The sequence below is a fragment of the Sus scrofa genome, chromosome X (genome assembly GCF_054392235.1).
Source record: "Sus scrofa isolate SSC_HxYL_T2T_F1_AM1 chromosome X, Sscrofa_HxYL_maternal_Yorkshire_Landrace_v2.0, whole genome shotgun sequence".
Taxonomy (NCBI): Eukaryota; Metazoa; Chordata; class Mammalia; order Artiodactyla; family Suidae; genus Sus; species Sus scrofa.
In genome coordinates, this window is record NC_139401.1 from 33,370,182 (window position 1) to 34,294,456 (window position 924,275).

A 924,275-nucleotide genomic window follows, 5' to 3' on the forward strand; every position below is an offset into this window, starting at 1 on the left:
GGTGTGATAAGTAATAAATAGAAAATAAAGTATGGGAGGGTTTACGGCAAGAGTGTGGGTGAAATAAAGTTCTCTATATTGTTTAGTGTCATACTAAGATTTTCCATTGCTCAATGTTTTCCATTGTCTAGAAATAGCATGATTTAGTTATCCATTTACTCTTGATAGGCACCTGGGTACTTTCCAATTTGGGGCACCCATTAATAGTGCTGCCATGAATATTTTTGTGCATTTCTCTTGGGGAATATATGCACACTGTCATGTATAGATAGAGGAGAATTTTGAGTCACAGGTTGTGCATTTATTCATTTTTAACAAATATTACCATCTTTCCAAGTTTCTCATGTCAATTTAAACTACCATCAGCAGTAAATAAAATTTCTGGTTGCTTCACATAGTTTTAAAATCATTTTCATTTTAGACATTGTGTAAGTATATAGTGTCAATACCATTTTAATGTCAAAACTATACAATATTTTTCAATAAAGAAGAAATTGAACAAATCTGCCAAATTATTATAGTACAGGTACTTTTCTTACATGTAGCAAAAAAAAAGTTATAGTTAGATCCAACAGATCCACAGCAAATCATTTTGTCATTCTGCTGCCTCCAAAAAAAAAAATCTGGGAGCCAATTTTCAAGATTGGATGAAAATTATTCAAATTGTGAAAACTTTTACCAATTTCAAGAGATAGAAATTTCTATATGTTAGCTAATTTGAAAAAGCATTTACCTGTCAAAGGGAGCCCACCCATGCCATCTATTTTTTCATTTATATACTTCAACAGTTTCTACATGTACAGTCCTAGGACTTCCCTCTAATTGCCTCCTGGACAGTTGCACATTGATACTACACCAATTCCAAAAGCTGATTAGTGTAGGGAGCAAAGAGCATTGCACTGGGACTCTAGGAAATGTATTTTTGATTTGTCTCTGTCTCTAACTGGAGTTAGGCTTTAAAATATGTAATTTAACCTTTATTTTCTAACATCATGACAAAGTTCCCATTTCAGAGACTTTACACTTAGGTGTGGCTCACTCTCTCACATCCCATAGGTCTTGCTTGATTTTAACTCAAATAAATGACCCTCCTTTGTCTTTCCTCTTCTCTTATTTTTAGATAAAATCCACTTGTTGACATTTTACAATCTTTCCATATGTTCAGAATGTGTATGTGGGTGTACATTAAAATTATTATTACTACTATTAGTTGTTTGAGAGACATTTTAACACCTGTTTAACTTAGTAGAATAGCATATCAGTGGTTTATATTATTTTTGTTTTTGTTTTTGTTTGTTTTTTGCCTTTTTAGGCTGCACCCACTGCCAATGGAAGTTCTCAGGCTAGGGGTTGAATCAAAGCTGCAGCTGCCAGCCTATGCCACAGCCACAGCAATGCAGGATCCAAGCTGGCTGGGTCTGCAGTCTATGCCACAGCTCACAGAAACACTGGATCCTTAAACCACTGACTGAGGCCAGGGATTGAACTTGCCTCCTCATGGAATACCAGTCAGGTTCTTTACCGCTGAGCTACAGTGGGAACTCCTGTTATTTTTAATGTGAAATAAGCTTCTTCCAAAGATTCAAGGACATCTAATGCCTGCAGAACAGTAGTCTGTACTTTTAATTATTTGGTTTATAGTAAATCAAAGCAAATGATTCACAACATTATTTTATAAAACCTTTTTTTCACCATTATTTATCACATTTCTTCATTTCATTAAGGATAAAAGTAGCATCTTGTTTGAATTCTTCACCATAGTAATTAGAATTTTCTATTCTCTCAAACACTTTACTATGTGAGTTTCTGGCTCACACAGTAAAGTGTTATCTATTTCCATCCTATTCAAAAGGTTATCTTCACCTCACTTCCATTCCAGCACTTCTGGCTTTATTGTCTTCTGGTACTTATAAGTATGCAACATCTATACAGTAAAATAGTTTGTTTACTATATTTCCTTCAATAGAGTGGAACTTAGATTTAGGATATGCTTTAATTGTGGCTGATTGTCACATAGGAAAATCTCAATAATATGTCTTATATGAATGAATACTGTTTTGTAATCTCTGAAATGATTATTACATGCAAAATGATCAATCCATTTTCTTCTTTGACTAAAATTTTGAATATATGATTATAACAGAACTAATGATCTCCACAAGAATCATAACTCTCCTTCCTATAATAAAACAGATTTTATCCTAAGAAAGAACAAAGGTGGAAGTATCACACTTCCTAATTTCAAACTATGCTACAAAGCTATAGTAGTCAAAGCAGCATGATACTGGCATAAAAACAGACACATAGAATGATGGAACAGAAACCAAAGCCCAGAAATAAATACATATATGGTCACACTAATATTTTATATGGGAACCAAGAATACTCAGTGGAGTACTCAATAAATGGTGTTAGGAAAAATACAAAATAATGAATTTGGACCCCTGTCTTATACCACTCACAAATATTAAATCGAAATGGATTAAGAAACTAAATATAAGACCTGAAACTATAAAATTCCTAGAACAAAACATAGGAAGAATGCTCCTTGGCATTGGTCTTGACAATAATTTTTTGGATATGACAACAAAAGGACAAGTAACAAAAGGAAAAATAAACAAATGGGACTATATCAAACAAAACTTTCTGCACAGTGAAAAGAACAATCAACAAAATGAAAAGGTAACCTATGTAATGGGAGAAACTATTTGTTAACCACATATCTGATAAAGCAATAATATTCAAAATACATAAAGAACGCATACAACTCAACAACAACAACAACAAAACAATCCAAATCCCAAATCCCCAATGTGACTATAATTGGAATGGAACCTTAGAAAATAAAGTAAGTTTTTTAAAAAAGTAAATTTAGATGATGTTACAAGGGTGGGGTCCCCATGATGAGATCATATTCTTATTAAAAGAAGATAAGATCAGAATTGGATCTCTTACTGCCACGTGAAGATACTGTGGGAAAGAAGACTTCTATAAGGGAGAAGGATTTCACCAGACAATGAATATGATGACACTTAATCTTGCATGTTCTAGCTTTTAGAACTAGAGATATAAATGTATTTTGTTTAAGTTACTAATCTATTTTGTTATAGTAGTCCAAGCTGACTAAGATAAGATCTATGAGAAACTAGCTCTATAGAGTTTAAATGGACAGCGTAAGGATAAAATAAAGACATACCAAAAATCTGACTAAACAGGAGCAGAGGAATTGAATAGACATTTTTCTAAAGAAGACATAGAAATGGCCAAGTGGTACACAAAAAGATGCTCAACATCACTAATTGTCAGGAAAATTCAAATAAAACTACAAAGATAAATCATCACACACTTGTTAGAATGGCTGTTATCAAAAAGACAAGAGAAAATAAGTGCTAATGAGGATATGGAGAAAAGGCGACATTTTAACACCATTGGTTGGAATGTAAATTGATATGGCCACTATGGAAACTGCATTGAGTTTCCTTTAAAAATAAAAATAGAGCTACTAGAATATAATCCAACAAACCCTATCTTAAAGACACATTTGTACTCTGTCTTCCTTGAAGCCTATTTACTATAGCCAAGACATGAAAGCAACATAGGTGTCCATTGAAAGATGAATGGATAAATAAAATGTGATACCTGCACACACACACACACACACACACACACACACACACACACACACACACACACAAACGTGATATTATTCAGCCATTAAATAAAGGAATCTTGCCATTTAAAACAACACAGGTGACACTTGAAGGAATTACAGTAAGTGATATAAGTCAGAAAGAGGAAGATAAATACTGTATGATCTTACATGTGGAATCTAAAAGAAAAAAAAAACAGAGAAAGAGTAGATTGGTGGTTGCCAGGAGCAGAGGGGTGATAGAAATGGGTGAAGGTGGTCAGAATGTACGAACTTTCATTTATGAGATGATTATGATTTGGGGCTCTAACGAACAGTATGATGACTCTAGTTATAACACTGTACTGTGTATTTGGAAGTTTCTAAAAGAATAAATCTTGAAACATTTCACCACAAAAAATGTAACTATGTGAGATGATGGATGTGTTAAATAAATTTACTGTGTACTGTGATAATCATTTTCAAATGTATACTTATATCAAATCATAACATTGTAAACCTTAAACTTACACAATGTTATATGTCAACTATATTTCAGTAAGGCTGGAAAAAATTCACATATGTTCTATTATTAAAAATAAGTCACCAGTTAAGGTAGTGAGGGAAGTGTAGAAATGCTAGTCAAAGGGTACAAAATTGCAGTAAAATAGGGTGGATAAGTCTAGAAATTTAGTGTTACAGCACAATGAGGATAGATAATAATACTGTATTCATTACTGGAAATCTGCTAAGAGAGTAGGTTTCAGGTGTTGTTATCGCACACAAAATAAATGGTAACTATATGGGGAAATGACATGTCAGTCATTTCACTGTGTACATGTATATCAAATGATGTAATTTATAAATACATACAATTTTTATTTAAAAATTTTCAAAAAAATATGGTTCCCATTATGGCTCAGTGGGTTAAGAAACTGACAAGTATTCAGGAGGATGTGGGTACGACTCCTGGCATTGCACAGTGGCTTAAGGATCCAGCGTTGCCGCGAGCTATGGTGTAGGTTGAAGATGCAGCTTGGATTTGGTGTTGCTGTGGCTGTGATTTAGGCCAGAAGCTGCAGCTCCTATTCGACCCCTAGCCTGAGAATTTCTATATGCTACAGGTGCAGCCCTAAAAATGCAAACAAACAAGCAAACAAATAAATAAATAAAAATAATGCTCCACAATGTGAGCAATAAAAACTATGGACTTATATCTCTCATTTTTATACTGAATTTTAAACACTTGTTACTTACTTATTGTGTGTGAGTGATTTTTTTTTCAATATTCTAAGTTTTTTAAAAGTTATAATTGGTAGGAAAATCATCTGGAAGTTTGAATGACACTCTTTAAGACATAGTGACTATGTCCCAGGTACAAATTTCACAGCACAGTACTCGGAAGGAGAACATTTCTTTTTTTTCTATAATTGATAGTGATCTCTCTATTGAGTGCCTCTTTAACTCAATATGATGCAACTAAACCTAGTCATTTCTGTAAAATATTTAATGCAGTACTTTGGCTTTCATTCAGTTAAGGACTTTCTGCATTAGGAAAGGATTTACTTTCCCTCTCCTTTCCCCTGAGGTGGTGTTTAATTATGGGCATATAATGGAAGCTCATGTAGAATTATCAGTGTGTTAGGGGAAGGATGATTTGCTTCTAGGTTTTCATGTGTCCATCTCATGCATCCTTTGGAACATATATTGCTCTATCCTGTTCTCAGATGCAATCATTTTTGTCCTGACATTTACCGAGGTAGTCATGCTTCCTCTGAATTCTTAGATTTTTGATATTTTCTGCTGCACCATACCTTTATTTCAACAATAAGACCCTAAGGATCTGTCAGCTAGCTTTCTTGCTTGTTTGCAATCTCTATTTTTTTAAGCTTACTTTGGTGCCTGGGAGCAGAGGAAAATCTGGCATCTCTCTTTTATCATTCTAAAGACACAAAAAGCTCCATGGAATGTGTCAGATCAGATTGATCTGCCTAGTCAAATGACATCACCTTGCCTACTTTACCTGCTCTTGCGCCATGCTGAAGTGTAAAAAAATGGAATATGGAAGATGTCTGGGTCATATGAAAAAAATACACACAGATTCCATATACTTAAATTTTTTTTAACTTGTTTTGGAGCTCTGATACCAACACAAAAATTTGGATATGCTTCTCAGAAACTCACTCCACCATCCACTCTATATACTTCTTTTCTTTTCTGATTCTGCCCCTCTTCCCCAACCAGAGTGTTTATAGTTAAATTACTGCTATGACATCTGTTCCATTGAGCAGGTGATGGAAATCCTGTGAAATCAGATTGTTATGAACATTATACAACTACAGATATGATAAATTCATTCGAGTAATAAAAATAAAAAAAAATAAATGTAATTTGAACAGTGACCACCAATGAAGGACAAACCTAATGTGGTTTGTGTTGTTTTTGGTGATAGCCATTCTAACAGGTATTAAGTGAAATTGCATTGTGGGTTTAATTTGCATTTTTCTAATGATTAATATGATGTTGAGCATATTTTCATGTATTTCTTGGCCATTTCTATGTCTTCTTTGGAAAACTGTCTATTTGTCATCATTGATTTTTTAATCAGGCTGGTTTTTTTTGATGTTGTATTATATAAGCTGTTTATATATTTTGGATATTAACCTCATCGGTCATATCATTTGCAAATATTTTCTCCCATTCATTAAGATACCTTTCCATTTTTTTGATTGTTTCCTATGCCATGCCAAAGCTCTTAAGTTTAATTAGGTCCTATTTGTTTATTTTTGCTTTTATTTCTTTTGCCTTGGGAGACTGATAAAAAAATATGTTGCTATAACTTATGTCAAAGAGTGTTCTGCCTATGTTTCATTCTAGTAGTTTTACACTATTTGGTGTTACATTTAGGTCATTAATCCCTTTATTTGGCTACACTCACAGCATATAGAAATTCCCAGGTCAGTGATCAAACCCAAGATGCAACTATGCCATATCTGCAGCAATGCCAGATCCCTAACCCACTGTACTGGGCCAGGGATAAAACCTGCATCACTGCAAAGACAACACTGGATCCTTAACCCTCTGTGCCACAGCAGGAACTCATTTAATCCATTTTGAGTTTATTTCTGTATATGGTATTAGAAAATGTTTTAAATTCATTCTTTTACGTATAGCTGTACAGTTTTCCCAACACCTTTTATTGGAGAGACTACCTTCTCTCCATTGTATATTCTCATCTCCTTTGTTCTAGATTAATTGACCACAGGTGTGTGGGTTTATTTCCGTGCTTTCTATTCTCTTCTATTGATCCATGTGTCTATTTTTGTGTGAGTACCATACTGTTTTAATCAATGTACCTTTGTAGTATACTCTGAAGTTGGGAAGCATGATTGCACCAGCTCTGCTCTTATTTGTCAAGATTGTTTTGGCTATTCAGGGTCTCTTGTGTTTCTATACAAATTTTAGATTTTTTGTTCTAGTTCTGTGAAAAATTAACTAGGTATTTTGATAGAGAGTTCATTGATTCTGTAGATTGCCTTGAATAGTATGTCCATTTTAACAATATTAATTCTTCCAATCCATGAACACCGTATATTATTCCAGCTGTTTGTGTCATCTTCAGTTTCTTTCATCAATGTCTTATGGTTTTCCAAGTATAGATATTTTACCTCCTTAAGTAAGTTTATTCCTAGGTATTCTATTTTTTAAAGGAAATTGTAAACTGATTGTTTCCTTAATTTCTCTGATGTTTTGTTGTTAGTGTATATAAGTGCAACATTTTCCTGTGTATTAATTTTGTATCCTGCAACTTGATTGAATTAACTGATGAACTCTAGTATGTTTTTGGTAGTGTCTTTAGGATTTTCAATACAGAGTATCATGGCATATGAAAACAGTGAGAGCTTTATTCTTCTTTTCCAATTTGGATTCCTTCTTTTTCTTTTTCTTGTCTGATTGCTGTGGCTAGGATTTCCAATACTATGTTGGATAAAAATGGCAAAGGTGGGCGTCCTTGTTTTTTTTTTTTCTCATCTTAGAGGAAATGCTTTCAGCTTTTCACTGTTGAGTATGATATTAGCTATAGATTTGTCACATATGGCCTTTATTATGTTAAGGTAGGTTCTCTCTATGCCCATTTTTTGAACAGTTTTTATCATAAATGGATGCTGAATTTTGTCAAAAGAATTTTCTGTATTTATTGAGGTGATTATATGGGATTTATTTTTCAATATATTAATATAATATATTACATTGATATATTTGTGCATATTGAACTATCCTTGCATACCTAGGATAAATACCACATGATCATGGTATTTGATCCTTTTCTTATATAGTTGGATTTGGTTTCCTAATACCTTTTTGAGGATTTTTCCATCTATGTTCATTAGTGATTCTGGCCTGTACTTTTTTATTTTTGTGATATATTTGCCTGCTTTTGGCATCAGGATAATATTGGTAGAATGAGTTTGGGAGTGATGCTTCCTCTTCAACTTCTTGGAGTTGTTTGAGAAGGATTGGTGTTAACTCTTCACCTGTGAAGCCATCTGGTTCTGGACCTTTGTTCACTGGGAGGTTTTTATTATGATTACTACTGATCTAGTTTCAGTAATGATAATTGGTCTATTCATATTTTCTATTTATTCCAATTTCATTCTTGGGACATTGTCCATTTCTAGTAATGTATCCATTTCTTCTAGTAATGTATTCATTTGTTCATTTTATTGACATATAGTTGTTCATGGTAATCTCTTATGATCCCTTGTATTTCTGTAGTGTAGGTTGTAACTTCTACTTTTTCATTTCTGATTTTATTGATTTGGGCCCTCTCTATTTTTTTCTAAATAAATCTGGCTTAAGGTTTATGAATTTTGTTTATCTTTTCAAAGAACCAGGCCTTAGTTTCGTTGATCATTTCTATTGTTTTTTTAGCCTCAATTTCATTTATTTCTGCTTGATATTTATGATTTCTTTTGTTCTACAAACTTTGATTTTTGTTTATTCTTTTTCTGGTTCCTTTAGATGTAAAGTTATATTGTTTCATATGCTTATTTTTGTATTAGATTACTATGAATTAAAAGTAAAACAAATAATGTAGGCCAGACAAGTGCTCAACACCTTGGGAGATGTTAAGATCAAATTAGGCATAAAATCCGCCCTCAAAGAGTTTATATGTTGATAGAAAGAGTTATGTTTGTTCACATATAACTGCAACAAAAAGCAGATCATGAGCTATAATAATAAGACATATTAAAAACCATAATTTATTAAGCTTTAGTATTTGTCAAGCCCTATGCTTGGTACTTTAAGTATTTCAATTTATTTATTACAGACAACATCTGTCCAGTGATGTTGTTGTTATTTCAATATATAAAGAAATTGGTGAAGCCATTTTTCCATAGAACCTGATTTGTATGAGAACCTAGAGAAAGGTGAGATTAATGACAGTGAGGGTGGGTTTCAAAATGTGTCTCTTTAATAAAGAGTCATTTGAATTGAGTCTTCTTGCAAATAGGTGGGAATTTCACAGACATAAGTGGAGAATAGCTTAATAACATCAAAATAACAAAGATTTTTGAGTAAAGAGAAAACTTATTTAGGACTGAATTTTATAAAACAGCTCTGAACAGACGTATGAAGAAAAGACTGGAGAGTATAGCTCGTTCTCATCAAGAAGAAAAAAAAATAGATGTTACAAGCATCTTGAATAAAAATTGACACTTTGAAAATTACAAGAGTTCCCGTCGTGGTGCAGTGGTTAATGAATCCGACTAGGAACCATGGGGTTGTGGGTTCGATTCCTGGCTTTGCTCCGTGGGTTAAGGATCCGGCATTGCCGTGAGCTGTGGTGTAGGTTGCAGACACGGCTTGGATCCCACATTGCTGTGGCTCTGGAGTAGGCCTGCAGCTACAGCTCCAATCTGACCCCTAGCCTGGAAACCTACATATGCAGCAGGAGTGGCCCTAGAAAAGGCAAAAAGACCAAAAAAAAATTACATATTTTAATAACTATATAAATATCTTTGATTTAAGATAGTCTACAAAATCTAACCAATTATACACCAGAATGATGCAAATGTACAGTAAACTCAATGATGTCTATGTATTCAAAACAGATACTTAAATGTCTATTACTTTCACACATATAAAAAATTAAAAATTGCCATTATAATTATATCAATGAATTAGTTTTTTTAAAAATATATTTCAATCCTTGAAGAAAAATAAACAGCTATAGTCATTTGACAAACTGATTTATTCTAATGGGCCCCCTCTGTCAAACTGACAATAGCATTATTCATTAACTTTGATAGTATGCTTATAGGTATTAATTTTGACAACTTTGACATTATGTTGTCAAGGCAATAATATGTAAGGGACAAGAGAAAAATATGAGTCACCATTTGGGGGGTAAAATTTAAACTGAGTTAAAAACAAAATTTTAAAAGGATTCTTTTAAACAACGCCACTTTCAATGTAGCCAACAGATTGAATAATTAATTACTAATGCATCAGTAGTTTTGTGTGATTGTAAAATTATGGGTCTAATGAAATCAAGATTATAGCTTTCATAGTTGTATAGGTCAATTAGTTTCCCACAAATAAACATACTATATTTTTATTGCTATTGATGAGGATTATGTTTAACAAAACACTGATTTAAGTGGATATCAATAGGAATTATGTTATAAAAAAGAGTTTAGTTTGTCATATTAGTTTGAGAAATATTAACTTCAGATGAAGACAGATTTTGTTTTATTTTTCATGAAGACTTTCTATTTACTTTTAATATACAAACAGAAACTGCAAATCTCCAATAAAATAATATAGCATATAGTATTTCTCAGAATAATATGATTATAGAATCCTTTATTACCTAAACATATCACCAGACTATTATCCTGTAAAATACACTTTGAGTAGTCTAGTGTATGCCATATAACAAAGTCTCTTGTAATGTTTTTCTTTATGTTCAGATTCAAATGATCATGATATACAAGCAAAAATGCATGATTTCTTCATATGTGCCTATTTGATTTATTATTTTAATCAAATGATATTTATATGGAGGCTAATATGACACATTTTATAACGTATATTTCACACAAGGGGATTTCTTACTTTCAGGTTCCAAAAAATCAAAGATTTAATTGCAAATAATCTGTTGGGAGGTCAGGGAATATTAGAAGCATAGGTGTGTGAGACAGGGAAGGGAAGGCAGCTGATAATTAGTCTGTTTTTATTCCAGCTACCACAATGGGTAACTATAGAGATGATTTCTGCAGGAACATCCTTGAAAACATTAGAAAATATATCCTTCCACATTGTCCCAGCTATAAGATGCTGGAGTTGTGGTATTAATATCCCCATACTAGTTAATTTATTTGTTAAGAGCTGCCCCGGCTAGCTGTAAGTGGGGAGCGGGGAGAAGCATTATTTCCTAGATACTTCTGGGCAAATTCGGCTGTGGAAATATTGCCCAACACATTATATTTTATTGCAATATATTTACCAGTTATGGGAAGAACTTGCCAAATTTCTAGTGCATGTAGAGCAGTGATTAGATTGTAATGAATCAACTCATAAAAGACTGATAGGAGTTTAGAGTAATGTGGTAAACTAGGAATGCACTCCTAACCTTCAACTCAGATGAGTTATTAAGAAATGGGGGTGGGAAGCCTTTCAGGGGAAAAAAAATCATTAAAGCACTGGAAAATAAGGAAAAGTACTACTAATTGTCCAGAAATGTTGAGTCCTAAAAGATAACAGGTAGATAGAATGATATTGACTGAAGGAATCAAGTCTCAAAATGCAAGGAGGCTGTTTATAGGCATGACAGGTTCTGTGGTAGTGGAAAGCTCAGAACCAGTCTGCAGGAAGTAAAGAGGGTCCTGAAGTGTCATCAGGATGATTAACTAGGGAATTTTCTTTGGAGAAGCTATGTTTTTTGCCCCAACCCTTTTATTTAAACTAAGAACTTGGCAGAAAGCTATAGGCCAAGGCAGTGAGTCTCAGTAGTGGGGCTGGAACAGGAAAGCAGAGCTCAGATTGCTATTGGACAACCAGGAGAGGCATGGATCTCGCAAAGCCAAAGATACCTCCTTCAGGAGCATCTTCTCTTCCTTTCATTCAGCCAGAAAAGAGATTATAACAAACAAGCAGGAGGCCAGTGTCGCTCAAAAACAACACTGAGCACCCATATACGAACTATTAAATATTTTTGAGGTAAACAAACATCATAGAGTAAAATTCCAAAATTAAACAAGTATGTATTTAACACCTCCCATTCTCATCAAAGAAGGGAGAAGACACCTGATAGTTCATAGCTGAATAGCAGAATAGACTCTTCTAAGGAGGAATCTCAAGTGACACTGAATGAAATAATTCATCATCAGGGCAGGTTAAATGAGTAAATGCTGGAAAGCAAGGGAGGAAAATTGAACTTTGGCAAAATAGATCCATATGTATCAATATTTTTCTAGTTGCATTTCCAGATAGAAAGGTTAGAGGAAATGTGAAGAAGATAATCATCAAATCAAGTAAAAAAATTTTCCCAGACTTGAAAAAGGCCTGAACCTTAATATTCAACTGCCCAACAGCCAGATGGGTGGAAAACATGATGAATTGACACTATCCGCACTTAGATGCATAGTGATGAAATGTTATGACAGTAAGAACAAAGATAAAATCTTTAAATGGTTCCACATAGGAAAAAAAAAAAACATGCAGGGCCTGCTAGAAAGACAATTAATGATACTGCTGTCAGACTTCTTACCTACAACATCAGATGCCAAAAAAATATAGATGAGGAATACTAGATACTAAATAACAATATTAAGATAATCTCATGAACATTAAGTCCAGTCAATTTAATAAGAAAAATAAATGAGATTCATTGACTGTCTTATGGGTTTAAAATTAGTAGCATAATTTAATTTCATTGGAAATCAAGAGGTAGTTATGCATGGAGACATTAATTAACTTGCCCCAAATACCATAGGAGTTATGGGTGCATTTATAATTCAAATTCATGTTTATTAGATTCTAGAAGTTATCATCCTTTTCATTGCTATTTTCGGTGTACCTCATTATTTCTAGACTCATTCATTCTTTGGTGATTTCAGAACACAACTTGAAAAGCAAAAAGTCAGTAAAAATTACTAAACCTCAGTTGTCTTCAAGAGGGTCCTTAAAAATACTAATGGTTTTTGCCTATCCAAATTTGTGGGGACTAAATATATTTTATCTATGATCTGAACTAACTTATAGCAATCTGGCATTAGAAACCGAATTATCTTACTTACTTCAGAAATTGCTGAGAGAGTTAATACTCTCCCTGTTTTAAGGATGGGAAAATTAAAATTACTTAATATGCTAAAATTTCATAGTGCCAAAACTATGACTGGAATCTAGGCCTTTTGTTTCTCAGAATATATTATCATAAGAAAAAAATTAATACAAATGAGAGAAGTGAGGAGGGCCTGTCATTTTTAGAGAGAAGCAGCCACAAGGAAATTTAGAAGAAAAAATTAACATGGGTACTGTTTTAAATAATAACTATAAAAACTATATAAGCCAAGGAACATGTTGTCATGACAATTCCAGACTGAAATCCAAGATTAAAACAAAAACATAAGACATATCTTTATGAAAGATACCATGGCTCATATATCAAATTTGTAGACACTGAATTTTCCCTACTTGCATTAACATCATATATACAGTAAAATATATATTATGCATTCTCTTATACATATAGTTGTACTCAAAACAAGAAGCAGAAATAAAAAGGCAATTCTATAAACATTCACAATAAAACAACAAAATCAACAAAGAAACCAAAGCAGTTATATTAATAGCGATTGATGCCCCCCTGAGAAAAAGGGCCAATGTGAGTACCATAATGCTGGAGCTCATGCTAATAACTTGGCTTAATGTAATCACAATCCAGGATGCAAGGAAGCCTGAGAAAAAAATTCTCCCTGGAAAGTGAGAGACTAAGAATGAAACACCAGTTATCCAAATAAGGCCAATGCCATGGAGAGAAACAGCTCAAAAGAAGACAACAGTTATACCGAAGTGTTAGGAATATTAGAGTAACCTGTACAGGCCTAAAAATAAATGCCTTTAATACCTTCAATAAGCAAAGGCATCATGTCTGTTTTGTTATAAATTACAAAAAAAGAAGAATCAGGAGAGGACAAGATGGCAGAGGAGTAGGGGGACATGCTCGCCCTCTCCCACAAACACAACAAAAAAAGCACATCTACAGAATGACTCGCACAGAACAGCAACCAATCGCTGGCAGAAGAACCTAAACTCCCATAACGGCAAGAAGTTCGTGACATTACTGGGCAGAACGGGAGAAAAGAGGAGAGTGAGAGAAGTTGAATCCGAGCGGGACGGGCGCTCCCGAAAGGGAACTGTGGAGGAGAAAGGGATCCCACACCCTGGAAAGTCACCTACACGGGGGAAAGATCAAACGAACCGGAGGAATCTCCAGATGCAGAGAAGAGTGTAGCAGTAAGTTGGAGTACAGAAAAGCCGATCAAGCACCGAATGGACCATCTGAACTACGGGCACAGTCACCAAAAATTGAGACACCTGGGTGGGGGCTGGGCACCGAGACCTCGGTTCCAGAGGTTAGTCCCCGGGCTGGGGGGGCGGGGTGGAGCAGAAACTGCTTGGGAGGTCTAGAAACCATTTGACGGGGCAGAGACTGCCTGGGAGACTAGAAAACAAAGCTGTTGCAGAGGAAGGGAGCAATACTCTAGGGGCAGAGAAGTGGAAAGCCGCATCAGAGGGAACCTGGGAGAAGAGCCTGGTCTGCGCCCATGCTGGGGAGGGGAGAGAAGAAGGGGTGGGTCCACTTAGAACACCCCCCATGCCACATCAAGCTAACAGGCCCACTAGCTAGCTGAAAGCTGTGCTTCCCAGTGCATCCCCTCCCCCCACCCCCACCACCCCCTATGCTCTAGCCAAACCTGGGGCTGCCTGCCATCCAGGAGGGCTGGCCTCAACAATTGCCTAAAGCCTACCACCGCAGGGGCTGTCCCTGCACAGACCTGCTTACCCTTTGGAGGGGCTACACTTCCGCAGAGTAGCACCAAAAACCACCAGCCCCCGAGAAAAGGCCTGCAGCCCAGAAAAGCTAGAACAAGCTTAGCCAGGCCGTGAATAGATCTGCCTAATTCTCGGATGGTTTTTCTGAGTCAGGCTGCCCCGGGGAGGAGTCTCTTGGATTTCCAGCGGCCCTGCTACCCGCCCAAGCCCCCAGGGGGTGCCAAGCTATAGAGGAACAGCTGCATAGGACTGCCAGCTCCAGGCAGGACCCCCTACAGCCCAGAAAAGCTGCAACAAGCCTGGCTGAGTCGGGAAAAGATCTCAGATGGTTTTTCTGAGTCAGGCTGCCCCAGGGAGGAGCCTCTTGGGTCTCCAACGGCCCTGCTACCCGCCCAAGCCCCCAGGGACTGCCCTAGTGGATCAGCTGCATAGGACTCCCAGCTCCAGGCAGGACCCCCTGCAGCCCAGAAAAGCTGCAACAAGCCTGGCTGAGTCGGGAAAAGATCTCAGATGGTTTTTCTGAGTCAGGCTGCCCCAGGGAGGAGCCTCTTGGGTCTGCAACGGCCCTGCTACCCGCCCAAGCCCCCAGGGACTGCCCTAGTGGATCAGCTGCATAGGACTCCCAGCTCCAGGCAGGACCCCCTGCAGCCCAGAAAAGCTGCAACAAGCCTGGCCGAGTCGGGAAAAGATCTCAGATGGTTTTTCTGAGTCAGGCTGCCCCAGGGAGGAGCCTCTTGGGTCTCCAATGGCCCTGCTACCCGCCGAAGCCCCCAGGGGGTGCCGAGACCTAGTGGACCAGCTGCATAGGACTGCCAGCTCCAGGCAGGAACCCGTGCAGCCCAGAAAAGCTGCAACAAGCCTGGCCGAGTCGGGAAAAGATCTCAGATGGTTTTTCTGAGTCGGGCTGCCCTGGGGAGGAGCCTCTTGGGTTTCCAGTGGCCCTGCTACCAGCCCAAGCACCTAGGGGGTGCCCCACTTCCACGGAATAGCTGCTCAGCACCACCAGCCCCCTGGAAGAGCCCCTGCAGCCCAGAAAAGCTGCAACAATCTTGGCCAGACTGAAAAGATCCGCCTACATTCTCAGGCTGTCCTGAGTTGGGCTGCCCTAGGGAAGAGCCTCTTAGGTTCTCAGTGACCCAGATAGCTGCTACAGCCCCCAGGGGGTGATGCACTCCTGAGGAACAGCTGCCCAACACTGCCAGCCCCCTGCAAGAACCCCACAGCCTAAAAACACCAGAGCAAGCTCTGCATGACAAAGTGAAATCTGCCACCACTGTGGTGTGGACCTCCCAGTCCTGTCTGCCCTCAGGAAGTCCTCCTTTGCTTCAAACAAACACTGTTAGCCCCATCAACACTTCAGAAAAGCCACACTGCCTCAAAAAAGATTGACCAACAACGCCAGCCCCCAGGAAACATTCCACAGCAGTGACAAGGCAAACACTGCCCGATAACGGAGAGTACAACTCCCTCAGGAGAAAGAAAACAACAAGCAAGATGAAGAAGCTGAGAAACCACCCCCAGTCAAACCAACAGGAGAACTCACCTAAAACAGTCAACAATGAAACAGATCTCTGCAGTCAGACAGACCTGGAGTTCAAAAGAGAAACAGTAAAGATACTGAAGGAATTAAGAGAAGATATGAACAGTAATGCAGATACCCTCAGAAAGGAACTAGAAAAGATAAGGAGGAGCCAAGAAAAACTAGAACATTCATTTGCAGAGCTGCAAACTGAACTAGGGGCAGTAAAAACCAGAATGAATGATGCAGAAGAACGAATCAGTGATATGGAAGCTAGAATAATGGAAAACACTCAATCCGGTCAACAGACAGAAAACCGAATCAAAAAACTGGAAAGCAATATAAGAGACCTATGAGATAATATAAAGTGGGCCAACCTACGCATAATAGGAATTCCAGAAGGAGTAGAAAAAGATAAGGGGATGGAAAATATATTTGAAGAAATTATCGATGGAAACTTCCCAAATCTAAAGGATACTGGATTCAAGATACAAGAAGCACAGAGGGCCCCAAACAAACTGAACCCAAATAGACCCACACCAAGACACATCATAATAAAAATGGCAAAAGTTAGTGATAAAGAGAGGATCCTAAAGGCAGCAAGAGAAAAACAGAATGCTACCTACAAGGGAACCCCCATAAGAATATCAGCTGATTTCTCTACAGAAACACTACAGGCCAGGAGGGAATGGCAAGAGATATTTAAAGTGCTAAAAGGAAAAAATATGCAACCTAGAATACTCTATCCAGCAAGAATATCATTTAAAATAGAAGGGGAAATAAAAATTTTTCCCAACAAGCAAAAACTTAAAGAATACAGCAACACAAAACCCAGGTTAAAGGAAATAGTGAAAGGGCTTCTCTAAACTAAAAAGAAAAGGAAGGAAAGGGAAGAAAAAAGAAAAGAAAAAAAGAAGAAGAAGAAGAAGAACTAGGACTGAGGAAACCGCAATCAGAGAGCAGTCACTCAAATAAGCCAGCATACAGATTTAATCATGAACATGCTTCAAACAAAATAAAATTAAAAAGGAAAAAATAAAAAAGAGTCATCAAAACCATAAAATGTGGGCAAGGGATGTTAGGAAGTAAATAACCCTTTTTGTTTGTTAGTTTGTATGTTTCCTTCTTAATTTTAATATAGTAATGAGGTGTTTGAACTTACAGGACCATCAGGCTAAAACACACAATTATGGGAAGGGGTTAGCATACTTAAAAAACAGGGCAACCACAAGCCAAAAGCAAATATTGCATTCGCAAAAAATGAAAAAAAAATACACTCAAGCAGATAATAACAGGAGACCATCCAACAAAAAAAAAAAAAGAAAGGAAGAATGGAGAACCATAGAATCAACTGGAACACGAGGTTCAAATGGCAATAAATAATCATCTATCAATTATCACCTTAAATGTCAATGGACTGAATGCCCCAATCAAAAGACACAGAGTAGCTGAGTGGATAAAAAGGCAAAAACCTTCAATATGCTGCCTACAAGAAACTCATCTTAGGACAAAGGATACATATAGATTGAAAGTGAAAGGGTGGGGAAAAATATTTCACGCCAATAAACAAGACAGAAAAGCAGGAGCAACACTCATATCAGACAAAATAGACTTTAAAACAAAAGACATAAAGAAAGACAAAGAAGGACACTACTTAATGATTAAGGGATCCATCCAAGGAGAGGATGTTACTATTGTCAACATATATGCCCCAAATATAGGAGCACCCAGATACATACAACAAATATTAACAGACATAAAGGGAGATATTGATGAGAATACAATCATAGTAGGAGACCTTAATACCCCCGTCATATCAATGGACAGATCCTCTAGACAGAAAACCAATAAAGCAACAGAGATCCTAAAGGAAACAATAGAAAAGTTAGACTAAATTGACATCTTCAGGACACTACATCCAAAAAAATAAGAATGCACATTCTTCTCAAACGCACATGGAACATTCTCAAGAATCGACCACATATTGGGACACAAAGCGAATCTCAATAAATTTAGGAGCATAGAAATTATCTCAAGTATCTTCTCTGACCACAATACCATGTAATTAGAAACCAACCATGGGAAAAGGAAAGAGAAAAAACCTACTACAAGGAGACTCAACAACATGCTACTAAAAAACCAATGGGTCAAGGAGGAAATCAAGAAGGAAATTAAAAACTACCTTGAAACAAATGATAATGAAGATGCAACCTCTCAAAATCTATGGGATGCTGCAAAAACAGTGCTCAGAGGGAAATTTATAGCAATACAGGCCTTTCTCAAAAAAGAAGAAAGATCCCAAATTGACAACTTAACCTCCACTTAAATGAATTAGAAAAAGAAGAACAAAAAAGTCCTAAAGTCAGCAGAAGGAAGGAAGTTATAAAGATCAAAGAAGAAATCAATAAAATAGAGACTCAAAAAACAATAGAGAAAATTAATAAAAACAGGAGCTGGTTCTTTGAAAAGGTGAACAAAATTGACAAACTTCTGGCCAGACTTACTAAAAAGAGGAGAGAAAGAACCCAAATCACCAAAATTAGAAATGAAAAAGGAGAAATCACAATGGATACAGCAGAAATACAAAAAACCATAAGAAAATACTATGAACAACTATACGGCAACAAGTTTGACAATCTGGAAGAAATGGACAATTTTCTAGAATCTTACAGCCTGCCAAAACTGAATCAAGCAGAAACAGACCAACTGAACAGACCCATCACTAGAAATGAAATTGAAGAGGTCATAAAATCACTCCCTACAAATAAAAGTCCAGGACCAGATGGCTTCACAGGTGAATTTTATCAAACATATAAAGAGGAATTGGTGCCCATCCTCCTTAAACTCTTTCAAAAGGTTGAAGAAGAAGGAATACTCCCAAAGACATTCTATGATGCCACCATCACCCTAATTCCAAAACCAGGCAGAGATACCACCAAAAAAGAAAACTATCGGCCAATTATCATTGATGAATATAGATGCAAAAATTCTCAACAAAATCTTAGCCAACTGAATCCAACAACATACCAAAAAAATTATACACCATGACCAGGTTGGGTTCATCCCAGGTTCACAAGTATGGTTCAACATACGCAAATCAATCAACATCATACACCACATTAACAAAAAAAAAAGTCAAAAATCATATGATCATCTCAAAACACGCAGAAAAAGCAATTGACAAAGTCCAACATCCATTCATGATCAAGACGCTCACCAAAGTGGGTATAGAGGGAACATTCCTGAATATAATCAAAGCCATTTATGATAAACCCACAGCAAATATAATCCTCAATGGGGAAAAGCTGAAAGCCTTCTCACTCAAATCTGGAACAAAGCAGGGATGCCCACTCTCACCACTGCTCTTCAACATAGTATTGGAAGTCCTAGCCACAGCAATTAGACAAAAAAAAGAAATAAAAGGCATCCATATAGGAAGAGAAGAGATCAAACTGTCACTGTATGCAGATGACATGATACTATACATAGAGAACCCTAAGGACTCAACCCAAAAACTACTTGAACTGATCAACAAATTCAGCAAAGTAGCAGGATATAAGATCAACATTCAGAAGTCAGTCGCATTTCTGTATACCAGCAATGAAATATTAGCAAAGGAATACAAAAATATAATACCTTTTAAAATTGCACCTCAAAAAATCAAATACCTCGGAATACACCTGACCAAGGAGGTAAAGGACCTATATGCCGAGAACTATAAAACTTTAATCAAAGAAATCAAAGAAGATGTAAAGAAATGGAAAGATATTCCATGTTCCTGGATTGGGAAAATCAATATTGTGAAAATGGCCATACTAACCAAAGCAATCTACAGATTCAATGCAATCCCTATCAAATTACCCAGGACATTTTTCACAGAACTAGAACAAACAATCCAAATATTTATATGGAACAACAAAAGACCCAGAATCGCCAAAGCAATCCTGAGAAACAAAAACCAAGCAGGAGGCATAACTCTCCCAGACTTCAAGAAATACTACAAAGCCACAGTCATCAAAACAGTGTGGTACTGGTATCAAAACAGACAGACAGGTCAATGGAACAGAATAGAGAATCTGGAAATAAACCCTGACACCTATGGTCAATTAATCTTTGACAAGGGAGGCAAGAACATAAAATGGGAAAAAGAAAGTCTATTCAGCAAGCATTGCTGGGAAACCTGGACAGCTGCATGCAAAGCAATGAAACTAGAATACACCCTCACACCATGCACAAAAATAAACTCCAAATGGCTGAAAGACTTAAATATACGACAGGACACCATCAAACTCCTAGAAGAGAACATAGGCAAAACACTCTCTGACATCAACCTCATGAATATTTTCTCAGGTCAGTCCCCCAAAGCAATAGAAATAAGAGCAAAAATAAACCCATGGGACCTCATCAAACTGAAAAGCTTTTGCACAGCAAAGGAAACCAAAAAGAAAACAAAAAGACAACTTACAGAATGGGAGAAAATTGTTTCAAATGATGCAACCGAAAAGGGCTTAATCTCTAGAATATATAAACAACTTATACAACCCAACAGCAAAAAAAGCCAATCAATCAATGGAAAAATGGGCAAAAGACCTGAATAGACTGTTCTCCAAAGAAGATATACAGATGGCCAACAAACACATGAAAAAATGCTCAACATCGCTGATTATAAGAGAAATGCAAATCAAAACTACCATGAGATACCACCTCACACCAGTCAGAATGGCCATCATTAATAAATCCACAAATAACAAGTGCTGGAGGGGCTGTGGGGAAAAGAGAACACTCCTGCACTGTTGGTGGGAATGTCAACTGGTACAACCACTATGGAGAACAGTTTGGAGATACCTTAGAAATCTATACATAGAACTTCCATATGACCCTGCAATCCCACTCTTGGGCATCTATCCGGACAAAACTCTACTTAAAAGAGACATGTGCACCCGCATGTTCATTGCAGCACTATTCACAATAGCCAGGACATGGAAACAACCCAAATGTCCATCGACAGATGATTGGATTCGGAAGAGGTGGTATATATACACAATGGAATACTACTCAGCCATAAAAAAGAATGACATAATGCCATTTGCAGCAACATGGATGGAACTAGAGACTCTCATACTGAGTGAAATGAGCCAGAAAGACAAAGACAAATACCATATGATATCACTCATAACTGGAGTCTAACGTACAGCAGCAATGAACTTCTCCTCAGAAAAGAAAATCATGGACTTGGAGAAGAGACTTGTGGTTGCCTGATGGGAGGGGGAGGGGGAGGGAGTGGGAGGGATCGGGAGCTTGGGCTTATCAGACACAACTTAGAATAGATTTACAAGGAGATCCTCCTGAATAGCATTGAGAACTTTGTCTAGATACTCATGTTGCAACAGAAGAAAAGGTGGGGAAAAAATGTAATTGTAATGTATACATGTAAGGATAACCTGACCCCCTTGCTGTACAGTGGGAAAATAAAAAAAAATTATGAAAATAAAAGTAAAAAAAAGAATCATGAAATAATGACAGTCGTGAAGAAAAACCAAATTGTTATTTTTAAAATAAAAATGTTGGGATAAATTAAAAGCCTTAGCACAGGCTTTTATCTAAATGAACAAAGAATGAAGAATGACCACAGCTAAAGAAATCGTGAGTAGGCTAAAAGGTCGGGTGTAACAATTATTTAAAATAGATCAAATAAGTATCTAAGAAATTTGTGAAATAAAATGTTAGAGACATATATAGATTCAGAAATCCCAAAATTTCTCTATTAAGTTTTCTGAATGAGAGGGTGGAAGAATGGTGAGTTATAAACTATATGAAGGAATTATGAATGAAAATTTCCCAGAATTGAAAGTGTACATGGATCTTGATATTAGAAGAACCCATCGTGCATAAAACATGAAAAAATGGAAAAATGAAACTCTCCTAGAAACCTATAGTTTAAATTCAGATGAAGGATAAGGAGAGATTCCTAGAGCTAAACAGTGGTAGAAAATCTCAATTTCCTCTGCAGGTGTCCCTTAAAATTCTCAACAAATATAGCCATATTTCAACAATACTCACCTAAGGAATGTTGGGCTTTTAATACACACAAGAGCTATTTCAGGTGCTCTTACTTTTTTCTTTCAGAGTAGAAAGTAATGTTTAAACTTAGTAATTATATTTGGATTTCATTTGAGTTATTACCTTAAAATTGCTGTAGCAATTAAAAGATTATTTGGAATCTATTGTCAAAGATTTGAAGATTACTGCAGCAAGAGATCAGCAGTAATTTATTTAAATGAATGAGGAGCATTGTCTAAATATATTCTAAATTCTTCAGTCTTACTGCTAAGTTATATTAAATTGTATGAGTTATTGATGGAAGAAAAATTTCATAAGTAAATGGAAAAAACAGGATAATGTTCCCATCAGTACTCTGAAACTGTTTTTATCCTTGATGTCAAATGCATTCTTTTACTTGGTAAAATGTTCCACATTTATATTTTATGAAATATCTATCTACCTATTATTTTGAATATGTATATATGACATATATACACTATCCACCTATTTGAATACATAAAACAATCTCCATGTTGACTAATCTACATAATTACTTCATATATTTTAATTTCTTTTTTAAGTTTATCATTTATTTATATATATATATATGTATTTTTCTACTGTACAGCATGGTGACCCAGTTACACTTACATGTATACATTCTTTTTTCTCACATTACATATATTTTAATTTCTTATTTAGGGTTTTAAACAATTGACACTGAATTGAATTTCAAAATTCTTGAGATCTGAGAGTCAACTTAATGGAAAATCCATCAGAAGTCAACTGATGATCTGTTCATAAATGTATATTTAAATCACATACTACATATATTTATTTTACATAGAATTATGTCCTTTGGAATTTATGTAATTTAACTTTCAAGAGTAGAAAAATTTTTTAACCTAAAATTATATCTTCTTTGTAAGATACCTCTTCTCTTCACCATATATTTAACCACTCAAAATGGAGGTAAGAAGAAAAGATATGCATCAATATCTAAGCCAAGTATATAAAATAAAATACCTCTTATCTCTAGAAAGCTTTAAGACTGACAAGATCTGTTGGAGAAATATGGATAGAGATTAAATTGTTTTACTCTTTTTCCTCTATATCAGAACACCCAGACAATTTATTTTCTATGAGAATTTCTGCTGTTTTTATGCTTGAAAGATTGATATTAGGTTAAGGTAAAAAACAAATTACCTAAAAACAACCAAAACAACCCTTGCAAACAAAATTTAAACAAAGAATTGTACATCTCTTCCTCAAAAATGAGAGAGAGAAAGAGAGATATTATATACCACAGCTAGAAATATACTTTGGTAAATAGACACGTGATGGTAATGGGTAGTACAATATTTTACTGAAATGATTACACTTCAACACCGAATACCTGTCATATAGTAGGCACACTATAAAATTTTGCTTTACGGCTGAGTAAACTGCCTATATAAACCAAGTCTTAAAGGAAAGCTCACAGATATGAAACTAATACAATTGCTAATAAAAGTCCAAATAAGGTTTTATATGCTTGGTAATCTTATAATATTCTACTCTAAAGTATTACAGTAAAAGACATAAAGGACATTCAATAAAATTATAGGCCTGCCCATTTCAAAAATATCAAGGTCATGAAAGACAAAGACAGGAACTCTTCTCAAGTAAAAGAGACTTAAGAGATATAACACCTAAATGCATGTCATTTGCATGCTGAACCAGGGCTGGGGGGGAATGACTTTTAAGTTATTTTCCTATAATAAACAGGTCAATTGATGAAATTTGAAAATGTCCATAAATTATATGACTAGTGTGTATAAATATTTATTGTCTGGTATATATAATATAATATGGTTGTGTAAGAGAAATTCTTTTTTTTTAAAGGAAATTCTGAAATATTAAATATACAGGCACTGCATCTGCGACACGAGAGTGAGCAAGAGAGGATGTGACAATATATTAACATTTGAGGAATCTTTGTACTATTCTTGTAGCATTTCTGTAAGTCTGAAATTACTTTTTTCAAGTTAACAAAAATAATGACCCTTTTTAGTCAATTTATTGACGAGCTTCACAAAAAGCATATATTGGCAAAGACTTATATTCAGTTATTTTAAAGGATTGCTTCAGAATTTCAGTAAGAGGAAAGACACATAAAAGTAAAAACAAAAACAAAAAAAATATGTTATTTACCTATATAATTCCAAAAAGTTAATAATTTACCAGAAAGCAAGTATAATTTTCAGGTACATATTTCTCAGTTTCCTAGCTCCTATTACAGGAATAAAAATTTATCAGTTTTAGGGCAAGAAACATCCTACTATTTTCAAAGAATAAGTGTTCTGGTGGGATGAATTAAGGAGCGAACTAAAAATGCAGTTCTGAAAATGGCAATAATTTATAGGTGAGTTCAATAAATTGGGGATATAGGAAACAACAGAAAGAATGTTTGGAAGATTTTCAATATCAACTGTCAGTACGGTAGAACAAATCTGCAGTTGCTGCTTTCCCCTCAATGCTGTGGTATTATTTTCATTGGGGCTTCAAGGGGAAGCAGTGGCTGCTTGCCATTTTCTGCATTCTCATCCAGCTGTTCAGATAGTTAAAGGACTTAAATAGTTGTAAAGGCTGAGGTTCAGGCAGTCATGCAGCTTGCCTGTGAAATACAAATAAGCATCTTAGTAGACTATTTACAAATGTATTTAAAATGACAGTCACTAGTACTGAGAGATAGCAAGGAGAATGTTCTTGCTTAGCCAGAAAATGAACAATAAAACAAATACTCAAGATGTGTTACTTAGTACCTCTCTTTTCTGTTCCCAATTTTTCTTGTTGCTAGAACTCCTTGAATGCTCAAAACTCAGAATTTTACAAAATGGAAAAACATTAGGTAAATTTACTTAAAGTTTTAAAAAACAAACAGGTTTGCATAGTAAACAAATACATTTTTAATATAATCCCTTTAAATTAATTGACTTCCTACTTTTTAAAATCAATAGGAAATGGGAATGAATTAGAATTTTTCAGCTTAATTGAGCCATACTTTATATATAAAAAAATGCATGTATGTATTTACAGTATATATCTTTTGGGTTTGAACTTATGCATATATGCTTGATACCATCACTGCAATCAAAGTAATAAACTCCATCACCTCCAAAAGATTTTTTGGGTCCTCCTGCTGTTTCTTTTTTTTATAGCAAGAGCACGTAACATCTATCCACTTAACAGGGTTATAGTACACAGTTAACACCATATTGTTAACTGTAGGCACTGTGTTTTAAAATAGATCTCTAGAACTTATTTATCTAGCAAAACTATAACATAATATCTTCTCCATCCTCTGGCAATTACCATTCTATTCTCTGATTCTATGAGTTTCAATATTTTCCATACCACATATAAGTAGGATCATGCAGTATTTATCCTTCTGTTACTGACTTATTTCATTCAGCATAATATCTTTCAAATCTATTCACTTTGTTGCAAATGATAGGATTTCCTTATTTTAAGGCTAAATAATATTCCATTGTATGTATATACTATATTTTCTTTATCCGTTCAAATAGGTTGCCTTTTAACTATGTTGACAGTTTTCTTTGCTGTGAACAAAACTTTTCAGCTTGATGCCATCTCAAGTGTCTATTTTTGAAATATATAAAATAAAGACTAGAAAAACAATAAAAATTAATGAATCAATTGTTTTTTAAAAAAAAGATAAGCAAAACTGATAAAACTTTGAATAGATAAGAAAAAAAGACAAATAAAATTAGAAATGAAAGAGTAGATCTGACATTGTTGTCAAATAAATACAAAGGATCATAAAAGATTACTGTGGAATTTATACGCTAACAAACTGGATAACCTAGAAGAAATGGGTAAATTCCTCCAAACATACAATCTATCAAGACTAAACCATAATGAAATGGAAAACATCACTTCTTAGTTACAAAGATTACAGGTAAGGCATGTGCCATACTCTCCTGGGTAAAGGTGATGGAAAATTGATCCTTAGTGTCCACCTCACCCATCCTGAGCCTTATTTGTCTGAATTTCATCAAAAAGTAAATAAAAAAACAACCCTTAAATCTCAGGTGACAAATCTATTTGTTAATGGTTTGAGCAATTAAAACTTAAATGACTCCCCCCCAAAACCATCTGTCTTTATTGTCTTAAATATTACACAGGGGAATTAATTCAAGAGTAAATAGAAATAATTACTAGGTAATTTCAAAATATGATTAAAAAGCTAAATAACAACCAAAACTCTCTCCTTTTGAAGTTGTATATTATTTAACTTAAGCAACATGATTCACCATAACCCAAAGATTATCTTCATCCAAGAATGAACTAGACAGTAACAAATATGATTTTTTTAAATAAGGAGGTGATTTAACTTTTTCTGTATTATGACAGCCATCTTTTATTTCTGCCTTAATGGAGTGATTTTAAATTTCAAATAAGCTATACATAAGATTTTCCATACTGTTCTGATGGCTATAATTTTCTTTAAAATATTTCATTATAAGCTTTATTATATTATATATTTACTAATTAGTTCAAGCTTCAATTCTATGGGAAGTAACTTCTAATGGAAAATCCACACTCTACAATGGCTTATATGACATTTTATGGGAAAATTCACACCCCAGAACCAGTCACCACAAGCACCTCCTCGGCTATCTATATCTCAACAATCACTAAGTATTTTGCTAAATTCTATTCTAAGCTTCAAAATTAGTTTTGATGGTAGGCAGTTTGTTTAAAATATTTTTTGAGATATCCCCACTATTAGTATGAATACGACATAAGAATGTAGCAAGGCCCAAAGTTATAACTAACAGTGCCTGAGACATGATGGCATATGTGGCATTTAAATGGCTCTGTGTCCAAGAGGGCTGTCATTACCCAAGAGTAATACTACAGCTGAAAATTTTGATAAATTTTTCCTAAATTAACCCCTTATGAAAGGAATGACTGGAGCACCTGGCAATCCATTTAGCTCTCAGATTTGACTGTAATTTTTTAAACAAACATATTATTTGTTTAATATTTGTGTATAGGGGGGACTTTCATTTCAAACACTGTTTCATTGCAACCTAATATAGAGTTGTGAGAAAGAAAATAATCCTCACCTTCAACATCTTTGGTAGCTGCAATTATGTACCAAAAAATAACAAAGAGCTATAAATGACCAAATTGGTTTGTTTAGGTCAGGTTGTAATAGATAGAAAAACCTGAATTTAACTGTGTGATCAAATATCCTGGGTCTGTCTAAGAGATATTATTTTTCCATTTCTTAAAATCAAATAGAGGAGTTCCCAGTGTCACACAGTGGGTAAGGATCTGGCATTGCCACAACTGTGGCATGGTCGCAGGTATGACTTGGATTCAATCCCTAGCCCGGGAACATCCAACTGCCATGAGTGTGGCAAAAATAAATAAAGAAATAAAATAAAATAAAATAAAATAGAGATGAGACCAGTTGAGACAGAGCATGAACTCTTTTTTTTTTTTTTTTTTGGCTTTTTTTGTCTTTCTAGGGCTGCACCCGTGGCATATGGAGGTTCCCAGGCTAGAGCTTCAATCGGAGCTGTAGCTACCACCCTATACCAGAGCCACAGCAACTCAAGATCCAAGCTGCATCTGTGACCTACACCACAGCTCGCGGCAATGCCAGATCCTCAACCCACTGAGCGAAGCCAGGGATAGAACCGGCACCCTCATGGATACTAGTCAGGTTAATTAACTGCTGAGCCACCACAGAAACTCCAGAGCATGAACTCTTGACTATATTGAATAGATATGTTTACCCTCAGGTAGCTTAATTTTCATTACTGCCCCAACTTATAGATTCCCAGTACATGTGCATCCTTTATAAAAGCAAAGTCATATAGGAAGGTTTACCCAAGACCTCCTTTTTTGCCTTCTAGTGCTTCAGTAAAGACAGTGGAATGTGATGGAAGAGGGTAGAATGGCAAAGTTCAAGGAGAAAACAAACATCCATAGCAGTATCCAGAAACTATTTCACTATTAAACTGCCTTTACCTTCTACCCCAAGTACTATCCACCAGTCTTTTGCTGTGACAAAGACTTTTACCCAGGCACCTTTATAGACTGCTATGGTCTGAATATTTGTATCACCCCCAAATTTATGGGCTGAAATCCAAATCCTAATGTTCGATGTGATGGTATTAGAAGGTGGAACATTTGGGAGGTACTTAGGTCATGAGTGTGGAGACCTTTTGAGTGGGATCAGTGCCTTCCTAAAGAGATTCCCCAGAGTTCTGTTGTCCCTTCAGCCATGTGAATATACAACAAGGAGGCTGTGACCTGGAAGAGATCCCTCATTTGCCATGCCTGTACCGTGCCTCAGATTTCCAGCCTCCAGAAACGTGAGAAATAAATTTTTATTGTTTATAAGCTATCCAGATTATATTTTCTTATAGCATCCTGAATGGAATGAGACTTGTTATACATGGACTTCCTTTAATCTATGCAATCTCAATAGGAATGATATCAATGCCAAGGGGGCAAAAATTGCTTCCTGGGGAAGGAAGAAAAAAAAAATCTTACACTTTTTATGTATAAATTAGATAGTTAGATAGATCTGTGATATTAAAATTACATGAGAGGAGCTCCCATTGTGGCTCAGCAGTAACGAATCCAACTAGTATCCATGAGGATGAAAGTTCCAGCCCTGGCCTTGCTCAATGGCTTAAGGATCTGGCATTGCTATGAGCTGTGCTGCAGGCTGCAGATGTGGCTGGAATCCTGCGTTGCTCTGGCTGTGGCGTAGGCCAGCAGCTGTAGCTCCAATTTGATCCCTTGCCTGGGAACTTCCATACACCACAGGTGTGGCCCTAAAAATCAAAAAAAAAAAAAATTACATAGGGAGACATGGATTATTAGGCAAAAAAAATCTTAGGGGGACAATAATGAAAATGAAAAATGTTTGAGAAACATTTATTGTTAGCAAATTTATGTTTGTCAGCCTAACCACAAGATAAAGCAGTTTGGCCATTTCAGTGCTTAATTAATTTTTTTTTCTCATTTAAATACCTTAAATGGCATATGTATTCCCTGGCCTAAGAGTATTTGAATTTGCCTCGTTGCTAAGAGTTAGTTAACAGTACAGCAAACGAATGTTCTGCTGCAGCATGTTTCCCCAGGACCCTAAGATAACAAAAAGCCCAAATTTCATTGGTTCCCCAGAACTTCAGGCAGGAAGTCTTAGAAGTTATAGTAGGATGTTCCCAGAAGATCTTATATATGTGCTTATGGAAATGCTAACTATGGAAATCAGGTGATCCCTCCAGCTACATTATCATTTTCTTACATGGGAATCTACATGAAGTTGATTTTCTGATGCCTCTGCTGAAAATGTTCTTGTTCAAATTCTGATATCTATGCTAAGGACTACATCTCTAGATGGTTCTTACAGTAAGAACATTGAATTGTCACAGAAGCACTGTTACAGGCATAAACAGGAAGAAATTCTATTCCCTTCCAACATGCATCATATGTTATAACATGGGTGCCAAAGAAATGAGGCTTACACCTTAAAATCTCATAGGTCCTCACGAATATCACCTTTTTATTTTCTCTGTATTCTGTACTATCACAAATTATAACAATGGTAATAATAGCATTGGTAAAACCAAACAATAACTTTATTTGTTTTATGGAAAAGTGGGAGGCATATTTTAAAAAATTCAAATAATATATATTTTGATTTTTTCCCATTTTTATTGAGGCAAAATTAACATAACATAGAATTAATCATTTTAAAGTGACATTTAAGACATTCACAATGTTGTGTAACCATTACCACAATCTAATTCCAAGACATTTTTATCATCCTAAAAAAATACCCCATTCCCATTAAACTATCAGTCAACTTTTACCCCTCTGCCCAGTCCTTGCTAACTGCAGTCTGGGTTTGGCCTCTATGGATTTATCTGTTTGGATAGCCAATCACATTTTTTAAAATTATAAAATATAAAGAATAGATAGATAATTCTAAGTCTTTTCAAAGCCTTCAATCATTCTTTTATTCATATACACACACACACACACACACACAAGAATTGAGAGACAGGCATATTTGTAGGTAAAAAAATAGACAATTTTACAAGAAACATATACACTATATGCTATATAACAATGAAATGGGACTTCATTGAATTCAATAGAACAAAGAAAATTATATGAACATAAATCTGAAAAAAATTAATGAACTTCAGGTAAACACTTCATTATAATTTGGGATGTTATATCAACTAGGGTTAAAAAAATCTATTATCTAAAAGTTTCTGCAGAGCAAAGGAAACCATAAATGAAACAAAAAGAACCCACAGAATGGGAGAAAACAAAAAGAACCCACAGAACTGGAGAAAATCAAGTGAATCAATGTACAAGGGATTAATCTCCAAAATTTATAAACACCTTCTGCAGCTCCATACCAAAAAAAACCAAACAACCCCATTTAAAAAAATGGGCAGAATATCTAAACAGACAGTTCTCCAAAGAAGACATACAGACAGCCAAAAAATACATGAAAAGATGTTCAACATCACTCATTATTAGAGAAATGCAAATCAAAACCACACTGAGGTACCACCTTACACCAGCCAGAATGGCCATCATCAAAAAATCTACAAACAATAAGTGCTGGAGAAGGTGTAGAGAAAAGGGAACCCTATTACGCTGTTGGTGGGAATATAAATTGGTGAAACCACTGTGGAAAACAGTATAGAAATTCCTCAGAAAACTAAAAATAGAATTGCCATTTGATCCAGCAATCCCATTCCTAGGTGTCTATCCAGAGAAAACCATGACTGGAAAAGACATGTGTACTCCAATGTTCACATTCAATGTTCTTTTTCTTTTTACGGCTGAACCTGCAGCATATGGAAGTTCCCAGACTAGGGGTAGAATTGGAGCTGCACTGCCAGCTTACACACCATATCCATAGCAATGTCTGAGATCTACACCACAGCTCGCTGCAATGCCAATTCCTAACTTACTGAGTGAGGCACCCACATCCTCATGGACACTATGGTGAGTTTTTAACCCAGTGAGCCACAATGGGAACTTCAAAACATGTTGTTAAATCTGACTACTGAATATTTGTATTTTCTTTTATGAGAATTTCTTGTTCATATCCTTTATTTTCTAATAGATTGTTCACTTTTTTCTTATTTTATTATGAGAATTCTTTATTGATTCTTGATCCTAATCATTTGTCTCTTAAATAGGCTGTCAATATTTTTAACACATTTGTCACTTCTCAAAAACTTTTGTGGTGTCATCTGTTATAGAGAATTATGACTTTAAATGTAGCCAATTTCTTAAACTTTGCATTTATGGCTTTTGGTTTTGTGCTTTATCTAAAAACAAGCCCATATTCCAAGTTGATAATACATTCTACGTTTTTTCTAACACAGTTATTTTGCGTTTTGCTTTTAAAAGAAAAATATTACCATTATATATCATATCGTACAACTAACTCACTGTTTTGTTCTAAGAAACAGAATATGATATTAAAATATACCTTGCAAGCTTAAATTTGCTATATTTTCTTTTAACTAAAGAAGATAGCATTATGGAATTAAGGACATTTACAAACTGGATGTAATACAAACTTGGTGAATTATGTTACAAGTGGCCTCATTGCTTTAACAGGAACAAAGTCTATGTCTTGCTGTTGTCACAGTTATATGTAGTTGTACAGGCCAAGGTGTGGTTAGCTGTATTGTATCCTCTGCGTTGTCCTGTCACACCTTGCCAGGGCACAAAGGAAGACAGGGTAAAGAGGGCAAGTGAGGTATTTAACAATTGTGGCCCCAAAGTCTCTTCTGCTCACATAATACTGCCCAAACTTAATCACCTGGTCAATTTTGCTGCAAGCGAGTTTTGGATTTGCAAATAACCATGGATACAAGGGATTACCAGTAGCAGTCTGTTATGCCAGCCAAAGTCATTACTAGCAGCAAATTTCAATTTTTAAAATTACAGTTCAAGATCATTATGGGCATTCTGGTTTAAATTTGAATTCTGCTGTCTGACTCAACTTCTCAGCAAAGGGAGTTTTTATGCACTGTATTTTGAAGTTGTTATAATTATGATTATAATGCAGTCTTCTGAGAGCAATTTTTGACTAGACAAACTTGATATTAATCACTCACAAGTGAGCTGCATAAAAATGAAACTACACCAACATGATTCTCAGAAAAAAATATAAGCATGGAACAGAACTAAATGTGAGCATAAGAAAGGATTATATGTTCCAAAATATCTAGAGATCAAGTCAGACATACTAATACCTAACTGGACATGGAAGCTAATGTACACATTACTTCAAAATTCAAAATATTTAAAACAAACGCTATAAAAAGAAGCCCTTAAGAAATATAATTTACATGTACAACAGAATGATATGGAATAATGAGATGATATGCACTAATGAGCATTGCCAGTTATATCAGCCTGTCACCAAGTATAGAAAAAATGTTCACCAAGACTAAAAATACACTGAATCAGAAAACTAATCTCAGTACATTTTAAAAGTTTGAACTCTTAGGGCATATGTTTTCTGATCAAAATGGAAATAAATTACAGGTCAAGAAAAGAAGATATCTAGAAAAACTATACAACTATTTATTAAATAACTAATATCTAAACTATTCAAGAAAGAAAAGAAAAAAATAGAAAAATATCTGTAAGTGAATAACAATGAAAGAATAACAATGAAAGAACAACATCCAAATTTGCTAGATGAAAGCAAAAAAAAGCATCAAGAGGAAAAATTTTTCCTTGAATATAATTTTTAGAAAAGAAGACATGTTTTATCTAAATAATAAGGAATACATTAAACCCAAGTGTACTACATGGAAGAAAATAATAAAGATAAGAAAAAAATCCAATTAAATAGAAAGTGCCTAACAATGGAAATGTTTAAAGTCCCAAAACTTTGTTCTTCAAAATTCAAAGAAAATTCATGAAACCATAAGAACATTATAAAGAAAAAAATTACCAATAACAAAGGGAAAAAGTTATCACTATAGATTCTACCAAACTAAAATGATAATAATATCACAAATAACAATGTCAATAAATTTGTCAACTTAGATATTAACTGAAGAAATTTCTTAAAATACACAATTTAAAAAATGGACATGACAAGAAATATAAAACTTCAATAGTCTTTTATCTATTAAGTGAATTGTATGTAAATAAAATATACATATGCTCTCAAAGAAAACTGCAATTCCAAATGACTTCATTGGTCATATCTACTATTTAAGCCAGAAGTAATACGTAATCTTAGAAATTCCGTCATAAAACAGCAAAGTCAAAGTCATTCTTTAGCTGATTATAGAAGGCCATATGGCTCTGGTACCAAATTCTGACAAAGAAATTAAAAGAAAATAAAATTACACACTTTTATCCCTTTTGAACACACATGCAATGTCACTAACAAAATATCCATAGAACTAACCTAGCAATTAAAACAAAAAGTTAATAAACACGGATCTATTCCCAGAAAGAAGGATTGGTTTAACAATTAACAAATCAAGCAATGTAATTAGTTTATTTACAGAATAACCAAATGAATGTTTTAATATGCATGAAAAAGTATGTGACTTTCACTTGTTCATGGTGAAAACTAATAGATGGAAACTTTTACAGTCTGATTGATCAATAGCAACTATGAAAAACATGCAACTAATATTCCACTCAAAGATGAATTTTTCAATGTTTTTTTCCCTAAGAATGGGAATAAAGCATTAATGTCCCTCTCAAAACATTTATCTAATATTTTACTGGAGGTTGTAATTGTCCAGTGGGAAAAAAGTGGTATATATATTGGAAAGAAAGAAATAAAATATTCACTGTTCACAAAATTTTATCTAGAAAATCACAAGGAATGTATAATGCAAAATATTTACTGAAACTAATGAATATGTCACAGTTATAGAATATAAGATCAACATAAAAATCAATTACTATAGCAAAAGACAATTGAAAAGTAATTTAATTTTTTTACAAATAATGCCTAACAATGAAATATTTAGTAATGAATTTAACAAAAAGGTGCAAGAATCTATACTGAAGCAATAATATTGCTGAGAAAAATTAAGGAAAATCTAAATATGTGGAGATGCAATAACATATTGTGGATTAGAAGCCCATACAGATCTGCAGATTGGTTCCACAATCCCCTCCACCAACACCAAAATCCACTGATGTATAGGTTCTTATATAAAATAGAGTAGTACAGTTGACCCTCTCTATCTGTATGCTCTGCATCTGTGGATTCAACCAATAGCAGATAGAAATCCTAATTCCTAACTCACTGCCTCACCTCCCTGTACCATTGCTGTCATTCATTTCACTTATACATGACTGTGTGTGTATATATATATATATATATGCATATATATGTGTGTATATATATATATATAATATGCATGTGTATAGGATAAGATATATTCCTAAGCATAGACAATTGAATATATTGTTGGTGCTATTGTTTTGAACCAAATGTTGTCTGTTCAATTAAGAATAAGAAAAATAGTTTTTATGTCATTTTCACTTATTCCTTCTTTGAAGTTTTTCTTTATTTTATGCAGATAAAAGTTTCTAACATATTTTTTTTCTAATGAATTTACCATTTTTTTTTTTGCAAGGCAGTTCTGCTGGCAACAAACCCCCCCACATTTTATTTGAGCAAGTTTTTTCTTCCTTTACTCTTGAAGGATAATTTTGCAGTACAGAATTCTAGATGGGTCTTTATTTTCTCTAACACTTTAAATATTTTCTTCTACACTCTTCTTGCTTGTATGGTTTCTAAAGAGAAGTCCAATGTAATTCCTATCTTTGTTCCTCTGTAGGTAAGGGGTTTTCTCCTCTGGCTTCTTTCAGAATTGTTTTCTTTATCTTTGATTCTTTGGTAGTTTGATAATGATTTAGCTAGGTATGGTTTTAGGGGCATTTAACCTGCCTGATATTCTCTAAGCTTCAAGGATCTATGATTTTTTTGTCTGATGTTAATTTGAAGAAATCCTCAGTCATTATTGTTTTGAATATTTCCTGTTCCTTGTTCATTTTCTTCTTTTTATGGTATTCACATTTGTGTATACTACACCTTTTGTAGTTGTCTTAGAGTCCTTTTATACTGGTTTGCTTTTTGCCTCTGTTCTCTTGTTTTTCAGTTTTTAAAGGGTCTACTGCTATATCCTCAATCAGACACTTTGCCCAGTTTTGTCCAGTCTATTAATATACCTATCAAAGATTCTTCATTTCTGATAAGGTTTTTTGTTTTTGTTTTGAGATTTAGCTTTTATTTTTCATTCTTTCTTAGGATTTCTATCCCTTTGCTTTCAATGCCCATCTATTCTTGCATGTTGTCTACTTTATCCATTAGAGCAATTAACATAGTGATTATAATTAAGTTCCTCATCTGATATTGCAATATCTCAGCCATGCCTGGTTTTGACTTTAGCTTTGTCTCTTTAAATTATATTTTTCCCATGTGGTATGATCTGTAATTTTTCCTTGCTAACCAAACATGATATACTGAGTGAAAGAACAGGCATAAGTGGGCCTTTAGAAATGTGGTAGAGAGGTTCAGGGAGAATGGAAAGATTTTATAGTCTTATGAACACATCTCAGTCTTTAGTGAAGCTGTACCTTTGGACTGTGAACTTACAAAATGTTCTCTGTTTTTTTTCTTCCTCCTTAGGTAGGACAGGATAGCTAGAATGGACTGGAATTGGGTGTTTCCCTTTCCCCAGGTAAACTAGGCTCCAATATTATGCCAGCAAGTTAGGCTCTGGTTAACTACTTTTTTTCTACTGAGAGCAGGCTTTGTTAAGAATAACAGAGTACTCTGGCATATTTCAAAATAGTTCCTTCCCCCTCCCCCTGCCAGAAAAAGGAATGGATATCTCTCTGATATTTACTGTGGTAATCTGACCAAACTCATGGAAATAAAGCCCACAATACTGTGGGGCCCCTTTATGACTAGGTCCTCCTGGAATTTTTAATTCTCAGAATTGTCTACACTGAGCCTCCAGCAATTTGTTAATTACATTTCAGATTTTCCTACTTCAGCACTGTTTTCCTCAGCAGTTTTCTCCTTATGAGTCTCTGTTTTAATAAGCTGTGACTCCCTCTATTCCTCTCTGACTCTCCAGTCTTGGGGGCAACAGTTTGCCTTGAGTCCTCCCTTTCATAGATCCAAAAAGAATTGTTGATTTTTCAGTTTGTTTAGTTTTTACGTGTTAGAATGGAGTGGTGACATCTAAGCTACTTACTTGTGGAACACAAAACTCTCTCTTTTTACGTGAGTCTAAAAGATAGGCAAAAGCATAACTCTTTAGGGTTAAAATATTATGATAGTGGAGCGTGTTACTTACATATGCTCAAGTTGGTATTGATATTTATGCAACTCCTTTGGTTATAACCTACTTAGAGGTAGGGGGATGTTTAAATATAAAACATTTACTTAAGAAAGGTACTTGAGTCTTACTTTAAATATACTTATTGCAAAAAAAATATACTTATTGCTTAACAATAACAACATTGCATATTACATTAACAAGTAAGTCCATTTAGACATCAGCCATCTCTAATTATAATGGGCTTCAACAGATAACAAGAGTAAAAAACAATGGAAAATTAAAATAAATAAGTATTTTTATCTGAATAAAAAAAGATGTCAGGAGTTCCCGTCGTGGCACAGTGGTTAACGAATCCGACTAGGAACTATGAGGTTGCAGGTTCGGTCCCTGCCCTTGCTCAGTGGGTTGACGATCCGGCGTTGCAGTGAGCTGTGGTGTAGGTTGCAGACGCGGCTCGGATCCTGCATTGCTGTGGCTCTGGCGTGGGCCGGTGGCTGCAGCTCTGATTAGACCCCTAGCCTGGGAACCTCCATATGCCGCGGGAGCGGCCCAAGAAATGGCAAAAAAAAAAAAAAAAAAAAAAAAAGATGTCAAACCCATCTATATTTTGTCAAGTTAAAATTAGATGACAGGGGTTCTGGGTACCTCTTTAAGTACATTAACCTAATATTTCACTGTCTATACTGTGATTTGTACTGAGTTTAAATGTCCTTTGAGTTCAGTTATTTTAAAAAGTAGAAAATCTCAAAGATCTCAAATTGGTGGTTCAGCCTCAGCTGAGAAGTACAAATGGTTCTCAAGATAATATGTCTCCAAGCATTAATTAGTAATGGCTTTCTATTAGTATCACAATTACAAGAAACTTCTTGAACTTGATTTTCAGAGAAGCCATTCAAAAATGTACTATTTCAGAGAAGCTATGGAAAGGAATTATGCTGAAAAATTTTTCACATTGTAATTTCTAATATGCACTACATGTTAGACATATTCTCTTTTCTTCCCTTTCCTTTCTTTGACAGGAGAAAGTATATAATCCATATTTTTCATATTATCTTTTTTCTCTTTATCACTACAAAAATGCTAAAGTTACATTATCACTCTAAGGGTCAACTGTCTTTGAAATCCAATTATTTAATGAGATTATTTTTTTCTGTCACTAAAGAACAACTCAAAACAAGCCATTTAACTAATTAGCATTAACATAATGGTTCTAGAAACCTAACTGATATAAAGCAAAGGAAAAATGCATTTGGAGGGCTCTAGTGAATTTTTTTTTCTTTTTGGTTAGGTGATTCATAGAAAGTACCTGTGAAATTTAGATTTTGGAGGACATAGGTGCATAATGTGCATTGGAGTTTGGCCATTGCCATAAGCCTCTACATGGATTGGATCATGAGCCACTTCATCTCCTGACCTGCAACAACCCCTAAGTGGAACTCAGGTTGGAGATCAGGATTGAGGCATTCTGTGCTCTGGGAAACCTGGAAGAACAGGTCTCTAGATAGATATTTTTAGGAAAGGATTTTACAAGCCCACTTCTTGCATCTCCTCATATCTAGAAAAACACTAAAATCTTTCATGGTGATGTCTGCTCCTTGTGACTAGTAGTAACCTTCATGGGATCAGCAGCAAACATTTGTAAACAGTGTGCATGGCTTCATGCATTTCTCCCTTCACCTTTAACACATATATCTTGATATTTCTCCTTTCCTCTTTCCTCAGCTCTGAAAAACTCCCTCCAAAGCTACAGTTAAGTCCACAAAACAAAAAGATATCACAGTCATCTATGAGTGCAGCCACTCCCAAGGGTGAGCCCAGTGAACCCTTAGGGAACTCTGGAAGAAAACAAAGAATACTGGCCCCAGTAGCTGAGGTACATATCTAAGGAGGCATTTCAGTAAGCCCAGACCTTTGTTTGCATCTTCCCATAGCAACTTGCTGAATTCTTTAACTTGATGTATCTGGTTTTCTGTAATCATTTTTTCATACTGCCTGCCCTTTGTTGAAAAAACTCCTATATATCCTAGCTTGCACCTTGCCTCCTTGGAATCATTTTCTCAGGGCTACCTGAGATGCTGTCTCCCAGGGTTAAGTCCTAATTTTGCCCCAAACAAAATTTAACTCTCAGGTTGTGCATTTTTTTAAGTTGACAATAGTATAGTTATAGCCTTCATCCACTCACTAGTACTTGAACAGTAATATTTGCTGACACTACTACATGTTGAAATAAGATTCATTCCAGATGTCATTTTGCAAAAATCCCTATTCAAATTTAAATATTGATTTTTTTCTAAAACTAGTGTAATTCCTTACTCTAACTACTTTTCAACTACAGGTTTTCTTGACATGACTGCCACAATTCAATAATAATTATTACCCCAAAAAGCATTATATAAATAAAACTAATTTTGTTATAAACATAAAATTTTTTCAGTGAATGCCTATTAACAAACACATATAAAAACTACATTCCTTGCCAGACTCAGCAACTGATAATATATTACTACTTAGTACCTAATTCTAGTAGACAAATTAGGAAAACAAACATGCCCTTGTTTTGTTCTATATCAATATAAATACTCACTCTTAATTTAAACATAGATGGACTGTTATTCAATCCCCATTGTAAGTCAAGAAGTATCTTGGAGACAAACATAGTCAAACATGTAATTCACTTCTCAACTAGTGCCACATGTTCAGAAAGGGAGTTACTTTTAATTTTTAAAACAAAACTAGTTTCTTTGACAAAATTATATTATATCTGACCCTAAGTTGTAAAATTCTATTAGCCTCCATACCTAGTCTGTGCATGCACATAAATGAACACACTCACAGACTAGTTACTTGTATCTGAAGCATTTTTTCCCAATTTGTTGTAGCTGTGGAGACTTTTTCAGAAAGGAGAGCAAAATCCTGAATTGGGAGCTTTAGGAAAAGCCGTGTCATCCATTTTGCTCTCCCCCTTCTCCACCCCCTCCATATTAATTCAACTATGGCTTTGAGAATGAACACTAGACAAACTGATTTTATAACAAAATTCAATAGTATATTAATGACTTTTAACCATACAAGTTGATCATATGTAGGCATTTATTAATTCTCCTCAAATTATGTGACTAATAAATCTGAAATACCCACTTAGCAATTTAGGAAAAACAGAAGGGAGAATCTTAGTTTTTGTTTGTTTATTTGCTTGTTTGTTTTAAATCTCTCTGTGGTAGGCAGGCTGAATAATCTGGTCTCTAAAAAAAAATTGCCATGCCATAATCCACAGAACCTGTAAATATGTTCTCTTAATTGGTAAAAGAGATTTTAAAGATTTTATGCACCTTGAGATAGGAGACAATTTTGGATTATTCAAGTGCTCACAATGTAATCGCATGAATCCTTAAAAGTAGAACATAAAGTAATAAGAGTAGGTCAGGTCAGAGAAACGGCAAAATGGAAGGAAGGGCTGGGGATTCAGGATTTCCCATCACGGTGCAGCAGGATCAAATCTGACTAGGGACCATGAGGTTGCGGGTTCGATCCCTGGCCTTGCTCAGGGGGTTAAGGATGCAGTGTTGCCATGAACTGTGGTGGAGGTCACAGACATGGCTTGGATCTGGCATGGCTGTGGCTGTGGTATAGGCTGGCAGCTGTAGCTCCAATTCTACCCCCTAGCCTGGGAACCTCCATATGCCGTGGGTGCAGCCCTAAAAAGACAAAAAAATAAAATAAAAAATGTGAGAGATTCAACTTGCTGTCGCCATCCTGAAAATTAAGGAAGGGAGCCATTACCTGAGGAATATGACCAGCTGAGAAAAACCTTCATCTGCCAACCATCAAGGAAAAGAGGTCCTATAATCACATGTAACTGAATTCTGCCAAAACCCAATGAACAAGGAAATTGATTCTCCCTTAGAGCCACTAGAAAAGAATGTAGTCCTCTTATAACACAGATTTCAATCTGATGAGACTTGAATCAAGCTTCCAAGCTATAACACTATGAGATAATAAATTATGCTGTTTTGAGTTTCTAAGTTTGTGGTAGCAATAGGAAACTCATATCTTCTCCCCACAAATTATTTTTTCAAATGATTTCCATTGGAAAAAAATTTATTTTAAAACCAGAAAGGACTTGTAATTTTTTACTAAAGATTCATAAAATAAATTTGATGATTTTAGAATACTTTGGAATACTCTCTTTAGGAAATTATTTAATATCTTTCTTGTTTAAACAAATGAAATGTATTTTATCTTTAGTTTAACTTACTCTAGATTTGAGACATGGTTCCATGTCTCAACCTTATTTTTTGGGCTACCCTGCAATTCCAAAATGTGCAGAAAATAAACTGCTCTTGTTTCTGTGTCACTTTTACCTAGATGCTCTATGTGCAAGATCAAACAGTTATCCTTCAGATTTATTTTTGTATACAGACTTTCCCTTCACAATCTTCACCAAATTACAGTGGTAATGGCAGTTACTTTTTCATAAGCAACAGGGCGTCTGCAACACTGATTATCAAGTGGTTATGAAATTCCCAATGCTCACACTTTGCTCTTCCAAAACTTTGAGCATCATAAACTAACTACAATATTCATTCATCATCAAAAGAAGGATCTACTTTTTACCCTTAAAAAATCACAACCCAGTATCTCCTTGTCTGTTTCTGCAACAATGACCCAGGGTGCAAAGCAGTATGATTTAAAGTTTAAACAATCACTTTCTTTTTGGGAAAAAAATCTAAAAAGCAATCAAGGTTGAGAAAAAAAGTAAAAGTATTTCAGTTAGCTATTTTATGCTTTATCCTTGATTGAGAAGAACATATTCCAATTGGGTACAGGCCTTTTACTCTCTTGGCTTACGTCAAGTGAAAATAGTCAGTACAAGTATACTGTTCCTTTTTTTGAATAATCATATTACTTTTTAACTCACTTATACCATTTGCATTAATTTTTTATATCATAAACTTTTGGTTATCTATCTTCCTAATGTTGTTAGTACTTGAATTAATTTCCCTGTCTCCAAAGAACTGAGTTGATTGAATGACAAATAAAATGTCCTCAATAGAAATGTTTAGGGAGTTCCTGTCATGGCTCAGCGGAAACGAATCTGACTAGCATCCATGACGATGCATATTTGATCCCTAGCCTCGCTCAGTGGGTTAAGGATCTGGCATTTCTGGGAGCTGTGGTGTAGATTGCTGATATGGCTCAGATCTGGCGTGGCTGTGGCTGTGGCTGGCAGCTACAGCTCTGACTCGACCCTTAGCCTGGGAACTTCCATGTGCCACGGGTGCAGCCCTAAAAAAAATAAATAAATAAAAATAAATTTAAAAAATTAAAAAACAAACAAAAAAAGAAATGTTTGTTAACTTGAATTCTTGTCCTCCAAGAGTTACAATCCAAGGAAAGAAGACCTTAGATTAAAAGACAGCATTTCCTGATGATAAAACAGACAGAGAAAGAGATGTCAAACAAACTTGTAATATGGATACAATTAATCCAGCCTACAGTTGATTAGATAGAGCTTCTTGAGAAATCTGATGCGAGGGCCATCACTCTAAGCAGGAGAAATAAGAAAAGAAAAAGGAAGAGGCTATGTGGGGATATCCAGAAGATAACCCAAGTCTTTTTGTGAGGATGGTTTCTAGTACAATGTTATACATTTGGAGGGCAAAGAGAGCAACAAGGTAGACAATACTGGAATTCTGTATTGTTCACAAATATCTAAAAAACAAAATTGGTGATTCAGAACAGGGAAGGATGGTACAAAAGAGATTGAACATTCTTTTCAGCAGTTACTATAAGTCAGGCACTGTGAAATTTATGTACATCATCCCTTTAAATTTTAACAGCAGTCCAAAAAATATTTTCTCTATTTTATTGAAAAACAAACCAAGATTCATGGAAAATGAAGTCATATAAGCAGTAAATAATAGGATTTAATCCTAGGACTACATGGTTCCAATGTGTTTGCACCTTTCAACAATATTGAGAGATTGGACCCTCCCTCAACACTTAGAGTATTAAATCAAGTGAGATGTAACTTTGTACAGTAACTTGAAAGAAGGTTGAACTTGTTCTCCATACGAACTGATTGAAAATTGAAATTCTTAATTCTCTTCTAAAGTCTCTTTTAAACTCAAATAACAATTTTTGTTTTAATTTCAACATGATGCCATTTTTACATGTGCTTATTTTATTCATTTTGACCATTACATACTGAATCTGCTCATGGGAGGACATAAGCAATGCATCAAGATAGTCTGCATCATGATATCGATCTTCATTTTTGGAAGATTTCACTTTTGCTCAGTATATATATATTTTTTTTCCAATGGTGCAATTTTCCTGATTGGATATGGCTCCAAATATAATTATTCATCTAATTGGTATATGATAGGAAGTTGTTAGGTTCCCCAGAAAATGCAAGAAGCCCCCCCTCCCTGGGAATGCAGCCTGGCCATTTGAAGCTGGACAGCAGGAGACAATGAATAGTCTAAGGGAAACAACTGCCTGCAAATAGTAATCATCTATAAAGATGAACTGCCCCCTGTAAGCCAATTCCTGTTGCTGCACTTACCTGGTCATTAGACTCAGACCCCACCCATTTTCTGTCAACCTTCTAATTTTTCCCTTCCCCTATAATTTTCCCTGCCACAATTACTCAGAAGTGGGACTCAACCACTCCCAAAACCCTTCCCCAAATTGTGTAACCTTCCTTTCATTGTCCTTGCTATAAGTTCCCATCATGACCCTTTAAAGGATTAACTTCTCATAGTCAGGGCTGATGCTCTCTTAAGCTCAGCCCACCTGTTTTGGATGCCAAAATAAATCTCTCTTGCTTTACTGGCTTGGCCTTGTGAGTTCCTCCTTCAGCGAACCTAACAGAAGTAATGAGTTTCATAGCATCAGTTTTCAAATTTGAGTTGCATACACTCAGCCCTGCATAGCTGGGAGTTCTACATAGGTAGATTCAACCATGGATACAGAGGACTGACTGTACTAAACCATTTTATGTAAGGGACTTGAGCGTCCAAGAATTTTGGTATCCATGGGGGTCATGGAACAAATGCCCCATGGATACCAAAATAGGACTATATATATTTATATTAGAAGTTAAATAAAATGATCACTAAGGCTCTATGATTTTAATATATTCATCATTACACATAAACATGTTTTAAATTTTTAACTGAAAACTTGAAAATGAAAAAAGAAAAACAATTCTGATTATTCTAAGCTATCAAAGTATCAACATAAAACCAAAATGTCTAATAGCTGTTACAAATGAAAATGTGATAGTTTAGACACTGTAGCGGGGAGTTTAAAATGAAAACTTTTCTGCAAATTTACAGTTTGTACTTTTAAAAAGAAAATGTAGAGCTATTAATGCATGAAGTCCAGACTAAATAAAAGTACAGATATACAGGTAAAATGTATATATTATGATATTGATTACAGCATAACTTGTTATAATTTTCTAAAATGCAGACACAGTGACCAAAATAAGGGAATGGTCAAAATATTTTATCCACAAAATGGATACTATTTTATACAGATATAAAAATTGCATCTAAATATTTATATCACTTCACAAGATTAATAATATAATACTAGAGAAAATACCTAATACAGTTAAGAAAATTCATACAAAAAGTGATTAGAAATTCTTTGAATATTAAATATGAATATGAATTAACTCAGAAATGATGGTAAGGAATGATGTTTAATTTTTTATTTTGTTTATAATTTTTGGACCTTTCTATAATGAACAGAAATTATTTTCAGCAAAGCAGAAAGCTTATTATTAAACAAGCTATTGTGTCTGTAATTGACAGACACAAAAGCTTTATTGATTCTCTTTCTTTTTTCCAACATTGCATCCCCATGATTTCTCTTAGAACTTTGAAATTTTCATTTATTATTTCAATCAATGGAATAATTCAAGTTATGTTTGGATTCATTCCTCTCCAATATTATGATAGTTAATTTTATGTATCAACTTGACTGGCCATAGGGTAAAGGAATGCAGAATGAGTATTGGAAAAATTTAGTTACAATACCAGCTATGACCATGTGACCAATTACAGGCAGGATTTAGTTGTTACTGGTATTTCCTACTTGGCTATGAAAACATTTGTATGTGTTTTTTTTTCTTTATGCCTTTTTTTACTCTTTATCTCCCTTATCATGTAACATAAGATATATTGATTTTATATCACAATATTTAGGTATTGCTAATTTTAGATAGTAGCTTTAAAGTTATGGGATACCAAGAAGAGTAAACATCAAAGACTTCATCTCCTCTCCTGGAGAAAGGGTAAATTTGTAAGCAGGATAGTTGTATCAAGTTAGGCAGAATTATGACCTTGTTATTGTCTTTATTTGGAGATAAAGGTGCTAAATTGCATATAGGTGCTAAATCGGCAAGGAATGGACTTGTGATGGACTTGTGATGGTTAGTTTTATGTGTCAACCTGACTGGCCACATAGTTCACAGATTAAACTTTATTTCTGGGTTGTGTCTGAGGGCATTTCAAAATTTTATTAGCATATGAATTAGTGTGCTCAGTAAATTAAATTGCCCTCTCCATTGTGACTGAGCAGCACCCAACCCCTCAAGGGCCTGAACAGAACAAAAGGCTCAGGGAAGAGGAACTTCATCCTTTTTTCTGTCTTACTGAGACAGGACATCTTTTCTTATTTTTCCAAATCTTTCAACTGGATTTTACTACTGTTTATCAGGTTTTCAGACTCAAGCTAAACTACATCATCAACTTTACTGGGTCTTCAGCTTGCATACAGCACAATGTGTGGCTTCTCAGCTTCTATACTCACAGGGGCCAATTTCTTATATCTTACTGGTTCTATCTCTTTGGACGAACCTGACTAATACTTTGGTTTTGAGGTAAAATAAGTTTTTATTTCCATGTCATTTAAAAATTTTTCTCCATCCCAGGTTCACAAGGATGGTTCAACATACGCAAATCAATCAACATCATACACCACATTAACAAAAGAAAAGTCAAAAATCATATGATCTCAATAGACGCAGAAGAAGCATTTGACAAACTCCAACATTCATTCATGATCAAGACCCTCACTAAAGTGGGTATAGAGGGAACATTCCTGAACATAATGAAAGCCATTTATGATAAACCCACAGCAAATATAATCCTCAATGGGGAAAAACTGAAAGCCCTCTCACTCAAATCTGGAACAAGGCAGGGATGCCCACTCTCACCACTGCTCTTCAACATAGTATTGGAAGTCCTAGCCACAGCAATTAGACAAACAAAAGAAATAAAAGGCATCCATATAGGAAGAGAAGAGATCAAACTGTCACTGTATGCAGATGACATGATACTATACATAGAGAACCCTAAGGACTCAACCCAAAAACTACTTGAACTGATCAACAAATTCAGCAAAGTAGCAGGATATAAGATCAACATTCAGAAGTCAGTCGCATTTCTGTATACCAGCAATGAAATATTAGCAAAGGAATACAAAAATATAATACCTTTTAAAATTGCACCTCAAAAAATCAAATACCTCGGAATACACCTGACCAAGGACGTAAAGGACGTATATGCTGAGAACTATAAAACTTTAATCAAAGAAATCAAAGAAGATGTAAAGAAATGGAAAGATATTCCATGGTCTTGAATTGGAAAAATCAATATTGTAAAAATGGCCATACTAACCAAAGCAATCTACAGATTCAATGCAATCCCTATCAAATTACCCATGACATTTTTCACAGAACTAGAACAAACCATCCAAAAATTTATATGGAACCACAAAAGACCCAGAATTACTAAAGCAATCCTGAGAAACAAAAACCAAGCAGGAGGCATAACTCTCCCAGACCTCAAGAAATACTACAAAGCCACAGTCATCAAAACAGTGTGGTACTGGTACCAAAACAGACAGACAGGTCAATGGAACAGAATAGAGAATCCGGAAATAAACCCTGACATCTATAGTCAATTAATCTTTGACAAGGGAGGCAAGAACATCAAATGGGAAAAACACAGTCTATTCAGCAAGCATTGCTGGGAAACCTGGACAGCTGCATGCAAAGCAATGAAACTAGAACACACCCTCACACCATGCACAAAAATAAACTCCAAATGGCTGAAAGACTTAAATATACGACAGGACACCATCAAACTCCTAGAAGAGAACATAGGCAAAACACTCTGTGACATCAACCTCATGAATATTTTCTCAGGTCAGTCTCCCAAAGCAATAGAAATAAGAGCAAAAATAAACCCATGGGACCTCATCAAACTGACAAGTTTTGCACAGCAAAGGAAACCAAAAAGAAAACAAAAAGACAACTTACAGAATGGGAGAAAATAGTGCCAAACGATGCAATGGACAAGGGCTTAATCTCTAGAATATACAAGCAACTCATGTAACTCAAGAGCAAAAAAGCCAATCACCCAATGGAAAAATGGGCAAAAGACCTGAATAGACTGTTCTCCAAGGAAGATAGGCAGATGGCCAGCAACACCTGAAAAAATGCTCAACATCGCTGATTATAAGAGAAATGCAAATCAAAACTACCATGAGATACCACCTCACACCAGTCAGAATGGCCATCATTCATAAGTCCACAGATAACAAGTGCTGGAGGGGCTGTGGAGAAAAGGGAACCCTCCTGCACTGTTGGTGGGAATGTCAACTGGTACAGCCACTATGGAGAACAGTTTGGAGATACCTTAGAAATCTATACATAGAACTTCCATATGACCCCGCAATCCCACACTTGGGCATCTATCCGGACAAAACTCTACTTAAAGGAGACATGTGCACCCGCATGTTCATTGCAGCACTATTCACAATAGCCAGGACATGGAAACAACCCAAATGTCCATCGACAGATGATTGGATTCGGAAGAGGTGGTATATATACACAATGGAATACTACTCAGACGTAAGAAAGCATGACATAATGCCATTTGCAGCAACATGGATGGAACTAGAGACTCTCATACTGAGTGAAATGAGCCAGAAAGACAAAGACAAATACCGTATGATATCACTTATAACTGGAATCTAATATCCAGCACAAATGAACATCTCCACAGAAAAGAAAATCATGGACTTGGAGAAAAGACTTGTGGCTGCCTGATGGGAGAGGCGGGGAATGGGAGGGATCGGGAGCTTGGGGTTATCAGATACAACTTAGAATAGATTTACTAGGAGATCCTGCTGAGTAGCACTGAGAAGTATGTCTAGATACTCATATTGCAACAGAACAAAGTGTGGGGAAAAAATGTATACATGTAAGAATAACTTGATCCCCATGCTATACAGTGGGAAAAAATAGAAAAAAATAAAATAAATAAATAAAAATTTTCTCTATTGATGTGTAAATTACATACAAGAAATTTCACCAATTTTAAGTATTCAGTTTGATGTGTTTTGTCAAAATGTGTCATTTTATTTGTGCTTGCTATTTTTTATGTGTCAAGTTTAAAAAGTTATTGTTTGACTAACAGCTTGTCCCATCATCACAAGCATAACACTGGAGCCCTCAAAATCCCAGATAAGAGAGAAATCCTGTTTCTTCCTCTCTTCTGCTATCTTCTCCACTTCCTTGATTTGTTTAAGAATCCCCCTGGGGTTCCCAAAGTTAGGTAGAATAGGATAGGGACTTGGACCCAGGTGATTCAAAACAGGCCATTTATCACCAAAAACAGGAAGTCTGCAATCAAACAATGATGACATATGCAGGTACCAGAGGAATGCTCTTCAGAGCACCCCCCTATAACCGTTTTCCTATGCAAATAAAGTGTTCCAGCCTGGGTCCAATCAGAGGATGAAAATGTGCCCCCATACAGAGATCAAAATAATATTCAGCCCTTACACATGGCTCAAGGGGAGGTAGGACAGGAAATTTGTGTGCCTGGGGCAAGAGAATAGGCGTCCCCTAACAGGTCCATGATAAAGGGATATAAGGAAAGCCACAGTTGCCACCAGGGCCAGTCCCTACCCCAGAGAGCCACTCTCTCAGAGGGCATAAATGAAACTGGATGTACTTTGCCCACATGACACTTGACTGTGATTAAGACTGCTATCTCTGAGGCAGCCAGCAGGAGCTTTTTTCCACTGGAGGGATGGGCATGTAAGGCTCATTAAAAGATCCCAGGTCAGGAGTTCCCAACATGGCTCAATGGAAACAAATCTGACTAGAATCCATGAGAACACAGGTTTGATCCCTGGCCTTGCTCAGTAGGTTGTTGCCATGAGCTGTGGTGTAGGTTGCAGACGTTGCCAGCATTGCTGTGAGCTGTGGTGCAGGTTGTAGACACAGCAGCTCATATCTGGTGTTGCTGTGGCTGTGGCATAGGTCAGTGGCTACAGGTCTGATTCGATCCCTAGCCTGGGAACCTCCATATACCATGGGTGAGGCCCTAACAAAAAGACAAAAAAAAAAAAAAAAAAGCCCAGATCAGAGCTGTCACACGATGGTCGTGTCAGTTTGAATGGAAATTCCCTTCGACCTAGACCTACTCCAATCTTTAGACCATAGCTCCTGCCTGGGGAGACCACCAGCCTCCACTCCTGCACTGCAAGACCACTGGGTCTATCCTGACACTGCTGCAGCACCCACCTCCTGGCCAGAACAACCTCCCACCAGACCACCTGCCTCCATCTTTGCATAAGGAAGACCACTGGCTCTATTCTGGTGCTGATGCAGCATTTCTCAGCATGCACCTCCAAATTCTTCTGCGTAGGCAAGGACTGAGAGATAGTGCATAACAGAGGAACCTGACACCAATATTCTTTGAAGTGCAAGTCCTAATTTCCTTAGTCATTCCTGAAGATATAACTTGATAAATGCACTCATCACTTTGAAGGTGAAGGTTTCCAGATGCCATTAGAAGTTTGTTACTTTGAAAGGCACCAGTGTTGGGTCGCATCCTGAAAACCTGGGAACCTTCTGTAAGGCTAAGGAGCATAGACAGCCAGCAATATTTCCCCACACATGGTATGGCAACATTATAGTTAATAAAATGGATCTGCAATATTCAGTTATTTTGAGGTTCTATGATACTAGTCCCTGTCTAATCAGTATCTTCATAATCAGCCTCCATTCTTCAGAAAATCTGATTGGTCAAGGATGGAACAGTAATAGTGTAAACATCAATTTTTTCTCCTTTTTTGTTTGTTCATTTCTGTTTTCTTCACACTTTAATTATAAAAATGAGATTAGTAGGCAATATTTAACCTATCTTGTGCTCTACTGAATGTATACAATGCTTTACCTAACCCGTTGATTACTTTCTTGGATTAAAAGGAGTAAGAATGAAGAATTAAGCAGTTAAAGAATGACTGACTCTCTATCCCCAGGTTCCCCCCTTCAGCAAATTTGCGGACAAACCACCCGGGCAAGATAGCATCCAAAGGGAGATCAGGAGACGTCAGTCAGCAGGTTTTCATGCAATGGAAAAATGACAAAGAATGTGACCTCCTATCTTAGTAATCAACTGAGATTATTTTTCCCTTTTCCTTTTAAAAACTTTCACGGCTGAGTATAATCTTCAGAGGTGGTTTTGGGATGTGAGTCCATCTTCTCCCCAGGTAGCTGGCTCCCTGATTGATGCAACCTTTCCTTTTCCAACTAACACTTGTCTCTTGAGTATTGACCCTTTGAGTGGCAAGCAGCTGAATCTGTATTTTGTAACATTAAGACACATGAGAAACCAAGAACCCAAAGTTAGATACCAGAAGTCACCATGAAAATAGAAGTTTCTTTGGAATTCCAGAAATCTTCAGGAAAGTTTGGCACTGACATAAAGTATCAAATGGGAATTGAAGCAATTTTACTGAGATAGCAAGAGGGAGACTTGAAAAATGGGTCGTTTAGCAGCCTGACAAATTGTGAAAAGGCATGGAGCAGAGGTTATGTAAGTATTTGGCTGAGACTTTCAAAAATAAATTCAGGGATATTGAAAGTATAACAAACAATAAGATTGAAGGAAAAAAAAATGGTTAGAAACTTTAACAAGAAATGTAGTTTGCAGAGAAAAATATAAACAGAGCTGGATTCAGCACAATAAGACAAATTTACAGGGTTTCCTGAGCACACATAGTATATCAGGAGGTAAAAAGGGGGGGGGGGGGAGTGAATTAGGGCCAATAAAACAGAATTAGCTGTGAAGCTGAAACCTTAAAGAAATTTTATTTAGAAAGATTTTTATTATGACAGTATATTTAACATGATACCTTTGAGGGTCTCCTAAACTCCCAGTTTCTGAATCCTTGAACCTCTCTAAGCATTGCATTGTCATGCATGCTACTTTTCAGGAATAAGCCTAAACTTTCTCTTCTGTAAACTGGGAATAATAACAGTATTTTCTGCAGAGAATTTTATGAGGATTAGGGGCTTTAAAACATGTAAAACCCTTAACATGGTGCCCGAGAGATTAAATGCTAAAGAAATGAATGTGATCCTCTGTTGCTGCTATTCTTTTTGTTATTATTAATGATCTCATTTACCAGTAAAAGCCTTGTTAGAAATTTACACTAGGATATGTAATATCTGTGGGCTGAAAACACTTAAATAAAAGGACCAGGCAAAAGAATCTAGGGCAAGGCCAAAACCTTAAAAGTCAGGAAACCTGCCCCAGAATGCTTGAGCGGCTGGTCCAAAGTCAGTTAATGGTAGTTTTGAGACAGGCAAAAAAAAAAAAAAAAAAAAAGAACTCCAATGTTATGAAAATTAGTCAACCAGATGACAAGATAAAATTATGGGGATTTCAAGGATACTTATAGCTTTGAGGAAAAACAGATGCCTACAAATAAGGCTGTAGCCTCTAGGTGCCTTACTTTCTTGACACAAAATGTTTTCATCCTCACACCTGAAACTATAAAGAACAGGAATTTTATATATAAAATGCACCTTTCTAATACCATAAATCCTTGCCTTCTCTCCTTTTTCTTTTTTCCCAATTGACAGGCATACACTGACGTTAGTATTTAAGTGACACACCACTATATCTATCTTAAAAATATCTTCATCTCAGTTTTCAGGGTATTGATTGCTCTAGCACTTATTGTTGTAAAATATTGGAACAATCTCATCTCTAGTCTTACTCAACTAGTAATTAACTAAATTATTGGAATCAGATGTATTTTTTATATATTTTAAAATAACATTTCATTAACATTTAAAAAACTCAATATACTATTGGTTAGTAAGAATTCAAAATGTGTAAATGATTTAATGTTTTAATATAATTAATTTTCTTCTTGCATTCTATGTTTTTGATGTTAATTTTTATGAAGGGGAATGACTTATCATACCACTTTGACTTGATTAATTTAGCAGGGGAGAAGTGACAAACAGACATTCCAAAAGCTTTGTTTCTATGGAAACAGTTTCTCCTACTTCAGACCCAAGATGAGTGGGAAAGATTAGTGGTATTAATATTAGTATTTATAAATGCCAAGTTGAATGTTTCTCCTTCCTCTTACTCTTCTTCCAGTGGTATTTAGGGGTGTGGGCTGTGATATGGCCTTGCCCTGCACCTGACACTGAAAGCTTGATGGTGAAATAATTCATTGAATGGAGAAAATGACCTGATGAAAATATGGTATATGAATAAGTGAATTTTAAGATATATTTATTTAAATTTTACCTTGTGTTGCTATATAATATTTTTTTTACTGGGAATTTATTATTGCACATGAGACTTTAGAATGTGAATGTGTGTCTAGCTTACCAAATTCTCAGGAAGAGACACTGGAATAGTGTTCCAGAAAAATCCCCTTCCCAAATAATGCTGCAGATAACAAAGTTAACTGAGTGAGTCATCACATTTAATAAGTACTTATAAGGGTTTTGGAAATTAATGTTAATTGCTTTGTAGTGGCAGTGAATCACAGTCCATATAGTTACAATTTTCCATATATTTTAAACTAAAAATATAGAGTAGAACAAAGTGAAAATTCCAGTCAATGAGGTAGATGCATGAACCAATGCTCAGACAAGCACACACAACACAATCCCACAACTGAAATTTTTTTCACATCTTTCCACATCTTAATATGAGGAACTACAATCAACATGTATAAAGGATAATATAGAATCTTAATATAATAACTTCTACCTAAAATTTTTAAAGAAAGAGATTATTTTTTTTCCAAGTAGAATGCAGGAGCAGAAAACTCCCTTCTTCCCTTCCAGGTTCTATGACTGGTCTAATAATTAAAGTGACGTAAGACATTAGCTGGATAAAAATTTTGTATATACAGAAGTCCCCATGAGAACCAAAGGCAGTCAAGCAACTGAAGCTTATATGCTGTCCTGAGCTAATGAATGGGAGAGGGCCCTGGGGCTTCAAAGGGGAGTAGAGTAATTCCCAGGAAGATGAGAAGAGCAGATGTTTGGTAATCAGAGGTTTGCACTGCCATGCAGGTAAGTCTTTCAGATAAAAAGTTTTCATCTGGTGATAGTTCTCTTCCTGGGCCAAGTCCCCTATCAAAATTATTTTAGGCAGTTGAGGGAGAGGCAAAAAGCTTTTCCTGAGTCTTAAGTATCTTCAGCCTAAAACAATCCATGTGCCAAAGTGGCACATTTAGGGGTGGTACATGCTGCTCCCCATCAAGTGAGTAGTATTTACTTCTTACCTTCAACCAGCCCTTTCATGAGCAAATAAACCAGAAAAACATTACATTCTCATTGTATTTTTAGGGTAGTCTAACTGATGTAAAAAGGGAAAAGTCAGCAACTTGGTGAAATAGTAGTTTATTGTTCATTGAAACTACAGTCCAACAAGTGTGAATATGGTCATTTGACTCTATTTTACAGGACTAAAAATTCATCTTGGGGAAGATAAATCGCTTCTCTAAACTATTTTAGTCTCGAGTGACACATGATATTTCTTCTCTCTTTCTTTTGGTGAGAACTAAATGTATGGCCTTACCAGTTACAAGAGGCTGGGACTTATAGTCTAGATGTAGGCCCAGGAAGACCAGGAGAAGCAGGTATTGGCTAACATAGACTCTGTTATATTTACAAAAGCAATAACAGAGTCTTGAAGTTAATTTTTTTAATGATTTTTATTTTTTCTATTATAGCTGGTTTACAGTGTTCTGTCAATTTTCTACCGTACAGCAAGTTGACCCAGTCACACACACATGTATACATTTTTTCTCACATTATTATGCTCCATCATAAGCGAATTTTTTTTAAGTTTTGTCATTTAATGCTCATTAAAGTAGCAAACATGTTTTACATTAAGAGAAATGTAACAATAAAAAAGGGCTATAAAGAAAAGGATAGCTGTCAGACATAAAAATATTTTCCCCATAACACTTATATTGCAAGTTCTGAAGCTTAATTTTTGAAATTATGTAATCCTACCTATATAATAGTCATTAAGACCTGTCAGAGTAGCCATGTGGACATTTGGGACTGAATTAAATAGTTTATCTTTAAATCAGTTCTGAAAAGTCAAAACAAAACAACATATAACGTGGTGTTTGGAAATACTGGCTCTGTTGTCTAACAGATCCAGCTTCCCCCACACTAGGTGCCTTCCACATGTTAGGCAGCATGGAGCTTGTGTTTTCCAGCTTGATTCCACTTATATTATTTTATATAAAATATTATAAGAATTTCTTTTTTAAATCATATGTAGCCTGCCCATTCTCCTGAAATACGTTCCTCTTCTTTTGTAGCAGCATTATTTGCTAGTGAGGCTATCTGAACATGTTCAATGGCTTAAGTGATGCTGCTTCAAAACTAAAGGTTGAGTCCAAGGGAGGTCACCTCTTCATATTATAGTGTTGTCAGACCACTGTCCTCTGAGCTGATAAGAATACCTCTGATTGGGTGAGATTGTTGACATTTCCACTCACTTACTTGTCATCAGAGGCTCATTGGAAGTCTCAGACTCTGCCAAATACCAACACACAGGATGAGAAACTAGCAGTGCTTTTTCTGTTGTACTGTATGCATGAGGCAGAAATGCCTCATGCTGGTCCCATTACATCTTTTCAACTGTACCTGTTGACTAACATATTCACTAAAGAGCTATGGGAGGCCTTCTATTTGGAAACAGCTTTGGGAGTAAAAAGAATAATTCAAGATTTTTGGATTCTTAGAAGAAGGATCATTTTGCATACTTGTCTCACAATTTTTCCTTTGAACTCAGAAAATACATTCAACATTTCCTTGGACCACATTAATCTAATGTTTAAATTAATCCTAAAAATCCAAAGATGTGCACAGTCCTCAGAACCATGAAGTAGACATTTGAGGTAAAACAACAAAAACACAATTGTTTGCCTGGCCCTTTCAAAGAGTCTGGTAGTACCTGGTGAAATACTCACAATACTTGTATCTGAGCGTACTTTAAACAGTTATCTTGACGTTGCGAGAGATGCTGAATGTCCCTACTGAGAGGAACTTTTCTGTCTTCTGACTTCTTCCAACTACTGTGGGCTTGCTTATTGAGTTATTTTCTACTTTTTCCCCAGGTGAGGTAGATGCTGAGTCATGACAACATTACAGGGCACTGAATATACTGTATTAACCGTTTAAACTTGAGAGGGTTTACTAAAAATGTCCTCTCAACTAATCAGTAGTATTTCACTTCAGCACATGAACTTTAGTTTGGAAATAAACTACATCTCTCTTTCCGACATATTCTCTATGGAAAAATCAGTAATCTTTTCCCCATAAATTCTTATGGTAAAGAGTACCACCACCCACATCCTCAAAAACCTCATCAATACATAGGCTAAATGCAGGCAGTGGCATCAAGTCCACTGACACTCTGAAAGGCCTTTGTGCAGCTTTTGCTGCAAGGATTCCAAAAAGGCTTAAGAAGACTGGTTGTTTGTGTTTCCTTTCACTTTGAGTTCATTTTAGATCTTAACACCAGGCTGGCAGATTAAGCTGAGATCATAAAAATGTTGGCGAGGTAGAAGCTATGTGTTTATAAGAATTACATAATATCCATAAAAATATAAAAATACACAAGAAATTATATACAATAGTAAGTGGAAAGAAGAAAGGATACCTTGTGTTTTTATACCTATCACATGCATGTGCAGAAAAATTTAGATAATATGGTCAGAAAAGTCTTATCTGAAGAAGTTTTCATGACCTGATATTTGTATTAGAATGAGAAACTCTTGCACAGTGCTGGGCAAGCAGCATATTTCCAGGGGAGGGAATAGTAGGTTTAAAAAATACTGAAATGGGGCTTGCCAAGTTCAAAGAATAAATGTAAATAATGTGCTTGAGGCACACTTAACAAGATGAGAATGGCATAAGATGTGCTGGAGGACAAATACTGAAAGCAAGGAAATTGTGAAATATTTTGTACTTCATTCTGAGTTAAATAAGGTGCCACTTAATATTTAATTAAGGCAATGACATATCAGACATTTAAGACATTACTGCATTTGACGTACAGAGAATGAATGAAATTTGAGCAAGTGTAAAAACAGGAATGCTATTTCAGTAGTTCAAGTGATAGATAATGTCATACAGAACAAGTGAGTTTTCAGTGAAGATAAAGAGATGTGAATAGATTTGCAATATGTTTTGGAGAGAAAAACCATGGAGCTTGCTGATAAATTGAATATGGGATCCAAGGAATAAGGAATGAGGACAAATGAAGGATAACATCTAGTATTTTTATTTGTTTCTTTTTGTTTTGCTTTGCTCTTCTTTTTTGCATGGAGCTAAATTTTGATACAGTTTAATATAATTGTGGAAAATAGAAGTATTTTGAGACAAGGGAGTAGGTATCAAAAGCTCCATTTTAGGTATTCTTTGAGAGGCAGAGTAAGCATCTAAATTGATACATCTAGCAGACCATTTGACATGCAAGTCTGGAACTTAGGAGAGTGCTTTGTAAAAGATAAAATATACAGAGTCATAAGAATCTATTTAAAACATTGGTATTAAATGAGATCAGCTAGATTGAGACTGAAGATAGAGAATAGAGATGAGCGAACACCTGAGGAACTATTTCAATGTTTAAAGTTTGATTAGAAGAGGCAAAAATGATATAGAATAAAGCCTGGCCAGTAGTATATCAGTAACTGTGGTGGCAAAAGTTCTAAGAGAAGAAGATACTTATAAAAAAGGAGAGGGTGGATTGTGGCAGTGTTAGTGGAATTATAGAAGAACTAAAAATAATCTATTAAATTTTGGCCACAAGGAGGAGGTTGGTGACTTTGTAGAGAGCAGCTGCAGGAGAATGTTGGTATTATAAGCCATATTAGAGTGGGTTGACTAAAGTGCGACTTAATACAATACAAAAAAAAATTCATTTGAATTAAAGGCTTGTGTAAAATCAAAAACCAAATAAATGATAGAAGACACAGTCAATTACATTCATTTATTAATAAAGATGATAAAAAATTGAGAATAACTTAAAAGTATGAATATGTGTTCTTTCAATAACATACTAGAGCACTATGTAACAGGACTCCCCAGATACAACCAAATTCTCTAAGTAAATGTACCCTTAACATACTAATTCCTGTTGTTTGTGCAAGATACACTCCAAAGTTAAATGCTAATTTGTAGATTTTTATATGATAGAGATGCAAAGGATTTTCTTTTAATGGAAACAAAACAGTGACTGTATTGTTCTGTAAGATATTAACTAATTTTTTATCTTATATAGTAATCGTACTCTAAGTCTTTCTCCAATGCCAACAAATACTCAGTTCCTCATATGTTCTTTGAACCAATTTATCTTTCTGCTAATTGACTCTTTAATGAGTTTAATAAATGTTTAACATATCTTTATTTACATTAATTTGATGTATTAGTTTTCCTGGGCTGCCATAACAAAATACTAGGTAGACTAGGTAGCTTAAAGAACTGAGACTTAATTTCTCACTGTTCTGGAGACTAGAAATATAATATCAAAGTGTTGGCAAGTTTGTCTTTGTTTATTTGTTTTTAAAGTCTCTGGATCGCAGAGGCCTTGCTGGGGCCTAACATGGCCCTTCCTCTGTATGTGTGCATCTCTACTGACTCTCCAAATTTGTGTGTACCTAGAGTTCTTCTCATAAGAATACCAGTCAGTTTGGATTGGAGCCACCCTAATGACCTCATTTTACCTTAATCATCTATTTAAAGGCCCTCTATACATATACAGTCACATTTTGAGGTACTAGCACATTAGGACTTCAAAATATGAATTTTGGCAAGACATAATTCAATCCATCACATATAAGAATGTTTTGTGACATGTTTTTAACTTTTTTCAAATTATATCTGGGTAGTTTTAGTGGTCTGACAAATATTTGATATATTTATTCTCTATTCTCTATTTTTAAAAGTATGCTTTGATAGACTATTTAAAGCCTTATATTGCTCATTTATTTAAAATATTCAAAATCAAATTTGATGTTAGTTTCATATTGAGCTCTTTGGGAAGTAGAAGCTGAGATGGAGTTAAAGTAAAATGTTTATTGTAGAGTAACAGATGGGGAAAGAAAAGGGAGGAAAGAGGATTAGACACGAGGAGCTGTCAGAATGTGATTCAGACCTGACAAAATTTCTAACAGTTCAACTGGGACTTCCAGAGCAAAGATTACTCAGCAAAGAGCTCCTCACTGGGAGGTTGGTTAGACCTATAGACCACGACCTTGCTCCTTTACCACTCAAGGGCCCTAAAAGTTGCCTCATAAATTATCATGGACCCTGATGAGGCTAACAGCTGGGAGCTGTCAACTAATCACAGTTCTTGGAACTGGGCAGCAAGCTCTTTCTTGAAGAGGGATCTGGGTGGTGTATCTCTGGGTCTGCAACAAAGTTTGAGTTATAAATATTTAATAGATATGTGAAAAAAGAAAAAATATAAATCAATTCATATATTTATGCAACAGAAGTAATTAATGTTCTTGACTACCTAACATATGCCAGAACTATTTAGCACTTCATAGCATGATCTAGTTTTACCCCATATTTCTCATCACAAGGAGGAGAAAAAATATATAAACATACAAAATGAATATTTTTAATGTCAATGATTTTAGTTCTAATATTTTTCAGCACCAAAAACATTAACTACAAACAGCATGGTTCAGAAAGGAATATCATGTTTTATTGCAGCATATGCTGATTTAGAAAGATTTAATTACTGTGAGTCATTTATTTAGAAGAATATTCTAGCACAAAAATATTATAAAATTCCAAAAAGAAATTAATATATGCCATTGAATAATCTCCCCAAGCCAAATTTACTGAAGGATATGCATGCTTAGATGCACAAAAAATTTTTAGTATTGGACTACAAACATTTACTTTTTGCATCTACTGATGATTAGGCTTTTACAAATTTTTAAATAAACTAAAAATAAAATTTCACAGGTTTTAAAGAGAGTGGCATTTGCAACTCGTTCACAACTTAAATTTCCATTATTAAATTTTTCATTTTCATTCTAAGACTTTTTTTTCTTAAGGTAAATAGTAAAGAAAGTATTAGAGCAATTAGGTGGAAAAATGAATTTATGGGCTAAAGAATTAGACCAATGTCCATAAAACTGAGAGCTATCTGAATTGACTTTTGAATTAAAAGTCCAAAGCTCACACACTAAACAAGATATCATCTATAAAGGTGACCAACAGCTTAAGCAGTTAAATCCTGAAATTTCATAAGTTTGCTTGATATTCTTAAAAATAACTCAAAATTAGAAAATTTATATAGAGAATCAATCTTAAGTTAATAATAGTAATTTTTTCAAAATGATTAGGAAATTAAAAAACAAATAAAAAAGGAGTAAATTTCTATAAAAATTAAATTTACAGTCTACATTTATTATTATTTTCAATGACTTGTTTAGAAATCTGACCTTCCATTTTGTTTAATGGTTACCTTGGAGAAATTCATTTATACAATGAATAATCATTAAATGAAATTCTTCATCATTAGAAAAATTCATTTTATATGGTACAGATCTCCCTTTTATTTCTGCATCTTTCTTTAAATTGTAGCTGTATAAGAGTTGTCAGAGAACAGTTTGTTCACTGGCAACTTATTTTCAGCTATCTTTTTAATTAGTCTCCAGAGTGAAAGTTCCAGAATCTTCATGTGCCTCTTCAAACACAACAGATTTTAAACACAACCTTGCTTCATATAGTATTTTAGAATATAAGTTTTATGCCAAGAAATTTTCCCAAAACAAATTAAGTTGATTTTGCCACTTCAATCTTTAAAAACAATATTTTGTCTTAACTCTTCTAGCTCTCTAAGGTTCTTTAAACAGAAAATACTGTGAAGCCCCCTTTATATGCTCTCCATATTAATATATTTAATATACTTCAACTTAAACTTTTCAAATATCTAATCCTCATACCTCCTCAAGAATCACCTCCCCTAACACAAACAATTTTATCTTGCATTGGTACCTAGTGACATAAGGAAAATGTTTATTCTCCTTAGCATGGTATGCACCTGATGTTTGCCTGTCTTTCCAGATTTCTTTCTCAATACTTTTGTCTCATAATTTAAGCACTAGCAAAAGCAATGGTAATGCCTCTCTTCTAGTTCACCATCTCTACTCACCCTTCCTTACTCTTTTCTAAGGTCTAATGTTCTTCTGTTGCTGTGTTATATTCCATGCATGCCTCTATAATTTCACTCTTCCCATTTTATTTTGATTAATGATGGCCACTTATTATTTTGCTTCAATAGGGCCTTGTTATAGGTATCTCTGCATCAGAATTTCAAGTTCTAACAATTTACTTATATGATGTTTTTCTTCCAAGTTCACAATAACCAGGGTATTTTGAAGAGTTCATGTACATTTTCTACATATTTCATCCTAATATACTGATACTAGAGTGCCTAGAATTTACAATTAGTAAGATCATAGTAAATATATCAAAATTGCCTTTTCATAAGGCAATTTTCTCAAGAGAGAGAGAGAGAGAGAAACTGATTTTAATGAAAAGAAAAACAAAAATCTAGTACCTTTTTCCCTATTAACCTCCTGCTGATGGTTGGAATTGTGTGTGCAATATATTCACTCCCTCTGTTTTTCTAATGCTAGGCTTTGCCTATCAGACCTTCTAAGAATTCCTATTAAAAAGCAATTCCATTTACTTCCTGTACTAGCAACCCAATATATCTTATCTTGTCAGGTGCTGAGCATGGAATAGGTTGTATTCCTAAATACATTACTATTGAATTCTGACTTCTTTGAAACTTTCCTCTAATACTTTAAATCTGCCTTATTATATTGCTCTTGTATTTTTGCTTACACCTTTGTGTTGTAGTTGGGTCCTCGTTTAGCTTTCTCCCAATAGACTTGTTTTACTGTGCTAAAGCTTCTCTTGATTTTGGTAACTTGGAGAAAATACTGTGAAGCTAGATTTATATTTTTCTATTTATAAAACCATCTTATCTGCATTACAGCTGCGTTATTACTTTTCGACCGATGATAATAGATTAGTGAGAAATACTGAATCAAATAGTTGTGCTACATGAACAACCAACTCAAAGTCAATTGTTTAAAATAATCATGTATTATTAGAACTCCCTGGGGGTCATCTGGTTTATATTAGACCCATAGAGGTGGCCCTGAAGTTAATTATTTTATGTATCTGCAGGTTGGTTTGTCCACTATACTTAAGTTTGGGAGTCAAGAATCTTAGTTGAAAAGCTTAGTTCCGTGTGCCTTGAATCCGTGAATTTTGAGCAACACTAGCTAATTCAATGCCATCTAATCTAAGTGAAGACTGTCAGTTTGGGTCATCTGAGAAGCAGACAATAAGATGGCATTGGACATGTAAGAGATTGATTGAGAAAAATGCTTCTGAAGGATAAAGGATATGGCGAGATAGGAAGAGACTTCAGATTGCAATACAGGTCTGATCCCCTGTAAAAGGAGAAAAAAAAGGAGAAGGATTTTGTAGAGTTTTCAGGCTACAGTGCTGATTTGAGACAGTCTTAGCCAGATGTATGGGGAGGTCAGAACATAGATGCCCCTTAGAGGAGTTTCATGTTGCACAGGGATGTTTTGGCTCTTGTAGAGCCACTCAGTTCAGTCACTAGTTGGGATCAGTCTGAGGAGAGTATAGCAATCACAAGAATGCAGAGGTATATCCAAAGGGTGTATTAGTAGGAGGTTTTCAGCTAAATACTCTTCTCAAGTTCTCTTTTCAAGGGAAATTTGAGTAGTATAACTAACAGTTTTTACTAAGACTCTTTCTAGAAAATGAACACTAGAATTTCTTTAATTAATTATAGGTTAATGGATTTATTCTATATTATCTAGATTATAAGCTTATACTTCTCAATATACTCATAAAAGAAAGACCTTTTTTTTTCTTGGAGAACCACTCAATGAATTTCTTTTCTATATGTGTTCTTTATTGGTAAGTTAAAAACAAACAACCCAAAATAGTCAACATAATACTGAAGAAGAACAATGTTAGAAGACTGGTTCTGCCCAAGTTTAAGAGAAACTAATGCTGTAGTAATCAAGATAGTATAGTATTGGTAAAAGAAAAGACAAATATATCAAGGGAAAAGAAGAGAGACCTTCAAGATAGATCCAAAAATATAGTCAGCTGATCTTTGACAAAAGAGAAAAAGCAATTACGTGGAGAAAGGATAGTCTTTTCAACAAATGATACTGAAAAAAATGAAACATTCAAAAGAAAAAAATTAAATATACACAAAGAACTTACACATTTTATAAGAGCTAAAAATGTAAAATGAAAAAGTATAGAACGTTTAGAATATAGCACAGGAGAAAATCTAGGTGGCCTTGGGTTTGGTTTTAAATTTTTAGATACAATACCAAAAGTACAGTCTATAGAAGAAAAAAAAAAAACAATTTGGACTTAATTGAAATTAAAATGTTCTGCTTTGTGAAAGACACTATTAAGAGAATAAAAACCAAGCTACTTGGAGAAAATCTTTGAAAATCATATATCTGATAAAGGATTTGTATCTAAAATATACAATTAATTTTTAAAATTCAGCTGACAAATAACTCAATTAAAAATGTCAAAAGAGGAGTTCCTGCTGTAGCACAGTGGGTTAAGAATCTGACTACAGTGGCCGGGGTCACTGCAGAGGCATGGGTTCAATACCCAGCCTGGTGCAGTGAGTTAAAGTATCCCACATTGCCACAGCTGCAGTGTAGGCCGCAGGTGTGGCTTGGATTCCATCTCTGGACTATAAACTTCCATATGTAGCAGATATGACCATAAAAATCAAATTTTAAAAAGTCAAAAGATTTGAACAGACACTACATAAGTGAAATAAAGAGTAAACATGAAAATATACTCAATATCATCTGTTATTAGGGAATTGCAAATTAAAAATGAGATAATACTACATGCCTATTAGAATGGTTAAAATTGAAAGAAAAAACAACCATGAACCTAAAAGTACCAAACACTGATCAGAATTTAGTGCAACAGGAACTCTCCTTCACTGATGGTGGGGTGTGAAATGGTGTAGCCACTTAAGAAGACAGTTAGGCAGTTTCTTACAAAGCTGTAAACATAATCTTATCATACAATCCAATAATCACACTGCTGGGTGTTTATGAAAATGAGCTCAAATCATTCCATATAAAAAACTTTTATGCTAACGTTTATTCATAATTACTAAAAACTGGAAGGAACAGGATATCCCTCAATAGGTGAATGAATAAAACTCTAGTATAACCATAAAGTGGAATATTATTCAGCACAAAAAAAGAGTTATCAAACCATACAAAGACAAGAAGAAGCTTAAATGTTATTGCTAAGTGACAGATGTAAGTCTGAAAAGGATACATACGGGGAAATCTCATTTTATTGTGTTTTGTTTTATTGCTCTTTACAAATACTGCATTTTTTACAAATTGAAGTTTTGTAAGGGTCAAGCAAGTTTATCAGCACGATTTCTCCAAAACCATATACTCACTTCATGTCTCTGTGTCACATTTTGGTAGTTTTCACAATATTTCAAATTTTTTTCATTAATATTGCATTTATTATGGTAATTTTGATCAGTGATCTTTGATATTACTATTGCAAAAAAGATTACAATGGGAGAAGGGATGAAGAGGTCAAGCACAGGGGATTTTTATAGCAATGATACTATTCTGTGATAGAAATTTGTATAATACTGTAATGGTGGATAAATTCGTTGAAATCACAGGATTGTGTAAGACAAGGAGTGATCCCTCTTGCAAATTATATTTAATAATAATGTGTCAATATTGGTTCATCAGCTTTAACAAATGCACCACAGTAACAAAAGAAAATGGTGGGGGGCAGTTAAATTTCTATACTAACTTCTCAAATTTTTTGTGAACTGCTTAGGTTTTGTAAAGAACCTAAAGTATATTGATCTAAAAAACGACATTCTCAGAATCAGTTTATTCATGTTATAGTGACCTGTTTTTCCTTCAACAGTTGTAGACATAAATTGCCTTCCTGATTCTGCCTCCTGCTAGTTACATGATCTTGGCTGCTTCTCTGAACCTCAGTCTTCTCATGTGTGAAATAGGGTTAACAATACCATACATGTAACACAGTGATGACAGCTGGCTTGAAGAATATGTACATGGGATCTTCAATAGACGTCCCTTTTCTCCTTGTTTTTCAGATACTCTTTCTCCTGTTACTAAAGCATAACACACTGACTCAAACATCCCTTGCATGCTTTCTCCTTACACAGTGATTTTTCCATCACCCACTCCCCTTTTCCTGTCATCACTCAAATTTCTCCATTACTCTTTCCTTTTCTATTTATTCAGATCCAGGGGTACAACTTAGAAAATAGTTATAGGGTTCACAATGAGATAGGGGTGAGTTGTTCAGCATTATAATGAGAAATAATTTTTGCTGAATTGTTGAGATAGTGACTGCACCCTAGCCTTAGCACCATGAGTAGTCCCAAAAATACTAATGAATAAAACATGATTCCTGCTTTTAAGTAACTCACAGTAAGATAGAGGAGATGCATGTGAAGGAACCATACTGATACAGTTATCAACACCTCAGTGTGAATTCATTTTAGATACTTTTCTCAGACTTTATTGAAAAAGTAGAGGTGGCCCCAGCATAAGAATGCTGGGAATTAGGTTGGGAAGTTGTCCCTGAAAGGGAGGTGGGGAATTGGAGAAACTGGGGCTTAGTAATACTAAATAATACTGCATTTATTTTGAAGTGATAGTACTTCAAAGTGAATATCCTCCTCCAAAAATTCTGTTTTCCAATTGTACTACAAAAAGTAATTATCAAGCATTTTTATAAGTGGAAATAAGAAAGAAGGAATTATTAATGTACAATAAGCATTGAAGAGAATTTGAGTTTTTAATAATTTCATATTGTTTCTAAGAAACTATATTTGGTCACAATGCTTTACAAAATTAACATTCCTAGATTCTGGGCTTTATGTTTCTTTTGCATGCACACATTTCAATTATAGATTCCAAAGGAAAGTTTATGATTTTGTTTGACTTTTCCCTAATCATGATGTTACTTATAATCCAACCATATGACATCACAACTTGTGAGACTGCAATTCACTTTAATACACCTTTCCTTTTTAGCAATTTTGTTAATAAATTGTATATTGTTGACATTGCTTTAATTATTTTTATCCATGAGAATGGAGTTTTTTGGTAGATTAATGATACCTATAGAATTTGAAAGTGAAAAGATCTCAAGAGGCAGTTAAATTAATTTAATTTTGATACGGTAATTTTCATAATATTTATATTATTAATTTCATAATTTAATTAATTTAATAGAGTACATATTACCAGATAATATTCACAATTCCAGGTATGTATAGTCCCAAGTTCTTGAAATCCTCTTCGGAAATGTTATAGGTAACATTAATTGACTATGTATGATATTAGCTCCTCTTCTGGGTAATATGATATAAAAAAAATCAGGCAAATACAATTCAGATCTTACCCTCCATATTATCTTAGCCCCGCTCCTTTTTTAACATAGCAAACTTTTTTTTCATATTGCTCTATATTATTCCAAAGTCAAGTAGGTCAGAAAAAATATCTCCAAGTTCCATGATATTGAATCTCCATTCCAGAGATGTTTACTAAGCATCAACTTACCATTCATGACCTTTAAACTCTTGAAATTTATCACAGAATTAAAATCACCATGAAAATATTAAAGCAGCATACTTTTTTCTAAAGCAATACTTTTCAACACCTTTACATCCACTGAATTTTTATTGTTTCTAACTGCCTTAAACTCTTAGTGTTTTAAATAGCAGTTCTGCCTTTGAACGTACAAATAACATATTTTATTTATCGTAGAGACTCACAAAGAATAATACAGTGAACACTATTATTAAGTATTAAGCCAAAATCTAGACAAATAGTATTCTTACACTGAATATAAGTATGTTTATAAATCTAATAAACTTCAGATATTATAAATTTTTACAATAACACTGAATACTCACTAGTGGGTATGAATAGGGAAGGTATATTATTAAGATTAAAACTCACAACTTCACAGCAGAATTTAGATTTCCTTCAATGAGTATATCAGCAAACAAATATAGAAATGACTTTATCAACAGTAGTACACTTTAGATGGAGACAAAAGCAAATGTGTCCCAAATGCCTCAGGAGAACATTAGTAACATCATTACAAAATGCTAGATACTCACTCTGACATCAACTGCACATATTTAAAATTCACTAGTCTGTGTGACCTCAAAGTTTCCAAATATTTAAGTTGCATCTGGTAAAGTAATTACCATACTAATACTTGCCTTGGCCCTAGGGATAGTTCCTGTTTCAGAATTAAAGCATAATCATTTTATTAATAATGTTAACTGACTAAAATACAAATAGTCAATAGGGGGAAATGATATTGGCTTAAATGATATTGGCTTAAATGATTCTGAAGATCAGCAACTGAGCTTGGCGATATGGTATAATAAAAAAGTAATATCTCACTGGTAAGGCCTGTATCATTAGGTAAAAACCTCCATTTCAGGGTAAAGAACAATGTTGGGTGACATGACATATAAGATCATCAATATATACAGATCATCTAACTTCCTTTTCAAGTTTTTAAAAGTATTTCCTTCTGGAGAAAATAAAGTCTGCTACTGAGTAGAAAGCATTTAAATATGAAATTGCCATGTTATGCAACAGTGGTGTTTTAAAGGTAACCCATAAGGTTTATTTCGTTTTTACTCACTATGTTTTCTGCTCTTCACCTCTATTTTCTAATTATCCATCACTATTTTCAAAATTCTCTCATTTCTTCTTTCTTTTCAAGATCATGCTCCTTTATTTTCAGATATTCTCTCTGGTTTTACATCAAAATCCGCTTTATTTTAGGCAACTGATTGAAGATCAAGTCAAATACGAAATTAAAAAAAAAAAAAAAACTCATCAAATAACTCCAGGGCTGGGCAGGCTTCACTCAGATTCATGCTTTCATTTAAGAAAAACTCCAAGTCTATGATTTTCTTTTCTGAGGAGATGTTCATTTGTGCTGGATATTAGATTCCAGTTATAAGTGATATGGTATTTGTCTTTGTCTTTCTGGCTCATTTCACTCAGTATGAGAAAAGAAAATCATGGACTTGGAGAAAAGACTTGTGGCTGCCTGATGGGAGGGGGAGGGAGTGGGAGGGATCGGGAGCTTGGGCTTATCAGACACAATTTAGAATAGATTTACAAGGAGATCCTGCTGAGTAGCATTGAGAACTATGTTTAGATACTCATGTTGCAACAGAACAAAGGGTGGGGAAAAAATGTATTTGTAATGTATACATGTAAGGATAACCTGACCCCCTTGCTGTACAGTGGGGAAAAAAAAAAAAAAAAAAGTCTGTCAGAGAAAAGTATTTTATCAGGGTTTTCCATTCATAAATAAATCAATTGGTTTAATAAACATGAGAGCAGGATCTGCTATAAATAAATTGTAACCCCTAGAAATCAGCGAGTTGAATGTAACAGCTAAGTAAACACAATGAAAATAAATGCTTAAATTATTAAGTTATTCAATTAACTAAAAAAAAAAGAAGAAGAAAAACTGATCAACTCAGATATATTAGGCCTTGTTATTTACATTTTTTTCCTGCATGCCTTTTTTCCACCCAAGGACATCTTATAGAGGATAAGAAATGCCTAGTAAAAATATTTCCTTCTGTCAGGATTTTGAACTGTGTAATATAATAGAATGTTAAGATTAAGAAGTATATGATAAAGAGCAAAAGACATGAGTCACTATCATATGTTATGTGCTGTTTGAAATAGCAAAAGAACAAAATTTAAGAGAGAGCAGAAAAGCCAATTGGTTGAGAAAAATCATAAAAAAAGCACTCAAAATAAAGCAGAGATGCCCAGGGAGAAAGAGAGCCAAGGGTTGCCATGTCTCCTGGTAAAATCTTCCTGGTTCTAGTTTTAGCTCATAGGCATCCCCACAATAATTCTTTTTGATGAGCTAAACTATGTGAATTCCTGTTGTTCACATCAGAATAATCATTAGTTATTCTCCCTTTTACCCCACATCTAGTTTATAGCCTTCAAAATATTTACAGAATTGGAAATTGTAGTGCAGCATCCAAATGACCACTGATCAAAGCACCACCATCTCTGAATATAACATAGTATCCTTGTTGCTCTGCTTCTGCCTCTGCCCCATTAAAGTCCAGAAGCAGCCAGAGATACATTTATAAATGGATGACAGATGATATCATTTCTGTTCATAACCTACTATGGTTTCCCACCTCACTCAGAGAAAAAGTGGAAATACTTCCAAAGGCCTACAAACTTGCCTCACCCCGACTCCTACCTCCTATAATTTTATCTTCATCCCTCTACACCTGTTCCACTCCATTCCAGTGCACTGGCCTCCTTACTCGTCCAGGCATCTCACCAAACATGTGAAGCCTCAGTTTTTTGCACCTGTTTCCTCTACCTCATAGTCTCCTCCCCTAGACACCTACTTCATTCCCTCCCTCACTTCGTATCACTTTGAGAGGTTTCAAGCTTGCCTTTCACCAGTACTCTCTGTTTCCTTCAACCTGTCATTATTTTTATAATAATTAATACAATTTGATGTAGCATATGTTAATTTATTATGTTTCTGGTCTGTCATCTTATACTAAAATAGAATCTCCATGCTGGACAATGATTTTTTTTTTTCCTACTGAAATCCTAGTGCCAAAAACAGTAATGGGTCCTTCTGAAATACTCAATAAATACTTGTTAGATTAATTAATTAAAACATAAAAACTAGATATCATACTTATATGACTAGAATCATAGAATCTAACATAGAAGGAATGTATGATAATTAGAAAAGAATAGGAAAATAACAGAGAACATGAATAAAGAGAACAGAAAAAACAGACAGAGAATGATAGTTAGAAAAAGAATGTGCACTTAAATCTTCAAAATGACAACTAAACTTTACCATCAGTTGTCTGGAGATTCAATGCAAATATCAGGAATCAAGAGCAAAATATGTGAAAATTTAAAGGAAGTGACATTTAATAATGATTAATTTAAAATGTGATAGTCTAATATTTGTTATTAGAATTTTTTATATAAATCCAGAAAAAAATTGAAAAGAAACAATATAGAATATATGACAGATATTTTTTATTATTAATCATGTTTCCTAGTTTTATCACCTATCACTTCCTTATTAATGAATAAATTTCAATTCAATTTTATGTACATTTTTAAATTGTAATTTTGACAGAAATTATGACTTAAGAAAATATATATTACAGTATTAGTTGGAAAATAAATATTTGAACAAAAATGTATTGCTTTTCAAATAATTTGCTTAGAAGTACAGTCTTAGCACTGAAATTAGAACACTGATCTAGGTGAATGGACTTATTGCTTCCATGTCTGACGTAAGATTTTAATGTTTTTAGTACTTCTATGTCTTTGTTTTAAGACATTTTATGCTCAGGAGTGTATTAAAAACATTCTACCATGTAGTTTAGGATAAATACAAGTGTTCACAAGAGACATTATTCTACCATTATTTGTATATTTTCCAAGTACTGAGAAGAATTCATAGCAATAAATTATTCCCTCCCTCCTTTCTCTTTTGCTTTCATTATCTTTTCAGCAATTTTTGTATGGTTTATAATATACCAATATACTGGAACAAAAATTCAAAAATCTCTGCCCTTAAGACAGACCAGCCAGCCTTTTCTCCTTCTTCCCTTTGTCATTCCCTCCTTTTCGTCTTTCTCCTTTAATTACGCAAGTAATACAAGAGTACACCATTCTTCCCTATACTTTCTTCCTTCTAAAGGTAATACAGGAATACATACACATAAAGATCCAAACGATAGAGAATGAAATATAAATTCCCCTCTTTGCCTTCCTTGAATTTTACTCTTAGAGAATGACCTCTGTTCACAGGTTGGTGAGAAAATGTTCATTTAAATTTCCATTTATTCAGTTATACATGACACTCATATATATTTTGTTCCTTATTTGTTATAAGGATTTATAAGATTTTTGTTCCCTTAACAAAATATACTTCATTCTTTTAAATAACTATGAACTATTAGAGAAAGTGTAACCCAATTTATTTAATCACTCTCCTATGATGGCTGTTTTTGAATTTCCTTGTTTATTTAGATTACACAGTCAATGCTTCATTGAACATCTTGAACACTGATTATTGGACACATGTGGAGGGTTTCCAGAAAATAAATTCTTACAAGTGGAATGGTTTAAAAAAATGTATTGGCTTTTACAATTTGGTATATACTAATACATTACCTCCCAAAAATGGTTAACAAATTTACTACAATAAGAGTGTGTTAATGTGCCTATAAATTCCCACTAACATCTAATATTATAGATCTTATTGTATATGATTAGAAAAAATATACTTTGCAATGTTCTAATTCACTCCGATAATTTTTAATAATCTCGTGCATATTTTCTTATGTTTACTGGCCAGTTGTATTTTCTGACTTGTCTATTCAGATAATTTTAGCCCATTTTTTTTTACTGGATCATGTCATTTTGTGTAGAATATGTAGAAACTCCCCACGTTTTCTGGATGTAAATCTTTGTTTATAAAATGACTTATTTTTTCCTACATTGTATCTTTTCATTTAACATTATGATATATATTAATATATGCTGGAGTTCCCATCGTGGCTAAGCGGTAATGAATCTGACTAGTATCCATGAGGCCCCAGGTTGGATCCCTGGCCTCACTCAGCAGGTTAAGGATCTGGCATTGCCTTGAGCTGTAGTGTAGGTTGCAGACATGGCTTGGATCCTGCGTTGCTGTGGCTATGGTGTAGGCAGGCCCACAGCTGTAGCTCTGATTCGACCCCTAGCTTGGGAACCTCCATATGCCACAGGTGTGGCCCTAAAAGACTAAATAAGTAAATAAAATAAAATATGCTAATATTTTCATTCATGGCTCCTTCTTTAGTATGAAGGCCATTCCCAAGATTTAATTTTTTCAACTACTATTTTTTTTTCACAATGTACCTCTTTAGTCCAACTAGAATTTATGTATTTCTATATCTTATGGGAAATAGGTCTGAACTATATTTGTTAATGGAGAGTCAATTGTATTAGCAACTACTTATTGACTTAGAGAATAGTCTGTTCTTTACCAATGATTAGAAGTGTACCACTCTATCGAGACCACAGGCACTGCTATGATTAAAGGCTGCTACTCTTTGGCCTAGGAAATTTATATTTGTAGAGTTCTAGACTGTGATTTCCCTCATTATCTAAAATTATTTTCCTAGATTTATTTCAAAATTTACATGATGATCATTTTACCTAATTTAAATTTAATCTGAAATATCTAGTTGCTACAGACATACACATTTTTTCCTGGTAGAATATGTCTGGTTACAAAATCACAACACTATTTATTTTAGACAATATTTACTTCAGACACTATTTATTTCAGTTACATCTTCATGGCAATATGTTGGTTTGATGATTCTTTTTATAGAGTACTAAATATTTTCAGGGTCAAAAACCCAGTTCTTCACTTAACTCTAAAACATTACTCTGCAAATATTCCAAAGGCCTTTGCCCAAAGCACATAAAATTTACCTTGAAAATTACAGTTTTTCAAATTAACTCTGTCTTGTTTTAGAATTAATTAAAAGTAATATTTTTTCCTAAAAGATTAAATTTATATCTATCAAGGTAATTATGACTGAACATCTGACTGATACGTAAAGATTTCCCTTAAATATAAATTGATAGGTATTTTTAATGTGCCATGTTTTCCAAATATTGATAGATATTTTAGATACTTTTCCTACATAATTTTAAACTATTTCCCGTACTCTTACTAGTAAAATCTGAAAACACACTGTCCCCAAACACATAAATATTCTCATGTTTATGAGGAATGGTAATATAGTTGATAACAGTAAGAAAATTACAAAGTAAAACCAGAGCCTCTAGTTTTATTGTCACTCTATATTTCCTTATTATGAAACATCAGAAACTATTTTGGTATCTACAAGAAATTAGTAAGGATTTATTTTACAAGAGATTACAGTGTATTATATGTTAGTGACAGTCTTTTTTATATTTTATAAGATAGTACTTTCGAATCTTCATTCTTCAGCATCAAGAAGTTGTGAGCAGTGTATTGGATTAGGTATTATAGTCTCAAAGATTGAATAGTCACCCTCTTTTTCTCTAATGTGATCATCACAAAAATAGAATACTAAATATTATTCCAAAAACACAATTTAAAAATTCAATCAACTTGAAATATATAATTAAGCCTTTTTCCTTTTTCTGTGCTTCCTTCTTTAAAAATAATATTTCTTTTTAAAGTTACAAATGAATTGTGTTCCTTTTGATGAATTCAGATAATAAGGATATAAATTTTATACTTTTTCTATGTATGTCATACATTCATACATGCATATGCATATAGTTTTACCAAGAGGTTATTAAGGTTTATATCATTTATAAAATAATGTAATCCATCCTTTTATCCCTGGAACTTATGACTATGTAACCTTACATAGCAAAAAGGACTTTGCACGTGTCATTAATATTATAAATTTTAAGAAATGGAGTTTACTTTAGATTGTTCATGTGGGCTTAATATAATCACACAGGCCTTAAAAACAGAGAACAACCCCTTGCTTGAGGTAAAGGAGAGATGAAGATGACAGCAAAGTCAGAGAGATTCAAGCATGAAAAGGAATGGGTCAGTCTTTGCTGGCTTTGATGAGAGCCCATTCAGCCAACACCTTGATTCTAGCCTTGTGAAATCTGGAGCCAAGTCAGTGGCTGAGCCAACCTATACTTCTGAGCCACAGAATTGTAAGATAATAAATTCATGTTGTCACAATGTTACTCATATCATTATTTTAATACTATTATATAACTCTATTCACATATCTATATTATATTACTATATCACATTTTACCAAGCTCTATATTTTTATGCTTATACTAAAATAATTTTATATAATATGTATATCTGTGGAACAAAACCAATTAAGATGCTACTCAACTTAGGCCTTTATTTCAATATGTGGATTATGAAGGGAAGTTCTGGCTTAGAGGAAGAAGGGCATATTTATATTTATATAATATATAAAACTTTAGCAGTAGAGTCAGTTGGAGATCAGCTGGTTTGGGAATAATTACTTCAAAATGGTTTTCAAAAGGGGGAAGAATTGAATTTGATAATTGACAGCTGAAGGTTGGACAATTTGTGTTTTATCAAGAAAGGTGGGGTGAAATAGATCTACAGTGGAAATTTTTCAGTCCTTTGTGGTCTTGCACTTGTAGAATAGTAATAAGATGCTCCTTCTGAGTTCATTTTCTACGTATTTAAAGCTTATCCTTGTGTACAGCAAAATGTTGTACTCATTTTAAATATTTGCAGTAAAAAGTTTCCTAAATAGTAACATCAGCTTCCCAGAATATTTTTTCCTAAGGAAAAAATTCAAAATTATTGATTGAATTTCAATAATGACATACAACTATAAAGCCTTCCAGGGATATGTACTATTTATTTAGAGGTTAAAATGGAAAAATAAAGAAAAAGATGAAAGAAAGATTGATATATGCTTAAGGAATTTATGCAGATGGGTTTCTTTTTTAAATTACTTTTAAAGTTTAAAAAATAAAATTTGAATTAATTTATTTTTAAATATTTTCATTGAATGTTTTCTTTGTAAAAATTTAAAATTATTTTTTGTATTTTGTATTTCTACCTGTACTATCTAACTACCATCACTTGTGTCTTATTTTTCCATGGCCCACTTTTTTGGTAATTATTATCTAATTACAAAAAGTAAATATACTATTAAACTTAGAGGGTGTAAGTTATAACTGAGTAAAATCCTCTTACTACTTCTCAACGTCACACATTGAAGGTAACTTCTAATGTTTTGCTGTGCAAACTTCCAAATACGTTCCATTTATATTTAGATACATATGACTTAAAGGAAAGACAAACATGATATATATGTATGTATATATCCACACACACAACACATGTATCTAAGTGTATATGTGTTTTAAATATAAATTAAATCTATAATTCATATGTAATTCTGCATTAAAAATAACCTTAAATCCTATTGAGCATTTTTCTGTATTGCTAGAGATATATTAAATCTTTAGCAGTCTTATGTGTATTATTTGTATTATAAGAATGTATATGTGTATCTAGCAGCCCCTTTTAACTTTTAATTTAGTTTGGCTTTGTAAATCAAAGAATATCACCAGTTAAAACTCTACTATACCTACTTCTTGGATGTACTAATTGCCTAAAATATTCCCCTTTGAATAAAGTGGCCAAGCATTTGGAATTTATCTTAAATGTCACCTCTCCAGGCCAGCCATCAGTGACTACTCTCTGTTAAGTTGCACACCCCAACACACACTCTCCCCTTTATCACACTCTGTGTATTTCCTTTACAGTAGTTGGAAGAATGTGTAATTATATTTTTGCTTCTTTATCATCACTAAATATTAATCAAAATGCTTTTGTCCTCTTCTTTGCTTTATTTTCCCATACCTGTATATAGACACCTCACTGACACATAGTAGATATTCAGTAAATATTGATTGGATTATTGAATGAATGGGTGCAGGGATGGACAGATGGATGGATGGGTCTCTATTGTATAACCTTTACTCATAGACTTTCCTTCCATATTTATCTGTTCTCTTGCATTGCAGAAAGTTGAGAATGTCAGGTTAGTGAACTCTAAGAAAATTACAAATGATGAATACAAACTAGAGGACCTGGACTCCTAGGAGTAATTTCATGAAAGATAAACTAAGAATGAGCTGAAGCTTGCACAAAAATTGTTAAGAATAACATGCAGGGTTTCAGAATCATTTTCAGAGCAGACTCACAACAATAAAAATCACAGTTTAATTTATTGGGAATGCATGGGGCAATGTTATGAAGTGACAGAAAAAAGTGAAAAGCCTCAGTGTCTATTTTGTTTCAATATTTTTTCTGTCAGAGTGAAAGAGCTTTAGACTGGAGGGGATAGAACAAACACTATCATGAAAAAAATTGAACCTTGAAAAAAAGAGGAAAGAGGAATAAAATACTTCACTCAGAATGAGTTGTGTTACAAGTCTGAAGATGGGGTCTTGACATAGGATCCCCTACATCTTAACTGAGGATCCCCTAACTGCCACTAAGACATGGGTACACATAATCAATTTAGAAAATTATCAAAGGAAGCACATTTAGGAATGGGTAAGGATGGAAAGAGAGAAAGGCCATCAAAAGTCTATTAATGAAGGGCTTATACCTAATCTACCAAACTGTCTGGGGTTGGAATCAAAGCATCAGCCATTTTTAAAGTTCCCCAGGTGATTCCAGCATAGAGCCAAGTCTGAAAGGCAGTGTTCCAATTCATACTATTTAAAATGTGTTCCTTTGAGTAGCAATAGCAATAGAAGCAGATGGAAAATACTGAAAATGAGAATTTGGGATCTAGACCCAAAGCTGCAGAATCAGAATCTTAACTTTAACAGTATTCCTCCAGTCATATGAATATTCAACTCTCAGAAACATTCAGTACCATACATAGGAATTACTTGTGGAACTTGAAAAGTACTAATACCCCAAACCAAAAAATACTAACTAATCACTGTTGTAGACCATTTCTTTTGGAGTTTTGCTTTAAAGCTGTTTATAGATTTCTCCTATAGTATCTCAATGACTAGATCCTATTAACAATATTATGTTCTTTTTTATGGATGGAACTAGAGACTCTCATACTGAGTGAAGTAAGTTGGAAGAAGAAAGACAGACATCCTACGATATCACTTATATGTGGAGTCTAAAATATGGCACAAATCATCTATCTACAAAACAGAAACATATCATAGACATGGAAGACAGACTTGTGTTTGTTAGGGGGTGGGGGGAGTGAGATGGATTGGGAGTCTGGGGTTAGTAGATCAAAACTTGTTGCATTTGGAATGGATGGGCAATAGGATCCTGTTGTATAGCACAAGGAACCATATCCAATCATTTGTGATGGATCAGGATGGAGGATAATGTGAGAAAAGCAATGAATATATATGTATGGCTGGGTCACTTTGCTGTACAACAGAAATTGGCAGAACATTGTAAATCAACTATAATAAAAATATTATATTAATATCACAGATTAGATTCTGATTTTTTGCTTTCTCAATCATTTCTGAATACTGTTCCTATTCTATTTATTCTTCTGTACTGTTTCATCTCTCACGTTTTCACTCAACTACTGTTTCTTCATTTGATGTTTCCACCAGAAACTATATGTACAGCTAATTCAGAGTTTTCCATCTTAGCTGCTATTTAGAATCATATGTGAATCATTAAAAAAATTACTGATGTCCAGGTCCTGCCCCAGAAAGCTGTAGTACATGTAGTCCTCTCCAAAATGTCAATAAGACATTTGATCCATGCTGAAAGGTCATTGATATTTGGTCATATTTGGTCCTGTCCAAAATGTCCAGGGAGACATTTGGTCCATGCCAAAAGGTCCTTGATATTTGATCCTTTCCAAAACTATTTGGCATGGACCAAGCATGCTCATGGACATTTTGGAAAGGACCAAATATCAAGGACTATTTGGCATAGACCAAATGTCTTATGGATGTTTTGGACAGGATCAAATGTCTGTTAACCCTCCAGAGAGTCTATGATAAGCTCACCTATGCTTTTTGTTTGTTTGTTTGAAAGCTCTGCTGAAGATTTCACTCTGTACCTAGGCTTGAAGCACTTTGAGTTATTTATCTTGTCTAGAACTTTTAAAGACAAGCAGAAAAGAGTAAATTATTGTGGAACGCTTGTTAAATGCCTTACTACATAAGTCCTTTAATATTTTTGTCTGCATTGTCATTTTATTGTTTAGCACTATAACCTTACATTGCTATACTGTTAAATATATAATTAGTGAAAGATGGTGGAATAAAAGTCCTCAAAAACCTAATACTTAATTCTCACAACAACTCTGAGTTATATATTTTTCCATGTTGCAGATGAGGTTTATGTGGCTGAATGAGAATCATCAGGGTTTATGGTGGTTAAAATAAGATGGATCAAGTTTTCTCTAGTAATGCTTTTCCAAGTCAAGAAACTGGGTAAAACATTTGCCCCACAGTGCTCCCAGGGCACCTTTCATGTGTGTCCTGCTGAAACACATACAACTCAAATGTATCAGATGATGGAGAAGTTCCAAATCTGAAGGCTAGTAAAATTCCTGAATTTTCATGAAGATGTTTACCATCTATAGACTACATCTACAAAATCTACAGAATTCCCATCTACAGAAAATAGATTGATTTCCTTGCTATGAAAATTTCCATTAATCTTTTTCAATTTTCCAAATAAAAAGTAAAAATGTTCTATTTTCTGGTATTCAAAGTAGTTTTACCACCATTGACTAAACAGGCATAATTTGACTGTGATGAAATGAATTACTTATAGGCTACAGTTACTTGACCTATAGGAGATGCTGAGTATGGTAAACCTTATTTACAGTACTGAGTATCTTACAAATAATGTCTAATAAGAGAGTACTATGTATATACTGCTAATGATATTAATGAACATGGTATTCATATATGCTTCTAGACACTCTAAAATTATTATGTGAGAAAATGAAACTACAGGTTCCCAAAGTGAGAACTGTGAAAACCAGGTCCCAGAGAATATTAGCTAGCTTTAGTCTCAAATAGGTTCTGTGATAAAATGTGTCTAGGAAACACTAGGTTGAACAACTTTTTTTTTTTTTTTTGTCTTTTTGCCATTTCTTGGGCCACTCCCACAGCATATGGAGTTTCCCAGGCTAGGGGTCCAATTGGAGCTGTAGCTGCCGGCCTACACCACAGCCACAACAACACGGGATCCGAGCCACATCTGCGACCTACACCACAGCTCATGGCAACGCTGGATCCTTAACCCACTGAGAAAGGGCAGGGATAGAACCCGCAACCTCATGGTTCCTAGTCAGATTCGTTAACCACTGCACCACGACGGGAACTCCATGAACAACTTTTAATATACTTCTCTATGAAAGACTATTCAGCGCCATTAGTGCACTCTTATTAAATACGAATGTCCTTGAAGATTACAGTATTGGACATAGCATTTCACAAACTTATCTGAGCATTTTGAACAACTTTTTTTTTTAACATTTTATTTTATTTTTATTTATTTTTATTTTTTTGTCTTTTTGCTGTTTCTTGGGCCGCTCCCGCGGCATATGGAGGTTCCCAGGCTAGGGGTCCAATTGGAGCCATAGCCACTGGCCTACACCAGAGCCACAGCAACGCGGGATCCGAGCCACGTCTGCAACCTACACCACAGCTCACGGCAACGCTGGATGGTCAACTCACTGAGCAAGGGCAGGGACCGAACCCGCAACCTCATGGTTCCTAGTCGGATTCGTTAACCACTGCGCCACGACGGGAACTCCTGAACACCTTTTTATATTATGAAGTTTGTATTACCCGGAGCGCACTTTGGATATCCCAGTTAAACAATTAATTTGTACCACATCAAGTTAGTCTCTTGAACAACTGACTTTTCTGAAATTTGTGTTTATGTTACATGTTCAGATTCTCTCATAGTTAATGATAAGAGTCTTATGGTATATACTTTTCACCTTAACTATAAAATGGTATTGTAATCAATATATGATTTATCATACAATGCTTTGTAGATGAAATTATATTGAGAATTTTTATATCTTTAGTTCCAGGAATACTTATAATCCCCCTGAATAAGTATATGCTTTCCCATTCTGATTATGAGAGCTATGTCACTATCTCATATTTGGCTTTCCTTGTCCAAAAGTCAAAAGTCAAATATTATGTACATTCATAGCAAATCTAAAAAGTGTTTATATTTTGGATATTTTTTTAATTTATTATTGTCGATTTACATTATTCTCTCAATTTCTGCTGGTAAAATTGACACTATATGCAGATGACACGATACTATATACAGAAAACCCTAAGAACACCACACAAAAACTACTTGAACTGATCAACAAATTAAGCAAAGTAGTGGGATACAAGATTAACATTCAGAAATTGGTTGCATTTCTATATACTAGCAATGAAATATTCTAAAGGGAATATAAAAAATAATACCTTTTAAAATCACACCTCCAAAAATTAAATACCTAGAAATAAACCTGACCAAGGAGGTAAAAGACTTATATGCTGAGAACTATAAAATATTACTCAAGGAAATTAAAGAGGATTCAAAGAAATGAAAAGATATCCCAAGCTCCTGAATTGGAAGAATAAATATAGTTAAAATTGGATATTTTTATCATTCCTTTTTCTGAACCAAATATTCAAAGCCTATTCTATTGTCTTATTGTATATGGGTTTTGCCTGAAGCTTTTCAAACCATTTAAGAGAGATGTGACATATAGTAAACTTTATAAATGTGATTCACTGCCTCTTATTCATTTTTCATGCTTCTTCTAAGGCTATCTGTAATTACACCCAGGCTTCAGTCACTTGGTGGTTTTCATTCTGAGGCTCAGCAGGGGCCATTTTTTTTCTCCTCAGGAAACCTTGCCATTTGAATAGGAAAATGCCTCCTTTTTAGGCAAAACTATCAGAAAAACATTCCTTTCTTTCTCTCTCATCCATCTCTGCATGAAAGAAACTTCCAGTAGGAGAAAGTCCTTTACATCAATATCATTAGAAATCAAATTGTGATTACAACCTTCTGCCTTCAAAACTTTATTGAACATCTATAGCGATTATATGACCTTTTTTCAGGTTAACTGTAGTTTCCATCTACGATCTCCTGAGATTTCCTATTGACTGTCTGCCCCTGCAATGTTGTTAAGATTGAATCAATCATCTCTTTTTTGCCCTCAGATTCATTCCTGTCCTTCTCCTGCTCTGTCTTGCAACACCAAGAACTGACTAGTAGGACTACATTTCACAGGTTACCTTGTCAAAATGATTCCTGCTAGATTTGACAATAAGAGGTACCTGAAAAAGACTGGAAAAAGGTAGGGAAAAGATGTCAGAGTATTTACAACTCCTCTCTCTGATTAGGCATTATCTCCATGAAGTTGTTGCTCCTGCAACTTTTTTCCTCTGTGATTCCAACTTTCCAAGAAAGGCTCTTCATTCATGGTCTTAGCTCATACCTGTCATCCCAGCAGTGTTAATTTAATAGCACTTCTTAATCTTACCCCTTTTATTTTATATTTTTAATTCCAGGTTTATTGAGATATAATTTACATATAACATTGTGTAAATGTAAGGTGTAAAATATGATTTGATATATAAGTATGTTATAAAATGATTATCACAATATTGTACATATCCATCACCTCATATAGTTATCATCTGTGTGTGTGGGTGGTGAGAATTTTCAATATCTATTAGGAGCTTTTAAGTACCACAATACAGTATTATCTATAATCACCATGCTATACGTTAAATCCACAGAACTTATTCATCTTATAACTAAAAGTTTGACTATCTTCCTCCATTTCCACCATTCCCAGAAATCATCAATCTATTCTCCATTTCTGTGAGTTGGGTTTTTTGTCATTTGTTTGTTTTTGTTTTTTAGATTTGACATATAAGTGAGATGATACAATATTTATCTTGAATGAAACTTGAGGGCATTATGCTAAGTGAAATAAGTCAGATAGAGAAAGAAAAATACTTCACTTAGCATAATGCCCTCAAGTTACATTCATGTCATCACAAATGACAAGATTTCCTTTATTTTATGGCAAAATAATATTCATATATATCCCTACATATGAATAAAATAATATGAAAATATGAATAAAATAAGAATAAAATTATGTATATTTTTATTTATCCACTCATCTGTTGATGGATACTTTAACTGTTTTCATGTCTTGGTTACTGTAAATAATGCTACTACAGTGAATGTGGAAGGGGGATACAGATAACTTTCAGATAGTGTTTTCATTATCTTCAGATACATACCCAGAAGTGGGATTGCTAGATCATGTGGTAGTTCTATTTTAGTTTTTTGATACTGTTTTCCGAAGTGTTTATAACAATTTACATTCCCACCAAAAACGCACAAGGGTTCCCTTCTCTCCACATCCTTACCAGAACTTGTAACCTCTTGTCTTCTTGATAAGAGCCATTCTAAAAGGTGTGAGGGGAAATCTCATTGCGGTTTTAACTTGCATTCCCTTGATGATTACTAGTGATACTAAACACTTTTTTATGTACCTCTTGGCCATTTATAGATCTTCCTTGGAAAAAAAAGTCATTCAGATACTTTGCCCATTTTAAAATTGGATGATGATGATAATGATGATGAAGATGGTGATTTTTCTATTCAATTGTATGAATTCCTTATATATTTTGCATATTCACCCCTTATCAGATATGCAGTTGGCAAATATCTTCTCTCATTCTATAGATTGCCTTTCCATTTGTCAATTGTTTGTTTTGCTGTGCAGAAGCTACTTAGTTTGATGTAGTTCCATCTGTTGACTTTTGCTTAGGTTGCTTGTGCTTTTGGAGCTATATCCTAAATATCATTTTTAAGACCAATGGCAAGAAGCTTTACCCTATGTTTTCTTCTAGGAGTTTTATGATTTCAGGTCTTACATATCAGTCTTAAATTAATTTTGAGTTAACTTCTGTGAGTTCTTACCCTCATCCCTAGGAGGGCTAAAAGCTTCCTGACATTGAAAATCTTGGGTTACTTTAAGTTTTTTTTGTTTATATTTTCATATCTTTCAGAATGTTTAAATACATATTATTGAAATACCTGGTGAGGGCTCTATTTTTCTCACTGGAGTATTACTGATATAAGAATTTAAATATGATTTTGATTCTTTCTAGTTTTAGTAAATCTTTGAGAAACTTAATATAATCAGATTTTAGGATAAAAATATTAAAACTCCATATTTTCAAATATTTCCCCAAAGCAGTAACATATCTATATTTATTTATGTATTTATTTATTTATTATTTTTTTAGGGCTGCACCCATAGTACATGGAAGTTCCCAGGCTTGGGGTGAATTGAAACTGAGGTTCTGGCCTACACCACAGCCACAGCAATGTGGGATAGAAGCCTCATCTGCAACCTACACCACAACTCATGGCAATGATGGATCCTTAACCCACTGAGCAAGGCCAGCGATTGTACCCATGTTCTCATAGATACTAATTGGATTCATTACTACTGAGTCACCAGGGGAACTCCTATATTCATTTATTTAGCTTTCTACTTACCTACCCTTCCATATACATTAACACATCGGTGACTTTATAGTTTGGTTGCACAAGTATTTGAACAAACTAGATATACATTTACTAACAAATCATGTCAACTCCCTTTGCACATCTTTAAGTTTGGTATGATTTTACATTCAAACTAAATGTATGGAAGCAATATTTTTAACACAAATCTTATATCAAAATGTAAAGATGTATCTCCCGCACTGTGCTGCCTTCCAGAATTAATAGTAGGAGAAAAATGCAAACATTGCATGCAGTAATATCTAAGCATGTCTGGTAATAGTTTGGCATTATGGTCAAGAATCATTGATGAAATATGCAATTTATAATATCAGCTGTTAATGTATAAGTAATTTTGTTCCATTGCTTCTGGGAATTAACTTTATTTCCCATGCTTCATGAATATTTTCCATTTCATTTGGATAAACACTTAAGTATGTGATGGTCTCACAAATTGTAATTTTCATTTATCCCATGCAAGAATGAGCATCACTGCAAGGTTATGATATCTGGTTTGTGTGTATGATTTTACTTCTTTTTCCTTCTGAACTAATATGTTCACAAAAGAACAGGGCATATCAGAGAGAGTATAAGTTTAAAGTTTAGTTTCATTGAAGAAATGAAAATGGGCATGCTGAGTAGTTGGAAAGTATCATTGAGTTTTCTCAGCATGATGATTGGTATAGAATCTATTCTGAAATCTCTTTTTCATCAAAAAGGAGTTAAGGTAGATTTACATAAAATTATAATATTAAGAGCAGCTTCCATAGAGAGGGAAGCATTAGAACATAGGTTTTCACTATATTATTAAATGTTCTTCAGCCATGTAAGTATTGGGACCCATATTAGCCGGAGGATTTTTTTTTAAATTTCTTTATAATTCTGAGTTTCAATCAGTGAGTTTAGTTGTATTTATTTTTCAAAATAATAGAATTTGTGAAAGCAGTTATAAGTAACAATGCTAATACATAGAAAAGTAGGGGAAAGAAAGAGAAATGAGGACTTTATTCAACTTATTTATAAGTAAGGAAATGAGTCATCCTCTCCCACCTATACCTATGACTTTACAATCTACTTTGGGAAAGAAATTCTCAAAATAATTTTTAGAGTATAAATAAACAAAACAGTGTAATATTGACACAACATATTTCTACTTTCATAAAATTCTGATTCTGGAAAACACATTTATTTTTATCAATTAAAGTGAAGTTTGCCTTGCTTTCTATGCATAAAATAATTGAGTGATATAGACGGTTTCAGGACCCTAAAACACTGTAACCTTCTCAACTAGAATACATCCAGACATTCCTGACTTACTTGCAAAAAATATAGGGGAAAAAAAGAAAAAGAAAGGAATCTTAATTACAAGAATCCATAAGAAATATTCACTAATATCTAGGACTATGAAGCAAATAGACTGGTGGTAAAAGAAAGTAGTAGGGAGCTACATTGGCCTCTCTCTCCCTGATGTTTTATTTGGCTTCAATAAAAATCAGAGCACTATGAAGTTATTTATCTAACAAAGGCTAATCTTTGAGGGATTATGGGGTAGCTCACTCTGCTCCCCCTGTATTCATCACACACATGGATGAAGTAGTTTAGAAAGCCAGATCATGGACATGGAATGGTGATTATCAGTGACATTCTGGCAAATGTAGTTTTTCACAAATGAAGCCCTAATGCAAGGGAGTAATTCGGAAGTGTTCTAGTACCAGGAGTATTCTCCAAGGATTTGGAGTGTCAAGAAGTTTAAAGAATGGAACTACAAGTTTTTACTCCTCATTCTCAATGAGGGGCTGCTGGGGTATTTTTAATCAAAATTTTAATAATATGTCATTAAATTCGTATCTGAACTAGAGATACTCTCAGCTCCTGAACTGACAATAAGTGATGGAAAATAATGAAACAGGGAATGAAATCTTTTCTGAAACCTTAGAGAAAGAATATATCTGTTATTTCTATTATTTTTAAAAACAAGGGAAATGATTTGAAGAAATCTGCTAGGTGTTCTTTAAAAATTGCAAGGATTCCTGTCCTCTACAAAAAAAAAAAAAAAAAAAAATCATTAAGTGACGACAGAATTAGGTGAGGTCAAATGAACTGTACATATGGAAAAACAAATCATATCACATATTTAGGTTTCATTTCCTTTCTTTCTTTCCTTTCCTTTCCTTTCCTTTCCTTTCCTTTCCTTTCCTTTCTTTCTTCTTTCATTCTTCCTTTTTCTTTTTGGCTGAACCATCGCATGTGGAGGTTCCTGGGCCAGGGGATGAAACTGTGCCACAGCAGTTATCTGAGCCATGGCAGTGACAGTACTGGATCCTTAACCCATTGTACCACCAGGGAATTCCTCATTCACTTTCTTAAAGTTTCTCTACCTTGCAGTAAACTTTGTAAATTTTTACTCCACGTAATAATTTGATTTTTTTGCCATTTCAATTATATTTAGTATCACTTTAATGTGGCCATTTTGAAATGTAATAATAAAGAAAAAAATTCCCATGATAACTAAGAATAAATTCTACATTTCCCTCTATAATAATCTGATCTCATGTTTCTTAACCTCATATATTTCTTAATCTCATATTTCCTAACCAGTGGATCTGTAATCCACTGAATTCTGTGGTTAAAAAAAAGTTGTAGTTAGTACTGATATACATAAATAAATGATTCTTAAAAATGACAGGGACATAAAAACACACTCTGAAATGGGTGGTGACACAAAATACAACCTTCTGGAACTTTTTCAATATAAGCGAATATAAGATTTGCCCCAACAGGTCACCAGTGAACCCTCAAAGTTATATGGTGAGTACTGATAGCAGTTTTGGATACAGATACATAGAATAATTTTGAAAAGGATAAAATGAATGAAATGGACAAATACTTATCAAACAATCACCTCTAAAACTAACTGCTGCATAAAAGTTTTTGGTGGATGCTTTGAAGTTCCACAGACAAAAAAAATTTGCCTTACTTAAAAAACAGTTCAGAAACAGAGAAAAAGGAGAGAGATACAAAATTTTGTGTTTTATAAAATGGATAAAGCTGTTAATTATAAAACAAATTAAAATACTTGGAAAATATATTTCCAAATACAGATTTTAAAAACCCTACTTAGTAAATCATTACAAATGTAAAACATAAAATTTTATGTCTAATATATTGAAGGAGATGATATTATAGGTATGAATATATTTTAACATGTTTAAAAATTATAATATGACAATAGTAGATATCCCAGAAAGGGAAATACTCTCAATAGACATCGAAAACTGCATTTGGCAACAGATGCTGGAGGGGGTGTGGAGAAAAAGGAAACCTCCTGCACTGTTGGTGGGAAAGTAAGCTGGTACAACCACTATGGAGATCAGTATGAAGACACCTTAGAAATCTATACAAAGAACTACCATATGATCCAGCAATCCCACTCTTGGTCTATATCCAGACAAAACTTTCCTTGAAAAAGACACATGCACCCGCATGTTCATTACAGCACTATTCACAATAGCCAAGACATGGAAACAACCTAAATGTCCATCGACAGAGGAGTGGATCAAGAAGATATTGTATATATACACAGTCGACTACTACTCAGCCATAAAAAAGAATGACATAATGCCATTCACAGCAACATGGATGGAACTAGAGACTCTCATACTGAGTGAAGTAAGTCAGAAAGAGAGAGACAAATACCATATGATATCACTCATACCTGGAATCTAATATAAGGCACAAATGAACATTTCCACAGCACAGAAAATCATGGACTTGGAGAACAGACTTGTGGTTGTCGAGGGGGAGGGAGAGGGAGCGGGGTGGTTGGGGAGCTTGGGGTTAACAGATACAAGCTATTGCCTTTGGAGTGGATTAGCAATGAGATCCTGCTGTGTAGCACTGGGAACTATGCCTAGTCACTTATGATGGAGTATGATAATGTATGAAAATAGAATGTATACGTGTATGTGTAACTGGGTCACCATGCTGTACAGTAAAAAAAAAAAAAAATGTATTGGGGAAATAACGATAAAAGAAAAATAAAAAAAATAAAGTTAACAAGCAAGGATTAAAATTTTTACAATGGATAAAACTCAAGAACAATATTGCATAAAAACAGAAGTTGTAGACAATTATAGAAATAACTAATTTATGTGCAGATTGAAAAAAAGCAAATCAATTGTTTGAAAATCAATATCTACTTAACAATCATGCCTAGAATTTTCTACCACTAATTCCATATGATGGTTTACTCTGAGAAGGGAAGAATGATGGAGAGAAATGAGTTTGGAGAAGGATAGACAAGAATTTCAAGTCCTACTTTATTTCTTTAAAATAGTCAGTAGTAGCAAATATGGTAAAATATTGGGTGTGCTTGCTTTGTATCTTATTCCTTTCATTGTTTTAAGTACTTGATGGAAAATGTATCTTTTAGTGATAGAAAACTTCTTATTTCCTTCAAAACTGTCTTTGCTTCCCTCTTCTGGAGCTTTAATTAAGTGGATAAAGAGAATTGATAGGCTAATAACAAAAGGTCTTTGGAATGCTGCCTACACATTTGAAGTGCTATATTTCTGTTAGTTATTATTATCTTTACTACTTCTTTTATTATTTAGTTTCATTAATGATTCTGTCCTTTCAATAGGTTTCTTCAACTTTATCTTCCAACACATATGTTGAATTCATTGCTCCAAATAAATCCTAGTTTCACATAATGGATTTATTTTTTTTAATGCAGAAGCTTACACTTTTACTGCCATTATTCAAATATATGTCTTTCCCTTTGTGGCTTTTTGTATTGTTTTTAAGCTTACATAAGCCTTCTCCACCAAAAATGTAATAAACACCTTATTTTGTTAGTGGTTCAAGGTAGATTAATTCTGTCATTCCTTTAATGCCACGCTTTTCTTTCTCATTCTTGAACTCTTTATTTGAATCCTATTTTGGCTAGATGGAATGTAACTTTGGGTAATGATGCCAGAAAAGAAATAAAGTGGTATTTTTTCCCCTGAACCACCACATGTCAGAGGATTTGTCTTTCTTATTCACAGAACAACCTATTAACTAAAGAATGTTTGGATCACAATATTTGTCCTCAAGTCTTTTTGTGTGTCTCCATTATCATCATGTACATATCTTCTAGCACACACACACAGACACAAATATACGTATAGATAAGGAGAGAGAGCAGAAAAGAGATAGAAGAGGGAGGGAGTGAAATATCCCTGAACAATTAAGCTATCCAATTGAAAGTACTCCACAAATTCTAAGAGAAAATATTTTAAATTTTCCAATAGTTAGTACATTACCTACTCATATATAGCAGGAACATAGACATAACAAATTCTGTATCAGGAAGAGTAAAATTAAAATCCAAATGCATTAAATATGAAAAAAGATATTTTGTTATCATAAAAAATGATGTGGGAATTACATATATCAGTAATAGAGTTTTATGTGACAAAGGACAAAACTGTGAAATACACAGGAAAAAAATTTTCCTGGAAATAAAAAGAAAATTTGATGAACTTTATGGTTGTGCCTTTATTATACTCTTCTATAAAGTATAGAAAATGAAAGCAAAGACATAAACAATATGAATGTAATAAGCAAAATCAACTGAAGATTTATTCATTCAATAAAAATGTAGAGTGCCTACCCTGAAGAATAGAGAAAAATTTGGTGATAAAGCGGACAAGGTCAGTGCCTTCATGAAGCTTACATTCAAACAGGGAAGACAAAAAATAAGGCCAAAAAAAAAGTTACTTAAAGTTTGCCTTAAAATCTATGATAAAACTACGAAGGGTGATACAGTAAGGTGTAACTGGACACTTAGGCAGAAATTGGATAAAGCACCAATGTGTGGGGAAAACAAGGAGTTGGGGGAGAATAGCATTTAATTCTCAATCAATTCAGCCTGCAGAGAGCTGCCCCACCCAACACACCTCCCTTCTCAAGGTGGCCCAACCTCTTATGAGATAAGATCTAGCCATTTCTGCTCAGTGCAAGACAACTCTGATGGGTGGATATATTGCCTAGAGGACTCCATGGGACTGATTGAGTTTTCAGGCTTTCTGTTCCATTTCTACAGGTGATAATCTCATGTGTGTTCCTTAATAAATATATTGCACACTAAACTTTTTTTTAGAGTCTATATACAAGAGAATACAACCTGTAAATAATGAATCACTATCTTGCACACCTGGTGCTAACATAGTGTTATAAGTCAACTATACTTCAATAAAAAAAAATAATTACAAAGAGAAAACACAACCCATGAAGCAGAGGCAAGAAATAGTACATATAATTCTTACTCAGGCATTGTAACAAGTTTGATTTTATTCAAGTTTCAGTGGAATTAAAAGGACATTTTAAAGCATATTTTTCACATTTCATGAAGTATATTATGTATGTGACCATAAAAATACCTTAATGACATCAAAAATTATATTTAATGATACCATATTATCTTACTTAAATGAAATATTCTGTGGGGGTGTTTGGGTAGATGGTGAACTGTTAGTAGAATACAAGTGATAACCCCATGGTGTCCAAATGATTGCCAAGTCCTTCACAATATTTTTAAATTTCTTAAACTTTCACATTCATGAAATTAATCATGATCTACAAGTAGTCTTTCCTTTAGGTTAGTAAGCACTAGTTTTATGAAATTTCTTGATTCTTATTTAGGCATTTATTCAAGAATAATCTGTTTGGTCCCTTTTTATGTTTCAGACAATATGCTAGAACCTGGGGATCAAGTGATGAAAATGACTACCTTGACCTGACTGTCTAGGAAAGTGAATGAAAAATAAATACTATCTAAAATTCTCTCTGTCCCTGCCTTCCTCCCTATTCTTTCCTCCATTTCTGTCTCTTTTCCTCTCTTACTGAAAATAAGAAATCTCATTCAATTCAACAAATATTTATTGACTGTATCTTACGTACTAGGAGGCAATGACCTATATGCTGAGAATGTAACACTGTTCTTGTGCCTTTAGAAAGAGGTATTATTTATGAAAACTCCATGAGGTTTCTTACATCTGACCTATAAAATCTTTCCATAGATCCAGTGGGTTTTCTGTTTGCTGTTTCTAGAGGAAGCTGAGCTATGTTGATTTTGCTCTTGTTATGACTGCTTCTCTTAGAGGAAATAAGTCTAAGCCTGATTAGTTGTGGTCACTTGCTCCCAGAGGAATATCTAAAGCAGACACTCCTTTAGCTGGCTTGCTGAGAATGTGTGCATATCCCCAAAAGCCTCATAGTGAGTCTTTATCCCTCTGAAAAATGGGACAAGGTTTTTACTAGGGTCTCCTCTACTAATTATCAAGCTTTCAAATCTGAAATAAAATGTTAACATAAATATTATGATATAAATAAAAAGCATTAAATATCCAATAAACTGCACTAGGGTGACTCAAGAAGGAAATTTTAGCCATGTTCAAATATCTATTCAATTCTTTCTTCTGTAGGAAGTATTTGACAATTCCATACATAAGGTGAAATCTCCTTCTTGAAATCCTTATAGTTCTTTATGAATTAAACAGGGTATTTTCACTAACCCTGAATTTTTGATGCTATTGATAGCTGAAATTAGATGCCATTCTACACATGATATAGATGATTGCTAGCTATACAGTTAGATAGACAGATATGAATTTTAGTCCTATTGCCATAAGTAAAGATGGTCAACATTTGCACCAGCAAATTTATTTAGGCATAGACTAGTTTTCTTTGGGAAAAATGGTTAAGTACTATGGTTTCCAAACTTCTCTACACAATGGCATCCTCTGGATATCTTTAAAAAAAAAACTGGTGCCTAACATTAAATAATGTTTAATATTGCTAATTATTAGATAAATGCAAATCAAAACTACAACGAAGGATCATCTTACAGTGGTCAAAACGGCCATCATCACAAAGTATACAAATAATAAATGCTACAGAGGGTGAGGAGAAAAGGGAACCCTTCTACATTTTTGGTGGGAATGTAAACAAGTACATCCACTATGGAGAACAGTAAAAAGGTTCTTTTAAAAAGCTAAAAAATAGAGTTGACATATGACCCAGCATCTGTAGAAAACTATAATTCAAAAAGATACATTAACCTCAATGTCCATTGGAGCTTTATTTTATTTACAATAGTCAATACATGGAAACAACCTAAATGTCTAATGTCTAATGACAGATGAATAGATAAAGAAGATATGGTACAAATTCACCATGGAATATTACTGAGGCATGAAAAGAATAAAATAATGTTATTTGTAGCAATATGCATGGACCTAGGGATTCTCAAACTAAGTGAAATAAGTCAAAGACAAATATCTTATGATTTCACTTATATATGGAATCTAAAAAAATGATACAAATTAGCTTATTTACAAAAGAGAAACAGACTCACAGACAGAGGAAAACAAATTTATAGTTACCAAAGGGGAAAGGCAGTGGGGAAGGGATAAATTAGGAGTTTTGGATTAGCAGATACAAACTACAATGCATACATAGATAAAAAACAAGGTTCTACTATTATAGCACAAGGAACAACATTCAATATCCTGTAATAAACTATAATGAAAAATAATATAAAAAAGAATCATTCTGCTGTACCCCAGAAATGAACACAACATTGCAAATCAACTATAATTCAATGAAAAAAAAAACACTGAAGCATGGCTCCAACTCCCGAATATTCTGATTTAACTCGAGTTATCTGAAGTGTGAGCTAGGCACAACCAACTGAAACCACTGAACTAGGGTCATAATCCTGCTTCAGAAAATCAGAAGTAAAGATACTTAAGTATAACTGAGAAATTGGGGTGATATCCTTCAAGGCATAATTGAGAAAAGGGGCAGTGGTCACACTTAAGAAGAGATTCACTGTAAAATAGAGGGCTGGACACATGAGCTATATGTGATGTGGAGGTCAACTGGGGAAATCTTGCTGGATTATTTTCCTCTCTAGATGCTTCCATGCCATGGGTGAATTACACACACACACACACACACCCCTGAATGCCTTTTCAAGACTCAAAATGATATTACAACTAAAGAACTGTATCAACTGGGGCCTTACCAGTTTTGCTGTGGGGTCCTGCTCTTGAGGCCATATGTTCTATTATAACTTATCAAATCACTTCCACTGTGAAAAATAGAAAGTATGTTCTATTGTAATTTATCAAATAACTTTCATTGTGCTAAATCAGCAGAGGTATGCCCTAGTGACAAATGGTGGGCATGAATGGGATAAGGAAATGTGTGGAGTATCTTGGTCAGAACCTTATCCTGGTGTTGTGGCCAGGGCTTCATGTGATCAGAAACTGTAACCGTCCAAGACTGGCACTCATGCAGGAGCAGAGGTGACCAGAACCTACAGGAGGAATCCTTAAGTGGGTGCAGAATGTAGCCTTATCCACTAGCACACTTCCAGCAGGTAGAAGCAGGTGCCTGAAAGTGGGTGGGCAAGTGTAAAACCTGGGGATCCTTTGAAATATTTGAAAAGGAAAGCCCTTGTAAAAAGCTGTATTTCCTGCTAAGTTGGCATGTCAGCACTTGGACAATTTATTTTGGCTATTTGATCCTGATGTGACCTTATTCAGGAGTCTGATTTGTTAAGTAATAGACCTGTATTTTGTACTTGTCCTCCTGTGCTATGAGTCTTTGTTTTATTCATCCACCATCCTCACTAGTCATAAACAAAAACTTAAAATCATTTAAGAGAGCTGACTCTGGACTTTGAGAGCTTAGATTCTAATCTTGGCTCATTTTTAAAAAGATGTGAATTTAGGTTTCCTCATCTGACTATAAATAAAAAGTATAATAGTACCTGACAAATAGGGATGTAATTAGATTTAATCAAAATATTATGAAAAACACATTTGGTTTTGATCCTGATATATAGTACATTAACAGTTATTATATATCATTGAATTTTTATATTCCCTGAAATAACTAGTAAAATGTTTTGTATATGGTAGGTATTTAATATATATTTCTCTAAGAGGAACTGAATTCTAATGTCATCAAGCTGAGAAAGACTTATGTATGAAGGACATGTCTAGAAAATGAGTGTATTCTGAAAGAAGAATCTTTTTAAAGGCAGATTTTCTTACACTGTAAGAAACAGAATTTTTCTAGAAATATTTGAAATGGCATGATAGAAGAGTATATATTAGATGGGAAATGCTGAGATTTGTAAGGAAAAAAGCACACAGCAGCTTCAAAATGTTCTGAAACTTACTACCCCATACATTTGGAACTAAACAGATCAGCAGGTTGAGACAATATATTTATATGTACTTCCAATATAGACATGCTGGTATCCCTTGCACCTTGAGTAGATTTTTCCCCTTAGTCTTTGATAGTTTGGAGGAAAAAGAAAATATTTTCACAGTGCCATTTTATAGTTTTATTGCTTAGGTATTTCATTTGACTTCTTTGGGCTCAGCTTCCAAAGATTCATTCATCTAAATCAGCCTTAGGCTTCACTTATCTTCAATCCCCCCAAATCATGTTCAGACCAATGGCATAAAACAGATCTCACTTTAAATTTACTTAACCTTCCATTTCAGAAGTTACAATGTGATTTTTTTTTATTCTGCTCAAGCAATCAGAAATTTTAAGTTTTTCTGAGTTCATTCTTCAGTGGAAGCCTTTAGGATGCACTTAGAAAAATCCATTATGAATTAGAGTGCCCAGCAAATAGAACACATTTCCTCAGTGTTCATGTGTTGACATCCTGGGGCTTACTCACCTTGCTGAACAGCTCATGACATTCAAATTTGTGAAATTATTCATCATCTGAATGTGGCTTCCATTCACTTTTAGCTTATATTTTCTTTTAAATGTACCTATACATAACTCTCATGAATTTTTATCAACTCACACATCAGTTTTAATTACTCAATTTCTTAGAAATGTTTCAATCAGAATTTAGCTGATTAATAAGTGAGCTGAAGAAATTGCTTTAAATAATTTTATTCTTGAATGCATAAATTTATGAAAATATCAGTACCACATGAAGCATATAAGGAATATATAGTAAAAATATTTCTATACAATGAAATATGAACTTCTATTTTTCCTGTGTTTAAAACAAAATATACTAGTTATTCAAATAGTGGCAAAAAAGTTCGAGTAATGCAACTCAAAACACTTTTCTAATTTAAGTAAATTCTTTAAGACAAGAAAATAGTAAAAACATATCCTCCCAAACACTAAGAAGAAACTTAAAAACACTTCTTTGTTAAATAAATTATTTTAGTAGATAGAGGATGTTGTTTTGGCTTATAAAACAAGATAGACTTTTTAAAGCTGTTTTTCGTCATCTCTCCTTTTTAAAAAGTTTTGAGAGGAAGTATCTGATATATAGTGTTCTGTCTTTGCAGTACAATATTCTTCCATTCTATATTTATTCAGATTAAGCAGCCAGAAATTTGTGTATGTCCACCTATGCAGTCTTGCTATAAATAAGGAGAACATGTTTTTAATAACAATTGGAAGACTTCCAGTGGAAAAAAAAAGTAGCTGATAGCCAAAATGGAATGGTAGTTGTTCATACAAATTTATAGTCAGAAATCAAGATGTGACGATAACTTTTTTTTGGGGGGGGCTGCATCCATAGCATACGGAAGTTCCCAGGCCAAGGGTCATATCCAAGCCACAGATGTGACCTACACCACAGCTACGGCAATACCAGATCCTTAACCCACTACGCTGAGCAGGGGATCGAACCCATGCTTCAGCAGTGATCCAACCGACTGCAAAGACAATACAGGATCCTTAACCCACTGCGCCACAGTGGGAACTCCAAGATATGGTGATAACCTTAAGAGATAGAATGGAAATTCTTGGACTGTATCCAATGCTAAGGAATAAAACTAGCAGGAAAAAAAGCATGTGGAAATTCACCCAGTCATGATGATGCAAACCAAAGAAAGAAGGAACAAGTTTTTCTTTTTCTTTTTCTTTTTTTTTTTTTAATTTTCCCACTGTACAGCAAGGGGATCAAGTTATCCTTACATGTATACATTACAATTACATTTTTTCCCCACCCTTTGTTCTGTTGCAACATGAGTATCTAGACAAAATTCTCAAAGCTACTCAGCAGGATCTCCTTGTCAATCCATTCTAAATTGTGTCTGAGAAGCCCAAGCTCACAATACCTCCCACTCCCTTCCCATCCCATCAGGCAGCCACAATTCTTTTCTCCAAGTCCATGATTTTCTTTTCTGAGGAGATGTTCATTTGTGCTGGATATTAGATTCCAGTTATAAGTGATATCATACGGTATTTGTCTTTGTCTTTCTGGCTCATTTCACTCAGTATGAGAGTCTCTAGTTCCATCCATGTTGCTGCAAATGGCATGTCATGCTTTCTTACGTCTGAGTAGTATTCCATTGTGTATATATACCACCTCTTCCGAATCCAATCATCTGTCGATGGACATTTGGGTTGTTTCCATGTCCTGGCTATTGTGAATAGTGCTGCAATGAACATGCGGGTGCATGTGTCTCTTTTAAGCAGAGTTTTGTCCGGATAGATGCCCAAGTGTGGGATTGCGGGGTCATATGGAAGTTCTATGTATAGATTTCTAAGGTATCTCCAAACTGTTCTCCATAGTGGCTGTACCAGTTGACATTCCCACCAGCAGTGCAGGAGGGTTCCCTTTTCTCCACAGCCCCTCCAGCACTTGTTATCTGTGGACTTATGAATGATGGCCATTCTGACTGGTGTGAGGTGGTATCTCATGGTAGTTTTGATTTGCATTTCTCTTATAATCAGCGATGTTGAGCATTTTTTCAGGTGTTGCTGGCCATCTGCCTATCTTCCTTGGAGAACAGTCTATTCAGGTCTTTTGCCCATTTTTCCATTGGGTGATTGGCTTTTTTGCTCTTGAGTTACATGAGTTGCTTGTATATTCTAGAGATTAAGCCCTTGTCCATTGCATCGTTTGGCACTATTTTCTCCCATTCTGTAAGTTGTCTTTTTGTTTTCTTTTTGGTTTCCTTTGCTGTGCAAAACTTGTCAGTTTGATGAGGTCCCATGGGTTTATTTTTGCTCTTATTTCTATTGCTTTGGGAGACTGACCTGAGAAAATATTCATGAGGTTGATGTCAGAGAGTGTTTTGCCTATGTTCTCTTCTAGGAGTTTGATGGTGTCCTGTCGTATATTTAAGTCTTTCAGCCATTTGGAGTTTATTTTTGTGCATGGTGTGAGGGTGTGTTCTAGTTTCATTGCTTTGCATGCAGCTGCCCAGGTTTCCCAGCAATGCTTGCTGAATAGACTTTCTTTTTCCCATTTTATATTCTTGCCTCCCTTGTCAAAGATTAATTGTCCCTAGGTGTCAGGGTTTATTTCTGGGTTCTCTATTCTGTTCCATTGGTCTGTCTGTCTGTTTTGACACCAGTACCACACTGTTTTGATGACTGTGGCTTTGTAATATTTCTTGAAGTCTGGGAGAGTTATGCCTCCTGCTTGGTTTTTGTTTCTCAGGATTGCTTTAGTAATTCTGGGTCTTTTGTGGTTCCATATAAATTTTTGGATGGTTTGTTCTAGTTCTGCGAAAATGTCATGGGTAATTTGATAGGGATTGCAATGAATCTGTAGTTTGCTTTGGGTAGTATGGCCATTTTTACAATATTGATTTTCCCAATCCAGGAACATGGAATATCTTTCCATTTCTTTACATCTTCTTTGATATTTTTGATTAAAGTTTTATAGTTCTCAGCATATAGGTCCTTTACGTCTTTGGTCAGGTGTATTCCGAGGTATTTGATTTTGTGAGATGTAATTTTAAAAGGTATCATATTTCTATGGAAACTTTCCCATTCTTTAGTATTATGGTTGTTCCCTTTGGAGACTACTTTTCTGGAAATTGCTACTGAAAAAGTAGTGTGCTGTAGCACAGAGGCAATGGCTCAGAATATTTGAGTTGTAAGGGCCACAGTCTGGTTATTTTATGCCTAAGTCACTCATTTATAAAATTATATAATTATACCAGTCCAATCCACTTTAGCAAATTGTAATAAAGATCAAATGACATACAATAAATACATGCAGATTTCTTATAAATTGCTATAAACATATAAGGTTTTACCTCTACATGGAGCTTTTTCCAATATTCAATCTTAGTAATTTTCAACTATTTGTTCAGGCAAATAATTAAACATCAATCAAATATACTTGGACTTAAAAAAATGCTTCTTTCATGATTCCCATCTTTAGTGAGATTCCCTCAAAATCCTTGTAGACTTGGCTATGTGACTTGCTTTGACAAATGCGAAGTGAGTGGACATGAGAAAAGTAGTGCCTTAAAATGTTCTTTTACATTTGCCCTTGCTCTCTTGATCTGCTATTGCCACGAAAAGAGCCTTCCCAGATATCCTGCTTGATTCTGAAGAATTAAGGGCATGTGCAGCAGACCTCATCCCAATCTGAGGCCTGGATCCAAGCCCAGAAGACACCAGCCTAAATAAGCCAAAGACCAAACAATTCACAGATGTGTAAGTGAGAAATGATGCTTGTTGTTAGAAGTCACAGAATGGGAAGGCTTGTTAAGCAAAATTGTGGTGAGTATAGCTTATTCATAAGGCCACTATGTTATAAAGTCAACTAGAAAATCCAAATGAGGCATGCTTTTAGAGATTTTAAAAGGTTGCTCAATATCTAAATTTCTACTGTCAGATAACAGATTCAAAAAAAATTCCTTATGCCAATAGGACATATTTTTCAACGCCCTCTTTGGAGCAGACCAGGAAAGATGATTGTAGAGGAGGAATATTGGAGCTATGACATATGCAGAACAGTGGACCAAGAAACAACCACCAGGGAATATATTTAGTGCCTACTTAAGAACATTCCTGATTTCCACGTAGAGTAATTTATTGATATTCTCTTAGTAGGATTTCAGAATTCATATAGATCAGATAGTGTATATGACTCCCAATGTCTTTCATTTGAATGTGAACACATCCTTGTTTCCCTTTTGTATATTAGGGGTATTGACTTTTAGCTCCTAAGTCTCTGGATAAAGAGGAAATCTGTGGAGTAGGCCTCAACCTTACCTTGATTGGAGTCAAGCTCAGTCAAGCCCAATCTAGAACACATGACCCCTCAACAAACCTCAGTTGTATGAGAGATATAAATGCTTATTATTACAATCTAGTGAGTTTTGGATTAGTTTGCTTTACAGTAGTATTAAGAAAATACCTAAATGATTCATGCATCACTGCTGCAATAAAATTGCATACATCTGAAAGAATCAGATAGAGGAGTTCCCGTGGTGGCTCAGTGGAAATGAATCTGACTAGCATCCATGAGGATGCTGGTTCAATCCCTGGCCTTGCTTAATGGGTTAAGGATCTGGTGTTGCTGTGAGCTGTGGTGTAGGTTGCACACATGGCTCAGATCCTGCATTGCTGTGGCTGTGGTGTAGGCCAGCAGCAGCAGTTCCAGTTTGACCTCTAGCCTGGGAACCTCCATATTGCTGTCAGTGTGGCCCTTAAAGCCAAAAAAAAAGAAAGAATCTGATGGATTTCAAAATGTCAAAATGTTAGCTTATAAACTAAAGATTTATCACAGACTAAATTAAACATGTGTCCACAGTAAAAACATACCATGTGCTGGTGTGAAGCTTGTACCTATGTTTTGAATCAAAAGAATAGGGTATTTTTTAGAAAGAGAGTGTCTTTTCGTATTGGGATTTTTCAGTTCTACCAACTTACTTGCCACTGTGATTTTTAGTCTTTCTAATAGCATATGATTTAGCTTTCAGTGACAAAAATAGGGCTTTTTTTGATAAGATGAAGGACAGTGCTATGAACTGAATGAAGAAAAGGCAAGAGAGAACCATGATTGCTGTGTTGAAGGTTTTCTAAGAACAATCCAAAACATTAATTGAAGCTCCTACATAATTAAGTAATAACAATTTCATTGAGTTAATGGGCTGATAAAATAGACATTGTATGTATTAAATTAGATAACTTAAATGTACTTCAGCACTCTGAGCACAAGCAGGATTTTAGGAATGGAGAGGAGTTTCAAGGGGCCTAAAAATAAATATTAAAAAAGCAACAAAATTTTTCTGTAGAATGCATAATCAATATAAATAAATATTTCTTTAAAAACACATGTTGACTTTCCCAAACTTTAGCTATTATTTGTAATCTATCTTGATTTTAACACTACAACTCTGAAGCAAAATAGTATTAGTGGCAGCTGATGTTTTATGTAAATTAAGCAAATGTGCAAGTTTAATAGACATTTTGCAATTTTGATTAACAGAAAAGTTGGGAAATCTAAGTCATATAATAAATGGAATCTAATAAGTTTTTCTGTGAAAACTATGTTATAAACATTTCCACTTGTTATACTTATTTATATTTTAAGTGCTAGTATAAAATAAAAAGAATGCACCAAACATATTCTCTAAACGTCCATAAACAAATGCCCCTTCACTAATATTGGAAAAAGTACAACTTCTGACTAAATAATTTCAGAATCTTAAACAAGTTGAAAAGTCTGTACTGAACTCCAGATTAAAAACAAAAACAAGGGCTCCAATCAAGACAGCATGGAACTCACTTCCTCCAACAAATACATAAAAAATACATCTACAAATGGAACAACCATCACAGAACTGAAAGGACGAGAAAGATCTCCACATAACAAGGTAGATGAAATAGAAAAAAAGGGAGGAAGCATGGTGGGACCTGTGTCCCTAGAAGGAAACTGAAGGAGAGGAGAGGTTCCCATACCCCAGGAAGCCCCCTGACCAGCAGGGAGGCCAGCTGAGATAGAAAGGAAGCTTCACAAGGATGCCCACTCTCCCTATTTCTATTTAACATACTGTTGGAAGTCCTAGTCACAGAGCTCAGACAAGAAAAAGAAATAAACAATATTCAATTGGAAGAGAAGAGGTAGAATTGTCATTATACACAATGATATGATCATGTATATAGAAAACCCTAAGGGTTCCATATAAAAACTTCAAAAAAAAAGAGCTGATAAATGAATTTAGCAAGTTAGCAGGATACAAGATTAAAATACAGAAAGTGATTGCATTTATTTACACTAACAATAAAATATTAGAAAGGCAAAGTAAAAAAAGTCACTTTTAAAATCACACACAAAAAAATAAAGTACTTAGGAATAAATTTGACCAAGGTGGTGACAGACTTACATGCTGAGAACTACAAAACGTTAATGAAGATGATTCAAAGAAATGGAAGGATATCCCATGCTCCTGGATTGGAAGAATTAATATAGCTAAAATGGCCACATTACCCAAAGCAATCTACAGAGTTAATGTGATCCTTATCAAATTACCCATGACATTTTTCATAGATCTAGAACAAATAATCCAAAATTTTATATGGATCCATAAAATAGGCCCAGAATTGCCAGAGTAATACTGAGGAAAAAGAACAAAGCAGGAGGCAAAACCCTCCCAAACTTCAGAGAATACCACAAAGATACAGTAATAAAAACAGCATGGTATTGGCATAAAAACAGACATATCGATCAAGGGAACATATAGATATAGAGCCCAGAAATAAACCATACACTATGGTCAATTACTCTTTGACAAAGGAAGCAAGAATATACAATGGAGAAAAGAGAGTCTCTTTAGCAAGTGGTGTTGGGAACATCAGACAGTTGTATGTAAATCAATGAAGTTAGAACACACCCTCAAAGCATACAAAAATACAAACTCAAAATGGCTTAAAGACTTAAATACAAAACAGGGCACAAGAAAACTCCTAGAAGAAAACAAATCAAAAATTATTTGACATAAATCATACCAACATTTTCTTAGTGTAGTCTCCCCAAGTAAAAGAGATAAAAGCAAAAATAAACAAACGGAGGAGTTCCCTAGTGGTCTAGTTGTTAGGAATTTTCAATTTCATTGCTTAGCCCAGGTTCAATTCCTGGTATGGGAACAGAGACCTCACACCAGCCATGGCATGCCACAGCTAAAAAAACAAACAACCCCCCCACCAAAATAAATGGGACTTAATCAAACTTATAAGCATCTACACAGTAAAGGAATCCATAAATGAAAATGAAAAGCCAACCTATAGACTGGGAAAAAATATTTGTAAGTGATGCAACTGACAAGGGCTTAATATCCAAAATATAACAACTCATACAATTCAATAACAAAACACCCAAACAGATGAATCTAAAAAAATAGGCAGAAGACTTAAGTAGATATTTCTCCAAACAAGACATACAAAGGGACAATGGCACATGAAAAGATGATCATCATTACTAATTATTTGAGAAATGCAACTAAAAACTCCAATGAGGTGCTACCTCATACAAGTCAAAATGGCCATCATTAAAACGTCTACAAATAATAAATTCTGGAAGTATGGAGAAAAGGAACACCTCCTACACTGTTAGTAGGAATATAAATTGGTACAACCACTGTGGAAAACAGTATAGAGGTTCCTCAATAAAACAAAAAAATAGAGTTGCCTTATGATCCAGCAATCCCACTCCTGGCCATATACCCAGACAAATTTCTAATTTGAAAAGATACATGCACTCCAATGTTCATGGCAGTGCTATTCACAATAGTCCATCAATGGATGAAACAACCTAAATGTCCATCAATGGATGAATAGATAAAGAAAATGTACATATATTTAAGATCTAATATAATGCCATTTTCAGAAACATGGATGGACCTAAAAATGATCATACTAAGTGAAATAAATCAAAGACAAATTCCATATGATATCACTTATACATGGAATCTAAAAAATGACACAAACCAACATATCTACAAAAATAACCATACTTCATAGATACAGAAAATATACTTGTGGTTGTCAAGGGGAAGGAAGAGTGGGGAGGAATATTGGGATTTAGGGATTAGCAGAAGCAAACTATTACATAGGATGTATAAACAACGTCCTACTTTAAAAACAGGGAACTGTATTCAATATCCTGTCATAAACCATAATGTAAAATAACATGCAAAAGAATAGATAAATATTTGTATAACTCAGTCACTTTGCTATGTAGCAGAAATTAACACAACACTGTAAATCAACTATGATTTAATAAAAATAAAAATAAAAATAAACCCTCCAAAACCTTATACTTTCACATTTAGGAACACCTGTTGAACACTACAGTTAAGTGTAAAATTAGCTGAATCGCAAAATTTTATTACTTTGACAGCTTCAAAAGCATTTTATGAAAATTGATAGAACTCTACCAAAATCAAAAATCTGGCTAAGATATAATTATAAGGAAAAATAATATTTAATAATAAAATATATACAATCACTAGGCATGCTCAGTTATTTTGTGAAAATATTGTTGTGAAAAACCTAGCACATACTGACTAACTTTGAAAAATATCCAAAAATTTTAACAACTAGTGAAGAAGATATCCAAAAGAAGGTTAGTTTTTTGTTTAAATCATCAGTTTAAAAAGTCAATTTTATTATTTTTTTTACAATTAAATCCCTTTATTTAAAAAAAATGTAAAAAGAAGAGAGCCAGACAGATGCAGATATATACCAAAAACACTTCTTTCCTGGAAGAAATCTCAAGAAACCTAACAACAGTTACATTTGAGAGGAGAGTTTTACTTTGGTCTTAGTACCTTTTGATACCATTTGTATGTTAACCATGTATATGGACTATTTTTTATTTATTTTCAAAGTCATCATGAGTTATCTGGGTAATTATCTTTCTTTTTATACAGTTTTTCAACAAAATCTAATTAAAGCATCTATAAGTCTTTAAAACATCTGAACCTACCAAAATATATTTAATGAGCTACATACAGGATTTTAGGAGAGTTCTAAGTGAGAAAAACATAACAAAACAAGAAATCAAGTAGAGAACAAGAAGGTAACACAGAGGTCAAGTATCAACTTGGGTTCAAAGTCAATACTGAGTATTTGTCCCTTTCTAATGTTTTTTAAACAAAATGATACATTATGCATTGCATAATGTTAGGGAGCAAGAAGCTGCTCTGAAATCTGGCAGTTCAAAGCTTTGGACTGCAGAAAACAACCTAGAGAGAAAATTCTTAAAAAGCCCTTCTGGAAGGACTATTCTCTCAAATTCATAAGGAAGCAGTAAATAAATACACTATTGAACCAAATTAAAAAATCCACTGCAAACAAGTAAAAACATAACCCTAAATTATATTGTGAAATCCCAAGGGATTATTTGCCAGAGCAAATATTTATAAAGCCTAAAAGCTAAATCTCAAACTGAATTACCTCACATGTAATTATAATTCTAGATTGTACCAAATATCTTCGCAGGCATTAAAGAAAAAGCCTGAGATGTCATCAAGCTAGATGGCATTTCATAAATGTGGCACCAATTCCTGATGATCCATGTATTTCTACAAAGTTTGAGAGGCAAACAATAAAAAAGAAAGTTAATCTTCAACAGTCCCTTAGTGATAAGTCATTATATGGATAACACAGGTCATCAAACCATAAAGTGTTCAAAGTCTTAGGAAATGATGAAGCATTATTAAGGGGAAAAATAAAAACTACTAGAAAATATAAATATCATGTGCAATTACCTGGTTGAATGAAAGAAAAATAAAGGTTCTGAGAAAGGGTGAACGTTTTCTTCCCTGCCGGTTATCAATTCACTGCCTATCAGCCACAAGTTCACCCTTCTTATTATTTATTTATTTTTTTATTACTCAATAAATTTATTACATTTATAGTTGTACAGTGATCATCACAAAAAAATTTTAAAGGATTTCCATCCCACAAACCCAGCACATCCCCCCACCCTCCAAACTGTCTCCTCCAGAGACCATAAGTTTTTCAAAGTCTGTGAGTCTATATCTGTTCTGCAAAGAAGTTCCGTCTGTCCTTTTTTCAGATTCCACATGTCAGTGAAAGCATTTGATGTTGGTGTCTCATTGTATGGCTGACCTCACTTAGCATGATAGTTTCTAGGTCCATCCATGTTGCAAAAAATGCTGGTATTTCATTCTTTTTAATGGCCGAGTAATATTCCATCGTGTATAGGTACCACTTCTTCTTTAGCCATGCCTCTGTCGATGGACATTTAGGTTGTTTCCATGTCTTGGCTATTGCAAGTAGTGCAGCAATGAACATTGGAGTACGTGTGTCTTTTCCAGTCATGGTTTTCTCTGGATAGATGCCCAGGGGTGGGATTGCGGGATCAAATGTAGTTCTATGTTTAGTTTTCTGAGGAATCTCCATCCTCTTTTCCACAGTGGTTGCACCAACTTACAATCCCACCAACGGTGTAACAGGGTTCCTTTTTCTCCACACCCTCTCCAGCACTTATTGTTTGTAGACTTTTTGATGATGGCCATTCTGGCTGGTGTAAGGTGGTACCTCAGTGTGGTTTTGATTTGCATCTCTCTAATAATGAGTGATGTTGAACATCCTTTCATGTGCTTCTCGGCCATCTGTATGTCTTCTTTGGAGAACTGTCTGTTTAGATCTTCTTCCCATTTTTTGATGGGGTTGTTTGTTTTTTTGGTATTGAGTGGTAGGAGGTGTTTATAAATTTTGGAGATTAATCCCTTGTACGTTGATTCACTTGCAAAGATTTTCTCCCATTCTGTGGGTTGTCTTTTCATTTTGTTCAGGGTTTCCTTTGTTTTGCAGAAACTTTGAACTTTGATTAGGTCTCATTTGCTTATTTTTGTTTTTACTCTCATTACTCTAAGAGGAGGATCTGAGAAGATGTTGCTGTCGTTTATGTCAGAGAGTGTTTGGCCTATGCTTTCCTCTAAGCGTTGTATAGTATCTGGTCTTATATCTAGGTCTTTAATCCATTTGGAGTTTATTTTGGGGTATGGTGTTAGGGGGTGTTCTGAGTTCATTCCTTTACATGGGGCTGTCCATTTTTCCCAGCACCACTTATTGAACAAGCTGTCCTTTCTCCATTGTATATTCTTGCCTCCTTTGTCATAGATGAGTTGGCTGTAGGTGCGTGGGTTTGATTCTGGGCTTTCTCTCCTGTTCCACTGATCTATGTTTCTGTCTTTGTGCCAGTACCATGAGGTTTTTATGATTGTTGCTTTGTAGTATAGTCTGAAGTCCGGGAGCCTGATTCCTCCAGCTCCATTTTTATTTTTCAGGATGTCTTTGGCTATCCTGGGTCTTTTGTGCTTCCAAACAACCTTTAAAATATTTTGTTCGAGTTCTGTGAGAATGTCCTTGGTGATTTGATAGGGATTGCATTGAATCTGTAGATTGCCTTAGGTAGTATAGTCATTTTGATAATATTAACTGTTCCAATCCACGAGCATGGTATATCTTTCCATCTATTTGTGTCATCTTTGATTTCTGTCATCAGTGTCTTATAGTCTTCAGAGTACAGGCCTTTTGTCTCTTTAGGTAGGTTTAGTACTTCTCTTCTGCAGTCTTAATCCCATCTCCCTCAACATTTTTAAGAATTAAATATTCTGGTATTTTTAAGCTTTTACAATTAAAGTTTTCAATTGTTATAGAAAAATCTGAAATAATCTTACAATGAACACCATCTATCCTCCATTTACATTCTATAGCTACTATTTTTCTCTGCACAATTTCTCATATATCTATCCATCTCCCATCAATCTGTCAATTCATCTTTTTTTAAGGAATCAATTTCAAAGACATTGTAGACATTAGCACACATTACTCCTAAACTCTTGAGTATGCATATTACTAATTTGAGGTTAATATTTATGTCCTTTTTCTTAATTTATTCTGATGTAATTTATATATGATAATCTACATATTTAAAGCACATTTGATGAGACGTAACACACACACACACACACACACGTATATATATCCCATAACCCATCACTACTATTAAGATAGTGAAAATTTTCTTCTCCAACCAAGGTTTCTTCATATTACTTTGCAATCCATTCTGCACTGCACTCCCTAGATAACCAATGATCTGGTTTCTTGTCACTATAGATTTTTTGCATTTTCTAAATTTTTATACAAATGGAATAATGCAATATGTACATTCATATCTAACTTCATTTAACATAATATTTTTGAGATTCATCCATGTAGTTATTTTATCAATGCTTTGTTTCTTTTTCATGGCAAAGTAGTATTTCATTGAACAAATACACTATAGTTGGTTTATCCACACTCCCATTGATGGGCAACTGGACTGTTTCCAGTTTTGAGGATAAAATAAATAAAGCTGCTATGACTATTCTAATACTAGACTTTTGCGATCATGTTTTGGTTTTCTTGAGTGAATACAAAGAAGTGTGTTCCTGGGTCATATGTAGTGTCTGTAAGTTTTATAAAAAACTGCTAGAAATGATCTAGACCTAGAATTTTTTTGTGTGTGTTTTTGCCTTTTCTAGGGCCGCTCCTGTGGCACATGGAGGTTCCCAGGCTAGGGATCCAATCAGAGCTGCAGCCACTTGCCTAGCCACAGCCACATCAATGTGGGATCCGAGCCGCATCTATGACCTACACCACAGATCATGGCAACGCCGGATCCTTAACCCACTGAGCAAGGCCAGGGATCAAACCTGCAACCTCATGGTTCCTAATCAGATTCACTAATCACTGCACCAAGACTGGGACTCCTAGACCTAGAAATTATTATACTAAGTGAAGTCAGGCAAAAACAAATATGAGATCACTAATATGTGGAATCTAATACAAAAAAATAATACAAAAGAACTTATTGAAAAAACAGAAACAGACTCAAAGAACTTGAAACCAAACTTCTAGTTACCAAAGGGGAAATTTTGGGGTGGAGGGATAAATTAGGAGGTTCGGATTAACATATACAAACTACTATATATAGACTAGGTAACAAGGACCTACTATATAGCATAGGGAACCTACTCAATAGTTTGTAATAACTATTATGGGAAAATAATCTGAAAAGGAATGGATATATGTATATGTGTAACTGATTGACTTTGCTATATACCTGAAACTAACAAAACTATACTCTAATAAATTTTTTAAATTAAATATGTGGAAAAAAACTACTAGATTTTTGCCCAAAGTGGTTGTAACATTTTACACTTCCAATAATAGTGTAAAAAAGTTCTGGTTGCTTCATATTCTGATTAGCATTTGCTACTACCTGTCTTTAATTTTAGCCACTTTAGTAGGTTTTGGTTGTGGTGGTGGTGGTATTTGGTAGATTTGGTAGGTTTTGTTTTCAGGTGGTGGCATTTCCTTTTATTTTCATTTTAATTTTCTTAAAAATAATTTGTAAAATGAGAAACTAATGATGCTGAGCATCTTTTCAAGGGAATATTGGTCATTCACCTAACTTGTCAGTATCAGTATCAAATCTTTTGTTCATGTTTTAACTGGTTTTTGCCTTTATTACGATTTATAGAAATTTTTTGTATATTCTGACTACCAGTGATTTCACAGATATCTACTTGGTGACTATTTTCACCAAGTCTGTGGGTTGTATATTCATTTCATGAAGAGTATCTTTGATGAGTAGAAGTTTTTAATTCTCTAGTTAAAAAAAAAACAAAGTTTCTAATTTATTGTTTTAATTTATATTTATTCATTTCTGTATTCTAAGAAATCATCGTCAATACACAAATCATGAAAATATTTCCTGTGTTTTCTCATTAAAATTTTATAAAGTTAACATTTTCACTTAGATCTGTGATCCACCTGAAATTAATTTGGGGGTATGATGCAAGGGAGGGGTCAAGGTTGAATTTTTTTAATATGTCCAGATGTTCCATCAAGATTTGTTTCACAATTGTTTTCACTATTGGATTGCTTCAGTGCTTTTGTCAAAAAATAAACTGGTCATATGCATGTGGGTCTTTTCTGGCTCTCTATTCTGTTCCATTGATGTATTTCTAAACTTAGGCCAGTACTACCCTATTTTGATCACTGTGGTTTATAATATGTCTTAAAATCAAATAGTGTAAGTTCTACAAATATTTTTTACAATTACTTTTTATACTGTTATAAGCTATTGGTTTTCAAATTTTAAACTCCAGTACTCAAAAATAATTAGAAGTACTTAGTGCAGTAACATTTAAGGAATTTTTTAAATTACTCTTTATAAATCCTATTTTAGATCCTGAAACCTAAAGATCTCAGAAGAAAATTCACTGATGTCTACAGGAGGGTTTTTTGTTCTTTTTGTCTTTTAATTTTTGTCTGTTATACAGTTGGGAAAAGAAATAAAGAGTTTGAGGTTGGGACAGTAGCCCAGATGACAGATGAGAACACAGAAGGGAAAGGATGAGTTTGTTTCATGCTGATTCCCAAGGGATATAATTTTTTGCCCCTCTGGGGAAAGGGAATACAGGAAGAAATTAACAGACTTACTTTGAAAGGTTTAGGGCACAATCAAACTACTTTAGGACCAAAAAAGGAAAATACTCTATCTACCTCTTTATTAAGATTATGTTTTTCCCAATAGAAGGACAAAATTTTAAAATGATAATAGCAAGTGTTCACTGGAATGTAAGGAAAGAGGCACTTTCATGCACTGTTGAGAGATAGTAAATGAATTAATCCTTTTGGGAAGACAATTTAACAATATGTTATAAAAATGCTAAGGTACATATCATTTGACCCAACAAGCCCTCTTTTGAAACCTTATCTAAAGAATTATACATATGTGTACACAAATACACACAAACAAGTATTTTCACTATTTTAATACCTACAATAGCAAAAAAGAGAAAGCCACTCTTATGGGTTGAAGTGTATCCCCCTAGAAGATATGTTGAAGATCTAGTCTAACACCCAATACCTCAGAATGTGACCTTATATGGAAATAGGGCTATTGCAGTTAAGGTATGGTTATACTCTAGTAGGATGGGTCCCTAAGAAAGAACACATTGTGAACACAGGCATACATATGGAGAAAATGATAGGGGGACAGAAAAGGCGGTGTACTGGAATCCTACATCTACATGTCTAGGAAAACCAAGGATTGCCAGCAAACACCAGAAGCTTGAAGAGGCAAGGAAGGATTTTCCTTTAGAGCTCTCAGAGAAAGTATGGCCCTGTTGTTTCCAAGATTTCACACTTAGAGCCTTGATTGCGTGGCAATAAATTTCTGCTGCTAAAATAAAAAAAAAGGAAGACCTATGAAGAAAATTAGGGCTTTTATTTATATAACTAATGCCAAATTTCACAGGTGTCACTTCTGACATTATTGAGAATGACTGCCCTCAATGTTTATTTAACTTCTGTTTTTTTCTTTGATTTTTTCTTCTAATACTATTGTAAATTCCATTGTTTCTTTTAAAAATTAATCATGCAGAAACACCATTGATCTAAATAGGACATCTTTCTTCTTAATAGGAAGTCTATTCACTTGTTTTTTTTCTATCGAAATTTTCTTTTTCACATATTAATTATTCTGTTTAAGAATTCCACTATTCCACTATTTAGTTATATATTATTTTATATGTCAGTTCAGCCTAGTTCTTTTGTGCTTTACAGTATCAGTTAATTTATTTTGTTTTCAGATCTATTGTGTTCTAAGGTGAGCAAAGTTGACTACTATAGAACATTGGGGAAACAGTTCATGAAAAAATAGTAGCTAAATGATGACATTGATTTTATGGAAATACAATGAAAATAGAAATTTACATTCAAGTTATCTATTATATGTTAATGGCAGGATTTCACAGTAACTTTAGTTCCAACCATGTCTTAGGGACTATTAAAGAATTAAGAAAACATATCATAAACAATAAGCTTTAAATTTTTCAGCCACTACCTGTCACTTAAATGTAGTTAAAGATGAACTCATTTTTTTATCAGGAATTTCACTCAATATATCTTTATGACAATATAATTAACTCACTTATTTTTCAACAATTCAGATATCATTGTGATTTTTAAAAATTGGATACTGATGAGACTGTCATAACTATATTTTTCTTTACATTATGGAAATGCTGATTTTTTTTTTCAGTAAAAAGGACTGGAAGCAAAGAAAAAGTTTAAAGGTCTATTTATTTTTGCCTCCCCCAACATTGTCATTTATGAGAAGTTTTGAGAACATCTAGTCCTTGGAATTATAATTATTAATTATGAGATTTTATTAATAGATTTCTTAATCCTTTCAAAAAACAATTTCAATGTTGCTGGTGAGCTATGGATTAATTTCAAAGACTACCAAAAACACATACATACACACAAGAATACATGCATGCACGTATACAGAGAGCAATATATTTAGCTAAGGGCACCACCTCTTCTAGAACTGAGGAACAGACACAGAGCGGGAGTAAAATAGTACTTCACTGCAGTTTGCCTTGACTCTCAGAATCTTTAAAAAGGCATTCGACTGTGTTGGGTGAATGTCCACTGAGAATTCTGCCTGCCCTACTTAGAGAAGCTATTTCTTTCTGTCTCATTCAGAAGTAAATGAAGAAAATACGTATTATATAAATATTAACAGACTTTGGGGACTTGGGACCTTGTCCAGCCAAACTTAGCATCAGCAAGACTACATTCCCTAGGAAGCATAAATACAGTAAAACATCCAGAAGGGCAGTCATGTTGTCCAGTGAAATGTCAGGTGATATTGTCCACAAGTCCCAAAAAACACATCTGCAGGATCTCAATACTCCTAAAATGCAGTTCTACCCCCAAATATTTAATGATATAAAATTTTAATATCATAATTCCTGCTTGAAATTTAGGTTAACAGAAAAGATGGATAATGTGGGAAAATAATATTGTATTATTTTATAGAAGCACAAAATCTTTTTTTTTTACTTTTTATGGCTGCACCTGAGGCATATGGATGTTGCCAGACTAGGGGTCAGGTCAAATCAGAGCTATAGCTGCTGGACTATTCCACAGCCACAGCAATGCTGTGGATCTGAGCCACATCTGTGAACTACATCACAGCTCACAGCAACATCGGATCCTTAACCCACTGAGCGAGGCCAGGGAATGAACCTGTGTCCTCATGGATGCTAGTCAGATTTGTTTCTGCTGAGCCACAACATGAACTACTAAAAATAATAATGGAAATATTTGCATTGTACACTATGCTCAGTGAAAGAAAGCATTCAAGTAACAGGAAAGGAGAGAATGATTTCATATGGGAAAGCTTCATCTGTTATTCCCTCTCAATAATTTTCTAAGTGAAACTAAGATTTCACTAACACCTCTGTAAATTGTATATTTTGGTGGTTTTAAAAATATGTTCACAAATTTTAAGCGCTTTTCATTTTTTCCATTACAGTTGGTTTACAGTGTTCTGTCAATTTTCTACTGTACAGCAAAATCACCCAGTCACACACACATATATAAACATTCTTTTTCTGAAAGTATCCTTTATCATGTTCCATCACAAGTGACTAGATATATTTTGCTATGATCTACAGCAAGATCTCATTACTTATCAACTCCAAATGCAAGGTTTGCATCTATTAATCACAAGCACCCAGTCCATCCCACTCCTTCCCTCTCCGCCTTGGAAATCACAAGTCTGTTCTCATGTCCATGATTTTCTTTTCTGTGGAAAGGTTCATTTGTGCCATATATTAGATTCTGAATATAAGTGATATCCTATGGTATTTGTCTTTCTCTTTCTGACTTACTTCACTCAGTATGAGAGTCTCCAGTTCCATCCATGTTGCTGCAAATGGCAATTTTTTGTTCTTTTTTATGGCTGAGTAGTATTCTATTGTGTATATACCACTCTTCCTAATCCAATCACATGCTGATTGATATTTGGGTTGTTTCCATAACTTGATTATTGTGCTGCAATGAACATACAGGTGCATGTACCCTTTTCAAGGAAAATTTTCTTCCTTTGTTCTTTCTTTTTTTGGTTGGATGATTTCCATTAATTCTTTGCTTGTATACTTTCGCAAAAAGTATAAATGTTTTTAAAAAACTAAAAATGTTTTTGCGAACATAATGTTTGGTTCTGTTTGGGGTTGCCCTGTTTTTTAAGTATGTTAAACCCTTCCTATATCTTCCTGCTTTAGCCTGATAGTCATATAGGCTCAAACACATTATTTTTTTTTTTAAAAAAAGGTCTAGATTTTCTTACTTTCTTCCCCACATTCTATGATTTTGAAGTCCTTTTTTTTTAACATCTTCATGTTTGTCCATTTGCTCTTCCTCATATCTCATATTTATCATCGCTTTTACAGTAGCTTTTTTTTTTTAGCTCTGTATGCTGGCTTATTTAAGTGATGGCTTTCCAATTGTGGTTTCCTCCATCCTATTTCTTCTTACTTCTCTTTTTATTTAGAGAAGCCCTTTCATTATTTCTTTTAGAATGGAGTTAGTATTGCTGTATTCTTTTAGCTTTTGTTTGTTGGAGAAATTCTATATTTATCCTTCTATTTTAAATGAAATTCTCGCTGGGTAGAGTATTCTAGGCTGCAAATTTTTCCCTTTCAGAACTTTAAATATATCTTGTCACTCCCTTCTGGCCTGTAGTGTTTCTATAGAGAAATCAGCTGATAACCTTATGGGGGTTCCCTTATAATTAATGCTTTGTATTTCTCTTGCTGCCTTTAGAATCCTCTTTTTAACTTTTACCATTTTTATTATAATATGTCTTGGTGTGGGCCTGCTTGGGTTCAACTTGTTTGGGGTCCTTTATGCTTACTGTATCTTAATATCTGTTTTCTTTAAATTTGGAAAGTTTTCAGACATAATTTCTTAAAATATATTTTCAATCCCATTTTCTTTTTTTTCTCTGGAATTCCTATTATGAGTAGATTGGCCCAGTTCATATTATCCCATAGATCTCTTATATTGCTTTCACATTTTTTCATTAGGTTTTCTGTCTGCTGTCTTGATTGGGTGATTTCCATTATTCTATCTTCCATGTCACTAATTTGTTCCTCTGCATTATTCATTCTGCTCTTTGTAGCCTTTAGCTCAGTTTGGGTCTCTGCAAATGAATTTTCTAATTTTTCTCTGTTCCTCCTTATGTTTTCTAGTTCCTTTCTAAAGGAATCTGCATTACTGTTCATAACCATTCTAAATTCCTTTATATTCAGCCTTAATTCCTTAAGTATTTTCATTACCCCCCTTTTGAACTCAGTGTCTATCAGACTGCAGAGGTCTGCTTCATTGTTTGCTGCTTCAGGTGAATTCTCCTGTTTCTTTAACTGGGAATAGTTCCTAAACTTCCTCATCTTGTGTATGTTTTTCTTTTTCTGTGAGTTTAGGGAAACCAAACTGTAGTCTTGGAGAGCTACTTCAGTGCAAGCCCACTGCTTTGTATTTAGTAGAGGGTTACTAGTTATTTTTAGAGTGGTAATTTGGAAATTTTCTATCTCTTTCTTCAGGGTGAGCAGGCTGTTATCACCAGGGTGCTGAGTGTCTTTCCAGGGAGAAGGAGGCAATGGGTAGAGCTAGTAGTCAGTTCCTGTTTGCTGGGCTCTTACCAGCAGCAAGCATCTGCAGATTACTCCTAGTCGCAGGGCCTTGGCAAGCAGTAATGAGCCTTAGGGAGATTTACGAGGTGCCCAGAGTATTTGGCAATGGCAGCAGCAGGGTGGGTATGTTCTCAGGGAAGTGAGAGCAATAACATGTGGTGGTCAGTTACAGTGCCCTCCTTTTTTATTGCTGACACCTGAGTGACTGGGGCCACATGTGGAGGCCACTCACAGGCCCCCAGTGGTGGCAGGCCAAGCCTCCCACTGGCCTCCAAGATGACCACTGTGATCAGTCCCTGCTACCTGTAGATCATGCAAGAGGCACCATGTTGCACTTAGCCCCCCCACAATTGCCCTTAGCCCACTCAAGAGGTGCCCAGCCACACAAAGCACCACTTAGCCCACACAAGAAGCACCCAGTCTCCCTTAGCCTAAGCAAGTGACTTCTCTCCATGTGTAGCCTGTGCCAGAGGTGCCCCACCCTCTGAGAGCCCATGTGCATGTGTGCAGGGAGATTCTTATTGTGGTATACCCCTTCACCTCTCATCCTCCCCAGCAATGGTGCCTTGATTCTCCTATGGGCCCAGACCCTCTCCTTGGTTCCCTCTGCCACAGTGCTCCACTCTGGAGCCCATAGCACACCACTCCCTGCCATGGCACATTGTTCCTCAGCCTCTCAGGCTGTGCCCACATAGCCAACTCTAGTCCTCTCCCTAGAACCAACCTCTGGATCCTGAGTCTCAGCCCCCAGCCCCTGCCTGAGCTCCTCACACTGTGGTGTCCAGGGTGGTGGTGCAGATGATCTTTGTGGCTTTCATTCCACTTTGCCTTTCTCAGTCCAGCTGCTTCCTTTTCTCAGCAACTTTGAGGTCACTCTGTCTCAGTTGATCTCCCTGTCAGTTAGAGGGCTTCCCAGGAATGTGGGTTCCTTTTCTCTTTCACAGCTCCCTCTCAGGAATGTTAGTCCCATCCTCATTCCTTTTCTCTCTCTCTCTCTCTCTTTGTTCTATTCTACTTAGTTATGTCAAGAGTTTCATGCCCTTTTTGAAGGTTTAATTTCTTCTGCCAGTGTTCAGTAGATGTGCTGTGCAAGTCGTTTTACATGTAGATGTGTTTTTTTTTTATGTGTTTGTGGGAGAAGGTGAGCATGACATCTTACTCCTCCACCATCTTGATCCTTCCCCCAAATTTTAAAATATTCTGTTCTAGTTCTGTAAAGAATTTCTTTGGTAATTTAATAGGGATTATACTGAATCTATAGATTGCTTTGGGTAATATAGTCATTTAGACATTTATTCTTCCAATGCAAGAGTATGCTATATCATTCCATCTGTGCTTTCTTCAATTTCTTCCATCAATGTCTTATAGTATTCAGAGTATATGTTTTTGCTCATTTAGGTGGGTTTATAACTAGCCATTTCATTATTTTTGATACAATGGTAAATGGTATGGTTTCTCTGATTTTTTTTCTTCTGATCTTTCATTGTTGGTATATAGAAATGCAATTGATTTCTGAATATTAATTTTGTATGCTACAACTCTGCCAAGTTCACTCATGAGTTCTAACGGTTTTCTGGTAGTGTCTTATTGGTTTTCCAGGTATAGTATCATGTCATCTTCAAACAGTGATAGTTTTACTTCTTTTCCAATTTGGATTCCGCTTATTTCTTTTTCTTCTCTGATTGCTAAAGCTAGAACTTCCAAAACTATATTGAATAGTAGTGGCAAAAGTGGACATCCTTGTCTTGTTCCTGATCTTAGTGGGACAGTTTTCAGTTTTTCACCATTGAGAATGGTGTTAGCTGTGGTTTTGTCATATATGGCCTTTATTATGTTGAGATAGGTTCCCTCTATGCCCACTTTCTGAAGAGTTTTTCCTGGAACAGGTGTTGAATTTTGTCCAAAGCTTGATTCTTCATGTTGATGCCTCAAGTGGAAGTTCTGCTAGAATTCCATTATATTTTTGTCCCTGATACTGTTTTTCCATTCATTCATACATTCATTCAGTGTTCATCATTCTTTTCATTCAATTTACATCTACCTATTGTTTTATATGATATATCAGATACAATACTAGTCAAGAAGACTAACATCAATAAACAGGGAAGAAATAAATATTAGTTGTATAGGACTTTAACAAAAAATATTTCATTTCATAAAAAAATAATTCTTTAAGTGATAATGTGTGCTATGAAGAAAAACAGCAGGAAAAAACTAAGATTATAAGGTTAGGGTAATAAAATACACAAGGGAAGATAAACGTTTATTATAAAAAGATATTTATGAGTTCCCACTGTGTTGAAATGGCTTAAGGACCTGGTGTTGTGTCTGCAGATGTGCCAGTTTGATCCTCAGCCCAGTGCAGTGGGTTAAGGATCTGGTTTTGCCACGTCTGTGGCATAGGTTGCAGCTGTAGCTCAGATTCCATCCCTGGCCTGGAAACTTCCCTATGCCACAGGTGAAGCCAAAAAAAATTTTAAGCAAATATAAATTTAAATAGTAGGAATTAACCACAGGTTGGAAACAAGGAAAAAAGAGAAATCCAGGAAAAGGATTAAAATCCCCAGCAGGCACAAACACTTTGGGGGAACTAAACACTGGTAATGTACATGACCATAGTGAGGGAGGGAGATAATAGCAAAAGATGAGGCTGAAAAATTACACAGTAGTCAGATCATGTAGTGATTTGTATGCCATGTTATGGATTCGGGCTTTTATTATAAGTGCATTTAGCTGATGGACAGCTAGAATAGTGCAAAACAATGTAGTTAGGAAGCTTTTTTTAGATTTCTTTCACTGTTTATTTTAAAACTGTGATCTCAGGAAATTGCAGTTCTAATGAGGATAGTAGATATAAATATAGCTAAATGGCTCTCAGTATCTAAGCTTGAGTCAGTTGCTTTAGTATTCATTTGTTATAGAATAAAGGTAAAATATTTGTTAAATAAACTTCAAGTATCATTGCCTATAGCAAGATGAATATAAATATTTTAGTGATTTGATTGGAAGTTACCATTTACAATAACCTAAATTCAATAACTAAATAAATATTTTTAAAGTGTTTAGGATGTGTACAAAATACTATAAAGTACTAAAATATAAAAATAAATAAATAGATACATCATACTTAATGTCAAGAAACCCAAAGCTTTCCCATTAAGATCAGGTACAAGGCAAGAATGGGATGTTCCCACTTACAGTTCTTTTCAATATCATGCTGGAAGCTATTCAGTAAGAAAAGAGAATAAAAAGTATACAGATTGGAAAGGAAGAAATAAAAGTGTATTTGTTCAAAAAGAACATCATCTGTGTTGAAAATCTGAAATAATTGACCAAAATCTCCTGTAACTAATAATTTATTTTAGGAAGGTTGTAGAATACATAGTTAAAAGGTAAAATTCAATTCATTTCCTTTATACCACAAGTGGCCCAGTAGAACTTGAAATTTAAAACACAACACCAGGGAGTTCCTGTTGTAGCTCAGATTAAGAACACAACATAGCATCTGTGAATTTGTGGGTTTCATCCCTGGCCTTGCTCAGCTCAGTGGGTTAAGGATCCACTGTTTCTGAAAGCTACGGAGTAGGTCACAAATGCAGCTTGGATCCCACATTGCTGTGGCTGTGGCATAGGCTAGCAGGTACAGCTCTGATCAACCCCTAGCCTGGGGACTTCCATATGCCAATGGTGCAGCCCTAAAAATAAAAATTAAAAAGATCCCACAACACCACTTATATTAGCACCCCCTCACACAAAAAGAAAAATACATAGGTTTAAATCTAACAAAATATGTATAAAATTTCTATGGGAAAAATTACAAAAGTTCAATACAATTCCAATAGAAATTTCATCCATTTATTTTGTGGATATCTACAAACTATTCTAAAGTTTGTTTGTAGATGCAAAAGACCCAGATTAGCCAACAAATATTGATGGAGAACAAAGCTGGAGGACTGACACTAACTGACTTCAACATTTACTATATAGTTACAGTAATCAACACAGTGATTACTATAGTGATTCTATTCTAATCAGCATGGAATAGACATACAGATCAGTGGAACAGAAGAGAGAGTTCAGAAATAGACCAACATACATATATGCAACTGATCTTTGACAAAGCAGCAAGGCAATACAATAAAGACTATCTTTGCAAAAAATGGTGCTGGAAAAACTGGACATACACATGTAAAAAAAGTGTGCCTACACAGAGACTTTACACCTTTCACAAAAATTAACTCAAAGTGTATCACAGACTTAAATGTAAAACTCAAAACTATACAACTCCTAGATAAGAACACAGGAGAAAATCCAGATGACCTTCAGTCTGAAGATGAATTTTTAGATACAACACCCAAGACACAATTCATAAAAAATAGATACACTAGACTTCATGAAAATTAAAAACCTATTCTGAAAAAGATATTATTGAGAGAAGTAGAAGACAAGAAATGAATGAGGGAGAATACTTTCAAAAGGACTGCTATTCAAAATATACATAGAACTTTTAAAATCTAACAATAAGAAAATAAACAACTCAATTAAAAATGGGACAAAGACTTCAACAGGCACATTATCAAAGAATATATACATCATTGTGTTTTTGCTTTCATTTGTTTCTAGATATCTTTTTATTTCCTCTTTGATTTCTTCAAGGATCCATTGGTTGTTTATTAGCACATCATTTAGTCTCTACATGTTTATGATTTCTGTAGTTTTTCTCTTGTAGTTTATTTCTAGTCTTACAGTGCTGTGGTTGGAAAAGATGACTAATACGATTTTAAACACTGTTAAATTTACCAAGGCTTGATTTGTGGCATGTGATCTATCTTGGAAAATATATCATGTGCACTTAAGAAGAATATGTATTCTGCTGCTTTTGCATGGAATGTTCTATAAATATCAATTAAATCAATCTAGTCTAATGTGTCATTTAAGGCCTGTGTTTTCTTGATTATTTTATGCCTGGATGCAATGTCCACTGATGTAAGATGGGTATTAAGGAAGGTTTGAGAGTTTGGGATTGGCATATGCACATTATTGCATATGGAATGGATGATCAAAAAAGATGTGCTGTATAGCACAAGAAATTCTACTCAATATTCTATAAAAAAATATAGGAGAACAGAATCTGAAAAAGAATGGATATGTGTCTATGTATGCAAAACAGTACAGTCACTATGGGAGAGGGTTTAGTGGATTTTTTTTACAAAAATAAACATATTTTTACCAAATGATCCAGCAATTATACTCCTTCATACCCTCAAATTTGAAAACTTACCACCACACAAAACTCAGCACATGGACATTTACAGCAGTTTGATTCATAAATGCCAAAACATGGAAGCAAAGAAGATGAGCATCAATAGGTAAATGGATAAATAAAATATGATACATCTAGAAAACAGAATAGTAGTCAGTGACAAAAGGAAAAGACATAAAATATTCCCCCCCAAAAAAAAACTATTAGCACTAATTGACAAATTCAGTTAAGTTGCAGGGTACAAATTGAAAATACATAAGTCAGATGTATTTCTATACACTAGAAATAAAACATCTGAAAATAAATTTTAAAAACCCCATTCACAACAGCATCACAAAGAGTAAGATACTTGAGAACAAATTTAACCAAAGAGATGAAAGATCCGTAGACATGAAACTATATGATTTTGGGGAAGTAAACTGAAGAAGACACAATGGAAGTATACCCAGTGTTGATGGCTCAGAAGAATGAATACTGTTAAAATGCCCATGCTACCCCAAGGCACCTAAAAATACCAGAATATTTAATTCTTAAAAATGTTGAGGGAGATGGGATTAAGACTGCAGAAGAGAAGTACTAAACCTACCTAAAGAGACAAAAGGCCTGTACTCTGAAGACTATAAGACACTGATGACAGAAATCAAAGATGACACAAATAGATGGAAAGATATACCATGCTCGTGGATTGGAACAGTTAATATTATCAAAATGACTATACTACCTAAGGCAATCTACAGATTCAATGCAATCCCTATCAAATCACCAAGGACATTCTCACAGAACTCGAACAAAATATTTTAAAGGTTGTTTGGAAGCACAAAAGACCCAGGATAGCCAAAGACATCCTGAAAAATAAAAATGGAGCTGGAGGAATCAGGCTCCCGGACTTCAGACTATACTACAAAGCAACAATCATAAAAACCTCATGGTACTGGCACAAAGACAGAAACATAGATCAGTGGAACAGGAGAGAAAGCCCAGAATCAAACCCACGCACCTACAGCCAACTCATCTATGACAAAGGAGGCAAGAATATACAATGGAGAAAGGACAGCTTGTTCAATAAGTGGTGCTGGGAAAAATGGACAGCCCCATGTAAAGGAATGAACTCAGAACACCCCCTAACACCATACCCCAAAATAAACTCCAAATGGATTAAAGACCTAGATATAAGACCAGATACTATACAACGCTTAGAGGAAAGCATAGGCCAAACACTCTCTGACATAAACGACAGCAACATCTTCTCAGATCCTCCTCTTAGAGTAATGAGAGTAAAAACAAAAATAAGCAAATGAGACCTAATCAAAGTTCAAAGTTTCTGCAAAACAAAGGAAACCCTGAACAAAATGAAAAGACAACCCACAGAATGGGAGAAAATCTTTGCAAGTGAATCAACGTACAAGGGATTAATCTCCAAAATTTATAAACACCTCCTACCACTCAATACCAAAAAAACAAACAACCCCATCAAAAAATGGGAAGAAGATCTAAACAGACAGTTCTCCAAAGAAGACATACAGATGGCCGAGAACCACAAGAAAGGATGTTCAACATCACTCATTATTAGAGAGATGCAAATCAAAACCACACTGAGGTACCACCTTACACCAGCCAGAATGGCCATCATCAAAAAGTCTACAAACAATAAGTGCTGGAGAGGGTGTGGAGAAAAAGGAACCCTGTTACACCGTTGGTGGGATTGTAAGTTGGTGCAACCACTGTGGAAAAGAGGATGGAGATTCCTCAGAAAACTAAACATAGAACTACATTTGATCCCGCAATCCCACCCCTGGGCATCTATCCAGAGAAAACCATGACTGGAAAAGACACACGTACTCCAATGTTCATTGCTGCACTACTTGCAATAGCCAAGACATGGAAACAACCTAAATGTCCATCGACAGAGGCATGGCTAAAGAAGAAGTGGTACCTATACACGATGGAATATTACTCGGCCATTAAAAAGAACGAAATACCAGCATTTTTTGCAACATGGATGGACCTAGAAACTATCATGCTAAGTGAGGTCAGCCATACAATGAGACACCAACATCAAATGCTTTCACTGACATGTAGAATCTGAAAAAAGGACAGACGGAACTTCTTTGCAGAACAGATATAGACTCACAGACTTTGAAAAACTTATGGTCTCTGGAGGAGACAGTTTGGAGGGTGGGGGGATGTGCTGGGTTTGTGGGATGGAAATCCTCTGAAATAACATTGTTATGATCATCATACAACTACAGCTGCGATAAATTCATTTAAGCAATAAAAAAATAATAATTTTAAAAAATAAAGTAATAAAAAAGAGTGATTGTAATCCCTATTAAAATTGCAACACAATTTTTCATAGAAATAAAAAAATTCTTAAAATTTGTGTAGAGTCACAAAAGGCCTAGGCTGGCAAAGCAATCTTGAGAAAGAAGAACAAAGACAGGCAGAATGTTTTCTGATTTTAAAATACACTACAAAGCCATAGAAATCAAAACAGTGTGGTAATGACATAAAAATAAACATACATGTATCAATATAATAAAATATATTTATGACAAATACATAGGTAAAATAATACTCAACAGTAAATAGCTGAAAGCCTTCCCACCTGGAACAAGACAAGTATTGGAAGTCCTGGCAACAGTAGTCAGACATAAAAAACAAAAAAAAAGAAAAGAAAGAAATTAAAGTAAGAAAAGTTATCCAAATTGGAAGGGAGGAGGTAAAAATATCATTATATGTAGATGACATGATAATATACACAGAAAATCCTAAAGATTCCACACAAAAATCACTAGAATTGATAAATGAATTTAGCAAGGTAGCAGGATACAGGATTAACATACAGAAATTGATACTAACAACAAAATATCAGAAAGGGGAAGAAAAAAATCTCTTTTAAAATCACACCAAAAAAAAAAGCACTTAGGAATAAATACGACCAAGGAAATAAATGACTTATCACAGTGAGAATTCTAAAATATTGATGAAGGAAACCAAAGATGATTCAAAGAAATGGGAAGATATCTCATGCTCTTGGACTGGAGAAATTGTTATAGTTAAAATGGCCATACTACCCAAACAATCTACAGTTTTAATTTGATTCTTATCAAATTAACCATGACATTTGCACAGATCTAGAAAAAAATAATCTAAAAATTTATAAGGAACCATAAAAGGTCAAGAATTGCCAGAGTAATACCAAAGAAAAAGAACAAGTCAGGAGGCAAAACCCTCCCAGACTTCAACCAATACTATAAAATTACAGTAGGTAAACAGTATGGTATTTGCATAAAAATAGATATATATATCAAGGGAACTGAAGAGAAAGCCCAGAAATAGACAACACACTATGGTCAATCTTCTATAAAGTAGGCAACAATACAAAATGGAGAAATGACAGTCTTTTCAGCAAGTGGTTTTGGGAAAGTTGGACAGCCACATATAAATCAACGAATTTAAAACACAACCTCACGTCATATACAAATAAACTAAAAATGGTTTTAAGGCTTAAATACAAAACAACATCATAAAACTTCTATAAGAGAACATACCCAAAAATTCTCTGACATAAATCATACCAATGTGGAGTTCCTGTAATGGCACAGCAGAATGAAATCTGACTAAGAACCATGAGGTTGCAGGTTTGATCCCTGGCCTCTCTCAGTGGGTTAAGGATCTGGAGTTGCTGTGAGCTGTGGTGTAGGTTGCAGATGCAGCTAGGACCTGGTGTTGCTGCGGCTGTGGCACAGGCCAGAAGCTGAAACTCTGATTCGACCCCTAGCCTGGGAACCTCGATGTGCCACAGGTGCGGCCTTAAAAAGAAAAAAATAAAAAAAAATAATACCAATGTTTTATTAGGTCAGCCTTCCAAGGCAACAGAATTAAAATCAAAAATAAACACATGGAACATAAGCAAAGTTATAAGTTTTTTTCACAACAAAGTTATCCATAACAAAATGAAAAGACAGCTTATGGACTGGGAGAAAATGTCTGCAAATGCTGCTACCAACAAGGGATTAATTTCCAAAATATACAAACAGCTCATACAACTCAATAATAATTAAAAAAAAACCCAATTAAAAAATGTGTGGAAGACCCAAATAGACATTTCTCCAAAGAAAACATTCAGATGGCCAATAGGCACATGGAAAGATATTCAACATCACTAATTACAGAAGTGCAAAACTACAATGAGGTACAACCTCATACTGGTCAGAATGACCATCATCAAAAAATCTACAAATAATATAAATGCTGGAGAGCATTTGGACAAAATAAACCCGACTGCATTATTGGTAGGAATATGAAGTGATCAGCCACTATGGGGAACAGTATGGATGTTCTTTAAAAAACTAAAAATAGAGTTGCCATATGATATAGATATATATGATACATATGATACTCTCCTGTACATATATCCAGAGAAAAATTGTAATTTGAAAAGATGCATGCATCCCAATGTTCATAGCAGTGCTATTTGCAATAGCCAAGACATCAAAGCAACCTAAATGTCCATTGATAGATGAATGATAAAGAAGATGTGGTACATATATACAGTGGAATATTACTCATTCATTAAAAAGAATAAAATACTGTCATTTGCAACAACAAAGATGGGCCTAGGGATTATTATACTAAATGAAGAGAAAGACAAATCACTTTTATATTGAATCTAAAAAATGATTCAAATAAACTTATTTACAAAATGGAAACAGACTTTCAGATGTATAAAACACATTTATAGTTACCAAAGGGGGAAAGTGATGGAAGGAGGGATAAATTAGCACTTTAAAATTACTATATATAAAATAGATAAACAACAAAGTCCTTTTATCTCACACAGAGAATTACATTCAATATCTTATAATGAACTATAATGGAAAAGAATATTAAAAGAATACATATATATTTTTCTAAGTATAATCTAAATCTAAATCTCTTTGCTGTATGCCAAAAACACAATATTGTAAATCAAGAGTATTTCAATAAAAACACTTTCAAACAGACACATAGATCAATGGAATAGAATTGAGAGCTCATAAATAAACTCTCACATATTCAGTCAACTAATACATGTCAACGGAGCAAAGAATACCAATGGGGAAATAATAGTTTGTTAATTAAATAGTACTGTGAAAATAGATAACCACAGGCAGATGAATCAAATTGGATCCATGTATTATGTCACTCAAAAATGTACTCAATGGATTAAAAACTTCAACATAAGACCTGAAACAATAAAACTCTCAGAGAAAAAACATAAAGAAAATGATCCTTGAGATTAGCTTTGGCAATAATTTTCAAGATGTCACCAAAAGCATCCGAATCAAAGTTAAATAAATGAGGCTGTGTTAACCTTAAATGCTTCTTCACAGCAAAATGAAAAGGAAATTTTAAAATGTGAGAAAATATTTTCAAATGATGTATTTGATAAGGGATTAATGTCCAAAATATATAAAGAACTAGTACAATGCAACCCAATACCAAACATAAATAAATAACCCAATGGACAAAGAAACGTAATAGTCATCTTTCCAAAGAAGACATACAAATGATCACTGGTACATGAAAAATCTTCACATCACTTAACCATCATGGCGATGCAAATCAAAACCACAATGAGATATAACCTCACACCTGTTACAATGGCCATTGTCAAAAAGTGACAATTAACAAGTTCTGGCAAAGATGTAGAGAAAACAGAACTCCTGTGCACTAATGGTGGGAATGTTAATGGTGCATCCACTATTGAAAACAGTATGGAGGTACCTCAAAAAATTAAAGAGAATTATCATATGGTCTAGGAAACCCACTCCTGGTTATACAGCCAAGAGAAATGACAACATGATCATGGAGAGATATATGCACTCCATATTCATTGCAGGATTACTGCCAATACTCAGTAAGAGGAAACAACCTAATCGTTAATGGATGGATAAAGAATTACAGCATAATATAATTGCGCCAAAGAAAAAAGAAATTTATGCCATTTGCAACTTGGATAAAACAAAGTCATTAGGCTAAGTGAAATAGGACAGGGAGAAAAAGACAAATACTGTGTGACATCACTTATATGGGGAATTTAAAAAAGATAAACTAAAAGAGAAAGAGTAGAGTGGTGGTTGTCAGGAGTTGAGGAATGGAGGAAATAGAGAGATAGTGATCAAAGGGTACAAACTTCCACTTTTAAATTTTATAACTCCTGGGGATGTAATATAAAGCATGGTGATTATAGCTAATAATACTGTATTATATACTTGAACGTTGCTAAGAGAGTAGCTCTTAGATGTCCTCACCTCACAAAAGATATAGTAATTATGTGATGGGATGGAGGTATTAGCTAGTACTATGGGACAAAACCTTTACAATATATATCAAATCAACAGGTTGTATACCTTAAACTTACACAATGAAATACGTAAATCATATCTCAATAAAGCTGGAAGTTTTTTTTAAAGATTAATTTTAAAAAACAGAGTGAGCTGTCAAGATGTAAAAAGACAAGGAGGAACCTTAAATGTGTATTACTAAGTGAAAGAAGCCAATCTGAAAAGGCTAAATACTGTATGGGTCCAACTATATGACTTTCTGGAAAAGGAAAAACCGTAAAGATTATAAAAAGATCAGTGGTTGCATGATTGGGGTATAAATAGTTAGAGCACAGACACTTTTTTAGGGCAGTTAAAATATTCCCTATGATATGAGATTAATGGATATATATCATTATACATTTGTCAACACCCATAGAATGTACAATACCAAGAAAGAACTGTAAGGTAAACTATGGAATTAGAGTGATTATTATGAGTCAATGTAGGCTCACCATTTCTAACAAATGTACCGGCCTGGTGGGAGATATACATAATGGAAAGGCTATGCATGTGCGGAAACAGAGGATATAGGATACCTTTGGACCTTTCCCTCAATTTTGCCATGAGTCTTAAAACTGCTCTAAAAACTACCTTAATAAAAAATTGATGGAAGACTACATCATCTTTATGGATTAGAAGAGTCAATATTGTAAACATGTCAATTTTTACAAATTCATGTGTACTTTCAATGAAATCCTAATTATATTTGTAAGAAATATTTTTGGTGAAATTTAAAAGCTGATCCTTAACATTATATAGAAATGCAAGGAATAAAGCCTAATCTATATGCAAGTGAAGAATAATACAGAAAGAATCATTTTACAGGATACCAAAACATATTATAAATCCTCTGCAATTAATACAGTATGTTCTTGATCCAAGGATAAAATATAGGCCAATGGAATAGTATAGTGTCAAGAAATGAAGATACATATACATGCGGCCTTGGCCAATGACAAGAATTCAATCAGATCATGGGGAAATGCTATTTGTCTTTTTTGTTTGTTATTAAATAAATGACACTGTGTTAGTTGAATATCCATATAGAAAAAATAATTAGGGCGTTCCCATCATGGCTCAGCAGTAAGGAACCCAACTAGTATCCATGAGGACATGGGTTTGATCCTTGGTCTTGCTTAGTGGCATGAGCTATGGTGTAGGTCACAGACGTGGCTTGGCCCTGCATTGCTGTGGTTGAGGCATAGGCTTGCAGCTATAGCTCTGATTCAACCCCTAGCCTGAGAACTTCCATATGCCGCAGGTGCGGCCCTAAAAAGACAAAAAAATATATAATTAACTTGATCCCCATGTCATGTCATTCACAAACTTTAATACAAAATGAACTTCATATCTAAATATGAAAGGTAAAGATGAAAGATTTTTCTAGGAGAAAAGTAAATAAGGATATATTCATTATTTGGTCACAGAAAAGTTTCTTACATAGGACACAAATGAATTGATAAATTGGATTACATTAAGAATATATGTTCTTCTGAAAAATGTGAAAAACTAAGTCATGGAATGGAAAACAAAAGATATTTGTAAAGCACTCAAACAAGAAGGAACTTGTATTTAAATATATGAAGATTCCTACAAAGTCAATTACAAAGGTGCATTGCCCAATTTAAAAATGGTCAAGATACCTGAACAGGTACTCTGCAAATCAGAATACCCAAATGGCCTATAAACATATAAAAAATGTTCAATGTCATTGGTCATCACGGCAGTAAGTTTTAAAAACACTGATCTTAGGGGCATTATGCTAAGTGAGAAAAGTCAGACAAAGACATATACTGTGTGACATCACTTATGTGTGAAATATAAAAAAAGCTGAACTTACAAAAACAGAGAGTAAAATAGTAGTTATGAAGGACTGGAGGATGGAGGAATTGGGGAGATATTGTTTCATGTCATGAAACTGAAATTAGTAGATAAACAACTTCTAGAGATTTAATACACAGCATAGTGATTGTAGTCATTAATACTGTATTATAGACTTCATAGTTGCTAAGAGAAGGTATCTTAATTGTTCTCACCACAAAAATGAAATGATACTTACATGATCTGATGGAAGTATTAGCTAAAGCTATCATAATAATCATATTATCATATATAAATATATCAAAGTAACACATTGGACATCTTACACTTGTACAATGTTGTATAGCAACTATACCTCAATAAAATAATTGATTTGAAAAATAACACTGTCATTCTTTTTCAGTTTAAGTATTCTTGTGGATGATTAGCACCATAGTCCACCCTCTGGTGACACATACAAAATATATTCATTCCATACCAAGGTCTCCAAAGTTCTCATTTCATTACAGCATCATTTTAAAGCCCAACATTCAATAGAAATCCTATCAATTCAAAGGTTTCACATCTCATAATTTAAATCTCAATTGGTTATAGGTGAGAGTCCAGGTATAGTCCATTCCAAGCAAGACACAATATTTCTCCATCTGTGGACTTGTAAAACTAAAGAATCAAATCATCTTATCACAAAATGCAGTAGCAGGACAGGCATAGGCTATCAATAACACACATTCTGCTTCAAAGTGGGAGAAAAAGGAACCACTAGTTGGATAATACCAAAATTGAATCACACAAACTCCATTAGTTTTCAAGGCCTGGGAATGATCCTCTGTGTTTCTCAGCTCTGTTCTTGGCCCCTAAAGCTCCATCCTCTTTCTTGTTTACTGATCTTTGCTAGAAAAGTCCATTTCTATTTCTAGCTTTTGCTGAAATGGCTGAGGGTTCAATAACCTCAAGCTTCCTAGATACTCTCTGCTTTGACTGGCAGTTCTGTGAGTGACACACTGAATCTCATAAAAGAGCCTTTTGTGTAAGAATACTTTCAGATCTTTATGAGATGTTAGCAAAAGTTTACCTAACCATATGTTTGTTTTTCTTTCCAGAACCAGTTTTCCTGACAGTCCATCTCCTAATTTTAGTGTTTCCTATAGTCAGGACAGGCTGAGAATTTCCTGAATCTTCAAGAAATGTTTTCTTTTTGTTCAACAGTTCTTCTCTCAATTTATCTCTCATAGCATTTTACCAGAAGCAGAAAAAAAAAGAAAGCAAGAAACCAGCAACATCTTTAACACTTTGCTTGGAAATCTCACCAGCTATATACCTCAATTCATTTTTTTTCACTTTTTCTGCTTTCCACAAAACTGCAGGACAAATCCTGTCAAGACTTCTGCCAGATATGGCAAGGATCCTCTTTCCTCCACTTTATGGTAATGATTTACTCTCTTCCTTCTGAGCTTTTACTAGCAGCATTCTCCAAATACAGATTTCTACAATCTATAAACCTTCGCTAGGAGTGTCCTTGAAGTCCGTCTTTCTACTAACAGCCTGTGAAATTCGATCTAGGATTTTTCTCTACATGCTGCTTAACACTCTTCTAACCGCTACCTACTCTCAGTTCCTAAGTCACTTCAATACCTTTAGATACTTGTTACAGCAGCACCTCATTTCTAGTACCAAAATCTGTATTAGTTCCATAATGCATGCAACAAATTACCACAAACTTAGCCCCTTAAAATAACAAAAAAAATGATTATTTTATACTTCTGTCAGAAGTTTTCTACATGACTTTATTGAGCTAAAATAAAGAAATCAGCAGGGATACATTTTTCTCTGTTGTATTTTGGGGAAAATATTTTCTTGCTTATTCAGACTGTTTGGATAACTCAGTTCCTTGTGGTTTAATATTGAAGTCCCCATGCCCTTGTTCGCTGTCACTTAAAAGCTTTTCCCAACTTCTAGAAATTATCTGCTCCTTTCCTCTATCTAAAGTCCTTATGTTTCAAATATCACCTGTGTCTTCTCTTATCATAACATCTCTCTGGCTAATTCTTCTGCTTCACTTTTAAGGACCCATGTTGAGTTAATTCCAGGAAAATTTCTCTATTTTCAGCTCTGCTAATTAGTAACCTGTGCATGTTAGGGTTCTCTGGGAAATCCAAAGCAATTGGATATATAAAGATATAAAAGAGTAAATTTATTATGAGAATTGGCTTACACAATTATGGAGGCTGAAATATGGCATGATCTGACATTTAAAATGGAGAACCAAAGGAGTTCCCGTCGTGGTGCAGTGGTTAACGAATCTGACTAGGAACCATGAGGTTGCGGGTGCAATCCCTGCCCTTGCTCAGTGGGTTAAGGATCCGGCGTGGCTGTGAGCTGTGGTGTAGGTTGTAGATGCGGCTCGGATCCTGTGTTGCTGTGGCTCTGGTGTAGGCTGGCGGCTACAGCTCCAATTCGACCCCTAGCCTGGGAACCTCCATATGCTGTGGGAGCAGCCCAAGAAATGGCAAAAAGACAAAAAAAAAAAAAAAAGAAATAATAAAATGGAGAACCAGGAAAGCCAGTGATATAATTCAGTGAACCCTAAGTTCTAGAGTCCAAAGGAGCTCTGATATCTGAGGGCAGGAGAAGATGGTTGTTCCAGCTCAAGAAGAGAGAGAAAGAATTTGCTCTTTTTCTACCTTTTTGTTCTTTCAGAGTATTCAATGGATTAATTGACACCTGCCCACATTGGTGCAGTTGGGTAGTCTTTCCTCAGTCTACTGATTCAAATGTTAATCTCTTCCAGAAACACTCTCACAGTCACACCCAAAAATAATGTTTTACAGGCTGCTTTGGCATCCCTTGGCCCAGTCAAATTGACACACAGAATAAACTATCACATACTATTAATTTCATCTACAATCAATTTATTTTTGCAATGTAATATAGTCACAAGCATAAAACCAAAGAACAAGAAGTAAATACCTTCCTTGAAGGCATTATTCTGCCTTATACTTCAAAACACCTTTAAAAATGATATACATCTTATACAAGATTATTTTCATTCATTCATGGAATCATAAATAAACTTTTAAATAAATTCAACTAAAATCAGTTAAAAAGCAGTTGTGAAGTGGTTGGCCTCCACAATTTTAGTACAGGTCTCCTAATCTTTCTATTTGGTCACTGTCTAGTTGCCCTTTATAGAGCCATAGAAGTTGGCAAAGAACAATTCTCCCCTTCCTTAACTAAAGGAACTAAGATCTGGCCTACAGGCACTTCTATTCCTTAAGTACTGGCCATTGAGATTTTCCCTGATTGTCCTTCCTCATCAGATGGGAGTAGAACAGAAATTAAACTTTAAGCTTTCAGAGGACAAGGAAAGTTCATATAAGGTCCCTGACCTCCTATTGCCATTGGCAGCATGAAGGTAGCCATCATATGAAATTATCTGCTTGAGGATTCCACTCTAATTTAACACATATGCCTGATTATTTACATTATGTATTATCATCACAACTATCATTATTACCATTATAAATTGTAATAAAATAAACCAAAATAAATATGGCAGATCTTTACTTCAATTTCTATCTTATTCTTCTTTAATAATATGTAAGACAAATATGTAGGTATCAGAAAACTGTAAAAATTGGTTAAATGTTAAAGAAGGGCAGCAATGATAATTCTCTTTTTTCCTACTTCTTTTTCAGAGGCAATGAAAGTAACTCTTCCATTTCAAGAACTTCATGAAAGGTATTCACTAATAAATTGAATTATGTTTAGTCACTAAAACTTGGGAAAGCTAACTCATTTCCTTTTTGAGTGGTAGCAGTTGCTTGGGATATAGGACAACTGTGACATGGCCCATGCCTTAGCATCCAATATGCAAGAAGCAATCAGGATACACATCAGCAGGTGGAGAGTTATACAGGAAACTATAAGTTTAGAGTAGGAGAAAATACATATGAAAAATAGAAGCTAAGTAATTGTGCAAGAAAGCAGGTTAATAAAAAGGGGGGATGAATAGTGTTCCTCATGCATTACTTTATCATTATTTTTATGTTACAAAAATTTACTCATTTTGTTGGTAATTTTGTTTTATGATATTAATTCCTTCCAAATCTGTGACTTTAATAAAAAGGGTAAATTTAATAAATTATTAAATACTGAATATATTTATCAAGTAATTTAATGAAGAAAGGTTATCTTGCACAGAACTTTGTTGGCATTAATCATCTTCCAAGAGGACTGTAATATCACTGATAACACAAAAAAATAGAATATACACAAAAACTAGATGAAGTAACATCTATTTTAAAAGTTAATGGTTATTTTGAGAAAATTTTCTCACAATCATTAAACATACAGATACAGATGGCACATTCATACACATCTGTAAAGTATGAGTCTTTACTTAGATCAGATGTTTGTTTTTCTATCAACTTCACTCATATTTTATTCCAAGTTGGTTTATGTACATAAAAAAGTGAGGCAAGACTCGTTGTGGGTTTGCACAATTATCAGAAAATGAACACTGCAAATAGTCAAATAATACCCTGTAAATGGAAAGTCAGTTCAATTCATTCCAATAGTAGTTTAAATTTTTTCCCCCAATTCATGGAATCAAAGTTAAGTTTTTGGAAGTTCATTTTGCTGAAGTTGATCATCTGATATTATCATGAATACTTTACAATTTAAAATTTATTTTTGACAATAAAGGCAAGATTAGTTTTTAGGAGGGGATGATAAGTAATATAAAACTATGGGGCAGAAAAATATTTTGGACTGTTTGTGGCATAAACCTAATTTCAGACTGTCCAAATAAGATGCAGTACTCCAATCAAAACAGAATCTTGACTGGGGAGAGAGGAGACAAGATGGCGGAAGAGTAGGGGGACACGCTCGCCCTCTCCCACAAACACAACAAAAAAAGCACATCTACAGGATAAATGACTTGCACAGAACAGCAACCAATCGCTGGCAGAAGAACCTAAACTCCAATAACGGCAAGAAGTTCGTGACATTACTAGGTAAAACAAGAGAAAAGAGGAAAGTGACAGAAGGTGAATCCGAGTGGGACAGGTGCTCCCGAAAGGGAACTGCAGAGGAGAAAGGGGTCCTGCACCCTGGAAAGTCACCTACTTGGGGGAAAGATCAAACGAACTGGAGGCATCTCCAGATGCAGAGAAGAGTGTAGCAGTAAGTTGGAGTTCTGAAAAGCAGATCGAGAACCGAACGGACCATCTGAATTACGGACACAATCACCAAAAATTGAGACGCCTGGGTGGGGGCTGGGCACCGAGACCTTGGCTCCGGAGGTTAGTCCCTGGAAGGGCTGGGGGGCGGGGTGGAGCGGAGACTGCTTGGGAGGTCTAGAAACTGGTCTGTCAAGTTTGACCGGGCAGAGACTGGGAGACTGCCTGGGAGACTAGAAAACAAAGCTGTCACAGAGGAAGGGAGCAATACTCTAGGGGCGGGGAAGTGGAAAGCCACATCAGGGGGAACCTGGGAAAAGAGCCTGGTCTGCGCCCATGCTGGGGAGGGGAGGGAAGAAGGGGTGGGTCCCCATAGAATACTCCCCACGCCACAGCAAGCTTACCGGCCCGCTAGCTAGCAGAAAGCTGTGCTTCCCAGTGCATCCCCTCCCCCCACCCCCACCACCTCCTATGCACTCGCCAGACCTGGGGCTGCCTGCCATCCAGGAGGGTTGGCCTCAACAATTGCCTGAAGCCTACCACCGCAGGGGCAGTCCCTGCACAGGCCTGCTTGCCCTTTGGAGGGGCTACACACCCACAGAGCAGCACCACACAGCACCAGCCACCGAAAAAAGGTCTGCAGCCCAGAAAAGCTAGATCAAGCCTAGCGAGGCCTTGAAAAGTTCTGCCTAATTCTCGGACAGTCTTTCTGAGTCGGGCTGCCCTGTGGAGGAGCGTCTTGAGTTGGCAGTGGCCCAGCTAGCTACCCAAGCCCTCGGGGGAGCCGAGCTTTTGTGGATCAGCTGCACCGGACTGCCAGCTCCTGGCAGGACCCCCTAAACCCCAGAAAAGCTGTAACAAGCCTGGCCAGGCCGTGAAAGGATCTGCCTAATTCTCAGACAGTCTTTCTGAGTCAGGCTGCCCTAGGAAGGAACCTCTTGGGTTGGCAGTGGCCCAGCTAGCTTCCAAAGCCCCCAGGGGGTGCCAAGCTCTCACAGATCAGCTGCATAGGACTGTCAGCTCCAGGGAGGACCCCCTGCAGCCCAGAAAAGCTACAAAGAGCTTGGCCAGGCCATGAAGAGATCTCCCTATATTCTCAGACAGTCTTTCTGAGTCAGGCTGCCCTGGGGAGGAGCCCCCTGGCTTCGGAGTGGCCCAGATATCTGCTCCAGCCCTCAGGGGGTGCTGCACTCCTGAGGAACAGCTGCCAAATACCACCAACCCCCTGCAAGAATCCCACAGCCTAAAAACACCAGAGCAAGCTCTGCCTGACCGAGTGAAATCTGCCACCATCGTGGTGTGGACCTCCCAGTCCTGTCTGCCCTCAGGAAGTCCTCCTTTGCTTCAAACAAACACTGTTAGCCCCATCAACACTCCAGAAAAGCCACACTGCCTCAAAAAAGATTGACCAACAACGCCAGCCCCCAGGAAACATTCCACGGCAGTGACAAGGCAAACACTGTCTGGTCACGGACAGTACAACTCCATCAGGAAAAAGAAAACAACAAGCAAGATGAAGAAGCTGAGAAACCACCCCCAGCCAAACCAACAGGAGAACTCACCCAAAACAGTCAACAATGAAACAGATCTCTGCAGTCTGACAGACCCGGAGTTCAAAAGAGAAATAGTGAAAATACTGAAGGATTTAAGAGAAGATATGAACAGTAATGCAGACACCCTCAGAAAGGAACTAGAAAATATAAGGAGGAGCCAAGAAAAACTAGACAATTCATTTGCAGAGATACAAACTGAACTAAGGGCAGTAAAAACCAGAATGAATAATGCAGAAGAACGAATCAGTGACGTGGAAGATAGAATAATGGAAATCACCCAATCAGGTCAGCAGACAGAAAACCAAATCAAAAAACAGGAAAACAATATAAGAGACCTATGAGATAATATAAAGCGGGCCAATCTATGCATAATAGGGATTCCAGAAGGAGTAGAAAAAGATAAGGGAATGGAAAATATATTTGAAGAAATTATTGCTGGAAACTTCCCAAATCTAAAGGATACTGGGTTCAAGATACAGGAAGCACAGAGGGCCCCAAACAAATTGAACCCAAATAGACCCACACCAAGACACATCATAATAAAAATGGCAAAAGTTAGTGATAAAGAGAGGATCCTAAAGGCAGCAAGAGAAAAGCAGAATGTTACCTACAAGGGAACCCCCAAAAGGTTATAAGCTGATTTCTCTACAGAAACACTACTACAGGCCAGGAGGGAATGGCAAGAGATATTTAAAGTGCTAAAAGGAAAAAATATGCAACCTAGAATACTCTATCCAGCAAGAATATCATTTAAAATAGAAGGAGAAATAAAAATTTTTTCCAACATTCAAAAACTAAAAGAATACAGCAACACAAAACCCAGGCTAAAAGAAATACTGAAAGGGCTTCTCTAAACCAAAAAGAAAGGAAGGAAAGGGAAGAAAAAAGAAAAGAAAAAGAAGAGGAAGAACTAGGACTGAGGAAACCACAATCAGAGAGCAGTCACTCAAGCCAGCATACAGATTTAATCATGAACATGCTTCAAACAAAATAAAATTTAAAAGGAAAAAAAATAGTCATCAAAATCATAAAATGTGGGCAAGGGATGTTACGAAATAAATAGACCCTTTTTGTTTGTTTCTTTGTATGTTTCTCTTCTTAATTTTAATATAGTAATGAGGTGTTTGAACCTACAGGACCATCAGGCTAAAACACACAATTATAGGAAGGGGTTAGCATACTTAAAAAACAGGGCAACCACAAGCCAAAAGCAAATATTGCATTCGCAAAAAATGAAAAACAAAACAAAACACTCAAGCAGATAACAGGAGACCATCCAACCAAAAAAAAAAAAGGAAGAATGGAGAACCATAGAATCAACTGGAACACGAGGTTCAAAATGGCAATAAATAATCATCTATCAGTTATCACTTTAAATGTCAATGGACTGAATGCCCCAATCAAAAGACACAGAGTGGCTGAGTGGATAAAAAGGCAAAAACCTTCAATATGCTGCCTACAAGAAACTCTTATTAGGACAAAGGATACATATAGATTGAAAGTGAAAGGGTGGGGAAAAATATTTCACGCCAATAGACATGACAGTAAAGCAGGAGTCACAACGCTCATATCAGACAAAATAGACTTTAAAACAAAAGACATAAAGAAAGACAAAGAAGGACACTACTTAATGATTAAGGGATCCATCCAAGGAGAGGATGTTACTATCGTCAACATATATGCCCCAAATATAGGAGCACCCAGATACATACAACAAATATTAACAGACATAAAGGGAGATATTGATGAGAATACAATCATAGTAGGAGACCTAAATACCCCCCTCACATCAATGGACAGATCCTCTAGACAGAAAACCAATAAAGCAACAGAGATCCTAAAGGAAGCAATAGAAAAGTTAGACTTAACTGATATCTTCAGGACACTACATCCAAAAAAATCAGAATGCACATTCTTCTCAAATGCACATGGAACATTCTCAAGAATCGACCACATATTGGGACACAAAGCTAACCTCAACAAATTTAGGAGCATAGAAATTATCTCAAGTATCTTCTCTGACCACAATGCCATGTAATTAGAAACCAACCATGGGAAAAGGAAAGAGAAAAAACCTACTCCATGGAGACTAAACAACATGCTACTAAAAAACCAATGGGTCAATGAGGAAATCAAGAAGGAAATAAAAAAATACTTTGAAATAAATGATAATGAAGACACAACCTCTCAAAACCTATGGGATGCTGCGAAAGCAGTGCTCAGAGGGAAATTTATAGCAATACAGGCCTTTCTCAAAAAAGAAGATCCCAAATTGACAACTTAACCTCCACCTAAACGAATTAGAAAAAGAAGAACAAACAAGACCTAAAGTCAGCAGAAGGAAGGAAATTATAAAGATCAAAGAAGAAATCAATAAAATAGAGACTCAAAAAACAATAGAGAAAATTAATAAAACCAAGAGCTGGTTCTTTGAAAAGGTAAACAAAATTGACAAACCTCTGGCCAGACTCACTAAAAAGAGGAGAGAAAGAACCCAAATAACCAAAATTATAAGTGAAAAAGGAGAAATCACAACGGATACAGCAGAAATACAAAAACCCATAAGAGAATACTATGAACAACTATACGGCAGCAAGTTTGACAATCTGGAAGAAATGGACAATTTTCTAGAATCTTACAGCCTGCCAAAACTGAATCAAGCAGAAACAGACCAACTGAACAGACCAATAACTAGAAATGGAATTGAAAATGTCATAAAAACACTCCCTACAAATAAAAGTCCAGGACCAAATGGCTTCACAGGCAAATTCTATCAAACATAAAAAGAGGAATTGGTGCCCATCCTCCTTAAACTCTTTCAAAAGGTTGAAGAAGAAGGAATACTCCCAAAGACATTCTATGATGCCACCATCACCCTAATTCCAAAACCAGACAGAGATACCACCAAAAAAGAAAACTATCGCCCAGTATCATTGATGAATATAGATGCAAAAATTCTCAACAAAATCTTAGCCAACTGAATCCAACAACATACCAAAAAAATTATACACCATGACCAGGTAGGGTTCATCCCAGGTTCACAAGGATGGTTCAACATACGCAAATCAATCAGCATCATACACCACATTAACAAAAAAAAAGTCAAAAATCATATGATCATCTCAATAGATGCAGAAAAAGCATTTGACAAAGTTCAACATCCATTCATGATCAAGACCCTCGCCAAAGGGGTATAGAGGGAACATTCTAGATATCTTTTGTTCTAAACATTTGTTGAAAATTTTAATCAGAGTATTCAACAAGGGAGTTCAGATTTTGAAGCTATAAGCATAATAAAATTATTGAAACCAAAGGTTACAATCTTAGTGGCATTGATTCCTACTCTAAAGCAAATAGGAATTGAAGAGATAAAATAATAAAGTTGAAAATGTTGCCTATGAAATAATTTGAAATTCTGTAATGACACTGTGGAATATCTCAAACTGTGGATCAAATCCTTTGATCAAGCAGCTATTTTAAATGGGTTTCATTTGTATTTTCTACTGTAGTGGAAACACAATTAGAGAAATTTGTAGTATCTAAATTTGGAAATCTTCAAAATAACTATAAATAAACACAAATTATTTAACATTTATTTGTAAAGAATATTTTTAAGGGATATATTCTAAATTGAGGCAAAAATCCAAATCCAATAACTGTGAAAATATTAGAGCATAAATGATTATACCTTTAATTATAAAAACTGAATAATGAGCATATATTATTTTTATAAATAATTTTACTTTTGAAAATCTGTATAAAATTTATGTGTCCACGGACATAAAATTGATTTTCTGATTGATAATTTTTAATTAAAAATATATTTTGGCTTCCATTCATTTGAAAAGTGACCTATTTGTGGCTAATAAATCATATGATCAACATAGTCCTATCACTCCTAAGTAATATTCAGCAAAATATTGAGAAAAGAAAGCCATTCATAAACTTTAAAAGGGATTGAGTTTGGCCTTTGATATGCCAGGATTTACATAATCTCCAGACTTGGTAAAATTATCTAGCATTTCAAATACATTTCTGGTTGATTCTGTGGAACTGTCCCACAACCTATTATACTCCCAATCTTTATGTTCTAACAGAGATTTCTATGAGGGTAGAATTTAACCATACTTTTTCACAGTTCTGTTGCTTCTCATCTTCTAAGCACTATCAGTGACAGGGTAAACTCAATCTGCTGGCCCCGAAGCATACTGCTAGGTTGGAATGCCTGGCCTCCTGCCACAGGGTAGATAATTTAGTCATTAAAGGCACCTCCTTGGAAGAAGTAAGTATCTCTTCTATTCCAATGATAGTAGAAGGAACATTCCAACTTCCAGTGACACTCCTGGGAGCAGAGTACATACTTCAGATGGAGAAGTTGGCTATCAGGAAACTTTGTGGACAGACCTACTCTAGTTGAGTTGGATGTGTACTTAGCTTAAGGCTTCTCTAGTGCGGAGGGGTACTGTCAAATGACATTCACTATTGGAAGGACCAATGATCCATAAAACCAAGCCTACCAAGCTCTATAAACAGGTACATGTGAAAACACAGTTTCAACTATTATTAATATTTACTGTAATTCATAGACCCTTCTGGTTGAAAACCCATGACCACACTGTACTTAGAAATCTTGAACCAGTGTTTGTAAGGGTCATATATGATCCAAGCCCAATCAAACTTCACATGTCCCTTCAATGTTGAAATTAATGCTTTCAGTATGGGTCTGTAGGTCACCTTATCCTGTCTAACTTACCTGACAACAGATACACTTGGACCATATATTCCAATCTCATCCCACACTAAGCTACCTGGGAGCTGTCTGTCACCAAGACCAATTTTGAACCAATTTTGTTCTTCAGACTAGTGATTACCAGTGGGTAGAGGAAAGGGGAAGGAGAAATATAGGAGTAGGAGATTAAGCGATACAATCTACTATGTATAAAGTAAGCTACAAGTATGTGTTCTACAACACAGAGAATATATCCAGAATTTTATAACTATAAATGGAGTATAATCTTTAAAATTTTTGAATCACTATATTGCCTATCTGAAACTTACATACTATTGTACATCAACTATACTTCAGTACAAATTTTGTTCTTTATATATATATATTATGTGTTATATCTATCACAGCTTTTGAAAATCACTATCAACTTGGAATCTCATTTATGCCAGACAAGAAGGACTGACTGACTTGCTAACTTAAAGCTTGTCAGTGTCCTCTCTGCTAGGAAGCAAAACTAGCATGGGTGAAGTCTCTACATAAAGCTCAAGCCTTTATAACTCCTGGACTTTGTGGCTTGCTGGGAAGGATATCCCCTGAAGACTCTGCTTCTCATCTCCTGAAGTTAATACTTCCAACCAGGACAGTTGGAGGATACCCTCTATCTTATCACTTACGCAAGTGATAGAGACAAGGGGCCTTTATGAGCTACCTATTTACTTCAATTTCTTTTTCCCTACCTTTTTACCAAGGTTGTTGGTTTTCTACAAAAATAAATAAATAAATAAAACATTTAAAAAATAAAGCCTCAGAAACTCAGTGATATAATTATTAAGAGTAATTCTGTGTCAAATGTCCTATTTTGTTTCATTGATAGTAAGTCAACAAATTTAAGGAGTGATTAATTCATCTGACTGTAAATGTAAATGTTCAAGTTGCTGAGATTTATCTTTTGTCAGGGTTCAAAAAGCAAAAATGATTCTATAACTGCCTACTATTTTATTAGCATATATATTTAGTTTGCTGCTAAATAGAAAAGCTATTTATTTATTTATTTATTCATTTTTATATACTGAAATTTGACTACTCTAATGGATGTTTCAAGGCAATGCTCAGTTCTCAAACTTTTTTTAGCATATTTCATCAACTGACACATGGCTTTGAGTAGTAAGCTCAATGTTGTATGAAGGGCACTTTATGTGCGGGAATTTGGTATACTTGAAAGTCACAGGAAAGCAGTTCATTCTGTTTCTGCTAGTGTATCTAAAAGATAATTAAATGTTACACATGGATGATTTAAACAATAGTAAAGTTTGCTTAGATAATAACAGTGGTCTTCAAAAAACGCCTATTTATTGATCTAATATCTTTGTTACTTCTATTGATGCTAGCTGACTATAACAAAGTTATTAAGTTTCTTTTAGTATATTAAAATAATTGTTTGGGAGTTGATTATTTTTTAAAAAGCTTTAATTTTTTAAAAAGTATTGCTTTGTCATGTATCTATTCCAATAAAATTTCTTATTGTAATTTCTATTGGAAGATAATCTTTACCTGAATAGTGTTTTTGCAAGTTATTCAGAATTAAAGTAATACTTTCTGCATTTATTTGGCAACTTATTTTGGCATTATGATGTGATTCCTTAGAACAATTGCACTTTAAATTGCAATTGCACAAAAGCACTTTCAATTCAAGGCCCATAGTACTACACAGTAGGAGGGCTAAAACAACTAATGAACTTGAAAAGTCAATACAGTGAATTAGAAAGAAAAATGAAAATAAAAGCAAACTCAAGAACACTAAAAACAACATTCACATCATAAATTTTAGGGTAGGGTACAGCGTAATACTGTTGTGTGAGAGCTTGTTTTGTCCAAAACAGTGATAAAACACAGCACATGATTTCTATTTTCTATTTCTTTGGGACTGCCTTTAACTTTTTGTTTGTTTGTTTTGAATCAGGCTTGAATACTTTATCAAAGACCGGTATAAGCAGCCTGAATAATACCTAATTGAAAATGTGATTTTACCATGCTAATATGGTAATAGATTCATTCAGTTCAGGAAATTCTTAGGTCTGTTGCTTACAAAATATGGAAACACAGGATCATTATTGTGTAATTTAAGGTCATAAAAGGCATCTGGTATCAATCTACAGAGGATAAAATGATTTCATTTATTAATTGAAGAGTTGCTTTCCTTATTGTCTTAGAAGTATCACATATTTTTTTGTAATTAAAGATTAATATATCCTTTTTTGTCCAAGCAATCCATATTTTACTTAAAAAACTCAGCAAAAGGCATGTATTATTTTCTAAATAATCAATGTTATTTAAGAATATTTTTTAAAAGTTCACTGATGAAACTCTATTTTATGTAAATAGCCTCTTCCTGGATGTCAAGTAATTTAAACACTTGAAACAATTTTAAATTTTTGAAAAATAACTGATTTCTTTCTCTGTCAATGATATGCTCACGCTTTTCCTTAATTCTTCGTTTTCATTCTGACCGTGTAAAGTACAATCACAAAGACATGGACATATATTCGAATATATAACAATATTTTTATATATAATAAGTTCTGTACTTCAAAGAGGGCATCTTTGAAGACTCTACACCCTTTTGTATTGTTCAAAAAATTATTTTAATTCCTTGGAAAAGTCCTCTAAATCAGTGATATGTGGTAGCTTTGTGATTCACATTTTCAGGAGGCAAAGATCTACACAACTCTAGGTTATTTCTACCGATCTGATTCATTTCAAGAAATAATTGTTAGAGACTGCTGAGCACCTTACAAAGAATGTATTGCTTGCTCCCTTGCACTGCTCCTCCCATATGTCCCGAAGAAAAATTTCACAAATTACTTTGAACATAGAAACTTTGTTCGACAAACTGCAAAGTTCTACAAGGTGATCATTTTAATGTCTTTCAATGTAAAGTTTTTACAGATTCATTTAAATGAAAAAAGTAGCAAAGAAACCAACAAAAATAATACTATACTATAAAGGTAGTACACTTGATATTTGAAATTAATTATTTTTGCAATGAACCACACTTTATATTTTAATTATGAATAATAAATATTTCAATTCCCATCAATGATTATTATTCTACATAAGAAATATGATTTCTTACAATTAAGAGTAGCTTTTAGATTTTAATGTTTTTAAGGAACTAAATAAGAGAATCAGGCTCTTTAAATATTTTACTGATGATAATGGCATCCAATTTATCATTTTAAAATACAAACTCTTAGAGATCATTTTAAAAATACATTATTACTTTAAGAATATCTTAAACACTTTAAATTTTTAATAATTGCTACTGATGGGAAAAGGCCATTCAATGGTAATAGCATTCTGGATGCACCATATTATTCAGGTACATATGAGTACAGACTAAAGTCTTTGTACGTAAGGCTATTCTCTTGTTGATTTTGAATTTCTCCAAAACTGGATGAACCTAGCAATTAATATTATCAGCGTACATTCTGAATTATTCATGTGAATCCTCCCTCCCTAAATGAAGATCCACATGCTGAATATAAAAAGGCAATATAAAAATAATAATTGAACTTACCAGATCTGGTGAGACAATATATTGTGCAATTGTGTCACTAGAAACCACATGTCCTTTCATATTCCCTGGTTGCTGACAGTGGCTTTGCTAAGTATCTTGAATCTGTGGCCACCTTATTTCCAGTAAAATTTTGAATCCTTGATAAAATAAAAATTGATGATAACATTTAAAGTAAGTAGTTATCTATAATTTTTTATGCTAATCTACAGTTTTCTACTCAAAGGGTTCAGTGGATTATACTATAGAGAGATAGCATCCTCCCAATGCTTCTTCTCCTTAGGGGTTTGAAATGAAATTCAGATATAATGAATTTCTTGACAGTATGAGGGGTGATTAAGTGGAATTTTCTGGTGACTCAGACTTCTCCATTCTTCCCTTCACCCTGAATTCTCTGCAGCTGTAGGTTCTTAAGCATTTCACATGAACCATTTACTGCAAATAGTAACTGATGTACCCCACAGAAATATTAGTTCACAATCCAAACAGTGAAACGTTCAAGGAGTAAAGTTACATGGAAAGGAAAAAAAACCCCTATAAACTGGGTACACATGGATTAAAGTGAACTCAACTAAAGAAACATTTGTTAATTTAAAAATCAGGCTGAGAAACTCTCCCAATAGGAAAAAGTATAAAGGAATTAAAATTATTACAGGAATAGTAAAAATATAAAAGTAGATATAGAAGTTCTAAAATTCAAATAATAGGAATCTGGATAATGGAAAATAAAAATGAAAAACAAACATAATTGAAGAAATATTGGATATATATTTTGTGAAATTTAATTTCAAAATAAATCTACAGATTTAAAAGGAATGATAAAAATGTCAGATTGAAAAATCCATTGAGTGACAGAGATTATAAAGAAAAACAAAAATTTTACGAAAATTTAGTAAAACTGAAGAATACTCAAGACAGGAAATTGTAAATATCATTCAGTGAAAAATAATAAATCTCATAGCATTAGATTCCTCAACTAAAGTATTTTCAAGATGAAAGGAAGGATGACTTTTTTAAAAATTCAAAGGGCAGACAATTTGAATGTGAAATTTGCCATTCTCAATGAAATTATTAAAATTTGAGATTATAATTAAAATAATTTTAGCTATCACAAGACAACAGAAAATTTGCCACATAAAAGCCATATAAAACAAAGTAGATTTTCAGTAAATTATTAACATAAAAAGAGAAAAAAAATCTCCACCTATTACTGCAAGACATGACATTAATTTAAAAAAATATCTTGATAAAATTGGCTATATAAAAATATACAAACTTACCTAAGAGAAAAGACAGTATATCCAGAATAAACCAGCCTTAAAATTTATAAAATATTAACTTAGTACCAACATGAGAGTTGGGTAAGTGTCCAGGACATGATAGGATGAGAAAATTCTCAGTTTTTAAGGATTAAATAGATCATTTCTTAAGGTATGTTGTTTAAAGAGACACAAACTTGAAAAGAATGTTTGAATGTATAAAGACACACTAAATCTACAATTAGACATTACTAACCCCCAAAGCTGGTGTAGGTATACAGATACAATAGACTTTAAAAATAAAAGTTTCCAAAAAAAAATAAATAACAATTCTGCATATGTATTGCAGTGGATACTGGATGACACCACCAGATTCTTCGTCTCCAATATTAAAACACTCATTCCCCAGCTGTTGGGAATACTAGCAGCTAACAGCTTTCAGGTGAGTTCATTACCTTATAATCACCTTCAACTGAAGAGTGTTTCCTTGCTTGAGGTCACACCCACAACCAATGATTGGTCAAGACAAAAATACAAAGGCCTGGTTTCCTTTCCTAGTTTAGGACTACCCTGCAGAGCTCTTCTCTCAGAGCTCCTTTTGGGATTGACTGTCCTTTTTTGTGACATAACTGCCCCCTCCTCCATCTGCAAAATATTACTTACTCCAGACCTCCCCAGGCAATAATAGTAATTCCTGAGTGGTAATCTCCATCTCATAGTCTCCTTTCTAGGGCACCAGAACTGCAACACTTGGTGCCTGAACTGTTGACAGGATGCAGACTCTAAGACTGTATTCTCAAATGGACCCCACCTGCCACTCATCTAGCAAGGAGAACTTCATCCCTGATGGAAGATAGTGCACTGATAGCACCTGGCACTTGGAAGCATGTCAATGGTTACAACTTTCACCCATAGTGAACTGGAATGGTTTACCATGGAAAAGCATGCCCTAATTAGGGTGATGGATCAGGCATATGATAAGTATAGAAGAAATGATTGTTATAAGAATAGTGGAATTAGATGGCTGTTTCTGAGGGCAATTAATTCTTGACAGAGATGCAATGAAAGGCTGGGAGTAATCAATCACAGTTGAAGGATAATTGTGAAACTAAAAGCCACATTAAAAAAAAAAGTATTTTGGGAGTTCCCTTGTGGCTTAGTAGTTAAAGATATAAAGATCTGGCATTGTCACTGCTATGGCTCTGGTTAGATCCCTAGCCTCCTGGTAACTTCTGTATAACACAGGCATTGCCAAACATACACACACACACACACACACACACACACACACACATTTTGTTTCCAGCTAGAAGGGGGATAATAATTGAGCACTGAGCTGAGGACCAAGAGTAGCAGAGCTTGAGATATATTCGACATTTCAACCCAAGCAGATACACTGTGCCAGGGTCAAGTCCCTTACTGAAAAGAGATGGACCCTGAGTATGATATGAGAGACATCTAAATTGATGTTCTTGAAAATCTTGAATCTCCATATTCCCCTGAATCCTTTGGGCATACAGAAGAGGCTCACTCTTTCCTGGTGAAGATCATCACTACCACTTTCCTTGATGATTGTACAGAGGCCTCTGCCTTGCAAGCTACAGAGGTCCCCTTCAGGATATATCTCTACCACTCAGGCTGGCCATTAGACCAAAACTGGGGTTAACTTTTTTTAATTAAAGTACAGTTGATCTACAATGCTATAAAGCTTTTCAGACAAACATAAGCTAAGAGGATTTAGCACCTCCAAACCAGCTTTACAACAACTACTAAAGGAAATTCTCTTGGCAGAAAATAAAAAGGCACAATTAGAAACAATAAAATTACAAATTAGAAAGCTCACTTGTAAAGGCAAACACAATATAAAAGTAGGAAATCACACATTGACAAATATGATATTGAAACTAGCAAGCATGAGAAGAGGAGAGGACAAATGCAGAACACCAAAAATGCATTTGAAATTAAGACACCAACAACCAAAACCAATTCTGTGCATGATGGAATTAATTTTTATTATAGGCTGACCAGAGAAATGCTGGACCTCCTGAGGAAGAAAGACCATATCCCAAAGGAGTTGCATGGCTACATGGTATAGCCAATATACTTCAGAAAGAGCCAGAAAGGTATTTCTTGAACTGGATCCTGAATATACTTGATGAAGGGTATAGGAGGGCTTTGACATAAACTTGAATAATAAAGAGTATATTTTCCAGAACACAGAATTTAACATCCTAGGGAGGACCCTGGAAAAGATACTTTTTGCTAAGGTGAGTCTTAGAAGTTTGGAGACATTCAATTGAGTCATAGAAAGTGAAGAAAAAAATGCCAGTACTGCCATAGCATAGAGAGGAATAGGGCTCCAAAAGTCTCTGAAAAGAGGACATGCCAGAGTGGTGTGCTACATAATGAGGGAGAAAATCACCAAATAATTTTGGTATATGAGGAGCCCAGATAATACTCTGTTAATCAGAGAAGCAAGGAATACTCTAGTAAGAAAGGGAAGTGTTTAACTGTGACGCTCAGTGGTAGCTAACCTTCATCACCCAAGGCTGATGCCAGGAGATTCTGCTACTGAAAGGAGCTACCTGAAAAAAATGGGGGTGACAGTTTTCCAAAATAAGAGACCATGTGATGACATTTAAACATCAGAGGCAAGGTTGGCCCAATTATTTGAACAAAGAGAAAATTCAAACAGCAAGGGTGGCCTGACCTACCGATATTTATAGAGATAGTTATTGGAGTATGACATTCTCAGAGGCAAGAAAAGTATGCATCAAATAAGAGCATTGGCCGATTTATAATAATAAAATAAACGAAAGATGGATGATCAAGAGACAGACCCAATAAAAGTCATGATGCTTTGCCTAGTTCCTGAAACAAAACCTGTTTTTAGACCAAAAACCACCCGACTGAAGGAGAATCTAGTTGCCCAAAAGAAAGCCTTCTGTAACAAGGAAATACAGTAATTATGCTCTTAGTTCATCCCCCCAAAGACCTATATCTATTTACTTAGGTAATTATGCACTGAGAAGAGAAAACCTCAAATAATTCAAGTGCTCTTGGACATGAGGACTGAGCCTTTATTGATACTTGAAGATTGATATATCAACAGAAAACTCCTGTTGGAGGAGTATATAGGGACCAGGTAATAAATGGAGATCTGTCCCATTCAGGTTTATCCAAATGTATAAGTTAAATGGACATACATAGGGACTGGCATAAATCCCATATTAGTTTTTTCCCCCTCTTAGGACTAAGACCTCTTTCACTAAAGGGCCTCTGAAACTTTCTCCTCAACCTCCTCCATCCAGCCTGCTGAGATAGAAAAATATACATACAGATACATGCTCATATAATTGTATATATACATATCTCCATGGGGGACTGCAAGTAATCAATGCCACTTAAATAAACCTAGAGTTTCCAGTTGTTGTTATTCCCATTACATTTCAATTTATTTACCAGTCTGGACCCTCAACACCCATACTTCTGGATGATGTGTTAGTAAACTACAATTAATTCAGCCAAGCATCAGCCACAACTATGGCTATTTATACAGGAATACTTGCTTAAGCAGATTAATATAATCACAGTACATGTGGCCATTAATCTGGAAAATGCATTCTTTTTCACCCGTATCAGAAAAAGTTCACTTTTATTTGGAATAGAGGCTCTCATACCATCTGTTTTAAAATAGTCATAGTAGAACTGGACCATCTGGATGAGCTCCAGAATAACATATTGGTCCATTATATCAGTAATATGATGTTAAACTGGACAGGATTATCAAAAAGTGGCAAGTACTTCAGAAGTACTTAGAAGGCATGTGCCCTCCACAGGGTAGAAGATAAACTCCAAGAGGATTCAAGTTCCTGGCATATAAGTAAAGTTTGAGAGGATCCATTGGTTTGGGGCATGATGAAGCCTCTTCTCTAAAGTAAAGAACAAATTATTTCAACTTACATATTTTACCACTAACAAAGTAGCACAGTGCTCCATAGGCCACTTTGGGTCCTGGAACCACCATATAACAAGTACAAAGAGAATAGTAGCACTAATATAAATACCAAATAAAATAAACATTAAAAATATTACTTGAGGTAAAGTGGCTTGGTTTATGATAAAAATCAATCCATCAGGAAAATATAATAATTGTAAATATATGTGCATCTTATAACCCAATACCAAGTAGATGAAGAAAAAACTGACAGAAATGAAAGGATAAATAGACAATTCAGCCACAATAGGTGAAAAATTAATATACTATTTTCCATAATGGATGGAACAACTATATAGAAGATAAACAAGAAAATAAGACTTGGACAACACTGTAGTCTAACTACACCTAACAAATAGCTTAATAACATTCCACCCAACAAGAATAGAATACATGTTCTCAAGTGCAAAGGAAAATTCCCCAGTATGGATCATATACTAGGACATAAAATAAGCCTTAATAAATATTTTAAAAAAGATTGAAATCATACCAGGTATGTTTTACAATCACAATGTAATCAAAATATAAATCAATATCATAGATTTGAGAAACTCAAAAATATGTGGAAATTGGAAAATGCATTCCTAAATAGTTGACCCTTGAACAACACAGAGATTAAGAACTTTGACCACTATGTATAACTTTATGGTTGGCCTTCCTTATCCTCAGTTCTGCATCCATGGATTCAACCCGCTGTGGAATATTTAGTGCTGTAGTATTAATGAAAAAAATCCACATGTAAGTGAATCTTCACAGTTCAAATCTGTGTTGTTCTAGCGTCAATTATAATGGAGAGGTTAAAAAAGAATCAAAAAGGACATTAGAATTTTTTTTGTCTTTTTAGGGCCACACCCATGACATATGGAGGTTCCCAGGCTAGGGGTCGAATCGGGGCTACAACAGCTGGCCTATGCCACAGCCACAGCAATGCTGTGGATGTGAGCCACATCTGCGACCTACACCATAGCTCACAGGAATGCCAGATCCTTAACACACTGAGAAATGCCAGGGATTAAATCTGTGTCCTCATGGATGCTAGTCAGATTCTTTTCCACTAAGCCAAGAAGGAAACTCCTAGAAAATAATTTTAGATGAATGAAAATAAATCTACCAACATGCCAAAACTATGGGATGCAGCTAAAATAATGCTTAAATGGAAATTTACAGCTATAAATATCTATTTTAAACAGGAAAAATATCTCAAATTAAAAATCTGACATTGTGCCATAAGACAATGGAAAATGAAGAACAAACTAAATCTAAAGGAAGAAAAAATGAAGATGTAACAAAGTCTAGAAAAAATTAATAAAAATAGAAAAAGATGAGAAAACTAATGAAACTAAAACTGGTTCTTTGAAATCATCAAGAAAAATCATCACGTCTTCTCTAGACTGCCCAAGAAAAAAAAAAAGAAGTGTGAAATTTCTAGAATCATATATGAAATGGGGACATCACCACTCATCTTACAAGAAAAAGATGATTATAAAAGAAACTTACAATTTTATGCTAAAAAGTTATATAACGTAGATGAAATGAACAATTTCCTAGAAAGATGCAAACCACCAGAATTGATTAAAGAAGACAGAGACAATCTGAGCAACTTGCAAAAATGATATTAAATTTTTAATCAAAAGAAAAAAAACTACAGAAAAGAAAGTCCATGCCCCAAAGGCATTGCTACTAAGTTCTATTAAATATTTAAAGATGAATTAAGATCAACTCTTTTTTATTTATTTTTTTCCCGCTGTACAGCTACAAAATAGGGATCAAGTTACTCTTACATGTATACATTTTTCCCCACCATTTGTTCTGTTGCAATATGAGTATCTAGACATAGTTCTCAGTGCTACTCAGCAGGATCTCCTTGTAAATCTATTCTAAGTTGTATCTGATAACCCCAAGCTCCTGATCCCTCCCACTTCCTCCTTCTCCTGTCCGGCAGCCACAAGTCTATTCTCCAAGTCCATGATTTTCTTTTCTGTGGAGATGTTCATTTGTGCTGGATATTAGATTCCAGTTCTAAGTGATATCATATGGTGTTTGTCTTTCTGTTTCTGACTCATTTCAATCAGTATGAGAGTCTCTGGTTCCATCCATGTTGCTCTAAATGGTATTATGTCATGCTTTTTTATGGCTGAGTAGTATTCCATTGTGTATATATACCACCTCTTCCGAATCCAATCATCTGTCGATGGACATTTGGGTTGTTTCCATGTCCTGGCTATTGTGAATAGTGCTGCAATGAACATGCGGGTGCATGTGTCTCTTTTAAGCAGAGTTTTGTCTGGATAGATGCCCAAGTGTGGGATTGCAGGGTCATATGGAAGTTCTATGTATAGATTTCTAAGGTATCTCCAAACTGTTCTCCATAGTGGCTGTACCAGTTGACATTCCCACCAACAGTGCAGGAGGGTTCCCTTTTCTCCACAGCCCCTCCAGCACTTGTTATTTGTGGACTTATGAATGATGGCCATTCTGACTGGTGTGAGGTGGTATCTCATGGTAGTTTTGATTTGCATTTCTCTTATAATCAGCGATGTTGAGCATTTTTTCAGGTGTTGCTGGCCATCTGCCTATCTTCCTTGGAGAACAGTCTATTCAGGTCTTTTGCCCATTTTTCCATTGGGTGATTGGCTTTTTTGCTCTTGAGTTACATGAGTTGCTTGTATATTCTAGAGATTAAGCCCTTGTCCATTGCATCGTTTGGCACTATTTTCTCCCATTCTGTAAGTTGTCTTTTTGTTTTCTTTTTGGTTTCCTTTGCTGTGCAAAACTTGTCAGTTTGATGAGGTCCCATGGGTTTATTTTTGCTCTTATTTCTATTGCTTTGGGAGACTGACCTGAGAAAATATTCATGAGGTTGATGTCAGAGAGTGTTTTGCCTATGTTCTCTTCTAGGAGTTTGATGGTGTCCTTTCGTATATTTAAGTCTTTCAGCCATTTGGAGTTTATTTTTGTGCATGGTGTGAGGGTGTGTTCTAGTTTCATTGCTTTGCATGCAGCTGCCCAGGTTTCCCAGCAATGCTTGCTGAATAGACTTTCTTTTTCCCATTTTATGTTCTTGCCTCCCTTGTCAAAGATTAATTGTCCCTAGGTGTCAGGGTTTATTTCTGGGTTCTCTATTCTGTTCCATTGGTCTGTCTGTCTGTTTTGATACCAGTACCACACTGTTTTGATGACTGTGGCTTTGTAATATTGCTTGATGTCAGGGAGAGTGATGCCTCCTGCTTGGTTTTTGTTTCTCAGGATTGCTTTGGCAATTCTGGGTCTTTTGTGGCTCCATATAAATTTTTGGATGGTTTGTTCTAGTTCTGTGAAAAATGTCCTGGGTAATTTGATAGGGATTGCATTGAATCTGTGGATTGCTTTGGTAGTGTGGCCATTTTTACAATATTGATTTTTCCAACCCAGGAGCATGGAATATCTTTCCATTTCTTTACATCTTCTTTAACTTCCTTCATTAATGTTTTATAGTTCTCAGCATATAAGTCCTTTACCTCTTTGGTCAGATGTATTCCCAGGTATTTGATTTTTGGGGGTACTATTATAAAATGTATTTTTGTATTCCTTTTCTAATATTTCATTGTTAGTATACAGAAATGTGACTGATTTCTGAATGTTGATCTTATATCCTGCTACTCCTGAATTTGTTGATCAGTTCATGTAATTTTTGGGTTGAATCCTTTGGGTGTTCTATGTATAGTATCATGTCATCTGCATACAGTGGCAGTTTTACCTCTTCTCTTACTACTTGGATGCATTTAATTTCTTTTGTTTTTCTGATTGCTATGGGTAGGACTTCCAATACTATGTTAAATTCAGTGTTGAGAGTGGACATCCCTGTATTGTTCCAGATTTCAGTGGGAAGGCTTTCATCTTTTCTTCATTGAGTATTATATTTGCTGAGGATTTATCATAAATAGCTTTGATTATGTTAAGGTATGTTTACTCTATACCCACTTTGGTAAGAGTTTTTATCATGAATGGATGTTGGACTTTGTCAAATGCTTTCTCTGCATCTATTGAAATGATCATGTGGTTTTTGAATTTTCTTTTGTTAATGTGGTTTATGACATTGATTGATATGCATATGTTGAACCATGCTTGTGAACCTGGGATGAATCCCACCTGGTTGTGGTGTATGATCATTTTATATCTTGTTGGATTCAGTTGTCTAAAATTTTGTTGAGAATGTTTGCATCTATATTCATCAAAGATGTTGGCCTATAGTTTTCTTTTTTGGTGGGATCTTTGTCTGATTTTGGAATTAGGGTGATGGTGGTGGCATAGAATGTCTTTGGGAGTATTCCTTCCACTTCAGCCTTTTGAAGAAGTTTAAGAAGAATGGGTATAAGTTCCTCTTTGAGTATTTGGTAGAATTCACCCGTGAAGCCATCTGGTCCTGCACTTCTATTAGTAGGGAGTGTTTTTATAATGTGTTCATTTTCATTTCTAGTGATCGGTCTGTTCAGTTGATCTATTTCTTCTTGATTCAGTTTTGGCAGGCTGACAGTCTCTAGAAAGTTGTCCATTTCTTCTAGGTTGTCAAATTTGTTGGCACATAACTGTTCATAGTATTCTCGCATGGCTTTTTATATTTCTGTAGTATCCGTTGTGACTTCTCCTTTTTCATTTCTTATTTTGTTTATTTTGGTTTTTTCTCTCCTCTTCTTGGTGAGTCTAGCCAGAGGTTTGTCTATTCTGTTTACCTTTTCAAAGAACCAGCTCCTGGTTTGATTGATTTTTTTCTACTGTTTTTTGAATCTCTGTTTTATTGATTTCCTCTTTGATCTTTATGATTTCCTTCCTTCTGCTGACTTTAGGTTTTGTTGGTTCTTCTTTTTCTAATTCATTTAGGTGGTGGGTTAATTTGTGGATTTGAGATTTTTCTTCTTTTTTGAGGAAGGCCTGTATTGCTATGAACTTTTCCCTGCGTGCTGCTTTTGTGTGGCATTCCATAGATTTTGAGTGGTTGAATCTTCATCATCATTTGTCTTGAGGTATTTTTTTAATTTCTTTCTTGATTTCCTCATTGCCCCATTGGTTTTTTAGTAGCATGTTGTTTATTCTCCATGTAGTAGCTTTTTTCTCATTTCTTTCCCTGTGGTCGATTTCTAGCTTCATGCCATTTTGGTCAGAGAAGATACTTGAAATAATTTCTATACTCTTAAATTTATTGAGGTTAGCTTTGTGCCCCAGTATGTGATCAGTTCTTCAGAATGTTCCATGTGCACTTGAGAAGAATGTGTAGTTTGATTTTTTGGATGTAATGTCCTGAAAAGGTTGATTAAGTCTAACTTTTCTATTGTTTCCTTTAGGATCTCTGTTGCTTTATTGATTTTCTGTCTAGAGGATCTGTCCATTGATGTGAGTGGGGTGTTAAATTCTCCTACTATGATTGTATTCCCATCAATTTCTCCTTTTATGTCTCTTAGTATTTGCTGTAAGTACCTGGGTGCTCCTATATTAGGGGGATATTTATTGATGATTGTAATATCCTCTTTTTGAATGGATCCTTTAACCATTAAATAGTGTCCTTCTTTTTCTTTCTGGCCTTCATTTTAAAGTCTATTTTGTCTGATATGAGTATTGCTACTCCTGCTTTCCTGTCTTGTCCATAGACATGAAATGTCTTTTCCCATACCCTCACTTTCAATCTATATCTATCCTTTTCCATAATGTCAGTTTCTTGTAGGCAGCAGATTGAAGGTTTTTGCTTTTTTATCCAGTGTGCCACTCTGTGTCTTTTGATTAGAGCATTCAGTCCGTTGACATTTAAGGTGATTATTGATAATTATTTATTTATTGCCATTTTAAGCCTTGTTTTTCCAGTTGACTCTATGTTTTTCTTTTCTTTTTTGGGTTGGATGGTTTCCATTTATTTTATACTTGAGTATTTTTCTTTTCAGTTTTTGTGAATGTAATATTTGTCTTTGATTTGTCATTGCCCTGTTTTTTAAGTATGTTAACGCCTTCCTATATCTGCTTGCTTTAGCCTGATGATCATATAGACTCAACACATCATTAAGATAAAAAAGTATCTATTTTTTCTTACTTACCTTACCCACATTTTATGATTTTGATGTCTTTTTGTTGTTGTTGTTAACATCTTCATGTTTGGATCTATATGCTGGCTTATTTAAGTGACTGCTTTCCAGTTGTGCTTTCCTCCATCCTAGTTCTTCCTTTTTTTTTTTTTAATTTAGAGAAGCCCTTCCAGTATTTCTTTTAGAATGGGTTTCGTCTTTCTGTACTCTTTCAGCTTTTGTTTGTTGGAGAAATTAATTTCCCTGTCTATTTTAAATAATATCCTTGCTGGATAGAGTATTCTAGGTTATAAATTTTTTTCCTTTCAGCACTTTAAATATGTCTTGCCACTCCCTTCTGGCCTGTAGTCTTTCTGTAGAGAAATCAGCTGATAGCCTTATTGGGGTACCCTTATAATTAACTCTTTGCCTTTCCCTTGCTGCCTTTAGAATCCTCTCTTTGTCTTTAACTTTTGGCATTTTTAGTATAATATGTCTTGGTGTGGGCCTGTTTGGGTTCAATTTGTTTGGTGCCCTCTGTACTTCTGATATCTTGATATCAGTATCCTTTAGATTTGGAAAGTTTTAAGCCATAATTTCTTCAAATATATTTTCAATCCCCTTTTCTTTTTCTTCTCCTTCTGGAATTTCTCTTGTGCGTAGATTGGCCCACTTTATATTACCCCATAGGTCTCTTACGTTGCTTTCATGTTTTTTCATTTGGTTTTTTTGTCTGCTGTCCTGATTGGGTGATTTCCATTATTCTATCTTCCATGTCACTAATTCATTCCTCTGTATTATTCATTCTGGTCTTTATTGCCTTTAGTTCATTTTGTATCTCTGCAAATGAATTTTCTAATTTATCTTGTCTCCTCCTTATATTTTCTAGCTCCTTTCTGAGGGAATCTGCACTACTGTTTATATCCTCTCTTAATTCTTTCAGTATTTTCACTGTCTCCCTTTTGAACTCAAAGTCTGTCAGACTGCAGAGGTCTGTTTCATTGTTAATTGGTTTAGGTCAGTTCTTCTGTTGCTTTAACTGGGAATGGTTTCTGAGTCTCTTCATTGTGCTTGTGTTTTTCTTTTTCTGTGAATTTGGGGAAGCCAAGCTGTACTTTGGCACAGTCCAGGGTAGTCTGGCAGGGCTGGCTCCGTGAGGATGGGTTGTGGGCGCCAGGAGTGTGCAAAGGTGCCAGCGGCATGGATCCACGCAGAATGGGCATGGGCACCAGGAGTGCACAGGGGTGACAGCAGGGCCAGATCTGCATGGGCGGGCCAGGATCCATGTGGGCTGGGAACAGGCACCGGGAGCATGCAAGGGTGACACAAGGCCAGATACACCTGGGCTGGGCGCAGGCACTGGGAGTGTGCAAAGGTGCCAGCAGGGCTAGACCTGCATGTGTGGGCATGGGTGCTGGGAGCATGCAAGAGTGTCTGCAGGGCTGGATTTGCCCAAGTAGGGCCGGATCCACACGGGCAGGGCACAGACACCAGGAAAGGGTGCTCAGCTCTCTGTGATCCAGTGGGCAAGTGTGCACACTGGGGCCCAAGGAGTTTTCTATAGTGGCCTGACCCTCTATCTGTCCCCTTCCCAACAGTGGCACCTTGCCTCTCCTGTGGGTCTGGACCTTCTCCTGGGTTCCCTCTGCTGTGGATTTCCACTCCCCAGCCCTTAGTATACCACTCCCCCTGCCAGCAGTGCACTGCTCCCTAGTCCCTTAGGCTGTCTCCATACAACCAACCCCAGCCCACTTGCTCCCTGGGACTGACTTCCAGAGCCTAAGTCTTAGAGCATCCAGCCCCCACCAAGTGTCTCAGTCTGTGGTGTCTGTGCCAGTGGTTCAGATGGTCTGTGCATCTCTCACTCTGCTTTTTGGATCTCAGACCTGCTGCTGTGCTTTTCTTGGCTTCTTGGAGTTCCCTCCAACTCGGCTGATCTTTCCACTGTTTAGGTGGCTTCCCAGGGTGTAGGTTCCCTTTCTCCTTCACAACTCCCTCACAGGAGTGTTAGACACATCCTGATTCCTTCTCTCTCTCTCTCTCTCTCTCTCTGTTTATTATTTTGTTCTACACAGTTCTGTCTAGAGTTTCTTGCCGTTATTGGAGGTTTAAGTTCTTCTGCCAGCATTCAGTTGATGTTCTGTGTGAATTGATTTTACATGCAGATGTGGTTTTTTTGATGTATTTGTGGGAGAGGGTGAGCAAGTCCTCTTATTCTTCTGCTGTCTTGCCAGCGCCCTCTTGATTTTCTTTTTTTTTTTAAATCATGAAAGGTTTTTGGATTTTGTCAAATACTTTTACTGCAACAATTAAGATGATCATTTTTTAAGTTTATTCTATTGATAAAATGTATTACTAGAATGAATTTTTGTGTTGAACCCTTATTGCATTTTGTTATAAACCCCACATGGTCATAAGATATAATTCTCTTATGTTTCTACACTTGCTAGTATTTTATTCAGGATTTATGTATCCATAATCATAGGTTGTTCTGTAATTTTATTTTCTGGAGATATTTTTGTCTTGTCATGGTCTCAGGTATATACTGTTCTCAAGGTACAAATTCAGCTATGTTCTCTTTAATTTTTTGGAAGATTTTGTTAAGAATCAATGTTAATTAATGGCCATACAACCCAAAGCAATCCACAGATTCAATGCAATCCCTATCAAATTACCCAGGACATTTTTCACAGAACTAGAACAAACAATCCACAAATTTATAAGGAGCCACAAAAGACCCAGAATTGCCAAAGCAATCCTGAGAAACAAAAACCAAGCAGGAGGCATCACTCTCCCTGACATCAAGCAATATTACAAAGCCACAGTCATCAAAACAGTGTGGTACTGGTATCAAAACAGACAGACAGACCAATGGAACAGAATAGAGAACCCAGAAATAAACCCTGACACCTAGGGACAATTAATCTTTGACAAGGGAGGCAAGAATATAAAATGGGAAAAAGAAAGTCTATTCAGCAAGCATTGCTGGGAAACCTGGGCAGCTGCATGCAAAGCAATGAAACTAGAACACACCCTCACACCATGCACAAAAATAAACTCCAAATGGCTGAAAGACTTAAATATACGAAAGGACACCATCAAACTCCTAGAAGAGAACATAGGCAAAACACTCTCTGACATCAACCTCATGAATATTTTCTCAGGTCAGTCTCCCAAAGCAATAGAAATAAGAGCAAAAATAAACCCATGGGACCTCATCAAACTGACAAGTTTTGCACAGCAAAGGAAACCAAAAAGAAAACAAAAAGACAACTTACAGAATGGGAGAAAATAGTGCCAAACGATGCAATGGACAAGGGCTTAATCTCTAGAATATACAAGCAACTCATGTAACTCAAGAGCAAAAAAGCCAATCACCCAATGGAAAAATGGGCAAAAGACCTGAATAGACTGTTCTCCAAGGAAGATAGGCAGATGGCCAGCAACACCTGAAAAAATGCTCAACATCGCTGATTATAAGAGAAATGCAAATCAAAACTACCATGAGATACCACCTCACACCAGTCAGAATGGCCATCATTCATAAGTCCACAAATAACAAGTGCTGGAGGGGCTGTGGAGAAAAGGGAACCCTCCTGCACTGTTGGTGGGAATGTCAACTGGTACAGCCACTATGGAGAACAGTTTGGAGATACCTTAGAAATCTATACATAGAACTTCCATATGACCCTGCAATCCCACACTTGGGCATCTATCCAGACAAAACTCTGCTTAAAAGAGACACATGCACCCGCATGTTCATTGCAGCACTATTCACAATAGCCAGGACATGGAAACAACCCAAATGTCCATCAACAGATGATTCGATTCGGAAGAGGTGGTATATATACACAATGGAATACTACTCAGCCATAAAAAAGCATGACATAATACCATTTAGAGCAACATGGATGGAACCAGAGACTCTCATACTGATTGAAATGAGTCAGAAACAGAAAGACAAACACCATATGATATCACTTAGAACTGGAATCTAATATCCAGCACAAATGAACATCTCCACAGAAAAGAAAATCATGGACTTGGAGAATAGACTTGTAGCTGCCGGACAGGAGAAGGAGGAAGTGGGAGGGATCAGGAGCTTGGGGTTATCAGATACAACTTAGAATAGATTTACAAGGAGATCCTGCTGAGTAGCACTGAGAACTATGTCTAGATACTCATATTGCAACAGAACAAATGGTGGGGAAAAATGTATACATGTAAGAGTAACTTGATCCCCATTCTGTACAGTGGAAAAATAAATATATTAATTATAAAAACGAAGTTCTAAAAATAACAGACAAATGGACCCATATGTTCATTGTAGCACTATTCACAATAGCCGAGAAATGGAAACAACCTAAAGGTCCATTGACAGGAGATTGGATTAGGAAGATGTGTAATATATACATAATGGAGTACTACTCGGCCATAAAAAAGAATGAAATAATGCCATTTGCAGCAACATGGATGGAACTAGAGACTCTCATACTGTGCAAAGTAAGTCAGAGAAAGAAAGACAAATACCATATGATATCACGTATATCTGTAATCTAATATAGGGCACAGATGAACCTTTCCACAGAAAAGAAAATCATGGACTTGCAGAAAAGGCTTTTGGGTGCCAAGGGGGGAGAGGGAGTGGGGTGGATTGGGAGCTTGGGGTTAATGGATGCAAAGTATTGTCTTTGAAATGGATTAGCAATGAGATCCTGCTGTGTAGCACTGGGAACTATGTCTAACCACTTTTGATGGAGCATGATAATGAGAGAAAATAGAATGTGTACATGTATATGTAACTGGGTCACCATGCTGTATGGTAGGAAAAAAATGGTGTTGGGGAAATAATTTAAGAAAATAAAAATAAATTTTAAAATCAACAAATCAGGAATAGAAGAGTACTTCTTCTACCTCTTTAAGCACACTTATAAAATATGTACAGAATCATACTTGATAATATAACACTGAAAATTTTCCCAGTGAAAACAGACACATGACAATGATGCTTATGTTTGCCAAATATATTAAACATTCTACAAGAGGTTTTATCCAGGGCAACTAGATAAGAAAATTAAATATAAGGACATACATGTTGAGAAGGAACACATATAACCTCTTCCATTTGAAATGACATGATCTTGTATACAGATATATTCTAAGGTATACAAATAATGGCTTTCAGAATAAAAAGTTAAGCAAAGCCAGAGGATAAAAATATCAATATATGAAAATGAGTAACATTTCTATACATTTGCAATAAAAATTGAAATGAAATTAACTAAATTCTCATTTATAATAGCATCAAAACAATAAACTGCTAAGGAATAACTTTAACAAATAAGTAGAAAACTTACACCTGCTAAACTACAAAATACTATGAATATAAGTTTTGAAATAAAATATAAATAAGTGGTATAACATGATTACATATTAGAATACAATATTGTTAACTTGGCAATACTCCAGACATTTATCTATAATTTCAAGTCAATCCCTATCAGAATCTAGCTGACTTCTTTGCAGAAATTGAAAAATTGATTCTAAATTTTATACCAAGTTTCAAGAGTCCAAAACCAGTCAAAATAACCTTGAAAAAATAACAAAGGATCACTCATACTTTTCAACTTAAAAACTTAAGATAAAGTAACAATAATCAATATAGTGTTGTACTGGATTAGGATAGATAGATCAATGGAATATAATTAATAGTCCATAGAGATAAACTCACATGTCTATTCTCAACTGATTGTGAACAAGTGCATTAACAACATTCAATGAAGAACAAAGAGTGTTTATAACAAATTGTACTGGGGCAACTAGACAGCTACAGACAACTAAATTAATTTGAACACTTACCGCCCACCATATTAAAAAAAAAAGAACTAACTCAAAATAGGTCAAGACATATATCTAAGAGCTAAAACTACAGAACACTTAAGAGAAAGCATAGGGGTAAATCTTCATGACCTTGGATTTGGAAATGGATTCATAGATTTGACAACAAAAGTACAAACAAAGTAAATAAATATGTAAGTATAAATAAATAAAATGAGCTTCATCAAAGTTAGAACATTTTGTGCTTCAAAGAACACCATCAAAAACTGAAAAGGTAGAGTTCTCTTGTGTGCAGTGGATTAAGGATCTGGTGTTGTCACTACACTGGACAGGGTCACTGCCTTGGCACAGGTTTGATCCCTAGCTCAGGAATTTCCACATGCTACAGGTATGGTTGAAAAAAAAAGACAAAAAAGTGAAAAGGCAACCCACTGAATGGAAAAAGTATTTCCCAATCATATATCTAATAAGAAAAAGTTTTCTAGTATACATAAATCCTTATACAAGTCATTAATAATAAAGACAAGCTACAAGTTAAAATTTGCAAAGAGGGAGTTCCCTTTGTGGCACAGTGGAAATGAAACCAACTAGTATCCATGAGGATGTGGTTCAATCCCTGGCCTCACTAAGTGAGTCGGGGATCCAGCATTGCTGTGAACTGCGGCATAGGCTGACAGCTGTAGCTCTGATTCAACCCCTAGCCTGAGAACTTCCATATGCCATGGGTGTGGCCCTACAAAGCAAAAATTAATTAACTTAATTTAATTTATAAAGAGACAAATTAAAAATATTGGTTTATGTCAAAGAGTATTTTTGCTATATTTGCCTCTAAATATAGTTTTACAGTATCCATTCTTACATTTCAGTCTTTATTCCACAGGAAACAAAAGGAAAAATAAACAAAATGAGCCTAATTAAACTTAAAAGATTTAGAAGTTCCCATGGTGGTTCAGTTGGTTAAGGACCAGACATAGTCTCCATGAAGATGCATAGACTCCTTAACCCTCACTCAGTGGGTTAAGGATCTGGTGTTGCTGCAAGCTGCAGTGTAGATCACAGATGTGTCTGGAATCTGGTGTTTCTGTGGCTATGGTATAAGACTCCAGTGGCAGCTAAGTTCCAACCCTTAACCTGGGAACTTCCATATGCCATGGGCAGCTATTTAAAAAAAAAGCTTTTGCACAGCAAAGGAAACCATCAAAAAAAAAAAAAAATGAAAAGACAACTAACTGAATGGGAGAAAAAATATTTACAAATGATATGACTAATAAGGGATTACTATCCAACATATATAAACAGCTCATATAATTCAGTAAGAAAAAAAAACAACTCAGAGTTCCACCTGTGGCAGAGTGGGTTAAGAACCTGATTGCAGCAGCTCTAGTCACTAGAGAGGCATGGGTCAATCCCTGGCCTGGTGCAATGAGTTAAATTATCTAGTGCTGCTGCAGCTGCAGCATAGTTCAGAGGTGTTGCTTGGATTCAGGCCCTGGCTTGAGAACTTCCATATGCTGTAAATGTGGCCATAAAAAAAAAACTCGATTAAAAAATAGGCAGAATAGGGAGATCCCTTGTTCCTCAGTGGGTTAAGTATTTAATGTTGTCACCGTTGTGGCTCTGGTCAATGGTGAGGCATGAGTTTGATCCATGGCCAAAGGTGCAGAACAAAAAAATGAAAAAAATAAGCAAAAACCAGGAAGAGATTGAAAATATGAACAGATCAATCATGAGTACCAAAATTGAAAATGTGATTTAAAAACTTCTCCCAAAATAAGTTCAGGACCTGAGGGCAACACAGGAAAATTCTATCAAACATTTAGAGAAGAGTTAACACCTATCCCAAAACTCTTTCAAAAAATAACAGAGGAAGGAATTCTCCCAAGCTCATTACATGAGGTGACCATCGCCCTGTTACCAAAACTACACAAGTATTCCACCAAGAAAGAAAATTACAGGTCAATATCACTGATGAACACAGATTCAAAAATTCTCAATAAAATATTAGCAAACCAAGTACAAATATATATTAAAAGGATTATACACCATGATTGAATGAGATTTATCACAGGGATGTAAGGATTTTTCAACATGTGCAAATCACTCAGTATGTTGCACCACATCAACAAATTAAAAAAGTAAAACCACATCATCATCTCAGTAGATGCTAAAAAAGCTTTTGACAAAATTCAACACCAGTTTCTGATAAAAACTATCTGGAAAGTGGGCATAGAGGGAATATACCTCAACAAAATCAAACCCGTATATGACAAGCCCACACCGCAATAGTGAAAAACTGAAAACTGTTCCATTAAGATCAGGAACAAGACAAGGATGTCCACTTTTGCCACTACTCTTCAACATAGTTTTGGAAGTCCTAGCTTTAGCAATCAGAGGAGAAAAAGAAATAAAAGGAATCCAAATTGGAAAAGAAGAAATAAAACTATCACTGTTTGAAGATGACATGATACTGGAAAACCAATAAGACACTAAGAGAAAACTGTTAGGACTCATCAATGAACTAGGTGAAGTTGCAGCATACAAAATTAATACTCAGAAATCAATTGCATTTCTATATACCAACAATGAAAGATCAGAAGGAAAAATCAGAGAAACTATCCCACTTACCACTGTATCAAAAAGAATAAAATACCTAGTTATAAACCAAACTAAATGAGCAAAAGACCTATACTCTGAAAACTATAAGACACTGATGAAAGAAACCAAAGAAAACACAGATGGAAATATATAGCATACTCTTGCATTGGAAGAAAAAATGTTGTTTAAATGACTATACTATCCAAAGCAATCTACAGATTCATTGTGATCCCTATCAAATTACCAAGGACATTCTCCATAGAACTAGAACAGAATATTTTAAAATTTGTATGGAAACACAAAAGATCCCAAATAGCCAAAGGAATATTGAAAAGATAAAAATCAAACTTGAAGAATCAAGCTCCCTGATTTCAGACTATACTATAAAGCTACAATCATTTAAACAGTATGATACTGACACAAAAACAGAAATATTGAACAATGGAACAGGATAGAAAGCCCAGAAATAAACCCAAACACTTATGGTCAACTAATCTATGACAAAGGAGTTAAGAACATACAGTGGAGGAATGATTGTCTCTACAATAAGTGGTGCTGGGAAAAGTGGACAGCTACCTGTAAAAGAATAAAATTAGAACACTCTCTAATACTATACACAAAAAGAAACTCAAAATTGATTAAAGACTTAAATGTAAAGCCAGATGCTATAAAACTTCTGGAGGAAAACATAGGAAGAATGCTCTTTGACCTAAATCACAGCAACATCTTGTTTGATCCACCCCCTAGAATGACAACAACAACAAAAAAATAAACAAATTACACCAAATTAAATTCAAAACCTTTTGCAAAGCAAAGGAAATCATTAAAAGAATGAAAGGAGATTTCATGAGAGAAATGAGAGAAAATCTTTGCAAACGATGCAACAAAGGCCCAATCTCCAAAATATATTAAAAAACTCATATGACTCAACAGGAAAAAAAATAAAAACACTGAAAAATAGGCAGAAAATCTAAATAGACATTTCTCCACAGAAGACATATGGATGGACAACAGGCACATGATAAAATGCTCAATATCACTAATTATTAGAGAAATGCAAATCAAAACTCCAGTGAGTTACCACCTCACACCGGTCAAATTGGCTGGTTAACAAGTCAACAAATAACAAATACTGGAGTGGGTGTCAAGAAAATCATACCCTCCTTCACTGCTGATGCAAATGTAAATATGTACAACCACTAAGGAAAATAGTATGGATGTACCTTGGAAAACTAAATGTAGAACTACACATGATTCAGCAACCCTTCTCTTGGGCATATATCTAGACAAAACTTCAAAAAGATACATGCACATCTATGTTTATCACAGCACTATTCACAATAGCCAAGACACGGAAACAACTTAAATGTCCATTGGCAGATGAGTGGATTAAGAAGTTTAGGTACATATATACAATGGGGTACTACTCAGCCATAAAAAAGAACAAAATAATATCAGTTGTGGCAAAACAGATGGAACTAGAGACACTCATACTAAGTGAAGTAAGCCAGAAAGTGAAAAACAAATACCATATGACACCACATATATGTGGAACCCAAAATATGGCACAGATGATCTATCTACAAAATAGAAACAGGTCATGGATATGGAGAGCAGACTTGCAGTTGCCAGGGGGAGGAAGAGGGAGTGGCATGGATGGTGAGCTCAGGATTGGTGGATATAAACTGTAATATTTAGAAGGGATGGGCAATGGGATCCTACTGTATAGCACAGGGAACTGTGTGTGATTGGGTCACTTTGCTGTACAACAGAAATTGAAGATACATTGTAAGCCCACTATACTTTAATTAAAAAAAATATTTAAAGGAAAAAAAAGTAAATAGACATTTTTCCAAAGAGGAAATGTGGATGGTCAGCAGGCATATAAAAATATGCTCAATATCTCTAATAGACATGGGAATTCAAATCAAAACCACAATGAGATATCACCTCATATCTGTGAGAAGAGTAATCATCAAAAAGAAAACAAATAACAAATGTTTGCAAGGATGTGGAGAAAAGGGAACCCTCATACATTTTTGGTAGGCATGTAAATTGGTGCAGCCACTGTGGATAACAGAATGGAGGTTTCTCAACAAACTAAAAATAGAATTATCATGTGACCCAGCAATTCCACTCCTGGGTATATATCTGAAAAAAAATCAAAAACACTAATTCAAAAAGATACATGTGCCCCAATATTCATAGCAACATTATTTAAAATTGCCAAGATATGGATGCAACCTAAGTTTCCATTGAGAGATAAATGGATAAAGAACATGTGATTATATATATGCTGATATTTTATTTGTTTGGAGCATATATATATATATATATATAATATATATATTTATACACACACACATGTATATACACAAAGGAATACTGCTCAACCATAAAAATAATAAAAATTTTCCATTTCAGAAAAATGGATGGACTTGGAGGGTACTATGCTAAGTGAAATATGTAAAACAGAGAAAGACAAGTATTGTATGATATCACATATATATTAAATCTAAAACATAAAACAAACAAGAAGCAGACCCACAGATATAGAGAAAAAAACTAGTCATTATTAGTGGGGAGAGAGAAGGGGGAAGGAACAATACGGGAGTAGAAAAAAAAAAGGTTATCATAGAGTTATATGAAATCATGTGTTTGAAACTTTTGAAAATTGTAAAGTATCACAGAAGTTAAAGAACCTTTCACTTGATAAAAAATTCATAATATAAATAAATAAAATTACAAAGAATGTGAATGAATATTTTTCCAAAGAAGGTATAAGGAAGACCAATAAGCACCACAGAAAGATGTTCAACATCATTAGTTAACAGGAAAATGCAAATCAAAAACACAGTGTAATACCATTTCATACCCTCTATGATGGGTATTATCCCAAAAAGGGAAAAATAATATGTGTTGGTTAGGATGTGGAAAAGTGAGAACCATCATTTACTACAGATAAGGATATAAGAAAATCTGACAGTTTCTGAAACAAATATAGAGTTATCATATGACCCAGAAAGTCCACTCTTAGGTATCTACCCAAGAAAAGTAAACATTCATGGCAGTGTTATTTATCTTTCTGAAAAGGTGCAAACAACTCAAATATCCATAAACCAATGAATGGATAAACAAAATTGGCATATACATAAAATAAAATATTAGTCATTAAAAGCCACCACATGTATAAACCTTCAAAACATTATGCTAATTGAAAGAAAGCAGTTACAAATATCACATATTATGTGATTCCTTTTATATGAAATGTCCACAATAGGCAAACCAATAGACACAGAGATTAGACTAGCGATAGCCTTAGCTAGAGGAGATGGGTGAATAGAAGGGTAACAGCTAAAGGATACATGGTTTCTTGTTTAAGGTGGTAAGAAACATGTAACATAAAAAAATTATCACTTTAACCATTTCAAATGTACAATGCAGTGGTATTAACTATATGCACAATGATGTACAAATATCACTAAAACTTTTCCACCTTGCAAACTGAAACTCTAGATATATTTATATCCTTTTAAAAATAATTATCTTTCCCTCTTTCCTTTGGCCAAAGCAAAAACCAATCTACATTGTTTCTAAAAGTTTGAGTACTATTTATTTCATTTCATTTTTATTTATTTGCTTTTCAGGGTCACACCTGGGCCATATGGATATTCCCAGGCTAGATTTTGAATGAGAGCTGCAGCTGCCAGCCTATGCCACAGCCAGATCAACACCAGATCTAAGCCATATCTACAACCTACACTACATCTTGAGGCAATCCCAGATCTTTAATTCACTGAGCAAGGGTAGAGATCAAGCTCTCATCCTCACAGAGACAACCTTGGCTCCTTAACCTGCTGAGTTACAATGGGAACTCCTAAAATTTTGACCATTTTAGGTACCTCATATATGGTTTCTCTTCCTGAAGGGATGAAAATGTTCTAAAACTGATGAGTGCTGCATATCATTCTTGAGTACTCACATCAAACTGTATATATTGTTTAGGTAAACTATAGTATTTGAGATATATATGATGGAAGCTATTAAAAAAACTGAAACTTTTCATGTCACATGAGACAAAGAGAATGCTTCTACCAGCAAGAGAGGTTAAGCAAGATACAAAGTGCCCCCAATTCATCCAAAATAGCACCATCTTATTTTTCAGAATCCTATTTTAACCCTATATTTTTCACTTAAGAAACTTGTTGAGCCTGTATAATCAATCTGTATTGTAATTTATTAACCCACAGAAATAGATTTTGTACATGATTTTTGCCTGTGCTAATCTGGTCTTTGAGTTAAAATTTTTTGTGGACTAATGATAATGGTTCTAGGAGCTGGGAATTTAAAGCTAAATTTATAAATTTCTTTCTGTAAGATCTTCATTAGAGTTAGAATCAGCCAGTCTACAACATTGTATCTGTATTCTTTGAATTTCTCATCAAGATCTATCACAGAAACTATTGGTCCCTCAAAATTATCAAATAAAGAAAGAACTGGCACTCAAACTATTAGAGTAAAAAACATTCATATTAGAACAGAGCAAAAATTCTAAGTAAATATAGATATAAATATAAAGTGTCAGCAGGTCTTTGTGAAATGAAAATAAATTTTAATTGTTCTGTTTGTTTAGCTAACAATGCCATGTATCACCCAATTGTCTTTCAGATAATCTCCAGATAAAAGATCATTAAATCAGCCAGAGGGTGGGGAATGGACATTTGAACACCAGAAGGCTGGGATTGAAAATATTGATCAAGGAAGTCTCCTTCTTCCTTTAGGAAAATGTACTTCCTTTCTGATTCTGAATTTGATCCAAGAACAGAAAGAGCACAATAATAAAAATTTCCTTGAACAGAAGTGTTTCCATTGTTGGTATAAGTTGTTTCTGTTTTGTAACTCAAGACCTGAGTCAAAAGTGGCAGTTTGATAGCAAGAATTGATCTTATCTTGCACAATCCATGTCACCAGTATCTATGTCCTTTTGTTAGGGTTCTGGGGACCAAAAGACGTTATGTTGAAAATTGCTGCATCTGCTTCTGTCCTAAGCTACCACTTCACATATGATAAGAATTTGTACCTTGAGAAAATTAAATTGGAAAGTTAACCTTTTACTCTGTGAGTGTATGATTTTGCTTGTCACCAACCCATAATAACCTGATCCCAAAATTTCTAATATTATCCATTGAAGTGCTTCCTCAGAACTTTATGCATATTAACTTAAATTTGATTTTCATAAAATCCATTCACAATGAGTTCAAGCAAACATTTATAATTGCTTGTCTTTTGTAGAGAGCCAAGTGTCACCCTTTGCCAGCTGTTAACCTCAGGCCAGACCAATATAATTAGTTTTGGTATTTACTTCTAGTTCTTCAGGAATAATTGAAATTATTGCATCCTTACTTCACTCTAGAATTAAATTGATGGATTATTCTTGTGTAAGAATTTATGACCTTTGAGTCTACCTACTCACAATATGTTCCATAACAAATGAAACTTATTTTTTCAAGTCTTCCGTCTCTATAGAAAAACATAATAATCAAAATGCTTCAAAGCACACAACTCAAAGACACTCAGGTATACTACTCACACTGAAGTCATTAGTTTTAATTATTTCTGGTTTATAAGTTTTTATTTGTGTGCTGGGATAGTTGCTCTCTCCCACACATGTGAGCTTTGATTTAAGAAATGCATGGATAGTGATGGATGGCCCTGAGAGCCTCAAGTTTTGTCAAGGTCTTTTAGTGTCAGTGAACATGTGCTCATACAAGCAAAAAAAATGTCAATTTAAACTTCAAATAGTCTCTCAAATCAGTAAGTGCATAATCAGCACTTAACCATAAATGTATTAAGATTGTTTTTCCCTCATTATTCTTGGAACGGTATATAAAAATATTTAAATATTGATTTTGGTGTCAAATATAACTGTGTTTTCTAGTCTCTTACAGTTATTAGCTGTATTGCCTTGGGATAATAACTCGATCTTTAAGCCCCTAATTTCTTATTAATATAATTGGAATAATGCCTCACATCATTTTTATTGATTAAAGAAGATAATAAATATAACAGTAATATAAATATCAAAAACATCCAAAAATCAATTCAGAAACAACTGTGAGTATCCCTTACAGAAAAGAGTGCAGTGTAACCAAAGGACGATTTGCTTTATTGTGCAAAGCTTGGAAATGGAGTTATCTAAAGTAGTCTCAAGTTGGTAATGTCATAATTATAAAATCTATGTGACAAACTCATAGAAAAGACAGTATAGAGTATAAAAGACAATCACTTTAGTGTCAAAGGACTCCCTCTGAAAGTATATATCTATTTTTTTCAATAATATGTTTTCACAAAAAGCACTCTTAAATGTTTAATGACAAGTGTATACATATGTACGTCACACACATTTATGTGTAAAACTGTGAGCTATTTTGAAATTAAATACAAATACTGTAAAATATATTTTAATTTAAAAATGATAAAGTCCAGCTATTCAGGGAAAATTATGTACTATTTTAATAATAATTACCACTAAGTTTTTGAAAGACTAGGAAACTAAGTTCAAATAACCAAGAGTACAGCAATTGACTCTTGTTAACTTAAGAAAGGAAGCTGTGGCCATCATTAATAAATCCACAAATAACAAGTGCTGGAGGGGCTGTGGAGAAAAGGGAACACTCCTGCACTGTTGGTGGGAATGTCAACTGGTACAGCCACTATGGAGAACAGTTTGGAGATACCTTAGAAATCTATACATAGAACTTCCATATGACCCTGCAATCCCACACTTGGGCATCTATCCGGACAAAGCTCTACTTAAAAGAGACACATGCACCCGCATGTTCATTGCAGCACTATTCACAATAGCCAGGACATGGAAACAACCCAAATGTCCATCGACAGATGATTGGATTCAGAAGAGGTGGTATATATACACAATGGAATACTACTCAGCCATAAAAAAGAATGACATAATGCCATTTGCAGCAACATGGATGGAACTAGAGAATCTCATTCTGAGTGAAATGAGTCAGAAAGACAAAGACAAATACCGTATGATATCACTTATAACTGGAATCTAATATCCAGCACAAATGAACATCTCCTCAGAAAAGAAAATCATGGACTTGGAGAAGAGACTTGTGGTTGCCTGATGGGAGGGGGAGGGAGTGGGAGGAATCGGGAGCTTGGGCTTATCAGACACAACCTAGAATAGATTTACAAGGAGATCCTGCTGAATAGCATTGAGAACTATGTCTAGATACTCATGTTGCAACAGAAGAAAGGGTGGGGGAAAAAACTGTAATTGCAATGTATACATCTAAGGATAACCTGACCCCCTTGCTGTACAGTGGGAAAATAAAATAAAAAAAAAGAAAGGAAGCTGTATATTCTCTAAGAAAGCCAAATTACAGCTATTGTATTTATTTCAAGAAAATCCATATACATTTATTACTACCATCACCATTACTGAAGTAGAAATGAGAGATTAGTCTGTTATATATCATGGAAAGCTTACTTGGAAACTGAAGATGCTTATTAAATGAAAATGTTATGCCATGTTCATTGTGACACCAATATAAGAAAGCCAATTCTTTCTAAGTTAATCTCTAAATTTAATGTAACTTCATCTAAAAAACCTCAGCAAGAGGCTTATGGAACTCTAATGAATTCTAAACTGCATCAGGGTAAAATAAATATCTAAGTGTAGCCTAAGTCAATTTGTTAATGATGACTTAGGACTAAGACTATCTTACTTTTAGTAATAATTATTATAAAGCTATCATAATTAAAACTGTGTGCCATTAATATAGGAGTTGTATCACTTTGACAAAATAGCAGAATAAAAATAACCTGGAAGCAGGTCCAAAAGCAACATGGGAACTCATAATATGACAAAAATCATATGGAAATTAATAGAAAATATATGGACACTTTCAACCAGGGTGATGGTAAACATGACTTACGTGTTAAGAAATAATAGAGTTTTACTTCATATTATATATAAGAATAAATTCCAGAAGTATTAATGACTTAAACAAGGAAAAACAAAAGATTTAAATTACTGAAAAGCACAGATTACACATAAAAAATTTGAGGTAGTTTTAACACTGCAGTTAGCAACTATGAAATCTTATGAAATTTCTCAATTCATTGAGCCTCAGTTTAGTAATGGGAAATATGTTTAATTCATTTATCTAAATTTTAATAAAACATGATGTGTATAATTATACTTATGAATTGAAAATCAACTACATTATCTGATAGTAATATAGTAATGGAATGACAGAGAAGGCCTATAAATAAAATCAATCATATAGCCTCTATCTGTTACTTTACACGTGCAAAAGTATAACATTTGTTCTAACTGGCCAGTGGCTATGCTCATAGACTAAAGAGGTAGATTTCTTCCCACCCCACCTCAATAGAGATAGCAATTTAAATAATCCCTCAAAAGAGAGAGTTGTTTTTTGTTTGTTTTTTGTTTTTTTTTTTTTAGGTTGCAGTGAGTGGAGGAAAATGTAGTGTCAGAAACTGCCCAAATAATGTATTTCAGCATTATTTGCAAAGCCTAGGATTCCTTCTTCAGAACAATTACAGTTGGTTGAAGCACTGTTGAATCCCCCAAGAGAATAGCTTAACTACCTGAATTCTGATTCAAGAATTTAATTTAGAAAGACATTCTGGAGAACAGTCATGTTTCAAAATATAGGAAAAATGAGATGCCCACTTCTACTGCTCTAGTCAGTGACAGTGTCCAATCTTATTACAGATTTTTTCCCCACTGCTTCTTTCATGACTGGCAGAAACCTGTTCTAAACTGGTTCATTTCACCAAGATTGTGACCTCAAAATGAGATCTCATGCTTATTAGCTTATTAACTCTTAAGGTGAGCTCATTAGAAATATTAGACTATATTCCTTATTAGTTCAGTTACTCACTCTTTCTTGTTGAAGCAAATGTAATGAAAATTTAAAAGACAAAAAACAACTGTCACTAATTGCAAACTTCAAAAACAAGACCTGTATATATGGTGTCTACAAGAGACCCACTTCAGACCTAAGAATACATACAGACTGAAAGTGAGGGGATAAAAAATGTATTCCATGAAAATGGAAATCAAAAGAAAGTTGGAGTAGCAATACTTATATCAGACAAAAAAGACGTTGAAACAAAGACTTAAAAAATACAAAGAAGGACCCTCCATAATGATAAAGGTATCAAACAAAAAAGAAGATAAAACAATCTTAAATATGTATGCACCAAACATAGGATCACCTCAATATATAAGGAAAATGCTAATATCCATAAAAGGAAAACTCAGCAGTAACAAAATAATAATGGAGGCACTAAAACCCCACTTACATTAATGAACAGACCACCTGGACAGAAAATAAATAAGGAAACAAAAACCTTAAATGACACACTAAATCAGGAGAATTCAATTAATATTTATAGAACATTCCATCTGACAGCAGCAGAATACACATTCTTCTCAAGTGTACATGAAACATTCTATAGGATAGATCACATCTTGGGCCACAAAGCAAGCCTTGGTAAATTTAAGAAAATTGAAATCATAAGGAGAATTTTTTTTGACCAAAACACTGAGATTAGAAATTAACCACCAGAAAAAAAAAAAACTAAAAAACACAAACATGTGGAGACTAAATAAAATGTTACTATACTAACAACCAATGGATCACTGAAGAAATCAAAGAGGAAATGAAAAAATAACAAGACAAATTAAAATGAAAACATGATAATCCAAAACCTATGGGATACAGTAAATGTAGTTCTAAGATAGAAGTTTAAAACAATATAACCTTAGCTCAGGAAACAAGAAAAATCACAAATAAACAACCAAACCTTTCACCTAAAGCAGCAAGAGAAACAAAAACTAACAAAACTTAAAGTTAGTAGAAGGAAAGAAATCATAAACATCAGGGCAGAAATATCTGAAATAGAGATGAAGAAAAATAGAAAAGATCAATGAAACAAAAAGCTGGTTCTTTGATAAGATCTATAAAATTGATAAAACTTTAGCCAGACTCATCAAGAAAAAAGGCAGAGGGTTCAAATCACTAAAATCAGAAATGATAAATAAGTTACAATCTACACTGAAGAAATAAAAGGATCATAAGCTAGTACTACAAGTAACTATACACTAATAAATATGGACAACCTGGAAATAATGGACATCTTCTTACCAAAATACAATTTCCCAAGACTGAACCAGAAATAATTAGAAAATATGAACAGACTAATTACCAGTACTGAAATTGAATTGTAAATAAATACTCCCAACAAGTAATATTCCAGGACTAGATGGGCTCACAAGTTAATTCTAATGAATATTTACAGAATAGGTAATACCAGTCCCTCTGAAACTATTCCAAAATATTGCAGAGAAAGTAACACTCTCAAACTAATTCCATGAGGCCAACATCACCCTGATACCCAAATCAGACAAAAATACCACAAAAAAATAAAATCACAGGCCAATAACACTAAGAAACTTAGATGCAAAAATCTCCAACAAAATGTTAGCACACTGGATCCAACAATATATTAAAAGGATCATACACCATAATCAAGTGGAATTTATCCAAGGGATGCAAGGATTTTTCAATATCCACAAATCAATCAGTGTGATACACAACATTAACAAATTGAAGAATAAAAATCATATGATCATCTTCATAGATGAAGAAAGTCTTTTGACAAAATTCAAGACATATTTATGATAAAAACTCTCCAGAAAGTGGGCATAGGGGGAATAACATTACTGAAATGAAAAACACACTAAAAGGAATTAACAGCAGACTAGGTGATACAGAAGAACACACAAATGATCTGAAAGAAAAGTAGAAATCACCCAATCAGAAAATCAAAGAGAAAAAAAATAAAAACAAGAACAGCTTAATGGACATCTGGAACAATATCAAAGGTGCTAAGATTAGCAATATAGGGGTCCCAGAAAAAAAAGAGATAGAAAAGGAGGTGGAAAATATATTTGATGAAATCATTGCTGAAAACATCCCAAACCTAAAGAAGGAAACAGAAATTGAGGTAAAGAAAGCATAGAATCCCAAACAAGGACCCAGAAAGACCCACAAAGGTATATTATAATTAAAATGGCAAAAATTAGAGAGAGGATTCCAAAATCAGCAAGATAACAACAAAGAATCATATACAATGGAATCCCCATAATACTATCAGATGATTTTTCTGGATAAACTTTGCAGGTCAGAAGGGAGTGGTGTGATATAATTAAAGTGTTGAAAGAAAAACCCTACAACTTAAGATACTCTACCCAGCAACTTATCATTCATGAATAAAGGAAAGATAACTTAGCAAACAAGCAAAAATTGAGGTCATTAATACTAAAACAAAAGAAATATTAAAAGGTCTTCTCTAAGCAGAAAAGAAAAGGCTACAACAAGAAGTAAGAATGCACACTGCAATACGTGGAATGTCTGGCCAATGGGACCTACTGGATAGCACATCAAACTCTACCCAATATTCTGTGATAATCTATATGAGGAACGAATCTGTAGAAGAATGAATGTGTGCACATGTATGGCTAAATCACTTTGCTGTACAGCAGAACTTATAACTACACTATAAATCAACTCTATATCAACAAAACTTAAAAAATGAACTCATAGGAAAGGAACAATCCCACTAGTAAATGCAAAATATAATACAGGTGGTGGATCAACTACTGAAATAAAATAGTATGAAGAATAAAAGATAAAAACTGTAAAATCAGCTATAACTACAACAAACAGCTAAGGGATAAACATGAAGATGTAAAATAAGACATTAAAAAGTTGTCGGGGGGTGAAAAGATATAGGTATTTCATAATGTGTTTGAACTTAAATGGCTGTCTGTTTAAAATGAGTGGATACTAGTCAACATATATAAACGTAAGTTAAACACAAATGAAAAAAATCCATATTAGATATAACAAAAAGAAACAGAAAGGAACACAAGTTTTTTCAATAAGTGGTGCTTGGAAAACTGGACAAATACATGCAAAAAAATGAAATTAGAATATTTTCTCACACCATATACAAAGTAAGTAAAAAATGGATTAAAGATCCAAAGGTAAAACAAGAAATAATAAAAATCCTAGAAGAGAACAAAGACAGAACACTCTTTGACATAAATTGTAGCAATATTTTTGATCTGTCTCCTAAGATAAAGGAAACAAAAGCAGACATAAACAAATGAGACCTAATTAAACTTAAAAGCTTTTGCACAGCAAAAGAAAATGTTGAGAGACTGACAATTGATTGGCTTGAAGAAAATATTTCGAAATAATATGTTTGATAAGGTGTTAATATACAATATGTATCAATAGTTCATATAATTTAATATCAAAAAATGAATAATGTGATTAAAAATGGTCAGAAGACCTGAATAGACACTTTTCCCATAAAAGATATAGAGATGAAGAACAGGCACATAAAAAGATACACAACTTTGTTAATCAACAGAAAAATGCAAATTAAAACCACAATGAGTTGTTACCTCACACCTGTCAAAAAGCCCATAAATAACAAGTGTTGAAAAGGATGTGGAAAAAAGGGAGCCCTATTATAGTATTGGTGGGAACATAAATTGTGTAGCCACTATGGAAAACTGTATGAAGTTTCCTAAAAAAACTAAAAATAGAACTATCATATGACCCAGCAATTCTGTTTCTGGGTATATATGCTAAGAAAATGAAAACAACATTTTGAAAAGATATATATACCCTAATATTCCTAACAACATTATTTACAATAGCCAAGGTATGGAAGCAATCCAAGTGTCTATAAACAGATGAATGGATAAAAAAGATGTTATATATATAACATCTTGACAATATAACATAAAGTGTTTTATAGAAAGATATAGATAGGAAGGACAGGATAGAATATTATGCAGCCGTACAAAAGAATAAAATTTTGACATTTGCATAACATGGATGGATCCAGACAGCATTAGACTTACTGAAAAAAGTCAGATTAAGAAAGACAAATACTCTATGTTCACTTATATGTAGAGTCCAAAAAATAAAGTAAATTAATAAATATAACAAAACAGGAGCAGACTCTCTGATATAGAGAATAAACTAGTGGTTACCAGTGGGGAGAGGGAAGGAGTGAGGGACAAGATATCAGTAGGAGATTAAGAGGTACAAACTACCATATATAAAATAAATTAGCTATTAGCTATAAGGATATATTGTACAACATAGGAAATATGGCCAATAATTTAGAATAACTCTAAATGGAGTATAACCTATAAAAATATTGAATCACTATGTTTTACAACTGAAAATAAAATAAATTGTAAGTCAACAATTCTTCAATTTAAAAGAAGACTTACTCATACTCATGGGTTTTTTGGAAGTATGCTGTTTATATTCCAAGTATATGGATTTATCTCCTGTTATATTTCTATTTGATATCTGGGTTGATTCCATTGTAGCCAGAAAATATACGCTGTAGTATTTCAATTAGTATAATTGTGTTAAAGTTTCTATTATGACTCAAGATATCTTCTATTTTCATGTATATTTCATGGATGCTTGAACAGTGTATTTTGATACTGCAGGATAAAAATTCTCTAAATGTCAATTAGATTTTTTTAGTTCATGGTATTTTAGTGTTCCATATAATTGCTGATTTTATTTTTTGTTAACCCATTCATTGTTGATACAAAGGTAGTGAAGGTCTTAATTATGATTTTGGGGTTTATATATTTATTCTATTAGTTTTTGACTCATATATTTTGCAGTTCTGTTCTTTGGTGTATACACATTCAGAATTGCTATATCTTCTTGGTGGATGGATCTTTTTAACATTATGTAATGCTTCACCCTTATTTATGATATATTCTTTGTCTTAAGTCTACTGTTCTGCTATTAACACACACACTCACATTTGTTTTTTATTGTTTGCATTACATTATTTACTATATTATTATATATACACTATGTACACATACACACACACATATATATATACAGTAAATTTGTAATGAAATACTTGTAATCAAGAAATGGTTGAGTCATTTTTTAAATTCACTTTAAGAATCCCTTCCTTTTAAAGAATTATTAAACTATTCACTGTATTTATTGATATGCAAAGCTTAAATATGCCATTTTTTTCAGCTGCGCCCATGGCATATGGAAGTTCTGGGGCCAGGGATTGAATCTGAGCTGCAGCTTCAGGCTACACTGCAGCTGCAGCAATGTTGGATCCTTAATCTACTGCACTAGGCCAGGGATTGTATCCATGCCCCAGAAGCGGCCTGAGCCACTGTAGAGAAAACACCAGATCCTTAACTTTCTGTGCCATAGTGAGAACTCCAAATCAGCCATTTTCATTTTCAGTTTCTGTTTTTTTTTGTTTGTTTGTTTTTTCTTTATTTTCCCACTGTACAGCAAGGGGATCAAGTTACATACATTTTTTTCCTCACCCTTTGTTCTGTTGCAACATGAGCATCTAGACATAGTTCTCAATGCTACTCAGCAGGATTTCCTTGTAAATCTATTCTAAGTTGTGTCTGATAAGCCCAAGCTCCCCATCCCTCCCACTCCCTCCCTCTCCCATAGGGCAGCCACAAGTCTATTTGTTTTCTTTCTCCTGCTTTCCTGAAGATTTGCTGAACATTTTTTTTGAAGTCTATCATTATTAACCCATTTTTCTGGTACATATACCTGGATAGATTTGTGTCTGGGTGATTGCTATAGTTATTACATTATTAACTCATTCTTCATTAGTCTCCTGGTGTTGACATTTACTAGTTCAAGTGAAGTATAGAACTGAAAATTATCCCTGGGTGGCCTTATACTTCTGGAAAGATGTAGTAGATACACTATTCCTTTTTCTTCCCATTAAGTACAACTAAAACTCTTGAACATTATGTATAAAACAAACATAAGAAAATACTGACAGTTGGAGAAGAGAAGGCAGATTGACTAAGGACCTTGGAATCTGCTGTGGATGAAATTGTGTCTCTCCCAAATACGTATGTTTAATCTCTAACCTCCAATAAGACTTGATCAGTCTTTATGGACTGTATCACTTGATAAGGTTAAATGAAGTAATAAGGATGGGGTTCTAATATGATAGGACTGTGACCTTATAAAAAGAAGATTGAAGAAGATTACTCTCAATCTCCCCCCATTTCTCTCTCACTCTAACTCTCTCTCACTCACTCTCTCATTTCCACCCCCACTTGAGGACATATCAAGATGACAGCCATTTGTAAGCTAGGAAGAGATCTCTCACAAGAACATGACCATGCTGGCACCCTAAGCTCAGATTGACATCAGCCTTCAGAACTGTGAGAAAATTTCTGCTGTTTAAACCACCCAGTCTACAGTATGTTTTATGGCAGCTTGAATAAACTAATTCAGGACCTGACTAATGACATGGTAAAAAGAATCTTGGAATATCTTAAGGAAGAAAAAGATACTAAATAAATAAAATTAAATAGGCTTTCCTTTTCCTTTAGAGTTTTATAAATTATGGTTTGGAGTGAAGCAAAAATTATAAGCGCATAATGTGGCTCTCAATGTATGTGGAGGAAATATTTGACAATTATGTTCTAAATTAAAGAGAGTAGAATGATGTGTTGTAGCCTTCAGTTTTAGAACAACAGCTTTATTAAGACATGATTCAGAAAACATATGTTGGAGAAATATATTTAAAAATAAAATCTGCCAAACCAAAAAACTTCTCCACAAAAGTAGAAGAGAGAAAAAGCTTTTATTATTGGATAAGCATTAAACTAGTATGTAATGCTCATCACAAGCAATCTGCTAAGAGATTGCAAAGACAAAAAGAATTTTTATCCTTTTATATAGCCAGGCAGATATATCCCAGGGCATATATTTTCTCAAGATAAATGATAACTACTTCTCTATTAAAAGAACATTACATCATCATTTGTCACATGATTTATTCTAAGTTCACCTTGTTACTGGGATGACCACCTGTGTTTACTAATTTTCTTTAAAAAGGACAATAAACTATTTATACCTTTATGAGAGGAGGTAGATTCATAACTTGGAGCCAGGCATAAGATAAAGTTAAGCTCTTATGTGCCCACAGAAAATAGGAGATATGTGTGCCATCTTCTGTAATGATTACATTTAAAAGCCATGACTGTCAAGTTTTGAGAAAAATATTTCTGGGTTGTAAGGCTAGTGAGAAGATTATTTAGCTTTTAAAAAGATTTACCTACCTATCTAAGAAAAGGGAGGAAGCAGTCTCTTCCTTTTTGTACCAGGAAAAAGTGAGAAGATTATTTAGCTTTTAAAAAGATTTACCTACCTATCTAAGAAAAGGGAGGAAGCAGTCTCTTCCTTTTTGTACCAGGAAAAAATTCATTTTTCTTTTAATTTGTATTTGCCATATAGATCTGATTCACCCAATTAAAGTGCACATGGTAGAGTTCCTGCTATGGCCCAACAGAATCAGAGGCATCTCTTCAGTGCAGGACAAAGGTTCAATTTTTAGCCTGGCAAGGTGGGTTAAAGGATCTGGTGTTGCCCGTAGCTGTGGTGTGTGTAGCCACAAATGTGGCTTGGGTCTAATCCCTGGCCCAGGAATTCCATATGCCAGAGGGTGGCCAAAAAAGAAAAAAGAAAATGCGCTATTTGATAGTTTTTAGTTTGCACACAGTGATTTATAATCACTGCAGTCAATTTAGAACACTCCAGCCTCTTAGAGAAGCCAGTAACCCATTAGCAGTCACTTTCCATTTCCCTCTCACTGACTCTACCAGACCTAGGTGACCACTAATATACTTTCTGGAGTTCCCATTGTGGTGCAGCGAGAACGAATCCGACTAGGAACCATTAGGTTGTGGGTTCGATCCCTGACCTCGCTCAGTGGGTTAAGGATATGGCATTGCTGTGAGCTATGGTGTTGGTTGCAGACACGGCTCGGATCCTGTGTTGCTGTGGCTGTGGCATAGGCTCGCAGCTGTAGCTCCAATTGGACCCCTAGCCATAAGCTGCAGGTGTGGCCCTAAAAAGAAAAAAAGAAACTAATATACTTTTTATCTCTATAGATTTACATATTCTAGATAATTTGTATAAATGAAAGTACATAATATGTGATTTTTAAATTACTAGTTTCTTTTACTTAGCATGTTTACAAGGTTCATGTTTTAATTTTTTATTTTTTATTGTAGTAGAGTTGATTTACTCAATATTGTGTTAGTTTCTGCTTTATAGCAAAGTGATCCAACCACTAAAAGTAGTTCACTTTTTTTTCTATTCTTTTTCATTATAGGTTATTACAAGATATTGAATGTAGTTCCCTGTGCTACACAGTAAATCCTTGCTGTTTATCTATTTTATATGTAGTGGTGTGCATCTGTTACTCCCATATACCTAATTTATCCCTCTGATCCCTACCTCTTTAGTAACCATAAGTTTGTTTTCTAAGTTTGTGAGTCTGTTTTGGTTTTATAAATAAATTAATTTTTACTATTTTTTGGATTTGACTTTGTCTGATTTACTTCACTTAATGTCATATTCTCTAAGTCTATCCATGTTACTATATATGGCAATATTTCATTATTTTCATGTCTGAATAATATCCCATGGTATATACATACCATATCTTCTTTATCCATTCAATTGTGTCTGGGCACTTGGATTGTTTACATGTCTTGGCTATTGTAAATAGTGCTGCTATAAACATTGGGGTGAATGTATCTTTTCAAATTAAGGTTTTTGCCTTTTCCAGATATACGCTTAGGAGTGGAATTGTTGGATAACATGTTAACTTCATTTTTAGGTTTTTTGAAGGACTATCCATAAGGTTGTCCATAGTGATTTCACAAATTTATATTCCCACCAACAGTGTAGGAGGGTTCCTTTTTCTCCACATCCTCTCCAGCATTTATTATATATCAACTATTTGACAATGGACATTCTAAATGGTGTGACATGATACCTCATTGTAGTTTTGATTTGCATTTCTCTAATAATTAGTGACACTGAGTATTTTTTCATGTGCCTGTTGGCTATCTGTCTATCTTCTTTTGAAAAAAATGTCTATTAGGTTTTATGCCCATTTTTTGATTGGGTTGTTTTTTTTATATTGAGCTGTATGAGCTGTTGTATATTTTGGAAATTAAGCACTTGTTGCTTGCAAACTTTGTGAATATTTTCTCCCAGCGCATTGGCTGTCTTCTTCTTTTGCTTATGGCTACCTTTGCTGTGAAAAAGTTTGCAAGTTTTATTAGGTCCATTTGTTTATTTTTTCTTTAATCTCTTGTCCCTTGGGAAACTGACCAAAGAATATCTTGCTATGATTTATGGCAGAGAACGTTTTGTTTATGTTCTCTTCTAGGAATTTTGCAGTCCATGTTATACTTAAGTCTTTAAGCCATTTTGAATTGATTTTTTGTATGTTTTAAAGGAGTGTTCTAACTTCATTAATTTACATACATCTGTCCAGATTTTCCAACACTACTTGCTGAGGAGACTGTTTTTAATTCATCATATATTCTTTTTTTACCCTAGCCACACCAGTGGCATATGTATGTTCCCAGGCCAGGGACTGAATCTGAGCCACAGCTGTGACCTATGCCACAGCTGTGGCAACACCAGATCATTAACCCACTGTGCCATGTCAGGGGTCAAACCCACATCTCAGCAGCAACCTGAACTCCTGAAAAGACAATCCTGGGTCCTTAACCCACTGCACCACAGTGGGCAATCTTCCATTTTATATTCTTGCCTCCTTTGTCAAAGATTAATTGACCATAAGTTTGTGGGTTTATTTCTGAGCTCTCTATTCTGTTCCATTGATCCATATTTCTGCCTTTTTTCCAATACCATGCTATTTTGATTACTGTATCTTTGTAGTATTGTCTGAAGTCTGGGAGAGTTATGACTCCTGCTTTGTTCTCGCTCCTGAATTCTCAGGAATTCTGGGTCTTTTGTGGTTCCATATAAATTTTAGGAAAATTTGTTATGGTTTTATGAAAAATGTGATGGATAATTTCATAGAGATCACATTAAATCTATGGATTACTTTGGGAAGTATGGCCATTTAACTATATTAATTTTTTCAATCCAGAACATGTGATATCTTTCATTTTCTTTAATAATCTTTAAGTTCCTTTATCAATGTTTTTTTATTTCTCAGCATATAACTTTCAACTCCTGGTTTAGGTTTATTCCAAGTTATTATTTTATTTTTTGACATGGTTTTAAATGGGACTGCATTCTTTCTTTTTCTTTCTGGTATTTCATTGTTAGTGTAGATAAATGCAACAGATCTCTGTATATTAATATGATATCCTGTTACCTTGCTGAATTTATATATCAGTTCTAATAGGTTTTATGTGGAATCCTTAGGGTTTTCTCTACAGAGTATCATATCATCTGTCTAAATAACAACTTTACCCCTTCCTTTCTGATTTGGATAACTTTTATTACCTTTTCTTGTATGATTGCTGAGGCTAGGTTTTCCAATACTATGTTGAGTAAAATGGTGAGAGCAGACATCTTTATCTTATTCTGGAATTTAATGGGAAGCCCAGAAATAAACTGAGATCATAGTTAACTACTCTGTGATAAAGGAAGCAAGAATACATGATGGAAAAAAGGCAGTCTCTTCAATAAGTGGTGCTGGGAAAACTCAATAGCTACATGTAAAAGAATAAAATTAGAATACTCTCTAACACCATACACAAAAATAAACTCAAAATGGATTAAAGACCTAAATATAAGACTGGATACTATAAAACTCTTAGAGGAAAACATAGGTGGAACACTCTCTGACATAAACCACAGCAAATCTTCTCATGTCCACCTCCTAGTGTATTGAAAATAAAATTAAAAAAACAAAAGGGACCTAATTAATCTCAGTCTGCTTTAGAACTTGCTCCAAGGGCTGGTTTTGAACAATGTATTAACTCGTTTGCCTTAGCATACTGAAAACATGCCACACTCTTTTTGGGTACCAGAAGCTGATGCAACATCAGTGGTTTGTCTATAAAAGTTCTAAATGTTGACACATCAGAATTCACCACCACTCTACTCTATGCATCTGTCAGAAGAGATCTCATTGGTCAGCCTAAGTAAACTTTTTTTTTCTGCAGGAAGATTGATTTTCATTGCAAAGGTTTACACTGAACTACCTGACCCAATACCTATTCTATTTTACAGAATGGGTCTACTAAAAATAGCCTGTCTCATTCTGCTATGGAACAAACTGCTAGATTTTGGCAGAGTGTAGCAGGGTGATATTAAATTATGAAACTATTATCTAACAACCTTCCTAAAATTATAAAATATAAATATTCTATAAAAGACTTTCTCCTTTATTTGTATTTTCTCATTAGATTTTAAAAATTGATTTTCACAGATTTCTATCTCATTTATGATCATCATCACCTAGAAACTGGAATTTTGTATCACTGACATGAATAAACATATAAATGAGTGAATAAATAGTTTTGGCTTGTGACACAACATAACATGAACTACTAATTTTTTTTAAAATTTTGTATTATAGTTGATTTACAATGTTCTGTCAATTTCTGCTGTACAACAAAGTGACTGATATATATATATATATATATATATATATATATATATATATATTCTTTTTCTCACATTATCCTCCATTATGTTGCATCACAAGTGATGGAACATGGGAAGTGGCAGTGACCCTTAGGCAGGTGCAGGTGACAATGGAGTGTTTGGCAGTGGTAGTGGCAGAGTGTGTGTGTTCCTAGGGGAGAAAGAGCAATGGGTAATGCTTGGTTTCATTGCCCTCCTCTGTGCTGACTTCTGAGATAACTGGGGCCATAGGTGGTACCTGTTCACAGACCCCCTAGTGGTTGTGGGCCATGCCCACCTCTGGAGTCTGAGATAACTGAGTTTTCCTGCTGCCTGTAGACCTCGCAAGAGGTTCCCCCATTGTGCTTTGTCCACACAGGAGACACTGCCACCTGTGACCTGCACAAGAGGGGCCTGTCACCCGTATCCAACACAACAGGTGCTCGCCACCCATAACCCTGCCCTCCAAGAGTCTATGTGTGCACAGAGAAAGATATTCCTATGGCAATATGCCCCTCCTCATTTTGTCCTCCCCAACAATGGTGCCTTGCATCTCCTGCAGGCCCAGACCTCCTCCCAGATTGCCTGGGCTATGGTGCTCCACCCCACAGCCCTTACTATACTGGTCCTTAGCCCCTGAGGCTGTCTCTACATAGCCAACCCTAGTCCTCGCCCCAGAACTGACCTCTGGAGCCCGAGTCTCAGTGCCCAGCTCCCTTCTAAGAGTCTCAGGCTGTGGTGATCTGGGAAGTGGTACCAATGGTCTATGTGGCTCTCTCTGCTTTTCCCTCTGCTGCACTTTTCTCTGAATATTTGAAGTCCTTCTCTCTTAGCTGATTCCCCCTTCAGGAGGCTTCTCAGGGTGTGGGTTCCTTTCCTCTTTCACAGCTCCCTTTCAGGAGTGATAGTCTCATCCTGATTACTTTCTCACTTTCTTTTTTCTCCCTTTTTTTAATCCTTTTGTTCTACCCAGCTATTTGGAGGGTTTCTTGCCCTTTTTGGAGGTTTAAGGTCTTCTGCCAGTGTTCAGTAGACGTTCTGTGTGAATTGTTCTACATGCAGATGGGGTTTTTTTGATGAGTCTGTGGGAGAAGATGAACTTAATGTCTTACTCCTCTGCAATCTTGATTTTGAATTTATATATGGTGGTTTTTCAGATTAATTTTGCTACCTTCCATGTGACCCAAAATTCAGATAGTACCTTTGTTATCAATAACAGCAATATCCTCATACTTTTCTATAATTTTCATTGTTGGTTTATGCACCATGGCTTTTCCACAGTTATTATTCCTCTGAATAATTGATATTTCATTCTATTTGAAGTTTATTTAAGTTATTGTCTCACTATGGTCTATAAAATTACATTTACCATCTATATCCAAGGCTTTAATTTCTCTTACTCAGCTCTGTACATCTTTTCTGAGACTTAGTAATATTCTTTGGAGACCAAAAGCATATAACAGTAGTTATAAAATATTATTTTAGTATATATAATTTATTTTTCACCATATATTAATTATTCCTGCTTAGTCTGATAAGATCAAAGCCATTTATGTAGTTGTGATTATCTATACATATAGTAATCATACATTTCATATATTATTATATACAATATATAATAATTTATGTGTTTATATACACTGTAGTTCCTTGTTATTCATGGATTCATATTTGCAAATCTGTCTATTCACTAAAATTTATGTGTAATCCTAAAATCAGCATGTGTAGGGATTTCACAGTCATTTTTGTGGACACGCACAGAGTAGTAAAAAAAATTTGAATGAACCAATGTGCATCTTCCCAGCAGAAATCTAACAAGGCCACACTCCACCTTCTTATTTCAGCTCGCATACTGTTAAAAATTTTTTTTGTTGGTTGTTTTTTTTTGTTTGTTTAAAATGACCTCCAAGCATAGTGCTGAATTATTATTCAATGTTCCTAAGTGCAAGAAGGCTGTGATAAGCCTTATGGATAAAACAAACATGGTAGATAACGTTTGCTTAAGTATGACTCACAGAGATGTTTGAGTTCAATGTTAATGAGTAAACAAAGATAATAGAAAAATTAAGTAATATAAACACACAGAAATATACATAAACAAGGTTTTTTTTTTATTTTATAACAAAAATGCTGTCACCAGAAGTTTTCAGCAACCTAACTCCTAAACCTAGGAGCAATGGCTCAGTATTTATAATTCAGCATTTGCATACACCTTATGGAAGAACATAGCTAACATGAAGGATAAGAAGTGACTGTATATGCAGAAAGAACTGTCTTGGTTCATATCTGTTGATATGCAATCACCAGGGAGAAAGAAAGCAACTCTATTTTCTACCTACACAGTGAGAAAAACAGTGGAAACCCATAGAAATATGAGTTTTCCTTACAGCTCCCTAATCCCATTCATTATGACAACCTGTAAATAGAATTTATGTTTTAGAATCATTAAGAGAAAAAAGACTGTTTCGGTGCTGAGATAGAGAAGTGTAAAGTTTTGAGTTGAAGAGTTTGAAGGGCTCAAGCTTGGGTATGCATGACACACACGGGAAGAAGGCTGTGATGGAAGACTGTGCTGAGTTTACACACAACAATCCAGGATATGAACAGGTCTCTAATATGATAGTGCCTGAGATCTGAGTGCTAAATATTGATATATTCAAAGGAAAGATTTCCCAAGTTCAAAAGTGACAAGGATACAATAGAACTTCATGCCATTAATCAGGTAGCTAATAAAGGCTTGGCCAAATAATTTGTGAAGATCACAATAGCTTGAACATTAGAGACGCTTCTAAATTTTTAACTTCTTGCTGAAATGAAAAGTAATCTAGAAGGAATCAATAGCAGGTTAACAGAGGCAGAAGAACAAAGAGGTGAGGTGGAAGAGAGTGGTAGAAATCACTGCTAGAGAAAAGAATAAATAAAAAGAATGAAAAAAAACTGAGGAGAGTCTAAGAGACATCTGGGACAACATTAAACGTACCAACATTCAGATCACAGGGGTTCCAGAAGTGGAAGACAGAGAAAAAGGTCCAGAGAAAATATTTGAAGAGATTATAACTGAAATTTTCCCAAATATGGGAAAGGAAACACTCACTCACGTGGAAGAAGCACAGAGAATTCCACACAAAATAAACCCCAGAAGAAACACAGCAAGATACATACTAATCATACTGACAAAAATTAAGTTGAAAGAAAAAATGTTAAGAGCCACAGGGAGAAGCAAGTAATCACATATAAGGGAATTCCCATAAAGATAACAGCTGATTTCTCAGCAGAAACTCTACAAGCCAGAAGGAAGTAGAAAAATATATTTGAGGTGATGAAGAAGAGGAACCTAGAACCAAGAATACTCTACCCAGCAAAGCTCTCATTCAGATTTTATGGAGAGATCAAAAGCTTCACAGATAAGCAAAAGCTAAGAGAATTCAGCACCTCCAAACCAGCTCTATATAAACTACTAAAGGAACTTCTCTAAGCATAAAAGGAAAAGTCACAATTAGAAGCAAGAAAATTAAAGATGAAGAAGCTCACTGGTAAAGGCAAAAATAATCTAAAGGTAGGAAGTCACCCACTGACAAATACGATATCTAAACTAGCAAGTATAAGAAGAGGAGAGGAAAAATGCTGGACATTGAAAATTCATTTGAAATTAAGGAGACCAGCAAGATGAAACAATTACGCACACACATATATATCAAAATATGAGGGGAACTACTAGTCAAATAACTATAATGGTCACACACATAAAAAGTCAAGCCAAACAACACTAAACATGGTCAGCAAATCAAAAGAAAAGACAACAAAAAGAGGAAGGGAAGAATAAAGACCCAAAATAGCAATCTAAAAAAAATTAAGTAAATGACAATAAATGCATACTTTTCCATAATTATGTTGAATGTAAACGGATTAAATGCTCCAACTAAAAGACTAGCTGAATGGACTCAAAAGTAAGACCCATACATATGCTGTCTATAGGAGACCCACTTCAGATATAAGGACACAAACAGACTTAAAGTGAGAGGCTGGAATAAAATATTACATGCAAATGGAAATTATAGAAAAGTGGGAGTAGCAATACTCATATCAGACAAAATATATTTTAAAATAAAGAAGGTCACAAGAGACAAAGGATATTACATAATGATCAAGGGATCAATACAAAAAGAAATAAAAAATTTAAAAAATATGTACCCCACATAGAAGCAGCACAATATATAAGGCAAATACTAAAAGCCATAAATGGGGAAATTGACAGTAATACAATAATAGTGGGGGACTTTAACACTCCACTTATGGCAATGGACAGATAATCCAGACAGAAAATGAGCAAGGAAACACAGGCCTTAAGTGATACACTAGACCAAATAGATTTAACTGATAACTATAGAACTTTTCATCCCTAAGCAGCAGAATATACTTTCTTTTCAAGTGCACATGGAACACTCTCCAGGATAGATCACATCTTGTGCTACAGATCAAGCCTTGATAAATTTTAAAAACTGAAATTATTTCAAGCATTTACTCCAATCACAATTCCATGAGACTAGAAATAAACTACAAGAAAATAACAGCAAAAAACACAAACTCTTGGAAGCTAAACAATATGCTACTAAATAATAAATGGATCATTGAAGAAATCAAAGAGAAAATTAAGATACATAGAGACAAGTGACAATGAAGATAAAATAATCCAAAACCTATGAGACACAGCAAAAGCAGTTCTGAGAGAGAAGTTTATGGCAATATAATCTTATCTCAGGGAAGAAGAAAAATGCAAATAAACTACATAACCTTACACCTTAAACATCTAGAGAAGGACGAACAAAGCCCAAAATTAGAAGAAGGAAAGAAATCATAAAGATTAGAGCAGAAATCAATAACATAGAAACAAAGAAAACAATTGAGAAGATCAATGAAAACAAAAGTTGGTTCTTTGAAAAGATCAACAAAACTGATGAACTATTAGCTAGACTCATCAAGAAAAAAAAGGTAGAGATTTCAAATGAATAAAATTAGAAATGAAAAAGGAGAAATTACAACTGACACTTCCAAAATACAAAGGTTCATGAGAAATTACTATGAGCAACTGTATGCCAATAAAATTGACAACCTAGAAGAAATGGACAGATTCTTATAAAGGTACAACCTACCAAGCCTGAACCAGGACAAAATAGGAATAGACCAATTACCACTAATGAAATTGAAAATGTGATTAAAAAAATTCCAAAAAATAAAAGTCCAGGACCTAATGGCTTCAAAACTCAATTCTATCAAACATTCAGAGAAAAGTTAATGTATGTTCTTCTGAAACTTTTCCAGAAAATGGCAGAGTAAGCTCCATTCTATGAAGTCACCATTACCCTGATACCAAAACCAGACAAAGATACCACACACAAAAAAAATTACAGGCTGATATCACTGATGAACACAGATACAAAAATCATGAACAAAATATTAACAAACCACATACAAATATATATAATAAAAGATCATACAGTATGATCAAGTAGGACTTATCCCAGGGATGCATGATTCTTCAATATCCACAAATATGTGATACACTGCAAGAACGAACTGAAAAATAAAAATCAGGTGATCATCTCAGGGATGCAGAAAAAGCTTCTGACAAAATTCAACACACATTCCTGATAAAAACTTTCCAGAGAGTAGGCATAGAGAAGAACTACCTCAGTATAATAAAAGCCACTTATGACAAAACCACAGCTAACATCATTCTCACTGGAGAAAAAACGAAAGCATTTCCAGTAAGATCAGGAGCAAGACAAGGATGTCCTATTTTACCAATGTTATTCAAAATAGTCTCAGAAGTCCTAACCATGGCAATAAGAGAAGAAAAAGAAATAAAAGGAATCCAAATTGGAAAAGAAGAAGTAAAACTATCACTGTTTGCAGGTGACATAATTCTATACCTATAAAATCCTAAAGACACTACCAGAAAAATATTAGGGCTCATAAATGACTTTGGTAAAGTCACAGGATACAAAATTAATACACAGAAATTGATTGCATTTCTATAAACTAATATTGAAATATCAGAAGGAAAAATTAGGGAAAAAAGCCCATTTACCATTGCATCACAAAGAATAAAATACCTTGGAATAAACCTACCTAAATGGACAAAAGTAAAAATGGAACTGGAGGAATCAGGCTTCCTGGATTCAGACTCTGCTACAAAACTACAATCATCAGGACAGTATGGTACTGGCACAAAAGCAGAAATATAGATAAATGGAACAATATATAAATCCCAGAAATAAACCCAAACATCTACGGTCAATTAATCCATGACAAAGGAGGCAAGAACAGACAGTGGAGAAAAGATAGTCTCTTCAATGAGTGATGCTGGGAAAACTGGACAACTGCATATAAGAGAATGAAATTAGAACAATGTCTAACACCACACACAAAAATGAACTCAAAACAGATTAAAGACCTAAATGTAAGGCCAGACACTATAAAATTCCTAGAGGAAAATATAGACAGGACACTCTTTGACCTAAACCACAGCAACATCTTGTTTGATCCACTTCCTAGAAATAAAGACAATAAACAAATACACCAACAGGACCTAATTAAACTCAAAAGCTTATGCACAGCAAAGGAAACCATTAAAAAATGAAAAGACAACCCACAGAATGGGAGAAAATTTTGCAAATGACTTAATCAACAAAGTGTTAATCTCCAAAATATACAAAAACTCATATAACTCAACAACAACAACAAAAAATAACAACCCAATTGAAAAATGGGCAGAAGACCTAAAGAGACATTTCACTAAGAAAGACAAATAGATGTCAGGCACAAGAAAAAATGCTCACCAACAAATTATTAGAGACATTTGAATCAAAACTACAATGAGGTACCATCTCATATCAGTAAAAATGGCTATCATTAACAAGTCAACAAATAGCAAATGCTGGAGGGGGCATTGAGAAAAGTGTACCCTCCTTTTCTGTTGGTGGAAATGTAAGTTGGTACAACCACTATGGAAAACAGTATGGAGGTAACTCATAAAATTAAATATGTATGATCCAGCAATCCCACTTCTTGGTATATATCTAGACAAAACATTCATCCAGAAAGATACATGCATCCCTATGTTCATTGCAGCACTATTCACAAGAGCCAAGACATGGAAACAACCTAAATGCCCACTGATGAATGAACGCATTAGGAAGATGTTATACATATATGGAATACTACTCAGCCATTAAAAAGGACAAAAGACATTTGCAGTGACATGGATGGAACTAGAGAGTCTCATCATGGACATGTAGGACTGACTTGTGTTTGAGGCAGTGGGATGGATTGGGAGTCTGGGGTTAGTAGATGAAAACTCTTGCATTTGGAGTGGACAGGCAACGAGATCCTGCAATACAGCACAGGTAATTATATAACCACTTTAAATAACACATGATAGAGGATAATGTGAGAAAAATAATGTATATATATGTATGACTTTGCCATGCAACAAAAATTGATAGAACATTGTAAATCAATCATAATAAAATTTTTTAAATAAAATTTTAACTTCTCATATTATTTTACATACTGCTCAAGCCCTCCAGGAATTCTGCATGGCATTAGTGGGTTCTAGATATATCTGATTCAGAAAAAAAATAACTATTGTTCTGGAAATCTATAGAGAAAAATTATACTTATGTATGCTTGTGTCTCCATTTTCCATTTACCTGCTCATTTTTAAAATTTATTTTAGCCATTTTTCCTTTGGCCTCATCAATTTTTTTTTTTTTTTTTGTCTTTCCGCGATTTCTTGGGCCGTTCCCACGGCATATGGAGGTTCCCAGGCTAGGGATCCAATCGGATCTGTAGCCGCTGGCCTACACCAGAGCCACAGCAACACGGAATCCGAGCCACATCTGCAACCTATACCACAGCTCACGGCAACACCGGATCGTCCACCCACTGACCAAGGGCAGGGATCGAACCCGCAAACTCATGGTTCCTAGTTGGATTTGTTAACCACTGCGCCACGATGGGAACGCCTGGTCTCATAAATTTTAAAGCTAATAAACTGGAAGCATCTCATGAAATTATACTTAGCTGAGCTCTTGAGTGAAGTCTACTTAGCTGAGCTCTTGAGTGAAGTCTACACATTCTTAGCATTCCATGCAGACCAGTTTAAAATCAAGCACTTTAAGTAGATCTCATCCCATTCAGTTAAAAAAAAGAATAATGATGAAGTGTGCTTTTTCTCATTTTTTCTCCCCCCTTCAATTAGGACCAGCCCATTTCTTAGGTAATTTATTTTCTCACATGATTCTGCTCAATTTCTTTAGTGACAAAGAGACACTGCACAGTTTTAGCTAACGAACACTTTCTACTGCTCAATTGTGAATGATTAATGTATAGTTTCTTACATTTTCTACAGCTTGAGAAAAAAATTGGTCCTTATAAAATCTAGCAAAATATAATGATAATGCTTTTATTATTTTCTTGCAAGTATTTATTTAGTAACTACTAAATACAAAGTACTGGAGTTCCCGTCGTGGCGCAGTGGTTAACGAATCCGACTAGGAACCATGAGGTCGCGGGTTCGGTCCTTGCCCTTGCTCAGTGGGTTAAGGATCCGGCGTTGCCGTGAGCTGTGGTGTAGGTTGCAGACGCGGCTTGGATCCCGTGTTGCTGTGGCTCTGGCGTAGGCCGGTTGCTACAGCTCCGATTCAACCCCTAGCCTGGGAACCTCCATATGCCGCGGGAGCGGCCCAAGAGATAGCAAAAACAACAACAACAACAAAAGACAAAAAAAGACAAAAGACAAAAAAAAATAATAATAATAAATAAATAAATAAATAAATACAAAGTACTGAAGCATATATTATAGTTAATTTTCCATAGGAGGGATATTTTATTTCCATGAAATATTTATTTTATATTAATTCAGTCTTTTTATGAATATGAAAAATAATATCTTTAATGTTTTGCTACTAATATCTACTCATTTTATTTTAAAATAAATTATAAATAATTTTAAAAGGAAAATATATCTTTAAACAGGAATATTAGGAAAAAGCATAGTGTAGTAATAATTATTGAAAAAAGATAACAACATGCTTTATTCTAGCACAAATCATTAAAACAATAAAATTGACATATCCCCTTATACTTCAAACCTTTCATGTTCCTTAGTCACACATAAACACACACACAATGGTATGCATTCTAAAGAATGCAAAATCTTTAACAAATACGTTTTCTTATGTCAGTATATTTACCCCAGTGATAATACAATTTTTTGCTACAGAGGAATTGCTTTATTAAATCAATTAGACCCCTAGCCTGGGAACCTCCATATGCCATGGGTTAGGCCCTAGAAAAGACAAAATAAATTATTAAAAAATAAAAAAAATTTTTTAAATGGCCGTGCCTGTGTTCCATTTACAGATTTTTGTTTTAAATACTGGGAGTCAGAACACCACAGAAATTAGTGAACAATTAAAACGATATCTTCCTCAGAGACATTTTTATTTCCTAAGTATTCATGACATATTCTTTTTTTTAACACTGTTATTCTAAGATAACTTCATCAAATATAGAAAATAAGACACTAATTGTTCGAAATACAAGTTTTGCAGAATCTTCCCTCTTTGACTTTAAAACAAACCTTAAATAAAACATCTTGAGAAATATTAGAAGTGATATATTATAATAGATTTTCTTAGTTTAATTATTTGATTCATTGTCAATTTGTATCATTCTATTTTAAAATGTAATTCAATTCCTTTTCAATGTCATTAGTATGTATTTAATGTTATGATGACCTTAAAACAAACAGTATAGCCATTTTATTTTAATTCTTCTACTTACGGGAACATAGGCAAAAAGGACATCCATCAAAACAGAGACAAGCCAAACCACAGGACGTAACCTTAAGGCCAATTCTCCAGAGATACATTTCTCTTGGTAAGTTGAGATAAATTCATTGTGTTTTTCTGTTGGGAAACAAGCAAGTTTTATACTAAGTAATCTATCAAGCTGACCAAAGGCCACATTGTGATAAAATTTTATTATTTTAATGAGGGACAAATATTTTAAAATATTTTACATAAGCAAATTTTGAAGTAACTGCAAAATATATTAAATGTATGAAGTATTAACCACATAAAGATAAACTAGATAAACTCAATCCCTCCAAGCTAAGTCTAAACATTTTACTTTCTCTTTAATATCAAAAGCAAATTTACATTTATGTAAACAATCACATCTAAAATTGGAAATAAATCACTTTCTATGAAGAGTGTCAATAAACTAATATTTCTTTACTATTGGTTTATATATTAACAGGAGTTTTAGAAATAAATGATTCTTGAATGGGTAAAGCTGGGAAATGTTCAAATAATTAATACAAAACACAATTTATTTATCATATATATAAACAGTATGGAAGGAAAAAGTAGATATTTGTGGTGACTTGCAATGTACTATATAAAAAATATTTGCTTTAAAATGAATTTTTCTTGGCTTTTCCTTTTCTTAATTTAAATTTATTGATTTATCTGGAGTGGTCAGGAAGAGATTGTGACATATCCATAAAGGGTAAAAAATCAATTTTTAAAATATGTACTTAAGTTAAATTATGAATGTATTTCATCAATATTTCTCCATAAATGTTCTCTAAATTTTCAGTTGTACCAATGATAAATTAGACCTCATCTGCTTAATTTTACATGTAAGTATATACTGCTTAAACATCAGAAAATTCTTCAAAAATAAGCATGTAAACTATAGCCAAGAGTTCAATATAATAGTATATTTTAAAATATTCTGAATGGGAGTTCCCTTATGATGAGGAGATTAAGGATCTGGCATTGTCACTGCAGGGACTCGGGTATCTTCTATGGCTTGGGTTTGATCCCTGGCCCAGCCACTTCTGTATGCTGTGGGCATGGTGAAAAAAATAATAAAATAAATAAAACAAAATATTCTGAATATTCTTTTATATTTATCTAGAATGCATATATATAATATATACAAATGCATATATATGTATATGCATATACAATGCATATATATAAACTATTCTGAATATGTGTATGTGTGTGTGTGTGTGTGTGTGTGTGTATATACACAAAACAAGCCAAACATGGTCTTACTAACATAACACACTGCCTAAATAAATACCTTAATATGCTCAATTGCATTAAAATAATATCTATTGATAAAACTAGCAATTATTAAATCAAATTTATCTCATATTTATTTTTTGACTGTTCCAGGGCAATTTAGGCTGCACAGAACAGCTGAAATTCAATTTGTGAAACGGCCACCTCTTTTAGCAAATTTGTTCTCTGTAGCACTCTCAGGAGTAGGTAAATGCTGGTGCATAGGATAAGATGCAAACTAATTATTTTATCCAACAGAATGCAAAAAGTTTCCTTGGCTCCTCAGAATTGCATTTTAACAGTACCCAAAGGATTTTCTTTTGAGAAATCAAAAGACTTCTCCTAAAGACTTTTCAATCATTAATGCCTATGAACCTGGCACTGCTATCAAACATCCCTACCTAAATTTTACATACTTTTATTAAAATATATTTGATCATTAGGAAATGCTGTTTAACTCATACATCAAATTAAATCTGTAGAACTTCTGCGGACTCTTTAAAATACTGTAGATAATTAAATTGGTCAGTTGTCAGAAACACATATAATAAAGTTTCTATACTGACAGTCAAACAGTTGTAGCTGTTCAACAATGAAATAGGTTTTGGTGGGAGATAATAAAATTGTAATCACCTTGTCACTTGTATTCAAGCAGAACTTGAATGGTCATCTACCAGGGATTCACTGGTTGGATATTAAATGCTATCATGTCCAATTACATAATTATATGCTAAGGCAGATTAAAATCAGGACTAACATTCTTGGATTAAAATATAAATCCTGAGCTTTAAAATTGATACTAGTCTTCATTATACTGGTAAATAGGCACACTAGAGTATTATTGACCTTACTTTGGGAAGGAAGTTCTTTTTACTACTTTCATGAGAATTATGGCTTATTCTCATACTCCCCTAAAAAAATTTACTTGAAAAAGATACCTATTACTATTTTTTGCAGGTTTTTCTTTTGTTAATGTGAACCTCTGCCCATGTCTCCTGGGACATTTTTCCTCCATGATCCACATTCCTTTTGAAAGTTTTTACTATGATGTGCATTGATCCTTAGACTAGGTCACAGTTTTACTCAGTAGTGTTTTGCTACGTATTTTGACCTGTAGAGAAAAAAATATAAGGTTTGAATTTCACAAGATAAACAAAAGAGACCTACTTGACACCCCAAAACATGGCAGTGGAATGTTAAAATATTGTGTGAGCTAGCTAATTTTGGCTATAATATTTGAGCAAATGAAAATAATAACAAACTGAAGGCAAAAATCAATCATACCAAGCAGCTGTTGGAGCTCAAACACAAAATGATAACCAAGAAAGGACAATGAGTGATTTACTTATGGCCATTTATAATACTTTATTTTGTATAACACTTTCTTTTGTGTCTAGTTTAACAACTTTCCTATAATAAGTTGAATTTTTTTCCACTTTGATTTAAATAGTACATGTCTATAATTAATACAAAAGTATAAAAATGAATCACAGGCCCAATATATACTCTACAAAGGAAAGAATAAGAAGAATAGAAGCATTAACATACTGGCTCTACAATCAGCATATTATAGTTAACTATAGGCACAGAATAAAAATCAGCCAATAGGCTTGGTGATAAATGCATGTTCTTATCTATCATTTGCTTGTTGCTTATGGGATGTTTTAAGAAGAATAGGGAGTGAAGTATTACAGAATTGGAGGATTTGATGTGAAACTATACTTTTTACTTATAATAAAATAAATATAAAAATTAAAATGGAGAAAGTGTGAAGTTGATATTTTTTATGATTCCTACTTCAGATAGAGGACATGAGAAAATTATTTGTGAAATTCCCTTAATCTAAGGCAGTGGTTCCAAAAAGTTGTCTATCAATCAACAGCATCAGTATTACCCAGTAACTTAATAGAATAGCAAATTTTTCCTAGGCACACATCTGCAGAATAAGAATTTTTGAGGGTGAGACCCAGGAAACTGTTAAAACAGATTTGGCCTCTGATACACATTCAAGTTTGAGAACCAGTTTTTTTTTTCCTCACTTTATTTTTTAAATTTTTTATTTTTTAATTGATTTTTTTATTGTTATTTCCCCAACATATTTTCTTCCCACTGTTCAGCATGGGGACCCAGTTACACATACATGTATACATAATTTTTTCCCATTGTTGTGCTGCATTGTAAGTATCTAGACATACTTCTAAGTGCTACATAGCAGGATCTCATTGTTAATCCATTCCAAAAGCAATGGATGGTTCAACATACGCAAATCAATCAACGTCATACACCACATTAACAAAAGAAAAGTCAAAAACCATATGATCATCTCAATCGATGAAGAGAAAGCATTTGAAAAAGTCCAATATCCATTCATGATCAAAACTCTCGCCAAAGTGGGTATAGAGGGAACATTCCTGAACATAATCAAAGCCATTTATGACAAACCCACAGCAAATATAATACTCAATGGAGAAAAATTGAAAGACTTCCCACTCAAATCTGGAACAAGACAGGGATGCCCAGTCTCACCACAGCTGTTCAACATAGTATTGGAAGTCCTAGCCACAGCAATGAGACAAACAAATTAAATAAAAGTCATCAAAATAGGAAGAGAAGAGATAAAACTGTCACTGTATTCAGACGACATGATATTATACATAGAAAACCCTAAGGACTCAACCCCAAAACTATTTGAACTGATCAACAAAATCAGGAAAGTAGGATATAAGATTAACATTCAGAAATCAGTCACATTTCTATATAAGAACAATGAAATATTAGAAAAGGAATACAAAAATACAATACCTTTTAAAATTGCATCTCAAAAAATCAAATACCTCGGAATACACCTGACTAAGGAGGTAAAGGACTTATATGCTGAGAACTCTAAAACATTAATCAAGGAAATTAAAGAAGATATAAAGAAATGGAAAGATATTTCATGTTCTTAGTTTGAAAAAATCAATATTGTAAAAATGGCCATTCTACCCAAAGCAATCTACAGATTAAATGCAATCCCTATCAAACTACCCAGGACATTTTTCACAGAACTAGAACAAACAATCCACAAATTTATATGGAACTATGAAACACCCAGAATTGCCAAAGCAATCCTGAGGAACAAAAACCAAGAAAGAGGCATAACTCTCCCAGACTTCAAGAAATACTACAAAGCCACAGTCATCAAAACAGTGTGGTACTGGTACCAAAACAGACAGACAGACCAATGGAACAGAATAGAGAACCCAGAAATAAACCCTGACACCTAGGGTCAATTAATCTTTTACAAAGGAGGCAAGAACATAAAATGGGAAAAAGAAAGTCTATTCAGCAAGCATTGCTGGGAAACCTGGACAGCTGCATGCAAAGCAATGAAACTAGAACACACCTTCACACCATGCACAAAAATAAACTCAAAATGCCTGAAAGACTTAAATATACGACAGGACACCATCAAACTCCTAGAAGAAAACATAGGCAAAACATTCTCTGACATCAACCTCATGAATATTTTCTCAGGTCAGTCTCCCAAAGCAATAGAAATAAGAGCAAAAATAAACCCATGAGACCTAATCAAACTGAAAAGCTTTTGCACAGCAAAGGAAAGCAAAAAGAAAACAAAAAGACAACTTATAGAATGGGGGAAAATAGTTTCAAATGATGCAACGGACAAGGGCTTAATCTCTAGGATATACAAGCAACTTATACAACTCAACAGCAAAAGAGAACCACTGTTGAGGTAAACAAATGATGCTTGATAGAGGGTTACCTTTCAGGATCTAAGGCACAATAAACTAAGGATTTAAACCTTAGTTTTCAACTTGTTTCTCTATGATAGTTTCCACAGTTCTAAAATTTACATACTGTATGAGAAGTAGTAATAAAATTAATGCTTTACCCCAACAGTGTAAGCCTCCTTTTGACCACCTGCATCCATTTCCCCCCACCCCTCACCCCTACTCCCACCTCTGGCAACCACTAATCTTGACCTCTCTATTACCTTGGGGTTTTTTTTGTGGTTCCACATATAAGTGAAATCAAACAGTATGTCTTTCTTTATCTGACTTCTTTTACTTAGCATAATGCTAACTATATTATTACTGTATATTAAAAGTTGCTAAGAGAGTAGATATTAAAAGTGTTCATGTACATACAAAAACGTAACTGTAAGAGATGATGAATGTGTTAATTTATTGTGGAAATCATATTGTTAAACATGCCATATATCAAATCATTATGTTGATTTACACTTTTATGATAATTTCTAATAAAGTGATTTGGTTATTCATGACAACACATCCATTCTTTTTCGGATCCTTTTCCATATATAGATTATCAGAGAACTTTGGGCAGAGTTCACTGTGCTATGCAGGAGGTCCCCAATGACAATCATTCCATATATGACAGTGTGCATATGATAATACTAAACCCCCAGTCTATACCTCCCCAACCTGTCCACTTTGGTAAACATAAGATTGTTTAAAAAGTCCGTGAACCTGTTTCTATTCTGCAAATAAGTTCATTTGTCATTTTTTTTTTAGATAGGTTCATCCACGTTGCTGCAAATGGCATTATTTTGTCCTTTTTAATGGCCAAGTAATATTCCACCATATATACATACCATAACTTATTTATCCATTCCTCGGCCAGTGGACATTTAGGTTGCTTCCATGTCTTAGCTATCACAAATAGTGCTGCACTCAATATCGGGGTGCATGTATCTGAATAGTTTTGATGAAGGAGTGTATACATTCATACACTAACTGCTCTTTTCTTATCTTTTGTTGGTAATATACTATAGATTACAAGTACAATATATATTTATAATGTATATATTTTCTGTGTTCTCGTTAGCATATAGCAGGTCTCTGATAATCATTTCACCTAGACCTCTGTTGATCTTTTCCCTTTTTATTATTACCAAGATACTTTAGTGCTTCAGCCTGATTTTTGACATTTGTTCCTACTATTCTAGCCCCAGAAGGACTTGGTATAGCTCAATTTGTTTTGGTTATGAGTGTTGCCTTAATGCTTTGCATACTCCAGTTAAACTTTAGCCACGATGGTAGACATCAGATTTGTTCCTTTAGGGGATTCCCTTTTCTTAATCCCTAGAATAGAAAGAGAGGAAATCAAACAGGGGAGTCTATAAATTATAGGTTGCAGTCCCTTGAGCCCACTTAACCTTAGAGCTGAGCGTTTCTGCCTTTCTGCTACACATTTACTCTACTGTTTTGTGAAATAAAAAGAAAAAAAAAACCTCACATATTTCTTTATTATCCCCTGTATACAGTGTTACTATTATAGCAAATCAAAGTAATAACATAAGTAATAAATATATTATATACTGATATAAACTTATATTTATTATACTGACATATCTACTTCATATATATTTAACACATTAAATGTATGATTACATATGAATACAAATATAAATATATGCATATATTTGCCATAAATCTCTGGTACAAGAAAGCAGATTCTATTTATTATGGTTTCTATAAAGTTGTAAAGCTTTACTTGTGGTGCAACTTTAACAAGCTCTATGCCTGAAATACTAATAGTAAAAATAATTTGTGAGTGAAATTTAATATGTTATTTACCCACAATAAAATAGGCTTTTGTTGGTTAATCAATGGGCTAAGTATGTGTTGATGGTAACCATAAAGCAGAGGCACCTAATATAATATTTGGATATTACATGATATTTGCTATATTTTAAAGTTCTAATTTAGTCATCAATTTAAAAATAAGACATTTTTGGATACTTGTAAACTTATTTTATGATTGAAGTTTTAATACCTCACAGTGGCATGTTGGCAGTAGGGAATGAGAACAGTTGGCAGATGTATTTTAGAGATTATAACTTCAAATATAGTAATCCACTTCTGAGCAAAACCTGACCAGGAGTTTATTCTAACCTAATTATTCCATGAACTCATTTTCCAAGGAAAAATAAACCAGATAGAATGCTCTAAAGTTGGGAAATAAACATGGAACATTACATTATATTACATAAGAATAATAACATTACATTAATCATGTTGAATTTCTCCTTCTCAAAAAATATGAGGTGAGGATGATAGGAAGGTATTTTTTTCACTACAGGCTACAATTTCATTTTATTTTATTTTATTTTATTTTACTTTTTAGGGCTGTGCCCACGACATGTGGAGGTTTGCAGGCTAGGGGTTGAATTGGAGCTGTAGCTGCCAGCCTATGCCACAGCCATGCCAGATCCGAGCCACATATGCAGCCAACACCACAGCTCATGGCAACACCAGATCCTTAACCCATTGAGTGAGGCCAGGGATCGAACCTGAGTCCTCACGGATGCTAGTCAGATTCGTTTCCACTGAGCCATGACAGGAACTCCCAGGCTGCAATTTTTAAAGGATTTACACCAGCAAATGGATCCCTTGCTTAAGGTTTTCAGTTTGTGGATTCACTGTTTTATAACTTTGTTGTTATAAAATTTTAAACAGAGTGCTCCTAAAGTCTGAGATAGGTCACTTAATTTACCTCAGACATATCTCAGTAGAGGAATAACAGTAATAATAGTTAATGTTTACTGATTTATTTCTAAGGGCTAGTCATGGCACTAAACATTTTGCTACAGTATCTTATTTGATCTTCAAAGCAGTCCTATACTGGTTTCAAGAAGAAACCAATATGAAGAGTTTATATAATGTGCACTGTAAAGAAGTGTTGCAACTCATATTTTTACCCATACAAATTAGCCTCAATACCTATGACTTTCAAGTGTGGGACTTCTTTCAAAGGAAATCTAGTTAAACAATCTGTACTCAACATGTAAATATAAAGATACTTTGATTATCATTCCACCTATCATCAATATATGTTAGATTCTCCCAGATACTTCACTCCTTTCCTCAGAGTGAAAGGTGACCTTAGTCCAGAAAGAACTTTAAGAAATCACCTCTATATCATCCTATAATACCTAACTCAAATGTCACCTTATTGGAAAATTGTACTTTTCAAAGAGAGCTACAATGACAAACATTTTAATATATATATTCCACGTAAAATTTAAAGTTGACACTCCTCCATCAACAAGTGGAATATGAGTACTCCCACATTAACCTAGGTTGATTATTATAACTACACTGACAAATATAATTTGACAAAAGTGAAGATGCTTGACCTGCAAGGCTAGGACATAAAAGGATATGTGGCTTCTTAGTTTTGTGTTTTCTATTTCTCTTTCTTTCTCTCTTCCTTGCTCTCTCTTTTCCTTCCCCTCTTTCATCCTCTCTCTTCCTTCCTTCCCCTTTCCTTCTTTCTTTCTTCCTTCCTTCCCCTTTCCTTCTTTCTTTCTTTCCTTCTTTCTTTCTTTCTTTTTTTTCTTTCCTTCTTTCTTTCTTTCCTTCTTTCCTTCTTTCTTTCTTTCCTTCTTTCTTTCTTTCTTTCTTTCTTTCTTTCTTTCTTTCTTTCTTTCTTTCTTTCTTTCTTTCTTTCTTTCTTTTCTTCCTTTCTTTTTCTTTCTTTCCTTTCTTTCTCCCTTTCTTCCTCCTTTCCTTCTTCTTCTCCTCCTCCTTTTTCCTCTCCCCCCCAACCCTCCCCTCTCTCCTGTCTCTCTCTTCTCACTTGCCTCGACTCTCTCACTCTTTCTGTCCATTCCTTTAAAATCCTGATCCACAAGGTAAGAATTTCAGCTACACTGAAACCACCATGCTACACAGATCATGTTGAGAAATTCCATAGATGTAGAGATTGAGGAGAAGCCCCAACTCTTCAAATTACAGCTACTCCACTTCTGACGACTCAGGCACTAAACATTAAGAGTGAAGAAGCCTCCAAAATGATTCTAGTCACAGCCACTGTCTAACTTCAACTTTTAGAGAAACCTTGAACAAGAACCACGCAGTTAAGCTCCTCTTGGATTTTTAATAATTATTGTTCCAAACCACTAAGTGTGAGGGTAATTTGTTATAGAACATTACCTAATAGAAAAACCTCTTCTGCAAATCCTTCACAGATCCTTCCTTTACTAGATGATGTTTTATCAATCAGACAGCATTTTTGCCATACTGGTTTCCTAAAAGAGACAATACAAGTTTGGAATGCTTAATTAGGCCCAAGTAATTCTGGTGGGAAAAAAAATTGATTGAAAAGTTAGAGCTTAGAAAGGAACTGTAACTGCATAGAGCTTGAACAAGCATAATGACTAATGCTTGGTGAAATTATTTTAGAGAAAGTTTAGGCTTTGAAGGCTGACCAGGATCCTTGTAGAATAAAGAGATTGAATAAGGAAAAAGCATGGGAAAAATCCAGAAAATCTACTGAATCAATTCTACTTATTATCAAAGCAGAGTTAGGTTGTTGTTCACAAAATAAATAAAAGAAACAATGCTGGCCTAAGACTCAGGTGAGAAGTGTAAACAGACATAGTCATTAAAGCTTGAGTCTTTTGGTAGTTTACAATGCAAAATAATGGAATAACATTAACTGAGGACACCATATACAGATGAAGAAACAGAAGTCTAGAGATATTATCTACAGTGCTTTAAGTGATGCAGACTCTAACCTTGCCTTATCTTTCTGAGTCCTAATTCATAATTCCCAGAACTATCTTCGAGAGACTTAGTAGGTTGCTTTTCCAAGTTAGCTTGAATTAGGAATAAAACTTTATGAATGATTCAAGCCAAAGTTTTGAGTGTCGGCTTAACTCTAAAAGCCAAAGGAACAAACTCAATGTCAAATCTGGAAGGAAGGGTGAAAACAACTCATAAAAGACTAAACCAACCAAACCAAGATTCTGAAACAAGATTGGAGTAGAAGGAAGGTATAATCAAGAGAAGAGGGTGGCACTAAAAATTCACGGGTATTATTTGTTGAGAAATATGTACTATTATGGTAAATCAGCTATATGAATTATAAACTATCAAGATAACCAACCAAAAAAACTAAGGGGATAGCTGAGACTGGAATCCAGCTTTTCCAAATTAGAGGAAATTATTATGAATGATTTTAAAACCAAGACAAAGACTGTAGAATTCTTGCTTGCAAATCTTTGTAGCCAAGCCCTTTTGGCTTCATATTTTACTATTTTTCATGGGCCTAGGTTAAATTATTTCCCATGCACATCTCATCTTTGAGTAATAAAAGGACTTATACAGACTTACACATAAAGAAATAATGAGATTAAACTAAGGAAAATAAAGATTAAAGTTTGGAACATAAATTTACCATATGACCCAGCATTTTACTCTTGAGCATTTATCTAACAGAAATGAAAATTTACATCCATAAAAAACTATACATGACAATTTACATCAGCTTATTTACAATGGCCAAAAGCTAGAAACAATAACAATAACAATGTTCTACAATAGGTGAATGGTTTACAAACTATGATATATCCATATCATGGGATACTACTCAGCTTTAAAAATAAATGAACTATGGATAGACAAGTTGGATGTATCTCAAGGATGTTAAGATGAGTAAAAAAGACAGTCTTAAAAGGTCACATACTGTATGATTCATACATAGCATTCTAGAACTGACAAAATTATAGAGATGGAAAAGAGATTAGTGGTTATCAGGGGTTAAGATTGGTAGAGGGAAATGTGATCGTTATGACTACCAAGGGATATAGCATGAAAGAGATCCTTGGGCTGATGGAATAGTTAGATGTCTTGACTGTGGTGGTAGCTATACACAGTTAAGTATGTGAAAAAAATGGCATAGAACTATATACACATTTTACCAATGACAATTTCCTGGTTTTAATTTTGTACTATAGTTGTGTAAGGTGTAACCATTAGAGGAAATTAGATGGAAGATACATGGGACCTGTCTGTACTATTTTTGGCACTTCCTGTGACTTTAAAATTATTTAAAAATAAAAAGTTAAAAATGTTTAGAAGCATTTGTAACAGATATTATATGAGTTATTTGAGAGAGGACTGAGTCTTTAGGGTAGAAAAAATTCATCAAATGACTAAAAGTCATTCCTATGAGTCAGGGTGATATTATGTGTTGTGTATAATTACAGCTATTTTTATGTTGTATTTTAGGAGATTTATCAATAGCAAGTGATATAACTAACTAGCTGGATATAAAATTAATAGAAGTCACAACACATAAATGGTCAGAATGCCAATGCCATGATGACTCCTTATATATAGTAAAATCAACCTTATAAATGTTGCCAAAACATGGGTTCACATGTCATGACTCTGAATGAGGCAAAAAAAACTATAGAAAGTGTTCAAGTGATCACTCATTAATGAAGAGGAATGGAAATGGGATTATAAATAAATAAGTAAATAAAATAAGGTAATAGAAAACAAGAAAGAGAGCAAGCAAGGAAAGATGATGTTTTGTTAAAAAAATGAAGTATATATTTAGTCAACTGTAGAACTAAGATTTGAAAGAAAAAAGGGCAAAAAAAGTAAACACAACAGAGTTATATGATTTTTTTTTCTGGAGAAATCTAAGATGAAATATAAACCAATGTCTTTCAGTTGTCTGAATTCAAAAATGTACTCATTACTGTATTTCTTTACATCTTAGAACCTTCTTTAAAGAAAACAAAGGACATTGACCTGACATAGTAATATAATAAAGAAATTTTTTGCAGTTGATTTATATTTAAAAGGCAAAAAGAAAAACCTAACAGGGGTTGTTGAAATAAGTCAACAATTTTTAATGCTTTTTGTGTCAATAAGGAAAGGTGGAAAGCAAGTAGAAAATGGGCATATGGAACAATTTTTTCCATAAGCTTCCTTTGGCAAATTCAATTCTATTCCTCTGTTAATTGTCTACATTCAAACCCAAGTGTGTTTGTTTCATCCTTATAAGTGCTTTGTCTTCATGACAACAAAACCCTACTCATTTTATTGAAAAATAATCGATACAATAAGGTGAAGGTCATGAAGATCTTGAATGTATGGACGTGTATTCATGTGAATGTGATCTCTATCGAGTTTTGAGCTTGATCTTCAAAACCTAGTATATTTTTTATTTGCATTTGATGCCATGGAATACCACAAAAAAATCTCACTGACAATTCATATCTTTTGTGAATACAATGTTAAATTAATGTTTCTAAACTTTCCTATTAATTTAACTTGCATTCTTCTCTATGTTTGCATCAAAAGCATCAATTTCAAAAGAGTTTGCTCACTTGTTACCTCTGTTAACGATAGATTACAAATCCCTAAATCCAAACCTCCTAAACTTTTAGGATTATTTTTTTTGCCATCACTGTTTTTTCTCCTTGAAGTAGCTGAGAAAATAAAAGTGCTCTTCAATCAATTTATCAATAAAAACACAGAGGTTACTTTGAAGCTAAAAGATTACCACAATAATGTTTCAACTAGGAATTCTCAAACACTGATGCATCTGTTAATGATTCTTAAAAGAGCACTGTAAAGGTGGATAATCCATTTCAATGTTACGTGTTATGCATTGATAGCAAAGTTAGGTGTTAAGGAATAGATGGGTATGTTCAATTTAACTGCATTACTACTATCAGGGAAAAAAATCATATCTAAAGGTTATTTTGTTTGATTGAATTAATAACATTCACTAGTTCAACTTCAGTCTTTTCCTTCCATTAACTTTTTAATTCATTACTTAACCTTCCTCTTTTTTAATCTGTACCACCATTTTACCTTTGTAGTCCACAAACTACTGATACACAGCATATATACATATATTTGAATAGTCATGTACCCTAGAAGAAATTTAGTTTATTGCTTCACTCAAAAATATTTTTTTTAATTTTATGATTGCACCCACGGCGTATGGAAGTTCCCAGGCCAGGGACTGAATCCAAGCCACAGCTGTGACCTATGCCACAGCTGTGGCAATGCTGGATACTTTAACCCACTGTGCTGGCTGGGGATCAAACATACAACTCTGCGGTTTTCCTGAATGTACATTTATTTAAGTGCACCTAACACTGCATAGTATACATCCTCATTTTCTATAGATGGATACTTAGTTTTCATAATGTGCTGTTTCTACCATGAATATAGTAATGAATATATATATATATATCCCTATATTAATTGACGGTTTAATTCATGTTGGATATATTTAGGATGAGATTGATGTAATGCATTGGATGGCTATGCATCCCAGTCCAGAAAAATCCCAGTTTATGCTAATTACTCTAAAATACTTTTAAAGTGCCACAGTTTGTATGAAAAATTATAAAATCATCCTAGACATATAGTATGTAAATACTTCAGTGGGTACTTTGAAAGATCTCTCTATATTATCTCTAATATTTTATACTTCTTCCTTCAGAGCACCTGGGATCCTATATCAACATATTCTATCAAGATTTAGCATTAGCTGACTTGCACATTTTTGCAACTCTAATAGCTATAAGTAGTCTTTCTATTTTAATGAACATTTTTTCTAATTGCCACTGAGATGTGACTGCACTTATATTTACTCAGTTTTAAGCCTTTCAGGATTTTTCCATTTCTGAGTTAACTACTTACTACTTATGCCAATTTTACATTGGAGGTTGCATCTTTTTTTATAGACAACTTTTTTTTAGAAACCTGTACTTTTTATTTCATTTTCATTGAGATATAACTGTCATACACAATTGTATAAATTTAAGGTGCACTGCATAATGATTTAAATGATGAAATGATTATCAAAATTCATCATATTTAAGAGAAAAAAGAAAGCATATTTTTCCTTGTGATGAGAACTCAGGATTTATTCTCTTAACCACTTTCACATTTAACATACAACAGTTTTAATTATATTTGTTATGTTGTATATTACATCCCTAGTAATTAGTTATTTTATAACTGGAGGTTTGTAACTTTGACCACCTCCATCCATTCAGTCTCCTGACCCGGCCTCTGGGAACTATAAATAAGATCTCTCTCTCTCTTTTTTTTTTTTTTTAAATCAAAACAAAGATTCTTTAAATTCTGCAGTGCATTACATTTTCAAAAGTTTCACATACTTATTTCATATAATCCCATAGTAAGTTTTTTCTCCTACCCCTATATTGCCCTTCCCCTTTCCCTCTCCCCACTGGTAACCACTAGTTTGTTCTCTATATCTGTGACTCTGCATCTTTTTTGTTTCATTCACTAATTTGTTGTATTTTTTAAATTCCACATATAAGTGATATCATACAGTATTGGTCTTTCTTTGACTTAATGTCACTTAGCATAATGCTCTCCAAGTCTTTCCATGTTGCTGCAAATGGCAAAATTCCATTCTTTTTATGGCTAAATAGTATCCCATTATATGTGTATACTTCATCTTCTTTATCCATTCATCTGTTGATGGATACATAGGTTGCTTCCATACTTTGGCAATAGTAAATAATGCTGCTATGACAACAAAGTGCATGCATATCTTCCAATTAGTGACTCAATATTTCTATACATTTCAAAATGATTGCCACTGGTCTAGTTACCATCTATCACCAGACAATGACATTACAATATCATTGACTATATTCCCCTCACTGTACACTTCATTCCTTGCCTCATTTATTTTGTAGTTGGAAGTTCGTAACTCTTTATTTCACTACCTCCCTCCAACACCTCCACTTTAGGAGCTCTCTATTTTTTCACTGTATCTATAACACTTTCTCTGTTTTTTTTTTTGTGTTGGTTCATTTTTTTTTATTTCCACATATAAGTGAAATCACACATTATTTGTCTTTCACTGTCTGATTAATTTCACTTAGCATAATACCCTGTAGGTCCACCTATGTTGTTGCAAATGACAAGATTTCATTTTTTATGGCTAAGTATCATTACATTGTATATGTATACCATATCTTTATTTATTCATCTATCAATGGACATTTAGGTTGCTTCTATATCTTGATTACTGTGAATAATGCTGAAATAAACAGAGGGGTGCATATATATTTTCAAATTCGTATTTTTGTATTCTTCAGGAGTGGAATTGATGGATCATACAGTAAAGTCTATGTTTGATTTTTTAAGAAATCTCCATCCTGTCTTCCACAGTGGCTGCATCAACTTACACTGACACCAATGGTGCATGGGAGCTCCTTTTTTTCAACATTCTCCCCAACACTTGTTATTTATTGTTTTTTTGATGAGAGCCATTGTGACATATGTGAGGGGATATCTAATTATGGTTTGATTTCTATTTTTCTGATGATTAGTGATATTGAGCATCTTTTCATGTGGTTATTGGTCATCTGTATGTCTTCTTTGGAAAAATGTCTATTCAGTTCTTTGGACCATTTTTTTAATGTTTAGGGTTTTTTAATGTTGAATTGTATAAATTATTTTTATATTTTGTATATTAATTCCTTATAAGATGTATTGTTTGAAATTATCCTCTCTCATCCAGTGAGTGGCCTTTTCATTTTGTTGATGGTCTCCTTTGTGTGCAAAAGCTTTTTTTGTTTGATGTATTCCCTTTTGTTTATTTTTGCCTTTGTTTCTCTTCCATAAGGAGATATATCCAAAAAGAATATTGCTAAGACAAATGTAAAAGAGTCTACATATTAATCACATTTCAGTTTTAGATATTACACACACTTCTCCTCAGTCTGTTACGCATATTTAAACATGCATATATCCTTTGTTGAAAAAATCTGTACCTTTTGATATATTCAATCAAGTTCATCAAAACTTTGACTATTTTATCTTTTTTAGCTTATTTAAAAAGCTCATATCCATCCCTAGATCACAAAGTCATTGTCCCACAGTATAGTGTATTGTTTTAATATTTCTACATTTCATATTCAGATCTTTAATCCACCTAAAGTGAACATTTAAATAATGGTAAAAAAAAGGATAAAATATTTTTTTTCTCTATATATTGACACAGGTTTCCAACTAATTAACAAACACTGCAACATTTTCACACCAGTTTGTGATGGCTCCTGCATAATATATGTATATGACAATGATTTGAGCTTCCCATTCCGCTTCATTGCTCTATCTTTGCATTCATGAAGCAGTGTTACATTATTGGATTTTTTTTGGATTTTTCTAAAACTTTATAGATTGCTGTGATATACATTGTGGATATCCTCTATTGTTGGAACTTTAAAATTTGTCCATGAAAATTATGTATGTTCACCTAATATGAATTCTATAGGTATCTTAGGTGCACCAAAACTCTATCTCTTAATATAGATGGGGAATGGAAGATGATCTTATATTGAGAAACTTTGCTAGTCTCTTGTTAGAGCCAATAGCATGCCTGATATTTTGGTCAATTTTCTATATAGATAATCATATTATATGAAAATATCTGAGGTTTTTTCTTTCTCTTTTAATTCTTTTCATTATTTCTATTGATTGCATTGGCCACTTTTATATTAAACAGAATTGACAATAGTAATTCTGCTCATATTTGAAATCTTAAAGGTGTCAGGTTTAAAGATTTTATAGTTGTTCCTTTATTTTTTAATATGATTTTTAAAAATGTTAGTTGAGTTTCTGTTTTATAAGAGCTCTTATTGCAGTGAGCAAATTTCTTTTTGAAAATAGTCATCATTTAAGAAAGGAAATATTGAGGTCTTTGTTGTCATTTAAAGTAATACATTTATTTATTGGTTTGAACAATTAATCTTATGTTATCTTCTTTATTCCTTCTTATATGTATTTATTTCCAAGCAAAATAATTAAAATACTAACTATAATTGTTGATATACCCATTCACCTTTCTCAATTGTTGCTTTGCATAATTTGAAGCTATATTACTATTTCCATATATATTCATAACTGTTTTACCTTCTTCATCTCTGCAATTGTCATACCATTTTCCAAATCATACTCTATTTATATAACCTTTACCAATATTCAATTCCACAGGTAACCAGTAATGTAAGTTCTTGAGGATTCAAAGATATGTCATATTAATTATCAATTTTGCCTACTGTATCAAAACCAGATCAATTTCCACTCATTCATCTGTTTTTCAGCTTTCACTATTGTGCTGCCATTTTCTTCTTTTCTGTGCTACACTTTTTTAATATCTTTACCTTTTTTTATCTTTTTAGGGCTTTACCTGTGGCATATGTAACTTCCCAGGCTAGGGGTCAAATCAGAGCTGTAGGTGCCAGCCTACGCCACAGCCACAGCAATACCAGATCTGAGCCATGTCTGCAACCCATACCACATCTCGCAGAAACACTGGATCCTTAACCCATTGAACAATGCCAGGGATCTAGCCCACATCCTCATGGATACTAGTCACTTTGTAACCCATTGAGCCACAATAGGCACTCCTGTTTTTTATATCTTTTAAAAAAACTTTATTATTTAAAAATTATGCAGAGTGTCAAGAATAAGAGATATTATATACATTTTTTTCAACATGCGGTTGTTTTAGTCAGTTTGGCTGCTGTAACAAAGTTACATAGACTGCGTGGCTTTTAAACAACCAGCATTTCTTTCTCACAGTTCTAGTGGCTGGAAGTCTGAGATCAGGGTACCAGCATGTTCAGTTTTGGTGAGAGTCTTCTGCCAGTTGCAGATTGCTGTCTTCTCCTTGTGTCTTTACACAGCACAAAGGGAGCTAGTATCTTTCTCATCTTTTCTTATAAGGGCACCAATCACATTCATGAGAGCTCTACTATCATGAGCAAATTACCTCTTAAAGTTCCATCTCCAAATGCCAACACATTGGGATTAGGGTTTCAACACATAAATTTAAGGGGGACATAAATATTCAGTCCATAGCACTATTGTACAAAGAAGCCTCTCTCATTGCTTTTTTTGAAATGTTATCCTCTTGTCATCTTTTTCTTTCCTTCCTGGACTTTAAATATACAGATATTAAAATTTCTAGTGCTATCTTCCATGTGTCTTACTTTTTCTTTTCATTTCCCATTTTTATCTCTTCCTTTTATGACTCCTGGGAGACATGATTGAATTATTCTATTTCCTGATATAATTCTCAACTGTGTCAAGTCTATTCTCTCTCCCATTTTGGAGATTTTTTATTATTTTTATTGGTAATATCTATGTTTTTTAAAATGTTTTCTCTGCTTCATTTATTCCACACTCTTCCATGTTTCTTTAAACTCATTTGTTTCACTCATTTTAAGTTATGATCTCTCTGGTCTATTGAATCTTATATTTCTCTTTGTTTTTTATTTATTTCTTTAAAAATTCCTGGATTCTTCATACATGGTAGTGTTTTTTGTTGATTTGCTTAATTTTTCTGGCCTATGGGTGTATGTTATCCTTGGGTATTTCTACCTTGTCAGATAATGTAAAGTATAATGTTAGGGAAGTTTGATAGCATAGGAAGTAACTTGAGATGCTTCTAGTAAGTTTAGGAAGGAAGGCAGTTCCTTTTGGGCTGTTTTTATGCTTCAGACATAAAAGCAAATGTTTCAGAAAGAATAATAATGATTGTAAGCTAATTAATCTTGTTTCCTGCAAATGGTTCTTTCGACAACTGATGCTATGCAGAAGTAGAATTCTGTAGGGAGGGGGCTATTATGTAAAGGAGAATTGGAAAATTATGCTTTTAGACATAAAAATATCTGTGAGAGTATGTCTCCCTAGTGTTTGCCATGTTTTGAGATTTTATAGGTGCCAGGATGACTTTTCATTGTTTTAACAAGTTCTGTTGATTTACATCTTTTCCCATGTGGAAAACTTAGAAAGTTTGCAATGCTTAAAGGAAAACCCAAAGTGCTCATGAAAAAAAAAAAAAAAACAGACATTTTGTAATTGAATAATATACAACACTCTATCTCAAATGAGTATTTTTGAGTACATCCCCATGTTATTATATTTCTCCAAAATTCATAGCTAATATCAATAAAAGATCCATAACTTCAACAAAGTATATGGTATTTAACAATTACATAATTGGTATAAATGTAGGCTGCTTCAATAATTTTGCTATTATAATTAATTTGGTAATCTTCTGTATAAAAATTATTGGCAATGGTTTTATTATTTTCATAGAAAATATTAATTTCTAAAATTAAAGTAATATTAAAGTGTATGAATTGCATTATAGGCTTTTTATATAGCAAACCCAGAAATACTCTTACCCTTCTATACAAATTATAGAAATTATTAATCACTTAGGCATTTTTTTCTTGCAACAAACCTAGATATCTATTCAGAATGCTTTCTGACATAGCCATAAACATACCTGAAATAAAACATTTTAAAACCATTTTTAGTCTAAATTGTGCATTGAAGATGTAAAGTTTTATAAAATATTCACCAACGTTCCAATATTTTAGTAATTAATTCATATTTCAGCCCAATGCTTGATATAACTATTAAGTTCTTATATACAGTGAGGACCATCTCTTTTTGGACTATATATTTTGATGGATCAATTTTCCTACTGAACCTTGCATAAACAATCCATTGCTTCATATAATGCAAATTTACAGTATTTTAAGTGTTGATTTGGTTACATTTTTGTTATTCCTATTCTCTAAAGTAGTCTTGACTGCTTCTTTTTTCTTGCATATAAAATTTAGCAATTTTGCTAAATTTAGAAACTTTGCTAATTCCTGAAATTGAATTAACTGTGATTTTGATTAGAATTGCTTTACATCTACACATTAATTTGGAAAGAAATTTGGTTGTTTCTTTATCCATGCACCCATTCAAGAACATGTTTCCTCTCTTTCTTCACATTCTCTCTGTTCAAATGATACTGGTAGATCAGTACATTTTTTAATTTATTTTTTATTGTTATTTCCCTCAACACACTTTTTTTCCCACTGTACAGCATGGGGACCCAGTTACACATACATGTCTACATAATTTTCTCTCCCATTGTCATGCTGCGTTGTAAGTATCTAGACAACAGGATCTCATTGTTAGTCCATTCCAAAAGCAATAGTTTGAATCCATTACCCTCAAGCTCCCAATTCCTCCCACTACCTTCCCCTCCCCCCAAGCAATATACAAGTCTGTTCTCCAAGTCCATGATTTTCTTTTCTGTGGACAGGTTCATTTGTGCTGTATATTAGATACCAGATATGAGTGTTATCATATGGTATATGTCTTTCTCTTTCTGTTTCACTTCACTCAGTATGAGAGTCTCTAGTTCCATACATGTTGCTGCAAATGGCATTATTTCATTTTTTTTATGGCTGAGTAGTATTCCACCTCACATCATTCAGAATGGCCATCATTAATAAGTCCACAAGTAACAAGTGCTAGAGAGGTTTTGGAGAAAAGGAACCCTCCTGCACTGTTGGTGGGAATGTAAGCTGGTACAGCCACTATGGAGAACAGTATGGAGGCACCATAGAAATCTATACGTAGAACTACCATATGATCCAGCAATCCCACTCTTGGGCATATATCCAGAAAAAACTCTCTTTAAAAAAAATACATATACCCGGATGTTCATTGCAGCACTATTCACAATAGCCAAGACACGGAAACAACCCAAATGTCCATTAACAGACCATTGGATTAGGTAGCTCAATACATTTTTATGTTTCCATTCTTCAAGTCATTTATACTTCTTTTCAGTAGTAGTTATATTCTGCATTATTAGCATTATAAAATAATTAATTGTTTATAATATTTTATAAATAGTTACATTGCTTATGTCAAACCACTCAATTTAGTATATTTATCAAATACTATCAGGCAAAGTCCCAATAAGTTCTACAGAACCCAAATGAGATGAGTAAAATGGAAGCACATCCCAGCACACAACACATAATGGTAATACTGCCATACTGCTGCAATCAAAAAAAATTTTTTAAATAAAAGAGAAAAAAATAAATCTAGAGAAAAGAGATATATTAATTTCAATGAAGCAACAGCAACAAAAACTTCCTAGCAGACTTCTCAATAGGAAATATAAAAGCCAGGATGAGTTCATATCTTTATTTTTTTTAAGTTTGCATCTTTAAATTACTGAAAGAAAATTATCTAGAATTCTCTATTCAGCAAAAATAATATTTAAAAATTAGTAGGGTATAAAGAATTTTACAAATGAATGAAAACCAAAGATACCACAAAAAAAGAAAATTATAGGCCAATATCACTGATGAACATAGATGCAAAAATCCTCAACAAAATTCTAGCAATCCAAATCGAGCAATACATTAAAAAGATAATATATCATGATCAAGTGGGATTTATCTGAGAGATGCAAGGATGTTTCAATATCCAGATATCAATTGGTGTAATATTCCACATCAACAAATTGAAAAATAAAAAACAATAGGATCATTTCAACAGATGCAAAAGAAGCTTTTGAAAAAATTCAACATCAATTTATGATAAAACCTCCATGGGACTTCCCATCATGTCTCAGTGGTTAACGAACCCAACTAGTACCTATGAAGATGCAGGTTTGATCCCTGGCCTCACTCATTGGGTTAAGGATCCAGCGTTGCTGTGGCTGTGGTGTAGGCTGGTGGCTACAGCTCTGATTCAACCCCTAGCCTGGGAATCTCCGTATGCCGTGAGTGTGGCCCTAAAATGGAAAAAAAAAAAAAGCCCTCTACAAAGTGGGCACAATGTAATAAAGGCTATATAAGACAAACCCACAGCTAACATCATACTCAATGGGAAATCTGAAAGCATGTCTTCTGAGATCAGGAACAGAACAAAGATGTCCACTTTTACCACTTTTATTCAACATAGTTTTGGAAGTCTTAGCCATGGAAATCAGAGAAGAAAAAGAAAGAAATAAAAAGAATCTAAATTGGAAAGAGGAAAATAAATGGTAACTGTTTGCATGTGACAAGATAATATACATTGAAATTGCCAAAGATGCTACCAGTAAACTATTAGATCTCATCAATGAATTTGGTAAAGTTGCAGGATACAAAATTAATACACAGAAATTGATTGCATTTCTATATAATAACACTGATCAGAATGAGGAATTAAGGAAACAATCCCATTAACCATCACATGAAAGAGAATAAAATGCCTAGGAATAAACCTGCCTGAAGAGGAAAAATACCTCTACTCTGAAAACTACAGGATCAAAGATGACACAAACAGATGGAAAGATATACCATCCTCTTGGATTGGAATAAACAGCATCAAAATGGACTGTACTACCCAAGGCAATCTACACATTCAGTGCAATCCCTATCAAATTAACACTTGCATTTTTTGCAGAACTTGAACAAAAAATTTTAAATTTGTATGTAAACACAAAGGAACCCAAATAGCCAAGGGGATCTTGAGAAAGAAAAATAGAGCTGATGGAATCAGGCTCCCTGACTTCAGACTATACTACTAAGCTACAGTCATCAAAACAGTATGGTACTGGCACCAAAACAGATCAGTGGAAGAGGATAGAGAGCCCAGAGGTAAACCCAGGCACCTATAGTCAACTAATCTATAACAAGAAGGCATGAATATATAATGGAAAGAAGATAATCTCTTCAATAAGTGGTGCCGGGGAAACTAGACAGCTACATGTAAAAGAATAAAAGTAGAATATTCTCTAAAAGAAGTTTCTATTGTAGCTCAGCAGGTTAAGGACCTGACAATGTCTCTGTGAGGATGGGGGTTCAATCCCTGGCCTCGCTCAGTGGGTTAAGGATCCAGGGTTTCCACAAGCTATGAGGTAGGTCACAGATGTGGCACAGATCTAATATTGCTGTGGCTGTAGCATAGGCCTCAGATGCAGCTCCAATTTGATGCCTGGCCTGGAAATTTCCATATGCTGCAGGTGCAGTCATTTAGAAAAAATTCTCTAACGCCATACAAAAAATAAACACAAAACGGATTACAGACCTAAATGTAAGGCCAGAAATTATAAAACTCCTAGAGGATAACATAGGCAGAACACTCTTTGATATAAATCACAGCAATATCTTCTTTTTTATCCAACTCCTAGAGTAATGAAAATTTAAAATAGTAAACAAATGGGACCTAATTAAACTTAAAAGCTTCTGCACATTCGAAAAATATGATTAAAAAAATGAAAAGACAACCCACACAATGGGAGAAAATCTATGCAAATGAAGCAACTACTAAGGGATTAATCTACAAAATACACAAACAACTCATGGAGCTCAGTATAAAAAAAAAATTCAAGCGATTCAAAAATATGCAGAAGACCTAAACAAACATTTCTTCAAAGACACGTGGATTGCCAAAAAGTAAATGAAAAAAAGCTCAATATCACTAATATTAGAAAAGTGCAAGTCAAAACTACAGAGAGTTTATTGGCTCACACCAGTCAGAACTGCCATCATCAAAAAGGCTACAAACAATAAATTCTGGAGAGGGTGTGGAAGAAAGGGAACGCTCCTACACTATTGGTGAGAATGTAAAGTGGTACAATAACTATGGAGAAAAGTACAGAGGTTCCTCAAAAAAAAAACAGAACTACCATATGATCCAGAAATCCCATTCCTGGGCATCTATCTGGACAAATCCAAAATGTGAAAAGATTCATGCACTCCTACGTTCATTGTAGCATTATTTACAACACCCAATTCATGCAAGAAACCTAAATGTCCATCAACAGAGGAAAGGATAAAGATGTGCTATGTATATACAATGGAATATTACTTAGCCATAAAAAAGAATGAAATAATGCCATTTTCAGCAACATGGATGGACCTAGAGATTATCATACTAAGTGACATAAGTCATACAGACAAAGCCAAATATCATATGATATCACTTATATGTGGAATCTATAGTAAAAATGATACAAACGTATTTATAAAGTAGAAACAGACTCATAGACTTTGAAAACAAAGGCGAGAGGGGGAGGGATGGATTAGTTGTTGGGGATTGGCATATGCACACCACTGTTTATAGAATGAATGTTGAATGAAAACCTGCAGTTTGCACAGGGAATTCTACTTAATATTCTGTGATAATCTCTATGGGAAAAGAATATGAAAAAGAATGTAATGAATATATTTATAACTAAATCCCTTTGCTTTACAGTGTAAATTAACAAAACCATGTAAAACAACTATATTTCAATAACATTTAAAAAAATTCAAATTACTTTATATAAAAGGAAATGCATTTGTTTGCATTAGTGAGAAATCCAAAGATGTCTTGGAACAAAAGCACAGCTTTAACAAGGTCTATACCTAATGATTTTCTTTCCATCTAAATGTTGTGCTCATTCTCATATAGGTTTGGAAAGATAGGGCTTCAAAGTCCCACATCCACATCATCTCATTACTTTCAATAAGAGTATAGAGAATTTCGGGAAAGACCTTTAGATTGCATTAACTTGGATATATGCAACCTTGCATTAGGAGGTCTATGTCACAATCACCAACATCCCTACTAGGACCACATAGTTTAGAGAAGTAGTGCTTTAATTGAGAAACGATTGTTGATAGGCACAAGTCCAAAACAGTTGATCAATAGAGTATTTTTGTAAAATTGTTATGTTGATTTGTTTTTATTTTTTTAAATTATATTTTAATTACAATGTTCCTTCATTTTTGCTCTACAGCAAAGTTACCCAGCCACACATATACACACATTCTTTTTTTTCAATCATATCTTCTATCATGTTCTAACCTAAGAGACAGGGCACACTTCCTTGTGCTATACAGTAGGACCCATTACTTATCCATTCTAAATGTAATAGTTTGTGTCTACCAAGCCCAGACTCCACATCTGTCACCTTCTCTCCCCCCTTACCACTGGCAAACACAAGTATAAACTCCATGTGCATGATCTGTTTCTTTCCTTCTTTTTTTTTTTTTTTTTTTTGTCTTTTTAGGGCTGCACTCACGGCATATGGAGGTTCCCAGGCTAGGGGTAGAATTAGAGCTGTAGCTGTTGGCCAATACCACAGTCAAAGCAATGTTGTATCAAAGCACCATCTGTGACCTACACCACAGCTCTCGGCAACACTGGGTCCATAACCCACTGAACGAGGCCAGGGATCAAATCTGTGTCCCCATAGATAGTAGTTGAGTTCGTTAACCACTGAGCCATAATGGGAGCTCTTTTTTTGGTTTGTTTTTGTTTTTTGTGGGTTTTTTGTTGTTTTTTCTGCTTCTATTTTGTAGATAGATCATCTGCACCATATTTTATCCTTCACTTATGTGATAGCATACAGTGTTTGTCTTTCTCTTTCTGACTTACTTCACTGAGGATGAGAATTTCTAGTTCCATCCATTATGCTGTAAATGGTATTATTTTGTCCTTTTATGACTGAATAGTATTCCATTGTATATATGTAACAATACATGTTATTAATCCATTCACTTGTCAATAGACATTTGGATTGTTTCCATATTTTGGCAATTGTGAACAGTGCTGCAATGAACACAGGGGTGCATGTATCTTTTTGCATGGCTTTTCTGGATATATGCCAAGGAGAGGAACTGCTGGATCATATGGTAGTTCTACATTTAGTTTTCTGAGGAACAGTCATACTCTTTTACATAGTGGTTGTAGCAAATTATATTTCTAGCATCAGTGAAGGAGGGTTCCCTTTTCTCCGCATCCTCTCCAGCATTTGTTGTTTGTTGACTTGTTAATTATGACCATTCTAATGGTGTGAGGTGGTAGCTTATTGTAGTTTTGATTTGCATTTTTCTAAAAATTACTGATGTTGAGCATTTTTTCATGTGCCTGTTGGCTATCTGTATGTCTTCTTTGGAGAAATGTCTATTGAGATCTTCTGCCCATTTTTTGATTAGGTTGTTTGCTTTTTTGTTGTTGTGTTGTATGAATTGTTTGTACATTTTGGAGATTAAGCTTTTGTTGCTTTCATCATTTGCAAAAACTTTCTCGCATTCTGTGGGTTCTCTTTTTGTTTGTTTTTTTTTTAATGGTTTCCTTTACTGTGAAAAATCTTTTCAGGTTAATTAGGTCCTATTTCTTTAATTTTGTTTTTATTTTCATTACTCTATAAGCTGGATCCAAAAACATATTGCTGTGATTTATGTCAAAGAATGTTCTGCCTATATTTTCCTCTAAGAGTTTTATAGTATCTGGCCTTATATGTAAGTCTTTAGTCCATTTTGAGTTTATTTTTGTGTATTGTGTTAGAGATGTTATAATTTCCTGCTTTTACAAGTAGATTTCCAGTTTTACCATAACAACTTATTGAAGAGACTGTCTTTCCTCCACTGTATGTTCTTGACTAATTTGTCATAGATTAGTTGACCATAGCTGCTGGGTTTATTTCTGGGCTTTCTATCCTGTTCTATTGATCTATATTTCTATTTTTGTGCCAGTACCATACTGTTTTGATGACTGTAACTTTGCAGTGTAGTCTTAAGTAAGGGAGCCTGATTGCTCCAGTACCATGTTTTTTCTTTTCAATATTACTTTAGCTATTTGCAGTCTTTTGTGTTTCCATACAAATTTTAAAATACTTTGTTCTCGTTCTGTGAAGAATGTTATAGGTAATTTGATAGGGAATGCATGCAGTCTGTAGGGTTCTTTATGTAGGATTCTTCCATTCCAAGAGCATGGTGTGTCTTTCTATCTATTTTGTCATCATTGATTTATTTTATCAGTATCTTATAGTTTTTAGAGTATAGGTACTTTGTCTCTTTAGGCAGATTTACTCCTAGGCATTTTATTTCATTTTGATGGGATGGTTTCTCTGATTTCTCTTCCTGATCTTTGTTAGTTTATAGAAATGAAATTGATTTCTATGTATTATTTTTGTATACTGCAACTTTACCAAATTCATTGATGAGCTCTAACAGTTTTCTGGTAGTGTCTTAGGATTTTCTACATATAGTATCATGTCATCTTCAAACAGTGATAGTTTTACTTCTTAGTTTCCAATTTGGATTTCTTTTATTTATTTTTCATGTCTGGTTGCCATTGCTAGGACTTCCAAAGTATGTTGAATAACAGTTTGAAAGTGGACATCCTTGTCTTGTTCCTGATATTAGTGGAAATGCTTTCAGTTTTTCACCATTGAGAATGATATTAGCTGTGAGTTTGTCATTAATACTTTTATTATGTGGAGGTAGATTCCTCCTATGCCCACTTTCTGGAGAATTTTTCTCATGAATGGGAGTTTAATTTTGTCAAAAGCTTTTTCTGCATCTATTGAGATGATCATATAGTTTGTGTTTGTCAGTTTGTTGATGTGGTTTATTGCATTGATAGATCTGTGGATATTGAAGAATCCTTGCATTCTCTGGGATAAATCCTTCTTAATCATGGTGTATGATCTTTTTACTATATATTTTGATGTGGTCTTATAACATTTTGTTGAGGATATTTGCATCTATGTTAATCAGTGATATTGGCTTGTAGTTTTCTTTCGTTGTTGTATCTTTGGTTTTGGTGTCAGGGCAATGGTGGCTTCATAGAATGAGATTGGGGGTGTTCTTTCCTCTGCAATTTTTGGAAGAGTTTCAGAAGAGTTTCTCTTCTTTTAATGTTTGATATAATTCACCTTTGAAGCCATCAGTTCCTGGATTTTTATTTTTTGCAAGTTTTTAAATCACATTTTCAATTTCAATGCTTGTGATTGGTCTATTTATATATTCTGTTTCTTCCTGGTTCAGTCTTGGTAGATTGTACCTTTGTAAGAATCTGTCCATTTCTTCTAGGTTGTCCTTTTTTTGGCATACAGCTGCTCATAGTAATCTCTCATGGTCCTTTATATTTCTGAAGTATCAGTTGTAACTTATCTTTTTTCATTCCAGATGTTATTGATTTGAACCCTCTCCCTTTTTTAATTCATGAGTCTGTCTAAAAGTTCATCAATTTTGTTGATCTTTTCAGAGAACCAACTTTTGGTTTCAATGATCTTCTCTATTATTTTCTTTGTCTCCATGTCATTAATTTCTGCTCTAATTTTTATGACGTCTTCCATTCTACTAGTTTTGGGCTTTGTTCTTCCTTCTCCAGATGTTTTAGATATGAGGTTAGATTGTTTATTTGAGCTTTTTCTTGCTTCATGAGATAAGATTATATTGCTGTAAACTTCCCTCTCAGAACTGTTTTTGCTGTGTCCCATAGGTTTTGGATTGTTGTATCTTCATTGTCATATGTCTCTAAGTACCTTTACATTTCCTCTTTGATTTCTTCAATGATCCATTGGTTATTCAGTAGCATTTTGTTTAGCTTCCCGAAGTTTGTGGGGTTTTTTGTTTTGTTTGTTTGTTTTGTCTTATTAGGGCTGTGCCCACGGCATATGGAGGTTCCCAGGCTAGGGGTCTAATCAGAGCTGTAGCTGCCAACCTACACCAGAGCCACAGCAATGCCAGATCCAAGCCACATGTGTGACCACAACTCATTGCCACACTGGAACCTTAACCCACTGATCAAGGCCAGGGATTGAACCTGCAGCCTCATGGTTCCTAGTCGGATTCACTTCCACTTGGCCATGACGGGAACTCCAGCTTATGTTTTTTGCTGTTTTTCTCTTATAGTTGATTTCCAGTCATGTGCAATTGAGAAGAATGTATATTCTGCTGCTTTGGGGTAGAAAGTTCTATAGTTATCAGTTAAGTCTATTTGGTCTAGTGTGTCACTTAACGCCTATGTTTCCTTGTTGATTTTTCTACCTAGATGATCTGTCCATTGCTGTAAGTGGGGTGTTAAAATCTCCACTATTATTTTGTTATTGTCAATTTCTCATTTTAAAGCCATTAGCAGTTACCTTACATATTGTGTTGCTCCTAAGTTGGATTCATATATATTTACAATTGTTATATATTCTTCTTGGATTGATCCATTAATCATTATGTAATATCCTTCTTTGTCTCTTTTGACCTTTATTTTAAAATCTGTTTTGTCTGATAGGAGTATTGCTGCTCCCACTTTTCTGATTTCCATTTGCATGTAATACTTTCTTCCATCCTCTCACCTTATGTCTATATGTGTCCTTATATCTGAAGTGAGTCTCTTGTAAACAGCATATATATGGGTCTTTTTGTATCCATTCAGCAAATCTGTGTCTTTTATTTAGAGCATTTTATCCCATTTACATTCAATGTAATTATGGATAAGTATGGACTAACTGACATTTTCTTAATTTTTTTGATTGTTATTTTAGGTCTTTTCTCTTCATTTCCCCTTTTGATGTCTTCTCTTTTGATTTGCTGACCATCTTTAGTGTTATGCTTCAATTGCTTTTTCTTATTCATGTGTGTGTCTATTATAGTTTTTTGATTGTGACTTCCCCTACATTTTTATATAAACATTATAGGTGTTCATAATTGTTTCTGGTTGCTGGTCTCTTAATTTCAAATAAAGTTTCAATGTTGTACATTTGTACTCTCCTCTTTTCATGCTTGCTAGTTTTTTGTTTGTTTATTTGTTGTTGTTGTTGTTGTTTTCTTTTTAGGGCCGTACCTGCAGCACTTAGAAATTCCTAGGCTAGGCCGTCACAGCAACACCAGATCCCAACCCCATCTGCAAAATACACCACAGCTCAGGGCAACACTGGATCTCCAACCCACTAAGCAGGGCCAGGGACTAAACCCACATCTTCATGGAAACTAGTCAGGTTCATCATCACTGAGTCACAATGGGAATTCCATTGCTTGTTAGTTTTGATATATTTGTCAATGGATGATCTCCTATTTTTATATTGTCCTTGCAATTACCAGTGAGCTTTTTCATTTGTGATACCCTTGTTCCTAATTGTGGCTTTTCCTTTCCTGCATAAAGAAGTTCCTTTAGTAGTTATTGTAAAGCTGATTTGGAGGTGCTGAATTCTCTTAGATGTTGCTTGTCTAAAAGCTTTTGATCTCTCCATCAGATATTAACAAGCTTTTCTGGGTAGAGTATTCTTGGTTTTAGGTTCCTCCTCTTCATCACTTCAAATATATCTTTCCACTCATTTCTGGCTTGTAGAGTTTCTGCTAAAAAGTCAGCATTTAACCTTATGGGGGTTATTTCCTTGTATGTTATTTATTGCTTTTAATATTTTTTATTTAATTTTTGTCAGCTTTATTAGTATGTGTATTACTGTGTTTCTTCTTGGGCTTATCATGTATTGGATTATCTGTGCTTCCTCAACTTGAATGAGTGCTTCCTTTCCCATAGTAGGGAAATTTTTGGCTATAGTCTCTTAAAATATTTTCTCTGGCCCTTTCTATCTTTATTCTTCTGGAACCCTCATGATGTAATGCTTGTATGTTTAATGTTGTCCCAGAGGTCTCAGACTCTCCTCAGTTCTATTCATTCTTTTTTCTCTATTATTTTCTGTGGCAGTGATTTTCCACCACTCTGTCTTCCACCTCACTTATTTATTCTTCAGCCTCTGTTATCCTGCTATTGATTCTTTCTAGAGTATTTTTCATTTCAGATATTATGCTATACAACTTAGTTTTCTTGCTCTGTAAATCCTCTAGCTCTTTATTCATCATTTCTTTTTTATCTGTGTCTCCATTTTTTTCCAGTAACTTGGATCATCTTTACTAATATCACTCTGAATTCTTTTTCAGGTAGATTGCCTATCTCCTCATCATTTATTTGTTTTTGTGTGTTTTTGTCTTGTTTCTTTGTCTGAAAGCTACTTCTCTGTCATCTCATCATGGCTACCTTTCTGTTTATTGTCCCTTTGAGAGCAGGTATGTAGATGAAGCAGCAGGTGTCTGGAGTTCTCAGGGGTGGTAGCAGTTCTCATGTACCATTTGTGAAGGATTGTTTCCAATTTAACTACTTCAGACCGATTGTCTAGAATTCTTCCTCCATCATCTTTGATCTCTGCTTTGGTAGGGGAACTAACCAGGGTATAGGAGCTTTTCCTCTTTCTAGCTCCCTCATAAGGGTGCATATCCCATCTCACTTACTTTCTCTTCTTTTTCTTATTTCTTTCATCCTATTTGGTTTCATGATGTTTTTCTTGCTATATCATAATCCTGAGATCTTTTGTCAGTTTTTAGCAAATTTTCTGTGCAAATAGTTGTATATGTAGATGTATTCTCCACGTATTTGTGGGAGTAGGTGAGTCTCACATCCTACTACTTTGCTACCCCTGAATCTCCTCAATTGATTTCTTGAAGCAAAGAATCTGATTTTCACATTTCAAATTTCAATATGTCAATTTACCTTCTCAAAATGCTTTATCATTTACATTTCCATAAATAATGTAAAAGAGCAGATGCTTCTCCATATGTTTGCATACAACGAACATACTTAATCTTTTAAAATTGTGCTCATATACTGGATATAATTGATATAGATTTGTTGTTTAACTTGTCTTTTTATGATTATAAATGATATCAAACATAGATGTAATAGCATATTTCTACTTCAGTAGTCTTTTAATTTATCTATTTCTATCTATGCTTCCAGTGATTATTTTATAGAGCATTTCTTCCTGAGGAAAATGCAAATCAGATTGTTTTTTAGTTTATTCCATTCATTTTAGGAATTACATTTTATAGATGTTCTTACTTTAAATATCCAGGAAAAATCTCTTTTTTCAGTGCCCCTTGTTAGATGTTTTCCCTTATTTTCCTCATCCCTGAGTATGGAGGCATTTATATAGTTCTAGCATACACTGTCATATTTTGCTTATAGAATCACATTTCCAGATCTAAAACTTAGAAGTATGTTTCTAGTACTGATTATTTATATAACTAATGCTGTTCTGGGGGATTGCAGTGGGCTTGTTTTCAATACGGGATAATTGATTCCCTGACTTTTTGAGAGATGGAATGTATAAAAATAAAATTACCTGGATGCACTCTAATCAAAAGCATTTCTATCTTTTCTTTTGTCTGCAAGCTTTATTTGTGGGAATTGTATTGCCAAAGATAAAATCTGCAATGGGAAATATTTATTCCCCTACTTCTTTTCTAAATTAGCAATGACAAAGCATATTCATGATCAATCCCTTTTACTAATAAACCTACTGCCTATAGGAAGGCCATGTTTCAGTAATGCTTTGCTGGACCTCTCTTGGATATTGCCATTTCTCCTAAAATATGGCATTTATACTCCTAAAATAATTCAATAAATTTCTAACTAAAATAGATGATACCATATTGATGTACATTTTACATGCAAATATACTTTCATATGTAACAATATAAATATATTTTCAACATGTATAGACAGGCAAGTCTAAGTACTGTGGAAGAAATTAGAGGACTTAGGCATAATTCAGCCTCTCTTTTATTATCCTTGATAATTCTTTCCTATCCCCTGGTTGATTCATCCAAAAAAAAGCCCTATAAAATTAACTGGAATCAGCATTCCCAGAAAGCACTTCATCAACTATAAATTACTTCTTGATCTTGCAGCTTGAAGAGGTTTTATTATTTTTCAAACTCTATCTTAAATATACTGAGATATTCTGCCAGATAGTTATTCAGATAATTAAAAAATTTTCCATATCTTTACATTTCCTGCAATGTTTGAATGCTAATAAAATACTTCCATTACAAAAACTCACCCAGATATCTTATTCTTTAGTCCACATTTGTATAATAGGCAATGAAAAATAGAGACCAGCCAGGAGGTGTACACAATATATTTATACTTGTTCGCCTTATCAGTGATATTAAAAAAATAGAAACAGCAAGAAATACTTTTCCAAATGAAATATTATGTAAAATCCTAATACGTAATACAGATAAAAGAAGAAATTTTCTTTTATAATTTGGGGTGAGGAAGGATCAGACATTGGCCATGCCGAAATTTTTTCCCAAACTTTCACTCCACCCTCACTCAAACCATTTAAATCTTCCAATGAAGATAATTTCACTCCTTTTATATTATCTTTAACACCAATATCCCCATAATAGACATTTAATATTACTCTCTGTTACCAATCTCTCCTCATCTCATCCACCTTATGAAGTTTTACAGACTAACTCTCACAGTTGACAAATATTGACCCCTTCTCTTAATCATTCAATAGCCCATCTATAAAATTAAACACAAAATTCTAAATGACTCATCAAATATTTTCAAAAAGTAAATCCCTGAATTTTTAGCTGTTAGATACCTGTTCATTGCCAAAAGTGTCTCCATGTTTTACTGTATCTATGTTTTTGCTCTTGCTATATATTCTGATTGGAATATCATCTTCTCTAACATACCTCACTTGTTACTCTAAGTGTATTTTTAGATGTCTTTTTTAAGGTATATCTTAAGTGGTATGGACTCTTAAAAATCTTCCCTCATTTCTTTCCTTTCCAAATAAAACATATTCTATTTTTTAAACCCCCTCTAGTAGATACCTGCTGTTTTCCTTATCCATTCTTTCTTTTTCTGCTTAGAGAACCCAAATTTATCATGAGAAGTCATTTTTTCCCCCTCTGACTTTACACGGTTTTACAATATAGATGCCCAGACTTGGTCAATATAGGTATGATAAAACCTTGATTACAGTATCTGCCTCTTTTATTGGTAAATAAATAAATCTGTCTTAATAGATTAAGTTTGGTAAGACAGATTCTGTCTTTTTACCCTTGTTTCTGAGAGGACAGAATATTAGCTTAGTCTTGCTAGTGGCCATATTTTAATCTTGAAGAAGGAGAGAACCTAATGTGGTTGCAAAGGGAACCAGCATAGAAGAAAGCAAATCCTCGGGATGGAGAATGTGAGAACAAGTATTGAAGCTGCTTCAATCATTCCTAAAGTCAATAATATAGCGAAATTTCCATGTATATATATCCTTAAAATTTGTATTTTCTTTAATCCATTTTGGTTGGTTTTCTGTCATCAGTAAATTATGTAATTCTTAAGAATCATCTTATATAATACTTTCTGTTTATATTAGGGGATGCTACTCTAATTCTAAGGCACATTATGGTCAAATTTGTATATATTTCTGTTTCCAGTGCCTCGTATTTCTGCCTTCCTATTTTGCTTACCCCCAACCATACTTACTTTCTATCAAAACTCTTATATGACATCATTTGTATTATTCCATATCAAATCTTTCAAATATCCTAAAACATAGTAGACAATTAAATGATGCCTGAATTTTTAAAAGTGCAGCTAATCCATATATTTCTTAGCACATAAAGATAGGCTAAAACAGCAACCATACTTTTGAATAGAGTGTTTTAATTAGTACAAAAGACACTGATCCCACAGCTTCCATTTTTCTAGTAAATTTTCATACAAACAAGAAAAATGGGCTATTCTTGTATGTTTTTGTATAATTGTAAAGATTTATCAGCAAACTGATATCAAATAGATTCCATATAAAAACTATGACCTAGTGGAAACTTTGTCCTTTTGACATTTTTTCTGAACATTCACTTGTGTTTAATTAGCACTGGTGTGTGGCACTTGCACCTTTAAATTAAGGAAAATAAAATTAGAGTCCACTATGTTTGGGTGCTTTTGCCTATGGAATTGATTTCAGAGTTATCATAGAGCAAACAAATAATCAAAATAACTGGGTAAAATCAGCCAACTCTCCCTGCTGGTGGAATCATGGAAACCAAAAATATTTAGTAGTTAGATGTGTAACAAGACAATAAACTGCATGTTGTCTTCATTCTCTACTGTCTATAGAAAATCAAGATATCACTTATATGTGGATTCTAAAATATTACACAAATGAACTTTTCTACAAAATAGAAACAGACTTACAGACGTAGAGAACAGACTTGTGGTTACCGAGAGGGCAGGGGAGGAAGTGGGTATATGCAAACTATTATCTTTAGACTAGATAAGCAATAAAGTTCTACTGTATAGCACAGGGAAATACATCCAATTTCTTAGAATACACCTGATAGAACATGCTAGAAGATAGTATGATAAAAAGAATGTGTATAAATAAATAAATATGACTGGGTCACTATGCTAAAATTGACACACACTGTATATCAACTATACTTTTTTTTACAAAGCAAGTAAGGGGATAATTTAATAGACTGACTCTTCAAAAAAGTGATAATTCTTTGAGAGCAAATGTATGATTACCAAAGGGGACAGGGTTGGGTGGGAGAGGTGGAATAGGGGTTTGGGATTGGCAGAGGAACACTGTAGAATATGGAATGACTGGCCAACGGGGACCTTCTGTATAACACAGAGAACTCTACCTAATATTCTGTCATAATCTATGTGGGAAAAGAATCTGAAAAGTAATGGATGGTATATGTATAACTGAATCTCTTTATTGTGCAGTAGAAATTAACACAAAATTGTAAATCAACTATACTTCAAAAAAAGTTAAAAATTGAAAAAAGGGAAAATTTCCTTTTTTTGAGAAAATATTAATGAAATCCTGGTACTAAATTTGTGAAAAATAAAGCAGTTTGGGCCATTAAGAAATTAACATCCTGCAGTTTGTATCAGTATAATGATTCTACTAAATATATGTCTGTGTGTGTGTATATATGTGTGTGTGTATATATATATATATATATATATATATATAATACAGCATAATATATATACAACATATGTATATAATACAAATGTCTGCATGCATGTGATTTGTACTAGTAAAAAATAATTTTTCATTCTCCTGAAAGTATTTGAAGAAGAAAATAAGGATGTCATTTTTCATTGTTCTATTATGATATTTGGAGTGGATTAAAGTCAAATGTATAAAACAAAACCATGGAATGAAAGCAAAACAAAGCAGCCAACAAAAGAAAGAACTGGCATTTAAATCTCCCTAGTCCTTGGTTTTTGTTAATTACACAATCTGAAAGGCATGTGATTTTCTTTCATAGTCAGAGAGGGACTATCAAGAAATATCCAACTAGAAAGTGACTATGAAGGTAATGGGAAGAAATTGTCTATCTTGTTAACTGTAGAGAAATACTCTTTTATAAAACTATGGCAAGAATTCAGCAAAGCCTTCATGCATACAATATAGTTGTCTTAACTTTAAAATTCACAATAGCTGAAATACTACATATATGGAACTCTGATATTTCATTATAAATTCTTAAACTCTTACATGAAAAATTTCAGCTAAAATTATAAAAGGAATAACCTACTAGATATTCAAGTTATTTTCATTCTTTAGATTAATTGAGATGGACGCAATAACATCAATATAAAACTAGAGATTATCAGTTAAACATTTTGCTTATTGTAAGTAAACTGGAGCTGAAAGAATCAACATAAAGTCTACGAAAAAAAACTTGGCAAATAAGATTTCCTAATATTGTGGATTGATTAATTAGGACATTTGTAAAGTTTTGCTTGCATTAAGGGTAAAAGTAGTGTTGTACTCTGCTCTTTAGTTCCAGGGATCTGGGGAAGTAGGTCTACAAAGGTTTCTATTAGGAGTCATTCATAGTACAGTAGATTTTATCAGTCAACAGCTTAATTCAAATATACTTGGAGAACACTGACACTGACCCAAAGGACTTTTCATACTTCACTTTCTACAAAGCTAACAACACCAAGAATGTTTATTCCCAAGGCCAAGATTCCAGATTTCAAAGCTTTAAAAAATACTTGTAACAAGTAGTAATCACTTGGTAAATTGATTTTAATTTACAGTAGTTCACAAGACATGTTAGAGTGTATCACAGTTTTTGTAAAGGGACTTGGCCTTAGAAGTGGATCTGCTTGAGAATTATATGAACACACTGCTTCATCTAATGCAGATGCCAATATGTCAGAACTTTGTTAGGCACATTCAGGAATTTTAATCACCATTTATTTTGAGAGCTTCTCATTTTTTAGGAATGAAACTAATGTGTTCTATCAGTGACAAAACAAACCAGCCACTTTAAAATCCAACATTCAGAAAGACTGTTAAACAGAGTTTACAATATGAATATATAATGTATAAAATGCATATTATCAGTCTGAATATGTGACATTTTATTTATAATTATGTGCATTCCCTCATACACACATAATTACACATAATTACATATAAATATATATTATGCATACACAAAGTATATGTGGATAATACTGAATATATTTATGATTTAATTTGTATAAGTTTGAGATAAGGATGATAAATTACTGTGTGAGCTTATAGTTAATTTACTCTTCTTTGTGTTTTGATTTCCCTTCTAAATATTTTATGCTTACTTAATATTTAACATACATATTTAGGAGATTCTCTTGCTTATAGTAATACTAAATGGTATTTTTGAAAGATTGATGGGTGAAAATAGTTTTTAAAATTTTTCCCAACATTTCTAATAATGAAGTGAAGTCCCACATTTCTAATTCCTTGAGTATAAGAATATGTTATGTGCTGTGGCTGTAGCATAGTCAGAGGCCAGCAGCTATAGCTTTGATTTTACCTCTAGCCTGGGAAACCTCCATATGCCATGGGTGAAGCCCTAAAATAAAGAAAAGAAAAGAAAAAAGACAAAAAAAAAAGAATATGTGTTATGGGCAAAAGCATAGCTTAAAAAATTTTCTTTCTAGGAAAAACAATCTCACTTCTTTTTACTTTTCTCCTTTTGTGGGAAGACTGTTACAAAATTAACATTTTTAAGAAAAATAATCTGACATATATTTATCCCCTGGGTAATAAGAAGTATAGTTTATAAAGATAGTAGCAGCCTTTGAAGGCAGAAAAAAATTAAATATGAATATCATTCCAAAAGTATGAAAAGTATATCTTCTAATGAGGATGTAAAGCAATAGGAAATCTCACCCACTGCTTGTAAGAATGTCAAATGTTACAATACTGGAAAACTGAAGGTTTCTTACAAAATTAAACATACTCTTGCCATATGATCCAGCAACTTCACCCCTTGGTATTTACAACAAGTAGTTGAAAACTTAGGTTCCACTCAAAAATCTTCACATGGAAGAGTTCCCAACATGGCACAGTGGAAATGAATCCAACTAGCTTGCAGGTTTGATTCCTGGCCTTGCTCAGTGGGGTAATGATTGCTGTGGCTATGGTGTAGGCTGGCAGCTGTAGCTCCAATTTTACCCCTAGCCTGGGAAACTCCATATGCCATAGGTGCAGCCCTAAAAAGCAAAAAAAAAAAACCTTCACATGGATGTTACTCCAGATTTATTCATAACTGCCAAAACTTGGAATCACCTGACATGTCCTTTGGTAGGTGAATGGATAAACTGTGCACAACCAGAGAAAGAACTATTTTTCAGTGCTAAAAATAAATGAGTTATCAAGTCATGAGAAGGCACTGAAGAACTTAAATTCATATAACTAAGTAAAAGAAGAAGTATTAAAAAAGCTACATATGGCATGATTACAACTATATTACATTCAGGAAAAAGCAAAATTATGTGAACAATCAAAAGATAAGTGGTTGCCAGTGGTTGGAGAAGAGATGAATAGGTAGAACAGAGAACATTTTAAGGACAGTATAAATACTCTGGATGAAATTATAAGATGGATATATGTCATTATACATTAGTGCAAACCATTAGAATGTAAACCACTAAGAATGAACTATGGACTTTGGATGATTACCCATAGGTTCATTCTGGGTAAAAAAAAAAAAAATGCATCATTCTGGTGAGTGATGTTGAAAATATGGGAAGCTATGAATGTTTGGGAACAGCAAGGATATAGAAAATCTGTGTACTTTTCTCTCAATCCTTTTATGAAACTTAACTGTTCTGGAAAAAAAAAGCAGCCAAAAGCAGAATATAGGAGGCAGGAGAATGAATAAGTGAGGTGGAGGACAGATTAGTAGAAATCACAGATGTAAAACAGAAAAGAGAAAAAAGATTGAAAGCAAATGAAGAGAGTCTCAGAAATCTCTGGGACAACATTAAATGTACCAACATCTGTATTATAGGGGTGCCAGAGGAGAAGAGAGAGACAATGGGACAGAAAAATTATTTGAAAAGGTAATAGCCGAAATATTCCCTAACATGGGAAAGGAACCACTCACTCAAATCCAGGAAGCACAACGAGGACCATATAAAATAAACCCAAGGAGGAACACCCCAAGACACATATTAATCAAACTGACCAAAATTAAAGACAAAGAGAAAATATTGAAAGCAGCTAGGGAAAAGAAACAAGTAACATAAAAGGGAATCCCAATAAGGTTATTGGCAGATTTTTCAGCAGAAACTCTGCAGGCCAGAAGGAAGTGGCATGATATACTTAATGTGATGAAAGGAAAAAAAAAACTCCAACCAAGATTACTTTACCCAGCAAGGCTGTCATTCAGACTTGATTGAGAAATCAAAACCTTCACAGATAAGCAAAAGCTAAGAAAATTCAGCAACACTAAACCAGCATTATAACAAATACTAAAGGAACATTTCTAGACAGAAAAGAAAAGGCTGCAACCAGAAACAAAAACACCTCAAATGACAAGGCTCACAAGTAAAGGTACATGTACAGTAAAGATATGAAATCATCCATGCACAATTATGCTACCAAAATCAGAAATAGTGAGAAGAGGAGGGTACAAATGCAGGACACTGGAGATGCACTTGCAATTAAGAGACCAACAATGTAAAACAATCTCGTGTATATATATAGACACCTATACCAAAAGTTCAGGGTAACTACAAACCAAAAATCTACAATTGACACACAAACAAATAAGAAAAATCAACTCAAATACAACACTAAAGATAGTCAGCAAACCACAAGAGAAGAAGGAAACAAAAAAGAGGAACAAAAACAAATCTAAAACAGTTAATAAAACAGCAATAAGAATGTACATATCAATAATTAAATGTTAATGAATTAAATGCCACAATCAAAAGACATAGACTGGCTGAATGGAACAAAAATAAGACCCATATATATATGCTGTCTTCAAGAGACCCACCTCAATTCTAGGGACCCATACAAACTGAAAGTAAGAGGATGGAAGAAAATATTCCATGCACATGGTAATCAAAAGAAAGGTGGAGTAGTAATACTCATATCAGACAAAATAGGCCTTAAAATGAAGAACATTTTAAGAGACAAGGAAGGACATTACATAATGATCAAAGGATCAATCCAGGAAGAAGACATAACAATTTTAAATATTGACACAACCAACATAGGATCACCACAATATATAAGGCAACTGCTAACAACCTTAAAAGGACAAATTGACAATAACACAATAATAGTGGGGGACTTTAACACCCACTAACAGCAATGGACAGATCATCAGATAGAAAGTCAATAAGGAAACACAGTCTCTGAATGAAGCATTAGACCAGATGGACGTAATATATATATTTACAGGACATTTCACCCAAAAGCAACAAAATACACATTCTTCTCAAGTGCACATGGAACATTCTCTAAGATTGATCACATCCTGGGCTACAAATCAAGCCTTAGTCACATTAAGTAAATTGCAATCATATAAAGCATCCTTTCCAACTACAATGCTATATGACTGTAAATAAACAACAAGAAAAAAACTTTAAGAAACACAAACACGTGGAGATGAAGCCACATGCTACTAAACAACCAATGGATCACTGAATAAATCAAAGAGGAAATTAAAAAATACCTAGAAACAAATGCAACAACAAGACAATACTCCAAAACCTATGGGATGCAGCAAAAGCAGTTCTCAGAGGGAAGTTTATAGCAATACAAGCCTACCTCAGGAAACAAAAAAAGCTCAAATAAACAAGCTAACTTTACATCTAAAGCAGCTCAAGAGAGAACAGACATGACCTAACGTTAGCAGAAGGAAAGAAATCATAAAAATCACAGCAGAAATCAATGAAATAGAAATGAAGAAAACCATAGAAAAGATCAATGAGATGAAAAGCTGGTTCTTGGAAAATATCAACAAAATTGATAAAATTTAATTCAGTCTTATCAAGACAAAAAGAGAGGACTCCAATCCATAAAATTAAAATTGAAAAAGAAGTAACAATGGACATCACAGAAATACAAAGGATCATAAGAGACTACTATATGCATCTAGATGCCAATAAAATGGGAAACCTGGAAGAAATGGACAAATACTAGGAAAGGACAATCTTCCAAGACTAAACCAAGATGAAATAGAAAAGATGAATGGATCAATCACAAGTACTAAAACTGAAACTGTGATTAAAAAACTTCCAACAAACAAAAGTCCAGGACCAGATGGATTCACAGGCGAATTCTATCAAACATTTATAGAAGAGCTAACACCTACCCTTCTGAAACTATTCCAAAAAATTGCAGAGGAAGGAACACTCCCAAACCCATTCTATGAGGCCACCATCACCCTGATATCAAACCAGACAAAGATACCACAAAATAGAAAATTACAGGCCAATTTCACTGATGAACATTGATGCCAAAATCTTCAACAAAATCCTAGCAAACCGCCTCCAACAATACATTAAAAGGATTGTACATCCTGATCAAGTGGGATTTATCCCAGGGTTCCAAGGATTCTTCAGTATCTGCAAATCAATCAGCATGAAACACCACAATAAATAACAAGAATAAAAACCATAAGATTCTCTCATTAGATGCATAAAAAACCTTTGATAAAATCCAACACTAATTTCTGAAAAAACCCATCAGAAAGTGGGCATAGAGGGAACCCACCTCAACATAATAAAGGCCATATATGACAAAACCAGAGCTAACATCATTCTCAATGGTGAAAAGCTTAAAGAATTCCCACTGAGATCAGGAAGAAGACAAGGATGTCTGCTCTTGCCATTACTATTCACCATTGATTTGGAAGTCCCAGCCAAGGCAGAGAAGTAAAATAAATAAAAGGAATCCAAATTGGAAAGGAAGAAGTAAAAATATCATTATTTGCAGACAACATGATACTATACCTAAAGAATTCTAAAGACTCTACCAAAAGACTGTTGGAGCTCAATAAATGAACGAATTTGGCAATGTCACAGGAATCAAAATTAATTTACAGAAATCAAATGAATTTCTATATACCAACAACAAATGATCAGAAAGAGAAATTAGTATATCAATCCCATTTACCATTGCATCAAAAAGAATAAAATACTTAGGAATAAACCTACCTAAACAGACAAAAGAACTGTACTCTGAAAACTATAAGACACAGTAAGGTAGCACAAAGAGATGGAAAGACATACCATGCTCTTGGACTGGAAGAGTCAATATTACCCAAATGACTATACTACCCAAGGCAATCTACAGATTCAATGCAATCCCTATCAAATTACCAAGGACATTTTTCACTGAACTCAAATAAGATATTTTCAAGTTTGTTTGCAAGCACAAAAGACACGGAATATCCAAAGACATCCTTAAAAAGAAATGTGGAGCTGGAGGAATCAGGCTCCCTGACTTCAGACTATATTACAAAGCAACAGTCATCAAAACTGTATGGTATTGGCACAAAGACAGACCTATAGATCAGTGGATCGGGATAGAAAACCCAGAATTAAACCCACACACCTACAGTCAACTAATCTATACATTGGAGGCAAGAATATACAGAAAAGACAGACCTTTCTTTACCTGGTGCTGGGAAAACTGGACAGACACATGTAAAAGAAAGAAATTAGAACACCCCCTAACACCATACCCAAAAATAAAATCAAAATGGATTAAAGACCTAGATATAAGACCAGATACTACAAAACTCTTAGAGGAAAGCCTAGGGCCAAACACTCTCTGACATAAATGACAAGAACATCATCTGAGATCCACCATTTAGAATAATGATAATAAAAACAAAACTAAACAAATGGGACTAAATAAAACTTAAAAGTTTCTTCACAGCAAAGGAAAGTTTCTGCAAAGCAAAACAAAAAGATGACCCACAGAATGGGAAAAAAATCTTTGCAAATGAATCGACTGACAAGGGATTAAGCTCCAAATTCATAAACACTTTCTGTGCTTGTTGATAATCTGTATATCTTCCTTAGAGAAATATCTATTCAGGTCCTTTGCCCATTTTTCGACTGGGTTATTGGCTTTTTGCTGTTGAGTTGCATAAGTTGCTTGCATATTCTATAGATTAAGCCCTTGTCCATTGCATCATTTGAAACTATTTTCTCCCATTCTGGTCTCCTTTGCTGTGCAAAAGCTTGTCAGTTTGCTTAGGTCCTGCTGGTTTATGTTTGCTTTTACTTTGCTTTGATTATGCTAAGGAATATTCCCTCTATACCCACTTTGGTAAGAGTTTTTATCATGAATGGATGTTGGACTTTGTCAAATGCTTTCTCTGCATCTATTGAAATGATCATGTGGTTTTTGAATTTTCTTTTGTTAATGTGGTTTATGACATTGATTGATATGCATATGTTGAACCATGCTTGTGAACCTGGGATGAATCCCACCTGGTTGTGGTGTATGATCATTTTATATCTTGTTGGATTCAGTTGTCTAAAATTTTGTTGAGAATGTTTGCATCTATATTCATCAAAGATGTTGGCCTATAGTTTTCTTTTTTGGTGGGATCTTTGTCTGATTTTGGAATTAGGGTGATGGTGGTGGCATAGAATGTCTTTGGGAGTATTCCTTCCACTTCAGCCTTTTGAAGAAGTTTAAGAAGAATGGGTATAAGTTCCTCTTTGAGTATTTGGTAGAATTCACCCGTGAAGCCATCTGGTCCTGCACTTCTATTAGTAGGGAGTGTTTTTATAATGTGTTCATTTTCATTTCTAGTGATCGGTCTGTTCAGTTGATCTATTTCTTCTTGATTCAGTTTTGGCAGGCTGACAGTCTCTAGAAAGTTGTCCATTTCTTCTAGGTTGTCAAATTTGTTGGCACATAACTGTTCATAGTATTCTCGCATGGCTTTTTATATTTCTGTAGTATCCGTTGTGACTTCTCCTTTTTCATTTCTTATTTTGTTTATTTTGGTTTTTTCTCTCCTCTTCTTGGTGAGTCTAGCCAGAGGTTTGTCTATTCTGTTTACCTTTTCAAAGAACCAGCTCCTGGTTTGATTGATTTTTTTCTACTGTTTTTTTTTGAATCTCTGTTTTATTGATTTCCTCTTTGATCTTTATGATTTCCTTCCTTCTGCTGACTTTAGGTTTTGTTGGTTCTTCTTTTTCTAATTCATTTAGGTGGTGGGTTAATTTGTGGATTTGAGATTTTTCTTCTTTTTTGAGGAAGGCCTGTATTGCTATGAACTTTTCCCTGCGTGCTGCTTTTGTGTGGCATTCCATAGATTTTGAGTGGTCATGTCTTCAGTATACTTCATTTTTAATTCAATTTGCTAAGCTAGGTGTACACAGATAGAGATTAAAAACTATATCTAATTTCTACCATCATCTTCTACTAATATCCCTAGTGCTAACCCCAGGAGAGTAATTCTCCTTATTCTCCCAAGGGACAATTTTATTTAGCTATGATTATACTTCTCTGTATCAGCATGGCAACTGAACTCTCTAAAAATGACCCTAGAGGCAAAGCAAGTATCATGCAGGTATAGTTAGCACTGGTAGATGGTAGAAGTAAATGTATACTCGCATCATGTCCCTACATATGGAAAGACTTTATCATTACAAATTAAAATAAATTTTAAAAAACTATTGTGAATATAGCCACTGACTACTTCATATAATCCAGGGTGGTTTTTCTAAAATATCTGTTGAAGTATATAAAACTGTCCTACTGATACGTATAATTTCCATTCCTAGAAATTAAATGGCCATTTGACTTATAATTCTCCCATGCCTTTGTTTGTGATCATGTCACCTTAGAATGATGCAATGTTGAGATGCTTTAGAAAGTGGCATTAGAAAATCTTTATAGTGATTCATGATCTCAGGAAACATTTCATCATGGGGAAGACTAGAAATTCTGGTTACAAATTAGAATGCCAATATGTGTCAATTTTTGTAGACAGTAAACACTCTAATAGTTGATCGACAGGATGAACCAGCCAGACACTCCAGAGAATTGATGAAGTTACAAAATATCCAAAGGAACATATTTCATCATTCATTGGTATTTTCTGATAAAATGGGGATTGGAATAAATGTAGATAAATTAGAACATTAGGGCATTCCTCCCACAAGAAACGTGGTATTGTTTCCGTATGTGTGATGGGAATTTATCTGTTCACACCCAGTTTCATGTATCCCTCATTTTAGTATCTATTTTTAAAATTTTCTGTTACCTGCAGTCTTATATTTGTAGACTTCTTAATATTTTTCAAAAACTGAGGCTGAGAGTTTTGTCATGTTTTAGGAGTCAATTAATTTCATGGTTGCTAGGATGGTCAATCACTTTAAAGGCTTAATGTTTCATTCACTACCTTTAAAGATAAATACATTGGTGAAAAAAATGACAGTTTAAATTTTATGTAGAGATGTTGCAGGCTCTTAATTCAGATTCAGAAACCCAAAGTTTACATGCATAGATAAATTAAATTATTAGGTATTTATTTGAAAGAATACCAGTGGTTTTATTTGCTTAATATGGAGTAGTGTAACATGTTTGCCAAAAAAAATGAAAAATAAACTGCATAAATATTTATGCAACCAAAACAAGATAAATAAACATTACACAGTCTATCAAAGTATACTTTCTATAAGGTGATCATTGTTTCGTAAGCTCAAGGTAAAAATCTCGCTTTTGTTTTGACTAACATCCCTGGAGAGAATTATTCAGATCTTCAAAACTTGCTCATTCATAATAGGATTGTCCACCTCTTTTTTCTCTACTCTCCTCTTGTATTGATATTATATTCACGCATTCATATTACTTTAACATTACTATTATTAATGTGCTCTCTCTCTCTCTCTCTCAATATACTCTAACTTCTTCTCCATAACCTCTCAGTAATTAACCAAGTTAATTTTACTTTTATAGTGTTTATGATATATAACCCAACAATTTCCAATCACACATCTCATGGTATAGAGAAAAGATCACTAACTTAGGAATCAGAAAACTTGAAGTTACTACAATTTTTGTCTAAATGTATTTCTAAACCTACCTACTGCTTTTAGAATATTTTGAAAATGTATATTATATCTCGAAGTACGTATCACAGTGTTTTGCATACAGGTGCTTAATAAATGTTCATTAAATTACACTGAACTTCAACTTGAAATAGATAATTAGAAAATTGGACCCGGAGCTATCATAATACCTTGTGGACTTGTCTTCCCACCTTCAGTTTTTCCACTTTTCATAAGGTTCTCTTAACTTGCAAGTAGCCAAATTTAAAATCCAACATGTTATCTTCCCTGAAAACTACTGTTTTTCCTACTTATTTTCTTGATTTGGTAAACTGCATCACCATGTACTCAGTTTTTCAAACTCAGGATCATTTTGTGTCCACAAGGTGAGAACTGAGATAGAATCTCATCTCTTACTCAATCACCAGTTGCTTCTATTTCTGAAGTATCTTAAAATAAGATCTTATAAATTTATTTCAACTGCTTTAATTCAAAATAACATTCTCAGTGGTATCCTGACTCTAGTTTTTCTCCAATGTAATCCATTTTCCACATAGTCACAAGGATGATCCTTTTATACACAGATCTGATCGTTTTTGTCTCTTTGCGGTAAGCAACATAGCCTATAGTTATGGTAGGACAGTACAAGTAAGGGTGAAACAGAAAGAGACAAACTCATGAAGTGATTGACATTCAACTTTGAGGGAGTTCCTATCATGGCTCAGCAGAAATTAATCTGACTAGCATCCACGAGGATACAGGTTCAATCCCTGGCCCCGCTCAGTGGGTTATGGATCTGGTAATGCTGTGAACTGTGGTGTAGGATGCAGATGCAGCTTGGATCATGCATTGTTGAGGTTGTGATGTATAGGCTAGTGGCTACAGCTCCAATTTGACCCCTAGCCTGGGAACCTCCATATGCCATGACTCTGGCCCTAAAGACGCAAAAAATAAAAATAAGAAAATCACCTTTGAATTACATAAATATCTGACTGGAGTAAAATGTGATTTGGCAATGTTAGTGCCTCTGGAATAGCTGCATGTAGGAGGCAAAAGGAAATCTTCATTTAGAGAATGCTTTGATAATAAGTAGATAATCTGCCTTAAAGTGTAAAGATCAGTTTTTGCTCCCCAGTTTAGGTAACATCCTTTAATACTGTATTAATAATGTTGTAAATATTTTTATGTACAGTCAACTGACTTCTGTCCATCTATCAATCAATTCCAAACTCAAGTATTCTAAAGGATTATTGTTTCCTGGTGTACCTCAGTCCCAGAAGTGTCATCAAATCTAGTAAGGCTTCATCTGATATCTCATTGGTGTCTTGGAATATAAGTACAAATGGTCAGCCACACACAATTATGACTTCTCTGCAGAAGAGCAAGAATAGTTAATTCAATCCAAGTGTCATTAATGAGAGCCAGATAGAACTTGGGTTATGAATGAATGTGCATCATATTTTAAACTACTCAAATGAAAATTAAAGTTAAAATATGTAATTCTATTTTGAACATTAAAAGTTATTGCCAAAAGGCTTATAAAAATATAATTTATTTCTAAAGTATCAGACTTTATTGATAAATGAAGGCATAAAATTATACTAACTCACATTAATAATAAAATTTTATGTTTGCTTATGTTTTCTGATTTTTCTTTTACTCCTGGGTTTCACATTTGCAGATTTTCTGTATTACAAATAATGAACTGAAGACATCAATACAACTACAACTTTCTAGGGAGATAGTCATCATGTAACAAGACAGGAATCAATGTCAGTTAGTCATACACAGATTCTTTATTTCTTTATATAATTACTGTGAAGGAACCTTGGTTTCATTAGACATGCTCTTATGAGAAAAATAGATAATTAAAATCTCATGGACAATAAAACAACAGATGTAAACTTTGATTATTCCTCTTAGTAAGCTGACAAGCAATGGATTTTTGAGAAAGCAATCATGTCTGTGTTTTAAAAAAGTAATATAGCTCTTTAAAATAAAGTATATCTGACAATTCTTCAACATTTTTTGTGGACACATGTTTTCATTTCTCTTGGGTAAATATCTAGAAGTGGAATTGCTTTGACTATAATGTAGGTGTATGTTTAACCTTATGACAAACTGCCAGACTGAATTTTAAATTGGTTTACCATTTTATACTCCCACCAACAATATACGAGAATTGAGGTGCTTTAAATCATTGTCAACATTTAGAGGTAATAGTCTTCTTAGTTATTCTATCCTGTACACAATAGAAAATTCCATTGGACAGTGCTGGCCTAGATGCTAGTTTTTCAATGGCAGCTTCTACAGATGGAAAATTAGCTATGCTTTGGACTTAAAAGAAAAGTAGGGAGGTGAAGCAAGATGGTGGAGGAGTAAGAGGCTGTGCTTACTTTCTCCCACAAACACATCAGAAAAACACATCTACATGTAAAACTACTTGCACAGAACTGAATGTTGGCAGAAGAACTTAAACCTCCAAAAAGGGCAAGAAACTCTTGACGTAACTGGGTAGAACAAAAGAAAAAAAGAGAGAAAGAAAAGGTATCAGGATGGGACTAACATTCCTGAGAGGGAGCTGTGAGAGAGAAAAGGAACCCACATCCTGGGAAGCCACCTAACTGATGGAAAGATCAGCTGAGATAGAGGGACCTCAAAGTCCCTGAGAAAAGCAAAGCAGCTGGAATGAGAACAGCAAAACAGAGTGAGAGCCGCACAGATCATCTGAACCACTTGCCAGGACACCACAGCCTGAGACGCTCAGGCGGGGGCTGGATGCTGAGACTACAGGCTCTGGAGGTCAGTCCCAGGGAGAGGACTGGGGCTAGCTGTGTGGGGTCAGCATGAGGGGCTAAGGAGCAGCATGCCACAGGAAGGGGACCAGTACACCATGGGCTGAGGAGGGGAATTTCAGGGCAGAGGGAAGCTGGGAGAAGGTCCAGACCTGCAGGAGAGGGAAGGCGCCATTTTAGGGGAGGGCAAGAGGAGGAGGGGCAGATGCCAAAGGAAACTCCCTGCACCAGAGCTTGTGCATGCCTGGAAGCTTACAGGGTGGGGTAGGTCTGGCAGAGGCTACAGATAGCAAGAAGCCTCCTGCTTACTTAGCAGAGATTGGGCACTTCTTGTGCAAGCTACCAGGAGCCAGGCACCTATTGGGTGGGTTAAAGGCATCAGGGGACTAAGTGCGACCTGGTACCTCTTGCATGACCTACAGGTGGCAGGGACAGACTACAGTGTGCGGCGGTCATCTCAGAGGCCAGAGGGAGGCATGGCTTGCCACCAGTGGGGTCCTGTGAGTGGGCTCCCTCTGTGATCCCAATCACCTCAGGGGTTGGCAAAAAAGAAAAAAAGATGTTGCTGCTCTCGTGTATGTTGTTGCTCTCATTCCCCTGGGAACATATCCGCCCTGCAGTTGCTACTGCCAAATGGTCTGGGCAGCACCCAGACACTTGGTCACTGTCCCTTCCCAAGACCCTACAACAAAGAACAGCTGGTGCAGCACCTTCTGTGTGGGCTAAGTGGGTCAGGGTGCTTCTTGCATGGTCTGCAGGTGATGGGGGCAAACCACTGTAGTTATCTCTGACCTGAGAGGTGGGCATTGCCCACTGCCACTGGGAATACCTGAACAAAAATCACTTGCAGCCCATTCACCTCAAGGGCATCACAGAGGAGGACATTGTGACTCAACACCACCTCTTGGTGCTCCCGCACTCCTGGGAACACACCCACCCTGCTGCTGCCACTGCCAGATGTCCTGGGCATTACCCACATGCCTGATCTCTGTCACTTCTAATGATCCTTCAAATAGGAGAAGCCTGTACAGCACCTCCTTTGTGGGCTAAGTGAGACAAGTTGCTTCATGCATGGTCTACAGGTGGTGGAGGTAAACCCCCACAGTTATTACTGACTCTAGAGACAGTCATGGCCTACTCCCAATACAGGTCCCTGACAAGGTACCACCTGTGGTTCCAATCACCACAGAGGAAGGCATTGCAATCAAACACAAGCCGTTGCTGCTCTCACTCCCCTGGGAACTCATGCACCCTGCTGCTGCTACTGCCAAATGCTCCGGTCACCAATGAAGATCTGCATAGAGCTTATTACCACTTCCCAGGGCCCTGCAACTAGGAGTAGCCTATGCCACCTTCCTGCAGGTCCTTGCTGATGTTGAGAGCCCAATGACCAGGAACTGACTGCTGGCCCCACCCATTGCCTCCTTCTCCCTGAAAACACACTGAGCATCCTGGGAATAACAGCCTGCTCACAATGAAGAAAGATAGCAAATATTCAAATTCCCACACCAAAAAAAAAAAAAGTATAAGACCTCAAAAATACAAAGGGGTATTCTTGCATAGAAGTAGCCTTACAAGACTACAGTCTGGCTTCCCCAAACTCACAGAAAAAGAAAAACACAACCAAGATGAAAAAGCTCAGAAAGCATTACCAGTTAAAGCAACAGGAGAATTCGCCTAAAGCAGTCAACAATGAAACAGACCTCTTCAGTCTGACAGAATTTTAGTTCTAAAGTGAGAGAGTGAAAATACTGAAGGAATTAAGAGAGGATATGAATCTTAATGAAGACTCCCTCAGAAAGGAACTAGAAAACATAAGGAGGAGCCAAGAAGAACTAAAACATTTATTTTCAGAGATACAAAATGAGCTAAAGGCAATAAAGACCAGAATGAATAATGCAGAGGAACGAATTAGTGATGTGGAAGATAGGATAATGGAAATCACCCAAACAGGACAGCAGACAGAAAAACAAATGAAAAAAACATGAAAGCAATATGAGACCTACAGGATCATATAAAGCAGGCAAATCTATGCATAATATGAATTCCAAAGGAAAAGAAAAAGAAAAGGGGATTGAAATATATTTGAAGAAATTATGGCTGAAAACTTTCCAAATTGAAAGGATACTAATATCAAGATACCGGAAGCACAGAGGGCCCCAACCAAGCTGAACCCAAACAGGCCCACAACAAGACATATTATAGTAAAAATGGCAAAAGTTAAAGATAAAGAGAGGATTTAAGAGCACCAAGAGAAAAGCAAAGCATTAAGTATAAGGGAACTCCCATAAGGCTATCAGCTGACTTATCTACAGAAACACTACAGGCCAGAAGGGAGTGGCAAGATATATTTAAAGTGCTGAAAGGAAAAAATTTATAACCTAGAATACTCTATCCAGCAAGGATATCATTTAAAATAGAAGGGGAAATAAAGAACTTCTCCAACAAACGAGAGCTAAGAGTACAGCAACATAAAACCCATTCTAAAGGAAATACAGAAAGGGCTTATCTAAATTTAAAAAAAGAGGGAGACAAAAGAAAAAAAGAAGAATTAGGATGGAGGAAACCACAGTTGAAAAGCAGTCACTTAGATAAGACAGCATATAGATCTAAACATGAAGATGTTAAAAAAAAAATGACATCAAAATTATACAATGCAGGGAAGGAAACTAAGAAAATATAGATTCCTTTTTTATCTTAATGATGTGTTTGAGCCTATATGACCATCAGGCAAAATCAAGAAGATATAGGAAGGGGTTAATACACTTAAAAAACAAGGCAACCACAAATCAAGACCAAACATTACATTCACCAAAACTGAAGAAAAGTACTTAAGCATAAAATAAATGGAAACCTTCCAACCAAAAAGAAAAGAAGAAAAGAGAAACAGGATCAACTAGAATACAAGGTTTAAAATGGCAAGAAAGGAGTTCCCCTCATGGTACAGCAGAAACAAATCTGACTAGGAACCATGAGGTTGCGGGTTTGATCCTGGCCTTGCTCAGTGGGTTAAGGATCCGGCGTTGCCATGAGCTGTGGTGCAGATAGCAGACGTGGCTTGGATCTGGCGATGCTGTGGCTCTGGCAAAGGCCAGTGGCTACAGCTCTGATTAGACCCCTAGCTTGGGAACTTCCATATACTATGGGTCCTTCCTTGTCTCTTAAAATGTTCTTCATTTTAAGGCCTATTTTGTCTGATATGAGTATTACTACTCCACCTTTCTTTTGATTACCATGTGCATGGAATATTTTCTTCCATCCTCTTACTTTCAGTTTGTATGGGTCCCTAGAATTGAGGTGGGTCTCTTGAAGACAGCATATATATATGGGTCTTATTTTTGTTCCATTCAGCCAGTCTATGTCTTTTGATTGTGGCATTTAATTCATTAACATTTAATTATTGATATGTACATTCTTATTGCTGTTTTATTAACTGTTTTAGATTTGTTTTTGTTCCTCTTTTTTGTTTACTTCTTCTCTTGTGGTTTGCTGACTATCTTTAGTGTTGTATTTGAGTTGATTTTTCTTATTTGTTTGTGTGTCAATTGTAGATTTTTGGTTTGTAGTTACCCTGAACTTTTGGTATAGGTGTCTATATATATACACGAGATTGTTTTACATTGTTGGTCTCTTAATTGCAAGTGCATCTCCAGTGTCCTGCATTTGTACCCTCCTCTTCTCACTATTTCTGATTTTGGTAGCATAATTGTGCATGGATGATTTCGTATCTTAGAATACACCTGACCAAGGAGGTAAAGGACTTATATGCTGGTAACTATAAAACATTAATCAAGGAAGTTAAAGAAGATGTAAAGAAATGGAAAGATAGTCCATGATCTTGAGTTGGAAAAATCAATACTGTAAAAATGGCCATATCCAAAGCAATCTACAGCTTCGATGCAATGCCTATCAAATTACCCAGGACATTTTTCACAGAACTAGAACAAATAATCCAAAAATTTATATGGAACCACAAAAGACCCCGAATTGCCAAAGCAATCCCGAGAAACAAAAACCAAGCAGGAGCATAACTCTCCCAGATGTTAAGAAATATTACAAAGCCATAGTCATCAAGACAGTGTGGTACTGGTATCAAAACAGACAGACCAATGGAACAGAATAGAGAACCCAAAAACAAACCCTGACACCTATGGTCAATTCATCTTTGACAAAGGAGGCAAGAACATAAAATGGCAAAGACAGTCTTTTCAGCAAGTTTTGCTGGGAAATCTGGACAGCTGCATGCAAATCAATGAAACTAGAACACACCCACACACCATGCACAAAAATAAACTCAAAATGGCTTAAAGACTTAAATATAAGATAAGACACCATCAACCTCCTAGAAGAGAACATAGGCAAAACACTCTCTGATATCAACCTCATGAATATTTTCTCAGGTCAGTCTCCCAAAGCAACAGAAATAAGAGCAAAAATAAACCAGTGGGACCTAATCAAACTGACAAGCTTTTGCACAGCAAAGGAAACCAAAAAGAAAACAAAAGGACAACTTACAGAATGGGAAAAAATAGTTTCCAATGATATAACTGACAATAGCCTAATCTCTAGAATATACAAGCAACTTGTACAACTCAACAGCAAAAAAGGTAACCACCCAATGAAAAAATGGGCAAAAGACCTGAGTAGAATCCTCTTCAAGGAAGATATACAGAAGGCCAAAAAGTACATGACGAAATGCTCAACATCTCTGACTACAAGAGAAATGCAAATCAAAACTACTATGAGATACCACCTCACACCAGTCAGATGGCCATCATTAATAAGTCTTTGAATACCAAATCCTGGAGAGGTTGTGGAGAAAAGGGAACCCTTCTGCAATGTAAGCTGGTACAACCACTATGGAGAACAGTATGGAGATACTTTAGAAATATATACATAGAACTTCCATACGACCCAGCAATCCCACTCTTGGGCATATATCCTGACAAAACTTTCCTTGAAAAAGACACATGCACCCATTCATTGCAGCTGTATTCACAACAGCCAAGACATGGAAACAAACCAGATGTCCATTGACAGACGTTTGGATTAGGAAGATGTGGTATATATACACAGTGGAATACTACTCAGCCATAAAAAAAGAATGAAATAATGCCATTTGTAGCAACCTGGATGGAACTAGAGACTCTCATACTGAGTGAAGTAAGTCAGAAAGACAAAGACAAATACTATATGATATCACTCATATCTGGTATCTAATATACAAAATAAACGAACCTTTCCACAGAAAAGAAAATCACAGTCTTGGAGAACAGACTTGTGGTTGCCAGGAGGGAGAGGGAGGGAGTGGGAATGATTGGGTGCTTGGGTTCAATGGATGCAAATTATTGCTCATGGAATGGATTTGCAATGAGTTCCTGCTGTGTAGCACTGGGAACTATGTCTGGTCACTTATGATGGAGCATGATAATGTACAAAAATAGAATATGTACATGTATGTGTAACTTCATCACCATGCTGTTCAGTAGAAAAAAAATTACTGGTGAAATAATTAAAAAATAAAATAAATATAAAAAAGTTATATATAGAGTAGATTGGTTGTTTGAAATATAATGGTAGGCAGTGAATTCCTATTACTAGGCCTTTTCAAATACAAGTTGAATCACACCCTATTTCACCTGCTATTTTGTCTTCATCAATTTGCATATAACCTATTACTTAGTAAATGTCTCAAAATAGTTTTAAATCAAAGAATAGGTGACTAAAAAATGAACATATTTGTAGAAGGGATTCTTATAAGAAGATAATGGCAAGAGGCAAGCTTCTATAATTTCATACAGCTGTGAGGCGTATGATCAACACATGGATTTTGGAGACCCACGTGTAAAATATGGAAATAGGAATGCAGGTTCCAAAGAAATGACGCTTATGCTGAGAACTTCATCAAGTTAGTCCTATACTGATTTTAAAATATAGGAAATATGGGAAGACAAATAGAGTTGTATAACAAGAAAAGACATGCAAGGGTCAAAAATGTGACAAAAAATTAGATAACTTGCCCCAGAAACTAACATTTCTTTGCATTCTTTTTCAGCAGAAAGATATCCAAGGTCATGCTGAGAAATAAAGCTTAAAGCAATGCTGGAACAATGGCAGTGGAGTCAGTAGGGGATTTTTTTCCCTACATAAAGATTACTCTGTTGGGTCTGGTTGAATAGCACTTTTTCCCTCATACAGAAAATTAAACCTAACGGGGAACTAAACTTTGAAGTAAGATTGAACGCTAGAAATTGTCAGATTCTTGTTCCACATCTTCATTTGTCAGAGGGAAGGACTTCACCTCGGGACATGAACAAGAAGGAAACTTACCACTGCCTGAAATGAACATTATATAAACTGTCACTCCCAAATCTCAGGTGTAGATAGATCTGAAAAATAACCATGTGAAAAATCAACTTGCAATAACCAATGTCACTTAGATAATCAGTCTAACACTCAATAGCTTCCTGCCTAAAGAGACTTAGAAGCAAATCTGTTCATAACAGCACTAAGAGTCTTGACGAATATTCACACCTCAAATAAAATCACTCTTTTAACAAACTATAATGAAATAAAAATACACATCACATTTTTGATAAACATTGATATTTCCAATGTAATTTTTCTAAAAACCATAGATAACCACTGGCATTCTGAGAAAGCTCTATTATATTTAAAATTATTTGATATAACCAAACTAATCTCTAGTTCTCTGGTTATCAAAATTTCTAGACTCCTTAGTATTTTGATCTATGTCTTCTAGAATTTAATATAATGGTTTTTACACTATGGTCCTCTACTGACAGACATGTTATAACACTTAATGATCACAGTCACACTGTGATGTCACTACTCCTAATTTATGTATGTAGAAACAGTAAGAGAATGACTGCTTAAGATCAAGTTGATAAATGGCAAGAATATCCACTTCTGATGAAGAAGGATTTAAAAACACCAGCTTTATATTGCTGCTTGAAACATATGCAATATGGGCAAAATACAAGTTAACAATTTTCAAGGCACTACTCATTAGCCAAGAATGGACAATGATCTCATTGAGATGGAAATCAAACACAGTGAGCCCTAAGACTGCCCCAGATAACTGCCTTGAGATACTTTTCTCGGCTCAATGTAGAATTAGAATCCAGGCAGAACTTAGTAAACTCCCTAAGGTGAGCATATGGAGATGAAAGTATGGGGAGAACAAGGCAGCTACAGTTCAAAGGACAGAGTAAGAAAGAAGTAAGAGCTTCACAAAGAGTAAATTCCAGAGATGTGCACTGATTCATTTGAGTTGAGTCTTCTCAAGTGAATAATCAAGTATTCAGCTGAGTACTGAATAGCAGCTGTGTGAGAGTAAACCATTAGACAATAAGAAAAGTAACATCTAAAATATAAAAGTATTGTTACTAATAGTACCTGGTACTCATATGGGGCTGGAAATGGTGCTCCTTTCTACAAGTAACATAAGAAAACCTTATGATTCACAGAATATTTGGTAGAGTACACGAAAAGGTCTTGTCTCATTGTGGGTTTATTAGTCTGCTAGGGTTCCCAAAAAAATACCAACAACTGATTGACTTAAACAACCAACATTTATTTTATCACAGATCTGGAAGCTACAATTCTATGATCAAGGTGATAGCAAATTAAGTTCTTGGTGAAAGCTCTCTTCTAGGCTTGTAGATTCCCACCTGCTCACTGTGACCTAACATGCTAACATGACTTTTCCTCTGCACCCACAGAGAGACAGAAAAAGGGAGAGAGTAAAGGAGGGAGAGAGGTCTGATGACCATTCCTCTTAGTATAAAGACACAACTTCTACAAATGAGGACCCCACCCTTATCACCTTATTTAAGATAATTAAGTCCCAAAAGGTCCTATCTCCAAATATAATCACAAACTAACATGGAGGTTAGTTATGGCTTCAACATATGAATATGGTGGAGGACACAATTCAGTCCATAAGGGTGAATATTTAACCATAGACTGAGCAACACTCTGGACCTAACTGGACATCTTAAAGAAAAAACTGAAAGGACCAATGTGTTACCAAGTAATTTAAATGAGCCTAAAAACAAAGCTCAAGAAAATGTCTAGAGATATTAAACAAAATCCAGGATCCAATAAGATAAAATTCACCATGTCTGGAATCCAATAGGCATACAAAGAAGCAGGAAAACAGAACTCATAATGAACATATAAATTAATCAATGAAAACCAATTCATTAATGAGAGACAGCAGTGAAAATAGTGGAGTAGGGAACTTGAAGTATCCAGCCCTTCACAGAAACAGCAAAAATGGACTAAAAACAATCAGAATGAATTTTTAACTCTGCAAAATAATCAAAGCTTTATAGAAACCAAGTAAATTATTGGTCAAGAAACAGGTAATTGAAATATTATAGCTTTGGGGTATTTCAATTTACTTTTTCCATGACTCTCCCTGGTTTGGTGACAGTCTAGATCATGACAGTCCACATTCCTGGTGTAGATCCCTACTTCTGGAGGAAGTGGAGTAAACTTTAATTTCAATTAATGGTACTTGTATGTTTTGATTTCTCTGGGGATCCCTGAAGTACTGATGTAAGAGGCTTGCCTTTGTTAATCTAACTTGGAAATATCTCATGATAGAAAAATTATTAAACATAGCATATCCCTCAAAAATGTTAAGTGGTAAAAAGAATAAACCACTGCCCTCTAAAGAAAAAGATTATATTTGGAAAGAAAAGCTGGTGAGTGAGATACTTTGGAATGTAAAAGTTTGAAAAGGTATCACTTATCATGGACTCTAGAAAGCCACACACATGCCCAGGACAAGATGCACACTCAAAAAAGACCTAGGAAAACTTTAGGATTTCTCCTCTGGCTGATCATTAGACACACTGAAAACAAGAAGTGAAGGCTAAGCCACTACTGTACGTGGCTTAGTTAAGCAATTAAGAAGTGCCTCAACACAGAAACAATCAGCAAAGTCTAAGAAGTATTTTAATTTTTTCACTCCAGGTGTTTACAGAAATTAATCAAACTAGTTGATGACCATTAAAGTAAAAAAAATAGAGACTTCACGACAGAGAATGCATTCCTAAAAAAATAGTTTGGATAAGTCAGTTAGTGAAAAATAACTAAAACCCACAAAAAAAGCAACAACAAACACCAGGAGGGAGAAAATCTGGCCTCCAGAACTGCCATGTTATAATATCAAACTTTCCAGTTTTTAACAACAATGACAAAAAAATACAGGCATGAAAAGAAACAAGAAAGTTTGGAATTAACACAGAGAAAAAATGAGTTAATTGGAATTGCCCCAAGGCCAATGTGACTTACTATACAAAGAATTCAAATTAATTTTCTTACATGTGCTTAAAGAGACAAAGGAAACCACCAAAAAATAGAGAAAATTAGGGAAATTTTGTCAATAAATAGAGGAAGGATATCATTAAAGATACAGAAATTATAAAAAGAGAACCAAATAAAAATTCTGAAGCTGCAAGTACAGTAACTGAAATGAAGTCTTTATTAATGATTTTCAACAGCAGACTGAGAAGAAAAAATACTCAATGAACTTAAATATATATCAATTAAAAGTATCCGGTCTGAGGAGCAGGATAGTGGGAGTCTCAGAGAAAAAAGAGAGCAAGACTTCTTGAAGAAATAATGCCAAAAAGTTCCTAAAATGGATAAAGACACAAATATATGCATTGAAGAAGCTCAGTGATCTCCAAGAATGAAAAATACAAATAAATTCTCACAAAGACATTAATTAAACTACTGAAAGCCAAAGACAAAAAGAGGTAATCTTGATAGCAGTAAAAGAGAAGTGATTTGTCATATACAAGGCACATCCTCACACAAATTAATAGCTTATTTTCAATAAGAAATCACTAAAGAAAGAAGGCAGTGGGAAGGTATATTTAAAGCACTGAAGGAAAGAAGTCTGTCAACCAAGAACTCTATTTCTTAGCAAAACTACTTTTAAAAATGAAGGAGAAATTAAGCAATTCTCTTAGATTGGAAGAGTCAATATTGTTGAAATGATTATACTTCCCAAGGCAATCTATAGATTCAATGCAATCCCTACCAAATTACCAAAGACAATCTTCACAAAACTAGAACAGAATATTTTAAAATTTGTATGGAAAAGCAAGAGACCCCCAAGTAACCAAAGCAATATTGAAAAAGAAAACTGAAAATGGAGTAATCAAGCTTCCTGACTTGAGACAATACTACAAAGCTACAGGCAAGAGTTCCCGTCGTGGCACAGTGGTTAACAAATCCGACTGGGAACCATGAAGTTGCAGGTTTGATCCCTGCCCTTGCTCAGTGGGTTAATGATCTGGCATTGCCGTGAGCTGTGGTGTAGGTTGCAGATGCAGCTTGGATCCCGTGTTGCTGTGGCTCTGGTGTAGGCTGGTGACTACAGCTCTGATTAGACCCCTAGCCTGGGAACCTCCATGTACCACGGGAGCGGCCCAAGAAATGGCAAAAAAAAAAAAAAAAAAAAAAAAAAAAAAAAAGCTACAGGCATTAAAACAATGTGGTACTGTCACCAAAACAGAAATATAGACCAATGGAATAAGATAGAAATGCCAGATATAAACCCAAGTACCTATGCGAAACTAATTTATAACAAAAGAGGACAGCACATACAGTGGAAGAAAGCCCCTTCAATAAATGGTGCTGGGAAAACTGGAAAGCTAATGTAAAAGAATGAAAGTAAAGCGCTATCTAACACCAAATACAACTATAAACTAAAAATGGATTAAAGACCTAAATATAAGGCCAGACACTATAAAACTAGAGGAAAACATAGGCAGAACACTTTTTGACATAAATCACAGCAACATCTTATTTCATCCACCTCCTAGAATAATGACAATAAAGACAAAAATAAATCAATGGGACCTAACCAAACCCAAAAGGTTTTGCACAGCAAAGGAAACCACTAAAAAAATTAAAAGACAACCCACATAATGGGAGAAAATCTTTGCAAACAATGCAACAGACAAGGGCCTAATCTCGAAAATATACAAACAACTCATGCAACTCAACAACAAAAAAACAAACAACCCAGTTGAAAAATGGGCAGAAGACCTAAATAGACATTTCTCCAGAGAAGGTATATGGATGGTCAACAGGCATATGAAAAAATGCTCAATTTCACTAATTATTAGAGAAATGCAAATCAAAACTACAATGAGGTACCACCTCACACCAGTCAGAATGGCCATCATTAACAAGACAACAAATAATAAATGCTGGAGAAGGTGTAGAGAAAAAGGTACCCTCCACCACTGTTGGTGGGGATATAAATTGGTACAACCACTATGGAAAACAGTATGGAGCCACCTCAGGAACCTAAATATAGAACTACCATATGATCTAGCAATTCCACAGCTGGGCATATATCCAGACAAAACTTTCATTGAAAAAGATACATGCACCTGTATGTTCATAGCAGCACAATTCACAGTAGCCAAGACATGGAAAAAACCTATATGTTCATCGACAGATAAATGGGTTAAGAAGATGAGGTACATATAGGCAATGGAATATTACTCAGCCATTAAAAAAGACAAAATACTGCCATTTGCAGCAACACGATGGAGCTAGAGACTGTCATACTAAGTGAAGTAAGCCAGAAAGAAAAAGACAAATACCATATGATATCACATATTTGTGAAATCTAAAAAATGGAATAGATGATGCTATCTAAAAATGAATAACAAACTACTTAACTAAAAACAGAAACAGAGCATGGCCAAGATGAGCAGACTTGGGGATCCTGGAGTCGGGGGGGAGGGGATGGAATGGGAGGGATGGGCATTTTAGGGGTTTGGGGGGATGCAAACTGTTATATCTGGAATGGATAGGCAATGGGATCCTACTGTGCAGCATAGGGAAATGTGTATGATTGGGTCATTTTTTTTGTACAACAGAATTTCATGAAACATTGCAAATCAACTACATTGTTAATAATAATAAGTTTTTAAACAATTAAAAATTAAAAAGAAAATAGAAATTCCCATATTTTTTAAAAATGAGGAATTTTAGCGCTAGTAGACCTGCCCTACAAGAAAGGAACCCTCCTGCACTGTTGGTGGGAATGTAAGCTGGTACAACCACTATGGAGAACAGTATGGAGGTACCTTAGAAATCTATATATAGAACTACCATATGACCCAGAAATCCCACTCTTGGGCATATAGCCTGACAAAACTTTCCTTGAAAAAGACACATGCACCTGCATGTTCTTTGCAGCTCTATTCACAATAGCCAAGACATGTAATCAACCCAAATGTCCATTGACAGATGAGTGGATTAGGAAGATGTGGTATATATACAAAATGGAATACTACTCAGCCATAAAAAAGAATGAAATAATGCAGAAACCTGGATGGAACTACAGACTCTCATCCTGAGTGAAGTAGGTCAGAAAGAGAAAGATAAATACCATGTGATATCACTCATATCTGGTATATAATATATGGCACAAATAAACCTTTCCACAGAAAAGAAAATCATGGACTTGGAGAATAGACTTGTGGTTGCCCAGGAGGAAAGGGATCGAGTGGGATGGATTGGGAGTGTGGGGTTAACAGTTGCAAACTCTTGCTTTTGGAATGGTTTAACAATGAGATTCTGCTGTATAGTACTGAGAACTATGTCTAGATACTTACAACAGAGCATGACAATGGGAGAAAAAAGTATGTATACATGTTTGTATAACTCGGTCCCAATGCTGCACAGTGGAAAAAAAAATTGTGTTGGGGAAATAACAATAAAAAATAAAAATAAATTAACAACAACAACAAAAAAGGAACACTAATGTGTGCCTTTCCGGTTGAAAAGAAAATACACTAAACAGGAACTGGGATCTGGACCAAAAAAAAGAAAAGTTTCACTGGTAAAGATAAGCACAAAGGTAAATTTAACAAAGCAATATTATTATTTTTGATTAGGAACTTCTCATTTTTCCTGTTTTATTTAAAAGACAAAATCCTAAAAATAATTACAAATATATGTTAATGGGCACACAATGTAGAAAGATGTCATATGTGATAATTTCAGCAAAGAGGTAGGGAAAGAACTATACAGGAACAGAGTTATGAATACAATTTAAGAGAATTTGGTATTAATTTGGTATTAATTAAAATCAAATTGTTGTCTGCTTAAGATGTTCATTGTAATCTCCAAGTGACCACTAAGAAAAAAATACACAGAAAAAAAAAGATCTCAAAAATTAATACAAATGTAACCCTAGGAAAAATATCAATTAAACACAAAAGGTAGCAATAGAGGAAATGAGGGAACAAAAATAGATATATAGAAAACCAAATAGCAAATGGTATTACTAATCTTTAAAATAAATGAATTAAATTCTCAAGTTAAAAGGCATGTGTGTGTGTATATGCAAAATGTATAATATATATAATGCGATTAGATGCTATTCATAAGAGATTAATAGACAAAATAATGCCATTTGCAGCAACACGGATGGAGCTAGAGACTCATACAAAGTGATGTAAGACAGAAAGAGAAAGACAAATACCATATGATATCACATATCTGGAATCTAATATATGGCACAAATGCCTTATGATATCACTCATATTTTGTATCTAATATATGGCACAAGTGAACCTTTCCACAGAAAAGGAAGTCATGGACTTGCAGAATAGACTTGTGGTTGCCAACAGGGAGGGGGAGAGAGTGGGGTGGTTGGGGAGCTTGGGGTTAATAGATGCAAACTATTGCCTTTGGAATGAATTAGCAATGAGATCCTGTTGTGTAGCACTGAGAACTGTGTCTAGTCACTTACGGTGGAGAATGATAATGGGAGAAGAAGAATGTATTCATACATTGTGTAACTGGGTCACCATGCTGTATAGTAGAAAAAAAACTGTACTGGGGAAATTACAATAAAAGTAAAATAAAAAAAAATAAAGTTAACAAGCAAGGATTAAAATTTTTACAATGGCACAATACAGCACAAATGAACCTTTCCACAGAAAAGAAACTTGTGCTTGCGAAGGGGGAGGGGGAGGGAGTGGGATGGACTGGGAATTTGGGGTTAATAGATGTAAATTATTGCCTTTGGAATGGATAAGCAATGATATCCTGCTGTATAGTACAGGGAACTATATTTAGTCACTTATGATGGAGCATGATGATATGAGAAAAAATGTGTATATGTATGTTTCATTGGTCATCTTGCTGTACAGCAGAAAATTGACAGAACATTGTAAACCAGATATAATGGAAAAAAATTAAATTCATTAAAAAAAAGAATGGCCAAAAATGTTTACATTTTTGCTTTTTTTTTCTGTTGCCTTGGGGAACTGCCCCAAGAAGACATTTGTGTAGTTGATGTCAGAGAATGTTTTGCCTATGTTCTCTTCTAGTTTTATGGTGTCTCCATATTATGTTTAAGTCTTTAAGCCATTTTGAGTTTATTTTTGTGCATGGTGTGAGGGTGTGCTCCAGTTTCATTGATTTACATGCATCTGTCCAGTTTTCCCAGCACCGTTTGCTAAAAAGACTGTCTTTTTTCCCATTTTAAATTCTTGCCTTCTTTGTCAAAGATGAATTTACCATAGGTATTTGGGTTTATTTCTGGCTTCTCTATTTTGTTCCACTGGTCTGTATATCTGTTTTGGTACCAGTACAACACTGTATTTATTATTACAGCTTTATAATATTTTCTGAAGTCTGGGAGAGTTATGCCTCCTGCTTGATTTTTGTTCCTCAGGATTGCTTTTGTAATTCTGAGTCTTTTATAAAAAGGTTCCATATAAATTTTTTGTACTGTTTATTCTAGCTCTGTGAAAAATGTCATAGGTAATGTGATGGGGATTGCATTGAATCTGTAGATTGCTTTCGGTAGTGTGGCTATTTTTACAATATTAATTCTTCTAACCGAGGAGCATGGAATATCTTTCCATTTTCTTGAATCCTCTTTAATTTTCTTGATTAATGTTTTATATTTCTCAGCATATAAGTCTTTCACCTCCTTGGTCAGGTTCATTCCTAGGTATTTAATTTCGGGGGGTTTGATTTTAAAAGGTATTGTGTTTTTATATACTTTTTCTAATGTTTCATGGTTAGTAAACAGAAATGCAACTGATTTCTGAATGTTAATCTTTTAACCTGCTACTTTGCTGAATTCATTGATCATTTCCAGTAGTTTTTTTGTGGAGTTCTTAGGGTTTTCTACATATAATATCATGTCATATGCATAAAACTGCAGTCTTATCTCTTCTCTTCCAGTGTGGATACTTCATATTTCTTTTGTTTGTCTGACTGCTGTGCCTAGGACTTCCAATACTATGTTGAATAAAGGGGTGAAAGTGGGCATCATTGTCTTATTCCAGATTTTAACAGGAAGGCTTTCAGCTTTTTTCCATTGAGCATTATATTTGCTGTGGGTTTGTCAGATTGGCTTTTATTATGTTAAGGTATGTTCCTTCTCTACCCACTTTTATACCCACTTTGATAAGAGTATTTATCACGAATGGATGTTGGACCTTGTCAAATGATTTGCAAAGGGACCTAATGAAATTACACACTTTTGCAAAGCAAAGGAAACCATTTAAAAAAAAAGACAACTTACAGAATGGGAGAAAATAGTTTGAAATGATGAAACTGACAAGGACTTAAGCTCTAAAATATACAAACAGCTTATACAACTCAACAGCAAAAAAACCAACAATCTAATTGAAAAGTGAGCAAAGACCTGAACAGAAATTTCTCCAAAGATATACAGATGGCCCAACAAGCACATGAAAAAATGCTCAACATCACTAATTATAGAAATGCAAATCAAAATTACTATGAGGTACCACCTCACACCAGTCAGAATGGCCATCATTAACAAGTCAACAAATAACAAATTTTGGAGAGGGTGTGCGGAAAAGGGAACCTTCCTGCACTACTGGTGGGAATATAAATTGGCACAACCACTATGGAAAACAATATGGAGGTACCTCAGGAAACTAAATATAGAACTACCATATGACCCAGCAATCCCACTCTTTGGCATATATACAGATAAAACTTTCATTGAAAAAGATGCATGTACCTTCATGTTCATAGCAGCACTATTAACAATAGCCAAGACATGGAAATAACCCAAATGTCCATTTATAGATGAATGGATTAAGACAATGAGGTATGTATATGCAATGGAATATTACTCAGCCATAAAAAACACAAAATAATGCCATTTGCAGCAAAATGGATGGAGCTAGGGACTCTCATCCTAAGTGAAGTAAGTCAGAAAGAGAAAGACAAATATCACATGATATCACTTACATCTAGAATCTAATATATGGCACAAATGTACCTATCCACAGAAAAGAAACTCATGGACTTGGAGAACAGACTTGTGCTTGCCAAGGGGGAGAGGGAGGGAGTGGGATGGGTCACTTTGTTGTACAGTCGAAATCAACAGAACACTGTATATCAACTATATTAGAAAAAATAAAAATCATAAAAATGCCTACAAATAATAAATGCTGCAGAGAGTGTGGAGAAAAGAGAACTCTCCTACACTATTAGTGGGAATGTAAATTTTTGCAGCTGCTATGAGAAACATTATGGAGTGTCCTAAAAAAATTAAAAATAGTTTCCTTAGGATGCAGTAATCCCATTGTTAAAATGCCTATAGTACTCAAAGCAATCAATGGATTCAAGGCTATCCCTATCAAAATACCAATGGCATTTTTCTCAGAACTGGAATTAATAATCCTACAATATGTTTGAAACCACAAAAGACCCCAAAGAATCAAAGCAATCTTGACAAAGAATAAAGTAGATGGAGTTATCACACTTCCTGATTTCAAATGGTACTACAAAACTATAGTAACTGAAACCATATTGTCCTGGCACAAAAACATACATAGTGATCAATGGAACAGAATATAGTGTGCAGAAAAGACCTGTGCTTAAATGTCTAATTAATATGAGAAATTTGTGGAGAATATACAATAGGAGGAGGAAAAACTCTAAAAAAAAAAGCATAAAAAGTAAATGATGCTGGGAAAACTGGATAGCTAATACAAAAGAATGAAACAGTCCATTTTCTTACACTATATAAACAGAAAAATCATATAAAAATACTTAAATGTAAAAAATAAAATCATAAAACATCTAGACGAAAATGTAGGTATTATACTCTTTGACATCAGTATTAGCAATAGTTTTTTGAATCTTTCTCTTCATGCACGGGCAACAAAAGCAGAAATAAACAAATCATTTCTCAGGAAAAAAAAACAAATGGGACTACCTCAAATTAAAAATCCTTTGAACAATGAAGAAAACTAGTGAATTGGAGGGATATTTGTAATGATAAGGGTTTGATATCTAAAATTCATAAAGAAATCAGATAACTCAATATATATAAAAAAACGCTCCATCCTATTTCCAAATGGGCAGGATTCGATTAGACCTTTCTCCAGAGAAGGTATACAATGGCCAATAGACACATGAAAAAATGTTCAACATATTTAATCAACATGGAAATGCAAGTCAGTCCACAATGATTAACTCCTATCCACCAGAATGATTATCATCCAAAAGATAACAAACAATAAGCATTGTGGAGGATGTGGAGAAAAGGAAACCCTCATGTACTCCTAGTAAAAATGTAAACTGGTACAGTCACTATAGAAGGCAATATGGAGGTCTGTCAAAAAATTAGATATAAATGGATAAGCAATGAGATCCTGCTGTGTAGCACTGGGAAATATACCTAATCACTTATGATGGAGCATGATAATGTGAGAAAAAAGAATCTATACATGTATGTGTAACTAGGTCACCATGCCGTACAGTGGAGAATTGACAGAACACTGTAAACAAGCTATAATGAAAAAAATAAAAAACATTATATAAAAAATTAGAGAATTTAAAGAGTAAATCTGAAGATGGCAGAATAGAAGGACTGGCACTCAACTTCTCTCCTAAAAACAACAAAATTCACAACTAAAAGCTGAGCAACCTCTACCCAAATGGACAGGAAACCTTAAAAAAGATACCCTACTCCATAAGAAAAAGAGCAGGACACAACAAGAGGTAGGAGGGGCAATTTCATGATATAAACAACCTCATACCTCCTGGGGGGGGAGCTCCACAGACTGGAAACTAACTGGTTCACAGAGAATCACCTACAGGAGTGAGAGTTCTGAGCCCCACATCAAACCCTCACATGTGGGGATCTGGCACTGGGAGAAAGAGCGCCTGCAACATCTGGTATTGAAGGCCAGTGGGGCTTGTGCACAGGAGCTCCACAGGACTGGGGGAAATGGAGACCCCATTCTTAAAAGGTGCACACTGACTTTCACGTGCACTGGATCCCAGGGCAGAGCAAGGTCTCCATAGGAATCTGGGTCAAATCTGACCGCAGTTCTTGGAGGACCTCCTGGGAAAACAGGGGTGAATGTGGCTTGTTGGGAGGGAGGGACATTGAAGGCAAAGCTCTCTGGATTATTCAGCAGAATGCCTTTCTCTGGAGGTGGTCATTTTGGGAAAATCTGGCCCCACCCATCAGTCAGTGCTGAGAAGCCCCAGGGCAAACAACAATCCAGGTGGGATCACAGCCCCGCCCCTCAGTAAACAGGCTGCCTAAAGACACCCCCAGGCACACACCCGCCTCTAATATCACCCAGAGACTAAGCTCCACCCACCAGAGGGATTAGAATCAGCTCCACCTACCAGTGGGCAGGAATCAGGAAGCCTACAGCAAACCCCCATACCGACTTCAGCAACAAGGGGGGCAGAAATCAGAAGTAAGAGAGGCTACAACTCTATTATCTGTCAAAAGGTCACCACACCAAAAACCTATAAAAATGAAAAGACAGAGAACTATAACTCAGATGAGGGAGAAAGGAAAAACCCCAGAAAATCAGCTATGGGATCAGGAGATTCTCAGCCTCCAGGAAAAAGACTTTAGACTGTTGATGCTGAAGATGATGCAAGACATTGGAAAGAAACTGGAGGCAAAGATGGATAACGTACAGGAAACACTGAGCAAAGAGATACAAGATATAAAACAAACAAGAAGAGATGCAAAATAAAATAACTGAAATAAAAAACTCACTAGAGGCAGCTAACAGCAGAATACAGGAAGCAGAAGAACGAATAAGCAAGGTGGAGGACAGATGAGTGGAAATTACGGATGCAGAACAGAAAAGAGATAAAAGATTGAAAACAAATGAAGAGAGTCTCAGAGAAATCTGGGACAACGTGAAACGCATCAACATCCATATTTTAGGGGTGCCAGAAGGAGAAGAGAGAGAGAAGGGGACAGAAAAAATATTCCAAGAGATAATAGCCAAAAAACTTCCCTAACATGGGAAAGGAACCACTCACTCAAATCCAGGAAGCACAAGGAGAACCACATAAAATAAATCCAAGGAGGAATACATCAAGGCATATATTAATCAAACCAACCAAAATTAAAGACAAAGAGAAAATCTTGAAAGTGGCTAAGGAAAAGAAATAACATACAAGGGAACCCCAATAAGGTTATCAGTAGATTTTTCAGCAGAAACTCTGCAGGCCAGAAGGGAATGGTATGATATACTTAATGTGATGAAAGGAGAAAACTTCCAACCAAGATGACTTTACCCAGCAAGGCTCTCATTCAGATTTGAAGGTGAAAGCAAAACCTTCACAGATAAGCAAAAGTTGAGAGAATTCAGCAACACTAAACCAGCCCTACAACAAATACTAAAGGAACTTCTATAGGCAGAAAAGAAAAGACAGCAACAGGAAACAAAAATTCCACAAATGACAAAGCTCACCAGTAAAGGTATTTATACAGTATGATACAAAATCATCCATCCACAATTATACCACCAAAATCAGAAATCATGAGAAGAGGTGGATACAAATGCAGGACACTGGAGATGAACTTTTAATGAAGAGACCAACAACTTAAAACAATCTCATATACATATAGACTCTTATATCAAAACCTCAGAATAAATGCAAACTAAAAATCTACATTTCATATACAATCAAGGATTCTCTGGAGAAGAAATATATCTCATAGTAAGTAAGTGCATAATCCACCATGAAGGGGGTCATTTGACATCATTCTTGGAATGCTGAAGTCTTCTTAGATCTGATTATGATTTCCTCTCCATCAAAGAAATTATGATAATTATAATTAAAGAATGCAACTGTACAATTAAATAATACAGTTCTACAATTGTATTATTAATGACCATTTCTCTCCATGATACAATGTAAGGTCTATAATGTCTTGTTTATCACATCACCTAGAATGGTGTAATGCCTATATTGAAGAATCAAAAAGATTTAACAAATTGTGAGGACATATTTATATAGTTACACTGTTTTTTAACCAATTTATGCGTTTTATATTTTACTTATTTTCAGAGGGTGTATTATTTTTGTTATTCTTACTAGTTAAGTAGTTCTTTATATTATGCTATATAAAATATTTACTGCTATATAAAGCTTTCTTCTTTATAAATTTTAGTTGCATAATATACACAATTTTAACATAATGCTAATATTTACAGAAAAATTGAAATGTAATAGATAATACTAAATAGTAAAGATGCAAGCCACACAAAATGGGATAAAGCATAGAACAAATTTCCTATTTGTCTCAGCATATTTTCCATTCCACTTCTCCAGAGGGAGATGCTTAATCTGTTTCTTAAGATCCATGATATAATAATCTGCGTGAATGTAATTGTGTTTAAATATATGTATTTTATTCTGTAAAAAAAAATAAAATATTGAAGGAAAAAAATTAGATATAGAACTACCATACAGTTTAGCAGTTTCACTTCTAGGTATTTTTCTGAAGAAAATGAAAACACTAATTCAAAAAGACATACCACCCTATGTTCACTGCAACGTTATTCACAATAGGCAACATATGGAAGCAACCTGAGTCCCCATTAACAGATGAATCAATAAGGAAGACCTCTTATAAAAACAAGACATTTACACACACATATATACACACACACACACAATGAAATATTACTTAGGCATAAGAAGATGAAATTGTGCCATTTATGACAGCACAGATTAAATAGGCTATTTTCCTAAGTGAAGTCCAACAACAAAAGATAAATACCATATGATGTCATTTATATTTTGAATCTACAAATCAAACAAATGAACAAACAAAAGTGCAACAGGTTTATAGATACAAATAGCAAACTGACAGGGTCCATGTGGAGAGGGGTGAGACATCTGACAAGCAGGTTAAGAGGATTAATAAGTACAAACTTCTAGTTATAAAATAAATAAGTCAGGGAGATATAATATACACTATAAAGAATATAGTCAATAATACTCTAATCATTTTGTGTGGTTACTAGACTTCTGGTTGTGATAATTTAATAATGTATTTGATTGTCACATCAATATGTAATAGTCTGAAATTATCTAAACATTGTATATCAATTATACTTCAATTAAGAAAAAAGGAATATATGGTACACTCATACAATGGAATGTCATTTAACCATAAATAGCAACGAAGTACTTATACATACTGCACTATGGATGAATCTAAAAGTTCTTGTGATAAGTGAATGGAACTAGACAAAAATGTCACATATATGATTCCATTTATATAAAATATTCAGAATAGGTTAAATCCATAGAGACAAAGAATATTAGTGGTATCAGGTCCTTGGGGTAGTGGGTAGTGATTACCTAATATATATGGTTTGGGGGGTTTGATGAAAAAATGTTGGAATCAGTTGGCTATTGCAAACCTTTTTGAACATATTAAATACCACTGAAACATATACTTTAAAATAGCTAACTTAAGTTATGTGAATTTCACCTCAATAAAAATAAATTACTGACATAGATTTTAGTCAGCAGGCAAGGGCATTGAAATATTTCTTATAACAGCATTCCATATGTTCAAATACTGAAATATAAGTATACAAGATATAAAGAGTATCAAGTCAGGCTTTTAGAGATGAAAAAGAAAGTGTTTAAGATAAATACTTTGGATATGATCAATAACCACTTAGATTTTGCAAATTAAAACATTACTAAACTTGCAGGCCTAGCAACAGATAATAACCAAGTATACACAAAGATAAAAGAAAATCAAAATATATGAACAGAGTAATTAGTGAACTGTGGGATAATACTATGCAGTCAATTGTAGTTTTTTTTCTTTTGCTTTTTAGGACTGCACTTGTGGCATAGGGAAGTTCCCAGGCTAGGGATCCAATCCGGGCTGCAGCTGCAGCCCTGCACCACAACTATAGCAAAGCCATATCCCACCCATGTCTGTGAACTACATCACAGTTCACAGCAATGATGGATCCTTAGCCCACTGAGTAAGGCCAGGGATCAAAATTGCATTCTCATGGATACTAGTCAGGTTCATTACCATTGAGCCAAAATGGGAACTCCTATTGTAAATTTAATTAGAGTCACTGAAGAAGAAGGGATGTATAAGAAATAACTGTGTAAATGATGAATGAAAATTCTCTAAAAAGATTGTTATGAACACAGGAACAAAAATAAGGATGACATCAGATTTCCCCTTAGAAAAAATGCAAGTAAGAGGAGAGTGGAGCATTATCTTTACAGTACTGAAAGAAAATACTATATTAACCCAAATTATATCCACATGAACAATCCTTTAAAAATATGGTGAATAGCACTGAGGACTATGTCTAGCCAATTATGGAGCATGATAATGGGAGAAAAAAAGAATGTATATATGTATGTGTAACTGGGTCACCATGTTACACAGTAGAAAAAAAAATTGTACTGCAGAAATAACAATAAAAAATTTTTAAAAAGGTGGGAATGTAAGCTGGTACAACCACTATGGAGAACAGTATGGAGATACCTTAGAAATCTATATATAGAACTACCATATGACCCAGCAATCCTACTCTTGGGCATATATCCTGACAAAACTTTCCTTGAAAAAGACACATACACCCACACATTCATTGCAGCTCTATTCACAACAGCCAAGATATGGAAACAAACCAAATGTCCATCAACAGATGATTGGATTAGGAAGATGTGGTATATATACACAGTGGAATACTACTCGGCCATAAAAAAGAATGAAATAATGCCATTTGCAGCAACATGGATGGAAGTAGAGACTCATACTGAGTGAAGTAAGTCAGAAAAAGAAAGACAAATACCGTATGATATCACTTATATCTGGAATATAAGGCACAGATGAACCTTTCCACAGAAAAGAAAATCGCTCACTTGCAGAATAGACTTGTGGTTGCCAAGGGAGAGGGGGACGGAATGGGGTGGTTGAGGAACTTGGAGTTGATTGATGCAAACTATTGCCTTTGGAATGCATTAGCAATGAGATCCTGCTGTGTAGTACTGGGAACTATGTCTAGTCACTTACGATGGAGTATGATAATGTGCAAAAATAGAATGTATATATGTATGTGTAACTGGGTCACCATGCTGTACAGCAGGAAAAAAATTGTACTGGGGAAATAACTATTAAATAATAGTAATAATAAAACAAGTATAAAAAATTAAAAAATTAAAAATCCAAGAGCCAACAATTCAAATAAATAAATAAAAATGCTGTTATTTCATTCCTTTAAAAATATTTATTATACAAGCATGTATTATAAAAATATATATAGTGAATAAAAATTTTCTAGGCATATAAAAGCTAAAGTATTTACTACCATTATCATACAGTGCAAGAGATTTTAAAGGCAGACCTTTTGGCAGAGGGGACATGATGTCAGATAAAAACATAGATATAAATAAAGGAATAAGAGCATCATAAATAGTAGATACTTGGGTATATACAATTATTTATATCTCTAAAAGATACTTAATTTTTAAACAAGGTTGATAACAGTATATTATAAGGTTTATAATATACCTATAATTAACAAATATGGTAATAATAGCACAAGGGTTAATGGGAGAGAAATGGATACATAATATCACAAGTTTTTAATGCTATGTATAAAGTACTTGTTATAACATTAATGTAGACTCTGGTAATTAAAGATAGTAAATTGCAAAGTTCACCTAAATCCATGGGACATGAGTATGAACTTGTTTTCTTTTACCTCTATTAGAATTAACTTTAACTTCAGGGCTATCCCATGTTCCTTATTGTCAATTTTTTCTAACTGTGAACTACAATTCCTAGGCTGTCACATGTTTAACTATAAAATAGAAATTAAAGTTTGGTTTTTTCTTTCTTCCCTTAATGCAGGGACCCTAAAGAACAACTGCAGTTTTTTTCTGTCACTAAATGAAATTAAGAACTTCTGGAATCTAAGTTACCCATCTAACTCTCTGATAGATGACTAGCCTAATTATTTTTCTTGTACGCAACCTACTGGTTCTGAATCAATGGTGATTTCACCACCCCCAAGAGAAATTTGACAATATCTATAGAAATGTTTAGTTGTCACAAAGAAGTGCTACTGGCATTGTGTGGGTGGAGGCAAGTGTTGCTGCTGACATTCTACAATGCACAGGATGGCCCCCCAGAACAAAGAATTTTAGGGCCAAAAATGTCAATAATACAAACATTGAAAAGTCCTGTTCTAACAATCATTTTTTTCTATAATATGTTTACCCAAAAAGAGAATTTCTAAAATGGTCCACTCTGAGTCCTCTTCCCTTAATGCAGGCTTGAACTAAATTTGACAGTTTATTTATAATTTATTTGAAAAGTTTTATTTCACAATATTTAAAGTAACTAGCCCTGAGAAGGCTAAAAAAGAGATAAAGGATGCTGTAGAGTTGTATAGCTTCTAGTTACTCCAATGGTCTTTACATTTTTTATGTTTAGGCCGAGAAAAGGAACCATCGTAAAATATCTGTAAGTAGCTTTAAGGCTATATGGGAGTTAGTAAGCAAGAAACTATAAGTCATGTGAGGAAAAATTAAAGATTGAGAAGTGATGGAAATATAAAGGCACATAAAATATTGAAGAAAAGAAATTGTTTAAATTTCTTAACAAAGTACCTATTAGAAGATTTGAAAACAATGTGCAAATCCCCATTTTTTATATTGGTGATAACAATGCTTGCCATGAGTTTAAAGAAAAAAAATTTGGTATCTGCTTTTGAAAAAATTTAATTTTGTTTGATGATTAATTTTTCAAAATAATACATAAAACAAAGAATTCATCCTCAATTTAAATATCCAAACTAAAGTTATCTCATTGGTGAAAAGCAGGACCAAATTTCTATCTAGAGGCTGTTTTTTAGTGAGGAGGCCAGTGTCACACAAGCTTCCCAGAGTAGAGATGTAAAGAGAAAAATATAGTAGCTTTTTTTCTGGGGTTATGAAAATGTTCATATGCTGTTCAACTGTAAAAACAAAGCTGGTCAAATTTAAAGATAAATAAGAGAAATCAAATGGAAAATCGATTAGACATTCTTATGAGAAGAAAAATACCTTCCTATAACTTCTTTTAATTTAACTTAGACATATAAGCATTCTACTGCTAATTGCAAATACACATACTATACCAGTTAATTCCCAAGTAGCACACTAAATTAATTTTGAGTCTTCAATAATTTCATATGGCTGTAATAGCATACACTTAGCATTTATGTGACATCTACTGAATTGTAAGTCTAGTGTTTTTTTTTTTTTTTTTGTCTTTTGTCTTTGTTGTTGTTGTTGTTGTTTTGTTGTTGTTGTTCTTGTTGTTGTTGCTATTCCTTGGGCCGCTCCAGCGGCATATGGAGGTTCCCAGTCTAGGGGTTGAATCGGAGCTGTAGCCACCGGCCTACGCCAGAGCCACAGCAACGCGGGATCCGAGCCGCGTCTGCAACCTACACCACAGCTCACGGCAACGCCGGATCGTTAACCCACTGAGCAAGGGCAGGGACCGAACCCGCAACCTCATGGTTCCTAGTCGGATTCATTAACCACTGCGCCACGACGGGAACTCCCAGTCCAGTGTTTTTCAATAGCAAGAGACAGGTAAAGTAGTTCAAATAAAACTCTTAGTGCATACACATGCACACATCGACACAAATCTATCATGTCCTAAAGTGTTCACTGATCATTGTGAAATATCCCTGTTCTTGTACCAGTTTTAAATCACCACAGGGATATATAAAAATCTTGAATAATTTATTTTGCTTTAAAATCAGAACTTTTGTGCCAGATTATGTGATATATTTCCACTTCTAGATGCCATACCAAAGTTGTAAAAAGAATCATGATACCTCAATCCAGGAAATTCTGGCATTTAATTTCTGGAAAGCTGAGAAGGACATTATTAGCAACCTAAAATCAATAGAGACATAGAGACATGAAATGCAGAAGCTGATCCTGGATTCGATGTTGGATTGCAAAGCAATCACTATAAATTATATTATTGGGATAATTTGTAGATATGATAATAACATTGTATCAATCAGAAAGTTCGTGACATCAATCACCATACTATGGTTATATAATAGAACGTCCTAGAATTTTGGAGATACACACTGAAGTATTTAGGTATAAAGGATCATGATATTTGCTACACACTATCAAGTGATGTATTAGAGTTCTCCAAAGAACTCTCTCTCTCTCTCTCTCTCTCTCTCTCTCTCTCTCTCTATATATATATATATATATATATATATATATATATATGAAAAGTTTTCAGAATTGGTTCATACCATCATATCATTATGGAGGCTGAGAAGTTCCACAGTCTGCTATCTGCAAGCTAGAGGCCCAGGAAATCAGGCAGTGTAACTACCGCCTAAGTCTGAAGGTCCATGAACCAAAGGAACTGGTGATATAAGTCCCAATCCAAGAGCAGGAGAAAACTGATGTCCCAGCTCAAACAGGCATCAAAAAGAAAAAAAAGTACATTCCTTTTTTTCTCCTCCTGTTTGTTCCTTTCAAACTATTAGTGGATTGGATGATATCCACTCACATTTGAGGGAGCAATATACTTTACTGAGTCTATCAATTCAAATGCAAATTCATCTATAAACCCTTTCACAGACATACCCAGATATAATGCTTAATCTGAGCACTCCTCTAATCAGACACATAAAATTAATCATCACAAAAGATTATCAGTAATAATCTTATTACTATTATTATTGTTATTACATATTACTATATGTAATATAGTGTAATAGTAATAGTGGTAGCACATACAGTGAATAGTGTGGTGTTTCACCCAGGCCCTTTTTTCAGGGTCAAGGCATCCCCTTTCTCAGCTGCAAGGAACATGAGCTGTGTATCTCACGGGGAATTATACTTAGCAACAGGGAAATACCTTGTTCAAGATTTGACCCCCATCTCGGGAATCATCCATTGGCCAATGACTGGTTAACATGGTGATAAAACTAGTATGGGCTCCTGCCCCTAAATTATTTTTTTTTTAGAGTGGCACCTGTGGCATATGGAAGTTCCCAGGCTAGGGGTCCAGTTGGAGCTGCACCTGCCAGCCTATGTCACAGCCACTGCAATGCCAGATCTGAGCCTCATCTGTGATCTACACTGCAGCTCAGTGCAACACCAGATCTTTAACCCACTGAGCAAGGCCAGGGATCGAACCCACATCCTCGTGGATACTAGTTGGGTTCATTACCACTGAGCCAGGATGGGAACTGCCCTCCCTTAACCTATGACAATGCTGACTACTCTTCTACTTTCAGAGCTCTTTATAATAAAATATCAGCTGAGACTTTAGCTGCAATGGCACTGTGGGTCCCTCTCCCCATTCCTTCTTTCCCTATGTCCTTGTAGCTGCATCTTCCTAAAAGAGGTATCTCCTAATGCATGCCCTAAGAAATCTTCTGCCATGATTATCATTACCATAGTCTGCTTCCTGGAAACTTATCTCTAAAACAATTAATACCAAGTATAGTCCAAGGAAGCAAACTCAAAACAGGGATTATAGAGATATGTTTCTCGTTGGCCAGCAGGCAAACAGACCACTAGTAGTGAAAAACTGGTTGAATACGGTTATTCTAGTTACACCTTGACATGTTGTAGAGGTACAGTTATTAAAATATTCGCCAATGCTGGACATAAATGTGGTACTGGTAGAATAGAACACCCTGGAGGGTGGAATATCTCTGCTACTTAAGAGGTGTGAGGGAAAATTTCCATAAATATTATGGAATTGAGTGGTTGCTGCTGTGCACTAATGGTTTCTAGAAGAGAGCTAATAACAGCTTAGAGAGACTAACCAACAATTCAAGGAAAACTGTGAAAACCAGAAGATATTTTTCACAGTATTTAAGACCTTAATTTATTATAGCCAAAGAACAGGGCAGATGACCTTAATCTTTAGAGTGGTGCAGCTTTGGAGGTTGAATTCTCAGCCTCAACAGACTTCCTAGGCGATCGTTATAGCCTAATAGGAAAGCTGTTTCAGTCCCCATTGTTAGCAGTGAGTGCACTCTGCCTCTTTTAAGACCATGTAAAGACCTTATTTTTTGCCTGCCTAAGGCACTTCCCTTGCCACCTCCTTTCCTGGAAACTACAATACAAGAGTCAGATGCCAACATAACTTGTCTGGAAATGTGCTGGACTTGTGAAGAGAAGAGAGGAAGATTATATGTTGAAGGAGTTGGCTAATACATGATGGAAGGAGAAAGGAGAATGGGTATGAACTGGATCCTGAGGGTTATAGATCAAAGGTACACAACATAAAGTCAGCTAATGCACAATCTGTAGATATGCAAACTCTCTCATGATATGGGAATTTAACACCCTGTTAAGGACTCCCAGTGAAGGTATTAACATTCTGCAAAGAAGGCTCTTGTAATTATTGAGAAAGTAAAGGGTCATGCTAAGCAAAGTTAAAATGCCTAAAGTGCTGTGACAGCACAAGGAATAAAAAGGCTCAGAGAAGTACACATGCTAGATGAAGATCCTAATGCTGGAAAATCCACCAGATGATCAAGTTCCAAGGGAAAGATTCCATTTACCAAAGTCATAAAAAATACATTTGTAGGAGGGGCAAGATTATCACCAAGAAGTCTAGTATTGGCTGTCCTCTGTAGAGCAAAGACATTTTTGTTATAGAACTGGGCTGCCTTAGTGGAATGATGAAGATAGGAATCTAAGCTCTCAGAGGACAGATTGAGGTCCTTAATGATCACAAGTGCGCACAATTATCACAATGAATAGAAATGTTAAAATGACTACCAAGAGAGCTACAAAAATGTTTAACAGAATATGATATCCTTACTGTGAAGATACATAGGTATAACTAGATCTGGAGGCACCACTCCTTTTTTTTCCCTTGGGTAAATGACTATTCTTTTTTTAAATTTTTTTTTTATTGATTGAAAGATTATTTAAATTCTGTACTCCTTTACAATTTTCAAAATTTTTCACACATATAATTTCATATTATCCCATAATAACACTTTTTATCCCCTACTCCCAAATTGCCCCTCTGCCCTCTGCTTTCCCCACTGTTTATCATATTAGAAGAGGATGTTCCAAAAAAGAAACCCTCTAACACTGTTGGTGGGAGTGTAAATTGGTATATATACTGTAGAAAACATTTTAGAGGTTTATCAAAAAACTATAAATAGAATTACCTTATGACCCAGAAATTCCACTACTGCGTATATATCAAAAATACTAATTCTAAAAGATATCTGCAACCCCATATTCATATAAGCATTATTTACAATAGCTGAGATATGCAAGGAACCCAAGAGTCATCAACAGATGAATGGGTAAAGATGTGCAATGTACATATGCAATGGAATAGTACTCAGACATAAAAGTAATGAAATTTTACCATTTACAGCAACATGGGTGATCTTAGGAGGCATTATGCTAAATGAAATCAGAGAAAGACATACTGTATGATATCACTTATATGTGGAATCTGAAAATTATAACAAATTAGTGAATAAAACAGAAAAGCAGCAGACTCACAGATATAGAGAAAAACATAGTCCTTGTAGAATGGGACACAATGGGGAGCTAGATAATAAATGGAGTCCATGGACCAAACTGATGGTTCTTTCCTTGGTTCTAAAATATATAACTGAAATGAACTTACTTGGTAATTAGGAGAACCGCCATGTAGATTCTTTCATTTGTGAGGTAAGACCCATTACAGTAGGAAATGCCAGGTGGAAGCCTCTGATATGATCAAACCGTCAGCCAATCTGACCAATTAAAAATACCTCATCCTAGAATAAATGGCTGAAATTAATGGCACAATCAAAGACAATTTAAGAAATCAGCATAGTCCTTATAAACTCTGGACTAAACATGAATTTAAGCAAATAGGAGATTCAGTTGTAACTGGTGGGCTGGACATGGCATCTTTGCTAGACAAGATTAGTGACGCCTCTAGTATGTGTGTGATGGGGCTCCCACTCTGGCAAATTTCTTTTTCACCCCTATCAGAAAGGTAGATCAGAAACAGTTCATGGTCAGTTGAAACTAGAATGAATTTACATTAACTGTTTTGCCACAGGTGTTAGGTTAAGTGGAATTCTCTAAGTAATAATGAATAAACTGAAGGGACTTAGACCATCTGATCATTTTGAAAATCATTGCATTACTCTAATTATCAAGTATCATATCCCTGCAGTAACCTCTTCCAAGGTTAATTTATGTGGCATGCCATGTCTTAAAATCATAAATTCTGTAAACCCTCAGATGGCAGTGATAGCAAAGGCCTTGCAGGTAGGAAGGGCAAAACCATACTCAATCTGACAGTCCTGGATATCAGAGGTTACGTATTTCCAGCAGATGACACATCTCACTGAACTTTTCCTTTTTTGACTCCTGCCTCATAACTTTTGGCTCTTCTCCCTAAAAGACAGTAGTCACTACACTGGCAGGGGTAACTACCCTGATAATCAAAAGAAGGCAGGATTGCTGCTACATCACTGTGTACAAGGAACAATAACCTGGGTGCTCAGGTGATTTAATGGAGGTCTCTTGATGTTTCCATGCCCAATTTTAACAGTCAAATACAGCATCCATGGCCTGAGAAGGGTATGAAAAACTAGTGTCTCACTCCCTCAAAGATAGGAGTCTAGGTCACCAAATCAGTCAAGCCTCCTCATCTAGCAGAATTGTTGTCAAGAGTTAAGAAAATCTAGAACATGTGGTGGAAGGTGTTGCATTAATTATGACCATGGAACCAACAATAGATGTTGTTCATCTCACTAAATTTTCTCTTATAAATATCTCCAGGAATTGTTACTGTAGAATTTGGGAGAGATGTGTCCAGATGGAGTAAATTGGAATTGAAAAACAAATGGATCTGTGTAGTCCAAGGGGCAAAGAGTAGACTGTAGTAGATATCATTTGGTGCCCCACTCAGAGCTACTTTACTAGACTAGTATGCCTATGAATGTTAGCCACTAAGTCTTACATCTTCACCCTTTCCCAAACGATTATTTTAATTAGTGAGAGCTAGCCTTTCTTTTGAAAAGTTATGCCTTTCCATCACCCTTCCACTTTGCATACAGCTAATGATAAACTGACACAAAGACTCATAAAGCTGCCCTCTTCAAGACACAAAAACCCTGTTATGGTACAATTAATGTTTCAGAGTGCCCTCCTTACCCCACTCTCATGGATTTGGTGAACCCTAGATTTTAGGTCAGACTGCATCCTTGACGAGCTGTTTCCTTTTCATTATCCTGCCTCTTTTTTTTTTTTTTTTTTTTTTTTTTTTTTTTGGCTTTTTTTTTTTTGTTGTTGTTGTTGCTATTTCTTGGGCCGCTCCAGCGGCATATGGAGGTTCCCAGGCTAGGGGTTGAATCGGAGCTGTAGCCGCCGGCCTACGCCAGAGCTACAGCAACGCAGGATCCGAGCTGCGTCTGCAACCTACACCACAGCTCACGGCAACGCCGGATCGTTAACCCACTGAGCGAGGGCAGGGACCGAACCCGCAACCTCATGGTTCCTAGTCGGATTCGTTAACCAGTATGCCATGACGGGAACTCCTATCCTGCCTCTTTAATTCCTCTTACAAGTTTTTCCTCAAGACCATATCCTCAGTTAAACACATGTTCCTGAAGCCCTGACACAATCTCTTTCTGAGGAATACAAACTAAGACCCCTGATATTTGGTAAGCATTCAATATTTTTGTTTCTTGGTTTATTTGATTTGGAAAAAAACATGAAAGAATGAATTAATGAATTTGATAAACCACTAAAAAGGTATAAAAGGAAGCATTATAAATGCAAATGTGGAGAAGATACTGTTTTCTTTTTAGCTCTACAAAAATGTAAATTGGAACAAGTTCATTAGGTAATAGCCTCAGGAAAAATGTAAAGATTTTTAATCTTATTTAAAGAGTTAGGGCAAGAATACAATGACAAAATTGTGAAAGTAAAGAAATTAAGTTTTGTTTAATTAGAGTAGAGTAAGGGAATAGTATGCTTCAATAGTGGGTTGGGGGCACTATGATTGCTTATAAATATTAATCATTAAGAAAACTAAAAACATTTAAAATAATTTATAATAAAGCTATAAATTTGTAGGTATTTGATCATAATATTAGGTTCAAAACACCATATGTAGGAGATTCACATTTTCTTATTAATTTGTATCTTTTTTTTCCTTTTTTATTGAGTCTTTTTAGAATCATTGAATTTTGGAATTTGAAGGGACCTTAATGGTCATCAAAATCCAGCCCCTCATTTTATAGATGAGAAAGAAAAACCTAGAAAGACAATTGAATATTTAACTTTCTAAATTCACATAAGTGTCTTGTAATCCATGATCCTTCTACCCACATTATATTTGAATATTACATTTTATTATATTTGAATTACAATAACAAGTATATTGGCTTTTTCAGATCACTGAATTATATAACAATGTAATTTTGGCCAGTGGTTTCTCTCACTGAAAATCAGGCCAAAGGTAATAATAGAATTGAAAGAAAGCTGATGCCTAGGAATGTGGCAGTATTTTGTTATGAAATGATAAGATGAATTGCTTACTGAATGTTTCATCGAATTATCAGCAAGGCATAAAATCAAGAATAAACAAATTTTAGAAATGTTAACTTGTAAAAATGGGAAGATATTTACCCTCAGTCCTGCTGCATCTTTAGGTCTGAGTGCTAGAATTATCCTAATTAACCAATTTATGTTGCTTACCAAACACATGCTCTGAATGAGCACGTAATAAATAATTTGCAGGCCTTGATTCCTATGCTAAACTGTTGATCTATAGAGAGGTTTAAACAAATCGACATGTTTATTTGGAAGATAATAAATTGTTTTTTCTTCTCTTTTAAAAATTCACTTTGCTTCTTACATGTATCAGGCACTCAGTAAATGATGCAAAAATATTGTGTTATAAATTAAAAATATAACATTTTAACATAACACCTGGTACAAGAGATATGAGCACATTAAAAGCAGTGTAGAGGGTAAATAAACTCTCCTGTAATAAAAAAAAAGTACAAATAAAGTAAAAAGACATTGCATTTATCATGACAAACAACTGTAATGCTATGTGAACCTAGTTCATAGGTGAATTAGTAATCTATGCTGCATAGCAAACTACTATATTTAGCAGCTTAAAATAACACTCATTTATTATTTCTCAATTTCTATAGAACAGAAACTCAGGTACCTATTAGCCCAAGCTCTTACAAGAATGCAATGAAGGTACAGGTCAGACCACCTTCTCATTTGGATCTTGAGGATCTACTCTCAAACTCATTCCTCTGATTGGAAGAATTCAGTTCCTGTCTTTGTAAAGTTCAGTTTTTCATGTCCTTTTTAATTAGGGGCTGCTCTTTGACCCTAGCATGTGTTATTCTCCACCTTCAAGGCCAATATCAGCATATCAAATAATTATCATCTGGAACTCACCCTGACTTCCTCCTTGCCACCAGCTGGAGGAAACTGCTTCTATAGGAGCTTTAGGTTAGAACTAATCAGATAATCTCTATATCTTAAATGCAACTGACTTTATATCTACAAAATCCCTTCACAGAAGTACCTAGATTAGGGTTTATCAAACAACTTGGGGATGGGAATCTTGTGGGGGGCCATTTTTACAATTATGCCTACCACAATAAGTTTATTTTCAATAAGAAATAAATGTTTGGTTACTTTGGTGTGTTGCCTGTATTTTCAGGTAGGTGAAGGTGTGTTAAAAATGGATGAGTGCAGTATATAGGAGCTCATGGAAGAGCAGCTTTCTAAGTCCTTGCAAAGAAACAAGATGACAATAGAGATCTATCTCTATATTTTTTAAAAAAGAGGTGGGGGCTCAGCTGAGGTTTATCACTGTTTTCTTTGCCTCCCTACATATACTGTCAGCATTAGGTGAAACTCCTAGTGAAAAGGAGAGCCCTGTTTAGGAGTCCCCATAAACATGCATTATAATTCTTCTGATCCTGCAGTCCTCTTATGGGCAGTAAAAGAGGCTTCTTTGTTGGTAACAACAAACATGAGCTCAAATAATGAAGAAGCATGATTTGATTAGAAATAAATTAATTGAGGTGATGAGATAAAACATTGGACTTAGTGATATAGTCTGTGAAAGACTGGTGACTCAAATATACATTTTATTTTCTTAAACTATAGTTGATTTACAATATTCTATCATTTTCTGTTATACAGCAAAGTGACCCAGTCATTTACATATGAATACTTATATGTATATATACCTTTTTTCTCATATTATCTTCCATCATGTCCTATCATGAGTGATTGGATATAGTTCCTTTTGCTAAACAATAGGACCTCATTGCTTATACTTTCTAAATATAATAGTTTGCACTTACTAACCACAAATTCCCAGTCCATCCCACCCCCTCCCCTTCCCCCTTCGCAATCACAAATCCACTGTCCATGTATGTGAGTCTGTTCTGTTCTATAGATAGATTCATCTGTGCCATATTATAGATTCCACATATGAGTGATATCCTATGGTACTTGTCTTTCTCTTTCTGACTTACTTCACTTAATATGAGAGTCTCTAGTTCCATTCATGTTGCTGCAAATGGCATTATTTTGTTCCTTTTTATGGCTGAGTAGTATTCCATTGTGTATGTGTACCATATCTTCTTATTCCATTCATCTGTTGATGGACATTTAGGTTGTTTCCATGTCTTGGAATAGTGTTGCAGTGAATATAGAGCGTGTGTATCTTTTTGAATGAGAGTCTTCTCCACATATATGCCCAGGAGTGGGATTGCTGGGTCATATGGTTCTATATTTAGTTTTCTGAGGTACTTCCATGCTGTTTTCCATAGTGGATGTATCAATTTACATTCCCACCAACAGTGTAGGAGGGTTCCCTTTTCTCCACACCCTCTCCAGCATTTTTTATTTGTAGTCTCATTACTGATAGCTATTCTGACTGGTGTGAGGTGGTACCTCATTATAGTTTTGATTTGCATTTCTCTAATAATTAGTGATGTTGAAGATTTTTTCATGTGCCTACTGTCCATCCTTATGTCTTCTTTGGAAAAATGTCTATTTAGATCTCCTCCCCATTGTTCAATTGGGTTGTTTTGTTGTTTTTGTTGAGTTATATGAGTTGCTTGTACACTTTAGAGATCAAGCCTTTGTCAGTCACATCATTTGCAATTGATTTCTCCCATTCCATAAATTTTCTTCTTTTTTTTAATTGTTTCCTTTGCTGTGCAAAAGCTTCTAGGTTTGGTTAGGTCCTATTGGTTTATTTTTGTTTTTATTTCTATTGCCTTGGGAGACTGACCTAAGAAAAAATTTGTACAGCTGATGTCAGAGAATGTTTTGCCTATGTTCTTTTCTAGGAGTTTGATGTAAGTCTTTTTTTTAATGTTTTATATATTTTTATTTTTTAATTTTTTTATTATTTCCCCAATATATTTTTTCTACTGTACTTACGATGGAGCATGATTATGTTTAAGTCTTTAAGCCATTTTGAGATTGTTTTTGTGCATGGTGTGAGGGTGTGTTCTAGTTTCATTGATTCACATGCAGCTGTCCAGTTTTCCCAACATCACTTGCTATAGAGTCTTTTTCCCATTTTATATTCTTAAACTCCTTTGTCAAAGATTAATTGGCAGTAGGTGTCAGGGTTTATTTCTGTTCTCTCTATTCTGTTCCATTTGTCCATATGTCTGTTTTTGTACCAGTACCACACTGTCTTCATGACTTTACCTTTGTAATATTATTTGAAGTCTGGGAGACTTATACCTCCTGCTTGTTTGTTTGTTTTTCTTCCCTCAGGATTGCTTTGGCAATTCTGGGTCTTTATGTTTCCATTAATTTTATGGAATGTTTGTTCTACTTCTGTGAAAAATGTCATGGATAATGTGATAGGGATTGCACTAAATCCATAGATTGCTTTTGGTAATTTTAACAATATTGTTAACCCAGGAGCATGGGATATATTTCCATTTCTTTGAATCCTCTTTACTTTCCTTGAGTAATGTTTTATACTTCTCAGCATATCTTTCACCTCCTTCGTCAGGTTTATTCCTAGGTACTTATTTTTGGTGGTATGATTTTAAAAGTTTTTTATATTCCTTTCCTAATATTCCATCATTGTATACAGAAATACAACTGATTTCTGAATGTTATAAAAGTTTTTTATATTCCTTTCCTAATATTCCATCATTAGTATACAGAAATACAACTGATTTCTGATTTCTGAGGTCTGCTACTTTGCTGACCTCATTGATCAGTTTTAATAGTTTTTGTGTTGAATCCTTTGGGTATTCTATACATAGTATCATGTCATCACCATATAAGTGACAATTTTACCTCTTCCCTTTGAATTCGGATATCTTTTATTTCTTTTTTTTTTTTTTTTTTGTCTGATTGCTATGGCTAGGATTTCTAATACTGTGTTGAATAAAAATGGTGAGTGGGCATCCTGTCTTTTTCTAGATTTTAGTGGGAAAGCTTTCAGGCTTTCTTCATTAAGTATTTTTTAATTCAATGAATTTGTTACATTTGTAGTTGTACAATGATCATCACAATCCAATTTTATAGTCCATTCAGTTTTATATTGACTGTGGGTTTGTCATGAATGGCTTTTGTTATATTAAGGTGTTCCCTCTAAACCCACTTTGGTAAGAGTTTTAATCATGAATGGATGTTGGATTTTGTCAAATGCTTTTTCTGCATCTATTGAGATGATCATGTGGTTTTTGAATTTTCTTTTTGTTAGTGTGGTGTATGATGTTGATTGATTTGCATATGTTGAAGCATCCTTGTGAAACTGGGATGAATCCCACTTGGTCATGGTATATGACCTTTATTATGTGTTGTTGAATTCAGTTGGCTAAAATTTTGTTGAAAATATTTGCAATGATATTCATCAAAGATAGTGGCCTATAATTTTCTTCTTTTGGTAGTATCTTTGGTTTTGGTATTAGACTGATGGTGGCTTCATAGAATGTCTTTGGGATTATTCCCACTTCTATGATCTTTCAGAAAAGTTTAAGAAGGATAGGTATAAGTTATTCTTTCTATGTTTGGTAGAATTCACCTGTGACACCATCTGGTCCTGGGCTTTTGTTTGTAGGGAGTGTTTTCATTACATATTCAATTTCATTTCTAGTGATCAGTCTGCTCAAATGATCTATTTCCTCTTGATTCAGTTTTGGTGTGCTGTATATCCCTAGAAAGTTGTTCATTTTTTCCTAGGTTATCAAATTTGGTGGCATATAATTGCTCATAGTATTCTTTTTTTTGTATTTCTGCATCATCCATTGAGATTTATCCTTTTTCATGTCTTATTTTTTTAATTTGGGTTCTCTCTCTTCTTCTTGGTGAGTCTGGCCAGAGATTTGTCAATTTTGTTTATCCTTTCAAAGAACAAACTCTTGGTTTTACTGATTTTTTCCTATTTTTTTTTTTGACTCTCTCTTTTATTGATTTCCTCTCTGAATTTTATGAATTCCTTCCTTCTGCTGATTTAGGTTTTGTTTGTTCTTCTTTTTCAAATTCTCTTAGGTGGTCAGCTAAGTTGTTGATTTGATTTTCATCTTTTTTTTTTTTTTTTTTTGAGGAAGGCCTGTATTGCTCTGAATTTCCCTCTAAGCACTGCTTTTGTGGCATCCCATAGATTTTGAATGGTTGTATTTTCATTGACATTTGTCTCTAAATATTTTTTTATTTCCCTTTTGATTTTCTCATTGACCCATTGGTTTTTTAGTAGCATGTTGTTTAGTCTCCATGTAGGCAGATTTTTTTCTCATCTATTTTCTCATGGCTTTTAGTTTTATGCCATTGTGGTCAGAGAAGATGCTCAAAATGATTTCTATAATACTAAATTTGTTTAAGTTAGTTTTGCACCCCAGTATGTGATGAATCTTTGAGAATGTTCCATGTGCACTTGAAAAGAATGTATATTCTGATATTTTTGGATTTAATGTTCTGAAAATATCAATTAAGTCTAACTATTCTATTGTGTAATTTAGAATTTAGAATCAGTTGCCTTACTGATTTTCTGTCTAGAAGATCTGTCCATTGATGTGAGTGAGGTGCAATAGTCTCCTATTATTGTATTCCCATAAATTATGTCCATTAGTATCTGTTATATGTATGTGGGTGATCCTACATTAGGAGCATATATATTGACAAGTGTAATAACCTCTTCTTTAACTGATCCTTTCACATTAAATATTGCCCTTCTTTGTCTTTATTTATGGCCTTTGTTTTAAAGTCTATTTTGTTTGATATGAATACTGCAACTCTCACTTTCCTGTCATTTCAATTTGCAAGAAATATCTTCTCCCATCCCCCAACTTTCAATTTATATGTGTCCTTTGCCCTAATGTGGGTTTTTTTATAGGCAGCATATTGTAGGCTCTTTTTTTTAAATGCAGTTTGCTACTCTATGTCTTTTGATTGGAGCATTCAGGCAATTGACATTTGAGGTAATTATTGATAAATATGTATTTATTGCCATTTTAAACCTGGTTTGTAGTTTGTGTTTCTCCTTTCTTTTTTGGTAGGATGATTCCCCTTTATTTTATGCTCGTGTTCTCTTCTTTTTAGTTTTTGCGAATTTTTTTTGACTTTCATTTGTGCTTGCTATGTTTTTCAAGTATGTTAACCCCTTTCTATATCTGCTTGTTTTAGCCTGATAGTCATATAGGCTTAAGCACATTCTATAAAAAAAGAAGAAGAATCTAGATTTTATTACTTTCCTTCCATACATTTGATGATTTTGAACATCTTTTTTACATCTTCATGATTGTCCTTTTGCTATTCCTTGTGTTTATTGTTGCTTTTAAGTTTTTTTTTTCCTTTTATATCTGTATACCGGCTTATTTAAGTGATTACTTTCCAGTTGTGATTTCCTCCATCCTATATGTTCTTATTTCTATCCTATTTAGAAAAGACCTTTCAGTGTTTCTTTCAGAATGGGTTTAGTATTGCTGTACTCTTTTAGCTTTTGTTTGTTAGAGAAATTCTTTATTTCTCCTTCTAATTTAAATGAACTTCTCACTGGGTAGAGTATTAAAGCCTGCAAATTTTTCCCTTTTAGGACTTTGAATATATCTTTCCACTCTCTTCTGGCCTGTATCGTTTCTGTAGAGAAGTCAGCTGACAGCCTTATGGGGGTTTCGTTATAATTAATACTTTGTTTTTCTCTTGCTGCCTTTAGAATCCTCTCCTATCTTTAACTTCTGCTGTTTTATTGTAATATGTTTTGGTGTGGGTCTATTTGGGTTCGACTTGTTTAGGGCCCTCTGTGCTTCCCATATCTTGATATCTGTTTCCTTTAAATTTGGAAAGTTTTCAGTCATAATACCTTCAAATATATTTTCAACCCTCTTTTCTTTTTCTTCTCCTTCTGAAATACCTATTATGCATAGATTGGCTTGTTCTATATTATCTCATAGATCGCTTACATTGATTTAATATTCTTTTCATTTGTTTTTCTGTCTGCTGTCCTGAATGTGTGATTTCCATCATTCTATCTTCCAAGTCACTTATTCATTCCTCTGCATTTTTCATTCTGCTCTTTAATGCCAGCTTGCCTCTCTGCAAGTGAATTTTCTATTTTTTTTTGGTTCCTCCTTATATTTTCTAGTTCCCTGATAAAATATTCTGCATTTCTGTTCATATCCACTCTTAATACTTCAGTATTTTCACTATCTCCTTTTTGAACTAATTATTTGTTCAATTTCAAGTGTCAGTTTCATTATTTTCTCCTTCAGGTGAATTCTCTTGTTCTTTTAACAGGGAATGGTTCTTGTGTTTCTTCACTTTGCTTATATTTTTCTTATTCTATAAGTTTAGGGAAAACAACTACTGTAGTCTTGGAGGGCTGTTTATATGTGAGAGCACACCTGGGTAGTTTGTGAGGGCTTGCTATTTTTTTATGGTGAAAGAGCTGCTTTTGGTTTGAATACTTGCTGTCTCTTTCCTCAGTGTGTGCAGGCTGTTATTCCCTTGATAGGGGCTGTGTGGGTGTACCACCTGAACTTGCACCCAGGAAGATGGAGGCAATGGGCAGGGCCTGTAGCTACTGGCTGTCTTCTGGGCCCTTGACAGTGGACCTGCAGGGAGATGTTGCAGGCTGCTCCTGGTTGCAGGGTTGCTGGGAAGTGGTAGTGGCCCTCAACAATGTGTAGGTGGCACTCAGAACCTTTGACAATGGCAAAAACAGATACTGTGCATTCTTAGGAGGGGTGAGGGCAATGGGTGGTGCTCAGTTTCAGTGCTCTCCTCTACAGTGACCCCTGAGTTGACCATGGCCACAGGTGATGTCTGTTCAGGAACTCCTAGTGGGGCTTTGCCCCCACCACCATTTAGCCTGTACAAGAGGCACACTGCTGCCCAAGAGCCTACGCATGTGTGTGTGTTCAGAGAAAGATATTGCTATGATGGTCCTGCCCCTATTCCTTATGCCCTCCCAAACAATAATGCCTTGCTTCTCCTGTGGGCTCAGGTCTCCTCTCATGCTCCCTTGTCTATGGCACTCCACTCCCCAGCCCATGGTGCACTTCTCCCTAGCCCCTAAGGTTGTCTCCCACAGCCAACCCTAGTCCTCTTCCCAGAACTGACTTTTGAAGCCTGAGGGTCAGCACCCAGCCACTGTCCAAGTGTCTCAGGCTGTGGTGTCCACAGTTAGTGGTACCCACAATGTATGCAGCTTTCTCTCTGTTCTGCCCTCATCAGTCTAACTGCTGTGCTTTTCTCTGAGGCTTTTTGGTTTCTCCTCTGTCCTAGCCAATCTCCCTGGATCTCCCTGTCAGGTAAGTGGCCTTCTAGGATGCAAGATCCTTTCCTCTTTCAGAAATCCCTCTCAGGAGTGCTGGTCCCTCCCATACAGACTCTTTTTTTTTAAATCTTCTCTTTCTCTCTGTATTTTTTCTTTTGTTCTACTCAGTTACATGGAGGGTTTCTTGCCCTTTTTGGAGGGTTAGGGTCTTTTGACAGTGTTAACTAGATGTTCTGTGCCAATTGTTCAACATATAGGTTTTTTTTTTTTTAATGTTTGTGGGAGAAGGTGAGCACCACATCTTACTCCTCCACCATCTTGATCCTGCTCTCAAATATATATTTTAATTCATTATGGTTTTACTCACAAACTGTACTGTAAGGTGGCAATCAGTTCTCATTGTAAATTTGTGACGTCAACAATTATGGTTGATTAACTTGAGTATTGCACAATTCTATGTGTTGCCATTCATTTAACAGTACATGTGAATGACATCTGGATTTTCATAGGAACAACTTGTGCAATCTTAGGTGGTAGCCTTGTAAGTCAAGACACAGTGTGGCATTTTTCAAAAAGGGCAACTAACATTAAAAATTTAATGAAGGGAGTTTTCCTAAAGAAAAAAAAAAACAACTCTAGAAAACTGAAGTCTGAGAAAGATCTGATCCAGAAAGTCTCTATCATGGTTATAATGACAAAACTGACATTATCCATCAAATTTCAGGACACTTAGAAATAGAGTTTGAACCATGAAGATAAATAGACATTCATTTAAGACAAATATAGAGTGGGGAATACCAAATAAAATTGATATAGAGGCCCAGCAGAATTATTATGAAAGATTTAATAATTTCTCTACCTTCTAATTTATGGCTGTGAAATAAAATATTCATTCCCATACTCTAGTCTTTGGAGTCTATGCTACAGCTAAACCTCTTGCTAACATGACAATCCTTATATTCACTATAGATTTTAAATTATAATGTAGAATTATGCCAATGAGGATTTTTTTAATATTCTCAATAGCATTGTAAACCACAGGGTATGGAAAGAGCAGTTGCAATTGTAGGAATGAAGATGATCATGCTTGAGAAAGACTTTGAGTTTTTGGATGAGAATGATTTCAACTATCACAGAAATAAGGAAAGGGGCATTTTACACATAGATAAAGCAAAATAAACACTATAAAGGTCTCTGTAAAGGATTTTTCTAGCTTTTGTAAATAAAATTATATGTTTTTAGTTGGAATGGTAATAATTAGAGGAGGAATGCCAAAAGTATATGTTGATGTAAATGCTACTTTTTAAAAATTTTCTCTAGAATTTCAACTACTCTTTAAATCTATTAAAAGACAATTAAAAATAAATGCTTTAATAAATGCTTTGATTATGCATAGGTAAATCAGAGATGCTATTTTGTATACAATGATAAGAGCTATCAGGTAAATCAGTAATTACGTAAGACTCTATTTCATGACCATCTTATAGGCTCAGTGAAACAAAGCTGGAGGCTGAACCAAGAATCAAAGGTAGTAATATGAGAAACAAACCACCCTATTTCCCCAAGCCAATAAACTGAGCTAACACAGTTAACTCTTTTCTCAAAGGTGTGAAGGACCCCAGATGGAGAGAATGGGGAGTCTAGGAAGATCCCCAGAATCAGAAGCTGGTGAAAAATCCAAAGACCCCTGGAGATTATGCTCTAAAATATAGTTATAAAGGTGTTAATGATCACACATCCCACCTTCTAGCAAGGATCATAGCTCACTGGGAAGGAGTGTCCAATAACAGCAATTCCTTTAATTCCACTGATGGAAATAAGGAATCTAAGTTTAGTGCAGTTCATGGCGAAGAAGAGGTTATATTTAATAATAAAGAGAAGTGAATCAATCCTCCTACCTGGCAAACATCATCCTTTTACTGGCAACTTGAATCCTTTAAGAGATGTATAATACATTATGAGAACAGAGACACTAGTACCTACAACAGTCAGTTTTAGGATGGAAAATCATCCTGTTAAAACCTGCCAGCAATGTGCATTTACTTGGAGACTAAGATGTAAAGGCTTTTTTGTTAGGAAAAAATATTTCATTTCTACAAATATAAGGCAAATATCCTATTCTGAGTAGTGAAGGTCCAGGCAACACAGAGTCTAATATTCTGAAAAATAATCTATAGCAGCTTTCAAATCTAATGTGTGTGTGTGAGATATGGATAGTTTATCAAAAATACCAATAACCTAGCACTCTGACTCACTAGATAGGGATTGAGACCAGATACTTGAATTTAAAAAAAAAATGCTCTGATGAATCAAACCCATGTCAAATTTTAAGAAAATTTAAAATATGATTTTATCTTTAGTATTTGCAAATAAATTTTTCTGAGGACTTTGAATGCATATATTTCTTTTGAAAAACAAATGACATTTTTTCCTATTTTTCCTCTAAAAGTAGGACTGAAGATTGCTCTTTCATGTGGAGAAAACAGGATGGCTTCTACAGTGTTGCGTCAAACCTAAAGCTAAGGTTAGAGAGATTTATTTAGGAAATGTGTGGGGTGCCTTGGCCAATGCACTTGGGAAGTAGTAACGCCTTTATGGTTTTAAACTGCCCCTGTTGTTGCTGGTGCTGCTGGTGGTGGGTTTGGTATCCCAAAACCTTCAGTAAGTTTTCACGTACTATTAGATTTTACAGCTCTGTTTTGGGAAATAAAAATCTAGACATGTGTCCATGGATGAGGAATAGCAATAGGAGAGGAGAAATGACAACCAGGGAACCAGTCTCAAGGCAAGAAGGGATCTGCAATATAGAAAAGTAGGGGTCCAAAAAGTGACAATTCAAAATTAAGACTTCTTTGTGAAATATGCTAGAATATCTTTGAGATTCCTAAAAAATCACTGCAAACCAAATCTTGTAAAAAGTCTGAAATTCCAAAGCCAAGTGCCCTGGGGGATCACTCTGTTGTTTGGGAATTCTATGGACCTGTTGATTGATAAAGGCTGGAGATGCCAGGATAATATGCTTGACATTTGTAGTGACTTGGGGGTAATGCTAATCAGAGATATGAGAATAAGTTGTGTAGAAAAGTATAATGAAAAATGTCACAACTTTTTGGTTTAGGTTTTAATCAATCCCATAAGGAAGCAAAACTTCAACTTTTTGGAAATAAATTTGACTTTGCAGATAACAATATACATAAAACCTTACATTCCCTGAAACTGGTTATTGGTGACATGACAACAGCTTTCAAATATGGGAGGTGACAATCCAGATCAATGCTAAGTGCAAGAGTATGGCGATGACTGGCTGGTTCTTTTTCTAAACCTTAAGTGTACATTATCTACCTCCACTGAAATGTTGACATGAGACTTCCTTATATATCCCTGAAAGAAAATATAAGAAAAAAACTTGCCTTTCAGAGAGGTCCTTTTTGAATAAACAGCTCTAGAGAGGACACAGAAATAATTGTCAGTAGAGAAGAGAAAAATACTTAGCCAGCCAGATCAAGCCAAAGTAATGAGGTAGTCATTACTCACATTCATATTCATCTATTCTTTGAAATATTTTATTTTTGCCTGCTCTGTGCTGAGCATTATTCTCATGTTCCTTGAAATTTTTCTTCTATATAACTCCCTACCCATGATCTGTGTGATCTTAACCAGTTCCGTGATTTTAAAAACAATCTGTATCTTGATGGTACTTCAAGCTTGGATTTCTTCCATGAACATTAGTTATATATTCAACTGACTCTGAAACATCTGCACTTCGATATCTAATAGACAACTTGTAGCCAGCAAGTCCAAAATAGAACTCTTGATCTTCTTTCTTCAAAAGTGGTCCTGTCATAGCCCTCCCCATATCAGTTAATAGCAATTTCATACTAGTTATTCAATCCTAAAATCTCGGAGTCATGCTTGACTCTTCTTTTTCCATTGTACTACTGTTTCAAACCTGTCAGAAAACCCTGACACTGTTCCTAAACTGAGCCACAATCGTCAACCTCCTGAATTATTCTAGTTCCTCCAAATAGTACAGATACATATGTTTATGTTCAAATCATTAAAACACTACCATCAATTATACATATTTTCCATATTGTAAAACAGTTTAAACCACAACCTTGGCTACTATTTCATACAGTGTTCAAATTATATGCTACTTCCTAAAAAGACAATCTGTTCTATTTCATCCACTACTGAAATTTTATGTAACCACATGGATTATAGATTCTATTACCTATAAAATTCAAAACTGTATAATGCCACATAAAAATTCAAGAATAAGAATTTACATGGTTATTTTTCCTTCCACTCTTTTCTCCCCCCTACAATCTACTACTTTCAATACATATTCATGCTGTTGAAACTTTAGGAACAAGTTACTTCTGTAGTAAAAAAAAAAAAAAAAACTACGTATAGCTTTTCATCTCACTGAGTATAATCCTTGCAATGGTTTTACAACTCAAAGTTTAGATCTTTTATGGCTTTGACCTCGTTTCCAATGGCTCTCCACCTTACTTCCCTTTCTTCAACCACACTAGTCTCCTTGCTGACTCTATCAGAGATGTTCTTGCCTCCAGCCTTCTGTACTTTCAGTTTTCTCTGTCAAGAACTCTCTTCCCTTTGTTATAAAATAGTGCTCCCTTATTTCCTTTGAGTTTTGCTAAAATGCCACCTTCTCAGGAAGGCTTCTCTGATCTCTCTATTCTAAATATAATGCCTCCTCCATTTCCTCCTGTTTTCTTTTTCACTGTAGCACTTATATAACACAATGTGTGTTTTATTTATATATTTTTACTACCTGTCTGTACTGTAAAGCCTCTCATAGATTTGTTTTGTTCATTGCTGTAACCTTATACTTTAATTGTTCCTGACAAACACTTGCTGAAAAATAAACATTTCTTGATAAACTCAATGAATTAATTCAGTCTTGAGCAATATTTTCCTCTTACCACTGTCATGAGTGCTATAAAAGTCTTAGAAAAGAGTCCAGTGGAATTTATTGAAAATGGGAGATTACCAAGTCATGTTTTGTTTCCTTTCTTTTATATTTGTTATTGGATGAATCTCAGATTTCTGTGTCACTAATGATTTACTAGGAAAAAAAATCCTGCTACTGATATCTTTTGGAAATCTTATGAAGATACAGTATTAATTTTCTTTCTTGTTTAGAAGTTTCTATATCTTAATACACAAAATTGTCCAAATTGAGGCTGTTAAGAATTTTATAGAGCCATCTAGGTTAGTTAGAAGTGGTTTTTCCCTTATCACTCCTTGATTCTTGTTCCATCATTTGACTCACATGGCAAACTGAACAAAAGAACAGATGGAGTTACAACCTGTAGGTGTTTCATTAGTGTCATCACTATTCAAAGGCATTCATTTATAATACTCCAGACAGAGTCTTTGTTATGATGCATAGAAGATAGTTGGCTAAATGTGATAAATTAATATACTCAGACTTTGTCATTCTCCCCTGAATTTCTTTTATTGCCCTTAGAATAGGACAATATTTTGTACGTTTTAGTTCTTGATATAAAGACAGGATAGCGGTGAGCAGGATATAATTGTTTGCCTCCTATACAAAAATTTTTTTAAAAATTAAGGTTTTAGTATTACAAGAATATTAGCATATTAGCCTGTAACATCATTATGGTATCAAGCCATTGATTGTGGAAATTTTCATCTGTTCATGCTTAAAAATTACTGTTGCATAGACAATCCTACTACCGACCTGAACATTTGCAATGATTTTCCACATTTCAATGTTTACACATTCATTTTGATGTTCTATTCCTTTAAATATCTATACACATTAACATTTAGACTACTTACCTGACTTTTATAAAACAGAAATAGCTTTTAAAAGAACAAGAGGACAGATGTTATTTCATTTCTTTACTGACATTTCCATGAGGCTTTGAATATTGCTTTTAGGTCTGATTTTTTTCCTCATGATTTCCTTCAAGCATGGAAATACCTGCTCCCCATGATTAGATACTATTTTGTTGGAAACAAAAATCAATAAACTAATTTATGAAGTCTTATATCCTAAAAAATCAAGTTATTTTATGTACTATAGTGTTTTCTGTGTTTCTACTACAATTTTTGAGTGTATTATTTCTATTATAGTACTTACCTCAATTATGTATTTAAATTACATATCTATCTCTTATGTTTAGGATTATGCTTGATCTTAGAACCTACTATTCTGGGTTCTTAAAAATTATATTGTAGTTATTAAACGTATTATTATTCTATTTTGTAGTAAACAGTTTTCTTTAAAAATCTTGGGTTTTACCATTTATAGGTATTTTTATTCTGAAGGATATATAATTTTTTGCTTTACATTGTCCCTTTGGTTTCTAGATTCAAACTCTGTTTACCTGAAAGAGCATAGAATTAGTAAATACTCTATTGCATAGGATTGCTCCATACTGAGTGTATTGATTTATGTAATAAAATACATTTTAAGCTGTAATAAAAAATTCAAGGTGTCAGCCTTCTAGCAGGGACAAAGTTACAACTTGTATATTGTTAGATATTCTTGGTTAAGAGTTATTATCATTTTTCCCTGAGTTTAAGGGTCTAAATGAAAGACAAATTTTGGCAAATACTTTTTCTGAGATGTCATTTTTTAACCTCCTGAATGAGAAGAGACCCAAAATTTTTCACATAGGTTGAAATACAATTTTGATTTATGTGCATTATAATCTCTGAAAACTCTGGGAAGAAAATACACTCTTATGCATTTGTAAGTACCTAGAGGTTTAGTGCAACAATATCTTTAAAGTCAACATGAATGGATGGAAAGAAAATATTATGTGCTTTGTTAATATTCCAGTCACTGATGCCAATGTAAGTATATTCAGAAGGCCAAATGTGCTTAAAATCTGATTTTGAAACATAGAGTCTAAAAGTGGTTCAAAAAGACAGCCTTGACTGCTTTTTATTAAATAAAGATCATTGTAAATTAGTAATATTACTATATATCATTAGTCACTCAGCCATTCCTCCACCAACATTCTCCAGAGAGGCAAAGGAAATGGTAAAGGAAAATAAGGAGTCATCTTTGATGGTTTATGTTGAAAACTAAACCCAAATGCAAAAGACTCTTGGTCAGGATGAGTTAAAATCATAAAAGCCTACTTTCTATAGATTATACATTCTCCCATTTCTTTTCCTATCTTTTGTTAACATGATTCACTGAACAATAAATCTCACAATTGACCAGGGGTGAGGTTTATGTCAATGTGCCAATGATGGAGGATAGGATGATGATTCTACTTCCAGCCTAAACATTGTTGAATCTGTGAATTATGACTTCTAGAAGGGATTTCTACTCTCTATTAATTGGAAAATCCAAGTGCTTTTTGTTCAAAGCCTGGGCATGCAAACATTTCTCCTCTCTGCTTTTCTGGCTTATTGTTTCTTGTTCTAACACTCCTCTACACTTTACATTGTGGGGTTTCTCATGCTGAGAATATGGAAACATGAATGCTTTGTTTAGAGAATTGACAGATCATTTGCCTACATACTGTCAACTAGCTGGGTACAATAATAACAACTACAATGTTCCGTGCCATTCCCACTCCATAGTACAGCCACATCAGAATTTGATTAATTGATCCTTTACCCTTTAATAAACCTTATCTTCTCTAGTCACAACCCAATTATTTTTGTAGCATTTTCCTCAGAGGATAAGCCAATATTATCTAAAATTGCTCCAACACTTTAAAACTCATGAATTAATGCCTGAAATATCTTATTATGAAGTTGCTCATCTTACCTTCATATCAGCCCATGTTTTCTTCTCTCCTATTATACAGTCATCAAAGTAAATGGGAGTGTTCATTTTATCTTTTTATTTGCTCCATATTAGTCAATCCCAATAATTGCTCTTATTTTGAAATCTAGATCATCCCTCTCTTACTTGGTTATATTACTATCCCCTCACAAAAATTCCCAAACATAATACAATTTTTGTTCTCTTATACCAGAAATATATATATTTTCCTTTTCATGTAAGTAGTGCCCCCTTATCTGATGCCTGAAACTATGGATAATACTGAACCCTATGTATATTATGATTTTTTTCCTGTATATATACATACATATCTTGCCAACATCACTACTGTTGTACTTTGAGGCCATTTATTAAGTAAAAACTTTAATATAAACACTGCAGTACCAGGACTCTCAATATTGTACCTAAGGTCACTACTAAGTGACTAATGGGAAGATAGCATATACAGTTTGGATATGCTAAAACGAGGGTCAATTCACATCCTGGGAAGGACAGAGCAGGGTTCCATGAGATTTTGTCATGCTCCTCTGAATGGCACACAATTTGAAACTTACAGATTATTTATTTCTGGAATTTTCCATTTAATATTTTCTAACTGTGGTTGAATCCAGGTAACTGAAACTGTGGAAAATGAAACTGAGTATAAGAGGTAACTGTGGTTCGTAAAGGATAGCTTCTAAGACTAGTCTACAAAGAAGTATCTTTCTTTAGCTTAAGCTACTTTAACATTCTCCTTCAAATTTGAAAGTAAATTATCCTTTGAGCAACATATTTCTCTTTATTTAATATACCCTACAGTCTCTATAGAGAAAAGAACAATACATTATTTTCATGGTAATTTTATCTACACAATACCCAAAGCAATATATTCCTGGTATATGCTAATTTTCATGAATACTCTGGAGAATTTAACTTTAGTTTTAAATATTAGCTTCATTCAAAAAATTTTACTTCCCACTTCCAATATTTTCCCTCCATTCATAGGAAATCATTATAATGAATTTGGTGTGTTTTTGCTTATTTTCTTTTCTTGTATTTTATATGCAAGTATTGTTAATAATCAACATTGTTATTGTGTAATATATCTTATTCTGATCTCTATTTGTTCTCATGGATTTTATTATTGTTTAAAATAATCGCCGACCCTCATTGTAAGATTATATTTTCTTCCCCACTGATATCAGGCTTCACCATGTGACTTGCTTTAGCCAATGAAATATTGAGAAGTGATGCATCACTTTTCTGTTTGCTTTTATTTATGCTTTTCTTCTGCCACTATTTCCACTAGTCATAACAAGTTTTATCTGCTGGTTTGAAAGATTGCATATTTTTTCATTGGTCAGGTCTTAGGTCATTGTAACTATCCCCACAGATACTCTAAACCCACAATTTTTCCCTAAATAAACAAATATTTTCCCCAAATCCTTGATCTTTAGTATCCATCACTCCCACTTCTGTCAAGTGCATATTGTACAAAATTGCAGTTCTCCATTGTCAAGGGTACAATTGTTCTTTTCTTTCGTCTTATATTTTTTAGGAAAACAAAAGAATGACCAATTTGTTGTATAATACTTATTTTTAGTACCTTTTGCTGCAACATGTAGATTTATTTATCCTTTTATGGGAACACATCCTCCAAATGTGTTTTTTTTTCTTTTTTTTTTTCTACTGTACAGCATGGTGACCCAGTTACATACATTCTTTTTTCTCACATTATCATGTTCCATCATAAGTAACTAGACATAGTTCCCAGTACTACACAGCAGGATCTCATTGCTAATCCATTCCAAAGGCAATAGTCTGCATCTATTAACCCTAAGCTCCCAGGCCATCCCTATCCCTCCCCCTCAGCAACCACAAGTCTATTCTCCAAGTCCATGATTTTCTTTTCTGTAGAGAGGTTCCTTGTGCTGTATATTAGATTCCAGATATAATGAATCTTCTTTTAACCATTTTTAAAATTGAAGCATAGATAATTTACAATGTTGTGTTAAATTCAGGTGCACAGCAAAGTGATTAAGTTAAACACATATACACACATATTCTTTTGCAGATTCTTTCCATTATAGGTTATAACAACATATTGAGTATATTCCCTGTATGATATAATAGGTCCTTGTTATTTGTTTATCTATTTTACATACAGTAATTTGCATATGTTAATCCCAAATTCCTAATTTATCTCTCCCACTGCCTCCACCCAATATCCACCTTGGTAAACATAAATTTCCTTTCTATGTCTGTGAGTCTACCTCTGTTTTGTAAATAAGTACATCTGTACCTTTCTTAGCTTCCACATGTGATATCATATGATATTTCATTCCTTTTTAACAGCTGATAAATATATATATCACATCTTCTTTACCCATTCCTCTGTCAATGGACATTTAGGTTGCATTCATCTCAGCTACTGTAAATAGTACTGCTATGAACATTGGGGTAAATGTATCTTTTCAAATTAGAGTTTCCTCTAAATATATGCCCAGAGTGGGATTGCAGGATCATATGATAGTTCTATTTTTATTTTTTTAAGGAACCTCCCTGCTGTTCTCCATAGTGGCTACACCAGTTTACATTCCTACCAACAATGTAGGAGGGTTCCTTTTTCTCCACACTTTCTCCAGCATTTATTATTTGTATATGTGTTTTCATTTTGTTGTTGTTGTGTTTTTGGCTGCACCCATGACATATGGACGTTCTTGGGCTAGTAATCAAATCTGCACCACAGCAGTGACCCAAGCCACTGCAGTGACAATCCTGGATCCTTAACCCGCTGTGCCGGAGGAGAACTCCTGTAGATTTTTTAAAGTTGGCAATTCTGACAAATGTGAGATGATAATTCATTGTAGTTTTGATTCACTTCTCTAATAATTAGCAATATTGAGTATATTTTCATGTGCCTGTTGGGCATCAGTAAGTCTTTTTTGGATAAATGTCTATTTAGGCCTTCTGCCCATTTTTTGAAGTGTTTGTTTGTTTTTTTGTTTGATATTAAGCTGTATGAGTTTTTTTATATTTTGGAAGCTAATCCCTTGTTGGTAGCATGGTTTGCAAATATTCTTCCCAGTAGGTAGGTTCTCTTTTTGTTTTCTTTAAGATTTCCCTTGCTTTGCAAAAGTTTTTAAAGTTTAATTATATCCCATTTGTTTATTTTTGCTTTTATTTCCATTAATCTAGGAGATCACAAAAAAAAAAAATACTTGTTGGGATTTATGTCAAAGAGTGTTCTGCCTAGGTTTCTTCCAAGAGTTTTACAGTATTTGCTCTTACATTTTTTGATTTCCTCTTTGCTTTCTTTAGTGGTCCATTTGTTGTTTAGTAGCATATTGTTTAGCCTCCATGTATTTGCGTTTTGTTTGCAGTTTTCTTTCCTTGTATTTGATTTCTAGCTTCATAGTGTTGTGGTCAGAAGAGATGCTTGATATGATTTCAATTTTCTTAAATTTATCAAGGCTTGATTTTTGGCCCAGCATGTAATCTATCACAGAGGACGTATATTCTGGAGAATGTATATTCTGCTTCTTTCAGATGGACTGTTGTACAAATATTAATTGTGTCCACCTTGTCTAATGTGTCATCAAAGGCCTGTGTTTCCTTTTTGATTTTCTGTCTAGATGATCTGTCCATTTATGTAACTGGGATGTTAAGGTCCACCAGTATTTTTGTGTTACTGTCAATTTCTCCTTTTATCTCTGTTAACTATTCCAAAAACTTGCAGAGGAAGGAACACTTTTGAACTCATCATGTGAGGCCACAATCACCCTGATGTCAAAACCAAAGATATCAGAAAAAAAGAATATTACAGGCTGATATCACTGATAAACATAGATGCAAAAATTTTCAACAAAATACTAGCAAGCCAACTTCAACAATACATTAAAAGGATCATACACCATGATCAATTGGCATTTATTCCAGGAATGCAAGGATTTTTCAGAATATGTTAGTCAATCAGTGTGATACACCACTTTAAAGAACTGAATAATGAAAAACATATGATTATCTCAATAGATAAGCTTTTGAAAAAATTCAACATCTACTTATAATATTAAAAAAAAACCTTTCCAGAAAGCATGCATAGAGTGAACATACCTCAACATAATAAAGGCCATATATTATAAATCCATAGCTAACATCATTCTCAACATTGAAAAGCTGAATGCATTTCTTCTAAGATTAGAAACAAGACGAGGATATCCAGTCCTGCCACTTTTATTCAGCATAGTTTTGGAAGTCCTAGCCACATGAATCAAAGAAAAATAAATAAAAGGAATACAAATTGGAAAAGAAGAAATAAAATAGTCACTGTTTGCAGATGACATGATACTATACATAGAAAATCCTAAAGATGCTACCAGAAAACTACCAGAGCTTATGAACTTGGTAAAGTTGCAGGATACAAAATTAATACACAGAAATCTGTTGCACTTCTATACATTAAAGATAGCAGAAAAAGAAATTAAGGAAACAATCCAAATTACCATTGCATCAAGATTAAAATATCTAGGAATAAGCCTACCTAAGGAGGCAAAAGACCTGTACTCTAAAACCAGAAGATGCTGATGAAAGAAAGAAAGGATAACACAAACAGATAGAAATATACACAATCTTCTTGGATTGGAAGAATCAATATTGTCAAAATGACTATACTACACAAGGCAATCTACAGATTCCATTCAATCCCTACCAAATTTCCAAATGCATTTCTCACAGAACTAGAATTTTTTTTTTTGAATTTTCACAGAAAAACAAAAGACTGAACAGCCCAAACAATCTTGATAAAGGAGGATAGAGCTGGAGGAATCACACTCTCTGATTTCAGACTGTACTATAAATCTATAGTCATCAGAACAGTGTAGTACTGGCACAAGATCAGATCTATAGATAAATGGAACAGGATAGAAAGCCCATAAATAAACCCATGCACTTATGTTCATTTAATCTATATCAAAAACAACAGGAATAGTTTTCCCGAATATTTTTGTGTCAAATTTTCTGAGCTACCTCTTATACTTTACCTTCACATCTGAAGGAAAGTTTGGCTGGATATGAAAGCCTAGTTTCAAATTCTTTCCCTTCATTCAGTATGCTATGATCTCACATTTTGTGGGAAATTTGATTCTTATATTGTGTATTGCAGGTGCTCTATTTTTCTGTCTGGAAGTTTTAAACTTTTAATAATGTCCAATTTTAATCAGTATCTAAAAAATATTTAAGACAATTTCTCCTGTTAACTTTTATGAGTTCTCTAAAATTGAATTATTTCACCCTTATTTATTTCTGAGAATTTTATTTTGAGCATTACTTTAAAATTATCTGTCTGTTTTTATATTCTTATTTAAGACTATAAGTATCTAGATATTGATAATCTAAGTGAACACAACTATGTAACCAGCTCCCAAACTGGCATTACCACAGAATATAGTGCCCTTAGTGATTCTTTCTTGTCATTATTATAATTATGACAATTTCAAACAATGTATGAGTATATAGTAATGATAATGAAGGAGCTATGTCCACATGCGATAACAAGAATGATTCTTAGAAAGAGGCAATATACTAAATACAAAATAATACATATACACAATTCTATTTAAATAAAAGTTAGAAACAGGTACACAAAATCTGTGATATGAAGGTCACCATAATTTTTTAAAATTAATATATTCATCCAACTACATCAAAATGCCAATTTTTTTAATAATTCAAGCAACTATATATGGGTGGGTTTCTTACTGGACTTTCTATTATTCTCCATTTTACTGTTAATCTATCATTATATGACTAACACACTGTCTTTATCACTGTAACTATATGTTAAATATTTATATTTTATAGTGTTCATGCGCTAACTTTAGTTTTATTTTTTAAGATTCTCTTAGCTACTTTTTCTCCATGTATTTTCATATATATTATAATATGCTTTTTAGTTTACATATATGCACATATACTTTTATATAAGCTGCTATGATTTTGACTGGGATTGTGTTGAATTTACAGATCAATTTTTAGGCAGAATTACATTAGTACCATAATAAGTCTTCTAATTCATGATGAGGATATATCACTGCATTTATTTAGGTCCTCCTTAATTATTATGAATACTGTTTTGTATTTCTCATGGTACAGATATTGCAACAACAGTAGGTTTGATTTATAAGTAAGTATTGGCTTTTGTGAATCTTACCTATGGTATCCTTTTAAAAATTCCTTATTCATTAGTCTGTTGCTACTATAAATAAATATAATATATATATTGATAATATATTGAATAGAACTAAATAGAAAATAAATAACATATAAAAAATCCTGGTCTTAATTGTTTTTCTTCAAGGAAAATATTTCAGCTTATTTTCATTAGTTATTATATGTGCTTAGGTTACATTTTTCAAAATAAGAACATGTTCCTTATTCTTTGCTAATAGTTTTTGTCATTAATGGATATTTATGATTGGATATTAAGTCTTATCAAAAGCTTTTATCTGAACTTATTTGATAATCATGAGATAGTCCTTTCTATTTTCCTGTTGATGTGAATTATGTCAACTGATTTTCAATTTCTTATTTATTTAGACTTTTGTATTTATACTTATGAGAGAAATTGGTCTGCTCTTTTTCTTTTCTTTCACTGTCTTTGTCAGGTTTTGTTATCCAGGTTACATAGAACTCAAAAAAATAGCTGAAATGTGCCGCTCCATTTTTGATTATCTAAATAAGATTGGATAACTTTTGGCATTGATTTTTGATAAATATTGGAAGGAATTGTCTAGTGAAGCCACTTATTCTAAAGTTTTCTTTGTGTGGAAGTCTTTAATTAGAGATTAAAATTATGTATTAAATATGACACTTCTCTGATTTTGTATTTTTTTATGTCAATCTTAGTGTAATATGTATCTTGGAATATTCCCTTGTATATATTTTCACAGTTATTGACATAAATATGCTTATGTTATTTTATTTAAAAAAATTTTTTTTTATTATTTTCCCACTGTACAGCAAGGGGGTCAGGTCATCCTTAGATGTATACATTGCAGTTACAGTTTTTTCCCCCACCCTTTCTTCTGTTGCAACATGAGTATCTAGACATAGTTCTCAATGCTATTCAGCAGGATCTCTTTATAAATCTATTCTAGGTTGTGTCTGATAAGCCCAAGCTCCCGATCCCTCCCACTCCCTCCCCCTCCCATCAGGCAACCACAAGTCTCTTCTCCAAGTCCATGATTTTCTTTTCTGAGGAGATGTTCATTTGTGCTGGATATTAGATTCCAGTTATCAGTGATATCATATGGTGTTTGTATTTGTCTTTCTGGCTCATTTCACTCAGTATGAGATTCTCTAGTTCCATCCATGTTGCTGCAAATGGCATTATGTCATCCTTTTTTATGGCTGAGTAGTATTCCATTGTGTATATATACCACTTCTTCCGAATCCAATCATCTGTCGATGGACATTTGGGTTGTTTCCATGTCCTGGCTATTGTGAATAGGGCTGCAATGAACATGCGGGTGCATGTGTCTCTTTTAAGTAGAGCTTTGTCCGGATAGATGCCCAAGAGTGGGATTGCGGGGTCATATGGAAGTTCTATGTATAGATTTCTAAGGTATCTCCAAACTGTTCTCCATAGTGGCAGTACCAGTTTACATTCCCACCAGCAGTGCAGGAGTGTTCCCTTTTCTCCACAGCCCCTCCAGCACTTGTTATTTGTGGATTTATTAATGATGGCCATTCTGACTGGTGTGAGGTGGTATCTCATGGTAGTTTTGATTTGCATTTCTCTTATAATCAGCGATGTTGAGCATTTTTTCATGTGTTTGTTGGCCATCTGTATATCTTCCTTGGAGAAATGTCTATTCAGGTCTTTTGCCCATTTTTCCATTGATTGATTGGCTTTTTTGCTGTTGAGTTGTATAAGTTGCTTGTATATTCTAGAGATTAAGCCCTTGTCGGTTGCATCATTTGAAACTATTTTCTCCCATTCTGTAAGTTGTCTTTTTGTTTTCTTTTTGGTTTCCTTTGCTGTGCAAAAGCTTTTCAGTTTGATGAAGTCCCATGGGTTTATTTTTGCTCTAATTTCTATTGCTTTGGGAGACTGACCTGAGAAAATATTCATGAGGTTGATGTCAGAGAGTGTTTTGCCTATGTTTTCTTCTAGGAGTTTGATGGTGTCCTGTCGTATATTTAAGTCTTTCAGCCATTTTGAGTTTATTTTTGTGCATGGTGTGAGGGTGTGTTCTAGTTTCATTGCTTTGCATGCTGCTGTCCAGGTTTCCCAGCAATGCTTGCTGAATAGACTGTGTTTTTCCCATTTGATGTTCCTGCCTCCCTTGTCAAAGATTAATTGACCCTAGGTGTCAGGGTTTATTTCCGGATTCTCTATTCTGTTCCATTGGTCTGTCTGTCTGTTTTGATACCAGTACCACACTGTTTTGATGACTGTGGCTTTGTAGTATTTCTTGAAGTCTGGGAGAGTTATGCCTCCTGCTTGGTTTTTGTTTCTCAGGATTGCTTTGGCGATTCTGGGTCTTTTGTTGTTCCATATAAATGTTTGGATTGTTTGTTCTAGTTCTGTGAACAATGTCATGGGTAATTTGATAGGGATTGCATTGAATCTGTAGATTGCTTTGGGTAGGATGGCCATTTTCACAATATTGATTTTTCCAATCCAGGAACATGGAATATCTTTCCATTTCTTTACATATTCTTTGATTTCTTTGATTAAAGTTTTATAGTTCTCGGCATATAGGTCCTTTACCTCTTTGGTCAGGTGTATTCCGAGGTATTTGATTTTGTGTGGTACAATTTTAAAAGGTATCATTTTTTTGTATTCCTTTTCTAATGTTTCATTGCTGGTATATAGAAATGCAACTGACTTCTGAATGTTAATCTTATATCCTGCCACTTTGCTGAATTTATTAATCAGTTCAAGGAGTTTTGGGGTTGAGTCCTTAGGGTTTTCTAGGTATAATATCATATCATCTGCATACAGTGACAGTTTGATCTCTTCTCTTCCTATATGGATGCCTTTTATTTCTTTTGTTTGTCTAATTGCTGTGGCTAAGACTTCCAAAACGATGTTGAAGAGCAGTGGTGAGAGTGGGCATCCCTGTCTTGTTCCATATTTGAGTGAGAAGGCTTTCACTTTTTCCCCATTGAGGATTATATTTGCTGTGGGTTTATCATAAATGGCTTTTAAAAATTTTAGAATCTTTATATCCTCATTTTCATTCTGATATTGATTATTCTTTCTACTTTTTGGTATTCTTGGGAATAAAGCTCTCTTTCTGTCAATATTTCCATTTTTCTCTCACCATTCTAATATTTTCTCTTTGACTTTTCAATAATTCTACTCTGCTATGCTATTACGTTTTTGTATTTATCCTACTTAGAGTGTATAATTTTTTGAAGTTGTATTTTGATATTATTAATCATTTTTTGAGAAAGCTCAACAATTATATTCTACAATAATACCCTACACATTTCTTTACTTTCTCCTTGATGACTCTAATTACACTATATTAATTATTAGCACTGTGCTTAATATGTCTCTTATGCTCTTTTCTGTATATTTCATTGTCTTTGCCATTTGTGTTTCTGCCTGAATTTTTGTCAGATAATTTCAATAGCCGTGGTATTTGTTGGTTTCATTCTATTGTCTGTTTTGTCTGTTTCTTTTTTTTTTTTGTATACTTGAGATTTTTTCTAATAGATCCTAGACACTGTGTTAAGTCTAAGTCTCTCTATAATAATATTTATTTATAGAGTGGGTTTGTTACACTACACACTGAAAAGTACAGAATGATCTTAATTGGAACAAGAAAACGTGGTAGAAAAAAATCACGACATTGGATTTGGCAGTTATTTCTTGGATTTGACACAACAATCACAGATAACAAAAGTAAATGTGGACAAACTGTACCACATTAAATTTAGAAATTTCTAGGGAGCTCTCTTGTGGCACAGCAGGTTAAGGATCTGGCATTGTCACTGCAGCAACTTGGGTCGCTGCTGTGGCTCAGGTTCACTCTTTGGCTTGGGAACCTCCACATTCCTTGGGCATGGCCGAAAAATTTTTTTAAAGTTCTATGTATAAAAGGACATAATCAACAAAGTAAAAAGCCTACCAAATGAGAAAATACTTGCAAATAATATATCTGATAAGGGTTTAATATCCAGAATATATAAATAACTCCTACAATTCAACTACCACAAAAGAACACAGATAACCTGATCAAAAATTTGACAAAGGACTTGAATAGACATATATACAAATGTCCAATAAGCACATCAAGAGTTGCTCAACATTGCTAATCTTTAGGATATAGAAATAAAAATTATAATGAGACACCATCTAATATCCCTTAGGATGATTACTATAAAAACAAAACAAAACAAAAAAACAAAAATGCACACAAAACAACAAGTGTTGGTGATGATGTGGAATAATTTGAACCCTTGTGTTCTGTCAGTGGGAATGGTACAGCTCCTATGGAAAACAGTATGGTGATTCCTTAAAAAATAAAAATGGAATTATCATATGATGCAGTTTTCCTCCAAACTTATTAATAAAGACCACCATAAACAGTTTGCTTTCAGCTGGAAAGCCAACAATAAATTTTCACTTCCCTAACTCAGATGTATATCAACTACCCAGATCTATGTCATAATTTAGTACATAGAAACCTTGCTCAACTTTCCCTTCCACAGGTTATCATGTGATCATTAAATTGATGACATTCTTCTTGTTGGATTTAGTGGAACTATACTACTATTAACAACTCTTGCCAAACTCTGCCAAATGTTGAATAAACCCAACAAAAATTCAGGGGCCTTCTACTTCAGTGAAATGTCTAGGTGTCTAGTGGTAAGGTACATATTGAGATAGACTTTCTAAAGTTAAGTTGCTACATCTGAACCCTCCTACAAACAAAAAATGGGCCCAATGCCTAGTGAGTCACTGGATTTTGTAGAAAATGTATTCTTTACCTGGTTGTGCTACTCCAAGCCATTTACTCAGTACCCCCAAAAGGCTGATGTCTTTGAGTAGGGCCCAGAAAAAGAGAATAGTCTGCAAAAGTCCAGGCTGTCATGCAATCTGCCAAATGGGCCATATGATCCACCAGATTCAATGCTGCTTGAAATTTCAGTGGCAGATAGAAATGCTATTTGGAGTCACTGGAAAGCTCCTATAGGTGAATCACAGTAAAAGAGACCAAATCTCTGCCATCCTTGCAGATAACTATTTTCCTTTTAGAAACAGTTTTAGACTTGCTACTGGGTCATGTAGAAAATGAAAACATAACCATGGACCACCAAGTTCCCGTGTGACCTGAGTTGCTCATCATTATCTAGGTATTACCTCACACATCCAGTTACAGGACATTATCAAGCCACAGTAATGGCCATGCATAGTAGCACTCCATAATCAAATTGAAGTGGTATACACTTAATTGGGCCTAAGCAGGTCCTGAATACACATGTAGGTTACATGAAGAAGTGGTCTAAATGCTGTGATGTCCTCTCTCCCCAACCTGCACCCATGTCCTTATGGAGTTCATTATTATCAGTTGGCTGATGATGTAAAAACTGAGGCCTAGTGTACAAATGGTTCTGCACCAAACATGGGGACTACCCTAAAGAAGGCATATATAGCTCTAAAGCACTTTTCTGTAGCAGCACTTAAGGACAGAGGAATAGGAAAATCCTTCCATTAGGCAGAACTTTGAGCAGTACATACGGTAGAAAGTTTTGCTTGGAAAGAAAAATGGCCAGATGTAAGGCCATATAGATATTCATGGGCTGGAGCCAATAATTTGGCCATATTATCATGGACTTGGAAGGAACATAATTCAAAAATTAGTGACAAGAATTTTTGTGCAAGATGCATGTGGATAGATTTCTTTGAATGGGTGAAAAGTATAAAGATATGCATACCCCATATGAATACTCACCAAATGATAATTTTAGCAGAGAAGGATTTTAATCATCAAGTGGGCGGAATGAATGGTTCTGTGGATACCAGTCAGCCTCTTTCTCCAGCCACTCCTGTCATCTCCCAGTGGGCTTATGAGCAAAATGGCCATGGTGGCAGAAATGAAGGTTATGCATGGGTTCAGAAAACTGGACTTCCACTCACCAAGGCTAACTTGGCAATAACCACTGCTGAGTGACCAATATGACAGTATCATAGATCAATATTATGGCATATATGGCACCATTCCTCAGGGTGATCAGTCAGCTACCTAGTATCTGGTTGATCACAATGGGCTGCATCCATCATAGAAGGGGTGACATTTTGATCTTACTGGAATAAACACACTGGATATGGTGGAATAGCCTTTCAAAAATTCCACTACAGGATCAGAAAGGTTGTGACTCCTTGTAGGACTGAGGTAATTTTCTGTATGTGCTATAAATCAGCATCCAATTTATTGTACTTTTTCTCTGAAGGCCAGGATTCAAGGAATCAAAGCCAAAGAATCAAGGGGAGAAAACAGGAGTAATACCACTCATTATTATCTCTAGTGATGAACTAGCAAAAATGATGCTTTATGTCACAGGACCTTATGCTTTGTTGGTCTAGGGGGTCTTAATTCCAAAGGAAAGACTGCTTACACCAGGAGACACAACAATCATTCTACTGAATCGGAAGTCAAGATTGCTACCCAGCTAATTTGGTCTCCTGTTGTCTATAAATCAACAGGTAAATAATCACTGAACTGACCGGGTTGATTTGTCATGATTCCTGAGTGGAAATTGGATTGCTCCCCCAAGAGAGAACTAAAGAAGAGTCTGGAATATAGGCTATCCCTTAGGGCATTTCTTAGTACTACCATACCCTGTGATCAGTCAGTGGAAATCTATGACAACCCAAATCAGGACGGAATATTAATGACTCAGATACGTCATGAATGAAGGTTTTGGGTAACCATTAGGCAAAGAACCATTATCGGATAAGGGCAAAGGAAACACTGATGGGTAGTAGAAGAAAGTATTTATAAACACCAGGTATGATCATTTGCCCTATGCAAAAGTGAAAACTAATTATTATTTCATCATAAATATCATTGTATACCTGTATATATATATAATTTTATATCTATATATTACATAGATTTTTAAATTTTTTTAGATATTTTTATATAACAAATATTTTCTCTTTCTTAACTAATTATGACCTAACATAAGATGTATTCATAATAGTAAAGTTTAAATGACAGCATTTAAGTTACAAGATATCATGGAAAAGAATGAACATTACCCAAGGATTTCACACCTCCTTACTAGGGAACAGGTAAAACACAGTTTTCTTTATAAAAAAGATAGTTGTCTTGGGGTAGCTGGAAGTATGACATTGTTACTGTCTTTATTTGGAAATAAGGAATGGTTAAGGAGATATATATGAGTACCAAGTTGACAAGGGATAGACTGTGATGATTAGTTTAATGCATCAATTTGGCTAGGCTACGGTACCCTACTAACTCAAACACTAATCTATTATATTGCTGTGTAGATATTTTGTAGTTGTGGTTAACATCTATAATCAATTGAATTTAAGCAAAGGAGATTATTCATGATAATACAGAAGGGATTCATTCAATTAGTTGAAAGTTCTCAGAAGCAAAACTGAGCGTTCCTGAAGAAAGAAGAAATTCTACCTCAAAACTATAGCATCAACTCCTGCCTGAGAGTCTTCAGTCTGCCAGCCTTCCCTAGAGATTTCAGACTAGCTAGCCCTCAAGATCATGCATTTCAATTTCCAGATTTTCATTGTGTGTGTCTCCATATATATATGCATACATATATACACATACACACATATATGTACACACACACACACACACACACATATACATATATTGGTTCCATTTCTTTGGAGAACACTGACTAGTGCTGATTTTTTTATGTTAATAAAATAGGCCCTATTAATCTAGTGTGTTGTGTAGAATTTCTTTTTGGTACCTAGCTATTAACCTAATATTCAGGGAAAATGAAAATGCTCACAAGGTTTAAACTTAGCGGAGAATTGTATTTTCCCTTAAACACATAATTTAAGGTTAAAGGAGTGGAACAGTGTTAGAAAAAGGATGCTTATGTCTTGCAAATCATGGACAGAGCTCTTAACACTGTTAAAGCCCTCAACACTGCTAACCTAATTGCTTTCAGAGCAAGTATAACATACACATGGATGTAACACTACATTTTCAGACTGATATCACAAAAGACAGTATATATTTTTAAATGAAATAGTGAAGAAGTTATTACTCAAGAGTAAAAACTGAAGGAGAAAAAATATTACCATTCAACTTACTAAGTTTATTGAATTATGTTATATTTCTGCTTTTCATGTAATTATTTTATGACCTCCTAACTCTAATCACATTTTGGCCTCCTGATAATTTAGCTAAAATATAAGTATTAAATAGTATAAAGTAAATATAAACATTGAAGAATCATTCCTCATCCCCTTTAAACCTCCCAGTCCCAGATCTTAGTCAATCTCAACCAACTACTTCTATATAAAAAAATTAAATGTTTAATTTGAAGGCTGCAACAATAGCAAAAAGTAATTTTGAAAAATGAAAAAGAAAATCAATTATGGTCCCACTAGCTAAACACAACAACTTTTACTTTTCTGCATATGCTTTAAGTTCTATGTATATAGATACTCTGCATAACTTTAGTCATAGCATATGATACACATATATTTTATGCATCTGTATACTCCATAATCATTATATTCAAAGCTATACAGAAATATGGTAGTTGAGAGTATGGGTCACATTCAAGAAAAGTGATAGTTATCCCATGCAAAATCATTTTCCTTGATCTTTAGGCCAAAATCTATAATGTTCATGTAACATAATTTGCTAAACCATAGGCTTATTGATGGTTGTTTCTGATTTAATGCAATTTAGATTATGCTGTATCACAGGTAGGAAAAGCTTAAGGCTACTCTTATCAGGAAGCCAAATACAATGCCTTAAACATAAAAAAGAAGCCTGCAGGGTGTCAGTCCAAGCCTCATCCTAATCTTGTTTTCTAAGGAGACAACAGTGATTTAGGCTTCTATCTTTTTGCCTTTTATCCATTTTTTACATGGTGCCCATACTAAAGATAATAAGATGGCTGCAGGAATCCCAACTACCATTTCTGATACCAGATAAAAGGCCATCAACTGTCTCCTGAAAGATTTCCAGATTTCCATGTTTATTACTTGTGAGATTATTTATGTGATTTATATACAAATACAACAAAGTAAGTAATCATAGCTCCAGTAGTACAAACATATGAAGTGCTTAAATATATGTATATATGTGTGTGTATATGAAAAGAGACATACACATGTAACTAAAAATTTAGTAATTACTGCTCGAATAGCATGTATATACTAAAAGATATAATTGAAAGAGAGCTTTCAAGAAGTTGGCAACAATATTAAGAGTCAAATTAACCTTGGAAGCCAAAGACATTGTTCAGTATAAAACTGATGATAGTAGTTCTGTGTATCCAGTAGATTGGAGATGATGCCTACCCCTGAAGCACCACAAATGGTGCTGAACCCCGTGACCCTTGTGTGTAAAGTAAAGATGTCCAATTGATATTTTTAGAAGCTGCTGGGATTGTCTTTCATGAAAAGTATTAAAGTTGTTATTATGTCATAAGGACAATTAATCAGGGGCTATATGGGATGATTTTTTTTTTTGGCTGTGTACATGGCATGCAGAAGTTCTAGGGCCAGGGACTGATCCTTTGCCACAGCAGCAACCCGAGCCACAGGAGTGACGATGCTGGATTCTTAACCTACTGTGCCAACTGGGAACTCCTATGTCAGATGAACTTAAAGTAATGAAAACCAATTGAAAATAGCCAGTCAGTAATAATCTGTTGTGGTAATCAGACATAGGCTAATATATTTCAGAACAAGGTTTATGGTAAGGAAAACAGCAAGAGGACAAATTAAAAGGAATTTCAAGGTAAGAAGGCTTCAACTTTTATCAGCCTGCATAGAGGAAATAATTTAAATTCATCAAAAATAACTTCAAGATGTCCAACCTTGGTTTACTGAGAAAAATGTCACACTCCTGAGAAAAAGTGTAGCAATATTTATATTTGCAGTTTTAATCAAGAAAATATTTCCTTCCTTTTATTTCAACCAATCTTTTTGTTTTTAATAAGTTTTAGGCGTAGAGCATTATAATTCAACATTTGCCTATACTACAAAGTGATCACTACTACAAGTCTTGTTACTATCCATACAGTTAACCTTTGTCAACCATTTTGCCCATGCTGCAACCTTTTCTCCCTCTGGTAACTACTAATTTGTTCTGTTTATATGATTTTTAAAATTTTTTTGGTTTTTTGGCTCATTTGTTTCATTATAGTCCACATATGAGTGAACTCATATAGTATTTGGTATTTGTTTTCTCCTGCTAAATTATTTCACTTAGCATAATACCTATAAAGTCCATCCATGTAATAAAAGGCAAGATTTCATTCTTTTTATGGCTGAGTAGTATTCCAGTATATATACAAAATCATGTCTTCTTTATTCATTCATCCATCAATGTACTCTTAGGTTGTTTGCATATCTTTTCTACTGTGAATAATACTGCAATGAACATTGGGGTGCATATATTTCCAAATCTGTGTCTTAATGTTCTTCAGATAAATACCCAGGAGTGAAATAGCTAAGTTAAATGGTAGTTCTAGTCTTAATTTTTTTGAGAAATCTCCATACCGTGTTCCATAGGTGTTGTATCAATTTATATAGTCTCACCTACAGTGTACAAGGGTTCCTTTTCTCCACATTCTCTCCAACACTTGTTATTTCTTGTCTTTTTAGTAATAGCCATTTCTCACAGGTGTGAGGTCATACCTCATTGTGGGTTTGATTTGCATTTCTCTAATAATTAGTGATGGTGAACAACGTTTCATGTAACTATTAGCCATTTGTATGTCTTCTTTGGAAAAAAATGCCTATTCAGATCCTCTGCCCATTTTTTAATTGGGATGTTTGTTTTTTGTTGTTGAGTTGTATGATATCTTTATATACTTTGGATATTAACCAGTTATTGGATGAATTATTTGAAAATATTTTCTCCCATTCAGTAGGTTGCTTTTTGTTTTGATGATAATTCCCTATTCTCTGCAGAAGCTTTCTATTTGATGCAGTTCCACTTATTTATTTTTGCATCTGTTTTCCTTGCCTTTGGAATCAGATCCACAAAAACATCACTAATGTTGATGTCAATGAGGTTCCTGCCTGTTTTCTTCTGGAAAATATTTCTAAAATGTAAAGCATCTATAGATATTAATTGGGTATGTTACCTACAGGTTATATATTTAATACTTTTCTTTTTTTTCTTTTTTTTTTTTTTTTTTTTTTTGCTTTTTAGGACCCACATGCAGCGTATGAAAGTTCCAAGGCTAGGGGCCGAAGTGAAGCTGCAGCTGCCAACCTACACCACAGCCACACCAACAACAGATCCCAGCTGTGTCTGCAGCCTACACCACAGCTCAGGGCAAAGCCAGATCCTTAACCCACTGGGTGAGGCCAGGGACTAAACTCGTGTCCTCATGGATACTAGTCGGGTTCATTAACTGCTGAGCCACAATATGGGAACTCCACGTTTAATACATTTTTTTTATTTAAAACTATGTTTAACTCTTAAAAGTTAATGAGTCCCTACTAGTTTATACCATTCATTCTGCTTTCAGCTTTCTCTAGATGATAAGATATACCTTGCCAGCTATGTTATTCTTGTTGTTAAGACAATCACTTCTGGAAATCTCAGAAGGTCAACGGTTAGGTTTTAAGAATTCAGATTTCTAAGAAGTGTCAAGGCTATTGTTCCAAGTTTCTTTACTGAAAATAGCATCATGGTGAATTATTTCAAACCTCTAATTGATTTTTTCCCCTTGTTTTGACAAGAATGTTTTATGCAGCAAATGAATTTCTCTAAAAGTCCATAGGAGAAGCAATCCTGCTTTGACACTTTCATTTTATTCCATAATATGAGTGATTTGTGAGTGAACTGAGGGAATTCTACAATATCATTTTTAAAATTGTGGTATAAAAATATTTCATTGCATAGACATCACATACTTTCCACAGTTATTGGATACTTGGGAAATGGGAGAGGGAGTTATTTCATTACCATTTCAGTCTCTCTGAAATTTAAAGTTTAAAATATCATTGGGTTTTTTTTGGCAAGTAATAATTAGATTTTGGCATATATCTAATTATTACAAATTAAAAATTATAAGAATTTTCATATTTATCTAAACATTACTGCTTTTTATTTGAACTTTTTAATACATTTGGATTGTTCAAAAAGAGAAAATAATTTTCTTTTTTTTTCTTTTTTTTAATGCCTGCACCTGCAGCACATGGAAGGTCCCAGGCCGGTTGTGAGATCCAAGCCACAGCTGCAACCTACTCCACAGCTGCAGCAATGACAGATCCTTAACTCAAGGCACAGGGCCAGGGATTGAACCCACACTTCAGCAGAGACCTGAGCCATTGCAGAGACAACAATGGATCTTTAACCCACTGTAGTACAATGGGAGTTCCAGAAATTTTCTTTCTTGAGCTGGTAACTTTTTATTTGGTCTTTTTAGGGCCATGCCTGTGGCATACGGAAGCTTCCAGGCTAGGGGTAGAATAAGAGCTGCAGCTGCCAGCCACAGCCACAGCCAGAGCAATGCCAGATCCCAGCCATGTCTGCAACCTACGCCATAGCTCACAGCAACACCAGATTTTAATCCACTGAGTGGGACCAGGGATCAAACCCATGTTCTTATGGATACTAGTCGGGTTTGTCACCACTGAGCCACAATGGGAACTCCCTGAGGTGATAATTTTAAGGCTGTAATTCCTAAATAGTGTTTTACATAATGTCTACTTTATACAAATAAGGTTATCAGAAATAGATCAAGTGGAAATTTCTTGTGCCATGTGAAAAAAATTATTAATGCCTATATTAAAGAAGCAAGGACTAGTCAATAAAATGATAATAGCAATCACCCAGAAAGGACAGGATTAATCACACATGACCTGGACAGTTACATAGCTGAAATATCCAGCCTTTAAAAAAACCCAAATGGAACTCCATTTAAACACAATGGAGTTTTATATGATGCTATTTTGTTTCAAAATTTATACATTTGTTCTTTAATCCACAGGATATTTAGATGAGTGCTCATTATTTTCTAGTAGAGAAGAATTGTTTTCATGGGTTCATGCTATTTTTTTATACTTTGCTTTTGTTTTGACATCTGATTTTTTATGGTCTGAGAATATGGCCTATAAAAATCTCTATTGGGAGAAAACACTGAATTTTTTGTTTGTAACTAAGTTCAAAGTTGATATTTGTAAATTCTATACAAATTAAATAGATTAATATATACTCTTACAGAGGGTAAAAACTTACCTTCTTATAGAGAGTAAACCTCCCTCCCCATCATTCCCTCTACTCATTAAGAAGTTACTGCATTATTTAAATCCCAAGCAACCATATTTTTTTGGCTTAAACAAGTATATCAAAATGTTTTACTATGAGTTTCTGGGATTGGTATTTTCTGGTTGTTTCTGTTTTATGTATTTTATTGCTTTTTTGCTTGATACATAAAAATTGTGACACTTTTATATTCTCTGTTGATTATTAATTTTGTTATTGTAGAAATCTGTATTAATTTTATATTGTTGCTATAAAAATTACTACAAAGTCAGTGGCTTAAAGTGATGCACCCTTACTATTTTAGCATTTTGTAGATTAGAAGTATGACAGGAGTCTCTTTGGTTTTAAATCAGCTCCATCCCTTCCTGGAGTTTCTATGGGAGAATCAGTTTCTTTGACATTTCCAGCTTCCAGAGGCACTCACATTTCTTAGTTCACAGTCCTCCTCCTTCATTTTCATCCAGTAACATTACAACTCTCTCATCTTTCTGTAGTCATGTTTCCCCTCTGTCGATAGCCAGGAAAGATTTTCTGATTTTTAAGGATTCATATGATTAGGAGGTTCCCATTGTGGCTCAGTAGGCTAAGGACTCGAGGTGAACCTATGAGGATAACCTCTATGAGGATGAGGGTTTGATCCCTGGCCTTGCTCAGTAGGTTAAAGATTGGCATCGCCAATGAGGCATAGGTTATAGATGTGGCTTGGATCTGGTGTTGCTGTAGCTATGGCACAAACCTCAGCTGCAGTTATTTGACCCCTAGCCCAGGAACTTCCATATGCCATAGTTGTGGCTCTAAAAAGAAAAGAAAGAAAAAAAGGATTCATGATTAAAAGGACTCATGATTATGTTGGGCCATACCAGATGATCCAAGATATTCTTCCCTTCTCCAGATCCTTGACATCAGTCACATTTCCAAAGTCTTTTCCAGCTTAAGATCACATATTTACAAAGTTATAGGAATTGGAGCATCCATATCTTGGTGTAGGGAAACATTTTACCTTTTTTGTCATAATTAATGCTTTTAGTATTGAATGTTGCCTTTTATAATATGAATATTGTCTCTTCTAATTGATTTTCATCCCTTTATGTTTGGTGAATCATTTCTCTTCCCTTCTTTGTTCATCATCTGTGTAACCTTTCTAAAGTAATTTTTAGGGGACTGTTTTCCCAAATATTTTTTTATTTTAATTTCTTTATTTTTTTTCATTTTAATTCCAGAGATTAAATTTTATTTTTATTTCTAACTTATTGTGTTAACTGATAGAATTGATTTTATTTCTTTCTTTTTATTTTAGGTATACTATCTAACATTTTTGTCTCATTAATATAAGAAAAAGGCAGTTACCTCCTAAGTATCATAACTAGGGTTAAATTAGTTCATTATGATAATTAACTCTGGGTACTACCCATATTTTCATGATAGATGGTTTCTTCAAGTACTGCACATAGTAACTTTCCTCTAGTAAAATTATCTGTTTGCAGATGGGATGATCTTATATGTAGAAAATCTTAAAGAGGCCACAAAAAATTGTTAAAACTAATAAATTCAGTAAAGTAGCAGGATGCTGAGTTAACACAATACAATTGATGGGTCTTGAAAATATTATGCTAAGTGAAAAAAATTAAGACAAAAATTTGCATATTTTATGATTCTGTTTGTATGAAATTTCCAGATAAGTAACTCCATAGAGACAAAAAGCAAATTAGTGGTTTTTGGGGGCCAGGTGTTGGGGAGAATAAGCAGTGATTATTTAATTGGTATGGGAAATCCTTTTAAGGTAATGAAAATATTTTTTTCTTTTTATGGTCACACATGTAGCATATGTAAAGTTCCTGGGCTAGGGGTCGAATTGGAGCTGCAGCTGCAGGCCAATGCCACAGCCACAGTAACATGAGATCTGAGCCACATCTGTGACCTATATTACAGCTGCAGCAACATCAGATCCTTAACCCACTAGGTGAGACCAGGAATCAAACCAGCATCCTCACAGACACTATGTTGGGTTCTTAATGCACTAAGCCACAATAGGAACTCCAGGTGATGAAAATATTTTATATCTTGATAGAGGAGGTGGCTGCAAAATCATGATTGTGCAAAATGCCTTTGAATTGCATAGTTTTAAATGGATATTTTAATGTAATGTGAATTTCACCTAGATTTTTAAAAATTAAAGGGAAGAAGAAATAAAGGCTTTCTCAGACAAACAAAAACTGCAGCAAACTTGACCTGAAAGAAAGGTTAAAATATATTCTTCAAAGAGAAAGAATAGGATATAGGCCAGAAATTCAAATCTATCTAAAAAAGGAAAATTATTAAAGGAGGAATGTATGAGGGTAAAATAAAATTTTAACTTTTCTCATACTTATTTGATTTAATAGGTAACTGTTTTTTCAAAATAATTATAGCAATAATTTATAATAGTAATCATAATTTATGGATGAGTTAAATGAATGACAGCAATGTTTTAAGAGATAAAAAGGAAGAATTGGAAATCTTCTGCCATAAAGTACCTACAGTATCCACAAAGCTACTGTGGAGTGCTATTTGAAAGTGATCTTAAATTATTTGTAAATGTATGTATATTGTAAATTCTAGGGCAACCACAAAGAAATCTTCAAAAGAAATACAAATGACATGCTAAGTGAGGATGTTCAATTAAAAACAGAGAAGTAAAAAACATTGGGAGACAAAAAGGGAAATAGAAATTGTTACAAATATACTGCATATTAATTTAACTATATCAATAATCACTTTAAATGGCAATGTACTACATCCCAATTGAAAGAAAAAGTGACAGAATAGATAAAAAGAAAGACCCAACCACATTAAATATAAAGACACAGCTATATGAAAACTGAATAAATAGAGAAAGACATATCATGCTAACACTAACCAAAAAAGCTTGCATAAGTATATTAATTCAGACACTTTCCTTGGTGAATTATTTGGGATAAAAAGGGCCATGTTATAATGATAAACTGGTCATTTATTCAAAGTGACATAACCTAACAGTCCTTACTGTGCATGTGCTTAACAGGAGAATGTCAAAATGAGTGAGTCAAAACTGATAGAACTGCAAGGAAAAATAGATGAATCCACTATTATAGTTGGAGACTTCAACACCCCTCTATTAGTAACTGACAGAACCAGCAGGCAGAAAATAGCGAGGTTACAGTTAATCAGAACAGCACCATCAATCAACTGGGTCTAATTGACATTTATAAAACACTTCATCCAACAACAGGAGAATACACATTCTTCTCAAGCTCACATAGAACATTCAACAAGATAGATCACCTTCTGTATTATAAAACACACCTTAACAAAATAAAAAAAAAATGAAATCATATAAAGTATGCTCTCAGACCACAATGGAATTAAACTAAAAAATATTAGAAAGACAGCTGGAAAAATAGCCAAATAATTGGAGAGTAAACAATACACTTCTAAATAACATGTAGGTCAAAGACATCCCAAGAGAACATTTAAAATATTATGAACTAAATGAAGGTGAAAATACTACTTATCAAAATTTCTGTGATTTGATCAACAGAATGGTTAAGCGAAAATTTATGCCACTGAATACGTAAAATTAGAAAATAAGAAATATCTAAATCCAATCATCTAAGCTTCCACCTTAGGAAACTAGAGGAAAAATAGCATTATAAACCTAAAACAGAATAAAGAAAAATAGAGTAGAAATAAATGAAATTAAAAATAAGAAATCAATAGAGAAGAATCGATGAAATAAAAAAACAGATCTTTGAAAAGATACATGAAATTGATAAAATTTTACCCAGACTAACCTACAGAGAGAAAAAAAAAAAAAGAGATAAATTTCCAATATCAGAAAGGAAAGTGAGACTATCACTACTGCTCCAAAGTCATTAAAAGCATAACAAGATAATATTCTAAACAACTCTATGTCTGCAAATTTGATAAACTAAATGAAATGGACCACTTTCTTTAAAGATATAGGTACCACAATTAACACAAGGAGAGATATATAACCTGAAAAGCCTATACCTATTAAAGAAATTGAATTAATAATTACTTTCCAATAGAGAAAACAAGGTTAGATGGTTTCACTGGTGGATTCTGCCATACATCTAAGGAAGAAATTATTTAAAATCTTTTCCATCCAGTAAAAGCAGAAGGAATACTTTCTAACTCATTCTATGAAGCCAGCATTGCCCTAACACAAAATTGAAAACACAAGAAGGGAAAGCTGTAGACAGATCAATATCTTTAATGAATATCCACAGATTCAATGTAATTCTATCAAATTATCCATGATATTTTTTACAGAACTACAACAAACAATACAAATATTTATATGGAATAACAAAAGACACAGAATTGCCAAAGCAATTCTGACAAACAAAAACCAAGCAGGAGGCATAATTCTCCCAGACATCAGGCAATATTACAAAGCTACAGTAATCAAGACAGTGTGGTACTGGTATCAAAACAGACAGACAGACCAATGGAACAGAATAGAGAACCCAGAAATAAACCCTGATGGTCAACTAATCTTCGACAAAGGAGGCAAGAACATAAAATGGGAAAAAGACAGTCTTTTCAGCGAGCATTGCTGGGAAACCTGGACAGGTGCATGCAAATCAATGAAACTGGAACACACCCTCACACCATGCACAAAAATACTCAAAATGGCTTAAAGACTTAAACGTAAGAAAAACACCATCAAACTCCTAGAAGAGAACATAGGCAAAACATTCTCTGACATCAAACTTACAAATGTTTTCTTAGGTCAGTCTCCCAAGGCAACAGAAATAAAAGCAACAATAAACCAATGGGAGCTAATCAAACTGACAAGTTTTTGCATAGCAAAGGAAACCATAAAATAAAAAAGACAACCTATGGAAAGAGAAAATAGTTTCAAATGATGCAACTGATAAGGGGTTAATCTCTAAAATACACAAACCGGAGTTTCCATCATGGCTCAGCAGAAATGAATCTGACTAGTATCCATGAGGATGCAGGTTTGATCTTGGTCTTGCTCAGTGAGTTAAGGAGCTGGCATTGCCATGAGCTGCACTGTAGGTCACAGGCAAGGCTCAGATCTGCATTGCTATGGCTGTGGTGTAGGTGAGTGGCTACAGCTCTTATTTGACCCCTAGTCTGGGAACCTCCATATGCCATGGGTGTGGCCTGAAAAGACTAAATAAATAAATAAAATATACAAAACAACTTATACAACTTAACTGCAAAAAAAAGCAACAACCCAATTGTAAAATGGGCAAAAGACCCTAATAGACATTTCTCCAAAGAAGATGGCCATACAGATGGCCAACAAGCACATGAAAAAATGTTCAACATCACTAATTATTAGAGAAATGCAAATCAAACTACAATGAGGTACCACCTCACACCTGTCAGAATGGCCATCATTAACAAGTCAACAAATAACAAATGCTAGAGAGGGTGTGAAGAAAATGGAACCCTCCTACGCTGTTGGTAGGAATGTAAATTGGAACAACCACTATGGAAAACAGTATGGAGGTACCTCATAAAACTAAATATAGAATTACCATATGACCCAGGAATCCTACTCTTGGGCATATATCCAGATAAACATTTATTGGAAAAAGATATATGTACCCATATGTTCACTGCAGCACTATTCACAATAGCCAAAATAGAAACAACCTAAATGTCCATAAAAAGATGAATGGGAATAAGAAGATATTGTACATATACACAATGGAATACAACTCAGCCATCAAAAATGAAAAAATAATGGCATTTGCAGCAACATGGATGGAACTAGAGACTCATATTAAGTGAAATAAGTCAGAAAGAGAAAGAACAATTACCATATTATATCACTTATCTGGAATCTAATATATGGCTCAAATGAACCTTTCCACATAAAAGAAACTCTTGGACTTGGAGAACAGACTTGTGGTTGCCAAGGGGCAGGGGGATTGGGATGGACTGAGAGTGTGGAGTTAACAGATGCAAACTATTGCCTTTGGAGTGAATTGGAAATGAGATCCTGCTGTATAGCACTGGGAACTATATCTATTCACTTGTGATGGAACATGGTGAAGGATAATTTGAGAAAAAGAATGTGTGTGTGTGTGTGTGTATGTGTGTGTGTGTGAATGCGTCACTTTGCTGTACAGTAGAAACTGAAAGAACCCAGTAAATCAACTACAATGGAAAAAATCATAAAAGAAGAACAGAAGAATATAGATGCAAAAATGCTTAACATAAGCAAAATGACTCCAATGACATGTAAAACAAATAACACCCTATGACTGAGTGGGATTTATTTCATTGTACAAGGTTGGTTCATATTCAAAAGTCAATTAATATAGTTAATCTATCACATCAACAAAGAGCTTATCCTACTGAAGGCAGAACATCAACAACCCCATCAAAAAATGGGCAGAAGATCTAAACAGACAATTCTCCAAAGAAGACATACAGATGGCCAAAAAACACATGAAAAGATGTTCAACATCACTCATTATTAGAAAAATGCATTCAAAACCAGACTGAAGTACCACCTTATACTGGCCAGAATGGCCATCATCAAAAAATCTACAAACAATAAGTGCTGGAGAAGGGGTGGAGAAAAAGGAACCCAATTACACTGTTGGTGGGATTGTAAACTGGTGCAACCACTGTGGAAAACAGTACTGAGATGCCTCAGAAAACTATAAATAGAATTACCATTTGATTCAGCAATCCCACTCCTGGGCATCTATCCAGAGAAAACCATGATTCAAAAAGTTACATGTACTCCAGTGTTCACTGCAGCACCATATACAATGGCCAAGACATGGAAACAACCTAAATGTCCATTGACAGAGGATAAAGGAGAGGTGGTACATATACACAAGGCTCCTTTTTTAGCCCTCTTTCCAGAAATTTGGGCTTTGATTTCCTGGCTCTACTGTGTTCTTCTGCAATTTCACCTGTACAAGTGGGACTAAGATGTAGGGAGAAAAACAGAGAAAAAAATAAACAATTTTTGCCCCATACTCTTGGAACCACAAATACGCTGAAGAGAGATGAAGTTCTCTCTCCATCAGAGTTTTGGCTCATGCTGTCACAATCACCATAGAATTACTTGAGGACTTGAAAGAGGAAGATTAGAGAAAACTAAATATATATATACTCACTTTGAACTTTAGGATTTCCCTTTCCTAACCATAACTAGAGGGCTTCTCTTGGGATTCTCTTTTTTCCGTACTCTAGTGCCACTTTGATTCATTGACTTAAGACTGGAAGATACTGGTGGAGAAAAAATGGTAAATTTGCCACCAAATTGGGGGCATTTCATAGTCAAAGCTTTCCTAACCTGCTTGCTAGTATCTACTGTTTAGAGAGCTCAAATAGTTAACCTTCAGCATTCTATCCAGTTTTTATAGGTGTATACAGTCAGAAAAATGCAATTGAATGAGTTTACTCCACCTTATCCAGAATTAAAAGTTTTGACATTCTCTTTTACTTCAAACATTCTATAAATCCCCTTCTGCTTTCACCACCTTCTTTCCTTCCCAGTTTCTTCTTCATGGATTTTCCTTTATGATTTCCCCATTCTTTGGAAGAAAGGAAGCTGAGATAGGCTAGCAATGAAATTGGACAGTGAGTGATCATTTAGAAACAGATGGAGACTTTTAATATGTAGATAATAAAGAATGGGAAACTGTACTGATGCAATGTCTTGGAGAACTCCAAACAGAAATGGAAAGGACAGAGGAAAATATTTAGAATTTTTAAAGCACTGGATTAGGATAGAACTTGTATTATGATTGATTATTTTTATTAGTGTTTTAGTCTACCTAGGTAGCTCATAAAAAGTGACCATCAAGTTGGGCTAAGGATCCAGTGTTGCTGTGAGCTGTGGGGTAGGTTGTAGACACAGCTGGGATCCAGCGTTGCTGTACTGTGGCAAAGGCCAGCAGCTACAGCTCCTATTTGAACTCTAGCCTGGGAACCTCTATATGCTGCGGGTATGGCCCTTAAAAAAGACACACAAAAAAGTTATCATCAAGTGATAATTCACACAGTGAAAATCTTAGCCTCATATAACAAACCATAGCATAATCTCATGGATGCTCACAGGTATAAAGAGAATAGTGTTTTAAAGCAATATGAAACTATATATTCACTGAAGAGATGCATTTCAGACATTACGATGAAATAGAGGGTTTGCTTAGAACAGTTAGAGACCTAAGTGAGTAATAATCTTTAAAAAATTCCAATAATTTAAAAAATTTCAGCTCTATATTAATTTTCTAGTCTATTTTACAAAAAAAATACAAAAATAATATTATTTACAAAATATTTAAGGCATTTTATTTTATCACAAAATCAATAAATGGAGGAAATGCTAAGCTGAATTATATTCTAAAAATGTACATAAAAAGAAAAAGCTAGTAATGCCTAGCCCCATAGGACTTTGCATTTAAATAGAAATTGTTATAAAAAATGCTATAATAGCAGTTTAAAAGCACTGGGTGTGAAGGCAGGCCTGAAAGAACGCCATTAGTAATATATAAAGAATATTGTGCATGTCTGAAAGCACATTAAAATGATAATGAAAATGAGGCCCATTTTTTATGAAGTGTTTATACTTCAACATACTGGTCACCACTAGAAAACAATTTAAATTTATACTCTTTCATTCTTCTCTTTTAAACTTGAAGATTCCACAGTGATATTTACCATAACTTTAGCAAATTTTCCAGCATCTTCCTCTTGAAATCTTTAAAAAAAGTCCTGAATATATTTTTCTGTGTTTGTGTATGTGTGTGTGGTGTATCAGTGAAAGCAATTAGTATATTGATTAATGCTAAATGATGAGTAATGATTTTGAGTGACCTTGGCCCTGGAGGAAAATCATTTTGAAATAAAGACAAATGATGAATGAGCAAACGGATGGTTATTCAGAATAGTATTTGTACAACAAACTGTAGCCTAGTAATAAATAATTTTGGAGTAAATGAAGCTGCAATGGATTTGTCAGACTCTGTGAGTGCAAAGAAATACTCCTCTCAGGAAGGTGAATTTTATGTGCAATTTATGTGCTATTTTCACAATTGTCCACTAATTTATTGATGCTTCTTTTGCATGCCAAATGTGCTGTATTTGATAAGAAGGATGAAAGACTACTATATCCAATCTAATTCAACAAGTATTCATGGATCCATTTAAATATTCAAGGCACTGTAAAGAATACAAAATAGATAATGAAAACTTCTCTGGCCCTTAAGTAAACTACTAGGGATGACACATATACCATTAAATAAGTAATTAACTGCTAAAAGAACTGGTGCAAAGATAGGGCACTACAGATTTTCAGACTAGAGAGCAATAAAAAATGACTTTAATGATTAGGATGTCTTCATGAAAAAAGACAGCATTTTTTGCTGCCACTGAAATAACCAAAAACTTTTTTAAATTTATGGGTAACCAACATATTTAAATACCAGCTACGTGTGAGATTGTTATGTTATGTGAGATATGTTATGGTACATAACATATCAAAATGACTGAACCACATTTTTCAAAGATTTCATAATCCAGGAGAATGATAAGAAGACAAATACACAAATAACCATGACATAATATAGAACATTATATTTTTGCAAATGAAAAAAATATTCAATGAAACTATAACAAAGATCAGAGGAGAGAGTTATCACAAGTAAATAAAAATATTCAGAAAAATGACATAGCATTTAAAACCTGGCATTTCAAATGTTGAAAGGAAAGGTTAGGATTTTAGCTGTCCGAAAAAAAGAGATAAGAAGTTCCACTAGTAGGAAACAAGAAGAACAAAAGCTCTGAAATCTATTTTGGAAAAAGAGGGAAAGTGCAGGGCCTATTTAACATAAAGTAAATACTGGTAAATAAATGCAGAAAATAGAATGAATTGTCATACTGAATATAGGCCTGAAAGTCAGGAGCACTATTCTTACTTCTCTAGTTAGTGAAGAACCAGTCAAGTTTTTAAACAGGAAATGACTAAAGCTGTGATTTAGAAAGAGATGAGAAAGTTTTCAGGGTAAAATGAAAAGGAAAAAGGTGGGAAATAAGGCAATGAATAACTTTTACTTCAAGTATTTTGATGTTCTATTTTTAGGTGTGGTCACATTAAGGACAGTTAGGTCTTGGGTACTCTACAGATGTATCATCACGTAACGTCCTTCTTTAACCCTGATAATTTTCCTTGTTCTGAAGTTGGCTATGTCTGAAATTAACCAAATTAACTCTAGCTTCCTTTTCATTTGTATTAGTGTGGTATATCTTCCTACATGTCTTTACTTTTCCTCTATATGTGTCTTTATATTCAGTGAGTTTATTGTAGACAACATCTGGTTGTCTTGTTTTTTATCTTCTCTGTTAATCTTGGTCTTTCAATTGCTAAATTTACACCACTGAAGTTTAATATGATTACTGACATATTTTGATAAATATCTACCATATCTATTGCTGTTTTCTATTTGTTCACTTTGTTCTCCTTGCTTAGCATACTGATTATACTTCTTTAATTGTTTTTTTTAAGTGGTTGACCTAGAATTTGCAATTTATATTCACAATTGATCTAGGCCCACTTACAAATAACACAATTCTGCTTCCCAGGAAGCACAAGACCTTAAAATAACAAAATATTCTTAATCCCTTCCTTCTATCTCTTGTGTAATTGTGTTATTCCTTTCACTTATACAAAACTAAGTCACTGAATACACTGTTGCTAATATTATTTTCTCCAGACTGTTCTCCTAAATCAATTACAAGTAAGAAAATTAAAAGTTTTTATTTTATCACATAACATATATTTATTTAATGTAGATTCAAGTTTCTAGTCTACCCCATTTTCCTTCTCTCTGAAAAAAATTAACATTTTTTGCAAAGCAAGTCTACTAGCAACCAATTCTTTCATTTTTTTGTGTGTCTGAGAAAGTGTTTATTTCCTCTTTCTTCACTTTTGAAGGATAATTTCACAGGATACAGGATTCTAGATTGGTGAAATATTTTTCTCTTTAATATTTTGACCACTCAACTCTACCATTTCCTTGCTTACTTGGTTTCTGAGAAGTCATCTGTAACTATTTTCTTTGAACCTCTATAGATAAGGTGTTTTTCCCCCTCTCCAGAATTTTTCAAGATTTACTTTTCTCCTCCCTCTGCTTGGAGCAGAAGAGGATGTCTCTTTGATCTTCACTGTAAAAACATGGTACAGTCTGGAGGTTAAACTCACAAAAGAGTGGGCACACTCCACAAAGACTGGGATGCCCTCTGCAGTTTTTAACTCTCAAACTTTTCCACACTAAATCTCTGGCAATTTGTCATTACAGGTTATGCTTGCCTGCCAGAAACTGGTTCCCATGGAAGTTTCTGGTCATAGGTCTCTAATTCTATAAACTGATTCTTTGTAGCCATCTGTTAATTGTTCTGATTTGGGAAGCAGCTGTTTGCCCTGTGACCTTTATGTTCTGATGGGTATAAAAAGATGTCACGAGAGACATGTTTCTACAATATTTTCTTTGCCTCTTTGCTGAAAACTCCATCTTGTCCTGCTTTACTTTATCCCATCTTCCTGCTTGAAAAAGAGTCATGGTGCTGGTAAATGACTTAAGCTTAAGAACAAAGACCTAAAGGCATAAGCTATTCATAGGGTCAGCAGAATGAGGACATAATGCATTGGTCTAGGCACACCGGACCTGTGCAGATTGGCATACCATTTACACAAGCATGATGTGTCTCTAAAGAATAAGAGAAAGAGGAACCTCATGGCCAAGTGGTTTATGAGTGGTTAGCAGAATATGCATTAGCAAAGAGAACCAAGGTGCAAACCTAGGCACACAGGGTTGCTGCAAATAGGCAGGAGGATTCTCTGGAATGCTATGCATAGATAGCTAACTCAAATGCTAATGATTGTTATGTGCCTAAGGGTCAGAGTAAAAGCTTAACCATCTACCAGATAAGTGACTTTTAAAATAATAAAAGAACTTATACAATAATAAACAAACCCTATATCCTCCACCCATAGCCCCTCCTCAGTTGACTCATCCTAAAGAGCACAATAAAAGCAGTGTGGTTTCTTGAGGTGGTGCCCTTGGTCTCTGAGATCTTGAGTTTCCCAGTTCCCACCTTTACTTAAGATAAATGTCTCTGTGTCTTGTTTTATGTTACTTTTTTCCTTATGTTTCACAGTACCCATTCTTCAGCCCCATCCTGCTGAGCTGGTCTCAGCAGAATACTACTTGGCCATAAAAAAGAACGAAATAATGCCATTTGCAGCAACATAGATGGAACTAGAGACTCATACTGAGTGAAGTAAGTCAGAAAGAGAAAGACAAATACCATATGATATCAGTCATATCTGGTATCTAATATACAGCACAAATGAACTTTCCACATAAAAGGAAATCATGGACTTGGAGAATAGACTTGTGGTTGCCAAGGGGAAGGGGGAGCAAGTGGGATGGATTGGGAACTTGGAATTAATAGATGCAGACTGCTGCCTTTGGAATGGATAACAATGAAATCCTGCTGTGTCTATTCACTTATAATGGAGCATGATAATGTGAGAAAAAAGAATGTATACTTGCATGTGTAACTGGGTGACCACACTGAATAGTAGAAAATTGACAGAATGCTATAAACTATGTATAATGAAAAAAATTAAAATCATTATATAAAGTTAAAAAAAATAAATGTGTCGGTCTAATAGAATTTGGTGAGAGAAATTTGGTTGAAGCCTACATATTGAATGGTGAAATGCCAGGCACAAATTCCCCTATCAGAGTTCTTGCATCCAAGTGAATATGTGCCAGAATGTCTTTGAGAAAATTATTTTTAGAAAAACTGAATGGCTCCAGGAAAAGATCCATAAATGTGCAACCATTTTCATTATAGTAAAGCACTCTGCTTAATAAGCCCCACTCATTTGTTTAAGGTTTACAATTGGCTTTTCAATGCTTCATACTTTTAAACCTTACTATGAAAGCCTTAACATATAAGACCAAGACAAAAAGTCTGAAAAGGAAAGTCAGAAAAAGGAGAGACAATGGGTTGAACAGTGGCTCTCAACTGGATACGATTTTTCTCTGGCAATATCTACAGACAGTTTTCATTATCACAGCTAGTGAGGTGCTGCTAGAATCTAGTGGTAGGGGCCAGAGAAGGTGCTAAACATACTACAATTCACAGGATATCTGCCAACAACAAATAATTATCTTGCCCCTAAAGCCTACAGGGCCAAAATTAAGAAAACTGAGAAGAAAATGAAAAATAAATAAATAAATACAAAATTCCTCAAAAATAAGAGAACTGAATGAATCTATGGAATAAGAACCAAAGGCTACTAAAAGTGAGAAGTCAGTGAACTTGAAATAATTCTGTATCTCCAATTTTTGATGCTGTGGTTTTCCCTGTGACCTCAATACCTAAGATCTTCTTAGGAAAAGGTGTTCATTTTCTGTTTGTTCAGAATTATTTCTTGTGTGTATAAGAATAGTGACTTCTAAGCTCCTCACATGCCAGAATAGAAACTAGAAGTGTCTATTTTTTTTTTAAAAAAATTCATCTTTAGGAAAACATGAAAGATCTTAGGTATTGAAGCATAGAGAAAACCACAGCATCCAAAACTGGAGATACAAGAGGCATATACATAGAGTAATGACTTATTGGAGCAGACAGCACCATAGGAAGCAGTACCAGTTAGGCAAAATACACTGTTAGGATGAAATTGTAGGAGACTCAATGCGGTCATGTTTGAGAGTCAAAAACTCCAGGAGAGAGCCTCATACTCTTGTGAGTTTTACGACAAAGAGCCCTAAAAGATTCTCACAGTAAAGATTTTAAAAAATCCCTTATGCTGCCTGCGTATGGAAAGGGGAAAAATGGCCATTGTGAAATAGACTCAGTGGTTTTTTTGCTTTTGTTTTTGTTTTCTATTCAATAAGATTTGCCTTCAAGGCAATCTGTTGTACCAGTATCCAACTAACCAACCAAAATATCTAGTTTCTTGTTTCATCAAAGAGGGTGGCGGTAATTGAGAAGCATTTGTGAAGGTCACAGATCAGAGCAAGAGTTCACTAAAAGACTGAAACCCACTATATAAATATAGAAAACTTCTCCTCCCCCTATACTTTATCGCAACAGCAATAGGGCTCCAATATAACAACAGGAGAATACAAAGAATGAGTAGCATGTCTCAGATATTATTTAAGAAGTCTCAAGGGAAACTCTAATACAATATAAGAGGCAAAAACAAGGACACCAGAGGAAATATAAGCCTCTGACACCTACAAGTACAGTGTGATCCCTAGCCAAATAAACCTAAAACTTAACTGTAAATGCCAAATTTCCTCAATTTCCTTTACCAAGTATATCATGTATTGAACTCAACAAAAAAGTTCAAAGTCACACTGAAAGACAAAAAGCACCATTGCATGGCATATAAATCAATATCAAAAATACAAAAAATTTGATTTAAAAATGGACAGAAGGCCTGAATCCACGTTTTTCCAAAGAAGACATACAAATAGCCAAAGGCACATGAAAGAATGATCAACGTGAGTAATCATCAGAGAAATGTAAACCAAAACAACAATGAGGTATCACCTCATACCTGTCAGAATGGCTATCATCACAAAGAACACAAATAACAAATGTTGTTGAGGACATGAAAAAAAGGAAACTTTTATACATTACTAGTGGGACTGTAAATTGGTGCAGTAACTACAGAAAATATTATGAAGGTGGTCAAGATACTAAAAATAGAACTACCATGTACCCCAGTAATTCCATTCCTGGGTATATATTCAAAGAAAGAAAATGCTAATTCAAAAATATATATGTATCCCAATGTTCATATCAGCATTATTTACAATTTACATATATATCACATATTTTTATTCATTCATCTGTTGATGTATATTTAGGTTGTTTCTATATCTTTGCAACTGTAAATAATGCTGATTATATAATGGAATATTATACAGCCATTGAAAAGGATAAATTCTACCATTTGTAACAACGTGGATGGACCTAGAGAATATTATGCTTAGTGAAATATATCAGATAGAGAAAGACAAATACTCTCTTATCACTAAAATATTGAATCTGAAAAACAAACCAATGAATATATATAAGAAAACAGATGCATACTCACAAAGAAAATAAACTGGTTTATTTTTGTCTTTATTGTCATTATTCTAGGAGGTGGATCAAACAAGATGTTGCTATGATTTAGGTCAAAGAGCATTCTGCCTATGTTTTCCTCTAGGAGTTTTATAGTATCTGGCCTTGTATTTAGGTCTTTGATCCATTTTAAGGTTTTTTTTTTGTGTGTGTGTGTGTGTATGGTGTTGGAGAGCATTCTAAGTTCATTATTTTAGATGCAGCTGTCCAGTTTTCCCAGAACCACTTACTGAAGAGACTCTATTCCCTCCACTGTATGTTTTTGCCTCCTTTATTATAGATTAGTTGACCATAGGTGCTTGGGTTTATTTCTGGGCTTTCTATCCTGTTCCATTGATTTATATTTCTGTTTTTGTGCCAGTACCATACTGTTTTCATGACTGTAGCTTTATAGTACAGTCTGAAGTCAGGGAGCCTGAGTCTTCAAGTTAAATTTTTTTCTTTTCAATATTACTTTAGCTATTTGAAGTCTTTTGTGTTTCCATACAAATTTTAAGTGGTTTGTTCCAGTTTTGTGAAGAAGTCCTTGGTAATTAGATAGAGCTTCCATTGATTCTGTAGATTGCCATGGGTAGTAACATGGATGTGACTAGAGAGTCTCATACTAAGTGAAGTAATTCAGAAAGAGAAAGACAAATTCCATACAACATCACTTCTATATGGAATCTAAACTATGGCACAGATGATCCTATCTACAAAACAGAAACAGATGGAGAGCAGACTTCTGTGTGTGTGTGTATGTATATATGTGAATAAGAGCAGAGTTGTCCATATATATACATATGTATATATATGTATATATATATGAATGTGTGTGTATACTTATGGGGGGAGACTGGGTCACTTTGCTGTACACCATAAATTGAAGGAACATTGTAAACCAACTATACATGAATAAAAAGTTTTAAAAAAGAAGCTACTTTTTGTAAATATAGACATAAAACTTAAGAAAATGGATCTTTTCTCAGAAAGAAAAAAAACAAGGACTTCTAAAAATCATGCAAACAAGAAGAAAGTGAAGTGAACTATTTAAATTGTTAAGGGAAAAGAAGCCCACCAATGTAGAACTCTATACCTGAATGGTTATACTTCAAGGTGAAAGAGAAAAACTCTATCAAAAAGAATTGTTTTCAATTGAGAAAGTCTTTCACCAGTGGTCCTTCTTTGCAAGAAGTAATAAAATACATTCTGCAAAAAGAAGGAAAAGGAAATAGGCCAGGAAGTCAGATCTACATGAAGAAAGGAAGTTGATTTGACAAAAATTAATGAAGATCAAAGTCTTAAATTTTTCTTATATGTAATTGGACTAATAGTAGTTTTGTTTTTCAAAATAATAATAGCAATAATACAATTAGTGATTATAACTTATGAATAAGTAAATAAATGGTAGTGGTATGACTAAGAATGGGAGAGAAAAATTGGAAATACTCTGTTAGAAAGGAGTAATGTCCTCAGAAAATCCTCTGAGGACGCAGGTTCAATCCTTAGCCTCGCTCAGTGGGTTAAGGATATGGCATTGCCATGAGCTGTGGTGTAAGTCACAGATGCGGCTTGGATCTGGTGTTGCTATGGCTGTGGTGTAGGCCAGCGGCTACAGCTCCAATTCAGCCCATAGCCTGGGAACCTCCATAGGCTGAAAAGAAGCTGAAAAAGCTGTATTGATCTCATAAAAAGGAGATTTCTGAGCCAAGAATATTATCAGAAATAAAGAGTAGCACTACATAATCATAAAACCACCAAATTTCCAAGAAGATGTAATAATCCTTAAAGTGTATATAATAACAAAATAGCATCAAAATATGTGTGGCAAAAACTGATAAAGTTAAAGTGAATAGCATCAATGACAAGGTGGGTCTAATCTATATCCATAGAAAATTTCATAAAAAATAAGAATACAGCTCAACCAGAACATTCACCAAGATAGATCTTGTTCCCAGTGTTCCCTTAGTGGTTCAGTGGTTAATGAACCTGACTAGGAACAATGAGGATGTGTGTTTGATCCCTGGCCTCACTTAGTAGGTTAAGGACCCAGCACTGTCCTGAGCTGTGGTGTAGGTCGCAGACAGCTTAGATTCCACCTTGCTGTGGCTATGGCATAGGCCGGTGGCTGCAGCTCTGATTTGACCCTTAGCCTGGGAACTTCCATATCTGTTGGCGTGGCCCAAAAAAATAAAAAATAAAATAAATTTAAAAAAAGACAGACCTTGGAGTTCCCATCGTGGCTCAGTGGTTAACGAATCCGACTAGGAACCATGAGGTTGTGGGTTCGGTCCCTGCCCTTGCTCAGTGGGTTAACGATCCGGCGTTGCCGTGAGCTGTGGTGTAGGTTGCAGACGTGGCTCAGATCCCGCGTTGCTGTGGCTCTGGCGTAGGCCGGCGGCTACAGCTCCGATTCAACCCCTAGCCTGGGAACCTCCATATACTGCGGGAGTGGCCCAAAAAAATAGCAAATATACAAAAAAAAAAAAAAAAAAAAAAAAAAAAAAAAAGACAGACCTTATTGTGGTCTATCTTTATTATCTTTTAAACACACCTTAACAATTTGAAAAGTCCAGAAATCATACAAAATTTGCTATCTTACCATGATAAAATTGAACTAGAAATCAATGACAGAAAGATAGCTAGAAACCAAAGCATAACTGGAGATTAAACAACATGCCTCTAAATTATACATGAATAAAATAATTCTCAAGAGAAATTAAAAATATTTTGAACTAAAGAAAAGTGAAAATATAACATCAAATTCTGCAGGATATAATGAAAAGAGTGCTTAGAGGGAAATTTATAGAACTGAATGCATACATTAAAAATGAAGAAAGATCTGAAGTGAACAATTTTAGCTTCCACCTTAGGAAACTAGAAGTAATAATAAATATAACCTGCAAGTAAGAATAAAAATTAAAAATTTTAAAAATTAGCAGAAATCAGTTGAATTGAAAATAGGACATCAATTAAAAAAGTCAACAAAACCAAAAGCTGATTATTTGAAAATATTGATAAAATTATATCCCCATTAACTAAGGAAAAAAGCAACAAGACGCAAATAATTAATGTCAGAAATCAAAGAAGGGCCATTACTACTCATTCCATGGACATTAATGGGCAAAATGATGTATTATGAACACCTCAATGACTATAAATTTGATAACCAAGATGAAATGAACCAATTCCTCAAAATATACAACTAATCAAAACTCACAAAGGAGAAATAGATAATCTGAAGAGGCTTGTATCTTTTTAAGGAATTCAATCAATACTCAATAAGCTTCCCAAATGGAAAACATCAGACTCAGATGGGTAATTTGTAAATTCTACCAAACATTTAAGAAAGAAATTATAGGAGTTCTTTTGTGGTTCAGCAGGTTAAGGATCTGGCATAGCTACTGCAAGCAGCTTAGGTCACTGGTGCGGCACAGGTTCTATCCCAGGGTCAGGAACTTACATGCCATGAGTACAGCGAAAGGAAGGAAGGAAGGACAAAGAAAGAATGAAAGAAAGAAGGAAGGAAACAAAGAAACAAAGGTAGGACGGAATGAAGGAAGGAAGAAATTATACCTATAATCTGCAAAATTGTTAAGAACATGGAAGTGAGGAGAACACTCAACCTGATTCTATGGAGCCAGTATTATATCAAAATGGGACAAAGACAACAAAGGGAAACTATAGACCAACATCTCTCATGAACATATATGCAAAAATTATCTATAATGTTAGCAAAGCAAGTCCAACAACATATAAAATAATATAAATAGTATTTATTCCAGGCGTGCAAGACTACTTCAACATTTTTAAATCAATTAATATAATCCATCAATTAACTTAATCCATTCTTGCTTTGACCAACAGACAAAGGAAGAAAAACCAAATGATCAGATCAGTATATGCAGAAAGACTAATTGGAAAAGGCCAACACCAACCCATGATAAGTATTCTCAGCAAACCAGAAATACAGGAGAATTTCCTTAGCTTGGTAAAGAGTTTCAACAAAAACCTACAAGTAACATCACACTTAATGGTGAGAAACTAGGTATTTTCATGCTAAGATAAGGAATGAGGCAAAAATGTCCACTCTCACCACTCCTATTCACCATACTGGAAGTCCTAGTTAATGCAAGAAGCCAAGAAATGAAAATAAAAGGTATAAATTGAGAAAAAGTACACAAACTCTTTTTTCACTGACAGCATGATTTTCTACATAGAAGATCCCAAAGAAGCAACAAAATCTCCTGGATCTAAGAAGTAATTATAGTAAGTTTGCAGAATACAAAGTTAATGTACAAAAGTCAAATTCTTTCTTATACACTAGTAATGGAGAGAGAGAATTTGAAATTTAAAAAAATACTATTTATATTAACACTAAAAGAATGAAAATGTAGGAAAAAAGAAAACATGAGTTCCCATTGTGGCGCAGTGGAAATTAATCCAACTAGGAACCATGAGGTTGCAGGTTGGATCCCTAACCTCACTCAGTGGGTTGAGGCTCTGGCTTGCGGTGAGCTGTGGTTATAGGCCGAAAGTGCAGCTCAGATTCTGTGTTGCTGTGTGTAGGCCGGCAGCTGTAGCTCCGCTTCCACCCCTAGCCTGGGAATCTCCATATGCCGCAGGTTCGGCCTAAAAAGAAAAAAAAATAGAAAGAAAGAAAAAGAAAACATGAAAAAGTATCAAAGAATTAATGAATGGATAGATATTCTATGTACATGGATGAGAAGACTCAATATTTTCAAGATGATGGTTCTTGTCATAGATTGAATGAATTTAAAATCAAAATGCCAGCAAGGTATTTAGTGGATATTCACAAACTGATTCTAAAGTTTATATAGAAAGGCAAAAGACCCAGACTAGATGACATAATGTTGTAGGATAAGAAATGTACAGGATATAGACAATACCTGACTTCAAGTCTTATTATGCAGCTACAATAATTGAGATTTGTGGTAATAGCAAAAGGAAAAAATAAATATCAATGGAACAGAATAAAGAGTCTATAAATAATCCTACACAAATGCAATGCATTAATCTTTGACAAAGAAAGCAACTCAATGGGGAAATAAAATCTTTCAACAAATAGTGCTTGAAAATTGGACATACACATGTGATCAATCAATCCAGATGTAGACCATACACATCTCACAAAAATTAATTCAAAATTCATCACAGATATAAAAAAAATGAAAAACTAAAAAAATTCTAAACAATAATAGGGGAGAAAATCTAGGTCCCCATGAGTTTGACAATAACTACTTAGGTGCAACAACACAAGCATGATCAAGAAATATTGCTAAGTTTGTATTCCTTAAAATCAAAAATGTCTGCTCTGTAAATGAATCTGTTATGAGAACAAAAATCAAGCCACAGAGTGGGGCAAAATATTTACAAAACAAATAGAGAATAAAGAACTTATATCCATAATATACAAAGAACACTTGCAACTAAACCATAAGAAAACAAATACCTCAATTTTAAAAATGATCATTAAGTGCTTTGACTAGATTTCAAATATGAAAATATACTCAAAGTGCCAAAAAACATGAAGCCTAATGTTGAACAATTAACAGTATTTGACCAGTTCCCATTGTAGCTCAGTGGGTTATGAAACTGACTAGTATTTGTGAAGATGTGAGTTCAATCCCTGGCCTTAGTCATTGGAATGAGGATCTAGTGTTGCCTTGAGCTGGTTGTTGTAGGTCACAGACATAGCTCAGATCCCGCGTTGATGTGGCCATGATGTAGGCCGGCAGCTGCAGCTCCAATTCAACTCCTAACCTGGGAAATTCCATGTGCTGTGGATGAGGTCCTAAAAGGAAAAAAAAAACAAAAACAGTATTTGATGTTATACCAGGGACACTCATAGAGGCATACAAATAAAAAATACCTCATAAGGGATAATTTTATAAAACTATGTGAAAATTTTCCACTTATAGAGCATTATTGAAGATGTACTCAGAATTCAAAATTATAAACAGATAAGGAAACAATCAATCCTAAATTATAAGTTTCAACGGGTGAAAGGATTAGAGTCCTGTTAATAATAGAAATAACTAAAAATGATAATAAAAAAATGTTTCAAATGACTTAGAGCATAAAATAAAGAACTGCATCACAATAAATGCAATTAAAATACATAAAAGACTACAAAGTACACATATACCTACACATACACCCCATCATAGTAGTTGAAGAAATTTTTCAGTTTTATTGAAGAAAAATTGGCAAATAAAGTGTGATGTTTTTATATACTTATACTCTGTGAAATTATTACTACAATCAATCTAACATATCCATCATTTCAAATAGTTATCATTTTGTGTGTGTGATGAGAACATCTAAGATCTGTGCTATTAGTAAATTTAAAGTATACAATGCAGTATTATTGATCATGGTCATTATGTTATATGTTACACTTCCAAAACTTATTCAACCTGAAATTTTGCATGCTGACCAACATCTCCCCATTTCTTACAACTTCAGCCACTGGCAAGCACCATTCTACTCTCTGCTTCTATGAATTTAACTATTTTAGATCCCACATATAAGTGATATCATATAACACTTGTCTTCCTCTTCCTGGCTTATTTTACTTACAATAATGATCTCCAAGTTCACCCGTATTGTCACAAATGATAGGATTTTTTTTTCTGTTTTAAGACTGAATAATACTGAGCTATATAATCACATTTTCTTTATCCATTCATCTGTCAATGGCACTTAGATTGTTCGCATATCTTGGTTATTGTGAATAATGCTGAAGCGAAAATGGGAGTGCAAATATATTTTCTATATTCAGATTTTATTTCCTCTGAATATGTACCCAGACGTGGGATCATTGCATCATTTGGTAGTTCTATTTTTAATTTTTTAAGGAAATTCCATACTGTTTTCCACAATGGCTGCACCAAGTTACATCCCACCAACAGTGTACAAGGGTTCCATTTTCTCCATATCCTCACCAACACTTGTTATCTCTTCCCTTTTCAATAGAAGCCATCCTGACAAGTGTGAAAGGTTGATATATCATTGCGGTTTTAATTTAATTTCTTTAATGATTAGTGACGCCCAGTCCCTTTTCATGTACCTGTTGGCCACTGGTATATCTTTGGAAAAAATGTCTACTCAGGTTTTTTGATCTTTTTTTTTTTTTTTTTTTTTGGCTGTGGCATGTAGAAGTTCCCGAGCCACAGTGGCAACACAAGCCACGGTCATTACAACGCTGGATCCCTAACCCTCTGTGCTATAAGAGAATTCCTCCTTTGCTCATTTTTCATTGGGTTACTTGCTTATTTTTTTAAGTTTTATTGAAGTGTAGTTAACTTATAAGGCTGTGATAATTTCTGCTGTACAACAAAGTGACCCAGTCACATATATAAGCACATCCATTCTCTCTGATTCTTTCTGTTTGTCATTGAATTATATACAGATTTCATATATGTTTTGGATATTAACCCCTTAGAAGATGTGTGGTTTACAAATATTTTCTCCCATTCCATAAGTTTCGTTTTCATTTTGTTGATTGCTTCCTTTGCTGTGCAGAAAGTTTCTAGTTAGTTTAGTTTCATCTAGGCCCATGTGTTTATTTTTGCTTATGTTGCCTATGCTGTTGGTATCATGTTTAAGAAATCATTGCTACAACCAGTGTCAGGGAGATTGTCCCTTCTCCTCCTCTAAGAGTTTTATCTTTTCAAGTACTACATTTAAGTTTTTTACCTATTTAGAGTTGATTTTTGACACTAATGTGGCACAGCTGTCCAATTTCATCCTCTTGCATGTGGATATCCAGTTTTCCCAGCACCATTTATTTTCCCCCAGTGTGCTCTTGGCACCCTTTTCAAATATGATTTGACCGTATATGCATGAGTTTATTTTTGGGCTCTCTATTCTCTTCCATTGATTGATGTGTCTGTTTTCATGCCAGTATAGGCCATATTATTTTGATTACTCTGGCTTCATTTTGAATTCAGGAAGTGTGATGCCTATAGCTTTGTTCTTCTTTCTCAAGCTTGCTTTGGCTATTTGGAGTCTTTTGTGGGTTCCAAACAAACTTTAGGTTTGTTTTTTTCTATTTCTGGGGAAAATGCCATTGATATTTTGATACCGTTTGCAAGGAATCTCTATATCACTTTGGGTAGTATGAACAATTTAACAATATTGACTCTCCAGTAGTCCATGACTACGATATATCTTTACATTTATTTGTATCTTCCTCAATTTCTTTCATCAATGTCTTACAATTTTCAGTATACAGATCTTTCTTTTTTGTGGTTAATTTTTTTAAGTATTTTATTGTTTATAATGCTATGGTAAATGGGATTGATTTTTAATTTATCTCACTGATAGCTTGTTGTTGGGGCATAGAAACACAAATGATTTTTCTATCTTGATTTTGTATCCAGCAACTTTACTAAATTTATCAGTTCCAACAGTTTTGCAGAGTCTTTAGGGTTTTCTTCTATATAAAAACCATATATTCTGATTGTTTTAGCTAATTAGTGTATTTCCTTTGCCTTTCCATATAAATTTTCCAAAGTTGTGAGCACTATCATGACAAGAATCACTTTAGGCCTAAATAACAATTTGGAGAGAACTGACATTTTTATTATTTTGAAACTTGTAGTCATATACACAATATATCCTCCATTTATTTAGTTTCTCTTTCATCATTTTTTACCCTCTGCTGACATTAAAATAAAAATATTAAGATATTTATTTTTATATTTGGTTTTAGGGGTTTTAACATGATGTGCTTGTGTGGTTTCTTTATCTTTATACTTTTTTGTTGTTGTCTTTTTAGGGGCACCCAGGGCATATGGAGGTTCCCAAGCTAGGGGTCTAATCAGAGCTGTAGCTGCTGGCCTACACCACAGCCACAGCAATGCCAGATCCGAGCCGCATCTGAGACCTACATCACAGCTCACAGCAACGCCTGATCCTTAACCCACTGAGTGAGGCCAGGGGTCAAATCTGCAACTTTAAGTTTCCTAGGTGGATTTATTTCTGCTGTGTCATGACGAGAACCCCTCTTTACTTTTATGCTTCTTAAGAGCATAACATTTCCTGAATTTGTGACATCAGTGCTTTTTAGCTTTGGAAATTTTCTCAGTCATTTGTTTTTACATCGTCTTTTTCTCAGTCATTGCTTTTTTACACTTTTTTGCTATTATCCAAAACTCTAGTTACACATTTGTTATACCTTTTCACCATGTCTCAAATTTCTCCAATAATGTTTTACTTTGTTATATTTGCTGTATTTCTCTCAATAATTATTTTGGATATTTTTTCTGGTTTTCCTTCCAGGCCATGGATTTTCTCTTTAGCTGTCAAACCTATTACTAAACCCATTCACTGAGTACTCCTGATTACCTATTATATATTTTAGTTCTAGAATATCCATTTTTAATTTTTTTTAGTTCTCTGCTGAAATTTTCCAACATGTAATTATTCTCAGTAACTTTAATCTTTGTTTAATATCTCCAGTATATGACTATAATGTAGATTAGCTAGCACTGTTAATTTTCTCCTTAACTGTTGCTCAAGTTGTATCTTTTCCTATATCTCATCATTGTTTTTTACTATATCATGGTATGTATAAAAATTGTACAGATTGAGGTTTGATCTAATATTGTTTTCCTCCTAGGATATTTACTTTTATTTTTCTTAACCAGGTATGCTGATGGAAGTCTGCCTCTATTAAATGGCAATGAGCTTATTTTACAAGCTAAGCTGTGGTCCTCACTGAGGGAAGGCCACTTCCTGTTTTTTCTTACACTGAACCTATAGCCCTTTGGAATGTCAACAGAAAGTTTAGGGCATTACTTAGATTCCTCTACAAGGAAGGCTCTGAATTCCTATTTTATCAACCTCAATGTGATAAAACTTTTGAAAACATTTCTTAGTTTCTCAGTTTACTAGCTGTCACTTTTTCTTCACTTCTGAGCCTATTAACTGCTACTTCTCAAAGACAAATTCTGCAAGGAGAAAGCAACGTGAAATTGAGGTTTTATAGTCTAACAAGGTAGTTGAAAACTTGAAAGCTGAACATTTTGGGAAAGGGTAAGGAAATGTTATGGAAGTCAAAACACAAAGAAGACAGATATGCTTCTTCCAGGTTTAGTTTTAGAAGGATATGAGAGAAACTGTCATTACTTTAAAAAGCTGAACAAGTACTGTCAAAAGGGAAAAGTCATATTTTGGTAAAAGAAATGGGAGATGAAGAGACCTACACTGAAAAATATAAGGCTATAGGAAATTTGAAATTACTTATTAATGCATGCAATCTATAATGATGATGAGAGTTTTAGAGAAGATATGGCTGCAGATAATAAGTGAAATAAAATGTGTTAGAGCAATTATATGTATTTCTTGATTAATTAAAAGATTATTTTCATGTTCTTTCCTAACTTTGTCATTTCTCTTCACTCTCCAAATAACTTTTTTTAAAGGCCAAATGGGTTTTGTGTGGACAACAGTAGGGGTGAACATGTTTCAAGATTATTCATGAAAAAATTGTCTATTATGAAATATTAACAAATTTCAAGATACACATTCAAATATCAGAGTGATAACATATGTAAGAAATTATGGTGTAGCAATAAAAACGCTAATATAGGAAAAATACTAATTTTATGTTTTTTAAAACATGGAATCCCAAGTAGTTAATAGAAACAAATTAAAATGATCTTATGTCAAACTGCCATGTGATTATATATCTTGATCAACTTTTACCATCTAAATATTTAATACTCTAGGAGTTCCCGTCATGGCTCAGTGGTTAATGAATCCAACTAGGATCCATGAATTTGCGGGTTCGATCCCTGGCCTTGCTCAGTGGGTTAAGGATCCAGCGTGGCTGTGAGCTGTGGTGTAGGTCACAGATGCGGCTCGGAGCTGGCGTTGCTGTGGCTGTGGCATAGCCTGGCGGCTATAGCTCCGATTAGACCCCTAGCCTGGGAACCTCCATATGCTGGGGGTGTGGCCCTGAAAAGACAAAAAGTCAAAAATAAAATAAAATAAAAAATGAAAATAAAAATAAATTAAAAAATAAATATTTAATACTCTAATACTTTTCTTTATACTTGGTATATTAATAAATTAGCTAAGAAGACCAAAGATCATTCTCTTTGGGCAGATAAATTAACATTATAGATGAGTGGAAATATTGGGAATATTTTTGGCATACTGGAAGAAGGGGAAATATTTTTCAAGTTTATAATTTGTATACTGTAGAATCATAACAGTCCCAATTGTGGCAAGTGTCTTGAGTGCACATTGACATAGTGGGGAGATTCAGATACTGGTATCATGTTATTGCACTAATAAACTCTGTTCTTTATCTGAGTGACTCTAAAAACAGTCACCTCTAATTAACTCTATTACTCTGAAAGTCAGGTATTATCTGGGACAAAAATAGGAGAGTAAGAATGTTTTCCAGGAAGGAAAAATATTTGAAGCCCAGTTAAAGTGTCTGATCTTAAATGTATTTTAAGTGAACTGTCTATAGTCTTCTTTACCACCCCCTTCATCCAAGTATTTCTCCTTCCTCTCTTAAATTACATTCTAAAGATATGATAATCATGTCTCTCACACAGAATTTGATTCAAATACTCTTTCCTGTAGCTCTCCTAAGTATACACACACTTCAGCATCAGTATCTATTTAAAAAATATGCTCATTTGACCACTTAAGCTATAACTTGATTTCAGAACTGGCTATTCTCAGTTACCACAAAATAATTATCTTGCAACTAATAAGCTAGAGCTCTTTAATGAAATACACATTGCTTCACTGACATTCATGCAGTAGCTATCAATTAAAATTACAAAAGTTCTAAAGATATCTTCTACCCTACTTTTTAAGCATCATTGAGCAAAATTTTTGCTTCTTTTTCTCAAACAGGCAACAGCTGTAAGTCTGGCAAAACTTAATGCTTTCCAAAATTTTCTCAATGCCACTTTAATACAAAACTACTTTTTTCTACTTTGTTCTTCAGTTAAATTTATCTAAATTATATTAAAAATGTGTTTCAAATAGGTCTCAAAATCTCTGGTTTGCATGCTTTATTATTGGTCAATTAATCTTTAAACCATAAAGATGTGACAGCATTTTTCATATTGTTCTAATTTTGCTTTCAGTTTTATAATAAATAAGTTGATCTCAATAATAGTATATATTACAGTTTACTTGTAGAATGTCCTTTAACCATTTGATCATCTGTCATGCATTCTAAGAGTGAAAACTACAGAACCCCAAATCTTGAATTTCTGGGCTAAGGGTGTCATTTGACTGATTGATTCCATTCATCCAATGTCAGCTTGTATCTCTGTAGAGTGATTTTACTTGACCAACTTACTCATTGAACAATTTCAAATTCTCTTAGTTTCCATCATAATACTTCTCTCTTTTTGTCTTTCTATTGTATATTCTACCTTTCAAGGCTCATTGGGAAAATTCTAAATCTATCTTCATCTTCTGTCCAGTCCCGAGCACATCTGGTGCATGATAAAACTATATAGTTTTGAATAGAAATATTGGATAAAGTTAGTTTCCCAAAATGTTTATGGTTCATAAGTAGCATCATATTGCTTCCTCACATGATAATAAAGAGAGATGTTCTTAACATTTTTTTTTTCTTATCTTAGGGTTGGCAGCAGCAGTTTGGCTAAACCTGGTTTTCTCTTCAATTTTATTATTTCTCCAAAATCACCCTACAATCTTTTTCCTATACCCTTCTCCTCTGGAATCTAGCTATATATAGCTAGATAAATTCATGAGAAAATATTATTGTAGTAAAAATTCAGACTATTTCTATGCTGAAGGACCCTCACCAATACTCGAGGAGTATTTTACTTTTATTTTCTTACTTATAAGATGAATACCGCTAATTTAATTTACTAAAGTCACCGATAACTTACATGCTGCCAGATCTATTGAGTACTATTCCAAACTCATCTTCCTCAACCTCTTAGCAGCATTTGACATATTTATTCACTTCTTTCTTCTTACAATACTTTTATAATGGCTTTGATATAACTCTCCTGGCTTTGCTCTTATTTCTCTGATTCCACCTTGGTTCCTTGATTCTCTTTGCTGGGCTCCCTTCCTCTATCTTATCTCTAAATTTCAGAGATTCATTTCTCAGAAACTGTCTTCCTTATCTTTCATTCTTCACACTCTATCCTTTGGGGGTATCATCCACTTTCATAGGTTTAATTGTTTTTAGTATGCTAATAAATCCCACATTTCTCCCTCTTAAGCAGAATCTCTCACTTCTCTTCTTCTTTCTATTCTAACTGCAGATTAATACATCCATTTGTGTCACTGAAATGAATCAGAAAAATGCTAAACTTATAGCCCCAAATGAATGTTTGGTATTCCTTTGTAAATATGTTTCTCTATCAGTCATCTTCATCTCAGGAGATGGTCCTCAGCCATGCAAGACCTTCACATCTCCTTCCTCATTACCAATATATCTGCTCTATCATGTAATCTGATAAATTCTAAGTCACCATCATCTCCTCCCTAAATGACTGATACATCCCTCCATAATATATTCTTAAAATAGCAATATATCAGACTATATCACTTTCTTGTTTATAATATATCAATAGTATCCCATTCTATAAAATTTGAAAGATAGTTAAGTGTACAACAAAAATAAGAATTTACTTTAAAATTATTCAGCCATTTCTATCTCCTGTATCTAGTCAAATGCATTGATTATTTTATATTTAAGAATCAAATATAAAATTAGCCTTGCTATTTAACTTCTGACCTAGTTATATTACTACTGTTAGCTCTCAAATATGGTATATACATACAATGGAATATTATTCAGCCCCCTCCCCCCAAAAAAAGAAGGAAATTTTACCATTTACGACAACATTGATCAGGGAGACATTATGCTAAGTGAAATATGTCAGTCAGAGAACAACAAATACTACATGATTTCACTTATGTAAGATATCTAAAAGAGTCTAACTTGTAGAAGTAGAAAATAGAATAGTGGTTGCCAGGGAATGCAGGGAGATTAAAATCTGGAGCTGTTCTACAATGAGTATAAAGTTATTTATACAAGATGAGTAAGTTTTAGAGAGCTTCTGTACAACACAGTGCCTATAGTTAACAATATGCTGCTCTGCACTTATAAAACTTAAGAGGGTAGATCTCATGTTACATACTCTTACTACAAAAAAAGGCATAAGAAAACTTTTGAAGGTGGTGGATATATTTACCACTTTGATTGTAGTGATGGTATAACAAGTATATGCCCAAAATCATCAAATTGTGTATACATTAAATATATGCAGTTTTTATATATTAATTATACCTTGATAAAGCTGATAAAATGCTGATATGGAAATAATGACTGATTGTGGATGGAAGTCAAAGATATGATTGGAGAGACATTGGAAAGATCTCTCATGCTAACACAGTGATGTTTGTATCGCTGGTTAGAAATCCAGACCCGAACACTTGGGTGCATAGATATGTAGTTGATATAAGGGAAAACTGCTTCCTACACCTCCCATGTCTGCTTTTTTGCACTGGTGATTCTTCTAGAAATCAGAAAATATCCAGTTAATATAGCATTTGTTTCTCATTTCCATGGGTATTTCAATGGGACAAGAAAAGAAAGTGAAACAAGAATTGCTAATTAGCTTCCTTTCTAATAAAAATGGCTTCTTTTATTAAACATATGGCTATAAAATATGTCATCTGGTTTCTGTTCCTTGTTTGAGTCTTATGAAGAACAATCATAATGCCTTGACTTTTTAGTCCTATTGAATCCTCCTAAGGATTGTCTAAGTCTGAGGTATGAAAAAAATCAATGTCAGAAGATTATAAAGCTCTGATTCAACCCCTAGCCTGGGAAGTTCCATATGCCATGGGTGCAGCCCTTAAACAAAACAAGATTATAAAATAATCTTGGTATCACTTTCCAAATTTTCTCAAATTTTTTCAAAGTTTTAAGAGATAAAGATGCTGGGGCAATTTCTGACACACAGTAACTCTCAAAGAATGTTTTATTATGAAGTTTTTTTGCTGAAAAAATGTATCAAGCTAGAAGACAATACATTTCTCCTCATACTTTAAGATACTTAAAAGGATAATATACATAATTGTAAACAGAAGTGATTTTGGAGAATATCAAAATGTAATATGTACTTCCCCATCCACAGAAAATGTGTTACAAAATTATTGTTATATCTTGAAATAGTATCTGCACTTGATGAATTATGGTAGTGCTATCACTATATATCCACATGGAAAAAATAGAAATCCTAGGGATTCTCAACTTTTCCATCTTATTTATTTTAATTAGTCAGCTAATCCCAATCTTTCCAGATTTATTTTCAAACCCTTAGCCCATGTTCTCCTTGTTCCTCTATTCCCTATAACTTTTCTTATAGCCATGACATATGGATTTTTGTTATTTTTAGTATAAGATCTCTCCAGCACCTGGACCACACATCCCCTCATCCCCTCACTCTATTTGTTGAATTCTGTACATAAACATCAAATGATCAAATATTCCCATCTCCTCATGTCCCAACTTTTAACTAATTTCTATTGAGTATGTACCATATATCAATAATCACTTTCTTAATTGTTTATCTTTCAAACTATCATACAGGGCTCTCTTCATTTACTGACTATGAAAACTGGGGAATGGAGGCTTAGAGTTTAAATTACTTGTTCAAAATCATACAGTAAGTGGCAAAGCAAGGATTCAAACTTTGACTCCAAAGCCTATACTATCAAACATTACATGATTGTCAGAATCTGTTTCTTTTGTCTTTCTATAGTATATTGTGGTCTGTTGAATATTTTTTATTGCTAGATTACAAGTGTCTTGAAAGCAGGCATGTGGTTTTACTTATTTTTGAACACTCGGAACCTTACACAGCACTTGACAAAGGGTGCTGTTTGTAAATGTTTTGAACTGTTACTTGAAAATGTATCAAGTCTTTTCTTTAATTGGGTATTATGGTAAAAAGAACATGTTTTTTGTTTGCAGGATCTGAGCTTATACATTGATATGTGCGTGCCTGTGTGTTCAAAAAGTCATGTCACTCAACATCCCAAAATCTCAGTTTTAAAAATTTTTCAAATGAGAATAGTGATGATAATGATAATTTTAAGTTTTTGTCATACTGCATTGCTCAAATAACAGCATATAAATGGAATGAAATCTCATTTAGGCTAAGAAGATACTCTAAATATACTTGATACAATAATTAAAATGAATAAATTGGAACTTTCTATACATGCCAAATAATGTTACCAACTAAAATGAGGGTATAGCTCTACCAAACACTACATTCCGCTCTTAGGATTAAAATAATTTTAATAGATGTCAGAGTTCACCATTTTATTAAAGTGTTATCTCTGGGTATTAAATGTGTGGAAATAGCTTGCCTTCACATTTGCCTTAATTTAATATGCATACAGACTCACCAGGAACATAAGAGACTAACTGCAAGACTAGTATTTTGGAGAAAATAACGTCTGTTTCTAACAGTGTCAATTCAAAACAGAAATAGCACTGAATGTCACAAACCTGTATTTATGTAGAAGGTCTACATCATTACCATTTCCTTAATATTACTTACAATCTGTTGGTGAAAAACAGGAGCTTCTAGGAATCAGATGGAATTAGAAGGGTGTGAAAACGGGGCAGTAGTTATTTAAACTAAGAACTACTAGTCATCGCAACCTAATGAGAAACAATGGTAGGAATTTAGATTTCTGTGGCATAAATCCAGTGAAATTTGAAAAGCACACATTGGAAAAATTACTTAATCTCTCTAAGCTCCAACTTTTCATCTCTAAATTACAGAAAGTAATTCCTACATTTACTTTTTTCATAAGCATGCTGTAAACCACTAGTTTGGAAAGGATTTTGAGATTACTATGAAAAATAAAAAACATTGAAAAATTTTTATTTAAAATAAACAATATGTTTAGGAAAAATATAATTGACTTTGAGTTTTCCAACCTCAAGAACCAATGCCTTTAGAATTAAATACTCTAAATACACAAAGGAGAATAGTGACACAAAAGTCATCTTAATATTTGCAGTTTGCATCTAAACTAAAAGATACTTATTATGCATTAGGCAAATCAAATAGTGGGTTTGTTATTTTTAATACTATGAATAAAAATATATAATGTTTTGTATATTTTATGTGATGTATTTGTGAGGAAAAAATGTTGTGATGCTTTTACGCTAAAGCTCACTTTTTAAATAGTGAGATTAAATATAAATTATTAGTTATATTTTCTTAAGTAAGACTTTATAAAATATATTGCATTCATGAAAGGAAAAATTGCAAAGAGCCATCAAATTAAGAAAAAGTATGGAGTTCCTACTATGGCTCACTGGTAACAAACCTGACTAGTATCCATGAGGATGAGGGTTTAATCCCTGGTCCTACTCCAGGGATCCGGCATTGCCGTGAGCTGAAGTCTAGGTCTTAGACACAGCTCAGATCTGGCACTGCTGTGGCTGTGGTGTAGGCCAGCAATTATGGCTCCAAGTCAACCCCTAGTCTGGGAACTTCCATATGCCATGGGTGCAGCCCTAAAAAAAAAAAAAAAAAAAAAAAAAAAAATTCAAAAAATAAGAAACAGTAATTTCATGAAAATATAGCCTTTCTCCATATCTAAAAATTTTCACTTTTCACTTTAGGATACATGGATAACAAATCTGATTTCTTTTTCTTTCCTTCTTTCTTTTTTTGTTTTTTGCTTTTTGTTTTTAATGGTTACACCCACGGCATATAGAATTTCTTGGGCCAGGGATTGAATTCAAACTGCAGCAACCTATATCACAGCTGCAGTAATGCCAGATCCTTTAACCCACTGTGCTAGGCGAGGGACTGAACCCATGCCTCAGCAGTGACCTGAGTCGCTTCAGTCAGATTCTTAACTCACTGCACCATGGTAGGAATTCCCAAACTTAATTTCTTAAGTGTTTATTTAGACCACTCATTTTTATTATTATTATTATATATTAATTACAATGTATTTTTTGTCTCAAATGATTAAAGTATAGTTGATTTACAAATGTCATGTTACTTTCAGGTGTACAGCAAAGGGATTCCTTCATACATACACACACATCTATATATTTTCAGATTCGTTTTCCTTATAGGTCATTACCAAATTTTTTTTTTATTTCCCCAACACATTATTTTTTTTTCTACTGTACAGCATGGTGACCCAGTTACACAGACATATATACATTCTTTTTTTCTCACATTATCATGCTCTATCATAAGTGACAAGACATAGTTCCCAGTGCTTTACCAAATATGAAGTATAGTTCCCTATGCTATACAGTAGGTCACTCTTGAGTATCTATTCTTTATAAAGCAGCGTTATATGTAATCCCAAACTCCTAATTTATCCCTCCTCTGACCCATTCCCCTTTGGTAACTTTAAGTTTGCTTTCCAAGTCTGTGAGTTTGTTTCTGTTTTGTACATTTTTAATTTTCTCTAAAGCAGAAAATTGTTTATATATTAATTAAAATATGTAAGAGTAAGACCTTTAGTCAAAATGGTAGATCTTTTCCAATTTTCCAATAGTTTCTTTGCCACTTTTGGTATTAGACATTACTGATTTACCTATCTGATTTATTTATTGGAATGGTTATGGGTTTTTCCACATATAGATGACCACTTCATTGTTACTATGTTTTCAGAATATATGTCTTAGTATTCATTTCATTATGGTGCTATAGAAACAGAATAAAATGATTAATCTCCTGACTAATAGAGTCCAAGGTGACACAGTTGTCTACTGCCAAAGTCCCCTATATCCTCTAGCCTATTGGAGTCACCTTGAACATCAAGAGTAAAATAAATTTATTTATTTATTTATTTATTTATTTATTTTCCAACTGTATAGCAAGGGGATCAAGTTATCCTTACATGTATGCATTTTTCCCCACCCTTTATTCTGTTGCAATATGAGTATCTAGACATAGTTCTCAATGCTACTCAGTAAGATCTCCTTGTAAATCTATTTACCAGTCATATTTCTCACAATATAAAATCCAATGTCCATGACATTATTTTTTTTTTCCCAATGTACAGCATGGGGATCAAGTTACTCTTACATGTACACATTTTTTCCCCACCATTTGTTCTGTTGCAATATGAGTATCTAGACATAATTCTCAATGCTACTCAGCAGGATCTCCTTGTAACTCTATTCTAAGTTGTGTCTAATAACCCCAAGCTCCCGATCCCTCCCACTCCCTCCCTCTCCTGTCAGGCAGCCACAATTCTATTCTCCAAGTCCATGATTTTCTTTTCGGTGGAGATGTTCATTTGTGCTGGATTTTAGATTCCAGTCATAAGTGATATCATACAGTATTTGTCTTTGTCTTTCTGGCTCATTTCACTCAGAATGAGAGTCTCTAGTTCCATCCATGTTGCTGCAAATGGCATTATGTCATTCTTTTTTATGGCTGAGTAGTATTCCATTGTGTATATATACCACCTCTTCCAAATCCAATCATCTGTTGATGGACATTTGGGTTGTTTCCATGTCCTGGCTATTGTGAATAGTGCTGCAATGAACATGCGGGTGCATGAGTCTCGTTTAAGTAGAGTTTTCTTTGGATAGATGCCCAAGAGTGGGATTGCGGGGTCATATGGAAGTTCTATATATAGATTTCTAAGGTATCTGCAAACTGTTCTCCATAGTAGCTGTAGCAGTTGACATTCCCACCAATAGTGCAGGAGGGTTACCTCTTCTCCACAGCCCCTCCAGCCCTTGTTATCTGTGGACATATTAATGAGGGCCATTCTGACTGGTATGAGGTGGTATCTCATGGTAGTTTTGATTTGCATTTCTCTTATAATCAGTGATGTTGAGCATTTTCTCATGTGTTTGCTGGCCATCTGTATATCTTCCTTGGAGAACAGTCTATTCAGGTCTTTTGCCCATTTTTCCATTGCTTGATTGGCTTTTTTGCTCTTGAGTTGCATAAGTTGCTTGTATATTCTAGAGATTAAGCCCTTGTCCATTATGTCATCTTAGACTATTTTCTCCCCTTCTGTAAGTTGTCTTATTGTTTTCTTTTGGGTTTCCTTTGCTGTGCAAAAGCTTGTCAGTTTGATGAGGTCCCATGGGTTTATTTTTGCTCTAATTTCTATTGCTTTGGGAGACTGACCTGAGAAAATATTCATGAGGTTGATGTCAGAGAGTGTTTTGCCTATGTTCTCTTCCAGGAAGTTGATGGTGTCCTGTCTTATATTTAAGTCTTTCAGCCATTTGGAGTTTATTTTTGTGCATGGTGTGAGGATGTGTTCTAGTTTCATTGCTTTGCATGCAGCTGTCCAGGTCTCCCAGCAATGCTTGCTGAATAGACTTTCTTCTTCCCATTTTATGTTCTTGCCTCCCTTATCAAAGATTAATTGACCCTAGGTGTCAGGGTTTATTTCCGGATTCTCTATTCTGTTCCATTGGTCTGTCTGTCTGTTTTGATACCAGTACCACACTGTTTTGATGACTGTGGCTTTGTAGTATTTCTTGAAGTCTGGGAGAGTTATGCCTCCTGCTTGGTTTTTGTTTCTCAGGATTGCTTTGGCGATTCTGGGTCTTTTGTTGTTCCATATAAATGTTTGGATCGTTTGTTCTAGTTCTGTGAAAAATGTCATGGGTAATTTTAATAGGGATTGCATTGAATCTGTAGATTGCTTTGGGTAGGATGGCCATTTTCACAATATTGATTTTCCCAATCCAGGAACATGGAATATCTTTCCATTTCTTTACATCTTCTTTGATTTCTTTGATTAAAGTTTTATAGTTCTCGGCATATAGGTCCTTTACCTCTTTGGTCAGGTGTATTCCGAGGTATTTGATTTTTTGAGGTGCAATTTTAAAAGGTATTGTATTTTTGTATTCCTTTTCTAATGTTTCACTGCTGGTATACCGAAATACAACTGACTTTTGAATGTTAATCTTATATTCTGCTACTTTGCTGAATTTCTTGATCAGTTCAAGTAGTTTTGGGGTTGAGTCCTTAGTCTTTTCTATGTATAGTATCATGTCGTCTGCATACAGTGCAATATCCATATCATTATTGAGTGTTCATGGATATCTTACATCTGTCTTCCACATCTGTAGCTTAATTTTCTTTGCTACCTGATCCAGAACCTCTTCTTAGTATCTCACTTTTTGTGTAAGCCATTCTAAAACCCTGACCATATTCTTCTTAGACAATTTTGGCAGCTCAAAATTGATACTTTACTATATATACAGAGCAATTTAGTTCTCTTTATGGGCTTCGAGAGAGTACCCTAAAGATTTCCTCTATCACATTACTGCAGTCTATCAAGTTATTTATTTAATAAAGAGCCATATACCAGAGAATATTATGGTGATATCTTAGGAGGCAAACATGTCTGTTTCAGCTGTAACTTTCAATAGCATTTTTTCCAGCTACATAAATAATTCTTTGAATCTATGTCACCTATCATGGTAGAAGATATCACAGAATTATTGACAGCTTTAGTTGAGCATAAGAACAAAGTCCTGATATCAGAATTACTCGTTTTACATTGATTATAAGACATACTTGTATTACACATTTTTTGTGTATATCAGTATAGTGTATCTTTATTGCTATTCACATATACGAATCTATATTTTAACATAAAAAATTTGTAAGGTAGATGCCATCTCCATTTTATACATGAAGGTACTACAACTCTAATTATAGGAGTTCCGTCATGGCACAGTGGTTAATGAATCTGACTAGACCATGAGGTTGTGAGTGGTTTCAATCCCTGGCCTCACTCAGTGGGTTAAGGATCCTGCATTGTCGTGAGCTGTGGTGTAGGTCCAGATTTGGCTCAGAACCTGTGTTGCTTTGACTCTGTGGTAGGTCAGTGGCTACAGCTCTGATTGGATCCCTAGCCTGGGAACCTCCATATGCCTGGGGTACGGCCCTAGAAAAGACAAAAAAAAAAAAGAAAGAAAAAACACCTCTAATTATAGGTTAATTGCCCATTTTCTCTCAAACTCTAGAATTTAGCATGTATATTTTCCTCCAAACACACAGAAATGTTTCTACTACATTATTATAATAATTTAGAAAATATTGGATTGGTAAAAGCTAAAGGAAAACATCTATATTAACTAACAAGATAAAAGCATTCATAGAGTAGTTGGGAAAGGTATTGTCAAGAAGATGTGGCATAGAAACTTAACAATGTTATTTCTGATAATTGTTAAGGAAATGCTTCACTGAGAGTGGAAATCAGGAAATGTTTGGCTATAAAAGGCAAAAGCTAAGGTGAACATTATGGGAAGTAGTTCTACTCAAAAGATATAACTCACACTGCATTCTATAAAATAATTATAAATTTATATTTGTATATACACCGTACATCATCATTTTATAAAGTTTCACAATGATGCCCTTCTATGTAATCTGATCATTACTGGAGTAGTGTGTCACTATGAAATTGGTTATATTTTATTCTCCTTGTTTCATATGACATCATTCAAGGATTTGGTAAGAAGAAACACATTGATGGAGTCTACTTTTAGGCCTTTGGGAGAAAATACACTAGTATTAAAAAATCACAAGATATATCGGGTGAGTTTCCTTACGATGCTGATGTTGAGAAAAGCTTTGCTATGTCTAAAAATTTCTTTAATATGATTATAGTTTAAAATATGCTATGACATTAAAAAGGAAAATAAATTGCTTTAAAAACATCCTCTCATGGTCATCTCTAAAGTTCTTCCAGTTCTATATGTATCTAAGTTATTGTTCTTGGAAATACAATTTCCATTTGAAGGTAAAAATCCTAAAGAACCGAGGAGAGTAGTCTCTTACAGCTTTATTGCATATAGGAGATTCCAAATAAATAATGAAAACTGTTTGATTGGTCATGGCCAGGAGACCTAGAAAATAGCCCTTCTGCTTTCCCTTTGCATGAGGAATTAGATATGAGAAGAGTGAGCTCGCTCATCCATAGCTAGTAGAAATTATTAGGACCTCCCACCCGACTCAAGTCTCAGGTTTTTGAGAGCACTGAAATCAGGCCTGATAACTCTGGCTCTGCTGGCTTCCAACAAGAATATTCTCTCATGATCCTTAATAATAATTTCTTATCAAGTCCACCTAAGACACTAAGAAAATTTAGAAAAAATTCATGCAGCTTTTAAAAAATCTAGTCTGTTATACAGAGAATGGTTTAAAATTAAGTTGTTCCCTATTGTCTACCCAAATTTGTTTTAATTATACATAATTAAAATTTATAATCTTCTTTTGAATTGAACAAATTAAACAATATAACACCAACAGATGAATAAGGGGGAAGATACATTATAAAGAAAGGCAGAATACAGAGAGGATATATTCTGAAATGTTGCTCAGAGGTCCTGTGTTTTATAAGTCCACAGAAATTGTCTGTAGACAACCATTAATTTCATTTATAATGGTTACAAAAGTTACATCTTGTGTTGAGACACAGTCCTCCCCACAAGTTTAAAGTCTGTAGTTTAATAGTTTGTAAATTTTGAATAACCATAAACTTTTTAAAAAGTTATATTTCATAAATCATTATATTTTTCTTACTGCAATTATACTCTGAATATAAAAGTCTATACAAAATAATTTAAAATAAAACAATTTTTCTATGTATACCAGTCAGTTTTGCACTACATGGATGTTGAACAAAAAGGGGAGAAATAAGACCAAAAATATTCAAATGTTTCAATGCCACCTAAGAAATTAAGGACTAATTATTTCACTGAGTATTCAATATTAAGTAAATAATAAACACTTTCAAGCATTTTACAAAATTTAAGAATTTCATGATTTGTAAAATTCATTTAATACCTGCAGGTAGATCTTTTTTAAACAAGCTATGCTGATTTGTCACCTGAAATGTTATTCAACACCACAATTGCTTTTAATGAGTGAAATATTCACCATAGCCTTCCTTTAGAAAGATAGGGGGTTAATACATGGAGCTTGTTGTTTTATCCATATCCTATCCTCTTTCTATCATTCTCACTGTATTGGAAGTTGTTATGAGGAAAGTAATATTATTTTCCTCAATCACACCTCCTGGTTCTGAAGGACACCAAGGTAAACTGAAACATAAGTTAACCTACCCTCTGGTCAATATAAATGTTTCAAATGTGAAAGAAATTGCTACCACCTGGTTGTAAATGCCTCAAATAGAATGAAGCCATGATATGTTGTCCCTTTGGGCCAATATCATTTATTATCTCGATCATTTTGTGATAAGAGAGCTTGAATGGTTTGTGGGAAAGGGTTGACAAGGAAGACTAGTAACGAAAAGAAATTTACCCATGGTCCCACACTTGCAGGCTCTTCCCAACAAAATAAATGCATGCAATGGAACATACCTAACCTCCTAGGAAGGCACATTAATAACCACACACAGTTATGGGAGCATATCCCCTCCCCCCAGTTTCATATCACCCATCCAAAGTAATTTAATATTCCTTTTCCAATTATTTTCCTTTCAACAATATAGACCATTCTCCCAGAGAATAGTGATAAACACAGTTCGCCATTCTGTAATATACCAGGGATGTTGTTCTCTGGAACCCCTTATTAATGGGCACCTCTTGTTAACTGACTTATTAGTTCCATTCTTGGATTCAAATAATCCACTGTAACCAACATAGTTATGTCATGCCCAGTTTTAAGAGGTTTTCTATCTTTCAGATAAATATCAAGGTTGAGGTTGTTTTTGATATTATTTTGATATTAATCACTTTAATGCTAAAAAGATACGAGAGATAGAAGAGAGATGCAGAAGGGCCATGCATAATGAGCAGGTGCACCATCCCTACTTCTGTAGAGGCCTGACACATGGACATGGTTAGGAATTAAAGGATATCAAGTATGAAAAATGTTGAGCTGACAGTGTCTGCAAATGAATGATACAGTTATCAATTTTTGGTAAGATAAGTTTTCAGTGCCTTATTTTACTTGAGGCAATGCTGGTTTCTACCTAAGGATACAGAGAATCTTCCTTCTTAGTAGAGAAAAAGGACAAGAATTGTAGCTCAAAGTAGCCAACTTAGAAAAGACAACACATAAAGGAGAATAAGGTTATATGTATATTTTAGTTTTTAAAATGTCTGTTTCTCTGATTTTGATCACTGTTGTATCCCCAGGATTTTGTAGAGTACTTGGTACACAGTAATTTCTCAAATAATGTATGTTTAATGATTGAATGTTACCTGAGCAAAAGTGCTGAATATGAAGCAAATATGACTAGTTTAATACCTGGGAAAATATTAAGGAAATATTAATTTTTATAAAATCCAAATCCTATAAAATTTCTACATGAATATTTGAAAACAGAGGAAAAACACTCAAGGGTGGTAGAGAATGGCTTTTATAGGCTGGGTTCTTGGGAGGTGAACTCTTAAACTGATATTTGACTGAAGTAGGTTTATTAGGGAATAACCTCTGGGAGAACAAAAGAAGATAGGGAAGGATTCTGATACAGTCTCAAGAACGCTCCCGGGGGAGCTCTGGTGCTGGGATATCCTTGAGAATTGGCTGAAATCGGGGAGAAGGAACCATTGACTAGTAATTGGATGTAGTTTGTCCCTGGAAGGGTGTGTGTGTGACCTACAGCAAAACAGCATACTGTAGCAGGGGGCCAAGCCTTGTAAAGGACACAGCTGAAGATGATCAGCAGCCAACAGTTTCAACAGCTGGAAGAATGAGTCAGTCCATCCTGAAGAATGGATCTGGACTCTGCCCAATGTCATCCCCAATAATGAGAAAGGATACGGTTCAGAGGGGATCTCTAAAAACTACGTCTTGTGAATAAATATTATACCATTTAATAATTACAGATACTTCAGAGAAATCAAAGACACAGTGGCATGAAAGGTAATAATGTGTTCATTGGAATGAGTATAAATAATAATAATAATAATGATGATGATCATAGAAGTAAAGAGGATTTAGCAAATGTTAACCATGTGTAGGAGGCCATGTAATTATTTTACATATATAGTAGAGTCAAATATTATTTACGGTAACCTGGACAAAAATTACTGTTGCATGAATATCATAATCTTTCCTCCTTTTAGTCACATTTCTAAAGGGGAAGAGTCTTTCTTTATCAATATATGCCCTCAATCTCTCCTTTGCTGTAAAAAATATGGCTAATATGAAGAGGAAATAATGAAAAAGTTTTTGAAATGGAGAACAGATTAGTCATTTCTGGCAATGGACTATAGTCAGTGGCGAGGAGGGTTGTAGTTACCAAAAGTCAATTCAAAGAATGTTCAATGTCTTGACTGTAGTGAGAGATACAAAAATCTATACATACAATAAAACTATATAAAACTAAATAAATATACATGAGCAAATACACATACACAAACACATACGTACATGTGTACAAGTAAAACTGATGAAACTGAAATAAGATGGACATACTGTATCAATGCCGATATCCTAGTTGTAATATTGTACTATAGTTTTTGCAAAATGGGCACATGAATCTCTTTTTATTATTTCTTAGAACTGCATGTGAATTTAAAATTACTTCTACAAAAGTCTCCATTTAAAATTGAAAAAAAATAGTAATATGAATGGACATTTTTAAAGATTACCTTCCATTTTAGTTCATATTATTGCCTGCTACAATAGCTTAGGGCTAAACTGAAAAAAGATGCTATTGGAAGTATTAAAGTATTATCTAGAAGACTTCATCATATCTTGCCTATTTCTTCCAGATATTGAGCACAACAGACAGATACTTGTCTTATGCCACCAATTCTATAAGCAGGTAAAAGTGTTCCTATCTTTGAGAAAACGTGATGACTCTGGCCAGAGTGTAGAAATTGGGGAGCATTATATTTAGCTGAGGTGGAGAATACAGTGCACATTTATTATGGCTTAAAAATGACAAAGACCCAGAGGTCCTGTCGTGGCTCAGTGGTTAATGAATCCAACTAGTATCCATGAAGATGCAGGTTTGATCCCTGGCCTCACTCAGTGGGTTAAGGATCTGGTGTTGCTGTGAGCTGTGGTGTAGATTGCAGATGCAGCTTGGATCCTACTTTGCTGTGGCTGTGGAGTAGGCCAGTGGCTTCAGCTCCAATTGGACCCCTGGGCTAGGAACTTCCATATGCCACAGGTGCAGCCCTAAAATGACCAAAACAAAACAAAACAAAATAAAACAAAACAATCAAATGTGTCATGCATTGTGCTAACTGTACATTCTTTAACTCTTTAAACTTCAAAACAATATCTCAAGGTAGCTCTTATCACTGACACTTTACAGGGAGATTAAATACTTTTCTAACATCATAGAACTAATGAGAAGATGAAATGGGATTCACATTCAGATCTTTCTCTATGCTTCAGGTCTCATTACTCGTATATCATATCATGAGCAAAGCATAGTTTTGCATGAAGCTGAGCAAAAGCTCAGACTCTGGAGTATAGGACAAAGGATGAAGGACTATATCCTAACTATGAACTTTGTGAATCCAGGTAGACATACTGAAGATTTGGGGGAAAATCACTTAAAGTATATGGTCAGTAATTCAGATGTCAAACAATCATTCATTTTAACCACTCTCCAAGAGAAAATACTATGGCAAAATCTCTAGGAAATGGTGGAACATAGCTATTGTTGAACAATATATATTTTTCTTTTGTTGGTTTTCTCTGTTGGAACTTTAAAATAAGTATACCTTTTATCTTATATAAATTACAGCTTATAGTTAAAATTTGAAAGCAATGTGGAAATCTAGCCGGGACCATCCTTGAAAAAGCTGTTGTTGCCTTTTTTTCCCCAAAGGAAGAGGTGACTCTACAGCAGATAATCTAATAAGAAAATTAGGACTGTAGATGCAGTATGAGAAATAACTCAGTATAGATCCAAACCTGGCATAAAAACAATTATGTTTCTTCATTGTTTCTGTTCACACCTCTTCTACCTCCCTCAGTCATTTGTTCTTTCCTCTCTCTTCCTTCTTCATTTAAAAATATTTTAACTGTTCTTCTCTATCATAATTTGTTTCCTCTTTCTTCACATCTCTTTTTCCTGGGTCTGCCTTTCCCTCCACTCCTTATCACACAATACTGTACTTAAACACAAATACAGTCACTTAATGTTTATCACTTTATCTTCATTGGGAAATATGAATTAAGCTTACTCCCACATCCTTCTCTCTCTTCTCAAAAAGCATTCCCTTGGGTTTAGACACTGAGTTACAACTTAGATTTTAATGTATTCTTACTTAGTACTATTTTTATGGGCAATAATGAAAATTATCACAATTTATTTTTGAAATTCTTATTGTTTTATTATAAAATACATCCTTAAGTTGATCCTTAAGTATATTTCATTTCTTTGCTATCTTTTATATTGCACATTCTAGTTTTTTTTACAGTGTGGACTATTTTTATTTTAAAAACTCAGAATTTTCTTCCTCTCAGCCACTCCTCAGTAATTGTCTATTTTCCTCATGTAAGTCTATCCAAACTTAGCCCATTGGAGATCTTTGCTGGACACCATCCAAGAGGCACAGGCCAGCATCCTGCTGTGATGATTACAGATGTTCTCATTTCTGATGAAAGGGGAAAGAAGCAATAACCCACAGTTAACTGTAAATCCCAGTATACCTGCTTATCTTGATGGAAGTACGACAACTAGCTGAGTAGTCTAGAAATCTCAGGCTGAAAAACTATAACTCCCTAGATATGCATTTGGCCAATTTAGCTAGAGAAAAGTTATAATTTAGAATGATTTTTTCAACCATATAAGTATGAGATAAAAGCTGATTTTTTTTGGTCCTAATTAACTTTAATGTGTTTCTTTCTTGGTTATTCCAGATGTACTTAAGCTGCTGCATCAGTTTATATTCCTCCCTCTTTAACAGATTTGAGGAATCCAGATAGAAATCTTTCTAAAGTACTTCAAAGCCCAAATTTATTCAAAATCTACTCTTCAGAATAATCAGAAAAACATATTAAAAGTGTATTCAAAAGGAGAGAAGTGATTGAAGATTGCAGTGAAACCTAATTTATACTTATTTATTTAAAAGTCAGTTTCCTCTGATTTCCCCAGTGGCTAACAAAAAACAGAGTCCTTCAAATCCCAGCAATAATTATAGAGAAGGACAAAGTGCACTAAAATTCTTGATATTGGGTACTGTAGGGAATAAGTGTGCCCTCAGAGACAAATTTTCTTCCATATATAAATTCATAAAAAGATCTTTCAATTCATTTGAACTCATTTCAATTGCCATTTTAAATAGTCTCTCAGCTATATTTAACAATTTAGAAATCTATTTCCCCTGACTTTGCTCATTGTGACATTACTAATCATTTTTATTTAACAATTTCAAAGCTCTAGAGATACTGAGTATGTTATGTGGACTCACTGAATGCATATTTTTATGCAACAGATGCTTCATAATCTCAAAAGTAAACAAACTGTTCTTAAAGTAATTATAAGTGGAAGCCATATACTTTGCTATAGCAAATAAATACTTCACCAAAATAAACCAACACCAAAATAAATATGCACTGGGAAGAGGCCAAAAAAATTAACAAACTGACAACAATGTGGGCAGAAGAAGCTAGAATTTTTCTAAGCTCATGAAAATATCAAAGAAAAAATAATTAACCGAAGAGCTATACATTTAAAGGAAGATTATTACTCTGAATAGAAGCTTAGAACTTTAGAGCTCTAAGAAGACTTACAACAACAACAAAATTTTTGCAGATATTTCTTCAATATTTATTTTGAATCTTTTTTTTTTTATATTATTACTTCCCCCAACACAATTTTTTTTCTCATTGTACAGCATGGGGACCCAGTTACACATACATGTATACATATTTTTTTCTCCCACTGTCATGCTCTGTTGTAAGTATCTAGACATAGTTCTCAGTGCTACACAGCAGGATCTCATTATTAATCCATTCCAAAAGCAATAGTTTGCATCTGTTAACCCCAAGCTCCAATGCAACCCACTCCCTCCATCTCCCCGCTGGCAACCACAAGTCTATATTCCAAGTCCATGATTTTCTTTCCTGTGGAAAGGTTCATTTGTGCTGCATATTAGATACCAGATATGACTGATATCACATGGTATTTGTCTTTCTCTTTCTGACTTACTTCGCTCAGTATGAGAGTCTCCAGTTCCATCCATGTTGCTGCAAATGGCATTATTTTGTTCTTTTTGATGGCTGAGTAGTATTCCATTGTTTATATATACCACCTCTTCCTAATCCAATCATCTGTCGATGGACATTTGGGTTGTTTCCATGTCTTGGCTATTGTGAATAGAGCTGCAATGAATATGCAGGCGATATATCTTTTTCAAGGCAAGTTTGGTCTGGATACATGCCCAAAAGTGGAATGGCTGCGTCATACAGTAGTAATATGTATAGATTTCTAAGGTATTTCCATACTGTTTTCCATAGTGGTTGTACCAGCTTACATTCCCACCGATAGTACAGGAGGGTTACCTTTTCTCCACACCCCCTCCAGCACTTGTGATTTGGACTTATTCATGATGGCCATTCTGACTGGTTGGTGTGAGGGGGTAGCTCATGGGAGTTTTGATTTGCATTTCTCAAATAATTAGGAATGTGGAGCATTTTGTCATGTGCTTGTTGGCCATCTGTACATCTTCCATGGAGAACAGTCTATTCAGGTCTTTTGCCCATTTTTCCATTGGTTGATTGGCTTTTTTGCTCTTGAGTTGCATAAGTTGCTTATATATTCTAGACATTAAGCCCTTGTCCATTGCATCATTTGACACTATTTTCTCCCATTCTGTAAGTTGTCTTTTTGTTTTCTTTTGGGTTTCCTTTGCTGTGCAAAAGCTTGTCAGTTTGATTAGGTCCCATTGGTTTATTTTTGTTTTCATTTCTGTTGTTTTGGGAGACTGACCTGAGAAAATATTCATGAGGTTGATGTCAGGGAGTGTTTTGCCTATGTTCTCTTCCAGGAAGTTGATGGTGTCCTGTCTTATATTTAAGTCTTTCAGCCATTTGGAGTTTATTTTTGTGCATGGTGTGAGGATGTGTTCTAGTTTCATTGCTTTGCATGCAGCTGTCCAGGTTTCCCAGCAATGCTTGCTGAATAGACTCTTTTTCCCATTTTATGTTCTTGCCTCCTTTGTCAAAGATTAGTTGACCATAGGTGTCAGGGTTTATTTCTGGGTTCTCTCTTTTCCATTGGTCTGTATGTCTGTTTTGGTACCAGTACCACACTGTCTTGTAATATTTCTTGAAGTCTGGGAGAGTTATGCCTCCTGCTTGGTTTTTGTTTCTCAGGATTGCTTTGGCAAGTCTGGGTCTTTTGTGGTCCATGTAAGTGTTTGGGTTGTTTGTTCTAGTTCTGTGAAAAATGTCCTGGGTAACTTGAGAAGGATTGCATTGAATCTGTAGATTGCTTTGGGTAGGATGGCCATTTTTACAATATTGATTTTTCCAATCCAGGAACAAGGAATATCTTTTCATTTCTTTGCATATTCTTTAATTTCCTTGATTAAATGTTTTTATTTCTCAGCATATAAGTCCTTTACCTCCTTGGTCAGGTGTGTTCCCAGGTATTTGATTTTTGGGGGTGCAATTTTAAAAGGTATTGTAATTTTGTATTCCTTTTCTAGTATTTCATTGTTAGTATACAGAAATGCGACTCATTTCTGAATGTTAATCTTATATCCTGCTACTTTGCTGAATTTATTAATCAGTTCAAGGAGTTTTGGGGTTGAGTCCTTAGGGTTTTCTATGTATAATATCATGTCGTCTGAATACAGTGACAGTTTTATCTCTTCTCTTCCTATATGGATGCCTTTGATTTCTTTTGTTTGTCTAATTGCTGTGGCTAAGACTTCCAATACTATGTTGAAGAGCAGTGGTGAGAGTGGGCATCCCTGTCTTGTTCCAGATTTGAGTGAGAAGGCTTTCAGTTTTTCCCCATTGAGGATTATATTTGCTGTGGGTTTATCATAAATGGCTTTGATTATATTCAGGAATGTTCCCTCTATACCCACTTTCGCGAGGGTCTTGATCATGAATGGATGTTGAACTTTGTCAAATGCTTTTTCTGCGTCTATTGAGATGATCATATGATTTTTGACTTTTTTTTGTTAACGTGGTGTATGATGTTGATTGATTTGCGTATGTTGAACCATCCTTGTGAACCTGGGATGAACCCAACCTGGTCATGGTGTATAATTTTTTTGGTATGTTGTTGGATTCGGTTGGCTAAGATTTTGTTGAGAATTTTTGCATCTATATTCATCAATGATATTGGCTGATAGTTTTCTTTTTTGGTGGTATCTCTGTCTGGTTTTGGAATGAGGGTGATGGTGGCATCATAGAATGTCTTTGGGAGTATTCCTCCTTCTTTAACCTTTTGAAAGAGTTTAAGGAGGATGGGCACCAATTCCTCTTTATATGTTTGATAGAATTCACCTGTGAAGCCATCTGGTCCTGGACTTTTATTTGTAGGGAGTGATTTTATGACCTCTTCAATTTCATTTCTAGTGATGGGTCTGTTCAGTTGGTCTGTTTCTGCTTGATTCAGTTTTGGCAGGCTGTAAGATTCTAGAAAATTGTCCATTTCTTCCAGATTGTCAAACTTGTTGCCATATAGTTGTTCATAGTATTCTCTTATGGTTTTTTGTATTTCTGCTGTATCCGTTGTGATTTCTCCTTTTTCATTTCTAATTTTGGTTATTTGGGTTCTTTCCCTCCTCTTTTTAGTGAGTCTGGCCAGGGGTTTGTTAATTTTATTTACCTTTTCAAAGAACCAGCTCTTGGTTTTATCAATTTTCTCTATTGTTTTTTGAGTCTCAATTTTATTGATTTCTTCTTTGATCTTTATAATTTCCTTCCTTCTGCTGACTTTAGGTCTTGTTTGTTCTCCTTTTTCTAATTCATTTAGGGGGAGGGTTAAGTTTTCAATTTGGGATCTTTAAGGACTCAACCCCAAAACTATTTGAACTGATTAATAAATTCAGCAAAGTAGCAGGATATAAGATTAACATTCAGAAGTCAGTTGCATTTCTGTATACCAGCAGTGAAACATTAGAAAAGGAATACAAAAATACGATACCTTTTAAAATTGTACCACACAAAATCAAATACCTCGGAATACACCTGACCAAAGAGGTAAAGGACCTATATGCCGAGAACTATAAAACTTTAATCAAAGAAATCAAAGAATATGTAAAGAAATGGAAAGATATTCCATGTTCCTGGATTGGGAAAATCAATATTGTAAAAATGGCCATCCTACCCAAAGCAATCTACAGATTCAATGCAATCCCTATCAAATTACCCATGACATTGTTCACAGAACTAGAACAAACAATCCAAACATTTATATGGAACAACAAAAGACCCAGAATTGCCAAAGCAATCCTGAGAAACAAAAACCAAGCAGGAGGCATAACTCTCCCAGACTTCAAGAAATACTACAAAGCCACAGTCATCAAAACAGTGTGGTATTGGTACCAAAACAGACAGAAAGACCAATGGAACAGAAGAGAGAATCTGGAAATAAACCCTGACACCTAGGGTCAATTAATCTTTGACAAGGGAGGCAAGAACATAAAATGGGAAAAAAGAAAGTCTATTCAGCAAGCATTGCTGGGAAACCTGGACAGCTGCATGCAAAGCAATGAAACTAGAACACATCCTCACACCATGCACAAAAATAAACTCCAAATGGCTGAAAGACTTAAATATATGACAGGACACCATCAAACTCCTAGAAGAAAACATAGGCAAAACACTCTCTGACATCAACATTATGAATATTTTCTCAGGTCAGTCTCCCAAAGCAATAGAAATTAGAGCAAAAATAAACCCATGGGACCTCATCAAACTGAAAAGCTTTTGCACAGCAAAGGAAACCAAAAAGAAAACAAAAAGACAACTTACAGAATGGGAGAAAATAGTTTCAAATGATGCAACTGACAAGGGCTTAATCTCTAGAATATACAAGCAACTTATGCAACTCAAGAGCAAAAAAGCCAATCAATCAATGGAAAAATGGGCAAAAGACCTGAATAGACATTTCTCCAAGGAAGATATACAGATGGCCATCAAACACATGAAAAAATGCTCAACATCGCTGATTATAATAGAAATGCAAATCAAAACTACCATGAGATACCACCTCATACCAGTCAGAATGGCCATCATTCATAAATCCACAAATAACAAGTGCTGGAGGGGCTGTGGAGAAAAGAGAACACTCCTGCACTGCTGGTGGGAATGTAAACTGGTACAGCCACTATGGAGAACAGTTTGGAGATACCTTAGAAATCTATACATAGAACTTCCATATGACCCCGCAATCCCACTCTTGGGCATCTATCCGGACAAAGCTCTACTTAAAAGAGACACATGCACCCGCATGTTCATTGCAGCCCTATTCACAATAGCCAGGACATGGAAACAACCCAAATGTCCATCGACAGATGATTGGATTCAGAAGAGGTGGTATATATACACCATGGAATACTACTCAGCCATAAAAAAGGATGACATAATGCCATTTGTAGCAACATGGATGTAACTAGAGAATCTCATACTGAGTGAAATGAGCCAGAAAGACAAAGACAAATGCCATATGATATCACTTATAACTGGAATCTAATATCCAGCACAAATGAACATCTCCTCAGAAAAGAAAATCATGGACTTGGAGAAGAGACTTGTGGTTGCCTGATGGGAGGGGGAGGGAGTGGGAGGGATCGGGAGCTTGGGCTTATCAGACACAACTTAGAATAGATTTACAAGGAGATCCTGCTGAGTAGCATTGAGAACTTTGTCTAGATACTCATGTTGCAACAGAAGAAAGGGTGGGGGAAAAACTGTAATTGTAATGTATACATGTAAGTATAACCTGACCCCCTTGCTGTACAGTGGGAAAATTAAAAAAAAAAAAGATGTGCATCCAAATTATGTAGTGTTTATTTTAATCATGTGTTTTCACTATTTAATTTCTCTTCTAATATATCAGAGATTAAGAGCAATGTTCATAAAACAAAATACTGGGATTCATAAAGACTGTTGAGAAAATTCTGAAAGAGCCCCAGCAACCAAAAAGATATGTCTTCTAACAGCCAAATGAGCAAAAGCTGCTTGTATCAGTTACATGGTGCTGAACAAAGTACTTGATGGCAAAAAACCACATTCATAAAATTTTCAGCACACTTTTTGGACTCTTTTGGTTACGATTTTCTTTTGAATATTACAATGCTGTTAATGGTCATTATATTATGTATGTACCAGCAAGCTAATTCACAGATTAATTTGCGATCTATAATGCAGCAGTAACATGGGCCATGCATTTTGGAATGAAGGGAGGACTAAAACTAAAGTGTGAAAATAATCTAATTTATAAGCAATGTTAGAAGAAATCAGCTTTTTCAGGGTGAATAGGACATCAAACATTTTTCTAGTCTATTAACCAATTTTAAATTAATTAATTAGCAGCCCATCGCCTTAACCACTCGACCACCTTGTCCCTAATTAATTATAACACATTTCTGAAACACTTATTTTAGTGTAGGATCTGTCAATCAAGGGATGGATATGCAAAAGAGAAAAACTCTTCCCCCTGTTGACACTCACTATGCGTTTGAAAATACTTCCCTGTGATTCTGATGTTGTACCAATTGAATCAGGACTGTAATTCAAATATTTTATGATCATTTTACTTCAGATGCACTTACTTGGAAGGGAAAATCATATGTAAGCCCTGGCTAGAAATACTGTACAATGTAAAAATATATTTTATTATTTTGTAGTGTTAAAAATGGAGATATTCACTACCAAAATGTTATTGGGGAGAGACTTTTCAGAATATGCCTATATTTCCTTCAGAGAAGTAAAGCAAAAGGTTAATGTCAAACATATTGGAGATATGTGGTAATATAGACCTTCACATTTTGGTAAAACTTTTTTGGTGTGACTGATCAGCAAGATGTTTAAACCAAGGGAGTTTGAAATTGTCAATTGGGCAGAAATAATTGATTACAGGAAATGCAGAGTATAATATTCAATGCAAAGGCAATTATACACTAACAGCATTTGTATCACATCACTTCCATCTTCAAGTGATAGTCATAAGTGTCTGGTAGAAGAGCAAAACATTCAAGGTGTTGTAAGATCTGACAAGCAAGATCTGACATATATATTTCCTTCAATGCAGTAGACTAGACAAGAGTAACAGGTAGAATGGAATCAGCTATCCGAAGAGTTAGATCTTAGTGATCTTGCTGTGAAGAGTAGAGTATTACTGATCTTCACAAAGAAATTCCTGTGCAAGCTACACAGACATAAAAACACACATGATGATTAGAAAATGGAGAAGAAGAGGAAGAACACAGAATATATCGCAGTGGCAAGAGATTCTCGCTTGTTTCATTTGAACAGGTTATCAAATCGGCATTTGCTAAAAGCCAAGCAGGTAATGTGAGTTACATGACAAATTGTATCACAAAATGGGATGATCCAGTTACTTGGCTGTTAGGAGATGGAGCCCTATAGCCCACAGAAGGTGACTAATGACCAGTGATTTGATTCATTTTGGAAGATCTTCTGTATGGTGAAAAGACTGAACAGATTTTATATACGTTTAACTTTTTCCATTTGTGAAGGTGTATTTCCCTGGTAAGATGATTGTTTTAAGAAAGTGGCTAAATGTCAAATCATGAAGAAATTTGATAATACATATAAATCCAAGCTCAGTTATGTAGGTTTAAATGTTATTTAGACCTTTCTAATATGCATCCTTTAATAGCTCTTTACTGTTCTCTTTATTTGGCAATGCAAGCTCTTTAGTACTACTTACACAAATCTCTCCAGGCTGGAAACTATTAATCTTTGGGGAAACTTGCTACAAAGATGTCTCTTTCAGAGATAGAAATGTTTAATATTTTTGGCATGAGTCTAGCATTACTACAGGTAATTATATCATAGAGGTTTTGAAGCACTGGATCAAACTTCACAGATAAGCAGGGCATCCCTCTTACACAGCAAATCAAAGAGAAAAGGGCATGTATAGGAGTCAAAGAATTGGCAATGGTGATTGAAGTTTCACTACAAATAAGATCTTGCATCCTTCTCTTTCACCATGAAAGTATCATAGATATTATTACATTGTCTCTCTAAATCGAGTAAACATTTTGCTAGTTTAGGTTCTTTCTAAAGCAAAGGCTGAGACGAAGATTTAAGTATAGGTAATTTATTTGAGAGGTGATCCAAGGAAACAAAATGAATGAGGAAGAAAAATGAGAAAGCAACAAAAAGGGGTGTGGTAACAAGTAGTTTTTGTAGACAGCAACAGGACTCCCCGAAAAGGTATCTGTCTGCAGTACATAGAGAGCACTGGGTTTGCCTCACCAGTATCTGGGGTGGATGGGGCAGCTGAGGTATCTGGGGTCATTTACTCATTAATCCCCATCCCTCAGTGATTGAGAGTTGAGATGGAGCAAGCTGATAGCTCTGAGAAGTCCTTTAGATGGAGAAGAAAAATGATATGCAGGTAATTCAACTGAAAGTTTTTGGCATGTTAGGAAATATTCTCTGCTAAAATTTCATAGAGGTAGCCAGTAAAATATTGGAAGAGGTATCAGCAGTATCCGATACATATTTGTTTTGGGATTTTTTTTCAAAAGTGTATTTAGAAATATAAATATTACATTGCTGTATGTCCATGAAATGAAGTAACTAAAAGCACATTGGGGCAGGGTGCACGGAGTAAACATATCTGTTTTCTCCACCGTTAATTATTTCTAGTCAAGTCCAAGCTGACAAGCAAACAATTTTGACTGGTAGGAGGAAGGAACACCTCTAGAGAAGGGCCCTGAGTTACACATACACAACCAGATGGCTCTACTTTCCAAACAGAATTCTTTGACAGTACTTTTTTATCCTGATCATTTTCATCATTTTAGAAATCACTATCTGATTTGCACTTATAAAATCTCTAACAGGAGCTTCAAATTTCCATGTAAAAAAGTTTCATTTAAAATTTTTGGAATATTGACATTCTAGAGGGTTTAAGGCATGGTTTATTTATTAAACTACCTTCAACCTAACTGCCACTTAAAATTTAGAAACAAGCAAGTTTTAGAAAAGAGATTCACCTAGACTTTTTTTTTCACATTGGTTTGATCTGATTAGAGAATACTTAGGTATGCACACAGATTACAAACACACACACAAATACACACTATACACACATGCACATGCACTGCTCACACCCATACACACAAAACTATATCCTTGAACTCAATAGTAATAAGATTAGGTTATCAGGAAACACAATACCCTGCTTTAAAGAGTCAAATAAAATGGATATTTTATTTATTTAAATATTTTTTTTCCTTTTATTCCCACACCTGTGGCATATGGAAGTCCATGTGCTAGGTATCAAACTGGAGCTGCAGCTAGGGCCTACACCGCAGCCATAGCAACACCAAATCTGAGCCGCATCTGCAACCTACACCACAGCTCAAGGCAATGCCAGATCCCTAATCCACTAAGTGAGGCCAGGGATCGAACCTTCATCCTCATGGATGCTAGTGGTGTTCTTAACCCTTTGAGCCACAACAGGAACTCCTGAAAAGGATATTTTGAATCTAGAAAATAAGGAACTCCTAACTAGCTCAAAACTTGGCAATGAATACGTAAACCTTGCTCATATTTATTAATTTCAATTCATAAAACATACATCTGACATTAAAAGCGGCAGAAATTCAGAATATACATTTTTTTCTGATTTTCAATTAGTAAAAATTTTTAAAGTTTTTGAGTAGAATGATTAGTTGTATATAGTTGAGGAAAGTGTTGGGAAGGAAAATACTGTTTTTTGGAATATATTTTGTTAAATTGTCCAAATTAGGAACTGTTAGGAGATTTGATTCTTTGTATATGTTTTTTCCTTTTAAAAAATATTTCCCGGGAGTTCCCATTGTGGCGCAGCAGAAATGAATTGAACTAGTATCCATGAGGATGCGGTTTGATACCTGGCCTTGCTCAGTGGGTCAGGGATCCAGTGTTGCCATGAGCTATAGTGTAGGTCACAAATATGACTTGGATCCCAAATTGCTGTGGCGTAGGCTGGCAGCTATAGCTCTGATTTAACACCTAGCTTGGGAACTTCCATATGCTGCGGGTGAGGCCTTAAAACAATTAAAAAAAATAAACTTTCCTTTTCCATGCTGAAAGTTTGTGTTGTTTAAAAATAAATGTGGCTTTAGGAAACCAACTTTCTGAAGGTATCTATTAGACCTGAGGAATCACAGACATGATTTATTATTAAAACAGGTAAATGACAGAGTGCAAAAACAATGTTGCTTATGTTATACCAATATGGAAGTGTAAATTCCAAATATTTTATCATCTGTATTTAACCTAAAATAGCCTTTTTTGTAAAATTATATTTTATAGTTTATATTAATTTTATTTAAAAGTAACACAGGATTGAAGTTTCTTCTAGCACTAAAAGTAGTTCAGATATATGAAAATGTTTCTGCTGGACCTCTAAACATATTGAGAGTCCTGCAGTCTAGTCTGCCATCTCTCTTAGAATCTTTATTCACTACAAATCATATTGTTTTAGCAATTCCAAATAGATACACTTAAAGTTCATTATGAATCAGATTGTCTGGGACAATTTTTATTTATTATTTTTGTTATTTTTAAACCTTTTTAAATTTTTTGTCTTTTGTCATTTTAGGGCTGCACCTGCAGCATATGGAGGTTCCCAGGCTAGGGGTCAAATTGGAGCTGAAGCTGCCGGCTTACGCCAGGGCCACAGCAATGCCAGATCTGAGCCATGTCTGTGACCTACACCACGGCTCATGGCAATGCTGGATCCTTAATCCACTGAACGAGGCCAGGGATCGAACCCACAACCTCTTGGTTCCTATTCAAATTCACTTCCACTGCACCATGATGGGAACTCCAGGACAACTTTTAATACATGGATTCTACACATACAATTTTAGTGTAGCCAGTTTGCACTTTCCATCTAATAAACCACCTGAAAACATAAAAAGAGGATTCTCTGAAAGAAAAAGACTCAATTTATCATATCTATGTTTCATAATGAGTGATTTCTGCAGTCATTTCATTAAATATAAGAGGTTAAAGCATGTATACATGAGACATGTATGTATGTGTTTTTGTGGATGAGAACATGATTTTGATAACTTAATATCCAGGAAATCATACAAAAATTTTTACATCTTCCAAAACATTCATTTTTTTTACTAATAAAATGCTTCCAAGATAGGGAGTCATATACCCCTAATGTGTTTTTTTTTTAGACTGAAAAGTAGACTGTTTCATACTTTATCTCATTTTACACAAGTTTGCTTAAACTCAAGATTTTTATCAAAATAAAATTACTTCAGATTAAGTGAATTCAATGAAACAATGAGTTAGATAGCTGTTTACTTGAGAGAAAGGATGGCATAGAACAGAGAAAAATGGGTTTCAGAGTAAGATAGAGTTGGCTGCAAATCCTGGACTGGCTAGCATTTGATACATATATTAAATAATTTACATAGAATATTTGTCTCTATTTTTAATATAATAAAAAGAATATTTATAACTTGCAACAGGATTATAAAAATATCAATGAAGTAATATATGTGATTGCTAGACCTTAATATACATTTAATAACTGAAAATTTAAAAGTCCTAATCAGTTGATTGTTTATTCAACAGTATGGATGGATGGATTATTTTCTTTAATCAATTATAACCCATAAATACTATCATTTATTTTGATATTCACATTTTCCCAGGTCAAGTTTCTGTGTTCTTATAATCCATATTTCTTTGATATTTACTAGACTGTGATGCAAAAGGATGTTCCAGACTCATCTTGTATTTTCCCCCACCTCAGCCTTGGAAGAATCAGTATTTGCTACTAGAAGCTCTGGTTCCTTTAAGTGAAGAATGGTATTTAGAAACCAAGCACCAATTGCCCACTGGTATGTCATTGTTTCTTGGCCCTCTTAGCAAATGGTTGAAGTTTTTATCAGTACTTTCAATTGCAGTACAATATTACAAGATACATTATAGTCTTCTTTTTTTTCACATTGGCAACCCTATTCCCCAGCAGTGAGAAACCTGTATCCCATTATCTTCAATGTACTTACTCAAGTCTAGACTACACAGAAGGTAATTTCAGAATTGTTAAGCATGTACTACTGCTGAAAGTAACCCTACTAATTGCGGTTCAAAATTTAATTTGTTTTAAATACAGTGAAATGTACAAATCATTATACACTCAAAGGTTTTGACAAATGATGTAACTTCATAATTCATAAATGTGTTAAGACAGAGAATATTTTCAGCATCCCAGAATATTCCCTCATGGTCTTTCACAGCCAACTCCCCTCTCCAAAAAAAAAAACAAATAAATAATAATAAAAAAATTTAAAAAACCTAGACAAGTTCTCAATGCTACCTAATTTGATATCTTTCAACATGGGTTACATTTGTCTGTACTAGAACTTCACATAAATGGAATAATACAGTATGCACCATTTTATAACTAGATTTTTTCCATGCAGCATGATGTCTGTGAGATTCATTCCTATGATGGGAGGAATAAGCAATTTGTTGCTTTTATTGTTTAATCTTATTTTCCCATATCAATATATAACAACTGATTTATCCATTCCTATGCTGACAGAAAATTGTGCAGTTTATAGTTCTTCTCAATTAGAAATAAAGTTGCAATGCACTTTCCTTTTTGAGTCTTTTGTAAACATACATTTTCTTTGCTATTTGGAAAATACCTACATTGAAGTTGCAGGTGGCTAGGTTGGGTATATGTTTAATTTTAAAACAAACTCTTAGATAGTAAGCCAAAGTAGCACTACTATTTTACTCTTCCACTAGTAATGTGAGAGTTCTGGTTGTTTCATAGGGTTAATACTGTCATTGAAATGTTTTCCATATATCTTTTGGGAACAAATTGATTACAAAAAGAATGTCTCCCATATTTAAGAATGATATATCTCTCCATATAACTAGGTCATCTTTAATATTTTTCAGCAAATGTGTTGTAGTTTTCAGTATAGAAGTCCTTTTGGAGCTATCCCTAATTATACAGAGAAATATGATTGATTTTTATATTGAACAGTCACAATACTAAGTTCACTTGCAGACTTTTCTTTGTAAATTTCTTAGTATTTTTTTTATGTAGACAATCATATTGTTAATATGGTCAGTTTTACATCTTTGTATTCAACCTTTGTATTTTCACTTAGTATTTGTCCTTGCTTCACTGTGTTGGCTTAAGGCTCCAGAAAGTGTTTAATAGAAATGTTTAGACTAAACATTCCTCTTTTATTTTGGAACTTAGAATGCTTTTAATATTTCATCATCCAGTTTAATTTTATATGAAGGATTTCATACCTTATATGAGATTTTAAAAGTTTTCTTCTATTCCAGTTTTCTGCAGGTTTTTATATAAATGAAAGTTGAATGTCTGAATGATTGTTTTTATCTACTTAATAGTCGTGTTCTTTTTTATTTTGCTAGTATAGAAGAAGATATTTCTTGATTTTTGAATTTTAAACAAACCTTGGTCATGAAGCATATAATGCTAGATGTGATTTCCTAATATTGAAAGAATTTTGCTTCTAGGTTCATAAAGAATATGGTTATGCAATTTTCCTATCATAGGATCTTGCTCAGGTTTTGTCACAATATTTGTGCTGGCTTTGTATAACATTTTGATAAATTTTCCTGCTTTATTTTAAAAATAGTTTATAATGTTGGCAATATGTTCCTTTTAAGTGACTCATACAATTCTGTGATGAAATCATCTGGGCCTAGATCTCATTTTTGATAAGAAACAACTTATCTAATAATTTTAGGATTATGTATATTTCCTTTTTATTTTTTCATTTTGTCTTTTTAGGGCCACACCCACAGCATATGGAGGTTCCCAGGCTAGGGATCCAATTGGAGCTGTAGCCGCTGGCCTACTCCAGAGCCACAGCAATGTGGGATCCAAGCCGCATCTGTGACCTACACCGCAGCTCACAGCAATGCCAGATCCTTAACCCACTGAGCAGAGCCAGGGATTGAACCCACATCTTCATGGATGCTAGTCGGGTTAGTTAACCACTGAGCCACAATGGGAACTCCTATATTTTCTTTATTATTGTGTCACCTTTGGAAAAATGGTTTTGACAAATGTGTCATTTTCATCTAAGTTATCAAACTTATTGCTATATGTTTTTCAAAAATATTTCCTTATCATTCTTTGATGTCCAAGGGTATATAGTGAGGTCTCTTCTTTCTGCTATTGGTAAACTATGCTCTCTTTCTTTTTTCTTTTTTTCTTTTTTTTTTTTTTTTTTTTTGGTCTTTTTAGGGCTGTACCTGCAGCATAGGGAAGTTCACAGACTAGGGATCAAATCAAAGCTGTAGCCGCGGGCCTATGCTACGGCCACAGCAATGCAGGATCCAAACTGCATCTGTGACCTACACCACAGCTCAAGGCAACACTGGATCCTTAACCCACTGAGCAAGCCTAGGGATCAAACCCTGTGTCCTCTGGATACGAGTCAGGTTGGTTACCGCTGAGCCACAATGGGAGATCCTGCTTGCTTTCTTTATCTCTTGATTATTTTTGCTATCAGTTTAAGAATTTTATTATTCTAAGAAAAAACTTCTGGTTTTATTGAAATTTTCTTGTCTATATTCTGTATCGTTTATTTCCATTTTTTCATTATTTATTCCTTATTCTTCTTGTTTAAGATTTAACACGTTCTCCCTTTTCTAGCCTCTGAATATGGAAATTAAACTAGTGGTATTAATACTTAGTTTTTAATATAAGCATTTAAAGCTAAAAGTTTCACTGTTATTTCTGATATAGTTGTTCCACAGCAAAATAAGATAAGCTGTATTTTATTGTCACTTAGCTTGGAATATTTTATTCCTTCCATGATTTATTATTTAACAAATGGGAATTTACTGTCTTCACCGATTTTCAAATATTTAGAACTTTTATGTTTATCTTTTACTTATTACTTTAAATTATATTTTCTAGTGGAAAGTACTCAAAATCTGTAATATCTAAATACACTTGACCCTTGAATAGCACATATTTAAACTGTGTAGATCCACTTATATGTGAAAATTTATTTTCAAAAATACTACATGATCTGTGGCTGATTGAATACTCAGATGCGGAACTGTGGATACAGAGGGCTGACTGTAAAGATATACACAAATTTTCCCTGCACAGCAGTGTTAGCATCATTGTTAAAGGGTCAACTGCATTTTAAAATTTATTGAACATTCTATTAAAGTTTTTAAGAATGTACTTTCTAAAATTACTCAATTTCATGGACTACGGAATCAATATGATCAACTTGATTGATGGTGTTTTTGTCACTTCTATATAGTTTTTTAAATTAAAGGATAGGTGACGAATAATATTGTTTCAATATCTACAGTCCAGCAAAGTGACCCAGTTTTATATATATATATTATTTTTTGCATATTGTCTTCCATCATGTTCTATCACAAGAGATTGGATATATTTCACTGTGCTACACAGCAAGACCTCATTGCTTACTCATTCTATATGTAATGGTTTGCATCTACTAATCCCAAACTCAGTCCATCCCACTCCCTTCCCCTCTCCCTTGGCAACCAAAAATATGTTCTCTATGTCTGTGAGTCTGTTACTGTTTTGTAGATATGTTCATTTGTGCCATATTACAGATTCCACATATAAGCGATATCATATAGAATTTGCCTTTCTCTTTCTGACTTTCTTCACTTAGTATGAATCTCTAATTATACCATGTTGCTGTAAATGGTATTATTTTGTTCTTTTTTTGTTCCTTTGTATATATGTATCCTATCTTCTTAATCCAATCACCTGTCAATGGACATTTAGGTTGTTTCCATGTGTTGGCTATTGTGAACAGTGTTGCAGTGAACATGGGGTATGCATCTTTTTGAATTATACATTTGTCCAAACATATGCCCAGGGGTAGGATTGCTGGATCATATGGTAGTTCTATATTTAGTTTTCTGAGGAATCTCCATATTGTTTACCATAGTGGGTTGCACCAGCTCACATTCCCAGCAATAGTGTAGGAGGGTTCCCTTTTCATCACACACTCTCAAGAATTTGTTATTTGTAGACTTATTAAAGATAGGCATTCTGACCAGCAAGAGGTGGTACCTCACTCAAGTTTTGACGTGCATTTCTCTAATAATTAGTGATGTGGAGCATCTTTTCATGTGACTACTGGCCATCCATATGTCTTCTTTAGATAAGTATCTATTTAGGTTTTCTGCCCATTTTTTTATTGGGTTGTTTTTTTGTTTGTTGAGTTTTATGTGTTATTTGTATATTTTGAAGACTATGGCCTTGTCAGTTGCATCATTTACAAAGATTTTCTCCTACTCTGTGGGTTGTCTTTTTGTAATGTTTATGGTTTCCTTTGCTATGTAAAAGCTTTTGAGTTCAGTTAGGTCTCACTGTTTATTTTTGTTATTGTTGTCATTATTTTAGGAGGTAGATCAAATAAGATGTTGCTGTGATGTATGTCAAAGAGAATCCTGCCTGTGTTTTCCTCTAGGAGTTTTATATACCTGGCCTTAAATTTAGATTTTTAATCCATTTTTATTTCATTTTTGTATACTGTTAGAGAATGTTCTAATTTCATTCTTATACATAAAGCTGTTCAGTTTTCCCAGCAACACTTATTGATGAGACTGTCTTTCCCTAACTGTGTTCTTGCCTCCTTTGTCATACATCAGTTGATCATAGGTGCTTAAGTTTATTTCTGGGCTTCCTATCCTGTTCCACTAATCTATATTTCTGTTTTTGTACCAGTACCATACTATTTTTATGACTGTAACTTTGTAGTATAGTCTGAATCCAGAAACACTGGTTCCTCTGGTTTTGTTTTTCTTTCTCAATATTTCTTTGGCTATTTGGGGTCTTTTGTGTTTCTATACAAATTTTAAAGTTTTTTTTTCCAGTTCTGTGAAGAATTTCATTGGTAACTTGATAGGGATTGCACTGAATCTGTAGATTGCCTTGGATAGTATAGTTATTTTGAGTATAGTATAGTCATACTAATGCTTCTAATCCAAGAGCATGGTATATCTTTCCAAACTGTGTCATCTTTGATTTCTTTCATTATTGTCTTACAGTTTTCAGAGTACAGGTCTTTTATCTCTTTAGGTAGGTTTATTCCTACATATTTTATTCTTTTTGATGTGGTAGTAAATGGGATCATTTCCCTAATTTCTCTGATTTTTCATTGTTAGTATATAGAAATGAAATTGATTTCTGTTTATTACTCTTGTATTCCTGTAATTTTACCAAATTCATTGATGAGCTCTAGCCTTTTTCTAGTAGTGTCTTTAGGTTTTCCTAGGTATAGTATCATGTCACCTACAAACAGCAATAGTTTTATTTCTTCTTCTCCAATTTGGATTCCTTTTATTTCTTTTTTCTTCTCTGATTGCCATGATCAGGAATTCCAAAAGTATGTTGAATAACAGTGGTGAAAGTGGCCATCCTTGTCTTGTTCCTGATCTTAGGGGAAATGCTTCCAGTTTTTCACTATTCAGAATGTTGTTAGCTGTGGGCTTGTCATATACGGTTTTATTATGTTGAGGTAGGTTCCCTCTATGTCCACTTTCTGGAGAATTTTTATCAGAAATGGATGTAGAATTTTATCAAAAGCTTTTTCTGCATCAAGATGATCATAAGAGTTTTTATTCTTCAGTTTGTTGATATGGTGTATCACACTGATTGATTTGTGGATATTGAAAAATCCTTGCATCCCCAGGATAAATACCACTTGATCATGGCGTATGATACTTTTAATATAGGATTCGGTTCGCTAATATTTTTTGAATATTTTTGCATCTATGTTAATCATTGATATTGGCCTGTAATATTCACTTTTTTGTGGTATCTTTGTCTGGTTTTTGTATCACAGTGATAGTGGCCTCATAAAACTATCTTGGGAGGTTCCTTCCTATGCAATTTTTTTGGAAGAGTTTCAGAAGAAAAGGTGTTAACTCTTTACTGAATGTTTGATGGAATTTGTGAAGCCATCAGATTTTGTTTTCTGAAAATTTTTAAATAACTGTTTCAATTTCAGTACTTGTCTATTCATATTTTCTATTTCTTCCTAGTTCAGTCTTGGAAGGTTTTAAGAATTTTTAAGAATCTGTCCATTTCTCGGTTGTCCATTTTAGTGGCATAGAGTTGCTTGTAGGAGTTTCTCATGATCCTTTACATTTTTATGGTGTCAGTTTTAACTTCTCCCTTTTCATTTCTATTTTGATTGATTTGAGCCCTCTCCCTTTTTTTCTTAATGAGTCTGGCTAAAGGTTTATCAATTTTCTTGATCTTTTGAAAGAACAAACTTTTAACTTCATTGATTTTCTCTATTGCTTTCTTTGTCTCTATTTCATTTATTTCTGCTCTGATCCTCATGATTTCTTTCTTTTTACTAATTTTGGGCTTTGTCTGTCCTCCCTTATCTAGATGTTTTAGGTGCAAGGTTAGGTTATTTATTTTGGGCTTCTTCATGTTTTCATGAGATATGACTGAATTGCTACAAACTTCACTCTCAAAAATATTTTGCTTTGTCCCATAGGTTTTAGATAGTTATATCTTTGCTGTTTGTGTTGTTTTTTTTTCCTTATAGTTGTTTTCTAGTCTCATAGCATTATGGTTGGAAAATGCTTAAAATTATTTCAATTCTTTTTTAAATTTACAAAGACTTGGTCTGTGGCCCAAGATATGATTCATCCTGGAGAATGTTCCATGTGCCCTTGAGAAGAATGTATATTCTGTTGCTTTGGGATGGAATATTTTATAAGTTAAGTCTATCTGGCCTAGGGTGTCGTTTAAGGACTGTGTTTCCTTGTTTTTCTGTCTGGATGATCTGGCCGTTGATATAAGCAGGGTGTTAAAGTCCCCCAACTATTACTGTATTACTGTCAATTTCTCCTTTTAAGGCTGTTGGCAGTTGCCTTATACATTGTGATGTTCCTATGTGGGATGCATATATATTTACAATTGTTATGTTTTCTTCTTGTATTGATCCTTTGATTATTATGTAGTGTCCTTCTTTTTCTCGTGACCTTCTTTATTTTAAAATCTGTTTTTTCTAATATGAATATTGCTAGTCCTGCTTTCCTTTGATTTCCATTTGCATGTAATACGTTCTTCCATCCCCTCACTTCCAGTCTGTATGTCCTTAGGTCTGAAGTGGTTCTCTTAAAAGCAGTATATGGGTCTTGCTTTTGTATCCATTCAGATTGTCTGTCTTTTGGTTGGAGCATTAATCCATTTACTTATCATGTAATTGTGGATAAGTATGCACTTATTGCCATTTTCTTAATTGTTTTGGATTTGTTATTTTAGGTCTTTTTTCTTCCCTTCCTCTTTTGTTGTCTTCTCTTGTGCTTTGATGACTATCTTTAATGTTGTATTTGGTTTGCTTTTTTTTTTAATGTGTGTGTCCACTGCAGGTTTTGGTTTGTGGTTCCCATTAGATTTTGACATTACCATTTATATATGTTCAGAACTGGTTTTGATTCCTGGTCTCTTAAATTCAAATGCATTTTCAATGCTCTGCATTTGTCCTCTCATCATCTCATGCTTTCTGGTTTTGATACCATATTTGTCAATGGGTGATTTACTACTTCTTTATTAACTTTGCCTTTACCAGTGAGCTTCGTCATTGTAATTTTCCTGTTTCTATTGTCACCTTTTCTTTTCTGCCTTGAGAAGCTCCTTTAGTAGTTGCTGTAAAGCTGGTTTAGAGCTGCTTAATTCCCTCAGCTTTTGCTTGTCTGAAAACCTTTTGATCTGTCAAATCTGAATGAGAGCTTTGCTGGGTAGAGTATTCTTGTTCTAGATTCCTTCCCTTCATAACCTTAAATATATCTAGCCACTTCCTTCTAGCTTGCAGAGTTTCTGCAGAAAAATTAGCTGTTATTCTTACGGGGGTTCCCTTGTATGTTATTTATTGCTTTTTCCTTGTGGCCTTTAAAATTTCTTCTTTGTATTTAATTTTTGTCAGTTTTATTTATATGTGTCTCACTGTGTTTCTCCTTGGGTTTATCCTGTATGGGATTCTCTGTGCTGCCTCAACTTGAATGTTTCCTTTCCCATATTAATGAAGTTTTCAGCTATAATCTCCTCAAATGTTTTCTCTGGCCCTTTCTCTCTCTTCTCCTTCTGGAACCCCTATGATGCAAATGTTGGTACATTTAATGTTCTCCAGCTGTTCTTAGACTCCCTTCAGTTTTTTTCATTCTTTTTTCTTTGTTCTTTTCTATGGCAGTGATTTCCACCACTCTGTTTTCCACCTCACTTCTTTGTGATTTTGCCTCCATTATCCTGTCATTAATTCCTTCTAGTGTATTTTTCATTTCAGATATTGTGCTATTCATCTTAGTTTGCTTGTTCTTTAAATCTGCTAGCTCTTTGTTGAACATTTCTTGTAGCTTCTCAATCTGTGTCTCCATTCCATTTCCAATATCTTAGGTCATTTTTACTATCACCATTTTGAAATCTTTTTCAGGTAGAGTGCCTATCTCCTCTTTGTTTAGTTGTTTTCATGTGTTTTTATCTTGTTCCTTTGTCTTATAGCTATTTTTCTGTCTTTTCATATTGTCTAACTTTCCATGCTAATGGTCCCCTTGATAGCAGTTATCTAAGATACAGCAGTTGGTATCCAGTCCTGGATTCCTGGGAGTGGTGGTGGCACACATGTACCAAGAACACGTGATGGGAGCATGCTACCTCTCCTGGAGCCTTGTGGCTCTTAGTGATGGGGTCTGTGAGGGAGGTGGTGGTGGTTCATGGTTCACAGGACTACTCTTATAGCAGGAGGGGTGGTGGGACAGCTTAGCAGTGGATCCCAAAACCCCTGCAACTATTAAGCAGCTCTCAGGACTATTTCTCCTGCAGTCCCTCCCTTTACTCAGGAGGCTCTCTGTACTGCTCTCTGTAGCCGTGGGGATGGATGCTGTTCCCTCAGTCCCTCCCTTTGCTGGGCAGGTTGCAGAAGAGTTCTCTGCAACTGCGGGGGCAGGCTCTATTCCCACGGTCACTCCCTTTGGCCATTCAAGGGCATACTCTCTGTAGCCCCAAGAGTGTGGACTGCTCCTTAGCTGTTGCTAGACAGCACTCTCTGTAGCTGTGGTGGTGTGCACCGTCCCTTGGTCATCCCCTTTGTTGGGTGATTTTCAGGACAGCTCTTTTAAGCTGCAGGGGCAGATGTTGTTCCATGGTCACTCCTTTTGCTGGATGGAGCACTCTCTGTATCCCTAAGCATGGGGGTTGCTCCCTAGTTATTGCTGGGCAGCACTTGCTCCTTCTGTGACTCCTGGAGCTGGAGCAGAGGGTAGCCTGCAGCCTAAGAGTGCACAAGGAACAAGGCTGTAGTGATAGATCCCACCCCTTCCCTCCAGCACTCCCCCAAAATGGCATCTGGCCTCCAAGTCCATACAGGTTTCCTCAGTTTACACCCTCCAATGTAATAACCCTAGGCTCTAGTCCCTCCAGGCTGTTTATACGTGGCCTACCCCAGTTCTCCCCCCACCCCCCAGAGCTAGCCTTAGGTCTCTCTCTCTCTCTGAGTCTTATCTTTAAAGTCTGAGTTGTTTCAGTTCCCAACCCCTGCCAGTACCAGCAATGGTTGGGAAGTGCAGAGCAGTAGCACTGACCATTGTGGAGGACTGTTTCAATTTTAAGGGCCTCACACAGATTGCTGTGTTCTCCTTCAACACTCTAAATTTCCTCTTTGTCCCGGCTGAGCTCACTGGTGGGGGGAAATTCCCAGGGTGCAGGAGCTTTTCCTCTTTCCAGCTCCCCCCAGGGCTGTAGGTCCTGTCTCACTTCCTTTCTAATTTTCTCTTTTTCTTTTTTTCTTTTGTCCTACCTGGCTTTGTGAAGATTTTCTTACTGTCAGAATTCTGAGGTCTTTTGCTAGTATTCAGCAAATTTTCTGTGTGAATCGTTCCACATGTAGATGCATTCTCAATGTATTTGTGGGAGTAGTTGAGCTTCAAGTCCTACTACTCACTCTGCTATCTTCTCGCCTCCCTTTTCTATACCCTCTCCTTTAACTGCCTTTATTATGATAATGTGAATATTCTTCTAATCCTATTACAATTTATTTGCTGGCCTTTTAGCAATATCACCTTTGCATTGTTTTTATTGTACTTTCTCTATTATTAGAATATCTATCCTTAAATTATAAAGTTTTCTCAGAGTCTTTAGTTTACTACTTAACATAAAATTCAAGAATCCTTTAGCTCCACCCATTTTACATGCTATTATTACATAATATTACATCTAAATATAGTATAAATCTCAAAATATTGTTTTTTCCCTGAAAAGAGTTTTATTTATTGATTTATTTAATCTATTTTATAATGGACTTTCTGTTTAAATTAAGAAAACAAAATACTATTGTAAATGTTTCCTGTATTTAACATAGCTACTGTTCTTTATCTTCCTTTTACATTTTAGTTACACCTTATATAACTTCCCTTTAGCCTAAACAACTTTTTAAAATAAAACTTTTTTTTTGGCTTTTTTTTTTCTTTTTTTAGGGCTGCTTCCCACAGAATATGGAGGTTCCCATGCTAGGGGTCTAATTGGAGCTGTAGACCCCAGCCTACACCAGAGCCACAGCAATGCAGGATCCGAGCTGTGTCTGCAACCTACAGCTCACAGCAACACTGGATCCTTAACCCACTAAGCAAGGCCAGGGATTGAACCCGCAACTTCATGGTTCCTAGTCAGATTCACTAACCACTGTGCCACTACAGGAACCCCTGAAATAAAACTTTTATATTCTAGTTCATCCAGCATAAAATTCTCTCAGCTTCCACTGGAATATATACATTTTGAAGGGTATTTTTATTGGGTATGGCATTACATATAAACTTTTTTTTCTTACTTTCAACATTTTAAATATGTCATTCCTTTGATTTCTGGCCTCTGTTGTTTTTGACACAAAGTCACTTGACTTGTACTAGGTACAAATACGTACCTAGTATTGATTTTCTTATTTATTCTTCTTTCAGTTTGATGAGTCTCTTGGATTCATGAGTCTTTGTTTTTCCCAAAATTTGTTCATTTTCAGTCATTACTTCTTCAAATATATCTCTATCTCATTCTCATTCCTCTCTCCTTCAGAGAATGCAGGCATGTATGTTAAACTTTTTGATGTCATCCTACATATCATTGAAGTAGTATTCATTTCTTTTTCATCTTTAGCCCCCATTTTCTTCAGATATTATCCTTTCTCTTGATGTAACTTTATATTCAATGACTATTTCTTCTCTTGTCTCCTTTTTCCTTGATCCTATCCAAAGATTTTTGTGTGTACAATACACCTTTTGAACTAGAATTTCAATAAAACTTTTATAAGTCTATTCACTCATTTTGACTATTTTTCCTTAAAATACAAAAAAACCCTTTATAATAAGTGCCATTAAAGTCCAAGCCTGATTATTAAAACATCCTAATACCACAGAGTCTGTGTCTATTAACTTTTACTTTTTTTTCACTAGTTACATTTTCCTACTTTTTTATTTGATTGCAGGTGTTACATCATAGATACTCTGCTTTTACTTTCCTCTGAAGAGTGCTGCTTTTCACTTTTGTTTCAAAAGGCTATTAATTCTGTTGTCTTTGTGCTAGAGCAGTGGGTGAAATGTCTTCTAAATTCTCTGAGCCTTTTATTTCTTGCTTTCTTTTAAATCACATTCTAGATGCCCTTGTAACCCTGACCACCATTCTGTGACTGTTCATGCCAATAAGATTATACCTTTGTTTTTGAGTTCTAGAGACTCTAAGTTGTCCATGAACTGGGGTGCCCACTCTTACAAAAAGCTGTTTAAACTTCAATGCTACCCAGTACAAATCTCTTCTTTCAAGCGTGGATTCCTTCCAGTTTCTGAGTTTATGCCAGCTTTTGATTGTTTGCCAGTACCTTTTACTAACGTTTTTGTTTATTTCATTTTGCTTTGCTTTGTTTGTCTTACCATTTTGTCCAGTGTTTTTAGGTGTTATCTGTGAGATAATTAATATGATGCAAGTTACACCATTCTTGCTGGGAGAGGCTTTTATTAATTTTTTCCAACATTTATATACCACTTATTATGTATCAGATACTGGTTTTTGCTTTAGTTTCAAGATTTTATTTCTTTTGCTTTATAAATATTAACAGATTAACTCATAATAATGCATCAGGTAGATACTGCCATTTTCTGTATTTTATCAATGGGAAAAGTGAAGCATATCATGTTTACCTAATTTTCCCAAATCTACACAGCTTATTAAGTGTAGAGGCAGGTGTTTGACCTCTAGCCACCTAGTTACTATGGTATGATTCTTTTTTTTAAAGAATCAACTGTTTGATCAGAAACAAACAGAAATTTACAAAATCACTTGACTCATAAATTTGTATCTAATGCATCAGATTAAAAAAAACAAAACTGTAATTTAATGAATACATAGTGTGAAGGAGTCTACGAATTAGAGTTATTATTATCCTCTAATTTTTGATAGAAGTCCCAGAATAAGTGGGTCACATCTGAAGAAAAGGAACTAGATTTCTGGTTTGGAAAATAATAAGTTATTTCTAGTAAGCAGTGCTACACAAGAGAATGGATCAGAATATGGCTGAGAAAAGAAATTAAAGGATGAGAAATAGGTTTGACATGGTGAAAGATGACAGAAGAAAACTAGGAGAGGAGGGACATACAAGGCAAAGTGATGATAAGTAAATCAAATGAGAAGGCAATGGTAAGTTGGAAAATATATCTAATGAGAAAAGATTCAGACACATGTTATTTTTATAGGCAAAATTTCAGAAATGTAAAATCACTGTGGAAACTTTTTAAGCACTCTGGAGGAAAGGTGTTATAAGTGTGACTTATTTTGTTTCTTGCTATGAGGCAGAATATTACATGAAAAAAATACCTTTAGCAGGAAGGAGATTTTTTTGAATAGGATATGAAGGTCATATTAGCATTTCACATCAAACTCTAAATGAATCAGCTACTTAGAGAAAAAAAATCCAAAACTCTGACATAAGGATTTAAGGACTTATTCTATATAATTCTGAATCAAAAATGTAATATTTGTGAGAAAACATTAATATATCCAATAACCCACAGAACAATGTATATAATTTGAAATTTAACATATTTCTGAATTTTGAAAATTACAAATTCTTATTTTATCTCTAAATATTTATCACGTGTGTCAATTTTTTAATCAAAAAAAGTCTATTTTTATGGACTTGCTGTTATAGTATGCTATGGCTATGTTGATATTTTATTATTATATGGAAAATAGTATATTGAAGGATTAGATTTTTCTAATTGATATTTGCTGAATATGAATAAGTTGTTACAAATATTATTTTACCATATAAGTAATTCTTAATTATAGCAAATTTTATTTTCTAAAGCATTTCTTATGTTTGTAATATAAAAATTTAAAGGCTGTTCATGTAGGGAAATCATTTCCCACTTTATCCAGAAAATCATGGCTTAAATCTTGTCCTTAAACTTCACCTGTTTGGGTTTTTTTTTTTTTTTTTTTTGTCTTTTTTTTAGGGCTGCATTTGCAGTATGGAAGTTCCAAGCTAGGGGTCAAATAGGAGCTGTAGCCATGCCTGTCTACACCACAGCCACAGCAATGCAGGATCTCAGCAGCATCTGCAACCTGCACCACAGCTCACGGCAACACCAGATCCTTTAACCCACTGAGCAAGGCCAGGGATCGAGCCACGTCCTCATGGATGCTAGTTGGGTTCACTACCCGAGCCACAATGGGAACTCCCTTAAACTTCACCTGATTTATCATTTAAACTAGAGTTTCCATTTCTAATATGGTATTTTTTAATTTTTTGAAATTTTACATATTAAGAAATTTACAGAAATGTTGCAAAATATTACAGAGAATATCTAAATGTCCTTCAATCAGCTAACTCAAATGGTAACATTTCCCATAAGTATATAACAGCAGTAGGAAATTAACACTGATACAGTATCCTTAACTAATCTAGACCTTAGTAATTTTTTTTTCAGTTTGCCACTTATGTCTCTTTTCTAGAGTCTTATTCAGAATCACATGTATCAATTTGTTGTGTCTACTTAGACTCTCACATGTGGTAGTTCCTCAGTAATATTTTGTCTTCAAGACCTTTGTTTCTTTGGTGGGGGGGAGATGCTCATCTATAGCATGCAGAGGTTCCCAAGCCATGGATCAAACCCAAGTCATAGCAACAACAACAAGCCACAAGAGTGACAACACTGAATCCTTAACAGCTAGGCCACAAGACAACTCCAAGACCTATGCACTTTTGAACATTACTAACCTGTTATTTTATAAAATGATTAGATTGAGATTATGCATTTTTGCTACAAATACAACAGAAGTGACAGAGCATCATTGCTGCAGCTACATAATACCAATATATATTGTTACTGGTTAACTTTGGTCTCTCAGTTTAGGTTATAATGGCCAAATTATTTTCTTTCTGGATAGTTCTTGTTTTTGCAATTCGTCATTAATATACATTAGTCTGTATACTTTATAAATATGCTTTGAGCACATATAAATACAAGGTATTTATTATTTATTGTGGTATTCACCTAATTATGCTTTTCTGTTTCCATCATTTTTTCTATACTTATTAACTAGAATTCTACTATTAGGAAGAGCTGCCCCCTTCTCCCCCATTTATTTATTTACAAAATTATTTATTTATATCAGTATGGACTCAGGGATATTTATTCCCAGATTTGACCATTAGGAGCTCCAACAAGTTGGTTCCTGTGCACACTTCATTACCTTCCCTGTTCAGGATGCTAAAACAAACTATCATAGATTGACTGGGTTAAAAATAACAAAAGATTATATCTTGCAGTCCTAAAAACTGGAATTCCCATATCAGGGTTCCAGCATGGCCCAGTTATGGCGATGGCCTTCTTCTAGGTTGCAAAATACTACCTTCTCATTGTATCCTCACATGATGGGAACAGATTAAAAGGGCTCTCCAGAATTTCTTTTATAAGGGCACTAATCCCATTCATGACACCTCTACCCCCATGATTACCTCCCTAAGGCCCCACCTACTAATACCATCACATTGGGGACCAAGATTTCAACATTTGAAATCTGGGTACATATCTGAAAAAAATAACACTAATTCAAAAAGATATATGCACTCCAGTGTTCATATTGGCATTATTTATAATTTCCAAAATATGGAAGCAAACTAAGCATCCATCAACAGATGAATGGATGATATATATAAATGATATAAATATGTATATATATGAATGGATCAATATATATAAATATATATCTGTACATACATACATATACTACTACTCAGCCATAAAAAAGAACCAAAATTTTTCCATTTGCAGCAAAATGGATGGACATGGAGGGTATTATGCTAAGTGAAGTAAGTCAGACAAAGACGAACACTATGATATCACTGACATGTGGAGTCTAAAAATTACAGCAAACTAGTGAATATAACATAAAACAAGCAGCTTCACAGATACAGAGAACAAAGTAGCAGTTACCAGTGGAGATGGGGAGAAGAGTAATATAGGGGTGGGGGAGTGGGAGGTACATATTATTGGGTATAAGATAGGCTACAAGGATGCACTGTGCAACATGGGGAATACAGACAATGTTTTGTAATAATTGTAAATAGAGTGTTAACTTGAAAAATTGTATAAAAATTTAAATACAGGAAAAGGCATATGAATTTTCAGGTGACACAAACTTTCAGTCCATTGCATACCCATCAGTTGTGAGCTATTTCTTAATTTCTGGCACCAAAGAATCATCTCAGTTCATCTTGTCTTTACCCTATCCCAGCCCTGGTATCAACTCTTTCTCCAAGAATACTTGGGTTCCTTTAACTAGAGAGTATTATTTAAAAACTAAAATAGTGGGACAAAGTTTGACCATGTATTGCTATAGGTTTGTTATTGCTTTTAAACCCTTTATTGGAAAGACCTAGGATATATCTCTACACACACACACACACACACACACACACACACACACACTCACACACACATATTTGTTTCAATCTATTATTGCTCAGTATATATAGTAATATCCATTATTTTATAATGACATATCTAATTCCAATAGAACATCTAAGGTCTATTTTCATCTTAGCTCTTACCTTATTTGTAACAACTTTCTGTGACAGAAACCTGATTCTCATTATCCATAATATATTTACTTGTTTGCTTATTTCTGGTACACACATAAAGTATTTTCAGTATTTCTAATGCACACCCTTCTAAGTGTAAATTTATTAACTAGAGTATTTTTGTACCGGTTTCTGTTTTGTTTTACCTTAAAAGTATATATTTACTATTTTTTCGTAGTGACTTACATTAGTTATTTTCTTCTTTCCCTTCAGTGTGATTATGAGTTTCACTTAAAATTAGGTTTACTTATTACTGTTTGTGGTCTATTTTGGGTTTCCACATTTTAGGTTACTTTTAATTCTTCATTAATTTTCCAAGTGTATGTAACTTGAATATGGCTTAAATAGTCAGGCTGTACAAAAAGCTAACATCAGAGAAGAATCATCCTTCCAATTTTAATTGTGTTGTGTGAGTGTATGTGTGTGTGTGTGTATGTGTGTATCCTCATGTTTTCTTTTAGTACTTACATAGATACTTTACATTTAAATCTGATTAAAGGGAACAATAAAATGATAATAGAGACAAATAGAACTATGAAACTGATTAAAATGTACAGTTATGACCAATGATAATTATTCTATTTATGTCATTCTTAAGATATAGAAAATAAATTCAGTGTTTAGATTAGTTTTATCCAAAACTATAATTTTAAAATTAAAATTTTTTATATACACAAATAATCTAAATATTTTAAGCACCAATATTATAAAATCCATTATAACTATCTTCAAAATTTCTTAATTTTGAATATTTAAGCACTTCCTTTCACTCTCTAAAATCCTGCTGCTATGGTCAGTGAATTTTATAGACTCTCTGCTTATCAGGGGCTATTTTCTATATGAGTACCAGGTACAAAATGGCAACTGATACCATGGGAATATTTAAAATAATCCTATATAAAATATCCTATGAAAACACAAATTCAGATTTGGGAGTAGAATATACTTGCTTCTAAAATTAAACATCAAGTTGTATTTTGAATTTATTTAAAATAGAAAACAAGTAGCTAGCCACAAAATGAAAGTTAAGACAGCAAGGAAAAGAAAATAAATTATGAAATCAGGAAAGTAATAGGTTTAAATTTCTTCTCCATTTATAATTTGCTGTAATCTTTCTTACCATGGACTCTATTGCTTTTAAAATAGTAATAAGAATATCTTCCTACTATAGCTATTTTGAAAAATTAAAAAGAATGCATTAAACACCTTACTCATTGTAAATACTCAGTACTTATTGGGTCCCTTGAATTTACGCTCTGGATCCTTCAAAGATTTTATATATACATAAAATTTTTAAATGTTAGCTAGAAAACTTTAAATTGGCTACAGAGAAAAATAATTTAGCTCTCTTCTTTAGATTTTGTCGACTGACTTTAAGAAACTGCAAATCAATGAATCTCCAATTTCATTCTCTACTTAGTAGATCCATATCTAACATTTCTAAAGCCTACAGAAGTACATAAATAAACAGCATTATGTGGGGGAAATAAAAGATTTTTCCAGTCTCCGTCACTTAGTTGGTAAGGTTTCGGTTCAATATATCCAACATAAAAAGAAGGATTCACTAACATCTGACATTCCATTAGCATATGTACAATAAAAGCACTGATATTATTGGAGAGTTGTGTTATCATTCTAAGATTTTATTTGATTCTAGTATTTTACAAATATTATATATACTACTCATTAGATACTACACTATTTAAACATGAAAATTATTATCCTCATTTTAATGCAATTTTAATGCTATAAATGCCAAGTAGATTAACCAAATTTGTGAATAAGTCACTACTGGATTTCATTCAGATAAAAGTCTCATAAATTTTTGCAGGGACCGAATTTATATGTGTTGTAAGATAAAAGCTAGATACCTGAATCATTGACATTCTTGTTCCCTAGAAACTGAATCAAACCAAACTGCCAACGTTATAGGAATTTTCCCTTTGTATTTTTATTCATAAAGAATAAAATTTTATCATTTTTAATTATAAAAAAAAATAAAGAATTATACCTGGCCATAGACATGGTATTTTGCACATAGTTTTCCAATGATTGTTTTTTTTTTTTTCCAATTGAGTCCACTGTAAAGAGTGTTCATTACAGTCTGAAATCTACCAGTCATTTGAGTGTATTTTCCTTAACAAAATTTAACATTTGTTAAAATTTTTCATTTTAACAAACTTAAGATCATTTTCAATTGTGACAATCCTTCACATATAGTTGTATTACCTTGATTTAATCAATCTTTTAAAATGCATTCCATTTTTTGTCCCATCCAACAACAGAAGGCAGTCTTGATTTAGGTTATGTAACTTATTTGTAAATCTGTTTGTAATAGCTTTTTTTTTAGCAGAAATCAAAACATTTCTTATTCCTTCAGTGCTATACACATTTTCTGTTTACTCATAAATCATGAATTTGAATATTTCAATTTTAAAATTAAAAAAAAAAAAACTTGGTTGTACCACAGATTTAAACACTAAAAAAGATGAATGGGTGTGTACGTGTGTGACTGCTGGTGTGTGTCCTATGAAAACAGTAGACTTTGATTACCTACTTTTGTGTAAAGCACTGTGTTTAGGGCCACAGTAGATAAAAACCTGTAGTTCCTTTGTGATTATATGTACTTGATATAGATTCAAAATATTTGTATTTTAAAACCATTCTTCCTCATTAAAAAAGCATAGCATTATAAAATTGAGCAAGATAGTTTCTACATCTAATATGTTACTCTGGGTGTTATCTAAGTGATATCCTGTTTGTTCAGAAATAAGATTTTGTGCATAAAAACTTTGAAAAGAGTGCCCCCAAATAAGAGTTATATGCAAAAGAAATTTGAGCACTCAAAATATTTACATAATATTCCAATACGAAGATTGTGTTCCTCTGAATGGCAATAAAATATGTTGGTCAAGAGCTAGGCTATTTTTTTAGTTAGGCTAAAACTGACTTTCTCAATTTTAAACTCTTAAGGAAAAACAGATAATTTGATTTCCTATAATGCCAAATTAAAATTATCTCTTGCAAATTTTAAGTACCTTAACCATTTTTATTCTATTTACCATGCATCCCCATCTCACCTTCATCTTATTTGTGAATTATGGAACAGTATTTACATATAAATGCATGTAATTCATTCAGCTCTGTAGAGTAGGCACATATCAGCTATTGTATCTAACACTCAACATGCTCAGTTATCATAAACATTTTGCCATATGTCACATTTCAAAATATTTCCAGGTTATTTCATTTTTATTAATGATATTCATAAATAACTTACGAGACAACTCCCTTTATCATCATTTTATAGAACATGAGACCGAAGCTCAGAAAGTTAAATAGTATTCTCAGTTTGCCTGGCAAGTAAAGGGTAGATTACGATCAGTAAAATAGAGAAAGACTTTAAAGTCTGGCTTAGAGACAAAAGAGAGCAGATAACCTAAAAAGTCATATAACTTTGGCAGGGACCGAATTTATATGTGTTGTAAGATAAAAGCTAGATACCTGAATCATTGACATTCTTGTTCCCTAGAAACTGAATCAAACCAAACTGCCAACGTTATAGGAATTTTCCCTTTGTATTTTTATTCATAAAGAATAAAATTTTATCATTTTTAATTATAAAAAAAATGTCAATGAATTGGAAATTCATTGAACTCAATTGGAAAAAATTCATGAACTCAATTGGAAAAAAAAAAAAACAATCATTGGAAAACTATGTGCAAAATACCATGTCTATGGCCAGGTATAATACTTTATTTTTTTTTATAATTAAAAATGATAAAATTTTATTCTTTATGAATAAAAATACAAAGGGAAAATTCCTATAACGTTGGCAGTTTGGTTTGATTCAGTTTCTAGGGAACAAGAATGTCAATGATTCAGGTATCTAGCTTTTATCTTACAACACATATAAATTCGGTCCCTGCAAAAATTTATGAGACTTTTATCTGAATTTTAGCAGATAACCTAAAAACTGATAACCTAAAAAGTCAGGTGGGGGGAAACTCAAAACAAAACAAAACACAGCAAAACCTCATAAGCAAATAGGAAACTGTGCTATGACTCACATATTCAATAAAGAGTTGAACAGATGTTTCTAAGTACTATACTACATTAGATAAAAGAACAGTAAATAAAGGACATGATCACTGCCACTCCCTACTCCTTCACCCATGAAAGATAACTAGTCAGTTATAGCAACATCCAACATTTTGCCTAAATGAGAACATGGAATCATCCTCTTCACATTGATCCATGCATCTGCTTTAGGGTGTTGGTGTTAGCAGCAGAGAGCTGAGAACCGCACTCTCTAATTTGAGGCCTTAATAGATCTGTTATTTAACATCTTTTTGCTTCAGTATGCTCTCAAATAATAGTATATACTTCAAAGGATTGCTTTAACCTTTCATTAGATGAGATAGTAAGAGGTAGACAAAGGTCACACATAATTACTATATTTTAATCTAAAAATATGATTTATGTTAAATAAAAAAAACCAAGAAAATGGTGGTATGTGTTTAACATTTTAATTTTCCATGAAAAATTGTCAACATTAACGTACTTTTTCATTTAAAATGAAACTTTAACTATATGGAAACATCATTGAACTAAGAGTTAAATGAGGTGTTTTCTCTGTAACCTTTTAAAGATATAGTTATTTTCCCTTTTTGTTTATATTTACTTTTAGGTAACTGGAGATTATTTAGTAAATCACTATTGCCAAAGTCTGTAGCTTTTTACTTCTGTTTTAATATTCTACACTGATCCTTACTTCCAGATGTCCTTGATGCCATTTTGTCTACTAGTGCATTCCCACCATTTGGGTGTTTTACTGATCTCTTATGGAAAATTACGCATAATAAAGAGTGAAAGAAAGAACAATTTTTATTTACCTTAGAGTTCCATTGTCTTTCATGTATTTATTGGAGAATATCTGTACGAGAAACTGCTACTAGGAAAAAAACTCTAGGGATTAAATAAAATATTCTTTTGTAATAGTATACTATTTTTTTTTACTTTTTAAGGAGTTAAGATATACATTTTGATCTTTTTTCCAAACATGAGCATCTTTGTTAATATTAAATAGTGTACCAAACTAATTTTAATATATCTAGCCATCAATCACCAAGTCAGTATGCTAATGATTAAGTCATTATGACAATGACCAAAACATGAACAAAAATATTTTTCATATCCATAATTTTTACACACTGTGGCATGTCATTCCAGTGATTCAAATCTTACAAAAACAGAATAAATATATTAATGATCTATATCGATAATTATTTCTGCATTAAAAGTAAAAAGTTAGCACATAGCCAGCTATGCTAGGACATGATGCCACCCACCAGTGTGCCAGCACCCAGTGCACAAGACAGGGATTTTTGACATAGGTCTTAGAAAATATTTTTAAATATTTCTCCTCAGGCAAAGGGAACAGAAGCAAAAACAAAGAAAACTCTAACAAACTAAAAAGCCTTACACAGCAAGCGAAATTATCAACACAACAAAAAGGCTGTCTACTGAATGAGAGAATATATTTGCAAACAATATATTCAGTAAGGGGTTAATATCCAAAATATTCAAAGAACTCATAGAACTCAACATAAAAATAACAGCCTGATTAAAAATGGGCAGAGCATCAGAATAGACATTTTCCCAGAGAAGACATACAGATGGCCAACAAGCACATGAAAAGATCCTCAATATCATTAATCATTAGGGAAATGCAAATCAAAACCACAATGTGATATCAGCCCACAACTGTCAGAATAGCTATTATCAAAAAGACAACAAATAAGTATTGGTGAGGATGTAGAAAAAAAGGAACACTTGTTGGTGGGAATGTAAATTGGTGCAGACACTGTTGAAAACAGTATGGAGATTCCTCAAAAACTAAAACAAACAAATAAATAAAACTACACAATATGATCCAGAAATTTCACTTCTGGGTATTTACCCAAAGAAAAAAAAACAGTAATTCAAAAATAAATATGCACCCCTACGTTCACTGCAACGTTATTACAGTAGCCAAGATATGGAAGCAACTTAAGTGTCCATCAAATAGATGAATGGATAAAGAAGGTGTGGTGTATACATGCAATGGAATATTACTCAACAATAATAAAGAATAAAATCTTTGCATTTTCAACAACATGGATGTACCTGGTGGGCATTATGCTAAGTGAAATGAGTCAGACACAGGAGGACAAATACTGTATGTTTTCTAAAAAATGAAACACATGAATGAACATAACAAAACAGAAACAGAATCATAGATATAGGGAACAAAAAGGTGGTTGCCGGAGGGGTGAGGGAGAGAGAAACAGGTGAATATTATGAGATACAGTCTCCCAGTTACAAAATAAATGAGTCATGGATATGAAATGTATACTATCAGAATATAATCAATAATTATGAAGCACCTTTGTATAGTGACAGATGGTAGCTAGACTTAACATGAACATTTTAAAACGTATAGAAACATTGAATCAATAAGTTGTGAACCTGAAAATAATATAACAAGTCAAATATATTTCAATAAAAATTATAAAAATAAAGTAAAACTTAAAAAAATTTTAAAACTTAGTGGCATTAACAAAATAACAATTTGTCATTGCTCATGAGTCTATGGTTGATTTGGCAGTACTGCTGATCTGGATAGTACTGCTGACTGATACTTAATGGTTTGCTCATATCTTTTTATTTAGCAAATGGGTTGGCCAGAGGCTGATTCTTATAGGACGATCTCACTCACATGTTTGGTGATTGGACGGATAGGCACTGAGAAGGGCAATTAGGGTAGGGGGGCCACATGTCATTGATCATTTAACTGGTAATTCTGGGTTTGATCACTTGATATAGAGTTTCAAGAGAGTGAGTGGAAACATATGCCTCTTAAGTTCTAGGTTCATAACTGGCACAATGTCCCTCTTGTGCATTCTGTCAAACAGGTCACAAGAAAACCCTAGATCTACATGGTGGGAAAGACTTTTTCTCATGATGAGATGAACTATAAAGTCACATTTCAAAGGGGCACAGGTAACAGGAGAAGAATAATTCCTGGCATAATTTCAAATAATCCACAATACCCTCTTACTGCTCTTTGACTATTTGTATATTTAAATTTATATACTTATAAAAATTTTATAAGTAGTGAATATTGAGACACTTGGATTTAGAAATTCAAAGAGCTACCTCTTAAGTGGAAAAAAATTATCTGCTTTGTATTCATTTATAAAGTTCATTATGGATCATGATTTTATCATGTTAGTTTTAATTCTTAATTTAATGCCTCAGTTTTCAAGTAGCTGTTGACAAATTAAAGGACACAAAAAATTTTCCTGGTGAATACATAAAAAAGAAATAAATTAATAACCATGTTTAATCTATTCACAATGTTTTCTTTCTTGTAATAGTATTTTATTCATTGAACTAAATGCTCTAGGATATTTCAGGATAATAAAGACTTTACAAGTATACTTTAAACATTATGAGAGGGTTCCTATATTATTTGCCATGTTACTGGTATACATATTTTAAATGTCCTGCTTTAAAAACCCATGGTACTAAGAGATTTACAAATTTCACCTAAGTGGAACACTTAAGTATTTAATATTTGGTAAATTCAGCTGTATTCAAACATATTGCAATAATCATCATGGACATTTCATAGATATGGAAGACATATTCAAACATGGTCTAATAATCATCACGGACATTTCACAGATATAAAAGATGTAGTGAAATGTAGTTAGCACAAGGTAAGTTTTGCTGAATTAACAGACAGCCCTAAAAGCTCAGTGGTTTAATAAAAGTATTTTGTGCAAAGTACATTGCATGTCTGGCTGATATTCCAGCTAAGCCGTCATCCAATGTGTTGGCTTAACTTTTCAGAACATTTGAATTTTATGATACCTATATGAATGTTATGAAATAATAAAAAGAAGATTGGCAAGCTCAGTATTCTTGATTACTTTCATCTGAAAGTAGTGCATAATTCTTCTGCTCATTATTTATTAGCTAAAGCAAATCATGTGCCTTCAAAAGGGAATAGCACCAGGTAATTCTTCAGTCTGCCTAGAAACAGAACTGGAGATACTGGTCAGCTGTACGAATGTTCTCCATTGTATTTTAATTTAAAAGATAAAAATATTCAGTCACTTTTTAAAAATAAAATGTTCACAGAGGAAATCCTCAGTGTGGTGCAGTGGGTTAAGGATCCAGCATTGCTGTTGCTATTGTGTAGATGGCAACCACGGTACAGGTTCAATCCCTGACCCAGGAACTTCTACATGCTGTGGGCGCAGCCAAAAAAAAATCTCAGAGATTTGGATTCCTCATGAGTGTTAGATAAAAGTGCAATATGAATAATGCTTTTCTGGCCTAACAAAGAAAACACAAGTTTATAGGTTTCAGAGAGAAATGTCACTTTAAACATAATTACTGTAACTGATGTTAGTAAGCAATATACCTAACTAGAACTACAAACTTCTTAAAGGTTGAATTTTAAAAACTATCTTGTTTCAGGGTGTCATATATTTTTGTCAGATGTATAGAAAATGTTAAGCAAGAAAATATTTGAGATGTGTCTTTTTTCAAAATGTAGAAAGGGTCTATTTTCTCCTTTTGTGGAGATTTCTCTTATGAAAACACTAAAATGCCTGCTGTGCCAAGAAAGGGATTTTAAAAGATAGACAGCTAGCAAGAGAAGTACAAATTTCTATAATATCGAAAGGCAAGGGCCAGAGGGGATTATTAACAAATAGGATATGGACTATATAATTTTCTACAACTACACTAACTATATGGTCTATATTAAGTGTTCCAAAAGTGCTCATTTCCCCACGAGTATCTCCCTCACTGGCTGCACTAAGGCCCAAACTTAAAGACATCATTTCTAAAATTTTTTGGTGTTGCACAGAGAAGGTCTATGTATAAAACATGCCAGTCAATTGAAAAGGGTAACATGTTAATACTTCCATACCTATAAATACAATATAAGAGCTCAGCTAATTAGATTAATTGGTCATCAGTTATTAAGAAATGAGTTAACAAAAGAGAGTGACAACACAGAAGGAAGGACATCATCTAAAGGAAGGGCAAAAGAACAATACAATTCTGGTAATTGTTTAATAATGAATCAGAGAGAGGGAAAGGCCTAAGTAGGGGGCTGTAATGGATCACTTAGTAGTCATATGACTGCAAAAGAAAAATGGTCCTATGTAAGAAGAAATGATAATGTTAACGAAGGGTAGATGAGGCTGACAGAAACATAAAACACAAACGCCAACATTTTGCTTGAAATTAACACCAGTCATTTTATTTCAGATAATCATATTTTACTCCAACCAAACGTTACTACTCTGAGATTTAAAAGTAACATGCTATTAGCTATGAAAATACCAATGTACAGAGAATAGTATGTACCTATATGAGGTTTACTATGTATAAAATTTTGTCTTCATCTATTTATATTGATATCACCTTATTAGAACTAGACAAAAGCTATTGAAAGGATATCCTTGTTGGTTATTTATTCTTTTAGCTTTTTTATTTTTTAATATTATATTTCTTTATATAGAAGTCACTAGTTTTTAAGTGTACCTAACTGAAATAAACTAGTCCCTGGAAGAAAAAATGTGTTTGTGTCAGAAGATACTTAATTAACACATAGAAGATAGGCTCTGTGACCTTCACTGTTCTATTTTTTTCCTCTGATCTCACAAGCTGACTTTTGTATTTTGATGGTAAATTTCAATGGAAAATTAATAATTGCTTGGAAGCATTGGAGAGTTGGAATTCAACATTACTCTGCTCAGTCTGACCCCAGACTCAGCACACTATTAGATTTTCTACACACAGGCAAGGTGATAGGACAGTATTGTCAGAACTGCCACCTTTAAGGAAGTTATAAATCAAGAATTTTTCCACTTGACAATATGAAATACCATACTGTTCTGAACTGTAAGCTTAAAAGCCCTGGGAAAATTCAAACTTGCAAATTTTTGTTATCTTTCAAGGACGAGCCAATGATGCTCTGTTAAAAAAGTGACTGTATTTAAGCAATGGGTAAGACATTATTTTTTTTTTTGTCACACCCATTGAATGCAGATTTGTGGCCAGGAATCAAACCTCAGCCACAGCAGTGACAAAGTTGAATCCTTAACCACTAGGCCATCAGAGAACTCCTAGATAAGACTTTCTTAAGGGAATTTTGGCTCATATTGTTAATATGCAATATTACCCTGAACATTTGGTTGCTCATCTTAAGCATAAATGTGTGTGTATCAAGTGTATAACACTCTATACTGTTAAAAGTAAAGAATGTGGTATGTGTGATTATCTGAGAACGAGAGGAAAGGTTGCTCCAAAAAAGGTCATCTGTGTGCTAGCAAAAATCAACTATTTTGTGTTTGTCATCACTCTTAAGGTACTCAAATTCAGGATCTGATATATTATTTAAGTTATATTAATTCTGATCTGAAATGTCAGAAAGTCCAGCCTACTATCCTTATGTTTATCCAGTTTCCTGAGTGTTTCTCACACTGCCAGCCATTTTGTAAACAGGCCCTATTTGCTAAAATACAGACATGGGAAAATATTGAGTCACTATGTTGTATACCTGAAAGTAATATAATATTGTAAATCAACTATATATCAATAAAAATACAGACATGGTAGGTATAGATTGATATTCATCACATGTACTGAAAAAATTGTTGAATGTGGACATTTTATTGAAAACATCCACAACACCATCTTTAAATATATTTTTAATGATGTATTTATAAGCCATAAAGGATTGCTTCAAGTTTATTAATTAATTCATTTACCTCAAGCACACTTACATTCACTCCCTAAATAAAAAAATCAAAAAGAAATCTCTGACACTAGCTGCCATTTCATTCCTTGGAGTTCACTTTGTGAACAACTGCTGGTTCTGAGCCTTCATTGCATGCCTTTACAAAACTAGTATTTTCTTAACATGTATTGTGTGTCAGGCACTATGTTACGCACTGGGGATAGAGCAGTAAACAAGGCAGGTATAGGCAGGGAAACAAGTGTTATTATAACCTAGCAACTCTGCAAGATAGTTTGTAACATGCAAACACACACACACAAATACACAGAGTTGATATAAAACTACAAAACTGCTATCAATGATATCTGAAATCTAATATACAGCACAAATGAATCTTTCCACAGAAAATAAAATCATGGATTTGGAGAATAGACTTGTGGTTGGCTAGGGGGAAGGGGAGGGAGTGGGAGGGATTGGGAGTTTGGGGTTAATGGATGCAAACTATTGCCTTTGGATTATATTAGCAATGAGATCCTGCTGTTAAGCACTGAGAACTATGTCTAATCACTTATGACAAAGCATGATAATGGGAGAAAAAAGAATGTATACATATATGTGTAACTGGGTCACTATGCTGCACAGTAGGAAAAAAATTTGTATTGGGGAAATAACAAAAAAGACAGCAAAGTGTCACTTCAACTAGTGAGTCTAAATTTAGTCCCACTGGCAAATAATTTCCTGGCTGTTTGAAATGAGACCAAAAAATAACCAGATAAGTAAAGAAATTTAAGTGATAGGAGTAACCTTGAGAAGCTCTCACCCCAGAACAATACAGCCTGCACAAGACGGGGAAATATCTAAATAGGAAGATGTTGCTGGTACTCTCAACCAGAATAGTGAGATAAAAACTGGGGCAGAAAAGAGATAATCTCAGTCACACAATACTACGGATTTTGGCGAATATACCAGTGAAAGATATTAAGAGTTAACAACAGAAGCAGTGAAATATGTACGGCAATTGTGATCATTCTATTATATCATATTTATATATGCTTGATTTAAGCGTAATACTTCTAATTATATGGGAAATTAATTTGCCCTCCCCCCCCAGACTTATGCAAATACTATAGAACATTATTCTCACGGTAAATTCTTGTAAGTACTTTGACTGGCAAGCACCAGATCTCATGTCACTGCTATTGTCTCCCTTTGTTATGTAATATGCAGATGTGCAGCTTAGTCTATATTCCTTAATTACTGAAAAATAAAATCACTTGCTAACATTATCTGTGTATGTAGCATATTATATAGAAAGTTTATGCCATGAAGTTTTGTAATGAACAAAAATCTAAATTTAGATTATACTTTCTGAGGGCAAAAGTTTTTAAAACCCTCTTTATGGCTATTTTCCCAATGGCTACCTTTCTCAAGATGTAAGTTCTTAAGAGACTGCTAAATGTCCTCAAAGGAAAGCGAGGCATTGTACAACCATACACAATTCTGAGTTTTCTGATTATATGGGGTTGTTCTGCCTTTTTTAAATCTTTGACCTCATTTACAACTCAGTTGATTATAGAAAATTAATACCATTACAAATGATTCTTTTCCATTGACACACAAATGAATATTGACTTGCAGAAATGCAATTGAAATATCCCAATATAAATACATAGTTTTACTTCTTTGTTTGGTTTTGTTTTTCTCTGAGTAATATTCCATTGTGTATATGTACCACCTCTTTTTTATCTACTTATCTGTTGATGGACATGTAGGTTGTTTCCATGTCTTGGCTATTGCATACAGTGCTGCAATGAACACTGGAGTACATGTGTTTTTTTGTGTGTTTTTTTGAGTCATGGTTTTCTCTGGATAGATGCCCAGGAGTGGGATTGCTGGATCAAAAGGTAATTCTATTTTTAGTTTTCTGAGGAATCTCCATATTGTTTTCCACAGTGGTTGTACCAATATACATTCCCACCAATAGTATAATGGGGTTCCTTTTTCACCACACCCTTCCAGAATTAAAACCATGCAACAAAAATCAACTAATCTATGACAAAGGAGGCAAGAATATACAAGGGAGAAAAGACAGCTTGTTCAATAAGTGGTGCTGGGAAAACTGGACAGCCACATGGAAAAGAATGTAATTAGAACACTTCCTAACACCATACACAAAAATAAACTCCAAATGGATTAAAGACCTAGATATAATACCAGACACTATAGAACTCTTAGGGGAAAACAGGCCAAACACTCTCTGACATAAACAACAGCAACATCTTCTCATATCCACCTCCTAAAGTAATGACAATAAGAACAAAAATAAACAAATGGGACTTAACTAAACTTAAAAGTTTCTGCACAGCAAAGGAAACCTAAACAAAATGAAAAGACAACCTGCAGAATGGGAGAAAATTTTTGGAAATGAATCGACTGACAAGGGATTAATCTCCAAAATTTATAAACACCTCCTACCGTTCAATACCAAAAAAAAACAAACAGCCACATCAAAAAATGGGCAGAAATTCTAAATAGACAATTCTCCAAGGAAGACATACAGATGGCCAAAAAACACATGAAAAGATGTTCAACATCACTCATTATTAGAGAAATGCAAATCAAAACCATGATGAGGTACCACCTTACACTGGCTAGAATGGCCATCATCAAAAAGTCTACAAACAATAAGTGCTGGAGAGGGGGTGGAGAAAAAGGAACCCCAGTACAGTGTTGGTGGGATTATAAATTGGTGCAACCACTGTGGAAAACAGGATGGAGATTCCTCAGAAAACTAAAAATAGAACTACCATTTGATCCAGCAATCCCACCCCTGGGCATCCATCCAGAGAAAATGAGGACTCGAAAAGACACATGTACTCTGATGTTCATTGCAGCACTATTGGCAATAGCCAATACATGGAAACAACCTAAACGTCCATTGACAGAGGAGTGGATCAAGAAGAGGTGGTACATATACACAATGGAATATTACTCAGCCATTAAAAGGAATGAAATAATGGCATTTGTAGCAACATGAATGGACCTAGAAATTATCATACTAAGTGAAGTCACTCAGACAATGAGACACCAACATCAGATGCTTTCACTGACATGTAGAATCTGAAAAAAAAGGACACAATGAACTTCTTTGCAGAACAGATACTCACTCACAGACTTTGAAAACTTACGGTTTCCAGAGGAGACAGTTCAGGGGGTGGGGGATGTGCTGGGGTTGTGGGATGGAAATCCTATAAATTTGGATTGTGATGATCATTGTACAATGACAAATGTAACAAATTCATTGAGTAATAAAAAGTATGTGTGTGTGTGTATACACACACACACACACACACACACACACACACATATATTATATATATATATATATATATATATATATATAAAGACCTAGATACAAGACCAGATACTTTAAAACTCTTAGAGGAAAATGTAGGCCAGACCAGACACTCTCCGACATAAATGACAGTGACATCTTCTCAGATCCACCTTCTAGAGTAATGATGATAAAAACAAAAATAAATAAATGGGACTTAACTAAACTTAAAAGTTTCTGCACAACAAAGAAAACCCTAAACTAAATGAAAAGACAAGCCACAGAATGGGAGAAAATATTTATAAATGAATCGACTGACAAGGGATTAATCTCCAAAATTTATAAACACCTCCTGCCACTCAATACCAAAAAAACAAACAACCCCATCAAAAAATGGGTAGAAATTCTAAACAGACAATTCTCCAAAGAAGACATACGGATGGCCAAAAAACACATGAAAAGATGTTCAACATCACTCATTATTAGAGAAATGCAAATCAAAACCACTATGAGGTACCACCTTACACTGGCCAAAAAGTCTACAAACAATAAGTGCTGGAGAGGATGTGGAAAAAAAGGAACCCTATTACACTGCTCGTAGTTTTACTTTTTTACCCTGCTGTGTACTGGTGGAATATACTAAAGTTTAAACTGTTAGGTATTTATGATTCATTCCATAGAGCACATTAAGTACTTAACTCATTCTTTTTTTTTATTACTTTAATGATTTCTAGAATTAAAAGTCTTTGTGTCATTCTTAAGAAGATGTCCTTTAGCCAGGGGACCACAAATGAAAAACCACCATCAAAAAAAGGTAACACATCCTTTTCTAACTTTTTTTTCTTATGGAAACTCTCTAGGATGTCTCACGACCACTAAGTGGATGTCTATACTCATAGGAAAGAACAACAGGGTGGTTGAACTCTAACATGAACTGAAAATTCCTTGTTTTGTGTAATTGTAATCGGTATACCTGAACAAACATCAATGTTTACTCTGGCCATAAACACAGTAGCTGCATAACAATAATAAAAAATACAATGAAAAAATAAAAAATGCTGAAACATATTTAACTTTTACAGATTTACAGATTTTTCTCTTCCTTTAAGTAAATGACTATTAAATAAAACCCAAAAGAGTATAAAGACATGAACATGAAGATAATATTAATAACAGTAGTTTCTTAAAACAAAGAGGTATATATCTTCCCAGATCCATCAAATACATTTCAAGGAAAATATAAACTATGTTGGCTTGACTGCAAAAAATTTACTTATTCAGTGCTCAAAAAACATGGAGAAACACCTTAAATCTTATATTAGCATAAAAAGTGCTCCTTTGAAAAGTAGATCTACTGTTTAAAAAATCTAAGAAAAAATACATTATTCAAGTTATAAAACTATGATTATATTTATCTTTTAAACTTTCACAAAGAAAATTGTCTTAGTGTTAATGAAAATGAGAAATTTGGATTGAAATGTTATATTATGATAGTCTAAGGGAATGCATATAAATTACACAGATTCAATTTTCTATTAATGCAAAAATATGTAAATGGGTCATTATTATTTACAGAATTCAACTTCAAATGAAACATTTACTTAAAATACTTACTGTATCCTCACAGCATACAGTGAACTGGGAATTAACTGTCCATTTCTTTCATCAATATAAACAGAAAAAATAATATGAAACCCAAGGAAAAAAATTAACAGCATATATTCTGCATAAGTCTATGTGCAGAGTGACATAGCTGATAATAATTCCATCTTTAAAATATGCACTGACGGTCACAGCTGGACTAATCATGCAATAAACTGCATAGGTCATAAAGACAGCCAAAAATAATCATATGGTTCAGGAGGGTGATCCATCAAGTTTGCTTATGTGACTATTATCAGAATGAAAAGAAGTTGTTCTCAATGAAAAAAATTACCTAGTAATGCAGATCAAAGAAGATAATCAGCATGGATAATTCAGACTTGAATACAGATGCAGAATAGAATATAACTTTTCAAAAAGTTCCAGCTAACCCTGTTTTATCAATATATATTGATCTTCCAAAAGAATTTTCTTCCAATGGGACAACTTGAAAGTTCCAGAAAAATTTACTGTCAAACCTAATATTCCTTATCAGGGCTGATTATTTTATTTTTCTTTTAAATTACTAGAATGGAAAGTACTCTGTTTTCCTTTTCTCAATATCACACACATACAGAAACACACACACCCATAATATTCTTACTCTTTGGTGCTATCTTAGAGAAGAAAACTAGGCCCAGAGCCAGAAAAAAATCCTGTTATTATTCAGATCTATAGAATATCCATGTGGTTTATGAAATTTAAAATTTCAGAATTGGAGTTATCTTTTGGCACAGCAGGTTAAATATTAGGTGTCGTCACTGCAAACAGTTTGAGTCACTGCTGTGGCACGTGTTTGATCCCTGGCCCAGAAACTTCCACATGCCACAGGTGTGGCCAAATTAATTAAATTTAATTTCAGAATTTAAGAAGACCATTTCTTCTAGGCAGCCACATTTACCAAAATTAATTTTTTTCTTTCTTGGGTCTGTGAAAATCAGTGTATTTTTTTCCCTAAGGTATAATGTGCATACAATAAAATACACAGATCTTAAATGACCAGATTAATGAGCTTTGGCAAAAGCAGATATGGGTGTAATCCATACAGCTGTAACAATATTGACAATGTTTAGTTTTTACTCAGGCCCTGTCCTGTGATCCTGTGAACAGATAGAATTAAAGAAAACTCCCTACCCATTTGTGTTCCAGGAAATAGCTAAATGCAAAGAAACAAAATTCCCTATAGGATTTGACTAAGACTCATGAAAGCTTTTCTTGTTTACCTATGACAAAGCCAAACACAGACCCTCCAAATTTCCATTCTTTGCCCCATAAATGATTAGCCAAACTGTTTTGTCCCCACTGATCAGTCAGAACTAAGTGCTTATAAGTGATCTTTGGTTAAGTTTCTCTCCTTCCCTAGGCCCCTTTATTTGATCTCTCCTAACCAAAATCTGGATTCATTTTTACTTGACAGTTATTACTGCCATGACTTCTATGGAGATTGGGCATCACCTACAGACTCCCAAAAAGCAGCACTTCTGAGTCCTTTGAACTCCTCTCCTGTTTGGCAATTCAACCCTCCTTTGATGAGCTCCACCCCCAAACTAGTGTTCTGGATGTTGCATCTGTTTTAAGGAGTTACTTTGATACTTTAGGGTAAAGAAACTTTCCTCGGCCCTTCTTTTTTTTTAAAAAAAAATTATTATAGTTTATTTACAATATTCTGTCAATTTCTGATGTGTCTTTAGCCCTTCTATGTGGCCTATTCTGGTTTTTCCTCTGCTCTTCAGTTTGGGGAGTGTGTGAGGGAATTTTCTTGGGGAGGTTGGTTTGAGGATTTTCTCTAACTAGGGAATTGCGCAGGAAAATTAATCAAGCAGTACTATTTACTGTTTACTTTAGCATTTAAGATCTTACCTCTGATTTCATTTTCTTTGCTTTGCTTTTTTTTGGGGGGGGGGTCTTTTTGCCTTTTAAGGCCACACCCTCAGCATATGGAAGTTCCCAGGGCAGGGGTCCAATCAGAGCAATAGTCGCTGGCCTATGACACACCCACAGCAACTTGGAATCCGAGCTGCATCTGCAGCCTACACCCCAGCTCATGGCAATGCAAGATCCTTAATCCACTGAGCGAAGTCAGGGATGGAATCCATGTTCTGATGGATGCTAGTTGTGTTTGTTAACCATTGAGCCATGACGGGAACTCCTGATTTCATTTTCTAATCATGATTAACTCTTAGTCAGTTGCCCTCCCTTCTCTCCTACCCATGACTATATGTTTTGCTATTACAGTACTGATTTCATTAAATATCTCTAAATACAGCATGATTTCACTAAGGTTAACTTGGAACTGTACTGAATCTCCGGGGTTCTTGGGAACTCCACAAGTTTGTTCATCTCTGTGGGCAGCCTTGAATCCTGGGAATCCAAAATTCCCTCTAAAAATCTGTTTATTTCTTATGGTATATGGAAGCTGTACAATTACTTTTTAAGTCTAAGCTTACTTAATAAGGCCATTTAGCAATATCAGGCTATCTTATCTGAGGGTATCTGATCTCTGAAGGATCATTGGCCAACCTCAACTGTTGATATCTTACCCACCCCAAACTCAAAGGCACACACATTTTTCTCAATTCCCTTTCCTTCTTCCTCAGCTCCTACAAATCTTTCTCTGTCTCCTTTAGTTCCAGGTTCCAAGTTTCCTTGGTATTATTTGCATTTCCCTGAACCTAACACTACTTTGTCAGCCCTGTCATTTCCTATAGTTATTCAAGACCTTTATCTTGCTCCCCAGTGCTGGGTCCCCAAGAAAAAGAAGCCACAGAACCTCAATTGTCATTCCCCCCACAAAAGCCGTATTTAAACCTTAATGTCAAGCTGACTTGTATGTTATCATAAAGGATATCACTTATTCAGGAAACAACTGAAATGAATTTTCTATTAAATTTAAGTTAGTTTTAGTAGTATATTTTCCAGGGCCTTCTGATCTGTGCCAATTAGTTCAACTTCTCAGAGGACATGAATATATCCCCATAGGGTCCTAGGGTCTTAAGGCCATATGTGTCAAAATTAATGAAGACTTGGAATTAAGCCAAAATATATCCCAAACCTATCACTGAGATAAAGAAACTTGAGAAAAAAATTAGATTCTATTCACACCTAAAAGCAACTAGTCAAAAATTCAGGAGTGCAGAAAGCAAGGAGACGGATTAGTCTCTAACTAAAGACACTATTTGGAAAACATCTGGAAGGATTATTCAGGTCTAATCCTAAATGATCGCATGACATAAACTTTAGTTACCAGTTTTGTTAATAGGCTGTACGCTGAACTGAGAGAACATATTCAAGAATATTGCATTAACAGGCAAAATGCCCTTCTGATATTCATCCTTTATCAAACTACTATGAAGATGGTATAAGACTTAATATATACAACATTACTCACAACTCTCCAATGAAACCATTTGAAGTTAATTATGCGGACTTCAAGCCATCCTCAGCTTTCCTTCAATTTCCCGTAGATCTAAAATCTGTAGATACTGAAAGAAAAATGGACATTAGACTAAATATTAACCAAAACGAAAAGGAATCCAAGTCTTAATGACTCCCTCAAACGGACCTGCTTCTATCTGCTCCCAAATACCCTTGAACACACTGGTATTGAATAATCACCATCAACAGGCAGCCAACCACCTACTAGTAGACACTGGAGCCAGCTATTCCACTCTTAACCTTCAAAATTCCCCACCAAGATCCCTTGGACTACACAAATTATCTTGGTGGTGAAGTTAGATACTTAGAACATGATTCGCACTCTTCTAAACTACTTCCTGTATCTCTTGGACTCCATGGTATTCAACATACATTTTTGTTAATTCCACAATCTCTGTTAATCTGTCAGGCAGATACTTATTTTCTCATTGAAATGTTAATATTCATATTCTTCTGAAGGCCTAACTCCTGAAGCCCTGGAATCCTTCCCACATTAACTCTTTTTTTTTTCTTTTGCTCTTTTAGGGCCACATTCCTGGTATATGGAGGTTCCCAGGCTAGGGGTCTAATTGGAGCTGCAGATGCCGACCTACAACAGAGCCACAGCAATGCCAGATCTGAGCCACATCTGTGACCTACACCACAGCTCATGGCAACACTGGATCCTTAATCCACTGAGTGAGGGCAGGGATCAAACCCTCAATCTCATGGTTCCTAGTCAGATTCGTTTCTGCTGCACCACGACGGGAACTCCCCAATTTAACTCTTAACTCTAATATATTTGATATGTCACCCCAATTTCCTTGTCCTCCTAATACTTACCCAATTCCTTGATAGTCCCTGCATTCAGAATACATTCACTCAGGAGTTCACTTTGTGGCTCAGCAGTTAACGAACCCGACTAGGATCCATGAGGATGTGGGTTTGATTCCTGGCCTCATTCAGTGGGTTCAGGATCCAGGATGGCCATAAGCTGTGGTATAGGTCACAGACATAGCTCTGACCCAGTATTGCTGTGGCTGTGGCATAGGCTAGCAGGTGTATCTCCAATTCAACCTCTAGCATTTAGAAAGCAGAACCCTTGAGTTCCCACTGTGGCGCAGTGGAAACAAATCCGATTAGGAACCATGAGGTTGCAGGTTCAATCCCTGGCCTAACTCAGTGGGTTGGGGATCTGGCATTGCTGTGAGCCATGATGTAGGTCCCAGACAGAGCTCGGATCCTGCATTGTTGTACGCTGGCAGCTGTAGCTCTGATTTAACCCCTAGCCTGGGAACCTCCAAATGCCATGGGTACAGCCCTAAAAAGAAAGAAAGCAGAACCTTTGAAAGTGGAAATAGAAACCCACTATGTCCTTCCATAAACTACTCCAGTATCCTTTAGTGAGATCCTGCTGTGTAGCCCTGGGAACTATGTCTAGTCACTTATGACGGAGCATGATAATATGAGAAAAAAGAATATATACATATATGTGTAACTGGGCCACCATGCTGTACAGTAGAAAATTGACAGAACATTGTAAACCAGCTATAATGGGTAAAAATAAATATCATTATATAAACTAAATAAATTAAGTCTAAAGCAACTGAAGGCTTAAGACCTATTATTTAAGGAATTCCTCATAAAGGACTCCCAGTCCCTACTCTAGCTTCTGCAAAACCCCTATTCTTTCTGTGAAAAAAGCCTAATAAAAAAGGATGAATTAGTTTCAAAACCATGGACCATGAATAAAATAGTAAAAACTTAAATTCTCTTTAGTCCCAAATTTAATAGCCTTCTTACTATTTATTCCCTAATTCTGCTACTTCATTGTTGTTGATTTGTGTTCCAGCTTCTTCGCTATATTCCTCCACCACGATTCTTAAGACTTACATTCACCTTCAAAAATAAACAATGTACTTGGACTATTTTGCCTCAGACGTTTATGGAAGCCTCTACCTATTTTCTTTTATACATCAAATGTGAATTTAAAGGCTTTGCTTTTCCCATGTAATTCAATTCTCATTCAATATGTAGAGGACCTCACTCTGCTCCAGTAGAATTGATAAATCATTGACAGATATTCAATAACTATTATAAGCTCTGCCTTGAAAGGGGCATACGATTTCCACAAACAAAAATACAACACTGTAGTCCTCAGGATCATTATCTTGGGCATGGTATCTTCCCTGATGGAAAAAATCTGTCCACACAATGTACCAAAGCCATTCTCAATTAGCCTTTATTTGAACTGAACAGATATCTTCTGGGCTTGACTGGCTATTGTAGGATGTTAGTTTTTAATTTCTCTACTATAGAATACCTACTATATGATTACAAAAACAGTGTTTTAACCATACAGTATGTCTCAATCTCTGAATAGCATTTTAGTCCTTAAAAATCTCCTTTTCCTCTGCCTCCAGTTTGAGGCTCCCAAATTCTCTGCCTTCTTTTATGTATGTTCATGAGAGAACAGGAAATACTTTAAGCATCTTAGGAACATAATGAAAAACAGAGGCACTTTGGATACTTTGGCCTCATTATAGCTTTGGGCTCACAACGTAATTGATATGTGGGGGTCACACATTCCATGTATACAACGTGGGGTCAATACCACACCATGTTGTCCAAAACTCAGCTGAAAATATATAACATTTCTCTACATCTCCCATTGTCTCTTGTGAGATATTTTTGCTTTCTATTTCTAATATTACTAACCACTCTTTCTCACATTTCTATACAGTACTTTTAAACTTTTAATCCCAAAATCCTTACTCTTATGACTGAAGAGCATCACATAACTACATTGCAGACACTCAAACTTTAAACTTTCCTAACCTGGTCATGCTGAAATTCCTCTTGTAGATGCATATCCCATTTTCTTTGCTAATGGTTCATACCTCTACACATCAGAAGAGTGTTTTCAGGTGGGATTATTCCACTAAAATTTCTAAAACCCTGTAGAATATAAGCTCTGCACAATCCAAAATTTGTGGCTCTTGCAAGAGCTTACACTTTAGCTAAGGATATGAGTGTTAATGTCTACACAGACAGCATATATATTTTTGGAGTAGTACATGACTTTGGTATGCTATTGAAAGCAAAGAGATTTATGATTTTGATAAATAGCTAGAACACCAATTAAAAATAGGAAATATGTGGTCAACCTTATAAAGGTCTCATTATTACCTTACGAGGTGGTTATATATTCAAAATAAATATTCATATGGGAAATAAAGCACTGAGGCAAGAGAAACTCATCAGCTTATAACATAGAAGTTTAAAAATCTGTCCCAATCCCATTACAGTAAGACAAGATACTATTTATTCCACTTACTACCTGATCCTCTAATCAAGGAAATCAAAATATTTTATTATAAGGCTCCTGAGGAATAAAAAGGCAACTGGAAATAAGACGGAGACATTATATCCACTCAGATGAGACTCTGAGACAACCAGAAAACCACTTTAACTCTCCTCATTCTCTCACTCAAAATTTATTCTATGACCTTCACAAAACTACCCATCATGGGAAAAAAAATGACTCCTCCATCAAAATTGGTGGGTAAACTTCACTCCTTACCTAGAGCAAGTGGTACTTTTACCCCTCTGCCCCAAAACCACAACCTTAGCTATAAAGGTAGGACAAGGAAGAGAACTACCTCCAGTGGGACTCTTTCCACTGGAACTTGGATTTTATTCAACTCCTTAAATTTCATAGCTCTGAATATTTCCTTACCATTATTTGCAGGTTCTCTCATTGGCTAGAAGTTTCTGCATGTAAAAAGGTCACTATTACTACTATTGCAATACTTTGGTTGAACAACTTTTCCTCACCTATTTTACTTGCCTTTCCAAGTAAAGAGGGAACTCATTTCACTGGTAAAGTCATCCACGAAATCTGACCTCTTCCTTCATCCCCCAAATTACATTGCATTTACCATCCCCAGTCATCAAAAATGAGTGAGAGACTGAATGCTTCTTATACAGGCTACAGGTGGCTGGGAAACTCTTGTGTGGGCTAAGGGCTGATGTGGCACCTCTTGTGTGATCTACAGGCAGCAGGCACTGGCCTTGGAGGTCATCTTGGAGGCCAGAGGGAGGCATGGCCTGCCACTGTGAGTGAGCTCCACCTGCAGTCCCAGTCACCTCAGGGGTTGGCAAAAAAAATAAGAGGGCATTGCAACCAAGCACCACACATTATTGCTCTCATTTCCCTGGGAATACACCCACCCTGCAGCTGTTACTGCCGAACACTCTGGGCAGCACCCAGATGCTTGATCACTGTCCCTTCCCAAGACCCTACAAATAGGAGCAGCAGGTGCAGCACTTCCTTAGTGGGCTAAGCGGTGGGGGGTGCTTCTGGCATAGTCTGAAGTTTGTGGGGGCAAACCCCCACAGTTATCTCTGACTCCAGAGGTGGGTGTGGCCCACTGCCACTGGGGATCCCTGAACAAGAACAACTTGCCGCCCCAAACACCTCAGAGGGCACCACAAAGAAGGACATTGCAACGGAACACTACCTAATGTTGCTCTCGCTCCCCTGGTGGTACCCAGATGCTTGATCACTGTCCCTTCATAGGAACCTACAACTAGGAGCAGCTGGTGCTTCACCTCTTGTGTGGGCTAAGTGGGACAGGGTGCTCCTTGCATGGTCTGCAGGTGGCAGGTGCAAACCACCACAGTTATTTCCAGAGGTGGGCACGGCCTTCCACCACTAGGGGGTCCATGAACAGGCAGCGCTTGTGGTCCCAAGCACCTCAAGGGTACCACAGAGGAGTGCATTATGTCCGAACACCACCTGTTGTTGCTTTTACAACCCTGGAAACACACAGGCCCTGTTGCTACCACAACTGAATGCTCTGTGCATGCCCACATGCTTGATGTCTGTCACTTCCCAGGATCCTGCAAACAGGAGCAGCCTGTGTTGCTCTTCCTGTGTGGGCTAAGTGAGGAAAGGTGCTTCTTGCGTGGTGGTCTGCAGGTGGAGGGGGCAAACCACCACAGTTATCACTGACTCCAGAGGTGGGCATGGCTCACTAGCACTAGAGGTCCCTGAACAGGCACAACTTGTGGCAACAATCACCTCAGAGGAGGGCACTTCACTAACTAGTGGCCCACGACCTCTAGGGGTCCATGAACAGGCACCATTGTGGCCCCAAGCACCTCAAGGGTACCACAGAGGAGGGCATTATGACCGAACACTACCTATTGTTGCTCTCATTCCCCTGGGAAATCAAACACACTGCTGTTGCTATTGCCAAATGCTCTGGTCACCTTGTGAATCTGCCTAAGCTCATGACCACTTCCCAGGGCCCTGCAACTAGGAGTAGCCTGTGCCACCTTCCTGCAGGTCCTTGCTGCTGTTAAGAGCCCAGCAACCAGGCACTGGCTACTAGTCCTCCCCATTGCCTCCTTCTCTCTGGAAACACACTCAGCACCCTGGGGATAAGAGCCTGCTCACACTAATAAAGAGACAGCAAATACTCAAACTTTCACACCAAAAGTAGTAACCACCCACAAAGTAGAAAGGAGTGCTCTTGCATAGAAGTAGCCCTTCAAGACTATAGTTAGGCTTCCCTAAACTCACAGAAAAAGAAAAACATAAGCAAGATGAAGCAGCTCAGGAACCATTCCCAGCTAAAAGAATAGGAGAATTCACCTGAAACAGCAAACGATAAAACGTCTGCAGTCTAACAGACACTGAGTTCAAAAGGGAGGTAGTGAAAATACTGAAGGAATTAAGGCTGAATATCAAGGAATTAAGAGCAGATATGAAGAGTAATGCAGACTCCTTCAGAAAGGAATTAGAAAATATAAGGGGGAACATAGAAAAATTAGAAATACTTTTGCAGGAGTTCCCATCATGGCCCAGTGGTTAACGAATCTGACTAGGAACCATGAGGTTGCAGGTTCGATCCCTGGCCTCGCTCAGTGGGTTAAGGATCTGGCGTTGCCGTGAGCTGTGGTTTAGGTCGCAGAGATGACTCGGATCCGGAGTTGCTGTGGCTGTGGCGTACGCTGGTGGCTACAGCTCCGATTAGACCCTTAGCCTGGGAACCTCCATATGCCACGAGAACAGCCCAAGAAATGGCAAAACAAAACAAAACAAAACAAAACAAAATACATTTGCAAAGATGCAAACTGAGCTAAAGGCACTAAAGAGCAGAATGAATAATGCGGAGGAATAAATTAGTGATGTGGAAGCTAGAATAATGGAAATCACCCAATCAGGAAAAGCAGACAGAAAACCAAATGAAAAAAACATGAAAGCAATATAGGAGATGTATGGGACAATATGAAATGGGCCAATCTAAACATAATAGGAATTCCAGAAGGAGAAGGAAAAGAAACGGGGATTGAAAATATATTTGAAGAAATTATGACTGAAAATTTTTCAAATCTAAAGGAAAATGATATTAAGATACAGGAAGCAAAAAGGACCCCAAATAAGAAGAACCCAAATAGGACCACACCAAGACCCATTATAATAAAAATGGCAAAAGTTAAAGAGAGGATTCTAAAGGCAGCAAGCAAAAACAAAGTGTTAATTATAAGGGAACCCCCACAAGGCTATCAGGTGATTTCTCTACAGAAACACTACAGGCCAGAAGGGAGTGGCAAGATACATTTAAAATTCTAAAAGGAAAAAAATTGCAACCTAGAATACTCTATCCAGTAAGAATATCATTTAAAATAGAAGGGGAAATAAAGAATTTCTCCAACAAAAAAAAAGTTAAAAGAGTACAGCAATACTAAACACATTCTAAACGAAATAATGAAAGGGCTTCTCTAAATTAAAAGAGAAGTAAGAAGATACAGGATGGAGGAAATCACAATTGGAAAGCAATCACTTAAATAAGCCAGCATACAGATCTGAAAGAGGGGAAAGGAAAAAAAAAAAAACTGATGTAAAAGCAATGATAAACACAAGGAACAGCAAAAGGACAAACACGAAGATGTTAAAAAAAAAAGACTTAAAAATCATAGAATGTGGGGAAGGAAAGTAAGAAAATATAGATTCTTTTTCTTTATTTTAATAATGTGTTTGAGCCTATATGACTATCAGCTAAAGCAAGCAGATACAAGAAGGGGTTAACATACTTTAAAAACAGGGCAACCACAAATCAAAACCAAACATTACATTCAAAAAAACTGAAAAGAAAAGTACACAAGCATAAAAAAAATGGAAAACATCCAACCAAAAAAAAGAAAGGAAGAAAGGAGAAACATAGCATCAACTGGAAAACAAGGTTTTAAGCGGCACTAAATACATAGCTATCAATAATTACCTTAAATGTCAAGGGACTGAATGCTCCAACCAAAAGACACAGAGTGGCAGATTGGATAAAAAAGCAAAAACCTACAATCTCTGTATACAAGAGACTCACTTTAGGGCAAAGCACACATACAGATTGAAAATGAGGGTAAGGGAAAAGATATTTCATGTCAATGGACAAGACAGGAAAGTAGGAGTTGCAATATTCATATCAGACAATATAGACTTTGAAATGAATGCCATAAAAAGACAAAGAAGGACATTATTTAATGGTAAAAGGATCCATTCAAGAAGAGGATATTACAATTGTCAATATATATGCCCCTAATATAGGAGCAGCCAGATACCTACAACAGATACTAACAACATAAAAGCAGAAATTGATGGGAATACAATCATATTAGGAGACTTTAACACCCCACTCACATCAATGGACAGATCCTCTAGACAGAAAATCAATAAGACAAGAGAGATCATAAATGACACAATAGAAAAGTTAGACTTAATTGACATTTTCGGGACATTACATCCAAAAAAATCAGAATATACCTTCTTATCAAGTGCACACTGAACATTCTCAAGGATCAATCACATACTGGGGCACAAAGCTAACCTCAACAATTTTAAGTGTATAGAAATTACTTCAAGTATCTTCAAGTAACTGCAATGGCATTAAACTAGAAATCAACCACATGAAAAGAAGTGAGAAAAAAAACCTACTACATGGAGACTAAACAATATGCTATTAAAAAAAAATCAATGGGTCAATGAGAAAATCAAGAAGGAAATTTAAAAATACCTCGAGACAAATGATAATGAAGACACAACCACTCAAAATCTATGGGATGCCACAAAAGCAGTGCTCAGAGGGAAATTCATAGCAATACAGGCCTTCCTCAAAAAAGAACACCTAGAGATTGAGACAAGATGGTGGAAGAGTAGGGGGACACGCTCACCATCTCCCACAAACACAACAACAACAACAAAAAACATCTACAGGATAAATGACTCGCACAGAACAGCAACCAATCACTGGCAGAAGAACCTAAACTCCAATAACGGCAAGAAGTTCATGACATTACTAGGTAAAACAAGAGAAAAGAGGAGAGTGAGAGAAGGTGAATCTGAGCTGGACGGGTGCTCCCGAAAGGGAACTGTGGAGGAGAAAGGGATCCTGCACCCTGGAAAGTCACCTACTCCACAGAAACATCAACCAAACCAGAGGAATCTCCAGATGCAGAGAAGAGTGTAGCAGTAAGTCGGAGTTCTGAAAAGCAGAGTTAGAACCAAACAGATCCTCTGAACTACGGGCACAGTCACCAAAACTTGAGATGCCTGGGTGGGGGCTGGGCACCAAGACCTCAGCTCCAGAGGTTAGTCCCCAGGAAAGGAGTGGGGGGAGTGGGGCAGAGCGGAGACTCCTTGGGAGGTCTAAAAACCAGTCTGTCAAGTCTGACGGGGCAGAGAATGCCTGAGAGACTAGAAAGCAGAGTGGCAGAAGGAGGGAGCAATATGCTAAGGGTGAGGAAGTGGAAAACCACATCAGAGGGAACCTGGGAGAAGAGCCAGGTCTGCGCCAGTGTTGGGGAGGGGAGAGAAGAAGGGGTGGGTACCCATAGAATCTTCCCCATGCCACAGCGAGTTTACTGGCCTGCTAGCTATCAGAAAGCTGTGCATCCCTTCCCCCGGCTCCTGCCACCCCTTACGCACATGCCGGACCTATGGCTGCCTGCCATCCGGGAGGGCTGGCCTCAACAATTGCCTGAAGCCTACCACCACAGGGGCAGTCCCTGCCATGGCCTGCTTGCCCTTTGGAGGGGCTACACCCCCACAGAGCAGCACCAAACACCGCCAGCCCCAAGGAAAAGGCCTGCAGCCCAGAAAAGCTAACAAGCTTGGCCGGGTGGTGAAAAGATCTGCCTAATTCTCGGACAGTCCTTCCAAGTCGGGCTGCCTGGGGGAAGAGTCTGTTGGGTTCGCAGTGGCCCAGCTAGCCCCTCCAGCCCTTGGGGGGGTGCTGCACTCACACGGAAGAGCTGCACAGGACCACCAGCTCCCTACAGGAGCCCCCTGCAGCCCTGAAAAGCAACAACAAGCTTGGCCGGGCCATGAATAGATCTGCCTAATTCTTGGAAAGTCCTTCTGAGTTGGGCTGCCCTAGGGAAGAGCCTCTTAGGTTCTCAGTGACCCAGAGAGCTGCTCCAGCCCATGGGGGGTGCTGCACTCCTGTGGAACAGCTGCCCAGCACCACCAGCTCCTTGCAAGAGCTCCAGAGCCCAAAAATACCAGAGCAAGCTCTGTCTGGCCAAGTGAAATCTGCTACCATTGTGGTGTGGACCTCCCAGTCCTGTATGCCCTCAGGAAGTCCTCCTTTACTTCAAAAAGACCCTGTTAGCCCCACCAACACTCCAGAAAAGCCATGCTGCCTCAAAAAAGACTTACCAACAACGCCAGCCCTCAGGAAAGATAACACAGCAATGACAAGGCAAGCACTGCCTGCTCACGGAGAGTACAACTCCCTCAGGAAAAAGACAACAACAAGCAAGATGAAGAAGCTGAGAAGCCACCCCCAGCCAAACCAACAGGAGAACTCACCCAAAACAGTCAACAATGAAACAGATCTCTGCAGTCTGACAGACCTGGAGTTCAAAAGAGAAATAGTGAAAATACTGAAGGAATTAAGAGAAGATATGAACAGTAATGCAGATACCCTCAGAAAGGAACTAGAAAAGATAAGGAGGAGCCAAGAAAAACTAGAAAATTCATTTGCAGAGATACAAACTGAACTAAGGGAAGTAAAAACCAGAATGAATAATGCAGAAGAACGAATCAGTGATGTGGAAGATAGAATAATGGAAATCACCCAATCAGGTCAGCAGACAGAAAAGCAAATCAAAAAACAGGAAAGCAATATAAGAGACCTATGGGATAATATAAAGCGGGCCAATCTATGCATAATAGAAATTCCAGAAGGAGTAGAAAAAATAAGGGAATGGAAAATATATCTGAAGAAATTATTGCTGGAAACTTCCCAAATCTAAAGGATACTGGATTCAAGATACAAGAAGCACAGAGGGCCCCAAACAAACTGAACCCAAATAGACCCACACCAAGACACATCATAATAAAAATGGCAAAAGTTAGTGATAATGAGAGGATCCTAAAGGCAGCAAGAGAAAAGCAGAATGTTACCTACAAGGGAACCCCCATAAGGTTATCAGCTGATTTCTCTACAGAAACACTACAGGCCAGGAGGGAATGGCAAGAGATATTTAAAGTGCTCAAAGGAAAAAATATGCAACCTAGAATACTCTATCCAGCAAGAACATCATTTAAAATTGAAGGAGAAATAAAAATTTTTTCCAACAAAGAAAAGCTAAAAGAATACAGCAATACACAACCCAGGCTAAAAGAAATACTGAAAGGGCTTCTCTAAACCAAAAAGAAAGGAAGGAAAGAAAGGGAGGAAAAAGAAAAAAAAAAGAAGAGGAAGAACTAGGACTGAGGAAACCACAATCAGAGAGCAGTCACTCAAATAAGCCATCATGAACAAGTTTCAAAAAAATAAAAGAAAAAAAAGAGTCATCAAAATCATAAAATGTGGGCAAAGGATGTTAGGAAATAAATAGACACTTTGTTTGTATGTTTCTCTTCTTAATTTTAATATAGTAATGAAGTGTTTGAACCTACAGGACCATCAGGCTAAAATTATAGGAAGGGGTTAGCATAGTTAAAAAACAGGGCAACCACAAGCCAAAACCAATCATTTCATTTGCAAAAAATGAAGAAAAAAACAAAAAAACTCTTAAGCAGATAATAACCGGAGACCATCCAACCAAAAAAAAAAAAGAAAAACAAAAAGAAAGGAAGAATGGAGAACCATAGAATCAACTGGAACACGAGATTCAAAATGGCAATAAATAATCATCTATCAATTATCACCTTAAATGTCAATGGACTGAATGCCCCAATCAAAAGACACAGAATGGCTGAGTGGATAAAAAGGCAAAAACCTTCAATATGCTGCCTACAAGAAACTCACCTCAGGACAAAGGATACATATAGATTGAAAGTGAAAGGGTGGGAAAAAATATTTCATGCCAATAGACATGACAGAAAAGCAGGAGTTGCAACACTCATATCAGACAAAATAGACTTTAAAACAAAAGGCATAAAGAAAGACAAAGAAGGACACTATCTAATGATTAAGGGATCCATCCAAGGAGAGGATGTTACTATCGTCAACATATATGCCCCAAACATAGGAGCACCCAGATACATACAACAAATATTAACAGACATAAAGGGAGAAATTGATGGGGATACAATCATGGCAGGAGACTTTAATACCCCACTCACACCAATGGACAGATCCTCTAGACAGAAAACCAATAAAGCAATAGAGATCCTAAAGGAAACAATAGAAAAGTTAGACTTAATTGATATCTTCAGGACACTACATCCAAAAAAATCAGAATGCACATTCTTCCCAAATGCTCATGGAACATTCTCAAGAATCGACCACATATTGGGACACAAGCTAACCTCAACAAATTTAGGAGCATAGAAATTATCTCAAGTATCTTCTCTGACAACAATGCCATGAAATTAGAAATCAACCATGGGAAAAGGAAAGAGAAAAAACCTACTACATGGAGACTAAACATCATGCTACTAAAAAACCAATGGGTCAATGAGGAAATCAAGAAGGAAATTAAAAACTACCTTGAGACAAATGATAATGAAGACACAACCTCTCAAAATCTATGGGATGCTGCGAAAGCAGTGCTCAGAGGGAAATTTATAGCAATACAGGCTTTTCTCAAAAAAGAAGAAAGATCCCAAATTGAAAACTTAACCCTCCACCTAAACGAATTAGAAAAAGGAGAACAAACAAGACCTAAAGTCAGCAGAAGGAAGGAAATTATAAAAATCAAAGAAGAAATCAATAAAATAGAGATTCAAAAAACAATAGAGAAAATTAATGAAACTGAGAGCTGGTTCTTTCAAAAGGTAAACAAAATTGACAAACCCCTGGCCAGACTCACTAAAAAGAGGAGAGAAAGAACCCAAATCACCAAAATTAGAAATGAAAAAGGAGAAATCACAACGGATACAGCAGAAATACAAAAAAACCATAAGAGAATACTATGAACAACTATATGGCAACAAGTTTGACAATCTGGAAGAAATGGACAATTTTCTAGAATATTACAGCCTGCCAAATCTGAATCCAGAAGAAACAGACAACCTGAACAGACACATCACTAGAAATGAAATTGAAGATGTCATAAAAATATTCCTTACAAATAAAAGTCCAGGACCAGATGGCTTCACAGGTGAATTTTATCAAACATATAAAGAGGAATTGGTGCCCATCCTCCTTAAACTCTTTCAAAAGGTTGAAGAAGAAGGAATCCTCCCAAAGACATTCTATGATGCCACCATCACCCTCATTCCAAAACCAGACAGAGATACCACCAAAAAAGAAAACTATCAGCCAATATCATTGATGAATATAGATGCAAAAATTCTCAACAAAATCTTAGCCAACCGAATCCAACAACATATCAAAAAAATTATACAACATGACCAGGTAGGGTTCATCCCAGGTTCACAAGGATGGTTCTATATATGCAAATGACTCAACGCCATATATCACACTAACAAAAAAAAAACCTCAAAACCACATGAACATCTCAATAGATACAGAAAAAACATTTGACAAAGTCCAATGTCCATTCATGAACAAGACCCTCGCCAAAGTGGGTATAGAGGGAACATTCCTGAACATAATAAAAGCCATTTATGATAAACCCACAGCAAATATAATACTCAATGTGGAAAAACTGAAAAACTTCTCACTCAAATCTGGAACAAGACAGGGATGCCCACTCTCACCACTGCTCTTCAACATAGTATTGGAAGTCCTAGCCACAGAAATCAGACAAACAAAAGAAATAAAAGGCATCCATATAGGAAGAGAAGAGATAAAACTGTCACTGTATGCAGACGACATGATACTATACATAGAAAAGACTAAGGACTCAACCCCAAAACTACTTGAACTGATCAAAAAATTCAGCAAAGTAGCAGGATATAAGATTAACATTCAGAAATCAGTCACATTTCGGTGTACCAGCAATGAAATATTAGAAAAGGAATACAAAAATACAATACCTTTTAAAATTGCACCTCAAAAAATCAAATACCTCGGAATACACCTGACCAAGGAGGTAAAGGACCTATATGCCGAGAACTATAAAACTTTAATCAAAGAAATCAAAGAAGATGTAAAGAAATGGAAAGATATTCCATGTTCCTCGATTGGGAAAATCAATATTGTAAAAATGGCCCAACTACCCAAAGCAATCTACAGATTCAATGCAATCCCTATCAAATTACCCATGACATTGTTCACAGAACTAGAACAAACAATCCAAACATTTATATGGAACAACAAAAGACCCAGAATTGCCAAAGCAATCCTGAGAAACAAAAACCAAGCAGGAGGCATAACTCTCCCAGACTTCAAGAAATACTACAAAGCCACAGTCATCAAAACAGTGTGGTACTGGTATCAAAACAGACAGACCAATGGAAGAGAAGAGAGAACCCAGAAATAAACCCTGACACCTAGGGTCAATTAATCTTTGACAAAGGAGTCATGAATATAACATGGGAATAAGAAAATCTATTCAGCAAGCATGCTGGAACAGGTGCATGCAAATCAATGAAACTAGGACACACCCTCACACCATGCATGAAAAATAAACTCCAAATGGCTGAAAGACTTAAATATAAGACAGGACACCATCAAACTCCTAGAAGAGAGCATAGGCAAAACACTCTCTGACATAAACCTCATGAATATTTTCTCAGGTCAATCTCCCAAGACAACAGAAATAAAAGCAAAAATAAACCAATGGGACCTAATCAAACTGAAAAGCTTTTGCACAGCAAAGGAAACCAAAAAGAAAACAAAAAGACAACTTACAGAAGGGGAGAAAATAGTCTAAAATGATGTAACGGACAGGGCTTAATCTGTAGAATATACAAGCAACTTATGCAACTCAACAGCAAAAAAGCCAATCAACCAATGGAAAAATGGGCAAAAGACCTGCATAGACATTTCTCCAAAGAAGATATACAGATGGCCAGCAAACACATGAAAAAATGCTCAACATCATTGATTATAAGAGAAATGCAAATCAAAACTACCATGAGATACCACCTCACACCAGTCAGAATGGCCATCATTAATAAATCCACAAATAACAAGTGCTGGAGGGGCTGTGGAGAAAAGGGAACCCTCCTGCACTGCTGGTGGGAATGTAAACTGATACAGCCACTATGGAGAACAGTTTGGAGATACCTTAGAAATCTATACATAGAACTTCCATATGACCCCGCAGTCCCACTCTTGGGCATCTATCTGGACAAAACTCTACTTAAACGAGACTCATGCACCCGCATGTTCATTGCAGCACTATTCACAATAGCCAGGACATGGAAACAACCCAAATGTCCATGGACAGATGATTGGATTCGGAAGAGGTGGTATATATACACAATGGAATACTACTCAGCCATAAAAAAGAATGACATAATGCCATTTGCAGCAACATGGATGGTACTAGAGACTCTCATTCTGAGTGAAATGAGTCAGAAAGACAAAGACAAATGCCATATGATATCACTGATAAGTGGAATCTAATATCCAGCACAAATGAACATCTCCACAGAAAATAAAATTATGGACTTGGAAAACAGACTTGTGGCTGCCTGATGGGAGGGGGAGGGAGTGGGAGGGATCGGGAGCTTGGGCTTATCAGACACAACTTAGAATAGATTTACAAGGAGATCCTGCTGAGTAGCATTGAGAACTTTGTCTAGATACTCATGTTGTAACAGAACAAAGGGTAGGGGAAAAAATGTATACATGTAAGGATAACTTGATCCCCTTGCCGTACTGTGGAAAATAAAAAAAAGGAAAAAAAAAGAACATCTAAATTCAACAACTTAACCCACCACTAAATGAATTAGAAAAAGAAGAACAAACAAAACCTAAAGTCAGCAGAAGGAAGGAAATCATAAACATTGGAGATGAAATCAATAAAATAGAAATTTAAAAAACAATAGAAAAAATCAATCAAAGAAAGAGCTGGTTCTTTGCAAAGGTAATCAACATTGACAAACCCCTGGCCAGACTCACTAAAAAGAGGAGCAAAAAAACCCAAATAAACAAAATAAGTAATGAAAAAGGAGATGTCACAAAGGACACTGCAGAGACACACACAAAAAAAAAACATAAAAAGAATACTATGAACAATTGTATGCCAACAAATTTGAAAACCTAGAAGAAATGGACAACATTCTAGATACATACTGCCTACCAAAATTGAATCAAGAAGAAATAGATCAACTGAACAGGCCGATCACTAGAAATGGAATTGAATACGTAATAAAAACACTCCCTAAAAATAAAAGTCCAGGACCAGATGGCTTCACAGGTGAATTCTGTCAAACATTCAAAGTGGAACTTGTACCCATCCTCCTTAAATTTTTCCAAGAGGTTGAAGAAGAAACACTCCCAAAGACATTCTATGCTGCCACTATCATCCTAATTCCAACACCAGACAAAGATACCACCAAAAAAGAAAACTATAGGCCAATATCCTTGATAAATATAGATGCAAAAATTCTTAACAAAATAATAGCCAACCAAAGCCAACAACATATAAAAAAGATCATATACAACCTCCAAGTGGGATTCATCCCAGATTCACAAGGATGGTTCAACATATGCAAATCCATCAACGTCATATGCCACATTAACAAAAGAAAATTCAAAAACCACATGAATAGCTCAATAGATATAGAAAAATCATTTGACAAAGTCCAATGTCCATTCATAAATAAGACCCTCGCCAAAGTGGGTATAGAGGGAAAGTACGTTAGCATAATCAAAGCCATTCATGAAGGACCCACAGCAAATATAATATAATACAGCAAATATAATACTCAGTGGAGCCTCCCCACTAAAATCTGGAACAAGACAAGGATGCCCAATCTCACCACTGCTATTCAACATAGTATTGGAAGTCCTAGCCACAGCAATCAGACAAACAAAAGAAATAAAAGGTATGCAAATTGGAATAGAAGAGGTAAAACTGACAATGGATGTAGATGAAATGATACTATATATAAAAATCCCTAAGGACTCAACCCCAAAAATACTCAAACTGATCAACAAATTAAACAAAGTAGCAGGATATAAAATTAACATTCAGAAATCAATCACATTTCTGTATACTAATAAAGAAATATTAGAAAAGTAATACAAAAATACAATAACTTTTATAATTGTACCCCCAAAAATCAAATACCTGGGACTAAACCTGACCCAGGAGGTGAAACACTTATATGCTGAGAACTATAAAACAGTAATCAAGGAAATTAAAGAGGATTCAAAACAGTGTAAAGATATTCCATGCCCCTGGGCTGGGAAAATTAATATTGTAAAAATGGCTATACTACCCAAAGCAATCTACAGATTCAATGCAATCCCTATCAAATTACCCATGACATTTTTCACAAAACTAAAACAAACAATCCACAAATTTATATGGAACAACAAAAGACCCAGAATTGCCAAAGCAATCTGGAGAAACAAAAACCAAGGAGGAGGCATAACTCTCCCAGACTTCAAACAATATTACAAAGCCACAGTCATCAAAACAGTGTGGCACTGGTATCAAAACAGACAGACAGACCAATGGAAGAGAATAGAGAACCCACAAATAAACCCAGACACCTGCGGTCAATTAATCTTCGACAAAGGAGGCAAGAATACAAAAGGGGAAAAAGACAGTCTTTTCAGCAAGAACTGCTGGGAAAACTGAACAGCTGCATGTAAATCAATGAAGCTAGCACATACCCTCACACCATGCACAAAAATAAACTCAAAATGGCTTAAAGACATAAGACAACACACTATCAAACTGCTAGAAGAGAACATAGGCAAAATATTCTCTGACATCAACCTCATGAATATTTTCTCAGGTCAGTCTCCCAAGACAACAGAAATAAAAGCAAAAATAAACCAATGGGCCCTAATCGAACTGATAAGCTTTTGCACAGCAAAGGAAACCACAAAAAAAAGACAACTTACAGAATGGGAGAAAATAGTTTCAAATGATGCAACTGACAAGGGCTTAATCTCTAGAATATACAAGCAACTTGTACACCTCAACAGCAAAAAAACCAACAACCCAATGGAAAAATGGGCAAAAGACCTGAATAGACTGTTCTCCAAAGAAGATATACAGATGGCCAACAAGTACATGAAAAAAATGCTCAGCATCCCTGATTATAAGAGAAATGCAAATCAAAACTACCATGAGATACCACCTCACACCAGTATGAATGGCCATCAGGTAAGTCCACCAATAACAAATGCTGGAGGGGGTGTGGAGAAAAGGGAACCCTCCTGTACTTTTGGTGGGAATGTAAGCTGGTACAATCACTATGGAGAACAGTATGGAGGTACCTTAGAAAACTATACATAGAACTACCATATGACCCCACAGTCCCACTCTTGGGCATATATCTGGACAAAACTTTCTTAAAAAAGACACGTGCACCTACAATGTTCACTGCAGCACTATTCACAATAACCAAGACATGGAAACAACCTTAATGTCCATTGATAGATGATTGGATTAAGATGTGGTATATAGACACAATGGAATACTACTCGGCCATATAAAAAAAAAAACTAATGGCATTTTCAGCAACATGGATGGTAGTAAAGACTCTCATACTAAGTAAGTCAGAAAGAGAAAGACAAATACCATATGGTATCACTTATATCTAGAATCTAATATATGGCACAAATGAGCCTTCCACAGAAAAGAAAATCATGAACTTGGAGAACATTCGTGTGGTTGCCAAGGGGTGGGTGAGGGAGCGGATGGATTGGGAATTTGGAGTTAATAGATGCGAACTATTGCCTTTGGAATAGATAAGCAATGAGATCCTGCTGTATAGCACTGGGTACTACATCTATTCATTTATGATAGTGCATGATGAATGTGAGAAAAAGAATGTATACATGCATGTATGGTTGGGTCACCTTGCAGTACAGTAAAAAATGACAGAACACTGTAAACCAGATATAATGGAAAAAATAAAAATCATTAAAAAAAGAAACAAAAATAATCAAAAATAATCACTGCTAGACCAATATCAAGAAGATTCTTCCCTACATTTTCTTTTAGTAGTTCGAGGTCTTATCAATTTTGAGTTCATTTTTGTATATGGTGTCAAATAAGGGTCTACTTTCATTCTTCTGCATGTGGTAATTTAATTTTCCTAATACCACACTGAAAAAACACAACACTTTCTCCATCTTGTGTCCTTGGCACATTGTTAAAGAGCAGTTGACTCTACATGCATGGATTTATTTCTGAAGAGGGCCATGATATTTTAAATATCCCTGTTTCTTTAGTTCATAGAAACCTTTGTATCTATCGAAATTTCACCGATTCCTTTTATAGAAGGGAAATACTGCTCAACCAGCTATCAAGTCTAGTATTCAATGTCTTTTGCTATTTTTTAATTATTTCCCCAATACAATTTTTTTTCTACTGTACAGCATGGTGACCCAGTTACACATACACATATACATTCTTTTATCTCCCATTATCATGCTCTATCATAAGTGACTAGACATAGTTCTCAGTGCTACACAGCAGCTCTCATTGCTAATCAATTCCAAAAGCAATAGTTTGCATCCATTAACCCCAAGCTCCAAATCCATCCCACTCCCTCCCCCGGTTCTGAACTATTCTCCAGAGAATGATAATCTTCGTCCCTCTAGCCCTAGACTTGCTGACAAGTTCACACCCTTTTCTTCCAAACCCACATCTGTGGATCCATCCTTGGAAGGAAAAAAAAAAAAAAAAAAAAAACCCTGCCTCTTCCCTTCCACCCTTGGGGAAAAAAAAAAAAAATATATATATATATATATATATATATGCCTCTTCAGACATTGAACAAACTGGAGAATTATTTTTACTTTCTTTGTATAGCTCCCAATAATACTTATGTCATCTGTAAAAACCAAGTTTATTGTTAATGACCTGCTTATTGAACACAATTTTGTTATTTAGATAAGTGTACTGTCTCTTAACAGATCTTTAATCAAGCTGACTTTTCTCTCATCTTAGCCTTTTCTGTTCCCTCTGACTTATTAGGGTTTTCTAGTACCAGGAGAACTAAGCAATCTATAAAATCCACAATATGTTATAGTCAAAGTTCAGTTGGAACATTCCAGCTTCTAATGGAAACTGTGATTTTTCCCTTTTTATTAGTTGCAGATTTCCTGAAACACAAAGCCAAGGAAGGGTGATTAAAAGTAGAGGGTTTAGTGGCTTCTGAGGACCATGCATGAGCAACTTTCTCACCTGGATCTTCCTTTAGGTGGGCCATCTAGGAAGCAGGTCAAAACTTCCACATGTACAAGCTTTGTTCTAGGAGGTAACAAAGATTGCAGGCAATTTCTCTGAAACTACCCATGTCATCACCCCAGAATTACAGGAACTCCAAGGAACATTCCTTCACAACCATTTGGCACTAGACAAGATTCTGGCTTCCCATGGGAACATTCATACAGTAGTCATAAGTGGCTACTGTGCATGTGGTCTCCAAAACAACTACGGTATCTATGCCATCGCTAAAGTAAGTGCAAAATAGATGCAAAACAAAAAATGTCTTGAGTAATCACTGATGTCCTTACTCTAACTTCTAGAGACACACTGACACCAATATCATTCATCTCGAAAAAAAGAAGAGACCGACAATGTTAAATTTTAGCCCAAGACCTGGGATCATGGTAAACAGCTGAAATTAAAGAACTCTTCCCACATGTTTGCAATTCAGGAAATGGCTTACTGCAAAGAAATACTCTTCCCAAATTAATTAGATAAGGTTCAGGCATGTCTCTTGTTACCTGTGACAAGAGTAGATAAAGACCCTCCAAATTTCCATTCTTTGACTCATGAATAATTAGTTGAACTGATCACCTGGAATAAAATGTTTGTTATTCAAAATTTGGTTAAATTTATCTCCTTCCCTAGGCCCCAAAACTTTGACCCACTCTCACTGTAAACCAGCCTTCGGTCCCTCCTTAGTGGCCCCTTCTGAAAATAGAATGTCTTCAGGGTAAATCTTTATCTGATCTATTGTCCAGTGACACCTCTCTTTCTCATCCCATTTTCCTCCATTAGTTTCTCTGTAGCCTAAGGCCCGCTTACTTCTCCCTTCAAAAGAAAAACCCTTTTCTGATAACCACTGAGACACTTGCAGATCTTATGTTCTAGGGTTCTCCCTGTTGTAATAGTCCTGCTACCCTTATTGTAGTACTCCTTTCATATGAAATTTCTGCTTATCTAAATCTGGATTTGTTTTTATTTGATAATACAGACTATCTCCTTTACCACAGAAAATCCTTAATTTCCTTCCTAGTCAATCCCTGCCATATCCTTTAAAGAAGCAAATTATGTTCTATTTTTTTATAAATGTTTTGCCAGTTCTAGAACTTAAGTGGAATAATAAATACTTTTATCTGCTGAATTTTTCTCACCATAGCTCATTCTTTCTCAACAAGCAGAACTACTGATATTTTAGGAAATTTAATTATTTGTTGTGGGTATTGTCCTATATACACATTGTAGGATGTTTAGCCACATGCCTAATCTCCAACTACTAAATAACAGCAACATGTCCCCACTGTGATAATCAAAGTGTGTCCAAGTACCGTCAATATCCCCCACATGGGCAGAGCAAAACTGTCTCAAGTTGCCAACCACTAACTTACGGTTTGAGGTCTGCCTATGATGTTTTGTGTACCAGTAGTTCACTCCTTTTAAATGATGAGTAGTGATTGTTTGATGGTAAACCATATATTCTTTAAAATCTCTTCTCCTTTTGGTGGTTGTTTGGATCATTTCCAGATTTTGGCAATTTTGAATAAAGCTGCTATGATCATACTTCAAAAACTTTTTTGTGCATATGTTTTCACTTTTCTGTGTAAATACTGAGAAGTAGGTCATGTTGAAATTTATGAGAAACTGTGAGACCATTTTCTAAAGAGGTTGTACCATTTTATACCACCCTTTTGATATGAATGTATAATAGCTTGATAAATATATCTTGATATGATAAATTCAGTTGCTTATATCCTCCCTCACCAGCATTTGGAGTAGTCAGTTTCTTATGAGTCATTCTACAGTATGTGTAATGGTATTTTTGTATTTGCATGAAAACTAATGATATTGTGCACATTTTCTTATCCCTGCTGGTTATTCAGACTTCCTCCTTTTTGAAGTGCATTCTCAAGTCTTTCAATCATTTGACATTCAATACATAGTTTCATTATCTTGAGATTATTAAGTTGTAGAAGTCATTTGTAGACTATGTTAATACATATTTTGCAAATATTCTCTCATAGTCTGTAGCAAATATAATCTTTTTTTAGAGTGTTTTTATTGAACAAAAGTTTTCATTTATTTTTATGAAGTCTACTTTATGAATTTCTTCTGGTTAGTGCTTTCTGGAGGTGCTATGCCTCCTGCAAGTTTGTGAGATATTCTTTTATTTTTTTCTCCTGGAAATTTCATATTATCAGACATATGATTTGTATCAAATAATTTTGTGGGAGTTCCCATTGTGGTCAGCGGGTGAAGAACTTGACAAATTGGCTATAAGGGTGCGAGTCAATCCCTGGCCTCACTTAGTGGGTTAAATATCTGGCATTGCTACAAGCTGCAGCATAGGCTGCAGATGTGGCTTGGGTCTGGCGTTGCTATGGCTGTGACATAGGCTTGCAGCTGCAGCTCCAATTCAACCTCTAGCCCAGGAACTCTCATATGCTGCAGAAGGGATCATAAAAAGAAAAAATAGTAATTCTGTGTATAGTTTAAAGTTCAAATTTTCCATCTGCAAAACTGGTTGTTCCATCATCATTTGTTGAAAATGTATTTTTCCACTGAAAATTTTTGTTGCCTGATTTTTCATCAATTGATCTTATAACTGAGTCTTTTTTTTGAGCTCTATTTTGCTATTCTGTCTATGCACTTACCATACTTTATTCATTTCAGTAGTACTATAGTAAGTATTTAAATAATCTAAATCCTCCATTTTTTCTTTCCCATTTTTATGATTATTTTTGCTATTCAAAGACATTTGCACTTGCATATAAATTTTAGCCTAAGCTGGTCTCTTTTTTTAAAAGAGGCAGAGCACAGAAGGTTTTTAAGACAGTAAAATTATTCTCTATGTTACTACAGTGGTGGATACACATCATTATATGCTTGTAAAAACCCATAAAATATCAACATCAAAAAAGAATCCTAATGTAAACTAAGGACTTCGGGTGATTACGAGTTATTTAAGTTATGATAAGTTTACTGATTATAACAAATGTGCCACTGTGGTGGAAGAAGTTGTTATTGGGGGACACTGTGTATATATTGCTTTGGGAATATATGGATGGGAATTCTCCCTACTTTCTGCTCTTTTGCTGTGAACATAAAATTGCTCCCAAAATTTTTTAAAAAGCATTAAAAATGACTTTTATATTATTCTGTTTATAACTGCTATTATTTTATTCTTAAAGCATAATTATGATTTCATAATACTTAGAACTTAGCACAATAATTGTTTTTTATGTGTGTATATATTTAGGAATGACTATTATTAGTAGCAGGCTTATGCTAGTCTTATGTTTCTAGTGTTTGCTGCTGTTGTTATTGTTAATTTTGAGATGGGTGTTTTCTTCAGCATGCTTGTCTTAACTGCCTATACAGTAAGAAATCTGGCCTCACCCAAAAAGGGACCTGGCCTTTGTCCCTAGCTCCTAGAAAGTAACCTCTTGAACTTTGGAATTTTCCAAAAGATAGAACTCTCATTTTTATTGGGAAATCTAGGACCAAATCTGAAGAAGAAAAAATCTTGCTAGATTTTTTTTATTGGAATTATACTGAAGCAATAAATCACCTTGGGAAGTATTACCTTAATTTTTTTTTTTTCTTTTTAAGGCTGCACCTGTGGCATATGGAAGTTCCCAGGCTAGGGGTCAAATCAGAGCTGCAGCTTCTGGACTATGCCATGGCCACAGCAACGCAGGATATGAGCTGCGTCTTTGACCTACACCACAGCTCAGGACAATGCCGGATCCTTAACCCACTGAGCAAGACTAGGTATCAAACCCATATCCTCATGGATACTAGTTAGGTTATTAACCCACTGAGACATGATGGGAACTCCTATCTTAATTTAATGAGTATCTATATCTTAATAATGTTCAGTGTTTCAATGTATGAATACTCAAGTATTTTATAACTGTCAATGCTATTGTAAATAATATTTTATTTTTCCAATTTTTCATCAATATACAAAATGTTTCTTATGTTTTGTATATTAACTGTAAAATCTGCAACACTGCTAAATTTTCTTAATAGATTTAGTTATTTTGTAGATTATTGAGACCTTTCCATGTGTATAATCATATTATCTTCAAGAAACAAAGTTTTATTTCTTCTTTTTCCATATATTTACCTTCAATATCCTTTTCTGTTTTATTGCACTGATTAGAAGTTGTGGTTATTGGAAATTGTGTTAGAAGGAACAAAATACCAGCATTTTTAGCAACATGGATGGACCTAGAAATTATCATGCTAAGTGAAGTCAGCCATACAATGAGACACCAACATCAAATGCTTTCACTGACACGTGGAATCTGAAAAAAGGACAGACTGAACTTCTTTGCAGAACAGATACTGACTCACAGACTTCGAAAAACTTATGGTCTCCAAAGGAGACAGTTTGGGGGTTGGGGGGATGTGCTTGGGTTGTGGGATGGAAATCGTACAAAATTGGATTGTGATGATCATTGTACAACTACGAATGTAATAAATTCATTGAGTAATAAAAAAGAAAAAAAAGAAGTTGTGGTTATGGACATTCATTTCTTATTTCTAATCTTCTTGGTAAAACACCTAATATTTTACAATCAACTAAAATTTTAGATATAATTTTTTCATGGTTTCCTTAAACCAGTTTGAAAAAAACCCCTTCTATTCCTAATTTTTATGAGAGTTCATGTTTAAAATTAGGAATGTTTAGTTTTGTCAAATGCTTTTGTCTTTTTTTTTTTTTTGTTGTTGTTGTTGCTATTTCTTGGGCCGCTCCCGCGGCATATGGAGGTTCCCAGGCTAGGGGTTGAATCGGAGCTGTAGCCACCGGCCTACGCCAGAGCCACAGCAACGCGGGATCCGAGCCGCGTCTGCAACCTACACCACAGCTCACGGCAACGCCGGATTGTTAACCCACTGAGCAAGGGCAGGGATCGAACCCGCAACCTCATGGTTCCTAGTCGGATTCGTTAACCACTGCGCCACGACGGGAACTCCTAGTTTTGTCAAATGCTTTCACTTACTGAGGACATTTATGTTTTTTTTCCTCTCACAATCTGTGAAATTAGTAAATTTTGCTAATTGATTTTTTAATGTTAAAGTAAGTTTGTATTCCTAGGATTAATTTATCTTGTTTATAATACATTATAAATTTGGATATTACTAGATTTAACTTGCTAATATTTTGTTGGGGGATTTTTTATTTTTCTTCACAAGGAATTTTGGTCAGTTTCCTTTTCATACAGTACTTTTTAGCTTTGTGAACTGGGTCATAATAGTTTCAGAAAGTTATTTCCGAAGTGTTTTATTTTTTGAAATATTTTAACTAATATTGGTATTATTTTTCCTTGATCGGATAGAATTCACTGGGAAATTCACAGGGGTTTGGAGTTTACTTTGAGAAAGATTTTTGAAAATATATTAAATTTCTTCAATAGACATAGGGCTATGCAGAGTTTATATTTCTTCTTATGTCAATATGATTTTCCAATTCATCTAGGCCACTAGATTTACAGGGATTAAATTGTCAATAATACTACTGTAACATACCTTTAATGTGTGCATTCATGTCCAACTTTTCTAATATTAGTAATCCCTATTTTTATTTATTTCTGACTTGATAGGAGGTTATATAGGAATTAATATCTTAAAGAGTAAGATTTTGTTTTTACTGACTTTATTTTGTTATTTGTTACATATTTTATGAATGTATTTTACTGTGTTATTGTTTGCATGATCTCCGTTTCGCCATCCAGTTTAATTTTTTTTTTCTAGACTCTTAAAGTAACAACTCATACTAGTCCTCTTTTTTTTTTTTTTTTTTTTTTTTTTTTGTCTTTTTTGTCTTTTCTAGGCCCACACCCACAGGATATGGAGGTTCCCAGGTTAGGGGTCCAATCGGAGCTGTAGCCACTGGGCTATGTCATAGTCACAGCAACGCAGGATCCAAGCCACGTCTGTGGCCTACACCACAGCTCACGGCGACGACGGATCCTTAACCCACTAAGCGATGTCAGGGGTCAAACCTGCAACTTCATGGTTCCTAGTTGGATTCGTTAACCACTGAGCCACGACAGGAACTCCTGAGTCCTCTATTCTAATACATGCATATGACATTTCCTTTAAGTACTTCTATTCTAATATCTGCATGCCATATTTCCTTTAAGTACTGCTATAGCTATATCTTACAATTTTTGTTAATATCTGATTTTTCTCTGGGCTAGATCTTACTTCTTCAAATGTATAACAATTTATGATTATATATGGATGATATTGATTCATATTTGAATGTCTGGATTCTGTTTTCTTCCTTAATAAAGTATAGAATATTATTTATGCAGACAGTTAATTTACTTGTAGATTAGACTGATCATCTTGAGACTCATTATTATGAAAATTTATGAATATGTATTATGAATATTTATTATGAAAATCCAAGCTAGCCTTTACTTCAGTGCTAGATTACTCCAACTTTTTTGGTTTTTTGAGATTTCGGCTCACAGCTCCTTGGTACTTTTTTTTCTTTTATTTCCCTAATAGTATTCTTTGGTTTGCTTTCGTGTTTTTGCTCTGTGCATGTGTCACTTCATATTTGGATACATGCTCATAGAGACTCTTATGTAGCTTTCTACAACTCTTTCTCTGAATAATTTCCATTCTTGTTGGTATCCAGTCCCTCTAATTAGAGCTTTGTCAATAGCTCTGGATGATGATCTCTTTCTGCTCTGCTCAAATTTGTTTAGGCTCCATATCTTTGTGTTACAGTCTAGAAAGTGTCTCCTATCTGAAAGTTGGAGGGATGCTAGAGACCATCTTGTTGTGTCTCTTCTCTCGGGGATTATAGTCTCTGCCTCTGGTCCAACATCTCTTAAAAAATTATCTATTTCCTTCAGTTGGAGAGTTAGTACAATACCACTTTATCTTTCATAGCCAAAACAAAACTCCTATTAGGTATGTCCTTAATAGATATTCCACCTTCCCTAATAAGTTATTTCAGTACCTTAATAGAAAGATACTACATTAAATTGGCTGTACCAGTGAGAGATGATGATTTGGAATCTTTTTAGTTTTTTTCAAAGTAAGTGTTTTGGCTATGCCCACTGCATGTGAAAGTTCCTGGGCCAGGAATGGAACCCACACCAGAGCAGCAACCAAGCTGACATCACTGGATCCTTAACTCACTACACCATAAGGGAACTCCACACATATTTTTATAATTTACTTCATGTCTAAAATTTATAGGAGGAGGTTTACAAACTTAGAGTACTTGCTAATAACTAAAGGTATTACACATTAATTCCTTTTCTTTTCAGTCTGACTAGCATTTACTCTTTCTCCAGAGTTTAAACTGTAATCCTCCACCATGAATACTTCCTGTACGGATTTCCTACTATATTTCTCTCCTTAGTACTTCTCATTATATATTTTCCAACCAAATTTACTTATTCATCTTGTTAATTGTTCCTCTCTTCCATGTGTATGAAAGCATTCAGACAATAGGAGTTTATCTGTTTTGTTCACTGTTAAATATCCTCTTCCTGGAAGAGAGCCTGGCAAAAAATAGATTTGGATAAACAAGTGAATGAATGGATAAAAGAAGTTATGCCACTTGCTCCTCTACACATTACTATTTGAGTTTTTCACATCAAGTGATATGAATAATAAATTATTATAAAATAATCCTGAAATATCAGCTGAAGACAGGGAACCTCCTATGAATTTTGGTCAGGATTAAAGACTGGTATCTTTTATTTGATTCAGATGACAAAGTCTCATAGAAATTAAGATGCTAGTCTGCCTCTCTATGAACTAATAAGAAGATAGAATAGGAGTTCCCAGTGTGGCACAGTGGTTAACTAATCCGACTAGGAACCATGAGGTTGCGGGTTCGGTCCCTGCCCTTGCTCAGTGGGTTAAGGATCTGGCGTTGCCGTGAGCTGTGGTGTAGGTTGCAGACACCACTCAGATCCAGCGTTGCTGTGGCTCTGGTGTAGGCAGGTGGCTAGAGCTCCGATTAGACCCCTAGCCTGGGAACCTCCATATGCCGCAGGAGCGGCCCAAGAAATGGCAAAATAAAAAAAAAAAAAAAAGAATATAGACTAGATTCAGTGGATTCAATCATGTTGATCTACATATTTTATAATAAAAACCAATCTTTACACTAGCACGCATGCTGTCAACCAGAGAATGCACTTAAATAGACTTCTCTGAAGATCCAACTTGTTCTGCCTTAAGTTTTCTCTAAACCAAGAATCCAGAGCACCCAAACACTTAGCCTAGGACAAAATTTCACCTTGACTTTAACCTTGCACTCCTAACTTTGAGTAGTTTAGAAAGCTACTTTCTGTCTCAGTCCCTTTAAAAAAGTATTATCCACGGACGGGGATACTAGTCAGTTGCCTCTGCGATTTTCCTTCACTAGGTTGAAAGAAACACATTGATATACGTTACACTCTACCCACATAATCATATTGAAAACTGGATATTATATATTAGCGTGAGTTTACTAAAAATGTTTTAATAACATTTTTGATATTATTATTTAATATTAAGTGGATTATGGGATTTCTTTTTGGAAATGTTTGTATCAATCTTCCTAAAATCCCCATAACGATTATATCTTCCTGATAAACAGAGAAAATGTCCTCCAAAATTTCATTTATTTACCTTTTGTGATATGTTTTCAAATTTAAGAACTTCTGTTAAAATAAGGAAATAATAATATAGTCTGTGTTTCTTGATCTGTGGTCTGATATGAATGTGGAATTACATATTTACTTATTCTAGTGTCTTTGCATACATATAATACATTTAAATAGGTAAAGAAACCACATATAAATATCAATAGTGGTGAAGACAGCAGTAATTTAATAGTACATAATCATAATTAAAGCTTCTTTGGGTTAAACACTTAGGCCTGGTAATTTGAATTCTACAACTTATAAATGGGGTAAACATCCTACTGAGATTTTTTGAACTTTTAACCTACTCTATAATTTTGAGGAAGGGGTATAGACATTAGGAACCCTGTCAAGATACAAAGGAAATTACAAGCTAAATGTAACCTCATCAAATCATGAGTCACAGTTTTCAACATAAAGATTGCTGTTCCTGCTAGACTTAAAATTTTCAGCAGTTACTCAAGGAATTAGATTTGAGAAGGTAACCAGCTCCTCTCTTGCATATTCATTGCCACTACATTTTTTATATAAATATAGGTCACTAATCAATTAATAATAGTTAAGCCACGGAGCCAAATAGGAAAATTGTGAGGCAGTAAAAAAAAAAATTAGATGTTAAGCAGTAGAAAATGAATTTTATCTTAATTTTATCCCTTTTAACTATACCAAAATATTTGTTCTCAGTATTAAAGATAGCTATATTAAATCCAAACTATAATTAAGTAAATGTATATATAAAAATTAATAAAGTAAATTATATCAAAATCCTGCCACTGAGTGTGCTTTCAATGAATACACATCCTTGATGTTTAAATATGGATGAATATACAAGATTATAATAGTTTGAGAGTATGAGAAATTTCTGTGTATCAAGGAAAAATTACACTAATCATACATGTTTGTACAAAATAATCACAAATAGAACACATTGGAGCTTCTTGTCATTTTTTTTGCAGATTATATATATATTTGAATCAATAGATAATTTGCAGTTAATGAAAATTTTAATACAAACTACAAATCAAAAGATAAAATCATTGTTTTGTTTTGTTTTGTTTTTCATTTTTAGGACCGCACAGGCATATAGACGTTCCCAGGCTAGGGGGCTAATCAGAGCTTCACTTGCCAGCCACAGCCACAGCCACAGCAACACAGGATCTGAGCCACGTCTGCAACCTACACCACAGCCCACAGCAATGCCAGATCTTTAACCCACTGAGCGAGGCCTGGGATCAAACCCACACTCTTATAGGTCCTAGGTGGATTTGTTTCTGCTGTGCCATGACGGGAACTCCTAAAATCATTCTTTGGATTGGATAACTTTTATTACCAACCTCACAAGTATTTTCTACCATATGCTTGTTAATATTGACATTTTAAATTTCTAAAAATGAACTCATTATTTTATTCCAACATGTGTTCCTCCATCCACATTTTTAAAATATTGATCCATACCTTTACCATATGCCTAGTAGAACTGAGACATAAAGAAGTGTCACAGAGAAACAAGTTGGAGGTTAATATCAGTAAGCCAGTGAATCAGGTCTGATAGGTAATTAAAATGTAGTGTTTGCCATGGCTATGGAAAACTGGAGCTAAGACTATTAGGAATCAGAAAGCCAGAAATAAGATAGCAATTATTCAGACAAGCAAGGGAGGAAAAGATTACATATGAATATTAAGGACCAGTAGTACCCATGTTACACTTAAATCTGGTATAATTTTGAAAAAGTCCTGCTTCTGGGGAAACTAACAATGCCCCTTCATTTAAATAATTCCTGATTTCTGCTAATTCTGTCTTCATAAATCTCTTTATTTCTGTCTCTGCATACCTACTACTAAAGTCTTATACATTATCTCCTTTTCTGAGGTTGATGCAATCATTCACCAGGGTTTTGTTCCTTCAGTCTTTTGCCGTTCATTTTACATACTGCTGACAAATTTAGATTCTATGGCTTGTTCCCTTTCCACAAAATAATAAAAGCTTCTGCCAAACTACCAAATAAAGACCACATTCCTTAGCTTGAATGTGTACGTTCTCATTCACTTAAAGCAAAACTTCCTTTTTTTTCTTCATGTCCATTCTCTAGCTGAACCATACTACTCACTATGCCACAAATATGCCCAGAAGTATGATACTGTTTCCCCTTCTCTTATTCTCCTGTACCTTGCTTACAGGGATTTCTCCTTGACAATACTTGAGAACAAAAACTGAGTTCTACCTACCCTTATATTTCCGACACAGCCTAGCCTTTTTAGCTAGAAGCCCAGCAAATGTGTTGAATTAGAGTTTCCATTCTCAGCTCCTGTGAAAAAACTTATGATGTATGATATCTCTGAGCCAGGTACTGTCACAGAATAACGAATCTCTGTTGAGTAAATTAGATCCTAGCCTTTAGTCCCATCCAACTTCATGCCATGTACAAAATTTTATGCAACATAATGATACATTAGGAAAACAGATTTGAGCACAAGATTAGAAAGCAATGAATACTTGAGTTCCTGTCTTGGGTCAGTGGTAACAAACCTGACTAGGATCCATGAGGTTCAATCCCTGGCCCTGCTCAGTGGGTTAACGATCCTGCATTGCCACGAGCTATGATTTAGGTCGCAGACACGGTTCAGATCCGGGGTTGCTGTGGCTGTGGTGTAGGCTGGCAGCTGCAGCTCCAATTTAACCCCTAGACTGTGGACTTCCATATGTTGCAACTGCAACCCTAAAGCCCTAAAACAAAAGAAAAAGAAAAAGAAAGAAAGAAAGCAATGAATACTAACAAACTAAATAATGAGTTTTTTTAAATATTGAAAGGAGTAGGCCAGGTATCAGTGTGACATTGAAAATCTCCTTAGGAAAAAATAAAGATTCAGAAATGTATATGATTTACTGATGAGAGACTAAATTATTAGAGGTTTAATATTATTTGTGACTGTTTACATATACGTATATATATGAAGCTAATATAGATAGTATGTTCTATATATTATTCATATGAACTTTCTTAATAGTCACACACATATGTATTATTTCTAAACAGTCTAAGGTGTTTACCTGATGACCAAAATTAAATTTTAAGTAAACATAAATGATTAAAAGTTTAATTGCTTAAACATTACAAACCAGATATACAATCCTTTTGTTTTCTTGGGAAATATTACAAAGACCTCTGCTAGAAACTAGGATAAATCTGGTAGCAAGACCGTCATCACATTCCTTAAGTCCTAATTCCGAATGCCAGCTTTTTTTAATGTGCATCTGTGAACAAGACATCTTAAAAACAAAACAAAACAAAAATACTTTGAAAAGTCGAAATGCACTAGTCTCTGGGGATCTTTGAAGAGTAAATGGAAGCTATCGTAGAAGCACAGGAGGCCTGGAAACTGAATCAGTGTTACAGGGACAGATGGAGTTAGTAAGGGAAATGTGTAAATAACTATTAGAGTCAAGAGGAAAGGCTTTTATAGAAACTGAAACTCAGGCACTTCTCAGTACATGTTTAATCATCTTAATACAAACAATGTATGTTCATAAAAATCAACAGGGAAAAGGATTCCCACAAAAAATAAGAGCATGAAAATACGTATGAAAGAGAAAGATAAGACCACCCATACAACAATAAAAGTTGGAAAATATTTTAAATTATAACTTTAATCTAAAAACAGGTTTTGGGGGAACAAATGCTTGACCAGAAAAAATGAAAATATTTTGTGTGTTTATAATATGCATGCATGAAAGGTTCACTGGTTTTGTGTACATAAGAAATCAATAAGACTGTCACTGACGGTGATAGATGTGTTGGTCCCCAAATGGAGATTGTTGTTTGGGCAAGTTTTGAATGTGAAGAAGTTACAATGGTCTTTGGAAATACATTTATACAGCCTAGGCAAGCAAAAGAGTGCATGTGCAGTAGAAACACACATCACTGCCAAACCTTTTCAAAGCTTGTAGTATTTGAAAAATGTGGGTTACGTTATCAAGGAAGGTCACCATAGCTGAATAAACCATCAACCCTTTGTTCCTAAAACTCCAGTGTCTGAAGCCCTATGAGGTTAAATGGTAGAAAAATAATACAATGTTGTAAAATTCTGAAGGATAGGCCTCTCTGTTCTCAAGACTCTATTATAAATGACCAAGTGATGGCCAAGGCCAGGGGATGCTGAGTGCTAATATATTAGCTGGCTATACCTAATAGCATTTTAAATCTGTGAAAAGCAATGATTTTTTTTTTTTGTATTTTTTAGTGCCAATAGCTTTTCTTGGCAGTTTCTATTATAGAAGACACCTACACCTCTTAAGACTGACTCCTGCAATCTTCATCCTTAGTTGTGTTGCCTACTCATAACATGATTCTCATAGCTACACTAGTCTCCTTTGTGAGTCACCAGTGTTCCTTACCTCCTCAAATAGCTCCTGGACTTCTCGCTGAATGGATGTCTTAGTGTTTACCCAGCACAACCTTTAAGAGAAAACTTAAAGCATATGCCCTGGTATCTTAAAATTGTATTAAGGAAGATAATATGAACTGCTGTCACTAGTGTTATATTCCTAATTGCCCCAAGATAACTGGTTTAGACACTCTGTCTCATGAAATAATGCTTTAACTGGAAGTTGTTTCTACTTACAAAAGGAATTCATGTTTATTGTAGATAAATTAGAAATTTTAAAGTGATTCAGAAAGGTTTCAAAGAAAAAAATAAAAGTTAACCAAAATATGATCATGTACTGCTGTCCATAGCCAAATTTTCATGCATTCCTTCCTACATTGTGTGTGAATTTTAGATAAATAGATGACAGATAAATTAATAAACATGTGCGTACTTTTACTGAGGTCCTATAGTATTGACAGGTTTTGTCTTGGTTTGGTTTGGTTTTTTGGGTTGGTTTTTTTTTTTTTCTTCACTTTTTATGGCAGCACCTATGACATATGGAAGTTCCCAGGCTATGAGTCAAATAGGAGCTGTAGCTTCCTGCCTATGATCTGGAGTCACAGCCTCAGCAACTCCAGATCTGAGCCACATCTGCAACCTACACTGCATCTTACAGCAATGGTTGATTCTTAACCCACTGAGCGAGGCCAGGGATTGAACCTGCATCCTCATGGATACTAGTTCCACAATAGCAACTAGCATATTGACAATTTTTATATCCTGATTTGCTTAATAAATGTTTTGTCATGGATATTTTTTTTTCTTTTTGGGGCCACACCTGTAGAATATGGAAGTTCCCAGGATAGGGGTTGAATCAGAGCTGTAGCTGCAGGCCTACACCACAGCCACAGCAACACCTGATCCTAGCTGCATTTGCGACCTATACCATAACTTGCAGCAACGTGGGATCCTTAACTCACTGAGAGAGATCAGGGATTGAACCTGCTTTCTCATGGACATTATGTCAGGTTCTTAACCCACTGAGCCAAAACAGAAACTCCTGCCGTGGGTATTTTTAATGTATTTTAAATTTTAAAAATTGGGAAATTGTTTTTTAATGGCTTATTGATATAGTTTTTTTCAATAGCACGCTGCTGTGAGAACTTCAGCTTTTGCCATTTAAATATTAATTATACATTCCTTAAAATTTATCTTGGTATGCATCTTCAATTATTACCTTAAGGAATTTATCTTTCTAGTCATATAAGTATTCAAGATGATATCTTTATTGAAAGTCTGCTATATATCAGGCATTGTGGTGTAAGCACTGGGAATGAAATAACGAATGAACATAGCCATGGTCCTCATACTTAGTTTAAGGGAAAGACGTATAAACACTAAGTTGGCATTAAATAAATATAGGATTTCATGTCGAGAAAAATTATATGAAGAAATCAGAAGAGTGTTACGACAGAAAATCATGGGGATAGAGAGTATGCAAACCAGCTGGGATAGAAAATTTCTTCCTGATTTAAGATATGGCAATTACACTAAGACAGGAAGCATGGGAAAGAGCCAGCCAAGCTTGATCCTGCGACAGGACATTTTAACTGAGAGAGCTCATGTGCAGAGGATTCATCTTAGGTCAGGTTTCTGAGAAGCAGAACTTGACACAGGTATTTGGAAGAATATAACTTATTGAGGGATTGCTTTTCAGGGAAAACCTCTAAGAGAGGGAGGAAAACAGAATAGGGAAAGGGCAAAAGATAAGTGAGGATGTACTCTTGGATAAAATTTAGTGGTGGCCTGATCCATAGTGGAAGGGCTCTGGAGTAAATGACACTGAAGAGCTCTCCCCTCTATGGGTAATATGTACTTGTGTAACAGTGTGTGTCAGTTATTCCCTGGCTGTGGGCTACATTGCAGGGGTGGCAGCTCCCGTAAGCCAAGGCTGACTTTTCAAAAACTGGAGGCAGCTATGTGTCTACATTCACAGCAGCTGAAAAATGGATGCCCAGACAACTATATCTACTATAAGCTCTAAGGTAAGAGAGAGTTAAGGGCTCTTCAAGTGCTAAAATAATGCCAGTAGGTACTGTAGTTACCTTTGTTGAGTAATAAACCAGGACAAATTTAGTGGTAAGAAACAATAGCCATTTTATTTTTCTTATAGAATCTACAGATAAGAGATTCAGACTAAAGATGAGAGAGATGATTTTTTGGGGGCCTTAGCTGGAAAGAAGCATGAGCTTGAGCTGGAAAGTGAAATCATCTGTAGCCTTCTTTACTTACACATCTGATGATTGGATAATTTGAAGGCTGTGCTCAGCTGAAAGTGTCAACCACAGCATCAACATGTGATCTATTCATGTGGTTTGAGTTTTATAAAAAGCATGGCAAATGACTTCTGAGAGGGAAAGTCCTGAGAAAGCCTCCAGAGGGAACAAACTTTCCAACCTTCATGGCTTTTTTGATTCTAGCCTCCAAGGTACACAACATTATTTCCACTATACTTTATTTACTGAAGAAATCATAAATACACTCAAATTCAAGGGAATTGGACACAGATTCCTCTCTCAGTGAGAAGAGTGTCAAAGAGCTTGGACCATTTTTAAACCATCACAGAAAAAGGGGAAGAGTTTTTAAAAATGAACACAGACAGGCAGAAGGGAAGGTAGGAGGGAGACTACTTAAAATTTAAATTTAATTTTGCAGTTGCTAAGTTCATTGAAATACTTAAGTGAACATATCAAGTGTGCAGTTGGAGAGATGTGACTAGAGCTCAAAATAAAATTCTAATCATGAGATATTAGTGATTAGCTATACATAGATGACCAATAAGGTAATAAGTTGTGAAGTTAATATTTTTAGAGTCTCTCTGTCTCTCTCCCTATGTGTGTGTGTATATAGTTTAAATTCTTTCCAGATATGATATAAATTTATACCCTCACCAGAATAATAGAAAAATGCCAGATGCAGATACCTTTATTTTACCTTGGTTCCAGATAAATTTTCATAGTCCTCATATTTAAGGTCAGCCACTTTGGGATTGTTGCTAAAAGATCAGTCCCTTCTGTCCATGTTCAAACTTTGCTTCTTAGGTCATTGTACAAAGTCCCAAATTCCTCTTCCAATATTGCTTCCATAATACAGCAGCATATCGAATCATAATGAATTTCAAGTATCTTCAATGTATTTGAATTTCCTAAACTTCATATATAGGCTAAATCTTGTTTTGCATTAGATCTCAATGGAAAGGCTTGAACAGGACCACCATTATTTAAAGAACTAGAGATGATAGGGTATTGAAAAGTTTGGGGTTAGTAGATATAAGCTATTATATTTAAAATGGATAAGCAATGAGGTCCTACTGTATAGCACAGGGAATTATATCCAATCTCATGGGATACAACATGATGGAAGATAATATGAGAAAGAGAAAAAAATATATATATATATATATAACTGGGTCACTTTGCTGTACAGCAGAAATTGGCACAACATTGTAAACCAATTATAATAAAAAAGTCATCATGAACTATATAGCTAGTAGGAGGATAATGTGCCAATGGCTATACTAAATATTTAAAAACTTAAAAAATATAGTTGTGAGCTCAAAAAATGTTCTGGATCCAAAATAAATGGACCTCTCAAGTGAGACTACATATGCATAATTCTCAACAATGAGTGATTTGGGCCCTAGTGTTACACTGTCATTATAATGCATTTTTGGTTGTCACAGTTCAGATGGGGTGAGGTGGTACTACTGGCATTTACTGAGTAGAGGTCAGGAATGCTGCTAAACATTCTACAATGTACAGGACAGTTTACATCAAAAAAATTAGCCAGTCCAAAATATCAATAATTCTGAGGTTAACAAACCCTGCTATATATTGTCTCCAGAGTTTAAACTTCCCTTTCTATGGATTACTTTAGTGTCCAGTGGGTCTTTCTTATCAATTTTTTATGATTGCTGATCCACAATGAGAAGGCAAATATAAAGTAGAATATACAAAGTCACCAACTTCAAATTAGCAATGGAAGGCAACCAGAAATTCACAGAATTGATGAGTAAAGGTAGATTCTGAAATGTGAAACAGACAGAGTCATTAATAATCAGGAATTAGAAGTAGTAAAACTTGAAGAAAACTATTAAAGGAATATGCAATAAAGCATCATATCAGATGAGACAAGAGGACAAGGATAATGAATCACCATAATGGTGAATGAAATTTAAGACATTACTGAAAGGGGAAGGCCAGCACTAATGGATTAAGTAGTAGATATAAATTGCAGCAAATAGAAGACTGCAATTGGGTACTGTAGCATTTCTTTGTGTAAAACTACTTTGATTTAGCATATTAAACAGGAAATTATTTGTTAATCTTATTTGATGTAATATTAACAATTCCGTTCAAAGAATAGACATTGGAGAGCATTTTGGACACGGTCACAGTTCAGATTAAATGAAGTGACTTTTGGGCTTCATTGCAATTTTTCAACTGTTTCATATTTGCATGATAAATATACACACATATAATCCATATCTCTGTATTAAACAGGGCAATAGGAATAATATGAAAGTTATAACTAGGGAAATAATTGTGAGATATGCATCAACATGACTGAAACACATGCTATACTATGTAAAAGCTAAAGAAACAATTATAATTTAAACTAGATATTATACAAGAAAGAGGAATGGCAAACTGGTAGATTCTCATAAAAGCAATGACTTCACTGCACTAAAAACCTTGAGAAATTAGTTAGGCATAAGATAATAAAAATACTAACAGAAAAGAACCAAAAACATTACGGAGTCATTATTTAGGCTTGTCATCATATTTTGAAAAATCAAAAGGTAGCTCATTCAATGATAAACTTTGTAATGTTTTGATAAAATTAATGGTAAACCTTAAAATATAATGAAGTTCTCATAATGAACTCTTCTCCTTAAATAAATTTAGTTTAATTTTAGTTTTAAGATTTGGGAAGGAATAGTGGTTATCTTGTGAGTTAGGAATCTGCACTTTATGGTTAAATACATATACAGTCTCAGTAGAAATAGGCACTTTTTCTATTATCCAAATTCTCTTAAATGAAAATAGCCAACTGAGCTGTAGTATACATATAGCTATAAAAATGTGGGAATCATAGAAACCAAGGCTCCACCAAAACTACTTATATACTATCTGTCTGAAGCAGAAATTACTGTAATCAACTCACACTTTATTATCACATGTTATTCACAAAATTATAATTCTAACTCTGGGTGCCCTTTCCTGCAGTCCCACATGACTCTGCAGAGGCTAAAATTGCTCAACTTGACTGTCTCGCTAGCACTCAAATTCAAATTATCTAGAACCTAGCCCTTAATAAAAATAAGCTTCTGTTCACCAAATAATTGACCAATTGATAGGAAGGTAGGTAGGTATAAATTCTTTCTATTATTGACTCCATCATTACCCTGTTTACTTGGGATTGAAACTCAAAATTTGGCTTCTCTTACATGTGAAAGTGCTTTTGAAATGTGGAACTCAGAGTTCCCGCCATGGCGCAGTGGTTAACAAATCCGTCTAGAAACCATGAGGTGGCGGGTTCGATCCCTGGCCTCGCTCAGTGGGTTAAGGATCCAATGTTGCCGTGAGCTGTGGTGTAGGTTGCAGAGGCGGCTCGGATCCCACGTTGCTGTGGCTCTGGTGCAGGCTGGCGGCTACAGCTCCGATTAGACCCCTAGCCCGGGAACCTCCATATGCCACAGGAGTGGCCCTAGAAAAGGCAAAAAGTCCAAAAAAAAAAAAGAAATTTGGAACTCAATGAATACAATACGTTTTACATAGACATATCACAAACTGACCTTGGCCTAGTAGTTTTTCCTTTTAGTAGCTCTTAAATTTATTGTGTTGGTTCCATTTCCTCCGCCTCTACCCATGTATGGTACATAACATTTTAGTCTAACTTAATACAACCTCCCATTTGGTTTCCCTGCCTCCAGCCTCTGCCCATCCATTTCATCTTGCACACTGATGAAAAATAATCCCCCTGAAACACCTATACAACATAGCTGAAAATACTTAACCTTATGTTCAAAAGCCCACCTTAGTATGGCCTTAATCTAGCTTTCCAGTTTCATCTCTCATCATAATCTTTCAAGATGTTTGCTGCCTATTAACTTGTCTCCTAAGAAATCCCCAAAAGATACCTCTGTTCATTTTTACATTCCTCCTGAAATGACTCTTTCCCTCTCCACATAAATGAAACTTACCCATCTTAAAAACTCTTGCCAAAGTCTACTGACTCTTTGTGCCAACCGAAATAATAACACATTATCATTCAGATGTCAATTAATATTCACCTAGAAAAGCAACTCAGTCAACTTGATTGATTGATTGAATTTATGAAGTTGCCATTAAAATTCACGTAAATATATAAGTGAAGTATTGGTGCTAGAATTAGTATTTTTAATGAGTGTGGTTAAGCAATACATAGTCTTAAAAACTACAATTTGGATGATTCTTGCTTATTTAATAAAAAGGGTCCAGAAAAATTATACAGTTCAATGCATGTTACAAGCAGAATGCTATACTAAGGGCAAATGCTAAACTTGTCGTCAAAGGCACTCGAAATTGCCAAACATAGCACAAGCAAAATGGTGAGTTAGCCAATGAAACAGAAGATTTACATGTATGTAGTTTGTAAAGAAAATATATTCATTTAATTATTTAGTCAAGAGCTTGACTTTTGCCTGTAACTTCAGTTGTAAAACTAAATCCTACTTTACCAGTCAATTCCTCTCATAATTCTCAAATAGTTTCCATAGGTCAATGCTAGCATTAACAGCTAGAGGTAAAACAAGAAGAAGGAAGATATTTTTAGTACGTATAGAGTCAATATTTAGCTTGAATGAGACAAAGGAGAACAGGAGATATGATAGTCCCCAAATCACTCCACTAATTAATTAAAAGATTTTTGTATGCTCCCATATTAACCCCAGACTGAATTTCCTGTTAGGTATGATATATCTTGGATGTTAAAATGTATGGATAAAAGGGTAGCATATTATAATACTCCTGTAGAATAATTCTTTTCCAGTAATATCACTGAAGCACTATTTGGAGGATTATTATCTTGCCTGCATCCAACCTTGCCATGAAAAATAAACTTATTGTATTAAGCCACCTAATGCTGGGAATTTTTTTTACAGCTACCAGACTTATTACAACAGAGATATGGACAGTGTCTGGCATTCAGGCCTTTATCTCATGTTTCCAGAAGCTCCTAAACCACCACTTGAGCATCATGCATAAAGCCACCAACTACTCATTCCCTGGGCCTGAGTAATGTGGTATTCTAGGAGAAAATTAAATGCCATCATAGATAGGGATGAAGAACTCACACCTGAATGAAAAGAGCTTAGGGAGCTATGGAGTATCCTGAATGAAAAGCCTTTCACTCATCCTTATTCAGAAGAAGTAGAATCACAGCCACACTTCGATCTGAGCATAGGAGAGTTACTTTACATTACACATATGTGAATATTGACATTCCCTATATGCCTTGGGTGATCAAGCCTAGCTATGTAAAAATAACACCTCATAGCTACTGACCTATGTATAATTCCAAGCAACTTTTAAATTACCCAGTCTCCACAAACATGATGATATATGTAAATAGTTCTTGTTTTCCTTCCCAAAATCAGAGATGAAGCAACAAAGTAATTTGCTTAAGATTAAGATCAAAATGCTATAAAAAGACACTGCCGGAAATTGAATCTAGATGTCTGGACACTAGAAGCTATACCCTTGACTACTCTAAAATAACTGCTACTATATATAACATACATGCAGATGAACATATCTGATGGCAACATCCTACTGATAAGAGAGAACATACTGTCAAGGTGCACATGGGGAGATGATAAGAAATTGCCCACAGTCTCCTCAATCAGAGAACCAGAAATACCAACTTCTTGAGAAATGTAGAATTCTAACACCAGCTTTGCCCACAGGGTCCCAGTCTATCTGCCTCATCTATTTATTCCCTGAATCCCCAAAGAAGAACACTTACAACTTGGTGTGATATCACATTAGGAGATAAGAAAGTCTGCCTCCTAAGTGTGATAATGCACAAAAGACCTGATTTCCCACTTGCACGTACCTCATTCAAATGAATATATCAGTCAGATTTTAAAGAGCAGGGCAGCCACATTTCATAAAGAATGCATCACAGAGACTTTCATTCTTACCATTCTGTAGCTTCAATTTTTAGCTATAGGATTACTATCAAAAACCCCTAATATTCTCAACCCCCTTATACCAATTATGAAAAGCCCAAGTAATCTCACAAATGGACACCATGGGGTTCAAAATATCATTCACTTCCAGGAGGATAAAAAATTGATAGTAGTTTTTAATACATTCCTCAGACTAGCTAAGTAGTTGAGAAAGCCTGCTAAACTTGCTAGAGTCAACTTTCTCCTTACAGGAGCTAGATTAAAATACATATAACCTCCTGAAATGGGACCTTATCATTTGTCTAGATTTGTGGTGTTTAGGAGTGTGGGAATATTTCAGCTTCATAAGTTAATTACCAAGTTAACTTCTTTTTTTGCTCAGTCTTCAAAATGAAGCTTCTATTGTCACATCAGTGTATATTTCTGGACTGACAATAAATATGACATTGATTAGGATAGTTATGGCTTTGTGTTGATATTTATTCTACAAATCAGGTTTATGCATATCTGCTTACATAAAATTATGAAAGACACTACACTGTATCAGCATACATTCACAATGTTTAATTAAATGCAAGGCAATACTCAGGCAAATCTTCTCAGTAACTATTCTCATTCAAGTATCTGTTTTACCAAGATTCAAGTATTGACAAAAGCACCTTACATCTTACTGCTTACTACAAGTTTGGGCTGAATCCTAAGTAAATATATACATACATATCTCTCTATATATACAGACACACACACACACACACACACACACACACACACACACAAACACACACACACACACACACACACACACACATATAGAGAGAGAGAGAGGGAAATATGAACTTTTAAATCTATCTATTGTGATTAAAATTCAATTTAAAAATTCCCCTCTTTCTCTTTAAAACAATTTTTGACATACAAAAGTTGTACATAATGTATACAACCTGACAAGTTTGGACATTTCTCTCCCCTAATTTTTAAAGCTTCTGTATATGCTAAATCAAAGAGTGTGATATAATTTCAAAGTAAGCTATTAAAATATTTATTTATGTCAGCTAAAGTATATGATGGTGCTAATAAAATTTAATATTAACATTTAAAACACACATGTATAGAGCATTCCATCCAAAAGAATACCCTTCCCAAGAGAGCACAAAACATTCTCCAGGAAAAATCATATGAAAGGCCACAAATAAGTCTTGGGATATTTAAGAAGCTTGAAATCCTACCAAGTACCTTTTCCAATCACTATGGTATAAAACCAGAAATCAACAATAAAAGGAAAGCTGGATAAGTCACAAATATGTGGAAATTAAACATCAAATTGTTAATAACCAATGAGTCATAAAAAATCAACATGGAAATAAAATGATATCTCGAAACGAATGAAAGTGGAAACTCAGCTTTAGGGCTGTGTAAGTTGTTCTTCCTACCAAATTCAACAGTATGTTAGATAATATGTTATAAACAAGCACAAAAAAGACAATTTACGAACTGGGAGAAAATATCTGCAAATGATACTACTGACAAGGGATTAATTTCCAAAATATACAAACAACTCATGCAGCTTATTATATATTTTGTATGTTTATATGTTTATATGTATTTAAATATATAAGGACAAACAACCCAATCAAAAATGGGCAGAAGAACTAAATAAACACTTCTCCAAAGAAAATATACAGATGGCCAATAGGCACATGAAAAGATGCTCAACATTGCCAGTTATTAGAGAACTGAAAATCAAAACTAAAATGAGGTATCACCTCATACCAGTCAGAATGTCCATTATTAAAAACTCTACAAATAATAAATGCTGGAGAGGGTGTGGAGAAAAAGGGACCCTCCTACATCATCAGTGGGAATATAAATTGGTGAAGCCATTATGGAGAACAGTATGGAGGTTCCTTAAAACTAAAATTAGAGTTACCGTATGACACAGCAATCCCACTTCTGGGCATACATCTGAAAACACAAAAATTCTAATTCAAAAAGATGCATGCACCCCAATGTTCATAGCAGCACTGTTTATAATAAACAAGTCATGGAAACAACCCACGTTTCCATTGATAGATAAATGAATGAAGAAGATATGATATACATACATGATGGAATACTACTCAGCCATAAAAGGGTGAAAAATGTCATTTGCAGAAACATGGATGGACCTAGAGATGATCATAATAAGTCAGTCAAACGCAGAGAGATAAATATCTTATTATATCACCTATATGTGGAATCTTAAAATGATATAAATGAACTTATTTATAAATCAGAAATAGACTCATAGACATATAAAACCAACTTATGGAGTTCCCATTGTGGCAGAGGAAATGAACCTGACTAGTATCCATGAGGATGTGGGTTCGATCCTTGGTCTCGCTCAGTGCGTTGGGTATCTGGCATTGCTGTAAGCTGTGGTGTACATCACAGATATGGCTCAGATCCAGAGTTGCTATGGCTATGGCACAGGCTGGCAGCTGTAGCTCTGATTCGACCCCTAGCCTGGGAATCTCCATATTCCATGGGTGCAGCCCTAAAAAGCTAAAAAAAAAAAAAAAAAAAAGGAAAACCAACTTCTTCTTATGAGAGGGGGTCAGCGGTGAGATAAATTAGGAGTTTGGGATTAACATGTATAAACTAGAGTGCATAAAATAAACAACAAGGCCCTACTGTATAACACAGGTAACTATATTCAATGTCTTATAATAACCTATAATGTAAAAGAATCTAAAAAAGAATAAATATACATACATATATAAGAATATATATGGTTTTAAAAAAGTTTTATTTATATTTTATAAAAATATAAGTGGTTTTAAAAAATGATAATACATAATAACTGGGATTTATTCTTTTGATACAAGAATGATTCAGTACACACAATTCAATAAAACCCCATTTTTGTGGAGTTTTGTTTTTTTTTTTTGCTTTTTAGGGCCACACCCACAGCATATGGAAGTTCTCAGGTTAGGGTTGAATCAGAGCTATGGCTGCCAGCCTACACCAGAGCCACAGCAACACAAGATCCAAGCCACCTATACCACAGATCACAGCAATGCCAGATCTTCAACCCACTGAGGAAGGCCAGGGGTCAAACCTGCATCCTCTTGGATCCTAGTCAGGTTTGTTTCTGCTGAGCCATGACAGGAACTCCAATAATACTCCCATTTTAATAGAATGGAAGATAAAAATCACATGATCATCTCAAGAGATGAAGAAAAAGCTTTTGAGAAAATACAATATTGTTTCATGATTAAAAAAAAAACTGAACATACTGAGTATAAATAGTAATATACCTCAGTATAATAAGGCCAAATGCAATAAACCTATGGCTAACACTATACTAGGTAGAGAAAAACTGAAAGCCTTTTTACTCTAGGATCGGGAATAAGACAAGGATGCCCACTCTCACCACTCTTATTCAACATAGAACTATAAGTCCTAACTAGAGTAATTATGTGAGACAGAAACAAAGGTATCCAAATCAGAAGGAAGAAGTAATTCTGTCATTATTTGCAGATGATATAATTATATCATATAAAAATGTCAGTAACTCAACCAAAAAAAAAAAAAAAAGATTGTTGGAATTAATCCATAAATTCAGAAAAGTTGCAAGATATAAACATACAGATAGCAGTTGCCTTTCTACACACTATTAATAAAACATCTAAAAAAGAAAAAGAGGAGTTCCTGTTGTGGCTCAATGGTTAATGAATCTGACTCGGAACCATGAGGTTGCGGGTTCGATGCCTGGCCTTGCTCAGTGGGTTAAGGATCTGGCATTGCTGTGAGCTGTGGTGTAGGTTGCAGACATGGCTCGGATCCTGTGTTGCTGTGGCTCTGGTGTAGGCCAGCGGCTATAGCTCTGATTTGATCCCTAGCCTGGGAAACTTCCATATGCCGCGGGAGCAGCCCTAGAAATGGCAAAAGGAGAAAAAATAAAAATAAAATAAATAAATAAATAATAAAAAAGAAAAAGAAATACATAAAAGTATCCCATTGACGACAGCATCAAAAACAATAAAATACCTAGAAGTAAATTTACTGAAGGGAGTAAAAGAACTGTATGATGAAAACTACAAGATTTTTGTTGAAATAAACCAAAGAAGATACAAACGAATGGAAAGACATCCATGTTCATGCTTGGGAAGAACTAATATTGTTTAAATGTCCATACCAACTAAAGATATCTTTTTTTTTTTTTTTTTGGTCTTTTTGACTTTTTAGGGCCACACTTGTGGCATATGGAGGTCCCTAGGCTAGGGGTCCAATAAGACCCCTACACTGGCCTACACCAGAGCCACAGCAATGCAGGATCTGAGCCGCGTCTATGACCTACACCACAGCTCACAATGATGCCGGATCCTAAACAGACTGAGCGAGGCCAGGGATTGAACCCATCTCCTCATGGATGCTAGTCAGGTTTGCTAATGACAGGAACTCCATACTAACTACAGTTATCTTTACATTCAGCACAATTCTTTTTAAAATTCCAATGGCATTCTTCACAGATATAGAAAAAACAACTCCAAAATTTTTATGATAATACACACACACGTGCGTGCACATGCATGCATGCGCAGAAATCCAGATAGTTAAAGCAATCCTGAGAAAGAAAAACAAAGAGGCATCATATGTCCTGCATTCAAACTATATTACAAAGCTACAATAATAAAAATAGTATGGTACTAGTATAAATATAGACTGACCAGTAGAACAGAGAGTTCAGAATTAAACCCACATATATGGTCAACTAATATTCAACTAATATTCAACAAGGGGACCAAGAACATGGGAAAGGATAGTTTCATCAACAAATGGTTTTCAGAAAACTGGATAAACACATGGAGAAAAATGTAATTGAACCTGTATCTTACTCTAGTCACAAAATTTAATTTGAAATGTATCAAAGACTTAAACATAAGACATGACACCATAAAACTCCTAGAAGAAAATGTAGGGAATAAACTCACCAACATTAACCCTGGCAATGAAATTTTATATATAGCACCAATGGTATACACAGTGAAAACAAAACAAAACAAAAAAACAAATGGGACTATATTAAACTTAGAAGCTTCAGCAGAGCAAAATAAATGAAATAAAAAGGCAATCTACAAAATGGGATAAAACTTTTTGCAAACCTTATGTCTGAAGTTAATATCTAAAATAAATAAAGAAATCATACCACTCAATAATTTTTGCAAACCATATGCTTGAAGATAATATCTAAAATAAAGAACTCATACAACTCAATAATAAATAGTCAATCTTATTAAAAATGGGCTGAGGAACTAGACATTTTTCTAAAGAAGATATCCAAATGCCTGACTCCGTAAAATATCCTGACTACTACATATCCAAATGCCTGACTATATCACTAATCGTCAGGGAAATACAAATCATAAACACAATGAGCTATTACTTCATACCTGCTAGAGTGGCTATTATCAAAAAGACAAGAGATGACAAGTATTGTGAGGCTATGGAGAAAAGTGAACTTTTGTGCACTGTTGGTGGTAATGTAAATCGGTGCAGCCACTAAGGAAAACAGTATGAAATTCCCTCAAAAAATTAAATACAAAACTACAATATGATCTGGTATACTACTTAAGGTTATATATCCAAAGGAAATGAAAACAGGATATTAAAGTGATATTGGTACTCCTATGTTTATGGCAGCATTATTTACAATAGCCAAGATATGGAGAAAACCTAAATGTCAATCAACATATAAATGGATAAAGAAGACGAGTGCATGTGTGCACTCTTGCGTACACTCACACACACACAATGGAATATTATTCTGCCATGTAGCCATGAGAAAGGAAATTCTGTCATTTGCAAAAACACAAATGAGTCTTGAGGGCCATCACACTAAGTGAAACAAATCAGAGAAAGACAAATACTGTGTGATATCACTTACATACGGAATTGGAAGAAGTTTAATTACTAGAAATAGCTGAATGGTAGTTACCAGGGAATGAGGTAGGGGAAAAGGAGAAATGTTAGTCAAAGTATATAAAATTCCATTTAGAACATAAATACACTCTGGGGCACTAATGCACAGCATGTGATTATAGCTCACAATACTCCATTACATACTTGAAAATGGCTCTGAGAGTAGAACTTAAATATTCTTACCACAAAAGAGAAGCAGTAATTGTATGAAATGATGGAGGTGTTAATTTGTTCTACTGTGGTAATCATTTCCCAATATATAAATGCAACAAATCAACATGCTGTACACCTTATGCTTACACAATGATATCTATCAGTTATATCTCAATAAAGCTGAAAAAATGTGGTATATTTATTCAATTGTATTGCATTCAGCTGTTAAAAAATGAAATAATGATATATGCTACAACATGGATGAACACTGGAAAAGTTATGCTAGGTGAAAAAAGCCAGTCACAAAAGAGCTCCTGTGGTATGATTCTATTTATATAAAATGTCAGTATGGATACAACTTTAGAGACCAAAAGTGGATTTGTGGTGGACAGAGTTTGGGGGAAGATAGGAATGGGAATAACTTTAATGGGTACAGAATTTATTTATGGGGTGATGAATACATTCTGGAGTTAGATAGTGATGATAGTTGTAAAGCCTTGTGGCTATACTAAATATACTGTATTAAATACTTTTAAAGGGTAGATTTTGTGGCCTGTAAAATATGTCTCAATAAAATGAGACAGTAATATCAGCGTCAGTTTTCAATTGCTTATAATCTGTAACAGAGACCTAACCACAGTGATTTAAGTAGCATTTTAATCCATGCACACATGTGTGCCAAAAACAAAAACAGAAAACAGAAAACAACAAGAGAGTTAAGGGATGGTTAGTATGATAATTAGAATTAAAGGCCTCTATACATATCCACATTCTAATCTCCAGAATCTGTGTTAGGTAACATGACCAAGGAGAATTAAATTTGCAGATGGAATTTATTACAAATTTACTAATCAGCTGACCTTGAAACAGTGAGATTATTCTGGATTATCCAGGTGAGTCTAATGTAATAAAAAGGTTCCTAATAAATGGAAGAAGGCAGATAGAGCAGAACCAGACAAATGGCAGTGAAAAGACCTGTCCAAGAATTGTTATGCCTTAAAGATGGAGGAAGAAGCCACCAGGCAAGGAGTGTAGGCAGTCTGCAGAATCTTGAAGAGGCAAGGAAATGGATTTTCCCCTAAAGTTCCCAAAAAGTAAAATACCCTTGCCAATATATTGGTTCTGGCCTAGTGAGACTCCCTAAAAAAGATGTGTGGCAGCAACTTAATTTTGAATCTTTTCACTTTTGCCAGGAAACCACAGAGAGTAGCATAGGAAGAAGTTACAAAGAGTTTATAAAATACAAGTTCTATTTGAAGGAGTCTAAAACTTGAAGACATCTCAAATCTCCTGGGTACATCATCTTCTTAAAGGAAAAAGGCTCACCCTGAAAGGGATCTGCTGACACAAAGACCAGTTCAAATAAGCTATGATTGCTACTCAGAGCAGGAAGTGACAGTATAGGAATTAGAATTTGTACTGAGATGTCAGCAAAGTATATATTTATAAAAAATGAGTCAATCATAGTTAAAGTTGTGATGAATTCTAGAAAACACAAGGTGGGAGATCTAACTTTACCTGAAACAAATTAGCCTTGAATGTCAGAAAAGTAGCAGAGGCTATATGTTAAATCATTGAGTGTAGACATGAAGAAGAGAGCTTCTTGAGTTAGGATCTAGATCTTCTTGAGTTAGATCTTGAGTTAGGAAGCTTGGAAAAACACCTGATCAATCTTACCTAAATCACCTACCACATTTATCTCATTCAATATTAGTAACTGGAAATGAGTTCAGTCTGATTCTTTAAGACAGCCTACCACTAAACAAACAACAAAATGTTGAAATTGGGTGACATATCTTTCTGTTACAATGATGGGGAAACCATACACACACATGCACACACACACTCAAACACACAAAGACATTGAAACACAAGAGAAAATAATATTTTAACCTAACAATCCAAAATAAACATTTTAAAAGTCAAAGAGCAACAATTATATCTGTGAATGAACAACATAAAACAGAAATATAAAACTCAAAGAAGATACTCCAGGCAAAAGGAAGTGATTACCAGATAGGATAAGGATGTGATATGGAAACAACAAAATTCAGAAAAAAAAATGAAGAAAAAGACAAAAGTATATCAGAAATGAAGACTAAATTTCAAAGAAAACAATGGAATATAGATATTGAGAAAGGCAAAATATGGGGGAAGAGAGAATATAAATGTGAAAAGTAAAGAAATAAGAAATTAAAAAGAATTCAAGGAAATGTATTGATTATATGTGGGAAATATAATTAAATTCACCAAATATAAAGCCATAATAATATTTAAAATTATAATGTGGAAAAAATTCTGAAATGTTAAGCAGATTTGAATCTACATATTGAAAATATATATCATATGTGGGAACATAACATAAAATGATTCTACAACCACTATAAAAATATATAACAACATCCATGAAAAAATGTAATGAGATGCAAGAAGAGATAGAAACATATATACCAATAATAGATTTTAACTCATGTCAGTTAAACTAGAAAGAGAGCAAGTGAATAAAAAATAAAGATATAGGGACTTCCCATTGTGGCTCAGCAGAAACGAATTCGATTAGTATCCATGAGGATGTAGGTTTGATTCCTGGTCTCACTCAATGAGTTGGGGATCCAGCATTGCTGTGAGCTGTGGTGTAAGCTGCAGATGTAGCTTGGATCATGCGTTTCTGTGGCTGTTACAAAGGCCAGCAGCTGTAGCTCTGTTTCAACCCCTGGCATGGGAATTTCCATGTGTAGCAGGTTCGGCCCTATAAAGCAAAAAATACATACATACATAAAAATATAGAAACATTTTATAATAACATAGTTATTACAGCCATATACTGTATTCCTTACTTAATAAAAGAAAATAAACTTTTTTTTTTTTTATGGCCACACCTGTGGCATATGGAAGTTCCTGGGACTAGGAGTCTAATCAGAGCTGCAGCTGCTAGTTTATGCCATAGACAGCAACACTAGATCCAAGCTTATAGCAATGCCAGATCTTTAACCCTGTGACCGAGGCCAGGTATCAAATCCGCATCCTCATGTACACTACACTGGGTTCTTAACCCACTGAGTCACAACAGGAACTTCAAACATAAACATTTTGTTCAAAGGCCCATGTAATATTTATAAAAATAGGCTATTTACTAGGCAACAAATAGAAGTGAAAGTTTTCCAAGATTAGAGTTAACAAAAAATATTATTTCTATAAAACATGTAGATAAAGAACAACAAAATTAGAATAAAAAAAGTTTTTCCACCAAGAAGTTATAAGACTTCATAGTAAGTTACTTATTAGCCATAGAAGAAATATAAACTGTTGAGACCAGCTTAGCAGGATGGGGCTGAAGAACAGGTGCTGTGAAACTTAAGGGAAAAAATTAACATAAAACAAGACACAGAAACATTTATCTTAAGTAAAGGTGGGAACCAGGGGACTCAAGGTCTCAGGGACCAAGAGTGCTGCCTCAAGAAACCACACTGCTTTTATTGTGCTCTTGAGGATTACATCAAGTGAGGAGGGGTTTGTAGGTGCAGGATACAGGTTTTTTTTAAGTTATTTTAAAAGTCACATTGCAGGTAGCTGATTAAGCTTTTATTCTGACCATTAGGCATTTAACAATCATTAGCATTGAGGAAGCTTGGCCTCAGCTATCTATGCATAGCATCTAGAGAAACACCATTGTGCTTCTGCAGATGGCTTGCCTAGGTTTGCACCTGGTTCTCCTTTCTAATGCATATCCTGCTAACACCCCTCATAAACCCCTTGGGGCCATGAGGCTCATCTTCCTCTTACTCTTTAGAGGACATACCATGCTGTGCAAACGTGTGCCTAGATCAACATATTATGCCCTCATTCAGCTGATCACATGAATAACTTATGCCTTTAGGTCTTTGTTCTTAAGCTTACATCATTTACCAGCACTGCAACTGTTTTTCAAGCAGGAATATGGGGTAAAGTAAAGCAGGACAAGATGGAGTTTTCAGCATAGAAGATAGAAGCAAAGAGGCTAAGAAAATATTGTAGAAACATGTCTCGTGAAAATAAACTAAAATTTCAGAGTTTCAAATAAACATTAATGATGAAAATATCAATTATCAGAATCAGTGATATACAGTTAAATTTCTGCTCAAAGCAGAATGCACAAACTTATTAAGTTATACCAATAAAAATTTTGGAATTAAAAAATTGATACTCTGACTCAAAAATTTTATTAGATTAATTTGTATTCAAATTAAGGATAAGCAAATAAAAGTATTCAATAAAACAAGAATTAGAAATTGAGTTAGAAAATAAAAAGGACAGAACTATTTTTATTTTTTGTTGCTAAATTCCAGTTTTATAATTTATGACTACATAATACAAAAAGAAAATCCAATTCCAAACATTAGAGGAAGGTACCCTTAGACGTACTTCCTGTCATACTCTTCAGAGAAACTATTTTTGATTATTTATTTTTCAGATATTTTGGTAGTGCTTCTAATATTCTAAGATATATTCCTTTTAATTTATCATCTTTAACAAGTATTTGTTGATTCCTTGCTAAGATATGAAGATTTAGTTTACTTATACTTCCCTTTTAACTGACTCCTCCCAATTTTAAAATTTTGAATGGACTTTCATTTTGAGAAGTTTTACAGGAAGATTTACAAGAAATTTGATAAAATGGTACAGAGAATTCCCACATAGCCCATATCAAATTTCCTGCATTACTAACATCCTATATTGATATGGTACATTTGTTACAACTAATGAAATAATATTGATACACACACATTTTTTTATTTTTAGGGCCACATCTGTGGTATATGGAAATTCCCAGGCTAGGGGCCAAATTGCAGCCTCAGCTGCCAGCCTACACTACATCCACAGCAACTCCAGATCCGAGCCACACCTGCAACCTACACTGCAGCTTGAGGCAATGCTGGATCCTTAACCTGCTGAGTGAGGCCAGGGATTGAACCCTCATCCTCATGGATCCTAGTCAGGTTATTAACCAACTGAGCCACAAAAGGAATTCCTTGTTACTTTTTTTGTCTTTGGCTTTTCAGGGCTGTACCCATGTCATATGGAGGTTCCCAGACTAGGGGTTGAATCGAAGCTGTGGCAGTTGGCTCACACCAGAGCCATAGCAACAAGGGATTTGAGCTGTGTCTGTGACCTACACCACAGCTCAGTGAAATGCCAGATCCTTAACCCACTGAGTGAGACCAGGGATTGAACCTGTGTCCTCATGGATGCTAGTCAGATCTGTTTCCACTGAGCTACAACAGGAACTCCCCATTTTTTTTTTCTTTTTGTTTTGTTTTGGTTTTTTTTGTTTGTTTGTTTGTTTTGGTTTTTTTTTGGCTACCCTACAACATATGGAGTTCCTGGGCCAGGGCCAAGTCGCAGTTGCAACTCACACGGCAGGTACAGCAATGTGGGATCCTTCAACCCATCATGGCAGCAGGGGATGGAACCTGTGTACTATGTGCTGTGTCCACAGCAGAAACGCTAATACTGATACATTTTTAAAGTCTATACTTTATTCAAATTTCTGATTTTTTAATCTAATGCCTTAGACAGTTGGGCCTGCTATAAAAAGATAGACTGAGCAGCTTATTAAAAAAAAAAAATCTCTTTCTGGAGTTCCCGTCGTGGCGCAGTGGTTAACGAATCCGACTAGGAACCATGAGGTTGCGGGTTCGGTCCCTGCCCTTGCTCAGTGGGTTAACGATCCGGCGTTGCCGTGAGCTGTGGTGTAGGTTGCAGACGCAGCTCAGATCCCGCATTGCTGTGGCTCTGGCGTAGGCCGGTGGCTACAGCTCCGATTCAACCCCTAGCCTGGGAACCTCCATATGCCGAGGGAGCGGCCCAAGAAATAGCAACAACAACAACAACAACAACAACAAAAAAAAATCTCTTTCTCACAGTTCTAAGGGCTGGAAAGTCCAAGATCAAGGTGCTAGCTGAGTTTTGCTCCTTGTTTGAGCCCTCTTTTTTATTTGCAGAGGGACAATTTCTTGCTCTATCCTCACACTGAAAAGAGAAAGAGACCAAGATCTCTTTCTTGTCTATTCTTATAAGGGCATTTGAAGTTCTACCTAATCACCTTCCAAAGATCCCATTTCCAAATACACCACACTGATGGTCAGGATTTCACCACATGAATTTTGTGGGAACACAAACTTTCAGCCCATAACACCTAATGTCCTTTCTCTGTTGTATATTTCATTCAGGACACTGCATTACATTTAGCTGTTATGTGTTATTACACACCTCCTGGAAATACCAGTTTATCAGAATTTCTTTGTTCTTAATGACCTTGTCACTTTTGAGGAGTACTGGTCATGTGTTTTCAGGACTGTCTGTCTATTGAAAATGTTGGATGTTTTAATCACAATTAAACTGTTATTATGAGTTTGGAGGATGTGATGGTTAATTTTATGTGTCAGCTTGACTGGGCCATGGGGTGCCCACACATTTGGTCAAACATTACTCTGGATGTTTCTGTGGGAATATGTTTGGATGAGATTAACATTTGAATTGGGAGACTGAGTAAAGCAGATTGCCCTCCCTAATGTGGATAGGCCTTATCTAATCACTTGAAGGCCTGAATATAACTGAATAAAGCTGACCCTTCCTTGAGTAAGGGAGAATTCCTTCTGACTGAATGCCTTTGAACTAGAACATTAGCTTTTTCCTGTACTCAGAATTGAACTGAAACATTAGCTCTTTGTGGGTCTTGAGTCTACTGGCCTTTAGACTGAAACAACACCATTAGTTATCATGGTCCTCAAGTCTTCAGAGTCAGACTAGAACAGCTCTCCTCTGTCTCCAGCTTTATGGCTCACCCTGAAGATCTTGGAACATGTCAGCTTCCATAATCACATGAACATATTCCTTACAATAAATATGTGTATACATATATAATGCATCCTTTTAGTTCTGCTTCTCTGAAGAACCATGATTAATATAGGAGAGAAAGCCCATATAAATATAATTTTCATCACATCATATCAAATGCACATATTCTCAACATGATTTACCAGAGTTCATGTTAACCTTGACAACCTGGCTAAGGCAGAGTCTCAGATTTCCTCACTGTAAAATGACTCTTTTTTTCCCCTCCCTTTCCATACTTTACTCTTTGGAAGGAAGTCATTATGCAGTGCCCACACTTAAAGGAGTGATGAGTCCCACTCCATCTATTTGAGAGCAGAGTATCTACATACAGGCATACCTTGTTTTATTGCACTTTACTTTACTACACTTCAAAAATAATACATGTTTTACATATTGAAGGTTCATGGCAACCTTGCATCAAGCAAGTGTATCTAACCCATTTTTCCAACAAAATTTGTTCATTTTGTGTCTCTGGGTCACATTTTGGTAATTCTCACAATATTACAAATTTTTTCATTATTATTATATTTTTTAATTGTGATCTTTGTTCAGTGATCACTGATATTACTACTATGACTTACTAAAGGTTCAGATGTTTGTTAGTGTATTTTTAGCATATGTATATTCCTTTTTTAGACATAATGCTATTGCACACTTAATAGACTATAGTATCATATAAACATAACTTTTAAATGCCCTGGGAAACCAAAAAAAATGTGTGACTCACTTTATTGCAATATTTGCTTTATTGCAGTGGTCTGGAATTGAACCCAAAATATCTCTGAAGTATAACTATAATTTATGAGGAATTCTTCTTCTTCTCTCCCACTATTTATTTATTGAATTATTTTGTACATCAGTATTAACTCATTAATATTTATTGACTGCTTCAGGCTATAACCTCATACTAATTTCTTTATATTGTATCTAAATTTTTTCTAGCTTCAACTAATGGGAGCTATTTCGGGTAACTTCTGTCTCTCTCTGAAATATATTCATTTTTGAGAATTTACTTACTTTCTGACACTAAAGAATGCTCCACACTCATGTATTTCCTTCCCTAATTCCTAGATTCAGACATTTCCCCATGAAGCCCAAGCTCCTTAGACTGTAAAATGGTAATAGAAAACAAAATCTGAATGTTAGGTGTACTTATGGCTGCTAGTAATAATTTTTAAATCTAGTCATTTGATGAAGCAAAATAGATATATCATTAAGCTACTCAAAACATGGGGGAATAAAAATGTACAAATAAAAATACTAGGAAACAAACATGAAAACAGAGATAATTATCAAGGTCACAGTACAGACTAATCTACCTGAGAATATAGATGAAATAAATAACTGAAGAGCAAAAAGGAATTTGCCAAAGCAGACCTAGAAGACAAATAACTCATGCAGCTCAATATAAAAAAAAAACGATCAAAAAATGAGCAGATCTAAAAAGACTTTTCTCCAAAGACATACAGATGATCAAAAAGCACATGAAAAGGTGCTCAACATCACTAATTATCAGAGAAATGCAAATCAAATAACAGTGAGGTATCATCTTATACCAGTCAGAATGGCTATCAGAATGTCTATAAAGAATAAATGCTACAGAGGTGTGGATACAAAGGAACTGTCCTAAACTTTTGGGAATGTAAATTGGTATAACCACTATGGAGAAAGAAATGACGGTTCCTCAAATTTAAAAAGAAGTACCATGTGATCCAGCAATCCAACTCCTGGGCATAAATCCAGAGAAAACCCTAATTCAAAAAGATACATGCACCACTATGTTCATTACAGCACTATTTACAATAGCCAAGACATAGAAGCAACCTAAGTTTCCATTAGTAGATAAATGAATAAAGAAGATGTGATATATATATATATATATATACACAATGAAATATTACTTAGCCATAAAAAGAATGAAAAAACATCATTTGCAGCAACATGGAGGACCTAGAGATTATCATATTGAGTTAGGCAACTCAAACATAGAAAGATAAATATATTGTGTCAATTATATGTGAAACCTTTAAAAAAAGGATACAAATGAACTTATTTGTCAAACAAACAGATTCATAAACTTTAAAAACAAACTTATAGTTCCTTACCAAGGGGAATAGGTGAGGGAGGGATGGATTGATGGTTTGGGAATGGTATTTGCACACTGTGGTATATGGAATGCCAGGCCAGTGGGGACCTGCTGTATAGCACAGGGAATTCTACCCAATATTTGGTGATAATCTGTATGGGAAAAGAATCTGAAAAAGGATGGATGTGTGTATATATAGAACTGACTCACTTTTTTTACAGCATAAATTATCACAACATTGTAAATCAACTGTACTTCATTAAAACTTTTTTAAAAGCTAGAAATAAATGTTTACAGAATAAAAGAAAAAGTTTTAAAGATCTACACTCTATCTCCACATAAAAAACATGACAAGTACAGAGAATTGCACAAAATAATTTTTTTTTAAATTTCTCTCCTTTTAGGGCCACACCCACGGCATATGGAGGTTCCCAGGCTAGGGGTCCAACTGGAGCTGTAGCTGCCAGCCTACACCAGGGCCACAGCAAGGCAGGATCCGAGCTGCATCTGTGACCTACACCACAGCTCATGGCAACGCCCACTGAGCCAGGCCAGGGATCAAACCTGCATCCTCATGGATGCCAGTCAGGTTTGTTAACCACTGAGCCACAATGGGAACTCTGCACAAAATAATTCTAAAACACCTTTAAAGAAACAAAGTATCAAAGCTATTAAAACTCTTGAAGACAACTGAATAGAAAAACTATGAATTGATTTGAATAAAGTAAATATAAAGCTGATAAAAATATAATAGTTATACAAAAACTATGTTAACCTCTTTCTGCATAACAGTGTAAACATAAATAAAAAAGGAAATAAAAATGCTAATATATCATGCATAAATGCATTCATTTCAGGTATGCAAGGGTGGACCAAGATTAATTAATTTTTATAATTAAGCAGAATAATACCTTACCAAAGGTTTATGAATAGGCATTTTAAAAAATTCCCACCATCACCTTATTATTCAGAAGTAATGGAGGCATTGGCTGATGCAGTTAAATAAGAAAAACAAATTAAAATTATAAGAGTTAAAAAGAAACAGGTGAAATGATCTTTGCACACATCAGATATGTAAAAACACAAAACAATAGAATGAAAACACTACAAGCAACAAAAATTGTAGAGTTTAGATTATCATTATAATGAAACAGCAAGTTATAAATTACAATGGTAATAGAATATAAATATAATTTGAGAGCAAGAGAGATAAAGAGTAATAATTCTTCGGAAATAACATGGAATAAGATTTCTTATCTTTAGAAAATGCCTGAAGGATATAAAATTTAGATTGGAACCAATTGAAACTCTTATCACATTCTTAGAAATATTTAGTCTAACATAGTCATCAGAATGCCTTATGTTACGTTATAAATTATTCATAATTCCAACAAAAATAACAGAAGATCTAAATAGACATTTCTCCAAAGATAGAAATGACCAAAAAGTACATGAAAAGACGCTCAACATCACTAATTATTAGAGAAATGCAAATCAAAAGTACAATGAGGTATCACCTCACCTGTTAGAATGGCCATCATCAAAAAGTTTACAAACATTAAAAGCTAGAGAGGGTGTAGAGAAAAGGAAACCCTTTACACTATTGGTGGGAATATAAATTGGTGAAGTCACTATGGAAAATAGTATGGAAGTTCCTCAAAATACTAAAATTGGAACTACCATATGATACAGCAAGCCTACTCCTGGGCATATATCCGGAAAAAACAAACAAACAAACAAACAAAAAAACTAGTTTTAAAAGATACATGCACAACAATATTCATTGCAACACTATTTATAATCACCAAGACACAGAAGCAACCTAAATGCCCATCAACAGAGGAGTGGATAAAGAAGATGGAGTACATATATACAATGGGATATCACTTGGAATGAAATAATGCCAAATGCAGCAACATGGAAGCAATGAGAGATTATCATACTAAGTGAGGTAAGTCAGACAGAGAAAGACAAATATATGAAATAACTAACACGTGCAATCTAATTAAAATGATACAAAAGAGCTTATTCACAAACAGAAACTGACTCAAAGTTTTGAAACCAAACTTGTGGTTACCAAAGGGGAAATAGTTGGGAGGGAGAGATAAATTGGGAGACTGGGGGGAGTTCCCGTCATGGCACAGAGGAAACAAATCCAACTAGGAACCATGAGGTTGTGGGTTTGATCCCTGACCTTGCTCAGTGGGTTAAGTATCTGGCGTTGCTGTGAGCTGTGGCAGACACGGCTTGGATCGGGTCTGTGGTGTAGGCCAGCAGCTACAGCTCCAACTAGACCCCTAGCCTGGGAACCTCCATATGCCACAGGAGTGGCCCTAGAAGAGGCAAAAGACAAAAATAAAATAAAATTTAAAAAAATTGGGAGATTGGGATTGGCATATACACACTACCATAGATAAAATAGATAAGTAACAAGTACCTATCACAAGAAGGGTTAACGTGTACTTAGTAAGCAAACATTCATTGGAACCACCATTCAACTCAAATACCGTCACCAGCCAGAAAGTCTCCAGTTCCTTCCTGGTAAGAACAACTTCCTCAATTTATCCTGATATTTTAGTAATAATTTCCTTATTATAGTTTTCATTTTGTAACCAATGGTGCATCAACTGATATTTTATTTCTATGGTAATAAAATATCATGTATGTGTTGTTTTGTGTCTTTTTCTGTCAATAATTTATTGCTGACATTCAAGTAGTGTCTATCTACAGTTCATTTATTTCCACTGATGTTCACTGTGTTTATCCAATGTGTTTATCTATTCTATTGTTAAAGACCATCTGGAATGTTTCCAGTTTGAGGCTATTAAATTCAGTATTATGAATATTCTGAATATGTATATCTAGTACATATACCTACTTAGGTCTCTGGGGTATCACTACCTAACAGAACTCTCTTCATTGATTGATATGTTTTTTGGACTGCCCAATAGTGTAGCCAGTAGTCATTTGTGATTAGTGAGCATTTCAAATATGGCTAGTTAAACTGGGAGACTGAATTTTTAATTTTATTTCATTTCTTAAATATTAAATCTACAATTAAATAGACACATATGAGTAGTGGCAACCACTGAACAGCACAGATGAACTTGACCATTATGTTAGCATTAATGACCACAAGAGGTGAAGGGTGGAAAACTCCTTGTGATTGCACTACAGAGCTTATTTAAAAAAATGAAAATTCATGGCTTTAAACACACATTTCAACTCACAGTCAGATGAACTGAGAGCTTATTTGGCAGCTTATAAACAATCTCTTACTTCTTATAATATCATATGTCTCTGAAAAGAAGACCCAAAATTAACTGCATTATTTGTAGGATTACAATGAGAGTTTAATTCACAGATTGTCAAGTGGCTAATGTGAAATTTATAGCTTCGATTGAAAAGGAGTGGAACTCTAAGAATTAGAGTGTGGATCTCCAAAAAAATAAAATGAAAAAATATGGAACAAATTTCCAAGACTCTCTGATGTTCCCTTTTTGTAGGAAGCAGACCCTACTTCTGTGTCAAAAGAGCCTAGGCTTACGTTATGGCAATATCATAATATCAACTGAGGCAACTATCTTGCAAGCAGATGCATATTCTGCTCAAGTTCCATCACGAGCACCTCTTATTAATTCTATAACTATAAACATAGTTAGACATTGGCCTATTCTGGGGGACAAGTGCTAAGCCATACCCAGGAAGAAATGATTTGTACTCCAAAAGTATTTCAGAAATATGGGAAAAATACATGCAAGCACAGATTCTAAGAGAATTTTTGGTCTAAGACAAGTATGATATTAGAAATTATTTGAACCAGTCTGAATTTATTGATATGGACAGATCTACTAAAGTTTTGGAATTATATGTTAAGGTAAACTGGAAGAGGCTTTAAGAATTTATTTGATTAGTTAATTAAAGCTTGAGCTTGCAATGGCTAACATTCAAAGAAGCTAAGATATTAGAACTTCCATGCCATAATGTAGAAGAATAAATAGAAGGGTACAGGGAGATAGGGATAATGTAGTAGACTTAAGTGCAGCTTGCATATTCACTCCAAACACTATGACCTTTGAGAGGGCCCAGAAGACGTGCCCTTCACTTAAGACACTGTGAGCACTGGCTTCCTGGAAATGTTCTGTAGTATCTTTCTTCTGAACAACAGTGCAGAGAATAGATGACGCCACAGGTGAATGAGTCTCCCTATTTCAGTGAGGATGATAGTATTCCAGAGTGTCAAAGGCCAAGTATTTAACCATCAGAGATAAGGTGGGTACATTTGACAAAACAGGCAGAAGGACAAAGTCATAATCACAATATTTTGACCCATGGGACCTTTGGTAGTAGTTTATTAAAGAAATTTTATGGATGGGCAGTCTGAAACTATTACTTCATCCATAAAAAAGAAAAATATCTTTGTCTTATATCTGGAAATCTGATTTGAAATGCCAAGCATAAAGCCACTCAGTTTCTAAACTTAAGCCAGTTCACAGCCCTAAGGCCCTTTGACTGATGGAGACGCAGGTTTCCTTGAGGAAGAGTTGCAAGTTTATGAATCATTATTCGAGCCTTCCCAATAGTGAAACATAGACATTTATAAAGGTCATTTTCTCCTGAAAAAAAAAAGGGAAATATCCATATGTTTCATGAATTACTAGACATTGATTTGAAATGATGATAATTTCTGGAGACAAAAAAAAAATGTCACTTTTGTCTATTAGTCAAAAGGCAAACACAGCAGTTAAGTGATAAAAGTAGAACAGGCCCAAATAGGTCTCCCAGAAGTCCAGGAGAGCAAAATCTCACCCTATAGTTATTTTTTCCTGCTCTTAAATGTGTAACTGTCTCCTTGAGCTATGGGTGACAGACAAGGAAGGGCTAAATGCAGGGCTCCTCTTTTCCTTTGCCTACCAGGAAAATAAATCAAAAGCAATTCTGACTCCCAGAGGAAACTACTGAGATGAGTCCTACCATGAAAGGCTTGAAAAATGCACATCCAAATTAACTCACTTGTTTGGCCTGTGCATATCTCAGAAATTGACTGTGAATTATTGTAAACTTAATCAGATGGTTATTTAATTACAGCTGCTCTTGCAGCTGTGGTATCTTTACTGGAACAAATCAACACAGCCCTGGCAAGGGTACATAACTATTGATCTAGCAAATGTTTTTATCTCTATACCAATTTGCAAGGAGCAGCAGCAGCAGTGGATTTTCAATCCACTGTCTCAAGGCTATGTCAATATGTGTATTCTGTCCCATAGGGAGGTGACAGAGCTGTCCATAATACTATGCCTCAGAAAATCAAAGTAGTCCTTTTTATTGATAACATCAAGTAGATTGGACCTGATGCACAGGAATTACCAAGATACTTTATGGTAAAGTACCTGGACATTTGGGACATATCTCTGAGCTCATGAGCAAATAAGGGAGTTACTCCATTGGCTGAGATGGTTGTTCCAAGAAAAAATGGAATTTCTGGTACATGATGGGAAAGAATATAGGCTACATTTGCAACCCAGAGGATTCTTTAAAGTTCTATATTACTTTTTTTGCAGAATAGTTGATGTTAATGGAAGATCATAACAACAAAAACAACCAGAGAAGCTACAGAACAAATGAGGATCCATATCTTTCAGTTATGAAAGTTGGAGTCACCCTGCCAGATAAAGAATCTAGATTAATTAAAATGCTCATTGAGAACAAATGTAGTATTTAGCTGTTTGAAAGAAGGAAATTATAATTATCAACTCCAGGCTTATGATCATGTACAAAAATGACAACTACATTAGATATGCATGTTTTCTTTCTGGATTGTTAGATGTACATACTGTTTACTTTTAAAGTTCCTTCTCCTTGTAAATTACTACTTTATAAAGGACTTGGGGAGGGGAGTTTAAATTTTACTTTAGGATAGAAAAAATTCAAATGAGATTGTGACTGAACTGGCAAAGGATTTAACATTGCCTAGGAATAGATACATTAACTCTTGAGATTTAATATTTCCTCCTTTAGGAAAGAGGATGTGAATGTATTTGTACAAAAGATGGACACACTGTTAGCAAAAGCATGAGATTAATATTATTGTGGTGTGGAAATTCAAATATATTACGTTATGCTGGAGACAGGACTGTGCAAAAAGCACCTACCTACTGCCAGCAAGGGCACCAGAGAAGGGTTGAAGATGTTGAGAGGGAAGAAGGGATGTTCCCCCTACTGTCTGCTTGCTATTTCTGTCAATATTATTCCAGCATAACCATTTTGTCTTGACAGCTGCAGTTACTTCCAGGCCATGCACACTTTTTGTGTTCCCAGAACCAACATCATTATATCCTATTGGATATATTGTTGTTGATAAAAAGAATAAATAAGTGAATGTCAGAGTTGAAAGTAACTCAATATATTATTCATTCCAAACTTTTTATTACACAGAAAATCTAAAAGAAGCATATTTGGTTATATCAAGTAACCATGAGAAAAACAAACACATTAAAGAATAACAAAATTGAGGGAGTTCCTACTGTGGTACAGCAGAAATTAATCCAACTAGTGGGTTGGCAATCTGGCATTGCCATGAGCTGTGGTGTAGGTCACAGATGCGTCTCGGATCCCACGTTGTTCTGGCCGTGGCATAGGCTAGTAGCTGTAGTTCTAATTCGACCTCTAGCCTGGGAATTTCCATATGCCACAAGTGCGGCCCTAAAAAAAAGCAAATAACAAAATTGAAACATAATAGGAAGTTCCCTTGCAGCACAGAGGGTTAAGGATCCAGCATTGCCATCACTGTGGCGCAGGCTGCAAATGTGACACAGGAACTTCCACATGCCATGGGTCCAGCCAAAAAACATTTAAACAAATGAAATATCAATATCTCCCATTTTTCTTTAAAATAGACATTAAGTTATACATGTGCAATGTACATGTGGTAGCAAGGGGAGAGTTAAACAACAAATCTCTAGCTGTAAACACACACACACATATACATATATATGTTTCACTTACAATGAAAATGCCATGAAGAAAAAGATAGTTGAATTATGAGGAAAAGATTTCTAGGAAACAATTTGAAATATATTTTACCTCCACCTAAAAATATGGAATTTTTATATCACGTCTTAGGGAAGAGTGTTACCTAAAGGTGTTGCACAGGTAAACTAGATTTCTAGACATATTGAACTGCAAAGACTTTTACCAGAGCCATTTCAACAGAAGACATGCAAAATGCAATTGATGGATTTTATGTAATCAAGACAGAGCCTATACCTTACGTACTGAGCAATTACACAGGAGAAAATTATTCCATGGCCTAGAAATACTTAGATTAGCCAGCTTGGTATTAATTAGAATTAGACATAGGACTGAATGAATTGGGTTAGAAATAGATCTAGGAATTAAATATCTCATGTGACCTGCCTTTCAGTGCAATGATACATAATGTATACATAGTACTTACAGTACTTACTGGGGAACCTGACAAAATGCAGATTCTTTTTCAGTAGATACTACGTTTCTCTTTTAATTCTTTTTTTTTTTTTTTTTGTCTTTTGTCTTTTTAGGGCCACACCCGTGGCACATGGAGGTTCCCAGGCGAGGGGTCTAATTGGAGCTGTAGCTGCTGGCTTACACCACAGCCACAGCAACGCGGGATCTGAGCTGTGTCTGCGACCCACACCACAGCTCACAGCAACACCAGATCCTTAACCCACTGAGCGAGATCAGGGATCGAACGTGCAAACTCATGGTTCCTAGTTGGATTTGTTTCTGCTGTGCCACAATGTGAACTCCAGATACTACATTTCTATTAAGCTGTCAAGTTAAACTGATGAAGATGTAGGGGCCTATGTCTTAGCATTCTTTTGTTTTCACAATATATAGCAGTATGCACAGCAAATGAAAGTTAGTGAAAGATTACTGATGCATAATATGTATAATACTGATAATCTTATTGATGGAATAATATTTATGAATAAAAATTTTCATCACTTTACCAGATATGAAGTGTTTTCTGAAGAAATAAATAAACACAGTTGTGGATGTTGCAACCCTGGGTACCTTACTCAGATCACATCCAGCTAGTTAGTGCTAAACACACTAACAGGAATGGGAATCTGAAATGTTTAAATATCATGTAACTTCTTCCTCTGGTTGTGGCTGAACAGACATCTAATCCAAACTGGTGCACATAGTTTCTGTCCTCTGGTAATCATCAGACAGAACTGTTTATAAGTTATGTGTGAGCATCAGGCATAGAAGATCATGCAACCTTGGGAACTGAAAGTAATCACACTTGCACTTCACCATGATGGACTGTGGCCAAGAGAAGGAAGTCAGGGTTCAGAAAGAGAGAATCAAAAATAAACACAAATAGAAAAAAAGGGGGAATGCCATAAAGAAAGTAAATGGGCAATGGTAAGATGGAGGAAGCTCGGTTGCAGAAGACTTCGCATTTCTTATTTGAGTTGTAGATGAGGGTTTTTTGCTGCCTTCGTTTTCTTAAGTTCCCCTTTAATGCAGGTTATTTGCTTTTTTTTTTAACCAAATAATCCCATCACAAGAGAGTTCAAATTCAGTCATTCTTTCTTTCTAATACATGAAGAAGCTGAGGTCAAGAGAATTGATGAGAGATTTTTGACCAAGATGATGTGTCTGAGGAGTTTAGCTATTTCTCAGACCCCTAATCAGGAAAAATAAGGTCATTCTAAAAAAAATATGTACCCATGTACTCTCTCGAACACAGTAAATTCAAATAAAGAAATTTACACTGAAAAAAAAATATAACTGAAACATGTTCATTGGAGTGTTAGTATGGTAACAAAAAATTGGGGAAAAACCCTCAAAATACAACACCCAGAGAATAGTTATTCAAATTACAGCACAGGAATCCCATTACATTTTATGCATGCGCTGAAAATGACTTATAAAACTATGGAAAATATTGATATTTCTGGGATAAAACATTTAGCTCATAAGACAAAAAACTACTTTTTATTAAAGATATTGCAAAATAGTAAAATTTATATTTGTATAGAAAAGAATAAAATGAATAAGATCTTTCTCTAACTATGGTTTGTTGAATGTATAGAAATAGCTATAAAAGTGGTCACTGCCACCAATATTATAATATTAACAAATTAAATAAACATATACTATAAACAAAATTATATTCAGATATATATGAAACATGATCTTAGCTGGGAAAATACCAAATTTTCTACCTTCCACAAATTCACCATCCAGAAAACATTTTTTTTTTTTTTTTTTGTCTTTTTGCTATTTCTTTGGGCCGCTCCCGCGGCATATGGAGGTTCCCAGGCTAGGGGTCGAATTGGAGCTGTAGCCCCTGGCCTACGCCAGAGCCACAGCAACGCGGGATCCGAGCCGCGTCTGCAACCTACACCACAGCTCACGGCAACGCCGGATCGTTAACCCACTGAGCAAGGGCAGGGACCGAACCCGCAACCTCATGGTTCCTAGTCGGATTCGTTAACCACTGCGCCACGACAGGAACTCCAGAAAACATTTTGAAGTGTCAACCTTTTGAAGGTAAACATAAGAATTACTAGGAAAATATTAGTATTAGTCATTACTAGTAGTTAAACTTGTTGAGGAAAAGTTGGAAACAATGGGTAATCTTTAATGTGATTTATTGTGGTTTATAAAAATAAATTATTTCATTTAATTTAAAAAATTTGCATAATAGACAATGTGCTCAGTAACTATGGGAGGAAAAACATCCTGCTTATATCCACGAAATGTATACTCGAGTGTGGAAAAATAGTTGTTAAAATAATTTAATATAATATATTAGATGAAATAAGAATAATGTTCAATTCCATTCCTTCTATTTTTGAATAAATTTCCTTAACATCTGTCTCATTGTCTGACTAATAACTAAACTGTCTTTCCTCTTTTAAAATATAGTTTTCCTTTCATCATATTTTCACAACATTTGTGTATTCATCAAAGAAATTTCTTTCTATAAAATGTGTTCCATTTGTCCATTGAGGTATCCTACTAATTCTCATTCCAGCAACCATGCTGTTCAAATGACTGTGACTGATTATGTGACTTAATTAACTTCTCAAGCAAAAGATAGTAATTCTCCATCCATTTTCCTGTTTCCATATGGCCAAAAAGGAAAAGCCTATCCCCAGGACACACTCATATATATATGCGCTACATCACAAAATGATAGCAAATTCCCTTTCAAACTTACCCCTCGGAACTTAGAATGAGGGCTACAAATAAATAATAAGCATCAGAGTTTTATTTTGTATGGATTTTCATCATGTTAGTATTTGGTAATAAGAACAGGTAGAAGTAGATATTATTGGTATAATGGCTAATACATGCTTAGGAAAGAAGCAATAGGCATCCATACTAAAAACAGACCTCACACCAAAAACATTGTACTGATAGAAGGTACACAAGGATGCTCCCACATATAAAGAGCCCTCCAAGACCCTAGTACACAACTGTTTCTCCTAAACTCACAGAATAAGCGAAATAGAGAATACTGCTCAAGGGAACTAGAAACTACAAAGAAGAACCAAGAAAACTTAAAAACTCATTTGCCAAGATTAAAGCTGAGCTAAAGGCAATGAATAACAGAATGAATAATGCAGAAGAATGAATAAGTGACCTGGAAGACAGCATGATGAAAATCACCAGATTAGGACAGCAGACAGAAAGTCAAATGGAAAAAAAAGGAAAGCAATATAAAAGACCTATTAGATAAGATAATATGTGCCAGTGGAGTTCGCACTGTGTGTCATCAGTAATGAACCCGACTAAGTATTATGATGATGCATGTTTGATCCCTGGCCTCACTCAGTGGGTTAAATATCCAGCATTGTCATGAGCTGTGGTGGAAGTTTCAGACACAGCTCAGATCCTACATTGCTATGGCTGTGATATAGGGTGGCAGCTGCACCTCTGATTTGACCCCAGCCTGGGAACTTCCATATGACGCACAGGTGCCCCCTCACCAAAAAAAAAAAATGTGCCAATCTATGTATAATAGGGATTCCAGAGAAGGAGGAAAGAAAAAAGTGGATCAAAAATATATTTGAAGAAATTATAACTTAAAACTTACCAAACCTAACAGAAACAGATATTTGAGTACAAGAAGCAGAGGGTCCTAAGCAAGATAAACCCAAGAGACCTAGAGCAAGACACAATATAATAAAAATGGCAAAGGTTAAAGACAAAGATACGATTCTAAGGAAGCAAGATTTTTTAAAAAATAGTTAATTAAAAGGGATACCCTGCCATAAGCCTATGACCTGATTTCTCTACAGAAACATTGCAGGCCAGAGGGAGCGGCAAGATATATTTGAAGTTCTGAACAGAAATATGCAACCTGGGATACTCTATTTAGAAATATTATCATTTAAAATAGAAGGAAGGATAAAGAAATTCTAAGATAAGCAAACACTAAAATACTAAACCTATCCTAAAGGAAATATTGAAAAGTCTTCTCTAAATAGAACAGAAGGAAGAATCTATAGGAAAGGGAAAAATCACAACTGAAAAATACCATTTAACCCAGTACACCGATTTAAAAAAAAAAGGAAATTAAAAAAATTATTTGAAAATAATAAACACAATGAGGAGCAAAAAGATGAACATGAAGATGTAAAAGAGGATATCAAAATAATAAAATGTGGGGGAATAGAGTAAGAAAAAAATTTTGTCCCTGGAAAGTGTTTGAGCCTACATGACTACCAGCCTAAGGCAAGTAGGTATAGGAAGGGGTTAACATATTTGAAAAAAGGGTGACCACAAATCAAGAACACAAAATATATTTCCACACACACACAAAAAAAATATAATACAAAAGGAAAACCATTAAACCACAGAAGGAAAAGCAAAGAGACAAAAATTGAACATAAAATGAATAGGAAAACAAGATTTAAAATGGTGATAAAGGGTGGAATAGAAGGACTGGAGCTCAACTTCTCTCCTAAAAACATTAAGATTACAACCAAATGCTGAACAACCTTCAACCAAATGGACTGGAAACTTTCAAAAAGATATCCTACTCCAGAACACAAAGAGGAGGCCATATCAAGAGGCAGGAGTGGTGATTATGCTATATAGGCAACCCCATACCACCTGGGTGGGAAGCCCACAGACTGAAAGTTAACTGTATCAGAGATACTCACCTACAGAGTGGGAGATCTGAGCCTCATGTTAAATCCCCATGCCTGGGGATCTGGCACTGGGAGAAAGAGCCCTTGGAGCATCTGGCATTGAAGGCCAGTGGGGCTTGGGTGCAGGAGCTTCCCAGGACTGGGGGAAACAGAGACCACATTTTTGAAAGGTGCACACAGTCTTTCACATGCACTGGGTCCTGGGGGAAGGCAGAGGCTCCATAGGAATCTGGGTCATACTCGACTGCAGTTCTTGGAAGATCTCCTGGGAAAATAGCAGGTGACTGTGGTTTGTTGTGGGGGAAGGACATTGGAGGCAAATCTTTCAGAAATATTCATCAGCATGCATTTCTCTTGAGGTGGCCATTGTGGGAAAATCTGGGCCCACCCATCAGTACTGAGAGGCCCCAGGCCAAACAATAATCCAGGTGGAATCACAGCCCCACCCATCAGTAAACAGGCTACCTGAATACCGCCCCAGGTCCACTGAGACCTCTAATCTCTCCCAGAGGGAAAGCCCACCACCAGAATGATAGGAATCAGCACCACCTACCAGTGGGCAGGCACCAGTGCCTCCCATCAGGAACCCTACAGCAAGACCCTGTACCAACTTCAGCCACAAGAAGGGCAGACACCAGAAGTAAGAGAGGCTACAATTTGACTGCCTGCAAAAAGGACACCACACCAAAAACCTATAAAAATGAAAAGGCAAAGAACTATAACTCAGATAAGGGAGAAAGAAGAAAACCCAGAAAAACAGCTAAGTGATCTGGAGATTTTCAGCCTCCAGGAAAAAGACCTTAGACTGCTGATGCTGAAGATGATGCAAGACACTGGAAATAAACTGAAGGCAAAGAGTGGTAATTTATAGGAAATACTGAGCAAAGCAATACAAGATTTAAAACTTAAGCAAAAAGGGATGCAAAATACAATAACTGTAATAAAAATTCATTAGAAGCAACCAACAGCAGAATACAGGAGGCAGGAGAACGAATAAGTGAGGTGGAGGACAGACTGGTGGAAACCACTGATGCAGAACAGAAAAGAGAAAAAAGAGTGAAAACAAAGGAAGAGAGTCTCAGAGAACTCTGGGACAACATTAAACGCACCAACATCCATATTATAGGGGTGCCAGAAGGAGAAGAGAGAGAGAAAGATACAGAAAAAATATTTGAAGAGATAATAGCCGAAAACTTCCCTAATATGGGAAAGGAACCACTCACTCAAATGCAAGAAGTGCAATGAGTACCATAAAAAACAAACCCAAGGAGGAACACCCCGAGACACATATTAATTAAACTGACCAAAAGTAAAGACAAGGAGAAAATATTGAAAGCAGCTAGGGAAAAGAAACAAATAACATACAAGGGAACCCTGATAAGGTTATCAGCAGATTTTTCAGCAGAACCCCTGTAGGCCAGAAGGGAGTGGCATGATATACTTAACGTGATGAAAGGGAAAAAACCTCCAACCAAGATTACTTTACCCAGCAAGGCTCTCATTCACATTTGAAGGAGAAATCTAAAGCTTCACAGATAAGTGAAAGCTGGGAGAATTCAGCAACACTAAACCAGCTTTGCAACAAATAATAAAGGAGCTTCTCTAGGTAGAAAAGAAAAGCCCACAGCCAGAAACAAAAATAACTCAAATGACAAGATTCACAAGTAAAGGCATATGCACAGCAAAGATACGAAATCATCCACACACAATTATGTTACCAAAATCAGAAATCATGAGAAGAGGTGGGTACAAATGCAGGACACTGGACATGCACTTGCGATTAAGAGACCAACAACTTAAAAAAATCATACATATATATAGAATCCTACATCAAAACTTCAGGGCAACTGCAAATCAAAAATCTACAATTGATACACAAACAAATAAGAAAAATCAACTCAAATACAACACTAAACATAGTTGTCAAACAATAAGAGAAGAGAACAAAGGATGAAAGGAAGAAAAATGAGAAACAAAAACAAATCCAAAACAGTTAATAAAATGGCAATAAGAACATACATATCAATAATTACCTTAAATGTTGATGGACTAAATGCCCCAAACAAAAGACATAGCCTGGCTGAATGGATACAAAAACAAGACCCATACATATGCTGTCTTCAAGAGACCCACTTCACTTCTAGGGACACATACAAACTGAAACTAAGAAGATGGAAGAAAATATTCCATGGAAAAGGGAATCAAAAGAAAGCTGGAGTAGCAATACTCATATCAGACAAAATAGACTTTAAAATGAAGAATATTTTAAGAGACAAGGAAGGTCACTACATAATGATCAAAGGATCAATCCAAGAAGATATAACGATTTTAAATACCTACCTACCGAACAAAGGTTCACCACAATATATAAGGCAAATGCTAACAATCATAAAAGGAGAAATCGACAATTACACAATAATACTGTGGGACTTTAACACCCCACTTACATCAATGTACAGATCATCCAGACAGAAAATCAATAAGGAAGCACAGGCCCTGAATGAAGCATGAGACCAAATGGACTTAATAGCTATTTACAGGACATTCCATCCGAAAGCAACAGGATACACATTCTCAAGTGCACATGGAACATTCTCTAAGATTGATCATATCCTGGGCTACAAATCCAACCTCAGTAACTTTAAGTAAACTGCAATCATATCAAGCATCTTTTCCGACCACAATGCTATATGATTGGAAATCAACAACAAGGAAAAAAACTTTGAACAACACAAACACGTGGAGACTAAACAATATGCTACTAAACAACCAATGGATCACTGAAGAAATCAAAGAGGAAATTAAAAAATACCTAGAAGCAAATGATGACAAAGATACAACATTCGAAAACCTATGGATGCAGCAAAAGCCCTTCTAAGAGGAAAGTTTATAGCAATATAATCCTACCTCAGGAAACAAGAAAAAGCTCAAATAAACAACCTAACTTTACATCTAAAGCAGCTAGAGAGAGAAGAACAGACAAGATCTAAAGTTAATAGAAGGAAAGAAATCATAAAGATCAGAGCAGAAATCAATGAAATAGAAATGAAGAAAACCACATAAAAGATCAATGAAACGAAAAGCTAGTACTTTGAAAACAACAAATTGATAAACCCTTAGCCAGACTCATCAAGAAAAAAAGAAAGAGGACTCAAATCAATAAAATTAGAAATGAAAAAGGAAAAGTAACAATGAACATCACAGAAATACAAAGAATCATAGAAACTACTATATGCAACTAGACGCCAATAAAATGGAAAACCTAGACGAAATGGACAAATTCTTAGAAAAGTACAATCTTCCAATAAATCAAGATGAAATAGAAAAGATGAACAGATCAAAAATAAGTACTAAACTGAAACTGTGATTAAAAAACTTCCAACAGCGTCACTCATTACTAGAGAAATGCAAATCAAAACCACTCTAAGGTACCACCTTACACCAGCCAGAATGGCCATCATCCAAAAGTCTACAAACAATAAGTGCTAGAGAGGGTGTGGAGAAAAAGGAACCCTAGTGCACTGTTGGTGGGATTGTAAATTGGTGAAACCACTGTGGAAAGCAGTATGGAGATGCCTCAGAAAACTAAACATAGAACTACAATTTGATCCAGCAATCCCACTCCTGGGCATCTACTCAGAGAAAACCGTGACTCGCAAAGACACATGTACTCCAATGTTCATTGCAGCACTATTTACAATAGCCAAGACATGGAAACAACCTAAATGTCCATCCGACAGAGGAGTGGATCCAGAAGATGTGGTACATATACACAATGGAATATTACTCAGCCATAAAAAGAACGAAATACCAGCGTTTTTAGCAACATGGATGGACCTAGAAACTATCATGCTAAGTGAAGTCAGCCATACAATGAGACACCAACATCCAATGCTTTCACTGACATGTGGAATCTGAAAAAAGGACAGACGGAACTTCTTTGCAGAACAGATGCTGACTCACAGACATTGAAAAACTTATGGTCTCTGGAGGAGACAGTTTGGGGGGTGGGGGGATGTGCTTGGGCTGTGGGATGGAAATCCTGTGAAATCAGATTGTTATGATCATTATACAACTACAGATGTGATAAATTCATTTGAGTAATAAAAAAATGGAAAAAAATAAAATAAAAAAATAAAAAATAAAAAACTTCCAACAAACAAAAGTCCAGGACCAGAAGGCTTTACAGATGAATTCTATCAAACATTTAGAGAAGAGCTAACACCCATCCTTCTGAAACTATCCTAAAAAATTGCAGAAGAACGGACACTCCCAAAGTCATTTTATGACGCCGCCATCACTCTGATACCAAAACTAGACAAAGAAACCACAAAAAAGGAAAATTAGAGGCCAATTTCACTGATGAACATAGATGCCAAAATTCTCAAAAAAATACTAGCAAACTGAATCCAACAATACATTAAAAGGATTGTACATCATGATCAAGTGGGATTTATCCCAGGGATGCAAGGGTTCTTCAATATCGGCAAATCCATCAGTGTGATACACCACATTAACAAACTGAAGAATAAAAACCATATGATCCTCTCAATAGATGTGAGAAAAGCCTTTGACAAAGTCCAACAACAATTTCTGATAAAAAAAAAAAAAACCTTCAGAAAGTAGCCATAGAGGGAACCTACCTCAACATAATAAAGGCCATATGTGACAAAACCAGAGCTAACATCATTCTTAATGATGAAAAACTGAAAGAATTCCCGCTGAGATCAGGGAGAAGACAAGAATGTCCACCCTCTCCACTACTATTCAACATAGTTTTGGAAGTCCTAGCCACAGCAATCAGAGAAGTAAAAGAAATAAAAGGAATCCAAATTGGAAAGGAAGAAGTAAAACTATCATGACTGGCAGATGACATGATACTATTACTAGAGAATCCTAAAGACTCTACCAGAAGACTGTTAGAGCTCAATGAATGAATGAATTTGGCAATGTTGCAGGATACAAAACTAATTCACAGAAATCAACTGAATTTCTATATACTAACAATGAAAGATCAGAAAGAGAAATTAGGGAAATAATCTCATTTACCATTGAATCAGGAAGAATAAAATACTTAGGAATAAACCTACCTGAGACAAAAAACTTGTACTCTGAAAATATACACTGATGAAAATAGACACTGATGAAAGAAATCAAAGGTGACACAAACAGATGGAAAGACATACCATGCCCTTGGATTGGAAGAGTCAATATTATCAAAATGACTACACTACCAAAGGCAATATACAGATTCAATGCAATCCCTATCAAATCACCAAGGACAGTTTTCACAGAACTCGAACAAAATATTTTAAAGTTTATTTGGAAGCACAAAAGACTGAGAATAGCCAAAGACATCCTGAAAAAGAAAAATGGAGCTGGAGGAACCAGGCTCCTGGAGTCAGACTCTACTACAAAAGCAACAGTCATCAAAACTGTATGGTACTGGCACAAAGACAGACATGTAGATCCGTGGAACAGGAAAGAAAGCCCAGAATTCAACCCACACACCTACAGCCAACTCATTTATGACAAAGGAGGCAAGAATATACAAGGGAGAAAAGACAGCTTGTTCTATAAGTGGTGCTGGGAAAACTGGACGGCCACATGGAAAAGAATGAAATTAGAACACTCCCTAACACCATACACAAAAATAAACTCAAAATGGATTAAAGACCTAGATATAATACCAGACACTATAGAACTCTTAGGGGAAAACAGGCCAAACACTCTCTGACATAAATGACAGCAACATCTTCTCAGATCCTCCTCCTAGAATAATGACACTAAAAACAAAAATAAACAAATGGGACTTAATTAAACTTAAAATTTTCTGCACAGCAAAGGAAACCCTAAACAAAACAAAAAGACAATCCATGAAATGGGGGAAAATCTTTGCAAGTGAATCAACTGACAAGGGATTAATCTCCAAAATTTATAAACACCTCCTACAACTCAATATCAAAAAAATGAACAATCCCATCAAAAAATGGGCAGAAGATCTAAACATACAATTCTCCAAAGAGAACATACAGATGGCCAAAAAAAAAAAAAACATGAACAGATGTTCAACATCACTCATTATTAGATAAATGCAAATCAAAACCACATTGAGGTACCACCTTACACCAGCCAGAATGACCATCATCAAAAAGTCTACAAAAAATAAATGCTGAAAAGGGTGAGGAGAAAAGAGATCCCTATTACCCTGTTGGTGGGAATGTAAACTGGTGCAACCACTGTGGAAAACAACATGGATATTCCTCAGAAAACTAAAAATAGAATTACCATTTCATCCAGCAATCCACTCCTGGGCATCTATCCAGAGAAAACCAGGACTCAAAAAGACACACATATTCCAATGTTCATTGCAACACTATATACAAGACATGGAAACAACCTAAATGCCCATTGACAGAGGAGTGGATAAAGATGATGTGGTACATATACACAATCGAATATTACTCAGCCATTAAAAGGAAAGAAATAATGGCATTTGCAGCAACACAAATGGACTTAGAAATTATCATACTAAGTAAAGTCAGACAATGAGACACCTACATCAAATGCTATCACTTACATGTAAAATCTAAAAAAAAAAAAAAAAAGGATTCAATAAACTTCTTTGCAGAACAGATACTCACAGACTGAACAACTTATGGCTTCTAAATGAGACAGGTTGGGGGTGGGGGGATGCAGTGAGGGTTTGGGAAGGAAATGCTATAAAATTTGGTTGTGATGATTGTTGTACAAGTATAAATGTAATAAAATTCATTGAGTAATTTAAACAATTTTAAAAATTTCCCCCAAAAGAAGTAAAATAAATTAAAATGGCAATAAATACATATCCATCGACAATTACATCAAATGTCAAAGGACTAACTACTCCAATCAAAAGACATAGAGTGACAGACTGGATAAAAAAAAACAAGGACCTATAATACGCTGCCTACAAGAGACCTACCTTAGGGCAAAGGAGACACATAGATTGAAAGCAAAGGGGATGGAAAAAATACTTTATGCAATTGGAACTGACAAGAAATTGGGGGTCATAATACTCATATAATACAAAAGAGATGGCAAAATAAAGGCCATAAGAAAGATAAAGGATATTATATAATGAATAATAAGCTAACTTAGCACTTAAATTTAGAAAAAGAAGAAAAAATAAAACATAAATTCACTAGATGGAAGGAAATAACAAAGATCAGAGAGGAAATAAAATAGATTTTAAAATAATGGAAAAAATCAGTAAAACAAAGAACTGGTTCTTTGAAAGGTATATAAGATTAACAAACCTCTGTCCAGGCTCACCAAGAAGAAAAGAGAGAACTTAAAACGAGAAATGAAAAAAGGAGGAGGGGAGGACAAGATGGCGGAGGAGTAGGGGGACACGCTCGCCCTCTCCCACAAACACAACAAAAAAAGCACATCTACAGAATAAATGACTCGCACAGAACAGCAACCAATCGCTGGCAGGGGAACCTAAACTCCAATAACGGCAAGAAGTTCGTGACATTATTGGGCAGAACGGGAGAAAAGAGGAGAGAGAGAGAAGGTGAATCCGAGCGGGACGGGCGCTCCCGAAAGGGAACTGCGGAGGAGAAAGGGATCCCGCACCCTGGAAAGTCACCTACTGGGGGAAAGATCAAACAAACCGGAGGAATCTCCAGATGCAGAGAAGAGTGTAGCAGTAAGTCGGAGTACGGAAAAACCGATCAAGAACCTAACGGACCATCTGAACTACGGGCACAGTCACCAAAAATTGAGACACCTGGGTGGGGGCTGGGCACCGAATCCTCGGCTCCAGAGGTTAGTCCCCGGGAAAGGGCCGGGGGACGCCTGGGTGGGGGCTGAGCACCGAGACCTCGCCTCTGAAGGTTAGTCCCCAAGAGGAGGCCGGGGGACGCCTGGGTGGGGGCTGGGCACCAAGACCTCGCCTCCAAAGGTTAATCCCTGAGAAAGGGCCGGGGGACGCCTGGGGGGGGGGGGCTGGGCACGGAGACCTCGGCTCCAGAGATTAGTCCTCGGGCTAGGGGGGCGGGGCAGAGCGGAAACTGCTTGGGAGGATTCTAAACCATTTGATGGGGCAGAGACTGCCTGGGAGACTAGAAAACAAAGCTGTCGCAGAGGAAGGGAACAATACTCTAGGGACAGGGAAGTGGAAAGCCGCCTCAGAGGGAACCTGGGAGAAGAGCCTGGTCTGCGCCTGTGCTGGGGAGGGGAGAGAAGAAGGGGTGGGCCCCCACAGAATACCCCCCACGCCACAGCAAGCTTACAGGCCCGCTAGCTAGCAGAAAGCTGTGCTTCCCAGTGCATTCCCTCCCCCCACCCCCGCCACCCCCTACGCTCTCGCGGAACCTGGGGCTGCCTGCCATCCAGGAGGGCTGGCCTCAACAATTGCCTGAAGCCTACCACCGCAGGGGCTGTCCCTGCACAGGCCTGCTTGCCCTTTGGAGGGGCTACACTTCCGCAGAGCAGCACCAAACACCACCAGCCCCCTAGAAAAGGCCTGCAGCCCAGAAAAGCTAGAACAAGCCTAGCCAGGCCATGAATAGATAGGCCTAATTCTCCGATGGTTTTTCTGAGACGGGCTGCCCTGGGAAGGAGCCTCTTGGGTCTCCAAGGGCCTTGCTACCAGCCCAAGCCCCCAGGGGGTGCTGAGACCTAGTGGACCAGCTGCATAGGACTTGCAGCTCCAGGCAGGACCCCCTGCAGCCCTGAAAAGCTGGAACAAGCCTGACCGAGTCGGGAAAAGATCTCAGACGGTTTTTCTGAGTTGGGCTGCCCTGGGGAGGAGCCTCTTGGGTCTCCAAGGGCCCTGCTACCCGCCCAAGCTCCCAGGGGGTGCCCCACTCCCGTGAAATAACTACTCAGCACCACCAGCCCCCTGGAAGAGCCCCTGCAGCCCAGAAAAGCTGCAACAAGCTCGGCCAGACTGTGAAAAGATCCGCCTACATTCTCAGGCTGTCCTTCTGAGTTGGGCTGCCCTAGGGAAGAGCCTCTTAGGTTTTCAGTGACCCAGATAGCTTCTCCAGCCCCCAGGGGTGATGCACCCCTGAAGAGCAGCTGCCCAACACTGCCAACCCCCTGCAAGAACCCCACAGCCTAAAAACACCAGAGCAAGCTCTGCATGACCAAGTGAAATCTGCTACCATCGTGGGGTGGACCTCCCAGTCCTGTCTGCCCTCAGGAAGTCCTCCTTGGCTTCAAAGAAACACTGTTAGCCCCATCAACACTCCAGAAAAGCCACACTGCCTCAAAAAAGATTGACCAACAATGCCAGCCCTCAGGAAATATTCCACGGCAGTGACAAGGCAAACACTGCCCGATAACGGAGAGTACAACTCCCTCAGGAGAAAGAAAACAACAAGAAAGATGAAGAAGCTGAGAAGCCACCCCCAGTCAAACCAACAGGAGAACTCACCCAAAACAGTCAACAATGAAACAGATCTCTGCAGTCAGACAGACCTGGAGTTCAAAAGAGAAATAGTGAAAATACTGAAGGAATTAAGAGAAGATATGAACAGTAATGCAGATACCCTCAGAAAGGAACTAGAAAAGATAAGGAGGAGCCAAGAAAAACTAGAACATTCATTTGCAGAGATGCAAACTGAACTAAGGGCAGTAAAAACCAGAATGAATGATGCAGAAGAACAAATCAGTGATATGGAAGATAGAATAATGGAAATCACTCAATCTGGTCAACAGACAGAAAACCGAATCAAAAAACTGGAAAGCAATATAAGAGACCTATGGGATAATATAAAACGGGCCAATCTACGCATAATAGGAATTCCAGAAGGAGTAGAAAAAGATAAGGGAATGGAAAATATATTTGAAGAAATTATCACTGGAAACTTCCCAAATCTAAAGGATACTGGATTCAAGATACAAGAAGCAGAGGGCCCCAAACAAACTGAACCCAAACAGACCCACACCAAGACACATCATAATAAAAATGGCAAAAGTTAGTGATAATGAGAGGATCCTAAAGGCAGCAAGAGAAAAACAGAATGTTACCTACAAGGGAACCCCCATAAGGTTATCAGCTGATTTCTCTACAGAAACACTACAGGCCAGGAGGGAATGGCAAGAGATATTTAAAGTGCTAAAAGGAAAAAATATGCAACCTAGAATACTTTATCCAGCAAGAATATCATTTAAAATAGAAGGGGAAATAAATATTTTTCCCAAAAAACAAAAACTTAAAGAATACAGCAACACAAAACCCAGGTTAAAGGAAATATTGAAAGGGCTTCTCTAAACCAAAAAGAAAGGAAGGAAAGGGAAGAAAAAAGAAAAGAAAAAAAAAAGAAGAAGTAGAAAAAGAGGAAGAACTAGGACTGAGGAAACCGCAATCAGAGAGCAGTCACTCAAATAAGCCAGCATACAGATTTAATCATGAACATGCTTCAAACAAAATAAAATTAAAAAGAAAAAAATAAAAGAGTCATCAAAACCATAAAATGTGAGCAAGGGATGTTAGGAGGTAAATAACCCTTTTTGTTTGTATGTATGTCTCTCTTCTTAATTTTAATATAGTAATGAAGTGTTTGAACTTACAGGACCATCAGGCTAAAACACACAATTATGGGAAGGGGTTAGCATACTTAAAATACAGGGCAACCACAAGCCAAAACCAAATATTTCATTTGCAAAAAATGAAAAAAAATACACTCAAGCAGATAATAACAGGAGACCATCCAACCAAAAAAAAAAAAAAAAAACAGAAAGGAAGAATGGAGAACCATAGAATCAACTGGAACACGAGGTTCAAATGGCAATAAATAATCATCTATCAATTATCACCTTAAATGTCAATGGACTGAATGCCCCAATCAAAAGACACAGGGTGGCTGAGTGGATAAAAAGGCAAAAACCTTCAATATGCTGCCTACAAGAAACTCACCTCAGGACAAAGGATACATATAGATTGAAAGTGAAAGGGTGGGAAAAAATATTTCATGCCAATAGACATGACAGAAAAGCAGGAGTTGCAACACTCATATCAGACAAAATAGACTTTAAAACAAAAGACATAAAGAAAGACAAAGAAGGACACTATTTAATGATTAAGGGATCCATCCAAGGAGAGGATGTTACTATCATCAACATATATGCCCCAAACATAGGAGCACCCAGATACATACAACAAATATTTACAGACATAAAGGGAGATATTGATGAGAATACAATCATAGTAGGAGACCTAAATACCCCCCTCACATCAATGGACAGATCCTCTAGACAGAAAACCAATAAGGCAACAGAGATCCTAAAGGAAACAATAGAAAAGTTAGGCTTAATTGATAACTTCAGGACACTACATCCAAAAAAAATCAGAATACACATTCTTCTCAAATGCTCATGGAACATTCTCAAGAATCAACCACATATTTGGACATAAAGCGAATCTCAATAAATTTAGGAGCATAGAAATTATCTCAAGTATCTTCTCTGACAACAATGCCATGAAATTAGAAATCAACCATGGGAAAAGCAAAGAGAAAAAACCTACTCCATGGAGACTAAACAACATGCTAGTAAAAAACCAATGGGTCAATGAGGAAATCAAGAAGGAAATTAAAAACTAACTTGAAACAAATGACAATGAAGACATAACCTCTCAAAATCTATGGGATGCTGCGAAAACAGTGCTCAGAGGGAAATTTATAGCAATACAGGCCTTTCTCAAAAAAGAAGAAAGATCCCAAATTGACAACTTAACCCTCCGCCTAAACGAATTAGAAAAAGAAGAACAAAAAAGTCCTAAAGTCAGCAGAAGGAAGGAAATTATAAAGATCAAAGAAGAAATCAATAAAATAGAGATTCAAAAAACAATAGAGAAAAGTAATAAAAATAGGAGCTGGTTCTTTGAAAAGGTGAACCAAATTGACAAACCTCTAGCCAGACTCACTAAAAAGAGGAGAGAAAGAACCCAAATCACCAAAATTATAAATGAAAAAGGAGAAATCACAACGGATACAGCAGAAATACAAAAAACCATAAGAGAATACTATGAACAACTATATGGCAACAAGTTTGACAATCTGGAAGAAATGGACAATTTTCTAGAATCTTACAGCCTGCCAAAACTGAATCAAGCAGAAACAGACCAACTGAACAGACCGATCACTAGAAATGAAATTGAAGAGGTCATAAAAACACTCCCTACAAATAAAAGTCCAGGACCAGATGGCTTCACAGGTGAATTTTATCAAACATATAAAGAGGAATTGGTGCCCATCCTCCTTAAACTCTTTCAAAAGGTTGAAGAAGGAGGAATACTCCCAAAGACATTCTATGAGGCCACCATCACCCTCATTCCAAAACCAGACAGAGATACCACCAAAAAAGAAAACTATCAGCCAATATCATTGATGAATATAGATGCAAAAATTCTCAACAAAATCTTAGCCAACCGAATCCAACAACATACCAAAAAAATTATACACCATGACCAGGTTGGGTTCATCCCAGGTTCACAAGGATGGTTCAACATACGCAAATCAATCAGCATCATACACCACATTAACAAAAAAAAAGTCAAAAATCATATGATCATCTCAATACACACAGAAAAAGTATTTGACAAAGTTCAACATCCATTCATGATCAAGACCCTCGCCAAAGTGGGTATAGAGGAAACATTCCTGAATATAATCAAAGCCATTTATGAGAAACCCACAGCAAATATAATCCTCAATGGGGAAAAACTTAAAGCCTTCTCACTCAAATCTGGAACAAGACAGGGATGCCCACTCTCACCACTGCTCTTCAACATCGTTTTGGAAGTCTTAGCCACAACAATTAGACAAACAAAAGAAATAAAAGGCATCCATATAGGAAGAGAAGGGATCAAACTGTCACTGTATGCAGATGACATGATTCTATACCTAGAAAACGCTAAGGACTCAACCCCAAAACTATTTGAACTGATTAATAAATTCAGCAAAGTTGCAGGATATAAGATTAACATTCAGAAGTCAGTTGCATTTCTGTATACCAGCAATGAAATATTAGAAAAGGAATACAAAAAAATGATACCTTTTAAAATTGTACCTCACAAAATCAAATACCTCGGAATACACCTGACCAAAGAGGTAAAGGACGTATATGCCGAGAACTATAAAACCTTAATCAAAGAAATCAAAGAAGATGTAAAGAAATGGAAAGATATTCCATGTTCCTCGATTGGGAAAATCAATATTGTAAAAATAGCCATACTACCCAAAGCAATCTACAGATTCAATGCAATCCCTATCAAATTACCCAGGACATTTTTCACAGAACTAGAACAAACAATCCAAACATTTATATGGAACCACAAAAGACCCAGAATCGCCAAGGCAATCCTGAGAAACAAAAACCAAGCAGGAGGCATAACTCTCCCAGACTTCAAGAAATACTACAAAGCCACAGTCATCAAAACAGTGTGGTACTGGTATCAAAACAGACAGACAGACCAATGGAACAGAATAGAGAATCCAGAAATAAACCCTGACACCTAGGGTCAATTAATCTTTGACAAGGGAGGCAGGAACATCAAATGGGAAAAGGAAAGTCTATTCAGCAAGCATTGCTGGGAAACCTGGACAGCTGCATGCAAAGCAATGGAACTAGAACACACCCTCACACCATGCACAAAAATAAACTCCAAATGGCTGAAAGACTTAAATATACAACAGGACACCATCAAACTCCTTGAAGAAAACATAGGCAAAACACTCTCTGACATCAACATCATGAATATTTTCTCAGGTCAGTCTCCCAAAGCAATAGAAATTAGAGCAAAAATAAACCTGTGGGACCTCATCAAACTGAAAAGCTTTTGCACAGCAAAGGAAACCAAAAAGAAAACAGAAAGACAACTTACAGAATGGGAGAAAATAGTTTCAAATGATGCAACTTACAAGGGCTTAATCTCTAGAATATATAAACAACTTATACAATTCAGCAGCAAAAAACCAATCAATCAATGGAAAAATGGGCAAAAGACCTGAATAGACATTTCTCCAAAGAAGATATACAGATGGCCAACAAACTCATGAAAAAATGCTCAACATCACTGATTATAATAGAAATGCAAATCAAAACTACCATGAGATACCACCTCACACCAGTCAGAATGGCCATCATTAATAAATTCACAAATAACAAGTGCTGGAGGGGCTGTGGAGAAAAGGGAACCCTCCTGCACTGCTGGTGGGAATGTCAACTGGTACAGCCACTATGGAGAACAGTTTGGAGATACCTTAGAAATCTATACATAGAACTTCCATATGACCCTGCAATCCCACTCTTGGGCATCTATCCGGACAAAGCTCTACTTAAAAGAGACACTTGCACCCGCATGTTCATTGCAGCACTATTCACAATAGCCAGGACATGGAAACAACCCAAATGTCCATCGACAGATGATTGGATTCGGAAGAAGTGGTATATATACACAATGGAATACTACTCAGCCATAAAAAAGGATGACATAATGCCATTTGTAGCAACATGGATGGAACTAGAGAATCTCATACTGAGTGACATGAGCCAGAAAGACAAAGACAAATACCATATGATATCACTTATAACTGGAATCTAATATCCAGCACAAATGAACATCTCCTCGGAAAAGAAAATCATGGACTTGGAGAAGAGACTTGTGGCTGCCTGATGGGAGGGGGAGGGAGTGGGAGGGATCGGGAACTTGGGCTTATCAGACACAACCTAGAATAGATTTACAAGGAGATCCCGCTGAATAGCATTGAGAACTATGTCTAGATACTCATGTTGCAACAGAAGAAAGGGTGGGGGAAAAACTGTAATGTCAATGTATACATGTAAGGATAACCTGACCCCCTTGCTGTACAGTGGGAAAAAAAAAAAAAAAAGAAAGAAAAAAGGAGACCTATCAACACCTCAGAAATACAAAAAAAACAATGCATAAAGGAATTATATGCCAACAAATTTGACAACCTAGAAGAGTTATCTTTCTAGAAACATTCAGCCAACCAAAATTGACTCAAGGATAGATCATTTGAACAGACCGATCACTAGAAATGAAAGAGAACCTGTAATAAAGAAAGCTCCCTACAAAAATCCAGGCCCAGATGTCTTCACAGGCATATATACACATACAAATAAGAACTTAGACCGGAGTTCCCGTCGTGGCGCAGTGGTTGGCGAATCCGACTAGGAACCATGAGGTTGCGGGTTCGGTCCCTGCCCTTGCTCAGCGGGTTAACGATCCGGCGTTGCCGTGAGCTGTGGTGTAGGTTGCAGACGCGGCTCGGATCCCGCGTTGCTGTGGCTCTGGCGTAGGCCGGTGGCTACAGCTCCGATTCAACCCCTAGCCTGGGAACCTCCATATGCCGCGCGGGAGCGGCCCAAGAAATAGCACCACCAACAACAATAACAACAACAACAAAAGACAAAAAAAAAAAAAAAAAAAAAAAAAACCTTAGACCTATCCTTCTCAAACTCTTGCAAAAATCTGAAGAGGCGGGAACACTCCCAATGCCATTCTCTGAAGCCACTATCACCCTGATATTAAAAAAGACAAAGACACCACCAAAAAAGAAAATTACAGGAAGTTCCCTTGTGACTCAGTGGGTTAAAGATCCGACGTTGCTGAAGCTGTGGCACAGGTTCAGTCCCTGACTGGTAACTACCGTATGCCAAGGGTGCAGTCAAAGAATTAATTAATTAAAGTTTAAAAAAAGAAAAGAAAATTACAGGCCAATATCTTTGATGAACATAGATATAAAAATTCTAAACAAAATATTAGCAAATAGAATCCAACAACACATAAAAAAGATCACATACCATGATCACATTGGATTCATGTCAGGGCCACAAAAATGATTCAACATATGCAAATCAATCAATGTGATACACCGCATCAACAAAAGAAGATGTGGTACCTATATACAATAGACTACTACTCAGTCATAAAAAATATAATGCCATTCGCAGAAACATAAACACAAATAGAGATTATTATACTAAGTGATGTAAGTCAGAAAGAAAAATACAGTATGCTATCACTTATATGTGGAATAAAAAATAGGACACAAATGAACCTGTGAAACAGAAACCGACTTAAGGATAAGGAGAACAGACTTGTTGATGCCAAAGGGAAGGGGGTTGGAGAAGGGGTAGAGTGGGAAGGTTGGGGTTAGCAGATTTAACCTATTATAAATGGAGGAGATAAACAACAAGGTCCTACTGTATAGCACAGAGAACTATACGGGTGGAGGGCATGAGATGAAGAACATTACAATCAACCTTTCATACTGTTTGGATTAAATTAGTGTACATTAAGAGGTAGTGTTTCTCCAAATTAAGCCAATCCTAGGTAAACTCTGTATATCACTGATTTTGACTAAATGGGGAACACTGTCCTTAATTTTCTTAACTACTCATCTCTGTTGTTTCCATCAAAGGGGAAAACATGAAGGCTTAAAGGGTTTCCAACTTCAAATTCATCATTTTAAATAAGTTATCAGGCTGGCTCATAGAATCAAGGTAATACTTATAATACTCATACAAGTATATATGTCTCTCAAATGTGTTCTACCTCCACACTAAGAGCCTAGGCCATGGTAACTTTGGGAATTTGGTGATATTCTTGGTATTTTATACCTGATATTTTCATGACGTACATGGCCTGATCTAAAAAGAAATTAACCCTAATATTTAAATAAATGCTAATGGTGGTGGGTCTCAAGCTTTATGATTCTTGAAGCCCAGAGCCTTCAGTTGGTATCTGGAATTCAGCAAGTGATGCTTACCTGCATGCTACTGAGTCTGTCATCTTAACTACATGCCCTTAGAAACTGAGGAATAAACAGGGCCATTGCCTACAGCCCTTGAAGTTAGCAGACATATATAAATCTGGATAACTTCTACCAATTTTGATTAGTCTCCTCCCTTGGACTATTAATTTGAATCACATGTGAGGAAGACACTAGCTCCACTTACATGTATTACTCTGAAGCATAAATATGTCCAAAACAACCCCAGTTAATTCTGGCCTTGTCTGTACTTATTCACACAAGATTCTTTCATCAAGCCAGACTCTTGACTCTAACATGGAGACTTCAAGTGACTAACCACCATACTTGGTATCTTTCATTCTGGTCCACTCAACCAGGCACTGGGGAGCAAGCTATATAGGTGAGTCTTATATACTCCAGCTTAATTTGTAGGAAATTTCTAGTTGTTCCCACCCTTATCTTTGTTTCTTCTTATTATGATCTGACCTTCAAAGCAATCACATGATACGTATTTTCTCCTTGAAATTTCACATTCCATGACTGACTGAGATACAGGTCTGGCTTAACATACCTCCTGTCAGAAACATTAGACAAGTTACTATGTAATATCAGATGGAAATATCTAAAAGTAACTGTCCAGTTTTGTACAAGAAATTTAAAGCCCCCTCCCCTTAATGCATTCCCCAAAATCTCAAAGAATAATGGGAACATCACTGTATAAATGGATGCTGTTTAATGTCCAGTGCTCGATTCGTACATATTTTATCAATGAAGAAAAATGACAGCAGTGAAACCACCACAGAGAAATTTAATTTGCTTGAACATCAGAGCAGACTTTAAAAAGCAGGATGAAAGTTTTCAAAGCTATTGCTATTTCTCAGCTTCCCATATTACTGTGGAAAATTTGCTGGCAAATACCATGTCAAAAGGTCATTCAACTTTTTAGAAGATGCTTATTTGAAAATTCTTATTTCTCCCCATCTCTATGGACTCCTTAATCTTAAATCTTTTTGTGTCTGCAATGAATTTTTGTATAAAGGAATGGCTTTCTAGATGAAATAAGTCAAATATGTTCAGAAAGAACCACTGAAATACCAAGGATTTTTCTTTCTTGTTTTTTGTGCTTTTAATGATATGAGTAAAACAAACAACGCTTATAAGTCTAGATACCTTCAATTGTTAACCAATAACTCACTGAAAACATAAGTGTGCTATTATGAAATACAGATATCCAAATATCTTATATACATTTAATCAAAATGATTAATACCTTTTAAATGGCAAATAATTTTTAGGATTCCTTCACAAACAGCTGTTCATGTTATTCCCTCATAAACATACTATATTACATTTATTCCCATTGAGACTATCAATTATGGACTAAGTACACAGGAAATTTTGTGATTTTATCCCATTATATGGTATATAATTACATTTTTCCAATTCCAAAGTAATTTAAGTGAATCATACCACTTATCTCTATGAAATAATCAAACTAGTTAGATAAGCATCTGGAATCGTGATTTATAGTGTGCTAATAGCATGGAAAGATTGTATAATGTAACGCTCAACTAATTGATGTGGTCAATATCAGTTAATTCAATAAAATGATAATTATCTCTCTTCTTATAGGATGCTGCATAATTGGTTGCTCTGATATGTTCATTTTTATTCAGTTGTTTTAGTATATGTAAAAATATCTAGATATTATACTTCAAATACATTATAATATTGATAATATTGATAATATTTTGCTATAATAATTATGATTACCTCATTTTTCTCACACAAATAATCCTTTAAACTGAATAATATTTGAATGTAACAAAAAATAACTTCTAGATGGTTTTGAATAATGATCTAAAATTAGCTGGAACTACGTTATTTGAATACAACCAGCCCCAAATTAATCACCAGCAATTTTACCTGTAAATAAGTCCAAGTGCTGAATGAAGCTTTATAAAAATCATTGGATTTGTTCTTTATACCTATTTATGCTTTTTGACTTCCATATACTCTCATCAGACTTGGTCCCAAGAGCACACTAATGATATTTTTCTTGCTAGTGTTCATATTTCTTATTGGTACTTCTTACCCCTTTTGACAACATATAGGCTTATGATACTTGTATTTAGTCTGTGATTTCTGACACAGTACACTAGTTTTTCCCATCTTTGAAATCCTCTTCTCCCTTGACATTTGGAACACCACACTTATTTTCCTTCTACATCAGATAACTTTTCATTCTCCTTTATTGTTGGTGTAGTAGTTATCTATTGTTGCATAATAATATTATCACGAACTCAGTGACTTAAAACAAGAACAGCTTAGTTGAGTCCTCTACTTTACAGTGCCAAAATACCGGAATCAAGGGTTTGCTGTATCTGTTGTCTCATCTGAGACTTGACTGGAGAAAAATTTGCTTCTAAGCTCATGTGGTTATTAGCATAAATCAGTTCCTTACAGTGTGAGGAATTGATGGCCTGTTTTTGGATGCCTGGAGGCTGCCCTCAACTTCTGGTTACATAGTCCTCCCTAACACAAACATATCTTTAAAACCAGGCAGGAAGACAGTTTCTTAGCAAAGGGGGCATTCCAATTCTATGTAACTATTTCATGTAATGCAATCACATAAGTTCAATACCTTTTGGCTTGAAGCAAGTCATAGGTCCTGCCTGCCCATACTCAAGGGGAGAGTAGTTCACAAGGACAAGAATACAAAAAGGCAGAGATTAAGGGAGCCACATGACAGACTGTCTACTACAGTGTCCACTTTTTCAACTGTCTCCTGCTCCCCAAGACTTTGTTTTGACCTCTACTTTTTATAACCAACATCACACTAAAGTCAATTGGCCCATTAAATACCTCATGGATACTTAAAACCAAACATAAACACAATCAATCCATAATTTTTCAACTTTTTCTCCTCCTACAAGCCTGCTCTTTGTCTGTCTTAATTATCTCAGAGAATGGCATCACTCAGCTAAATGAAACTGCAGTCATTTTGTCTCTTCTCTATTTATATAACATCATCTTATGCTTACTTCTGCTGTCTTCCATTCATTTCTTCAATGTTTCCCTAATGTGAAATCATTACTACATGAAAATGGTATGATTGTGTACTTAGAATATATAGACCGTCAACTGAAAGATATTATAAAACAGTGAATTCATTGATATGGCTAAGTAATATATTTACAGGAAGACAGTAACAGATTTCCTATACGCTGACAATAAACATTTGGGAAATACAATCCCATATGTAATGGCAACAAAAATGAAAATTAAATTTAAGTACAATGTAAGATACATAAAGAAAAATATAAAAAAATAATTGAAGGACAAAATAAGCCCTGAACAAAGGAAAGCCTATGTTCTTAAAAAATATACATAAAAATATATCAATTTTTCTCTAGGTAAGTTAAAACTTTCACATAATTCAAATTAAACATATTAAAAAGCTTTTATTGAAAACTTTAAGTTGTTTAAATAAATTTTAGAATGCCCATGAAAATATGAAAATTAAAAGCAATGAGGAGATAAAACAACTACATAATGACAGTGACGTGGTACAGGCCCAGACAATTTCATTTAATATAAGATAAAGTTTAAATTTTTGATCACTGAAAAAATTATTGACTATCCAGTAAATGGAGACTATTCAGCCAGATCTATACATTAAAAAATGTTCGTATTTCATAACTTGTATAAGAATTCATCTCCAATTGATCAAAGGCCTGAATATAAAGAATAAAGCTATTCCAGTACTATAATAAACAATGAATAACCCTGTACAGCACTGGAATTGGGAAGGCCTTCCTAACTATGACCATGCTTTAAAGGAAATGCTTTAATGGAATGTATATTTTAAGGGAAAGACTGATAACTGAAGAAAAAATTATTTAAAAAAATAAACATGATACAGATACTATAGGCAAAATCAAAAAACACCTGACAAGCATAAATGGAAGCAATATTGATGTACCATTTGTCACCTGAACAGGTTGGCAAAATTCGAAAATTTGACAGAAAACTCTGCTAACAAACTGGCAGTGTAAAACACATCCTTATGTGTTGTGGGTAGAGTGTATATTGGAATAGACCTAATGTAGGCTAGCCAGCAATATTTATAGTAGTCCCAAGTAGTTTTCATGATAATACCCTAACCCTTTATATTAGTACACAAAGCATGGAAGTACGTGGGCTTAGTTTACTTCACCTGTATAATGTCTCTTTTCTTCCTTTAACAAAAATTCTCATCTCATTCTTTTATTCCTTTAAAGATGCTATAATGTCTGGAGGGAAATTCCTTGTTCAAATCTCTTTTTCTTTTACCTAAATCCTATTCAACCTTCATATTTCTAATCAAAAGATATTTTCGCTAGGAATCCTGCTTTGATGCCCCCTCCCAGATCCCCACTCTGGCTCCCTCTCTATACTTTCTCTGTAATTTTCCACAACACATTTTATATATATATATACATACATACACACACACACACACACATACACACACACATATCTCAAAGTATTTACTAAACTTTTCTGTAAATATTGATAATTTTTATTCCTAACCCATAGCATACCATGTGACATGGAGTGAAAATCAGTGCAAGTTTAATTCACAAATAAATATTATTTTTGATCCGTAAATAGCCCCCATTGCTACATAGTAAAACATCCATATAATCAACACAAACTTTCGAGCAGCATCTTAGTAAACAATTCAGCTTTCATATTTTTTGGCATCAACTATACAAATTACAGGCATGATTTTCTATTACATTAAGGAATAATCCTACAACAATCTGACACTAGTGTTAAAACTAAAAATTTGATTGGCCAGAGATCACCAGGAACAATACTTTAGTCAGAATAAATCAGATTTATTTACTCATGAAATGAGGAAGGACACTCAAGCAGAATGTCCTTCTAGAGGATGGAAGCATCATATTTAGGGGTTGGCTTCATTCTGAAGGATTATGAGATCAGTTCTGGACGGGATATTGTTTCTGATTGCAAGTTTAGGAGAAGGTGGAATTAACTAGGGATATGTTGCTGTCATAAAGGAGTAACACCTGAGCAATGGGGCATTCACAGGAATAAATAGGAATAGCAAAGGGAATCTTGGGCATGGTTGATAAGGCATCACTCAAAGAGAGAGCTATTGCAGTATTTTGCAGCTACTACGTGACCTTAGGAGAAGTAACCTTTCCCACGAACTTTGCACCTGGCTTTGCCCGCATCTATCCTCTTACACGGATTTACTATAGGACTTTTTTTCATTTTTTTTCTTCTTTTTTAATCTGTCCTGGACATGTTTCTTCTCTTTCAACACTCCTTACACCTTAGAATGCTAGGAATATCATATAGCCTTTGGAGTTTTAAATATAATTCTATTTTATTTTAATTTCATTTTTTCCCACTGTACAGCATGGGGACCCAGTTACACATACATGTATACATAATTTTTCCTCCCATTGTCAGGCTGCGATGTATTTAGACATAGTTCTCAGCGCTACACAGCAGGATCTCATTGTAAATCCATTCCAAGAGCAATAGTTTGCATCTGTTGACCCCAAGCTGCCGATCACTCCCACTCCCTCCCTCTCCCCCCAGGCAACCACAAGTCTATTCTCCAAGTCCATGATTTTCTTTTCTGTGGAATGGTTCATTTGTGCCATATATTAGATACAAAATATGAGTGATATCATAAGGCATTTGTCTTTCTCTTTCTGACTTACTTCACTCAGGATGAAATTCTCTAGTTCCATCCATGTTGCTGCAAATGGCATTATGTCATTCTTTTTTATGGCTGAGTAGTATTCCACTGTGTATATATACAACCTCTTCCTAATCCAATCATCTGTTGATAGACATTTGGGTTGTTTCCATGTCTTGGTTATTGTGAATAGTGCTGCAGTGAACATGCGGGTGCATGTGTCTTTTTCCAGGAAAATTTTGTCCGGATATATGCCCAAGAATGGAACGGCTGGGTCATATGGTAGTTCTATGTATAGATTTCTAAGGTATCTCCATACTGTTCTCCATAGTGGTTGTACCAGCTTACATTCCCACCAACAGTGCAGGAGGGTTCCCTTTCCTCCACACCCCCTCCAGCATTTGTTATTGGTGGACTTCTTAATGATAGCTATTCATATCACTGGTGTGAGGTGGGATCTCATGGTAGTTTTGATTTGCATTTCTCTTATAATCAGGGATGCTGAGCATTTTTTCATGTGCTTGTTGGCCATCTGTATATCTTCTTTGGAGAACTGTCTATTCAGGTCTTTTGCCCATTTTTCCATTGGGTTGTTGGCTTTTTTGCTGTTGAGTTGTATAAGTTGCTTGTATATTCTAGAGATTAGGCCCTTGTCAGTTACATCATTTGAAACTATTTTCTCCCATTCTGTAAGTTGTCTTTTTGTTTTCTTTTTGGTTTCCTTTGCTGTGCAAAACTTGTCAGTTTGATTAGGTCCCATTGGTTTATTTTTGTTTTCATTTCTGTTGCTTTGGGAGACTACTCATGAGGTTGATGTCAAAGAATGTTTTGCCTGTATTCTCTTCCAGGAGGTTGATGGTGTCTTGTCTTATATTTAAGTCTTCCAGCCATTCTGAGTTTATTTTTTGTGCATGGTGTGAGGTTGTGTTCTAGTTTCATTGATTTGCATGCAGCTGGCCAGGTTTCCTAGCAATACTTGCTGAAAAGACTGTATTTTGCCATTTTATGTTCTTGCCTCCTTTGTCAAAGATTAATTGACTGTAGGTGCCAGGGTTTATTTCTGGGTTCTCTATTCTGTTCCATTGGTCTGTATGTCTGTTTTGGTACCAGTACCAAACTGTCTTGATTACTATAGATTTGTAATATTGCCTGAAGTCTGGGAGGGTTATGCCTCCTGCTTGGTTTTTGTTCCTAAGAATTGCTTTGGCAATTCTGGGTCTTTTATGGTTCCATATAAATTTGTGGATTATTTGTTCTAGTTCTGTGAAAAATGTCCTGGGTAATTTGATAGGGATTGCATTGAATCTGTAGATTGCTTTGGGTAGTATGACCATTTTTAGGATAATAATTTTTCTATCCCAGAAGCATGGAGTATCTTTCCATTTCTTTGAATCCTCTTTAATTTCCTTGATTACTGTTTATAGTTCTTAGCATATAAGTCTTTCACCACCTCAGTCAAGTTTATACCTATATATTTAATTTTGGGGGGTGCAATTTTAAAAGGTATCATATTTTTGTATTCCTTTTCTAATATTTCATTGTTAGTATACAGAAATGCAACTGATTTCTGAATGTTAATCTTATATCCTGCTACTTTGCTAAATTTGTTGATCAGTTCAAGTAGGTTTTGTGTGGAGTCCTTAGGGTTTTCTATATATTGTAGCATGTCATCTGCATACAGTGACCAATTGTGTATGTAATTTTAAAAAGTTTGGAGTTCCCATCGTGGAGCAGAGGAAACGAATCTGACTAGGAACATGAGGTTGCAGGTTCGATCCCTAGCTTCGCTCAGTGGGTTAAGGATCCGGCATTGCCATGTGCTGTGGTGTAGTTCACAGAAACGGCTGGGATCTGGCGATACTGTGGCTGTGGCTGTGGCTGTGGCCAGCAGCAACAGCTATGGTTAGACCGCTAGCCTAGGAACCTCCATATGCCATGGGTGTGGCCCTAATAAGACAAAAAAAGACAAAAAAAAAAAAGGTTTTATTCAATATGTACTTTTAAAATAAAACTTGATTAGGTCAAACCCATTTGATTCATGCTTTTGCTTCCTAAGCTGGCCATTACATGTTCCAAATTATGTACATTAATATTAAGAGAAATATTTTAGTTGTTTTCCATAAGTCAGTAAAGAGCCATCAGTCGATGTCTACATTCTTCTATCTAAAAACTTGATTTTGGACCCAGACTTCATAAGGATAACACACATTTTCTTTGAGCCCATACTATGGAATTTACATACACACACATTCATACATTTACATAACGTATATATACAATATAATGGATATGTACATTTTGTATATAATATGCATAATATATATATTTATATATAATTCCATAGTATGGTATTGTGTATGTGTATATGTATATAGGTACACACACACCTGAATGTATTATATAATGTACATTACTTTACATATTATATATACAATATATTTTTGGTATATATGCAATAATAACACACACATAAAATATATATTACTTTCTATTGTATACATGTATGTTGTGTTTGTGTATATATATACATACACACACACATATATGAAAATTTATACTATATTCCATATAAATTATATATAATTTATAATATATATAAATATATATACACATACATATATGAAAATTTATACTATATTCCATATAAATTATATATATTCAACTTGTGTGTATATGTGTTTGTGTATGTGCTGAAATACTACTTTTCTAGTTTTCCCTCTTGAAAGAAATGATGGAAGCCTCTAACTAATGCAACTAAGGCAATATTATCTTGTAGGTAGGTCAGATTGAAATTTTTTTCTTCTTCGTCCTTCATCGTCTTCTCTGTCATTTCTTTCTTATTTCAGTGTTTTAATTTAGAGATATTTTTTAGTGTTTCCCTATACCGTTGCTCAAGTTTTCCTTTGTTTCTTCATCTGTTTGGTTACTAACAAAGCTTTATGTCCTGCTAACTGTTTGCTCCAAGGTGCTTCCGGACTGCTTTTTCTACCAACCCTGGAATGCTTGAATTCTGTGCAGCTTGGCTGCTCCCTCTGGAGGTACTTCATATCTTTGTCCTATGTTCTACTCTGGGTTTAAAGGATTATTTTAATTTCTTGTTGTCAGAAATTATAGTCTCTTCCTGATTTGAGTCCAAGCTAAAAACAGATTCCCCTTTGAGTAGAAGCAAGGACACTTAAGAAATATCCCGCATGACCACATTAAATAGATCCCCTCTTCCATCTTTCCATGGTAGATAAGGGGCTTTTCAATTTAACTTTTTTACCCCATTACTATATGGACTACATATGTAGATACGGTGGGAAAATTCTATTGAAATCAGAATAGAATTCAGAGAGACAGTTTTATTTTTTAAATTGTCTGCTAACACAGCCCTAAATGATTAATGTGCATATCATATAAACTCTTAATTAGACTTAAAAAACAGCTATTTAAATTGAGACTTGATGACCTTTAAATTTCTTCTAGGTTAGGATTTTTAAAGCATATGAATTTATGCCATAAATTCTTATCACATTTCACAAGTCACTGATCAGACTTTTTACCTGATAAAATAGTCTAGCATTCTCTTATCACTACTAATAAGTAGGTCTGTAGTGTTTGACTATAACAGTATGGGAAGAAGGCTAAATGGTGGAAGTTTCAGCCTAGATAAAACAAAGTTAGCAATGAAGAAAAAATTCCTTTGGGGTGAGAGGTACATCAGTCACATTCACACCCTGGATTTCATCAATTTAAATGAATCAGGAGCTGGTAAATCTTGAAAGTTGGCTTGGAGCCAAAAGCTTTTTATATTTTCTAAGTAATTTTTATGTTTCCCAATTGTGTGTCTTATTTCTAAAAAAGAGATGAAGTATGTTAAGAGAGAACTAACAGTTAACAAGAACTATGGACTGGCTGAAGTCTAGCTTCTAAATTAGTAAATGATTATTTTATTTCATCAACTTAGACAAAAATGTAGCATTTCCAGAGAGAAAGCTGTGAAGTATAATCAAGGATGGGGATAGTTGGGGTTATTATTATTTCCTTTGAAAACATTTTCCTTTTTCTCCTTTCATTATAAACACACACACACACACACGCACACACAGTCTTATTTCAAAGATACAGATGTACTGTGGTGCTAAATACAACAATTTTGTTAAGGGGATTGAAACATTTTGACACCTTGGAACTTTGGAAAAACCTATTATTTTCAGATAATGCTCTGATAAGAGACAGATGGATGGTGCCAAATTTGACAAAAATATAATAGTCACATCACTCACACAAGCTGGGATGGTATTTGAGACTTCCCCCAGAGTGCACATTGCTTTGTATCTTCCAACAATTTCATAGACTGAATTTGAACTTTTTGTTCTGATCTTCAAAGTTATATTCTACTTGGTTGCTGACCCAACAAATATTTCACCCCTTCAAATTCAGTTGCAGAGTTTCTATGACTAATAAAAAAAACTGTCTTTGGAAAACGAGTCCAATTACAATCTGATTTTCATTGCTAGCTATTTTGAAGTTTTATAATGATAACAGTAATGGTTATCATATATTTAATAACTATTATATTGAAGTACTCTAATATGTATATAAATATTTAGATATTTAATCCTTAAGTAATAACTCTGAGGCAAATATTAATATCAAATTTTGCATATGCAATAATTTGGTTCTGGAAATTTTAATTGACTTCTGTAAATTCCAGAACTAGGAAATGAAACCCTGACGCCTATGGTCAACTAATCTTTGACAAAGGAGGCAAGAACATAAAATGGGAAAAAGAAAGCCTTTTCAGCAAGTATTGCTAGGAAACCTGGCCAGCTGCATGCAAATCAATGAAACTAGAACACAACCTCACACCATGCACAAAAAATAAACTCAGAATGGCTGGAAGACTTAAATATAAGACAAGACACCATCAACCTCCTGGAAGAGAATACAGGCAAAACATTCTTTGACATCAACCTCATGAGTAGTCTCCCAAAGCAACAGAAATGAAAACAAAAATAAACCAATGGGACCTAATCAAACTGACAAGTTTTGCACAGCAAAGGAAACCAAAAAGAAAACAAAAAGACAACTTACAGAATGGGAGAAAATAGTTTCAAATGATGTAACTGACAAGGGCCTAATCTCTAGAATATACAAGCAACTTATACAACTCAACAGCAAAAAAGCCAACAACCCAATGGAAAAATGGGCAAAAGACCTGAATAGACAGTTCTCCAAAGAAGATATACAGATGGCCAACAAGCACATGAAAAAATGCTCAGCATCCCTGATTATAAGAGAAATGCAAATCAAAACTACCATGAGATCCCACCTCACACCAGTGATATGAATAGCTATCATTAAGAAGTCCACCAATAACAAATGCTGGAGGGGGTGTGGAGGAAAGGGAACCCTCCTGCACTGTTGGTGGGAATGTAAGCTGGTACAACCACTATGGAGAACAGTATGGAGATACCTTAGAAATCTATACATAGAACTACCATATGACCCAGCCGTTCCATTCTTGGGCATATATCCGGACAAAATTTTCCTGGAAAAAGACACATGCACCCGCATGTTCACTGCAGCACTATTCACAATAACCAAGACATGGAAACAACCCAAATGTCTATCAACAGATGATTGGATTAAGGAGATGTGGTATATGTGTGTGTGTGTGTGTGTGTGTGTGTGTATGATGGAATACTACTCAGCCTTAAAAAGAACAAAATAATAACATTTGTAGCAACATTGGTGAAACTAGAGACTCTCATACTAAGTGAAGTAAGTCAGAAAGAGAAAGACAAATACCATATGATATCACTTATATCTGCAATCTAATATATGGCACAAATGAACCATTCCACAGAAAAGAAACTCATGGACTTGGAGTACATATTTGTGGTTGCCAAGGGGGAGGGGGAAGGAGTGGGATGGACCGGGGGTCTGGGGTTAATAGATGTAAACTATGGCATTTGGAATGGATAAGCAATGAGACCCTGCTGTATTTCAAAGCAAACTATATGTAATCACTTATGATGGAACATGATGGTGGATAACATGTGTGTGTGTGTCTGTGGCTGGGTCACTTTGCTATACAGTAGAAACTGACCTAACACTGTAAACCAACTATAATGTAAAAAATAAAAATCATTTAAAAATAAATAAAATTATATAGACAATTGAGATAAATAATTACCTCTAATTCAGCTCAGATATTTTTAACTAGTTAGAAAGCTGACTTTGAGTAATCCGTATAAGTTCTCTTTGCCCCTACTCCTTCATTTCTAAGACTAGGATCAAATTTGACAAAAATGTATTAAGAACCACTTATTTAGAACACATTATTCAAAGTTATGAAAATATCAGTACTCAAGTTTTTGCTTCAATTAAATTGTAAATATTTAAAATATTTGTAACATTTCATGACATTAAGGAAAGATATTTCTCTCTCATTTTAATGTCTATGTAGTATAGTCACATCACTGCCGTAACAAAATATTTCAATATTCTACTAAGTGGCATATTTTCTTTCACCTTTCCTTCGGCTCGTCTCTCTATCTAGTAAACTCCTTCTTCCACTCTTTGTCTGGCTATTACTCATCATTCAGATTTGGGGTGTGCATTCACTTTTTCAAAGAAGATTTATCTGACCTCCTAAGCTGGTTGCCATCCAACTGAGTTCAGAACATAGACAAAAGAAACACACATGGCATCCAGGAGTGACCCATTAGAACCATCCTTCTCTTCTTCCAGACACTGATTGGATATAGACAATCAATGTAGCCTTAACAGGTTGTATACGTCAGAGGCTTCACCTATTGAGGTCCCAAAATCACTTCCTGAAGCAGAGCAATCCCTCTTCAGGCCCACTGCCCCTTGTGTTTATATGTGTAGGAAAGAAACTTCTCTCATACTCAGCTACTGAGATTTTAGGGTTTATCTTCCCTAAAAGCTAGTGTTACACTAACAAACACAGAACATATACCCTATCAGAATGTACTTCTGGCTGTATTTATCCATACTCTCACTGGCCTATTAACTCTATGGAGTTTACATCATTTCTGATTTGTTCAGCATTTAATCTTCAGAGTCTAACATGGACCTAACATACTTGTAAAAAATTTTTTAAAGAAAATAAATGAGTAATTAGGGATTTAATTATGCCTTTTATAAGAATCCCTTTCATAGAGTACACCTTACACCTTACATATGAGAACACCAATTACACTGAACAAGAGAATGCAGTTTTTTCCCTGTGTACCATATTTTTAAGCACCGTTGGCATACAATCATATTAGGCAATTTAATTAACAAAATACTCAGCATCAAACAATATTAAGACTGTAGCTCATACGTAAAACTGACAAGTTCTTTTCTGTACACACCATCCTCCCGGTCTCTTTCAATATGCACGTCTTCAGTGAATAATGACTGATTGTGAGGATATTTTCCATTCTGGCCCCAACTTATTCGCATGGTCTCCTTACAATTACTTTCTTGCTGCCCAAACCCTGAGGGGTTTCCAATTTCTATTTTTCTACGGATTTTTGACTAACCTATTTCAGTTCTTTGTCATGTATTCATAACTTCATTTACTCCTCACACTTTTATTTAGAACGTAATACATATATAAAACTGAATTAGAACTTCACACTTTCTGTACTGATGCATCCCTGGCTATCTTGTAATCAGCAAAGTAATCATGTATGTATAGTTTACTGTCATAAATGTTTTATGAGAGGGAAGTAAATGATTAAGCAAAGAATTATAAGACTTTATGGGGAAGATGAAAGCCTAAACATCTTTGTGGCCCCTTCTTCCAATTTCAATCTAACTCCAAACTATCATTTATGCACAGGATAATTACTGAAGCCCACAGAGAGGTGGAAACCAGTGGGTGAATAATTAACTTTGTGTTCTGCTTGGGTCTGATCTGAGAAAGAGGTGGCAAAGAACTTTTCCTGTTTGGGTGAGACCAAGGTCAGTGAACAAGTGCTGAAAGGCTTAGTAAGGAACTCAAGATACCACAGTTGCTTGGTTGCCACCAGAATCTATAGATACACATGTAGAATGCTGACACTGGCTTCTGTGAGGGTTTCTGACAGACCTACTGGTCTCCACAATTACTGAAAAGTGTCTTAGAGGAGTGAAGAAAGTTGTATGAGTACTTACTTAACTGTTCCTAAATTTAAAGAGCTTCAGTCTTTGTAGCTGAAGAGGCAGCAGAGAGGCATCCTTCTGGTGCTTCCATGGGGAAATCACAACTTGTAACCTAGGGTACTTATAGCCTAGAATGCCAGAAACTTCTTCTCATCATTATAGAGGGTGTCTCTGACTAAAATACCTGGGCATTATACATGACCCTCAAGATGAACAGAGCCAAGAGGAAAAAAAAGACAAATAACAAAACCCAAACGAGACCCTGAGGCTCAAGAGAGGGAAAAAAAAATATGACAACCAAGAAAGGAGGGAGGCATTGATAAATGTTTAAAGGAGATTAAGTTGCAGCGTGTACTTTAGAAACCACACAAACAAAAAAACCAAAGATCTTTAAATTTTAAAATTCAGCAAATAGTTTTCAACCAAGAGCTTCACTACTGTACTGAAGTGCACAGTACACAAAGTGTATTGTACAGTACATACTGTATAGTACAAAGTGAATAAATTAACAGCTTTGAAAATCAAGAGAAATCATACTCCTAAATACGGATATAAAAAATAGATTGTGATTTCATGAGGAAAAAAAAGAGCATGAGATAGCAGATTTGGAAATCTAAGATACAAAGAGTTTCAAAATGACAGAATAGAAATACTGCAAAAGAAAGGATGATTAAACAACAGGAAAACATTTCCCATAGGGAAAAAAAGACTTGAGTCTGAATATTGAACTGACTCACTGAAACACAATTAGGCCTGATAAGAAAAGATACTCACTTGAGCATATCCTGGTAAAATTCCTAAATTAACTGGATAAAGAGAAGTACCTTACAAAATCTGGGAGAGAGTGAGAAAAGAAAATTTTACAGAGGAAAATTATCAGGCAGGCATTAGATACCTGAAGCTAGAAGAACCATTTATAAGCTATCATGGGAAAAGATAACAATTCCCAACATTTATACCCAAAGATGTAGTTCATCTGTCAAAGTATTTATAAAAATTCAGAGCATATAGCATCTAGACACTCTGTATGAAGAAAATGCTTACCTACTCAAAAAAGAGAGAATTCTCAAAACAGAGAATTTAAGATGGGGAAGATGAATAAAGAGGAAATAATTAGAAGATATAAAATTTTTAATCCACTTTTACTCTATACATTATATATATGCATATATATTCATGCATATATACATATAAATAATTCATAATGATATAGTGGTTATAATACAGATGACAAATATTTAAATCAAAGAATCATACTGCAAAAAAACCTGATAAAAGAAATTACAGTGTTTAATTATTCAAAATCTAGGAGTCAAAGGGAAAACTAGTAAAAGTAAAATGTTTTAAAGGATACAAAGATGTTTATTACAGAATAATTTATAGAGTTAAAAAGATGCAAATAGTAAATATTTGAATAAATCTTGGTGTAGACACACCATGAACATTATATAGCCATTAAAAATAAAGAGTAGATTCTATCCCCATTGTCTTGTATAGATTTCCAAAATTTATTGTTTAGTCAAAAGACAAGAATCAGGGTTGCATATATAGAATTAAATCCCATACAAGTTTAAGTGTATGTGTATATGTGTGGGTGCACCTAAGTATATGATTAAATGAGCATTTAGAAGAATTTGAAAGGCTAAACATCCAACAATTAATATTGCTTACCTTCTTAGTGGAGTGTCATGGAGTCAGGAGAAAGTGGGAGCTCAGAAAAGAAAAAAATAATCATTTTTAAAAATATACTTTATTAAAAAATAACTTATTACGTGAGTCAACTTTTGCAAAAGTACATGTATGCATGTATATTTGTATATGTTAAGCACAAAGAGATACATGAAATGATATTTATTAAGACCATGGAAGCTTTCTTGAGGTACTGAATTTAAGAGAGTGTACTTTCCTTCACATTTATATAAATACATACATATATAAAGGTTTTTCCTTAATGGCCTCTCCATGGCACATGCAAGTTCCTGGAGCATGGATTGTACTCTGTTTCTACAGTAGCACTGGATCCTTTAACCCACTGTGCCAGGCCGGGTATTGAACCTGTGCCTCCGTGGTGATCCAAGCCTCTGCAGTTGGATTCTTAACCCACTGCACCATAGCTGAAACTCCCTAAAGATGTGATTATCATAAAGCTATCTTCATAGTGAAATTTTCACAAAAGAATATTAACATTATAATAATTATCTTTATTGAGCAAAAACATGGTGTCAATAACTAGACTAATAGCTCTACATATAACATCATATTTAATTCTCAAAAACCTCTATCACATAAGTATTATTACCACATGTAAGTTGAGGAATCTGAGTTTAATAAAGGTTATATCCCTCACAAAAATGATAGAGCTAGTGCAGGGAATCCAAGTATATCGCCCTCAAAACTTTCTTCTGAATACTACTCAGCACTTAACCTATTTCTGCCCCCTGCTCACCCTCTGCCCTTTGCTCTCTTCGCCTTACTAGGCTCACTTTCTTCCTCTGTCTGATAATTTCCTGTAAAGTAACTTTATGCCAAGAGGTTCTCTCCAGAATTTGTGCACCAAAACCTTTTGCTTCTACATCCTGTCCTTTACTAGATTTGCTGATTGTGGCATACTATGACTAAACTTTCACCTCCACATGTTTATTTTTACATTTTCAGGGGCATACCACTATGATTTTACTCATATAATATAGATTTTTTAAACAGTGTAGAAAGTACAAGTATGTGAGAATAAACTTAATAAAAACAAATCTCAAAATAAATTTTCTTAGTGTAGACTTTGAGACTTTCAAGACATATGAAAGTGATATTCTCTATACCTGCTTCTCACATCTAAACAGATTGAGATAGTGCTTTATTGTGAGGTGTGGTTCCAAGAGCCTTATTTCTTCTGTATCAATCTTTCAATTTTAACCTCAATTATCAATCAAATTTTTCAAAATTTTCTTCCTTGAAACATTAACTGAAGTCAGGACAGTAATTCAAGAGGCATAAGCTCTGCCCCAGAATATCAAATCTCTTCAGCAAGTGGTGCTGCGAAAATTGGACAGCTGCATGTAAATCAATGAAACTATAACACACCCTCACACCATGCACAAAAATAAATTCAAAATAGCTGAAAGACTTAAACATAAGACAAGACACCATAAAACTAGAAGAGAACATAGGCAAAACATTTTCTGACATTAACCATACAAATGTTTTCTTAAGTCAGTCTCCCAAAGCAATAGAAAGAAAAACAAAAATAAACCAATGGGACCTAATCAAACTTAGAAGCTTTTGCACAAAAGGAAACCATTAAAAACAAAACAAAACAAAACAAAAGACAACCTACGGAATGGGAGAAAATAGTTTCAAATGATTTAACAGACAAGGGCTTAATCTCCAAAATATACAAACAATGCATACAGGAGTTCCCATCATGGCACAGTGGAAATGAATCTGACTAGGAACCATGAGGTTGCGGGTGTGATCCCTGGCCTTGCTCAGTGGGTTAAGGATCCGGTGTTGCCAGGAGCTGTGGTGTAGGTTGCAGATGCGGCTCAGTTCCTGCATTGCTGTAGCTGTCGCATAGTTCCCTAGCCTGGGAACCTCCATAGGCCACAGGTGCAGCCCTAAAAAAAAGCATACAACTCAACAGCAAAAAAAAAACCCAAACAACCCAATTGAAAAATGGGCAGAAAACCTGAATAAACATTTCTCCAAAGAAGATATATAGATGGCCAACAGGCATATGAAAGATGTTCAAAATTACTAATTATTGGAGAAATGCAAATCAAAACTACAGTGAGGTACCAATTCACACCACTCAGAATGGCTATCATTATTAAGTCTACAAATAAATGCTGGAGATGGTGTGGAGAAAAGGAACCCTTCTACACTGGCGGTGAGAATGTAAATTGGTACAACCACTATGGAAAACAGTATGGAGGTAACTCAGAAAACTAAATATAGAACTACCATATGACCCAGCAATCCCACTCCTGGGCATTTATCTGGACAAAACTTTCATTGAAAAAGATACATGCACCCCTATGTTCACTGCATCACTATTCACAATAGCCAAGACATGGCAACAACTTAAATGTCCACTGACAGATGAATGGATTAAGAAGATGTGATATATATACACAATGGAATACCTACTCAGCCATAAAAATGAACTAAATAATGCCATTTGTAGCAACGTGGATGGAATTAGAGACTCTTATATTAAGTGAAATAAGTCAGAAAGAGAAGGACAAATACCATATGTTATCACATATCTAGAATCTAATATATGGCATGAATGAGCCTATATGCAGAAAAGAAACAAACTCATGGACATGGAGAACACACTTGTGATTTCTGAGAGGGAGAGTATGGGATGGACAGGGAGTTGGGGGTTAGTAGATGCAAACTATTGCATTTGGAGTGGATAAGCAATGAGATCCTGCTGTGTAGCACAGGAAACTATATCTAATCACTTGTGATGGAGAATAGTGTGAGAAAAAGAATGTAGATCTATGTATCCCTCAAATCAATTCTCACTAAACACTTGCTCTAAAGACTTACAAATTTGTACCCAAAATTCAATATTTGAATTTAAAAATATCTGTATGCTTATTTTATGAGGAACCCAAGAGAGCTATTTACAATGTGTTGCAATCCTATCTCAGCTGTTCTCCTAAAAGGATCAAGTCTGATACCGAAGTTGTTTAAAATTATTGTGTATTATCATTTCCATCCCATCACCCTTTCCCTCAACATTTAGACTTTCAGGGGTTTTAGTAGTCACTTCTGCCATCAGTCTGAGGACAGTACTAACTCAGGTATAAATTACAAAGTGAGAAAGTAAAGCAATGACTTCCAGGCCATAATGTCCCTAACTGAGCATATACACTGCATAAAGAATCTAAAAAATGCTCAAGTAAGGACATTCAGTGGCCATATCTGAAACAAGAGAGAGACAAGGCCATTCCACAAATGCAAAAGAAAATAGATAGCTCCATTTTCTGATGAACATGAGTAACTGTTATCAATGTCAGCTAGAGTCCTGCTTTAACCCTCTCATCTTCTAGATATATATAGACAGATAGATAGATAGATAGCATATGTATTTCCTGTGGTTCAGTTTCCTTTGATGTAGCAAGATACAAGCCTAACTTTGTGGTGATATCTGGTCAGTTCATCTTTTATATATTACCACACTGCTTATCTTATAGTATATACATAACTTATATATACTACTATGAAGTACTGCAGAAAACTGTACATAAGTACATGCATTAATGAGTATATTAAGTTAAATATTTAAAGAGTGGGTATTATAATAGGTTCCTGTTATGAAGAAATCCTTGATGGATTGCATTATTAGAATAACTGTCAGAGTTCCCTTGCAGTGTAGTGGGTTAAAGATCGGGTGCTGTCACTCCAGTGGCTTGGGTGACTGCTGTGGCACAGGTTTGATCACTAGCCCAGGAACTTCTGCATGCCGTGGGTGAGGCCAAAGAAAAAACTATCAACCTAAATGGGAATACATTATTATGGTTCCCATTTTAAATGTTAAAACACAAAGTCACGCTGTCTAAGCATACACTATACAAATATTTACAGGAACAGATTAGGATCAAATATGATATTGGAACCCCTTGACTGGAATACTCAAGGAGGAAGAAAACATAATAAGATGTACTTTTTGACATTTTATTCACTTTGAGTATCTGCAGTTGAATCACATGTGTTACAAACACAAAGAGAAACATTCTACCTTACCAACCATGATGTTCTGAGTGGGTGATTATTTAGATGGGTCATAAATTAAAGGGGGATTGGAGTAGAGAAGCAACATTTTTACTTTGCAATTCTGTTTCAGAAATGGTAGAAACACAATCTCATTCAGGCCATGTAACAATATGAGAAAGTATGAACTGACATCTCATTCTACAGTAGTAGTTAGTAAGAAGCTCTTCAGACTCAGAAGCTCTTGTACCTGCTATTATACTACGTTTTAATCACAATTAATTGAAGGCTTATGATTTAACTCTCCAAAGTTTCGGATTGTGGCTAGAATATAACTCAAAGTTGATCAAAGTGTGAACATTATCAAGATTGTACCTTAATCCTTAAAGTCTTAATAAACATAATACTCTTAATAAAAGGTGAATACAAAAGAAAAGGGAAAAAAAGGTGTATACAAAAGAAAAGGAAATACTTCATGAAAATAAGACATGAAGATGACTAAAATAAATATGTTGAAGTAGAAATACAGTTAGGAGAATGAAGTGATTCAAAGTTTCATAGCTATTTGTAACCATTTTAGTTTCCCATGCTTTATCTGTATACAAGTGAGCATGCCTAAAAAGGCGTAGAACATTTTAATGTGAAGTTATAGTTTGGTTACAAGCTAGTTTTACAAAATGGTAGAAGTGTCTTCTGCAGCACTTTTTTCCTATCTGAGATCTCGTCCCTTTTTTGAATGAATGATATCAGGAATGTCATTCCACATGAGGAAAATACATTCCTACGCAGAAGGCTGAAATGCCTTGCAGACCTCAGCAGAGTAATCACAATTTCAACACATTCAAGCAATAAGCACTATATGACTATATGCATATAAGAGAGACACAAAGTTTTTTTTCATTAAGTTCTTGTGCTGGCCCAACATTTGCACATATCACTCCCCAGATCCCATCACATCATAAGCCAAAGCTCCTGTAACTCTGCATTTATTTAAGTCCTATTTCTAATGAACAAAGCTCTTAGCCTTTAATATGCTTCCTGCAGCTTTTGCTGTTGCTGTAAAATTATATCTTTCTTCTCTGTCTCTTTGTTTTCTGCAATTTTGTGCATTTACATTATAGTACTGAGTGAGAGATGTTTTCTGTCTAATTTCAGTACTTCAGGTCTTTTATCTTTTGCTCTTTGCCCACTGAGCTGTGGATTACACTGAGTTAGGTCCTATTATTCCCATCTACACTGAAACATGATCATGTGTGTCAGCCACACTAAGCTAACTTAAGCCATCGTAAAAAACAAACAAACAAACAAACAAACAAAAAAAAAACTTCAAATCTTGATTGTAGAAAACAGCAAATATTTATTTCTAACTTTTGCTACATGTCCACTGTGGGTGGTCAGAGAGGCTCTGCTCAACATTAAATAACTCAAGGTGACAGTTGAGCCATGTTCCAGATGTGGTCAGTTGCTGTGCCATGGGGAATGTGATATAGCTCACTTCCTCTCAGAGACCACTAGCCAAAATTAATTACCTAGCTCTACCAGTAAAAATGGCACCAGGCAACACAATCCCACATTTTTTCAAGAAAGACAGAGAGCTGGAAATGGTTGGCAAATAGTACTAATTATGACATGAAGCATGTGAAAGGAAAACATTAATAATTTTAAATTGCCTAATGTTATATTTTTCATGAAAGTGTCTTGTTGGGTCTGAGTAAGGAGGGCAGGGCTCTTGTTCTTGTTCTGACCCAACATGTTTTTAATAGACTTTATTTTTTAGAGCAGTCTTAGGTTCACAGGAATACTGAGCAGAAGCTACAGAGATTTCCCATTTACTCCCTGCCCTCACACATACATAGCCTCCCCAATTAACAACATACCTTGTGAGGGTAGTGCATTTGTTACAACTGATGAACCTACAGTGACACAATAAAATTATCCAAACTCCACAGGTTACATTAGGCTTCACTCTAGGTGTACGTTCTAAAATTTGGGCAAATGTATAATGACATGTATCCACTGTTAGAGTATCATACAGAATAGTTTAACTGCCCTATAAATTCTGTGCTCTACCTACTCATCACTCCTTTCCCCTAAATCCTGTCAACCACTGATCTTACCACCATCTCAATGATTTTACCCTCTCCAGAATGTCATATAGTTGGCAGCATAGATTATGTAGCCTTTTCAGATTGGCTTCTTTGATTTAGTAAAAGACATTTAAGTTCCCTTTGTGTCTTCTCATGGCATGATAGCTCTTCTTTTTAGTGTTGAACAATTTTTCATTGTCTTTGTCTACCACTTATTCTACCTGCTAAAGAACATCTTAGCTCTTCCCAAGTTTTGGCAATTATGAATAAAGCTACCATAATCATTTATGTGCAAGTTTTTGTGTGGACATAAGTTTTACCTACTTTGGGTAAATACCAAGGAGTGTGACTACTGGACTATATAGGCTATGTTTAGTTTTGTAAGAAACTGCCAGATGGTCTTCCAAAGTGGCTATACCAATTTATATACCCATAGTATTAATATTTATGGAATAAATACTATGTTCTATGCCTTGTTATACCTGTAGGATCTTACCTGTATATACAGGTTATACCTGTAGGATCTTATTGAATTTAATCATTCATTAGAAGTAATTATTTCAATAATCAGGAATAGAAGAATAGTTTTATATATATATATAGGAAAATTGTGCCCAGGCACACGATGCCCTCGAGCTTCCCCTTTATACTTGTATTGTAGATAAATTCTCATTATGCATAACCCCACCTACCTTGGTTTGCCTGCTTTTCCTCTGGCACCTTTCTTTAAAATCCAACATTAAATACCTAAACCTAAGCAGCCAGGCCACTTAAACCCCTTTGTATTCTTATTCTTATTTATGGTAGTATTAGACTCAAAGGACCCTAGACTAATCATTAAGTAGCTCAATATATCTGATAACATATGACATTACTCTTATTTTGCTCATATCCTTCTCTTTTTGGATTCTTGCTTTATCTTTAAATCAACCTTATTTTTGTACTTTCTGGCTCTTTCACCTATATTGTTTAGTGCCTAAATCCCTGTTTGGATTTTTCTAATTATTTCAATTTCTCTTAAATAGGAGATATTTATTTCAGAGTCCCAGTCCCCCTGCCTCTGACCATGCTCTTTAGGATACCAATTGCCTAAACAATCATGCTTTGTCCTATGATCTACATTTGACCACTTCCCTCACTCCTGGCTCTAATCCTCTGATCTCAAACTCTGGACGTCCCTACACTGCATTGCACTCTAATAACAACAGAGGAATTTTTCAAACACAGAGAAATCTATGCAGGATCAGCAGAGAGTCCTATCTCGCCATTACCTAATTGCCCCACTGAATGATCATTACCATGCAAGTTCAGGAAATAACAAGCTATCACACCATATTTCTTCACTGACCTATTAATGTGATGAATTATGTTCAGTGCCTATGGAACATTAAACCATCCTAGCATTTTTTTTAATAAATCTTTTAGATTCATGTTTCGATTTTTAAAATTTATCATAGTGTTTGTAAGTTTTCCCCCTTTAAGTTTTCCTGACACATATGAAAATAACATTGACCTTTTTTCTTCTAGTGATCTTTCTGAAGTTTAGAAAGCTTTTTTCCACTGGACAGAGTGATGCCTCCAACCTTGTTTTATTTATCCTGAAAAGGGGTTATGCAATGGAATAAGCTCTTGCTCTAATACCTCTGTCTCTAGGAAACACAGAGAGTACAGGAAAGAAAGTGAACCAAAGGGATCACAATTTTGAAACCTTCCTCCTGCTAAAAATCAAGGAGAAGGAAAACACCATACAACAGCAGTGGTCAACAGGGTTCCTTAACCTGACCCACCATAGAATTTCTTGCATGATTTAGGGATAGAGCAAAGAAAAGGCAAGGGAAGAATTTGGGATTTCCATAGAACTTTGCCTGCCACACAGCTAGCTTCCTACTATAGTTTTTTAACTACCATACAGTTATACTTCCTCAGACCCCAGAATATTATAAGGTAACTTAGAACTTTATGGAAATGAATTCCCCAGTTGGTCACTAAGAATTCAGCTGGATAGCAGAAGTATCAATAACTTTCTCTCAAAACTGATTCTATAGAGCAGAAGTTAGATGGGTTAATTTATGAACAAGAAGATCCAAAATCTCTAATGGCTCTGACACCATATGAGTTTACTTCTTACTCATGTAAATCATCCATGACAGTTCAGTATAACACTTCTTGACTTCTAAAACTAAAATTTTAATGACTTTTGTTGTTTTCACTAATGACCAATATCGTGTTCTAATTTCAATCTGCACTATCTTAATAACTTTTGCATTCTAACATGAAGAGATTGAGCTCTTCTCAGAGGCTCAAAACACCAACCTCACTATTTTTGGTATCACATAGAGAATGATAACACAGTATAGTAAGCAACGGCATGGTATTTTGAAAAATGTTAGTAAAGTTAACAGCAGTTTTAAAAGATGGCCTCTCTCAGCCTCAGTACATTTATTTCTCAGACTCTTTAAAAAGTACTGACTATAATGATCATCATATAAAATATTGTGGAATATATAATTTGTATGTTACCTATTTGTTGGAACTTATAGGTTAGATTCCTTTGGGCGAATGAGATAAAATTTCTATAGAAATCAAAGTATGCACTTTGTCACCGGGTTTAGCTCAAATGGGGCATAAGGAATGAGTGATTTTTCATTTACTATTGGATTACTGAGACTAAATAAGCTTGGAAACACAGCCCCATTGAGTAGATGCATGCTCATTTTACCTGATCTCTCCTTTTCCATAAGAAAGGTCCGATACTGAAATATCTGGAAATCGCACTGGCATGTTATTCTGCAGACAATATCTTACTGACGTGGGCTGATCTGAGGAGGAAAGAATAGCAAAGAAGTGTGAAGGTGACTCATAATGCCATGTTCATATTATTTTCTATAAATAAGAAAGATAACACGCATCATCAGTATAGCTGAAAAAATGTATTTTACCCTAGTGACAAGCCATATTACTTTGCACATATACTATTGTTATGAATATGAACTTTGAAGGCTCCAGTGGAGAGTCAAAGTGATTTTGAAGATATGCATCTTCTCCTATACAAGACATTCAATTTTTCTTCCTTTAGTGACTGTTGATGCTAAAATACAAAATGCATCCTGATAAATATCTAACCCACTAAAATATGATTCCACTTATGCAGAATGATTTGGATGGTACTGCTTATTTTTTAATATGATATTTCCTTCAGGAAATAAAAGAAATGCTGGCATTGCATAGTATTTCATTTCCTACTCTATATATTTAGTGAATTTATCATCTTGCCACAAATATAAAAAGTTAAGCAACAAAATAGGATTACTGGAGACCTTACATTTTTCTAATTTCCTCCCTAATTTACTGGGATTAAGGGGACATCACAACCCAGTAAACTGCCTTTAGAAAAACATTTTTGGTAGTACAAAACCTTGTCTGGGACCATGTTGAACAATGAATACACAGACTTTAGGTAAATGTGTGAAGAGGGTATCTCCCCTCTTTTTTAACTTTTAGGAAATATTTTCTTTGCTTGCCTTTGTTATTGTCATTGCCTCTTAGAGTCCCCACTCTTACCTAAATTCATTCTGTTCATTTAGAATAATCTTGGAAAAAGAATCAGAAAGCAGCTTAAAATTATTTAACTGTTTTCCATTTCACTTTGAAAAAAATCCAGTTTTTTCCACATGACCTACAAGGAAATACTTTATCTGTCTTCTATTCACTCCCCAAAACTTCCAGTACTGTTTGCCCCATCACCTATTATTCAGGTGATGATACATACAGCTTACCTAAATGGTCATGGTGCGCTTCTGTTGCACAAGAATTCCTTCTAGTTTATTACTTACCCAATTTATAATTTATTACTCTAGTACTTATTCTGATTTGCCCCATAAGGAGTTCCTTCAGGCTAGCGTTGTGATATTTTTAAAAGTCCCCAACATTCTTTTAGCACTTCTTACTATTTTTTTATCACTTGGTACCACAGTGTTTTTATTAAAAGTTGTACATAAACAGTCAAGTATGTTTGGCAGACCTTTCATTGTACTTCTAGTTTCTGTCAGTCTCATCCAGTACTATGTGACATAGATGTGCAGTTCAAATAATCCTCAAATTCACATGTGGTCAAATCTGAAAAAAAAAAAAAAAAAGCTGCCAAGAACCTACTTCTCTTTCTCTGACTCTTCTTAGTTCTGACATAACTAACACTTTCATTTTAAGGACAGTCTGCAGGGCTCCCACTTACAACCTAAAGGTAACCCAGACTAAACTTAGTAGTAACAGGTAACTGTTTCCCATCTGCAATTATGGTGGGAGGAATGTTTAACACTGCTGCTTTGCCTGCCATTTGGGTTCTTTGACTCATGCTATGGCTTGACTACCAGGCAGCCACTTGACAGTTCAGTGGAAAAGTTGGAAAATTATAGGTTAAGTATATGTGTATTACATGTATAAACTAGACATTTAGCAATTTTGCTATAGAGCATATAAAAGTAGATTCAATGCTTTTATTATAATGTTTTTTTCATTTATTGTAGGGAATAAATGTACAAGAATTCATTTATATTTGTTTGGTAATGGTCTTTTTTTTTTTTTCTGCAAGAAGCCCTTTAGACAACAATGTGGCTAAAAAGAAGAGAAAAATTTATTGAAAAGTTTTCTACTGAATTTGTTTTTAAAGAGAGTTGATCTTATGTATAGGTAAGTAGTACAAAATGTCTGTCCATGAAGATGAAGTAAGCACATGAATATAACAAGATACAAAATAACTTTTTATTGAGATTAAATAACTGCTGACCCAAATTACTTTCACTGATCTTCAATGTTAACATTTCTCATACATATATAAAAAGTCACTGTTAATGTGTTGGTTTCATAAGCAAAAGAAATTTACATGCAGTTAAGATATCAATTTTATATGGTCATCTTAAGTCATTTCAAAAGAAATTACATAAAGTTAAAGCCAATAATGGTTCAATTTTGTCATCCTATTTACAAAATCATAGTAAAACCTTTAGAAGTTCACTATGGCAGAGGTAATAAGTCTGACATTGTTACGAATACTCTTATTCAATTTTAAAGTCTAATATTGAAAAGAAATATTTGGGGGAGTATGAGCTTAATGGATCACAGTATTATAGTAAAAAATAAATGGTTTAAGAAATCTATGGAAGACAAATATTATTAAAATTTACTGTGGTTCACACAATTAATATTAGACCAATCAAAATAAAAACTGCAGCTGTTGAAATTTATTTATGTAGTAACCAAAATAAAAACTAGGATGAAGTCAGTGGTGATTACAATATTCAACTTGGTTGTATATGCATTTTCTCTTTGCTTCTTATCTTTAATTGAATTTTAGAAATGTTTGAACTTGTGAAGAACTGTTTTGTAAAATTATCCTCTGTCCTACAATTTTATTCAACTATTTAAATAATCTTTCGTACACTTTGGTTTCATTTTATTCATATTTAGTTGGCAATTGTTAATTTAAAGGAAACATTTTTTAAAGTAGGGCCATCAATTATTGTCCTTTCAAAATTTTATTGAGTACCAATCATAAGAAAGGAGACCTATAGCAATTACAGGAAAGGAGAATTAAAAAGCAGAAAACATTAAAATTCATCCTTGGAGAAGGGAGTGATGACTGAAAAATATTAAATGATGAGAACTCAAGAGTGTAGAAGATTTATTATTTTAAAATTCTATAATTGTTCTTTCAAATATCTTGAATTATTAGAAGGATCTTCTGATGGGGAAGCTACTTTTAATTGGAGAAATTTATATAATGTATTGAATGAAGTAGAATTGAGAAAAACCTAAGATTTTTAAGCATATAAACTTGACGAAACATTCCAAAGATTTATAGAAAGAAATTTTTGATAAGTTTATATATAAAAATACTGTAAAAGAAATATTTCAGCTGATAAATTTATATATTAAATTAAAAATAGAATTGATACTATCTCCCATTTTTCAGAATTTGCTCTGTTCACCAGATACTTCAATATCCATAAAAAATAATATGTTTAACGGAAGAGACTCAACACAGGTATAAAGAAATGAATTTATTGGAGTTCTTGTCATGGCTCAGTGATTAATGAATCCGACTAGGAACCATGATGTTGCAGGTTTGATCCCTGGCCTTGCTCAGTGGGTTAAGGATCCGGCGTTGCCGTGAGCTGTGGTGTAGGTCGCAGATGCGGCTCGGATCCCACATTGCTGTGGCTCTGGCGTAGGCTTGGCAGCTGCAGCTCCAATTAGACCCCTAGCCTGGGAACCTCCATGTGCCACGGGTGTGGCCCTAGAAAAGGCAAAAAGGCAAAAAAAAAGAAAGAAAGAAATGAATTTATTAACCATAAAATAAATTCAATTCCAAAGATTTAAAGCAACATTTTTGACAATGTCCTTGGCCTAAGGAAGTTCCCTGGCCGGGGATGGAACCTATGCCACAGCTATAACCAGAGCCAGAACAGTGACAATGTCAGATCCTTAATCCACTGAGGCACAAGGGAACTCCTAAAGCAATTTTATGAACATTTTTTAATTAACAATATCATATTGAACAAAAATACTTTTCAGGCAAAGATCAATGACAAATATTAGAGATAAGGTATATAAATGCTACCAATAATAACTATTATGCTTATGCTATTTTTAATATACATGATTATCTAATATTTATTAGAATTTATCATTTTAAAATCAATTTGTATTGAATGACTGTATAGGTCCATTGGTGTAATAAACCAATTTTGAATTAATCATCAAATGTGACCTAGTTTGGAATAAATTAAACTCTTATGTTTCACTTGTGGGCTCAATATTGTCCCATATATCAGAAGTCACATTGTGGCACATGTAACAAAGTATTACAAATTATAGGCCTGTTTCTAGGAATTCAGCCTGTAGCCAGCCTTGCTGGTAAACTGTCCCTCCAATGCTTCACAACTCTTTCCTATTTGCTCCCTTCTGCTAATTTTGTTTACAAGCTAGTCTGGTATCCAGGTCTACATTTCCCAACACCACTATTCATGACTTTCCCTTGACAGAGCCACAGATTGGTTGGGAAAATATTTTAAAGACATAAGAAACTTTTTTTTTTTACAGCTTGTTAATTCAGAGCTTTTGGCTCAACTTATTCTCCCTAGCAAAGGGTTGTCTCTGATGTGTTTTATAATTAAAATCTAGATCCATTATTAATTTTCCTTAAGTAAATACGGTACATTTTATTTTGTGAGCCAGTTCTTCATTAGGCAGAAAACTATTTTAAATTTTTATAATATCACCTTACAACGTGATAATGCACAAACTACTTAAATCTCTAAATGTTACCTCGCTCTTCTATAATATGGATTTTTTGTGAGCATCAGATAAAATTATACATGATAATTTTTTTAAATGTAAAGCATAAGGTTGTGTGGGCTTGTGTTAGATGTAAGGTCTATTGCTATAATTGTTTTTGGGCTGATGGTTAGTGAAAAACTCATCTTGGAACTTTGACTATTAGGTAAATGTATACCATTTGGGTCCTACCTTCTCATACTGTTTATGCAATAAGGACAAAGAGAAGTAAGCTTTCACAGACTACTGGTGTTCGAAAATGGAGTACTGCAGTATTCTCTTGTTTTAATAATGCCTATCTTGCCTGAAGCATTAAGAAAACAATTTGAATCTCCTAGACTTGTTATTCTATATTAATCTGTACTTATCACGCCACCTAGTGTTGTAGTTCTGAGCAGTTCTCTCACAGTGAGTTTTCAATAGACTAATTATGACATTTTCTTTCATTTGGAGTAGAATTTTCTCCAAGGTATCAGAATTTTGTGTTTTTTTGAATGTTATTTATATTGTTTCAGATTAAACTAAATTGAAGGGTACTCAATTCAGAGAAAAGTATTTGGCAATGTGTTGGAAGTACCATTTGTTTAGCCCATTGATAATACAGAACAAAAGATAATAAGGAAACTATTCTAAATTATCTCTCCTCACAAAAAAAGTTGGAAATTGACATGTACAGGACTGACAACATGGTGATCAATATTTTCAAGTGCTTTCATAGGTATCAATTAAATCTCCTAAAAGTCTTCAGTGTGTTTATGTTTTTATAATGCAAACACTTCCAACTATCACCCCTCTTAGAAGTCATTGTGGGGGAAAGTGACCAAGATAACAGAGTAGAAGGACCCTGAGCTCAACTTCTCTCATGAGCACATGAAAATCACAACAATCAGAGTTCCCACTATAGCACAATGGGATTGACACTGTCTCTGGAGCACTGGGACAGAGGTTTGATCCCCAGCCTGGTACAGCGCATTAAGGATAAAGTGTTACCACAGCTGTGGCATAAGTCACAACTGCAGCTCAGATATGATTCTGCCAGTCCACAGGGTGGACAAAAAAGAAAAAAAAATCACAACAATCTGCAGAACACCCATCAAAGAGAAGACTAAACCCTATCAGAAAAGATCCTCTACAACTAAAGACATAAAGATGGAAACACAACAAAACTGATAGGAGGGGAAGACTTGCAATATAATCAAAGCCCTTACCCCCCTGGGTGGGCAGCCCCACAAACTGGAGAAGAATTATATTATGGAAGTTCCTCACAGGAGTGAGAGTTCTGAGCCTATGTCAGGCCTCCCAGCCCAGGGATCTGGCACTAGGAAAAGACACCTACACAGCATTTGGCTTTGAAGGCCAGTGGGGATGAACTGCAGGAGTTCCACAGGACTGAGGAAAATAGAAACTTCACTCTTAAAGGGCATACATATACAAAATCTCATGCACACCAGGACCAAAGGCAAAATCAGTAATTTGATAGAAGCCTGGGCCAGACCTACCTGCTGATGTCAGAGGGTCTCCTGGGGAAGCTGGGGAGATGTGGCTCATCCTGGGAACATAGATACTGGTCATGGATATATCAAGGAACATTCATCTGCATGACTTCCCTGAAAGCTAACATTTTGGCACAAAGACTTGACCCTACCCAACAGCCTTTACACTCCAGAGCTGGGATGCCTCAGACCAAACAACAAATTGGGTGGGAACACAATCTCACCCATCAGCAGAGAGGCTGCCTAAACACTTCCTAAGCCCATAGCTGTCTCTAGATATTCCCCTGACATGGCCTTGACCACCAAGGAACCAAGACTCAGCTCCACCCACCAGGTAGCAGATAGAAGAAACAAGAAAAATACACCCTTGTAGTCTGCAGACCAAGTCCACAAATGCAGACCAGATGCTACCTTGGCCCTTGGAGTATGAGAAGGGAGTGCACTGATGTGACATATAGGAAATATCCTACAGAGGGCCACTTCTCCAAAGTTGAGAAATGTAACCATCTACTAAACACATAAAAGTACAAACAGCAATTTAGACCAAAAAAAGGCAACAAAGAAATATGTTTTATGTAGAAGAACAAGATGAAACCCCAGAAGAACCAAGTGATACAGAGATAGGCAAGCTACCCAAGAAAGAGTTCAGAATAATGATTGTAAAGATGATTAAAGAACTTGGGAAAAGAATGCATGCACAGAGCAAGAAATTAAAAGTTTTTTTAAAAGAGTAAGAAAGTGTAAAGAACAACCAGACAGAATAAAAGAAGTAATAACTTTAAAAATACACTAGAAGAAATAAACTGTAGACTAAATGAGGCAGAAGAATGAGCTGGAAGAAAAAGTAGTAGAAATCACTGCAACCAAACAAAAAAAAAGAGAAAAAATAAGTAGAAAGAAATTAGGGAAGTTTAAAAGGTCTCTGTGACAACATTAAGTACACTAATATTCACATTATTGGGGTCCCAGAAGAAGAGAGAGGGAAAGGGCCTGAGCAGATATTTACAGACATAATAGCTGAAAAACTCCCTAACCTGGAATAGAACAGTAACCCAACTCCAAGGAACATAAAGAGTTCCATACATGATTAACCCACAAAGGAATACACCATGACACACTGTAATCAAAAAGACAAAAATTAAAGATAAAGAGAGGATATTAAAGACAACAAGGAACAACTGATGAACCTTTAGGAGTAAATTATTATCATCCAAAGTTTACAGTTTACATTAAGGTTTACTTACTCTTGGTGTTGTATATTTTATGGATTTTAACAAATGTATAATGACATGTACTAACCACTATAGTATCATGCAGAATATTATCCCAACCTAAAAATACTCTGAAATTTTCCCATTCATTCCTCTCACTCCCAACCCCTGGTAACCCACTGATCTTTTTAATGCCTCCATAGTTTTGCCTTTCCCAGAATGTCATGTAGTTGGAATCAAACAGTATGTAGCCTTTTCAGATATTCTTCTTTCACTTAGTAATATGCATTTAAGGTCCCTACATAACTTTTCATGGCTTGATAGATCATTTCTTTTCAGTGCTGAATAATTGTGGATCATTTGGATGTATCACAATTTGTTTATCCTTTCACCTTTTGAAGGAAATCTTGTTTGCTTCCAAGTTTTGGCAATCATGGATTAAGCTGCTCTAAACATCCATGTAGAAATTTCTGTATGGATAAAAGCTTTTAACTCCTTTGGTTAAATACCAATGAGCATGATTACTGAATCTTATTACAAGAGTTGTTTAGTCTTGCAATAAACTGCCAATCTGTCTTCTAAAATAATAATAATAATAAAGGCAACAAGGGAAAGGAAACAAATAACATATAAGGGAACTCTCATAAGGGTATTAGCTGATTTTTCAGCAAAAACTCTTCAGGCCAGAAGGAAATGGTACAATATAATTAAAGTGATGAAAGAGAAACATCTACAACCAAGAATACTCTACTTGGCAAAGCTCTTGCTCAGATTTAATATAAAAATCAAAAACTTTACAAAAAAGCTAAAGCTAAAAGAATTCAGCACCACCAATTTGGCTTTACCACAAATGTTATAAGAATATATTTAGGCAGAAAAGAAAAGGCCACAACTAGAAGCAAGAAAATTATGAAATGGGAGTTCCTGCCATGGTGCAACAGAAACAAATCTGATTAGGAACCATGAGGTTGCAGGTTTGATCTCTGGCCTTGCTCAATGGGTTAAGGATCTGGCATTGCTGGGAGCTGTGGTGTAAGTTGCAGATGCAGCTCGGATCCTGCATTGCTGTGGCTGTGGTGTAAGCTGGCAGCTATAGCTCCAATTTGATCCCTAGCCTGGGAACCTTCACATGCCACATGTGCAGCCTTAAAAAGAAAAAAAAAAAGAAGGAAAACTACAAAATGGAAAAGCTCACTGGTAAAGGCAAACATACAAAAAGACAGGCAATCACCCATGCACAAAGCTATTAGGGAGATTAAAATACAAAAGTAGTAAAAATCATCTGTATCCACAATAAGAGATGCACAAACAATTAGATAAAATATAAAATCAAAAACTGTAATCATGAGAGGAGGAGAATACAAATATAGGGTATTTAAAATGCCTCTGAAATTAAGAAATCAGCAACTTAAAACAAGCATGTATAAATAAGTACACTCCAGTATGAAAAACTCATGGTAATCACAAAAAAAAAATTTATAATAGATATACAGACAGAAAAAGAAACCCAAACATAACACTAGTCATCAAATCACAAGAGAACAAAAAAAGAAAGAGGCAAAAAGAACTACAAAAACAAATTGCAAACCAAAAAAATGGCAATAGAAACATATATCTCAATAATTACCTTAAATGTAAATGAATTGAATGTTCCAACAAAAGACATAGAGTAGCTAAATGGATACAAAAGCAAGACCCATGTATTTGCTGTCTACCAGAGACTCACTGCAGATCTGGAAACACGAACAGACTAAAAGTGAAGGGATGGAGAGATCATCAAGACAGAAAGTAAAAAATGAATCACGGGCCTTAAATGACACATTAGAATAGATTAACTTAATTGATATTTGTAGAGCATTGCATCTGAAAGCAGAAGAATACATAGTCTTTTCAAGTGCACATGGAAAATTCACCAGGATAGATCACAAGCTGGGATACAAAGTGAGTCCTATTAATTTAAGAAAACTTAAACAGTATCAAGCATATTTTCCAACCATAAACCTATGAGGTTAGAAATCAACTATAATAAAAAAATGCAAAGTAAAACCCATAAATATGTGGAGGCTAAATAACATGTTACTGAAAACCCAATGGTTCACTGAAGAAATCAAAAAGGAAATTAAAAAATGCCAAGAGACAAACCAAACCTACTATACTTTAATTTAAAAAAGAAATAATAAAACAATAAAACACACACAAAAAAACCTATGGAATGCAGCAAAAGCAGTTCTAAGAGGGAAGTTTATAGAAATACAAACCTATATCAGGAAACAAGAAAAATATCAAATAAACAACCTAGCCTTATCCTAAAGCAACTAGATAAAGGAGAATAAACAAAACCCAAAGTTAGTTGAAGGAAATAAATCATGACTATCAGAGCAAAAATAAATGAAATAGAAACTTTAAAAAGGGAAAAGAAATTAATGAAAATAAAAGCTGGTTCTTTGAAAAGATCAACAAAATTGATACACCTTTAGATAGATGCGGGGAGCCAAGAAGATACAAGAAGCTGAGGAAGGGAGCTTGCCTGAATGGTGCAATTCCGAGGGCAGTCTCCTAATCAGAAAAAGAGGCCTGCCTGAATGGTGCAGTTCCGAGGACAAGCTCCTAATCAGGAAAAGGGGCCTGTCTGAATGGTACAATTCCGAGGGCAGGTTCCTAAACAAAGGGATGCCTGCCTGCACGGCACAATTCCGAGGACAGGCCCCAGAAGACAATAAGGCTCACCTGCTGACATAGGTGGAAAACTAAATTTCCCAGGAAATAATTCCCATTTTGCGTTGCTGAGTTGGGATTGTTCCATGGATAACTTAGTCTTTTCTGTTATTCACTTGCTATTCAGTTTTCCTCAATCTTTCCTGATAATTTACTTATTATTCTTATTTCCCATTCTTATTGTCCTGTGGTGATTTGTGACTTAACAAAATTACAACAATGATATAATAAAAATTTCATCCTGAAGGACTTTTCCCCTATTTAAATCCAACTTAGTTAAAACATAGTGTTTATCTATTAACTAGTTATATAGTAAACTTTAGAGTTAGGATTTTAATGAGGCCCATAGAAGTTAGCCATATATTATCCAAAAAACCTAGCTGTGAGTTTTGTCTTTGATTTTAAAAGCTTTTAAGTGATAGCTAGTATAGTTAAGTTGGTTTATATTTACTTACACTATCTCCCTGCCATAACACTTTGAAGATAAGCACCAGTCTACAAACAAGGTTTGTAAATGCCAAATTCTTGTGTCTGTGAACTCTTCAAATTGTAAAGACTGGCTGGCTATGGGATGATTTCTACTGTCTCCTCCTTTCCACACGATGTATTGTACCTAATTGCCCTTAAATTGTACTCACTAAGTTTAGTTAAGATAGAGATCTTAAAACATGATGTATTGTACCTAACTGCTCCTAAATTGTACCCACTAAGTTTAGTTAAAACAAAGATCTTAAAACATGATGTATAGCTTCTATACCATGTAATAGTTAACCAATGTACTTTTAACATTGTGATGTAATGTGTAGCAAAATGCTGTCTATATAATCAACCACTTTTGCCAATAAAATTTGAGCAGTCCAGTGCCCTGAAAGAAGGGACAAAGAGGCTGTCTCCATATGTACATTCGCCGACACGCGTCCCTCTCCGATCGGGAAGTGCATGTTCCCTGGCCGCCGGAGCTGGCCTCCGGCAGATAGACTCATTAAAAAAAAAAGGACAGGGCCAAAATCAGTAAAATCAGAAATGAAAAAAAGAAGTTACAACTGACACCATAAGCATCTATAAACAATAATATGGACAACCTAGAAGAAATGGGCAAATTCTCAGAGAAGTACAACCTCCCAAGACTGAACCAGGGATAAATAGAAAATATTGACATACTAATTACCAGTACTGAAACTTAATCAGTAATTTAAATACTCCCAATAAGTAAAGTCCAGGACCAGGTGGTTTTACAGGTGAATTCTACCAAACATTTAGAAGAGTTAAAATCTGTCCTTCTGAAACTATTCTAAAAAAATTGCAGAGCAAGTAACACTTCAATCTCATTTTTTGAGGCCACTATCACCCTGATACTAAAACTAGATAGACAAAGATATCAAAAAAATAAAATTATGGGCTAATATTACTGATGAATATAGACACAAAAATATCAAAATATTAGCAAACTGAATTCAACAATACATTAAAAGAATCATACACTATGATCAAGTGGGATTTATTCCAGGGATGCAAGGATTTTTCAATATACACAAATCAAACTGTAATATGCTGATTGAATAAAACAATATGTTCATCTCAATAGATGCAGAAAAAGCTTCTAATAAAATTCAACATTCACTTATGATTAAAACTCTTCAGAAATTGGGCATAGAGGGAACATAACTCAATACAATAAAAGCCTTATAAGACACATCCACAGCTAACATCACACTCAAGAGTGAAAAGCTGAAAGCATTTTATCTCTAATATCAGGAATAAGACAAGTATGCCCACTCTTGCCACTTCTACTCAACATAGTTTTAGAAGTTATAGCCATGACAATCAGAAAAGATAAACAAATAAAAGGAATTTGAATTGGAAAAGAAGTAAAACTGTCACTGTTTGCAGATGACATGATTCCCTATGCTGAAAATCCTAAAAATGCTACCAAAAAACTACTAGAGTTCATCAATGAATTTGGTATAGTTGCTGGATGCAAAATTAATATACAGAAATCTGTTGCATTTCTACACAATAACAATGAAAGATCAGAAAGATAAATTAAAGAAACTATCCCATTTACAACTGCATCAAAAAGAATAAATACCTAGGAATAAACCTACCAAAGGAAGCAAAAGACTTGTACTCAGGAGTTCCCGTCGTGGCGCAGTGGTTAACGAATCCGACTAGGAACCATGAGGTTGCGGGTTCGGTCCCTGCCCTTGCTCAGTGGGTTAACGATCCGGCGTTGCCATGAGCTGTGGTGTAGGTTGCAGACGCGGCTCGGATCCCGCGTTGCTGTGGCTCTGGCATAGGCTGGTGGCTACAGCTCCGATTCGACCCCTAGCCTGGGAACCTCCATATGCCGCGGGAGCGGCCCAAGAAATAGCAACAACAGCAACAACAACATCAACAACAACAACAGACAAAAAGACAAAAGACAAAAAAAAAAAAAAAAAAAAGACTTGTACTCAGAATACTCTAAGACTCTGATGAAAGAAACTGAAGATGACACAAACAGGTGGAAGATATACAGCTATTTGTGAGGAGAGATTTTATATAAAGGCAAGGATTTCCTCTTCGGAAAATGTGAGGAAACTAAACATAAAAGGAAAATATGTGATAAAAGAGGAAAAAATAAGGTCATAAGACTATAATAATAGTCATATTAGCCAATAAAAAGTCAAAGAGTCATGGCCAAGAGTCTATATATTCAATCTGTATCAAAATTCCAATGGTATATTTCACAGACCTAGAACAAATTATAATAAAAAATGTTTGGAACCATAAAAGGTACCATAGCTCTAAAACACCCAGAAAGAAGAACATAGCTGGAGGCATCACACTCTGATTTCAAAGAGTACTACAAAGTAATAGTAATGAAAACAGTATGGTACTGGCACAAAAACTGACAAACAGATCAGTGGAAAAGAATCAAGAGCCCATACACAAACCCATACATGTACAGATAATTAATTTACAACAAAGGAACAAAGAACAAAATGCATGAAAAAGCATAACTCTATGGTGCCGGTTGGTAACTAGGATTGTGGTGGTAATCACTTTGTAGTATACACAGATGCTGAAATATGATGCTTTATACCTGAAACCTATATAAAAAGAAAAAAAGTACTATAGCCAAAAGAAATAACATCGAATATAAGGACAAAAGCAGTTACATTAAAATTTCTATTAACAGAAATGTTTTCCTGTAAAAGCTTTCCTTAATGAGAAATGAAATCAATATAGGAAACATTGTGATAACCAAACAGAAAAATCATGGAATGCATTATGCTGAATCATGGGATACATTCTTAGAAATCTGAGGGCTGAAAACACAGCATTTAAAATTGGTAAGGAATTAACCAGTGCAAGAAGAGGGGTGGGACAATTATTTATATAGATTTACCTTATTAATGCTTATTAACACTGTATGTTGTAATTTGTTTTATTATCTCCATTTTATATGAGTGACTTACTTGAGATTGTACTTGGTTATTGGTGCTACCTGGACTGAACCTAGACATTCTGACTCAATTATCATGTCACTTGTCCCTGATTCCAGTGTGTGTTTTACTTTTTACTTGATTTTTTTCTTTTATAGAAAATGCAGACAACTACAGGTATTGAATTTCCCAATCTCTCTATTATGTCTGGTAAAGAGTCTGGTTTTAGCTAGTGTCTTGGACAATACTGTAAAACAATGGTATCTGTGTTGCGAATAGGGGAGTGAGTCCCTCTTGTGGGGTCTTTAAGGATCACTCCAACATGACTGAATAAATTATATTTGGAGATATACATGAAATTAAAAGATTTACTTTACTCACAAGTCCTAGAGAATGGCATAGCATACATACAGGGTGCCAAATAGGAGGAGATCTAAGAGCATGGGCTCAATCAAGCAAGCAGGAGGAAAGCCAAGAGAGAGTGAGGGCCAGTAGACAAGTGCCTTTAATGAAGGTCAGGGTTGAGTACACAAGCAAAAAGAATCAGGGGGTTTCATGGTTGAGTTTTCACTGGGAGTCACAGTCAGGGGACGTTAAGAAGGGTAGTTTGGGAGTTCCCGTCGTGGCGCAGTGGTTAACGAATCCGACTAGGAACCATGAGGTTGCAGGTTCGGTCCCTGCCCTTGCTCAGTGGGTTAATGATCCGGCGTTGCCGTGAGCTGTGGTGTAGGTTGCAGATGCGGCTCGGATCCAGTGTTGCTGTGGCTCTGGCGTAGGCCGGTGGCTACAGCTCCGATTCAACCCCTAGCCTGGGAACCTCCATATGCCGCGGGAGCGGCCCAAGAAATAGCAAAAAAAGACAAAAAAAAAAAAAAAAGGGTAGTTTGTATCAGGGACCAGACTGACCACATTAGCATGGGTGGGGTTCTCACAGCCTGCTTGTGAGGATGTTGAGGTAGCAGGAAAATATGAAGTTTTAAAGTTAACAATACAGTATCATGCATTTATTTTTTGTAATTCCATAGACAAATAATAAATAGCTTTTACAAAACTGGTGCATTTGATGTTCCTGCTCAATAAATATTTATTGAGTGAATGGATGAATGATTAATGAAACAAATACTCTTCATTTGTAATACTGATTCCTTAATCAAGACCTTCATCTCCTCCACATCTGGAATGCTGTCCTTCATATGTTAATACAACAAACACCCTTTATATTATCATGATTTAAAAAAAAGAAAATCAATGTTCCAGTTATTAATTGCTAATAATTCTCAAAACTTGTTAAAACACTGATTTAAAAAATATATGTATTAATTTTCATCAAGGGTCTATGAGTTCATTGGTCTTAGCTGGGACCAACTGATGGCCAGGGAATTGAGCTGAAATAACCTGAAGCCTCAAGAAGGCTTGATGGCCAACATGGCCCACTCAACATGACTAGGAGTCATTGCTAGCTATCAACCAGGAGTATAGCTGATACTGTGAACTGCAGTGTCTACAAATGGCCTCTCCACATGGTTCAGGCTTCTCAAATCATACAGAAGAAGTATACCAATGGTTGTATTCCAAGAAACAAGAAGTAGAAAATGGTCTAGATCTGCAATGCAGGACACCATAATTTCTGTGATATTCTACTGGTCAAAATAATCACAGAACCTGCCCAGATTCAAAGATAGAGAAAACAGTTTCCATATCTTAAATGAAAAAGAGTGGGTCACGGAAACTATAGTAATCTCAATCTTCTTAAATCAACAACTTTAAAATACTAAAAGTATACATCATTCTTTATTACTGGTAGTAGTGGTGATAGCAGTAATAGCAGTAGCAGCAACAGTGGTAGCATTTCCTATATTTCTCACTAAGCCTCAAATCTTCATATAACCCTATGTCTTGACTTTGTTCAAAGGAAACTGAGGACAAAAAAAGCTTTGTTTACATGCACCCCTATGTTCACTGCAGCACTATTAACAGTAGCCAAGACATGGAAAAAAATCTAAATGTCCATTGACAGATGAATAGATTAAGAAGACATGGTACATATATACAATGGAACACTATTCATCCATAAAAAAAGAAAAGAATGAAATAATACCATTTGCAGCAACATGAATGCAAATAGGGATTCTCATATTAAGTGATGTGGGTCATAAAGAGAAAGACAAATACCATGTGATATCACTTATATGTGTAATCTAATATATGGCACAAATGAGCCTACCTATAAAAACAGAAACAGGTTCATAGTCATAGAGAACAGACATGTGGTTGCAGGGACACGGAAGGGAGTTTGGGGTTAATAGATGCAAACTATTGCATTTAGAATGGATCCCATGTTGCTATGGCTCTGGTGTAGGCCAGAGACTACAAGCTCCGATTGGACCCCTAGCCTGGGAACTCCATATGCCATGGGTGTGGTCCTAAAAAGACCAAAAAAAAAATAAAGAAGATCCAGCTGTATAGCACAGGGAACTATATCCAATTTCTTGGGATAGACCATGATGGAAAAGGTTATAAAAAAGAATTTTATATATATTCTTTTATATATAACATATGTATATCTGAGTCACTTTGCTGTACAGCATAAATTGGCACATTTTAAATCAACCATGGTTTAATAAAAATTTTTAACTTTAAATAGCATCGTAACAGTAAAGGTTGCACAGTAAGAGCTCAAACACAAATATGCTTTTGCTGTTTTATTTTGTTCCCTTTCACTCTACCATGAAATTTACTAGGATTGTCTGTGTCTGCTCACATCAAATCTAAATTGTTATGTTTCAAAAACAGCTATAACCTTTCCTATTCCTGTCTATGCAATCTTACACCTCTATGCTTCCTCTGTTCCCTCCTTCTAATAATGCCTTTGTCCCCCTTATCTGGGATATCCCACCTCAGGCCCTCCAGTCTAAATCCTACCAGCCATTTATGCTCTCTTGATAGACCACCAATCTTTTCCCTGAATATCTCCCTGTATATAGCAGCCCATGATGACTTCCCCACAGTAGAGTTAAAGCACACTTTTCCATGCAATGGTTCATGGATTTGTTTTTTCAAGGGTTAGTTTTATCTTTTCAACTGTATTTTAAATATTTTATGGCCATGATCTATACCACCATATCTAACATTCCTTATGAATTTCTTGTTACTGCCATCCTCTAAGACTAGTACACCAGAGAACTGACAATAAACTACAGCATGATGCTTCAGGCATGCTAGAGTCAATTGGAATCCTCTACACAAAAACTGTCAAATGGAAATGTTAGTCTAAAATAACCAGCTTGGGAGTTCCCATTGTGGCACAACAGAAATGAATTCGACTAGGAATCATAAGGCTGTGGGTTCGATCCCTGGCCTCGCTCAGTAGGTTAAGGATCCATTGTTTCAGTGAGCTGTGGTGTACGTCACACATGCAATGAGGCTTGGATCTGGCGTTGCTGTGGCTATGGCGTAGGCTGGCAGCTTCAGCTCTGATTCGACCCCTAGCCTGGGTACCTCCATGTGCCGTGGGTGTGGGCCTAAGAAGACAAAAAAGACAAAAAAATAAAATAACTAACTATGGGAGTTCCTGTCGTGGCACAGAGGAATCGAATCTGAGTAGTAACCATGAGATTGTGGGTTCTATTCCTGGCCTCACTCAGTGGGTTAAGGATCCGGGGTTACCATGAGCTGTGGTATAGGTCTCAGACATGGCTTGGATCTGGCATTGCTGTGGCTGTGGCATAAACTAGCAGCTACAGCTCCAATTAGATCCCCAGCCTGGGAACCTCCATATGCCTTGGGTGTGGCCCTAAAAAGAAAAAAAAAATAATAACTTGCCGAGACCAACTCAGTGGGTGAGGGCTGAAGAACAGGTGCTGTGAAACTTAAGGGAAAAAATTAACATAAAACAGGACACAGAGACATTTATCTTAAGTAAAGGTGGGAACCAGGGGACTCAAGGTCTCAGGGACCAAGAGCGCAGCGTCAAGAAACCACACTGCTTTTATTGTGCTCTTTAGGATTACGACAAGTGAGGAGGGGGTGTAGGTGCAGGATACAGGTTTTTTTAAGTTATTTTAAAAGTCACATAGCTGGTTGCTGATTAAGCTTTTAATCTGACCTTTAGGCATTTATTAATCATTAGCATTGAGGAAGCTTGGCGTCAGGTATCTACGCATAGCGTTCTAGACAATCTCCATTGTGCTTCTGCAGATGGCATGCCTATCTGCAGCAACTCAGGGTGCCTAGGTTTGCACCTCATTTCTCCTTGCTAATGCATATCCTGCTAATGACCCCTCATAAACCCCTTGGGGACATGAGGCTTATGGTCATCTTATTCTTTCTTTCTTTCGTTCGTTCTTTCATTCTTTCTTTCTTTTTAAATTTTTTTTCTCCCTGCTGTACGGCATGGGGACCAAGTTACACATACATGTATACATACTTTTTCCTCCCATTGCTGTGTTGTGATGTAAGTAACTAGACATAGTTGTCAATGCTACACAGCAGGATCTCACTGTAAATCCATTCCAAGAGCAATAGTTTGCATCCGTTAACCTCAAGATCCCGATCCCACCCACTCCCTCCCCCTCCCATCAGGCAACCACAAGTCTCTTCTCCAAGTTCATGATTTTCTTTTCTGAGGAGATGTTCATTTGTGCTGGATATTAGATTCCAGTTATCAGTGATATCATATGGTATTTGTCTTTGTCTTTCTGGCTCATTTCACTCAGGATGAGATTCTCTAGTGCCATCCATGTTGCTGCAAATGGCATTATGTCATCCTTTTTTATGGCTGAGTAGTATTTCATTGTGTATATATACCACTTCTTCCGAATCCAATCATCTGTCGATGGACATTTAGGTTGTTTCCATGTCCTGGCTATTGTGAATAGTGCTGCAATGAACATGCGGGTGCATGTGTCTCTTTTAAGTAGAGCTTTGTCCGGATAGATGCCCAAGAGTGGGATTGCAGGGTCATATGGAAGTTCTATGTATAGATTTCTAAGGTATCTCCAAACTGTTCTCCATAGTGGCTGTACCAGTTGACATTCCCACCAGCAGTGCAGGAGGGTTCCCTTTTCTCCACAGCCCCTCCAGCACTTGTTATTTGTGAATTTATTAATGATGGCCATTCTGACTGGTGTGAGGTGGTATCTCATGGTAGTTTTGATTTGCATTTCTCTTATAATCAGTGATGTTGAGCATTTTTTCATGTGTTTGTTGTGTTTCATCTGTATATCTTCTTTGGAGAAATGTCTATTCAGGTCTTTTGCCCATTTTTCCATTGATTGATTGGTTTTTTGGCTGTTGGGTTGTATAAGTTGTTTATATATTCTAGAGATTAAGCACTTGTCAGTTGCATCATTTGAAACTATTTTCTCCCCTTCTGTAAGTTGTCTTTCTATTTTCTTTTGGGTTTCCTTTGCTGTGCAAAAGCTTGTCAGTTTGATGAGGTCCCATGGGTTTATTTTTGCTCTAATTTCTATTGCTTTGGGAGACTGACCTGAGAAAATATTCATGATGTTGATGTCAGAGAGTGTTTTGCCTATGTTTTCTTCTAGGAGTTTGATGGTGTCCTGTTGTATATTTAAGTCTTTCAGCCATTTGGAGTTTATTTTTGTGCATGGTGTGAGGGTGTGTTCTAGTTTCATTGCTTTGCATGCAGCTGTCCAGGTTTCCCAGCAATGCTTGCTGAATAGACTTTCTTTTTCCCATTTTATGTTCTTGCCTCCCTTGTCAAAGATTAATTGACCATAGGTGTCAGGGTTTATTTCCGGATTCTCTATTCTGTTCCATTGGTCTGTCTGTCTGTTTTGGTACCAGTACCACACTGTTTTGATGACTGTAGCTTTGTAGTATTTCTTGAAGTCTGGGAGAGTTATGCCTCCTGCTTGGTTTTTGTTTCTCAGGATTGCTTTGGCAATTCTGGGTCTTTTGTGGTTCCATATAAATGTTTGGATTGTTTGTTCTAGTTCTGTGAAAAATGTCCTGGGTAATTTGACAGGGATTGCATTGAATCTGTAGATTGCTTTGGGTAGGATGGCTATTTTTACAATATTGATTTTCCCAATCCAGGAACATGGAATATCTTTCCATTTCTTTACATCTTCTTTGATTTCTTTGATTAAAGTTTTATAGTTCTCGGCATATAGGTCCTTTACCTCCTTGGTCAGGTGCATGTGTCTTTTTTAAGGAAAGTTTTGTCCAGATATATGCCCAAGAATGGAATGGCTGGGTCATATGGTAGTTCTATGTATAGATTTCTAAGGTATCTCCATACTGTTCTCCATAGTGGTTGTACCAGCTTACATTCCCACCAACAGTGCAGGAGGGTTCCCTTTCCTCCACACCCCCTCCAGCATTTGTTATTGGTGGACTTCTTAATGATAGCTATTCATATCACTGGTGTGAGGTGGGATCTCATAGTAGTTTTGATTTGCATTTCTCTTATAATCAATGATGTTGAGCATTTTTTCATGTGCTTGTTGGCCATCTGTATATCTTCTTTGGAGAACTGTCTATTCAGGTCTTTTGCCCATTTTTCCATTGGGTTGTTGGCTTTTTTGCTGTTGAGTTGTATAAGTTGCTTGTATATTCTAGAGATTAAGCCCTTGTCGGTTGCATCATTTGAAACTATTTTCTCCCATTCTGTAAGTTGTCTTTTTGTTTTCTTTTTGGTTTCCTTTGCTGTGCAAAACTTGTCAGTTTGATTAGGTCCCATTGGTTTATTTTTGTTTTCATTTCTGTTGCTTTGGGAGACTGACCTGAGAAAATATTCATGAGGTTGATGTCAGAGAATGTTTTGCCTGTATTCTCTTCCAGGAGTTTGATGGTGTCCTTTCGTATATTTAAGTCTTCCAGCCATTTTGAGTTTATTTTTTGTGCATGGTGTGAGGTTGTGTTCTAATTTCATTGCTTTGCACGCAGCTGGCCAGGTTTCCCAGCAATGCTTGCTGAGTAGACTTTCGTTTTCCCCATATTATGCTCTTGCCTCCTTTGTCAAAGATTAATTGACCCTAGGTGTCAGGGTTTATATCTGGGTTCTCCAGTCTGTTCCATTGGTCTGTCTGTCTGTTTTGATACCAGTACCACACTGTCTTGATGACTGTGGCTTTGTAATATTGCTTGAAGCCTGGAAGAGTTATACCTCCTGCTTGGTTTTTGTTTCTCAGGATTGCTTTGGCAATTCTGGGTCTTTTGTGGTTCCATATAAATGTTTGGACTGTTTGTTCTAGTTCTGTGAAAAATGTCCTTGGTAATTTGATAAGGATTGCATTGAATCTGTAGGTTGCTTTGGGGAGTATGGCCATTTTTACAATACTGATTTTTCCAATGCAGGAACATGGAATATCTTTCAATTTCATTACAACTTCTTTAATTTCTTTGATTAATGTTTTATAGTTCTTGGCATATAAGTCCTTCACTTCCTTGGTCAGGTGTATTTCCAGGTATTTGATTTTTGGGGGCGCAATTTTAAAAGGTATTGTAATTTTGTATTCCTTTTCTAATATTTCATCATTAGTATACAGAAATGCAACTGATTTCTGAATGTTAATCTTATATCCTGATACTTTGCTGAATTTATTAATCAGTTCAAGTAGTATTTGGGTTCAGTACTTAGTGTTTTCTATGTATAGTATCAGGTCATCTGCATACAGTGACACTTTTATCTCTTCTCTTCCTATTTGTATGCCTTTTATTTCTTTTGTCTAATTGCTGTGGGTAGGACTTCTGAAACTATGTTGAGTAACAGTGGTGACAGTGGGCATCCCTGTCTAGTAATAGAGATTCAAAAAACAATAGAGAAAATTAATAAAACCAAGAGCTGGTTCTTTGATAAGGTAAACAAAATTGGCAAACCTCTGGCCAGAATCACTGAGGAGAGAAAGAACCCAAATAAACAAAAGTAGAAATGAAAAAGGAGAAATCACAATGGATACTGCAGAAATACAAAAAACCATAAGAGAATACTATTAACAACTATAGGCCAATGAATTTGACAGTCTGGAAGGAACGGACAACTTCCTAGAATCTTACAGGCTGCCAAAGCTGAATCAAGAAGAAACAGACCAACTGAAGAGACCGATCACTAGAAATGGAATTGAATACATCATAAAAACACTCCCTACAAATAAAAGCCTAGGACCAGATGGCTCCATAGGCGAATTCTACCAAACATACAAAGAGGATCTGGTGCCCATCCTCCTTAAACTTTTTCAAAAGGTTGCAGAAGAAGGAACACTCCCAAAAACATTCTATGATGCCACCATCACCCTAATTCCAAAGCCAGACAAAGATACCACCAAAAAAGAAAACTATCAGCCAATATCTTTGATGAATATAGACACAAAAATTCTCAACAAAATTTTAGTCAACTGAATCCAACAACATATCAAAAAGATCGTACACCATGACCAGGTGGGATTCAACCCAGGTTCACAAGGATGGTTCAACATATGCAAATCAATCAACGTCATACATCACATTAACAAAAGAAAAGTCAAAAACCATATGATCATCTCAACAGATGCAGAAAAAGCATTTGGCAAAGTCCAACATCTATTCATGATCAAAATTCTGCCAAAGCAGGCACAGAGGGAACATTCCTTAACATAATCAAAGTCATTTATGACAAACCCACAGCAAATATAATACTCAATGGAGAAAAATTGAAAGCCTTCTCACTCAAATCTGGAATAAGACAGAGACATCCTCTTATTCTTTAGAGGACATATCATGCTGTGCAAATAGTGTGCCTATCTGCACAGGTCCGGCATGCCTAGACCAACGCATTATGCCCTCATTCAGCTGATCATATGAATAACTTATGCCTTTAGGTCTTTGTTTTTAAGCTTACATCTTTTACCAGCACTGCGACTGTTTTTCAAGCAGGGATATGGGGTAAAGTAAAGCAGGACAAGATGGAGTTTTCAGCATAGAAAATAGAAGCAAAGAGGCTAAGAAAATATTGTAGAAACATGTCTCATGACAATAACTAGCTTGATGGTAGTAAAGTAAGCAAAGTAGGGAGACCATATACTCATGCAAATTTTGTACTGTGCTCACCCCTGAGCCTTCTCAGAAAATTAGAGGGAAAACCCTATAGAACAAAGTGGCCCAGCAAAGTGCAGGGCTCATGGCTACATGCTGTGATTTCTAAATTTCCATTAAAGAGCATTTTCCTTTCTCCTAGATGGAGGTTGAAATGCCTTTGATAGGATAATTCATTTCACAATTAAGAATGAAGCTTAAGGCACAAGTTCACAAAAAATTTAAGATCTTTTTTTGGAAGATCTGATCTGTGTCGTAAAGGATAGAGGGATAAGAAGTTACTGAACATATTGTGGGGAAGCAGGTTTCTCAAAAAAGGAAAAAAAAATTATAAAATGTGGAGTTGAGGACAGCTGTCTGGGGTCATACCTGCTAATGTTTTTACCTTCCCAAAGGAGAAATACATTTTCCTAGGACTGAAGTCCTCCAAGAGACAAATATGGAAATCCCCTCCACAGTCTGTGAGGTCCCAGCTATTAGCTATCCCTTGCCATACCCTTTATATACACATATAACCACATTCTGCAGGCTGGAGACTTTTAAAATGCTGGTTTGAAATGGCGAGCACTGGGCAGAGAATAAACAGGATGATAATTTACATCACCTTTCCCTGCACTACCTTTCGTATTCCACACAATTACTAAATGTTTTCCCAAATCAAATTTTCAAGTTGAGGTGTAAATCAAGCTGCCCATGGTGTTAAGTTCTCAGGTAGAGATTTGGGGAAGTAGTTTAGAAGGCTGAAGAATAGAGCCAGCTAGTTCATCTTACCATTAACTTTATTTCCCTTCCTATCGGGACAGGTCATCTTGTTTGGCTGAGAATTTAGTCTTAATAAGCCAACATGAAAGCCCTGATGGGAATGCTAAAAATCTCATTTCTGAGAGTCAGATGATTTCTGGTTACCAGAGGCACAATTTTCTATCTTCAGTTGGCCAGGTCTTTGACATCTACTGGGGTGAAAGTAAATATCTTTATAATGGGAAACCGAACAAATGTTTGGGATTTGTTTTATTTCCCTTGAGAGTAATTATTACTGAATTTGCCTGCCTCTCTTTTGTGTGACACACTGAAAAATTTATTTCAAACCTATAAAAAATGGGTTGTGGAGTGGTTCTGCAAAGAAAATTATAGCCTTTTGAAGTAATCTTTCCTGGCATCCCGTCTATCCCAATTCTAAAGTACTTTTAGAATTAATTGAAACACTTTGAATTTTTATGAGCTATTTAAGGAGTCCAATGTATCTAGCTGCTCCAAGAAAAACCATGCCCATAATACTTGGGAATTCTTTATTTTTATCCTTGTCCTACACATGGCAGTTGGCTGGGGTGCCACATAAAAGTTTTTAATACTGTAACATGCCATTCCTTGACTAAGTTAGAACACAGATGAGAAGGATGATAATGGATTTTCCTACTGCTGCTTCAGTGGTGGAAGTCACACCCTGGTCCCTACCCTCTGTTTTGGTTATATGCTTTCCCTGTTCCTCTTAGTCTTTGGCTTGAACAGAGCCAGAATGACTACAGATTTGGCCTCTGTACTCTGTTCAAGGAAGAAACAGAGAGAATGACTGCCATTGTTCATGTGCTGTGCCTGCATCTGCCTAAATCCATTTGAAAACAGTCATGGGGAGAATATACCATGGGCTCTTTCTCTGGCAAAACAGGTGAAGCAACCTACCCTGAATCCCACCAAATCCACAAGTAGCAGACAAAGTTAGGGAAAGAGGGAATTACTTCCTTCCTCACCTATATCAGGTGTCGAACAAGTTGCACATGAAAGGAAGTTCCTCTTGGTACCCGCATTCCCACCCATTTTTTTCAGGCATTTTGGAGAGTATGACTTGAATAATTAGATGGTTCACCCAATCACATCTCCATCTGCTCTCCAGAAAGATGAACAAGCCTCAGATAGATCAATGAAAGAGTCAATTGTTCAAAAGGCTCTATTCCCACACAAATCAATTTGGCTATCACCTCACATGTAAAAAAAACTCAAAATATTTTAAGAAACTCTCAATACTTTGATTGAATCTATGATACTATTATGTACATAAAATAAAGGTTAATTTAAAGTAGAGTTTGCTTTAAAATGGTTGCATAGCTATCTTCCTGCCACCTATATGATTATGTGTTTGGTTAAGAACCTGGGGAGCCTAAAAAAACTCCAGACGTTCAAGCCATATTTATATGCTACAGTCATATAGAGTCTTACTCTGAAGCTCTTTAAACAGTCTAAAAAATAAAATGTGAAGTTCTCTTAACATAGCATCACCCATTCTAGCACTCATTTAAGTTTTTCAAATGGAAATATAGAAGCAAAAAGCCCATCTAAATTAAAGAAGTATCACTTCTGAAGTGTGTTCCCAAAAATAAGTGCACTTGTTGGCAGGTGTTACTTATTTATGTTGTACAAATTTTTTTATTTTTACTTTTCAAGAGAGATACTGAAGAAATAAAGTCTAGGAATCAAATTTAATACCAATCTGAAATGTACATGTAAAACAAGAGCAAAAAACATTCTTTATTCCATAACTGAATCCAGTATGAAGAGGAAAATGTAGTGCACCCAGAATTAATCTCAAAAAAATATTAAATATAAATGCACATTGGGTTCATGAAAGGTAAAATGTACATGTGATAGGAAAGAGTAATTTTTAAGTCTAGTGCACATCCCTAAAAAGTAAAAAATAACCTCCCAGTATCTCTCATTTCTTTTCTAGGAGTTGATCATATCTTTATCCAGTTCTCTTGCCCTTAAACTCTGTGTAAAAATCATCGAAAGAGAAAAGCGTAAATATTAATAGATTTTTCTGTTGTTTATTTGGTTGGTTTTTCTTTCTTTTTTTTTTTTTTTTTTTGGCCACACCCATGGCATGTGGAAGCTCCAGCAGCCATCAAACCCATGACATGCAATAGCTGTGGCAACACAGGACCCTTAACCCACTGTACCACACAGGAACTTTCGGAATTGTATTTTAAATGATATTAAGAAACTGTTTTCAAATGATATTAAGAAACTGTTTGACTCATTCATATAATGAAATTACTAGATCTCATCATGGTTTTTGTAAAAGAATGAAATAGAATACTTTCTAAGTATTGAGGCAGATTAAGACTGAGCTACATAGAAAAAGTCAGTTATTAAGCTTTATTGAAGACACCAGAATTTTTCCATTCTTTAAGTTTCTGACCATGATGCCAATAAGTTATTCATATAATCAATTGTGCTTTGTTTCTTTGGCTTTTAAGATCTCTGGAATACCATTTTCAAGGTGAGAAGAATGAAACTGCAGAATGAGACACATTTTTTGGAAACTATGGGACTTGAGAAAGCTATTGGGGCTTGAAAGCCTAAGTAGGAAGCAATATTTTAGGAATCTTAACCACTTTATATTTAAGAGTAATTTTGCCAATAAATAAACTAGTGAAGACTCTATTGCAAAATTCACAAGAGAGAAAGATTATTAAACCATATTTTATTTTTTTTTAACTTTTCTCTTGGTGTTCTCAGACTACAGTTCTTAATATGAGACATTAAATTTTATGGTTAGATCAGAATCATATTAACATTTAAATACCATATATATATATTCAGTCTAAAATGTATTATTTGAAGTATTAAGAACTTTTTATATATTCAAACTGATGTCTAGTATAACAAAAATGGATGGCACTTGATTATCAATCCTTTTTAATACATCTTTATTTACCATTTTGAAGAGATGGTTTTGTAACATTCTTTACATTTCTGCCCTTGTGTTCTGCTTCAATCTTCTATGTATAGTGATTTCAAAATAGATCCATTTATCTGTTGGCTAAAATGCACAAACAGTAAAAATTAAACCACATCAGGGTTTGCTGAGTGTAGTAAAGACAGCAAATCTCACTTTACTTTGGAGATTCCGGTTTCATTCAAAAGAAAAAAGAAAAAGCTAATAATGCGGAAGTATCTAAATTGATAGTATTAAAATATATTTTCAGGATTTAGATAAGGTTTTTTCATCAGATTATTTCTCAACACAATATTACAGGGAAACAGAATTAAAATACACTTCGTCAAGAAGTTCCCATTGTGCTCAGCAGTAACGGCTGACTAGTATCCATGAGGACACGGGTTCCATCTCTGGCCTTGCTCAGTGGGTTAAGGATCTGGAGTTGCCATGAGCTGCAGTGTAGGTCACAGATGCAGCTTGGATTCCTTATTGCTGTGGCTGTGGTTAAGGCCAGCAGCTGTAGCTCTGATTCAACCCCTAGCCAGGGAACTTCCATATGTCACAGGTGAGGCCCTAAAAACAACAACAACAACAAAAAAGGAAACCCCCCCCCAAAAAAAAAACAAACACACACACATACACAAAAATAAAAACACAAAATAAAATAAAATACACTTGGTCAACAGATATGGTTAATTATCAAGACAAATCACAGACTAAAATATTAGGAATCTGAAAGTAATAACATACCCAAATTTTTGCTGTCACATGATGAGTTCAGAAAATGCAAACCCAAATCAAAATAAAGATGCAAAATCACAAATGCAAAAGAATAAATAAGTAAATAAAAGTAAAATAGAGTGACCAGATACCTGTTTTATATTATAAAACTGAGTCAGACTCATGGCCACTACTTTTGAATTTTCATCAGGTTTCAGAATAACTAGTTTCTTAGAGCATTAGGTAGTGTTTTCAGAGTGGTAAAGGGGAATATTTGTTGATATTCCTACTGAATTTTTTCAGAAGTTATATGGTTTCTATAAGAAGGATTTAAACAAACCTGTTGCCCTTGCCTTGACTACATTTCCTTTTTTCTCTTCTCTGCCCCCCCCCCATTTTTGTTTTGTTTTGTTTTTGCTACTAGTTCCTCTCATGAACGTTGAAAAACTGCAAGGCTTGCAGACACAGCTATGAAAAGAAGTATTTTGACAGTTACAAAGAAGGGATTGTACCAACCATCCTAAGCAAGAGGCACAGAAAATCATTTCTACCTCAAGGAAATGCATTCTGCCACACACCCCTCTCTTTCCCAAGCCCTATAACACTCCAATCATTTTCCACTTGGGCCATTACCTGGTCTTCAGATGCTCCTTGGTACATATCAGCTGAAAAAAGCCTTTAACCTGTACTTGAGTCACTTAAATTATTTTTCCTTTATACTTTTCAACCGAGCTTTTGTATTAAACTGACTTTTCTAAAAATATAAATATTTGAAACATTAAACAATTATTATTATCCCAGTTCCATGATTCAGCCCGAGTATTAACTAAAGAGGCAACTTAGTATGACTCTCAAGAGGGTAATCTAATATGTGCCTTTTAATCTAATTGGTTATCATCATATTATTAGGTAATATCTTGGTTTTATTTTACATCAACAAAAATTATCTTAATAAAAAATCTTTCTAAAAGATCATGACAAATAACAGGTGTACAGTAAACTTTTATTAACATTTATTGCATGGATGAATGATATGTTTTTGATACTGCACCTTTATTCTCAGAATAATCTTGAGGAAGGGAATGCTGTTGGCTTTGGTGGCAAAGTTGGTAAATGGCAGTAGCTAATGGTCAAAAGTTTCCTTTTCTACTCTTTGGACTTCTTTCTGAAATACCAATAAACAATTCACTATTAATGTATTTTTTCTTTTATTATTTTGCTAATATTTTAAAATCTACTACACATTGGATACTCTACCGGAAACTCTGGGAAGTAAAATGATGAATAGGATATAGCTTTTAACATAAAGATCTGCCTTAGGTGTGTTCTTGAGAAAGAGATCTTGAGATGGAGATTTCTGTGCAAATGATTTATTAAAAGGATGTGCTCACAAGGGAATCTGGAAAGGCAGTGGAGGAAACAGAATGGGGAAATCTCAGAGGAAGCCAATAGAGATATGATCTCAAATCCAGCAGAGAGTAGATAGAGCCTGTAGGACTATAGGACAGCTCTGGAGTCTGAGTTTACTTCAGAGTTGTCCCCCATAGCCTCCTCACAAGAAATCAAGCTGAGAATCTATAATATAAAATCTGTCTGGCATCAATCAAGGGCTGTCTCAAGATTGAGCTGCAGGGCAGTGGTTTCTTAAGCACTATCTTCTCCCTAAACAAAACCACTCCAGTAGGAAATTTCTCAAAATGGGGAATGCTATTATTTACTACATATTAAGAGGAGCCCATTTTCCACCCTGAACAAAAATTTATCTGGACAGAGCACCAAATATGTCCCTTTTATGTACTTATACTTAAGTAGCTATAAGGAAAATATAGAACTATGGCCAATAAAAGAGTAATGTATGTACCATAAAAGAGTTACAGACAACAGCCTATGGAACATCATTGGAAGGAAAGATCAGCTGCAAGGAGATTTGTAAAAAGATATAGTGCACAAGATCATATTTGAAGTGGCATTTACATACTGAGCCCACCTCAAATATTTTGATATGGATGGAAATACTTTTATGAATTGAGACAAATGTTAGTAGTCATATGGAAGAGAAACATTAGAAAGCATGTTTGGGTATAATTAATTTGGCCAATTTCATTAGAACACAAAGAATGTATGGAGGATAAACTGGAGGCTAGGCTAAAAAATTGTGTGGGAGGACCAAGCAGATACTTGAAATCCAGGATCAAAAATGCACTTGATAAACGGCAGGCAATAGGAAGAAGACATTTAAAGGCTGATTACAGAAGTGGCATGATAATCCCCAGATATAATTTTGCAATTTTACTGTATGTCTTTTTCAGAAAATATCTGAGAATACTTAACAAAAGTCAATCTAATGTTCTTCACTTTTAATTTAGGAAATATTGATTCCATATACTATATTTGACTATACCAAAGATGTAATCACACAAGCAAGGTGTATCCCAAATCCAAAAATAATTTTTGGTTTCATCATTGAAAGTTAATCACTCCTCAAATTGATGAGTGACTTCAGGGCTTCTAAGTGAAATTTTAGAAGTGAACCCAACATAAGCAGCCACAGGGATACTAGATAAAGCTACAGAATATCCAAGATATTTTGTTTCTCAGTCTTTTCACTGGTGGCTGGAATTGCATAAAGCATGGCTGTTCACCACCATTGTAATTGACAGGTGGACAGCTTTGACTTTCTCAGTGCACATACTGCAGCTTGAGCATTCCCTCTTACCCAGTAGGAACCTCATTTGCTAACATCCTGAAAACAGGACAGAGGCAAGCATTTCATTCAGACTTTGGTAAAGAAACTAAAAAGGAAGAGTGACGTTGCCAAGAAATCAATAGCTGTCACTCAATTTATTATGGGGTTGCTCTCCAGGATCAGCAGTATAAAGTAAATGCAGGAAAAGCAAAAGACAGTTCATGACCAAAGGGAGCTTGGAAAGCTTCAGATCATTCCATTAAATCAGGGGTAGTCTACGGCCTTAGCATGGCTCTGACTTGCATGAGGATGAATAATAAAAACAATTTAACTTTGTGGAAACACTTATTATGTGTCAAGCAGCAATATATATGAGATATATCCTATTTCTTTTTTTAAGAGGTAAGGAAACTTAGAAGCACAAATCTAGTAAGTATCAGAGCCAGAATTCAAACCCAAATATTATCTTCCTCCAGAAACTGTGCTTAGACTAAACATATATGTTTTCCCCAAATCTATGTGTTGAAATCCCAACCTCTAATAAGATGGTACTAGGAGATGGGGCCTTTGGTAGGTGACTAGATGTGCGAGTGGAGCATTTATGAATTGGATTAGTATCCTTATAAAAGAAACCCTGGAGAACTTTTTCATCCTGTCTGCCTTGTAAGGACACAGTGAGAAGATGGTCATCTATGAAATAAGAAGTAAGCCCCCACCAGACAATGAACCTGCTAGCACCTTGTATTTTTGTTTGTTTATTTTTTCTTTCTTTCTTTTTTTATTATTAATTTTTTTCCTGCTTTATTGATGTATAATTTTTTTTACAAAATAAAATACATATATTTAAACACAATTACATTCACGCAGATTATCATATCATGGATCTTAAGAAATAGATTAAGTGACTCCCTCTGGAGAAGTGGAATGGAAAATATGCTGAGACAGATAGGAAATTTATTCTATACTTTATCCCATTTTCTATGGCTTTCATCTTTACTATTAAATATTATCTATTACATTTCAATTTTTCTTTAAAAATTAACATTATATTAAAATTGTGTATATTATGCAACTAAAATTTATAAAGAAAGCCTTATATACCATTAAATATTTAATATAGCATAATAAAAAGAATAACTTAACTGGTAAGAATAACAAAAATAATACACCCTCTGAAAATAAGAAAAATAAAAAATGCATAAATTGGTTAAAAAGCAGTGTAACTATATAAATATGTCCTCACAAGTTGTTACATCTTATTGATTCTTCAATATAGGCATTACACCATTCTAGGTGATGTGATAAACAAGACATTATAGACCTTACATTGTATCATGGAGAGAAATGGTCATTAATAATACAATTGTAGAACTGTATTATATTTAATTGTACAGTTGCATTCTTTAATTATAATTATCATAAATTCTTTGATGGAGAGGAAATCAGAATCAGATGTAAGAAGACTTCAGCATTCCAAGAATGATGTCAAATGACCCCCTGCATGGTGGATTATGCACTTATTTACTATGAGATATATTTCTTCTCCAGAGATTCCTTGTTTGTGTATCAATTGTAGATTTTTGGTTTGCAGTTATTCTGAAGTTTTGATATGAGAGTCTATATGTATATGAGATTGTTTTAAGTTGTTGTTCTCTTGCAAGGTCATCTCCAGTGTCCTGCATTTGTACCCACCTCTTCTCATGATTTCTGATTTTGGTGATATAATTGTGCATGGATGATTTCGTATCTTTACTGTATCTATACCTTTACTGTTGAGCCTTGTCATTTGTGGAATTTTTGTTTCCTGTTGCTGTCTTTTCTTTTCTGCCTAGAGAACTCCCTTTAGTATTTGTTGCAAAGCTGGTTTAGTGTTGCTGAATTCTCTCAGCTTTTGCTTATCTGTGAAGGCTTTGCTTTCTCCTTCAAATCTGAATGAGAGCCTTGCTGGGTAAATAATTCCGGTTGGAGGTTTTTCCCTTTCATCACGTTAAGTATATCATGCCACTGCCTTCTGGACTGCAGAGTTTTTGCTGAAAAATCTGCCAATAACCTTATTCCCTTGTATGTTACTTGTTTCTTTTCCCTAGCTGCTTTCAACATTTTCTCTTTGTCTTTAATTTTGGTCAGTTTGATTAATATGTGTCTTGGGGTATTCCTCCTTGGGTTTATTTTATATGGTACTCGTTGGGCTTCCTGGATTTGACTGAGTGGTTCCTTTCCCATGTTAGGGAAGTTTTCAGCTATTATCTCTTGGAATATTTTTTCTGTCCCCTTCTCTCTCTTTTCTCCTTCTGGCACCCCCATAATACGGATGTTGGTGTGTTTCACGTTGTCCCAGAGTTCTCTGAGACTCTCTTCATTTGTTTTCAATCTTTTTTCTCTTTTCTGTTCTGCATCCGTAATTTCCACTCATCTGTCCTCCACCTCACTTATTCGTTCTTCTGCCTCCTGTATTCTGCTGTTAGCTGCTTCTCCTGAATTTTTTATTTCAGTTATTGTATTTTGTATCTCTTCTTGTTTAAGTTTTATATCTTGTATCTCTTTGCTCTGTGTTTCCTGTACATTATCCATTTTTGCCTCCAGTTTCTTTCCAATGTCTTGCATCATCTTCAGCATCAACAATCTAAAGTCTTTTTCCTGGAGGCTGAGAATCTCCTGATCCCTTAGCTGATTTTCTGGGGTTTTTCCTTTCTCCCTCATCTGAGTTATAGTTCTCTGTCCTTTCCTTTTTATAGGTTTTTGGTGTGGTGACCTTTTGACAGATAAGAGTTGTAGCCTCTCTTACTTCTGGTGTCTGACCCCCTTGTGGCTGAAGTTGGTACAGGGACTTGCTGTAGGCTTCCTGGTGGGAGAGATTGATTCCTTCCCACTGGTAGGTGGAGCTGATTCTTATCCCTCTGGTGGGTGGGGCTTAGTCTCTGAATGAGATTAGAGGCAACTGTGTGCCTAAGGGGTCTTTAGGTGGCCTGTTTACTGAGGGATGGGGCTGTGATCCCACCTGGATTGTTGTTTGCCCTGGGGCTTCTCAGTGCTGACGGGTGGGGCCATATTTTCCCAAACTGGCTACCTCCAGAGAAAGGCAGCTGCTGAATATTCCAGAGAGCTTTGCTTCCAAAGCCCTTCCCTCACAACAAGCCACATTCACCCCTGTTTTCCCAGGATGTCCTCCAAGAACTGCAGTCAAGTTTGACCCAGATTCCTATGGAGACCTTGCTCTGCCCTGGGACCCAGTGCACGTGAAAGTCCGTGTTTGTCTTTCAAGAATGGGGTCTCCATTTCCCCCAGTCCTGTGGAGCTTCTGTGCACAAGCCCCACCTGCCTTCAATACCAGATGGTCCAGGGGCTCTTTCTCCCAGTGCCATATCCCTGTACATGAGGGTTTGATGTGGGGCTCAGAACTCTCACTCCTGTAGGTGATTCTCTGTGATCCAGTTAGTTTCCAGGCTGTGGAACTTCCCACCTGGGAGGTATGGGGTTGTTTATATCATGTAATCGCCCCTCCTATCTCTTGATGTGTCCTGCTCTTTTTCTTCTGGAGTAGGGTATCTTTTTTAAGGTTTCCAGTCCATTTGGGTGGAGATTGCTCAGTCTTTAGTTGTGAATTTTGTTGTTTTTAGGAGAGAAGTTGAGCTCCAGTCCTTCTCTTCTGCCATCTTAATCCTCTCTCAATCAGCTCTTGTTTCTGAAGGGACAGAAAACTTTTCTTTGCCTGGTCTAATAATTACATTTACCTAACATATTGACGAATGTAGTTTGGTATCTAGAGGAGGCCTGTAAAAACTCAGGCTCTGCTAGCACCTTGTTTTATATTTGCCAACCTCCAGAACTGTGGCAAATAAATTTCTGTTGTTTATAAGCCACTCGGTCTAAGGTGTTTTTGTTACATCAGCCTGAACAGACTAAGATAGAAATTCATACTGCAAAGTGAGGTGTTTTCACAAATACCTAAAAGTGTCAAATTGGCTTTAGACCTGGGAAATGAGAGAAAGGCTGGAAGAATTTTGAGGTTTATTCTAGAACACACCTACATTTCTATGAATGAAACTTTAAAGGTGATTCTCATATGAGTTTAGAATGAAAAGAGGAGAGCTATAGAGAAAACTTCAATCTTCTCAGAGAATATGTAAATAAACCTAAACAAAATGTTAGTGGAAATATGGATGATTAAGGTCATTCTGGAAGTTCCTACTGTGGTGCAACAGGACCAGCAGCATCTTGGGAGCCCTGGGATGTATGTTCAATCTCTGGTCTGGCACAATTGGTTAAGGATCTATCATTGTCACAGCTGTGGCACAGGTCACAATGGAGGCTCAGATATGATCCCTGACCCAGGAACTCCATAAGCCGTGGGGCAGCCAAAAAATAAAAAATAAATAAATAAAGGTCATTCTGATGAGGTTTCAGTCAGAAACAAGGAACATATCCTTGGAAACTGAAAGGAAGGCAATTCTTGCTATAGGAAGCAAACAACTTGGGTGAATTATGTTCATGTTTTAGTGTTTTGTGGAAGGTAGAACTTGGGAATGATAAAACTGGATATTTAGCTGAAGTTATGTCTAAACATAGTATTTAAGGTGCAGCTTGGCTCCTCTTGACTGCTTATTGTCAAGAGTAATGTTAGAAGTGAGAAATGACCTAAAGAGGAAATTAAGCAAAAAAGCAGAACTCAAAGATTTGGAAAATTCTCAGCCTATCCATATTGTAAAAAATGAGAAAGCATGGTCAGGAGAGAATAATAAGGGTGTGGCCAAGTGACAGGAGATTAGTATATATCAGCCATCTCAACAGAAGCTGGGAGTTGTTCTCCAAAACAATGGAAGAATGACCCTGGATGCAATTCAGAGTTCACCAGAGCTGCCACTCCCAGAGTAGAAGGATCTGAAGGGGAAATGGTTTCAAAGGAGTAGTCAATAGCACCTGCAGGACCTTGGTGCATGCTTCCTGGCACTACTTCACATCCTAGGCTCTGCTCCCCACACTCCCACCCCATGGTCTTTTGTTGACCCGGTTAGGGCTCCAGTAGGCCTCAATACCGTGAAGCCCGTAGTGTCCACCCTGCCAGAGGGTACAGGAAGCAAATTTTGGTGGTGTTCACGTGGCCCCATTACTATTGGCACCAAGAGTACATGAGCTGTGAGGTTTTAAAGGAGGAGGCCACAAGAGCCACAGATTTGAGACTCCAGCTGAGGAGGACCACAGAGCCCATGCAGAGGGTCTCTTGCTGGGCCTAGAGGGCAGAGCATCAAGTAAAGAGGATTACTCATGAGCCTTAAGATCTCATGGAGTTTGCTTTATAGCTTGAACCTGGCTTGGATCCCTTGTCCTTTTCTTCTTTCCTATCTCTCCCTTTTGGAGACAGACATCACCATTCCAAAATTGTAAAAGTGGCCCCACAAAACATCCTAGGGTAGAAGGTGAGAGATAGATTACCTTAAGAATCAAATAGTAGGCTTTAGAATTTGTTCTTGCCAAGCTAAGATCTCAGAGTTTAGGGAGCCTTGGGACAGACAGAATAGAGAGGAAATTGTTGAAACACAGTTTAAGGAAAAACCTAGATGACTTGGGTTTAAATTTTCATTTGATGGTGAAAAAGACAGAAAATAATCAATGTGAGGCTCCTCCCCTTGACTCCTCAATATTGTTTTATCAGGCACATTTTAGGCTTATCCCCAGAAATACCATATAGTAAATTATTTATCTTTGGTTTCCTCTCAATTCCCTTTTTGTACTCTCCGCCCCACTTACAGTATTAAAGTATTTTCTTTCCCTTAAACAAATGGTCTCCAATAGTCTCCTTCGGTCCTGAAGGTTTCCAATCACAGAAGGAAACAATCAAAAACAGATCTGTTTTGTGAAACTACTGGTAAGATAATGAGTCAGCTTTTTCCAACATAGTAATCATCTAAAAAATCACAGTAAAAAGAAATTACTTAAATCCCCAAATTAATTTCTTTGGGAGGGCAGTGAGAAACTGTGTGCTTGGGGTGGGTGACAGGTCAGGACAGAGAGCAAGTATATATGTTTAGGAAAGCAGTGTTTCAGATCATTTCACACACAGGTGTTATTTGCCTCTCCAATAAATATAGAAAATTCAGGAAATCAACCCACCAACTATACTCCTTTCTTTTTTCCTTGTAAACTGGAACACTTAAAGGAAAGCTGAATGTCTAGAGATATAAGAAATAACGTTTTCTCAAAAGATGGTAGAACAATTTCAGCAGAAGAAAGCTATATGAGTATATTTAATGTTAAACATGGAAGTTAAATGCTGAAATAAAAATCTTAGGTTCATTCGTCAGCACTTTGTGCCACTACACAAAAAGTATTCATACAGCTTTTAAGCCACAGTCTCCACACTGATAAAATGTGAATATGTGCAACACAAGCACCAAGATCCCTCTCAGATTATAACATCCTGTGGTTTACGATCCTGGTTTCCTTGGTCCTTAAGTAGGACAGCCACTCTACCTATAACCAGATGACACTTCTCACTCTGCTTTAAAGGAATTCAAGAAATATCAGCTTAACAGGAAATGTTCTCGTCAATAAATCTAGAACTTCAGAGTACATAAATTTTCCTGGTGATCTTACAAAAAGAAAAAAGCTTGCATCCCTCCCTACAATTTTCTGACAGTAAATTCAGGGCAGTCCCCAATGGCTACAATTTTAATAAGCTTACCAGGTGATACTGATGCCTACTGAAATTTCAGAACTACTATTTTAGGTCTTGGCATTTATATGTAATTTCTGAGCTACCCATTGGTCTAATTTCCACTTCAAGGGGTTAGATAGACTTAAGTGATTTTTCTCTCTATAATTTTTCTCCCACATATTCTTCCTCTCACAGGAGAAAATATGTTTGTTAGGTAAACTTTGCACTTCTGGTAAATTATTCTTTTCAAGGTGATAAACCCTTTGCAAATTGGTAGCTGTTCTAGATATAATTTTGTGGTTTTTAAAACTCAGGGTGTGAAGTACACTTTGCAAATGTCTCTGAAAAAGGTTGCTTCGAAAGTTGAGAAGTGCTGTGTGGGAGGCTCTGAGCATAATCAGCACAGAAGGGGAGCTGTCCACAGTATGCATTATGCCAGAATAATGACAGTGATTAGCATTTATATCATGGGCTCTAAAATACTGGAATTTAAGATCTACCACGCTTCCCTGATAAAATGTAAGATGTATTTTTGATGCTAATATTGAACACATTCCTGCTTCGACATCTCTCATTTTCCCTCCATTTATAAAGGAGCATCTCTCCTGAATAAATCCAAGCAACTCATCTCTGAATTCAATCCTATCCAATCCTGAATCTTAGGACCTTGTCCCACTCCATTATCCCATGCATTCTAGCAACCCCTCCCCAAAATCTCTCCCTCCTTTATTATTATTTATATTAACAAATATGTATTGGTCTTCTCATCCTTTGGAAGAAAAAATGTTGAAAGTCTTACCTGTGTCTGATGCTTCCTCTAATGCTTCCCTATTCTTCTGCCTATAGCCAAAAATTTCAGAGAAAAGTCCAAGAATTCTTTCATCACTCATTTCCTCCATGTCAGGCTTCTTATTTATGTTTTTTGTCATTACAAAAAATAAACAATGGAGTTCCCATTGTGGCTCAGTGGTTAGCAAACATGACTAGTATCCATTAGGATGTGGGTTAAGGATCCAGTGTTTTCATTAGCTGTGGAGTAGGTTGCAGATGTGGTTCAGATCCCACATTGTTGTGGCTGTGGTGTAGGCTGGCAGCTGTAGCACCGATTTGACCCCTAGCCTGGGAATCTCCATATGCTGCAGTGTGGCCCTAAAAAGACAAAACAAACAAACAAACAAACAAATAAATAAATAAATATGCCCCCCATCTTGCTGTCTCTCTTGATACATCCATATGTATACACATACATATGCATATGTATTTATAACATATATGCCTATAAACACATATGTGTTTGTGTGTGTATATAGATATTGATATATATGTAAACAGATATTAATATACCTAATGAGCTAAATCCAATGTCCTTGCCTCATTCTTAACATATTCTCATTGCAGGTAAATGTGTCATTTTCCATTCGCCTACTCTGATCAGTGAGAATATATAAAGATATGCTACAACTCTGAATAAGCTATGTGAAGTTATAGCTAATTATAAAACTTAAATGACTTAAAATAGCAGATTTAGTTCTCTTTGATTAATAAGACCATCTTGGATTAGCTGCAGAATGGAAGAGCAAGGCTCTCTCATTTCAGTCAGGGAATCAAGATGGAGGTGTACCCACCATATTGAACACTGCCATTTTCCAAATGCAGTGGAACAAAGAGCTCTGAAATGACTCACACCAGCTATATGCTCCAGACTAGGAGTAACATATGTCAAGTCCACTCACACATCACTGGACAAAACTCAAACTATGTACCAAAACATGTACCATCAACCCATAAATAATCCAAAAATTGAAATCTCCCATGTACTCAGAAATTAGAGAACCAGAAATATCCATTGAGAAGTATAATTAATCCCATGAACTTAAAAATATAATTTTTTCCTCTTTGGCTTCTTTAGTAATTATTTCTCATGGTATTCCACTTTATGTCTATTTCACTCTTCTTTTTTCTCACATAGCCCCTAAATACTGTGATAACACTATAGTCTCTTCTCTCTGCACAACCTCTCCTATAGACCTCATTGATTTTCATGTATTCAATTATCTTTTCTAGGTTGATAATTCCCTCATCTATATTTTCATATATTTCTTCTACTACTTCTATTGCTCAATAGCTAGTAGGGACATATGAAGTAGATGCTTGAAAATTAGTTCATTTTACAATAGAGTCACGTTATAAAAAGCTGCTCTATAGAGGGTTATAAGAGTTCTTTAATGGGAACATAACAGGAAATATTGGTTTGGAATACAGGAGCTGGATAACCAAATTCTTTTCTTCAACTTTTCAAATAGATCATGTCACATGGGATCAGGGAAGATTCTGACTCGAATTCATCAAATATATTTCAGCATATATTCTGTGTCAGCCCTTGTGTTAGAAGTATGTACATTTATCATCTTGTTTAATGCCCAAAGCAATAAAAATATAATGCCTTATATTAAGAATATAGAGGTTTAATATTAAAAGAATGTGTCATTTTAAAAAAGCATAAATACTTTAGAATTATCTGCCACAGTTAAGTTTGATAATTATTGTAAAGACAGAATGGTCTGAAAACTAAGATCTCTGATTGTAGACATTCCCATGGCCCAGTGCTTTCTTTGATCTAATTCAATGTTTCTCATGATCTGACATTAAAATTACTATTCAAAGTTGCAAATTCAAAACTTGAATACTTTATGTATTTAATCAATTTTCAGATTTAGCTTTTACTACATGTGATTTTTTCACCCCTATCTCTGCAAGTTAACACACAAATCCATTATGTGCACATGTTATAATTCCTATAATTAGGACAACTAAGATCCCCAATTCAACACAGTGATACTGATTCATTCATAAACTTTTTGATACTTCTTTACATATGATATCAGTTCCAATACAATTCAAAAATTCTGTAAATATCAGTCTCAGATAAGAATTCTATAAAACCCAGAAATATTTAAAGAAAGACAAAGTGACAGATACTGTATATCATAAACAAGGTAAGTCCATCTGTATAGAGGACCAAATATAACTTTCTGTCTGACACATTCACACTATTCAGCCCTTCTGCAAATGCAGATACAGGTTACTGGTTTCAATTTGAGAAGTTTGTGTCATGAACCCAGAATCTTTACCCTTTTCTTGTGCCTCTAATCTATTATACCACCCTTTGCACAGTTAGTCTGAGTACTCTTTTGCTCTCTGTACTCCCATACCTATTGTAACAGTTCCAATAAGAGGATTAAAGGTAGTTCAAGGAGTCATGATCTCTGTAATTTTTTCATTTATTCTTATTAGGGTAACACTGGTTTATAATATTCTCTAAGTTTTAATGTGTACAACATTATATTTCTACCTCTATATACCCTACAACTTTTGTACCTTCAAAAATTTGGTTTCCATCCATCCCCATAAAGTTGATTCCCTTCACCCATTTTGCTATTCGCCCACTCCTCCCCTTCTGGTAACTACTACTCAGTACTCAGTTCTTGGTATCTCCACATTTGTTCTTGCTTGGTTTGTTCATTTATTTCATGTTTTTATTTGTTTGTTATATTCCACATGTGAGTGAAATAATACAGTATGGATTCTATAATTTTAAATAAAGAGTAGTTTGGGTTCTAAGTTGATCATTATGGTAGCTACGGATGAGACTGAATAGAAGGTGTGTTCCCATTTGGAAACTGGCCTTTGACAATGTAACTGGATCCCATTAGAAAACTCAGCTAAAATTTAGCCTTTTTATTTTCAGTTGTGATTGATGCAGTTTTCAGTGAAATGTTTACATGGATGAAAATATAGTACAGAAATAATATGTTATTCATATGTTGAAGTCTATAAAACCGGGTGCCAAAAATTCGGAATTTTGCGGCCAGAATCATGAATCATGTTGCTTTCTACTTTCCTCTCATGTCGTACTATGCTTCCCTTGTCCTTAATGATCCCCTTTTATTTACATATATTATCTTCATTTCTATGCTCTTCCTCCATCCTAACAATATTTTGATATTTCCTAACTCTCAAATTTTGGCTAGTTCTCCAAACTTCTGTTCTCAGCTCTCTCTTCCGGTAACACTTTCACAATTGATTCCACCAGTAATGACATCCTTATTTAAAGTTATACTACATAATGGCTTTCATAGTACACTTAAAGGTGGATCCTCTTAACACAATTCAGCCACCTTGGTGAAGAGTAAGGGAAATTACAGTCTTCATTAGCCTTCCTTCAATTAACTTCTAAATCATGGTGGTATCATGCCATTAGATGCAATTTTCTGGCATTTTATACTGATAAAACTTATGATTTAGGTATTATGTCATAAAAAGGCATAAGTAACAATAGCCTATCCTACCACATTTAATGTTGTATTGTAAATTGTTTCCATACCTTATACATAAAGTGTTTTAAAAGTTTAAGAATATAAGAATCAGAATTAAATAAACTTGTATGGGTTTAAATTCCAGCTTCATCACTTATTACGTCTGTGCTTTAATTTCCTCATCTGTAAATGGAGAATACTAAAACATACCTCACAAGATTATTTTAAGGACTCATTAAGAATATTTGGAAAACACTGAGTGAAGTGTATGGCAAATAGTGTTTACAAAATTAGAGGGCAAGTAGCTCCAGTGAAGTACCAAAATAAGCTAAAGAAATTGTTTCATTGCCTAGGGGAAAGTGACTCTCTCTGCCACCTAAACCTGTAAATCACTGATTATTACCAGAATGTAGCTGAAGATTGATTCTTTTAACAAGGATGAAGCAAGGGAAATCAGAGGAAAGGAAAGATGATAATAAACTTAATCCTTGCCATCTATTCAAATTGTACTATAGTATAGTGAATTTTTATAACAGAAGTCATTTTTTATCTCCTCTTTGTAGCCTTAGCAAAAGTATTTTTTTTTTTATTGTTTGAGGTTTATACTATGAACCCAAGGTATGAATGGTGGGAAAGACAGTGTTAGAGCTTGGTTCCATTGTATTCTCAAGAGGGCAACTGGAATATCGACTTCATTTTGGTCTGACTCACTACCCAGTAAGTTTTATACTGGTGCAATTTTTTAAAATAATATACATCTAGTGAGGGGGGGTGCAGGAGGGATGGACTGGGAGTTTGGGGTTGGTAGATGCAGATTATTACATATGGAAGGGATAAACAACAGGGTTCTACTATACAGCACAGGGAACTATATTTAGTATCTTGAGGTAAATCTTAACAGAAAATAATATTTAAAATACTTAAAAAAGATTATACATATATATATATATATATACACATATGCATGTATATATATGTAACTGAATCAATTTGCTGTACAGCAAAAATTAACACAGCATTGTAAATCAACTATTCTTCTACTTAAAAAAGAATTTTTGATATCGAACTATCAAAGAATAAATGTTGAAATGGAATAAAATAAACTTAGGTTCTAATGTTTTATCATCCAGGGATATCTATCAATAAAAGAAAATATGTTAATCCAATCTTTCAATCACTCAACACATTTTCATGAAATGCCTTTTCTGGATGGTGTGTCATACTAATTCCTATGTGAAATACACAAATACATAAACAACAGTCTTTATATTCTAGAACTTTATAGTCTTGTTAGGAGAGACGGCATATAGTCAAATGTACTCAAAGATGAATGTCAAATAAATAAATCAGATAATGTATACTACAGGAATTTAGAGAAGGAATAAATTCTTAACATTTTAGAGGAAAGGATCAGAGACGTCTATATGGAACTGATGTCATTTGAGGTGGACAATGAAATAAGATTCAATTTGGAAGAAATTTAAAAGTGAAATTTAAAATAAAATTAAAATTAAAAGTAAAATTAAAATTTATACTACAAATAATAGCAATTTTAGTAATAATAACAAAGAAAATCATGACGGTTTTCATTTCTGGAGCACACTGTATATACCAAGTATGCTTTTGAATACATAAGTTGTTTTATTTCATTTAATCTTCAAAACAAACCAATGAGATGGATACTATCTTTATAATTTTTTGAGAGATGAAAAAATTAAGGTTTACGGAAGGAGATCAATTGGTAAAGACTACAGAGAAAATAAATAAGAGACTATAATTTGAAAATAGGCTATTGTCACTCAACTTCCCTGTATAGGATGCTGCCAAACAGGCCCATTTCTTTCTTTCCACATCCACAGTACTGAAATGTGAACTGCATGACTGGAGAGAAGCATAAGAGGCAGTTGGAAAAATGGAAGATAAGGCTCTCAAAGGGCATTAAAGGGATGTGAATGCAACTAAATGCATCTTAGAATCCATGAAGAAGCTTGCTCAAGAGTTGCTGGTAAAGCCTCACACACATATTTCCCACAAATAGCTTATACGCACCCTCAGTGCTCCATGTGCCTCACTCATACATATGTCCACCCTGTGGATGCCTGACTGTGTGTGCTCCCACTGGCAGAGTGAGAAAGCACTGTGGCAGATGGCTAGCTAGCACACAAAAAAAAGCCTGACAGAATCTGGGCCAGGGAGAGACCACAAAGGTGAGAATTTTAGCACCTCCTTTGGGGAAACAAAAGAGAAGCTATCAACACTTGGGCTGGTACCTTTGTAAGATCCCGAAAAGGCATACAAGCTTAAGAATTCTGCCATGAGAAGGAGCAAGAAATATGGAGTAGGCTTATTCATGGAAGAATTATGCCTCAGAATATCTAGTAGGTCTGCTGAAAAATATTTCTACCAAGGCAGTAAGACTCCACAGTGAACATAGTTGCTATTTCAAATGAAAAGGTAACAAACAGTGTGAGTGTCAAGAAACATGAAAAATCAAGGTAACATGACACCACCAAAAAATTACGATAATCTTCCAATACCTGATACAAAAGATATGAGGATATCTGATTTACCTAATAAAGGATTCAAAATAGCTATTTAAGAAAACTCAATGAGCTATAAGAAAACACAGAAAGACAATCCAATAAAATCAGGAAAACATTACATGAACAAAATGAGAACTTTTAACAAAAATATAGAAATCATTTAATAGAACCTAGCAGAAATTGTGGAGCTGAAGAATAAAATGAATGAAATAAAAAATGCAATAGACAGCATCAAAACAGAATGGCTCAAGCAGAAGAAATGCTCTGTATTAGAAGACAAGAACTTTGAAATTATCCAGTCAGAGAACAAAGCAAAAAAAAGAATTAAAAAAGAGTCATTACAGCCTGTGTGATCTGCAGGACATAATCAAAAGAAATAACTTGAAAATTATTGGAGTTGCAGAAGAGGAGAGGGAAAAAGAGGCAGAAAGCTTTTTTAAAGAAATAATGGCTGATAACAGAATAATCATGGTAACAGAGTAGCAGGATACTGCACTCACTCTGAAACACATTAAAGGACAAATTCATATGGAAAAACTCCTGCTGAAATAGACCTGCGGACTAGCAGGACAGCTTTTTTACAACCAATGCTGTAAAGAAAGATCCATGCAGAGTTTGTTCAGAGGGGAGGGGAAGCAATCAGATAGGGACCTGCACCACTACTGGGGACACAGAAGATGAGGGGGATAGCATAGGCTTGGGGATCCTCCCTGGGAGGGAAAGGCTCAAACCGACTGTTAGGCACCACAGACCTGGGGTCTGACACCAGGAAGGCAAGTGCCCCCTAGCTGGTTTGAAAACCAGTGGCACTTAAAAGGAGCTGAAAGAAACTGAGACTCTACTCTTAAAGAGTTCACAGTGGGAACATACACAGGAGTTCCCACTGTGATGGGATCAACAGTTCTTGGGAGTGCTGGGACATGGGTTCAATTCCCAGCCAGAACAGTGAGTTAAGGATCTAGCATTGCCATAGCTTCAGCTTAGGTCACCATTGTGGCTAGGCAGCTATGATCTGCTCCCTGGCCCAGGGAAGGCCATATGCCACAGGGAGGCCAAAAATAGAAAAAAAAGAAGAGTGCACACAGACATGCTTACTCCCAGGTCAGAATGCTGAGGCAGCAAACTGAAAACTGCCTGGGGCTCTGGATGGCTTGATGAGATTGCCTCAGCATGCCCCACAGCCCATACAAGGCTCCTTCTCCAGTGTCTCTTGCTCTGGTAATGTTCCCCACAAAGGTGGAGGCTGCCATTGTGAATAAGGGTATGCACACTTGGAGGGAACAGAACTATCTCAGACCCCGGCCCTGTCTCTGACCAGCGTGGGGGCAGCAACTACCTGTGTGTGAGTTAATGAACACATGCAGCAGGGAGTGAAACTAGCTTCAAGGTGGAGATCACCATCCCAGGAGCATGTGTACCTGTGCACACTTGGGAGCAAGTGAAATCAGCTTAGTAGTGTGTCACCAACACTTCCAGTCCTGACATATCCTCTAACCAAGGCACACAAAGCAGGAAAAGTGGAAATCAGCACAGAAGTGAAGGCCCAATCCCTCAGGCTCCAGTCATGCCCAAAACCAAGGCACAGACAGTCATCACAGCAAGGATAAACCCAAGTCCCTCTGGGCTCCTGCTTCAGCCCCTTCAGCCATGACACCATCCTCCATAGGGCAGTGAAGGCCTTTGAGTATAGAAGCATGTGGTTGCACCTGGCTCTGGTTCTAGCCCATACAACTTCTCCAACTTCACCCTCCCTTCCATTGAGGCAGAGACTGCCAGCACACCCCAAGGGAAGATACAGCCCATGTTCACATCAGATCCAGTTCTCCCATCAAAGCCACTAGGAGACTGCATAGAGATATTTCCATACAAGGACATATTTTCAAAATAGGACAGATAACTATTTCAATTAATTTCATAGAGACACAGAAAGTTAAGCAAAATGAGAAGACAAAGGAATATGTTTCAAATGAAAGAAAAAGATAAAAACAGAAAACCGGAAAAAATCAATAATCAGTAAGCAAATGAATCAGTTATCACAAATTTCCCAACAAAGAAAATTCCAGGACCATGTGGTTCCCTCAATGATTTCTACCAAACATTTAAAGAATTAACATTAATCCTTCTCAAAAATTGAAAGAGAGTAAACATTCCCAAATTCATTTCAAGAGGCTAGCATTACACTTAAGAAAGCCAAATAAGAACACTAAGAGGAAAGAAAAGGCCCTAATGAATACAGATGTAAAAATTCTCAACAAAATACTAGGAAACACAATTTGACAGTACATTTAAAGAATCATACACCATGATCAAACGGGATTTATCTCTCAGATGTAAAAATGTTTCAACATACACAAATAAAAATGTGTTACACCACATGAATAGATTGAAATATAAAAAATCATACAATCATTTCAATAGGTGAAGAAATAGTTTTTAAAATGTACAGTATCCTTCCATGTTAAAAAATCTCAACACATTGCATATACAAGGAGTGTACACAACATTGTAAAGCAGCTACACTCCAGTATTTTTAAAAGAAGATATATACTTTCACATAATAAAGTTACATATGACAATCCCACAGTTTACATCATACTCAGTGGTGAAAGGTTGAAAACTTTTCTTCTAAAGTCAGGAATAAAACAAGGTGCCCACTCTTACCACTCCTATTCAACTTAGTACTGGAAGTCCTACCCAGAGCAACCAGGTAAGAAAAAGAAATAACAGCTTTCCAAGCAGGAAAAACAAAAGTAAAACTGCAATTGTTTGCAAATGATATAATCTTATATACAGGTAATCCTGAAGATCCTACTCAGAAAATTGTTAAACTAGTCAATGAATTCAGTAAAGTTGAAGGATACAAAATCAGCATACAGAAATCAGTTGTGTTTTTATACATTAACAATAAAATATTTTAAAAAGAAACAAAGAAAATAATCCCATCCACAATAGCATCAACAACATAAAATACTTAGGAATAAATGTAACCAAGGAGGTGAAAGATCAGTACACTGAAAATCCTAAGATTGTGAATTAAGAAATCATGAAGACACAAAAAACAGAAATCTATCCTGTATTCATGGATCAAAATAATGAATATTGTTAAAATGTCCATACTACCCAATGCCATCTATAGATTTAATGCAATCCCTATGAAAATTTCCAAATCATTTTTCACAGTTTTTAAATCCTAAAATATGTATAGATCCACAAAAGACTCTAAATACCCAATGCAATCCTGAGAAAGAACAAAGGTGAAAGCATCACCTTTCAAAACACACTACAAATCCATAATAATCAAAACATTACCACACTGGTATTAAAAAAAATAGAGCAGTGGAACAGAATTAGAGCCTAGAAATAAAGTCTCACATGTACATTCTACTAATATTTGACAAGGGAGCCAAGAATACTCGACGGTAGAAAGATAGCTCTTCAGTAACTGCTGTTAGGAAAAGTGGATAACCAAATGTAGAAGAATGAAAAGTGAAACCATATATTACACAACTCACAAAAATTAACTTGAAATGGTTTAAGTACTTAAATATAAGTGAAACCATAAAGCTTCAGGAAGTAAACATAGGGAGAAAGCTCCTTGACATTGGTCCCAGCAACAATTTTTTGGATATGACAACAAAAGCACACAAAACACAGCAAAATAAATAAGTGGAATTACATCAACCTAGAAAGCTTTTGTACAGAAAAATAAACAGTCAACAAAATGAAAAGGCAACCTACATAATGCGAGAAAATATTTGCAAATTATATATGTGATAAGGGGTTAATATCCAAACTATATAAGGAACTCATACAACTCAATGGCAAATACATACATATATACACACACATATATAAACAAAAACATATACAGAAGAACTGAAAAAAAATTTTCCAAAGAAGACATACAATCACCAACATGAAAAGATGCTCCATATCACTCATCATCAGGGAAATACAAATCAAAATGATAATATCATTTCAAACAGACCAAGAGATAAGTGTTGACAAGGATATGGAGAAGGAAACCCTCATGCACTATTGGTGGAAATATAAATTGGTACAGCCACTACGGTAAACAATATGGAGGTTTCTCAAAAAAATAAAAAGAGAACTACCATACATGAGCAATCCCACTTCTGGGTATATATATGCAAAGAAAATGAAATCACTATTTCAAAGAGATATCTGTACTCCCATGTTCAGTGCAGATTATTCACAACTGCCAAGATATGGAAACAACAAAAATATCCATCTACAGATAAATGGATATAGAAGATGTGGTTATATACATAGATGGAATATTATTCAACCAGTAGAAAGAAGAAAACCCTGCCACTTAGAACAACAACTTGGAGGTAAGTCATTATCGTAAGTGAAATGAGTCCAAGAAAGATATATACTGTATGATATGACTTATTTGTAGACTCTAAAAAAGCCAAACTCAGAGAAACAGAGAATAGAACAATGGTTGCCAGGAACTTGGGGGAAATGGGGAGATGTTGATCAAAGTTTAAATTTTCCAGTTAGCAAATGAATTTCTGGGGAACCTTATGTATAGCACAGTGATTACAGGTATAATTTCTGTATTATTTACTTGAAACTTGCTAAGAGAGTAGATCTTAAATGTTCTCACTGGAAAAAAAAAGAAATGGTATTTATGTGAGGTGATAGAGTTGTGCTAACTAGCTCTACTGTGGTAATCATTTCATAATACACAGCAGATCAATAGGTTGCACACCTTAAATTTCCACCATGTTATTTGTCAATTATATCTCAATAAAGCTAGAAAAAAATTAAAAAAAAATAGACTGTTGTACAACATTCAAGCAAAAGTACTAGTTTTGGCCCGCTTCTTAAATTTAGTCATTGCTCCTTCTTGACTGATTTGTATCACATGAGAGCAGACTCATACAGGCAGCTTACTTCTGATCATGTGCAGCCAAAAAGAAGCACTGATGGTGTAGGGAGTTTAGGGATAAGCTAAAATAGTTCTCCCTTTCTCTCCCTACTTTGAAAAAATTCTCCAGCAGCATGTGTAACTTCCATGGCTCCAGTTCCTGTAAGATAAAACTGGTATGGTCCAACATTGATCAGATAACCTGGCCCTGGGCTCCTTTACTACCTTCTCCTTAACTTAGCCTTTCCAGTATAGGGATAGAAGTAGATTCCTGCTCCTGCTAATTACTCTATTATCTTGGAAGCCCTTCTTGACTTCTCAGCAGTTTCATCAATGGTGTTATTAATATCCTGTATTAAATTTATTTGCAAGGATCTGATTTCTATTTTATTTGTTATACATGGGCAAATACAATAAAATTTCCAAATATTAAAAAAATTAAAACGAACATAAAATCTCAAATTGGGCAAATACTAGCCACATTTAGGAAGGTAATGCACTAATATTATTGGAGGAAGGAATTTAGGAATTGGCAGATAGCACTAATGAGTTTGGAAGGTATAAGGCTGTGAAGAAGTTTTAATGGTGGGCTTTATGCCACAGAGAATATGGGGTGATTCAAAGTTCTATAAAGACTGTGCTCACTTCAGCAGCACATATACAAAGTTTTATAAGATTAATCTGAAAGTAGTATGCAGTTTGGAGTGGGTGATAGAGTGATGTCAAAGAAAAATTGCACCACATGGTTAAACAGGTAAGGAGGATTTTATTCAAGATGGCTGTAATAGGGGAAAGAGACTGAACTCAGTTCTGCTGAAACAAAAGGCAGGGAAATTTTTGAGAGCCAGGGTGAACTGTAGGGAAAGTACTAGAGGATGTTGGGGAATAGGTTGGTCAATATAATTTCAATAGATCATCTCTGTTTGCTTTGGCTCTTATCAAAGTTAGGCTCCTATACTCCCCACAGAGATGGGGACTAGGAGAACTATCTTTTTTGAAGATTATGTTTCAAAGATATGACTCCTAGGTCCCTGAGAACGATGTTCCAGGGTTGTAAAAGTATCATGTTTCTGGGAGAAAATTTACATCTCAAAGGGGCAGAGAAAGAATTTACAATTTCAAATTTTTTTAAGTAAATGTTTTCAGATAAAGGAGGTCAGGGGCCTTAATCTCTACTTCCATGAGATTTTTAAAAACATACTTTGGGGAAAAGTAATGGAAGTATGATATGTCACTAAAACATTGAAGTCAATGACCTAATAAGACCCTATTTTTCTCTTTCTCTTTATAAAGAAGAAAAAAGGGGGGATAAAAGAAATGGGCAGAAGGTAATATTTACCCATCAGTCATTATGCTAAGTGTTTAATATATTCATCTCATTTAATTCTCACAAAACCATGACACATGAGAAAGACATTATTTACCCTATTCTTCAGATGAAACTCTGTTTACAAAGTAATATACCAACCAATTGCAGAGCTAACCTTTGAATCTAAGTCTGTTGAAATTCAAGAGTCCAACTCTGCTGATACAAGGTGCTTGGAATAGGGAGATTTTAGTGAGCAGCAAAATTAGAGCATGCATGAACTAATGACCAGTTTTGCTGATCTAGTAGCTTTGTGAGATCAGTCTAGATTAAAAGGCTCTACCAAAGCATCAGATTATAGGTGGTCTTCTCAAACAATCAACATTTGCAGAGCTATTCAAACTTCAGGTCATGATATTTTTTCAGGTATTAACTATTATAACTGTCTTTTCAAACTTTAACTTTAGAAAGTCTTTGAATTTGTTGGAGGCAATGATAAATTTTGATGCAATTGTTTGCAGTGATGCAACTTGGTCGCCCTCTGGAGGCTAGTCACAGGTGTGACTAATTTTGAGAAAAAAGTCAGGTCTTAACAATTTAACAACACATTTTAAATGTGTGGAAATTATGTATACATATTATGCTTTTTAAGAAGTTACAAAACCTTTGAGTTCAAAATGCTCAAAATATTTTAAAATGCTGAATTTAACACTTTATGGCATAGCTTGTTTTGAATTCCTGGTCTCCCTTTGGAAATGGAGATGGTCATCATTCCCCATTATCATGCAGTATCTATACCAGGACTAAAACTGTTATTTTTCCTTCCCCATTAGGAACATATGGGAAATTAAATCTATAAATTCAATAAAGCATATGATACAGTACTATACACTCAATTAGTACCAAGATCTGTGGTTTTAGGATTTTAAAAAATCTCTAATTTCAAAATTGTTTTTATTTTTGCTCTTTTCTCCCAGAGATAAAATATCAGAGCCTACAAGAATCCTTTAAACAGCTCAAGAGAAAAAAATGTTTTGCTCTCTAGTTCATTCTTTTTTCAGTTTTCTTGTGGAAGGTGTATTATTACAGTTAGTAGATATTATACAAGCAAAGTTCTTGCCATATAATGGTGACAGTTGCCATGATTTTGCTATAAGTTTTCTACATAAAGTAAGCAGTTATGAATTGTTTAAATATACTAGTGATATTTTATTTCATTTACATGAATTTAATTATTTAAATAACTGAGCAGGTAGAGAATAGAGATTCAGTCGTTATTTGAGGTACATTATACAACCAAATTGGTATAAAAATCCTCTAACATGAAAGTGTTATGGAAGTCCTTCTGATGTTCTGAGACCATGTCACCCATACCTTCATGTCCCATTTATAAATGTTTCTTTATAATGTTTGGGATGCTGAAATATTTGCTGAGATAAATATATCATACATATTACATGGCTTCTCTATATCTCTCTTCAGTTATGTCCCTCTAATGGCTTGGTACAGCTTCAAGGCTCTATCCAGTAACAAGGTAGTTCAAGGCATTGCTTGTTGTACTCACTGGCCCTTAATCCTCCAATTGCCTTATAATTTCCTCCTTCACGCCTTGATGCTTACAAATGGCACATTTTCTAAGCAGTCCTGGGTACTTGCTTGAAATGGCAACAGGAGGATGGGAGGAACAGAGGGGAAGATATAGGGAAGATGAAAAGATTTTTTTCATAAATTTTCCTGCCACAAAACTATAGATAAGAAGCAATGTTATCAGGAAAATTTAGATCTATGCATTAATTTACCACTTACAATGAGGGTAGATAGATAGAGAACATTAGATAGATTAAGGAAGTATCTAGGAGGTAAATTGGACAGGAATGATAATGGCTAAGACAAGATATAGTGGGTGATGAGAAAGGGTGAAATCAAGGATTATTGCTAGGCACCTGGCTTATACAACTGGATGAATGGTACCACCACACACTTAAACAAACAAAATGAAGGAGGACAGATTTGGCACTTTAGGAAGACCATGAGTATTTTGCTTTATATATATTCTTAATGAAGAGATTTAGATGTTAAATAGGCAACTGGATTTATGGAATTCAGATTAGAGGTCTCAGATAACATATATCCAAACTTCACGGAGTTGGTAACTGAAGCTGTATGTTTCTCTGAAATCATATTCTGAGTTTTAGAGTGAGAGGATATAATGGTCTAGAATTGAATTCTGAAGAATTTCAACACTTAATGTCTGAGAAGGAGATGTTCCTGCAAAGAAGATAGAGAATGAATAGCCATAGAGATTAGGAGAAATCAAAAGAGTTTTGTGGTCAAGGGAAATCAAGTTTAGAAGACAGAAGCAAATCCTACTTATAGGTCAAGTAAATACTAGATAAAAATCTTCACATTGCACCTAGGGATTTGGAAATAACTTATGAAGTTAACTTTTTACTCGAGTAATTAAAGGATGGATTCTATTTGTAGTGGGTTGAAGCATGAGAAGAAAGTACTGAAGTAAAGATATCAAACACAAACATTCTAAAACAGCTTTATGGAGGTATAACTGATATACAAAAAATAACACATTTAATGTATACAACTTGATGAGTGTGGACATATTGCATGTACCCATGAGACCATTAATGTAATCAAGTCAAGAGACATATCTGTAATCTCCAAAAGCTTCCTTGTGTCCCACTGCGTGTGTGTGTGTGTGCGTGTGTGTGTGTGTGTGTGTGTGTGTGTGTGTGTGGTAAGAACACTTAATATGAACACTTAATATGAAATCTGCACTGTTAACTAATTTTTAACTGCTTAATACATTATTGTTAACTGCAGGCACTATCAGCACAGCAGATCACTAGTATTTATTCATCTTGCATAACTGAAAACTTATATCTGTTGAATAACAGCTCCCAATTTCTCCCTTTCTCCAGTCTCTGGCAATCATCATTTTATTCTCTGCTTTCATGAAGTCTGATTATTTTAGATAACTCATATAAGGGGAATTATGCAATATTTGTTCTTCTGGTACTGGCTTATTTCACTTAGTATACTGTCCTCCAAATTCATTCCTGTTGCCAAAAGTGGTAGAACTTCCTTGTTTTTAAAAAAAGCTGAATAATACTCTACCGTAATTTTACATCACATTTTTTAACCCATTCATCCATCAATGGACATTTTGGGAAGAGCTCCTTGACAGTGAACTTGGCAATGATGTATGGGCTAAGACACCAAAAGCACAAACCACAGAAGCAAAAACAGACAAGTGGAACTACATCAAACTAAAAGCTCCTGCAGGAGTTCCCACTGTGGTGCAGGAATTAATGATCTTGCTTTTCTCTGTGGCATTGCCGGTTTGAATCTGGCATTGCTACAGCTGTGGCACAGGTTGCAGATGCGGCTCGGATTCAATCCCTGGCCCAGGAACTTCCATATGCCATGGGTATGGCCAAAAAAAGAAAAAAGTTAAAAATTAAAAAAAATAAAAATAAATAAAAACTCCTGCATAGCAAAGGAAACAATCAACAGAATAGAAATTGAATAGGAGAAAATATTTGCAAGTCATATATCTCATAAGAGGTTAATATCCAAAAAATATAAGAAATTCGCACAACTAAATAGCAAAAAAATTGAAATAATTAAGAAATGGGCAAAGGACTTGAATAGACATTTTCCAGAGAAGACATATATATGGCTAACAGGTATATGAAAAGGTACTCAACATCACTAATCATCAGGGAAATGCACATCAAAATCACAAATCACTTCGCACCTGTTAGGGTGGCTATTATAAAAAATACCAAGGTAACAAGTATTGGTGAGAATATGGAGAAACTGGCTCTCTTGTACACCATTGGTGGGAATGTAAAGTAATGTAGTCACTATGTAAAAGAGAATGGAGTTTCCTCAAAAAATGAAAAATCAAACTACTATAAGATCCATCCAATTCCACTTCTGAGTGTGTGTGTGTGTGTGTGTGTGTGTGTGTGTGTGTGTGTGTGTGCTAAAGGACTGAAATCACAATCTCAAAGAGACTGTACTTCCAAGTTCATTGATTACAAAAATATAAACAAATTTTCAAGATTTTTAAAATTGTGGCTTTGAAGAGATAGGGTGGTAATTAGTAACAGAAGTCAGGTGGAGAAAGGTGAGTTTGATTCAGCTTTTCTTTTTTGTTTTACTCTTCCTTTTTATGACTTTTGCCAAATTTGGAAGATGTTAGAATATTTAAAAGCTAATGGAAAAGATCCAAGTGATGGAAGATACTGAACAAAATAAGGATCCTTAGAGGGTGGAAGGTCATGCAATCCAAATGAAGAGTAAGGGAATTGCATTTAGTAGGAATAAAGCTTCCATTCTGTTAAATTACTGAAGGAGATAAGATATGAGCAGATATAGTAATTCTATTATGCTCATTAACAGTCAAGTTTTCCTCAAATGTCTTATTTTCTTTTTCTGTAAATTAGAACAGATTATAGTAAATGATGGGATCATGGCTGATTAAGAATAGTACAGAAGGAGAGAACACACTGTAGAGAGTGGGAGATGATTGGTCCAGATAAATGTAGCAAAATTACAAGACAATATTAAAGGAACTTTTAGGTTAGCAATCATGAATTTATAAAGGAAACAACCTAAACTATTATATACTTTTCATGGGAAGACTTTGAAAGCTGGAGATCAGGAAAAGGGATAGAAATGGTTAGAATTGATCCAGGATTAGATATAATTAAAAGACACTGAAGGGAATTCCTGTCATGGCTCAGCAGAAACGAATCTGATTAGTATCCATGAGGACACAGGTTTGATCCCCAGCCTCACTCAGTGGGTTAAGGATCCGGCATTGCCGTGAGCTGTGGTGTAGGTCACAGATGTGGCTCAGATCTGGAATGGCTGTGGCCTAGGCCTGTTGCTACAGCTCTGATTCGACACCTAGCCTGGGAACCTCCATATGCTACAGGTGTTGGCCTAAAAAAACAAAAAAGGCCCTGGAACAGGGGTATAGACAGTGGGATGTAAGAGAGAATGAGTGACACAAAGGCAGTATCAGGAGAAGGCAAAGGAGTAGCAGACCTATTTCAGAGTACAATCATAGTGGGGGAGTATTTGAACAACTGAACTGGAATATGAGAAGTAATTTAAAGGTATGGCATATTTGTGTTAACTTTAAAGCTTATTTCTCTTTTTCTAGCTCTGATTTTTATTTTAGAGGACTGACTCCTGAAAACTCAATTTATCATTATCCACTGACAACTAACTTCCCATTAATTTTGTGCAAAGAAAGGACTGGTGAGAGATTGGAAAAAGGGAATAGGAAAGAATCTAGAATGCCCTCTTTCTTTGAGTGATACATACAACTGAGACTCCACCTCCCTCATGGGTCCAATTCCTGCTCAAGAGCTTCTCCCTCCAAGTTCCCTGCACCTACCAGCAATCTCTATATTCATTACAGTTCTGCTTAGGGGATTCAGTGTTGCCAAACCCTAGGTTACTTCCCTATTCTATTTGAGTCTTTAGCTTTTCTAACTTTTGAAACAATATCCTTTTATTAAAATCTACTTTCTACACTTCCTGAAGCAGAGTTTCTGTCCCACAAGAGCAGTCTCAGGAAAAAGACCCTCAAGATGGGACTCTGGTGTTAGGTTGTTCATCTGTTTGAGCTTTGGGTATAGAAGTGACTCAATTGCCAGTGTAAAGATAAAGATTTAAATTGTCAGGATTTGATATTTACTCATAACTTCCCCCTTTCAATATTCTGCAGACTAGAAGTGTTTGCTTTCTTAACTGGCACAAGGCCTTTGTTGAGGTGGGTGGTGGGTGGGAGAGAAACATAAAGAATATAAGGAGTGAGTAGCCCAGGCTATTCTCTATGACAAAGGATGAATGAGGGCAGATGGGTAAGAAGAATGGGGAACAATAAAGGGAGGCTGAGAGCAAGAGAGAAGTGTCAAAAGGAAAGAAGAGTAATTATCAGGAATGGGATTTAGGAAAAGGGTGTGTAAAAAATTATTTGGAAGCCATGCTGTGTGTTGCCTCCATCTTTAAGTGTAAAGATAAGTGCTTCTTCCAAGCAGGGGCAACATAACTACTTAAGTTACCACCAGTGCTTTCTTTTGCTATATTGCCAATTGAAGACAATACTTTTAAATGTCAAGCAGCTGATAATTTTGTCTATTATGGCAGTAATAACTACAAAAACAACAGGGACCATTAGCTGCTTCTAATAGCACCGCAGAGCTTACAAAATGAAAATGTTTAAACTTAGGGGTAAAACCGACAAGGGCTTAATCGCTATAATATATAAGCAACTTATACAACCCAACAGAAAAAAGGCCAATCAACCAATGGAAAAATGGGCAAAAGACCTGAATAGACTGTTCTCCAAGGAAGATGGCCAACAAACATATGAAAAAATGCTCAACATCGCTGATTATAAGAGAAATGCAAATCAAAACTACGAGATACCACCTCACACCAGTCAGAATGGCCCTCATTAATAAGTCCACAGATAACAAGTGCTGTGCAGAAAAGGGAACCCTCCTGCACTGTTGGTGGGAATGTCAACTGGTACAGCCACTATGGAGAACAGTTTGGAGATACCTTAGAAATCTATACATAGAACTTCCATATGACCCTGCAATCCCACTCTTGGGCATCTATCCAGACAAAACTCTACTTAAATGAGACACATGAACCCGCATGCTCATTGAAGCACTATTCACAATAGCCAGGACATGGAAACAACCCAAATGTCCATCAACAGATGATTGGATTAGGAAGAGGTGGTATATATACACAATGGAACACTACTCAGCCATAAAAAAGAGTGACATAATGCCATTTGCAGCAACATGGATGGAACTAGAGACTCTCATACTGAGTGAAATGAGCCAGAAAGACAAAGACAAAGACAAATATTTTGATTCTGCTCATATTATCTATTAGCGTAATCAAATTTACAGAGACAGAAAATAGAATGGTGCTTAGCAGGGGCTGAATTCAGTGATGAATGGAAATGTTTTGTTCAATGGGTACAGAATTTCAGTTTGGGGAGATGAAAAAGTAGTGGAGATGAATGGTGATGATGGTTGTACAGTAACAAGAATGTACTTAATGCCACTGGATGGTACACCTAAAAATGGTTAAAACGGTAAATTTTATGCCATGCATATTTTACCACAATTGAAAAAAAATACACAGGAAGGGCCAAGTGGAAGCTGTTGGAACCGTCCCTCCATGAAAGCAATACCAAAATATAGCAATAGCACATATCTGGGAAATCTTCAGAGACTAAAATAACCATGCAGATGGTAATCTCCATCACCTGCCCCATTTAAATAATCTGTTTGGCTTGTGCAAAAGACAAATAAGTAATGGACAATGTTGATTATCATAAGATAAAGAGGTGGTAATTCTAATCAAAGCTGCTAGGTTTTATGGGTTTTTTTTTCTTGGAGAAATTCAAAACATCTCCAACTTCTGATATACAACTATTGGTCTGACAAATATTTGTTTGTCTCCATATCAAACTGCAAAGATAATGAGGCATTTTGTTTTTACCTGATGGAGAAAGGAGTACACTCAAACTTTGTCTTACTGAAATACTATGTCAAGTCTCCTAATGCCTATGATCTTATAGTCCATAGAGAGATTAATCATCACGATATCACAAAAGCATTATAATAGTCCATAATATTGATTACATTATGGTGATTGGACAGGATGAGAAGAAAATAAGTAGTGGTCAAGTTCTGTCAGTAAGATACATATATCAAAGGGTGGGAAATAAACTTCATGAAAGTTTAGGATGTCAAACATATTACAGCCTCAGTATGGTGATGTACACAAACAGTATGATAATGTATAGAAACAGAAACCCATCTCCAGAAAGCACTGAAGTTCATGTTGATTTGTCTTAAAGATGGAGGCAACACACAGCATGGCTTCCAAATAATTTTTTACACACCCTTTTCCTAAATCCCATTCCTGATAATTACTCTTCTTTCCTTTTGACACTTCTCTCTTGCTCTCAGCCTCCCTTTATTGTTCCCCATTCTTCTTACCCATCTGCCCTCATTCATCCTTTGTCATAGAGAATAGCCTGGGCTACTCACTCCTTATATTCTTTATGTTTCTCTCCCATCCACCACCCACCTCAACAAAGGCCTTGTGCCAGTTAAGAAAGCAAACACTTCTAGTCTGCAGAATATTGAAAGGGGGAAGTTATGAGTAAATATCAAATCCTGACAATTTAAATGTTGTCTACATATAACATAAATACTCTCCATTATCACATAAGTATATTTATAAGTAAATTCATATATGCAATAATAGTACAAATAGAAAATATCCACAAGCTACCAGAGTGCTAAGTTCTATATGACATGCAAAAATCACATACTCGTACTATCTGCTTTTCGATTTATAATTAAAACCATGTGTTATCACAGAGTTTAAAAAATAGCATTTCAATAAATATAAAAGAAAAAATTTTTAAACTACATCAAAATTTTAAGTTTCTTCACTTTTAAAGACACCAGTAATACATGAAAAGGTAAGCCAGAAATTGGTTAAAATATATACATCAAAAACAAAGGACAGAGACTGGTATCCAGGATATACAAGATACTCTTACAATTCAAAAATGAAATAGTATCTGGGGGAAAGTGTACTGACATCTGTAATTGACTTTGAAATCTATCAAAAACATTAAATGGAGTGATTAAAGGTAAAGAGATGGATATATAGGTAAATACATAATAGAGGAAAGGAAATGCTAATTGCCCCATGTAAGCAATGGGCACGTGAACGCTCACTATAGAATTACTTCAACTTCACTGTATACTGGGAATCTAGGGTTAATAGATGGAAACTATTGCTTCTGGAATGGATAAGAAATGAGATCCTGCTGTATAGCACTGGAAACTATCTAGTCACTTGTGATGGAGGATAATGTGAGAAAAAGAACATATATATGTATGTGTGACTGGGCCACTTTGCTGTACAGTAGAAAATGGACAGAACACTGTAAACCAACTATAATGGAAAAAATAAAAATCATTTAACATGCAAAAAATTAAAAAATAAATTTCATAATAAAAAGCTGGAAGTATAGCCCTTCTTTGAATGTACATAATTAGTTTTCAGACTGCATTTCATAAAAATAAATTTGAAGCAACAGGATATTGTTATTGGATTTTTTTTAATGGATGAGTGAATCCTGAATTTTCGAAAATATGTAATAAGCACTCTATCCAGCATCTTCAGACAGAGTAGATGCTACCCTGACCTCTACTTAGTAAAATCTATTTGACAGCATGTTTTACCTCTTCTCACAGTTGAAATTAACTCTAGGGAGATTTTTGTCAACAGTTCATCTTTAAATCACACATTAAAAAGAAATTGTCTACTTGTCCACCTTCTTTGGAAGGTGACAATGCAAGTTTCAGGTAACATGGAGATGACATGCCTACAAAGTATGTCTCTTCTTCTCCATAGGGTAGAATAATATAAAATTTTAACAGAGAGAAGTATATAGATGCATACACTTTTCCAAAGAAATTAACATTTACTTCCTATATTTTGCAAGCCAGATCAGTAAGAGTAGGGCTTTAAAAAAGCAAGTTTTTTCTATCAAAATTTTCCTCTTCAGAAATGAAGTTAGCAAGATTTGATCTGTGAGTAATGCATTTTTATGTTTGTGTTGAAACTCAGTATTTTCAGTGTACTGAATGTTACAGTTTAACCAAATTCTCATAAAAGGATGTAAGAAAAAAACCAAGCAGTGTAAAGTAGAACTGGGGAACAATATAAATGGGAAAGATGGATTAAATGAACCAGGAGAAAAGATAGGTTTCTAGAATCGGATTGTATATGGCCAGAGTCAGATCAATGGCCCTTGTAAGAGAATAAAAGACAGTTGTTTTGATTCTTCATCCATAGTTGAGGCTGCTTGACAGAAAGGTAATCTACCATGACCTTTAAAAACCTTTCTATTATATGTTGGTGATGTAGTTGTTAACCCATTGCGAGAAGAGTAATATTTCCAACAGAGCTGCAAATCACCAGTTTAGAAAGCCCCATGGAAAAAGAAATACATTTCCTGTTGTGAGATCACTGTGGTTATGTACAGTGCCAGTGCCTGGTGCTTGTATATAGCTATTTGATGCTGAAGATTCTGAGCTTCTTTGCTATTGAATCCATACTTTTATGGGTGAAAGCTAGTTAAACCTTAGGGAAGTCTTGCTGGAAAAAAATGAATTCATTAAAGGGGCAGCATGGGGTCTTAGAATAATGACTTCAATTATAAAAAATTAATTCTGCCAGTTTTTCTTTAGTGATGGGTGTCTAGCTTATCAGAACAGTATTCTTATCTTCTTAAAAGCTCCTGCCTTATAAATTTATTGTAAAGAGTACTTACACTGTAGAATAGGAGAAAAAAGAAGTAACCAGCAGAGGTAATCTCTCCTACCTTGAATCTTCAAGATCTGCATTAACAAAGACTACTAGAATGAATTAAAGCATTCAAAAATGTTTCTACTTAACCACTACATGTCAGGCATTGTTCAAAGTACTCAAGAAATAAGTGAGCATTTGTTCTAGTTATTGCCAATTCCAACTGTCACTCTTTTTCTTGATTTAATTTTTTATTGAAGTATAGTTAATTTATAATATATTAGCTTCAGCTGTAAAATAGAGTGATTCAATATTTTTATAGATTATATACCACTTAAAGTTTTTACAGGTATCATTCAATATCATTATCTATGTCAACAGTGATCTTAGAGTTGTGTAGTACACAAATATGCATGGTAACCATGTTGGATACTAAAGACAGAGCAATGAACAAAACGGACATTATCCTTCTTCTTATAGAAGTTACTATGTATTGTCTAGTTTGAATAAAGGGAGAATAAATGAGTAAATTAAAGGTACAGACAGTGATGAGTAATAAAAGAGGATATGAATTATAGAGTAGCATGAATTAAGGGATGAGACTGTTGTATTACAGATAATATGATCAGGAAAGATCTCTATAAGGAATATATCTTAGAACCAAAGCTTAATAAGTAGGATCTAGCCATATAATGATGTGTATGAAAAATAATCCAGAATGGAGATAGCAGTTGCAAAAATACTGAGGTGAGAATGAGGTTGGAATGTTCATGTTTCAGAAAATGACAGAAAATCAATGTGGCTAAAACGGAACAAATGAGCAGAAAGTTGCACAAACTGAGAATAGAATTATTATGGACTGAATGAGTATATTCCCCCCAAAATTTACATATTGATATTCTAACCCCTAATGTGATGGCTTTAAGAGGCGGGGCCTTTGGTCATGAGCTTTGAGCCTTCATGAATGACATTAGTAAACTTAAAAAGAGACCACAGAGAGACCTCTCTCCTCTTCCACTATGTGAGCAAGAAGATGGCTGTCTACAAACCAGAAGGTAGACTATCACCAGAAAGTGAATTGCCCAGCAACTTGATCTTAGACTTTCCAGCCTCTAGAACTTTAAGAAATAAATGTTTCTTGTTTAAGCCACCAAGCACATGGTATTTTTTGTTGAAATATAATTGACATATAACACATAACATTGTGTAAGTATAAGGTATATACTTTTGATTTGATAAATTTATATAATTTATTATATATATATATATTTATAATTACCACCAGTAGCATTAGGTAACACATCTATCATACCATAAAACTATCATTTCCTTATCAGTGGTGAGAACAATTATGATCTAGTCTCTCAGCAACTCTGAAGTTTGTAATGCAGTACTGTTGTCTCTAATTATTATGCTGTGCATTAGATTTCCAAGACTTATTTATCTACTAGTTGCATGTTTACACCTTCGACCAACATTTTCCCAATTTTCCAATCCCCAGAGCCCCTGGAAACCACCTTTCTGCTCTCTGCTTTTGTGAGTTTGGCTCTTTTAGATTCCATATATAAGTGATATAAGACAGAAAAATACCATCTACAGTGTTTTTATAGCAGCCCAAACAAACTAAGATAGGAGTATTTGGGACATACCATATCATGTAAGCTTTTGAGGCAATGGTGAGAAATTTTGACTTTAACAAATTGCAAGAGGACAGTGTAATGGAGAGTTGGAGGCTTAAACATGGAAGAAAAAAAGTGACATAATTTATGTTTTTAAAGATTACCTATGGGGAATTTCCTATAGACAAATAAGGATTCCTGAAAAAAAAATTTAGAAGGCTATTTTTAACAGTCCAGGTAATGGGTAGCAGATTAAGGTAGTAGAAATAGAAATAAATTAATTAGCAATTGAGAAATATATTTTCAAAAACTAATGCCCACACATTCAGATAATTTATCTGAAATACACTGTTTGAAAATACAGCTTCTTAAGATGCATCATATCTCTGAAGGAAATACTAAAATACCAATGGATTGATAATACAAGTAATTAAATATTTACTAAAAGGGATATGTGTATATATGTGTGTGTGTGTCCTCAACTCTCCTAGATTCAAGGAAATGCAAATATAAATAAAATCTTCACATTGGAATACTATTCCACAGAGAGTAAAAGTATCATGCACTTTTAAAATTATACCCATTTAAAGAGAGCCTAATAAAATGCGGAAAAGAAACTATACCTGGAATCAAGACATGTGCGTTTGAATCACAGCCTGATTAATTTCCAGAATATTAAATTTGGGAAAGATATCCACATTTGATCAATTTCAGGTTCCTTATTTACAAAATGGTAGGCAGGATGGAATGATCACTAGGCTCCCTTCTTGCATTAGATTTTATTTGACCACACCATGGTGGTACTCTTATTAAACTAAATGAAATTTATGTGTTTGGTCAAGAAGAGGTTTATTTATCTACTTCTTTTCAATCAAATTTAATAACACTGTTAAGCCCCATCCCATTAGGCAAAGACAAAATTCTATACCAGCTTGTCATCATTCAGAAATCCACTTTTTTCATTGGATCACATGAACATTCTTCAGTCTTAAAATAACCCTAGAACATGTGGTAAAGGCTCTGTATTTTGTTCCTTAGCAACAGATATATCTTATTGAACTTTCGTAATGGTTTTAAATCTGCTGACTCTACTGCTACAACATGAAAGTTGATGGCTGAGCCCATATTACTTGCATGACCTATATAACCATTTTTCCTGAAATCTTGCTATATCTCTGGAGATACTCCATATTTTCATATTGCCAGAGTGAAGTGGCTAAGTTTTCTGCCTCATGAAGGTATGTCCCTTTTTCTAGCCTCATTTGATATCTTTCCTTCTTCCTTTGAATAGCCTCAATTGCTCTCCTGCTTTTTCCTCCTCTCCCTCTCCCTCTCTCCCTCCCTGTCCTTCTCCCTCTCAAACTCATCTACCATTATTCTTTCAGAGTATTTGGCTTTTTGCTGTTTTGTTTGTTTGTTTGTTTTTTAAGGCCGCACCTGCAGCATATGGAAGTTCCCAGGCTAGGGGTCAAACTGGAGCTACAGCTACCAGTCTAAAACACAGCCACAGCAGTGCAGGGTCTGAGCCGCATCCGTGACCTACACCACAGCTCACAGCAATATTGGATCCCCAACCCACTGAATGAGGCCAGGGACTGAACCCACATCCTCATGGATCCTAGTTGGAATTGTTTCCGCTGAGCCATGAGGGGAACTCCCTATTTGTGCTTTTCAAAAAAAAAAAAAAGAGGAAAAATCTGTCATTTCCAAGAAACATCAGCTTCTCACCCTAACACAAATCTTCCCTGAATAATAAAGAGCAAATGTTGACTACCATCTTGAAGTGGTGGTAGTAGAGTCACTGGAGAAAACAAACACAGATTAATGCTTCAGTAAACAATACTGCCCTAAATACACAAAATTAGCTCTTCAAGAAAGTAAATTTATGTATCAACAAAACCTTTGTGGTAGAGCTTTCTTTATCCCTAATAGCCTTAGTGTCTTTAGGGGAACAATCATCTGAGATTTGTCCCTTACCAAACACTCTTTGGAAAATTCACTCTACTATACAACTCATTAGCTCTAACTTGCAGTAAGTATTAACAGACATAAGAAGAAAATATTTATTTAAAACAGTAAAAAAAAAAAAAGTTAAAAATTCACTTGGAGCCTCTATTTCCAAAGATCTGATTCCTGCCTGTCACTTCAGATCATGCCCAACCATTAGAGATCACTATCCAAAAGTTATGTGAATCCTCTATGTTCATGTTGCCTTACTTAAGTACATATATATTCTGAAATAATACACACATACTCACACACTCTCTCTCATATACATACGCAAATGCATGCATCCATCCCTTCAGTACATTTATTTTAAACCTACATATTCTTCTTTGTGACTGCTGTTTACTTTTTAAACGTTCCATTTAATTTGTACGTCCTTTAAGAAGGTATCATTTTCTCCATAAATATTTGACTCATGTTGTATTTATTCCCAAATACCCACTATTATTTTATTGTGAATGGAATTTTAATAGTAAAATTATTAATGGAATAGTGGTAATAGTAGTGTATTTTCTTAATGGTTTCTGGTATTTTAAATTCTTGGTTTCTGTACATCAATCTTGTATCCAGCAAGTTTATAGATTACAGCTTTCCTTGTATTTTGTATACAGAAATTTACTCTACATCTTTTTTTGTTTGTTTTCAATTATCTTTTCTACTGGCTTGTACTTTTAATCTTGTTAATGTTGAAATTTTATTTAGAATATTTTTATTTTACCCTATAAATCAATTTATAATATATTTTACTTTTTAGTTTTGGTGTTGAATAATGAAAAGGTGACTGTATCTTCTTCTTCCATTCTCTGAAAAAATTCATATAAGATAAAGGCTAATTTTTTCCCTGAAGGATTTGCAAAAGTCATTTGTAATATGTCTGCTTTTATGTATTTGTTTGCTGATCTGTAGATATTTCACTAGACTATCCAATTCATATAAAAGTTGACTTTTTCTTAAGATAATTTTACTAATTTTATTTTTATTGCATTTTTCTAAATTTTTATATTAATGGCATATTTTTTACTTTACTCCTACAATTAGTAAAATCCCAAACACATGTTAGCAAAGACCCCATTTATTTGATAATTTTATTTGTGCCTTCCTCTTCTATGAACATAAAAAACTACTACTCTTTATACCTTCAAAGAAATAAAAGTGGAATTTATTGATCTCTATTATTTAGATTTTTTTTATTGAGATGTAAGTCAAATACCATACATTCACCTGCTATTATTAATTTAGATCTTGTTTTTTATTGAGATATAATTCACACACCATACTTTCACCTATTTAGAGTGTACAATTCAGTGGTTTGGGGTATATTCACAAATAAGTGCAATCATTACCATAGTCAATTTTGGACATTTTCATCCCTTCAAAAAAGAAACGTCATATTCTTTAGGCATCAACTCTCTATATTCCCACTCCACCTCCCACAAGCTCTAAGCAATCACTAATCCATTTTCTGTCTCTAAAGATTTCACTATTTAGGACATTTCATAGAAAGAGAATCATACAATATAAGATCTTTTTTCAATCAATAAATATTTTTTATTTCCTCATTATTTTTTTTTCTACTGTACAGCATGCTGACCCAGTTACACAAACATGTATACATTCTTTTTTCTCACATTATCATGCTCCATCATAGGGAGAACAGTATGGAGGTACCTTAGAAAACTATACATAGAACTACCACATGACCTAGCAATCCCACTCTTGGCCATATATCTGGACAAAACTTTCCTTAAAAAAGACACACGCACCTGCATGTTCATTACAGCACTATTCACAATAGCCGAGATATGGAAACAACCCAAATGTCCATCGACAGATGACTGGATTAAGAAGAGGTGGTATATATACACAATGGAATACTACTCAGCCATAAAAAAGAATGAAATAATGCCATTTTCAGCAACATGGATGGAACTAGAGACTCTCATACTGAATGAAATACAAGATCTTTTGTGACTGACTCTTTTACTTATCATAAAGTTTTAAAGGTTCATCTATGTGGTAGCATGATCACTATTTCATTACTTTTTATGGCCAAGTAATAGTTCATTGTATGGACATACCAGATCTGTTTACCCATTTATCAGTTGATGGGCATTTGTGTTATTTCCACCTGTTTGCTATCACAAAAAATGCTGCTATAAACATCCCTGCTCAAGTTGTGTAGATACATGTTTTCAATTCTTTAGGGTATACATTTGGGAGTGGATTGCTGGATCATATGGTAATTTTATATTTAATTGTTTGAGGGAAGGCTTAGATGGTTTTCAAAGCAACTACACCATTTTACATTCCCACCAGCAGTATATAAGTATTCCAATTTCTCCACATCTTTATCAACACTTGATATTACCTGAATTTTTTATTCTAGCCATCATAGGTGTAAAATCATATTTTGAGTAGTTTTGATATACATTTCCCTGATGACAAATAATGTCAAGCATCTTTTCATGTGCTTATTTGCCATCTATATGTCTTCCTTGGAAGAATGTCTATTCAGATCCTTTTTCCATTTTCAAATGGTTTATTTGTCTTTTTATTAAGTTGTAAGAATTCCTTATAAATTTGGATACAAGGTTATTGCCAAATACATGATTTTCAAGTTTTGTCTCCCATTCTGTGCGTTTTTTCACTTTCTTGATGATGCTCTCTAAAACAAAAACATTTTTAATGTTGATGACGTCCACTGTATTTACTTTTTTATTTTGTTGCTTATGCTTTGGATATCATACTTAAGAATTTTTTGCCAAATCTAAGGCTTTTAAGATGTACTCCTATATTTTATTCTAAGAGTTTTATTATGTTAACTCTATCATTTAGGTCTATAATCCATATAAAGTTAATTTTTGTATATGGTGTGAGATAAGGGCACAACTTCATTGCTTTTCATGTGGTTACCCAGCTGTCCCAGCATTATTTGTTGAAAAAAAATAATTCTTTTTTCCACTGAAAGGTCTTGGCATCCTTATTAAAAATCAGTTGATAATAGGTTTTAGTTCTGGACTCTCAATTTTATTAATCTAAGTGGCTTAGCACCACATTGCTTTGACCATCCTTTATACTAAGTTTTAAATAGGAAAGTGTGAGTCCTCCTACAAAGTGGAGGTTGTTGATACCCTCTATTATTCATTTTATGTTTGTCCTATTTGTTTTAATTATTTCTTTTCCCATGGCCCAAGCTATATAATTTTTGCATTGCAAACTTAATTAATTTCTAATACATTTCTTTTAAAATATATATATTTTTAAAAGTATAAAATATATATGACATAGACTACAAGCATTGATTTCTAGGTTTCCAGCAAGGTTTTTTTTTTTTTTTTTTCAGGTCTAAATATTTAGTAAATTTTAACTTAAATTCCTCATTAAATAAGGAAAACAGATTTTAAAGCTTCAAAATTAATAATATGGACTACCATAAATATTTCATGAATCCAAAGGAAGAAAAAGAAAAATATGAAAGAAAGTAGACAAGATAAATAAAAGGAAGATTTAAGGCAAATTAGTAATTACATTAAATGTAAATGTATTCACTGCTCCCAATAAAAAGAAAATAAGTGTCAGACTGTACAAATTACATGTTTTATGTATTACCTTCAGCAAATATACTCAAAGAAAGTAAAAGAAGTAAATAACAAATACAACAGCAGAAATTAATGACCAAAAAATAAACAATGCCGATTAAAAGGCTAACATGTGGCTCTTTTAAAATACTAACAAGGAGTTCCTATTGTGGCTCAGTGGATTAAGAAACCAACTACTATCCATGGGGATGTTGGTTCAGTCCCTGGCCTCACTCAGTTTGTTAAGGATTCAACATTGCCACAAGCTGAGATGTAGGTCACAGATGCAGCTCGGATCCCATGTTGCCTTGGCTGTGGCACAGACTGGCACCTGCATCTCCAATTCAACCCCTAGCCTGGGAACTTACATATGCCACAAGAGTGGCCCTAAAAATAATAACAATAATTTTAAATTAAATAAAATACTAAAAAAATGGCAATCTACCTGAGAGTCCTCTCAAGAAAAAAAAAGAAAAAAAGAAAGCACAAGAAACCAATATCAGAAAGGTAAAAGGGTCATATACTACATATATGTCATAGACTTTACCAAGAAAAAATGAAGAAAAATGTTTCTAAATAAATTTTAAATTTTAGAAAAATAATAATACTCTGGAAAAATATAATATCAAAATAGATTGAAAAATGGAAATAGATTCAAGAAATAGAAATTTATACATACGTTATGCATTACAGACATTGAATCAGCACTCCCTACACTCACCATGAAGCTGAAATCCAAAAGAGTTTCACTAGTGTGTTTTAATAAATATTCAAGAAAAAATAATTCCAATTCTATACAAATTCGTCAAGAACAGAAAAAGAGGGGACATTATTCAACTATTTTTTAATATTTTCATTTCAAGGCAGGAAAGAATAGTATTAAGAAAGGATAATAAGAGGTATCCTCACCCAGGAAAACAAATAATAAATATAAGCAAATTGAATCTAGCATAAAAAACTAATTTCATGTCAGGCAAGCAAAGTTATTTTACACAAGAAAATTAATCAATAAAATTAACTTTATAAAAATTAAATAAAAGTCTCATAATTTCAACAGTCATTCATGAGTTTTTAAAAATTATCAGCTAATCTTATCAAAGTAGAAATAAAAACTTTCTTAATTAAAAAGTAGAGATCTACCACAAAGTAAGACCATAGTTAATAGTGAAAAGATTAAGGATTTAAAGATCAGGAACAATAGGAGTTCCCATTGTGGTGCAGTGGTTAATGAATCTGACTAGGAACCATGAGGTTGCAGGTTCGATCCCTGGCCTCGCTCAGTGGGTTAAGGATCCGGCGTTGCCGTGAGCTGTGGTGTAGGTTGCAGACGCGGCTCAGATCCCGCTTTGCTGTGGCTCTAGCGTAGGCCGGCGGCTACAGCTCCGATAAGACCCCTAGCCTGGGAACCTCCATATGCCACTGGAGTGGCCCTAGAAAAGGCAAAAAGACAAAAAAAAAAAAAAAAAGATCAGGAACAAGACAAGAATGTCCTCTGTCACCACTTCTATTCAGTATTGTACTGGAAAACTTAGCCAGTTCAGAAAGTCAAGAAATAGAACTAAAATGTCTAAGGATTAGAAGGGAAAAAAACACGTGTTCTATTTATATATAATATTATTGTGTACAGAGAAAATACAAAATAATGTACAGGAAATTGCTAGGATTTGTAAGAGGGTTTCGTAAGATTTCTAGAGAAAAATCAATAAAAACAAATAGTATTTTTATATAATAGCATCAAACAGAAAGTGATATTAAGAGAAATAAATCTTTTCAGATAGCACCAAAAAGCTGCAATGGTAATAAATCTAATAATATGTGCAAAAGTCTTTACAGACAATATTAGAATAACTTTTTCAAAGACTTTGAAGAAATTATAAATGAAAAGAGATATATTTTATAAGTTGGGTATCTTATATTTAAAAGATGTTAATTCTCTAAAAATGTTACAGAGTAAGTAAAATCTAAGTGAAAATATTATACACATTACAAAAGCCCACCACGCACTTGAAGAATAAGATAAATGTGGGAGCACTTGTTCTACTAAATAACTAGATACCTTATAAAGCTATAGTAACTAAGATTGTGTAGTTTTGATACAGAGACAAACAAATGAACCAAAAGAAGAGCTAAAAGAGACCCCAAAAAAGAAAAAACAGACCAAAGCATATATTATTAAAACAAAATCAAATATATGCATGTGCATATATGTACTGATATACAAAATCATATATATGTATATATATACACATATGTATGTGCATATATGGCCCCTCAGTATGGCACAGGTATCACAGTAGCTCAACAAAGAAATAAAAATTTTTCAGTAAAAAAGCGCTGAGTAGTAGGGTATCCATAAAGAATGAAATAACTAAAGTTGGTCACACCATAAACAAAATTATTTCATTTGAAATTAATTTTATTTTATGACCTAAATATGAAATGTTCACAAATACCTACATATACAGTGGAATATTCCTCAGCCATAGAAAGGAGTGAAATTTTGCCGTTTGCAACACAACTGGACCTAGAGAATATTATGCTTAGTACAGTAAGTCAGAGAAAGACAAATACTGTATGTTATCATTTACATATGAAATCTAAAAAAATATGAACAAAACAAAACAGAAATAGACTCACAGATATAAAGAATAAACTAGTGGTTGCCAGTGGGAAGAGAGAAGGGGGAGGGGAAGATATGGGTAGGGCATTAAGAGTATAAAATAAATTATACTATGTATAAAATAAATTAGCTACAAAGATATATTGTAGAGCACAGGAAATAGAGACAATATTTTATAATAACTTTAAATGGAGTATAATCTGTAAAAATACTGAATCACTGTTAAATATCTGAAACTCATACAATGTTATAAATCAACTATACTTCAATTTAAAAAATGAAACTAACTCTAAAAACAAGAAAAGAAAGATAATCCAATAGAAAACTAGGCAAAAAACTCTATAGATCATTCAAAAAATAGCGAATCTTGAAAGTCAGTAACTCTACTTAAAATTATAATCTGATTAATAATCAAGAAAACTAAAATGCACAGCATAATTATCTACCACTACACACTATACACAATCAGATAGGAAATGCTAAAATAAGAGATAACAACTAATGTCAAAAAATTTAAATATGGAGTTCCAGTCATGGCTCAGTGGTTAACGAATCCGACTAGGAACCATGAGGTTGGAGTTCGATCCCTGGCCTTGCTCAGTGGGTTAAGGATCCAGTGTTGCCCATGAGCTGTGGTGTAGGTCACAGACATGGTTAGGATCTGGCACTGCTGTGGCTCTGGCATAGGCCGGCAGCTACAGCTCCAATCAGACCCCTAGCCTGGGAATCTCCACATGCCCCTGGGTGCAGCCATAGAAAAGACAAAAAGACAAAAAAAAAAAAAAAAAAAAAAAAAACAAATTTTAAGTATGACTCACAACCATTGTTGGAAGTGTAAACTGACTTGACACTTGCCATTATTTTGTGGTTTAAAGACATCATGTGGTTTCCTCATGACTCAGCATTTCATACTAGAAACTTCCCTGTAACCTAGCATTTCACTCCCTAGAGAAATATGTTACCCTGTGCATCAGGAGATATATATATATATATATAAATCTGCATTGTTCAACATTGACATTGTTCAATAATTGTCAATTGTTCATGACAGCCACAAGTTGAAAACAATACAAATATCCATCAACAGTATTATTGGAATGTGCAATAAGTGATAAATCTATAAAGAAAAACAATGACTGATTAACATAAAAGTTAGATAAGTGGTTATTGTTTGTACTAAGAGAGGTTTTCATGATGATGCAAGGCACAAAGGGAATTCTCAGGTGTTAGTAATGTTTTATTTCTTGACATAACTGATGGTGATGATTGCTACTGCTTCATAACTGTTCATTAAATGTACACAGATTTCATACATTTTCCATGTAAACTTACCAAACAAAACAACTATTGTGCCTATGACCTAGGAAACTAAATCTACAGGGATGATGCTATAGAAGAATACTTATGTTTTCACCACAATGCTTCCTGGCCACAAAAGTTAAAACACCTTCCCTACTCTTCAACCTCCAAAATTCACATGAATGCACTGAGTTTTTGCAATTTCTTATACATTAAGATCCCAAGGTGAAATAAGGTATAGCATTTTTTTTGAACTTCTAACCTCTGCATTTTAGGAAGGCACAATGGAAAGTGCAGTATTCCCCTCATCCTCAGAGAATACATGCCAAGACCTCAGTGGATGACTGAAACCATGGATAGCATTGAACCCTATTTATACTACTTTTTTTTCCTTTATATACATACCTACGATAAACTTTATAAATTAAGCACACTAAGAGATTAATAACAGCTAATAATAAAATAGAACAATTATAACAATAATCTATAATAAAATATATGTGAATGTGGTCTCTTCCTCTCTCTCAAAATAACTTATTGTACAAATTTAACACCTTTTCCATCTTAACTAAGCACTTACCATGTTCTGTGGCCATAATTTTGGCAGTTTGAGGTGTCACAACAAAACTAGCATGAAATTCTTTCTCCTTCTTCACTTTCATGTATAGAAATAATTCTTCTCCTTTTATGTACAGAAGATTCTTCTTACCATAGGCCTTAGCAACCTCAACATAGAATTTTTTTTCTTTTCTTACTAAGTCAAGAACCTAAATGTCCGTCAACAGAGGAATGGATGAAAAAGTTGTGGTACATATTACTCAGCCATAAAAAAAATGAAATAATGCCATTTTTAGTAACATGGATGGACCTAGAGATTATCACATGATGTGAAGTAAATCAGACAGAGAAAGAAAAATATCATATGATATCATTAATATCTGGAATCTAATATAAATGATGCAGATGAACTAATTTACAAAACAGAAACAGACTCATTAACTTGGAGGACAAACTTATGGTTAACAAATTGGAAAGGGAAGGGGATAAATGAGGAGTTTGGGATTAACATATATACACTATTATATATAAAATAGTTAATCAACAAGGACCCTGTGTTATATATCACAGAGAACTATACTTAATATTCTGTAATATCCTATGTGGGAAAAGAATCTGAAAAGGAATGAATATATGTATATGTATTGCATATACTTTGCTGTACACCTGACACTAACACAACATTGTAAATCAACTATACTCCAATATAAAATAAAAATTAAATTAAAAAAATAATAAAGAACTTTCACCTTTTCACTTAAAGGATTCACTTTATAGCTTCTTTTTGGCATATCCAAATTGCCAGCATCACTTCTCCTGTGCTTTGTGGTCATTATTAAGGAAAAGAAGGATCACAAAGGGCTGTGATGACATGACAATCTGTCCTAAAACCAAGATGGCTACTAAGTAACTAAAGGGTGGGATATGCTGGACAAAGAGATGATTCATGCCCTAGCAGGCGGGACAGCTGATACATGATTTCATCACACTACTCAGAAATCTATTAATTGCTTATTTCTGGAATTTTCCATTTACTATTTTTGGACCTTGGTTGGTCAGGGTAACTGAAACGGCAGAAAGTGAAATCTTGGATAAAGGAAAATGACTATAGACCAAATAGATGCTGAATGCCAGTTCACTTATTTCACTCTGGGAGTAATCTTGGATGGATCAATTATAACACCACCTGAACTCTCCAAACATCCTCAGTTCTTAAGAAGTGAAGCCACAGTCACCAAAACACTGTGGTACTGGTACCAAAACAGACAGACAGGTCAATGGAACAGAATAGAGAATCCGGAAATAAACCCTGACACCTAGGGTCAATTAATCTTTGACAAGGGAGGCAAGAACATAAAATGGGAAAAGGAAAGTCTATTCAGCAAGCATTGCTGGGAAACCTGGACAGCTGCATGCAAAGCAATGAAACTAGAACACACCCTCACACCATGCACAAAAATAAACTCCAAATGGCTGAAAGACTTAAATATACGACAGGACACCATCAAACTCCTAGAAGAGAACATAGGCAAAACACTCTCTGACATCAACCTCATGAATATTTTCTCAGGTCAGTCTCCCAAAGCAATAGAAATTAGAGCAAAAATAAACCCATGGGACCTCATCAAACTGAAAAGCTTTTGCACAGCAAAGGAAGCCAAAAAGAAAACAAAAAGACAACTTACAGAATGGGAGAAAATAGTTTCAAATGATGCAACGGACAAGGGCTTAATCTCTAGAATATAAGCAACTTATACAACTCAACAGCAAAAAAACCAATCAATCAATGGAAAAATGGGTAAAAGACCTGAATAGACATTTCTCCAAAGAAGATATACAGATGGCCAACAAACACATGAAAAAATGCTCAACATCGCTGATTGCAAGAGAAATGCAAATCAAAACTACCATGAGATACCACCTCACACCAGTCAGAATGGCCATCATTAATAAATTCACAAATAACAAGTGCTGGAGGGGATGTGGAGAAAAGGGAACACTCCTGCACTGCTGGTGGGAATGTCAACTGGTACAGCCACTATGGAGAACAGTTTGGAGATACCTTAGAAATCTATACATAGAACTTCCATATGACCCTGCAATCCCACTCTTGGGCATCTATCCGGACAAAGCTCTACTTAAAAGAGACACATGCACCCGCATGTTCATTGCAGCACTATTCACAATAGCCAGGACATGGAAACAACCCAAATGTCCATCGACAGAGGATTGGATTCAGAAGAGGTGGTATATATACACAATGGAATACTACTCAGCCATAAAAAAGAATAATGACATAATGCCATTTGCAGCAACATGGATGGAACTAGAGAATCTCATCCTGAGTGAAATGAGCCAGAAAGACAAAGACAAATGCCATATGATATCACTGATAACTGGAATCTAATATCCAGCACAAATGAACATCTCCTCAGAAAAGAAAATCATGGACTTGGAGAAGAGACTTGAGGTTGCCTGTTGGGAGGGGGAGGGAGTGGGAGGGATCGGGAGCTTGGGCTTATCAGACACAACCTAGAATAGATTTACAAGGAGATCCTGCTGAATAGCATTGAGAACTATGTCTAGATACTCATGTTGCAACAGAAGAAAGAGTGGGGGAAAATCTGTAATTGTAATGTATACATCTAAGGATAACCTGACCCCCTTGCTGTACAGTGGGAAAATAAAAAAAAAATTGGTCTTGTTAATGAGATAAATAATCCTTTTTCCCCTTATCAATAAACAATATGTTGTACATATTCACTGAAGTGTGTCAAAACTCACACCTTAAGTGACATTTTCAAACTAACTTCCTTAAGGTGATCTTGCCCTTAGAGAAGTAACTTTTTTTGCTTTTTCAGAGTCCTTAACTCCAAGGCTCAATTTTATTATGTAACTATACCTACACTTCCAAATACTTCTATCAATAGCCACTCTCTCCATTAATAACTGGAAAGAGTTTTTACTCAAGTGTTGCTCTGAAGCATTTTCTTAAAGAAAAAAAAATCTCACTAGAAAAAGGTATTTATAGTCTCCTTAGGTTTAGTCTTCCTATTGGTATCAAATAATATTCATTCATTTCTTAAATCTAACACAAAAAAATACTGAATCTATGCCATGCCAACTTCTGAATCCTGAATTTGAGATACAGTGAATTAATTGTTTCTTCTTCAACATCCTTTAACACACACACATCCTAATTTTCTCAGTCTTTTAAAAAGCCATCACAACTGAATACTATTACTAACTTTGATACGAAGATGCCATAATATAAGATTTCCTACCATGGTACCATAAAGCATTGATCTCTGATGGCTCAATCATACTGAAAATTTCTACAAGCTCTAGAGTTCTACAATTATAGTTCTCCTTGTACACTGCTAATAGAGAAGAGAACATTTTACTCACAACTTACATAACTTCTCTTTAAACTTGCCTTCCTTTCTTAGGTTAATTAAGATTTTGTATATTCAAATCTGTCCATAAAATGGAGTCAAATTCTTACTCTGATATTTGATTAGGTGCTAAAATCAATGGAAAATATTTTCAAGGGAGCAAAATCAAAATTACCCTTGAAAACCTCTTAAATCAATCATAATGTACAATGTCCACTAAATAATTTGTATCAATTTCTCTAAAGCTTCTTTAATCAATTTCCATTACCCATGCTCTCAGCTGTTCAATAAATTTTTTGAGAATGGCAGAGAATCTTGAATTCCTAAATGATGTATTCTTCTCAGGTACCTAATGGCTGGCTGTCTTTCCCCTAGTTTCAAGCCAGATTTCAAACGTAGCTGGAACCAAATACTATATCAACAGCAATGCCCCCACCAATATTGCTATATCATTCAGGAATATTACCTTTATATTCACAAGCAATCTAATTTCCCTTTTATCCCTCATTTTGGATAATGTGGATACACAAGCAACCTTCTCTAAACTTTTTCCCAGTGATGGCTAGTGAAATTCCCCTAAAGAAAACTAATAAACTCAAAAGAAAGCATTAACCTAGGCATTAACATTAAACCATACACTATCAAATTTGACACTCAGCCAGTGCTTCTGAGCCAAGATTACTACTTTTCTCAAGTTATCTTCCTGTTGAAAGAGTATTCATTACATCAATTTACAAAAGCTGCAAGCACTCCTCTTCCTCAGCAACAATCTGGTAAATAGTTTAAGTGAATGGTGGAGTGTTTCTTGGCTAAATTCCATGTTATTCTTGGAGGCACAGCCATATATTATGTCACAGTACAATTATCTCAGACAAGACCAGAAGTTTGTAAATCCTTCTTTATGTAGACTTTAATGTTTAGAAGAGCATGAAAGTATATCTGTTACTAGACGAAAAGCTTATGTTACAATACAAAACACAAAGAATATAATGAGTGATATAGTTTTTTTTCCCCTCTTTCCATTCAAAGTCTACGCAAGTTTCAGCTTAAATGCGCATCCCTGTAAATTCTCCCTACAGAGCCATGACCTTGGTCTCTTTAGCCCTCTTCTTACTCTCCAAGACTTGATTAGCATTCAATAGGATCCTTTCATCTTTCTTCTCAGTGAGATAGGCTGTAGGAGAGGTCAGGTACTTTAAAGGTCCTACAGAAATGTCTTTTAACCTTTTGGTTAAACATCTACAACCAAAATTTCTCTTTCAAATGTTGATAGCCTTTATCTGGTGTTATGGTAACAGAAATATTTGTCCTTTTCTCAATTAACCTAAGGCTCTCTTCTAGGAGGGGGGAAATGACCAAGAAAAGTGTTAAAGGAAACAAATCTTGCCTTATTGAAGTGGATTTTTTTTTAATTGTTAGAGGGAATTTACTACCATAGTAGTGATATCTGACTTCTCTTGTGTCTTAACTTCTGAGAACTAAGTCATTTAGTACTGTTTTCTTGGTAGCTCTTGAGATACCAGGTTATAGTAGAAGAAATTATAGAGATTTCTCCAAAGTCTAGAGCCAGTTTATTAACCAGAAGCACAATTTAAGGACTCAATACTTCAAATAAATCAAATACCTATAGAACATACATAATCCTTCAGTTTCATTATTATTCATTTTCAAAGATAACATGTTCTAAAGTTCACTACGTTATATTTTCCACCTAAACTATATGTTCTATTAAAATAAAATTATTAGGGTTGCTAAAGGGGCTCAGATCCTCTCAGGTTTCAACATGTACGTCATAAAAACTAATTTAGATTACAACAATGCCATGTTTATTATCAGATTATGTGTCTGTTAGAAAATATACATTGGAAGACCAGGTTAATCATATGTGGTTTGATGGAAAAGTTCAATCTTGATGAAGTAAAAAAACAGAAATGTTTCATTTTTTTCAACAACTGCTATAAGGGAAATTTAATGCTTTTGCAGCCAAAACCAAAAATTACCCGTAATTTTAAAGTTCATTTAAGTAAATATCTGGACATGTCATACACTGCTATTACTATGTTATTTTTCTTCGGGGGATATTTGTTCAAAGCAACAACTCAAAATAATCAAAAAGCTTCCCATATGCTCTCCTCAAAATTCCTCTTTTGTTTAATTATAACTCTTAGCTTGTAATTTAAAAAGAAGACAAAAAGACCAAGACCCTAATCCTCTGACTATAGGCACAGTAGCAGCCCACTGGCAATCAGAAAATGATCTTGGTCTTGTCCCTCTGATATCAGTGGCCTCTAGTAACATGGGATGGGTTCATTCCATGGCTTCAGCATGTAAAGAATTATGGTTCATCCTCTTTCTTGCCTCTTTTACAGTGACACTCTCGCACCCCCCCCCCAAACCAAAGTGGAAGCCATATCGTACTTTTGTCACCGCCAGCAGTAACCCCCTCCAAGTCATCCTCTGGGCTACTGTTCCACCACACCGAGTTATCTTTTAAGCTCTCTAAAAGTGACAGCAAACTGGAGGATTGGTATTTTCATCGTCTCTTACCCAGAAACATTATTTCTTCTGCCAGATCCAATTAATGTGGATCCCATCCAATGATTTGTTTGTTGGCTTGTTTTAATCTCAAACACTGTAGCTTTCACCTCTAGAAGCTAAAGTTGGCCCTTTCTATGTCTTCTACACTTCTACATAACTTTTTTAACATATGTGGTGAAATTATAATAGCTATTTTGATTTCCTTACATTCTAATTCTAACATCCGTGCCAGTTCTGGCTCACTTTCAAGTGACTGTTATTATAGCTCATTTTTTCCTGCCTCTTTTTATGCCTGGTAATCTTCAGTTTGTTGCCATAAATTATTAATTTTGCCTTATAGTGGTGATGAATATTTTTGTATTTCTATAAGTATTACTGAGTTTTATTCTGGATCACAGTAAAGTAACTTGGAAAGCTTTTCATCTTTATTGTCTTGCCTGTAAGATTTATTTTTCTCTCAAAAAATTCATTAGTTAAATATTTAGGATGATAATAAGGAAATTCCTAGAGAAAATATGAAATCCATATGCCTGAATGTGGTAGAGATTCTCAAAAATCATCATTAAATAATTTAAATTCACATCCCATTGATTCTAAAAACACCATTGTGCTACTCTTCATAATGTTCCTCTATTTTTAATTAACTCGTTTATTAGCTAGATGAAAAGTCCTTTAAAAGCATCTTAAACATAAAATTTGAATACCATGCTAAACAAAAAAGTGTAATAATTTTCTTACTAATAACTTTGTAACAATTTACCCATCTAATCCAGGCTTTTCACTTAAGGGTACTACATATGGTTATAATATATGAGAATAGAGAACTAGAACTTATGTTGGAAAAATATGTTCTTAAATTTTATATTATAAAAATATTTTCACTATATCAAGAATAACCAGACACATTTTAAAATAATTATTTGCAGTAATGTTCTAGATTCACATTTTCCATTAATAATTAATAAATATAAGAACTGACAACGCCATTGATTGAGAAAATGTATGATTTTGAGGTTCCTGCCTCAGAGATGATGTTAATCTTCATGTTCAGATTTCATTTAGTTTAGTTCAGAAAAAAAAAGTTTTCATTTTTCTCTTTGTAGCTAAAAGAATCCCTTTTCTTTATTCAGAACAAAAAACAAAGGTCTACTTTATATAAAGCCAGAATTTACACACACACACACACTTATTTCCAAAATATTACTGTAAAGAAAATTATAACTTATGTGGTATTTATTCATGAATATACTCTAGTGGAGAGTTCTACTACTCATTTTTGTCACCTAGTATATGAACTCATATATACATTATGGAAATCCCAGTCTTAGAGATTGGAAATGCCAGCTACTTAATCTCTGAGTATCCCTTAAAGCTAAGGGCTAGTAATGACCTTAGCTCCACCTATCAGTTATATCCATTCTAGAGATTGGACTGAAAGCTACTGACAAGAAGAGGAGACCGCTTAGAACATATTCTGGAAATGCAAAGCACAAACTCTTTCCAGTGTCTAGAAGAAACATATCAATGATTCATAGTACCACAATTAGCTTCCCCATCACTGATATTTGTAGTTCCAGAAGCAGTGTCTTTGCCTAGTGACTCTATCACTGGGTTGTTCGCTGGACCAATTTTACAGCATGACTGTTAGGAACTTTTAAACACCAATCCTGGTTCTTAAATCTTTCAGAGTATCTATAAACTGTCCAATACATATTTTAATAGTTTATTTTCTACTTAATTAAGCCAGAATAAGTCATCCTTGCTCTAACATAAAAGTTGATACCAGGAGAGAACAGAGACCACAGATCATTGAGGAAATACAGGAAACTGCCATAACCTATCTATCTTTGTTGGCACTGAAGGTAGTAAATCTCTAGTTGTCAATAAAAAACAAGACTCTGGTGTCCCATAGCACAAACTGAGAAAAATTTATATTTAGAGTCTGCTGGGACTGAATGCCTATTAATGACCTAACTCAGGAAAATCAAGTAGGAACTCACATATAAAAGTATGAAGGTAATGAATATTCCAAATCTGTTGGGTGTCATGGTTACTTCTAAAGGCACTGGGAGAGTATCATTTCCCCACTGTTTAATCTTAGCTCCATCGCCAAAGATCAGTTGATCACACATGCACAGGTTTATTTCAAGTCTGTCTACTCTGTTCCATTTGTTTCTAGGTCTGTATTTTTGCCAGTACCATACTATCTTGAGTACTGAAGGTTTGTAACATATTTTGAAATCAGAAAGTGTTATGGCTCCAACTTTGTCCTTTCTCAGAATTGACAAATGGTGTTGATGAGATTGGATACCCACATGCAAAAGAATGAAATTGGTTGCTTGTATCATACACAAAAATCAACTCCAAATGGATTAAAGACTTAAAGATAAGATCTGAAACTGTAACACTTCTAGAAGAAAACACAGGGGGAAGATCCTTGATATTGATCTTGGCAATGATTTTATATCTATATGACACCAAAAGCTCAGGGAACAAAGTAAAAACTGGGCATGTAAAACTATATCAACCTAAAAAGCTTCTGCAGGAGTTCCTGCTGTGGCACAGTGGGTTGAGAATCCAACTGCAGTGGTTCAGTTTGCTGCAGAAGAGTGGGTTTGATCCCCGGCAGCAGGTTAAAGCGTCCAGAATTCCGACAACTGTGGTGTAGGTTGCAGCTATGACATGGATTCAATCCCTGGCCCGCAACTTCCACATGCCATGGGTGTGGCCATAAATAAATAAATGATAGTTTTTGGAATGGAAGCAAATATTTGCAAACCCTGTTATCAGGTAATGGGTTAATATTCAAAATTTATAAGACATTTCTATGAATAGCAAAAAAACAAACAAACAAAACCAAATAGCCCAATTTAAAAATGGGCAATGGCAAGAGGCACATGAAAAAAAGTGTTTTTCCCTTTTATTTAGGGCCACACCCATGGCACATGGAAGTTCCCAGGCTAGGGGTCTAATCAGAGCTGTGGCTGCGGGCCTATGCCACAGCCACAGAAATGCCAGATCTGAGACGTGTCTGCAACCTACACCATAGCTCATGGCAATGCCAGAACTTCAACCCACTGAGCAAGACCAGGGATCAGACCTGGATCTTTATGGATACTAGTCAGATTCATTTCCACTGCACTACTATAGGAACTCCAAGATCACCAATTTTAGAGAAAATGCAAATCAAAACTACTATGAGGTACCACCTCACACCAGTCAGAATGGCTATCATGAATAAGTCTACAAATAACAAATGCTGGAGAAGATGTGGAGAAAAGGGAATCTCCTATACTGAAGGTGGGAAGTAAACTGGTACAACCAATATGGAAAACAGTACAGAGGTCCTCAGAAAACCAAAAACAGAATTACCATATGATCCAGCAATTCCACTCTTGGGCATATATCCAGACAAAACTATAATTCAAAAAGATACATGCACCCCAATGTTCATAACAGCACTACTCACAACAGTCAAAACATGGAAATAACCTAAATGTCAATCAACAGACAAATGGATTAAGAAGATGAGGTACATATACACAATGGAATACTACTCAGCCAGAAAAAGAACAAAACAATGCCTTTTGCAGCAACATGCTCAGACCTAGAGAGTCTCATACTAAGTGAAGTAGGTCAGAAAGAGAAAGACAAATACCATATGATACAACTTGCATGTGTAACTTAAAATATGGCACAAATGACCCTATCTACAAAACAGAGACAAACTCACAGACATGGAAAACAGACTTGTAGTTGCCAAGGGGTAAGGGGAAGGGAGAGAGAAGGATTGGGAGCTTGGGGTTAGTATGCAAACTATTACATTTAGAAAGGATAAACAACAAGGTCCTACTGTATAGCACAAGGAACTACATCCAATCTCTTCAGATAGACCGTGATGGAAAATAACATAAAAAGCAATGTATATATGTATAACTGAGTCACTTCATTGTAGAGCAATAATTGTCACAACATTGTAAATCAACTATACTTTAATAAAAAAATTTAAATAATAAGGAGAATATAAAAATAGGTAAAGGTGATCAAAATGTATAAACTTCCAAAATCTTAGCATGTAATACACAGCATGGTGACTAGAGTTAACAATACTCTATTTGAACGTTGCAAAGAGAATAGATCTTAAAAGTTCTCAAGACCAAAAAGAAAAAAAATTAGCTATAGGTGGTGATGGATGTTAGCTAAACATTGTGGTAATCATTTCAAAATACACAACTATATGTAATTACTATATTGTATGCCTAAAACCAATACAAGGTTATATGTAAATTATATCTCAATAAAAAATATGTATATAGAAAAGAAATGGGCAATGGGCTTGAATAGATGTTTTCCCAAAGAAGAGATAAAAATGGTCAGAAGATATATGAAAAGGTGTTCAACATAACTAATCATCAGGAAAATGTAAATCAAAACTACAATGAGATATCATCCCAAACCTGTTAGGATGGCTGTTATAAAAAATAAAATATAAGGATGTGGAGAAATTAGAACTACTGTGTACTCTTGGTAAGAATGTAAAATGGTGCAGCTGCTACAGAATATAGTATGGAGGGTCCTCAAAAAATTAAAAATAGCATTACCATGTGATCCACTTTTGGGTATATAGTCTAAAGATTTGAAATCAATCTAGAAGAGATATCTGCAATCCCATGTTCACTGCAGCATTATTAATGATAGTCAAGATATGAACACAACCTAAATTTCCACTGATGGATGAATGAATTGTTTAAATGTAGTATATACTACAATGGAACACTGTCAAGCCTTTAAAAAGAAGAAAAGTATGCCTCGTGCAATAGGATGGATATACCTGGAAAACATTATGCTAAGTGAAATAAGCCAATCACAGAATAATAAATACTGTACAGTTCCATTTATCTGAGATATCTAAAACAGTCAAACTCATAGAAACAAAGAGTAGAATGATAGTTTCCAGGGGCTGAAGGGAGAGGAAAATGTGGAGTTGTTCAATAGGTATTAAGTTTCAGTAGTGCATGATGAATAAGTTTTAGAGACCTGCTGTACAACATAGTCCCTAGAGTTAACACTACTGTATTATATACTTAACATTTGTTAAGAGTATATCTAATATTGTTTTCTTACTACAATAAAATTTATTTTCATAAATTAATGAAATAAATTAAAAATAAAGACACTGGGATACACCAAATGTAATAAGAATGTAATGTTCAAGTCTTAAATTCTCAACTCAAGGCAATGCCAAAATATCATTGACTTTCTGTAAATGTGATAAAAGGTCTTATTTCTTGCATCCACAGGTTGACAGAGGATAACACAATACAGGAAGACTGTTTTATTATGAGAGTTTAACTAGCATCTTGGAACAGGGTACTGAGTGAAAAAGAACTGGACTTATTCGTAGTGGGATGAGGCTATAATTATAGATTCTAATAAGGAATAGCCAAATCTCCAAACTTCACATGCCACTTTTCTAAGGAGAAGAATTCCATTTTATAATACATAAATTTTTTTCAACATACTTAGAGGCATGTAATGATGTAGCCAAGAAGAGTTACCTAGAAAATGGAAGTCAATTTTTTTTTCCCATTCTAACCTTTCAGCCTTCATTGTACTGACCGCTGGTATCTCCAATGCCACTACTGTCCACTAATCAGAGTGGAGCATTGTAGAGATGAGATGATAAATGTCAGTTTGGCTTAAGTCGGCCTCCCAGTAGTACTAGTAGGATTCCAAAATTCTATAAATATTTCATTAGTTTCTTAGTATATCATTAAAGAAGTATACTCAGCCACAAGCAGAATCACCATCTTGGCTGCATGTCTCAGGGAATAGTATTTTTATTAGGAAGAGCCCAATAAAAGCCCTGAGAACTTCCTCTATTTATTATAACAATATGTTAAAAGCATGACAAAATCCCTAAGAGAATCACAGTGGTTAGTTTCACTAATGAAAATTTTACAAATTCAGGATTGCTGATTTCTCACATATTCTTTTTTAAATTTTCAGTTTGTCTAGTGCAGAAGTTGGAGTATTCAGGAGTAAAACAGAGGATTGTTATAAATTTGATCAGCTACAGCCAGCAAATTGAGGCTGTTGTTCTATATGTGGTCTCTTCACTAGAACAAATCAATAGAGTTCTAAGGAATCTGCTCTGCTTTCTAAGGAATCAATAGCTATTGATTAGGCACATGCTTTTATTCCTTTACTCTAAAAAGCTGAGAACATCAGAACACTTTGCTTGCAACCTACAAGGCTGCAGTATTAATTTCACTGTCTTGTTTCAACTTTTTCATTCTATATCACAGCTTAGCTCTTAGGGACCTTGACCTTCTCTTATTCTCTATTTTGATGGCATCATGCTCAGAGAACCTAGAGATCAGTAAACAGACTTTATCCTAAGTGTCTTGGCAAGATCCGTGTGTGCCTGAAAGCCAAAGATAAATTGCATGAACCTTGTCCATTTCCTATGTTTTAGGAATCTCCCACTTTATAAGGCAAAAGCACCTTCCATCATAGAAGATAAATATCCCCAAGTGCAGATTCTCTTGAAACTAGGGAGGTAGCACAGGAATCAAATTTTATCAGCTGGATGAATAGGCCCCAGATTTGGAATTAGAAACTCCAGAGAGTGAGTTTAAAACAGCAATTGCAGTTATCTATTCTGGTCATACAAAAGAACAGTCGTGGAAGCTATCTATATCTGCTTTCCAGCAGCATCTAATGTCCTGTGTTTGTGAGCTCAGCATTACAATCTGCAGAGTAATCAAGTAATCCAGCAGTAGTGGCAACTGTATCTTCACCAAAATCACACCACAAAATAAGTTTAGACATTTCTCTGGCTGATAGTTCTGACTTTCCAAACAATTCTGTGAGCTACTTTATATAATTTTAATAACTTCATTTTCTTAAAGTTATCAAAGTCAAATTACATTGCTTAAAACTACAAATTCTGTCTATTAAACTCAATTATCATTTAGTGAGCATCTTCATTTGGCCTTATCAGACACCAGAGGAAACCATATAAATAGGATAAACTATGTTCATGCACATGCTTGTGGGGAGGAAGGGAATGTGATGGGTGTTAGAGTACATACATATATAATAAACCATAGGAGTACAGCTAAAATTTTGGTTTTCTCATGTTCAGTGTGATTTCTTCTTTAATCTGTGGATTATTTAAGTAAAATGCTTAATTCCTGAACACTTGGATATATCTTCAAATCATTTTTCTTATTGATTTCTAATTCAACATCTCCATGGTCAAAATGGTCAAAATATATTTTACTGAAATTTCAGTCTTTGAAATATGTTAAGACTTGCTTTAAGTACAACTATGTAATGGATTTTGTAATATAGTTTATATACTTGGGAAAAGTACTATTTCTGTCAATTTTTAAGAGTGTTTTACATATTTCAAACTGATCAAGTTTGATATTTGTGTTAAAAAAAACTTGCATGGAACTTTGGTTGGTTGTTCTAGCTAATAATGAGAGAGTTATGTTAAAATTTCCCACTATGATGGTTGATTTATATATTTTTCCTGTCAAGTTTTGTTATATGAATTTTTAGAAATATTATTGTTTGTATGAAACTTTAGATTCAGCACAATGTTTTAAAGAATTGATATTTTAATTATGGAAGGTAAAACAAATTCTACAAGCTGTGTGAATAAATAATTTAACAAGGTCACTGAATACTTTTTTTTTTTTTTTTTTGTATTTTTAGGGCCCCACCTGTAGCATATGGAAGTTCCCAGGCTAGGGTTCAAATTGGAGCTTTAGCCACCAGCCTAAACCACAGCCACAACAATACCAGATCCAAGCCACATCTGTGACCTACACCAGAGCTCATGGCAATGCCAGATCCTTAACCCACTTAGCAAGGCCCAGGATCGAACCCATGTCCTCATGGATACTAGTCAGATTCGTTACCACTGAGCCACAAATGGGAACTCCAAAGATCTGTTTTTTAAAAAATCATTTTTTTTTGTATAGAACAATAGCAAATAAGAAATTAGATTAAGGAAATGATGCTCTTGATGGTAATATCTAAAAACAAAAAAAGAACATATCAAAAGAAATATAATGAGAGAAATGAAGATCTGTATACATAAAATTGTGAACCATTAGAGAAAAGTTAAAGAATACCTAAATAAATTAAGGGATATACCATGTTCATGGACTGAGGGACTCAACTTATTAAAATCAATATTCCACATACTAATCTCAGTTTCAACATAGTCAAGTCCAATTAATTTGGGTTTTTTTATTTTTGGTTTTGTGTTTCGCTGTTTCATTTGTTGTATATTGCTTGTTTCTTTTCTTGTTTCTTTGTGGAAATTGACAATGATTCCAAGAAGCACTGGGAAGTCTGTCCTCCTACCATTTAAAATTCCTACCTTCTTCCTAATTGATGCTTGAAACCTCACATTTAGATAATCATTCTATAACTTTATCTTTCTTTTTCCCTTTTTTTTTTTTTTTTTTTTTTTCTGTCTTTTCTAGGGCCGCTCCTGCGGCATATGGAGCTTCCCAGGCTAGGGGTTGAATTGGAGCTGTGGCCACCGGCCTACACCAGAGCCACAGCAACTCGGGATATGAGCCGCATCTGCAACCTACACCACAGCTCATGGCAACGCCAGATCCTTAACCCACTGAGCAAGACCAGGGATCGAACCTGCAACCTCATGATTCCTAGTCCCTAACCCTAACCCTAACCTCATGGTTCCTAGTCCCTAACCCTAACCCTAACCACTGCACCACGACGGGAACGCCATCCCTCTTTTTTTTTTTTTTTCTTTTTTAAGGCTACACCCACAGCATGTGGAAGTTCCTGGTCCAGGGATGGAACCCATGCCACAGCAGTGATCTGAGCCACTGCAGTGACCATGCCACATCCTTAATCCACTGTGCCACAAAGAACTTCCCTTTTGTCCCTCTTAAATCTTACTCCTAACACTTCCCTGGGAGAGTGAGCACCGTAAGGATTGTGAGCCGTTTATATTTCAGTATGAATGGGTTTGATATAAGCTTCCTAGAAGTTTGGGTATGGGTTTGATATAAGCTTCCTAGAAGTTTGGGTAGGAGAATGACAGAATAGAGGCAAGAGTCACCTAAAAAGGTAATAAAAAAAGAAAATGAGTCAATAAAGACAACCACAGATTCAAGACTGGCCTTTTTCTATTTCTCAGTCCTTCTTACAACGGGACTATTTACTGAAATTAGGTGGGGGGGGAAGATAACTGCACTATTTATGCTTACTGATTTATTTTATTTTCCAGTATAAGCCACTAACAAACAATGAGTCATCATCTGCTTAATCCAAAATTTTAATTTGAAATTGTACTTTAAGTTGCTTTTTAGGTTGATATAACATCTGGATTCTATAACATGCCATTCTGTACACTTTGGGACACAGGAAAAACATTTTGATGTTTGGGACTGTATGACTAATTCGCCAAATGGTGGAAAGAGTATTGGATTGGGAACAGAGATTTTAATACTTCTTAATATTTAATATGCAACCATTTGTCTTTGATAATTGCTTAGCTCAGCAGGCTCATATTTTTCTCATTTGTAAAATGAAGGGATTAAAATATCTCACACATGTGTTCCCTTCAACTCCTTTCAGAGTACATGACTCTTAGTCAGATGTTCATTTGATCATTGAGGAAATTCTTTCTAAGAATAAACACAATTTTATATGACAGCTTTCTTTTAATGATACCAAATAATTTTTCTTCAAAAATTTCCAGTGAAGGAGTAGAGATAAATATCTTTTTTCTAGAAATAGGGCTATCAGCAAAGTCTAAAGTTTTGCTAATTTGAAAGAGTTGAAGGTGAAAGTGTAAACAATGTTAATATAAATATTAATATTTAGAAAATGCTTTTTTACATCTTATAGGTATAGTTCAACCTAACAATGTGTTAAGTCATCTACAAATGCTCTAAGGGCAGATAATTTATAATTTTCTATATGACAATTATAACACAACACTTCAATTCCTTAAATACGATTTCTAATTCAACTTCTCCCTCATTTATTATAAAAAATATTTATTCCTTGGATCTCAATAACTTTATCAAAATAGACATAAATTGTCTGTGCTAGATAATATTTTCAAATGTAACTTCCTTACCTTAGAATACTCTCATTTGAGAGAGGCAAAATAATAGATGAATTATTAAAAATGCCTACTGCCTCTGCAAACTAATGGTTTTCAACATGATTTAATCAATAAATAAATGCTTACATCAAAAGTTACTGAGACAATTGGTTTTTAAAATGTAGTCCTTGGAGTTTGGGGATTTTGTCAAGGAAGACTTATGGGTTTATAAAATAGGAGAGGGTACAAATAATCAAAGCACCGGTGATTTTGTATTTTATAAGTTTATTGGGATTGCTTGCAAAATTTTGTTTGAAAGATGGGATATGTTGTATTAAACATTTGTATATCACTGACTTGTGCTTAAAAATATTTTGAAATGTTGCAGTTCCCGTCGTGGCGCAGTGGTTAACGAATCCGACTAGGAACCATGAGGTTGAGGGTTCAATCCCTGCCCTTGCTCAGTGGGTTAAGGATCTGGCGTTGCCGTGAGCTGTGGTGCAGGTCACAGATGTGGCTCAGATCCCGCGTTGCTGTGGCTCTGGCGTAGGCCGGTGGCTACAGCTCCAATTTGACCCCTAGCCTGGGAACCTCCATATGCCGCGGGAGCGGCCCAAGAAATGGCAAAAAGACAATATATATATATATTTTTTTTTGAAATGTAAAAGTTAACAAGGTAATAATACACATTGAGCATTTATTAAATACAAGACACTGTTTAAGTGCTTAAGGTGCACAAACTTATTTCTTCTTAACCTCAATCCAATAAACATTATCTCAATTTTACAGACATAGAAATCAAAGCACAGAAAAATTAAATCACTTTCCAGTTAGTAAATGAAGGCATCATAATCAAACTCAGGCCATTTAACGCCAGTGTGATCATTCTTATAACATTAGTTCACTTTCTTAGGACCTCCTTAGAACAGAAAACAACTCTTAAAAGTCAGAAATAAAGAGAACAAGTAGACTAAATTAAGTTTCTGATCAGAAAAGCAGCAATACAAAAGTGATATTAAGATTATTTAACTGGTTATTAATGTTAAATAAATAATAGTAAGTTTGGGTATTTAGACTCATTTCTTTTTAAATATTGAAGTAGTCACCATCCTTTGTGATTAAGTTACATTAATGAACAAAGCATACTGAAAATTCTGCCTTCTTAGACATGCTAATGGACCCAGAGGCTAAGAGAGTAGCAATGAGCCTGCAAAGTATAAGGTGAAAAATATTCAAAATTTTTATATTTAAAGGTTATGGCACAGGTAGAAGGATATGAAAATCTGAAAAGGGGACTAGGTTTGGAGAAAAAATAATTTTGAATAGCTGTCTTTGAAAGATAACAAGACATCCATTTGTGAATATTTAGAAGGCAGTTAGTGATATAAAATTGGAGCTTCAGTAAGAATTAAACTACATAGGTACAAAAGCCATTTCCCATTAAGGTGACATCCAAGAAAATGGCAGGTTTTAGTTAGAACCATAAAACTGAATAAGTAGTCTGATAAAGGAGAATCAGAGCACAAACTCCAGAAGTATGCTTAATTTCCAAAATAAAAGAATAGGAAGAATCAAAAAGAAGCACTCAAGGTAACAAACTGATTTGCTGAGTATGTAAAAAAAATAAATAAATAACACATAGTCTATAGTCAACATAACTCAGGGGAAGAGAAAGTGTCAACTGTGAATAGCAAAATGTCAAAAAGCAATTGAGATTTTAAAGTAAATGAGACAGAAAAACCTTAGAATTGGGGAATTATAGTCATTTTTAATTGAAACAAAATCTTGTTTGAATGTGGAATAAAAGCAGGGTGAAAAGAGAATGTAAATAGTGCATATATGTCCCTTGCTTTACACATATCATAGAATAAGAAAGGGAAAGAGTAGACCACTAGGAAGAAGGGCATACTACATTTTGGTGCTAAGTGCATCAAGAACTCTAAAGGATTTTGAAAGCACAAATTAGTTGATTATTAGAGAAAACTTTATTTAGCTTTGAAAAAGGTATGCTTCAAATAGCTTACAGATAGCCTAGCTGATTCCTTAGTCTTTCCACTATTATATGTTACTTCCAATAGTGTAATAGAAACCTGTCACTTGTTTTTAATGCTTGCTCATTTCCCTAACAGTTTTTTCTTAATCTACAATCTTTGTCTACCTTGTATTAGCTTAAAATAATATTTTAATACAGGGAATATAATAATAATGCTAGACTCATTTATAACTCCATCTTTTCAAACACATTTCCCAAACATGAAATGTGGTTAGGATTAATTAAAAAGAGAGCAAAGTGACAAATAAGAAAACTCTCTTTAAAAAGATTTTTTAAAAAGCTTTGTTCTGGAAGGCAGCTATGAATCACTGACAGCACACATCTGGGTATAACCTACGTGTATTTTGTTTAATAAAGTTCTCAGTCTTTCACTCAAGCCTTGTTCCAGTATAAGTGTGCCCTCTACAGTCTTATCAAGTGAATGAAGTTGACTTTAGCTTGAAAGAAATTTAAGTCTGATACTCAGTCCACAATCTAGATTTAGGCAGGAAAGCAATATTTGGTGCTTTATAAAAGTTTCCCTGACCTATTTAATTTGGGGGAACTCTCTAAGATAAAAGGTAACTAAATTTAATGAGTGGATACAGTTACTGGCTGCGTGATGACCACAGGAAAAGAAAATAAAGTTTTAGATAATAAATCAAATTTTCTCTTTCAGTACTAAAAACTATTATTAGTGATAATGTTGAAATTTACCTGATCCCTCTAATCCTGGAAAACAGCAAAAGTTAAGATATCCCTCTGCCTTTTGTGTTTTAGAAAACAGCTTATTGCTAAGAATCAACCTTCCTCATATGACTTAAATAAGACCCACAGATGCCTCCTCTTGTTTACCTATGGCAAGGCCAAAGAACTTTCAAATTTTCAATTTTTTTTTTGTCCCATAAATTATCAGCGGAAGTGTTTAATCCTACTAATCAATCAGAAAAAACTGCTTATTAATCAGACTTTAAAAGTTTCACTCCTTTCTCCAGGCCCCAGAACTCGACTCACTGTCAGCCTGAGTCAACATGCAATCTCCCCCGAGGACAGGCTGACCTCAGGATAAAATATTCTATGATCTACTATCCAATCGAACCACTCTTTTATTCCATTTTCCCACACCTAACCCTTAATAACCCTGTTTCTTTCTCCCTACAGAAGAAAAACCCCTTTTGATTAACCTTTGAGAGGTTTGCAGATCTTATGGTCACAGCATTCTCCCTACTGCAACACTTCTCCCCCAGCTGCAGTAGAACCCTCCTTGCACTTGCCCTTTCCAATAAAGTCTCATTACTATTGTTGGGGTTTGTTTTTTAGTTGACATTGCCAACTGATAGAAAGAAGTAAATATTGCTGAATCTGGATATATGTGATAATGGATGATTGAAAACTCTAAGTATTAAATGATTTGGCTCATTCAGTGAATTATTAGTGTTAATGAATTCATTAAAGAGATAGTCATTTAAGCATTTGCTATGTTCTAGAGTCTCCTGTTCTAGGCCACAATTAGACCAATCTATTTGGTCAAAAAGCACATAGGTTAGTATGGAAGACTAACATAAAATCATCATGAAATGCCTTGATAGAAATGTACACAAAGTATTTTGTTTACATTTGATAAAGTCACTTACTATGAATGCCTAGGATCAGTGGCAGGAAAAAGATGTTGTAAGAAAGCTTTATAGTAAAGTTGATACCTGAGAAGAGCATTAAATAATGAATATGACTTTGTCAGATGAACTGTGAAGAGTCTGCATTTGGCACTGGGAACAAAATGATCACAAAACGACCAAGTAATACCATGACTCATCTGGTTAGCCAAAGGAGTTGGAATTGACTCAACTATAGAGCATAGATGTAAGACAACTAAGGAGAGCCAGAAAGATGAGCAGATATAAGGCAGTGCAAACTTTTATAACTATGAAGGTTGGGCACTGCACAACTCCAAGGGTTATCATTCATAACAATGATGTTGATATGAATGGCACGTACTGGAGTCATGTATAGACTTGAGCAATAGCTTTGAGCAGGTAACAAATTAGTATTTTTATGCCAAGTATACATGTCAGGAAGCTTTTGGAAGCAAAAAATGGAAAACAAATCTGTCTGTCCTTGACTTCAACAGGATTTGGTGAAGAACTTTGGGGGTTAATGTAACCAAGGAGGATTCTATGGGTCCTTCTGGGGACAAAACCTCCCCCATACCCTCTGCTTTAGCTTCTCTCTGAAGTACCTAGATAGCACTATCTAATGAACTTTTCCTGAGTTCTTTTACAAATGTGAAAACCCCCACCAAACAGAAGATGTTAACTACTTCATGACCATGAGTAAGCACATAGTGGCAACTAATCAATCCTGCCCTTGAAAGCAACCATGTATACTTAATAAATGGACTTGGCTATGTTCCAGTAATACTTTTACGAAATAGACGGCCAGCTTTAGTTTTAGCTTGCCAAATATCCAGTTCTTAGGGCTGGGAAGGCCTTGAAGGATCTCAGCCTTTGTTTTACTTAATGAATTGATCATTTCCTCCATGACTAGTTGAGATGGCAGCTACAAAAGGATCAAAAGTCATAGTTTCTTTCCTCAAAGAAGTTGTAATGCAATAGATAAGGCCAAGATAAAGAACAATATCAGCATAATATTTTATAGAACATGAGAAAGAATTAATTTAGAAGAGTCCCCACTTTCCAAACTTGTCCCCCAAAAACTGTGTGATTTCTAATCCAGTTTATCTTACCTTTTTCTGAAATATAAGTGCTAGGGAGAAGAGACATGAAGACTATCTTCAAAAGAAAATAATGAGGGGTTTATAAAGAAAAAGGTAAAAGCCAAAAAACATTGGATATAATTGAGGATTTCTGCATGAGAAATCCTGCTGCACTGTGAAGTACAAGAAAATGGAATAGGTGGATGGAGATTTAAGAATATTCAAATTTTTACAAATTTAAGTCCCTTTAATTTTTTATGAGAAATGCTTAAAATTTGGATTCCTTCATTAATTACTTTGGATTATTAATTGTTCTTTTTAAAATGCATATCCAGGGAGTTTCTGCTGTGGTGCAGTAGCTTAAGAATCTGGATGCAGAGGCTTGGGTTGCCGCAGAAATGAAGATTAGATCCACGGGTTCAATCCCTGGGCTGGCACAGTGGATTGAAAGATCTGGAATTGCCACAGCTAAGGCTCGGATTCAGTCCCTGGCCTGGGAAATTCCATATGCCACTATGTGGCCATAATTTTTCAAAAATGCATTTCCATGCAAAGACTAAGCTATACTTTTTCTCAAATTTATTACAGTAGCCTAAAAATATTCTCTGATATAAACTGTACTAATGTTTTCTTAGGTCAGTCTCCCAAGGTAATAGAAATAAAAGCAAAAATATATCAATGGGATCTAATCAAATTTACAAGTATTTGCATAGCAAATGAAATCAGAAAAAAATGAAAAATCAACCTACAGAATGAAAGAAAATAGTTGTAAATGATGCCACCGATGAGGGCTTAATCTGCAAAATATACAAACAACTCACACAACTCAACAACAAAAAAACAAATAAATCAATTGAAAAATGGGAAGAAGACCTAAAAAAGCATTTTTCCAAAGAAGATAAATAGATGGTCAGTAGGCACATGAAAAGATGCTCAACATGACATTATTAGACAAATGCAAATCAAAACTACAATGAGGTACCACCTCACACTGGTCAGAATGGCTATGATTAGTAAGTCCACAAAGAGCAAATGCTGGAGAGAGTGTGGAAAAAAGGGAACCCCCCCTACACACAGTATTGGTGGGAGTGTAAATTGGTACAACCACTATGGAAAATGGTACGGAGGATCCACAGAAAACAAGATATAGAACAGAAAACAAGATATAGAAAACAAGATACGATCCAGCAATCCCACTCTGGGGCTTATATCTGAACAAAACCATAATTCAAAATGATACATGCACCCCTATGTTTATAGCAGCACTATTCACAATAGCCAAGAAATGGAAATAAACTAAATATCTATCAACAGATGAATGGATTAAGAAGATGTGGTACATATATACAATGGAATACTACTCAACCTAAAAAAGAACAAAACAATGCCATTTGCAGCAACATGAATGCATCTAGACATTATCATACTAAGTGAGGTAAGTCAGAAAGAGAAAGACAAATACCTTATGATCACTTATATGTGGAATCTAAACTATAGCACAGATGAACCTATCTACAAAACAGAAACAGACTCACAGACATGGAGAGCAGACTTGTGGTTGCCAAGGTAAGGGGGAGGGTTGGATGGATTGGGAGTTTGGGGTTAGCAGATGCAAACCATTACATTCAGAATGGATAAGCAATGAGGTCCTGCTGTACAGCACAGGGAACTATATTCAGTCTCTTGGGATAGAACATTATAGAAGATAATATAAGAAAAGGAATGTATATATATGTATGATTGAGTCACTTTGCTGTATAGCAGAAATTGGCACAACACTGTACATCAACTAAACTTTAAAAATGTAAAAAAAAAAATATTATGTAGCTTAAATAAACTAGTACATCTTGAAGTGCTTAGTGGTAAACCACCATGTTTAATTTCAAGAGAGTTTAAAAGATAAACTAGTTTCAAAACATTTTCAAGTTGACATTTAAGAAAGTTTTGAAAGATGAGCAGCTATGGGGATATCACCTTATTTTAGCTGATGAGCTAATGAATATAGACTTCACAAATTTTCAAAGTATTTTAAGAGCTTTTTTACTTCCATAGCAATTCTTAAAATATACTAGGTTGAAAAAACTGTAATAATCTTCAATCATGATTTCTTTCCTAAAATCCCCTTTCTGTTCACTTGTAAATCCTCCTTAATGTTAATTTTTTCCTAGAGTATTTCTTAGCCTTGATGATTTCATGTATTTAATGCACAAATATATTGAACACCTACTATAAGTCCAAGCTACTTTTCTTAAACTACATGTTAGTTGATTCTTTCGTGCTTGGCACTGGAAGATACAGTGCTGGGAGATTCAGCCCCTGCACTCAATTTTCTCACAGGTTAAAGAAGATTCAAACAAGTACATCCCCACCTCAACACCTTGCTGTAAGAGGAATGAGTAAGGGTTGCCCAGGGAATTTTGATTGTAAAGGGAAGGGGAAACTATCTTTTCCTACATATGAGAGAGGTAATCAAGGGAGGATTCCTGGAGGAGATGTTACCTGAGAAAAGGAGGATAAAAAGAAATTGCCAAGTCAATAAAGGATACTTTTAGCTTTTATTTCTATTAAATTCTCACAGAAAAGGAAGAAAAACTCCAAAATTTAAAAAAAAAAACAAAAACATGAAGTTATATGACTCAGAACTCCTTAGGCTCTTTGGTATCTAAATTGGTAGCTGGAGATATAAGTGCCTAATTACGTTTTTAGGTGAAGGGAGTCTGAGTGTGTCATGCATCAAGCATTTAGTGCAAGCTCATGTTAATAAAAATAGTCTTTCAAGCATAATCAAGGTAGAAAAGAAACAACTCACTACACATTCACTGATACATGTCCTCTAGTTTCCTCTGCTTGTGTTCCTTTCATCCACCCAAATGCTTCACCATTCAAAAGCCTTTCTCTCAAGACAATGGAGTTCACAGCACAGCCATCACAAATTTGAGTGTTTAATAATTGGTGATATCCACAGTGAGTAATTTTATCCAGTTGAAGAAGATTAAACAATGCTTGAGACCAAGTGAGAGAAACAGGGTTTGACTTAGCTGCTCTGAAACTGTATGTGAAAGATTCAATCCATAAAGTTTCCATATGGTTGAAAGTAAGTTGAAGAATTAACCTTAGGTCTTTAAAGGGTGTGTGTGTGTGTGCGCGCGCGCACAGGCATGTACACACACACAATTATTTGGGTATGTTTTGATTCATCAAATGTTGGGGAGAAACACAGTATGATGGAAAAAGAAATGGCTCCAGTGGCATGGGTTTAAAGTCCTATGTCACTCTCTTGCCATGAGACCTTTTAAAAACGCATTTAATGATCCAGTTAATGTTCCTTACATTTGAAAAAGAATGAGGCTTTTTCCAGCTTTAAAGTTTGATGACTATATGGCCACTTTCAGTTTCAGCTTTTAAGACTCTGCATCTAAACTCTTAGGTATTTCTAAATTTCCAAGTATATAAAGATAGCTGATTACTTGTGACCTGTCATTGAAAAGCTATTCCACTCAAATCCACGCAAATAAAGCCAACTGATCACAGAAAAGTACTTAAATATCTATCCACTCACTGTGTAATAACATATACTTAATAAAATGCTCTGTAATACTGACAACTGATGTCTTTAGTGTCCCATGAACCTAAACATGTTCGTTGACGAAGCAAAATGTAGATTCCACTACTTGTTATTTACATGACTTTTATTTTTACAAGGTCACTGCTTGAAAAATATGTTTTTGCTGATAATATGTATACTAGATATCATGAGGCAAAGTTATTATTTTGTCAAGATAGATTCTTTTTAGTCACTTAGCACTGCCCAGTACATTTTCAATATGAGAATTCTTTATGGGTATATTCATATTTGCAGGTGAAAAAGTTTCATATTATGATGGAAAACTGTGGCCATAATTTATCATGTTACTCTATATGCATTCATACACATGCAAATAACCTATATGAGTTACACACACATATATATTCATATATATACATGTATATATTTTATATATGTATGTATCGAGTATATGTGTATATGTGTGTATGCTTTTAGTCATCTTTTCACCCATCCATACATAAGCCATTGATCTATCTAGGTATCTTCAGAAAGACAATATCCCTACAATGATAAGATCAGAGCATCATAGGAATTTAGAACCCAAAAGATCCTTAGAGATAGTTTAAAAACAAAGAACGTTATTCTCTGAGCTATAACTCTCCAAGACAGCACCAGTAGAAAGAACTCAGCTGGAATCTAATCCTCATGTCCAACTTAAAAATTCAGTTTTCATTCCACCACACTACACTGTCTTTGCAGAGATATTTGGTATACTGATAGATACCAAGCCTTAGAAGAGAGCGTCAGTGATGAAACTATCTTCTGTACCTGACCCTGCTGTCAACTAGATTCTCATTTATACTTTGAAGTTTACTGATGGCTATTGTCAGTCCCAGCCCCCCAGGTATTTTTATATGTAATCAATATGAAAGAGAACTTCCTGTGAGATACCGATCAGTTCTTTAAACCACAATTATCTATGCAACTTTAAGTCAGAAAAAAACAGATGTTAGTGTCAAACACAGCTTTGCTCACACATACACACAAACACTCATACATATTACCAATAGTATTCAACTACTCTCTTTTCAGGCTATTTAATAACTACATAAATGAAATATCCTTTCTTTCTCCATAATTTCTTTACTATACCAAGTCATATGCACTAGTTGTTTCTTGTAGTACCTGCCTAATGCAACTAAATTTGCAATAGAGTTAATCACGAGTATACTTGGTATTTTAAAATTTCTCCTCTAGTAGGAAATTCATCTTTTTTCCAAGCAAAGGGCATTTACCCACTCCTTCATTACCAACTGAAGTAATTATGATTACCAGTGGTGCACTGAATATTTCTAGGAGTGTCTTTCACTTTATTCTTAACATGAATGGTACCTCCTGAGGTTTTATAGTGTATAACCTGTGGACCTATATATGGCAGGTCTGCTTAATTTAAGTTTGCTCATATATTATGATCCTTTTTGTTGTTTATTCATTTTGTGTTCTCTGTGATCATTTGTTTGAGAAAAAAACTTGGTATAGGTTTCATCCTTGGAACCGTAAAATTCATCTTTAACTATATCGTTCTGCAACAAGCAGAATATTATTTACATATATTTAATTTTATTTATTATAATAATACTGGTAGGTGAGATTTTACAAATAAACAGATTAATCTGCAGAAATATGAACTAACTTGTTTGTGAATAACAGAGCTGGACCATGGCTCAGATAAAGCGTTAAATGGCTCAAAATTGGAGAAAGCATAGAAGCAAAGTATCCACGATCACACCAGTAATACAAAAGCTATCAAAGGTCTAAATCTGAGCAGAACCAGGAACAAAGGAAATTAGAAGAGGAATGAGACCTTGCTAAAGAAATACATTTTTATTTCCATAATTAGATGTAACCATAAGGAAGAGACGAAAATAATTTTAAGTGCCAAGCCAAGTAAGTGGAAAGGTTGTAATTTCAATTAATGAGTTTTATATTTAAATTCAAAACAAGCATTTCTATAAAAGAACCAACTCGTGGATTCCATGAGACATGAACATATCCATTTTCCCCATCAGTGCTTTCAACCTTTTAATCCATCCTTCTGGTGGGAAAGAAAAAAAATATGAAATATCTGATCAAGCTTTAATTAGGTTTACTTCTTCATTTAAAATTATTCTTTATGTTATTAAGTTAGAACAGATATATTTTAAGCTAATTCCAAAGAGAACTGAATAACAGCACATAAAATGGCACCGAGAATAAAATATTTTACACAAAAATGATCAAACATGATTCATGTATCTCAGTTAACTGAGATTTTACTACCTTTGTGTAATGATGCCTAAAACTATGTTTTCGTTAAACACAGCAGAGTATAATGGAAACAGTGAGTAATCCTATAGACCTTGTTTGAATATAAATATAGTCTCTATGACTGTAACTGAGAAAAAACACTTAATTTGTCTCAGCCTCAATGTCTTTATCTACAATACGAGAACAGTAATGCCTATCTTGCATGGGGCTTGAGATAAAATAAATAAAGCACAAGCAGAGTGTGCAGCAATTACAGTTGCTCAGTAAATAGCTCTTAATATTATCAATGGTCTCTAGTGTGGGAAAACTGTTACATAATAAAAAGATTTTTAATCCAGTATCTAGAAAGTCAGGGTGAATGCAAAGAACTTCAAATTCTATGCCTTTCTTTTTTATTTTCACACAGAGAGTAATACACTTCAGAAAATAGGAGAAATTAATTTCCACTTCAATTGAAAAGTCATCATAAGGTTTGTTCATCATATGCTATTGGTGTATTAAATATAACCACAAAATCTTTTATACTTCTCTCATTGAAAGGTATAGTCTGATATCCATCTTCTTGGTTGACTTAGTGGCTTATATGATCAACATAATTCAAGACAAAAGGTGTTATTGTACTTCTAAGCCCAAGTCATAGAAGTCTCTTGAAATGTTCACCATGGGTAAAGCCACTCACTATGTAAAAATTCCAACTACTTTGAGATTTCAGGTCGCTAAGATTCCCAAGCTACATGGAGAAGTTTCATAGAGAGGGACAGAGACATAGAGAGGACGTGCCCCTAGCTTTTCCAGCATGAGAAGCCTAGCTCACACATCAGATGTGTGAGTGAAGATGCCATCTTGGTTAGACATTCTAGCACCAAAAGATGAGACACAAGAAAAATTTAGCTAGACTCAAGGCCTCCAGCCATATGACCCCAGTCAAGCCATCTAATCTCTCTTCAGTCACTCAAACCAACAGATACTGAGGCCCCATCGTGATGGAGCAAGGATGTACCTTCCCCAGTAGGCTTTATCTACAGTCTTAGCTCACAAAGTTTTGACTATAACAACATATGTCTTGATCATTTCTTACAGTTCTAAAGACACAGAACTTCTCCTTCCCATATACAATCCCTTGCTTATTTTAATTCTCCCTTTGAGTCAAGAATCTGTTTAGAAGCCTCCTTGGACTGAGTCAGTAACAAAACTCCACTATTCCAAAACTCCATTATCATAGCCAGATTAACAGAACAACCAAATCTGCTCACACACACCCCTTTTCTCATGAAGTCATAAACAATGGATGGGCCAAATTTTTAAATGTCTGAATCTGATTTAAAGTAGGCAACTTTTCATCTTAAACCTCTTCTGCTCCAATTCAACTTATAATGATACTCTAGTCGATCCTCAGATTTCCAGATGTACCTCCCATCTCTGAAATGGGAAGACATCTTCAGAAGACTTCAGATATCAACCAGACAACTGATAGAACAAAGGGCAAAACAGGAAGATTACTATCCAGGGGAAAAATTATTGGACCTAGACTACAATACTCAGAAGGAAAGTCAAGATGTGAGAGAACTAGGTATAAAGCACAGCTATGTTGGTGGTTTCTTTTTAAACAGTCAAGGTCAATAAATAGGTCTCCGGAAGGATGTCTCTATACCACGTTACTTGCACCGGAATTGGGGCATAACCAGGGACAAACAGTTCAGGAAGCTAGAGTCATTAACACTGTGAGCCGACTACTGGGAACCCCAAACATATGGGACTATTAGTTCATGTGTCTCTGTATCTAAATTTGGTCAGACTGTCAGACTCTCCAAAGTTTCAGGTATCTTGTATACTATTCTAATCATAAACAATCATGCTCCCTCTTAAGCTAAAGCATGACACCTCAGAATCAGGTGTTATTGTTGATACCACTATCCCACTCACCAAGCAAAGACAGAAATATGGAAGTAATCCTGACCCCTGCCTTTCTGGCACATATTTCCATCTTCCTACTTTACCTTCTACCCAATTTATTATCAGATAACTCTGTTCTGTTTCCTGGATATCTCTTAAAATCCTTCATTTTAATCAAATTTCTTTGCCTTGACATAGAGCCTCGTCATCCCTAGCCTTGGCTGCCCTCCATCCATTTCTGCCTCTCCCACCTCAAATGTTGCCCTTCATAGTCATCCTCAACACTACTATCAATACCATTACTTCTAAGCAGAAAATTTGACCATCAACTATCTACCTAAAAATTTCAACATTTTTTTCATTGCACTAAAGATTAAATCCAACTTCCACACATGTCATAAATGTCTCCATTTTCTGGCCTTGGTCTGCCAATTCAACTAATCTCCTTTCAGTAATTAAAGCCTACTGTCATTGTTTTACAAGTTACCAGTTGTTGTTCTCATTATTGAAAATATTGCCCCTTTTCATTCACTTAGAAAACTCCAATTCATTCTTTAAGACCCAAATGCAGTGAAACATAGTTTCTGTCCCACTCAAAATGCTTTCTCCTCAAAACTATAAATACATACATAAATTACCTCTGTGAAGCTCAATTGTTTGTTATACTCTGATGAGAAGAGATTCTTAAAATATATTCATCTTTGTATCTTAATATCTAATAATATGACAGACATTTAATCAATACTAAATAGTTGACTTGACACAAATTGACTGAATTGAACTGAATCAACCTCTTTCAAGAACACTAATGATTTTTAGGGTTTCTTGAATTAAGAGTACAAATTCATGCTGAATTTTCATAATACTGCTAGTTTTGATTGAGGCACAGTAAACATCAAGTTTACAGCAGATATTCACTGTGGAAAAAATAAAAGCAGTAAAACATAACAAATATACTCAGAAGTCTATAAAGGAGACAGGGTGGTCTAGGATTCTGTTCTCATCCAAAGACTTGCTGTGATTCATTTCAGAGAGGGAAGATTGATTTTCTAGCTTAAGATAAACAAGGGATTGAACAAATGTCAAAAGCATGACAGAGACTTAGATTTTTCACTGTCACACCAGTAGAGTTACCATCCTTCTACTTCCTTTAAAATAAATGCAAGAAGGCTTGCTGTGAACCCTAAACAAAATAGCAACAGTGAATAGAACTGTGTACTGAGAGTAAATGTATGCCCCGTGATTAAATAGGCACTTGTAGACAAAGGGATTTTTTTTTCCTCCATCAGTTACAGTTTTACTTTTTAAGAGAACTATTGTTTTTCACTCTAGAAATTAGACAATTCTTTATACCTAAAAGATGTTTAAATATTAACATGTTATTATTAAGATTGATATTAGATTAGAAAGCCTGAAATTATAGTATTAAGGTAACTCTTTTTGAAAAGGTAATGTGACACATTAATATCACTCCACACTAAAATTCAAGGATTTCAAAGGAAAAATGCAAAATATAGCATAAAACTTAAAAAACATGTGAAATATTTTTTTACAAAAACACTTTATTAGGGTATAAGTGACATGTAAAAAGCTGTGTATATTTAATGTATAGAATTTGATGAGTTTGGTGGTAAATATAAATCCATTAAACCATCAACATCATCAAGGCCATGAACGTGAACATATCCATCACCTCCCAAAGTTTCCTCCTGTCCCCTTTATTATGATTTTGTGTGTGTGGTAAGAACTCTTTAACATAAAAATCTGCCCTCTTTGAAAATGTTAAATATACAGCAGAGTCTTGTTAGCTATAGGCACTATGTTGTGTAACAGATTTCCAGATCTTACTTATCTTACATAACCGCAACTTTGTACCCTTAACCATCACCTCCACTATTGTTTCCACCCCAGCTCCCGGAAACCACAATTCTGCACTGCTTCTAAGAGGCTCTTTTAGATCTCACATAAGAGTGAGATCATATATAGTAGTTGTCTTCTTGAGAAATCTTTATTCTAGTTGTATACTGGTGAAGGTAACAGTTTACTGAACATAATTTAAGATTGAAATGAGAAAAGCAATGAGAGGACAAAACTTTTGCACTAACACAACAATCTTCTTATTAATCTGGTTGCAATTCATTTACAAATACTAGTGAGCATTTTAACAGGATGAGACAGACTCATTTCAACATTTTTCCATTGGTTTTATTATCTACGACTGAAAATTTTAGCATGAACAAGAAACACATGACTTGAGAGTTGGGAGGCTTCTTAAAGTGTATATTCCTGACCCTGTTTCCAGGGGTTCTTAATTAATAAGTGTAGGTTAGGAACCATGACTCTGCATTTCATGAACTCTGAATCTGACAAAGTAATTCCTCACACAACATTTTAAGAAACTGTGCCTTAAGTAGGGAGATTTTTAGATCCCGGTTTATAAAGAATGCACCTGTTTTATTCTTATTGTACTGTATACTTATTAATAGTGTATGTTTCTTTTTTTCTCAAAATTCTCCTGGCTTAGAGATAAACTATATGGCCATCTTAGTCTTAGGATAAAAGGGAATCTTTAGCTAATCCATAAGTTTAAAGATTCTCTAGACTTTAGGACAGCTCAGGAACCAAAGAAAAAGTTGGTACTGTGGAGAATGTGGAGCTCAAACAACCTGATCCAATTACAGAGGTATCTACTCTTCCAGAAGTACCTAAAATACTGTCACTTTCTACTTGGAGTCCACTGTGCCACAAAGACCTAAGTAAACCATTTAAAACTGCTCAGATTGGTCTCACTGGGATCTCCCCATACTTTTAGAATTTGACTTGATCTGAGCTAGTCTTTTGTACATGAAAATTAGAAGAGCCATCTGAATCTCAGTGTTCATCCCTGTTTTCATTACATCTTTAAGTTGTACAGCCTTATAAGAAAAGCTCTTATACATAGGAATCAGAATATAACTTAATATGATTTCTCCATCCCAGCAATCTCCATTCTGATCCAAGAAATGTATGCTTTAGAATGAGTGCAAGAGATATATTAACCTGTATCTACTCCTATCATTATAATGATAAATTCTATGTCTACACGAATAAACAATAATATTGTTCAAATGTCTGATTTTATGATTAACAAAATAACTATATATGATATGTTTCACTCTTACCATAGCAGCAGGGCCAAGCACATAATCATTTAGATTCTCACTAAACAGCCCACATTCCATCTCATTGCAAAAATTTTTTCTCCTTCCCTTAAACACCATGATAAAGTTTCCACATAGCTTTCATTCATACCAAATGGCAAATATTGGTGGCTGACACCATTATACAAACAGAAATTTATATCTGACAAGAACGCTGAAACCACCACTGTAATCTGGTAGCCTAGAGTGAAGACATATTCCAGTGAACTTCCAGGAGATACAAAGAGGTCATCTGACTTACGGTTTATTGTCCCTATCACCACTGACTGACTGGGCCTTCCCAGTTTTTTCAGGTCTAGCTTCAGGTCTAGCTTTCATTCCACATCAAAACTGACCTAGTGATCCAAAATTTCAGCTCTTTAAATGAATTGACACAACCTTTTTAACCAAAGTGTAATACCCCCCCCACTAGGAGATCTAGAATGGAATACTTTCATTGCACCACTAAATCACAATTCCCATTCTTTCTGTATTACCACCAAAATCATACCAAATAAAACATTTATCCTCTAGTAGATGCTAGCTGACGGTTTACTAAGCCCAACTCTTTGTTGCGTGCACAGTGAGATCATATTCTCCTGTTTTCCATAACTGTAGGTTTGATTATGAAAACTTTTTTTGGCTGAGTATTAGAATATAGGACATATGTTACTTGTTCTATGTGGTCCTACACCTTTTCTCTCTTTCTTTCTGCTATCTAGATATTGATACCCAAGGTGAACTAGGAATTCACATTTTAGAGATAATGAAGCAATGTGATTGAAAGAAGCTAAATCCGTTCAGCAGTAGCCACATCACTTACCCATGTGAATGAAGAATAGATTTTATTATTTCAAACTGCTGAGATTTTAGCAATTACCTGTTATGCATCTACTACTATTTTAACTGATACGTAAACCTGAAGATTTTTTACTTTAAGGATCTTGGTTAAGAATAGCCATGCCCGTTGTGGCTCAGCAGGTTAAGAATCCAAGGAGTATCCATGAGGATGAAGGTTCGATCCCTGCCCTTGCTCAGTGAGTTAAGGATCTGGCATTGCTACAAGCTGTGGCATAGATCACAGAGGTGCTGGCACCTGGTGTGGCTGTGGCTGTGGCATAGGCCACCAGCCGCAGCTCTGATTCAACCCCTATCCTGGGAACTTCCATATGCCACAGGTGTGGCCCTAAAAAAAAAAAAAAAAAAAAAAAAAAAGAAAGAAAAGAAAAAAAAGAAAAAAAAAAAAAAGACCCATGCTTACTATAGCAAGTTTTCTTAAGTTTGAATCCCATGGAAAGGAGGATTTGGAATCTCAAGTCTCTCCCTCCAAGAAGTTTGTTAATGGAGTTCCCGTCGTGGTACAGCGGAAATGAATTTGACTAGGAACCATGAAGTTGCAGGTTCGATCCCTAGCCTCCCTCAGTGGGTTAACGATCCGGCGTTGCCGTGAGCTGTGGCATAGGTTGCAGACGTGGCTTGGATCCCACGTTGCTGTGGCTGTGGCCAGCAGCTGTAGCTCCGATTCAGCCCCTAGTCTGGGAACCTCCACATGCTGCTAGTGCGACCCTAAAAAGCAAAAAAGAAGTTTATTAATCATCTTAAGAGAATCTGTCACACACTCTCCAGAATCCTTCAAGTTATTCCAGTCAACAGTTTGTCTTGGAGAAAAGGGTAATAAATTCCTATCAGCTACCCTAATATATACAAATTTAATGAATATTTTTTACTGAAATCATTGTATTGTTTCAATGAATATATGCTAAAAATTTAATCTCTTGTAGAAGAAGCCACTTTTATATTTAAGGCATTGATAAAGGGTCTTTGTACTCCAATTATGAGAATCACTGAAATCAATAGTTTTTAGAATATACTTTATGCTAATATAATCACATTATTTTAAAACTTGAATTTTGTGTAGTCATATTCTTATAGCACTTTTTTCTCCCCTGCTCAATGGAGCCCCTGAAGGAGCTCTAAAGAGTTACTTGGCTCACCTGGGTATAGTTTGAAATGATAACAATGCTCATAGCTAATGCAGCCATTATTAGGCACTAGACATAATCTCAAGCACCTAACATATCTTAAGATAATTAGTCTCCTCCAAAACTTCATACACGCAAAGACACATGTATTCCAATGTTCACTATTGTTAATAGCCAAGACAGGGAAACAACCTAAATGTCCATTGACAGAGGAGTGGCTAAAGAAGAGGTGGTACATATACACAATGGAATATTACTCGGCCATTAAAAGGAACGAAAGACTGGCATTTTTAGCAACATGGATGGACCTAGAAATTATCATGCTAAGTGAAGTCAGCCATACAACGAGATACCAACATCAAATGCTTTCACTGGCATGTGGAATCTGAAAAAAGGACAGACTGAATTTCTTTGCAGAACAGATGCTGACTCACAGACTTTGAAAAACTTATGGTCTCCAAAGGAGACAGTTTGGGGGATAGGGGGATGCGCTGGCATTGTGGGATGGAAATCCTATTAAACTTAATTGTTACGATCCTTGTACAATGACAAATGTAATAAATTCATTGAGTAATAAAAAAAAAAAACTTCATACAGAAAGTACTATTACTATCCCCATCTTATACACATGAAACAGAAGCACAAGGTCACACAACTAGCAAATGTCAGAGATGATATTCAAATACAGGCCCTCTTACACCATGGTTTGTGTTATTGTCCATTAGAGGATGTTATTTCTTCAGTTTCAAAGCCACCTATCTAATGATCTAGAAGAAAAACAAGAACTAGAGAGGTTTAGTGACTTTCCCAAATCACAATGCAATATGGTAGCAGAATTACACCTAATACCCAATTTGATAACTCAGAGTACAGTATTGGGTCATATGCACCACTGTGCAAGTTAAATGTGATCATTGACACTTTTTACTTTCTTTAGCTTCATTTCTTATTTTATTAAATGAAAGGCATCTATTTTCTCATCTTCGACTTAGTTTTGAGATTTTTTTCTTTTATGTACTTTGACTTACTACCCCATCCTTTCCATTTACTCTTCCAAATCAATATCACTTTCCAAGTTACCCTTTAAAAATGTACACACAGTTCAATTTATCTAATAATGTACATTTATGTCAGACCCTTTATTGAAGGAGGAAAGCTATAAATAAATCAAAGAATAACCTTGAAAGTTAACAATAAATATGTAATGAATGAAGGAACAGGGTAACTCCTCAATATAATGTCTTTGGTTAGGTGCCAGAAAATGATTCCAATTCTAAAAGAAATGTTACTTGGGACAAAAATGGAATATATTTTGGTGCATAAATTCAGCTCATAAATGTTAGCTACTGGACACTTTAAAGACAATTATCATGATATCATGACCCCTCCCATGTACAAAATAGTCATTAAGAGCTCTTCTGCTGGCCCCCCATCTTTATGGGCATATGTGTGCATGTTTCCCCACAAAAGATATAATGGCACTAAGATTCATACACACTACTTTGAATAGTATTCAATTCATACACAATTGAAGAAATACATACATATGTAATACTTATATCTTGAAGGTTTTACATTCTTGAAATAAAAACATAAGCACTATTTTTATAGAGAAGAAAAATTTGAAACCCCAAAATATGTCTCTTTGGCAAGAGGATTATTTTAGGCTGATAATTTTTAATAAACAAAGACTAAGTCTTTCTTTTTATATCACCCTTAAATGACTAAAAGAATTTATACAGAAAGCCTGATCTAGGAAGAGCACTATCACCAGAGACATCTACAAAAAATACAGGCTATGTATGGTAGGAGGAACTCAGAAAGGCCTGGAGACCAGAGCCCACTCTGTGTCCAACTGTCTCTGAATGGTCTGGCAAATATTTGTTTACCAAACACTTGCATTTCCTATCTTCCTATAAGCTGTCTTTCTCTGTGAAATCCCAGATCTTATCTCCTTCTCCTCAATTCAGGATGGCTGAATTGTCTGAATGTCAAGGGTCTCATTTTTCTTAAGGGGCCCCTACATGCACAAAATTACATTTGATTTTCACCTATTAATCTGTCTCATGTCAATTGAATTCTTTTTTTTTCTTTTTTTTTAATAATTTATTTTTCTTCCCACTGTACAGCAAGGGGATCAAGTTATCCTTACATGTATGCATTTTTTCCTCAACCCGTTGTTCTGTTGCAATATGAGTATCTAGACATAGTTCTCAATGCTATTCAGCAGGATCTCCTTGTAAATCTATTCTAAGTTGTGTCTGATAACCCCAAGATTCTGATCCCTCCCACTCCCTCCCTCTCTCATTGGGCAACCTCAAGTCTCTTCTCCAAGTCCATGATTTTCTTTTCTGTGGAAAGGTTCATTTGTGCTGGATATTAGATTCCAGTTATCAGTGATATCATATGGCATTTGTCTTTGTCTTTCTGACTCATTTCACTCAGTATGAGAGTCTCTAGTTCCATCCATGTTGCTGCAAATGGCATTATGTCATCTTTTTTATGGCTGAGTAGTATTCCATTGTGTATATATACCACCTCTTCTGAATCCAATCCTCTGTCGATGGACATTTGGGTTGTTTCCATGTCCTGGCTATTGTGAATAGTGCTGCAATGAACATGCGGGTGCATGTGTCTCTTTTAAGTAGAGCTTTGTCCAGATATATGCCCAAGAGTGGGACTGCGGGGTCATATGGAAGTTCTATGTATAGATTTCTAAGGTATCTCCAAACTGTTCTCCATAGTGGCTGTACCAGTTGACATTCCCACCAGCAGTGCAGGAGGGTTCTCTTTTCTCCACAGACCCTCCAGCACTTGTTATTTGTGGATTTATGAATGATGGCCATTCTGACTGGTGTGAGGTGGGATCTCATGGTAGTTTTGATTTGCATTTCTCTTATAATCAGCGATGTTGAGAATTTTCTCATGTGTTTGCTGACCATCAGTATATCTTCCTTGGAGAACAGTCTACTCAGGTCTTTTGCCCATTTTTCCATTGATTGATTGGCCTTTTTTCTGTTGAGTTGTATAAGTTGCTTGTATATTCTAGAGATTAAGCCCTTGTCGGTTGCATCATTTGAAACTATTTTCTCCCATTCTGTAAGTTGTCTTTTTGTTTTCTTTTGGGTTTCCTTTGCTGTGCAAAAGCTTTTCAGTTTGATGAGGTCCCATGGGTTTATTTTTGCTCTAATTTCTATTGCTTTGGGAGACTGACCTGAGAAAATATTCATGAGGTTGATGTCAGAGAGTGTTTTGCCTATGTTCTCTTCTAGGAGTTTGATGGTGTCCTGTCGTATATTTAAGTCTTTCAGCCATTTGGAGTTTATTTTTGTGCATGGTGTGAGGGTGTGTTCTAGTTTCATTGGTTTGCATGCAGCTGTCCAGGTTTCCCAGCAATGCTTGCTGAATAGACTTTCCTTTTCCCATTTTATGTTCTTGCCTCCCTTGTCAAAGATTAATTGACCCTAGGTGTCAGGGTTTATTTCTGGGTTCTCCATTCTGTTCCATTGGTCTGTCTGTCTATTTTGATACCAGTACCACACTGTTTTGATGACTGTGGCTTTGTAGTATTTCTTGAAGTCTGGGAGAGTTATGCCTCCTGCTTGGTTTTTGTTTCTCAGGATTGCTTTGGCGATTCTGGGTCTTTTGCTGTTCCATATAAATTTGTGGATTGTTTGTTCTAGTTCTGTGTCATTTTAATTCTTAGATTAGCCAGGAGAATCAAGAAGTGTGAAAAGAAATTTTTTTCTTCCCCAACATGTTTTAAATAGTGATTATTAGAAAATCAGATTGAGGTGATTCTGCTTTGATCTTATAAGTGGATTCATTTTTACTTATTGCATGACCATGGCATTACCAAAATTCTTTAGAAGATACTAGTAAATATATGATATACTCTAAATATAACGTTATAGCCTTTTAATTGCTGCTTTGAAAAGATAATTTAGAGGAATACATATGCTCATATAATATTTTATATGAGTAAACTAATATTCAGCTATAGAGAAACTCTTTGACTCCAGATCTTGACATTTTGAAATAGATCTTCCTTTTTCTACACAATCATATTGTTGTATGTAATAATGTCAGAGGGATTTACAGAGCATAGCAAAGCATAAGTGGCAATCTTAATTGAAAGGCCAACACTTGAAGTATCATATGTATGCGCAACAAACTGCTGAGGCCTGCTGAGGCTTATTTAAGAGACTGAAAAAACAAATATAAGTAGATACAGATTTGAGATCAGCAAATAGCTTAAGTAAATTTGAGGCTCAAAAACCACATGTATGTTTGACATTAAATAGCTCATCAGAGTACAACAACTCTGAAAGCTGGCCACTATTTCTAAATAATTTATATTTTTATCTCAATTAATAAAACTTCTGAGAACAAATGATGAAATACCTGTGTGTAGGGAATGGTTGAAGAAATTTTTTTTCACTGACATTTCAGCAGAAGAGGGCAATTATACTTTCTGAAAGAAAGACTGCCCAGGACCTTCAAAAGGCCTGGATACTTGAAAAAAGGGGAACTGTTATCAGGGTGGCAGCTGTAGCTATATGCCATGTCAATGCACATAAAACTTTCTAAGAGAAGCACAGGTGGTACTTTCTGCCCCTTGTGATGACAGAGATAACATCACTTAACCAGAAAATCAAAGGAGAGAGAATTGACAACCATGTTAATTCTTGTTAATCTGCAAAATTACAAACTTCCTGATATGAATAATGTGAAACAGGACCACTTCCTTCATAAAGTTATTAAATGACTTGCATTTGAAATATTAAATTAAGAAGTCTAATGTTGATAAAGTTCTTGAGGACCTAGTGAACTATATAGCTGGCCAAAAAGTCAAAAGACTTGAATAGAGTCATCCTGGAATTTTGGTACATATTAGAATCATATAAGGAGCTTTAAAACTCCAAATTACCAGGCCATACTCCCCAGAACAATTAAGGTGAAATTTCTCACAGTGACACCCAGGCATTAGCATGTTTTAGAACTTCTCAGGTGATTCCAATGTTTGCCTGAATTAGAAAATCAATGCTTTAGTACAGTAAGCAGGGTTTCTTTTAGTGATTTTTCTGGTACAGATTAAAGAAAAAGATTGAGTTTTAAAAATCTAAAAGGCATCCATATAGGAAGAGAAGAGATCAAACTGTCACTGTATGAAGATGACATGATACTATACGTAGAAAACCCTAAGGACTCAACCCCAAAACTCCTTGAACTGATTAATAAATTCAGCAAAGTTGCAGGATATAAGATTAACATTCAGAAGTCAGTTGCATTTCTGTATACCAGCAATGAAACATTAGAAAAGGAACACAAAAATACGATACCTTTTAAAATTGTACCTCACAAAATCAAATACCTCGGAATACACCTGACCAAAGAGGTAAAGGACCTATATGCTGAGAACTATAAAACTTTAATCAAAGAAATCAAAGAAGATGTAAAGAAATGGAAAGATATTCCATGTTCCTGGATTGGGAAAATCAATATTGTGAAAATGGCCATACTACCCAAAGCAATCTACAGATTCAATGCAATCCCTATTAAAATAACCCATGACATTTTTCACAGAACTAGAACAAACGATCCAAACATTTATATGGAACAACCAAAGACCCAGAATCGCCAAAGCAATCCTGAGAAACAAAAACCAAGCAGGAGGCATAACTCTCCCAGACTTCAAGAAATACTACAAAGCCACAGTCATCAAAACAGTGTGGTACTGGTATCAAAATAGACAGACAGACCAATGGAACAGAATGGAGAACCCAGAAATAAACCCTGACACCTAGGGTCAATTAATCTTTGACAAGGGAGGCAAGAACATAAAATGGGAAAAGGAAAGTCTATTCAGCAAGCATTGCTGGGAAACCTGGACAGCTGCATGCAAACCAATGAAACTAGAACACACCCTCACACCATGCACAAAAATAAACTCCAAATGGCTGAAAGACTTAAATATACGACAGGACACCATCAAACTCCTAGAAGAGAACATAGGCAAAACACTCTCTGACATCAACCTCATGAATATTTTCTCAGGTCAGTCTCCCAAAGCAATAGAAATTAGAGCAAAAATAAACCCATGGGACCTCATCAAACTGAAAAGCTTTTGCACAGCAAAGGAAACCCAAAAGAAAACAAAAAGACAACTTACAGAATGGGAGAAAATAGTTTCAAATGATGCAACCGACAAGGGCTTAATCTCTAGAATATACAAGCAACTTATACAACTCAACAGAAAAAAGGCCAATCAATCAATGGAAAAATGGGCAAAAGACCTGAGTAGACTGTTCTCCAAGGAAGATATACAGATGGTCAGCAAACACATGAGAAAATTCTCAACATCGCTGATTATAAGAGAAATGCAAATCAAAACTACCATGAGATCCCACCTCACACCAGTCAGAATGGCCATCATTCATAAATCCACAAATAACAAGTGCTGGAGGGGCTGTGGAGAAAAGGGAACACTCCTGCACTGCTGGTGGGAATGTCAACTGGTACAGCCACTATGGAGAACAGTTTGGAGATACCTTAGAAATCTATACATAGAACTTCCATATGACCCCGCAGTCCCACTCTTGGGCATCTATCCGGACAAAGCTCTACTTAAAAGAGACACATGCACCCGCATGTTCATTGCAGCACTATTCACAATAGCCAGGACATGGAAACAACCCAAATGTCCATCGACAGAGGATTGGATTCAGAAGAGGTGGTATATATACACAATGGAATACTACTCAGCCATAAAAAAGGATGACATAATGCCATTTGCAGCAACATGGATGGAACTAGAGAATCTCATACTGAGTGACATGAGCCAGAAAGACAAAGACAAATACCATATGATATCACTGATAACTGGAATCTAATATCCAGCACAAATGAACATCTCCTCAGAAAAGAAAATCATGGACTTGGAGAAGAGACTTGTGGTTGCCTGATGGGAGGGGGAGGGAGTGGGAGGGATCGGGAGCTTGGGCTTATCAGACACAACCTAGAATAGATTTACAAGGAGATCCTGCTGAATAGCATTGAGAACTATGTCTAGATACTCATGTTGCAACAGAAGAAAGAGTGGGGGAAAAAACTGTAATTGCAATGTATACATCTAAGGATAACCTGACCCACTTGCTGTACAGTGGGAAAATAAAATAAAAAAAATAAAAATAAATAAATAAATAAAAACCGATCAAAATGAGTTAGCCATCTTAAGAATTTTCCCCAGTTCCTACAAGTTTCTTTATTTTTTAAGTAAAGATAATGATACATACTCCATTAGGTATCTGTGAAGCTCAAATTACACTTCAGGTATTTGAAAAAGAAGAGGTATTAAAACACACAGTTATTTTTCTCCTCCCCATATATTTACACTGCCACTCATGACACTATATCCACTAAACTTGTACCTATTTTTTTTCTTTTTCTCTTTTCTACCTTTACCCATTTATGCTCTTCCACTTAAGTTTTACATATTTTTTTTAAACTTCTTCCTCATTTTATCTTCTTTTTTGCCCATCTATCTTTGGTAAAGATCTGCCTCACTGATGGAACTTAAGAATGTGGATTTTGAGAGCTTATTTTCAGGTACTCTGTGACAATTTTAGCCTCAAAGTAATACCTGTTGGATTTCAGCTGTTCACTTGTTTCTTCCCCCAGACTTCACAACAGCAAATCCCGAAAAGAACACAAATAGTTCGGAAATGCATCTGCCACTAGATGGTGCTCAGAGTACACGTTAGATATCCCATGTTTCAGTGACTTCTTTCTATTCAGACCAAAATTTATCTCGAACCCATAGAGCATTTAACAACTTTTCAGAAGGGGCTAGTGTGTGTGGTAGGGAGGGGTGGGGGAACTATTAATATGAGAAAAAAGATACCTGAGTATAATATTAGCTATGATGCTTGAGGTTCAGTACCACTCATCAAGTTGAAGAGGTAAGTCTCACATCCCACATTTACCAAAAGAACTAGGTAGGTGGTAACAAATATAACTAAGGGTTATGTCTTTCGGGTGTGAGTTTTAATGGGATAGCCTACATGGATTTGAGAGTAAAATGGTTACATTAAAAAATCCCTCAACTACTACTATCAGTATATTTAATAAATGTATTTTAAAAATTTAAATAAATTTGATAAAGATTTAGTAAACAGTACATTTAATAAGCAGAATAAGTATTTTTTCTCTAAGGGGAGTGGGATGCATTAACAGTTCAGATTCAAAAATAGAATCTGTGTGGTTTATAAGATCTTTTCCAAATTTCAGGCAAGAAAACTTGCTAATGAAGAAAGGTACAAAAAAGAGTGGTTATCAATCAGAGGAGACCTAACAATACCGTAAGTCAACTATACTCCAATATCATTTTTTTAAAAAAATAGCAAATCAGGCCTAGAAAACTAAAGTGAACTGAAGAGGTTGCTGGAGGAACACAAGCTCAGTGATATTTTTATGTTTAATGTCTGAACTTTATGCAATTAAAAAAGCAATAAAAAAGATTAAAGATTGGAAGTTCCCTTAAGGCACAGGAGAATTAGGATCTGCGTGCCACAGCTGTGGCAGAGGTTGCAACTTCGGTACAATCCCTGGCCTGGGAACTCCCACATGACATGGGTGCAGACAAAAAAAAAAAAAGTGAAGCTGCACTCCCAGCATAGACAATACAGGAGCAACATCACTGTGTAATACCTGAAAGAAAATCAAAAGCAATAAGACATATGTTGGATTATAAAAGATAGAACATCATAACTATACCTGGCTAAGACCTGCCTAAAGTATTTCATTAACTTCTAGTGTGAGGACATGAATTTTAATATCTTAATATACTATATAAAATTCTTCCTTTAATTCATTTATATTTATTGATCCATTAAAATAAAACAAGCACAATTAGACACTGGAGATACAGCTACAAAAAAAAAGACAGTTACATGAATGTGGAGAACAGAATTTGCCACCCCAAAATATGCCTCTTTGGCATAGGGATTATCGAGTTGCCTTCTTTTTTTAGTTTGCTTTTTTGCTTTTGCTTTTAAGGGCCAGACCTGTGGCATATGGAAGTTCCCAGGCTAAGAGTCGAAATGGAGCTACCACTGCTAGACTACGCCACAGCCAAAGCAACACCAGATCCAAGCCATATCTGCAACCTATATCACAGCTCATGGAAATGCCAAATCCTTTAACCCACTGAGCGGGGCCAGAGATCGAACCTGTGTCCTCATGGATACTAGTCAGGTTCGTTTCTGCTGAGCTACAATGGGAACTCTTTGAGTGGGTATTTTTAAAAAACAGAAGATACAGGAAAAGCTCTAAAAACCTAGTAGAAGTTAACCCTTTTTGTGGAGGACATTTGCAAGTATAAGGGAAATCCCCAATTTTAAGGATATCTCTTTCACAGTACTAGGAAGAGAAGGATGACTCTAAATCTCCAGAAATTCTTATCAATGGAGAAGGCTAAGACTTAAACCTGCAGAACAACCTTACTCTCCTTTAACGTGCTTTTCTTGGTCACCTCCTATTAACTGTCCCCTCCCACATACACATATATCTTTTGTCTTTCCCTGAAAACGGGGGCACAGGCATAAGGTGATGGATTGGGCCATTTCAGGGAGTTAATCAGTTTTCCCATGTCGACCTGAAGCAAATAGACTGCCACAGAACACTGCAAATCAACTATAATAAAAAAATTTTTAAGTAGCTTGCCAGATATTTCTCTAGCAAAGACGGGTTTATTTAGGATCAGCAGAGAATTGCAATTTGGGTTCTGCAACCAGGGCAAGCCAACTGCTAGTCCCCACAGGGCAAGGGAAGAATAACACTTTTATAGAAAGGAAAAGGAAGTTGGGAGGGCCATAATAAACAATGTACCCATGTGTGTGCATTGGCTGAGTCCTTGCCAGAAAGGCAGAGGAGTCTTTCTTTTTCCTGTAGGGCTCGACTATCCTTGGAGGACATGAGAGCTCCCTCTTCTGGTCTCCCCACTCAAGTTTAATTGAGGTTTCTGTTTATTAATTTTTTTACACCTGGGTATCTGCCATGTATACAAGAAGTATACATGTTATTAAACTTTTTTTTCTGTACATCTGTATTTTATCAAAGGTCTCAGTCAATAACCTAGAAGTGTAGAGGGAAAATTATGTTTTCTCCCCCATAAATGTTAACCGTATACTTATACCAACTATGCAGAGGTCCCCAGTAAATTATACCAAAGAGGATCCTAAATGTATTATTTTCAGGTATAATTGAGGTCTTACTCCAGGGGACTAGACACTGAAAAATGCCTAGTAGAAGAAACTTCTATTCTGAATCCACACTGGCCCTCTATGTAGTTTTCTACTGTGTCAAGGAGGAAAAAAAAATCCACTACACTTCTAGGTTCTTCTGGCTGGCCTAAGAATTAAATTGACAGCAGAAAGATGGATAGGAGAAAATTAAACAAAACTTTAATAACATACATACAAGGGAGAGACCAGGAAAAGTGAATAACTTGCCAAAATATCTAAAACCCTCACCTAAAATATGATTTTTTAGCTAAGGACAAAAGAAGATGTTGGGGGAAGGGGTTTGGGGATTAAAATGGGAAGAAGGTGTTCACACAGAAAGAAAAGCAAATGTTTGGTAAATGAATGGATACAGAGTGGACTCTGATCACTAGGCCCTACTGAGTTTCCTCCCACTACATCTCACCCATAGTCTTTTTTTTTCTTTAATTAAAGTATAATTGACTGACCATACTGTATTAGTGCAGGTATTCATCATAGTGATTTTATATTTTTATAAGTTGTGCATATTACAGAGTTATTACAATATTATCAACTACATTCTCTATGCCATAGACTGCATCCCAGTGGCTTATTTATTTCACATCGGGCAGCTTGTATCTCTTAATCCTCTTCACTTATTTTGTCCACATGCCATACCTCTCCCCTTTGACAACCACTAATTTGTTCTCTGTACCTGTGAGTGTGTTTCGGTTTTCTTACATTGTTTCATTTGTCTTTTTTACTAGATTCCACGTAATCCTTTCAGATATCTTTGGTGACAGCTCTACTTTAGGAACAGGCCCTCTATCATATTTTTGGATGGTAAATTTTCCTCAGTTACAATTTCAATTTTAATTTCAAAATATAAGCCTGGTCATTTTTGAGATAAACAATCCTATGTGACATTATTACTATTCATTGATTTCCATGTATCTTCATTTTGTCCTTAAGATTCATATTAGTACCACAGAAATAACTATATTAAGCGAGGAAAAAGCCCAGTATTTTGGAATTTCCAGAACTAATTTCAACTCTGTATTTGCAAGCTTTATATAGTAGGATTCTATATAAGTTTGCATCAAGGAAAAAAGAAGTTGTGAAAACAACAGTTAGAGAAAAATACTGTAATGGGTTGAATAGCATTCCCCTCAAAATTCATGTCTACCCAGAAGCTCAGAATGTGACCTTATATGAAAATAGGGTCTTTGTACATGTAGTTACAGATCTTGAGATGAAATAAACCTGGATTTAATGAGGGTACTTAATTCAATGACTGGTAAGACAAAGGAGAAGTAGATTTGGACAGGGAAACAGAGACACAGAAAAGAAAGGCACATGAAGATGTAGGGGGAGATTTACAAACCTTTCCTGCCACAAACCAAGGGACACCAAGGATTTCAGTCAACCACCAGAAGCTATAAAGGGTCATGGGATGATTTTTCAGAACTTCCATAAGGAACCAACCCTGTTAAAAACTTGATTTTTGAACACGTGGTCTTCTGAGTTGTAAGAGACAAAAATTACTATTGTTTCAAGCCACCAAGTCTCTGATAATTTGTTATGGCAGCCCTTAGAAAATAATTTAGACATCAAGAACAATCTGACGTCAAATTCATCTCATAAACTCAGTAACGAAATTAGTAAATGGATCACACACATTTTTTAAAATTCTGAAACCTGTAACAGGCAGAGCGAGTACACAACATCTTTAACAAAGAATATTTCAGGAGTTCCCATCAAGGCTCAGTGGTTAACAAACCCGACTAGTATCCATGAGGACTCAGGTTCGATCCCTGGCCTTGCTCAGTGGGTTAAGGATCTGGTGTTGCCGTGAGATGTGGTGTAGGTTACAGATGCAGCTCAGATCCAGCATTGCTGTGGCTGTGGTGTACGCTGGCAGCTATAGCTCTGATTCATCCCCTAGCTGGGAACCTTCATATGCCACAGGTGCAGCCCTAAAAGAAAAAAAAAAAAAAGAATATTCCAGAATGAATATGACATTGATTCCTTTAGCCTTCCTTGATTGCTGATGCTTTAAAATTGCTATGCTCCAGGTGACTTCTGCATGGTTCTACTTAACAACAGCTCATACGTGGTCCTCCTATTCTTGCCTACCAGAGCCCTTTCAGGACTGAAATGAAATCCAAGAGTTATGGGAAGGGCTGGCAGTGATTGTAACCTCTACATCCAAGGACTTCCTAAAAGATGCAATAATCTAAGCTATGTGGGAGAAAGCAGACACAAGAGAGAGAATTCCTAGTCATGGCAAAATTGGAGGAGAGGATTAAAAACGACCTGCAAAATACTTTTACTACTTAAGACATAGATATTACTAAGTCAGGAAGGAAGGAGAAAATGGTACCTCTTGGGCTTACTTTGCAGTCTTTTGAAAGCAGGCCTTCTCCTAAACAATCCATGTCCATGTAAAACTAGATAAAAGCATGTTGACAGGACTGTACAATATCATAAACACTGTGATAATGAAAGAAACATAAGAGGGTGTTAGAAATATGATGGCACTGTTCTTACAAATTTATTTTAATATTTGAAAGGGATATATGATTCAAAAGTGTGTGTGTGTGTTTATATATAGATAGATAGATACCTATAAATACACACTGCTAAAAAATATATTACACCTCAGCCACAGTTTTATCTACTCAGGGAACTCCCCCACCGCCATCCTCAAACATGTCTAATCCTTGACCACAATCATGTTCTCTAATTTCAAGGTACACATTAGTGACTCATTTCTCACTTTTACCATCAAAAAACTTACTAGTATCCCTTTCTATATTAATTTCTCCTATTTACAATATGTCCTCCATCCAATATAAAATATATCTTGGAATTCTCTTGTGGCACAGCAGGTAAAGGATCTGGCATTGTCACTGCAGAGGCTTTGGTTGCTGCTGTGGGTTTGGTCCCTGGCCTGGGAACTTCCACATGCCATGGCTGTGGCCAAAAATATGCACATATACACACATGTATCTTAAATATTGTGAGTCAAAAACTCTTAATAAATTACATGTATAGATAAGATAGCTTGCACTAGTCCACTAAATAATCCGTATGCTCTAAAACAATACAGGAGGTATTGCCAAAATTACTTTGCATTTACTTTTGTTACCCCATACCTTTCTAATTCTGTACCCTCCACCTACTATATTTTTCTTCTTCTATGTATTCAAATCATATATTTGTTTTAAAGTTTATACACTTCCCTGATGATCCAAGATAAAATTAGTCTTTTCTTTAATAAATTCCAATAGCATGTATTTATAATTCATTTGATACCATACATCTCATTAAATTGTAGCTATTTTTGCAATCATAAAATTATAGAGTATTCTAGATAAATTAAGCTTAGAAAATGTATGTCTCTACATATCCATATCTTGCTTGATAAAAAGAATCACCAGTGAGGGTGCTTATTCAAAATATAGATTTGTGGATGCTGCTTCAAATCTACTTCATCAGAATCTTTAGAGAATGGGCATCTGTACTTGGAACAATGATCCAAGCAAGTTCATAACCACTCAAGTTTGGTCAACAGTGACCCAGTCTATTCCCTTCACTGCGTAAGTGTGATGACTGTAATCCTCTACCTGAAAATAAGTACCATGCCCAGAGATCATATGAGTGGCTAGAGGCAGGGTCAAAGCTATGGCTAAGGTAATGTACTATTTCTATGGCATAGCTAGCCCATCCAGGATCATGAGCCTTAGCGAGAGAAACTGGGTCTTTTTCTTTCCCCGTCCCCCATGGTATTTTGCATAATATATTATACATAACCACTTGAGAAATGCATGGTGAATTAATTTTATGAATGTAGACTGTAGATTCTATGTCAATAGCTTCCAAAAAGGTTAATAAAAATCATATTACTTGAAACAATTTTATAACTGAAAACACAGATTTTAAAAGAAACAGAAAGAAATTAATAAATGCACTTTTTTTTTTTTTGGCCGCCCCACAGAATATAAAGTTCCACAGCCAGAAATCAGATGCAAGCCACAGTTACAGCTCAGCTGTGGCAACACCAGATCCTTAACCCACTGTGCCAGTCCAGGGATCAAATTTGCATCCCAGCACTACAGTGAAGCTGCTGATCCCATTGTGCAACCACAGGAAGTCATTTTATACCTTGCACATTTTACATTAGATAAATACCAGCACTTGACTCCAGAAGAATCCCTTCCCAGTACTCCTCTGCCACATTTCAGAGACTATAATTTTTTTTTTTCAGCTGTGTCTATGGCATATGGAAGTTCATGGGCCAGGGACAGAATCCGACCTATGCTGCAGCTGCTCCAACACCAGATCCTCAACCCACTATGTCAAATCTATGTCTCCTCAAGGATAACACAGGATCCTTAACCCATTGTACCACAGTGGGAACTCCCTATAAAAATTGTAATTTCATCTTGATTACTGGGAAATCCAAAAAATGAAGTTCTTTCTGGTGCAGAGTCTCTGGACCTGTGCATAGCACAGGCTGGTGAGAAAGGGCTAGTTCTTCTGTAAACACAGGAGGGTGCTATGAGATTTGAAAAGAGTTGAAAAGCAAACAGGAAGAAAAAAGGAGGGGGGAAGCATTGCGGCTATCAAGGCATATTGTTTTAGGAAATAATGAGACTCTTCTAATTTCCCAACCTGTGACATAGGATTATTTCATTCACAATTAAGCATGTAGATTTTTATACTATTTTTCTTTAAAAAAAAAAAAAACTCAAATTGTACCTTCTTGTCACCAGAATTTTTTTTTTCCGTCTTTGCTATGTCCCTGCACTTGTTTTGATCTGACAAGCTTAATGTCATTTGATAGGATGAAAGCAGACCATTTTCTGAGAGCTGAGTGCTTCAAGGGCACTCATCCATTCTGTGAGGAATTTCTATCCTTTCTAGCACTTTTATCTGCTTTAGATAACAGAATAACAATGAATACATTATAAAGTCTGAAATCCTGTCAAAAGAAAAAAAATTAACTTTTCATACTATCTAGCATCCTAAGAGGTATACAAAAAGCTATATTAAATATAAGACATTTTACTGAAAAGTAACTACCATTTAAAAAGAACTTACCATGTACTCATAAGAATATACATGTATATGTATTTTACTTAGTGACAGCAATATTTAATAGTATCTTATTTAGTAACCATGAAATTGCCACTAGAGTGTTACATTTATTTTAGTTTTACAGATTAGGAAACTGAAACTTAAAAACTTAAATTTGTCAACATGAAATGTCTATATATAGATAAGCCTTGATTAAAATACTGACTTGCCTGACTCCAAACTCTGAGCAATAACCTTCAGGTATTTTTTTAGGTACAGCCTTATCAATCTCACCTGGGAACATGTTATAACTACACAACCCACTGAATCAGAATCTGCATTTTTTTTAAAGTCTCCTGGTACAACTCAATAGCAAAAAATACCAAAAATATCCAATTTAAAAATGGGAAGAGGAACTGAATAGACATTTTTCTAAAGAAGACATACAGATTGCCAATAGGTACATGAAAAGATACTCGACATTAGGAGTTCCTGTTGTGTCACAGTGGAAATGAATCCAACTAGTATCCTAGAAGATGTGGGATTGATCCCTGACCTTGCTCAGTGGGTCAGGGATCTGGCGTTGCCATGAGCTGTGGTGTAGGTCACAGATGCAGCTTGGATCTGGAGTTGCTATGGCTGTGGTGTACTCTAGCGGCTACAGCTCTGATTCGACCCCAGCCTGTGACCTTCCCTAAGCTACAAGTGCAGCCCTAAAAAGCAAAAGAAAGAAAGAAAGAAAGAAAGAAAGAAAGAAAAAAAGAAAGAAAGAAAGAAAAGATGCTCAACATCACCGATTATCAGGGAAATGCAAATCAAAATCATGAGATATCACCTCACTCCTGTTACAATGGTTATCATCAAAATGAAGAGAGGAGTGTAGGTGAGCACGTGAAGAAAAGGAAATCTTTGTACAATATTAGTGGGAATGTAAATTGGTATAACCACTATGGAAAACAGTATGGAAGTTAATCAAAACAACTAATAGAACTATCATATGATACAGCAACTCCACTTACGGGTATTTACTGAAGAAAACAAGAATGAAAAGATACATGAACCCCTTCACACACTGTAATATCATTTACAGCAGCCAAGATATAGAAATAATCTAAGTTTTCTCCCATAGATGATTGGAAAAAGAAACTGTGATATACATTATTGAGAAGAAGTCTTTCTCTACTCCTCCAGGTTCCTCTGGATGGTCTAAGAATTGACATGAGACAGATTAACAGGAGAAAATTAAACAAAAGGTTAAAAATATGTACACATGGGAGAGACTAAGGAAAACTGAGTAAACTCACCAAAAAGGCCAAAGCCCTCACCTTAAATATCATATTCAGCTAAAGACAGAAGAGAATGTTGAGGGAAGCAGTTTGTGACTTCTAAGGGGAAGAAGGCAATCCACATGCAAATGGAAAAACAAATATTTGCTGGGCCATCCAGAGACCATGGGACACAGAGTAGATTCTGATCTCTAGGCTTTGATGAATCTTTGCCACCACACTTTACAAACATCTGGGAGACAGCTCTATTCTAGGAACAGGCCTTTATTTAAATTCTTTAGGCATGGGCGTGGGGGTGGGGTGGGGTGGGGTCATTAAAAAGATTTTCTGAATCTTCTTTCTTAAAAATAATCAGCCTAAATTATTATCCTTCGTGCAAAAGAGACACACTTTGAGGTGGCAAATTTTGCTTCTCTATAAATATACAACGGAATATTATTCTGCCACAAAAAAGAATGAAATCCTGTCATTTTTGACAACATGGATGATCTATGAAGGCATTGTGTTAAGTCAGACAGAGAAAGACAAATACTGTATGATCACACTTATGTGTGGAATTTAAAAAAAAAGAAAAAAAGCAGGGGGTGGGAGGTGGATGAAATGGGTGAAGGGGTCAAAAGGTACAAACTTTCAGTTAAAAAATAAGTCATGGATATGTAATATACAGCATGTTGACTACAGTTAATAATATTTATTGTATACTTAAAAGTTGCTAAGAGAGTAAATCTTTAAAATTTTCGCCACAAGAAAAAAGTTTTTAAATAAAAAAGTACAACAAGAAATCTGCCTGGTGATTTGTAAGCACATTAAAGTTTGAGAAACACTGTTATAAAAGTCTAGAGTGCCTATCCTCTTGTAGAGCTTAATAACATGTATGTTATTAAATTTCATAATCCAAGATCTATAAACTAACTGGTAGCTCAAACATCATATTAGGCCCAAAATATGATTTATAAAAATCAGAGAAATATCTTACTACTACTCATATTTATTTTAAAATTTAGTTAGGATGTGAAAATTCTGGGAACATGTGACTTGCATGCCTCCATTACTCATCATCTTAAAATACTCAGGGAGTTCTTATTCACATTACCCTCTATGAGTTAGTATCTACAGAAACTGGGATAAAGAGGAGCCCTCGCCTTCCAGGAACTTTGGGTTGCAGTTGACTATCTGCCTTAGAATACAAAACAGAATTCTTCAATTAAAAAAAAATGGGCGGAGTTCCCATCGTGGCTCAGTAGTAAGGAATCTGACTAGTATCCACGAGGATGAGGGTTCAATCCCTGGCCCCACTTAGTGGGTTAAGCATCCAGCATTGTTGTGAGCTGTGGTGTAGGTCACAGATGCAGCTTAGATCCCATGTTACTGCGGCTGTGGTAAAGGCCTGAGACTACAGTTCCAATTCGACCCCTAGCCTGGGAACCTCCATATGGTGTGGGTATGGCCCTAAATAGCCAAAAAAAAAAGGCAAATTAAGATTACCTCATTCTATTTTTCTCCCCTCCCCCATTCCTCACCAATCTCTTTCCCTCCCGTCTCTTACTTCCTTTGAATACTAAAATTATTCGACTGCTTCCTTGGGAAAGTAGACTCCAAGATCCTCCTACATTGCTTAATCTCTCATTCATCCCTCCAGGGAGCGACTGAGAAAACTCCCAAGGAGTGTGAGAATTATCAACCACATGTAATAAAAAAGGGCTAGGGGTCTTAGCCCTTTCATTATAACTAATGTGCTATGACTCTCCATTCCCACAGGAGAGATTGGTTCTAATAATAAACTCTCCAAGAATATAAAGAAATAAACTGAATTTTTTTGAAAGAATAAATAGATTCTAGAGAGTCAAGCCCCAGAGCCCTTAGGAAGTTTCTTAATGGAAATGAGAGGCTGAAGAAAGCAAAAGTGAATTTAAAATCACCTTCCATATTAAATTATCTGATAGTTTATTAGGGTCAGTTTCAAATGGCCATGCCTGCCTGTGATTTATGTTTGTTTTTGAAATGCATAAAATAATTAGTGACCAAATAAGATACTTTCAATGAGAGAGGTTTACTAAAAAGAATATTTTTTTAAAAATTTAATACAACTTTAAATAGTTCTAATTAATCAGGAAAATGTTAAAGAAAAAAGAAAATGGGGAAAACATAATGAGCTGGGGATTTTTTTCCTTCATCAAATTATTTTAAAAAGGAAGACTTCAACTGCTTTCTTTAGGGTCCCTCATCTCTCATTCTCTATTTTCTTCCCTTTCTTGCAGCCATTTTTTCCTGACTGCACTATGTTAACAGATTCCAAGATCTTTTGAGGCCAAGTGGCACAAAGAGTTTCTTTTCATCATTTCTGAACTCTTGGTGGATATTTACACCATAATTTACAATGAGGGCATAAGTCAAACTTAAGATGTTGTGATCATCATAGTCACTGGAATGAAGTGTTCATGCTTAGCTGAAAGAGGTAATAAATTGATCTGGTTTTGCTGACCTGGGGGCATAAACAATGTTAAGAATCTACTTTTCAGTCCAGGAAAAGGAAACATCACAAGTTCAATGTATTCAATTGCTCAGTATGTTTTCTTTCTTTCGTTCGTTCTTTCATTCGTTTGTTCGTTCATTCTTTCTTTCTCTCTCTCTCTTTCTTTCTAAATCAGGTAAGAGAAGAGTGTTTGAACAGAGTAAGTCAACAAACTTTTACCTGGAAATAAAAATCATTTTATAAGGCAAAACCACCTTATTTTTTTCATTGTTCATATTATAAGGTACTGACTGGAAAAAAAAAAGCCTCAGTAACCTTCAATTCAATTCCTGATTAAGAATATTAGGAGCTGAATGTAATATCAAATATAAGGCACTTCAGTTCCCATTACTTTATTTATTTATTCTGAGATAAAGAAGAGTAAAATACCTCTCCCATAATAACACCAAATTTTTGAATCAAGCCTATGAATGCAGATGTCAGCTCCATGCTATTTTGATCACACTATGAACTACATTATGATGCAAGTTTTTGCTTTATATTTAGTTTCTCATGGAAAGAGAATGGGACAACATAAGGAACATAAAATCCAACCCATTTTTCTGCCTAAGTAGATAAGATCTTTCTTTCCAGTATAGCTCTTGATGGATGATGACAAATAGAGTAAGAAACTGGAATCATGTACCCAGAAGAACTCTAGAATTACTGTGGACTATTCCTTCTCTTAATAGAACTGACAATTAAGGCCATCATATGCCTATCTCAATATTGTGTGTGAGATGTGAGAGCAGACAACCTTTTTATCTTACAGGTTTTCTTATTAAGAGGAATAAAACACGAGGAAATACACCTGAAGAGTCACTTTTATGACTAGACCTAATTAAGATCAGAAAGTCCTGGATGTTCATACATTCACATAAGTGGACAGGAGTTTAGTGGTCTTAGAAGGGGTACTTTTTCATGTGAAAAGAATGTAAAAATTATTTGTCCAGGGGGAGAACTAACAAAGTAGATTAAAGATGGCTGCAAATCCTTCACACTGCTTTCATTCAGAGATTCTTTTTGCTTTCCCTTTGAACATGGTCTGGCCTAGAGTTGCTTTGATCTATGTAACTATCATAGAAGTGAGGCAGAACTGATACTATATACTGACCTGGGCCTAGACTTTTAAGAGGACTGATGCTTCTACTACGGTCTCTTATAAACCTGAACCATTGCATAAGAAATCTAACTAGGCTAGACATTTTTTGAGCAATATGGAGTGGCTCTGGAAGAGGAGGGTAGGGCAAGAGAGGGGATGGGAACCAGCCAAGACCCCATAGTTTCAAAGGAGTCATCCCAGTCACCCTCGCTATTTCAGCTGATAAAATGAAGAAACAAGCCCTACTGTCCTCTGCCTGGATTCCACTGTCTTAGAATTGTAAGATAAAATAATGATAGTTTCTGCCACTAAATTTTTATGAAGGCTGTTATGCAGTAGTGGATAGCCAGAGCATATATATATTTATAGGAATTAATTGTGTATAGATGTCACGGCTTTTGCTGGGGCCCAAGACAGTTGCTCCCAGATATGCCTCAATGGCATATTAATTATTTTGAATTAAAGTTACTTAAGAAACAGCTGATACTAACAAGGAAAGTTAAGAATCTTCTCTCTTTGTAAAAACAGGAGATAAATCTTTCATGTAATAAGTGCTCTCCTTGAATTTGAGGGCGAAAGGACACCCTTATCAACAGAGATAGGGAACTTGGGCCAAGTTGCCTGTATAAACAGTGCTTGTTACTTCTTTAATTGACTACCCCAAACCCAAACTCTGCTTAGATTCTTCAGTAATTAGGCACCCAAAGCCTAAGTATCTCTGTCCTGTTAATTCCTCACTAATTTATTATCTATCTAAAAAGTACAAAAGCTGCCTACTTTGGCTACTTCTTAAGTCCCATTTAGATAGACCTCTGTGCACAAGAATTCAAATATGTTTCTTTTTCTCCTATTAACCTACCTTGTGTCAATTTTCTTATTAGACCAGCCATAAGAACTAAAGAGGAGTAGAGGGGAAAATTTTCCCCTCCCTGACACTTGTAAAGAGCACACAATGATCACTGAAGGTTAGAAATACTTAATAAAATACTATTTTCTACTCCCCATCACTACTAAGTTCATTTACTAGAGTCCCATGGGCATGACTCATGAGAAAAGATGCCTTGTCAACAATTTGATAAAATACAACTATTAGATTTAAAAATAGTTTTTATAGGAAAGTCACATCAAATGAACTTACTCCAGAAAGCTTATCTGGTTAATTAGTGAGAAAATGGTAAATTTTAGTAATGTGAGTCATATTCAATTACATAATTTGGAATCACGGATCATGACAATTTATTTTTTTCCAGCAGAAAAAGGGACCCATATTGAATTTCTGATTACAGTTCACACCCTGTAGGAAGCTCTCACACTCTCCTTGCCTGTTAGTATTACTGAATCACCCAATTTATGATTTGTTTTGGTATTTTGTTTGTTACCTGTTTTGTCTCTGAGTAGACAAAATGTTTCTACCGTATGCAAATCAGTAGTGCCATGTACACTGTCACATAATTATATCCATCTTTATATACTCTTATTCAAAATCAAAACTAGTGTTTAGCTATATACTGGAAAAGTCACAAAATGATATTACAATCACAAACTTCCCTTTAAAAGAAAAGAAAAACTGGTATACAGCTGTTTCTCAGGAGGTCTCAGTTCTGGAGACACTCCGGGAAGATCGAACAGCCGGGCGTCTTTACTAAGCAGCCCCACGCAGCGGCACCAGACAGGAAGAGGAGGAGCTTAAAGCAGAACAAACAGGAGGCAACCGTTACAGTTCCTGGGCAGACCTCTCAGCCTTCTTAGACTGCAGCTTTCTCAGACTTGAGTTCGTGAGGCCCAGCCTGAGCTCTCAAACACCATGAGTTACAGTCGCCCTCCTTCCAATGTGGACGACATGATCTCCCTCAAGATAGACAACCTGACCTATAGCACCTCACCCAACACCCTGAGGCGTATCTTCGAGAAGTATGGGCGCGTCGGCGACGTGTACATCCCGCGGGACCGCTTCACTAAAGTGTCCCGTGGCTTTGCCTTCGTCCGCTTCCACGACAAGCACCATGCCGAGAATGCCATGGATGCCCTTGACGGGTTCATGCTGGATGGGAGAGAGCTGCGAGTGCAGATGGCGCTCTATAGTCGCACCCGAGATCTCCACCATGGCCGCTACTGGAGAACCCCTCCCCACAGGCAGGAACGCCAGAGTCGGAGCCCGAGGATTCGTCACCACTGTCGTTCCAATAACAGGAGCCTATCTCGATCTCCATCTCAGGGCCCATCTCCCTCCAGGCCTGCGAAGTCTCCATCTTGCTCTTATGATAGATCTCCATCAACCTCCAGATCCAGATCTACTCGAAGTTCCAAGTCCAAGTCCTCCTCGGAGTCCAGATCTTCCTCAGCAGCCACGTCTCAATCTAAATCCAGAAGCCCTTCACCAGAAGGAAATTCCAAGTCCTGATCACAACGAAAGAACCCTTCCAGTTTTCCTCAAGAGGAAGAAGTGTTGCCAGTCCTTGAAATAAGCCACTAACTGTTCAAAAGGTTATTCTTTAATGTGTTGTGTAACTTTTTACTTGTTTTAAGTTTGCCTCAAGTGGAGAACTTCATTTTATATGGTATTTTTTTGATGCTATTCAAATATCTTTTAAGTTATCAAGGGAAATATTCAAGTTACTATTTGAGTATTTGAGGTAAAAATTTACTTTATATATTGCGTTTTGTTTTAAAGTAAACAGATTATCTAATTTGTGTCCTCCTGACTTAAGAAAATATGTGCAGCTTTTTTGAGGAGTCAAAAACTGTCTAGTGATTGACTTATTGCCATCATTCGTTTAAAAATGCAGACCTACATGAAATTATTATAAATTTATTTATGTTTGCTATTTATCTTTGGATTTAAATGGTAATCTGGACCTGCATTGGTATAAAGACACTTAAGGTGAATAGAATTTTTAAAGGATTATTTATCAAATGTAGTTCTAATTTCGTGTATTTTTGTGCACTAGACACAGTTGTATATCAGTTGAATAATGCTGGCTAGCTGTTAAGGTGGTGTTTTGTAGTGCAGAATGCTTGGCTGTTTCATGTTTTCTCCTAATTGCTCCTATGTAAAGATAATATGCTTCATAGAAACACATGGTTACCCAGTTTATTAAAAAGTGTGACAGTTGGCGCTTCCAGTCACCCAGGCCTTATATATGTCATGGAGCTTACAGTGAGCACATCTAACAGGTGGATTTAGAAGTGAATATGCCCTTATTTTTTCCTTTTACCTCCAAAGTGGTAAATCTAACCATCTCTAGTTATGAACTTAAGTATGAAAAACATTAATAAGCAAATTATTTGTAACTTTCTAAGTGCTAATAACATGCTGTATCTTTTTTATGCATACTGTATTTTCTGAAATTTAAACATTTTTCCTATTGTTTAAAAAAATAAAACTTGATTATATTTTCATTCATAAAATTTTGAAACAAAAAGATATTAAGGTCATCCATCTTAATGTCTATTACAAAATTATCAAAAAAACTGAGTAACAACCTTCAAAGACCCAGGTATAAATATTTTAATTTATCAAGCTAAAATCAAGGTTGAGGGTGCCCTAGTGGTTAGGATTTAGCACTTTCACCACTGCAGTTGGGTTCAATCCCTGGTCTGGCAACTGAGATCCCATATCAAGCTATTACAGACTGTGGCTAAAAATAAAAAAGTAAAAAGAAAAAATAAAGTCAAAGTCACGTACATATCTTCTACTACCTCATGGATTTGATCCCCAAATTGAGTATGACTTTACCCTGTCTCTGCTCTGAATCTTCTTGAACTGTCTTCTATGGCTCAGCATTCCATCTTAACTTTCTGGTTTTGAATTAATGTTCTGAGAGATAGTTATTCCTAGCTTGACTTGGGAATTTGGACCTGCACTGATTCCCTTGTTTCTGTCTTAGCTCAGCATTGCTGGCACTAATTCTAGCCCCATTCAGCCTTTCCTCTTTACTTCCTGGTTGCCAATCCAGCACTCTGATACAGACATTATTTTATTTTCCAGTTCTATTGAGAAATAATTGACACTTATCACTGTATAAGCTTAACGCGTGCAGAATGATGGTGTGATTTATGTATGTTGTGAAATAATTACCACAGTAGGTCCAGCTAACATCCATCTTCTCATATAGATACAACAAAAAGAAGGGAAAAAAATGTTCTCCTTATGATGAGAATACTTAGAATTTACTCTCTCAACAACTTCTGTATGTATTATATAGCAGTGGTATCTATAGTCATCATATTGTACAGTATATCCCTAGTACTTATTTATAACTGTAAGTTTGTAACTTTTGAGCACCTTCCACCGTTCCCCCTCCTCTACCCTCCTCCCCCTTCCTCTGGTAACCACAAGGCTGATCTCTTTTTCAGTAAGCTTTGTTTTGTCTTTTCTTTTTTATAGATTCCACATATAAGTGAAATAATACAGTATTTATCTTCCTGATTTATTTTCCATTCCCACTGCCCAATTCTCTTTGTCTGAGAAACTGACTAAATCAAACTGAAAAACAAATTCAACTTTCACATATTAGAGTTTAAGAAACTGGAGTCTAGAAAGAGTAACTGATTGGGCAAGTAATCCATTAGTCATTGGACTTAAACCTAGGGCTCTAAATTCTCAACCCAATCCTTTTTCCTGTGTATTGAATTGCCTCAGTATATTACCCATAAATTCACTGAATTGAAATGATGTTTGAGAACATCAATTGTGATATTCGGGAATAAATATTAAAAACAAGGCATTAGGAGTTCCCTTGTAGTTCAGCAGGTTAAGGTGTTATTACTGCAGCGGCCTGGGTCACTGCTGTGGCAGAGGTTTGACTCCTTGCTTGGGAAATTCCCCATGCAGTGGAGTGTTGCAAAAAAAAAAACCGAAAACAAAAACCTTAAAGTAGATAATAACATAGTGTTTTAGTAATTTAAAGTTTGAGATGAAATATAGTCTCATGGCCAAGGAACTTTCAAAACTTCAAGAAACAGAACTATTACTAGTATCCAGAAACCACACTGAAGTCAATGGTTATTAATCTAATCAAGCATCTGTTAAAACAAATTTTTAAACATACCACATATACACATGCACGCACACACAGAGGCACACACCTCACACTAATTAAGAGTTTGCTAAACTTAGGCATCTTAAAATCCCACCAGGGAGCTAATTGGTCACATAGCATTATCTTACTCTTCATTAAGTTATCAGTGAAAGACATTTTATTTCCCACCAGGACCATTCTGCTTCTTAAATATAAACCAAATGTTCAATGGATATTTTACCTCAGGATATTTTCTCTTCATTCGAGAAGTAAATGAGTATTACTGGGCCAAGTTATCAGAACACATTGAATAATAAATGAAACATACAAAAACAGGAACATTGTGAAAGAATCTTATGGCACAAAGAAGTAGGAAATTTATCCACAATATTAACATATAATGTTAAAATGTCATATGTTACACGTTAAACAATTACTTGGTTTTTTCTTCTTCCAGTTTTATGGAGATATAAATTGACAAATAGCACTAAGTTTAAGGCATATAGCAATAATGATCTTACTTATGTTGGACATCAAGAAATTTTCCTCTACCTTTCTAGATTCTTCGGGCTTGTCTAAGAATTGAACTGACATGACACATATTAACAGAAGGAAATAAAATTTAATACATGTACATATGGGAGAGACCTAAGAAAACTTAATAACCAAAATGACTGAAACTCTCACCTTAAATATCATCTTCAGCTCAAGACGAGAGGGTGTTGGAGATAGTGGTTTGAGACTTTAAAAGGGGAGGAAGATGATTTATATGAAAATGGAAAAGTAAATGTTTGGTAAATGGGCCATCCAGAAACAATGGGACACAGTGTGGTCTCTGATCTCTTGGCCCCACCACAACTAGGCCATATTCTTTACAGATATCTCTGGTGATAGCTCTAGTGTGGAACAGGCCCTCTATTTAAATTTATTTAGGCAGTCAGGAACAAGGTCAAAGTTTCTTCTTGTGAATTTTGGGCCTAGATATTTTCTGCTTGAAATAGCATGCCAAAGAAACATTTTGGGGTGGCAAGCTTTGCTCCCCTACACTTAAACATACTTAGAATCATGAAATGATTACCACAATAAGTTTAGTGAATATCCTTCACCTCATAGAGGCACACACAAAAAAAAGAAAATGAAAACAATTTTCCTTTGTAATGAGAACTCTTAGGATTTACACAACTTTCATATACAACATACAGCAGTCTTAATTGTATTAATCATGGTGTACTTTACATCCCCATGCTTATTTATCTAGTACCTAGAAGTTTATTCCTATTTATCACCTTGATCCCATCTTCCCCCTCCCCCTGCCTCACCTCTGATAACCACAAATCTGACCTTTTTTTATGAGTTTATCTTTTGAAGTATACATGGTATATAACACTATGTTAGTTCCCCGTGCACCATTCTGTAATTAGATATTTATATAAATGTAATTATAAAATTGCATTTAATTCTGTAATTACAAAACGATCACAAGTCTAGTTACCATCTGTCATCCTACAAAGATAATACATTATTCTTGAATATATTCTCCACACTGTACATTTCATCCCCTTGGCTTCTTTATTTTGTAACTGGAAGCCTGGACCACTTAATTTCCTTCATTTATTTCACTTATTCCCTGACCTCCTCCACTCTATCAAATTATTTTTTGACCTCTGATTACATCACCAATCATATCACTCTCCTATAACAACTATGAGGATTCTTTCCATCATAAGGGGCAGGAATCTTTAACAAGCTTATATATTAAAAATGAAATACTCTGGTTTACAGATCTAAAAATCTTAAGGCACATCTAGCTCTATATATTTCTCAACTTTTTTCTCAGGCATCTTGCTCTTTCTTCATCTTTGTTTTCCTCTGTCTCTTCATGTCAATTTTCCTCTTTCTCAGGTATATGACATAGTCACAACATCTTTAGGTTTTTATCCTATCAGCTTAGCAACTACAGTGGAAAAAATGATTTCTCATTTTCAAAATAGTTCTAGCTAACAACTCAGATTTAACTCTTAAATGTACTTTTGCTCACATATCCATGCTTAAACCAATTACCTTAATCAATTTGAGATATGCTGATTAGACATGGCTGCATCATGTGCATATGTCCTTTCTTTTAGCCACGGCAGTTAATTCAGCTAAACCTAAACCAACTGGACTAAGAAAGGAGAATAGGTCCCCCCGCCCCACAGCAAAGTCAGAATGCTGTTAACATAAGTATGTTAAAAGGACAGTAAACAAGGAAAAATGAAATCCATTGCTTGTTCTCAGTAAATAACAAAACATCTTGATCAGTGTCGTATTTCTTACATGAAAAAAAAAAACTTAATTTATAACTGGTGTCAATTATTCTTTCTTTGATTAATTTCACAGCTTTGCCACCCCAACCCCAAAATTGAGGATGCAGTGGCCCAAACAAACCAAGGTCTTCCCAGTCTTTTTCTTCTGTCTGACATAGTCTTTCTTTACCAACACATAACTGCCACTTTCCATCTGTAGGAACTCACATTTAAAGATGTTTTCCATCTCCATTAAATAACTTAACTGTAACACAGTTCCCTGTACTTCACAATACACATATATAAATGTATTATAACATGTAATGTACTATATTTTGATAGTTTCTATGTGGTGTTTACCCACTTGGAGTATGAACTATTTGGAAGTACAAACTGCTTCAACAGCTGACATATCACTAGGAGCTGAGACAATAACTGACCAGTTTATGCGGGCAGATTAATTACTAAATAAGTCATATTAAATAAAGTCTCAAATTCAATAACCACGTCTTATCTTTACATGAACAATCTGAATGAAAAAGTCCCAAACAAGTGTTACAAGAATCTGGTAATAACATTTAGAAACTCTTAGAGGTGTCCTTCAAATAGCATTGCAAATGAGTGTTACTTTAATTTTCACCAAGCCATTCTGGTTCCACTAACATACATGGAACAAAATCAGCAAACTCAGTGCTTGTTATGGTAAGTAAAATAACTATTATGGATCTGTTCTAAAAGTTCTTATGATGTTCTGGCTAGTTTTGTTTAAATAATATTTATATTATTTATGGGAAAGAAGGACAAAAATGAAACCTGATGCTTTTGTGGAGAAGGAATTCCCTGGCTGGGCAGAAAAACCTGCCAAAATTTTGGTGTTTTTTTGTTTGTTTATTTGTTTCACACAGAAGATTGAGGGATCTTATAATGCAAGATGAAGCCATTAAGAGTTAAAAGGGAGAGGACACACTAACTAGAGCATATCAGACAGCCTGAAAAAGCCTCCTGAAAGGCTGTCCGGCTCATGTGGGTGAAACGAGGTGAAGGACGGAGCTTGGTATACTTTAAGCCCTCAGAAATACTGACCGGTTTTTGAATGAAATGAAACCTAACTTGAATTCGGTCCCAATTCGGTAACAGTTGGCACGCTAACGGATTCCTAGGCAACGCCTAGCAAGTTCTGAGATTGAGGTGGCTCCCAACCAAGGACTCACCAGAAGCTACAAAACTGACGCGGGAGGGAAAGAGCGAGGAACCTCTTTGGAGGGGGACTCAGTCTGCGTCGGATACCGGACACTCCGACGGAAGTGGGGTTGAATTTCAACACTATGTTGTGAAATTCAGATAATTTTCCACTTGTTCATCAAGATGGAAAACTCAGATTCCAGTGATGAAGGAGATGAAGCTTCGGCCCAACGCAAATGTCAGAGGGACCGACTGCTTCGAGAAGAAGATTTCTACCGATTTGTAAATAAACTGAGGGAAGAAGATTACAAACTTATGAGGAATAACAATTTGCTAGGCATCCCAGGTGAAAGTACAGAAGAAGAGTTGCTGAGAAGACTTCAACTAATTAAAGAAAATCTACCACAAAACTCAGACGAAAATAAAGGTATATTTCACTTTGGGTGGGTGGCTGGGCGGGGAATAGGTTGGGATGAATACGGAACTTCGTAATAGAAAATGTCGGCCAACGGTTATATGGAAGGGGCATAAATTAATTTGCTAAGTAACTTCTCATTAAAAAAGAACTGGCATTCACTTGATTTTGGGGGAGAATGTCAAGGTATTTTTTTTCCTGGGTCACATTTGGGTTGTTTTAATTGGGAAACAATGAGAAGTAGCTTGTTCGTGTTTTTCTTGGCTTTCTACCTCATTTAAAATTCCTCAGACTTCCTAAATTTTTTTTCTACATAGACATGTGAAAAAGCAAAAAGAAATATTTTATATACTAATCAAGTGTATCTCAACTGGGAGCCATTTTGCTCTCCCTCACCCCAGGGGATACTTGGCAATGTCTAGAGATATTTTTGGTTGTCACACACAAGGCATGGGCATTACTACCATCTAGTTGGCAGAGGGGTGGGGTGCTGTCGAATATCTCACAATGCAGAGGATAGCTTCCCCAAACAAAGAATTGTCCAGCACCAAAATGTCAGCAGTGCAAAGGCTGAGAAACCTTGTTCTAATCTCAGGTCTGGTGCCTTCTCTCCCAGTGTGAACTAGAGAATTTTACTATATAATGAAAAATAAACTATAATACTTTGGTTCCTGAATATGGTTTTATATGTACCATACTAAGTTCAATTTATTCATTTGCTCTGACCTTCAATTTAATGTCAATTCAAAATCTTGGCAACATTAATACATATTCAATATTCAAATACTTTTAAACTTATAAAACTTGCTTATAGTTGGCAATAAGCTTCTATTTTAAAACAATTTTATGTATCATCAAAAGCCCTTAAATTAAGAGCCTGTAAGTAGTAATGATGGAGACTAATGAGAATTAGACAATAATGTAAACTGAACTAAAATATTAGCACCCTACCTTAACTGGTGTTTACCTTGTTTAACTGCATAAGTGTTGTGACAGTGGGCTGAAAAAATGTTGTCTCTTGACATTCCCCCTACAGTAGTACACAGGGCTGCGTATATGAAATTCTGAAAAACAAACTTCCTCCAGATTCCCTTTTTAAAAACTCTCTAAATTTAGCTAGGATTAACTCATTATTTTCACATGGAATTGAAATTTTTAAATCTAGGCAGTATAGTTTACAAAATCTTACATCTGTGAAATCGCTTTAAAACATCAGAGTATTTAAGTTGTCATTTTTGTTTGCTTTTGAAACAAAGTTTCAGAGTACTGTTTTATGATGGTTTTAATTTTGGTAGTTCCTTTATGACCCCCCCTTTTTTTAACAGGTGGAGGAGATTCTTCAGATGATGTGTCTAGTCGTGACTCTATAATAGACTGGCTTAATTCTTTCGAAGAAACTGAAAATGTGACAAGTGACCAAATAGAAAACCAATCTTGGAGAGAAGTAGTAAGTCAAATTAATCCAAACAGTGATGATTTCAGATTCAGTTTAGACATAAATTTTAACCTTAATAATGACAGCCTAAATCCAGAGAATGAATATGTAGCATCTGAAAGATTTTCCAGAAGAGAAAACATGGAAGACATGCAGAGGCAAGTAGAAAATCCACAATTTGAATCAATATTTACAAGACCATCTAGATCAGAGCAAAGTGCAACTGAAGCATTAATGGAAGCCTCACCCACCAGAGGTCAGAGAAGAACAAGAAGTAAGAGCCCAGACTATAGGAGAACCAGAGCAAGAATTGAAAGCAGGTCACCTCCAAATTCACTGAGGGAAATTTTCCGAAGATATCATCATAGTGAGTCATCTCAGGCTTTAGAGCAGCCTCTGGTAAATGAGACTGAGACATTTGCTAGCACTGAACACCAAGAAACATTGAGAAAGCAAATAACTGGACTTGAGTTACAAAATAGGGGTCTTACTGAAACTTCTAGAACAAGGCATACCATTCAGGAAGAATGTTCTCCAGACACAACCAGCAGTGGTGAAGCTTGGAGATTTAGAGAGATAAATCCAACTATACCCTTCAATCTTGAAGTAGGACGAGTTCATCCTGAAGCACATTCTCAGAGAGAGAGCATAGCTAGTAGAACTCAGTTAACATCTGAGACACCAAACACTACTGTCACTTTAGAAAGTGAACAAGGAGGACCAAGCCTTATGTTTTCACATTCTGAGCAGGCAGACATGAAAACTCATGTGAATACCATCAGAAATCCCATTGGTGGAATTTTAAATACTAGCTTAAATGATAAAACATATGTTCCAATTCAGAGCCTGTTAGGTCAAACAATGACAGGATTTAGTGATTCAAGTAACCTTATGGACAGTGACAGTAATTTAGAACCTAGTGTCCCAACTCCAAGTCAAAGCATAGAGAGGACAGAGTCATCAAATGGAACAAATGGTTCTAATAGTAGTAGTAGTAGTACAAGATCTGGTTCCAATTCAAATGCTAGCTATGATCCCCATTCGAGTTCCACACTGATTTTTACTTCAAGCTCCAGTGACATGTCTAGTTATAGTTCTAGTCCTATATCCAGTTCCAGCTCAAGTGATGAAAATTCAGAAATCAGCTCACTGATGTTTGAAGGCAGTGAGGCAAGAAGTTTATCATCAGGCTTATCAGAGACCAGGCAAGAGAGTAGACAGATGACCCCAATAATATTTGATGAAAGTGACTCTTGGCCCTCCCTTGATCTGGACCAGTTTTTCCTCTTAAATGATGATTATCTATACCAAGCTACAGGACTCACCAAAGAACAGATTGACAACTTGGCTGTAAGATCTTTTAGCAAATATGATGTATTAAAAGCCTGTAGCATTTGCATCACAGAATACACAGAAGGCAACAAGATTCGCATCCTACCTTGCTCCCATGAATTTCACATTCACTGCATTGATCGCTGGCTGGCTGAGAATTCCACCTGTCCTATTTGTCGTGGGGAAATAGTGGACTCCAGAGAGAGAGGAAATTCTAATTGACATCTGAATTCTCATCTATATGAAGTGTTTTAGGGATGGACAAATAAGTCACCTTTCTCATGTCCACTTTTAGAGTTATTTATGTTTAATATAACAATTTAATTTAATTTAATTCTGAATCTATATGTTACAATCTGAACTAAATCACTGGTTCTGGAAGGAATTATTGGACCTTCCCCAGTTTCTGTTCCATAATAAAAGGAAATATTACAAAGTTAAACAATATTATCCAATTTGACAATAAAAATTAATTTTACACCATAGCAATTCATTGAATTTCTATAGAAATTTAGCATGTACACCGGGTTGGGATGTTTCTGATTCCATGAAAGAAAAATCTTAATATGATGTAATCAATCCAGAGAGATCCTAATAGTAATTATCTAGTTATGTAAATTCCAGACATCTCTTATTTGTGCATGCAAATAAAAAGGAACCCAACCAAATAACTAAGAAGTGATTTAAGACTGTATTAGAGTCACTCACATAAGGAAGTCATGTTACATTCAGAGAATGCTATAAAGCTTTGAAAATCTTCTCTATCTCTCTCTCAAGCAGTTTATTCCACTGTCCCTAGTATTACCTTAAAGTTTCTCTTATTCCCCAGTATCAATGTATCAGTTAGGGTCCTAGTCAAAAATTGATGGAACACTTGAAAAGAGTAATGGAATAGCACTTAATGAAGAGACTAAACCGTGTAGAGAATGAAGAGAAACCAAGAGATGATGAAGTACCCTAAGGCCAGAAACATTGAGAAGCCAGTATTATAATCACTAGGCATAAAGGGGCATAAAGAACCAGTAGTTCCTGCAACCTAGAAAGTCTTATAGTTGTAATACAAGTCCACTCAACAAGAGCTGTAACCTTATACAGTGGCAACCACTGACAATCTACAGTGTGCAGGGTGGGGCTGGGAGGGGGGGAATCATGGAAATAAATACCCTTACCTTTCTTTCCTGACATCCAATCTCTTGTCAGTAGTTCACATTAGCCAAACCAAACTTGATGACACAGAAAGATTGGTTGATGAACCCGATAGAGTGGAATCACAGAGCAGGGTTGAGGATAGCAAGTAGGCCTGAAAAGCAAATCAAAAACCATCTATCACAATCAGCATTCTGAACTCTTCAAATCCAGTCTGTCAATGCTTTCTTGTCCCTTCCCCTTGCTCTATGCCACTCTATCAGCTCTTTAACAACCCTATTTTCCTTTCATCTACTCAGATCTTGTACATTAGCGAGAATACATTTTGTCTTTATAAGTGATAAGATGACAAATATTTGTAACTTAATCACCTTTCTCTTAAACATGTCACCCTTTGGTTTGCTGTGATTGTAAACAACGAAGGAAAAGGGCAGTTATAGGCATTTATTTAATTTTTGCTTAAGTATATTTGTTTCAATTTAATTTTATATGTAAGTTTAGTTCACAAATTATTTTTTAAAACAGATTATTTCTTACAAAGAGTTTTATGGTTTATATATGACTCAGTCATTGTGTGAATGATCCAAAGTACCCAACTGCTGATTAGAGCCTCTCAAGTTGCAGTATGAAAGCCTTTAAAGCTAAAACCTGAGTTCAAAAACATACCTATATAGTTCAATTCTAATTGTCCCTAGTGAAACTGTCACCCAAAATCATGACTATCTAAAATCTAAAATTAGACCACGCTTTCTTCCAATCTAAACACAGTGAAGGATTTTTATGCTAATTCAGCCTGAAGACATTTTTTTGGTGTATTAGCCAGTCCAGCAAGTTTTCCTTAAAATTTTCAATCCTAGTTTAGGTGACAGTACACTGTATTATAACCTAAGGCAATAATCATAAGTTGTGTGCAATTGCAACCTCTACAAATGTAAACAGTGTTAAGTATGAACCTGCTCTAAAAATTTTAAGTCAGAAACATCACTGACCTTTATTTTCTATGTGAATTGCTGGCAGCCACAGTATTTGCACATAACTATAAAATATAAATGGGGAGTGGTGGTGAAGTTTTTTAATACATCATTGAGCCAGCATATCTTTCATACAGAAGATATTTTCATGGCTAGAAATAAAGGCTTATACCAAACCCCTGACATTCACATTAAATTCTGAAAATTGTTTATCATTTTTATGAAGTATTTCTGATATCAGATATACTTCATTTAAAGTGAGTATAATAATTATAATAGTACTTGGCTTTCATACTATCCTAAGAGGTTCCAGCCTTTCAAAGGGTGATAATTAATGCTTCAGTACATTCACATAGACCTTCTGTGGCAGAATTCTAAGATGACACCCAGTGATCCTTGTAGTACCCCTCCATGAGTATGAAACCTCTGAGTGTGATGGAATATCATTTCCATTATTAGATTATGATATATGGCACAGATAATTGGGAGATTATGCAGAGTGAGCCTGACCTAACCAGGTAAGCAATTAAAAGGCACAGAGGATTTCTAATCCAGATAAGATGGCTTATATTCCTCTCTCCCTGCTCTCCCTTTATATGTACAACTATATATCCTGAAAATAATATGACAACCTAAGGAGAGCTATAAAGTTTGAAAGAAGAAGGTGGACTGGCTGAAAACTTAGAATAGAGGAGTAACTTCAAGCAGGGCACTTTATGACCCTCTACCAACAAAAAAGGTAACCCAGGCCCAGCATTTCTTAACTTCCAACTTAGTAAAAGGAAGTGACTCAAATAGGTTCTACATCACATCAAATGCGAATCCCACAAATACCAGGTGAGCCCTGCAGAAGCTGCAAGTAGGAACGATTGAGAGCCCTGCTGACAATAAATAGGGAAAGTACTGTCCTTCCCTGCTGGACCTGAGATTCCCCTTCACCACCTAGACATATCAGTGGCCAACGGTATCAGCAAAAGTGATTTCCCCACCAAAAGTTCACACCTGGAAAATGTTCTTCAACTCAAGATGGGCCTGAAGCTTCTCTCCCCTACCCAAAAACATCTGGCAACATGCTAGTACCAGCAACAGGGATCACTCCACAGAAAGCTCTGAACCTGGTAAGAACCCTCTATCCTTTAGAGTCAAAGGAGACCATGTCACAAGTGCCTGGGCCAGAAAGCACTCTTCATCGAGTGGTTCAGATTCCCTTCACCCACCAGGAGCACCAAGTACCCTATCCTGGGGAAGCTTCTTTTGACGCCTTAAGCAGCATAAGCAGAGACCAGAGGTAATCCCACCTGTACAAGATAAACTAAAAGAGTATGACAAAGGTTCTGAAAATTAGACTGTCATGGAACCGCAGTCCACAAAAGTAGAGAAGGAACTGCGCGTCAAACCTATAAAAAGCAAATGTCTCCTAAAATTTAAAACACTTTAAATAGGGACCAAAGTATCCTAACATAAGAGCCAAAGAGTCCCATAGACAATAAAATATCATTATTCATACCAAAAACCAGACATGTGACAACTCAAATAAGAAATGACAAATGATGGCCAAGCCAAAATGAATCAGATGTTAGAGTTACCTGAGAAGAGGTTTAATGCTGATTTCAGGCCTTTAAGACCCTAAACATAGAACCCAGTCACCACATGCCAGTATACCAACATACAGAACTGTGAACTAATAAAGGGATGATTATACTTTATTTTATTTATTTATTTACTTTTGTCTTTTTTCCTTTTCTAGGGCCGCTTCCCACAGCATATGGAGATTCCCAGGCTAGGAATCAAATCAGAGCTGTAGCCGCCGGCCTACACCACAGCCACAACAATGCCAGATCTGAGCCGCATCTGCAACCTACACCACAGCTCACGGCAATGCCGGATCCTTAACCCACTGAGGAAGGCCAGGGGAGCGAACCCGCAACCTCATGGTTCCTAGTCGGATTCGTTAACCACTGCGCCATGGTGGGAACTCCGATGATTATACTTTTTATAAATCTGTACTAATTAATAGTATATTATACTGTTATACATTTGTACTAATTTCTTATGCAGCAACAGAAAACTAATACAACTTCTCATCTAGGATCCATTCTGTGCCCAGAAAATAATTATAATGAGTCCTAGACTAGTAAATGGCTTAATGCTTTGGTTCTAGGCCTACTATGACTTTATAGTCATCTTGGTCCTATAGAAAATGAAATTCTTGACCTTTAAGCACCATTTTCCTGAAAATAGAATCTCTAATCCCAGCTACTAAAGCACCAAGAAGACAATATCCTTCCTAATTGAACATCACCAACTATACTTCACATCATCCTATCTCATTCTACTAGTATATGCGGCTTATATCATAAACTCAATTCGACATTCTGACTTTCAAACTATGTAGCCACTTATTCTTGTCTCAAAGTGATTGCTGAGTATTATATCGATCTCCCAAATCACATTCCTATCTTCCCTGACACATCAGAAGTTGAGAAGATATCTACCTGAATTTTCCAAGCTCCACCTGATCTGTTTCTTATAGTACAATGTATCAGTTTAAACACACAGTATCAGTCATTGCTGTTTGTGAGCATAAACATTTCCATCTTAAAAATGTTTTCCGTATTTTCCCTCTAGTTTTTTTAATATTTATTTATTTTTGCCTAATTCAAAAAAAGTAAACCTTATCTCATTAACAAATTATTTTTGAAAGTAGTTAGAACCTACGGATAGGTCTTTGTCAACATTATATCTTTTTTGGCTAACCATGAAAATAAGTTGTGCCCTCAATCTTCTGTGAAGAATTAAGTATAAAGATTATTTTGTAATTGCCAACAAGACTGAGCATTTAACAATATGAACATCAAAACACCAAATATACTGGAAAGTTCACAAGGAAATGTGATGTTTCTTTTAAGTAATATTACCTGTTATCAATGTACTTTAAGATCTTCAGTATCTTCATCTTCAGTACCGTCTTTATGATAACTAACCAAATATTTCATGTCTTCTCATTATTTGAAGGGTTAATGTGTAGTCCCTTCACTGAGAAGTTTCTTTGTATAAGAATTTCAAACGGAAATCTGAAATATAGTTCTTTTCTGTGGTATCATTTAATTAGTAGACTTTACTTTCTATAAGTTTCAGATCTATAGAACAATTGAGCAATCTGATAGTACAGCAAATTCCCCAATACTCTCCCCCTCTACACACCTACAGTTTTCCACTACTAACACATTGCATCAACATAATACTTTGTTACAGTTAATGAACCAAAATTGATACATAGCTATTAACTGAAGCCCATAGTGTACATTAAGATTCAGTCTGTGTTCCATATTCTATGGGTGTTAAATACATGTCACACATACACCATTACAGCATCACACAGATGGTTTCCTTGCCTTAAAAACTCCTTGTACTTCACTTATTCATTTGTCCTTCCCTTCCTGTGGATCCCTAGCAACCACTTTTCTTTTTCCTGTCTCTTACGGTTTTTGCCTTTTTTAAGGAATTACATGTAGTTTGGATAATACATAAGTAGTCTTTCCAGGCTGGCTTTTAAAGTTTCACTTAGCAATGTGCATGTAAGTTTCCTCTATGTCCTTTCATGGCTTAATGGCTCATGTCTTTTATTCCCTGAGTAATAGTCCATTGTGTGGATGTACCATAGTTTGCTTATGAATTTACCTCTTGAAGGACATCTTGGTTACTTATAAATTTTTTTTGCTTATTAATAAATCTCTGCAGGTTTTTGTATGAATGTAAGTTTTCAACTCATCTGGATAAAGATATAGGTGTATGATTGGTGGATCATATGGTAAAGGCTATATTTAACTGTTTTTTTTTGTTGTTTTTTCATTTTATTTTTCAATGATTTCTATTTTTTTCCATCATAGGTAGTTTACAGTCTTTTGTCAATTTTCTACTGTACAGCAAGGTGACCCAGTCACACATACACACAGACATTCCTTTTCCTCACATATATTTAACTTTGTAAGAAACTACCAAACTTTCTTACACAGTGACTATACTCTTTTACATTCCCACCAGCAATGAATGAGATTTCTTGTTGCCCCACCAAGCACTTGCTATTGTCAGATTTTGCAACTATGGTATCATTTAAGATTCAAAAATTCTTTGCCATCCTAACTAAGGTTTTTTCACCATGAAATAAGAGGCTCTGCTTGTGTGACATTCAAAACTCTCCCATCAAGCCAGCATCTTTAACATCACTGCAAAAAATATGGGGATTTGGAAAAACATTTGGGGGTAATTCCTTTTTAATCTCATCTACCATTCAGGAAGGACACTAATTATCAGCCAACTCTGGGTTCTGGGTTATCCATTCTGACATCAGTAGTCACAACATAGCTATCCACCACTCCTCCTCCTTCTGTTCTGGAAATGCGGTGTTTTTTTTTTTTTTTTTCTTTTAGTAGCACTTGTGACTTATCTATAAACCAATTTTTTATTTACCTTGTGCTTGTTTCTCCCCCACTCCTATCCTAAAATAGAATCTCCAAAAGATCTTTTTTTATTATTACTACCATATTTCTATTTATTTATTTATTTACTTACTTATTTATTTATTGTCTTTTGTCTTTATAGGGCCACACCTGCAGCATATGGAAGTTCCCAAGCTAGAGGTCTAATCAGAGCTGTAGCCACCGGTCTATGCCAGAGCCACAGCAATGCCAGATCCGAGCCATGTCTGTAACCTACATCACAGCTCACAGCAATGCTGGATCCTTAACTCACTGAGTGAGGCCAGGGATCGAACCTGCAACCTCATGCTTCCTAGTCGGATTCGTTTCCACTGTGCCATGACAGGAACTTCTACTACCATATTTCTAAAGACTAGAACAGTTACTGGTGCACTTGCATGCACAGACACACACATGCATGCACTTTTTTCCAAAGAAAGTTCTTGGTTTGGCTTCAGAATTTTTGGCCACTGTGAGCATCCCAGACTTATTTTTTACCCTCGGCTTTCCAAAGGAAACCTATTTTTATATTGTTACCTAGTGTCCAGGATTTGATCTATTTCAGCCTGGACATCCCTCACTTGGCTAACATTTGTATAGGGTTGCTTGCCTAGTAGGTTGCTTAATAGTTACAATATCTCCAGCTCTTTTCTAAATCATCATTTCATGCATTCAACACATATATACTTTCCGAGAATGTGTCACACCCAATGCTGGGTGCTAGAGTTATAGTTAAGAAGTGCAGCACTTATTAAGAAACATATTGAAGTTTAAAAAAGGCAGATAAACATATGGTGATGGATGCCCTGATAGAGATTCAGATACAGGGTATAATGGAATGATCTAGGAGGAGCAATTTATACTAATAATTCAAAACTCCATAAGGTTAGGTGTTATCTGCCTTGTATCTTACAGGACGAAAAGCAATTAGCTAATTAAATCAAGTCATTAATATTATCCTAAGCAAAATAAATACCGCATGTAACAGTAAAGATGATTGAAAATTCAGGGATCAGTAAAAAGTATGAATCATCCACTTTGGGATAGAAGAGGAAGAGATTTGAATATATTAGCAAAACATGAAGAGATCAGGCCAAAGAGGTAACAAATGGTCTTGTGTATCAGGCTGAAGGGTTGAACAATGAATACACATTCAACATGATTTTTGTAATAGGAATAAAATTTTTCAATTTTTAGAATGGTCATACTAGCAGGGATATGCGGAACAGAATGTAGAAAAGTTAGACTGTCCCATTTATGGAGTTATGACATTAACTGGAAAAAAATGTACAAAGTCCTGAAATAATGGTGTGACAGTTCAGACATGCATGCATATAGATACAAGTAGTATTAAAGAAGAACAACCAGATTTGGAGGTTGCTCGGTAATTTAAAGATGACCTCAAAATTCTAGATTAGGTGACTGAGTAGATGGTGGGAAGTTCCAATGATAGAAGAAATGCAATATAACTTATTTGTCATGGTAGAGGAATAGATGACAAGTCAGCTGAAATCTCTGAGATTTGAGATGTGAGAGCCGTATTTTAGTGGCAACGTCCATTTAGCTATCATGGAATATCAAGTAAGCTTCTAAAATTAGAATAAAGAAGCTAAATTGAAGAAGTATGAGGTATTTGCCTATAAAAGTATGTTCAGTGGCAGGAGAGGAAGGGAGATGGATGGAATCTCAGGGAATAGGAGTAATTATAAAGTACACAGGCATAAAGAAGATAGCAAAGACAATCAAGACAGAAAAATGAGAAGTAAAAAGATAATCAGAGCACACCTATAAATGTAATAAATTCACTAAGTAATAAAAAACAAACAAAAAAAGATAATCATAAACATATGATGTGACACAAGCCAACAAAACAGAATGTTTCCAGAAGAAAATAACAAGATCCTCTTATAGAAGTTTCTCTAGCTCAAAAATAATGAAATACATTTTTAAAAATCAAAATATTATATTAAAAATATGATTTTAAGAAAAACCTAGTATTCCAGCATATGGCTAATGAACATAATTTATTAGAAATTAGAAGACTGTTCAGCACTCAAAATGTTTACATATTTTTGTTAAGTAACATTAAAAAAAATTTGTGGATATATCTACATACTTACTTAAAAGAAATTTAGGAGTTCCCATCATGGCACAGCAGAAATGAATCTGACTAGGAACCATGAGGTTGTGGGTTCGATCCCTGGCTTCCCTCAGTGGGTTAAGGATCCAGCGTTGCCATGAGCTGTGGTGTAGGTCGCAGATGTGGCTCAGATCTGGTGTTGCTGTGGCCATAGCTCTGATTAGACCCCTAGCCTGGAAACCTCCAAATGCCAATGGGTGTGGCCCTGAAAAGACAAAAAAGACCAAAAAAGAAAAAAAAGAAATTTATAGATGTGGAAATTACCAAGTGAAAGGCTATAAACCATTTTAAGGCCACCGATACATAATGCCAAAACATCCAAAGTTGCAGCAACTTACATTCTCCCCAACAATTTTCCAGAGTTACCAAGTAGTATATTATTACTAACATTGTCATTTCTCATTATAAAAAAACATCAAAGGGGAAAACAAAAAAAGAAAAAGAAATAGTTCATTGTCAAACTGTTCATTTCTTTCATTTTAATTTATTGATTATTAATGAGATCACCACTGGAATTGGCGAATTGTCTGGTGATATTTGTCATCTTTTTTAAAAGAATGGTAGATTTTTCCTTTTTTTCTTAATGAATTTTACTACATTTATAGTTGTGCAATGATCATCACAACCCAATTTTATAGCATTTCTATACCAAACCGCTAGCCCATTCCCCAACCCCTCAACCTGTCTCCTTTGGAAACCGTAAGTTTTTCAAAGTCTGTGAGTCAGTATCTGTTCTGCAAAGAAGTTCACTGTGTCCTTCTATTAGATTCCACCTGTAAGTGATAGCATATGACGCTGGTGTCTCACTGTCTAACTTCACTTAGCGTGATCATTCCTAGGTCCATCCATGTTGCTACAAATGCCATTATTTCTTTCCTTCTAATGGCAGAATAATATTCCATTGTGTATATGTACTACATCTTCTTTAGCCACTCCTCTGTCGATGGACATTTAAGGTTGTTTCCATGTCTTGCCTATTGTATTTAGTGCTACAATGAAAAATGAGTACATGTATCTTTTCAAGTCCTGGTTTTCTCTGGATAGATGCCCATGAGTAGGACTGCTGGATCAAATGGTAGTTCTATTTTTAGTTTTCTGAGTAATCTCCATACTGTTTTCCACAGTGGTTGCACCAATTCACATTCCCACCAACCGTGTAACAGGGTTCCTATTTTTTACACCCTCTGCAGAATTTATTGTTTATAGACTTTGATGATGGCCATTCTGGCCAGTGTAAAATGGTACCTCCTAGTGGTTTGGATTTGCATTTCTCTAATAATGAGTGATGCTGAATATCTTTTCATGTGATTTTTGGCCATTTGTATGTCTTCTTTGGAGAATTGTCTGTTTAGTTCTTCTGCCCATTTTTTGGATGTGGTTGTTTTTTTGGTATTAAGCTGTAGGAGGTGTGTATAAATTTTGGAGATTAATCCCTTGTCTTTCCCTTGTCAGTCACTTCACTTGCAAATATTTTCTCCCATTCTGTGGATTGTCTTTTTGTTTCGTTTAGGCTTTCCTTTGCTGTGCAGAAACTTTTAAGTTTAACTAAGTCCCATTTATTTTTGTTTTTATTATCATTACTCTAGGAGGTAGATCTGAGAAGATTTTTCTCATTTTTATGAGATCCTATCAATTTTAAATATATGTTTATATATTATATATGCATGTTACTACCCCATTAGAATTTTCTCATACACTGCAGTTTATCACTTTATAAGTTTATGATTTTTTTAATGGTTGCCAGTTATAAAGTACAATGTGAAATCTTTTTTTTTTTTTTGGATTTTTAGGGCCACACCCATGGCATATGGAGGTTCCCAGACTAGAGGTCGAATTGGAGCCGTAGCTGCTGACCACAGCCACAGCAACACCAGATCTGAGCCACACCTACAACATAAACCACAGCTCACAGCAACAACAAGTCCTTTAACCCACTGAGAGGGACCAGGGATAGAATATGCATCCTCATGAATGCTAGTGAGATTCATTTCCCACTGAGCCATGACAGGAACTAGAAATCTGTCATTTTTTAAAATTATGATTTCTTCTGTTTCTCATAAAAAAGGTAATTCCTCATTTGGAAATCATATTCATGTTTGATTTTTAATTTTTAATATGTATTCATTTAACTCCTTTATCCTTCTGAAATGAATATACTGATTTTCATATAAACCTTGCATAGTTAACATTGTATAGTACTGAGACTCATATCTAGCACCCTCTTAATGCTTCGAATTAAATAGGAATTCCACCAAGGTTCTAGCATTAAATGTAAATTGCTTGTTTGTTTAAAGAAGATATCACATTTAAAAAAAGTGTTACTCATTTCCAGCTTAAGACTTGGAATTAATGTTGAATTTTGTAAAATGACTTTTGAGAATGCAATGAGGCTGATGAAATTATTAGTAATATTACCTTTACCACCTATGAATGAATAAAATAAACCCATTTTTGGCTTATTTTTCTACACTTTGGACATGGCCTTCAATTTCAATTTCTATATTAATAAAGTTAGACGCTAACATGGGAGCTATATTTCTTCTATAAAATTAATTACTGGAGAGTTCTCTGTTCTTTGAATTTCTTGCTCATTAAAGAAAATACCATATTCAGTAATTTTTATGGATTTACTTATTGAGTCCTTTTTCAGTTTCTTTCTTGGTGATTTAACCATTGGTATTTACTACTTTAGGAGCTAAACATAGTAGATATTTTTCCCAGAAGAAACATTTTGAAAGTGTTTTCAAATTAAAAATCACCAATTTGTACATGGAATTTTAAAACTTTGTATTTAAACAACTTTATGTTGGAGTTCCCATCATGGCGCAGTGGTTAATGAATCTGACTAGGAACCATGAGGTTGTGGGTTCGATGCCTGGCCTTGCTCAGTGGGTTAAGGATCCAGCATTGCCGTGAGCTGTGGTGTAGGTCACAGATGCGGCTCGGATCCTGCGTTGCCGTGGCTCTGGCATAGGCTGGTGGCTACAGCTCTGATTAGACCCCTAGCCTGGGAACCTCCATATGCTGGGGGAAGCAGCCCTAGAAAAGGCAAAAAAAAAAAAAAAAAAAAAAAATTAACAAAATAAATCCACAAAACAAGTTTATGTTAAAAACTGTATTTAAATAAGTAATGATAAATAAGTACATTCTGGTCATTAAAAATCAAATACAAATAAATCAGTCTTCCCTAAGATTACTTTCATCTCCAATTCCAGTTTCATTTCTCCCACCCTTCTTGTACAAAAAAAGTTAGTCACTGTTACTACTTTGGCATATATCCATCAAAAACTTCCATGCATGGGAATTTTTTTCAGGACACTGTTCTGCAACTTGCTTTCTTCAGTTAATAAACTCTCAATATACATAAATAGGTCTTTCTTTTTTAAACTGTGACAAAGAATTCTATATTAGCAGTATAACATATACTATATTATTCCAATATTAATGGATATTTTAATGGATATTTATGTTGCTTCTGACACTGTTTTCAAAATCTGACATCACACATATAATTTCCATTATCTTTCTTTTAAAAATTATTTTATAGCATCATTCCTACTTGTTATGGATGTAATACCTACTCATATTTCTCTAATGTGCTTTTTTCAGGTTCTTTGCTATTCCCTGAATTATTCTCATTTCTTCTAGGATTTTTCTATTTTTAAAACTTATCTGATTTCTGTCATGCCTATTTCAAATATCTCACCAATATTTACAGAACGTCTACTCTAGCCGAGGCAACTTTTTGGGTGCTATGAATATTACAGTGAAATTTTCAAATCCCTTGCTTTCTAGGAGTTTACATTCTTTTTAACATCTAGTGATATTTTGTTTTCTACTCATATTTAAGAATGAGGACTGTAAGCTATACGTTTGTGGTTAGGGTTAGGTTTCTGAAAGGCTTAATTTCGCCATGAACAGATGGAGACTTGTCAATATTCTGAAAACCTACAAATATTAAAAGAGCAAGTCTTTGGTAGGTACTATAACAACCACACTTTCCATTGTAGATCACCCTGAAGACAATATTTGCATCTTTTTTCAAAAGGCTACTTTTAAAAGAAAGAATTGGTAAGTGGGTGGTTAAAAGCCTTTCTGTTAGGCCTTTTGCTTGGGAGAAAAAGGTATAAGTGAAGTAACTCTGCTCCGCACAGACTGTGAGTCTACTTCTCCCTCTTGCCACTCTGAATTACTCTGCAGTTCTGTTGGGCACATATATATCCCAGAAGCTGAAGCTCCCTCCTTTCCTTGCATGTTTTAGCAGTGGGCTTCCTTTTCTTTCATATTTCACAATAATTATTAGTTTCTTGAGAGGCAAATGTAATGGCTAAGCCCACAAACGTCTTGAACCAGAGCCTATTTTCCTTTGTATTTTAAGTCCAATGTAAAAAAATTTAAAAGTTCAACAACAGAGAAAGAATTTCAGAATATTTGAACTTTAAGGAGTATATACCCATCACTTCATCTTTGCAAGAAAATTAGCTTCTTGAAGTATTACGCAACTGCTGCCACAGTCACTGTATTAATTAGAAGTTGTAATTTTAGAGAACTCCTTATGAGTTAGCTTAAGGATTACAATGGAATTTACTGCCACACAATACTCCAAAATTTGGGAGTGCTGATAGTTTCAGACAGAGGTAGGTGTGAAGGCCCAAAGGATGTGAACAGAAAATGTTTCTCTACCTCTGTTGTTTCTTTCTCTGCAGTATTTTGTTTTGTTTTGTATTATTTGGGGGAGGAAGCTTTCTTCAAAGGGTGACAAGAAAAATGACCAATTGCAACTCTATTTTTATATATTACCAATTTACTGAACATGGCAGAAAGAGAGCCTTTATACAAAAGAATGACTCAGCTTGGGATTTCTGTTCAAACATCAAGTTCAGGGGCTTCTAATTGCCCAGATCTTTGTCACATGCTCAACACTAAAACATGGCAATGGGATTGTGAAGCCAAACAAGAGAGAAATGTGAGCAATTCACTGGAAGCAGCAATAAAAGTCATCTAAGGAACATGGCTATCTTTTGTTTCTCATACTCTTCTTGAATCAATTCTAGTGATATATATTTTACTATAAAATAATCCATTTACCCAGATTTTAGATTACCAGCTGAACACCAGACCAAATAGGAAAAGAACAAGAAACAGATTAAAATTAATTTTTGATGTCTAACACATCATCAGTCAGTAGACACATGAGCAAGTGATTATTTTCTTAGTTAATTCAGCAGTAATAGAACAGAGAAGTTAAGAAACAGCTCTTTAACTTTTTATTTGTTTCTGTTTTTAAACTTTCAGAGCACTTCAAGTGAACCTCAAAATTGACAGATAACTTGGTTCACAGGCATAAACCCTGCTGGAATTAAGTCTAAAGTTACTGTGAATCTTATAATACAATTATATTGTGTTTTTAAAGTGCTTCCACTTTATGCATAAAGAATAATTTAGAAGGCAAGGAAAGGTTTATTTAAATAAAATATAAAAGTAATTTTAAGCATACAATGATTGTTTCTGACCTCTGAGTTTCTAAGGTAATAGCAGCTTCTTAAATTCTAATCTTTCCACACATGCTCTAAAACCCATAGAGATTAACAAGGAAAAGAAATAAAGCCACAAAAAAAACTTATGTCAAAATCACAGAAATCAGAGAATACTATAACTTGGGTTTAGGCCTAATAGAAAACATCTGAAAGCAGAAGTGGCTTTACAGCCCAGACCTGGCTTTTCAGGCTGAAGGGGAGATTCAGATGAGGTTACTTGAAAATTATGAGCATGAAGCAGGATAATACTGGTGCCAGAATGTAGATAATTTCTCTTGGAAAAAGGAGATACTATCCTGAGTTGAAAAATACCAAGAAGAAGTATTAGATGAGAAGAATTTGAAAACACTGGAGAATGGAAATCCAAAGAAAGGGACCTAAAGGTGTGGGACAGGAGGTAACATTCATAGGAAGACACTGCTTCCAGAAGAATGGGAGCAACTTGGAAGGGATGAGCATCCCCTGGACTTTTGAAAATGAAGAGAAAGAATAAAGTGTATGTAGAAGATTAGAGGTCCTCCAGAAACAAAATAATGCATAATCAGAGTATATAGCCCTCTTTTAGTTGTGTCAGTCATTGAAAAAACTATAACACTGGTATTTTAACATTTCACTATAACAATTGTATTTTAACTCTAGAAAATAATTAGGAAGAAAAAGAGAGTTAGAAATGCTTGTAGGGTTTTGACATGTTGAACTGGCAGTAGCAGAGAGCATAAATTATACTGAGATCTTGGTTTCTAAAAATCATTTCCTGCTAAAAGGGATCAAGTCTCTTTGGAAATATGTCAGATTGTAGGAAAGGTCAGAGAGAGTACAAGGTAATCCAAAGAGCAAGGAAGTGCTCAAACACAGATGAGATCATATCAAAAGAATTCAGTAGTTGTCTTGAAGGTGGGCTTAATGAATACATTTGGTACAGTTGCAAGCATTACAGAGAATAATGACAGTACTGAATTATAATACATTAAACAATAATAAATATGTGTGAATAAGGATGAATTTTTATAATTATTTTTAAGAGAGGAGAAGAATAGAAAAATAGGAAATGATCTCAAATATAGGAATTGAGGTGATAATAAATGATCTCAGCAAATAAATATAAAAACATTTTCAAATTTAGAAACTATTTCGTAATTCCTTATGTAATAGTATTTTCAGTTACGGACCAATGACTGAAACCATATGGTAAAAAAAATATAGAGAACAGGCTATTTACAGTCCTTCAAATTACTTATTAATTACAAATGGAAAACATGCCCTTAAAACAGACAAATCATGGCCCCCTCATAAACCAGTAATGTTATGACTTGACATTATGTGCCTGTTAATGAGAAGCAGAGGAAGTTACACCTATGTTGTGTCTTTACCAGAAATATTTTATCTGAATTTAAAACATGGTAACACATTCAGGCAAATCATGAAAGTGTAATACACTCAAGAACAACTGGTCTTGACTCCGCAAAGGATTGAGGGTCATTAAAAGTGCAGGGCAATAGATGAAATTTACTAGATCATGGAAGATTTAAAGAGCCATCAATGCAACATATGATGGCTGTTGGTTGAAGTAGATTGAATTGTGGCAAAAACCAACAGAAAAATTACATTTTGGGGAAAATAAGAAAAGTTTTAGCGTTGTATGAAAAAATAATTTTCCTTTTGCCCTTCTAGATTTGTGGCTAAGATCCTTTAAGTACAGAAAACGTCTCTTCTGTCCTTCTAAGTTCTTTGGCTGGTCTGATAATCAAATTGACGCAAGACAGATTAACAGGAAAAAGACAAATTTAATTTTATATGTACCAGAGTCCCATAACACATGCCATCCAAAGGCAGTCAGGTAATTGAACCTTATATAACATCCTGAGCCAAGGAAATGAGTAGGGGTCTAGATACAAAGGGAAGGAAGGCCATTCACAGGAAGGCAGAGGAGCTGTTTAGAAAACCAACGTTGCCCTGACCTGCAGATAAGCTTCTTAGGTAAAAAGATAATTCTGGTAATAATCTCTTTCTGGTATAGGTTCCCCTTCCAATTTAAATTTAGGCACCTGAGGCAGAGGTAAAGAGCTTTCCTGAATCTGTTCAGTTTTGAATATCTTTAGCTCAAAGTAATTCTTATACCAAAGTAGCATATTTAGTGAAGGCTGTTCCCCTTAGATCTCACATTTGAAATTTCAAATAAGAAATTTCACACACCCCCTCCAAAAATAAAAAACCTGGAGTTCCCTTTGTAGCTCAGAGGTTAATCAACCCGACTAGGATCCATGAGGATGCAGGTTCGATCCCTGGCCTCGCTCAATGGGTTAAGGATCTGGTGTTGTCATGAATTGTGGTGTAGGTCCCAGACGCAGCTTGGATCCCACATTGCTGTGGGTGTGATGTAGGCCGGAAGGTACAGCTCTGATTTGACCCCTAGTCTGCTGAGAACCTCCATATGGTGTGGGTGCAGCCCTAAAATAGCAAAAAAAAAAAGAGAGAGAGAGAGAGAAATTTCACAACCCAGAAGCCAAGTTGATAAATTTATGCATATCTCATTGACCTAGTCTTGGTCTTGAGGTTAAGTCAGTTCAGTTAAACCGTTTTGTTTCATTTCAGGAAGCGGATGATGAAGGTGGGCTCCCAAAGTTAGGCCTGTATTGCTTAAACAAGCAATCAGATATTTAATAAGAGGATCTCTATGGAATAGAGTGTTTCTATGAGGGGAAAAAAAGAAGGTTAATGGTTGGAGAAAATTATGACCTAGTGTCTGAGTCCTGAGAGTTGCCAGTCAAGAAGATCCTTAAATATCAGACTTGAAATATCTTCATATGGAGAGAGGGCAGACAGTGACAGTCTCACAGAATTTTTTTTTTTTTTTTTTGCAGTGTGAATGCCTCTGTTGAGCTGAACCAGTCTGAGTGGCTTTCATGCAGTAAAGGGCATGAAGGAGACTGTCTAAACAAGCTATCGTGGTAAATTCTATGAAGTTCATATCAAATCATTCACATTCTGTCCGCAGGGGTGTGGGAAAAAGCGAAGTTTTGTTCTAAGTGACTCTAAGTCAAAAGGATGGGAGAAAATTGAAAATAATTTATTTGGAGAGCTGTAGCCAAACATTTGAGGAAATTGGGAGAATTCAAGATCCAGTCTCCTTTATAAGCAAATAACAAAACCCTAAAAGACAATAAACACCCCTTGAATATAATATCCACAAAGGTATGCTATTGAAACATACTTTTTCTTTCTAAAAAATTTCCACACCCTCATTTCTATAGATAGCCAAAACAGACTAATTTGTTTGCAAAATAAGTCTAGTTTCAATGGCCTGATTTTGTACACAAGTAGAACAAGAATAGTGATTGACCACATAGGCTCTTTTATTTTTATTTTTTAAATTGAAGTATATTTGAATTACAATGTTGTGTTAGTTTCAGGTGTACAGCAAAGTGATTCATATATATGTGTGTATATACATGTTATTATTTTTTTAGATTCTCTTCCCTCATAGGTTATTACAAAATATAGAGTATATTTCCCTGTTCAATATGGTAGGTCCCTGTTGGTCATCTTAGGCTCTTTTAAATATATTTTGTGGGAATATTTCATAAGGAATCTCATATTGAACTTTTATTCATTTTTTTTGGTTTTTTGGGTCTATACCTGTAGCATATTGAGGTTCCCAGGCTAGGAGTTGAATCAGAGCTGTAGCTGCTAGCCTATGCCATAGCCACAGCAGCACCAGATCCGAGCCTCATCTGCAACCTACACCACAGCTCACGGCAACGCCAGACCGTTAACCCACTGAATAAGGCCAGGGATTGAACCTGTGTCCCCATGGATACCAATCATATTCATTTTCCACTGAGCCACGATGGGAACTCCTCAGATGAACTTTTAAAAAAGCCTCTTGAGGCTAGGAAGCCAACCCAAGGACTTGTCATCTTTACTTGCAATATCTATACATTTAGATGAATTCCTCTCTTCTCAAGGTTCTGAAAATATCCTGAGATTGCTGCATCTGCCAGAAAGTGACCTTACTCAGCTAGTTAGGCTGTTGACAACCCTGTAAGCAAGGTATCAAGCTGTCTTTTTAAGGGTTTTTACTGGGTCCATAAATTCACCCTTAATTTCTTAAAGCTGACTGGTCATATTTGATTCTATGTATGTTATTCTCAAATATGACATTCCAGTCAAAGCCTTGGTTAATATAACCAGTTTCCAATTGTGTCCTATTATAAGGAAAGCAGATTCCTATTGAAGTGATACAAATAACTAACTGCATTGCCATAAAATGATTAGTCAGGAGTTTCCAAATTCTGAACTGATCAGGTAGGGATAAAAAGTAAATGTTTTATCTTTGTTTACAATTACAAAATTAATCATAATTAATTGTAATTAATTGGTGCATATTACAAAATTGTTGTTAAGAGAAAAAAATTTAAACTCTGGGGGAAAAAATTAAAGAATCGACAATGTTTCAATTAAAAATCTGTAAAAATTTTAATCATCCTCATCAGTTATTTCAGTCCCACATTATTAATTCTTATAATGCTTGAATACAGTTTTTCCATTAGTTCTGGAAGTTATTCCCTGTTTTAGTTTTCTTATCTCTGAATTTTCAGAAACTTGGGCTTTTTAGAATCTTTTTCATGAATGTCCTCAAATATGCAGCACTTTTGTAAAAACACACTTGGAAAAGCATCACAGTAGAACAGTAACTGTTAATGAAAAAAGGCTTAAAAATGGCCATGGTCCCAGGAGCGCCAGGGCAAGCCCTGCACAGCCACAGGAAGTGCGGCTCCACTGCGGTGTGCACCTGCCAGTCCTGCCTGCCCTCGGAATGAGCCAGCTAGCTCTGCCCACCCTCAGGAAGCGCTCCACTGCTGCAGAGCAAGCCGCCTAGCACTGCCTGCCCTCAGGAAGAGCTCTGCAGACCAGGAGCACAAGGGCAAGCCCTGCCCAGCCATGGAAAGTGCACCTACACTGCAGTGCACACCTGCCAGTCCTACACACCTTTGGGAAGTGCTACTTTGCCTTGGAGCAAGCCAGCTAGCCCCACCTGCCCTGGGGAAGCACTCCTTTGCCCGAGAGTGACTCTGCTAGCCCCAACCGCACTCGGGAAGCACCCTCTGCTGTGGAGTGACACGGCAAGCCTTGCCCACCCTCGGGAAATGCCCTGCTGCTTCAAAGAAGGCCAGCCAACACCACCCGCCCTGCCCGGCCACAGGGCGTTCACCTCCACCACGAAAAAGAAAAACACAAGCAAGATGAAGAAGCTCACCTAAAGCAGTCAGCAGTGAAACAGACCTCTGCAGTCTGACAGACTTGGAGTTCAAAAGGGAAATAGTGAAAACACTGAAGGAATTAAGAGAAGATATGACCAGTAATGTAGACACCCTCAGAAAGGAACTAGAAATATAAGGAGGAGTCAAGAAAAACAAGAAAATTCATTTGCGGAAATACAAACTGAGCTAAGGACAGTGAAAACCAGAATGAATAATGCAGAGGAATGAATTAGTGATGCGGAAGATAGAATAATGGAAATCACCCAATCAGGATAATGGACAGAAAACCAAATGAAAAAACATGAAAGCAATATAAGAGACCTATGGGATGATATAAAGTAGACCAATCTACACGTAATAGTTATTCCAGAAGGAGAAGAAAAAAAAGGGGATTGAAAATATATTTCAAGAAATTATGGCTGAAAACTTTCCACATCTAATGGATACTGATTTCAAGATACAGGAAGCACAGAGAGCCCCAAACAAGTTGAACCCAGATAGGCCCACACCAAGACATATTATAGTAAAAATGGCAAGAGGTGATGATAAAGAGAGGATCCTAAAGGCAGCAAGAGAAAAGCAAAGTGTCAATTATAAAGGAACCCCAATAAGGCTATTGGCTTATTTCTCTACAGAAACTCTACAGGCCAGGAGGGAATGGCAAGAGATAGTTAAAGTTCTGAAAGGAAAAAAAATCTGCAACCTAGAATACTCTATCCAGAAGAATATCATTTAAAATAGAAGGGGAAATAAAAATTTTTTTCAACAAACAAAAGCTAAAAGAGTACACCAATACAAAACCCCATTCTAAAATAAATACTGAAAGGGCTTCTATAAATTAAAAAAAAAAAAAAAGAGGAAAAACTAGGATGGAGGAAACTACAATCAGAGAGCAGTCACTTAAATAAGCCAGCATACAGATCTAAAAATGAAGATGTTTAAAATAAAATAAAATGTAAAAAAAGACATCAAAATAATAAAATGTAGGTAAGGAAAGTAAGGAAATAAATAATTTTTTTTCTTTTTTCTTTTTTTTTTAACTTTAATATGGTAATGAAGTGTTTGAACCTACAGGATTATCAGGCTAAAACACACAATCATAGGAAGGGGTTAACATACTTAAAAAACAAGGCAAGCACAAATACAAACCGAACATTACATTCACAAAAAATGAAGAGAAGTACTCAAGAAGAAAATAACTGGAGACCATCCAACCAAAAAAAGAAAGGAAGAATGGAGAATCATAGAATCAACTGGAAAATGAGGTATAAAATGGCAATAAATAAACATTTATCAATTACCACCTTAAATGTCAATGGACTGAATGCTTCAATCAAAAGACAGAGTGGAAGTTCCAGTTGTGGCTCAATATTTAGCGAATCCAACTAGGAACCATGAGGTTGCAGGTTCGATCCCTGGCCTTGCTCAGTGGGTTAAGGATCTGGCGTTGCCATGAGCTGTGGTGTAGGTTGCAGACGCAGCTCCAATCCTGCATTGCTGTGGCTCTGGCATAGGTCAGGCCAGCAGCTACAGCTCCAATTAGACCCCTAGGCTGGGAACCTCCATATGCCACGGGAGTAGCCCTAGAAAAGGCAAAAAGGCAAAAAGGCCAAAAAAAAAAAAAAAAAGACACACAGTGGCTGATTGGAAAAAAAAACAAAAACCTTCAATCTGCTGCCTACAAGAAACTCACCTTAGGACAAAGGTCACATATAGACTGAAAGTGAGGGGGTGGGAAAAGATATTCATGCCAATGGACAAGACAGGAAACCAGGAGTGGCAATACACATATCAGACAAAATGGACTTTAAAACGAAGCCCATAAAGAAAGACAAAGGACACTATTTAATGGTTAAGGATCCATTCAGAAGAGGATATTACAATCAGCAACATATATGCCCCAAATATAGGAGCACCCAGATACATACAACAAATATTAACAGATATAAAATGAGAAATTGATGGGAATACAATCATAGTAGGAGACTTTAACAACCCACTTCCATCAATGGACAGATTCTCTTGACAGGAAACCAATAAAGCAACAGAGATCCTAAAAGAAACAATAGAAAAGTTAGACCTAATTGAAATTTTTAGGACATTACATCCAAAAAAATCAGTATACACATTCTTCTCAAGTGCGCATGGAACATTCTCAAGAATTGATCACATACTGGGGCACCAAGCTAACCTCAACAAACTTTAAAGTATAGAAATTATTTCAAGTATCTTCTCTGACTACAATGGCATGAAACTAGAGATCAACCACAGGAAAAGAAATGAGAAAAAACCTATGACATGGAGACTAAACAACATGCTACTAAAAAACCAATGAGTCAATGAGGAAATCAAGAAGGAAATTAAAAAATACCTCGAGGCAAATGATAATGAAGACACCACCTTTCAAAATATATGGGATGCTGCAAAAGCAGTGCTCAGAGGGAAATTCATAGCAATACAGGCCTTCCTTATAAAAGAAGAAAGACCTCAAATTGACAACTTAACCAAGCACCTAAATGAATTAGAAAAAGAAGAACAAAAAAGACCTAAAGTCAGCAGAAGGAAGGAACTCATAAAGATCAAAGAAGAAGTAAATAAAATAGAGATTAAAAAAACAACTGAAGAAATCAATCAAACCAAGAGCTAGATCTTTGAAAAGGTAAACAAAATTGACAGACCTCTGCATGGACTCACTAAGAAGAGGAGAGAAAGAACCCAAATAAACAAATAAGAAATGAAAAAGGAGAAATCACAACAGATACTGCAGAAATACAAAAAACCATAAGAGAATACTATGAACAACTATATGCCAACAAATTTGACAATATAGAAGAAATTACAACTTTCTGGAGTCTTACAGCCTGCCAAAACATAATTAAGAAGAAACAGACCAACTGAACAGACCAATCACTAGAAATGAATATGTCATAACAACACTCCCTACTAATAAAAGCCCAGGACCAGCTGGCTTCACAGGCAAATTCTGCCAAACATACAAAGAGGAACTTATACCCATCCTCCTTAAACTTTTTCAAAAAGTTGAAGAAGGAAGAATACTCCCAAAGACATTCTATGATGCCACCATCACCCTAATTCCAAAACCAGACAAAGATACCACCAAAAAAGAAAACTATCGGCCAATATCTTTGGTGAATATTGATGCAAAAATTCTCAAGAAAATTTTAGCCAACTGAATCCAACAACATATCAAAAGAATTGTACACCATGATCAGGTGGGGTTCATCCTAGGTTCACAAGGATGATTCAACATATGCAAATCAATCAACGTCATAAACCACATTAACAAAAGAAAAGTCAAAAACCATATGATCATCTCAACAGATGCAAAGAAAGCATTTGACAAAGTCCAACAACAATTTATGATAAACACTCTCATCAAGTGGGTATAGAGGGAGCATTCCTGAACATAATCAAAGCCATTTATGACAAACCCACAGCAAATATAATACTCAGTGGAAAAAGCTGAAAGCCTTCCCACTAAAATCTGGAACAAGATAAGGATGCCCACTCTCGCCACCATTATTCAACACAGTATTGGAAGTCCTAGCCACAGCAATCAGACAAACAAAAGAAATAAAAGGCATCCATATAGGAAGAGAAGAGATAAAACTGCCACTGTATGCAGACAACATGATACTATACATAGAAAACCCTAAGGACTCTACACAAAAACTACTTGAACTGATCAACAAATTCAGCAAAATACCAGGATATAAGATTAACATTCAGAAATCAGTTGCATTTATGTATACTAACAATGAAATATTAGAAAAGGAATACAGAAATACAATACCTTCTAAAATTGCACCCCAATAATTCAAACACCTGGGAATACACCTGACCAAGGAGGTAAAGGAATTATATGCCAAGAACTATAAAACATTAATCAAGGAAATTAAAGATTATATAAAGAAATGGAAAGACAGTCCATGCTCCTGGGTTGGAAAAATTAATATTGTAAAAATGGCCATCCTACCCAAAGCAATCTACAGATTCAATGCAATCCCTATCAAATTACCTCTGATGTTTTTCACAGAACTAGAACAAACAATCCAAAAATGCATACGGAACCACAAAAAAACCAGAATTGCCAAAGCAATCCTGAGAAACAAAAACCAAGCAGGAGGTATAACTTTTCTAGGCTTCAAGAAATATTACAAAGCCACAGTCATCAAAACAGTGTGGTACTGGTACCAAAACAGACAGACAGACCAATGGAACAGAATAGAGAACCCAGAAATAAACCCTGACACCTAGGGTCAATTAATCTTTGACAAGGAAGGCAAGAACATAAAATAGGAAAAGGAAAGTCTATTTAGCAAGCATTGCTGGGAAACCTGGACAGCTGCATGCAAAGCAATGAAACTAGAACACACCCTCACACCATGCACAAAAATAAACTCAAAATGGCTGAAAGACTTAAATATAAGACAAGACACCATCAACCTCCTGGAAGAGAACATGGGCAAAACACTCTCTGACATCAACATCATGAACAGTTTCTCAGATCAGTCTCCCAAAGCAACAGAACTAAGAGCAAAAATAAACCCATGGAACCTAATCAAACTGACAAGCTTTTGCACAGCAAAGGAAAGCAAAAAGAAAACAAAGGACAACTTACAGAATGGGAGAAAATAGTGTCAAATGATGCTACTGACAAGGGCTTAATCTCTAAAATATACAAGCAACTTATACAACTCAAGAGCAAAAAAGCCAACCACCCAATGGACCCGAATAGACTGTTCTCCAAAGAAGATATATAAATGCCAACAAGCACATGAAAAAATGCTCAGCATCCCTGATTATTAGAGAAATGCACATCAAAACTACTATGAGATACCACCTCACACCAGTCAGAATGGCCAAAATTCACAAGTCCACAAATAACAAGTGCTGGAGGGGGTGTGGAGAAAAGGGAATCCTCCTGCACTGTTGGTGGGAATATAAGCTGCTACAACCACTATGCAGAACAGTATGGAGGTACCTTAGAAATCTATACATACAACTACCAATGACCCAGCAGACCCACTCTTGGGCATATATCCGGACAATACTTTTCTTAAAAAAGTCACATGCACCTGAATGTTCACTGTAGCACTATTCACAATAGCCAAGACATGGAAACAACCCAAATGTCCACTGACAGATGCTTGGATTAGGAAGATGTGGTGTATATGTATACAATGGAATACCACTCAGCCATAAAAAAAGAACAAAATAATACCATTTGCAGCAACATGGATGGAACTAGAGACTTTCACACTGAGTGAAAGAAGTCAGAAAGAGAAAGAAAAATACCATGTGATATAACTCATATCTGGTATCTAATATACAGCACGAATGAACCTTTCCACAGAAAAGAAAATCATGGACTTGGAAAATAGACTTATGGTTGCTGGGGGGAGAGGGAGGGCGTGGGAGGGATTGGGAGCTTGAGGTTAATGGATGCAAACTATTGCTTTTGGAATGGATTAACAATGAGATCCTGGAGTTCCCATAGTGGCCCAGGGGAAACGAACCCAACTAGGAACCATGAGGTTGTGGGTTCGATCCCTGGCCTTGCTCAGTGGATTAAGGATCTGGCATTGCTGTGAGCTGTGGTTTAGGTTGCAGACTCGGCTCGGATCTGGCGTTGCTGTGGCTCTGGCATAGGCCAACATCTGTAGCTCCGATTAGACCTCTAGGCTGGGAACCTCCATATACAGTGAGTGCAGCCCCCCCCAAAAAAGGACAAAAGACAAACAAACAAACAAACAACAATAAAAAACAATGAGATTCTGCTGTGTAGCACTGAGAACTATGTCTAGATACTTATAATGCAGCATGACAATGGGAGAAAAAATTATGTATACATGTATGTATAACTGGGTCCCCATGCTGTACAGTGTGAAAAAAAGTGTTGGGGGAAATAATAAAAAATAATTTAAAAATAAAATAAAAATAAATGGCCATGGTTAAAGATCTGGGTAGAATTCATTATAATGAAATTGACAAAGAAACCTTATTATTTCTGTTACACACATTTTAATATAACTAGAATTACAAATGAAAACATTAAAGCAGGACATATCAAATTTCTAGGAATTTCATAACATTTCTGGAATACTTATATTAACAGCATACATCCATACAAATATAATTATTTCTTCTTATTTGACACTGCTTCCCATGTAACTTAACATACCAAATAAGCCAAATTAGTGTAACATCTCTCTTTTTATAAAGAGAGAGAAAAAAATATTTTGATATCTTCCAAAGGCCTTCTGGAAAATCCCAAAGTTAGACTGATGTCAAAAGATTTCATTTAGAATTTGATTTGGGGAATTTTGTCAAAATATCAAAAGTTTTGGGCTTGACTAAATAAGCTCACAGATTATTATGACATAATACATAACTACCTGTTTGACCAAAGTGACAACAGATTTCAAAAGTAAATGCAGAAGATTTTATAATTGTTAGTAAAACTTAGCTCTTTTAATATTGAGAGGATTTAGTCTTCATAAATAGTCAAAGACCTGATTAAGACAACATGAAGCACAGGACATTAGTTAATAACACACAAAATCTTGGCTTTCTAGACAGATTAACTTAAAAGATAAAAACTTTGCACTACGTCTTATTATTAAGAGCAGACTAATAATACAGGAAAATTTTGTCCTTTTAGCAGATGAAAGAATATTAAGTTCCAGTTTTATATAGGTACACTGTTGATATTAAAGCTTATTTTTAAAATCTTTACAATAATAATTCATTTTATACAGCTTGATTACACAAGATAAAAATTCTCTCTTATTTTCTCTCTCTCTCATCTTTCTACCCCAGTCTACCCGTCATTCTCCTCTTTCCCCTTCTGAAAGAACCAGTTTTATTTTAGGACAAATACATTTTTCTTTTTTCTTAAAAACTTATCTACATACTTAGTACATTTTTAGCTAAAACATTCTATATTCCTCACATACAGAATTATTACTTCCATTATTTCTCTTCGCTTTAATTACATATATTAATTAGAATTCTTAACCCTTAGGCACCTTAATTTCTAGTGAAAAACCAGGAAGTAAGCAATTATAGACAGTCACACCAGCATTCTTTAGAAAATCAAATTTCTGATTAAATTGTATTTATAGACTCATATTCTTTTTGATAGTACAGTCTTTTAATGTGGAACAAAGTATGTTTATTTAGAGACTCAAATTTATCTTTAGTGCCTCTGTAATAAGAATCCAAAAATAGACAAACATATGTATAATAATTAATGTTTCTGTATTTTATCTTATTTGGAAATGATCTACATATTCAATGAATTTCCATCATTTAATTAAATGAGGCAAAACTCTAAAATTTCAAGTTACTGAAAAGATTTTGAAAGTTCTTTTTAAGTACACATACCATAAAATGCAATTATTGCTCTAAAGTTTTCCTAAAGACTTTTATCCTACTTTAAATCTATCTAGATCACTTGCTCTCAACAATTATGTTTAGACTACTCATGAAAATACCAGCTAAAATTTGGCACTTGCTGCCGCACAAGGATTAAATCACAAGCTGCTGTGACCACTGACCTTCAGCATACCCTGAAAGGAGTTTAAGGTGGAGATCAGAATTGAGGCACTCTCTGCTCTGGGGAAACCGGCAAAACAGGCCTTCAGATAGTTAGAGATTTTCAGGAGAAAACTTTATGAGCCAAATTCTTATATCTCCTCATATCTATAAAAGCCCTAAAATCATTCATGGTGATGTCTGCTCCTAATTAGTAGCAGTAATATTTATGAAACTAGCAGCAACCTTGTGCAAAAAAAAAAAAAAAAATGTGTGCTTGATTGCATGTACTTTCCCCCTTCACCCAAATCACATATATACTGACTTCTCCCTGCCCCACTTCTCTTTGGAGCAGTTTCTCAGAGCTAAGTGAAATGCTGCCTTCCAGACTTTAAGTCCTCCTTTGCCCCAAATAAAATTTAACTCACAACTGTCACATGGTGTTTTTTTTTTTTGTTTTTTGTTTTTTTTAGGGACATACCTGCAGCATATGGAAGTTCCCAGGCTAGGGGTTGAATCAGAGCTACAGCTGCCAGCCTACACCACAGCTCATGGCAACGCCAGATCCTTAACCCACTGAACTAGGCCAGGTATCAAACCTGCATCCTCATGTATTCCAGTCAGGTTTGTTAACCACTGAGCCACGAAGGGACCTCTAGAAGTATTCATTTCTAAAAGAAGCATAAGGAATATAAGGTTTTGGTATATAAGATGCCTATATTATTATGCGTATTCCTTAAGAGGGAACCAGGATCCTGCCCCAAGGCTATACTATTATCGCTTGACTGTTTCTACCTTCCCTGATCAGGGACTGTCTAAACCTGTCTGTAGCAACTCAGGGAAGGTCATGGTGGCCCAATGAGGCCCATTTCCTAAGAACAAGAAATGGGGGACACAAAAAGGCTTTTGTGCCCAGGAGCACTACAGGGCCCTGCTCCGTTTCAATTACATATCTCTGAAAGGTGGTGGGAATCATAAGGGATAGCCAAATGAGCTTTACCACCTGTCTCTGGTGCTTCTGTTAAATTCAGTTCCTAGCTTTTAGTATTTACATGAATAATCTGTATACCCCAGGCCTAGAGATCAGACCAGAGTGCTGTCTTTAAATCTTGTTAAAGAATGGAAGTCAAAATAGGCAACTTGATGTTTAAGTGATTTTTTGAGGAAGTTGGAAGAATTTGGGAGATAAGGGAATTTACTGAGGTGACAGAGCAGGATTTTGGGGGGTAGGGTTTAGACCAGGGAGCCAGATATCCAAAAATCTGAAGGGTCAGGGACAGGGAGTTGGGAATAAACGGATATATAAGAGGATAAAAAAGGATAAATCATGTTAGATATGGATTTTAATTTTTGTTCTAAATCTAATTTCTATTATCCCATCTTATTAAGGGAGACCCTCAGACCAGCCATTACACTTAAATACAGCCAATTCGAAGGTTCTATCTGGCAATTGACATGATATTATATTAATCTCAATATCAAATCAAATCAAACCAATAAACTGTTTTTTGACTTAACCATGGATGCAAGAGATGTCCCAAAGGAGATTGCAAAAGATGCAGCCTAAACAAAATCTAGAATGAGGCAATGAAGTTTGATACAACAAAGACCCCCACGAATCAGGGCCCCTATGACAAACTCCCTTGAGAGCTGGCATAATCAGACAAAAAGATGCCAGTTACAAAACCACATGGTTACTAGTGCTTTTGATAAACTGGCTACAGCTACTTAGAATCCCTGTCTATTCAGCTTGCACAGAAATACACACCATTACATCTACCTTCCAGGTGGTGGAGACCAGAGGGAATATTCTCACTGATCATACAGTGAAGGTCTTAAGACAGAGAGCAAGATGAAAGGAAAACTTCATCTATTTTTTCTTTCATGTACACATTACCGGCTTCAGATTAACAGGTGTACACTGAAACATCTCTACCTGAAGTTCCCATCGTGGCTGAGTGGTCATGAATCCAACTGTCCAAGAGGACACAGATTTGATCCCTGGACTCCCTAGGTTAAGGATCCAGCATTGCCATGAGCTATGGTGTGGGTTGAAGATGTGGCTCAGATCCCGCGATGCTGTGACTGTGGTATAGTCCAGCAGCTGCAGCTCTAATTTGACCTGTAGCCTGGGAACTTCCATATGTCCCAGGTATGGCCATAAAAAGAAAAGAAAAGAAAAAGAAACAAAGAAACAAACATCTTTACCTGAGGAATCTCAAGGTACTGCGGGGACTTTGAAAAGGGAGGAATTCACCTAAATATAAATCTGTAAAACAAAATTTCTGACAAGTCCTTGGCATTACTTTCCTATCCCTGAGATGCCTTTAAAGCTCAGTCTGAAATTCCTTATAAAAGCTCTAGCAAAGCCAATTTTTTAGAAAATCCCATATGATCAATTGTACATATATAAATTATCAAGCCAATTATATCGACCAGACTTAATTTGCAAATAAATTAGTCTTGGAGTTCCCATCGTGGCGCAACAGAAACGAAATCTGACTAGGAAACATGAGGTTGAAGATTCGATCCCTGGCCTCACTCAGTGGGTTAAGGATCCGGCGTTGCCATGAGCTACAGTGTAGTTCACAGATGCAGCTCAGATCTGGCATTGCTGTGGTTGTGGTTTAGGCCAGCAGCTGTAGCTCTGATTTGAACCCTAGCCTGGGAACCTCCATATGCTGTGGGAAGCGGCCCTAAAATAAAAAAATAAAAATAAAAAAAAACAGAGTCTTAGTTTGGCTATATTTGATAAAATTTGATAAAAAAATTTTTAGAGAGAAACAGATGTTTCAATGGACACTTGTTAATGTGTTAATCTCATTCTGTTGAGATCTGTTTCACAAAGATTTACTTGCCAGATAATTCTTTGCTCTTATGTTATATTGTTACAAAGTTTTAAAAAGCTTCTAAAAGGACATTCTAAGCTTGTTTCTCAAGTTTATCTCAGTGATCTATTTTCAGATGAAGATCAGATGCCCCAGGACCTGCAATCAGGGGATTATGCATACTGGAAAAGACATAATTTAAAGGACTATTTCCAAAGCAGGTTCCAAGTGGTGGCAATACCAAACTGTAGTTCACATCATGATCAAGTGGGATTTACCCCAAGGATGCAATGATTTTTCAACATCCACAAGTCAAACAGTATGATATACCACACTAACAAACAGAATAATAAAATCTATATGATCATCTCAAAGGAGACAGAAAAATTTTGACAAAATTCAATACCTGTTTATGATAAAAACTCTCCAGAAAGTGGGCATAGATGGAAACTAACTCAACACAATAAGGGCCACATACGACAAACCCACAACTAACATCATACTTAACAGTAAAAAGCTGAAAGCATTTCCTCCAAGATCAGGAACAAAACAAGGATGTCCACTCTCGCCAATTTTATTCAACAAACTTTTGGAAGTCCTAGCTATAGTAATCGGAGAATAAAAGGAAACAAAAGAATCCAAATTGGGCAAGGAGGAAAATTGTCCTATTTACAGATGACATAACACTATACATAGAAAATCCTAAAGATGCTATCATAAAACTACTAGAGCTCATCAATGAATTCAGTAAAGATGCAGGATATAAAACGAATACAGAGAAATCTCTTGCATTTCTATACACTAACAATGCAAGAACAAAAAGAGAAATTAAGGAAACAATCCCATTTATCATTGCATCAAAAATAATAAAATACCTAAGAATAAACTTACCTAAGGAGGCAAAATACTGTACTCTGAGGACATTAAGAAGGAAATCAAAGATTGCACAAACAAGCATACCATGTTCTTGGATTGGAAGAATAAATATTGTCAAAATAACTATACTACCCCAACACAATCTATACATTCCATGCAGTTACCATCAAATTACCAATGGCATTTTTCACAGGAAGTAGAATGAAACATTTTTATGTTTTTATTTTGCATATCAAAAGCAAAAACCCTAGACTGCCAATGTAATCCTGAGAAAGAAAAATGGAGCAGCAAGAATCAGGCTCCCTGACTTCATACCATACTACAAAGTTATGGTTATCACAACAGTATGGTACTTGCACCAAAAAAGACATACAGATCAAAGGAACTGGATAGAAAGCCTGGAAATACGCACCCATGGTCAATTAATGTAAGAAAAAGAAGGCAAGAATATCCAATGAAGAAAAGACAGTCTCTTCAATAAGGGTACAGGGAAAACTGGACAGTCAAATGTAAAAAAAATGGAATTAGAACATTCTCTAACATGATATACAAAAATAATCTCAAAATGGATGAAAGACCTAAATGTAAGGCCAGATATTACAAAACTCTTAGAGAAAAACATAGGCATAGCATTCTTTGACATAAATCGCAGCAATAACTTTTTGGATTCAGCTCCTAGAGTAATGAAAATAAAAACGAAAACAAACAAATGGGACCAGATTAACATGAAAAGCTTTTGCACAGCAAAGGAAAACATAAAAAAAAAAGACAAAGCACAGAATGAGAAGAAAATATTTGCAAATGAAATGACCAACAAGGGATTAATCTCCAAAATTTACAAACAGCTCATGCAGCTCAAAATAAAAAAAACAAACAACCCGACAAAAAAATGGGCATAAGTTCTAAATAGATATTTCTCCAAACAAGACATATATGTGCAAAAACTACATGAAAAAAATGCTTAATATTGCTAATTATTAGAGAAATGCAAATATCAAAACTACAATGACGTATAACCTCACACCAGTCAGAATGGCCATCATCAAAAAGGCTACAAAAAATATATGCTGGAGAGGGTGGGGAGAAAAGGAAGCTCTCCTGTGCTCTTGGTGAAAATGTAAACTGGTAATAAACACTACAGACAACACCATGGAGGTCCCATAAAAAAAATCAAAAATAGAGGAGTTCCCGTCGTGGCTCAGTGGTTAACGAATCCGACTAGGAACCATGAGGTTGCAGGTTCAGTCCCTGGTCTTGCTCAGTGGGTTAAGGATCCGGCATTGCCGTGAGCTGTGGTGTAGGTTGCAGATGCGGCTCAGATCCCACATTGCTGTGGCTCTGGTGTAGGCTGGCGGTTACAGCTCCGATTCGACCCCTAGCCTGGGAACCTCCAAATGCTGTGGGAGCGGCCCAAGAAATGGCAAAAAGACAAAAAAATAAAATAAAATAAAATAAAAAAATAGAACTACCAAATGATATAGCAATGCCACTCCTTGGCATATATCCAGAGAAAACCAAAATTCTATACCCCAATTTTCATAAAATTCTATACCCCAATTTTCATTGCAGCACTATTTACAATAGCCAAGACATGGAAACAACCTATGTGTCCACCAATAGAGGAATGGATAAAGAAGGTGTGGTACATATAAACAATGGAATATTACTCAGCCATAAAAATGAAATAATGCTATTTTCAGCAACATGGATGGATCTTGAGATTAACATACTAAGTGAAGTCAGAGAAAAATAAATATCATATGATATCATTGATATGCATAATCTAAAAAAATGATAAAAAATGGATTTATTTACAAAAGAGATATCACACTTATGGTTACCAAAGAGGAAAGGTAGGGAAGAGGGACAAATTAGGAGGTTAGGATGAACATATACACACCACTATATATACAATAGATAACTAACAGGACCTACTATATAGCACAATGAAATCTACTCAATAGCCTGAAATAACATATATGGGAAAAGAATGTGAAAAAGAAATATATATGTATATGTATAACTGAATCACTTTGCTGTACACATGAAACATAACATTGTAAATCAACTATACTCCAATATAAAATAAAAATTATATTAACTTGAAAAAAGATTATTGAAATCCTGCTGTGGTCCACAAACATATCTTTCCATGGGTGGAAGAGAGGGGAGGAGGTGCTCTAAATAGATAAATATAAAAGGAACAATGGAAACTTAAAGCTATACTAAGACTATTTAACAACTTGAAACTCTGGTCCCATTTCTCAATAAAGTGAGCCCTAGTAAACTAAAACAGACTGCATTAAAAACTGCTCTACTGTGCAAAAGCTTTTAAGTTTGATTAGGTCCCATTGTTTTATTTTTATTTCTGTTGCCTTGGGAGACTGACCTAAAAAAAACATTTGTATGGTTGATCTCAGAGAGTGTTTTGCCTATGTTCTCTTCTAGGAGTTTTATGGTATCTTGTCTTATATGTTTAAGTCTTTAAGTCATTTTTAGTTTATTTTTGCGCAGGGTGTGTTCTAGTTTCATTGATTTCCATGCAGCTGTCCAATTTTCCCAGCACCACTTGCTGAAGCAACTGTCTATTTCCCATTTTATATCCTTGCCTCCTTTGTAGAAGATTAATTGATCATAGGTGTCTGGGTTTCTTTCTGGGTTCTCTACTCTATTCCATTGGTCTGTACGTATGTTTTGGTACCAGTACCACACTGTCTTGATTACTATAGCTTTGCAATATTGTCTGAAGTCTGTAAAAGTTAGGCCTCCTGCTTGGTTTTTGTTCCTTAGAATTGCTTTGGAAATTCTGGGGTCTTTTATCAATTCATATAAATTTTTGGATTGTTTGTTCTAGTTCTTTGAAAAACGTCATGGGTAATTTGATAGGGATTGCATCAAATCTGTAGATTGAATTTGGTAGTACGGCCACTTTAACGTTATTAATTCTTCCAATCCAGGAGCATGTAATAAAAAAAAAAGACAACATACTAAATGGGAAAACATAGTTGCAAATGATGCAACCTACAAGAGCCTAATTTACAAAATATACAAACAACTCATGCAACAGCAAAAAACAAACAACCCAATCAAAAAATGGGCAGAATACCTAAAAAGACATTTCTCTAAAGAAGGCATTTGGATGGCCAACCGGCACTTGGAAAAAATGTTCAACATCACTAATTATCAGAGAAATGCAATCAAAATGCAATGAGGTACCACCTTACAACAGTCAGAATGGCCATCATTAGTAAGTTTACACATAGCAAATGCTGGAGAGGGTGTGGAAAACAGGGAACCCTCTTATAATGTTGGTGGGATTGTAGGTTGGTACAACCACTATGGAAAAAAAAATGAAGGTACCTTAGAAAACTAAATATAGAACTCCCATATGATCCAGCAATTCCACACATGAGCATATATCCAGACAAAACTATCACTGAAAAAAGATACATGCAACCCTATGTTCAATGCAAAACTATTCACAGTAGCCAAGACATGGAAACAACTTAAATGTCCATCAAAAGATGAATGGATGAAGATGTGGTGCATATACACAATGGAATACTACTCAGTCATAAAAAGGAACAAAATAATGCCATCTGCAGCAACATAAATGGAACTAGAGACTCTCATACCAAGTGAAGTAAGTTAGAAAGAGAAAGACAAATACCATATGATGTCAACTACATGTGGAATCTCACATATAGCACAAATGAACCAATATGCAGAAGAGAAATAAAGTCATGGATATGGAGAACAGACTTGTGGTTGCCAAGGGGGATGGTGAGGAAGTGGGATGGACTGGGAGTTTGGAGTTAGTAGATGCAAACTATTGCATTTGGAGTGGATAAGCAAGGGGGTCCTTCTGTATAGCACAGGCAACCATACACAATGATGGAACAGGTGATGGAACTTGTGATGGAACAGGATGGAAGATAATATGAGAAAAAGAATATATATATATATATATATATATATGTATGTATGTATATGTATATATACACACACATATATAAAATGGGGTCACTTTGCTGTACAGCAGAAATTAGCAGAACATTGTAAATCAACTATAATAAAAATTAAAAAAAAAATAAAGTGTCTTCCAGATAGCATGAACTCAAAAAACTATACTAAAAATAATAGTAATATAATAATTTTGAAAGAGGTCTTTAAGATTCCAAAATCTACTCTTTCTGACAAAACCTTTGCAGAATGGACTTACAAAAAGAAAATGAGAAAGAAGAAAACTAGGAGCAAGTAGTTTAGAGGTCAGAAAGAAAAATCAAGAAAATTTGCAATAGGGCAAACTCTAAGTACAAGCAATACAAGGATAAAGTTTTGAATAATGAATGCAAGATAGAAGAAGAAGGTTTAAATATGGAAATTTAATATTCAACATAGAAGTTGCATCTAAAACCTCATTTACTAAGCAAAATAGACATTTGACTGAATGATTGATTAAATGTGATTAAATACTAAACTCTAGCAGATAACCTGAAGTCTGGTTCTTTGGACAGAGTGAGGGCTGAGGAAAACACGGTCTTCTTGAGATCTTCTAAATAAGGCTAAAGAGGCAATAAAGCATAAGCTTTTGTCTCTTTCTCTCTGTCAGTCTCTCTGTCTCTCTCTCTCCCTCTCTCTTTCTCCTCTCCTCTCCTCCCCTCCCTTCCCCTCCTCTTCCTACACCTTACTTCCCCTCTTTGTGCCTGTGTGTGTGTGTGTGTGTGTGTGTGTGTGTGTGTGTGTATTTGTGTCTACTGAGAGTTTTTTGTCTAAGGCATTTGTTGCTAAGTAAAAGATCAAAAGGGATTGTCAAAACTCATCTTCAAATGCTTAATACCCATATTCTCACCCGAACATGCACACTGAACTCTCTTAATAAGCAGGAACACGAGTGCAGGTCAATCTGCTCAAGATACAATTTTCAGCACTGAGGAAAGGAAGAAGGAGGGAAGCTTGCTGTGGAAGGTAAGGAAAATGTTGGTTATATGAAAATTTTTCTTATGGCACCTATTTAGCTAGTTGGATATTCCACGACCACCGTGACACAGTCTAGTCAATTTTGGACTTTATCACACTCCCTTTTTCCAGGATCCAAAGCATATACAGCAGTTTCCCAGGCTTGTCCAAGGTGAGGTACATAAGCTAATTTGAAAGGCAGCTCCAGGGACACAAAAACTAACAAAAAAAGAAAAGTTGGTTGGTGATAGAGGATACTGCGGTCCACAATTTTCTTCTTTTTTTCAACACTTATAATAAAAAAAAGTTGAGGCATAATTGATGTTATATGTTAATTTCAAGTGTACAACATAATGATTTGATCCCCCTCAAAATTCTAGTTACCATCCATCACCCTACATAATTACAAAAAAAAATTTTATTGTGGTGAGGACTTTTAAAATGGTAATTTTGGAGTTCCCGTAGTGGTGCAGAGGAAACCAATCCAACCTGCAACCATGAGGTTGCAGGTTCAATCCCTGGCCTCGCTCAGTGGGTTGGGGATCCGGTGTTGCCGTGAGCTGTGATGTAGGTTGCAGATGCAGCTCGGAACTGGTGTTGCTGTGGCTGTGGTGTAGTCTAGCAGCTACAGCTCTGATTTAACCCCTAGCCTGGAAACGTCTATATGCCGCAGGTGCAACCCTACAAAGACAAAAGACAACAAATAAATAAATAAAATGGTAATTTTAATTGAATTAAAGACTATTTTAACAAATACAAAGGTTAGCCCATTAAAAGATCTCAGATTCAGAAAGAACACAAATAGAATACTGAAAGGAAAACGAACAACAGCATCTAACCAGGAAGTGCAGTCAAATAAATCTAGGAAATTAGGAGCCTAACAACAGTAAGCCAAATTTCCCTCATATCAGATGCTAGCGGTTCAAAGATGAACAACTCCACCAATGTTGTATCACTTACAGTTCCCTGTAAAAATATAAGTAAATACATACAGACATATACCAACATAAACAACAGAATTTATTATTGTGTCAAGTATGCTAGAAATATTTAGAAATTATTTTAGAAAACAAACTATTAGTTTTTTAAATAAAAACATGAGCTTTACCCAAACCCACACATCTTTGTTTTGCCTTGTATCTATGGGTTACATACATAGCATGTGTTGTGATAAATTTCACCTAAATGATTTGTCAGGTCATAGGTTATGGGTTTGTTTGTTTGTTTTTGGCCACACACATGGCATGTGGAAATTCCCTGGCCAGGGATCAAACTTGTGCTGCAGTTGAGACCTGAGCCACAGCAGTGGCAACACCAGATCCTTAACCCACTGTGCCACAAAGGAACTTCTCTAAAGTCACAGGTTTAACAATTTTAAAACTCAATTGGATATCATTAACAAAAATTGCCAATTTTAGAAAGGCAGCCCAGGAATATAAGTGTAAAATTTTTGTCATAAGACATTAGAAAAAAATACATGATTCTATCTTAAAGAAGTATTCTTATTTGATGAATTTGTTCATATACGTATTTAGGATTAAATAAGAAAAATGACATTAAAATAATATTAGAAAGACTCTGAAGATTTTCCCTAGTTTATTTATATTTTTCTTGTGTATGTAGTTTATACATGTACTTACTTTATACTTCCTGCAATAATTCTCTGTCAATACATCCTAGTAGATGGGGAAAAAAATTAAACAAACCAAAACAACCAATATAAAACAAGAATTTTAAGAAACTCATCACAAAATGTAACAAATTTGAAATGAATCATACTTTACCACAGAAACAAAATGTACAGATCAGAAAACAAGTCTATGAGACTGTGCAAGTATAATACTTAAATTGTTCATTATCTTTTGTATTGAAGAAGAAAATGGATTCTATGCTATCTCATGGCAAATCTAAGGGCTGTTTATCATAAGGTACAAATCTCATCTGTTTCAATTTCACATTCCCAAATAGTTCTGGCAAAAATCTCTAAATAATTGTGAACGCTCGTAATATTTCTCAAACCACTTTCATATTCCTCAATTATCAAATCAATAAAAATAACTGCTTATTAATGCTTTTCATTTCCTGTAAATTTTACTTCTCCATGAGCAATAATTTTAACCAAAATAAAGTAAATATGATCTGTTAAAGTCCTAAGAGGAAAATATTTTATTTTCCCCATAAATCAGTGAATCCATTGCAAACAGAAGCAACATTGAGACCTAATATGACCAATAAGTAAACTATACACAGTGTGGACTCGTCCACAAGTCTCCATTTACTTAGCAGTAAATCAGTGTAATCTACACTTTAACCGTGGTGTTGCTACAGTCATAGCAAAGACTTAAAGGCCAGCCTTGTTTCTTTTGCTAGATCCCTTAATAGAAGATGAAATATAGTGCTTTAATAGTCCACTAAAGTAATTAAAATATATCAAATTTAAATTGCTCCATGATCAATTTTGAATGTTCTATATTTAGAATTCTTTAAGGGATACAAAAGCAGCATAGTACTTTGAGACAGAACACTTATTCACTTGGATTTGGCAAAAATTTGAGATCCTATTCTACAAAAGAACTGGGCCAAGGAATGCAGAAATGAAAAGTTAAGAAATCTTTCCTACAAAGAGTTCATGGAATAGTGTATTAGAAAAGTATACATAAAGCGACTCAAAGTTTAATGGGATTAAGGGCTACAGAAGTTATTTCAAATTGTTAATAGAGGCCAATGATAGAAATACTTCTTTTGCCTCTAGAGGTTGCAAAAGGATTCATGAAGTTTAAGGTGGTATTTGAAGGAAACTTCAAAGACTGAAAACTCTTTGACAGAGGCAGAGGAAAGAGCTATGTAAAAAGATTCATTTTAAAGCACACACTGATGAAACGATGACATGAAAAGTGGACCCATTCCCCAGCAACACAATCATAACTAGTGGAAATTATTCTGGTGGGCCACACCCACAGCATGCGGAAGTTCCTGGGTCAGAGATCAAACCCATGCCACAGCAATGACCCATGCCATAGCATTGACAATACCAGACCCTTAACCCACCGCACCACCAAGGAACTCCTAAAAATTTTTTTAACAAAAACCATGTAACACCTCTACTCATGGGGCAAAGGATTATAACAAAAGATGTATAAAAGTTATACTCTAAAAGCAGCATTATACTGCTGAAATTAAAAACCTAAATAAATGGAAAGGCAGAATGGATAGGAAAACTTCATGTTGTTAAGGTAGCAATACTCCCCAAATGTATCTATACCTTAAACACAATCCCTATCAAAGTTTCAGTTAGTTTTTTTTTTTTGGAACTTGATAGTGACCCTAAAATTACTATGGATATTCAAGGGACCCAGAGTAGTCAAAATAATCTTTAAAAGGATCATTGCTGGAGAACTAAAATCTCCACACTCAAAGGCTAGACATATAGATCAACAGAATATAACAGAGAGTCCAGAAATAAATCTTTATATTTACAGTTCACTGATTTTCAACATCACTCCTAAGACAATTCAATGGGGAAAGAATGGTCTTTTCAAACAAATGGAGCTGAGAACTGAATATTCATATTCAAAAGAATGAAGAAGGGCTCATCTCTCACATCATAAACAAAAATTAACACAAAATGGAAATGTAAGAGTTAAAGCTATTTAACTCTTAGAAGAAAACATAGGGGCAAACCTTTATGACCTTGGATTAGGCAATAGCTTATTAAATATAACACCAAAATCAAAGCACGAGTGACAAAAGGAAAAAAAAATAGATTAATTGGACTTGACAAAAAAAAATTTAAAGACTTTTGTGCTTCCAAGGACACCATCAAGAAAATGAAAAGACGGGAGTTCCCATCGTGGCGCAGTGGTTAACGAATCCGACTAGGAACCATGAGGTTGCGGGTTCAGTCCCTGGCCTTGCTCAGTGGGTTAAGGATCCGGCATTGCCGTGAGCTGTGGTGTAGGTTGCAGACGCGGCTCGGATCCCGCGTTGCTGTGGCTCTGGCATAGGCCGGTGGCTACAGCTCCGATTCAACCCCTAGCCTGGGAACCTCCATATGCCGCGGGAGCGGCCCAAGAAATAGCAACAACAACAACAACAACAAAAAGACAAAAAAAAAAAAAAGAAAATGAAAAGACAATCCACAGAATGGAAGAAAATATTTGCAAACCATATATATAATAAAGAGCATGTAATCAAGAATATATAAAGAACTCTTATAGATCAATAATAGACAAATAACCCAATTTGAAATGGGCAAAACACCTGAATAAACCTTTCTCTGAAGAAGACATACAATGGTCTGTAAGTTCATGAAAAAATGCTTAATATCACTAACCATCAGGGAGATACAAACTGAAACAACAATAAGATATCAGTCCAAAAACACTGATGTGGCTATCATCAAAAAGACACATAACTCCAAGGGTTGGTGAGGATGTGAAAAAATTAGAACCCTCATACACTGCTACTGGGAAAGTAAAATCATACAGCTGCTTTAATATAGTCTCACAGTTCCTCTAAAAGTTAAACATAGAGTAAACATATAACTCAAGAATTACCTAAGAGAAATGAAAATACTTGTCATACAAAAAAGTACATGCAAACATTTATAGTAATCTTATTCACAGTAGGAAAAAAAATACTGTATACCTATGCAATAGAATACTAGTTAGCAATAAAAACAAAGTATTGCTGTGTTGATATGTGCTACAACATGGATGAGACTTGACAACATCATGCTAAGTAAAATAAACCAGTCATAAAAGACCACATATTTTACATTTTTGTGAAATGTCCAGAAGAGGCAAATCTACAAACAAAAAGTAGATTTGTGGTTACCAAGGGTTAAGGGAGGTGGGGGTAATAGGAAGTAACTACTAACAGGTACAATGTTTCTTCTGGGGATGATGACAATGTCCTAAAATTGATTGTGGTGATAGTTGCCCAACAATGTGAATATACTAAAAGCCATTTAAGTATTCACTTTAAATGTCTGGAGTTCCCGTTGTGGCGCAGTGGTTAACAAATCCGACTAGGAACCATGAGGTTGCGGGTTCAATCCCTGCCCTTGCTCAGTGGGTTAAGGATCCGGTGTTGCCCGTGAGCTGTGGTGTAGGTTGCAGACATGGCTCAGATCCTGCATTGCTGTGGGCCTGGTGCAGGCCGGCGGCTACAGCTCCGATTAGACCTCTAGCCTGGGAACCTCCATATGCCATGAGAGCGGCCCTAGAAACAGCAAAAAGACAAAAAAAAAAAAAAAAAAAAAAAAGTGTTACGTGTTACTTTCACAGTATGTGAATTATATCAAAATAAAGCTATTATTTCAAAAAATAAGAGTATATTCTGCATCAATGCAGAAACTAGAAGTGACAAGCTTTAAGTAAGAGAAGCCATGATAATAATTTTTTTTTCTGATGAGACACACTTAAAATCTGATTTAGGAAAATGTAGGAAAAGTAACATGTATCAGACTTACTCTATTTCTAAAAAAATAAAAGGTGTTTCTCCTTTAAGCAATCAGAAATTACTTTGGTGTTTTGTACATTGGTGTTTATCCCTATATAAAGTACATTATTATAGCAAAGAACATGTGCCTCTCATGATAGACTATGAAGCTTTCAACTAACACTTTAATTTCTAAAATTCACAAAGTTTTGCTCTGTGATTATTGCATTATGCTTGTCATGTTACAGTAGATACTTTTTTCCTATATACCTGAACTTTACACAACACAGCGTCTTGGTTGTGTTTCCTTTTGCAAATCCAGAAAGGAATCTCAGATTTCACAGTCATGTTTTTTTCATTTGATTATTCAAGTAATAAAATATGAACTTTCTTGATATTTCAGCAAGAACAAACTTTGCATGTTTCCATAGTGAAAATTAAGGGCAAAATTAGATGAAATTGACATTCATAGAAAATGAACAAAATGGTGTATGCCTAGAATGATTTATACAAAAATATTAAACAAGGGAGACTAAATGTGGAAAACTCGGAAAAGCAGATGACTAAGTGGAAGCATAAATATACACAAATATTTGATGTATGTTAAAGGAGAGAGAGTTGACACATAAAACCAAGAATATAGAGAAATAATAATGTCATGTTGATAAAAAAGGAAAATCAAAATGAAAACTGAAAGAGGAAGCTAGTAAAACAACCTGATATTGAAAAGGTTTGTTAGATAAAAAGGTATCAAAAATGTTTGTATTTTGTGTTGGTATAAAGGACCGATACTATGGTAATAATTACCTTTATGATATAACATTAACATGCTGTCACTTTAGAAAGCACAAAATGTGGCAATTGAGCAAAGAGATGGGATTCTACATCAATAATTACTTTTCATAAATATGGCTTTAGGAGGTTTTAAATAACCTCAGCAGGCTCCTTTTCAATAGCCTTATCCCCTAGCACTGACGTCTATGGCCAGAGTAGGATGGGTAATTGGAAGATGTTGATTTTCATACAGTAATGTAATCTCTTTCATTTGAGTAAGATGAGTTCTGGAAGCATTACCTAGAACATGTGATGCTGATTCATTACATTTCACTTGATAATAGCAATAATAGATATAACTCAGTTGTATATCTCTCCTCATGTGGAAAAAGTATATGCCATATAACAAAGTGTGGAGATAGTGAACTTTCCAAGGTGTTTGAATACCAAGGTATATGAATATCAGATGTTTTCCTAACTGTCCTTTACCTGCAGACAATATGCTAATCATCTCTTCTATTTTAAATAAAAAAGTTACTATGTCCTTGACCTTAAGTGGAGATGCTCTGCCTATGGCTTCATACTGGAGGGAATAATAATTATAAGCAATGGTCACTAGACTAGACCAAGTTCCCATTAAAGGATGGTCACCTGAATTTACCCCCTTGCTTCATATTTTAGCTTCTGACACACCAGTTTTAAGTCATCCTAGTGTACTCATTTAATTCTTTCATTGATTTGCAATCTTAACGTGCACCACTCAAAACTTACTCAGGAAGGATATACTTCAAGGATGAAGTCTTAGCAAAATCTTTGAAATAATTCATATGACAAAAATGATTCCATGTGGCAAAGAAGAGATGGGAATATTATAGGGAAAACATACGGTTTGTATCATTAATTGCAATAGTCTAAGGATCCAGTACACTATCTGACAGAAAAGGGGAAATTAACAAATGTGCGCTGAATAAATGAATGAATGAAAACCAAATTTCAAGAAAAGATACAAGTTGCAGCCATGGTTGAAGAATTAGATCTCATGCATAATTCATGCATTGGAGTATTACTGGCTATGGCAGAAGAAGAGCTACGCTGCATCAAAACTGTAAAATATCTAATGTTGTATATTAAGGACTTTGGTATTTATTTCATGGATTTTAAAGTAGATAAATATCATGAGTATTGGGTAAAAATATAATGCTATCTATGTATATTAAGCAAGAACTCTGTTTCAATAATGTGGGTGTGATCTACAATTTCTAATGATGGAGATCAGTAAGAATGTAATAAAGTAAGACTTTCCTCAGCTTACAATGTGGTTATGTTCTGATAAATACAAGTTGAAAAATACTATAAACTGAAAATACATGTAATAGACTTAACCTACTTAACAGCATAGCTTAATCTAGCCTACGGATTAGATGGGCTTGGATACTCACATTAGCCTATAGATGGGCAGAATCATCTAACACAAAACCTGTTTTAGAACAGTTAAATATTGCATTGTAATTTATTGAATACCATACCGAAAGTGAAAAACAGAATGGTGTATGGGTACATAATGGCTTTAAGTGTATCAGTTGTTGACTCTCATGATTGTGGGGCTAACTCAGAACTGCAACTTACTTCTGATGCCCAGCATCACAAGAGTATCATACCACGTATTGGTAGCCAGGAAGAAGATAAAAATTCACAATTTGAAGTATAGCTTCTACTAAATGTGCATTACTTTTGCACCTTCATGAAGCTGAACCATGGTGAGTCAAGGACTGTCTACATTTGATGGTTTGAAGTCTTTTGTGACCTTTGAGAAGGTAGATGCACAAATTGCTGGAGACAAAGCAGGAAAAAGTGAATTATATTTTCTGATCTGGCCAAGATAGAGTAACAGAGATTGTAGTTACCCTCTGGAACACCAAAAAAGGTAGGGAAATAAGACAAACGTTTTCAAGACATTGGACATCAGGGAGCAGAGACTGATATCTGAAAGGTAGGAAATAAATGATGTGAGCCTTATGATTGCTTCACATTACTTGAAATTCCAGGCCACAGCTCAGGGAGAGGGACTCCACAAAGAAATCAGCAATCTCACTAAGCTGAGGATAAGGGGCTGGGAGACTCTAGAGAACAAGGTGAGTAGATTTCTCAAGACAAATTACCAGAGAGGAGAATGATTCAGAGAGGCATCTCCAAATCTTGCAGAAGATTGATTCAGAGAATGAGGCAGCTCCAGAATCTTCAGCTAATTACTAATCAGCTTATGTATATGAGTATACTTCTAGGGGCCAGGAAAGGAACTACTTAAATGAATTATAGAAAACAGTGCATTAACACTCACATAGGACCTGAAATAGTGACTTTGCCTGTCAGCCAAACTGTAAAACCCCAAGATTAACAGGGCAATGGATAATGTCCATGGAAGGATCTTGCCTCTGTAGTGAGGAATATTTACCCAAATAAAATAACAATAAAACAACATTATTCAGCCATGTAATTTAATAGGGGACTGCTATGTTTCTTTCTACCCAATCTCTAAAAGGATCTAAAAAGGTAAAACCATTTCCAAGTAACTTAACATCCAAGGAAAAGGTTAAAAAATTGTAAAAGTACAAAATTATCCAGCACCCAAAAAGGAAAAATTTGTAATAGCTGGCAAAAAGCAGAGAGGCAGTAATCTCACTTGTAACTAAGAAATGAAGCAATAAAATCCAATTCATAATCAATATAGGGGTTAGAATTAGTAGAAACAAACATAAAGCAATTCTTAAAATTGTATTCAAGATGTTGAATAAGTTAGAGATGTGAAATGTATTGTTAAATTCCCAATCAAATTTCTAGAAATGAAAACCTCAAAGTGTAAGATGAACAAAAACACACTGAATGGCATCCATGATATATTAGACACTGCAGAAGATCACTTATCTTGAAGACTAAGAAAGAAATATTATCCAAGAGTTCTCATTGTGGCTCAGCAGTAGCAAATACAAATAATGTCCATGAGGACATGGGTTCGATCCCTGGCCCTGCTTGGTGGGTTAAGGATCTGGCATTGCCATGAGCTGCAACGTAGGTCACAGACATGGCTCAGATCTGGCACTGCTGTGGCATAAGCTGGCAGCTGCAGCTCTTATTTAACCCCTAGCCTGGGAATTTCTATATGCCATGGGTTTGGCCCTAAGTAAATAAATAAATATTTTTTAAAAAAAGAGAAGGAGAGAAAACATGGATGAATAAATAATGGCAACTTTTTCCCACATTTGATGGAAACTTTAAGTCTGCAAATCCAAAGACTTCAACAAATTCCAAGTACAAGAAACATAAAAAATGACAAGTTACATCATAATCAAATAGCTCAAAATCACTGATAAAAAAGAAAATCTTTAATGGAACTGGAGACAAAAAGACATATTACATACAAAGAAGCAAAAATCAGGATGAAATCAGACTTCTTATCTGAATAATACAATTGAGAAAATAGTGGACAGTGTCCTTAAAGAAAGAAGAAAAAAATGGTCAACTTAGAATTCTATGCACAACCCAAACATCTTTTTTTTGGCTGTGATGAAGTCATGTAGAATTTCCTGGGCCAGGTATCAAACCCATGCCACAGTTTCAAACTGAGCCACAGCACTGACAACACCAGATCCTTCACCCACTGTGCCACCAGGGAACTCCAAACATCAATTTAAACCAAAGCAAAATAGGGATTTTTTTTTTTTACTCATACAAAAGATGAAAAAAATTCATTACCAGCAGACATAAAGTACCCCCAAAAACTTGAATAATTTCCTTTATTCAGAAATAAATTTATGCTAGATGTAAATAAGTATCTAAAGGAAAGAAGAGTACTGGAATTGATAACTACACAGGTAAGTACATATGATTTTCTCAATATCAGAACCAAGGGTGATGCAGTATTAAAGCAAAGTTAATTTTTTTAAGTAGTGTGAAATTTATAAGATGTGTAAGAGCAAAATGGATATCAACAGTAGAAGAAAGTTGGGAGAACTCAGATAGAAGAAAGAAAAAAATACAGATAAATCAATGAAAGTTAAAAGCTGATTCTTTAAGAAGACCAATAAAATACATTAACCTCAAGCCAATCTAATTAGTTTTTTTAAAAAATGACAGATTACTAAAATCAGCAATGAAAGAGGTGACATCACTCTACAGATTTGACAGATATTTAAAAGATAGTAACTAATATGAATACTTTGACTATACTTTTGACAACATAGATGAAACATGTTCCTTAAAACAGACAAACTAACCAAGTTCATTCAAGAATAAATAATCTGAATATACCTATATGTATTACATAAATTCAATTTCCTTCAGGTTCATCAGTATTTTACCAACTATGATACCAATATTCACATATACTCTTCCAATATTTTTGTAGCACTATGAATATTACACATATTAATTTATGGTGAAAATGAAGCCATAAATAAAAGAATTATTCTTTAAAAAAGAAATGGTCAACTTAAGTCAGTGCAACATGGGAGGATTCTCAAAATAATAGTGCTGAGTAAAAAGATAATTGAACAGCTCCACTTACAGTAAAATTGTAATGAATTATAACAATTATTTTGTTAATTGAAAATTAAAATCTACAGTCAATGTTAATTCTCCTTAATAATGAAATCATTATCTGCCCTTTTAGGATTCTATTAAAGTCTCCAAAAACGGACTAAAAACTACTTACCTAAATTATACGTAAAACTTGAATTATGTCATTTTTTCATATCACTCAACTGAAAATATTTAAAAATTTTACAATATTCATAAAAATTCACCACAAAGGAGTATTTCCCTATCATATAACAGATACAGAACAGCAGGAAGCTTCAAGTCCCTGGCAAATCTAGTGTGTAAAATAGACTTGTGTAAAAAAAAATGCACAGCAAGATCAAATATTCTCACATGTCTATTTAGATGCTTTGCATTTCATGAACAGCAATTTAAAATTAACTCATTAATTTAATGTAAGAAATCAAGAAACTCTTTTACATTTCCATAATAACTACTAAAACTGCTTAGGACAGAAAAATTTGTAGCTAGAAGAAGTTGTAGTGTATATTTCTGCTACCATTAAAGAAGGAATTCATATATAAATGGAAGTATGTATATATATATATTTCATCCTTATAGTACAGGATATATTTTTATATGCAAATTTTTTATTTCAAAAGAAGTTTGTCTATGAGGATCTTATGCCTGAAGAACCAGGTTGTTTCTATGTACTTTTGTAAGCCAAACCCAAGAATTTCTAACTTAGACTTTCTCACCACAACCTTAAATCCACATCACTGTTGTATCTTATTTAAGCAACAATGTCCAAATTAGTCTCCTTTATTAAGTATATATCTAAAATGCAAATGTGGATGAATGGATGAAGATGTGATGCATATACACAAAAGAATACTACTCAGTCATAAAAAGGAACAAAACAATACCATTTGCAGCAACATGGATGGAACTAGAGACTCTCGTACTAAGTGAAGTAAGTCAGAAAGAGAAAGACAAATACCATATGATACCACATACCTGGAATCTAATATACAGCACAAATGAACCTACCTACAGAAAATAAACTCATGGACTTGGAGAACAGATCTGTGGTTGCCAAGGGGTAGGGAGTGGGATGGACAGGGAGTTTGGGGTTATTAGATGCAAACTATTGCATTTAGAGTGAATAAGCAATGAGATCCTGCTGTATAGCACAGGGACCTGTATCTAGTCACTTGTGATGGAACATGAAGGAGGATAATGTGAGAAAAAGAATATATGTATATATGCATATGTATGTCTTGGTCACTTTGCTGTACAGTAGAAATCGACAGAACATTGTATATCAACTATAATAGAAAAAATAAAACTTTTTAAAAAATGAGCAACTAATGCCTTCAAAATCTAGGAAACTGACAAACCTATTTGTTAAAGAGGCCAATATTATATCCTCTGGCTCAGCATTATCTGGTTTTTGTGGCTCTCCACTCAAGCCTTAGGCTTTGTGCAGCAGCTTTCATCTTTACACATTTACTGTTCCATTCCCTAAAATTTGTTTTTCCACATTTTAGTTACATAACCTTGCATTTTATATAACATGTTTCCTCATCTATAAAATGGAAACCATATCACAAACCCAAATTTTGGTGAGAATTAAATGATTACATAAGTACCTGATATTACAAGCATCACAGAATGATACTCAGACTATATTTTTAGAAAAGTAGAAAGGCAAGAAGGAATAAGAGTTCCAAAAAGGTACAAAGAAGCCAAGATTTGAAGGAAAAAAAAGTTTTAACAGTGTTTATCTTGTGTGATAGCCTTCAATTAAAGCTCAGTTTTATTTGTTGAGATGAAAAAATTTATTTGCAAAATGAGTCACTAGCAAAGCTTCCTATACTTTATTGGTGATGGCTACTTCCTGTAAATAAATCTTCCTTGGAGACAATATGTGGATTTTTCCATTCCTGTAATTACCTGTAATGGTATTAGTTGTCATATAGAAGCAGTATTTGATTTGGATTTTTTTTAGCATCAGTGAGACTTAAAAATAGTAATAATAATCTGACCTCAAATCTGTAGTTTTTAGGACAGAGAAATCAGAAGAGTCTTACCTATCTGTGTTAGTGTGGCTAAAGTTTTCAAAGCCCATTCACAATCTATGATTTTTTTTTTCTTTTTGAGGTTTACAACATAGAGAAATACCAAAGTATTACTGTCTTCATTTTTATACCTAAGAAACCTCCAGATAACTTGAGTTATCTAAAGTGTGAAATCTGAGTCAACATCTTCTATGCTTATTATTTCCACACAGACATTCAGCAATATCATGAACAATGAAATACTCATCTTCAAACTTTGGATCCCAACCATTAAAACTAAGGCAATAACATAAGTACCGCAGCCTCTAATAAAGGAAACACAAAGATATACTTGTATTTCCTGGGACAAGTTATATCCTGCTTTTCTACCTTGCCTGTTGTAGCAACCACAGTCTTGTCAGTTATGTGGCAGGAGCAAAGATAAATTTCTACCTGGACGTAGGAGCCACAAACCAGGTGGAATTCCACTTCATGGCCACTGATACTCAGACCATGCTCTCCTGATCTTTTATCATTTAAATAGAGGTTAAGGATATTTTCCTCTTTCAATCTACTATTAGAATAAATAAGGAAATTTATTGTGCATAATAAAGACTATGCTTTTAAGTCAGAAAATATTTCTGGAATAATTTATTCAACAGACATTTGCATCATGAGGAAAAAACTATGATAGTACCTGGAAGAATTAAAAGATAATAAAATAGCCACTACTGTTATTTAATATTTTACAAACCGGGGAGTTCCCGTTGTGGCGCAGTGGTTAATGAATCCGACTAGGAACCATGAGGTTGTGGGTTCGGTCCCTGCCCTTGCTCAGTGGGTTAAGGATCCGGCATTGCCGTGAGCTGTGGTGTAGGTTGCAGACGCGGCTCGGATCCCGCGTTGCTGTGGCTCTGGCGTAGGCCGGTGGCTATGGCTCCGATTCGACCCCTAGCCTGGGAACCTCCATATGCCGCAGGGGCGGCCCAAGAAATAGCAAAGACAAAAAAAAAAAAAAAAAAAAAAACGGGAAAACTGATTTCTTAATTATCCTCCTTTCACTGCTTTTTTGCCCAAGTGCATATAGCACTTAACTTTTTAAATCAAATTGTATCCTGCTAAAAAAGGAAAAATATTATACCTCATCTATTTTTTGAACAATATATTTTCTATTCGCAACAACCCTAGTGAAAATAAGAATTGTGTAATTATTAAACATTGTTTAAACTGGTTAATGATGTTCACATTAAAATTATTTTAAATAAATATTTGCTTAGGTTAGGAAAACAGGTTATAGTAGGCCGTAGGAAAATTTCTCTGTTAAAATTTCCTTCAATGATATGTACATCCATGTTAGCCTATACTTTAATCCAGCCATGCCCCTAAAGTTGATGGTATATTATACAAATATTTTAATAATCAATTGTGTTACAGTGTCATATGAAGAGTAATAAAATCCAGCCATGCCCCTAAAGTTGATGGTATATTATACAAATATTTTAATAATCAATTGTGTTACAGTGTCATATGAAGAGTAATAAAATCTTTGGAGAATTAGGCTCTAGGACTATTAAGTTTAATAAAGACAAAGGAAAGGCTCTTTCATTTCTGAATAGTCTACATAAAATAGCATTGAGTCTGGCCTTTTGAGTTAGCCAGAAATTAGTTCACATTCCAGCACTGTCACATCCTGATCCTTTAGCCAAGTTTCTTTGTAGAATGTTATTTCATGCTAAACATGGAATAACAACACCTATTTCACCTGGTTTTTGAAGACTAAATGAAGTATAAATGCTTATAAAAGTCTTGGTAGTCAACTAAATTTCCCTCTTCATCACTTGGTAATGAGAGAGATATGCTAAATATGAAAAAGCTCTTTGTTTTAAATTTGTCAAGTGTCAAGAGAAAATATAAGAAAACATCAAAGTCTAATTAATTTCCCCATTTCTAATGTTTAGATCCAATGTATATGAGCAAGGAACAACTGGACTAAATCTGAATATTCTATCAATATACTTTGCCTCACCCATTCGGTCATGTATTAAAAAAAAATTAAGACTAGATTTCCTAGAAAATATTGAGAAATAAAATTGCTCCCAAGCACAACAGAGAAGTATATTCCTTTAACACATAACATCAGTTTTGAGTTCAGTGAGAGCTGTGTGAATTGTGCTTTATTGAACATCAGAAAATAAATGATATTAGAAATACGTCCCTTGCTAATATTCAAAGACATATTTTCAGGTACAGGCCAAGGGATTAAGAAACTTAATCACAATTTTGCGCCACTGTAATTTAAAAACTGACCACTTAGTTTCTCATTTTCAATTTCTTCCTGATATGAGTAAACAAATTAAGAACATGTCATGAATACATAAGTTATACAATATTTACCAATTATTAACTACCATACAAATATAGGACTAAAAAGCACTCTTGTTAAAGGTAATTCCAATCTAAATATATGTGGAAGCTTGTCCATTCTACAGCATTAAAGAAGCAGAGTTCAGGAGTTCCCGTTGTGGAGCAGTGGTTAACGAATCCGACTAGGAACCATGAGGTTGCGGGTTCGATCCCTGCCCTTGCTCAGTGGGTCAAGGTTCCGGCGTTGCCGTGAGCTGTGGTGTAGGTCGCAGACGCGGCTCGGATCCTGCGTTGCTGTGTCTCTGGCGTAGGCTGGCGGCTACAGCTCCGATTAGACCCCTAGCCCGGGAACCTCCATATGCCGCAGGAGCGGTTCAAGAAATGGCAAAAAGACAAAAAAAACAAAACAAAAATAAAGAAGCAGAGTTCAACCTGACTTATTTTCATCCCTAAAGCAAATTCTTAGCCAGATAAAATAAAGGGTTAGATGATATAATTCAATTAAAATACTGCATTTCTGGAGTTCCCACTGTGGTGCAGTGGGTTAAGAACCTGACTTCAGCGACTGAGGTTGCTGCAGAGCTACAGGTTCGATCCCAAGCCCAGAGCAGTGGGTTAAGGATCTGATGTTGCTCCAGCTGTGGGATAGGTCACAGCTGTGGCTTGGATTCAACCCTTGGGCAAGGAACTTCCATATACACTCTCTCTCTCTCTCTCTCTGTCTCTGTCTCTGTCTCTGTCTCTGTCTCTCTCTCTCTCATACTTCAGCTATAAGGACCTCCTACCATTTGTGATAGGGATGAACTTTAAGGCATTATGCCAAGTGAAATAAATTAGACAAAGAAAGGCATATACTATATGATCTCACTCATATGCGGCATCTAAAAATGCAGAACTCACCAAAACAGAGAGCAGAATGGTGGTTGTTAAGGGCTGAGATTTGAGGGTGGGGAATGGGTAGATGATGGCCAAAGAATACAAACTTCCAGGTTTAAGATAAATAAGTTCTGTGGACCTAATGTAGAGCATGATGACTATAGTCAGCAGCCCCATATTATATATTTGAAAGTTGCTAAGAGGAGTTCCTGTCATGGTGCAGTGGTTAACGAATCCAACTAGGAACCATGAGGTTGCAGGTTTGATCCCTGGCACCGTTCAGTGGGTTAAGGATCTGGCGTTGCCCGTGAGCTGTGGTGTAGGTCACAGATGAGGCTCAGATCTGGAGTTGCTGTGGCTCTGGTGTAGGCCGGCAGCTACAGCTCTGATTAGACCCCTAGACTGGGAATCTCTACATGCTGCAGATGCGGCCCTAGAAAAGGCAAAAAAAAAAAAAAAAAAAAAGTTGCTTAGATATTAAATGTTCTTACCACGTAACACAAAAATTTAATTTATGTGAGGTAATGGATAAACTAATCTTATTTTGATAATCATTTCATAATATATACATGTATCAAATTATCACATTGTACACCTAAAACTTACACAATGTTATTTCTCAACTATATCTCACTAAAGTTGGAAAAAACTTTAGTTAAAAAATAAAAATCACTCAAATCTATTATATACAGCATATTAGCAATCTTTCATTTTTTTAAAAAGCAACTTCAGCATTATGAACTATCAAAATTTTCACAATACAGTATAAAAAGAGAAAAAGACAAAAAAAAGAAAGAAAGAAATATCTAAAGGCCATATATATGCAGCCTTTTATAAGCTACTTTTTGAAGCTGAGTTCCTCTGTCTCAGACTAATCTTTGGGATATATTTATTCTAAAAGCTGTTCATATGTTGGAAATGTACTACCTACTAACTCTACCAGAAAAAATACAAATGAGATTTCAGTGACTAGCTGGAAAAGAAAAAAGAAGAAAGACATATTAAAATAGCCTTCCAAACTTGTAACAGAAAAAAATCTAAAGTTTAAAAATTAACTTGAGTTTTCACATAATAGATTACTTTCTCAAGGCCAGCCTTTTAAAAATAATTGCTACCACATACTGATTAAAACCAATGTACTAAGTGTAATATTAGTGTCATTTTTCTGGCCACACCTGCAGCATGCAGAAGTTTGCAGGCCAGGGATAAAACTCATGCCACAGCTGTAACGAGAGCCACAGAAATGACAATGCCAGGTCCTTAACCCACTAAGCCACGAGGGAACTCCAGCATCATTTTAAATGCATCACCCAATTTAATGCCTTCACAGTATTGTTAGTCCCATTCTTCTGATGAATAAATCACTAAAGGTAAGTTCACATAGCTAGGAACAAGTAGAGTCAGGCTTTCAACTGAGTACTATTTGACACAGAAGCCCAAGTCTTTTATCACCTAAGAAAAAAATGTATATCTACTTATTTTAAGTGAAGTAGCAGTATGCTGAGAATATAGATTATAAATTATCTCAATTCCCAAGGCTGCTAGTATATCATAAAGCTATTATTATTATTAACTTTTTCCTAACTACCAAAATATTCACTACTGTAAGTAAAATTACTACAAAAAGAGGACTTGAGTTTACAGCCTTACGAAGTCACACAGTATATTTTTGTGGTTCTATCTCAAATTTGAGTATTGAATTTTACCTTTTCAATTTAACAGTTAATCAAATGACAGCATGGTGTTTCAGTTATAAGCAAGTATCTTGGGAATTTGTCTCATTTTACTGTTCTTTAGCATAATGTATCCCCTATGGCTCATTTTCCTACTTAATGATCAATACCAGCAATATGTCTTTTTAATGTGAATATGAAATTTGTGTTCTGCAAGATGATGATGGCAGAAGACAACATCAAGCTTTTCATTTATTTATTTTTGCTAGTCCTTTTTAAAGTAAAGCTATCTTATCAACAGTTTACAAGATTTATTTTTTATAACAAGAACCTTATTTATTTATTCCTGGGTAAGAAAATGAAAACAATTAATAAAGTTCATAAAACCCCATTATCTCATCAAGTCTAGTTCAATAATGCACCAAAGATTCACATTCAAAGGGCCTTGCAAACACTTAAATCAGTTAAAATAAACACAGTTGCAACCCCAAAATTGACTACACTGAAAATATTTATAACTTCTGAGAGTGTTTTAAACAGGCTGTTGGGAAAAAAATGTCACTGCTATAAACAAATGTGTTCTTTTCTGTAATCTGGCAACAAAACAGGCAATACCCACTATGGTTCTATTTATTACAAGTACATAGACAGTCAATGTTTGGTTTTTACTTTTATGAAGCTATTTCTATGGATCACTGTTCATCTGATTATAATAAATTTTAAAGAAGAAATAGTCTTACACAGTGCTTTTCTCAGACCCTGTCAACAGTTATTCTCCATATACTCAGATCTTAAATAAACAATGTTTTCCTAATAGTGATAAGGAGGAAAGCTGGAACAAAAATTAATAAAGACTTCATTTATATCATTAAAATCATCTAGAAGAAAAGCCAACCAAACTTTAGCCTATCGCCAAAATAAAGATGTAAAAAACACGTTTTGAAATCTGGGAGGAGGCAATGAAATTGAGAACATATTCAGAAAGTACCTCTTAATGTATTTATTTAATACAAAGATATTAGAAATTTCTAGATATGCATACTAAATTTAACACAATTCCATTACAAAAAAAATGTACTTACAATGGAATATATTCTAAAGCAGCATTGTTACATTTCTTAAACTACCCTGTGCCTTAATATTTACTTTGTAAATATTTCTAGTAAAATAAATCAGAAAATTTCCCTTTGTAAAATCACTTCTTAGAGTTTCCCAATGCCTATGAGTTCATTAAACGCTATTTACAATAATGGATTCAAGAAATAAATTTAATATTTATTAAACATGGTATTTTCTAAATTAATTTCACATCAGAAAGGATTTGTTTTTCAAGAGGATGGCAGAGTAGTAGGATATGATGCTCACCTACTCCCACAAATACATTGAGAATGCATCTACATGCTAAACTATTCGCACAGAAAATTTTCTGAATGTTGACAAAAGCCCCCAGGATTCTTATAGAGCAGGAAAAACTTTACAAAACTGTGTAGGATGAAAGAAAGAAGAAGATAAAAGAGAGACAAAATGAAAAACGAAGGAGGATGGGACTTGCACCCGAGGGAAGTGTAAAGAGGAAAAGCTCCTGCACCCTAGGAAATTCCCTCACCAATTAAGATCAGCCAGAACTGAGGAGGAACTTCAGAATATTGGAGGAGAACACAACAATCAGTGTAAAGCCGTTAAAGTGGAATCAATTCACAAATGGTCAGTGCTAACCCCTGTACTTCCTAACCTCATGCTGGTACAGGCAGGGGTCAGAAACTGAAACTCTAGCCTGAGAGATCAGACTCAGAGACCTGGGGCTGGCTACATGGGAAAAACCTGGGGTTGGCCACATGGAAATGGCCTGGAGGAACTAGACCATAGGGTGACCACATATGAGCTTATAAACTGAGGAAATCCAGTTGGGCTTGGAGGCTAAGCACCATTGTTTTGGGGTACTGGAAAGAAGGGGTAGAATCCACCACTAAAGCATAGTTCCCTGTGCTCTCTCAAGCTCCTGGACATCACCTGCTCCACATCCAGAAACCAGCCAGCAGCATCTGATGCCTACCAACAGCTGGGGAGCAGCCACGCCCTTAGGGTTACAGAGAGCTGCACAGCAGGAAGACCATACCTAGGAATAGCACAAGCTCCTGGCTCCTGCCAGCAGCCCTGCAGGGGCCTGCATGAGCAGTACGCATTCCACAGCTGGCCAAAAGAGCCACAGGAACCACAAACTGCCCAGCAGGTGGGCCAAGTGACCACAGAGAAAAGTGCAAGCTCCACGGCTCCTGCCAGCAGCCCAGCAGGGAACCAGGGGAGCACTGCGTGTTGCTTGGCTGGCCAAAGGAGCCACGGAGAGGCCTACTGCAGACGTTCAGATCCTTGTCAGCTGCAAAGCAGTTCTGCCAGCAGCCTGGCATGGGGAGGAACTGACAGAATTGTTCATGTACTACAGCCACAGAGAAAGCCTTTTAGCAATAGTTAGGGAGCAGCACCCATCCTTGGGGCTACACAGAGTGCTCCCTATAGAGGCCAAACAAAGGGAGTGACTGCACCACAAGGGAAAAACAACAAGTAATATACAAGGGAACCCCCATAGGATAACAGCTGATGTTTTTCAGCAGAAACTTTGCAAGCTAGAAGGGAGTGCCAAGATATAATTAAGTTGATGAAGGGAAGGAACCTAGAACCAAGAATACTCTACCTAGCAAGGCTCTCATTCAGATTTGATGGAGTGAACCAAGGCTTTTCAGACAAGCAAAAGGCAAGAGAATTCAGCAACTCCAAACCAGCTCTACAACAACTACTAAAGGAACTTTTCAAAGCAGAAAAGGAACAGCCACAATTAGGAAAGAAAAAAAGGTATTACAAATGAGAAAGCTCCCGGTAAAGACAAATGTAATATAAAAGTAGGAAATCAACCATTGACAATTAGGATCTTAAAACTAGCAAGCACCAAAAGAGGACAAATGCAGAACACTAAAAATGCATTTGAAATTAAGAGATCAGCAACCAAAAACAATTCTGAATACATGTAGATGGTTGTATCAAAATCTATTGTGAACCACAAACCAAAAAACTATAGTGGACATACACATTAAAAAGAAAAAGCAATCTGAACACAACACTAATGATAGTCAGCAAATCACAAGAGAAGACAACAAAAGAGGAAGGGAAGAAAAGGGACCTAAAATAAAAATTCAAAACAATTAAGAAAATGGCAATAAGTACATACCTATCCATAATTACACTGAATGCAAATGGATTAAATGCTACAACCAAAAGATACAGATTTGCTGAATGGATACAAAAACAAGACCCATATATATGCTTCTTATAAGGGGCCCACTTCAGACCTAAGGATATATACAGACTGAAAGTGAGGGGATGGAAGAAAGTATTACATGCAAATGGAAATCCAAGAAAAGCAGAAGTAGTGATACTCATAACAGACAAAATAGACTTTAAAATAAACGCCACAGGAGACAAATAAGGATACTACACAATGATCAAATGATCAATCCAAGAAGAAGATATAACAATTTTAAATATATACATACCCAACATAGGAGCACCACGAAATACATAGCAACTGCTAACAGCCATTAAAGGAGAAATTGACAGCAACACAGTAACAGCAGGGGACTTTTTTTTAACACCCCACTTACATCAATGGACAGATCAACCAGAAGGAAAATCAACAAGGAAACGCAGACCTTAAATTGATACCCTAGACCAGAAGATTTAACTGATATTTACACAACATTCCATCCCAAACCACATGGAACATACATTCCACTCAAGTGCACATGGAACATTCTTCAGGAGAGATCACATCTTGGGCCAGAAATCAAGCCTTGGTAAATTTTTTTAAAAAACTGAAATTATTTCAAGCATTTTCTCCAACCACAATGCCATGAGACTAGAAATCAACTACAAGAAAAATAAATAAAAAAAAACCACAAAGTCCTGGAAGCTAAACGATATACTAAACAACAAATGGATCACTGAGGAAATCAAAAGATACTTAGAGACAAATGACAAAGAAGATATGACAATCCAAAACCTAGGAGACACAAAAGAAGTTTTGAGATAGAAGTTTTATAGCAATATAATCTTATCTCATGAAACAAGAAAAAGCTCAAATAAACAATGTTACACCTCAAACATCTAGAGAAGGAAGAACAGACGAAGCCCAAAATTAGTAGAAGAAAAGAAATCATAAAGATGAGAACAGAAATTAATGATATAGAAACAAAGAAAATGATAGAAAAGATCAATGAAACCAAAAGTTGGTTCTTTGAAAAGATCAACAACAAAAAAAAGAAGCGGGTTCAAATCAATAAAATTACAAATGAAAAAAGGGTAAGTTACAACTGACACAACAGAAATACAAAGGATCATAAGAGATTACTATAAGCAACTATATGCCAATAAAATAGACAACCTAGAAGAAATGGACAGATTCTTACAAAGACCCAACCTACCAAGACTGAACCAGGAAGAACCAGAAATATGAACAGACTAGTCACAAGTATTAAAATTGAAAATGTGACTTAAAAAACTTCCAAAAATTAAAAATACAGGACCTGATGGCTTCACAGGGGAATTCTATCTAAAAATTCAGAGAAGAGTTAACACCTATTATTCTGAAACTCTTCCAAAAAATCTGCTGAGGAAGGAACACTCCTAAGCTCATTCTATGAGGCCACCATGATACCAAAAAGCAGTCAAAGATACCACAAAAAAAGAAAATTACAGGCTGATATTACAGATGAACATAGATGCAAAAATCGTCAACAAAATATTAACAAAACAAAATCAACTATATATTAAAAGGATCACACACCATGATCAAGTGGAATTTATTCCAGGGAAGCAAGGATTCTTCAATATCCATAAATCTATCAGTGCGATACACCAAATCGACAAACTGAAAAATAAAAATCCTATGATCATCTCAATAGATGCGGAAAAAGGTTTTGACAAAATTCATCACCCATTTCTGATAAAAACTCTCCAAAGCTGCACACAGAGGGAACCTACCTCAACGTAATAGAAGCCAAATATGACAAACCCACAGCTGACATCTTTCTCAATGGTGATAAACTCAAAGAATTTTTGCTAAAATCAGGAAGACAAGGATCCCCACGTTCACCACTGTTATTCAACATAATTTGGAACTCCTAGCCACAGCTGAGAAGAAAAGGAAACACAAGTAACCCAAATTGGAAATGAATAAGTAAAACCATCACTATGTGCAGATGACATGATACTATACCTAGAAAATAGGAAAGACACTACCAGCAAACTGTGAATGGTCATTAATGATTTTGGTAAAGTTGCAGGATATAAAATTAATACACATAAATCAACTGAATTTCTGTATACTAACAATGAAAGATCAGAAAGATAAATTAAGGAAATCATCCCACTTACCATTGCATCAAAAAGAATAAAATACCTAGTAATAAACCTACGTAAAGAGACAAAAGATCCATACTCTGAAAAGGGTAAGATGCTGATGAAAGAAATCAAAGATGACATAAACACATGGGAAGATATATCATGCTCTTGGTTTGGAAGAATCAATTTTGTGAAAATGACTATACTACCCAAGGCAATCTTCAGATTCAATGCAATCCATATCAAATTACCAATGACATTCTTCACAGGACGAGAACAAAATAATTTAAAATTTGTCTGGAAATACAGAAGACCCTAAGTAGCCAAAGCCATAATGAAAAAGAAAAATGGAACTGAAAGAAGCAGGCTCCCTGACTTCAGACTATACTACAAAGCTGCAGGCATCAAAAGAGCACGGTACTGGCACAAAAACAGAAATATAGATCAATGGAACAAGATAGAAAGACCACAGATAAACCCAAGCATCTAAGGTCAACTAATCTATAACAAAGGAGGCAAGAACATACAGTGGAAGAAAGAGAGTCTCTTCGATAAGTGATGCTGGTAAAGCTGGACAGCTGCATGTAAAAGAATGAAATTAGAACATCCTCTAACACCATACACAAAAATAAACTCGAAATGGATTAAAGACATAAATGTAAGGTCAGATACTTTAAAAATCCTAGAGGAAAATATAGGAAGAACACTCTTTGACATAAATCACAGAAACATCTTGTTTGATACACCTCCTGGATTAAAGACAATAAAAACAAAAATTAACCAGTGGGACCTAATTAGACTCAAAAGCTTTTGCACAGCAGAGGAAACTATTAAAAAATTAAAAGACAACCCACACAATGGGAGAAAACTCTGCAAATGATGCAACGGACAAGGGCCTAATCTCCAAAATACCAAACAACTCATATAACTCAACAACAAGAAAATAACCCAATCAAAGAATGGGTAGAAGACCTAAACAGACATTTCTCCAAAGAAGACAGAAAGATGGACAGTTACCACATGAAAAAATGCTCAACATCACTAACTCTTAGAGAAACATAAATCAAAACTATAATGAAGTACCACCTCGCACAGGTCAGAATGGCCATCATTAACAAGTCAACAAATAACAAATGCTGGAGAGGGTGTGGAGAAAAGGGAACCCTCCTTCAGTGTTGGTGGGAATGTAAACTGTACAACCACAATGGAAAACAATATGGAGGTACCCCAGAAAACTAAATATAGAACTACCATAGATCTAGCAATCTGACTCCTGGACATATATCTGGACAAAACTTTCATTCAAAAAGATACATGCACCCCTATGTTCACAGCAGCACTATTCACAATAGCCAAGACATGGAAACAATCTAAATGTCCTTGGAAAGATGAATGCATTAAGAAGATCTGGTACATACATATAATGGAATACTAATACATTATACACATTACTAATACTAACATATAATACATAAAAGAGAAAAAATGCCATTTGCAGCAACATGGATGTGACTAGAGATGTTCATACTAAATGAATTAAGTCTTAAAGAGAAGGATAAATACCGTAAGGTATCACTTGTATGTGGAATCTAAAACATGGCACAAAAGAACCTATCTACCAAACAGAGACAGACTCACAGATATACAGAACAGACTTGTGGTTGCCAAAGCGGTGGGGGAAGAGAGTAGGAGGGGTGGGGAGAGAGAGTGGGATAGGCAGAGAGTTTGGGGTTGGTAGATGCAAACTATTACATTTAGAAAGGATAAGCAATGAGTTCCTACTGTACAGCACAGGGAACTATATCCAGTTTCTTGGGATAGACCATAATGGAAAATAATATGAAAAAAGAATGTATATGTATGTATGAGTGGGTCACTATGCTGTATAGCAGAAATTGACTCAAAAAACACTGTAAATCATCCATACCTTAATAAAAAATAAATTTAAAAAATTCTAGAAAAAAAACAAAGAAAAAATGTTTTCAAGTAATACCAAATAAACTTTCATAGATCAAGTGGAACATCCTTTAGAAAAAAATCAGATAAGAGAATTTATTTGTATTTATAATTTAGTTTAAGCAATTTATATAAATTAATATTTGGGGTAGGCAAGATCAAGGTAGCAGAGGAGGAGGACCTGGAGCTCACCTTCTCAGACAAACACATTTAAAAAAATCTACATATGGAATAATGCTCACAGACAATCTACTGATTCTGGCAGAAGGCCTCAGACTTCCAAAAAGGGCAAGAAACCCTCCACATAACTGGGTAAAACAAAAGAAAAAAAAGAGACAGAAAGAAAGACAAGAGAAAAAAGAAAAAAAAGGAATAAGGGAGTGCCCATCATGATGCAGCAGAAATGAATACAACTAGGAATCATGAGGTTGCAGGTTAGATCCCTGGCCTCTCTCAGTGGGTTAAGGATCCGGTGTTGCTGTGGCTGTGGGCACAGGACAGCAGCTGTAGCTCGGATTCTACCCCTAGCCTGGGAATCTCCACATGCTGTGGGTGCAGCCCTAAAAAACAAACAAAAAAAAATCAGGATGGGACCAGCACTCCTGAACTCCCAAGAGGAAGCCGTGAAAGAGGAAAGGAATCTGCACCCTGAGAGACCACCCAAATGGCAGGGAACTAAGCCAGGAGGGAGGGGGAGCCTCAAAGCCTTGGAGAAAAGCACAGTAGCTGGACTGAGGAGGACAAAGCAGAGAATGAGCCACACAGATGACTGGTACCACTGCCCAGCACACCATAGCCCCAGACACTTGGGCAGGGGCTAGGCACTGAGACTCAGGCTTTGGAGATCAGGTCTGGGGAGAAGACTAGAGTTGGCTGTGTGAGGAGGCTAGGGAGTGGTGTGCCACAGCCTAGGGAGTGTAGAAGGAGGCCTGGGCCTGCCAGAAAGACAAGGTGCCATTGCTGGGGAGTGCGAGAGGAGGGGCGTGGGACCACAGGAAATTTTTTTCTGCACACGTGCAGGCTGTCAGGTGGTGGGGCACCTCTTGCTCAGGCTACAAGCATGGGTACATATCTCCACAGCCATCTCAGACTCCAAAATTGGACATTCCTGTCACCACTAAGGATCCCATGAACAGGCACTGCCTGCAGCCCCAGTCACCACAGGAGTCAACATCACAGAGGGCCCCCCAACTGAGTGCCACCTATAGTCCTTAACTACCTAGGAATGTACATGCCCTGCCGCTGCTGCTGCCAAGGGCTCTGGGTGCTGCCCCCACCTCTCTGTGGGTCCCCGCCACTGCCTAGGACCCATTGACCAGGTGCCACCTGCAGGAACCATTCATTGTCCCACCTCCCTGGAAGCAGGCACAGGCCATATACCTTCACATTCCCTATCAATTGAGTAACGGTATGCACAAACTGAGGAAAGAGACAGCAAGCATCCAGACCAAAAGCAGTCCTCATGCCAAAAAAAAAGAAGGCTGTCACAAGCTGTATAGGGACATTTCCATATATAAATAGTCCTCCAAGACTATAGTACCTAATTGTTTTCCCTAAATTCACATAGTAAGAAAGATACAAGCCAAATGAAGAAGCACTGGAATCATTCCCAGTTAAAAGAACAGAAAAATTCCCATGCAAGAGCAAACAGTGAAAAAGACCTCTGCAATCTAACAAACACCAAGTTCAAAAAGGAGATAATGAAATTAACTGATGGATATGAACAGTAATGCAGATTATTTAAGAAAGGAACTAGAAACTATAAGGAGAAGCCAAGAAAAATTAGAAAATTTGCAGAGACGAGAGCTGAGTTAAAGGCATTAAACAGCAGAATGAAAAATGCAGAGGAATAAGTAAGAGACTTGGAAGATAGAATAATGGAAATCGGAGTTCCTGTCATGGCGCAGCAGGAACAAATCCTACTAGGAACCATGAGGTTGAGGGTTCAATCCCTGACCTTGCTCAGTGGGTTAAGGATCTGGCGCTGCCATGAGCTGTGGTGTAGGTCACAGACACAACTCAGATCTGGCATTGCTGTGGCTGTGGTGTAGGCCGGCAGCTGTAGCTCCGATTAGATCCCTAGCCTGAGAATTGCCATATGCTGTGGGTGCAGCCCTAAAAAGAAAAAAAAAAAAAGAATAATGGAAATCACCTAATCAGGACAGTAGACAGAAAGCCAAATGAAAAAAAAAATGAAAGCAATGTAAGTTATCTATGCAATAATATAAATCATGCCAATCTATGCATAATAGAGATTTCAGAAAGAGAAGAAAAAGGGGATTAAAAATATATTTGAAGAAATTATAGCTGAAAACTTTCCAAATCTAAAAAAAATGAAACAGATATCCAGACACAGTAAGCACAGAGGGCCCCAAACACTATTTTTGCATCTATGTCCATAAGTGATATTAGCCTGTAATTTTCTATTTTTGTGGTATCTTTTGTTTTGACATCAGCGTTATGATGGTCTCAAAGACCAAAAGAGTTCATAAGTTTTCCTTCTTTTGTAATTTTTTGGATAGCTCCAAAAAAGACAGGTGTTAACTCTTCTCTAAATGTTTGGTAGAATTCACCTGTGAAGCTATCTGGTCCTGAACTTTTGTTTCTTAGGAGTTTTTAAATTTTTGATTAATTTTCATTACTGGCACTTAGTCTGTTCATATTTTCTATTTCTTGCTACTTCACTCTTAAGAGACTGTACTTTAAGAATTTGTCCATTTTTTCCTAGGTTGTCCATTTTATTGGCATATAGTTGCTTGTAGCAGTGTCTTATGATCCTTTGTATTTTTGTGGTGTCAGTTATAACTTCTTTTACATTTCTGATTTTATTGATTTGGGCCCTCTCCCTTTTTTTTCTTTTTCTTCACAAGTCTGGCTAAAGATTTATCAATTTTGCTTATCCTTTCAAAGAACCAGCTTTTAGTTTCATTAATCTTTTCTATTTTTTTAGTTTCTATTCATCTTTATTTTTTTGGATCCCTCTCCTAAAGGAAATAAAAGCAAAAATAAACTAATGGGAGCTAATTAATCTTAAAAGCTTTTGCACAGCAAAGGAATCATCAAAAAAATAAAAGACAACCTACTGAATGGGAAAATAATTTGCCAATTATATGACCAACAAGGGATTAATATAAGCATATATTAAGAGCTCATACAACTCAACATCAAAATATAAACAACCCAATTAAAAAAGGGGCATCTTAGAGGAAAACATAGGCCAAACACTCTGTGACATAAACCACAGAAATATCTTCTCAGATCCACCTTCTAGAGTAATGACGATAAAAATAAAAAAAAAAACAAATGGGACCTAATCAAACTTACAAGTTTCTGCACAGCTAAGGAAAGCCTAAACAAAAAGAAAAGACAATCCACAGAATGGGAGAAAATATTTGCAAATGAAGAAACTGACAAAGGATTAATCTCAAAATTTAATAAACACTTTCTGTAGCTCAATACCAAAAAAAAAAAGACCCCATCAAAAAATGGGCAGAAGATCCAAACAGACAGTTCTCCAAAGGAGACCTAGAGGTGGCCAAAAAACACATGAAAAGATGTTCAGCATCACGAATTATTAGAGAAATGCAAATCAAAACCACTATGAGGTACCACATTACACCAGCCAGAATGGCCATCACCAAAAAGTCTACAAACAATAAATGCTGGAGAGGGTGTAGAGAAACGGGAACCCTATCACATGGTTGGTAGGGGTGTAAACTGGTGCAACCACTGTGGTGCAACCACTGTGGAAAACAATATGGAGCTTCTCAGAGAACTAAAAATAGAATTACCATTTGATCCAGCAATCCCACTCCTGGGCATCTATCCAGAGAAAACCAGGACTTGAAAAAATAAATGTACTCCAATGTTCATTGCAGCACTATGTACAATAGCCAAGACATGGAAACAACCTAAATGTCCATTGACGGAGGAGTGGCTAAAGAAGATGTAGTACATATACACAATGGAGTATTATTCAGCCATTAAAAGGAAAGAAATAATGGCATTTGTAGCAACATGGATGGACCTAGAAATTATCATACTAAATGAAGTTAGTCAGACAGTGAGACACCAACATCATATGCTACCACTTACATGTAGAATCTAAAAAAAGGATACAATGAACTTCTTTGCAAAACAGATAGGGACTCACAGACTTTGAAAAACTTATGCTTTCCAAATGAGACAGGTTGAGGGCTGGGGGGAAGCGCATAGGGTTTGGGATGGAAATGCTATAAAATTGGGTTGTGATGATCATTGTACAACTATAAATGTAATAAAATTCATTGAGTAATTAAAAATAATAAAAAATAAAAATAAAAAGGGGGCAGAAAAACTTAATAGGTATTTTTCCAAACAGGAAATATAGATGGCCAACAGGCAAATGAAAAGGTGTCCAACATCACTAATCATCAGGGAAATGCAAATAAAAACCTCAAGATAATCACCTCCTACCTGTCAGAATGGCTATCATGAAGAAGTCTACAAATAGAAATGTTAGCAAGGATATGGAGAAAAGGGAACCCTTTTAAACTGTTGATGGGAAGAGAAATTGTGGAAAACAGTATGGAGGCTTCTCAAAAAACTAAAGGTAGAACTACTATATGACCCAGCAATTTTCCTCCTGGGTATATATCAAAAACAAAAAACCTAACTCATAAAGATACATGCATCCCTATGTTCACTGCAGAATTATTCACAATTGCCAAGGTATGTAAGCAATCTAGTGTGCATCGACAGATTACTGGATAAACAAGTTGTAGTATATATACACTGCAATACTGCTTAGCCATAAAAAAGAATGAAATTTTGCCATTTGTAGAAACATGTATGGAACCTGCACAAGACCCAATGTTCCAACCATTCCCTTTAATAAAACTGCAAGTAGCAAGCTAATATGAGTATTCACTTATAAACAATATCCTAAAGTTCAGTTGGGCATCTTAAAAATTATTCATGACTATTGATTAAAACTTTTATTTGTACCTTGTATCCATTTAATTTTTTTCACTTTCCAAAAGAACATATTGTATAAAGGATTCCTATCAAAGGTAAAGAACTCTTAAAAGTCAACAATGAGAAAACCAACAACCTAACTTAAAAAATACATATACACAATCTATGAAAACAAAAATACATACACATCATTTCACCAAAGAAGCTACACAGATGGCAAATAAGCATATGAAAAGATCTTCAACATCATATGTAATTGGGGAGATACCAAAAAAAAAAAACACAGAGACTTATCATTACACACCTATTAGAATAGTTAAAATCTATTAACTGACAATACCAAATGCTAATGAAGTGTAACAGAAACATACATTCATTGCTAGTGGGAATGTAAAATGATACAGTTATTTTGGAAGACAGTTTGGCAATTTCCTATGGAGCTAAACATAATATTACCACAGGTTCCAACAATCATCCTCCCCAGTTAACTGAAAACCTATGTTCACACACAAGTCTATACTCAATGTCTATAGTAGCTTTATTTATAATTGTCCCAAACTGGAAATAATCATATTATCCTTCAACAGTTGAATGGATAAAGAAACTTGGTATTCGAGATGATGGATACCATTCAGTGATAAATGGAAGAATCTATATATTCAAACAAAAACACAGATGAATCTTAAATCTATGTTGCTAAGGAGTTACCTGTGGCCTACCAGTTAAGGACCTAGCATTGTCACTGCTGTGGTGTGGGTTCAATCCCTGGCCCAGGAACTTCCATATGCTGCAGGCACAGCAAAAAAAAAAAGCATGTTGCTAAGACAAAGATGCCAGATTCAAAAGCCTATATATTGTATGATTCTGTTCATTCAACATTCTAGAAAAGACAAATTATAGAGATGGAAGACAAATCAGCATTCAAGGGTCGGAAGTGACTAAATACAAAGAGGATTCACAGAGAATCTTTTAGGGTGATTAAACTGTACTGCATGGTACTAGGTGGAAGATACATGACTATTCATTTGTCAAAACTCATACAAAGAACATTAATGAAAACAATTTTTAAAAAATCCAAGTATCTGGGATGGAAAGTATACTGTGACAAATTAACCGTATTACCAATAAATTATAAAATGGCACTGAAAGGGGGAAGGGGGAAAGGATCTGACACAAGCGACTTTAGAAAATGACGTTTTGACTGGGGAATTTAAGACTGAGCATGAAAATAACTATACATAAACACAGTTTTATTTGGTAAATTTCTCACAGGAGTACAGTTAAAAAACATGCAACTACATGTATAGTAGGATAGAACAAATAAGTAAATAAATGGTAAATAACGTGAGTCAAGTTTCTCACTGTCAGTAAAAGAAGTTACAGATAAGCAAGAGGCAAAGGCTAGAATGAACCAGGTAATAATGAATTAGAACCTAAGACATTAATATGAAAATGTTTAGTTTAATGTGTATAGATATAGACACGTATAAAAGTGATTATAGATATTGTGTATATACTGGTTAGTATACCATGCATATATTTCATAATTCTATCTGCTGAGAGACTAAAAGCAATGACACCATGTAGCAACAAACAAATCCAGCAACCAGGCCTTGGATTCTAAACATCATTCTCCAAGATAACAAAAACGAAACAAAATCCAGACATCCTTGGAGAAATGACCTATTCTAGGGCTGGGGCAATAAAAATACAAGATGAGTTGGGAGCATTATGTACTGCCAGAAAATAAGGAAGTGCTCAAAAAACAAAAGGATAGAGGCATATCAAATGGACACAGCAACCCAAATGAAGGAGCACTTGATGACCTAAGCTGGAACAATTTGAGTAACAAAATTAATTAAACTTTAAAATTACAAAGCAATATAAAATAAATATTCATGAGTCTATACTGATATAAATAATTGAATACAAAGATAAATGAGGAAGAAGGTACAAATTTTTCTTGCAAATATTTTCAAATAATACGTGTAAATACTCTAGCTTCCAGGACATGGGGCTTAAACTCCCTCCTAGTAGTGTGGGTTGGAATCCAAAAGATAAGAGTATGCAAAGGGAAAAACAGTAACTTCACAGTGCAGACATGTGGCAGATTTCACTTTAACCAAGTGATCAAGGTTAACATCACCAGTGATAAGTCATTTACTCCCCTGACACAGTGTGTTCAGAAAGACATTTCACCTTCATGGCAATCTTCCCCCATACCCAAAACCCTGGTCTAGTCATGAGAAAAACACATAAGAAAGCCAAACTCAGGGTCACTCTACAAAAACCTTGCCAATACTTCTCAAAACAATAAAGGTCATGGGAAACAAGGAAAGGATGAGAGAAAACAGGGAAAGGATGGGAATCTATCAAAGACCACAAAAGACTGAAGAGAGATTACAACTAAATTCAATGTGATACACTGGACTGGATCCTAGAACAGAAAAAGGATTGTATTGTAAAAAAAAAAAAAATCAATAAATCTGAACAAAGTCTGGAGTTTAGCTAAAAGTAATGTACTTTTTTTTTAGTTTTAATGTATGCAGTATGTAAAACATGAACATTAGAGAAAGAAGGATGAAGAGTACTTGAGAACTCTCTGTTCTGTATCTTCAACTGTTTGATAAATCTAATATTCTCCCCCAAAAAAGCTTCAGTTTCTTTCAAAGTGCACATTATGATGAATCAACACAGAATAGATATTAAGCATAGTACAGAGAAAGAAACTGCAGCTCCTGTAAAATGCAGACTTATAGACCCCCCATATAAATTGTATCAAAATTTTCTAGAAATGTAGTCAAGAATCTGCATTTCACATAGTCTTCAGATAATTCTTAAACACACAAAAATCTCAGGATTCTTTTTCTAGAGCCCTGTGCCTTTTATAGGCCCAAAAGATTTTCAAAGGCTCTAAAAACCAAGGCAGTAATGGTATTATGAACGGTAGCCAAATTTGGAAAAAGTCAAAATTCAGCACATGCAAGAGAGAAAAAGAAAGATAATATGTATATAACCGGTGGGCACACAGGATATAGGAATCATGATAGTTTAGCAAGTGGATTCAAAGTTTGCTAAGTATCATGGTGGTAATAGAAAGACTAGAAGTGGAAGCAACTTGCTTAGGTAAACAACCCTTCTTGGGTTGAAGTAAACTGACATCACTATAGAGTGCTGAGAAATTACAACTGGCTTGTTTAATCATTAGGCAACAACAGCCTTAGTATGAAGTGAAAGTCCAAAAATTAATAGTGCAATACTGACAACCAAAAGCCAAAACCACCATAATAAACAAATGCTCAAACAAGTTGACTGGAGCAGCATATAATGAACAGATATAGAAGGGAATGAGAATTAACTATGAAAATCAATGTGATGAAACTTACTGGTTGAATGAAGCCCAACTGGTTCAAATTCTGACATTCTATAATGCCTCTGCCTATCCTCAGTTGCCTACTACATTTACTGTGGACTTAACACTGGCTCAGGACGCCATTTCTGAGCTCCAACAAACTCAGGTAGTCTGCACCTTGCTGCTTCCCTGATCCATACAGCATGTGCTAGCCCTCCTCAAACACCCAATCACATTCACTCTAATTAACCCACTATGTCATTGCTCTGCCAGCCCTCATTCATGTTTACCATATATGATGGTTAATTTTGTATGTAAACTTAGGCTATGGTGCTCAGTTTTTTGGTCTAGAAGTTGCTGTGAAGGCGTATTTTAGAAGTGATTAACATTCGCATCAGTATACTGTGAGCAAAGCAGATTATCCCTCCATAGTGTGCCTGGACAACATCCATTCAGTTTAAGGTCTTAAGAACAAAGACTGAAGTCCTTCAATAAATAAAGAACTATGCCTCCAGACCACAATACAGAAATTCTGTTTTTTTAGCTTTTAGACTGAACACTGCAAAATTAATGTTTACCTTAATTTTCAACCTTCTGACCTGCCCTACAGGTTCCTGGCTTGCCAGGTGCCACCATCACATAAACCAAAGCCAATTCCTTAAAAGAAACCAACTCCCCCACGTATGTGTGGTGTGTCTCTCTGTCTCTCTCTCTCTCTCTCTCTACACACACAAACACACTTAACCTCTGACAACATGGGGGTTAGGGCACAGTTGAAAACTGTGTAACCAGTTCCGCATCCACAGATTTAATCAACCACGGCTCATGTAGTATTGTAGTATGTATTAAAAAAAATCTGTGTATAAGTGGACCCACACAGTTCAAAGCTGTGTTGTTCAAGGATCAACTACAATAGGATATTTTACCCTATTATATATAATATATATCCTATTTTGTATCCAATACAATATGTATCCAATACAATATAAATCTTATTAGGTCTGTTTCTCCAGACAATCCTAATACACTGTCCATTCTGATCATTTTTCCACCAGGAACACTGAAACCATCTTTTCTTATGATAAGATACACTACAGCTATTTTACCACTGCTACACCGCACAGTACTTTTTCTTAGCAAGGTATGAAATTTAGATGTTATAATCAACATATAGACTTAAAGATTCCCATTTTGTTCTTTGCAGGAATTAGCATAAAATCACTATTCCATATCCTGGATGAGTAACAGAATCAGTTGTGACACCTTAAAAGTACAGTTGATCCTTGAACAACATGGGTTTGAACTGTGCAGATTCACTTATACTACAGTACTACTCAATCTGGGGTTGAATGAATATGAAGATACAGAACCACAGATATAGAAAGCTGACTGTAAGTCATACTTGAATTTTCAGCTGTGCAGGGGTCCATAGCCCTAACCCCAATGTTGTTCAAGGGTCTACTGCACACAGGGAAGAGTTCAACCCCAAACTTGCTGAACCAGAATTTCCTCAATTAGTTTTGACTCACAGCCAAGGGCATAAAATCATTTGACCACAGTATTTGCAAGAAGATATAGTCCAAAATCATCTTCTAAAATATAGAACTTGATGCTAGGGGAGAATAAATGACTTATTCAAATTCCCAAAAAGGTAAAAATGAACAGAATTGAGCTAATATTTCTTTCATATTTCTAGAAAGTCCCCTTTATTTCCTTATATAGTTTTCAGAAAAAAAATATGAGTGGTGTTCCTATCACTCAGGACACACAGTGCATGTATATGTTATCTGATCCACAGCTTCAAATCACTAATATAGATAGATTATAATGTTTGGGAAATAAGCAAAGGCAGCTCTGTTCTATAAGGTAGTTCATGTCATGTACACAATAAATTATCTGATACATAGTTCGAAAACCTTGCCAATAGCTAAAATCTTGACTATTTATTGTGTTGTAATAAAACTTTGAGGACACGTCGGTGCTTTATCTTATGTCTGATGCTTTAATCAAAGAAGGGTGACTTCAACTTTCCTATTGATTGAACTTTGGTAGATATAGTCAAAGAGCTGTAATAAATCTTAATTTATTTTCTAGTAGCTAGAAAAAAATTTCCAAAATTACTTCATATTATAGATATGAAAATACAAAAAAATCGCTAACCTCAGTTTTCCACTAGTGCTAACTTCTAATACTCCATGGCATTTAATACAATATTTGTATTTTTTAAATAATTAAAAATTCACAGAATAAGAGTTCCTATTGTGGCTCAGCAGAAATGAACCTGACCAGTATCCATGAAGATGTAGGTTCGAGCTCTGGCACCACTCAGTAGATTAAGGAACTAGCGCTGCCATGAGCTGTGGTGTAGGTCACAGACATGGCTCAGATCCCACATTGCTGTGACTATGGCATAAGCCAGCAGCTGTAGCTCCAATTCAACCCCAGTCCAGGAATTTCCATATGCCACAGGTGGGGCCCTAAAAAGCAGAAAAAAAAAATTCAGACTATATATATATATATATATATATACACACACACACACATTCAATCAGCTAAAACACATGCATGTTCAACTAATGTCTACTTTACTTAATATCCAATACTGAAAGGGCAGGAAAAAACATTCAATATTATTTTAAATTATACCATTCTAATCCTAATTATGAAATATAGCATACAATTCTATGTTAATAGTCATATCTCTCTAGAATGACTTACTATGCTCTATATGCATACCACAATCCACATTAAGGTCCAAATTTTAGCAAACATTAGCAATCAAAGCCCAATATGTACATATAAATGTGTGCATTCCATACACACACCATGGTTTTCTAAGATGTTACCGAACCTCTCAAAATGTGAATTGAGATGTGATTTTGTAAAAAGAGTTCTAATATTATTACCTCTTTTCTCTTGTTCATTTAACCCAATAGCACTCTTTTGCAAGAAGATGGTCTGAATGATACTCTACAACATCCAGCTATGAAATAGAGTTTTATAAACCCAAGTGTCCCACAGAAACATTTTCACCAATGAACTGGTTTAATTCAGAATGTAATCTAATCAAACATGCTTCATAGCATGGCTAGGAAAATCAATACCATGGTATATGGAACAGTGTCTCTGAAAAGAAGTGAACTCTTGGTTCTGCATAAAATCTTAGTCCTATTTCCATTTTCCCCTCCTACATTTATAACAACTGAATAAATTATGTTTTTTCATCTTATAGCTGCAATCTCTGTAGACTAACTGATTAAAATATTTACATTGATGTGATATGTTTAACAATCAGTGAACCAGAAATTGATTTTTATAATAACTTGAAGAATTATGCACCTTGACTCATTTGTATGCTCTTGCCTTTTTTCTAAAAATTGGGGATTGTTAATGTGGAAAATAAGGATTAAGGATAAAGGGTCACATAGGGAAAATGCAATTCTCTACAGCACAACTGAGGAATATATGTAATTCAGGACCAAAGTAATGATTTAGGGAAGAACAAAAATAAAGATAATGGATAGAGAACTGATGAAAGAGGGAAGCAATTTTAAGTAAATTATTTGGACATGGAATTGACATTTCCAGTTTCATTACTGTTATTTTTGTCCTTGATAGTTAAGATCCGAGGAATGTTAAGCAATGTTTCAATAGCTCCATGTATAAGAAAATATTTCAGTCACTAGAAACTGCTCCTGGTTCTGTTTTCCCCTTCTACTCTAGGCCAGGGACTTTATCACACAGACAGTTAAAGGGAAGAGTGTTATCCCTTAAAATTATTTCAGTAGTTCTCTTCCCCTCAATTCCCAGTTTTAACAGCCTCTTCCCTTTCTAATGGGCTGCCTTTGGTCTCATCTTCCTTCCCAAATCACCAGTTACTCCACAAACATCTGTAATTCATATCCTGTAAAGGAATAAAGGAATGCTAGGTTTTGCCTTGGAGCTAAGTCTCTCTTGTGAGATATATATATATATATATGCATATAATGTACAAACTCATATTACTGCCAATGGTTTAGAAGAATCAGCACTTTTCTGGCAGGAGAAAATCAAGGGATAACATTACTAATGGAGAATTAAGCCATATTCCCAGTTCTTGACAGATTTTTTTTTTTAAGGCCACACCCATGGCATATGAAGTTCCCAGGCTAGGGGTTGAATCAGAGCCATAGTTGCCAGCCAGTGTCACAGCCACAGCAATGTGGGATTGGAGCCATGTCTGCAACCTACACCATAGCTCATGCCAACACCAGATCCTTAACCCACTGAGCGAGGCCAGGGATCGAACCCACATCCTCATGGATGTTAATCAGGTTCGTTACCACTGAGCCACAACAGGAACTCCTTGAAAGATTATTAATGAACCTTCTGTCATGAGTTGTTTGTCATATAAGGGATGAGAATTTAAGAGCACCATCAGCATTAACAAAAGCATGTTGATAATCCTTCTACTTAAAGAGTATATGTCAATCTATTAATTTACTTTACAATAAATGAGTTTTAAAATCATTTTGGCAGAAAGCTACTAAGTATCAGATACTGCCTAGAAATTTGAAACTCTCTAAATAGGTTTAACTGAACTTAATTATTCAAAGATGTATTTGGAAAAGACTTCAAGAATAGAAGTCAAAAGGACATTATTTTTCATGTATGAATTGAAATATGAAAAGCTAAGAGGAAAGGTAATAAATGTGAGTAATATACAGGAAACACTTCATAAAGCATTTACTTTAGAAAATTTTGGGTTTTGCTGAGTTTTGACATTAGTTGGTTGAGGCCATTATATTTTTATGAAAGCAGAAATCAGAAATAAGTGATGAGAATATGGAATAAAAGTTTAGAAAATTAAAAAGTGAGACCACATTATTCATGTCAAATTATGAAGAGTAATGATCACACTGTAAGTTTAAAAACACACTAGGTTAATAGTATAGTAAGGTGTGGAAACACAAAGAACTATTTATTTTATAAAGATTATGCTTTTTTCCTAACTTGTTTGGAGAAACTTACATTTTATTTTAGTGAAACAAAATATCTACAGCTTCAAAAAAGACTGGATTTGTAGGTTAACACCATTCCACCACATATGTTTTCCTTAAATCTAATTACTAGTTGTTCTCTAAGTTATGAGAACATCTGCAGCAATTTCTGTATCTATGACGATAGAAGATTTCAAACAAAACGTTGTTGAATACATATGAATATATCAAAGTATATACATAATACATATTCTATTATCAACTCATTAGCATCTAATTTTACATTGGTCATATGCACATTTTTTTTTTTTTTTTGTCTTTTTGCCATTTCTTGGGCCGCTCCCGCGGCATACGGAGGTTCCCAGGCTAGGGGTCGAATCCGAGCTGTAGCCACCGGCCTATGCCAGAACCACAGCAACGCAGGATCCGAGCCGCATCTGCAACCTACACCACAGCTCACGGCAACGCCGGATCATTAACCCACTGAGCAAGGGCAGGGATCGAACCCACAACCTCATGGTTCCTAGTCGGATTTGTTAACCACTGCGCCACGACGGGAACTCCATGCACATTCTTTCAGTGAACAAAGTGAACTGAAACAGACTCTAGGGTCACGAGATTAAAGTCAATACCTGTTGTAATCATTAAGCACAAAGCTGGACATACATTAGGTCCTAAATAGTTACTGACTATATATTATACTATACTTCTACTCAGTATATATATATATATATATATATATTTCTATTTCAACTTAAATGGGTCAAGGAGTAATCAGATATTTAGTCAAATATTATTGTTTATGCCTGAGAGGGTATTTTTCCATAAGATTAACATTTGACATAGTAGACTAAGTAAAGCATGTTGCTCTCCCTAATGTAGATGAGTAATCATTTGAAGGCCTGAGTAGAAGAAAAATTCTGACCTATCTCTGAGTTAGAGGGAACTCCTCTTGCCTCACTGCCTTGGACCTGGGACATTGGTTTTTCCTGCCTTCAACTGGAACTTCCTTGGTCTTGAGCCTCCTGACCTTGGGACTGGACTTACCCCATCATCTCTTCTAAGTCTCAAGCTTGCCAGCTGCAGATATGGTGACTTCTCAGTACCCACTACCATCCCTTAGTATACATACAACCATTCAATACTGTTATTTTAACATTTGAAGAGTAAAATTATAGGGATTATTAAATAATCTTGTGACATAATGAGAAAATGTTCTACAAAAATCAAGATTTCTTCTATTTAAATAGATTTTTACAGTGATGTCTGCAATGGGATCTTTAAAGGAAATGTTAAAAGTCTACAGTCATATTAAGACTAACCACTGGTCTTAAGCAAACATGGAATACATATTTTATCTCGCTGAAAAAGGGATCCTATAGTTCATTTCCATCTCTAATGTGTGGTTTCTATCATTAAAATCAACTTATCAAATAGAATTATTCTATTTCTTTATAGACTCAACAATTAAATGCCTCTAAAATTGTTTATGCAAGTTTACAACATGACATTTGATATCTGATCCTTTGCTGCTTCCTTAATGAACAGTGATTATAGAACAGCATGAACTTTCAAAGAGAAATAAAGAGATGCCACCAAAAAGGTACATTAATCAAAGGCATGGTAATAAAACTTTATGTGAAAATAGCCATTATCCAAGAACTTTAAAACCATCTGAGAGCACTTAAAACAATTCACACTTGATCTTGTACCCTAACAGAGACCATGTTTGATTCTTCAGTATATCACCAGAACCAAACAATATTTGACACATATGGAGTTCCCGTCGTGGCACAGTGGTTAACAAATCTGACTGGGAGCCATGAGGTTGCGGGTTCAACCCCTGGCCTTGCTCAGTGGGTTAGGGATCCGGCATTGCCATGAGCTGTGGTGTAGGTTGCAGACACGGTTCGGATCCCGCATTGCTGTGGCCCTGGCGTAGGCCAGCGGCTACAGCTCGGATTCGACCCCTAGCCTGGGAAACCGCCATATGCCACAGGAGCGGCCCTAGAAAAGGCAAAAAGACAAAAAAAAAAAAATTGACACATATTTGGAATACATAAATGGCTATTGAATTAATGCAATACACAAATAAATTTATTATAAATACCTAGTTTGTTCTTATGTGTTCCACTATAACATTCTTAATTTCTAAGAATATATTGACTCTTTAACTTCCATATACATGTGTAATCTCTTATATGTATTTACTTGAGACGATAAAGGGAAAAAAAGACGAAGTTTTCTGTTTAGTTTTGTTTTAGTCTGCTTCTCCACTAGAATACAAACTCCATGGGAACAAACTTTGTCTCATTTTTGTTACTAATATATGCCTAAATCCCAGCCAGTGTACAGCCATGTTAGGTAATCAATATGTATCTGTTGAGTGAAAATCAACTGACAATTTAAGATCAATGGTATTTCCTACCACTATGGCTCATTCCATACAACATAATTGAGGGGTTCAAAAAAAATGCTTGCTGAGTGGCAGTGAAAGTACAAACGAGGTTGGAGGGGATGAATACATTCACGTGCTTAAGTACTTTCTCTAAAAATACACCTAAGCCTTTTGTCTACTGACAGAAAAAAAAGAGGTCTGCACTTACCCAAGAGGAAGGAAATTGGGAAGCCAGGTGAAAGGGGCTGTGTTTCTATGACTGAAAGATTGGAAGATGTGAAAAAACAAAGGGAGTGAAGAAAAAGTTCAAAAAGAGTGTAGGCTGGAAGTTTCCCTTGTGGTGCAGCAGAAACGAAGCCGACTAAGAACCATGAGGTTGCGGGCTTGATCCCTGGCCTCGCTCAGTGGGTTAAGGATCCAGTATTGCCCTGAGCTGCGGTGTAGGCCGGCAGCTGTAGTTCCGATTCAGATTCCACCCCTAGCCGAGGAACCTCCATATGCCCCTCAGGTGTGGCCCTAAAAAGCAAAAAAAAAAAAAAAAGAAAGAGTGTAGGCTGGAGAAGTGGAAAGATTCACTGAGACTCTGGAGGAGGCGCCCTGTTGTCAGAAAAATGTGAACTTGACCAGGAGCACAAAAAGGAAAGTGGAGAATCGCTGGTGTTAATAAGGTCCAGTAACCGAGTGAAGAAACTATCAGAACTGTCATCAGTATGGGTGAAGTCACCCAGAATAGCTGTCTTTAAATAGAGCTCTGTGATAGTAAGTAAACATAACAAATGATACCACAAAAGCACTACATTTAACGAAACAATCACATTAGGACACTACTCAAAAAAGTTACTCAAAGAAATCATGCAAGTGATTAACTCAAAACGGTTGCACTTATATTCATGAATAACATTTTAAAATATTATATAGACCAGCACAGTCTCCCTGCCTCATCCAGGCTTGGATGGAACCTGGAAGGTGGCGCTCGCGCCCTTTCCCCACCCCGCCCCTCCGACCCCGACCCATCCCAAAGGATCCTCCCTCGCCCTCCCAAACTCCTAAGAAATGGATCCACCTTCCAGTCCCAACCCAGAGCCGATCACCCAGCCCTGGAGGCCACCCTGGGACTGCCTCGAGGCTCCTATCGCCATCGTCACTTCCTTCGCAGGTCGCGGCCTCCTGCCCTGACGCTGAGTCCGCCCGCCCCTGCCAGCCCCCTAGCCCAACCTGGGAATACTCTGAGGCTTCCACTGCTCCTGCCCCAGCCGCTGCCTGCCCTGCAGCCTCCGCTTCTGCACCTCCTTCATCTTGGCCTTGGTGCACGCAGCGCCCACGTCGCCCTCGCCGGTGCACGAGAACTATCACTTCATAGTGCCAGGCCCTCAACAACTGCGCCACCCCAGAGCTCCACGCCTCCTACGTGTACCTGGTCGTGGCCTTCTACTTCAACCGGCACAACTTGGCCTTGAAGTATTTGGCCCACTTCTTATGCCGCTCCCATGAGTGGACCAAAGGCGCCCAGGAACTGACGCGCCTGCAGAACAGGCACGGGAGCCGCCTCTGCTTCTCAGACATTAGGAAGATCGACAGCAGCCTGGTAGAGTGGCTTCAAGGCCACGCAGTGCGGCTTGCACCTGGAGAAGGGCGTGAACCAGAGCGTGCTAGATCTGCACCAGCTGGCGACTGACAAGAGCGACGCCCATCTGTGTGAATTCCTGGAGCTTAACTACTGGCATGAGCAGGTCAAGTTTATCAAAGAGCTGGGGTGCCATCTCACCAATATGCGCAAGATGTGGGCCCCAGAAGACAGTGTGGCTGAGTACTTCTTTGACTAGCTCACCCTAGGCGACACCGACAAGAACTGAGCCTGGACTGGACTTCTCCATAACCACATGGTGACTTCCTGGTCACCATGCCTAGCATTCAAATCGCAATATATTGCCCTTATAAAAAAAAAAAAGTTCACTTAAGTTTTTTTTCTTCCAGTTTTACTATTTCTTCCAAATAAAGTTACTGGTTCATAAATAAAGGTCTCTGAATAATACGTGTGTGCAAATCTTTCATTTTCAAGTTTTAAAACAGGTATCCTAGAGACTATGCACCAACATTCAGCTAAGGATCTCCACAGATGCAGGGGTGTTCCGTGCAATCCTGGCAAACACAAAATCAATCTTCACCCTATAAATAATATGGATATAAGGGAGTAGACTAGGGTGGGGTGGAGTGAGGTAGGATCCTGGTGAATGTGAGTGTATGTGCATAGTAAAAGTATAGAAACACAGCCTGAAAATCACGATTGCATTTGCCTCTGGGGAAGAAGTGAAGTGAATGGGATTGGGCAGAGATTAAAATAAAGGAGGTATTCAGTTTCATCTGAAATTTTTACGTTCATTAATTTATGCAAATACTAACAGTTAAGTATGAGTAGCAAGACTGGGGAGTTGGGGGAGGCCCTGGAAGTCTGAATAGTAGAATATCTCTTTGTCAAGTTTACCCTGGGCAACAGTGATAATGGAAAATGAGTGTTAGGCTGGCTTGCCCATAAACACAGGGGTGACTTCCCATGGTCACCAATGCCTGGCATGCATGTTGTAGTAACAGAACAACCACTTATGTTTTCTTTCCTTTGTATCATAGGTACATATGTATAATATGTGGATGTATATGTGTATATATATACATATATGAATATACATATTCCAACAAGCAGTAGAGTTCATTTTGAATCTCTAGACCAGATTCTGAATGTTTGCTTAGGAAGACCCCTTTGCTGAAAAGCAGTTCAGTGATTACATCAGAAATGATGTAGCTGCTTCCCAGACATTTGCTGAGCTTGGTTTTATTTCTGCTCTTGGGTTTCATAATCCAACTTTGATTTAGTTTTTATTTGCTACCTAGAGAGCCTAAGCTAATATGTCCTATTATCAACACACCTATTTGCTACCTAGAGAGCCTAAGCTAATATGTCATTATCAACACACCTTTACAAGGCTCCACTGTAATTATTTACAGTAAACAGCTCTTCTAGGGTAGTAAATGACATTTTTCTCTTTACCCCTATCAAAGAGTCCACTGAAAGAAAAAAGGATGAAAGTGTGGAAGGGATCAAATAAAAACAATTGCCTGGGTGGAAATACAGAACACAGAAGGCTGCTGCCACATGCATCCCTTTTCACCTGAAAGTGTTTCCCTCATAATTTACAGAATCTTAATTCCTCTTAGACCAGCCTTTCCAAGACTGTTCAGTATCAGCCAGTGCCACAGAAATATTCATATACGTTCAGTGAAAAATTTTTATTAATTAAATTAGCGGAATTTTTGTTTAGTTCTTTCAGTTTTTGTTTAGGAATTTTATGTCTGATGTAAAAATACACATTACGAATTTATAACACAGGGAAAAAATATTCAGTATTTCCCAAACATTCTGATCATAGGAGTCTTTTTCTACCAAATCTCACAGAACAGTATTCCAAAGAAAATAGCTTTGGAAAGAACATTAAAAAGTCCAAGCATGTGATGTTCCAGAAGCACATACCTGGCAGCTAAACCTCACTCACTTTGACTTAGACGTCATTATGAGAAACTGGAAACTACTGTGAAAGTTCCAACACAGCTAAGTTTTAAGACAGTAAGCGTAATGCAGTGCTCTCACCATGAGTTGGGTAGACAGCATACACATCCATTTTGTTTTCTGATAGTCTCAACACTATATTTCCCATCATATTCTAATTTCCATTTCTAAATGAATAGGCTTCTGGGAATGATAACACTGATACTTCTCCAGCACTTTTATCAAAATTAAGTGAAGGTTCAAGGCTGCTAAGTAGCTTATATTCTTTACTCCCTCTACCTATGTATTCATCTCATCAGCTACAGAATTCTCCATTTGTTTTCCAGACTAGATTGCTGAATTTTGTTCAGTAATACATATTTTGGTCAAAAGTAGTCCATGCCTGCATTTTTCGAAGATAAGATTCCTCTCACTAAAGCATGCTGAAATCTCTCAGAATTCACACATGTAACTATGAGGAAAAAATAAGACATACATGCTATAAAACACTTTATTAATAAAGTCCAGGATTGTTAAATATATAATGAGTAATGTGCTTAATGTGTAGCATTTTTTTTCCTCCAATAGAGATGATCAACATAATCTAATCATTATTTGATTTCTGAATGAGCACCTTATTGCAATGAATTCCTCTTTAGGTTCAATAGAGGACCTATCGAGATTCTTCAGCCCTAAAATACATGATGCAATTCTATAAATTAAAACTGCATTGTTCCCAAACAATAGTGGGCATGAGGCAGTATCCAAAATCTTGCATATTTTTAAATTTTAAAGTGTTCCCACAACTACTCTTGGGTATCAATTCTCATGACACCTTCAATGAATTTGAGAATCTACTTTATTTCTAGGTAGAATATCAACATAATACAAAACCATTATTTTCTCATTATGGGAAATATTCTATAATTTTAATAGATGACTATATTTTTCTGGAAAAGAACAAGCTGATTAAAATAAGCTTCTCAACAAGAACAGTATTTCAGTCTCACCCATCTGATTAACCACAACTTTCATTTGTCTTCTCTTTGGCTGCTTAATTTGATTCAACAAGCATTTATCCTTAATAAATTAGTTTGCTCTTGGAAATCAAAGTTAAATAAGAGATGTACTTGGTCCAGTTAAAATATTAGTATTTTGCCAACTTTCTAAGAGTAAAATACAAGTCTAATATGAGACTTTAACAACCAATTAAATCAAGTGTATAGGTAGGGAGTGTTTTCATTTACAACTCTCCATTTTATCTTTATAAAGAGACATGCTACCTAGCTGTTCAACAAACTCACAAACAGCAATGCAGCAATTTTTAATAAATACAGGGAATAACGTAGGCCAGCTGTTCTTCCTCTCAGCAAGGTGGACTCTAAACAAGTTTAAAGAATCGTCATAATGACAATCATCTGGGTAAATCATCTGTCAAAATAATTTAAGAAACCTCCTTTTCCTGATACTGAGGAATGTTACCTGACAAGGAGAGAGAATTTAAGGAAGAGCAGTAATACAACATGAATAAAGCAAATGAGGTTACTAATTTGTTTATATATTTTACGCTGTTGCTGCCTGGAGACAGAGGAGGCAGTTGAAGGTATGTTTTACTAATGTGGATCACACAGAAGTTTTCCAAGGGACTGGTTTAAAAACAGCTTTTCAAAACTAGTTTTAAAAAAGTTATTTCCACTGTAGATTTAAATTTGTAAGTGATCTATAGGTTAAGGTAATCTAAAAAAAAAAATTAGAGCAGCTTCAATGGCAGTTCTTTATACAAGAAATACACGTACTTGTTGAAAGCTTTACAGTATCACTACTCATATCTACTAATAAAATCAGCCTACACTTACTGAAAGCTCACCATGTATTAAGCATCAGGTTAAGATATTTACATGAATTGCCTCATTTCTGTCTCACAACAAATGAGGAGGTGCTACATTTACTCACATTTTATAAATAACCGCTGTGCACCTAGAGACATTAGTTCCCTAATAATCCACAGCTTAGTAAGTGGCTGAATTTTAAAAACAAGAAGTCTAACTTGAGGACTTGCGTACTTAACCATTAGTCTGTTCAGTAATGAGTAAATGAAGAAATCTCAAGCCCTAGAAGTTATAATGTGACAAAGCCTGCTGTGAGAAATTAAGAGGGGGGAGATCACACAAGCCTGGTTTTAAAAAAAGTCTCGGAGTTCCCATCATGGCACAGCAGAAACAAATCTGACTAGGAACCACGAGGTGTGGGTTCGATGCCTTGCTCAGTGGGTTGAGGATCTGGCATTGTGGTGAGCTGTGGTGTAGGTCACAGACATGGCTCGGATCTGACATTGCTGTGGCTCGGGCGTAGGCCAGCAGCTGTAGCTCTGATTGGACCCCCTAGCCCCTAGCCTGGGAATCTCCATATGCTGTGGGTGCAGCCCTGAAAAAGATTTTTAAAAAATCGCATTCCAGTAGGACACACCTATAACAGGATCAACTAGTTGAGTACCAATAATACAAACTGACATAGCCCATAGTCTGAAAAGTCAAAAAGATTTCTGGAATTATTCTAAAAATGACAATAAATATGAACATAGAGCATTCTTTTTTGTATTAATATGACTCTGCAGGTCCAAAAAGGTGAACCGTGGCTCTAATTTAGCAGAAGTCAGCTGCTGGGATCTTATGAAGAAATTCATTGGAGATATGAAATAAAAATAGAAAGATGAAAGATAAATAGGAAGGATTTTAAATGGGCGGTCGAGTGAGCATATTTAACCAATCAATAGTTTAATTAGAAATAAAGGGAGTTCCTGTCGTGGCTCAGTAGTTAACGAATCTGACTAGCATCCATGAGGACACAGGTTCAATCTCTGGCCTTGCTCAGTGGGTTAAGGATCCGGCATTGACATGAGTTGTGGTGTCAGTTGCAGACACAGCTCGGATCCTGCATTGCTGTTACTGTGGGTGTGGCATAAGAGGGGGATTTGACCCCTAGCCTGGGAACCTCCATATGCTACAGGTGCAGAAATAAAAAGCAAAAAGAAAGAAAGAAAAATTATACAAACAAACATTGATTTTCCAATCCAAAATTATGTGATTAGTAACAAAGCATGATCTCTTTGTTGCTACCAATATGAATCTCTAATTTTAATAAAAGTTATTCAATCCCTTTCACTCCTCTATAGGCCTCTAATAAAGCACTAGGAAATAGCACCTCTTTTTGCTATATTCCTCCAAAGTTTGTTTTTCTGATTCTAAACATAGAGTGGGAATGACAGGTCCCAGGAGTCATTGTTAGCCAATGAATTAGGAAAGGATGAATTTATGATCAAATATAGTCACAAGGTTAAGTGCTTTCTCTAAAAATACACCTAAACCTTTTGTTTTCTCTCAGAGAAAGCAGAAGTCTATACTTATTTAAGAAGGAAACTGGCAAGCCCTCGTGACTCAGTGGTTAATGAATCTGACTAGGAACCATAAGGTTGCAGGTTTGATCCCTGACCTCGCTCAGTGGGTTGAGGATCTGGTGTTGCCGTGAGCTGTGGTGTAGGTCACAGACATGGCTCGGATCCCGCGTTGCTGTGGCGCAGGCCAGTGGCTACAGCTCCAATTATACCCCTAGCCTAGACCTCCATGTGCCGTGGGTGTGGCCCTAAAAAGACAAAAAAAAAAAAAAAAAAAGAAAGAAAGAAAAGAAAGTGGCAAGCCAGGTGAAGGGGGTAAATGAATCTAAGATGTTTGTAATGAAATCACTGAAAATGTCTATTTTGGCATCCAGACAGGGCAGAAAGAATGAGTTTCTAGGATAGTGCTGTAAGATTAAGAGACTGTAGACAATAAAGGAGTGAAGAACAAAATGTAAAAGAGGAAAGATGGAGAAGTGGAAAGATTGAGACATTGGAGATGACGCTCTGTTGTCAGGGAAAGTGTGAACTAGACCATGAATAGGAGAAAATAGAACTCACTGAATAAGGTTTAGGTACTGAGTGAGGAGATTATCAGAAGTGTCATTAGCATCAACATGGACTCTTCTCTGTATATCTAGCTGATCTGATTTGTGCTATGGATTCTATCATGTGCAAGATGCCAAGAGCTTAAAATAATAAAAGTATAAAAATTAGCATTTCATAGTGCTTTATAATGTGATATCATGGTGGTCAGTTTTTTTTTTATTTTCACTTCACATACAGCTTTTTCTTGTTATAACTTCAAATTCATTCAGACATTTTCCTTCTTATGCCAAAACATCTTAAGACTGAAAGGTGAAGAGGTCAAGGTGTTAGATATTTTAGAATTGGAAAATTTGACTATGATCATGCCTCTTAGGTTTAAGCAAACCCAGTTTGAAGTATGTTTGTTAAAAACACATATGATTTCACTGAGTTGGGCCCTGAGGGCAATAAGAATAAAGGAAGCATATAAAATATATATGGGTTATTTAAAAAAAGCAAGGAGTTCAGGGATTTGGCAGCACTTGCCTTAAAATGGCTGCCATGAAGTTATTTGGAAAACAAATTTATATATGTTTGTTTTTGGTGGTTATGTTCATAAAGCTATAAAAGGGCAGGTGCCAGCATGGGAAATAATTGAGCTTCCATGTCCAAACAACAGCAATTCAATGACTCTGAAAGTTGAAAATGACATGTATATGTGCCAACATGACCCCAACACCACATCTTCAATGCTAGCTGTGCCAGGATATCTTTCCCTGATTGTAAAAAATCCCCAAGTATGACTTATTTTTCTTTTTGAAATTGACATAAAATTCTATATTGATTGAAGTTTAAAAAAATCTACCTATGTTTACCAAACTGAATGAGTTGGTTTGTCTATTTATAAAGTTATAAAATGAACAAATGTATACACTGATTTTAATTTATAATAATATACTTGCTTATTTCATTTTTGTTGGAAGAGACTAATATACTAAATATAAAATATAAATTAGAATCTAAAGTCCACAGTGGGAACTGAAATTATTGGAGTTTGAAGAACGTTGTGATATTTGTGCGATTAATTTATCACTGCACTTCATGTTCAAAGATGTCCTTTCTGATGACGATTATAATCCTTGTGTGTGGGTGTGATGCAAATATTCGATCATAATTTTAAGGTCATCATTCAACTTTTTTACTAACATACTATTTTCAAAGTCTATTAGCAAGTCTGTGTTGTTACAATAATTTTCCATAACTAGTGAATTAGTTAGATATTTCTAAAAGATCTCATTTTCTTTATTTATTACTTAGGAAGGAATGACTCGAAACCCCAAGGAATTCTCATATATAGATAGTGAACAAATCATAAGTAAAAGTAAAATTTCCTTTCCCCCAGCCAACTTCTTGAATACGAAGTTTCCCTTAAAGCAGCAAACTATCAGGCTGATCAAATCACTACTGCTCTTAGGAGTCAGAGCATAATCATTTAAGGGTGTTTCAGTGTGACATTTTGGATCTTCTTGATCCTTCCCTCTTACAGCTCCACGAATTTGGTTTGTTGAGGTGTAGCTCTTTCTAACCATGTTTTACTTCTATCATGTTTGTGTTGCTTATAGTGAAAATGATTATTCAAAACAACCTCAATTAAAACCAAAGTCAATTATATTCTTGGTGCCTTAAATACGAGTCCTAAAGTGAAAACTTAGTCTAATCCCTCAGGTTTCTTATGACCAAAAGACTTGATTTTTTCCTTTCCAGCCTGAGCTGGAATCAAACCTGAGCCAGAGCTTCGACCTATGCCACAGCTCCAGCAACGCTGACCCCTTAACCCACACCACCAGGCCGGGGGTCAAAGTCACCCACTGCAGAGACAACGCTGGATGCTTAACCCACAGTACCACAGCGTGAACTCCCAGAAGACTTTTTTAAAATGTAGGCCCTGTCGCAGTTTTAGAAAGATTTCAAGCCTTTTCGAAGAGGGAAGTCAGGATTGCTATCTATATTCAAGTTGACCTGACTGCTCCTATAGTTGTTCTACTTTATGTCCCAATTGTAGTAATTTGATTTCTTCTTGGCATCAAGTCTCACCTTAGGACTTGATTTCTTATTTGGACTCTGATATTAGTCCTGATCTTCATAAGTACCCATCACATCAATGACTTCATGATCGGGACTGTGATTTGCTCATGCCCCCATTCTTGCCTCTTGAGATATGATTCTGAACTTTAAACCCCATGTTTTAGATCTGGCTTTCTGTTTCCTCATACTTCTTGATGTGTATGTTTACCACAACTCAATATATTGCTTCCCTATAGGTTCCTGTTTTTTATTTGTCCTGTATGCTAGCTAGCTCCTCAGGCTTACCAGTTACCTCTCAATTTCTCTCAAGATAAATGAATGTCCTGACTGGCTGGACTTCTTCACCCGACCAGCAACTTTTCCTCTAGTGAGTACATCTAGTACCAGGTCCAAACTCTCTAGGACTGGCTCCCTTGTTTTTCAAACAAACCTTCTGTGATGAGCCATTCAACACAGAAAACTGAACTCCTCCATGCTAGCTAACATATTCTGTTTCAAGATGTCTTTGAATATGATTTAATACTAGATATTTAATACTAGATATTTGTACAGAACTTTCCACAAATCTTTTATTCTTTCAGAAAATTACAAGATTCCTATCTCCAAAATTCACTAGTCAGACAGATAAAATATGCATGTTCTTTAAAAATCTCACTTTACCATGTATATATCTATCAGAAAAAGTACAGTAACATTTCTGTTTAATCTATTAAAACATGTTACCTATTTAAATGAGTCATTACAAACTTGTCAGGTAGAAGATATCAATTTAAACCCCACAAAAGAAAATCAGTGCCTCTATTAACACGACATTCAAATTAGTACATGAACTACAGAGACAAAGAAAAACCATTGGAATTGCAGAGAAGAAAACGTATGACCTTGTGATTCCTTCTTTTAACATCAATAGATTTTTTTTTAATGGAGTTAAGTTGAACTTTATTAATTTATTCAACTTGTGCTTGAAAATATTTTTGCTAGAAAAACAAGGCCTTTTTTCACACTAATTCCCTTAATCTATGTCAACTTCACTTATAATACAGCATGATAAAGATGTGTTACTTCTTTAAATATACTTCACATTATCCTCTCAAAATTTATCCATTAACATCATCCGACATAAGACATGAGAGACAAATGTATAATAATGTGGTTCAGAAGCAAATCTCCATTTCTGAAGCAGTATTTTTCAGGATAACACTAGAAAAATAGTATCAAATAAAATATAAATCTTCATCAAAAGGTCCCCAACTTCTAAGAATACAATTAAAATCAATGGTAACTTTTTTTGAGAGGCACCATATCAAAGACTTTAAGAATCTGAGCCAGATGGAAAAGGTGAAATATTTATTTTATATTACATTTGCTGTATGACCCATTTTTATCATTTGCCTACATAACCCTGTTTTTAAAAAATATTAAGTGATTTAACTTATATAAAGTGCTTAGCAATGTGCCTAACATGCAGAAAATGTTTAATATAATAAACAGTAGCTACTATTATTACTATCATCTTATTATCAATAATCACTGTGTTCCTATAGTTTTTGACCTTTATTTTCATTTAATTTATAATATTCTGAAATGCCTTTGATGATACTCACTTATAACACTTTTATCACAGAATCTATGTGTGGGAATTTTCAATATTTAATCAGGCTGTGATATTTTGCTTTTTTGAAAGGATGCGTTGAGATATGTAGAGAAGACAAATGAGAACATTTTAAAAGTGCATTTTAAGTAGTTAAGTCTTGACAATACATTCAGAGCACAGGAAAATCTATTCTTTCATATGCATTCTTTTGAAACCTCTTGCCCAGAGAGACAGCAGAATCATTCATCATTTCCTACTGTTTCCACATCCATCACATCTTTTTCCTCTACTTTCCATATGACCTCCTTAGCTTTTCTGATTGTAGTAGCAAGCAGAACTAATCATGAATAAATTCAGATTTGGGACAAAGGAGAAACACAGTGGCCAGATTTGACCTTAGGTCTCTACAGTCCATGGCCCTCAGGGTATTCTTATCTATCATGAGAAAGGGCTTATTACATTCCAGCTATGCATAGGCTAGGTTGGGCACTAGAGAGAACAAGTTAAATGGGCATGATCTGCCAGCTCTGGCAGTCATCTTTAGGTGTTGATGATGTAGCATTTATCAGATGTCTCCTTTACTGTCTCCATTAAAACAAACCAAGGGCTCTGCTTTGACAAACCTTGCGTCTTAATTAGACCAAAAAGAAAATAGCCCTCAGAGTAGATATATACAGGAGATCCTGGACAGAGATATGTGTATTTTATTGTAAGAAAAATAAACAAATAGAGGAGTTCCGTTGTGGCTCAGTGGTTAACGAATCTGACTAGGAACCATGAGGTTTTGGGTTCGATCCCTGGCCTTGCTCAGTGGGTTACTAATCCAGCGTCGTTGTGAGCTGTGGTGTAGGTCGCAGACACGACTTGGATCCCAAGTGGTTGTGGCATAGGCCAGCGGCTACAGCTCCGATTAGACCCCTAGCCTCAGAACCTACATAGGCCGTGAGTGCGGCCCTAGAAAAAGACAAAAAAAAAAAAAGATAAACAAATAGAATATGATGCTCCTCTTTCTCTGCTGTAATACTATGGCATTAGCATTGCTGATTTAAAATGTTGACAGTGGAGAAAAATTCAAGATAATGTGGCGATAAAAATATTACAAACACATTCCCATCTCATCTTTTATTCAGAAGCCCCCTCTAGTTCTCATTTTCTCTGCAAGTTAGAAAACTTACATTAAACATACTGAATGAACCCATAATTGTGTTCTCTTTGGGGATGAGGTTCAAAATCAAGTACAAGTTCTCTTCAAAAACCCAAGGAGTTCCTGCTGTGGCAAAGTGGCTTAGGATCCAGTGTTGTCTCTGGATCACTCCCCAGCAGGATTACTGAGCAGGTTCACTCCACAGCCCAGCACACTGGGTTAAGGAGTTGCTGCATCTGTGGCAAAGGTCACACTTGCAGCTCAGATGCAGTTCCCAAAAGGAACTTTCATTTGCCAAGGGTGCAACAACAACGACAAAAAAAAAAAACCCTAAGAGTTCTTTACCTTTAAAGAAACAACCAGTAAACAGTTGTAATAAAGTATTAAATTCTTCATGTTGTCAAACAGACAATAGGGTCAGAATGGAACTGGACAAGAAATCATGAGTAGTTTAAAAAAATTGTGGATTCAATTAAATTATAAGTGAAGTTTTAGTGTTAAATTTAGGGTTGCTTTTTTTATATTTTAATTTTTTCTTTAAACCAAAGAATTATCAGAAAATACTCAAGATTTGCAATGCTATTTAAACATAAAAAACACACTGAAGTCAATTCCCTCATAAAATAATGAAGAAAGAAAAAGAAAGGACCTTTGCATAGCTTGATGTACTAGCTAATTCTGGATGACAAAACCATAAAGGCAGTGATTGATTGAAGAGCTCTGGAAAACCTTCGAATTTAAGGAACAGACAGAGGAAGAGAATCCAGAAGCTAAGCCAGGGACAAAGTGGTCATAATGATTGTAGGTGAGCCAGGAGTATGGAGGCTCAGGATATTAATTTTCTACTTTTTTGAAAATGTTTTGTTTTGTTTTGTTTTAAGAAAACTTAACAGAAAATCTCTCTTTGCAAAAATTTAAGCATTCAAATGCTGTGTAACAAACTACCACAAATTCAGCAGCTTAAAACAACACTCATTTATTCCATGACAACTATGTTGGTCAGAAGACCATCAGGCACAAAAGCCTCACAGCCTAAAATCCAAGTATCAGCCTGGGTGGTCTATTATCTGAAGACTCTGAGAAAAAATCTGTGGTCAAGCTTATTTAAGTTGTACGCAGATTTCAGTTCCCTACAGGTGTAGGACTGAGGTCCACATTTTCTTGCTCTCTGTTGGCCAGGGTCCTCTCTCAGCAGCTTAAGGCTGACCACATTCTTTCACATATGCTTCCCTACCATCCACTCCATTTCTTTTCTTTTTTTTTTTTTTTTTTTTTTTTTTTTTGGCAGCACCTGCAGCATGTGGAAGTTCCTGGCCAGGGATTGAACCCCCGCCACAGCAGTAACCCAAGCCACAGCAGTGACTATGCCAGGTCCTTAACCCACTGAGCCACAAAAGAACTTCTCCACTCTGTCTTTAAACAAGCTTTGGTGAATTGATTCCTTCTCACACTTTGAGTCTCTCTGACTTCTCTTTCTTCAGCCAGCTAGAGGAAACTCTATTTTAAAGGGCTCACTTGATTGAGTTAGGCCCACCTGGATAATCTATATTTTAAGGTCAAATGACTTGAGATTTTAATTACCTCTGCAAGATCCCTTCACAAAAATACCTAGATTGTTTGATCGAATAATCAAGGGGGAAGAATCTAGGGGTGGAGGAATCTTTAGAATTTTGCCTACCATATCCAATAACTGATGAAAAAAGATTTTAAGAACAGATGGGAGTAGGGAATTAAGAGGTACAAAGTATTAGGTATAAAACAAGCTATAAGGATATATTATATAAATGGAGAACATAACCAATATTTTATAAATATTATAAATGGAATGTAAACTTTAAAAATTGTAAATCACTATACTGTATACCTATAACTTATATAGTATTTTACATCAACTATAATTCTACTTAAGAAAAGAAAAAAAGAACAAATGGATAAACAAAGCATAGGTAGCTATGGCAGGCTAAAGAAGGTCAAGTACTAAGAAAAAGACGCTATATTGTTAACCTGGTAGAGCATGGAAACTTTTTGAGTGAGCTAATTTGGCAGACTGATGATGCTGAAGAGCGCATTGGAAGAGTGATGAAACTGCAAAGAAATGTAGGTTGAATGGATATCCGGCAAGCAGAAACACTAAATATAGCATAGTAAACAATAAATAGAAATCAATTTCTAGATACATTTATAGTAACACCGAAAAACCCCAAAATAAACAGAAAAACTTTAAAAAGCAGTTAGAAAAGACAGATTACCAAAGAGAAATGACAGTAAAACTAACAAAACAAAACAAAACAAAATGAAATACAAATTAAAAACTCAATAGCAATAACAAAATCCAAATAGAGGAAAGTTATTTTCAAATTGGTAAAGAAAAATATCATCAATCTAATAGTGTGTGCCTAGCAAAGCTGTCTTTTAACAAGGGAAGGAAAATAAAAACATTTTAAGGTACATGAAAACAGAGAAATTTTGCCATAAATAAGCCTACACTGAAGGAACTTCTAAAGTAGGTGTTGAAAATGGTTAACGGTAAAGAAAATAAAAGATAAAAACATAGGAATACCTTAAAAAAATTAGGCATATCTGACAAGTATATTCCATATAAAATAATAATAGCAACATGTTTAATATGTACAGTTCAAAAAAGGGCAGATACGGAGTTCCTGTAGTGGCACAGTGGTTAACGAATCTGACTAGGAACCATGAGGTTTTGGGTTCAATCCCTGGCCTTGCTCAGTGGGTTAGGGATCCGGCGTTGCCGTGAGCTGTGGTGTAGGTCGCGGACACAGCTTGGCTCCTAGGTTGCAGACGCAGCTCAGGTCCCACGTTGCTGTGGCTCTGGCGCAGGCTGGCAGCTACAGCTCTGATTAGACCCGTAGCCTGGGATCCTCCATATGCTGCGGGAGTGGCCCTAGAAAAGGCAAAAAGACAAAAAAAAAAAAAAAAGGGCAGATACTTAACAAAATAAAACACGTATCAAAACTGGGATGGTAAAAGTTAGAGTTCTAAGGTCTTTCAGTTGGTCAGTAGGTATCTGAATTATTAGCTTTAGACTGTATTAAATATTCAGGATAAAGTATCAACTATAACCAGGAAAATAAAATTGCTGTAATTTTCTTTCAAAACGAACAGAAGGAGAAATATGTGAAAGAAAACAAATATAACTCAATCAATCCACACATAAACAAACCAAGAAACCAAGAAAGTAGGAAAATAGCAGTTGAGAGGAAATAAATATAAAAGGAAAGGTAAATTTATAGAAACTAATCCAGGCATTATCAGTACTTATTATCTGTGATGTCATGTATAAAATCTTTCTGGCTAGAAGCCTACATACCATACATGCCCAGAGTAGTGTTTATTGGGGAAAACCCATGGAAATAGGAGTAATAACAGGTGTACCTGTTCTCTGTTGCCCATTGAATTCTAAGGCAAGGAAGAAATATTTCAGGGTAGGCCTAAGACCCTGGAAGAAGTCCTCCCACATGAGATGTGCAGCTCTTAAGCATCATTAATCCATGGGAAGCATTAGTCCCTCCAGTGATTAGATGAAGAGCCAGACTATAATAGCAACTTGATAAGGCAGAACCTTGACTACATCCCTGCCATGCAATATAAGAATTCATGGTAGAGGTAGTATTATCTGTCCCCTCTGCTTCAAGTCATGTGATTACAGCCATAGAACATATCAAAACAACAGCAAGATTTGGCATGTTACCTTCATATGATCAAGGGCTGAAGTCCAAACGTTATTAAGTACAAGAAATGATTTTCTTAGTCAACAGGCCATAACTCATCTCCACAGAACTTTACAGGAATATATGAACTCAACTTTTGTTTCTGGGGACCAACTTGCAGGAGACCAATCTAGGGCAAGTTAATGCTTATCTCTGAAGAATATATGAACTAAGCTTATTAATTAAGACACATATTCAAGTCATATAAAAATATCACATTTCAGCTATATGCTTTTGTAATATATTCACCTAATGCCCAAGGCCAAGTAAAGATTGAAATTAAAATAATTAATATATATGTCAGACAAACACTAATGAAATTACAGTTGAGCCAGTTATACTCATATCAGAAAAAATAAAACTATTCAGGATAGATTTAGTATATTATATATGTGTATGTGTGTGTATCAGTTCTCTAAGAAGATATTAAAATGCTAATTCTTATAAATTGTAAAATACTCTTACAATATGTGAAGCAAAAGTGGCCAGAACTACAAGTTGAAATAGACAATCTGAACAACATAGGTTATTTCAACATAGCTCTTAGTTTCTGGCAAGTCAAATAGAGAAAATAGTAAGATATAGAAAATTTGAACCAAAAACTGTGAACACACTTTAGTTAGTGGCCACAGGCATAACTCTGCAGCAACAAGTGGAGAATAGGTTAGGTATAGACTATATATTTAGAAAAATGGGCATCTAATCCAAAAAACATGTCCCAAAAATATCAAATTAGTAGTATCATACAGACTACTTTTAAATAATTCATTGATCAAAAGAGAAATAAAGGTTTTCTTAATATTCAGAACTAATCAATAATAAAATGCTGTATATCAAAAATGACATGCACTGTAGACCATGAGAATTTTTTAAAATAGACATCTAAATGCTAAAATGAAATTGTCCACATTAAAATAAAATATGGGTGAATTCCTTTATTATCTAGAAAAGGGATTTTAAAAATTCCATACTGTGATCCAAAATTTAGAAGCAAAAAGGGAAATTCTTGATGTTTGATAATATTACAAATATGTATGGTATAAATAAAGAAGAGGAAGGAAGGAAGGGGGAGGGAGGAAGGGAGGAAAGGAGGAGAGAAGGACGAAGAAAAGAAAGGAAGGAGGGATAAGACATGACAAAGTTGGATAAAATATTTGCATCTTATACCACAAATACAGGGCAAATATTGTTATATAAAGGACTTATAAAAACTAAAAAGTTCCGGAGTTCCCGTCGTGGCTCAGTGGTTAACGAATCCGACTAGGGACCATGAGGTTGCGGGTTCGATCCCTGGCCTTGCTCAGTGGGTTAAGGATCCGGCGTTGCCCTGAGCTGTGGTGTGGGTCGCAGACGCGGCTTGGATCCCGCGTTGCTGTGGCTCTGGCGTAGGCCGGTGGCTACAGCTCCGATTGGACCCCTAGCCTGGGAACCTCCATATGCCGCTGGAGCGGCCCCAAAAATGGCAAAAAAAAAAAAAAAAGTTCCAACACCTTAGGGAAAAAACAGGCAAATGATATGGAAAACAGTTCACAGAAAAAGAACAGGCAATGGCCCTTAATTATATGAAGTAATCAGATATATATGTACAATAAGAGAATACAAATTGTAACTACACTGAGGTATCGTTTCTAATCTTAGGAAAAAAAGAACACTTTGACAACATACTCTGTTTTTAAGGTTGTAAGAAACAATTACTTTCATGCATTGCTAATGAAAATGCAAAACCAAACAGCTCTAAGAATTTGATATTAGCCAGTTATTAATTAGCAAAATTACACATTCATTTACTCTTTGATCCAGAAATCCCACTTCTTGGAATCTATTCTTAAGACACACTCACAGAACTATGAAATGATTTATGCATAAGGCTATTTCTTTTCCTACTAATTGCAAAAGCAAAACAGAGTTGTAAAAAATAAAAAGGATGAAAGAAAGACGTTACATCTTTTTGGGTACCTTTTGTGTAACAAAAGTGTGAGAATTCATACACACACTCATACACATGTACATACATATTTACTAATATTTTCCAAAAAACAGTGGAAGGATAAACCAAAAATTAATTAAAAAAATAAACTTTAGATGGGAAAAAGACAAGAGAGAGGTAGTGGGGAGAACAAGGATCAAAACTAGATATTTTCTAGTGTGCCTTATTTTATAATTTTGACCTTAGCACCTTCTTCATTTTTAATACATGTGAAAGATGACATTAACTAAAATAGAAAAAGTGAAGCAATCCCTAAAATAAAAAACAAATTGCAACTCATTAATATTACTTTATATCAAATTTGTGGCATAATAGCAAAGATATTTATCTCAATTAATTTTTAAAAAGACGACTATATATCTGAGTGGGACCGAAAGATCATAAAATTTTAAGTCGCGGCTAGTGGTCCTATTATTAAGTTTGATGTTGGGAGAATTCTAAAACTATTATAAACGCACAAATACTCCACCACACACAAAGTAGATTAATGCATGTAAGTAATTAGGTCACTAGGAACCAGGATTTTCAGTGTAAAGGGACAAGATAAAAACATAAATCAAACACATGAAACAGAATCCTATAATCTCCGTTTAAATTTGGGAAGTCAGTATTATGACATTAGAATGTATTAATTTACTTACTTTTCTTAGAAACTTTTGTTGCATCAACTTTACATTTCCATTTTCTCCTCAAGAGCCTGTGGAAAAACAGGTAAAGACCATTCACTGATGTCTTCACCAGGGAACCACTGAACAGGCACAGAGGGCACCTGTGTGTCCTCAGATCAGTCTGCAACTTCGAATTTAGTAGCAATAAACTCAGGAACTGGAGTCCGGGGTCCATCCAACCTTAAATTCCCCCAGGTCACAGCCTTTCCCTTAAGGGGACCTGCCCGCGCTTCCTTTCCAATCTCTTCACGATCTCCATAGAAATAGATATCATGAGCTCTCGCGGGAGATGGCTCCGTGCATGCGCGGATCCCCCAGCCCAGCGGCAGCCATCTCAGACCCTCTGAGGCGCCTCCTTTGTTGCTGCGGAGGGTGGCAATGTCCGCGAAGCACAGAAGAGAATCTGCCTTGCACAGAACGATAGTAAACAAGTTAAGACACCTCTGTGAGAAGCTGGTGGTCAGCCGACCCTGGCATCAGTATCCGCCAGAAGTCTCAGCTCCCCGAGAATGCTGCCTGGATCTGGTTAGTGAAGCTTCCAGGAGTGAAGTGGCCAGCAATAGAAGTGTCCCTGGTGGAGCCACACCTTTCAGCACAGCCCAGTAGCCAGTATTCCTGAAGGATACGATGCTGATAGCAGCCGGATTTTCAGTAGCAACAGAAACTTCTCCCAGTTTCTCTTCAGCTTTATGATGTAGCTGTCATCACTTTTCTTTCTGTGGATGTACTGTTCGATCTGAAAGTCAAGGTGCTTGGTGCCACCTAAATAGGTCCCTGCAGCAAGGAAGTTTGCACTATGTCAAGGACTTCCAACGTTGTGGAAGTTGCCATTCTGAAAGGAACTGAAGATATTGCCATATGGACTCCTCTCTGGATAGCGTGGAAAGGTAGAACTTCTTTTTCTTCTTATAAAATAAATAAAATAGATGTGTTTTATCTCTCCACTGAAATACCGGAGAAGCTGTGACAATCCAGTAGAAAACGCAAACCTACCACCCAGATATAAATTCCAAATTCCCCATCGTGGCTAACAAACCCGACTAGTATCCATGAGGACACAGGTTCGATTCCTGGCCTTGCTCAGTGGGTTAAGGATCCAGCGTTGCCCTGAGCTGTGGTGTAGGTCCCAGAGGCGGCTTGGATCCAGAGTTGCTGTGGCTATGGTGTAGGCTGGCAGCTACAGCTCTGATTTGACCCTTAGTCTGGAAATCTCCATATGCCACAGGTGCAGCCCTAAAAAGACAAAAGACAAAAAAAAAAAAAAATTTCCAAATATTATTTTCCATTAACAAGAACTACTATGGCCTTAAAGATATATCTTTAAAGATATATCTGTTTCCAAGCTGTGACCAGAAATTTCTAAGATGAGCAGGATCATCTTGTCATTTCTGAAATCCTAGGCTTTTTCATAGACCGTAAAAGTACATAGGAGGCAACTTGAAGGGAATCCTATTAGCACAAGATGGGACAGTTTGAGCTTCAAAAAGAAGTTTGAATACTGGAATATATCAAAGCTATTAAAATCAATAATTATACTTAATATCCTAATTATTCTTAATCCTTCATTGGTCATCTCTTGAGATCTTACTTAGGCAACCAGCTCATTATTCAGGAAATTCATATAAAACAATCAATAGGAATTACACATCTTTATTGATAAAATATCCTTGCCAAAATAAGGTAAACTGAATCAGTTGGGCATCTAAATTTAACTAAAAGTTATATGAATTTTCAGAACAGAAAACAGACTCACAGACTGAAAATAAACTTATGGTTAGCAAAAAGGACAGGCGGTGAGGGGAGGGATGGACTGGAGGTTTGGAATTGGCATATGCACACTGTGGTATTGCAGAATGATTGCCAACGGGGATCTGCTGTAGAGCACAGGGAACTCTACCCAATATTCTCTAATAGTCTATATGGGATAAGAATCTGAAAAAGAATGGATTGTGTACATGTATGGCTAAATCACTTTGTTGTGCAGCAAAAGTTATCACACATTGTAAATCAAGTATACTTCAATAAAGCTTTAAAAAATCACATTGGAAAAATAAATGTGAACAGCAAAAAAAGTTATATGAAATTTTGACAAGTAGAAAAACATTAGAATTTCAGAAAAACAATATAGACACAACAGCATACAAACAATAGAATAAACCAAATATAGAAGTTATGAGATAATAAATGTAAGATCAGAAATTTATGAAATTCAAAACAAATACAAAATAAAGAGAATCAATAAGACAGAAATTTATTGGGAGTTCCTGTCGTGGTGCAGTAAATGAGTCCGCTAGGATCCACCAGGATGCGGGTTCTATCCCTGGCTTCGCTCAGTGGGTCAGGGATCCAGCGTTGCCCAGAGCTGTAGTGTAGGTCTCAGACGCAGCTCAGATCCCCTGTGGCTGTGGCTGTGGTATAGGCCGGCAGCTGTAGCTCTGATTCGACCCCTAGCCTGTGAACTTCCATATGCCTTGGGTGCAGCCCTAAAAAGCAAAAAAAAAAAAAAAAAAAAAAAAAAAACAAATTGATTATTTTAAAAATATAATGCACAGACACTGGCAAAATTAATTGAGAACAGCAGTACATGTAAATAATATGAGGGTTGAAAAAAGGGAAAAGGACATAAGTAGAGATGAAAATCAAATTACAAAGAGAAAGCAGTAAGAATTTTATAATGATAAGCTTGAATATTTACACAAAATAGTCAATTTCCTAGAAAATAAATTATAAAAATTGACTCAAAAACATTATAACAAATAAATTGAGTATTTTAAAATGTAAAATGATAACAAACACCAGGCCTAAGTGGTTTTCAGGAAAATTCTACCAATTGCAAAGGAAAGATAAATATAATCTCGAAAAACACATTTCCAAAGAGAAGGAGAAAAGATTATGCCACAATCCATTTAACGATGAGACTAAGATCTCTATAGCAAAACCTGACCATGGCAGACTGAGAAAAAGAAATTGGAGATGAAATCACTTATTAACATAAAGGCAGATATCCTAGACAAAATATTAGTAAATTTAACCCAGCAGTATATAAAAAACATAATGTATTGAGACCACTTAGACTGTTTAGAAGTTTTTAAGATTTGAATTGTGTTTTCCTAATGGTACTCTTAATTGCCATATTGAGAAGAGACTGACGTGGGAGAAGAGGCAGAAGGTGGGAGAACAGGAGCAGCGTTGCCAGATAAAATTTGTATTGGCTAAATCTGGCAACTCTGATTAAGAGGTTATTGCAGTAATTGAAATGAGAAGTGTCATTGGCTTGTAGACAGTGACAAGGCAGATGATGAGCAGTGATCAGATTCTGGAAACATTTTAATGTTAAATTCAATAGGCTTTTTGGATGGTTTGGCTATGGATTATTTTCCATCTTTCTATCATCACTTGTCCCCACTTTTCTAGGCCATTATTCTCCCCAAATGCAGTTCTGAAACGGCCTCCTAATTGCTGTGTTGCCACTAGCCCTATCCCTCTACAGTTCCAAGTTCCAGTCTAAGTAATATTTCTAAAAACACAAATCTGATTATTCACTGCCTAAGGCCATTTAATGCCTTGCTTTTGCTTTTTGGATAATGTCTGATTCCTAAAAGCCAATGGCATTCATGCAGCAAGGCCATCACTTTACTCTACAACCTCCATCTTCTGTCTAGCTAAGTCCTATTCATCCTCTATTTCTTAGCCTAAATGTGGCATTCTCAAAAGACGATCACTGAGACAGGTTTATTTTCCTTTGTCCATTTCTCCTACCTTATGGATGAATGTTATCATTTATCAATCTACATTATAACCATTTATCTAACTGGATGTTTTCTTAACTGTTTTGTAACTCTGGGGAGGAGAAATTTATAATTATTATCATATCCATAGACCTTGAAGAATGTTTGGCACAGAGTACATAATAAATATTTCAAGTGAATGATTAATAAATTAGCTAATTATGAATTTGCATTTCATATTTGCACAAGGATTATTAAGACCTCCAAAATAACAAATGATATGCTTCATAACAGCACACTAAATAGTGTTCATTATTATATTGCCTAAAAAAACTACATAGAATGAGTTAATTTTTTCTTTAACTTAAAGCGCAAATTTATACATATGTCATAACATAATTATGATAGTGCATATTTTGACATTTTACATTAAAAATAATTCAGGAACTTCATTTGTACAATATGAAAATAAAGTAAACTTTTCTTTCTACATATTTAATTTCACTACCTAAAGATAAGATGATTGAAAATAATAGACACATTAGGAACTTTTTTTCTCTTACTGTAACCAATAGTGAAAGATGATGAAATGACTAAAAGAATTATTTTTAAAAGACAGGAGCATATATAAAATTGGGAGAAGGACTAATAATCTAAATATGTATGTCATTGATTTAATTAACTTCACATAAAAAAATAAAGAATTGGAGTTCCTGCTGTGGCACAATAGGATTGGTGGAGTCTCTGCAGCACCAGGAAGAAGGTTCAATCCCCAGCCCCAGCACAGTGGGTTAAGGATCCAGTGTTACCACAGCTGTGGCTCAGATCCGATCCCTGACTTGGGAACACCATATGTCATGAGGAGACCAAACAAAGGAAAAAATAAATAAAAGAAAAAAAAGAATTAATAGTAGTTCCCGTTGTGGCACAGGGGAAATGAATCCAACTAGGAACCATGAGGTTGGGGGTTCGATCCCTGGCCTCGCTCAGTGGGTTAAGGATTCGGCATTGCCGTGAGCTGTGGTGTAGGTCGCAGACGTGGCTCAGATCCCATGTTGCTGTGGCTGTGGTGTAGGCCGGCAGGTGTTGCTCTGATTTGACTCTCAGCCTAGGAACCTCCATAAGCAGTGGGCTCAGCCTTAAAAGCAAAAAAAAAAAAAAAAAAAAAAAAAAAAAAAAAAAAAAAAAAAGAATTAATAACAAACTGAAAATATTATGAACTCATGCCTGTTTTAAAAGTGGTGTCTTCTATAATTTTAGCTAGAATTTAACCCAGCATTAATCTCATCCTATCTACCAGACCTACTCATGTAGAAAAATCTGATATGCAGCCCCCAGTGCCCAGAATTTATTTTTTGATATTTTTTTTCCTTTGTAAAAATGAACTAGCACTTCTTGGATAATAGTTGATCCTATGACCTGAAACATATTATGGCTGCCCAAAAGTGAGGATTTCAAAGTCAGCATGATTAATACAAGGACAAATAAGCTCAGTTAAGAAAGGGTTCTTATCATCTAAATTTTGACAATATATGAATAACAGGGAAAATACTACTGTAATTATTTGGAGCAAGTTGAGTCTGTGAATAAAACTATAACTCTTTAGTTATAATCATAGCAGGAAGTTTAGCATCAAGTTTTAACAACAAGAAATTTATAGTAAAAATGAAAGGTGATATAGTAATTTAATTGTTTAATTTTAATAAGGGACTATGATGTATATAATCTTTTTTCATTAAATAATTATCTTTTTATGAAGAGTAAAATCGTACCTTTCTCAATATTTGTTATGTTTAGGAAAATTAAGACCCTTCAGAAAGAAATTTATTATAATTATAATTGGTAATCTCCCTCCATATATAGGAAGATAGAAATTCCAACTGGTTTTTGCAAGATGAAGAATGAACTAAATATCAGATTCCTTTAACCAAGATATGAAACTGAATGAGGACCCTAAATATAACGAGATGATGACAAGGCTTACTAATCTCTGATAATGATTACAGACCATATCAATGTACAATATTTAATAGGCAGCAAACTATAAACCATTAAACAAGTGAGAGTAAAAGCACAAATTACTTTGGAAATGCTGACCAAAATATAGGATACAAAAACTTAAGAGAAAAGGCCTAAGTTTGACTTTACTTGAGCTTTATTATTAAAATACTGGGATCAGGAGCTACAATTTGAATTACCTTAAAGAGTGCAACTGTATACCATACCCCATTCAAGAAGTGATTAATTGATATCCAGAACCTGCAACTTTGACTAGTCTTGACATTTGACATATTTCCAAACTAAATACCAATATGACCATAGTTACGAACTTCACAAGTCTGCTTTGTGAGACAGAATTACTATTTCATTAGAATAACTTCCTAAAAGTAAAAGAGTTCCACCAAATGTGTATAAAAATCTTAAATATTTAAATATAATTTGCCCAAACTTTATTCATAAAGTCTGTAATAATATACCTCATAAAGACAACCAAAGACACCAAGACAATTGGTTGCCTCCCCTATGTCTATTCTGTCCTTCTTTACTAACAGAAAGCATGTTTCATTCTAGATTGCAATGTGCCCAGCCCAAAACTACATTTCCCAGTGCCCTTGTGCCCAGGAATGAATAAGATGAAGCATAAATTAGGTAAGTGTTCTGGATATTCTCCATTCTTCTTGAAATAAGGACATGAGGTTAGGGCTATAGCAGGAATCTTAGAACCAGAGAACTTGATAATTAAGATCACTTGATAAGGATGATGACAACTTTGGAATTACCGAAACTGCCTTGGATTACATATACATGTAACTTATTTTAGGTGAGAAAGAAATAAACCTCTATCATATTAAAGCTATTTATTTATGTTCTTGTAAGGAATCCTTTTTTTAAAATAATTTTACAAAAATATTAATTCTTTGTTTAATTTTAACTTCTTTGTGGTTTACTACCAGTTCCTCTTTTACCAGATTTATATATTTGTGAGCTCTTTTTTCTATCTTATCCAATTACAAAATTTTTAATAAATAATACATGCAGTGACTCAAGATTTGTATCCCTTTCTGAGAACTCTTCTCAGATTATCCAGACCCAACCACTTTCTTTGAAATTTCAAATTTTTATTTAAATGTTTCAAAGAATACTCATATTTTAAAATATCTGAAACTGTACATGTAACCTCCCCAGTGCTGACGTACCTCTGTTAACATGTTTTGTCTTAGGGAAAATCATTAATGTCCAATAAATTACACACATGCAAGAACTAATTTCCAGATTGTTATATATTTAAGATGTCTACTTTTTCCATCTCCATTACCACCATTCTAATTCACCATCTCTGGAGGTGTACAAATAAAAATAAAACTATTGTTTCCCTATATACAAAAGTCAAAATTATCCCATTTTAACCTATTCTTCAATCCTTCAACCAATATGAACTTTTAAAAATGTGAATCTAAACATATACCTCATATACACACAAAGCACATGCACGTGCATGAGCACACACACACACACACACACACAAATACACACACCTTAAATCAATCAATGGGTTCCCATAATTTTCAGATAAAGAAACCAAAAATGTTAATATGGCCTATAAGGCCATGCATGCTCTAGCCCCTACCACTTTCCATGCATCATGAGATTCTATGACATCATGTGACTTTTTTCTCCTCCTCTACAGAGGCTTCTTTCAGTTCCATTCCCATGTCATGGTTACTCCCTTCCCAGAATATTTGGATATACTTTCCCTTTAATCCCAGTGATCTGATTATTCTTACTCATTCTTTAGTTCTCAACACAATGAAAATGTTTTCAGGAATCCTTTTTGATTCCCTATCTGGGTCCTTTCTCCCAGTTATACACTCTCTAGAAATGTACCAGTACAACAAGTATCACCTTCATGTAACATATGAAATTTGGCCCACCTTTTTATCCTCAGTGCCTAGCATAATGTCTGACCATAATAATGGAACTACAGATAGCTATCACTAAATAGGTGATGAATAAATAAATAAATATTTCATATTTATACTGGCTAGAATATATCTTAAAGTGTTTCTTCTGAGAGAAGATGGATGGTTCACTTTCTCTACCCTACATACTACCTGTCTATGTTGACAAACAACCTGACATATAAATATTTTTTACTGCTTCTCTCTTTAAAAATAATGTAGATTTTACTCTATTTTCTTCTGCATTTATTATTGTAGAAGTTTCAAAGGTCATTTCTATTCTCTTAAGTAAAAGTGTCATTTTCTGCCTTCTCGATTGTAAAATTATTATTTTCTTAAAACATCTTACAAATACACTAGGATGAGATGAGGTATTTTTCTTGGTAAATAATTCATCTTATAAGTCAGACCTTTCTTCAGTTGTGTAATGTTTTCTTAAATTATATCTTATGTTGACTTTCTTTCATTATCTTCTGGTTTTGATCTCATCCTTAGGAATATAAATTTTCTCACTCTCTCTTATGTTTTGTAATTGTCATCTTCTTTTTCTGTTATCCTATATTCAGGAACAGCGTCTTAAGTTTGTCTTCCACATGATAGATTTGGTCTCTGCAACGTATCACTACACTTTATTGTTTTAAAGACTAGATTTCAATCTACAATATTAAATCATTTGTCATATTTTCTTGTCTCACTGCACTCTCTATTCACTTCTTCCTGACTTTAAAATCAACTCAATTTTGTTCATGATTTCTTGTGTTTTCATGAGAGCTTTCAACACTCTTACTGAGAACAAAGTATCAGCTTCCTAAAATTAATTTCACTTAATGTGGTGCACCTTTCTCCAAAAGAGTTGGGTTTTCTTTGGTTTTGTCATTGCTGTTGTTTGTGAAACTTGTAGATATCCATGAAATAGAAGATATAAAACTTTTGTGTTATGCGAGTATCAAGTCTAAATCAATGAATTCTCCTTTCTCATACTAGCCAAGTGATTACTATTGGAATTAATTTCTTAATTTGCAATACAAGGTGATAACTGATTAGCCCATCCCATAACTGGTGCAAAATAGTTATTGTTGCTATTTTGTAATTGTATCTGTTTCATGTAAGTTTTCTGGTCTAAAGGGGGATATCTTGGTTTCACTGCCTGGTTATATGCCCATGAGGAAGTGATTTTTCTGGATATTCTTAGAAATTATTTTTCTTTTGTTAGCAGAGGTAGTAAATAAAGAACTATATTCTCCAAAAGACACCATTCCCAAAGTTCTCTCAACTCAGAATAGGCCTGATTGTAGAATGAAAGGCATGAATGGGGCAGGAGGACAGATGATACTGTTCTCTTTTTCAGCGGGAGAGTGAAGCAGTTTAATAGATGGAAGAGAAAGTTTTTATGGTCCCTTCTTCCCTCCATATCTCTGTTGTCCACACCAATATCCTGCCTCATGACATCACCTCAGTAAATAAAAACACTTCTTTGAGCTCTGTTGATTAAAAATTCCTACTTTCCAATACTGTTAAAAGTTTGAAATTTGGGGGAAGATATAATATGTATTCCAGTGGTCAGAGAGCAAATTAGTAGTTATTATCTGCCATCATAACTTGAAAATCCCTACATAGCATCTACAATGTTCTTACAGAGAAAATTATTAAAGGTTCCAAAAACTAACTGACAAAGTCTCTGTTGGTGTGCATATAAATGGAATATCTAGACCACCTATCGGTATTCGATTTTTTTGTATTTTCAATTAAATTTGAATTTCCAATAATATGTCTATATTTATAGCCAAAAGATCAATTAAAACGTTAACATGTACTATAAATGACAAAATATATACTCATAGGCAATGTCATATCTTTTGTTTCCTTTATTCAACAGTACATTGAGTAGTGTAGCTAGTATTTATGGGAAAATGAATCTGTTTGATCAATCTGAATTGTTGGTACTGGGGTAATACTAGCCAATAACTTATTCTCATGCTCTCAATTTCTTGTTTGAACTCATTGCATTGAAGGCAAAGACTTTTAGAAGACAAATTTTAATTTTTTGTGTATTTAATTATTCCTCTATACTAACTGCCTTTGATTATCTCTTTCTCAGTAGGAGAAAATGTTGTCCTCTTATCCATGCAGTCACAGCACATATAATAAAACAAAACTCCTACTGCTACAATAATTAACATAAGTGTATGTGACAATTTTGTGGAGATTATTTAATGATTTAAAACTCTTAGTTGGGTGTTCCAATCAGGGCTGAGCAGAAACGAACCCGACTAGGATCCCTGAGGATATGTGTTTGATCCCTGGCCTTGCTCAGTTGGTTAAGGAACCAGTGTTGGCATGAGCTGTGGTGTAGGCAGCAATGCGGCTCGGATCCTGCATTGCTGTGGCTATGGCACAAGCCGGCAGCTACAACTCTGATTTGACCCCTAGCCTGGGAACTTCCATATGCTGCAGGTGCAGCCTTAAAAAGAAAAAAAAAAGTCATTGTTGTTTACTGATTCATAATAGAAAAAGTGTTTCTCTTTCAAACTTATTTTGTTTTCTAAAGGATTTTGGTAGAATAGGTATATGAATAATTTTTTAATAACTATTTCAGAGTTTTTATGGGTTAGATATAAATGTTATTTATTTTTAACTTATACTTTAAATGATCCACAATAGAATTTGAGAGAACCTATAAAAATATGCAAGAAAAGTGCTAATGAAGGGTCTTTACAAATGTTGAATTTATAAAAAGTAATAGAATAGTGACCTGTGGTAACCGTTTCAGTCATTTACTAAACATTAAATTTTGCTAGCACAAAATAAAAACAGAACAATTTCATTAAATAGAAGGAAATTTCAAACTTTATATGAGAATTGCCTTTATCTGTTTAAGAATTTCTTATATTACCACAGTGTTAAATTGACTTAGAGAAGGCCCATTCATTTATTCACTTCATTTAACATTTATGTATTGAGCACTTACAATGTACCAGACACATATACTAAGTGGCAGGTTATAGCAGGAAATAAAAATACAGACAAAAATCTCTGACCTCATGAAGTTTATACTTCAATGAGGAAAAAAGAAAAATTAACAAGTTAAAAGTAAGGTATATATAATATGTTGATATGTGCTTAGGAAAGTCTAAGGACTATAGTTAGGGAGTGAGTATTCAAATTAAGATAGCAGTGTGAGTACTCAAATTAAGATAGCAAAGGACCTTATTCTCACTCACGTGAAATGACAAAATATCTTCACATATCCAAGTAATTTTGCATGCAGACAAGGGCAGCATTTTTCTTACAAACAGCTTTGAATTAGTTCATGAGCCTTAGCAAATAGTTGATAAAAACCCCAGAGTCCCATATTGTAGAATATGGTATACATACTTTACATAGGAAATTTATAAGTGCAAGTGTATTTAGTGACCTACCCTAGCCAGAGAAAAATTTCAGTATTGTTCCTGTGGGAAAAAAATTGTGATTTTGTGCAATACTATTTCCCAGGAGCCTTTTAGGTTTGAATCAACTACTAAATATACATTGAAATAACTATGCAAATGTCCACAGTAGCTTCATTAGTGTTTACAATACAAACATTAGAAAATATCTACCAACAACAATTTTGGTTTGGGCAGATTTACTAATATTCTGACATTTCTGAAAATAATTGGAATATAGCATCAGTTATTTCTACAGACAATTCCTGATTCATGATATCAAGACCATTTAATCTACGTTCAGAATGCTTATCATCCTCTTTGCCACCAGAAGGATACACATCTAATTAAACCAAAGACTGCATCAGAAAATTTAAATATAACTCAAAGTAAAAAGAGACTAAAATCTAGCCTTATTTTCTATTCTACGGTATTGAAACCTTATGTGATTACCTGGATGAATTCTTATATTTAAATTAAAATGCCAGCTTTTGTAAACATCAATAGCTTATATGGGTCAAAGTATTACTTTTTAAAAGTTTAAAATTACCTAAATGTAAAATAAACATATCTCAAAGATTTTATTAGTTAAATAAACTAATTAATAGAAACCACTAAGATGGGAAAACTGGCTTTAAGAACATTTGATGAAATGGGTTTATATAGTCTATCAAGAAAACCATCTAAAAAATTTTTATAGTAAGACTGCTAGGTTAGATACAAAACTCATTATTGCCCTATGGGGCAGTTAAACCATAATCATCAGGGTTATCTTTTCTATCTTTTCTATCAGATAGAAAAAAAAATTTTTTTTTGCTTTTTTTTTTAGGGCCACACCCACGGCAAATGGAAGTTCCCAGACTAGGGGTTGAATCGGGGCTACAGGTCCCCGCCTACACCAGAACAGCAACACAGGATCTGAGTCACGTCTGTGACCTACACCACAGCTCACGGCAACACCAGATCCTTAACCCACTGAGCGAAGCCAGGGATCTAACCCGCATCCTCATGGACAGTAGTCAGATTCATTTCCACTACGCCATAATGGGAACACCCCAGGTAGAAATTTATATGTTAATTAGGTAACTTCATATTGTCTGGGTTCTAATCAAGTAGTAAATAGCAAAGTCAAACAGATACATTCCCCTAGAAAATTTTATATATATATATATATATATATAAAATCCTGGGGTGAGTTTATTAAACGTTATCTTAGCAGAACACTGAAAAGATATACCACCCCCCTTTTTTGCCATTTTCCCAATTTTAAGAATTTTCTTAATCTCCCTGTCTTAGTTCAAGCTGGTATAACAAATACAATAGACTGAGTGGCTTAAACAACAAACATTTACTTCTCACAGTACTGGAAGCTGGGAAGTCCAAGATTAGCATGCTAGCATGATCAGGTTCTGGAGAGGACCCCTTCTTGATTTGCAAATGACCATCTTCTTGCTGTGTCCTCACATGATAGAGAGAGAGAGAGATCATCTCTCTCATGTCTCTTTTTATAAGGGCACTAATCCTATTCATGAGGGTTTCACCTTCATGAGCTAATTACATTCCAAAGGCCCCACATCCAAATACCATCACATTGGGGATTAGGATTTCAACTTTTGAATTTTTGGGGGATGCAAACTTTCAGTCCATAGCATTCCCTGCTTGGGTCATAAATAATCTCCAAATACACATCAGAGTGAAAGGTTGGCCTCATTACAGTTCAGACTGATTACTTTCACAGATGCAATAAGAGGTATTAAATAACCAAAAAGTTTCTTAGATGGTATAGTATTTAAAAGATACTAATGCAAAACTGTTAGCTTTTTGAATTGAATTATAGTTGCTATACAATATTATATAAATGTACAATAGAGTGATTCACAATTTTTAAAAGTTATACTCCACTGATAGTTATTATAAAATATTGCCTATATTCCCCATGTGGTACAATATATCCTTGTAGCTTATTTTTTTAATTTTTGTATTAAAGTATAGTTGATTTACAATGTTGTGCCAATTTCTGCTGTAGAGCAAAGTGACCCAGTCATAGATATATATACATTACTTTTCTTATCTTATATCATGATCTGTCACAGGTGATTACATATAGTTCCCCATGCTACACAGCAGGACCTCATTGCTTATGCATTCTAAATGTAATAGTTTGCATCTAGTAACCCCAAACTCCCAGTCAATCCCAGTCCATCACCCCTCCCCATTGGCAACCACAAGTCCATTGTGTAGGTCTGTGAGTCTGTCTCTGTTTTGTAGATAGGTTCTTTTGTGCCATGTTTTAGGTTCCATATATAAGTGATATCATATGGTATTTGTCTTTCTCTTTCTGACTTACTTCACTTAGTATGAGAATCTCTAGTTCCATCTGTATTGCTTCCAATGGCATTATATTGTTCTTTTTACGGCTGAGTCGTTTTCCATTGTATACACATATATCACATCTTCTTAATACACTCATTTGTCAATTGACATTTAGGTTTTTCCCATGTCTTAGCTATTGTGAATAGTGCTTGCAGCTTATTTTATACCTAATAGTTTGTACCTCTTAATTCCCTACCTTTATATTATCCCTCCTCCTTCCCCTCTCCCCACTAGTAACCACTAGCTTGTTCTCTTTAACTGTGAGTCTGCTTTAAACTATTAGCTTTTGTTTATAAAGTGTATTATAGAATCCAAGATTACACCATTTAAAAGACTCTATAAAGTCTTGTCTAGGAAGTCAAGGGTAAGAGAATCTCCTCTATGGGTGGTTGGAGTTAGAAGATTTAAGCTATTATGTATAGACTGGGTAAACAACAAGGTCCTACTGTATAGCACCGGGAACTATATTCAATATCCTGTGATAAACCATAATGGAAAAGGATATTAAAAAGAATGTATATGTATATATAACTTAATCAGCTTGCTGTACAGCAGAAATTAATACATTGTAAATTAACTATACTTTAATTAAAAAGAAAGAAAGAAAATCTCTCCCCTGGATTTTACTGTAGTACCCATGGAAGTTGTAAATTCTTTTCTGCTCAAAGTCCCCCAAATATGCTAAGGTTCCTGGTCACCCAAGAGGAACTGGGTGGCTTTATTTATCACTTGTGAGGCTGGAGCCCTATATAAGTCAAGTACCAGACCAGTTTCCTGTGAGGATTTTATGGGCATTGGTTAATTTGCTTTTTGCCAGTAGGCTTGCTGTATCCAATTAAAAGTGATTTATTTGCAGATATAACACTGTAGTATGTCTGGTGGCACAATCAACTTTTCTAACATAAGGTAAAATGGAGACTGATTCCATTGAAATAATGAAATTAAGTATTCACCTGGAATCAATAGATTGCCACAGAGTTCCCACTGTAGTGCCAGTGGTATCATTTGCATCTCTAGAGCCGAAGATGCACGTTCAATCCCTGGCCTGCCATAGTGGTTAAGGATCCTGTGTTGCTACAGCTGCAGTGTAGGTCGCAACTGCAGCTTGGACCTGGCCCCTGGCTCAGGAGCTCTGTGTGCTTCAGGGCAGCCAAAAAAGAGAAAAAAAATAATAATAATAAAGAAAATAGATTGCAAGATATTTCTCCAGTAAAGATGAGATCACTCAGGACCAGAGAATTGCATTTAGGGATCTACAACCAAGTGCCCCTGCATGGCAAGGGAAGGAGAATGATTTTATAGTAGGGAGAAGGATGTTGAAAGGGCCATAGTAAGCAGAGTCCATGGGTTTTCACTGGCTGAGTCCTTGTCAGGAAAGAAGAGTCTGTCTTTTTGCCACTGAGCTCTGCTATCACTGCAGGGTGAAGAGCTCCTCTTTCTAGTCTCCCAACTCCTGAATTGAGGTTTCTGTTTTGTTTTACAGTTTTTTTTTTGGTTTTTGTTTGTTTTTTTAATATATTTCCCCATTTTTTATCAAAATCTTACTCTGTAAGCATTGCTGATCAAGAGTCAGGTTTTCTAGTTTCGGTGGTTTTTTCCCCTAGGAAAATTCTAGGAAAAATATTTCCTGACTGTAGTTCTCACTTTGGAGGGGTGTGTACAGATTGGAAATCTATTAAGGTCACATCTGAGTAATAAAGAGTTGGAGGAAGAACTCTCAGGCACTTTTGATTTGAAGTCCATACAACATTAAGATCATTGATATTGGAGATCATCTGAAGTGTTATATCCTCATCAAAGTTTTGGTGACAAACTTCTAACAAGCTTGGTCTGGATATCTTGAGAAAGCTGTTTCATCAGATGTCATCTGCTTAAATTCTGAGAAATCTTCATTTTCAGGTCACTTGATGGTGTGCAGGTCTAGTCAGGGTTCAACACTTTCTTTAAGTATGCCATATGAATCCAAGAGTCTGTTCCATGGAGTTTGGTGGCATGAGGACTGGTTAGTAGTACCTGATAGTGACCTTTCCAGTGAGATTAAAGGGAGTTTTTTTGGAAGTGTTTTTTTTCCAATAGACAAAATTTCCAGGTTGCAAAGTATGGTCCTCAAGGTGTTCATCTGAGGGAGCACTGTGAAAAGATTATTCTACCAAAACATGGTTATTTTTGATAAAAGCAGTTAAGCCTTTGCAATATTGGAGTCTCTCCTTTTATCAGGTTTGGGTCAAAAGCAGAAGTCAAGTATATTGGGTATCCTGTGGCTATCTTAAAGGGTAAGAGTTTATGAGTTCCAAAAAGGGTAGATTTGAGAAGGACCATTGGCAATGCTTTTAACCAAGGTATTTAAAAGGCCTCTACAAATTTTAGCAATTGAGGATTCAATGTGGTAAGCACAGTGAAAGTGTTGTAAAACTGGCCAAATAGTATAGACTTGTCAAAGCACCTGGCCTATAAAACAGGTTTCTCAATCATGAATTTCAAGAAAAGTTTTTCCAGGTAGGGTTAATTCTTCCCAAAAGGCATAGAAAAGGTAGTAACCTCTCTGCAAGGGAAGGCTTTAGTCCAGTGTGTCAACATACAGACCATGACTAAAACATATTTATATCCATTAGATTGAGGAAGTTGTTTGAAATCCATTTGCCAAACCTCCAGTTGTCCCTTAAGCAGCTTAAAATGTCAGGGAGCAATATGAACAGACTTCCCTGGGATGTACTTTGGACAAGTGGGACAAGTAAAGCAGACATTTTCTGCAGCCTTGTTAATGTTTCCCCATCAATACTGATTCATGAAGACTATCATTTTTGTCAATAAACCAATGGTTTAATGCATGTACAGTTGTAAGGAGTAGGAATTTTAGAGTCTTCAGTAGGACTAGGTTGTTATTTAATCCAAACCTGAACTTTCTCTTTTCATCAAACCAACAATTGTTGAATTTCTATCCCTTTTGCACTTTTCTGAGACCAACTGTTGGGCCTCTCTAGCCAGTTTTTCTAAATTATCATTCAGAGGAAATATCCCTCTGGACCATGACAGAGGTTTAGCTGCTATTAGTCCCTTTAAAAGCAGCATTCCTTGCAGAAATATCAGCATGGTGAGTTCCTTTAGCTTCCAGAAAGTCAAGTTTAGAATGCCCTAGAATCTTAAGAATTGCTAAAGTGGCAGGTAAAAGTATTTCATTCGGTAATTCCTGACCATAAGGGTCATTTTTAATTTCATTTCCACTGGAAGTAAGGAAGATACATTATTTCCACAATATTCCAAAATCATGAGCTACTATGAAAGCATATCTACTATGAGTATAAGTATTGGCAGTTTCATCCTTGGTTAAAGTATAAGCCCTTGTAAGAGCATATTTTGGCCCATCAGGCCAAAGCGTCCATAGGTAAAGATGCTGTCTCAACAACTCAAAAGGAGTTGTAATAGCATACCTGGCACAATATTTGCCATTGTCACCTTTTAAATAATAACCATCAGTGAACCCTGACAAGTAAATGTTGCCCAATGGAATTTTCTAGAGATCATTACAAGGAGTTAGGAGGTGGCCTGTCAGCATTAAGCACTCATGAGGGGCCCCACTGGTAATGGAAGAGAAAAGAGTAGCCAGATTAAGGTTATTACAATGTAAAATAGTTATGTGAGGGGCAGTTAACAAAAGGACTTCAGAGGAGGTGAAGTGGCTGCCTGAAAAATATTGAAAGTGATGAGAATTCAGGAGAATTTCTACTGCATGAGGTACAAAAATGGTTAAAGGGATCCCAAAACAACTTTCTCAGTGGCTTTAACCAAAAGGAGAAAGTATCAGTAATGGCTATAAGGCAAGAGCCATGTGCCATAGGGTCCTGTTGCTGGCCGTAATACCCTATGGGTCCTGGTGTTTTCTGGTGAGAACATAAGGAAAAGGAAATCTGATATTTGGGGTGCCCAAGGGCAGGTAAGTTCATCAAACTCTCCTTTAAGGCCTTAAAGCCTATGTCATCCATTTCTTCCCATAAAATTGTGTTGGGGTTTTTATTGTAGAGTAAAACATATAGATGTTTGGGCATAAGAGAGAAATTTGGAGCCCAGTTTTGGCAGTCACCAACTAGCCTGAGAAAACCTCACAGTTGGCACTTAGTTTGGGTTTTGGGGAAACTTAGGACACCATGAAGTCCATCTGGATCTAAGTGTAACCCTTGTTGTGATATTAGATGCCTTAAATATCAAAGCTGAGTTTGGGTGAACTGCATTTTTTCCCTGATGGAGGCTAAAAGGGCTTAAGGTTAAAAGCCTTAGCAAGTGGATGCTGTCTTCCTGTGAAGAGTCTTAAGAAGAGCAAGGAAGCAAAACATCCCCATATTACAACAGAATAGAATCTCTAGGGAAGTTTATGTCATCCAAATCAACCCTCAGGATTTGCTAGAAATAAGGACTCTCAGTAAAATTCTGAAGCATTACTGTCTAGGTGAATTATTTTTCTTCCCAAGTGAAGGCAAAACAGTATTGGCTAACTTCATCTACTGGAATATTAAAGAACACACTGCATAACTCAGTTACAGTAGAAAATTTACTTCTGGTAAGAATGGATGACAGTAACAACAGAGTTAGTAACAACAGGGTTAGAGACAATAGAATGCTGAGAGATAGCAATGTTTATTGCTTGAATGTCCAGGACAAACCTACACCCCATAATGGATGTTGATATTCTAAATTGCCTTTGGTCTGGCCTGTCCATTTAGTTAGAAATGCACATAAGAAAGGACCATGTTTTTTAAACATAAAATCAGCTAGAAGTGGCGAGGGGGAGTCAAGATATTTAGATAACTAGGATCCCTCCTTCTCAGAGGTTTTTCCTCTAGACTGAAAAATCAATCTTTAAACAGGTCAAATGACTCAACTCACACAGATTTCAAGCCAGTCTCAACTAGTCTTAAGGAGATAGTTTGGTCCTGGAGGACCTGGCCTTTTTTTTTTAGCCAGTCTCCAGAGGACAGCGCTTCCAAATAGGCCAAAGGCTGAAAAACTAACAGAGTTCCATTCAAAGTAGCCTCTTCTCAAAAGAATTGGGCCAAAGGCATTTTCAGCCAGCTTCAATTAAAACAGTCTGATCTCAAGATAAGACCGAAATATCAAACAAGTACTCACATACAGAACAAGGCCTTAACCAGAAACCTTGAGGTAGATCCCAAATAAAGCCTGAGGAGCTTCAAACACAAAGATAATATGAACTCTGATCCAGGAGAAAGACATATCTTAAAACTCCAGGGTCTGCAAAAAAAGCAGTGAATGACAATGAGCTCAGTTGTGCAAATGCCACCTTGTACTCACCAGGCCAGAACCACTGGGAGTCTTCTGTGGTGCCCATATGGTTCACCAAAATGTTGAAGTGAAATCAATAGATTGCCAGGTATTTCTCCAGCAAAGATGGAACTATTCAAAATCAGCAGATAATTGAGGTTTGGAGTCTACAGCTATGATAAACCAGCCCCATGCAAATCTTCCTTCTCTGAAAGGGAAGGAATACACTTTTATGGAGAGGAAAAGGAAGTTGGGAAGGCCATAGTAAACAAAGAGTCCATGGGTTTTCATTGGCTGAGTCCTTGCCAGGACTCCAGAATATTCCTTTGGATATCATATTGGTAGTCAGCTTTCATGAAGTCATCTTGTTAAATAAAAAAAAGCCCTACAAAGCTTGATTTAGTCCTTTGGTATAGTTGGAAAGATTTCTAAGTGGTACCAGCTTAATAGTCTTCAATCAAAAGTCTATTCTTTGATGTATTATTTGATGTACCCTTTAAGATACCTGGTAGGGTCCTTTCCTTGAGACCTGGAGACTGACCTTCTTTGTTGAAAACATGGTTTCTAACCTTTGGGTCTTCAAGTAAGAACCAGAGGAAAACAAAGTTCACCTGTAAGTGAGAGTAAATATCTGTTGTTAAGTTATTAGAGTAATTAATAATATCAAAATGGAAGAGAGGCATTGGAGTGTACAGCACATAACTATTTCATGAGATTTTAATCCCTTTTCCCTTGAGGGTAAGAATCAAATATTATGAGTAATGAGCACATTGACGAATACCCAAGCCCTTGCTGTGAAGTGTAAAATCTCTTAAATGTTTATATTAAAAACATTTTACATGTGCAAAATTAGCCTAGGTAAGGATGAGCTCCTCTTATTTTTTGAGTATTATTCTCATTCGTCTTTTATAATACTATTGAGCTAAATAATATGGAGCAAACCAAATAAACCTAAATATTTATAATACTTTTTTTTTTCTTTACAACATACTGGGAAATCTCAAAAACACTTTCAGGTGTAAAGATGTCTTATTTTTTTAAAAAAAATTAAAGGTCTGATATTGAGAGCACAAAATCAAAACAGTTATTAAAGGAGATTTAGGGTGTTCCTTTCATGGCTCAGAGGATTAAGAACCCAACAAGTATCCATGAGGATTCAGATTTGTTCCCTGGCCTTGCTGAGTGGTTTAAGGATCTGACATCATCACAAATGCAGCATAGGTTGCAGATGTGGCTCAGATCTAGCATTGCTGTGGCTGTGGTGTAGGTTGGCAGCTGCAGCTCCAATTCGAACTCTAGCCCAGGAACTTCCATATGCCGCAGGTGTGGCCCTAAAAAGAAAAAAATAAAATAAAAGAGACTTAAGTACTTAAGATAGAATGATGGGCATCTGAGAAACAATATTTTCTTATCTATTTAATCAAAATGATATATTTTAAAATAAATATTGAAGAATGTTACACGGTTTGTAAGAAATTTTAGCTCTTTCAAAAATGTTCTTTTTTTTTTAATAATCTATCTCAGAGGTTAGCAAACCATGGCCTAGTCATAAGTTCATGGGTACAGTTTATAAGCTGACTAGATTTTACATTTTTAATGTTTGAAAAAAATTAAAATAGGAATAACATTTTGTGATGTGTGAAATTTATATGATATTTCAATGCTAATAAAGTTTTATTGAACATGGCTACACTTAATCATTTACATACTATTTATTGCTGCTTTCCCACTATAGTAACAGAGTAGTCATGACAGATCTTAGAGTCTCATAATCTGCAAAGCCTAAATATTTACCATCTGGCCCTTGACAGAAAAAAAAATTGCTTGCTCCTATTATAGAACTTGATAAAGTCAACAGAAAGCACTGAAATTTTTTCTGATTGAGATACTGAATCTCTGCTCTTTGAACAAATTACACAAAGATTAACCTTTTTACTACTCCTTGTTAAGAATTAAGATCAATTTTCATCTTAATGAAAAGAAAACCAAATAAGATTCATGAGCTCCTTTCTTTATAAATCTTCATCTTACAAATAAGCCCATCAACACTGAGCAAAATTTGTCAAAATGTTAATACATTTCAATTCTTCTTTTCAGCTCCATTATTTGCAGTTATTATAAATGAAGACTAAATTTCTTTTCTGCAGAAATTCTGCAACTTTCTATGTCTATCCAGGTTCTTTTATTTAACTCACGTTTTGAAACAGACACTTTATTTTACAAACTACTCTCATTTTTTTAAAGGATTTTTTAAATAGTTATTTCCCCAATACATTTTTTTCTACTGTACAGCATGGTGACCCAGTTACACATACATGTACACATTCTATTTTCGCTCCATCGTAAGTGACCAGACATAGTTCCCAGTGCTACACAGCAGGATCTCATTGCTAATCCATTCCAAAGGCAATAGTTCGTATTTATTAACCCCAAGTTCCCCAACCACCCCCCTCCCTCCCCCTTCCTCTCCCCCTCAGCAACCACAAGCTCATTTTTTTTTTATAAAACACAGCCTGGGAGTTACCATTGTGACTCAGTGAGCTGTGGTGTAGGTTGCAGACACGGCTCGGATCCCGCGTTGCTGTGGCTCTGATTCGACCCCTAGCCTGGGAACCTCCATATGCCGCAGGGGTGGCCCAAGAAATAGCAAAAAGACAAAAAAAAAAAAAAAAAAAGAAAGAAAGAAACGAACATAGTCTCCGTGAGGATGCCGGTTCAACTCCTGGCCTTGCTCAGTGGGTTAAGGATCCATCATTGCCACAAGCTATGATACAGGTCACAGATGCATCTCAGATACCTTGTTGCCTTGACTCTAGTGTAGGTCCCAGATGAAGCTGTGTTTCAATCCCTAGCCTGGGAACTCCATACGCTGTGAGTGCAGTCATAAAAAGAAAAAAAAAATCCCATTATTTTATAGACACAATTTTGCTTTTCTGCTATTACTAATTTAGTAGAGTTTCAGTTATCCACAGTAACTATATCCTTTAACCTATTTAACTTCTTTTTCACAAAGAAAACATCTATCATACAAAATGAATAGCAAATGAGTAAAGTTTATGAGTCTGCATAATCTTCAAAATCGTGTTCAGGTATCTGTACTACTTTGTACATAATTACCTTCGTGTTCACATAAAAACTTTGCCAGAATTATTAACACATAGTTTTAAATTTCTTAACAGTCCTAATCAGTGTATAAATTTGTGATCAGTGCTCAATTTGCTTATCTGGTCAATAATCCAATATAAAAAGCTTATAGAGCTCAGAATTACTAGTCTAAGAAAAAAAAACCTAAATATAATAAAAAATTAAATTCATCGATTGTATTATATTTAACACTTTTAAAAATTAAAATTATATAGCTTTTCTGAAACCAGTCTCATTTATAAAAAGATTCACTTTGAATATGTGAACTTGGATTTCTGTATAAATGTGCTCACAATTTCTCTAAGAAAATATTTTTTTTTCTTTCAAAATGCTGGCACATCTGAAGTTTGGTTTCTTTATTTTCTGTAAATCTTTGTAACTTCTAGATATAATGGATCATTCATAAATCTCTATAAATCCATTAAAATAAAGCTCCATTAATTTTGGAGACTGTATAATCTAATTCATTCATACCCTCCAGAGATAGGAAAATATTTCAAATCGCAAAAAGCTTTTCTCAATTATATACTCCAGTACTGAGAGTATATAATTTCTCTATTCCAACCATAAATCAAAAATAAACAAATACATGGAGTTCCCATTGTGGCTCAAAGGAAATGAACCTGACTGGCATCCATGAGGATGCAGGTTTGATCCCTGGCCTCGCTCAGAGGGTTAAGGACCCAACATTGCCATGAGCTGTGGTGTAGGTCACAGATGCGTCTGATGTTGCTGTGGCTGTGATGTAGGCCAGCAGCTACAGCTCCGATTCAACCCCTAGCCTGGGAACTTCCATATGTCGCAGGTGCGGCCCTAAAAAGACAAAAAATAAAATAAAATAAAATAAAATAAACATTAAAAAGTACCTCTTCAGATATCAAAAGACCGTATTTGGTTCTTTACTAAGTTGTTACATGGCGGCTTTTGAGATAGCGGGACTAAGAAAGCAATTGTTGAGCCTTTTTTTATAAATTCCTTGGAGTAGAACAAGCAGGTGGTGAAGAGGTCCCCCATCCCTGGGTCCTGCAGGACAGAAGGCTGAAGAGCTCAAGAGTAGGAAAACATCCTTTGGGAAACACCCTTACACTGAGCGTTAAAGGTTGACACAGAGGCAGCACATACAATATTTTATTCTGTAATTCTTATGGGATTCCCATTGGTTTCTATTTTTACTCCAAAGATGCTCTCTTGGCTACTCTGAGAGGTTACTTCTGGTATGCTAGCTCTTAAAAGCAATAGTAAGTGTAGCTGAGATGGAAAAACCCAATGGACCTCTCTACCAGAAAAGATTGCAGACCTGAAAATGAAGATAGTGCTCACATGTACTTGCTTTAACTCACTGAAGAGGATTCTGAAAAGGAAATGACTCTTGATCAGTCCAGGAGTAATCCAGAATCAAGACTTTAGCATCAAGTTCTGCCTTTATTGTAACCTTCATAAATAGGTGATGCTAGATTATTTTTCAAGAATGGTTGACTTCGAGAATAAGGGAAACAACAGTTTATTAAACTTATCTCTAAGTGGGTTAAGGATCCAGCATTGCCATGAGCTGTAGTGTAGTTCACAGATGTGGCTTGGATCCCATGTTGCTGTGACTGTGGCTGTGTCTCTGATCGGCTGCTGTAGCTCCAATTCGACCCCTAGCCTGGGAACTTCCATATGCCACACGTGCAGCCCTAAAAAGCAAAAAAACAAATGAACAATGAAAAACTTTCCAAGTCATTTGGTAAGCTGTTATTTAAAGATGAGAAACTAAAGAATCTTTTGTTTAGATTTCATAGCTAGTTTGTCTTGAGAAATTATTTTAGCTTCTCATCAATTTCATGTTTATTGTGTAAAAACTTTGATGACAAATTTAAGGATTATGAGACAATATTTTATGTATATCCAGTGATTCACGATTGGTCTGAAAAAAATAGAAGTTAATGCTGACTACTAATAATGGTACATAGAGCAATTGTTACATAAATGAAGCATTTTTCTTATGCCAAATAAATGTACATATATATTCTATAAGTAATATTCAATAAGTTGACTGGATGGTGTACATTTATCTCTCTTTGGTAGTAAACTAAATATAGCAAGATAATGAATAAATGATAAAGCATATCAAACATACTCACTGAGGTTAGTAGATGCAAACTATTAAATTTAGAATGGATCAATAATGAAGTCTACTGTATAGCACAAGGAACTATATCTCTCCTAGGATAGACCATAATGGAAAAGAATATTAAAAAGAATGTATATGTATGTATAACTTAGTCACTTAGATGTACAGCAGAAATTGGCACAACATTGTAAATCAACTGTAATTAAAAATAAAAATAGAAAGCATCTTCACAGTTCCCTCATGGCTCAGTGGCTTAACGATCCAGCATTGTCACTGCTGTGTCTCTGGTTATAGCTGTGGCGTGGGTTCATTCCCTGGCCCAGGAACTTCCAAATGCCACAGGTGCAGACAAAAAAAAAAAAAAAAAATACTCCCTGAAATGTTTTCTCATATTTTGCTGAACATATTACGTTTTCAGCTTTCCTCTAATTTAGCATGTGTAATTTTATTAATGCATCTTTACTATCATATTTGGTAGCACATGGGAAATGTAATATATTGTACTATTTTTAGCTCACCTAAAAAAGAAGCATGAGCCATATGAATTTTTTTTTTTTTGCTTTTTAGGACTGCACCCATGGCATATGGAAGTTCCCATTGAGGCCAAGGATCAAACCCACATCCTCATGGATATTAATTGGATTCATTTCTGCTGTGCCACAATGGGAACTCCTGGAATATGTTTTGGCTAAGAAAATACAGTGTTATAAGTGAATATTTCTTGCTCTTCTTTAGGATCTGGTTGCAAAAGTTGGTTTGATTCTAGTATTGCCAGTTTCTTTATGCAAATTCTGAGTGAGCAATAAGAAGAAAATATAATAAATTACTTTTGTTTTTCAAAAAAAAGTAAAATGTTAAAAAGCAACAACAACGTAAAATGATGATTATGTTCCCACCTCTGGGATAAATAAGACAATTAAAATTAGGAATTAAAATTTAATGAAATAAACTGATTAAGAGCAACTTCTATGGCTATATAAGATGCCTAAGAATATATGCAACAAAAGATGTGTGAAACATATATGAGGAATATTATGAACATTTACAGAATGTCCTAAACAAATAAAGTTAATGGATAAGAGGATTCATTGTCAAATATTCAGTTGTCCAAAATGCAATTCAAACAAATATCCCAAAAGTGTATTTCATGGATTGCAATATGTTGAGCTTCTGGTAATTGAAAATAAAATGTATAGGAAAATGCAAAGGAGTGGCCAAGCCACCCCTACAAAAGAAATAACGAAGTTGGATGAGGGCACATATTCTGCTAGAAAACAGATAATACCACTCAAAAGTAATTTAAAACTGCTATACTAACAGATATGATAATGTCCTATTTTGTAAATTTGGGGAGAGTGATGTCACAGGTGTTTGATTTATTATGTTTTATAGTAACATATGTGTTACATATATTCTTTTCTATGGTGTATTATTTATCTATTGCTGCACACTACCCCAAGCCTTAGTTGGGCAGAAATTTAGAAGCAGCTTAGCACTGTGAATCTGGCTTAGGGTCTCTCATGAAGTTCAGTCAGATGTCAGCCAGGTCTGCCCTCATCTTAAGAATTTACTGAATGGAACTAGAGAATCCGTTTCCACAATGTGTCACTCACCTGGCTAGTGCTGGCTATTAGCAAGTGAACTCAGTTCCTCTATATTGTACCTATCTATGCACTGCTTGAGTTTTTTCACCATATGTTAGCTGGCTTCTCCCAGAAGAAGCAATCCAAGAGAAAGCAAGGTGGAAACTTCAATGCATTTTATGGACTAGCTTTGGATGTTGCACACCATCAGATACCTACCTATTCAATACATGAGGAAACTATTCAAGGGAGTAATTATCCAAAACATGGATCACTGAGGCCATTTCGAATGTTGGTTTTCACAGTATGTTTCATATATTACATTTTAAAAATTAATAGAGAAAAATGTCTTTCCTAAGCAACATAAAGAAGACCAACTAATATTTCATATATGCTATGTTCCCAATTATACTCTGAATACCCTGAAAGAATGCAACTTACACAGCTATTTTTAGAGTCATAACCTCACCCACAAGAAAAAATGCCATAGGGCTTATGTACAATATTTATTTACTGACTAACTTTTATAAAGTAAATATACTTAAAATTTTGGGGTATCTAATTAAAATAAGAAAAGCCTGTTATCTTTACAAGGCTATATGTTGGCATAATATGACAGACTATTTTTATTTCCAATATTTTCTTTGAACATATTTTTTCTGCATAGCAATCAATAATTTTTGAGGAAAAAGAAAACAAAAAAAAAGAAAGAATTTTTGAGGAAAAAGAAAACAAAAAAGATAATTTTTGAGGAATATTTTGGTCATTCCATCTGTAATCTACATCTGTCCATTACAGTACCTATGAGAAAATGATTGTATCACATTATGAAGTAAATCATTTTGTATCTAGACTCTAATATATTGAACTTTTAAAGGAACATTGCAATTAAAAACACAGTTGTTAAATGTATCAAGAGGATAAGCATAATTTAGCATCTTGCTACATTTATTTCAATTGCAATAAAGATAATATTACTTCTCCTTCAAAATATGGATACAAATATTAAGAATTAGCCTAGTTAATGGAATTTTGCTTGGCCCCATATGTCCTGTTGATCATCTAAGCTTTACTAAAGCTATGTAGTTCAGTATAGCATTTGGAGCTAAAGTTTTTTTGTTTTCTCCTGCATTATAATCCAAGAACTGTCCTATGCTATTATATAAGAGTGTTCATCTGCAGCACTTCATGAATTCCTTAGCTGACATTTTAATTCAATAAAGTTTAATATTTCATTTGATTTCAGTCTTCCTAAATTTATGTTTTTTTATTTTTATTTTTATTGTCTTTCCGCCTTTTCTAGGGCTCAGCTGCGGCATATGGAGGTTCCCAGACTAGGGGTCCAATCGAAGTTGCAGCCATTGGCCTACGCCAGAGCCATAGCAATGCCAGATCCAAGCTGCGTCTGCAGCCTACACCACAGCTCATGCAATGCTGGATCCTTAACCCACTGAGCAAGGCCAGGGATCAAACCCACAACCTCATGGTTCCTAGTTGGATTCGTCAACCACTAAGCCAGGACAGGAACTCCTTCATAAATCTATTAAGACTTATTTTGTGACTTATCATATGATCTATCCTGGAGAACATTCCATGTATACTTGAGAAGAATGTGTATTCTCCTGCTGCTAGATAGAATGTTCTGTATATCGTCTGTTAGGTTAGTTTGGTTTGAACTATGATTTCAGTCCAGCATTTCCTTCTTGACTTTCTCACTGTATGATCTATCCATTGGTTAAAGTGGTATATTAACACCCCCTACTATAGATCTTCTTCAACTTGTGAAGGGGTTACATTCTAATAAACCTATTGTAAATTGAAAATATCGTTAAGTCAATAATGCATTTATTATAGCTAACCTAGTGAACATCATAGTTTAGCCTAGCTACCTTAAATGTTCTTAGAACACTTATATTACCCTAGAGTTCGACAAAATCGTCTAATACAAAGCCTATTTTATATTGTGTTGAATATCTCATATAATTTACTAAATACTGTACTGAAGGTGAAAAACAGAATAGTTGTATGGATACAGAATGGTTGTAAGCATATAGATTGTTCACCCTTGTTATCATGCAGCTGACTGGGAGCTGCAGCTCTTTGCTACTGCCTAAAATTATGAGAGATTATTTTACTGCATATCACTAGCCGGGGAGAAAAGTCAACATTCAAAATTTGAGTACAGTTTCTATTTAATGTGTATTGCTTTCATACCACTGTAAAGTGGAAAAATCATTCGTTGAATTATCATAAATTGGTAACTGTATGATTGTACTCTTGTCTATTTCTTCCTTCACATCTGTTAGTATTTGCTTGATACATTTATGAGCTCCCGTGTTGTGTGCATATGTACTTACAAATATTATATTTTCTTAATGAATTTGCCTCTTTAGCATTATATAATGACCTTCTCTGTCTCTCGTTATCATTTGGAAAAAGTCTCTCACAAAAGGAGACTGTCCAGAGGCTCTTGGCACTGTTTCCACTCAGAATAGGAGGGAGGCATGAGAACTCTCAGGAGAGAAGGGACTCAGAAAGGGTGTTTAAATATCTAGATGATGTGACTCAGTAGCACAGCAAAATGTCTCTGGGTCAGAGTGCTCCAATGGGCAACAGCAGCTTGAGATCTTTTAACCCCAAGGCTTACTTTTTACCTATAGCTGGAAGATAATTGGTGTGATTTTATGGAGTATGCCAAGCAGGTAAGCTCTAAAAAGTTGAAAAATCTGTTTGTTTGTATTGCAATGTATAAATGTATCAAATAAATACATTGTATACCTCTAACTTATACAGTATATATATTAACTATATCACAGTAAAAATAATAATTGGAATGTGGAAAATATTTGCGTTTAGCTCCACTCAGCCCGAAGTGAATAAATGAAGAATATACAGAAACCATCTTTGGCTGGTTTATATAACATGGATATTCTTCATTACATTGGAAGAGACATGCCACACTCGGAGATACTAGCTACAGAGGATCAGTTACTACACAAAGTCATAAAGGCCTTTTTCATCTAAAGTTACATTAAACTGGCTTGAATTTTTTTCAGTTGACAGTGTTTTATAAACTAGTTTATGTGAGTTGAGAGATTATAATATACCCATGATGGTCAAATGATTAGTAATTTGGAAAGAACAATTTCAGTTTATATATATATATATATATGTGTGTGTGTGTGTGTGTGTGTGTATATATATATATATGTGTGTGTGTATATATATATGTGTGTGTATATATATATGTGTGTGTGTGTATATATATATATATATATATAACAAAAAAAGGAAGGAAAGAAGGAATATTGTTTTTAAAAATTTAGGAATATTCATGCTATCAATGTTTTGCTTGTAGTCAGAACCTGGAAGATATATTTTAAAAGAAACTTAGAAACTAGGGATTTCTCATTTAGGTTAAGGATCCAACGTTGTCTCTGTGAGGATGAAGTTTTGATCCCTGGCTTCATTCGGTGGGTTAGGTATCCAACGTTGCCACAAGCTGCAGTGTAGGTCACAGATTTGGCTCCAATGTGGTGTGGTGTTGATGTGGCTGTGGCCTGTGCCTCAGCTACATTTTTTTTTTTTTTTTGTCTTTTCTAGGGCTGCACCTGCAGCACATGGAGGTTCCCATGCTAGGGGTCTAATCGGAGCTGCAGCTGCCAGCCTTTGCCACAGCCACAGCAACGTGGGATCTGAGCCATGTCTGCAACCTACACCACAGCTCACGGGCAACACTGGATCCTTAACCCACTGAGCGAGGCCAGGGATCAAACCCACAACCTCATGGTTCCTAGTTGGATTCGTTAACCACTGAGCCACAATGGCAACTCCCTCAGCTGCATCTTTGATTCAACCTCTAGCCCGGGAACTTCCATATATAGGTATCACCAAAAGTTCAATAAAGGCAGAATAAGAAAGTACTTAACTTAGCGTATTTAAATTAGAAGCACAGATGTTTGGTGATAGAAGATAGATAACATCAAAATATCAAGATATCAAGAGAGAGAGATGTTCCATCAAATATTTAGTCTATGCTGGCCCTATACAGAATTTGCATTTTACTAATAGCATGGTTTAATGGACTCTCATTCCTCTGTGGGTTGTATATACAGGCCAACTAGGACACTAACAGGAGTAGACAGTGAAAACCACACAAAGTTAAAGTAGTATAACAAAAATCAATCAATCAAAAATATCATAAGTAAATATAACAAAATATCTCTTTTATCTGTAGGATTGATTCAGTGAATCTAGTAAGGCTTTCAATTACAATTCAAAACTAAGCCAGTAGGTGAAAGCTTAGGTGGTGTGGGTTGCAATAAATGCTCTTCATTGCATTCAAATGGGCCCTTATCGAGCAAGAAATAGTTCTACTTTCAAAATGAGTCAATAGTTAGCAGAGTATAGTTTACATGCAATGGGACAATCTAGATCTGTAGGTACAGTAGATTTGAAGAGTTCTAACTTAAAGTAATTACGTGAGGGTAAATTAATACTAGCACCTTCCAAGATGATTTTTTTTTTTATGACCGTGTCCAGGGCATATGGAATGTTCCAGGCTGGGAATCAAACCTGCTTCCTCCACAGCAATCAAGCTGCTGCAGTCAGATTCTTAACCCACTGCACCACAGTGAAAACTCCAAGATGAATTTTTTGAAGTGGTTATTTTTATAGTATTCAGGTGGCAATGACTTTGTAAAACTCTTCTTTTTAGAAATAAGTTTTGGCAGAATCTCTGAGGAAGATGAAGGATTATTATATATATATCCACTCCTTCCATGTATGGTTGCTTGTAGTCAGTGGTCTCCATCCTGCTGATTAAATTTTTTTGTAGGTAATATGTTTTTAAGCAACATTTCCAGTACTTACTTTCCTGTTCATAGACTAAACTCAGCATCAGCCATTTGACTTCATCAAGATCCAATTTTGTTTTAATTGAAATATATTATGTTAAAAGTTAATAATCCATTGAAGCTATAATTTACTAAATGGTACCCTGGTGACTTGAATAGTCAGCATAGCTTTCCAAAGTATCACATATACTGCAATGGAATATTTTATGCCCCTGATGAAACCAATTAAATATGTATGTAAAATTATTATTAGATATTATTTTCTTATGTAGTCTAATCAGTTTCTTGTAAAATTTCCTTTAATAAAGAAATGAATTAAAATCTAGGACTTAAAAAAAAGACATTTTTACCACTTTTTTTTTCTTTTTGGGGCTGCACTTGTGACATATAAAAGTTCCCTGGCTAGGAGTCAAGTCAGAGCTGCAGCTCCCAGCCTACTCCTTAGTCGCAGCAATGCCAGATCCAAACTGTGTCTGTGCCAGATCCTTAACCCTTTGAGTGAGGCCAGGGGTCAAACCTGCATCCCATGTATACAAGGGGGGTTTGTAACCCGCTGAGCCGGAATGGGAACTCCCCCTTTTTATCAATTTTTAAAATGAGAAAGAAATTATATACATGTATATATGTAATATATGCATATTATATGTTATAAGAAGAAAAATATTTGGGGTTTTTTTTTCTCCATTTTCTGGCACAGAGCTCCCCAAACCCTTGCAACAATTTCCTGAGTGATAAGGGTGATAGGAACATCTTTTGTTCTAATTAGGTTATTCTTGATGAGTCTCTAAATAGTTTCAAGATGGGGCTGGTCCCAGAAATATTGATCCCTGATTAAAATCTTGGAATTTTCAGCACATCCCCCAAACTCCAGGGAGTAGAGAAGGGCTGTATGTTGGGTTAATCACCAATGGTGACAATCATGCCTATGTAATGAGTCCTCTGTAAAAACCCCTAAAGAACAGAGTTCTGCAGACTTAAGAAATGGCGAACACATCCATGTGCTAGGAGAGTGGCATACCCCAATTCCACAAGGCAGAGGCACCTGTGCTCAGGCTGCTTCCTGGCCTTCCCCTGTGTACCTATCATCTGCCTCTTCATTTGTATCCTTTATGACAAAACGTAATAGTAAATATAACCTTTCTTGAGTTACATGAGTCATTCTAACATATTGTCTAACTTAAGGGAGCTTGTAAAATCCCCCAACTTAGTAGCCCAATCAGACAAAATTATGGATAACATGGATACTTGTGACTGACAACTGAAATGGGGGCAGACTTGTGGAGTCTGATACAAACACCAGGGAGTGAGTGTTGGAATAGAATTGTTGTATATCTAGTTGCTGTAAACCTATGTCTTATCTATATCTGTAAATGCATTAAAAGATTTTAAAGTATGTAGACCTGAGACTTAAAAGTCAAAATTTTGGATTTGAGACTTAATGTTCCTAAAATTTGTATTAAACTATTCTGTACTCAAACATAATTTAGATTCCTTGTCTTGGGACAAAACAGAATCAGAATATCAGCTTTAAAAGGATCTAAGAAGGGCATAAAGAATAACCTGTTTCACAGATGAAGGTACTGAAATTGAAAAGGTTAAGTGACTTATTCAAGTTCATATAAGCTAGCATCATCAAAACTAGAACTAGAACTCAATTAACTCTCAATTTAGAGTTATTTTTCACCATTCTATATTGCTTTCCATTAAGACATATAAATGCATTTTAGAATAGTATAGGTTTCATTACTTAAAAATCAGTTAAAAACAAATATAATATTCCAAATGATACACAAAATTAACGAAACATCTTTCACTTAAGATGATGGAGTTCCCATTGTGGCACAGCAGAAAAGAATCTGACTAGGAATGATGAGGTTGCAAGTTTGATCCCTGGCCTCGCTCAGGGGGTTAAGGACCTGGCACTCCCGTGAGCTGTGTGGTGTAGTTTGCAGATGTGGCTCGGATCCTGCGTTCCTGTGGCTGTGGTGTAGGTGGGCAGCTGTAGCTCTGATTTGACTCCTAGCTTGGGAATGGCCCTAAAAAGCAAAAAAAAAAAACAAAAAACAAAAAAACAAAAAACAAAGATGACAGGCAAAGTATATATGCTTTTCTCCTTTTCCTCCTAAAATCTCATTAAACAACAGTAAAGAAATAGAAAAATATTTTTTAAAACAAAGCATCAGAGAGAATGGAATAAAAGGAATTTCTCTGAGTTTCCTTCAAGACAGAATGCCATGGACTAATGAAGCAAGGTAGAGGGAGCAAAAATTTATAATATTACATAGAAGATAATGTAGCCAAAGAGAGTTTTGATCTCCCAATCAAAACATGAAATAATTAACTCAAAAACTGACAGTTTTATCTATGCATGATAAGGTATCAACATCTGAAATGGCAAAAATATTAATTAGCGGAAAAATGGAAAAAAATATGTCTTCTCTTACTTCCTCCCACATAGAATATGGAAAAATAAGTTAGACATATATACAGATGCAAAAACTCTTCAGTGCCAAAAATAGATAATTAAAATTGATACAGAGCACTGACTACCTCAGAAAAAGGGTGATTGCTTGCTCAGTCCATTCAATTACATTCAGGAAGACAAACAGACATGCAAAGAATTAGCTAAGAATAATACAACTGAATATCGGAATTTCTTTGCAATGAGGTAGATGTGACTATTTGATTAAGATAATTTTTGTCGGTTGGAGTTCCCATTGTGGCACAGTGGGTTACGAATGCAGCTGCAGGAGCTCAGGTCACTACAGAGGTGCAAGTTCAATCCCAGCCTGGCACAGTGAGTTAAAAGATCTGGGTTTTCCATAGTTGCAGCATAGGCCCAAACTGTGGTGCAGTTTCAATCCCTGACCTAGGAACCTCCACATGCCATTTGCACAGCCAAAAATAATAATAAAAATAATAATAATAATAATTTTTGTCATTAGGTGGCTCTATAAAGCTTTACTTATTCTTCATTTAATTCTTTTTTTTATCACGCAATGAATTTTTTACATTTGTAGTTGTACAATGATCATCACAATCCAATTTATAGGATTTCCATCCCACACCCCCAGCGCATCCCCCCCCCAAACTGTCTCCTTTGGAAACCCATAAGTTTTTCAATGTCTGTGAGTCAGTATCTGTTCTGCAAAGAAGTTCATTGTGTCCTTTTTTCAGATTCCGCATGTCAGTGAAAGCATTTGATGTTGGTGTCCAATTGTATGGCTGACTTCACTTAGCATGATAATTTCTAGGTCATCCATGTTGTTAAAATGCTGGTATTTCGTTCCATTTAATGGCTGAGTGATGTTCCACTGTCTATATGTACCACCTCTTCTTGATCCACTCCTCTGTCGATGGACGTTTAGGTCATTTCCATGTCTTGGCTATTGGAAATAGTGCTGCAATGAACATCAGAGTACATGTGTCTTTGCGAGTCATGGTTTTCTCTGGTTAGATGCCCAGGAATGGGATTGCTGGATCAAATGGTAGTTCTATTTTTAGTTTTCTGAGGAATCTCCATACTGTTTTCCATAGTGGTTGCACCAATTTACAATCCCACCAACAGTGTACTAGTGTTCCTTTTTCTCCACACCCTCTCTAGCACTTATTGTTTGTAGACTTTTTGATGATGGCTATTCTGGCTGGTATAAGGTGGTACCTCATCGTGGTTTCGATTTGCATTTCTCTAATCATGAGTGATGTTGAACATCTTTTCATGTGTTTTTTGGCCATCTGTATGTCTTCTTTGGAGAACTGTCTGTTTAGATCTTCTGCCCATTTTTGGATGGGGTTGTTTGTTTTTTTGGTATGGAGCTGCAGAAGATGTTTATAAATTTTGGAGATTGATCCCTTGTCAGTTGGTTCATTTGCAAAGATTTTCTCCCATTCTGTGGGTTGTCTTTTTGTGTTGTTTAGGGTTTCCTTTGCTGTGCAGAAACTTTGAAGTTTGATTAGGTCCCATTTGTTTATTTTTGTTTTTACTGTCATTACTCCAAGAGGTGGATCTGAGAAGACGTTGTTGTCGTTTATGTCAGAGAGTGTTTGGCCTACGTTTTCCTCTAAGAGTTTTATGGTGTCTGGCCTTATATCTAGGTCTTTAATCCATTTTGAGTTTATTTTTGTGTATGGTGTTAGGGAGTGTTCTAATTTCATTCTTTTCCATGTGGCTGTCCAGTTTTCCCAGCACCACTTATTGAAGGGGCTGTCTTTTCTCTATTATATATTCTTGCCTCCTTTGTCATAGATTAGTTGACTATAGGTGCATAGGTTTGATTCTGGGCTTTCTATCCTGTTCCACTGATCTATATTTCTGTCTTTGTATCAGTACCACATGGTTTTGATGACTGATTCTTTGTAGTATAGTCTGAAGTCAGGGAGCCTGATTCCTCCAGCTCCATTTTTCTTTCTCAGGTTGGCTTTGGCTATTCTGAGTCTTTCATGCTTCCAAACAAACTTTAAAATATTTTGTTTGAGTTCTTTGAAAAATTTCCTTGGTAATTTGATAGGGATTGCATTGAATCTGTAGATTGCCTTAGGTAGTATAGTCATTTTGATAATATTGACTCTTCCAGCCCAGAGCATGGTATGTCTTTGCATCTATTTGTGTCATCTTTGATTTCTTTCACCAGTGTCTTATAGTTTTCAGAGTACAGGTCTTTTGTCTCTTTAGGTAGGTTTACTCCTAGGTATTTTCTTCTTTTCGATGTGATGGTAAACAGGATTGCTTCCCTAATTTCGCTTTCTGATCTTTCATTGTTAGTGTATAGAAATGCCATTTATTTCTGTGTATTAATTTTGTATCCTGCGACTTTGCCAAATTCCTGGATGAGCTCTAACGGTTTTCTGGTAGAGTCTTTAGGCTTCTCTAGGTATAGTATCATGTCATCTGCAGGTTGTGATAGTTTTACTTCTTCCTTTCCAATTTGGATTCCTTTTGTGTCTTTTACTTCTCTGATTGCCATGGCTAGGACTTCCAAAATTATGTTGAAGAGTAGTGGTGAGAGCGGACATCCTTGTCTTGTTCCTGATCTCAGCGGGAAGTCTTTCAGCTTTTCACCATTGAGAATGATGTTCACTGTGGGTTTGTCATAGATGGCCTTTATCATGTTGAGGTAGGTTCCCGTTATGCCCACTTTCTGAAGGGTTTTTATCAGAAATGGGTGTTGGACTTTGTCAAAGGCTTTTTCTGTGTCTCTTGTGAGGATCATATGGTTTTTATTCTTCAGTTTGTTAATGTGGTGTATCACACTGATGGATTTGCAGATATTGAAGAACCCTTGCATCCCTGGGATAAATCCCACTTGATCATGATGTACAGTCCTTTTAATGTATTGCTGGACGTGATTTGCTAGTATTTTGTTGAGGATTTTTGCACCTATGTTCATCAGTGAAATTGGCCTGTAGTTTTGTGTGTGTGTGTGTGTGTGTGGAATCTTTGTCTGGTTTCGGTATGAGGGTGATGGTGGCCTTATAAAATGAGTTTGGGAGTATCCCTTCCTCTGCAATTTTTTGAAATAGTTTCAGAAGGCAAGGTGTTACCTCTTCTCTAAATGTTTGATAGAATTTGCCTGTGAAGCCATCTGGTCCTGGACTTTTGTTTGTTGGAAGTTTTTTAATCACAGTTTCAATTTCAGTGCTTGTGATTGGTCCCTTCATCTTTTCTATTTCATCTTGGTTTAGTCTTGGAAGACTGTGCTTTTCTAAGAATTTGTCCATTTCTTCTAGGTTTTCCGTTTTATTGGCATCTAGTTGCATACAGTAGTCCTTATGATCCTTTGTATTTCTGTGATGTCCATTGTTACTTCTCCTTTTTCATTTCTAATTTTATTGGTTTGAGTCCTCTCTCTTTTTTTCTGGATAAGTCTGGTTAAGGGTTTATCGATTTTGTTGATCTTTTCAAAGCACCAGCTTTTCGTTTCATTGATCTTTTTATGGTTTTCTTTGTTTCTATTTCATTGATTTCTGCTCTGATCTTTATGATTTCTTTCCTTCTACTACCTTTAGGTCTTGTCTGTTCTTCTCTCTCGAGCTGCTTTAGATGTAAAGTTAGGTTGTTTATTTGAGCTTTTTGTTCTTTCCTGAGGTGGGCTTGTATTGCTATAAACTTTCCTCTTAGAAGGGCTTTTGCTGCATCCCATAGGTTTTGAGGTGTTGTCTCTTTGCTGTCATTTGCTTCTGGGTATTTTTTAATTTCCTCTTTGATTTCTTCAGTGATCCATTGGTTGTTTAGTAGCATGTTGTTGAGCCTCCACGTGTTTGTGTTTTTTGCATTTTTTTTCTTGTTGTTGATTTCCAGTTGTATAGTGTTGTGTTTGGAAAAGATGCTTGATATGATTTCAATTTTCTTAAAGTGACCAAGGTTGGATTTGTAGCCCAGGATGTGATCAGTCTTAGAGAATGTTCCATGTGCACTTGAGAAGAATGTGTATTCTGTTGCTTTTGGATGGAATGTCCTATAAATATTTATTAAGTCCATCTGGTCTAATGCTTCATTCAGGGCCTGAGTTTCCTTATTGATTTTCTGTCTGGATGATCTGTCCATTGCTGTAAGTGGGGTGTTAAAGTTTCCCACTATGATTGTGTTATTGTCAATTTGTCCTTTTTAGGTTGTTAGCAGTTGTCTTATATATTGTGGTGAACCTATGTTGGGTGCGTCAGTATTTTAAATTGTTATATCTTCTTCTTGGAGTGATCGTTTGATCATTATGTAATGTCCTTCTTTGGCCCTTAGAATATTCTTCATTCTAAAGTCTATTTTGTCTGATATGAGTATTGCTACTCCATCTTTCTTTTGATTCCCGTTTGCATGGAATATTTTCTTTCATCCTCTCACTTTCAATTTGTATGTGTCCCTAGAAGTGAAGTGGGTCTCTTGAAGACAGCATACATATGGATCTTGTTTTTGTATCCATTCAGCCAGTCTATGTCTTTTGGTTGGGGCGTTTAGACCATTAACATTTAAGGTAATTATTGATATGTATGTTCTTATTGCCATTTCATTAATTGCTTTGAATTTATTTTTGTTGCTCTTTTTTCTTTCATTCTTCTCTTGTTCTATCCTCTTCTGGTTTGATGACTATCTTTAGTGTTGTATTTGAGTTGATTTTTCTTATTTGTTTGTGTATCAATTGTAGATTTTTGGTTTGCAGTTATTCTGAAGTTTTGATGTAAGAGTCTCTCTCTATATATAGATATATGTGAGATTGTTTTAAGTTGTTGATCTCTTAATTGCAAGTTCATCTCCAGTGTCCTGCATTTGTACCCACCTCTTCTCATGATTTCTGATTTTGGTGGCATAATCGTGCAGGGATTATTTCATATCTATATTGTATATATACCTTTACTGGTGAGCCTTGTTGTTTGTGGTATTTTTGTTTCCTGTTACTGTCTTTTCTTTTCTGCCTATAGAAGTTCCTTTAGTATTTGTTGTAAGACTGGTTTAGTGTTGCTGAATTCTCCCAGCTTTTGCTTATCTGTGAAGCTTTTGATTTCTCCTTCAAATCTGAATGAAAGCCTTGCTGGGTCAAGTCATCTTGGTTGGAGGTTTTTTCCTTTCATCACATTAAGTATGTCATGCCATTCCCTTCTGGCCTACAGAGTTTCTGCTGAAAAATCTGCCAATAGCCTTATCTGGGTTCCCTTGTATGTTACTTGTTTCTTTTCCCTAGCTGCTTTCAATATTTTCTCTTTGTCTTTAATTTTGGTCAGTTTGATTAATATGTGTCTCAGTGTATTCCTCCTTGGGTTTATTTTATGTGGTACTCATTGTGCTTCCTGGATTTGAGTGAGTGGTTCCTTTCCCATGATAGGGATATTTTCAGCTATTATCTCTTGGAATATTTTTTCTATCCCCTTCTCTCTCTCTTCTCTTTCTCGTACCCCCTATAATACAGATGTTGGTGTGTTTAATGTTGTCCCAGAGTTTTCTGAGACTCTCTTCATTTGTTTTCAATCTTTTTTCTCTTTTCTGTTCTGCATCCGTAATTCCTACCAATCTGTCCTCTGCCTCGCTTATTCGTTCTTCTGCCTTCTGTATTCTGCTGTTAGCTGCTTCTACTGAATTTTGTATTTCAGTTATTGTATTTTGCATCTCTTCTTGTTTAAGTTTTATATCTTGTATCTCTTTGCTCGGTGTTTCCTGTATGTTATCCATCTTTGCCTCCAGTTTCTTTCCAATGTCTTGCATCATCTTCAGCATCAGCAGTCTAAAGTCTTTTCCTGGAGGCTGAGAATCTCCTGATCCCTTAGCTGATTTTCTGGGGTTTTTCCTTTCTCCCTCATCTGAGTTATAGTTCTCTGTCTTTTCATTTTTATAGGTTTTTGGTGTGGTGACCTTTTTATAGAAAACAGAGTTGTAGCCTCTCTTACTTCTGGTGTCTGCCCCCCTTCTGGCTGAAATTGGTATGGCGGCTTGCTGTAGGCTTCCTGATGAAAGAGACTGATGTCTGCCACTGATTGGTGGAGCTGATTCTTATCCCTCTGGTGGGTGGGGCTTTGTCTCTGGATGGAATTGGAAGCAGTTGTGTGCCTGGGGGGGTCTTTAGGTAGCCAGTTTCCTGATGGGCGGGACTGTGATCCAACCTGGATTGTTGTTTGCCCTGGGGCTTCTTAGTTTTCCCAAACTGGCCACCTCCAGAGAAAGGCGCAGGCTGCTGAATATTCCTGAGAGCTTTGCTTCCAATGTCCTTCCCTCACAACAAGCCACATTCACCCCTGTTTTCCCAGGAAGTCCTCCAAAAACTGCATTCAGGTTTGACCCAGATTCCTATAGAGACTTTGCTTTACCCTGGGACCCAGTGCACGTAAAGTCTGTGTGAGCCCTTTAAAAATGGGGTCTCCATTTCCCCCAGTCCTGTGGAGCTCCTGCACACAAGCCCCACTGGCCTTCAATGCCAGATGCTCCAGGGGCTCTTTCTGCTAGTGCCAGATCCCCACACGTGGGAGTTTGGTGTGGGGCTCAGAACTCTCACTCCTGTAGGTGAGTCTCTGTGAACCAGTTAGTTTCCAGTTTGTGGGGCTTCCCACCCAGGGGGTATGGGATTGCTTATATCATGTAATTGGCCCTTCTACCTCTTGATGTGGCCTCCTCTTTGTCTTCTGGAGTATGATATCTTTTTTAAGGTTTCCAGTCCATTTGGTTGAAGATTACTCAGGCTTTAGTTGTGATTTTTTTTTTGTTTTTAGGAAAGAAGTTGAGCTCCAGTCCTTCTATTCTGCATCTTAATCCCATCTCATTTAATTCTTAATTAACTAAAACCAGTACTATTTCTAGCCCCTGGGTTAAACAATACTAAAACCAGGCATACTTTCTTTCCCAATGTAAAATTATACAGATACTAAGGAAAAGTACCTTAGCTCTTGCACAAAGAAATACTCAGCCCTCAAAGGTAAAAACTATGAGTCAACTAAAAAACTTTTTCATTAAGACTAAGCTTTCTTATCAATACTATTTCAAGCCCTTATTTCACTGTTACTGTCAATTGAAAGTTACTATGTTATGAACTCTGCCAATTCCCAGTCAGTTCCCCACATTGCAAGACTTTCCTTAAAAATCATTCACCCCAGGTTCCAAAACCCTATACATTATCCTTCCCTGATTTCCTCCATTTTGAGACATAGCTAACCCTCTGTCTAGATGTTCTCCCTTACTATAGTAAAACTAATAAACATAGATTTCTCCATCAACAGGTATTTCTGGTGGTCTTTTGAGAGTGGATCCATGACAGAATGCTTAGCCAAAATCTTCTGATACATTATCAGTCACTGAATAAAACTTTGCTACCTGCTTGGCATATGGCAGGGGTGCTAGTGGGATTTGAAAGTCTTTTTTTGCTTTTTTTTTTTTTTTTTTTTTTTTTTGCTTTTTAGGGCCACACCCACAGCCTATGGAAGTTCTTAGGCTAGGGGTCATCAAATCAGAGGTGCAGCTATTAGCCTACAACACAGGTGCAGCAACACAGGACCAAGCCACAGCTCATGGCACCACTAGATACTTAACCCACTGAGCAGGGCCATGGATCAAACCTGAATCCTCATGGATACTAGTCAGGATCGTTACTGCTGAGCCACTGAGCCACAACAGGAATTCTGGATTTCAAAGTCTTGAGCATGAATATGATCTTAAGAGATCTAATATGAAGTGCATCCTAGAATCATTTCCAATCATGAGGATCTTATTAATCAAATACTATTCTTTTTTTTATGCTGGATCTGAGGTATAATTTATAACTTGGAAATAACTGACCAGATATCAGAGGAATTTTGAAAGATTCACTCAGCTACAAGTTTATGAGTTTGTATTCAAAATCCATTTGCTTTTCCCCAAATTGTAACATAATGGTACTAAGTCTGACTAGTAAGGCATAAAATTTTAGACATTTTTGTAGTCATGGAGATCTATTTCTGCTGATTCATCCAGTTCAGTCTGGCATGCAGTGCTGAGATGATTGACTAAATTTCAAATATGGCCCAAGGCCTTGGATAGAACATACTCTATTGGTTCATAACACATAATTCAATCTCTTTACTATTAAGTTTCAACCAACTGGTCAATTCTCCCTAGGGTAAGTTAATATTTGAGGCCTCTCTGAGTCCATGTATTTTCACTGTAGTTCAAGAAATAGTCTAGCTTCTAGGAATACTGAAAAACAGAGCTGAGAAGATTGGGGTGATTTAAAAAAAAAGATACCCTTCTTCTCTATACCAATGATAATTTGTCCCAACACTAAAATGGATAACCAGAGCTCAATTTTAGGTTTGAAATTATTCCTGTGGCTTATCCTAACCAAAATAAGTAACCTAAATAGCTGCTTGAAAAATATAACTAAATGTTGCTCAAATTGGTGTGATTATTTTCTAAAGAAATTAATGCTTGTTTTAAAGCACTGAAAGCCCTTGAGACAAAATAGTTTTTAGCCCTCTTCTTGCCAAAAAAAGAAAAATATCTGGCTAAAGACATGAAATAGGAGTTGAGGTAGAAAGGGTGGTCACTTGAATAACTTTTCTTCAGAAATGTCCATGTCATTCTCTGAAGATATCTATGTAAATCTACTGAACAAGTTAAATGTTTGTCTAATTAAATTATAACTTGATGTATCTTACATCTTGTAGACTGTATTCATATTCATTGCTCATCATCTCAGTTCATTTAATTACAATTATAAACTATTATTCTGATATATTATGAATGACAAAGACTAAGTTAAATAAGGTGTCTTAAATTTACATCACAGGGCTAGTTTGAGATGAATCAATTTCTGAAATAAGGTTATTCTAACACCAAATCCAGTGTTCCTTATTTATGTTAAGAAATGAGAAACCATTTCTCGAGTAGATATACAAAAATCAGTGTGGTGATGCCTAAGTTTCCAGAATTTAAACTAGCAGAAGTTGGCGACAAACAAAAGAGCTATCATTTATTGAAATGTGTTCTACTACCATACTAGTATAGAAGGCTGCTATAATGTTCATCTTTAGATTTCCAAATACCACCTAATTTAATCTTCACTGAAAATCTTCATTGTAGATATGTCCACTATCATTTTTACCTTGGCTTCTGTCCTTGATCCTTGTGTTCATCCTCGTTCTCTTCCTGGCGCTCCCCTACTTGTGGAAAAACCCAGAGGGACATTGGCAGTAGCTTGAACCTTAAAAATGGTGAAGAAGCAATAGAATATTCAAAAATTGAAAACTATGATGATAATTGAGCATAGGTGAAAGTAGATTAACTGCAAATTTAGGATGACAAAGTGAAAAATATATACTTGATAAACCAAAACTCTCATGTACGAAGAGAATTACCATGACTGTTACTAGAGATGATTTTCAACAAATAATAATGATAGCTTTGTCAATCAAGGCTACAAAAGTCTGTTGTTGAATGATAACATAACTTATTTAATTATTTTAAAAATTATTTATATCCATTATTTAATTTTTTCCTTCATATGAAGTAGTGCAATCCCATAAAAGGCCAATTTTAGATGTCTTGTCATTACTATAGATCCCATAGGAAGGCACACATTTGGTCTAAATACAAATATTTCCTATGCTCTCACATAATATCTAAAAGACAAATACTCCCATACCCTTGTGTTTTAGTATGGTAGTTTCAGCCAAAAGATAAAATTATTGAAAGAGATGTTCAACTAGAAGGAGAAACTATCTTCATATATATTTTCCTTACAGGTCCAGATCAGGTATTTGTTCTAGAATTATAGACTTAATATGCTCTTACAATCTAGGAAACAAAAGAGGCTGGCAGACAGTAGGCATATGAAAAAATGTTCAACATCACTAATTATTAGAGAAATGCAAATCAAAAACTACGGTGAATATAGAAAACCCTGAGGAATCAACCTAAAAACTACTTAAACTGATCAACAAACTCAACAAAGTAGCAGGATATAAGATTAACATTCAGAAATCAGTTTCATATCTGTATGCTAACCATGAAATATTAGAAAAGGAATACAAAAATATAATACTTTTTATAATTGTACCCCAAAAATCAAATACCTGGGAATACACCTGACCAAAGAGGTGAAAGACTTATATGCTCAGAACTATAAAACATTAATCAAAGAAATTAAATAGGATTCAAAAAAATGGAAAGATATTCCATGCTCCTGGGCTGGAAAAATTAATATCTTTAAAACGGCCATACTATCCAAAGCAATATACAGATTCAGTGCAATCTCTATCAAATTACTAATGACATTATTCACAGAACTAGAACAAACAATCCAAAAATTTATATGGAACCACAGAAGACCCAGAATTGCCAAAGCAATCCTGAGGGACAAAAACCAAGCAGGATACATAACTCTCCCAGACTTTGGACAATATTACAAAGCCACAGTCACCAAGACAGTGTGGTATTGGTACCAAAACAGACATACACACCAATGGAACAGAGTAGAGAACTCAGAAATAAACCCAGACACCTGTGGTCAATTAATCTTTGACAAAGGAGGCAAGAATATAAAATGGGGAAAAATTGGGGCTGGGAAAACTGGACAGCCACACGTAAATCAATGAAACTGGAACATACCCTCACAGCAAGCACAAAAATAAATTCAAAATGGCTTAAAGACTTAAACCTAAGACAAGACATCATCACACTCCTAGAAGAGAACATAGGCAAAACATTCTCTGACATCAGCCTTACAAGTGTTTTCTCAGGTCAGTCTCCCAAGGCAACAGAAATAAAAATAAACCAATGGGACCTAATGAAACTGACAAGCTTTTGCATAGCAAAGGAAACCATAAAAAACACAAAAACACAACTTATAGGATTGGAGAAAATAATTTCAAATGATGCAACTGACAAAGGCTTAATCTCTAAATTATTCAACTTAACAGCAAAAAAGCCAACAACCCAATTGAAAAATGGGCAAGGGACCTAAGTAGACATTTCTCCAAAGAAGTTATGCAGATGGCCAACAAGCACATGAAAAAAATGCCCAACATCACTGATTATTAGAGAAATGCAAATCAGAACTACTATGAGGTACCACCTCACACCAGTCAAAACGGCCATCATTCATAAGTCCACAAATAACAAATGCTGGAGAAGGTGTGGAGAAAAGGGAACCCTCCTGCACTGTTGATGGGAATGTAAATTGGTACAACCACTGTGGAGGTACCTCAGCAAACTAAATATAGAACCACTATATGACTTAGCAATTCCACTCTTGGGCATATATCCAGACAAAACTTTCCTTAAAAAAGACAAATGCAAAAAAAGGGGGACAGGGGCAGTTCCCGTTGTGGCTCAGTGGTTGACAAATCCGACTTGGAACCATGAGGTTGCAGGTTCGATCCCTGGCCTTGCTCAGTGGGTTAAGGGTCTGGCGTTGCCGCGAGCTGTGGTATAGGTCACAGATGCGGCTCAGATCCCGAGTTGCTATGGCTCTGGTGTAGGCCCATGGCTACAGCTCCAATTAGACCCCTAGCCTGGGAACCTGCATATGCCATGGGAGCAGCCCAAGAAATCACAAAAAGACAAAAAAAAAAAAAAAAAAAAAGACAAATGCACCCACATGTTCATTGCAGCACTGTTCACAATAGCCAAGACATGGAAACAACCCAAATGTCCATTGATAGATGATAGATGATTGGATTAGGAAGATGTGGTATATATACACACTGTAATACTACTTGGCCATAAAAAAGAACAAAATAATGCCATTTGTAGCAATATGGATGGAACTAGAGACTCTCATACTAAGTGAGGTAGTTCAGAAAGAGACAAATACCATGCGATATCACTTATATCTGGAATCTAACATATGGCACAAATGAACCCTTCCACAGAATAGAAACTCATGAACTTGGAGAACACACTTGTGGTTGCCCGGGGGGGGGGGGAGGGGGAGGAAAGGGAGTGGAATGGACTGGAAATTTGGGGTTCATAGATGCAAACTATTGCCTTTGTAATGGATAAGCAATGAGATCCTGCTGTATAGCACTGGGAACTATGTCTGGTCACTTGTGATGGAGCATGATAATGTGAGGGAAAAAAAAAAAAATATATATATATATATATATATATATATATATATATTTATGTGTGAGTGAGTCACCTCGCTGTGCAGTGGAAAATTGACAGAACACTGTAAACCAGGTATAATGGAAAAAAAAAAAGGAAAAGAATAAAAAGCCTACAGTGAGTAGTTGCACCTTATACCTGGCAAAATGGCCATCATTCTGCAAATATAGTCTACAAATAACAAATGTTGGTGAGGGTATGGAGAAAGGGAACCCTCCTACACCATTGGGGGGAATGTAAATTGATAAAATCACTATGGAAGACAGTATGGAGATTCCTTAGAAAACTAAATATAAAACTACAATATGATCCAGCAATCCCACTCTTGGGCATATATCCATACAAAACTATGATTCAAAAATATATATGCACCCCTATGTTCATAGAAACACTATCCACAATAGCCAATTCAATTGACAAATGAATGGATTAAGAAGATGTGATATATATTTATACAATGGAATACAACTCAGCCATAAAAGAGAACAAAATGCCATTTGCAGCAACATAAATGCAACTAGAGATTCTCATACTAAGTGAAGTAAGTCAGAAAGAGAAAGATAAATACCGTATTATATCACTTATATGTGGAATCTAAAACATGGCACAAAAGAACCTATCTACAAAACAGAGAGAGACTCACCAACATTAAGAACAGACTTGTGGTTGCCAAGGGGGAGTGGGGAGAAAGTGGGATGGACAGGGAGTTTGGGATTAATAGATCCAAACTATTACTTTTAGACTGTATAAGTAATGAGGTCCTGCTGTGTAGCACTGGGAACTATATCCAATAACCTGGGATAGACCATGAGGGAAGATAATATGAGAATAGGATGGAGTTCCCACCGTGGCTCAGTGGTTAATGAATCCGACTAGGGACCATGAGGCTGCGGGTTCGATCCCTGGCCTTGCTCGGTGGGTTGAGGATCTGGCGCTGCTGGGAGCTACGGTGTAGGTCACAGACGCAGCTCAGATCCCACGTTGCTGTGGCTCTGGCATAGGCTGGAGGCTACAACTTTGATTAGACCCCTAGCCTGGGAATCTCCATATGCTGCAGGTGCAGCCCTAGAAAAGACAAAAAGACAAAAAAAGAAAAAAGAAAAAAGAAAGAAAAGAACTGTAAGACTGGGTCACTTTGCTGTACAGAAGAAATTAGCACAACATTGTAAATCATCTATAATTTTTAAAATAATATGAAAAGGAAAATGAAAGAGGCTTTCAGAGAAAATTGAAATCTGTCCTTCAAGGCAGAAAGATATTGATATTTGGATATATCAAGAAATGTTGAATCCAGTCAATAAACCATCTGAACTAGATTATTTCAAATTCAGGCACAGAAGATATCAGTGGAAGCTGATGAGTAAAATGTTTCTCTGTATAATAAATTCAGTCCTAATGTTTACTAGCCTTTTGCATAAAGACTATGTCTCCCTGGGGAGCAAAATAGGTCTTATGCATGGATTAATCTATGATATTCTATAGTAATAATATTGCTAAAAATGTACTGTATTTATAAAGAAAGAAAATCAAGGTTCTCAAACACAATATTTATGTGTGGGCCTATTAGGGAGAGAGAGATATAAACCAGGAAAAAGGAAAAAAGAGAAAGAAAAATTGAAGAGAAAAAAATACTGAAAAAGGCAAACAGACTTAGAAAGTTTTTCCAGGAGTTCCCACTGTGGCACAGTGAGTTAAGAACCTTATTGCAGCGGCTGGTGAGGTGCACTTTGATCCTGGCTGGTGAGGTGCACTTTGATCCTGGCTGGTGCAGTGGTTTAAGGATCTAGTGTAAGTTGCAGCTGCAGCTTGCATTCAATCCCTGGGCCACAAACTTGCATATGCTATGGGTACAGCCATAAAATGTTGTTTTTTTTTTTAAGAAAGTTTTTATAATTTGCCCAAGTCTAACTTGTCAGGGATAGAGTCAAAATCTGAATTTAAGTCTGATGCCAAACTTACTAACCCATACTGCCTTTAGAATTTCTATCACCAGTATAATTTCCATGGCAAATTATTCCTTCTGTTGCTCCCTCCCCTGAAGTTATAATTTTCCTTAAGTTTCTGCAATTCTATACTTTCTACAAATCATTGCTATAATCAAATATTTATCTACACATTAGATTAGTAGACTTTGTTTTACATGAGCTCCATGTCCCTAAAGTTTGAAAGTCTTTTTAAATATATTCCTAAATTCTTATACTTCTGAATTATTTTTTTTATTCACATTCTTTGGTGTTAATATGCCACATTCTATAAGGCTTCCAATCACTCATTACACGGATTTAAAATCATTGATAATCTACCAAATGTTTATTGAAATCCAATTAGTAATTTAAATAATGCTTCACCAGTTTGCAGAGATTAATTACCTCATCCATTATGATGACATTAAAATGTGTTTTACATTGTAATTAGCATCAGTAAAGTAGGGAGTGAGCTTTTTCAGCTATTATGAAGAACATGATGTGAATTTTAATATCAATGAAATGCAGATATTAATATCTTAAATCTATTTGTGATGCTTAATAAATGTCATCAACACTAAATTTTTTGTATACATTCAATTTTGTTGATAATTCCCAGATTTTTAGATACAGTACATTATCCAAAAAATGGTCAGCTGTACTTAGAAGATATATATTCATTATTCACTCATCCATTAATTAATTACTTATTTAGTATACTTCTTTGTGCTGGGATCCCTTCTTGGGATTCACAGTGATTAACTGAACAGAATAAGATCTTGCCCTTTTGGCACTTGTCAACTGAAAAAATCCGCAGCCTTAAAGTTAAGTTTTATTTGGGGTGAAATTAGGACTTAAGCCCTGGAGACAGCATCTCAGGTAGCCGTGAGAAACTGCTCCAAGGCAGTGAGGGAGGAGCTAAGATATATACAGTTTTTTCAACAAAGGGCAGGGAGAAGGAACCAATGAGCCCTGGGCTCACTGAAATCATTGCTTTGATATGCACATCAGCTATTGGGGCCTGTATCCTGAGTTTCACAGCCTGCATGATGCCCTTGGAGGTGACCACATTCACAGATGACCTTGACACTCTTTATTTATCCTTAATTACAGTCCAGGCTGAAATACCACCCAAGGAGGAAAAGGGGGGATATCAGGATATAATAAAGGTGAGGGGAAGGTGCATGCTGTACCCACACATTTTACAAAAGTTTGTTGCTGATCTCCTGAAGGTCACTACCAGTCTCAAGGAGCAGACATCACCATGAAGGATTTTACTGTTTTTCTAGATATGAAGAGATGCAAGAATTGGGCACAAAAAATCTTCTGAAAATATCTGAATCTCTTGAAGATCTGTTCTTCCAGTTTTCCTAGAGCACAGAGTGCCTCACTCATGATGTTCACCCTGAGCTCCACTCAGGGGGTGCTACAGGTTTGTAGCTGCAGTGGCTCATGTTTTATTCCATATAAGAGGCTGATGGCAAGTGCCAAACTTCAGTTCACACATTGAACAAATAAATAAGCAAATGTTTATCTTTTGGTAAGTGCCGTGAAGTAAAAACAAGAAGGGCATGGGAATCTGAATTCTATTTAATACCTTTAACAACTAATTGACAAATCAGATTAGACAAACTGACAGATTTTATTTTAGAGCAGCATATTTGAGGTGACCTGCTGGGCAGTTTCTTGATCATGGAGAGGTTTGAGGGGCCCCTGAAGTAAGGTTGAGGAGTCTGGGCAGCAGAGATTCACTCAGTAGGCTTAGAATAGAGGCTCTTTACTAACTCTAATGGGATTTCCTTAAAACCCCACTACAGGGTGGTATGTAGTATCCAAGATTTTAATCATATAAAATTTGGTGTCATGTTATTGTGAGTTTTTTAAAAAAGAGTATGTTTTTCAAATAGCTGAAATTGCGAAAATACAAAAGTAAAAAGAATGAAAGTCATATTTTACCTAACAAACTGTACACTGAATTTCCCGAAGAGTCACACAGCTATCATTTCCCAACACTCTCTATCCGCCTGCCATATCCAATACAAGAACATTTCCCACATACATTTAAGAACAGATTATCACCGAAGATAGAGATTGGGAGAAGCAATCATTGATCATGCTATATCCAGAGCACATTATCTCTGAGTTTTACTCTCATTGTTTTAATTTCTGAAATATACTTTAACATACAACATGTACTAGATTACATGTCATAGATTACCTTCTATGACTTTTCTTTGTTTCCAACATTATTTTCAGGAGCAATACAGTATAAAGAAACTTAAAATGTATTTCCTTAGTCTTCTTTTGTCCAGGTTAACTGCTCTCTGTTCCTTCAACAAATTTTCTTTCTTTCTTTTCTTTTTCCTTTTTATGGCCACACCTGTGCCTTATGGAAGTTCCCAGGCTAGCAGCTGACTTGGAGCTGCAGCACCCAGTCTCTGCCACAGTTATAGCAACACCGGATCCAAGCCACATCTGCAACCTACACTGTAGCTTATGGCAACCACCAGATCCCTAACCCACTGAGCAAGGCCAGAGATCAAATCCATGTCCTCATGGATACTAATTGGATTCTTAACCCACTGAACCCCACAGGAACTCCTCAACAAATTTTCTGTGTAACCTGAATTTCATATCTCAGCCATCTGTTCTTCTAGTATTTTCTCCTTAGTATTAATGATGTCAAGTGTTTGTATAAAGCTCCCTATCCAGCTACTGTTCTAGCTTCATGTATGTTAATTTATTTAATCTCACAAAAATCCTATAAAGTAGGCCCTATTGTTATCCCTACTTGAAAGATGAAAAAACAAAAAAACTGCAGCATAGAGAGGTTAAATAAATTGTTCAAGGCAACCCAATTAGTAGAGTCAGAGCTGGGAAGCAAGCACAGGCATACTGGCTCCATAGTCTGTACTTTGAGAAAATGTCCAGTATTACATTCTAAGATATAAAGTCTTAGTTATTGTTAAGTTATAGGACCATGGCAGCCCAACCAGAGAATCTGGTTTTTAAACAATGTGATTAGCACAAGTCTGCTTTTAGTTGTATTTGGTTGCTCTTAAAAAATAGGCCTCAATGATGCATAGACATCAGAAAGGAACAGAATAAATAATAATTATTAGCAACCAGCCTAGATTAATGGTTCTCATACTTTACTGTGCTTCAGAATCACCTGAAGAGCTTGTTAACACACAGATTACTGGTCTCCATTCCCCAGTTTCTCATTCAACAGGTCTGAGGTGGGACCAAAAATTTTGCATTTCTTAAATGTGGCCAGGTGCTGCTGTTTTTGTCCGTGAACAACACTTCAGGAAGTATTGCCCTAGAATATCTAGGATTACAATTCTTGCATGCGTACTTCAAATAACTACATGCCCTCAATATGATTATGTAAGGAAACAACTCATCAGTGAAGAACTGCACATTATGAAATGATTATGAAAGAAGATAAGAAAGCTGTTCTAGAACATGCGTGATTCATAGGATTTCTGCATGTGATAAAATACCTAACATGAGTGGCTTATAGTCAAAGGACAATGACCCTAACATGCACGATAGTACGTAGAAATTGGGGAAAAAAATAAGCTTACTTCTCTGGTCTATGTTGTGAGGAAGACACACACTGCACACATGTCATATTAAGATGACATATTAAAATTAATTTTAATTCAAATAGTGTCCATGAATCTACATTTTCATGGTTGGTCCTAGGTCACAGTGACTTTAACTAAGGAAAACACATAAACACAATGCATCCATGAGTGAGATAGATCTGGGCATGAGGAAACCAAATAAACGTGTTACACCAGTGTAATTCACTATACATTAAACATTAATGAGTTTTATTCATAAAATGGACTTTGCCATATCACAACTACAGAATTTTGATGGGCTACCTCACTCCTCATAGTTGTTGGCTTCCTATTACTTTTCTGAGAATACACACACACCCAAATACATATTTGCCTTACTAGCATGTAAAGTAGTAAATCTTTGTTTTCTCAGATGTTGCTAATATCAGGGCCCTTATCATGGTGTTTACCTAAAACAGAATAATTAATTTTATGAGAAGTCTGGGGCAGGCTATTCTAGTGTCATTTTTTCACTGCCACATATCATATGCTTGCTGCAAATACATGTCATTGTTCTCCTTCATTGTTGAGAAATATTGAGGAATAGTCAATTTTATATCCACCCATTTGACTTTCTTTCAAATTTATTTTTATTAGGGTATAGTTGATTAATAGTGTTGAGTCAATTTCTGCTGTACAGCAGATAGTTTTAAAATAATACTGTGATCCAAATTTCTTGAATGATCTCTCTTTTCTCTGTTTTGTCAACTTTTCTTCTTAATAGCTTTTCTTTTCTTCTTCTACTAGGTATTTTTGGGGAAAAAAAAAAAAGCCCATTCTTACCATATTCTTTTGAATATTTTACCAGGAAAAGAAAGTTAAAACAATAGTCACCAAGTTCTTTTTATCAGAATATCTGCATTTTTCTAAGGAGGCAGAGAATTTGTTGATTGATTGATTGCTCCCAAGTTCACCACTAGAAAAGAAATTTGGAATCGAGAGGGACAAAAATAATCTCTAATTTACCCATTACTTCTAGTAGATCTATTTGTTATTAGCAAGCAATATTTTAATGCATGTCAGGAGACAGGCTTTGAAAATTTTAACCCCTGCCCCAAGAAAAGGTTATGTGGTCTCTAATTAATATATTTTAAAATATTTTAAGATTAATATAACAACTGTACAGAACATAAATACCTGAATCAAGAAACATAACCAGTTCCCCAGAAGTTTGCCTTTCAATCTCAAACTTCATTGTTTTTTTTTCTAGTTGTACCATATATTCCTAGGAAATACGCTTTTTCCTTTTTACCTATTTTTGAAATTCATTTAAGTACAAACCATACAATTCATATTGTTTTGTGTTTAGTTTCCTTCTCTTAATATAGAGTCTGTTGAATACAGTTGTAACTTGTTGGCTTTCACCACTGATGTTCTCTCGTGTGATTATACTATAATTTATTTATCAGTTTTATGATATTATAAAAATGCTGAGGTGAATTTTCTTATACGTAGATCCTGGGTCTTACAGGCACGTTTCTATAAAGTATGTATTTAGGCATGGAACTGCAGGATATCAAGTACATGCATGTTCAAAACTATTAGATAATGACAAACTATAGTAATTTAAATTCCACACATTTCACAAGAATTTCTTTTGCTCTACATCATCCCCATTACTTGGGTATTTCATAATCTTAATTATGATATTGAGATAATCCTGGCAACTAAGGTGAGAACTTTTTATATTTGCATTGGCCATTTGGTTTCCTCTTTCATTAACTGTGTTTGATTTTTTTTGCCCATCGTTTTTTTTATCAAGAAGTCTGGTTTTTTAAAATAATTTGAACGAGTTCTTTGTTCAAGTCAATTGCCAGTTGTATATATGACAGGTCAGTTTTCCCTTTTTAATTTTTTCATTGAAAAATAGCTGATTTACAATGCCATGTTAGTTTCAGGTGTACAGCACAATGATTCAGTTTTATAGATAGATAAATAGATCAATAGATAGATGATGAATAGAGATAATCTTTTTTCAGATTATTTTCCCTTATGTGTAATTGCAAAATATTGAGTATAGTTCCCTGTGCTATAGAGTAGGTCCTTGTTAGAATTACCTATTTTATATATAGTAGTATGTATATTAGTCCCATTTTCCTAATTTATCATTCTCTCTGCTTTCCCCTTTGGTAACTCTAACTTTGTTTTCTGTGTCTGTGGGTCTATTTCTGTTTTGTAAATAAGTTCATATGTACCTTTTTTTTTAAGAGTCCACATACAAGTGATATGATATTTGTCTTTTTCTGTCTGGCTTACTTCACTCAGTGTGATAATCTCTTCTAAGTCCATCCATGTTGCTGCAAATGGCATCAGTTCATTCTTTTTTATGGCTGCTTAATATTCCATTGTATTCCACATCTTCTTTGTCCATTCCTCTGCCAATGAACATTTAGGTTACTTCCATGTCTTGGCTATTGTAAAAAGTGCTGCAGTGAACATTGGGGTGCATGTATCTTTTAAAATTATGGTTTTCTCCAGATATATACCCAGAAGTGAGATTGCTAGATCATATGGGAGTTCTATTTTTAGTTTTTTGAGGAAACTCCATACTGTTTGCCATGGCGGTTGCAGCAATTTACATTCCCACCAGCAGAGTAGGAGGGTTCCTTTTTCTCTACACCCTCTCTAGTATTTGTTATTCATAGGCAATTTACTAATGATGGCCATTCTGACCAGTGTGGACCAGTACCTCATTGTAGTTTTGATTTGTATTTCTCTTATAATTAGTGAGATTGAACATTTATTCATGTGCCTGTTGGCCATCTGTACGTCTTCTTTGGAGAAATGTCTATTTAGATCTTCTGCCTATTTTTTGATTGGAATATTTGGGGTATTTTTTGTCTTTTTTATTTTTTTTTAGGGCTGTACCCATGGCATATGGAGGTTCCCAAACTAGCAGTTGAATCAGACCTGTAGCTAGTGGCCTACATCACAGCCACAGCAACACCAGATCTGAGCCACATCTGTGACCTACACCACAGCTCACAGCAATACCAGATTCTCAACCCACTGAAAGGGGCCAGGGATCGAACCTGCGTCCTCATGGATGCTAGTCAGATTTGTTTCTGCTGAGCCATGATGGGAACTCCAGGGGATTTTTTGGTTTGTTTTTGTTTTTGTTTTTGTTTTATAGTGAGCTGTATGAGCTGTTTGTTTATTTTGGAAATTAATACCTTGTCAGTTGCTTCATGTGCAAATATTTTCTCCCATTGTGCAGTTTAGCTTTTTGTTTTGTTTATGATTTCCTTTGTTGTGCAAGGGATTTTAAGTTTAATGAAGTCCACCTGTTCATTTTTATTTCCATTGCTATAGGAGATGGATCCAACAAGATATTACTGTAATATATGTCAAAGAGTGTTCTGCCTATGTTTTCCTCTAGGAATTTGTAGTATCTGGCTTATGGTTAGGTCTTTAATCCATTTTGAGTTTATTTTTGTGTGTGGTGTTAGACAATGTTGTAATTTCATTCTTTTACATATAGCTGCCCAGTTTTCCCAGCTCTACTTATTGAAGAAACTGGCTTTTCTCTATTAGGTATTCTTGCCTTCTTTGTTTTATATTAATTGACAGTAGGTATATGAGTTTATTTTTGGGCTTTATATCATGTTCCACTCATCTATATTTCTGTTTTCGTGCCTTACTGTTTTAATTACTGTAGCTTATTAGTATAGTCTGAAATCAGGAAGTCCAGCTCCATTTTTCTATCTCAGTATTGCTTTGGCTGGATTTCTCCTATGGTGCAGTGGGTTAAGGATCCAGCACCATCACTGCAGCAGCTCAGGTAACTGCTGTGGCATGGGTTTAGTCCTTGGCCCAGGAACTTCACATGCCAAGGCTGCAGCAAAAAAAAAAAAAAAAAGAAAGAAAAAAAGTTGCTTTGGCTATTTGGGGTCTTTTGTCCATACAACATTAATTTTGTTGTTGTTGTTCGAGTTCCATGAAAAATGCCATTGGTAATTTCATAGGGATTGTGAATTGTTTGATTGCCTTGAGTCGTATGGTCATTTTACCAATATTGATTCTTCTAGTCCAAAAACAAGTATATCTTTCCATCTGTTTGAGTCATCTTCAGTTTCTTTTACCAGCATCCTATAGTTTATGGAGTACAGATTTTACCTCCTTAAATAGGTTTATTCCTAGGTATTTTATTCTTTTTGATGTGATGGTAAATGGGGTTGTTTCCTTAATTTCTCTTTCTGATCTTTCCTTGGTAGTGTATAGAAATGCAAGAGATTTCTCTGTATTGATTTTGTATCCCCATCTTAACCAAATTCATTGATGAGCTCAAGCATCTTTAGGATTTTCTATATGTAGTATCATGTCATCTGTGAGCAGTGACAGTTTTATCTTCTTTCCAATTCAGATTACTTTTGTTTATTTTTCTTCTCTGATTACTATGGCTAGGACTTCCCAAAACTATGTTGAATAAAAGTATAAAGAGTGGATATCCTTGTCTTATTCCTGATCTTATAGGATATGCTTTCCACTTTTCATCATTGAGTATGATGTTAGCTGTGGGTTTTATCATATATGGCCTTTATTATGTTGATGTAGGTCCCCTCTGTGCCCACTTTCTGGAGAATTTTTATCATAAATGGGTGTTGAGTTTTATCAAAAGCTTTATCTGCATCTATTGAGATGATCATTTGATTTTTATTCTTCAATTTGTTAATGAGATGTATCATATGGATTGATTTGCAGATATTGAAAAATCCTTGCATCTCTGGGGCAAATCCCACTTGATCATAATGTGTGATCCTTTTAATGTATTGTTGGATTTGGTTTGTTAGTATTTTGTTAAGTTTTGGGTTTTTTTGTTTTGTTTTTTTTTTTTTTTTTTTGTCTTTTTGCCATTTCTAAGGCTGCTTCTGTGGCATGTGGAGGTTCCCAGGCTAGGGGTCCTATCAGAGCTGTAGCCGCTGGCCTACACCATAGCCACAGAAATGTGGGATCCGAGCCGCATCTGCAACCTACACCACAGCTCATGGCAACACTGGATCCTTAACCCACTGAGGAAGGCCAGGGATTGAACCCGCAACCTCATGGTTCCTGGTCAACTTCGTTAACCACCGTGCCACGACGGGAACTCCTTGTTAAGTACTTTTGAGACTATGTTCATCAGTAGTATTGGCCCGTAATTTTCTCTTTTTGTGTGTGTGGCATCTTTGTTTAGTTTTAGTATCAGGGTAATGGTGGCCTTTTAGAATGAATTTTGAAATGTTCTCTCCTCTGCAATTTTTTGGAATAGTTTCAGAAGTATAGGTATTAACTCTTCTTAAATGTTTGGTACAATTCAGTTTTGAAGCTGTCTGGTCACAAGCATATTTTCTTATTCTGTGGCATATCTTTTCATTCTTTGTAAAATTCTTAATTTTGGTATTTCCAAATTTAAGTCTGTTCCCAGGTCACTGGTACAATTGCATTTTATTTAAAATATATTTCCCTCTCAGAATTCTAAAAGATATTCAACTGCATTATCTTATAAAAGTTTTATTATTTTAAACTTTACCTTTAGAGCATGAACCTATGTGGAATTGCCTTCTGTTTATCATGTTACATAGGAGACCAATTTACTTTGATTGAATAAGGGTAACCAAATTTCCTAAAAGTTTATTAAAATGACCATTCCTTACCATTTTTATGTAAGTACTATGTCTGTCATCAATTAAGTGGCCACAATTTTGGTCTTTCTAGTCTGTTCCCTTGATATCTATTATTCAATCATTGTGTCCAAAAGACTTTAAAGCAATATTTAAAAACTACATTTCCCAAACTACCTAAATATATATATAATATGTGTGTGTGTGTGTGTATATATCTATTTATATATATCTTTTTGTTCCAAGAACAGTAAAGAAACAGCTTATGAAAATTCTGTAGGGATTTTGACTGAAATTACATTGACTCTATTAATAAATTTGAGGATAACTGGTATCTTTACATTATTGAATCTTCCAATTCATAAACATGGTATACCCCTCCATTTCAGTATGTTCCCAATGAGTTTTAAAATTGTATAATTTTACATGTTGACATATTGGATATTTTTTGTTTAGATTTATTCCTAAGCAATTGTAATGTTATGTTTAAATGAAAGTTATATATATATTTTCAAATTTATTGGCATTGTAGGGGTGGAAAATTTGCTACCCCAAAATGTGTTTCTTTGGCATACGGATTATTTAAAGAAATAGAAGATTCAGGAAGTTTTTGTTTTTACCTCCCCCTTATTTGCTCAAAAGAATTTAGAAATGGAGCCTACACCAGGAAGAGAGTGCAGAATATTATGTTATAAAACAAAACAAAACAAAACAAACTTTGTTTTACATAAGAAAGTGTTCCCCTAAAGGCATGGCAAACATTTGTTTAGGGAACTTTTCCTTTTCATTCATCTCCATGTGAATTGAAATTCCAGACCCCTTACTCTTCCTTAGCTCAGAAGAGCATATAATCCTGATTGTCCTTTGGGCTTCATCTTATGGAGCTCCAGTACATGCCTAAGTAAATTTGGGTTTTCTCTTGTTGATCTGTGACATTTCAATTTAATTATTAAGCTAGCCAGAAGAAGCTAGAAGTGTAAAGGAAAATTTTTCCTCCCTAACAGGATAAAGTTATTTAAATTCATCTTTTTTCATAACTGTGAGCTTTGTGGAGCTACCTCTTTTTTTCATTCCCATGATTAGTAATTTGTTTGGTCTTACATATGAGATTTATTAGTCTCACTGAATTTTTCCAATTAGTTATTTTATATTAATGTATGATATTAGCATTACAATTTACTTTCTTCTAAATTATATAGGTTTATTTTTTCTAATTTTTCTCCACCATATTGACACGGTTATTTAGTTCATTAATTTTTGACCTTTCTTTTTTGATATATGCATTTAAGGACTCTGAATTTCCACCTAACTACAGGTTTAACAACACTCCAAAGGTTTTGATATGTAGTATATTTTTTCAGCACTTTGATAATATTATTATAATCTTTTCTGACTTTAGTCACTGTTGAGAAATCAACTGTGAGTGTAACTGCTGTTCATCTGAAGGCAGTCTTTTATTCTACATTATTTTAGTATATCACATTTGCCTTTGTAATTCTGAAGTTTCATTTTGATATAACTATGTGTGAGTTTTTCTTTATGTGGTTTAGGATTCATTGGATTTATTGAGTTTATGTATTATAATCTTTCATAAATTCTGTAAAATTATCAGACATAGATATACTCACATGAAATCTTGCTTTGGTTACTTTATTTCTCTCCTAACTTTTTGGGACTCCAATTAAAGATACATTAGACCTACTTACTGTAATTTCTATGATTTTACTCCTTTTTCCCCATTTTTTTGTTTTTGTTTTTGTTTTTCCATGCTAAATTCTTGATACATTCTGTTGAATTATTTTTCAGTTCACTCATATTTTCCTCAACTATTTCTAATATGCTTTGGGCATTTAATTGTCAGTGAGTTTCAATCTTGTTTAACTTTCCCAATAAACTTTGAAGTTGTTTCTAGGATTATCCCCATTAAATATATGCAGAAACCATGATTTTCAGTGGTTAGGGGATTTGCCCAAGTTCACATAGCTAGTAAGTGGCCAAACTAGCATTATCATTGGCTGATAAGATTCTAGAAGTTCACTTGGAAAGAAACAAGTAAAATACTAAGAGAATTGCAAAGAGCAGCTTAGGTCATGATTTTGCTAATTTTTTGTTCCTTGATGAAAACATTGCCAATAATATAATCAACTAACTATAACATGTGAAACCAATATATAAAATGTCAGTGTTCTTAATTGCTTGCTATTTATATATTTTAATTATGTATATATTTATTTATAGTTTACACATTCTATTTTTATGGATAGGTGAAAATATATAATTTCTTTCTGGCCTGATATGGGGAAGTTGCCAGAGTTTATGCTAAAATTATATTGGCTTTGTATCAGCTAAAATTTCATCCATTGTTAATCCAAAAGGGAGAGAAAACCCACTGAAATCTCGAGCTCGATTTACATATACCCTTGAGGAGAATAAGTGGAGGAGAGGAGGAGGAGGAGGAAGAGAGTAGGAGAAGGAGAAAAAAAAGAACCTAAAGAACATTTAGTATAAACTCCCTTTTTCCATCTTTCAGATATACAAACAACTTAATATTCCTCATGATATAACAGATGGTAAAAGAGACACAGGCACACATAAAATCATAAGAGAGAAAGAATTTATGTCTTTACCTATCTCTAGCTCACTGAATTACCAAATATTGATACTTCAGCTGAAATATGCTAAATAATGGATTAGCAAAGCATTTCTGAGAATATAGCACATCCCCTTGTGCTTTGCTTTTCTGAAGCTTACTATAGATGTGCATTTTCAGAACTCTCTCCTAAGCATTTTTTCAGCAGAGTAAAATCTTGGTATAAAGCACTTTATTAAAATATCAATTTACCTATTCAGAGAGTTGAAGCCCATGCCCCACATTCTTAGTAATATATAGTGAGCTCTCACTATAATAGACAAAGTCCATAAGTATTATTTTTCCTTATTTTCCAATATCTGAATTAGGTTAGAGTTTTATAGAACAGTGCTTGTTTAGTGAGTGCTATTATCCTTAGTAGGTAACTTAGTAGGTAATATTAATCAATGTCACTGTTGTATCCATATTTTAAAATGAACATTTATTGCTTCCAACTGAGTATGATCTAAATAAGAATCAGTCATGAATAGATTGCACATACAAAATAACTTATAGTAATAGAAAATTTTAGAATTATGAATATTTATTAAAATTTTTAATATACATAAGCTTACAATAATAAAAAATCATGGAGCTCTTCTAATCAAAGAGTGGATGCACCATTCAGAAATAAGGAAAAAGAGGGAGTTCCTATTGTGGCTCAATGGTAACAAACCCTACTGGTATCCATAAGGATGTGGGTTGGATCTCTGGCCTTGCTCAGTGGCTTAAGGATCCAGCCTTGCCACAAGCTGTGGTGTAGGTGGCCGACTCAGCTCAGATCCCATGTTGCTGTGGCTGTGGCATAGGTTGGCAGCTGTAGCTCCGATTAGAGCCCTGGCCTGGGAACTTCCATATGCTGCAGGTGCGGCCCTAAAAAAAAAAAAAAAAAAGAAGAGGAAAAAAGAAAGAAATTTTATAAAGTGAGATGTTATTAAAATATTAAAAATAAAAATCTAATTTCAATAATTACATTTCTAAACATTAGTAATAAAATAAATTACTGAAAACAAGCAACATTTTTGTGAATAGTTGGAAAAAGTTCTCCATTATGAGTTTTGAAAACTGATCAGTATCAATAGTGTGCACCAGTATTTTTTAACTGATTTTAATATGACATGTATTTATCTTGATTGGCTCTCTTTCCCTCCCTTCACCCTACCAATGAATTTGAAAACAAAGTTTTTAGTGTAAATGTGCATATCTTCCAAATTTTATATTGGTCATGCTTTCACATTAAACTCTTACGTAAAAATATGAAATCAACTTATGAAAATATAATTAGTTAAATATCTCTAGAAAAATTCAAGTGAATCTTTGTACACAAGTCCAAATGAAACATGACTTTAATTTTCTAAGTGCAAAAGTTTGTTTGGTACCTATAGTTAATTCAAAATGAAAGTGGAAATAATCCCTATACCATCCACTCAAAAGATATGTCACAATGCAAATATACATTTCTATAACTGGACTGTGAAGTAGATTTTTCTGTTTCCCATCATGATTGTGTATGGGCTGATAGAATGGAGGGGAAAATAATAAGCTATTTTAAGGAAAAATAGGGTATTCTACTTATCACCAAAATGTCCAGCTGCTGAATGTTTTATGATTTACTAGCATTTTTCCATTTGGGGACACTGCATATGTACACTCCATAGTAATACTTTACCTGTTGTAACTTGTTGTGACTTCACATTTAGATATGGCAATAAAGAAAAGCTTTAGTTTTAAATTTTGGGGTGATAGCTACCTGAATTTAAACATTGAAATTTTGAACAATAACAAAATAACTGTATAGACCTTTCAAAGAAGAGAGAGAAATGAAGGGAGCTAGAGATACTCACTTGTGAAGCAGGATCTAGATAAAAGTTACTGTGGGAAATTCCATAGATTTTAAAAAATCCATTTCGGGAGTTCTGTCGTGGCGGAGTGTTTAACGAATCCAACTAGGAACCATGAGGTTGTGGGTTCTATCCCTGGCCTCGCTCAGTGGGTTAATGATCTGGCATTGCCGTGAGCTGTGATGTAGGTTGCAGATGCGGCTCGGATCTGGCTTTGCTGTGGCTGTGGTGTAGGCCGGCAGCTATAGCTCCAATTAGACCCCTAGCCTGGGAACCTTCATATGCCGTGGGTGCGGCCCTATAATGACAAAAGACAAAAAAAGAAAATGCATTTAAAAACTACCCACTCTGAATGCTAGGGCATCCTCTCTGTTTTCTATGTATTATTATTAAAGTCTTGGCCAACATACACAAGTCAGTTTGAATCAGTACTGGAATACAGTCAATTGATTACTCACATATTGTTTTAAAACTTACTATCAATTTGTGCAATTTAGTTCATGCTTGATTTTCCAGCACTTGTGTATAAGTAGGCACAACCAAAAAAGAACTTAAAAGTGTTGTTATGTTCTGATGTCAGAATTTATTTTGATTGCATTCTGTTAGATTTTAATAGCCTGCAGCTGTGTGAATATAAGGGCTGACTTCTTCTTTCCCAAAAAACAAACTCTACATGGTAGAAGATAATTTCCTTTAGTCTCACTTGGAAGCACCAAGAAAGGATATTAAATCATAGCCATTTAGCCCCAACTTCCCTCCACTCTCTCAGTTCTATAGGAACAATAAATTTGCCAGAGGAATGGTATGAAAGAAGAAAAAATTATGTGATTCTCAGAAGGCGAATTACTAAGGTTACTGTGGCAACCAGTTTTTTAAAAAGCATTTCAATACAATTTAACCTGAAAGAAGATATTTGATGTGCTTAAAGCCTATTGATTGCTTTGGAGCTGTTATACTTTAGCTACTCCTTCTGGGCTATTTCCTATAATTGTGAAGATACATCTAAGAAAAGAGTAGCAACATTGAATGGACAGTTAGTTACTCGAAGCATACAGCAGTTTAGGTAGTATATGTGTTGTGTGGAAAAAAGATTGGAAATTAAATTTAAGTTTTAAAACTAATTTAACTTTGATATAAACTTACAGTAACTATTTGATTTTGGCTCATTGTTTCCAACTTCTCTTGACTGTTGGAAAAATATTTTTTGGTACCAAACATCTTTCTTTTTTCTCCTTTACTTTCCTTGTCAGGTTGGGGAAATCATTTCTATAAGATTTAACTTCCAAGATAATAAAGTAATTAGTAGGCTGGCCAAGAATGACCCTTGGGCAAGGTGGATTTTTTTTCTTCTGCATGATTACCTATACTACGTTAGGTAAATGATTTAGTCTCTATATTCTTTATTTCCCAATTAACTGATGGGAGTAGTTCAGGGAACAAGTGTGAACATAATTTAAATCAACTGGTTAGATATAATAAAGTAGGAGAATTTTTGATACATATCTTCTAAAATCTCTTCAGGAGATAAAGGTAGAGAACAAAATGGAGAATAAACCATACACAGAAAAATTTCCTCAGCTCCATGTGACCAACAGTGAGAAGTTAGAACTGAAACAGTACTGGGAGTTACCAGTGCCACCTGTCAAAACTTAAGGACCAACATTCTGAAAGACATTATCAATAATCCTTTGGTTAGAATACATTGAGATCTAAGGTCTCAGCAAAGATTGAAAACGTCGCTCGCTGCAGAGGCCATAGTATAAGAATACAGAACCAAAGGAGAGATTAGCTGAAGGAGAATATATGTTAGCAGATCATAAGCCATTTCTCGTTGAAAGGGAGGAGAATTTGCCGCCCTAAAATATGTCTTCATCATAAGGATTATCTTGAGTTGGTTACTTTTTAAGAAACAGCAGATACAAGAAAAGCCTGAAAAACCAAGTATAAGTTACCCTTTTTAAGAGACACATTTATAAGAGAAATCTCCAATTGTAAGGGTATCTGTACTAGGAAGAGAAAGATGACTGCAAATGTCTAGAAACTCTGCATAACAACCTTACCCTTATTTACTGTGCTTTTCCAGGTTACCTCCCATAACTGTCCGCCTACCTCCCCCAACATCTTTTATCTTTAGCTGGAAATGATATTTAAGGTTGTGGCTTGGGCCATTTCAGAATTACTCAGCTTTCCTGAATATCTCCCATGTATACAGGGGCGTCTCTGCCAAGAACATGGAAGTATAGAGGAAAAATTATTTTCCTGCCCCATAGAACATATAAGCTCAAACTATGAAAATCAGTTGTATTTATCTATATCAGCAGTAATCATTCTGAAAATAAAATGAAAAAACAATTTCATTCACAGTAGTATCAAAAAAGATAAAAGGAGTTCTCTGTTGGTGCAAAGGATCTAGCGATGTCACTTCAGTGGTTTGGGTCGCTGCTGTGGCACAAGTTTGATCCCTTGCTTGGGAACTTCCACATACTGTGTGGCCAAAAACAAAACAAAACAAATAAAAAAATAGACATTAAAAAAAAAGTGAGTGTTTAAACTATTTTGGTGAGTTACTTAGTTTTCCTGTGTTTCTCCAATGTATATATGTTATTAAACGTTTCCTTTATTTTTCTCCTTTAATCTGTCTCATGTCAATTTTATTCTTATACCAGCTAGAAAAACTTAGAGGAAAAATTTCTTCCTCCCCAACACATCCAGTGCTTGAATAATTTTTGAGCGTATATCAATTATATGATATTAATAAATGATTATTATTTTTAAAGGCTCTAAAATAATGCCTGTAAAAATCAAAATGCTTTCAATGACAGTATTATTACTCGTAAGAAATCTATATGGAAAGGCATTTAAAAAATCAATTTCAAATCTATGGTATACTAATTTCCCTAAAGTCATGTTAGACAATAAAGATAATATTATTCTAACAAAAGTAGACTAAGAACAAAAAAATCTAACTACGTACAATAAACATGAGTTATCTTACATTTTTTTACAAGATGTTTTAAAGAGTTCTGATTTTTTTAAATATTCTTGGAGTTCCTGTCATGGCTCAGCAGAAACGAATCTGACTAGCATCCATGATGATGCAGGTTCCATCCCAGTCCGTGCTCAGTGGGTTAAAAATTCAGCATTGCCCTGAGCTACCTGAGCTATGGTGTAGGTCGCAGATGTGGCTCAGATCCATGTTAGTGTGGCTGTGGTGTAGGCCTGCGGCTAAAGCTCTGATTCTACCCCTAGTCTGGGAACCTCCATATGCTGGCAAGTGCGGCCCTAAAAAGACAAAAAAATAAGTAAATACATAAAATAAAATATTTCTTGCATCCACTGTTGATTACTTATACTAGGCCAAGAAAATCCTAAGTTCAGGGCTTAATAGTGCCACAGACACACACATGCAGAAATATATATATCTATATAATAAGTATTGATTTTATTCAGACTTTATAAATCCAATATAAATAAGATTTTAAAATTATATGTAATAGTAGTGTTAGGCTGCACCCAGCAGACATACAAGGTCCTGTGGTTGCCTAACTTCAAGACTGAAGAAAGAGCCTAGAATCAGCAACAGAGATATGAATTGTTTAATGAATGGAGGAGCTTACACATCTAAAGCAAGGTCTTGGAGTGACACCCCACCATGTGCAGCTGACAGCAGGCCGGACGTGGTGGCAGTCATCACTCCTGGGGGAGGGGAGATGGCAAGTTATAGAGGGAATTATATCAGGTTAGCTCATCAGTTACCAGGGAAACCAGAGAGGAGCAAGCTTCTCACCACCCTTTTGATAAGCTATCACTAGCTGGGGCCTAGGGCAAGGACAAAGGAAGCTCAGTCACTATAGGTGAAGCAGTCATTATAGGTGAAGCAGGCACTAGTTGAGCAGGGGATGTATAAGAGAGCAAGACTACAGCCATCTTGAGTGGCCTGACCATACAAGTAGTATAGCTAAATTCATAAAAGCTTTATATATTATTCAATAATGTAGGTTCCTTTCCTTTTCCTACAGATGGTACTAACAGTTGAAGCTTACAGCTGTCTCTTCCTGCACCACAATTATGGTCAATTTACTGGGCAGGGCCTCCAGTAGGCCATTCCATGACGGAGTAATTTTATGAACAGTTTTCATAAAAAGTTCCTTAAAAGAGCCCTTAATCTACAGCGGTAACTGATATTTTCCTGCTAACCAAAACTATCTCCTAATTTCACAAAATGAAACATTAGAAAATTAGCCAACATCCAGTATCTGATTTTATACCACCCCACCCAAATAGATGGAAGAAGAAAGAGTAATAACTACCAGGCATAGTTGATATTTGTGCCATCGCTGAGAATTTAAGATTGCAGTACTTGAAATAAAATTTAGAGAACATTGATTAAATTAAAATAAAGTCAAGGCCCGTACTCCAGTTTAGTGGTTAGAGAATTATGATTCCCAGATTAGTGGTACTAGCATCACCTGAAAATTTCTTAAGGGTAAAAATTTGGGTGCCCCATCTCAGACCTACTGAATCAGAAATTTGCTTGTGTAAAGTTCAACACTGAGCCCTCTAGGTGATTCTGATGACCCTCATCTTGTTTTGAAATGCAAGTTCATGTGCCAAAAGCACAGTGAAGCCAAAGAAATTGGAAGGTCAGAGTTTGGGGCAGAGAAAGGGTCATGCAAGACCATGTAAGAAATCAAGTGGTTCATGCTGCCCCCCAAACTGAAACTCCCCAAAGGGTTTCAGCAAAGCATTTATAAAGGCCGGCTGAGGGAGGGTGGTCACAGTATATGTAATCAGCTTGTGCACATTTCTCTAATTGGTTGATCGTGAGGTAACAGGGCAGTATTACAGGGGTTACCATTATCAATCCTGAGGCTCCAGGAAGCCTGGGGGCTATGTGTTCATTGTTGTGAAGTAGTTAACATCTTCCATTTGGTGGGGGGTTTTCACATCTGTAAAGTAACTCAGGAAATGCACATCAGATACTGTTATCTAGGTACCTCAGAGAGGAGTTAAGCGGAAAATATGGGGGCAAGGTGTGTCCCAGGAAGCGCCCCATGGGGTCCTGCTTGGTTACAAACTTGGAGAACCCTTTCTCTAGTTTTTAACCGACTCTGTTCCCCAAAGCCTTTTATTATCTCTTTTTCCTTTCTCCTCATAGGTCTTATTCTAGCCAATGAGTCCAGATGGGGTATTACTTGTCCTCATGATAGTACTTGGTAAAAAGTCTCTATTTTTAATGTTTTTGTTATGTGGTATACTAGTTTACAATTTCACACATCCAGGAAAAAACAAACAAACAAAAAAACAAAAAAATCTCGGGATAATAACATTTATTGACATTGGAGTCCAGACCTCTAAATGCCCATGATCTCTCTTGCCTTCTAAAAGAATGATTCTGGAAATGACACTTCTTTGTCTCCACTTTTATTCACTGCTCTCCTTTCTCCTGAAAAGGGGGCCATAGAGAGTGGGGGCAAGGAGAGAGGATATTAAAAACCAAAGAAAAATTGATGGTTCTTATAGATGAAAATATCTACGATTGTGTACTTAGGATTTTCTTCTCTACTTTATGTACTTTTCTTAGTAATGAAAAAAAAAAAACCTATTTGAACTCTTTTGAAACTATTTGAATTTGAAAAAGATATTTGAAATTCCTTCCATTTGAGCATGAGCATCACTGGATTAATCTGTATTCCTCACATTGTTTCTAATGACACAAGAATGGCTGTGCTATCTCTGCAGCCATATATATTTGTTGTCTCATTATTATCATTCATTTTTTTTTGCTTTCTCTTTATTTTTTCATACATAATTTCCTGTCAAACTATTTAAAAAAAAATTAAGTGTGAAAGGTGTATCTTGGCATCTCTGTAAAAAATCAGTTTATAAAATTCCATTCTTGAGTTCTCACTGTGGAACAGTGGGTTAAGAATCCAACTGCAGTGGCTCAGGTCACTGTGGAGGTGCAGGTTCGAGCCCTGGCTTGGTGCAGTGGGTTAAAGGCACTTTCGTAACCTAATAAGGTAGAGAAAGTGTTCTTAAGTAATCAGAAATGCCTTGGCCTCTGTTGAATCACCTATCCACATAGGCAGAAGAAATGGCTCAACAATTGGAAAGCATAATTGAAATAGGCTAACCTAGAAGATTTATAGAGCCATAAAAAATATCACTTGAAATAAATGTGAAGATTTGTGTGTGTTTGTCAGCATTAAAATTACAATCCTGGAGTTCCCGTCGTGGCGCAGTGGTTAACGAATCCGACTAGGAACCATGAGGTTGCGGGTTCGGTCCCTGCCCTTGCTTAGTGGGTTGACGATCTGGCGTTGCTGTGAGCTGTGGTGTAGGTTGCAGACGCAGCTCGGATCCCACGTTGCTGTGGCTGTGGTGTAGGCCGGTGGCTACAGCTCCGATTGGACTTAGCCTGGGAACCTCCATATGCCGCGGGAGCGGCCCAAGAAATAGTAAAAAGACAAAAAAAAAAAAAAAATTACAATCCTTAAAGCAATACTAATCTGGTACCAAGAAAAAATGACATCAAAACTGTTCCTTTCTCATTCATTTGTTCCTCAGAGTTGAGATGATAAAATAAATTTAGTTTTTAATTAAGGTATTTAACTAGTTTTAAACAACATTCAGAGCAACAAGAGGCTGGTTCCCCATTAGCAAATATTGTGGAATGGGGTAGTAAGAAGATGATGAAAACCAGAGGAAATTAGATTTCTTCTAGCACTTTACCCTTTCCTAAGATAACTATGCTGTTCCTTGACCTCCTGGACTGAAGTTTCATTAATTGCAATACATTCAGAAAGCAGGAGAATTTTCAACCATGTTCCTAAATAATAACTACTAATAATTATTTTTATTTCAAAAAACAACATAATTTTTAAATAAATGTTTATAATTTTAGTAATAACTAAAAGCAAATGGGATCTCCTTTCAGTTTCACAGTTAGTAAAAAACCACTGTTTTCAATATAGTAATATTATTGTCAGTGTGAAAATTAACCTTTTCCTTCCAAAAGAACATTTTCACAAAGGTAATCAAGATAATTGTGATAATTGGGATGTTTTCACTTTGAGCAAAATGTATCACAAGTAGAAATGCAACCATGTAATAATAAAAGGTACTTTAGTACATTACTTCAGGCTAAGTTGCAGTGTCCTTCCTGTGGAATTATAAACTCTACCTCAAGCAGTGAATCATCCTTTTGTTCTACTGGCATTTAGTATCATAGCCTTACCAGGCTGAATTAGGCTATGGTTTGCCATGCAACATAACCTCAAACAATTTCTGTAAAAATTACAAATTAAGTAATACCTTTAGATTCATGGGTGCAGTTTTAACATAAATTAGAAGAATACTTGGGATAACTTCTTCCCTAAGTTTTTCCCCTTTAATGAAATATGTTATTTCATATCATCAATTATAACCAAAAGATATCTTTTTTAGAATTAAATGGCTCTTAACAAGCCCTTTCATTTGACCTCCCATTATTTTTTTTTTTTTTTGCAGTCTAATATAAGTTATGTCATCTATTTTTTTTTTCTTTAAAAGAGGATGATAGTGGTTATGAATGCATATAGGTTTATTCATTCTTTGGGACTAATATTCCCTTTGTTCTTCAGATATAATCCCAATTAACTCTACTTGGAGTTTTGCACATGCATCTTACAGGGAATTTACCCTTCAAAGGTAGGAACAAGAGCATTCTAAACAGCTAAGCAGATGGACAGTGCTCACTATGCTTTTTAATAATAAGTGCTGCTGGAGTTCCCATCATGGCTCAGTGGTTAACAAATCTGACTAGGAACCATGAGGTTGCGGGTTCCATCCCTGGCCTCGCTCAGTGGGTTAAGGATCCGGTATTGCCGTGAGCTGTGATGTAGGTCACAGACACAGCTTGGATCCCGTGTTGCTGTGGTTCTGGCGTAGGCCGGCAGCTACAGCTCGTTTGACCCCTAGCCTGGGAACCTCCATATGCCTCGGGAGCAGCACTAGAAAAGGCAAAAAGACACACACACACACAAAAAAAAATGCTAGTGACCAGAAACATGTAAACAAAAACTCTTTCTAATAAATGATGTGATTGCTCTGATATTTTCACTTGCTTCTCAAGAGAAACATTTAGATAATCCCAGGGAAATTATAGGATGTAATAGTTTGGACATATCTAGATATTGAGAAGAAAAACTTTTTCATCTACCCTTCTTGTTTCTCTGGCTGGTCTAATAATCAAATTAACATAAGACAGATTAACAGGGAAACAAAACAAACAAAATAAATTTAATTAAGTACATACAAGGGTTCCACAAAGATAATGAGACCCAAGGACTAGCTGGGCATTTAAGGCTTATATGCCATTTTGAGTTAAGGAATGAGAAAGAAGCCTGGGGTTTTAAAGAGGGAGGAGGGTGATTCACAGGACAGTTAAGAGGAGCCAATGTCTGGTAATTAGATGTTTGCCCTGACATACAGATGGGTCATTCCTGGGTCTTGATTGCATTCAGCTCAAAATATTCCACATGTCAAAGCAGCACATTTGTTGAGGGGAGGGAGGGTCATTCTGTCTGACCCCCTTCACAAAAATGTGACTTACTTAGAATAAGCAAATGATAGACCCTTGCTCTGAGTACAGCTGATCAGCTATCATCTTTGTGTTACAAGTCAGGAAATATTTTAGGGGTACAACCTTGACTGGAAAAAAAATTATATCTTACCTCATCACTTGCCTTTAAGTTACCATAGGAAGCATTTACTACTTCCATCTTTACTGGATACTATCCACTTTTCCTTCCTCCAGTTTCTACTGTTTTATTTGTGTACCTCCTTGGTTATCTCTAAAATATCACTTTTATATTTCTACAGTGTTGCTTAAAAGTCTTTCTTGCCCTCTTGTCAGTCATTGCCAAATGATTAAGTCCTGTCAAATGACAGAAAACAATTTAGTAATGAGTTTGATGTCTTTATTAAAGGGAAAACAATCCATGGATTGGGGGAGACAGTGCCTTACAAGTAGTAGAACACAGTTTCTGAGGAATTTGGGGCAAGAATGAAGTTACATTAGAAGAGGCAATGTGGAAATGGCATGATTGTCTCAAAGGTCAAGGATTTCCTTAGAAGATAAGAAAGGCCTATTTTCTAGTGTAAGGTGAGCTAGCTAGAACTCAGTTGAAAAATTCTAACTGGTGAATGTTAGGCTTCCCTGACAGGTATTTCCCATAAATGCAGGATGATTTGAATTTAGATTTGTAAAGTGGGCCAGACCATTGGGGCAGTCTTCCATTTCTTGCATCGTGATATACGCGTTAATTTTATTACTTATTGTATTTCAAGTCAGCAACCCAATTTTTAGCCTTTCTTCCCACTACTTGCCTGAAGTGGCAACCATTAGCTGCATCTATGCAAATGTTCTCCTAATACCTTTCATATTCCTTTTTAAGATTCATTACCTTTAAAATACTTGATACCTGCCTCTTATAAGCCTTGTCTGAATTCTTCAACCTATATGGTTTTTGTAACACTTTTAAGAATATGTGCAAAATATCTGTCATCTAATCTCATACTATTTTTAATAGCTTAACATTAACAAATTTGAGTACATATAATGTATCAGATTTCTTATTTTTCTATTTCCTTGATCTGCTATTTAAATTCTTACAATGTCATTTCATTTTTTCATATTTTTCTGCCATATAGAGAATAAATCTCTATGTTCCTTGAGAGTAAGCACTAGAACTTTCATGGTTTCCAAACCATTTAGCTCAGATGCAATGAATAAGAAAGATACAATTCATGTCCTCTGGATTTTATATTCCAGTGGGAGAGTGGATAAAAGTATATAGAACTAGAGGAGACAAGATGGCGGAAGAGTAGGGGGACATGCTCGCCCTCTCCCACAAACACAGCAAAAAAAACACATCTACAGGATAAATGACTCGCACAGAACAGCAACCAATCGCTGGCAGAAGAACCTAAAAGTATATAGAACTAACTCCATATTTATTATTTAATTATAATTGTAATGAATGCTCCCAAGTATAAATTACAATATGAGTATTCTTTGAATCAACAAGTTTTTATTGTAGGGGAGGAAAAATAATTTTCTAGGTTCTTGGCTTAGACACACTCTCTCCACGATAAAAAAAACAAAAGGAGGGGAGTGCAGATTAACAGGATAAAAACAGAGGTTTAATAATGTGTATCTTCCAATACCGAGGAAAAATGAGTAATTCCCCAAAATAGCCCAAGCCAACAGCTTAAATACCATGTCCAACTACAGACAAAAGATGTTGGTAGGGGAAAACAGTTGGTAGGAGATAACCAGGAAGAGTATAGTAAACAAGTGTATGGTTGTTATGCAGATTTAAGTCTCTACATTCTCCATTGATAAGTTTCTAGAGATTTAGAGCCATCCTTCTCTTCCTAGTACTTTGAGGGAGGCATTCTTACAAATGGAGATTTCCCTTGTACATTTAAATGTCCTTTACAAAAGAGTAGCTTCTACTAGGTTCTCAGAGCTTTTCCTGTGCCAGCTTTGTCTTAAAATAACCATCTCAAGATAATCCTGTGCCAAAGAAGGTTATTTTGGGTTGCAAATTATACTCTCCTTCATTATTGAATTTTTACTATGTGCCAGGCACTGTTCTAGATGCTGAGAACACCGCCCCCCCCAAAAAAAAACCCCACTTTGTTCCCATGAAGCTGACATTCTAGTGTGAAAGTCTTAATTAACTAACAAATAAATGACACTGTTTAAGGAAGTGACAAATGATGTTAAGGAAATTTACGGAGAAAGATTGCAGGCAGGAAGGGAGAAAGTGCTGGGTATTTTAGAGAAGGAATTCAACCAAGGCCTTTCTGAGATGATGGTTGAGTAAGGACCCAAGTGCTGAGAAGGAAGGATAAAGAACTAAGATTTGGGGAAGAGCATTCTAGAAGAGGAAACAGCATTAGTCTATACAGCAACAAGCATATTTTCTTATGCATATTAGGCAGGCAGTAAGCATTGATTGCTATGCAGATGTGCATTTCTTTAAGAGGATGAATCTACAAAATATTCTCAGGCAATGAGTGAAAAAAATTCATGAGTTCCTCAGAAATAAGGTTCTGCAACCTACTGAACAATCCTTGAAAAAAGCTGTGAAATATTTAATGCCCAGTGAATCTAAACTATTAGATCAACTTCAGCAGCCCTGATATATAGTGTAAGTTTTATTTCCTTCATTTGTCAAACTCCAGAAACAGCATGTGAAGGAAAATTAGCCAAAGAAAATAACTTCTTATCCCAATTCTACCTCTTACTAATGGTGTGATTTTACACCAGTCATTTCCTGTTTTACTTTCTCAGTTTCTTACTATGTGAGAAAATGAGCATTAATTCCTACTCTACCTAATTTACCAGATGGCTATGAAGATTAAATGAGATAATAATTTAACAAAAGGCAACATCCAAAGAGAAGATAGCTTTATTTGAAACAAAATAGCATTTCATAAAATTTGAAAATAATTACATGAACAGCAAGAATATTTATTGAGCATCTACTAAGTACCAAGACTGTTCGTTACACTATCAATATAGCAACACAAATTCCTGCCCTTATGGGACTTCTCTTCTAATGGTAAATCAAACAAGAAATAAGTAAGTAGAAGGCGAAGGAGGAAAAGAAGAAGGAGAAGGAGAGAGAGAGAGTAATAAATGCTATAGAAAAAATTAAAACAGATAAATAGATAAAATGTGCTCAAGTAGGAGTGAGTTTTTCAATTTTAAACACATTGGCCCCGGGAAGGATTCACAAAGGAACCCTGTGGACATCTGGAAGAAGATTATGTTAGGCAGCTAAGACTTGAAGGACAAAAACTTTGAGTTAAGAATTTTCCTGGCACACTTAGAAAACACTTAGGCCAATGGTGCTAAATTAGAGTAAGTTCTGGGAAGAGTAAGAGATGAGGTCAAAGCTAACAGCAGGCCAGAAGTTAGTGGATATTATGGGCCTCTATAAAGACTGGCTTTTACTCTAATAAAGATGGAAACCCATTGAAAGAATAATCTGACTAAATTTTAAAGGAATCACTCAATTTATATATTATTATTTTACCCTGTATGTTATTTGTGCCATTCCAAATCCTTTATCATAAAGCAGGATACATAAAATATAGCATGATAATTAATGATAGTAGTTAATATATTTTGAATATTTACTATGGTTCTACAGAGTACATGTCTACATTTTGCAAACAATTTACTCATAAACTCATGGAGTAAGTTCTAGATATTATTCCCATTTTATAGATAGAGAAAGTGAGATACATAACTTCCCAAGATCACATAGCTATTAAACTCCAGAACCAGGATTTAAACAAAGATCTAACTCCACAGCCAACTCTTTGACCACTGAAATAGAGTCTGATAATATGAGAAAATAGATACAATTTATAAATGGTCCATCTGTATTTGTATGTTTATTAAAAGCCCATACATACATTTTGTTTTCTAAGATACATATTTACTGCTCATTAGTATAGAAGAGAAAAAATAATTTCCTTCTACTCCTCCAGTTTTTGCTGAGATCCACAACCCCATAATAAAAGAGAAATTAACAACAACAACAACAAAACACCAGAAGTTTAATATCATATATACCTCCTGGGAGGTACCCAGGAAACTGAGTAACTCCCTAAAATGGCCCAAGCCCATGGCTTAAATACTATCTTCAGCTAAAGACAAAAGAAAATGTCAACAAAGTTGGGGAAGAAGGCCAGTTATTGGAGGTTACCAGGAAAACCACAGTGAACAAGTGTAAGGTTGTTATTCAAATGTATGTCTTGCCTTCTTCACTGTTACAGATTCCTAAAGATTTAGTTACTTATCCCAGTTACTCACCCCTCTTCCCGGAACAATAAAAGAGACATTCTTACAAATGGAGATTTCTATTATGAATATAAATGTCTTTTACAAAGAGATAACTTCTTGGTTTTCAAAGCTTTTCTCTTGTCTTCTGTTTCTTAAAAATAACCAGCTCAAGATAATCCTTATGCCAAGGAAGCATAGTAAATTCTGCCTCCCTTCACTAACAATCTAATTTTTTCCTAAAGATGAAAAAGACATTTCCTTTTAGATGAAAACCTAAGGAGCATAGTGATAGTCTTTCCTTTTATGCTTGAATTCTAGTCATTCTTTGAATACAGTGTGATCCTCAACTCCCTCTGGAGATTTTTCATAAATGTCAGCCTTTAATGATCTTCCTCTTTTATAAACTATTAAGCTTATAGTGCCATACAGATTAATACTTACCACTTCTCTAATAGAATTATTTCTATTCAGTGTATCTCCTCAAATAAAACCTAGTGTCACTGAATCAAACTTTGGTCTGCTCATACACCATACAGCAAGGCCAATCTACTGTCATTGGGTTGTGGTGAAGGAAAGTACAGCATTCATTGCAGGGCACCAAGCAAGAAGAATTGGTGACTTGTGCTCAAAAACCCAAACTCCCCAATGGCTTTCAGGAGAGAGTTTTTAAAGGCAACATTTGTGGTGAGGCTGCAGCTCGTGGACTTTATTCTGATTGGTTGGTGGTTAGCTAACAGGGTGATGCTTTGGTAATCAGCTTTCCTGTTCCAACTTGCCTGAGGTCTACATGCTTTTGGTCAGCATGGAGTTATCATTGTTAATCTGGGTTGTGGGGGCAGTCTTAGTTTCTGCAGAACAACTCAAAGATGTTATGGAGTTGTCTTGTGTCACAGCAAGTGAAGGATCTGGCATTGTCAGTGCAGTGGCTTGGGGCACTATGGTAGCATGGGCTCAATCCTTGGCCCAGGAATTTCCACATAATGTTAGTGTGGCCACCCAAAAAAGATATGTGTTACATTGTTATGTAAATCCCTTGAGGAGGAACTAAGACTCTGTTTTATTACTGAACTATTGCTTTTCCTTTGTTTTTGCATTCTCTCACTTTCGTAATTAGTTAACTACTTATGTCTGCTCTTTGGAAATCAGGAAAGGCCTGAGAGACTAAACCTTTTTTCTACGAGCAAGAAAGGGAAGAGCTTTTGTACTCAGGAGGGTCCTACAAGGTGCTGTTCAGTTTCATTCCTTCCTTTTCTTTGATACTCCTCAATCCTGAGGGCAACTGGGGCAAGACAAAAAAGAGAATAAAGTTTTACAGAGGTTAATCATAAACTCTGCAGGGGTATTCAGTTTCACTGTTTCCAAAAACTGTATCTTCTTTATTTTGCACTGTATACAACACTTAGAGAAATTTTGAGTCCAATAAATTGATGACAGTGCTTGAGAGTTTAAGAAATTATTCAGAAGAGTTGTAAAAAAAAAAAAAAGTAGCTCTTAAGAACAAAATTCAAAGAAGTACCTAAGCATTACAGCATAATTTCACATAATGTTTTCCTAAGAATTCCAAGAGTAATTTTGGTGATACTTTAACTTCACTAAAAATATTATTTGAATTACAGAGCTTTTTCAATGTACAAATAATATTTTAGGACCTTTCAGTGTGAATTAGAAATTCATGAACTTCTGAGGTTCATGATCTAGATTTTGCCATTCTACTTGCAAAGGGAAGTAGTTTTCACAAGAGCAAGGAAGACAGTCGTTGCTGGAACCAAATGAAAAAGTATTGATTTGAAGACCCTCAAAGAAAATTTTCAAAGCAGTGTGTGAATAGTATTGGAAAATTGTCAGAGCCATTTTTCAATCTTATACTAAAAAACAAACACAGTTTCCTATACCACAGTGAAGAGCTAAATAAAAGTGGTATACAATGTATATCGTTTTTATTTTGGAATATAATGTGGATAAACATAGTAAAAATATATATATATAAAAGTAGTAAAAAATAATCAAACCTCATTTTTTATTTTTTTTTGTTTTTTAGGTATATTAACTCTACATAGGCAGGTATTTCATTAGGACCATGCTCTAACCAAGCAAATCAGCCATGGTCCACCGGGAAGGTATTTTATAATTTTTTTTTTTTAAATGGCTGCACCCACAGCACATGGAAGTTCTTGAGCTAGGGATTGAATCTGAGCCACAGCTATGACCATCCCCAACCCTTTAACCTGCTGTGCAGGACCAGGGCTTGAACCCGCAGCTCTGCAGTTAGATTCTTAACTCACAGTGTCACAGTGGGAACTCCTCTAATGAATTTTTTCATTGATGCCTTTTTTGGGGTAAATAAATAAAGAAGAGGATAATTTTAAATGCTTAAGAGAATAAATATATTTCAAATTGTGTAACCTATAACATATAAGTAAATGAGTTTAGATTTTCAAATACTATTGGTTGAATTGAGTAACTGAATGCAATATGCTAATCATAAGTAGTTCATTTTTTTTTTTTTCCTGCACCCACAGCATATGGAAATCCTGGGCCAGGGATTGACCCTGAGCCTCAGCCGCAACCCAAGCTGCTGCAGTGACAACATCAATCTTTAATAACCTGCTGTGGTTCAAGAGAACTCCATTTTATCTGTTTTTTTAAGTGGTTCCTCATAGACCCAACTCAGAAGACTATTGGAGTATTTAGCTTCATGTAAATTGCATGAACTTGAAAGAAATGCAACTATATTTTAATTCAAATATTCTATCATGTCATAAAACTATATTTTCCTGGATTAACCTCTCTGGAGTTGGTCACTTATGGTGTGTGCTAAGCTTTCCCCAGCTGCCCAGGGGATCCTGATTTTTTATTATTAAAGTATATTTGATTTACAATGTTTCATCAAGTTCTTTTGTATAACAAAGTAACCCAATCACACATATTTCCTGTGCTGTACAGTAGGATCCCATTGCCCATCCATTCCAAATATAACAGTTTGCATCTCCAAAACCCCCAAAGTGCCCATCTATCCCGTGTCCTCCCCCCACCCCCAGGAACCCCAAATCTGCTCTTCTTGGCCATGATGTGTTTCTGTTTTTTGTTTGCTTGTTTGTTAGTTATTTTTAGATAGGATCATCTGTTCCATATTTTAGATTCCACAAATAAGTGATATCATATGGTATTTGTCTTTTTCTTTCTGGCTTACTTAGTATGGAGTCTCTAGTTCCATCCATGTTGCTGCAAATGGCATTAGTTTGTTCTTTTTTATGGATGAGTATTTCCCATTGGATATCTGTACCCCATCTTCTTAATCCATTCATCTGTTGATGGACATTTAGGTTGTTTCCATGTCTTGGCTATTGTGAATAGTGCTGCAATGAACATATGGGTACATGTATGTTTTTAAAGGAAACTTTTGTCTGGATATATGCCCAGGAATGGGATTGCTGGATCATATGGTAGCTCTATATTTAGTTTCCTGAGGTTCCTCCATACTGTTTTCCATAGTGGTTTTACCAATTTACATTCCCACCAACAGTGAAGGAGTATACCCTTTTCTCCACACCCTCTCTAGCATTTGTTTTGTTATTTGTTGACTTGTTAATGACAGCCATTCTGACTGGTGTGAGGTGGTAGCTCATTCTAGTTTTGATTTGTATTTCTCTAATAATTAGTGATATTGAGCCTTTTTTCATATGCCTGTTGGCCATCCATATCTCTTCTTTGGAGAAATGTCTATTTAGATCTTCTTCCCATTTTTCAGCTGGGATTTTTTTGTTTGTTTTTGAGTTGCACGATTTGTTTGTATATTTTAGAGATTAGGCCCTTGTCTGCTGCATCATTGGCAAAGATTTTCTCCCATTCTGTGGGTTTTCTTTTTATTTTTTTAATGGTTTCCTTTGCTGTGCAAAAGTTTTTGAGTTTGATTAGGTTCCATTGGTTTATTTGTGTCTTTATTGTCATTATTCTAGGAGGTGGATCAAACAAGATGTTGCTGTGTTTTGTGTCAAAGAGCGTTCTGCCTATGTTTTTGTCTAGGAGTTTCATAGAGTCTGGACTTGTATTTAGGTCTTTATTCCATTTTGAATTTATTTTGGTATATAGTGTTAGATAGTGTTCCACTTTCATTCTTTTACATGTAGCTTTCCAGTTTTCCCAGCACCATTTATTGAAGAGGCTATTTTTCTTCCACTGTATGTTCTGTCCTCCTTTGTCATAGATTAGTTGCCCATAGGTACTTGGGTTTATCTGGGCTTTCTATCCTGTTTCATTGTTCTATATTTCTATTTTTGTGCCAATAACATATTGTTTTGATGCCTGTAGCTTTGTGGTATTATCTAAAGTCAGGAAGCTTGATTCCTCCATTTTCATTTTTCTTTTTCAATATTGCTTTAGGGTCTCTTGTGTTTCCATACAAATTTTAAAATATTCTGTTCTAGTTCTGTGAAGAATGTCTTTGGTAATTTGATATGGATTGCATTAAATCTGTAGATTGCTTTGGGTAGTATAGTCATTTTGATAATATTGATTCTTCCAATCCAAGAGCATGGCATATCTTTCCATCTGTTTGTGTTGTCTTTGATTTCTTTCATCCATGTTTTATACTTTTCGGATTAAACCTGATGTTTAATAATATTCTTTCAACTGTAAATACAAAGGAATGCATTGAGACAAATTAAATTCTCCGGTTTAATAACCATTCTCTTTATGCCTTTGTTATATCTGAAGTATAGGTGTCAAAGAGCATACGATATTTCATAGTTAAGTTACGCAAGCTTTACTTAAACAAGCAACAGAGAGTTCCTTGGCTCAGTGGTTAACAAACCAAACTAGTATCCATGAGGATACAGATTCAATCCCTGGCCTGGCTTAGTAGGTTAAGGATTCAGTGTTGCCGTGAACTGTAGTGTGGGTCACGGACATGTCTTGGATCTGTCATTGCTGTGGCTGTGGCATACGCTGGCAGCTACTGCTCTGATTCAACTCCTAGCCTGGGAACTTCCATATGCCATGGGTGTGGCCTAAAAAGACAAAAATAAAATAAAATAAAATAAAATAAGCAATGAGAAATGACAGACCTCACTGGACTTGATATTCAAATTATCTTTTTAAAATTCCCAGTGTCTTCCACCAGTTATTATGTGCAGAAAATTATATTGAAGTGGTTGGCAAGTGACTGACATATCAGTTATCCCAAAAAGAAAATAAATGTTCACTCCATACATTTAATGCTAAAGTCTTTGAGAAATAATTATTTATGAGGACCTGATTTCCATTTATAAAATTAGATATTTTAATTCAGAAAATAATTGAAATGTTTTAGATAAGAAGTTACATTTCTTTAAGAAAAATTACCAATGGAATAGCCATAACCAATTTCTCATTTCAAATAAAATAACCTGAGTGATGATTTTTGGCATTACAGAACAGAATTACACATGTAAAATGCACATGTTCTAATTTAAAAATTAGAAACATCTACTCTTTCTGAATTGGCTTACAGTGGCTAATGTAACATGTAAGTATTTAGCATGTGCTTAACTGAATATCATTAAAGTTCTTTTTCTACTATGTAAAAAACATTTGTTACTCCTAGTTTGCTAGAGAAGTTTCAGCACACAATAATGCCTTTGCTTACACTGAAAATCTACATAGTCATTCACTAAATGGAAGCCAACCTATTACATATAAATTTGTCTTGCCATGAAGTAGAGTTAATCATTGGCTTTTGAGATGAATGAGGAAACTAAGCATTCTGTAGCTTATTGGAATGTCAAGTTTCCTGTAAATCTATGCTTTAATCATTCATCCTTCTTAATCTTTCAGAAGATTAGAACAAAATAAGTTTGACTCTACAGCCAAAAAAAAAAAATCTCAGAACCTATGCAAATCTGATGTATGACAGAATAACGGAAAACACAATCATAGCCATAACACCAACACTAGTGACAGTGACCACTAACTAAGTGCCAGGTGTTGTGATGTGAATTTTCCATGCATTAACTCACATGTTCTTCACAGCACTCTATAATGTAGGCATTTACTCTACAAGGTAGGTGTTTATTCTCATGATGGTAAATAATTTACTCCAATTCACATAACTAGTAGCTGAATGGGTATTCAAACCCAAATTCTAAATCTTAAATTTCTTATGACTATGACTCATAATCAGAACACTGCAGAATTCCTGAAACATAGCAGCAACTTTAGAATATCAAGTGAGCTTGATTAAGTGCTATTTTTGTGAATTAGTACATCAAAAAAGAAAGAACAGGGATTCCCTGGTGGCTCAGCGGATTAAGGATCCAGCATTATCACTGCTGTGGCTCAGGTAGCTGCTGTGGCTCGAATTTGATCCCTGAACTGGGAAGTTTTGCATACCTTAGGCACAGCCAAAAAATAAATAAATAGAAATAAATAAAATCTATTTTTTATAAAAAGAAAGAATACCTTAGTCAATTGAGTGTCTTCCTATTTACAGTTGACCCTTGAACGGTGGGGGATTAGAGGTGCTAACCTGTGTATTCTAAAATCCCCATATGATTTATAGTCAGCCTCTATATTTGGTGTTCTTCATCCACAGATGTAACCAACCTCAGATCATGTAGTATTGTAATATTCACTATTGAAAATTCCACATATAAGTGTACCTGCATAGTTCAAACTCACATTTTTCAAGGGCCAACTGTATATGCAGATGGCTTAAGTAATTTAAATCACTCCAGTGATTATTTTTGTGGTTTAAGAACTCCTTTGTAATTATTGTGAAACTTGGGGAAGATAGCAGAAAATGGAGAAAGACCAAAATGCATTCTGGAAATGGGTTTACTTTTCAAAAAATATTTAAACATTGTCTTAAGTCCTATATTAGATACTAATAATATAACCTGTGTAATTCAGAAAGGGTCCTTCCCTTCTCAAAGTTCACAGTGGAGTACTCTCCCAGAATAAAATGAACTCTACAAAATCGTTTCCCAAGAAACAATTATTAAAGCAGAATCTGTTTCCTTTGCTTAAAATGCCCTTGATTTCTTTTCATCCTCGTTGATACCTACTCAATCATTTACATTTCAAGAATTTGTTTAAATATTACTTTCTCTGAAGAAACTTGTTAAGGATAACCACTCTCTTCTAAGTAGTATCATTTCATAATATTCATCGACAGTGGTATAACATAAAATATTGTGATTATTCAATTACCTCTCTGACAACTCATTGTTACTGCTTAACATCATGACTTAGTTTTAGCAGTGCTTTTCTTAGGTTTAGAAACAGACTTTGAGACAAAGAATCCTATGTAAATGATTTATTAAGATAGTACTTTCAACCCAGAGGAAACTGGTGAGGGAGTGGGCCAAGCAACACAGGCTAAGGGAGGAAGTCAAGCAAGGATGTGGTTTTAGGGAAATTCCTATGAAATGTAAGACTTCACCCTGATCCCCAAGAGTAACTCTGGAGTGAAAGTTAAGCCTTAGGGTTATATTGACTTGGGAAAAGGAAACTGGGTTTTCATGCCCTGGTAATCAAATAGACCATAAATCCCCAGGAACTACAAGTTCTGTATGTGAACTAAAGCAAAGAGGAACCAGCAGTCCAAGGGCAATCATGTGGACAAGACCCAAACTTGTATGCAGTTGGATGCAAAAACACACTAAAGGATGCAAAGGTATACATATACGTGGTAAAAAGGAGTCTGAGAGATTTGGGTACAGCAATGATATTATCAGCTACAGTGCACAATACTTGTTTCATGAATTGAAGAATGAATGATCCATTATTTCCTCAGGCCAAGGCTATCCATCTGGAATATGTCGCATGAAGAAGTAATGGGCTAAGAGTCAGGGTTTAGTATGGACAAGAAACCAGACAATGGCAATTAGACTCTTGACCTTGATCTCTCTCAACTTGCTACTTCCTTATTCAATTTTCACCACATAATCACCAACCCTCACAACTGTCCACTGCCAGCTAGCATAGGTGCTGCAAAGAAGCAGTTATAGAAATAGGAATAGTATCTGCCACAAGCAGTTCCTGATCTAGAGAGCCGAGAGTCAATCTGGGTCCATGGCCAGGCATTCTCAGATTCTTTTTTATCCAAGAGAAATAAAAATTTATCTAAATATAGGTTAAGTTTAGTGTCATTAATCTTCTCTTTTTCTATTTTGTTGTATAGTTCTCAGATTTGTGTTAACCATAGTACTCCCTGTGCAAGAAGATGTATACCCAAATTTGTGACTATACATTTTAGCCCAACAGGTTTTATTCTTCAGGAGTTTGGCATATCAATGGGAACATAAAATGGGAACATAAAATACTATGCTCACAATGTAATACAAAACCTCTTATAGCTCTCAATTCCTTTTTTTTTTTTTTTTTTTTTTTTTGCCTTTTCTAGGGCCACTCCCACGGCATATGGTGGTTCCCAGGCTAGGGATCTAATCAGAGCTATAGCCGCTGGCCTACGCCACAGCCACAGCAACGCTGGATCCTTAACCACTGAGCAAAGCCAGGGATCGAACCTGCAACCTCATGGTTCCTAGTCAGATTCATTAACCACTGCACCACGATGGGAACTCCTCTCAATTTCTTCCTACCACAAAGCAGACTCCAAATACCTCTTTCTCCATACTCGGCAAATCTTCATAAGAGTCATTTATCAGCTAAGATTTTGACTAAGAGTAAATAGTGATAGTTCAGATCTGGGCCTGAATTTTGCCCCTGCTATATAAGGATCATGTTACATCATTTTACCTAAACTTGGGTTTCTTCATGTATAAAATAAAAATAATCATAACATGTAACTGTCAATATTTTATGAGCATGAAAGGAGACAATCCCTGTCAACTCTTACCTACAGTGCTTAACAAACAGGAAACAACCCATAGGTGGCAGCACATTATCAACACTCAAGCCTCTACCTTTTTTTTTTTTTTTTTTTTTTTTTAAACTGGAGGAAATTATCCTTCAAAAGGTAGTAATCTAGCCATAAAGGTTTACATGTTTTGCTACAGAACAGGGTACTGATCAGATTTCTGACTTCATCTCAGGTGTCAGTTCAGAGCCTCCAGGAAATAAGTGCCAAGACAGAATAAGAAGTAGAAGAGATTTATTGGGAGGCAACAAAGACTCTTGACCAAACTTGTCCTTAGACCTTGCTTGTCCTTAGGCCTTGTCTTTGGCCTGCCTAGCTCACTTTTAGTAAGAATCCTACTAAATTAGTTTAGTGAGAATCCCCCTATTTTTTATGTTTCCTCTTAGTAAAATCCATCCACTGATTCCTCTCATTCTGCTCATCCCCACCTGTCTTTGCTGTATTTAAAGTTGAGCCCCATCTCCTTCCTCTATTGTGATAGTGTTGACATCTATTACAAATGTCCTAAATGATGTCTTTTTTTGTTTTTGTTTTTGTTTTTACCATTTTAACAAGTGTCAGGATAATTTTTGTTTCAAAGGTGAAACCTATATAAGATAAGGGGTGAGGGAACAGGAGTAGGCAGTGAAAGCCTTTAGACCATGATGCAATCTGACACATGAAGAGAGAGGAAGAAGGTAGAAGGAGGGGATTGGAAGAGCCTCAGACCATAGTGCAGCTCTGAGAAAGTCTCAGCATTCCAACAGGGAGCTCCAGAATAAAGATTTTCCATAGAAGAGCCAGTGCATTGGGAAGATATGGCCAGACCCAAATACCCTACCATGCTCAATCATGGGTAAGGATGAGGGGTGGGGTGAGGTAAGGGTAAGCTTCCTGGAGAGAATGTATCCTTGGCTCAAAGCCTGCAGGGAATCCGGAATCTTGAGGCCACTTCACCTGGAGCCTGTAAGCTAACTGCACTCTCCACAGCAGATTCTCTCTTTAAGGGCAATCCAAGCAACTGCCATACCCAGCCGAGTGCTCATGTTCTGTGTTCAGGTGACAGTGTAAGTGAAGATAATGCATTTTGAGCCTGTACCTTACTAGCTGTGTGGCCACAAGAAAGCAACTAAACTCTCTAAGCTTAGAGAAAATATGTGATAGTGACTATTCCAGGGTAATTATAAAAACTATGATGGTTCACTATAGTCCCCGGCCATGGATCCTAACAATGGGATTATTACCAAGATTTTCTCTCCTCCTTTCACCATTTCCAAGTTCTGAGTTTTTCACCTGCTTAAGAAACCTTGGTATATCCATTATGAAAGCAATTGATTTTTTAATTATTCTACTCTATTGACCCACATTTAGTTTATGCTAATACTAATGGCTAATAACTTGCATCAGTCAAGATGGGCTTGGTTATATTGCAGTGACAGTCTGAATATCTCAGTGGCTAAGTTATTTCACATGCCCATTAGGGGTTAAATGAGGCTCTGCTCTACAATGAGGGAGCAGCCTCATCCTGGACCACGGTTAATAATTGTGGCAGAGTTTTGGTAAACCATATATTCAATATTAAAATTTGTGCTAAAAAGGATACACATCGTTTGGCCAAAATTAATCATATGAATAAGACTTATGTCAGCAGACCAGAATACATAATCCTCTTATAGGATTATTCATTAATAAAATCTACTGCATAGCGCCATTTTCGCACCTTCAACCTAGAATCTGAATAGCATTTTTTTCCCTTACAATGGGTATTCTGATATTAGCACTTCAGTTTGTATAGTCAATAGAAACTAAGAAATTAACTGCATGTGTCTCTCTTAAGAACTGCTTCTGAAACTCCTTACTTGAGCTCTATCATTTGTTTGCCTTCTTATCACTGCAGCACCTTAGCAAATATATTCTGAGACTATCATGGGTTTTGTATGAAATGCATTAATCATTCATGCCATTTTGATTGGCTTCTCTTCTTTTTGCAGTATATAGCAGCCAAACAAGGTCATATTACAAGATTTAATACAAAGTATCTTACTAAAAATTTATTTTTCTCCTAAAATCTTACTGTGATACACTAGCCTATGAGTTTTCACTCCTTTTTTTTAGGGGGGGAAGAAAAACTCTATCTGTCCTAATTCTGTGACAATCAGCCATCGTAAAAGGAAACCCAGAGGGAATAAATTTTTTATGTTCTAGTATCTCCCTAATCACAAATGTGAGATAAGTTGATAAGACCAGTGGGTTAGTTCAAAACATTTACCGGTCCCAGCAATTATTGTCATTGGTACTGCTACTGTTTTAGTTTGAAATGAAGGTACTAAAATTTCTAATCTATAGTAATGTGAATCTGTATTTTCCTGGACTAACCTCTCCCCATTTTTCATTAGAATGTAATGAAATTTATAATTCCATGGTAATTGGAGTATAGAAATACTAATTTTTTGAAGTAGTAGAGGGTTTTAAAAATTCCAAAGATTGGAGTTCCCATCGTGGTTCAGCAGTTAATAAACCCAACTAGTATCCATGAGGACTCAGGTTCGATCCCTGGCCTTGCTCACTGGGTTAAAGATCCAGAGTTGGTCTGAGCTGTGGTGTAGATTGCAGATGCAGCTCCCCCATTGTTGTGGCTCTGGTGTAGGCAGCTACAGCTCTGATTTGACCCCTAACCTGGGAACCTCCATATGCCACAGGTACAGCCCTAAAGAGACAAAAAAATAAATAAACAAATAAAAATTCCAAAGATTAACTTATATAATGTACTTTTTTCTTATAATGTGTTTTGGGGGAAAAGTGTATACATAAGAACTTTGTTATACAAATTAAATATTTAATTTATTAAAAAGATATTTGAAAAATGTATATGATCATTTCCTTTATTTTTATTTTTATTTTTTTTTTGTCTTTTTGTCTTTTCCAGGGCCCCACCTACGGCATGGAGGTTTCCAGGCTAGGGGTCCAATCGGAGCTGTAGCCACTGGCCTGCGCCACAGCAACGTGGGATCCGATGTGTGACTGCAACCTACACAACAGCTCACTGGCAACGTGGGATCCTTGACCCACTGAGCGAGGCCAGGGATCAAACCTGCAACCTCATGGATGCCAGTCTGGTTCGTTAACCTCTGAGCCACGACGAGAACTCCATCGTTTCCTTTTTTAAATAATACCTGTCATCTCCTGGTGTTTTTCACTGAAAATCTGGTTTTTCAATTCTGACTTTTGTCTTCTGTTACAATTATAACCTCAGTTCCCAAACTGTGAACCAAGGTACCCTAAGACACCAGGAGATAAGGTAAATTTTCAAAAGAAATCCAGCAATGGAGTTCCCTTGTGGCACAGAAAGTTAGTGATCTGGTGTTATCATGGCAGCAGTTTGGGTCACTACTGTGGTGCAGGTTTGATCTCTGACCCAGGAACTAACTTTCACATTTTGCAAGCACCAGGGAAAAAAAAAAAAAAAGTCCAGCAATATATGTCAGACATGGTTCAAACTAGCAGGACAGGGTAGTTTATAGTTTCATCATTAGAACACATGAAATTCCCTTTGATTACATCACATATTTGTAAAGTTAGATTTTGGCAGTTGCTGTGATAAAAAGCAAGTATTGTACAAAAATCAGTGTGAGACAAGAAATGAGGATAGTGATTGATTGATCCTTTTTGGACCAATTATTGGTTGAGGATGAGTGTGTGGTGTGATGTAGTTGGTCTAAGAGTGTTGCCCAGAACTTTGTTTTACTGCCTGGAAGAAGAGAAGCTCTCACTTGCTCACAGAATGAGAACTGTGACCCAGGTTGTATTGACAGCCATCTTGAAAGAGCTAGGGGAGGTAGCCCCAGGAATAGGCCAACCCCATGAAGGGCAGAGTGGAGATACAAAAAGAAATTTGCTCTTGGTGACATATTCACTCTACAGAATCAATTCTCATGTGAAGCCGTTCCCACCAACTTACAACAAAGGTGTTTAACCTTTCAAATTTTCAGAAAATTGAGTGAGTAAGTGTTGTCTCTTTTTGGTTATAATCTTTTGTTACTTGCAACCAAAAATATTCTGATACAGATGTCTTATTCTTTTGGTAACTGCAAATAACGGAAGTTCCTGCTGTGGCACAGTGGGTTAAGAATCCAACTGCAGCAGTTTGGGTTGCTGTGGAGGCATGTTTTCGATCCCTGGCCGGGTGCAGTGGGTTAAATGATCTGGCACTGCTGCAGCTGTGGCATAGGTTGCAGCTGTGGCTCAAACCAGGAACTTTCATGTGCTGCGAGTGAGGCCATAGAAGAAAATAAAAATAAACTTTTTTGAGTAACTGAAAATAAGGAAGTCTTAGACAAAGACTGCTAAAACTCAAATTAGGGATTTTTCTCTGTGGGAAACAATTGGTTGTTATTCAAATAGTAACAGAAGGTGAGACTGAGTCCATATTTTTTCCACTAAAATAGTCACTTATTTAGTGTCATGTAACTGTTATGAGTGTGTGTGACTGTGTGTCTGTGGTGTCTATAAAAACATAAATATAATGTAAAAACAAAAAAGAAACCACATTTATTAAGTTTACATAATGTGCCAGACAAGATCATAATACTTTAAATATGTTTTAGCATAGTATTACTCTATTACATAAATACCTTCAAACTGTGCAAATCCTTTTTGAGTAGAGAAAAATATTTTAAAGTAATTAATTAAATATTATAAACTTAAAATTTACCTATCATAAGTACATGCTTCAAAAAAGTTACGATTGGAGTTCCCGTCGTGGTGCAGTGGTTAACGAATCCGACTAGGAACCATGAGGTTGCGGGTTCAATCCCTGCCCTTGCTCAGTGGGTTAACGATCCGGCGTTGCCGTGAGCTGTGGTGTAGGTTGCAGACGCGGCTCGGATCCTGCGTTGCTGTGGCTCTGGCGTAGGCCAGTGGCTGCAGCTCCGATTCGACCCCTAGCCTGGGAACCTCCATATGCCGCGGGAGCGGCCCAAAGAAATAGCAAAAAGACAAAAAAAAAAAAAAAAGTTACGATTATTGAAGCAGTGATTCTCAACCATAGCACATGCCCATAACCATCCCTGGATATATGGGTTTATTTGTATCAAGGTTCAAGCATTATTAATAACTCTCCAGTGATTCTAAATGCAGAGTTAGGATTGAGTAATTCCATTTCATGTGATTTTAGTCAGAGAGTTTAACCTTGTTCCCACTACCTACTCTTTCTTTAACTTTACCAGCTTTCTGACCTAGGAAAAATCAGCCAGCTGCTGTTATTATGTTTTAATTCGGTGAATAGAAAGTCAAAATGCAGCTACATGTTGGTCTCTGTCAAGAACTGATGCTAAAATATCAACCTTATTTTTTTCTTTCTATATCATCTCTCAATAATTTACCAGCCATGAAGAATCTCCTGTGAATATTCTAACTTATAAGAGTCAAAGCTCAATAAAACACTGCCTTACTTCCTTAGCTGGGTTGAAAGGCCTCAGTAAGAAATCTATTGGTAGGTGTGAGAAATGGACTTGGGCATATACCTTAACTTAAGTAATTTTCCTTGCTATGTCTATGAAGTAACAGTGATTGAATGATTGCTTCCTCCAAGACTTTTAAAATGCTAAGCATTACTAATCAAAAGCAGGTAAATTAGTTTCAGAGAAACTGCTGGTGTTTATTCTCAAACACATTACCACAGAAGGTCTGTTGTAAATGTAACATCTGTGTTTCACTAAAAAAGAAGGTAGGAGAACCATGACTGTTTATAGTTCAGATCATTGCCATGTTGTTTTGTTTTTGTCTTAATAATGCTTTCCCACTAGTTTTCCCAAATTGCAGGAATCTCCAGAAGTGAAATAAATTTTGGAGTCTTAAGTGTTATACCTCATTACAACAAGGAGAAACTAAAAGCTTTCAAAATAATTTGATTCCTAATTTTGTGAGATTCAATAGAGATTTTCCAGATAAGGTGGAAACAGGATATACTCTCATTTTCTTGTGATCTGAAGCATACACAATAGTACCAGCTGCTTCCGTTTTCTTACACTGAACAATGTCTTCACATAATGCTGGTAGAGAACAGCACTGCCGGGCATATTAGAGTCATCTGTAAGTTGTTGAAGGCTAAGATTACAGTTGAGTGTACATTTCCCAGAATGTATTGTCATTAGAATCTAGGCTTATTAAGTCACTTCCTGTTACATCAATCAGATCCCTGGGTCTTTTATATGAATATTGTGAAAACATAACAAAATACTAAACTATATTCTTCCTGGGTCCTTCAGTATTTGGCAAAACAAGCCTTTATCTAAAATTGTGAAATGTAAATATAATGTCAAATTTTATAGCACCAATATCTATAATATTGGCTAAATCTATTTAGTTCTCGATGAAGTTGTAAACTATCCAGCTAAAACTCTACTTTATGTAACATAAAGATCCAATTTAGAACTATTCCCTATTTTTTTGTGGCATCAGTGCAACCATCTAATATAAGTAGTGACCAAAAAAAAGCGCCTTTCCTCATCATTTTTTACCTTCTGAAAGGCATTATCTGATTTGAAGAGAAAAATACATCTTGGAAAAAAGAACTACAGACAAATGGAAAAACCTACACTTGAAAGACTCAAAGTTAAAATGGCATCTGCAACTAGCAAGCTTGCTCTTCCCATCTGACAATCAGAATTTAGCTCTTTTCATCAGCATTAAAACAACAATAAACAAATGGAAAAGCAAGGGAAACATAACACTTAGAACCAGAAGCCTGATTCAATTATCATGTAATCAGAAGAGTCAAAATCCACATTCACTCAATAAAGAAAAAGAGGATATGTAACTTTTATAGCTTATGTTTCTTTCACTGGAGAAGAGGTTGTTAATGTGATTATACATGTGAAGGTTACTACTGTCTCTGAAATAAGCTTGTAATATTTTCAGTGTTCAGAGAAAACTAACAGAAAAGACAAAGGTAGTAGTACTTTAAATAAAGCAATAAACTGAAGATGATTATAAGTTACACTTTCAAGGATTTAGAAGGCCCCCTAAATTGACCTTCAAGTATTTATGTTGTTATTGGTTATAGGAAAAACACATAATGTGCAAAAAGTACAAAGGATTTTGAATATACAATTACCAATATTGTTAAGATAACCAATTAAGAAGACTCATACATTCTGTTCTTAAATTAGTACCAAAGATATCATGAAAGTTTTGAGCTCAGGTAGATCAACTCTCCTCATTTTACAGGTAAAGAAACTCAACCCAGAGAGATCCAACAATCCTCACAAAACATACAGCAGTCAGCAGAATAATCAGAACAAGAGCCCCTTTCCACTGAGTGATGTTTTTCACCACAGCACATCTCACAGAAAAGAATCTGAAATGTTACACATTATGGTCATCTATGAAATAAAGTACTCTGCCTTTAAACACAAACATAAATTTATCTTGAACACAGATTTTCTCATTAGACAAAAACGTATTAAGTGCAGGAAAGTATTAAAAAAAATTGTTGATTTCCTCTGAGCTTAGGTTTCAAGATAGGGAAGGAGACAGTAAAAAAAAAAAAACAAAACAAAAAAAAAAAACCCTAATACATTGTTTTTAAATATTAATATTTTACATCAATGAATTTTTTTTTTGCCTTTTTGGGGCCACACCTGTGGCATATGGAGGTTCCCAGGCTAGGGGTCAAATTGGAGCAACACCACAACCACAGCAACATGGGATCCAAGCCGCATCTGCGACCTATACCACAGCTCACAGCAGATCCTTAACCCACTGAGCAAGTCCAGGGATCAAACCCGCAACCTCATGGTTCCTAGTTGGATTCGTTTCCACTGCGCCACAATGGGAACTCCACAGTAATAAACATTTTTAGTGTAAATCATTTGCCTGTCTATAAGACTATGTCACTAGAAGACATTTCTAATTTTTCATTCAGTATCCTCATTTTGCACATAAAGGACATTGAAGCTTGGGCAAAGAGCAAAAAGCTTTGCTCACATGTTTGAGAAGCTCATGGACTCTATGAAACAACTTTAGCAAAAATATTTTGGTAAAACTAAACCATTTACACAAATCTATGGGCAATAAAGTCTTTGTCAAGTAGAGTCATTAAAGCAGTAGAGAAGAGTGGCAAACTTTCAAAGTATCAACTGAAGCAATCCCTGTGCCCTCCACAAATAATTCAAAATGTCTTTTTTTTCCCTTCTGAGAGTGCTGGGTTTAGTGAGCTTTAGGGTTTTAATAAAGAGCTTCAGAATGATTGCCGAGTACTTCAAGTGCTCTCTGAGTGCACTTGGTGTTTGCAAGGATTTTCATTTCACAAATTACTTTGTGCAGTAATTTGAGAAACTAAGTGCCTTCCTTTAAGCACCCAAAGTTATGATATAGTCTGCATTAAAAATAAGTGGCATTGTATTGACTTCCTATCTTTGCATGGGCCACTCTTCTGAGAAGTAAGTTGAACTTTTTATAGAATTTGCCTTTTCTCTAGAAACAGCAAGCTCTGAGAGTAGAATGCTGGCTGCCATTAAAACGTAGTTATGGGGATTGGAGTTTTTCCCTGTGGATACAATCATCTTATAAGCTACAAAATACTAGCATTTATGCTGATAATATTGGGTCAGTCCTGTTCAACGACATGACAGTCCATCACTTTGCTGCTGACACATCAGGCCTCCAGCCTCCCTTAGAGTCTTGCTTAATAATGCAATCCTCATTTAAAACCTGCTGGTGTTTCTGCCTCAAACTTTGCATTACTGCCTAGCTACCACCTTTGCCTGGGATGTTGCTGGTCTCAAGCCCAGGTTTGTTTGTCAAAGTACCTGCCAACTTCAGCTCAGGCTCCTTCACCGATCTCACTCCAAATTATGTATTCCTTATCATATCACTGAACAGTTTGCATTTGGCCATGTCTGAGCCTAGGTCACACAATTTACATTAGTTAGTCACTGCCTTATATAGAGGATCTCCCATGTCAAACTGCTACCTGCATCCAGCCGGCAAAAAGATTTATAATCTCTGGCTCCAGAAGCTCAGAGCAACTGTCCTAATCAATATTACAGGCTCCATATTGACCTGAAAAGGTTTTGTCAAAGTTTTGTGCCCAGCCTATATATTTTCAAACCAAAGGTCCAGTTAGTGTGCCTTTACCACCAAATTAGAAAATGCATTCCTACCTTCCTATGTTCCCAATCAGTTCCTCAATCACAAACACACAAACACACACAGTTGCACTATCATTTAATTACATTCACATAATTTGTTAATGTGTCCTTCTCCCAGGCCAAACTGTGAACTCCTCAAGGATGAAAATGAATCTTAGGCATGTTTGTGCCCTGTCTCCTTGGGTCTAGCATATGACCTGGAATAAAGTAGTTTCCTGATTACTCTCTTTGAATGATTAAAGTCATAAATACAGGTGTTAATTCCTTTGAAATTTTTGTCACCAAGGTCAAATAGGTATTCAAGAACTATTTCCAAGCTCAAAGAGTTTTTCAAAGATTAAAGCAGGAGAAAGACAAGTGTCAACAAATCCTGAAGCTCCTTTCAGCAGAACTTCAAATTAGTAGCAAATAAGCACATCCCCTCTGGCAATGTTCTGAACTGGATAATGGTCCCAAATGGTTAGTTTCACACAGGTCTAATATATACATTTGGGTTAAATTTGCTCAAAAGAAGATAGCTGTGAAGGTGTTCAATTATATTTACTGGTATATCTATGTTAAGAACTCACACATTTAATTGTTCTAGAATTAGAGAGATAAACCTTGGCATTATTATTGTAAGAGACAGATGGGAGTTTCAGTTGGGAATAAGAGAATGTAATGCTGAGCAAAAATGAGGTTTGAAATCATATGGAATTCATCAGCCCATGACTATGGAAATCTTGATGTACTTGAGTTGCAATAACAATTTGTAAAAACTCTTGAATACTTTGTGTCCTTCTATTTTCTCCTTCAATATAAGCCTACAAAATTATAAGCTAGTTAAGTGTTGGGACCATGTCTTTGAATATTTAATAACAAACACACTCTCATAGTAGGTATCAAAAACTATGTTATTGACTGTTTCATATGTAGGTTAGAGAAATAAGAGTAAAAAGATTAAACATGTTGGAATTCGGAGTTTTCCTGTGGCACCATGAGTTAAGGATCTGGCATTGTCACTGCAGTGGCTTGGGTCGACCACATGCTGTGGGCATGACCAAAAAAAAAAAAGAAGAAGAAGAAGAAGAAGCAAGAATTCTTCATATAGCCTCAATGGAGTAACTGATATCAGACTTACCCTCTTATCATGAAGTATTAAAACACTTGACAAATTATTTGAAGCAACTGTGTCCCCAGGTATTGAGTGATAGGTAGCTCAAAATTTTGATACTTAAGAAAAGGGAAACACATGTAGTGAGCCACTTTTCAATCTGGCTTTCCATCTGGGGGTACTTTGCAGGATACAGAACAGGGAGATGGTGTCCAAGTGGACTAACAGGGGAAAAACAATACAAATGGTGGTTGACATCTTACCAGAACCAGTGGTTGGTTGCCATAACAATATAGAACAACATCTTTAAAATGCTAGAAGGAAAAGAGAAGGGAAAAAAAAATCTGTCGATTCAAAATTCTATGTGCATTGAAAATATCCTTCAAAAGAGGATGATCAAAAGAAAGTAAGAAAAATATCTGCGATCCTGGACTAGGTCAAGATTTCTTAGATACAACACCAAAGCATCATACAAAAAAGAGAAAAATTGATAAACTGAACATCATTAAAATTAGGAATGTTCATTCTTGAAAGGCATTAAGACAATGAAATGACAAACCAAAGAGTAGGAAAAATATATGCAAATCACATATCTGAGAAAGAACTTATATCCAGAATATAATAATCAAAATCAATAATATGAAAAAAGTTTTGAACAAACACTTTACCAGAGAAGATATACAGATGGCAAATTAGTAGATAAGAAGATGCTCAATATTATTAATCATTAGGGATTAATCCAAATTAAAATCATGATGTGCTATCACTACTGACATTAGAATGGCCAAAAAAAAAAAATTCTGATAAGTACTAGCAATGATGTGAATCAACTGAAAATACATTGCTAGTGTAAATGTTAAACTGTACTGCCACTTTGGAAAATAATGTAATGGTTTCTTATAAAGTGAAATGTACAAGCCAGGTATTTTATACAAGTGAAATGAAAATGTATGTTAAACAAAAATATGTTCACATTTGTTTATAGTGTCTTTATGCACAATCACCAAAATTTGAAACAACACAAATGTTTCACAAATGTGAAATGGATAAACAAATGTGGTATTTCTACAACATAAATAAACACTAATTGGCATAGAAAGGATGAATTATTAATATATGCAATGATTTGGATATATTGCAAATGTATTATTCTATGTGAAAGAAGGTAGACTCAAAGGGCTACATAGAGCATAATTTCCTTTCTTGATCTTCTGGAAAAGGCAAAACTATAAGGACAGAAAATAGATCAGTGGTTGTTAGTGGATGGTAGTAGGAGAATGAGCTGACTTCAAAGGGTGACATGAGAATATGTTTTGGATAATGGCAGTGTTCTATGTCTTAACTAAAGCAATATTAGAATGTCTGAGTTTGCCAAAGCTAGCAGAACTTTACATTAAAAAAGATAAATTTTGCTGGATGTAATTTAAAGTGTATTAAAAATGAAAAATAATAGGGTATAATAACCATTTTGAGATTAAAAAAAAACTAAGGGAATTTGTTGCCAGCAGACCCAATTTCTTGAAGATAATAGAGAAACTTCTTTTTTTTTTTTTTTTTTTGTCGCGGGGGCATGCCTGCAGCATGTGGAAGTTCCCAGTCTAGGGATCCAACTCGTGCCACAGGAGCAACCCAGGCTGCTGCAGTGACAACACCAGATACTTAATCTGGTGTACCACAAGGGAATTCCTAAAGAATCTTCTTTAGAAACTTCTTTAGGCCAAAGAGAAGTGATACTGAGAAAAACTCAAATCTATAGCAAGAAATGAAAAGTAACAGAAATTATAAATATGTGGGTAAATCTAAGGCTGTCATTTTTTTTTTCTTTTAGTTTCTATATTTCCTTAAGAGAAAACTTATTTTCGTAGAGTTAAGTAATAACATTTTATTGTGGGATGTTTAATATGTGGAAGCAAAATGAATGACAAAATAGAAAATATCGAAGAGAAAACAGGACTAGACTTTTAAATGTTTTGTATTTTACGCCAAGTGGTATAATATTAATTCTAAGTAGACTGTGGTGATAAATTAGGGATACATATTACAATCCCAAGAAAAAGTAACAAAAATAGGACAAATGGGTATTAACTAAAATCCAATAAAGTATATAAAATAAAACACTAAAAATATTCAAATAACACACCAAAAAAAAAAAAGAAGCAGTAAATGAGGAAAAAAGAATAATATATCAAACAAATAGAAAACTAAAAGCTTAGAAGTTAGACTTAAGTTAAGCCATACCAAAAATTGTCATTTCTTTAGGAAGACATCACAATCTTAAAAGTGAATGCACCAAATAACAAAATAGATGAAGTAGAAACTGACCGAACTAAAATAATAAACACAAAGTCACAGTCTTAGTTGGTGATTTCATTACCCCTCTCTCAGTACTTGATAAACAAGTAAACAAAAAAAAATCATTGTCTGCAGCACATTTGATCTACATTATCAACCAATTCAACCTTATTGGCATTTCTATATCACCTCAATAATCACTGAACACACTATTCATGTGCAGGTGAAATTTCTATCAGGATAGACAATATGCTGGACAATAAATATGTACCAATAAATTTGAAAAGACTGAATATTCACAGAGAACATTCTTTGCACATAAGAGAATTAAATTAGAAAGTAATAATAGTAAAATATTTAAAAGATGTCTCAAACTTTGAAAATTAATCAACACTCTTTGAAATAACTCATGAGTTAAAGAATATTTTTCAAAGGAAACAGAAAATATACCAAACTGAATTCTAATGAAAATATGGCTTGTCAAAGTTTGTGGGATGCTACTAAAGCAATATTTAGAGGAAAATTTATACCTTGGCATGCTTATTTTATAAATAAGTAAGATTTAAAAATCAGTGACTAATTTTCCATTTTAAAAGTCTTAGACTGCCAAACTTCAGGTTTTCTATGCTACAGTAATTGAGATATTGTAGTAAATAGAAAAGTAGCTCAAATGAACAGAGTACATCATCCAAAAAAAAAAGACTCACACTTATACAGTCAATTGAGTTTTAAGAAAAAGCTCAATGCAGTTCAAAGGAGAAAAGAAAATATCTTCAACAAATTGGGCTGGAGAAACTTAATAAACATATGGAAAGAATTAACTTTGACTCCTTCCCTACATAGTACACAAAAAATAATTTGAAATGGATTACTATCTAAATGTAAAAGTGAAAACTGTAAAAGTTTTTAACACATTACAGAATCTTTGCAAACATAGAGTCAGCAAATATTTCTTAGAGAAGCCACAAAAAAACATTGAAGTTAATGAAAATGATAAATTAGACTTCAAAAATTTTTTAAATTCTGTTTTTCCAGTAACTGTCATTATGAAAATGAAAAGGCAGGCCACAAGGAGGTTGAAAATATTAACACGCATACCTGACAAAGAACTTGTGTCCATAATATATAAAGATCTCAAAAATAACTAATAAAAAATGGATAAACTCCTTGAACACATACTATATGAAGGAAGATATGTAAATAGTCAGTAAGCACATGTAAAGCTGCAACTTTTGATTTCATCTTGAGTAGCTGCAGATTACATGTGCTTACATTACATGAGAATGTATCTGTGTACAACCACATGTCATTGACTTGTACACTTAGAATGTTTATTTCACTATATGTAAATTTAACTTCAGTAATTTTAAAAGTTACAAGTCAATTCTTTTAAAAAGGATATTTAAGCTGAATAATATAAGAGGAAATCTGCTTAGCATGATCTAAGTTTCTGATCTAGTTTTTTGACCAACAAATATTTTACGATATGTACTTGTGAAACTTCAGCAACAGAACTTTCTGTTCTGTTGCTCTCTCCTTAAAAGTTACTCAAGGTCAGCAAAGCACTTTTTTTGATTCCACAGTCAGCATTAGCTTTTAATTGTTCATAAACCATATAACCACTCATTCCTGTGAATCTAAGCTGTTGCTTTTGAAATTTGTTTTAATCAGGGATATTAGAGAATAGACCATGTAGGTTATTGAATGAATGTTCCCTAAAATACCTTGTAATCTGCAGTGTTTGGTAAAAATCAGAGAAAATCCTTGAAGTACGTTAGTACTTTGGATAAAATGAATTCAAACTTACTTTTAAATTACTTGGAGAATTATCCTACTCCTCTGCGTTTAATATCTCCTAAAGATGTGATTTGCAAATGTGGCTGTTTCTGGAGGAAATATCAACTATTCACAACTATTTGCAGCACTTAGAGCAGATCAGAGGATTTTGACACAAATAATATGACTAGGCATGACATCAGTAACTCAGCTTGGCAAGTTGCTGAAAATTTGAAAGGAATACCTTTTTTTGTCCTGATTAGAATGCCATCATTCATCTGTCCTAGTTAATCTGAAGAAGGAAAGTTATGGGGAAACTTAGATGTCTGCAGCTTGCAGAAACGTTCATCTGTTTCCAGGCTAAGTGAATTATTTATCAGTGACTCAGCATATCTCTGGTAACTTTGAAGGCAAATTTAAAAGGAATTTTTTATTTATTTCTACAGTCAGGAAATAAATCCAATTAAAATAAACAATTTGGAAATATTTTTATTTCTGAAAGTTATGAATAATTTTATTCAATGTAAAAATTCAGTGTCTGCATTTTATGAACCACTTTGTACCTAGACTCCAATGCATTTTCAGTACTCGCCTTTTCACATGTTAAATGGCATGAGCTACTATTAAATGCCCATATGTTGTAAATAAAATCTCAAAGATATTGGAATAGAAAATAAAACAGAATGGGAAGACAGCTGAAGCCACAGTTTCTCTTCTAACAGGACCTTAATTTTGTCTGGATATCTATTTCTTGCTTCAGAAAAATTTCCTATTTACCAGTGGAATAAGAGCACAAGATAGCTCTTGGTTATTCTTCTTGTTCCACCTTGGTCATGTGACCCAAGTTCAACTAATCAGAATCAATTTTATTCCACATTTTGAGGAGAAATTACTCTCTTTTGTTTTAGTGAAAAAGAAAGAATCTGATAGCCATTGGCATCCTTTTTAAAAGAATTTGTTAAGGAGAGCAAATTAGAGAGACAGATGTTTTGTTTAGTCATTAAATCACTGATGTTTTTGTACTTGACCCTGCGTTACCTCTAGTCTTCCTGTATGCAATGAAATACATTTCTTTGTTGTTTAGGAATGTTTAATTTTGTTTTTCTTACCAAAAAAAATATTCTCCTAAGAAAGATGGAAGCATCTCATTATCTGTACTCAGGCCTTGATTCATAGTAAAATATTTTTGAGTTTCAAGTTAAAACAGATTATGCATTGTTCATAGTTGTTGTTTATACCACAAGCAATAGAAAATAAGTGAATATATTTTGGTTCATATGCTGTAATCCAATTTTGAAGCGGTTTATCAAATCATCTCCAGGAATATCAGAAGATAGCATTTTTGGTAGCTGAGAGATTCTAAAATCCTCTAAATTAAAATCTCTCACAAGAAACACAGAGGCAAACAATTTTGGATTGAACCCAAGAGTATTGGACTGAACATAGCAATTTTAGAATGCTGAAATTCAAGGAGAAGTAATTTCTATCATATCTTCTCTCTAATTTTTGAATGGTCATAGATGGCAATGGCCTTATTGAAGTTTTCTGTACTGTTAGAGAATTGTGATTCAGTTTCATGGCAGAGCATGAGATACTGTTCAAAAAGAGAATGGGGATTATTTTTCTTACATGTGGGAAGTAGGCAAAATATACCCTGTGCTTAAAATCTCATCAATATAGAGATAATTTTACAGTGTGAACTTAACCTTCCAAGTTAGGAAAATGAAAATCAATCATTGTTAACTAGGAAAAGATTTAGACTGCTGTGAGATGAACAGAAGGAAGATGGGAAAGAAACAAAATCCTGAAGCAAAAAAAAAAAAAAAAACAATCTTTGTGATCTCTGTAGCACAATACCAAGATTATTATTAAAGCTGTAAGAAAGGTTCCAGTGGGAGATGGTGACACAGGAGGCTCCTGAACTCACCTCCTCTGATGGACATTGGACATACTAAATGTGCAGCTACACACGGAGCAGTTCTTTCTGCAAGAAATCTGGAAACTAACCAGCAACTCCTACACACTGGGTAAATGAGAAAATACAAACATCCACATTGAATTACATAGGAAAAGCAAAGACACTCTCACACAATAAATCCCACCCCCAGCACACAACCAATCTGGAAAGAACTTCCAACCCTCAGATTCTCTACTTCTTGGGGAGTGAAGGGTTTGGATCCCACATCTAGTGCCTCAGTTTTTAAGACTCTCACCTGTGGAATAGGACCCCAAAACACCTAACCCTGAAAATCTGTAGGGCTTGCATCCAGGAGACCTGCCAGACTATAATTAAAAACGAGGAGTTCCCGTCGTGGCTCAGTGGTTAACAAATCCGACTAGGAACCATGAGGTTGTGGGTTCGATCCCTGGCCTTGCTCAGTGGGTTAAGGATCCGGGTTGCCTTGAGCTGTGGTGTAGGTCGCAGACATGGCTCGGATCCCGGGTTGCTGTGGCTCTGGCGTGGGCCAGCAGCTACAGCTCCGAACCTCCATATGCCGTGGGAGTGGCTCAAGAAATGGCAAAAAGACAAAAAAAAAAAAAAAAGAAAGAAAGAAAGAAAGAAAGAAACATTTGACAAGCTTCTGTGAACTCACTTTTACTATTTCCCAGCACTCAGCACAAAAAGAGCAAGCAAAACAAACAAACAAAAAAACATCCCAACCCTTCCCTGAAAGAAATCTATTTGCATACTTTAAAGCTGCTCTCTGAGGAGCAGGCTTATAATTTAGCACTTATCTGGGGACGTTCTCACTGTTGAACGGGAAGGCCAGCAGACACCACCTTTGCCTTGTCGCTTGAGCCAACCACAAATCACCAATATCCCCCTGAAAGGAGCATTTACACACATCTGGTACAAAAGCTTTTGTGGCTGCTGCTCAAGATACAAGCCCCTGGATCACCTAGCTCTGATAGCCAATGTGTTTGCCTTCAGGACTTCCACAGAACAATAGCAGACAAAAAAGGAATTAATGCAGGAGACCCCCTCCCATAGCTATACAGCTGGGCCTAGCACAAAGGAATAGGCAAAAAATCCTATCTCCAAGTTTCTCCTTGGACTTTACAATGGAGAAATCTGACAAACGCTAGCTCAGTCAGGTGTGCAAGATTAACCTCAATAATGTTAAGTCATGTTAACTGTAAGTACTCTGGATATGAAGTGATGAGAGTCACATTTTATCTCTGTGATTACCCTTCCAAAACAGCATTTAACACTAGCCTAATTGTGAGAAAAACGTAAGATAAGCCACAATTGAAAGAAGTTCTACAAAATATCTGATTAGTACTCCTTACACTGTCAACATCATTGAAAACAAGGAAAATATGAGAAATTCTGACAAGAGGAACCCAAGGAGACATGATGATGAAATGTAATGTGGTATCCTGGATGAGCTTCTGGAACAGAAAAATGACATTAGCAAAAGACTGAGGAAATCTGAATAAAGTATGGATATTAGTTAATAATAATATATAAATATTAGCTCATTGATTATAACAAATGTCCTATACTAATGTAAGATGTTAATAGGGGAAACTGACTATGTGGTGTATAGGAACTCTGCTATCATTGCAGTGTTTTTTTATAAATCTAAACCTATTCTAAAATAAAAATTATTAAAAAATCAATGAGGTAGTAAGAAAAGGAAGAGGGAAATAAGATATAGGAGAAATAAATGAAAAGAAAATAGGACAGGGGAGAAATAAGTATATTGATACCCCATAAGAATGTCATTTAAGTATAGCAAAAAGTGTGCTGTGTCCTTTTATTTTAAAAACATTCCAAATATTTGCATTTAAATGAATTTAGATATTAAAAGCCATGCTATGTTTTTAAATTCAATCCACTTTAAAATCACAGATTCATTAGCTATTTTCTTCACTTCTTTAGTCACATTTATGTCCCTCTTACACCCAAAATCTTAAAAACCTTGGAAGTCTACCTAAAAATTCCTTAGCTTTCTTATGCCTTCCAGTTTTTCTATTTTTACCATTTTACAGTGTTTAACGCTCTCAAAGGCAATGATCATTCTCCCATCCTTTCTTCATTTAAGAATCTTTGCCTTCACCCATTATCTTCTCTTCAATCCAGAAGTAACCAACCATTTTCCTAGTCTATCTTAAGTTTTGGTCTACATCATGCTTTATAATGAATATCATACTTTTAAACAATTCAAAGTAATAAACTACTGATAAATGTAACAACATGGATGAATCTCAAAAACATTATATTGAGCAAAAAGAGCCAAACTAAAATTAGCTGTGTCATTCCATTTATATTAAGTTCTTAAAAGGCCCAGTCTAGGAGTTCCCGTCGTGGCGCAGTGGTTAACGAATCCGACTAGGAACCATGAGGTTGCGGGTTCGGTCCCTGCCCTTGCTCAGTGGGTTAACGATCCGGCATTGCCGTGAGCTGTGGTGTAGGTTGCAGACGCGGCTCGGATCCCGCGTTGCTGTGGCTGTGGCGTAGGGCAGTGGCTACAGCTCCGATTCAACCCCTAGCCTGGGAACCTCCATGTGTCGCGGGAGTGGCCCAAGAAATAGCAACAACAACAACAACAACAACAAAAACACACACACACACCAAAAAAAAAAAAAAAAAAAAAAAAGACAAAAAAAAAAAAAAGGGGTCAGTCTAAGTTATGACAATCGAAATCAAAACCGTTGTTACCTCTGGACAAGGGGAATTGGCTAGAACTGACAATAAGGGAAATTTTAGGGGTAATGGAAAACATTCTATAGCTTGTTTGGGGTAAAGGTTATATGAGTATATTCATTTATCAAAAATCATTAAATTATAAATTTAAAAAATATATATAATTTATTTTATGTAAATTATATTTTAAAATTTTGGAGGAGTGAGAACTCTAAAAAAAGTTACTATAAATTCATGTTTAAGTGGTTTTTAAATATAGCAGCCAACATTTTCCATTTAGAAATCTGTCTTTCTGGGAGTTCCTGTCGCGGCTCAGTGGTTAATGAATCCAGCTAGGAACCTTGAGGTTGCGGGTTCGATCCCTGGCCTTGCTCAGTGGTTAAGGATCCGGGTTGCCGTGAGCTGTGGTGTAGGTTGCAGACGTGGCTCGGATCCCGGGTTGCTGTGGCTCTGGCATAGGCTGGCAGCTACAGTTATGATTAGACCCCTAGCCTGGGAACTTCCAAGTGCCTCGGGTGCGGCCCTAGGAAAGACAAATACTCCTCCTCCTTCTCCTCCTCCTCCTACTAGAAATCTTTCTAACTTTTTAAAGAAAAGGGGGAAACCTGGAAACATTGAACCCACATTCACACATAAGCCTATAAATTAGGTTTAGCACCAAGTAAATCTTTATCATCTCCGTTGGCCATAAATCCTGCCACTCTACAATGTGTTTTGCATCCAGCTAGTTTCATTCATTTATGTTGTTTCTGCAGACAGAGAGATATTTGAATCCATAACTCTAGTCATATTATCCCTTTCATCCATTTAGGGCTTTTTTGTTCCTGTTAGGTCCTTTGGTCTAAATTCTACTCCTTACTCACAATGTAACCATTGTCCTTGTATTTGGACAGAGTATTCTAAGATTACACATACATATCAATAGCATATTTGCAGTCTTATTGAAATGACAGACCCAAAAGTTTACCTGGTAAAATATGCAGTGGACTTAAGCAGAGGCAGGTCATTGCCATTTACCCAGAGACCCTGGAACAAGATACCTTTTACAGAGGTACAAAGATGTAATAAAATAATTTAAAAATGCATATTGCCTATGTATAATGAAGATACTACTTTATGAATGATTAAACTTTCCCGATTATTTCTGACTTTAAATTTGTAAAGCTATCAAAGCCTAAAGTCTATATCATTAAAATCTCTGAGCGTATCTCATTCCACAGTGACATTTTTTCCCAAAGGGCTTACACATAAACACAGAGCATATAAGTGATTTTATTAATGGGATTTCCTGCTAGTTTAAGATTATTCCATTTTTAAGACTACCTGGAACATTTTATAGGTCACAAAAATATTTTTAAAGATTCCTTAATGGAAAAGTGACTGAAATAGTTTAGATCAAAATAAACTTCACCATGTATCAGAGACTAGGCATGAAATACTTCCATTCAGAAGAATTGGGGGGGCTTAGGTTCACCTAATGAGTGAGATATGAAAGTCAAATTTCTACCTTAACTAGGGAATCTTATTTAGGAGACCATATTCCTCTCATTTATATTCAGTACCACATTCAGTGAAAACAGAAACACCGCAATTAAGTAATCATCCAGTTTCCTCATAAAAGCACATTATGTTTCAGATGTTATCAAGAGGACATGAAAAGTAATCCACAGGACATAGAAACATAATATAGCAGCAGAATGTTATGTTTTGAAACCCATTGTCAACAATATTTACGAGACATAGCAAAAGAGAGTGAAAGAGAAGAAAAGCAGTAATGATTGAAAAAGTCTTTTAGCAAACACCTGTAGATTGCAATTTGAAAAGAAATTTTCTTACCATGAAAAATAAATAAATTTTAAGTATGTTATTTTCCTCCCTGTAAATATCTCCACTGATTCACTTACCTGGGTTGCTAGCCAACAGGGTCCCAGTTGCATTGCATATTATAACATATATAGTTGCAGAAGATATTAATTTGCATTACTAAATTAGGGAGAAAATATGAATTTAATTAAGTTAAATTTTTGCTTCTCACACTAGTAGTAAACAGAAAGAGGTCTGGTTTGAAATATGAGATTGGTTTTGGTTGAGTATCCTAAACCCAAAGGGAAGTAAGGGACTAACAATGATACAATTTTCTTAGACACACTTGGTGGGTTCAGGTAAATTTAAACTTTGAAACATGTAGGGAAATGGAAGCAGGGTGAGGAGGGAAAAGAGAGAACAAACAAGGTGACATTGCAAGCAGTTGTGCATTGGTGTTTACAAATGTTGGCCTGGATTTAGAGCTTTCTGGAACAGAGTTAAATTATACCAGGCCAGTGCCCTGAATGCCTTTGTGCAGTCAGGCACTTGTCAAGTTCCAGAATGATGCCTCCAAAGCATTCACAGCCTTTCTCACCAACTAGGTAGGTCAGTGGTGTTTGGACATTAAGTTTGTTTTTTTCTTGAATATTAAACATCCTAAAATTAAATTTATTTTTCTCTACATGAGATAGTCAAGGGAGAAATAAATTTAAGAATCTAAATTATCCAGATTATTATCTAACTTTTCTGAATTTGATTGAATACAGTCAAATATGTTTTCAAATTTTAATGCAATTAAACAAAGTCATTTGAAACCCCCAAATAATGAACATCTACTATACTTTCTGCTTTATATTAATTATCTGATATGTCTCTATGAAATTCTATGAAACAAGGTTTACTTCTATTATAATTCACATTTTACATATGAGAAAACTGAGATTTTAGTTTGTTCATAGTCACTATGCTAGTAAGTGAATGATTTGGTATTTAAATTTGGATCTGTTCTACTTCAAAGTATTTTAAAACATATGTTGTGACTTTTTTTGTTTTGGCCATGCCCTTGGCATGCGGAAGTTCCCAGGCTAGGGATCAGACTTGAACCACAGCAGTGACATTGATGATCCTTTAACCACTAGGCCACCAGGGAACTCTCTGATCAAGTTTTTTTTGGGGGGGGTAAAGGAGAAAAAGATAGGTTTATTGCCTTGCCAAGGAAAGGGGGCCACAGCAGGCTAATGCCTTAAAGACTGTGCCTCCCTTGGAAGGGGTTAGGAGGGGGTTTTAAAGTTTGGGAAGTGGAATAAGAATCAGGGCCATAGATAAGGATCAGGGTAGAGGCAAGCTTGCACTGTTTCTCAAAGCTTAGTGGCCCCAGGACTGGTTCTGGTGGTCTTCCTTCTTCCGGGAATGAAGGATGCTTCATCAAGTAGTTCTTCCATTTGTTGGGGGTTTTAGTTCTACAGAAAGGCTCAAAGATATTATTATGTATATTCCTTGAGGAGGAGCCAGGACCCTGCCCCAAGGCTGCACTGCTCCTCTTGGGTCTCTGCATCCCCTCCCTGCCCTGATTAGCAACTGCCCTTTGGAACTCAGGGAAGGTCATGGAGGCTAAGACTTATTCCCTAAAAACAAGAAATGGAGGACATAGAAAGGCTTGTGTGCCTAGGAGCCTCACAGGGCACTGACTTGGTTACATAGTGAGGGCGTCATGGCTGAGACATTGAAACAACGGAGCAGATGTATTGCCTGTAGACAACACAATAGGAAACATTTATTGTTTGGGTCAGATTTTGTGCTAAGTGCTTTCCTCATGTCAGACTTTCAGAGTTTACCCACAAATGGAGCAGCTGAGATAGAGATATTAATCAACTTTGCCCAAGACCACATATCTAGTTAGTAGAAAAGGCTGGATCCATCTATGAAGTGGGAAGCGTTGGGCCCAATGTCTGGACTTACTGAGGTTCAGGTTCTTTATGCCTCCACGCAGAAGGAATTCAGTGAGAGACAAAGTAATAGGCAATAAATAGATTTATTAGGATAGGACGCTTGTGAGAGATTCAAGTGAGCAGGCAAGGAGGCTCTGCCAAGTTTTATTTTTAATAAATTACAATAGAACAAAGCAGAGTAGAAAATATTAGACAGCAAAAGATGTAATAACAGTTCATGAGACTTTTCTTTCAGATATGTGTATGTGTGCAGCATGTGTATAATGAGGTAAAATAAAAATGTCAGAGAATGTTTTGCCTATGTTCTCTTCCGAGAGTTTGATGGTGTCTTGTCTTATATTTAAGTCTTTTTTTTTTTTTTTTTTTTTTTTTTTGGTCTTTCTGTCTTTTCTAGCGCCGCACTTGTGGCATGTGGAGGTTCCCAGGCTAAGGGTCTAATTGGAGCTGCCGCCACTGGCCTACACCAGAGCAACAGCAACACCAGATCCGAGCTGTGTCTGCGACCTACACCACAGCTCACAGGCAATGCTGGATCCTTAACCCACTGAGCAAGGCCAGGGATCAAACCTGCAACCTCATGGTTCCTAGTTGGATTCGTTAACCACTGAGCCATGACGGGAACTCCATATTTAAGTCTTTCAGCCATTTTGAGTTTATTTTTGTGCATGGTGTTGAGGGTATGTCCTAGTTTCATTGATTTGCATGCAGCTGTCCAGGTTTCCTAGCAATACTTGCTGAAAAGACTGTCTTTTTCCCATTTTATGTTCTTGCCTCCTTTGTCAAAGATGAATTGACCATAGGTGTCTGGGTTTATTTCTGGGTTCTCTATTCTGTTCCATTGGTATGTATGTCTGTTTTGGTACCAGTACCACACTGTCTAAACATTCTCTGACATCACCCTTACAAAAGGTTTCTCAGGTCAGTCTCCCAAAGCAACAGAAATAAAAGCAAAAATAAACCAATGGGACCTAATCAAACTGACAAGCTTTTGCACAGCAAAGGAAAGCAAAAAGAAAACAAAAGGACAACTTACAGAATGGGAGAAAATAGTTTCAAATGATGCAACTGACAAGGGCTTCATCTCTAGAATATACAAGCAACTTATACAACTCAACAATAAAAAAGCCAACAACCCAATGGAAAAATGGGCAAAGACCTGAAGAGACATTTTTCCAAGGAAGATGTACATATGGCCAACAAGCACATGAAAAAATGCTCAGCATCCCTGATTATTAGAGAAATGCTAATCAAAACTGCCATGAGATCCCACCTCACACCAGTCAGAATGGCCAACATTAATAAGTCCACAAATAACAAGTGCTGGAGGGGGTGTGGAGAAAAGGGAACCCTCCTGCACTGATGGTGGGAATGTAAGCTGCTACAACCACTATGGAGAACAGTATGGAGGTACCTTAGAAAATTATACATAGAACTACCATATGACTCTTGGGCGTATATCTGGGCAAAACTTTCCTTGAAAAAGACACATGCACACCTACATGTTCATTGCAGCACTATTCACAATAGCCAAGACATTGAAGCAACCCAAATGTCTATCGACAGATGAATGAATTAAGAAGATGTGGTACATATACCTAATGGAATACTACTCAGCCATAAAAAGAACAAAATAATGCCATTTGCAGCAACATGGATGGAACTAGAGACTCTCATCCTGAGTGAAGTAAGTCAGAAAGAGAAAGACAAATACCATATGACATCACTTACACCTGGAATCTAATATATGGCACAAATGAACCTTTCCACAGAAAAGAAAATCATGGACTTGGAGAACAGACTGACTTATGGTTGCCAAGGGGGGAGGGGAAGGGAATGAGGTGGATTGGGGAGCTTGGGGTTAATAGATGCAGACTATTGCCTTTGGAATGGATTAGCAATGAGATCCTGCTGTGTAGCACTGGGAATTATGTCTGGTCACTTATGATGGAGCATGATAATGTGGGAAAAAAGAATGTATACATGTATGTGTAACTGGGTCACCATGCTGTACAGTATAAAACTGACAGAACACTGTAACCTAGCTGTAATGGAAAAAAATAAAAATCATTATACAAAAAAAATAAAATAAAATAAAAATGGATTTCTTACTTTATTACAGTAAAAAAGAGTTTGAAAAATACCTCAGTCTACACTCTCAAATTAAACGAGTCTGTGGCAATTATAAAAGCAAGACAAACTACCATAATGGGAGAAGTGATTCATAATGTTCTCATATTTAGTGGCTGTGGGGACTATTTTTAATTTTCTACTTCACTGGATATTTATTTTTAAAAATTTTTTATAAGGGCTGCAAGTGCAGCATATGGAAGTTCCCAGGCTAGGGATTGAATCCAAGCTGTAGCTGCCAGCCTACACCACAGCCACAGCAACGCTGTATCTGTCACATCTGTGACCTAAACCACAGCTTGTGGTAACTCTGGATCCTTAACCCACTGAGAGAAAACAGGGATTGAACCTGCATCCTCATGGATACTAGTCAGGTTCATTACTGAGCCACAAAAGGAACTCCTCTTTCACTAGATTATTTAAGTGGACATCTCTAAGATGGTTCTCTGGATTCTTTCTGCAAATTAGGGCTTGACCAACAACTATGTGTACTTCCATGTATGCAAGATCCTATTTGAATGAACATAACAGTGTGCATTAGGGCTTATACGAATATTAAAGGCAAGGATACTAAACTCAAAAATATCTTCCCAAAAGTCATCAAGCTAATACATGCTATAAATAAGAATCAACTCTGAACTCTGTTGTGTCATGTCCCCTTCTCCTCACACTTTCTTTTTTTTAATGTTTTTATTATAGTTGACTTACAATGTTCTGTCAATTTCTTCTGTACAGCAGTGACCAGTTATACATATATATTATACATTCTTTTTCTCACATTATCATCCATTATGTTCCATTCCAAGTGACTAGATATAGTTCCTTGTGCTATACAGCAGGATCTCATTGCTTATTCATGCCAAATGCAATAGTTTGCATCTCCTAACCCCAAACTCCCAGTCCATCCCATTCCCTCCTCCTCTCCCTTGGCAACCACAAATCTGTTATCCATGTCCATGAGTTTGTTTCTTTTCTGTAGATAGGTTCATTTGTGTCATATATTAGATTTTAGATATAAGTGATCCTTTAGATGGCATATGGCAGGTGTTCCATGTAAACACAGCTCTCAGGTTCAGTGCAAAAACAAGATGCTTAAGAAGTATGAGTCCTTAGAGTGTCACTGGTATTGATAAGACTCTATGGCTTTTTACATTACTAATAAACATATGTAATTCTTGATCTGACAGCGCTAACAAAATAAATGAGTGAAATCATTCAATTTTAAAAGCACTAAGTAACAGAGTTTTTCAGTCTCAAAATTTCCAGTTTTTCAGAGAAAGAAGAATTCTTTGATGTTCCAGATCTTAGTGGGAATAGGTAGGGGGAATGCAATTGAGTCTACTGTGAATAAAATACTAACTTACAGAAAAGAAAACTTAATTTAGCAGCAATACATGATAATAACTAGCTTCAATAATTATTGCTGGAGTTCCTGTCGTGGCGCAGTGGTTAACGAATCCGACTAGGAACCATGAGGTTGCGGGTTCGGTCCCTGCCCTTGCTCAGTGGGTTAACGATCCGGCATTGCCGTGAGCTGTGGTGTAGGTTGCAGACGCGGCTCGGATCCCGCGTTGCTGTGGCTGTGGTGTAGGCCGGTGGCTACAGCTCCGATTCAACCCCTAGCCTGGGAACCTCCATATGCCGCGGGAGCGGCCCAAGAAATAGCAACAACAACAACAACAACAACAAAAAAGACAAAAGACAAAAAAAAAAAAATATTGCTTTTTATATATATTCTCTCTTTCTGAGCTATTTGAATCATTATTTGTAATTGAAAGAATAATTTGATTTCGATGTTCACTTAATTGACTCATCTTAATCCATACATAGGGAAATCATTTGTATTGTAACTGTATGGGTATTTACTAATGTAGTCAATAGATTGAACAGAGGCTATTCAAAAGACAGTAGATACACAGAACATCTCTAGAAACATGTGATGCACAGTTTAGTGTTAAATATGTGATAGGTACATACGTAAAATAATCCAAATGTATATTTATACATAATATATCTGTTTAACTGGCTCCAATGTAGTGAGATATGCAAGTATGAAATATATGTGAAAAAATAAAGCCACCGTTTTTAGGAAAATATAAGCAGTATGAACATGAAATAGTATATTTATCTATAACTCACAAATTCTCACTTGCTTTTGAGATGGCTTTTCTGAGAGTACTAATATGGCATTTAGCTACTACCAGCTTCATTTCTTTTTCTAGGAGCTAGTAACCAGATCGAATGCTATGGAGTTATTATTGGCAGAAGACCAGTTGTTTTAGATATCAGTACTCAGTGGCAGTGCATGAGTTTTATGAGGATAAAGAGTTGGGAAATTATGTCTCTGTGTTATATACAAAGTCATGTCACAGTTCGAATTATTTATCTATCACCAAGCATCTCAAAGTGCAGCTGTAATATAAGGCAAGTAGATTTAGAGTCATAAGACTACAATGAAGTAAAAAGCTAAAATTTACTAGCTGATTAACTTTGAAAATTAATTAGGCTTCACTTTCTTCCACTGAAAATTATAGATGATAATTCCTTTTTACAGGATGTTGTAATAGGAATTTGAGGTTGAATCATATAAAATTGCTGATATTCTATCATTTTTATCTACAAAAATGATAATTGCATTTAGATCAACCTCATAGTAATAGCTTTACATTTATTGAGTCCTGTCTTGTATGCACTTTGCTATGTTTTACATTATAGTAGATTATAATGATGGCTTTGATTTGTCACCCCTTTCTGTATTTATGTCCTTTGCAATATACATCTTTAGTATCCTTCCATCATGAGTGGGCTGACGTTCCCAGTCTCTTCAGTCTGAGCTCAACAACTTTACTCATTTTGTCAGTGGATTGTCAGCATGAGTGAGCAAACAGAGGCTAGCAATTAACTTTAGCAATAGGGCTTGCCCTCTTGTGTCGTGAGAATGTGTCTAGAACAGACTCCCGGGGAATAAAGACATATCCAGAACAGAGTGAAAGACATCCAGTCATCCCAACTTAGGCTATCCTACATCAGATGACATCCAGCCACCTCCCAGACTTGCTCAGGAGACCAGGAATTACTAGTATAACCAACCTTTAGCCAACCTCCAACTCTAAACTTACACTTGTATACCACTGGGGATTTATATCACTACACATATTATTGTGGCAATAACCAACAGATACAAACTATAATCTCATTTCATTCACAGACCAAGTCTAAAGGCAGTATTTATCATCTCACTGAACAAAAGAAAACACTGTGACCCAGAGAAAAGTTCAGTAAATTGTCCTGGGTCATATTAACATATAGTAAATGACAGAAGAAGGGTTTGAAATTAGGGAGCCTGGCTCCGAAGGCCATATTCTAACCAGTACACTGAACAGCTTTGTTCTTGTAAAGTTGAAATGAGATTATTTTTTGAAAGTGCTTTGTCAGTGTTAAAGCACACTAACAATATGTCATTATTATGAAGCTGCAACTCCTTTTCAAAGATGTTGTAAAATTCCAACTAAGTTTTTCCTTTGTCTCATAAAAAAATAAAAATAAAAAATTTTTAAAACCTTGGGCAGGCACTAGATAATTTAAAAGGCACTGTTCTTTGATATGCCAGTTACATAGGGAAAAATGATAAATGGTGAAATTTAACATGCCACCTTCCTTCCAAATCAGTGATAGACCGCTGCTATTTGCTAGGCAACTACCAAGTAAACAGAAAAATAAAGCCACGGTTTTCTTGGCAAGTATCATTAAAAATAGATTAAGTTTACTGTAAATGTAATCTGTAGCATAGATCATACAGACAAAAAACCTGAAGGGGAGATGAAGGCATTAATAAGATATTTCTTAATTTTATGAAGCATTACACACATCAGACTACTGAACCAAAATAACCTAGGGAAATAGCAATGAAACAGGGCATCTATTTCTCAGCTTTGAAGAGGCATGCAAGTACAAATGGTGCAAAACAAGAAGTTGATTATGCCTGTAAATTGGAATAAACATAAAAAAGAAAACTCTGGAGGTGCTAATAGGCATTAAGTTCATGAGGTGTGACTTTATTTACAAGGAATATTTTCTATGGCCATGAATTTTAAAAATTCCATTCAGTTTTTCATTTTTACATATATCGGACCCCTGATTATTTTCTTCAAAAATAAAACTAGAGTGCTGCACTGGGTGAAATGAATAATGGGAAGAATTGAAGGGAAACAGGACTATGTATAAAAGTGTACACCTAAGCTGAGCGAAGCATGACCAGAAGAGAGACTTCTTGATTTGAAAGGCTTTTGTCTGCAGGATTCCTCTTTTTACAAAACATAAGAGATGGCGCTTTTTTTAAAAAGGAGAAAGAAAAAAAAAAGAAGAAGAAAAAAGAAGACAAGAAGAAACCCAAAAGAAATGGATTAAATAGAATAGGAAAAGAGTTCTGCTTTGGAAAGCATAACTAAGACTTTATTTATATAAAACCTGTTGTTTAATAACTATCTCCCCAAAATCCTAGGTTTGATTTAACTGGCTCTTATTTTAATCATTTGCTTCTCCTTTGATTATTGTCATCTAATTTTCTTAGTCGTTCTTTGAATAAAAAGGAAATTTAGAGAGAAGAGTGAGAACACTCAGAGGAGTTTTGCTCTTGAGTGTCTGTTTTCTCTAATATTCAGCTTTGACCACAAACCATTCATTCATTCACGTATTCATTAACTAATAAACATTTATGGGGGAAAAAAGATAACTCCTTCTTAGTGCATAGGCATATACAAGTTCTCCTGAGAGAAAACTGTTCTTGATATAGATTTGGATAGGACTCATTTTTTCCTGACAACTATACTTTCATGACATCCCAACATCTTTTTCATGTGCAATCCTGTGATACTTGGTCTCCTTAAACTGTGCTTGCTCAAAAGATGTAGCTTTGTATAGTTCCTGATGAATTTTACCTTATTGTCATTGCTTTACTGTCCTAGCCTGTGAAATGTTTTGAATCCTGACAGCATAATCCTACAATGCTTTTTGAAAATTTTTATGTATTTTTCAAAGCCATTGAAAAAACTTCACACAGGTCAGATGAAAAAAATCCAAAAAAAAGTTTGTCACTGTATTACGTGGCTGCTGGCATGCAAATTGATACCACTGCTTTGGAAAACTGCTTGGAAATACTTATTAAATTGAACATGTGAATTCCCTATAACCCATCAGTTATGTTCCAAGTTATAAATACACAACAGAATTGTTTGCACAATTTTATCAAAGGGCCTGTACAAGAATAATTATACCAAAAATATTTGTAATAGTCCAAAGTGAGAGCAAACTATATGTCCAGCTATAGTAGAATGGATACATTAATTATGGCATCTTCATATATACTATACTATACAGGGATAAGATAAACAAAGTATAGCTTATATGCAATAATGTGAATATATATCAAGAACATAGTGTTGAATAGAGTAAGACAGAAGAAAAATACTGTATAAGTTGACTTTCTTGAGTTAAAAAATCAAACTACATAAAATTATAATGTGTAGGGATGAATAGCTAGGTGATCAAGCTACTTTTAAAAAGTGGAACAGTAATGAAAAGAGCATGAAGGACCTCTGAAATGCTGTCAATTTGTTTTTTGATCGTGGTTATGATTATTATATGGTTGTTTACTCTGTGATAAATTATTGAGCTCTACATATGTATTTATACACTTTTGTGTTTTATTTTACAATAAAAAGATTAAACAAACAAAAGTACTAAAACATGTTTTCTGGTTCATCTCCATTCCTTTAACCTAAGCTGCCATTAAGCATCATACCTTTTTTTTTTCTTTTTGATTCTGACTTCTTTGGATAAGTTTTTTATTTTTTCTATTATACTTGATTTACAGTGTTCTGTCAATTTCTGCTATATAGCAAAGTGACCCAGTCGCGCACGCACACACACACATCTTTTTCTCATATTATCCTCCATCATGTTCCATCAAAAGTGACTAGATATAGTTCCCTGTGCTATACAGCAGATCTCATTGCTTATCCAGTATCATACTTTTTTTTAAACAGTTGCTTTTTTATAGAGAACATCTTGCTTAAAGTCTTCTTGGAGTTCCCTTGTGGCACAGCAGGTTAAGGATCCAGTCTTGTCACTGCAGCAGCTCAGGTCACTGTGGTGGGGCAGGTTCAATACCTGGCCCAGGAACTTCTGCATGCTGCAGGTGTGGCTACTTAAAGTCACTCTCATATTTGTCACCATTATTATTTTGTAAATAAATGGCATATTAGCCTGGGATTGCTAGGCTGGAAATATATTTCAGAAGATATATAGATAACCTCCAAAAATTAAAGGAGCTGAAAAATAATGACCATGATTTATGACAATTAACTCTTCTTAAATCTCAGATATTTTAGTAATAACTAGGCTAATTCTGAAGTGAAAGTCTTTTGATCATTTACAAATGAAGTAATAACCATATCTTATTAATCCTAAAATATTTTTTCACACCTATGAGATCAGGGTGCATCTTATAATCAAATGAATCCTCAATCTTTGTCAGACTGGATCAAAATTAAGTTATTCCAAGGAAGACTTTTGCTTGCTTTTGCCAGACAACTTCAGGCACTAACCATCTGAGACCATTTTAAATTAAATTCTCTGCTTGAAGTTTTTTGGACCACACTGGAATTCAGACCTCAGACTTGCATGAGTACCAACTAGCTGTTCAAATTCTCTACCCAATGCCAAGTCTGTGATATTAAGGTCCTCTTGCTGTTCCTTTTTCTGTGGCCACTCTATTGAATTGCTTAGTTTTACACTTAAACTATTACAGCCTTTGGTTACCATTTTATTCAAAGGACTTCTGTTATGCCACACCTCTACCCAATCTTGTTGTTTTTCCTTTCTCATTGGTACATAAATTCTTACAATCCATGGTGTCTTAGATTATACAGTGGATGTTTGCTTTCTTTCCAAAAGAAAATATTTAGCCTACTAGTGCACAGAAAAACCCAGACTGATTGTTACATGTATAATTTTGTTTAACCACATTTTATTTTTGGTCAAAATCTTGCTATATATTCTATATTGTTAGTAAAGTATTAGGTTGCAATTAAAATTAGTGAACTTTCTTTAAGAACCATAAGTCATATTATTACATGATGCAGAATCATTTCTATGTGTTTTTTATTGTGTTATTTCTACTTTGTTTTCCTACTTGAATTATGAGACTCATGAAGTCTCAGACTATACCTTTAGTAATGTCCAGTTGCCTTGCACTGTATTGGGCCCAATTAAAGATGCAATAAAATTTAGTCTGGAGGCTGAAAAACATGAGGTTTGCAACAAACAAACAAAACTTCTGTGAATAGGGTGTGTGTGCCTGTGTGTGTGTGTCTGTGTGTACCTGAATGAAAAAGAATAGTCAACATCTGGGCGCAGAAGCAAAAAAAGCTTCTTCATTGGTCTTCATTATGAAAATATTTCAGTCTTGTCGGGATTAGATATTCTGAAAGAATGCTTGGGAGGGGACTGGAATCCTATCTACAATGCTTGCTCCAACAGATTCAGTTCACAGCCTTAGCAAGTAATAAAAGAAACTTCTGGACCATGTAAGGGATTGCCCAGGCATGGCTATGTGCATTGGCCATTTTATGTATTAATGCCAATCTTGAATCAATCACTTTTCTGGTCTGCTGTGGAAGGAAAGAGGATATTTCTGTCAGTAAGTGAATGGAGGATTACTGACTTGCTGACCTTTCCTGACTGTGATAAAAGATGACTTCTTTCCTTTTAGCAATACTTCAAAAATGGAAATTGCTCTTTTAAACTTACGATGTGAGAATGAAGTAGGGAGCCCGCTATTATTCCATAAATAGATGGTGGCAGAGGGCACCCCTTGGGAAAGTGAGAAATTCTCATTAGGGCTGTTTTTCTGAGAGCTGTCAGTATGCATGCGTTTGCATTTAAAGAATGGAGAAAGGAGGAAACAAGTCCTGACCGGATGTATTTTTAAAACTCTATTCTTATTCCTGCAGAATTTAAATATAGTGTGTAAAATACAGCACTCCTAAATGCCTCATGCTATGTTTGTTCTGCAGATTCTTATGTCATTTTCCTGATGAAGGAGTCAGGAATGCAAAATTATTTTGCCTTGCATTGTTAGATCCCAGTGAGAATGGAAAATAACAAGGCGTGCATTTTCCTTGACCCAGGATATGTGACACTTGCCCGGTATTTCAAAAATGAATGGCTTTTGCTGCTCAGGCCATAGGAAAAGAGAATGTGCTAAAGGATTGGACTTTCTGTTAAATGTTTTCAAGGATCCTTAAGGCCTGAAAAATTAAACAAGTGAGAAAATGATGATGCAGAGTATTTAGTGATATCAAATACTGAAACAACTAAAGTGCCCCAAAAGTCCCACCATATCCCTGGAGTGTTCTATCAATTAAGTCTTAAGTGACCTTTCTTTCAGTTGTACCAGTTTTCAGAATCACTCTTTTGTTTAATGTTCCGTGTGCATGTGGCTTCTCTGGATAATTTGAAGATACTGTTCACAAAAAGCAAGGATCCTGTGTTATACCAGTGGATGCTTCTGGTGATGAATCGGTTTGTCTTAAGGGCTTAAGGCCATCTGCTGTCACACAGAATCACAGAAAAAAAAAGTCTGCCAAAGTTAAAACTCACATCAATCATTAGAACTTTGTTTTGAAATTAAATAGGGAAGAAAACCTGAAAGTGGATGACTTCTACCCTGGATGAAAGCTGTGGAGATGACAAATAATTTGACTGCCCGTAATACTTTGCTCTAAGAACTAAAAAAAAAAAAAATCATGCCAGCATATTATTTAAAGACCTAAATATTTCTGGTCTAATTGCAAGAAAGAACAATTCTCTCTTTGAAGGTGTTTATGTCACAGTGCATCTGATGTTTAAATGCATATTACATGGTGAATTTTCATGAACAATTAATGATCATTTCTTAAACATACACACACACACACATTTGCCTTTAGGGGGACACGATAGCAAGAAGCAGGAGTAGGGGGTTATTTTCCATCTTCTTAATTAACTCTATGTTGAGTTGGGCGCACAAATGTGGGGGAGATTAAGTCCTTGACCTTGGGTTCAGTTGTCTGTGCTTATGTGTAACTACTTTTTCACGTGCGGAGCCACTATTTTAGCCAAAGGGTGATCCGAGAATAACTATTAGGTTGTCTTGCTTAAGCAGCCATACAGACCATGCCTCCAGAAAATTCCATGAGTAGACTCTTTTGCCAAATAAAATTAACACGTTCACTCCAGCATACTTGATTCTACTTGGGTTTGACTCACCTGAGCCCAAAGCAGCACCAGAGTGGAAGCAATGGAAACCTTAGCTGATAATATTGTGTGTGTGAGGTATAACCCTGAAGTCCTCAATGGAAGCCATAAGTGCAAAGAAACACGCAAAGTCAGCAGGACTAGCATTCTCGGAGAATACATGTGAAAGTCCTCTCTGGAGCTGTGCAGCATGACAGCTCTTATGGGCTGATGTAGATTGCCAGTTCATTTGAGATGTAAGATGGGAGAGAAATGACCATGAGTGGTTTCAGAGATTCCAGGACAGCTTTCATGCCATCTGATAATTATTTTTTTTTATTTTTTGTTTTTGTCTTTTTCTTTTCTCTTTTTAGCTATTTCTTGGGCCGCTCCCACGGCATATGGAGGTTCCCAGGCTAGGGGTTGAATCAGAGCTGTAGCCACCGGCCTACGCCAGAGCCACAGCAACGCAGGATCCGAGCCATGTCTGCAACCTACACCACAGCTCACAGCAACGCCGGATCGTCAACCCACTGAGCAAGGGCAGGGACCGAACCCTCAACCTCATGGTTCCTAGTCGGATTCGTTAACCACTGCGCCACGACAGGAACTCCGCATCTGATAATTATTGATCCTTCCCCCTCAGCATATAACTTTGATCCTGGAGAAAATATACACACGGGACTTTTTACCCTAAAATATTTTCACTGAGTTTACTGTGAATGAGACAACTGGGAGCAATTTTGATGGGGAAAATGAGAGTCTTCCCCTGGGGTGGGACAGGAAGTGTGTCAGGAAATCTTCATGTACTTCCCAATTCTTTTTTGGAGATTTAGTACAACCTAATATTGAATCCTTTAACAAAGGGTGCTTTGTCTAAGAAGAGTTTCTATTGGTTCCAACTAAAACTGGTTTAAGCAAAACAGGAAATTATTGGAAGGACACAGGAGTATTTCATGCAGCACAAGGACTAGGACTACCCACTCTTTTATTCTCCCTTTAACTTACAGGGACCCTCTTGACTGCTTCTCTCTGTATATCTATTTCATTCCTTTATTCTCTGTGGTTTTCTTTGTATCCCTGCATATACCCCAAAACTCCATAGTATAATCATTTTATTACTAACCACATGCAGAGACCAATTCCAAATTAATGGGCAAGAGAAACAGAGGAGGCTAGCTTAAGGCAGGAACCATCTCTGCTGTATGTAATCACCTATGACCGGGGGTGTAGGGTTATATGGTGCAAATAAGGCTGCCTGCCAATTCCTCTGTTGTTCTCAGAAAAAACATTATGGGTGGAGCCTAGACTCCAGAGTTAATTGATTACATCATCCTGTCAGGTTTCTACTCTCATAATTGAACAGTCCTATAACACAGTTATGAATAAACAGTAAAACTTGGAAGATCTAACTATTTGATCTCCTTTTCCTTTATGTATTTTCTCCAATCTTTGCACTTACTCTAACTTTGTATTTCCATAGCTTGTAAATGATTCTAGAAATGCTCTGGTTCCAAAATAAAAAATGTATATTCAGACCATTCTAAATATAAAAAGTCAAGAAATTTCTACATATTTATACTCATAAGTCAAAATAAGCCTAACTTTAGGAAAACAGCATGTTGTATGTACTTCCCCATCCACACAACACAATAGTCGACCAAGCCTAACAGAAGTGAAATGGTGCTTTTGATTGATAAGAAGTCTTAATTGTTGCCTCAACTTTTAGAGCATTTCTGATTCAAAGATGCCATTCAATCAGTAGCAGAAGGATCAGTGTTTAGGATCATACTTGAACTCCCTAAAATTTAAATACTTGCCCAAACACATACTAATATTTATTGACTTTCTGATACAAATAGGGACAAAAATAATTTTATCCATGCCTTAAGCAAATGTGGGAAAATAAGTCAAAGTATTCCATGTCTTAAAAGTTGGCTAGAAAGGTAAATGCTAAATATTGAGGTTTGCAAAGAAATATTCTGAGTGAGTTTTCCAAAATTCTGCTTAATTCAAGATTTTAAAATATCGAGGTCTTCAGAAAATATAACTGGAAATTTAATATTAAACATTGTGCCTCCATAAGAATTTCTATATCATATCAGATATATGACAAATTTGTTCCAACAGTGAATAGCACCCAAAGCTTGGAGTTGAATGAGAAACATACTTTTCATGATCATTAGTGTTAAATGTTTTATTGAAACATCTCATTTTTGCCTTTTTCAGACACACCATGACTCAAGTAATTAACACAACCATAATGGCTAGATAATGTTTAAGAATCACCCAAAAGTTAAAAACTGGAAAACTTGTTCTTGATGTCAAGAGTTGCCACATCACCACTGAACAGTGATATGGCCACAAAGGGGGAACTGCTCTCCAAAAATGCTTTAATCCCCAAGTTTGCCTAGGAGAGGATGCCAAGGATGACAGCATTCTCTCTCTTTTCAGTTAACACATAGTAGTATTTCTAGCATAGTAGTATTTCTCCTCCATTTAACTCTTAACAATTTAACTCCCCATTCATAATAATCTTAAGAGAAATTTCTATTCACGTTTAAAACAATTTATTTGAATCCTCCCTTGTGAAAAATTTTTATCAAAAAATTAAATAGGCTGTATGATATTCATTTCTGATTTTACCTTTATGTCGTTAAATTCAAAGCAACCAAGGAGCAATCTTCAGTACCATCATCACATATATATAGTGTTTTAAGTGTAATGCCATGCCTTCTCTCTTCTGTAGTATAAGAAATGCCTTTGGGTCACCCACAGAATATCCTTACCCATGCCAAAATTAGTATATAAATTACATAGTTTAGATATTATTTTCTTCATTAATCCTTGTCATGCAGAAATTGATCTACTCAAGGTTTCTGCTGGTTTGACAACATGGTTTTTCAGCACTTGTTCCAAGCCTCTTTTATAATCATTATTTCTATGAAGTCATTCACCTTGGAAATAATTGCTTGCCAAAACCGAGTTTCTCTGGTGAACCACTCAACACAGCTTTATTTTTACAAAGAACACCATTCTTTGTGTGCTGTTAATCTTGGCTTAGAAACACCACATATTATCCTTCCAACTTGAACACTTCAGCTCCTGTTCTCTTAGTTATACTTTGGAACCATTCGACTTACGGCTGGAATATAAATGTGCGAGTCACCTAGCTGGTGACTCTTGGAAAATAGGTTTTCCAAGTATGAATATATGGACCTTCTGCTCATGGCAACATCTAGTAGTTGTTTAAAAATGTGAGGCTCTCCCAGTCTGCAAACCTGCTTTAAATTAGAAAAATTGTTGGCATTTTATTACACGGAGCTTTGTTAGTCTGATTTTAACTTTGACATTAAGTATCCGTGACATTGTGTTCCCAATACTTGACAGAGAAGTTTAATTATTCAAATTTAATTATTCAAATAAATTAGTGCTTCCTATGAAAATATTATGTGCTTAATTCTCATTTTTTATTTGCTCCTTTAATCTTATTTAAGTTTGCACTTCTGAAAAGTTATTAACAAAGGTCATAACATGAAAATTTGATCAATAAATTAGAAATCCAGGTATTCCGTAGATTATTATACAGAATAAAAAATAATTTCACTATCAGTTCATTTTCTAACCAAAAGGACTTAAAGACCATCAAAATGGAACATTGTGTTGACAAAGCATGGGCCTGACTTTAATAAAACAAACCATGAACTGACTACATGGCCATTATGGCAAAGCACATTAGAATTGTTTTCCTGTTTTATGTTCACAGTGAAATCTCTGAAGGCAATGGTTTTTTCCTTGTCAAATCCTAGTCAAGTTATGTCTCCATGTCTTCCAAATTCAGAGAAAGTGGGTCATGGATAATTACCAAGCAGGACATGTTTGTAAAGGTGTTTTGCTCATGAGAATTCTGTATTAAAATAAAAGTACTTTATACTGAAAATATAACACATCAAAGAAATTATGCTACTTCATCAGACTAGAATAAGGCTATTGAAAAGGAAAATTTCTACAATGACAAAATTTGAGAAAATGTTAAAATTTATATCTTAAATGTGCATACTTTTGAAAGTCTGATTTTAAAGACCTCATAGTTTTGCAAATGATTTACAATGTTTTCTTTTCAACAGAAAAATATACTGTGAATCTCTCAAGATTTGAGGATTCATGAGACATGAAAGGATGTCTTCATAACAAAAATATATATTTTATATTCAAACTGGTTTTATTAACACAAGAAAGTGCTCAATTATATATGGTCCTATTTCTGTCTTCTGGAAAATTTTCTGACAATCATACAAGCAAATTTTTCAGTCTAATTTACATTTCTTTCCAAGTATACTATTTATGTAATACACAAACGGTGACGGGAAATTTGGACTTATATTTTATGAATTTATTATCACACACACACATGCACCAAAAATGTAGTGTCTAATTTTAAAAAAAAAGAAATAATGCAGGAAAGTCTGCTTTAACATACCTTGCAAATACTGAAAACTAAACAAAAACCAAAATAGAGCATCAAACACTTTCACTACTCCTCGAATTGTGTGATTAGAGTAGGGAAGATAGCCTCAACTCTATCTCCTCTGTGCCTTTCGAAATAAGAAAGTTTATGAAGATATTTAATATTCTTTCTTTTATTCTTCATATAACTCAGCTGCAGAGGCTAGAAAGGATTTGGGGAGATAATCTGAAACAAAAAAATTGTTTAAAAATATATACAAAATGGGAGTTCCCTCGTGGCTCAGTGGGTTAAGAATCTGGCATTGTCACTGTAGTGGCTTGGGTCACTGCTGTGGTGCAGGTTTGATCTTTAGCATGGGAACTTTCACATGCTATGAGCATAGCCAAAATTTTTTTTTATATACAAAATAAACATGTTATATCAATCTATATTTTCTAAATAATATGTATTTACTAAAAGAGAAAATGAACTGAAGACATGTAATTTAGAAACTTGTTCAAGAGTCCACACAACATAGAAGACACAAAGTCAAACAACATCAGTGAAACCACTTTTATTTTTATTTTTTCCACATAGATAACTTCATGTCAGCTACAAAAATCATGAAATGAAGAACTGATTGTGAAACTGCAAACTCAAAACCACTGGAGTGATAAACAGGTTTTCCCTAGAGGACTGTTTAAAAATAATCAGAATACCATGAATTCATATTTAAGTAGTAAACATATCATATATTTAAAAATAATAAATATAGAACAGCAGTAAAACTAATAGCATAAACAGCATGAAGTATATTTTATTTTTTAAGACAGATGAAATTTCTAGGCACAGTTTTAGGCATTAAAGAGGACACAGAGGCATAGGTTAGTGTGTGCTGCTCTGTACAAAAATACAGTCTGAATAAATTACATTGCTAGCCATACAATTAGACGTCACTTACCAGTCAGTTCATTGCATGTTTAATAATATACAGGTACATGCTAATCCATATATATCATTTATATTTCAAACACATAGGTCTCTCTATATTTATGTCTTTAAAATTTACATGTTGAACTTACAAAAAGCTAAGTCGTTGTGCAAGAAATCCAAATAACTAGCCCTGCTGAGTACTTTATGCTATATGTGTGTATGTGTACCTCTCGCTCTCTAAAATAAACAATGGGTTTGTAGTTAACAGTTTTGCTTGTAAGAAAACATCAAACAAACCTAAAGCTGCAAAGACATAAGGTTAATGTGGGTAAAAAATTCACTTTGTTTATTCTGACAGACAAAACAATATTTTGGATAAGCAATGACAACTTTCATGTTATACTGAACTTGTTAGTAATAAAACACTCTCAAATATTAATGATGGTAGAAATATAGCATAGGGCTCTTCACTGGGAAGGGAAAAAAAGTTATATAAGAAATCTACTTCTCAGTACACTGCAAATATGTATGCCTTAGCCTATACCATATTCTGTCACTTTCCAGCTTCTCATATTGACAGAATGAAAACCTGATGAGACTCAAGATGTGATACTGGTCTAAAAGCACACTGCATTCTCTACTAGTACTAAGAAAAGCGCCTCATTGATGTCAGCACCAAAGTACTGTTCCTCCATTATTCAGGAATAAAGATATTCTCTCACAATAGAGAGTGTTTAGTAGCCGAAATCCCTATCCAACAAATACCGTATTTCTCATGCTGCTCTGATAATATGCAATTAACTGCAAGACAGCCTGGCCCAGATTTTACTATTTCTCATGAAAATTGCTTCAAAAGATTCTATAAATAGTAACATCTTTCTGGAAATTTTCCACTCCTAGTTTCTTATGATTCTATACAGAATCATATACTTTTATAAAGGTTTCTCTCTAGGATACATTTAATCACTTTTGTCTGTCATTGCTAAAATAAGAATATGCCTGGTTCTTCAAATTTACTTTGTGATTCCATAGAAAAGTCACAAGATAATAGGGTTTTTTAAAAATATTTGAATAATAAAATAGTTTTTTTTTTCCCTGTTGTTTTTGGCAGTAGTTCTTAAGCTGAAATCAGAACTCTGCTTTGGAAGGTAAAGCAAATTATTATTGATGTGGTCCTGCTCTTTATGGATTTTGCAATACAATAGAACATAGGTATATTTTAAATGATTTTTCCAATGCTTCTTTCTGCAAGAGGGCCAAATATTGTTTTGTTAACAAAAATAATTATTTATAACTTTTATATTAGAACTGTATATTTGATATAAAAATATGTTTATAATTAAACTATCCAAATTTGTGTATTAAACAGGATTAACACAAGTTTGCAGTGTAAGATTTGTTGCAAACTTCTTCCCTATTACTGATACTTCCTTCCATTTGAACAGTCAGTAAATGATTCCCTTACCATAAATCTATATTTGTGTGCACAAATCAGTCAGCCCATTAGTTAACCTCAGAGGACCAGGTGATAACCAGATGAATTCTACTCCTCTACTGACATTTAGACATATATATATAAACCTATCACTATTCCTTTATTTTTTAATGAAGACATTTAAAATACTTGGGAAAAAAGCAGCCTTCTATTTTAATGAATTTTAAACAAAACGATCATCCTAATTGCTACTCTCTTTTGAACTACAGTGCTTAATTTTCAGATTAACACCATTTCAATTTTTCTTCTTATACAATTCTATTAAAACTTTCCAGTGAAACAGTAGAGAACATAGAGCAAAAGCTTTAAGGTATATGTACTTTTGTATGGTAAATAAGTGTGAATACTGATCTAAGTCTCTAAACAATGTGTACAAGGTTAGTGTTCAAATCACTTCACTAAGAGCAAATATTAATTTTATGTGCAATAGGCAAATGCATGTGTAGGGCTAGGGAACAACTTATTACCATTTATACTAATGGTTCACCTTCTATAAAAATAGTTAAGCTTGTTACATATGCACAATTGTTTGCTGTAATGTTTGGTAAGTGATTTAAAGGGTACTTAGGATAAAAGCAACTCATGCATATTTCTTTCTGTTTGCCCCAGGGAAAGTAAGGACTCTCAATTTTTCCTCATTCTAGATAGATATGGCTGAGGCACAATTTCTAACCACATAATGAAAAGCACATGTCTCCAAGTCTTGACTCCCTTCCCAGGGAGATGCTGATTGCCAAAGCATAACCTCCCATTAAAAAGCGTATTCTTGAAGGTGGACTATGTACCATTAACCAGTTACATTCAGAACTCCCATTAGATGCTGAAGGGAAGTTCACTTTTCAAGAGTTCACTCAAGCAAATAACCAACAGCCAATGTAGTCACTGGGTGGGATAAGCAGGCAATAAGGACTCTAACAGTGGAATCCGTGTCAGCGCAAAGGAACTTCTAAATGCTGTTTATGCCAGCTGCTCCCCTGCAGGCAATAGGAGATTCAGGCATTTCTCATTCCAACTAGTTTCTCACAATGGTTGCTGTCATATAGACCCTTCACTTGTCAAGAAAAGTGACATGAACATATTGGAAGTTTGCAGCATTTGCCTATGTCTAATCAGCTCCCTTAATTTGTGCAGGTCCCTAAAATGGATGTAAAAGCTGGTTATGATGTTGACAGCCAAAAGGCAAAAGATATTAAATCAACTGAGCAAATGGCTTGATGCTCCACAAGTGTTTTAGAAAATAGTGAGTTAGAAAAGATGAAGACGTAATCCTTTTGTTGGATGGTTGATTTTTTTTTTTAATTTGAGACTATTGGTTCTAGTAGTAGTCTTCGTAGTTCTTAGGGTTCAGGCAATAAAGAATGGCACCCCCAAACGAAAATATAGTTGCACCCCAGGCCAGGCCATAACCCCAATTGAACTCATGGTAAATTTTCAAGCTCACAGTTTCAATGAACTTGATTGGATAAAGGACCAGGCTGCAAACCTGTAAAACAACTGAAAGAAAAGCAAATCAAAATTAGAAAAATGTTATTTATAGGGAATAAAATTATATTACACTTTAATCAAATAAACATAAAAGCCAAAAAATCTGAAGCATTACTTATTCTAAATAGTATACTTTATTGACAGTATTTTTTTGTTTTAAAACTAAAATGCAGTAAGAATTCACAATATATTAAGAATTACTCTAATAATTAGAGAAATGCAAATCAAAACTACTATGAGGTACCACCAAGTCAGAATGGCCATCATTAATAAGTCCACAAATAACAAATGCTAGAGAGGGTGTGGAGAAAAGGGAACCCTCCTGCACTGTTGGTGGGAATGTAAGCTGCTACAACCACTATGGAGAACAGTATGGAGGCACCTTAGAGAACTATACCTAGAACTACCATATGACCCAGCAATCCCACTCTTGGCCATATATCTGGACAAAACTTTCCTTGAAAAAGACACATGCACCCACATGTTCATTGCAGCACTATTCACAATAGCCAAGACATGGAAACAACCTAAATGTCCATTGATAGATGACTGGATTAGGAAGATGTGGTATATATACACAATGGAATACTACTCAGTCATAAAAAAGAACAAAATAATGCCATTTGCAGCAACATGGATGGAACTAGAGACTCTCATCCTGAGTGAAGTAAGTCAGAAAGAGAAAGACAGGTACCGTATGATATCACTTATATCTGGAATCTAATATATGGCACAAATGAACCTTTCCACAGAAAAGAAAATCATGGACTTGGAGAACAGACTTTTGGTTGCCAAAGGGGAAAGGGAGGGAGAGGGATGGGGCTGGGAATTTGGGGTTAGAAGATGCAAACCATTGTCTTTGGAATGGATAAGCAATGAGATCCTGCTGTACTGCACTTGGAACTATATCTAGTCACTTACGATGGAGCATGATAATGTGAGAAAAAGAATGTATATATGTATGTGTGATTACGTCACCTTGCTGTACAGTAGAAAACTGACAGAACACTGTAAACCAGCTATGATGGAAAAAATAAAAATCATTTAAAAAAATAAAATGAAGTTGGTATTTATTGTATGGTTATTTTTACATAGGAGACACTGGATTTCGTAAAAAATGATGCCTTCCATTCAAAGTCATAACTTTCTATTGGATCAACTGTTATATAGTTCCCATTTTATTTAAATCAATTTAATAAGAATTTATGGGATGTATCTGTCTTGTATTCTACAATATGATGGCTTCTACCCTCAAGAAATAGACAATCTCTTTCCTGAAAAATCTGGGATAGATTAATGTGTGACGGGGGTTGGCAAATCTGATCTGTTTATTTTGGGGAAAAGGTTGTGGTGGAATATAGCCAAGCTCATTCATTTATGTACTGTCCACACTACAGTGGTAGAGTTGAAGAGGTACAACAGAAAGCCAGAAGTATTTACTATCTGGCCCTTAATTTTAAAAATTTGTCAACCCTTGATATGTAATATAAATCTGGGGTTAAAATGATTGTTATCTAATTCATCTTAGATATAAATCCCAGGAGGCTCCACTGTGGTGCTATGGGTTGAGAATCCAGCTGTGGCAGCTTGGGTTGCTGCAGAGGAGTGGGTTTGAACCCTGGCCCTGGCACAGTGGGCTAAAGGATCTGGTGTTACCGCAGCTGTGCTATTGTTCGCAGCTCCTTCTCTGATTCAGCCCCTGGCTGGGGAATTTCCATATGCTGCAGGTGCAGCAGTAAAAAATAGTAATACTGTAAATTCCAAAAATGCAACAACAAAAATGTGAATAATTGAGGTGAATAATTTGATAAGAACAAATTTTAATATAGCAAAAATGATACACTTTATTCCTTTTTTAAAAAGGAGCCATAGGATGGATAGTGTTTAATTAATCTGGAATTTTGTGCTTTAAAATCTACTCATCTATTCTCAGTACCTGTAAAATATCATTATTACTAATATGATTAATGTTCTTAGAAAATCTGCGTAACAATCATCTGTCTCTGGCATAAAACTGAGGAACTACAGAAAACTCATGAGGACATGATTCCTCAAAATCATCACTTTTGATAAGGCTCTGACAAGGGGTAAAGTGACCTTTCTGGAACCAGTTATAAGAATTCCAATCATTTTTGCCATGTAGCTTAATGCTGCTCTGGGCCAGCACTTGTCTTCCATACTTCCACATTACTACTGAGAATGGAGAAATAAACAGATCCATATAAAAGGAGAATCTCTTGACATTCAAAAAGTCATTGTCAGAACAACTAACAGCATATTATATAATCCACACTTCTTATGTTTCCAGCCAGTAAGTGCTAAATGTGTATTAATTTTTAAAAATTCAGATAGCTCTGTGCCTTTTTGAGGGAAAGGGCACATTTATGTTTTAAATGTCTTAAAACTACAAGAAGTCCACTACTATCACCCATGAACTACAAAAAAAAAAAAAAAAAAAAAAAAACAAAACACCTAAGTTACTAAGGAAGTTAAAAAGAAAAAAAGGCACTTTATTTCTCCTTCGGTTTCTAGACTCTGGTCACTTGTCACCTCCTGACTAATTCTGCCAGGATATGAGTGAAATATCAATGTGAATTAGGAATAGTAAAATTCATTTACTCATTCAACAAATATTTGAGGAGTTCCCGTCATGTCTCAGTGGTTAACGAATCCAACTAGGAACCATGAGGTTGCGGGTTCGATCCCTGGCCTAGGTCAGTGGGTTAAGGATCCAGCGTTGCTGTGAGCTGTGGTGTAGGTTACAGCCGAGGCTCAGATCCCGAATTGCTGTGGCTCTGGCGTAGGCCAGCAGCTATGGCTCAGATTCGACCCCTAACCTGGGAACCTCCATATGCTGGGGGAGTGGCCCTAGAAATGGCAAAAAGCCAAAAAAAAAAAACAAAAACAAAAACAAAAACAACTTGAATGTTTCTAAAGTGATACAATTTAAAGCAATGGTAGCAAAAGTTGTTATCCTCATGGTTAGGCCATCCATTATTAGTAAATAAATACAGAATATGGCAGGTATTGCTAAAAGACATGAAAAAACAAAGCAAGAAAATAAGACAGAAGGGTGCAGGCTACTCTTTTATATCACACCTGAAGCAGGCCTCTCTGGGGAGGAGAGGACAGAGAAGTGTGCATTAGAGCACAGACCTGAATGAAGTAAAGGGTGCAAGCCAATAGGGTAGAAGCGATCTGGGTAGAGGGCAGAGGCAGTGCAAAACTGAAGCAGAAGCACATTGGGTACTGTGGAACATCAGTAAAGACATCTGGATGCAGTACAGCAGTAGGAAGAGCAAGGAAGGGAATAGCATGAGATGAGATGGAAAAGACAGCCAGGGGCCTATTCAGAAACAGCCTTGTGAAGCATGCTCAGGGGTCTGGATTTTATTCTCAAAGTGATGGGCAGCTACAATGGGAGTTTGAGCAGAGAAGAAATAACTGATCTGAATTATATTCTAAAAGGATTATACTGCTTCTTTTGTGACTCAGTCAGTCCCTGGAGTTGGGTGTTTACCTAGCCTGCTTTTAATATTCTTTTAATTTCATTTTAGTATTTTATTTAGCAAATATTTGGCCTCCATGGTATAATATAATGACATAGTTTCCCTCTAGTGGGAAAAGTAAAAATACAACTGCATTAGGCTCCATTGGCCTCCTCCAATCTCCTGAGTAGCTTTTTCGAGGTAAAACTTTACTGTGTTGTTTGCCAGATGAAAATACCCTAAAGCACTTTATGCCTCTGAATTATTTTACTCTCTTTGGAATCAGTGAGAAAAAAATGCATGTAATAGCAAAATTGAGAAAAAAATATATAACACTATATTTGTAAATAATTTCTCCATTTAATGCAATATATAGATGCAGGTTAAAATGCCTCCTTGCCTTCCACAGAAGCTGCAAAGGAATAAACAACAATTAATCCTAGACTCCAGAACTCAAGAAAATACCACCATTCTACTTTACTACCAATCAATGAAACATAATAGGCATTGGCTCTACCTCAGAGGCCTAAAGTAAAATTGTGCAGCATTTTAGAATTTGAAGAAAATTTGGAGTTCATTTTATTCCACCTCTCTACTTTTTGAAAAAGAGGTAACAAAACTACCAACCAAGAAAACATGTGGACAGAAACATGATGAGAATTTAGAGGTCCTTTTGTTATTTCTAATTTTCTTTAAGGGGTTATCTATCAATGTCTTCAATATTAAAGTGTTCAAAACATCCAATATTTAAATAGTATTTTCTAACATGGGAATATTTCCATTTTTCAATAAACACTTACTGGATGCCCACTGTATCCTAGGTGAAAGGGTTAAGACAGTAGGACACAGTCCTTGCTCTTTGATATTTCATACTCTATTGTGGGGACAGACATGTAGATACAAAGAAATGTATTCAAAAGTAATAGTAGAGGCATTTCACTTATAATCCATTCATAACGTTTATTGAGCTCTGTTGATACTCCAGATACCACTTCTGCCTGGAGACAGAAGGAAGGGCTTCAGAGATGAGGCATCATTTAAACTGGTTCTTAAAGGATGGACAGGATACACTCAGAAGAGAAAGATAGAAGACTTCTAGGAAGATACAGTTTTCATAACGCATAGAGGTATAAGAGGGTGTGCCTCTAGAAAATTCACAGGGGTAGAATGAAAGGCATAGTCATACAGAGATGTTTGTTAGACTACAAAAAGCTTAGTGTTTAAGGAAAATAATAGACAGCTTTCTATAAGGAGACATCTCAGAGGTTATTTTAAGTGGAGATACTGTTGGTACCCTATCCATATATTATCATCTTCATCATTCCAGTACACGTTGGCCTGACTTCCAATTATCAGCACCTACACTTCCGTGCCTGACTTTTCCTCTGGCCACTAAAGCTACTCTGCTTTAAGGTGGGGCAGGCCCGGTATTCTGGGAAATTAACACTGCTGTTTCCCTATCTCCACCATCACCCTTACCAATGACTATTAGCATTTGGTTTATAAATAGTCCAATTCCCCAGTCCTTTCAGTGAGGTAACTTTGAGGGGCGTGTTCTACACTGGTTTCCAGAGTTTTTCCAGGAAGATTAAGCTCCAGCTGTTTATAGTGATAACTGCACTCCTTACTGGCTGCCTTTTCTTCCCAGTCTCACTTTCCATAGCCCTTCTTTTACGTCCCAGATTAAGTACTTGCACTTGATTCCTTGTCTCAGGTTCTGCCTCTGGGGAAACTAAAAAGACAAGTGACAAGACCAGATTTGTATTTCAGACCTACACCTCATGTGCTTGTGTGCAGGACAGACTAATTATAAATCACCTTTACTTCAGGAGGAGAACGGAGGACAGGCCCCAAGGAGGTTAGTCAGTGCATGGATACCTGTGCATAATGATGACTAAGGTGACATCAGTGGGAAAGGTCAAGGAAAGTAAAGACTATAAAAGAAAATCTGGGTAATGGGATTCTAGGAAAGGGAAAGGAAGGAGTCACATTGACAGTTTAGTTCAGATGTTATCATAGAAAAATAAATTAAGGGGAAGTTCAGATTGGGTACTGAGATGTTCCACTTGAACAAGAGTTGTGTCCTCTAAGGCAGTAATGATAGTGTATAAAAAGAAGATAATAACTTAGAATATAATTTAAATACAAAATTGATAGGACTATCCAGCCAAGTCCCCTAAATATCAAATTTACATAAAGGAATCAATCATTTGGAGAATAAAAAACATTTGCCCATGAATGGTTAACATGAAGCTATCAATTTTCTTTTTTTAAATTTAATCTATACTAAAAGTAAGCAGTACATATGAAATGAGTTAATTATTGGTGGTGATAATGTAAATTGTTCTAACCAAAGAGCAGGTTGATCTGGATAAAGATCTGTGAATAAAGAACTCTTTTTTAATTTGAAATATAAGCTGGATGCTGATTTTTTCTGTCAAAATCTGGACTTGAAATACCTCCAGCCATCTCAGTGTACCTGACAGGATGGCAAGGAGGGCTGCCAAACACAACCCGCTAATCAGAGATGGAATGTAGGTGCAGAACCCACCTCCCCATCCCCATTCTGCATATACAGTCATTTACAGAGGGCTTTCTATAGATGTAACAGAAACATCCTTACTAATACAATTAGTGGGGATGCTGTTATTCAAAACCTAAATTACAGAAGGGGAATTTTCTGCAATTTGTCTTAAAACTCTTGGGGAAAGAGAATGAAACAATCATCCTAAGTCCCAGTGGGGCATAAAAAGATCTGTAAAGCCAAACAATAAAAAGAAAGGACCCAGAAAGAAGCAATCCCTCTAATTCCACAGAGTCTTTAGTGAGAACTAGATAACCAGGTAATCAGAATCTCGTTATGTATTATCTGTCATTGTCAGTTACACAATGGAAAACATGCTATAGTCAGTTGTACCAGGCATGTACACAGTTTTCATGATGTACTATGCTTCAGTGAGTCATGCTGCGCTGATAAGTTTGTGGTCTTTTTCTTTTTTAATATTCTTTTTCATTTTTAAAGTTTTATTGAAGTATAGTTGATTTACAGTTTGTGGCCTTTATGTATGACACCTTGAGGTGTTGCCTTTCTTCAGGTGTTGCTTCCAAGAGATGGAGTAACTGGAGTTACAGGATGAACTCTAACCTCAGTACACGACTGGCAGCTGAATTCAAAATTTAAACTGATTTGGTTGATTTTTCTTCATGTTATATATACCCAAGTAAAAATGACTTGTGAAACATCACTTGGGCTCTCAAGTCAAGACAGAGTCCCTGAATTGAAAGCCTGGCTCTTGGAGTTCCTGTCGTGGCGCAGTGGAAACGAATCTGACTAGGAACCATGAGGTTGTGGGTTTGATCCCTGGCATCACTCAGTGGGCTAAGGATCTGGCATTGCCATAGTCTGTGGTGTAGGTTGGAGACATGGCTCAGATCTGGCATTGCTGTGGCTATGGTTGTGGCCGGCTGCTGTAGCTCCAATTAGACCCCTAGCCTGGGAACCTCCATATACGGCATGTGCAGTGCTAAAAAAAAAAAAAAAAAAAGAAAGAAAAAAGAAAGAAACCCTAGCTCTGCAACTTACTAGTTAGACAACCCCAGGGAATTTCTTAAACTTTCTGAGCCTGCTTGTACACTGATAACATGGGGAAAATAAATACCTAATCTTAAAATTATTACAGCAGAGATAGAATGGACTACATGTCTAGCAGTATGGCATGTGGTAGGAGCTCAGTTATTATTATCATCATCTACATTATTATTATTATAGATAACATCTTATTCCTAAATCTAAATTTGTAGGACCAGTGAGTGGAAGAGATGTGGAACATGGGACAGTGTTTTAGATGGGCTGCAGTAATGGCCATCTCTTAGCTCTTCTAGCAATTATTCAAGCAGGTAACAAACCCACCCTAGGTCAAGGACCTCAGAGAAAAGAGAAGATTAAAAAAAACCTTTAAAATTTGTTTGGCTGTGTCTGTAAGACTTAATCATCAGCTTTTAGTAAAAACCCTTAAGAATATATTATCTAACACCAACATAGTATAGTTGCATACATATTATAGTGTAGTTGCACCCAACATATATTTAAATAAATGAATGAAAATGTGAATATGTGAAGAAATAATTTTACAATGATTACTTTTTTGAGCTGTTTTGGTCTTAGATTTGTGGCCCCATGAAACTTGCTGCTTCAAAAATTGCCAGGAGAGAAATGGTTTAGTAAAAATTGAATTACCGTTAGCTAGCTGTTTTCAAGCCTGGTTTTACCTATCGGATTATAAGCCACATGCCTCAATCATCTTTCCAGCACTCCTTCAACTATTTACTCATTCCCCTTTAGTACCAGGCACAGCATATGATACTGAATTAATGATATAGTCCTGTGTACAGAATACCAAGATAAGGCTTAATATTATTTGGAGAATAAAATATTCTGAGGAGCAGAGAAACACAAACCATTTTCAAGCAGACCAGGATGAGTAAAAAGGGGAAATGGCCCCAGATACACATTTACAAAGACTCACTAAACTGCTGAGACAGGCCAACCACTAGAGTAAGTATGTTTCCTAAGAAACATGCAAAATAACCATGATTTTAGCTAGGATTGTTTCAAATATGCAAAATTTCCAACTCTGTTAATCTTACATCCAAATCGTAAATAGGTTAGCATGTGTAATGAATATCTTTTCCAGAAATTAGTTGTAGGCAACTCGTTAATGGCTTTTGCAGATGGGAGAGAGAAATCTTTTATGACGTGTTTCAGATAACCAGTAAGTTTTTCCTTGCTTATTGCAAAGTGAATACTAAACTAATGATTATTTCAAAAAAGCTTTCAAAAGCACAGTCTCAAAAGAGAATGAGTAAAACTAAATCTCAGCACGTGTATATTTTTACAGGTAGCAATGTAATGCTCATTTTAGGTCTCAGAAAGTAGAGTAACACTGTATGAATATTGCTGTAGGGGTTCCTCTCATTATTTTATAATTTACTAATACTTGTGGCCGCTAGAGCCAAATCAAAACTGTTATTTTGGCCAAACCCAACTTATGTTCATTGCCGGTATTTTCTGTTACAATCAGTACTTATTTTCACATTTTCATAAATTTTGTTATACTTGGAAAAAAAGTCTACAACTTTTTAAGAAAAAACTGGAACTTCTAGTTACTTTTGTAAGCATGTTAAGTAGGTGCTTTAAACAACGGATTTCTTTATAGATTCTGTATGTGCCATTATACAGTAAAGACATCTGAGTAAAGGTAATATAAAGGCCAAATGGGATAGTAACTAAGCATAATAATGTTTTTATAAAAGAATGTCTAGAATATCTCTATATCTTCATAAATAAGAAATATCTGAACATTATAAAAATTATTCAAAGCATAATTCCAGTTTAAAGAATGGTATATCATTTCAGAACAATTTATCATGGAATTCTATTATAACTGATTCTCTAACCACTGTGTCAATAAATCATAGCTACAAAAAGAAACTTATTCCACAATTAAAATATCTAAGTTACATCAGGAGTTCCCTGGTGGCTCAGCAGCTGAAGGATCTGGCGTTGTCACTGCTGTGGCTCTGATTATAGCTGTGGCACAGGTTTAATTCCTGGCCTGGAAACTTCCACATGCCATGGGTGGCACAGCCCCCCCCCCCAAAAAAAAATCTAAGTTATTTCATTCTAAAAATAGGAAAAAGGCTATGGTAAATACATTAACTAAGAAATAAACTGGAGAATAGTGATGGAATCTTTAGGAGAATCTAAATGATTCACAATAGAGACCCTTATTATATATGAGATCACCAAAATAATGATACTGTGGATCACCTCTTAAGACTTCAAAACATTTTTTTGTAATAGTGTTCTCTACTCTATTGGAACGTATCTGTTGTGCTATTTAGCTAGTTTTATAGGTGTCTCAATACAATGTCCAGTCTGTGACAGGTACCCAATAAACAGTGAATGAATGAATGAGGGATTTAGTGGTGAATGAACCACCAGTTAAAGATTCAGTAGCCTTCTAGCCCCAGGTCCACCAGTAACTACTATGTGATCTTGAGCAAGTCACTTAAGAGATTTGAATTAGATCTACCTCTAAATTCTTTCAGCCCTGTGGACCTTTGTTTTTATGACACATATTCTGACCAGTCGTCATGAGTAGAAAAAGATGAACAAAAACAGCAGGGGGCAGCAAAACACTTCTGATTTTATATTTTTAGATCAAATGACCCTTCAAATCCTAAGAAATTTCATCTATTCCCATTTTAAACAGCATTAAAAAATCCATCTAACAGGCTAGATGGTTCTGTCAGTGTCTTCATTATTGACAGTCACAGGGGCTTATTTTGCAGTCTTCAAATCAGATATGACTGACACGGTAAATTGAAGGCACCATAAGAATATTTCAGTTTGAGTCATTTATAAGAATATTTAAGGATATCCTTATAAATGAAAATTAAACTCACATCAAATAATATACTGGGCCTTTAGTCTTATAAGCCCCTTTCCTAAATAGCTCCTTGACTTTTGGTAAAACCTCCATTTTACCTGGGTTGATATTTTAATCCAAGCTGTGCTTTTTTAGAAAGATGGTTGCTAAATTAATGAATATGATATTGATCTCACATAGCTGTCTGACAGTTCATGTTATACATTATGATTTTTTCAGTATAATCATGTTTATTTCAAGACAGATTTATATCTTTAAGGGTACGCATATTAGAATATTTTTTTTCAGTTTTACGTCAGAAAAAAATAATGTTGCCTTAAGATCACTAAGGGGGCAGTAAAAGAAGGAAAAAAATACTAGATGTGAAGAAAGACTGTTGGTAAATATATCTTCTGCAATTCCTAAGGCAATAGCCCTGTTAAGAACTATTATTTATTCATGTTTTAGTAAGAAGTTTAGAAATTGCCACTGTGCTCTGTGAAAGTCTTCAGCTTAACACACTGAAAACTGATACTATGATAAACCTTTAGCCAATATACCTTAAAATATAACAAATGCCTCTCAATTTGTATGTAATACAGCAACCATATACTGTCTCTGCATGAGAAGGGAGGATAGTAGAAAGGTTCATGAAACTTTAATACTGGTATGAAAGTAATGAATATATTTACCTGCTGCAAAAAGCATGACAGCAACAGGTCTGTAGAAGCGCCTTCGAGATCCCACGCAGATGGAAATCAAACCCACCAGGAATGCAATGAGAATTATGGCAGCACCGCCCAAGAGTAAAGCCAGAGTAGCAATCTGCCAATCTGGAAAGTAAAAAGAAAGGCATTATTTTTTTAAGCAGTAAACTATGCTCAGCAGCCATCACCTTGCAGCTAAATAGATGTGATTTTACTGCATGCTAAGCATCCTCTGGGATTTGAAATGTTTTTCAACAAGAATTACTAAACAAAAATTCAGAAAAGCTCTAATGTTAAGCTTAGCACAGTTTTTAGATCACAGGTTTGCCATGCTTTTCTTCCAAGGACTCTATTAAGTATTGATACTAAATTTGGTGCCCCCTCCACAACCTATTTTTATTATTTAATTTTCTATTGAGCAATAAATTTCAGACATCATAGGTATAGGAAATAGAGAACTTGATGAATTTTTATTTATATTTATATACCCATGTAACCACTATCCAGATTATGATATAGAACATTCCTATCATCCTGAAGGTTCTCTCGTGCCCCTCTCCAGTCAATAATTACACTTCCGCCCAGGCTATAGACTGACATTATTTATGTATTTGATTTTGCCTGTTCTTAAACTTTATATAAAAAAATACCAACTTTTTTGTGTCTGGCTTTTAAATCTGTGATACTTATTTTGTGCCTGGCTTTTATGTCTCTGATATTCATCCATCTTGTTGCATGAAGCTGTAGTAGTCTTTTTTTTTTTTTTTTGCTATCCTTTCTTAGAAAGCCTTCCTTTGCACAAAAAAACCTCAACTTTTTTCCTTTGTCCCTCTCCCCCTCACTAAAACAACTCTCCCAGCAAATTAGCATCAGGAAGATTTGTTGTTGTTTGTTTCTTCATCCTCTCTTTCCTTTCATTCTAATCTTACAGTTGTGATATTAACCACCACAGAGATGGTTTCTGAAATTAATTGCCAGGGGCTGAGGGGAGGAGGGAATGGAGAGTTATTATTTAATAGATAAAGAATGACAGTTTTTCAAGATGAAAAGTGTTCTGGGGAGTGATTACACAACAATATGAATGTATTTAACACTACTACTGGCCTGTACACTTACAAATAGTTAAGATGGCAAAAAAAAAAGGGGGGGGTTTCCAGGGTGCAAGAGTAGACTCTAAATGGCTCCTCAGCCTCCTTCTTCATTCACACATGGAAACAGTAAGCATATGCTGACTACTTACTATGTATAAGCCTCTGCACACAGAAAATCTGAAAGACTCCCCCATGCCTTGAATGAAACATAAACCTCGCTGAAATGCATTTGTCATTTCTTAACAAATAAAGATTTAGAAAGAGTATGACAGAAAACTGACCCATTTTCTGTTTCATAAAAGTAGAATATTCCCTGGAGTTCCCACTGTGGCTCAACAGGTTAAGAACTTGACTAGCATCCATGAGGATGCAGGTTCGATTCCTGATCTCGCTCAGTAGGATAAGGATCCAGCATTGCCATGAGCTGTATTGTAGGTCACAGGCAAGGCTCGGATCCCAAGTTACTGGCTGTGGTGTAGGCTGGCAGCTATAGTTCAGCCCCTAGCCCTGGAACTTCCATATGCCACAAGCGCAGCCCTAAAAAGGCCAATATATATCTATATATATATATAGATATATATAGATATATATATCTATATATATATATTCCCTAAGAAGTACAGTGAATATAAAAGCACTATTCACTTCAGGAAGCATCACAGAAAATGATACTGTGGAGAACATTCTTCCATGGGTTTGTTTGGAAGTCCTAGCCTAGGCTGCCTCTTCTGGCCCTCACTTTAACATATGTGTAGGAAATAAAAATAGACTTTAATCCATGGTTAAATTGCAATGCAGTCTAACCAAAGTCAAGAATTCATGATATTTTCATGCTGCACTCTGAAATTATCCCTCCAGAAAGCTTCCAAAGTGTACTCTTTGCCACTGCAGGATAAGGGACAAAGTAGAGGAACCTATAATGCCCTATGATTTTCTTCTTTTATTTATACTTGTATAACCCTGCCTCAAGTATCCTCTTCCACATCCTCTCCTCCTAATAAATTCAGGATATATAGCTGGCACTGAACTAGAACTTGCACTGCATTCAAGAAAAAAACAAACAAGGGGAAAACAGAACAAATCCACACTTCTTAAAATATAAAGCTTAATCACAAGAAAGTAGAGAACATTTTTTATGCCATCTATTTGTAACAAAGCCATATAACTTCAAACAAAAGCATATCTGGCTTTCAACTAGAGTTTAAAAGGATAGCCATACAATTTTTTTTAATTCCATAAAAGCATGTAGCTTTCAATTAAAAAAAGAGTAATCCTTACATTTGGAAATCTCTAAATTTCTTTGAAAAAGTTTATGCATAAAATAATTTTATTGTACTTTAACATAATAGAAATCCTTCTGAAAAGTTGTAAGTTGCAATTTCTGAAAAATAAATCAAATTTTCATTATATCAAAGTGTTTGAGGTACAAAGTAAAAAATAAAATCAATCCATCCAGCCATCAATCGAATTTCTGGAGACCTTGTTTAAGAGACTATGCTATTATTTTCGATTTGAACTATTACTTTCATAAAATGACTATTGCTTTTAACAACTTCCTCCAATCTACTTTAAATAAGTAAGAATTTTGAAAGTATTAATTTTGTTTAAAACCAAGATACAACTAAATATTCACTTACTTTAAAAAATATCTTAAAAGTAAAAGCACAAAAGATTGCTTTTTTTCTGATAAGCTCTTTCACATAGTCCAATAGGCATAAAATGCCTTACATTTGACTATTTCTACTTTCAGTCCAAAATAAAACAGGGGAGTTCCCACAGTGGCTCAGTGGTTAATGAATCCGACTAGGAACCATGAGGCTGCGGGTTCGATCCCTGGCCTTGCTCAGTGGGTTTGATCCCTGGCCTTGCTAGGAACCATGAGGCTGCGGGTTCGATCCCTGGCCTTGCTCAGTGGCCTTGCTCATCTGGCGTTGCCATGAGCTGTGGTGTAGGTTGCAGACTCGGCTCGGATCTGGCGTTGCTGTAGCTCTGATATAGGCTGGCAGCTGTAGCTCCAATTAGACCTCTAGCCTGGGAACCTCCATATGCTGTGGATGCGGCCCTAGAAAAAGACAAAAAAAAAAGAAAAAAGAAAAAAAATTTAACAAACAAAAAACAGAATAAAATAAGAATTTTGATCACTTTTCTCTACATTAACTATCCTCAAAGAATAGCTGGAATAAATGGATTTTTTTGTATTTTGTAAAGACTGAAACTAAGAGAAAATTGGCAAATTTTCCCTATAAAGGACCAGATATTAAGTATTTTCAGCTTTATCAGTCATAGTTTCTGTTGCAACTACTCAACTCTGCCATGTGGTGTGAAAACAGCCCTAGACAGTATGTAAACGAAAAAGCATGGCTGCGTCCCAATAAAACTTTATCAACAGAAAAAGAGGTGGGCTGGTTTTGACCCTCGGGCTAGTTTTCTTACCCCTGGTCTATACCTTATGTACCATTTTAAAATGCAGAACTTTCTTTTAGGTACAGGCCCCTCAGACAATAATAATTTCATAATGAAGTTAATCTGCCAAATAAGTAAACAAGAGTGTTAAGTGATGCTTATCTAGCATAGCAATAGAAAACTGTAAAAAAAAAAAAATCCTAATTTCATATAATGGTGAATTTCTTTAAAATACTAATACTTTGTTTCATATAAAAAGGCAAAAAAAAATGCAATAGAAGCCATCAGAATAACAAGTATTAAAAGGAATTCCTGCCATGGTGCAGTAGGTTAAGAATCTGATTGCAGCAGCAAGGGTCACTACGGAGGTGCAGTTTTGATCCCCAGCCCAGCATAGAGGGTTAAAGGATCCAGCATTGCCACACTAGAGTAGGTCTCAGCTGTGGCTCAGATTCAATCCCTAGCCAGGGAACTTTCATATGCCATGGGTATGGCCATAAAACAAAATAAAAAGTTAATTAATTAAAGGGACTAATTAATTAGGAAGGGAATCACTTTTGTAGCACAGGAAATAGTTCTAAAAAGTAGATGAACACAACCAGATCTTATTTTCTTCTATGTGTCCTATATTTATTTCTTGGTACTGCGGTTGTGGCTAACGAAAAAGTCATTTTAGAAGTGAAAAAGGAGTATCAGTCACCAGCATCTCCACTCCTATGCTATTGCTACCCTTCCCTTTGGTCCACAACCATAGCTATGCCTGCTCAAACAGAAAAGTCATTTTATTTTCCAAGAGAGACTAGAATTGGGCCACATATGTCTGCCACTGTTCTGGCCAGAAGCTGGGGCTTAGACTGAAGTATTGAGGCTATATCTCTGGCGGACAGTGCCAAGTTTGGGGATTGTTGTCATTATATCCATTTGGAATGATTCACTCAGGCAGGTTGCCCAGGACCAAAGCTTTAACTCGCTGACCAGTTGAGCATCAATCAGTAAGCTGAAAAAGTGGCTTGATATGGCTACTGTACTCAAGGAGGCGCAGGCCAGGTTTTAAGGTTTAACACTAGGCATTTTGGAGGTGAGAACAGTACATGTGGCATCATTGTCTCTTTCAGTAAACAACAATAGAATCCACTGTCCAAATATTAGGACCTGCCTTACAGGTGAGTTAAAGTCAGGGATTAGGCAGATCAGCCTTATACATTGTCCTCTTAATGAACAAGACTAGGAGATGGGGAATTAAAACAAATGAAAAAAAATTTATAGATACCAACTAATGTCCATTAAACTAATAGGCCATATTTACACAAATAGATATTTACTTATCTACCAAATGTAAATTTAACAACTATATATAAAATAATTTGTTACATACTATAGGGCTTGGGTAATTTTACATTAATATTATAATAAATGACCAGAAAACTCTACACAAATGGTTTTCTTCCATTGGAAGATTTGCACGCCACAAATACTTGCTATCCCATATTCAGTGTTTGCAAAACAAATTAAAATGCCATAAAATTCTCAATTTTTTAGCCCATTTCTCCAAAAAAATCATCTGTTTTAAGTTCCCATAATTGGATAACTTCTATATCAATCTTAGTTCCCCAGTTTTATAGCCCTCAGAGTATTTAGTCAGATGAAGTGTTGAGTCCTTAGAGATTTATTATTCTGCATTAGTTTTATTCATTTCTATAAATGATATACTGATACTGTAGTGGAGCAGTGAACATAAACCAGCTCTGCAGAACATCAGTGGCCATGGTGCTGTTTTACAAATTGCAGTGCTCTGCACAATTAAAATTGGTCATTGTTCAATGTCAGGGCAGTTGATTCGAAATCTGAGCTTGGTTTCTAAGACCTGAGAGAACAAGTGATAATCAGTTTTGAGGAAATAATGTACATCCTTCGTACATAAACTGACTAGGGCTCAAATGGGCTGGGAGGGATGTTTTGTATCTGGAAACTAAACTTGAAATGAGGCTGCCATAGTATATGTCAGGTCCCACTTAAGAGTATTTTACCAAAACTGACACAGTGACACACTGGAGGCATTGGAACTATACCTTTGAAAGCCAAGGGTTAAGTTAAGTGTGTGCTTCCCTAAGTGAGCTTTCTCTCAAAAAAAAAAAAAAAAGGAAAAATTCTATATATAATATATACATAACTACATAGATATAGAAATAAAACACACACAATGCTATACTTTGCCCTGCAGTTACAGAATAAAAATGGGGCAGTCCTTATGTCATAATATCAAGTCCAACATTAGTATGCAACTCAGGAACTCAAGTCCTCTTTCAAGGTATTTTTATTAGATGGTGTCAGAGTTTCCAATGTCTATAAATGCTTTAGTTTTCTGCAGAATTGTGCTGACTTACTTTACAGTCTAATACATGAGACAGGCCTGAAATTGCCACTGCATTATGAAAATTCTATGGGCCACATTATAACCACCAAATTGGAGAATTCACATTCCCTTGGGGAATTCATGGTCAAAATTTACTTCTGATTTTCAGGAAAGGCAAAATCTAAATGAGGATACATTTTCCACACTTTTGAGCCAAGGTCAATGCACCACACCAGTGCCTAGTTTTCCTCCACCCATCTCATTTCAAAACCTTTAACTTGTCTAACACTGGCTAATTTATTTACCTTTGTAGGTATTGTTTATATGCTGAGATTAGTTCTACTGTATGTAAATCCCTGAGCACACAATTGCCCCTTCTTCTAGGAAATTAAATATAATTAAAAAGCAGTGAAGAAACAGATTTTTCACTTTATAAATTCAACTCCCACAGGTGGAGTGGGTAGTGCTCCCCTAAGTGTATTCTAATGTTTTAATGCACGATTTTCAGTATTCCTATAATTCCCATCAACAAATTAAAATACTGATTTTAATAACATAATCACATTCAAATTTGCTAGACAGGCACTAATATTTTCACCTCTGAATTATCCAAAAGAATATTAACCAAAATGCTATCCATAACTGCAATCAGAATCATTCAACCTAGAATCTTCAACCTAGAAGAGTAACCTTTTCTATCATCTTGGCACTGCCTCACAAGTCATCCACAAGTTTGCCCTAATTCACCCCCATGAACTAGATCATTTCACTCATCCCCAGCAAACATTCTATTCTTCTAAATACCTTCATTCACTTGTAGGACATATTTATAGCAAAACCTTAAATTCATTTTAGTTATATTGGTGAGAACTCAGAAAGTGAACTTGGTGTTGCCGATTCCATTTTATCATCCGAAATTGGAAATATTGGGATGGTTTATATTCAAAGGGAAAAATGCTCAGTTACAGAACAACCTTTCAAATCCACATTCCCCAAGATATCCACATCTTTACTGAAGACCTTTTTCCCAACCAACTCACTTTGCCAGAAATTATGGCATTTTAATTATTTTCATCAAATGTAATTTAAAAATTATTTTAGAGATTATTTTGAGATTAACACCACATACTTCAGAGCGTAGAGAGTAATGCTATATTCTCATCTATGAAGAATGAACCAAAACGATGTTGTTATTTTGTGTAAAAGGAAGGAAACTATAGATGTAACAACCAAAATATTTCCAGAGGTATCAAATTATATACTTAACTTCTTAAAGTTAGTCTGCATGTGGCAAATGAAGTGGAAAACCAGAACCATTACTGAGGGAGCTTAAACTTTGTTTTCTTGGCTAAGTTGCATCCTGACCTAAATCTGTCAGCATTGCATTAATTTTCCACTATTCCATGAGATATAGACACAAAGGCAGCCAAAAGAATTCAGATTCTAATTTCAATAATTCAAATGGCCATCTCTTTTTTTAAACAACTAATATCAAAACTAACATTCTTCACATGCAAACAAGTATTTGTGGCAAACAACTATGCGTCTTTTATAAGATGACAAACAGTACTGGGCTACACAAAGTCCAGGGGAATATCAAAGAAGCATCTAGTTTAAAACCCATGTTAATCAAACTGGCAACAATACTATTTAGGTCCTACTTTTTAGGCCCATTTATGAATAAAAACTGTGTCAAAAATACAACTCCAACCTGACTTTAAGCACATAAATGCCCCCGGGTAACCATCCAAATACATAAATGCAACAATTTTAATGATCAAAGTGCAGGTCAATTTAACCAACATTTTGGAACATTCTGGTGGTCCAAAAGTGCCAAACAGGTACTGATTTTCAATCCATGACAATTTCATTCAAGCCCTTTTGAGTTGATGTTAGAAGAGAATACACATTCTTTTGTCTTTACAAATAAAGGGATACTTTAGCTGCTTCACAGAATTCTATCATAGAAAGTTTGGTGGAAATATAATTTATTATCTAAATACCATAACATATGGTGTTTTCCCCCCAATAAAACCATTGTATATGCTGTTTAGCAAAAGCCCTGCTATTAAAGCATGTTTCAGTATTTAGACAAAAAAGAAAGACACCATCATCATTAATGACTGCTGTTTCTTACCAAGTATTATATTAGAAAGCTTTCATTAGCATTTGATGGTAACTAATATTATGTAATGGGTACTGGTACTTTTCAACAGTAATTCCTAATCACAATATATCTATAAAGTGTGATGTGTTTGGTAACATCAAACATTGTTCCTTCTCCACTCTTTGGAAAAAAAACCTAAGAAGGTTATAATTTGGAAAACTTGGTGATTTGGAAAAACAGGAAGAAAACCCATGCCGGGACTAGGAGTGGGTGACCTGTCTCTAAGCAACTAAAAAGCTTTCGTGAGGGGTTTAGTGTGGCTAATAATAATCAAACAGCAGATGGAAGATGGCCAGCCAGTCACCCACGATCAGTATTAAGACACCCCCTAGTAAATATGGAGGGATAGATTTGACAAGCTAGTGCCCCCACCAGTTAGTTCCCTGTTAGTAAGCTTCTTTAGGTTAGAGCCCTTCTATCCCCTTTCAGAAGTTAAATTTATATTTATTTCCTCCTTTATAGCACTTTGTACATTTATATTATTTTATTAATTTGTTTAAAAGAAACCATTTGTTTCATTCATCACCTTGCTCTCACCACCAGACTGATTTTGTACCAGGACAATGTCTACTCCAAGCTAAGAAATCAATGATTATGATTGAATGTAATTAATTCCCTGGCTACATAAGAGAAAACAGGAAAGAGGGGAAGTGCCACTTCTATCTCTTGTTAAGCCACCTACTGGTGCTAGGAATAGATTCCAGGTTGCATTCACAAAGCACTATGCATTATACTGAACATTTGGTTTATAGACTCCCTTTGATGGAAATTTGAGTTATTTTTATGGGTGGCCCTTTTATGCATAGAGAATATGTGACTTGGGATCCCAACTTCTATTTTTTTAATGTCCTTTTGCCTAATACACATCTATTTTGAAAAGCCAGAATCAGTGTTTGTGTCATTATCTTGAAACATGGCTCATTAAATTATCATTTTAAATCTCACAACAGTTAATAAGCTGGTAGAGACAAAAATGATCTAGATATTTTTGCCCTGGTTCTTGGGAACCATGGATGCTTCATTTTTGTAGGGTTTATTATTTTGTTTTGTTTTGCTTTAATGGGAATCTTTGGTGCCAAAGGCAAGACTACAATAGAACAGAAAATTGATGGTCTACTAATGTCTCAAAATCCTGAACAAATACAGGAGCAAAAAAAGGATAAGGAAAGGTGTCCTTGTCTCATTTTCAAGGGAGATGATCCAATACTTTGGAAAGACTGGTAAGATATAACTGTTCCTGCCTTTGGCGTGTGAGAATGAAATTCTACTTAAGGAAAAAATTAGTCTCTTGATAAATAAGTGTATCTTTTTAAAAAAAATATATAAAGCCAGAATAAGGTGATCTAATGAAATTTATATCCATACAATCAATTTAAGAAACATATGGCTGGCTTCCACAGACTTTTGGAATTGTTTTTCAATGTAAAATTAAGCCCTTGTTTTAAAGTACCCTATCATGGAGGAACTTAAAGAAAAAGGTTTTGTTGATTTTTGTTGATTTTTAAGGTCTAGCCATGGTAATAATGTAAAATTTGATGATAATAAATATCTAATACTTAACAGACTTATTGAAATATGAGGCAATTTGAAGACTCTTTAAATCTTATGGGAAATCAAATTGGATAATAATCTTATAAAAAGTAGATTATCGACTTCCCATGTAATCCTTAACTTCTTCATCCATAGTTCCATACATGATAGCATTCAACAATCCTTCAAACAGCAAGTGATAGTTATCTGCAATATCATAAGAACTTTTGAAAACCCACCCTGTAAAAATACTACAGCCAAGTACAATCTATTGAATCTTTAATATTGTGTCTTGCTTCATTTTCTTATCTTTCTTATGCAATAGATTTATTTGGGCAGGGTTATTTTAAAAAAAAATCTTTTCTACTCCAAATGCACTATGATTCTGTGATTCATTATATGGGCAATTATCAGGAGAAGAATCATGCTATTAAAATAATGAAAAAACAGGCAAACAAAGAACATTTCTCATAACTTTCTAGCACTACAAAACCTGGTTTCTCTCTGGAATTTTGTAACATTTTAGCGCTCACGTATAAACCATCTCATTAAACTCATACAAAACTTTCTTAAAAAGGCTAAAACTTTATCATGCAATGTGAAGTAGCAAATTAGAGTCTAGATTTTTAATCAGTTTGATCCTTGATCATTTGATACGATAAGCCAAAGATGACCTCAGGTTTTATATATATGTATATATATATGTGTATATATATATATATATATATATTCTCTATTTGTGGACAAGTTAGGTTCTTGAGTTCATTTAATTTCAAATCCAAAGTAGCCCCATACAAGTGACCAATCATTAAAGCCCTGTGTTGGTTGAGGGCAGTTTTTGCTTCAGCCAAACATTATTTATATAATCGATTCAAAGTTCTTAAAGAAAGAAGCTATGTATTTGTGTCTTTGTTCTTCGGAGGCAATAAAGAATACAGATCCCAAGTTCCCATCGTGGCGCAGCGGAACGAATCTGACTAGGAACCGTAAGGATGCAGGTTTGATCCCTGGCCTCGCTCAGTGGGTTAAGGATTCAGGGTTGCCATGAGCTGTAGTGTAGGCCAGCAGCTGTAGCTCCGATTAGACCCCTAGCCTGGGAACCTCCATATGCTGTGGGTGCAGCCCACCCTCACCCAAAAAAAAAAAAAAAAAAAAAAAAAAAAATACAGATCTGCGGTTGGACTCCAGTGTCAGACTATACATTCCAAATGTGGCCCAAATGAATTTCCTACTCTAAGTGCTCTTCTACAATGTGACCTTGCCACTGGTCCATCAAGAAGTAGAGTCCATTTCTTCTCCACTGCAATCTGGAGTGGAGAATCCTATACGATTTCCCAGGCTGGTTCAAACAGACAGTGGTTCTCTTTGGTCTCTCGCTCTCAGGAAAACCATCCATCCTGTAAGAAGTCCAACTATCAAGCTAGAAAAGGCCTGAGACTACCAAGCTAGAAAAGGCCAGTTCCAGCTGAGTCCATTCTCCCAGCCATTCCCACCTATATGCCAAGCCCAGTGAAACCACTTGGAGGAGGATCCTGCATTTCCAGATGTTCTTGTTTCCAGCCATTCAAACTCAGATACAGCTCTAGACATAGTGAAGCAGAGACAAGCCATCCTCACTATGCCCTATCTGAATTCCTGACCCACAAAAGCCCTGAGCATAATAAAGTAATTGTTATTTGATACCACTAACTTTTGGGGTAATTTTCCAGCATTAATAAGTGGAACACTCTTGGAAAAAAACCTATCACTGATTGAGAACTTGGTAAACTTACAAACAAACAAACAAACAAACAAAAAACACCTGGTCTCTTCAATAATAAAAGGGAAAACACTAGCTCCCTTGCAAGTTTACTTGATATTGGAAATAACTGAGATATCTGGCCTGGAATAATACTGTATAAAAGGTAGCTATTAAAAAATAAATTTTTGATCATGATCTACCGAGAGTACTGTTAAATGCTGGGTAATGCAAATCAAAATTTAAATTTGAAACTAAAAACATACTTTATAAGTCAATGCAAACTAAGTTTATCACTTAAGGAGAAAAAAATTCCTCAATTATTGACAAAAAATTACTACTTTGGGTTTGTTTCTCTGAATGTATGAATAAGGAATAAATGGAACTTTAATGAGTAGCTATGTTTGTGTATTTAATCTTCATGACAAACCATCTGAAGACATTAAGTAAGCTGTATGATGTCACAAGATTGTTAAGTGGCCAAGTCAGGGCAGTTTGAATTCAAAGCCTTATGTATTTTTCACAACACTGCTCTGCCTTCCTGCACTATTGTTATAATTCAGCATAGTTCATATAGAAGTACACTGAGATATATAGGTAACGTATTCCAGGGACTTATTTAGGAGCACCTACAATCCTTTTCAGTAATATATCCAGTAATACTCTATGGTCTCGCTAAGTGGGCTTCCTATTAAACAGAAACTTGAAAGTGATTCTTTAAATTTATTCCTGACAACAGGCAAAATCTATTGCTTGAGATATGCTTTTGTTTGTTTTGGTTTTGTTTTGAAATGTTTTATGAAAGTCCAAGCTTCTCACACACTCATCAAATCCCTCAGCTGACAAAGACTGATCTAAATGGCTCCCTGGAGATCACGATCATTCTATAAATGTGAGCAAAAGAATTATATCTGCCCACAAATTAAAATGTCCTTTGTAAAAGTCAATCTGGGGAACTTGAGAATCTTAGGAGACTTTAAAAGAAAATCATCATGAAGATCTTAAAATGTTATACTGGGTTTTTTCTGGATTATTAATCAAGAAAGTTTGGGTGCTAAGTGCCAAATAATCTTAAATCTTTGAATAATTTTCTACCAGTGTAGGTTAAATAAAATTACAGTTGTTCTACTTCTGTTCTTTCTCAGGAAGCCAGAAGAGAGTATAACTACCATGACCTCCAGGCTAGCTGAGCTATTCGTAAACATGCATCAATATCAACTCATTTCAAGCAACAAGCTGAACCTTTCCTGGAATAAATCACCTTGTGAAGTTTCTCAATGAAATTCTATTTCCCAATTAAGGTATGGATTCAAAATATGCACAGATGATATGCATCTGAACTCAGCATTACTGTATCTCAGATTTTCTAAGATATGCAGGTGATAAGGCAGTTCCATTTATATTAAACTACCCCCCAAGAAAGTTTTCTTATAATGCCTTTTAAAGTGGGTTTTTATACCACAGTTTTAAAAAAATGAGCTACATACAAAGCACTCTTAAAAGAACCTCTTGCCAACTGAAAATAATAATATTCACCTGGTATTAGCATACAGTGCACTGCCATTTCAAAACTGCCAGTGACTCATGTTACAAATGCAGCTATTTTTAGGACAGTGCACAAATTATGTTAACAATATTCCTTGAAAAAGGCACTATTTGATCAAGTATTTCATGGATGGAAAGATGGATAAATGCCACTTGTTATATCCCCAAATTACTCTCAGTAAATTGTTTTCATTTGGCCATCTGCACGTCCTTGCATTTTGCTTAGTCAATAAATAACACAGACATCAAAAAAAGCAATCTGCTTTATGTGAAATAGCTACATGTTTATAAATTTTAAAGAAGAAACATAAAATCACCCTAGGGGTTACACATTACATTTGATGTTGAGTTTAGGGTGTGGGCATTCTGTATATACTTGAGTAATCCTGTTTGCACTAAGGATTTTCTTGTAATTGAAGGCTGTGAAACCGTAATAATTATATTCTAGGAAAAAAAGTTATCAAAACTAAATGTGACTAAGCAAAAGTCTAAAACATTACTATCATTTAAAAATAATATTTAAGATTTATTAAAAGGCTGCCAAAATCAGTAGCGGGAAAAACCATCCTTAGAAATTCTGTGGCCAGCAGCCATGTGAGTACTACCTAGTCTAAACTTCCTAACAGGCATACTTTGGATTTTTCTCCTCTTTCCACCACAAATACAGTCAGTTAACTATTTTCTCATTTGTCTTTTTGGGAAATTTATAGCTTAAAGATGAATGCCTGGACAGTCCCCCATACAGTGAACTGGGACACCAGAGAAAAGCATTACGGTTGACTGACACACGGATTACTGGTTCGTACTAGAAGTGCTGACGCAACCTTCAATACACTAGGACACAAAAGACATAGTTCTGCTTTTGCTTAAAACCAAAAAAACAGGTTATAAGCAGCAAACGACGCATATTTGGTACCAAAATTAAAATGCAGCTTTAAAAATAATGGCTATGGGGAAAGTTTCCGTAGGAACTGGGCCTAAGTAGGACATATTGTCATTAGTAGAAACATTCCTGAAATTTCCCTTCTGTATTTACAAGCTTGCCTCTTCAAGGCAGTTTTAATTCCAATTAAGACAAAGGTTTTTAATTAAGCCCTGAAGATGCTGGTAAAGGGCATTTAGTAAAACTGTCCTCGGTGGTGGTTCCTCCCAAGGTAATTTATTTCGAGAGACAATGAAGTGGATTTCTTAAAATCTTCAGAGAAGGCATTTCCCTCTCTGCTTTCTGCTATTCAACACAACAAACAGACTGAGAAAAGCTGCCTGCCCTTTGGATCTGGCAAAAAAAAAAAAAAAAAGCATTGCTTGTTTCACTTCGAGCTTCCCCTGTTTCAAAAGACTGGTGGAGAGAAGGTTCAAGTCCACCACCAAACACTATGAGAAAACAGACATTATGGGGGGGAGATGAGGCAATTTTCCTTATTCCCTTTGCTCCTATACCCTCCCACACAACCATTTAGGGGAGGAAAAACGAACTGCTACTACATAAAGAAGTCAAGAACTTGTTCCAGAGAGCCTCCAACAAAACCATCTCCACCACCCTCATTTGCTTCTGGAGTATACTTTTTATAGGATGAAAACTATTTTATTTTCAGGAATGCAAAAAGAAAGAAATGCTGGGGTATGAGTAGAGGAGAGTAGAATAATGGGTTTAGAGGAAAAAATCAGAAAATGTACCAGCCTCTGATTTTTACCTCTCAGAGTCCTATTATCACTACATTTGCATTAAGCTGTGTCTCCCCATTTTCTAGCTTAGAGAGGAAAAAAGCAGAGATAAATGGGTTTGGAGGCAATTAAAGAAAGATTAGCAAACACTGCAGAAGCTCAACAAACTCGAGCTGGCTTCTCCCCATTCCCCACATTCCTGGCCAAAAGAAAAGGACAGGGGCCTGAAAAGAAAACGGGAGTTGAAGCTGGTTTCTCTAACCTATTTGAAAAGTCTATGCAATCAGGGGGCTATTATTTCAAGAGACGGTGAGAAAGGGGCAAAAGACTCATGTTGCTAAGGAAACGTGCTGAAGCTGGCATTCCTACATAAATTTCCATTTCTATTGGAGAGAAGAAAGAAAAGATATTTTCTCCAAAGTTTATTTGGATCTCCTGGTTACTGAAGAAAGGCATTTTACCGATTTATTTTATCTTTAGTTGTAAACAACCAACCCTGAAAGAACTAAAAGACCTAAATGTTGACCTCCCGCTGCCAACCAGTTCCCTCCACAGTGAATTAAGCAACAAAGACTAAATCCTTGAATGGAAATTTTGAGGTAATATCAAAGAAAAAGCCTTTGGTAAACAGACAACAAAATTTATGGAAGAAATTAAACCAACTGAACTAATTTCTCTTATAACAAGAAACCAAAGACAAAAGTAAATCGGATTTTAGTGGCTTTTTGTCCTATTTCAACTTGACTAGAACTTGAAACGTTTCCAGTATAGCTTTATAAATAGTCCCAGAGAAGACATGAAACTGTCACGAAGGAATTTAATGAGTTTCTCAGGGGTGTGTGTGTAAGTGTGTAAAATCACCGCCAGGTTCCTCTCTCCTTTATTCCCCTTTCTCTGCCCTGACTGACACCAGACACCAGCAGCTGAAGAATCAAGATTAGCGAGGAAAAGCGGATTGCACCAAGAAATTGGAAGTTGGCAGCTTTCTGCTAAGGGCGTAACTGGTGCGCAGGGGAAGGCAAGTGGGGCTCAAGGAGAGAGTAAAACAAACAGTAAAGCCCCGCCGTTACTACCTTCTTCTCCATCTTCCACCCATCCCTTTGCCGCTTCTAGTGTTGGCTGAATAAGCCACAACTTTCCAGGCATCTGTGAGTAACTCACTAAGAGAAAGATCTGAAGGACAGGGGAGGCATTTGGAGTGTAAGAGAAGGAAGAGCAATTCGCAACCAAGGACGGTGTCACCAAAAAAGGAAAGGAAATTAAAGCCTGTCCCTCTCCCAACTCTCCACATCCCTCAAAAATTTAAGGAACTAAAACCCAAACCGAAACTCATTAGGGAAAACCCAGATAAAGTAGAGTAGAACAGGCAGAAACATGGGCACCAAGAGGTAAACTCAGGCAAATTCCTTCTTCAGAGAGAAGAGAGTGGGGAAGGCAAAGAGAACACGCAGCATGCTAGTGGAGTTGGGGCGTTTTTGCTAGTCTCTTTTTAGGGGGTGTGGAAGGCGTTGCATATTCAACACAGCCACATGGTTCTCGCCTTAAATGATAACAATTACCCAAAATAGCATGCGTGTTACTCCAGGGCCCGAGGAATGGCCACTGAAGGATAGGGCGTGGGACATCACACCGGGTTTGACGACCAGGACTGGGGAGAGAGGGGGGGTAGAGATCAGGGAGATAGCTAGAGCCCAAGGATCGGAAAAGGGCCAGAATGCAATGAGGCGGACTAGAGTGGGGAACACAGAAAGGTGGGGGAAGCGGTAGCTGTCCGGGCAGCCGGCGCGGGGCGATTAGGGGTGGGAGGCAGGGGTCGCGGCGCGCCGGGCCCTCACCGCTGCTGAGCGTGGACTCGCAGTGCCAGATGTCCAAGCTGGCAGGTTTCCGGCAGGACTCCCACAGGGACAGGTAGTACTGGTGGTCGGCGGTGACCCAGGCCGGGCTCAGCACGGCCCCCAGGTCCAGACACAGCGCCAGGAAGATACACACCAGCCCGACCAGCTTCAGCGGGGTCAGCACAGACACGCGCACCTCCTCCATGCCGCTGCCCGCCGAAGCCATGCCCCGGGCGCCGCAGCCGGCCCGCCCCGCCGGAGGCGAGGACGCCAGGCGGGTCCGGAGAGCCGGGAGCCCGATCTCCCACAGAGGGAAGCAGCCGAGCCGCTACGCGCTGGGACTCGCTCCCTCGGGGCTCTGCGCGCTTTCAGCTTGCGCGTGAAGGTGGGTCCGGGGGGCGGCCGGCCGGGAACTGGGTCGTGGATAGCTGTAGCGACGCCGATCCTGCCGCGGACCTTCTCCGCCAGCCCCGCGCAGCGCTCTGCCGGAGCCCGCTCCGCCCTGGCGCTTCCCGCTCGCTCGCTCCGCCCCGGCCCCTCCCCGGCTGCGGTAGGCGGCGCCGAGCCGGGAGGGGCAGCAGCCCGCACCCGGGCGGCGTCAGGCTCTGGCTCTGGCTCTGACTCCTGGCTGAAGAGGCTCACGCCCGCCCCTCCTCTGCCCAGTGCGCGCAGAGCCGGTCCCCACCCCTGACTCTCTGCCCACGGTGCGCGGTGGGCGCGCAGCAAGTCCTCTACCTTTGTGTGCGGTGCTCACAGAGCCTAGCGCGAGCCCTCAGACCCCAAACCGCTGCCCGGGGCAATTCCTAGAAGCTGCGGGGGCCCCCGGCCCCGCCCCTGGCCGCGCTCGCTCCGGGGTCGCTTGTCTTCCCTCCCCCACTCCCTTCCGTCACGTGGGTTTCCTTTTCTTAGCGAGCTGGGGTGGGTCTTTTTCCAGAAGGCGTCAGCCGTGGATTCCTAGGTTTCCGGGGCTGCGGCAGTTAGAGCAAGAAGAGGGTCTCTAAGTGATGAAACACCCGCCTCCTGCCCCGTCAATTTCTTAGCCCCGGAGGATTTGGAAGAAGGTGGAGGAAAGTGACAAAAGGCGTGTCGTCCTCTCTTTTCAAACTCAGGATTTACCCAGTCTTGGACCCAGTCACCCCGGTTTTCCCTATTTCATAACTTTCCTCGCCAGCCTACTACTGCCTTCTATTTTCTGGGCTCACCTCCTTTCGAGCCCCCTAGGAAGGTGGCTTGCTGGGGGAACCAACACAGGCGCTAAAATGGGAATGAGAGCTCCCACAAAATGTGATGTAAACCTTACTTGCTTCTCCGCTGCTCTGTTCTTTGCACATTGTCTAAAACCCTTTTTCATTCTCAATCGACTTTACGCTATGCCAAGTTGGATCTGAATCCCTCCATGGGAGTTAACATTTTCCCGTGCCCCCAGAGACCTAGCCCAGGGTCTGGCATAGGAAAAGTGGCATATCTTTAAGTAATCAATCTACACAAATTTACTGTGTTCTCCAGGCTAAGGATTCAGTCCAGTCCGACCTTGTCCCTGTTTTTAAGGAAACACTAATTTTTTCCCTATACGTGAAGAGTAAACACCCCCTTGAAATTGAATTTGCAGTTCTATAACTGACTTGTTCCTCTTGTGATTAGTGGGTTTTCTGTCTCTTGTATTTCTTTGATTATATTCCCTTTTTCCTATAAAGGAAACAATTTATCGAATAGGTCATTAGGGGTAGGGGTGTTCTCAGATCTTTCACTACATGGAATAGTTGGGGAGAAACCCAAAAATAGTGGTTAAGATCTGAAGAATGAAAGAGATGTCTTCTCTCTTTAAATGAAACACCACCCTTGATGCTTCAGGATTTCGTACTTTTTGCAGATAAGTTTCTTTCCTTTTTAAAAAAAGTTTAAGTGTAGTTCATTTACAATGTTGTGATAATTTCTGCTGGACAACAGTAATTCAGTTATACACGCATGCATTCTTTCTTCTAACCACATCTTTCCATAGGGCTGACTGCGTTTTGACAGAAGTAGCATTTTGAATGTAAGAAACAATCCAGTTAGTGTCAAATGAGATTAAGAACCACCCCAATGTGAAATAAAAGCCCACGGTTTTCTTACATTTGGAAATTAGAGAAGTGGCAACTTTCCTCTAACTCTCAATCATGGTCTTTACTGCCCTAATAAAGAATGCTAGAGCACTCTGGGCTCCTTAACCTCTAACTTCTGACAGGCTTCTTGGCCTCCCAACCTTACAAGGAGAAAGAGGCTTAAGTGCTTCTCCTTGAAAACAGTTCCTAATGGAATACTGAAAAATTAAAAACCAGAATGGTTAATAGGGATGACCAGGCTTACGATATTTTTATTTTATCTGGATATATGTTCATGGTTTTTTAATGTACATTTAAAAAATATTTAAGAGTATTTCTTGACTAGGCCTTCAGAATTATCTTTTTTTCCTCCAAGTTCTGTTCCCTGTCCTTTAACAGGTTCCATTCCCAGTCATCCAATATTTTTCTTTATCTTTGTTTCCTCAAATTTGGGCTTTCTTCCTCCTCAACCCCTACCCTAACCCTTACACACACCCCCACACTCCTTTGCTTCTTTTTTTTTTCTGGCTTGTTCTCAACTGATTACTTGAATGACTCCACCCTTCTTTGTACCACCTATAAAATTGTCTCTGTACTGTCTCCAAAATAGAAAAATAAGGCATTTTAACAACAAAAAGCCAAATTCTCCTCCATTCCTCTGTTAATTATTTCTAGACTTGGTACAAAATAATACAGATCAACAATCCTTTTCTTTTTTTTTTTTGTCTTTTGTCTTTTGGTTGTTGTTGTTGCTATTTCTTGGGCCGCTCCCGCGGCATATGGAGGTTCCCAGGCTAGGGGTCAAATCAGAGCTGTAGCCACCGGCCTACGCCAGAGCCACAGCAACGCGGGATCCGAGCCGCGTCTGCAACCTACACCACAGCTCACGGCAATGCCGGATCGTTAACCCACTGAGCAAGGGCAGGGACCGAACCCTCAACCTCATGGTTCCTAGTCGGATTCGTTAACCACTGCGCCACGACGGGAACTCCAGATCAACAATCCTTAATACTCACCTTCAAAATACAAAAAGTTTTTTTCTTTTCATAAGTTTGTAACATACTCATTTGAATTAAAAAAAAATTCAAACTGATATGAAACTATTTATGGTTTTGGTTTATCCCACTTAGTGTGAGTAAATATGCAGCCACAAACCCTGTTTTGTGTTATCTAATTTACATTGTATAAACCATAGTATCCTTCAACATTCTGAAAAGGTCTGAGTACCTCAACACAGCTGGTCCCAAAGGTTTTATATCAGTGGTGGACCTGAAATTACTCTAAAGATGGAAAAGATAGAGCAGGGATATCAACAATTGGTAAACATTGAATAAAAACCTACGAAAAAAAAAGGTATCTGGCTGGAAGTGGGATGGGAAGTGACAGCTAAGGTGTGTGTATATAGGAAGGGAGTAGAAACAATTGAAATAGACCCATATCTGAGAAATTATATGGGCCTACATTGAACTGTGAAGAAGGACTCCCTTGCTTAGGAAAATTTGCTTGCAATCTCTTAGAAGCAATGACTTTGTTGGCCCTTCATTATGATGCCACACAAAGGCCAGAGCTCCCCTCTTTCATCTCAGCCTAGCTTGGGCACCGTGTCATCATGATCATGCCTATCCCTGGATCTCAGTGAGACAAAGGTTAGGACCTCAAACTCTATCCCATGTTATAGGAGCTCCATAAAAATTGGAGTCACAGAATACCGAGAATTCTGATGTGTAACTTTGCTTGAGTTGTATAGCCAAGGAAAGGCAGGAAGGAATCATTCCCAGACCCTGAAGTAAAGGAAGAGATCAGCCCCAGGGTTGAATCAGTCAGGCCAGAAAACAGAGCAGCGATGTGAGCGATGTGAGAAGTGAGGTTAGATGGAAGAGATTGGGAAGTTGCTCAGGAAAGTGTCATGGTGGGGAAGTGTCATGGTGGGAAGTATATGGAAGAGATGGAGGGACGGAACATTATTCCAGAGTTCGAATGTGTCTTAAGTGAATAAAGAGGAGTAAATGTTATATTATCTGCTCACAATCTGTCAGCAAGGCCACCATGTCTACATTAGCTTAACATTTGTAAGGTACAACTAATAAGGTTCAGTCCTTTGGTATAAACCAGAGGGGATGTAATCAGTTAGGAAGGTAAATATAATTTACTGTTTTCAGGAATGAGCTTAGCAAATCTCATACATTGTGCAAGTCACCAAACTTGTCACTGTCACAGCAGCCTCTGGTCTATGTCAATCCTGTGCCTCTTCTTTAGGTAGGCAATGGGGAGGTGTCATCTAGTTTTTCTGAATCCTAGTCACCATTCATGCAAAGTAGGGTTTATCCAACACGGACAGGGCAATTTGGCTCTGCAATTTTAAGTTATGCTTCTCTTCCCAGATGCTGGAAAGGTCTTCTTATACCATATACTAATTTGCTATAGAGAGGAAGAAAGAAATGGAGAGGAAAATGATGAAGCAACCATTAAAAGATTAGAGATATCCAACAACTGTTTTTCCAGGGTAGCATATAATAATGTTGGCAAAATACTTTAGAAATTAGAAACAGAGTACTTCAGTGATTTACTCTTGTGACTATGAGTCCATTCTTGAAGTCCATGCTACAAGGATGCTGATATGAATGAAACCATGATATAATAAGGCAAGCCTGCTATTTATGATAATTAATAAGGTCAAAAATAGTTCCAGCTTATGGTACATTCCATATTGCATTATTGAGATTTCCTGTGTTGTGGCAAAATTCTTGGCTGTTATCACAAATAATTGTAACTAATAATTACAATTTCAGCTTTTTTTAAGATTATGGTTGATTTACAATGTTGTGCCAATTTCTACTGTACAGCAAAATGACCCAGTCGTGTGTGTGTGTGTGTGTGTGTGTGTGTGTGTGTGTGTGTGCGTGTGTGTGTATTTCCTTTATTGGCTTATCTTCCATCATGGTCTATCCCAAGAGACTGGATATAGTTCCCTCATGCTATACAGTAGGACCTCATTGCTTATCCATTCTAAATGTATTAGTTTGCATCTACTAACTCCAAACCCCCAATCCATCTCATTCCTTCCCCCCTCCCACTTGGCAACCACAAATCTATTCTCTATGTCTCTGAATCTATCTCTGTTTTGTAGATAGGTTCATTTGTGCCATAGTTTAGATTCCACATATAAGTGATATCATATGGTATTTGTCTTTCTCTTTCTGACTTACTTCACTTAGTATGATAATCTCTGGCTGCATCCATGTTTCTGCAAATGGCATTATTTCTTTAGTTTTTATGGTTGAGTAATATTCTGTTTGTGTGTGTGTGTGTGTGTGTGTGTGTGTGTGTGTGTGTGTGACATCTCCTTAATCCATTCATCTGTTGATGGACATTTAGATTGTTTCTATGTCTTGGCTATTGTGAATAGTGCTATGAGCATATGGGTGCATGTATATTTTTGAATTGTAATTTTGTCTGGATATATGCCTGGGAGTGGGATTGCTGGATCATATGGTAGTTCTATTTTTAGTTTTCTCAGGAAACTCCATACTTTTCTCCATAGTGGTTGTACCAATTTAAATTCCCACCAGCAGTGTAAGAGTGTTCCCTTTTCTCCACACCCTCTCCAGCATTTCTTATTTGTAGACTTTTTGATGATGGCCATTCTGACCAGTGTGAGGTGGTACCTCATGGAAGTTTTCATTTGCATTTCTGTAATAATTTGTGATGTTGATCATTTTTTCATGTGCCTACTGGTCATCTGTATGTCTTCTTTGGCAATTTCTGCTCCTAAAAAAAAAAAAAAAAAGAACTGATGAAAATGAAGAATTCCACATACAAAAAAATTAAATTCTATTATTTTCTACTGTCTTTTATGATTTAAAAACATATGATATTGAATCAGACACATTCAGGTCAATAAAAGCACATTCACTATTCGCATTGTGTGTTAATGCTTTAAGTTATTTCATAATAGTACCTACAACCATAATAATTTACTTGCCCACAAAGAAAAGAAATATATCATGGAAGTGAAAACATAGAGGCCACTGGAGTTGAAGAATGATTAGCTTTAAAATAAATGTTTATTGTAATAAAAGAAGTGTGTCAGATACCAGGGAAGTACGAATACAGGGGAAATTAGAATATTCCCAGTGAGATTAATTTTAAGTGCCTTTTCCATCTTTTTCAAGATTGTTTTCTTAACAAAATCACTATAGCACAAATATTCCTTCATAGTTATAATTTATTTGTATTCACTTAGTGCTTTATGGAGCAACGACAAGGTATAAGCATTTCCAGTACTTCGCGATTGTATTTTTAAACTTCTGGTTTCTTGGTTTCTATAACCATAAATCAAACTTTTGGCTACCCTGAAGCAAATGCTTGCCTACCTGCATATTCTCATCCTGATGGCATTTCAGTTATTCTTGGCTACCATCATCAGAATACATCAATTCTACATCTCTCCCGGTGTGCCCCATGCTTGAAGACTATATTGAAATTGTAACACTGGAAGCTTCAGAAATGATTACCCTGAATAGTTGAATATTTAGGTAGAATGAGCAGATTTAGATTATACTTAGTGAAGCTTGAGGGGGATTAGTGTTGAATCATGATTTAGGTATTGACTTAAACACAAGCCAAGGGAAGTTAGAGATGGAATCATCATCATTAGGAATCATCCTGAGAAATTGTTCACATTTGCCGTCACTCTCTTTGGAGCTCATTAGAGAAGCTTTCTCTGTGACTAGATTTTAGTCTAAAACCAGCTTTTTGCACTTCTTGGTGAGTTTTCATAGAGACCTTTTACTCTTGAACATTTAAATGAAGATACTTGTGACTTGATGGAAAAATTCTAAGTGCCTGCCAAGAAACTCCCCTCCCAAATTAGACTGCAACAGTGTCAGTTTCTCATCTCAAAAAATAGTTTCATCCATGATGATTGGCACTTTTGTATCTTCTCCCATGTGTTTACTTTTTGTAACATAGTCTCAAAATTGTTGTAGTGAAAAAATTCTCTTCCATTAGAATGTGGATACCTTTTCTCTTTTGTGGCCTGAAGCCTTCACAATCATCTTGGGGGGAAAAAAATGAACCCCAATCCATACATTTCAAGTATGGTAATGGCTCAAAGTTAATTGAAGTAAAGGCTGAAATTAAAAAAGGATTAAGAAGAAAGGGTACCTGGAGCAATTTATATTCACACTTCCGGGTAGAAGAATGCAGCTAAGCTATTTCTCTTTGGAATTTCCAAAAGGTGGTCTTAAATGTCAGCAATGCGAAGGGATTTAGGCTAGTGGAAAAAAATCCTCTTAGGAATTGTATTTCAGTGTGACTCTCACCTCTAGATTTCACCTTTTAAATTTTATCTGTAAAGTGAGTGAACAGTGCCGCCTGATTCATCAGTAGTATGTCAAATTTCAAAATGTCAGTCCATTCAGGTCCAAACAAGTATAGGTAGAAATATCAGAACAATATAAAGATCAGAGTATTTTGTCATTCCCTGAATTTTTTTTTCTCTTCCTTAACCTACCTGTTTCACATTTCCCACCCTTTCCTTTCAAACTTTCTGGCCTTTGGTAAATAAGAATGAGAATTGTTTTGATTCAGCCAGACCAAGGTTAAGATAATCATTCTGGAACCTACTGAGTATATGGATTTGGGCATGCCATTAACCTCAGTTCCCTCCTTTATAAAATAGGGTAATGCCAACGTCATTGAATTGTTGTGAGGATTAATGAAGTAATTTATATAATGTGTAATGTCTGGCATATGGTAAGCACTAATCATAATTATTATATTAGCATAATCCAGATGTCAGCTAAGGACTCTTAAATCCTAGGAGATTTAGGTAAACTTTGTTTGACTCTCTAAATTCATGATCCTTCAGAATCCAAAATCCCAGATCCTTGCTGCTTTGTTCTTCTGTGTATCTGGTTCTGCATCTAGTCAAATGCTCAATTCCACCCTTATACAACCTAAGTGCAAATGTCAGCCCCTTCACCAAATTTCCAAGAAAAACATGTCAAATAGCACTCCATTGTTTTAAATTTATGAAACTTTTTTGGCAACTTGAGAAATCATGAGGAAAGGAAGTTACACCTTAACGTAGCAAGCCTTTCTCACTTACCTAATCAGAATCCCCAGCTATCCTCTCTTCTCTCTCTGTCAGTGCCATCCCTTTCTCCCTCTCTCCATCTGCTCATTCAGTGCATTCCATCCCTAGTGCTCTTAGTCCTTGCTACTCAAGTGTGGTCCATGAACGCCAGCAGTACTGGAGTCACCTAAGGGTTAGCTAAAAATGCAGATTCCTGACCTGTCCCCAACCAACTGAAACAGAATGTATAGTTTAGTGGAATTCACAATGATTAGTATACAAATTAAAGTTTGGAAAGTGTCTGATCTACATCATTCTGCTCAGGTCTGTCAGGGCTCAACCTCTGTTGCAAGTAACTGCATAAAACAGCTGCTAAGATGATTTTTTAAATTACCATTTTTCTGAGTTCTCTTGTGGCACAGCGGGTTAAGGACCAGGCATTGGGAGATCCCACTGTGGCAGAGAGGAAGCAAATCCGACTAGTATTCATGAGGATGCCGATTCAATCCCTGGTCTCAATCAGTGGGTTAAAGGATCTGGCATTGCCATGAGCTGTGGCCTAGATCGCAGATGTGGCTTGGATCCACGTTGCTGTGGCTGTGGTATAGGTCAGCAGCTGCAGCTCCAATTTGACCCCTAACCTGGGAACTTCCATATGCTTTGGGTATGGCCCAAAAAGCAAAAAGCAAAACAAAACAAAAAACCAGGCATTGTTACTGCAGTGGCTTGGGTCCATGTTGTGGCACAGTTTCCATCCCTGGCCTGAGAATATCTGCATGTCCCAGGTGCAGGGGAAAAAAAAAAATCACCATTTTCTTCCTTATTATTCAATACATTATGTGGTGACCAGGAGAATGGAGTTTCTTTCATGTCCACTTCTCAGCAGGCTTTAATTGTCACTGATTTTGATCCCATTGGCAATGATTAGTCAGGGTTCCACATCTTAAGAGTCATCAGTGTATTCTTCTTCTTTTTTTTTTCCTTTTTTGGCTGACCCAGGCATATGGAGTTCCCAGGCCAGGGATCAAGGGATCAGATCCAAGCCGAAGTTGTGACTTACTCCACAGCAGGAACTCCTATTCTTTTTTTTTTTTTTTTTTGCTTTTTAGGGCCTCACCCTTGGCATATGGAGGTTCCACAGCCACATCAACGCCAGATGCGAGCTGTGTCTGTGACCTACACCGCAGCTTAAAGGCAATGCCGGATCCTTAACCCACTGGGCGAGGCCAGGGATCGAATCTGAAACCTCATGGTTCCTAGTCGGATTCGTTTCTGCTGTGCCACAACGGGAACTGCAGGAACTCCTATTCTTGATTCGGTAGTTCCAAACCACTTTTTTTTTTATTTTTTATTTTTTCACCCACTTCTGTGAGTTATCATTCTGAATATAGTCCCAAGATTCTGAGGATGTGTTAATTGACGGATGAAGACAAATGATGATACTTCTCCACTGAGAGTGACCCCTGGCTTCTTGTGAATTCACTTAGAGACATTTAAGCAACTTCATGGTACATAAATAAACTCTAGGGATCACAAAGTAAAAGGCAAAAATTCAGTTATCCAAGTTACCTGAAAGAGCATCATGGAACAAAATACAAAAGGACCCCTAATCCCCACCGATAAAGACCATCAAATACAGAGAGTCACAGACTTGGGTTTGTTTGTTTGTTTGTTTGTTTGTTTGGGCCAACCCGCAGCATATGGCATTCCTGGGACAGAGATCAGATCCAAACCACAGCTGCAACCTACACTTCAGCTGCAGTAACACTGGATCCTTTAACCCACTGTGCTGGGCCAAGAATGAACCTTCATCCTGGTGCTGCAGAGATGCCACCAATCCTGTTGCACCACAGCGGGAACTCCCAAATTATTGATTATTAAAATTGGCAATTAAGATTGGCAGGCAGGGAGTTTCCACTGTGATGAAGTGGGTAAGAATCAGACTGCATGCAGTTCCTATTATGGCTCAGCAGTAACGAACCTGACCAGGGTCCATGAGGACTGGGGTTCCATCCCTGGCCTCACTCAGTGGGCACTGACATGAGCTGCAGGGTAGGTTGCTGGTACCACAGTTGCTGAGTTGCTTTTGTGTGGCATAGGCCTGCAGTTGTAGCTCCAATAGGACCCCTAGCCTGGGAATTTCCTTATGCTGCGGGTGCACCCCCCCCCAAAAAAAAACTCAGACTGCAACATCTTCAGTTGCTGCAGAGTTGTGGGTTTGATCCTCGACCCAGGAAATTTCAATATGCCTCTGGAACGCCCATGAAAAAAAATTAAAAAGACTGATAGACAAGCTAGTAACCCTTTCTTGCAGTGACCAATTTTTTATAGCCGGCATAGAATTGGGGTGATTGACAATCGGGGTGATTGACACCACCTTTCTATGTTTTGACACCACCAGTCTAGAGTGAACTAAGTGAAACTGTGATTTCTGATAACTCTTTATTTTTTTCTTGACAAGATATCACCAATTTTGATAAAGCAAGACGGATAAACCAGATTCTTAAGCACATTCAGAATATATATTTTAATATATTCTATTCAATATCTTTTGCAATTTTTCTCAACACATTTTGAATCTTTTTCCAAATTCACTGTCCTTTTTATTCCAATCTCTGGACATTTTTTGGTCATATATTTTAACACTTTGTGTGGGTCCGGGGAAAGAACACATATTGTGTGTTGTGTGTGCTTTGGGTTTTAATCCTTTTTAAACATATTTTTCATTGGCTGAATTAATGTGTGTTGCTGTTTCTCTTGCCTTTTCTGGAGTACATTTCTCTCTTAGAAACAAGTTTCCTTTTAGGAGAAAACTCAAATCTGGATTTCATTCTCTACTCGTTTCTGAATGCAGGATCAAATAATATAAGAAAAATAAATACATTAAAGTTGTCTTTGGAGTCAGCAAAACTAAAATAGAAATTATTTTAAAAGGTGTGTTTTTAATTATTTGTAGACTTGCTGCAAAATAGTTTCAGTTATTGCATACTTCTTAATTCTACTTTCATTTATCCTAGTCTTTTATATGCATGGTTTTTTCCTAATGGCTTTTGGTATATACTCCCTTTCCCTAAATCCAGTGAAAGAAACAGAGACAGAAAGAGAGAAATTAAAACAATCAAAAGGCATTTCTAAAGTATGTATACATGATCTACCTTTTCCCATTTTGAAAATCTTACCTCTTTTTATTTCTTTTTCTGCTTTTGTTGTATTTAGTCTCTCACATGATCCACATTCTGGCTTTTTTTTTTTTTTTTTTTTTTTTGGAGTAAGCAAGCAGTGAATCAAATTGTCTGAACACACACACAATGTTTTTTTTTTTTTTTTTCTTTTAAGGCAGCCCCTGCAACATATGGAGTTTTCCAGGCTAGGGGTTGAATCTGAGTTGCAGCTGCCGGCCTACACCACAGCCACAGACAGCAACTTGGGATTTGGGCTGAATCTGTGACCTACACCACAGCTTGCAGCAATGCCAGATCCTTTAACCCACTGAGCAAGGCCAGGGATCAAACATGCATCCTCATGGATACTAGTTAGATTCTTAACCCAATGAGTCACAAGGGGAACTCCCCATACTCCATTATTTTTATGACATCAAATACTGGTGTATAACCTTGTCTCTTCCCAGAAAATATGTAGAACCATCTTTCCCTGAAGTAAAGTCAAATTTGACTTGGGTGTGAGCAATTTCACCAAACTGAAAACTCTGCATATTTTGGGATAATATTCCTACTGCTCTTTTACGGAATATGGGGCTGGCTTTGCCATTACACAGCCAGATCTATGACAACCAGCATGTCATCAAACCCAAATTTAGGACATAAGATCTAGCCAACTAAGTGTTCTAAAAGAACAACTAGGGAACATTTTAAAAATCAAGAGTGCCCCGGGAAATCCAGACATGGGATTGCTGGATCTGTAAATCAGACTTCTTAACTACTGAAGTGGCTTTTTCCCTTCGCTCTTCCAAAAGGTTTTCCAAACATGTCCAAGTTTCTCATCATATCCACTAATGCCTCAATCTTTAGTCTTGTAAAATTTTTCTTGTCTTCCCATCATCCCTTCTGGGAAGTATCAGAGCAAATGTAAAATAGTAAGTTGTGTGCATAAACGAGGATAGTTTTGGTGGTAGTCATTAGTAGTGCTCTAAGTGTAAAGAGATCAGAAATAGGAGTTCCCTTTGTGGCTCAGCAGGTTAAGAACCCAACTAGTATCCATGAGGATGCATGTTCGATCCCTGGCCTTGCTCAGTGGAGTTGCCGTGTGCTGTGGTGTAGGTCGAAAATGTGCCTGGGAGCCAGTGTTGAGGTGGCTGTGGTGTAGGCCAGCAGCTGCAGCTCTGATTTGACCCCTAGCCTGGGAACTTCCATATGTCACAGATGCGGCCCTGAAAGAAGAAGAAGAAGAAAAAAAAAGGAGATCAGAAATAGAGAAATTAGTTGGGATTAAGTTAGAGTTGACTATACTTTGAATAATTTATTTGACAGTGACTCCATAAAAAGAAAAAGTTTGGAAAAGCATTATGTAAAAAAAGTGCACAGTGCTCATCGTGTCTCAGTGGGTTAAGAACCTGACATAGTGTCCATGAGGATGCAGGTTCAATCCCTGGCCTCTCTCAGTGGGTTAAGTATCTGGCGTTGCTGCAAGCTGCAGTGTAGGTGGCAGAAGTGGTTTGGTTCTGGCGTTGCCGTGGCTGTGGTGTATGCCTGCAGTTGCAGCTCTAATTCAGCCCATGGCCGGAGAACTTCCATACGCCACAGGTGTGGCCCTAAAAAGAGAAAGAAAGAAATAAAGTGTATAATGCATTTTTTTTTTTAAAGAAAAGAAAAAGTGAAACACCTGTTTGGAAACAACATCACCAAGATATATGATACTAAAGAGTGAAGAGTTGAAATGATTCCACCATTTAAGGGTGACCAGTCTGTTTGAAAAAAAACATGATTCAAAAATCAATTTACAGGAAGTTCCCCGGTGGTCTAGCAGGTTAAGGGTCAGGTGTTGTCACTAGAGCAGCTCCAGTTGCTGTTGTGGCATGGGTTCGATGTCTGGCCCAGGAATTTTCACATGCCATGGGCGTAGCCCAAATATAAAGAAAGAAAGATAGAAAGATAGAAAGAAAGAAAGAAAGAAAGAAAGAAAGAAAGAAAGAAAGAAAGAAAGAGAAAGAAAGAAAGAAAGAAAGAAAGAAAGAAAGAAAGAAAGAAAGAAAGAAAGAAAGAAAGAAAGAAAGAAAGAAAGAAAGAAAAGGAAAGAAAAGCAACTTACAGAAAGTAAAATGATGGTTGCGGGGGACTGGGAGGAGGGACAGAATGTAGAGTTAGTGCTTAATGGGTTTAGAGTTTCAGTTTTACAAGAGTTCTGGACATTGATAGTGATGATCATTGCGAGTGAATTTAATTCCACTGAACCGTATACTTATAAATGGTTAAAACGGTAAACTTTATCTTATGCATATACCACTATTTAAAAAAATGGAAGAAAAAAAGAAAAATTGCCTTTTTTTTCTATTCCTGTTAGTAAACTTCAACTCAGGACTGACCCTCCCCCTTCACCCCTTTTCCTCCTCTGGCATTGCTAGTCACCTCTTTCTCCACTTTGAGACTTGTCTTTCCGGAGTTCCCTCCGTGGCTCAGCCGTTAACAATCTGTGAGGATGCGGGTTCAATCCCTGGCCTCGCTCAGTGGGTTAAGGATCCAGCACTGCCGTGAGCCGTGGTATAGGTGGCAGACGTGGCTCGGATCCTGAGTTGCTGTGGCAGTGGTATAGGCTGGTAGCTGTAGCTCCAGTTCAACCCCTAGCCTGGGAACTTCCATATGTCATGGGTGCGAGCCTGAAAAAAACTAAGGAGTATTTATTAAAAACATATACTAAGCTTACTTTGTGCAAAGTGTGATATGAACACTAATGCAAACCAAAAATTTGTAAGACTACTGTGTTAACCAGAGATGAGTTATGTCATCTTAAGTGAAAGATAAATGCAGGGACACACAGTCTCCTAGTTCATATATCTACTGTATTGTCACACTTTATATATCATTTTAAATTTTAATTTTATTGGAGTACAGTTAACTTACAATGTTATATTAGTAAATATAATCATTTATTGATGAAAGATATTAGGAGATTTCTTTCTTTCTTTTTTTTTTTTTTGTCTTTTTGCTATTTCTTTGGGCCGCTCCCGCGGCATATGGAGGTTCCCAGGCTAGGGGTCGAATCGGAGCTGCAGCCACTGGCCTACGCCAGAGCCGCAGCAACGCGGGATCTGAGCCACGTCTGCAACCTACACCACAGCTCACGGCAACGCCAGATCCTTAACCCACTGAGCAAGGGCAGGGACCGAACCCTCAACCTCATGGTTCCTAGTCGGATTCGTTAACCACTGCGCCACGACGGGAACTCCGGAGATTTCTAATAAGAAGTCTTATTCAAAGGAAATGTCTTGGCCCTATATCACAAGATTGTAAGTAGATGCTCCTTTATGAGGAGGTCTCATTTTACTTTGAAGAACAAGGGCTGAGAATGTGAGTGCAACGTTAAGAATATATACACAAGTACACACACACACACACACACACACACACACACACACACCGATAAATTTGGAACCCTAGACCAGGGTACCCCTTTGTCCCACAAAGGATCCAAATCACCAAAGGCCTCATCTCAGCAGTGGACAAGGTACCATCAGACCTCAGAGAACCAAAGTCCAACTGTGGCAACCACACCATAGTATTAGAAGCTCTTTGTATGGGTAGATTCTGGGAGAAGAATTGGTTTCTTTGGGCCAAGTAAATTCTCTTTTTCTTAGTTAATGCAAGCTAAAGCCCCCCTAAAAGGAGAAATTGTACATACTGCTAATTAGAACATATGAAATTTTAAGCAATCAATTTGAAAAATAAAAGAGATATGACTTTGTTTACATCCCAACCTATTAAAAAAAGATCACAAACCTTAAACCCCATTTTAGGAACTATTATTAGAGTGAATATGAAATGATCTAGTTATTTTTTCAATACAAGAAATAATTTTAATATCCATTTATTTGCAAGTATAAAATAGCTACAGATTTGTAGAAATTATGATTTGTACAAGAAAAAGTTATAATATATACATTTAATTTAAAGTTATTTTCCTGCTTTTAGTTCATCCAGTAATCTCACTTAGAGGTACATATCCTAGAAAAATTCTTTATAGTTTTAATATTAACTTTATTGTTTTGATATTACAGTTGGACCAATATTTGCACTCAGTTTCATCCAAGTCAGTTGTTTTTTGCATCACAAAAATGATGTGAATATGTAGTTAAAAGAGCTGAGCTAAAGCAGGTGTATATGCCCTTTTTTCCCTCATGAAAGTGCAAGGCAGGTTCAGGCCTTGGGCCAAAGTATTGCATGTTTATGGGTGGTGCAAGGAATGCAGATAAAGGAATAATATAAGAAGTTGTATCCTGGAGAGAAGCCAGGCAGACCACATAAACAGATTTTCAACCTTAAGTGCCAGAAGTAAAATCCAGGTATATGACAGCCTGTCGAACTGAGGGAACGAGATGATGCCTAGGAGTTTCACAATGGAGAGGGGAGAGGTAGAATGGAGCCAGATTCTCTGGGAAGAGCAGTAGCAAAGCTCCCTTGTGGCACAGCAGGTTAAGAGTCCCTAGTTGTTACTGCAGCAGCTGCTGTTTTGGCATGGGTTTGATCATGGGCCCCGGGTAAAAACAGAACAAAACAAAAAAAGAAGCAGTAGCTACCATTGATCTTTCTATACAAGGCATCCAAGGCCTCACACTCTTTAGGAGGGAGTTTTCACATGCACATCCATAGCCTGAAGGTAGTGGGTTATTTCTCAGCTAAAGGCATATTTTTCAGTTTCCCTTAGGTTTGTGTACACTTTTTTTTGTTGTTGTTGTTGTTGTTGCCATACTTGTGGCATAGGAATGTTCCCGATGGGCAAGGGATTGAACCTGTACCACAGCAGTAACCAGAGCCATGCGGTGACAAGGCTGGATTCTTAACCCGCTGAAAAGGAAACTCTACACTATTCTAACTTCTGAAGACACTGCTGGGCATGGGTGAGGTGGGGATGGGTATTGTAGTGCAGTGTAGTTTTAGGTCCGCAGAGTGGGTTGTATCCACATGACTGTAAATATTGTAAATGACTTCCTCTGCTCTAGAGAGGCAAGTGTACATCTGACAGAGACTTCCTCTAAGCAAACTGGCATTTCTAAAGCTACTTTTCTTCGCAATCATATTTTTATTATGAAATACAGCATACTTACAAAAGGTAAGTTTGTAAATTTAACCAATAACAAATCAATGAGTGCTTACACGCCTGACACCAAATTTAGGATAGAATATTAGCAGCTTCGAGCCCCGTGTGTGTTCCTCACTGATCTCCCCTTTCTTTCTTCAGCCTAGACGTACTTATGGTTCCAAAATTTATATTATTTGTTGTTGCTTTTGCTTTATATTTTACCCCATAAACAACTTAGTATTTAGCTTGATCATTTTTAGTGCTATATAAAACAAATCCTATAGCATGTCTTTTTCTGTGACTCTTTTTCGAACTTTGTAAATGCAGATGCATGCAGCTGTTTTTTTTTTCATTTTTTCTCTTGCATAATATTCCAGTGCATATTTATACAATGATGTATATTTGTTCTTTCTTCTTTGGAAGACCATTTGGACTGATTCCATATTTTGCATTCAAGAGCAATGCTGCTTGTAATATTCTGTGAGCATTGATTGCTTAAGGCCTATATGCAAATATTATGTGCTAAGGAGTGGAATTGTCGGTCATCAAGTATGCACTTGTTTACTTTTATTGGAGACTAGCAAACTATTTCCCAATTTATACTTCCACCAGCAGTGCATTAATGTCTGCATTAAAAGCTGGTCATGATCACCATTTGACCTGCAAGCTGCCATTTCAGAAATGAGAAGCTCCTTACCCACCCCCTTGTCCTTGAAATGTACATTTCACCCACCATTCCCATACTAGCTGTTCCAAGGAGGCAGCTTTGAGAGCATAATGTGGTGTTGAAACCATCCGGATGGTATACGTGACTAAACTCTGTTTAGACCTCTATATAAGATTCTGGTATTTGAGAGCAGAGATGCACCCATCTTGCATCCATCCAAGACAAGCCACTTACCTATATGTCGGCCCTTTTGTTTGGTCTCTCCTTGCCCTTTGCCTACAGGAGCCAGTTTGCAAACTAAAAATGAAATATATTTTCTGTTGTTCCATCTCTTCATGAACACTTGAAATTTCTGAAGCAACATAGGAGAAACATCTCAGAACTGTCAAGCTAGGGGAAGAAAGGGGCAAGCACTGATTGGTACATTTTTATTTTTTACCGTGTTGGTAAAGTTGGACTCATTGGGTGTTAACTACTCTGTATTTTTAGGTTTCACATGCGTAAGTGCAAGCGGTCTCATGCAGGTAACCCTCAACAGCATGAGTTCCTGGAAGAGAGGTACAGGATGCAGCCCCAGGGTAGGGAGCTCCTGAAAGTAACTGTTGCACAAACTCATTAAAGGCAGCATAGAAGTGGCTGCTGCAGCAGATGAAATCAGAGTTAATACACAAGTGGAACATAAGAAGTTTTAGCATTTTTGTCAGTTTTTGTTTTTGTAGGTGTCTTTTATCAAGTTATCAGGTTCTTTTTTTTATTTATTTAATTTTAATCTTTTTTTTTTAGGGCCACACCCACGTCATATGGAGGTTCCCAGGCTAGGGGTCCAATCGGAGCTGTAGCCGCCGGCCTGTGCCACAGCCACAGCAACGCCAGATCCAAGCCCCAGCTCATGGCAACGCCGGATCCTTAACCCACTGAGCGAGGCCAGGGACCAAACCCGAAACCTCATGGTTACTAGTCAGGTTCGTTAACCACTGAGCCACGACAGGAACTCCTATTTATTTATTTATTTATTTATTTATTTATTTATTTATTTATTTTTGGCTTCACCCGCGGCATATGGAAGATTCCAGGTCAGGGACTGAATTCCTTAACCCACTGTGCCAGGCTGGGGATCAAACCTGTGCTACCACAAAGATAGAGCCAGATCCTTAACCTGCTGTGCCCCAGCAGGAACTCCTTTTGTCAGCTTTATTGAAGTAAAATATACATAAAGTAAAATTCACAAACTTTAAGTCTGCAATTCAATGATTTTTAAAATTTATTTTTTATTGAGGTAATATTAGATGTTTCATGTGTACATATTATATTTCTGTTTCTATATATACTACAGTGTGCTCACCACCAAAAATTTAGTTTCCATGTTTCACCATGAAGTTGATCTCTTTAACACATTTCACCCTACCCCCCTCCCTTCTGGTAACTACTATTTTGTTCTCTGTATCTATGCGTTTGGTTTGGTTTATTCATTTATTTTGTGTTTGGGATTTTTTTGGATTTGTTTTTTATATTTCACACATGAGCGAAAGCATAGGCATATGGTATTTTTCTTTCTCCATTTGAGTTTTCACGTAACATAATACCCTCAGGGTCCATCCATGTTGTTGTAAATGGCAAGATTTCACCTTTTTTATTGCTGAGAAGTATTCTATTGTCTATATACATCACATCTTCTTTATCCATTCATCTGTTGACGGGCACATAAATTGTTTCCATATCTTAGTTCTTGTCTAGATAGTGCTACAACGAATATACATCTTCAGATATCCCACCTCTGAGTATTTATCAAAAGAATATGAAAACAAAATTTGATTTTTGACTAATGCATATATTGTGTAGACTCCACCATCACCCCAATATGTTCCTTCATGTTCCTTTGCAGTCAATCCCTCTTCCCCACATCTCCATCCTTACTCCTGTCACCTAGACTTGGCAACTGCTCATCTGCCTTCCATAGTTATTGATTTCCTTTTATTTCTAGTTTTCTAAGTATTCTTATTAGGAAACAATGTTAAATTCTATCAAAGGTGTTTTATTGATCTCTTTATATGATCATGTGTTTTTTCCCTCCTATAGTCTCTTAATGTAGATAATTTTATTCATATTTTATTAATATTAAAATAATTCCTGGGGAGTTCCCGTTGTGGCTCAGTGGTTAACGAATCCTACTAGGAACCATGAGGTTGTGGGTTTGATCCCTGGCCTCACTCAGTGGATTAAGGATCCAGCGTTACTGTGAGCTGTGATGTAGGTCACAGACACGGCTTAGATCTGGTGTTGCTGTGGCTCTGGCGTAGGCTGGTGGCTACAGCTCCAATTGGACCCCTAGCCAGGGAACCTCTGTATGCCTTGAGTGTGGCCCTAGAAAAGACAAAAAGACAAATAATAATCACAATAATAATAATAATAATAATTCCTGGGATAATACCAATTTAGTAATGATGGAGCTTTTTTTTTTTTTTCAACAAGACTATATTCAGGTTGTCATTATTTTCTTCATGAATAGTGCTTCTGTATTCATGAAATGTTCCTATAACTTTTCATAGTATACTCTGGTAGAAAGTCATTATACACAGCCCACCATTAAGGAGTAGAGACTTGGAATTAGCACTGTGGCAGAGTGGATTAAGGATACAGCATTGCTGCAGCTGTGGCGTAGGTTGCAGCTGTGTCTTGGATTTGATCTCTAGCCCAGGAACAGGCATATGCTGCAGGGGTGGCCAGAAAAAAAAAAAAAAAAGGAATCGAGACTTATGCTCCTCCTCCCTTGAAGGAGGAATATTCACATAAATTATTTGGAATTCTTCTACATTAGAGACTTGTTTCTTATCCCTTAATTTTCTAATTAATTATTTATTAATATCACTATGATCCATGGATACTTATTTTCTACTTTGAGTTACATTTCAATAATGTGTCCCTTACTTTGATACTCAAATGTTGGCTCCTGTGTTCCTTTGAGTACCCAAACCATTGAACTATTTTGTTTTCTTTTGTTTTGTTTTTCTGACACTTCTTTCTTTCTGCCACTAAAAGATGCTCCAGGCTTATTATATACATTTTCAGTCCCAGTCCAAGAATCAGACATTTCTCCAAGGAGTCCAGTTCTCTAACTTTTAAAAACACTATTAATAATAGCTATTAAGGATATTATGTCATTATCAGATGAGTTGGAGGAAATATTCCTTCTTTTTGTCTACTGGAAAATTTGGTTTATTATTAGAATGCTTTGTTATTTCATGTATTCTGGAACTCATCTCCAAAGCCATCTGATTATAGCACGTTCTTTGGTAGCATAACTTAAACTACTGATTTTGGATTTTAATGGTTTTCTATTTTTTCTAATTGAACCAGTGCAGTTAGGTTTCGTTTTTCTCAAAACTTTTTCTCATTTCATATAGTATTTTAAATTTATTAACAAAATTTTGCATAATATTATTTTATATTTTTAACCACTGTTGTATCGGTAGTTATCTCTTTCATTCCTAATATTGTCCATTTTGCCTTCTCTATTTTATTTGTTAATATGATCAGAGATTTGTGTAAGTTATTAGTCTTTTCAAATAATTGTTCTGTGGGTTTTTCTTTTTTTGGCCTCTTTTGTTCCTATGTTATTTATTTATGATCTTTATTATTTATTCCCCACTATTTTGGGGAGGTTTATTATGATAAAAGTTCCTCTAAGTAGTGCTTTAGCTATATCCTACATTTTTTTTTGCTTTTTTGTGTGTTTTGGGGTTGTTTTTTTTTTGGCTATTTTTTGTTTGCACCCTTGGCATGAAGTTTCCAGGCCAATGACTAAACCCACACCACAGCAATGGCAACACTGGAGATCCTGAACCTGTTGAGCCACAAGGGAATGCCTCTATAAATTTTTTGAGTCTATTTTAGATCTTAATTCTTATTTTTGATTGTCCCTTATTTATTTTTTAAAAATTATTGGAGTATAGTTGACTTACAATGTTATAGTAGTGTCAGGTGTAAGCAAAGTAAATCAGTTATACATATAAATATATCCATTCTTTTTGCCATATAAGTTATCAGAAACTATTGAGTAGATTTTCCTGTGCTCTAGAGTAGGCTCTTGTTAATTGTTCCTTATTTTGTTTTTATACTTTCAAACCTCTATTTCATGTTTTGAAATATATAATCATAGTTACTTTATATTCTTCTTCTGATTATTCCAACATTGAAATTGTTTGCACATTGATTCTGCCTCTTAGTTATAACTGGTTTCCATAGTTTTGTATTTTTTTCCTGTGATCTCCTATCTCTTAGATTGTTATCTGTGGGACTTATTTGTGGGCTGAGTTGCAATTGTTTTCCCCAACTAGGGGGTCCAGAGCACTTTTCAAATGCTTTTCTTAAAGTTTCTGGTTATGTGAATTTGGGCTACAAACATATGTGAGGACTGCATTTGTTTAAATATTCTCAGGGAAGATTGTATTCCTCTTCCATGTAAGGTGAATGTCAAGACAGGCAACTTTACTTGCTGCCCCCTTGGTTTATTTCTATTACCACTATATGGAAGTTCTATCCCTTCTGGATCCTAGTTTTAACCTGAGAATTGTATCAGACTCTAGCCTTGGGCAGGCCTGAGGCTCTTCTCTTGTCCCTGTGTCATTCATGGCAACAGAGAATGCTCTGCTCAAAGTCACCAAGGTTTACACATGCCCTGAGGATAAACCTACCTTTATTTCTCTTATGTCTTGGGATTTTTATTTTCATTTTATTTTTTGTCATTTGCCTATTCTTTATTTCTTGCCAGATCAGTGGTAACATTAAAAAAAAAGATGCTTAGATTCAATGCAACTTTTTGTTATTTTCCTTAGAAGAGATATTCAAGGTCTCAAGTCTGCCATACTGCTTCAAATAAAAGCCACTTCGCACATGCTCTACTTTCCTATATGTATATTATTTTTCTCTTTTATTTGGACTATGTAAATATAAAATATATTGTTTCATTTCGACTCTCTCCCAAAAGATTATATATTGTAAAGAAAGGAGTAACTGTAATAATAAGGGTTAATCCCGATAATTTTATAATTGTTGGTAAAAATTAGAGACAAACAATATTTTAGTGTGTCATAGGAATTATCACCCATGTCTACTAGAAATCAGCAAAATATAAACCATAGTTATTAGTATAAAATATGGACAACCATTTTCCAAATTGGTAGTCTGAAAATAAGAGGTAAAAATCACTCAATTTAATCTCTATGTTAATGTTCTATTTCTTCTCACTTTTTCCAAAAATACTAGGAAATGGACAATTGATGTGACAGAGAGATGGATAAAACACCATCCTGAACTTCTTTCTGATTTCTCCCTAGTCATAAATTTCCATTTGGACAACTATGGAATATAGACCTAAAGGCTTATGGAATCTGATTATCAAAAATTAGAATCTTTAAAAATATTGACCATAGAGACAAGAGAAGCAGATTTTCTATTGAAAATCTGGAGTAAAGGAAAGGCAAGATATTATCTCTTTACTTAAGGAACTCGCTGGGTGGTAGTTCAGCCTGACCAGCAAAAACATACATTATATTTGTATAATGAATAGAGATTTATAAAAAGCATTAGGAAATCGCATAGGAAAGATCTCTGATCTAATATCATAGGGCTGAGGTATTGAGCCATAATGCACTTTGTAGAATAATGAGAGACTGGGTAGAGGAGAAACAGTTGATGCTCACCAATTTTACCGTCTATATTTAACAATCTGCTTTGCAGTTATGTTAGACTACATAACAAGTTCTGGCCAATGGACAATAAAGGAAAGTAGCATAAGTCACTTCTTATCTTAGGCAGTTAAAAATAGGGGTGCCTCTTTCATCCTGCTTTAACTGCTGACATGACCTAGGAAACTGTGTGTTCCAGATGGCATGGCAACAATATGGAGGACTGACCAGTCTTCAGTAGACTTCACAAAGTGAGCAAAAAAAATTAATTGTGTTTAGTCATGAGATGTCTGGCTGCAAGTAATGTTAATTATCTAGATTAACATAGTAAGGTCTTAGTTTGGGATTTCCCCCAAAACAGACCCAAACACTGGGATTTGAAAACAAGTAGTTCATTTGAAAGGTGACACCAAGACACACCAGTGAGGAAGTAAGATGGTGAAGAGTTGATGGTGAATAAAAAGTTTGATTTCAAGCAGTTGACCTGAGCGTCATCCTGCTGGGAAATTCTGAAGGACAATGTAGAATATACATGTCAGAGTTATTCCTAAGTGATTACTAAGGGATGAAGGGAGGAGGAGATTTTATACATCAGCTTCTGTTATTGATTAAAAGTTTCTCCTGGGAAGTGTTGATTCCCCAGCACTTTTTGCATAACATACAGGTGAGGAAATGGGTTTTGGTGGCCAGAGAAAGCTCTTGTATGAAGGTACAATACAACATGACATACCCTGGAAATGTAATATGAGCAGCTGCATGACATGAGCTAACGCTGGAGAGATAATACCGGATCCAATCATGGAGGCTCTTGTTTGCCCTATTAGGACCTTTTGTCTTTTGTCCTCTCAGTGGCAGGAAGCTGTAGATGTATTGTAAGTGTAGGAGTGATGTGGTCAGATTTGTATACCAGATTGATCACTCTAGAGGGTATTTGGAGAATGGAATTGAAGTGGACCAATTCAGTGATTATTATAGCTCTACCGTGATGAGATCACAGGACTTGAAACTATGACAATGATAATAGAGACAGCACTGATAAAAACTAATGTTATTTAGGGAGTTCCCGTCATGGCGCAGTGGTTAACGAATCCGACTAGGAACCATGAGGTTGAGGGTTCGGTCCCTGCCCTTGCTCAGTGGGTTAACGATCCGGCGTTGCCGTGAGCTGTGGTGTAGGTCGCAGACGCGGCTCGGATCCTGCGTTGCTGTGGCTCTGGCGTAGGCCAGTGGCTACAGCTCCGATTCGACCCCTAGCCTGGGAACCTCCATATGCCGCGGGAGCGGCCCAAGAAATAGCAAAAAGACAAAAAAAAAAAAAAAAACCAAAAAAACCTAATGTTATTTAGCAGTTGGTATGTGCCAAATACATAACCTTTTAACATAATGAGTCATTTAATATAACAACCATTCCATAGAAATTATTATTATTATGCACATTTTTAGGAAACTGTAGTGGAGAAAGCTTAAGCACTTTGCTGAAGATCATAGTTAAGAGATAGATGAGCTTGGGCATAAACCCAGAAAAGGTTATTTCAGAGTCTACACTTTTAACAAGCTCAACACTGGCTGTTGGTCAAAAAGAATAGATTTGTTTACATTATTTGGTAGAACGAGCAAATTGTGGTGATTTTTTCTAAGGAAGAGAAAAATATGAAGGATGACGCTAACATTTCTACCGTTGGTAAAGGTTAGATGCACATTTATAAGAAATATTTTTAAGAGAAGAGAAAATTCTTCATTGCATAAAATGCTGCTAAGAGGCGTCTATTTTAACAACAGCAAAAAAATAAAAAAGCTTCTGAAGTTTATTTTATCCCTATGGTTGTAATAAAAGAAATGAACCCTGAATCGCACTAATTTCTTCCAAGGAACTGGGACACTAATTTATGGCCAAATAACTAGAATATGAAATAGCTCAATGACAGAGAGTATAGTATTGTGTTTACTGGCAGTTTGGTAGATAGAGCCTTCTGACCTGCAAAAATGGCCCTGTAAGTAGGAGGGGATTATTTTTGTCCATGATGTGAAAAACAAACCTAACATGGATAGGATTAGTAGACCTGGAGTGTCCTGGTGGTGCGGTGAGTTAAGGATGTGGGTTGTCACTATGTTGGCTCAGGTCGCTGCTGTGGTGCAGGTGTAATCCTTGGCTAGGGGATTTCTGCATGCTGTGGATGGACAAAAAATAATTTAAAAGATTAGTATCTTTATTTGTAGTGGTCATTTCACATAAGTCTAAATTCTTAAATATTTTTCTTGGAGATAAAAATATGCCACACTTCAAGTATTCTTTCTCTAAAAATGGCTGAAATTATAGGAAAATGAGCTTGAACATTATGTTGGTAGTACTGACAACCAAACGATCAACACTGAGGGTGACAGTCATTCATTCTTCATTTGAAAATACATTTCCTCAGATCAGTGCTCTAAAAATATATTTCACAGACTTGGTTAGTGTTGTAGGGCTGACTGTCAAGTTATACACGGATTTTGGACTGCAGAGGTCGGCATCCCTAACTCTCATGTTGTTCAAGAGTCCCATGTTATATTCTCTTGTAAGAAGGATGGCTAGAATTGACAATATTCTTTTTTTTTTTTTTTTCTTTTTAGGGCGGCACTCACGGCATATGGAAGTTCCCAGGCTAGGGGTCAAACCAGAGCTACAGCTGCCATCATTCGCCACAGCCACAGCAACACAGGATCTGAACCGCGTCTGTGACCTACACCATAGCTCATGGCAACACCGGATCCTTAACCCCACTGAGTAAGGGTAGGGATCGAACCCACAACCTCATGGTTCCTAGTCAGATTTGTTTCTGCTGCGCCACAACAGGAACTCCTAGAATTGACAATATTCTTATTGAACTAATCTAAGTATAATTTTTTAAAGTTGTGGTAAAAAAAAAATGACCTGAAATTTACTATCCTAACCAATTTTTTTTTTTTTTTTTTGGTCTTTTTGCCATTTCTTGGGCCGCTCCCGCGGCATATGGAGGTTCCCAGGCTAGAGGTTGAATCAGAGCTGCAGCCACCGGCCTACGCCAGAGCCACAGCAACGCCGGATCGTTAACCCATTGAGCAAGGGCAGGGACCGAACCCGCAACCTCATGGTTCCTAGTTGGCCACTGCGCCACGACGGGAACTCCACTATCCTAACCATTTTTAAGAGTACAGTTCAGTACTTTTTCATCTTGCAAATCTTAAACTACATACCCATTAAACAGCTGCTCCCCCTCCCTTCTTTCCCCCTAGCCCAGGGAAACCACCATTGTATTTTCTGTTTCTATGAATTTGACTTAAGATACTTTTGAAATCATGCAGTACTTATATTTTTATGGCTAGATTAATTCACTTAGCATAATGTCCTCAAGATTCATCCATGTTGTAGCACGTGATGGGATTTCCTTCCTTTTTAAGAATGAATAATTTCCCAGTGTGTGTGTGTATGTGTGTGTGTGTGTTACACAATTTGTTTATCCATTCATTTGTCAATAACATTTAGGTTACTTCCACCTCTGGGCTCTTGTGAACAAGCTGCAATAAACATTTGTGTGCAAATACCTTTTTCATACCTTGCTGTTAAGTCTTTTGGATATATCCCCAGAAGTAGGAATTTCTGCATCATATGATAGTTATATTTTTAATTTTTTGAGGAACCTCCATTCTGTTTTTCATAGCAGTTGCACCATTTTACAATCCCACAACAGTCCACAGGGTTCCATTTTCTCCGTATCTTCTCCAACAGATGTTATTCTGTACTTTTTGGATAGTAGATGAGTGTAAGGTGATATCTCGTTATGGTTTTAATTTGCATTTCTTTTATAATTAGTGATGTTTATCATCTTTTAATATGCTTGTTGACCATTTATATATCCTCTTTGGAGAAATAGCTATTGAAGTCCTTTTTCTATTTTTTAATTGGGTTATTTTATTTTATTTTTGTTGTTGAGTTATAGTTCTTTATATATTCTGAAAATCAATCCCCTATCAGACATACGGTTTAGAAATATTCTCTCCCATTTGATAAGTTGCCTGTTTATTCTGTTGATGGTTTCCTTTGATGCACAAAAGTTTTTAAGTTTGATGTAGTCCCATTTGTCTATTTTTGCTTTTGTTGTTTGTATTTTTGGTGTCACACATCAATAAATCATTGCCAGGTCTAATGTCATAAAGATTTTACCCTGTGTTTTCTTCTAGGGGTTTTATAGTTTTAAATCTTATGTTTAAGTCTCTTATCCATCTTGATTCAATTTTTCAGTTTTTGTGTATGGTGTAAGGTAAGACTCCATTTTCCTTTTCTTTCTTTCTTTTTTCTTTTTCTTTTTTTTTTTGCACATAGATATCCACTTTCCCTAACACCATTTGTAGAAGAGACTGTCTTTCCCCATGGAGTGATCTTAGCACCCTTGCTGGAGATCATTTGACAATATACATGAGGGTTTTTTACTGAGATCTTTGTTCTATTTCATTAGCTGTCTTTATGATGGTATCACACTGCTGTCTTTATTACTACAGCTTTGTAATATATTTGGAAATCAGGAAGTATGGTGCCTACAACTTTGTTCCTCTTTCTTAAGATAGTTTTGGTTAGTTAGGTTCCTTTGTGACTCTGTAAAAATTTTAGGATTTTTTTTCTATTTCTGCAAAAAAATTACTGTTGAGATTTTTATAGAGATTGCATTGAGTCAGTAAATCACTTTGGATTGTATAGACATCTTAACAGTATTAAAAATTACAATCCACAAACATAGGATATCTTTCATTTCCTTGTTTCTTTTTAATTCATTTCAACAGTGTTTTATAATTTTCAGTGTACAAATCTTTCAACTCCTTGGCTAGGTTTATTCCTAAGTATTTTATATTTTTTGATGCTATTGTAAATGGAATTGTTTTCTTTTTTTTTTTTTTTTTTTTTTTTTTTTGGAATTGTTTTCTTAATTTCCTTTTCAAATTATTCTTTTTTAGTGTATAGAAATGCAACTCACTTTTTTGTGTGTTGATTTTGTATCCTGCTACTTTGCTGAATTCATTTATTTGGTCTACTTTTTTTTTGTGTGTGTGGAATCTTCAGGGTTTTCTGTTTATGATACCATGTCATCTGAAAATAGTAGATATAACAGTTTTGAAATGCCTAATTGTCAAGGGACCTGACACTACAGCACTGGCTGTAAAATTTTATCTTAATCATTGGTGGTGGATTTTTTCTATTGCTCTATCCAGGGAAAGAAGTACTTTGAGATTTAATTTCAATGACTCAGAAGAACTGACATCAGGCTGTATTCAAATAGAACTGATGTGTCATTTCTATTTACTGATTCTAATTACTGACATTTCTATTTACTGATGCTTCTGCATCAGTAAATAGAAGTGAAGTTCAAGTTCTTTATCCCCCAACGATTATTTTTTACAGCACCCTACATAGAAAAGGATTGCATGGTATGAAAGAAAATGTCATCACTGCCTCAGAAAAAGTATTTCTTGTAAAGACTTGATGAGATTAATAGCTAGCAAAGAGCAATATCTTCTCACATTTAAGAAAAACAGTTTTGTCAATACAATTCCCTTCATCCTCATAATGCAGCCACAGAGATGGCTGTTGCTGTTTCCTTTTACTAAATTAAAGTATATATTAAATTTATAGCTATTCATCAGTTATTTTATATTTCCTAGTCTTTTTTACTTACAATTAAAGATCCTCCTAGCTTGTGAATCTTTTTGGAACTTCCACCATTAGAAATTTCAGAGTCACTGTTCTTATGTAAATTTTAGGAAACTGGTTTAATCTATTCAGAAAACAATCTATGGACTCTAAAGAATAATATATAAGGAATGATTTGCAGGTTATGAGCTAACCATCCATTGCATTCCATAAGCACTAAACAAAAACACTTGCCAAAGAAGTACGCAAGAAAAATAGGCAGCAGGTGCCACACCCTTGATATTTCCTTGGAGTAAAACAGTCTCTGGTTCCACTGAAGCAGAAGAAGGGTGTTCTTTCTTGTAGCTGTTATTGTTCTCTTCTGTAGAAATGCAGTTATATTTATAGTTTGTTTATAAATGGATTGAAAATATCTCCACATTTCTTAACTGACACATTTTGAACACTTATCAGTCTTTCAAATTTGCTAGAATTGTTGCTTATCTACTTACTGGCTGACTGATTGCTTGTGAATTTTTTTTTTCAGTCATTCAAGCTTTCAACTTATTCAGGAAAATCATTATAAAAATAAGATAATACTGACTGAATTATAGGATTTGAATTCAAAATGTACATTTCAAGCTATGACTCCTACTAACTGCCTGTAAGATAGACTTCATAGTTTTCTTTCTTATCTTCAAAGTAGAATTTCTATAATTATTAAATGCATATGGCCCAAGATATAATTGCTGAATTCATATTAGGTGCTATTTTATGCTGAAAATACCTTAGAAATACCAAAATATAATAATTGAACTGGAAGAGTTCCTTAAGGATCACCTATCCCAGTCCTACATTTAGCCGGTGAGGAAACTGATTAAATTGTTGGTGATCATGATATAAGTTAATGGCAGAATTAAGATTTCTTAATTGATGATCTAATTTTCATGTAAATTTCTTAATTCTAGTTCTTTTTAAAGTTTTATTGAAGTATAGTTGATTTACAAGATTTTTCTGCTGTGATAATTTCTGCTATACAACAAAGTGAATCAGTCATACGTATACACATATCTGTTCTTAATTCTAGTTCTTAAAGATGATTTTTATTACTTAAAACAGGAAAAGAAACAGTTAAAAGCAGTTTCTGGCTACTCATGGCAATTTATAGTTACCACACAACTTTCACAAATAAAGAATCCAATAAATACATATTATAGTAACTTGGGTTGTTAGATATAGAATAGGATAAAGTGGCCAGATGGTTCATTTCAATAAAATAAAAAATAAAAATATTTTTCTTGCCTATTTCAAACATTTTCAAAATCTAAAGGAAAGTAGTTTATTTTCTGATTTAGGAGGAGAAAAACCAGCCAGCAAAATTGCACCTGTTGAGAGTGGGTAGGGTTTTGCTGGGGTAAGGTTGAAATTAGAACCTTACAAAATTGTATCTTGTAACAAAGATGGGATGGATCCATCCTGGCTTTTCCATGGAAAAAGTAAATTCAAACAGAATAAAATGAGAGAAAGTATTTCAAATTATTTTGAAAAGTAATGATTTCTATATTGCTATATCAAGTGTATACTTGCTCATGTTGATTACAAATTCAAAGTATTGATTTAAACATATATATATATATATATATATATATATATATATATATATATGTGTGTGTGTGTATACACACACACACACACCTCCGTGTGTATGGAGATGTATGTATGTATGTCACTTTGCCTCTTTTAGATCATAGACTGGTTGCTCCAGTGCCATCCTTAAACTAGGTGTCATTCACATTACTGAGCATATTACATATGCTGAATTTACTTACCTTTAGAGAGATCCAATGAGGTATGTACCATCTTCACTTTTAGTTGAAGAAATTGAGGTTCCAAGTAGTTAAGATGTTTATTAAAGTTACGGAATCAAAGTTTTTTCTAGTTCTCTTTTAAGAAATATTGAGTTGTTGGGAGTTCCTCTGTGGCTCAGAGGGTTAAGGACCCAGCATTGTTACTGCTGTGGCTCCATTCGCTGCCTTGGCATGAGTTCAGTCCCTGGTCCTAGAGCTTTCACATGTTGTGGGCTCAGCCAAAAAAATAATATTGGGTTGTAATTCTGTGAGGTCAGTGTGCCTCAGGTAGTCCACAGGAGAGTCTGGCAGAGACCTCACACTCACTGTCACTGGGAGAACTATGGCTTAGAGAAAAACTAAGGCTGACATTCATCTGGT

General features: G+C 35.5%; 2 protein-coding genes, 2 long non-coding RNA genes and 1 pseudogene across 7 annotated transcripts; 3 read left to right on the forward strand and 2 right to left on the reverse strand.

Annotated features, from left to right (window-relative positions):
- Positions 1-139,277: 139,277 nt before the first annotated feature.
- On the reverse strand, positions 139,278-742,124 carry LOC110257761 (uncharacterized). The gene is made up of 9 exons (XR_014835236.1): positions 741,826-742,124; positions 647,843-647,973; positions 515,768-515,817; positions 510,958-511,052; positions 509,656-509,755; positions 400,193-400,286; positions 193,642-193,814; positions 191,409-191,533; positions 139,278-141,390 (listed from the first exon to the last, which is right to left on the reverse strand). It is a non-coding gene; the product is annotated as an uncharacterized LOC110257761 (long non-coding RNA).
- On the forward strand, positions 636,700-638,425 carry LOC146394534 (serine/arginine-rich splicing factor 2 pseudogene; annotated as a pseudogene). The gene has a single exon (XR_014835668.1). The product of XR_014835668.1 is annotated as a serine/arginine-rich splicing factor 2 pseudogene (transcript).
- LOC100151952 (E3 ubiquitin-protein ligase RLIM-like) lies at positions 643,457-647,158 on the forward strand. Its single transcript, XM_001924867.6, has 2 exons — positions 643,457-643,918; positions 645,232-647,158. Exons 1-2 carry the CDS (start codon positions 643,675-643,677, stop codon positions 646,893-646,895), a joined length of 1,908 nt encoding a protein of 635 aa, XP_001924902.3. The 5' UTR covers positions 643,457-643,674; the 3' UTR covers positions 646,896-647,158.
- Positions 742,125-742,149: 25 nt separating the features above from the next.
- On the forward strand, positions 742,150-891,446 carry LOC146394535 (uncharacterized). 2 transcript variants are annotated; one of them, XR_014835241.1, is made up of 3 exons: positions 742,189-742,739; positions 748,152-748,229; positions 889,749-891,446. It is a non-coding gene; the product is annotated as an uncharacterized LOC146394535 (long non-coding RNA). The 2 variants fall into 2 exon arrangements; XR_014835240.1 differs by lacking the exon at positions 889,749-891,446 and having other exon boundaries at positions 742,150-742,739; positions 748,152-752,569.
- Positions 863,342-894,132, reverse strand: TMEM47 (transmembrane protein 47). 2 transcript variants are annotated; one of them, XM_001925136.5, is made up of 3 exons: positions 893,649-894,132; positions 877,307-877,447; positions 863,342-866,704 (listed from the first exon to the last, which is right to left on the reverse strand). In XM_001925136.5, exons 1-3 carry the CDS (start codon positions 893,872-893,874, stop codon positions 866,526-866,528), a joined length of 546 nt encoding a protein of 181 aa, XP_001925171.1. In that variant the 5' UTR covers positions 893,875-894,132; the 3' UTR covers positions 863,342-866,525. The 2 variants fall into 2 exon arrangements, 1 of the variants encoding a protein (XP_001925171.1); XR_014835239.1 differs by lacking the exon at positions 863,342-866,704 and adding an exon at positions 873,171-873,684 and having other exon boundaries at positions 875,807-877,447.
- Positions 894,133-924,275: the final 30,143 nt, after the last annotated feature.

Excerpts from the sequence above, each read along its gene's own strand:
- LOC100151952 (XM_001924867.6), top strand. The coding sequence starts at position 643,675 with ATGGAAAACTCAGATTCCAGTGATGAAGGAGATGAAGCTTCGGCCCAA. Across the intron at positions 643,919-645,231 it reads AAACTCAGACGAAAATAAAG|GTGGAGGAGATTCTTCAGAT; the intron begins GTATATTTCACT and ends TTTTTTTAACAG.
- TMEM47 (XM_001925136.5), bottom strand. The coding sequence starts at position 893,874 with ATGGCTTCGGCGGGCAGCGGCATGGAGGAGGTGCGCGTGTCTGTGCTG. Across the intron at positions 877,448-893,648 it reads CGAGTCCACGCTCAGCAGCG|ATTGGCAGATTGCTACTCTG; the intron begins GTGAGGGCCCGG and ends TTTACTTTCCAG. Across the intron at positions 866,705-877,306 it reads TGTCATGCTTTTTGCAGCAG|TTGTTTTACAGGTTTGCAGC; the intron begins GTAAATATATTC and ends CTTTTCTTTCAG.